The sequence below is a fragment of the Ambystoma mexicanum genome, chromosome 5p (assembly GCF_040938575.1).
Source record: "Ambystoma mexicanum isolate Mex_15411 chromosome 5p, UKY_AmexF1_1, whole genome shotgun sequence".
NCBI lineage: Eukaryota > Metazoa > Chordata > Amphibia > Caudata > Ambystomatidae > Ambystoma > Ambystoma mexicanum.
In genome coordinates, this window is record NC_090930.1 from 1,290,523,418 (window position 1) to 1,291,676,850 (window position 1,153,433).

At 44.4% G+C, this 1,153,433-nt stretch overlaps 1 pseudogene; it reads left to right on the forward strand.

Annotated features, from left to right (window-relative positions):
* Window positions 1-197,914: 197,914 nt before the first annotated feature.
* On the forward strand, window positions 197,915-198,068 carry LOC138481936 (5.8S ribosomal RNA; annotated as a pseudogene).
* The last annotated feature ends 955,365 nt before the right edge of the window (window positions 198,069-1,153,433 follow it).

Sequence of the window (1,153,433 nt, forward strand, 5' to 3'; positions counted from 1 at the left end):
TTTTATTTATTAGGGCATGAAACTATTTGCTAGCGAGAATAGTGCAACGGAGTATGTTAACTTATTCCCATTAACCCACCCTCTGTCCTCTGCCTTTTTCAGAGCCCTCTAAGCGACAGGGGACCAATTCGGCGGTGATAGTGCGCGGTAGAAAACACTATGCCACATTGAACGAACAAGTACAACTTAACCGGGCTTTAACGCCACGCTATTGTTATTATATTCCAGTATAAAATAATCTAAAGGGTTACTTACATTATATTGGCATTTTCCATTGTCTAAGCGTAGTGCAGTCCCGAAATACGACTCCGTCTGTGCCAACGATCTTTCTCATAGTGAAATAATATATAAAAGTAGTTTCGTTTCAGAAATTTCATCCTTATTGTGTCTTAGGTTTTTGCAGCACTCCTTCAAAAGAAGTCTTTTAGCACAATCCCTGTCTGTCAAGGTCAACAAACAATAGAACCTTATAGTGCGAGTCGTGGGCCTCTATGGCACGCAAGCAAAAAATGGAAGCAGCTGACCTTCACTGTAAACGACCATAAATTCTTAGTTTGCAACATTCTGTGTACAGCCATCTCTGAGAAATTGCTTTTTACACTCCATCTTTGTATATTGTTTGCGTGCTAATAAAAAAACTTTGGTAAAGGGACGTTATGGTTCCAAGTAAAACCGAAAAACCCCTGTAAACTAAGCAACCATAACTCCCGCCACCTCTGTGCACTGCTAAAACTAACACCCAGGACATCAAAGATGACATCACAAATGTCATTGATGACATCACTGATGACATCACATGCGTATGTACATTTCATGAAATATGTGTACAAGGGATTCTTATTATAATGTTGCAAAAAAGTGTCAAGGATAAGTGCAATAAATATCATACCCTAATTAGTGCTTTGAACGATGCATTGATATAAATAGCATACTATTATGCGGTTCTATCTAGTATACTTAGCTACTAATGCAGAAACATAGCATTGTGTGCAGCGTACAATATGAAGGTATAATATTCGTAATGTTAATATGTTGAATAATGAAATGATAATTGCTTTCTTAATAGATTTTTGTGTACTGTGAAATATGTAATAAGTAGCTAATAAAACCCATGTATTACATAATTGCATTACAATAGAGAAAACAGAAAGAGACAAGAACACAAACCAATATACAGATACATAGGGTAAATAGCAGCTTTGAAACAGAGAAATCATCATTTATTTGCTTGAAAATAATGCTGTCTTTAAAGCTTGTGTCTTCCACTATGTATATGTTTCATATGATGTGACTGGACTCTAAGGGAATTACTATAAGAACCTACTTGTAGGATACGTCTACAAATAAAATACAATTTTTAGTTTCTGACTGTTACTGAAGAAAACCATGTGGCCTAGGATATGTCAGCAAAAGAAAAAAGAGTGAGGCACCTGGTTTCAACACAATTTTAACTGGTTCAATGTGTAAAATTCCAACGTCATTATCATTAACTGTGGTTGGTCCTCAAGGGGCAAGGGCAGGCCAATCAGAGGCAAACAATGGAAGGCAGCCAACGCACATCCTATGTGCGGATGAAGGCAGTCATGCTGTGGAGGGGTAGGCCAGGCCAGGGTATACAGACCCAGATGAGCTGAGGGCCGAGAAGTTGACAGAGGAGCCACACTCCTCTGTAGTGGGTGGCAAAGCCATGTATTATATTGCCAGTGTCACTATGAAAACTGAAATCTTGGACTGGCTCCTGAGATTAAGGGATGGACAGTGATCTATCTGATCCCCACCCCACATCTGGAAACACACTTTAAGGCTTCATCCCCTACTCATTCACATTATACTACTGACTGCTCTACTGTAGTATTTAGTCCATACATCAAATGTACTGTCTTGCACACACTGTTCCGGGATGATATTCAATAGACTTTGCAGCCAGAAACAATGTGTTCTGCTTTTACAGAGAATCTTTCTCTCTATGCCATTGTTTTTCACAACATATATGTTGTGTACCCCTTTTCTTCTGATAAAGGCATCTTATCAAATTCACCAAGCACTCCATTAAAAGTGAAAATATAAAGCCCTCATTTTTCTTAATTGTAGGTTGGTAATATAAAACTCTTGTTGCAACATCTGGATAATTAGTTTTTAGTAAAGCAAATATTTTAGCAAGATGCCAATATGTATGACTACTTGTACTGATGAATTTAAGCTTGGGCTACCTTTCAATGGACTGTGCAGCCTGAAGCATATTCTGCACCTCCCAAAAAAGGAATGTATGACATTTACTAGAGAAGTTCTTCTGTCTGTGTTTTTCAATAGAGTTATTGTAGAATGCGTGCATCTCTGGCACCCTTTAGAGCTATCCTTCCACGGTACTAACCCCACCTCTCCCCTTGCCACCAGAAAAGGTGTGGAAACGTTGTGCATTAACCAACAACTTTACTATCACCATATGCCCAAGCCCTCATGAATATCATGCATGATGTATTAGGTTGTATGATACCACCGATAGCTGATCACAGCTCACGCCTCACTGTAACCCAAGGCACAACCTGTACCCATTGTAACTAAGTCTCCTTACAAGTAACAGTGCCGCAATGCCCCTGGGCTGCCTGTGCGCTATATAAATGTAATAAATAAAATAAACATCAAATCACAAAAATGTATTAAAAGAAACGCAAAATAGGTGTATAACATATTCATCACTGCTAAATTCTTTTTGACAACCATCTATCTATCGGATCTTTTTCATATGGCCAATTTTCCTGCAGCAAATGTCATTGAATGTACTTGAAAGCAAAATGTATTGATGGAATTGATTAGCTGTTTTCCTTTTTCGTCCACTTCAAATATTCTTCGAGATGTGCTCACTTGATTTCACTCTGGTTTAAGTCCTGGATATGGAAACAAGACAGAATAACAATGCCAGCTCCTGAAACTCATGGACATTTTGAATAATTTTCCTTTACTATTCTTTAGATTTCAAGGGTCCTAGGGATTAAAAACTTTGCATATGTGGGACCAGTGCCCCACATACAGTTTGTTTCCTGTTAAGGCAAAAACCCATTACAGTCTCTTTAGATTACACTTTTTAACAGGTGCCGCTCGACTTGTATTTCTGTTTTGTCTCTTTTTAAAACAATATGTGCATAGCATTTGGAATGTAATGCATCATGATGGTAAATGTAATTGTCATACTATAGAATCACTTGACATAAACACAGCAAAAGTTGTCCTTCACAACCTCTCTCAGCCATTTACAATCACACAAATCAATGAAAATATGTGATGGCATAAGAAGCATGCCTAAAAGTTGCAGGCAGACACTCCATGCACACTAGTATGGCGTAAAGAAGATGACCCACCTGTGTGACATTCGTATTATGATGTCCGAAGCAAGTGCAAAGAGAATTGCAATGGCACAAAACCAATCCAAAATTCAAAGAAAATAACTTAAAAACCCCGCTCAAACTGAAGCACACATATTAATTAGTGTGTTGCTTAATTCTGCAGTATTAGCGGGATATACTGTTCAACAAAAAACATGTTGAATGTCAAGCGGATATGAACCTATGCATTTTGATCCATAGACACACTACTTCAAACAATCAGACTTTGCTGTGCAAGCTGAAGCAGAAACCCTTAGCCACAAAGCGGTGAGACAAACTCCTGCCCAAAGCACACCTACCTTTGATCGCATATTGGCTACTGTTTGTGACTTTCACAATGGGTAAACACACCCTAGAAAAAATGAAGATGGCCGATTCATAAAGGCTTTGATGGACCTGGCCATGATGTATGTAGAAGCATAGATTAGTGCTAACACCTGATCATATACCAATCATACATGTGGCTCGTGCAAAATCTTTTGCACGCAACAATTCTTTCCAGATCAAATCTGTGGAAAGTGGAGAGGCGCTGTTCTTTTCTCGCAAGGCCTATCAGCTATAAGAACACATTATTTTACTGACCAACGGTCAATCCCAGAGACAAAAGGACTTTCGTCAGGGCACGGGCTGCGTTGTGTTTTGTCGAAAATTATAAATGTTGTTGACAAGTGCTGTTTTATATATCTCTTTACCATGTACACACTGTCAGTTTGGCATTTCGGAGTCAGATATGATGCCTTTTTCTATCAATGGCTTTTCTTTTTGTAAAGTTGGGCACGTTCTCACAAACAAAATAGGGCGCCAAAACCTTTTCAAAACAAATAGTATAGATGTGTTAGACATTTCAAATACTATCACGTCAATAATCACCCATGCAAAATCTTTCACTGTGTTATCCTGGAATTCTGCACCTACTGTATTCCTGCTATATAACCCAGGCTCTTTGCAGAAGAATCCATTCTCAGAACGCAAGTGACATAGTGAAGAAGTAACGTTTATGGCCAGTGTCGAGCAGCTATAAATGGAAATGGTTCAGTCTGTACTCAAAAAATCATCTGTAAGTCAAGATGTCTGTGCTTTAATAGCATTTTTATATGGGTAAAACCTGTGCATTTTAGCACTAATAATGACATTACACAAGTGCTCGAGTATGCGCACACTACTTTACTGGAAGATAAACTCAGTAAAATATACACTTTTCAAATCAATTAAAAATGTCTCTACGTGTAGCTTTTTTGTGTTCACTAATTTAATTGGCAACCAATCAGATTTTACATGCGCAACATAGAACCATGATCTATTATAGGCACTGGTTTTTAATGGTCTGTTTATGAACATTGTAAATTATGCCCAGTGGTTAACGTGAAAAGCAATATGTCGAGATCTTTAACAACTGCAGTGGAAAATGGCTGCCCATGTCAGAAATATGAAGCCGCTCAATGAAATGCACAGTTCATACAGGCATCCCCACAAACGCAATGATTACCCAGAGTTAATGATTCCGCTGTTGGGGGGCAGCCCAAAGTGTAGCTGAAGATTGTTAACACTCTATGAAACTCCTTGTTAAGGGTTCTGTTTTTATTTCGACGCACTTGTGCTGCAGCTGGAAGGCTGTTGGGGCAACGGCCAGTTCTCTCGTGGCTAATGACCATTTTATTTTCCAACAGTCAGAAAAAGGCGCGCATACCAGGCTCCTGGAACACAGTTGTTAATTCCAGATGTCTGGTGGCAAACAATTTGACTGCTACTTAGCATGGCTCTGACCTTTACGACGTGCAAATTCAACATTATGGATGCTTTCTGTACAGTAGAGTAACATACATCCCCCCTCCCCCCCACCTCCGCCCCCCCACCATCCTCAGCTGCAAAATGTGGTAAAGGGCAACTGTATTCCCACTATCAATAAGCACACAGACATTCAGTCGAATATGGGGCCTTTAAAAACTGAGGTGTTTCTGTGCTGTACTGTCAGCAAGGGTGTCAATTACATTCCTGTTTCTGCAATGAACGCACTGTAGCTCATTGAGGTATTTCTTGTATTATTATATTTTAAGAGTGCAAAATATTTATCATAGAAACTTCAGGGAACTCTTTGAGACTTTTCTAAGGGTAAGTGGCATCCTTTTTCATAAACTAATTGTACCTCTTCTTCATCGGAGTCTTAAGCAAAACAATTGAGGACAGCGAACATTAAGAATCCAACAAAGACTAGCAGATTATAATCTATGCATTACGGTTTTGCCCCTCGACCTCTAAACAATACTCACTGACATGGTAGATGACTGTGATGAGGAAGAGTAGGCGTAGTACTTACAGTGCATCATTTAAGCATTAGTTGTACGGTAGAATCAGAAATTAAACGTGTTGCAAATTTTTTAGGGAGTCACCAAATATGGCAATTTGCATTTCTGACATGCACATAATCCTGCTGGTAATTAAAAGGGTTTCCAGTTGCTTGAATACCGTTCATTGCTGTACAAAGAGCAGGGGGTCTGGTAAACTGAGATGTTTTCTGGTTAACACCATTGCCACCTGTTTATCTAGCTATTCAACTCCACTTTAGGGACGTGGTTGGAAAGGGGTGGCTTACAAGCAGATTGTTCCCAGGCGCCACCTATTCGGGGGTTAGGCTCCATGACACCCAGGAATTCATAAATGTGTGCTTCCTGTGCCAGAGAACTATTCCAGCAGTAGCCTTAACTCTGTATCCTCAGTAGGGAACATGAATACCTTAAGCAATGCTAACCTCGAAAAGTCTTCAGGGTCACTCCCTTATCCCTACTATAGACTGAATCGTCACACTGCTACCTAGATTCTTGGCTGAAGGAGTCCCTGACCACTCCTCAATGTTGTGAGTTGGCCTACCGGTGGCATAAAATCGTTATACGAGCAACACATTTGCCACAGCCTTATGGGGGGCTGTCCTTTAACCAACAATTACCCATCACAGGCACACTGCGCTGCGCCATGAATACATTCTGAGACAGAGGGCCCCAATTCATGTAATTATTTGCACGGAAAATCAGGAATGTGCATGCAAAATCGTGCGCAAGTCCCTGTTCATCAATTCATGGAACACAATGTGCAGGGGTTACCTGGGACTTTGGAGGAATCCGCACTGGTCCAACACGTCACTGCGACACCATGACGACCTCGCGCGAGACTCCAAGCAAAGGGCCGGCCGGGCTTGCACAGCCAACTAAAAAGGGAGCAGAACACGTGGAATGAGGAAGAACAAGCGAAAATGTCGGCGTTACAAAGGACGTTCGACAGTCAGCCGCACCGCCCATACGCGTGCAAAACTGTATTCATGGAATTCAACAGGGATTGCAGCGCGCAAAAAAGAATGCACAAATCCTGAAACACCTACGCCGCATGATAGCAGGCGTAAACATCAATACGCATACAAACAAATGGATAAAAAGCAGGCACAATCAACAAACAAACGTATACAGCCACGATGAATGCACTATTTGTTGCAGCAGTCATCCTGGGAGAACCCAGGAGGAGGAGGATGGGCAGGGCCCGGATCTTCCACCCAAGGACCAGCCTTTTTGGGATGCCTGATGACCAGGTCTATGGCAGGTATAGGTTCCCCCACATATCATCCTAAACCTGGTCACGGAGTGGAAAGATGACCTCAGATCACCCACCCTGTGCTCTAAAGCACTGAGCCCCTTGCAAAAGGTGCTCACTGTACTGCATTTTTTGGCTACTGGCTCATTCTAGCGGACCACCGCTATAGTCGGAGGCATTTCACAAGCCACACAGTCATGCTGCCTACACCAGGTGTTGGAAATAATAACAGCACATCCTCTGTGTGCCAGTGTATCTATATGCCCAGAACAACTGCTGAAAGGCAAGCAGCGGTTGAGGATTTTTTTGGGGTCGTGCACTTCCCAAAAGTGCTAGGTGCCATTGATTGCACCCATATTGCTCTACATCCACCTCAAGAAACAGAGCACATCCACTGCAACCAGAAACACTGCACCCCACCATTGTTCAGGTTACATGTGATGCCAAGGGCATCATTACTTCAGTCTATGCCAACTATCCTGGCAGCAACCATGATAGTTACATCTTCAGGATGTCCCCGTACACCAGGCCCTGGAAGCTGGGAAGCTTGTCAACACATGGCTCATTGGTGAGTAGGAATGGCCATGCACATGCATGGATGCTGCACACAGACAAATAGACACTGTCAACAAATGACAATAACAACCATTCTCACCTCTACAGGGGACAGTGCCTAGCCTCTGAGCACATACATGATGTTGCCAATACGCAACCCCTATACAACTGTCCAGGTAAGATACAACACTGCCCATATTGTAACTCAGGACATAGTGGAGCACACATTCGGAGTGCTCAAGTCACGTTTCCGCTCCCTTGACCACTCTGCTGGTGTGTTGCTATATGCACTACCAGTAGTCTGCAGGATCATTGTGGCAGCATGTGTCCTGCACATTGTTGCAACACAGCGTGGTGTCCGGCTGGACATGGTGGTCACACCCCATCCACAGCCACAGGCCCACCAATTGTCTATGGCTGGGCAAAGGGCACGTTGAGAGGCTGCACACACCTAGCTTGTGCAAGCGTATTTCACCTAAAATCACTCCCCTGTTGAGTGCACACGAGTGCACACGAGGCCGCTACATCCCAGGTGCCATTCAAAGATGACAATGCGCCAATCCACTGTGCACACACACACCCCCTGAGAAAGTGTCCTTGGAAGTGCTCAATTGTGTGCATCCCTTAGAACTAAAACACATTTCATCTTGTGTTTCCAAAAGAAACACATTGAAGAGGGAGTATCCCACTACCACCATGCCAACCATACAATTAAATCACTTCAGTTTCACCAAAACCATCCCATATGTAATGTAAAAGGATAATTATACTGTACACCATACCCACTGTAGTGGTCCCCTTCTGCTCTGGTGGATCTGAGTAAGTAACATACCGTTCAAATGTGTAAGCATCGATAAATCCAGAAACATGTCTGAGCTGCAAGCCATACATGGCCTCAGCCATTCACATGTGCACAAACTGCAACAAGCACAATTGGTAATATATGCACACATGTCGCAGAACATGCATGATGTGCACAAACATGTCCCAATTGTGGGGTGTAGAAAAGAAGTGCAGTATCGACCCACAAGTTCTTGAACATTCCATAACGATCAATATAAATGAACATTTTACCTGTCCCCCTGGCATGCAGTTAACAGTCACATTTCATCCCATGAAATAGCCATCATTCTCTGATGGAAGGATCTGCAGATAAGTAACAAACTGAAACATAGTGCAGCTAACACATGCCCCGAAAAAATGAAGACCCACGTGCACCCCTCACTGAATGCACAAATCCTGAAACACCTACGCCGCACGATAGCAGGCGTAAACATCAATACGCACACAAACAAATGGATAAAAAGCAGGCACAATCAACAAACAAACGTATACAGCCACGATGAATGCACTATTTGTTGCAGCAGTCATCCTGGGAGAACCCAGGAGGAGGAGGATGGGCAGGGCCCGGATCTTCCACCCAAGGACCAGCCTTTTTGGGATGCCTGATGACCAGGTCTATGGCAGGTATAGGTTCCCCCACATATCATCCTAAACCTGGTCACGGAGTGGAAAGATGACCTCAGATCACCCACCCTGTGCTCTTAAGCACTGAGCCCCTTGCAAAAGGGGCTCACTGTACTGTATTTTTTGGCCACTGGCTCATACAACACATGCAAACAACAACTCACAAGACAACCATCCACATGTGTACCTGTACACATGCACACACACATGCACACTGCATGCAAATCAAACACACACAACACACACACTGACAAACAACAACATTCTTCACAATGCCTGTCACCCTAATGACATGCTGAAAATGTGCATGCCACATATACACATTCACTAGGCGATGGCCCATACACAATGCATGCATCAGTCAACATGCTGCATGAAAATGTGAAGACATCAGATATGCAGATAATTGATCACAGAAAAGCTGGTACACCCCTGGAGCACTATCAATGACATGATAATGCATGCCATCACCTGCGTAGCATTGGGACAATGCACTGAACACAGACATAGCAGCACATTATCAATAAACGTATGTATTGGTCATTTGTTAGGCACTCATACAATTACCACAATTGTTTCTAATTGCACACAGGGCAACAGGGCGGTGACAGGATAAGTTAGACAATAAATTACTAACAGAGATAAATAATAAAATCAATATTACAAACAAATCATGTCAATAACTAGGAGAGGAGACAAACCCACTATGACTTGTGAGTGTTCACAATGTGCAAGTGTACAGGGGAGGGTGGCGAGGCAAAATGGTTGGATTTGTTCAAGGAGAACAGCTTGCGGTGAAGAGCTAAGAAAATAACAGATAAACGTAAGGTCAACCTCCCATGGTGATGCTGAGCGTGATCAAGTGCAGTATATACACAGTTGCTTTGATGATACATGTGGGAGTTCAAACCCTGAGGATACATAAGGGCCCTGCGCATCAGGCACACTACTGTATGATTAGCACAGAAGAGAGAGTGAGAATGAAGAGGAAAAGAGAAAGGACCTGAGGCTTATTGGGAAATTAAGGAGGTCCTGCTCAAGACGCAGAGGGAGAGCGAGGCTATTACACAGAAGGCAGCACGTAGAGGAAATGGATAAACCAACAGCCCTTTCTATACCAAAGGGCTTCACACGAAGGTAGCTGTTGCCAGAGGAATGCAGGAGTCTAGAAGGTCAGTATTTGATCAGGAAGCTTTGAAGTTAGAGTGGGACCCACCCACAGATAGCCCTGTGGATGATACACAGGGATTCCAAAGAGACTGTGAGCCAGTGAAGGCGTTGTAGTGCATGAGAGATGTGCTACATGGGCACTGAGGCCAATGATAAGTCTTGCTGCCCAAATCTGGGTAAGCTGGAGGGGTTGCAGGATGGACCAAGGAACAATAAGGATGAGGCTATCGCAGTAATGTAGCCTGGAGAGAACCAGAGTAGGGGTAACATTGATTCTCAGGGGTATGGTGTGGAAAGGTACAGTTAGTATGAGAAGGAATAGCTGAAAGTTTGACTTCTTGACAATGTGGAGAATGTGAGGGATCAAAGAAAGGGGGGAGTCGAAGTTGACTCTAAGATTTCCGGCTTTAACTGAGTGCAGGGGGTGAGCTAATGGAGGAAGGACACAGTGGGGGTCATTAGAAGTTTGGAGGTAGCCATGGCGCTATTAGCACCATGGCTGCCTCCAAACCCGGGTCCGGGTCCGGTCTCACTGAATGGGGACTTACCGGGTCATTCCGACCTTGAAGGACCCGGTAAGTCCCCATGCAGTAAACCATTCCCCATTCCCATTTGAGCCCCTATAGGGCTCAATGGGAATGGGGAAGGGGCTAATAACGAGCTCGCAAATTACGCGCCCGTTATTTGCTCCAAGGTCCCTTAACGGGTCCCGTAAAGAATGGCTGGTCAGACCATCCGTTCCTGCTGGGACCCACTAGGGGACCTCGGAATAGGGCGGTAAGGGTTTTCCGGCACCAGCATCCTTACCAGTGCCCATAAACCCTTACCGCCCAACTCGGAATGACCCCCAGTGACTGGAAGAAGTAGGCTGCAGGTGATCCAATAGGGAGACTTCTGCTTCAGATGGCATACAAGCTAAGGTCATTTGCAGTGCACCAGGCCAGGATGGTGGAGATGCAGTGAGGGCGAATGAAGGTGCAAGTGTGTCAGTAGGAACTTGGCTGAAGACTTGCGTGTCATCAGCATTGTACTGGAATTTGTGGGAGAATAAGGCAATGAAGCATTGCAGCAGGGAAATGTATGTGTCAAAGATGCATGCAAAAAGAATAGAGACCTGCGGGACACCACAGGTGGAGGAGGATGTAGGGTAGGACAAAGTGCACAGAATGGTTTTGTAGGAATGGATTGTTAGGAATGAGCAAAGCCAGTCCACTGTCTGCTCATTGAGCATTTTAATGAGGAAGGTATGCTTCACTGTGTCAAATGCAGAAGAGATATCAAGGAGGATGAGGACAGCAGGGGATTATGAATTGAGCAATGCTAGCAGTTCTTCATGGGTGTTCAGAAGAGTAGTGTTCGTGGTTCAGGAAAGTTGGAATCCACACTGGTGTACTTGTACACTGTCAACAAGTACGTCATGGGCATCCATTTGGGGGATTTCAAACTTCTTGAGCAGTTTCCCCAGGAAGGTGGTGATTGGAATGGGGTAGTAGTTGGCTGGGCAGGAAGGCTCTGTAGATAGTATAGTAAGGATGGGGCCCACAGGGGAATGCTTGAGGGAGGATGGAAATGAAACAGCAGCAAAGCAGTGGTTGCAGAGATCATAAAGAGCAGGGACCAGAGAGGAGATGTTGATCTTGATGGTTCTGGATGAGCATGGGCCCACCTGTTGGGAGGAGACCTTCATAGAGTTGACAACTCTGGTGACTTCTTCAGGGGAAACAGGAGCTAAGGAGGAGAAGGAGGAATGAGGAGGGTGAGTGGTAGGGGTGGCAGCGGGAAGAGGTTTGTATTGGAAGAGCCTGCCACAAGGAGGTTTAGTATGACCTGGATTTTTGATAATAAGTTTGATGGCAGTGCATTACAAAGGGACTGTGAAGGAGTAGGTGCAGAAGATACAGTGGATGGGTTGGCAAGTTTGCAGCACATTCCGTAGAGTGCAGCCGTGATGCAACCCATTAGAATACAAGTACACAAATACTCACCTCTTGCATTCCCGGCAGGACAATGTTTGATGCATAAATGCACAGATGGCGATGTTCCAATGGAATGCTGGCCACTGAGGGAATTGCTATGGAAGACATAAGCAGACAACACAAAGCTATGTGATACAGCAACCAATGATAAATGCATGCTAAATGTAGGATGCAAACCACAACAGCATGGTGAATACAGACTCATTGTCACAGCATACGAATGGTCAAAAACTGCATTCAATTGAATGCAGCAGTACCATGCACCCAGCTGCGGTGAACATGAAGCTGCAAACAACATGGTGCAGCATACATGCTCCATGCATGAGAAAGGACAAACACCACTAACTCTAATGTGCGGGTACACAACATAGCATCCCAAAAATGTGCATTAATACCCACACATTTGTGTCTTTCAGTTGGTGCTGCATACCGTCAAGGTTGATCCATAATCAAGACAGGCCAAATGTGCCGTCAACCCACAAACATTGTAAGGGATGTGAAGGGTCACTCATTAAACATGATAAAAGTGCCATGAGAAATACATCATCACAACCAGAAACACCTGTCACAGGCCTCAAACATCCGGCGATGCTACCAACTACCAAACACCCATGAAAGGCACACACAGAAAGCCCAGCATTTAGAATGTGAAAACCGTGGCCCCACCAATCCATCAAACCCACACCATGCCCAGACCCATCATCTGAAGCACACCCTGTGCAACATGCACCCATTAAGAAGTACTGGTGGCCCACAACAAAAGTCAATCCCAAGTGAACACACAGTGCTAGACTCCCATGCAAACACCACAAAAGTGTCTGCTAATGCCCTTCACTTACATGTACAGGGTACCCACTTGCCTTACATACGATGTGCACGATTGGGAGATGTTTCCCATGAATGCAACCACATGCATAGTAACCACAGAAACGACATACACATCCATGACAACACATGATTTGCTACCAAAAATATGCAGAGACCACACACTTTGGGAGCACCACAGGGTGCCAGAGGGTGACACGAAATATATTGTGATCATCCCAGGAGTGCAGTGGACCACAACAGAGAGAGGGAGAGAGAGTGACACTGAGAGGAAAGCCCAAAGAAATGCCACATCAATGAGTACACTGCCTAGATTTGAGATTGACAGGGACCTGCTCTACAGCACAGTAAGTGTGGCCAGAGAGGAATTCACCAAGGTAGGTAACATAGTGACATTAGCACCACTTAGATGACCATACTGGCATGCCAGCATGCAAATCATATATAAGTTAAGTAAGACATGCAGCAAACATGCACAGCAATGACGCATGCTCAACATGCAAGACAGTGCTCATGCTTACCCGCTGACTGTGTCGACATAGTTTGCACATACGGTCGGAGGTGATTCTACGTGTACTTAAGTATCCCTGAATCTGGCGTGCTCGACTCCAGCACGCAACATGTGTCACGTATGTTACGTGCTGAGGGTCTTTCCTCAGATTTCACATGTCCACGCAAATTCCTTACATGCAATGTCCCGTCACTCTGTTTCCAGGTACCCACACATTAATACACAGACGACCCATGCTACTGCCCCTGAGCCATTTAACCTGCCTCTTACTGCCCTGCGCTGCCTCCTACTGAGCCATGTGCTGCTGCCTGCCCAGTGTGCTTGCCTGCTGCCCACCTGCCCTGCGTTTTGAGTGCCTGTTGTCCAGCCATTGCCAGTGCTCCTGTCCTTGGCCCTGTGACCACCTCATCTGCTTCAACCGACTCCCACTGTGCCATACCACCTCCACTGCTCCACAGCCCATCTCCAGGACCACCTTGCCCACCCACACCTGCCTCGGGGGCTGCCATGTCTGCACCATCATCCTTAGACCAAAGTGGCACCCCCATTGCAGCGAGACAGAGGGCTGTCAACTTCACTGCCAGTCAAGTTGACAGCCAGGTCGAGAAGGTCCTGGAGAATTTTGATGCCCTCTTCAACCCACAGATGCAAAGTGGCAAGGAAGGGCGTCAGCGGATCTAGGACGGGATAACAGATGCCATCAACGTGGAGGGGGTGGCATCCCGGATCGTCGAGACCGTTCACAAGCATTGGGAAGGCCTGAAATCCATGACCCACAGCAAGTCCCTCCACTTCACCCAGGCCGGTGCCACCGTGGAGGTGCACCATGCGCGAAGGTGCCGGCTGTCTATTACCAACATGCGGGTCCTGGGGAAGTTTTACCCGGCGCTGCACACCCAGGTCTGTGAGATGCGTTAGTCGACTGGTGAGTATCCATGTCATCAATGCTCTACAGTGCATGTGCATGTTGCTGAATGTTGGCAGTGAGCCCCTTAGGCTTGCAGCAAGTATGCTTCTGAGACAGAGGTCTGTGTGCATGCCCCAGACATTGCTCTCCATGTGTGCATTGGACCATATGTAATTTGAATGAGATATCAGTTGCTTTGGTGTTGTACTGCTGACTTTGAGACCGTGCACACATTTTGTTTCTTGTGTCTGAGACATGCTGATGTGACAAGTGTGACAGTTGAGATAGTGTTGCCCCCATCATGTGAATGCATGATGTTCATGTGTATGTGGCAAAGATGGGAATACATGACTGGCCATCACTCACGCCTGTATGTAACACATGCATTTCGATGCAGCTGAATAATAGTTGAACCGGCTCTGATGTGGTTGATCATCACACTGCTTGTGGACTCTCTGTTGATGCGTGTGATTGACATGTGTATGTTCACATGATGCATATGTGTGTAGCATACGCAATTGAATGGTCATGAGAGTGGCATGTAGCCTGATGTGAATGTTTGGAGTGATGGGCACGTATGTATGTGCATGGATGTGGATTGGATGTGGAGGATGTTGGTTGTTTCCTTGACTAGTCAAGTTCATGTTAATGTTGGTATAGCCACGCACACATTGGTGCAGTACACTGATGTTTCTGTTCTGTCTCCTTTTTCACAGTTGCATCTGATGAAGAGGGCGGAAGTAGTGCTGTTTAGCATGGCAGCAGGGTTGCCTCCACCAGGCAGAAGCGCAAGGCCCAGCCATGCCCCCATGAGAGCACATCCTCGGGGAGCGACGTGGCTGGGGCTGTGCCAGTACCATGGGGCAATGCTGGGGGTAAGTCCAAGAGGGCAAAGATGGGAGTGGTTTCATCAGCAGCTGGGGGGGCGCAGGTGATGTCACACAGGGGCCATACATTGCGGAAGATGCCCCGGAGTCATGCAGGTTGGCGGAGGGGATCTGGCCCTTGAAGCACAGCCCATAGGGTCAGGTGGGGGTGTTGAGGTGGGGGCGTGACTACTGCAGTCCTGACCCTGGGGCATGAGGCTGTGCAGGCCACCCTGGAGGTGCCTGTTCAAAATATTGTCCCTGGGCCAGGAGATGCAGCTGTATGCTCCTGCCGGGATGCCTCCATCCAGGCCCAGCCCCTGGTGTTGGCTGTGTCCACACAGACCGACACCCCATTACAGTCTACTGTTGCCAACCAGGACAGTGTGATACGCCTGCAGGCTGGGGTGGCGAGACATAAAGCCATCATCCATGGAGATGTGTAGGCTACACATAGACTGCTTGCACGTCATCACAGTGAGGTATGCTGCCTCATCAGCTGGCTTTTAACATGCCTGTTCCGGTTTGTGCTGCATGGGCTGTTCAATAATGTGACCCCATTCTTGTTTTCCTCATCTGTGCACCAGTCATCCTCTGGGTTGCCTTCCAGCCCATATACCAAAAGGGCCCCCTGTGCGCCTGTCCCACCCACATTGCCCAGTCTGGTGGAGCCAACATCCCTGCCCAAGTTGGGAGTCGAAGGTCAATTGGCTGAGGTGGTCACCGTGCCTACCCAGGCACTGACACGGTCTCCGGCAATGGAGGGACAGCAGGCACCCAGAAGCAGGGCACAGGCTGCATGCCACGGGTATCGTCATGGGCCCAGAGGGCGTACACACAAAGCAGGCACCAGGTGCAGTGGCATCAGCAGGCATTAAGGAGGAGGCTACATATCTCAGTGCCCCACATCGAAAGGGGGCAGGTGCGTGATATGAGGCGGGAGGATCACGTGGTCCTCAGGGAAAGGATCTCTTCCGTGTTCCGGCGCTATGGGAAGAGCAGAGAGGCAGTGGGCTCAGATACAAGGATTGTTTCAGCCAGAGCTGAGATTGCGCTGCACCGGGCAAGGAGCTGTACTGCCATCCTGGAGGCCACTTGCGGGGAAGTGGAGCTGATAGAGACACATCTGCTGGAAGCCCTGGTGAAGAGACTGAGCGAGATTGGGGATGAGGAGATGGACTAGCCCGCTGTCTGTGTATATAGTTATTTAGGTCTAGGTTTCCCTTCTTTATTAATTATTTACCCCAGACTTTTCTGACATTGCTTCCCGTTTTTTACTGCATATAGTTATTTAGGTGTTTAGAAATGTTAGCTGGAAACCTTTAAGCTTCATATGAAAATGGTTCCTGGACATGTTTATTCAATATATATCATTGTGTTTGTTAAATTCCACGCTTCCTGCAGTTCTTTTGTGTGTCGGCCTATTTGCTAAATCTATTTTGAGCTAGTGCATCTCTCCATTGCAAGTCATGTGTCTTGTTGTGTGCATGCTTGAGTATTGTTGTTGCTGGGTCGTTGTGGATGCACATGTGCCTGACATGTGGTGTTATGTCATTGAGACGAATGGGTGTGCACTGTATATTTAGATTTGCATTGACCTGTGCTGCATCACTCGGTGTTTGGCATCACTGAGGTTAGGGTGGAGGGAGGTGGGCCCACTATGGGAGTGTTCCAAGGTCACTGGGATAGCACATTACTTTGTTATTGCTGTGTAAAACACATGTTGATCATGCACCTTCACCAGCATGTGCAACCACACAATGCCTTCTCTCAGGTGTTGGTCAACCTCTACCACTGGAATGCAGTAGTGGCACATCATTTCTTATTACAGAGTGGCTGCACAATTCACCAGTCTCTGTGAGTCATGCTCTATCTGACTGCCCTACCATCACCCATGTATGGACCGGACATATGATAGTTCCCTGACAGGTATTTTGCCACCCAGGTCTCTCATGCTCAGGCTGTGACATGCTTCGCCATTGTTTGTGGATCTTGCAACAAGTTTTGGTTTGTTTGCTACTGTCGTGGGCACACATTTTGTTACTGTGCTTTGATGCCATGTCAATTTGGCATGGGCAGCATGCACATGTTTTTGCACTCACTTGTCACGTGTGTATGTGGGGGATTAGTAAGGCCTGGAAGGGCACGTGAGCAGATGCTCCACTCATGGATGGACCTCCAGTGATTGCAGTTGTTGGGATTTGCAGAATACAAGTTCATGTTGCAATTCATGGTGCAGTCACACCATGGACGTTCAGGTGAGCCACAGACATTCATTGCAGTGGTGATGCATCACACTGTCAGGGTACTGCCTGTGGGGGTGTCACAAGTGAGGGGGGCTAGATGGTGGTGTCCAGTCTGGAGGGGGATGCCTGTGGGGGATGTCCCATCTGGAGGGGGCTGACTGTGGGGAGTGTCCCTTCTGGATGGGGCTGCCTGCGGGGGTGTCACAGGTGAGGGGGACTAGGGGGTGGTGTCCAGTCTGACGGGGGATGCTTTGGGGGTGTCCCATCTGGAGGGGGCTGCCTGCGGGGGATGTCACAGGTGAGGGGGGCTGGGGTTGGTGTCCCTTTGGGAGGGTGATGCCTGCAGGTGGGTGTCACAGGTAAGGGGGTCCAGGGGTGGTATCCAGTCTGAAGGGGGACGCCTAGGGGAGGGTGTCCTGTCTGGAGGGGGATGCCTGTGGCTGTGGGGGATGTCACAGTTGAAGGGGAATGGGGGTGGTGTCCAGTCTGGAAGGGGATGCCTGTAGGGGGGTGTCATTTGGAGGGGGCTGCCTGTGGGGGTGTCCCTTCTAGATGAGGCTGCCTGTAGGGGGTGTCACAGGTGAGGGGGGCTGTGGTGGTCTCCTGTCTTGCGGGGGATGCCTGTGGGGGGTGGCCCTTCTGGAGGGGGCTGCCTGCAGGGGGTGTCCCAGGTGAGGGGGATTGGGGGATGGTGTGTGGACTACAGCGGTTCATGTGCAGTAGGGGAGTATGTGGACAGGATGGGTGCTGAGGGTGTAGGGGGGAACTTACATTTTTGTAAGGGATGTAGCCTAAACTTACGAGGGGGCACGCAATTTTTCTGGGGTAAGGGCTGGTCTTGCGAGGGAGTGCATGTGATTTTGCTGAGGTACGGCCTGAGCTTGCGAGGGAGGGCATGCATTTTCTCTGGAGTGCGGTTTTTGCTGGGGCATGGCCTGGGATTGCGAGGTTTTGTGGCGCGTTTGCTCTGGGGTGCTGGGCCAGGGATGGCAGGGAGGCTTGCGCCATGTTAGTCCTAGCTTTTTGGTCTCCGTGGGGGCATGTTGGAGGCGTTTTGGGGCATTCTTCGTGCAGCTTGTTGTTACTTGGGTGATGGCTAGTAATGCCTCTTGAAATCCATGAATACGCGGGCCTCGCAATTCTTTCTTTACGGCACAGCTCACACAGGTTCCTTCTTGCTGCACGACATTTGTGCCGTTTATTCATCCGATTCCATGATTCGGGCCCTATATGTCGTCCTCATACTCCCTAAATGTGCTGCTGTAGAGCAATAACATCATGTTCCGCATTTCACCCAAAAGACTCCTGCAGAGTGTTTGTCAGCTGCATAGCGTGTGTAGAAAATGTCGTTACCTTACAGTGTGACTCGTTTGAAAGGGCACAAAACCATGTTTGGATGGGTCAAAGCGATGGAATCTTGGAAAAAAGCAGAAGTGTGTACATGATGAGCCGGATCCCAAAATTAAATCACATGGGGAGTAGCCCAACTAATCCATCAAATACTGCAGAACACCACGACGACGGTGAGAATCACATATGTCAGATACCTCAAATTCCGGAGTACCATCCACAGAAATCAGATAGGGTCTTGGCTGAACATACCAGCCAATGGTATCCTTCTCGAACATATGGCAATGCGAGACATGAAAAACTGGATGGATTCTGCTCCATAAAACTGGTAATTGCATTCTGTAAGCCACAGGTCTGACACATCGGGTGATGATGGAGTTGTTCGGTCCAGAAAAGTGCCTCTATACGTTGTTACCAGCACTTTATTTCCATACCGGCCCAATCATAATGATGGTCTTAATTCAGTTGACTCCTTTTTTTGAGACAAAAAAGAGTTTTCTGGCGCCCAGGGACTTTAGATTCGGTAATGAGTCTGATTTTAAGATTCTTTTCAAGATATTCCTTCAAAACCATTTTTCAGATTCAGACAATACAAACATCCTGCAAAATGGTATTGTGTGGTCAGGAAGCAGGTCAACGGTGCAGTCCAGCATTCTATAGGTTGGTCGAGATGTTTCCAGTTCCTCCTAAAAATGTCATAAAAGAGAGCCTTCCCAAAGGGAGAATGTTTGTATTTGCCATTGTCAAGGTTTAAGGTATGACAGGACCAGTACTGGTCTACTGGAAACATATCTGTAAACAGCCTTCTGAACCCAAGGAAACTGTGCCTGCTTTACAATTGATGTAAGTGTTGCGTCTGCATAGCCACAGAATTCCAAACATGATGGGAAAGTGTATGGTTTTGGTTAAATCAAGAATCAATGGGACTCATTACGAGTATGACGGTCCAGAAACAAGGGTGCCGGTAAGCTTACCGGTACCATTGTTTTTGGACCACCACAAAATGAGTCTGCCTGAAGGGGCTGTAGTGCCTGGCACTCAGCCTGCTGGGCGCATGCCGGTGCTTCTGTCTCCCCAATCCCATGGAGATCTATGGGACTCCACGGGAATCGGGAGTACCCAAATCTGCCGCCTGACTTCCTGCTCTGCTGGGACTTGATGTTTCGGGGTCAGTGGCAACCCGCTAGTGGCACGGTCAGGTACTTGTGGCCTGATAATGAAGCTGAATGTCTCAATGTCAGTGTCAATAAATAATGTAACTTCTGGAGTTTGTCTTCTGATGAGGCTTCAGCTCACGGGTCCTCATTTGACTCTTTATATGGGCATTGGCAGACCTTTCAGTATCGTCTGTATTTGGTTTTCCTGTGCCCATAGTTGGTCCAAAATTATTCCAGCAGCTTCACAATTCAATAGCGCTGGTCGATATAGCTTTTGGCCTCGACAATGAGTTTTAATTGGAGAGCTAATAATTGCTTATCCTGTTGTGTAAGTTCTATGCCAGAGAATTTAACAGACTAAAATCCTAGTTCCGAACCACAGTCCCCTTCTTGGACAGGAGCTTGCATTTCCTGTCATGTTCCTGTAATGATTGGACATTAACAGAATTGTTGACCTTTGTTTCCGCATTACATACATAAGCCAAGTGTGTGTCTTCTTCTTTCTTATTCAGACAATGGGCCTTAGGCGACTCCTACCTTCATTGGTTCAGGATCAGTAAGGGTTGGGAGTTGTGTAGGTGTGCTATGGTAAAAGGATGGGTAGTCTGATTTTTCCTACATTCTGCCTTTCACTCTTGCAGTCTATAAAGCATTTGAAGGACCAGGTTTACCAGATCATTAACTGTGGAGGCCCAAGCCACTCTTGTGAGCTTGTCTTTGAAGCTGTCTGACAATCCTCCCTGGAACAGTGTAACCCTTGTCTCATCAGACCTGTCAGTTGTAAAGATCCAGGTTCAATGATGTAAAAGGGAGGTGCATCTACCAGTTGCACAAATAACGTGGTGATCGAAAGAGGGTGACATCAGGGTTGGGGACATCATTGAATGCGGCACTGCTTCTATAAGGGGACACAGGAGCAGGCGCAGTGTGAGTTTATAGATGCCTTTTAAAAAGGATCAAACGCCTTTGGTGGCATTGCTGTAAAAGCAGCAACCCACACTCGCAGAACAGTTTTAACAGATTGCCCATTGTCCAAGTGGTAGAGTTACAGGGGGTGCATCCCAACAAGGAGTTATGGAAAAAGATGATCTGCTCACTGTCACCCACAGACCTGGTCTAGAGACAGAACAGTACGAGGAAACTGGTGATGTGCCAGGGGCTTCTCCAAACAGCCCTGGGTCAGCTGTATTACACAGCACATGTGTCAAAAGTGCATCAAGTTGCAGAGAGGAACAAACAATGGTTTGTGCCTAACTTGCAAGAACGGGTAACTTATTTTTTTAATGAATGTGTAACATGCCAGAAGTGTACAGAAGGGCACACACACAAAACTGTTAAGGAAACATTACCACACCCGGAGGGGCCCTTCTAGCATTTGCACATTGAATATGATTTGCAAGATTATTGTAGCTTTTATAGGTATATGATTGTCGTTACCTGTCCTTTTCCATGTTGGCTTGAGGCTGCCCCACGTGCTCCTAATGGTGCAAACTCTGCCACCAAATGTTTTGTATGTGAAGTATTTCCAAGGTGGAAGCCAAGGGACTTTTTGAGCATCTTAATGGCCTTTCTTAAAGATCCAACTGCCAAGCCGTTAGCAACACTTATAAGAATTGGCTCTATTGTTTGCCCCTATTTTTATCTGCATAAAACAATTCCACTGGCACGGATCATCATTTGACTCCACTTAAAATGGTCACAGGCAGGAGAATGCATGCACCTTAACTGCATGTACAAGTTCGGACACTAACAGCACTGCCCATCTCCTGGGAGATTCATTTAAAGTATACTTAAGTGAGCTCACAAAATTTCTCAAATACATTTTGCACCAGATTCAACCATGTCAATGCGGCCTGCCGATCCAGCATCAAACACAAACACTCCATCAGCACAAGAAACAGAGATGTTTGCAGTACAACCTTTTCTTTATCGAGATGACAAGGTATTAATACGCAACTTCACAACATCTTGGAAGGAACCGCGCTTCACCAAACCCTTCACTGTTATTTTCTGGACCCCAAAAACAGTGACGTTTGCAGAGAGATGCCCATAGATTCCTCTTAGAGTCGTCCGTTAGGACAAGACAGGCACTCCTCTTGCAGGAGAAGAGATGGGGGGCTGACTGATGGGAAATATACACCAATTGTCAATGGCATTTTTCTCTTCCTTCTGCCTGCATAGAAAACATGTGAAGGGGTTGGAGGAGTTTCAGCAAGTTAAAGCAGCAGGAAGGGGAAGGACATTGTATAATCTATGTTGTGGTAGTGTAGTGTTTTTGTTTTTTTGTTTTTTTGGATTTTAGTTGTGAGGGGACAGTTTGCCCCAACTAAGAGTAATAATGAAGGACTATGCACCAAACAAGATGTATTTAATTATGAATTGTTCGAAGATGGCATCGGGGGCAGTCATGGCACTGCGTCTGGCAATATATGGTATGACAACATGTGACACATGGGGCGAGAGAAGGCCAATGACACATGTTATGTGTGTTCTCCCATTCCGCATGTTGTAAGGGTGCCCCCGATCTTTCTCCCTCAAGAAGTGTAAGTTGAAGAGTGGGAGTGTTTGATGCATTTGTCATTATGTAAAAAAGGGGCTTCTTTCAGGGACACTCGGTTACTGTCCAATGAATAGATGAAGAATAGGAAGTATACGCCAACAATTATATGAAATTAACAAAATTGGTAAACAAAGAGGCCACAAAACACATTATATCATGATATTTGACAGAAGGCCCAAGAAGAGGGGGGGCTGCTGTTCACAACCCACAGCAAATTAAAGTGTCACAACGCTACAGGGAACAGACTTCCATGGTGCCATACAAGACCATTGATACATATTGAGAGGTCTGTTTTCCATGAGTGGGCATAAGAGCGGGAAAAGTTGCAATGTAGGGTGGAAGGATTGGTATGGTCTGAAGAAAATGTAGTGAGAAAAATGAATGACAACTGACTCATATTTTGGAACACACATGTTCACAAACTCATGTGGATTGATGAGAAAAAACAACCTTTGTTCATTAGGGAACTGACACATTTCTCTTTGTATTTTAGATCCACTGGCTTGATTTATTTTGGAACCAATACCGGATACACCAAAGTGATAAGTATCCCAGAGCTGAGGAGCAGGACTGCAGTTATTATGGACAGACGGTGGGCATGCAGGACCCAGGCATTTGGCCAGCTTCCTCCAGCTTGGGGAGGCATTTCCTCCCTCATCTTCCCCACACAGCCTTGCCCCTGTGGTGCCTCTTTCAGAACTCATTCAATTTACAGATCATCCTCCTATAATGAATAAAGATGTACACACTAATAAAGCATTGAGCAGGTCGTGGGGGGGGCATACATGACCATCCTGATCCTTGAACCTGAAGAGAATTCACAGGGTGTAACTATTGGTCCCAGAAATCAGCTGACAAACTGGCTGCTATTTCACCAGAATATTGTCTGTTCAGCAAAGTGTCTACATTTTTTGGATGATTATTACTTCCAGTTGTCCAGGAAGCGGCCAATGCCAAATGGGTGCAAATCACCTACTACAAACTATTACGGTTGGAAAATTCAACAGAAAAAGGCTTGAACGCAGTGAGTAAGGAGCCCAGTGTGGTTCGATCAGTTGCCTTGAAAAACAGGTATATTTTGGAACGGTTAACAGCACTGGAGGGTGGAGTGTTTCTTGAAGAGCAGAAGCAGATGCTGCACATTCACACCTGCAAACAGTGTAACCAACAGAACTTTAACAGAGGTGAATGAGAAGCTGCACACACTCCATGAGACTATGACAAAAGAAATAAGCACGCAACATTTGACAACTGGCTCAATAGCATATTCACCTTGGGCCCCATTTGGTTGGCGAAAATGTGTAAGATAACTGCCCCAATCATCGTGTTAGTACTCATCACCTTGTCTGCATGTCAATTAGGGTTAAGAAGTTATAAGGGAAACCTGGGAGGGGGGACATATATGTTTCCCCTGAATGTTGACGGGGCAAGGGGAAAAACAACCCATGCAAGACACACACAAACACAGATATGTCTGAATATGGTGTCCCAGGAATGGTTACAGTGCCACCCCTGTACATATACAAATGTGAGGCCTTTTGGGTAGACTGTTCAGCTGTTGGGGAAGCTTGTATGATATTGGATTGCTCCCTGGAGGAGCAAAAGGTACACAGGGGGTGCCTACACAGGGTAACTAGGATGTGGATACCGAAGGAAAAAAGAAGTTAGCTGCTGGCAAAGGATGTGTCAATCGATGGAAAGATCAAAGGGGGCAATGTTATAAAGGCCCAGGTCCAACGCTGCCAAGATAGGTGCATCTACCAGTTGTGCAAGTAATGTAGTGATGTTGAGTGTGATGTGGGGGGTGGCATTGGGGGAGGGAACGTCATTGAATGCAATGCTGCTCATTTAAGGGGACACAGGAGCAGGCACAGCATGGGAAGTCGCAAGGTGGACGCAATTAAGGGTGGGTGACTTGGGTGTAGTAATCAGAAGGTGTATAGTGTAGCCCACAGGGTGGGGGTTCAGAATGCCATAGGGGTATATGTTAGGGGGGCTTCTTGAGAAATATGTGAATAGTATTAATAGTAGTTTTATTGTAGGCCCACATTAGGAAAGCATTACCACACACAGCTCATAATAAAAGGGCTGCAGGCTATGGTGACAGCAGTGTGCTTTTTTGAATAGTCAGCAGAAGCAGTGCACAGCAATCTTGCACAGCTAATGTTTCCCAGGGGAATGTAGCCCCATCAAGGTCAATCTAAGGAATATTTTTGAGGCCGAAGAGCTGCACATCTGGGTGCCCAAGGAGAATTGGCAGAGAAATAGAAATCAAATACAGTTCATTAAAATCCAGCCACAGTGTGGTTTAGTTTATTCAGATTAGACTTGGCAGCAAGGCGTGATAAGTTAGCTTGGTGACCAGAGCATTGGAGTAGGGGTTATGTGGCGTGCGACAGGGAGCTAGTCAGCAGAGGGAGGTTTCAGTGTCCTGAGGGTGCAACATTGTACAGTGTGCTCGCTGATGTCCGCAGGGCACATTTATTTATTTATTTATTTATTTATTTATTTATTTGTATTGCGCCGGTAGCTCTCGAGCTTCGGGGCACAGAGACAAGAACACAAAGACAAAAATTAAGACAATAAAACATGTAACACGAGACATTAGGGCTGCATAGGTAGGTGGGCAGGTTGTAGTATATGTATTACTTCAAGATGTGGGTTTTCAGTTGTTTGCGAAGGCGTTGGTAATTGGCTTCCATCCTTAACTGGCGAGGGAGGTTGTTCCAAAGGCCTGCTGCGGTTATAGGGAAGGATTTACCTGCCCCGTTTGTAAGTCTGAAGGGAGCTACCACTATCAGACCTTGTTCGGCTGATCTTAGCTCTCTCGTAGGTTTGTATGGAATGATTTTAGTTTTCAGGTATGCAGGGGCTTTGCCAAAAATACATCTATGCGTGAGCGTGAGGGATTTAAATTGGACTCTCTGTTCAATTTTTAGCCAGTGAAGTTCCTTCCTGTCTTCGCTGATGTGCTGATTCCTGTTTTCTTGCTTACTGATTCTCACTGCATTGTTTTGCAGAACTTGGTAGCTGTGGTAGCAGTTTTGATTAGCTCCTAGAATTAGGGCATTGCCATAGTCTAGGCGAGATAAGATGGTAGCTCTTGCGACCGTGGTGCTATTTTCCTCAGATAAGTAGGGTCTTATGGCTTTTAGTAGGCGCAGGTGGTATGAGCACGTTTTTTTTTAACGTAAAGGGTTTGGGCATCTGATCTCAGGGATGCTTCTAGCATCATCCCCAAGGTTTTAACCTTGTTTAGGACCTTCATTTGGGTGTTTTTGATGGTGAAGGTGTTGTATGCAGGATGGAGCTTAGATCTGACAAGACTGGAGCCAAAGACCATAATCTCTGTTTTGTTGCTGTTTAGGCACATCCAATTTTGATCCATCCATTTCTCTACCGCGTTGTAAACTAGGCTTAGCTTTTTGTTGTCCTTTTGATGGTCTCCACTTAGTTTAATTACCAGCTGAGTGTCATCAGCGCAATTGGTAAAGAACATGTTGATGTTGTCGAGGACAATGCATGGAAACCTAAGGTAGAGGTTAAACAGGAGTGGGGACATGCTGGCACCTTGTGGAACTCCACAGGTGATTTATTTTTCTATTGAGAATAGATTTCCCCAATGAACTCTAGATGTTCTGTTTTGTAGGAAAGACATGATCCAGCGTATTGCTTCATCTGAGCAGTTTGCTGTTTTTTTAGCGCTGTCTTGAGTAGGTTGTGATCTAATAAGTCAAAAGCAGCGCTCAGGTCCAAGAGAACGAGCAAGCCAGCTTTCCCCTGATCAATGATGTTGAGCATATTGGTCTGTAGATCCAGCATAGCTGTTTCTGTGCTATGCGCTGGTTGAAAGCCAGACTGTTGGTGGTGGAGGAGGGCTGAGCTTTCTACGTGTTCTTGGAGCTGTGTGGTGGGGATCTTGTCCATTATTTTAAGTATAAAGTTGCAATTGGTTATGGGCCTTGGTTGTTTGGGTCCCTTTGGTCTAGATTCGTTTTTTTAACAAGGGGGGTGACTGTTACCTTTTTTATACTTTTAGGCACAATTTGATCATGGAAAGATGAGTTTATCACTTTGGTTAAGGCGGGTGCAAAGATGTCAGTGTGGTTTAAGATGATGCTGGCCGGGAGTATGTTTTCGGCGCAAGTGGTGGGTTTCATAGAGGCCAGGGCTTTTATCATGTTGTTGGCAGTAATGGGCTTGAACTTAAATTGGGCCGTCTGGTGAGTAAGTTCCTCTGGTAAGTCTTGAGTGGGTGACTTGGTAGCCGCTTGGGATTTGGCTATATTATTCCTGGCCTTATCTATTTTGTTAAAAAATGCTATCTGAGTTGCCTCACATTCTTCTTGGGTGGGCGAGAATGTGGGGGGTGATGCCATTTGGTTTATCAATAGATTTCAATATATTGAAGAGTTTGCTGGTGGAGTTGGCTGCCACTGAGATCTGTTTGTCATAGTAGTTCTTTTTTGCCTCAATTATCATTTCTTTATAGGTTTTCTCACTGATTTTCCAAAGTGTTTTCTTGTCCGATGTGGGTTCTTTTTTCCACTCATTTTCCCTTTTTCTTTTGAGTTTTTTTTGTTTGAGGAGTTCCTCTGTGAACCACTCATGTTTTTTGTCCTTGGGCCTAGAGATTTTGGTTAGGAGTGGAGCTTCTAGGTCTACTAGGGCCTGTAGGTAGCTAAGTAAGTTGGATAGGGTGGCCTCGCATGTGTCTTCATTATTTCCCTGTGTTTCAAATGTGTCTAGACATTGCATCAGGTGCTCCTTGCTGATGTTTTTATAATTCCACAGTGTTTTTTTAACAGGGAGGTTGGGAAGTTTGGGTTTTTGAGTTGGGGGAGGGAGATATGGAAGGTCACACTGTAGTGGTCCGACCATATACATGGGTCAGTTTTATATTCTTGGGATAAGAGGTTGTTGGTAACAACCCAATCTAGTAGATGAACATTGTCCATGGTGAGATCGGTGTTCATCACTTGATAGTCTATGTTATTCAAGAGTTTCTCCACTTTAATGGCCTCTTTGTCTTTGTGGTCTCCCGGCCACCGATTGAGATCTCCTAGGAGTAGAGTGGCGGTGTTGGGTCCTTTGATCATGTTGAGTTGGTGTGTTATTTCTTCATTAAAGTTGGGCATGGAGGTAGGTGGTCTGTAAACAACAATTAAGTTGAGGCTACTATTATTGGTTTGGAGGTGTTTAAGGTGGAGGATTTCAGTACCATTGCATTGTATTTTAGTCAGGAACAGTTGAATGGTGTCTTTGGCAATAACTGCCACACCACCCCCTTGTCCTGATTCTCTGTTGGTGTAGTATATGGTGTAGCCATCGGGGACCACTAGGTCGCAGGTGGGGCAGACAGGCTTTTTTAGCCAGGTCTCGGTCACATCATTGGTCAGACATGGTGTGAATGTCTCTTCCCTTGCCATCTCAAGCCATTTTGTATATTGGGTAGTCACAACCAGTGGCGAGCAAGTGTTTTTGACTGATCAGCACAATCACATAATTGAGGGGTGGTGTGGGAATGTTTGTATAGATTATAAGAAAAATAGAACTAAAAGGGCAGGTCAGTGAAAAAAACTGTTTTTATATTTTAATAATACAATCACATATATAAAACCAATATTAAATAAGATAACTCAGAATATAATTTTCTAATATAGAGCCAATTCATAGGCAAACCTCAATTTGGAGCAAAGACAGAAGGCAAAAAATGATACATCATGTTTCACAATCATTAAACACTTTTACAATAGATGTCTCTAATATCTCTCTGTTATTCCAAAGAGATAGCTCATCTCTGTGGAATAACAGAGAGATATTAGAGAGAGACATCTATTGTAAAAGTGTTTAATGATGTATCATGTGCCTTCTGTCTTTGCTCGAAATTGAGGTTTGCCTATGAATTGGCTCTATGTTCGGAAATTATATTCTGAGTTATCTTATTTAATATTGGTTTTTATATATGGAATTGTATTATTAAAATATAAAAACAGTTTTTTTTCACTGACCTGCCCTTTTAGTTCTATTTTTCTTATAATCTATACTTTATTCTACCCAGAATAGAAAGAACAGACACTATTAGCAGGTGCTTATTTTATGTCTACTGGGTTTCCTTCTCTATTTCCATAGTGGGAATGTTTGTGACATCATAAGGTGTGTTAATGTGATTTTTTTTGCTAAGCTATGGTGCACCCAATCAGAGTCGTTTAACATATACATTCTTATAGGGGACTGACATTGTCAAACCAATCAGCTCCTGTGAACTGCCCTTAAAATTAAACTAAAATGTTGTGTGATCATTTTGTAGTTTGGGTAAAAAACGTTTAGCTGCAGGGGCAGCGTGGACAGCTCATTACATTCGGTTCAGTTCCACAAGGCTGTCTGGACCCTGCTTCCCAGCTATTAGGGTCCAATAAATCTGCATTACTTCTTGCTTGGTGCAGGCTCCTTTCTCAGATTGGTTTCTCGCTCCTGTGATTACTTTTACCAGAGATCCCCTGGTACACAGTCTCATCAGCAAGTTGCTTGAAACAGGACCACTGCACCTTAATTGAAGTCCAAATGTTGCTCTTGTGTGGCATCTGCTGTTTTTTGGTCTTTCAAACATTATTTTTACTGCGGTCAGAAATGCCATATTATTTTCCAAGGCTGGTTGTTGGTGGTAATAAGAAGATTGGCTCAGGCCAGTGGACTTCCTACCATGTTAGTCACTTTATAACTGACCTTAGTTGTGTCAGTGAGGAAATGGTGGGGTCGTAAGGCAAATTAAATCATACAATGATCCATGAATTTCTTGACTTTATTTTGGTGAGCCATCACACTTCATAGATATTCGATGACTGTTTGGGGGTATCCGTAGGTAATCCTTCTATGACTGCTACAGCTTGTCGAAGAGTCTGATTCTCTAAACGCAGTGCTTGCACTTCTGCCATTACCAACTGAACGGCATCCATAAGTCTTTGCAGATGATCCATCTTGGTTGTATTGAGTAATGGGTGTCACAAACTGTCACAACTGGTACGTTCTGGCGAACTCACTGTGATTCTCCTTCATTGCTGAGGTAGAAATATGTATGGTCTGTTTCTAGGAGAGGCCAGTCTTCCACCTTAGATTGCAAACAAGGTAGTTGGTAAGCCCCATCCAAGCATAGGTCTTGAAATAAGAGGGGAACCCTCTGGGGAATAAAACTTTCCTTCCGCTGAATGATATTAGCCAGGAGGAATCCAACAACAATAGTGATCCGAAAGCCAGGAGGACTCCAGCAACAATGTCTGTTAGTACCATCTCCGGGGCGAGTAGGAGAAAGAATTGTATGGAGAAGAGACTGGGAAGAAGAAGACAGTAATGAGGATAATGATAACCAGGAGGAGGGAGGAGGACAGAGAGAGCATAGGATAGTCCATGAGGGAAACACAGACTAAGGGCCTCATTACACGGTAGGCGGTGGACCAAGGTGCTATTAGCACCTTGGTCCATGCCGGTAAAATACCGGCACCGCCTTGGCGGAAAGGGGATTTACCGCCCCATTCCAAGGTTGGAGGGGCGGTAAATCCCCTTTCCGCCATTGCCCTTCCCCATTCCCATTTCTGCCCCATAGGGCTCTATGGGAATGGGGAAGGCGCTAATTACGGCACCGCAATTTTGCGGTGCCGTAATTAGCTCCGAGGTCCCTTAGCGGGTTGGATATTAACGCCTGCAAGAAGCAGGCGTTAAATCCTCCAACCCGCAAAGGGACCTCGTATACGGCGGTAAGGGTTAACGGTCACCGTTGCCATTAACGGTGACCGTTAACCCTTACCGCCGTCCGTGTAATGAGGCCCTAAGGAAATTACAGAATGATGGATAAGGAACAGAATGGGAACAAGTGCCTTGCAGCATAGCTGGCTAGTTATTATGTGAGGCCAGATGTCCGTGTGCTGCCTAAATGCACCGCTGTAGACCAATGCCATCACATTGCACAGGTTGCTTAAAAGATTAGACCTCTATCTACAGCTCCAGCAGAGTTTTGTAAACATTGATGCCTGGCACAACCTCTAGGCAAGTAGTCACTCTGCGACCACTACAATGGTGATTTGGCACAGTTTAAAAGCACAGTATGAAAGCTATGCAAACAAAACACAGCATAACGTTATTTGTGTGATTAAAGCCCTACATCAAATACATGCTACTCAAAGATGTATGCTGCCCTTCCATGTTTATGCTCCTATAAATCACTAAAAGTACCAGTTATGAGGCGTTTCAGTGTTTCTTTAATTTATGCTAAACAATTAATTTCACCTCAAAATACAAACTGTTATACAGCGTGCTCACAGTCTTCATGACAATTTTTGCCAGCACTAGTAGTGACAACACAACCTTTACATAAGTGGATGAAAATACCCACCTGTAAATAGGAGTGTGCAAACCCGGCCCTTCCGTGGAGAATTTGGTGATCCCACCCCAAGTTCTATATAATTGGAGGTTTAATCAAAGCATTTACAAAATAAACTAGCAACAGATCACAGGACCAGCAGTTCTAGTTGGAAAACCAGGAACCATGTAGGAGATCTGCCACAGTACACAAGTGGAAAGTGCTATGCGACCGCCATAACACTCTATGACAGAACCACTGGATGCACTATAGCACATATGTGTGCAACCTCACTGAAGCAGAGCCTAACTAAACCCAGTGTGCCACTAACACTCTGACAAATATGCTAACCATAAATCAAACACCACTATGAACAGCACACAGTTTACATATGTTTTTTTGGAGCTAAATGACGTCTCGGTTGCTTTGCTAGGTAGTACAATACGAATGAAAATAATCCGAAACTAAAATGAAAGTTGTTTTGCATATTAGTATAGACCAGAGTGCTTAAGATCACAAGGCTCTGTACTCCCAAGAATATGTGTGAGAAAAGTTTTTCTTTAAAAAGCCTGGGTGGTTAAATATAGTAGATCAGTTAAATTACATTAGAGCATTAGCATAGGCTTGACAAATCATACTTTATCTAACTTTTCACACGCTTTGCAAAATTCCAAATAATTCCAACTTATTTCTTTTCTCTTATCAATCTATTACCTTTTACCATGATCATCTAATGTCATTTTATGTTGCTCCTTTACTCTTTGCTCTTTGTCCACAGCATTCACAAATACATACTTCTTATAACAAACACAGAACATCCACTTCCCAGTGATTCGGTGGAATATGCCAAAACCATCCCACAGGGTCATCATCTTTTAAAAATGGACAAGTACTTTTGGCACACAGGCTCTATGCTGCCACAAACATTTCTTTTTGTCCTGCCCTTTCCTCAGTAACCCTTCCTCTCTTCTGTTGATCCAGTTCAGTGCTTTGCAAAGCGCATGTTGTCCAGTAAACTGAGCTATGTTCCCAAAGTGATTTGAGCTCAAGCTACTGCCAACTGTTACTCAAACATAGTTGCTACATCTCAGCGAAAATGGTTATAAAAGGGTAATATATCATATTGGTTATAAAAGGGTAAATTATCATATTATATATCGGCAGAGTAATCCCAGAGGCACCCAACAACTTCACAGGACTCTGCCAGTCTCCAACATGTCAGAGGAATCTACATAGGATTGCCTTTGGGGTCCAATGATTGTTCAGGCTGCAGCCTCATGGTTGTATTCTCATCAAGGAACCTACAAGTTGAAGTCAACATTTAAATACAATTGTCTTCAGTATCACCTCCTTATGCTTTCATTAGGCGTGTACTTTTGGGGATCAGAGGGCCCTGCATTGGCCTGTTGCCTTAAGCTCTCCTTCTCTGCTCCCCAGAGATGTGGCTTGGCCTGCTTATAGCATAAAGTGCCATGCATGCATCAAGTGTGTCAAAAATATGTATTGACAGTCATGTAACACATGCACCCCCCTGCAAAAGAATCCTAAATTCTACAGCAACTATACTCTAACACAAGGATGCAGCACTGTGAAGACATAAAGATGAGACCTGTGCACTGTGTTGCAATAGTTTGCTCCCGGATGGATGGTTAAATGTCAGTTATGGCCAAGAGGAGGAACTACCCAATCAACAGATGTCAAATGTTAAATATATTGTTAGAATACTAGACAGGGGTAGTAAATCAAGTGGTTATGTTCTTCAATGAAAAATGAAGTATATTATGTTTCATGCCTGCAACACAATTCAGAGTGCACCATGCAATCACAGAGTCCACATGTGTAATGTGTTTATTTGAAATAGTCCCATTCTAGCTCACTTTGCTTGTCAAACTAACTTAGACCAATGCTCACATATTAGCTGGTAGAGTCCGAAGACCCAGATTTGGTTCCGTTGATTGCAATGACTAAATCACTCACATAGTCAAACACGCAATACTCCCTGCAAACCAAATCATATTTTTGTCAAGAATATTTGACAGTATTAGTAATCTCTGCTAAAACAATTGTTAATTTCCTGCAAAGTGATGCAAATTCTTATCATACAATGTTCACGCTAAGGTCTACCGAATTTCCTGGAAATTCATAGCACTCTGGGGTAATAACAATGGCAGTATGACACCACATAAAAGTCACATAACACAACTATCATCAGTGCATGTGGCTAAATGGCGTGATTTGGATGTTTATATAATCTAGCATACATTTAGGTTGTTTTCAATTTGTGACATGCTTTTGCCAGAGTCTGCTATTCTTTCGTTCTCCCCTCTGATACCCTCTCCATTTAGCTTGTTTTCAATGTGCATCCCCACATACTAACTACCATTACTATCTCCCCTGTCCTCTCCCTGTCTCTAGCTTTCAGTATAGCACCATCACACACTCTTTCCCTTACAAACACACACTTTATAATACTGCCTTCCCCCTTTCTAGTACCATTGCCACAAAAATTCTTTCTTTTAACCTGCTTTATTGAACTTGTCTCAACCTATCAAACGCATTCAGACTCGTCCTTCGATGTTCCTTTATTTAATTCTCTTACTTATGATATGATATGATAAGGCATTTATAACGCGTCTATACACAAGTGTTTCAAGGTGCGACAAGGCAAGGGAGGGGAAACAGAGGGAAGACAGAGGCAGCGATCCTACTAGGCCAGGTGACATTGAGATTGTGCAAGTGCAGGGGACGGGGGTAAGGGGATAAGTGCAGGGGGAATCTCTTTGATTCGCTTTGTAACTATTAGTCACGTGCCATGGTTCTCCTTATCCTCTCACCAATATTTGCAGGTCAATACTTCCATGTAGGACTAAGCATCGGAGAACACTGTATTTGTATTGTTTACAAATATTGTTGTTTTCAGTCAGGTTCTCAAGGCTACACTTAACTTAAGTTCATTCAACTTTTTAAATTTTTAGGTGTTGCGCACATATTCTGCACACACTTCTGGTCCTTCAGTATGAATCACATTAAACAAATCTTTCAGATTGGTTCCAACACATTAAGCTACAAAACATGTTCAGCCTTCAGCGTTGGTAGTTGTTAAGATGGATTTCTGAACTCTGTCCTGGAGGGGCAGAGGTTCAGAAGGCCAGCCTAGTTTCTTGGAACAGGGTAACCTCTGGACAAGCCAGACCAATCAGGGTAGCGATCGCGGCGGTCAAGACTAGGTCTCAAGAGGGGTGAGGGTGACTGAAAGCCCGCAATAAGCACACAAAGCAAGGACACGTACAAATTACTCCAAGCAGGTGTTATATTAAAAATATAGACACATTTATTACAAGTTTGCAAAGGTAGCGGGCCTTTGAAACATTGACCGTAGCGAGAAATCACAATGAAACGCAAGTAAACCAACACATACCAATCCAATACAATATATATACAAATACAAACGAGTCTAACGAGTTAGACGCACAAAATGTGTAGACCACCTAGATGGGGAGGAAAACAGGCAGTGCGAATAATAATTAGACCCAGTCCGCCTTCAGAGGCACCTAACTGAAAGGAAGTCCAAGCCCTACGAAGAGTGGAGCCTTGTGCTCAAAAGTACCTGCACACGCTGGTGCCAACGGGCAAAAGGGGAGTCTCTTCGAGGGAATCAGGCAGTTTAGTTCGATGAACAAATGAAGATGAACAGAGCTCCGCGACTCAAGCGCAGCCTCCACTGTGGGCAGAAGCAGAGCGCGAGTACGGAAAGGCGTGCTGTTAGACACAGCCGGGAAAAGCTATGGGCTCCTGCAGGAGGGCGACCAGTTCCTAGCAATGCCACTCACCGGTCCCCGATGCAGGCTTCTCCGCGTCAGTTTCGGTGCTGGCAGGTTCAGATACGAGCAGGGAACGTCTCGGCGTCGTGTAGATTCCGCAGCAGCAGAAGTTAGAGTTGAGGATGTCCCAAACGCAGTAAACCCGCACAGTTTGTTACCACAGCAGGGCAACGGAGCGGCCGTGTGTATTTCAGCCCAATGTACACTACTCACTTCAGACCTGGGAATGCCAAGTGTACGAATCGTTTGAGAGTGACAAGGACTCGTAATACAACACAACCTGACGGCGGTTACAGAGCAAGACTCCTGGGTAGGCTGGTCAGTCTTCTGGATGGCCCAGAGACACTTCCGAAGGCTTACGTGCAGGAGATGGTGAAGATGCCGAGAATAGTTGTTCCCACTATTCCAAGGGGTTGAAGTACCAGTACAGGCCTTCTCGTTCGATCAGAGGAAGAAAGGGTTTCACAAAGCGACAGCAGTGCAGAGGAGCAGTCCTTCAGCGGGTCACCAGTGAGTCCTCGGTTCAGCCTCGTAGTTGCAGGATACTTGGCTCCTGTATTCCTTCGTTCGTGAGAACTCAGGAGATCGACATGGTAGTGGTGTTTCCAGCCCCCTCTTATCCACGGTTGCCTTTGCGCCAAAACGGAGGGGACCCAATGGGAGATCTGCTCACAAAACACTCACACCATTCGTGGACCTATCACAGACCACGGAGGTCCCAGGCATTCACGACACACTAGACTCTCTGGCACCCACGATGTGTATTGGGACCAGACATCCCAGCCCACATCCTGGAGCACACACAAGACCTGTAGAAGCCCGCAAAAAGCATCTGTGTTTCGCGGGAAAGTACATGCCCAAATAAGGAAGGCCCCGGGTCGGCTCGACCTGGGGAAGGTGAAGGGGGCAAGACGGTCAGCGGACAGGACAAAGAGCCTCGTGGTCTGGCCATTTTGGGAGCCAGGCCACCATTTTGGGCTAAGCTTGAGAAACTCGCGTAAACGCCAAAAGGAGCTCAAAAACACAAGAAACGATCGCTGCCACCAGTCCCGTCCATGATTCACTTGCACCGTTCATTAACAACCCAAAGAGAGTATCTAGGACCTGTAGAAGACTAGAGACCCAAGAGAGCAGTAACTTAGCTTACAGTGCCCTCTTGTGTCATGTTGCGCGAAAGCTGCAACATGATAAAAGAAGTACGGAAAACAACGTTTCCCGGTACTGACTGTCTTAAGGGCATGTCAGTTTCCCTGTAAGAATGGAGCGAAAGCCCAGAGGGGTGCGGCAGAAGGCTGCACTTCTCTGGCAAAGTCTAGATCCCGGTGAAAACAACAGCAACAAGTTTTAGGGGTTGCCACATGGAAGGGAAATTACCCACAATTAAGAAATCTTTCCTAACAGTAGTCTTCCACAGAAAGAAAATGCAGACTTTCATCCATATAGAAATTTTTGAAAAAGGCGTGTAACTCTTTGTTCTAATGTTTACTCGCCGAAAATGTCTATTGTTTCATATACAATGGAATAGGATCACCCTACCAGTAACCCTTCATCCCATCAATAGGAAAGCAGGTTTACTAGAGCATTCGCTCTGGAGGGGTGGTTTGCCCGTAAAAGGGCAAGTGGATGGGCTCTACTACCAATCCACCTGTTAGGAGTCCATGCCGACAGCCCACAAAATTAAATTAGGAGGAAAGAAGCACATTAACATTCCCTCACTCAGTACTGGAGCTCTAGATTGCCAACCATGTCAATTTATCCATATTGGGCAGGGCATACAGTTCCCACAGCTAGCGATGTCGCAGTGACCATGCTGGCTTGTCCCTGTAAAGAGAGAGGGTGGGCAATGATCTGCCTCCTTCTTGCAGTGCAAGTGATTGCAGCATTGGAGACATTACATTGTCCGAGCCACGGGCATGCGCAATGTCTACATGCTCAGGGTGTTAAAGCCAGAGTCTCTGGATGCTTCCTTGTTCCTCCTGGAGAAAGCATGCGCGTGATTCAGTGGAAGGAGGAGAAAGACAGTGGAGAAGGGAGACCATGCTAGAGAGACAGCATGCAGGTAAGTAAAAAGAAAATGTAAATAGGTTGGTGTCTGTGTGAGAGCATGAACTTATGTGTAAGTTTATTGTATGTAGGTGCGAGTTTCTGTATCTGTATTTGTGCGTGTGTGTTTGTGTCTGTTTATGTGTGTGTGCTCGTGTGTGTGTGTTTGTGTGTGAGAGAGAGAGAGAGAGAGAGAGAGAACACTCTAAGCATGAAAATAATGTTTTGTAGAGCCATGCTATACCATACATTTGTTTAAATAACAAACACAAAGCAAGGCAAACAATATAAAACACACAAAAATGCATACATTCAAAAATACATTATCAATATTAAGCATATCATATCTTATATCAATTATTAAATACAAAAGATTTGCATACTAATAAATACATAACTCTCAAAACATGCACATAATAATACACACTTAAAAACATGTGTGTGTGTGCCCCATATCTAAAACATGTATAACGTTTTTGACATTATGCAACATCATTTTAGGCCAGAGTGGATGAGGGCATCAGGAGTGTGTCCAGCTAAGTAGGTAGGACGAAAAGGAAGAATGGAGAGGGAGAGTGAGCTGCAGAGGTCATGAAAGAAGCTGGATGCTGTGGTAGAGGAGTCCAGATTGAATCCCCCAAAATAAGGCGTTAAGAGGTAGTAAAGGGGGGAGAGGAGCAGAAACATGCTGATTCGGAAAGGAATAGTGGGGTAGAGCTGGAAGGCCTGTAGATAGTGGCAATAATCTGTGAGGAGGTGGGAGAGATGACCAACTTGCAAATAAGGCTCCCAAAGGAATAGTAAGGCTGGGTGGGTATGAGGGAGGAAGGGAACCCACTCAGAGAAAATCAAGGCAATCCCACTGCCAGCCTGGTTGGGGCAATGTTTTGGAGATGATCTTGTAGCCATCAGGGAGAAGGGAGTCAAAAGCAGTGACTGAACTGGCATTGAACCATTTCTCGGTAAGAGCGAGGATGTCGAGGTCCATGTCTTCAAGGAGGCAGATGTCGGAAGAGTGTTTGTTGGCCGAGCGAGCGTTAAGTGTGGCTAGATGGGGGAGTTCTCCACCTTTGAAGGTTTTCACAGGAGGGCTACATGGGCATGGAACACCAGTCGGACAGTGAGGGAGAGAGTGGAAGAGGGATTAGAAGATGTGGGGAGGAAGTTAATGAAGGACAGCAAGCATCGGTCAAAGATATAATCTGGAATGCTGTTCATTTTTCTAATATTGCTGCCAAATCTAGGTAGTTTGCATTGTTGATAGCTGCAGAGCCATTTATACAACCAAAAAAGAACATGATATTGCATCTGATTCCACTGAAATAGTGTGTAGTTGTTATATTTTGACATAATGTATACCACTGTTGCAGCAGATTGAACACCCTACATAAAGGTTCGCTCTGATAAATGCACACATGCATTTGATCAAGGCATACAACATATACAGGTTTGGCAAAGGTGTTTTTGTTTCAAAACTTCACACAGTCTTACAGATAGTGTAACCACTTTTGCTTTGATGATAGAAGCCTGAACTGCCACACTTTAAGACATAAGCAAACGGAAGGTTTTTGGGATAGGGACATCTCACATTTTCCGTTTAAAAACTTGATAGCCATTTATAAATATGTCCACCCATTGCTGTTATAGTCCTACATTTTTGTAGAATTATTTATATTTAAGAATCTGTAATGTGTGATTTAGAACTTTGAAGTGTAAGAAGGTCTACTGGTAGATAATATAAAATACATCTGTCAGTTTTATAACAACATAAACGTTTATAAAATAATGATTGCTTTTTATTCCATGTCAAAACTAAGTTGTCATTACAATGCCTACTGCAGTAAAAACATTTCTAAAGTCAAATACGCTTATGGGGAGATATTGTTTCTCTCTTTTTTTAAGTTAGTACAAAGTGTGCGTCAAAGACAAAAATATGTACAATGTAGACCAGTCTTCCAACACATAAAATGTTTTGTACAGCCTTCCTTGCACCCACGTTGTTTGAGTCCCCTGCAAGAGTGTAACCCCGTTAGGTTTGTTCAGCATATTTCCCATGCACCCCTATCCGTCACCATCTGCACCAGATGCATTATTCTGCACATGGTCTTGATTAATGGCAAAAACAGAGAATGCCTGTTTTGACTTTTTCAGCGCACATTTCCCTTGCATGAATTCTTGCTGTGTGTAACAACGTTGCCTGTTAAGTGAAATCCTATCAAGTAAGTGGACAGGAGTGCATCTTGCATAGTGGGTATGGTCCAAAGAAAACAACCAGGAAAAGAGAAGTTACAACTGCAGAATTATACTTCTGGAATCAGAATTGGAGACATATACCACTTCTTTCGAAACACCTGTTTTCTATAGATATTATTTGACTGCTATCTTGACTGCACTTATAGCCCTGTAGGTGATGTACATAGAGACAAATGGCTGTGATTAGATGAACCATATGGGTACAGGTGACAGAGGTCACATCTACAAATGAAACAGCTTTTCCAGCTCTGTTAATGCTAGCTAAACAAGCACTCCTCTCCACCCAATCCAGAAGTTTGCTAAGAATTTCAAAGTACTTGTAGAACTAATGTCTCAATATGAAGGACGCCAAACTTTGCAATACATGTATCCTCACACCGAGTGATTGTCCAGTATGAATAGATTTATTGCAGCAATGGCTTCTGTCTTCCACCAGGCCAGGATGTGGCTGTCAGCCCCTGTTGCACTCACGTGTAGCAGAGGCGTGACAGTTTGCTTTAGAAAGACAGCACTGAGTGGTCCCAGCGTGGTCTTTCTAAAGCAGTATTTTTTATATACACAACTTAAAAAATATGTTTTCATTCCATGCCATTTCAAGATACTATTGGGCGAGAGGTGGCATCATCCCACCCCCCCTTTAGCATTCCCGCAGTCTGAAGACCACGTTTAAGCTCAGGGGGGACATACCCCCAACCCCTTTGCACATATTCATGACTTATAACATCACCCAGTATGCAAATAACCCAATGTGTGTGTGTGAGATTAGAGACTCCATTTTATGTACTGCTGTCCACCATCTTTTACTAAGCCCACATCCACTCCACCAAGATGTCAGCTCTCCCTTCTGCAGCGCCGTGCACAGATAGCCCAAGACAGCTCCACCCCCTGGCAGCTCTGCACGAGCCTTGTTTGCACGGAAGTACAACCACTGATTGTTGCAATTAGCAAGTATCAAATGCTGACCGTATGTGTCCACTGCAGAGTGTGAGAGCGGGGCAAGCTCAAACCCTGTGCCCATTCATCTCATCTGACCTTCTTATGCCCTCTCTACCCGCTCCCTGCCAGGCCATGGTCCACTTGCCCCCTGCCCTCCACTCTATTTGGAAGTAACTGATGGCAGGACCCCTCCCACCAGTCACACCAGAGGACCCACCATACACTTAATCTCATGTAGCAGTATATTCTCCTGTAAACTAACATCTATCTATATATCTGTTTGAATCGTGAGGCACCAGGGAGCGTAAATTAAAGATTAAACCCCACAGATAAGGCACCTGGGAGAGGGGCCCTGTGTCACCAAACCTCCATAAAATGCAAGGGTTGGAATGACCATATATCTGTCTGTACTTCACAAAGGCCCCCTATCCACACACTGGTTTGTGTCTACCATTATTCTCTGTATGCCAATTATTGTTTTTTTAGCTCAGATTAGTTAGAAGTGTAACTGTTCCTGAACTATGTTCGACCTTCACACCGCAGAGATGAACCCAGCTGACCCACGTGCCAGCCAAACAACCCAGGAACAACAGCCAATTGCAGCTGATACCACCTATAGAGGATGCAGCAGCATGGGGCCAACAAATTGAAACTGTTATTTCGTACTGTATGTAGTGACGTCACTTGTGACGTTATTTCTATTCATAATGTGCTGCCAATGTATTGTTTGGCAGAGCGCTATCGGGCAGCAGAGCTCTCTGCTTGCATTTCCATATCTTATATACATTTGTTTCACTTGCAATTACTCTTGTTGTCTCTCATTCCATAGTCGGGTGTGTCCTTTATTTTGGTCTAGTGGATAACCTTCAATGCCAAGCACCAAACAAGAGCAAATCAATTATGATTCTAGTCCTAGTTCAGGGTCTCAGACAATAGCTCATCATCAATTCGAATTTATTAATGAAAACAATATATATCAATCAACAATTCAATACATTTTATAAAAACTATTTCATACATCAAATTTAAAGTGACAGGGGTTATTACATGTACTAATACACATCTTCTTCCACCCAGCAAAAGTGAGTGAAAACTTAACAAACAGGCAAACTTTTCTAACTACAGATCGGTAACCCTAATTTCTTTTACAGTTCCAGTAAATTCCATTCCAAATGAAGATATATTGCCACAACTTTTAGACATCAACTGGATTATTCGCAGACTAGTCACTACTTTCCGGCACTAACAGGGATCCCAAACCGAATGTTAGACAATAATATTAACAAATATCCAAAACCATTTATCTGTTGACACATTTGTGTTTTGCCCATCATTCCAGGTGCAGTAATCAACATTATTTCCCAGCCATTCAACACTTTGGCCTCCATCGCAACACTCATTCATTCTGAACAACAGATGTTCCCCCTTGATCCTGTCATCAATTTAGTATCCCCACATCTTTCAACTGTATACAAAGAACGACACGGGTGGCAACCGCCACTCCGCCATCTGGTCTCCCGAAAGGAGGTTGCGTGGTATGCCACCCAAGAGATTATCTAATTGCCCTGGAGGCTGTCACTAGCCAAGACCTGTGTCACACACTCCAGCCAGGTATATTATTCTTTCAAAGTTTGCAGTATTAGTTAATAGTTAATTCTGTTTGGGCCTTCTTGCTTTGACACATTCTGATAAGAGACACAGAAGGAAAGCTGGTGTAAGAATCGGGGAGAAGTGCATCATGTTCAGTGCTCCAATGTCATAATGTCTGTTGATGGTCTGATCAGTTCCACTGAATTTATTCTCTGAATATTGAAACAGTAATGCTCTTGTCCCCTATCCATAGTAAGGCACTGGATTATGAACAATATGATAAATAAGATGAAGAATGACAGCGTTTTCCGTATTGTAGAGGTGGAATAGATTATTTCCTAGTTCTGATATGATGTCTAGCACAGATTATAGTATACATTCAAACTACTCAAATCCACTTTGATACAAACAGCCTCACACAAATTGTAGCACTTTTGTATGCGTAGTAGACTACTTACAGCCAAATTTATTAAATGTACATGAAATGGACTGATATGTCAGCCAGGATTGTGCTAGGATTTTGCCTGCATTTGCCAATTGGTTAACACATTCAACCACATTCCAAATCACCTGAGTATTATGATTTTCATTGAATAATCAGGCTTTCCTGAACTGTACCCAGGGCCCAGACAAATGGATTCACAGGATTGGGCTGTAAAAGTAATAATAGAATAGGGCCTTTGTGGTTTGATTTTAGAAGGTGGCATGTAGGCACAGGGAGTGGCAAAAAGAAGAGAACAATAGAGCAGTTAAGAGAAATAGCTTTAGTTGAGGGGGAGGACGAAAAGTAATAGGACATAGTTGAGGGAGAGATATACATTTCAATTAGGATTGAGTTGGAGGAGAGGGAGAACGTTAAAGTAGTCTTTAGTTGAGCTAGAGTTACCAAAACAACTATTAATAGGATTCTGTTGAGAGCATGCTACAACACTAGAATAGGCTTCATTTGAGGCAGAGTTAGAAAATAGAAATAGGGTGCTCCTGGTTTTTGTGACTCACGACTACTCATAACACAGCTGACAATCCCAATGACAGTCTTGCTTAACAAAAATACACGTGGCATTTCTTGTCAGAACAAGGGCAAGAAGATTGTAAAAGTGTGACCAGGAAGGCAGGCGACTACATCCAGTGGTTGTAACTGATTGCGCCATCTTTTTGTAATAAAATAAAATTTGTGTTGTGGTTGAAAAGGAGTTTGAATTTGTTGGGGCATGAGGAGATTAAACCTAGTGGCCTTACCTTAGTGTCCCCAAATGAAAGAAAATATTAGTATTGAGCAAATACAGTCTTACAATTCTTTCACGGATGATGGAGATTATGTTGACTGGTAGTAACTGAAAACACAATTTATTGTGACTATTGAGACAAAAAACCTGTTTGAAGGGGACACATATTATAATTCTTTGGAAGCAGGTGGAGATACTATTGAGCGGCTGTAACTCATCCTGCCATCTTTCTGCGATGAACAACACAAGCAACAACCAACTAAAAGTAGTATTAGGCACTGGAAGCTCGAATAGATTATATACTGTGCCATTTTTTTTATAATGAGAGAAACTGAAAGTATCAAGCGCTTAGAAAAAGACCTAGATTTCTTTGTAGGCAGGAGGAGATTATGTTAAGTGCCTGTAAAAAGGCTGGTCAAATCTTCATCCAGCCTTCCCTGTGGCTGTTTGGGAAGTCAAAGTCAATGAACCTGGGTGACAGCAATATAACTAATGAGGTGGTGGAGAACCTTTGCCCAGAGGGAGATATCGGCCTTTATAATCAGGTTACTGATGCCATCCGGCCCAGGTGCCTGAAAGGATTTACTGGTGCTGTTAAGCCTGGCAACCTCCTGTGAGCTTTTCACAAACTTCCAGGTACCGGCCTCCAGGGGTATGTAGGACTGTCTGGAGTTAGGGTGACCCAAGGTAGTTGAGATGTACCCAATCCATTCATGCTCTGGGATTCGATTGAGGGCCAGAAGGGGTGAGTTCTGATCATTGACTATCTGCCAGAATTTCCTTGCATCATGGTCAATAGTTGTCATCACTAGAGCACGCCATTTCTGTCAGTCCCGGGAAAATCTGTGGGCTCTAAGCCACTTAGTGTATTTAGCATTAATCAGCCTCCTGCCTTCTGCATGCACGGCTGGGACTTCAGCCACATGTAACAACTTTTTCAGTTCTGCGTGAGTAGTTCTCTTTTCATCACAGATTGCTTTGTCGAAGCTATGTCTATGGAGCTTGGCAGGACCCGTAGCCTTCGGTTGTTGCCCTGTTTACCCTTGTGACACTCTCAGAGACCTGGCCAATAATCCCCTCATATTGTAATAATTTCTCTAGACCCCAACAAACATTACCCACAGAAGATGGAACCGGCCCTTTTGAAGGGAAGTCAAAGAAGACTCTGCAATCTGTTACCAGGACAGCCTCAACTCTGGTGGAGTTCCATCCTACTCTAGGCAATGTTCTGTTCAGAGTTAATGAGCCGGTGTTGTGGTCACCATAACTGGGCACTCCACATCAAGTGCGAGGGTGCCAGGAAAGTGATCACTCTCCGAGCGCTAGAGAATGCCCATGTCGATCACAACAGATGCGCTGTTAGCCACAAATACATAGTCAATAATACTCGAACTGGAGGAAGAGGACCGTGTAAACTGTGGTGGGCAGTCCGATAGGCATGCCCCGTTCATCATGACAAAGCTGTGTCTATAAAGTAGGGTCACCCAACTCAGGCCCCTAGGACAACCATGGTCAAGTCGAGACTCGTGCCTAGGGCCAGAATGAGGTGCATGCATGCCTCTGGCCTCAGAGGCTTGGTTACTGGGAATCCCCAACCAATATTGTTGTCAGGGCGTTGGTCTCGAGGTTAAGCCATCCCACCAGCTCTTTCATGACTGCGCTAGGAGGGGCAGCATAGGGGGATCATAAATTTGATCAAGTATAATGTCCTGTGTCCCGGCCAGATCATTTAGGGACAGCCGTCTGATCAAGATGTTGAGTGACATGGGATCTCCGTTTTTCTGCACCCAAGAACAGTCCACCCCTCGGCCTGCCAATTTTCCCTTTGATTGCAGATTTTTGAACTCACTCCCACCCACCAGGCACCACTGGATGCACCAGCCAAGTCTCCTGCAGTGCGATAGTACTGAAGCAATCAACATGGCCAAACAGACCATCATCTTCATACAAGTGTTTGTACCCCCTAGTATTCCAGTTTATGAGGTAGAAGGAGTGGTTAGGGATGCCTCAGGTTTCTCTGTCGGACCAACCCTGCAAGCCACTCCCACCACTCCCAGTGAATATCCTCATTAGTAGGGCTACCAACAGCCTCCATCGTACCCAGATGAGAAAGCTGGTGACCATGGGACGTGTCATTTCTAACTGGGTTGGAATGTAATATAGCACTAGGAGCAACAACTGCGTTGAAAAGTGGGAGCTCCTGTTTTTGTTGCCCTGCGGTGGGCTTGGGCCCACCTGCCAGGCCATCCCCAAACTTCAGAGGGGGTAGTTTGTTGAAAGTCAGGGCAACACATGCATAACCAACTATAAAAAAACAGTGAAGATAAGCCAGTAACATAGTCAATCATAGTGTCCGAGACTAAATAAACAATCAAGGTAACACAATCAACATTCGCACATTCAAGCACATACTTGATGTCATGGCCATTAATGGAGCATAGTGGTATGATGGAATGAAATAGCTCCAGAATCTGGGACCAGTTCAGAAAGTCTGATTGGTCTCTTCAGGAAAAGGCCCCTGATTTGCACTGACTTTTCATCATTCTCCATGGGGGGACAAGCATCAAGACAGCCAGATTCAGGCCACAAGGGCATAGGCATTGATGGGGCCTCAGATGGAATTGCTCAGCTGGCAGATAGGCAAGTGGGCACTTGAGACAGAGCTGTAGATACAGGGACAGAGAACAGTTGTTTTAAATTATACTCGGGGACAGAATCGTCATTTGCTGCACTCTGCTCCCCCTTCCGGGTTTTTGGATTGTGTTACCTTTTCTTATGGCCAACAGTGGAGAAAGCCGACAAGGCCATTTTGGAAACATCAGCAGAAGACCTTTTCCCTGCCAGGCCTGCTGTAGCGGGCACTGAAGAAGGGGATCCCTGTGAAGGGTCATCAGTCAAGAAGCAAAGAGAGGTTTGAACGGCACAGTTGTTTCTGCTCACACAATAGCCGGTATGGTGAGAGACTATTCAAACAATGTCAGTAGATGAAACCAAGGCGCTGTTACAGTAGGTCATGGTGTTCTTCTGGGGCATAAGGGGTGGCCTTTTTGCTGTTTCAATTTAAGCCTTGTACCCAACGAACGATTGAATTAGTAGGAATGACGGCCGAGGGAGTCGAGGTAGTCTTATCCAGGCAGCGGGCCGATTTGGTGGAAAGGATTAGAGGGTCCCCCGTCTTTGCTGTCATAGGTCTTTTATTTGCATATTTTATCACTGGGCAGATAACCTTCAATTTCTTTTGTGTTGGGCCAGAGCAGGCTTTGGTGGTTGAGACAGGTGATCATTGGCCCATGTATGAGACCTGAGTACGTCCAATACAATAGATAAGAGGTGAGCAAGACTTTGTACAATGGTTGACACTGAAGCATATAGGACAAGTACAGTGGATTTCACTGATTTGAGGGTGGAAGCAAGAGCTGACATTATAAGATCCAGTTGTGTTAATTGGCAAAGGGTCTTATCTGAGCGCAAGAGAAGAGTAGATAGCAGGTTTTACAATGCAGCAAACATGGATGCAGAATCACAGCTATTTTCACTGTGCCTACTAGACCGAGAAGAAATGAGTAGAATTAGAGAAGTGGGGGGCAAGTCGTCCAAGAGTGAGCCTTCATTGCTAGCATTCTCAACTGAAAGATTGCCAGGTGAGTCATCAAAGGGGAAGTACAGAAATTACCACCTGATTGATCGTTGCAACATCCAAGGAGATGGTAATAGATGGGGAGATAGAGGCAGGGGGTTTTATTTGCACTGCTGGGTCTCTAGGACAGGGAAGAGCACCAGTGTTGATTCCCAGATGATCAAATAGTGGAATATGCAGGGCCTGCAACACAGAATTTGAATTATTCAGATTCGGATTATTCAAGATGGGTGCAGAGGCCTCACATCCCAGATAGACAACACTAGATTATGACAGAGATGTCAGTGGCGGCAAGGAGGGTTGGGAACAAGTGTTGGGGTCATGACCACAACCCGCTCCCAGTGAGGAAGAGACCGACTCAATACATTTATAGCCCAGGCAGGGGACGGATGCCGACAGCTCGGCTTCCCATTGTCTAGCTGAATCGATAGGTGGCAGGAGCAGGCATGGGTCACTTTCCAGATTTAGGGAGAGGGAGACTTTAGCCTTGAGTAGAAGTCAGTAAATTTGGTTTGAGATTTGAGTTGGAGTATTGATTTATCCGCTCGGAAACAGAAAGTTTTACGGGGACAAGATTTCGCCATGCGCTCAAGGAGTGAAGGCTCATGGGAGCGGGCCTCATCCAGTTATGTTTAAGGGCTGGCAGAGGAGGTAGATGGTTTAAGCCCCCACACCTCTATTAGGCCTGAGGCAGCTCCTGACCTCCAGTTTGATTCATGGCTTCCAATTCCAGGTTGCATGCACTTGGCAGATGCATTCAAAATAGCGGGGGTCATATTGAATGTGGATGTGGACGCAGCCGCTGTCGCACTACGAGTCCCCATGCAGTAGAAGTTACCTCCCTAGACATGCTTCACACGCTTCGTAGTTATCCCTGCAAGCATTCCAGAGATTTTTTGAGTAATAGTGGCATGTGAAAGCAGGACTAAATTTAAGCGGGGGAGGTAGATGACACCTTACCTAAAAAACACTCTGTGATCCTACAGGATGTTATCCACACACGAAGCACACCAAACACAGGTAACACATCCTATGATATGAATGGAGTTAAAACAACATCAGCAGCAATGGAAAGGAAAAGAAAGGCAGACTCAGAGGTCCGCCGCACATGAAACACAATCCAACCACACTCCTGTGTTTCTGACTTTTCATTTCTCTTCTTAATTTCAAGTAAATACAGAGGCATGGGCACAGGCTATGGGCATGCAAGACAGTTCAAAAGGAGATCCCTCCAGTCGCTGCCACACTTCTTGAGCATGCAAATATACAAGATGAGTACACTAGCCACATGTCACCGCACAACATGGGGGCTCAAGGCTCAAGGGATTAAACTCCAGGACCTAGGACCTAGTATGCAGGCCGGGATCAAGGAGCAAGGAGATGAGGAAAAAATATCAAAGTGCTGCACTAGGCCAGCTGGCTTCAAGCAGCTCCTTGCGTTACTCTTCATGGCCCAACTCACGTCTGTCCCATCTCCTTCTCTTCTTTGCTTCGAAATTGCAAAAAAAAGGACAGCACCTAGTGCCATAACCCTCCGGCTGTCAAGCTGCACTACACACGCCCAGAGCAGTAGCCGCTTCCGACAGCCGATTAGTCTTTTATTTATTTATACTTTACCATTTGGCTCAAAAGACATAGCTATCTGTAACCCTGAAATGTATTAGAAATCTTGGCCGGCTTACTTTGCACTCAGCTTGCACTAGATTACCTGGCCGTTTCACATAGAAGAGAAAGAAACATTGAAAATGCATGTGCTTGTGTCACCTTGTTTATTATGAACCCAAAATCACATCTCCCAAGCCAAGCCAGGGAACAGCCTAATCAATTGCTTTGTTAATTACAATTACTTTGAAACACATGCTCACCTAATTCAGCGAAGAAACTTGCATGGGATGTGCCGTCAGAGACACTCGCAATCCCTCTCTCCCTCGGGCCTGCCACAGACACAGCCAACTGGAGCAGAACCCCTCTTTCATCCACTGACCTCGGCTGCGGTCTTCCAACCCATCATTCAGTTTCGGGCCTTTGGTTTCTTTTCTTTATGTCTCTCTCCTCACTCTCTCACCAGCCTTTTTTATCAGTTATTCTCGATCCCTTTTAAAGACTTCTCTCTCTGCCATCCAACTTCTTATGGCTCTCTACAAAATGTATACCATATTGCAGCCTTGCCCGTGATGTCATCTATCAATCAGATAGATGTGTGCTTGTCTTGTGAACTCCCTGTAATTTTCCAGAAGGCTAACACGTGCTCCTTCCCTGTCACCTTTGTACAGTGTTCAGCTCAGTAGCCGCAGATGGATAATTGAAACAGTTCCCTTCCAGTTTCCTGCGCTGCAAGCTCATCACAATGGATTGTTTTAAGCAGAATGTTTTCTGCAAATTCATTGCACAGCCTTCATGTCGACACTGTAAAACAGCTTTTATTTATGCATGTTATTTTCCATACCAGCACCACAAAATAAAGGGCCCACAGTATCTATACCCAGCTTGCACCCATAGTTTGCACCATGTGCTTGCAGTCTAAGCTATCCCATTCTAATCTTTAATTATTTGAGTTTATGTGTCAGGGGTTGGTATGTTAACATTATTAGTGTTAAGGTGCTAGTCCCTATGCTACACTTACACTTGCACTGCTATACTATGCTATGATAAACCCCAAGTCACCCCTATCACAGTACACACCAGTGTTAAAGTATATGCCCATGCTGAAGTATGCACTCTTTCTAATTATGCACTGGTATACACTTTCTCCAGGAGTCTGACTTGTCCCTAAAATTCACTCCTTGGCTAAAATTTGACATGTTTATCCTACATACCCAAATCAAAATGGACTAGGCTCCCCCTCCAGCAACAGAACTGGAGAATAAAAACCTACTACAGGCCACTGGAACATGCTACAGGGGAGCAGGGAAGCAGCAACAGTGGAGCTGGAACCAGCAGAGTTTGACACAGCCCTAGGATGGACACGTTAACCCTCCTGTTTGTGGACATTTACTTACTGGAGCCAGAAGGGAAACAGAGAACAAGCTATGGAGGATTCCACATGACAGGGTGGTGGAGGAACATGGCGACTGGAAAGGGGTGAGGACAAGGGCCCATATGAAGACTTCCTGAATAAACTCTGTTGCAGAAGGGGAGGGAATTTGAGGTATTTGGATGAGAGAAGCCAGAGATTGACCCAAGGAAACAGATGACTCAGATGTCCAAAAAGAGCTGAGAGAATGTTCTACGCAGTAAAGGGAAGTACATACATGGTCAGGCGAATCAGATGGCAGTGAATTGTGTTTGGGTGAGTTTGGAGGAAGACCAATATCTCAGCAAATGCAGGGGGTGCTGGAGAAGATATTTGGTGTGTTTGGAGAGAATGAAGGTAAGGTTTTGAGACTGAGAGGATGGCACCAGTTTGGTTGAGTTTGAGAGAGCATGTTTGAAGAAAAGCTTGGAGGAAGAGAAATAGGGAGGTTGTGAATATGAGGGAGAGCGAGGGAATGTGTGAGAGAGAGAGAGAGATAGAGAGAGAGAGAGAGAGAGAGAAGGAGAAAGAGAAAAAGAGGGTGAGAGGGAGTGAGGGGGAGAGATAAAGAGATAGAGATACATGAAAGACATGAGAGAAGACTAGAGTGAGGGGAAGAGGGATTCAGAGGGAAGCAGATACGATCCAGAGAGAACTGGGGAGTAGAGAGACCAGAGGATGTGGAGAAGTAGATACGACCTGGAGAGATCAAGTGGGTGGATACCCAAGAAGGGAAATATAGCGAGGGAGGTCCGGGAGACAGAGTCTGGAGAGCGAGTGAGAGAGAATGACAGAGGGGGAGAGGAGACAAGCAAGAGTGAAAGAAAGATTGAGAGACAGTCATCTAGAGGAAGGGCACTAGTGCAAAGTCACTATACCTCTAGGCCATTTAGAAATACCCTGAGTGAGTTGAAAATATAAGGCTACAGCTAACAGGACAGTCTGGACAGTAGGGGTCACCTGGTGAAAGAGAGAAATCTATATTCATATCAGACAAACTGGAGCAGGTATCCTGGGATAAGGAGGTGGTAGCCATGCCTTAAGGACAAATACAATTATTCAGGGACCACAGACTTGTTCCCCTCAATTGACTAATTTTTAATTTTGTGTCACAAGAGTGGAAAACCTATTCCAGTTGTTCTGTTACTTGAGAACGCTGTCAGATGTGTTGGGCTATCGCTTACTGTACAGTGTATATCTCCCACTGATGACAAAATCAGTAATGGCCAATGGCTGTCTCTCAGTGCCATACTCTACCTTTTTTTCTCTCTCACATGCTCTCTCGCTCTTACTTTTCCTCTCCATTTACTTTTGTTCTTTAATGCCCTACAATGTTCCCTTGTAAAATATGTGGTGATATGGTGAAATACACTTACATAACATTTTCCTTACCAGAGACCTCCTAGCAGCTCCACAATATGAGAAGTTGGACCATGAGGATCAGGACAGCAGCACAGAGTGGGTCAAAGCTGTGACACTGCCTAACAAGTTATTGGCAAATAACACCAATTCTGTAGTGGATGTACTATGAGGTGGAGGTTCATTGTAGGCTTTTGCAAAATTGTGACAGAGGTTATGCAATCATTCACAATTATGACATGCTGGTAGAGAGCAAGGTGGAGTGCCATATCTTTCCTTTGAAATACAGACTGTTGAGGGGAGCTAGGATGACATATTGGTGCTCCAATCCTTCAACCCACTGTATTCTTCTCACCCGCTCCCACCCTTGTACCATGTCATCTCCTCATTCACATCCATAATTGCACCCCACACCTTCTCATCATATTCAATCTCCTCCGGAATACACACATTTACATCCTCCTTGTCCTCACCCGCAATGTCCTTGCTTTCTTCTCCCCACACTCACCCTTAATGTCCCTACCTTCTCCTCATCCAAAATAACTCATGTCTCACTAGCTCCTTTGTTATCTATATCTTTAATCTCTTTCCTGTTTGTTTGATGTCTTGCATGCCATGTGCCCCCACCCTCACTGTGTAGCTGCAAGAATGAACAGCGTCATTCCCCCAGTGCCTGATTTTTCAGTGAAAAAGAAATTAGAAGAGGATAGCCAAGGAAATATACATATCCGTAGGCACTTCCAGGGTAATATAGTGTGCACACTGTTAAACTGTTGGTCTGTTTTGAGCAGTATAACCACTGGTACAAGAAAGTTATCTTTGATTGATCGGCCACAAAGGAAGTATTCCCTGTTATTCCGATGACCACCATACTCACCTTAACTCATGCACGTTCCAAGGGTAGCACAACCAGCTTTGTGAGAATAAAACATTAATTCTTGTGGATGATAAAGCAGAATCTGTGCCCTCCTTCTCCCAATCCACTATTTCCCCCATTAGGCCACTTCCACCTTTCAACCTGTGCATCAGTCATTGTCCCTTCACTTTGGTCCCTAACACTAGTGGTAGCCATCATCCTACCCCCATTGTACTTCACTTACTGCTCCAACCATTGGCTCTTGATTCTAGTGGTGGCAGATCTCAAACTTCACAACAGTGGGCCGCCTGATGGGCCTATGCTTGCTCCTCCAAAATGAGTGGCAATCGTCACACTTTTGCTTTGTAACCCACCCATCGCTCATGTCCTTGGCGTCTGTGACTGGTGGCAGCCATCACACCCCCTCCCGCACTGGCTCTGGCTGCTCCTTCATGTCCCCCACTTCAGGTATACAATATAACAAGTTAACATACTGTGATGATCTTTGTGTTCTTGTTCACGACACTAGTTTTGACAACACTCTATGGGCCTTATTACGACCCAGGCAGTAAGTTACCGCCTGGGTCGTACCCTTACCACCATGGTGTAAACTACGTTTACACCATGGTGGATGGCGGATTTACCGCCCCATTCCAAGGTGAGTGGGGTGGTAAATCCCCATTTCCCATTTTACCCTTCCCCATTCCCATTTTTGCCCCATAGGGCATAATGGGAGTGGGGAAGGCGCTAATTACGCCACCGTAAATTACGGTGGCGTAATTAGCACCATGGTCCCTTAGCGCCATGGATTTTAACGCCTGCAAAAAGCAGGCGTTAAAATCACCATGGCGCTAAGGAACCTTGTAATCAGGCGTTAAGGGTTGGCGCCGTTTACGGCGCCGTTAACCCCTTAACGCCTGACTCGTAATGAGGCCCTATTAATCAGGGAGCTTCCACTTTATTATCCTGAGAGGCGGAGTAACTTAATGGCATGGGCATTCAGAGGGGGCATATTCCAGTGCCTTTACCCATTGGGCACTGCCCCTTTCACGTCCACGGGGAGCTAAAATTATGTTTTATCGTTGCAAAGATAGCTTGGGTGAGTTCTGGCCTTCACAAATGAGAGATACCCTCCAAGAGTTGCCCAATGTGCACATGTTAGACAATGAATGGGAGACAGAACTCGGATCTGTATTTCTTGATTATCAGGGCGTTAGAAGTTGATATGCTACTTTTGGCGGATCCCCTATATCAGAACCGGTGGAACATTTGCACAATATATACTTCATTAACATTACTATTCCAACTTCGATTTTGATTTTCTTATAGATTGAATCCCTTATTTACAATTTCGAATTTTCATTTTCCACATTTATGAGGTGGAAATGTATCTATATAGCCACTTATCTTTCATTATTGCCACCAGAAGACAATAGCGAGACCAGCAACAATTTGTACTCACTCTCCCCATCTAAGGGCCTAATTCACAGTAGCATTTTATCATTGCTCAATCCCATTAGAAAATTATCTGTGAATCAGTACCTAAGTGCCCGATTCATGGAAAACTGTGCATTTTCCCCGCAATTGCTGCACACCGCGAATGACACTGCATGGGTTTTCACGCAGAATATAAAATGCACGACCTGCACATTCATGGAATAACCCGCGCAGCACCACCACATGGGCAGGCTGCGTGAGGAACACTGATGACACGCTCACACACAGAGCCATATCAGCCATGAAAACAGACCTTTGCGCACTCCTCGCGCATGATTCAATGCACATCTGAAAACCCTCCTTCGAACCCCCACAAGCAGGCCAGTATCCCGCTGGGGTGCGTGTGGTCCCCCATAACTATTCCCAGCACCCCCTCAACATGCATGCCACGTATTGTAAAAGACATCATTAGCCAGTAAATATGCGTGTGAATACTCGCAAACCACTTCTGCACCCTAATACGATGCATACGCACGCACCTAAGTCTGATCGGAACACTGGCTGCATGCATGCACCCCATAATCCGACTTGTGATCTTAACATCACTTGACGATTCAGAGCAAGTGCCTGTACGCATGCCTTCTGGTGGCTGATAGTATGAAGGACTAGCATGGCCAATTCTGAGCCGAGAGGTTGCACGCTCGAATCCATGAATACACCTCGTGCCACGCAATTGTGGGAGTGCGATTGACTGGTTGCGGCCTGTCCCTTGTAATGCCCACTTTTTTGCATGTTCTTCCCCTTTTTCTGTGTTCCGCCGCCTACTCCGCCATATGTGCAGGCTTCGCCCTCGCTCTGCGTGGTGTCTCGTGCAAGGCACTTGATGGCTCGCTGAGATGTGCTAAGCCTGCGTGAACTGCACTCAAGTCCTGGAAAAGTACAGAGCATTCGATTCCATGAATTGGCGAACGTGGATTTGCACGTAGTTTGGCACGCAAGTACCCTATTTTCTGTGAAACTAATTCCATGAATAGGGCCCAAAGTTTATTTTGTAAATATACAAATTAGAATTCCCATTGGAGCATGTCTGCTTTCAACATGTAATCTTGACTAGTCACTTCATCATAGCTGTTTGCATTAATTTATTTATCTGGATTATAAATAATATGCTCTTTTGACTTAAATATAGTGAGCCATAGTGGATTTCTTCGGTTTCTAAGCGCCCCCCCCTTTTCAACGGTCCAAGTGTGACAAATAGTATTGTTGCCACTAAATGCTGTGTGCATGGAATAGGGAAGTTCAGACCCCTGTGTCAGTAAATAAAGGGATTTGAAGAAGAAGCTGAGGTTGCGTTACTGTTATCAAGTGTTAACGTGTCGTGAAATATTTCTACATAAATGAATAAAAAAAATAGTGGATACTCTTGCTAACAAATGTTTTAGCCATTTATAAAGACTTTATGTTCTCTAGGAATTAATGTTTTATAGGGAGAGGGCGGATAATTGGACGATGTCAGATGAATGCATCTACTCCGTTCTTAAAACATTCAAAGCCCTGAATATGAAGTCAACCGAACACTGCACATTCAAACCGAGAACCTTTTTTTTTATTTTTTATCAAAAGCATCTCTTTCGTTGTCACTTCTGCCTGTCAATGCAGCCAGGAATTAATTATCATATTAATGCCAATTCAGGACTCCTCTGGACCTCTGACTTTTGTTTGTGGAAGGACTTCCTGGGGCGCTCAGAGAAACAAAAGAGCGCTCTGTGGAACACGAGGCATTCATGGTGTCATGCAGACGGGCCCAAGCCCTTTGTCACTCTCTGCCTGGGAGGCTGTTATGGGAAGCAGCCAACCTGCAGTCTGTCACAGCGAACATTGTTAAGCCATTGTGTACTTTTAATTGTTACTATGTACATGGAATCTGAGCGGTCGCTCTGGATATATAGTACAAGCAGAGAAAGCCCTTTGCCAGACCAAACAGCTGTCCTGTGGTGTTCCCATACTCAGCTTCCGTCACCTTTTACTCAATGAGGTACCTTCTGGCAGAGCAATTAAAGCATATGATTTATTTACTAAAGGCTAAAGAAGGAATACATTTCCCAGGGGGTTGGTTCAACAGGCCTTTGGTGATGCATTCGTTATTGTTGTCGTACTGATGCTCTAGGCGCGGATGAAAGCGCGTAGCGACCAACCTCCACACACAGTGCCGCGTGCAGAAGATTTATTTGTGCATGTATATCTATGCAACATTACTTCTGAAACCTAAAGCACGAGTGACTCACGTTTTGCTTGAAAAAATATGGCTGAAGATTTTTGGAAGATCCAACTAGTTAATCCATCCTTACAGTAGGACCCAATGCATTTTTTGAATTTACTGCAACATGTTTTGCTTCACTAAAAAAAGTTTTTGGATGTTGCAGCGAAAAACAGCTTACGTGGTTCAGTGACATTGGGCTTGATGATATTATGTGGTTGTTTGGTAATTGAAGTCATAATTAGTAAAAACATAAAAAGGTGATATTATATGGCATACAGTACCCCCCCGCTGTGTGTTGTAAGGATGTGGAGATCCACTAGTGACTTCTCAGGCCACAGATGCTCAAGACACTAGGATGAGGTCTTTAATAAGACCAGAGATCTCCTCCCTGGTGACTCACTATATTTTTTTCACATATAGTGGAGGTATTTTTGTTTCGCTGACAAATGGGAACCAACGTGGAATTATCTACGTAATTTTGTTCACCTTTTTAATCTTCTACAATTTTCTCTTCTTCTATTCATGTGTTCTCCCTTTTAGCATCGTTTTTCTTTGCTCTGCACCGTTGTTTTCATTTTTCCATGTATGACTTCCCACACGATTTTCTTTCCTTTTATTCCCAGCTGCTTGCATCCCGTTACAGGAAAATAACTCTGCAGTGACTTTTAATTTCCTTATAATGTTGTTTTGATGAGATTTTATTCTGCTTGATGCAAAAACAAAAACGCATGACAAACTGTACTTGGTCTGTTATGAATATGGAAAATAACATGGTAATGAGAATCAAACTTTGCGGTCTTTTACTTGAGTGCTTGTGCTGACACCATTGAGGCATAAGGATTCATCTTGGGTAGGATGAATCCTGGAGAACTCAGGCTGGTCGGGGGATTGGGATTGGTGGGGGCCTCAGTGGCAATAGGCCTGGCAACAAGGTTCAACCTTGTTGCAAACACTGACCTCGAGCCAGGAATGAGCCTCAAGGAGGGCCTGCCTTTGGGGCAGTGAAGGACCTTGGATCCAGAATAGGTCTATGGTAGAGATGGGTCTTAGGCCACGGACTTGCCTAGGAAATGTTGTGCATTGTGATGTGGATCACCCTTGCGTTTGGGGATGGGCCTCATAATGTGATGCGCCTCATGCAGGGAACAGGACTCAGGGCAGATGGGGCCTGAATACGAATGGCAATCAGGTGGGAATGGGCCTTGGAATATTGCTATGCTTTGTCATTTGATGGGGCTCTGGTGAGAAGCAGGTGCAGCAGAAGTAAAATAAGATAGTTTGTTAAGATAAACTTTGGCTACGGAGAGCAGAGACATAGTATTTCCTGAACAATGCGACAAAATCAGAGCTAGCTGATTATGACATAATCAGTGAGTTCTGATGTCCTCAGTCAATGAATATAACCCCATTCTGATTTGTAAGTGATATACCTATTATGTTACACTTGGCTTTATAAGAAAACAAACAAAAAGGAGCTCCTCCCTTATGGTGTAGAGTAAAACTCATGCGTATATTGATTTCATAAAATTGTAACACATGTTTTTTACTTTGCCCCATATTTTAATTTATTTTTAAGGTGGAGAGGGGCTATTGAACAGAATTTACTTCATCAAGACCAGGGATCATATCTCTCCACCTCTGAAATCTCATCACTGGCTTCCCATGGTTGCAAGGCTCAACTTCAAGACCTCTGCATTGTCCACAATGCTTTCTGGGGCCTCGGACAGCTCTACCCTCAACTTTCTCTTCCAAACATCTTCCTTCTTGAGCTCACAGCTCATCCACATCCAACTCTCTGAGGATCAGATGCTTCTCCAGGCAGAGAGTTGGGGCCAGATATATCTCCTCGGCTGGGGCCTCCATCTGTTATAGCCTCCCTGCCTCTCTCAAACTTGAGCAGAACTACCTGCGGTCCCAGAAGCAACTCAAGACCTTGCTTTTTGCTTCTGCTTTCTCTCTTCCTCTCCCCTGCTGATGCACCTGACTGCTCGGCGCACTGGTCACATGGTCACCCTCTGAACTCGGCCCAGGCTCCAGCATGTCCAGTTGCCCTGGCACTGCCTCCGCGCTCCCCAGCACTTAAGGGTCTGTATCTGCATCTCTACAGTCCCTTCTCTCTGCACTTATGAGCCACCCGCTCGCTGCACTTGTGAGTTAACTGCACTTCCTCCTTCCCTTCCCGCTGGCACTTCTCCCCTTTCCTCTCCCAAGCACTTGCATGATCTGAATGACACAAGGCCAAGAAAGATCGTTATTTTGTCCTCCCTTGTTTCCCCCTCCTTGTCTTGTCGCGCCTAGAAACACTTGTGTACAGGTGCGTTATACATGCCATATCATTTCATATCATATCATATCTGCCTCCACACATCTATCTGTCATACAAACACAATAGCATTTACTCTACAATGAAATTATCATGCTGGCGTCAATGCTGTGGATTCCCATGCTAGCTGCCAGCTTTTTACACTCAAATTCATCAGCTGGATTCCAAGTGCAAATGTAACAGGTTCCCTACATGCAATTTACTTGGATCTGGATAATGAGGTCCTTTGCGTTCATATAGCTGTTTCAGTGTCACATGCATTGTATGTCTTAATTGATTGTTGAGAATTGGAATATGTCTATATATGTTGTGCTCTAGATAGGCAGGAAGTAAATTGTGGCACGGGGCAACTTGTCAAGTGTGTAATGATCTACATATAATAATTTGAAAAAAAACAGAGTTGATAGTCCATAAGAGAGTTGCAAAATGCAATTTCTTCAGCTAGTTCCGCTTAGAATCAGGCATGCTAATGAAAATTGTGACAGCAGGCCACATTAACTACTGGGTAACTTTCAAATCCATAATGCCCCGGTTTATATCTATGCAAGACAGTACATGTAGACGGGTTAGAAAGTGCAACCATAGCTAGAAAGCATCAGAGAAATCAACAGGTAGAAGATGAACACAGCTGCCAAGAGGAAGAAGAAAGAGGGTGCAGTTGTCAATGTCCTGTCATCATCTGTCAGTGCAGTTTTCCTTCGAAGAGCACAGTCTTTTATTTCATTCCTGAAATGCAAGCCAGAGGATGGCAGTAGGTATGCTATACCATAGTGTCCACCCCTAGCAGGTGAAAGTTTGCTATCTAATCTTTATACACTTCGTCATGCACTGCCTGGGTTCCAATCTGAGCATGGTTTATCCCCTGGTACATCGTTGGACTCATTCGGTAGATGAAATGGTTATGTTCATTAATGTCTTACAAGTGATGCTGTCTACCTTGAAGAGTATCCAGGCTTCTAAGAAAGTCAATGAAAGCTCCCCAAGAGAGTGGAGTGATGTGGACACATTTCTTCTATCCTATGATTATATGCGCTGTGGTTGGGTTGGTGGGTTTTTTCATTTGGATTAGGGATGCCTTTGGGGTACCGGCAAGGTGGGTATTCTAAATATTAAAGTGGGGAGCACTAAAGCTTTAACAACAGGTCAAAATCTCAAGGTGGGTATCAACGGCATGAATCTGTGAGGGATGGCATCTGGCTGTGTGAATCAAGTGCAAGGGATGTCTATGTTCTTCCTGAATTACCATAAGGAATCATTGTAGCACTGCCCATTCAAGCAGTTAAGTTTAAAAGGAGAGGTCACAATGATGAAACCGAAAGACCTTGTGCTGTGCATGAGTTAAGGAGTGAAGTTATACAGATTATTTTCTGCCAACCTTGTCTGGATGTCTTTGAATTTGGTTGTGCCTCAAAGGATCATGAACTCTGTATTGTTTAGTCTGAATTTCCATTAGGTAGCAAACAATCCCAGGCTTACTTCTAAGTCCCTGAAGCATACATGCATGGCATACAACCAAAGCATATGTTGTTTATGCCTTACTCTTAGGCTCTGGGTTATTTTAAATCTATCTGGAGGAGGGTTGGGGCAATGTAGCAAACTTTAACTTCCTGGAGTGCATTCCTGCTTCAGTTTCAAGCATTTTATGATTTTACTTCAGCATACATTTGTGTCCAGGCATGACAAAATTGCTATGTAATCTATCTATTTATTTCATTTTGTAAAAGCAGATGTATTCCAGATTAGCACCCTGGGCAGGGGAGCCAGCCAATCAGCTGGCTAGGAATTCAGGCTTGAACTGCCGGTGTAAGCTCGCGTTGTGAGCCACCTCATGGCTGGCTCCCTCGCCGCCATCTTCCCCGCACCTTTCATCCCATTTTCTTTTCTTTACTAACCCTCAAACCCTTGCTTACCTTTTTTTGGCTGTGGTGGCCCTCACCACCACAGCAGCACCTTCCTCTCAGCTTCCCCCAGCCGCCATGGAAAGGGAAGAGGGGCTGTGTGGCATCTTGGAAAAGGATTTTCCTTCCTACAGCGGGACAAAGATAACAAACTATTAACACAGCAGGGGGATTATATGTTCATGAGTAATCAAGTCTTTAATTGCCATCTCAAAATTGTATGTTTCTCTAATTCCAAAGTTGTATGGGTAACGTGTTCTACTCATCACAGGCTGAACCAGCAAGGATCTCTCCCCTATGCTAGGTCTTCACGAATCTAGCGACAATCAAAGCGCAGATGGTCTTGATCTCAGTTTTCAAGTTTGGGAAGTACCAAAGTATTCTAGGCATCAAGAATAATGACCTTGTGCCATAAATGATTGCCCATGTGTCTGTACCTGGGAACATCCGTCAAACTGAATACCAGGGAAGAAAAGTAATCAAAATAGGACCATACACCAAGCATGAAGTAATGCAAGATGTATTTGACCGAGACAGCTGAGAGACACGGTTCAGACAGCACCATGGAACTGAACTGAATGAATGAGCTCTCAACTCTACCCACTGCTGCACTACTTTTTAAACACAAATTACAAAATTATAATGCAACATTTTAGTTATATTTTTGGTGCAGGTCAGAGGGTTCCATGTGTTAATATCCCCTCAAAAATATCACCATACAAAATATTGCCATATTCTTGCGGCAATATTAAGCCATGGAACCTGCGGGGGACACCCCCGGAGCCCCCATAATTATTTAAATAGAGCAGGGGACACTCCTACAACCCCATGTCCCAATAACCCCACAAATTATCCTCACTAATAATATAGCCTATGGCCATACCCCACGACCATGTATATGGCGATATTATTGGTGGGGATAATATTACCTGATACCAGTCAGAGGAGCTGATTGGTGGACATCCATCAGACCCCCATAGTATTCTTTACCTTCGATGACCTCTATTGGGTAAAAGATTTCTTGAAGCATAATCACATCAACACTGCTCGTGACATCACAAACCTTTTCACAGCGCCCTGAAATGATGTTATTGTGCTGATTAGTCAAAAACACTCAATTGTAATTGGTTGTAATCGCCCAATATACAAAAGGATAACATGCTTTGTACTGGAAGGGAATAGTATCTAGAGATGGCACCTGGCAAGACCTTTCCATCAAGTCTGATCAATGGTGTACCCTGCAGATATCAGCAAGGACACTTTACAATGTTGCACCTTTGGAACACGAAAACCTCTCTTCATTGATTGGTTCCATGACATGCACCCTTCAATCCATACCCCATCGCGTAAGCCCCCATCTTCCTTCTCACGCCTAGCTGCCAGTCGTGCTTCTAAAAAACTTTTCCCAACACTGTGATTATGTTTTAATTAACCATATTTGATTTAATTTTCCCTGCCAATTCTCTTTGGACACCCAGGTGCCTAGCTCTGTGGCCTCGAAAGTATCTCAGATAGGGCTGCATTATCCTGGGAATCTTAATTCTTGCAGAATTACCATGAACAGTATCTACTGAGTATTCAAAACATGAAACTTGCTATAAGAAGCCTACAGCTTATTTTAAACGTTATCTATGAAAAGGCTGTCACACCATGGGCCTATAGAACATAGCTTCCCTAATGTTCATTTATTGTTACAAAAAGCTCCCTACCACAATACCCCATACAGCACTTCACACATCCACCCCTTTGCATGCTACCCATTACTTAACAAGTTACACAGACTCCTGTCCATTGCCCTGTGTGTCTTCTTGCGCTGTAGTAGCTCCGGTGTCATCTGTGCTACCTGCACTGCATGCCATGCCCCATCGCGTAAGCCCCCATCTTCCTTCTCACGCCTAGCTGCCAGTCGTGCTTCTAAAAAACTTTTCCCAACACTGTGATTATGTTTTAATTAACCATATTTGATTTAATTTTCCCTGCCAATTCTCTTTGGACACCCAGGTGCCTAGCTCTGTGGCCTCGAAAGTATCTCAGATAGGGCTGCATTATCCTGGGAATCTTAATTCTTGCAGAATTACCATGAACAGTATCTACTGAGTATTCAAAACATGAAACTTGCTATAAGAAGCCTACAGCTTATTTTAAACGTTATCTATGAAAAGGCTGTCACACCATGGGCCTATAGAACATAGCTTCCCTAATGTTCATTTATTGTTACAAAAAGCTCCCTACCACAATACCCCATACAGCACTTCACACATCCACCCCTTTGCATGCTACCCATTACTTAACAAGTTACACAGACTCCTGTCCATTGCCCTGTGTGTCTTCTTGCGCTGTAGTAGCTCCGGTGTCATCTGTGCTACCTGCACTGCATGCCATGCCCCATCGCGTAAGCCCCCATCTTCCTTCTCACGCCTAGCTGCCAGTCGTGCTTCTAAAAAACTTTTCCCAACACTGTGATTATGTTTTAATTAACCATATTTGATTTAATTTTCCCTGCCAATTCTCTTTGGACACCCAGGTGCCTAGCTCTGTGGCCTCGAAAGTATCTCAGATAGGGCTGCATTATCCTGGGAATCTTAATTCTTGCAGAATTACCATGAACAGTATCTACTGAGTATTCAAAACATGAAACTTGCTATAAGAAGCCTACAGCTTATTTTAAACGTTATCTATGAAAAGGCTGTCACACCATGGGCCTATAGAACATAGCTTCCCTAATGTTCATTTATTGTTACAAAAAGCTCCCTACCACAATACCCCATACAGCACTTCACACATCCACCCCTTTGCATGCTACCCATTACTTAACAAGTTACACAGACTCCTGTCCATTCCCCTGTGTGTCTTCTTGCGCTGTAGTAGCTCCGGTGTCATCTGTGCTACCTGCACTGCATGCCATGATGTCACCATTCCTGACATCACCCACAATGTCACTTGTATGTCACCATCATACTTGTGTAACTGGTAGTTGCGCCCCCCTTGACAGGCTGGATTTGGACCCTTGCAACATTCCCCCTTTGATTGATTTATCAATCAACACATCTTTTTTGCCATCAGCTCCCTGCTTTTGTCCTTTGATATCTATAGCCTTGTTACTCTGCGCAAGCTCCCCCTTGTGCCTTATACTCTTCCAGGGAGCAATCCAATATCAACTAAGCCTACTCCTGAGCTGAACAATCTATTCAGAAGGCCTCATAGCTGTCTTCATCCAGAGGTGGCACTAGTAAACATTTTTGGGGTGCTACATTTAGGCGTTTCTGTTTGTGTTTGTATGTGTCATGAGCAGGGTGCACTTACCAAACCCCATCAACATTCAGGGGCAACATATATATCCCCCCCTCCACCCATTGGAAATTCTTAGCCTCATTTGACATGCGCAAAATGTGAGGAACACCCAAAACAAGGATTGGGACAGTTATCTTAAAAACATTAAACAACCACATGGGGACAGAGGAAAAAAGGGTATCGAGCCAGTTGTCAGATGCTGCGGTGCTTGTTTCTGCTATCATAGTCACATGGAGCGTGTGTAGTCCTTTATAGCCTCTGGCAAATTTCCATTGGTTGCATGGTTTGTGGATGCAAATGTATAAAAGCTGCTGCCTATTTTCTTACACACAACACCCTCCATTGCCATCAATAGATCCAAAATGTACCAGTTTTAGAGCGCAACCACCCTTAAATTCATAAGTTCCTCCCTCACTGCATTTAGCCATTTCCCATTTGAATTCACCAACTGTAGTACTTCATAGCAGGTTATTTGGATCTACCTGGAGTTTACTGCTGCTTAGACTGCTAAAGTGATTAGAAAAATGTAGATGCCTTGTTAAACAGGCAAAACTCCGGTGGAATGGCAGCCAGTCTGTCAGATGATTTTGAGACCAATAGCATTGTCTCTGCACATGTAATACAAGTCCAAATATCAGGCTGGTCGTGTGTGCAATACTCCCCCACACCCTCTCAATGCTTTATTCTTATATAGGCTTTTATTCAACAGAACAGGATGATAATCAAAGGACATTTATTCTGAGCAGGGTACCACAAGGGTGGAGATTTGCAGTGTCACAAGGGAGCAAATTCCTCCCAAGTCTGAAGGAAGCTGGCATATGAATGGTTCCCACATTCCCACCAAAAATCTATTAATGCTGCATAACCATTTCTCAACAATGGCAAAATCATCACCTTTTGGCACCCTTTGTTGGTTCACAAGTGGATCGAGCCATTGCATCTGAAACATAAAGAATATCGTGTGAGTTCCCTTCCATGTAATTGTTCATTTTAATCTATCCATGTTAGAGCCAGGAAATGCATGTTACAAATGTTCATCATTTTCACCACATTTTCTTAAAAACCATACAGTCCTTCTGCCCTACATTGCAGCATTCCCTTCTCCCACCCTTCATCATGGAAAACTGACCCCTGATTGCACATTAGTGGTCTAGTATGTCACCATGGTATACTATGCCCAGTGGCATTGGAGCATGCTGGCCTGCTATGGGTTGCAAACAGTTGCTCCCCCCTTCTCGCACCCTTTGTTGCATATTCCAATATTATATGTATGGTGGCCTCTGCATAATTATCAGCATACACTTCCTCCCCCTCATCTATCCAGTGGACGGTAATTGCATATTCCTGGAACAGACCCCTTGTCTTGTACAGCGTCAGATACACCAGACAGCCCCCCAGCCAAACTTTTACCTCTTGAGGAAGAAAGAGCTTGGGTTGCCCCTGTAATGTGTGGAATGAGAGGGTACACATAAAAAATGTCACTGGATCTCTATCTCCCGCCTTTCTCATATGGTGATACCGTACATTGTCAGACTCTTTGCCACGCCCACCCTGGATAACATTTTTCGAACAGTTCATAATTAAACACTTGTCTTTTATTGCACACCTCTATATTATTACTCCTACTAGGGTCAAACTTTCCCCTTCCAGATAAAAACCAAATAAAAATAAAAACAAAATACAAAAATAAACTACAAAACAAAGCTTATACACCTCCATCCCTTTTCCTGCAACTTAAACTTGCTGCAACTCTTACGGACCACTGACTGGTTTTCTGTAAAATGTCATAGTCAAATGGGTAATACTTCCCATCAGTTGGCCCCCATTTCTTACCCTCCAAGTGGAGTTCTGGCCTTGTCCCCTGCAGAAGTCTGTGAGAAGAATCCATGGATGCCTCTCACCCACCTTCACTACTGTTGGGGTGCAGTGCATCACTGAATATGGTCCAGTGAATTTGGGCTCCTTCAAACACCTTGTGAAGTTTTGTATCAATATCTTGTCTCCTGGATAGAGGGGAAACTGTGTTGTGAAGTCTTCAGTTGCTTGTGGTGATGGATTGTCTGTACTTGATAACAGGTCGGCAGACCTGCTTTGACGTGGTTGTATCTGGCGTGAAACACAGTTGAAAATGTTTGTTAGCTCATTTAGATACACCTTAACTTATTCTCCCAGGAGTTGCGTGTGCAGAAGTGAGAGGTGCATGCATTCTCCTGCCAGTAAACATGTTGTGCAGAGTCAAATGGTGATCTGCAGCAGTGGAGTTGCATAGTGCTAACAAAGCAAGAGCCAGACAGTACAGACAGTTCTTGCCAAGTGTATCTGACAACTTGGCAATATACTCTTTAAGCAGGCCATTGAGGCACTCTAAAAGTCTGTTGGCTTGGAAATGGTACGCAGAGTACAGTTTGTGCTTTATACCCAGTAAGGAGGTTATCTCCTTGTCAAGATCATTGGCAAACTGTTGTCTGTTGTCGGACATCAACACTTTGCATACTCACCATCTGGGAAATACTTTGCATACTAGAAATTGGGCATATGGGCCAGCCTCAAGCCAACTTAGTAACAGGACATGCAACTACAATCATATATCTGTAAGAGCTACACATGTCCTGCATATGCCCATAGTTGATATGCACATGCCGAAAGGACCCCTCCAGGCCTGGCAATGTTGATTTCACAGTTGTGAGTGTGTATGCAGCTGTGAACCTCTGACGTGTCATTCAGTTATTTACAAATTCAGTTACCAGTTCCTTTAAATTTTTGGCACAAACCATAGTTTGTTAATCCCATCAGCAACATGCTCTTTTGAGAATGTGCTGGGTAGTGCAGCTGATCCAGTACTGTTTTAAGTAGCCCTGGGGCAGCACCAGTCTCCCTGTACTATTCTGTCTCCACACCAAATCCGTGGGTGACAGTGAGCATCCCCTTCTTTTCCATAACTCCTGTTCTTGGTGGGGTGCAATCCTCAGTAACTCTAAGACTTGCGCAATGGGTAATACATTAGATGGCTCTGCTAGTGTCTAGTGCTACCTTTGCAGTAAAGTCATCAAGGGTATTTTATAGAACATGTACAGTGTTTTGTGTAGTGGCAAATATGCTGCTTTTTTTGCTGTGGATTCGGAACTTTGGTTGACTTTTGAAATTAAATCTCTGCCATTTGTATGGGCGGCACATTTTACTACCACCAGTGCTGCTGGTAGGTGTAATGCGTCCATTAACCAGGACAGTAACTGCATGTTGCACTGCAGAACCATCGCTTCTCCGGAACCGCCTCCTTTTCCATCAGGCAATGCTGAGTACACCGTTGATGTGATGTAGGTGAAATCTGAGAATATGGAGACCACCTGCCCTTCTGACAAATCTAACGCCATTTTCAGAGCGATTACCTCACTCACCTGTGCTGAACAGTGCCGTGGAAACTTACCTGAGCCCACACCTTAAACTCTCCTTCCTGATGACAAACCACTGGCACACCCATATGTCAACAGCCTGTGTTAGAATATATAGTCGACGAACTGTAAACAAAGAGGATTTCTCCTTCTTCTATGGACTCTTTCTGCATTCTAGTGTCATCCACAACAGTGTCAATGTATGAGGCATAATCGTGCACATACTCCCCTTTCTCATCCGGATGTGCAATGAATGTTGCTGGGTTGACAACCCGACAACCCACTACCTCAATTGATGGATTGGACAATATCACTTTGTAGCCGATGTGCTATGAGTTGTTAGTGAGGATTATGAAATCTCTAGTATTGCAAAAAGTACAATATATTATATGTTTTTATTTTTGCATTTGTAGAGAACACTAAGCCCTCTGGCATCAAGGTGCTGGTTGCAATCATTGAAAATAGCTTGACATATTAGATATTGACATTTTAGCAAAACATTAGTCATGTTTGGAGATGAGGGATGCATCTGCATCCTTAGATTTCTTGGGGCAAGAGTAATGGTTTGAGCTGCATTTGGAGTCTTCCAGTCTTAAGCATGGTGGCAGTGCATTCCAATTCTTACCAGTGATTGACAGGAAGGTGGCTCAACCTGATCTTTTCAGTCAAAATCTAGGGGTGATGAGGCGATTTCTGTGAGATGATTGTGTGAGCCACCAGAGGTTTCAGTGAATTTGGAAGCAAGTCATCTTGGAGCAGAGTTCGAGATACATTTTAGGATTATGGTTTTGAAAGAAATGCGCTCTTGGATTGGCAGCCAGTGTGCATCTCTTCTTGCTTGGGAAATATGTTCTTTCTTTGCTTTGTTCAGTGCTGCCCTTAGAGCATTGTTTTGTATGATTTGAAGATTGTTGAGCTTACCTGCTGAGGTTCCTGCAAACAAGGCATTGCAGAAGTCCAACCTGGAGCATATTAAGGCTCTTCCAATAGTGAGGCAGCTTTCTGTGGAGAAGAATGGTCTACAGGCATAGATACATTTTGTGGTGTATGCTGCTGATGCGGCAATAATAGTGACTTGCTTGACGAGTGACAATGTGTAGTCAAGACCCCAAGGGGTTTGACATTGCTGGAGAATTGGATAGTGATGCTGTCAATTTTGAAAGATTTGTATGCTGGGTCTAGTTTGTTTAGGAGGGTTGGAGAGCTGACCAATAGCAGCTTGGTGTTCTCATTATTGAGACAGTGCATATTTGTCTCCATCCAAGCTTGAATAGTTTGGTACACTGACCTCAATGAGTCAGAGTTGGTGAGGTAGTCACCTGTTATGGGAAGGAGAGTGGACTATCATTAGAATCATTTTGTGTAGGAGATTCCCTGCATGTCAAGTAGATCGAAAAGTGGTTTGGTGAAAATGGTGTATAGTGTGGGTGACACACATGACATTTTAGGGGTGCTGCACATGACAGGGGTAGGACAAGCTGAGGCAGATGTGGAAATACTTTCATTGTTCTGTTAGAGAGGAAGGAAGAGATCCAGGTAGTAGCCTCTTGGAAGAAATGGGCTGATGAGTGGAGGAACTGGCAAAGTATTTGGTGTTCTTTCAAGTCGAAGGCGGCTGAGAGATCTAGCAATAGGATGAGGGCTAGTTTGCCTGTGTCTTTGGATACATCGAGTTGATTTTCTAAGTCAAGGAGGGCTTATTCATTCCTGAGGCCTGGTCTAAAGCCGAATTGGTGCAAGCCTAGAAAGTTGTGGGATTCTAGGTGCCGATGGATCTGTAGATATGCTGCTTTGTGAAGTATTTTCTACAGTTGCGATGGGGCAGTAGTTAGTAAGGATGTCTGCAGCTAGTGTGGGCTTTTTTACGAGCAGTAGTAGCCAGGCATCTTTAAGGTTAGCCGGCACAATCCCTGAAAAAAAAGGAAGCATTGATGAGGGAGGATTTGAATGACACTAGGGTTTCGGCACAGACTTTGATGATTGGTGCGCAGCAGATGTCCCCTTGACATTGTGATGGCTTCAGACCCATTATGATTGTGATGACATTGCTATCAGAGACAGACATAAACTCAAATAGGGGGTTGTTAAACCTATTGATTTGGGGCTTGTAAGGATATTTGGCGTGTTACAGCACAGAGTACAGCACTACTGCACAGGTAGCAATTTTTGATGCAGCACCACCACATGGGTGTGGTGCATTGCTATATGTGTTGCCAGATTAACATGGACATATAAGTAAAGACAGGCTATTCAGTCAAAAACGATTTTAACATATAAAATGCAAATCTATTTTTACAGTTAAAAGCACACGTGCACATTCAAAAATGCACACTATTTTTCACCTGAAATGCCTATGGTGCAAGAGACACATTTGGAAATTAATAACTAACATTATTAATAACTAACCTGACTAATAAAACTGCATTTAACATAACCCACTAATAAAAATGTGTCTCCACTGCAGAATTAGGCCTACTCTGAAAGTGAACTTTTAAACGCACATTCATTTTTTTCTTTTTCTCTGCTGCTCTGTGCACATAACTACAGGAAGCAAACGGCTCGAAGGAACAGGAAATCAGTTGGTTACAAATAATTACTGTAGAAATGAGCCATTGTGTAGTGAGGGAGGAGATGGCATGATTGATTTCTGATTGGAGCAGCGTCATAGCAAGTATCATGCTAGAGGCAGTGATGAGAGTTTTGCTGGGGGAGCTTGAGGAGAGGGGGAGGACAGTCGAGATTTGGCAGAGCTGGGAGAAGGACCTGTTTCCTGGCTGAAGCATTCCTGCTGCAAAAGCTGAGAATTCCAGGCAATAACCCCGGTTTGAGAACGAAAGACGCTTGTTTTCACTGGGGTTAATCTTCAAGGGAGCCAAATTCAGAAAGAGAACAGCTGAAGAAAACTCATGCTGAACAGATAAGGTAATTACAGAAGTGTGGGGGCTGAGTGTGTACGAGAATATTCAGTCAGTGTAGGAAAGGAGATTCCTGTGCTTTAATCACATGTTTAATGTTGCAAATTGAGTTCTTGTCTCCGCCACTCTCTTTTCAGTGTATCACAGACAATGCTGTTACTGTGCTATTTTATTTATTTCTGTAAAGAGTGAGATCGTGTTTAAATGCAACTTTTATAATACACAAAAATATTTGAAAGCAGACGGGTGGTGTGTTTTATATTTACCAATACAGTGCTGATGATGTGGGGAGATGTTTAGACAGTGCAATTGTCATTTTCAGGGTAGCTAAACGTCAAATTTGCTACAGCCGTGTGCACAATGTAATTCAGTATGAGCAATTATAACTAACTGTGTGTGTTGTAGTTTGTCGGAGGTCTATGAGTCGGCAAAAAGGTAGGCCCGGGACATAGTTCACTACTGTATATAAGATAGTGAAAATACCACATGATAGCTCGCTGCCGTAGATAAGACAGAGAGAAATTGCCCATGGTGGCACACTAAAAATGAAAATGTGGTGTTCCTGAAATGCAAGCCTGAGGTCTCTCTAGCGATTACACGAAAAATCTAAGCAAAAATAAGGGGTTCTGGATATTGGGGCCACAAATAAAACAAGGGAATTATGCTCACCAAAATACCACCAACCACGCATACCAACCATGCATACCAAATACGCATGTCTGTGTGCTGAAATAATGCATGTCCACTGTATTATTGTTGTACATGGCCCAATCTGAATACAAGGAGTGATTGTTGCTAAGTTATTTTTCGGCGGTAAGAAAATACCGTCAGGCCCCAAATCTTCACAAAATACCCAACATATTTATGGCGCGTTGCAGGCCGGGAAAGTGATCATAGAGTACATACTGGGCGTGGCAAGCATGTCTCACACTGCCATTTGCACATTAAAGGGAACCCATTTTATAATAGCAGTGTGCCACTAAAAACGAATTTCAGAATGTCACAAAGGGAAACCACATTCTCAGACCTAGTGCAATATTTAGAGGCAAAGTTGTTTGCACATGGGACTTGGTCGTCGAATAGCACGTTAGAATGGCGTGAACGCATTCAGGGTGAGGTGCAGAAAGAAAAACTAGACAATATTTTTGCAGAAGGCAGCATAATTCAGGTCTGCCTTACAAGATTATTGAATGCAGCCGATAAAAGTGCAGAGAAAGACTGTTTAATACGGCTATGCGGCAAAATATGGTTTATTTTGAATAAGTCCCTGCCAATGCAGGAGAATGATACTCAGCTAATTAACAGGTTAAAGACTGAATTAGATGGGGCAAGTACAAATCAGGAAATGTTGAGAGCAGAATTGGATGTATGCCAAAAAGACATGCAATTAAAATGCAGAGACTTTGATGCTCAGTTATCCAAAAGCAAGAAACAATTTGAGGATAGTGAGCTTAGTGTTAGTACACTTAAAAGCCTTAGTGGACCACATTAGACAGGATAAAGATGAGGTTGTTTCAGAAATGCAGATTTTACAAAAAGAACATTGTGAAAAAGAATGTGATCTCCAGAGTGCAGAACAAGAAATGATTAAAATGATTCAAGAAAGAGACAAGAGAAATAAAGAGTTCAATGAATGCCAAATGCAAATGTGTGACATGCAGGAGGTGATTAATAAGATGAGTGATGAAAACAACTATTTGCAAAATGAAGCAAACAGACTCCTTAAAATGTGTAAGGACTTAGAACAGCAAATGTGCATTCCCAGGTCCCAGGAGAGGTGGCAGGGTACCACATTCAATGGAGTGGAGGTGAATTCTAGCTCTGCCCAAAGAGCTAGTGCTCCAGTGACTGGGCCGGTGACTGAACTTGGTTGCAGCGCCCTTGGGGGATTTGATACTCCCATTGGGGGCAGCCACCAATCTCATACACCTGAAAACAGGATTGAATCACAAAATAGTGCAATTCCATGCATTGCAACAAGTAGCCCCATAAAAATAATGAAATCCATTAAAGCCCTGATCAAACCATTTAAAAAGGGAGGTGAATGCTGCATTGAGGATCACTTAGAAGCGGTGCATGACATTTTTAAAGCACTCCAGATACCTAAGGAACAGTACAGACAATATTTTCATTTAACTTTAGATGCTCCGACGGCCAGCATCATAAGGGGATTAAATGAACAGCAGAATATGACCTTCTTGGAGTTTGAAAAAGAAATTAGGCGTCATTTTTCTCCTTTTCAGTCATTGCAGGAGGCAAAGAAAGTAGCTTACACAATTACTGCTGGACCTAATACATCCCCTCGCCAATTTTTACAAGACTTAAAAAGAGCATTTTCTCGCTTTGATGTATCTTTTGACTCAAATTCCAATGAGTTTAAAACTGTATACTTCTATGGGCTACAGAAAGACATCATATCCCAATTGGTCCGTGAATTTGACCGTGACAAGTCCCTTGAATGGATTGTACATCAAAGCACAAAACTATATGAGGTACTCTATTGTCAGGGTAGAGAAAGTGATAAAATGAAAGATACTAGACCTAAATCTAAAGAACCCTCAGCCACAGTAATGGAAATCAGGTCAGCCAAAATGTCCCTTGAGTCTGCTCAAAGCCAAGGTAAAAATAATGTGACACCTGAACAAAGGGGTAATCAACAAAGATCGCCATTTCCTGTACCAATGTTCCAATCACATGATCCTAGAAATAGAGAGAGCTACATCAGCCCTAGGTACTTAGGGGACAGACCCCGGGTAGGATATCGGCCTGATATGGCAGGTATGAACAATAACCAGAGACAAAATCAAGATCAAAGAAATGATGGTCCCTACCAGGCATTGGGGACACAGAGCAGATTTGATCCCAACACCATGATATATGGTAATCAGGATAGGCCCCGATATGTGGATCGATTTACTGATAATGGAAATCAACCTAGGGGCCAGTACCCACAATCTGAGAGACAGGACATGAGGCAAAACGTGAACTACCATCCACGTCAATACAATGATTCCCCACCAGGAGACTATAATCAAAGGATTGGTGCTCCCCTCCACAAATGAATCAAGAGTTCAGAAACCATCCCAACCGATATCAATCACCTGAGAGGTATCAGAATAGATCCAATCAGGGGGAAAACAACCAATATCGACCTAGACCACAGAAAGAGGATCCTAGAGAGATGGAAAGGTTCCAGTGCCTTGAGGCCCAAGTGAAAATGTTAGCTGAGCAAATAGGAAAGCTCTGTACAGCGCAAAAACAACCTTCCAAAGAGGGGGCTGATGGCCATAGCAATGACCGGGGGGCTTCCGAAAAGTGACTAAGTACTCATGATAACTGCAGTGCCAAAATGACAGATTGCTCTGATATAATTTTGCATAACGACTCTGAGATGCCTAATGGATTAAATGTGAAAGTGCCAGTAAATGAACTTGTGACAGAACGTGCAAATACTTCTAAAAAAGAGGTACGGTTTAACCTAGAGCTAAATAAAACAGTAAAGATTTGTACAAATGAAAAAGAAACATTAGGAATTCCAAAAGAACAAAGGGACAGATTTAAGAAAAATGACTCATGCATGGGGAATACCAGTGAACAGGGAGTAAGTGGGGATACTATAGCTCCTTCCCTGGGCAAGCAAAACAATGACCAAACACAGACAGAAAAAGGAAATACTCAACAGGAGGGTACAAGTCAATCACCTGAAGAATTCTATGAGCCACATATTTTTGAAGAGGCTGAAAGGGCTGGTATCACACTAAATGATCACAAATGCACAGAATTAAAAAATGACAAATTGCTGAATGATGTTGTTACACATGTTCAGTTGGAAGGTTGTAATGTGGTATCTGATGTTACCCAGATGGATGGGCGAACAGTGGCCACACTCCAAAAAACCTCTGATCATGGAGAAATGAATAAAGTCTCTTGCGCAGAAATGGGTAAAAAGGAGGGAAAAATGTCTTTCCATTTACCAATGTGTTTAGCCAAAAGTGAAAAAGACCTGAGAAAGGTGAGCCCTGAAATCAGTAAGAATTCACATTTCTTATGTGTATTAGAGGAAGTTGAGGACAGATATTATGCACCCATCACTGTAGAAGAAAAGTCCAACACCTTTGCTATGATTGACACTGGCGCACAGACACAATTATGTCCAAGGAGCTGGTAAAGAGTATCAATGAAGGGAGACCCCCACAGAGTCAGATCACAGTGAAGGAAAATCAAGGCCCAGTGCATAACTTTAATGGGGAGGAGGTGCCCATCATAGGTGTAACTGAGGTTGACATAAAAATAGGAAAGCACAGAATGAAACAAGAGGTATTGATCACATCTATTTGTGAAATTCCATTTCTGATGGGGACAGATTGCCTGAAAAGATTGTCTCCTCTAATAGATGGGGTGAATGGAGTGCTGTGGTCCTTAACAAAAAAAACATTGAGGCCTAAGAAACTAAAATCACAAAACAGCAATATAAATGAATGTCACACCGTTGCCAAAACAAATGATGCTGTGGAGGTATATCTCCAGAATAGCTGATTACCTAGTGTCACTGTTATATTAATGTGTCAAGACAAAATGCAGAGCGACAATGAAACACTACCTGTACAAATATACTTGGACCCAAGGAAAAATTGGCAGACTGCCATAGATGAGCACACATTACGTTTTTATCTAAAAGATAAAACATGCAAACAGAATATTGCTCCTAAAACAGATTCAGAAAAACACATTACCACTCTGGCAGAAATACACATGGAAGATGAGCAACCATGGGTTCATGTTGGTATAAATGACTATTTTAAAACAATAAAAGACACTTTAGCGCTTGGACATGAAAGGAGTTTCATTAATGAGAAATTGTTGCAAAAAATAATGGAGAGGGAAGAAATCCCAAGATTTAGGATTAAAAACCAATATGTTTCTGGGTTGGACAGTCCAGACTTTGAAAACCGAATTGCAGGCAGATGCATGCTTAAAATTAGCATTGGGCAGAAAACAATTTACCATAATGTATGGATAGTGAGTGGAGCACAAAATGAATTTTACATGGGCAATGACATCATGCACAGAATGTGTATCGTGTTAGATTTCCTTAATCAAAAAATATGGTCACGCCTAGGTGGTCCGGCACCTGAATTTGAAGACAAAAGAAGGGCTTATCATTGTGCACAACTGGTTCCTTATGCAATCGAATTACAAATGAGGAAAGATACTATTATTCCTGCATTTACAAAACAGTTTGCAATAACACTGAAATGTAAAAATGGACAGCAGATGAAAGGCTCTGATACATTTGTATGCCTGAATGAATCTATAAAACAGCAAGGCCTGTATTATGAATACATTCCATTGGTAGACATTGGTGAAGGATCTGTAAAAATTATGGTAAATAATAAAGGTTGTCAGGATATTCATTTAGAGGAAAACTCCCCATTAGGAATGGCCATACAAAAATCACATTATACGGCAGATTTAAATAACATGGTGATTGGAAATATTCCTGAAAAGTATGTAGATGCCAAGGGTGAGTTGCCAGAACACCTGGACTCTCAGCCCAAAGGAATATTTAAAATTAATTCTGTGTATCCTTATGATTCAAATGAGACAGTGTGCTGTCATCAAGAGGACTGCATAATATTTAATTTAAATGAAAATTAAACAGAAAATCAGCCCATTGAAGTGGAAGCTGATATGCCAAAATATTTTAAAGTGGCAGCTTTACAAAAAGACACAGCCACACAGTTAGAGGAAAGCGCCGAGATTCCCTTACCAGAAGATTTTCCAGAATTTTCCAAAATGGTAGAAGAGCAGATCTCCTTAGCGGATGCGTGTGAAAGCAATGAGGATAGGGACAATCTGAGGGAGATATTTATGGAGTTTAAGGATGTATTTGCAAAAGATGCTTATGATTGTGGTTTAACTGATTTACATGTGGCCACACTACCAGAAGGGTGTAGCAGAAATCCAGTGTTTGTACGCCAGTATAGACTACCGCTGGCATGTTTAGAATCATTAGCAGAGATTATTAAAAATTTGGAATCGCGGGGAATCATCAGGCCCATTCATAGCACATCCAATACACCTATTTTAGGTGTGTTAAAGCCAAATGGTCAATGGCGGCTATGTGCAGACTTGAGGGAGTTAAATAAAAGTACCAGTATCTAGATGGCCACTGCCATTCATTGATCAGGGCCTAGCTCAGGTACATGGTTCAAATGTATTTACCACATTAGATCTCACCTCTGGATATTGGTGCGTGCCATTGGCAGAGGAGATACAACATTTATTTTCCTTTACATTTGACAGGACTCAATATGCCTGGCTTAGAGCTCCGTTCGGGTACATCAATAGTGGGAGTGAATTTGGCATATTTTTGAGAACGGCCATGCCGGATGCAGCGGAAAGAGGAACAATAGTTTATGTGGACGATGTCCTGATAAAAAATGAAAGCCTGAAAAGCCATTTTGATGAAATAAGACATGTACTTGGCCAATTGCAGAAAGCAGGCGCCAAAGTATCTTTGCAAAAAGCACAATGGTGCAAGAAAAAAGTGAACTTTCTAGGGCATGAAGGGACTGAACATGGGCTAAATCCACAAAAGAAGAAAATAGAGGCCATACAAAGATTAAAAGATCCTAAAAATGTGAAAGGAGTAAAAAGTTTATTAGGGATGACAGGCTATAACAGAAAGTTCATGGAAAATTATGCAGAAATCACTCAACCATTGACTAAACTGCTTAAACTGAATACTCCCTGGAAATGGGAAAAAGAGCAGTCTGATGCAGTGGCTAAATTAAAGGAATGTCTTGTAAAGGCACCATGTTTAGCATACCCCATAAAGGACAGGGATTTCTTTATAGAAATAGGTTTTTCTGAACATTGTATGTCAGCAGTGTTATCACAAAAACACGATTTGAATCACAAAACCATTGCATATGCAAGTAAGGCATTTTCCCAAGTTGAAATGAAATTTAATGAATGTGAAAAGGCCCTATTAACCACTGTGTGGGTGCTACAACATTTCCGCCCCATTGTTCAGGGAGAAAAGGTGATTATTGAAACAAATCATCAACCTTTGCAATTTTTAGAGAGTAAAAGAATTAGATCAGGTAATCTAGCGCAATCCAGAATCACTTCATGGACGCTGGCATTACAAGGTTTTCCCGTAGAAGTGAGATATGGACAAAATAAAAAGAACCCAATTGCTCAAGGGTTAGCTGACTTACATGACAGTGCAGCTGAACAAATACCAAATTAAATGGAAGTGGAAACTAGTTTGCAGGAATTTGAACAATCACCACACAAAGCTTTTGATGAAAAAACATGCAAGGATTTGCCAACTGTATATGTGGATGGTTGTGCTTTTCACATTGGAAATGACAGTAATAAACAATTAGTGGCAGGAATAGGAAATGTCTGGTTGAAATTTGAAGGCGTCCCCAGTATAGGGGTGAGGATTGGAGATAGGAGCAGTCAGGTGGCGGAATTGGCAGCCATTTATAAAGCAATTGCTACTGCAGTTGATAAAAAGTTCAGTGAAATTGTCCTGGTGACTGATTCTGACTATGCACGGAATAGCTTTGTGGAGTATTTGCCTGGTTGGAAAGCAAGAGGCATGGTTACATACAACAAAAAGCCACTTAAACATGGAAAAATGATACAAGCCATAGACAAATTGGTGTCAGAGAATAATTTAACAATATACTGGAGAAAAATTTGTGGGCATTTAAAAACACCAGGAGAGGATAAGGAGGGAAATGATAAGGCAGACCACCTGGCTAAGATTGGGGCTGTGATGGGAGAATTGCTACCTATTGATTATTTAATGGGTGAAATACAAATTGATGCAGTGACACGTTCTAAAGCACCAAAGGAGGTAGATCAACCGGTGGTGCAGTGGAGTCATGACACGCCAGACCAAGATTTGATTGAGGCACAAAAGAATGATCGAATTTTGGGAATCTATTATAATCATTTGATAGATCCCGAACAAAATTCTTTAACAGAAAATGATTGTATGGGAAAAGAAGAGTTGAGGGTGCTATTAAAGAACAAAACACGAACTAGATTACAGGATGGACTCATGATTAGAGAGTCCATAACAGGACAAATACAGTGGGTAGTACCCCTTTCATTCAGAGGGCTAATGCTACACCATGCACATGATGCCATAACTGCAGGCCATAGAGGTGCACAAAAAACATTAGAAATACTAAAAGATTATGCTTACTGGCCACATATGTCCCAAGATGTGGAATTATATACTAGAGGATGTCTAGTATGCGCCCAATTTACACCTGCTTCACCAATGCATAGAGCACCATTGATGAAAAGAGGCCTAACTCTCCCATGGTCAGATTTGCAAATAGACTATGTAGGTCCTTTAAAAAGGTCGAGTAGGGGAAGCCGTTATATTTTGAGTGTGGTATGTTTGATGTCGAAGTGGATTGAATGCATTCCTGCACCAGATTGTAGTGCGCAAACAGCAGCCACATTGCTGGTGAACCATGTGTTCTCAAGGTTTGGGTTGCCACAAAGAATTGAGTCAGACAGAGGAAGTCATTTCACAAGTACTCTAATGAGTAAGGTATGGCAAATACTAGGTGTGAAAAGGAAACTACATATCGCATATCGGGCAGCGTCTTCAGGTACAGTTGAAAGAAGCAATAGGTCTGTTGTGGATATTTTAAAGAAATTTGTGGCAGAAGCAGGTTCCAGCTGGGATTTACGTTTACCATTGGTTGTGATGGCAATCAGATCAACTCCTGCCAAAGCAACAGGTGTTAGCCCCCATGAGGTCTTGACAGGTAGGAAAATGGTGTTACCACAACACCTACTATACAGAACACATGAGCAGACACTTGTGAGTGCATCCACAGTTCATGAATATATTGATGAACTGAGGAGGCATTTGCAACATGCATTTGCTTTTGTGCAGAGAAATCTGGAAAGAGCTGCTGACAGTGCAAAGTCTTATTATGACAAAAATACATCAGTAAAGGAATACAGTGTAGGGGATCAGGTGTACAAGTTTCATTTTGGAAAAAGTAAACAGAAAAATTCTAAATTTCTAGCAGCCTGGCAGGGGCCATTTTGAATTATAGATAAGGTCTCTCCTGTAGTTTATAAAATTTTGAAAAATGAAGGTGAAACTGCAATAGAGCAGTTTGTCCATGTAAATCAAATCAAACCATACCATCCCAGACATGAGATCAGGCAGATTGAGCATGTAGAAACAGATAAAGTCCCTTGAACACAAAAAGAGAAAATAAATGGGTACAATCAGGAGGCAGTGACAAAGAAGTTAAAAAGTTGATTGTTATAATGGCACATAAACACTGTAATATATGTAAAAATATATAATAAATAAATAAATAAATAAATATATATAATGGAAGCTCATGGTTGGTGTGCAGAGAGAAAATGTATTAAATATTGAATGCTGTTTTATATGTGCTTGTTTTCTTTTTAACTTGTGTTTAATTTCAGAAAAAAAAAGAAAAAAAAAAAGAAATATTTTTACCAAGCATGTTTTATTTTTGGCAAAAGGGTGAAGTTAGTATTGTGCTATGTACTTAATTTGTTTATTTTCTATTTGATTTAGAAAATTAACATTATTTGGTCGGAGGTTCCGGGATCAGAGCCCACGGGAGACGATGGAGTCCTGGAGCCCACGTGGACGGATTCCGGGAAAGCCCCAAAGAGGGTTGAAGACCAAGGCTGCAAAGCGATCAGCATTGAAGATGATACCGATGATATGGTTAATGATGATGATATTTGGAGGGATCTTCAAGAATTCAGAAGCACAGGTTGTCATTGAAATGGACCAGCATCTGGTATCGCGGTGGAAGAGGCACCAGGATTCATCATGAGTGATAGAAGGATGATTTTCCAAAATATATACATACAATTGAATCCTGAGATTTTGATTGAAAAACACTTGAACAATACCGGAATTAAGATTGAACAGACTAAAGAGTGGCTGGAAATAAGAAAAGAGGACACTAAGCAGTCAATAAGAGATATATTAATGCAATTGGAAAAAACATTTGTGAATTCAGCAGACATTAAGAAGAAGAGAGGAAAGAGAGGTGCGGTGATGCTCGCGATATCATTGGTAATGTCTATAGTTGGAGCCATAATAGGTACCACAATATCAACAGCCAATTCTATTTCGGTAGGAACACTGAGTACTAAAGCGCAACAACTGAGTATTGACCTAGAAATAATACAAAAAACATTAGTTGGAATTAGAGGGGGACTTGATGGACAAGTAAGATTCATAAATGAAACTGCAATCATTCTAAATGAACAAGCGGATGTAATGCAATGGGCGACTAAAATAATACTTAAGCATGACAGAACTTTAAATGAAATATTGAACATAATGAGTCCTGTTGATAGACTATTAACCAATTATATGAGAGAAGTTGAAACGGCAGTTTCACAATTGATTCAAGGACATATTCCCTTGTATTTTGTTTCACAGGATATTATTCGTCAAATGATAGAAAGATTGACCAGGAGGGAAATTGATATAATACAGGTAAAAATTGCATTCGAAATGGGTAATGCAATGCCGTTATATGTGGACTTGGAAAGACTAGAGATCGGATTTTTGCTATGCATCCCATATGTAGCCCCTGAACTTATTTACCAAACAAAGTGGGTACACAACGTGGGATTTTGGCAAGAGGACAAATTTATTAAGATTAAGACTCCAGAAGTGGTAGCATTTCAGTCATGGGAACCTGAAGTTTATTTAATACCAAACCTGGAAACATGTGTAAATTTAAAAGAACAAAATTATATGTGTCCAGGTAAATCCGTTTGTTACTGATTCCACAGATGCTATTTGTGGTTTGAAATCTGACCCAAGTATATCAGAGGGATGTGAAGTGATTATTAGCAATATGGGGAGTGAAGAAATGGCACAGGCTGAGATGGTCAGAGGTAAATGGTTGGTCAGCACCTGTTTAAAGAACATGACGGTAGTACATTTAAACCATGGAACATATGTGGTTAAACAGGTGAAATATAATGTTTTTTTTATTTACAGGTTCCAAAGGATACAATTGTGTCAATTGGGGGGTTAACATTGTTTCATGTAACAAATGATGTTTGGGAAAGCCAAGTGGAAAATATCGATTTTTTTCAAAGGGATACTTTTCCAATAGATCCGGATGTGGAATATTTATTGAATCACAAAGAAAGACATGTTATAAAAATGAATTTGAGAAAAAACAATATTACAATTAGTAATCTGGGGATAATAGAAGTGGAAAGATTTAATTGGGGAACCTGGGGGGAACGCTCAATAGTGGGTTTGGCTGTCCTGGTGCTAATCATGGGTGGATGGTTGATTGTGCTATCAGTAAAAATGAAAATGTTACTGATTTTACTAGCTACGTCAGGAAGAGAAAGATATCCCAATACACATGCATTTTAAAAGAAAAAAAGAACAAGTTGTTTTTAGGAATTGGCTTGGATCGTAGCCAAGTTCTAAAAACAAAAGGAGGGTATATGTAAGGATATTTGGCGTGTTACAGCACAGAGTACAGCACTACTGCACAGGTAGCAATTTTTGATGCAGCACCACCACATGGGTGTGGTGCATTGCTATATGTGTTGCCAGATTATCATGGACATATAAGTAAAGACAGGCTATTCAGTCAAAAACGATTTTAACATATAAGATGCAAATCTATTTTTACAGTTAAAAGCACACGTGCACATTCAAAAATGCACACTATTTTTCACCTGAAATGCCTACGGTGCAAGAGACACATTTGAAAATTAATAACTAACATTGTTAATAACTAACCTGACTAATAAAACTGCATTTAACATAACCCACTAATAAAAATGTGTCTCCACTGCAGAATTAGGCCTACTCTGAAAGTGAACTTTTAAACGCACATTCATTTTTTTCTTTTTCTCTGCTGCTCTGGCCACATAACTACAGGAAGCAAACGGCTCGAAGGAACAGGAAATCAGTTGGTTACAAATAATTACTGTAGAAATGAGCCATTGTGTAGTGAGGGAGGAGATGGCATGATTGATTTCTGATTGGAGCAGCGTCATAGCAAGTATCATGCTAGAGGCAGTGATGAGAGTTTTGCTGGGGGAGCTTGAGGAGAGGAGGAGGACAGTCGAGATTTGGCAGAGCTGGGAGAAGGACCTGTTTCCTGGCTGAAGCATTCCTGCTGCAAAAGCTGAGAATTCCAGGCAATAACCCCGGTTTGAGAACGAAAGACGCTTGTTTTCACTGGGGTTAATCTTCAAGGGAGCCAAATTCAGAAAGAGAACAGCTGAAGAAACCTCATGCTGAACAGATAAGGTAATTACAGAAGTGTGGGGGCTGAGTGTGTACGAGAATATTCAGTCAGTGTAGGAAAGGAGATTCCTGTGCTTTAATCACATGTTTAATGTTGCAAATTGAGTTCTTGTCTCCGCCACTCTCTTTTCAGTGTATCACAGACAATGCTGTTACTGTGCTATTTTATTTATTTCTGTAAAGAGTGAGATCGTGTTTAAATGCAACTTTTATAATACACAAAAATATTTGAAAGCAGACGGGTGGTGTGTTTTATATTTACCAATACAGTGCTGATGATGTGGGGAGATGTTTAGACAGTGCAATTGTCATTTTCAAGGTAGCTAAACGTCAAATTTGCTACAGCCGTGTGCACAATGTAACTCAGTATGAGCAATTATAACTAACTGTGTGTGTTGTAGTTTGTCGGAGGTCTATGAGTCGGCAAAAAGGGAGGCCCGGGACATAGTTCACTACCGTATATAAGATAGTGAAAATACCACATGATAGCTCGCTGCCGTAGATAAGACAGAGAGAAATTGCCCATGGTGGCACACTAAAAATGAAAATGTGGTGTTCCTGAAATGCAAGCCTGAGGTCTCTCTAGTGATTACACGAAAAATCTAAGCAAAAATAAGGGGTTCTGGATATTGGGGCCACAAATAAAACAAGGGAATTATTCTCACCAAAATACCACCAACCACGCATACCAACCACGCATACCAAATACGCATGTCTGTGTGCTGAAATAATGCATGTCCACTGTATTACTGTTGTACATGGCCCAATCTGAATACAAGGAGTGATTGTTGCTAAGTTATTTTTCAGCGGTAAGAAAATACCGTCAGGCCCCAAATCTTCACAAAATACCCAACAGGCTCCAGGTCAGGGATGTCATTGTTGGTGAGTAATTTTGAAGGATCTTTTCTTGTAGCATGGTTATCATGCTCACTAAGGCACGTTGTACGTTGTATCTTCGTGCACCAAGTGGTATCTTTGGTAGAGTTGAAGTTGGTTGGGGATGGTGATTATAATTCCTGTAGTATGGAAAAGAGCTCCAGGGTGCTGGAGTTATCTCTGGAGATTCTGTCATTGTAGGTAGCATTTTTTGCTGGAAGAATAGCCTGTTTGTATGCTTTTGTTGTGGCAAGAAATTTGATTTTGTTTTGCTGATTGGAATTGTTTCTCCACTAGGTTTCTTCTGTTCATTTCCAGGTACAGAGTATTTTCAGATCTGGGGTGAACTAGGCGTTGATGAGGGCCATGGGTTTTGACATTACTCAGTGGGGCTACTATGTCCATGGCTAATGCCAGGGTTTGCTTGAAGTTATTGACAAGGGTGGTTGGATCACTAGTAGGATTAGCTTGCTCTATGAGAGGTTTCAAAAGGGCATACTATTTGCTGGGGTTATGTTAATGGCTCTTCTTATGGTGCAGCAGGCAGCAGGGGAGGCTTGGTGTGCTGTGCCTGTGTCTAAGTAGCTGCAAAGTAACAATATTGTGGTCTGACCATGGGCAGGGCATGTTGGATTGGATTGTGATGCCACAGTTTAGGTCAGGAAGCCAATCTAGGATTCAGACTTTATTGTGGGTGGGAGTTTAAATGTGCGGTGTGAAGCAAGCAATATCTAGTGCATTGGATAGGGAGCGGGTGTTGGCATCAGTGTAATTGTTGAATCCCAAGTATAAGTCGCCAAGGATTGTGATTTTTGAGATGGGCTTAGAGTTAGCGCAGAGGATATGTGTATGTTATCCTCAAAGGAGAATGTGGGGCCTGGGGGCCAGTAGATCAGGTGGATTGTTGCTCTGGCTGTGTGCGATAGAGTACGTTTGATAGTTAATATTTCTCCTGAATGAATGGTGTTAGTGTTGGTTTCTCTAATGATTAGGGAGTCTTTAGCTATGATAGCAGCCCCAACGACTCTTCCACCAGCTCTGTCTTTTTGGAAGGGAGAGTATTGTTGGGGAAGTCCCAGGGAGAGGGCTGGGCCTGAGGCTGCGTGCAGTCATGTTTCAGATATTGCTTGAAGATCTAAGTTGTTGGCGGTGAGCATGTACACAATGTCAAGAGCGTGGCTGCCACTGATCTGACATTGATTAGTGCCCCTCTTGTGATGAGTAAGTCTAGATTTTGGTTTTTAGGTCACAGATTGGTTTTGATGATCTGAGCTTGGGCTGTGGTGGGCAGAGCCTTGCAAGGTGTTCCTAACATCATAGTAAGGATTGGCTGATTGGATGGGATCCAGGTTCCTTGCAAGCTAGTTGGACTGGCATTGTTTCTATGATGGGCAGTAAAGCATGGTGTAGGTGCATCATTGTTATGAGTCAGAGCTTGTGAGGTGTCATTGATAGGGGCGGCAGGTAAGTTACAGGCGACAGGGCTAAGCCTGGTAGAGTTAACTGTCTCCGGTGAGATTGGCAATGGTTTGAGTAATGCAGTAGTTGTATCTACAGTGTTTTTTTTTATGCAGATTTAGACATTGGTGGACTTCTACTTGAGGTGCATGTAGGCTTGGGTATGCTGCAGCCAAGACACTGTGTTGTAGTGTTAGTGAGTCCCCGGGTGAAGACTTTTTCCTGCAGCCACTTAGTATGCGAGTAATCAGGGGGTGCGAGCTGTTAGCTATGCTTGGGATTTTCTATGTCTGGCAGGGTGGTGTTACTTAAAATTAAAGAGTCAGTATGTGCAGGAGGCAAAATATATTTAGGCCAGGAAGGTATATCCGTGCAGATAAACGGAGGCACCTACTGGTGCTGAAACATGGGGCAGTTAGCATCTTGAGGGCGTGTACCTGCTTGTGGTTTGCACACATTCTGACTTGCAGCTTAGGCAGTGGATTAGGCAGGGCAACAGCCTGGGTGAACGTGCAGGATTGCAGGAAGTTGGAGGGAGTGATGTGAATGAGCAAGGTAGGCATAGTGACATACATATGTCATGTTTTGCTGTAAGGCTATACCTTACGTGACAGTGCTGCTGGACTGGACACCCTTCTGTGACCTTACAGGGCCAGACAGGATGCATCCTTGTTAGGGGTCCTTGAAAGGGAGCCAGCTTCACCTGCCGGCTCCCTTGGGCTCCATTAATATTATTGCAGCTAGGCCAATGGGCACTACAAGGAGGTGGGACATCGAGCCTGCAAAGCTCTGCTGACTGTATTGCTGCGGCAGCAGCCATCTTATCCTGGAGCTCCTGCTCCATTCTTGGGTCTGTGTCCCCAGTGGTTGAGCCTGGTGGAGGATAGGGGAAGCACGATGGAAGTGCCTGGGGAGCATCCACTGGCCAGACAGGGTGCATCCTTGTTAGTGGTCCTTGAAAGGGGGCCGGCTTCTCCTGCCTGCTACCTTAGGCTCCATTTTTATTATTACAGCAAGGCCAATCAGCACTACGAGGAGGCAGGACATTGAGCCTTCAATGTTCCACATAGAATGTAACTGCACAGCCCATAGTCCTGGTTGCTGATTTCTCAATGGCAAATGCCACTGTGGCGAGCGCATATTAACATGGGAAGTGGCCTTGCATTACTGGGTCTAGAAGATCCCTGTGGTTGCTTTTGAGTGAGGACATCAGAATGTGAATACAAATAGAATTATTTCTTGTAATCCGGGGTTGCTAAAACTAGTGCATGTGCTAACGCTTCCTTGAGTTCTACAAACGAGTCAATCATCTCAAATGTCCATATTATGTGGCCTTTTTTCTGTGCTTCTTTTAACCCCTGAAGGAGGGGCTTTGTAAATGTGGAATAATCAAAGACCAGACCCTGCAATAATTGCACAGACCCAAGGTGTGCAGTGTATGGCTCCTGCACTTTCTGCCTTCTACTGATATTCTCTGTCCTACATTACTTTGTTTTTGCAGTACTGTTTTTTCTCCTTGCCCACCTGGTATCCATTCTCTGCCAATAATGTCAGGAGTATCACTGAGTTTTTTCTGCACTGGTCCTCCATTGTGCTGCTCACCAGGTGGTCATCCAGGCACTGGATGACTGTGCTGAGTGTTTGCAAGTTACATAGGTCCATCTGGATCACATTGTTGAACACACTAGGTGACTCGGAAACAAGTGTTTTGGAACCTGGTCCTGTGATACATGAACGCAGTGAAATACTATAAGTCTGGGTGCAATGGAATGGAAATAGAGCGCAAACATCAAATCAATAACCTTGAAATATGTTGCTTATGTGGGTTTGTTACACAATATGGTGGCTGGATTTGGTACTAGTGGAAACTCTGCTTCCACTACATTGTTCAACGGGTAAAGATCTTGAATAAATCTCCAAGCCCGCCTTTTGATTTCTTGACAGGGCAAATGGATGTGTTCCGTGGGGATTCTGATGATTTTATTATGCCCTGTCACCATAATGCGTGGAGTGTGTCATATATGCCCTTGTCTGCTTCTCATGACAGTGGGTATTGTTTAGCCCAGGGCTACAATGCCCCTTCCTTCAACCTTATGCAGCCCAGTCCTGCTCCCTTCAAAAACCCTCAGTTATTGGTCCCACTGGCCCACAGTCTCCCTAGTCCTTTTTTCAAATAGTCCTTCCAGTGAGTTGATAATGTGACCATTATCTGCATCCTCTGGCGGATATGTGTCTTTTTTATAGTCACCTGACATGGGATACATATCTGAAATACCATCTCCCTAACTTCTTTGTCTTCTAAAAACAGTTGTTCATCTGTCAGGACCGTAAATTGTAACATTGGGTCAATGCACGGGACCGTGTGCCACTCTGTATCTTCTTTGTCTGTCCCATACAAAATGACATGTCCTTTGTTGTGAGTGATGTCCCTTGTGCCATTTCTTAATGTACTGCAGGTTTAAACAAAAACTCTGTGACCAATTGAATTACTGTTTCTTTCATTCTGGGTATCCAGCCTAGCAATACCTAGACTCCATAAAAGAAGAACCTGGGGTGGCGCAATGAACCTTGAAGGGTGCTGTGTGTGCAGAATGCTTGTATGATTCCTGCAACCCATTTGTAGAACATGACAGGCATTGAGCATATGATGCCCTTCTCTGAGAATGAAATTGTAATATTTCATTTGCTCTTTATGTCTTTCAATAATATGTTGTTGGGTGTGTCTTTTGAAAACGACAGGGGCACCACTATTTGCTGTGTGCCCATCAGGAGTGGCAAGTCTTCTGTAATAGGAACCATTACAACAGCCACAGTCCATTAATTTGTCTTACAAGGTAAATACAACCTGCTTAATACAGGATTTGGTGGATCCCTTCTGGTTCAAAAATGAGAAATCTTTTTGTCCAATCTTCACTGCTACTTCTGGTTCCTCTTTGGGGTCTTCAGCTTTCGAAAGGATTGAACACACATGTGTCCTCTGTAGGCCGTCCTATTGAGTGTTTGTGCCTGATCCTGGAAATGGGAACAGGTTTTCCCCAAGCAATGTTGCTCACACATAGCGTGGTGCAGTGTTGTGAGCTACCAATGTGCTGTCCCCCTGTGTGTAAATCTGTGCATGAGGTTGTAAGGCTTTCTATGGTACTGTTGCTTGTTGTTGGGCGTTTGTGGTGTCTGGGTACTCATGGGTCCGGCATGTTGGACGGGCTATGTGAAGGGCACCTGCAACTGTGGTGGTTGTATCTGTGTTTGCAGTGGTTGCATCTGTGGCTGCATGGGTTGCATCTGTGGCTACATGGGTTGCATCTGTGGCTACATGGTTTTCACATATGCCTGAATACCCCCTGGCCCCTCTTGTTCATACTGTGGCTGTTGTGTCTGCAAAGAGTCCCCTTTGCCCCCACACAAAACATGGTTCTCCAAATCAGGGTCCCACCCTTCCAAATCCATATTCCCTCCCTCCCCCCCTCTAAATATCCTGTGTCATGTTGATAATATCCCATTTGTGGGTAATATCCCTCATGATGATAACCTTGTGGTTGGTACACCTCCTGTTGGGGGTATCCTTCCTGCTGCTAGATACCTTCTTGTTGCTGTGGATATACACCTGTTTGGGCAATCCCCCTGTGGCGTGGCCCCTGTGGGAAATCCCTCTTTTTGGCCAGGAGCTTGTTCATCCTGCCCTGGAACAATATGTGTAAGTACAGCCCCTTCATGGATATTTTTGCTAATTTCCTTTGCACCAATTTTGCCTCTGCCTTAACTGCATTATCTACCATATTTTTCTCTCTTTCCTGTTTTCTCTTACAAAAATGTACTATATGGGTCTGTATCTCTGGCCACCCCTTCGCCTCAATCACAAATACCTTGTCTAAGGATGCTTGCGCATCCGAGGGGAAACCCCTGAGCAATATGTGTTAAAATATTGGTATGTTCACTTCCCATGATTTACATATCCACATCTCCTGTATCTGTTCTGCGGGGTCTTCATCTGGTGTCATTGTATGTGCCAGATTGGCCTGCATGTCTGATCTGTCTGGGTATGTAATCCTTAATTCTTTCGACACCTGTGCACAGTAGTTATTGAAGGACACACCATTGTGAATGTTGCTACTCAATATTTGGTCCCCCCGCTCGCCTAATAAGGCTGCAGATGGCCGAATATAGCTGAAGGGGATATTTGCAATGAGGATATCGAGACGTTGCTTACAGTAGCGCTGTCTCTAGAATCTATGAGACCTTGATATGCTGCTCCTGGTGGAAGGAACTGAAATGCAAGAGTAAATGGGAGCGGGAGTCTGGGAAGACATTTGAAGAGAATGAATGGGGAGAAATGAAATGATATCACAAGAAGGTATCTAGAAATGCCAGATTACAACAAAAACAAATATACATATATAGTGCAGAGGGCATACATAACACCGGCAGTTATCTCCACCTTTAAAGGAATGGGAGGCAAGAGTGTCCCAAATGTAGAGGGGTGGATGCTGGGCTCACGCATATGTTCTGGGGTGCCTGGCGATACAGGGGTTCTGGGAGAAGGTAGCAGACAAAGTAGCCCGAGGAGTCATTGATTTAGAGAATCACAAAAATCAAAAAACTCTATGGCCCTCACAATTCTTTTTACAAAATAATATACCTTACTATACAACTACCTGGACATTCCCCCTTGGGCCTCGTAACTACTAATACAACCACTAAGCACTACTGTTTACAGCAACAATCTCGTGCCAGCCCTTCCACAAAGACCAACACAATATACCACAATACTTCTGATCTACTGTGGTCACTCCTCAACAATAACCAATGCTTATGACATTTTGCCACTGTCTACGCAATCGTCTATTTTACTATAGATGTGCCCGCCACACACCCTATCCCTGCTGGAGGGGTTGAACTAATATCTAAGACTTCTACAGCCGATCGTCCTCCCACCTGTAGGATACATCCTATACACCATAAAACCCCTGCTGTGTGCGCACATGTACAGTGCTGAGCATTTGTGCAAGGGTACACTCACATGCTCTAGAGATCCTTGAGTTCTCTTAATGATAATCCTTCCACCATGACCTACACCTCATTTTGAGCGCAGGCAGTGCTCGGGAACAGGCAGACCTTTGTGAACGCTGCATCTGCGGGACCTCGTCGTCAGTGCACTATGAACTGGTTTCAACCCGCCTGCCCCATACTCCCCAGGAGTGTGGCAAGAATACCCTTAGCTCGGTGAGGGAACTGAGAAACTTGCTAGCGCCTCCACAATGTAACATGGGACCTCTGTCAGAATTAATCCCTGGGATGAAAAGTAATAAAACAGGAGCATACAACAAGCAAGAAGTAACACAGATTTAATGTACCCAAACCGCTGGGAGACATGGTTCAGACAGCCCGGTGAAACTGAACTGAATGAAATGAGCTCTCGATGCTGCCCACTGCGGCCCTACTTTTTATACACAAACTACAAAATTATGATACAGCATTTTAGATACATTTTTGGAGCAGGTCAAAGGAGCTGATTAGTGGACATACGTGAGTCCCCTATAGTATACTTTACCTTCGAAGATCTGTATTGGGTAAAACATTTCTTGCAGCAAAATCATGTCAACACCCCTCTTGATGTCACACACCTTCCCACCATGCCCCGCAGTTACGTTCCTGTGCTGATCATTTAAAAACACTAAATTGTAATTGGTTGGCATTGCCCAATATACAAATGGGTAACCTTCTGCATACTGATTTGGTATGGCACCTTGAGATGGCACAGGATGAGACCTTTCCACCAAATCTGACCAAAGCTGTACACTGCAGACATCAGCTAGGACACTTTAACAATGTTTCACCCTCAGAATACTCAAATCTCTCTCTGCTGATTGGTTTCCTGTCGCACGCTCCTCAATACCTACTCCATCTCTCTAGGCCCCATCTCCCTTCTCATGCCTCGCTGCCAGGCGTGCTTCTAAAAAACCCTACCCAGCATGAAAATGTTTGAATTAACTATATTTTATTTCATTTCCCCTGCCAATTCTCTTTGGACACCCAGGTGTCCAAAGGAATAGGAATGGTATTGCGTTTTTCCACCCTGCTTCAATCTACATTGATTTTTCTACTATTTATCTCTCACTTTTTATAGATGTGCTGCTTTAAACTAAGACACTTTACCATGTCTGTGGTTGTTCTAACTCAATTTCATTGTTATAAAACGTTGTTCTGCTTTATTAAATGATATGCAAAAATTCAAATATCTGTTTAAACAAAAATCATGGCAGCTGAGATGACATCATACATTAGGGACTATGGGAATGTTTAAAAATAGTCCCAGTGGCATTGTTCTGACTTGCAACCATCTTAAGACATGGCATAGTAGTTATGCCTGTGATGGTTTGAGTTTTGCCAATGTGACCACAACACTTGTCAAGTTTGATAGTGACAAATGTGTTGATTGCATGGCATTTGGATTTAGTGACTGTGAAGGCTGGCAGGGGCTGAAGCAATGCTTGAGGGCCATGATTGGGCTTTGCTCCGTATGGGCCCCAGCTACGGTTTGCGTGCTGTGAAGTCTTTTGACTAAGATGATGAATGTCTTGTGGGCAGAACAAAAGGTTTTTTAGGGTGGTGCTGTGGATGGCATATTTGATATTAATGAGTTCTTGAGTAAAGCATTTGTGGATGGCTTTGCTTTGATGGTCTGAATGTTCTTCAGAGCAAGGGTGTTGTTGTTAGTCTAATCAGTGTATGGTTAAACATGTCTAGCAGGGTTTTGCTGTTGAATGGTCAACAACACACACTTTATTTCGGTCATTTTACACCATAAAAGCAACAAACTATCCAACTATCCCGATTTCCATCACATATGACAGCAATTGAAAATCATGAAAAAGGACAAAATAGATGAAAGATCATCAAATGTAAAAACAATATCATATAACTATCATATATTATCAGATCAAAATTTAAAATGTTTGGATGATGAATTGGTTGTGGCTGTCGGGTTGACCATGACTGCCTCCAAATTCTCTTGTCTTTGGGGCTGTTTTTGAAAGAATGGTGAGATGTCTTGGTTGGTTTCTGCTGGGTTTGTGTGCTGGAATGAGAATGGATTACAAATAATAGGAACAACAGCATCATTTATACTGGTGCCATCTGTTCTTTACATTCACCATTGTCAGTGATGTTTACTGAAGAAATGCAATACCGTAGGCGGTAAAGAGGTTGAGTGGTCGATGTCACCATTAAGAGATTGTGCATGAAAATATCTAGCTGTTGATTACTAGAGCACTACAAAATGTGATTCTACATATTAAAATTACCTGCTCCACTATTGTGCATGTTGTCTTCTGTTTCACTGAAGCCATGTACTTAAGTAGTGATGCAGTGTACATTGCAACGTGCGGATGCACACAAAAATATCTATCCCATTCTTCTCTGTCACCTTGCAAAATCTCCATTATGTATTGCCTTCCAGGGCAGAGTAAAGAACATTAGTTCCCTTATCATCTGTCCCCATGTTCTATTCATGCCCCTCAGGAAGATAAGGGGTTCAGGTAGCGAAGTGCAGGAATGGGGGCGGGGGGCTGGGAGAGGCTGAGCAAGTGCTGAGAGGATGCACAGAGGGAAAGCGCAGGCGAAGAAGGAAAGGGATAAGTGCGTCGGAGAACAACGAATGGCAAGTGCAGGGGAGGTGGGAAATGGAGAAGCGCAAAGGAGGTGTGGACAAGATTCAGGCTGGTCAGGGAGGGGTGCCCGAAGGCAGTGCTTGAATTGATGCTGGGTGTTCAAACACTGACTAAGTGCCTGGAAGCTTTTTGTTAGAATTATAATAGTTTTCTAGTTATGTTGGTGAACAGCATCCTGCCGTACGATAATTAAAAGCCCTTTCAGTGCAGCGAGAATGAAATGGAGAGTGAGAGGGTGAGCAAAGGGTAGGATTGAATCGACACATTTCTCAGCATAAAGTCACATTCCACTTCCTGTGTTATTGAATGTTGGGTTGGGGTGGTATGTATTCAAATTTGAGAATGTCTTTGCTGTTGTCTACTTTTTAAGATATTGGGACAATTCTACTGATGGCCCAATAGGTGATGTGCTGACTAACACATTTTGTTGTTCACTGTGTAAAAGTGTTACCAATGCTCCTGATAGACCAAATATTGGGGTTCTAGTCTGGAAACCTAATGTAAGTGCATAGACATGTTGTGTCAACCATTGAGCACTTTCACTGATACATATCTATAGGATACCCCAGAAGTAGCAAATGTACTTAAGGACTATGCATTTTACCATCTCAAAAATCGGGTTGGCGACTTCTGACATCAAAATTCTGTATGGTAATATATCACAAGAAGAAGCAATAGAATGTAACAATAATCGTTGTATCCACTAGGACTTATTGGTTGGTGTTTCTGCATCATTCATTGTTGAATTTATGATTATATCACTGGAGTGGACATACTTCAAATTTGCTAATGTGTTTCCAACAAACAAAGTTATGATGGTGGTCGCCTTCACACCTACTGTGGCTACATTGTATATGGCTGAATTTGAGAAAATGATACTTTCTTTCTCCAAACCACCCCTTTAGCACACATATAGGATTATGCAGAAGGCACATTGATGAAAGGCGAATACAACGTTTTGGACCTATTTCTTTGCATGGCTAAACTCAATCCAAACTAATATTTAGTACACAAATATGGCAAATTCAGCAAGCATTTATTTTTTGGGATATAGCCATTATACATAATCAAGGCAAACATATTGTTTTAGTAACTCAGAACGCCCACAGTTAGAAAGCTCTCCTAGAATATAATAGTTACAATCCTAGATCCGTTCACGATAATCTTCACACCTAGAGAATATCTGAGTTTCAGATGGAACTGGTTATCCTTGGACGTTGATCGTGGTCCCTCACAAACCAGCAAAATATAAACTGTGTGAACAATTGTTAATTAACAGAGCACTTCTACCCTCTTCACAGAAGATAGTATGTGTTACCACCTTTAATTCACAAACAAATAAGAATCACCATTGTGTACGTAAACAATTGTCTCCCCTTCAATCATTATCAATGGATTTGGTAACCCTTATTTGTTTATAAATGAGGCCACAACATATGCAAAATGTTGATTCATTCCAATTACAAGAGGACACCAGAGCAAAATCAGATGATAATGGAATGTTAAAGGCCATTTTCCTAGTGGCCCTGCAGTGCATCCCCCTTTACACGTCATGCTACACACTTCAAATATAGGATAACTGCTGTAGCTGTAAAGGTAATATGCTTTGTGTGTTATGCTCAGAATCTTGAAACCAATTCTTTCCTTTATTGGAATTCAATTAAGAGATTTCAGAGCAGGTGTGATATATCGATAAAATAACTAATATCACTCATACATTTTGTTCTCTTTCATTCATTGGCAGCTACTCTAGTTGCAATTGCGGCAAATCAGGCAGGACCCCTAGAATTGTGATATGTTTGACTCTATTGTCAAATCTGTGAACAATACCCCTTGTAAGAAACTAAACGAGGGAGAAGGAATCCCAAAGTGAGTAAGATGAACGTTGTCCCCCTTACAGTGAAGTAGCACACTATAACCTGCATCAGGAAGAGCTTAGCGAGGCACTATCCTACTGTTGTGGATTACAAATAGAGAGCAGGGTGTTGTAATCTTGTGAAGAGATTGGTGGTAGTTGGCAAAAAAGTCAACTTGGCGCTATATCCCCATGATTCTGTGTCATATTGGAGATCCTGGGAGAAACCAGTAACACTAAGATAGAGAAGCCTATGACAATTTCACACTAGAATCCTCCTGACACTGTTAAAATAGAACTATCCCAGTGAGAATCCCTCATTGGTTGTAGATAGACATTTGGTCCATATAGGTGTTTATCTCAACTACCTCCTGTTTATCAATGAATGTTTCAAATTTAAATTTACAATTCATATGGTTTGATTTGTCACAGTGCACAGTCTAACTAGCAAGGGTTTAGTTAATCTATTGGACATTTTGAATTCCAGGTCACTCAAAGCATGCCACTAGAATTGCCATGATTAATTTTGTATTGTAGAATGAGTGCCTAACTGAGCCTACTCAATTACAACCCATAGAATTGGGGCCATGTTAGCAAACAATTGTATGGGTGGAATTACGAAATCACAAAATGAGACTGTTAATGTTGCGAGAATGTCCATAAACACTGCCTTCCTTGAAGATTGTTTTCTTTTAGTGCACTCTGGCACATAGGAATGTAACCATCTTGGGCCTCATTACAACTGTGCCGGTCCGGTAACAACGGTGCCCGAAAGCCTACCGGCACTGTTGTTACTGGACAGTACAGCACGACTGTGCAGGAGGGTGCCATCACACCTGCCTGGGTCAGACCTGGCGGGCAGAATGGCACCCTCACGCAGAGTTTCACGGAAGCACATGCACCATTAATAACAGTACCGGTGCTTCCATGGTCCCCATGCCCATTGAGGGCCTCATTACACGGATGCCGGTAAGGGTTTACCGGTACCGGTATTTTACCGGTACCGGTAAATCCTTACTGCCCTACTACGAGGTCCCTTTGCGGGTTGGGGAATTTAACGCCTGCTTTTTGCAGGCGTTAAAAACCAACCCGCAAAGGGACCCAGGGAGCTAATTACGGTACCGTAATTTGCGGTACCGTAATTAACGCCTTCCCCATTCCCATTATGCCCTATGGGGCAAAAATGGGAATGCAGAAGGGCAATGGTGGAAGGGGGAATTACTGCCCCGCCAACTTTGGTATGGGGCGGTAATTCCCCTTTCCGCCAAGGCGGTGCTGGTATTTTACCGGAATGAACCATGGCGCTAATAGCGCCATGGTTCTCCGCCATCCGTGTAATGAGGCCCTGTGTCCTATGGGACACAAATGGGAATGGGGATTTACAATTACCGGCGCCTGACTTCCCGGAATGCTGGGGTTGTAATTCCCTAGTGTTACCGGCAAGCCAGGCACCAGTAAATATTGCAAGTCCGGCGGCAACCCGCTGGTGACACCAGCAGGGTTACCGCCAGACTTGTAATGAGGCACCTTCTCTACTATATTGTCTAACTTCTTCCATGGGACCTACACCATCCAGGAAAATTTTGATAATTTGATAAGTGAGTATTGCTTTTATTCGATCTGTGGCAAAAGAACTCTGCTGGGAGTATAAGAGTGGCATAATGGTTCAAATCGGAGCACTGTTTTGATGAGTATCCGATTCAAGTGTTTAAAGATAGAGACAACACAAATACCCTTCAAGAAAACTTGTATGGGGGCTGGTCATACCTTTGCGATTGTTAATGGCATGGAATGAGTCTAGGGAACAGCTAGAGTGAAGTGAACAGCAAATCATATTTTAAATTGATCATAATGTTAGATTGAGACAAGAAATTAAAGATGTCCAAGCAAGAGTTAACTCACTAATACTCACAGACAGATTTCATAGATGAGGGGAGATTTTTCCCAATCCCTGAGACTTCCTCTGCATTTTCCAACAACCTCAGAGAGTCATGCTAGTGGTTCTGGCTCATCTAGCCATATGCAGGATATATGGAGCACCCAAAACATCTTCTTCCCAAACTCAACCCGATACACAGGGAGACTTAATTTCACCATAAAATGAAGGGGAATATAGAGATGTCCATGTGAGAGGAGAGGGGACTCGCACAATTAGCATGCCAAGGGGTGGCTGCAGAGGGGGTGAGTGCACCCCCAGACAGTTAGTGAGTCAAGAGATGAAAATTAGTTAAGGGATCTAGAACAACAGTGCGTGATTCAACAGAGAAACCAATTAGTCCATTTGACTGACATTGTGAGACAGAAAATGCAACCTAATAAGAACATTTTAAAAGCACTTCTCTATGCAAGGCTCAACAGCGACACTGCAGAGCCAACAGGTAGATGGGGAAACAGTGTGTTTGAGTAATATTATGACAACAGGCCCGTTGGAACAAGTTTGGGGTCCATAACCTAGAAGACCAATCACAATAACGTGTCTTTATTTTGGTGTTGGCCTCTAGTATGGACAGTCAAATTATCAGAGTGGCTTCAGTCAAGCAGGATGTAGGAAGTGCCCAAACATACAGAATAGGCTTTCATTTTAATTTCATTTTGTGTTTTATTGGTGTCTTATACACAAGTGGCAGATTGCACAAGCACTTCTAGCTGCCAACATCCTCTGGTGGGAGCCAATATGTAAAAGCATTTACAGACATTTGAAATTTAATTAGGGTTAGTAGCAAATGCTTTCAAGGCACAAGCAATTACATTTTGGAATTGCTAAAGAGACACAGAAGGGGGCAGATTAGGTGGGCAGTGTGAGGAGTGATGAAGGGAGATAAGGATTGGAATTAAAATATGTGCAGTTTACTGGAGAGGTAGACAGGGGATGGATGGAGGAAGAAAAGGGGTGGAGGTGAAAGAGTTAAGCAATTTGAAGAAAGAGAAGTCGGAAGACATCTAGGGTTTCTTAGTGCTTATATATTTAAAAAATGGGGTGTGCAGATGAAGGTGAGCGTGGAGTCATGCGGGTGAAGTATTAGGTATATTTAGGTTGAAGCAGGTGGTGTGATAGGTTAGTGATTGAAGGTTGACTGTGTACACTCTTTGTATAATTTTTTGAAGTTGTTGAATTTGGGTTGTTGTGAGATGTAGTCTGGTAGTGTGTCCCAAAGGGTGGGAGCAATGCAAGAGAAACATTTGCCACTATGTTTGTGCACCTAACTTGAGATGTGCTTGTTTTGTCTTATTTGATGACCGTAGGTACCTGCATGGGATGTCAAGCTTAGGAATGATTGGAGGCATGAGAGGCTACAAGTGGAGGATGGTATTGGATTCGGGATTTCGAGTTCTCTTTTTTTTTTATGGGTAAACTGTTGAATGCTTTTAGAGAGGGAGTGATATGTCATAAGGCTTGAGGTTTAGTAAGCATCTTACAGTCAGTATTATTTTGTTCAATTTGGATTGATTATGTGTTTTCTGTGGACAGACCCATGTAGAGAGAATTTCAGTATTCTAGTTTGGAAAGTATTTGGGCATCATTATGAGGCTGGCGGCCGCGTAACGAACGGTGCCGGTAAGGTACCGGCACCGTTCATTCCAGGCCGCCACATTATGAGTTTGCTCGCGGGTGGCGATATGCATGTCCGGGCCAGATCAGACGTGCATACCACCACCCGCGAGCAGACCAGGATGCTAACAATGGACTCGTCATTAACGGGTCAGTCGTTAGCATCCTCGCCATTCCCATTGAGCCCTATGGGAGCTCGAATGGGAATGGGGATGTACCGGGTCCGGGTACCGAAAAAAGGGAATTACCCGGCCCGCAAAAGTCGGAATGGCCCGGTGATTCCCTTTTTTTCGGCACCCGGACACGAGTTTGGAGGCAGCCATGACACTAAGAACGGCATGGCTAACTCCAAACTCGTAATGAGCCCCATGGTGTTCTTTTGGTGAAGTTTCAAGTAGGGCAGTATATTTCTGAGGATGTGTATATGTTTGTTGTTTTGTGAGGTCTTTTATATGTGTTTAAAGGGATACATCAGTGTCTATTCAGATGTCCAGGTTCTGTGCTTCTGAAGTCGGTGAAGGGGAATGCCCATGTCAGTGGGCCATATAAAAGAAACGCCGTAAATGTGTTCGGTGCCAAAGTTGAAGATATCTGTCTTGCTGGGGTTGAGGCACATATTTTTTTGGGGACAGGCATTTTTGTATGGTTGTAAGTCATTGGTTGCTGAATTTGTTTGATTCTATGTTTGGTGATATGGAGAAGGAAACTTGTGTGTCATCTATTCAACGTTGAAATGAAGGTGTGAATTGTTCTTTAATGTGCATGAGTTACTTGATATAGGCATTGAAGAGCCATGGGGATTAGTTGGATCTTTGAGGCACTCCTAGAGAAACGTCCAATGGGATTGATAGGAAGTCTCAGACTTTGACTGTGGTAATGCGGTTTTTGAGCAAACTTATCTAAAGCACTCGGTTTGATATGTGGGTTTTGAAATTAAACTAAACCGGTACATTACACAATGTGATTATGTGCCTGGCATTATGTGTCTCACACTGAAGAGTTGAATCGAAAGCAACATGCCTGATACATTGTGAGGGATAACTAGGTATTCATTCATTCCATATTGATTCTTTTTTTTTAGGCCCCTTTTATGGCACATGGACATATCTATTCTATTCATGTTTTAATGTTGTACAGGGTAAAACATAATCTTTTGAACAATATGTACTTACAGAAACAACCAGAAAAACTGAGCAGAATACCATGAAATTAGCACTTAACAATGGCAGAGAAGTTATAAGTGCAAGACCACCTGGAGATGGGTACAGTGGGCATATTCCTGGGGCATAATACAATATTGATTGTATATACATATTCTCAAAGAAAAGGGAGGAATGGAATGCAAACAGGAGAGATATGAAGGTAAGAAGAGAGAATAAGTCCATAGTTAAGGAGGAGTATGGGATGAGGCACTGTGGGAGATGGTTTCAGAGTTGGGAAGGTGAGACGGTTGGGTGGACCTGAAGGGGAGTTATGGGAGTTGTTTATGTTGCAAGTTGGGGAGTTCTAGTGAAGAGGAGCTAGTAAAAAGAAACATCAGGAAAGGCAGAAAGGTACAAGGAAGTTGAGGGGTTGATACCGTAAAGTGTGAGGAGGAGTAGAGGGTTCACAGAGAAGAGCAGAGGGGAAATGGCTTGAGGGAGGTTAGGAGAAATAATGTCTTGAGTGGATATGTAGATTGGAATAAATTACTTGTGTCATGATGCATACTCCCGGAGAGCCAGTCCAAGACCGGCAGCCCCGGAAGCACACATCAGGTACCATGGGGAAGGTCCAGCAACCCCAAATAGGGGCCCTTTGGACACAGTCCTGGCTCCTTTGGTGCCAGGCTTATTTTGGACATCAGTCCTGGCGCCATAGGCGCCAGGCTCATAAAGGGAGTGCTTTTGGTGGACTTACCTGATGCAGACTATGCTGCCAGATCCAGACCTCTTTGAGGCCTGAAAGGAACTACTTTACCTGTGGGACTATTTTGCCACTCGGGCATGGTCAGGGAAGGATACATACCTGATTGGGGAAGGATACATACCTGGGACTTCTTTGGAGGCTATTTAAGCCACGCCCAGACAGCAGCTCACGCTTCGCGTTGCTCTGCTCCTAGCAGCTGGACGCTCACCGTGTCTGCTCCTGCATCCTGACTCCAGCCACGCCTGCTTCAGTCCTGCAACACCTAAAAGGAAGAAGAGAGGAAGAAAAGGCGAATAAAGGACATTACCTGATATTGCATGGGATCCGGAGCCAACACGCCGACGATCCCAAAGGAAAAGACATTATTTTTGGATTCCTCGTGTTGCCCGTTGCAGCGCTGCGCTCAACTCACCTGTCCACAAGGAATTCCGTACTCCTACGACCATCTGCACGTTCCGCCGCATTCCAGCACCTAGGAAGGAAAAGAGAAGAACAAAAGGTGAGCCAGAGAAAACATTGGGAAAAAAATGATTTGCCAGAAGGCTTACCTGGCGATTGCTGGAGGAGAATCCTTCCTCATCTCGGGTCGGCACGCCTTTTGGCAGTACCGCGCCCCGGCCCCTATGGGGAAAAAAGAACACGCGCATTAGTGGGTGAACACACAGACATTAGAAAAACCACCCCAACATAAGCTCACCTGAATTATCCACAGCGAATTGTCTTCTCTACGTGGAATCTTCGCTCTGCACCTGCGCTAAAAGACTAAAAGCAGTCCATTGAAAATAAAGGCCAAAAAGCAAGGAAGAACAACCCTTGAACTTGATAAATCATATACTTACAAAAGCACCTTATTCATCCAAAAAACCAGTGAAGCAACTGGACCTGAATGCCCGTCCGATAACCAGTGAAGTAACTGGATTCTACCGCACCCCTGCACCAGAAGCAGGATGGAGAGCTCGTCATTTCAAATCTTAAGGTGAGAATTAACGGGAAGGTTCAGAGGTCGTTTGAAGAGAGAGTAAAAGGGGAAAGGAGGGGTTCGACTTATCACTCCGCAGGTGATTAAAATCCTTTTCCCCATCTACAGAAAGATCTTCCTACGCATCAGACAGGCGAGGTTTGGGGGTCCGGCCCAGTCGGTGTTCCGAGTCCTGCGCATCACCTTAGAAGAGGCCGCAGCAGCCTAGGCCTGGTCAGCGTCTCCGTGGGAGTCAGGTGAGCGTTACAGAACACGAAGCCTTCGTACAATTTCCCGCCTGGACGCTATGGAGACTTCCGAAACCGATCAGCTGGCCCACTTATTGGGGGAATTACGGGCCAAAGTGCATTCCGCACGTCAGGAGACAAACGCTCTCAGGAGGGAACTAATTGTATCTAAGGAACAAACTGATGACCTTGCCAGGCAGTTGTTGCAAGGTCAAGCTGGACAAACTCCTCTACCAGGTTCGGGGGGTATTCCCGCCCCAATGGTTTCAAGCAACCCTGTGCAAATTAATCTACCAGGAAATATGCCATTGGCCCCACCTGAACGTTTTGCGGGGGACCCCAGAAGATTTGCTGTATTCATGAATCAATGCCGATTACACTTCCTTTGCAGACCGGGGGCGTTTCCTAACGACCAAACCAAAGTAGCCTTCGTATTATCATATCTCAGCGGCTGCTCTGCAGATTGGTCGGTTCCACTGGTCACTCAAGACGACCCGATACTCCGAGACTTTCAAGGTTTTCAGACACGCATGGAAAGATTATTTGCTCGGCACTCTCAGGGACAGGCCCTGGACAACGAACTTCTGTCCTTACGACAAGGTAACCAGGATCTATTAGCCTATATCGCAACCTTCAATAGGTTGATAGTGGAGACTGGGTGGCCAGAGGATAAGAAAATCACGTTATTTCATCGAGGTCTACGTGGGGAACTTAAAGATGTTCTAGCCCAAGTTGTAAATCCACCCCAAGACTGTATGGAATATATAGACTTAGTGGTCCAATTAGACCATAGGCTTCAAAATAGAAAAGCAGATCGGTCCAAGTTTGAGACTCGCGTGTTAGTCAAGACCCACGTTAACCCCAAGAATGCCGATGTTACCGAACCTATGCAAATTGGAGGGGTTAAAGGACCGTTATCTCAAAAGGAACGTGAAAGTAGATGACAGATGCAATTGTGTCTTTATTGTGGGGCTTCTGGACACTTTTTACGAGATTGCCCGGTGAAACCGTCCAAGAAATCGGTAGGAGCCGCGGATAAGAATCATAAGGAACCGGATTCGGGAAAAGACCACGCCCGACAAGCGTAGAGGTCCACTTGTCAAGCCTGAAAACTGACTCTCAGACCTCCCACTTCATCATGCCAATGATCCTTGTGAATCCGGAACAGCCTGGACAGTTGCATGCTATAAAGGCATACATCGACAGTGGAGCTATTGGAAACTATGTGGATCATGAATTGGCTTCTAGGATCAACCTCCCTCTTCGTCCAAAAACCACTAAAGAAGTCATCACCACAGTCAATGGATCCGAAATTGCCTCTGGGCCAGTAACACATTCCACTGCACAGGTGACACTAGTAGGTCAGGACGGGCATTGGGAGGCTGTTGTGTTTGACATAATGAAGGCCCCGCAGTTTCAAGTAATTCTAGGAATCCCTTGGTTAGAAACACACAATCCTCGAATTGATTGGCGAGCGAAGAGGATAACCTTTCTTGATTGCGCACAAACCTGTTATCCAAAGATAGGCCTGGGTACAGTAACCCCTGTCACTTTACAGCTACCGCCAGAGTACATGGAGTTTCAAGACGTCTTCCAGAAGGAACAGGCCAACACGCTACCCCCTCACAGGTCATACGATTGCCAAATTGATCTGATGCCGGTTGTGCAACCCCCTGTAGCAGAATTTATGCTCTTACGGAACCTGAAAATCTTCATTTGCGACAATATTTAGATCAGTAGCTAGCCAATGGTTTCATTCGCCCGTCAAAGTCTCCTGCATCCTCGGCCCTGTTCTTCGTGCCAAAAAAAGAAGGCGACCTCAGAACTTGTATCGACTATCGCGCATTGAACCAGATAACTGTCAAAAACCGTTACCCTCTGCCCCTGATCCCCGAACTTCTTGACCAAGTAAAGGAGGCCTGCATATATACCAAGTTAGATCTCCGGGGGCTTACCATCTGGTGCGAATAAAAGAAGGCGACAAATGAAAGACCGCCTTCCGTACCAAATATGGACTATTCGAGTACCAAGTAATGCCTTTCGGATTGTGCAACGCCGCTGCCGCCTTTCAAAACTTCATGAACGATGTCCTTCAAGAACTCCTAGATGTTTGTGTCATCGTATATATCGATGACATTCTGATATACTCCTCTTCGGAATCTGAACATATAAGGCATGAGAAACTGCGCCAACACAAACTATTTGCGAAATTTAAAAAGTGTGTTTTCCATACCACAGAAGTCGAGTTTCTTGGTTTCATCCTGACACCTAAAGGAGTCCGAATGGATTCACGAAAAGTGGATGCGATCCTCCAATGGCCATCGCCTAGCTCTGTGAAAGGCGTACAAAGCATGCTTGGCTTTGCAAACTTTTACCGCATATTTATCCCGGAATTTTCGCGGATCGTTCAACCCATCACTGCACTCTTGAAGAAAAATAAACACTTCGAATGGTCTGGGGAAGCCGAACAGGCTTTTCAGGAGCTGAAAGCCAAATTTACCTCCGCACCAGTACTGAAACACCCGCGCCCGGATCTTCCATACATACTTGAGACCGACGCATCCAGTTTAGCCATGGGAGATGTTCTGTCTCAAAGAGATCCCGAATCTAATCAACTACACCCCGTAGCCTTTTGGTCCAGAAAATTCTCAGCACCTGAAGTTAACTATGCAATCACTGATAAGGAGTTATTGGCCATTAAATCCGCTTTTAAGGCTTGGAGGCACTATCTTCTTGGCGCTAGACATACCATCACGGTGATCACAGACCACCGGAACTTGCAATATTTGAAAACTGCCAAAGCTCAGTCATCACGTCAGCTCCGATGGGCTTTGTTCTTTGCTGAATTCGATTTTGTAATCACCTATCGTCCTGGCAGCAAGAACGGTAAAGCTGATGCCCTTTCTCGAATAGGAATGGGTGAAATAGATACAAGCGCAGAACCAGTACCAATAATTCCCGAACAAAAAATTCTGGTTATGATTACCTTACAAACTCTGGAGGACATTCAAACTAGAGTTAAGCAACTCCTGGACCCTACAGCCTTGCAAGATTGTATTTTAAAGGGATCTAACTTTACTGTTAAGGATGACCTACCTTACTTCCAAGGGCGCCTATTTTTGGCACACAAAGAACTACAAGAACTAGTTATTTCTCGTTATCATGATACCCTGATAGAAGGACACCCAGGGATTGCCAAAACAGAAGAAAAGGTAAAACGACAATTCTGGTGGCCCTCTTGGCGAAAGGACATTAAATCTTTTGTGATGCTATGTGGTATTTGCGCCCAAAACAAAGGACAAAAAAGGAGACCAGCTGGTCTTCTTCAACCCTTAGGCATTCCACCAGCACCTTGGCACACCTTGTCACTGGATTTTATTACGGACCTGCCTCCTTGCTGTGGATATAACTCTATCCTTGTTATAGTGGATTTATTTTCTAAAATGGCCCTCTTCATTCCATTAAAAGGCTTGCCTTCAGCTTCAGTCCTAGCTAAGGAATTTCTGGAAAATATTGTTTGCTTACATGGATTCCCATCCATACTAGTCTCTGACCGAGGAAGCCAATTCATTTCCCATTTTTGGAGAAAGTGCTGTCAGCTGGCGCAGATTGACCTAAGATTGTCGACCAGTCGCCATCCTCAGACCGATGGTCAAACTGAGAGAACAAATCAGACCCTTGAACAATATCTACAGTGTATGTTGCATCAATCCGAAAGTAATTGGAAAGATATCCTTTGGATTGCTGAATACGCATACAATAATTTGATACACTCGGGAACTGGACAAAGTCCTTTTTATACCATATATGGACATCATCCTCGGACCTCAGACCTTGATTCACCTCAAAGCCTCGAAATGCCCGCCGTAAACCATCTACATTCTACAATAACTCAAGCCTTCAAGGAAGCAACTGCGCATTTACTGCAAGCCAAGAGAAAGTACAAGCAGAATGCTGATCTACATCGAAGTGAAGCACCTCAATACCAAGTAGGAGACCAAGTATGGTTAGCTACCAGACACTTATTGCTCAATGTACCTCGAACTTTTAACCCAAGATATGTGGGGGCCTACTCAGTTACGGCCATCATCAACCCGGTGGCCGTCAAACTCGACCTACCAGCTAATATGCGTATTCATCCTGTTTTTCATGTATCACTTTTGAAACCGGTGCAACCTGGAACCCGACTAATCAAGCCACCAGAACCTATCTGAATAAATGGAGAACCCGAGTTCGAGGTGAATAACATTTTGGATTCCAAGGTGTCAAAGTCCAAATTGTACTATTTAATAGATTGGAAAGGATACGGGCCTCAAGAAAGATCCTGGGCGCCTAGTGACCATGTGCACGCACCTCGGTTAGTCAAAAGGTTCCACTGGAATTTCCCAAACAAACCGAGACCCCCGGAGAGAACGATCTTGGGAGGGGCCTTGGGGGGGAGTGCTGTCATGATGCATACTCCCGGACAGCCAGTCCAAGACCGGCAGCCCCGGAAGCACACATCAGGTACCCAGGGGAAGGTCCAGCAACCCCAAATAGGGGCCCTTTAGACACAGACCTGGCGCCATAGGCGCCAGGCTCATTTTGGACATCAGTCCTGGCGCCGTAGGCGCCAGGCTCATAAAGGGAGTGCTTTTGGTGGACTTACCTGATGCAGACCATGCTGCCAGATCCAGACCTCTTTGAGGCCTGAAAGGAACTACTTTACCTGTGGGACTATTTTGCCACTCGGGCATGGTCAGGGAAGGATACATACCTGATTGGGGAAGGATATATACCTGCGACTTCTTTAGAGGCTATTTAAGCCACGCCCAGACAGCAGCTCACGCTTCGCGTTGCTCTGCTCCTAGCAGCTGGACATTCACCGTGTCTGCTCCTGCATCCTGACTCCAGCCACGCCTGCTTCAGTCCTGGAACACCTAAAAGGAAGAAGAGAGGAAGAGAAGGTAAATAAAGGACATTACCTGATATTGCATGGGATCCGGAGCCAACACGCCGGCGATCTAAAGGAAAAGACATTATTTTTGGATTCCTCGCGTTGCTCGTTGCAGCGCTGCGCTCAACTCACCTGTCCACAAGGAATTTCGTACTCCTACGACCATCCGCACGTTCTGCCGCATTCCAACACCTAAGAAGGAAAAGAGAAGAACAAAAGATGAGCCAGAGAAAACATTGGGAAAAAACTGATTTGCCAGAAGGCTTACCTGGCGATTGGTGGGGGAGAATCCTTCCTCATCTCGGGTCGGCACGCCTTTTGGCAGTACCGTGCCCCGGCCCCTATGGGGAAAAAAGAACACGCGCATTAGTGGGTGAACATACAGACATTAGAAAAACCACCCCAACATAAACTCACCTGAATTATCCACAGCGAATTGTCTTCTGTACGTGGAATCTTCGCTCTGCACCTGAGCTAAAAGACTAAAAGCAGTTCATTGAAAATAAAGGCCAAAAGGGAAGGAAGAACAACCCTTGAACTTGATGAGTCATATACTTACGAAAGCGCCTTATTCATCCAAAAAACCAGTGAAGCAACTGGACCTGAATGTCCGTCCGATAACCAGTGAAGTAACTGGATTCTACCGCACTCCTGCACCAGAAGCAGGATGGAGAGCTCGTCATTTCAAATCTTAAGGTGAGAATTAACGGGAAGGTTCAGAGGTCGTTTGAAGAGAGAGTAAAAGGGGAAAGGAGGGGTTCGACTCGTCACTCCGCAGGTGATTAAAATCCTTTTCCCCATCTATAGAAAGATCTTCCTACGCATCAGACAGGCGAGGTTTGGGGGTCCGGCCCAGTCGGTGTTCCGAGTCCTGCGCATCACCTTAGAAGAGGCCGCAGCAGCCCAGGCCTGGTCAGCGTCTCCGTGGGAGTTAGGTGAGCGTTACACTTGAGTTTATATCAGTTGTGCAAGGGCAGCACTCCTGCAGTATGTCGCTTGGTCGAGATGTGAGAAAATTGTGGAGATTTAATAGAGTGTGTTTGAAAAGTTTCAAATTTTATTGAGGAGGAGAGAATGAGTAGTTGGGAAGAGGAAGTAGGAGACTGGCAGTGTACTCAAGTATGGAACTAGAGAGGAGATGACGTGTATATTAGTAGAGAAAGGGAGGTAGAAGTCAATTGTCCTGATGTTTAAAAGGTCAATTTTGACAGCAGAACAGCAGAACAGTTTTTGGATATATAGTGTGACAATTTGAGTTAGTAACTGAAATCAGATTTGAGGTTACAGCTAGAGGAGTTTGAAGGAATGAAAACAGGAGGAAATCATATGGGGGTGGAGAAAGCACAAGGGCAATTAGAAGCAGAAATATTGTGAGCTCCTGTTTTGCCAAAGTTTAGAAGAAGTCTATATGAAAAAAGCAAGAGGTTGAAGATAAATGTTAAAAAAGGATGAGAAAGAAGAACACTGAGAAAATCCCACAGGTGAGTGGGCGCAAAGAAGAAGAAAAAAAGGAAGGGAACTGACTGAGATCTTCTGGAAAGACACGTAGAGAGCTAGGATAAGACATTAGCGGCAATAGCGTGGGAACAGATGCTGCTGATGTTGATGCCATGTTCTACAGTATCAAATGCATTGTGATAAGAAAAAAAGAACGGATCTAAACAAATATTTGTTTGTTTGTATGTTTATTTTATTTATATAGCGCTCCAGACCCGGGTGTAAAAGGGCGCTTTTTCTATTGCATTCTCATCTAATTCTAACTCGTTCTATTACCATGTAATTTTCACATTATCATCGTTATCATTTTCACTTTAGAACCCTACAACTTTAGAAATTCTAGTCACTGAGAAGGGTGTTTAATTATATGTACTCATTCATTATAATCTAATGTGTTGTTCCTGCTTGCAACACAAACACACATCAAATCTACAAACACACATATAAGACAAGATATATATATATTTTATTTCGACCTAAGAATTATACAATAACCTATAGTGCACATACAAAAAACTTGACATTACTCAAATCTCTCACCATTGTACAAATCATTTACTGCATCTTAGTGCACTTATCAAAGTGCCGGCATATAGCCTCAAATGTTACAACAGATCGTTTTCTTCTTTCTACTCTCACAAGCACGTACTTCAACATGGCAAGTCACATTCACACATCACAGGTACAACATGAGATACAGAATTCCAAGCTTTAGGATCTCTCATCAGACAGCACAGTGATCTCCCTAAATTTTACATACAGTACCTTACATGGTCAGATATTAAAAAACAAAGCAATCCCCCTAAATTGCTCATACAGAAGAACATGAAGGGTCTGAATGGTAGAATAGGGGAAAGAGAGACAGTCAAAATGGATAACTGGTACTGAAGAGACATTGGCAAAGATGCATACCATGAAGGGCATATGAGTCACTTGAAAGCAGAACATACACAGCCAAAAGTGGGAAAAGGTGCTGAGAGAAGAGGTAAAAGCTGGAGACCACATTGACCTAGCGTCTTAAGAAAAGGCAGGAACTAGGCAGCTGGGATGAGCCAGGAATAGTCAGGCAACTGCAAGCTGGGACCCACCGAATGAGCATGTGTCAGAAGACAGAAAATAACCAGGCAACAAAAAAGTGCATACATCGATAAAAACACATATATTTGTGAAACCTTTGGAACCAGCTTCAAAGGTATGCAAGCTACATTTCTTTAGAGTCATCCCAGAAAGCATACCAACCTGTGAAAAAGTGTACATTTTAGGTAGTTCCTTCCTGCCTCCTGGAGACGATCCTGTGTGGATACATAGCACAATATTTGAATATGATAACTCCTGCCAGTCCATTCCTGTGGATGGAAGGACAGTCCCTAAAGACCAGTAAATAATGCATACATATTATAACCCTGGCATCCTTAATACGTACTGAGTAAAAAAGATTTCCTAGGATCTTGTGCATAGAGCATTATCTGCTAAGAGATTGGAGATACTGCACATTCAAGATTGTAGTGTTTCCTGACTGTCCATCCTACCCAAGTACCCATCCCTCTTCTTTCAATGTGAGCATGTTTCTCTTCCTGGAGCTGTGGCACCCCCTGAGGCTTGCATGATGGTGCACTGACCTTCATGTGGCACTTTGAATAATTCAGACTCAATCTTTAGTCATCCTTGCTCCACATTTCCCTTGCATGATTTCTGAATCATTCAGGAACTGAAGCTATGGAACTGCAATAAAACCAGGTACAGAGTTGTGATGGGGTTGTTTCGTTTTGGCCTGTGGCTTTGTGCACTTTGTGAGAGGAGTGTGAGGCTAGTGGGAGATATTGGGATAGACTACTTGGCACAATGACCAGTTATTCCGGCTCCTGTCACGGTTGATTGGCAAATGCGGTCTGATGGACATTGCCTAAATTGGCAACAGTCCCAGTTGACCAACAAGGACAGCACCTGAGAAAGTTAGAATCAGGTTTCAAACAGACCTCAGTTTGCCAATCTACACACTAAGAAAGCTGAATTGGGTGGCTGTAATCTACATACCACAGCTGATTCTCTGAACTAAGCGTGCTTGCCCCCCACAGTCTTTAGCACTTACCTTATGATAAGTGGTGTCTCCAGTGTGCCCTTCTCCTTTATCCACTAATTCCCAAAACTTGTGGTGCACAGAGTAAAAAGAAACTATTCAAGAGAGTGAACGATTGAGGCAAATGGAAAGGGCAAAATAACACAGAGAGAGAGGAAGAGAATGGCAGTGACAAAGTAAAATGGGACTTGTCTGCAAAGACTAGTGGAAGGAAGAAATGGAAGATATCATGTTCTCAAGGTGTTTCCACTTGTTTATATGGCATCTAATGCCATGTGATTAATGCCTTGTTCATGTCTTTCTATGCTTTGTTATGTGCATTCAGGTTGGTCTGCCCGGGAAGGACTCTGACACAATCGAAGTCTACATTTCAAAACACAATACACAAAACAACTAAGCCACCCCACAAGGGAATTTAACACTGGTCCCAACAGACATCAAACATCCAAACTCTACAACTCTACAACCAATTTGCATACAACAACCTGGGCCATGTATCCTAGAACCATGGACACACAAGGCAGTCCCTCAGACACAGATGCCTGCATAGTCGAGACATCGAACACAAAGAAAATGACCCACATGCAGATCTCATGTTACCTGTGGTCTGCACGCATCAACACCACAGTAAAGCTGTCTTGCATGTTTCAACACTTTCACCAGTATCCTCACCTACCCCCTTTTCTTTCAGATTTACCAGAGTTTCTGGATCCCTTACAAAGGGCAGTGGAGCCTGATATGAATACTAATAATATAAGATTCACATGACAATGTGACACGAGTAGGCTGACGTGGGGAGAGTCCAGTGATATTGTTTAAGAGAATGATAAAAAATAAGTGGTCAAATGAAGAAAAAAAAACTCATTACATGGCAAAAAAGAAGCAAAGCGTTGGCTGTCAGTCTGTCAGTCAAGGACAGACTGTGATTGCCTGAATCAACCCATCTGCATGTACATGTTATGTCTTGTTTATACTTGTGCAGAATTGAAAGTTTTATTGAGTATGTTTCAGACCTTGGAAGCATGGAGCCAGTTTTCTAAATCTTAGGTCAGCATTCCAAATATGGATCAAGTAATGTACATATGAAGCTACCCCCAGCATGCTCCCACTGCTGCCCCATTGTTTAGGAGATTGTCTTTAGTCCTGTGGTCAGGGCCTTTAGGTATGGTTTCCTTACTTAGGTACCAGGGCATCCCTCAAGGATCACCATCCTTTCTATTTGGTAGTGTGGGAATGCAGCCCTATTTTAAATCTCAGGAGGAGAGCATGATTGTTAACAGGTACCGTATACACTATTAAAAAAATACCCAGTTTGAGTATGTCAACCTGCTACATTTGTATACAAATATAGTAATTATATAGGAAAAGGCAAGACATAAATCACTACACTTAGAGGCAAGTAACTAAAATGCAACATGGTAACAGGTGAATAAAAATAGTTTTTCAAATGGGCTCTTAAAAGTTCAATGAGGAGTATTTCCTAGAAGGGAAATATATATCACAGGTTAGTAAAACAATGTTCCAATCTAGGCCAGAGAGAGTTTGGGAAATACCAGGGGAGGCCACTTGTGTGTATTTTGGGAGAGTTAAGACAGGGTTCCATTCCCACATTACCAAATAGAAAGGATGTTGAACATAGGACTCCATGGGAATAAGGCTGGTAGGGGCCTGATTTCCTGGCCGGTCAGGCCTGGCAGGATATCCGTGCCCCTACCGGCTTTCTGGTGGTATTGCTGTCCAGAAAGGGTGCCGATACGTTGCTACCGGCACTCTTATTTCCAGACCGCCATACCTGAAATGAAATGAGGCCCTGTGTCTCTTTTGTCTGAAATTGCCTTTTGTGTTCCAGTATATGCACAGGTGCTGGTATATATCAGTCTATCTGCATTTGTGTTTTGTGTCTCATAAAATTGCAGCAGAGTGTATTGATGATATGCTCTTCAGGTGGCAGCAAGAGGACATCATCAGATAGGAAAAAAAAGGACGTTGGATTTCTCCCTGTTATCCTGCCACACCAATACATGAAGGGAGAAGTTCCCGTTGTTAAGTTCTTTTTACCAGTGGGGTATATAGAAATATAAAAAGGTGTACTCAGAACTCCTTGATGTTATGTTTAAAATAACAAGTCGGTTTTCTCATTCAATTGTTCACATACTAAGCTTCATAGTGGAGCATCCACGCAGTGCTGTCTATGTCCTGCCATTGTGATTTTTAAATTGGTTTCAAGATATGGCACAGGTTCATGACTGAAACACTGTCCTGCTCTATGCCCAACAGATGAAGAAACTATAGTCTGTTGGCCCAACCCTTCCCACATGATTATCAGACCATGCCTGAAGTGGGGTATGCTCTCCCCCACTCAGCACTAGGAAACCTTCAGAGTCAGCAAACTCATACTGAGTGTGACTGGCTCTGACCTCCCCACGAAGGTAAACTGATCCGCCAGAGGCCATGTTAATGATGCCCCAACACATGTAACTTCCCAGAGGAGTGTGTCTCCTAGGTGACTTATATGCTGCCTCAGCGGGACCCTTCCCTTCTGGAGACACCAACTGCTCATGTGACTGTCACTCTTGGAAAATGTTTGGCATAAAAGGTGAATGATTCTGCCTTAGCCTTAAAGGTAGTAAGATATGCAACACTGATGTGGGGCATACAAAGTCGTGCATCTGACTGTGGCATTGTCGTGCCAGTCTTTCAAAAAGAGAATCTGCCTGATATTTGACTCGATCTAGTCATGTGCCACTAGTCATTTAGACATGTTAACTAGTCCGCCCCAACAGTACTGGGTGCTCATAGGTGAACATGCCACGTGACTGGTTCTGTTCCTTTTCGTTGGTCTGCTCCTTCCCTATGCCTTGATATGATATAATATGATATGATAGTTTATTTATATAGCGCCTATACACAATGTGTTTCAAAGCGCTTCAAGGCAAGGGAGGGAACAAGGGAAAAAACAATGACATTCTTACAGGCCATGAAAAGTAAGGATGTGAAATTAACTATCGTACTCGGCCTGACGACATTTCAGATAGTGCAAGAGCTAAAACATAGATAAGGAAGGGAGGGGGAGAGTGGGAAGGAAATGGAAACAGACAGGCGACTACCGTACTAGGCCTGACGACATTTCTGGTAGAGCCGAAAAAAAACAAGAGGTGAGGGAGAGGGGTGCAGAAAGGTAGGGGAGGAACAAAACAAGCAACTATCATATTAGGCCTGACGACATTTCAGATAGCGCTGGAGGGGGGTTGGGGAGGAAAAAAACAGTAAGGGGAGGGAGGGAGGAGACAGACGAGGTTGCTATCATACTAGGTGCAGGGACAATTCTGATAGAATAAGTGCATAGAAGAAAGTTAGGGGAGGAGATAGGAAAAGGGAGAAGGGAAAGGAGGAGAGAACAGAGAGTTAGCAGTCAAAAGAGTGGGGAAACAAGAGGGGAGAGTGAATACAATTGCAGAAGTCAGTACACATAATGTTGCAAGTCAGGATAGAAGATGAAGATGGGAACAGCATATCAAGTGGGTAAGCCAATTATGTGGAATGCCCAGCTAATACATCTCCATCTACGATGTCCAGTTGATCTGCAAGTGTACACACTAGAGACACGCATGTGTTTTAGATCTAACACATATAATATGGACTATGCATTGCTGTATAGCTCATTTACAAGGCTATTTTGCAGGAGCCTTTACTAAGTAGTAATACATGCATTATGCTAAGCAAATGTGATATTTCACAATGCTTCCTATACACAACAAGAGGCACAGACCTTCCTTGCTGAGCATCACATGCACAAAGTTATTGGATTGAAATGGGAGAGGCTATTTAGGTGGAACCCATCAGAGCACCTCGGGCCTTTCACTGCTGATCGGTGTACGGTTTTGCACCAATTCCAAGCTGGTGTGGTGAGTACACTGCTTGCACTGCACATCCTTAAATTGAGCAAACGTTTCCCCGGCTCCATGTAGAAGTAGCAGGAGCCGGGTTTGGAAAAATGGTGGCACAGCTTTCACTGCATCTTAGCTGTCAGAAAAAAAAATAAACACCATTTCGTTTTTTGGAGGAACCAAATGTGGTAGGAGGAAGCTACTGACTCATGCAGTACTATAAACTGTACACACATTGTAATGGTTAGGTGTGGAGGGTGCCATGGACAGTGGAAGCCTCAAGGGACACACTGTGTGGAGGGAGGTATGACATAGGGCAATGGAGGCCTCAAATTATGCACCATACCCAATGCCCAATGCCCTCTACTGTCAATTACAATTAGTGCATCTTCATACTTAGTGTTATGCAATGCTAATTTTTCCCATCAGTAGGCTGGACTATTTACTGAACTGAAAATGGAGATTTGAATACAATCACGTGTGAATGTACAATTATCAGTGAATTACTTTCTATTACCATGTTGTACTGAACTAATTTTATATGAGTTCGCAGCGATTACATATGTGTGTGTGGGGGGTGCAAACAGCTGATGTTTTAGATATGACAGCAACTTTTATTGTAGATATCACTTTGCGTCCTTTAACATAGCTGTTATGCATTCTGTCAAAAATAAACCCAGGCATCAACACACCCAATGCCTTAAATAAGCAAACAGGGCAAGTCAAAGAACAGGACGAAATCTGCGGTCGGTAAAATATATCAATTAAAAATTAGGAGAAAAGGGCCGGCCTTTCAAGTGGCGTGCACGTCCCTGAGCTAGATTAGCCTCGCTGTGAGCGAGCCGCAGGAGGCAGCTCATTGCCCGAGGAGGGTTCGCAGGCAGGATTCATCAGCACAGCCAGCTCACATGAAAGGCTCGGGCACACATCTCTGTTCATGACCTGGCAACAACAAAACACCTGCTTGATGTGGGGATATAATAGGCAGCTGGATATAGTTCAAAGGACTAGAGTGATAATTATCCATTGATTAACACGAGCAGAAAGGGAATGCCTCTGACCTTTCCCAACGTGCTATCTGCATACTGCCCCCAGAACGCCTTGCGCGTTCGAATGATCAGCTGCGCTGTCAAGCATTTCAAATGCAGACTGGAGAGAAGATGTATGCAGAGAGAGCTAGACACACAGAGCCCTTCAGACGCCCTATCACACCTTGATATCCATGCTCTGTGATCCGCCCCCCTGGCAGCTTTTGTCTTTGGAATCTCATTTGATTCAGGAATAAAATGTGCCATGGTAAATAAAAAAAAAGAAACAAAAAAGTGTGTGTGCGTGCGTGCGTGCGTGCGTGTGTCTATGTGTATATGTTATCGTACATTTGTTTCAATAAGGGGAAATTACCATCACCTTTGTAAGACTGTTTAGATAATCTCACTGCCAAACATTCGCTAGTAAATGTGTTTAATGCTCACCAATATTGAATGCATGGCTTAGCAGAAGGTTCTAACCCCCCCCCCCCTGTGACGGTTGTGACATTTAAATATACTATTTGGAGACACAATACTGTTTATTTGTTTTCTAAAATAAGGTCATGTGTGATACTGTTACTCACGAATGCCTTGATAAACTGTTGTGCAATAGAATAATTGCTCACCTTATGATTGCCAATTCTTCCCAAAAACAGTCTTGGCTTGGACTGCTGCCCGTGCATCCACTAGTCCACACAGGGGCGACGAGATTGCCCAGGGAGCAAATGTATCCCTTTTTCCAGAGCCGGGATGGTGGAAAATCATAATTATTTGTGGTTAAACTATAAATATCTGTTTACATGCAATGTATGTATAAAATACCTTTATATACTTACACTTATATACAAAACCATCAAGATGTTGTGCTCATTGGCACCCTGGGAGGGGGTGCTGGCAAATCAGGATTCTCAGAACACGGGCTGTATCCTATAGCACAAAGCTGTGTTCCGAGAAGCCTGGTAGTCAGCAAACACTCCTTTTCTTTCCCCGTTCAGCCTACCCCCTCACATCTTAACACCGTGCAGTTTCCTATGCGGGTGCTAGCAGTGTTTTAAATAAAAATAAATGTACCTTTGCTGCGCGGCCCAACGCTGCACAGTGCTGTCATCCCCAAAGACCATCAAGAACCGAATTAAGGTACTGTGACTCTGAACTGCCACTATGGTCTGCTTGGGCCCTAGAGACTAGTCAGGTCACAATCATCCCAGTCTTCACCAAGATATCTTTTTTGGTAATACCTTGTGGACCACCATTGAAACTATAATCAGAGTGATAATTTCTCCAGTCTGTCGCATCTCTTCTGTTCTTTCTGATTTTGGTGGGTTTTTGTATAGTAATCTCTTTTGTTCCTCTTGCAGATGGTGTGTTTTATTAAAGTATTTATATGTTTTTAGAACCTTGATTGGACATTCCCTTTATGTTTCAACTGGGCTACTGTGTTTTTTGGATCACTACTGGTTCATCTTCACACTACTCTCAGGAGTATAGCCTGCTCTCGGACCGTGTTACCACAGAAAGGAAAAGGAGGTATATTGGTATGAGGTATATTGGTATGAAGTATATATCTCTTGATTGTCCCTGCCTACCTTTATGATTGCATTGTGTTTTGGTTTGTAGAATTGTGAGGGCTGAATGGGCCATTTTAGTCCAACTCTTCCTTGTATTCTCGTGAGGCATGTAAGTGATTTCAATCCGGCACTTCACCTAAGTCAATGCCTAGCGTGTCATGCACGACTGAAATCCTTATTTATTTATTTGTGTCTAAAAGTTCTTTTATTCTGAACGATGTACCACTTATATCACGCCCCTCTCTTGGAACCCCCACGGTCACATTGAACCAGGAATCAGTCTGGTTTGCAAAGTTAAAATATTTATTTATTTATTCACAATATAATCAGACTATTTTTAATGGGGATACAATAATCACCAATCGGGTGATTTCAAACTAAGCAATCTCTTTAATTACAAGGAGTAATAATGATCAAAAACAATGCAGCACAGAAATAATACTTTTGTGGGTGTGGGTTCAAATCAAATAGCAATGTGGTTACTCTTTCCCCCTGCACGCCCCTCCACCCCCCAATATGCAATGTAGAGAGTTAGGAGGAGAGAGAACAGGTTTCAGGAATGCAGAATTCATGTATAAGGTCAATCCCGATTTCCCCCCAGCAAACACAAGAGAGAAACAGAGTTGATTGGCAAACCGTCAAACTGTTTTTTAAAGTTGTCTGAGAATGGATTGGGTAAAACACTAAACAGCCTTATTCATGGAATTATTTGCGCCGAAAACGCAGATTTGCATGCCTTTCTGCCCGAAAATCCCTGTTTGAAGTATGGGGTTTTCGGACAGAAAGACGCGCAAATCTGCGTTTTCAGCGCAAATAATTCCATGAATCAGGCTGTAAATATGGCTTAAATCACTGAAATTGTTGAAATTCGAATGGGAGCTGCTTTATATGGTTACAGACAAACACTAGCAATGATTTGACACCAATAAGCAATGTGCAAACTGAAATTTGAGGTCGGGTGCAATGAAAAGCTATTTTACACTTGTAATATTTTGCCAAAACGAAAATTTGCGGCAAACTTTTCCATGCGCGGTAATCGCAATTGCGGGAAAACTATATGGATTTGAGATGCGGTTTTTGGTTCTATGGAAAGCTGTGGATGTTAGCTACAAACAGACGTTTACATTTTCTAGCATAAAACATGAAGAAGTTATGGACGTTTTCGTGGAGGTCATTTTTCTTAATTATGCACCAAAATGAGAAAACAGGGATGCGCTTTCAAAAGACAAACAGGATTTCTTTACACTAGGGTCAGACTATGAAGAAGCAAATACTACACGGGAGCACAGTCACTTGACCAGGACGCCTCTGGATCAAGTTTTTGCCTGCCGAGGAGCTTGCCTTCTTCAGATGAAATATATCAGCGCAAAGATCGGTTTAACACTACTAGTACAGAAGGAGATGGTAGGGATAAGATAGAGAGTTCAGGCAATTCAAAAATATTTCTAACAATGCATGTCTGAATATAGAAGAGGATTTATTTATTTATTTATTTATTCACATTTGTTTAGCGCACAGGCAGCCCAGGGGGCATCGTGGCGCTTGTTACAGATATGAAAATGACTTGTTGTACATACAGTGAAGTCATTACTTAGTTGCAAGAGAAAAAAAGGTAGCTACAGGAGAGGAGGAAAAGAGAGGAGGAGAAGAGAGGAGGAGGAGAGAGTAGATGACACGAAGGAAGAGGAATTAGTTAAACAAGGTGGTTTTCAGTTTTTTTCGGAAGGCAGTGAGAGAGGTTTCTGCTCTGAGCGTGCTAGGTAGTGCGTTCCATAGCTTAGGGGCAATGTAGGGGAAATTTATTCCACCTGCTCTGGCTCGTTTGATGCGTGGGACCCTAAGTTGGTTGGTGTGGCATTGCCTGGTTGGTCTGGTGGAGTGAGATCTGGCTAGCGTGTCAGACAGGTATGAAGGTGCAGACAAGTTGATACATTTGTGTTCGGTGGTAAGTATTTTGAATGTAATGCCCTCTTTGACAGGTAGCCAGTGTGCTGCCTTTCTGGCTTGCACGATGTGGTCCCTTTTAGGTATATTGAGAGCTGCTCTTAGTGCATTGTTCTGTGTTGTTTGGAGTTTATTGAGATCGGAGTTGGAGGTGCCAGCCAATAGCGCATTACAGTAATCTAGTTTGGCTCCAATGGTGGCTCTGGCAATAGAGAGGAAGTTATCTTTGGTAAGGAAAGGTTTGATGCATTAATGAACTTAATGCTCAGGGCAGAGGCAGAAACAAAGGAGTTGATTTGCTTGTCCACAGAGAGTGAGGCGTCGATGTGGACTCCTAGTGTTTTAACAGAAGGTAGAACTGGGATGACACAATTGTCTATGCAGAAGTTGGTGTAGAGTGGGTCGAGTTTAGTGAGAGTGGATTTTTGACCAAGGATGAGAATTTCGGTCTTATCTCCGTTAAGACATAGGCCGTTCGTGGCCACCCATGCTTGGATGGTAGCGTATATATTCTGGAGGGTGGCTGCGTCCTGATGGTAGAGTCCTGTGAGCAGGAGGAGTACTTGAGTATCGTCAGCGTAGTTGGTGTATGTGATCCCAAGTGCATCCAGTTTATCAAAGAGAGGTTTGGTAAAAAGATTATAGAGAGTAGGAGCCGTACATGAGCCCTGAGGGACTCCATGCCTGATGGTGGTAGGCTCTGCGTTAGCTATATTGGAAAACACTTTCATCACTCTTCCTTCGAGGAAGGAGATGATCCAGTTTGTGACTTGTTTGGAGAAATGTGCGGCCTGAGTGAGATGGTTAGTGAGGATGGCATGATTGACTAAATCAAATGCCGCCAAGAAGTCTAGGAGGAGCAGAAGGGCCAGCTTGCCTTTGTCTAAAATGAGGGTAATTTGGTTCTTCAGGTCTATTAAGGCGGTTTCAGTGCCATGACCTTTGCGGAATCCGGACTGCCTTTTTCGAGGACAGACTTGTTTTCCAGGTAGGACTGTATCTGCATGTGTGCAGCTTTATCTAAGATTTTTAGAAGAAATGGAACCATTGTAATGGGCCGGTAGTTGTTAGGTTGGGAAGGGTCCAGGGATGGTTTCTTTAAGAGCGGGCGCACCCATGCCTCTTTAAGGCTGTCAGGGGCTTTGCCCGTCTTGAATGAGGCTTTAATGAATGCTGTGATGATCGGTGTGAGGGGTGCCGCACACTCTTTAATGATGTTGGGGGGGCATATATCGCCTTTGCATTGAGATTGTTTGAGCTGTTTGAGGATGTGGAGAGCATCGGATTCGGTGATTGGAGAAAAATTGAATTTGGAAGTGTGCTTATCTTTAGCAGTATTGAAGGGGAGGGTCTGTTGGGGGTGCAAGGCCTTGAAGTGTTCTGCTATTTTATTTTGAAGAAGGTCTATTTTATTTAACATCGCTGTTTGGATGCTATTGCACCAGGCTTCATCCTTAACAATGGATGGGTTTGGATAGGGATTACTATGGACAGTGCAGATGCTAGTGACACAGTTCTATACTCTGGATGCTCACTATATGTATTTGAACAGAACCGGCAGGAATTCTGGTCAGTCAAGATTTCTGGACAGGAATTCTGCTGGGCACACCGGACTGGGCAGGGTCTGCAATCAGCAAGGTGCTCTGGTCACCTCAGGACAGGACTGGATAGGATCGGCACAGCACGGCACAGGATTGGGTTTAATCTGCCCTGTTTCTGCAGATAAATATTTGGCAGAAAAGCAGTTACAGTACAGCCCGGCTGCTTCTTTGGTTTCCCCTTTAAGTTTGTAGGATTCTGGTTCTAGAAGTTTAAGGCCTAGTTGAAAATGGTTCAACTAATGGAATGGGCCTTTCTGCTTGCAAAGTTTCTGGAGTCAGGAGCAAGGAATATGGATGGATCTCCTTCAGGGTGCATCGCCAGGATCGGGGTAGTGGGTGAATCTGTGTGTCCTTTCTAAGTCCTCAACTTTCTCTATTTATGCATTTGGTAAAGGGGTGTATATGCTGGATTATCCAAAATGCGCCCCCTAGGCTGACTATAGGCTAGAGTCTCCCTTCTCCCTTGATTGGAGGAGAAAACAGGGTGTCACCATGATGATGTGGGTTTATTAGTCAGAAAATCCTCCCTAGGCTTTTGAACGTGAAATCTACTTTTAGTATAATACATATCTACAATTTTGCAAACTTTATAACAATATCATATCTAGATCACATATTTTGTGGAGCAAATGCTCTTCCAAGCCCCGTCATTGTAGGATATTGTGTCGGCTTTGGACAGAATTCTGCTCTTTTGGACCGGAACACAATATCTCATTTATCCAAAAATGTGTACAACTGTGCGCATTGCATATGGGCATAAGCATGTGAAGTTTCATGCTTTTGACATAATTACATTTGGTATAAAACCACAATTTCTACAGTTACTTCCCAGAACATAGCACAGAGTTCTGGCTCCTCTTAAAATGTGCAGCCTGAAAATTAGGTTCAGAAGTCCGGGGTTTCCATTTTTTTTTACAATTGTACACAGTAAATTATCAGCCTTTTTAGCAATAAGCTTTTTGTCCATTGTGAATCAACAAAAGGTTGTCTGTTCCCGCCTCCTTCTCCTTTTTGCAGCTCAGAAGCAATTTCTGCTCCCTTCCTTCTGGTTGAGGCCATTTACGATCCTTCCTGATTAGCATCTCCTGGCATTGGGGGAAGTCCATTGTGCTCTTTCCCCAAGCAGCCCAAGATATCCTCCCCTCTTAATCAACACAAGGGTGTCAGTTCCTGGTCTAGAGAGCAGCAGAGAGGTGCCTGGTCCCTGTGGGGAAGTTGTTTGTGGTTTGGCTTGGAGTCAGGCTTAAATTTAAATGTCATTTTGTTGCAATTTTCTTTGTTTAAATAAAGTTGGAATTTTAAAACAAACAGCTAGAACACTGATTCCAGACTCTAAACCATGAAGTTTAAATAGTTACAACCTAGGTTACTCTTGATAACAGGTCACGTATTTCAGACATTAGATCTTAATGGTACAAGTTTACAGTTTTAATACAGGCTTTTGAAACAGTCATTCAGGTGGCCGCTGGTACTGCGCCCTGATTTTGACAGATCCCACAGGCGGGAAAACTTGTGCTGTGGGTGTTTTGATGACCAATTCAGCTTTTCAGGATATTGCAATTTCACAATTATTTCTTGAATTCATTAAAATGTGACACCCAGCAAGAAGATTGGATGTGTGTGGGGGGTTTGGACCAGCATTCTGTATTTTTAGCAACCAAGAAAAGATTTTAAAAACAAGATTCCAGATTTCTTTCAGCAAGCACTGCTTTTCATGCAGGCTCCATTTTTACTGGTTGGGCAGCCCAATGACATGTTTCAGGAGTGAGGTCTCCATTCCACCACTGACAACATGCATGGTAGATTTGACAGCCATCTTTTTGTGCTTTGTAGAGCACAATTTTTCATAGGCTTTGGCGCGCATATGGGTTTTGCAGGCATTTTGATAATGCTTGCACCATCAGCACACAGTGATGCCGAAGGGCAGGGCATAAATGGGTTAATACATCCCACAGGCAGATTCTAATTCATCACACCAGCCAGCTAATCATGGACACTGCATATGTTGCACCAATAGTTTTCCTTGGGGAATACTGGCCAGGGCCACTGGCACAAAGACCCATTTTCCCCATGTGTTGGCCCTGTTGACATAGTTGGAGGAGTTCTGGTATTGATGTGACATTTGGTGGATTTTACGCAAATTGAAGGCATAATATCTGAGTCGCACATGTATGGTGCACATGTTGATGGTGTTCTTTCTGGTGCATTTCTGCCTCACTGGTCCACGTGGTACAGGTGCTTCTAGAGGTGTGAACTGTGATCGTGGGTGTGTTCATATGTTTGTGACAATTTTTGGCAGGTGTGTCAGTGGGTATGTCCATTCTGTTTGGGGTTTGACAGTGGGTGTTTCCAGTTTTTAGGGGTGTTGTGTTTCTCAGCAAATGTGATGCTCAAGAGTGTAAATTTGAGGATTTTTACTAAGCAAACATGAATCTTGGGAGATGATATGTGTTGAATGTCGTAATTTAAACCATGAAGTCGATGATGTAAGTGTTGCACATGATGCATAAACGTTTGCGGATTTTCACAGTGACAGCAAGGATGGATGGCAAATATGTGTGGGTGTATGGGAAGAAAATGTTCATGTTGGAAGGGAAACTTGCGCTCATGTGTGTTTGACCGATAGAAGTTGTATCGGCTATTTTTTGTGTCGTACATCCTTTGTATTAGTTAATCAGGTGTGGCATACGTCAAAATGTGTGCAAAGTGTAGATACTGCACGTTTGGTGTGTCTGATTGTTACATTTTACCATCTTCATGTAAGTACATTGCATGTAAACCTAAATGATTTTTCACGTAACATATGCCAAAATACAGCTTTTGGGTGAATTTGGCCTATATTATTTGCTATTTTTTTTTTACAAAAGAGTTAAGATCAAACCAACAAAAACTTAGTCTACGAAAAAAAGAAATAATAATGCTACGGAAATAACAGAAAAAATGTATTTTCAATAACCATGGTAATCTTAACTCAGCAGGTTTTTGTTTTGTAATATTTAGAATAGGTTGTAAAATGTGTGACAGTGAAGAAGATGCAATATGTTTTATAAACATGTGTGTGTGTTGGATAAAAATGGTAAACCCTTTTTATCACTTTATGTTTTTAATGTGTATTACATTTTGGTTGCTTTTGTAACTATATATATTTTGCATTATTGAGTATTTTTTGTAGAAATTAGATGATTGTATTTGTGTTTATGTAACGTATGAGTAGTATAATTTAAATGTTACTAAATTTGCAAATTGTATAAGTTGTGTATATATTTATGTTGTTTGTTGAAATAAATGCTTTTAAATAATGTTTATTATATTGATATTGATTTTGATATTTGATTTGTATCGCATTCGTATACACGTAGTTCAGAGTGCGATGAGGCAAGGGAGGGGAACAAGGGAGAAAGAAACAACGATCTTACGAGGCACAGTGACATTGAGAATGCGCAAGTGCATGGGAGAGGGAAACAGGAAAAGTGCATGGAAGGGGGGATAAGTGGAAAGTGCTGAGCAAAGGAATACAAATAATAAATAAATAAATAATAAAAAGAAACAAACGATGTTAGTGCAGCCAGCAAGTGGCAAGTGCTAGGTTTAAGGCAACAGACAGGGTGTGTCTGATAAGTGCCAAAAAAAGGGTGGTGGGGACTGTAGGGTTACAGATACAGACCCAAGTGCATTGGGATTGCCAGGAGGTAGTGCGGGTGGGTGGCCGGGTGAGCAGGTACGCGGGCCTGAAAGTCAATGGTTAACCAGATGCACAATGCCGAGACAGAACATATCAGCAGGGGAGAAGAGAATCAAAGGCAGAAGCAAACAGGAAGGTATTGAGGTGCTCCCGGAAGCAGAGATGGTTCTCCTCAAGTTTCAGAATGGCAGGGAGGCTGTTCCAGAGGGACGCCACAGCCGAAGATAGAGATCTACCGCCAGCTCATTTCTTTGAAAAAGGACTAACCCTGAGGGAGTTAGAGGTGGAGGAGCGAAGAGCTTGGAGGGAAAGTATTTACAGAGGGACAGCTAAAGGTATTTTGGACCTAGGCTCCAGAAAGCCTTGTGGACAGTGCAAAGGGTCTTGAATGCAATCCTTGCAGCCAATGGGAGCCAGTTGAGAGATTTCAGGGCTGGAGAGACACGATCCCAGGGCTTGAGGCCAGGGACAAGTCTTGCAGTCCTGTTCTGGATACATTGCAAAGGGCAGAGAGTAGAAGCAGGTAGATTTAGAAAGAGGCTTTTGCAATAATCTGACCTAGAGAGAACCAGGGCTCGAGAGACAGTGAGCTTCTGGGGGAAGGAGAGGAAAGGCAGAATACCTCTGAGGAGATGCAGTAGGAAGTTTGACTTTTTAGAGACATCAGAGATGTGGGCAGAGGAGGAAAGCATGGAGTCGAAGATGACCATGAGGTTCTTACCCTCGTGGGTCGGGGTAGGAGGAGGGCCAAGGTAGGCTGGCCAGAGGGGGTCAGGAAACAAGGGTGAAGGTGTGCGGATGAGGAGGATCTCCATCTTGCTGGCATTCAGGCAGAGATTGTTGGCAGTACACCAATCCTGAATGGCAGATAGACAATAAGAGATGAGAGATGGCGAAGAGGTGGCCGTGGGAAGTCTGAAATTGAGTTGAGTGTCATCAGCATAGCACTGAAAATTGGAGCAGAAAATGGCAATGCAGTGGGCGAGAGATGCCAGGTAATGGTTGAAAAGCCAGGGTGAGAGGTTAGGTCCCTGGGGAACAGGTAGAAATGGAGATAGATGAAAGGAAAGACCCACGTTGGACCTGAGACGGTTGATTAGAGAGGAAAGAGGTCAGCCAGACCAGAGCCTGATCAGTGATACCCAGGTTGTCACAGAGACGGTTGAGCAGGATGGTATGGTTGAGATTGACCTCGTCGAAGGCAGAAGAGAGATCAAGTAGGATGGGGACAGAGGGGATGTTAGAGTCATGATTGGAGAGCATACCTTCAAGTATGTTCAGGAGAGCAGTGTCTGTGCTTCTGACAGCTCTAAAGCCAGACTGATGGCCATGGAGACAACCAACAGAATCAGAGTGAATGTTAAGCTGCGAGATGGCCAGCTTTTCCCAGAGTTTGCCCAGAAAAGGAGTGATGGAGATTGAGTGATAGTTATCCACGCAAGAAGGGTCAGTTGCATGTTTCTTGTAGTTTAGTGTATGTTTTATGTTTAAGTATACTGTATATTATATTCTATATTATGTCTATATTTATTTAAATATGTATTTGTAACTTTTAAATGTAATTTGGTTATTGCATCACATGCACATTATACAGTTGAAATGTGTATGGTATATAGTGTTTTCTTATTTAGATGGTAAAGTTACTTTTTGATGTAATCAAATATATGTGCTGAGTATTTTATGTTTCAATAGAATTTTTGTATATGAATTATATTTTTATGTTTTTAATTATGCTGCTCACAAGCAATGCCATGAACACCAGATCACAGCAAACTCACCCATGTCACCATTCAACCCATTACCACTCTAGTATCCACCACTACATGAAAACTGATGCCCGAAAATGACTGCTCAGCCATTAACCATGCAGCTGACATTGCCACACTCATCACCACACATGACTTGGATGCCATCTTCATTACTGAAACCTCGAGGACATCCACCTCCACCCAAATCCTACATGTCATCACCCCCAATGGCTACAGCATTCTACAATGAGGACATCCAAACAATATCGGAGGAGGCCTCGCCATCCTTTACAATGCATCATGGTCATGTACCCAACTGGACCTCTCACCATTGGCTCTTTAAAAACGCTACCCTGGCTCTCCACAATGGAGCCACTTTTCATCTCATCTACAGACCACTCAAGTCCAACTCCTCCTTCATCGAAGATTTAATGGACTTGGTCATCACCATGCCAACAACGTCTCACTCAGTGACTTCAACATCCCTGGCAACCCATCAATGAAGGAAAATCTCCACTGCCTACTGGACTCAATGAACCTCACACAGCAAATGAAAGACGCAACTCACTGGAAAATCTATATCCTCAAGCTCATCACTGCCCTGCCCACCATCCATCAAAGCTCTCCTATTCCACTTGACTGGTCGGACCATCTGGCAATCCCCTTTTAGATTAGACACATCAACCCTCTCAAGCAAACCCATTGGAAACCAAGCAAAAAATCCTTCTGTTCCTTCAAGAACTTCCAAGTGGAGGCTCTCACAGAAGACCTTACCAAACTTCACCTCACATTGGCTTATCTACGTTTGATGAACCAGGACTGCAATTTGCTTATCCAAGAACTCAACACCTCCCTCACAAACAACATCAACCCCCATGCCACAGTGAAACAGCACTCCATCATGCTAAAAACTTCTGCACAATGGTACATTCAAGAAACCAACTTGGACAAATGACCCATCAGAAAACAAGAAAAGAATTGGCAAAAATCATGCAGTGCATCCGCCCATGACCTGCTCAAGGCATCTGTGCTACCCACAGACAATTGATCAACACTGCCAATGCCAACTACTACCACAAAATCATAGCCAAGGCTAACAAAGAGTCCTCTCTTCAAAGCCATCCAGCACTGTATCAACCCTCTGCCTGGCCCACCTGCAGCACATTCCATTGAAAATACAATGCTATGATCTCTTTTGTTCTTATTCTGTCAACAAGGTCAACATGATCTTCCAACACATAGACACAAATGCCACAACTGACAGCACACTACACATACCATGTTGCAAACCCACAACTACCAGGACAACTGTCAAGACACTAATTACGGAAAAACTCACTGCCACCTTAGCATCAGTCAAGTCCACATTGCATGCCGACAACATCCTCCCTGCCTCGATTCTCAAAACACTTCCAACTGAAGTACTTCTCACTTCCCTGAGAATTATCAACAGCTACCTAACTCAATGCAGATTCCCCCCGACCGTCAAGACCAGACAACACGTCCTGTTTCTTATGAAACCTACACCGGACCATGATGATCTCAGAAACGACTGCCCCATCACCCATCTTTCGTTCCTATGTAGCATCCTTGAGAAAGCAGTAGTCATACAAATACTGCAACGCATAAAATACAATAACCCCCTTTAGTCCTATAAATCTGGCTTAAGGCCCAGTTGCAGAACAGAAACAGCTACCATCAAAGTGATCGACTATGCCCTTAAAATCTTGCATGATGGCCATCCTTGCCTCCTAGTGCACCTTCACCTCTCAGCAGAATTTGACACAGTAGGCCTACAGACACTCACTGACAAGTTACATTGTTGCATGGTGATCAGCAAAATCGTCCTTATCTGGTTCAAATCCTACCTTGCTAAATCCCATCAGTTTGTACAAATGGCTTCTTCCAGATCACCACCTGTAACCATCATCTATGGAGTCCCACAAGCATACATCGTGCCCTCCATGATCTTCAATCTTTACATGGAACCGCTTCGAACCCTCCTAGCTCCACATAGCATCCACAATCACCAGTACGCAGATGACATGCAGATCTACCTCAAGATATCCTCCATCTAAGACATCCACAGGTTCAAGGCCTGCCTCACATTGATCCAGTCCTGGATGTGCAGTGCTTATCTGAAGCTCAGCCTCTCCAAGACTGAATTCCTACTGCTGACAAACAACAGTGAACACACTGAAATCTAGACCTGTCTCTCTGCTAAGAACCTTGAGGACTTCACACCCCTGCCGCCCACTTGTGCCATGTCATTAGGGTGTAGCATTGACAGACATCTCGCATTCAAATAGCATATAGCAAGGAAGACAGACATAGTTTGTCACCAACTTTCTCCCCTGCAGAAAATCAAGCCCTAATCCCAGAAAACAACTTCAGATCTCCTGTCTGAGCTTTGGATGATGGGAAAGCCCTTGTGGAAGTCCTACTGGTGACTACCCTAACACCCCTGAGATGTGCCATGAATGCTGCAGCAAGACTCATCAAAGGACTCTGCAAATTCGACCTCATCACATCGATCCACATCAAACTGCACAGGCTCCTGCTGTTGGCCTGTATCATCTTCAAATGCTGTGGCATCATCTACAAGGCTGTCATCCTGAAATCCCCAAGCTATCTCTCTGAGAAACTCACAATCTCTGGAGGGCTGGGATCTACCAGAAGTAAGGAAATGTGGAAACTTGAACTTTGACGGTGCAGGAAGGAAAGAACCAGAAGACATGCCTTCTCTGTCTATGCTCCAACACTCTGGAACCTCCTCCCCATCAACATCAGACTTGCCCCATCCTTTCTACAGTTCAGGAAAGACCACAACAAACTTTTTCTGCAAGGAATGACTCCTCCCTAACCCCTAGGTCCACACACCCTGCACTGCACAAATGCTCCTGAGAGTCAGTGATGTCCCCTACTGTCCCTTCCCCTGGTTGCTTGTAGATGACTTGCTTCCAATTGCCCACCCACTCCCCGCCATGTTAGCTCCCTGTTCCCGTTTTCCCTAATTCCCTCATTGTGTTCTCACCCTATGATTGTAAAGCTCTATGTTGCTTCCCAAACCAAGGTGCACAGTTAATAAACACCCTAATAAGAATAATAAGAATACTAATAATAATGGAGTATGTTTATATTATAACAATGTGTTATAGTTTGATGATGTATTAACAATGTACTTTGTATGCATATATTTGTATTGTTTACATAATAATATGTAATGATTTTATGCTTAAGGGTGATATAATATATTTTTTTAAAGTATTGAAAATATATGTGTGTGTTGTTACCTTAAAGTTATGATTTAATTGTTAGTTTAATCTCAACTTCTTTGTAAAAAAAAATCTAATCATTTGTTGTGTTTTTTTAAATGGTTTGTAATTGTTTGTGGAATGTTTTTAAGTACTACTTAATTTTATACATTATTATGTGTTTTAATGTATTGAATTGAAATATATTAATGTTTGTTGCAATTGTGTTATTTTGATGTGGTTGTGTAAAATATAAATATAATTTTAGTGACAGACTCCACATCACCCCTTAAAGTCGTCCCTTATCGCCACGTTTAATAAGAACCTTTAAAAACAGAGTACAATAAAAAATATCAAATTTATATTTTAAAAATTCAAATTTCACTTTATCTATGCATAATAGCTTAAAGGAAAATATCAATTAAATGTTCTACAAATTATAATAAAATATGTTTATGTACTTGTTCAATTTGTTCAGGGTGCCATTACGAAAATCACCAAAAATTGAGGAAATATCTAAAAGTAGGCTTACATATTGTAAACAAATATATGGCCCAAATTTACAAAGGAAGATACAACTCATAAGTCCAGCATGGTTCCCAAAATGAGTCGCAACTTACGTGGAGGAAACTTATAGAAAGGCGGAAATGAAGAAAAAGAGTGTACGTCAAAGCAGAATTTGCACAAAGCCAAAAAGAAGGATATCACCCCAATAACACATAAAAAATAATATCTTAGACAATCAAATAACAGAAAATACACAACACCCACAATCAGCTACCAGAGAGGAAACAGCACACAAAAAACACACATCCCTTTACATACCACTGAACACATCACACACATGCTTCCACATCAGACGTGCAACTATTACAACAAACCCAACAAAGGAAGAACACCCCCATGCAACAAACACACACAATGCCAGCAAACAAGACAAACCTGAATCCCACACACACAGCTGCACAACATCCCACACAAACAAGAACAAACCAACCAATACAGCGACAATGCACATAAGCACGCATGTCCAATATAAAGGCACTCAGCGGCACTCCACACCCCCATCACCGGAAATGCATCCCTGCGATTTGTAAAGACTACTCTACGCCCAGCTATGGCAAGGTTCTGCAGTTGCAGCCACTGCCACATCCAAGCTGATGAGGAGCAGACAGTGAGAGCAGGTCTTCTGAACCAGGGTCACCCTCTTCAGCATGTCCAAGACAGAGATCTTCAGTAGGTATTGCTTCCATCCGCATGTTATCATTTACATGTTGCAAAAGTGGGATGATGATTTGCACCCTACCACTGTGTGGTCACATGCCATTAGGGCACATATGTCGCTCCTGGCCGCCTTGCAATTCTTCATGACTGGCACTTTCCAGAAGACCAGTGTCATTTCTACAGGCATCTCAAAGGCCACAAAGTCACGTGGCCTGCAGCAGTGTGTGGCATGCATCACATTGTAGAGCTGACACCATGTCCACGTACCCTCAACCCTGGATTGCACATTTTAGGCAGTGCACCGATTCACCAGGGTCGTTGTTACCACTGACTGAACCCATGTCACTCTATACCCCTTGTATTGAGTAGACATGTACTGGAACTGGCACCGCTGACATTCCATTAACGCACAACTCCTCTGCGACATCAGTAGCATGTGCATGATCTGTTCACCAATTTACCAGGCTCTGTTCACAACAGCCTCATATTCTGGTTCCAAAGCATGTGTGAGTAGTTAGAAGCTTGACACTAAGGGAACATGTGGCTGATAGGTACGTACTGTAACTGTAAACACCTTCCACTACACACAAGCATCTAGACACATGTGCACATGCACATGATCATCTCAACACTTGCCCACCATCACTGTGTCCACACAAAACCAATGAGCACTCATCCAACACCACACATGATGGAACACCCAAGGCACACTCACACCATTCATGCCCTCCTTCACACAGATGATGCTGGTTACCCATTATGGCCCTACCTCATGACACCCTACATGCGGCCTCCCACCACACAGTAGAACAGGTACAGAATAGCACACAGCACCGCCAGGGGCATCATTTAGTGGTCCATAGGCCTCCAGAAGTAATGATTCAGATGCCTAGACCACTTGTGGGTGTACTCCTGTACATGCCACATGTCATGTGTGACATCATACATGCCTGCTGCATCCTGCACAACATCACAGTGCCCAAATGTATACAGGTAGAGTAAGTACCTGACCTCAAGCCAGAGCCATGAGCCAGGCCTCTGACACGTGGAGTCCAGTGTGAATGCAGCATAAGTGAGGGAGCGACTGGTCAAAAGCTTCTTCACATGATCATGCATGCAGCTAAAATGGAACAGTGACCGTACACTAGACAGTGTCCATCATGAAAGGTTGAAAAATGCCAACATGACCTGCACACACTCATCTGCCTGAGACACCCATGAAAAAACACATCTGGCCATACCACCTCATAGCAAACATGAAAACCTCCACACACATAGTCCTGCACTGCACGAAAAAGCAATGGACAGACACATACAACCATTCCACCACACAAGCTCCGCACAACCCTAAAATTCCATAAGGGATGATTATGGAGTAAGCAGGGATCAAAAGCAACTCATTTGCACACAGCACCACTACCACTATGTAGCCCTCAGCACAACCACATCCAGCATCAGTGTCCACACGTACACCCAAACAAACACACATGCAGCCAACATGACATAACACAAATGACCAATCATCTTCATGCCATTTCCAAAACAATTATCAATTGTGCACGAGACAAAGTGACACAACTACATTACAGTGCAAAAAGAGTCAAAACACTCCCCAGTTTCGTAACCCAATGAAACACTGGAGGAACTGCCAAAATGCATAGGGCAACTTGATTTTCTGTGCAGAAAACAACACGTTAAAACCTCACAACACACAAAAAACACTTGGGCAGCAGGGGCGCAGGTACACTGGGACACAGCGGAGAGCGCACATGTGCAAAAAACATCATAACCATGCATTGATGCAGCCTTTTCATGCACAGCCAGAACCTCACTCACAATTACATCAGATGAACGCATGAACAATTATTGATTTACAACATATGAGTATGGAATGGACCGGACACCACGTACAAGTGGAGCGTGAATCTCACAGTGCCACCATGGAGTGAGCAAACCTGAAATCCCAGCACCCGTAAGTGCACAAGAAAAAGACTGGAACACTGTGTGACTGCACCTTGGGATGTCGAGATAATGTACTACGGCCTAGTAAATTGACAAGCACCCGAGGAGTAGCATCCATCCTAGCAAGTACAAAAATTAAAATCAGACCCATCATGAACACAGCAATTGTGGCAGGGGAACACAGGTGAGGCCAGTGTGGATTCCAAACCTGCCATGAACAAAGAACAGTCAGGGAATGCACATATGACACATTGGCCAGCAACTGCAGTCTACAAGATGAACGCCACTAAGTAACAACACATGCAAACATTGCCAACACACAACTCATGATGTCGCTGCCATCAAGGACACTGAAGCTGAGGCCTGGTGTTGAACGGTGAATGCTAATGCACACTGTATACCGTCCGTGCCTCACATGAGAGAAAGGGGCAGAGGGCACATCTCGGAACAACATAGACAAAACAGAAAGCTCCACCCACACTGTTCCAAGTACACCACTTTACCCACAAAAGGATGCACAGTCCCACACTCACACACTGCAGACAACACCACTCCCCACATGTTAGCCTTCAACAAACCTCCACTCAACATCACAAGCCATGACCAATCGAGCAGAAGTCTGAACATGAGTGCACCTTGCTTACATGATGCAGGTCATAGCCACAGATGACCTGTCATTGATTAGCATGACACATCAATCAGTGTATTGCAACAGGACACCTGCATGAACCACATGGAATGGAACATCACCCACAACCTCCTTGCATTCACCATACCTGCATAGCCACAGAGCATGCACGTGAGAAGCAGCAAGTAGGCAAGTTAGTGCAATAGCGACAGCATAAGAAACAACCACCATGTACGACATACAGACATGTTCTTGGTGTCAGGAGTGATGGTAAACTTTATTGCAAATCAAAAAGAGGGCATCACAGAGGCAGCACAAATCTGTCTGTCACCATGCATAGCACAGCATGTGTGCAAACGAGCGCGTACATGTCACTGTGCGTAATCAACCATGAGTCGCAAAAGGTCAGATGAATGGCTGTCACTTCTCGGAAGAATCCATTTTCAGGGACAAATATAGTGCAACAGCGACAGACAGCAACAATCTGGGGATAAGGAGAGGGAAGGTTCAATCAGAAGACAAAATGAGACGTGAGACACCCATCCCTCTCCACACCTAGCAGCAAGACATATGCATCGAGCAGTGCCAGTAAAGAACTTTGCTTACATCAGGTGTAGAGGACCTAAAGGTTAGACTCACAATGAAATCCCTGTCCTGTTCTTGATCCGATGCTGGCCCTATAACACATAGAGGCATATATTCATTCAAGGGTTCACAATGCACACACGCGTTCATCATGGGACACATGGGTACACACATACTCGCTACGTATCGAGCTGCACTCCAAACGTACCTTGAAGCAGAACAGCCCAATGTCCACATTGCACACCTTCCAGACCCTTGTCGTGCAGAATACTAGCAGGATGGGACAGGGAGACCATATTCACAGTTATCCAGTGAGGGACTCATGTCCCTGACATAAATTCTAATGAGCCATTGAATGCACAACTCCCTCTCCACTAATCAGTTGAGGTAGGTTGCAATACAGTGTGTTCTGTACAACGCAGAGCCTTTCAACCGACAACCCACAACCCACCTGGTTGCAGTGAACAAGAGCCAATTCACCTTATTGTCATAGCAGGCAAGTTCAAGGTCAGTGTGTTCCACCTGGATGTAGGCAGATGCACACAGGAATTCATGGGTCCTAACAACCTCCTGCCCACACACCCGCACCGTTTGAATACCATGAGCATGATGCATCAACTTTGGTACTTCCCATAGATGCACGTATTGACTCAGCAATGCATGGACGCGATGTAAGACGATGATAACCTGATTCATACAACTATACATGGCCTGACAACCTCATTGACTGCAAATCCAACTACCAGCAGCTGCATGACTTGACACACAAATAAACGATGGAGTGGGCACACTGCATCCGTCACAGAACCACCCAGCTAATATGCATGCGGATGCACATTCGCTTCATACCAAACTAACAAAGACAATTAGCCTCATTACACGGACGACGGTAAGGGTTAATGGTCACCGTTAATGGCAACGGTGACCGTTAACCCTTACCGCCGTACTACGAGGTCCCTTTGCGGGTTGGAGAATTAACGCCTGCTTCTTGCAGGCGTTAAGAACCAACCCGCTAAGGGACCTCGGAGCTAATTACGGCACCGCAAAATTGCGGTGCCGTAATTAGCGCCTTCCCCATTCCCATAGAGCCCTATGGGGCAGAAATGGGAATGGGGAAGGGCAATGGCGGAAGGGGGATTTACTGCCCCTCCAACCTTGGAATGGGGCGGTAAATCCCCTTTCCGCCAAGGCGGTGCCGGTAATTTACCGGCATGGTCCAGGGTGCTAATAGCACCCTGGATTACCGCCTTCCGTGTAATGAGGCCCAATGTCATTCCACATGACAAAACCTGTATCAAACATGTGCAGGATGAAGCTCCACGTCCTTCCACCCACCATAGTCTACACGTACATGGAGTACACACATGACAAAGCTTACAGGGGTGGTAGATGGTACATGTAACAAACTGTATTGATAATCAATGCACAGTGTGGAAATCAATGAGGTAAATGGTGCACATTAATTTGGCAAGGGAATAATTGCATGTAGGGGTGATTGCAAGTAAAATGGACATGCAGTGTGAAGGTGTAGTACACAGATTGAGTCAGTGGTACATGTGTGCAACAGCGACATGACAAAAGATGAACAATATATTAGGCACACTGTGCAGGAAAGATGAAATATGATGGACACATTAGTCAAAAACAAATACTATCATAGGTTTCCCTCTGACACGTCTGATTGAATGTCCCCCACCACTTCCACCTCCACCTCCCCTTCCTTGACTTCGCCATGTATGGGCTGCTGGCTTGGAGAGAAGGAGGAGAATGAGAAGGATGTGCCCGCTGTGTGTCCCTGCTTGCCATACCTGGGAGTAGGAGGAGTGCAATCACCAGAAAGCACACCAACATCTCCACTGCCTCCTCTCTATTGTCTTTCTGGCTTGTATCTACAGAGGACCTCAAATCTACTATTGACTCATGCAAACCATCAGGAACTCCATAAGATCCATGTCCCCCAAATGTTTCCAAATCACTGATAAACTCTCCAGACTTAGAGCTTCATCAGGGGTTGGGTGGAGTGGCAAAAATGCGTCAGTAATGCTATTACCGCTGCATTACCGCTCAGCCCAATCCTGGGTTTGGCAGAAAGTGGAAGGTTTACCTCCAGGTTTTTGTTGGAACGTCAAATCCTCCCCTTTCTGCCCATTTTTGGCACTATTATTGCCAATGCTATTATTGCTGGTGGATTCAGAATAAATGGGGACCAACAGTACCATCACAACCCAGGATCTGGTGCAAATTATGCCGGACCAAGTCGTGGTAAAGCTAACAGTGATGGGTGATATCCTGCCGCATTTACCACTGGGATACCACCAACTCATGATGATGCCCTTAGCGCACATCTTCCTATCCTTCCTCAATTACTCCATCAGCACCACAAGAGTCCCAGCCATGTGGAAATCTGCATATATCAGACCTTTTCTCAAAAAGCCCACATCGGACCCCAAATTACCCAAACAGCTATCATATCATCTAAAAAAAATGCCTTTGATGGGGATACATATGGAAAATGGTATATATTGTCAACTGCAGGACTTTATTGAAACAAACCAACTTCTGAATGAGGCACAGCACAGTATTTGAAATTCTAGGAGTACAGTATGATCTCTGTGCTCCATCTGGGATGAATTCAATAACAATATGGATGAAAACTCAGAGAGTGCACTCAAACTGCTAGACATCTCAGCCACATTTGACACAATCAGTCAAAAGATCTTCCTGAAAAGACGGAAAGATGTTGGTATTAAAGAATCCGTTCTACACTGGCCCCTACAATTCCCGGCCTCACCCTCTTACCTGCAGAGTACCCCATGGATCCACACACTATTCTTTACTTTTCAACATCTACATGACACCCCTAAATAACATCATCCATACATCTTGTAACTCCTGCAAAAATTACAAGAATGACAGACAAATAATCTACACATTTGTGAACCACCCATCAGCAAATACCCCAGACATTAAAAACTGTCTAGCACAGGTGGACAAATGGCTAAAAGCAAACAGACTAAAACTCAATCCTACTCCACCACAATCTCATGGCTTGAAAAGATGGGACCCTGCCCAAACCCATAGACCATGGTAAAACATGTTGGAACTAAAATGGGCAACACCCACACTCTTTTCCAGATGTCAAAGCCAACCTCAGAAGTTATTTCTCCCAGCTGTACATGCTACGTGGCATCTTACCTAATTTAACATTCACACACAGGCCCATAGTCATAATTCCTCCAATACTATCCAGACTAGACTATGCAAACATCCTCTATCTCAAATGCCTAGATTACCTAATGAGGACACTTCAAAATGTTCAAAATGCAGCAGCATATTTACTTCTCAGAATAAAAGTATTTGAACATATCACGCAGCGTTACGTACTCTTCACTGGCTACACATAAGAAAAGGGTTAATTTTCAAAACCTTGTGCATTTCCCATCGTTCATACCATGGAGGGGGGCTCTTCATCTTTCAGAAGAACATTTCAACACTACACTCCTTCCAGAACCCTTAGTACTAATCCCCTACTTCAACAAAAGATGGAAAGGAGGAGCCTCATATTCAGTTCTGTCCACAAAACTGTGGAACACCCGGCAAAATACTCTTAACATCGACGAGTTCCTGATGTTCAGGAAAGAGGTTACACTAGGCTTTTAAACAAACCACTTTGGAAGGAAAGAGAAACACCAGCAACTGACTAAAAACTGTGCACCAGATACCTAGGCTAATTTATGACAAGCATGTTTCAAATGTCTTGGCACTACCATCAGAGGGAAACCAAGCTGACTTGTTAATCCTCTCCTTTGTGGCACTGGTCCACACCTTTAATCTCAGTGAAATCTACCAACAGCCAGGATGAGGTAACATCCTCACCCCTACTCTCCACCTGCTCATCCCTCAACTCCTTACTAGTAAAGTCTTGCATCCTTACACCTCCCGCACTCTTACAAATGACCTTGTATGCCTAGTGTACTTAACAGATAGATTCAGAATCTATTCATCATCTAACAACAACCATACTGTTCATTTTTCATCTGTATGGCTATCCTGCTTGGTCCGTACCAACCAAAAACAAGTTAGAGAATTTCATATGGACACACAGGTAACAGGTACTTCGGACCTGCATCCATCAACACCAAATGTTTCTTCATCTGCCTTCTGCTATCCGATTAACACACACTGCTGTCCTTTCTTACAGAGCCATGGGCAACAAGGGTAACATTATTGGCAGAAGGGCACTATATAACTGCACTTTACATTACATTACAATGTTTTAGCCCAAGTTATTGTCACAAATGACACATATGAGTGTGTTGCATCTCAGTCAGGGATTAGGGGTGTATTCAGGTATGTTGCCCACTTCAAACAGTTAAAGGCTGCAGAGAGGAGATTGAAAGAAAAATTTGATCCTGATAATCAATCCACTAGCAGCTCTGAACAAATTGTAAGCAATGGTCCTTCAGATTGATCAACAATGGCAAGTGTGAAAACACAAAAAGGAGGGATCAAAAAGGATCAAAGGATCAAATAAATAGTTGGGAAAATCACACACTTCCCTAGTTCTGCCCAGATGCCAGAGGACATCAATATGGAACCCATGCAAATTGGGAACATTCAAAAACCTTCTTCAGTGATGGAAAGAGAAAGGAAAAGAAGATAAATAACTATATATATAAAATGCCTACGTATGTTTCCGTACTCAGCTGATGCCATTTCCCAGTGGTAGGTTGCCCTCTGCTGTCCAAATGTTAAAGTGCACCTATGTGTACCCTTCCAATTCAACAGCAGCTACCATTTTAACAAACAGAGCGAAACACTGTAGGACATTCAGAACAATTTCAAGTTACTTCTTTCCACCCCCATTTCTCTTCACACAGGGCACATCGGTTCCAGTGTCAATGAACAGTAGATTACTGCCTCAACGTTTCAGTCTCTAAAGAGAAAAACACTGTAGGACGAATCTGCCTCTCAAGTTAAAACTGAAAATAGATGCAGTAATTACGCAATCTCACCTTTGCTATTTCCAATGATGGTCAACTCTGAGCACGTTTGAAGTGGCCGCTAGGCAGTGCGGCTTGACTTATTGACGGCCCTGTGTCCCTTCTTCTAATCTTTTCTGGCCGCTCACGTGCAACCACAGTTTGGAGCTCCCTGTGTCTCCTTGTGTCTCGGAGAGCTACTGCAGTGTTCTGAGGGACTTCTGGAGTGCCAGGAAAGTGGCCCCTTGGCTGCGGTGTATGGATGGACTGCTGGACTGCTAGGGTGGTAGGCCCCAGTATCAGGCTTCAGCTGAATTTCTGCTCTCAGCCTGAAGTTGGTGAGGATATGGGAGCAGAGTACCTGAATACTGGATATTCCCGGTGAGTTCCACTCCTGGCACTGTGCTACTTGTTCTGCAGTGAGGGTTGTGGAGCTTCCCCCCTGCAGTGTGTGTGCATGTGGCGGAACATGTGCAGTGTGTTCATATGGTGGATTGAGCCTGGGTTGTCACTGGTACTGGTCTGAGGAGGGCCAAAGCCATCTGTTTTTATTCAGCTACCCTTTGCTGATTCCTTATTTCTGGTGTGTAGGTGCTTTTAGTTGCCATTGTTTTTACTTTACCTCACACTTACGCACTTTCCACAAGAATGCCTGATACCAGAGCAGGAATAGCGAAACTCACTCTGAGATCTGCAGACACGTGTTCAGCCTCCATTAAGCATGCATGGAATATCGCCACTGAAGCTCTCAGTCATCTTGGGATGTTAGAGGGCTCACCATCTCAGTCATTGTGGGAGTGGGCGGGAGGCCCCCTCATGCCAGGTGATCATTGCATGAAAGATGTTTTGGCTAGAAGTGACCAACGTAAACAACGTCTCAAAATGAAAGATGAGAATCAGTAAGTCTTGCATCTCGTCATACAACCGACTCTTTGATTACTAACCAGGACCTGAAAATAGATTCCATGATTGTTTTTGGGACAACCAAGTGACACCATGCGACCCACAGAGACTTCCCGACTACACATTCAAAGCCAGTACAAAGATGGTACCCATGAAACTCAAGCCGGGAAAACTGTCTACCTAAACTTGGCATTGAGTAATGCAATCCAATCCCCTTCTAAAAGGATGGATCATTTTGTTAGTGAGTCCCTCACTAATTCAAATCTGAAAAGATGCAAATAAATGTTGCAAGAAGCTGGCAGATTGTAAATGAAAAACATATTTGTGATCTAAGTAAATGTGAGAATGACATAGATTTCTAAGCTTGGATAGACTCTTTTGGCACCATTATCCGTCAGTAAGAGAGGGTAGATAAGAAATGTCAAACATACCAATTTCTATCATTGGTAACCATGAGTAAGGCAGAGGTAAGCTGCCAAGTGTATGTAGAGTCATTTTGTGATGTATTGGCCTTTAATGATGTGCCTTCTGTAGGTCACATCCCATCACACAGATTGTGATGCAGCCACACCGTCTGGCTCTAATATTCAGTTTAAATTGTCCAAACTTCCCAGAACCAGGTGTTCTACGATTAACCCAATTTTGCCCTCCTATGAAGAGAGACATACGTAATAAAAAGGCCTCATTGCCTGAGATTGCGGACACATTCAAAAAAAGCTTAGTCACAGATAAAAAGAACATGGTGATCATCAATGTGAACAAATTGGAAAGAACCTGAGCTGAGAGAAGCCCTGCGGAACAACGTCCTGGCCTGGCTACAGTCCAAATCTGGGGGAAGTTGTATCAGAACCCAGGATTTTACACTCACCACATGTTTAAGAATTGCTATTGACTGATTTATTTCTATTTTATCATGTTGGTTACACTTCATGTGTGTATATGTTATGTGTGTTGTACGTACTGCAGTGCTCTGCGGCCTATGGGCAAGACGACGTAATATAATTAATAAATATTTTTTTTTCAATCACTGGGACTGTGCGATGGAACAAGGTTGACAATTAGATGTCTACAAAGACACATCATAGAAGACTGCGTAATTGATAGACCTTAGATACTGTTCTTATACTGCGCATACCTCTCAATCCATCTGATACAAATATGCCTTTCAAATTCAAAAAAACACAGTTACCTATACATTTTGCCTTTTCAATTACCACTAATAAGTCACAGGGTCCTAGTCCCCCTTCCTGGAAGTGATTTATGGTGACCATTAATAGGTCACAGGAACCTAAGCCCCCTTCCTGGACATAACTGGTGGTAATTCCAATATTTAAGAAGGGGGACAGAAGTAACCCTATGAATGACCAACTAACTTTGACTTTTAAGATATGCTAGAACGGCTATGTTTTAAAATATGTTGGTATGGTTGGTCCTATATAAGTAACATCATTTCCTCAGACGACAGGAAAACCTAAAGCCTGCCCATGAAAAATTGACAGAGTCTGGGGCTAAGAGGCCTGTTCCCAAATGACAGCATTTTTACATTCATGTCATTAGTGTTTGGGTACATATCAGTGATTGACCTATTAGATTCAAGGACACCAGGAATTGTATTTTCTTCGGTTTCATGGAGAAGTTGAAAATAGATGAATCTAAAAAAGCAATACCAAAAACTATTTGAACAATTCATGAGTCAACCTTAAGATCGGGATGTAATTTAGTAATATAGGCCATTTCTAAAACTGGGTATGCAGAGTCAATGATCCTTGATATAACAGCTCCCCTTATTTTCCCATCCCCCTAGGTTCAAAAGGGCTTAGGAACTTAGAAGGCATTTGATGGGAAGAAGCAGCAGTCTTTACATCAAATTGTTACTGGGAACATGGTCGGTTTAGACAACCAGCTATAAAACTACAGATATTGATACGAAGAATCAACTTCCCAAAAGAAGACACCAACTGACCACTGTAAGAAAGGAAGGGATTGGGTTTGGCCCCTCATACATTTGACGCAACGGGGACCACCTGCTCTTGCACTAGTGGAGGGATGCCTTCTTTGCCCTTCTGTGGCCTCAGAGGACAAGTCCCTAGCACATACAGAGGTAGGGCTATTGCAAGACACATTTGGACTTCATTTTGTGTACCCCCGACTCCATCTTTGGACAAGGCCGCATTCTGGTATCTGTGAAGTCTCCTCCCCTCAACAGCCACGTGCACAGCCAGCACTGACAGTCCCCACCTTTTTTCTCCTTTACCTGTGCCTCCCAAGTCCCTGTCTCACGGATCCTCTAGCACAAATTGTAGCAAGCAAACAGTGTATTTGTTTCATCCTTCCTCTGAGATCACTGCCCTGTGTGTGACTGGGCCGAACCATGACTTGTGGCCCATCTATCTCCACAAACCCGCTCCTGCAACTCTTGCCCCCGCTGTTGGAAAGTTACTGCCTGTGTAACCCTGTGCCCCTCCAAAACCCATTCCTTTTGATGTAGCAGAAGTGTGATCCTTCCTTGCTGACCACCCTAGAGTGCCCCAAATAAAACCAGACTCCTGTCGCAGTATATTCTGTCCTAAATTAACATATGTCACTCCACCCCCTCCCGCTCTGATGTGCCCGACCCGACAGCTATCAATCCCACCCCCCACATGTCACATGGAGGGCAAGACCCCACACCCTTTACCTCGCCAATGATCTGAAGCAAGACAATGGGAATACATGTGTACAATTTATAGGCCTCTCATTAAATATCAAAGGTGTAGTAATGGACATTATTTACTGTATGTCTTGTGATAGTGTGTAGATTACTTAGCCAGAACCAGTTGCCTCTCCCAGACCTGACCAGACCTCCACCTCGCACAGAGCAGCCCAGATGAACCACGTGATGTCGGACATCCCGCCAAGCCACCAGCCAATCTCGTGGAGCCTGCCTATACAGCACCATACTTAAACCCCTTCCTCACCAATCAAAATGTAACTTGTAGACTGTATAGAAATCATCACAGATGATGCTGTAACCCTTTAAAATGTATTGCTCTTGTATTGTTTGCCAGAGCGCTCTCAAAGCAGCAGAGTTCTATGGATGCTGAATCTTATATAAAACTATGTTGCCTCTCACAACCAATCTCCTGTTCTCATTCCTTCCTGGGATGTGTCCATTATTCTGAGTTTTATTTGTGATGTGGGGAGTGAGCCCCTTCAATTGGTGACCCCGGGGCCGTGATCAAGGGTGCACCGAGAGATACCCCCATGCTGTGTGTCGAGATCAGGAATGCCCCCCAGCAAAACCATCGCCACCTGCTGCTGACCAGTGAGCGTGCATAAAAAGAGGTTCCAAGGGTCCTGGCCATTGAAAATACCCGACTGTTCACCAAGGCGGGTCACAGCTTGGTTGGGGTACGACCTTGATTGTGGATAGACTGTGAACGAAGGCTCTCGGATCACCCCGGACACATGAGTATTGGTTGCGAGAACCTCAAAAGAGAGGGATTTAAAAAGAAGGTGATGAGTATAAGGGTAATGCTGATGGAACAGTGAGGAGTCAGATTTAGGGTATAGGGCTTGTATGAGTGTGACTGGTAGGCTTTTTCTTCTATTTTCTTTATATGGTCATTAGGTTGTGAACATAGAAGTAACTGAATATGGGAAGAGTACGGGAACCTAGCTCCGAAAAGGGGTGGAAGGTGGCACCGCATAGCATTGTCTCGACCAGTGCAGGAAATAAGTGGAGATAGAATAGAAAAAATGTAGCAATCTTGTGTGATGAATAGACTTGTGAGATATTAGCACATTCTTTTTCTTGTGGGCAGAACTCTTTTAGAGGTCAGTCCAAAAGGGGCTCAGGGAAGGGGGGATGGAGAGTGAATGGGGGAGAAGAATATGATAGTGTGATACAGGGCGGGGTGGGGTGTAGCTAGAAGGACAGTACATCTGTGTTTTATGTTAAATTGTCGTCAAGGTCAACTGTGTTGGTATGTCTAAGATTATATGTAAATTTGTCCTATGTTGAATCGGTCTAAAGTCTGCTTTTTATACATGTTGGAGTCGAAAAAGGTGTACGTGAAAGGTTTTCTAAACTGTGACATTGTAAGTTGCCTATTAAGGTGTTATAAGGAAAACAGAAGTGTTGTTTTAATCATATTTTGACACACAACACATAGACAAGTATAAACGAGAGTTAAGCAGGGAGCTATGGCTGGAGATATACCATTAGCCCATATTTGCCAGAACCTCCCTGTGCAGCAAGAAAATCCAAAGTACCACGACCAGTGTCTCAAGGAGATAAAGTGGAGGGATTGTCTCAAGTGTGGCCAGAAGGAGGGTTGTTCGATAAAAGAGTATTAGATCTTGTGACAACCCATCTGTTCCAAAGTATCAGGGAAAACAACTTCAAAATAGACGAGAAGTGTAAGCTCTCTGGAGGTTGTTTGAAGAAACATTCCCTGAGAGTGGTGCAAACAAGGAAGCGCTGTCTGAACCAGCGCCGGCCCCAAAGGGAGGGGAGGGGAAAGTGATAAAAAAAGGGGAATGAAGAACTCATTAGACTTTACACACTGTTAACTAGGCCCGCTGCAGGGCACAGTGACCTGTATTATTTGCCTGTGCCAAATGCACCCTCTACTCCTGCAGCGACAGCCCCACCTCCCTATGAACCTAGAGGGTTGTATGATCCCACGAGTGACCCTCCAGTAAAACTTGCATGCCTAACTAATGATTTAGAAAGACAACTCGCTACCAGTCAAATGGATTTGACACGGTTGAGAGCATTATGTAACAGGGGCCAAATGTTACCTCGGGGAGGGGAGCCACCATCCATCATGGCGGGTGGGCCAACACCATCACCACTCTCGTCCAGGAACCCATCTAGCCGGAAGACAATTGAAAATCGGGTGAGTTCTTCTTTCACTTTAAACATACCCCCATAAAGATAGTATGAGTAGGGCAAGAAGTTAGCTAAGCAAGTGAGGAACAGACAGGGAAATAGATTAAGTGTGGAGCGATCTAGATGAATATGAGGAAGGAGCGGCGGCGGCAGGAATGCCACTTCCGTTACGAGAAGAGCCGGAAGATGGGGCGACACAACAAATGTGGCAGGGGAGGCTCCGAAGTATGTTGGGGAACATGTCATTAGGTAAAACAAAAGGAGTAAAAGTAAGTAATAAAGGAGGCAAAACAAAATTGCAAATGCCCCTAATTCACAAGGGAGCAGGGAGTCCCCATTACATACCATGGGAACAGATGGACAAGAATAATTTGCTGAAGTCACTGCCCCCACTCTCGGGAGGGGCGAGAAAATGGATATATGCTTTTGAGAAACATACCACAGGGGTCCTGCTGGCTATAGAGGACGTAAAATGTTTGCTGGTGTCCGCTGTGGGAAACCATGCAGACGGGGTGTGGGTGAAGACTGCTTTTCCGGGAGTGACAACAAATTGTCAACATTTAATAATGTACTGCTCTAGTATGGGATGCACTGCGGATGACATTCCCTGACACCTCAGATTTACATTCGGTGATGCAATGCACCATGGGGGACGAGGAAGAGGCTGCGCAGTACATTCTCCGGGTACAGGATCTGTGGAGATCAGAGACAGGCACGGCATGGGACCAATCAACCTCCCATTTCTACTTTATCATCAAAAGAGGCCTCCCAGATGAGGTACAGAAGGCCTTGGGTAAAATTGCTGGGATACAAGCCAAAGGATGGCCTGAAATTTAGAGCATCATAGTACACCATTGTAGGAGGATCAAAGAAATAGAAAAAGAAATTGCACAGAGGAGGTTGGCAGACGAAGCCAAACTAGTACAAAATAAACTGTTGAAGGTCGCTGCAGTAACAGCGGCCCTGCCTACTGAAAGATGGGGAGACGGGGAGGAGAGGTCAGGAGGTTCACTAGCAATGATGGCAGTAACGTGGTCCGCACATGGGCAGGAACAATGGGCTGGCGAGGAGCAATACGAGGCACCCCAATGGCAGGGAAGGCCTGGAAGAGGACGAGGTGGGTATAGGGGACAGAGAGGTGGGTTTGGAGGACAAGGATATGATATGATATGGCATTTATAACATGCCTATACACAAGTGTTTCAAGGCACAATGAGGCAAGGGAGGGGGAACAGAGGGAAGACAGACAACGATCCTACAGGCCAGGTGTCATTCAGATCGCGCAAGTGAATGGGAAGGATAGAGGACAATGCAGTACATGGGATAAGACAATAAATAAACAATAAGTAAAGGTACGGCCAGCAGGTGGCAAGTCAAAGTGTAAGTGCAGACATCCGGTGTCAAGTGCTGGAAGTGGGACCGTAGGGATACAGAAAACAGCCACCAAGTGTAGGGGTTGCCAGGAAAGCAGTGCAGGAGTGCGACTGGTGGGAGAGAGGACCTGGGCCCGAGATCAGAGGGTGGCCAGGTAACCAGTGCAGTTTCAGTGTCAGCCAGGAAATCAGCAAGGGAGAGAGAAAAAGCAGACACAATGAGAAAGGTTTTGAGGTGCTTACGGAACCGAAGATGATTCTCCTCAAGTTTCAGGGAGGCAGGGAGGCTGTTCCAGAGGGAGGCCTCAGCCGAAGAAAGAGATCTGCCACCAACTCGTTGCTTGGAGGAGCGACTGACCCTGAGGGAATTGGAGGCAGATGAGCAAAGAACTCGAGAAGGAAGGTATTGTCAGCAATCAGGTTGGGTCTGGCCGGAATTACAAAGGACAAATGCCGTCCCCATCACATAAACAACAGAGACATGCTAGAAAGCGCCCGTTGCACCATACCCCACTGTCACAGCTTTATTTTCCCCACCACACCGCAAAACAAAGGTCAACGTCCTGTCGCACCGAATATCGGAAGGCTTACCCTTCGGCTTGGTCACGTTGGCGGTTGCCATGGCGATTGGGGCAAGCACGCCGAATCCGTACGCCGAATCCGTACGTCAGATGCACGCTAGGTCATGTGACTTCGGCTTCATAAAACTATGCCGTCTGAGTTGTTCGTTGCTTCTGAATTTGCTGAAGTATGCTACGTATCCTGGATATTGTAACCTGTTGTTATCTCGCTTTTCCTGGTGTTCCTTGCCAAGTTCCTAGCCCTTCTGTGTTTGGTGTTTTGACTCCACGTGTTCCCTTGAGCGCTCTCTCCCCGTTCCTTAACTACCTGTTCCTCTCTTGTTCTGCCTTAGTCCTTCCCCTGGCTGACCTCCCGGAACTGTCTTTTGCTTTACCTTGGTCTCACGTTCTATCATCGGAAAGATCCCTGTTGCCGACCCGGACTTCTTTTGGACTGCCTTTGCTCCACGTTGTGTCATCGGAAAGATCCCCTGTTGCCGACCCGGACTCCTCCTGGACTGCCTTTGCTTCAGCTCTGTCCTCGGAAAGACCCTGTGTTGCCGACTCGGACTTCTTTGGATTGCCTTCTTGGATCCACGTTCTTGCAAGTGTCCCGAAAAGACTGCTGGTGCTCTTCTCCTCCCCTCGCCCTAAAACGAACTAGAGACTGCAGGAGTATTCATGTAGGGTGAAGGGGGGAGCGTCCTCGTGCCGTCTGGTGTTCCCTACTGGGCTTCCTGCCCCCAGGCGTCCGCGTGCCGGCGGTAACAGTCCTAGTCACCTCTGCACCTGGTGGTCTTGCAGGGAGCACTTGCATCTTTTTGGAAGATCATTACTCCTATGGTAAGAGTGTCTGTCCTTACTCCTAAATTCATGTCTGTGCATTCCTTCTGGGTTTTCTGTAAGTACTAAGACCTCTTGTTTGTTTGTTGTGACAGAATCTCTGCAGTATTTCTTGGTGTTGATTGATTGTAAAACAAGGGGTTACCTGGAAGATCATCTCCTTTCAAGAAGAGGTTCTTCGGCATCGCGTCTGGGTCCATTCTTCCAAGTAATTGATCCATGGTGCTGGTTTGTTTTATCCAGACACAGGGTTACATTGCACGGATTCATCGTCTACACCACGTGGGCAACTTGGATCGGCTACCCTGACATATTCAGAAGCCGCCATGGACCCAAACGAAGCCTTGACCAAGATCATGAACATGGTCACTCAGTTGCGTGCAGATATGACAGCCGCTCATACCGCCACACAACAACGCATCAATGAGATACAAGCAGGCATGATTCCTGCTAACACCCCGGTAGCAGATCACATGGCCGCCTCAGGTTCAGGCCTGGCTCGGCAAGGACAGGAATCAGGTCCTGTGTTTATGACAGCCCATTTTCCATTAGCCCAGCCGGAACGGTTCTGTGGGGATCCACGTACCTACCGTACCTTCTTGAATCAGTGTCGCCTGCATTTTCTGTGTAGACATTCTTCGTTTCCTGATTCTAAGACCAAAGCAGCGTTCTTGCTATCTCACCTTGGCGGCACAGCCGCTTCATGGGCTAACCCATTGCTTGAGCAGGATAGTGCTTTATTGTTTGATTGCGATGCACTGACTGCTGCCATGCGTCGTGTTTTCCATACCCGATACAGACCCAGGCTACGGATCTTGAACTCTTGAGTGGACTCTTCATTGCTGGCATACTTAGCCCGATTTAACCAGCTCATGGCTGAGACGGGATGGCCCGAAGACAAAAAGGCTTCCATGTTTTACCATGGGATATCTGATTCTCTGAAAGACACCATATCCACGGTTCCGATTGTTCTTACGACCTTTCCCGAGCTCCTGGATATGGTACTCCAGATAGATTCACAAAAAGCAGAACGAAAGGGCGAAAAGAGGCTTTCTACACCTCTGGCCATGTTGCCACCTGCTTCCGTCGCAGGGGGATCAGAACCCATGCAAATAGGAGCCGTTCGGGGTCCCTTGACCACCGAGGAAAGGGAACTCCAAAAGAAAAACAACCTGTGTTTTTACTGTGGGTCGTCGGAACATCTGCTGAAGGCTTGTAGCAAGAAGCCTAAGCGTCAGGGAAATGCCAGAGCTCGGCAGTAGATGGGGTCTTTCTGCCGAGCTCAGTCCTTCTAGACTCCCTGACTGTAAGGCCGTTTATCATTCCTATCCGGTGTTCCCAGTCTCCGGATCACTACGGTTCATTGATGCTGTCTTGGACTCCAGAGCTACAGGTAACTACATTGATGAAGCTTTTTCCAGAAAGCTAGGTATTCCAGTGATCACGAAACCTCAACCAGAAATGGTTAACACTGTGGACGGTTCCTTACTGCTCTCCGGCTTGGTTACCAAGCAAACAGTCGACCTAACCATGACCACCAATCATGGCCATGAAGAAACCATTACCTTTGACCTTATTGCAGCCCCGCAATACCGTTTAATCTTGGGCTTGCCTTGGTTGAGACGCCATAATCCAGTGGTGGACTGGGGTACCGGGGAGATCGAGTTTGTATCCTCTTATTGTGAAAACTCATGTTTTTTGTTCGAACCTGGAGCCCACGAATCCTGGCAAGCCCCTGTTGCGTGGGGTCTCTTCTATTGGAGCTGTTGTCAACCACCCGTCAACTCAGGAGTTCTCTTCCCTTAGTGATGTTTTTGATGCCAAGGGGGCAGAGACCCTTCCGCCTCACAGACCCTATGATTTTCCCATTGACTTGATCCCTGGTGCCAAAATACCTTCTGGCCGTATATACTCCCTGACGCAGAAGGAGGATGTGATCCTAAAGGAGTATATAGACAAGTCACTCAGAACTGGGTTTATCCGTCCTTCGCGTTCACCTGCAGCCTCTCCAATGTTTTTTGTTCCCAAAAAAGAAGGAGACCTCAGGCCTTGTATAGACTACTGTGCCTTGAATGCCATTACCATCAGAAATCAGTACCCAATATCCTTAATATCGGTTCTCCTTGATCAGCTAGGTTCCTCTAAGATCTTTACAAAACTCGATTTACGTGGGGCGTACAACCTTGTACGAATCCGAGAGGGGGACGAGTGGAAAACAGCCTTCAAAACCAGATACGGCCTTTTTGAGTATTGTGTTATGCCCTTTGGGCTATGTAACGCCCCAGCCACATTCCAACACTTTGTTAATGACATATTCAGGGATATGACGGACCGTTTTCTTGTTATTTACCTGGATGACATTCTGATTTATTCTTATTCCTCTGAGCACCATGTACAACATGTTCGCCAGGTTCTGCAAAGACTAAAAGAACACGCCTTGTACGCTAAACTGGAGAAGTGTATCTTTCACGTGAAGTCATAGAATTTTTGGGCTATGACATAACGGATCAGGGCATACAGATGAGCTCAAACAAGGTCCAAGTGGTTCTGGATTGGCCAGTTCCTAAAGACCTCAAAACGCTGAAGTCATTTTTGGGCTTTGCCAATTTTTATAGGCGCTTTGTGCGCTCTTTTTCGGAAATTGTGTCACCTTTGACGGCCTTGACTAGCAGTAAAAGACCTTTCTCCTGGGACCAGAAGACTAATGATGCTTTTGAGAATCTCAAACGAGCCTTCACTACGGCCCCGGTGCTTCAACACCCTGATCTGCTCCTACAGTTTGTGGTAGAAGCAGATGCTTCAGATATAGCACTGGGAGCCGTCTTATCACAGTCCTGCCAGGAATCTCCAGCTCTGCATCCAGTTGCCTTTCATTCCAGGAAACTCTCCATTCATGAGCAAAACTATATCATTACGGAGAAGGAGCTCTTGGCTGTCAGGGACGCATTCATGGTCTGGAGACATCATTTGCTCGGTACTACAATTCCGGTTCAAGTGTATACCGACCACCGTAACTTGGTAGCCCTCCAGTCGATAAAATGTACCACTGCTAGGTTGGCCCGTTGGCACAAGTTCTTTTCAGCTTTAACTTCACGATAACATATCGCCCTGGTTCTTGCAACTCTAAGGCTGATGCTTTGTCCCGTATCCCGGGGAGTCCAAGACTTAAACCGGTACCCACTCCTTTATTGCTCCCTAGCCAGGTGATATGTGGGTGCACGGTTGATCCATCGATGAAATCCCTTCTAGTTACATGGGTTGCAAACAATCCCAAGATCATTGAAGAGGAGGGTAGCAGAATATCATATTCACTACCCTATCTTCACGAGAAGGTGTTCCTTCCCAACCAGGAGACACGGACCTTGGCCTTGAAATGGTGCCACGATTCCAAGTTTTCAGCACATCCTGGGGTAAGGAAGACCATGGAGTTGTTAAACAGGTGGTGTTGGTGGCCTACTATGAGAACAAACGTCAGTCAGTACACCGATACCTGTGCCGTCTGTGCACAGGGTAAAACTCTGCATGCCAAACCTGTGGGTCTACTACACCCATTGCCTGTACCTCGGTTGCCCTGGTATATGGATTTCATAGTGGAATTACCGCCTATCTCACGTTTCAACGCCATCTGGGTGGTAGTGGACTACTTGACCAAGTACGCTTTGTTCATCCCCTGTTCAGGGTTGCCTTCTGCTCCGGTCTTGGCCGAGTTATTCATCTCACATGTTTTTCGGCAATTTGGTCTCCCCAGTGTTATTATCACAGACCGGGGGTCCCAGTTCACCTCTCGTTTTTGGAGGGCCATTACATTGTCCTTGGCATAGAAGGCCGGTATTCCAGCGCTTACCATCCCCTGACGGATGGACAGACGGAGAGACTCAATGCCACCCTAGAGCAATATCTCTGTTGTCTTTTGCTCCATCACCAGGGTTCTTGGTTGTCCTTATTACCCATGGCCGAGTTTGCCTATAATAATTCTTTGCATGCGTCCACGGGATCCACTCAGTTTTTTGCTACTTATGGGCATCATCCTCGCACATTGCCATTACCTCTGTCAGGTGGCTCAAGTAACCCAGCTGCTTATTCCTGTGTGCAATCACTTACAGCCTTGCATTCCCGGGTTAGACGTCATTTGTTGGATGCTCAGGATTGTACCAAACGACATGCAGATGCCCACCGTTCACCATCTCCATCTTCCACTAAGGGGATGCAGGTCTGGTTGTCCACGAAGAATCTGCGCATGCCAGGTCATGGCTCTCTCTTGCCACAATTCTCTGGTCCTTTCACGATCTTGGAGGTGATTAATCAGGTGGCAGTTCATTTACAGCTCCCACCTTCTTGGAAGATCCATTCTGTTTTCCATGTTTCGCTTTTGAAACCGGTTCAGAGGGGTTCTCGGTTGCTTGTCCCTGACCGTCCCTTACCTGTGGTTGGATCAGATGAGTATGAGGTCAACCAGATCTTGGACACTAAGGTCTGTCGCGGAACCCGTCTGTTTCTAGTTGACTGGAAGGGGTATGGGCCTGAGGACCGTACTTGGGAGCCATTGGACCATATACACGCTCCAGGATGTTTGAGAGACTTTTGGTCCTCCCGTAAAGGAAGGCGTTCTTTGAGGTGGGGTACTGTCACAAATCAGGTTGGGTCTGGCCGGAATTACAAAGGACAAATGCCGTCCCCATCACATAAACAACAGAGACATGCTAGAATGCGCCCGTTGCACCATACCCCACTGTCACGGCTTTATTTTCTCCACCACACCGCAAAACAAAGGTCAACGTCCAGTCGCACCGAATATCGGAAGACTTACCCTTCAGCTTGGTCGCGTTGGCGATTGCCATGGCTATTGGGGCAAGCACGCCAAATCCGTACGTCAGACGCACGCTAGATCATGTGACTTCGGCTTGATAAAACTATGCCGTCTGAGTTGTTTGTTGCTTCTGAATTTGCTGAAGTACGCTACGTATCCTGGATATTGTAACCTGTTGTTATCTCGCTTTTCCTGGTGTTCCTTGCCAAGTTCCTAGCCCTTAAGTGTTTAGTGTTTTGACTCCACTCCTCCCTTGAGTGCTCTTTCCCCGTTCCTTAACTACCTGTTCCTCTCTTGTTCTGCCTTAGTCCTTCCCCTGGCTGACCTCCCGGAACTGCCTTTTGCTTTACCTTGGTCTCACGTTCTATCATCGGAAAGATCCCTGTTGCCGACCCGGACTTCTTTTGGACTGCCTTTGCTCCACGTTGTGTCATCGGAAAGATCCCCTGTTGCCGACCCGGACTCCTCCTGGACTGCCTTTGCTTCACGCTCTGTCCTCGGAAAGACCCTGTGTTGCCGACTCGGACTTCTTTGGATTGCCTTCTTGGATCCACGTTCTTGCAAGTGTCCCGAAAAGACTGCTGGTGCTCTTCTCCTCCCCTCGCCCTAAAACGAACTAGAGACTGCAGGAGTATTCATGTAGGGTGAAGGGGGGAGCGTCCTCGTGCCGTCTGGTGTTCCCTACTGGGCTTCCTGCCCCCAGGCGTCCGCGTGCCGGCGGTAACAGTCCTAGTCACCTCTGCACCTGGTGGTCTTGCAGGGAGCACTTGCATCTTTTTGGAAGATCATTACTCCTATGGTAAGAGTGTCTGTCCTTACTCCTAAATTCATGTCTGTGCATTCCTTCTGGGTTTTCTGTAAGTACTAAGACCTCTTGTTTGTTTGTTGTGACAGAATCTCTGCAGTATTTCTTGGTGTTGATTGATTGTAAAACAAGGGGTTACCTGGAAGATCATCTCCTTTCAAGAAGAGGTTCTTCGGCATCGCGTCTGGGTCCATTCTTCCAAGTAATTGATCCATGGTGCTGGTTTGTTTTATCCAGACACAGGGTTACATTGCACGGATTCATCGTCTACACCACGTGGGCAACTTGGATCGGCTACCCTGACATATTCAGAAGCCGCCATGGACCCAAACGAAGCCTTGACCAAGATCATGAACATGGTCACTCAGTTGCGTGCAGATATGACAGCCGCTCATACCGCCACACAACAACGCATCAATGAGATACAAGCAGGCATGATTCCTGCTAACACCCCGGTAGCAGATCACATGGCCGCCTCAGGTTCAGGCCTGGCTCGGCAAGGACAGGAATCAGGTCCTGTGTTTATGACAGCCCATTTTCCATTAGCCCAGCCGGAACGGTTCTGTGGGGATCCACGTACCTACCGTACCTTCTTGAATCAGTGTCGCCTGCATTTTCTGTGTAGACATTCTTCGTTTCCTGATTCTAAGACCAAAGCAGCGTTCTTGCTATCTCACCTTGGCGGCACAGCCGCTTCATGGGCTAACCCATTGCTTGAGCAGGATAGTGCTTTATTGTTTGATTGCGATGCACTGACTGCTGCCATGCGTCGTGTTTTCCATACCCGATACAGACCCAGGCTACGGATCTTGAACTCTTGAGTGGACTCTTCATTGCTGGCATACTTAGCCCGATTTAACCAGCTCATGGCTGAGACGGGATGGCCCGAAGACAAAAAGGCTTCCATGTTTTACCATGGGATATCCGATTCTCTGAAAGACACCATATCCACGGTTCCGATTGTTCTTACGACCTTTCCCGAGCTCCTGGATATGGTACTCCAGATAGATTCACAAAAAGCAGAACGAAAGGGCGAAAAGAGGCTTTCTACACCTCTGGCCATGTTGCCACCTGCTTCCGTCGCAGGGGGATCAGAACCCATGCAAATAGGAGCCGTTCGGGGTCCCTTGACCACCGAGGAAAGGGAACTCCAAAAGAAAAACAACCTGTGTTTTTACTGTGGGTCGTCAGAACATCTGCTGAAGGCTTGTAGCAAGAAGCCTAAGCGTCAGGGAAATGCCAGAGCTCGGCAGTAGATGGGGTCTTTCTGCCGAGCTCAGTCCTTCTAGACTCCCTGACTGTAAGGCCGTTTATCATTCCTATCCGGTGTTCCCAGTCTCCGGATCACTACGGTTCATTGATGCTGTCTTGGACTCCAGAGCTACAGGTAACTACATTGATGAAGCTTTTTCCAGAAAGCTAGGTATTCCAGTGATCACGAAACCTCAACCAGAAATGGTTAACACTGTGGACGGTTCCTTACTGCTCTCCGGCTTGGTTACCAAGCAAACAGTCGACCTAACCATGACCACCAATCATGGCCATGAAGAAACCATTACCTTTGACCTTATTGCAGCCCCGCAATATCGTTTAATCTTGGGCTTGCCTTGGTTGAGACGCCATAATCCAGTGGTGGACTGGGGTACCGGGGAGATCGAGTTTGTATCCTCTTATTGTGAAAACTCATGTTTTTTGTTCGAACCTGGAGCCCACGAATCCTGGCAAGCCCCTGTTGCGTGGGGTCTCTTCTATTGGAGCTGTTGTCAACCACCCGTCAACTCAGGAGTTCTCTTCCCTTAGTGATGTTTTTGATGCCAAGGGGGCAGAGACCCTTCCGCCTCACAGACCCTATGATTTTCCCATTGACTTGATCCCTGGTGCCAAAATACCTTCTGGCCGTATATACTCCCTGACGCAGAAGGAGGATGTGATCCTAAAGGAGTATATAGACAAGTCACTCAGAACTGGGTTTATCCGTCCTTCGCGTTCACCTGCAGCCTCTCCAATGTTTTTTGTTCCCAAAAAAGAAGGAGACCTCAGGCCTTGTATAGACTACTGTGCCTTGAATGCCATTACCATCAGAAATCAGTACCCAATATCCTTAATATCGGTTCTCCTTGATCAGCTAGGTTCCTCTAAGATCTTTACAAAACTCGATTTACGTGGGGCGTACAACCTTGTACGAATCCGAGAGGGGGACGAGTGGAAAACAGCCTTCAAAACCAGATACGGCCTTTTTGAGTATTGTGTTATGCCCTTTGGGCTATGTAACGCCCCAGCCACATTCCAACACTTTGTTAATGACATATTCAGGGATATGACGGACCGTTTTCTTGTTATTTACCTGGATGACATTCTGATTTATTCTTATTCCTCTGAGCACCATGTACAACATGTTCGCCAGGTTCTGCAAAGACTAAAAGAACACGCCTTGTACGCTAAACTGGAGAAGTGTATCTTTCACGTGAAGTCATAGAATTTTTGGGCTATGACATAACGGATCAGGGCATACAGATGAGCTCAAACAAGGTCCAAGTGGTTCTGGATTGGCCAGTTCCTAAAGACCTCAAAACGCTGAAGTCATTTTTGGGCTTTGCCAATTTTTATAGGCGCTTTGTGCGCTCTTTTTCGGAAATTGTGTCACCTTTGACGGCCTTGACTAGCAGTAAAAGACCTTTCTCCTGGGACCAGAAGACTAATGATGCTTTTGAGAATCTCAAACGAGCCTTCACTACGGCCCCGGTGCTTCAACACCCTGATCTGCTCCTACAGTTTGTGGTAGAAGCAGATGCTTCAGATATAGCACTGGGAGCCGTCTTATCACAGTCCTGCCAGGAATCTCCAGCTCTGCATCCAGTTGCCTTTCATTCCAGGAAACTCTCCATTCATGAGCAAAACTATATCATTACGGAGAAGGAGCTCTTGGCTGTCAGGGACGCATTCATGGTCTGGAGACATCATTTGCTCGGTACTACAATTCCGGTTCAAGTGTATACCGACCACCGTAACTTGGTAGCCCTCCAGTCGATAAAATGTACCACTGCTAGGTTGGCCCGTTGGCACAAGTTCTTTTCAGCTTTAACTTCACGATAACATATCGCCCTGGTTCTTGCAACTCTAAGGCTGATGCTTTGTCCCGTATCCCGGGGAGTCCAAGACTTAAACCGGTACCCACTCCTTTATTGCTCCCTAGCCAGGTGATATGTGGGTGCACGGTTGATCCATCGATGAAATCCCTTCTAGTTACATGGGTTGCAAACAATCCCAAGATCATTGAAGAGGAGGGTAGCAGAATATCATATTCACTACCCTATCTTCACGAGAAGGTGTTCCTTCCCAACCAGGAGACACGGACCTTGGCCTTGAAATGGTGCCACGATTCCAAGTTTTCAGCACATCCTGGGGTAAGGAAGACCATGGAGTTGTTAAACAGGTGGTGTTGGTGGCCTACTATGAGAACAAACGTCAGTCAGTACACCGATACCTGTGCCGTCTGTGCACAGGGTAAAACTCTGCATGCCAAACCTGTGGGTCTACTACACCCATTGCCTGTACCTCGGTTGCCCTGGTATATGGATTTCATAGTGGAATTACCGCCTATCTCACGTTTCAACACCATCTGGGTGGTAGTGGACTACTTGACCAAGTACGCTTTGTTCATCCCCTGTTCAGGGTTGCCTTCTGCTCCGGTCTTGGCCGAGTTATTCATCTCACATGTTTTTCGGCAATTTGGTCTCCCCAGTGTTATTATCACAGACCGGGGGTCCCAGTTCACCTCTCGTTTTTGGAGGGCCATTACATTGTCCTTGGCATAGAAGGCCGGTATTCCAGCGCTTACCATCCCCTGACGGATGGACAGACGGAGAGACTCAATGCCACCCTAGAGCAATATCTCTGTTGTCTTTTGCTCCATCACCAGGGTTCTTGGTTGTCCTTATTACCCATGGCCGAGTTTGCCTATAATAATTCTTTGCATGCGTCCACGGGATCCACTCAGTTTTTTGCTACTTATGGGCATCATCCTCGCACATTGCCATTACCTCTGTCAGGTGGCTCAAGTAACCCAGCTGCTTATTCCTGTGTGCAATCACTTACAGCCTTGCATTCCCGGGTTAGACGTCATTTGTTGGATGCTCAGGATTGTACCAAACGACATGCAGATGCCCACCGTTCACCATCTCCATCTTCCACTAAGGGGATGCAGGTCTGGTTGTCCACGAAGAATCTGCGCATGCCAGGTCATGGCTCTCTCTTGCCACAATTCTCTGGTCCTTTCACGATCTTGGAGGTGATTAATCCGGTGGCAGTTCATTTACAGCTCCCACCTTCTTGGAAGATCCATTCTGTTTTCCATGTTTCGCTTTTGAAACCGGTTCAGAGGGGTTCTCGGTTGCTTGTCCCTGACCGTCCCTTACCTGTGGTTGGATCAGATGAGTATGAGGTCAACCAGATCTTGGACACTAAGGTCTGTCGCGGAACCCGTCTGTTTCTAGTTGACTGGAAGGGGTATGGGCCTGAGGACCGTACTTGGGAGCCATTGGACCATACACACGCTCCAGGATGTTTGAGAGACTTTTGGTCCTCCCGTAAAGGAAGGCGTTCTTTGAGGTGGGGTACTGTCACAAATCAGGTTGGGTCTGGCCGGAATTACAAAGGACAAATGCCGTCCCCATCACATAAACAACAGAGACATGCTAGAATGCGCCCGTTGCACCATACCCCACTGTCACGGCTTTATTTTCTCCACCACACCGCAAAACAAAGGTCAACGTCCAGTCGCACCGAATATCGGAAGACTTACCCTTCAGCTTGGTCGCGTTGGCGATTGCCATGGCTATTGGGGCAAGCACGCCAAATCCGTACGTCAGACGCACGCTAGATCATGTGACTTCGGCTTGATAAAACTATGCCGTCTGAGTTGTTTGTTGCTTCTGAATTTGCTGAAGTACGCTACGTATCCTGGATATTGTAACCTGTTGTTATCTCGCTTTTCCTGGTGTTCCTTGCCAAGTTCCTAGCCCTTAAGTGTTTAGTGTTTTGACTCCACTCCTCCCTTGAGTGCTCTTTCCCCGTTCCTTAACTACCTGTTCCTCTCTTGTTCTGCCTTAGTCCTTCCCCTGGCTGACCTCCCGGAACTGCCTTTTGCTTTACCTTGGTCTCACGTTCTATCATCGGAAAGATCCCTGTTGCCGACCCGGACTTCTTTTGGACTGCCTTTGCTCCACGTTGTGTCATCGGAAAGATCCCCTGCTGCTGACCCGGACTTCTCCTGGACTGCCTTTGCTTCACGCTCTGTCCTCGGAAAGACCCTGTGTTGCTGACTCGGACTTCTTTGGATTGCCTTCTTGGATCCACGCTCTTGCAAGCGTCCCGAAAAGACCGCTGGTGCTCTTCTCCTCCCCTCGCCCTAAAACGAACTAGAGACTGCAGGAGTATTCATGTAGGGTGCAGGGGGGAGGGTCCTCGTGTCGTCGGGTGTTCCCTACTGGACTTCCTGCCCCCAGGCATCCGCGTGCCGACGGGAACAGTCCTAGTCACCTCTGCACCTGGTGGTCTTGCAGGGAGCACTTGCATCTTTTTGGAAAATGTTTACTCCTATGGTAAGAGTGTCTGTCCTTACTCCTAAATTCATGTCTGTGCATTCCTTTTGGGTTTTCTGTAAGTACTAAGACCTCTTGTTTGTTTGTTGTGACAGAATCTCTGCAGTATTTCTTGGTGTTGATTGATTGTAAAACAAGGGGTTACCTGGAAGATCGACTCCTTTCAAGAAGAGGTTCTTCGGCATCGCGTCTGGGTCCATTCTTCCAAGTAATTGATCCCTGGTGCTGGTTTGTTTTATCAAGACACAGGGGTACATTGCAAGGTAGAATTCATCGTCTACACCACGTGGGCAACTTGGATCGGCTACCCTGAAAGGTATTTAGGAAGAGAGAGTTGAAGGTATTGAGGCCACAGGCCCCAGAAGGCCTTGTGGACGATGCAGAGGGTTTTGAACTTAATCCTCGCAGCCACTGGGAGCCAGTGCAGAGATTTCAGTCCTGGAGAGATACGATCTATGGGCTTGAGGCCAATGACAAGTCTCACAGTCCTGTTCTGGATAAGTTGCCGAGGGCAGAGATTAGAAGCAGGCAGATTCAGAAAGAGGCTGTTGCAATAGTCCAGCCTGGAGAGAACCAGAGCTCTGGTGACAGTGAGGTTCTGGGGGAAGTAGAGGAAAGGAAGAATACCTCTGAGGGGGTGCAGCTGGTAGTGTGACTTCTAAGAGACGTCAGAGATGTGAGGAGACGTCTCTAGACCTCAGGGAGGGGGCCAAGGATCAAGTTGGAATTGGGGGAGATGGGGACATTTTTCAAGGGAATGCCACGCCAGACCCATGGGATATTATCAAGGGCCCCAACGATCTGGAAATGAGCAGCCGTTTGGCCACCCTCATCCGGGCAGCCCTTATGGATTACTGATGGGTGGCCATGGGCAGCAAGAGCAATATTACAATAACTGTCAACAAGGAAAACAATCAATCCAACAGGGGCACAAGCACCACAACAGGGCATGCAACCACAGTTAGCACGTCAAAACACCTTGGGGAAACACCCACACATATGTTTTCACAACTACCACAAATGCACACCTGCTCCATTCCACGGAACAGCAATGATCGGGGAAAGCGTTTTTTCTGTCCCAGGAACAAGTACATACCCAGACTAGGACAGCCCAGAGAGCACTTGCGTGTCCAGTCCTATCGGCTACCCTATGTCCAGAAGCGGAACCACTGGTGGGGGCGGAGATACAAAACAAACTTTCATCTTTATGGTGGACTCAGGAGTGGATAATCGTGCCTCATAGAAGGCCAGTTTCCGCTATCGGGCTGAAATCTGGAAACGCAGGGATTCTCTGGGGCAATTTTGAAGGTTACCTACACAAAAGATTTGAATATAACTGTGGGAGGAAAAACGGTGCGGACACCCCTGTTATACTACGAAGACTCGCCCATTAATTTACTAGGGAGGGACCTCCTGAGTAAGCTCAATATGACTATCTCCTTTACAGAGCGAGGAATGGTGTGCTCCAGTATAGGGGCATGCCCACTAAGAGCAATGTCAGTAGCATGACAAATGAAGTAGCAGTAAGAGGATTGCCAACGGATGTTGACATGTTCATTTGTGGGATACATGTATTAGCTAGAGTGTCTAGTTGTAGCTATCTCTCTTATTGTTCCTAGCTACAGTGGTGCCTGAAATAACACAAAAAGAATGGAGAGTACCCTCTGATTTTGTTTTCCGCCCTTTGGTAAACCTAGAAAATGTGCTTGGTACCATCCTCTCAATTGACCTACAAGGGGTGCAAGTATCAGCTAAACGTATTGTGGCAATAGGATTGGACATGCCTGGATGTGAGTGGAGAACAGTGTAGTATATCTACCCAAACATAGCACTACTTGATCTTACTAACCTAGAGCTGTTCACTGATGGTGACACTGATGGGGAGATAATAATGGATATTTGTGTGCCCTGCCACATAATGATTCAACATCAAGAAGTAAATAACCCCCTTCATGACCAGTGTCACTGCACCACCTTCAAATTTTTTATGAGGACATGAATCAAGTACTGCCAAATATATAGACAACAGGGCCCCTTGATGTAGGACTTTTTACAGAAAGTAACGCGCATAAAAATAAAAATAAAACCAGGTGCAGTGCCGCCCAGATTGAAACAATACCCACTGTCCAGGGAAGCAGAGTAAGGGATAAAAGAGAAAATAAATGCACTACTACAACAGGGCATTATCGTGCCATCCAATTCACCATGCAATACTGCTATCTGTCCGATCAAAAAAGCGAAGGGCGGGCCTGGAGGATGATACAGGATCTCCGCCCACTTAATGATGTCATACAGAAGGAGTTCCCCCTAGTCTGAAATCCCTCCTCCATTTTGTGTAGTTTTCCAAAAGAGGCCACGTGCTTCACAGCAGTGGACCTGAAGAATGCATTTTTCTCAGTGCCACTTGACCGCAGTTTCCAATACCTAACAGCATTTACCCTGGCGGGAAAAATAATTGAACATTGCAGATTGCCCCAAGGTTATTGCGAGAGCTCTATCATTTTTAACAAATACCTCAGCAACATTGATGTAAAAAGCACAATAATTCAGTATGTAGATAACCTTTTAATATGTAGTGAAAATGTAGAGCAGATTCAATAACCTTGTTGAACTTACTAGCAACAAAAGGGTACAAGGTGGACAGGGGAAAATTGCAGTACTGCCTGGCAGAAGTGTTGTATTTGGAGCAGATAATATCAAAAGACGGTAAGAGAATAATATCAGACGGAGCAGCAGCATTACGTACCACCCTAACGCCCAAAACTGTAAAGGACATGCAAACATTTCTCGGCATATGCAACTATTGGCGTGCATGGATACTGGATTATGCTGCATACATGCGCCCCCTACTCCAGGCACTGAAAGAGACCTAGAAGGACAGCACCCCTATAAAATGGACACAGAAGATGAATGATCACACAATTCCTTAAATTACAAGACATCATCACAACAGCACCCGTCCTGGCGACAACAGATGATGACCGGGAGTTTTATCTGTTCTCCCACTGCACTGGCACGCTGATGACAGCAGTACCCACACAAAAAACATCACTAGGCCACAAGCCATTGGCCTACAACAGTGGCACATTAGATTCTGTGATGTAGCGGCACTTCGCCTGCAAAAAAACCCTTGCAGCAGTGGCCTTCATGATTTAGAAAAGCGCCAGCATAGTAATGGGATGTTCCGTGACGCTTTTTGTCAAAAACTCTTTATTCGCCATACTCGAAAGGTCAAAGTCCACACTCACCACACAGAGAGCCACTGCATATAAAATAATCATCTTAAGGCCAAACATACACGTTGTATGCTGTACGACTATAAACCCAGCCACATTCATCACAGAACACTGCACAGTAGAAGACATGCAAGCTCATGATTGAGCCACATAGGAGGGGGACATTGATGATATTCACAAAGCCAGCGAAAATGCCCTAGAGGGAGGTGAGGTGTACTTCGTGGACGGATCAGCGTCCATTGATTGCTAGACAGGAGAGAAACACATAGGGGCAGCAGTAGTGAGATTAGAAGGAGACGAATATGAGGTGATAGTGCAGAAATGCCTCCCCTCACATTTTTCAGCACAAGCAGCAGAACTCATAGCCTTAATTGAAGCGTTGCACACAGCTAAAGGATGTGCAGTGACAATATACTCTGACTCTGCATATGTGACAATGACGGTGGACTCCGGCCTGTTAAGATGGCGAAGAAGAGGATTCAGGAGAGCGGATGGCTCTCCTGTAGAGTATGCACAATTATTAAATGACCTTATTGAAGCATTGGCTGAGCCATCAGTGGTGGCTTTAGTGAAATGCCAGGCACACACAAATACCACTGATGCCATCTCACTCGGAAACAAAAGAATCCTCATACTTTAACATTCCCAAAGCAGTAGAATGTGTAGTAAAGTCAAACACATAAGATGACAAGGAAGAGGGGTATAGCTCCACGCCCTTAGTGCAAATAATAGAATTGCAGAAATGCGCCCAACAGAAGAACAGGATATATGGGTAAAGAGAGGATGCAAGCAGTCACCCACAGACCTCCTCTGTCATCAGGAAATGACAGGAAAAGTGGTGATGCCAGTAGAACTATTGCATGTGGCCTTCCAACAGCTTCATTTCCCCACACACATCACCAAGCAACACATAGCAGCAGATATCCAGGAGGAATGGTTTGTGCCCAACCTCCAAGAGCACCTCACAAAATTAATAATAACATCGCCTCTATAAATGTTAATATTACCACTCTGCACAAAAACCGAACTGTCAAAATCCCCACTTCTACATGTGCTGCTATGGGTTATGATGTTGATGAAGTATCGAATTACTATAATGTTGGCACCCCAATATTTGATGTAATGGTATCACCATATGTACATATGCACACAACCAGGGAACCTATCTCAGATGGCGAGAATATGCACTTTAAGCCACATGGCCCAACCACACAAATGTATCCAACCTTACAGTCTTGGCAGAGTGATAGTGAACACAATGATGAAACATGGACAGACATTTTTCCTATACGATATTAAAGGGTGAAAAAGGTATATAATCATTTAGGGGGGAATAAGAGACAGAAAAGGGGGGCGAACGCAAGAGGTATGATGCGAACCATGACCTGGGATTAGATGCTGTAGAAGACCCCCGCCACCCTGATCAATCCAGAAAATGGTATTCAGATATGGGTGTCATGGCTAAACAGGCGACAAACGAAAGTTGTTACGTCTGCTCTTTGATACCCAATGTGTCTGGAATGGCCAAAGTTCTCATACCCCAAGAAACACCTTTGTCAGATGCCCAGTGTCTTGTTCATCTAGCCCTCTGTAGGATTCGGAGTACCTTCCAGGCGCACACCGTAACAGTAAAAATGCCGCAGAATGAGAAACCATGCAACAGCAAACCTCAAGGAGTGCTTTGCGTGAAGGAGCCATTCTTTATCATCAGAAAACAAGTGCCACGAAGAGACAATCACATGCTAAGCCGAAGCGCTACGATGACTATCGGATGAAAAATTCCAATGGGTCGAACGAACATGCACTCCAACATGGTCCCAACACATCGCCAAACAACCCTGGGTGACAGCCCTTGAAAAACCAATCAAGATACAGTGGGAAATACAGCACAAACTTTGCTTCCACAGAGAAGGGAAAGTGCCCACAGGCTCAAATAAACATTGAAATAAAACACTCATCCTCACAGACATGAAGAAAGGCACAGCAGCATTAATGAACATTTAATGGGTGTGTGGCAAGCAAGCATACCTGCACCTCCCACCATCATGGAGATGTACTTACGCCATGGTCACAATGCATTCAGCCCTGATGGTGATCGCAGAAAGCCATGTCCAGGGGGGAAGGGTGCCAACAGAAACATCTTATTCATTTACAAATGATGTTTCAGAGACAGAAAAAATATGATGGCATCATGCACATGATTGTGCCACTGACTTAGCTCCAAATGTTTAAATTCCCCAATGAATGCATGAAAGCTGTTACTGCAAAATCAGATTAGGAGTTGTGGAAGTACTTGAGGGAAATTCTGCAGAAGAACCTTTCCCCGATACGCTGCATCATCAGCAGGGACACTACCTTTTTTTGTACCCAAACTAAGAGGAGAAATAAGGCCCTGTAGACTATTGCCAATTAAGTGGGATCATAGTCAAGAACCAATATCTTTTAACTCTTATATCGGTTTTACTAGACCAGCTGAGAACTACAAACGTTTTTCTCTGGTTTATATCATTTTGTATGGAATAGTGTGGGCGATGAATGGAAAAAAAAGAGTTTACCAAAAGGTACAGACATTTCAAATCCCTGGTGATTCCCTTTGGGTTGTCTAATCATCCTGCTACTTTTCAGCACTTAATGTAGTCTTCAGGAATGTATTGGATATCTTGGCATAAAATTGATAATAATTGACAGAAGTGTTGAAACTATGTATACTAATACTTTTCTTGTGAATCACAGTATCCATAAAAGGTCATGAGATAGGGAGTCTACACAGATTGGGTGGAGTGGCAAAAATGCAGCCGTAACTATATAACCACTGCATTACCACTCCGCTCAATTACCCAGTATGTGCGGAAAGTTGGAGATTTGCCTCCAGCTTTTTGCACTTTCTACCCATTTGTGGCAATATTCCTGATGCACTAATAGCGCTGCGGTAATCGCACCCAGAATGTCCCATTGTGTCCAATGGACACAATGGGAATGGGGACTTACTGCCTCCCACGCAACATGGGATATGGCGCTAATAACGCAGGACTGAGTTGTGGTAATGCAATTTGCATAAGCGGCATCCCAGGGATTTACTGCTGGGATAAAGCCAATGTTCTGATAGAGTCCATAAAACCCGGGAAAATATAAGCTGGCAGGAAGTATGGTTATCAAATATGGTTTTAAAATTGCCAGGGTATTTTCCAAGGTTAATCAGAAATGTGTTGGGGCATTTATAATCCAGAAAGTGGTGAACTCAGTAACAATGCAACTTTCACTTCCCAAGAGATGGACGGTCCATCCAGTCTTCTATATGTCATTGTTAAAAGCAACAGAGAGCATTTTGAAGAAGGGAACAACCCCTGACATGGTGATAGTAGACAGGAAATAACTACTGTACTTGATACAGTCGAAAGCATGGGGGCCAGAAACCAATTCTTGGAAACTGGATAGCTTTGCAAGGCTAATCATAAATTTTCATAAGCAGGTTCCAACAAATACCAAGATCAGTTTCGAGGATTTTGAGGCGTTGACAATATTAGGGTTTAGGTAAGAAAAAAGGGAAAGATAAGGTACCGACTTAAAAAATGTAGGACCGGTACATGGAAGCTATGGGAAAGGTGGACAAAAAGAAAAGAATGCATAGAAATAAGACTACATTGCAAGATAGTTTGATAGTTTATTTGTATAGCACCTATACACAATGTGTTTAAAGCACTTCAAGGCAAGGGAGGGAGCAAAGGAAAATACAATGACATTCTTACAAGGGCTTGAGACATTCAGAAGGTGAAAATTACTATCATACTAGTGCAGGAGCTATGACAAAGATAAGGAGGTGGGGTAGGAGATGAGAAAGACAAGCAACTATCGTACTAGGCCTGCAAGCATTTCTGGTACAGCCGGAGAATTAACAAGAGGTGCGGGGAGTGGGGAGGAGGGAGGAGAAGAGGAACAAAACAAGCGACTATTGTGCTAAGCCAGACGACATTTCAGGTAGTGCTGGTGAGGGTTGGTGGGGGAACAAACAAGGAGGGAGGGGGGAGGAAAACAAACAAGGTACTATCGTACTAGGTCAGATGACATTTCGGAGAGAATAAGTGCAAAGAATATAGTAAGAGGAAGGGGAAAGGGGAGAGGGAAAATATGGGGAGAGGAAGAGAAGACTGAGAAACGGTGAGTGTGGTGCAAGAGAAGAAGAGTCAAGCAGGAGGTGGAAGAGGGTGAAGTACAAAAAGGCAGGCAGAAAAGGATCATAAGCATACAGCATGGAAGGACAGAGGCAGGCATCACATACATATATCATGGGGTGCAGCAAGGGACAGATGCAGACATCACATACAAACAACAGGGGAGGGCAGCTAGGGACAGAGACAGGCATCACATACAAACAACAGGGAGGGCAGCGAGGGACAGAGGCATGCATCACATACAAACAACAGGGTGGCAGTGAGGGACAGAGGCAGGCATCACATACAAACAACAGGGGTCAGCGAGGGACAGAGGCAGGCATCACATACAAACAACAGGGGGAGGGCAGCGAGGAACAGAGGCAGGCATCACATACAAACAACAGGGGGGTGGGCAGAGAGGGACAGAGGCAGGCATCACATGCAAACAACAGGTGGGCAGCGAGGGCAAAGAGGCAGCCATCACATACAGGGGGCAGAGAGGGACAGAGGCAGGTATCACATGCAAACAACAGTGGCCGGGGCAGTGAGGGACTAAGGCAGACATCACATACAAACTACAGGGGGGACAGCGAGGGACAGATGCAGGCATCACATACAAACAACAGAGGGCGCAGCGAGGGACAGAGGCAGGAATCCATACAAAAATCAGGGCGGGGCAGCGAGGGTCCGAGGCAATCATCCATACACACAACAGTGGGGTGCAGCGAGGGACAGAAGCAGGCATCACATACAAACAACAAGGGTGCAGCGAGGGACAGAGTCTGGCATCACATACACACAACAGGGGGAGCAGCGAGGGACAGAGGCAGGCATCACATACAAACAACAAGTGTCAGCGAGGGACAGAGGCAGGCATCACAAACAAACAGGGGAGGGCAGCGAGGAACAGAGGCAGGCATCCCATACAAACAACAGGGGGGTGGGCATAGACGGACAGAGGTAGGCATCACATACAAACAACAGGGGGCAGCGAAGTACAGAGACAGCCATCACATACAAACAGGGGGCAGCGAGGGACAGAGGCAGGTATCACATGCAAACAACAGGGGCTGGGGCAGTGAGGGACTGAGGCAGGCATTGCATACAAACAACAGGGGGACAGCGAGGGACAGAGGAAGGCATCACACACAAACAACAGAGGGCAGGGTGCAGCGAGTGACAGAGTCAGGCATCACATACAAACAATAGCGGGGCAGCGAGGGACAGAGGCAGGAATCCATACAAAAATCAGGGGGGGCAGCGAGGGACAGAGGCAAGCATCCATACACACAACAGTGGGGTGCAGCGAGGGACACAGGCAGGCATCACATACAAATAACAAGGGGGCAGCGAGGGACAGAGGCTGGCATCACATACAAACAACAGGGGGGGCAGCGAGGGACAGAGGCAGGCATCACATACAAACAACAGGGGAGCAGCGGGGGACAGAGGCAGGCATCACATGCAATCAACAGGGGGGGAAGCGAGGGACAGAGTCAGGCATCACATACAAATAACATGGGGGCAGCGAGGGACAGAGGCGGGCATTACATACAAACAACAGGGGAGCAGCAGGGACAGAAGTAGGCATCACATACAAACAACAGCGGGCCAGCGACGGACAGAGGCAGGCATCACATACAAACAACAGGGGAGCAGCGGGGGACAGAGGCAGGCATCACATGCAATCAACAGGGGGGAAGCGAGGGACAGAGTCAGGCATCACATACAAACAACATGGGGGCAGCGAGGGACAGAGGCAGGCATCACATACAAACAACAGGGGGGCAGCAGGGACAGAAGCAGGCATCACATACAAACAACAGCGGGCCAGCGAAGGACAGAGGCAGGCATCACATACAAACAATAGGGGAGGCAGCAGGAAGGGACAGTTGCAGGTACCACATACAAACAACAGGGGGCAGGGACGGACAGAGGCATGCATCACATACAAACAACAGGGGGGGCAGCGAGGGACAGAGGCAGGCATCACATTAAACAACAAGGAGGGGAGCGAGGGACAGAGTCAGGCATCACATACAAACAACATGGGGGCAGCGAGGGACAGAGGCAGGTACCACATACAAACAACAGGGGGCAGGGAGGGACAGAGGCAAGCATCATATACAAACAACTGGGGGAGCAGCGAGGGACAGAGGCAGGCATCACATTCAAACAACAGGGGTGCGGCAAGGGACAGAGGCAGGCATCACATACAAACAACAGGGTGGCTGTGAGGGACAGAGGTAGGCATCACATACAAACAACAGGGGGCAGCAGCATGAGGTAGAGGCAGGCATCACATACAAACAACAGGGGGGCAGCGAGGGACAGAGGCAGGCATCACATACAAACAACAGGGGAGCAGCGAGGGACAGAGGCAGGCATCACATACAAACAACAGGGGGGGCAGTGGCAGGCATCACATACAAACAACACGGGGGCACCGAGGGCCAGAGGCAGCCTCACAGACAAACAACAAGGGGGGCAGCGTTACGGTAGTGGATAGGGAGCAGACAGGGTCCTGAGGAGGTGGGCCAGCTAAAGCCTGCCAGTCCCTGGTAGGCCAAGGATATTACCCCAGCAGCCAATAGAAATACTGGAAGGCAGGTAGGCAGGCACTCAGAAGGCCTTCAGAACACTGCAACAAAGGTGGCCATGTTGGAAATGCCGTGCCACATTTTTTAAAGGCACAAAGGATCCTGAGCAGCTCGAGCACAGACCCAGTAGCTGCCCGCATTAGGAAATGTTGCAAAGTAAAGCAGTGAAAGATGACTTGAAAAATAAAACGTTACAGTTTTCTTTTTCTTTTTTTTCCAGCTAAAATTAAATGGCAATGCTTTCAGTTCTGATCATGACTCCTTTGATGTTTCTCAGGGAATCGAGTGCCCACAAAATCAATAAGACTCCAGAGAGCCTCCTACCTCTGCGCGCGTGTTGGGTGTTGGGAGAGGCATAACCTTCGAGTTTCCAGGCAATCTGCAGAAAGTGGGCAGCAGGCATCATTAGGCTCTGGCTGAAAAAAAGTGCAGGTGAAAGTGGGTCAGCCAGGAGGTGGGCCTTCATGAGGATGGCTGTCAAAAAATTACAATAGACCATAAAAAACATGAGGCAACAAATGAGTTCAACTTTCTTCTCAGTCTCGCCTGTTGTTCCCTTGCCATACTGGGCTGTCCATGGCATCCTTGTCCTTTTCCTTGTATTCGTCTGTACTCCTCTTGATCCCTGCTGCATATTTATTGTCACACAGCCTCTCACATCTTCCTTTGCCCTCGTGCATCACTCTCTTGCATTTCCCTTTGTTATCACCCATTCCCAACTGGGTATCCTTTTTTTTCTCTTGTTCCTCATTTCTATCTATCTCAACAGGTGTTTCCATGCCCTATATGACTCCTGAAACGTATTGTTGACACTCTCTTTAGTTGCGGTTGTTCTCCCTTATCCATGATCCACCATACAATCAGGAGTGAAAAGTGTCCATTAATCCCTCCATATTTTAGAGAGGTGATCACAGGGGGAGAACAGATCCTCAAAAAAGTGGTATCGTAAAAAAAGGGAAATCTGCTAATCACATTTCTTCACCTTAATCCGTCAAAAACTGAAATGTTCTTCTTCCCATCTTCCCCCATCTACTCCTCTCCCTCTCCTTAGGAATTTATTTCAGATCGAATCACAATTCATTCAAATCAGTTACCTATAAAAAACAAACATCTCTCCATCATTATTATGTTCTCCAGGGTAACGGCAGTGTATGCTGATGATGTGTTTCTCTCACATGTACCTTAATCCTTCACTTCAGTCCTTGATTTGAGGGGAATATGGTCTAAGGCAAAAAAGTTTAACTTTTCAAAATCCCTTTGTGCTTCTCGGAAAGTGTTTTTCAAATAGATATGAATTATCCTGAATTGTGATAGCTCTCATATTTTTCAGAAGGGGTATTTTCTTGCAATGCGTGGTACTTTACACTTACCACTTACATCATGGGCATTGGCCCATGTAAATATCATGTAAATACCAAACTCTTGAACAATGTCAACAAGGTCGCCCGTTTTGGGATTAGGATACTTGCTCATTTTAATATCAACAGTTCTCATTTCATGAACATATAAGTGCATGGGGCCAAATACTTTCAAACAGCTTGTGCCATGTCGGGGCAGCAGGTGACACAACACACTGCTGCCCACCCTCAGTGTTAACATATTTGGTGTTCCAGATGTAACTCCCCAAGGCTCTATAGGAGTGATGGACTCAGTACCCATGACGCATGTAAAATGTATAAATATCAATGAACATAGCATAACATTTCAGTGGGGCAGAATATGAGACACCCACCATTTATCTCAACTTACTATCTTCATTATCCCTTTCTTCTAATTCTATAGGTGAGAAGTTATCTGTCAAACACAACAGCAAGATCTTCTCCTATAGTTCAGCACTCTGCACAAACATTCCATCTCAGCAGTGACCCTTTCCCTGGCTTTGCCCCTGTGTCAGTGCTGCTGGCTTGTGAGTGACTTCCTGTTGTTGTGCTCTCTTTGCTTGGTGCCTCGCAATCCTCAAAATGGCACTGGGAAATGTTTGGAAGTAATCCCAATTAGTTTACAGTACGTGTTTAACGCTCTTTGAGTCAGCAGCCTTGCACATGCCTGCATTTAGGTGCATCCATACTCCTGAATAACAGAAAAGAAAGGGACAGTTCTCAGCTTACTAAAGCCCCGACAGTGCCCGCTGAGTGCCTTCGCCTGCAGAGGCACAGCCGCACCAGTCACATGTGCTACACGCGATGTGCCAAACATACTGCCAAGATACCACCATTTTATGCATGAGTAGGTTTTTAAAGTCCTGTTCTCTCATTTTAATTGTGGGACATGTATCCCTGGATTTGAAATGGAATGATCCAAACTAGAATGTCCAGAATAAAAATAATAAAATCAAGTGTGGACGGCATTCTCACAGATGGAGTGGAAAACGTTCATGAGAACTCTGTACCACTAACACTGGGACAGGCATGTGGGTACCTGCCTATTAAACTAGTTACCTGCTCAGGATATTGTGGCTGCTTGGTTGTTGCCCATCCGAACAGCCCAACAAACTCCCCCTGCTGCGTCAGTTCTGCTGGATGTTACAGTAGTGGAGCTGCACACGTCTTGCCTGCTGCATGGAGCTGTGTGTGGATATGGCAAATACAAGTGTCCAGCATTGTTACCATGTAGTTAGTATTCCTGAAAATGGATAACTAAAACAGCAGGGCGGACGTGTCTCGTCATGCTCATGAAGAGCAATGAGCTAGCCCAGGAGGCAGAGGCACATTATCTGTGCACACAGTTGTTGATTCATGTGTGGGTATGACTGGCTGTTAAAATAAGAAAGTTGCCAAAAAAACACATCATAATCAAACTTAGTCTGAGACAAAAATGTGCCAGTGCTAAGAAATACGTGTTGGGACCCTCCCCTAGCAAACCCCTCCACAAACTAAGCATATATAATGAATCCCGTTGTGTTGGACAACAGTATCAGTACTTAAATGTAGGTTGTAGAAAAACAAGGTAACACATGTTTATATTTTTATTTTTTATTGAGGCTCCTGGGCTGCGGCCAGTGTCATGTGGCTCTTTGTTTCTGGAGTTGCTGCCTTTCTTGTTGAAAACTCTTTAAACAAAAAAAAAACAGGGGGTTTCACAAAAGACTTTGAGCAGTGACTCTAAACATGAAAGAATAGGAATAACAAATAATGTATCTTTCTGGAATTCTATACAATAACTGCTAGACTCATTAAAGGTTTATTTTAGGCACACTTCAGGGGGAGAGCCGATGATTTATTCTGTTCCTAAAGATCTGAAATTCACAATGCAGAAAAAACCTTCCAAAAAGAATTTAGAGTAGAAAAAACATCCATTTCAGACTATGGCCCTCATTACAACTGAGGTGCTAAGTGCACCAACTTTACCACCATGGTGTAAACTACGTTTACACCATGGTGGATGGCGGATTTACCGCCCCATTACAAGGTGAGTGGGGCGGTAAATCCCCATTTCCTATTTTCCCTTCCCCATTCCCATTTTTGCCCCATGGGGCATAATGGGAGTGGGGAAGGCGCTAATTACGGCACCGTAAATTACGGTGCCGTAATTAGCACCAAGGTGCCTTAGCACCATGGAACTTAACGCCTGCAAAAAGCAGGCGTTAAGGTGGGAATCAGGCGTTAAGGGTTAACGGTGGCGTTAACCCTTAACGCCTGAGTTGTAATGAGGGCCTATGTATTTTGCTTTTCGTAAATTGCAGTAATAGCATGTTTTTCTTCTCCCGTTGTCTCTGTTATGATCATCACAAGACATTCCATCTTGTGCACAGTGTAGAAATGTTTGACCACAGCATATAAAGCAGCCATTGATTTCATTGTGCATCAATTATTGGTTTGTTGTAATGTGTATATCTTTCCCAATCTCCTTGGCATGTTGTTCAGGATGTGTGTTTGCATGTATGAGGTAACATTACCCAAGGAATGAGATACGATGGGTGTGTGCTGCTTTCCCTTTGCTGCTCTAAATTCTTTAATACACAGCAATGAACCCTCGCAATGGTATGTATTTTGCCAACCTTTAAAGCCTGACAAGTAAATCCAGGCAGGCTTGACGGGTGCTGAATCCCTAGCACATTATACATCTTTTAAAGAGTTTGAAGAGTACTTGAGACTGAGGTCAGTCCCAAATGTCTTTCTTGTCTTTGTCCTTATAGGATCAGGGATTATTCACTATATCCACTCTGGACCACGGAAGACATCCTCTAACACTTCATAGGTTTGAAGATACCTTAAGAATACCAGAACTAAGTAGCGTATTTGTCGTGAAGAAAGCGGCCACTCAAGAATCCCGCTGAAACCGGTTGACTGTTCTCAAGAGGACTGGTTGATAACCCAGACCCCAACACCCTTATAAATAAAGAAAAGGGCTTGTTAAAAGAAATTGTTTTAGTTATCATCACACATATTTTCTTCCCACTACACCACAGTGGTTAGAAAATAGGTTGTTTTTAAGAATACTTATATTGACCGTCAGGTCATAGAGTCACTTTGTTGTTTTAATGATAAGACACACACTGTGGGGGAGGAAAGATTAAAACACAGAATACCGACCTCCATATTGTGTGCACTTGTAGACACTAGGAAAGAGTTTTAGATAGTTTGGGGTCAGGATCTCGACATCCCTTGTAGTCGGCTCAGCAGCACTCACTAGGGCCTTCTAACAATTGATACGAGATGTTTTACAGATAGGGGCATTTAACTGTGTGCTAGGGATTCAGCGTTAGGAATAACTTTGTAAATTGATTAGCCTTCTGTTATTGGTGTGTTATAATACTGAGGCATAAACGGGAGGCAATCGCCTTTCAACTCCATTTTGTGGCTTGACAAGTGGCCAAATTTGCACCAGACCTGCAGATGAACTGGTCTGATGTAAAGTCTCAGTTACCAGTTTAATAGTATCCACTACAGAGTGTAATTTGCTTTCTGACTTTGAGAACAGTCACACATGTAATTGCTCATTTTACTACAGCCAGTAAGATAGCTCTTGCCGGTAAGATAGCTCAGTGGGTTGAGCGCTTGCTGCTGCAATGTGTGTGCGATCTGCAGGTTGCAGGTTTGAATCCCAGCAAGACCACGGTAGCCTTTCATTCTTCTAAGGTTGATATATGAGTACCAATACAGTTTGGGCGATATTGTTTGTATATTTGTTCTATATAAAGTGCTTTAGCGTAAGTGCTATATAATAACACACCATTATCATTTGGCCTTGGACGTCTGCTTGCATTCACAGTAATTTGGTAATATGGGCATATACTCACTTATGTTAATGATACATATGGTGATACATTCTCGTATGAAATGTATATTACATTACAATGATATTGTAACCTTTTTATAGTAGTGTACATGGAAACAATGCTATGTGATGCCACTTCCTGTTTTTCAAAGGAGGGAAAGGTCATGTTCCATCACTTCCCGTGATGTCACTTCAGGGTGGGGTCCAATGACATCACTTCTTATGATGTCATCAGGGACACATGATGTCACTTCCGCTACCCCTGGCATTTTGGTGAAATGACGTTCCTGATACTAACCTACTGTTTGTTTTGCTGGATGGCTGGATGACCATCTCTGCCGTTGAATAAGATTCAGATTTTGCTTACCTTGTATTGGTACTGCTCTCCTTGTTGGAATGCTGATATCTCTAGCACCTTACCCAGAGATAGGTAAGCTCATACTGTCTCTCCAATTAATATTGTTCCATCCAGCTGGCTAGTTTCTGCAGCACCTGGTACCTCTTTTGGATAGCTTTTCAATGTCCCTCATGTGCCTGCTCTGTTGTCTCCTTGTAATATGATAATGCAATTACAACCAGATGTTGGGCATACAAGGGCTGCTAACAGTTCTTTGCCATCATCATGTGCCCTATGCATCTCCTTGTACCCCTATCCCAGATATGGTTTGTTAAGACCAGTTTCTACCCGTTACAAGTGCAGTAACATCATTTTCCTATTTACTTATGGACAATTTACTAGCTGTTATCACTATTGTGAATATCTAGTAGCAGACCATTTAGATTTGTTTGCTGATGTAATAGTCCACCTAGTAGGTATGTGCTATTCCTATGTATCATGAATACAACAGAGTTCTGAGAAATATAAGCTGCATATTTTCAGTCTGCCATAGTGCAGGCCCAAATTCAAATTGGAAATGGCACTTCATCTCTATCACCTCTCTATCTGCATTTGTGTGCATCTTAGTTTTCTAGCACCACACTCTCAACTTGGAAATGGCAAATATCCACTGCTCTTGTTGTCTAATGACAGGGCTTTATCAAAGGAGCAGGGGAGGGAGGTTGTTATATTGTTTATGGAGAGAGATCATGATAATGTGATACATGCTAATTTAAAGACATCATTGCTATTGGTTTATAACAGTCTACTGATGGGTAAGTACCTGGTCTACCATGCTTTAAAAATAAAGTATAGTAAAGCACTAGAGATACTGTTTTTTTTTAAGAATGAACAGTTTCCTGATGCAGCTCACCATGCACCTGCTGGGTCTGAATCTGATGGGAGGTTTTCCCCTCGGGGTCGTGCCACAAAAAGTTCCCGACATCCTACCAAATGGGAGTTCCTAGATTAGAGGTAAATGACTTCTTCAAGCAGAACTGTTCTGTGATACAGCATATCATGCCTGCATAGAGATACCAACACATCACTGCCCTCTATGTGACTCAAGATAACCACTTTCCTTACGAAATGCTTGTTGCTTTTCTATAGTGCATGGCTGCATGTTTCATAATTGCCCTCTGTTTTCCCTAAAAAGTTTAAAGAAACGATACGACCACAGTGAAACAACCAGGCTTCACGTAGATTCTGTGCAGTGACATTGCCTCACTTAATGGCTCACGAGACCCCCTCCCTTACCTACTCCACTCACTGCAAGTCTTTATTCCACTTTTGCCAGTGCATCGTTGCCAACATGATGTATTCCAATGTATGCACGTATTTGATACAGCTTTTTTCTTGGCATTCTGTGACTGGGAGTCTGAGTTTTACAATGAGAAAAGTAGAACTGCAAGTCCCAGAATGCAAAGAAAGAAATGGACTGGATAAGCATCTACGTATTGGAATCGATCATGCTAGCAACTATGCCAGTACTTCACAACAGTGTGTGTGTACTGTTTCTTCATCCTTTCCACTGCTCTATCCTACTGCCTAGTCCCTTCCCTTCCCTTGACCCACTGCCATTGTGTGACTCCTCTCATCCTCTACAGGCTCTTCTTATCACCACCTCTAGTGAGAGCTCTCTAGAATTCAAACGAGTGTTCTACTTGAAGAAGCAGAAGCAGTTCATTTGGAATGTAATGGGTGAACTGAAACTACAACGTATAGAGAGATGATAAGAAACTGCTACACGTCAATTAATGATGGAAATATGTTTCCTCGTGTGAACACGTTGCTTTGCCCTCTTTCTCGATTTTAAATAGATTTACATTTTCTTTTTAGTGAATGCAGACAACGCATTTGTTATGGGCTATTGTTTCAATATTAAACGTTCTTCACAATGTGTGATTCTTTATCCGAATTGAGAACACAACAAGACATTTATTAACAACTCAATTTGCTTCTGCACCAGGATCAAAAATAGAAAACGATAGGCTCAACAAATTACGCGAATAACGGATATTGCTAACAAAATACATTTAAAAAAAATGCAGTTTCATGGTATGTGACGGCATCTTGCTTCCATCAACCCTGCTGCTGTCTACGATAATCTTACTTCAACTGGAAACCCCAGAAAACTGGTAATTAAACTTATGACTTCCAACACTGCTAGCTCAAACCCCAAAGCCTTGATTCTATTCCACCAGAGAATTGTGGCAGTCTGCACATTCAAAGCCCCCACGTTATGCACTATTTTAGTCTAGCGCCACACGCATTCATTAATTGTGATCTTCACAACCATGTATTAAGTGATGTGATTGAAGTAGCAAATACAATATTTGACAGATTAGATATGTATTGAAAATATATATGTAATTCGATATCAACAAACTACTAAAGAAATATATTCAAGAAGGTATATTGTGCAATCACTTAAATATATGGGAGCAGTATTTTAAAGCAAGTCTGTATTTTATTGGTGTTTGATTCCTTTCATCCTCATGTATGATAACATTGGGAGACTTTCACAGCATGTTGGATGCTTGATTAAAAACAAAGACATTCTTTAAGTTGTCAGTGCAAGGCAATCCATAGAGAATGTGAGCCCAGCACAATCTGTATTTGACCAACGCATGACTCCTGACCTGGACAACACCTGTCTGATGAACTGCAATAGACAGGGGCACAGGTCTTTAAAACAACGAGAACTGCCAATATTGTCACGGTACTTTCATGGAACTCGAGGGGTTTCAACAGCTTTTTAAGTAATGAAGAAGTGGGAAAGCTACTTAATGACCATAGAATTGTATTATTGCAAGAGGTTTGGCTTCATACATCTATAGCTAGTGATGGTTATGTGGTAATTCAACAATTTGCGACAACCTCAAATGGTGGTCATCCACCTCGAGGCCTGATCAGAGCATTAAAAGTAACATCTTGAAGAAACACAAGGTCCTCTCGAACATACACTTTGACCTACTAGAAATAAAACGTACCTTACAAGGAGATAATACTCTAAACCCTATTCAGCTTGTGAATGTGTATTGTGACCTCTAAGTCAACATTAGATGAGTTTATGGTTTTGACTATTCAAGTCTTGGAAAGTCTTATGCGAAGTAACAATGGTTGGAATGCCATAATAGCTGGTGATTTCAACTCTGATGGTAAGGCTGTGCTGGACGACTAACATGCACAGCCTTTGAGACTTAAGACCTACACTACTCCTAGACGTAAGCATGGGAAGAAATTGACTCACTGTTTCGAAGATTTGAACTTGCAAATTACAAATGGAAATGTTAAAGGTGACATTCTCAGCAAATGTATGTGTAAAAACGGTAACTTGTCAACTTGTATTGATTATTTGGTTGTCTCACCATTATTATTTGATATATCTGATACTTTTAAGATTAAGGATACACATTTAATCAACAATAATATTTTAATTGCTACTTTTAAATGTAAAACTAAGATTTAGATTGCAAATGACTTAACTAATGTATTGTTTCATCAAAGTGGAACCAGTATTTCAACGAGGATCCAGAACATATATGTATTTAATAACCAGGTGAGAGAATCATTTTATAAATTAGCTTTTGAGGCCAAATTGGAAACGATAACTTCTGAAAGCTTCATGAGATTCATTTCCAATTATGATAATAAAATTAGAAAGTCTTTTAAGGCTCTGAGGCAAAATATACATTGTTTTGACCCGATTGTCCAAGGCAAGAAAAGACCCTTAAGAGTTGGCTTACAACAATTAGGTACATTCAGACTTTCGGAATTGAAGTATAGGCAGGAAGTGAGACACCTGTGCCAAACATATAAACATTGGCATAAAGCATAACATCATATCTTATTGCAGAAAGATGGTTAATTTATGATACATGCTATTACTAGAAAGAAAATGCGTAATTTCTGCAATCTCATTTAGGGGATGCCTCCACGTCAAGAGGATCCTCAATGTAATACTATAGATGAGGAAGTATGATAGAAACTCTTTTTGGATGTATATACTCCATCTGAATTGATTATATGTATTCATTATTCAGAACCCAAACAGAGTTTAAAGTTCAGTATCGAAGGTATGGAACATCTTATTATAAAATCATCAAATTCTACAGCACCTGGCCATAACGGCCTAAGTAACTACATCTTTAAAAGTGCCTAAGCCCTCTGGGCGACTGTGTTGCTCCTTTTGTTTAATACCATAATATCTTCCAAATCTACCCCCAAAACATGGAAAAGGTTGATTATTATATCAAATGTATAAAATGGGTGACTGATTGATCCCAGCAAACTACTGACCTATAGCCCTTATAGACACAGAATGTAAAATATGTGTTAGTGGGCTATCTCAGTAGAAAGATTAAAAACGTTCCAAATGGGTTCAGGGAAGGAATGGGGACAAAAATAAATGATTTTATTATGAGCTGTTTCCAGGAAAACGCATGGTCTAAGGGAGGACTGCCTATTTACGTGGTTTCAGTGGATTTCTCAAAGGTCTTTGATACTGTAAATAGAGCACTGATCTGGATGAAGCTGAAAGAGTGGAATATTCCTGGCCCAGATAAAAAAATGTGACTAACTTCTGACTGACATATGCCGATGGGCAATCTTTTTGGATCACACAAAACTGAGTTTACAGCACATTATTGATGCCACTAGTAAATACGCTGCAGCCAATGAGCTTAATGCCATTAAAAGCAATATTATTCATTTACCAGAAGTGCAAGCAAACCCTTTGCTTACAACTTGAAAATCGGTAATTCCTCTTTAGTACCAGTAGTACATCGAACTTACTAAGGGTTTAACCTGGATACAACACCAAATAATCTTTTATTGTTAAGACTAAAGGGAAAGGCAATCTAGTTAGCCACACAAATGAGGAGAATCCACTGTAAGTATTGTAGATTTTCACTGCTTGCCCTTATTGCGTTCTACATGGTGAAAGTGATTCCATCCCTGCACTATGGCCAGGAAATATGTCATTTGGCCAGGCATATTGACGGGGACAGTATTGAAACCATTATCTGGAAGAAAAAAAAAACACTCAACCTACCCAATTGTCTCTTGGTTCCTGCCATGCGATATGTGCTGGAATTAATATTGATGACCAGTTAGTATAGTGGGAAAGTACTCACTTTTAATAGAAACATATTAACCCCTGTTAGAATCCATGTATAAGGTTAACAAGAAGGTATATTGTGTAAAAGCTTGGGACCCATTAAGAACTTTCTGGATTTGGGTCAGTCTATTTTGAGAAATATTGACCAAACAGTGGGAACGTTAAGTTAGAATCCAATGCAATTAAAAACATACCTATTTCAGAGAGATTGCAATAATACAATCCAGACCAGAAGATGTGCAATTACAAACTCTATAAACTTTGTTTCCATGATATATAAGCCTTTAGGGATTCTGCCTATATTTTTGGAAAAATTTCCCAATTCTTATTGGCGGCACTGAGTTGTTATGCTTCAGACTAAACTTAATTCCTACAGGACACATTAAGTATGCACATGCTAAACACATTTAAATCCCCAATTATTGTGTTCTATGTAATAATGAAGAATTTATCCAAACCATAGAACATTTAATGGTTATGCTCAACTCTTCAAAATCTAGGATTGCTGATATTTGGTAGATTTTCCCAAAATGATTTATGGTCAACAATGCAAGAGTTTTGGGGAAAGTTGTCAAGTGTAAATGAGACAGCTTTGAAAAAAACGGTATTATAATTTGTGTACTGTTTCACTATGATTACACTGAAATGGCAAATATCTTATTGAGGGATTTTAACATCTGCCACTTTTATTAGCTTGAGTATTTCTTTGTAAATCAGCACTAAGCACTTTCAAAATCCTTATGAGAGGGAAATGTTTATTTAGAATTCCAATGGTTAGCTTATTTACATGAGTAGGAATGTGGTAATCTAATCATTATGCCTCATTGTTTAACCATATTAGTTGCAACTTTGTATTCATGTGTTACTATTTTAGTGAATATGAAATTTGGTATCCTTGAATATTAATTATTTTGATAGAGAAATGCAATTTTATGGTATTGTATTAGCGTGTTACTATTTTAGTGAACACAGAATGTTGTATCCTTGATGATGAATTATCCTGATTGAGAAATTAAATTTTAAGATAATAATTTGTCATAATCTTTAAGATAATGCTCTGTACTTTTTCTTTTAATTTAAGGGTTTTATATGCATTTGTGTGTATGTTTTCTTTTTGTAATGTGCAAGGTTAAATATGATTAACCAATTCACAAAACATTTAAAAATGAACAGCAATATTATATTATGCATTCATATCTACAACCTGACACCTTTGCCACCCTGCACTGTCCCCATAGACGAGTAGCACTAAGGTTGGGGAGGAGCACAGGGTTCCCATAAAAATTACCACAAGTACCTAGTGTTTAGCACTATCCATCACCAACCCAGTTTTGACCTTTGTGTCCTGCTGTCATGCCCTGGTGTTCGTTTTCCCCGTACAGCATGGGAACAAACACAAATAGAAACTGCTGTGGCGCTTGTTACAGCTGAAAGCGCAAAAGAACTACCGCATCCAGCATTCCCTACCTGTACACGGCCACGTGACACAGAAGCGACGTACCTCCCGGCTTCCAGTCACTAACACTATTTGTACCAGTGAGAACGCTCCTTCGGTGCTCCTTAACTGAGTTACTTGCACCTCGTTAAGTCGCATTCGTACTTTTGAACTCCTGGTATTTCGACATTTGGATTTGTTTAAGGATTGATTCTTGTCTGTTCCCTGTTTGATTTCTGATGCCTGGCTTCCCTACCCTTCTTGCTGATGCCCTTGGTTACCGAACCTCCGGACTGTATCCCAACGCCGCTCCTTGCTTGCCTCCCTCCTGGAATGTGCTCATTGTATCAGGAAACTCTAGTACCTGCTTCCTTGCTGTCTATGCTTTAACTTTTACAATCGTATCAACACGCTTCTTACCTGACTTTCCCTCGCCTTCTGCCCTGTCCTTCCCTCCTTCCCTTCGCCCACTACAGGACTTGTCTCTGGCACCTGTTCGGGAATCACTGCTGCTCTCAGACAAGAGAGATCCTGTTCTCACTTACTTTTGGTGTATTTTTCCTTCTGACTGCTGGACGATCTGCTACCTTCCACGCCGGCCATTTCAACTGTGGCATATAACATCAATTGGTAACCGTCGGACGCTCTGCTGTACTCTACACTGGATACCCGCCTGCTGCCGCAAGGTGACCCCTGGACGCTCTACTGCTTTTTCTTATGGGTCACTACTTGGCAGCTCATTTGGACCTCCTGGCTTCTACTTCACGTGGATATATATTGGACTTCTTAGACGTGCCCTCGTGCCATTCGGGTTAGGCTTTTTGAGACATCTGCACTGGGAACACGATTTCTTGGGATTTGGTTCTTATTTTCTGTGACTTCTGCTCACAAGACACGTAGGTTCATCGCAATATCTTCCAACACAGCAGGTAAGAGTGGGGCAACTTGGGGGTGTTACTGAGTGTTGGACCGGTGTATTTTGGTATTTATGCTGTGCTATTGTTTTTCTTCCCCCTAGCACTGTTGCAGCTCCTTGACTTTTCGGTCAAGCCCCTGGCCTGGTAGGTACCGCTACTACCCTGCAGGCCGCGCTATTGGGAGAAAGGTTTTTCTGTCTTCGGTCCACGGTTGTTGGCGGTTCTGAGCCGGCTCACCCTCATTGGCCATAGAGATCACGACACCTGCCTCTACATTCTGATGTTAGATATCACTGATGAATATGTTCTTATACAAGAGAACTGGATAAAATAACTTATCTGGGAAGTGGCAGCAAGTATTACCTAATAATTAATCCTAGTCATGCTTCCTGTGTGTCATTTTGATATCTCACAAGCTCTACTGGGAACTGTATGACCCATTACTTCACTACAAGTATAAGATATTCTGAAGATTTAAACATGTTCTTGTATTCTCAATGGCTGCATGTATGGCAACTCTTTGATATTGAAGGTCATGGGAAATATTACATTTGGGTTCATTTTTTCGTTTCGAGAATTGGTTGGTCCTTTAACATTTCCAGTGAGTAATATCAGATACCCAGCTGTTTTAATAAAGTGCATCCTGTACACTGATGACAAGTTTGAATTTAATCAAGCCACGGAAAGTGTTAATCCTCTCTGCAATATGTAAGATTATACACTGGCTTGTCTCTGCCCTCTAAAATATCATCTATATAGAAGAACCATACCCTTAAAGGCAGTTTAGACCATCTGTTGGTGTAAGGAGAAGGCTTGGCCCAATGCCTTTAAGATAGCTCAGCAGTGAAAGTGCCCTGCTTGTTAATCTGTCTGCAAGTTGCAGTCTAAGGTTTAAATGCTTGCCATGTGGACTCAGCACTTCATCCTTCCGCAGCTGATGAATTGAGTGCCATTATTTTGGGTAATAATAACAGAAAATATCACAGAGCTTGTCATCATTACAACACTATTTTAGGATGTAATCAGACAAATACATCATAGAAACTATAATACAACAATGCAAAACAATGTTAATCCTGATAAAAATCATAACACCTAAAATGCACTTATTAATAACAGCTTCAGTCAAAATGTACACTAAAGATGGGTACAACATAATAAAACAGCAACAAGGTTACACAACTGCATTTAAAAAATCCTTACTTGTTCTTATCTATAATATTGGCCTATAATATAAGAGAATTCTATTTTTCTGACAATACATGCTGAATAAATTGGTGTTGCTGTGATGCAGGCTTTACCATAGTAACTATTGTATATAAACTCCTTTGTGTTTCATATTCATGAGCATAGGAGTAGTTTATTTGTTCTATATCCGTTATAATTGGTTTGGCCCACCTCTTCATCTGGTTCCTAAGCAATAGATAGAATAACAGAAAATGTATGGTGTTTTCCCTGAACCCCATTTTACATCGGCAATGATCAGTAAGGTGCTAATTTGGTCTCCATTTTGAACAGTGTGTTCTTAACAGAATCATGTTCAATTTTGCACTCTTGTAGGGATGTCAATCCATCTCTCAGGTAATAAGGTCCAGATAAGTTGTCAGAGATCACTTTTCAAGTCCCTTTAGCAGACATTGATCAGCGCATGCTTTTAGAACCTGCTTTATTGTTACACTAGCATTGGGCTTTGTTCATTTAGGCCTAATCAAACACTGACTCAGGCCTACTTCTGTCAATACTATGTTGGTGTTCCTCAGTCAATTGACCTTACGAATGATAATACAATGTAATTCCATAACTAGCCTAACTCAAATTGCTCTGTCTGCTCCACTACTGAAAGCATAACTCAAAGCAAATTGCTCTGTTTGCTCCACTACTTTATTGTCTAAAGGTTTAGGCGGGAGAATGTCCTCCATGGCTCCACGATTCATCTCCCTGTGGAGAATTTCACTTGCTACCATTTTATGTGATTTAGGAATTGTCCTGGAACTTGCAGCATGTTCCCATAGTTTCCTCCTAGGCACAAGATCAAAAGCTGTACTAAGTTCCAAAAACCCAAGAACATAATTCCCCCTCTGGCCTTACAGGCCATGCGAATGAGTAGACAAAAGGCTAAACATTGACTGATAGTGTATTTCCCTTTTTGGGAGCCTATTTGGCACATGAAAATGATATCATTGTATTCTTCAAAGTCATGAAGTCGCTTGTGCAAAACTCTACCATAAATTTTCAGATGGTTATTTATCAGGGGACTGGAGAGATAACATACCTGGGGGTACTATTTAGACTTGGTTGAAAGAAGCTGGAATGTGACCTGGGACAGTTACCACTCAGAACAATGGAAACCACAACAAAATGCAGATTAATAGTTCTTCTTTTGCTAATTCTACAGGGATAAGAATGCGGACTGGGGAATTCCCATTTTCATATTCCTTGATTGCCTTCATAATCTCTCTCAGTTTGAGAGACAACACATTTCCCCTCTGGTAAAGCTTGAGACCCACCTGTTTCTGCTTATCAGTCTGATTTGTTTCTTGGTATGTGCTTGAGATGTGACTGTACTGCTGAGTGGCACTCACTTTGGTAACAGGCATTTTCTAGCACCATCCATGCTCAGAATAATTGCCCAGGCATGCTTCAGATTTATTTTTCTAGCACTGCCTCTTTCAGTAGCTCCCAAATATTCTTGGAAACAATATTTTACTGTGATTCAACAATTTCTTGAACTTTTTTTTGCTAGCCCTTAGGGTTTCTTGAAGTTCCCACTTGATCAACCTGCACGTTTTGTTGAACATGCCCTAATGGCGAGCTTTCATTTTATAAATGTTGATTACAATCAGTTTGCAGTCCTTATGAGGGAGTGTCCAAATAGTAGTAAGCCGACAATACAGATGCCGGAGGTGGCCCAGACATAACTATGCATACTATTTCAGGCAACATTAACTCCATAGCATGTGTTGATAGTTGACTTGCATTGGATTGCCGCCATTTCTCATTCGGATTGTTCCACACTCTTTCTCTTGGTTCTAGCACCATTTATTGTGATATTATTTGATTTCTTCTCGTTGGTGCCCAAGTCCAATAGTGCCACCAATGAGTCAAGGTTGAATTCAACCCGCTTTACAATGGTGTAATCCTTCACATAGTTCCAAGTTTATAAGTTGATACACTTGTAATCAATAATTGACATCTCCATGGGAGAAGCAAAAGTATACAATGCCAGACAATTAGATTGTGGTTTCATGTGTGCAAATATCTCTATCTCATGTTATTTGGGCATCATTTCTACTGTATCTCACACTTGCCTTAGCAACTATAGCACACATTCTCTTTTCCATCTTGGCAACTCATCTTTCTCCTTATGCACTGGAGCCACCAGAGACACACTTTGCAGATTACTGCACTGTTTTGCATAGGGGTCTTGGTTCCTTCAATATAACATGCCATGTGGGGAGAGTATAATAATTTCATGAATCTGTGAGGAGGTCTCTGTTGCCCGCCAACATCTACCGTATTACTCTGTCTAGTTGTCAATCAACTTCCTCCAACACTTCAAATCTGTTGGCCAGCCCAATTTTTCCATTTAAAGCCCATTTAACGCATACCACACCTGCTGTAAAGCAAAATGCTTAACTTCCTTTGAAATGAATCATGGCTGCCACTCATTAGAAGGGCCAAAGAACCTATAAGACTTGCTTGAATAAAATTACTCACATGATCATAACGTTTTTTTTTTCCATATTTATTTACATCATGCTTGGTATTTAGTTGTTATTTTAGTTTTGCAGTTCACAATGAAACAACCATACCATCACTGTGGTCCTCACATGCTGTAGTGATCAACCATCCGCCCCTTCTTACCATTAGCATTCGCTCACCCTGAGTCTTCTGATTTTGAACTAATGAGTCACCTTGTTTATCAAAGAATGTTCACTTTCTTGACCCCTATAATGCAGGAGTCTCACTTTTGTAATTACCACCACTGTGGAAGATGGAGAGTTTGCCCTTTAGAAGTTACTTGGAGAAGTGGGCCAAATGCAACTTGTAAGATTATTGAGGTTGCTCTAGTCTTTTCATCTGGGGAGAGGAGAGTTTAATTTGTCTGCTTTCCTATGTTCGATTCAAGGACTTGCATCTCTTTATGATCCATGCTCCATTTATGGACAGTGTGGTAAAGGGATATTAATGAAACATGATTAGAAGGCACCACTGGATGACGCTTGCCATCTACACATCTTGATTGATTGCCTATGTCTTTTTCCGCACATTTGGAAGTCCACCTTAATTTGGCCTTACTAGGATTAACACTGATATTAGAGGCTCCCCTCCCAAGTTTAAAAAATTACTTCCTATGGCCTCCACATGTGTCTGCAGAGAACCAATCTGCATTAGAACCTTAACTAAGGACTCTTTAAGGAGAGCATCATAATATACATTTGCTTGGGGCAAAGCTCACAGTTCTCTGCAGGCAGATTTGCCATGTCTCACCACAAATAGGTTGTTAGATGTTTTTATAGGTGCAATTTCTGCTAGATGATGTTTCATATGATGTTTCTCGTAATGAGGGATGGGCATTTTGGGCTCTTAATTTTGGGGGTTGAAGGCCTGGGATGCAAGGGACATACTTCTCCTGCTTTGCCCATCTTTTGTCCAATATTTAAAAAAAAGATAACACCATGTTGGTTATAGTGGTCATCCTTCCATGCTGTTCTAACCGGTTTTTTTCGAAATTTAATTTAGTGTATGAATAAATAAATAAATATATATATATATGATGTGTTGAGTATGAGGGGTGGTTGGGGGGGGTGTGGGGGGGGTGGCAGGGGGGTGTTGGGTGAGGGGGGGTTGGGGGGGGACCCCCCATAGTAAATACAATTTTTATTTATTTAATTATCGAATAAATAAATAAATAAATAAATAAATAAATAAATAAATAAATAATTGGTATGTGTTGAGTATGAGGGGTGAAAGGGTGGTTGGGGGGGTGTGGGGGGGTGGCAGGCGGGTGTTGGGTGAGGGGGGTTTGGGGGGGGGACCCCCCCATAGTAAATGATCCTTTTTTAGGTTATTTATTGAATAAATAAATAAATAAATAAATAATTGGTATGTGTTGAGTATGAGGGGTGAAAGGGTGGTTGGGGGGTTTGAGGGGGGTGGCAGGGGGGTGTTGGGTGAGGTGTTGATAGTTTTAAGGGTTTATAGTTATAATGTAAAAAAAAAATGTCGACATTTTTTTTCTCGAAAAAATGACTTTTTACATTATAAGTATAGGATGTCGACATTATTATTTTCGACATTTTTTTTTCGACATTTTTGTCTGTCGACATTTTTTTTTCGACATTATGACTATAAACCGTTCTAACCTCCCACCAAAGTGGATGGAAATCTTAGTAGTATTGGAATTGCTCCCTGATTTACTTCCCATGGTGGCTAGTTTTCCTGCCTCTTCCCGAGTGGTAGAGGAGAGAGACCTTTGTTGTCATTCATTACTGCAACATTGCAGTAATGGCATATTTCGATTTTACTTCCCTTAGATCTCTTGATCAAGATTAGCATGTTCATTATGTTATCAAACATTCTCACGTTTACTTGGTTGCCCCCCTAGGCACTTAAATGGTCCCATTCCTGTGGAGTTCTATGGGACTTCACAGGAATGGGACTTTTCCGTTCCTCTGCCGCCTAGAATATCTCAGTATTACCAGGATATCAGGCAGTGGAGACAGTAAGCAGAGGTTGCCGGGAGGCCCCCGGTAGTATCCGCAGCATACCGACAACCTCATAATGAGGGCCATGACTAAATTAGGTAGGAAAATGCATAATAGAGGCATGTAATAAATATAGCAATATGACGACAAGAGTCTGGAAGGAGTAAACAGTATAAATGACAACAGAAGCCATGCTACCATCTTAGTACCTCAGTGCAGTGTGTATGACGAGTACACAAGCAAGCTGTCACTGCCATGGTCAACCTGCACCTCGTGGTTTTAGTGGCATAGTCCCTCATTCTCCAGCCCCGTGCCAAATTTGCCAAAATCAGCAAGAAGTTGTGGAATGCTGTACCGAACAGTGGATAGGGATATGCCATTTAGAAGTTGGTGGAAAAAACCTGAAGGCATTGTAGACTGTCAACCAACACTTTTACTACTCCGAGAGCAGTCACCTCCAAGAACCAAAATAAAGCAAGCAGCTTACAGAGCTTGGAAATGGTGCCAGTTGGGCACTAGTTTGGTAGTGGAGCCGCCATTTGGGCATCAACAATACAAAAAATCTGAATTCCAAATCTCGCCTACATCACCAGCAGATATCCGGTGGGTGGGGTTGTATCGGAATGGGACATTTGTTATCGTATTCAGACCACCGCCTGGCATTGTCAGCTGTGTATGCTAAATTGGATTTATGGAACCTATGAACAAAGCATGAAATGTAACTTAACGTTTGATGTTTTTGCCAGGCAATATAAAAGCCAATTTGAGACAAACAGTGAGGGGTTGATGAGGTGGGCGGGGGTCAGTAAACCCTGCAACATAAAGGGAGTGACCCACAGATGCCAGCTTTGCAGCCCAGAGTTATAGACCACATGCCCCGTGATGAAGACTTTTCTGCAAGTAGTCATGTGGATTGTCAAAAAGAAATGGTTGAATAGTTGATAAAATAGGATACTTTTTAAATCTCATTGCATCAGGGCTTTTCCCCTGGTGGGAATAATTGCTGTCTGCCTGGGTGAGCAGCCATGTTTATGCAATAAGGCCCTTTACCTTTTCACTATAGAACTTTATACATATATAGATTAATACATTACAGTATGAAGGTATTCTTATTTACCTCAAAACTATTCCAACAACATGCAAAGGTATTGCCTACTAAAATCTATGCATACTTTACAGCACTCAATATATGCAGTACAAATGCTCAGTACGGGCCCGTTATTAGCTCCTTGGTCCCCTTGGACCCGCTAAGGACGTTTGGTCTGACCAGACGTTCTGTGCGGGTCCCGCTAGGGGACCTCGTAATTACGCATCCCTTAATGAACGGTGCCGGTCCCATATCAGCACCCTTCATTGCGGGAGCGCCAAGGTGGTAATGAGGCCCTATGTGTCTACATCATGGACAATAAAAGAAACACACCTTGAGACACAGCAACCAGCGTGAGAATCGTTTTATTTACAAGATTCAACAAAAACTTTCCTTTGCAAGGTAACCAGGACTTTCCGCAATTTCCCTACAAGAGGTGCTGTGTTAACCTCTTCCAACCTGTGACCTTGCACAGAAACATCAAGAACAACAAACCTAATACAGAGTTCAGCACATGAGTATTCAAGTCTAGAGCCCACTTTCTCTCCCCTGTTTTCTCACCATATAATTTTGTGTACCTTTTCCAATGTGAGAAAATGCATACATGGACAATATGTAGGTAAGACCTACAACGAGCTGCATAAACGGATGGACCTCCATAGATACGCCATCTCGGACCACAAAATAGAAACCCAAGTGGACTGACATTTTACACAGAATGGGCACATGTTGCAGGAAATATTGATGATGATTTTAAAAACTGACCTCTCAACTTACCACACACAGAAGGACATGGGACTACAAGTAGCTTAAGATGCTTGACCTAAAAGAAAGTGGTCTGAACATAGACAATAGGTTTTGTGACACAGTATGGCCAACTTTAAGCCCTTCATCCAGCAATGCAATCACATCAACAAAGTCAACGGTCCTTTACCATCTTTCACCAACAACTAATGCACACTAGTGTTCAGGACCCATAATGTGTGAAAGCCCTGGATACCCACAATGGATATCCTGGGCACCTAAGATGGAAAGAGTGGACGCACTTGGGGTAAGATGAGCCAAGATAACAGCACACATTGGACTGTACAGAAATGGGTAACACATTTTGCATTTGTCATACTTCATGCAATGCAAGTGTTTAGTCTCTGAGAGGAAAATGAAATATTGACGCTCTTTTCGAGTTATATGTTTTTAAACCTCTCATGTCAAAATGCCTTTCAAATAATCATTATTTAAAATGACCGGGGAACATTTTAAGACTGGCTAGATAAAATGTAACAGTTACATGTGAAATGGAAGTATAAATATGTACAGCAATGAAACATGTCCAAATATATTGATTTCTTTCTCAAGCCAATTGCCATGGCAAGCTTAACTTTTTTGCTAGACTCCAGAGATATTTTCAATAGAGTGGAAGGTTTGGCATTTTGGCCATCTAAACAACTTTTGGTCACTCTGGACATGGGGGCATTACACACCAATATTCCCCAAGAAGAAGCAATACGCAGCATAGAGACCATGTTAAATAGACGCCCAATTCCCCACAACCTTCAACTGATTTTGTTCTCTGCTTGTGCAGGGTTACTGTTGGAAAAAGGTTTCTTTATGTTGAAGGATGATTATTTCTTGCAGTGGAAAGGTACAGCTATGGGCTGTACTTTTACTCCCAATTTGGCCATTATTTTTATGGCTTTGATCGAAGAACAGCTGATCCTTAATGATGCAAAACCTTTATTCCAATCAATTATTTTGTATGTAAGTCAATTTGTGGAGTGGATGAACCAGATTAATTTGAACCTACACTTCACACATGATTTCTCCCCATTGAGAATATCCTTTTTGGATTTGTCAATTTTCATAAAGAAGGTTGCCTCCAGGTAAAATTAGTAACGAAAGCTACTGAGAGAAACACCACTTTACATTTTGGTAGTCAACATCTAAAAAGTATTTTGCACAATCTACCGTAAGGCACATTTTTATGTGTGCGACTCTATTGCACAGACATTTCTAAATTCAATGCCCATGCAGATATTCTACAGACAGAATTGGTGGAACAGGGATACCCTGAAGAATTGGTTTCACACTGCAGGAAAAGGGTGAGATTTACAGATCGAGATAGTTTGCTTCTTCCTATAACCAATGCCACCTCGATGGACCGGTGGGTCTGCTCAACCTCGTTTTGCCAACATGGTAAGGCAATCCAGGGAATAATCTTAAAAAAACTGGAGAGTGTTGAGTTCAATAGGAATCAAGATGGGCACACATGTGTTTGCTTTCGTAAAATGTAATAACCTAAAACAGAAGCTTACAAAGGCATGCCGTCTACCTGTCAGAAGAGCAACCAACCTCAATGTTCATTGCATCCGAGTGATTGGACACTACCCTTGTACATTATCTTTTGAACATGAGGGAAAAATATGGCAACTATGTGCTTTGACGACCAGTAAAATTAGAATGTGGTGTATGCTGTCTCATGTCCATGTAAAAAGATCGATATTGGCAAGACATTAAAAGTCCACCTAAAAATCAGCAAACATTGTTCCAAACTCCGCACAAGGACATTAAATAACAGAGGTTGTTTATTTTCTGGAAACGGGGCACAAACTAGAGGACTTGAGGTGGTTCTGTGTGAATAAAATCCAAGAGAACACTGAGCCACAGGAAACATAAACATTGGCCTAAAAAAAACAGCTTCAACCTCAAAACATTGGAGAGAGACTCAAACTCCATGGAAGAATGGTAGTTTAGAACATAATTTTCTACAACAACAACTTTGTTGAGTGTAGCCAAAATTGTTCTGTTTGGCAGCCCAGTTGAGTGGTCTTTTCCAAACAATCAATATTCTCTGGTTCAATGGGAGTATAGAGTGCCCTTGTCCACTCAACAAGTTCCTCCTGGATGTTCCCTGGTGAATGATAAAATGGCTGATATTGCAATAGGGGCAGATGGGACTTAGGCATTAGAACATTCCTTTTCATCGCAACCATAAATCGTAGTACATAGATTGTTACATGGATATATGAGACATTGGTAATAACAATATGCAGCATCGGTAATGAGCAATGGTTTGCGTCTTGCATGTGCATCACCCCAGTAGCACATAACGTTTTACAATTATGTACATTAATATATGAAGCACCAGTAACAATATTATTCATTTTTTAAGATGAACATTAGCCTTGTGAATGCAAATCATCACGGTAGTATAACATGGTTCAATACCATGTACATTAATGTATGTTGTGGATTGTGTACACCAACATGGCCGCCACAATAACTGTATCCAAACAGTGGATTTCTTCACAAGTATCCGCTTTTTGTTTTCATATGACAGAGAGACGTGATGATGCGACTCATTACCAGGTCATATGATCCACACGTCCATGTGAGATGATTGTCTAAAAATATAGACTAGATACAGCAAACACAGTTAGAACCGGGAGGCAGGAAGAACCGTTGGAGTGATATGGGCCACCCATAGCACTGGGTGATTGGCTTTCATGAATTGAAAAAAGTCTTGCAGTATAAATTTGTGCCGCCATCGAACAGCTGAAATGTTGTTATTGTTGACGCCATTGAGCCACCATTGAACAGCTGTAATTTTGTTGCCAAATTACAAGTGTTTTTTACCCACTGAATATCCAGGACCGCCATACTGTAATTCTGTTGTCTAGATCACGAGCGATTGAACTCATTAAATATTGAGTATCACCATGCATGACTCCTGTGGGCATGTCCATTACCGTAATTCTGTTGTCTAGATTACAACGAGCGCTTACACTCAATGAATGATGCACGCTGTGGTCTATGGCTGTGCCGCTAGGTATCAATTGAAACTGCACGGCCTGTAACATAATGAGTGCTTATGCTCTTTGAGTGGGCCACAACAAGTCAATTAATAAATATAATTTACATTTATTAAGTCAACTCAATAAACAACAAGATCCCTTTATTTGTACAGAAATGTGACATGGAACGTCTATAAATGCCCCTTTGTGATCCAACACTGGTTTCACTGCTTGGCTATTCAATTTGAGCCAGGAATAGCAGTCATGGCTGCCGTGTAAATTGAAAACACATATTTCAGGAATTCAGAATTAATGGTGATACTACAATTATAAATACCACTCATTAATACATTGTGAAGGGCCAATGGTGGTGCTTTCTGTCTAGGTGGCATTAGATCTACTGCCTAAGTCATATATCCACAATTGAAAACAGAAGCCCCCCATGACATGTAATTACTATTTTCTTCAACATCTTTCAACAAATAGGCCTGGTGAGCTTACAAAATGGGATGTGATGTCAGGTCAACTGTTAGCTGTGTGATTGCTCTGTGGGGCACTGCATGTTTTTTGTGGCACCTTAGGTTTTCTAAGGCACTCATGTAATGCACCTGATGTTCCTGAGCACATGGATTAAGGATGATAAATGGTATCCATGTGGTATACATGTTTGTAGTAAATATGCTTTATGCAGGATTATGATCTATTTTATATATTAATGTTTTAGGAACATTGTGTGTTCCCTGGTGTAGACTTGGCTAAATTGCCGTCAATACATCGAAACTGGTAGGTCTTGTTCGAAAAGCCTGGAAATGGAATCATGAAAATTAACTAATATCTATTCCAGGGAGGGAAGAACATTTTTTTATTAATTGCAATGGTTTTCAAAAATACTTTTTATGTGTGTGAATGAGATGAATGAATGCAGATATGGATATGCTTCTTCAGATTGAGGCATTATGCCCAGTGGGGATCTAAGAGATAATTAGTTGTGATTTTCTTGCATTAAATTGTTGTTCTTTGATTTATTCAACATTTTTATAAACATTAATTAAATACCTTTTCACTTTTTGTAAATTGCATCATCTGGATTCTTTCTTTCTGTTAAAAATGTTTTGTATTTCCCCAATCCAGAGAGTGGGGTTGCCTGCTCTTCAGTTCATCAGCAATGAAACTTTAGCATAGTCAATGAAATCATTGAAATCACTACAATGTCATAACAATACAGAGCTGCAACACACATGTTTAGCTTCTGTGCGAGGAAAATGCAACTTGGCTCCTCTGTCCTTACTTAACTATTATATGTGAAAAGGACTTTTAAAATGAGGTTTTCAGCTACAAATGCATTCTGTTTTCAAACCTTTATGTGTTCCCTGCTTCCAGGAGCTTTTATGATCTTTGAGATAAGACATCAATTCCAAACCCACATTCCACACATACTGTTCTTCAGCCAAAGAAGTTTAAAATGCTTATGTTCTTTATTTTGAAGGAGCCTGTGGGACTTTGAAAACAAATGCTTTATTCCATCTCAACTTAGGATCTTCAGTTAGTGTACTAAACAGTATAAAAACGTACATGATTACAGTTGTGATGATGCATATTAGTGTGCTCACAATATTCTTCGATATCGGCCCTCTCAATACATGCTCATATGTTTCTTCTTTATGTGTTCATTGAAAAAAGGAACATCAATCTTGTACCTTTGTATTTGCTGTCAGAGTAGATGATTGGCCATTGTTATCTGAAGTGTGGTTCTCTCGCTATCTTTTCTTCTCTTCCTGATACTTCTTTACTTTTCTCTTTTCATTGCTTTCTGATTATGATACTTTGATTTTCTTGACCAGGACACATCTTAATGCATTTCCACTGGATCCTATGCCCTCTGCTCTGATTTCTTCAGTTTATCCATCTCTGATTCCCTATATGTAGTCTTTGAATAATTGCTTACTTGTATCAGCTTATTTTCCTTCTTCTTTTAAACATGCAGTCATCATTGCAATGTTAAGAAACCTTCCCTAGGTGCTGTTCTTCCATCCAATTTCCAACCCATTTATTTGCTTCCTTTTCTATCTAAACTACTTGAGGGAGTTGTATATACCCAAGTGTCTTCTTTTCTTCATCTTCATTCTTTTTTACCTCCTCTGCAATCTTTCTTCTCTTTCAACTCTTGGATTATCTGGGTCTGTGCACAAATGGTTTGATTCCTATTTCTCTAAATGCACTTACTGAATGTCTTGGGCTGGTCAGTGTTCCTTATCTTATGCATTTATCTATGGGGTACCTCAAGGTTCTGTTCTAGGTCCCTTCTTTTTTCTCTATATACTATTCCTTTGTCTGATCTTATTTATTAATTTAACCTCGTTTGTCACTTCTATGCTGATGATTCACAAATCTTTTATTTTTCCTCATGTTCTCCTACTATTCATGACACAGACTCTTCTTGTTTACTTGCTGTTAGGTCATGGATGTCCTCATGGTTTTTTCATCTTATTCCCTCCAAATCATATTAACTTTTCTTTCCTTCTTCCTCTCCTTCCCATGCCTCCTCCCCTTCTGGTATTGTATTTCCTCCATCTCTTCTTCCTTTCTCTCCCAATGCTCAGAATCTCATTGTCATTTTTTACTGCTCTCTCTTTTTCTCTCTGCATAAGTCTAACACTGCTCACTCTGCACACTTTCATCTTTATATTCTCCAGCGTGTTCATTCGCTTCTATGATTTAATGCTACCAAACTCCTTATTTACTCTCTTGTTTTTTCTCTCAATTAAACTATTGCTCAGCTCTCTTATTAGATCTCTCCAAGTATCCCCCTAGCCCTCTACGTTATGTTTATGATTCTGTCATTCGTCTTCTTTTCCAGCTCCCTTTCATTCTCCTATTCCTATTTCCATTTGCTCAGCATCATTACTTTCTTTTGATCTCAATCTTATCTTTCACTTTCTTTGCTTTGTCTAGAAAGCTTTTTATGACCTTGCTCCTTCTGATCTGTGTTCTCTTGTCTCTTTCTATTCTCCTCCTCATTGTTTACGTTCTCAAGTCCTATTTCTTCTTGTTCCCAAACCACCTGTGCTTCTTCCCGATTTCATTCCTTCTCACTTCCTGTACCGAAGCATTAGAATGCTCTTGCTCTTTCTATTCATGTATCTCATTCCTATCATATTTTTCGTTCCCAATTAAAAAACCCATCTTCTTTCTGTTTCTTCTTATGAGTTTTGATGATTGTTGCCCATTTTGCTTCATTTTTGTTTTTCCGTTGTATTTAAAATTGTTCGTCAAGCGTTTTGGCGAATGCGCTAAATACATAAAATAAAATATAAAATACAAAAAGGCATGGCACTGCAAATTATTAGCTTCAGATAACATTTTAGATTTCCAAAAAGCTACGTTTCTCGGTCAGTGTGACTTCATAGATCTCTCTTGCCACAGTAAATATTGGGACATACAAGTGTGTGACATAATTAGTACATTTACTAATTTGACACTTTTAAATCACAAATGGTCCCACTGTGGCCCCTTGATAAAGTGGTACAGAAATGTTGCACCACGGTGAAGGCAATTAGCACCAGGGGAAAAAATCAGCCAGTGCAAAATCGTATTCTTTTAAGGCATTTCTGCACCGGGACAGTGATTGTTTTCCGCCTGGTGCTTTGACCTGGTGTAAAATGCATAGAAAGACTGTGGGCCATACTACAGAAACGCTGCACCAGCTCAAGTGTAATTAGCTCAAGGGCAAACATTCCTCTATTGTAAAAAACAGTCTTCCGATGCTTTTAGGTACATGGACTCATTCTACACTAGTGCTAGGATTCGAGCAAACGTTGCCCTGGGGACAAAATGATTCAGAAGAATGTATTTCTTGCACTAGGCCTCTTCTTGCCCTAGTGTTAATTGGAGCTGCACCAATGCAAGGTTTCTGCAATACCATACCATAGGTTTTGCTGTAGTGCACGTTTTGCCCTAGTGCTAATTAGAATTATTTAGATGCAAAGTGCCTGTAACACCGTCCCATGGTGTCTCTCTTCTTGATAAGTGGTGATAAATGACTGAAAAGCCTCGGATATCCTTCACAATTATTGGTCTATGCGCTCGACTTGTGTAAATGCAGTATTTGAGCAGCACAGTTGAACCGAGCAAAAAGCCAGAAAACTAATTTCGTCCAGGGCCAGAAGCTAGATTTGTACTGATTTGCTGGCATCTCATACCCCCTGACACAAATGAACTCAAACCCCTATTTAAATTTCCCATCCTGCGTTTGCTATTAAGTCATTTTGCCATGAAAATGTGTATGTCTCCCAGAGATTACAGGAAGAAAACCGTTTAAAGGGCAAACAAGCAGCACTTCGGAAAATGAAGACAATAGAAAGTGGGGAAATGTATCTGAAATATCTTCAGAAATAATTTAACTCTCGTGTCAGCACTGACTGACAGCTCTAATGCATTTCTACATTTTATGCAGACTTACAATCCGCATGCATTTGCTTTCCACTGCTGAGCAGACTGCAACATCTATTGTCAAATGCATAAAACGGCATTAGAAATGCAAACTTAATGTAGCCAATGGTAATGTATTATTTAAAACTTATGAGCCCGAATAAGAACCTATTTTCTCCAAATTGAAATTTATAGTTTCATTTTAGAGGGCTAACTTGAATACTGATGGGCCATTTGGCATCCAGATATAAAATGGCAATCGAAAACAAAGCAAGTAGCTACCAGGCGCAATGCAGCTATTATGGTAATGTATGGAGAAATGACAAACACACATCTTTTTCCTGGATTGATAGCCAGAAGAACGCTCTACATCTTGTGCAAGAGACATTTAAAAGTCTTGCATGTAAAGCATTTTACTTTCGCTGTGATACTGAAGTGTCAAGGCCTAAACGCCCAAGGCATGGTATTGGCCAAGGCAAATGAGCTACAGCCCTGCTCAGTGTCAAAGGCTCAACCTCTTCAACGTGCTCTGATTTAGAAATCTGCACCTTCGTTAGCTCTCATTCATTTAAGATTGCCTTAATAAACAAAGTTATGATGTAAATTAATTTTAGCAAATCAAAGCCTCATCTTAAATGAAATTTCATCCAAATATACTTACCACACCCACCTATTAGGTGCCGAAAAAAACAGGGCTGTGATACCGCTTTCAGGCAGAACGAGAAATGTACAAACCCTAGATCTGAGTTTAAAACCTTTGTAAATTAAAAATGGGCATTCTTTTAATACTTACCAAAACTGTCATTTTAAAACTCATAGGGCCTGATTCATGGAATTATTTGCGCCGAAAAACAGGGATTTGTGCGCCATTCTGCCTGCCAATCCCTGTTTATCAAATGGGGATTTGCGGGCAGAATGGCGCACAAATCCCTGTTTTTCAGCGCAAATAATTCCATTAATCAGCCTGAAAATGTTTTCCATGGTGCATAGTCACTTTGCGCTGCAAAGGTACGTTTTGCACCGCCCAAAATAGATTGACACGATTTACAAATCGAACTTTGCGCAGGCCCTTCCTACTTTGTACTCTGAAAGAGTGCAAAGTATAAGACACATAGGGCAGCACATGCAAAGGGCCAGTGCAAAGTAGAAAATAGGAGATGGAACATGTCAAATCCTCATTAAATGAGGAAAATGAAGAACCTGTGTGTGGGGAGGGATGCACCCTACAAACAACCAACACGCTCCCATCGGCACTAAGCAGATCCTATAACAGAATATATTGCACAATCTGTCAGACTCCTAAGGAAACCCATCCTACTGACACCCGTAACTTGTCGCAAAGCACAACGTGCAATGTAAGGCCATGCATAAAAAGTGCTATGCAATCCCAACTAATTTAGGATTGCCATAATGCTGGATCCTGCACTTTTAGCTCTGATCCTAATGCATGAAAGGAGTAGGAGGGCCTATGGCTTAATTTGACTCAACATGGGAAACATCACTGGGCCCTGACACAGAAAGGACTGATAGATTGATGGGTCATTCACAATTCTGTGGGTGGTGGTGCATGGCTGTTCTTTGTTGGTGGTTATTTCTGATGATGAACAAGACTCCTCCATACTAACTAGTTATGTGACCCTCAGTGGTCATTGTTCAACTTCCTAGAGGGACAAGTGGCATTCACCACACAAGATCAAACAATAACAGGTATGTGATTCCCATAGATGTCTGGGACTGCATGCTGGCTACACTGAATGGCTCACTGTGTGTCTATTCTTCACCAGCACTCTTTGCCGCACGGGCACTCCTGTCTCTGACCTGTTAGTGGGCGAGTGTTGGTGGGGAACACCGCAGCCAAAAGGGAAGTCCTGAGTGGGTGCAGCCATGAGCAGAGGGAAACGTCACTGTACTCAAAGGATGTCTCCCCAGGTGGAGCGAGGCCTGGCATGCTGGGTAAGCCATGAGCCATGGCACAGCTGGGCTTACTCAATAGTTGGACGTCGAGGAGCCGCCATCCCAGCATCATGGATGAGCGATGGCCAAGCTTACCAGCACAGTGGGCAACTTTCCCTTGTGTCCAGCTACATGGAGCTTTGCCCTGTGCATCCAGGCTGAAATTTGAAGACTCTAGCCATTCCACCCAAACCCTTGTTGCCTCGTACAGCCCTCCTCTCTGTCCTTGGAAAAAGGAAGCAGGATGTCATGGTCAGGGGATGAGTGGATCGACCAGGTGGGCCCATGGCGGAGCGACCGCCCTCTGTCGCTGTGGGAAGTCCTGTCATGCTGCCACAGAAAACGGAAGGTGGGCTTCCCAGGCAGAGTGCCTGGAACCCATTGTTTAAAACCCTGATTGTCTTTGCCAACTCGCCAGTGGGGAAGTTAAATGGCTAGCTGATCTGTCTTGCCACCGGGGCATGACTGCCAGGTTTGTGTTCTCTTTCTATTCTCCTTAAAGTTGTATGTCACTCTTGCTGGTGGATCGCTCGGCTCACGAGTTGATGAATAACACAGCTAGACGAGAGAATTGATCATTGACTTTTCAAACGCACCTTGTGGCCCCGGGTTTCACCCGTGGCTATAACTATCTGAGGGTCGCTTGAACATCAATCTCCCCAGGAGCCATCCCCGGGAGCAACTGCGGCTGTTGCAGGCATCACATTCCATTCATCCACCTACGGTCATACCCCGATCAAAACCATCACAGGATCCTTTGAACTGTCGGAAAGGATCATTGCCAGCACATCCTGGCCTCCCTGTTTCCCCTTCGTGGGGTCCAGAGGGCCAAGTGCCCAGAATTACCCACTAATGGTGTTGAGGGTAGGCTTAACACCCAAATCACCTTTCCCTACCCAAGGGCAGCTGACCATGCTGTGTGTATCTGTCCGTGGTGTCAGACCTCGCAACCATGTCCGTCAGGCAACCTCTCTCCAGGTGGGCTTTGGTGCAGGTTAGGACAGTGCACACATGACTGCACCAGAGTCATGGGGCTGGGAACTCCCCAACAACCCTGCGCTTGAGGCTGACCACCCAGGCTTACGTTTCTCCAACTATGACCTCAGATCTGAAATGGTGACCCGCTGAATGTACGCATCACACTAAGCAGAGGAAAAAGAACTAACCAGAGTTCCCTCAGTAACGTCAAGTGAAGAGGGAAGAGCCCAGCCCATTCCCCATAAAGCGGCCGGCGGATCGACCAGGTGGGCAAATGGTGGAGCGACCGCCCTCTGTCACTGTGGGAAGCCCAGTCATGCTGCCACAGAAAATGGAAGGCGGGCTTTCCAGGCAGAGCACCTGGAACCCATTTCTTTAAAACACTGATGGTCTTGGCCAACTCCCCAGTGGGGAAGTTAAACGCCTTGCTGGTCTGTCTCGCCACCGGGGCATGACTGGGCATGACGGGCGGCGCTGCCTCCCCAGCCTCTCCTGCACTACCAGGTTTGTGTTCTCTTTCTATTCTTCTTAAAGTTGTCTGTGACTCTTGCCGGTGGATCACTCAGCTCACGAGTTGATGAAGAACACAGTTAGCTGAGAGAATTAGTGTGAACAGCAGGACAAATTGATCATCGACTTTTCAAACACACCTTGCGGCCCTGGGTTTCACCCATGGCTATAACTATCTGAGGGTCACTTGAACATCAATCTCCCCAGGAGCCATCCCCCGGGAGAAACTGGGGCTGTTGCAGGCATCACATTCCATTCATCCACCTAAGGTCATACCCCAATCAAAACCATCACAGGATCCATTGAACTGTCGGAAAGGATTATTGCCAGCACATCCTGGCCTCCCTATTTCCCCTTCGTGGGGTCCGGAGGGCCAAGTGCTCAGCATGCGCCACTAATGGTGTTGGGGTATACTTAGAACCCAAATCACCTATCCCTACCCAAGGGCAGCTGACCATGCCGTGTGCAGCTGTCTGTGGTGTCAGAACTTGCAACAATGTCGGTCAGGCAACATCTCTCCAGGTGGGCTTTGGTGCAGTTCAGAACAGTGCACACATGACCGCACTGGACTCATGGGGCTGGGAACCCCCCAACAGCCCTGGGCTTGAGACTGGCCACCCAGGATTTGGGTCCCCAACTACGACCTCAGATCAGACATGGTGACCCGCTGAATATAAGCATCTCACTAAGCAGAGGAAAAGGAACTAACTAGAGTTCCCTCAGTAACGGCAAGTGAATAGGGAAGAGCCCAGCCAATTCCGCATCCAGCGGCCAGCACAGGAAATGTGGCGTACAGATGACCGGCTCCCTAGCATCACTCAGGGGGCCCAAATCCTTTTGATCAAGGACCACCTTGCAGATGGTGTTAGGCTGGTCGCGGCCCTCAGTGCACTGGGAATGGGCCTTCTCAGAGTCGGGTTGCTTGGGCATGCAGACCAAAGCTGTTGGTAGACTCCATCTAAGGTTAAGTATCGGCATAATACATATAGCCAACAAGTACCATAAGGGAAAGTTGAAAAGTATCTTGAAGAGAGAATTTAAGAGGCCATGGAACCATCAAAAGGTAAATGGGATGTTCCATGCAGTTAAGTGCGGAGGAGTCAACTCAGTAGGCGGGTTGGTCACCTCGAATGGCGGATCCCCTTGTGGGACTGGCACCTGGTAGTTCCCTTTGCGGGATGGCCACCTGGGAACACCTGGCACCTACAGGGCACATTTCCTCCTTGGTGATGCACCACAACCACATGTACGTGGGGCCGAGGGAGTCGCTGGGGCAGCAACGAGGAATAGGGTCCCCTACTCCTGGTATGACTGTCGACTGGGGTGTACTGTCCTCAGTGTGCCCTGACTGTGTCACACTACTGAGCGGAGTCACCATCGAGGGGCGTAAAGGATCTGCAGGGGTGTCGGATACCCACCCAACCCATCTTTAATTATGGACCAGGGAGTCTAACACATGCGTCAGTCTGAGAGCCAAACAAAACCTAGTGGTTCAATGAAGATGGGGTCCAGTGCACGCTGGCTGAGGTAGGATCATGTCGTGGCATTGTGGCGGGTGCACCACCGGTTCATCTTGCCTGCTCAATGCAGGGAGGTGGAGCATAAGTGTGTGTGATAGGACTTGAAAGATGTTGAAGTATGACTGGGCAGGGCAAAGCCAGAGGGAACTGTGGTGGAGGTCTGTATTAGTCCTGATATGCAAAGTGGTCGCCTAAGTTGGGTATAGGGGGCAAAAGACTCATCGAACGAGCTGGTTCCCTCGGAAGTTTCCTTCAGAATAGCTTTCACTGGGATACCACTGTTTTATCTTTAAAAGTGAATGATTAGAGGTCTGAAGGCCAAAACAATCTCAACCTGTTCTGAAACTTTAAATGGGTTAGAAGCCCGGTTCGCTGGTGTGGAGTCAGACATCAAATACCAGTGCCCAGTGTGCCACTTTTGGTAAGCAGAACTGGCACTGCAGGATATACCGAATACCAGGTTAGGGTGCATGATGCCACTGTCATGATCACTGCTTCCAAGGAGCCAGGACCAGCCCAACGTCCTTGGAAGCAGGCCCCTAGCCCTAATCCTAGGCACCAGCCGGTCCCCACGGGGACCTTTTGGACCATGTCCTGGCGCCGGTGGCACCAGGCTCATCAGAATCATCGGTCCCGGCACTGGAAGCGCCGGGCTCATAATATGTGTGCAGATGCTTGGGTGGACTTACCTGCAGCAGACCATGCTGCTTAATTACCAGCCTCTTAGAAGTCCTCGGTGAACAGGGACTACTTTCTTACCTGGGTGGGGCAAGCTCCACTCCCTGGATTCAGCACTGGAAAGCTTCTGGAACTGGAACTCTTTTCTTACCTAGGCGGGGCCGTGGAGGAAGACGCCTCATCACTCCAAGGCTATTTAAACCACACCCGATAGACGAAACGTGCTTCGCGTTATTCTGCATCTGCAGCAGAACGCTCACCGAGTCTGTTCCAGCCTTTCTTCTTACGATCCCGAATCTGCAAGAGTCATACTCACCATTCCTGCATCCTGAATCTGCAAGAAGCATACTCACCATTCCTGCATCCAGTCGACAGCAGCACCTGCAGAGACAAGAAACAGCAGGTTAGCAAGGCAGCCTTATCTCGCAGTGCTTCTCACCTGATCCATCGGCTGCGGTCATTTTCGGCACGCTGCACCTCCGCCTGCGAAGACAAAAGCATTGTCACTACTTACCGGCACTCCGTGAATTCTGGATTTCTTCACACTGCATCGCCGCCTGCGGAGATAATAGCATTGTATTTACTTACGGACATTCCGCGGATTCCGGCGCTGCAAACCAACTTCTGAAAGACAAAAGAAGAGACATTAGACAGGTATTTACTTACGCCCATCGCGCTCTTCGCCATAGAGCGCCTGCTCTTCAGCACGAACTACGCTGGAAGGAAAAGACAGTTAGAGCGCTTGCATTTACTCACGCATTTCCTGGCGCTTCACTCCATCTTCCTCAAGAGTCCTGCAAGACAAAAGGGAGAAAAGCATTATACGAAGTCCTGTTCAATGTTAAAGTGCCTTGCACCTAAAGACTATAAAGACTAAAAAGGTGTCTGGAAACTCACCGCTCGTGCAGTTAACGACGGTAATGGTCTTCTGAGTCCAAGAGGCCTATGGTTCACCAGTGAAGGAACTGGCAACAGCGCCCTGCACTAGTCGCAGATGGAGAGCCCAGCATTCACCTATCTAAGGTGAGCACGTTGACCTGGGGGCTCTACGGAGAGGGAGAGAGAGGAAGAGGGACATTGAACAACCCAGACCATTAACCCCCATATTCTTTCACCTGCAGAAACCTCACCCTACGAGTTCGACACACAGTGCGAAGAGGTTCGACCCCAGAAGCCCATCGGGTTCTGCACATCACCTTTCGAGTCACCGACACCTTCCTGCCAAGATCAGCGCCTCCGTGGGAATCAGGTGAGCGTTACAGAACGCGAAGCCCACCGCAAAACTCCTACCCAGGCGCAATGGAAACCTCAGACACTGATCACTTAGCCCAGTTGCTCGGGGAATTAAGAGCAGAAGTACATGCAGCTCATCAGGAAACAAGCTCTCTAAGAAGAGAACTGATAATTTCCAAGGAGCGAACAGAGGACCTCGCTAGGCAATTGCTACAAACGCAGGCAGGACAGACACCCCTGCACGCTCCAGGAGGAAGCTATCCTTCTGCATCATCTGTAAATCCAGTGCAAATCAATCTACCTGGTAATGTGCCCTTGGCTCCGCCCGAACGTTTTTCTGGTGACCCAAAGAAATTTGCAGTGTTCCTCAACCAGTGCCGCTTACATTTCTTATGTCGACCAGCTGCATTCCCAACAGACCAGACCAAAGTGGCTTTCGTGCTTTCTTATCTCAGTGGCAGCGCCGCAGATTGGTCGATCCCTTTAGTCACCCAGGATGATCCGGTTTTACATGATTTCCAGGCCTTCCAGTCCAGCATGGAGAAACTGTTTGCAAGACATGCACAAGGGCAGGCCTTGGACAATGAACTTCTTTCATTACGACAGGGTAATCAAGACCTCTTGACCTATATAGCCTCATTCAACAGACTCATAGTGGAAACTCAATGGCCCGAGGATAAGAGAATAACGCTTTTTTACAGAGGCCTGCGTGGAGAGCTCAAGGATGTGTTAGCTCAAGTTGTGAACCCGCCACAAGAATGTTCGGACTATATTGACTTAGTCGTCCAATTGGACCACAGATTACAGAACAGGAAGGCTGATCGTTCTAAATTTGATACCCGAGTGTTTTCTAAACCACAGACTTCTACTAAGGGAGCTGACACTGTGGAACCCATGCAAATAGGGGGGATGAAAGGTCCTTTAACCCAAAAGGAGCGGGAAAGAAGAAGACAGCTGCAATTATGCCTCTATTGCGGGAACTCGGGGCACTTTCTTCGAGACTGTCCAGTGAAACCAGCTAAGAAGGCTGTAGGAGCCGCAGATTCCAGTACCTCAAGTTCCGAGCAGGGAAACAACCTAGCCCGGCAAGTGTAGAGGTCCTCTTGCCGAGCGTTAAGATCTGTCCCGTGACCTCGCATTTCGTGGTGCCCATGGTCCTCATTAATCCTGCACGTCTGGATCGTTTGCATGCAATTAAAGCTTACATCGACAGCGGAGCAATCGGCAATTACGTGGACCGTGAAATGGCATCAAGTATGAATCTACCCCTTGTCCCTAAGGCAGTAAAAGACGTCATTACTACAGTGGATGGCACGGAGATAGCCTCCGGACCAGTAACGCACGCCACCCAAGAAGTGACGCTAGTGAGCCAAGATGGACACCGGGAGAAAATCGTGTTCGATGTGATCAAGGCCCCTCAGTTCCAGATCATTCTGGGAATCCCTTGGTTAGAGAAGCACAATCCTCAGATCAACTGGTGAGCAAAGACGGTTCAGTTTCCAGAATGTTTTACCACTTGTTATCCTCGGCCTGAAGTTTCAGTGGCGGCGATCTCTTCAGAGGTTCCCACATTGCCTCCCGACTACCAAGAATTCCAAGATGTCTTTCGGAAGGATCAAGCTAACACCCTGCCTCCTCATAGGTCTTACGACTGTCAAATAGACCTGATACCCGGAACAACTCCTCCTTGCAGTAGGATTTATGCCCTCACCGAGCCAGACAATCTTCACCTCAGGCAATATCTGGACCAATACCTAGCTAACGGGTTTATCCGTCCTTCTAAATCTCCAGCTTCCTCGGCTTTGTTCTTCGTTCCGAAAAAGGAAGGAGACCTTAGAACTTGTATAGATTACCGTGCCCTGAATCAAATCACCGTTAAAAACAGATACCCGTTACCTTTGATCCCTGAACTCCTGGACCAAGTCAAAGAAGCATGCATATATACAAAGTTGGATCTCAGAGGAGCCTACCACTTGGTACGAATAAAAGAAGGCGATGAGTGGAAGACGGCCTTTCGCACCAAGTATGGGCTATTCGAATATCAAGTGATGCCCTTTGGACTTTGTAACGCTCCTGCCGCTTTCCAGTATTTTATGAACGATGTCCTTAAAAAACTCATAGATGTGTGTGTTGTTGTCTACATTGATGACATCCTTGTCTATTCATCATCTGAAGAGGAACATCAGAAACACGTTAAAAAGGTTCTCGAGAGACTGCGTCAACATAACCTTTTTGCCAAGCTTGAAAAATGCGTTTTCAACGTAACTGAAGTTGAGTTCTTGGGATTCATATTGTCACCTAATGGGGTTCATATGGATTCAAAGAAGGTCGATGCAATCATCAAGTGGCCATCACCAACCTCGGTAAAAGGAGTTCAAAGCATGTTAGGCTTCGCTAACTTTTACCGCAGATTCATTCCTGAATTCTCTCGGATAGTCCAGCCCATCACCGCTCTGTTAAAGAAGAACAAACGTTTTGAATGGTCTACAGAAGCAGAACAAGCTTTTCAGTACTTAAAAGCTAAATTCATTTCTGCTCCTGTTCTAAAACATCCTCGCCCAGAACTCCCCTACATCGTGGAAACGGATGGTTCTAGTCTTGCTATGGGGGCAGTGTTATCACAAAGAGATCCGGTCACACACCAATTACATCCAGTAGCCTTTTGGTCCCGCAAATTCTCGGCTTCCGAGATCAACTATTCAATTACAGACAAGGAACTTTTAGCTATCAGATTGGCCTTTAAAGCCTGGCGGCATTATCTTTTGGGAGCCAGACACACAGTCACCGTAATGACTGATCACCGCAATCTACAATATCTGAAGACGGCCAAAGCTCAGTCTTCCAGACAGCTTCGTTGGGCTCTGTTTCTGGCTGAGTTTGACTTTATAATTACTTATCGACCCGGCAGTAAAAACGGAAAAGCAGATGCCCTCTCTCGGATGGGAGTTGATGAACATTTGACCAATCCAGAACCAATACCCATAATCGCAGAACAAAGGCTTTTGGGGTTGGTCAACGCTCAATCCTTTGAAGACATCAAGACTACAGTCAAGTCACTCCTAACTCCGGACGATTTGCAGGACTGGCAATTAAAGGGAAAAGAATTCTTAGTGGATCAAGACCTACCATATTTCCAAGGGCGATTGTACTTGCCCTGTGAGAAAATACAAAAACAAGTAATTTCCTGTTATCACGACTCTCTAATGGAGGGTCATCCTGGCATTACCAAAACCATGGAAAAGATCAAGAGACATTTCTGGTGGCCATCATGGAAGAAGGATATTAGAGACTTTGTAAACTCCTGCGGTGTGTGTGCCCAAAATAAAAGTCAGAAGGAGAAACCAGCCGGCCTGTTACACCCTCTCGATATTCCTCCCTGTCCATGGCATACCTTGTCCATGGATTTCATCACGGACTTACCTCAATGCTCAGGGTATAATACCATTTTAGTAATCGTGGATCTATTCTCCAAGATGGCTCACTTCATTCCCCTGAAGGGCCTACCTTCGGCTTCGGTATTGGCTCGAGAATTCTTAGAAAACATTGTTTGGTTACACGGTTTTCCCTCGGTTTTAATCTCCGATAGGGGAAGTCAATTCATCTCCCACTTTTGGCGAAGTTGCTGTCGTCTAGCCCAAATTGATGTAAGACTTTCAACCAGTCACCATCCCCAAACTGACGGACAAACCGAGAGGACAAATCAGACTCTAGAGCAATATCTACGTTGCATGCTCCAACAAACTGAAAACCCTTGGAAGGATATTCTTTGGATCGCTGAATACGCTTACAACAATTCGACTCATTCTGGAACCGGGAAGACTCCCTTCTTCCTATTATACGGACATCATCCTAGAACCTCTAATCTGGATCCTCCCCAAGAATTCGAAACACCTGCTGTGGATCATTTGCACTCTGAGATTACCCGTGCTTTTAAAGAAGCCACTGCACATCTGCAAAGAGTTAAAGCTCAATTCAAAAAGGGAGAAGATCGACACCGTAAAGAGGCCCCTCACTACGCAGTAGGAGATCAGGTCTGGTTATCCACTAAGCACCTGCCTTTAAAAGGACCCCGCACCTTCAACCCGAGATATCTTGGACCTTACCCCATCTCTACCATAGTTAATCCGGTGGCGGTCAAATTGGAATTACCTGCGCATATGAAAATACATCCAGTATTCCATGTCTCCTTATTAAAACCAGTACAACCAGAAACCCGATTGGCTGAACTCCCAGAACCTGTTTTGGTAGACGGAGAACTCGAATTCGAAGTAAAGAACATCCTAGACTCCAAGATCTCCAAATCTAAGTTATATTATCTGGTTGTTTGGAAAGGATACGGCCCCCAGGAAAGGTCTTGGCAACCCTCTGAATATGTCCACGCACCTCGTCTGGTCAAGAGATTCCATCTGAATCACCCCGACAAGCCAAAACCCCCGGAGAAGACACGCTTAGGAGGGGCCTTGAGGGGGGGTACTGTCATGATCACTGCTTCCAAGGAGCCAGGACCAGCCCAACGTCCTTGGAAGCAGGCCTCTAACCCTAATCCTAGGCACCAGTCGGTCCCCACGGGGACCTTTTGGACCATGTCCTGGCGCCGGTGGCACCAGGCTCATCAGAATCATCGGTCCCGGCACTGGAAGCGCCGGGCTCATAATATGTGTGCAGATGCTTGGGTGGACTTACCTGCAGCAGACCATGCTGCTTACTTACCAGCCTCTTAGAAGTCCTCGGTGAACAGGGACTACTTTCTTACCTGGGTGGGGCAAGCTCCACTCCCTGGATACAACACGGGAACTCTTCTGGAACTGGAACTCTTTTCTTACCTAGGCGGGGCCGTGGAGGAAGACGCCTCATCACTCCAAGGCTATTTAAACCACACCCGATAGACAAAACGTGCTTCGTGTTATTCTGCATCTGCAGCAGAACGCTCACCGAGTCTGTTCCAGCCTTTCTTCTTACGATCCCGAATCTGCAAGAGTCATACTCACCATTCCTGCATCCTGAATCTGCAAGAAGCATACTCACCATTCCTGCATCCAGTCGACAGCAGCACCTGCAGAGACAAGAAACAGCAGGTTAGCAAGGCAGCCTTATCTCGCAGTGCTACTCACCTGATCCATCGGCTGCGGCCATTTTCGGCACGCTGCACCTCCGCCTGCGAAGACAAAAGCATTGTCACTACTTACCGGCACTCCGTGAATTCTGGATTTCTTCACACTGCATCGCCGCCTGCGGAGATAAAAGCATTGTATTTACTTACGGACATTCCGCGGATTCCGGCGCTGCAAACCAACTTCTGAAAGACAAAAGAAGAGACATTAGACAGGTATTTACTTACGCCCATCGCGCTCTTCGCCATAGAACTCCTGCTCTTCAGCACGAACTACGCTGGAAGGAAAAGACAGTTAGAGCGCTTGCATTTACTCACGCATTTCCAGGTGCTTCACTCCATCTTCCTCAAGAGTCCTGCAAGACAAAAGGGAGAAAAGCATTATACGAAGTCCTGTTCAATGTTAACGTGCCTTGCACCTAAAGACTATAAAGACTAAAAAGGTGTCTGGAAACTCACCGCTCGTGCAGTTAACGACGGTAACGGTCTTCTGAGTCCAAGAGGCCTATGTTTCACCAGTGAAGGAACTGGCAACAGCGCCCTGCACCAGACGCAGATGGAGAGCCCAGCATTCACCTATCTAAGGTGAGCACGTTGACCTGGGGGCTCTACGGAGAGGGAGAGAGAGGAAGAGGGACATTGAACAACCCAGACCATTAACCCCCATATTCTTTCACCTGCAGAAACCTCACCCTACGAGTTCGACACACAGTGCGAAGAGGTTCGACCCCAGAAGCCCATCCGGTTCTGCACATCACCTTTCGAGTCACAGACACCTTCCTGCCAAGATCAGCGCCTCCGTGGGAATCAGGTGAGCGTTACAGCCATTTATCAGACCCCAGAAATGGTGCTGCTTTATTTAGAAAGCAGAATGGTGGCATTGGATGTCTGAATCTGCTTCAGAGTGTGTACCAATTCACCTGCCGAATTACCTAGCCCTGTCAATGGATGGCATAGGATCCTCAGGCCAATACCCGGCTGGCTGGTGCCGGCACTGAGAGCTGTGGGGACTATTGTGTGACAAGTAGGGGGACAGCTGCAATGTGCATGGTAACCTTGGGCGAGTGACCCGGTGGAGTGCCGTTGGCACAGATCTTGTTGGTAGTAGCAAATATTAAAATGAGAACTTTGAAGTCTGAAGTGGAGAAGGGTGCCATGTGAACAGAGCACAGAGGTGAAAGATTAACCCCAAGACCGGGGACAGGGACCTTAAGGCAAGCACAACCTCATGGCTGCACAGTCATCTGGCCGAGGCAGTCAGACCAGATGGCCTGAGTCATGGCTGTCTCTTACATTTTTCTGCAGCCAGACTCTATAATAGTCGGTGGGAAGTGTCTCCCTGTGGGACTGACATGTGGTGCGGGAGGCGGACAAGCTTCACCTCGCTCAGACTGGGGTTCCAGAGCAGGTGGGGACGAACAGGCCTGGCTGCAGAGGGAGAGGCTAAGCAAGTCCAGCAGCTGAAGCACCAGGTGGGGCTGGGGGTCCAGTAGGTGTCCCAGTGAAGTGCTACTGGGGCTCTGCGAGGCGGTCTTGGCATAAAACCCTCTCAGGAGGGCAAAGCTCTAAGGAATTGAGTGCAGAACACCGGATTCCAAGGGTGCAACCCCACCCTAGGGTGCTGCTGGGTAGACCATAGCTGTCCAGTTTCCTTGTTCCATGCGGGACACCTAAGCCGGTCCTGTTTTTCTTTATTTCACGCACTGCATGTCTATGTGTCTATGGAGCAGACAAGGAGATTCTGCAAGGCCTGATGAAGATGGCAGTCAGGGGAGCCCTGTCTTGCTGTTGGTGCATGCCACTAGGGGAGCACATGGCATGGTGACATTGTGCCTGGGGATGTCTTCACTCTGTTATGAGAATTGACCTGTGTTGATTGGAGGGGAACAGGTTCAACAGCAATGATGCATAGGGAGATATCATGAAGATGGCAGTCAGGTGAGCCCTTTCATGCAGTTTGTGCATGCTGCTCAGGGGAGCACATGGTATGTGACATTGTGCCTGGGAATGGCTTCACTCTGTTTAGGATTTTGTGCCTATGACAAGGTTACTGTTATTTCCATTTTCTATGACTGTGTAGGTGGTTTCTGCACATAATATGATGGTTGTCGATGGGGTGGAATTGTAGTTTTATTTTATGGGGCACACACAGTTTGCTTCTCACAGATGCACATTCTCAGGGTTTTGTTATGGGCAAGCTGGATTGCCCCAATTTTTATTTTATTTCATTTATTTATTTATTCATTTGTATCGCACCTACGGCCCATAGGAATTGAGGTGCGCACACATATATACGAGAGCAACAGAGAGCACAAACAACTCAGACAAATAAATAAGAACAGAACAACTGACAGAAATAACAAAACAGGCAGCAGCCAATACATAGACAATCCAGGAAGTAATCAAGGTCATAATTAATATAAAGAACCAGCATACTCATTTGAAAAGAGTCTTACATGCTCTTTTAAAAATGTAGCCTGTAGGTAAGGAGGGAGATCTTTCCACAGTCTAATCTGCCAGCTTTTTCTAGTATCTGGAAGACATTAATTATTTGACCATAGTAACTGTGGGAAATGTTCAAAGAATAATCTGGACCTCAAGGGCTGAGGCCATACAGGCATTTATAAGCAATAGTGGCAACCCTAAAGGCAAGTGGCTTCTTTACAGGGTGCCAGTTTAACACAAACTATGTTTCAGTAGCTCAATACATGCATTCCAATTGATTGTCAACTCTAACTGCACCATTATGCACTAGTTGGAGGTTTCGATTCTTCTCTGGATGATGCCAAACATCAAGCAACCACAATAGTCAATCTTAGATCCCACGAAAGCATGGGTCAGCACTGCACAATTCTCTTTAGATAAATAGTGTTGCATCTGACATACCAGCTTAACGAAATAGAAGGTAGAGGAGACTGTGTGATTAGTCTGGGCCTTCACTTAGCGAGTGAAGGCCCAAAGTTTTAACCTTGTTTGACACTTGACGAGTGCAACCTGTAATCTCAAATTCCTTACATTCTTGAGGCAGTTTACTCAAACTCTGTTGAGTACCGACAATTAGAAGTTCTTTTTTAAGTACCAGCCAGTTGTTTACCATCCAATTATGGATGGTGTTATAAATGTTATTCGTTGAGTCTTGCCTATAATCACCACTAAGATGCAATAGAACCTGGGTAACATCAGCGTAATTGATATACAAAATGGAGAGGCTGTCTAGAATATCAAATGGAGGCTTAGTACAAAGAAGATATAAAGTAGGCGTTAGGCAAGAGTAGACTAAATCAATGGGGATGGCTGTTCATGAATCACTAAAGATTGGCAGACCGACTGGTTTAGGAAGATTGAACCAATCACACAGCAGTTTTGGAAAAGTTAGCCGTGTGTCGAAGTGTCGATGTCATAATCCACCAGGTCAAAGGCCGCAGACAAATCCCATGCTGCAATTATCTATAATCTGTAGCAAGTTATATTTAAGATCTAGAATGGCGGGTTCTTTGCCATGTCGAGGTCTAAAACCGGATTGCCTGCTACCAAGTAGATTATTTTATTCTAGGTATGATTGAATCTCTGCATATGATATCTTGTAAATAATCTTCGAGAGAAAACATAAGTTTGTTATTGGCTGATAATTAGTTGTCAGACTCGAATCAGTAGAGGGTTTTTTCAAAAGAGGAGTTATCCATGCTTCTTTAATAGATGCAGTTACAGAGGCAGTATCAAATGAGGCACTAACCCCCTGAGTCGGGAAGGGTAATGTTTGCACTGTTGCCTTTCTTTGATGTGGTACTTGTTTCTCAGGCTCAGTCTCTGAAATCAAAGCCTGATCCCTGTTACCCGTTGTAACCATTTTAGGCACAGAAAGTACCATCAAAGGGTGAAAGGGCTGACATTCAAATGAATTGTTGCCGTCACATGGACATGTGATCTGCCCAAGTTATCTAGAGTCACCAAAGTAGACGGACAAGCCCAGATTGGTCTTGGTCTGATAATTGCATGCATCAAGGGGGGTCAGCATTTGTCAGCATGTATTAGCTCTAGAATTGCTACAGTTATCCAAGTAACAGTTGGAGCAATCAAAGGAACCACAACTGATTCAATGAGCCATTCACAGTTTCATTGTACTGGCTGTGTGTACTTAGACATGCATGGCTTAATCTTTGAGACAAGTTGATGCTACTGGATAAATGTAATTGCACCTGCTAGAGCGTGGCAATGGAGAGTGTAACAAGCGTACCCCAGGCCAACACTGGCACCCTCAAACTGTGTGTGGGATCCAAGCATCAGAACGTGCCCTCAAACAACACTTGAGGGGTAGACAGGCCAACCACATGTGCACTGGCGACCCAGCCTGCTCAGGGTGCAGGGTGTAAGTGGAGAGGCTGGGCCAAGGCATAACTTAAAGTGGATGGGGTTTCCCCACGCTCTGCCATCGGTGTGGTGACGTGGGGGTCAGCACCCCACAGAATGGTCATTCCGAACTCCTGTAGAAGCATGTTCAGTGGAGATGGGGCAACAATATGGCTTACAGAGTTTGCACTGGGGCTGGCACCACCCAACTTCATCCACTCTGATCTGACCACTAGGGAGCTGCCAGGCCTCTCATCCTTCACTGTTATTGGAGGGGAGAGCCTCACACATAAGGGCACCCTCCTCGAGGGGGCATAGCCTTGACTGGTCCCAAGGTGGGTGGAAGCTATTTGCTCGAAACAACAGCAAAGGCCAGCCAAGCAGTCCAACCCAAGATGGATCAAGTGTGTCAGATCAATCCAGAGGAGTGCAATGAGGCACACAGTCAGGCTTCCCTGCTGCTTATTTGCAAGCCAGCTGAGGTTCTTTTGTCACCGTACACCCTGCAACCTGGAAGAAAGTTGGCCTCTCAGAAATGCACCAAAGTCTTTTTTGCCCATCACTGTGGGCTGACACGGTTCCCACAGCAGACCAAGCTCTGCTGGGAAATCACATGGGGTACTGCCTTTGTTCGGCTTGGAATGGTGCAGTGGTTACACCAAGCAGCCCTGGGTTGGCCGCAAGAACCAAGTGGAGCAAAGACAGGACCCATACACATTCTCTATAGTAATCTGTGCAAAGGTGACTACGATTTCTTATAATCTGTCTACCCTAGGTGACAGAGGGGGAGTTCTGGGCAAAAGTGTTCAACTGGAGAGAAATTCCTATTTGGCTACCATACAAACTTCCAGAGCAGAAGGGCCATCTGGTCCTTCCATCCAGTCTATGGCGGACTACCAGATAGCCGGTCTCGGAGATAGTAGTGCAATACATTCTATGGGGCTCAGGTGGAAAGGGCAACTGGAACTATGGCAAAGGAAAGGCAGGCCCCCAGGGTCTTCAGCTGGGCAGGAGGATGGTCAACCCACATCACCTGCTGCTGGTGGTCCCTAGAGTGCAAAAACTCATGTAGGGATTGCCTGAAATCTGAATCATCCCCACTAATCTCCTGCCTCAGTAGTTGAATGTCCTCTCTTCAACCTCCTGCACAATACGCAATGTTCATTGGTGTGTGCAGTAGTTGAGGAGATGACATGTTCATTCAGGTGATGGATTTCCCTGGCTATGTCCTGCAGGACCTTGCCCATTGAGTACTTTCATGCAGAAATTCCTCCTCCCGCTCTGAGTGTCCGACAGGCACACGTCTACCATGTGTGCAGGGCCTACCAACCCGGAATGACGAAGCCCAGGTCTGTTGAGTGAGTGTTCTGTCTTTGGCTGCAACTCCCATTGACATCAGCCTCCGATGCTGGGTTCATTATAGGTGAAGGCAATCTTCCAGACACTGAATTCACCATTGATGCAGGGCTTCCCATTGCTGGGACCAGGGCCACCTAGCTCTCCTCCTCAGACTCAGCAGCCTCAATGAACAAGGATCTCAGCATCAGGACTACTCATTGGTGGACCATCCACCATGTCCCTCTTTATGCCCTCCACATCATCAGATTAGGCAGCATCATCGAAAGATTTGGCAGGCCAGCTGATGATGCTTTGCAGCATGTGGAGATTCTCATTGGGCAAAGCACCCCGGGCTGCAATGGTGAATGGTTGTGCCTCATTTTCCTCCTCCTTCCCCTCCTCATCTGTTGTGTTATCTCCTGCACAAAGATAGACAAAAATATACAGAGGCATGACTACATGGCAGAGCATGCATTTGTGAATTAAAATGCATACAGACACAATAGGGCTAGCCACACATGCATCAAACATTGGAACCTAGAACACTGTGACCTGAAAGGCATATGTGACTGACATGAGATGACCTGTAAAATTATGTTGTTGCAAATAATGCCCTGCAATATGCTATGGTTTGGAGGAATAGTAGAACATACATACATACAGACATGTATGAGGGAGGAAGTCCCACCAGTGGACAGATGGGGGTAGGTGCATCATTACTAGGACCCTACTTTACTCCAACCCTGTCTACTTGCAACATGTGGCAGTCTCATCTTTACTTCTGCTGGCCAAACCAGCATGCAGGCCAATGTGTTGCCATAATGCTCATAAAACCCATCACCACATTGCCCTTGGCCAGGTAGGTGGTTAGCCATGCTCACATGCATCTCAACCATGTGTGAGGTGAGTGTGACATGGACATGAACAGTGTGCACTTGCATGGCCACTGAACCATTGACACGCCAAATGTGGAATGTACATAATTGAAACATCTCTTGACCAGACACAACAACACATGTCTGGAACACACTGTCATGCTTCTTTGCACTGACATTGTCACTTAGCCATGTCCACTGGTGGTCAAGGGCCAGTGAATGGATGACTCTGACATCATCCTCACATTGATGTAATTCCATGTGAGCCATGGTTTGTCTTCACAATGCATTAGCCACACTCATTACAATGTTAGCGTGTCCAATGAGATTTGTATTACATGCCATTGCCACACATAGGTATATTGGCATAGCAGTGAACTTCTGTAGAGTGATGAGTACTGTGAGAGCAATGTCAACCCCACACACAGACACCACACATCCAACTCCTGGGATGCGCAGCATGTGATGGAAGTGACCAATTTAGCATTACTGCAGCACACATGGATGGGTGAGGAGGACCCCAGCCAACTGTACCACAGCATTTGATAGCATATCATGAGTATATGGAAGCACATATGACATCAACACATATCACTCACCTGATGTGGCAGCATAGGTGTTCATTCCTCCCACGCCGACCTCATGCTCACTCCTGATAAGTCCACTGGTGACATCTTCAAATGGAGTCAACTTGTCCTTGTGTGGTGCTCTGCCTCAAGCAGCCTTGGCAGAGGCCACATTGGTGCCAAGCTTCTCTTTGGGCCATCGCATAAGATTCCCCAAACTCTTGTGGACCTCTACCCCAATGTGCCTCTTGAGGCCACATGCGTTAATGTAGTCTATAACCTCCTGCCACATCCTCTACTGCTGGGTCACAGAAAGTGTACTGCCAGCCCAAGGCTACATCTGAACATTGTGATCAGCAATGTAATTAGTGAGGATTATTAGCTCCTCATCTGAAAAGTGTTTCTTCCTTGGTGGCCCTTCTCCTTGACCTATGCCTCTTAGTGGGGGTCTGACTCTCCCTGCTCTGCCTGCTGGCTCCTCTTACCCCTGGTGTACCTTGGTGGTGCAAGGGAACTTGTAGTCTCACTACCATGTGTAGCAGGTGGACCTTTCTTCTGCCCTCTTCCCCATGCTCATTCTCTCCCTCTCCGCAGAGCCACCCCACTCAAGTAGTGATTAGGGCAAGCTACCCGTATATCTGGTGGGTGCACAAACACTTCGCACCACTTAAAAAAGACCCGGTTCTGCAAAATGCACGTTGCTACCCTAAAAATATCCGCCTATGCGCACAACAGGAAATGCGCTACACATTGCACCCCCTAAAAGTCTCTTTCTAAACGCATGCCAGAAAATGAGCGTTACACACCCTAATGTCTCTGTGGACACCAGGAAATGCGCGTTGCATCCCCTAAATGTCTCTGGCACCGTGCACTCAATAGAGCGCGCATCAGCACTGTGGGTGACGCAAAAATTACACACTTGGGCACCCTCCTCTGATCTTCACACTGCTGCCTCATGAATTTATGAGTGACACCTGTTTCGGTAGCCTTTTGCCATTTCTTGCCACGTCGTGCCCCAGATCGTCTCCAAACCTCACCACATTCTGCTGCCTGGTAGAGTGTGAGTGGCAGCTGACCACCAGCACTGCCTTGCAGAGCCTGGTATTCCCTCATAGCCTGTTCTCCTGTGGCTCAACTATCAGGCTGTGTGACCTCCTCATCTACCATCTTGGGACTTCCACCCCACTGTTCACACAAGCACAGCTCCACAGCACGAGTCACCAGGTCCCAGCTCCACCCCACCATCCTCAAGGAAGCCATATCCGAGACATCGACTAGCACCCCCCAAAGCGAGTCTGTTGGCTGTCAACTTAACTGCAACAGAAGTTGCCACCCTGTGTGAGCAGGTTCTGGCCCTTTACAATGCATTCTTCTACCTGCAGCAGCAGCTTGGGATGTGTGGGTGTCTGAAGATCTGAGCAGACATCACAACTGCCATCAACATGGAGGGAGTAGCAGTCTACACTATGGACCATGCCAAGAAGCACTGGGATAACCTCAGGATCCATAGCCAGGCAGAGAGGGCCCTTGAGGCATTATGATCTGCAAGGCCACTGAATGATGGGCCATACATAGCATGTCCTCATGGCATTTGTTCGGTTGTGAGCAACAGCATTTTTGCTTGAGCCTCAGCAATGCGTGCATGTGTGTGTTGCACGCTTTCTTGTCGGAATGTCAGTGGTGCATGTTGCTAGATGTGGTTGGATGGAGATGTGCCTATGGTGCTACGGACAATTATGATTAGGTGCCCTTCCCATGGCTCTGCCTGCAGGATACACTTGGGTCACTGCAGCATTGGTATTGTGATGCTGAGTTAGTTGTTGCCATGTGTACATGGCCACACATCAATGTGCTGGATTCACATATGCATGTCTCCAGCCCTAAAATCTCTCCACTGGCTCGTGTTTGCTGTTAGAATCAAGTGCAAGACCCTCTGCATCATCCACAAGGCATTCAGTAGCCTGGGACCCTGCAACGTCCAACTCTCTCTCCCACTAAATGCCTCCCTGCCAGAGCCCCTTAGTCTTCTAGCTCTAACTCTCTGTGGATCAGATGTTTCACCAAGCAGGGAGTGGGGGGTAGATCTCTCTCCTCCACAAGAGTCTCACTCTGGAATTGTCCCCCTGCCCCTCTCAGGCCTGAGCTGCATCTCCTTAAGTACTTGAAGCTCCTCAAGACCCTCCTTTTTTCTTCTTCCTTATCTCTCCCACTCCCCTATTAATACCCCCATCTGCTGCAGTGATGGCTGTCTGGTTCCCTGTGTGTTCTAAAAGGTACCAGCCTCCCACCCAGTCCATCCCCCACCTTACATTTAGCATGTAGACCCTCACCCATGCATGCCATGCAATCCCTGGCGCTTGGCCTCCCAGGAGGACAAGTGCCAGATATAAAATTGGAAGTTGTTACACCCCTATGCATCCTAGCACTTTGCATTTCATGCAGACATTCACTCCCCTTCTTCCCACGCACTTCTTGTTACTGCACATGCATGATCTGAATCTCACAAGCCCTAGTAGGACCGTCATTTTTATCTCTTTTCCTTGCCCCCTCCCCCCTTTCTCTCTTGTAGCATCTTGAAACACCAGTGTGGTACAGGGGCCTTACAACTATCCAACAAAATTAAAAATTCAATAAATGTCTCATCAATGTGACTAATAATTTCTCCTACACTTTTTTGTTTGTGACTGTATTAATTCTTATTGCAGGGCATGGGTCTCTGTGTGTGTGGCAGTTGTTGGTTGATGCATCAGCACTGTTCATTGGTGCCTATGTTCTTTGTTCCCTTTTCCACAGCCACTGTGGCTGGCGAAGAGGGAACAAGCTGTGCTTTGGAGCTGAAACCCAGTGACAAGGCTGTCAGACCAAGGCACAGATGCCAGCCACCTCTTCTGAGGGCAATGTGGCTGGAGGAGTATTCAAAATATTTGGCAATAATGCTGTATTAGGGGTCCTCATCTGGTAGGTAACATCAGCAACATCAAAGTAGTCCAAAAAGGAGCATACACAAAGCAAGAACTAACAATGTTTATTGCAGGTCCAGACGCAGCTGGGAGAAAACAATTCAATCACGACAGTGGACCAGAACTTAAAGAAGTGAGCTGCTGCCACGCCTATTGTAGCTAAACTTTGTATACTGTTTCATATCATTGCCTGGGGGGACTATTTCAGTCCTCTTTGACTCTCTATACTTTACTAGTTCAAGATAGGTGAAAGCAATCTTGACGCCCCTCTGTCCAAACACCTCAGATGTGAAGTCACAAATCTTCCCAGACTGCATCACAATGGGAAACAGTTCATGAAATAATTGTGCTGATCACCAGAACTTTATTCGATTGCCAGTGGACAGATCTCATGAGACACATAATCCAACCTGGGTTTGGCAATGGAGAAACCTTTACACGGCATCTAACCAATGAGGTGCCCAGCTGACATTGGCAAGGATGCAAAACACAATTGCACCCTAGGGACACTGAAACTCTCCACCTGATTGGTCACCTCCTGGCTCATCCCTTCGCCCCACAGCCCTCTACCCCAGGCTCATCTGCCAAGGGGTGATTTAAAACCCACCGTGAAGTTCCTTCTATATACCAGTATTTATTCACTAAAGATCTTCATTTCCCAGCAAGTGCCCAAGAAACTGGCTCATTGACCTCAAAGGTTTTGGTTGGACCCATCTCCCAGTGACTACAGTCTCCTTGGAATGGTCAGTTTGCAACTTTTCTCTAGGGCGCTGCTATGGCTAAGTGCTCGAGAAATTCATGTCTGCTCCGAAATACAGGGTCCTTCAGTGAAAAAAACCCAAGTGACTTACTTACATACAACCCATATGTCAGGGTGGCTATGGTATGGATCATATTATACTGTACTACCCCTGCTGCCCCTTGCCCCTGCCCCAGGTTCTCTATCTCCCAAGCTCCCCGCCGGGTGCCCCATGCCCACATTATCCCATGAAATCCTCAAGGTGCACCTGGTTACATGGTGCTGTCAATGATGTTCCCCCCTCTTGGAAAGCCTCCTCCCTTTACCCATCATTCCATAACTGATAAGTGTGCCCCCTTGTCAGCACTGTATTTACACCTACAACACTTTCCCCCCTTCAATCGATCTATCAATCAGCTTCATTTTGCCCACCATGTTCTTACTAACCATCTTGGGGTCCCACAACCTTGTTACCTGCTCATGACCCCCTTCTTCTTCATACTCCCAGTGATGATTCCGGTACCATGCACTCTTGTCCACTGGTGGAACATGACCCCAAAAGGCATCATACTCCTCCACATGTTTAGCTAGCACTGTAAGCACTGCTTGTTTATCACCCTCATCTGCTTCTGACTGTGTGTTATTTACTTTATTACCCTCTTTTTTGCCATTCTCCCCACCAACCTTCATTGGCACTATTTACTACATTCTTCCCTTTATACTTTTGCAATGTTGTAATATCAGTTGGCCTGCACAGAGAGCAAAGACCACTAGAATGAGCAGTGGGACAGTCATCTTAACAAGGTTGCCAACCAAATGGGGACCCAGGAGAATAAGGACTTGAACCACGTGTCCGTGGCTACAGTCTGTGTTTCCTTTGTCATCTTTTCAAGGAAAGAGCACATTTCGTCGATGGCCTCAGTGTTCCATTGGTGGCATCATTTGCTGGTTTCACTGTGCAGCCTCTGATGCCAATTTTGTGGCAGATGCCTCCTACTATTGCTGTTAACATGTTTAAAATGTATCTCTTTTGCAGTGCCACTAATCTTATTGCACATGGGTCTTCCCTCACTGCATTGAGCCTTTTCCCCATTGAATGTGGCAGCTGTAGGAGCTTGTAGCGGGTCACCTGCAGCTACTTTGCACTAGTGACTGCTTGGAACCCAGGGAGCAAGAGGGTGGTGAAGAAAAATGATGCCCTTAAGAAAATCCAAAGGTGATGGGGTATACTTTCCAAACTCTGTGACAAGGCCACATACCAATAGATGTTGCTACGCTTCGTCTTGTTCACAGTGTGCCCCCGCCCTTCTTGTGGCTGTTTTTCCATCATTTGTCCTTTCAATAGTGACACAAGCTCATTAAACGGAGTCAGGTCCGCATGAGGCACTATGAGGGTTGGGCTGTGGAGCGTGACTAGAGAACACAGTCCTCCGAAGTTAGAAGGAAGCTGGGCACATGCCTTGTTCCCACATGCCCACAAGTGGTACATCACTGCTGCTGACCTGCTCTGCAATGTGGTGGTACTTATCACCCTTGGCAAGCCTGCTTTGGCCCCAGATATTTTGTGGTTGATGTCTCTCCATGACAAGGCATGCACATAGTTCTTCAAGACTGCCCTGCAATTGTCATTTATTTTTCTAATAAATCCTCCTCAAATACCACTAATCCTTCTGTTAGACCCTGCGCGCCCCCCCTCCATCTGCCGTCAATAAAAACTGATCCCTATATCCTCATCAAAGACCTTGTATGTTACCATGGAATGTCATGCCCTGATACATTTCTGCACTTCACTTGGGATTAGTGAGCAGTTGCTCTCCTTTTCTTGCATCTTCTGTTATATATTCTACTATTATGTGCTTATCCTTTTTTGTGGCCACTTCTGGGGCCATCCTTTCTAGCTGCATATAGTTGCCTGAATACACTTTTTCCCCTTCATCTATCCAGTGAACTTCCACAGTGTGGCCCTGAAAAAGTCCTCATGTTCAACACAACGAGATGCACTAAGCATCCCTCTTCCCCCACTGGTACCTTTTGCTGCAGAAAGAATGTGGTTGCCCTGTGATCTGTGAGATGGGAGAGCATACATAACAAGTGCCATTAGCCTTCTCTTCCCATATGACGCATATCATCATGCCATATATTGCCAGCCGCGTTCTGCCTGCCCTCAATTGCATTGTGAAAACATCTGTATAAAATAAACTCCATTTTGCTCTTATGTTTTTGTCATTATTTTTTAGAGTGATGGCTGTTTCTTTATTTATCAAAAAACAGAGAAGAACGGGAGAGACAAAACAAAAGTAAAAAGCCAAAACAACCCACAACTCATTCATTTTCTGCTTCTTGTATTGTTACTACTATTTTGAGGCAGATCTTCTTCCCCGCCATCGGCCTCCTGTAGAATCTAATAGCAGAGAAAAAAGTCAATGACAATTGGTGAATACTTCCCATCAAGTTGCCGTTCCCCTCTCCTCTTCTCTGAGGAAGGCAGTGCTGCTGACACAGGTGTGGCTGTTGTCTCGATGAACACCTAACAAATGACAAATGGATTCCTGGTCGCTTATCAGTTACCTTGACAGCTGTGGGAGTTGCATACACCATGAGGTGTGGTCCCATAAACCTAGGCTCATTCCATTTTCTGACAACGTTCTTTATTAAGATCGTGTTGCACAGGTATAGGGGTGCAGCTGGTGGGAGCACGCCCTCTTCTTGCATTGTTGTAGGTGAACTCTTGGTGACCGACCGTCTTGATCGTGGACGCATCTGATGAGATATATAGGTAATTGCTTTGGTAACTTCAGTTAAGTACGTTTTGAATTCCTCACTTAGTACCTGTGCTGAGCTATTATAATCCAAAATTGTATCTGCAGGAGAGCAATGCGCATGCATTCTCCTGCCAGTAACAATGTCATGCAGAGTCACATGGTGATCGTGCCAGGCGAGTTACGTAATGCAAAAAGAGCAGGAGGAAGGCAATAAAGCCAATTTTTGCCAAGTGTCATTGTTAGATTCGCCAAGCACTCTTTAGGCAGGCCATTTAAGCCTCTCAACCACACCGATGCCTTGTATGCTGTACACTGAACATAGGTGGTGCTTTATCCTGAGGAGGGTTGTAACCTTTTTGAACAGGTCATTGGCAAAGAGTTGCCAATTTTCTGACCTTATTTCATTACATATGCCCCACCTTGGAAATTACCTCCCACACCATAAATGTAGCCGCTTATTTTGCATCTTTGTATCATCCCACCTCAAGCCAACGTGAAAAAAGAACAAACAACAAGCATATAGCTGTAAGAGGTACATCTGTCTTGCATTTCAACATAGTCAACATGCTAGCACCAGAAGGGCATGTCCAGTTGCCGTAATGCTGCTTTAACAGTTTTTAATCGTTGCCCAACAGAGGTTTTTGGCAGGTGATGCAATTCCCTGTGAACTCAACCATTATTTTGTGCAAATTTGGTACAAACCACTGTTTGTTTATTTCTGCGGCCACATGCTCCTTTAACATGTGGGCCAGGAAATGTAGCAGTTCTAATGCTACATTAAGTAATTTTCTGGACAGCACTGGCTTTCCAGTGCTATTCTGTCTCCACACTAAACCAGTGGGGAATGAGAACACCCCTTTGTATCCATAACTCCTTTTCTTCCTGGGATGCTTCTCCCTGCATTTCAATTATCTGTACTATGGGCAGAGCTTTGACCTGCTCTGTAGTGTCAACTTTCTCTGACCTTTTTGACTAGGGGTGTTCTGAATAGTAGATTTAGGTATTTGGCCGAATACCAAAATGTCGACTACAGAGCATTATAGTGGCCTTTTTAATAAATAAAGTTATGAAGACAAGAAAAACACTTTGTAAATGAAAAAAACACACTTTAAAATGTACATCAATTTTGTATTGAATATCTTTTCTTTGTTGTCTACAGAAGATGTTTGTGTAAACCATGAAAGTAAAACATTATCAGAAAGCAAACGGTTCAATAACAGCACATTTTGTATTTGTGCGCATTCATGGGGTTTGCTTGTTGAGCAGAACGCAAGTAACAAACTACCCCAAAAGTATAGCATGCATGTATGCAATAACTGTGAGGGGAGACTGGGATTTGTCTACTTGTACTTTCAAATGTTCCTTTAGGGCCTTCCCCATCATTAGCCATCTGCGTCCAGCAATGCACTGAAACACAAAAGGAGTTATTACATCAATTAACACGCTGCTGATTGATGAAGTGCTACTGAATACAAAACTTTGGGATGTTAAAGCCCTGCTTGTTACCTGTGGTGCTGGGTGTCAATGAGGCATTTGAAAAAGTGACAGCAGCATTTGTTTAATGATCATTTCAAAGGATTAACATGAAATGCCTGAATGTTTCCAGGCACAGTGAAAGTAGGACTTAATGTATATTGTAAGGGAAACGATTCAATTTAGAGTGAAAATTAATGAAGCACTCGGCTGAAGCCAAATATCTAGCTTTTAGCTATAATTTGGCCCAATACTTACTCAAAGCTGAATTTGGGTACACCTCTATTTTTGACCCTTGCACCATTATATGTACTTTCTCTGTTGAACCTGGATATAACTTGGTAGTGCCTTCGAGCAGGTAGGCTGCTTCTTTTGCTGCTCTGTCGGAAATATCATTTCCTTGGGTCCTGGACACCTGTGTGGGCAGCACACTTTATTATTGCTACCTCTATGGCGACTGTGAATACCCTAATTAGCTTTTTCAGCAGTTCTGCATGCTGGACAGGGTACTCACCACTTCTTCTGAACCCCCTCCTTTCCCATAGCTAATTCTGAGTGCACTGTGGAGGTAGCGTAAGTAGAGTCAGGGAATATGCTGATTACATGCCCTGCTGACCTGTTTAAGAGATGTGTCAGCATGTGCAGAGTAGTATCCTGCAATCGCACATGCAAGCAAATGCAAAATTCTCCGCCAATGTGGGCCACCACTGTGGAAACATATATCCCGGCATCCTGTATTGGAATATCTCGTTGATGATCTGTCAACAAAGAGCATGTCTCATCCCTCTATAGCTTCCTCCTTCACCTGGGGTATTATATGTTTTATTTGCCATTTCTAGAAGCATAACAAACCCGAGGGCATCTTGGTGCTGGTTACAATCAGACAGGGTGGAAGTGGAGCAGACACAAAGGGGGTATGTAGAGGGTCCTTAGTTGAAGAGGTAGGTTTTAAGCTTCTTTCTGAAGATGTCATAGGAGGGTTCATCACAGAGGTGGGTGAGCATATGGCCCTTTGGGTATCGTTCATGCCATGGATGGGGATGCAGAATAACTCTGACACCAAATAATCGAAACAAGTCAGGAAGATGGCAACAGTGCTATTTTATTAACAAACATCTAAAACAGGGAGTTACAACGCAAGCTCTCAGATGTTAGCAACGTCCTTATATGAAAAAAATACATCAGACGTGATGTCATACTACGTGGCCAAGAAGAAAAACCTACGATGGATTGTGATACATTCAAGGAGAACATCTAAGTCCACTTTCGATAAGGGCTGGGATTGTGATTGGCTATCTACTGTCAGGTGGACAACTTCTGCCTACCTCTAAAACATGTAATTGTCAACACTATTAAGTACACAGTGTATCATTTGTCTTCAAACTATGAGGCCCTTCGTTATATGGCCGTCTATAATTGGTTGCCACACTCGTGCCATGTCTGGAACATTCAGTTCACTTATCAGCACATAAGCTCAGACCCATGTGCCAGGAGGTGGACTTGACTTTTCCTCCTCACCCAATTACTCCATCATCTCTCTTCACCCATGCCTTCTGCCATTGCAAAGTATTCTTGTCTCTGGGAATATATGGGAGTGCGAGCACTCATTATTGTTGTTCTAGGACTCCACGCTCAACTCTATTTTCATCCTTGGCTCACATGATAGGAGACCACGATTTGGTCCATTTTGCAGCCTTTAAATGTCTTAAATGAATAAAACTTGGCACACTGGGTGTTCTTTCTTTGCACTTTAACAAAGGATGATTCAGCTTCAACGTTCACTGACTTCAAGAATAGATAATCAACCTTGGCTGCTTCAGCTTTGATACCAGGCCATGCAGACTTGACATTCATTTCCATGATCTCAGCCTCTTCTTTATGCAACACAGTACTTGCCTTTTCTCCCCATGGGTCCTGGGTACTAAATTCATGACACTGATGTCCTGTTTTCATATGATGGTGGCTTCACCTGCAGTCTATTCACTACATATAGCCAGCTTCTTAGATTACTGAATCTACTTGTGTTACAGCATCTGTACAGTTATTGAATGGCTTGCATTTTCTGCATTGCTTGACACACATGCAATCTACTTTTTGATATGAATGTTTACTCAATTCTTAACTTCGTCATCAGTTTCTGTAAGATCCATGCATTTCCTTCAGCCAGTATCCTCAGGGAGTCATGCTCGTCTTTCGTGACGTCACCAGATTGTCGCCATTTCAGGATACATTTGATAGAGTATTCTCACAGGATATCTTTTTCAAATAACGGCCGTGGTATGGTCACAACAGCTGGTGTAATCATGGCACAATTTCAGGCTTCCAACATAATGGAGATAGGGGTGGTATTTCCTGCAAAGGCATGTAACAGCTCCTCCACATTCCCCCCTCTGGTCAAGCCATCAACCACCTCCTCAATTGTCTCCACATCTTGATATTTCCACTTGAAAATGTGCCTCTTTGGAGTCCAGACCTTCATCACCCACCTCAGGATGCTGGCTGATTTGACATTCTCATCTACACTCAAGGTCATGTAGTTGCACTGTCCATTCGGATTATAATATACCCATCATCCCACGTAGTTCTTATGATTCTTTGGATAGAGCAACTTTGTTGCTTTAGGTGCTACGATGCTGGACTCTATGCATTTTCTGACATCTTCATCAGTCAACTCCTTGTATCCAAACCCAGATTCGACATCAATCATGATCTTCATTCCTACTGCTTTCTTTGATGTCTTTTTGCATCTGGTGATCACTATCATGATTACACAGAGTCCAAACAGCACCATCACCAATATTTCTCCAAGAAACTTGAAAATGTTTGCCATCCACTGCAAAATCCATGAGAATATGGAAGCAAAGCAACTGTAATCCATACTGTCCTCTGTCTCGTCTTCCATCTTGTTATGCAGGTGCGTTAACAACGTTATGGCCTCGGTCATGGTCCCTTTCTCGTAATCGTGAGAATGTGCAACGTGATGGCCCGATTTTGGTGCAAACTCCTCCTTTCATTGCTGTGATCATATCAAGGACATAACTGCTCTGCAGGGTCATTCATTGTATGGCCCTCAGCTCTTCCTTGATAGCATTGAACCCCTTTATGGTGGTGTTCAGTGTCTGCAGAAGCTCCCATCTTGTACTCTGCAACCACTTGGTAGTGGCCATCATCTGGATCCCAGGCATGAATATAGTCGTAAATATTGAAGCAGTCTTGTTGAACAACCTATGTTCATAAGGAATGGAGGCATATGCTTCTATTTACTTGGCTAAGAAGTTATTATCTCTTCTGGTTAGATTGAGGAATTCAAACATTCATTTTTTTCTCAAATGGGCATCTACTTTTGGAAATTCTCCAATGTACAGGTCGCTCTGAGGAATCACTAATGCTGTAACACGGATAAGCACCAAGGAGCATAATCCACCCCATTCCTTGGACAATGTTGCATTGGCCAATGGGATCAGAACCGTAGGACCTGATTCATCTTCTGCCCATGCAAGTAGTTTGGCATGTATAGCACATGACTTCAAACATCCATTGTTCACTCTCTGCACCTGTTGCACATATTCTGACTTCCGTAGATGAGCTGCACAGGACATCAGTCCGCCTTCCCATCCCTTCTTGGACTTCACTTGTCCATAGACTAAGACTTGAGTTTGTTCCCAACATCCAGGCATTCCAGCTATTTCTGTTAAATCATGGCAATCCATTCTCTTCATGTCTTCAATGACTACCTCCTCCTGTCCTGCTGCAGGGTACACAAGCATCTTGCTCTCCCATCCATGTTCCCTTTCCATCTGTGTAGTCTTGATATAATCTTTCTGGAATGGAAACAACATTTTGATCTCCATCGTAAAGTGTCTGATCTTACCCGAAATTTTCCTCTGGTCATCCATGATGCTAGATGAATGAGGCTCCTGGCATTGGGTTCTGGGACTTCTCTGGAGATGAAAGTTTGCACTGTCTTCATGTCATAGGGGATGAGAGCACAGACATAGCAACTCTCCTTAAATGTTTTTCCCCTACTTCCCTCACGTGCTGGTACCACATGCTATTACCCAAGTGTGCCTCATTATCTAGATAGGTATTTCGCCCCTCATTATCTTCCTCTGCATCTCTCCTGTGCCTTTTAGAAGTCTTGTACCATTCATGAAGTATATCAAAGGATGTTCCCATAGTAGAAAGAACCCTAGGGACCTCTACCTCAGTGGAAGTACTAACATGATACTGTTAAAAATGAGGAACAGAAAGACAGTGTAATCATACGAGCATATATTATGCACAAAAACATAGGTATCATTTTCTCGTGCCATCCTGGTACTTGTTGCACTTGTTCTTTTTCTAGAACCGTGCCAGCTTCTACATTTCTCATCATTAGTACAATCATCAAATGTATTTATATTTACAACTGTAAAATGTGCTCAATTATTGTGATGAGAAACCTTCTTATCACTGGGCCATTTTTGGGATCCTATAAAAAAAATGTGAATATCAATGTCTCTTCTGGCAAGAGCAGGGTAAGCTTGAAATATAAACAGGAAGACAGCAAACCCAAGCCAATGAACATCACTGTCGGTAAGTTCCATATGCTTAACTGCTTAGAACAGGTATTCAACATAAAATGAATCTGGATACTGATCTCGTTTCTAATTTTTGATCAAGAATTGACGTTTAATCATGACTTTGATACTTCAATGTGTTTCTAAAATATCAATTTCAAAATTCCTGAAATTCTCGGCAAGTCCCTGCACTCCTATATAAATAAATGATCATACTCATGCTAAAATATCTAAAAAGAGTATCCTTTTGAATTTCAGCTCAATACAAAATCTGTACTATACACTGGTAGTGCTTTATCGTTCTTCTTCTTCATCATCAATTGAGTCTGCACACGCTGATATTCTTCTTCTTGTCTTGCTTCTGGATCGGCAATGGTGGGAGGCAGGGTCTCATCCTTATAGGCTTTAACATCCCCTAGGTGAACCCAAGCTTGTCTCCATTGGAACTTTACAGCTTATGGGATTATATTCTCAACTCAAAAGGGACCATTGAATCGTGGCTCATGCCACCTTATAGTAAAGTTTTTAATGAGCACTAGGTCTCCAGCATATAACGTAGGTGCTGATAGTAGCTGACTTTGATTGGTTGTTGAATTGCCTTTTTCTGTGTTCTGAGACCAACTGCCCTTGCACTTGACTTGATCGGGTTTGAGAGAAATGCTAGAGGTCATACATGTCAAATAGTCGTGCATCACATCACCTAAGATTTTAGCTACACTCTGGGCATCACTTTCACGTCTAGATGGAGGAGTGAGAGGCGTTCTCATTCGACACCCTGTAACTAGTTCATGAGGGGTGAGGTGGTGGTCTGATCCTGGCTGATTCCAAAGGGCATATAAAGCTAGGGGTAGGCCATACAGCCACCCCTTCTTCAAAGTCAATTTAATCCTGGCAATCCTTTCTTTAAGGAGGCCATTCAGTTTCTCATATTTTCTGTACACTTGCTGGTGATAAGCAGAACAAAACCTAAGTTCAATGTTCAATAGAAGCCCTATTTGTTGAAATAGCTCATTTACAAAATATGGTCTATCGTCGGATCTCAGCACTTCACACTCACACAGACCCCATCTCGGTAAAACGTTGCGCACTAAATACTTTGCTGCGCAAATGGCATAAGGGTGTATACACGGACCTTCCTCAATCCACCTAGAGAAGGGACACACCACCACTAATAGGTACCTATATCCATTACATACTTGCAGCATATCAACATAGTCAATATGTAAATGCTGGAACTGCCCATTTGTGGAGGAATTACCCCTCTAATTGTTCACAGTGTATGCCCAGCAGTAAACATTTGATACACAATGCAGTTTACCATAAATAGTGCAATGTGCTCCAACATTTTTGGAATTAACCAGTCTTCTGCAATTGTAGCAGCAAGACTCTCCCTAGGTACATGCGCGGGGTAATGCAGATGTTCAAGCACAAACGTTAACAAAGCTATTGGCATCACTGGCTTTCCAGTGCTGTCTTGTTGCCATAATGAATGTGTGGGGGATAAAGAACAACCCTGTGGTTTCCACAATTCCTGCTCTTCCTGTGGTGCACTCCCTTCAATCTCCATTGGTTGGGTTATTGACAATTTATTAAACCTTTCTTGGACTAACATGGTTATAACTATTATCAGCCTGATTCATGGATTATTTGCGCCGATAAAAACAGGATTTGGGTGCCATTCTGCCCGCAAATCACCATTTGTTAAACAGGGATTTGCGGGCAGAATGGCGGACATATCCGTTTTTTTTCAGCACAAATAATCGATGAATTAGGGCCTATTTCTTTAATACTCTCAATATCAAAACTCAAAATATCTGGGGAATATGCAAACCTTTTGGCTTCTTCGTCTGTAGCTTGTTCCTGCAAGAGATAAAATCTGTTTGCTTAGTATGTGCTGTGCATTTAACAACCGCTATGGAAATTGGGAGTTGTAGTGCCTTAATAAGCCTGTCCAATAAGGATGTGGTGGCACCAGAGTGCCGTTCACACAGAGGTAGCCCCTCTTTTTCCAACGTGCTAATCCTGCATGTATAGTTGATGTCACGTAGGCGGAGTCACTATAAACCATCACTTCCTGCCCTTGGTATTTCTGGAGTGCGACAATAAGCGCTACTCATTCTGCTGCTTGTGCTGTAAAGTGAGACGGTAGCCTTGCACTTACTACAACTACAAATTCTCAATGTAATCTGTGTCTCACTATCACAGCACCTGAATGCCTTTCCACACTAGTCTGATCAATTTTCTAAGAACCACCAATAAAGAGAATTTTCCCTTCCACCAAAGCATTCTCCTTCACTCGTGGTATATCATCATAAAATTCAACATATTCAGCACAGTCATGCACATGGTCACCTTCTTCTATTGGCTCAGCTATAAACATGGCAGGATTCACTATTTTACATCTTAATCGTTGGATTATAAATAAGTACCTCTTAAGATGAATCTCTTTGGGGTGTCATTGTGCCTTTGGATTTTTTCTAAAGTGGCAAATAGAGCATGTTCCATGAAGAGGGCCATAGAGCAGCCCATAACAATACTTGCAGGCTTCTCAATTGCGAATGCGGCAGCTGCCAATGACTGTTTGCAAGGGAAGTGTGCTTTCATAACTCGGTCTAAAATCCCACTGTAATATGCTAAAGGCATGTACCACAATGTAGTTCTCTGCATAAACACTGCTGTCATGACTCTTACATTTGTGTGCGAAAACAAATAAAATTCCTCAGGATAATTAGGAATTCCTAAAACAGGGACTATACAAATTGCTTTTTTTAGCTCCTCAATCCCTTCCTCCATTTCTTCAGTCCATTCTATTTTTACATTATCCACTTGTACTTTCATCAAAGCTTGCCAAAGGGGTCTTGAGCATGTGCGGTAATCAAACACCCAGGCTCTAACATAGTTGAATAACCCCAAAAACGATTGCATCTGTTTCACTGTATTTGGTGTTGAGGTTTTCATAATCACCTGAGCTCTTTCAAATGTCACCTTCTTTCCTTCATGTGAAATCAGCGGCCCTATCTAGAACACCTCTTGTTGGCAATATTGTAACATCTCCTTGTCAACCTTATATCCCTTGTCTGCTAGAATAGTCATCAACTGAATAGAATCTTGGGTGCACTCATCTTCCGTGGTGCTACAAATTAAAATCTCATCGACTTAGTGTATCACTGCACTTTTAAGATCAATATTGCCTAAATCCATATGTAGGACTCTGTTAAAGATTGATAGGGACTCACAGTACCCCTGGGGCATCCTAGTATGTTTCAGTCGAGTTTGGCAGAACATAAAGGAAGTCAACTCTTGTGAGTCTTTGTTCAACAGGATCGGGAAAAACATGTTTTTTAATCCGATCTCCATGAAATATCGAGCTTCCACCGGGAAACTGCATAGTATCATCAACAGATTAGGAACTAGAAGAAATTCTGCATCTACAATCTGGTTAATCAGTCTCATATCTTGTATAAATCTCCACAAACCTCCTTTAGGTTTCTTAATCAGATACACTGCTGTATTATACGATGATTCCGATGGCACCAGAATCCCTTGTTTCATCAAAACTGAAATGGTCTGAAATATACCTTCATCAGCCTCTCGCGACATGCGGTACTGTTTTGCTTGAATTAAAATCACTCCTGGCTACAGCTTTATTTTAAGTTCCCCTATTTACTTTAATATACCTACGTCATAAGGGCCTGTGTTCCAAAGGACGCTTGGCACCTTCTCCAAGTCTTCCTGAAAAAATTGCTGGATGCTGTCGCATTATCGCCATTCACTGCAGGACTTCCCTTTTTTCTATCCTTATCCTGCATGTGATGCTCATAAAGAACACCAATTCATCATCTGTTTGGCCTTCCCTGAACATGTTGACATCATTTATGTCAGTCAATCTGTACCCTTCCTGGAGAGCTATTACTGTTCTCCATGGTCTACCCTCATCATCTACTCCTTCGTACTATGGCTGATTCTAATTCTATAGGGATAGTCTGTCCCCCCTCTTCGGCAGAAGGTATTCATGTTCTAAACAAAAACTCATCAGGTATCCTCACATTTTTCGCACCAAGCCAGGTAGCCATGTCAGCACAATGCTCACTCCATATAAAACAATCTATGGATCTAATGGAATGCCTCAGATAGCCACTTGCCCTGTGAATGCAAGTATACCTTTGCCCATGTATAAATAGTGTATTCCTGGAGTGGAACACACTATTTCTTGATCAGTGAATGAACTTGTCATGTTTAGGTTTGTCATAAAATGTCTTCCCAAAATGTTAACCAGTGTCTTTTGTGAATATAACAAAGGAACAGACATGTCACACACTCCTATAAAGACTGGTAATTCATTAGTAGAAGGAACTCGAATCATAGCCCCAGAAAAACCTTGAGCATTCATGCCAATTCCTGACATCGGATATTTTCCTTTTTGTACACAAATGAGTTGCTCCTGTGTCAACAAGAAAAGAAAAGGATTTGCCTCCTATTGTCACATTGATCCTTGGTTCCTCTTGGGGGGTCTGCTGTCACAGATAGTACTGAACACATCAAGTCACCCTGTGAGCTGTCCTATTGTGGGTACAGGCTCATCCACATTCCTGTGAAAGGATTCCCTCCTACAACAGTGACACGTCTTATTCTGGATGTCAGCACTTATCCTGTGTTTGCATACTGCTGTGTCTGCATAGGGGCTTGTTGCGCCTGCCCTTGTGGTGATTTCATTTCCACTCGCTTTTGTTTCTTACCTGCTGTACTCATGGCACTTCTGTCTGATAAAATGTGTGATCTAGGGCGAACACTTCTCTAGTTTGTGTACTATATGGTGGAGGATAAGCTGTCCCCTCTCTTGAAAATTCACAATTCTGTACATTCCCTTGGTTTCCACATGTGCATGCAATATGCCCTATCATCCCACAAGTCCAGCATACTGGGGGTGTCGATCTGACAAGTCCCCCTTGGTTATATCCTCCATGGGTAATCTGATTCTCATTCTGTGTATTCTAAAACCCACCTTGATTATTTTGGAATCCACCTTCTCTTCCTCTATAGCCCATACCTCTGCCTCGTGGCACAAACCCATATCCACCTTGATCCATCGGGCAGTGATTGTTTTCCTACGATGCACCCATTAATTCCTGCATTCCCAATCCTTCTCCACTTGTCAATACCGCCCTTTCTATGGAAAATGTAGACACGTTTTTTTCTGAACTAACTTGGCTTCCACATCTTTCTTCCTATTTTTTTCTCTTGTAATAACCGACAACTGTGTACTATTGTAAACGGAATCTCAGCCCATGGTTTTTCTTCCATCCCTACTTGTTTTCTCATCTGCCTTTTTAATGGGTCAGGCAATCCCTGGCATAAAATGTGGTAAAATAATGCCATTGGGCCTCTTTTCGAGTCCGGCGGTAACCTGCCGGTTTTTCCGGCTCGGTTACTGCCGGACTCGAATTACCATTCCGCCTCCATGATTCCCGGAATTACCAGGGCATTACAACCCTGGTGACCCGGGAATTCCGGAGGCAGAATTCGGTAATTCCCCATTCCCATTGAGTCCTGGGGACCATGGAAACACCGGCACCATCTCGTGATGGTGCCGGTGTTTCCACATCCGCCTGCAGGCGGGCGGTGTTAAACCCGCCAGGTCATACCTGGTGGGAATGACACCTCCGCCTGCAGGACTCAAGATCAACAAAAGTGGCGGCGGGTTTGCCGCCACTGTTATTTCCATACCGGGTGACTCCTAATGAGGCCCACTGTCTTTTCCCATGGCTTGCAAGTTATAAATTGCCATTCCTCCTGAACATCCTGAATGTAAGCAATAGGTTCTTCATCTTCATTCATCTTACATGTCAAAATTGCACCCATATCTGATGTATCGGGGTACTGTACCCTGAGAGCCCTCCACACATCTGCTCTACAATTATTAAACAGCGCTCTATCATGCGCTGTGTTTTGGGCTGTCACACTTGAATATCCTGCTTTCCTCCATATGTCATCAGCCCTTTCCACAAGAATAGCTTGCAGGAGACCTTTTATGTCACCTATGGCTAGCATGTAATTTTTACTAATTCATATATACATTTCCCAGCACCCGAAATCAAACTCGGGAGCTTACACCTTAAATTATCCTTATCCATCTGCGGCAATGGGATATACTGTGAACTTGCCCCCCTTTTGCCAAAAAGTGAAACTGTGTCAACTCCAACCCAGAGTCGGCTCCTATCATTAGTCTATCCATGGCAGGGATAATCGTCTCTGTCTCTCCTTGTTTGTAACAACCTTAACCTGCTAACATATGGCAGTGATTCTCCCTTCTCACTATATGATCGTCCTTGGGGATGCTCTGGATATGCTATGGGATCTGGCGTCCTATCCTTATGTTGTTCCAGATACAACCTTTTGACTCTTTACCCATTCGCAGGTTTCCTTCAGGGGCGCTCACGCTCCATCCTCCTACCTCGAGGGTAGACTCTGTTTCCTCATCTGACGTGTCTTGTCCCCAACTAGTGTGACTATAATCTCCTTCACCTTTGTCTAATTTCAGTCTACTTAAGGACAATGCTTTACTTCCTGAATGAGAGAACTATGAGAGTCTTCTCCCCCTCGGCAGCCGTTGACCCAACACCAATACTATGCGGTGTACCCCAAGGTTCTTGCATCTCGCCAAATCCTTTACAATATCTTCACTAAGCCTCTGTTTGACGATCTGGACCATCTAGGTACCACCTACACTAATTACGCAGATGATACTCAGATTCTCCTCCCGCTTTCTGGGGATTACAGTACAGACACAGGATTAGTGAGCAAAGTTTACCTTATCATCCAAGCATGGATGGCCACTCATGGCCTGTGCTTAAACGATGATAAGACCGAGCTAATAATCCTAGGCTCACAGGCCAACATTAAAAAACTAGGCCAAGAATTTTCCTCATTCAATAATGACGGGAACACCATCAAAGTCTCAAAGGAGGTAAAAACCCTTATATTCTACTTGGACTCTACATTGTCCTTTGATAAACAGGCCAAATCCCTTACCTCATCCACGGCCTACACCTGCAAGTTACTCAGAGGTGGTAAGCCATTCCTCTCTGACAATAGCTGGCTGATCCTGGCCAGAGCCTTAATACTGTCCAGAATTGACTACTGCAATACCCTATATAGTGGTGCTAATAAATCCACCATCCAAAAGCTCCAAACACTACAGAACAATGCCTTAAGAGCAGCCTTAGGCATACATAAAAAAACTCACATCTCTTCCTTGAGACGCCAGCACAACTGGCTATCTACATCCAATAAAATACAACTAAAAATGCTCTCTCTGACCCACAATGCTCTCAATAACATAGCCCCCAGCTACCTTATAGATAAACTCCAGAGAAGAACCTCTCTCAGATCGACCAGAATGGGGAATGTTAACTGTCTGACCATACCTAAATATAAGCTCACCACTATTGGTGGTAACAGCTTTACTGTAAAGGCAGCTAAATTCTGGAATTCGCTGCCTCGAGACCTGAGAGCCGACCAACCCTACCCACTCTTCAGAAAAAATGTCATAAAATACATCATCGCTACCGATCCCTAGTCTAGTACCTGCTGTGGACCTGCCCACATCTGAAAGACCTCTCACCCGGTTTAATAGGGTACCAGTGCATCAATATCTGAAGACCATGTGTAATCTAGACTACCAGTGAGCCCATGTGACACACGTAGTGCTTCACCTTTTGTAATCTATATTTTTATACAGTGTTTATTGCTTATTTTTTGTAATTACATATGCCATTTTTAGCCTTTGACCATTTGTGATTGTGTATATCTTGTAAGCATGTAAATATTGTATCCTGTGCATATTTCGCAACTTTGTAAGCTTTGCATATCCATACTGCTGCACCCTTTTACTTATGAGTCTGGTGCGCATAACAAATGAATAAACAAACAAACAAACAAACAAACAAACAAACAAACAAACAAACAAACAACAAACTATGCTCTGTGTCCATGAATGAATGGACTTTCTTTTTTGCTTCATGATTGAAATGCTAGGGATTGATCCCTCTTCCCTCGAATTCCATACTTGCTACCTTTCTTTAATTCTTGATAGGCCTTACAAATCTTTTCTCCGATGCTATCTGCATCAAAGGTTTCTTCTTCCAATACTACTCTAGATGCAGTTGGCATTGCTTCCTTTATCAGAGGGATCTCTTATATTATGTCCTATCATTTTTCTGGGCTTGGCCCTACTGGTTCCTTACAAATGAGACTGGTATCAAGACCCCACTGTCTTCTTCTTCATTCTATTTCTTCATCTAGTTCTCTTCGCTTTCTCGCATCCCTTCTATTTCTTTCTTCCTCTTGCCTTTGTTCTTTTTTCCTCATTCCTTCCTTTCACTCCTCTTCTTCCATTTGTTTCTGTAATCTTTTGTCCCTTAATCTTTGCACTTCCTCCTCTTCTCTCTTCCTTTCTATTCTATCTCTATCTTCTATTGCTCTCTGTCTATTGACATACTTTCTTTGTTCTTCTACCTGTTAGTCTTTTTTCTCTTTCTCCTCCTGATATATCTGTTCTCGTTGCCCCCCTGCTCTTCCTTTTCTGCTCGTCTTCTTTCAATCTCTTCTCTTGTTCCTTTTCTTTTCTTTCTTGTGTCATCATTACCTCTCTTTGCCTAATTTCCTTGATGCTTTTCCAATCTATTTTAAGTAATATCTGTCCTCCCGTCCATTTGTTCTGCACGAGCGCTATCTTGTCGGCTTTATCCTTCTCTCCTTTCTATCTCTTAATTTCCCTGTCTATTTCTGTTGACAGATTTGACCGATCACTCATTTCTTCTATGTCATGTATGATTTTATAGATCTCTACTTTTCTCTTACTCTCCTCTGGACTATCATCACTATTATAAACCGGGGGTTTGTATATCAGATTACTATACCTCTTCGTAGCTTTGCCACAGTACATAGTGTGTGTCTTCTCACATCTTCTGTAACAGTGGCATTTGGGTTGTCCAGCCCCTTTGGTCTGGCCCCCATTCTGTGGTCTGTGCCTTCCCTATCTTTGCTTTTCTATGGCAGAGGCTTGTCGACAAATTTCTACTTGGCCATTCTTTGTCCCCCTTTATTCATTGCTTCAGTCCCCACTCTTTCTCTTTATTGACCTCCCAGAGTTCGTCATCCCATGTGCTTAACTCTCACTCCTCTTCTTCTTCATTGGATACATAGTGCCTCATCACGAGTTTGGCAGTAGCCCTTAAATCCCACGCTAGTGCTGTTACTGGCGAATTTAAGGGTCCGCCAAATCACGGCTTTGGCTCATTTCCCCCAGCTCTTAGCTGGGGGGAAATCCGCAGAGATTTTGCCGATTTTCGGTGCATTTACCGATGGCGGGAAATCCACCGGTGGTAAAAGCGCAAAATTTCCCCATTGAGCCCAATGGGGAATGGGGCATTCCCGAATGGGCTCAATGGGGAATGGGGATTTCCCATTCCGCCAAACCTGTGATCCGGCTCTAATAGCGCCGGTGGGTTTGGCGGTAGGGCTAATAACCCTGGCGCTATTAGCACCGGCGTTACCGCCCCACTCGTGATGAGGCCCTATCCATCCTTCCATATATTCATCTCTTCCTCCCCCTTGTCAGATTCCTCATTATCTAATTTGAACTTTATCTTCCCTGATGCTCATCTCTCTCTTCCACTGGTGCCCCCACTTTTCTTTTCCTTTCTCCACACCTCCTTCTCTATTACCCTTTCTGCCTCATTGAACAATGCATCCACTTGTCGCGGTGTGCTTTTTATATGTCTGCCAAATATTTTCTGTCTCCCATATCTTTTAGTTCCCCATATCCACCCTACTTTCTGGTCCTTCTTCCCTTTTCTGAGTCCCCCCTGCTTGGGGACTCACACTGTGGGTTGGTGTACTTCACGGCATGCTTTAATGTTATATACAGCTGGAAGGGGGCGGGCGGAGAGATAGGTGTTTCTGTCATGTCCCTGTCTTGTCCGCCCTTCTTTCCAGGCTCTTTCGATGTCCCTTCATAGAGGTTCCAAAGCCCTTAAATATGTTGCCTGCTCTTGAGCTTTGATCCTTTGTACGTTGCTAGCAGGTACGAGAACATGTGATCTATTATCCCGCTATGCCTGGGCCATTCATGAAAGCACTTTCCCGCAGTATCTCAAACCACTGAAAATGGTATTTTAATATTTTATCACGATATTGGGGCAACTTAACTACATGTAATCCAGGGGTGTATGCCAAAAAAGTTATTCCCTCCCATGTGTGTACTACTCCTATTCTATCCCCTTTAAATGTTTTTCAAGTTTCCCTCTTTACCTCTTCTCATTCACACCACCTATACTCCCCCTCACACACTTATACTTACGCCTCCATCAGCTCACACCCTAACCACATTGAATGGCCCTCTCCACAAACCCAACCACTTACACAGGTCATGCACACTGGCCTTCTCCTCAGGTCCACAGACTCACTCAGTGTTAGTTCAAGAACAGCCCTCTCCACAGGTCTACCTTCTTTTATATAAGTATGTAAATTCCAGGTCATTCCCTTGCCCCTAGCAAGCTGATACTCTGTCAAGCGCACCTATATACAAATTATATCTGGTGCCTGACTCCATATCAACCAAAAACTACTCTACCCGCTTAGAAAAAAACAGAACGCTAAAGTCTGATCGACAATCAACATACATTACTCTACCACACGCCCTTGTTAAACACCTGACAATTCATAAACACCACATCACCAAAAAGGACACAAATATACAATTTACAGCACTATGTGCAACTCCGATATAATTTGATCCACCAACTTCGATGCATTCTTCTGCTCTAACACAAACATGCCCACCATGCATCAACTCGGCATCTAACAGCACAGCCAAACTCTTTAAAATCTGCAAGGATCTGGCCAATCCTGCTGCAGTCTGTACCTCTCCTGTCCCTTCCCCAGCCCTCTGCACGGCCCTGACTTCTCATTTCATCTCTGAAACACATGACATCCTGTCCTCTCTCTCTTCCTCTTCCCATCCGCCCTCTATTCCCTGCTCTTTCTCTGGCCCTTCTTTGGCCACCTCTCCTCCCGCCTTTTCTGCCTTTCCCCTGTTGTCCGCTGATGAGGTTTCCAGACAAGTCCGATCTATGAAAGTCTCGTCAAAACAGGTTCACCCATGTTCCTCCAAAACCATCAAGGACCACATTGACACCCTGGCTCCTGCTCTAGCTGACTTCTGCAACCACTCCTTCGCCACTGGTGTCTTTCCTTCCCCCTGAAGCATTCCATTGTGTACACTCTTCTTAAGAAACCCTCTGTCGACCCTTCCTGCCTGGCTATCTATCACTGAATCTCCATCAGTCCTTTCCTGGGCAAACTCCTGGAAAAGCTGGCCATCTCCCAGCTTAATCTTCACACTGAATCACCCCTTGTGTCCTCATCTTAATTGATCTCTCTTCTGCATTTCACATGGTCAACTATGCCATCCTGCTCAACCGTCTGTGATAACCTGGGTATCACCTATCAGGCCCTGGCTTGGCTGACTTCCTTCCTCTCTGATCGACCCTCCCAGGTCCAACTTGGGCCCTGCCTCTACTCTAGCTCTATCTCTAGCTGTGGTGTTCCCCGGGGTCTAGCCTCTCTCCCTGGCTGTTCAATCAATACCTGGCACTTCTTGCCCACTGCATTGCTGCTTTCTGCCCCAACTTTCAGTGCTATGCGGATGACACTCAACTCATTTTCAGGCTCCCTTCCATCACCTCTTCTCCTTCTCTCATCTCTGACTATCTGTCCAGGAGTGATGTGCCTCCAATGATCTCTGCCTTAATGACAGTAAAACCAAGATTCTCCTCATCGGCACACCTGCTCCCTCCTTGCCAGTCACTCTCTGGCCGTACTCTCTTGGCCCTCTTCCTGCTCCCACCTGTGAGGCTAAAAACCTTGGGGTCATCTTGACTCTACACTCACCTTTTCTCCTCACGTCTCTGATGTCGCTAAGAAGTCACACTACCTGCTCCACCTCCTCAGAGGTATTCTTCATTTCCTCTTCTTTCTCTAGAGGCTTGCTGCCTCCAGAGCCCTGGTTCTGTCTAGGCTGGCCTACTGCAATAGCCTCTTTCTAAATGTGCCTGCCTCTAATCTCCGCTCTCTGCAACTCATCCAAAACAGGACTGCGTGACTTGTCCTTGGCCTCAAGCCCAGGGATCGTATCTCTCCAGGACTAAAACCTCTGCACAGGCTCCCAGTTGTGGTGAGGAATAAGTTAAAAACGGTCTGCATTGTCCACAAGGTCTTCTGGGGCCTAGAGCCTCAATACCTTCAACTCTCTCTTCCTAAATATCTTCCTTCTCGAGTGATTCGCTCATCTGTCTCCAACTCCCTCATGGTCACTCGCGTCTCCAAGCAACAACTGGGTGGTAGATCTCTTTCTTCTGCTTGGGCCTCCCTCTGGAACAGCTTCCCTGCCTCTCTGAAACTTGAGGAGAACCATCTCCGGTTCCGGAAGCAGCTCAAGACCTTCCTCTTTGCTTCTGCGTTCTCTCCTCCTCTCCCCTGCTGATCTTGAGGTTGAAACTGCCCTAGTTTACTTGGCGACCCTCTGATCTCAGGCCCAGGTCCCCTCCCCGCCAGTTACACACCTGCACCGCCGCCCTGGCAACCCTCACATTCGATGGCTGTTTCTGTATCCCTACAGCTACCTACCAGCACTTGACACCTGATGTCTGCCCTTCCCTTTGCACTTGCCACCAGCTGCCCTCACTTTTTATTTATTGTCTTTATGTTATTTATTTATTTATTTATTTATTTATTTATTTATTTATCTATATGTTTATTATCTTTATTTTTTTACTGTTATCCTATGTACTGCTCTGACCCTCTGCCTCTTTCCCCCGGACTTTACCCCTTCCCCTCCCTTGCAATTACGCAATCTCAATGTCACGTGGCCTAGAAAGATCGCAGTCTCTGTCTTCCCTCTGTTTCCCCTCCCTTGCCTTGTTGTACTTTGAAACACTTGTGTATAGGTGCGTTATAAATGCCATATCATATTATATCATATCATAACTCCAAAGTTTGTAACACTGTTAAATCATCCTACAAAGCTTATTGGCAGGATTACTTCAGCACCGTAGGGCTCTCTATACATTACTAGTTCATGATAGGTGTAAGCAATCTTGACCCCCCTCTGCACAACACCTTCATAGGACATCACAAACCTTCCCACACCAACCCACAATGACAAGCAATTCATGACATAATTGTGGTGACCACCAGAACTTTATTCAACTGCCAGTGGGCAGTTCTCATGAGACACATAATTCAACCTGAGTTTGGCAATGGAGAATCATTCATACGCATTTATCCAATGAGTTACCCTTCTGACATTGGCAAGGACGAAAAACACTGTTGTACCCTCAAGACACCACAACTCTCCACCTGATTGGTCCCCTCCCAGCTCAGGACCACGGCCCTCTTCCCAAGCCTTTATGCCAAGGGGCGATTTAAAACTGCTTAACCCACCATGAAGTTCCTTCTATTTACTAATATTTATTCGCTTAAGATCTTCCTTTCCCAGGGAGTGCCCAGGAGCCTGGCTCCGTGACCTCCAAAGTATCATTTAGACACATCTCCCAGTGACTACAGGCACCTTAAAATGGTTGGTTTGCTCTCCTATGGCTGAAAGCTCAAGAATTTCACATACGCCCTGAAAATCAGGGTCCATCAGTGTAAAAACCCAAGTGACTTACTTACCTGCAGCCTGTATGTCATTGTGGCTATGGTATGGGTCATATTATACTGTACTAACCGTGCTGCCCATTTTCCCTGCCCCGAGGTCTCTAGCCCCACCCCCTCCAGCTCCTCCCTGGGTGCCCCCACCCCTACTTTACCTGAAACTTCTCAAGCTGCATCTGCACAAATAGCGCATAAGTTACATGGTGAAGCTGTCAATGAGGACCCCCATCATGGGATGCCCCCTCCCTTTACCCATCATTCCCACAATTGATAAGTGTGTCCCCTTTGGCAGCACTGTATTTGCACATGTACTGCACTGCTGTGGGTGAGTCCCAGCATTTCATCATTGTGGTGGACACCACAGCAGTGGTGGGACAGGGTGGTGGTGACATTGCCAAAGTGAGGCCCCATAACTTGAAGACTGGTCTGGAGGTATCTGGGTTAATGGAGGAGGTGATTGTAACCCTGCCGACGGTGTCAGGTGGGGGTAGCGAGGTGGCTGTGCAGGCTTCATACCAGGCCATGAGACAGCCATATTTTCTCCTGTCCGATGGTCATTTGCTGCAGCACTACACACAGTCAACAATGCCTCTCCCCAGTCTGTGTCCATACTTACAGTTATCCGGGATGAGGTGCTGCCCCTGCTGAATGGTGCCTTGAGGTGGCAGGCTTCTATCACATGCAGATGGGCCGCCTCTTGGCACAATTGGCACAAGCACTTCTTTCCGGTGGTCTCTCTGGGCTGGCCACTGCAATGGGCCCATCCTCCTCCTTCTCATCTGTGCCCCAGTCATCCTCCCCTGAGGCCTATATGCCAGCTACCACCATGCCCTCCCTTGCACCACTCCCACCATTGCCCAGTCTGGATGTGACAGTGTCCCTGGTGGAGGTGGAGGTACATAAAATGGCAGATGAAGTGGTCACTGAGCCCACTCAGGAGCCTGCAGAACAGGATGTGGAGGGAGTCCAGACACTTGAAGGCAGTGTAGGTGCTGTTCTCCCTGGATGCACTATCATCTAGCCGAAGAGAGTACCTCCACCACACATGCAATGCCAGGCAGCAGTGTTGGTGACTCTGAGGAGACAAAACCTTGAGGGCATTGGCAGTAGGAGTAGGCAAGCTGGCACAAACGCAGCACAAGTGAGGCAGGTGGAATGACGGCACCTGCAGGCTCTAGTGTCAGCCCAGGTTGACCATGTCAGGCAGTAGGAGGTGGAGAGGCAGCGGGTACATGATGCAGCAATAGCTAGGGGCAGGGTCAAGGTGAAGGAGTGATTGGTGCGGACTGCCATCCTCGGGTAGTGTTGCAAGGCAGCAGAGGATATGGAGTTTCAGATAAGGGATGACCTGCAAGCCCTCCAGGCAACAATCGATGCCCACCTGCAGGCAGCAGAGGTGGACGGGCAATCGGCCTTGGTGGAGGCATTGTTGCAAATCACAATAGACCAGGCCGCTGACTCATGTGCATAGTTCTTTAGTAGTATGTTTCCTTTTTTACTTATTTATTTTTTCAAAGACAATTTTTCCCTTCCCTTTTTGTGTACACTGTTTGTCTTAAATACATTTTAATATCATGACTCTACCACACTGCTTGCTGTCTCTTTGTCCAACTTCATGTGTGTTTGGCCATGTTCTCCAAGTGAGTATGTCCTATGGCTGTACTGTGTGTTTGGGGTACCATGTGCGCGTCATGATGTTACTGTTCAGTATACTGTGTATGCTTTGTGTGTGTGTGTGTAATGTTTAGTATGTTGCATCCATGTTTGATGAACATATGTGGCCTATTGTAGATGTGGGGAGGTAACAGGTTTTGGGATTCACATGTTTCACATCTTTGACATGTATATCTGTTGCTTGCCTATTTCAGCGCTTTGAAGTGCAGGCATGTAGTCCAATTATTTACATGGTTTGCGTGGTTGTGTGATACATATATTGTGTAGTTCACAAGGCACTTCTTTTGTGAATATGGTAATTGGTGTTGAGTAATGTTGTGGGTTGTTTGTGGATGCCATGGTGGCATTACTTTGAATTGGACATGTGGACATTTGTTTCACATGTAGGGGAGGGACCATCAGACAGCTGAAGGTGACAAGGGCTGGTTGTCTCATGTGATTCCTTGTGCAGAGGCACGGCATGTTTGTAGTCTGTTTTTCAGTGTTGGTTGATTTACTTATTGATTTTGTGACTGATGGTGTCACTGGGCGAATGCATTTGGTGATGAGTGAGATGTTTCATGCTGGTGTTTGGGGTCTCTCATTGGGGATGGGTATTCATTTCTTCATGTGTCTTGTCACTTGTTCAAACATCTTTAGATGTCTGTTGTACCTGGTGACAGCTCATTCACCTCTACTCATTCACTATTTGAGGTACAGTTCATTGTACATGCTGTTCCTTTCTGGTCTACTTATGTTTTGGTGCCCGTTTGGCAGTTCCTTGTCAATGTGCATGTGCTCTCACTTCATTCACAGATATGGCTCATTGACATTTGGATGTTGAGGTGGGATGTGGCCTCACTCTGGACCACTGTGCTATGAACATCCAAGTGCACTATGCCACATGTTCATCAAGGGACCAAAGTGTAGCTGCTGTGACAGTATATTTGGCTGCTGATGTGCAGCTGAGTGTGATCCAACAGGGAGCCATAGAAGAGGCGTTGGTCCAGGATTTAAAGGCACTGCTCCCTGGTGTTCATGTTGGAGGAGGATGTCTGGCAGCTGTACTTCATTATGGACCCATGCCAGAGGAGTTGAGGTAGGTTGGTGGTCCACATTGGACTCGGACGGGGTGGACTTGTGGGTGCTGTCTTGGGTTGGGGGTTGTAGAAGAGGTCAGCGGGGGTACTGGGACAAGGGCAGAGTTGCGAGTGCTGCCTTGGGTTGGGGGCTGGGACACAGGCCAGTGGCGGTACTAGGACGAGGGCAGACTTGTGAGTGCTGCCTTGGGATGCAGGGTTGCTGCACAGCTGAGCGGGTGTACTGGGATGAATGCAGACTTGCAGGTGCTGCCTTGGGTTGGGGGGTTGGGGTACAGGTCAGTGGGGATACTGGAATGTTGGCAGACTTGCCTGTGCTTCTTTAGGGGGTTAGGGCACAGGTCAATGGGGCTACTGGGATGATGGCAGACTTGCAGGTGCTCCCTTGGTTTGGGGGGTTGGGCACTGGGAAAAGGGCAGACCATTCGGGTACTGCTTTAAGTTAGGGGGATGAGGCACAGTTTTGTTGGGGTAAGTTGGTGCTGCTGTACGTTAGTGGGCAGAGGTACAGTTTTGTCAGGGTACACAGGTGCTGCTTTAAGTTAGGGGGCCAAGGCACAGTTTTATCGGGTTACGCAGGTGCTGCTTTAAGTTATGAGACCAATGCAAGTTTTGTCAGGGTGCATGGGTACTGCTTTAAATTAGGTGGCTGAGGCACAGTTTTGGCAGGGTATGCAATGCTGTTTTAATTTAGAGGGCATAAGTGCAGTTTAGTGGGGGTGACGGGACGTGGACTTGTCAGTTGCAGAAGTGGAGTGGGAGTAATGGTGATTACTGGAAAGTGCTCTTCAATTAATTTTTATCCATGCATCTGGCACAAAACTTGTTTGTCACTGATATGTTTTGTTGGTGATGGGAGTGTGTTGGGGCCAGGTTCTACTCAACATTTTTGGGCTTCAGCTTTCTGTGTGTATTTAATTCTATAATTCATCTCCCAGCACAAATATGTATGTCCATGCAATATTCTTTCTCACGCAAACTACTTTGCACAGTCGAAGTGCTTTTTTTGTAAATGAGGCCCATACTCTCTAGCTTTTTCCAATTATGTTCATGCTCCTTATAGAGTTAGACATTTTTCTCAGTGGTATTTCTAAAGTGCAAGCTTACACTCCTTAGAAATTCTGAGCTCTATGCAAGTCTATGAAAATATGACAAGCATACTCATCCTTAGCACTTAAGGGGTTAAGGCAACATGGTGTTGAATTAAACTAACACTAAGAAGTTTATTTTTAAATATAATAGTAACACAAGTGATGAGGAAGGTCCATTGGGAAAATATGGGGTCTTGACTATCGCCAGAAATGGGGGTGTTTGGATTTTTTCCATAAAGCAAGAGGAAGAGATTTCGACAAAGTTGCTGCCTTACTGAGAAGGCAGGTCATACCAACTTCTGTAAAAATATTTTTGTCGAAAAAAACGTGTTCAGGTTTTCAGAATGCAAAGATCACAGAGAATATTTCTTGAATGTACTAATTAGAAAGCTGGGTCCCTTCCTGCAGTAGGCATGGTGTACCAAAGTGCGGTATGAGAAAGTTATATACTTACCGTCATCCATGTGCACCTAGTATGGAACAATGAAACCACAACAGAAGCTCCTGCTTTGATTGATAGTTATGCTGCTGGTCTATTATTGGAGGATCAATGGGGCATACCTCTCCAAAGGGAAACCTTTGCCCAGCCAATCAAAGGAATTGATGGTCTTTCTCTGGTTCGGGAATGGTAGTTGAACATTTTCTTCCGCTGACAAGAAGAGCTGAAGACTATTTAGAAAGGCCTCTCATTCATTTTGGGTTTACTTTGGCATAAGGGTGTATACACGGACCTTCCTCAATCCACCTAGAGAAGGGACACACCACCACTAATAGGTACCTATATCCATTACATACTTGCAGCATATCAACATAGTCAATATGTAAATGCTGGAACTGCCCATTTGTGGAGGAATTACCCCTCTAATTGTTCACAGTGTATGCCCAGCAGTAAACATTTGATACACAATGCAGTTTACCATAAATAGTGCAATGTGCTCCAACATTTTTGGAATTAACCAGTCTTCTGCAATTGTAGCAGCAAGACTCTCCCTAGGTACATGCGCGGGGTAATGCAGATGTTCAAGCACAAACGTTAACAAAGCTATTGGCATCACTGGCTTTCCAGTGCTGTCTTGTTGCCATAATGAATGTGTGGGGGATAAAGAACAACCCTGTGGTTTCCACAATTCCTGCTCTTCCTGTGGTGCACTCCCTTCAATCTCCATTGGTTGGGTTATTGACAATTTATTAAACCTTTCTTGGACTAACATGGTTATAACTATTATCAGCCTGATTCATGGATTATTTGCGCCGATAAAAACAGGATTTGGGTGCCATTCTGCCCGCAAATCACCATTTGTTAAACAGGGATTTGCGGGCAGAATGGCGGACATATCCGTTTTTTTTTCAGCACAAATAATCGATGAATTAGGGCCTATTTCTTTAATACTCTCAATATCAAAACTCAAAATATCTGGGGAATATGCAAACCTTTTGGCTTCTTCGTCTGTAGCTTGTTCCTGCAAGAGATAAAATCTGTTTGCTTAGTATGTGCTGTGCATTTAACAACCGCTATGGAAATTGGGAGTTGTAGTGCCTTAATAAGCCTGTCCAATAAGGATGTGGTGGCACCAGAGTGCCGTTCACACAGAGGTAGCCCCTCTTTTTCCAACGTGCTAATCCTGCATGTATAGTTGATGTCACGTAGGCGGAGTCACTATAAACCATCACTTCCTGCCCTTGGTATTTCTGGAGTGCGACAATAAGCGCTACTCATTCTGCTGCTTGTGCTGTAAAGTGAGACGGTAGCCTTGCACTTACTACAACTACAAATTCTCAATGTAATCTGTGTCTCACTATCACAGCACCTGAATGCCTTTCCACACTAGTCTGATCAATTTTCTAAGAACCACCAATAAAGAGAATTTTCCCTTCCACCAAAGCATTCTCCTTCACTCGTGGTATATCATCATAAAATTCAACATATTCAGCACAGTCATGCACATGGTCACCTTCTTCTATTGGCTCAGCTATAAACATGGCAGGATTCACTATTTTACATCTTAATCGTTGGATTATAAATAAGTACCTCTTAAGATGAATCTCTTTGGGGTGTCATTGTGCCTTTGGATTTTTTCTAAAGTGGCAAATAGAGCATGTTCCATGAAGAGGGCCATAGAGCAGCCCATAACAATACTTGCAGGCTTCTCAATTGCGAATGCGGCAGCTGCCAATGACTGTTTGCAAGGGAAGTGTGCTTTCATAACTCGGTCTAAAATCCCACTGTAATATGCTAAAGGCATGTACCACAATGTAGTTCTCTGCATAAACACTGCTGTCATGACTCTTACATTTGTGTGCGAAAACAAATAAAATTCCTCAGGATAATTAGGAATTCCTAAAACAGGGACTATACAAATTGCTTTTTTTAGCTCCTCAATCCCTTCCTCCATTTCTTCAGTCCATTCTATTTTTACATTATCCACTTGTACTTTCATCAAAGCTTGCCAAAGGGGTCTTGAGCATGTGCGGTAATCAAACACCCAGGCTCTAACATAGTTGAATAACCCCAAAAACGATTGCATCTGTTTCACTGTATTTGGTGTTGAGGTTTTCATAATCACCTGAGCTCTTTCAAATGTCACCTTCTTTCCTTCATGTGAAATCAGCGGCCCTATCTAGAACACCTCTTGTTGGCAATATTGTAACATCTCCTTGTCAACCTTATATCCCTTGTCTGCTAGAATAGTCATCAACTGAATAGAATCTTGGGTGCACTCATCTTCCGTGGTGCTACAAATTAAAATCTCATCGACTTAGTGTATCACTGCACTTTTAAGATCAATATTGCCTAAATCCATATGTAGGACTCTGTTAAAGATTGATAGGGACTCACAGTACCCCTGGGGCATCCTAGTATGTTTCAGTCGAGTTTGGCAGAACATAAAGGAAGTCAACTCTTGTGAGTCTTTGTTCAACAGGATCGGGAAAAACATGTTTTTTAATCCGATCTCCATGAAATATCGAGCTTCCACCGGGAAACTGCATAGTATCATCAACAGATTAGGAACTAGAAGAAATTCTGCATCTACAATCTGGTTAATCAGTCTCATATCTTGTATAAATCTCCACAAACCTCCTTTAGGTTTCTTAATCAGATACACTGCTGTATTATACGATGATTCCGATGGCACCAGAATCCCTTGTTTCATCAAAACTGAAATGGTCTGAAATATACCTTCATCAGCCTCTCGCGACATGCGGTACTGTTTTGCTTGAATTAAAATCACTCCTGGCTACAGCTTTATTTTAAGTTCCCCTATTTACTTTAATATACCTACGTCATAAGGGCCTGTGTTCCAAAGGACGCTTGGCACCTTCTCCAAGTCTTCCTGAAAAAATTGCTGGATGCTGTCGCATTATCGCCATTCACTGCAGGACTTCCCTTTTTTCTATCCTTATCCTGCATGTGATGCTCATAAAGAACACCAATTCATCATCTGTTTGGCCTTCCCTGAACATGTTGACATCATTTATGTCAGTCAATCTGTACCCTTCCTGGAGAGCTATTACTGTTCTCCATGGTCTACCCTCATCATCTACTCCTTCGTACTATGGCTGATTCTAATTCTATAGGGATAGTCTGTCCCCCCTCTTCGGCAGAAGGTATTCATGTTCTAAACAAAAACTCATCAGGTATCCTCACATTTTTCGCACCAAGCCAGGTAGCCATGTCAGCACAATGCTCACTCCATATAAAACAATCTATGGATCTAATGGAATGCCTCAGATAGCCACTTGCCCTGTGAATGCAAGTATACCTTTGCCCATGTATAAATAGTGTATTCCTGGAGTGGAACACACTATTTCTTGATCAGTGAATGAACTTGTCATGTTTAGGTTTGTCATAAAATGTCTTCCCAAAATGTTAACCAGTGTCTTTTGTGAATATAACAAAGGAACAGACATGTCACACACTCCTATAAAGACTGGTAATTCATTAGTAGAAGGAACTCGAATCATAGCCCCAGAAAAACCTTGAGCATTCATGCCAATTCCTGACATCGGATATTTTCCTTTTTGTACACAAATGAGTTGCTCCTGTGTCAACAAGAAAAGAAAAGGATTTGCCTCCTATTGTCACATTGATCCTTGGTTCCTCTTGGGGGGTCTGCTGTCACAGATAGTACTGAACACATCAAGTCACCCTGTGAGCTGTCCTATTGTGGGTACAGGCTCATCCACATTCCTGTGAAAGGATTCCCTCCTACAACAGTGACACGTCTTATTCTGGATGTCAGCACTTATCCTGTGTTTGCATACTGCTGTGTCTGCATAGGGGCTTGTTGCGCCTGCCCTTGTACTTGGACTCTACATTGTCCTTTGATAAACAGGCCAAATCCCTTACCTCATCCACGGCCTACACCTGCAAGTTACTCAGAGGTGGTAAGCCATTCCTCTCTGACAATAGCTGGCTGATCCTGGCCAGAGCCTTAATACTGTCCAGAATTGACTACTGCAATACCCTATATAGTGGTGCTAATAAATCCACCATCCAAAAGCTCCAAACACTACAGAACAATGCCTTAAGAGCAGCCTTAGGCATACATAAAAAAACTCACATCTCTTCCTTGAGACGCCAGCACAACTGGCTATCTACATCCAATAAAATACAACTAAAAATGCTCTCTCTGACCCACAATGCTCTCAATAACATAGCCCCCAGCTACCTTATAGATAAACTCCAGAGAAGAACCTCTCTCAGATCGACCAGAATGGGGAATGTTAACTGTCTGACCATACCTAAATATAAGCTCACCACTATTGGTGGTAACAGCTTTACTGTAAAGGCAGCTAAATTCTGGAATTCGCTGCCTCGAGACCTGAGAGCCGACCAACCCTACCCACTCTTCAGAAAAAATGTCATAAAATACATCATCGCTACCGATCCCTAGTCTAGTACCTGCTGTGGACCTGCCCACATCTGAAAGACCTCTCACCCGGTTTAATAGGGTACCAGTGCATCAATATCTGAAGACCATGTGTAATCTAGACTACCAGTGAGCCCATGTGACACACGTAGTGCTTCACCTTTTGTAATCTATATTTTTATACAGTGTTTATTGCTTATTTTTTGTAATTACATATGCCATTTTTAGCCTTTGACCATTTGTGATTGTGTATATCTTGTAAGCATGTAAATATTGTATCCTGTGCATATTTCGCAACTTTGTAAGCTTTGCATATCCATACTGCTGCACCCTTTTACTTATGAGTCTGGTGCGCATAACAAATGAATAAACAAACAAACAAACAAACAAACAAACAAACAAACAAACAAACAAACAAACAACAAACTATGCTCTGTGTCCATGAATGAATGGACTTTCTTTTTTGCTTCATGATTGAAATGCTAGGGATTGATCCCTCTTCCCTCGAATTCCATACTTGCTACCTTTCTTTAATTCTTGATAGGCCTTACAAATCTTTTCTCCGATGCTATCTGCATCAAAGGTTTCTTCTTCCAATACTACTCTAGATGCAGTTGGCATTGCTTCCTTTATCAGAGGGATCTCTTATATTATGTCCTATCATTTTTCTGGGCTTGGCCCTACTGGTTCCTTACAAATGAGACTGGTATCAAGACCCCACTGTCTTCTTCTTCATTCTATTTCTTCATCTAGTTCTCTTCGCTTTCTCGCATCCCTTCTATTTCTTTCTTCCTCTTGCCTTTGTTCTTTTTTCCTCATTCCTTCCTTTCACTCCTCTTCTTCCATTTGTTTCTGTAATCTTTTGTCCCTTAATCTTTGCACTTCCTCCTCTTCTCTCTTCCTTTCTATTCTATCTCTATCTTCTATTGCTCTCTGTCTATTGACATACTTTCTTTGTTCTTCTACCTGTTAGTCTTTTTTCTCTTTCTCCTCCTGATATATCTGTTCTCGTTGCCCCCCTGCTCTTCCTTTTCTGCTCGTCTTCTTTCAATCTCTTCTCTTGTTCCTTTTCTTTTCTTTCTTGTGTCATCATTACCTCTCTTTGCCTAATTTCCTTGATGCTTTTCCAATCTATTTTAAGTAATATCTGTCCTCCCGTCCATTTGTTCTGCACGAGCGCTATCTTGTCGGCTTTATCCTTCTCTCCTTTCTATCTCTTAATTTCCCTGTCTATTTCTGTTGACAGATTTGACCGATCACTCATTTCTTCTATGTCATGTATGATTTTATAGATCTCTACTTTTCTCTTACTCTCCTCTGGACTATCATCACTATTATAAACCGGGGGTTTGTATATCAGATTACTATACCTCTTCGTAGCTTTGCCACAGTACATAGTGTGTGTCTTCTCACATCTTCTGTAACAGTGGCATTTGGGTTGTCCAGCCCCTTTGGTCTGGCCCCCATTCTGTGGTCTGTGCCTTCCCTATCTTTGCTTTTCTATGGCAGAGGCTTGTCGACAAATTTCTACTTGGCCATTCTTTGTCCCCCTTTATTCATTGCTTCAGTCCCCACTCTTTCTCTTTATTGACCTCCCAGAGTTCGTCATCCCATGTGCTTAACTCTCACTCCTCTTCTTCTTCATTGGATACATAGTGCCTCATCACGAGTTTGGCAGTAGCCCTTAAATCCCACGCTAGTGCTGTTACTGGCGAATTTAAGGGTCCGCCAAATCACGGCTTTGGCTCATTTCCCCCAGCTCTTAGCTGGGGGGAAATCCGCAGAGATTTTGCCGATTTTCGGTGCATTTACCGATGGCGGGAAATCCACCGGTGGTAAAAGCGCAAAATTTCCCCATTGAGCCCAATGGGGAATGGGGCATTCCCGAATGGGCTCAATGGGGAATGGGGATTTCCCATTCCGCCAAACCTGTGATCCGGCTCTAATAGCGCCGGTGGGTTTGGCGGTAGGGCTAATAACCCTGGCGCTATTAGCACCGGCGTTACCGCCCCACTCGTGATGAGGCCCTATCCATCCTTCCATATATTCATCTCTTCCTCCCCCTTGTCAGATTCCTCATTATCTAATTTGAACTTTATCTTCCCTGATGCTCATCTCTCTCTTCCACTGGTGCCCCCACTTTTCTTTTCCTTTCTCCACACCTCCTTCTCTATTACCCTTTCTGCCTCATTGAACAATGCATCCACTTGTCGCGGTGTGCTTTTTATATGTCTGCCAAATATTTTCTGTCTCCCATATCTTTTAGTTCCCCATATCCACCCTACTTTCTGGTCCTTCTTCCCTTTTCTGAGTCCCCCCTGCTTGGGGACTCACACTGTGGGTTGGTGTACTTCACGGCATGCTTTAATGTTATATACAGCTGGAAGGGGGCGGGCGGAGAGATAGGTGTTTCTGTCATGTCCCTGTCTTGTCCGCCCTTCTTTCCAGGCTCTTTCGATGTCCCTTCATAGAGGTTCCAAAGCCCTTAAATATGTTGCCTGCTCTTGAGCTTTGATCCTTTGTACGTTGCTAGCAGGTACGAGAACATGTGATCTATTATCCCGCTATGCCTGGGCCATTCATGAAAGCACTTTCCCGCAGTATCTCAAACCACTGAAAATGGTATTTTAATATTTTATCACGATATTGGGGCAACTTAACTACATGTAATCCAGGGGTGTATGCCAAAAAAGTTATTCCCTCCCATGTGTGTACTACTCCTATTCTATCCCCTTTAAATGTTTTTCAAGTTTCCCTCTTTACCTCTTCTCATTCACACCACCTATACTCCCCCTCACACACTTATACTTACGCCTCCATCAGCTCACACCCTAACCACATTGAATGGCCCTCTCCACAAACCCAACCACTTACACAGGTCATGCACACTGGCCTTCTCCTCAGGTCCACAGACTCACTCAGTGTTAGTTCAAGAACAGCCCTCTCCACAGGTCTACCTTCTTTTATATAAGTATGTAAATTCCAGGTCATTCCCTTGCCCCTAGCAAGCTGATACTCTGTCAAGCGCACCTATATACAAATTATATCTGGTGCCTGACTCCATATCAACCAAAAACTACTCTACCCGCTTAGAAAAAAACAGAACGCTAAAGTCTGATCGACAATCAACATACATTACTCTACCACACGCCCTTGTTAAACACCTGACAATTCATAAACACCACATCACCAAAAAGGACACAAATATACAATTTACAGCACTATGTGCAACTCCGATATAATTTGATCCACCAACTTCGATGCATTCTTCTGCTCTAACACAAACATGCCCACCATGCATCAACTCGGCATCTAACAGCACAGCCAAACTCTTTAAAATCTGCAAGGATCTGGCCAATCCTGCTGCAGTCTGTACCTCTCCTGTCCCTTCCCCAGCCCTCTGCACGGCCCTGACTTCTCATTTCATCTCTGAAACACATGACATCCTGTCCTCTCTCTCTTCCTCTTCCCATCCGCCCTCTATTCCCTGCTCTTTCTCTGGCCCTTCTTTGGCCACCTCTCCTCCCGCCTTTTCTGCCTTTCCCCTGTTGTCCGCTGATGAGGTTTCCAGACAAGTCCGATCTATGAAAGTCTCGTCAAAACAGGTTCACCCATGTTCCTCCAAAACCATCAAGGACCACATTGACACCCTGGCTCCTGCTCTAGCTGACTTCTGCAACCACTCCTTCGCCACTGGTGTCTTTCCTTCCCCCTGAAGCATTCCATTGTGTACACTCTTCTTAAGAAACCCTCTGTCGACCCTTCCTGCCTGGCTATCTATCACTGAATCTCCATCAGTCCTTTCCTGGGCAAACTCCTGGAAAAGCTGGCCATCTCCCAGCTTAATCTTCACACTGAATCACCCCTTGTGTCCTCATCTTAATTGATCTCTCTTCTGCATTTCACATGGTCAACTATGCCATCCTGCTCAACCGTCTGTGATAACCTGGGTATCACCTATCAGGCCCTGGCTTGGCTGACTTCCTTCCTCTCTGATCGACCCTCCCAGGTCCAACTTGGGCCCTGCCTCTACTCTAGCTCTATCTCTAGCTGTGGTGTTCCCCGGGGTCTAGCCTCTCTCCCTGGCTGTTCAATCAATACCTGGCACTTCTTGCCCACTGCATTGCTGCTTTCTGCCCCAACTTTCAGTGCTATGCGGATGACACTCAACTCATTTTCAGGCTCCCTTCCATCACCTCTTCTCCTTCTCTCATCTCTGACTATCTGTCCAGGAGTGATGTGCCTCCAATGATCTCTGCCTTAATGACAGTAAAACCAAGATTCTCCTCATCGGCACACCTGCTCCCTCCTTGCCAGTCACTCTCTGGCCGTACTCTCTTGGCCCTCTTCCTGCTCCCACCTGTGAGGCTAAAAACCTTGGGGTCATCTTGACTCTACACTCACCTTTTCTCCTCACGTCTCTGATGTCGCTAAGAAGTCACACTACCTGCTCCACCTCCTCAGAGGTATTCTTCATTTCCTCTTCTTTCTCTAGAGGCTTGCTGCCTCCAGAGCCCTGGTTCTGTCTAGGCTGGCCTACTGCAATAGCCTCTTTCTAAATGTGCCTGCCTCTAATCTCCGCTCTCTGCAACTCATCCAAAACAGGACTGCGTGACTTGTCCTTGGCCTCAAGCCCAGGGATCGTATCTCTCCAGGACTAAAACCTCTGCACAGGCTCCCAGTTGTGGTGAGGAATAAGTTAAAAACGGTCTGCATTGTCCACAAGGTCTTCTGGGGCCTAGAGCCTCAATACCTTCAACTCTCTCTTCCTAAATATCTTCCTTCTCGAGTGATTCGCTCATCTGTCTCCAACTCCCTCATGGTCACTCGCGTCTCCAAGCAACAACTGGGTGGTAGATCTCTTTCTTCTGCTTGGGCCTCCCTCTGGAACAGCTTCCCTGCCTCTCTGAAACTTGAGGAGAACCATCTCCGGTTCCGGAAGCAGCTCAAGACCTTCCTCTTTGCTTCTGCGTTCTCTCCTCCTCTCCCCTGCTGATCTTGAGGTTGAAACTGCCCTAGTTTACTTGGCGACCCTCTGATCTCAGGCCCAGGTCCCCTCCCCGCCAGTTACACACCTGCACCGCCGCCCTGGCAACCCTCACATTCGATGGCTGTTTCTGTATCCCTACAGCTACCTACCAGCACTTGACACCTGATGTCTGCCCTTCCCTTTGCACTTGCCACCAGCTGCCCTCACTTTTTATTTATTGTCTTTATGTTATTTATTTATTTATTTATTTATTTATTTATTTATCTATATGTTTATTATCTTTATTTTTTTACTGTTATCCTATGTACTGCTCTGACCCTCTGCCTCTTTCCCCCGGACTTTACCCCTTCCCCTCCCTTGCAATTACGCAATCTCAATGTCACGTGGCCTAGAAAGATCGCAGTCTCTGTCTTCCCTCTGTTTCCCCTCCCTTGCCTTGTTGTACTTTGAAACACTTGTGTATAGGTGCGTTATAAATGCCATATCATATTATATCATATCATAACTCCAAAGTTTGTAACACTGTTAAATCATCCTACAAAGCTTATTGGCAGGATTACTTCAGCACCGTAGGGCTCTCTATACATTACTAGTTCATGATAGGTGTAAGCAATCTTGACCCCCCTCTGCACAACACCTTCATAGGACATCACAAACCTTCCCACACCAACCCACAATGACAAGCAATTCATGACATAATTGTGGTGACCACCAGAACTTTATTCAACTGCCAGTGGGCAGTTCTCATGAGACACATAATTCAACCTGAGTTTGGCAATGGAGAATCATTCATACGCATTTATCCAATGAGTTACCCTTCTGACATTGGCAAGGACGAAAAACACTGTTGTACCCTCAAGACACCACAACTCTCCACCTGATTGGTCCCCTCCCAGCTCAGGACCACGGCCCTCTTCCCAAGCCTTTATGCCAAGGGGCGATTTAAAACTGCTTAACCCACCATGAAGTTCCTTCTATTTACTAATATTTATTCGCTTAAGATCTTCCTTTCCCAGGGAGTGCCCAGGAGCCTGGCTCCGTGACCTCCAAAGTATCATTTAGACACATCTCCCAGTGACTACAGGCACCTTAAAATGGTTGGTTTGCTCTCCTATGGCTGAAAGCTCAAGAATTTCACATACGCCCTGAAAATCAGGGTCCATCAGTGTAAAAACCCAAGTGACTTACTTACCTGCAGCCTGTATGTCATTGTGGCTATGGTATGGGTCATATTATACTGTACTAACCGTGCTGCCCATTTTCCCTGCCCCGAGGTCTCTAGCCCCACCCCCTCCAGCTCCTCCCTGGGTGCCCCCACCCCTACTTTACCTGAAACTTCTCAAGCTGCATCTGCACAAATAGCGCATAAGTTACATGGTGAAGCTGTCAATGAGGACCCCCATCATGGGATGCCCCCTCCCTTTACCCATCATTCCCACAATTGATAAGTGTGTCCCCTTTGGCAGCACTGTATTTGCACATGTACTGCACTGCTGTGGGTGAGTCCCAGCATTTCATCATTGTGGTGGACACCACAGCAGTGGTGGGACAGGGTGGTGGTGACATTGCCAAAGTGAGGCCCCATAACTTGAAGACTGGTCTGGAGGTATCTGGGTTAATGGAGGAGGTGATTGTAACCCTGCCGACGGTGTCAGGTGGGGGTAGCGAGGTGGCTGTGCAGGCTTCATACCAGGCCATGAGACAGCCATATTTTCTCCTGTCCGATGGTCATTTGCTGCAGCACTACACACAGTCAACAATGCCTCTCCCCAGTCTGTGTCCATACTTACAGTTATCCGGGATGAGGTGCTGCCCCTGCTGAATGGTGCCTTGAGGTGGCAGGCTTCTATCACATGCAGATGGGCCGCCTCTTGGCACAATTGGCACAAGCACTTCTTTCCGGTGGTCTCTCTGGGCTGGCCACTGCAATGGGCCCATCCTCCTCCTTCTCATCTGTGCCCCAGTCATCCTCCCCTGAGGCCTATATGCCAGCTACCACCATGCCCTCCCTTGCACCACTCCCACCATTGCCCAGTCTGGATGTGACAGTGTCCCTGGTGGAGGTTGTAGGGGAGCAATGGCCACGAGGCCCTCCTCACCTACAGCTTCCTCCCCAGGTGAGGACCATGACTCGGTGGGCGCCCCCTCATGCCACCCGGGCCCAGGTGGAGGAGGATTCACCCGCCGACGACATTGCCCACACGTACCCTGTCCTTGCATTTACCAAAAATTAAGTTAGGCCTAGACGCCATCTTGCATAGCAAACATGGTGTGAGTTCAGCACACTGTAACGAGGCCCCCACCTTTGGAGGGCCTTTCATGCATCTCTGCCGCCTCAGCAGCCCTGGCAGATCCGCTGCGAGCGCGTTCCCATGAGAAAGTCGGAGATGAGCTAAACCCGAGATGCCAACACGGCAACATTATATTAGTAACAATGTGATATTGCACCCCGTATGACCCGGACCGCAAGGCCGGGGTAGCGAGGAAAAAAAAAAACTGAAGCATCACTATCTGAAGAAGGTAGAAAATAATTCAAGTATTGGTATTAATGAACTACCTCTGTTTAAAATGTGAATAAACCATAAAAATGTAACGTTATATGATATCCCTCCAGGTCTGGACTAATGCTGCTATAACCACGGAGAAAGATGTTGACCAAACGTGTAACCTCTATCTGTAAAAGTGTTTTTCAATAGTATGTAGAAACTTGAACTCATATATGTTTTTGAATCACCCAAAGCGGCGAGCATCAATCTCTGTAGGCCATAACCTAGATATCCCTCGTATAACGTCTAATGTACATACAATACGCACACAATGTAGTGAATATAATGTTAGGTAATGAAAAGGTACTGGAACCGACTGTATTAAAGAAATGTGTAACGAACTTGAAATATATATGTGTGTCTAAATAACGTCAAAATAAGGCAGAACAGTATAGAACTTCTGCATTCACTGATCAGCAACGCACGAGGAAAATACCTTTGTGGATATATGCAAGGCCATTCCCTCTCCCACCCCACCAAGCCTGCCAGATAAAAAAGCTAAGACTTGTGCCGCGCTCCCTCACCTCCCCCAACCAAGCTGGCGTTACTTCAGAGAGTCAGAGGCCCCGGCGCCGCAACCAAGGCCACAGCCCGCCACCTGTGTTATTTACAGCACGGTAATAAACCCACGGTTGAACCCACTGATCTACCAGCACCCTCTCATAAATCCCACGAACCCCCCAAGAATCCTGACCCCGTGCAAGGACGACCCCCATCATTGGGACAAGACACAGAGACCCATCTATATAATAACTTCTAACGCAGCAGACAGACATGTATCATTCGGCCCAGGCCCCAGAGCCCCGTCCCGCGACCTAAAATACCGGTCAATAGGACACAGGTAAATCTCACCCCAACCGACAACCACCAGACCTCTCACGAGGTGCATTCCTCATGTGTTGCGTTTATTTTATAAGATAAGCTGCTGAAGCGATTTATTAATGAACTTAAATGTCGTTTTCTGAATAACTGCAGTGTGCATGGCCTAGAGCAAATGAGACAGGAAAGGTATTCGTCATTGTCACAGGCTGCCCCAGCACATCAACACCGCACGGATGACCTCAAGCCGGCCTGCCAGGCCCAACCCAACCCACGAGGCTGACCAGTGACGTCGTCACGCCAAGACCAACCCCGCTGCAGCAACACCTATAGTTAGTCGACGCCACCCAATCCCAATTAACTTGTGCCCCCTATAGTGTTTAGGTGTTGATGACGTTTTTTGTATTAGAAATACGCCTGTCTTTGCTATTGTCAGGCAGAGCGCTCTCGTAGGTTGCAGAGTTCTTTGCATGCCTTATTTTTGGATAAACTCCCACTTACGCTCACCCGCACTCTGTCTTGGCCTTATTCCCACTACGGGAGAGTCCCTTATTGTCTCTCATTGCGGGGAGGATCGTGCTGAATTGGGGGCGCTTCCCTTCAGTGGTGACCCCGATAGCGTGATATCTCCAAACTATTTTTCCTAACTCCTTCTTAACGACCCCCTTGTGGCACGAGAATCTCCGGTCGAGAAGGGATACGCACGGTGAGCCGTCTCCGGGAGGCCGCCCGCCAACGGCGACCGGCACAATAAGAAGTGCGCACTCAATGAGAAAGGGTACGGGATCCCGATTGGAAAAAAATCCCCTTTGAGTGCCGCTCGCCGGAGCCAGGGGCTGACCGTTGAGTTACCGGTGACGCCGCCTGGACGGACCCAGTTTCGGAGAGTATCGGTTCAAGACGGGCACGTGAGTACCGAGTGCGAGTGATCGTCAAGGGGAAAAGAAGGGGAATTGGGAATAAAAGAACGGGGACAGGTAGAGGAGAAGAATATCGGGGGTCTACTAAAGACGGGTCTTGAAACTTTCTTTATTCTTTCTTTGCATATGGCCATTAGGAGTAAGAAATAAGTGACGTGGTAGAAGTGACGGAAACCTAGCTCCGAAAGGGGGTGGAAGGCGGCGCCGCATAGTGCTATCTAGACTAGTACTGGGAATATATGAAGAAGTGAGAAATAAGTTATTGGTGTCTAGCAAAAGGAGACACCGGGAATATTTTTAGTGATTGTGCTCTCTCTCTATTTCTTTTTTTTTCATTTCCACGGGGTAGGGGGTGAAAATGAGAAGGGTATAAAGTAGTTAGAACATCTTAAAAAGTGGGGACTCAGTAGTGGCACGTACAGACGTGAACACAGTAACCTTAGCAGGAAAACAGGGACAGCTGGCCAGGGAGGAAAGGGAGGAAAAAGACAAAAGTGTGAGTGGAAAGTATTGTGAAGGGTGCGCGCACCGTACGAGTGTTGGAGACGAACGGGTGGCCGCGAGGTGGTGCCAGAGAGTGTGGCCATAACCATTACTTGATCAATTGCAAGTGAGATTACATAAGAGTGCCTGGGAATGGGAAGGAGATGAGATATGGTGAGTGAGAAGAGATTTGCACAGTGAATAACAGTGGGTGATAATTTTGAGAGGTCCGCTCTTGTCTGTGCCATAAAGGTATACATACGCATATCTACACCTAATCAAAAGTAACGAAGGCGAACGCGGTAGCGCTAGCGATTTAGAGGATGGGGGCTGAAACTCCCTTGTCACACATTTGTAAGAGCTTGCCGGGATATGCTGAACGCATAAATAAATATCATGATCAATGGTTAACAGAATTGAAAGGGGAGGGGTTGCCCCAGATTTGGCCAGAAGGAGGGTCTTTTGACAAAAGCGTTCTTGATATGGTATGTACATGTATTCGCCTCAAGTATAAGGGGAAACAATGGCAGAATAGGAAGGAGATATTAGATCTTTGGAGATTGTTTGAGGAAGTACCCCCACCCAAAGCTCCAGCCCCAAATATTGATTTACCTTCCACCACAGATAATCCACTAATGATCCCGCGAGAGGAAAAGGAACAGCTAAGTACAGAACAACCGGCGGAAGTGGTTATGTTGTACCCAATATTACCTAAACCAGCCCCTGCAGCAGGATATAGCGACCCGATTTATGTGCCTCCCCCTTCGACCAGCACGCCACAAAGACCAACTGCACCCCCACCCTACGAAAACACCAGAGAGCGCGCCCAGGGAGGCACACAGAGGGTGGATATAGAGAAGTTAACGAGTGACTTAGAGTCGAGGCTTACAGTGGCAAGAGATGAACTCTCAAGAATAAAAGACATATGTGAACGCACAGCATGCGCCCCCACACAATCTGGACGCACGTCTAGAGCGTCGAGCGAAAATAGACAAATTGAGGAGGGATGGAAAAAGGGGGAAATACTGTTCAGAATTGAGGAAGAACCGACCAGAATAATAGAAGTGGGGACAGCAGAAGGAAGTATTGGTGACGTCTCACGAGAGAGAGGGATCAGAGAGGATTTGTTATGTGATGTCAGAGGAGGGGGGGATGAGAGTGATAGATTAAGCATGGCAGTAGGAGGGGAAGGCGAGGAGCTAGATGGTGCATGTTCACTGGGGACTATAGAAGATGAATGGATGGGACGACTAAGAAATAGGGTGGGGAAGATGGCGTCATTGGAGTCAGCAGTGACTAAGGAAAAGGAAGCTGCAACGGCAAAAGGGAAATTACAACTCCCATTACTCCACAGGGGGGGCGGGAGGCCAAACTATATACCGTGGGCTCAGATGGACAAGGCTAATTTAATGAAATTACTACCACAGCTGTCAGGAGGGGCAAGCAAGTGGATATATGCATTTGAGAAACATACCGCTGGTATACCGCTGGCAGTAGGCGATGTGAAGAGCCTACTAGTGTCCGCAGTAGGGGATCAGGCAGACAGAGTATGGGCTAAAGCGGGTTTTCCAGCTGTAACTTTAGAGTGTGATCGCCATGATGGGGCGTCTTTTAACACCGTGCGAGCGAGGGTGTGGGACGCACTGCGGGAAACCTTCCCAGATACCCCTGATTTGCAGTCAGTAATGCAATGTACCATGAATGACGGAGAGGACGCTATGGATTACATTCTCCGGGTGCAGGAGATGTGGAGAGCGGAAACGGGTACGCCCTGGCACCAATCCACATCTCTATTTTATTTCATCATTAAGAGAGGGCTCCCAAAGGAAGTGCAAAAGGCACTAGATAAAATAGCAGGCGTTGAGGCAAAAGGCTGGCCGGAGATCCAAAGCATAATAGTACACCATTGTAAACGGATCAAAGAAAGAGAGAGGGAAGTAGCACAGAAAAGGTTGGCGGATGAGGCGAAGTTGGTGCAATCAAAATTGGTGAAGGTCGCAGCCGCGGTAGCGGGACTCCCACTCATACGGGAGGGAGAGGAAGGAGAGGAGGGGCAAATAGCAATACAAGGAAGAATAGCAGCGAATTGGGCAGGACAAGGGCAACGACAGTGGACAGAGCAGGAGCAGAACGGAGGTCCAACGTGGCAAGAGTGGGCCCCAAGAGGAGGAAGAGGTGGGTACAGGGGTCGAAGAGGAGGACAAGGGTATGGAGGAATGGGAGGAAATGGGTGGCAGGGTCCCAGAGGTCCACAGGGGAGCTGTTGGAATTGTGGGAGATGGGGGCATTACTCAAGAGAATGCAGGAGCAGACAAAACAACGGTTTCCAAGAGATAGAACAGTATGGACACCCCCATCCAGGAAGCCCCTACGGCCTCCCCATGGGACAATACCAGCAACCAGACAATGTAGTACAAAGGAGTAACGCACAACTACACGGACATCAGTACCGAACACAAACCAACCCACAGAATAATGACAATGTGCACTACACGCCTGGTAACACTTTCGCCACAGTAGCTAATGGGGCACCCGCCCCCGCACCTTACAGTGGAGTGTCAGTAGTTTCGGGGAACATTTTCGATCAAGGGGGGGCAATGAGACACCCCGCATAGGACAGCCCACAGAGAGCACTTGCGTGTCCAGTACTGTCTACGACCCACAATGCATCAGAGGAACCATTGATAGGAGCGCAGATAGGAGACAAGCAATTCATATTCATGGTGGATTCGGGAGCGGAGAAATCATGCATTAGAGAGGGCCGGTTCCCGTTATCTAATAGAACGTTAGAGACGCAGGGGTTCTCTGGGGCTGTAATTGAAGTTCCTTACACAGAGGTATTGGATGTGACAGTAGGGGGTAAAACAGTGAAAGCACCCTTACTATACTATGAAAACTCTCCCATCAACTTACTGGGGAGAGATCTCTTGAGCAAACTAAATATGACAATATCATTCACAGGGAGCGGCATCGTATGTTCAACGCCAGGCATATGCCCCCTCCGTATATTAGCAGTAATACACGGCCACACAATCATGAAAGAGATCAGAGGGGTACCAAGAAATGAGGAGATGTTTGTTGAAGGTATGAGAACATTGGCTCTCATAGTACCAGAACTAAAAAGGGTGGAGTGGAGGATCCCAGCAGAATTCCTTTTTCGTCCCATAGCAAGCCCTGACACTGCGCTTGGGGCAGTACTATCGTTGGATTTGCATGCAATACATGTATCAACAAACAGAATAAGTGTGATTGGTATTGACATGGAAGGATGTGAGTGGCGGACAGTATTGTGTACAAATGCAAATATCCCGCTGAGAGAGCTCTCGGACGAGGAGCTATTTTCTGACACTGAGGGAGATGGTGAAATAGTGATGGAACTGGCAATGCCCTGCGACATTGTAGTTACAGCCAGACAAACTAAGGTTGAACTAATGGCGGTAGTAGGAGCACCGCACACATTTTTTGATGAAGACATGAGTTCAGTACCCACTAACTTATGGACTAATGGCCCCCACGATGTAGGGTTGCTGCATGAAGTTCAGCCTGTGGTGATAAAATTAAAACAGGGAGCAATACTACCCCGGGTGAAACAATATCCACTGTCGCGAGAAGCAGAAGAAGGGATCAGAGAGACAATAGAAGCACTGCTAGCACAGGGTATAATAGTGCCCTCAAACTCCCCATGCAACACATGCATTTACCCAATCAAAAAAGCGAAGGGGGGTTCATGGAGGATGATACAAGATTTACGCCCACTGAACGATGTGGTAATGAAGGAGTTCCCTTTAGTCCCGAACCCGGCGACAATACTGTGCAACATTCCAAAAGTAGCATCACACTTCACAGTAATTGACTTAAAAAATGCATTTTTTTCGATCCCCTTAGCAGAAGAGAGCAGGTACTTGACAGCATTTACATTAGGAGGAAGGAGGTTCGAACACTGCAGACTACCACAAGGATATTGCGAGAGCCCAAGCATATTTAACAGGGTACTACATGAAGATCTGGGGAATTTGTCTGTAGAAAGCACAGTGATTCAGTACGTTGATGATTTATTGGTTTGTACACAGGCTGAGGAAGAGTGCAGACAAGATTCGATAACACTCTTGACATTATTGGCCAATAAAGGGTATAAGGTGGACAAGGGGAAGTTACAATACTGTCTGACAGAGGTCCTATACTTGGGTCAGCTGATATCAAAGGATGGCAAGCGAATTATACCAGACAGGGCCCAGGCGATTAGAACAATTGGGGAGCCCAAAACAGTAAAAGAGATGCAGAAATTTCTGGGTATGTGTAACTATTGCCGAGCATGGATATTGGACTATGCGGCGTACACAAGGCCCTTGTTACAGGCACTGAAAGAAGCACAACAAGAACACAAACACATAGAATGGACAGAGGAGATGAACACAGCATTTAACTCACTAAAAGAGCTGATATCAAGCGCTCCAGTACTAGCAAATCCAGATTATGGGCGCGAATTCTTTTTATTTTCACACTGCAAAGGAACACTGATGACAGCGGTACTGACACAGAAAACATCTTTAGGGCACAAACCACTTGCTTACTATAGCGGCACCCTAGACGCAGTAATGCAAGGTCATTTCGCGTGCGAGCAATCCCTAGCTGCAGCCGCGTTCGCAATTGAAAAAAGTGCCACGATAGTGATGGGCTGCCCGGTGACACTGTTTGTGGAACACTCACTTTTTGCAATATTAGAGCGAACAAAGAGCACATTGACAACACAACGCGCCACAGCATATGAGATAATACTGTCCAGCGCTAACATCCATATAGTAAGATGTAAAACAGTGAACCCAGCCACATTCATCACAGAGGCATGCACCGTAGAGGACATGCAAAACCACAACTGCGCCACGTACACAGGTGACGAAAGTAAGGATCCAGTGATTTTTGAAAATGCCCTGACCGAGGGTGAGGTGTATTTTGTGGACGGGTCAGCATCAATAGACATGGAGACAGGAGAAAAGCATGTGGGTATGGCAGTGGTACGATTAGAGGAAGATGAATATGAGATACTAGTACAACACCGCCTCCCATCACACTATTCAGCGCAAGCAGCAGAACTAATAGCGCTAATAGAAGCATTGCATGCCGCCAAGGGGTGCGCAGTGACGATATATACAGACTCAGCATACATGACAACAACAGTTCACGGTGGGTTGGCCCGGTGGGGGCGGAGAGGGTTTCGGCGAGCAGACGGAACGCCAGTCCAGCATGCAGAATTATTGAAAGAACTGATTGAGGCCCTGCAAGACCCCACGGCAGTAGCCATCGTAAAATGTCAAGCTCATACCACAAATACAGATTTTATATCTTTGGGGAACGCGGCAGCAGACGCCGCTGCCAAAGCAGCTTCATATTTACAAAAAGGTGAAATAGGGGAGTACATGTTGCACCACACAGCAAGCCAAGAGGTCCCCACAGGATATAACATGATGTCCACACAGGAGATAATAGAGCTGCAAGAGGGAGCTAGTGCAGAGGAAAAATTGCTGTGGACTAAGAGAGGATGCAGCAAATCACCGACTGATTTATTGTGGCGACAAGAGAGTTCAGGAAAAGTGGTAATGCCAATTACGCTGCTAGAAACAGCATTTCAACAACTACACTTTCCCGCACACAACACAAAGAAACACATAATGGCAGAGATACAAGAAGATTGGTTTGCACCTTGCCTCCAGGAACACGTCACAAGGTTAGCTCTAGAATGCACGACATGTCAAATTTACAACTCGGGTATGACATTGCGTACACTAAGGGGTACGATACCAAAACCAAGTGGCCCATTCAGAGAGCTCCACATTGATTATGTAGACATGGGAGAAAGGTGTAACGGGGCTCGATACATGATTGTGGTTGTATGTCCATTTTCGAGGTGGGTGGAGGCAGGCCCATGTGCCCGCCCTGACGCGAAGGGCGCCGCGAAGTTCCTAGTGCGGGAAGTGTTTCCGCGCTGGGGAATTTGCGACGTTATTCGCTCAGATAACGGGACGCATTTTGTTAATGAATTATTTAAAGAAGTGACTACATTATTGGGAATAAAGCACAAATTATGTTCGATTTATCATCCTCAAAGTAATGGCGTCGTGGAAAAGATAAATGGCCTGTTAAAAAGCAGATTATCAAAACTTTGTTTTTCCCTTAAAAAAACTTGGATGTACTGCCTGCCTTTGGCCTTGTTTGAACTACGAAACCAGCCAAGTAAGGACCACCATTTGTCCCCGCACGAGATCGTCACGGGAAGAAGAATGCACACAGCGCATTCGCCTCTCCGTGAGCGTTCTGATGCACACAGAAGCGCAGCTATATTGGGGGAGGAGTTCACAGAATACCTGCGAAAACTGACACGGGCAGCGCGCGTAATTGCAAAGCAACTAGCCCCCCCCTCGACAAGAGAGGAGGGGAACGCGACTGAACCAAACAGGCTGCCTGAAAAACCACTACAGCTAATGCCTGGTGACCTTATATATGTCAGAAGTTTTGTGCGGAGGTGGAATGCACCACGTTTCCATGGCCCCTATGAGGTAGTGTTTTGCACGCCCACAGCAGTAAAGGTGAAGGGCCTGCGATATTGGGTGCATTTGACAGACGTACGTAAAGCTTACAGCGCTGCGGAGAGTGAGGTACAGGACGAGGCACAGGCAACAGCGGACGATGAAGTTGTGCGGAATGAATGATTGGAATTTTGTGTGCATTATGAGATGAACAGTGAACACAATTAGCGCGCAAACAAATGTCCTGGACTAAAACATGTACATATGTATATGCAAATTTTCTTTTTATTACAATTTTTGAAAGTTTTGCGTGGGGTTCTTTTTTCCTCTCCTGTGCTCTTTAAGATGTTTTTTTTTTATTATTGTTGTTTCTAAACTGTCATGTTTTTTATTATTTATATATATATATATAAAGTAAGGTACGAATAATGATGATTGAAAGGCTACCTTGTCTGTCAACACACCCCCTCCCTCACCCAACCCTATATTTTATCACCGAAACGTTACAATGTGGAAATGTTTACATGTTTGTATTTAATGAACTATTGTGTCTCAAACAGGATTTATCATGGCATCGAATGGGCAGCCTGCAACTAATAGATATGTTAGATTTAGAGAAATGTTAGTGGCTAGATTAACATATTCATTTGAATGTGGTTTATCAATGTGTGCTATCGTGTTCTTCATCTCAATGTTTTGTCTGGTATTACACTGGGTTATAGCGTTCATCTCTACCGAGATGAACGAGGGGGGAGGGGGGAACAACACCACCCTTGCCCCTGGAACGAAAACAATTCCGACTGTAGGTATCAAAGAAGGTGATTTCTTGATCTGGGATGGATCACACTTTGTGTGGGGATACTATACTACACCACCCACTGCTGTCCTGTCACAATCAAGAACCAAAAATGTAAATAATGACACAATGTCCCAACCTGGAACATACAACAACCGCACGATCCCTCCCGCCCCAACTTCAAACAACGATCTCTTGTTTATTAAGGAGGATGGAAAAGTGATTATGATGACAGAACACAAGTCCCTATATGAAGAATTAGAAAAGGGGGGTGGGAAGGAGGAAGGGGGGCCTGGTTCTTCACCTACTATAACGAAAAGGTACAGAAGAAGGGAGAAAATTAGACGGAGAAGAGAGACTGGTGGACAGGGGTATGATGAGTATTATGGGCTAGGGTTAGACAAAATGGAAGACCCACGACACCCTCACCAAGCAAATAAATGGTATGCAGATATGAGCACAACAGCCAAACAGACAACCAATGAGAGCTGCTATGTCTGCTCGCTTATCCCCCATGCATCAGGCACACCTAAAGTATTGTTGCCACGAGAATTGCCCATTGTGGATGCCCAATGTCTCCTTCATCTCACGCTGTGTAGAATAAAGAACACTTTTCAAGCACACGATGTCTCTTTCAGAATGCTACAGAACAACAAAACGTGCTATTCGCAAGCGTCTGGAGTGATCTGTCTTAAAGAACCTTTCTTTGCAATACAAGGGACACTGTTTTCCGAAAACAAATGGAAAGACGAAGAAGTGCTGTGCAAGGCAGAAGCACTGAAAGGTGTCCAACCGGACAAGTTGCGGTGGATGGAAAGAACGTGCTTGCCAATATGGAAAGAACACATCCCTAAACTAACATGGGTAACAGCGATGGAGAAACCCTTCAAGCTACAAAGTGAAATACAAAACGAACTATGTTTCAAGGGAGAAGGAAAAATGGCAATGGGAACGAACCAGAACTGTAACAAAACTCTCACCATCCCAGATATGAAAAAAGGAACAGCAGCACTAATGGACACATACTGGGTATGCGGAAACAAGGCGTACTTGCACCTTCCCCAATCATGGAGTGGTAGCTGCTCAATGGCCACTTTGCATTCAACACTAATGGTGATTCCAGAAAGCCACATTGACAGAAGTAACATGATGAAAGGAGGCTTGAACCAGGATGTAGCTTCTCCAACTACACAAGCGCACCTTTATGTCCTGTCCTCCGGAGGGAAAGGAGAAGAGCTCTCAAGGAACAAGCGAGCCTCGAACTACATATCACAAGCATCATCTGATTTATTGGCACAGATCCCAGACAGGTATCGCCTGTTCAGCTCCGTGGAAACATTCTTTGCCTCGCTAGTGTCAAGTGTCCAAGCAAGAGCAAATGCAAAATGGCTCCAGATCACACGGTGGGAACTGATCCAGTTGGCCAATGACACTGAAGAAGGGTTCAACATAATAAAGGTGGAACTACGAGCTCTGCGACTAATGACCATGCAGAACAGGTATGTTCTAGACCTGTTAACAGCAATCGATGGAGGTGTTTGCCGAAAAATAGGAAGTGCGTGCTGCACGTTCGTACCTTCCGAAGACGCAGAAAATGGGTCCCTGTCCCACGTTATTGAAGCAGTACATAACCTGGGCGAGAAGATGAAAATGGAAGGTGGAGCTGAGGATAGCTCGTGGTTCGACAATATCTTCTCTTGGGTTCCCTCATGGCTTGGAGTGACAATGAAGTTCCTGATACCAATAGTGGTGATCATCCTTGTGATGTTCTGCCTGTGCCAGGTGGGCCTCCGATGTTGTGCTAACGCAGTTCCTAACGGTGCAATGATGATGGTGACAATGGGCAACTCTGGTGGTACAATTAAAGCAACACAAGAAGTACATGTGCAGACAGGAGCAGATAACACCCCCAGGTACCAGTTAGTGCCTATGTGCCGTGATAAGTACATAGTAGATAAACTATGGCACACCACTATCAAAGAACCACGAGACGTAGAACTGGAATGGTATGAGGAGGTCTGGGTAGATCTGGAAGAAACTGGCGACTGTATATATTTAACATGTACACCAGACGAGTATGCTAGGAGAGGTGAGAGTTTAAGGGGGGTGTGCAGAGCATGGATGCCTATAAAAGGAACCCCTGCATGGGATGACGCAGTGACAGAGGAACAAGAATGTAGAAGATTGGAAGAGCTAAAGAATTCGTTACTTTAAGTAACGAAAGGGGGGAAATGTAGGGGAGCAATGGCCACGAGGCCCTCCTCACCTACAGCTTCCTCCCCAGGTGAGGACCATGACTCGGTGGGCGCCCCCTCATGCCACCCGGGCCCAGGTGGAGGAGGATTCACCCGCCGACGACATTGCCCACACGTACCCTGTCCTTGCATTTACCAAAAATTAAGTTAGGCCTAGACGCCATCTTGCATAGCAAACATGGTGTGAGTTCAGCACACTGTAACGAGGCCCCCACCTTTGGAGGGCCTTTCATGCATCTCTGCCGCCTCAGCAGCCCTGGCAGATCCGCTGCGAGCGCGTTCCCATGAGAAAGTCGGAGATGAGCTAAACCCGAGATGCCAACACGGCAACATTATATTAGTAACAATGTGATATTGCACCCCGTATGACCCGGACCGCAAGGCCGGGGTAGCGAGGAAAAAAAAAAACTGAAGCATCACTATCTGAAGAAGGTAGAAAATAATTCAAGTATTGGTATTAATGAACTACCTCTGTTTAAAATGTGAATAAACCATAAAAATGTAACGTTATATGATATCCCTCCAGGTCTGGACTAATGCTGCTATAACCACGGAGAAAGATGTTGACCAAACGTGTAACCTCTATCTGTAAAAGTGTTTTTCAATAGTATGTAGAAACTTGAACTCATATATGTTTTTGAATCACCCAAAGCGGCGAGCATCAATCTCTGTAGGCCATAACCTAGATATCCCTCGTATAACGTCTAATGTACATACAATACGCACACAATGTAGTGAATATAATGTTAGGTAATGAAAAGGTACTGGAACCGACTGTATTAAAGAAATGTGTAACGAACTTGAAATATATATGTGTGTCTAAATAACGTCAAAATAAGGCAGAACAGTATAGAACTTCTGCATTCACTGATCAGCAACGCACGAGGAAAATACCTTTGTGGATATATGCAAGGCCATTCCCTCTCCCACCCCACCAAGCCTGCCAGATAAAAAAGCTAAGACTTGTGCCGCGCTCCCTCACCTCCCCCAACCAAGCTGGCGTTACTTCAGAGAGTCAGAGGCCCCGGCGCCGCAACCAAGGCCACAGCCCGCCACCTGTGTTATTTACAGCACGGTAATAAACCCACGGTTGAACCCACTGATCTACCAGCACCCTCTCATAAATCCCACGAACCCCCCAAGAATCCTGACCCCGTGCAAGGACGACCCCCATCATTGGGACAAGACACAGAGACCCATCTATATAATAACTTCTAACGCAGCAGACAGACATGTATCATTCGGCCCAGGCCCCAGAGCCCCGTCCCGCGACCTAAAATACCGGTCAATAGGACACAGGTAAATCTCACCCCAACCGACAACCACCAGACCTCTCACGAGGTGCATTCCTCATGTGTTGTGTTTATTTTATAAGATAAGCTGCTGAAGCGATTTATTAATGAACTTAAATGTCGTTTTCTGAATAACTGCAGTGTGCATGGCCTAGGGCAAATGAGACAGGAAAGGTATTCGTCATTGTCACAGGCTGCCCCAGCACATCAACACCGCACGGATGACCTCAAGCCGGCCTGCCAGGCCCAACCCAACCCACGAGGCTGACCAGTGACGTCGTCACGCCAAGACCAACCCCGCTGCAGCAACACCTATAGTTAGTCGACGCCACCCAATCCCAATTAACTTGTGCCCCCTATAGTGTTTAGGTGTTGATGACGTTTTTTGTATTAGAAATACGCCTGTCTTTGCTATTGTCAGGCAGAGCGCTCTCGTAGGTTGCAGAGTTCTTTGCATGCCTTATTTTTGGATAAACTCCCACTTACGCTCACCCGCACTCTGTCTTGGCCTTATTCCCACTACGGGAGAGTCCCTTATTGTCTCTCATTGCGGGGAGGATCGTGCTGAATTGGGGGCGCTTCCCTTCAGGGTGGAGGTACATAAAATGGCAGATGAAGTGGTCACTGAGCCCACTCAGGAGCCTGCAGAACAGGATGTGGAGGGAGTCCAGACACTTGAAGGCAGTGTAGGTGCTGTTCTCCCTGGATGCACTATCATCTAGCCGAAGAGAGTACCTCCACCACACATGCAATGCCAGGCAGCAGTGTTGGTGACTCTGAGGAGACAAAACCTTGAGGGCATTGGCAGTAGGAGTAAGCAAGCTGGCACAAACGCAGCACAAGTGAGGCAGGTGGAATGACGGCACCTGCAGGCTCTAGTGTCAGCCCAGGTTGACCATGTCAGGCAGTAGGAGGTGGAGAGGCAGCGGGTACATGATGCAGCAATAGCTAGGGGCAGGGTCAAGGTGAAGGAGTGATTGGTGCGGACTGCCATCCTCGGGTAGTGTTGCAAGGCAGCAGAGGATATGGAGTTTCAGATAAGGGATGACCTGCAAGCCCTCCAGGCAACAATCGATGCCCACCTGCAGGCAGCAGAGGTGGACGGGCAATCGGCCTTGGTGGAGGCATTGTTGCAAATCACAATAGACCAGGCCGCTGACTCATGTGCATAGTTCTTTAGTAGTATGTTTCCTTTTTTACTTATTTATTTTTTCAAAGACAATTTTTCCCTTCCCTTTTTGTGTACACTGTTTGTCTTAAATACATTTTAATATCATGACTCTACCACACTGCTTGCTGTCTCTTTGTCCAACTTCATGTGTGTTTGGCCATGTTCTCCAAGTGAGTATGTCCTATGGCTGTACTGTGTGTTTGGGGTACCATGTGCGCGTCATGATGTTACTGTTCAGTATACTGTGTATGCTTTGTGTGTGTGTGTGTAATGTTTAGTATGTTGCATCCATGTTTGATGAACATATGTGGCCTATTGTAGATGTGGGGAGGTAACAGGTTTTGGGATTCACATGTTTCACATCTTTGACATGTATATCTGTTGCTTGCCTATTTCAGCGCTTTGAAGTGCAGGCATGTAGTCCAATTATTTACATGGTTTGCGTGGTTGTGTGATACATATATTGTGTAGTTCACAAGGCACTTCTTTTGTGAATATGGTAATTGGTGTTGAGTAATGTTGTGGGTTGTTTGTGGATGCCATGGTGGCATTACTTTGAATTGGACATGTGGACATTTGTTTCACATGTAGGGGAGGGACCATCAGACAGCTGAAGGTGACAAGGGCTGGTTGTCTCATGTGATTCCTTGTGCAGAGGCACGGCATGTTTGTAGTCTGTTTTTCAGTGTTGGTTGATTTACTTATTGATTTTGTGACTGATGGTGTCACTGGGCGAATGCATTTGGTGATGAGTGAGATGTTTCATGCTGGTGTTTGGGGTCTCTCATTGGGGATGGGTATTCATTTCTTCATGTGTCTTGTCACTTGTTCAAACATCTTTAGATGTCTGTTGTACCTGGTGACAGCTCATTCACCTCTACTCATTCACTATTTGAGGTACAGTTCATTGTACATGCTGTTCCTTTCTGGTCTACTTATGTTTTGGTGCCCGTTTGGCAGTTCCTTGTCAATGTGCATGTGCTCTCACTTCATTCACAGATATGGCTCATTGACATTTGGATGTTGAGGTGGGATGTGGCCTCACTCTGGACCACTGTGCTATGAACATCCAAGTGCACTATGACACATGTTCATCAAGGGACCAAAGTGTAGCTGCTGTGACAGTATATTTGGCTGCTGATGTGCAGCTGAGTGTGATCCAACAGGGAGCCATAGAAGAGGCGTTGGTCCAGGATTTAAAGGCACTGCTCCCTGGTGTTCATGTTGGAGGAGGATGTCTGGCAGCTGTACTTCATTATGGACCCATGCCAGAGGAGTTGAGGTAGGTTGGTGGTCCACATTGGACTCGGACGGGGTGGACTTGTGGGTGCTGTCTTGGGTTGGGGGTTGTAGAAGAGGTCAGCGGGGGTACTGGGACAAGGGCAGAGTTGCGAGTGCTGCCTTGGGTTGGGGGCTGGGACACAGGCCAGTGGCGGTACTAGGACGAGGGCAGACTTGTGAGTGCTGCCTTGGGATGCAGGGTTGCTGCACAGCTGAGCGGGTGTACTGGGATGAATGCAGACTTGCAGGTGCTGCCTTGGGTTGGGGGGTTGGGGTACAGGTCAGTGGGGATACTGGAATGTTGGCAGACTTGCCTGTGCTTCTTTAGGGGGTTAGGGCACAGGTCAATGGGGCTACTGGGATGATGGCAGACTTGCAGGTGCTCCCTTGGTTTGGGGGGTTGGGCACTGGGAAAAGGGCAGACCATTCGGGTACTGCTTTAAGTTAGGGGGATGAGGCACAGTTTTGTTGGGGTAAGTTGGTGCTGCTGTACGTTAGTGGGCAGAGGTACAGTTTTGTCAGGGTACACAGGTGCTGCTTTAAGTTAGGGGGCCAAGGCACAGTTTTATCGGGTTACGCAGGTGCTGCTTTAAGTTATGAGACCAATGCAAGTTTTGTCAGGGTGCATGGGTACTGCTTTAAATTAGGTGGCTGAGGCACAGTTTTGGCAGGGTATGCAATGCTGTTTTAATTTAGAGGGCATAAGTGCAGTTTAGTGGGGGTGACGGGACGTGGACTTGTCAGTTGCAGAAGTGGAGTGGGAGTAATGGTGATTACTGGAAAGTGCTCTTCAATTAATTTTTATCCATGCATCTGGCACAAAACTTGTTTGTCACTGATATGTTTTGTTGGTGATGGGAGTGTGTTGGGGCCAGGTTCTACTCAACATTTTTGGGCTTCAGCTTTCTGTGTGTATTTAATTCTATAATTCATCTCCCAGCACAAATATGTATGTCCATGCAATATTCTTTCTCACGCAAACTACTTTGCACAGTCGAAGTGCTTTTTTTGTAAATGAGGCCCATACTCTCTAGCTTTTTCCAATTATGTTCATGCTCCTTATAGAGTTAGACATTTTTCTCAGTGGTATTTCTAAAGTGCAAGCTTACACTCCTTAGAAATTCTGAGCTCTATGCAAGTCTATGAAAATATGACAAGCATACTCATCCTTAGCACTTAAGGGGTTAAGGCAACATGGTGTTGAATTAAACTAACACTAAGAAGTTTATTTTTAAATATAATAGTAACACAAGTGATGAGGAAGGTCCATTGGGAAAATATGGGGTCTTGACTATCGCCAGAAATGGGGGTGTTTGGATTTTTTCCATAAAGCAAGAGGAAGAGATTTCGACAAAGTTGCTGCCTTACTGAGAAGGCAGGTCATACCAACTTCTGTAAAAATATTTTTGTCGAAAAAAACGTGTTCAGGTTTTCAGAATGCAAAGATCACAGAGAATATTTCTTGAATGTACTAATTAGAAAGCTGGGTCCCTTCCTGCAGTAGGCATGGTGTACCAAAGTGCGGTATGAGAAAGTTATATACTTACCGTCATCCATGTGCACCTAGTATGGAACAATGAAACCACAACAGAAGCTCCTGCTTTGATTGATAGTTATGCTGCTGGTCTATTATTGGAGGATCAATGGGGCATACCTCTCCAAAGGGAAACCTTTGCCCAGCCAATCAAAGGAATTGATGGTCTTTCTCTGGTTCGGGAATGGTAGTTGAACATTTTCTTCCGCTGACAAGAAGAGCTGAAGACTATTTAGAAAGGCCTCTCATTCATTTTGGGTTTACTTTGGCTAGGTCTACACAATCCTTACATATAATGGACAGACTGTACTATATTTATGGGATCTGAATTCTGTGTACAAAGCTTTGGAATTGCTGCAAAAGCATCTACTGATATTCAGATGCAGAAGATACTTTTTGCCCTGCATATCATTCCTGAAATGCACCATACCTTTCAAGAAGAATTTTCTGACCCAGAAGAAATAAAGTTACTGTCAACAGAAGGAGTATGTGTTTGCCATTATTATGCAACAAATGCTATATTCCCCTTCGGCTATGTTTGTGCTTTAAAGAAGAAAAAAAAAGGCTTTTAAGCGTTACTTAAGTGCAAGCCTAAAGAATCTATTTATAACCATGTCGAAATTTCCTGCTGGGGCATTACTGTTCTTTGTCCTAAAAAAGACACTGCTTAATTCAGAGCATGTCTGGATATGGAGGGCTGAATAAGGTCACTCTTGAAAATAAATACCAGCAACCTTTGATTTTGATCCAACTGGAGGCAGTACAGGGTACACTTGAACTTTGTGGGGCTTACTGTTTCATTTGAATCATAGCAGGCAACAGATGGAAGACCACCTTCAGAATCCCAGTGGGCCTTTATAATAATATGTCCTTCTTTTTGCTGTAACCAATGCACCGCTGTCATTCCACATGTATTTTGTTTCTCCAACTTACTGAACCACTCTGTTTCAGTGTATCTGGATGATATATATATTTATATTTTTTTTTAAGTGATGAAGAACATAAGGGTCTTGTATTGGAAGTGCCATGAAGACTAAAACAACACAAATTGTTTGCCAAACCAGAGAAATGTTCTTTGTACAACTCTCCACTATTTTACCTAGGTTACTTATAATCGAATGATGGGTTGACTATGTATACCCTAAATATGTGCAGGGTTTCTTGTAGTTAGCACACTTTATAAGAAAATTGATACCTCAGATCTCCCAACTTGCCCAACCAATAAATCACATGCTGAAAAAAGAAGATTTCAACAAGTACTCAAATGTGAAAGAAGCATTTCAAGCACTCAAGGAATGGTTTGTTTCTGCTCCTGTACTTTGCCATTCACACACCATTTTGCCAACATTGGGGAAACAAATGCTTCAAATGGGCCAATTGGAGTCGTACTAAAGGAAAAGCAAGCTCTCTGGTGTGAACACCATATTGCAAAGATTTCACCTCACTTCATTAAGTTAATTTCAGATCAAAACATCCATAAACTACATACATATTAAAGTAAAAAATGTCAATAAAAAACGAATGGAGCTCATGATGATGGGGGTGTAACATAAATGAAAGCCATAAAAACTTGAGTAAGGCATTTCCACCTTCCATTCACGTCACTCTGCCTTTATTTGTGTAGTGGTGAGTATGGTCAAAACGTCACTTGTTTCCGCCACTCCCTCCATAGAAAAACAACAGCATTTGTGTTTGCATGAATATTCATGCTGGTGAAAATACTGTGGATTCCTTAGAAGTTTGGCTGCTTTTTGTGCCCTCATAAAGCAGAAATACTCCATAAGAATCCGTTGGAAATGTCACCTGCCATGCATACATTGCAGGCAGCGTTTATTTAATTTACCTTTCCCATTTACACTTAAAGGGTCGCAATGCCGAATTATGCAGAAACGTATATATATATGCTCCAATGCATTTTCCAAAAAGAGCGCAGTGCAAAGTGCAGTGGCAATTGCTCCGTCAGATCCAAAGATCACTAAAGGTAAAGAGAATTATTTGAGTACACCATAAGACATTAAATTCAGGAGAGTATAACATTTGTTAAATATAAACGTGATAATCAGCTCAATTGATAAAAGTCCACTGGAACTGAAATACATTGTAAATTATGGCCAAATTAACAGGGGTGCAACAACATGGACTAATAGAAGCAAATTCGCCAAGTGCTATGTTTATAAAAAATGAAGTTACAGCATGTAACTGATCACACTGAGATGAGTCTGTTAAGACTGCATAGCTCTTCCCAATAATGCAGTCACCTAAAGTCCCCCTTAACCTGAGGGGAACTGAAGACCCACTCAGTCCAGGGCCTACAAACAAATGTGAGTCCCGAGCAGAGTACCAGTCTGCACCAGTCCTGCTGCGAGAAAGACGTGTTTCACTGCCTCTCTGCTTCCTGCTTCTTGCTATTGCTGTGTACAGCTTTAAGAAATTCAAGCTACACCACATTTAAAAACTCCTTTTCAGCGTGGAGCACGCACGGAGTACTGAGCAGAGTACCAGTCTGCACCAGTCCGCGGCAGGTCGTGGGGGGTGGAGGCCATTCATCTCTCGTCTAAGAGGTATGCGGCAAGTCCTCACTGCTACTTCTCTCCCGAACTCTGTGTCTTTCTGTGAATTCTGCGACCACTGCGAACTCGGTGACTTTGTCGAACATTTGGTTTCCGCTCTGCCCCCTGCCCACCCTCAGTTGAGCGACCAATCCAAGCCTGCTCCCCTTCTCCCCCCCTGCCCGCCCTCCCTCCCTCACTCCCTCTTTTCCTCTCCCCTGCACCCGCCCCTGCATTTTGCCTGTTCCCTGGGTCTCATGGAGGAAGATCCCGATCAACGACTTCTAAGAAGCCATGTGAAGAAAAACATGCAGAGTTCAAACTCACCTCTTAGTCCAAATATCCCGCCGGACACAGCCACGACAAGAGGTTCGCTGGAATTGTTTGACCTCGCCAGCGGAGAACCTGGATCTGTTGCTGGAGCATGGGCGGACCCGCTAGCCAACACCATCCGACCCGTTACCGCCTTGGCGAGTGGCCCATCCTGCGCAGGGATCGGAGAGTCCCCGACAGGTGGTCTGAGGGCGGAGGTGCGGGCGACCGGAGTCAGCCAACAGCCTCAGCAACTTTCATCAGCTGTTTACACGCACGACTCTGATGCCTTCCGGATTCTCCCAGCACCATTAACCTTGCTGGATACGACCTCCGCAACACATCCCCACTTGGAGCCTCTGTGCCCTGCTCAGTGTGGCAACTTGCCAATCCCTTGTGAATTTCACCAAGACCTTGAGGAGAGCTCCGCTCAACAGACCGTTAAGGCCATGTTGCACTCCGTCCCGGGGGTGGCATTTGCTGAATCTGCCCGTGCTGGTCGCACCTCTCTCCCAGTCAACCAACCAGCTACTCCTGCAGCGGCTCCTACACCCAGTGACCTCACTTCGCGAACAACACCACACCCTGCTGTGGATGCCTCACGGCAGCCTCTTCATTCAGAGACAGCAAGGGAGGAAAATGTGGGCCCTGACCCCTACCTGGTTCCTCAAAACCAAACTTCGCCCTCCAAACCCAGCTCAGAGTTACACTCTGAGTCAGATCCTCACCATTGCTGCACAACGCCGGACAACAGCAATCAAAAATCAAATTTCCAGACATGCAAGAAAAGAACACTCTACAAAAAAAAGGCAAACCGCAACCTAAAATCCGACCGCCTCAAGAGTCAAACAGTAAACCTCTCACCACAAAAAAAAACAACAAAAACAAAATCAAGAAGATTTTAATCCAAATGACAACAGAAAGTATAAAAACACTGGTAGCTGACCACGTCCCATAAAGCGGGGCACTGGTAAATTCTCCCTACCTACCCACTCCTGTCAAACGCCCTGTTGAACTTTTTTAAGACCCAATGCAAAAGGAAACTATCGAATGATTCCGAACTTTCGGATGCAGAAATCCTGGAAGCAGTGGATGACACCCCACCTGCACCTAAATGTAGAAAAACTATCGGTGTCCAAGACTCTCAACCACCCGAAGTGGGGAAAGACACCACTCAGGTGCCGTCTAAGCACGGATCGCCCCCAGACACAGTGGGCCCTCTCCAACCGGAACCTCAGTGTTCAGACGCCACCATCGTAAGTCAACCAACAGACCGGCACGTAGGGAAAGTGCCATCACCGGACCCAAGGCCAGGGCCCAGCACATCGCTTCCCCCATCTATTGTCGCTCCCCCGACCGCTCAAGGAGTCTCGGACATTCTGGACCTACTGCAGTCAAAAGCATATCCGCCAGAAACTGGAGTGAGCCCTCAACAATGGGCCAAGGTCCACTTAAATACCACAAAACCCCCCACCTCTTTGCAAGAGCCCTCAATACACTTGCTTCTCCCTGGAGGTCCCGACTCTGATGCACGGAATTCCTCTCCAAGGCCAATAAATCCTTTGGCGATGGGTGGCCTCAGCTCCAGGCGTAGGCACTCAGTTGCGAACCCCTTACTCTTAGAGTACAGGGACACTCCCCTGAAGAACGGAAGACCTAACAACTTTCCTTCACCTATCCATAAAGAGTCGCCAAACAACAGAAAAGACATGACCACGATCATGTCAGCAATAACTATAGCAATGGGTCCTTTCTGCAAACTCTACGAAACACTAGGTGACGCCTCAAGAGACAATATGTCAACGTTAGCAATCATTCAGTCTAAGCTAACCTTTTTGGAAGGCTACATAACTGCCATTGATCTGAAGTACGACATTACTCAAAGGAAAAGGGACGTGTTGGATCTAACTATGGATAAGCCCTTGGCCAGTCTCTCACGTAAAGTCACACCACCAAAGACAGCAGAGAATACATCAACACAGACTCCTCTGTCCAAACAGACCGACAAAATTGCTCCTTTATTTCTCAGCAAACCTAAGCCAGCCACATCAGGAAGCATAACAAAAGTGACTTCCACCCCCCTACTCTCACTCAGTTTCGGACAGATCCAGCACCTGGGCCAGAGTAAAAAGGTCCTAACACTGGCCTTGAAGGACACACCTGGGGTGTCTACTCTCCAGTCCACCCTCTGCAAACCCGATTTAACCAGGTGGGGTGTTCAGTCGCAAACATCTACGGGAAACCCAGATCCACCCATCAATCCGGCGGTCTCCGTGACTGACTTAACCCAGTCACCTAAATCAACGGCCGAACTCATGGACTCAAGCCTTCTATCTTCCTTGTCTCTCCATCTTGAACAAGAGTCACCTGTCAAAGGTAGTACTTCCAACGCTCCGCAGAAAACATCGACCTCCTCAATAAATTTGGAGGCCATACCCCGCATCCCATCTAATCTTACGGCGGAACTAACTTCACAAAGACATTGATTGGATGTACACCTGAAAGTTTCCCCAACCGCTTAGCCCGATCCACATCGCAGACCTACCACTAGATCTCACTCACACGGATCTCCAGTTTCAGCAGAAATCAGACAGACAGACTCTGATAGAGACAAACCCACCCGCCTTTTCAAAATTGAACAGATCTCCAGCAAAGACAAATACATGATTTTGAACCGAAGAACAAAATCAGATGATTTCAAGCGGATTGAGCCATACCACAGCAAGGCCAAAGCCAACTTACACATCTACGCATCTGCAATCCATGACATTCCGAGGCAAGCTGGTGAAGAGCTAAAATTATCAGGTCTCCATCTCTTTGAACTAAAACTTCCAGAACAAAAAAGTCATACTCGAGGAGACCCTCCCACACATAGAAGAAACCACGATCGTGGCTCCCCATACCGCCATATCACTCGAAGAAAAGAATTGAAGGCCCACTTCATAGTCTTACCAGAGAAGACTAAGGAACGCCGTGAACCCGACAAGTCCATCAGACAAACACAACCGCCCTAATGCGGCCGACTTATCGGACGCACTCCGTACTTGAGGCCGACAAGAAACAAGCAGGTACAGTCCAGCTAAGCGCATTATGGACAGGCACCAGCCATATCAAAGAAGACAAAGTCTGAGAGACTACTCTCCTCAGAGAAGACCACACAACTACAGAGCCTATCGGCACGTCTCGCCTTCTATGACACCTTTAGATTCAGCTGCTACATCAAAATAAATCACAACATCAGGTGGACCCTGGCACTGGATAAAAGAAGCCGTTAGCTCAAACCGATCCAAATAGCAACCACTTACTGAAGCCGACAAACTTTATCATCATAAAAATCTCATGTTGGCCTCATGGAACACTAGAGGACATGCACATCTAGCTGACCCCAGCAGTGTGGACTTGGGTCAGTTCGACATTTTTTGTCTTCAAGAGACATGGTTTCAGGAGAAACCGTCAATGGACGGTTATGAAATCGTGATTTCACCAGCCGCTAAAGGGCTGTTTGGCCAACCCTCTGCTGGCCTCCTCATTGCCGCTCGATCTGGTCAGAATCTAAAAATCATCAAGACTACGGCAAGATCCTGCGGGGTGCTAGCTGTTCTTATCGAGTGGAACCGATCCGTTGAAACTACAAAGTCATCTACTAAGCTTTGCTCAACAACCTCTCTGGCGCTGATCACCACTCACTGGAACCCCCAAAGAACGATGACAACAAACTTCTGCCAAACCATGGCCGAAACTATCGACGCCATCCTTATCGAATGGAATACCCCGTTCGTTATAATCTGCGGAGATCTCAATGCAAAGTGCATTCATCCGAAAGATCACCCTCCAGATCCTGTCCTGTCCATGAATTCTGAACTCAGAGGACAAGCCTGGATGAATCTCATGTCAACAAGAAACCTACACAACACAGCATGGATTCTGGACGGCCATCAACACATCCCAACCTGGGAAAGAAGCCAGTCTGCTGCCACCCTTGACTACATCTTTGCCTCACAAGCTATGTCTCAGAAATCGAACACTTCCAGGTGGTCAAAACAACAGCGAGTGACCACAACATGCTCACATTAGCATGGTCCTCTGCCGCTCGGACGTCGAACTACTATTTATCCCAGGTCGAGTCCAACCCCCGACAAACTCGGCTCTGTCTGACAGCAGTCAGTGTTAGAACTCTAACTCAGGAGTGCGCCGCAGAAGCTGATGCTCAGCCAACTCCAGACACAGCCTCGAGACCGAACTACCTGCCTCTGTTGATCAAGTACAAGAAACATCAGACAACTGCAAAGGTCATTACGAATACTAATAACCATATTTACGACATAGGGATAGTAGATAAGAAAAAGGCTCTAAGAAAACAAAAACACAGCGCAAAAGCGGAAAACACCCCGGCAGCGTGGGAACTGTGGAAAAATGAACACCAAATCTACAAATCGTGGATCAGATCACGCAGGGCTGTTCTATACCAATGCGACACAGAAGCCATGGTGACAGCACTCACGACTAAAAAAAACAGCTGACTTCTGGTCTCTGATAAATAACTCTCAAGGTACCACAGCTATAAACATGATCAACTCAGTCACGGAATCGGCCTGGGTCGATTTCTTCACCGATCTCTTCGGCAGTCCGACGCTGCCCACGAACCTCTCTTGGGAGACTACGCAAACACCCTGGGTCGACTTCTCAGCAAAAGCAGAAATCAGTGTGGCCATTCAGAAGCTAAAACCATCAAGAGCTCCAGGCCTCGATGGCCTTACCAATATCGACTTAAAAAAACACCTCAACGAATGGACAACCTTTATCAGCTTTCTGTTTGAACACTGTCGAGCCAGCAGACAGATCGCACTTACATGGTCTAAAGCCACAGTGATCCCAATCTTCAAGAAAGGAAGCAGGGAAGACCCGGGCAACTATCGCCCAATAGCCCTGTTGGACATTATGGGCAGATTGTTTGCATCTCTCCTCTTGGATCACTTCCAACGCTGGGCGAAATTGGCCCCCTGCGGTGACCCTTTCCAGCTGGGCGTTAATGAAAACGGCAGCACTACGGTGAATATCTTAATTCTTAGCATTATAAAGGCAAAAATAAAACAAGGTGTCCCGATAGTCTACGCCGCGTTCATTGATCTATCGCAGGCGTTCGACAAAGTTGACAGAATGCTACTATGGGGAAAGCTGAAACATTGGAGCTGCCCAGACGCTATTTTAAACTCCATAAACGCGCTCCACACCAACACCACGCTCAGTGTTCGGTTGAACAGGCAAGGGTCCCTTTCTGCGGAAATCCAAGCACACAGAGGCGTCAAGCAAGGCTGCCCGCTCGCCCCAGCCCTATTCGTTGCCTTCCTGGGGGAATTTAAAGACTCTGAAGCTTCCGTTTGTAGCTTTCCCCCGAAGTTTGGAAACACTGCACTCTCCCGTCTTCTTTATGCCGACGATATGATCCTTCTTGACCAGACTCCCATTGGTTTACAGCTGCAGCTGGACAATTTGGCTGAGTACATGGACTTCAACAACTTAAGCATAAACAAGTCCAAAACTAAAATCATGATTTTTTCCAAAAATCGTCCACCACTGAAAAACACCAGCTCTTGGTCAGTGAACAAAGTTAGAATTGAATTTGTTCCACACCTTAAATATCTTGAAGTTATCATCGATGGGACGCCTCGAGAGTCTAAAATGCAACAACACCTTTGGGCCAAAGCCAAACACCTGACTGCCCAACTGAGAACGATCGATCGAAGGTTTAGACCATTTTCGCTGATTCCTGCCATCAATTTCTACAAGGGCAAAATGGTCCCTGCTCTAACTTACGGCATGGACGCTACGATCACCATGCCTCTTGGGTTCTGGCAGAAACTCGAGGGATATATTTGGAAATCCCTCCTCGGCCTTCCAAACTCCATCCCCATGGTGGCTGTCAGAAGAGAGCTAGGACTTCTGTCACTGAACACCACCGTCAGCGCGGCCTCATTGGCCCTCTTCAGGAAGACACTCCAAGATGGCCTTCCAATCTTTAACATCATTGGTCAGGAGATGGCTTCAACGACCTGTAAGGTGCTGCAGTCCTGGATGCACCATCAAAAAAACAAATTGCAATACCTACTATGTTCAACAGACGACCTAATTACCAATCCGCAAAGAGTCACTGAAAAACTGAAAATCCAAGATTGGATAACCACAATCGAGCAATCAGCAGCGATAAAGTATCTGAAGCACTTGCCTCCCACATACAACAAGCTGAAAACCCTGTTGGAGTACTGCACTAAATTTCCGGATAAAAAACTATGCAGCATATTCTTAAGAACAAGACTTAATCTGCTCCACACCAGAGAAATCCTGGGGTTAAGAAATCAATCCACTATGACAACCTGCAGACTCTGCAAAATCCCAGACTCTATTGAGACAGTTCGTCACCTTCTGTTAAACTGTCCATCATTAAATCTAGAACGCACAGCTTTTCTGGCCCCTCTATGGGTGGACTCTGTATTGATAGAAGAAGACGCATGGTGGTGCTGCCTCATCTCGGGAGAAAAAGCCCGTTGGGCGGTAGCCACGTCTAAATTAATGGAAGCAGGCTTCATCAAAATCAACGTCAACGGCCATTTACCCTCCGCCGCTGAATGTTCAGCTTAACTACACTGCATACCAATAGACCCCTCCCCTGTTTACGCTGCTCTGTTCTCCCCACTAGACGCCGAACGGCATGGCAATCTGTCAACGACTCTTACGTGCTGCGCTTTTGTCGCGGCTTGACTCTTTAATCGCTCCATACAAGGCGCATTCTTGCAATTTTGAAATGGAAAAAAGCTTTTCTATATTTTACGTCTACTCTCTTGTAAAAATCATTTTTTCTTTGATTACACACAAGTTAAAAAAAAAAATGTGTTTCCTAAATTGTGGCATTAGTGGATTCTAGAGGTGCTAAGACCACTAGAAGTAAAGAGATTTTTTTTTAATACACTTATCACATGAGTATAAAAGTGCTACTTAGCTCAATTGATTAAAGACCACATGAAAAGAAATACATAGAACATGAATGGCAAATTAACAGGGGTGCAACAACAATAACTAAAGCAGCAAAACAGGCAAGCTTTATGTATGTAAAAAAGATAATAAATAGTATGGAACCCATCACACTGACACAAGTCAGATAGGCCTATAGGGTTCTTCCCAATAACATGGAAGCCCTGCTTCAACTTTGGTCCAATGAGAACTGAAGTCACATTGCAAGGGGAGCCGAAAACAAATGTGTTTTCCAGAAAGTCAATCCGAGAGGTTCAAAGACCACTAAAAGCAAAGTGATTCATTTTAATACACAATAAAACATTACATTTAGGAGATTATACAATTTGATAAACAGAAAAGACGGACACTCAATTTATAGAATTCCAGATGAACACAACTATATAGGAAATTATTTTTAAGGAAAAAAAAATATTTTTAAAAGATTTAAGCTTAAACCAACACAACCTTAATGTCTACAAACATCAGAAAAAATACTGTTAATGAAACAACTTTATAGAATTAAACAAATTATACAAATATTAAATATCATGGTAACCTTAAGTCACCGTGTTTTGTTTTGCAATATTTTGTTAATGCTCTGAAATGGGTAATATAGCTCAGTGGCAATGCACTTGACCTGGAAACAAGATGACGCAGAGCAACACAGGTTTGAATCCTGGATCCACGCTTAGAAACCTCTTTGGTATTAAACACGTTATAAAATAAAAATTATAATTATATTGCTTTAGAGTGAAAATAATGCAATATGTTTTGTGAATATGTGTTTTATTTAAATAAATAATGAACTGTTCGTATTTATGTTTTTATTGTCACATATGTGCTGTTTTTGTTAATATGTACAGTTTGCATTATTTATAAAATGTTATTTAGTACACATATTACATGTTAGCTTTTATTATGCATACTGTGATGTCTATAAATGTTGTGCATATATTATTTATTGAAGTAAATGTTACTAAGTTTTTACTGCATATTATATTTTAACACATTTTGTATTGATTACTGTATGTTTTCTTTTTATAATATTATGCTTATTGTTCAGTAAATTATATGTTTTTACAATGATGACATGTAGCTTAATTAATATTTTTGAATATGCAAAGTATGACTCATGAATGGTTATGTATATTTTGTTATAATTACACCATTTAAAGGAATTATGCTTGGGTATATTATATGTTAAATTGGTTATTATGTAGTAATTTTGTATTACAACAATATGTTATGCTTTCTTTTAACATATATTATAGGTCTACAGTTAATATACTTTTGAAGGGTTTTATGTTTAATAGGATAGCTTATGTGACATTGTTACATTTTCTATAGTAATATTGTATGCTTTTAAGTGTAGGGGTGAGAACATGTTACCATGATATTTGATTTTAATATAATACATTTTAAATGTATTAAAAACATGTATGTTGTTGCCATAAAATTATAATTTCTAAGTGTGTAGACTTAAGATTCTTGTTTCTTTAACCTTAATTTTTTTGTAAAACTTTTTCAAATAATTTCAAAGTTTGTTTATGGTTACATGATGATTGTTTTTGAGAGTTTGCTATAATACAAGTCTGTGTTGTAAGAGCATGTAATATACATGTGTGTGTGTGACATGACAGTATGTTGCATACCATGACATGGAATAAGTGCATGTGTCTTAAGTGTGTGTGTTGTAAGTTTCTGGGTTGAAGGACCATGTGTAGCAAGATTGTGTGTCATATGTGTTGTAGGTGCATGTGTTGAAAGAGCATGGCCCTCATTACGACCTTGGCGGAGGACCATGGTGCAATTTGCACCATGGTCCATGGCGCAAAGCTGCCAACTCCGCCATGGGGTTGGCGGACTTACCGCCCCATTCCGAGGTTGGCGGGGCGGTAAGTCCCCAATCCCCATTTACCCTTCCCCATTCCCATTTCTGGCCCCATAGGGCATAATGGGAGTGGAGAAGGCGTTAATTACGCCACTGTAAATTACGGTGGCGTAATTAACAACAAGGTCCCTCAGCGCCATGGATTTTAACGCCTGCTAAAAGCAGGCGTTAAAATCACCATGGCGCTAAGGGAACTCGTACTCAGGCGGTAAGGTACGCCATGGTTTACGCCAGCGTAAACCCCTTACCGCCTGGGTCCTAATGAGGGCCCATGTGTTATACGGTAGGAGCATATGTTGTAGTAGGTGTGTTGTAGTAGGTTTGTTGTAGGAGTGTGTGTATTATACATGTGTATATTATATGCCTGTGTTATAGGAGAACATTACTTACTAAAGTGTACATTTTCATAGAAAAAGTGAACATTTTTTAATGAAAACTGTCAATTTTTGTATTGATATTGTACATTTATCACATCACTTTAAAACTGACATTTTTGCTGATGAATTGTATGAATCCTGAAGTGTATATTTTCATATGAAAAGTTTACATTTTTATATATTCCTTCACTTTAAAATTGACATAAAAGCCAGCTGTGACTGGCCTTTGATGTGCATTTATAGATGTTATTTGAGTGAGGTATGAAGAGTAAAAGTCATACGCTCTGTGTACAATTTGTATGACTTGCCTTTGACATGGGTTTTCAAGAGATGTTCATTTTGTAATGTACCAACTGTAAACCTCATATGCTCTGATAACAGGATTGCAACACATGTTGTAAGTGGCTGTGTGGTAGGAGTATGTGTTATAAGAATGTGTGTACTAGGACCATGTTTATTAGGATTGTATGTTGTAAGAACATGTGTTTTTGGTGGAGAAAGTGATGTAGGAGTGTGTGTCATAAGTGTGCATCAACAGTGTGTGGGTGGTTGAAACATGTGTTGTAAGAGCATGTGTCTTATATCCACATGTTTTGCTTATTAGGCACCTATGTAGTATGTGTGTTTGTCATCAGAACATCTATTATAGAATGTGTGCCTCGTAGGAGCACGTGTTATAGAAGCACATGTTGCAGGAGCATGTGTCATAGGAGAGTGTCTCATTAGAGTGTGTTTCATAAGAGTGTGCATCAATGTGTCATTGGAACATCTGCCATAGGTGCACATTTCATAGGTATATGGGTCCTGGGCGCATCTCAGAGCACTTGTTGTTTGTGTACAGGATATGTGTAGTAAGCATGTGTGCATTAGGTGTCCATGTCATGGGAGCATGTTATTAGTGCTTATATACACAACATTAATATCACAAATGTTCGTGCCAGGTTTCAATATAAAATGCATCTCCATGCTGATGCATTGTATGCCTCCTAAGGTGTATATTTTCATATGAAAAGTGCATATTTTCATATTGAAAGTGTACATCTAGTCCATCACTTTAAACGTGATATTCCTTCTCATGCATTGTATGTCTCCTAAAGTGTACCTTTTTGTATGAAATGTATGCATTTTCGTATTGAAAGTGTCATGTATTCCAAACTTTAAAACTGACATCTAAGTCAGCTGTAACTTGCCTTTGATGTGAGTTTTTAGGTGTTAATTGTGTAATGTACAAACTGTAAAACTCATAAGCACTGTGTAAAGTTCATATGGAAGGTGTACATTTATTCCATCACTTTAAAACTAACAAGACCAGCTGTGACTTGCCTTTCATGTGACTTTTTAGGAGATGTTAATTATGTAATGTAGAATAGTATGATATGATATGATATGGCATTTATAACGCACCTATATACAAGTGTTTGAACACCTAAACACAACAGATTGTATGACTAGCCTTTGATGTGTGTTTTCAGGAGATGTTAATTTTGTAATGTACCAACTGTAAAACTCATGCGCGCTGCATATGTGATTGCAGCACATGTTGTAAGCGCCTGTGTGCTAGGAATATTTGTTATACAAATGTGAGTTGTAGGACCATATGATCGAATGTTATAGGATTGAAGGTTGTATGAGCATGTGTCATAGAAACATGTGTGTGTGTGTGTGTGTGTAAGTGTCATAGGAGCATATGTTGTAGGAGTGTGTGCTGAGTGTGCATTGTAAGAGTGTGTACGGTTGGGGCATGTGTTGTAAGAGCACTTGTCATAAATCCACATGTTTTGTGTGGTAGGCATGTGAGGAGTAGGTGTGCTGGTCATTGGAACATGCATTACAGGAGGAGCACATCTTATAGCACCATGTGTCATAGGAGCACATGTCGTAGGAGTGTTTGTTATTAGAATGTGTGCCGTAACAATGTATGTGCTAGGATTGTGTGTTGTAGGAACATTTGTCATAGGTGCATGTTCCTGGCTGCATAGGAGAGCATTTGTCAAACATCTACATGTTATGTAGACAGTACAGCTGAATTAGGTACTTGTGTCGTAGGAGCACTTATTAGTGTTTATATTCACAATGAAATATCACAATGTACATGTAGGGTTTTAATATAAAATGTACCTCCTTTCTGTTGTTGCATTGTATGTCTCCTGAAGTGTATATTTTCAAATGAAAAGTGTAGATTTTTGGACAGAAAGTGCACATTTTTTACATCACTTTAAAACTGCCATCGAAGTATGCTATCACTTGCCTTTCATGGAAGTGTTTAGGTGCTTATTGTGTAATGTATGGAATGTAAAATTCATACGCTCTGTGCAGTTTGTACGAAAAGTGTATATTTTTCCATTCATTTAAAAGTGCCATCAAAGTCAACTGAGACTTTCCTTTGATTATAGTTTTTATATGTTAATTGTGTAATATACGAACTGTTCATTGTGTTATGCCAGAACTGTAAAATTCATATGATCTGTGTGCAGTGTGCATGAAATATGAACATTCATTCTGTTCATGCATCATTTATAGATACATATTCAATCCTTAATATCTCATAATTGTCCAAGTTGATTTTCAACATATTTTTTCAGTGCACCAATTCAAGCTATAATCTAGACATGTGCAAAAAATTAAGACAATCGAAGCTGCCGATTTTGAGATATTGGGGCCGAATTTGTTTATTCTGTATAGGAAAACACCATATTAAAAGCTGTTCAAAATGTGATCAACATAAACATTTTTAAAACTACGAAGGTCTTAATGTAGAAATTTGAAATTGTGTATGAACAGGGAGCTGCCTCGAAATATTACTATGGAACATTTTCTGATTTTTAAATGCAAGCTTTTGAAAGTTAGTATGAAAAGCCATTTTCTGAAATACCACCGCGACTTTGGGCCTAATTTTCAAAAATCTTTTCAATGGGACTTTCCCATTTAAAAACATTTGTGTAAATCAGGCCCTTTATTTTAACTTTAACTATGCCTTGTGCTCGTGCGAAGGCATACGGAAGGCCGAATTAACAGGATTGCATGCAACAACATGGACTAATAGCAGCAAAACAGGCAAGCACTATGAATGTTTACAACTAAAAGACTGGCACGTATTAGAGGTCACAAGACCACTAAAAGACTAACCATAAACAAAGGTATATTAAATAAACAATTCGAGTGAGATGCTGCTACCTCTTTCCCTAATTTTGCAATCCTGAATTAGATTTAAAAATGCCATGGGCGCATATTCTTAAAATATTTTTTTAACGATTTTAGCAGAATCATCTCTTTACCTGGAAAATAATCTTACCCTTCCTCCGCCTTCTCTTTTTTCTCCAAACTGGTTTTAGTATAACAATCAGGAAATAGGGAAAGAGTGATCGATATAAATAAAGCAATCTTCCAATCAAATTGTAACCTCCCAACAAAAGATTCAACTTAGGTCCGGATTAATATCAGGTTATGAGTACGAATAACCCCATTAACACGAACCATGTGCAGATGTAAAGTGGGTAAGGCATTAGTTTGCTTAGATTCATGTTAAAATATGAGTGTTTGTAAACTGAACAGCGTTTAACAGAACACAGCATTGTGTGGGGTGCTCTTAATTCTCCTGATCAGAGACCTTGAGAATATCACAGTTTAGCATGTACCTCTCTGTGGTGTATTTTGTCTGGGTACGAATGCACTGTTGCAATTTCATGATAATGGCTGACTGAAGCATTGCAGCGTTTTTGATAACTGATGTGAGAGTATTCGGCTGGACTGGTTGCCACTTTCTCAGTAGCACAGCTTCTAAGCCAGGAAAGAAGATTTATGACAATGATTGCTAGCATTACTATTTTGCAGTTAATCTCTGTAAGCTATTTTATAAGAAGGAAATGTTATTTCAATACAAAAAAACAAACAAAAAAGAAAAACCAGCATCGTTGAATCCTGTAATCTGTACAGTGACTGCCCCTGTCCGTGTCTAATGTAAGGGTTATGGAATATCATAATCCCTTTTCTGAGCTCCTTGGCGGCAGCCATGATGACTAAATTTCTACTGTCTTATCACACTGTCACAGACTGGAACTTGGAAACGAGACTCTGAAGAGAACACAGCATGAAAACTGGAGAGGAGATGATCAGATTAGCCAGTATTGGATGTGTTAGCAGGCCCACAATCTGACAGGAGCAGGCTTGCTTCCAATTCCTACGGAAATGTACAGTATCAGCACTCGTCCCTCTTCTATCTCTATTACAATAATATTTTCGTCTACCTGGTACAAATCCCTCCCGTCAAGTCTTACCACCCATTTGAAATCAGTCTCCAAACAAAGCATGTGTTGAACTTGCCTAAATGCAGAAAAAGGGGATCGTGGATGTGCGTTTTTCATGTGTTCCCCATAAACCAAACACATCACTGCTCAATTAAACACCGAATTCATAAAGCCAAATGTGCATTGGCTCGAGTAAAGTGGACGAGGAATATAGGAAATAGAAAAACAGCAAAATCTCAGCTTTTTGTTTCGGTACAGTAGAGTAGAATACTCCGTCTATAAAACAAACATTGTGTCCATTTCAGAATTTGTATTAGTCACGATCATGGGCGAAAGGTGACGGTTCTGCTTTTTCAGGGCAAACTCATCCGATTGAATGCATTTATTTAATTACAACTCAGCATTGAGTTGATTTCAATTTTAATTTCATAATTAGTGGTAATATGCACGGATTACAGAACCTGAACACAAAACGAAATACGCGAAGAGTGACCCTTGGTCGTAATTCACAAGGTGCACAATGAAAATTGCCAAAAGTGAAGTAATGGCAATGATGTATTGATTTTATAGCTTAATCATATGTGGTATCAAGTATTAGCGATCTTTGCCAATGCCTATATAATTACATTCACTGACAAAACTTTGTAAAAGGGACGTTACGTTTAAGTTGCACTGATAAAAACCTATGCCATTCATTGAAAACAACTTATTAAAGAGACATTTTGGTTGCAAGGTAAAATTGAAAAAAACAGAAGAAATGTGCCAGTTATGGTAAGCTATGCAACCATAACTTGCACCACCACCATGGACTCCTAAGACTAACACCCAGTACATCAAAGAAGAAAACATCACAAATGGCATCATTGATGACATCACTATTGGCAACACATATTAGGGTGGTTGCTTTTGTTCAGTGAGAATTGTAAACTGATGATTTGATCTGGTCATACTGCATTGAAAACATGATGCACATACTTTAAAGGTGCTGTGTTATATGGCGGTGATAGCCGCCCTATAGTTAAGGTGAGTCTGACTCCCATAGGAACCCCTCAAAATTCTATGGTTAATAACTTTTGATTTGAGTAACGGATTAGAATGACATTTCGTAAGTGATTAGGAATCGCGACCCCCACACCCCCCTAACTGCAACATTTTGTAACAATTTGTTAAAAATGTAAAAAGTTATTAAGAAGACAAACACATTTTTTTGCCAAAAGTGCAGCCTACTTCCCATTCATTTTCCCATAGACAAACGGTATCCAGTAATATGGTCGCTGAAAAACAGCAGTTTTTATAAAAAACACTGTAAAAAGCTGTGGTGTGGTCCGGTAAAAGCGTTTCCATTATACCACACAAGGGAGCGGGGGTTGCAGAGGTGTCCCCTGCCCCGCTTGTGCGGTATAATGGGTCTGTGGGTTGCAGGGGTCGCATCCCCCAATTTACATGGATTGTGGGGACCACACCAGGGGCTTTTTGCCACCATTTCTTTTTAAATGGCCATTTTCACAGCGACTTTATTACATGGAACGAGACAAACACAGTCAATATGTGTCAAATCGCACAGCCCAAACAGACGGATTTTGACCAGATCTGAAACAACTTGGGCATGAAGGGTTGACTCGTGATCATGCATGGTTTAGAGTTATTCCATGCAGTAGTTTTTTTAACAATTTGACATAGAAGGGGATGCCCCCTCTTCAAAAATAGATAGCTATATCTCAGGGATTTACCCGGAACCAGGTTTTTTTAGAAATGAAACAACCAAGGATATGGATAAATGAAATGCAGGGAAAAGGCTATTTGCAGGTCATAAAAATGCAAATGCCAGTAGGCTAGAGGTGTGGCTAGAAGGCACCAAGTGGAATGTGGGATTTTGAGCTTCTAGGGATGGAATTTGCAACACAATGTTTTGTGCAGCCTTGGCTAAAACCTTGAATAGCTGACATCTCAAAGCAACTGAGTCACAGAAACAGGGTGTGTTGTGGGGGTAAAGGGAGAGGAGGCCATCTGTGGAGTCGGGGGAGCTGCTACAGATGAGGGGGGAACATGATGAGGGCCTGTGGGAGCAGGACAGCTTTTTTTTCCTGGCATTTTTCAGATATTGGCTGCTATATAGGACTACGGATAGCTGAAGGTATGTGTACCTCAGTAAACGTGGTTGCAGTTTTAAAAAAATATATATATTTTGAGCTGTAGTGATGGACAGAGGTCGTGGCCAGTGACACAATTACCATCCAAGCAGTAACCAGGACAGACTCTGCTTAGCTTCAAAGTGAGGAAGGGGCCGGCCTCTTCAGGCCATGCTGACCAATAAATGAAACAAAATTACAAGACCACTTAGAGAAACTGGCTAGACCTCTACTTGCTTCCAAGCTAATCAAGGTCAGTCATAGTTGCTGCATGGGTGGGTGGCCGAATGGGCACCCAAAATGATTATATTTTTTTAAAACTGTGTGACTGTCAGACTTTGACATTTTGGCACTTAGAGACATGTTTTGCCTTTTGCTGAATAGCATTCTGGTATTTGTAGTCTTCCAGTAAAACAATATTTATATTATTTCAGCAACAGTGGGTTTTCCATCCCAGAAGTAACTGGAACGAACCCTGCTAAGCTTCAAAGTGAGTAAGGGGTCAGCCCACTAAGGCCACCTTGCCTAATAAATGACCCCACTTTACAAGCCCAATTAGAGAAACAGGCCTGAGGGGAATGATCGTTCTTCGCTTTGAAACTAAGCAAGGTCTGGCCCAGTTACTGCACAGATGCAAGGTCATTCCAAGTCCCGAATGCTGAGTGTTTTTGTAGTTTTAAATGAATGCTGTGTGTTTTTTTAGTTTTAAATATCTCATAACACAGATCAGCATTATTTTTTTAAACCATACAGTATATATCAGTCCTTGAAAGTTGTGCTCTCAGAGACCATTTGTTTGCCTTTTGCTGAATTGCATTCTGGTATTTGTAGTCTCAAAGTGAAGATGGGGGGAATAATGCCACAATTGTACACCTTTTGCCTAACGAAGTTCTATAATGATTTATATATTTGAGTGAGACTATGGTATGTGAACCTTTCGAGAAAGCTTTATAAACCAGAATTTTGTTGAAAGCCAGACATGGGGTTGAGGAGGGGAAATGATGGCAGGGCAAGTTACTCATGAGTATTTTCCCACGATGTGACAAATGAGTTTGCAATCCTGGACACTGGTGCAGCTATTTTTTCCTGATTGTGGCTGCTTTTCAGGGCACCATTAAAGGGTACATGTGGATGGACAGTGTAACTTTTTTTAGGTTGGAAAGATTGCTCAAGTATTTGTATACCAGAATTTTATTCAGGTTGTCATGTTCCCCGATCTGACACTTACCCACAAGATCACAAGAGCTTGCTTTGTATTGGGATTTTAGTTTTACATGGAGTATTTCACTACAGATTACTGGGTTTAAAAGGTGAGCTCCTTTTATACTTTAGATTATGTCTCTCAGGATATTTTTCTGGTGTTCGTTACTTTTTTTAAACGTCCAATGCAATTTTGTCTTGCACACTTATACTACATTTGTATATTTCACTTCAAAATATATGGTCACTTATTATGCTTATATTCATGGATGCCAGCTTTTGATTTTCGCTATGGGGCAAAAGTACCTGGGCATAGGGTATTCGTGCAGCTGATCGTTTTTTATCCTTTTCTCTGCTGCTTAAATGTGGTTAGTTGGGGTTGTGCAATGTATCACAAAAGTCACCAAGAGAACGGCCATAAACAAGGGGCTTGCAGCACGCTATTTAGCCAAAGTGTGTGGTGCTCAGTAAATAATTCTTTCTCACTGCACATTAACTAAAAACATTGTGAGTTCTCAAAGCCTGCAATCTTTTATATACAATAATAATAAAAAAGAGATATGTTTACAGCTACTGTGGGTTGCCCATCCATACAGTATCTGGGATAGCCCCTGCTAAGTTTCAAAGTGAGGAAGGGGGCAGCCTCCTCAGTCCATGTTGCCTGATAAATGAGCACACCTTACAAAGCCGTTTAGAGCAACATTGCCTAAGGGGGGCCGTGTCCTTCTTCGATTTGAAGCTAAGTAGTGTTGGTCGAGGGTACTGCATGGACGTGAGACACCCGAATGCCATATGTTTTCCTAGTTTTAAATAACTCATACAACACGGCAATCCCAATTATATTTTTAAACTGTGGTACTGTCAGTCCTTGATCGTTTTGCACTCAGAGACTTTTTTTTGCCTTTTGCTGAATTGCATTCTGGTATTTGTTGTCTCCCAGTCAAGATGGGGGAAATAATGCAACAGATGTACACTTTTTGCCTAGCATAGTTATATAAGGATTTATATATTTGAGTGACACTATGGGATGTGTAATTTTCATGTTATCTTTATAATGCAAAGTATTGTTGAAAGCCAGGCATGGCGGTGAGGAGGGTAAATGATAAGAGGGCAAGTACATCATGAGTATTTGCCCACAATTTGGCAAGAGAGTTTGCAATTTAGGACACTGGTGCAGTAATTTTACCCTAATTGTGGCTGTTTTTCAGGGCACAAGTAAAGGTCACGTGGGTGAACAGCATAACTTTCCTTCAGAGGGTGGATACAAGCCTGTGGGTTTGTTTGAGGTTCGCAAGCTTGCTCAAGAATGTGGCTACAAGGATTTTACTCAGGGTGTCATGTTCCCAGTGCAGAGATTACTCACAAGACCACAAGCACGTGTTTCTTATTTAGATTTAGTTTTCTAGGAATATTTCTTGACAGATTGCTGGGTTTAAAAGGTGAGCACCTTTCATACTTTGCCAGCATATTTATTGGAACATTTCCTCTCTCATGTTATTCTTTTGGTGCTCATTACATTTCTTTTTAAATTCAATTGCTATTTTGCTTGAGCACTTTTGTCTAAGGAGTAGCTCAATAGAACTACATGTGTGTATTTCACTTTAAGATTTATGTTCACTTACTGTGCATGTATTCATGGGTGCCAGATTTTGATTTTCACTATGTGGGCACATCTACCAGGGCATATGTTATTCTTGCAGCTAGTCATTTGTTTCCCTTTTACATGCTACATAAATGCAGGTAGTTGGGGTTGTGTGATGTATCACTACAGACACCAAGAGACCACCCATAAAACAAGGGGCTTGTAGCATGCTACATAACCAAAGTGTGTGATCCTCAGCAAATAATTTAATCACACAGGGAATTAACTAAACACATTCGTAGTTCTCAAAGCCTTCAATATGTTATACATAATTACAAAAATAGATATTTTTACAGCTACAGTGATATCAGGGGTGAAGAATCACTGGTGACCCAGGTCTCCCGTCCATGGAGGAACCAGGACAGATGCTGCTCAGCTTCAATGTGAGGCAAAGGCCAGCCGCCTCAGGCCATGGTGCTTCATATGTTACAACATTTTATAAGCCCACTTAGAGCAACATGACCTGAGGGGGCCAGCCCCGTTCTCACTTTGAAGCTGAGCAGGATTTGTCCCGGTTACTGCATGGATGGGAGACAGTCCACAGTCTGGTGCTGTGTGTTTTCTTTGTTTTAAAGATTCAAAACACACTAAGAAAACACATGGCATACGCTTTTATTTTTAAATGTTGCTACTGTCAGTCCTTCAAAATATTTTTTACCATTTGCTGAATTGCATTCTGGTATTTGTAGATTTGTAGTCTGACAGTCAAGGGGTTGGGGGGTGTGGGGGGGGGTTGATGGCACAATTGTGCACATTTTGCCTAACGTAGTCCAATAAGGGTTGGTATATTTAACTGACACTGTGGAATGTGTTCTTTTCAAGTTATCTTTATGCTACAGAGTATCATTGAAAGCCAGGCATGAGGGCGAGGAGGGGAAATGATGAGAAGGCAAGTAAGTCATGAGATTTTCCCAGGATGTGGCAAGAGACAGTTTAATCCTGGACACTGGTGCAGTTATTCTACCCTTATTGTGGCTGCTTTTCAGGGCACAAGTAAAGGACATATGTTGGTGAAGAGCGTAACTTTTTCAGAGGGTGGACACAACACATGTTTATTTTCTAGGTTGGCAAGCTTGCTAAAGTATTTGGCTACCAGGATTTTACTCAGGTTGTCATGTTCCCAGTTCAGACGCTTACCCACAAGACCATAAGCACGTGTTTCATATTGGGATTTAGTTTACCGGGGAATATTTCACAACAAATTGCTGGGTTTAAAAGGTAAGTACCTTTTGAGCTTTGCCAGCATATTTATTGGAACATTTCCATTCTCAGGTTATTTTTCTCGTGTTCTTTACTTTTTTGAAAAAGTCCAATGCTATTTTGTCTTGCACACTTTCTCAGAAGGGGAAGGCCAAATTAACTACATTTGCATGTATTCATGAGTGCCAGCTTTTGAATTTTACTTTGGGTGCAGAAAGTACCTGAGCATATGTTATTCTTGCAGCCAGTAATTTTTTCCCATTTCCATGCTGCTTATATATGGTTAGTGGGGGTCATGAGATGTATAACAACATTCACCAAGAGATCAGCCGTAAAACAAGGGGCTTTGAGCACGCTGCATAACCACACAGTGTGTCCATGGTAATTAATTTAATCATACTGCACATTGCCTAAAAACATTGTGAATTCTCAAAGGCTGCAATATTTTATACATAACAACAGCTCTGTCAAAATAGGACAAAATCAATTTGTGATTGATGAATGTCTTTGAGCGATGGGTTGCACGTATTTTAAAATATAGAGTAGCCGTGCCAGACCGGCCATGGCCAAAGACCATGGCTAGTGGTTTGGTAGTGTTCGCACATGCCCACCAGGTATGACATATCATTTCTTGAACTTTTCTTTCTTTTACATAATAGTGTTGTTTAGAGGTAAGGATTGGCAATAGGTTTATTAGCACAGGCCCTTTTATTAATGACAAGACACCACTAGCACTGCATTGTTATTATTTGATGGTCATAGCTTGCTCCATCTTCAGATGTAGGATTAGATAGGCGCTTTTCAAACCCTTTTTGAAGTTCAATAAATACCCGTGAACTGTGGTCACTTGTGACTGTCTTACTGTTGATACCATGCCTTCCTTACAGTTGCCACTAAACAACGCCAAAATAGATGTTATGATTACTGGCACAGCACTCAAGCTATGTTAGCTGGACACTGCCTACTGCTCCTTTCAGATCCCTGCACCCTGGCGACTATCACAAAAGTTAAGACTCTTGGATTTGTTCTTGATCAAGAGCTCAGCATGAACGCTCACATCAGCAGCCTTGTTTCAAGCACCTCCTACTATAACAAACTACTTGCTCAGCTCTTCTAACTGCACCACTTTAGCTTGCACCATTATTGGAGCCCGCCTTGATTACTGCTCCAGCCTCCTGCAGGTCGTTGGTAGAGAAGAAATCACCCATCTGCAGGTGGTGCAAAATACTGCTGTTTGTGTGGTAGTGGGGCCTTGGAGAGCTGATCACATAACTGAGACTAGGAGAACCTTGCATTGATGTCAAATGGAAGATATGTTAATTTTCAGACCTTATGCTTTACTATTGCCTGCCATTATGGGAAAAGTCCAGATTACCTCTCTAGCAGACTGTCCTGGCTTCCTAACAGGAGAACATTAATCTATGTATACTCTTGCCTCCTCCAAATCATGAAGGACAAACTGTCACAGGTTATAAAAGGATGTTTTGCAATGGCAGCCCTGACCCTGTGGAATGCACTGCTTGTCGACCAAAAGGCCTTCTCTGGCGACCTTCAAATGCATTCTAAATCGATTCTCTTCAAAAATCCCTGTTCTGACACCACGTCCAACAATCCTCTCTGCCTTTGTGACTAAATCGGTTTTATGTTCCACGTGTTTTTGTCTCGTCCTGAGTGCTTCTATGCCTCTGGGCTCCATTCTAGTGCTAAAGAAATACATTAAACAAATAAATACAGCTCAACCCTAGCTAAGAAGAAACCTGATGGGCCTAGAGTGGTAATATGTGTTCTCAATAGATTAATGAGCACTGAGGTGTTCCTTAAAGATCAGGTTGTTCACTCACGCCCTTCTTCAAATCATGGGGTGGTGAGGCCAAACTGATTTGCATCTCTGTGTTATTCGGGAGTACAGACACGAGCAGGATAAGGACTGTTTTCTGATGGTTTCCTTACTGCTTCTTTTAAATTATTATCTTGCAATGTCCCAGGAGGATAGCTCAGTGGCAACGTGCTGGCCCGATACCCGGGTCTGTGCATAAAAATCCCCGGGTATTTAAGCGCGTACTAAATATGCAACTAAGACAACAAAAAACAAAACATTCTGTTACCGCACCTCGATGCACCTGGGCTGTGTGAGCGCTTTAAAAATGCAAATACATAAATGTTGTGGTTCAGGTGTTTTGAACACCTACAGAAATGGTGAATAGTTAAGGCAGATAGGATGATATTGTTTATCATTGCCACGTGTATGATAAAGGTCTGTTTGGAAGTGATACAGACGTGTATGCATTCAGCTCTTTATAAGTTTCATTGGGGCCAGGACGTATGCCTCGTGTCTGGGCCCTCTGCAAGTGAAAGAGGACTGTTGGACTAGAGCGAGATATTTTCAGCATATTGGTAGATCTTAATGTCAAGATCAGTGAGGAGTTACCAAGTAGAGATACAAGATGGTGTGAGATAGAATGGACACTTGTGGGACTCTGTAGGGTATTGGGTGGGATTAAGGCCCATTGGTGCCCTTCTGAACAAAATGTTGCCTCTGTGAGGTAAGAAGCTATCCCTTACAAAACTTTGTTGTCCATTCCCATCCCGCTGGTAAGCATTTAAGAAGTGGTGTGTGGGTGACAATGTCAAAGGTGGTGTGCAGGTTGAGCAGAAAATGCAGATATGGGCCACCTATATCCACGATGAAAATGGAATTTTTGATCTCGTAAATGGCAGTCTCAGTGTGGCATCTTAGCCAGAACTTGTATTGATGATGTTGTAGCAATTTTCCATTCTGTAATCATTTCATAGATCTGAAGAGTGACTGATTTCTGAATGATGTTTCTGATTTTCTGTCAGAATCCACAGTAAGATATTACGCATTACTCCTTTGGTGGACCACCTTACAGAATATTGCATAGGCATCCATAAATATGCTGATAATACCAAGGTATACACGGTGTCTCCTCAGCTAAGGAAGAATTTAGACGTCCCCAGAAGTGCCTCCAAAAAACCTAGTAATAGATGAGAAAATCTCCATTTAAACGAAAACAAACTAGAAGTTATCCTGTTTGGAATCCATTACATGTTTAACCCTAGGAACATACCTCGCTTATCTCTCCTTGAACAAAGAAGAACACCGGCCAAAATAGTTAACTATTTCGACAATACACTTTGACCCAGTGTTGATCATGTGAACACATCTTAACACAGCGGAAAGTAGCGACTTCTATCAGCTTAGTGAACAGTGAATTACTATTCACCTTCTTTCTCAGGTACAGAGAACTTTAGTGCACCATGCAGTCAATAATAGAAGCCTCAACTATGTAAATCCCCTGTGCATAGCACAGACCTCTCCAAATCACTCAGGTCTAAGCTGCAGATAAGTCAGAGTGTGGATGTCCACCTGGCCTGTGCTCTAAGCAAATGTGACAATCTATCAGACGTCAGAGTCACTGTACATTGGTCCCCAGTTGAGAACGATATTATCTTTCAAATGGCCTGCTTTGCATTCAAATGCCAATGGTATTAGAGAAAAAAGTAAATAAAACACATTCCTTAATGTACCCTATAAATCAGCAGCCTGTTTGTTCTAAACTGTGCTAAATTATTTTTTTCTCTTTGAATATGTAAGGTTGCCAACATCAAGAGGCTACCAGGGGCAGGGTGCAATGTATCATTAATTCATTGCTTCATTCAAAGGAAGTTATGTGATGATTAAATAGTTGACCAAGTCACCAGGGATACAAGTAGGGCTCTGTACTAGGGGAAGTATATGTAGATCTTCAATGCATCCAGCAGTGTGGCAGGTGTTTTTCCATGTGTAATCTAGGTTATACAGGCTGGTACAATGTTATCCATATGGGTGGAAACCTTAAGGGCTGGAAATATGCTGGACAGTTCTTCACGTGTAATGGAAGGGAGGTTAGTCCATGTTGGCATTTCCTTTGTTGGGCGGATGATTGGAATGTCTGTGCTGGCCTTGGTGTGGCTAATGTTGGCTATATTACTGGACCTCACTACCAGGCTGGCTGATCTGCAAATTGTATGCATGCTAATAAATATATTGTCAGGACTTGGTCAGTTGCAATTATGTAATTATCGCTCTATATGTGCATAACTTGTACTATGTATATACAAGCTAACAACCTGTACTGTATTTATCTGCAACCAAGGAATCACTAATGTAGATATACTAATTATCTCTTACTATGTATACACAAACTAACAACCTTTGTACTATGTATATATGTAACCAAGTAAGGAATGTACCATCATAATCTTGTAAGATAATCGCCCAGATGCCTACGGGCTAGGTGTGCTAGACAAATGGCAAAAATAAATAAATAAATAAGAAGACAACTGAACTCAACAATTTGGCAGTGACCAATCACAAAGGGATAAGAGTAAACCTCCTTCTTGGACTTGCTCATATTTATATTTTGTCCAAATCAAATAATTTGACAAACCTCTGTGAACCAGTTGTTCATGTGAGCATCCAGATGGCTTGATACTTTTCTGTACTCCCTTCCTTCAGTCAAGTGCCCAGTCAAAATGTATTTAATAGAAACACATATCAACCTGTTTAAATTACTTGGGTTCAGAAAATAGTTGCCATCATTGATTTTTTCACATGATGCAGCCAAAAGATACATACATGATTACCTTCTGAAGACATAATGTGAAATAAGATAAAATGAGTCAAAGACGATTTCTTGTTGGACCATACAGATTAGGTTGCCATAACAGATTAGGTTAAGTATGCCATTTGTCCTTTAAGAAACAAATCCCAAATGTCCTATGTGCTGTAAAGTTTGGTGTTAACTCTAAGAGACTGAAAAGCTTTTTCATGACATTATTTTCTGGAACTTGGAGAGTGGATACCCAATGGCTAGCACCATTTCTGGGTATAGCCTTTGATTTATCTATATCTGTATATATTCTTAGCATCGTTCTCTCCTCTTCCCTCCTGGTCTCAACCACTCAACTCCTCCTTCTTGGAGACTTTGACATCCACCTGGATGATTTCTGTCCTTCCGCTCTACTCTATCTTGGCCTTTGTGACTCTCTCTCACTCTCTATTCTCGCCTCTCGCCTGGCTCACTCTGCAGGGGATACTCTGGATGCTCTGATCTCTTCAGACCTCCCCCTTTCTATCCCTGTCACCACTCCTCTCTCCTGGAGTGATCTTTTTCTCCTTTCCTCTCATCTCACCCTCTCTACCCATCAGGCTAAGCCAACTCCAGCACTGCCACCTACCTTCTCAGTTATCTGATGCATGTAGAGTGTGTCAGTTGAGGATTTCGCCGCCACTTTCTCACCCCCCTTCCTCCTTTGGCTGACTCACACCGCTTGAAGCCCAAAGCCAAGTGCATCTCTTGGTACGATTCACTTCTCGCCTCCCTTAAATGAAAGTGCAGGGTGGCTGAGAGGAAATGGCATGCTTCCCACACATCCTTTGGCAAACTGGCCTGCCGCCTGCTTCAAAGGCAATACCGGCTTTCTGTCCACACCAAGAAGAGAGCCCACATGCAAGCCAGCATCTCCATGGCATCTAACAACTCGGCCAAACTCTTTAAAATCTGCAAGGAGTTGGCCAATCCTCCTGCAGTCTTTAACTCTCCTGTCCCCTCCCAGACCCTCTGCACGCCCCTGGCTTCACACTGCATCTCTAAAACTCAGGACACACAGTTCTCTCTCTCTCTCTCCTCCTCTCCCCCTCCTCCCTGCCCCTCCTCCGGCCCTTCTGCTGCCACCTCTCCTCCCTCCTTCCCTCCCCCCTTTTCTCCCCTGACAAGGTTTCTAGACAAGTCTGATCTATAAAAGTCTCATCAAAACAGGTCCACCGCTGTTCCTCCAAAATCATCAAGGACCAGAGTGACACCCTGGCTCCTGCTCTGGCTGATTTCTTCAACCACTCCTTTGCCACTGGAGTCTTTCCCTCCCCCCTGAAGCACTCCTTTGTGCACCCTCTTCTTAAGAAACCCTCTGATGGCCCTTCCTGCCCAGCTAACTATCATCCAATCCCCATCACTCCCTTCCTGGGCAAACTCCTGGAAAAGCTTGCCATTTCTCAGCTTAACCTTCACACTGAATCTGTTTGTTGTCTCCATGGCCATCAGTCTGGCTTCAGAGCTGCCAGAAGCAAGGAAACTGTTTTCCTGAACATCAGTGAAGACCTGCTCTCCAACCTTGACTCCATCACCCCCCGTGTCCTCATCTTACTTGATCTCTCTTTTGCCTTTAACATGGTCAACCAAGCCATCCTGCTCGATCGTCTCCATGATAACCTGGGTATCACTGATCAGGCCCTAGCTTGGCTGGCGTCCTTCCTCTCCGATCAACCCTCCCTGGTCCAACTTGGGTCCTTCCTCTCCTCTATCTCTATCTCTACCTATGGTGTTCCCCAGGGGTCTAACCTCTCTCCATGGCTGTTCAACCAATACCTGTCACTTCTTGCCCACCACATTGCAATTCTCTGCCCCAACTTACACTGCTATGCGGATGACACCCAACTCATTTGCAGGCTCCCTTCTGCCACTTCCTCTCTTTCTCTCATCTCTGACTGTCTTTCTGCTATCACGGAGTGGTGTGCCGCCAATGATCTCTGCCTTAATGCCAGTAAGACTGAGATTCTCCTCATCGGCACACCTGCTCCCTCCTTTCCCATCACTCTCTGACCGGCCTCCCTTGGCCCTCCTCCCGCTACCACCTGTGAGGCTAAAAACCTCAGGGTCATCTTCGACTCCACACTTTCCTTCTCTCCTCACATCTCTGACGTCTCTAAGAAGTCACATTACCTGCTGCACCTCCTCAAAGATATTCTTCTTTTCCTCGCCTTCCCCCAGAAGCTCACTGTCTCCAGAGCTCTGGTTCTCTCTATGCTGGACTACTGCAACAGCCTCTTCCTCAATCTGCCTACAACTACTCTCCAACCTCTGCAACTCATCTAAAAAAGGACTGCGAGATTTGTCCTTGGCCACACACCCAGGGATCGTATCTCTCCAGGACTGAAATCACTGCACTGGCTCCCAGTGACGGCGATGATTAAGTTCAAAACCCTCTACATTGTCCACAAGGCCTTCTGGGGTCTGGGACCTCAATACCTTCAACTCGCTCTTCCTAAATATCTTCCCTCTCAAACTCTTCAGTCATCCACCTCCAACTCTCTCAGGGTCAGTCGCTTCTCCAAGCAGCAAATTGGTGGTAGATCTCTTTCTTCTGCTATGGCCTCCATCTGGGACAGCCTCATGGCCCCTCTGGTACTTGAGGGGAACCACCTCGGGTTCTGGGAGCACCTCAAGACCTTCCTTGTTGCTTCTGCTTTCTCACCTCCTCTCCCCTGCTGATCTCCTGACTGAATCTGAAACTGCACTGGTTACCTGGCTACCCCATGATCTCAGACCCAGGTCCCCTCCCGCCAGTTGCTCACCTGTACTGCCCCCCTGGCAACCCTTGCACTCGGGGACTGTTCTGTACCCCTACAGCCCCAACTTGCACTTGACACCTGATGGCTGCACTTACCCTTGTACTTGCCACCTGCTGGCCGCACTTTTATTTATTTATTTATGGTCTTTATTTATTATCTTACTGTTATCCTGTGCACTGCACTATCCCCCCCTTTACCTATGCACTTTTCCCCTGCCTCCCTCCACTGCACTTGCACCATCTGAATGTCACCTGGCCTAGTAGGATCGTCGTCTTTGTCTCCCTCATTTTCAACTCCCATGCCTCACTGCACCTTGAAACACTTGTGTATAGGCGTGTTATAAATGCCATATCATGTAATATAATATAATATAATATAATATAATATAATATAATATAATATATCATATCATATCATATCCTATCATATCATGTCACTGTGGGGGCCTTATATATTTTCTCAAAAAGAACAAATTCCCTTCAGCACCTGGATAAATCTAGATGCTTGCTGTTCAATATGTCTTACACAGTTAAATCTGGACAGAAAGGAAATGCCTAGATATTGTTTGTGCCCTCCCTGACTATACGTGTAAAAATGAATAATACAGAACTCCCTGGACAGGGAATAAGGCACAAAAGAGCAGGCTGTGAGAGTTCAAGGAAAAGTTTATCTAGATCTCTGAGAGCGCTCTGACCACATCAAGGTTACAACACATTTATATAGGACATTGACATTTTTAACATATGATGCTACGTTGGACCTGGATTGGTCAGCCGGGGTGGTGTCTTAGGTGTGGGCATCATCTCTTCCTTCGGGTTGGTTGCTTGGTTGTTGGGAGGATTGACGTCAGACATCTGTGCTCCGGATGGGTGAAGGTCAGGTCGCTGTGAGACACGGTGGTCACTATCTAAGCTAAGAAAATACATTCTAAATAATGCATGCACTAAATAATGGTTGATCAAAAGACCCTCAGTAGTGTATCATGTCACTGTACAATTCTCTCAAGGATCTATATCATCTATACCATTTGGGTTATACAGGTCACAGGTTTACGGGTCTTGACCACCATAATACTCTCATTGACCTGTGGGGTTAGTTTCACAAGAATCTCAGGTATGTGGCATTTGTTAGTATTGGGCACGATATACTGCAGCAGGGGTGTAATGTTAGTTGAGGATCTGTTGGGTGGGCTTCATAGCATGGTTAGCAGTCTGGCACATGAAAGGAATGCCTTGCAAGGACACAGGGTTAGAATGGGAATACGTTTCAACTGGCGAGGGTAAGAGGGAAAGGACATTTTTGTGGAGATGGACGAGCTATGTGCTTGGCTCATGTTGGTTCACATGCAGGATAGTGATCTCAGAGGAAAAGAGATGTGTTACATTTATTATTTGTTGCGAGCAGCTCCGGCTTCAGCGTGAGAATGGAGCTGCAGAGTTTTCCAGTTGGAGTGTGAACGAGGGTGGGGTCATGTGCTCCGAGCTGCTGCGGCGGGGAAAAGGGAGAGAGGCATTTTGTACTATCGATGTGAGGCCTGGTCACCAATATGGAGTCGAAATGGGGTACAAAAAATTGGTGCCCCGTGTCCTGCTCAGTGATCCCATCTACGCCAATGTAACCCAAAGTTACCATTGTGTAAGGGCGAGGGGCGTACCCACCACTAGAGGCACTTGGTCCGAGTTTTGTACTGAGAAGTGATGGCAGAGAGGGGCCCATTGGCCCCTCGCTCCCACACATTCCCCCCTTTCGTTGCATCAAAAGTAATAAATACTTCTACTTTTTATTCTTTTCATTCTCCCTTCGGTAGTACTCAGCTTCCGCCACAGCCTCGAACCCACGCGGGGGTGCCTTTTATTGGCATCCATGCTCTGCATACACTTCATAAGCTATTTCCTCTTCTGGCATATTCGTCTGGTGTACACATTAAGTAAATTCCTCCATCCCCATCTAGATCCACCCATACTTCTTGGTACCATTGCAACTCCCTTGGTTCTTTTATCATTGTATGATGCAAATTATCAACTATATCCCCATATTGCCTGTAACTTGCTGTCATCCTGTATTGTGGTGTAGTGTACTCCCCTGTTTGCATGTGTGCATCTATCATGGTAGCTACCGTTGTCGGTTGGCCCATTGTTACCATCATCATAGCTGAGGTTGGCATGCTTTTCTCATAACACTGTAGTCCCTGTTGGCACACACAAAAGAACAGGAGCACAAAGACGATGATGGGGATCATTATTTTCATTGCCACATTTACCCATGATGGTATCCAACTGAACAAATTGTCGAACCATGTGCTTTCTTCTGCTCCTCTTTCCGTTCTCATTCTCTCTCCTAGATTGTGTACTGCTGTTATCACATGTGAGAGTGTCCCGTTATCAGCATCTTCAGTTGGCATGAATGTGCAACACGCCCCCCAATTTTTCAGCAAACACCACCGTCCATCGCTGTGAGGAGATCTAGGACATATCTGTTTTGTATTGTCATTAGGCGCAGTACACAGAGCTCTATTTTTATAACGTTGAACCCCCCTTCAGTGTCGTTAGCCAGTTGAATGAGCTCCCAGCGCACTATTTGCAACCATTTGGCGTTTGTTCGTGCTTGCAGTCCCGGGACAAGAAGTGAGGCGAAGAATACCTCTTCTGATGAAAAGAGCTTGTATTTCTGCGGGATCTCAGCAAGGAGTTTCGATGATTCGGATGAGATGTAATTGGAGGATCTTTTACTTCGTGTCAATCTTTTCTTTAGTTCATATTCTGACAATAGTTCATATCCTGGAGCTTCTGTTATTATTAGTTGGGGCGCTGTCGATGGTTCAGCCGATTGACCTGCAGCCGATATGCCAGCCGATTGTTCTGCTGCCGATATGCCAGCCAATTGCTCTGCTGCCGATATGCCAGCCGATTGCCCTGCTGACACTTGGATGTGGCTCTCTGTTATTACCATCAGGGCTGTGTGGAGGGTGGCTAGAGCACAAGTTCCCTTCCACGATGCGGGGAGGTGCAGGTAAGCTTGTTTGCCGCAAATCTAGTCCATGTCCATCAGTGCAGCGGTGCCTTTCTTCATGTCAGGTATTATGACTGTCTTGTTACATTTCCTTGTCTCTCCCATGTTCACTCTTCCCTCCCCATGGAAACACAGCTCATGTGGCACCTCTTTCTGTATTTTGATAGGCTTTTCCAATGCTGTGACCCACGTTAGCTTTGTGATATGTCACGACCAGATGGGGTCACATACCTCCTTTATCCATTGGAAAGTATCATTCGATAGGCCTCGAAGTGCTTCTGCTTTGCATTCGATAGTTTCTTCGTGCCACTTATTTTTTGCATATCGCGTCCCCTTGATGACAAGAAATGGTTCCTTGAGGCAAATTACTCCTTGGCATTTGCTTGTGCACGTTTTCTCATTTTCCAGTTTTTTCAATGTGCCGGTGTTCGCTTGGAACGTGCTCTTTATTCTGCATAAAACCAGATGAATTAAACATTGGGCCTCCGACAAGAGCACTTCCTGCGGTACTAACATTTTCGGTGTTCCTTATGCGTGTGGAATGAGTGAACAGACGTAGCAGCTTTCATTTGTTGCTTGCTTCGCCGTGGCACTCATGTCGGAATACCATTTATTTGATTGATCAGGGTGGCAGGGATCTTCTATTTTGTCTAACCCCAGGTCATGATAAATGTCGTATCTTTTCCCTCCCGCCCCCCTTTTTCTCCTCCTCCTCCCTTCCTTGTTATTGTTTTTCACCCTTTTGTAATGTAACATTCCAGCCCAGGTTGTATCATTGCTATTCAATATGGTATGTGTATCGTCATCAGTAGCAGCAATGTTGTGTGTGGTAGGGTGTGTGGTTGTCTGTGAATGAGTACTTGTGTTAATTAAATCATTTGGCCAATAATAATCTCCATCATATTTGTTATATCCATAAGCATTACTCATATTGATATTGAAACGTAACACTGACACACTTGTGGATCCTATAGTGATGTATTCTGAAGGTTGCATCACGTCTGTATTGTTGACGTTAATCTCATGTGACTCTTTCCATATAGTCTTTACCCCAGTCCAAATCAAGTGCGATCCTTCTCGTATCATGTTAGCCCCGCTTCCTCCCCTGTGCATGTCATTAACAAAAGATAAAAGGGTATAATACCAAGCTGCGAAAAACAATATTACTGACATCAAAATTGCAGCACATTTCAAAACACATTCAACGTTACTGAACCTTTTAGCTCTAATGGCGTCCCTATCACTATCTAGCATTAATTGGTTCTTCGCAATTGTAGGTCGTTGGGCCATTTGTCACCTGGAGGGGCGATATAAATTCGTTAAGTCACCACAATATATACATGTATTTCCATTTCTTGTTCAACTTCATGTTTAATCATTATTTTTAGTCATGTTTGTTCATTTACTCTATTGTACATGTACTTTTGCTATGGAGAGAATGATAATAAAACAGTGATGGAGAAAAGCGTGGAACAATAATAGAAATGAAGGTGGGAGATAGAGAGAGAGTTGAGGTGTATGGAGAGGATATCGATCAATCAAAGAGGAAAGGAGGAAAACATAGAAAAGAAGGAAGTAGGAGATAAGTTGTGCAGAACAAAATACATATCATAACTTTTTTCTCTGCATGTTCTCTTTACTTACAATTTGGTTATCCTTTTTCAACCTCATTTGTGGTACCAGTGGCACCATCTTGCTCCTCTTGGGGCATTGTACTATTGTGTGCCCTCCTCACGTCTGATAAGTGCACCCAATACTTCAATCCTTTCACCTTCACCGCAGTGGGTGTACTATAGATGACCTCATAAGGGCCATGAAACCTGGGTGAATTCCACCTCCTCACAAAGCTGCAGATGTACACATGTGCTCCTGGCATCAGTGGCCCGCTTGAACTGTCTGTGGCCAGTGTGGTAGTATCAGTCGCCACATGTTCAGTAAAAGGAGGTGCTATTTGTCGTGCTATGCTGTGTACTGCGCGTGTTAACTGGGTTAGGTATTCCTTGAACTCTTCCCCCCACACTGTGGCAGCCCTGTGCGCATCCGATGCTCTTCTAGTTGGGGATACTGGCGTGTGTATTCGCCTCCCAGTCACAATTTCATGGGGGTTCAGATGGTGGTCTTTACATGGTTGCTTCCTGAGTTGGAACAGTGCTAGGGGCAAGCAATACACCCAGTTCTTCTTCAGTGTGTTACACAACTTAGATAACTTACTCTTCAGTAATCCGTTGAACTTTTCTACCACCCCATTTGCCATCGGATGATAAATTGAGCACAGTTTGTGTTTTACCCCCAAGAGTGATGTCACTTCCTTAAAGAGGTCATTCACGAAGTGCGTACCGTTGTCTGATCTTATCACATCGCATATTCCCCATCGGGAGAACACTTCCCGAACAAGGAACTTGGCCGCACACTTCGCGTATGGGTGGGGACATGGGCCCGCTTCCACCCATCTTGAAAAGGGGCACACCACCACAATCAAATATCTTGCTCCATTACACCGCTCTCCAATATCAGCATAGTCTATATGGAGCTCTCTTAATGGTCCTGTTGGTCGGGGCAGGGTACCGCGCAATGTTCTCAATGTCATTCCTGAATTATATGTTTGGCATGTTATGCATTCTACAATGAATTTCGACAGGTGCTCTTGCAAATTGGGGATGAACCAGTGTTCCTGGATATCTGTGGCAATGTGTTGTTTTGCTTCATGGCCGGGGAAATTCAGCTGTTGGAATGCTATTTCTAGTAACTCTATGTGCATTACAACCTTTCCTGTTGTCTCCTGTCTCAAAATGAGATCTGTGGCTGATTGTTTACATCCCTGTTTGCTCCACAGTTCTTGCTCCTCCTGTGGTGCTCTTCTTTGTAATTCTATTATCTGCGCTATTGGGGTATTATTGTATGCTTCTTCTAGTGGGTCTGTGGTTGTTGCTTTTACAATGGATTCGAGTGTTGGTGTTACATTGAAATACGAGGCCTCCTTTGCTGCTGCGTCTGCTGCCGTGTTTCCCAATGAGATTGCATCTGTGTTGTTGGTATGGGCTTGGCATTTCACCACTGCCACTACCGATGGTACTGCTAATGCATCTATTAACTCATTCAACAATGTCGCATGCTGTACTGGAGAACCATCTGCCCTCCTGAATCCCCGTCTACGCCACTGTGACAACCCTGAATGCACTGTGGTAGTTGCATATGCTGAGTCTGAGTATATTGTCACCGCACAGCCCTTGGCTGTGTGCAGTGCTTTGATCAGGGCAGTTAGTTTGGCTGCCTTTGCTGAGTAATGGGATGGGAGGCGCTTTTGCACAATTGTCTCATAGTCATCTTCCTCCATGCGCACTACTGCCATTCCGACGTGTTTTTCCCCTTTTTCGGGGTTTATTGATGCTGACCCATCTATGAAATATATTTCTCCCTCCTGTAGGGTATTTTCGCTTGCTTTTGGGATGTCATCACCTTCCCCCTCATATGTGGCACAATCGTGTTCCTGTATGTCCTCTGTCGTGCATTGCTCTGTAATAAATGTTGCTGGGTTTACTGTTTTGCACCTTACAACGTGTACGTTGGGGCTTGAAATTATTATTTCATACGCTGTTGCTCTTTGTGTCGTTAGTGTTGATTTTGATCGCTCACGGATGGCGAATAGGGAATGCTCCACATATAGCATTGCTGAACATCCCATGACAATGGTTGTGATCTTTTCAATCGCGAAGGCCGCAGCTGCGAGAGCCTTTTTGCACGCGAAATGGCCTTGCATTACTTGGTCTAGTGTCCCACTGTAATACGCCAATGGTTTGTGACCTAAGATGTTTTTTGTGTCTGTACTGCCGTCATCAGTGTTCCATTACAGTGTGAAAACAAGAAAAATTCCCTCTCATAATCTGGGTTCGCAAGGACTGGGGCATCCGCATTGAGGTCTTTTCGTTTCAAATACTGTGTTATCATTTCCTGCGTCCACTTTATTGCTGCTCTATTTTTCTGTGCCTCTTTTAACGCTTATAGTAATGGGCGTGTGTATGCCGCGTAATCGAGGATCCATGCTCGGCAATAGTTACAAATGGCAAGAAACTTTTGCATGTCTTTCACAGTTTTTGGGATTATTATTTTGCGTATAGCAGCTGCTCTGTCGGGGAGTATTCGCTTCCCATCTTTTGATATTAGCTGTCCGAGGTATACAGCCTCGGCGAGACAGTATTGCAATTTTCCTTTCTCCACCTTGTACCCCTTGGTAGCTAGCACATTCAGTAGTGCTATCGAGTCTTCTCTGCACTTTTCTTCTGTATGGCTGCAGATGAGTATATCGTCTACGTATTGGATGATGGTACTCTCTACATCTATGTTTCCAATGTCCTCACGAAACACCCTGTTAAAAATGTTGGGGCTTTCGCAATACCCTTGTGGGAGTCTGCGATGTTCATACCTGTTGTTCCCTAATGTGAACGCTGTCAGGTATTGGGATCCTGGGTCGAGTGGTATGGAGAAGAAAGCATTCTTCAAGTCAATTACAGTGAAACATGTTGATTCTTTTGGTATGCTGCACAATATTGATGCCGGGTTTGGCACTAATGGGAACTCTTTTTGAATGATGTCATTGAGTGGGCGGAGATCATGGATCATCCTCCACGCCCCTCCTTTTGCTTTTTTGATCGGGGAAATCGCTGTATTACATGGCCAGTTTGATGGCACTATGATGCCTTGTTTTAGGAGTGCATTTATGGTTTCCCTAATTCCCTCCTCTGCTTCTCTTGATATGGGATATTACTTTACCCTCGGCAGTATTGCACCTGGCTTGAGTTTTATTTTTATTGGTGTCACCTCATGCAGTAACCCTACATCGTGGGGCCCTGTGGTCCAAATTTCAGGTGCTACCTTTGCCATGTCTTCCTCAAATATAGTCAGTGGGGCATTAATGCTAGCCATGAGTGGGTTGTGTGGTTGTGTACCTCTCTGTACTGGATCATAATATCACATGGTATGCTTATTTCCATTATTATTTCTCCATCATTTTCACCATCAGTGAATAATTCCTCGTCTGTTATATCTCATAGCATTATGTTTGGGTCTATGCATAACACAGTTCTCCACTCGCACCCATCCGCGTTCAGTCCTATGACCACAATACGTTTGCTGGATACTTGAACTGCCTCGATATCTATGGACATTATCGTGCCTGGCACGACGTCTATGTGTGCAATTGGGCGGAATATGAAATCTGATAGTGTTCTCCATTCTTTTCTCGTTATCTCTGGCACCGCTCGTGCTAATACCTTGATGCCATAAATAAACATACTTATATCAATGGGTATTCCTCGCACCACAACTTCGTTCATTACTTTGCTGATCATCAACATGGCTCGCACTGGGCATACTCCTGGGGTTGAACACACTATTCCTTGTTTTGTAAACAAGATGGTCATATTTAATTTGCTTAACAAATCTCTCCCCAGCAAATTGATCGGCGCGTCTTCGTGGTACAGTAAGGGTGCGCGCACGGTTTTTCCCCGAACCGTTATATCAAGATCTTTAGTGTAAGGAACTTTTAAAATAGCCCCAGAGAACCCCTGCGTCTCTAAATTCCTGCCTGAGAGCGGAAACCGCCCTTCCATAAGACAAGATTTCTCCGCTCCTGAGTCTACCATAAAGATAAACTGCTTTTTTCCTATCTCTGCCCCCACTAGTGGTTCCTCTTCTGCACATAGGGTGGTGGATAGGACTGGACACGCAAGTGTTCCCTGTGGGCTGTCCTAATCTGAATGTCTTTCTTGCCCTGGCACTGAAAACACATTGGGCCTCATTACACGGAAGGCGGTAAGGGTTAACGGTCGCCGGTAATGGTACCGGTGACCGTTAACCCTTACCGCCTTATTACGAGGTCCCTTTGCGGGTTGGTACTTTAACGCCTGCTTTTTGCAGGAGTTAAAAACCAACCCGCAAAGGGACCTCGGTGCTAATTACGGCACCGCAAATTTGCGGTACCTTAATTAGCACCTTCCCCATTCCCATTATGCCCTATGGGGCAAAAATGGGAATGGGGAAGGGCAATGGTGGAAGGGGGAATAACCGCCCTGCCAACCTTGGAATAGGGCGGTAATTCCCCTTTCCACCAAGGCGGTGCCAGTATTTTACCGGCATGAACCATGGCGCTAATAGCGCCATGGTTCACCGCCTACCGTGTAATGAGGCCCATTGTCTCCAACCACGGTCACGCCACAGTATGGTGCGGGCGCACCGTTTGCGGCTGTTGCATAACAATTATTGTTTGCGTTTCCTACTGCGTTTTGTTTTGCTATAGGTTGTGGTGGTGGTTGCTGTCGTTGCTGCATCTGAGGTTCGTTATAGCATTGGTCTTGCTGTCTCCCTCCTCCCACCGGTAGTCCCTAGGGGCTACCTGGGTGTGGGCACCCCCAACCTTGTTCGTTCTCCATGGGCTGTTGCCCCTGGAAATACCCTGAAGGCCGCATTCTACAATCTCTGGAGTAGTGTCCCCATCGCCCACAATTCCAGCATGACCCTTGTGGTCCACCTCTCATTCCTTGACCACCAAATCCTCTATTCCCCATACCTCCAAACCCCCCTCTCTGGCCACGGTACCCACCTCTTCCTCTTGCTGGTCTTTCTTGCCACTGTTGTCCACCATATTGCTCTTCTCCGTTCCACTGTCCTTGGCCTCCTGTGGCCCGCAGTGCCGCTATTGTTGCTGGTCTGTTTCCCGCTCCTTCATCCCCCTCGTTTTCTCTGTCTGTGGCTACGCTGGAGTTGATGGCGACCTTCACTAATTTGTTCTGTACCAGCTTCGCCTCGTCTGCCAGCCTTTTTTGTGCTATCTCCTTTTCTCTCTGTTTGATCCTCCTGCAGTGGAGCACAATTATGCTCTGTATTTCAGGCCAGCCCTTGGCTTCTATCCCAGCTATTTTGTCCAAGGCCTTCTGCACCTCCTTTGGGAGCCCCTTTTTAATGATAAAATAAAACAGGGCGGTGGACTGGTTCCACGCCGTGCCAGTTTCGCTTCTCCATAAATCCTGCACCCGCAGTATGAATTGCGTGGGATCCTCGTTCTCCTCCATTGTGCACTGCATCACTAAATGTAAATCTGGAATATCTGGAAACGTGCGCCTCAATGCATCCCATACTTGTGCTCAAACGTTATTGAACGCCGACCCATCGTGGCGGTCACAACTTATAAGTTGCTCCAGGGAATCCAGCCTTTTCCCACACTGCGTCTGCTTGGTCACCAATTGCTGACACTAGTAAACTTTTCACATCCCCTATCGCTAGCGGCACACCTGCTGTGTTTTTCTCAAAGGCGTGAATCCATTTCCCAGCCCCTCCCGATAGTGGGGGGAGGACCTTTAGCAAGTTGTTTTTATCCATTTGAGCCCATGGAATGTAGTGTGGCCTACCTGCTCCTTTATGTATCAATGGCATTTGTAACTTGTGTTTCTTTCCTACCTTACTTACCGCACCTTTCTTTATTTTACTTACCATCATATTTCCCCCTCGCTGTCTTAGTCTACCCTGCCATAGTGGTGGCGATGGTGTATCTGGGTAACGGCAGTTTGGCAGTGGGGACCCGGCCTCGGCAGCTGCCTCTTCATATCCGTCTAAATCACTCCAAACCTCTTCTATTTCTGATTCTTGCTCATTTTTTCCTTCACATCCTTCCCCTCTCTCACTTTCTGGGGTGGGTGGGCGTATAATCCTCATGGGTTTGCCATTTAGATGAAACAGGAACTCCCCTGACCGCCACTCTTTCTCTTGTCCTTATGGTATGCGTGTTCCTTGTGATGATACTGATCGCGCTGGCTCTGAGATTGCTTGCGCCACTTCCCCTGCTGTGCTCAATGTTGGCGTTAGATCCGCCTTGGATAATGGTGGCACCTCTCCTCCCCCTGGCAGCATTTGGTCTCTATCTCACAATGCTCTTAGCCGTGTTATTTCCATCTGTGCATGCGCTAGCTGGCGGTCTAATTCTCCAGTGAAGTGTGCCAAATTCACGGGGGGTGCTCCATTTGAGGGTGCGGGGGTGGGACATGCTGGTATGTACAGGGGCTCACTGTATCCTACTGCTGCCCTTGACATTAAAGGATATATTTTTGTTGTATCGCCTTCAGCTGTATTGGTTGTGCACTCGCCCTTTGGCGTTCTGCTTACCTCTTCCTGCATTTTCTGGGTTTCGTTTGTTCTTTCTTTATTTACCTCTGCTGTAGGCGTAACTTCTTCAAACATTCGCCACAGGTCTGGTACCTCTCTTCTATTCTGTAGTTGTTTCCCGTTATACCTTGCTATCAAGTGTGTGGATACTAAATCTAACACCCTTTTATCAAATGACCCACCTTCTGGCCAAATCGGCGTCACACTGTCTCCTTTTATCTCCGTCAACCATTGATCGTGGTATTTTTGTACCTTCTCACTGTTTAACGGAAGGTGCTGACAAATATGTGCTAGTGGTGTCATTCCACCCATGACGATATTTTTTCTTATTTCCCTTTGTCTGTACTTGCACTTCAACCCCTCTTTCCCTCTAATCACTTCTCCACTTGCCTTTCTTTCCTTCTAGCTGAACAATATACCCTGAATCTTTTCAATTACTTATATATTGTCTGCACACATATGTATCAAGATAGATATATGAATCACTTTTCAATGTTAACCTTATAGTTGTTGCATGTTCAAATTCAACAGTTCATTTTTGCATATTTTGCCACTTTAACCACAAATTAATCACAGTACTTGGATATCCTTGACAAAAAACGGACAGAACCCAAAAGACATATAACACATAACATGCACATGCACTACCTGCGTGCTTTTTCTCCCCGTTTTGCTCTTTTTACCATCCCTTCCCCGTTTCACCTACTCTTCTCATTTACTCCCCACTTCTTACACCCTCTTACACTTTTCCAAGAATCCTTTCGTACCCAGAAAAAGAATGTTCTAAATAACTACTCCGAGTCTACTCAATATACGAGACTCCTACTATTTTCTCTGTATCTTCACTTATTTATTCTGCACTGGACGAGACAATGCTACGCGGCGCCACCTTCTGCCCAGTTCGGTCTAGGGTACCACTTCTCTTTCTTCTCTTCACTTCTTACAAAAACCTAATGGCCATATAAAGGACAGATCAGAAAAGCCTCATCATCACTCACACAGGCCCTACTCTTCACTATAACCCATTAGCACCTGTCCCCCCTATGTCCCCCTTACCTTTCCTTGGTAACCTTCACAACCGGCACTCACGTGTTCAGTCAGGTGACCCGAGGGTCGCCGCTCGCAGTCCGACCCCAGTCAGGCTCGCACCCCAACCAAGCCGTGGCCCGCCTCGGCGAGCAGCTTTTCAGTCGGGTATTCGTGAACCGGGAACCCTTGACCCTTCTTCGTAGTGCGCACAGGCTGGTCGGCCGCGGAGGCGATGGTTTTGCTGTGGGGCGTTCCGGATCTCGCCGCACGGCGCCGGCCTCGAGGCACCTCTCCGATCACGTCGGGGTCACCAAATGTTTGTGCCCTCCCTGACTATACGTGTAAAAATGAATAATACAGACACTCCCTGGACAGGGAATAAGGCACAAAAGAGCAGGCTGCGAGAGTTCAAGGAAAAGTTTATCTAGATCTCTGAGAGTGCTCTGACCACATCAAGGTAACAACACATTTATATAGGACATTGACATTTTTAACATATGATGCTACGTTGGACCTGGATTGGTCAGCCGGGGTGGTGTCTTAGGTGTGGGCATCATCTCTTCCTTCGGGTTGGTTGCTTGGTTGGCAGGAGGACTGACGTCAGACATCTGTGCTCCGGATGGGTGAAGGTCAGGTCGCTGTGAAACACAGTGGTCACTATCTAAGCTAAGAAAATACATTCTAAATAATGCATGCACTAAATAATGGTTGATCAAAAGACCCTCAGTAGTGTATCATGTCATTGTACAATTCACTCAAGAATCTATATCATCTATAACATTTGGGTTATACAGGTCACAGGTTTACGGGTCTTGACCACCATAATACTCTCATTGACCTGTGGGGTTAGTTTCACAAGAATCTCAGGTATGTGGCATTTGTTAGTATTGGGCACGATATACTGCAGCAGGGGTCTAATGTTAGTTGAGGGTCTGTTCGGTGGGCTTCATAGCATGATTGGCAGTCTGGCACATGAAAGGAATGCTTTGCAATGACACAGGGTTAGAATGGCAATAAGTTTCAACTAGCGAGGGTAAGAGGGCAAGGACATTTTTGTGGAGATGGACGAGCTATGTGCTTGGCACATGTTGGTTCACATGCAGGACAGTGATCTCAGAGGAAAAGAGATGTGTTACATTTATTATTTGTTGCAAGCAGCACCGGCTTCAGCGTGAGAATGGAGCTGCAGAGTTTTCCAGTTGGAGTGGGAACGAGGGTGGGGGCCATGTGCTCCGAGCTGCTGTGGCGGGGAAAAGGGAGAGAGGCATTTTGTACTATCGCAGTGAGGCCTGGTCACCAAGATGGAATCGAAAGGGGGTACAAAAAATGGATGCCCCATGTCCTGCTCAGTGGTCCCATCTACGCAAATGTAACCCAAAGTTACCATCGCGTAAGGGCGAGGCGCGAACCCACCACTAGAGGCACTTGGTCCGAGTTTTGTACTGAGAAGTGATGGCAGATATGGGCCCATTGGCCCCTCGCTCCCACACAATATTAAAGTCTCAGGGGGTCTTTCCACAAGTAATTAAAAATATTAGCCAAAATGACACATGAATGCAGCGGATTCTAGGAAATACCACATGCATTCTTTTCAGAAATCTGCATCATTTACCGCTAACCAAACATATTTTTCATAACATAGTAGAGTTTCAGTGATCTTTCAGTACCTGACTCTCAGAATGTAGAACGTCGAAGCTGTCTGTGAGAGACCTTCCCAATGAGAGCACCACCACCAAACTATTTTACACTTGATGATTGTGTGCTTGAGTGAAAAGACAGCTGATAACCTCCTTTAGATGGGGTAAACAGCGACACCTCTGTGACTGTAAAGAAATAACAAGGAATGTGCAATGAGCAAGGGCACAATGCTTACTTGATAACCAGCATCCCCCTAATAAACCTCTGTGTCTTTGGTTGAACAATCAGAGTGGAATCACAAAGGAGGGGGTACCTGATATCATCCTGCTAGACCCAGTCCATAGATCAGAAAACTGCCTGATGGGAGAATCACCGGATGAAGCACCTGCTACTAACCCGGGCAGCATGAGGGGGGAGTCTAAGGGAGAAGGATCCTTGAAAGCAGAAATATATCACATAGAAGCTGAGGTGCTCAGCAAAGAACAAACACATCTGAGGGAAATCCAGGATTAATCCAGTAACCACGACAAGGTTGAAAGCATCAAAGTTCCAGGCAACCAAATCCAAGTAATCGAAAACCACAGTGGTCCAGTAGCCTTAATAGAAGGTATTAAAAAGCCAAAAATCAGAAGTCAAGAAATTGCAACTCACGAAACACAAAGAAGCATAGAGAAGCAAGATATTCTGTATATTGCAGCGTTATACCCGGTTGCTTCCGTAGGGTTTCAGGTTATGTCTATCCAGAAAGTGTGTACATGATGTCATCACCACATCCAGGACAGTGAGGCTGCGTCACGTCAAGAGAGCTAGTTGCCGGCCAGCGTGCCCAAGTTTCCAGAGCAACCGCCATTCGGGAAGGTGTTGTCTGGGTACAGACCGAACGGTCCCTGACAGTGTGATTATATAATATATACAGTATTTCCATTCAGAATATGACAAACTTATAAAGAATCTGCTACTGCCTTCAGAATCTGTCAAACTCATAAAGAGGGCCACATTATCTGCTGCTGCTATAATTATTCCTAAAACGCCTTAGTATACCTCTACCAGTCATACCGTGAATTGTGTTCACTGGCTTTCAATTGCCAAGAACCTTATATTCAAGATACTCTATGTGTGCTCCACAGACAGTTTTGAAAACAAACTCGTTCTTTCCTCTCAGACATGATATGACATAAGTAATTTATAACGCGCCTGTACACAGGTGTTTCTAGGCGCGACAAGACAAGGAAGGGGAGTATTAAGATCAGGGTCATACTCTTCAGTCTACTGATATCTGTCACACCTTTTACAAAGGATACATTGTAATTTTATTTTTGAGAAATGAAAATTGTTTGGTATTTAGTGAAAAAAATCAATTAATCTAAATCGACAAAAAAATGAACAATTTAGAAAGACTGCTTGGAGACCACTCTGAGTGGACTTTGTAAACCGGACTGTCAGCCCTTTCAACGTACATGAGTGCACACAGGGGCTCACAGGCACAGCAAGACCAAAAGGAGGGGTTGCGGGCGTGCCAGATGAGTGTGTTGCACCTACGTCAGTGCATCCACCAGAGAGACTCTGACCGACATCCTCTTAGTCGCTCCTTCCCCCGACCTATGGACTCTTCATATGGTTGCTCTGCTCTCTCCCTATTCTTCCTCACACAGTAATGGTGGCACCTGTTGGGAGGTCCTTCTTGCCTCCCAATCGACCTCCAGAAACATCATAAATGTCTATCGTAATGGTACTTTCTTGGTACAAGGGCCTCAACCTCCTTCTTTTTGATAGGTTCCTCCCTCGCCTCATCAACATTCCACCTTCCTCCTCGCTGGTGCCCTTGCCATCTATTTCTGTCCTGGCCCCCTTGCCTGCACTTCCTTTGGCCCCTCTGCCTTCTCTTGCCTCTATCTCTTTGGCAAAGGTGGGACCTCTGTCCCCTGCAGCGCCCCTAAGTACTTCAAAAATTACAATCTGCTCCACGTTGCCATACTTAACTCTTTCTCCGCAGTCAAGCACTTCTCTGACATCTGCCACCTCTTTGAACACTTGGACATTAATGTTCTTGCTCTCACTGAGATCTGGGTTAGGGACGGCTCTGTCACAGGTTTTGACACACTTCTCCCTGAAGGCTACAGTATCCTCTCTGAGCCCAGGTTTAACAGGCAGGAGGGGGGTTGCCCTGATCTTTCTAGAGTGGATCCCTGTTTCTAACATTCCCATTCAGGCCTATTCCCCTTCTGAATGTCTGGTCTGCAGGCTCTCTTTCTCTCCTGTCTCCTCTCTTACTCTGGCCACCTTGTGTCAGCTTCCGGGCCAGCCCATCCTTTTCCTCTCTGAATGGGCTGACCTAACATCTTCTCTCCTTTCCTCCTCCTGCTGGGGGATATCAGCATTGATCCTGACTCTTCTGACTTTTAAGGAGCTTTCTGCAACCTAGGTGACTCGCTCTCTCTCTCTATTCTGCTCTCTGGTCCAACACACATGGCTGGATACATCTTGGATTCTCTCATCTCCACAGACATCCCACCCTCTATCCCTCTCACTACTTCACTCTCATGGTCTCTCATGGACTCTTCTATGCTCTCACTTGAAGCTTTCTTCTCCTTTAACACTGGCACACCATGCACTGCCTCCCACCGACAAGGTCTTCCGACCCATGAAAAAAGTGTCAGTGGCTGTCTTTGCCTCCACCTACTCCCTTCCTCCTACTCCTGTGGCTGACTCCCACCCTGATACAGCCCTCTCTAACTTTCACCTTTCCATCTTCAATACTCTCGACATCCTTGCCCCTGTCATGAGGGTCCAATTGAAGCCTCCCAAAAAGTGCAGCTCATGGTATTACTCTGATTTAGCTGACCTGAAACGCAGAACGGAAATGGGGATCTTCAGATGTACCCTCTGATTAAGTGGCAAGTCACCTTCTTCAAAGACAATACAGACTCTGCATCCAGGTCAAGAAAAGAGTCCTTATTGAAGCCTGCATCTCCACAGCATCCAACAACACAGACAAACTTTTCAAAGTCTGTAAAGAGCTGGCCAACCCTACTGCAGCCTCATCCTCTATTTTACCCACCCAGGCCATCTGCAGGACTCTGGCTGCACACTTCATTGCCAAAACACAGGGCATCCTTTTCTCTCTCTCCACCACACACACTCATGCACCATCACGTCCTGGGCCCTCTTTGGCTGCCCCCACGACTCCCCTTCTTCTCTTCTTCCTGTCACACCTAAGGCAACAAATCTGGGGCTCATCTTCGACTCTACTCTCTCCTTCTCTTCTCACATCTTGGACATGTCCAAAGAATCTCACAACCAACTGCACCTCCTCAGAGGCATTCTAACTTTTCTCACCTTCCCTAGAGGATCATTCTCTCCAGAGCCCTGTTTCGCTCCAGACTGGACTACTGCAACAGTCTCTTTTTCAATCTTCCTACTTCTTCTCTCCGACCTCTTCAACTTATCCAGAACAGAACCGCAAGACTTATCCTTGGCCTCAAGGCCATGGCCCACATCTCTCTAGCACTGAAATTGCTCCACTCTCTGTCCGTGGCTGCAAGAATAAAATTCAAGTCCCTCTCCATAGTTCACAAGGCTTTCTGGGGCTGGCGCCCTCACTATCTACAGTGCTCTCTTCCCAAATACTATCCTTCTAGAGCACTCCGATTGGCCTCCTCCAACTCTCTGCGGGTGAGCCATTTTTCCAAACAGACATTTCGGGGTAGACCCTTATATTCTGCAGGTGCCTCTCTCTGGACCAGACTCCTGCCTCTCTCTATCTTGAGCCAGACCTCCTTAAGTTCCGGAAACCCCTCAAGGCCTTCCTTTTCTCATCCTCTTTCTCTCTCCCTCTCCCCTTGCTTCTTTCCCTACTTCTTTCTCTTTCCCCACCTGCTCAGCTCACTGACTGGTTACCTGGTGCACCTCCAGAGTCCTACAGGTCCTAGGCTCCCTCGCCAGTCCTGCACTTGCCTCCGGGCCTCTGTACTTTGCTTGGCACTACTGTAGTTTTTTTTTTTTTTTGAGGAAGCGCCCTTGCATACTATTCTTAGAGAGGCACAGCTCCTCCCTACTGATGAGGTCCAACCAGACCGAAACACGTGTCTGGGGATGCTGTTGGTACTCTTGTTCAGAGGAGAATTGCCTAGCATTTTGGTGCTGGACTGCCCCAGGGCAGGACAAAGACTGATATGTTTAGGATATTTCTTCTCTGTGAAAGATAGTGAGCTAAAGACTCTGGGTAAGTCTCTCGCAACCAGGACTAATGTCTGGCAGAGAGACTCCCAGGACCCCCCTTGTCAATTTGTAATATATGAAAGACAGGGGGAGCGACAGAGAGATGCATTTGAACAGAAGTGTACTGAGGCAAACTGAGGCAGTCTAAGAGTACGTGGAAATAACTGCCTGAGAGACGGGCGGACAGATCTGCTACAAGGACAGTAGCAGGAAGAAGAACAGGGACTAAAGGCACCGGAGTGTGAAAAACAAGTAAAAGAGCCGTAGTCCAGTGGGAAAACTGTGCCATCAGGCAGCATCAAAGTCGTAGAGGGAAGACAGACACAACATGCTGTCCAAAACAGAACAGAGTGCAGTAGTAGTATAGCCGGACATCTCAGGTGAGGACTGCACTGTGAGTTGTGCCTCTTGGGTCACATTCCTAATGCATCCTCCTTTGCCACAATCCCCAGGGGCTGTACTCAACACGTACCAATTTGACATGGTCACCACCCGGCCCCCTCCCACCATCAGTGTGAGTTTGACAGCTAAAGGGTGCAGACTACCGTCTACAGCATGTAGTGCATTAAGCACGTATACAGGCAAGAAATGAACATACATCCCAATCAACATCAATAATTGGACAGTTCAATAATGTACTCACCAAAATTGATTGCAGACATGCCAGGGAGAAAACATCCATAATCCTCACTAGGGGTGTTAACACAAGTAGTACAGCAGTAGACAGGCCAAAGATATGATGAAAGTCCAATGCCCTTGTGTAAATGGTTGTAACACCAAACCATCCTTGCAAGCCCATGGATAGGGGAAGCAGGAGTGGCATATGTGAGTCAGGACCCCAAGCTGCAAACACATACACGAGACAAGCTTGAATGGGCCCAGCTGGAACAGACAGTGGATGCTTTCAAAAGCCACAAAGCACCACACTGTCACATCAATGCACAATAGACAAACAATTTTAAACTATATTAACTAATCAAAGTAACTATAAAATAAAAAATGGCCACATACAACCCGGGGGGGGGGGGGGGGTGGCACCCAGGAGGGGGAGGTACAGGGTGCACCTCAACACCCACATGCGATGATGTTTAGATAAAAAAAACTCCATGGGCTCTACGCCTGGACGGCCCGACCTGTGTGGGAGATAAGTCGTCATCCTACTCACACTCTGTCTCAAAAGGTGGAAGTGGCACAGTACCCTGACCACGACTATGCGCAGCTTGCCCCCGTCGGCAGCAAGTCTGCGGGACTGGTAAGCCTGGTCCAGTGTGGCAATGACACGTAGGACAGCATGCAGCAACTCACGTGATACGCGCTTCCTCTTGCAAGGTAGCACGTGTAACATGGAGTTCTTCCTGCATGGCCTGGCATGACATCTGGAGCACGTAGCTCAGCCGAGATGGTATTCTCAAGCTGCTCCAACCTCTCCTATGTCCGCTGCCTCTGGGTCATGTTGAGCACACCCAGATTAAATATGAGGGATCGATGGTCATCCCTCAGGACCTCCTTATGTGCCTCTGCGTGAGCAGCAAGTGCTTGAAGCAGAAGCACCATTTCAGCCAAGCGTGCCCTGTCTGAGGCCCCCATGCCAAGCCTGAGCGAGCGGGCCGTGGACTGTGCTGCCTGCTGCTGGAGATCTACCTGCCTAGCAGGGGGGAACACGGATTGGGCCACACGTTCCATGCTCTGAGCAATCTAATCAATTGCTGCCCCCTGTTGTTTGGAATTGGCAACCATGGCTTGCTCCCACTCAGTATACTCCGGTGGCACCCGCGGGGCCCAAGGAGCCATGGTCCTCGTTGGGTTGACACCGCCCATGGCTGCAGGTCTACATCCCTATGTTGACGTGATGCCCCAGGCACATCAGAAACTGGTGTGGAGTGTGACTGTGCGTCCCATTCCACCACAGGCGGAGGGTCCAACACCGTCTGGCCCCTCAGTGCAGGTGTCGCGGACAGAGGATCGTCCACTTCAGAATCACTCACTGTCGACGAATGGACATGACGTGTATCCAACTCAACATTGTTGTCAGAGTGATCATCCGAGCTGGACGAATTGCCAGCCCTGGACATGATGGTCTGCAGCACAGGTGGGTTTCATGGCCTACCACCCCACGACCCCCACTTGTGCCGGGTTGCTGATGTGATAGCAACCCCGTGTCAGGATTGACATCACCATCCTCTGGCTCCATTGCGTCGTCAACTGTAATGGGGAAAAAACAAACATGAGTACACATCTCAGAAGCACATAACCCACACACACATAGACATCACATTGACAGCCAACGCATGAAGCAGACATGTCACACACAAATTAAATTCTGGCATGCATTCAGTGGCATTGATATGCAAACACATCCCAAAAGCAGAAATGGATGTGTGTAAATAGCAAAGCCTACACATGTACAGAATGTAGTATATCACCTCCATCACACAACACCTCTGTCAGGCACATGTCACAGGCAGAAATGACAGATGGCAACAAAGAGATGGCACATACCATAAGCATGTCTGAACTGCAAAATGGCCACAGCTGCAAGTGAATCCAAACACACCATGACACACGTAATATGCATGTACACATGCATCACTAAACCATCATCACCAATATAGCTTCATCCATCTGCAGCTCGTCTCGTACCGGGCGTCATGGGCCATGTAGACAAAGTGAATGTCCTGAGTAAAGTGAGGACCTGAAACCAGGCATGAGGGACCATAACGCCCAGTACAGTCCGAGCTGACAGCCATGAAGCCTCCAGAACACCCCTTAGGGCTTGATTGAGCACATTGTGCATTGATTGTGCTCTAAAACATTATTCAGTGTGTCAAAATCATCACAGTCAGGCCCCAACAGATTAGCTAAGTGGGCCTGGGCGTACACATACTGCACCACATTGCACCTTCAGGATTGTGCCAGTTGAACATCACGGGCGGAATGCTGAAATCGCAGCAGCATTAACATTAATCAACTACATTTTAGTCAGACAACAAAAAAGCTGCAGAGAACACATGTGTAATGAACACGTTCACAGACACAAAAGTGAGTAGCCGCAATGTTGCACTACACAACGTTGAAGCTGCTTGCATATGTACATGTGAAAGTGTTCAAAAACACCAGTTTCCCTATACACATGTATTGTGAACATGAACAGCAACCAATACAGCAAAGCAAGCAGCTACAACGCTGCTTGCTTTGATGTATGTGAAAGTGTACCCATACACACGTGCAGGCAGCTCCACAGTCATTACAACCCGATTGGCAGGCTACAGTCAATCTTCGGCCTATACTGGTTAGTATAGGAGGAAGATAGACCTATCAACTTTGCTAAACACCCACTAGAGTGTTTCAATACTGAGTACATGTGTCACAGGATGCACCTGTGCCTTTCATGACAGTGAAGGGATGACAATCTGACCATACATGCCAGGTCACTTTGACATTGCATCAGTGAGTAGGCATGTAGAACGGTGTGACATGGCTCAGAAGTGGCTTGGTGCAGTGCAGAGCATGTGCATGTTACCGACTAATTACATCAACAAGTACATTATGATGTCAAACAATAAACAAGATGGCAGTGTAAGTGCAAGGTCAGGCATCACGTACAATGTGCATGCAATGGGTTGCATGGATACAGGCACCCCCCCAATGCAGGGAGGCATTGCATGGCAGTGAAAGGTTGACCAGATAATTGTGTATTGGCAGACAGTGTTGAGACCCGTCAATTGCATCATCTGAGAAAACTGGCAACACAGCCGATGAGAATGGAACAGTGAGCAGGACACATGATGAACCCTCTGTTGTACACCCATTTGCGCAGAAGTCACTACACTAGTGGAAAAGAGTCAGGGGGCCTGTGGCAGGGGGAGGCCTGTGCCCCACACAGACTTGACACCCTAAACATGTGTGTGATGCCAGACTGAGCCACAGTGAGCATGGAATGGATGATGAAATGCCATTAAATGCATGTCATCCTGGACAAGTATTTTAATGATCATCCTGCAAAGGACATATAGGGGCATGCATGTAATGCACATGGAGCTTGAATGGGCACTCATGTCCCTGCGGAGCATCTGACATCTGCACAGTCCAAGTGAGACACCCTGCATCAAGGACATAGGATGTACCCCACAGTATGTGTCTGGCAGGTTGGCAGGGGGAAGTGTGCATATACACAGGAGCATTGAACAGGCCATTGCAGTAGCCCAACATGTTACCCACCAGTGGTGTAATAGTGGTGCAGAGGGTTGGAGGGGCAGGGGAGCATGCCTATGTGGAGTACCAGCATGCAGGCTGAAGACAAATGCATGTCAGTCATATGATGACATAGTCTGAGTGCTGAGTGGAAAGACACCCCAGGCTACATGCAGAAGGGCCAGTGAGCTGGAACATGGACCGGAGGGGCAGCCAGGTGACTAGCATGTGAGTAGGGTGCAAGTGTGGTGATGAGGACAGTCTCTGTCTGCACTACATGTCCAGCATGCTGCACAGCAGGCACGCATTAGTGAAGCATTGCATGACTCGCACATGAGAACCATGTACACATAGCATGTATTGGCAGTCAAGCACAACACATCGCACAAGCAAACCACACATGGCCTGGACAAGTACGCAAAAACACTCACTGGACGGGACGTCAAAATCCAGCATCTCTCCCACTCCTTCGTACAATTCTGCCGGTATGAACTCCGCAGCAATCAACTCGTGCAGAGTGAGTTCTTCCTCCTGAGGTGATGGCCCACCGCCAGTCACCCCAGTCATCCCATAATTGGAGGCATGCTTTCGCTTAGCACAGTGTCGGAGGTCATCCCAACGCATTTTGCACTCCTGAGCTGTGCGCACCTCATGTCCGAATGCACTAACACTCTCCGCAACACACTTCCAGTGGACCCAACGCTGGGCAGCCGTAGTGTGACAATTTAGGCCCACTAGCATATCACGTTCGTGTTCCGACATGTAGCCCACAACGAAGTCCAGTTCCTGCTTCCCGAAAGGCTTCTTCCTCGACGTGCTGGAGGCTAAAGCCGTGTGTGGGGTCCCAGCCTCTTGTGCAGGTGCAACCTTCCTCCTCTTGGGCAGTGATCCGGACCCTGACTGGCAAATGCTGCCCTGATCAGTAGGGGCAGTGGCGCTGGTAGATTGAACCAAGGGAGTGGCAGATGGAACAAGGACGGAAGCCCTGACTTGCATCAGTGGCTGCTGGGTGCCCTTGACTGGACCCTGCGCAGCAACATCTGCTGTGCCAAGGTCAGTGACCGGGACTGTCCTGGATGATAGACTCACAACCGGGGTGGTGTCGGCTGCATCTGCCCATGCACTTGCCAACACCTGGCTGCTCGGCGCAGGAGATGACAATACTGCCCCAGGGGCATGTGCCTCGGTCAGGGCAGCCCTGCGTGCACTTACCGTGTGCCTCCTGTCCTCCTGGAAATCATCCTGGGACTCTTCAGGTGCCAACGGAGCATGCGTTGGCCGACCCTGAGCCTGGGTGGTGGTGTCCACAGCTGCACCTGCAGCTACCACTACCCTTGGGCCCGTGGCAGTCGATGAAACTGACTGCCGGGTCACATGGGCACAAGTGGCAGATGCAAGAGATGCATCTCCCGGAACCACAGGGGGTGGTGGCATGACTGCACCAACACATGACAGAACATCCTCACAAAGTGGCGCACCCCTGCCGCTTCCCTCTCTGCAGCCACCCTGGACACCCTGGAGCCCCCTAATCAATGCTCACCCCAGCCACGTCCCTGACCATGCCCGCCATGTGGAGTACGCCCAGCTGAGGCGCCCCTCACCTTTTGGCACAGATGTAGTAGTGCCGGCACAGATGTAGTAGTGCCAATGGGAGGTGTACACAACAATTGTCCTGTGCAATTGGGGTGAAGGGGGTGGGATACTAGATGTTAACAGCACCCCTGTGCGCCTGCAAGGCTGTATGTGACCCCAGTGATGAAGTGACGGGTCGCGAAATGCTCAGGCACCCCAAAACTGCGGTAAAACCATGCACGCAACCCCCGGTAGCCCACATGTTTAGTTTAGTTTAGTTTATTATTTGTATAGCGCCGCCTGGCCCTAGGGCATCCAGGCGCTTGCGATGAATACAACAGAATAATACAACAGAAATGTACAAACCGATTACATATTTACAAATTTACAGTCTTGGTGCATGCTAGTAAGGTAGGGCTAGGCAGTTTACGTTTCTTTGGATAGAAGCCAAGTTTTGGTGTTGTGTCTAAATCTGTGAAAGGAAGGTTCTGATCTCAGCTCGAGAGGAAGTGAATTCCAAAGTTTGGAGGCAAGCACGGGGAAGCTGGAGCCCCCTGCTTTTTGGAGCTTAAATCTTGGGATATTTAAGCAATGTGTTTGAGCTGATCTGGTAGGGCGCGCTGGGGTGTGGTGATTGAGATTGTCGGATAGGTATCTGGGTGCTTGGTTAGCTAGGCATTTGTGTGTGAGTGAGATGGTTTTATATTCAATTCTTTGTGGTATGGATAGCCAATGGCAGGTGCGTCTGGCGTCCGAAATGTGTTCGTGTTTGGGTATGTTCAGGGCTGCTCGCATGTTGATGCTTTTCTGACTGGTTCCCAAGTATAACGCATTGCAGTAGTCAACTTTGGAAAGGACTAGCGCTCTGGCTAAGGTGATGCAGTTGGATGGTGAGAGGTAAGGTCTGCTGGCATTGATGAGTTTACAGGTGTAAGCAGTGGCTGATGAGATGGAATTGATCTGTCTTGTCAGTGTGAGGGAGGAGTCGAGGTAGATTCCTAGGGTTTTGACGCTGTTAGAGACGATGATGTGTGGAATTAACCTCCTGCTGTATGCGGTGGCACTCAGTGACACAAAAAACTCGTACGCATGGGACACGCAGGATACTATGACCTCGAAAATGGGTATGCGATACACTGGGGGACCCGCAGTGGGAAAAATAGTGTGTGTGACTCACCGTCTGACTAGTGTGGTAATGAAAAACACACGTAGCCAATACCCCCGCAAAAAAAGAGATACGTCCTTCATCCGCAGTGAAGTAGTGATGGCACGTGAAATAACCAGAAGTAGCAACACACGCGTCGGTCTCCACGAAAGGCCTGTACAGTGAACTGCTGGTACCGCTCACCTTTAACCCGTGCCGAGGGAAATGCCAGCGCGCGTCATGTCACTTACACGCTTAGGCCCTTTCCTCGAATTACACGCATTAACACGCGAACATGCGTTTTTTTTTTTACGTGCTCAATCACTATGCATGCGTGCCGAGTGAAAGGCCTGCGCGCATTATGTCACATATGCGCTTACGCGCTAAGGGCCTTTCCTCGAATTATACGCTGACGTGCTTTTTTTTCACGTGACAAATCACTCCGTATCAAGCTGGCCACGCAACAACACACAGAATACAACGCTCCTGCCCAGAAGGCCATTTTCCTGCTCCTCAGAGCCCCGAGCCAACTCCCACCAGCCATCTGCTGCTGCCTGCCTGCTGGCCACTTGCCCTGCTATTTGGTGCCTGCACGTCAGCCATCTGCAGGGGTCCAGTTGCTGTGACCACCCCTGCTGGAACAGAAGACTCCCGACTGAAGTTCCATCGCCCCACAGCCCAGCACCAGGACCCAGTTGCCCACCCACACCTGCCTCGGGGGTTGCCATGTCGGGGGAAACACCATCAGAAACCACTGGCAACCTCCAGCCAGAGAGGCAGAGGGCTGCCAGCTTCACAGCAGGAGAAGTTGGCATCCTGGTGGAGCAAGTCCTGGTGCATTATGATGCCCTCTATGGAAAAAGACATGCCGACAAGGATGGACGGGAGAGAATCTGGCTGGACATCGTGGTTGCCATCAACGCGGAGGGGGTGGCAACCCATGACCCACCACACCTCCGTAAGCGCTGGGAGCACTTCAGGTCCAGGACCCTAAGGAAGGCCCGGCACCTCTTGGAAGCAGCAGATGCAGTGAGGCGCCGGGTCCACCTTACCAGCGACGACATGAGGGTCCTGGAACGCATTAACCCAGCGCTTCACCGCCAGGTCCTCGAGAGGGAGACCGGTCTGGCTTCGAGCGGTAAGTATCCATGCGTACTTATTGGACGCAGTGCATGTTAAGGTGTGCCAGGAGTGTGCAGCTTGGACATATGTCTGAAAAGGGCCATGTATGGATGTGTATGTGCAGGGACATGACCATGCTGCATGTGAGTCCAGTCATGTGTGATGCACATCAGTGGTATTTGTGTTCCAAAGCATGATGCACAACTGCATGTGGAGATGCAGACATGTTAGCAATTCTGTGTATGTACTATTGCATGGTTGGGGTGTGACACATGGAAGCTGGTTCCACATTCATGTACGTGCACAGCATACATGTGCGTGTGTGTGTGTTTGACATGTGTGCGACAGTGATACACCATGGATGCATGTGACACAGACATGTAGGAACCTGATTGGCAGATGTGACATAGTTGCCGATGATTGCACTGTGACAGGTGGTGGAGATGTACAGATGCATGTCTGTTTGGTGACGTGTGTGCAGGTGTTGGGCACTCCCCATGTTGCTTGTGACGTCATGCCAACCTTCAGATGTTCATGCTGGTGTGTGTGTATGGATGCTGCTGCCTTCTGCACGATTCCTGACAATTTGTGCATGTGTGTGGGTTCAAATGATATGAGCGTTGGGGAGTGTGATGCCATCTGTGAAGTTTGACACTGCCACTCATGTGCAACTGTCATGTGTGCATCCGACCATTGTACAGTGCCCTGATGCCTGTGTTCTGTTTCTCCCTGTCTGCAGCGTCGACTGATGAAGAGGTCAGAGATCCCACCGCCAGCCGGAGACAGAAGGCCCAGATCTCCTCCTATGTAGTCATCTCCTCCTATGTAGTCATCTCTTCTGGGAGTGAGGAGTCTGGTGCCGCGTCCATGGCCGCAGCTGCCGGGGGAAGGTCCAAGAGGCGGAGGTTGGAGGTGGACTCCTCGGCAGCAGTAGGGGCAGCTGAGCCCCCACAGGGGCCTATTGAGGAAGATGGCACAGAGACATCCAGGTTGGTGGGGGGTTCGGTTGAGGAGGAGGCCGTGGAAGGCCCACACACGGGGCCTGGGGGGGATTCCACTGGTGCTAGTGGTGTAGCCCAGGGGCAGTGACAGGAGGCAGCAAAGGCTGCCGTGGAGGTGCCTGTGTGTAATCCTGTCCCCGATCCTGTGACTGCGTCAAACGGCACCAGCAGGAATGCCACCATCCAGACCCGTTTTCAGGGAGGGGATGTGCATACAACAACTGGCCTTCCTCTTCCTGCAGACGTTGCAATCTGTGACTGTATTGAGCCTGTCCTAGTTGGGATGGCGATGCGCCAACGTGGGATTTGGGATGACGTGCGTGGTTCTCGTCTGGACAATGCATGTCATTTTGGATCCCTCATTGGCTGCGTCGACCTACTAGGACAGGTCGTCAGCGCTGGGTTCATCCGTGTGCTGGAACTTCTTGCAAACCATCCTTCACTGAGCCCCCTATGCGCCAGTCGTCCTCCGTGCCATCTTCCTGCTCAAGTATCACCTGGACACCCTGTGGAGCTGCCCCTGAGCCAGTGGCCAGGCTGGTGGAGGACATGTACCTGCCACAGTCGGGAGTCGGAGGTCCAGCAGGGGTGGCCACCCCACCAACTGGACCCCAGCAAGAGGAGGACATGCAGGCATCAACAGGCAGGGCACATGCACGGCAGCAGCAGGCTCAGGGTGGGAGCGATGATGGCTCGGGGCCATCAACATCACAGGGGCAGACATCGGCCAGAGGGCACAAGGACCCTGGATTGGGAGTGTCTTCCATTTGGCAGCGGTTGGGCCAGCAGATAGATGCGGAGCGGCGGCGGGCAGAGGAGGCACGGCTCACTATGGTCAGGGTGGAGAACTCCATGCGCAGGGCATTGAGGTGGGCTGAGTGCCTCGAGGCAACTCGCAGGGAGTTGGAGGAGACCATGGCTGCATCCCTGCTAGACCTCAAGGCCAGGGAAGAGGCCCGCCCCCGGAAACATCGACATGGAGTTCGATGATGCCCTGGCCCGGAACATCAAAAAGTGAGCCGTAGGACTTACCTGCCGCCTTTGTACATAGTTCTTTAGGGTTAGGTTTCCTTTGTTTTATCTTTTTTTTTGGAGTTCATGGACTTTGCTCCACTTTATGTATATAGTTTTTTATTCATAGGACTTTTCTGTAGGTTTCCTTTTGTTTGTGGATCATGGACCCTTTGGACTTCCATTGTATATAGTTCCGGACTTGTACATACTTTCATTCTTTGGACATCCCATGGATCAATCTTTTTTATTTATTTATGCACTTTATATGGACATTGGCAATGGATCACTTCTCTTTTTTCCTGTTGTGGATTTTTGTTTTACATTGGATTTTTCTATTTTTATTTTTTTTTGCTTTCATTATTTCTTAATTTGCAAGTTTGAATTTTTATTATGTTTTTTCATTACGTTTTTGAATACATTTCATGTATCTTCATTATTGGTGTTGTGTACTCTCATTGGTTTTGTGCATGTCTCTATAAGTACTGCCTCAGTCATATGTTGACAGTGTGTGGCTATGTTGTACATTTATGCATGGCCATGGTGGGATTTGGGTTGACATTAGGGCCATCGGTCTGTTTTGTTAAGGATATGTTGTTTGGTGGGCCATGTGTCGGGGCCTGCTGGCAGGTGCCCATCAATGGGGGGTGGGTGGGGTTACATGAGTCGCGGCATGCTGGTAGGTGCCCGTCAATGTTGGGTGGGTGGGGTGGGGGACATGAGTCGGGTCCTGCTGGCAGGTGCCCGTCACTGGGGGTGGGGTGGGGGACATGAGTCGGGGCCTGCTGGCAGGTGCCCGTCAATGGTGGGTGGGTGGGGTGGGGACATGATTCGGGGCCTGCTGGCAGGTGCCCTTCATTGGGGTGGGGGACATGAATCGGGGCCTGCTGGCAGGTGCCCGTCAATGGTGGGGTGCCTGTGGGGCATGGTATGGGGTGATGGGCTGCCTGTGGGGCATGGCTACGGGTGTGGGGTGGTCCCCTGTGGTGTGGGATGCCTGTGTGGCATGGTCTTGGGTGATGGGCTGCCTGCGGGGCATGGCCAGGGGTGTGGGGTGGTCCCCTGTGGTGTGGACTGCCTGCGGGGCATGGTCTGGGGTGATGGGCTGCCTGCAGGGCATGGCCAGGGCTGTGGGGTGGTCCCCTGTGGTGTGGGCTGCCTGCAGGGCATGGTCTGGGGTGATGGGCTGCCTGCGGGGCATGGCCAGGGGTGTGGGGTGGTCCCCTGTGGTGTGGGCTGCCTGCGAGGCATGGGGAGGAGGGGGGCACACCCGGGAGGGCACACACTGCCAAATCGCATGTAAAACTCCCCGCGCACCACGGGTATACACGTACCCCACTCGCACCAGGCCTATCACATGTAAAACTCCCCACGCACCCCCGGAATACACGTACCATGCTTGCACCAGGCCTATCACGTGTAAAACTCCCTGCACACCCCCGGAATATGCATACCACGCTCGCGCCAGGCCTATCGCGTGTAGAAACTCCACGCGCACCCCGGAATACACGTACTCCGCTCGCGCCAGGCCTATCGCATGTAAAACTCCCTGCGCACCCCCGGAATACACATACCACGCTCGCGCCCGGCCTATCGTGTGTGAAACTCCATGCACACCCCCGTAATACACGTATCCCGCTTGCACCAGCGAATTCACGTGTAAAACTCACTGCACACCCCCGGAATACACGTACCCCGCTCGCGCCGGGACTATCATGTGTGAAACTCCACGCGCACCCCAGAATATATGTACCTCGCTCGCGCCAGGCCAATTGCATGTAAAAGTCCACGCACACCCCCAGAATATGCGCAGGCAGCCCATCCACCCTCCCCATGCCCCGCAGGCAGTCCATCCACCATGACCATGACCCGCAGGCAGCCCATCACCCCAGACCATGGCCCACAGGCAGCCCATCACCCCAGTCCATGGCCCACAGGCCGCCCATCACCCCAGTTCATGCCTCGCAAGCAGCCCATCACGCCTGGGCATGCCCCGCAGGCAGCCCATCACCCCAGTCCTTGCCCCGCAGGCAGCCCATCACCTCTGGACATGCCCCGCAGGCAGCCCATCACCTCAGTTCCATGCCCCGCAGGCAGCCCATCACCCCAGTCCATGCCCCGCAGGCAGCCCATCACCCCAGTCCATGATCCGCAGGCAGACCATCACCCCAGTCCATGACCCGCAGGCAGCCCATCCACCCTCCCCATGCCTCACAGGCAGCCCACACCACAGGGGGGACTTTTTCCACGCATTTTACCTGACACGAGCGAGGTACACTTATTCGGAGGGGTGTGCAGGGAATTGTACACGTGATTATGCTGGCGCGAGCAGGGTACGTGTATTCCGAGGGGTGCGCGGGGAGTTTTACACACGATTTCGCTAGCACAAGGGTGGTACGTGTATTCGGAGGGGTGCGTGGGGAGTTTTACATGTGATTTCGCTAGCGCGAGTGGGGTACGCGTATTCGGAGGGATGCACAGAGAGTTTTACATGTGATTTCACTGGCACGAGCGGGGTACGCATATTCGGAGGGGTGCGCAGGGAGTTTTACATGTGATTTTGCCGGCACGAGCGGGGTACGAGTATTCCGAGGGGTGCTCAGGGAGTTTTACATGTGATTTCGAAAGTGCGAGCGGGTACGTGTATTCGGTGTGGTGCACAGGGAGTTTTACACATGATTTCGCTAGCGCGAGCAGGCTAAGTGTATTCCGAGGGGTGCGCAGGAGTTTTATATGCGATTTCGCTAGCGCAAGAGGGGTACGTGTATTTGGAGGGGTGCGTGGGGAGTTTTACATGCGATTTCGCTGGGGTGAGCAGGTTACGCATATTCCGAGGGGTGCGCGGTTAGTTTTACACGCGATTTCACTAGTGCGAGTGGGGTACGCGTATTCGGAGGGGTGCGTGGGGAATTTTACACGCGATTTCACTGGCTCGTGAGGGCTGTGTGGCATTTTTAGCCTGTTTTCGTGGTTGGGGGCTGTATACTGTTTTGCGCCATGTAGGGGTTTGTGCGATGTTTTTGGTGCACAGGGCGGGGTTGGGGCGTAACTGGCACTGCTGCAGGGTCGCTGCGCCACGGCTGGTTATGGATGTAAAAATCCATGAATACGCTGTGCGTCAAAATGGGTTTTGGCGCAGGCGGCTGGCGCAAGCTGCCGCATGGGCACTCTGTGCGCCAGCCACATGCGCCACTTCTGCTCTTGATTCCATGAACTATCCCCTGTATGTACTGGCCTAGCAAGTCTGTCTGTCCAGTCCTCCTTTTGTCTCCCCTCCCTAGCTTCATGGTGCCTGAAATACTCATGCATACGCACATTGGATGATCAACCACCAAGCAGTCACCAGGCCTATTGCTGTAGTTTATTGTACTGTATGCCCCACCCCTTCTCCCCTCTCTCTTTGTCACACACTTACACTAGTAGATATTCCTCTGGCCTAGTATGCTAGTTATTGTTGTTAGATCATTCGGAATCTTCAAGGCCTAAGAATGACAAATGTATTACCTTGTTCCCTTCCCACCTAGAAGCGCTTTGAAGCACTACATTTGTGTATAAGTGCTTTACAAATAAACAATTTCAAATACACTGATGCACGCAATTCAAGAGAGGTGGGAGAGTCTGACTGAAGAGCACTGTCAGAGAGGACATTCCTGGAAAAGAAGCTAGTCAATGAAAAAAATACTCAAGTACCTTGTACAAGGCGCCACGTGGGAGCATGGAATAGTATGTGGTAGACCGCCAGAGTGCTGCTAGGCAAACCACTAAAGCGGCTGTCCACATGGCAGAAAACATTGCTGTAGCCTTCACGAAAGAAGGCTTTATGACATGTCTCCAGAACCTGCAGGACAACCTCATCCAGGAAATGCCAGGCATGAACAAAGAGATCACCCAAAGCATTAATGAGCTCAGAACCAACCTCTCTGAGTTGAGTAACCAAGTGAATGAGCTGGAACAAAATGTGAGTGAAATGCCTGCCATAACATCAGCAGGTGAAGAAAAAATCTTGTCCCTGCAGACAGAATTGTCCGACCTTGAAGCTAAATGTGAGAATCTTGAAAATAGATCAAAAAGAAATAATGTGCTCCTAAATTTCCCCAAAGAAAGGGCAAAGGAGACAATATGGAAGACATGGTAAAAGAATTGTTTACGGTGGTATACCTGGGGATACAACTACCATCCACAGAGACAGAGTGCAAAGTATCGGCAGCAAAACTGCAAGAACATGGAGGGGAGGCCCTGAGACCAGGTAATCTAAGCTACACAGCTGTGCAACCAACGAAAAGATCCTATGCGAGGCAAGGGCAGGAGGTCAGGCCCTCTTTAGAGAATCAAAAATCCGATTGATCCAATATCTCTCAAACAGAATGCTGCACAAGTGTAGGCATTTCAAGCTGTTAACTGACAAGTTACTAAGTGAAGGATTTAAATAGAGATAGTCATTCCCAACAGTCTTGCAATTCGAATCGTAAGGCAAGAGACACACAATTACCACCCTAAAACAGGGACCCAGAGTCCTGAAGATGGGGGTGCCTGAACAGAGGTCACCCCCTACAATAAAAAGAACAAGGAATGGAAACTCCAAACCTTGGTCGGTAACATCGAAAAACAACAAATGAAGTATTTTCTTGTAGAGTGCTCCAGAGTCACGGAACTTGATAGACATAGCTCGTATCGAATTGACACATGTGGCGACCGCTGCAAGGAGCAAAGGGTCATCATGTCTGAATGATCCGGGCACTAACTTGCCAGGACTGGAATATCCAGTCAATCAAAGTCCTTACATAAACAACCTGACGACCTTTACTGAATGCCATTGAAGAGGGAATGCAAATTGTTAACTTGGGGTGATAATCTCTAGTTATTAAATGCCACATGGTCGCCGGGATGGTTCCCCTACTTCAGAAGAGCTGGCACAAGGGAGCCCAGCATCAGTGTGCATCACTTACACTATTTTCAAAGGTTTTTTTGAAAATAAGTTTTGGGAGGAGGTTTTAGGGGAAGGGGAATATTTGGCTACTACCATGTTACTCACACCTACTGAAGGAAAAAATTCAAGGCAAAGCACTGCTACAAAACACTGCATCAACATGTTGAAAGTTGTATCTTTAAATATCAGAGGGCTGAACTCCCCAACCAAAAGAGGCCGCCTATTCCATGTTTTCTTAGAATCTGGTGGCTGACATAATCCAGGAACCTCATGTGGAAGTAAAAGACGAAAGATAGGCTGAAGAATAGTGTTTTATTTGATACAGTTCCTGGCCCCTGCATGAAATAAGATGGCGGTTGTGGCAATACTATGTAGAGGCCACATTAGTCTTATGGCACCAGATCTAATGTAGGACCTGGAGCAGAGGTTTGTGGCTGCCATGGGCACACTGGGTGTTCACACTCATTTCTGTATATTCCCCTAATACAAGACAGAAGAGCTTCCTCATGGAACTAATCCCCACCATATCACACTTCACCCAAGGGGATATTAAATTAGGCAGAGTTTAAACAAACTCATGAATAAGAACATGGACCACTCGAAAGGGGATCTGTGACTGGGAGTAGAGGAAACTGACCTGCTTATGAAAGAAATTGCAATCCTGGGGCTCTTCGACACCTGGCGAGTTGCCCACAAAACGTGAAGGGAGTACTCATTCTTCTCCAACACTCATAGAGTTTACACTAGGATATGATATATATTAGTATAATACACACTATGGAACTCATCAGAGAAGGCCAATATCAGATCATTGTCCAATCATCCTACAAGTGATCCTGGGAAAACAACTTCATGGACCACGCTCATGGATGCTACACAGAGACATGTTGAGAGACCCAGCAGTTAAGCAGCAGAGAGCTAGAAATATAGGAGAATTCTTCTGTAATATGTGCCCTACATATATGCCTCACAATACTATGTGGGATGCATTAAACACAGTAATAAGACGTACATTCTTTGAATTAAAGTCCCAGCTTGCCAGAACCAAGAAATTGGAAAGTTAAACTATAATGGCTGAGCTGAAAGAGCTTGATGAGAAATATATACAAACAGGGTCCTAAAAGGATTTGGGAAAATTGCCTATGCCCGAACCATTGCCCCAGGACTCACTCTATTGATCAAGATCCTTTCTGACTACAGAAAAAGAGCACACACCCTATAGATTCATTAATATTGATAGGCCAAGACAGCCCATAGACCAAGACAGCCCATATGTGCTGTGTTGCGTAGATGATATATCTCTACCTTGCCTGCTAGACAGAGGAGCAAATATATCAGCTCTGCATATGGAAATCTTCCCAGATATGACAGCATCTGCTGACACTGTAAAGGTAGTGTAGGGACATCTAATTCAAAAAAATTATCACATGATAGTGGTACTCATGTGATGGAAACAGCCTGGTTGGAGCACTTTGGGAATCTGTTTAGGGAAGAGAATATGAGGGGATGTGCAGAACAGGGGAGAACAAAACAGCAATCTTACTAGGCCCAGTGACATTGAGAACGCGCAAGTGCATGGGAGAGGGGGGAGGGGAAAAGTGCATGGAAGGGGGGAGAGGTGGAAAGTGCGAAGCAGAGGAGAAACAGATAAATAACAATAAATAAATAATAAAGGCAACAAACAGTGGTAATGCCGCCAGCAATTTGCAAGTGCTAGGTTTAAGGCAGCAGACAGGGTAGGTCCGATAAGTGCAGGAAGAAAAAGGGGGGCTGTATGGGTACAGATACAGACCCCAGTGCAAGGGGTGGCCCGGAGGCAGTGCGGGAGGGTGGCAGGATGAGCAGGTACCTGGGCCCAAACGACAGAGGGTGGCCAGGTGCACGGTGCCAAGAGAGAACAGATCAGCAGGGGAGAGGGGGAGCGAAGGCAGAAGAAAAGAGGAAGGTCTTGAGGTGCTTCCGGAACAGGAGATGGTTCTCCTCAAGTTTTAGAGTGGCAGGGAGGCTGTTCCAGAGGGAGGCCCCAGCTGAAGACAGAGATCTACCCCCAGCTAGTTTCTTAGAAAAACGACTGACCCTGAGTGATTTGGAGGTAGCGGAGCGAAGATCTCGAGAGGGGAGGTATTTGCGGAGGGATAGCTGAAGGTATTTTGGACCCATACCAATAAAATACCAGAACCTAAACACTCTGTGAAACCCTTCTGATTCTCTCCTTTATCCATCAGGGGAGTGGAAAACATTATAAACAAGATTAAACTTTTTAATTGTCAATGCGACTCATGCCCCGCCCCTATCATCAAGGAGGCAGCCCACGACCTCGCCCCTTTAATCACCACATTCAAATCCAGCATTGTCCCTGACAAACTGAAAAATGCCTGGGTCATCCCATTAATCAAAAAACCTAACCTTGACCCGAGTAACCCATCGAACTACAGACCCATCACAACGGTGCCATTTCGCTTGAAAATTCTTGACCGTGCTGCCTATATCCAAATTCAGGCTTATCTCGAAGACAACAAACTCTTAGGTCTCAGTCAATCCGGTTTCCGACCATGACTTGGTACAGAGACTGCCCTGAACGACCTAAAAACACAAACCGAGGACCTAAAAGGCAAGGGTAAATTGGCACTCTTTCTTCTGCTGGACCTCTCAGCAGCTTTTGATTTGGTCAACCACCAAATCCTCTGCCATCACCTCAAAATCGCTGCCCACTTCTCAGAGGAGGCAAACGCATGGATTAGATCCTTTCTGGTGAACAGAACGATGAGGGTGTTCTCCCCCTCTGCCTCTGCTGAACCATCCCCAGTAACATGCAGGGTTCCGCAAGGGTCCTGTGTTTCCCAACATTATACAATGTATTTACAAAGCCACTCTTTCATATTCTGGACTCTCTGGGTGTCACCTACACAAACTATGCAGATGACACCCAGATACTGATCCCTATCTCTGGTGACCACATGATTGATTCAAAAGCTCTTAATGATGTCTACACAGTAATCCAAGCTTGGATGGCACAACATGGTCTCTGCTTGAACGATGATAAGACGGAGTTACTTATCCTTGGCTCACAGTCCAGACTAAATCAACTTAACACAGCATTCCAATAATTTATCAGAGATGGAAACACTATTAAGGTGTCCAATGATACTAAAACACTCGGTATCTACTTAAATTCTACACTATCTCTTCATCGACAAACAAACACAGTGGTCTCTGCAGCAGCATACACATGCAAGCTGATAACAGCATGCAGACTCTTCCTTACATCTAATAACTGCATCATCTTGGCTAGAACACTCATATTGTCAACGATCAACTATTGCAATGCATTATACCTTGGAACCAGCCAAAGAAATATTAACAAACTTCAGGTGATGCAAACCAATGCCTTCAAGGCTGCTCTCAACTTCCCTAGGAAACTACACATTTCAGACACTAGACTGAGCCTTCACTGGTTACCAGTTGCACACAGAATCTCACTGAAAACTTTAGCTATCACACACAAGTGCCAAGCTAATCTTGCTCCTGAATACCTATTCACCCGCTTTACCATGCACACTGCCACACGCCCACTGAGATCCACTCTTACTCACTTGCTAGCCATTCCGGAGGGCCAGCTTCCCTATCTTCGCCTCCAAACTCTGGAACACCCTCCCCTCACCAATAAGAGAAGAGCCTTCCTTCTCTGCCTTTAAAAGTAAAACAAAAAAATGGCTCATTGACCAGGATTTAGCAGCATCTCGCTCCTAATGTTTGTACTTTTTGATCAGCATTTTCTTGAACTTGCACTTTTGATGTCACAGTTGTACCTGCTAACATCTTTGTAATTTTTGTACATTGTAAGTAATATGCTGTATGTTGTAACCCTACCTTGTAAGTAATGCGCCCAGATGCCTCCGGGCCAGTTGCGCAATACAAATAAACTAAACTAAACTAAACCAATAAGGCAACAAACCCATAATCTTGCGCCGGGCCCTGATGTGATACCTTCAGAGCTCTTTCAGGACCCCCTGGATTTGTGGGCTCCTCTCCTGACAGTGGTGTTTAACGCTTGCATGGCATCAGGTAGATATCCTCCATCTTGGAAAAGGGCTATTATATTTCCTATATTCAAGAAGGGGGATCATACAAGCCCAAGTGCCTGTAGGCCAATATCACTATTTGACACTTCTTTTAAGATCTTTGGGAGAGTACTATTAGGGCATATTGAATCCTGGTTGATGGAGCAATCAGTTTTATCCGACATCCAGTTTGGTTTCCGCCCAGGATTAGGAACCATAGAGCAGAGTCTCAATTTGTATCTCCATGTGGCCAACTCAGTCTTTTGTAGTGGAGAGGTGGTGTATGTAGCGTTTATGGACCTGAGCACAGCGTTTGACAAGGTGGACAGGTCAACGCTTTGGCAAGTGCTTAGTCCATGGGCTGTCCAGGGAACATATTGAGGGTTTTGATGGAAGTTCACAGTGACAAAGAGGCATATGTGCGCAGTGGTCCGGGGGCATTGCAAAGCATGCTTTAAGGTCGGGTGCGGGTTGAGGCAGGGCTGCGTCCTGGCCCCATTATGTTTTTGCCTCTATATTAACGGCTTCTTGAAGCATTTGCTGAATATTTTGGCAGACTTTTTGGTACTGGGGTGTCGGGCGTTTCCTGTGCTGGCATATGCAGATGATACCGTACTGTTAGCCAGAACCCCAAGAGCATTGCAGATCCTGATTAATGCATATGCAGCCTTCATGAGCAAGATGGGGTTAAAGATCAACTCTAAAAAATCGGCTGTAATAGCCTGTGTGGGTAGTAAATGGCCGGCATTAATGCGACCCATGATATGTGATGGAGAAGTCATCCCCAGGGTGAAGATTTTTGATTACCTAGGGATTAGATTTTCGGAAGCTCTCACTGGGAAGTCACATCTAATCAAACAATCTGCTAAATTGAGCCAACAAATAGGGGGCATTTTTTGTTTTATGTACCGCTGTGATGGTCAACCGCTTGATTCGTCAGCGAGTATTTCTATCCACAAAGAAATGGGTCTGGAATTTTGGGAGGATCAGTGGGCGTTGGCCCCAATACTCTTCTGGGTCCGGATGTGGGCGAATGTACACGCCTCTCTTTGCTATTTTATTATTAGATCTGTATTGGGGAGGACGTGGTGGCAAAGAATTCCATGGCTTGATTATATAGATAAAGCCCTAGAAGAGGCCAATTTAAGCATTCTTTTTCCTCCAGCTGCCTTTTTAACTAAAACCGAGGTGAATGGTTATAAACCTGTTTTCAGCAAAGTGTTTGCCAGGAAGAGAATACTTTTAGAGTCTGAAAATAACAGTGTTAAATTCCACGCAATGATCAGTCGGCCTTTGGTGATTCAACCCTACTTAATTTGGGGTTCAAATAAAAAAAAAAACTGGTGGCTAATCACTAGGGCAAGGTTCTATTGTCTTTGTTTGTGGGGGAACACAGTGAACTGGAAAAGAAATCCGGATGCTGCTGTTTGTCCGGTGTGTGGGTATATTACTGAAAATGTGGTGCATTTGTAACTATTTTGCCCGGGGTAGATAGGGATACGGACAACAACAATAATTCCAGTCCTTAGGGAAACTAAGATTCATACAGAGAGGCTATTTCACGTCTTTTAAGCGCAGACTCCGTTTCGGTTGCATGGGATTTACTTACCTTTTTGAAAAGAGCAATGTATTTTATAAAAGTGTTATTGAGGTTACAGGGCGAGGAGTGTTGATGACTCCCCCGATCAGCTACATTGGGAAGGGTATTCAAATTGTAGGTTTGATATTGTTGCGGTAAGGGCAGTTTATATTGATTATATTTGGTATTTTATTATGTGACTGTTTTTGCAGATGTATAATGTGTTTTTTGCGGAGGTTCTTAAGGGAAGGGTTTTATTAATTGTATGTATTTCTCAGACTTATGTGTTGTATGGATTTTTGAATCCGAAATAAACTTTTCTGACTGACTGATTTTAAAATCCAACATCTAAACTGTGGTGTGTGCACAGCATTTGAAAAACATATGTGCAATGTTTTAAAGTCCCCTCCCACCAAAATATATAGTGACAAGGCCTAAGATTAATATTTCAAGTACCTGAAAGAATTCTGCAACTTTTAGTAAAACTAGGAACTGCTTAATCTGAGGAGAAAAAAACAGCAGTTTCAAATCTGAGAAAGAAAACAGATGTGCATGTTACGCTGATGTTTGTGTGTTTATTCCCCTTACAGAAATCAGAGGCCATTGTTATGAAACTTACAGATGTTGAAAATGTGGACCTTTGATGGGAGTTTGACTGGCCATTGCAATGGATAAACGTGTGTTTTTGTTGAAAATGTAAAATGTAGGGGCACACTAAAATGTAACTTTAAAAAATGGCATTTGGGAGAAACCAACCAGAATCAAGAGTCAGCTATAGGTTTGAACTCTGGCATTTGCCATTATGTTCAATTCACCACCCTCAGTAAATAAACAGCAGAACCTCTCTGCCTTGCACTTTGAAGGACTTGGAATTCATTTGGAGTTCAGCAATGTGGATAATGAATGGTCTGCAACCAGTTCATAGAAAGGCCAAATTTGCATTCAATTTTAAGGCAACATTTTCATGTGCTGCATCTGTGTATGGTGGGATTAAAACGATGAACAACTAATAAGAAATCAGCTTGAACCGTGGATCTCTGAAGCCTAATGTGAGATTTACATCTCTCAGACTTCTCCTGAACCTTAATACCTGTTTATCTGAAAATCTACCAAACCCAGGAACTTGTCCAAGAGGAGCAGAAACAAAAGTCATAAATCCTGAGGACTTCAAATTTCAAAGAAATTACTAAATCTAGGCCCCCGTAATAAATACTTTTCTGCTCTACATTAAGAGTAGGGCCAGCAGATACCACGCAGAAAACAAATCAAAGATGCTGGGTAGCGTTTTCTGCACAAAAAAACACTGCATATTTCTCTTGATATCTACAAGATGGAATCTTAAAGCAAAATAATTATTTTTGTAAGGCGTTCAGCATGAGATGTTCTATTTGCAGATGTAAAAAAAAATGTTCTAATGTGATTTTTATTCATACAGATTGGGTAAATTTGTATTTGGAGGGACACAAACAGGGGACGTCAGTGAATTATATATCATGCGCAGGGAAGAGCCCTTCACATTGAGAGGGGAAAATGGTTTGTTTATAAAGGTAGGAGTGAGTTAAATGGACAAAACTGTAACTTAGTAATTATTGTGATATCTTGATGACAATGTCATTGTTTGATTTGTGCCCGAGAGAGAGATCTGGTGAGCCGATCAGTAAAGTGTTCATACATATGGAATTTACTATCTCTGAATGTTACAATATTTAATGCAAGATCAGATGACATCACATTAAATGGATGTGAAACTCGTTTTAGAATGTCATCCCATTAGACTGCGCTCTTTATTAATATGCCCAAATACTGCAAAGTGGAATGTCTACTTTTAGAACTCTGCTCAATCACATTTGTTGATCAAATAGATTGAGAAAAGCATACACACATCAAAAAGGTGGTGTTACTGTTCTTTACAACATCCCCGATACTATATAAGATTCAACACACAATCACAGGGGGAAGAGAAAAAAAGGGACACTGACAGACTCACTCGCTCACTCACAGACTAATGGAGAGAAAGAAGAACAGGAAGGAGAAGGAAAATATTGCTCTCCTTTTTTTACCCTTTTTGAATTAATACCAGTACCCTGAAAGTGAGAGTCAGTAGGAGTTTAAGTCCCAGACCTTCTTCAGTTGAAGAAATAGCAGTCATGCTGTGGAGAAGAGCTGATCCCATCTTGCTGGCTGATGCCCACTGATTGATAGAGGTGGATAATTTAGGGTGCCCGCCTGTCTGTCATAAAGCCAAAAGAAATTCTTAATAAAAAGGGGAAATCATCCTGAGGGGAGTGATACTACAAAGGGAATTATAACACACCCTGGCCCTGTGATTTGTCAGTACTAACGGTTGTGAATATATTCATGTGTGTCCATCCTGAGGAGATAGGGAACATTTCAGCAGTGTATGTGCTTCTGAATCATATATATTTAATTGACTAGGTCCCATGGTGTGTGTGTACAATTAGATCCCCTCAGTCCTTCTCTGTGATAAGATATCTTTTGTGGAAAAATTCTCTGGGAATTAAAGGGACACCTCACTGTGTGCAGAGCTAGAAAAAGAATATAATTGAAATAATTCCTGGGTATATTATTTTATTTTATTTTGATACATTTGTATAGCACACTTAACAAACTAAATCATATCTATGTACTGATCGAAAGAAAGTCAAAAACAAAAGAGGAAACAAAGCAATTGCTGCAGAGGAGTAAACCCAATCAGAATAGCCAATCTCAGCATTGAATTCCAACTCGTGCAATTACTTGAACAGGTGAGTTTTTAAGTCCTTATGAAATGGAAGGAGTGCTTTGAGGACACACATCTCCAATGGGAGACAGTTTCACAAATTTGGTCCATACACCCCAAGTCTGTGGTCCCCCTTGCACACACAGTTAGAGGGCGGAATTTCCAGGAGCAGTTTGTCAGTTGACCATAGCTGACAGGTTGGTTGAACGCTAAACATTTTTTTAGATAAGTATGACAGGGCCAAATTATTTACACTTTAGAAAATTAAGCACAGGACCAGTGTAAATAGTGCTGTAAGTTAGAGATCAGAGAGGATTTCCTTACCCTGAATATCAATATCACAGCCATATTCTGTGTTTTTTTACAGGCCTTGGGCTTTTATAAGTGGGATGCCTGCAAGAAGGCCGTTATAGGAATCAAGTTGGGAGTTCACCAGAGTTCCAACCACCATGGCATGGTCATCCTCTGGAACAAATGGAAGAGCCTGTCGGAGGAGGTGACTGTATCTTGGCGCTCACCTGAGCTTTACTCCCCAAATTTTCCTGCCAGATGCAACCCGAAGGTTGTGGACTTGTACTCTGGTTGAGAAGGTGTTTTGGACCGAACAAAGCTACTTCTGTTTTGCTGGCATTCAATTGAAGCCAGTTAGAAGACACCCCTTGCCCCCAACTTCCTCCAAACATTGTTCAACCCTCATAAAGGCCTCATCCGCTTACCCTATTTTAATGAAAACCCGAGTGTTATCCGCATAAGAGTGGAAATTGACCTCATGCTTCCTTAGTATGTCCATCAAATGGTGCAAATATAGATTAAAGGGAAGCGGGATAGCAAAGATTTCTCAGGGAATCCACAATCCTGTGGAAGTGGATTCAAAATGAAACCTTCTAATCTCACCTGTTGCTGCCGGTCCATCAATGAGAATATTGATGTTGAAGTAAAGTTGTTCTAAACAAAAGGGAGAGGGTCATTATTTACTGCCCATTATCAAGATGTTTAAGGTGCCCATTGAAAGTGAGAGAGGTGTGCTTTTATATGGAAATTAAAATGAAACATCAGTGCAGGGAATCTAGCCTACACACATGTTGAACATACATTGGACCTCATTCCGAGTATGGAGGTAGCCATGCCGCTTTTAGTGGCATGGCTACCACCATACCGGGTACCGGGTCTGGGTTCCTTGAATGGGGAAATACCGGGCCATTCTGACCTTGGAGGGCCCGGTATGTCCCCATTCAAGGAACCCAGGCCCGGTACATCCCCATTCCCATTTGAGCCCGCATAGGGCTTAATGGGAATGGGGAGGATGCTAACAATGGGCCCATTGATGATGGGCCCGTAGCATCCTGGCCTGCTTGCGGGACCCTTTACCAGCCGTCTTTAGCGGGTCCCGTGGGCAGACCTTGTAATGAGGCGGTAGGTGGTTAACAGCGCTGGCAGCTCTACTGGCGCCGTTAACCCCCTACCGCCTGGGTCGTAATGAAGCCCATTGTCTTTTCTACAAACATTTACATACATAAAGGAAGGTCTGGTAGTGAATTGCAATTAAGGTTTTTAAACACGTTTTAATTTCTGACATGTCAATTGTGTAAGGTGGCTGCTTTTGCAATAAAGGGGAAGTAGAGAGAATTGGATAGGCAAGGATAATTTAAACTAATTTGTTATTTTTCACAAGTGAAAGATTGCTCCTGGACTCTCATGCATTCAGTCTATGGTGCATGTGCACTCAGGGTGATTAAATGTATAGATAACTATGGTGATGTGTGTGTTATAGAAGTCACTATTTCTATAACTGCAGCATTGAAAACTGAGGTGACTACTGTGTTGAGAATTTTTCATCATTGCATTAGCATCCATCAATGTATGACTTGTTTATCTTTAAATTGATTCAATTATTTATATTTTGTTAATAAATACACCTTCTGTGCAATCCTGTGTGTCCTGTCTAAAAAGGGGAGGGTAGCTGTAAAGAATCAATGTTATTAGATTGGGGGTCCAAGATTCATAAAAAGAAAATTGTTGAATAAAGGAAAAATGTGTGTGCCACGTTTGGGGTAGGTGAAAGGTTCCCCTGAATTAAATGTCACCCAATGAAAACGTCCTACAGCAGTGGGGATATCCTACACCCCTGCTGGGCACTCAGTTACTGAACCTCTTCTGATCACATTATGACCTATCAGAGGCACTCATGATTTCCTCTTGAGGCTTCCTCAGCTCTGGTCAATTTTTTGGTGTGAGATGTCTTGTGTAATCTTTGATGCACAATATATTTCTGGGGGTTATTCTTAAATGTTCCCCATAATAAAGAGTCTATTCGTACAACTCTCCAGGTCAGAAGAAAAACTTACCAAATAAAGGAGAGTGGTCAGATGTTTTGAATAACTGCATACAAGCTTCATTGTGGTCAACCCATGGTAATGAGGTAGGACATGTTAACACTGATAAACCTGTCCAGATATCGGTTGATCACTTTAGGAAACTACCACATATTACCCAGTACCCATTAAAGCCAGAAGCAAAACAGGGATTCACACTTATCATTGAATCCCTCCATAATCATGGTATAATTTTTCTAACATCCAGTCCATGTAACACAGTGGCACTGAAAGTGAAATAGTGAGGAAAAGCAATTTACCATTATCTACAAGATCTGAGTGATGCACATGCTGTAGTAATTACTGCTTTCCCATGTGTACCAAACTTGGCTACAATATTGGTGTGCATACCTCCCAAAGCTTCCCACTTCACTGCAGTAGACAAGTTGTAGATATGTGTTCATTATTATTCCATGTACCCATGCATAAGAATCGTAAGATTAGTATCTGTTTACATTTTCACATAGATGCTGCCCAGGGATAATTCACATAAGATGCCTCGCACCAGTCGATTACATCTCATTTGTTCCTAATGCATAAACTGTACTGTAATGACCAACTGTACCAACCAAAATGTCAGCTCTATGCTTTGTCGAATGCATAATGTACCACTGAATGACTCTATGCCTGTAACTAAGCTCTTGCAAGTAACAGCGCCTCAATGCCCATGGGTTACTTGCGCGCTATATAAATTTAAATAAAAAAATATTGATTTCCCTTTGGCAAAACAGAACGGTGATGGCTGGCTGGAAGGTTTTGAATTAATCATAACCACGGGCAAAGCTCTGGGCAACCCTCCAGACCATCGTTTTTCAGCCTGCCAAGCCATTACAGAAGGGGAAAAACCATATGCAAATCAGGCATGGTCCGACCCCAAAAGGGGCAGTCCAGCCCAAACTGCTAGGTCACATCCCTTCTGCACGAGACCACAAGCATCCCCAGACATGTTTCAGCCTTGTTGGGCGTCATCAGTGAGGAGTAGCTTGGGTCTCTAGGCCCAGCAGACTCGGGACCCACGTCTGGGCATACCCGTTCCACTCGGGGTGACTTTGGCAAAACAGAAAGGTGATGGCTGGAAGGTTTTGAATTATAGATTTCCCAACAAATGAAGAAGGAACCAGATGACATACATTTTCTGGGAAGTCTGTGTTGGTCCAGTATGTGTATGATTCACTGATGAATGTTAATGTTAATGTTAAAGGTATTTATAATGTGCACCATCACCAACAGAGTTGGTCCCCAGGCGGATCTGTAACAAGAGGGTGGGGGGGTTAGGAAGGTCGGGTGAAGAGGGAGTAGGAGAGTGAGATAAGTGGTGTGCTGTTGGCGGCTTCAGTTTGGTTTCCACTGTGCACTGAGCTTTGATTTAAGTATCGGATCAGAGCAAGACCTTGTGTGCTGTTGATGCAGTTTGTGTGTTGCTTTTGTTGTTGCAGTGTTGTGAAGTGTGTGCGGTTTGCTGAGGAAGAAATGGATGTGTGGGTGTTCGGGTGAATTAGGTATGCAGAGATTTGGAAATGGGTTATTAGGTTGTATGTCCTGGTTCTAGCCAATCTTATTCTAATTAAGTAGCGTTCCTGTGGGTACGCTTAGGAGCTGGTTAAATTTCTTGGCCGTGTAACCGATGGGTTCGATGACAAGGCGCATTCCTGGTTGTGTTGTATGGATTTTAGGTTGGTGGGGCCGGTTATGTCTAGTCTCCCCCCTTTGGTGTGGTGCTGTGAGTTGGCCACCCCCTGTTCCCTCGCTATCTATATTAACGGTGGTCTGCTGGGCTTGGTCGTAATTTGGGCCAGGGTACTATTGATGGAACGTCCTTGACCTCCCCTCTTGGTCTAACTATGTCTTCGGTCATTAATGTCGTCCTGTTAGGGCTAACTCTCAGTTTGTAGTTTGATGCATCTTAGAATGTCTTCCTTAGATTCTATTTTTAATCGATAGATTGTTGGGGTCCAGGATCGGTGTCTTCACTCATCGTTGTTGCCAGGTATGTGTGTGTCCCTGTGGGCGTTATTCTATTTATGCAGTGAAGAGCCACAATTTGAGCAGATTCCTGAATATTAGGTGGTTTCCTGTGTTGTGGATATTCTCTGGTAAGTCATTCCACATTTTTGGCGCAAGGTGAGAGAAAGAGGATCCTCTGAATGTTCTCTTCTTGTAGGGTTTTGGTTCCAGGCGAATGTCATTGCTTGTTCTGAGCCTTCTTATTGGGTGATGTAGGTGTAATTGTCTCTCAGGAATTCTTCACATTGATTCTGGATTGTTCTGTGCGTGATGCTCATTGAGTTGAATTTGAGTCATTGTTTTTTTGGCAGCCAATGTAGTGTTTTTAGTGCAGCAGTGATGTGTTCTCTTCAGGGAAGTTTGTGGAACAGTCTGGCTGATGCATTTTGTATACGTTGAAGTTTTTTTAGAAGTCATTCAGGCATACCCAGGCATAGGATATTGGTGTAATCTACTCTGGACACGATGAGAGCAATGATGGTTAGTGTTTTGTTGGCAAATGATAGGAATGGTACAATCCTTTTTGGGTTAATAGTCATAAAGTCAAATTCAATAAAGTCGAAAGACATAAAGTCGAAAAAATAATGTCGAAAAAAAAATCAAATATCATTTTTACTATGTTTTTTATTTGAAATGGGGGGTTCCCCTCCAACCCCCCCCTTTTTTTTTTACCCCTTTTTTTTACTCGCGGAACCCAAAAAACACATATAAATAAAAAAATAAAACATTCAAATTTTTTTCCCCGACATTTTGTTTTAGACATTTTTGTAATTCGACTTTATTAATTCGACTTTATGACTGCCCACCTCCTTTTTGCTGCTCACAGTAGAAAGAAGCATTTCTTGAGTATAGCGTTTACTTGTGGCTCAATGGTAAGTTTGTTGTCCATCAGGACTCCCAGATTTTTTACAGTTCCGATGGCGCTGGGGTTGTACCGAGTTCCCTTGGCCAGGGGATGTAGTGGTTGTCTCCTCTGTTTTTTGTTATGATCATTATTTCTGTTTTGCCTGCGTACAGTTTGAGGTAGTTAGAGTTCATCCAGTTGAATACATCATGAAGGTAGTTCTCAAGTGTTGTGTTTTCTTCTTGAGGGTCTTGTATTTTGAATAATATTTGTGTATCGTCGGTGTAGTCGTAGCAGGTGAGGCTATGTCTTTTGATGATTTTGATAATCAGAGAAAGGTAGATGTTGAATAATAGCGGGGAGTAGGGTGATCCTTGTGGTATGCTGCATGTTGATTCTCTTGTGTTGGATTTGAAAGATTTCATCCATACAAGTGCTACTTACTACCCTGGCGAAAAAAAGGCATAAGGCTTGCAAACAGAAATTACAATTATTATTATGGTATTATTATTATTATTATTTTTATTATTAATGTTATTGTTATGATTATTATTATTATTATTATTGTTTTTGTATTTATTGAGCATGGACCTAGCTTTAAGAAGCAACTGACGGCTTTACAGAGGTATACAACAGTACAGATATACAGCCAGGGGTAGGATACAGAAGGACACAGAAGAGGGGTACAGCTGTACAGAATGGTGAGGAGAGGGGCAGATGGGGTCTAGCAAGTCAGGTGGTGTGGCAGGAAATGTGATGGCCTGGGTGTGAGGAGTAGAGAATCCTTGAAGAGGTGAATTTTGAGTTCGTTTTTGAATTGTAGGAGTCTGGGGGCAAGTGGGGGCAAGTTTGTGGGGGCAAGTCTGATGCTGATGGGGAGGAGTTTCCATAGTCTTGAGCATAGGCAGAAAAGGCTTGTTTTCTGGTCCTTTCCTTTTTGCTGTGGAGGATTTCAAGTCTGCATCTGTCCTGGCTTCTGGTGAAGTGCTGTCTGCCAGAGATACGGAGCATCTCCATGAGATAGCTGGGTGACTTGAGTGTGACTGCCTTATATGCAGCATGACTTTAAGGTGATTTGTGCATGCTGTGAGAGCCAATGAAGGTCAATGAGGGCTGAGCTGATGTGGTCATATTTGTGTAGACCGCTGCATGTAGGACACTTCTCAGGGGCACAAGGGAGGATGACGGGAGGCCTTGAGGAATGCATTGCGGCCATCTAGGTGGGATACGATCAGTGCTTGAAAGATGGATATAAAGGTGTCCAGAGGGAGAAATGGCTTAACTTTCCGCTAGAAGGCAAGCTGATATCAAGCTGTCTGAGTTTTCTTAGCTATGTGTGTATTGAATGTGAGGTGTTTGCCAATGTGGAACCAGAGGTACTTGGTACAGGAGGTGAGCTTGGGTGTGAAGCCCTCAAGTTTCATGCTTGATAATCAGTTCTTTATGTTTGGGTTGTTGGTGAGGCATAGGAAAACCACCTTGGAGGGCTTGAGCTTTAAGTATGCACTGGACATCCAAGACTGGATCAGGGAGAGGCATATTTTTATCCTGTGCATGTCCGTAATGGAGTCGGTCTTGAGGTATAGCGCTGTGTCGTCAGTGTATTGGTGGATGTGGATATTGTGTGCGAGTAGGAGGATTCCCTTAGGCTCCATATATAGATTGACGATTACTGGGGAGAGGATGGAACCATTGAGGACTCCACAGATACTGTATAGCATTGGCAGACTAGAAGAGTGCATCTGCACATACTGCTTGTGGTTGGCAAGGTAGGAATTCATCCACCGTAGGACAAGGTCGCTAATGCCCACTCATTGATGTAGGGTGTCAGTGAGCGCCTGGTGGTCTACTGTGTCAAAAGCAGCTGAGAGGTTGAGTAGACCCAGAAGGCAGGGGTTGTCATTGTCAAGGATGTTGAGGGTGTCGTCGACCACCTGAATGGTTGTCGCCCCGGTTCTGCATCTGGGTTTGAACCCAGATTAGTAGGTTTGGAGGAGATTGTTGGTGTCAATGTGTTGCTGCAGCTACATGGCTACTTATTTCTCAATGATCTTACCTAGGAAGAGAAGATGTGTGATGGGGTGATTGTTAGCAACATTGTCGGGATCCAGAGTGGGTTTCTTTAGTGGAGTGAGGATGTGCCCTGTCTTTAGGGTCAATGGAAGGGTGCCCTGAGTTAGGGAGCTGTTAATGATCACCAGGTAGGGAAGGAGAGCTTCTACAGGGAGGGTCTTGAGGATGGATGCGGGGAGGATGTCATATGTATATGATGTGGCTTTGAGGGCAGGTCAGGGTATCTACAGGTTCTATGTAGAGAGTGTCTTGAATGTTCTCCAAGGTGTGTAGAATTTGTGAGGAGGGGTGTGAAGTGGGCCTGTGGATGCTGAGCTGGGGTCTGTGTGATTGTGAATCTTGCTGATTTTGTTGATGAAGAAGGTGTTGATTGCAGTGGATTTTTCAATGGAGTGTGGTATGGCAGGGGTAGGTAGAGGGCTGATGCATTGCTTCACTGCTTTGAAGAATTATTTAAAATTGGGTACATTATGTGGGTGATGACATTGCTGTGGGTCTCTGATTGATAATATCCTCCCGAAAGGAGACAGTACACAAGATTCAAAATCCCCAAACTGTCACTAAGATGAGAGTATTTTAGGGACTCTGGGGTAATGTCATCAGTGGATCCTAGCATATGCAGAAATTGCTAAGTTCCTACAACAGAATACCCAAAATAACACGGCAAAGCCTTTACAGTGGACTCCAGGAGCAGAGAAGCACACAAAGAGCATCCCGAGTCTGGTTAAATTCAGAGAGCTTAATATAAGATGTCAAGAAAATAAAAGATATCCAGAAGACTTTACTGGGGCTAGAGGTAGTGATTAGTGAACAGAAGAAGGCATTTGACGTAGCTCAACATACAGTGACTCTATGCATTATGTTGTATAGAAGATCACTTGGAAACAGTGCATGATATATTTAAAGCTCTTCAAATACCTAGGGAACAGTATAGGCAGCACTTTCCCCTAACTCTTGATTCTGCTACTGCTAGCATTATCAGAAGTCTTAATGAACAAAAAATCTGTCATGGGCAGAATTTGAAAAAGAGGTTAGACATCACTTTGCACCATACAAGTCATTGCAAGACGCCAAGAAAGCAGCGTATACAATGACAGCAAAGCCAAATGTTTCACCTCACCAATTTCTCCAGGAATTAAAAAGAGCATTTTCCCGTTTTGATGTATCTTTTAGCCCTAATTCTGCGTTTAAGACTGCATATTTTTATGGACCACAAAAAGACATTATATCACAGTTAATTCACAAATTTTACCGAGAAAAATTGTTAGACTGGGTTGTAGAACATGGGACTAAACTGTATGAGGTAATATATAGTCAAAGTGAGGCGGGGTCCAAAAATAAGGAACCAAAATCAAGATCACCGAAAGCCGATGAAGGAAAAAGTGTCATGTTTTGTGCTGTGCCTCATATCTTTTCTCTTAGATAAACGCATCAACTTTCAAGGCTTTGGTAAGAACAAAACAAATGTTTTCATTGTGAACCAAAATGACATGTGCTTATTGTAAACAGTGTTAACATGGGCATTGCAAAACCTGTTATTTTATATCGCAACACGTATATAAAAATTGTAAAAGCTGAGTTAGTGGAATTGTTTTATTGTGTCCATGTGAGTTATTTAAAAGAGCGGACAATAAGGAGAAGTCATAATCCATACATGAAAGCAGTAAAATATTTACCTCATGTGGTAAAGCGGAAAGTCATGGTTGAAGAACGAGATAGCAAGCTAGAAAATCTGTGATGCATGTGTTTATTCAGCTGTGCATGCTGACAGCTGAGCATATCCGTCAAAGACGGTATGCTGATTTTATAAATAAGTTATCAGCAAAACAGCTGGTGTTGTTATGTTCCTATAGGTGAAAGGTCCAATAATGTGTACTTACAGTCAACCCTAAACAGAATACAAATAAGAGGGGGGGTACTTGTCTCATCATATAGGGCACTGCCATAAATATGCTCACCACTATTGTACCACAATACTAAAGTAACGCCAATTTACCACAAGTCTAAATACCACCTACATTATATAATAGCCCTCAGACAAAACCCCTAACAACTACTGATCTAATAATTTGTTATATTAGTAATAATGTCTCTGAACAACCCTATATCACCACAAATGTGTTCGTACAAGTTTCTTCTTCTTACTGGCAGGTATCATTCCCTGCTCCCACGGGTGTTAAAGTAAGATGCGTTTTGGGGTCGTCAACAGAGCCAACTCCACATCCGTTCACAATATCTGTACCATGGATCTTTACCCTTCTTTTATCCTCCAAGATGAAATTAGTGAATAATCACATTCCCTGCATAAAGAACTGCATTCATTATTGAATGTCTGAAATAAGGTTGAATAAAATAAACATATCTTTAGATTTAGATTGTAATTCTAGGTTAGTGTTTAAGGCCGAAAGTGTATGGCCAATCTTGTAAAGCATTAAGAAGCAACATACTAATGACACTGGAAGTGCAAACCGTGGTCTGGGGGAGCAAAAACAAAAAAGCACAGATCCAAAATTAATAAAATAAATCAATTAATGAAATGCCAAAGAGGGGCATGACATAAAGGGAGGATTGGGGAAAAAGCATTATCTTTTTCAGTCTAAAAATGTACCTCACACATCATGACATCAACCCTGTATTTATTCTTTCTCTTTCCACTTCTTGAAGTCTTTGCTTAGGGTGCTTATTCCGCCTGTTTGCTTGAGGAAATGCTTGCCGAACATGAATTCCCTAATTCCCTTCCAGTGACAATCCTGGCAACCCTGAGATGTATCCTACATGCTGCAGTACGGCTCATCAAAGGACTCTGCAAATTTGAATGCATCACGCTGACCCTCATCTGACTGCACTGACTACTTCTGCAACCATGTATGATCTTCAAATCCTGTTCCATCATCTACAAAGCTGTCACCCGCAGTTTTGCAGGCTACCTCACTGAAAACCAAGCTCTGCATCTCCAGAGGCCTGTGATCCACCAAATGTAAGGATATCTGCAGTCTTGAACTCAGCTGGTGCAGGAAAGAAAGAACCAGACGACAGAAATTCTCTTTCTATGCTCCTGACTCTAGAACCTGCTCCCATCGACCTGAGACTCACCCCTTAGTTTCTACATTTTAGGTAGAAGGTCAAGGCCCCTCCTCTTCAAGGAATGTTTCTTCCCTTCTACCCCACACACACACTCCCCACCTAAACTGAGACTGGGTGATCGGCTCCCTCCTGTTTTCCCCTCTGGCTTCTTGTAGCTCACTTGCTGCCAAATTGCCATTCTCCCCCTCCCCTGTTGTCAGCTACCTAGTCCCTTGTATCTCTGCTTCCCTCACTGTGTACTTCCTCCATGACTTGTAAAGCACTCCATTGCTTCCCAAAGGTAGGTCTGTGCTGAATGAATATAATAATACTAATACTAATAAGAATACTAATAACAATACTAATAATAATAATAATAATAATAATAAAAATAATAATAATAATAATAATAATAAACCACAATCGTAATGTGTTTTGCATTACTTGCTATATCCATTACTTGCACATAAATGAGGGTGCAGGGTTTGGATATGGACAGATTTAAAGTTTAAGTGATCCCTGGGACTCTCCTGAGAGCGTAGCCACAGTCAGAATAGCCCCTCTGCAGGCTGGTGTGGTGCACTCTCACCAGGCCCCTTTGAAATGTAGGCCAATGGGAACACACACACAAATAAAATCACACCTAAGAGCCACACTATCAATATAAGTGCAGTTTTATATTTTGCAAACTTTGACAGAGTGGTTAGTTTATTCTTTGCTCTATCAAAGTGTGTTGTACCCTACCCACAGTAAAGGTGTTGGACCGGAACAAGATTGAGCTGCACTTGTTCAAATATTGTCTTGCCGGAGCACTGTTCTGTGTAGACCCAATCCCCAAACCCCCTCAAGTTGAGGAAACTCTCTGCTCCTGACTCCTGTGATTCTCCTGCATGCTGTGCATGTGGAGTCTCAATGCATGCAGATAAACAAACAACATCTGAAAGTATACTTGTACTGCCTGCAGCATTAATGTCGGAAGCTCCAACCCCCATCCACAAATGGGGTTCATAGCACCTTTCTGCACTTGGTCGTTTGATCAACAGAACAACTCAATCTCAACAAGTTAAGCGTTGTACATGTCTCATGTTTTGCACACATTTTACTGTCAGGGTGATCATTCAGACAGATGAAATGAGCACCATAATGAGTGTGTATTGCATGCTCAGAAGGAATGCACATATGAATTACTATCACAGACATGTTTGATAAATTGGTGGTAATTCTTAAGTTCCCAAAATGCACTTTGTTTTTATGCAAATGAGTCTGCATTTTATAATCAGGGCACCCACATTATTCCACACCTAGCTTTGCCCCTCCTTCCCACCCACACAACTGACAATCCCCCTGACACTACCTGTGCTACTCACTACTCCCTGTGCGAAGGAGGGGAAGGCCTCATTCCCCATGTACATTATTTCAATTTTCCAGCGGTGCCTACCCATGTGAAGTGCCATTACTTTGGTGTGTTATTTATTTCAGAAATGGTGTGCACAAGCAGCAACCTGTCTGTGTTGCACATCATGCACACACTGGGGCCACTGATAATCCACTCCCTGTTCGCTTAAACCCCCCAACCCCAAACGCACGTTGCAAAGGAGGTGAAATGTATCTATTTGGAACTCAATGATACACTGGCAACAGTATTAAAGAACAGGTGCACCACTGCAAGCGAAAATAGCACTAGAGCAAAAGCAGCACCACTGCAAAAAACACACTCTGTCTATGCATATGAGAATGTGGGAAAAGGACTAAGACTAGGGCAAGCATTGCTCTAGTGCAAACATGAACCGAAAAATTATGTTTTTGAACTTTGCCATAGTGATGATTGTCCTTGCACCGGTGTGACATTTCTGTGATACAAGTTTGCATAGTAGTCCATGGTAAGATCATATAGAGATGGCATATCCTGACTGCTGTTAGGCCTTGTCGTTATTAGCTCGCCTCACTGTGTAGACTCCTAAGGCTTGTTTTTCAGTCATCCCATGTTTTCTTTCATCATAATAGACACGTTGGGTCTTAAAGGGGCTGCAAGGGAGGGAAGGCATTGTCAGCAAATCCATTCGTACACACAGAGAAGCATGATCCTCCTCCGCGAAACAGTGTTTTACAGTTCCTCATTGCCCTTGACAATGAATAGGTCTTCCTTTTGTAACGTCTACAGCCGGTGAGTTATGCTTCTCTCAGCAAGTCAATACAAACCAGTCCCCTGATTCCTCCATGCTCCCTCCCTGCCCCGTCAATCTCCCTACAATGGAGCCATGCACTGAGGCTCCCCACAAGACGCTGGAAACACCGCCTCAGCAGAAGCAAGGGCAATCGATGAGGTAATGGCACGAATCAATGGGCAGGATTTGGGAGAGATCTTAATTAAAGTAACAACTGCTGATACAAATTATGTTTCCAATGTATTGATATAAGAAAGGGCAGGGGCTCAGCAGAGAGGAGGCCGATCAATGTCTCAAACATGTGATTTCGTTCTTCGTCAACCGAACCTTTGCCACATCAGCTCCGCTACCCCTAAATAAATGCCCATCTCCTAAATCACTGTTGTATTAACTCGATCATTGCACAAGCAAATGACTGCAGGGGCATCATTAACATAGCATGTTACATAGTGTAAGAATATTTGTAGACACACATTGCATCTTAAGAGCAACAATAAGCGGACTGCGTTATGTCATGTAGCTGACCTGTCCCATTGTGTGGTAAATTGGGGAGATTTGATGATGAAAGGACTACACAATAAGGATGGGTGGACTCTAATATGCAGGTACAACTATGGAACGTGTATACATGGCCCACCATAAAACGGTACCATATAACAAGAAGGGTGTAAGTCAAATTCTGTGGAAAGGACATTGAAACATGTGCTTAGAGTACAGAGTATACTTCAGGTATTTCATTTGAATAATCTGGACATTGCCTGGTATATTTTTCCAAGTACAACATATCAGCCTGTTTTATTCATTCTGTCAATGTGTATCCCAAACAAGCATAAAGAGACGTCATAGCCATTGTATCCTGGTTGGTAAATGTGAATGGAAACAAATTGCAATATGTGAAAGGACAGCAGCATTTGATCATTAGTGGTATTGTTGCATTCGTCTAGGGCAGGGTTTTGAAATGGATACACACAGTGGCGGTTGTGTTCAAGCTTCTGCAGAATCTTGTATGAGGAGTAGAATAAAGGGCGGCGATAGTGCGAAACATATTCTTTCAATGCTTTTTCGCAGAAGTGCACATTTCACCCTGGGGCTAGGACGAAGGCAACCATTTTCCTGGTGTCAACATGCAATGAAAGCATGAGTTTGTTGAATTGGGGCAATGTTGACCTGATTGCTAACTGTATTTACACTGCTGCATGGTTTCATTAATGCTCTGCCCGTAATGCATTGTTGGACCAGCACATATGGCTAGGAGTAGGACAAACATTGCACGAGTGAAACAATACAATTAACGTATACGTTCTTTGCACTAGGGCAATGTTGCCTCAGTGCTGATTGCACTTGAACTAATGCACGGTTTCTGTAAAATGTGCCAACATGTATTGTACTAGGGCACGTTTTGCCCTAGTTTTTGTTTATTATTATTTATTTATTGTGTGTTTCAGAAAAGCTTTTCACACTGCCATTTAAAACTTTACAATTGATATACTAACTTCCATTTACAATTAATTTAAATACAATGTGCTTCAATAATAAAAACGATATACATCAATACTAAAATGCAGGGGCAAAACCATTCTCCGGAGTGTCCCCGTCATTTCACACAATTATTCTAAATTGTTTTCTCATTGTCAAAATGCCACCCATATATTTTTCTATATTATTAAAATACAAAGTACGAATCTACAGAGTGCAGACATCATATTACTTATTAACGCAATCTATTCAGAGATAATAGTCTCCCTAGAGTGAACTGTTAACAGCGGACCATCAATAATATCCCAAAGTGGCATCATTGCGGTAGTTAAAGCAGGGAGAATGACAGCCATGCATCTCCCCCAGAACAAAGTTGTTTTCACTGTATCTACTTCATGCACAAAACCCGCAACACGCTATGTATGTTTATTCACATAAAAGGGGCATTGAGTAAGAATCTGCATACGTGTTTCCAAACCATCTTTGTATTGGCATAATGTCATGACGCACACGCCATGGAAACTGGTGACAATGGAAGAAGGGCTGACCCAGCTCCGCAGGTAGCGGTCTAGTCTTTGCACGCACGTACGTACAACGGAACGCGTTTGAGTAAGCGTTGAACAATGGCGCTGATGCGTTGCAACCCTGTTTTCCCGTACGGGTCTATACACTGTGTTTCTTCCTACTTTCGGTCTGCCGAATCTTCCCTGCTCCCTGTTTCTACCGTTATCCTTATTCCTTCTGCAGCCCGCTTTGTGTCAGGCTCCCGTTGCTCGGAGCCGCCCTCTTCCTTCGGCTTGGCACGGGAGTTTCTATTCCTGCTTACCGCTCCTTCCTCCGGGGCCTCGCCTGCCATCTGCCGTGAGGTGACCGGCTCTCATTCCGCTCCTTGATCTGAAGGCATTTCTCTGCTGTGTTCCGTTCCGGAGTTCTCCATTCTGCCTGCTCCTATTTTTCCTTGTCGGAGCTTTCACCATCTGCTTCCTGAGGAGCATTCTGGGAGCTGGAGTTCGTTCTACAAGCAACATCTTCAAGCCTTCTTCCCAAGGTATCAACACTGCGGTCAACATCCCATCACTCCAGGGTTTTTCAGCCAAGCTTTTCCCTGGTTTTGGGGGCAGGCTCCCTGAGGGTCCTTTTGCCTGGCAGGTAGCTAGTTGGCAAAGTGGCCTCCAGTGGAGCTCGTCCTAAACTCACAAGAAAAAGACAAGACACTGCTTGGAGAAAAAGAAGAGCAATATCCTTAGAGAGTTCCACTGAAGAATCCAATACAGGTGAGGAGAAGGAGGAGGGGGCAATTGAGGGCATTGATCAAGTTGGAACTTCATCATTTCATGAGACATAAGCACCGGGTTCTGTCTTCCCTAGGAATATTCCTACAGGACTCCATGATCACCAAACATGGAAGCTGATTGAATCTTGCTAGCATAAATTATCGCTTTATTCTAGGGTCAGGAGCTTTCAATATGAATGGTTGGGGTTTTCCAGGAATATACGTAAATCCATTTTTTTCTTATATTGAGCGAAAACTTTTCAATGAGAATAGGGTAATTAGCACCTGTGCAAGAGGAGCCAGCCAATCAGGTGGCTAGGTATGTAGGCTTGAACAGCTGGTGTTAGCCTGCGTTCCAAGCCGCCTAATGGCCGTCTCCCCGACCTTCATCTTCCAATGAAACTGTCCCCTTTTGTTTATTTGTAATCACCCCACCCCCAACTTACCTTATTGTGGCTGCGGCGGCACTCACCGCTGCAGCCACACCTTCCTCTCTGCTCAAGACGGCTGCCATGGAAAGGGAAGAGGGGCACTGTATAGAGCTCCACTTTCCCTTTTCGTTAGCGACCATGTTGGTAAAGGATTTTCCTTCGTACAACGCGACGCTGCATATGACTCATCCTGGTCTGGTGCTGGCAAGACTCATCCTTCTAAAAATCCATTGTGCTCGATTCCTCTCGCAGGCAGGATGGACCCATAGCCAGTAAAGAATGGTCCACACAGTAAAGCCACAACTTCAGACTGAAACACTTGTACACACTTAACCACCTTTTGCCCTAGTGCTAATAGTTCTTTCAAGAGTGCAATGTTTTTGTAATACCACTCCAAAGGAGGGTTGTTGAATTTAAAATATGAAGCAAAAACACATTGGCAAGACAGCAGAGAGAAAAGAATAGTGAACTACAATTATAAATGCGACCTGCAGGAGGAAAGAGTGTTACATGGTGTGTCTTCACCCTGTGCCTATCGCTTTAAGAATCTTTATAACCCAGAAAAGAAGCCCGGAGCACCAGCGAAGAGTCCGGTGGAGAGTCCACTCACTCTCCAGTCAAACAAGAGGCAGACGTTAGGCAGGCACGAGGTGTTGGTGGAGCTCGGCTGTCCAGAGAGCATGGAGAACGTTGTATCACGACCTAACGCAAGATCTCTAAAAAGCGGAAGAGGGACGGCACAGTTTTCACTGCTCTCTGCACAGGCAGAGAGGGTGAAGGAGAACAACAATACATCTGAATCTCCATGCACAATGCTACACTCTGACATTGTGAGAACCAGCCCACCAATAAGTGTATGTGCGCTACAGATGGCTGCATGTTCACTTGACTGCGACCATGGCCCTGCTTCTGCAGGTCTGATGCCTGCCATTGTGGGAAGGGATGTTCCTGCAGTGTCACCCGATCCATCTCCAGTAGCCAAAATGGTGTTGGCTCCCACGCTGGGTGGGAATGCCGGGGCAGTGGGACTGGTGGTGGAAACTCGGGTTGGCTCCATGGCGATAAGTCAGTGAAACTCCAAGCTAGACCGGAGATGGGGTACACAGACTTAGAAACCCTTCTGGTTGAGCCATGTTACTTGATAAGGGGGCGGTTGGCTGAGCAAGACATTTCTATGTTGATGATTCCAAAGATCTGTGTAACAGCAAAAGCCCGAGTCCAAGCAAAAGAACTAAATGACAAACCAGACCTTCAGTAACCAAAGCCTTCACCGCTATCACCTGCCTGCAAGCCACAAGTGTTTTTGGCAGATAGCAATTTGAATGCTGGAGAAACGTTTGCAATGCAAAATGAGAGCGCAAATGTGGAAATGGCCCATGGGCCCATTCTTAGCTCTGCTGGGACACTTCTGATAAATGTATTCAACCAGAGGGTTTAGCAATGGTGACCTCAGGACAGGGGGGTATAAGGAAAAGCTGGCCCATTGTGGCGTGCGATTTGAGGGATGAGGACATTTTAGAGGGAATGGTTGGAGGAGCCTCTGTGGAGGATAATCCCGCCTTGAGTGAAGGCCTGTCCTTGAGCTATGTACCAACTTCAGCAGTGGCAGTTAAACCAGCAATATTAGAGAGCTGAAGGGGGAAATTGTTTTACAGAGGACACCCACCCATTTTTTGCCATGTCTACCCCTGTGACCTTTAAACCGGCTCTGCCGCTGAGCAAACCGGCTCATACAAAATCCCCTAATTGTCGGTGAAGTGGTTGTGATGCCCCAACACCAACAAACAAGCGCACCATTCCAGTCAGCTTTTAATGAAGCCGAGGCGGGGAGAGAGACATTGCCTGAATAAAAGATATGATTAAACTGGTGGAAATTAGAAGATCATCAAAACATAGAAGGAAGACTGACTCACTGGGATTGCAGAGAGTGTTCCCTGCGATGGAGGTGGATATGGAAGCCATGTACGACAATTTGGACAAAACATTGGAAGAGTTGCAGTAAGACATCTCGCAAACTCCAGGAAGATGGAAAATTATCCTGTAGATGAACGGGCAGGTAAGAACGCCCCTATAGGGATAAAATCAAGAGAACATGAAGGTGGGAAGCAGTCTCCAGCAAAACACAAACATCATAATGGAAGAATTTGTCCCAGAACAGACTTCAGCAGTGGGATTTCTATGTTGGCAGTAGCTCCCTTTTTGAAAATGTATGAGTCAATCATTGATACTCTGAAAGATCAAGCTACATTACTAGGAATGCTGCATAGCAAAGTTCATTTTATTGAGGGTTTTATCACCCGGAATGCAGAAACAAAAGCTGCACAAAAGAAAGCCTTGTGGAACAACGGTCAGTGCCAGTGGGATCACAGGTCCGGACCAATGAGCCCATGAAGAAATTGAGTGTGCAATATCCATAAGAGAAGAGGCTCAAATGCCTCGTCTATCACACCTATTTGCCTGTCATCAAGGGGGCGAAATTGACTGAAAAGCCTGGAAATCTAAAGTTAACCACTTTCGAAGACGGAAATGCTTTAGAAAAGGCTGTTGAACCTACATCAATAGAAGTTACGGAAGCCGTAATTATTGTATGCAGGAAAAAGGCTGGAAAGGAAAGGCAGCGGAATTGAGAACTCAAAATACAACCGATTTGTGAAGTCAAACTCTAACGTCAATGCCTCACATTTCGATCACTCAGCCAACCCACGCTACCTGAACAAGGGCATGAGTGGTGGAAGTCAGAGGGATGTAGGGACAGGGATAGAAAATGTGAGAGTCCAGATTGATGAAATGGTAGAAGAAGGAAATGTACTGAACAATGTAACCCGAGAACTGGAATTGGTGAGAAATTCTGAGACTAATGATGAATCTATATTTTGGTCAACTTACACCATGAGCTCAGATGAACAGGATGAGAGTCCACGGAGATCAAACTGGGAGCAGCCTGTTTCCCAAGATTGACCCATGATTGTTGATCCTGTGGACCCTGCCATCTCGGGATTAAGAACAGTTCATGACAAATTGGAACATTTAAAAACTGGAAAAGCCATCTTTGCCCCACATGGAATAGAGGGTCCCAAAATATCCCAGAAAAGGCAAAATAAGTTACCCAAAGTATTTGGTTCTGGAAGATTGGACCCAGATGACCCTGTCAAAGTCCCCCTATCAGAGATTTGGGCCAAGTTGAAAGCCAAGAAAATGGAATCTGAGGTTTTCCAAACAGCTCTGCTGGAAGAAGGCAGTCAATATGAAAGGTCCTTTAAGGAAAGCATGCTAGCATGGATGGTGAAGGTGAAACCGAAATCTGAGTCTGAATCCATAAACTTCAGAGGTCAACCAATTAGGCATTTAAAAGATGGGCGTAGGTGCCTAAGACTAGAAAGACTCATAGATCTGAATGAGGCCCTAAAACTAAACCAACCAAATGTCATGGCTCTGCTCGATTGCATCCCGAGCCTGCAACAAGTTCTCTCAGAAGATCTCCAGGTAATTGAATTTGTTGATGAAGTGAAACACTTGTGTATAGGCGCGTTATAAATATCATATCATATCAATGTACGCAGTGTTTCTTCAAATCCACTTGGCAGTGGTGAAACACACTTTACTGGAGCTTTTGTATGCTGGGCTTTGATCGGACTCCAGTATCGGGAGATCAGGGATTGATGGATAACTTTTCTTCAATTAAGACTCTAGCAAATGGAGCTCTCAGATGAGAAGTTTGATCAAATCGCCTCCAGGAGAAAATTAAAGGCCATGGTGGCTTGAACACCTACAGGGCCCACTGGAAAAAGCCCCTTACTGTTTCAAAAGTCAGGAGGATAAGGAGAGGCATTTGTTGGTCAGTCGTATCTCAAGAGATAAGCCAAATAACCACCATTCTGTGGTTTTCCGCAAGAAAGAAGAAATAACCTTGCAGGGTCTTCTGCAATAGTGTCATGATCACTGCTTCCAAGGAGTCAGGAACAGCACAACGTCCTTGGAAGCAGGCCCCTAACCGTTATCTTAGGCACCAGCCGGTCCCCACTGGGACCTTTTGGACCTTGTCCTGGCGCCGGTGGCACCAGGCTCATCAAAGCCATCGGTCCCGGCACTGGAAGCGCCGGGCTCATAATATGTATGAAGATGCTTGGGTGGACTTACCTGCAGCAGACCATGCTGCTTACTTACCAGCCACATAGTAATCCTCTGTGAACAGGAACTACTTTCTTACCTGGGTGGGGCAAGCTCCACTCCCTGGATACAACACGGGAACTCTTCTGGAACTGGAACTCTTTCCTTACCTAGGCGGGGCCGTGGATGAAGACGCCTCATCACTCCAAGGCTATTTAAACCACACCCGATTGAACAAAGGTGCTTCGCGTTATTCTGCATCTGCAGCAGAACGCTCACCGAGTCTGTTCCAGCCTTTCTTCCGTCCGATCCTGAACCTGCAAGAACAATACTTACCACTCCTGTATCCAGTATTCAGCAGCACCTGCAAAGACAAGAAACAACAGGTTAGCACGGCAACCTTTACACGCAGCGCTTTCCTCACCTGATCCATCGGCAGCAAACATTTCTTCACGCTGCACCTCCGCCTGTGAAGACAAAAGCATTGTTATTACTTACCGGCACTCCGCGAATTCCGGATTTCTTCAACGCTGCAACCCAGCATCTGAAAGACAAACGAAGAGACATTAGACAGGTATTTACTCACGTCCATCGCGCTCGCCACAATAGAACGCCTGCAAATACTCCGGCGTTTTCCAGCATCTCTTCAGCACGAACTCACAGCTGCAAGGGAAAAGAGACAGTTAGAGCGCTTGCATTTACTTACGCATTTCCAAGCGCTTCATTCCAAGGCTCTGGCTCCAACTTCGGCTCTCTTCACACCATCTCCTATCTTAAGAGCCCTGCAAGACAAATAGGAAAAAGCATTATACAGAGTCCTGTTCTATATTAACGTGCCCACGCACCTAAAGACTATAAGGACTAAAAAGGTGTCCGGAAACTCACGGCTCGTGCAGTTAACGACGGTAGCGATCCTCTGATGTCAAGAGGCCTATGTTTCACCAGTGAAGGAACTGGCAACGGCATCCTGCACCAGACGCAGATGGAGAGTCCAGCATTCACCTATCTAAGGTGAGCACGTTGACCTGGGGGCTCTACGGAGAAGCTAGGAAGAGAGAGAGAGAGAGGGACATTCAACAACCCAGATCATTAACCCCCATATTCTTTCACCTGCAGAAATCTCACTCTTCGAGTTCAACACACAGTGCGAAGAGGTTCGGCCCCAGAAGCAAATCGAGTCCTGCACATCACTTTTCCGGTCACAGACACCTTCCTGCCAAGACCAGCGCCTCCGTGGGAATCAGGGGAGCGTTACAGAACGTGAAGCCCACCGCAAAACTCCTACCCAGGCGCAATGGAAACCTCAGACACTGATCAATTAGCCCAGTTGCTTGGGGAACTAAGAGCAGAAGTACATGCAGCTCGTCAGGAAACAAACTCTCTAAGAAAAGAGCTGATAATTTCCAAGGAGCGAACAGAGGACTTCGCTAGGCAGTTGCTACAAATGCAGGCAGGACAGACACCTTTGCCCGCTCCAGGAGGAAGTTATCCTTCTGCATCATCCTTAAATCCAGTGCAAATCAATCTACCTGGCAATGTGCCCTTGGCTCCGCCCGAACGCTTTTCTGGTGACCGAAAGAAATTTGCAGTGTTCATTAACCAGTGCCGCCTACACTTCTTTTGTCGACCAGCTGCCTTCCCAACAGATCAGACCAAGGCGGCTTTCGTGCTTTCTTATCTCAGTGGCAGCGCCGCAGATTGGTCGATCCCTTTAGTCACTCAGGATGATCCGGTTCTGCATGATTTCCAGGCCTTCCAGTCCAGCATGGAGAAACTGTTAGCAAGACATGCACAAGGGCAGGCCTTGGACAATGAACTTCTTTCGTTACGACAGGGTAATCAAGACCTCTTGACTTATATAGCCTCATTCAACAGACTTATAGTGGAAACTCAATGGCCTGAGGATAAGAGAATAACGCTCTTCTACAGAGGCCTGCATGGAGAGCTCAAGGATGTGTTAGCTCAAGTCGTGAATCCTCCACAAAATGCTCAGACTATATTGACTTAGTTGTCCAATTGGACCACAGATTACAGAACAGGAAGGCTGATCGTTCCAAATTTGATACCCGAATGTTTTCTAAACCACAGACCTCTACTAGGGGAGCTGACACTGTGGAACCCATGCAAATAGGGGGCATGAAAGAACCTTTAACCCAAAAGGAGCGGGAAAGAAGAAGACAGCTGCAATTATGCCTCTATTGCGGAAACTCGGGGCACTTTCTTCGAGACTGTCCAGTGAAACCAGCTAAGAAGGCTGTAGCAGGCAGATACCTGTACCACAAATTCTGAGCAGGGAAACGACCTAGCCCGACAAGTGTAGAGGTCCTCTTGCCGAGCGTTAAAATCTGTCCCGTGACCTCGCATTTCGTGGTGCCTATGGTCCTCATTAGTCCTGAACGTCCGGATCGTTTGCATGCAATTGAAGCTTACATGGACAGCGGAGCAATCGGTAATTATGTGGACTGTGAAATGGTATCAAGGATGAATCTACCTCTTGTCCCTAAGGCAGTAAAAGACGTCATTACTACAGTGGATGGCACGGAGATAGCCTCCGGACCAGTAACGCACGCCACCCAAGAAGTGACGTTAGTGAGCCAAGATGGACACCGGGAGAAAATAGTGTTCGATGTGATCAAGGCCCCTCAGTTCCAGATCATTCTGGGAATCCCTTGGTTAGAGAAGCACAATCCTCAGATCGAATGGCGAGCAAAGACGGGTAAGTTTCCAGAATGTTTGACCACTTGTTATCCTCGGCCTGATGTTTCACTGGCGGCAATCTCTTCTGAGGTTCCCAAATTACCTCCCGAATACCAGGAATTCGAAGACGTCTTTCGGAAGGACCAAGCTAACACCCTGCCTCCTCATAGGTCTTACGACTGTCAAATAGATCTGATACCCGGAACAACTCCTCCTTGCAGTAGGATTTATGCCCTCACCGAGCCAGAGAATCTTCACCTCAGACAATATCTGGACCAATACCTAGCTAACGGGTTTATCCGTCCTTCAAAATCTCCAGCTTCCTCGGCTTTGTTCTTCGTTCCGAAAAAGGAAGGAGACCTTAGGACTTGTATAGATTACCGCGCCCTGAATCAAATCTCCGTTACAAACAGATACCCGTTACCTTTGATCCCTGAACTCCTGGACCAAGTCAAAGACGCATGTATATATACAAAGTTGGATCTCAGAGGAGCCTACCATTTGGTACGAATAAAAGAGGGCGATGAATGGAAGACGGTCTTCCGCACCAAGTATGGGCTGTTTGAATATCAAGTTATGCCCTTTGGACTTTGCAACGCTCCTGCCGCCTTCCAGTATTTTATGAATGATGTCCTTAGAGAACTCATTGATGTGTGTGTTGTTGTCTACATTGATGACATCCTCGTCTATTCATCATCTGAAGAAGAACATCGGAAACACGTTAGAGAGGTCCTCGAGAGATTACCTCAACATAACCTTTTTGCTAAGCTCGAAAAATGCGTTTTCAACGTAACTGAATTTGAGTTCCTGGGATTCATATTGTCACCTAACGGAGTCCATATGGATTCAAAGAAAGTCGATGCAATCATCAAGTGGCCTTCACCAACCTCTGTAAAAGGAGTCCAAAGCATGTTAGGCTTCGCTAACTTTTACCGCAGATTCCTCCCTGAATTCTCTCGAATAGTCCAGCCCATCACCGCTCTGTTAAAGAAAAACAAACGTTTTGAGTGGTCTACCGAGGCAGAACAAAGCTTTTCAGGACTTAAAGACTAAATTCATTTCTGCACCTGTTCTAAAACATCCTCGCCCAGAACTCCCCTACATCGTAGAAACAGATGCTTCTAGTTTTGCTATGGGGGCAGTTTTATCACAAAGGGATCCGGTCACACACCAATTACATCCTGTAGCCTTTTGGTCCCGCTAATTCTCGGCTCCCGAGATCAACTATTCAATTACAGACAAGGAACTTTTAGCTATCAGATCGGCCTTTAAAGCCTGGCGGCATTATCTTTTGGGAGCCAGACACACAGTCACCGTAATGACTGATCACCGCAACTTACAGTATCTGAAGACAGCCAAAGCTCAGTCTTCCAGGCAGCTTCGATGGGCTCTGTTTTTGGCTGAGTTTGACTTTATAATTACTTATCGACCAGGCAGTAAAAATGGAAAAGCAGATGCCCTCTCCCGGATGGGAATAGATGAACATTTGACCAATCCAGAACCAATACCCATAATCCCAGAACAAAGGATTTTGGGCTTGGTCAGCGCTCAATCCTTTGAAGACATTAAGACTACAGTCAAATCACTTTTAACTCCGGCCGATTTACAGGACTGGCAATTAAAAGGAAAAGAATTCTCAGTGGATCGAGACCTACCATATTTCCGAGGACGATTGTACTTGCCCAGTGAGAAAATACAAAAAGAGGTAATCTCCTGTTATCACGATTCACTAATGGAGGGTCACCCTGGCATAACCAAAACCATGGAAAAGGTCAAAAGACATTTCTGGTAGCCATCATGGAAGAAGGACATTAGAGACTTTGTAATCTCCTGCGGTGTGTGTGCCCAGAATAAGAGTCAGAAGGAGAAACCAGCCGGTCTCTTACACCCACTAGACATCCCTCCCTGTCCATGGCATACCCTGTCCATGGATTTCATCACGGACTTACCTCCATGCTCAGGGTATAATACCATTTTAGTAGTCGTGGATCTATTCTCCAAGATGGCTCACTTCATTCCCCTGAAGGGCCTACCTTCAGCTTCAGTATTAGCCTGAGAATTCTTAGAAAACATCGTTCGGTTACACGGTTTCCCCTCGGTTTTGGTCTCTGATAGGGGAAGTCAATTCATCTCCCACTTTTGGCGAAGTTGCTGTCGTTTAGCCCAAATTGATGTGAGACTTTCTACCAGTCACCATCCCCAAACTGACGGACAAACCGAGAGGACAAATCAAACTCTAGAGCAATATCTACGTTGCATGCTCCAACAAACTGAAAACCCTTGGAAGGACATTCTTTGGATCGCTGAATACGCCTATAACAATTCGACTCATTCTGGAACCGGGAAGACTCCCTTCTTCCTATTATACGGACACCATCCTAGAACCTCTAACCTGGATCCTCCCCAAGAATTCGAAACACCTGCTGTGGATCACTTGCACTCAGAGATCACTCGTGCTTTTAAGGAAGCCACTGCCCATCTGCAAAGAGCTAAAGCTCAATTTAAGAAAGGAGCAGATCAGCACCGTAAAGAGGCCCCTCACTACGCAGTGGGAGATCAGGTCTGGTTATCCACTAAGCACCTACCTCTAAAAGGACCCCGCACTTTCATCCCGAGATACCTTGGACCCTATCTTATCTCTACCATAATTAATCCGGTGGCTGTTAAATTGGAATTGCCTTCGCATATGAAAATACATCCAGTATTCCATGTCTCCTTACTAAAACCAGTGCAACAAGGAACCCGATTGACCGAACTCCGGGAACCTGTTTTAGTAGATGGAGAACTTGAGTTCGAAGTAAAGAACATCCTAGACTCCAAAATCTCCAAATCTAAATTATATTACCTAGTTGATTGGAAAGGATACGGCCCCCAGGAAAGGTCTTGGGAACCCTCAGAGCATGTCCACGCACCTCGTCTGGTCAAGAAATTCCATTTGAATCACCCCGACAAGCCAAAACCCCAGGAGAAGACACGCTTGAGAGGGGCCTTGAGGGGGGGTGCTGTCATGATCACTGCTTCCAAGGAGTCAGGAACAGCCCAACGTCCTTGGAAGCAGGCCCCTAACCGTTATCTTAGGCACCAGCCGGTCCCCACTGGGACCTTTTGGACCTTGTCCTGGCGCCGGTGGCACCAGGCTCATTAAAGCCATCGGTCCCAGCACTGGAAGCGCCGGGCTCATAATATGTATGAAGATGCTTGGGTGGACTTACCTGCAGCAGACCATGCTGCTTACTTACCAGCCACATAGGAATCCTCTGTGAACAGGAACTACTTTCTTACCTAGGTGGGGCAAGCTCCACTCCCTGGATACAACACGGGAACTCTTCTGGAACTGGAACTCTTTTCTTACCTAGGCGGGGTCGTGGAGGAAGACGCCTCATCACTCCAAGGCTATTTAAACCACACCCGATTGAACAAACGTTCTTCGCGTTATTCTGCATCTGCAGCAGAACGCTCACCGAGTCTGTTCCAGCCTTTCTTCCTTCCGATCCTGAACCTGCAAGAACAATACTTACCACTCCTGTATCCAGTATTCAGCAGCACCTGCAAAGACAAGAAACAACAGGTTAGCACGGCAACCTTTACACGCAGCGCTTTCCTCACCTGATCCATCGGCAGCGAACATTTCTTCACGCTGCACCTCCGCCTGTGAAGACAAAAGCATTGTTATTACTTACCGGCACTCCGCGAATTCCGGATTTCTTCAACGCTGCAACCCAGCATCTGAAAGACAAACGAAGAGACATTAGACAGGTATTTACTCACGTCCATCGCGCTCGCCACAATAGAATGCCTGCAAATACTCCGGCGTTTTCCAGCATCTCTTCAGCACGAACTCACAGCTGCAAGGGAAAAGAGACAGTTAGAGCGCTTGCATTTACTTACGCATTTCCAAGCGCTTCATTCCAAGGCTCTGGCTCCAACTTCGGCTCTCTTCACACCATCTCCTATCTTAAGAGCCCTGCAAGACAAATAGGAAAAAGCATTATACAGAGTCCTGTTCTATATTAACGTGCCCACGCACCTAAAGACTATAAGGACTAAAAAGGTGTCCGGAAACTCACCGCTCGTGCAGTTAACGACGGTAGCGATCCTCTGATGTCAAGAGGCCTATGTTTCACCAGTGAAGGAACTGGCAACGGCACCCTGCACCAGACGCAGATGGAGAGTCCAGCGTTCACCTATCTAAGGTGAGCACGTTGACCTGGGGGCTCTACGGAGAAGCTAGGAAGAGAGAGAGAGAGTGAGAGAGAGGGACATTCAACAACCCAGATCATTAACCCCCATATTCTTTCACCTGCAGAAATCTCACTCTTCGAGTTCGACACACAGTGCGAAGAGGTTCGGCCCCAGAAGCAAATCGAGTCCTGCACATCACTTTTCAGGTCACAGACACCTTCCTGCCAAGACCAGCGCCTCCGTGGGAATCAGGTGAGCGTTACAAATAGTCCCATATACGATAGCAAACAGGGAAGGGAAAACCTAGGTTGTGTACTCTGTCACCCCGAAATAGGAGGGGATTTATGCATCTCTTCAATAAAGGGGTCATAGATCTGGACAGCTTTGATATCATTTGCTAGCAGGAAACATGGTTTAGAAGTGTGCCAGTCCTTGATGGCTTTACTGTAATAATAAACCCAGCAAACCGTAGCATAACAAGGTAGGCCTACAGCCAGATTACTGGTGGCATTGAGAAACAGCCTGGGACTGGTTGTAAAAAATGCAGTAAATCCAAACCTGTTCATGCAAAAATTATATATGGAATGGAATCCTGTAAAAACTGGCAAGGGTACGGAAAAGGACAAAGGGTGGTTCCTGTCATTATTAAATATGTATTGGAACCCTAAAGCTATGAACACCGAGGAATTTGTGGGTCAGGCGTCACTATTGGTAGATGAGGCATGTACTGCAAGTGGAAATGTGATTGTGTGTAGTGATTTGAACTCAACCTGCTTAATTGCCTTGGGGGTACTCAACCTCATGGATAAAGCAAACAAATCTTAATATGAGAAAAGAGGGCACGCTTGCTTCAGATTAATGAGCTCAAGAGACTTTGTTTTGTTAAATGGTTGCTTCCCAGGAGATATGCCGTGTATGCCCGACATGGTCAAGAGGTGAAAAAGCAGCTATTATTGACTATGTATCTGTAACAAGTGATTTGTTTGTAAAAGTGAATGACTTTGAGGTGGCATCATGCCTTGATAGTGATCATAGTTTCCTGAAGGTCCAATGGTCAGAGAAGGGAAGGGAGGAGGGAAAGCAGGTAGACTCAGATGTGGAAACGGCAAATGGTGGATATAGGCTTAGAGCTATTAGCCTATTTGGCCTAAAACAATTGACCTAATGACCAATTTGGTTGAATTTTGCATGGATAATTTGGCCTTCTGGGCAATTTGGTTGCATGTATTGCAAAATACTAACCATGGAGAGAGGGGGCTTGCGGGAGTTTCCCCGCTTCCCATGTTTGATTTCTTGCAGTTTGCAGGGTGTGGTGTTGTCCCATGCTTCCTTAATATTGGAGGTGAGACCAAGAATAATGTAAACACTTCAAAATTTAAGGCGATGCTGTTGTGCAGGCAATCAATCAGCCAAACCAGGTGGAATGATTTTTTTCAAAGACAATAAACCACTGGCGAAAGTGTTTTCTTTCCTGTACATGGGGACAGAAAAATGATATTTTGTGTGGCTTCTTTGTAAGGCTCCGAGGGATGGCATAACAAGGCTCAAACAGACGGCCAAGGTTGGAGACACATCGCATTTTTCACTATGGAAGACAGGACACCACTGATGACAACAGCTAAGAGTGGACTACCACAAATGGGGTTCTTATTAACATAACCATCTGTATCGGTCTCCACCGAGAATCTGCAAGATCTGACAATCGAGTGCTCACCTTTTCAAAGCCAAGGCATACAAAGCATGTTTCAATGGGGTTTTCCATTGAAAAACAATTTTGTAAATCAGGCCCATAGACTTTAACTTCTTCCCCTGCTTTCCTGTCCAATACATCACCCCATCACACACAATGCTTTGTCCTGCTTGCCCACCCCGCTGTATCCAGGCTAATTTACCATTTTCCCCTTCCCTTCTCTCTCCTTTCATTTAGTTTGCCATTTATTTTTATTTTTCACATTATTCGTTTTATATCTTTAATGTGAATTTATATTTTCTCTCAATGGCTGAAAGGCAAAATGAAAAGCGCATGAGAATCAGAGGGACACTGGCACATGTTCCTGGTGTAAGTGTGAAAGACAGAAATAAACACCCTGGACAGACTTGCTTCCATTTTGGAAGTTCATTGTCATTCATGTCCCCATTCGTTATTTGGCAACAAGATAGGCAGAGGCTACATGATTTGGGGAATGGAAAGGCCTACTTAAATGTTTTCTCACTGAAACGATGAACCTGGAAACCTGGACATGTTAGAAAACCTGTACGAGTGAAGTTTGTTGGCATTCAGTGCAAGCTTCTCAAAAATGAACGCAAATGAAAATTACTTAGAGGATGTGCTTTTTTAATTTGCGCTCATTGCAGAAATTATCAGGTCGCCTTATTCTCAAAGGTGTCCTGTGCCTCTCGGCCAGGGAAAGGCAGGGAGAAGTAGTGCAAAGATGTACCGGCCAGCCTCCTACATTAGTAACACTTGTTTATGACTGGCTCGTGGTTGCTGGCAGTGCTCTTCACAGACAGCCCTTAAATGGACATTCAATGTGAAGCAAGAGAAAACACGTATGTATATGCCTGTTTGAGGAATGGAAATGCAAGTGGGATAGCAGCAGTGCTTCATGCCACTGTTGTCACACTTACAAAAAATGCATGATAGGTTCATGTCAGACCCTGTCATGCAATGCTCCTCCCATGTGCCTGTTCCAAATAGATACAGGGAAATGTCTATATTTTCTGTTTGTTGAAAAGTGCATCTGGTTAGTGCATTCAGAATGCACTTTTAAATGCACGGAAATGCCCCTTTTTTGCAAAAGCTCAAAGTGTTAACTAAAAGGGCATCTAACCGACGTCCGTCTATAATTGCACCTTCCCGACACAGCTCATGGCAGTCCTTCCTGCTTCAACACCACCAGCACGGCCAGTTCATCCTTCTGGATATTCGGCTCTCTCTTTCTTATGCTGGTAACTTTTACATGCTCAGCGTCCATATTTTCGATGCCACCAACAGTCTGCCTGGATACTTCACCATATGCTACTTCTTGAAACTCTTCCAATCTTACCTACCCGCTTGCACTGCTAATCCTCTTCTAGGTGACTTTGGTCTATGGAACGCTAGAAAACTGCAATAAATTCTCATCAGTATTGGACTTGTTTCTGAGAACCGATCTACACTTCCCCTGTGTCACTGCAACATGGATCCCTCCCTTCAATACCACAGTAACTGCTTCTCTAGCCCCTGCTGAGACTTCCTTCTCCCATATCCCACGTACCTCTGGTCGTGGTGGAGGGACTGGAATACTATATCAAGCAACGTATGTAGTCGTTTCACCCTCCTCAACTCCACTTCCTAGTTGTTCCTCATTTGAATATTCCCTAACTACCTTTTCTAAACCTTATCCTATCTCATTCTTGCTTATCTATCGCTCCCTTGGGGCTATCAATGAATCCTGCAATGGCATCAACAATCTTCTTTCAACTATTTCTCCTTTGACTAGTCCTCTCATACTTCTAGGCGATTTTCATCTTCATCTCGCTCACTCCTCACTTCCACTTCTCACCAATCCCCCCGACATATCTTGGGGTCCAATCACAATCTTATCTTTGTTTCCTCTTCTGTGTCCGTTACTGATGTATCATCTCTCCCTGTTTATATTTCTAATCATTATCTTCTTTTTGTCTCCATCTTTCCCATACTTCCTGCATGACCTGCTCCTACTTCCCTTCTCTCATTCTACCGACGCAATTTGTGCAGCTTCAATACCCCATTGTTTGTCTCCTCATGCATGTCTGCCTTATACTCCCATTCCACTTTCTCTGCTCTTCCAGCTGACAAAGCAGCTTTCATTTCCCTACTTTTCCTCATCTCTTGACACGCTTTATCCTACTTCTGTTTTCCATCCTTCTCGTAAACCCTCTCAGCCTTGGCTCTCTACCCACCGTCAGTCGATGCAACATGTTCTACATCGACTGGATGGCGATGGCTTCATTCCATATTTGAGGGCGATTTCAATTCATATTCATCATATCACATCTTATGTAATGAATGTCTTCTTGCTGCCAAGCATTATTATTTCTCTGATCTCCTCCATGCACAGTCAACTCACCCACAATGTTGTTTCTCATTTTCTTTCCCTCCAACCTTGGACCACTCACTTAATTCTTCCCTATCTGCCTCTGACATAGCCTCTTTGTTCTCCACTAAGGCCTCTCCACCTCGCTATTGTCTCCTCTTCCTCTTCCACACCAACATCACCTTTCCCTCCCGTTGTGCCTCCGACCACCTCTATTTCTCATTTCTCCACATCTATCTTCTGATGACCTGTGCTCATCCTACTGCTGCACGAACTGACCCCATCACATCGGTTCTCGTCTCTAAGGTCTATACCTCCCTCAAATCTTATCTCACATCCTTCTTTAATATTTGTCTTCTAACCTCAATGTTCCCCTCCTCCTTCAAACATGCTTGAATAATTCCTATTCTAAAAAAACCTTGAGCCCTCTCTTGTTTCTAACTTTCATCCGATTTCTCTTCAGCCATATCTCTCTAAACTACTTGAATGTCTTGTATATTTACAAGTTTCTTCATTTGTGTCTAACAGCTCAATTCTCCCTCGCTTTCAATCTGGTTTCTGTCCTATGCACTCAACGGAAACTGCTCTTTTGTCAGTCCTAAACTCGCTACTCATGAAAGCACTCTTCCATTCGTATTCTACTAGACCTTTCTGCTGCCTTTGACACCATTGATCACTCACTCTTGCTATCTTTTCTTTCATCCTTTGCTCTTTTTGGCTCTGTCCTTTCCTGGTTCAAATCTTATTTGGCCCAATGGACATTCTCTGTTTCATGGGGTGGGACAACTTCGGACCCCCATCCTCTTGCCCATTGTGTCCCATAAGGATCGGTTCTGGGACCTTTCCTCTTTTCTCTGTATACTTCTCCTCTAGCTAATGAGATTTCTTTGTTTTGGCCTCTCCCATCAGTTATATACGGATGACACCCAACTCTTCTTTTCTTTCTCTTCCTTCTCAACTGACATACATATTCAGCTGTCCTCATGCTTACTGGCCATCAAATCCGGAATTCTTCCCACTATCTCAAACTTAACACTACACAAACTGAAGTACTTTTTTCCCTTCTACTGCTATACCCTCATTTATATAATTGCCCTCTTCTCAACTACCCATTGTATCTACTGCCTGAAAGCTGGGACTGTACTTTGGCTCTGCTCTATTATTTAAAAATCACATTTCAATCTCTTCTCGTGCCTCGCACTATCATCTATTCAATATTTGCAAAGTTCGCTCTTTCTTGACCTTTGATTCAACTAAGCTACTGATAACTTCTTTAGTTTTCTCATGTCTCTTCTACTGTTCCACTACACTTTTCGGCCTCCAAACCTCTCAACTTTCTCCCTTAATATCTGTTTTCAATGCCTCTATTTGTGTACTTTGATGTGTGACTTAGTGTGACTCTATTTTCTCTGCTCTTCTCGCCCTTGGTTTGCTTCCCTTCTATGCACAACTCAAATTCAACTTTCTATCACTTGTCTTTAAATCTCTCTACGATCTTACCCCAGATTACCTCTCCTCGCTTGTCTCATTCTATATTATCTCCTGTTCTCTTCACTCTAGTTCTCAGTTTTGTCTTGTAGTACCAGCCACCCACCACCCCATTTGCGCAGTCACGCTTTCGCACATTTGCTCACCTTGCTCCTCTGCACTGGAATGCTCTTCCTCTTTCTCTATGCTCTAACACTGTTTACTCCTTGTTTCGTAAATCGTTGAAATCTCATCTGATCTGGCAGGGTTGATCTCAGGCTTCACATGTCATTTCTTAATTGTATACTGTTGTACCATTTTTATATTGTTGCTATGTGCATCTCTTTGCATTATGGTGCTATATAAGTCCCAAATAAATACAAATACAAAAATAAATGTGCACATCTAAGATGCTCGCATTCAGTTGCCCTTTAGAAATTGGGTTGCTTCTTTTCTGGTTCAAGTGATGGCAAGTCTAACTTTGCCTGGGTAGATAGAGATACTGAAAACCTCCTGTGTAGTGTCATGAAACAATCCACTGGTTCCATATGAAGCAGAGATACAAGGCTGTGCTTGATTGAGGCAGCCTAATTTTGGCCTAGTCATGGAAGGCATGAAGGAATTGAAAGACAGCTTCAAGCCCTGACAGTTAAAGTTGCTGCCCTGAAACAGGAGAATGCAGACCCATGAAATAGTGTGGCAAAAGGAGGAGCTGCCTCTTTTACAGAAGGCACCATGGCAAACACAGTGTCAAATCATGATGGTGACCCCTGAAGACTGCTAGAATTGTGCAATCACTGTAAAATACAAATCCTTTTCTCTCCCATGCATTTCACACAAGACAAGGCCAACATAGGCTGTATTATTAGCAACCCAACCATTATTGATTAGGCTTGGGCAGCTCTGTATGCCTCCAGTGATAGTCCTCTATTGAGCAGGCCTTCCTTTTCGGTCTTACAATCCCCCATCCTGTCGGCCAGTGGGCCAGTGCACAGAACCAACTGGTGGAGATAAGGCTAGAGCATTAGATCACATTGCTTACATCAGCAGGTTTCGTCATCTGGCATCTGATGTTTAATAGCCAGAGATAACTAGTGGACGGTGTTCCAACAGGGATTGCGTGATGCAAAAAGATGAACTAGTACTTGCACCTGAACCTGACTCATTGCAGGCCATGAGTGACTAAGTAATCTGCATTGACCAAGGCAATGCGAAAGAAAGAGGACACATTTATCCTTGTGGCAAACGATATCCGCTACCCCCACACCCACCAATACCCAGAACCAGGCATAGGGGAAGAAACCATGGAATTGGGCCACTTATATGGCCGTTGTCCGATGCTGAGAAACAAATAAGAAAACAAGAGAGGTTATGTTTACATTGAAGAGGTGCTGGGCATTCTTTGGGAAACTGTCCTCTTGGGCCTCCAAAACCACAAGGAAACTGCTGAGCTTGGTTATGGATTGGACAGGGTCTGCAAGCACTCTTGATAAGAAACCCCTTTCTCCCAATGTCTTCCTTACTTATGGCACCATCAGCAGGCTTGGAAAAGAGAGAGCAATCCGATAAGGATAGCCGCGTCCCCTGCACACTGTCTAACAGGCCAAATTGCCTAATGGAGATATTAATCTGAAGATTATTTCGCTTGTTTATGAATTTCTTTATATTTTCAAATGCAGCAGATTTAGGAAAAACAAATTCAATAGACAATTAGTGATTATAAACAACACATTTTGCTGTTTATTTGTGTTTTCAAGTACCCAACGCGTTTCGAGTCATAAAAACTCTTCATCTGGGGCAGCATATTCATCAAACAATTTCTACAAAAAGGAAAATTATATACAATATATTAGCGTTTTAGATAGACTGAATAGTGAACAAAAGATAACAACAAAATCACATTTGTTATGTAAACAATAATCAGTTAGACACTTTTGCTGAATTGGTGGGTAACACATTCTATTGAAAAAAATGCCCAGCAGAACCTCAGTCTTATCACATTCACCAAGTGAGTATGATTATGCGACATGTATGTATATATCAATGGTGGATAAATGACCATATATTTTGCCCTTGGTGGAGTGAAGTTTCCGTACTATATTACTATGGAGTGGGAATTAGTACCACCTGTGGTGGGATCATAGTGGTAGGTTGATGTATAATAACCTCTTACCTTGAGTTATGCTTAAAACCAGCAAAGACTCAGAAGGCAGTCAATTGTGCGCTGTCTGTTAGGCAAACGGAATCTAGTTCTTTTTAGTCTGTTCCTCAAAGGTACAGATGGGAGATGCGATTCTCTCAGGTCTAGAGAGAAGAAGAGATATTTGTGAAAAGAAATTTATTTGTGAAAAAAAGAAGGCTCTCAACAGACGTAAACAGGCTTAGAGCCAAGAGCTGAGTGCGAGTGACAAGAAGTAAAAAGTCCGACCTGGATACTCACTTCGATTCACGCCAGCAATGCAGGAGGTGTTCAAGTGCCGCGGGAGACGGCAGTTGAATGAGCCTCTCTCGCATACTCTGTGTTTTTATATTGTTGAATGCTATGACGTCACTATGCGTCGGCGGCGTCACGCGAACGTATGACGTCACCCACGCATGCGCGAAGTGATGTAAACAATCTTCCAAATAAATTTCTTTTCACAAATAGCTCTTCTTCCCTAATTCCCACTCCATAGTAATATAGCACGGAAAATTCACTGCACCAAGGGCAAAATATATGGTCAATTATCCACCATTGATATATACATACATGTCGCATAATCATACTTACTTGGTGAATGTGATAAGACTGAGTTTCTGCTGGCATTTTTTTCAATAGAATGTGTTACCCACCAATTCAGCAAAAGTGTCTAACTGATTATTGTTTACATAACAAATGTGATTTTGTTGTTATCTTTTGTTCACTATTCAGTCTATCCAAAAAGCTAATATATTGTATATAATTTTCCTTTTTGTAGAAATTGTTTGATGAATATGCTGCCCTTGATGAAGAGTTTTTACGACTCGAAACGCGTTGGGTACTTGAAAACACAAATAAACAGCAAAATGTGTTGTTTATAATCACTAATTGTCTATTGAATTTGTTTTTCCTAAATCTGCTGCATTTGAAAATATAAAGAAATTCATAAACAAGCGAAATAATCTTCGAATTAATATCTCCATTAGGCAATTTGGCCTGTTAAACAGTGTGCAGGGGACGCGGCTATCCTTATCGGATTGCTCTCTCTTTTCCTCGTATGTTTCCAGCCTAGATACCAAGGCTGTGTATTTTCTCCCCTGCACCTTGAACTTTGTAATCATTTTGTATAAACAATCTTCAATTTACAATTTAAACTGTTATTAACTTGGTGTGCAAGTGTATTTACCAGTTTGTGTACCATCAGCAGGCTTCACAGTGGATATACTCCTCTTCTAGAACCAGGAATCCGACAAGATACATACATTGGTGCTCATGGACTCGGGAACTCCATAGGCCATGCATTCGTCCTTTAAAAAGTAATTCCACTGGTCCAGAAAACAATCAATCAATTTCGAAGTGATCAACAGAATGACTTGGCTTCAGGACAGATCCAATACCAGACTGGATGTGTTTACCCATCCATCTGAAATCATCAAGATAACGTAGGCTTCAGTTTCATTCAATCACCCTTGCAACCTGCTGTCTTGAAACTTCCTTGGCTAGAACTTCATAACCAACCGCATGTCAACTGGTCTCCTGTATTCCATCTTATATGAATACATCAAGGTCAGCAGCAATTACAGAGAAAAAGGGCTGGGACCATGAGTCAAGTTGAAAACCCTGATGCAACATATTGGGAACCGTATATTGTTGAAGCTGGTGCCTCTAACATGGCCATTGGGGCTGTCTTTCTGTGGCTAAACCCACTTACCATGCTAGTGCACCCTGTCACCTGTAGTTCTTGGAGGTTGACACCCAGAGAATGGAATTATCCTCTAATTTAAAGGAACTAGTAGCAGTGAAAGAGGCCTTTGAAGAGTGGAGACACCAACTCTTGTGAGGATCCTTTCCAGTGGAAACCTCAACTTATCATCCTAATCTACGACACGTCCATTCTTTGCAAAATCGAAAGAGCCATACTTCTTCTTTCAATACTATTTCACCATTATGTATATTCATGGCATTTCCTGGTGGATTGGAACTTTGATGCAGCCTGTGATCACTCTTGGAAACTAGGCCTCACATTTTCATGTCCCCAGCTGTTATGCTTCATTTTTCCCATTTCCCTTGGAATCCTGAAGCCCCTCCAACCCCTGTGAAGGGGCATGTATGTCATGCATGTGTGTGGGTGTGCCTGCTGCCACTTACCTGATTGATGGGTGTACCTGCAATGGAGCCGGGCACCAGAGGAGGCTACACATCATGTCATGGAACTTAGGGGAATGTGGCGACATCAGTGTCCTAGGCCACTGCCATTGTTAGGCCAAGTAGATGCGTTGAGTACCAGATTCATAATTCTGCACATGCACAGTGTGGAGTGTGGCAATGCAGTGTGGGCTGCAGAACCTCATTTTCCGTGCTTGTGGTTCATTTAAACCTTCAGCTGAAGGTTTTCTGGGTATTTTAACTCTCACTCTCTTGCTCCACACTCCTTTCTGCTCACTCATCTTGCCTTAGTCCCCTTCCCTGCATCCCTGCCTTGTCTCTACTGTCTCCTTATCTGTTCCTTGAATCCTCTTCCTCCTGGTATTTATTCTCCTCGTCTTTTATCTGCCTGCCTCCAGTCATTCATTTGGCTTACTGGCCTGCCAGCCTGCAACCATTTCTTTGGCTCACTTGCCTGCCTCCAGCCACCTGTGGCTCCCCAGGGCCTCTCTCCACTCTGACACTGCTTGCACTGTACCTGTAGTAGGGAACGTCATAATGTGACATGGGAGTAGATTTCCAGTTACCCACTGCAAATCATTCCAGGGAGAAACAGAGGTTAATTCCTCGCATACACATCAACAAACAGCTCATGGATACTTTACCTCTTACCAGCACCTTCAAACACACTCAGGTATGAAGCAGAGGTGTAACGCTATGCATGATACTTACCCTCCACTCTTTGTGGACAGCTATCTGAATATAGATTGTGCCTCAATGCGATAGCATGGGGTATGGTAACCAAGCAGCAGTCATGAGCTCTAGTCGGGTCTAGCAGTGTCCCAGAGCTACATCATGGGGCATTGTAAAGATCTTGCTAAACACATTTTCTCTCCAGACCCTGTAAATTAAGGAACAATTCAGTCAAAGTAAGTGCCGCTCCCTCATAACGGGATTACAGCTTATGATATGTATACATCATTTGGCCAAGACTTCCACATTTCAGGATTAAGTAATCAAGAGGTGAAATCACTGAGCAATTCCAGAAGAAAGTGTGGTAAGAGAGAGTCAGGACTCAGACAACATGATATGGTGTAACGTTCTTTTATTTTGTCAGCTTCAAAAAATCCTACAAACTGTGCCTGTTCTAGTGAAGAAAGATAGAACACAGAGTCTGTAAGAATGTCAGTACAGTAATAACAGTACTCTGCCCAGAATCATTTTCTAACCTACCATTGTCGCTGTTCCTCAGAGAAAACATCTCAATTCCGAAAATAATAATAGAAGGACTTAAAAGAGTTATGAGTCAAAGGTTCTGGCTGATGTCTTCTGACCTCCACTCCTGTCCCTTCTCAGTGGAGGCTTTCTTGCTACATAGTTCCAGTTCATACAGTTTTGAAGTTTTAGGCCCAAAAGCTGGAATGCACACCCACTCAATTTAAGAAATGAACAATCCTTCACAATATTTCGAAAGGTGCTAAAACCAAGTTATTTAACTAGACCATTTGCCAACATGTACTGACTCTAATACTGTTCCTCTGTAACCCTGGAACACCCTCAGCACTGTCATTTTAACCCGTACAATTGCTTATTAAATATCTGTCACAACTTGTATTACTGCTTCTGTAATCTGTCTTAACTTGTATTAAGTGAATATCCTGTAACAGCGCCACAATGCCTTCAGGCCGCTGGGCCCTTTATAAATCCAAATAAAATTAAATAAATAAAAAATAAAAAATACAAGATAATTCCGGGGTGCTGGGGACTACACAAGCCATTCCAGTGCCAATCCTGTCCCATCTCCTCTCACTCTGGGAGCCTCTCAGTCTTTTCTCTTCCCACCCTACTTTTGGGGTTCTCTCAGCCTTTCATCACAGTCTGGGATCTTCTTTCTCCCCACATAATGGGTTATTTGCTGTCTTTTCAATACTCTGTGGCAATCCTATTGTTCACTTCCCCTTATCCCATATCTTTCCCCACTCTTGGGCTTCACTCCATGGTCCCCACTATGGGATATCATTTTCCTCTACCCGCTCTAAGACTTTTATCAGTCTCAATCGCAAATGGGGGAAGCTTTCTGTCTCTCCCCACTCTTGGGAGCTTTCAGTTTCTCCTGACTCTGGGTCTCCTCTCTGTTTCACTCTCTATTCTGGTATGCTTTCAAATTCCCTTGAGGGAGGGGCGTGGAGTCCAGGATGCTTTGATGGTTATGCTCTAGCCGTATGTGGGGCTTATCTATGCAATCTCCTTCAGTTTCCCAGGGTCTTCCCTGCGGTTGGCATTTCCAGGTTTCAGCAGGGTTGCTCATGTGAACTGCCAGCCGGGCTCTGCACTGGCTGGGAGAGGCTACCCATTCTCATTCTCACTGCTTCATTGGCTGAGGGGAGTTGCTACGCAATGGGTTAACAGGGCATCGTGTTCCCACTATTAAATTCTGTGCGGTTTACCAGAAATCATCTGGAATTGTTTGTCAGTGGTACACTCTTCCAAGGTGCTTATTCCTTCATTTCTCCTTCATCTTGACAGAGGATTAGACACAGGTAAAGTCAAAATGCAAGTAGGCCATTGCAAAATGGTCTGTATGGTTAATGAAAATCATAGCCCCTACATAATGCAGTTATTATATGTGGCAGAAGGACTGCAATGTATACCCTACTCTGGGTTCCACTTTTTAAGGGGGCAAAACCCCCAAAAGGATCCCACTTGCTCTGTCCCTTTGGCTGTATTATGTACGACAGTCTCACATCCCTAGTCCCAAAAAGGGTGCCTTCCCCTTGGGTAGTGGTGATTTCCCTGGTATTGTAACACAAGGCACATTTGATTTTGATAGAATTGTCTGTCTAAGAGGATATCTAGAATCCATGCAATGAAAAGTCAGTCAAAGGCAGTGGCAATCCACTCTTTGACTGATACAGAGTAGCTACCAAGAGACACTCTAAATCAAAGACCCATGCCCTGAAAGATGCCCAAGGGAAACTCCAAAAGCAGCAGATAAAGCTGAAAGCAGAACAATAAAATCCAGCAGTTGCTAAAATCAGACAAACAGAAGAGACTCTGGCAGACCTTACCCAGGACTCAAAGGGGTACCTCAATGAAAGAAATTCCTTAGGATATTCGTGATTCATATAATCCTGCACTATTGAAGCCCATATCTGATCAAACACTCAATCAACTTCAGGTGACTGAGTCTGCTCTGCAATTTCCAGCAGGCTCGCAGGTCCAATTTCAGAGCCCAGATTCATCCCACAGATATATCCCTGAGTGAACAGCCTGCATATACCCAGTCCACTCCTCAACAATCTCTGGAAAGGCTCTACTCGTGTTCCGCTAATTTTGCAATACATGATAGAAGGTTGATCACTAAAATTGTTGCTGCCTATGCCACATTGTACACATCTTCTACTTTGTATGTGTCTTCTAGTAAAACTCTTTAAGCTGACACTGCACTGTTCTGGGTAATACAATAGTAACTGTGCATGCACCATGAAGCTCAAGAAATGTGTTGATTTCTGTTCAGAGGTTTACTAAAATAAATGAGAATCCTGTGAAGTTTTAGGAAGAATTTCTAGTAGCAATTGATTGTTATAATCCCACAAGCTGTTACGAGCTGCCATTCTTCGACAAATGTTTGAGTTGTTCCATGATAGGTAGTTGTCCATTTAAAGATCCCCCAAGAGCTAATTTATAAGAGTTCACCAATAGACGTTTCCATATAATTGTAGACATGCTTGCCAAAAAGACAGTGTGGAAAAAAATATCCTGTATGGTGAACAAGAGTGGGAATCCGTTTGATAATCTTGAGAGGATGAAACAATGTTATGATCAGTGGTTGGGGATTCCCAATGTGGCAGAAACTGTGGAGCAAGCTGAAGTTTCTGCATTAGTAATGTGGCTGAATCCTAAGATTGCAGAGGAAATTAGAGATGTGTTCATTGTTTGGGAAGGCAATAATTTAACAGTTAATGCATGCACAGTATTTCCAAGGAAAAAATCGAAAGAGAAAGGAACAACTGATACTTTACTTATAGTGATGCAAATCCAGAAGCTACAGCCTTCTCACTAAAGGGTGGGGCACAGGGCAGGGCCCAACCCCAAGGGGAGAGACGGAATACAACAAGGCATATTCCCTTCAATTTGGTACAGAAATAAAGTTCTGGATAGACAAATATCAACCTCCCGGGAGGATAGCTCAGCGGCAACGTGCATGCCTTGGAAGCAAGACGACAAAAAGTGACGCAGGTTCCATTCCCTGGTCCACGCTTAGAAACTTCTGGGTGTTTAAGCACTTTATAAATACGCAACTAAGACAAAAAAAAACAACAATTAAGCAACTAAAACACAACAAATTCCTGTAACAGCGCCTCGATCCCATGGACTGTGTGAGCGCTTTAAAAATGTAAATTAAAATTAAAAAACCTTGTACAATGATCAGTGTCATTATTGCAATGGCCATTGTCCAGGACTTTTACAGGGTGGCACACTTCCCCAAAGTGCTCGGTGCCATAGATTGCACCCATGTGACCCTACGTCCACCTAGGGCCACTGAGCACATCTACCGAAACCGCAAGCACTGGCATTCCATCAATGTACAGGTGGTATGCGATGCAAAGAGAATCATCACCTCTGTCTATGCAAACTACCCTGGCTCCACCCATGACAGTTTCATATACAGAATGTCCGCCTTGAGCCGGGCCCTGGAAGCTGGCCAGCATGGCGACACATGGCTCCTAGGTGAGTACAAATGCCGGTGCACATGCATGCATGTCACACACACACAAAAATACACAAACCCCAATAATCACAACCATTATCACCCCTACAGCGGACAGTGCCTACCCTCTGAGCAACCACATGATGACGCCAATCCGAAACCCCACCACACCACCCCAGGTAAGCTACAACGCGGCCCATATTGCAACCAGGGCCATAGTGGAGCGCACATTCAGAGTGCTCAAGTCACGCTTCTGCTCCCTTGACCGCTCTGGCGGGCAGCTACTCTATGCACCCCCAGTAGTGTGCAGGTTCATTGTGGCAGCATGTGTCCTGCACAATGTTGCAACACAGCAGGGCATACTGGTGGTCATGGTGGTGCCCCCACATCCCCAACCACCGGCACAGGCGCTGCCCATGGGAGGGGATAGGACACTTGGCGAGGAAGCACAGACCCAGCTTGTGGACAGATTTTTCACCTAAACTCCCCACCCTGCGGAGTCCACACAGGCCTGGCACATACCAGGTGACAATCGATGATGACAAAGAGACAGTCAACTGTCACAACCTTACCACCCTGAGATTGTTGCTATGGAATTGCCACAGTGTGTGCATCCCTAGTTATTTAAACTCAAGCAATACTGTGTGAGCAAAATACACACAGGCAAGGTGTGAATCATACAGACCTGCCAAACAGGCCATGACTATCACTGGTATGTCACTCAAACCCTCCAAAACCACAACATGACATGGCAAGTAATAGCCATACACCAACACAGTAACAATAAGGTACACATTGCCATGTGAAAAATGTAAATTGGCATCAGACAATAATGCCTGACATGGAATCAGATGAAATGACTGACCAACAACCTCCCACCCAAAATAAGTCATACCCAAATGCATTCCAAAAGTTGTAGTTGAAACATAACAATGAATGCCTGTCTACATGCACAATGTGCATTGCAAAATCAACACTGCAGCTACTGTGTGCCGTGTCCACCTCCTGCAACACACTGCTCAGCGCACAGCACATTGAACAGCCATTGTGTGTGATGCACACCCGGAGCATCACATCTAAGCGACAAACTACATAAAAAACCAAATTAGGCATGTACAGGATCCACAAATGGTCAGAGAACACGTGCTGCAGGGACACAGTGGGCACCAGAAGGCAAACAGAGTGTACACGTGGACAGGGAAGGGTGGTTGTACATTTAGTGGATCATAGTGTGAGCGTGTGGGTCAGTAGGGACATGCACTCAACATATGCATGTGAAATCAAGTGACCATCAGTGTCGTCTACACAGCACATGTGAACATTCACCATGTGTATACACCAGCATGTCAAACCACAACTATCCCCTCAAACCTGAAAGGTAAACACAACACATGAACAGGCATTGATCAGCAGAATACATCATGTACATAGGAAAGCACAATTACAATTTCAGGGTGGCCATCACACTGCAGGGCAAGGCAACTATCAACAACAAAACACCCCCTCTCCCTCACAAATCACCACGACCCACTGAACAACTGCATCTGGGTCATTCATCGTACATCCTTGAATTCCACCTGGCCACAGGTTCACCCTTCCCCTTTGTCACCATCTCCCACGTTGTGTGTAAAAAGTTGCCAGCACCCTCAGAGTCCACCTAGATTTGCAAAAGCACAAAATCCAAGAGAACCTAAAGCAGGACAACACAGAAGCCAAGCAAATACCCTGCAGGTAGTAAAACAAAACAGAACAGCCTCCAGTAGATGACTTCAAGTAGCAGTACGCCACAAAGGCCAAGTATGACCACAATGATGTCAACAACCAAGGTAGCACAGTAAAACAATGTCACTACAGGATCTGAACCATGTGTGGTACATAACATAGAATGATGCAACACGAACGGATGTCTACTGTCACAGCTCCCGTGTACAGGCGCAGGAGTGGCACAAAACAATCACCCCCACCGTGGTCTGGGTGCCTGCAAGGTTTAACTCACACAGGCCTCTGAGATCCTGGAGGGGAAGGAGGGTCAGGGATATGCAGTTGGCGCAGGCATTGGCATACTGGATAACAGGAATGAGGGGCAGGAGAGGGGAGTAGGATTGACACAGGAAAGTAGGGAATGCACCAAAATGTAGTACACACATTAACACATACACAAATTTATAAAACTTGTTCACATGCACTTAGCAGCAAATTACTCAAATGGAAGTCACAGAAAAACCTATCTCTGGGGTGAGTGCTGGCCTCCTGCCTGCGCACTCTCCGGTCCGGTAACAGGAGCAGTTCAATGCTGCAAAGAGAGCCACAGTTAATAATCTGTGCGTGCCCAAAACACACAAACACACTACCAAATATGCCCCAAAGTAACAAAATACACTACAAACAGACAAACTTGTGTGGATGCTTCATACCCACACGTAACATTACCCCTCTGATGGTTCATACACAGTCAATGCAGTAAGTCAGGCACCGGTGGGTGCGTGGCAAATGGAACACCAATGTGTCACCATTCACACAACATGCAATGTTCCCTGTGTAAGTAGACAGACACATATAGCAAGGTCTGACTTCAGAACAAGTCCTGTACCACCATGAGCAAAATAATGTAGCCAGTGCATGTATCAATTTCTACTTGGAAATTAAATTCACTGCACCCTAGTCTGTCCCTTGCTGTCTGTCCCTGTGAGCTGCTTCATTCCATGTCTCAGAATGCTACATGGCTAATACAAGTGCCTCAATGGACCATGGTGGACCGGAGGGTATGTGCCACTGCCCCTGCAGGTGCCCCAGACAACTTTCACATCAACTAGCCATCAGTCCATTAACACATCTGAGCTGTATTGTGCGCTTCTACACCAATATTTGTCCAAGTTCACCGTCAGTGCTGCTACTAAGCATGCATGTTCAACTGGCCAGGTGGAAGGTTTGCTGTGTTGTGACCCCCCTGTGCTGCTCACCTTGCTTGGAGTCCCTTGAAACACATCATCGATTTTCGGATGTATGATCACAATCCCTGTGCCTCTGTCTGCGCACACATGCGCATGTCGGCGCACCAAACGTGTCCTGATTCCAGACGTCCAATGGCCCATGTCTGCTGGCAAAGGTGGTCTTGAGGCTCATCCCCCTGCAGAAAGTTCATGAAACACATGATTAATGCTTAATATTCATCTGTGTGTGTCTCTTCAGGCATTACATGACTGGACCATGTCAGAGACATACATCAGAAATCACACCATCAGTCCGTCTTTCATAGCAACAGTGTAGAACACACTATCTACGGCATGATTTGCAACAAGCACATGTTCATTAAAGATAAGAAACATACTACACAATGCATAGCAATGAATGTACACATGAATCATTAAACACCTGATCTAGCAAAAGAAGAACAGTGGACAATTACACCCCAATCATCCCCACTGGGGGTGTTAACACAAGTTCCACAGCAGCAGACATGCCACAGATATGACAGTCCATTGCCCTTGTGTAATAGGCTGTTGCACCGAACCATCCTTGCGAGCCCGTGGATAAGGGAAGCATGAGTGGCATATGTAAGTCAAGGACCCTAAGCAGCAAACACATACACAAGACAATCTTGAAGGGCCCAGCTGGAGCAGACAGTGGATGCTTTCAAAAGCCACAAAGCACCACACCATCACATGAAAGCACAATCGACTAGCAATTTTAAACTGTATTAACTAATTACATTAACTATGAAAAACCTACTTTACCTAATTAAACTAACAATCAAACAGAAACTTAACAAACTAAACTAAAAGAAAAATCAAAAATGACCACATACGACCCGGGGGGTGAGGGAGGGCACCCAGGAGGGGGGAGGTACATGGTGCTGCTCAACACCCACATGCGATGATGCTGAGGGAAAAAAAAACTCCATGGGCTCAACGCCTGCACAGCCCGACCAATGTGGGAGATAGATTGTCGTCCGGCTCTTTCTGGAAAGGAGGACGTGGCACAGGAGCATGACCACACCTAGCCGCAGCTTGCCCCTCGTCAGCAGCAGGTCTGCTGGATGGGTGAGCCTGGTTCTGTGTGGTGATGACATGTAGGTCTGCATGCAGAACCTCCCGTGATACACGTGCTTCCTCTTGCAAGGTAGCACGCGTAACACAGAGTTCCTCCTGCAAGGCCTGGCTTGACAACTGCTGCACCTCCCGGGAAGCATGTAGCTCAGCCGAGATGGCACGCTCAAGCTGTGCAAACCTCTCCTCTGCCCGCTCCCTCTGGGACATCAGAAGGACACCCAGAGTGGATCTGAGGGAAGCATACTCCTCCCTCAGGGCCTTCATGCGTGCCTCTTTGTGAGCAGCAATTGCTTGATGCAGAGATGACATTTCAGCCTGGCGTGCCCTGTCTGAGACCGCCATGCCCAGCCTGAGCGAGCGGGCCGTGGACCGTGCCGCCTGCTGCTGGAGAAGCACCTGCCTAGCAGGGGGGAGCTCAGATTGGGCCACACGCTCCATGCTCTCAGCGATGTTCTCCATTGCTGCCCCCTGCCGTTCAGAATGGGCAGTCATGTCTTGCTCCCACTCAGTGTACTGTGGTTGCGCACGGCGACCACGATGCTGGGCTTGACCCCTGCGAGACCCAAGGACCGTGTGTCCTCGTTGTGTTGGCACTGCCCATGGCTGCACGACTACATGCCCCCGGCGACTTGATGTCCCAGGCACATCAGTGACTGGTGTGGAGGGTGACCCTGCGTCCCGATCCACCACGGGTGGAGGTACCAAGACTGTCTGACCCCTCAGTGCAGGTGTCACGGACAGAGGAGTGTCCACATCAGAATCACTCACCCCTGACATATGGACATGATGCTCATCCAACTCGACATGGTCGTCAGAGTGTTCTTCAGGGCTGGACTCATAGGCAGCCAGAGACAAGATGGACTGTAGCACTTGGGGGTTTTCGTGGCCTACCACCCCAAGACCCCCACTTGTGCTGGGTTGTTGTAGTGCGTCATCTGAAAAATAGAGAGAAAAAAGGTCGCTGCACATGTTAGAAGCACACAACACACACACACACACCGACAACAAACACATCAGGCAGACATGTGAAACACAAAATAGAACCTGGCAGGCATACTGGGTCAACTTGAATTTGCTTCTGTGATTATACCCGTTGAAAGGTGGCAGTTTGCACTGAAGTGGTTCTATGCAGTTCAGCGAATATGTATGTTACTCACTATCTACATGTACAAGGACTCCATGGTGTGTGTCAGAAAATGTGAAGGCAGTGCAAAGTCAACTTCAGGCATCACGTGCAATGTGCATTCAATAGGTAGCATATCTACAAGCAAAGCACCCCTCCACTCAAGTACAAAAGCAGGGGTGGCTAGCATGGTCTTAAAAGGCTGAGCATAGACCTGTGTATTGACAGACAGTGTTGACTAGCATCAACAGCTTCATGTGAGTCAAGTGACAACAATGCAATTTATGATGGGACAATAAGCAGGACACATGATGAAACCTCTGGAGTCCACCCACGTGTGAAGAAGACACTACACCAGTTGGACAGAGTCATTGGCCTTTAAACAGGCTGAGGCCTGTGACCCTCACAGATTGTCAGACCCTAAACATGTGTGCAACACAGTACTGAGCCACAGTTGACATGGGAAGGCAGATGAAATGCCATGCAGTTTAGGTCATCCTGGACATGTATTACAGTATTCATCCAGTCATGGACACATATGGGCATGCATGGAATGCACATGGACATGAATGGGCACTCATGTCCCTGCGGGGCATCTGACCTCTGCACAGTCCAAGTGAGACACCCTGCATCAAGTACTAAGGATGTACCACAATGGATATGTCTGGCAGATTGGCCGCTGGATGGTAGCAGGTACACAGGAGGCATGAACAGGGAAGTACCCAACGGCAATATTGTAGCAGACCAGTGCTAAGGTGGAATTGGGGTGCAGAGCAGGGGGTTGAGGGGCAAGGGAGCATGCTTACATTGGGTACCCCCTTACAGGCAGAGTACACATGCACGTCAGTCATGCTATGCATAGTTCCTGGGCTGAGAGGAAGCTCACCCCACGCTACATGCAGAAGTGCCAGTGAGCTGGAACATGGACCGGAAGGGCAAACTGGTAACCAGCATGTGAGTAGGATGCAAAAGTGGTGCATCCACATGTCCACCATCCAGCAGAGTAGACATGCATCAGGGAAGCATTGGATTACTCACACATCATAACCATGTACACGTGACATGTAGTGGCAGTCATGCACATCACATCACACAAGTAAAACACACACGTCTTCCACAAACACGCATCAACACACACTGGACTGTGCATCAAAGTCCGGCATCTCTCCCACTCCGACCGATTCTGATGGTATGAACTCCGCAATGAGTAACTCATGCGGAGTGAGGTCTTCCTTCTCCGGTGCAGGCTCACCGCAAGTCACCAGAGTCAAGTTGTAATTTGAGGCACGCTTAGCCTTAGCACTGCGTTTGAGGTCATTCCAACGCTTTTTGCACTCTTGCACCGTGTGCACCTCATGGCCGAATGCATTCACATGTTCCGCAACTTGCTTCCAGTGGGTATCACGGTGGGCAGCCGTAGTGTGACAATTGGCACCCACTAGCATGTCACGGCTGTGGTCCCGCACGTAGTCCACGAGGTACTCCAGTTCTTGGTTGCAGAAAGGCTTCTTCCTCGATGTGCAGGAGGTCGTGGCTATGTGTGGGGTCCCAGCCTGTGCTGCAGGTGCAACCTTCCTCCTCTTGGATTGTGGCGCAGACCCTGGCTAGCTGATGCCGCCCTGATCTGCATGGCCAGTGGGACCGGTGGATTGAGCCAAGGGAGTGGCAGGTGGAGGGACGACCAAAGGCCTGACTTGCGTCAGTGGCAGCTGGGTGCCCTCTAATGGACCCTGCGCAGCAACATCCACTGTGGCAGGGTCATTGACCGCGACTGTCCTGGTTGGCAGACTCACAACCGGGGTGTTGTTGGGTGCATCTGCCCCTGCACTTGCCAACACCCGGCTGTTCGGGCCAGCAGATAACATTACTGCCCCAGGGACACGTGTCTTGGTCAGGGCAGCCCTGCGTGCCCCTACGGTTTCTCTCCGGGCCTGTTGGAAATCTTCCAAGGGCTCTTCAATTGCCAACACAGCCTGCGCTGGCAGACCCTGAGCCTTGGTGGTGGTGTCCACAGCTGCACCTGCAGCTTCCACTACACTTGGGCCTGTGGCAGTCGATGAAACGGACTGCCGGGTCACACGGGCGCCAGTGCCAGATGCAGAAGCTGCATCTCCCAGAACCACAGGGTGTGGTGGCATGACTGCAACGACACATGGCACAACATCGTGCTCAAGTGGCGCACCCCTGCCTCTTCCCCCTCTGCGGCCACCCTGGAGTCCCCCTACTCCCTGGTCACCCCGGCCACGTCCCTGACCACGCCCGCCATGAGGAGTACGCCCAGCTGAGGCGCCCCTCACCTTTGGTGGCCTCTCAACCATGGCACAGATGGAGTAGTGCCGGCACAGATGGAGTAGTGCCAATGGGAGGTGTACACCACAATTGACCTGGGCAATTGGGGTGAAGTGGGTGGGATGCAAGATCTTAACAGCCCACGTGCACCCGCAAGGCTGTATGTGACCCCGGTGATGTAGTGACGGGTCACGCTACGCACAGGCACCCCAAAACTGCAGTAAAACCGTGCACATAACCCTGCAACCTACGTGCGTGGAATCAACCTCCCGCAGTACGCGGTGGCACCCAGTAACACGAAAAACACGTACGCGTGGGACACGCAGGCTACTATGACCTCAAAAACAGGTGCGATACACAGGGGCACCCAAAGTGGGAAAAATAGCGTGCACGACTCAGAAAAACATGCGTAGCCAATACCCCCGCCAAAAGAAGAGATATGTCCTCGATCGCTGTGAAGATGTGATGGCCCCGCTCACCTTTAACCCGTGCTGAAGGAAACGCCAGCGCGCGTCACTTACGCGCGTAGGCCCTTTCCTCGGATTACACGCATTCACACGCGGATGTGTAGTTTTTTGCTTACACACTAAGGGCCTTTGGTCCAATGAAAACGTGTACGTGTTCTGATGCGCTTACGTGCTAAAGGCCTTTCCTCCAATTACACACTGACGTGCAATTTTTTCACGTGCCAAATCACTCAGTATCAAGCTGGCCACGTGAAAACACACGGAAGACCACGCTCCTGCCCAGAAGGCCGAATTACTGCCCAGAGCCCCGAGCACGCTCCCACCTGCAATCTGCTGCTGCCTGACTGCCTGCTGCCCACGTGCCCTGCCATTTGCTGCCTGCACCTCAGCCAGGGGTGCAGTTGATGTGACCACCCCTGCTGGAACTGAAGACTCCCGACTGGGATTCCATCGCTCCACAGCCCAGCCCCAGGACCCAGTTGCCCACCCACTCCTGCCTCTGGGGTTGCCATGTCCAGCAGAACACCATCGGGCAGCTCTCGCAGCCCCCAGCCAGAGAGGCAGAGGGCCACCAGCTTCAGTGCCAGGGAAGTTGGAGTCCTGGTGGAGCATGTCCTGGGGAAGTATGATGCCCTCTTTGGAAGTTTGCGCGCTGACAATGAAGGACGGACCAGGATCTGGATGGACATTGTGACTGCCATCAACGTGGAGGGGGGGGCAGTCAGCGACTTACATCATGTCAAGAAGCGTTGGGAGGACTTCAGGTCCAGGACCCTCAACAAGGCCCGGCGCCTCGCAAAGGCAGCGGATGCCGAGGGGCACCGGGGCCAGCTGTCGGACCACCAAATGAGGGTCCTGGAACGCATATGCCCAGGGCTCTATGTCCAGATCCTTGAGAGGCAGACCCGTCTGGAGTCGAGCGGTAAGTGTACAAATAGAGTGATTGGACGCTGTGCGTGTCGTGGTGTGCCAGTAGTGTGCAGGTTGCACATGTGTTTTTGTAGGGCCATGTAGGGATGTGTATGAACATGGGTGTGAGGCTGTCACATGTGTGTCCTCTCATGTGTGAGACACATTGATGGTGTATGTGTTGGTAAGCATGCTGGACAAATGCAGGTGAGGGAGCACACATGTTTGAATTTCTGTGTATGTACATTGGCATGGTTGTGGCATGGATGGTGGTTCCTAATGCATGTATCTGCACTGTGTACATGTGCATGTGTGTGTACTTGACAAGTGTGCAACTGTGATGCAACATGGATGCATGTGACACTGATATGTAGAAGGCTGAATGGCAGATCTGACATGTATGGCGATCTCATCACTGCAACAGTTGGAGGAGATGTAGACATGCATGTAAGTGTGGTGGCGTGTGTGCATGTCTACTGCACTCCCTGTGTTTCATGTGATGTCTGGCTCACCTTTGGATGCTCATGCTGTTGTATGTGTATGGATGGTGCTGGCTGTTGTGATATGGCTGTGGAATTGCTCATGTGTGTGAGTTGAAATGACATGTGTGTTGGGGATTGTGATGCCATGTCTGAAGTTTGACACTGCCACTCATGTGCAACTGTCATGTGTGTTTCAGTCCATTGTACAGTGCCCTGATGCCTGTGTCCTATCTCTCCCTGTCTGCAGCGTCAACTGATGAAGAGGGTGGAGAGGGTGCTGTGGAGCACAGCGGCGGCGATCGCACCACCAGCTGGAGACCAAGGCCTGGCTCCCCTTCCAGGTTGTCATCTCGTCAGGGAGTGAGGAGTCCGGTGCCGTGACCTAGGCCGCAGCTGCCGAGGGTAGGTCCAAGAGGCGGAGTTCGGAGTTGGACTCCTCGGCAGCAGAAGGGGCTGCTGAGACCCCACATGGTCCGATGGAGGAAGATGGCACGGAGTCATCCAGGTTGGTGGGGGGTTTGGTGGAGGAGGAGGCCATGTAAGGTACAGATACGGGGTCTGGAGGTAGGGATTCCACTGGTGCGAAGGTGCCTGTGTGTAATCCTGTCCCCGATCCTGTGACTGCATCATCCTGCACCAGCAGGGATGCCGACGTCCAGACCCGTTTTCAGGGAGGGGATCTGCTTACAATAACTTGCCTTCCTCTCCCTGCAGACGTGGCTATCTGAAACCGGGTTGAGCCTGTCCTGAGTGGGATGGCGTTGCGTCAACAGGGCATGCACGTTGACCTGCAATGTTTTCGTGATGACACTGCACGTCATCTCGAATGCCTCATTGACCGCATAGACCTACTGGGACAGCTCATCAGGGCCTGATTCCTCTGTTTGCTGAACCTTGTTCCGACCCCCTCCTCACCTGATCCCCCTACGTGCCAGTCGTCCTCCATGCCATCTTCCCACCCATGTATCACCTGGGTACCCTGTGGAGCTGCCTCTGACCCTGCGGAAAGGCTGGTGGAGGACACATCCCTGCCACAGTCGGGAGTCGGACATGCAGCAGGGGTGGCCACATCAACAACTGCATCCCAGCCAGAGGAGGATGTGCAGGCAGCAAGAGCCAGGGCACAGGCAGTGGCACAGCAGCAGCAGCAACAAGGTGGGAGCCATGATGGCTCGGGGCCTTCAACATCGGAGGGGCAGGCATCGGCCAGAGGGCAGGAGGACCCAGGACTGGAAGTGTCTTCCATGTGGCAGAGGTTAGGCCATGCTATAGATGCGGAGCGGCGGCGGGTGGAAGAAGCACGGCTCACCATGGTCAGGGCGGAGTTCTCCATGCATCGGGCATTGAGGCGGGCAGAGTGCCTCGAGGCAACTCGCCGGGAGTTGGAACAGGCCATGAGTGTCTCCTTGCGAGACCTCGGGGCCAGTCCCGCCTCCGGGACATCGACATGGAGTTCGATGGTGCCCTGGCCCGGGACACCACAGAGTGAGCCGCAGGACTTGCCCGCCGCCATTGTATATAGTTAGATAGTGTTAGGTTTCCTTTCCTTTCTTTTTTATTTTGGTTGTGCTTGGACAATGCACCACGTTTTTATATATAGTTTTTTATTAGGTAGTATTTTTGGTAGGCTCATGGACCCTGGATTGTTCATTTGTACATAGTTCACCATTGGATTTTTCAATTTGTTTTTATTTTCATCATGGAGCAATGGATTTCACTTTCTTTTTTCCCTTGGATTTGCTTTGTTGGACTGTGACTTTGGACACCATTTCTTTTGGATTTCTTTGGATTATGATTTCTTGTTTTTCATTCTTTTACGGACATGCAGCATTTCTTTAATTATTCCCATTGTTGTGTGTTTTTTTTAAATTACATTCATGTTGAGTTTAATACATTTGTTTCTTCATACTTCGATGTGTGGTATTATCTCATTGGTTTCATGCATGTCACGATATGGGTTTTCACATTCACTTGCACCCATTGTGTGTGTGTGTGACGGACATGTGTTCATTTACATACTTGCCTTTGGGGTTGTATCATGTAATTGCCTTTTCTATGTGGGTGGATGCAATACTTGGTTGGGTCTTTGGGCTGGGGAGGCTGGCCATAAGGGCCATGATTGAGGATCGTCATGACGTGGGGGCAGGGGGACATGAGTGGGACATGAGTGGGGGCCTGCTGGCAGGTGCCCCACACTGCTGGGTGGTGGGGGTGCAGGAGGACATGTGTGGGACATGAGTGGGGGCCTGCTGGCAGGTGCCCCACACTGCTGGGGGTTGGGGGTACAGGGGGACATGTGTGGGACATGAGTGGGGGCCTGCTGGCAGGTGCCCCGCACTGCTGGGGGGTGGGGGTGCAAGGGGACATGAGTGGGGCCTGCTGGCAGGTGCCCCGCACTGCTGTGGTGTGGGGGTGCAGGGGGACATGTATGGGACATGAGTGGGGGCCTGCTGGTAGGTTCTCTGCACTGCCGGGGGGTGGGGGTGCAGGGGGACATGAGTTGGTGATCAGTAGTGCAAGCTGACTTGTGGCTTGGCTGGGGGGCATGCCCATGGTGGATGGGCTGCCTGCGGGACATGACCAGGGGTGCAGGGTATTCCCCTGTGGTGTGGGCTGCCTGCAGGGGCCGTGGAGGGTGTAGAGGGAACACCTGGGAGGACCCACACTGCCAATTCACGTGTAGGACTCCCCGCGCACCCCCGAAATACACGTACCCTGCTCATATCGCGTGTGAGACTTCCTGCGAACCCCAGTAATACACGTACCCCACTCGCACGGGGGCAATCGCGTGTGAAACTTCCCGCGAACCCCAGTAATACACGTACCCCACTCGCACAGGGCCTATCGTGTGTGAAACTTCCAGCGAACCCCAGTAATACACGTACCCCACTTGCACAGGGCCAATCGCGTTTGAAACTTCCCGCAAACCCCAGTAATACATGTAGCCCACTCGCACAGGCCCTTTCGCGTGTGAAACTTCCCGCAAATGCCAATAATACACGTACCCCACTCGCACAGGCCCTTTCGCGTGTGAAACTTCCCGCGAACCCCAGTAATACACGTACCCCACTCACACAGGGGCAATCGCATGTGAAACTTCCCGCGAACCCCAGTAATACACGTACCCCACTCGCACAGGACCAATCGCGTGTGAACCTTCCCGTGAACCCCAGTAATACATGTACCCCACTCGCACAGGCCCTTTCGCGTGTGAAACTTCCCGCGAACCCCAGTAATACACATACCCCACTAACACAGGGCCAATCGCGTGTGAAACTTCCCGCGAACCCCAGTAATACACGTACCCCACTCGCACAGGGCCAATCGTGTGTGAAACTTCCCGCGAACCCCAGTAATACACGTACCCTACTTGCACAGGGCCAATCGCGTGTGAAACTTCCTGCGAACCCCAGTAATACACGTACCCCACTCACACAGGGCCAATCGCGTGTGAAACTTCCCACGAACCCCAGTAATTCACGTACCCCACTCGCACAGGGCCAATTGCATGTGAACCTTCCCGCGCACCTCCGAAATACACGTACCCTGCTCATATCGCGTGTGAGACTTCCTGCGAACCCCAGTAATACACGTACCCCACTCGCACATGGCCAATCGCGTGTGAAACTTCCCGCGAACCCCAGTTATACACGTACCCCACTCGCACAGGGCCAATCGTGTGTGAAACTTCCCGCGAACCCCAGTAATACACGTACCCCACTTGCACAGGGCCAATCGCGTTTGAAACTTCCCGCAAACCCCAGTAATACATGTACCCCACTCGCAAAGGCCCTTTCGCGTGTGAAACTTCCCCCAAATGCCAATAATACACGTACCCCACTCGCACAGGCCCTTCCGCGTATGAAACTTTCCACGAACCCCAGTAATACACATACCCCACTCACACAGGGCCAATTGCGTGTGAAACTTCCCGCAAACCCCAGTAATACACGTACCCCACTCGCGCAGGGCCAATCACGTGTGAAACTTCCCGCGAACCCCAGTAATTCACGTACCCCACTCGCAGAGGCCCTTTCGCGTGTGAAACTTCCCGCGAACCCCAGTAATACACGTACCCCACTCGCACAGGCCCTTTCGCGTGTGAAACTTCCAGCGAACCCCAGTAATACATGTAGCCCACTCGCACAGGGCCAATCGAGTGTAAAACATCCCGCGAGCCCCAGTAATACACGTACCCCACTCGCACAGGCCCTTTCACGTGTGAAACTTCCCGCGAACCCCAGTAATACACATACCCCACTCGCAGAGGCCCTTTCGCGTGTGAAACTTCCCGCGAACCCCAGTAATACACGTACCCCACTCGCACAGGCCCTTTCGCGTGTGAAACTTCCAGCGAACCCCAGTAATACATGTAGCCCACTCGCACAGGGCCAATCGAGTGTAAAACATCCCGCGAGCCCCAGTAATACACGTACCCCACTCGCACAGGCCCTTTCACGTGTGAAACTTCCCGCGAACCCCAGTAATACACGTAACCCACTCGCACAGGCCCTTTCGCATGTGAAACTTCCCGCGAACCTCAGTAATACACGTACCCCACTCGCACAGGGCCAATCGCGTGTGAAACTTCCCACGAACCCCAGTAATTCACGTACCCCACTCCCACAGGCCCTTTCGCGTGGAAAACTTCCCGCAAACCCCAGTAATACACGTACCCCACTTGCACAGGGCCAATTTCGTGTGTAACTTCCCGCGAACCCCAGTAATACACGTTCCCCGCTTGCCGTGCTGGTACAGGGTTAGCGCAGCCCTTTGCGCTGGATTGGGGATTTTGATGGCTTTTCCCTGCCTGGGGGGCATTTTTGGGGGCATAACTGGCGCTGCTGCAGGGTTGCTGCGCCACTGTGCACCACGGCTGGTTTTGGTAGCTAAAATCCATGAATATGCTGTGCATGGAAATGGATTTTAGCACACGTGGCTGGCGCAGACAATCGCAAGTGCACACTGTGCACCAGCCGCGTGCGCCACTTGTGCGCTAAATTCTATGAATTACCCCCTTAATTGGACATACTGTCTAAAATGAAATGTACTATTTATTTATTTTTATTTTTGTATTATTATTTATTTGGGCCACTGGTAATACAACCGTTGCACATTATTTATTTTTCCCCAGACAGTATTTTTTAGATGTCCTGGTACACACAATATTGCAATCTTTGGCTGTTTTGACTTGGAAGGACCATGAGATTCCATTCTCTAATTGCAACATGGTGTGTTAGAACAAGGTCATGTGCACTTATGACCTTCACATGCAAACAAAGCTGGATGTATTTTGACTGCTGAGCTCCAGCACAATACTCTGAAAACAGCCAAACCTCATCTTTGTAGCACTAAATATATTCATTTAAAAAAGCAGAAAAGGAAATAAAACTTGTTATTGAATACTTTCTGCGAAAGGGAATTATTGTGCCTACCAGTAGTCTGTGAAATATACATGTTATCCTTCTGAAAAACACTGGTAAATGAACGTATACATTGTGCAGGCCCTCCATGCTTTTAATGCAGTTGTTGTACCTTATTTCTTATGTTCCTAATTCTGCAAATGCTTCATATTTTATTCCCACAACAGCAATGAATTTTACTGTGGTAGATTTGTGCTCATCGGTTTCTCTTCACCTGTGAATCCTGCTAGTCGATATTTCTTCACTTTTATTCATAAACATTTGCAATTCACATTCATCAGATTCACACAGAGGTATGTGTGGGGTCAAACTATTTTCTCTCAGATCTTAAAAGAAGAGCTGAGTGTTTGCTGAGTGTGGAGCTGCGACCACAAGGAGTCTCTCTTGTCTGTTTTCTTGAGTTTAGAGCCAGCCTCTAGTCTGTCTATAGTGTTTACCACAAGACTACCACGAGACTGCATTTAAACTCCACTCCATAATGGAGCATCTGCAGAGTGTTTGCAGAGTATTTGCGGGTGTGTGAAGCAACAACATCAAGCTTCAACACAGCCTGCGAACCTGAAAGCAAGGACAAGCAATTAACGCCACAATGGATGAGGACTTGGAAACATTGCATGCAAAGAGGAAAATGAGTAAGGTACGTGCTAGCGTGATACCCAAAAATACGCTAGCTAATAGTGAAGGTGCGCTATGCAGTGTGACTTCTTTGGGAGGGAGATGAAAATATACAAAGAGCCGAAAGTTACAAAACTTGTTGCAAGTGAGCCCAAGTGAGATTCACGTGCAAAGCACCCCTGCCCTGACTGCTGGCGCTCTTGTTATTACCCATCACTCTAGCATGCCACCGGTACTAACACTGATCACATCTGAACTCACCTTAGGAGTGCAGGATGTGTTGGAGCTCCCAGAGACAGTAATTGTTAGCTTCCCAGAAAACATCAGTGGCGGTAACAGAGCAAGCGGGTGAGGGGCGTAGTGAGGCAGAGCCACCCTCCATTCCTGCAGGTTAGCCTGAATGTGGAAATCACACGCAGCACAGCAGAAGTGCACTTCCTTAATATATTCAATCCATGCAGTATCACAAAACCACATTGCGTGGAAGTTGGCTTGGTGAACGCAAATAAAACTGAAACTGACATGTCTTGTGGAAGCATGGTGAATACATCAACAGCAAAAGAGCAAAATCAAAGAGTTGATAACTCTGAAGATGATTAACTCTGATTCACTTGCTTCTCCAGCGCCACGGAAAGTTAAGGAAGTTCTCTTTCTTAGCAGCCCAAAATCATGAAACCTCAACTTAAAAACAAAAGGCACCAATGTCCCGATAGGGAAAAAAAGGGGACAGCCTTAATAAGAAAAGAAACTACTCGACTTCTGACCTGGGATCCCTCAAATGGCATTTCAAGCCTTGTGATTCTAAGAAGGACTCCAATAGTGAAAGGACCTCTGAAACTCAGGGATTTAATGATAAAAAAAGCAATCTGTCAGGAAACCAGATTGATACCAAAGAAATAACTGATGAGGACCTACTCAGAGGCGTCGTGAATATGAATGCTGAATCACTACCATTGTTAAGTGCTACATTAACCAAGAGAAACAATTCAGCATATAGTCTGCGTAAACACAATGTAACTTCCTTAAATCTATCAACAGCGACAAACAGCACTCTGGACAATCTTCTTTCTATCCAAGAGCTAGAAAGTGCACAATCGCCTCCCAAAGCTGGCCTGGAATTGAACGGTGATTCACGAGAGAGGTCAGAAATGACAAAAGAAAAAAGTAAATGATACTCATGATATACATAACTACATTAAGCTCTTAAATGACAAGTCAGAGGATGTGATTAAACTCCACAGTAGTACAGAACATGCCCAAATGAGTAATAGGCCCAGTAATAAAACAACACAGAATGGATTAGAGAAAACTAACACCAACCGTGCGATAAAGCTGAGAATCAGAAAAAATCAGGGTCTTTTAGAAACCCCGAACTACGATATGGAAAAATTGCCAATCACACAAATAATGCATCAATCGAGCTTGGCAGCTCGAGAGAATGTGAGCAATATGGCTGCAAGTGAGGAGCTTGAAGAAATGGTGCTCACCAACAAAATTACACATCAAAAAATATCAATGGCCCGCCCCTCGCTTTCAACGGACTCAACTGACTCCTGTTCATCTGAGTCGGTTTGTGAAGTACGAAACAGAAAATCTACTCACAACTTGAAATCTAAAGACCTTAAATACAAAGCGCGTGGCTGTGTATTAGTCACACCTGAATGGGAAGAAACGTCCAAACCTCTGTAATCTCAGCAGTCAATATAATGCTTGCGCCATATTTAAAACTTTATGAATCCTTATGTGACAACTATAGGGATCAATCTACCCTAATTGCACTCATGAATTCAAAGTTGATTGCAATAGAGAACTTCATGGAGCATGCAAAAGAAAAAAGAGGGAGAGAAAGAGACCTCAACTGCGTTGTATTGAAAATCTTAATCAATATGCTTCAGAGTGCTAAAGAAGACAAAAGAATATTCTTGGAAGGAGTGCAAGAAATTGTAACACTGACAAAACAAGATCTGTCCATGGGCAACATCCATATGTCTTCGTTAATTGTAGAAAGAGAGCCCATCCCGAATTCAAGAACTGCATCTACGGAAAATGAAGAGCTTACAAAGCAGTCAATTATAACAGATTGTACAGTGGGTGAGACACAGTCGGATCCATCTATTGAATTGACGCAATCACAACTTCCTAGTATGAAACAAGTTCTGCCAGTACCCCAATGCTCAACAACTGTATCTGTAATGATCAACAACAACGAAGATGGTGTGAGCATTGAAGACAATGCAAATCTCAATACGGCACCCAAGAATAGGGAAACATCATCTAAACAAAATAAATCAAACCCTTTTCTGATTTTCAAACAAATTGCAGGGTTCCTCTCCCGAAGATCAGGCAAAGGATACACTCCAGACAAAAAAAATAAAAGTATCAAAAAATGGGCCAAATGAAACTTGTGATTCAAGGAAGTTCTTACGGATTTCAAAAGGAGTGGATGAAAAGGTAAAACCAGAAAATACAACCTTTACAGTTCCCGCTCCCAAGATCTCCAAATCTGGACCTGATTGTAACCTGATCCATAAACCAAAGGGCTCAAACTGCACGCAAAGTAAAATCTTAGTCGAGGAAGATCTTGACTTGAGTGTCACTGATCTGTTGGAACTCACTACTCATGAAGATGAATCTGCTTCCTTAACAGAACATTCTAGAATTGGCCTTCTCAGTCCACAACAAAAAAAGAACAACTGTATTGAGCTCAACTCAGAAAGGCGCAAGCCCTTCTCACTGAAATTTCATACATTATGCGAAAAGAGAAACATGTTAAAAAAGACTGAGCCTAGAGGGGAGTTGTCAAATTCTCCAGTGTTCATGCAGCAACCAATAGCGGAGAACTTAAACACAGTGAAATTCAACATGACTAATAAATTGCAGTATACCCAGCAACCATTGTTTCAATTGAACCCGATTGGCAAAACAAAAGAGGAAACTGGCCCGGGGTCACAGAAAAGACATATTGAAGATAGGAATTGTATATTTCTAGAATGAATACAAAAATCAGAGGATGGCCTGTGTTTAAACCGCACAAACGTGATCATTTTAATGCATCATATTCCTAAACTCAAAGCAATCATAACAAAGGACATAAGACTCGTCGCCTTTCCGGATGAAAATCTGAATGATAAAGTTACACTCACAATGAACTCAGCCACTGCATGCACTCTTATCCTCGAAGCTAGAGAAGAGTTAAGAGCAATAGGATTTGAAGTTAATGATGAAGCTAACGAAGAAGATGGAAGCACAGACCGGATGGAAAATTCTTCACTAAAAACAATAACAAAAACAAAGTCTAACCATCTGAGCAAGCCTCAAGTTCTCCAGTTGAGTAATTTTGGAGACAGTATTAAAGATGAATTAAACCATCAATTTCAGATTAACAAAGAGACTCAGGATGAGCAGAGAATAAAAATAACCATACAAGGCAATACAACTAAGAATGAGCATTTTGTTACATCTGGAAGAATCACCAAAAGTAAAAATGAAACAGAATGCAGGCAATCATGGGACTGGTTAGCAAGAGCCTTTGTGATAAATCCACAGAACTAGAGCCAGAAGAACAGCTTCCAAGATAGATGGAAAGTTGGCTGCTGGAATACTCTAGGGTTCGGTCATTTATTTAATGAGATGCCCTTCATTCTATTGGATTTGGATTTAATCTGTCTCCAAGAGACGCGGCTGGTGACTGTACCTACGCTAGTCGGCTTTACTGCCTTTCTGAACCCTGACAAAGGGGGTCTCAAAGGCAGACCATCGTCAGGCATTCTAATTCTTGTTAAAATCAACCGAGATCTCATAGTGGTTTCAACAGAAAATCCAAATCCATACATGCAATTGCTCAAAATTAGAAGAACCATAGAAAGAAAATTGTTACAGGAAGATATCCTGATCATTAATCTATATTGGCCCGCAGAAGAAAAGTCAGAGGTCAACTTTAGTGACTCAATAATCAATTTCATAGATTCTAAGCTGCCCGAATATCCTAATCTAAAAATTCTGATCTGTGGAGACTTGAATTGCGAATTGTATTCAAGATGAGAATGGAAAGCAACACTAATTGCAAGAAGAAAGCTTGTAGCGGAACAGACTGGGTAGAAGAAATTACTTTAAGGGAACTGCACATTCTAAACGGAAATAAGTCTGGGGACATGCCGCCAGTAACCACTTGGTCAAATGGAATCAGCCAAGCAATACTTGACTACTGTTTTGTGTCTGGGAATTTATTACCAGAAAAATGAGAATGGAGGTGACGAAAACAAGCAAGAGTGATCATGATCCCCTTATCGTGACACTCATAATACCTCAATTTGTGCCAAAAAAAACAGATGGACACACAATGGTGAGGTAGAAGGATGCCTCAATCCAATACTAATAAAGCCTACTGAAGTGCCAAAGATAGTAAAAAAAAATGTAAAAGAACTATTGGAAAAAGAGCAGGATTCAGTGGACTATATTCAAAAGTTAATTGCATTCAAGGAAACAAAAAATGGACCGATGAAATCAAAATGTACTCATCTAGACACCTTTAATAAAGAAATAGTGATTTTAAAAAAAATGCTAAGAAAGGAGCTCAGAGAAATAAAGACGTTAAACCCCAAAGATCAAAAAGAGTTGACAAGAAAACAAAAACAAAAATATAGAAACTAGGCAAAAATGTATATAGTCAATATGGACCTGAAAGAGGCTGAAAGAATAATTGCTGCATTGGTAGATGCTATCGGGGGGAGCTTTTGTCATCTAATAAAAGAGAATGGAGACCCAACAACGTCTTGCCTTCTTAATCCAATACCAGAAGAAAAATGGATATCGCATTTTCGGCATATTATTCAACAAGTTGAATGGTCATCTAGACAATCCAAGTACGGGATGTACGGTGAAAATTCCATGGAAGCTCACCTTTGAAGCCGGAGAAATGTTCCATATCATAAAAAACATCAGTAAATTCCGAGCCCCATGTCCCGACGGGATTTCTAATGCATTAATAAAAGAAGCACCAGAACACTGGGCAGAGTATTGTGAAACGTTATTCATTTACAAAGTGCAAAATACCCAAATCATGGAAATTAGCTATCATAAAACCCATTTTTAAACAAGAGGACAGACATATACTGGCAAACTATAGACCAATCGCCCTGCTGGACGCGGTATGGAAAATCTTTGTGATGGTCATAGTAGCTAGATTAAAGGCATGGCTAAAATCATCTAATGCCATAGATAAAAGGCAAACAGGTTTTGTCAAAGATGTTGGCTGTAGCCTGCATTTAATTGCTTCTAAATCTGCTAAAGGATCACTGTGTAAACAAAAAAGAGAAAATCTACACAGCCAGTGTTGACTTGAGTCACGCTTTTGACAGTATTGATCGCAACACTTTGTGGGAGAAACTAAGGTTCAAAGAATGCCCCAGTGATCTTCTCTATGTTAACCAAGAATTGTACTCCAACACAACCATCAGATAAAGCCTGATCAAATGGGGAATCTTTCAAGTGCCATCAACATGTCTAAAGGGTTAACGCAAGGCCTGCCCATTTGCAGCAACTCTTTTCAATTTTTCCATAGAGGATATAAAAAGGTCCTGGACACCAATACCACTTTTCCGCCAAAAATCAATGGGGACGACTTGGTCTTTTTAAAACAGACCAAGGTTGACCTTCAAAGGAAGCTAAACATTCTACAAACTTATGTCGACAAAAAACACCTAAAGATCAACGTCTCAAACTCTAAGATCATGATATATGGGGACAAAATATTTAAATCGAAAGTTTCTTGGACATTGGACAAGAAAAAACTCTGTCTGGTGCGTGAACAGAAATATCTTGGTGTTATCATAAATGTCTTCAAAAGTGAAAGACCAGGGATTGAGAATGTGAAGAAAAAATTACACCAATTGACAGCACAAGGTGTATCCTCTAACCCCGATCCTAAAATATTTTAAGCAACAGGTTACTCCAGTACTCATCTACGGAGCCGAAACTAGCAGAGGGCTTAGAGAAGAATTTTGGGATCAGTGTGAGAGATTATTCTGGAAATAATTCCTAAAGCTACCAAATTCCTACCAACTCAAGTGATCTGCCATGAGTTAGTGTTAAACCCACTCTAGTCAAAGATCATGTGGAATAAACTTTCACTGTTCAGGAAAGTAATTATTGAAGTGTGCCCGCCACAATTCAAAATACTTAAAAAGAGAACATATCGAAGATGAACAGACAGTCAAGTTATGGAAAACTGAGTGTGTTAATTATCTCTCTTACCACGGCACTTCTAAAGAAGCCCTATGTAATAATCTGACATTAGTAAAGAAAACAATATGGGCTGATGACTGGAGAAAAACAGAGGAAAAAAAGATCAGACTAAAAAATTCACTCATTATCCAGAAACAATATTGGCTTGACGAATGTGACTAAAACATATCTGAACAAATTCCTCAATAACAATGGGTGGTCTCTATTGTTAAGACTAAGATTGAACATTTTACATAGCAACACTTCCCTAAAAAGATACAACAAATCAGTGGTAGACGATTGTCGGCTTTGTGTAAGAACAAAGAATCATTAAAACACTTGGTATTATTCTGCCCAAGGTTAAAGGACTTACGATCAATTCATTTTCTCCCTGTGTTTGGATATATTGTATTCTAGATGCCGAAGAGTGGTGGGAAAGAATATATCCAGCAGATACATATTTTTGGCTTATCAAACTATAGGTCTCCTTAATATGTGGCCTTCTACAATTGGCTGGCATACTTTTACCCTTCTGGAAGTTTCCACACGCTAGCAGCATGCAACTGGGACTCCAGGTGCTGGAGGGTTTGGCCTGGCCATGCCTCCCCAGCCAATTAGCCTATCATCATCATCACTCCTGCGGGCTGCCATTCAATTAATACCTTTGAACTTGGCCTTGCAGAGGCTCACTGCGCCTGAGAATGAAAGGTAGTAAGGCATGGCCTTATCTTCTGGTTTCGGTGTAGCTCGACCCAAAGTCTATTCTCATAAGATCATATTACTGGAGACCGCATTTTTTAACTTTTTGTTGTATTGTAATACCATTAAATGAAGAAATTTGGCACCCTTGATGTTTTTCATTACACCTCAAACAGGAGCTGAGATTGCTTCTCACGTTTTTTTGTATCTTCTCGAGTACATGGCAAGGCTCTCAGCAGCCCCAACTCTTGACTCTGGGCCAAGCAAGCCTTTCTCGAATATTCCTTCTCCGTCAGCTATTATTCTGCTGTGCCACACTTCCAATTCTTCCATTTATGGGCTCCAAGTTTGCTAAAGTGCGTTGTGGAACATCCATTTTCTATATATTCCTATGTTTATACATTGACGCATCGCTGCAATCCATTCACTACATAGCCAGCCTGATGATTATTTTGTTTATTTGTGTTACTGTGTCTGTACAATTTAACAATGGGTTTGCATTTTCCTCTGTGCCTCTCTGCACATGCAATCTTCTTCTCAGGGGCGAAATGTTACGTTCTTGCTTTCTTCGCCATCAGGTTCTTTAGGGTCATGATCCTTACTTCATATATATCTCTTCTGTGTGAGTCATCTCTACTTCATGTGACATCACCACTTCTTTCATTTATTTTCACACTTCGTCTGGAACTTTCTTCAGAAGATCATCATTTCTAAGTGGATACCTTGTTTCAAGGACTTTTCACGGCATTGGCACTTTTACTGGTATTGCACATATCCGCAATTTCCAGTTGCCAACATATAAGCAGAATAGGGGCGAAACGTCTGGTAGAGGAACTTGGCTCCACCTCTATATTCCCCCTTCTCGGCGATTCATGGATCACTGTCCCATCACTCTTCACATCTAGACATCCTTGTCTGTAAACATTTTTCTTTGGAGTCCATATCTTTATTACTCCTTTCAGGCATCCCGCTGACTTCACAAGTTCAACAATATTCCAGGTCATAGGACTGCACTGTCCATTGGGACATCAATAAATCCATCTGCCCACATACTTCTGTAGTTTCTTGGATACACAAATTGTGTTTCCTCAGGTGCATGCCTTTACATAGTCTCTGATTTCTTCATCTGTCAGCTCTTTCGGTTTGAATCCAGACTCAACATCAATCATAATCCTCATTCCTGTGGCTTTCTTTGCAGTCTTCTTGCACTGTGCAATTATAATCCTAACCACACAGAATCTAAACATGATTATCACTAACAGATCTCCAAGGTACTTGAACATTTTCACCATCCACTGTGGAACCCTTAGCAGATTGATGAAAAGCAGCTGTCAACAGCAATGTCTTCCACATCATCTTCCATCTTGATGTGCAAGTTTGTCACATCGTTATGGCCTCTGTCAAGGTGCCATCCCGTCATCATGAGAAGGTATGAATGTGCCACATGATTCTCCAATTTTGGCACAAACACCTCCATCCATAGCTGTAATAATGTCCAGAACATATCTGTTCTGAAAAATCATAAGGCGTATGGCTCTCAGTTCTTCCTTGATAGCATTGAATCCCTTTATTGTAGTATTGATTGTCTGCAAAAGATCCCATCTGGTTATTTGCAACCATTTGGCATTCCCCATCATCTGGATTTCTGGCATGAAAATAATTGTAAAAACTGAAGCAGTCTTGCTGAAATGTCTGTGTTCATATGGGATAGCATCAAAAGCTTCTATGGACTTAGTTGAGAAATCATGTTCCCTCTTCATTCGATCAAGGAGTTCAACAGGTCTCTTCTTTCTCAGGTGAGTATCTGCTTTTGGAAACTCACCAATGTTCAGGTCACTCTTTGGAATAGCTAATTCTGGAACATGGATAATTACCATGGAACAGAGCTCCTCATCTCTGGCCAGCTTCATATATGCTCCGGATCCGCAGGCCCAGTAGTGGTCAATTTTTACTACTGTCCCATCCTTCATTCCTGGTACATCGATGATTTGCCCACATTGTTGGTTTTCTCCATCTTTCCTTGTACCATTATTTCTGAAACACAGTTATGCACTGGCCGAAGTAAATATCTTCAACGGGCTTCCTCTGTCTTCAACCCACGTCAGCAACTTCGTAAACCTTGGCCAGAGAGGTTTGCATACTTTTTCCACATGGTCTATAACTGGTTTATGATGTCCAGTTACTGCCACAGCTCTGCATACAACTATGCCTTCTTCTCAGCCACCTGGAGAAAGTATTGTTCCCCAGATCTGCATCTGTCCACTTTCTTTGCATCTTCGTATCTCTTCATCAGTCTTTCCTTGGCAATTGAGCTTTTTATTTATCTCCTATCAGATTCCTGCACCTTTCATGCCTGGCTGTTCATATCTCATCACATGATCTCCAGTGTGTGCTCTTGCTCTTTTGTTTAAATCTTGAACCTAGTCACCTTCTTCTGGCACTGTCCATTCAGTTAGCCAGACCAAAGATGCTGTTCGGCCCTGGAATTGACCTCTTTTATGGCAGAGTGCAAGGTGAGCTAAGCAATGGGATGTTTGGACATCTTTCTCTATAGCTATGAATATCTTAGACTTTCCCATAGCATACGGTAGGAGAGCACAAACATAGCAATCCTCCCCAGAGGTTGTTCTCTTTCGTACCTCTGTCAAGTGTTAATACCACACGTTGTTCCCCAAATGTGCTTTGCCTTCTAAATAATAATTTAACTCATAATCGTCTTCCCTTGCATTCCTCTTGGGTCCCTTTCTTGTATAATGATCCCAATAATCATGGTGAAAATCAAAAACAGACCTTTCTACAGGGGGAACCATAGGAGCACTTGTCAGAGAAATTGGTGACTTTTGAAAAATTAATCTGGGAACTGCTCCCTTTGCCAAACATCAAAAAGGAATTCCAGATCAGGCATTTCCCATTAATATCAGCACTTTCTAAGGTCCAATTTTCAACAAATTCCTGTGACTCAAGAACAGTAAGTTTCTCACTTCCTGCTAAAATAACTATAAGGACTTTCCAGGGGAGCCACAGTCCAAAAGCACACTTGCATTTTTGTATTCCACAGTCTTTGTGTCATTCTGCCTCGTCATCGATCAAGTCTGCACGCGCTGAACTTATTCTTCTTGACATGCTTCCGAATTGGGTGGGCGTGCTCCGGTCTCACCAGCATATGGCTTCACGTCGTAAAAGTTTATCCAGGCATGCCTTCCTGCAGACTGAGTGATATTCTCCACTATTAAAGGACCACTAAAACGGGGTTCATGCCACTTCCTTGTGAAATTGCGGATCATTATGAGATCTCCACTCAATAGTTTAGGAACAGGTAGTTCTTGAGATTCAGTTGTTGAATGGTCTTCATCTGTGTCTTGAGACTGACACATCTTACACCTGAGTTGAGATGAAATAACAGAGATACTAGCGCTCATACACATTAAATATGCATGTAGCTCATTTCCTAACAGTTCTGCAGGTGTCTGGGCATCACTCCTAGTCCTTGATGGAGGAGTCAGAGGAGTTCTCATTAGCCTCCCTGTCACTAATTCATGGGGTGTGGGGTGGTGGTCCGATCCAGGCTGATTTCTTAATGCATATGATGCAAGGGGAAAACAATACAGCCACCAATTCTTCAGTGTAAATTTCAACTTGGCGATCCTCCCTTTGAGAAGGCTGTTGAGTCGCTCACATATCCCATTCACTTGTGGGTGATAGCAGAAGAAAACCTGTGGTTAATACTAAGCAATAGACTCATTTGCTCAAACACCTCATTTACAAAATGGGGCCCATTGTCGGATCTTAGCACCTCACATACTCCCCATCTAGGAAATACTTCTTGGACTAAAAATTTTGCAGCACAGATGCCATCAGGATGTATGCATGGATCAGCTTCAATCCATCTCGAAAAGGGGCACACTACCACTATCTTTTACCTATATCCACTACATACCTGCAGCATGTCAACATAGTCAGTACATAAATTCTGAAAAGGACCATTTGGTTGAGGAATGACTCCTCTAATTGTTTGCAGTGTGTGCCCAGCAGTACATTTTTGACATATGATGCAATTCACTACATAAAATACAACATGCTCTAACAGGTTCGGTACAAACCAGTCTTCTGCAATAGCTGCAGTGAGAGTCTCCCTTGTTACATGCACTGGATACTGTAGCTGTTCTAACTCTACACTTAATAAGGCTACAGGCATCTTAAAGCAGTGCTGTCCTGTCGCCACAATGCCACAGAGGGGGATACAGAACACCCCCTCCGTGTTCTCAGTTCTTTTTCTTCCTGTGTAAAACTGTTCTTGACAGGTTATTAAATCCTTCATTTTCAACCATAATTTTGAAAAAAAATTCTTTCACATCATTAGTATCAAAAAAATATCAGATGAATATGCAACCCTTTTGGCCTCTTTGTCTGCGGCTTGGTTTCTGTATGAAATAAAGTCAGTTCTCTTAGTATGTGCTGCACATTTAGCTATTGCGATGGCTACTGGGAGTTGTAGTGCCTTAATAAGACTGTCCAATAATGCTGCATGTTGCACTGGAATGCAGTCCGCTCAGAGGTAGCCCCTCCTTTTGCAGCATGCTAACCCTGCGTGTACGGTTGACATCATGTAGGTGGAGTCACTGTACACCGTCACTTCCTGCCCTGCATGATTCCCGAGCTTGACAATAAGTGTCACCAATTCAGCAGCCTTTGCTGTACAATAAGACAGTAGTCTCACATTTGCTACCACTTCAAATTCCCTGTTAGATCTGTGCCTTACCACAGCTGAACCTGAATGCCTTTCTACATCAGTTTGATACATTTTCGAAGACCCATCAAAAAGGGGAACCTCCACCACTGCTAGAGAATTCTCCTATACCTTTGGGATTTCAACATAAAACTCCTCGTAATTCAAGCCTTCATGCACCTGCTCGTCCTTTGTCAAAGGGTTGGCTACAAACGTGGCAGGGTTCACTATTAGACACCTGACTATTTTGATTGCTAGGTTCAATATAATGACCTTGTATGCAGAAGCGTTCTGTGACATCAGTGTACCCTTAGGTCTCTCCAAAACAGCAAACAAAGCAAAGCATACTCAACAAATAGAGTCATGGAAAACCCCATCACAATGCTTGCAGACTTCTCAACAGTGAACACGGCTGCAGCCAGCGATTGTACACAAAGGAAAGTTTCCTCTCATAACTGGATCTGGTCGTCATTTTCGGTGTCGCAGTTGCTGGCGGCGCAGTGATCACATAGATCCAACAAAAATTAATCAGGTATTCTCATAATCTTTCCCACTAATCCAGGTAACCATGTTAGCAAAATGCATACCCCATACAGAAAAACTACTGGCTCTAATGGTGCTCCTCGCATAGCTATCTGCCCTGGAAACACCATAATGAATTCACCAACATTTCAATAATTTGGAGTCACCAATAGTACTGATCACATCAAGTCACCCTGTGAGCTGTCCTACTGTGGGTACATGCTTATACCCGTGCCCATGAAAGGACTTCCCCCGGCAATAGGGACACCCCCTACTCTAGGAATCAGTAACTGTCCTGTGTTTGCACTCTGCTGTATCTGCATGGGTGCATGCTGCGATAGCCCTTGTGGCAGATTCAATGGTACTTGCTGTGGTTGTAAGGCCTGTTGCATTTGCAGCACGTGTGCTTGATGCACTGTCTGATCTTGGGCAAACCCGTCCCTACCTTGTGGGCCATATGCTGGAGGATAAGCTCTCCCCCTCTCGATAATTGCCCATGTATACATACCCCTGGCTCCCACAAGTTCGCACAATATACCCTGTCATACCAAATGTCCAACATATAGGGGGGAATCTCCTCAATTACCCTCCATGCACATTTTAGTTATCGTTCTGCAGAGTCTAAAACCTTCCGTGATTATTTTGAAACAACCCTTATTATTCTTATAGCCACCTCTTCCTCGAAAGCCTGTACCTCTGCCTCTCGGCATAAACCCATTTCCTCCTTTATTCAACTGGCGTTAATTATTCCCCTGTTGCACACCCGCAATTTGCTGCATTCCCAGTCCCTCTCCACTTGTGAATTCTGCTGAAATAAAGTCAGTTCTCTTAGTATGTGCTGCACATTTAGCTATTGCGATGGCTACTGGGAGTTATAGTGCCTTAATAAGACTGTCCAATAATGCTGCATGTTGCACTGGAATGCAGTCCGCTCAGAGGCAGCCCCTCCTTTTCCAGCATGCTAACCCTGCATGTACGGTTGACATCATGTAGGTGGAGTCACTGTACATCGTCACTTCCTGCCCTGCATGATTCTCGAGCTTGACAATAAGTGTCACCAATTCAGCAGCCTTTGCTGTACAATAAGACAGTAGTCTCACATTTGCTACCACTTCAAATTCCCTGTTAGCTCTGTGCCTTACCACAGCTGAACCTAAATGCCTTTCTACATCAGTTTGATACATTTTCGAAGACCCATCAAAAAGGCGAACCTCCACCACTGCTAGAGCATTCTCCTATACTTTTGGGATTTCAACATAAAACTCCTCGTAATTCAAGCCTTCATGCACCTGCTCGTCCTTTGTCAAAGGGTACGCTACAAACGTGGCAGGGTTCACTATTAGACACCTGACTATTTTGATTGCTGGGTTCAATATAATGACCTTGTATGGGTTACTTTGATAATTTCTTCTGGACTAATTTAGCTTCCTCAAGTTTCGTAGCATACTCCCTCTTCTTATGTTTCTCTTGTAGTAATTGAGAATGATGCATGATAGTCAATAATATCTCCACCCATGGCTTCACTTCCATTCCCACTAGCTTCTTGAGCTGTCTCTGTACCAGTTATGGCAACCCCTGACACAAAATATTGTAAAATAGTGGCACAGATTTCCCCCAAGGCTCTCGAGATTCCAAGGTCCATGTTCCTGAAAATGTTGAATATAAGCAAGCAGATCAGGATACTGTACTCTGAGCGCTTTCCAGACAGCCGCCCTACAATTATTAAACAACAATCCATCTTGAGCTGTGTTCTTTGCTGTGACCTAACCTGCTCTCGTCCATATATCGTCAGCTCTTTCCCCAAGAATGGCTGCTAGGAGTCTTTTAATGTCCCCTATAGCTAACATGTTTCCTCCTGTCATCTTTTCTAACTCATAAATCTATTTCCCCATACCCACCGTTAAGCTGGGGAGTTTACATCTTAAATTGTCCTTGTCCATTTGGGGCGAAGAAATATACTGTAGTAGGGGGAATTGTGTAAACCCAAATCTGCAATCTGCTCCCATTGTCTGCCTGCTCATAGTGGGAACAATGGTTCACGATTGCAATCTACCTGGCAATGACCTCAACCTGCTCACATATGGTGGTGATTCTCATCTGTCTGACAACCCTTTAGGTTGTTCTGGGTACGCCATATGGTCTGGCGTGCTATCCTTACGTTGGTCTAAATCCGACTAGCTTACTTCCTTATCTGTCTGCAGACATCCCTCAGGACTGCATGCACTTTCTCCCTCTTCCCCACGGGAGGTTTCTCTCTCTTCGTCTGACATGTCTGGTCCCAAACTAGTATGGCTTTCATCTTTCTCATCTCTGTTAAACGTTAGCCTGTCCAAATACAGGGATCTATGATTGAGAGGAAACAGACTTTCTTCCTTGCCTTGTGACTGGGACTCGTGAGTGGATCTTCCTTTCCTTTACTTCTCGACTCATTTTCTGTCCTCTTCTCTTGATAAGCTTTATCGGTTCTATTTCAATACTTCCTATTTCAAAATTCTCATCTAGGATTACCCTAGATGGTCCTGGCATTATTCCTTGTGATGGGATAAACTCCTCTATGTCGCCCAATAATATAACTGGACTTGGTTCCTTCAGTTCTTTCTCAATGCGATCAATATCGCAAACTCTCTGTCTCCATTTTCATTCCATTTCTTCACCTATTCCTTGTTTTCTCGCTTCCCATCTAACTCTCTTCTTCCTGTCTTTTCTCTTCCCTTCTTTTGTTTGCTCTATGCACTTCTCTGCCTCTTCGTCTTTGTATTCTTTTATCTCATAATTTCTGTTCTTCCTCTTCTTCCTGCTTCTACTCTAGCCTGTCTTGTTCTTCGATTGCTCTCTGCCTGTTGTCATACTTGTTCTGTTCTTCGCCCTTTCTTCCTTTCTGAGTTGCTCCTCCTGATACATTTGCTCTCGCCTTTGTCTATTCTTCCTTTGATGCTCATCCTCTTTCAATTGTTTCTCTCATTGCCTGTCTTTTCTATCTTGTTCGCCTTGATCTTCCCCTTGCATTACTTCCTCAATGCTCTTCCCATCGCGTATAAGCAATATCTGTCCTCCTGCCCATTTGTTCTGTACAAGCGTACCTCATCAATTCTATCTCTTTCTCCTTTCCATCTCTTAATTTCTTGTTCTATGTCTAGAGATAGGCTTGGCAGTTCACTCTTCTCTTCTTTATCTTGCAGGACATTAGAGGTCTCCTCCTTTCGTTCAGCCTTTTCTCTTTCTGGACTCTCATCACTGATATAAGATATCGGATTACTGTATTCTATTGCCGCTTTTAGTTCCCTCTATGGGTACAATCCATCATTTTTCGTACTATCACTTTTTACTTCAGGCGCGGTAGGGGGAGCAGGAGGCTCGGCACCCTCCTCCCTACACTGGTTAAGCATCCAATCCTCAGGAGGTGGATCTTCTCATTCCTCCTGGTACATTTTCCAAAGCTCTAAGCTAGCTAACCTTTTCTCCAATTTCTTCCCTGTGTACGCAGCGTGCAGGTATGTGGTCATTTGTTGCAAAACTGCTTTGAACAATGATCCCCCTTGTGGCCATGACATGAACATTTTGTTTGCGGTACCCTTAACGTATTCCGCACTGTACTGTTTAAGCTTAGGTGCATGTTTTGGCAGTTGTTTGAACAAATGCATTAGTGGAGTATCATCCCCCATTATGACAAGTCTCAATTGACTGTCAATACTTGCCGTTACTTTACACAAAATTCATTTCAGAAAAATAATCAAATATGAGAGTGCACCAACAGTTGCCGCTCAAAGTCTCTAGTACACAATTTTACTCCAGTCTACTTATTTCAAACAGCGCCGATGATAACAAAACAAATAGATTTATAACATTTTGATCTCTACGCAACATAGCCTTTCCTTGTCGCTCCTTGACATTTCACCTCTACTATACATAAAATACACAGACAAACTAGTTGACTTTCCAACATATACTTTTCAGCACTCTTTGCTGCTATTACTTGCACCTAATTACTCTGAGAGGAGTGTGAGTCGCCTCCTTTTATAGATCTATCTATATGCAGCCTAGTTTTACCCACTTGGGTTTTGAGACAACTCCTTCTAGACACTTCTTAAGTGTAGGACACTGGGCTTTATCTCAGACGTTTTTCATCTCTGACTTTCCTCGTCACATATATATTTATTTACTCAATCAACCCATGTTACTCTTCACTATCATTACAATCCCATTTTCTCACATTTGTTTTGCCACATTTTTCAATCCACTCACTATTTGCATTTCAGCTCTTGACACTTTAGATTGTCTCCTCCTCCAATCGTCCACTTTTGCCTTCGGTACGCTCAGTTCCTTTAGAAACCAGGAGTGATTTCGTGAAAGGAGGACCAGTCCGACCTGTATTGTCTTTCCTTGCAGGTTTGTTTATGTTCGGCCGCTCTCCACAGGAAACCTCACATTCTTCCAGCTAGATGGTGGAGGACGCCCGATGTTCTGCATTCTCTACTAGCTTACTAAGGTTGATGTATCGAAACCATCCTCTGCTACCAAGTGAACCTGGACAGCGGGTCCTTTAAAATGAGGTAACAGTAACTGAGATGGATGAGGATGCAGATCTTACTCAAACATCAGTAATCATACCGACTTAAGAAGTTGGCAGAAGGTAAAGCTGTTTTAATAACAAGTCTTTAAAACACGGAGTACATCAACAGAGGCGGCACAGACTTATCTCGAAGCATTTCATAAAAACAACACTTTTATAGTCAAAACTCATCATAAGTCACGTCATACTATGTGGCAAATAAAAAAAAAACCTATGGGGGTTGTGTTTGGTGAACAGGGAACATCTACATATACTTTCTATGGGATACAAGGATGTGATTGGATCTCTAAGATCAGGTGGGCCACTAAGCCCATCCCAAGTACATGTCATCTTCCGTGTCATGAAAGTATACAACATTTTATTGGTTTATCAAACTATAGGGCTCCTTAATACGTGGCCTCTACAATTGATTGGCACACTTGTACCCTTCTGGAGATTTCCACACGCTAGCAGCATTCAACTGGGACTCCAGGTGCTGGGGGTTGGCCTGGTCATGCCTCCCCAGCCAATTAGGCCAACATCCATCCTCACTCCTACAGTCTGCAATTCAATTAATAACTTTGAACTTGACCTTGCATATGTTCACCTAGCCTGAGAATAAAAGGGAGTGAAGCAATGCCTTATCTTCTGGTCTCGGTGTGGCTCGACCCAAAGTCTATTCTCATCCGATCATGTGAGTGGAGACCACATTTTCAAGTGCTTTGTTGTATTTTAATCCAATTAAATGAACATATCTTGGCACCATCTACTGTTTCATTACACCTCAAACAGGAGCTGAGATTGCTTCTCACGTTTTTGTATCTTCTGGAGTAGATGGTAAGGCTCTTGGCAGCCCCGACTCTTGACTCTGGGCCAGACAAACCTTTCTTTTTTCAAGGACTTTTCACAGTATTGTCACTTTTACTGGTATTGCACAATTTCAGTTTGCCAACATATAGGCAGTATAGGGGCGGAAATTCTGGTAGAGGTTCTTGGCTCCTCCTCTACATAGCAATGTGTGCTTTCATTTCTGTATTGTCCAAAATGTCATATTGAACTTGTTTTGTGTCACTCATGAATCTCAGTTGCTTATAAAGTATGTGAACGAAACATATCAGTTTGGTCGATTTACTGTGTGCCATAATCAATTGTTATAACTCATAGAGAGGTACAAACTAAGGAGGTTTTTTCTATTACTACCCCTGGTAAAAAGCGAGGTATACAAACATACTGTGAGCTGGGGCAAATCATATGGAGCTAATTTTTCATATTTCAGTTTCCAGGTGACCTGGTAAGTCTATTATGAGCCTTTACCACCAATGAAATACAACCAATACAATACCACCAATGCATTACCACAAAGGTGGAGAAATTGTGCTCTAGTCTGCACCAGGTCTGGTTTTTGGCTTGCCACACATGGGGCCTCATTACGACCCAGGCGGTAAGTTACCGCCTGGGCCGTGACTTTACCACCATGGCGTAAACTATGTTTACGCCATGGTGGTTGGCGGACTTACCGCCCCATTCCGACCTTGGCGGGGCGGTAAGTCCCCAATCCCCATTTACCCTTCCCCATTCCCATTTTTGCCCCATAGGGTATAATGGGAGTGGGGAAGGCGTTAATTATGCCACCGTAAATTACGGTGGCGTAATTAACTCCATGGTCCCTTAGCGCCATGGAATTTAACACCTGCTAAAAGCAGGTGTTAAAAGCGCCATGGCGCTAAGGGACCTCGTACTCAGGCGGTAAGGGTCGGCGCTGTTAACGCTGCCGTTAACCCCTTACCGCCTGGGTCGTAATGAGGCCCATGATCCCAATATATGAATAATTGCAGGTAATCCTGTGTCTTTGGGGCTCACAAAATACCACAGCATATTTATGGTGAATTGGCCGGGAATGCAGTAAAGCAATTACTGGCCGTGGCTTTGCATAGTATAGCATAGTCATATTGTGTGCTCTTTCCCTGACCTGTGGCAGTGATCATGCGGTGTGCATGCTGAATTTCTTTCTAATGTGCTGTTGGCATTGTGTTCCAACATATCGGATATACAAGCTGAGTTTTCCGATCTGTCTATTACCTTGAGACAAAACCTTTAGCTTTTGCTATATGGTCACATGGTAAATGTGTTAATTTGGCAAGACAGGATTAGCCCTGAAGTGGAGAAAGAAACCCTGAAACGATTTTTGAAATGGGGGTTTGTACAAACGTGTCTTCTTGTACTATTTCAAGCAAAAGTACACACACAAGAGATTGACAATATTATTTTGTTGTGTGCCAAGTTTTTCTTGCATAAGCTTATTAGGCTGCGAGGAAAAGATTCTGATGTCATTGCTGAATTACATTGTTGTTTAGGTGCAGAAAATGAATGGTGGATACAGATGAAGCAGATTTGAAACATAGAGAGCTGGACATGTACTTCAAACTTAATGTAACAATCTCAGTGCACAGCTGATTCAGAAAGACAAACAGTTTTAATAAAGTGACAGAAAATTAATACTTTTAAAACCTGTGTCAGACGGTGTCCAAAAAGATAGAGGCATGGCAATTTCAGAAGTTCAGAAATTTAGGAATGATGGTAGTGAGAAGGCTAAAGAATTGCGAGCCATGGAAAATGAAATGTGTAGGGTGGTAGATAAAAATGAGGGAAAAATCAAAATGGCTGATTATTACCAGACATAAATTATTGAATTGCAAGGGGTAAGCACTAAAGTGATAGGTGAGAATTCCACACTTTATCATGAAACACAGCAGCTTTATGCTGAGTGCAGAGAAATGAAGCAACAAATCTCAGATTTTGAATCCCAAGAAAAGCAACGGTGCACCACATTCACTGAAGCTGAATTCAATTGCAGCTCTAGTCAGGGAAAGTTGCCAGGATCTCTCCACTCATCAAGGCCTGGCTATGGTCCAGGGTACGAGGCTGAACCACCCACAACTGCTCAGCAACATGCTCTCCCACAAGCGAACGGGGGATGACACATCCCACAATGCGCCATGCAGTGCATTAAAGATAATTAAGTCTATAAAGGCTTTGATCAAGCCATTCAAAAAGGGATCAGATAGCTGTATCGACGATCACCTTGAATCTGTGACTGAGATTTTACAGATGCTCCAGATTGCTATGGTACGATACGGCCACTAATTGTTCCTTGCATTTGTCTCTGTCTCTGCCAGAGTTATTTGAGGGATAAATGAGCAACAGCATATGTCTTGGGAGGATTTTGAGAAAGAGATTAGAGATTAGATGGCAATTCTCACCATATAATTTTATGAAGCTAGATAAAAAGGCTGATTATAGCATGGCAGACCAGCCAAATGATTTGCCTCGCCAATGATATGATACGATATGATAGCTTATTTATATAGCACCTATATACAATGTGTTTCAAAGCGCTTCAAGGCAAGGGAGGGAACAAGGGAAAATACAATGGCATTCTTACAGGCCATGAACTCTAAGGATGTGAAATTAACTATCGTACTCGGCCTGACGACATTTCAGATAGTGCAAGAGCTAATACATAGATAAGGAAGGAAGGGGAAGAGTGGGAAGGAAATGGAAACAGGCAGGCGACTACCGTACTAGGCCTGACGACATTTCTGGTAGAAGCGGAAAAAAACAAGAGGTGAGGGAGAGGGGTGCAGAAAGGTAGGGGAGGAACAAAACAAGTGACTATCATACTAGGCCCGAAGACATTTCATATAGTGCTGGAGGGGGGTGGGGAATATTTTCAAAACTTCAAAAGGGCATTCTCTTGCTTTGATGTGGCCTTTAACACCCATTCAGTAGAATTCAAAACTGCTTACTTTTATGGGGTCCAGTGATATATCTTATTTCCACTAATACGTGAATTTGACAGAGAAACACCACTAGAATGGTTCATTGAACAAGCAACTAAAATCTCAGAGGTAATATCTAATGAGAAGGAAGAGACAGCAAAGTGCAGAGAACTTTAAAAAAAATCTAAAGTATCCACACCAGCGATTCTATAGGTAAAGTCTGTAAAGATGCCACTAGAAACAGCCCAAATTCAGGAAAAGAATGACAAACCACACAATCAAAGGGGCGTGTCCCCCCAGAGAATTCCACACCAAGCTCCTTTATTCCAGTCCATAGACCCCAGTGACAAAAGCACATATATTAGTCCTCAGTTTCTTGGTAATTCTCCCAAGGCGGGATTTCGCTATGATATGCCGGGGCTAAATAACACCCAGAATCAGATGTACAATGTGCCATTTCAGGCATTAGGGGCCTAGAGTAGATTTGACTCTATATATGTATATCAAGCAAGACCAAAATATGTAGATAGGTTCATTGAAAATGTAAGTCAACAGATGGAACAACCCCACCTACATGAAAGACAAAATGTGAATTATGCATCTCGCCAATATAGTCAGTCCTCACCACAGGATGACCATGGTAAAAGGTTGCTCAGCCCATACTCCCGACGTCCTGTGTCACAGGAATTCAGGGGAAACACAAACAGATGTCAATATCCTGAAAGGTACCAGATCAGTATTGATCACGTGAATTCAATCACTACCGGACTAGAGAACAGAGGGATACATTTAGGAATATGGACAGGTTAAATGGTTGTCTGAGCAAATAGGTAAAATGTGTGCAGTACTGAAATAACAGCCAAACGAAAGTGCAGAATGTCACAGGAGTTATCTTGCATGCAGTGACAACAAGTCACTAGTTAGTCATGTTTGCCATGATAAGAACACAGATGACCATGAATTACCTTTGAATGAAGACACTGAGTTGCTTAGTGATTTAAAACCAAGAAAACAAATGAGCAAACAAGATACAAGGATTAAAAAGTGAGGGTCAGGAAGTAAAACATGAACATGAAAAACCTAAAGAGCAGCATGATAGATGGCAATTCAAAAAGAATGTGCAATATGAACATGATGAAACACACACTGTAGAACAAATTATGGTTTGTGACAAAGTGGATCATTGCAGGGTTAATGGTACACTGCTTATCTCAACAATGATGAATGCAGAGAAAGGAGCAATTGACCTATCCTTATCTGATAATCAAAATACTATTAATGCCTCGACAGAAATTAAAATGCCCCAAGAGACAAGTGCAGGTCAGTCCCTTGAAGAATATTTTGAACCACAGAATATTCATGAGCCAAAAATTACAAGTACCATACACAATGTAGGTAAGTGTCATACACATGAAACTGTCATATTGCTGCATGACACTTATGAAAATATCGATTCACTAGGTTCCAAAATGAAGGTAAGTGGAAAGGACCTGAGAAATGAGGAAAACGCAGTATAGGAAATGGGGATGAACAATGGTAGTCCCAAGACAGGGGCAGGGGGCAGGCGGGTCAGTGGCTGTGCTGTAAACGGGTTCTGATTCCAACAAGATAAATAAAGAGATAAAAGTGAGATGGGAGAACGGAGGGTAACGTGTCATTTCATATGCCGCTTTGCCTAGCAAGAAGTCAGGCAGACCAAAGGAAAGTAATCCCGAAATCAGTAAAAATTCACATATTCTATGTATACTAGAAGAATGTGAGGATGGATATTATGCCCAGGCAACCATGATGTCCCAGAAAGTAATACAAAGCATAAATGAGGGAACATTCCCACAGGACATGCTGATATTGAGGCTGAGTGAAGGCCAAGTGCCTAATTCCAAATGGGAAGGAATACCAGTGGTGGGTGACATCAAGATAGGGAGACATAGAATGAGACAGGAAATGCTGATCACACCCATAGATGAGATACATTTCCTTTTAGGAACAAATTGCCTTAGGAGGAGACTGTCACCTCTTATTGATGGGGTGAAAGGGAGTATTGTGGTCTTTGGCAAACAAAACAAAATACAGAAACGGGGAATGAGCCAGAGCAACAGTGCAGCATGTCACACCATTGCTAGATCAGAAAGTGTGGTGAAATTGTACCTTCACAATGGATGTGTGCCTGGTGTCACTGTTATTCTCATGTGCCAGAGCGAAATGCACAGAGAAATTGAAAAGCATTCTGTAGAGAGTTTTCTGGACCCCAAGACAAATTGGCAGCCACAGATTGATGAAAACCCATTGTGTTTTTATCTAAATGCGGAACATTGCAAACCAAACTTTGATGGAGAGGCAGATGAGGAAAAATATAGTTCAACAATTGCAGAGATACACCTAAAAGAAGGGCAATGAAATTGAAAATTTGAAAATGTGGAATGTATGCCATTCATTTCTCCCATCCTCCCTTTGGAGGAACATGTTGTGGTGATTGGCACACACGTGAACACCCATAGTATTTTGTACTACACTGCTTTCAAGCTGTTCTTGTCTAAACAGCACACCATAGTGCAACCAATCTGTGCCTGCACCATGTTACAAGAGATCAGGCTGGTAGAAGTCACATGTGGAAACTGCCAACCTTTCCACAGAAGGAGGAAAGGAGCCAACTGAAGCAATGCAAGCCACACAACTGAAGCTGATATCACTTGGTGTGACTAGGATTCTTTCCCATGCTTCTATGAAAGACCTTGTGGAGTGGGATGACCTGTATTTCCAGTCAATTTGGTAGATGTTTCCTCTGCATCACTACAGAAGACTATAATAGAGGCGGGGTGGCTGTTGACACATGCATATAAAATGTCAGTTTATTCCACTGCAAAATGTGTTTTACATATTTCAAGTGTACTTTCTCACTGCATATTGCTCCGTCTTCTTGATTCACACACTCCCTTATTGCAGTTCTTGCAGAAGAATCACAAACACCCCTGCCTATACTGTTCCCTCAGACAGACAAAAGGCTTACACACCCAGTAGGGGCCTAGACTAGAAAGTGTTTGGACGGTACCTGTTTGTTCATCACATACTCGGGCACTTATTCCTCCACAGAAGGGGAGCCGCCTGCATCAGCTTGGTGAACCTCTTCATTCTCCACCTTCTCCTACCCCTCTCCTGACATGACTCAACTTTACCCTTCTCCAGCTCTTTTTCTCCTGCCCCATATACTGATCATCTGCCGACCATGCATCTGACTTATGCCGAGCCTCCTGTAAACCCTACTCCTTGATGCCCTCATCCGACTCATCATGTTCCAGCACTGTTCATGTTCCACTTGCTGCCCCTCATCTTCCTCATTGTGCACCTCCTCCTGCCCACACCCACCTCTTCATTTTCCTTATCCCTCCCCCTGCCGATCTCTGACTTCTCATGATCCAATTCCTACTGACCAGATTCCTCGCCAAAGATGTCAGTTTCCCTGTTCCTTAGTGCCACCAACGCTTGTTCCATAGCAGGTGTGAATGAAAGAACCATGATTCTGCAAGCCTTTCCACAAAGGTTTTGTTTTTTCTATCTATTGTTCATTACAAAGCAGGAGTGAGTCTTTAAGCAACTTCACAAAACAAGGACAATACACAATTGGATGCCAGAAATATGCATCTAAATGGGAAAAAGTGATACAGCAAATGCTCTCAGTGTCTACAACACAAGCTTCCTTCATGTCTCCTCCTGAGGATCACCTCTGTTCCTCACTAAGCCCGACAACCACAAAACAATAGAGAGCATAGAAGCGGTGTTGGCCCTTTAACAAGTCACTAAAATCCCCAACAAATTTAGACCTCCTATTGACCTTCAAATCTCTCCAAGTAGTTTGGAGGTTCTAATTGGCCCCCTAAAGGAGGTCCCATATGGCGAATCTTTCACAGGAGTTTGGGTGCAATTTTCGTCTGTCACCAAATCGCATGAATTCATGAAGGACTGAGGAATATTGTTGGCTATATTCGGCTTCCCCCATAAAATTACCTTTGCAGCTGATTAGCTAATTCGCACACATAGAATACAGGAATAAAGAAAGCATGGTATTATGCACAGAATGGGGTGAATAGGAAGTAAGAATATAAGGAACAAACGAAATGTGCAAAATAAGAGATGCATATTGTAAGTTATCAATGTTGAGAGTTGTGCAAGAGGAAGGGAATAGATCAATAGGCAACATTAAAATGTGGCGTAAAATGGACTAAGTCAATGGGTCAAAGAGGACTGGATTAGGAATAGAATAATCATGAGCACAGGATAAATAGGAAGAAGCGGAAGACGAATGCTTACAGTCAGAGAGCTCAGAAGGAAGGAGGTGGAAAGCGTGTTTTAGGAGTCAAATAAGAACATTGAAATGATCGCGAGATACCCGGCAGTCTGGAGGAAATACTCTTCCTTGGCTGCAGAGCACATCCAAAGTCAATAATTGGATTCCCCTAGTGATTTAGCCGGGTCCCAGTTTAAAGAGACATCAATCTGTGATGTCAGCATACAGCTAACGGAGCTTCGACGGATCGATACCCAAACATGGCCGACAATCCACAGAAAAATATGAGGCTGAATAGTGATTGTTTTCCGTGAGGAAAAAATACAGTACATAATGCTTTAGAGAAAGATATTATGAATGGACATTTTATGAGTGACGTGTGGGATTATTACTTGAATAACAACATGTGCTCATCTGAATGCCAAAGAACGAATCGCACCTATTGTCAGAACATTACACCGCGGTGCACAAAAGTCCTTTATTATCATTACACAAAGCAGATATGATTTCTGTTAATTAATGAAATAATCAAGCATAACGTTCCAGCATAGAAATAATAAGCCGCGATTCTTCTCACCTGCATTAAAAAAGCCAAATAGTGCATTGCAAACGGACATCATGAAGATTTTGCTTTTTGAATTCTGAAACAATTTGCCAAATGAATTTCGAAGAGTGAAGGGAGTCAAAAGGACTTCTTTGTAGGACCCAGCAAATGTGTATTAGTCATGGATTCATGGAAAAGACAAACTGTTTGTTAGTTTTTTCAAAATCTTATATTACTGAACTGTACACACCATTGCAGAAGCACGCAAATCAAATATGGAGTGGACGATTGCACACCGAATGTGCAACAAATCCCGATTGAATATGAATTTTCTGACCCCTCATCAAACATCAACAAGTACGAAACATATACAGTGTCAAACAGACAGTGAAAACAGCACAGTGGTGAAATACGAGAGGACATACACATAGTGCAGAGCAATTCGAGCTTTACGCGGTTGAACCAGCAAATGTGACAAAGAATGCTAAAGGTACATCAAACCATGAAGCAAAACAGGCAAGAACACATGCATGTAGAAAGCCAGGACCTTTAACTAGTATAACCCATGAGTGAAACTGCATGAAGACCCACCCTTTACAGACTAAAGGGCTGATTATAAGTATGAAGGTAACCCACCGGTATTACCAGTGGCATATCGGCAAACTGCACTTACCGTTTCTGCTGCCTGATATCCCGGTATTACAGGATATAACGGGGATGGAGTGCCGATAAATTCCCATTCCCATAGGACTCCAGGGGATGGTATTGACTGAATCACCTGCACCGTTAGTAACGGTGCCGTGATTGAGGCATTTGTTTGCTGTAGGGGCCTGCACTCCCGACAGGTCAGGCCTGCAGGAGATCCGTGGCCCCAATATACAAACTTGAAGTGTAGAACTGGACCAGTAAAAATGGCAGAGCCGGAATTACCAGCATTTTTACCGGACCGGCACACTTGTAATGATGTTGCCATTCTTAGATGTCTAGTAATGTTGCCAGATATGACCTGACTGATGCCATGATTGGCCTTCTGCATGTTTAACCCATTCTAAATGTGCTACACACACCGCAAGGGATGAATGGCATTGGTTCTACAGGGTACAGTTTAAAAAACCTGGGATACCAGGCCCCTCACATCATACATGCAATGTAATATAGGCACTGTAATGTATATATGCATTCCATTTTTTGACATCACGTCTGGGTTATATGGGCAGAGGTGATCTCCAATATCTGTCACATCTGCAACCTCCTCTGTTCTTCATCATCCCACATCGCACATATTTCTAGGCATAATGATCTGAGGCAATAAAGCTCAGAACAGCCAGTGTTACTGCTGGGATGTTGCTTCCGTGTGCCAGCCGTCAATGCCAGCGAGCATTGTAGCAAGCTATTCTAGAGATTGTTCACCAAATGTCATTGTTCCTGTAAAATCTATGTGCTGTTGACCACAGTGGGAGGATGTTTTTTTTTCAGTTTAATGGAGGCGCTTGACTGAACGACATGAGAAGAACAGTGTATACAAATCTACCCTTTTACACTGCAATCACTTGGATTGCCACTATATGTAAAGAGGTAGGTAGGCCACCCTAAGGGACATACTGCAGGTGAGTGATGTTGGGTAACCTTTTACCCAGATGTAAACAAAGTGAAGTGTAAGTGCAGAAGCAAACCTGATATTGTCCCTTTAGTACTCTACCGCAGCGAGCCATGAGGTAGACCTTGGCCATCTACCAGATAGTGGTAGCATGGCGATTTGGTTGACCATTGTGGCTCTACGAATGCATGTGAAGGATCACATACCTTTTCCACAACCCTCACAACAGCCTGGGTATATATACATGATCTGTTAACCGGAGTTGCAGAAGCATTCCATCTTTCATAAACCAATCACCCTTCAACATAAGAAGCTCCTTCATTGAAACACACAACTGCCAGGTCCAGTTGATTGAATGAGACTATAGGAAAGTTCCACTACAGACTGGAAATTAAGTAACGTATTTGTAAGGTTGCACAGGCGGCCGTTCCATGGAACAATGGTATGTGCTACTTAGGATCGCACTGCTCTTGATTTTGCGTAGTGTGTACCACATGGCGTGTGGTGTGTATTTGGTCAAAAAGGAGGATGTAATTAATAGCAGTTGATATTTACTTCCATTTCAATTACTGTTTTTTTCATTTGTACAGGAACTATGTTCTTAAAACATATTGATCAGTGCTTATGGATGCAGGTTTCTTTTTGCTCTGTGCCACCTATCAAGTCCTCCTTCTTTCAGGCGATCTACCTAACTGGCAAACATAACATGGTATCCCTTCCCAGCGAGAGATCAGCAATGAATGACTCTTGACTGCAGACATACTTATATAAATAGGTTCGGAAGGGCCCTTTCTCGTTTTAGAATGCATTGCACTTTAGTCTCCTCGCAGCCAGGGGCAGCAATGACTTGAGAACAGGTATTTGTGTAAATTCATTGCGAGTACATGAACACTCATATTCCTGGAAAGCCAGCATCTGATCACCACCGGACCCAGCAGTAAACAACACCACGTATCCGTGGACTAGGTTGGATTCCAACTGCTCTGCCAATGGTGGTCGCCACTCTGAAGGGTTCCCTAAATGAGGCAAATAGAAGCCATCGAGTAACACCTTCAGGTAAACTGCTGCAGGGCAGGGCCGGAGTGGGCCATCAAATTGTCTCGGGCAGTAATGAAAAAGTGGCCCACAGTTGCAAATGGCTATTCATTCCTTTTGTGACAGGGTTTGAATATTAACCAAGGGGGAGTTTGTTGATAAAGCGTGATGCAAATGGTGCATTTTAAAGAATATTTATTCAGCAACACTACTCATTTAATTATGGAAAATTAGGACAGGTTGATGTACAGTGGAAACATATTGTGTTAAGCAAGACCCATCTAAAGGTACAGTCAGTGAGCGTGGTTTTGTATATGGCCCTGTGATTGCCTTGTTGGACCATAGCTGTAGAATTCCAGCAAAATAAATGACTTCCCACCTGACTGCCAGTACAAATTGAGATTAGCTCCAGGAACTGGATCTTCTTTACATGGGATTTTGGAATCACTTTTTCTTAAGGAATAACCTTTTTGTCCCTGGTGAGACAGTGTTGATATCCCATGATCCAGGATTAGAGGTCGGCCTGGGGTGGCTGAAAAAAGAATTTAATGCGCTTGCAGAAAAGTGTGAAAAAGCAATGGTGTGTCTTGGGTAGTTATCATACCAAGGTATCCAAAATCCAGATGCATAGTGCTGAAGCGTGGTGCTTTGATGAAGCAAACAAACAACTGAGGAAAATCCATGAGTGTGTTACAGTAAAAGGCACAGTGAGCTAAAACATATGGCTGCGGATTCTGAGTGGGTACATTCTGACAGAACTGGTGATCATGCCATGTTCTTTCTTGCAGAGGGGCGCCCTGATCTCTTTTTGATTGTAAAAGGAACTTGGGTTTGGTCACCCTACATTATCTAGGGTTATCCAGATGTGGACCCCGTGCTCACTGTGCTCAGAGAGGCACAGCTCCACCTCACTGGTGAAGCCTTGCTAGGCCGAAACTCGTGTCTGGGGTTGCTGTTGGTACTCTTGTTCAAAGGAGGATTGCCATAGCATTTCGGTGCTGGACTGCTCAAGTAGGTGGGACATTTATATGAACATTATTGAACAGCCGCTTCGGCAAGTGCTTATACCTGCAAGCTCATTTGAGCCTGTAAACCATTCCTCTCCACGAAAAATTGCGTCACTTTGGCCAGAGCCCTGGTCTTATCTAAAATTGATTACTGCAACAGACTATATATCTTGGGGCTAATAAATACATCACCAAGAAACTACAGATCCTGCAGAATAATGCTCTCAGGACAGCTCTGAGCATTCCTCGCAGAGAACACATCTATGCTATAAGAAGGGACCATAACCGGCTCTCCAATAAAGAAATAATTCAACTTAAAACTGCATCCCTAACATACAAATGCCTCAATAACTCAGCCCCCCAATATCTCTCTGACAAATCTGCCTTGAAACAACATGCCCGACTTGCCAGATCAGCCAATTCTGGATGCTTACAAGTCCCTAGATATAAACTCAAGAAAGCAGGTGGCAACAGCTTCCCTGTCGAGGCTGCCCAACTTTGGAACTCTCTCCCTTCCAATCTCAGAACAAATCAATCTGTCCATAACTTCAGAAACAACATGAAGAATTGGCTTATTACTAATGATGGCCCTCTCTAAACTCACCTGCTTTCTACTGGGTATATGTTATATAATCTGTATCCCATGTATTTATGTTATATATCCTGCACTGCCTTGTTTTTGCAACTGTGAATAACTGAAACTGCTCATGTATATATTCCTGATTATTTTGTTCTGCCTTATTGTCATGTGTGTTACTAGGAAATTGCGTCTTCTTTGTACTGCACCCAGATACATTTGGGTGAGGCACGCATTATAAATAAATAAACAAACAAAAAAATCAAAGACTGATAAGCAAATGGATGTGTATCCATTGGGAAAGTCCAGTGAGATAAAACATGTGGCTGCGGACTCTGTAAAAGACAGTGGCCCTCATTACGACCCTGGCGGAGAACCATGGTGCAATTTGCACCATGGTCCATGGCGCTAAGCTGCCAACTCCGCCATGGTGGTTGGCGGACTTACCGCCCCATTCCGACCTTGGCGGGGCGGTAAGTCCCCAATCCCCATTTACCCTTCCCCATTCCCATTTTTGCCCCATAGGGTATAATGGGAGTGGGGAAGGCGTTAATTACGCCACCGTAAATTACGGTGGCGTAATTAACAACAAGTCCCGTAGCGCCATGGATTTTTCCGCCTGCAAAAAGCAGGCGTAAAAATCACCATGGCGCTACGGGAACTCGTAGTCAGGCGGAAAGGTGCGCCATGGTTTACGCCGGCGTAAACCCCTTTCCGCAAGGGTCGTAATGAGGGCCAGTAAAAGACCTCAACCTTCTCAGAAGCTGATGTGGAATATTAAAATATGTATTTATTTTAAAATACCTATGTTTTTATTGTTTTTTCATGTTACCAATAAGAACAAATAAAGGCAAATATTTCTAACGGAGTGCTGGGATCAAGTGCAGTTTAAGGCACTCTTGTCTTCTGACTCGTGCTGTACTGGGGACGGTTTTTTCCTTCACAGCACCTCTTCATAAAATCATCAGGTCAGTACGGAGCATTGAGTGGAGTGCTGCAATCGAGTGCAGTCATTGTTCACGTTATGTATGAACTACGAATTAAGTCAAACAAAACAGAACTCATTCAATTCCCCAGGCAGAGAGAGGTCAGCATGAACCAGCACCAACTAAGCACTGCGGGGATGCAATTAAGCCCGGGATCCGTATGTCCCGAACAGCTAGTGGTAGAGCCATTAATACATGGCTTTTCGGGGCATACACGAATTTGTTTGGGAAAATGAGGCTTCCTCTGTATCAAATATTTGTGAATCTGATGGTCTTGAGGCTGAAAAAAAAAGCAATCTGTATAGTCGAGATGCTCCGTCATCTCCAAACATAACAAATACAAACCCAAAAACTCTCAAAAGCCAATTTAATCTATTGCAAAGAGGCACTCCAGATAAAACTTCCCGGATAGCGGAATATCTCCTGTTACCCTCGAACATGAGAATAATGCAGCCATTGTCACCTCAGGTTGTGCCCAGCATGAAACCGAGAAAACAGTCAGAGAAGAAGGGAAAATAAATCAACGCATACATTTAATCCCTGATGAAACATACCTGAATTTAATCCTTCGGCGGGTGCAAGTACTGAAATAAGCAACCCCAGTCTCAAAAACAATGGGCCTCATTACAAGTCAGCCGGTGCGGAAACAACGGTGGCGTTAAATCCGCCACCACCTTTGTTTATGGACTGGCTGATTCCGAGTCCTGGAGGCGGGAGGTGTTACTCCCACCAGGTCTGATGTGGCGGAAGTAACACCACCCGCCTGCAGGCAGATATGGAAACACCAGCTCTGTCATAGATGAAAGCAGTGTTTCCATGGTCCCCATCCCCATGGAGTCCTATGGGATTCCATGGGAATGGGGCTTTACAGAATTCCGCCTCAGAATGACCAGGTCACCAGGGTTGTAATGCCCCGGTGATTCCGGCAATCACGGAGGTGGAATGGAATTACCGGTCCGGTGGCAGCCTGTCATTTATTCCGGCATGGCTACCGCCAGACTCGTAATGAGGCCCAATGTCTTAGCACTTCCCATGGATAACAATCTCCTACCCACGGATACATTCTATGTTACTGATACTAGCATGCTTGAAATACAAAATGCAATGCACACTCAGAGTCATCAGGGAACTAACCAAGAGCTTCACAATAAGTCCCTTTTAACAGAACACGACCTAGAAGATGATGTCTCAAAAACGTACACCTCTTCCATGTTGTCTTCTGAATCTTCAAAACTCAATGAAACATTGAGAGACTTGGACGATAGTATCCAGCTGAGCTCACAGTCAAGATCAGTTCTCAATATGGTGCTGATTTCGTTTGTCCACGTGTATAATAACATACTTATGGAGGTGAAAGTTCATATTTTGAATGCCACTACATCTGCACATGAACCAATGTCATCAGTAGCATCACCGGACCGAGCAAAAACAGCCATCCTGGGGTTTTAAATAATGCTGTGGAAAGATCGTCAAGAAATCACTAAAGCTTCTATGGGTATGGCTGGGAAAACAATTGGGCAACAAGTAAAGAAACAAAAGAGTCAGAAAAGAAAAAGTGTTAACCGAAATAGCTCGAGGAATTTCCTCAGAGCTCTACATCTAATGGAAGAGGAATCTAGCCATTGTGTATCAGAACAATTGATGGAAAAGCCTACACCCTCCAACTTCTCAAATTCGTGTTCTGAACATACTGGACCAAAAGTACTGAAAACAAGATACACACAACGTGACAGCATGAGCATCACCAACGTAATTTCTGTTTCACGGAGTCTATGAAATGAATCAATAAACCCAGCAGCTTTAAACAAGTTGACAAATGTAGAGCTTTGGACGAATGACAATAATGAGAACAGAAAATCACATCATACCGTTCAAACACACGCAGAAATTGCTGCTGCCATCCTTATTCCTGCCTGGTTCACTTGTTCTCAGCCCCATGAAGATAAAACAAGTCACCCAGAGGGCAACTGCTTCATTAGGAACTGCTCTGGGTTCTCAGAGCATGAGAATCCTAAAGCTACATTGAAGGAAACCAATCGGTTTCTACTTGAATTTATGGTTCAAAATAGCAAACATATGATTCTGAACGTTCAAATACATTGAGCCTATTATATGAAATCTCATTTCATTGAAGTAAACAGAACAGACATCGTTGTGATGACGATCACGTCGCAAGTTGTGTTTGAAATGTTGCTGGCAGAGGGCGATGTACTGTGATACATGGTTCATGACATATTGCTTTATGATAGTTCAAAAGTGGCCAGTTAATAACTCATGAGGCCTAACATACGCATATATTGACATACTAAAGATTAGATGTCAGGAGTCACCATCTGCTCAAAGAATAGTTGAATGCACCACAGTACACTCTTCACCAAAAAAAAGATGATCAATGACTGGGGATGGGTACGGCGTGTTTGTTCAGCTCAAAATCACCCTTTTGCTAGCTCACCCTTACATCTTGGAAAGTGAGGGGCCACCATCATCTATTGTATCATCAGAAGTTGTGCTCAGAAGGGAGTAAGAATGCCATCTTGCTCCCACAGGAGGTTAGCCTTACTTCTCCCGTAGCCATTGATGGGTATAAAACATTTCAAAAATTGGCTATTCATCCACATGATGGACGACCATCCAGAGTCTTAATCATAGGCATAAACATTCGTTGGTATCCGAATCTCTACTGATCTCTGATGAACACTATGGGATATTGAAGTAAAAAAAAAAAGACTTCTGATTTACATTAATAGGAACCCATCAAGTTTGGATGTAGGCGCTTATTTAGATAAAAATTAGTGAAATACTAGAGTGACAACTGCTGAACAAACTTTCAGTGATGTTATTATTGTACGGGATATACATTCCACATGACATTACAGAAAAAATTATGAAACCCCTGGTCACATTGGAAACACGTAAATGGTGAGCAATGATCCCGCTTTATGCAGGATGTGGTCTGCAAATGTTAAACATGACTTTTTGACGAGTGACACACATCAACATGCATTGATTACATTGTTGTCTCAAGTCCTTTATTGATGAATGTAAAGCTTTCCTGATTCAATAAATTACACATTTAACAAATCAAATAGTAAACCATAAATGAAATAATATTTCATGGCAGCTCATGATTATTAATATATTTAATACAACTGTGACCATAGTTTACAATAATTTGACATTAAATGAAAACAAGTGAACTTTAAAAATTGGAGGGGTTTTCGGCCTTTGCCCTAAATGAAATAAAAAATGACCACTTAAAAAATCAAACGGTAAATTAGACACACATAGATTTGATGGAAATAAAGAAACATTCAGAGTTCCTAAGAAATCAAATATGTCTGTGATCATCAAGATTGAGAGGGTGAACCAGTTGCAGCATATATATACTAATTGGTTCAAACGTTAGCATCCCATTCTCATTTCAGAAGGATGATGAATCCATGTTAAGAGCAGTTCTGAAGAAGCAGACATGTAATTTCTGGTCCCGTATTAGAAACTTGGAGAATTCTCAAGTAACTGTACAAACTAATGCAATACCTGAGCATGTCTGGAAAGCCTACTGTAAGGAAATATAGTCCGGGGACGAAGTGGCTCTTACGTTTTGATATTGAAGACATTAGTAATTAAATTGGCAAATCATCTAATTCTAGGGCACGAGGCCCAAATGTCTCAGGTAATTACATTTTCAAGAGTGCAACCAACCTGTGGACACCTATATTGTTCCGACTGTTTACAGACATCTTAGAATCAAATTAAACACCAGATATTTGGAAGTTATCTAAAATCATTACCATCTATACAAAAGTGAACAAGGAGACCCCTGCACATTATAGACCCATATCACTATTAGACCCCCAGAGCAAATTATTTGCTTCCCTGTTACTCAGGGAGTTAAATTATTGGGCCACCTCAGCAAGCCATTTATCAAAACACCAGACAGACTTCAGAAAATTAGTTGGAACAATTACAAATATATTCATAAAAGATGCCGAGGTACATACATGATACAACTATCCACAAACACACTAACAATTCTCATATTTTCTTCGTACTCGCCCCAGAACACAGAAAGATACACAACATAACTTTACAACAGCACAATATAAAACCATCACAAACTACAAACTGCACACACCACCAAGCAAGAAACTTAGACAGCACACAAACCACACACACTCCAACCACAACAGAACAACCACCAAATACCACAAACCAGTACATACAGACCATGTTCTTTCCAAATCGAAGTTACCAACAGCATATCAAAGCTCTTGCACTTTCTTTTTCAATCCAATTTACACCCCACAGCCCCCAGCCCTCCTTCCAATTCAGATCCACCAGGGTGCCAAGAGACCATGTAAGTGGCAGCGGTGCACAGTACAAGACCAAATAGCATAACATACATAACAAAACGCAAATTTAAGAAAGGACCCTCCATTTTTTGCGGCGTGTTCCAATCTGTTATTAACATTCAACATGGTAAATCATGCCAATGTATGGAATAAACTGAGACGTTGGCATATTCCAAGTGGTCTTTCAGACATGCTAATACATATCCTTTCAGACACCAAAATCAAAGTCATACTGCATCAGCAGGGGGGGCATATCAAAAGATATTGCTACGAATGGGGGCCTCTGACAGGGATGCATCTTGGCACCCTGCCTATTTAATCCTTTAAGTTTCTGACTTGAATAGCTTTCTACAATAAATGCATTTGTCTCAAATCAGCTGACTCGCACATGTAGATGATGTGATCCTTCTGGATCACAACCAGCCGGGTCTGTAATATCTAACAGACCCTTTTTTGGATTCATGAAGGAGAATAATCTATTAGTTAATCCCCCCAAAAAACACCACCCCCACTACCCATTTTCAATGAGTTGACTTACTTAGGTTTTAAACTGAGATCTAGATGAACTAAAGAGGCCATGTACATGGAACTCCTTGACAAGACTAAAAAGTCTGTTTCACAGATGAAACACATTATCACTTTTTATTTCTTAAATTGAGTTCTATAAGGGCAACATTGTCCCTTCCCTTATGTTTGGTTTAGAAATTAATCATCTAACGAATGGGATAAACTTACACACCTTTGAAGGAAAACACTAAACCTGCCTAATTGTGTACCAATCCCAATCATCAGGTTTGAATTGGGAATGCCATCATTGAGGGTTTGGAACCAGTGTAAAATGTTATAATTCCATCACAATATCCTGGCACCCTCAAATAATTCATATTTTACCAAATTTCAAAATAAAATACAAAGAGATAATGAAGCTCCTATTAATAATTGTGCACTAACTTGTGTACATATATTACAAAAATAGACTCCTTGGTCGAAATGTGTTTTGGAAATCCTAAAGTAGTAAATAAGCTACTGTTTAGATTGGTGCGACACATGTGAAATGATACTCACATATAAATCATACACCAATTTATTTTAGGATATTAGGAGTCTTGGTACTATCCCTAAATATGCAACAATGTTCAGTAATGCTTATTGGCCTACACGATTTTCTTTACTTTAGGATGAGCATTTTACTCACAGGAGAAATTATGAATTCAAGGAATAAGGAAAATAAGGCTACTGATCCCTGTAAACATTGTTGTAAGATTAATGAACCAGAATGACTTCAAAATGTAGTGATTAAATGCCCTTCCTTAAAAAAACTGAACTTAAGATGCTCAATTTTTGTTAAGTTGTTCCGTGAAGCAGGCTGGCTAAAAAACAAGCGTTTCTGGTTCCGTAAGGTATCTGGTAATGAAGGATCATTGTTGATCGCACTGATCAGATTCCTACAAAGAATTCATTTAATTAAACTGCAATGAATGAGATATTTATATAAGCTATGGAATTGCATGTTCATATTATTGGAGTGTTTTGATGAATTATCGTGGTAAGCCTAGAAATCATGTATTTTGCCATAATTGTGGAAAACGATTCAATTGTATATGTAATGTATTTGTGTGGTGTATGAATAATGTATACATTAACAGCCTGATTCATGGAATTATTTGCGTGAAAAACGCAGATTTGCGCGCCTTTCAGTCTGAAAATCCCCATACTTCAAACATGGATTTTCGGGCAGAAAGGCGCGCAAATCTGCGTTTTTCACGCAAATAATTCCATGAATCAGGGTGTAAAAGTAATGTGTTCATTTGATTAATTTTGATTGCATTATTCATTGTGATTGTATTGTTGATTATGTGAAAAGTTGTTCTTTTTGGAAACTGCATCACACCTAAATTAAAAATAAAAAAAAAAAACACTCCCTAATCCCTACCCTTTACATACCAGCTCCAGCATTTACTTGGCTACAGTGATTTGAGAATCACACGATAGAACATGTTAGTATTTGGCTTTTCAATGTTCAGTAATTTCAGTATTTGCAAGTCAAAACGACAGTCTGAAATCTTCTTTCAGGAATGACAGTACTTGACCCTAGGATGAGCAAAAACCTGCATAATCCTGTTGTATAAGTCACTCATGCCATTGATGGAATTTCCCATAGCTTTTGTATCCAGTTGGACAATTACACCAAAATATGCATCCATTGCCCTCGTTCTCCGCACCCCTGCAAGCAACTATCTGATGTATGTGGGAGTATGTTGTTTGGTTTTGTTTGAGTATAATGCCAATGCATCATTATTTTATAATACAGAAAATATGGAACATAAGCAATTCAAGTTGCTATGTTTCATGCCACAATACGAAGTGCCTCTTACTTGAGAACAAACGAACTAATCAAAGATGGCACACATTGATATAGGCTGATAATGCTCCTAAAATAAAACAGAAAATAAAAAGAAAAGCAAATTAGCTAAAAATACGGACCCTTACATATCTATCATAGCTGGAATTGGGTCAAGCGGAAAAGACAGGTACGAAAGCCTTAGGATAACCTGGCAAATCCATAATGGCTCTCTGGCCAGAATACCATTGGATACTAATATGGAAAGACGTGTTAAATAAAACAACAGAGTGTAACAACCATGTTCCCTCTAAAAAACTATTGGAAGGACCCGTGTTGCCTTGGATCATGCCAACGATTTTGAGATGCAGAGCTGCGGAAAATATGGACGATACAACTTATGCAACCTGAGAAGTGTGTGTGGGTGTGTGTGTAAAATAATGTTAAAAGAGAATAGCTCACGTATGTTGTGCTCCTGCACTATTTTAAGAAACGTCTTACACAGGACCTGCTTTTGTAGGATGTCTTGCTCCCTTGATTGTTGAAGTCCATACCTGTTATACCGCAGTCCATCTGAAGGAAAGGTAGGTTTCATTATTTTTCATTTGGGTCAAATAACATCAAATGCATGAGTTGGAACAGCCCCCGAGAACTGTCTTTGCTTTCCCCCATCCGAGCCCCCACTGTATTTCCTGGAACCCTCCTAGGCTTCCAGAAACATGTCACAGACTGGTATTCTACTAATGGAAGCTAGTCTTAACAGTGATTAAATCATAGCTAGGTTGTTTCAGGATAACCTATAAACATACCACTAAGAAAATAATTGTCTTTAACGGACCTGAGACCAAGCCATTTTAAAGAACACCTAGGTAAGGCATTACAATTGAATCCTCCCTGATAGGGAAACATGGCAGTAAAAACATACCATAAGTCAACAAGATGCTCCTAAATGGTACTGAGAAAGAAGAAAAAGAAATGAGCACCTGTTTACAAACCTGCAGCGGGACCACTAAGGCTGTCCCCATTTACCTTTCCACTTCCTCGCTGCTCCTAATGCAAGGATTATGTTTATGAGAGCCTGTATTTCGCCTTCTATTCTTTTAAGTGCGTACCTTAATTGTCCTTCTGACTCACTTAAGAGTTTGTGCACTTATCTTTTACCCCTCCTTCCTGTTGAGCATGTGAATATGTTTTCAACCTAATATAAGTATAACTATAGTAATGTATGTAATGTATAGCAATATAATTATTTTTGTGCATCCACCTATCCCTATTGGAATATTGTCTGGGATACCCATTCCAAGCTTTTTAGATCCCTTGAAACCTTCATAGATCAAATGAGGCCACAGAGGTGTACGCTCCGACCTATGACCGGCGGCCAACCTCCAGTGAGCAAGCTCAAACCCTGACAATCTTTCTCAGTCCATTGTCTTTCTCTGGTCAATTATTGGGGTAGTAATAACATGTCTTGTTAAAGTTATTAGAAATTGAATGGATCTGGCATTATACATTACTGTTGTTATTATTATTATTTATGTATTTATTTATTTATTTCTTATTGAGCAGTACAAGAAGGGCAGTGGTCTGAGCCTGATTAACTCAAAAACAACAATCCTACCACCACGGTCACACATGTTAATCTCGCGTTCTCAATCCCCTACTCACTGCCTACCCCTTTCAATATGGTTGGAAACCTCAGAAAAATCTTTGACACGAATCTTTCCTTCAGTGCATATATCAATGCAGTTGTGAGAACATGTACCTATCAATTGTGCTAGTCTCCTTATCCAAGTTTCTCAGACAATGGGCCTCATTACACGGTAGGCGGTAGGGACATACCGTTACCGGTAAGGAATTACCGGTATCGGTAAATCCCCTCCCCAATCACGACCAGGACATACCGCTATTAGCGGCACCGCTAAGTACGGTGGCACTATTAGCGGCAAGTCCGTGAGCGCGTGCCCCCTCAGACCGGAAATAGCGCTAATAGCACGGCATCACGAGCCATGCGTACATGGCAATACCGGCATGTAGTAGACCCAAAGAACCCTTACCGGCAAGGCGCTAATACCGGCATCGCGAACCACACGTTAAAAGAGCACAGCAGAGTTCCCACCTGCCACAGGTGGACAAAATCAGCACAGGTGGAGGCAATGAAGACTGGCGGCACAAAAGAGCACACCACACCCCTCCCCACACCCATTCCCACACCAAGATGGATGCAATACTAGCAGCATTACATGGGCTAGAGGACATGATTACAGTGCAGCAGCTACAACAACAGGCAGCACAGAGGAGACGCAGGAGGAGGAGGAGGAGGAGGAGGGCAAGACAGGCGCAGCAAGCACCACCAGTGCACCTAGTGATACCACAGAGGCAGCCACCAATTCCCAGGATCAGAGCCAGTCCAGTCAACCTAACCCCTGAGCAGATACACACCCTGTACCGTCTGGACTGGGATACCATCACCACCATAGTAGACATGATATACAACAACATTGTGAGTCTCATTGACATCCGTACTGCCATCCCCCCTCTACTGAAGGTGGTAACAGTGCTCCACTTCTTGGCCACAGGCACCTACCAGCATACGGTAGGTCAGATGCATGGCATATCACAACCAGTATTCTCACGCACACTGAACCAGGTGCTCGATGCCCCCCTGCAGCACACAAGTCAACACATATACATGCCACGGACTGCCCAGGAGATCTCCAACACCAAAGTTGGCTTCCATTCACTGGCAGGCATCCCAAGTTGCATCGGGGCCATCGACTGTACCCATGTAGAACTGGTGGTCCCACATGCCAATGAGGCAGTGTACCGTAACAGAAAGCTATACCACTCCATCAACGTCCAAATGGTATGTGACTCCAACAAGATCATCACACATTGCTGTGCCCGATACCCCGGTTCAACCCATGATGCAATGGTCCTGCGGAACTCGACAATACCACGATACATGGAGCGACATGCTGGACAACGTTCGTGGCTACTTGGTGAGTAGCAGGCCGACCACATGTCAGTGTGATGTGGATTGTGAGTGGGGGGGGAGATGCATACTCCAACTGGGCGTGAATGGGGGGGGGGGAGATGCATACTCCAACTGGGCGTGAACTGGTGTCATGAGAAGAATGGACATACATATTTGCATCACTGTACAGTGAGGCAGCCCACAATGGACCAGAGACAAAACCACATGCTGGAAGTGAGTGCCACGACAAACATATCAATCCATTACGCCAAACAGGCCATTCCAAACAACATGCACACCGCACAACACACCATTCCCCCCATTACACAAATCAGCAACATGCATATCAAAATCACAACTGAAATGTACGCTGAACAACATCAGAAATGGTCCGCGCACATGAGTGCATACAAATGGATCCCCTGTAGCCATTGTGGTGAGGCACACCCGTACCCCACCACAGAATTGCCATCAAACAGCATGGGGACATCAACTAAGGAATGGCAGTGTACTAGCAGTGTGGCACTAACGTTGCCAGGGCCAGGAAACACAAATCACTTAAACTCAGGCGGGACATGGCAATCCCTGCCGTATGCATGCATGGTGCATGTCCACTTGCAAGGACCACCTCACCTTCCCACATTGCAGTTACCCTGATTGCCATGCGTGCTTGGATCTGTGGATGTCGTTGAATATGCAATGTTTGTTTGTGTGATATGTGCACGCTCCACATTATGTAGACACTTACACATACCCATTGTTGCACCCATGCAGGTGATGCAGGTTATCCCCTGAAGAGGTGGCTCCTTACCCCTGTGCGGAACCCACAGAACAGGCACGAAGAGGACTACAATCATGCACACACCCGTACCCGCGTGGTGATCGAGCAGACATTCGGCCTATTGAAGGAACGCTTCTGGTGCCTCAGCAGGTCGGGCGGGGCACTCCTGTACGGGCATGAGAAGGTGGCCAAGATCACCATGGCATGTGTCATGCTTCACAATATGTGTATCAGACGGAATGTGCCAATGCCCTCTGACATAGAACTGCGACCACCGTCTGAGGATCATGACGGGGATGAGGATGGAGGAGAGGGGGCTGCAGGTCATGCAGGTGGCGATGCCCATGAGGGACGTGCTGTGCGGCAGCACCTGATAGACCATTGTTTCTGATGCACATGGATTAGGAGGGTGCAATTGGTGTTCAGCTCAGGGCACGGGGTGTATGGAGGACATAAACACAGTGCACCCTTCAACAATAAAGCACACATACACAATGATCAATGTCCAGTCATGTGATTATCCATGCCATTACGTGTGTATTGAGCATTATGACATTCAAACGTGCATGTACCCTCCACCCCAACAACCCTCACCCCCCTCCCCCCACAACTCCCCCAAACACCCTCACCCCCCTCCCCCCACAACTCCCCCAAACACCCTCACCCCCGTCCCCCCACAACTCCCCCAAACACCCTCACCCCCCTCCCCCCACAACTCCCCCAAACACCCTCACCCCCCTCCCCCCACAACTCCACCGAACATGGTGTGCACATCAGTGCTGCATTAGTTCCCAAGTGTCAACAGGGACAGGCTGGCCCTACTTCCCTCCTCCACTACCACCATTGGGGGGTTGTGAGTCTGACCGCCGCAAGGACCGGCTGGACCTGCGCAGGATGGTTGTCTGGTCGGAGCTAGTAGACGAGGGGGTGGCTGGTTGATCTGCTCCCTGTGAGTGACGCATGCTCTCCATCGCCTCAGCAATGCGCGTTAGGACCTGCCTCACAGCGGCCATCTCGTCACATAGGCGCGTCGTGTTGCTGTCCATGGCAGCTTTCATGTCCCTTGACAACACCCGGATCTCCTCCCTGGTCGAGGCAGCCTCGCTCACTTGCCAGGCAACCAGGGCATTGAGCTCCTCCTGGCGCTGGCGTATCAGGCTCATGGTGTCGTCTGCGGCCCTGCCCCTGTTACTCCTCGGCGCAGCTTGCTGCATGTGGCCGACATCAGGTGAGCTCGCCACGGGACTGAATGACCCATCCATTGCATCACCGGCATGCACCTCATGGATGCTGCCATTGGATGTGTTGCATGGGCTGTGGAGTGGGGACAGCTGGGTGCTGGGTGTACGCTGCCCTTCCGGTGTCAGACATGGGTCGTCCACATCACTCATAGGTGCCGTGGCTGCTGCTTCCCCGACGGAGCTATTGGCTGCGGACGGCGTGCCTTCTGGCACTGGCTCCTGAGTGGTGGGGGTGGGTGGTGGGGGTGCTGCCACAGTGTCGGATGGCATTTCGACCCTTGGTGTGGTCGTTGCGTGTGTGGCTTTTGAACGCTGGGCCACTCCAGATATCCCAGTGCCCCTCGATGTACTGGGCCTGGTGCCTGCATCCTTTCCCTTGGCCTGCTTTTTGGGTGGTGGGGCCTGCGTTGCAGAGTCCAGCTCCTCACTGTCAGATTGTGACCCTGTGGGGGAGCAAGACAGGGATAACATCAGTGATGGGTCAACGTGCATCATGCATATGTTGTTGTTGCTGCAGTTCTTTGGATTTGGACATCTAGTTTGGGCCTGCAGGTTGTTGGCCAGATGGGTGGGTCATCCGGACATGTGTCAGGGTGACACGTATGTGAGGTGCTGCATGCATGTGGTTGTGTGGGGATGTGCAGGGCATATATGCAGGGTTGTGTACATGTGTGTGTGATGACCCCATCCATTAGCTAATTCCCATTTCACATTTGGGGGAGGGACTCATGCTTAGCATTGCTGTGTTTTGCGTGGTCACTCACCTCCGTCTGACGTTGTTGCCACACCACACTCCATTCGGCCCACTCCCTCGATGGATTCTATGCCAATGGTGCTGGCACATGTCCCCTCCCACTCCTGCATCTTCATCGGGGATCCACCTCCGCCTCCTGTGCCCATGGCCAGATTCCTGTTGGCCGATAAAATGCTGCGTACACGGAGGCGCAGATCATCCCACCGCTTGCGCACGTCCTTTACGGTGCGGGGGGTGGAGCCCACCGCACTGACTTTCTGCGCCACCTCAGCCCAGATTTCCTTTTTTCTCAGGAGTGCCGGGTGCCGCATGTCGCTAGCGAACACTACGTCTGCATTTGCAGCCAGGGTGTCTGCCAGCATTTTCAATTCCTCGTTTGAGAAGCGTTCTTTGCGCTGGCGCGCATTGGCTTTCTTTAGGGCCTTGGGCATTGTTTGTTCTTGTGGGATGTGGTTTTGCCAGTCGTGGTGTTGCTGCAGGTCCTGAGTGCAGGGGATGGCAATGGATTGTGTTTTTAAAGATGGCCGCCGGGCTTTTTCCCGTTCCGGTGCGATGACGCTATTTCCGGTTCCGGTGTTTTACGGTGACCGCTAATAGCAGTGACCGCTAACAGCGGTGACCGCTATTAGCGTGCAGCATGAGGGCGGAGGTGCTATCAGCACTTTGGTCGGAGCCGGTAAGGTGCTTTTGCGCCATGGCGGTAGGGTCATTTACCGGCATGGCCCTATGCGCGTGTCCGCTAACTCGTGATGGAACGCTATTAGCGGTCTCCTACGATGGCGGACACGCTAATAGCGCCATGACGGTAAATCACATTTTTTACCGCCTACCGTGTAATGAGGCCCAATGACATTTTGCTGGCTGCACATGTAGCAACACATGTATATAAAGACTTGCTGACTCAGTGAGCAGCCTACTGTTGCATTGGGCATGGACCCAGCTCCAACAGAAACAAAAATGTCCCTGAAGAAGAACCAGTGCTGATCAACTGATAACTTACAGCCCCTGTGAACATATTTGAAGAAAGGCAGTTGGAGCACAAGTACTGCAACCTTGCTAGAACCTCCTTCCTGATATTAGTTTTTAAACAGCCCACCTTACATTCTGGATCATGATATGATATGATATTTTATTTATATCACGCTCATACACAGGTGCTTCATTGAAGAAAACACTTATTTACCACCCATCTACTGAACGTTTGAGAGCCTGAAATATGTATCGGTCAGTATCCACAATGCAGCAATGTCGCTTTTGAAAGCTATCCCTATATACTTTTGCTAACCTCTTGTTTTCCTTTCCCACTTTTCTTTTTCTGTTATCAACACTCCAAATTGTGTGGCAAACACATTTGGGTAGACTTTTTTAACATGCTTATGTCACATGGATGAGACATAGTAGATCATGTCTGAATAGACCTAAAAGGAAGTTGTAAACTGCAGAAAATCTTGTTTTGAGCATATAACTTTCTGTATATCAAACATATCAATACTAAAGACGAACAATGTAACAAGGCGGGCAAACGCCCAACTACATTTGTAATTTAAGATTCATCACAAGCTCAGTTTTGGGCGCAACATGTGTCTGGTTCGGGCCTCATTGCTTTCACACACAAACTATTGAAACAGTGTGTGCTGAGGTCTGCTTCATGGAAACCCAAAGCAATAGCAATTGGCCCAAAATGTAACATCCTTTCCATTCAGTTTGCAGTTGAGATCATCTTCCATCAGTCCTTCTTAGACCTAAGGCCTCATTAGGACCCAGGCGGTAAGGGGTTTACGGCGGCGTAAACAGCGCCGACCCTTACCGCCTGATTCCGAGGTCCCTTAGCGCCATGGCGGATTTAACACCTGCTTTTAGCAGGTGTTAAAATCCATGGCGCTAAGGGACCATGTTGTTAATTACGCCACCGTAATTTACGGTGGCGTAATTAACGCCTTCCCCACTCCCATTATGCCCTATGGGGCAAAAATGGGAATGGGGAAGGGTAAATGGGGATTGGGGACTTACCGCCCCGCCAACCTCGGAATGGGGCGGTAAGTCCGACAACCACCATGGCGTAAACGTAGTTTACGCCATGGTGGTAAAGGTACGACCCAGGCGGTAATTTACTGCCTGGGTCGTAATGAGGCCCCTAGAAATAACATTGTGGCAGGTATGGACTATCCTAATAGCAGTGGGACAGTGACAATGAAAATTACTTAGGACAACACTGAATGCCCATTGCTAGTCTCTGGGAGTTAAAGACAATCTTCATGGACAACCTTCACAATATTGGACTTGGCATCTAACCCTACATGATCAGTGATATTGCTCCAGCTCCCTTCTCACTGATTTATCCCACCCTCCCTCTCTTAAACTCTTGCACTCATCTGCATTCTGAAGTGCTTTTTAATATCCACGTTGCTGCTTACAAAACTCCATCAAGTATTCATGTTGGAGACATTTATGCGGCTGGCATCGATGGAATGAATTCCTTCCCTCCCCAATCAAAAGCTCCACACCAATATTCCTTTTCGGTGCTATCTAATCCTGTCTGTGATTCATATAGTACCACATAGATCCCTCATCCTTTAGTACCAGGTAAGCCAAGAACCAGCCTGGCATTTCAATTGAATATATATTTATTAATAAATAGGAGCATTATTATTTGTACAAAATCTCCAATCACGCGACCTCAATCCATGGCCCAAATGCTTTTCTTTCCTATCAATCTCTTTTTACACAAATTGAAAACACTAGTTGGTTCAGGATAACACAGATCACAGACTCTTTAACCCCACAACATGTAGAGCACAGCTCCAGTCAAACACTTTGCATGATGTTCACCTTTAATAACATGTAGAACCTTGAAACATGACCAGATCATACACTTATCAAGACCCTTTAAATGAAGTTTAATTTAAATAACATGCAACACTTTACTATTTGCAAGAATAATTTCACCCATGAAGTGACCTATATTGTTTTGGGTATTGGCAAAAAGAAATAGCAGTACCCAACTACTTTAATAGGATGCATTGTTTATCCACAATGCAAGTGATGTTCTTTATTTCGACTTTCAACAAAATGAGCCAATGTAATTTGGCTATGTGGGAATTAATTACATTATTGTTTAATAAAATGCTAAGGATGTATTTTAACCAGCCCACCAAATCAATGCAGGGAGAATTTATATCACAAAGATCTGCACAAGTCTTAGTTTGGTTGGGCAAGTTAACTTACTTAAATATCTCTGAGTTTGCGCTCAGGTAAAAGGACATCCAGGCACAGGTCATTTTTCAGGTACAGGACAGGGACCATCAGAATCCAATATCAGTAATGGATATTCTACAGGCTCAATCCCTCTATTTTGACTCTCCTTTGGCATAGATCTCAGCCTCTGTCCCCTCTCATGGTTTCCTCCAGCAATCTTATCAGCAGATACAACCCAGGTAATTTCAGGCAGTCTCCTGATTTGCATTGGCTTTCCTCTTATGAATCTTTCACAACTCCCAAATAAATGCCTAAATGATGACTTGCCAGCTCATTGGTCATTAGTTTTGATTGGACAACTATGTTCCATTCCCTTATTGAAGGCTGAACCTCTTTTCTTTAATGTTCCCCTTCAGTTTATCAAGCTCAAATTCAGGAGAAGGAAGTCCTCCCACTTGAAATTAACGTGTCTACACATTTCGATGTTGCACTTAAAACTACAACGTCACACCATTTTGTAATTTATAGTTAAGCCTAATAATATACATATATGACTTCAATGGACTGCCCATTCCGGACCTAACGAAACATGTCTTGTCTTGGCACAATTGTTCAGGTTCGAATGTCGAATGTATTACAACTTGTTACACACAGTTATATTCTTCTGTAAGCTACTATATTACAAAGTTTCCCTTTGTGACATTTTCTGGGAAGCTGACATAACATGTCAGATTATAAAGTTCCCAAAGTTGTTTGCGGAGGGGTCTCAGCAGATCGAGCTAGTCATGCACTTTTCACTGATAGTTTGATTATATTTCTGAGCCATAAGGTCCTCACACTGTGAGCTGAGGACCCCGCACGAACGCAAGCACCAGACACACTGCGATATGGGACCCACTCTGGCCCTTTCCAGCTTGCGGGACCCTGAGAGATGTCAGCCTTCAGGAAACTACGGCCCACTCTAAGTGCATTTCGCACCAGCAATCCAGTAACTCTTTGAGGATTGTCCACAGCATCCCACTGCTATTGCAGCAGCAGATTCTACGGACCACATCGCAATTGGTGTCCATCCTGATGAAGGCCAGCATATAGACAGGCTCCAATCAAGCCCTATTTGTCCGAAACACTCCTGTGTCGATCCCCCGTGGCACAACTGTACCATCCCCCTCTCGTGCATGTTTTGTAAAAACTGTTGTGTACACCTTGTGTGAACCACGCCTGGGACCACTTTCAGTCTCAGGCGCACCTTCTTTCACTTACTGTAAGAACATACTTGAAGGATAAGTCTACAAATATAGTATGTTTACAATTTTTAGTTCTTGACTGTTACTGAAGAAAACCATGTTGCCTAGATGTGTCAGTAAAGGAAAAAAGAGGGAGACAGACATGTGATGTCATCAGTGATGTCATCAATGACATTTGTGATGTCATCTTTGATGTTGTGGGTGTTAGTCTTAGCAGTGCACGGTGGTGGCGTGAGTTATGGTTGCTTAGCTTACCATAACTGGCAAATTTCAGGGGGTTTTCGGTTTTACTTGGAACCATAACGTCCCTTTAACAAAGTTTTTTCACTGAATTTTATAGGTTTTTAGTAGCGCAACTTAACAATAATAACTCTGACTCGATGTACAAGTAACATAGAACATACTGAACCCCCTCTACTGAATTTGATGTCCGCAAACTTTTAATGTCCGCGGACATATGCGGACAACAGCACCACTACCCAAAAAGTCTGGGGGGTATGTTTAATTGTTATATCATAACATATGAACATTTTACAAATTCACAAACCAGCACACATACACATTATATGTAGTAATAAATAAGAATTGTAACCCATATATATATAACACACCAACCATTCATTTAAATACAATATGTTCTAAAATGAAATATACCAAAAGAAGAAAGATAGTCTTCGAACATGATTACCTCACAGAAACTCCACAACTAAGAGCAACAGCACATCTACAGACCAGTCAGAACACACCTTACCAGAAGCTAGTAAGTGTACTGCATTTTAGTCATATATTTGTAAACTTTCTGTATTAGATACAAAAAAGAATGATATTATGTTTTTTGTCTCACAGAAATGTCTAGTACTCTGGAGTGGCTAGAGGAGCATTTCCCACGTGAGGAAATGTCTGAAGATAGTGAACCTAATGGTAGACACTTTACTATATAAACCAATTAATAAATATTATTTTATATACATTTAACATATATTTTTTTTGTACATACCATACAAATATTTTAAATACTAAAGAAAAGGCAGTATTGGATAAGACTCTTCAGCACATAGAAGAAACAATGGACCTACTCATGGCAAATTTTAACAATTTAAAAAACTTTGTGGAGGATCACTTGAAATAAACAACTACATACCATTGTCCCACATGTACCTGTCCCCCTCACCATATCCCACTCAATTATCCCCAAACCCTCTCCATGAACCAAAACATTTTGATGAGACTTCCATCCCTTCTTCACCTCATATAAATCCTATTGAAACCCCCAATTCTCCTATTTTTGTTTCAGTTTCCGCCTCACCTTCTCTGTCATAAATGTAACATCCATATAAAATAAAGTAAAATTATTATATTGTGTCCTAATTCATTTCTTGTCTTTTTTTAAAAAGCAGTTCAGGTGTCCGCGGACAGCGCAGGTGTCCGGAATGTCCATAAAGAAACGAAAATGGGAGCGTCCTAAGGACACTATATCTGTCCGTAATGTTTACATGCAAGTTGAAACTGTTCTAAGAACACAAGCGTTGTCCTGAAATGTTCCTAAATAAACAAAATGGGGGTGTCCTGAGGACGCTATGCCTGTCCGTATTGTTCGCAGGCAAGTTGAAACTGTTCTAAGAAGACAGGCTGTGTCCTGAAATGTTCGTAAATAAATTAAATGGGGGTGTCCTGAGGACACTATACCTGTCGGGACTGTTCGTAGACAGGTTGAAACTGTTCTAAGAACACATCAAGTGTCCTGGGTTGTTCGTAAATAAACAAAATGGGGTGTCCTGAGGACTCTATCCCTGTCCGTATTGTTCGCAGGCAAGTTGAAACTGTTCTAAGAACAAACGCATGTCCGTAACTGTTTGTTTCACTTGTGACACACTTTTAATCACTTCAGGACCCGAACAGTGTCCGTAGAACAACAACGCGCATGCGCAAAACAGTTTCAGTGCATTTGGTGTACTGCGGACACCCGCTCCCTTCGCGGACATGTTCGCAAAGCTATCATGTGACCGTGCCCACGCTGCGCGTGTGTTCTATTTGCGAACACTGTTCGTGTCCCCGAACAATTTAAAACTACATTTTCAAGCAATCTATATTTTTCAATAAAAACTCACCATAGCACAAGTCCCACATAGTAATGCTGAGTTTCTAAATACTTTTTGTGACTTTTTGAACCCTTTTTTTGTGTGCGATCTGTCGCATGTCCGCAAACCGCGCACAAGCACCCTTATAAAAGGTCACACCCTAGAGTTCATTCTCATTGTGTTTCTGGCTATCCTACAGAAGACAGCAAATTTTGCTGCCAACTTTGCAGATTTTCATCTCGAACCTGATGGCATCCATGGCTCCACTCATGCCACCTGTTGCTGCATCTGCCTCAGCACCACCTCCAACCCCTCCACCACCACCACCTCCCCAAGGGCCTGATGAGGGGAACAGGAGTGAGGATGCAGAGGAGGATGAAGAGGATGAAGAGAATGAGGTAGTGGAAATCCCTACTACCAGCACCCGGCCTGAGTCTTGGGTGTGCCGGTTATTTACCATTCGTGGTAATGGTCCTAAGGTGCGTGCGAACCAAGTCACCTGCAACAAGTGCAAAATGGTACTCAGTCGCGGGAGACCTAGTTCATACAGCTTTGGGGCAACTACAATGAAGCGACACCTAAGGTCATTCCACAATGCGGCCATTCGCAAGGTTGTACCTTGCGAGGAGCGTAGTAGGTTGACTTCCTCTATTTCATCTTCCGTTTTCGACACTGTCACCACAAGGAACACTCCTGTTGGACAGCATATTCCTAAAGCTGCCTCACAGGCCATACGCAATACTGATGACTCTTACCTTTCGAGGGTCACAGTTGTGTGTATGTACTGCGACGCAGTACTGTGCAGGGGGGAGAGACTTCATAGTGCTTTTGAGGCTATCGTCTCAGAGCACGAGAAGATCTGCTCACTACCCAAGTAAAACCCACTCTACATCTTCCTCTCTCAGCTCGCCCTTTCTTATCCCTGTGGTTAGAGTCCCCCCTTACCCTCCTTTCCCCTCCTCTCCTAGTGTGTTGTGTATAAAAATCCCCAAAAAATATAAAACAACAAAAATAAAAAGGCTCTTTTCAGAGACGCCTTTCACAGTTAAAAAATATAAGTGAAAATAAATGAAGCAGGGCCCTGTGTATTTTTTAGAAGTCCGCGGACAGTCCGCGAACATCTAAAACTTTGGGGTGCTGCCCTATCATAACCATTGCAGTCTAGGAGGAAGTGGTGGCTCTGAAAAGAGCCTTTTGGTGGTGTTTGTGTTTGAAAAATGTGTAATTCCAAAAAAGGTTGCAATGCATTTTGTACATTTCTCAGAAAAATCTGATTGCCAGCATAAGTAAGATGGACTCCATCTCTGCGAAAAATGTATGTGCTACGAAACATAATATTTTCATTGTGAAAAGAGGACATGCCAACATCACTTAGAAAACCACAAACAGCCTTGTTGACATTGTGCCTTGCTTTCTCCATTTGTGGACCAAATGAAGAAGAATGAAGCCACATTTTTCTCTGCGCAATCCGTGAAAATATTACTTGAGAATTTGGAAACATGTCCATGACCTTCCCAAGTCCTTCTTTCATTGCAAATTGCAAAGAAATTCCAGACACATGTCCTAAACTGTTCCCTCCACAATGAATTGCAATTATGTCTCGATGTTGCTCTGTCTCCAAAGTAGCACAGAGGGGTAGCAAATCCAACCACTTCATTCAACGTACTCGATGCCAGTGCACTTCCACATGTGGGAATCCAAGATCTACAGCTACTTCACAGCTTTCTGCATGCACCTTCAACCAATGTATCCAGGAGTCTCCCAAAATCCAAACAATCTGTTTTCTGAAACACACAGCCACAGCTATCTGTTTTTCTCTCAGCAAAAAGAGTATCTGAGAAACTCTCTCCTGGCACAACACACCCACTAAACTTTCCTGACCAATCCCTTTCTCTGCTGAATCTCATTTGCATGGCTCCCCAACCCAGAATCCCCGGATGTAACACCCGATGTCCGCGGACTACCGCAATGTCCACGGACATATTGTAACATGGACAGTCCTTCTACCATTTCCATTTCACTTTTTGTGCCATTCCCTCATTGGATATAGCTAAGAGGTCACATGACCATCCACCAATCACATCTAAGATCTCTGCATCTTACTGCATCATCATAGATCAGCACTTCAAATGAACTGTTAATCTCTCTGAGTACAAGTGTCATATCATTGGAAAGCACCTTCTACAAGAAATACTGTACAAGTCTTCAAGATTTCTACTTGCAGCTGCATGCATATCCATATGCATGAACACAAACTACAGGTATGCATATTTTCTGTATAGTACATGTACATTTCTTATAGATTCATATAAACAGATTAACTGACTTTTAGCTTGTATAATCTATAAAATGAATTTACTGTCATTTTTTCCATCTCCTATAATCAACTGTCACTTTCAAACCTATCTGCTATTTAATTTCTTTTTATACACACATTTTCAAAGCATGTTGAACTAACATATTTAAAGTACAATATGAAGAGTTAACATACTCAAACAAAATTTCATGCACACAGTATGTTCAAATAAAAAAAACAACAATACTTGTACAAAAACATAAAAATGTATTAATATATTTATTTACTTATATTTCTATAGTGCACAAGCAGCCCATGGCATTGAGGCGCTGTTACTTACAAGACCTTAGTTACAGAAATAGTGGTATTCAGTGGTACATTATGAATTCCACAAGGCATAGAAATGATATTTTGGTTGGTACAGTTAGTCATTACAATACAGTTTATGCATTAAGAACATATGATATGTTTTCAACTGGTGCGACACATCTTATGTGAATAAGATAGTTTTCATGGTTTTGAGGAAGGCGCTGAGGGTCAATGTCAATTAAAAAAATCAATGTCTAAATTAAAAACTGTGCTATATACAAAGACAATTACTAATTTGTTTCCTTTACAATTGCAGTGAAGACCATTCTCCTGAAAAGAAGCAGTTGAATTTGTAGTACAAAGAACAACTAAGAAGAAACCTGCTCATTTCAGAAAAAAAGTAAGTTGAATACCACCATATTATTTGTACTATTATTCAAACACACTGTAAGTTTAATTCATGCTGTTTCTGTGCCTAAAAATAGAGATTGTGCACCATTCTGTCTACAAATCCCCATTTCTTAAACAGAGATTTACAGGCAGAATGGCACACAATTTCCTATTTTTCAACACACAAATGACCCAACTCAGCCCCTAGAATTTTTATATAATAGAACATACAACTGTTTTAATTGTATACCATTAGATTTACTATTTGTACTTCTCCACACCACTAGCTTACTTTCTACTGTCATCTGAACCCCAGTTTAGTAGCACATAAATTCAAGAATACCCATCCCAACTAGTTGTAGTTGCCCAATGCACAATCAAACACCATTACATACATCTTTATCATCTTACTCAGGCACTCATTCACACAGCACACATACATTAAGAACACCCCAACCTATACCTTCTTTTTTTTTCAACAGACCCTAAAGAATGCCTACCAAAAATCAATTCCGTAGAAAGCAACGGAGAAGCAGAGCAAATTAAAAAAGAAGTGTCCAAAACAAGCATCCATCTCTAGAAGAATTTGTAAAAAAGTACAAGTACAGAAACTTTACATCCTCTATCAAAATGTAAAACAAACCACAAAACAATTAACAAAAAATCGGCTACCACTACAGATAAAACTGCTCCTATAAATCTTGATATGGTGCAAAGGAAGCATACCAAAAAAAGTATTTTAGCAAAAATGTTCCGTCACAGAGTCGTTCAAAATCTTATAAAAACAGGAGAGAAATCAGGCTCAACTCTTAAAACCTATCGTAGGAAATTAATCTTAGAAGCGTTGATAGACAGCGCAATCCTTCTCAAAAGAAAGTTATTTATTTTAGTGTTAAACAAAATGAAACCACTAACAAAACTAATGACTAAATTACAAAAAAAGACTTCTCAATAAACACAATGTCAACAGAAAAAACTTCTTAAGTATCTGTGGAGGTGAGTGGAGTCACACTACGAGCACAGAACCATACTTTAATGAAGAAGCATACAAACAAAAGCAAACAAATACAATTGCCACATAGCAGTGGACGAGGTTATGAACAAGTTAATAATACCATAATGGAACAAGAAATACTGCTTACAAAAATGTCCCCAGAAAACTTAGAATTACCTTTCCATTCAACTGAATCAGAACGTCTAGTATACAAATGGCCATGCACGTCAATGTGTAACATTCCCAAAACATCTTTCAAGTCTTTACACCAATTCCTCAATCAGTATGTAAAAGGCAAAGACAAAATCAAAATTAAACTACTGCAAAATATGGATACCTGTCCAGTGCGCAAGTACACAGGACTACAAGGACTTTCATTGGCCTGCATTTCAGGACCTACTTGCAAAACCACCTTCCATTATATCAAAATGATATCAACACATCATTCAACTATAAGAAATCTAGTCTATAAACTGTACTATGCTAAAAGTCCTGCTTTAGCACTAGCCAATTTAAATAACATTCTTTTACATGGTACAGCAAAAGACCTACTTGAAGAAATCGACTATATCCAGAAAAAATATTTTGGAAGTGAAAGCCACTTACAGAATGAAATAGCTTTAAAGGAAATTAGCAACAATTCTATGCATCGCAACCTTCTATTACACACATACTAAAAAGAAATACTGAAATTTAAAAGTACATCTGCTGAAGTACCAAAGCATGTGTGTGTATGTTGCCGTAAAACTTTGTATAAAAGTGACACAAAAACTGTACACCTAACATATAAAATAGAAGACAATGAAGATTCTAAATAGTTTGAATTAGCTCTCTACCTTGTAGCAGAAAACAAATATGAAATAACTGACCCCTTAATACTTTGCAGTTACTGCACTACAAAACTTGACAACAACCAAACTCCTTCACGTGCTATCACAAATAATTTGGAATTATTTCCACTACCAAAACCCCTACAACAACTCAATTTATATGAGAGCATCATAATTCAAACAGCGCACCCCTTTCAGGCAATAATACGCCTTCAACCAAAAACAGCAAAATTACCTCCCTCTGAATTAGTGAAAGGTATTCGGGGAAAAGTAGTGTATTTACCATTAGATCTAAAAGAAAATGTGCACACTCTAGGAGTGCAACGTCCAATGGAGCAATCTTTAATTATCTTAGTAAATGGTGTACCTACAAAAGACAAAAGAATTTGGCAACAACTGGTACATTTACATAAAGTTAGACAAGCCTTGCAATATCTAAAAGACAATAGTGAATACTACAAAGAAATTAATATTGAAGAAAACTTGAAGGATACCACTGAAATAATTCAAGAGACACAAGAAGCTGGTCAATTTGAGCTCCTAGATCCTGCTACAATATCCAATACCTTCGACCATTATACAATTCACCCATTGCACTCTAATGACACTGTAGAAGATGCACTAGAAACGTACCAAATGCGTCAAACAAAAGGATCACCAATCAGCATATGGGAAAAAAGTATAGAAGCACGTGTTTTTCCTCTACTCTTTCCTACTGGCAAAGGAGGAAGGTATGATATTAGACCTATTCAAATAACAGCATCAGAATATCGCTCATTACGGATGTATTCTGAAGATCCCAGATTTAGACAAAATGTGGAATACATATTCCACCTACTCTTTGAAAGTGAACTAGCAACTTTATGTTATGGAGTTGCACACACATTAAAATCAGGATCCCACTTTCAAAATATGTCAGCTACACAAGTATTACAGAAAGTGCAACAAAAAGATGAGGTTTTACAATCAAATATTACAAATCTATTAACAAATATGCGTGGTACAAAAGAGTACTGGTTTCGACGTCATGGAGATGTACGTTGTATGATCAGAAACCTTGGCCCACCTACTTGGTTTGTTACATTAAGTTGTGCAGAATATGCATGGACAGATTTACATGATTTCCTACGCATATCAAACAAAAACAAAACAAACATAGATATACTAACACCTGGAAGCCTTTGTTCTCTAGATCCTGTTAATGTTTCAAGATATTTTCACCATCGCTTCATTGCTATGCTACACTTTTTTTGTAATAAAACTACTCTTCCCCTCGGAGAAGTGCAGCACTTCTTTTGGAGAAAAGAATACCACGCCAGAGGAGCACCACATATCCACATGCTTTTATGGATTAAAATGCTCCTAAATTCAGTCAAGACAGTGATGCCACTGTTTTACAGTTTATTGAAAAATATGTCGTATGTGAAATTCCATCAGAAGCAACAAATAGTGATCTTCATGCACAAATTTTACAATTTCAAAGACACAAATGTGGCAAATATTGTCGCAAATACAAAAACAAAGGGAAATACTACACCAAATGCCGCTTTGGTTTCCCTAGACCGGTTACAAAAACAGGTCAAGTGAACAACTTCATGTCTTCAGTTAGACATAGTGTTAAAGGTAAATCACCTAAAAATACATATTACATAAAAAGAACGGAAGAAGAAAAATATATCAATAATTACAATGCAATCATTGCCCACTTATGGAACGCACTCATACAAAAAATCGAGGTCGTCCCTTATAGCAACGAGTGGATTGGGACTAATATGAGAAATAAGCTATCCACTCTGCTGAATTGAAAAAAAGTTAATTTTTAAAAACAATTTATTGTTGGTTTAAACACTGATTAGTGGTGTGACCTCAAGCAAGGGGGTCACAGAAGTTATTTTGCCACAGTATTTGTACTCTGAAAACATTCCTTGGTTGGACAAAATAGTTTATTTTATATTTTCAAAATGGGTAGGTTTGTGAATGCAACAAATTGAAAGTGCAGATTGAAGTGACAGAAAAGGTAGTTAAAGAAAGGAGCCTTGGAATTAGAAGGCAATCTACCAAAAAAGACAAATTCGTACACTTTGCAGGTAAATGATGCAAACATTAAATGAAGCATCTGTAAAAACATATATAATAACAAGGCAAACAGAAAGAAAATGAGGCCTAATTCAACGGCCCAAATTTTAGTATGCAAGTACCGCTGCTTAAGTACATAAATTGATGTTGGTCTGCCTCAACTGGCAGAGCAAACATTAAGAGGCCAAAGGTACTTTATCTAGAGGGTAACTCTAAACAGCCCCTTTAACAATAAACAGGTACCACTGTTTGATAAGTAAACAAAAAAGCAGGTCTGCCACAAGGTTTGAAATTGAAGGAATGTTGTCATCTGTAGTGGCATAAATCCAAATCCAGAGAAAATTGTTTACTTTATAATTTTGCAACAAAGATTAAAAGCCCTAGTGGGGACTGGGGTCGTTACCCTGATTGTAGGCATGACCAAATCACAAAAAACCACTAGGGTTGGGACTGCGGTCTTTCACATGAAAAAAAGGACACAGCTTGGAACGCAAGGTCTCCAGGGCGCAACCATCCGCTGTTGTGTTTTGGTGGTTGCCTGTAAAAAGACAGAAACCAATGGGTTTGTCTGTCTGGCAACTTGTAAATGCCAGAGAGCGATTTCTAAGCAAAGGTGAGTGGAATGGTTTGAAACATACCTCTTTCAGAAAAACACGTGTTTGAAAAACTCTTGCTTCACTTTTAGAACGAGTAAATCAGATGCCGTGATGGTGGTGCTCTGCCTAAAGCAACCCAACATACAAGAAAACAGGGAAAGCGGAGTCCGTGAGACTAACGTTGATAAAAAAGGCTATTTTTTGGTATATGATTGCAAAACTCCCAAGCATAGGCTTAATGCGGTTTAGTGACTGAAAAAAACCCATTTGAGAGAGTGAAAAAGGAATGAAAAGCGGTCTTTTCTTTGAGGTCCTTTCTTTTACCTGGAGTAGTGTAGTGGCGTGATTAATCCAAAGCGGTGAAGTGCTCTCCTTTCCGCTACGAGTGGGAACTTTGCAGACTGACTCAGCTGGGAGGATGCTGAGTCACAACTGATGAGCATGTAATGCCGCCATGGCTGCCGCGGATGTGGCTCGTGAATCAAGAATGTGATTGGCTGATTCACGTCCCGTTGCACCTTCTCTGAAGAATGCAGAGGAGGTCCAACGTGATAGGCATGCTTAGGCTGTCTATCAGACACGGCTGTGGGGGTGTGTCCCTCTGCAGCGAGACCAAGGCAGTGGCCGATGGAGCAGCATGAGTCAGCTAATCACCCTGCGGGTGAGTGAAGTTGCAAGCACCAAGCAACAAGTGCATTGGGCTGCTTGTCATCCAATGTAGAGGGGGTGGGGCTCACTGGTATTGTGGCTAACCCACCAATGGAAATAAAGCGGTGCCCACCAGGGCAAAATAATCATTTTTTCTTTTTTTTCATATCATGTGGGTATGTGTAAAGCTTCAAGCCACATAGCATGTGACTCATGAAGGAACATGTTGTTTGGAAACGCCGGTCATGGCGTATATTCAGATAAGAGGACCTGTGCGTTAGGTGAAGGGCGCCAAATGTGGCGCTCATTATGTGAGAGATCCATGTAATATTGATTACTGGATATTTGACGACGGGAAACCAGAAACATACCGGGAAGTATGAACCCAATGCTAGGGTCCTGTCTCTAACTTTCACGGTGGTGGGGGGGGATGGAACGTTATGGAACGCAAACATAGATGTGCAGTACATTGCAGACAATTCCACTGCAGTTGCGCGATATGTTACAGCATACTTAACAAAAGCAGAAAAAACAGAGCTCCAAGAACTCTGGAATGACCTGTCATCATACAAAACACTGTCTCAGAAATTATACAATTGGGCATAAAAATGCTCTCCCATAGAGAATGTGACTCCTATGAAGCAGCAGATCGTTTAACTGGTACTGCTCTGTATGGAAAATCTGAAAATATAGTATGGCTAAGTCTTGGTCCTGCTAAATCTAGAAAAAGAGTTCTAAGATCATACGAAGATAGTGAAACAATAGCCAAACATGATCCCAATAGCCAAGACATTTTAAAAAACAATTTACTGGACACATACTACCCAAACAGAAGAAACACTTTGGAAACCATGTGTCTATACCACATAGCCCAAAACTTCACATACAAAAATAATATAAATCCTGATGAAAAAAAGCTAAATACAGAGTGACAAATTGTGAAGGCAGCTTAGTAAAACTCACCAAACGAAATGTAATTAATCATATCAAATTGTCATTAAAGACTCGTCAACATAAAGAACTATATTACATTTCCCTGCTACAACTCTTTAAACCATGGAGAAAAGAAGAAGAAATACTATATATCACTCATATGAAGACACTTTCAAAGCAAATGAAAGGACTATAACTAATGTACACTTTACACAGTACAAAACAATGTTGCACAATGAACAGCAACATAAGAAGAACTCCAGGCCCAACTAGATAAGGACACTCCTGACAGTAGTCAACCTTCTGCAACAGGAAGCCAAGAACCACTGGGAGAGCCACTAATAACAAATGAGGCAGAATTAGCTATGACAGAAGTAGAAAACACCATGTGTCAGTATGAAGATAAAGAAGACTTAACTATACTACAATCAAAACTAAACAATGAACAACGTAGCATTTTTCAAGAAATAACACAAGAAATTGCACATGGTGTACAATATGAAAACAAAGAATGCACCTGCCAAAATTACAAACCTATACTACTGTACGTCAGTGGTGAAGCTGGTTCTGGCAAAACATTCTTAATCAAAATCATCAGTAAGTTCCTTCAACAATTGACAAACAACAAACTGTCAGCTGTTATCATTGCACCCACAGGTTTAGCTGCCTACAACATAGGCAATGTCACTTTACACCGATTACTACTCCTGCCACTAGAACACCAAAACAAATTAGACTATTACAAACGTTCTACAGAAGCTGCAATGCAACTATGCAGAGTATTAAAACAAAGGAAAATGCTAATAATAGATGAAGTGAGCATGGTCTCCAACCTAATGTTGGCTTTGATTCACCTCAGACTACAAGAAGTACTCAAAACAAACTACGAAGAGCTCTTTGCATGAAAACACATTATTGTTTTCGGAGATCTTCTTCAATGGACACCAGTGAAAGGTGAGCCTATTTTTAAAACATTAGGACACAAACTCTGCCGTAAAACTTTTGGCAGCATTGGAAATGTCAACCTTTGGCAACATTTCCAATACAGAGAATTAACACAAAATATGCGGCAATCTGCAGATCTCACTTATGCCAACATCTAAAAAAGTATTAGAGTTGGTATACTATCTCAAGAAGCACAAGCAATATTGAAAACCGGGCACTTTCATGCACTTTATGGCGATAATGTATGTGCTATAGATGGTATGGAACAATTAGCCCACAAAAATGTCAATTGTATGGCCTTAATGACAACTCTTGCAAGCTGTTTCAAATTCAATGAAACAATGTTAAATAAAGAAATGCAACCAATAATGGAAATTAGCGCCACAGACAAACTAGACGTACATGGTATGACACTACCCATGTGTGAGCAAGCCACAACAAGACTAAATAGTTTAGAAAATTCTATCTCCAACAGCTGGGTTCAGAAAAAATATTAAAATTATCCTTAAATTGCAGAGTAATGCTTAAACGTAACCTTGACGTGGATCAAGGACTAGTTAATGGAGCACTGGGTACAGTTGTTGGCTTTCAAACATACCCACGTGACAACAACATTCAGCTTGTCAATATTCTCTTTGACAAACTTTCAGAAGTAAAAAGGATAGGGCGCTCAACAGCTTGATTCCTTCTCTTCAAAGACATGTATGTACGCAGAGAACAATTTTCTCTACCTCTTGCGTACAAAGTCACCATTCATAAATCACAAGGGCCCTCATTACGACCTTGGCGGAGATCGTGGTGCAATATGCACCATGGAGCACGGCGGAAAGCTGCCGATACCGCCATGGGGGTTGGCGGATTTACCGCTCCATTCCGACCTTGGCGGGGCGGTAAATCCCCATTCCCCATTTTACCCTTCCCCATTCCCATTTTTGCCCCATAGGGTATAATGGGAGTGGGAAAGGCGTTAATTACGCCACCGTAAAATACGGTGGCGTAATTAACAACAAGGTCACGTAGCGCCATGGATTTCTCCGCCCGGAAAAACCAGGCGGAAACCGCTCCATGGCGCTACGGGAACTCGTAGTAGGGCGGAAGGGTCCGCCGCGAATACCGCTGGCGTAAACCCACTCCGCCAGGGTCGTAATGAGGGCCAAGGTCTTACCCTAGACAAAGCATTAATAAACATTGGTAACACAGTCTTTAAAGAAGGCATGAGCTATGTAGCACTATCACACTTAACGCACACTTGACGGTCTATTTCTAATCAACTTTGATGCAAGTAAAGTAAACACTGATATTCCTTGCATTTTAGAATACAATAGACGTCGTTCACTATACACCCCCATCTAAAAACATATCCTGTTCCACAAAAAGTAAAACATTGTAAAAGAAAACTAAATCAAACAGAAATACAATGGGATATCACTGCAAATCCTCCAAAGACTGTAAAAGAAACTAATACTTCATCAAGTACCACAAGCAAAAAAGAAACCAATTAGGGAAAGTAAACCAGATACTTCGTCAAAGAAGGAAGACAAACTCAAAAAATATCACTCAGATACAGAATTACCTGGTCCATTTAAACTCTCAAATATAATTGGTGTAAGTTGCTACGCAAATGTAGCAATGAATATTCTATTTCAATTACCACCAATTGTTGACAACATACACTTACACGGTACAGACCAATTGTGTTTGCAAATGTTAGTATTTCATAAAAATGCAACAAACAATCCAAAAAACACATATAGGGGGTAATTCATAGAATTTAGCGCACAAGTGGTGCACGCGGCTGACACACAGTGTGCGCGTGCGATTGTCTGCACCAGCCACGTGCACTAAAATCCATTTCCGCGCACAGCGTATTCATGGATTTTAGCTACCAAAACCAGCCGTAGCGCACAGTGGCGCAGCGACCCTGCAGCAGTGCCAGGTACGCCCCCAAGAACACCCCTCGCACAGGGAAAAGCCATCAAAATCCCCAATCCAGCGCAAAGGGCTGCGCTAACCCTGTACCAGTATACATGGCCGCCACACAGCACACGACAAGCGGGGAACGTGTATTTCTGGGGTTCGCGGGAAGTTTCACACGCGATTGGAGCAGGGTACATGTATTTCAGGGGGTGCGTGGGAAGTTTCACACGCGATTGGCCCTGTGCGAGTGGGGTACGTGTACTACTGGGGTACGCGGGAAGTTTCTCACACGATTGGCCCTGTGCAAGTGGGGTACATGTATAACTGGGGTTTGCATGAAGTTTCACACGCGATTTGAGCAGGGTAAGTGTATTTCGGGGGGTGCGCGGGAAGTTTCACACGCGATTGGCCCTGTGCGAGTGGGGTACGTGTCTTACTGGGGTGCGCAGGCAATTTCACACGCGATTGGCCCTGTGCGAGCGGGGTACATGTATAACTGGGGTTCGCGTGAAGTCTCACACGCGATTTGAGCAGGGTACGTGTATTTCGGGGGGTGCGCAGGAAGTTTCACATGCGATTGGCCCTGTGCGAGTGGGGTACGTGTATTACTGGGGTGCGCGGGAAGTTTCACACGCGATTGGCCTGTGCGAGCGGGGTACGTGTATAACTGGGGTTCGTGTGAAGTCTCACATGCGATTTGAGCAGGGTACGTGTATTTCGGGGGGTGCACGGAAAGTTTCACACGCGATTGGCCCTGTGCGAGCGGGGTACGTGTATAACTGGGGTTCGCGTGAAGTCTCACACGCGATTTGAGCAGGGTACATGTATTTCGGGGGTGCACGGGGATTCCTACACGTGAATTGGCAGTGTGGGTCCTCCCAGGTGTTCCCTCTACACCCTCCACAGCCCCTGCAGGCAACCCACACCACAGAGGACTACCCTGCACCCCTGGTCATGTCCCGCAGGCAGCCCATCCACCATGGGCATGCCCCCCAGCCAAGCCACATGTCAGCTTGCACTACTAATCACCAACTCATGTCCCCCTGCACCCCTACCCCTCAGCAGTGCGGGGCACCTGCAAGCAGGCCCCCACTCATGTCCCCCTGCACCCCCACCCCCCAGCAGTGCAGGGCACCTGCCAGCAGCCCACAATCATGTCCCACTCATGTCCCCCTGCACCCCCACCCCCCAGCAGTGCAGGGCACCTGCCAGCAGGCCCCCACTCATGTCCCCCTGCACCCCCACCCCCAGCAGTGCAGGGCACCTGCCAGCAGGCCCACACTCATGTCCCACTCATGTCCCCCTGCACCCCGACCCCCCAGCAGTGCAGGGCACCTGCCAGCAGTCCCACACTCATGTCCCACTCATGTCCTCCTGCCCCCACGTCATGATGATCCTCAATCATGGCCCTTATGGCCAGCCTCCCCAGCCCAAATACCCAACCAAGTATTGCATCCACGCACATAGAAAAGCCAATTACATGATACAACCCCAAGGGCAAGTATGTAAATGAACACATGTCCGTCACACACACACAATGAGTGCAAGTGAATGTGAAAACCCATATCATGACATGCATAAAACCAATGAGATAATACCACACATCGAAGTATGAAGAAAAAAATTTATTAAACACAACATGAATGTAATTAAAAGAAAACACACAACAATGGGAATAATTAAAGAAATGCTGCATGTCCGTAAAAGAATAAAAAACAAGAAATCATAATCCAAAGAAATCCAAAAGAAATGGTGTCCAAAGTCACAGTCCAACAAAGCAAATCCAAGGGAAAAAAGAAAGTGAAATCCATTGCTCCATGGTGAAAATTAAAAAAATTAGAATAATCCAATGGTGAACTATGTACAAATGAACAATTCAGGGTCCATGACCACAACTGATGAAATGAACCCTACCAAAAATACTACCTAATAAAAAACTATATACAAAAACGTGGTGCATTGTCCAAGCGCAACCAAAATAAAAAATAAAAAATAAGGAAACCTAACACTATCTAACTATATACAATGGCGGCAGGCAAGTCCTGCGGCTCACTCTGTGGTGTCCTGGGCCAGGGCAACATCGAACTCCATGTCGATGTCCCGGAGGGATGCCTCTGCCCTGGCCCCGAGGTCTCGCAGGGAGGCACTCATGGCCTGTTCCAACTCCCTGCGAGTCGCCTCGAGGCATTCTGCCCACATCAATGCCCGACGCATGGAGAACTCCACCCTGACCATGGTGAGCCGCGCATCTTCCGCCCGCCGCCGCTCTGCACCTATATGCTGGCCCAACCGCAGCCACCTGGAAGACACATTCATTCCAGGGTCCTCCTGCCCTCTGGCCGATGCCTGCCCCCCTGATGTCAATGGCCCCGAGCCATCATTTCTCCCACCTAGAGACTGCTCCTGCTGCTACTGCTGCTGCTGCTGCTGTCCATGTGCCCTGTCTGATGATGCCTGCACATCCTCCATCTGCTGGTCTCCAGTTGTGGTGTCCACTCCTGCTGGACCGCTGACTCCCGACTGTGGCAGGGATGGGATCTCCACCAAGCTGGCTGTGTTGGTCAGGCCAGGTCCACAGGGGGCCCTGGTGGAATATGGGCTGGAAGACGGCAGGGAGAATGACTGGCGCATAGACTCCAGAGAGGAGGAGAGGTCCGCCAGAGTGCGTGTCGCATGTAGGAACCCACCAGCCAGGGCCCCTCCCAACAGTGCCACGTCGTGATGCTCCTCTTCGTGATGGCGTGCGCTCTCTGCCCAGGAAGAACGCACGTCATCATGAATGTCACGCGTGCGCAATGTGACACCAATCAGGACAGAGCCCATACGTTCATGGGACCCCTCGTCTGCAGGTAGTGGAGAGGCAGATGACATGGCACTCTCACCTACCTGCGGACGGGCCTGGTACGGGGCCTCCCTGATGGTGCATGGTGGTGCAGTTACAGGGTCAAGGACAGAGACATGCACAGGCCCCTCCGTGGTGACCTGTGCTGCTTCCTGACCCTGGCCCTGGACTGCACCACTTACACCAGTGGTACTACCTCCACCAGACGCCATGTGCGGCTCAGTAGCGGGCTCCTCCTCCTCTGTGGAGACCACCAACCTGGATGTCTCTGTACCGTCTTCCGCCATTGCAAGCCCCTGTGGGGGCTCACCCGGCCCTTCTGCCACAGCCATAGTGGCAGATGCGGCACCAGCCCCCTCGCTCCCGAATGATGGCAAGTCCTGGGAGGGTGGCTGGGCCTTGCGTCGCCGCCCAGTGGAGGCATCCTCGCCGCTTGGCTCCACAGCGCCGTCTCCGCCCTCTTCTTCACTTGACGCTGCGTAGAGGGAGACATAGAACACAAGCATCAGGGTACAGTACAATATTCCCCGAGACAGGAAGCAATAACACATGAGTGGCAGTGTCTAACGTCACTTCCATCCTGTCCCTCCACAACACATGGGTGAATGCACGCAACACACATGCATAAATAGGCATGGCGCATGCAATCAACATCAGCATCCATGTATAAGGGCCTCTATTAATCAAAATGTTGCCTTCAAACTCACATGCATCCTGGCTCACACTGATCCCATGCACACACATCACCGGAGGGTCATGCATCATGCCTTGTACACCACAGACACAGTGGATAGACACAGTGCATACAACGGTGACCGAACTGCATGAGTGAATCTACACATCTTCACGGACATGTGTCATGAATCCATGGTGTATCGATGAAACAGACACACTTCTCAGACACACACACATGTGCACCATACATGTACATGACAGCAGCACCCATCCCTCACACCCCCACCAGATGCAAGAACAGACACTGGCATGCTTTCATGTGTGCATTTGCCATACAGCTCCCCATGTAGCATTGGAAATCATGCACCAACCATGTGGTTTGCACATTACTGGTCTCACATGCATGACCATGATGTCCCTGCACACACACATCCATACATGGCCCATGTCACACATACATGCAAGTATCAGACTACCAGCACACTGCAACATGCCCTGTCTCGCACACCAATGCTTGGCCACTTACCGCTCAACTCCAGACGGGTCTTCCTCTGAAGGATCTGGGCCTGGAGCACTGGGCATACGTGTTCCAGGACCCTCATCTGGATGTCACTCATGCTGACCCGGCCCCCCTCTGCGATGTGCCGGGCCTTGTGGAGGGGTCTGAACCTGAAGTCCTCCCAGCGCTTCTTGACGTGCTTGATGTCGTGGGTTGCCACCCCCTCCGCGTTGATGGCAACCACTACGTCGTCCCAGATCCTCTCCCATCCTTCCTTGTTGGCGCGTGATGTTCCGAAGAGGGCATCATAATGCCCCAGGACATGCTCCACCAGGACACCAACTTCCTTCACACTGAAGCTGGTGGCCCTCTGCCTCTCTGGCTGGGGGTCGCCAGTGGTCTCAGATGGTGTTTGCCCTGACATGGCAACCCCCGAGGCAGGCGTGGGTGGGCAACTGGGTCCTCGGGCTGGGCTGTGGAGCGATGGTATCCCAGTCGGGAGTCTTCTGTTCCAGCAGAGGTGGACACAGCAACTGGAACCCTGGCTGACGTGCAGGCACCAAAGAGCAGGTCACATGGGCAGCAGGCAGTCAGGCAGAAGCAGATGGCAGGTGGGAGCGTGCTCAGGTCTCTGGGGGGCAGGAAAATGTCCTTCAGGGCAGGAGCGTGGTCTTCCGTGTGTGTATGCGTAGCCAGCTTGATACGGAGTGAATTGGCACGTGAAAAAAGTGCACATCAGTGTGAAATCCGAGGAAAGGCCCTTAGCGCGTAAGTGCGTCAGCACACGTATGCGATTTCATTGGACCAAAGGCCCTTAGCGCGTAAGCGTGTCTGTGACGTATCGCGTACCGGCGTTGCCATGGCACGGGTTGAAGATCCCATGTGGCTTTCCATTGCTCTGTACGTGCTTTTTCTGGGGTGCGGGCATGTGTTTTCCAGCCGTTGGGGTTCACACGATATTACTTCACAGCGGGTAGGTGTTGGCTACGCGTTCTTCTACACACAAGGCAGACGGTGAGTTGTATCCCGCTCGCCCAGGGCCAATCGCTTGTGAAACTACCCGGGAACCCCAGTAATACACGTACCCCACTTGCACAGGGCCAATTGTGTGTGAAACTTCCCGCGAACCCCAGGAATACACGTACCCATTCACACAGGGCCAATTGCGTGTGAAACTTCCTGCACACCCCAGTAATACACGTACCCCACTCGCACAGGGCCAATCGCGTGTGAAACTTCCCGCGCACCCTAGTAATACACGTACCCCACTCGCACAGGGCCCTTTCGCGTGTAAAACTTCCTGTGAACCCCAGTAATACACGTACCCCACTCGCACAGGGCCTATCGCATGTGAAACTTCCCGCGCACCCCCGAAATACACGCATACGCTATTTTTCACACAGCGGGTGTCTGTGTTTGTCACGTACCCCTTTTTTTTACGCCCATACTGGCCTGCCTGTTGATCGCGTATGTTTTTTTTGGGCTCCTGGCTGCCACACCATACTACGTGTGTCATTTTTGCACGCACATGGGCTATTGGGGGGCGCTTGTCTCTTTTATTTCTTTTTATGGGGTGCCTGTGTGGTGCGTGCACGTCATTTATCCTAGGGGGCCACAGTATGGGACATTCTTCATAGCTGTATATACGTGCTTTTTGTTTGCGCACACTTTTGTAATGCACAGGGACGCTACCGCCTGCCTTCGTGTGGTGGACGTGTTTAGGCCTGTGTGTGTCTTTGCCCGTGCGCGGGTTTGCCCTATTCGATTCCATGAATACGTGTGGTTCGTGTGCGTGTGGGCGTCCGTGTACTTCCCAGCAGTACTTCCCCAGTTACGCCTTCTTTTTCACACGTTGTTCCCCATTCCGCGTGTTACGCCCCGTGTCCTGCCCCCTTTTTGGTGTGTTCTCGGACATTGTGCACTTTCCCTGTGCACGTCGCGCACAACGTTTGAGCTGTTGCAATGACGTGTGCGCCCGTGTGCGCCACGCTCGGGTTTGGCGCACATCCCAAGGAAAACACGCGCAGGGACTTCCATGAATCGCACGCGTGCATGTGCACCTGTTTTTTCATGCTTGCGCCTGCTTGCGCCAAGATTTTCGGCGCACGTTTGTTCCATGAATCGGCCCCATAGTGTTTATGGAATAAGACAACAATTGGACTACTGTGCTGCAATGGTGAAGTTCACTATAAACTCACAGGAAGATCCACAAACATTTCTAATGTACTTACTACAAGTACTGGAAAACAAAAACATACCTATAAATGAAATCTTCCAGATTTCATACATGTGGAAACATACATGCACTCTCTGCAACAATGTGACACAAGAACAAAACCCCAATGAGCGCTTCGTGTATGTATCAATACCTAATTGTGAATCCGTTCCATTTCAGCAACTTGTACAAAATGCAAACCATGGTAGATTATGTACTACCTGCAATTCGGATAATCGCTCCACCTTACTGATACAAACACATAGTAAATACATAATACTAATGCTTCTACGTTACAATGCAGATGGTACCAAAAACAACTGCAAGCTCAATGGATTCACACATGGTCAAGTATCACTTGGTAAGAAAACCTTCACAACAATAGGTATAATCTACCACACAGGAGCCACAACCAATGCAGGTCAATATACTGCATATATAAAATAAAAATGTGGATGGTTCGGATGTAATGATAGTACCATTACTCTAAAGCAGAGATTATCTGCAAATCTTACAAATGCATATTTAATCTTCTTAAAACCAAAATGTATTAACTAAACTGTACTTAAACCTTAACTAAACTTCTATTAAAAAACTATAAACTGTTAGAATATGCCAACAGGTATCTCACTGCCCCAAGATTCTACAACAACTAAACAGATAAATGAATACTACTAAATGATATAAAAAAATAGATAGTTAGAATACGCCAACTGGTATCTAACTGCCCCAAGATTCTACAACAACTAAACAGATAAATGAATACACTTAAATTATATCAAACAATAAACAGTTATAATACGCCAACTGGTATCTAACTACCCCAAGATTTTCAATAACCAAACAGATAAATCAATACCACTACATTATAACAAAAAATAGACAGTTCGAATATGCCAACTGGTATCTAACTGCCCCAAGATTTTACAATATCCAAACAGATGAATCAATACCACTTCATTATAAAAAAAATAGACTGTTAGAAATTGTCAACAGGTATCTAACTGCTCCAAAAATCTGCAACAAGCCAATATATAGAGCATTAGCCAGAAACAACAAGTGAACACTGAAAACAAACAAACAAATAGACTGTAGCATAACAAAAAAAGGTTTTTTTTTTGTTAATCCAGCATGGATTTTTTTTTCTCCCACAGACCCAATGAATTCAGCAACAAACACAGAAACTGAGCAAATTGCACAGTACACTGGTTTGTAATCTACTAAATATGAGGGTCAACAAAAAAAATGTTGATTATTCAATGCTATAACTCATAACAAAATACCAATACTAACATGATATTTTCTTTTATCACAGAAATGAACAAGAAATACATGTACTTCAGTTATTAAACCAAACAGTAACTATATTATAATAAGTACAACCATCGCAGCAAATCACACCCATAGTGACTTATAACTTTGGTGCTTATAAATTTGGTGTTGTCCATGCACCCATGACTATATGCCCTGCCCACAACCACCACAGCATATCACACCCATAGTGGCTTACAACTTTGTTGCATATAACTTTGTTCTTGGATCCCAAAGTTATAAGCCACTATGAGTGTAATATGCTGCGGTGGTTGTGGCCAGGGCATAGAGTCTTGGGCGCATGGCCATATGGCCATGCGCCCAAGACTCTATGCCCTGGCCACAACCACCGCAGCATATCACACCCATAGAGTCAAACATTTTGACTATGCCATATGGGCACTTTTAATGTCCGCGGACATGATGAGTGTTCTTAGAACACTTTCAACTTGCCAGCGAACAATACGGACAACGTCCTCAGGACACCCCCATTTCGTCCATTTACGACTATTTCAGGACACCGCAGGTCTTCTTAGAACAGTTTCAACTTGCCTGCGAACAAAACAGACAGGCATACCATCCTCAGGACACCCCCATTTTATTTATTTACGAACATCCCAGGACACATCATGTGTTATTAGAACAATTTCAACTTGCCAGCAAACAATACGGACAGCGTCCTTAGGACACTCCCAATTTAGTTTATTTACAAACATTTCTGGACACTGCGAGTGTTCTTAGAACAGTTTCAGCTTGCTATTTATTTTTCCACCAAGTTTCACCGCGCTGCCAGCGGATGTCCGTGAATCCAAGATGGCGGGCGTTTCAAAAAATCTGACGCACTTCACGCTCTTCACCTTGCAATCAGCGAACACGTTGCATGTCCGCGGACATGACGCAAGCCGGTTGGACAATCAGGACACTGTCTGCGGAGCGAACAGGGAAGTGTGTCCGTGGACCGAACATAGATATCACTAATTTTTTTTTACCTATTTTTTGCTCATTTCATAAAAAAATACTGAACAGATTTTTACCAAAATTGTAAAAGCTCGCTTTCGGGACCAAGCCGCTGCTCCTGGTCCTAATTTGGTGAAAATCTGTCCAGCGGTTTGGGCTGTAGGCGTGAGGAAAGTTTTTTTCCCCATTCAGTCTATGGGAAAAAAATAAGTTTCTCTGTCAAGTTGAATGTGTTCTAAGAACACTCGCGGTCTCCTGAAATGTTCGCAAATAAGCAAGATGGTGGTGTTCTGAAGACGCTTCTAAGAACACTCGTGGCGTCCGGGGAATGTTCGCAGGGGGTGTCCTGAGGACGCTGTCCGTATTGTTCTCTGTCAAGTTGAATGTGTTCTAAGAACACTTGCGGTGTCCTGAAATGTTCGCAAATAAACAAAATGGGGGTGTTCTGAAGATGTTTCTAAGAACACTCCTGGTCTCCTGGAATGTTCGTAGGCGGTGACCTGAAGGCGTAGTCCGTATTGTTCGCTGGCAAGTTGAATGTGTTCTAAGAACACTCGCAGTGTCCTGAAATGTTCGCAAATAAACAAAACGGGGGTGTCCTGAGGACGCTGTCCGTATTGTTCTCTGTCAAGTTGAATGTGTTCTAAGAACTCTCGCGTTGTTCTGAAATGTTCGTAGAGGGTGTCCTGAAGATGCTGTTCGTATTGTTCTCTGTCAAGTTGAATGTGTTCTTAGAACACTCATGGTGTCCTGAAATCTTTGCAAATAAATGAAATGGGGGTGTTCTGAGGACACTGTCCGTGTTGTTCGTTGTCAAGTTGAATGTGTTCTAAGAACACTCGCGGTGTCCTGAAATGTTTGCAAAGAAACAAGACGGTGGTGTTCTGAAGACGCTTCTAAGAACACTTGCGGTGTCCGGGGAATGTTCTCAGGGGGTGTCCTGAGGACGCTGTCCGTATTGTTCTCTGTCAAGTTGAATGTGTTCTAAGAACACTCGCAGTGTCCTGAAATGTTCGCAAATAAACAAAATGGGGGTGTTCTGAAGACGTGTCTAAGAACACTCGCAGTGTCCTAGAATGTTCGTAGGGGGTGTCCTGAAGGCATAGTCCGTATTGTTCACTGGCAAGTTGAATGTGTTCTAAGAACACTCGCAGTGCCCTGAAATGTTTGCAAATAAACAAAATGGGGGTGTCCTGAGGACACTGTCGGTATTGTTCGTTGTCAAGTTGAAAGTGTTCTAAGAACTATCGCGTTGTTCTGAAATGTTCGTAGGGGGTGTCCTGAAAACGCTGTCCGTATTGTTCGCTGGCAAGTTGTCCGCGGACATTTAAAATTTCCATAGACCATAGTTGAAATGTTTGTCTCTATGGATGTGATATGCTGCGGTTTTTGTTGCCAGGGCATAGAGTCTTGGGTGCATGGCCATTTGGCCATGCACCCAAGACTCTATGCCCTGGCACCAACCACCGCAGCATATCACATTCATATTTGCTTATAACTTTGGGTGAAAAACAAATGTATAAGGAACAAAGGTATTAGATACTATGGATGTGATATTCTGCTATGGTTCTCCTTATTATTGTATACTTACTGTTTGGTCTAGTAACCGGAGTACATGTATTTCTTGTTAATTTCTGTGATAAATGAAAATAGCATGTTAGTATTAGTATTTTGTAATGACTTATTACATTGTATAATCAATATACTTTTTTTTTTGACCCTCATATTTAGTAGATTACAAATCAGAATACTGTGCAATTTGCTCAGTTTCTGTATTTGTTGCTAAAATCATTGGGTCTGTGGGAGAAAGAAAAATCCATGTTGGATTAAAAAAAAACTTTTTTCTGTTATGCTACAGTTTATTTGTTTGTTTGTTTTCAGTGTTCACTTGTTGTTTGTGGCTAATGCTTTATACTTTGGCTTGTTGTATTTTTTTGGAGCAGTAACATATTATTTATTTGTTTTGATATTATAAAATTTTGGAGCAATTAGATACCAATTGGCGTATTCTAACTGTCTATATTTTTGATATATTTTAGTGGTATTGATTTATCTATTTGGATATTGTTAAATTTTGGGACAGTTAGATACCAATTGGCGTATTCTAACTGTGTATATTTTGGTCGAATTTAGTGGTATTCATTTATCTGATAAGTTGTTGTAGAATCTTTGAGCAGTTAGATAGCTTGTGGAGTATTCTAACAGTTTATATTTTTTAACACAAGTTTACTTGGGGTTTAAATACAGTTTAGTTATCAAATTTTTGTTTTAAGAACATCAAATAAGAGTTTGTAAGATTTCCTGGTAATCTCTGCTTTAGAGTAATGGTACTATAATTACATTCAAACCATCCACATTTCTTTTTTATATATGCAGTGTAGTGCCCTGAACTGGTTGTGGCTCCTGCATGGTAGATTATACCTATTGTTGTGAAGGTTTTCTTACCAAGTGATATTTGACCATGTGTGAATCCAGTCAGCTTGCAGTTCTTTTTGCTACCATCTGCATTGTAACGTAGAAGCATTAGTATTATGTATTTACTTTTACTATATGTTTGTATTACTAACGTGGAGTGATTATCTGATTTGCAGGTAGAGCATAATCTACCATGGTTTGCATTTTGTACAAGTCGCTGAAATGGAATGGATTCACAATTTGGTATTGATATATATATGAAGCGTTCATTAGGGATTTCTTCTTGTGTCACATTGTTGCAGAGAGTGCATGTCTGTTTCCACATGTATGAAATCTGAAAGATTAATTTATAGGTATGTTTTTGTTTTCCAGTACTTGTAGTAATTACATTAGAAATTCTTGTGGATCTTCCTGTGAGTTTATAGTGAATTTCTCCATTCCAGCACAGTAGTCCAATTGTTGTCTTATTCCATAAACACTATACGTGTTGTCAGGATTGTTTTCTGCATTTCTGTGAAGTACTAACATTTGCAAACACAATGGGTCTGTACTGTGTAAGTAAATGTTGTCAACAATTGGTGGTAATTGAAATAGAATATTCATTGCTACATTTGCGTAGCAACTTACACCAACTATATTTGAGAATTTAAATGGTCCAGGTAGTTCTGTATCTAACTGCTTTTTTTGGTGTTTGTCTTCCTTCTTTAAAGAAGTACCTGGTTTACTTTCCCTAATTGATTCCTTTTTGCTTGTGGTACTTGATGAAGTATTAGTTTCTTTTACTCTCTTTGGAGGATTTGCAGTGACATCCTGTTGCATTTCTGTTTGATTTATTTTTCTTTTATAACGTTTTACTTTTTGTGGAACAGAATATGTGTTTAGGTGGGGGGTGTATAGTGAGCAAAGTCTATTGTATTCTAAAATGCAAGGAATATCAGCGTTTCTTTTACTTGCATCAAAGTTGATTAGAAATAGACCGTCAAGTGTACGTAAGCGTGATAGTGCTACATAGCTCATGCCTTCTTTAAAGACTGTGTTACCAATATCTATCATTGCTTTGTCTAGGGTAAGACCTTGTGATTTATGAATCGTGACTGCGAATGCAAGAGTTAGAGAAAATTGTTCTCTGCGTACACACATATCTTTGAAGAGAAGGAATCTAGCTGTTGAGCGTCCTATCCTTTTTACTTCTGAAAGTTTGTCAAAGAGTATATTGACAAACTGAATTTTGTTGTCGCGTGGGTATGTTTGAAAGCCAACAACTGTACCCAGTGCTCCATTAACTGGTCCTTGGTCCACGTCAAGGTTACGTTGAAGCATTACTCTGCAATTTAAGGATCATTTTAATATCTTTTCTAAGCCTGCTGTGTTTGAGATTGATTTTTCTAAACTATTTAGTCTTATTGTGGCTTGGTCACACATGGGTAGTGTCATACCATATACATCTAGTTTGTCTGTTGCGCTAATTTCCATGATTGGTTGCATTTCTTTACTTAGCATGATTTAATTGAATTTGAAACAGCTTGCAAGAGTTGGCTTTAAGGCCATACAATTGACATTTTTGTGGGCTAATTGTTCCATAACATCTGTAGCACCTGCATTATCGCCATAAAGTGCATTTATGTGCTGGGTTTTCAATATTGCTTCTGCTTCTTTAGAAAGTATACCAACTCTGATACTTTTTAAAATGTTGGCATAAGTGAGATCTGCAGATTGACGCATGTTTTCTGTTAATTCTCTGTATTGGAAATGTTGCCAAGGTTGACATTTACAATGCTGCCAACAGCTTTACTGCAGAGTTTGTGTCCTAATGTTTAAAAATAGGCTCACCTTTTACTGGTGTTAATTGAAGCAGATCTCCAAAAACAATAATGTGTTTTCCTGCAAAGAGCTCTTCATAGTCTGTTTTGAGTACTTCTTGTAATCTGAGGTGAATCAAAGCTAACAACAGGTTGGAGACCATGCTCACTTCATCTATTAGTAGCATTTTCATTTGTTTCAATACTCTGCGTAATTCCATTGCAGCTTCTGCAGAACGTTTGTAATATTCTAATTTGTTCTGGTGTTCTACTGGTAATAGTAGTAATTGGTGTAATGTAACACCACCTATGTTGTAGGCAGCTAAACCTGTGGGCGCAGTGACAACAGCTGACAGTTTGTTGTTTGTCAGTTGTTGAAGGAACTTACTAATGATTTTGATTAGGAATGTTTTGCCAGAACCAACTTCACCACTGACGTACAGTAGTATAGGTTTATAATTAATGGCAGGAACATTCTTTATTTTCATGTTTTACTCCATGTGCAATTTGTTTTGTTACTTCTTGAAAAATGCTACTTTGCTCATTGTTTAGTTTTGATTGTAGTATAGTTAAGTCTTCCTTATCTTCATACTGACACATGGTGTTTTCTACTTCTATCATAGCTAATTCTGCCTCATTTATTATTAGTGGTCTCCCAGTGGTTCTTGGCTTCCTGTTACAGAAGGTTGACTACTGTCAGGAGTGTCCTTATCTAGTTGGGCTTGGAGTTCTTCTTCGTGTTGCTGTTCATTGTGCAACATTGTTTTGTACTGTGTAAAGTTTACATCAGTTATAGTGCTTTCATTTGCTTTGAAAGCATCCTCATATGAGTCATAGTTATCTAGTAATTGTTCTTCTTTTCTCCATGGTTTGAAGAGTTGTAGCAGGGACATGTAATATACTTCTTTATGTTGAGGAGTCCTTAATGACAATTTGATACGATTAATTAAATTTGGTTTAGTGAGTTTAACTAAGCTGCCTTCACAGTTTGTCACTCTATATGTACCTTTTTTTTCATCAGGTTTCATATTATATTTGTATGTGTAGTTTTGGGCTATGTGGTATAGACACATGTTTTCCAAAGTATTACTTCTGTTTGGGTAGTATGTGTCCAAAAAATTGTTTTTTAAAATGCCTTGGCTATTGGGATCATGTTTGGCTATTGTTTCCATATCTTCATATGATTTTAGAACTCTTTTTCTAGATTTAGCCGGACCAAGACTTAGCCATACTATATTTTCAGATTTACCATACAATGCAGTACCAGCTAAATGATCAGCTGCTTCATATGATCCACATTCTCTATGGGTGAGCATTTGTATGCCCAAGCTGTATAATTTCTGAGATACTGTTTTATCTGATGACAGGTCATTCCAGAGGTCTTGGAGCTCTGTCTTTTCTGCTTTAGTTAAGTATGCTGTGACATATCGTGCAACTGCAGTAGAATTGTCTGGAATGTACTGCACATCTATGTTTGCATTCCATAAATTGGCAATGATTGCATTATAATCATTGATATATTTTTCTTCTTCTTTTATTTTTATGTAATATGTATTTTTAGGTGACTTACCTTTAACACTATGTCTAACTGAAGACATGAGGTTGTTCACTTGACCTGTATTTGTAACTGGTCTAGGGAAACCAAATCGGCATTTGGTGTAGTATTTCCCTTTGTTTTTGTATTTGCGACGACCATATTTTCCACATTTGTGTCCTTGAAATTGTAAAATTTGTGCATGAAGATCACTATTTGTGGCTTCTGATGGAATTTCACAAGTGACATATTTTTCAATAAACTGTAAAACAGTGGCATCACCGTCTTGACCAAATTTAGGAGCATCTTTAATCCATAAAAGCATGTGGATATGTGGTTCTCCTCTGGCTTGGTATTCTTTTCTCCAAAAGAATTGTTGCACTTCTCCAAGGGGAGGAACAGTTTTATTACAAATAAAATGTAGCATAGCAATGAATCTTGAAACATTAACAGGATCCAAAGAACAAAGTTCTCCAGGTGTTAGTATAACTATGTTTGTTTTGTTTTTATTTGATATGCGTAGGAAATCATGTAAATCTTCCCATGCATATTGTGCACAACTTAATGTAACAAACCAAGTGGGTGGGCCAAGGTTTCTGATCATACAACGTACATCTCCATGGCGTCGAAACCAGTACTCTTTAGTACCACGCATATTTGCTAATAGATTTGTAATATTTGATTGTAAAACCTCATCCTTTTGTTGCACTTTTTCTAATAATTGTGTAGCTGTCATATTTTGAAAGTGTGATCCTGATTTTAATATGTGTGCAACTCCGTAAAATAAAGTTGCTAGTCCACTTTGAAAGAGTAGGTGGAATATGTATTCCACATTTTGTCTAAATATGGGATCTTCAGAATACATCCGTAATGAGCGGTATTCTGAAGCTGATATTTGAATAGGTCTATCATCATACCTTCCTCCGTTGCCAGTAGGAAAGAGTAGAGGAAAAGCACATGCTTCTATTCTTTTTTCCCATATGCTGATTTGGCGATACTTTCATTTGACGCATTTGGTAAGTTTCCAGTATATCTTCTACGGTGTCATTACAGTGCAAAGGATGAATTGTATAATGGTCTAAAGTATTTGATATTGTAGCAGGAACTAGTAGCTCAAATTGACCAGCTTCTTGTGTGTCTTGAATTATTTCAGTTGTATCTTTCAAGTTTTCTTCAATATTAATTTCTTTGTAATATTCATTATTCTCTTTAAGATATTGGAAGGCTTGTCTAACTTTATATAAATCTACCAGCTGTTGCCATATTTTTTTGTCTTTTGTAGGTACTCCATTTACTAAGATAATTAAAGATTGCTGCATCGGACGTTGCACTCCTAGAGTATGCACATTTTCTTTTAGATCTAATGGTAAATAAACTACTTTTCCACGAGTGCCTTTTACCAATTCAGAGGGAGGTAACTTTGCTGTTTTTGGTTGAAGGCGTATTATTGCTTGAAATGGGTGTACTGTTTGAATTATGATGCTCTCATATAAATTAAGTTGTTGTAGGGGTGTTGGTACTGGGTATAATTCCAAATTATTTGTGATAGCACGTGAAGGAGTTTGGTTGTTGTCAAGTTTTGTAGTGCAGTAACTGCAAAGTATTAAGGGCTCAGTTATTTCGTATTTGTTTTCTGCTACAAGGTAGAGAGCCAATTCAAACCATTTAGAATTTTCATTGTCTTCTATTTTGTATGATAGGTCTACAGTTTTTGTGTTACTTTCATAAAAAGTTCTACGGCAACATACACATACATGGTTTGGTACATCAGCTGATGTACTTTAAAATTTTAGTATTTCTTTTTTGTATGTGTTTAGCAAAAGGTTGCCATGTGTAGAATTGTTGCTTAATTGGTTTAAAGCTATTTCATTCTGTAAATGGCTTTCACTTCCAAAATATTTTTTCTGGATATAGTGTATTTCTTCAAGTAGTTCTTTTGCTGTACCATGTAGAATGATGTTATTTAACTTCTTATAGTTGAATGATGTGTTGATATCCTTTTGATATCATGGAAAGTGGTTTTACAAGTAGGTCCTGTAATGCAGGCCAATGAATGTCCTTGTAGTCCTGTGTACTTGCGCACTGGACAGGTATCCATATTTTGCAGTAATTCAATTTTGATTCTGTCTTTGCTTTTTACATATTTATTGAGGGATTGGCGTAAAGATTTGAAACATTGTTTGGGAATGTTACACATTGACGTGCATGGCCATTTGTACACTAGATGTTCTGATTCAGTTGAATGGAGGGGTAATTCTAAGTTTTCAGGGCATATTTTTGTAAGGAGTACTTCTTGTTCCATTATGGTATTATTCACTTTTTCATAACCTCGACCACTGCAATGTATGGCAATTGTATTTGTTTGCTTTTGTTTGTACGCTTCTACATTAAAATATGGTTCTGTGCTCGTAGTGTGATTCCATTCACCTCCGCAGATACCTAAGAAGTTCTTTCTGTTGACATTTTGCTTATTGAGAAGTCTTTTTTGTAATTTAGTTATTAGTTTTGTTAGTGGTTTCATTTTGTTTAACAGTAAAATAAATAACTTTCTTTTGAGAAGAATTGCACTGTCCATCAACGCTTCTAAGATTAATTTCCTACGATAGGTTTTAAGCATTGAACCTGATTTCTCTCCTATAAGATTTTGAAGGACTTTGTGATGGGACATTTTGGCTAAAATACTTTTCTTGGTATGCTTACTTTGCACTATATTAAAATTTGAAGAAGTAGTTTTATCTGTAGTGATAGCTAATTTTCTGTTAATTGTTTTTTGGTTTATTTTACATTTTGATAGAGGAGGCAAAGTTTTTGTACTTGAAACTTTTTGTGTTTCACTAAATGACTGTATTAGCTGTTTTTTTTCAACTTTTTTTTACAAATTCTGCTAGAGATGGATGCTTATGTTGGACACTTTTATTTTCATTTGCTCTACTTTTGCGTTGCTTTCTACGGACTTGACTTTTGGTAGGCATTCTTTAGGGTCTGTTGAAAAAAATAAAGAAGATATGGGTTGGGGTGTTCTGGAATGTATGTGTGCTGTGTGCATGAGTGTTTGAGTAAGATGATAAAGATGTATGTAATGGTGTGTGATTGTGCATTGGGAACTACAACTAGTAGGGATAGGTATTCTTGAATTTATGTGTTACTAAACTGGGGTTCAGATGACAAAATAAAAGTAAGCTAGTGGTGTGGAAAAGTACAAATAGTAAATCTAATGTATACAATTAAAACAGTTGTTTGTTCTATAATATGAAAATTGTAGCGGTTCAGTTGGGTAATTTGTGTGTCCAAAATAGGAATTTTTGGGCCATTCTGGCTGTAAATCGCTGTTTAAGACATGGAGATTTTTGGACAAAATGGTACACAATCTCTATTTTTAGGCACAGAAATAGCTTGTATTAACGTTATACTATGTTTGATTAATAATACAAATATTATGGTGATATTCTACTTACTTTTTTTCTTAAATTAACAGCTAACTTCTTAGTTCTTCTTTGTTCTTCGAATTCGGCTGCTTCTTTTCAGGGGACTGGTCTTCACTGCAATTGTAAACGCTTCAAATTAGTAACTTTGTTTGTATAACGCGCTGTTTTTAATTTAGATATTGATTTTTTTAATTGAAATCCTCAGTGCCTTCTTTAAAACCATTAAGCTAATTTATTTACATAAGATATATTGCATCAGTTCAGTACATATGATATGTTCTTAATGAACAAATTGTATTGATTGACTAACTGTAGCAAAAAAAAATATCTTTACTATGTCTTGTGAAATTTATAATATACCAGTGAATACCACTATTTCTGTAACTAAGCTGTTCTAGGTAATAGCGCCTCAATGTCATGTCTAAAGTAAAGTAATTAAATAAATAAATAAAAGCAAAAAAATATGAAATTGTATAAGTATTTTTTTAAAGATTTAAACATAGATTGTGCTTGCATGCAATTTTGTTTGAATATATGTAGTCTATATACTTCATTTAAAACATGTTAGTTTAACATGATTTGAGCGTGTGTGTATAAAGAAAGTGAATAGTATAAAGGTTTATAAGTGATAGTTGATTTTAGGAAATTGAAAAAAATACAGTAAATTCATTTTACAGATTACACAAGCTAAAAGTCTGTTTGAAAATGTGTTCATCTACTGTACAGAAAATATGCATACCTGAATGTTGTGTTCTTGCATATGGATATGCATGGAGCTGCAAGTAGAAATCTTGGAGACTTGTACAGTATTTCTGGTAGATGGTGCTTGCCAATGATATGACACTTGTACTCAGAGAGATTTACAGTACATTTGCAGTGCTGATCTATGATGATGCAGTTAGATGTAGAGGTCTTGAATGTGATTGGTGCATGGTCATGTGATTTCTTAGCTACATCCAATGAGGGAATGGCAGAGAGAGTGAAGTGGAAATGGTAGAAGGGCTGTTCATGTTACGAAATGTCCGCGGACATGGCGGTAGTTCGCGTACATCGGGAGTTACATCCGGGGATTTTTGGGTTCAGAAGTCATGCAAATGAGAATGAGTACTAAAAGGGATTGTTCAGGAAAGTTTAGTGGGTGTGTTGTGCCAGAAGAGAGTTTCTCATACTGTTTTTGCTGAGAGAACAACAGATAGCCATGTCTGAGTATTTTAGGAAAATTATAGTATGGTTTTTGGGAGATTCATGGATATATTGGTTGAAGGTGCATGCAGAAAGCTGTGGAGTAGCTGTAGATCTTGGATTCCCACATGTGGAAGTACACTGGCATGGAGTACGTGGAATGGAGTGGTTGGACTTGCTACCTCTCTGTGCTACTTTGGAGACAGAGCAACATCCAGACATAATTGTAATTCATTGTGGAGGGAACAGTTTAGGACATGTGACTGGAATTTTTTTGCAATTTGCTATGAAAGAAGGGCTTGGGAAGGTTATGGACATGTTTACTAATTCTCAAGTGATATTTTCACGGATTGCGCAGAGAAAAATGTGGCTTCGTTCTTCTTCATTTAGTCCACAAATGGAAAAAGCAAGGCGCAATGTTATTAAAGCTGTTTGTGCCTTTCTAATTGATTTTGGCATGTCTTCTTTTCACAATGAAAATATTCTCTTTCGTAGTACAAACATTTTTCGCAAAGATGGATTCCATCTTACTTATGGTGGCAATCAGATTTTTCTGAGAAATGTATAAAATGCATTTCGACCTTTTTTGGAATTATAACATCCATTTTGAAGTAGGTGTTAAGCATTTATAATTTTTGACTTACAAACACCTGCCAAAGGCTCTTTTCAGAGCCACCACTTCCTCCTAGAGAAAATTGAATGTTTGTGATGGGGTAGCAACCCAATTTTTTAAATGTTTGCGAACTGTCCGCGGACTTCTAAAAAATACAAAGGGCCTGCTTCATTTATTTTCACTTCTATTTTTTAACTGTGAAAGGCGGCTCTGAAAAGAGCCTTATTTTTTTTTTGATTTTTGATATTTTGTATTTTTTTTGGTTTTTTATACGCGACACACTAGGAGAGGAGGGGAAAGGAAGGTAAAGGGGCGGACACCAACCACAGGGATAAGAAAGGGCGAGCTGAGAGAGGAAGATGTAGAGTGTGTTTTATTTGGGTAGTGAGCAGATCTCTTGTGCTCTGAGACGAAAGTCTCAAAAGCACTACGAAGCCGCTCCCCCCTGCAGAGTACTGTGTCACAGTACATACATACAACTGTGACCCTCGAAAGGTAAGGGTCATCAGCATTCTGTATGGCCTGTGAGGTGGTCCTTGTGGTGACAGGATCAGAAATAGAGGATGAAGTAGAGGAAATCAACCTGTTACGTTCTTCGCAAGGTACAATCCTGCGAATAGCCCCAGAGTGAAATGACCTCAGGTGTCGTTTCATAGTAGTGGTTCCAAAGCTGTACTTACCGTGCTTCCCGCAACTGAGTATCATTTTGCACTCATTGCAGGTAACACGGTTCGCACAAGCATTAGGAACATTCCCATGAATGGTAAATAACCGCCACACCCAAGACTCACGCCTAGTGCGGGTAGTAGGGTTTTCCTCTACCTCATTCTCATCATCCTCTTCTTCCTCATCCGCATCCTCACTCCTGTTCCCCTCTTCAGGCCCTTGGGGAGGCGGTGGTGGTGGAGGGGGTGGGGGTGGTACTGAAGCAGGTGCCGCACCAGGTGGCAGTTCAGCAGCCAGGGATGCCATTAAAGATGCGATGGAAATCTGCAGTTGGCAGCAAAATTCAATGTGATGTCATCTTTGATGTCATGGGTGTTAGTCTTAGCAGTGCACGGTGGTGGCGCGAGTTATGGTTGCTTAGCTTACCATAACTGGTGAATTTCAAGGGGTTTTCGGTTTTACTTGGAACCATAACGTCCCTTTAACAAAGTTTTTTCACTGAATTTCATAGGTTTTTAGTAGCGCAACTTAACCATAACGTCCCTTTAACAAGGTTTTTTCACTGAATATATATATATATATATATATATATATATATATATTGCTTAATTCTGGCAATGGCGATTCGTTTTCCCATGTGTTAATTGTTCCAATCTGCACAATGCACATCTTTCCATGATAACTGTTTTTTTTTGTATTTGTTTTTGCAAAGTTACTTATTTATCTAATTTATTTTTTTCATTTGTAAAGCACACTCAAGCCTGCAGGCATCTGGGCACTATTTACATGAGTAAAACAATATCGACAGAGCAGTACATGACAGTAGGATATTTATTAAGACAGTATGGTAGAGGTAGACAAAGCGATTTAGTTAAATATCCAGGCCCATCACAGTCGGACCCCTGTCATTGGCTGCTAGCCTGCAAAGCGCCATTGGGCTGCAGTCCTAGAATCTGACCCCAACTCAGGGGACTGTGAACTTGCATCTGTAACCACAGCTGATGAGGGACACACCACTCACTAGACATGTGAAGCCTGGTGCACCTCTGCAGACTCAACAACCCATCAAACCTGCCCAATGAGGCAGCCTCCTGGTCCCTCAATGAGCCATCCACACCTAGTTCTGCAATGTCACTTGCGGAGTCAGTAGAGTCAAAAGAGTCAGGAGCATGACATGATCATCTGCAGCACCTGTGGATGTTCATTGCATATGACACCACATTCTTAACTGGTGGACTGACGTTTAAGCTCTTCCTCTTCCTCCACCTCTGCATCTGATGCATCATCACCTGCAGATAGACAGACCACATTATGAGTTGTGAGTACCTTGACAAACATGTGCATGCACATTACAATGCAAATAGACACAAAATGGCTGGACAGACATGCATCATGCATCATGACTTTGCACACTGAGCGCTGCTTCACAGATGAATCGTATTAGCTGGCATTTACAGTCTTGTATTCACTGATACCAACAAACATGCCTTTCATGTCAGACTGGTGATTTTATTGTAGAGCAGAATGATCAAACTGTCAATTACAACATGACATTCATAACATGCAAAGCAGACAGTTACACACATTAATGTCATTCACCCCAAGCCCTTTCTCTTGGGTTGTCCTCAAACAGTTCAATAGGAGAGTGCATGACTGTCCACCTTTGAATGATCACACACCATTAGATCATTCAACCTATGCTTTGACTAGTGTTGCCACATGCAATATACAAGTTAAGTGGATTCAACATAATACCTATAACACAGGGCAGTAGTCTGTGGGCACTCCGACCGGAAGGCTTTTCACAACAAAGTGTGTCAGTACAAGCAGCTTGGAAATGCATCCTGACAAGGCGTTCCATAGGGGCAGTTGACAGAATAAACATGCACCTCAGCAGCAACAGCTGTGTTTCAATAGTATATACCGCATGTGCCGATGTACAATGGACATTGATTGGTCCCACTAGTGTGACAATGGTTCACTGATGTTGAGGAGGTATGTCTTTTGCTTGACGCAGAGATGTGGCTTGGGGTGATATGTTTCTGTCAGGGGGGCACATCATGGGGTCTTTCAAAGTGCACATATTTGGTTAGTGACAACCCTGCATACAAGTGCTGGCACTGCTGTGAACCCCAGAAGACAGTGATGTTTACTGTCACACAAATGTGTGACACACATGGGAACCACATAGCCACCTCCCCTAATGCAGTCCATGTGACAGAATTGTACAGGGAAGCAACCATGCATTGGCCATTGATGGCTGATAACTGCAGCCAGCTGTACTACGCATATATGGGTTGGTCAACCATTATTGTCCACACATATGATGCACACAAATTCCACTCAACATATGTGTCCCCATAGGTCTCCATGCCTCCCACGCCGTGTACCTGCTCACTGATAATGAATTGGTTTGTGACCTCTTCAATTGGAGTCAGCTGTTTCTCCTCTGCTGGCCCCCTCCAGTGGCCAATGCAGAGGCCAGGTTGTCACTCACATTCTGCTTGGTCCTTCGCTTGAGATTGTTCATCTGCTTCTGGACCTCTTTAGCAGTGTGCCTCTATACACCACAGGCTTTGACGAGTCCTGTCAAATCCTGCCAATGCGCCATTCGTTGTGCAGGAGTATAGGTGCTGCTTGCAAAGGAGTACAGCTCATTATGGTGATCTGTCTCATAGTCTACCAGGATCTGAAGCTCATCATCAGTGAAGAGCCTCTTCCTCGGCAGACCCTTATCCTCTGCTGTGTCTTGGGGTGGAGCCTCTTCCTGGTCTGCAGGGCATTGCCTTTTGGACCTAGTGGCCCTTGCTGGTGCTTGATTCACCTGCTGGCCCCCGACCATGTCCACGAACAGGGCCTTACCACTTATTTTGCAGGCAAAAATAATGAATGATAAGCACACTGCTATATTGCTCATAGAAAAATGATGGGAAGGGTCTACATAACGTACTATGTGGATGCTTGTTTCAGCAAGGCTCAAAATGCACTGCAAGATGTAAAACAAAATGGTATGTGATAGATATGCAGTGGCATCCAAAAATCTAAAAAATCCATACGCGATACTGAGAAAGATTCTGAAAGAAGAAAAAAGCGGTACACAATAAGCAGAGGGACCCCAAAATCAACAGAATGCATACGCCATACCCAAAAAGATTCTGAAAGAAGAAAAAAGTGGTGTGCGATACACAGAGCTACCCCAAAATCAAAATCATGAGTATGCGATTAACTGAAAGTCTAACATGTTGGCTACATTCAATCATATGCCTTCATACCTTCTTGCGCACAACCAGTGATGCACTTCACACCTTCTGAATGTCGCAGTCACTATGCGTAGGTGTGCCGCGTTCAGCGGGTAGCACGTAAGTTACACGCTGAGGTTCTTTCCTCTCATCTCCACACTGACTTGTCATTTGATGACACAGACCTGGTTCCTCCTTCCTCTGTGACTTTTCTTTTGCCTCCTCCAGCCCTGTACTGCCTACAAACTACACGATCTGCTGCTGCTCATGGTTTGTGAGTGTCTGCTGCCCACCCGCACTGTCTCTGAGTGCTTGCTGTGCCAACATTGTCTGTTTGCCTGTGGTTCACCTGTGAGGCTCTGTGACTACCTCGACTGCCGATAAGGGACTTCCATCTCACTCTACATCCACCACCAGCGCTCCACAGCACGTCAGGACATGGCTGTCCCACACCTGCCTCAGGAGTTGCCATGTCTGGCCCATCCTCCCCTCCATCGAGTGACACCCCCAAGAGGGTTTCCAACTTTACCCCAAAAGAAGTTGGCATCCTGCTGGGTAAGGTCCTAACATACTCCAATGCCCTCCTCAACCCAGCAACACAGCTTGCGAAGGGCAGACATGTGTAGATCTGGGAGGACATCATGGCTGACATCAAGGCAGAGGGGCCGACAGCAGGACCGTCAAAACCCTCAAAAAGTGCTTGGAGGACCTGAAGCACTGGAACCAGGAGAAGGTGAGGGCCACTCTCTAAGCAGGTGTCACCATGGTGGTGCACCATTCAGGGGACCATCGGTTGTCACCCCTTCAGCTCCCCGTCCTGGAGACCTTCTACCCAATGCTCCACTCCCAGATCCTTCACTGGAAGTCACGTCGGGACGCTGCGGGTGAGTAGCCATGTTGTGCACGGCATTACATTGTGTGTCCACCCTGCATGGGTATGTATGATTGCAGGTTCTCATTCATGTGCACGGCCTGTGTGTTCCAATGGTCTGTACCAGTAAGCAGCCGCATGCCATTGCTTTGTGTATATGAGGCCTGAAATGGGGTAATGTGGTTGTGCACACTGACAATTTGTGTGATTGTGTGCACTAGTGCACAAGCAAATTGAGTTGATGAGTACATGTGACCATATGGGTATGGAGGACAGATTGCGTTGTCGGGTGCATGTGAGGGACATACACGCACATGAACTCTATGGGTGACACATCATCTGATGAACATTGGTTCATCCACACTCAGCAGCTGAGAAGGACACGTGTGTGTCTGTCTGGTATTGGCATGTTGTAGCATCACCTTCTCAGGGAATGCAGTTTGTTCTGTCAGACCAATGCATGAGTGACCAGAGATGATGTGTGTTCATGGCATTTGTTAGTGCTGGTGGCATCACCATAGGTGCTTGGAGGTCACCAATGGGTGCCTCTATGTGTTTCATGCTTAATGCTCAATATGACTCATGTGCATGTTGCAACATATAATGGGATGTAGGAGTGACCACGCAGATGTCATGTGACATCTTCATCCACTCACTTGGCTATGGTGTGCATGTTGAATCTGTGGCTGTCATATTTCCTAGTGCCATGCATGACTCCTCGTGGTCATCCTGTCTGTGTCCTTTCATACAATGCATATCTACGCAAGCAAACATGGTGTTCTTGTGAGACCTGCTATGGTCGAACAGAGATATGTGGCCAGGTGCATTTCCCATGTACTTGACTGTATGTCCAATTTGGGTCACTTTAGCCTTGGTGTAATGACGTATGCTGTATTGGTTGCATGTGTATGTGGACAGACGTTACTGAGCTGGGTGAGCATGTGCATCTATCATCATTGGAAATCATTGTTGTACCTACACATGTGTCTCACTGTTATTACTGGTTGCAGGGGTGTGTGTGTGTGGCAGTTGATGGTTGACTCATGCTGAGTCCATGGTTCTATTGATGCTGTGTATGTGACATATGCTTGGTCAATGTTAACTAATAACTATGCACTTTGTCCCCTTTTCCACAGTTGCTGTAGCTGGCGGAAAGGGCACTAGTAGTGCTGTGGAGCATCAGGGCAGGTCCAGGGCCTGCAGACACAGGCACATACCACAGCCATGCAAGATCAAGTCGGTTTCAGGTTATTTGGTCGAAAACCAAATGATCGAATGCCATTTGATCGAGAGTCAAATGGTCGAAAAAATTGTCAATTTTTGTTTTTTAAAACAAAAAGATTTCATGGGGGTGTTCCCCCCCAGCCCCCCTTTTTCTATATTATAATTTTTTTTAACCAAACAAAACAAAAATATATATATAATTAAATAAATAAAAAAAATGCGACCATTTTTTTTTCGACCATTTGACTTTCGATCAAATGGTCATTCGATCTTTTATTTTCGACCATTTGACCGGACACCATCAAGTCATCTTTGAGGGCGATGTGGCTATGGCAGAGCCTACTCCACCAGATGCGGCTGCTAGGGGTAAGTCCAAGGAGGTTGTGTTGTGGGTAACTCCTCGGTGATGGTGGGACATGGTGATGCCACACAGGGGCGAACTACGGCAGAGGGCTCTCTGGGTTCTTCAGGGGTGATGGGTGCATGTGGTGGATGATGTCATTGCAGACAAGCCCATGGGGTCAGGTAGGGGCATAATGGAGAGTGTTCAAGCTGCACCCATGGCACAGGAACATGAGGATGTGCAGTCCATCATGGAAGGTTCTGCACAACCTCCTGTCACTGTGCCATCTGCTGCAGCAGTGATCACCTTCTGTGATGCCTCCACCCATACCATCGCCCAGCTTGGGGCCGATGAGGTCACCCAGACCATTGCCCCACTTGGGGCCGATGAGGCAATGCACAACATAGTGCAGTCCCTACTGTCAGGTATTGCCAGGCGGATGGCTACCATTTGTGATGCTGTTCAGTTTACACGTGTGTATCTGCCCCAGCATCACAGATATCCATCTACCTGGCACAGTTGGCGACTGCACTACTCTCAGGTGGTCTCGGTAGTCTGGCCCATGCAAAAGCCCCCTCCACCACTTACACCTCTGTGTACCTGTTGCCCTACACTGCAGCTTCTATGCCAACTCCCACCATGGCCCCCTGTGCACCATTCCCACCACCAACCAGTCTCGATGTGCCTCTGTCCCTAGTTGAAGTGAAAGCCCCTACATCAGCAGCAGACGTGATCAGCGGGCCAGCCCAGGAGCTCACACAGGAGCCCACACAGAAACAGGCAATGGTGATGCAGCAGGCAATTAAGGGGAGTGTAGGTTCCGCACTCCCCAGGCAACAACAGTCACCTATTCAGAGGGGGTCAAAACATATGCAGCAGATGGTGGCTTTGCGGAGGTGAATTCTACAGGGCATTGTCACCCGGAGAAGGCAAAGTGGTGCCCAGGTGTGTCAACTGAGGCAGGCAGTACGGATCTACCTGGTGTCTGCCAGAGTTATGCAAGGCAGCTGGTGGTGGAGAGGCAGCAGGTATGGGATCATCCAGAGAAGCAGGGCTGAGTCGGACAGGCAAGGGTGTGGGCAGCCATCTTGGGGAAAGCCTGCAAGATGGCGGTGGAGCGGGAGGCCTATTTTCTGCAGACCCGGCAATCTCTCCAGGAACATACAGAGGCCAGCCTGCAGGAAGAGTATGTTGAGGCGGAGTCAGTCCTGGTGTTAACCTTGTCTGACATCCAATTGGACTAGACTGCTGTCTTTGTAAATAGTTCACTCATTTTTGGTATAATCTTTTACTTTAATTTCATCCTTGGACATTTTCTCCTTCCCATTTCGTATCTGTACATATTTTGAGTACAGGTTTTATGTCATTCAAATCGTACTTGTGCATGGGTTCAATGGATGTGATGTGTGTTGGGTCCTCAATGTGTGTGTGTAGTGGTTACTGTGATGTTGGCTGGGGGACATGTCTGCATGCTCCTGGTGTGTGGTGGATGTGCCATCCATGCTCACTGTACATAGGTGGCCTCTTGTTTATGTGGGTTTATGTTGTGATTTTAATTATCATATTTATGTCAGGTTTGTCATGCACATGTGTCACTTGCCAACTTTAATGCTTTCAAATACATGCATATTGTTCCTCTGGGTACATGGTGTAGATGTGGGTGTGTTAGTGATATGCATGTTTGTGTTTGTACTAGATTGGTGAATGTCTTTACATGTGCTTGTTGATGTTTTGTGTTTTGTCAGTGCCCTACACGCTTAAATCCTTTGAATTGACATGGACATGTTCACATGCAGTTCACATGCAGGAATGTGTCCATCAGACAGCTTGAGGTGTCAATTGCTGTTTATCTGTCACCATTCCTTCTGTAGGGTCACTGTGTGTCCAGTGTTGCTGTGTTGGTGTTATTTGGAATACTTTTCTTGCATTGTGTGTTTACTGGTGTGCATTCAGGGTTGATTGTGTTGAAGTGTGTGTTGTGTGATGCCTGTTTGTGTGCTCTATCATTGCGTATTTATACATGCTCATTCATGTGATTTGGCACATGTTCCATTCAGTTTATTTGTGTGTTGTGTCTAGTGATGGATCATTAACCACTGCACATTGGCTACTGGAGTCATGGTTTATTGTATGTTGGGTACATTTCAGGTCCACTGATGATTTGGGGTTCCTTTGACACTCGCTTGTCTATGTGGGAGTGCAGACACTTATTTCACTTGTCGGGGTGATTCTCCCGCTGTCAGAGCTGTCCGCGGACCTCCGGGCTGGGGAGGCCCCAACTCCTCCCATGTCTCCAAAAGGAGTATGAGACACACACAAGAAGCAAGGCGAGTACTGCTGTTTATTATAATAACGGCTGGGATGGGTCTAGGCTCGTATGCATCCGATGAGACTCTAGTTGTTAGTGGGGTTCACAGGTCCTTTTTACAGCAGTATGACACGCTACTCGCGTCACCTGGGAAAAATCGTCACAAAACCTATCGCCACTCTGGATTGGGTCCCCGAGTGGTAGGGTTAGTATATGTCCCCTATGGGAAGAAATGTTAGTGGGTAAGGACGGATCAGGTGGTACACTTGGGCTGTCCCTAACAGTTGTTACCTTAGAATTGTTAAAGAAGGACCCTTGGACCCTAAGAGTACTGGCGTCAGTAGTAGCCCCCCCTGTATTCTGATTGGTTTTCCCGCTAGCCCCTAAGCCTGGGACCATCGTCGTTCCCAGCTCGCGGTGTACTTGTCATTAGCAACAATGTGCAACTATGTGTTTGTGCGGACAACGGACAGGTCTGCTCATGGGCTTGTGAGCGGGTCTTTCCCGTCACTGTAGGTGTCCATCTTGCCGCTTCGTTGTTGCAACCTGTGTCCCGAACGTGGGACCCTGGCGACTGTCTGTCTCATGAGCTTAGCACCTTGTCAGTTCGGCCTGGTCACGTGTGGAGAGACCGTAGCTGGAGTAGAATTATGAGCATTAGTTTTTGTATTTCGCCTCTGAGACTTGGCACTTACAGGTGCGAGTTGCAACATTGTGGCCTTGGTTGTGAGCTCTCATTGGAGGCTTGTTCTGCATGGCCAGCACTTGTACTCTTGTCGCTGGGAGGATTTTCATGGCGAGGCTCCTGTCTGGGACCCTTGCTTGCGGCCTACTCGGACCTTGTTCATGGGTGGCGGTACATAATCCATAATGGAGGTCGCGGGGCGACAGAGTGTCACAAGCAGCACTAGATATACATGGTGATGTCGTCATAGGGATGGGTGGCGGGGAAAAGCGTCAGCAAGCATGTACGCAAGCTCTTCAAGCGTCTTGCATTTCTGCGGGGCTGTAGAAAGCCTATGTAAAAATAACAAAGATGCATGTCAGTGGGTGTGAAAGTCCCCTACGTCATAGCACTGAGTATGTTCTTCGTGTAGGTTGGTGTGTGAGTGACCAGTGTCATCATGACATCTCTAACGATCTGAATACTTATGGCTGTTGTTCTAGTCGAGCTGGTCCATGTTGCAGCCATCGGCTTGAGCCTGTCGCGCTCGTGGACACACTCCTCTTATGTTTATGTTTCTGAACCAGGGTATTTTGTCATCTGGTAGGTAAATGAACTCCTCTTGTGGGGGATGTCTGGTTCGTGATCCCCTAGGCCATGGTCTGGATGAGATTGGGGGAAGGGTTTTATCCCATTCTCCTACTTCACACTGTTGCAGGTATTTTTCATTGTCTGTGTTCACTGTGTTTAATGCGATGCACTCATCAAGTTTGCAGTCATTGTGAGATTGCTGAATCTCACATCTGCAATCAACCAACACCTGCTCTCATTTAATGCATCACCTCTGCCACTGGAATGCAGATGTGTCCAATGATTCATGGTTCAGTGTTGCTGATACACATTGTATTATGCCTGACTCGCAAACTCCCTAACATGCTTCACATCACCCCGTGACAGGCCTGCTCTGCTTTGGTCACTGCCCTGGATGTTGCCACCTCTACCTATTGGTATTTATTTAGCACAGCGCAGGCCGGAATGCACTCAGCCATTCCTCATGATTAGGCACTTTCATAGATTCCATGGACGTCTGTCTGCCAGGGGCTTTCACATGCAGTGTGTTGAGGCCATTGCAATGGCACAAACACACTATTCAATGTGCAACTTTGCATTGCAGTAATATGTTACCTGTACATTGGGTGGTAACAGTCTAGGTGGAGCAACGGTGTGCAATACTTTTGAAGTGCCTGCTATCATATCATATCATGTGCAGGTAATTATGGTCCACCAGGGAATAAAGGCATATGATGCAGGTTAGGATTCTGCTCCCAGTTGATCATGCTGGTGGCGGCTGATATGTGTCAGGCATACTTGAGGTAAGTTGAAGATCCAAATTGAACTGGTAAAGGGGCAGACTAGCAGGTAGATGTACTGTCAGGGGGATACCAGGGCGTAGTGACAGACGCCAAGGGGATGTGGGGAGCAGGGTGTACTGTCAGGGGGATGCCTGTGGGTAGTGGCAGAGATCAAAGGGCTTTAGAGAGGCAAGTGTACTGTCAGGGGAATGCCTGGGTGTAGTGGCGGAGGTCAAGGGGATGTAGGGAGGGGGTGTTCTGTCAGTGGGAAGCCTGGTGTTAGTTGAAGAGGTCAAGGGGTGTGTAGAGGAGGGTGTACTGTCTGGGGGATGCCTGGGGGTAGTGGTGGAGGTGAAGGGGATGTGTGGAGGGGGGTGTACTGTCAGTGGGTTGCCTGGTTTTACTGGCAGTGGGGGATTTACAGTCAGGGTGATGACTGGGGTAGTGGAAGAGATCAAGGGGGTGTGCGGAGGGAGCTGTACATCAGGGGGATGCCTGAGGGTAGTGCCTGGGGGTAGTGGTAGAGATCAAAGAGGAGTGGGGAGGGAGGTGTACTGTCAAGGGGAAGCCTGGGGATGGTGGCAGAGGTCAAGGGGGTATATGGAGGGGGTGTACTGTCAGGGGGTTTCCTGTGGGAGTGGCAGGGATCATGGGGTGTCTGGAAGAAGGAGTACTGTGAGGGGACGCCTGGGGGAAGTGGCAGAGGTTAAGGGAGCGTGGGAAGGGGATGGTACTGTAAGGGGGCTTTCCTGGGGCTTGGGGTGGAGGTGAGTTTGGCTGGTTTCAGGACTTGTGCAGGCTGCTCTAGCTTAGCAGTGTAGGCCAGCAGTTTTGGTGCCATGACTTGTAGGGTGAAGTTCTGCAGTTTCGCCAGGGTGCAGCCTTGACTTAAGGCGATTCATACGCCATTTAGCTGAGGTGCAGATGCACAGTTTCACCGGGGTGCAGCATTGTCTTATGGGGTGATGGTCTGCAGTTTCACCGGGGTGCGGACATGACTTATGGGGGTTCATGCACACTTTTGCCAGGGTGCAGCCTTGACTTACGGGGTGATGGTCCACAGTTTTGCCAGTGTGTGGCCATGATTTAGGGGGGTTTGTGTGCAGTTTCGCTTGGGTGCAGTCTTGACTTACGGGTTGACTGTCCACAGTTTTGCTGGTGAGCAGCCTTGACTTACGAGTGAACCGCGTACAGTTTCGCCAGGGTTCTCGATAGTGAGGCAAAAGAAGGCAGAAAGTTTGTTATTTGGCATTCATTTTTTTTGCGTGGGGGCGTGTTGTGGACCTTCCAGGAACAACTGTTTTTTTTTTTGCGCATCAGGTTACTTTGTGCTTTGAAATCCATGAATATGAGGAACGTGCAAAGACAGTTTTGCGTGCAGGTAGGCACAAAGTTATTTTAGACACATAATACTTTGCAGGCTCTTTGCACTTGTTCTATCAATAGTTCCCTAAATGTAGTTTTTTACTTTGTTAAGGGATGCTGCCAATGCGCCCCCCCAGCAACCCCTCTCCCTAGACACTATATACTAAGTGCCTCTTCTGCTCACAGAAAAGCACATTTTGTCAATATCAGCAGCATAAAAAATGAAATGCACACATATGTGCTGAGATTGTTTTAATATTATGATAGATTATCCCCATTCTGAGAAGGGGTTTCATCTATTGCAAGTTTACATTGCATTGGACGATACACTGATTAAAACACAATTATTGAGAAGTTTGTATACAATATGTTATGTGCAGCTACATGCCTTAAGGAGAATATTTAAGAGTAACACATGCCTAACAAACTTTTTATGTTTCCAAACATTGATAAATGTTGCAATAAAGAAAAATCGCCATGATTACTTTGGAAAAACAAAAAGAGTCAGTGGACATATTACACTTCTTTTAACTTGTGTCCATTAAGAATGCCAGAGGTAAAACCATAAAAATGGTTTTGCATGTAGAATACAATCACGTTAACAATATTAGTGGAGACCTTGCATGCTAGAATGCATTCCCACACTCACATGAACATTCTTTCACCAAGCCTGAAAGAGTGTCAGACTAAGTCAATGAAGCTGTTTAATGGTTTAACGATTTCATATTTTTTCTAGCGATTTTTAAGGGTTGAAAGCAAACACTTTTTCATCTTCGTAGCTGAGAATGCCGTGACCTTCTGGGTCACCGAGGATTATCACCATGTCTTCCCACCTCCATCCCACGTTATTAGTTTAGGGTTACAAATGAGACACTGATGTCGGGAATATGCCAAATGCTCTTTATAAATATTGAAGCACCCCAGGGTGCGGCTTGATGTATAAGGCAGGGAGGTTAAAGTGCCCGAGGCTTCAGCAGTGATTAGCAGGTTGACCTGTGATGCATGGGGAGGTGGCGAATTGGTTGTATTTTGAATTGCAAATATTTCCTTTAATAGTAAAGTATGTGAACACACAGCCATATCTAATGGAGCAAGCAGCACCATTTGCATATAGACATGCCAGATGCCAATGATATGGCCTGTTTACAAGCGACCCTTTCTTTGTTCACCCTCCATGCACAGAAGCACACACACACACTTGCATGCGAACACACCCACACTATACTCATTACATCGTTATGGGCAAATGCATTCTATTTTCGTAAACAATAATGCACAATTATAGGTTTTAAAAGCAAAGAAATTAGTCCGCAAAACAGTTTAAGAAAGTAATCTCACAGTACAGTTTGAGAACAGGTTTCCCCATCACACATGTAATTGCTGTCAATATTGAATTATTGGACAAAATACACACTTCAGGTGCCATATTTCATACAAAGCTCTTGTCCTAGGCAAATTTGCACTGGTGCTGAACAATTTTAAATACACATGTTCACTGACCTGTATAACATGCCACAAGATAACGGTGGAAAAAACATCGTATTGCACCAGATGGTAAATAGAAATATTGTTGCAACAGTCCTCGACATTGATAAAATTACCAGGCACTAGTGCAAACATATTTCCCTGCAAAATTTCAAATTGTGTACTTCGCTGAACGTTTTTCACAAAAGAATGTGAACATGAAGCTTTTGTGACATTTGACTTTAATTTTGCAAGGTATACCCCATCACATTGTATTTGAGGTCAGTGGTAGGAGGTGATTGGCCAAAGCACTTATCGTTAACAGTTTGAACAATCAGAGTACTTTTTTACTCTCAATTTTTTAAGGTGGTTGCAGTCAGACATTTAATAATATAGAACATTAAAAGGCAAACAAAAGCAATGTGATTAAGATTCAAAATATGACAATGGGTCAGGGGCTGCATGCGAGCATGACATCTCGTATAAAATTCCATCTCTGGCCTGCTCAAACCATTTGCTTGGACGGCTCAATGAGGTTAGCACTGGCCTCTTGCACAGGCAGGGTTTTCGACTTTGCAAGTTCTAACCTCTCACGAGATCGATGGGATGAGTACCATCATCTCTGGGATTAGTAATTGCTACAGTATTATTTACAACACTTAGAGCAGCGATCAGTTCCATCTTCCCTTGTGCCTCCCTACTGTCTTCCCACTGCACTAGCCCCCCACCTGCTTGAGCAAACCCCAAACCCCCTTCTCCCATACCCTCTATGGTGCTCCCTGTCTCATCTATCTTCTCTAACTGCTAGTCTATCTACTATCCTATCTCTCTCACTAAGTCTGGCAGGAAGAAGCTCAAAAGACACATCCTGGTCTCCAACCCAGGCCTCCCTATCACTGATACCTACAGCAGTACTTCCTCCAGACAGACCCTCATCGACATCCTCGTTGCCTTTCCCTCTCCAGGCCTATGGAGCCCGTATATGGTTTCTGTTCCCTCTCCTTTTTCCACTTCTCCCATTAATGATGGCACCCAGTGGGAGACCCTCCTGACCCCCTTCCTTTCCTCTAAGACCATCATTAATGTCTACCTAAATGACACCTGCTTGGTCCAGGGCCCTCAGGCCAATCTCCTTCTTTTTGCTAGATGCTTCCATGCCTTATCAACTTCGTTTCATCTACTACTATCCCTACTTACCCCTCTCTAGCTCCTCTGCGGACTCCTTCCTCCACCACCTCTCTGGCACCATCTGCTGTTTCTCTAGCCACCCTGTTGCCCCCTTCCTCAGCTACCTCTCTGGCACTCGCTTCTTCCTTTCAGACTACACTGCCTTCTCTTCCTCCTCGGCCCATCCTCGGGCACCTCCAACACTTCTGCCGGGTGCACCTCTGGCCTGTACCCCTCCACAGAAGTCCTTCAAAGGTGGCAATCTGTTCCACATAGCTACTCTCAACTCTCGCTCTGATGTCAAACTCTCCTCTTACATCTGTCATCTCCTATAAGAGCTTCATTTGGATGTACTCAGTCTCACAGCCAGCTCTGTCACAAGTTTTGACACTCTCCTTCTGGTTGGCTACAATATCCTCTCCGAACTCAGAATCAACTGTTCCGGCGGCGGGTGTAGCCTTGATTTTCCAAGAGTGGATCCCTGCTTCTGTCATTCCTATGTATGACTAGTCCTACTTTAAATGCCTGGTCTGCAGACTCTCTATCTCTCCCAGCCTCTCTCTTACTGTGGCCACTATCTACAGGCCACCTGGCCAGGTTGCACTCTTCCTCTCTGAGTGGGCTGATGTTTCCTCCTCCCTCCTTGCCTCTACCTCTCAACTTCTCCGCCTCTGACACCTGAACATCTACCAGGATGACACCAACTGCTCTTCGGGATTCTTTTGCAACCTCTGTGACTCTCTCTCTCTAGTCTTCCCTCTGGCCAGACTCACTCTGCAGGTCACACCCTGGATGTTCTGATCGCCGAACACCTTCACCTCTCCAACTCTCTCACCACTCCTCTCTCTTGGAGTGACCACTTCATCCTCTCCTTCCACCTCTATCTGTACCCCTCAGGTCAAGCCGCCCCCAGCACTGCCACCTACCTTTTCGGTCATCCGACCCATGAAGCATCTGTCAGTGGAGGCTGTTGCCACTACTTTCTCTCCTCCCCCTTCACCTTTGGCTCACTCACACTCTGACACAAACCTCTCTAACCTTCATCTCTCTATCTCTAAACACTCTTGACGTCCTTGCCCCTGTCATGAAGATCCGCTTGAATCCCACTTCCAAGTGCATCTCTTGGTATGATTCCAACCTCACCACCCTTAAACGCAAGTGTAGTGCAGCTGAGAGGATATGGAGGGCATCAGGTGCACCCTCGGACAAATTGGCCTGCCGACTGCTCCAAAGGCTATACAGGCTATCTATCCTCTCTAAAAAGCGAACCTACATCCAAGCCTGTGTTTTTGCGGCATCTAACAACTTGGCCAAACTTTTCAAAATCTGCAAGGATCTTGAGAAATCCTGCTTCACTTTCTAACTCTCCTGTTCCCTCCCAGGCTCCCAGGCCATCACTTCTAATTTCACCTCTAAAACTCAGGACATTATGTCCACTCTCTCTTCTTCTACCTCCTCTTCCTCCTCCTCTGCCACTCCTGCCACATCTTCAGCCACTTCTCCTCCTCCTTTCTCCTCCTTTCCCCTGTTCACTCATGACAATGTTTCTAGACAAGTCTGGTCTATGAAAATCTCATCAAAGCAGGTTCTCCCCTGCTCGTCCAGAACTATCACGGACCACATCGACACACTGGCTGCAGCCTTAGCCAATTTCTGCTATCAGTCCAATGCCACTGGAACCCCCCCCCTTAAGCACTCCCTTGTGCACCTCCGTTTTAGGAAGACCTCTGCCGAACCTTCCTCTCTAGCTAATTATCGCCCGATCTCCATTACTCCTACTCTGGGCAAACTCCTGGAAAAGCTGGCCATCTCCCAGCTTAATCTGCATACTGAATCTGTTGGTTGTTTCCATGACGAGCAGTCTGGCTTCAGAGCTGCCAGAAGCACAGAAACTGCTCTCTTGAACACCCATAAAGACTTGCTCTCTAATCTTGACTCTAATCTTCCTTCTGTCCTCATTCTCTTCGATCTATCCTCTGCTTTTGACACGGTCAACCATGCCATCCTGCTCAATCGCCTCTGTGACAACCTGGGTATCAATGGTCAGGCCCTGACCTGGTTGACCTCCTTTCTCACTGAGCAACTCTCCAAGTCCAACTGGGGTTTTTCCTCTCTTCTATCTCTCTCTATCTCTCTCTCTCGTTCTCTCTCTACTTATGGTGTTTGCCAGGGACCTAATGTTTCTCCTTGGCTATTCAAACACTACCTGGCACCTCTGACCCACCACATCACTACATTCCTTTCTAACTTTCAGTGTTATGCGGCTGAGACGCAACTATCCTTCAGGCTCCCCTCAGCCACCTCTGCTCCTTCTCCTATGCAAGACTGTCTGGCCACAATTCAGGAATGGTGTGCTGCCAATAATATTTGCCTTAATGCCAATAAGACCGAGATCCACCTCATCAGGACACCTGCTCCCTCCTTTCCTCTCTCTCTTTGGCCTCCCACCCTGGGCCCTCTTCCTGCTCCTTCTTGTGAGGCTAAGAACTTGGTGTCATCTTTGACTCCACCCTCTCCTTCTCTCCTCACATCTCTGACATCGCTAAGAAGTCGCACTTTCAGCAACACATCCTCAGAGGCCTTCTGCCTTTTCTCACTTTCCTCCAGAAGCTCACTGTCGGTAGAGCCCTGGTCCTTTCCAGGCTGGACTATTGCAACAGCCTCTTTCTAAATCTGACTGTCTCTACACTTTGACTTTTACAACTCGTCTAGAACAGGACTGCAAGACTTGTCCTTGGCCTCAAGCCCAGTAATCGTATCTCTCCAGCTCTGAAATCTCTGCACTGGCTCCCTGTGGCTGCAAGGATCAAATTCAAGACCCTTTGCAACATCCACAAGACTTTCTGGGGACTGGGGCCACACTACCTCCAACTTTCTCTTCCTAAACATCTTCCTTCTTGAGCTCTCTGCTCATCCACCTCTAATTCTTTGAGGGTCAGATGCTTTTCCAATCAAAAAATTGTGGGCAGATCTCATTTCTTGGCTGGGGCCTCCCTCTGGAACAGCCTCTCTGCCTCTCTCAAACTTGAGCAGAACCACCTCCAGTTCCAGTAGCAACTCAAGACCTTCCTTTTCGCTTCCGCTTTCTGTCCTCCTCTCCCCTGGTCATGTCCTGATAGCTCCGCACACTTGTCACCTGGCCACCCCTGAAATCAGGCCCAGGCTCCTGCATGTCCAGTTGCCCTTGCACTGCCTCCAGGCTCCCTCAGCATTTAAGGGCCTGTACCTGTAACCCTACAGTCCCTTCACTTTGCACTTAAGAGCCACCCTCAGGCAGCACATATTGATGCACCTGCACTTCTCCTCAACCCCCACCCCTCCTTTGCACTTCTCCCCTTCCCTCTCACCAGCACTTGTTCGATCTGAATGACACAAGGCCTAGTAGGATCGCTGGTTGTCCTCCTTCTGTTTCCCCCTCCTTGTCTTGTCACGCTTAGAAAAACTTGTGTACAGGCAGATTATAAATGACTTATCATATAATATCATAGCATCATAAGGTTCTACAGGAGTATTGCATGTTTAATTTGAAAGCAAAAAATGTTTTCTGAAAAGTGCCAAACTTCAGTTGAAGGATGATTTTATCCCACAATGTCCTGCAAATTAAAGCAAAAACAATGGGCCTCATTCAGAGTTTTCGGGTCCGGAAACAATGGTGGCGGTAAGCCTGCCGCCACCGTTGTCTCTGGACAGGCAAGCTATGAGTCTGCAGGCGGGTGGCGTTGCTCCCGCCAGGTCTGACCTGGCGGGAGTAACGCCACCCGCCTGCAGATGGCAATGGAAACACTGTTAATTACATTGCTGGTGTTTCCATGGTCCCCATTCCCATGGAGTCCTATGGGCAATTATTTCTCTTTTCTTCAAGCAAACCTATTTATAGAACAGCACTTGGCAGAAGGCGTGCGTTTGTTGTATCTGTAACTGTGAAAGTGAACGTGATAGCCTTTAGTGCTCCTGCAGAATACCCCTTTCTCAGAACCTCTCTTTTCGAACTGGAGAAAACAGCTGCTATTCGGTAACTAAGAACAAATGTGTTTGCGTCCCCCTGTATTTGTTTTTATCCCGATTGGCACTTCCCAGACTAGGACAATGGTTATCCTAATTAATTGTTTCATTAATTCTTCTTGTTTTATACTCACACTCAGCAAGAGCCCAGTGGGGTGGGGATTCAGCCTGCATGAAGGATGCCTTCCATCTGACTTGCTGATCCCTCCCACTCCCAGCTGCCTGCTGAAGTCCAGCGAGGTACATTGGCCCGTCAGCCCAGCTCAGCTACGTCTGTTCTCTCATGGTACAGCACACCATCCAAATGTTTTCAATTTGTTTTCTCCCTCTCTCCTTCTCTTCAATCTCTCTCATCTCATTGTCCATCCCTTTCTCTCCTCCTCCTCGTGCTTATACGTCTTTCTTTCTTAACCTCCCCCTATACCTTCCTACATATCCTTCACTGTTTTTTCCCTCATTCCTGATATCATGAATAATGTTTCTAAACAATAACCACTCATCTTTAGCCCACAATCTAGTAATTTTCCATTCTATCCTCATTCTTCGAAGTGACCTTTGTGCAGCACTTTTTCTCCAACCCGGATGAATGTGCTACACAGCATCCTGACATCCTCTGTGTTTTTCCTGTTCGAACAAAGAAACTCTCTTTGCAACAATACACTTTGCTGCCTCGTTGCATTCTGAAACTCATATCCATGCACACTGCAGTTCAGCTTTCAATGTTTGTATTCATTTTCTAAGTCAACATCGTGGTGTGACTGCCCCTGCACCCACAGCCTGCAGTTGGTCTATGGCCTTAGCAACAACTTTCTAATTTCTAATAATCACTAGTATTAGTCTTGTTAAGATTGGTTATTAGTAGGGTTAGTATCTGGTTGTGTTTATTGTTAGCATTCCACACTACACTCTGCTAAGCTAAATCCCAAATCACCCCTTCTTTAGTGCCTCACATCAGCACTAAGGCACACAAATCTAGCACATGCTGCAACATTAGCACCATTTCTACAGTGGTGTGCACTGTCTCTATAGCGCTCAGTGGCCTTGCTGAAATTAGTGCATGGTTGACATTCAAGAGCTAATTATCCCTACATGTCTGATTAAGTATGTGTTAATACACTAGGGTCTTGTCCTTGTTTTATTTTCATAGCCAAATGAACACATGCTTAAAACTTTCATAAACATTCATTGGTGTATTAAACTTAACATTCATTACTAAAATCCATTAATTAGTCCCATTTTTCTTAACTAATACATCAACCTATGAACATGACAAATAGATAGCCACCATACAATTGTGTTTTTCTTTAAAAACATAACATTATTAAAAAAAAAAGGTTAAATACATTAAAACAGGCACAAAAAAACAGTTAAATTGACGCAAAATCCTCATCCTCATGAGATGGACAGCGAACAAAATAAAATTGGATACCATATGATCATGTTTCTGAAAATTTTGCTTTTATATCAATTTGCATGTGAACATGACAAAGACAATAGGCCTCATTAAAATGTTGCTGGTGTGGTAGTTTCATAGCGAACCAGTATCAACATATACCAGCACGTTAACGAACTGGCCAACTACAAGTTTGCCAGTGGGGTGAAGGAATGCCCTCAAGGTCATTCCACCAACAACCTACCAGCAAGAATTGCAGGTATTATAGGCACTGTTAATACCAGCGACCGGTGGCTGTATGGGACTCCATCGAATGGGGACTAAAGCTGTATAACAGCACTCATATTCCGGTGGACATTCGGCCATATTGAGTACTGCTATTGATAATTACATTTGCCGATATCCAGGTGGTTTTACCGCCAGGATACCAGCAAACACGTAATGAGGCCCAATGTCTAGGCTATCTCCTCTGTAGGAAAGAAAACACAGAACAACTGTTAGTTTAGCTTTTTTTCCTAAGACATTTCTTTAAAACAGAAACAAATAGTCATAGCTGCATGCTGGACACAGGGGGCTGGGGGGCCAAGCTACTGGTTTGTCAGTGGCTTCTTCATTTCATTCCTGTTCCATCTTTCCCAAATAACAATGTACTTAAATTCTCTAATCCTGAGATCTTCTCATAATCACTACTTACTTTTTAAGTATAAACTGTAGCATCACCTACAACTTTTCCAGTTTGTCCATTAGCTGTGAAAGGATGGTGGCTAAAATCTGTGAGGGGGGGGGGGTCTTTACTATCAACGTAGCGTTGCAGATCCATCCAGAATCAGCCTTCTCTCTCTTTCTTGAGATATGCATTAGCCATTAGGAAAACTTTGATTACCTCATTCCCCAGAGTGCCAGCAACCACTGGTGGATGTACCTTTCTGCTCTGCTGAGATGAATCAGGAAACAACTGCTCTCTTCATTGGCATAGGTACCAGGCAATAAAGTAAAAGTAATATCTAATTGCCAAGTTCATCTATAATTCTTATTCAAGAAAATGGTCCATACGCTTGTATACACTGCACCTGCTCTCATACCTTTGGTTTTCAAGAGTACTTACCTGCGGTGGTATCTGATCAAAGTGGTTTTGGGAATCAACCCCTTTGATAATGAATTTACTATTTTCAAATTTCAGTTGCTTTATTTGTGATTGGAATGTGATAATGTCTGCCCAAATGACTCTATTATGAGCAGCCTGGTCATTTAGCTTGTGTTGCAGTGAGCTCAGATTTTCTACACACTCTTTAGGTGCATTTTTCAGTGCAGAAAACTGTGATTCACGCTCTGTACTCTCTTGCTGCAGTGTTCTAACTCATCTTTGAGTCCATGAACACGATCCAGGGCCTGTGACTGATCTCCAGCCTGATTCATCCTACTAACCTCACTATTTTGCCAACACTCTTCAACTAAAAGCAAAGGAAAATATAACTGAGTAGTTAGCTGATCCATTTGTATTTGTGCATCACGGGCAGTTGTGGTCATATAAAATGCCTCAAGTGTGTTGTGCAATATTCCGCCTTCAAGCCAAATATCATTGCTTACTGAGGTAACCTCCAGCACAATTCTGGTTTTCCTGCTTCCTGCATCGCCCTCACCCCATTCCCCTTTAAATAATAATTTAGCTAGGAGATGCTCCCTTTCTTCACCAATGTGTACAGTAGTCATTTTCACAATTGGCGTTTTGCATTTTAATACAACTTTTTTTATGCAGGGGCAAAATCACACTGTTCCTGTTTGATGTCCTCAAACAAATTCCAATATAATCTTAATTTTTCCTGTACACCTCCATGGAACTCAGGGGTCAAGTCCTAGTGGCACTTTAACAAAACAATGATGACTTTACCTCCACCTTAATGCAATTGCATCAAAATGAATAGACTGTCACAATGTACTTGTTATGGGCTCAGGAATGGGAAGTTAAATCTGGGCCCGAGACCCCAATGTGTAACTGTTTTTTGAGGGCCACCCTCAACACGGGGAGTTCCTTCCCTCCCCACTCAAGTGGTTATGCAACAAACTGTTTAACAGATTCTTTTTGTTCTAGCCCTATCGCAGACACATATCATGCCCCTTGGATCCCTCTCCCCAGAGCTAACACGAGCCAAGAACCAGGCTGGTGTGCAGGAAATATATTGCTATTTATTTAAATTAAAAGTAATAGAAATTAGCACAAAAATATCAAACGCCACTTTATTTGTTACACAACACAATCAACTTCTCTCAGCATAAATAAAAAAATCATAAAAGTGAAATAAAAAATAACACAATCGCAATTCTTCACTTTCTGCAAATTTCCATTCATAAAATAATTACACTGATCAATCATCAAGGCACTTGTCGTATAATGTTGTGCGATTTTGATTTTCCTGCCGACTTAAAAGGCTAACACTAGGATTTCAAGATTGGTAATTATGATTTGGCCAACACTTTTGGTTTAAAATAAACACAGGGTGATTTATCATTTTGTTTTTCTGACCTCCACTTGTTTTGGTCTATGTTTGGAAGTCAGACAGAAAAATAATGCTTTGGGATATTTTGGATTTCAGACCCCCCTTATTGAAAGGCCTGTGTTGGAGAAGTTGGATACAAAGGTTGGACTGATTTAAAAACACAGACACCCGGCTTCCTTAAAGAAGTTGGGGTCAGCTGGACAACAACAAATACCCAATGAATGTATAGGCAATCGTTTTCAGCACACACTGCAAAGTGAGCTTTGTTAATTTCAAATTTTAACAAAATTCACCCCGTAGTGTTCTGCCAAATGAGGGATTCATTACATTAATATTTTTGGTAAAGTAGGCTAAGGATCTACACAGTTTTGCCCCCCACCCAATATAAAGGGAAATGATTCAGGGCAAGAAGATTCCCCCACCATTGGGTTTCCTAGGGCTCAGTTCTACTTACATAGAAAACCTCTGTTTAAGGTTCAGGAAAGCCAGCTGCATCTCAGGACACTCTGGAAAGAGACGGCAGGGGTCTGGTCACTCAACTCTCAAAGATGGCCTCCCTCTCTCCACCATAGGACCCAATTAGCTTTGAGGCCTTCTGTCATGCACCTTCCTGCTTGGAGGCTGTGGGGTAGTTGGCGTTTCTGCCACCATTAGGATCACCACCAGGTTTGGTTTCCCTCCTCTGTACTGTTTTCTTCCTGATTAATAGGCTTATTTTCTTTTTGTCCCTTTTCTATGTTCTCTATCCTGTCATCTGCCTGGTTTGCGGGTCTATCTACTTTGTTGTCCTTCTTCATTGTCTATCTCCTATTGCATACATGAGTTACGGTCTAGTCTTTATGTTTTTTTCCTTGTCCGTCTTCTATGTCTAGTGTTCCTTTAACAACGCTTCTAACCTTAGCATCTTTGATTTGCAACCCTTTCCGCTTCGGTGATTTTGGGATTATACGCTAGTTTTCTCCTTAGACTCTTGGAGTCAATCAGGTATCTGCCTTCTGCTTTCTTCTGCTTTTTCCTCCGTCTGACTTACCTTCAGACCCTCCTCTTTGCTTCTTTCTTTCCCGTGCCGCGGCTCCCCCACTGTTCCGGATCTGCCACAGTGCTTCCCCTCAGCGTAGTACGCTGCTCCACATTCTCACTTACCTCTCTGCCGCGTAATTTTCTCTCGGCTGCCCTCCAGCTCCTGGCCTCACCATTTCAATCAGGAACGGACAATTCCACACCCCCTCTGCTCAAACTTACCATCCATTGGGCGTCGGATCCCGTATCCTCGGACCGAGTAGGAGTTTCCGCAATCCTTGGACCAATGGGTGGTTTCCACATTTCTCGGAGTCCTTCTTCATAACTTGGATTACCACAAACCAACATCCGCTTTTATGAAGGACTTGATCAGGAATCCACAGAGGTTTTTTCAGTGTTGGCTTTTTCCTCTGATAGGCGCTCTCAGGAAGGGGTCGTCTGCCTCCCTTGTTATTTCAAGGCAGCAGAGTGGCTGGAGAAAGGGTCAAACCACATCCTTCCATCCTGACTCTTCCCATCCCTCCTTCACCTCGACCACCCAAAGAAGAACCTATGAAAATTGGGACCACCCGAGGACCTTTGACAACTGAAGAACGCAAAAGACGTAAATAGAACCGTCTCTATATGTATTGTGGATCTGAGAAACACCTACTTAGAGACTGTTCAGGAGTCCATCCTCACCGTCCGGGAAACGACAGACCATGGAAGTAACAGGGACAAGTTTCCGAGGCAGTCCGTCCAGTCCCTACGCCACAATGTCGGACTCTTCCTCATTGTCAACTGACGACAATCGGTTAATTGTAGTCGCTGTACAGCTACACAAGGAATCACAACCGATAGACGTCTTGGCCCTGGTTGACTGCGGAGCAGCAGGGTGTTTTATGGATACTGTGTGGGCCAATAGGAGCAGAATAGTCCTCCTGGAAAAGGACGAGAACCAGAAGGTTGAGGGGGTTGACAGTAGACCCTTGAGTTCTAGACTTGTAACCCACACTACAGTAGCACTTACCATGACAGTGCTACAACACACTGAAGTAATCCAGTTCGACTTAATCAGGGCTGCCCATTTTCCAGTCATCCTTGGTGTGTCTTGGTTAAGAAAACACAATCCAACCATAGATTGGAAAAAAAAACAGGTTGCCTTCACCTCCGAACATTGCCGTAAATCATGCCTCTCAAATATCCATTATTCTACTGTAAGGGCCCTAACGGATTATTCCATTCCTCCAACCACATTGGGGATTCATATGTTCCGTCGGAATTATATGAGTTCAGCAAAGTGTTTTTGGACAAGGGTCCTCAAGACCTACCACCACATCGTCAAGAGGATTGTGCCATTTTTCTACTACCAGATGACCTTGTTCCTTTTGGTCGCATGTTTTCGCTCTCATTGAAGGAAAATGAAGTACTTAGGAAATATCTAGACTCCAATCTACTCAACGGTCTGATTCAACCCTCACGTTACCCTGCTGGGGCCTCACTGTTTTTTGTCCCAAAAAGTGACACTCAGGAACTCAGACCTTGTATCGACTACAGAGGGCTGAACCGAGTGACACTCCGGGATAGGTATCCTATGCCCCTCATAAAGGATATAAGGGAGGCGGTACAAGGAGCAGTGGTATTCACTAAATTGGAACTGAGGAGGGCATATCACTTGTTACGTGTCCGTGCGGGGGATGAATGGAAGACAACGTTCCGCACCCCATATGGACACTTTGAATACAGAGTTATGCCCTTTGGGCTGGTCAACACTCCGTCCATCTTTCAAAAGTTTATGGACCGTATATTCTCGGATCTGCTGTATAATTGTACCATCATCTATCTCGATGATATCCGGGTCTACTCATCCTCGCACAAAAGTCATCAACAACATCTTCCCCAAGTGCTACAACAACTGAACGACCACCACCTGCTGGTTAATCCAGGGAAATGTGTGTTTCACCCATCCACTGTTCCCTATTTGGGATTCATCCTGTCCAAAGCAGGTATTGAAATGGATCCACGGAAGGTCAAAGCCATCCTTGAATGGCCTTCTCCCACCTCAGTAAAGGAAGTCCAGAGGTTCTTAGGCCTAGCCAACTTCTACCACAAGTTCATCAATGGGTTTTCTGATAAAGTGCTTCTATAACATAATTACTGAAGAAAGCCGCAGCTCCTTTTTCCTGGTCGGAAGCAGCAGACGAGGCCTTCCTGCATTTGAAACACCTGTTCTGCAAAGCCCCAGTATTACATTAACCTGATGCGACACAACCTTTTATCATGGAGGCCAATGCTTCGGCCATCTCTATAGGAGCAGTCCTACTCCAAGAATTTGATGGGACAGAACACCCTATAGCTTATGTATCGAAAACATTTACACCCAGTCCGGCCAACTACTCGGTCATCGAAAAGGAGTTGCTGGCCATGAAAACCGCCTGTGAAGAATGGCGTCATCTCCTCCAGGGAGCTACACATCCTTTTATTCTGCAGACCGACCATAAATATCTGAAGGTCATCCAACATATGGAATGCATAAATTCACGTCAGGCTAGGTGGGGACATTTTTTTGCTCAATACGATTTAATTGTTACATACATACCAGGCTCCAAGAACATACTGGCAGACGCCCTTTCACGGATTCCCATTCCTGGTATGTCCTCCGAACATTCACCAGAACTACTTTTCCCACGAAAGAGAATTGTAAGCTAATTGTCCACCTTCCTTCAGGAGGTTAAAGGCGCCACCGTTACGACAAATAATACCTACAAGACCAATACTAGAGACATCGTCTACAGACGAAACGGTCTGCTGTTCATAAGCCATCGTTTATTCCTGCCTGATCCCACCACAAGACGACAGGCTCTAAAATGGTGTCAAGATGACCGACTGGCCGGTCATAGAGGGGTGCAAAACACCCAGTAACTGCTCAAAAGACAATTCTGGTGTCCGAATCAACAGACGGACGTTACTCAATACGTTAGATCATGCCCAGTGTGTTATCAGATCAAATATAACACCCAATGCCAGGTGGGTTTATTACAGCAAGATAAACTGCCAACAAGACCCTGGAGTGTCCTCAGCACTGATTTCATAGTGGAACTGCCTCGTTCCGAGGGATGTACTTGTATAATGATTACCGTGGATACCTTCACCAAAATGGCACACTTTTCTCCCCTACCAGGAGTTCCCTCTGCGGCCAAGATGGCCTGTGTCTTCACTAAGGACATTTTTTGCCTTCATGGGATACCTGAGAAGATCATCGCTGACCAGGGCAGCCAATACACCTCACGCTTCTGGAGAGCATTCTGTGACAAGGTGGAAATTGAACGAGTTTTCACCCTCAGACCAACGGACAGACAGAATGGCTGAACTCTTCTCTAGAGCAATATCTCCGTTGTTATGTTAACCAACAATAAGATAACTGGGTAGCTGTGTTTCCCCTGGCTGAGTTCTCTTATAACAACTCCAAACACAGCGCTACCATGGTCAGTCCTTTTTTTTGTTCCTACGGTTACCATCCTTGTTTTTACTGCTGAAGAATAGTCAGTTCAGTTCAGCGAATGCCATCCTTTCTAACATCGCTGAGGCACACAAGACTGCCAAAGAAGGTTTGCAAGACAGCCAACTCAGGTACTGCACTCAGAGCAACCCTCATCGTCAGCCGTCACCGATGTGGACTAAAGGCATCAAAGTATGGCTTTCTACCAAGTATCTTCCGCGATGGTTACGGCCCACCAAGCTGTCACCTAGGTATTTAGGTCTCTTCACAGTGCTGGAATGCATCAACCCCTTGGTGTACCGCCTTCAATTGCCCAAACACATGAACCGCATACATCCTGTTTTTCACTCCTCCCTACTCAAGGCGTATCATGCCGATCCTTATGGTCGTCCCAGACTCAGAACCCATACTACAGCGGATGAAACACCCGAGGAATATGAGGTAGCCAAGATCATGGACTCCCGATACAGGAGTGGACGATTGGAATACTTAGTCCATTGGAAAGGGTATTCTCATTCTGTAGACTCCTGGTAACCCGTATCACATCTCCATGCCCCCATTCTGGTTCAACGCTTTCACCGGAGTCATCCGGGTAAATCGAGTAGACCGCATACTGTCATGCACCTTCCTGCTTGGAGGCTGTGGTGTACTTGGCGTTTCTGCTGTCATTAGGATCACCACCAGGTTTGGTTTCCCTCCTCTGCCGCATCATTTTCTCTCGGCTGCCCTCCAACTCCTGGCCTCACCCTTGCTGTCAGGAACGGACAATTCCACATCCCCTCTGCTCAAACTTACCATCCAATGGGCGTCAGAACCCGTATCCTCGGGCCGAGGGGGAGTTTCCGCAATCCTCAGACCGAGTGGGTGGTTTCCACATTTCTCTGAGTCCTTCTTCATACCTTGGATTACCACAAACCAATATCCGCTTTCTGAAGGACTTGATCAGTAATCCACAGAGGTTTTTTCAGCTTTTTTCCTCTGATAGGTGTTCTTGGGAAGGGGTCCTCTGACTCCCTTGTTATTTCAAGGCAGCAGAATGGCTTCTATTCAGGGAAGGCCGTATCTCTACAAAAAAAGGCAAAAGGAACGAAGGAGGCAAAGACGCTTGCGCTATTCATCTTCTGAAGACACAGGTGAGGAGGAGGGGGAAGTTGTATTCAGTGACGAACAAGAAGAGTCGGACTTGTTAAACCATAGACCTGACACCTTCCTAGGAATAGGCAGCTCCACTCAGATGCACTCTCAGCACTCTCCTTTGGTGTTTCCTTCCAGCTGTCAGATGGTACGTTTCAGCAGCCCTCTCTGTCTCTCTGTCTGTATGTTCCTCTCTTTCTGTCTTTTTCCTCCATTTTTCTGTCCTAGTGCAATACCCCTTATATAGCAGCGATGACACCACCAATTTTACAATCTTGGGGAAGTACCCTGCAATAATTCCTGCCACTAGGATTGGACAGTTACCCTTATCTCTCCCTCCAAATCCAGCCTTCAAGTCAGGATTTGTTTAGGGGTCTGGAGCAACATATGGCAATTCCATTTGTAATCGCCTTTTGTTCTCCTTTCAACTTGTTGGCAAAAACTAGTTATGTATCACAACTTCATAATTTTACTAGCAACTGCCATAATAAAAATATTTTCTGAATCGGCTAATCATGGAGAATTAGATAAGCTGACCACCAAATCAGTACCATGTAGCATGGTCATGTGGCCATGTCCCGTTTCCATAAAACGTACAACAGTTATGAATATGTAAGTTAAGCATATCCCTAATTTAATTTTCTACCCGCTCGCCAACTCTCACATTTGGAACATGTTCATGTCAGCCAGAAACCTAGTTTAACTGGCCATTACAGTTCCCCGAGCAACAGGTAGATTAATTTTATATCCCCAAAATCACCTGGAAATTACATAAAAAAATGGAACATGGATAAAATCCATCTGACTTATGCTGGCTGAGGAAAAGGCCCAAGTGATAATAGTCCTTTTAAAGTAATTGTTAAACTTCATGTGTGAAAAATGGCACTCCTGCCTTCTGGTCATTTATTTTCACTGGGTAAGCCAGAGTTTTTTTTTTTTTTTTAATCAATCTCCTTTGGTTTGGAAGTTTGCTCTTTGATGTGGGTGCCCCTATTTTCACACATATTAGTCCTGCTCCAGCCAAGGGTAACTTTTATTGATGTCAATGCTTTCAGAGCCAGCAGGTCTCGAGAACTCTGAGTTTTGATGCCTTTAGCAGGACATTTTATTGCGGTTGGTCAGTAGATGGGAGATGTGACATCCAGGTAAGAAGTGGGAGATCTCCTTGTGAAGTTGTGCTCACAGATGGCAAAAGGATCTGCCTGGGGCTAACATTTTCCATGAATACAAAGTGGCTTTTCAAAATGTCACTGGAGATTCAAAGGTGAAACATAGTATACATCGCTTTTTGTCAAACTGCATATCTTGTTTTCTTTTCGTCACATTTTCTGAGAGCAGTGATACTTTTTTCTCACTTTTTCAAACTGCTTTTCTTTGCAAACACCTGTGCAGGCAGTTTTTGTTTTCAATGTTTAAAAATTCTGTTTCCACGCAACAGGGACTTTGATTCCTCCTTCTTTTGTAACTTAAAATGGTGATTATCCATTGGTAATGAGAGGTAGGCCCATTTCCATATGTCTCTTTAATTTTGCTTAAAAAACAAAAACAAATGCCAGACCGTTTTGGTATCAGTGTTTAAAATCCTGCTATTCGTGTGAAAGGGTCTTCTGTTTGGGGCCTTTAAATGCACCCCACATGGTTCTGCTTATAATATGCACGCAACAGAGATTCACATTTTTTTATTTTGTGAAAATTGCATGGAAGGGACTGCCAATGTGTGCACTTTTGTATATCACTGTCATGAACCATCGGACATGCGCCTTCTGGACCTCCTGGTCCTTGACACATCGGGGCTTACACTCCGTGGTACTTCCAAAATGGCCGTTAAGCATCAAAAGGATATTAAACCTCTGTCACGATACCCTTCACTCCAGACATCGTGGCATCACAAAAACCCTCCATCTTCTACAAAGACAATTTTGGTGGCCGAGAATGAAAACTGACGTACGACTGTACATTCAAGTCTGTGCAGTCTGCAGTCAAAACAAACATGACAACAAGAGACCGGCGGGCCTCCTACTTCAGCCCACACTACCAACAAGGCCCTGGGAAATTATTGCTACGGACCTCATTGTGGAACTACCACCTTCCAGGGGGTACACAACTATCATGGTCACCATAGATTTATTCACTCATACGGCTCATTTTACACCATTAGGTAAACTACCTTCTTCCTCAGAACTTGCTGGAATCTTTCTGGAACACATATTTAGACTCCATGGACTCCCTTCCAAGATCATATCAGACAGAGGACCTCAATACATATCTCAATTTTGGAAACACCTTTGCCGAATACTGGGAATACAATGTGCCCTCTCTTCAGGGTATCATCCACAGACTAATGGGGCTACCGAATGTATGAATCAAACCCTGGAACAATATCTCTGTTGTTTCACTACCAAGGTCCAGGACGATTGGTCACTTCTAATACCTCTGGCTGAATTCTCCTATAATAATTTGGATCACTCGGATCTCAAGACCAGCCCTTTTTTCTGCAGTCAAGGTTTTCACCCTTCAGTGCTACCTTCCGTCCTCCCACATCCTACACCTGTTCCTACAGTTGATACCTGGATTGAAACACTCATCAGTGTACAAAGAGAAGCCAAAGAGCAGTTAGAAAGGGCTCGGACTCATACCAAGCATTATGCGGATTCCAAAATAAGACCAGGGCCCTCCTACGAAGTAGGAAATAAGGTATGGCTATCCTCGAGACTACTGCCCCATCTACGACCAAATAAACTGGCTCCCCAGTATTATGGACCCTTTTCCATAAAAGAAATCATTAACCCAGTGGCCTTTCCACTCAAATTACCAGATTCCTGGAAGAAAATTCACCCAGTTTTCCATACATCTCTGATGAAACCATACATCCAGACCTCCCAGACTAACCTCAGACCCAATCCTGTACTTGTCAATGACCAACTGGAATATGAAGTCTCCAGAATATGTGACTCTAGATATAAATGTGGTCAGCTCCAGTACTTGGTGGAATGGAAAGCATACCCTTCCAGTGAACGCACTTGGGAACCAATCTCAAACTTAAATACCCCCAGGTTACTCAGAAGGTTCCATCTCATAAACCCAGGCAAACCCGGCGGGACGGGTTTTTGGAGGAGGCATGCTGTCATGAACCGTCGGACACGCCCCTTCTGGACCTCCTGGTCCTTGACACATCGGCGCTTACACTCCTTGGTACTTCCAACATGGCCGTTAAGCACCAAACGCTGCCTCCCAGCCTTTATGTCTGATGCAGTACGTCCTATAAAGTAGCCACACCCCTGCGGCCCCGCGCGCCTCAACGCTACTGATTGCTGTGGCTAGACGTGTGCTCCGTAGTTCGCCTTCACGGAACTCTGTTGTTTCCTGGTTCCCGGACCCTCCGCTTTCTCCTACTATTCTCCTTCCTTCTTATCCTGCTTTCTTCCCGGACTCCGTGTACCCGCCTCCGAGTACACTTCTTCGTATCCTGGACTTCCTGGAAGTTTCCTATTGATCCCCGACATAGAAGCTGAACGAACGCTGGAAGCCGAAGACAGCCGAGCAGGGTTGTACAAAACCTGAACTGTAAAGAAGAAAACTCCTCCCAAGGAGTCCAGCAAGCAGCGAAAACAGGGAAGAAAATGGGAAACCTGTGACAATCACACCTTCTTTGCAATATTTCTTGTCTTTACTGCGAAGTACAATAAGTGATCGCACATTCAGTTGGAACCCATTCTATTTTTAGTATTTTATGCTGCAAACAAGTGAGAAAGCCATCTGCCAATCACCGATGAGGGTGGACATTCCACGCAGGTTCCTATGGAATGCTTGAGCGTTTAGCAGGTGACAGATAATATATGTCAGACACCAACGAAATTCAATGCATTTACACATGCATCAAAATCAAATCATGCATACACGTTTCAAATATTGTTAATATTTGATGCACAGTTTTGGGGACTTGTAAAATGGCAGGGGTATTATTTATAAACATGTTTGCAAACAAGAAGGATTTTAGAAATAATGACAAAGTCCACATTAAAGAGTAAGGCTTTTACATCCCTACAGAAAATTATTGGAAAATTGGAAAAACAACTATATCATACAAATACCAATTTGGATTGGGTACCAATAATGTATGTAAATATGTTCTACGTAATCTACGTAATGCGCTTTGAACAAAAGGGCTAGATGAAATAACAAGTTATTAAAGTTATATGCACCTCTCGACCCATATAATTTACCACTTTATTTTCTTGCAACATAATTATGCGTGTACTGTATCTTGCCACTGGAATTATCGTTATAGTTATAAAACTGTAGAAAGGAAAAACTCGTTTCAAAGTGCACTTCCATTCATAACAATCACGGGGACACAATTTGGTATAATGACGCTCATCTTCACACCTTACAAGAACGAGGTTTGTGACGGAGATGCTGGACCTTGCGCGCTTTCCAAGTTAATGATCTGGGAAGGACACATACTACAGCACATAACTGAATAAATGCGGAGCATATTCCCATTCAGCGCCTGAGTGTGACATTAAGGTTGCAAAACACAATCATAAAGCCAGAGCATCACCGCGAGAGTTGGTTATAAATGAAAGAAGAGTTACACTTCCCTGCACAAAACGAAGCACCCAGGTCGAGAATTCTGCATAATTGTACATCACGTTGGTAGCAAACTCGCTGCATGCTGGCCATAAATCCAGCTTCTTCCTTATCACAAGTTACTCTGCCTAGATGCAGTTGATAAATATGTTATGTTGTTTACGTGATATTGCCCCTTTGCTATATTAGTCTAATAAATCACGAGGCATGAAGGTCACAACATTTTAATACGCACCCACTGTTGGTACCACATCTTTCTTTTTAACCCAGTCTGTAATGAAGTTAGAAGTTAATGAATTGCTGTGACACGCAGAGGGCACCGACAACAGCCTCGGTGATTAATGCAAATGTACTGCGAGGGACGTCACATTCACGGTCTTTATTAATGCGAAAGTGTTTCTCGACCCGATTTTATATCTGGTGCAGCATCAGCCATGGAGGCAGGCAAAGAAAGAAATGGCCGTCTTTCAGAAGTCTGCAGTATGCAAAGAGGCAATGGGCTAGCAGGTTTCTTATCTGAATGATTTGTGTTTGGCGCAGACCAATGTAAATACTCAAAGGGCGTTGCTGTGAGAGCGGTGGTAATGGTAAAAACGTGGCATTTTAAACACCATGGGGGTAGTTCATAGAAATCAGCGCACAAGTGGCGCATGCGGCTGGCTCACAGTGTGCGCGTGCGGCAGTCTGCGCCAGCCGCGTGCGCCAAAACCCATTTCAGTGCACAGCGTATTCATGGTTTTCAACATCCAGAGCAAGCCGTGGCGCAGAGTGGTGCAGCGATCCTGCAGCAGCACCAGTTATGCCCCCAACCCCACCCCGTGCGCCATAAACATCACACAAATCCAGTACATGGCGCAAAGGCCAGTGGACCAGCATACAGCCCCCCAACCACAAAAATGCATGTAAAACTCCCAGCGCACCCCTCTGAATACACGTACCCCTCTCGTGCTAGCGAAAACGCGTGTAAAACTCCCCGCGCACCCCTTGTATTCTGAGGGGTGCGCGGGGAGTTTTACACGTGATTTCGCTGGCGTGAGAGGGGTACGTGTATTCTGAGGGGTGCGTGGGGAGTTTCACACGCGAGTTCGCTAGCGCGAGAGGGGTATGTGTATTCTGAGGGGTGCGCAGGGAATTTTATATGCGATTTCTCTGGCGCGAGAGGGGTACGTGTATTCCGGGGTGCGCTTGGAGTATTACATGAAATTTGGCAGTGTGGGTCCTCCCGGGTGTGCCCCACCCCCCCTCCCCACACCACAGGGGACTACCCTACACCCCTGGGCATGCCCTGCAGGCAGCCCATCCACCCCGGCATGCCCCGCAGGCAGCCCATCCAACCTGGGGATGCCCCGCAGGCAGCCAACATGGCACTATGCACTTGTGAGCCCCTACGCATGTCCCACCCACCATTGATGGCCACCTGCCAGCAGGCCCGACTCATGTCCCCCTGCACTCCCTCCCACCCAGCAGTGACGGGCACCTGCCAGCAAGCGAGAAAGAGACATGTATTGCTACCTGCCTGCCCACAGTGCACTCCAGATGGGAGATGAAAAGCCTCCCTGTGTGTTAGTTTGGCTAGTAATTAGCGTAGGTTATGAAATTCACATCATTCTAATAGCAACATTCAATCGAAACGTTCAATATTGTCAATAAGCAATTCAGAAACACCATTTGTTCGAGAAAAGAAAAAACAACCTTTTACTGATATTGTCAGATTTCAAAGAGGACATTAAACAATAATTTTTGAAGGTAAATTAGGACAATCAAAATAACTACATGTTTTATATAATGAAACAATTCCCCAATTAGTGTTTACCAAGGACGGTACACTGTCGTTATTCAAAACAACAATTTTGAAATATCACAATACAACTCGCTTCTTTTGGCGGGTTATTGGTGTGGAGTCCTGTAGTCCCAAGGATCTTGTGTATCAGTTCATCAATGTAACTACAAAAGTTCGACTGGTTGAGGTTCATCAATCCCAAAAGGTACCAACTCTATGTAATCAGTTTGTTGCCAACGCGTTTCGGACTATCACTCAGTCCATCTTCAGGGCAGATGCTACCATTGGTTCCAGAACATGTGTTCCTATGTACTTTTCAAAACCTACGGCGGAAAAAAGGAACCCGCCATTAGGATAAAGGTCAATACCAGTGCTTTCATTTATCACTATTCAAGTGATGATGACCCACCTCGTCAACTGTGTCAGTGGGATCCGTAATCCCATGTTTAATGGCAAACCCTGCTGTAGATGATGTCCCTGCATCCATGTCCAGGAGGGTGCCGGTATCTCACTTCCAAATCTGGTCTATACAGGAGCAGTAGATTCTTAAAGAAAAGGTGGATATTTAATTCCAATTAATAAAATATATTAACTGCATATGGTGTAATGCCATAGACCTTAGTGTTTTGCTATCTCTACGTTCAGCATTAAATGCACACGCTCTACTCCCTAATTCTGTTGGGAAATAGTCTGTGTGCATGCCTAATATGTCATAATTAAACTCGTCTCCTACACTCAAAGAAGTGAGGAGTTCAGTAAATACCAGGAAATACACTACATATCCATCGACATCAATCTCTCTAAAATAACCAGATTTTATATAACTAGCCATTCTTAGCTGTTTATGGATATCACCCCATCATTACCCAAAACTCGAGTATCCCCTCAAGAGGATTACTGCTTACCCGGTCATCAGCTTAAAATCTGTAATGCGAAGCTCCTGGCTTCTGACATGGGAGTGAAGGTAGCCTCCCCGGACTCGAAGCTTTTTAAGAAGAAGTGTGACCTAGCGGCGCATGCACGGGATGAGCAGCGCCAGCAAGCCCCTACTCCGGTCCCCGTGCACCCCCACCCACCCAGCAGTGACGGGCGCCTGCCAGCAGGCCCCGACTCATGTCCCCCTGCATCCCCACCCACCCAGCAGTGACGGGCACCTGCCAGCAGGCCCCAACACATGTCCCAACAAACAATATGTCCTAACAAAACACACCCATGTCCCTAAAGCCAACCCTAATCCCCCTTGCCCCGCAGTTCAATCATGCAACCATCCACAGAATCCACTCCCAAATTACCCATGCCATGATAGTCTAAATGAACCACCATTCGCATGCAGGAATGCACAACGGAGCCACACAGTGGCAACACATGACTGAGGAAATGTTTAATGAGACATGCACAAAACCAATGACCGAACAGAACACCAATTTAGAAGTTAGAAAAAATGTATTACAAACATAATGAACTGACTTGGAGGAATTTTAAAATGAAAATCAATGTACAATGACTGATTTAGACAAACAAATTTGTTAATGCAATGAAGTAAAAAAAAAGCTAAATCATATACAATAAACAAGTGGTCCATTGCCAATGTCCATAATGAAAATATAATCCAAATAAAAAAAATACCATTGATCATTGGGAATATAGAAAAAGAAAGTATGTACAAGTCTGCAACTATATACAATGGAAGTCCAAATGGTCCATGATCCACAAACAAAAGGAAACCTAAAAGTCCTATGAAGAAAAAACTATATACACGAAGTGGAGCAATATCCATTAACTCCAAAATAAAAGAAAAACAAAGGCAACCTAAGACTAATGAACTATATACAATGGCAGCGGGCAAGTCCTACATCTCACTCTGTGATGTTCCGGGCTAGGGCATCATCGAAATCCACATCGATGTCACGGAGGCGGGCCTCTTCCCTGTCCTCGAGGTCTCGCAGGGATGCAGTAATGGCCTGTTCCAACTCCCTGCGAGTTGCCTCGAGGCACTCAACCCGCCACAATGCCCTGCGCATGGAGTTCTCCGCCCTGACCATAGTGAGCCGTGCCTCCTCCGCCAGCCGCCGCTCTGCATTTATCCTCTGGCCTAACCGCTGCCACATGGAAGACATTCCCATTCCAGGGTCCTCCTGCCCTCTGGCTGATGCCTGCCCCTCTGATGTTGATGGCCCCTAGCTATGATGCCTCCCACGCTGAGCATGCCGCTGCCTCCAACGCAACTGCCTATGCCAGCACAACGGCATCCGGGCTAATGGAATCCACCATTGTGCACGTGCCCTGCACGATGATGCCGGCACATCCTCCATCTACTGGGGTCCAGTTGCTGGGATGTCCACCCTGCTGGACCTCCGACTCCCGACTGTGGCAGGCATTGGATCTCCACCGAGCTGGCTGCGTTGCTCAGGGCAGGTCCACAGGGGTCCCTGGTGGCATCTGGGCCGGAAGACGGCATGGAGAACGACTGCTGCATAGTCTGCACAGAGGAGGAGAGGGCTGGCAGAGTGCCTGATACATGTAGGAAACCCCCGACCAAAGCCCCCCCCATCTGGGCAACGTTGGCACGCAGCTCTTCGTGATGACGTGCATGATCCCCCCAGGAAGCATGCACGTCATCACAAATGTCACGCGTGCCCAACGCGACACCAATCAGGACGGACTCCATATGATCACGGGTCCCCTCGTCTGCAGGTAGAGGAGTGCCAGATAATGTGGACATCCCCCTACCTGCGGACGGGCCTGGGATGGGGCATCCCTGCTGGTGCATGGTGGTGCAGTCACACGGTGACCTGTGCGGCCTCCTGCCCCTGCCCCTGGACTGCACCACTTGCACCAGTGGTACCACCCCCACCAGGCCCAAAGTGCGGCTCAGTAGCAGCCTCCTCCTCCTCTGTGCACACCACCAACCTGGATGGCTCCACACTGTCTTCCGCCGTAGCAAGCCCCTGTGGGGCTCACCCACCCCTTCCGCTGCAGCCGTAGTGGCAGTTGCTGCACCATTCCCCTTGCTCCCGGATGATGGTAATTCCTGGGAGGGTGACTGGGCTTTGCGTCACCGGCCGGTGGAGGCATCCACGCCGCTTTGCTGCACAGTGCCATCTCCGCCCTCTTCTTCACTCGCCGCTGGGTAAAGGGAGACATAGCATTAGAGAGAAGCTCATCCAGACCTTTAAACAACACTACGGAATACAGACGGCTGGAGTGCTGTACGTAAGAAGTTGTTCTTTAAAGAAGGGTGCTAGACACCACAGAAAAATGATTAAGAATTTACAATAAGTGGTATGGTTAACGCCCTGAAGAAGGAGATACGCTCCAAAATGCATTGGCATTAAAACAACCGTACACAAAATGAAACAAGTCTGCTTCTTATTTAGCAAAACACCCAGCTGTTGATGCTCCTCAGATTCAGGATTATACTCTTGAAATTTTTCTAAAGTGGCTCTAAATACGATTTTAGATATCCATGAGCGATGAACTCTAAGCTTATTAAACATTAAAACAAACACAATCTGAACAGTGAGCTCCAGAAGAGCTCCAACGGAGAGCGCCAGACTTAGCTGGACGTGTTCATCCAACTTTTTCTCATAAGGTAAAGGGAGACATAGAACACAAGCATCAGGGTACTGTACAATAGTTCCCTAGACAGGAAGCAATAGCACATGAGTGGCACTGTCAAATGTCACTTCCATCATGTCCCTCCACAACACAAAGGTCAGTGCAGGCAACACAAATGCAGGAACCGGCATGGCACATGCAACAATAATTTGCATCCATGTCCACCGCACCGTAGAAACATCCAATGGTGGCCTGGAACTCACATGCATCATGGGACATGCTGATCACATGCACACGCATCACCGCAGTGTCATGCATCTGGCCCTGTATGCCCACAGACACAGTGGATACAAAGATGAGTAGGCTGTATCAGTGATTCAACACATCATCACGGACATGTGTCATGCATCCATGGCGCACACACTACTCTGACAAACGGACATGTACATCATGCATGTCCATGACAGCAGCACACATCTCTCACACCCCAAACATGTCAAAGTACAGGCACAGGCATGCATACATGTGTGCATTCCGAATGCAGCATGATGCATTGCAACACATACACCATCCATGTGGGTCACGCCTGACTAGACTAACATGCAGCACAATCATTTCCCTGCACACACACATCCATACATGACCCATGTCACACATGCAGCCAGACAGCTAACTACCATCATGCTTTAACATGCACTGTTTCAAGCGTAAATGCATGGGCACTTACTGCATGACTCCAGACGGGCCTGCATCTTGAGGATCTGGTGGTGAGGCACTGGACGAATGCGCTCCAGGACCCTCATCTGCTGGGTGGTAAGCAGGGCCTGATGCCCCACTGCATCCGCTGCTTCCAAGTGGCGCGGGACTTCTTGAGGGTCCTGGACTCGTAGTCCTCCCAGCACTTTAGGACGTGTTTGATGTCACGCGGTGCCACCCCCTCCGCTTTGATGGCACCCACTATGTCCTTCCAGATCCTCTGACGTCCTTCCTTGTCGACGCGTGATGGTGTGAAGAGGGCATCATAATGCCCCAGAACTTGCTCAACAAGGATACCAACGTCCTTTTCACTGAAGCTGGTAGCCCTCTGCCTCTGTGGTGGGGGGTTGCTACTGGTGCCGGAAGCTGTTGTGTCGGACATGGCAATCTCTGAGGCAGGTGAGGGTGGGCAACTGGGTCCTAGGGCTGGGCTGTGGAGTGATGGAACACCAGTCGAGAGTCTTCTGTTCCAGCAGGGGTGGTCACAGCAACTGGAACCCTACAGATGGCAGATGGCAGATGTGCCGGCACCAAATGGCAGGGCACAGTGGCAGCAGACAGGCAGGCAGCAGCAGTTGGCTCGTGGGAAGCTGCTTGGGGCTCTGGGGGCAGTAATTCGGCTTTCTGGGCAGGAGCGTCGTCTTCCGTTTGTTGTCACATGGCCAGCTTGATATGGAGTGATTTGGCACGTGTAAAAACTGCACGTCAGTGTTTAATTGGAGGAAAGGCCCTTAGCGCGTAAGCGCATCTGTGACGTGACACACGCGGGTGTTCCCCTGGCACGGGTTGAAGATCCCATGTGGGTTTTCATCGCTCTGTACGTGCTTTGTGTGGGAAGCGGTGCGTGTGTTTTCCAGGTGCTGGGGTTCACACGCGATTGCTTCACATTGGGTGGGTGTTGGCTACGTGTTCTTCTTCTACACGCAAGGCAGACGGTGAGTCGCACACGCTATTTTTCTCACTGTGGGTGTCCATGTTTGTCACATAACCCCTTTTTTTACTGGCATACTAGCCTGTGTTTTGATCGCATGCATATTTTTTGGGCTCCTGGCTGCCACAGCGTACTGCGTGTGTTTTTTTACATGCACGTGGGAACAGGGGTCGCTTATCTCTTTTTCTTGCTTTTCGGGGATGCCTATGCGTTGCGTGACACATCATTTCTCCTAGGGGGCCACAGAATGGGACATTCATCGGAGCTGTATATACGTGTTTTTTGTTTGCGCACACTTTTGTAATGTGCAGGGATGCTAACGCCTGCCTTCATGTGGTGGACGTGTTTAGGCCTGTGCGTGTCTTTGGACATGCGCGGGTTTCCCCTATTCGATTCCATGAATATGTGTGGTTCACGAGCATGTGGGCTTTCCATGCACTTCCCAGCAGTATATCCCCAGTTACGCCCTTATTTTCACGCATTGTTCCCCATTCCCCACGTTATGCCCCATGTTCCGCCCCCTTTTTGGTGTGTGCGCTAACATTGTGCACTTTTGCTGTGCACCTCGTGCATGGAATTCTGGATGTTGCAATGACGTGTGCGCCACGCACGGATTTGGTGCACTTCCCAGGGGAAACACGCGCAGGGCCTTCCATGAATCGCACACGTGCACGTGTGCTTGCTTTTTCAACCTTGTGCTGGCCTGCGCCATGATTTTTGGCACACATATGTTCCATGAATCGGCCCCCACCTGTTTTCAGGATATGGCCTTATCATGAGGTGGGATAGCATATAATATAAAGTTGTGGGAGTTTATAAACAGTGGTGTAAAAAAAATTGTGGGAGCCCCGTTGCGAGCCAGGCTTAGCAACAAAAGCATGTGCTGCGCCACACTCCATGCCGGTCTGAACCACCATGCATGTGCAAGGCACTTGATGGTTTTGGTGTTGCAGGTGCACGCCGCACACTGCACTAGCTGAAAGGTGAAAGTATGTGTTTTAATCAAACTTTAAAACGTCCACCTAGCACAGAAACAAGGGTGTTGTGCCTGGGTCCAGACACCCAAATGTGCCAGCCAATATTGTATTAATATTAACCACAAGAATGACACCATAAGGAAACATGTTAACTCATGGCTCTGTCAGTATATGCCAGCATCCCCATGTACAAACATTCTCTTGTTGGCTTCACCCTTAATGCCAGCAAAAATGTTCTGCCACAGAATAAAAATGTATGTTATTGCTGTACTGCTACAAAACCGCGCCCCACCATTTAAGAACACTCTTCATGATAACTTTGCCCTCAAAGCCAGAGTCAGCAACTGCAGTAAGGAACCATTTCCTTATTTGGCTGCATAAATGCCTACACCCACCATGTAAGAATACTCATCGTGTTGACTTTGCCATTAACAACAATAAAAAGTGCAATGCCACAGTAAGAATACATTTACTTGCTGACTGCGCAAGGGCCCAAACATCCACATTTAAGAACACACATCATATTGGCATTGCCCCTTATGTGAGTAGAAAATACCATGCAACAGAAATAAATGTGAGCCTGTCTAGCCCATTGTCAATGGTCGAAGTGGATGAGAACCATTGGGAGCAGTGCTCTTCAACTTTTTTTTATTACTTTTTCCTGTTCCAGTACTTTTATTTTAAAAAGGAACCATTCCGGAATGGTTTCGTTTTAAAATAAAAGTGTAGGAAGAAGTTGAAATGAGCACTTCAGTGCACTGCACTGAATGTTCCCTTAAACAGCAGATGCATGTGTTTGGGGGTCTGCATTGTGCGTGGGAGGGGTGTGGTTAAGGAGTTTGTGGGGATCAGGGGCAGTCGAGTAGGGGACATAATTTCACTACTTATTTTCATCTACTTCGACCACTGCCCAGTGTGCTATAAACACCCCACCCAAACACTCATCTAAGTGATAACATTCACCAAGTTGGCTTTGCCCCAAAATAACAGTCAAAAATGTAAGAAAATGTCCATGCTCCAAAGCCCTTTCCCTCAGCCCAAGCCACGCATGCACAAGTTCATACTCGTTCACCCACCAGTCACTAATTGATTGGTAGCTAGTGAATTTTCTAATTGGAGGGGTATAAACATTCTCCACAAATATGCCAGAGGGACCGAGCATTGTTGACGGGCCCTGAAGACCCTCATGTATGGAAACAAGGCATAATCACCATACACAAATTGAAATGCCAGACACGAGGTTCAATTCCCAAAATCTAGGGTTTATTGCAAAGCAAATAGTCTCAGTCGGCCGACTGGATCTCATGTCTCGCAATGTGTGTCACCCAGACCTCATGAGACTCAAGAGAGCCAGCATTCTACAACAGTGACATATATACAAAAAGATCATCATATTATCAGTTTGTGACACATCAAAACCGCCCATAATGTACCTTCCTGAGCAAGGGTTCGGTGATTGACAATAATGACGAGTATGACACCTCCTAAGACATTAATTTAGCAACAGATCCAATCTGCAAAGGCGCAGACACTATTCTTTGTTACAGAGAATATAATGCTCTTGTTCAGTGAGCGAACTGTGTTCGTAGGAGAGACACATTCCAAGACCTGCTATCTTCTAGTTTCTATTTGTGAGCTAGAGGTCAGCTCGACCTAAAGGGGCCCAGTAAGGGGGGCCATGAAAGAGAATATAATTCATGTCTTTAGCTGTCTATTTCTACAGTTTCTGCAGTTTCAGCGAGACCAGCTGGCACCTGACTTGGTGATTAAATGGCTCTCTGCTTGCCTTCATGAACTGGTGAGGGAGGAAAACAATGTATTTCTGTCTGGCCTGGTCTCTCATATGTAATTTGTGGCCTCGCTCCGTGCTGGAGCAGAACAGAATTAAATTCATGTTTTTTGCAAAGCGTTTAAACAGAAAAAACAAGAGGAAGCAAAAATGGCGGATTCTGTTGGCACAAAATGGACGCTCTATGGTTATGCAGACGATTCTGTACTGGCGATGCTGGGCATATGATGCAGTTGGTTTTCGGCCGACATAATATAGCATCTATGCTATGGTGGGGTATTTTCTAGACTAACAAACAGTCCTCTTGGCCGTAAGCCAAGCGCATCAATCATACATTGCACCTTCCTCTGACCATACATCTAATTCTGAACTATGCATACTACTGTAATCGTCATCATCAATATAAATCGACATAAACTCTTTTATAGTTTGCCTTTCGTTATTTGCATTCGTATCCACTTTGGGATTTGTTTTCTCTGTTATCATGTGTATGCATTCATCACTTATTTCAGAGTAAATCATTGGCAGCCAGTGTATGCAACAACAACATGTCAGGAAGATTCCGAGTATCGTTGCTAAAATTGCAACTAGTTTCCATCCCCATGAGCATAGTAACTCCCAAAACCAGGAACTTATATTGAGTTCCCAACCACCTGTCGGGGGTGAAGGTCAGAGTTCGGAATGTGTAACTTCTTTATTGCCTCAAAAATCGTAGGGGAGGAATCACTTACAAATACGCAGCACGCTGACCCCACGATTTTACAAACATCTCCGCGGTCAGCCAAAACTATGTCAAGAGCCATTCTATTCTGAAGTGTCATCAATCTAGTTGCCTTCTCTTCTAGAGTCATATTATACAGTATATCAGTCGTTCCATTGTTTTTTCTAAAAATGTTGTCAATCTTCTTATATTATATGAATTTATTGCTTGGCCCCAAAATGGTATAAATGATTTTGCTATGTCTCCCGCAATAAATCCTGCTTCATCATCCCGCCGAGATCTTGATAGTTTCGTTATATCTGATGTTTGGGAAAGGAATACCCCAGGGAAGCGTACCCTAAGTAACATGTTCCACCCCAATTTCTAGGTAGCCAGGGATAAGCTTTTTCTCCACATACAAAATAAATGGGGTCACCTACATATATTGGTTCTTCTTCTCCCTCAAGTACTGAAATATTCATGCATCTATCAAATGTCCCTACTGAATACAAACCTTTCTTTTGTAAGCAAAATGGAACAGTGCAAGGATTGTAATTTATTGTATATGAGGGGGGCACTACATCTGTGTTCCCTACTGGGATCATGTGAAACGTGGTTACAGTTGACTTATAAGGCACATACAGTCTGTCTACTGGCATCACTACTGGATTTATTAATCTTGCTGTGTTAAATATGGTAAAACCTAAGGGTTTCATTACCATGTTTTCTAATTCTTCTATGTTTGTCTTGTCTAATTGACCTGTGTCACTCTTATTCCACTTTCCATAAAAGAGTGCACTTAGTGATGTATAGCATGCTATATTAAGGGGTAATGGCTGTACATACCAACCTATTCCTTTTCCACCATGCTGGAGTAAATGCATGCAGACCCAGCAGTTAGTCTTATTCAAGATTGAGTGAGTCATATTCATAATTAAAAGCAATGTGTTATTACCATAACCTTCCCTGTGTCTTTCTTCTATTGGAGGGAGAGTATAAGAGAGTACATGGGCTGGACTGTCTGTGACAGGTACTTTTGCGGCAGGCAAAAGAGAACTCAATGGGTGCACTCTCTCCAAATACCATAATACTGGGATAATGGTACATAGAATACCCAGAAGTGTCATAATCATTGACATTACTTTCTTACAGCAATTCTTTCTACATTTCTTTATAGTCTCTATATTTATTACATCATCAGCGTTGGTGCAAGAGGGGGCAGAAGCAAGTACGAGCATTGTGCGTGATTCTTCTTCTCCAACAATGTTTGTCATGAATACTTCTCACCGCAGTGCTCGTTTAAAAACACCAATATGTTCGAAGACGTTAACAAAGTGTTTTAAGCCAATTCTCAGCAGCCTAGATTGCTAAATGTGTGGCAAGATTGTCGTGCTTTTGCACATTGCTCATAAGACTCCAGAGCATACATCAATTGCCTTTGTACCATCTGCTCCCCGCTCGTTCGCACGGGGTGATCAGCAAATGGATTTTTATATTCTCAAAGTTAGCACCAGGAAGCCACATTCCAGAGCTCCCAGATTGGTACAACCCCCACGCTCCACTTCCCTAGGCCTCCGATTCCCAATTCATCCGTGATGGGAATAGAGGCAACAACAAAATGCGAAGATCAGATCGTACCTTATCGCTCCAGGTACTGTGTGATCAATTAACAGTGCAAATGCACTTCCAGAGGCAGGCTCAGTGTTAGCCTGTGATGCAGTAATTGATGAGGCAGGCTTTATGGCAGCCTGTGGCGATGCAGATTCAGCTGAGTAAAGTTGGGGCACATTTAGCCCTTTCTCCTTTTTAGCAATCTTCTCAGGCTTTCTCTCAGGTTCAGGCAACATTTGTGGCAGAGAACTGGCGATGGTGTCTTTTGAGTCGGAGGCAGCTGTTTCTTTCTGGTCGTCCGTGTCAGGCAGTTCTTTCAATGGTGATGGAATTCTTTTTGTGTGGGTGGCATGGATCCACGCCTTATGACCATCCACGTGGACCGCAGTCTGTGTTGCCAAGAGTATCTGGTAAGGGCCCAGCCACCTCAGTGCAAGTGATGTTTTTCGTAAAAAAAATGTCACCAGTATCCACTCGCCTGGCTGCAGACAATGCCCCCGGCCTGCATATCTGACAGGAAGGGCCTCCTGCACCTGCTGATGAATCAAACGGAGCGTCTGTGTTAAAATGTCACAGTATGTACTAAGCACAGGGTATTCCACTTCACTCAGACGCCTAGGCTGCGGTGCACACCAAACATTAGCAGGTCTCCCCATAACAATTTTGTATGGGGATAGTCCAGACCTTGCTCACAACAAAGCTAAAGGCAATGCATCTGTCCATTTTAATTGACTCCCTGCACAGATCTTACTTATTTTATTCTTTAAAATGCTGTTTTGACGCTCAATTGGACCAGCACTCATCAGGTGACTGGCGGAATGGAATCGCTTATCAATCTGAAGGCCTGCACAAATCTGTAATATTACGGCGGCAACAAAATGCTGGCGTAATAAACAAAATTATGGCGGGCCGTTGTCTGACCATATAACCTGTGGCAGGCCGAATCTGGAAAAATACTCTTTTAGCATAACTTTTGCTGTGCTTATTGCTGTACAGTCCTTTAGCGGGTATGCTTCCACCAATTTACTGAATACACAGACTACCACCAAGATGTATTTAAGATTCTGACATCTTTCCATTTCTATAAAATCAAAATTGATGACTTCAAAGGGCATAGAAGGGGGGCCAAAACTACCTGTTGGAGTGGCTGTTACTTTTCCAATATTATGCTGCAAACAAGTCATACAATTCTGAACTAGTCTCTCGGCATTTTTCCTAATGTGTGGGTTCTGCCATACTGTAAACAGATGCTGAATCATTTTTTTTGCACATATGTGCGTGGGGCTGTGGGCCATGGTGACCATTGCATTTACATAGGAGTTGGGAAGCATCCATTTTCTACTCTCTTTGTCCGCCCAACAACCTTCTACGTCTAATTCTGTGGAACCCTCAGACCACCTTTTCATTTCATCAGCAGTTGCTTCCCCTGCATCTCTTTGACTTTGACAATCACATTTTCTATCATGCAGGCCACTTCTTCCGACTGTACTATCAACATCTTTGTGTGCAAATCAGTGGCAGTTTGTTTCGCAATTTTGTCTGCAAATGCATTTCCTTTTCCAATGTTACATGTTATTTTCTTATGCGCCTCGCATTTCATTATTGCAGTAGCTTTGGACACGTGAGTGCAGACAACAATTGCGCTATCAGAAGGCCATGTTGAATTTTAGTTCCATGTGATGTTAGAAAACTTCTCTCAGCCCAGAGTCGACCAAACTTGTGCACCACCCCGAAAGCATTCTGACTGTCAGTATATATGTTTACATTCAGATTTTCAAAATTTCACATGCTCTTGTCAATGCTATTATCTGCAGCCTGCGCTGAATTGTACGGAATTCTTCTCCTCTCTACAATACTCTTTAGTGTCGTAATGGCATAGGCAGCAGTTGACGTGCCATTGGGTAATTTAAAACAGGAACCATCACAAAACAGTTCTCCATCTGGCTCTTTCTGTGGGGTGTCTGTTAGATCAATTCTCCCTTTTGTTTCTTCTTCAGTAACCATTAAACAATCATGGGGTGGTGCTTCATTCTCACCCATTCCTTCATTGGGAGGGGGCATTAACTCTGCAGGATTCTAAGTACAACACCTCCGAATTTGAATGTGTGGTGCAAACAGGACAATTTCATATCTAGTCAATCTAGCTGATGTGACATGTTGCGTCTGCGTTCTGTTTAAAAGAATGTCTACTGTGTGGGGCACCATGAAAGTTAAGGTGTGACCCAAAACCATTCCCTCAGTTTGTTTTACTGACTCGGCGACAGCTCGTAAACAACGCGGCAAAGCGCATGCTACAGGGTCCAGCGCAGAAGAAAAATAACTGCATGGTCTATTTCTTCCGCCTTGTTCATGGGTCAATACAGCCAGCGCGCAACAGTCATTCTCATGCACAAACAATTTAAAATCCTTTTCATAATTTGGTGTGCCCAGAACTGGATCTGAGCACAAAGCAGCTTTGAGCAGATCAAATACATTCCGACATTCCTCACTCCATTCTAAAGGGAAGGCAACATCCTTCTTTGTCAATGCCACCATTGGTTTCACAATCATGGCGAAATTTGCTATCCACTGTTGGCAATATGAAGCCATGCCTATTATGGTTCTGACCCCCTTCTGTGTCTTTGGAATAGGCATACCAGAGATGCTCTCTATTCTTTCTGGTGTCAGCCTTCTCCACTCTTTCGAAATGAGGTAGCCCAAATAGGCCACATCCTTTCGACAATACTGGAATTTTTTCAATGAAGCTTTATGTTCATGCACTGCTAAATGTGTGAATAACATGTCTGTACCCTCTTGGCAAATGTCTTCTGAGTCTGCAGAAATTAACAAGTCATCAATGTACTGCAGTAGTACACACCCCGCTGGTAAGTCTAACATGTCTAGTTGTTCTTTCAATGCTCTGCTATAAATACTTGGGCTCTCAGTGTAACCTTGTGGAATTCGTGTGAATGTGAAAGAACGTCCTCCTAGCCTGAAGGCAAATAGATATCTGCTATTGGAATGTACTGGGATGCTAAAAAATGCATTCTTAAGATCTACAACACTGAAATGTGTTGCAGAGGACGGAATCATTGTCAAAATGGTGGTGACATCTGGGACCAATGGAAATTGGGGGTCAACTACTTTATTCAACACGCATAAATCAATTATGAAACGATATGGTATCTCATTAACTCCTTTCTTATAAACTGGCAGAATTGGGCTATTGCAGGTGCTACCAGTAATCTCTTCAATCACATTTCTTTTAACCAAATCTGAAACAATGCATTTCAATGCTTTCTCACCTTCCACTGAAAGTTCATACTGTGGAATATGCTGTAACGTTACTCCCTCTTTCAAAACAACTTTCACCGGCTCTATTTTCAATCAACTAACATCATTATCATTCATTGCCCATATGCAAGTCGGTACCTTACTTAACTCTGTTGGCAGGGGTCTGGACAAGAATTGGGACACTGGCATTTTCTGTTGTGAAATCATCAAAAACACTCCATCAGGAGAACAATGAATAACCACACAGTTTTTTCAACAAATTTAAACCCAATAGATTCTCGGCACAATCTTGTGTCAAAAGGAACGGGCAAGTCTCTGTGAATGGACCTAGCGTTATAGGCACTGACTGTGACACAGAGCCAATTACTGGGGTGCCTGCAAACCCAACTGAAACATTATTTGGCCCTGACAGTGGTATCTCTGGAACCAAGTGATGGTCTATTGAGCACTTCTGTGCACCTGTGTCCACTAAAAAGTTGTGCTCTCTATTCCCAACTTTTATTTCTATGTATGGTCCTTTCTGATCAACAGGAATAGACACTGGTTCCGACCCCTGTCTTGGGCTGTCCTAGCAGAACAATACATCATCTGATGTAAAGTCACCAGAATAATATGTATTTGATTGAGTATCAAAAACATTTCCATCTCCTGCTCCATTCTGCTGATTTTGATTCTGGCTCTGATTCAGGTTGTTGTTTCCTTGGTAATTCTGTTTTTGTGGCATACCAGTGTTTCTATTTTGCCCCTGTGTTCTCGGGCGACCTATATTCTGTCTTCTGTGGGCATTCCCATTTCTATTCTGCAAATGTGGGCACTGTGCTCGCCAGAGTCCCTCTTCCTTACAATACACACATTGATTTAGTCCAATTGGACCTCGTGCATGTTGAAGTAATTCCCCCTTCCTTGTGCATTTCCTCTGCCCCTATTATTACACGCTACCTGCTGTAGTAACCCTCTTTTTTTAAATTCACTCTATCTCTTACCTCTTTCTTTTTCTCTGTATTTACTCTATTCTCATAGTATTGTGCCATGTGTAATACTTCACTCTGTGATTTTGCTTGCCACGCACTTTCAGATGTCATTATCACATTTTGGATTTTCGGTAACAACCCTCTCACATATTTGTCAACAAATAGTCTTTTCCCAGGTTCAGTGCTTAAGGCTTGACCGCTAAAATCTGCAAACACTTCTTCAAATCTACTAAAATAGTCAGTTGCCAACTCATCTTTTCCTTGCACGCATGCAGTTAGTTTGTCCCATATAATTCTTCTTTCAGGAACTATAACCTTTAATTTCTGTACTATTTGTGCTGGTAATGCTAACATATTTGACAATGGTTTTTCACCTGCTGATCTGTCTGCATCTTCTTTGATTAAATTTTCCCAAGTCGCACCCAAACTTTCCTGATCATCTACATTCCTAATTTGTTTCCATATATCTGCTGGGAGAATTACAGGGAATAATAGGTCAATATCGCTCATATTAAAAATGGACAATTTTAAATAGGATTCAATCTCTTTATAGAATCCCGCCGGATTCTTTCTTATATCAGGGATTGTTTGTTTTATATCATTCACCTCTTGTCTAGAGAAAGTGACATGTACATATTGTGCTGTGTAATGTGCTTCTGTTACTTGTGCTGGAGTTCCATTAACGCCAGGGATTTCTGTTTTTGGCAAAAAAGTGGGAGGGACTTCTCTCATCGGAAATATCGCACTGGCTCTTTCTCCTTTTTCTCTTTTTTCAAGCAATATAGCTAGATCAACGGAGAGAGCAGTCTTTCCAGTTTCAGATAAACACGCTCTCTTATATATACCGTCATCAATTCAGAGGAACAGCAGTCATTTCTCTCAACATATTTATCTTGCAAATATTCAATCCTTACTTCCAATGTTTTTTTTTGCCTCTCTATCGTATACAGTTCAAACGTATCACACACCTCCATTATAGGAATACTAGCATCCAAAATCCATCTAAGCGCTTCTCGTGTACATATTTTAATTTCTTCACTAACCGGTTTTGATGGCGGGCAAAATTGCCGCTGTACATATGTTGACGACCCTTGTCTTCCTCTCTTCGCCTCTTTGTACCGAAACCCAGGAGCAGAAAACATCTCCGAATATAATTCATCAAGTTCATCTTTAAACTCAAATAACCTGCCAACGTGTTCTTTCATCTCTGAATCACTTTCCCTCAATCGTGAAAAGGCATTCAAATCCCGCAACTTCTGAGGCGGCACCATACCAGTTAATTGTTTCCACCTTTCCATAAGATACTCTCCCATGCATTCCAACAATACTTGTTTTTCGCTGAGCTTCTTATAATCATACATTGAACCCAGCGTCGACCCCTCATCATTGCCTTCGATATACATTTCTGCCTGTTCTTTCAGTTCTCTCTTTCTCTCCCTGCTGACCACACTACGGATTATTCTAGCGTTCCCTCCCTGTGCAGGCCACGCCTCTCCAGCGCTGCCTTCTCTGATAGCTGCTGATTCAAGCTCGGTAGGTGGAGGGGGAAATGGGATCACGTGTTCAGGAGGGGCTGGCGCAAATCGAACAACTGGAAGGGTGGTTGACAACCTGGGCTCCGGTTGAGCATTGGGCACTGATGCAATTTAGTCAATTTTTCTGTTAGGGCGTTCTTGCCTTTTTTCATTTAAAATTGTATTTATTAGTTTGTCTGATGCACGCAACTCTTGTTGAGGATATATTATTTCTATGCCTAATTGAAGACTCCTGCCTGCCTTTTGATATCCTCATCCCATTGTTTTTCTTCCTGTTCCAGCGCTCTGTCTGCATTAGATTTGTGCCTATGCACATGTTTCTCTCTACTTCTTAAACAGAGGTTAGCTTCCTTCCTCCAGTCTCTAATGACGTCAAATGTCGCAGGGCGTGCTTTATTGCACATCAATACTGATTCCAAATGTTCTATTTGCAACATCTCAAAACTACCATCTTTTGGCCATTGTAAATCTTCTATGTGTCTGGTTTGCCTATGCCAAATTTCACAAAACATTATTGGCCCTATTCCATACTTCACATACATCTCAAACGCTGGCGTTGCTACCGGTGGTGCAGCCTGGCCAGTTTCCAAAGATTTTCTACCACAGTGGAAAATCTCTACTAGACAGAAAGACAATTTCCCAGGCATGTTTGATCTTATTCGTACCTTACCCTGGTCGTTTGATCCTGCAAGAGCAACTCTTAACCAATATCAGGGCTGTTTAAGAATCGGGGCACGACTCACCTGATCAATCAGCTCATCTCTCAAGACACAATTCGTCTGTGTACAGTAGCAACAAAGGATTGTTGTGACTGCGTATCTGGCTCAATCTGGCTCGTTTCGGGACCCTCACCTTCTTGCTCTCTGGGCGGGCGCGTCGATCAGGGACCAGGTGTGTGCAGATCTGCAAAGTATTGTCTCATCACTTTCACAGGGGCGCTCCGAACACCTCTCGATCCCGGCTCGACGGCCTCGTCCTCGATTCGTTTTTTCAGCCTTCTTCAAATTTCAACGTACATGATGGAGCAAATGGGGGAGGGTCCCTGTTCGGGCACCATTTTTTGACGGGCCCTGAAGACCCTCACGTATGGAAACAAGGCACAATCTCCATAACAAATTGATATGCCAGACACAAGGTTCAATTCCCAAAATCTAGGGTTTGTTGCAAAGCAAATAGTCTCAGTCGGCCTACTGGATCTCACAACTCACAACGTGTGTCACCTAGACCTCGTGAGACGCAAGAGAGTGAGCATTCTACAACAGTGACATTTATGCAAAAAGACCATCATATTATAAGTCTGTGACACATCAAAACCACCCGTAATGTATCTTCTTGAGCAAGGGTTCGGTGATTGACAATTATGACGAGTATGACATATTCCAAGACCTGCTATCTTCTAGTTTCTATTCGTTAGCTAGAGGTCAGCTCGATCTGAAGGGGCCCAGTAAGGGGGACTGTGAAAGAGAGTATAATTCAAGTCTTTAGCTGTCTATTTCTACAGTTTTTGAAGTTTCAGCAAGACCAGCTGGCACCTGGCTTGGTGATTAAATGCCTCTCTGCTCGCCTTCAAGGACTTGTGAGGGAGGAAAACAATGTATTTCTGTCTGGCCTGGTCTCTCATATGTAACTTGTGGCCTCGCTCCGTGCTGGAGCATAACGAAATTAAATTTATTTTTGTTGCAAAGCATTTAAACAGAAAAAGCAAGAGGAAGCAAAAATGTCAGATTATGTTGATACAAAATGGACGCTCTATGGTTATGCAGACGATTCTGTGCTGGCGATACTGGGCATATGATGCGGTTGGTTTTCGGCCAACATAATATACCGTCTATGCTATGGTAGGGTATTTTCTAAACTAACATTGTGAGTTTGTTTGAACCAACCAGAGTGGATTTGAATGGGGAAAGGAGGGGATGAAGGGAGGAGCACCCCCTCCACCTGAGAAACTTTTTTGAAAAATTGGTTAAAATATGATGTTTTAGAGAGCACACCTTCTGTGAATAATTGGGTAGAAAGCCAGGCAGTTTGCAATTGGTTTGTAAGGTAGTTCCAATTCAACAATCCAATAGATGAACTCACCAACATTTCCCAAGGCATTTTCATGATGCTTTAGCCACAATATATGTAGTTATAAAACCATGTTTGCTGTGGTTGTGCACATTACATCTCTATAATGGCTGCACTGATATATGTCAGTATTGCCATGTAAGAATATACTCGTTTTTGTGTTTTGCATAATGCCAGTAATGATACTATAAGGAAATATGTGCACACTGGTTATGCCAATTTATGACTGTATATTAACGTGGCTTTGCTTTTAAAAATACCATGCCACAATAACATCACATGTCTGAACTGGCTGCACAAAGTGGTCCAGCCTAGACACTTAATAACACTTATCATGTTTGCTTTATCATAGTTGACCATAAAAAGGTCACGGCACAGTAAGCCATGGTTAGACTAACTGGAGCACAATGTCAGTATAGCCATGTAATAACACTTATCATGCTTGCTTTACCAGAGATTTCCAGAAAAATATTAGCATGCCACAGTAAGGAATTGAAAAAATGGATACCCAAATTACCAGCCTAGCCATGTCATACAACTTAACATCCTTGTTTTATCAAAAGTGTGCAGAGAAAAGTATTTCTTACCACAGTAGGAAAAGGTTAGACTGGCTCCACCAAAATGCAAGGCTAGCCCCATAACACATAACACACTTTTTTTTATCATGGATGGATGCACATTAAACATTTTTGCAGTAGTTCACCCCTCCTTTTACCCCTCATCTGCCAAACTCATCTGCTCAGCGCTGGCCCAGCAAAAACACATGCACACACCCATTCACACACTCCCTCATTCAACATTACATAATACATAACACACATACATACACTAAGCATTCTGCACACATAAACACAACATGTTTTTCTTTTATCTCCTACTCTGACCCAAATCTGTCTTCCATGAGTAAGGCTTCCCCTCACTCTGGCTGCTGGTTCCCATGCTCCACAATGCAGACAGGAACCAGGAAGTTACTCTCATGCACAGTGGAGCTTGATTGCTTCTCCTCAACCAGAACGTTTCTTTTTAAAACCAGAGGCCATGCACTCCAACTTCAGAAAGAAAAGATCTGACTTCAGCAAGAAATTCTTTCAGAAACTTCAGAAAGAATGACTTCATTCTGCCAGCTACCAGGACCCTCCAGAAAATGGAGTGGGGGCCCCTACACCAGGCCATATGAACCTGGACACCTCTATTTCATGATTTGTTCCAGTAGATCCGAACCTGCATTAAGATGGAAAGTCTACATGAGTGATTATTAAATGTTTGCGGAAGGGGCCTTGGATTTTTACATTCTTATGCATGGAATCAAAATGAACACCAATCCTTTTTGTGCAGTAAAAACGGAAATCAACAAGAAAAAGAAGCAACAGCTTAATGTACACATTCATAGGTTCAGAGGAAGGCGGAATGAGCTTTATTTGGGCATGGTCTTTATGCAAAACACTGTTGACATCATTCTTAATGTGGGCATCTGCATCATCCAAGAGTGGCAACAGTGAGTCAAGTTTAAGCAAAGGGACAACATCGCCATACACACATTTACACAAATTAACTCAACAAAGGAGACTGTGGGCATGCAATAATAGGCCTAAGGAAGCAAGCCACACAGAGAAAGGCATTTGAGCATTGTGCTGAGTACGGTGGTGCAGGAGAGACTGATGGATGTTTTTCTTTGTTACGGTTATGGAAGGCAGGGAAGGACAAATGCCCTCCCTGCTAATAGGGCTCACCTCTTCTTGTGTTTAGCTCCAATTAATACATTATGGAGATGGAAGAATGTGTGGGAAATCATAGAGAAATAGATCTGATTTTTTTAGTCTAACTCTCACCAGTTTTTCTGGGGTGGTGCTATAGATCTCTACAACACATGTACTATGTGCCTGATCACAGAGTACCACTTTCCCTTTGAGTATGGTGTCACAAGGCTCAATCCAAAGGTGCAATGACAATGCATGTCACACTACACAGCAAAGTGATTTGTACCAGATAGTCAAGGGGACCATTAGACAGAAGTGGTGGACAGGTGGCAATGAGGTTTGCTAATCATTTTTCCACTCAACCTAGGTGGAATGAGCATACCTTTTCTAATACAATGGATGGGCTTCACAGCACAATTGTTATATTTGATTCTCACCCTGCTGTGCCATTTTCCAATGACTGGGCAATAAGCAGTCTGCACAAAGCGCATGAATTACCTCAACACAATACATTAGGGCTCATCTTAATTAAGGTGTAATTTATGGTTCGGTTTTTTGATTTTAATGAGTTTTATTGATATATTTAATACAATACAATAATAATGTAATTGTTCAAGACCAGAATGCAGTGCTCCATTAACTGTGTAAATCTTAAGGAACAGGGACAAAGAGAACAATACAGGTAGGAGTAAGAGGATGCTCTAACAGATAAACTTCCTAAATATTACAATGCCAGTGAACAGTTTTTGTTAAAGATACAATGTAAGGAACCAACAATTGTGAGAGGCTATGTAATAAAGGATCCTGCAAGTCCATTAAATAAGTAAGGGGAGGACAAACAAAAAGACTAGCAAAGTGCAGACAAGAAACGCAATGGAAAGGGGGGATGCAGGGAAACAAGTGAAGAAGATATGCCCCATTACTCTATCATATAGGTATCCCATATGGCATCTGACAATTTAAACAAGTTGATAAATCCAGAGCACATCTCAGGAGTATACGATACATGTAGGGGGTCACATTCCATGTGTAGTTGCAATAAAACAATCCAAATGGTGAATGAAGAAAGACCATGTAGCATTGCACTTGGGAATATAATTTAGATTAGTTGCCATGCATGGTTCCATCCTTTGTGTGTGACAAATGTTATTCCACCAGCCTCTGATGGATAGGGAACGAAAGTCTTTCCAATTGGCAGTTGTATTCTTCAGTGCCATAATGATTAACAGTTCATAGAGTTTGGAAGCTTCCGAAGGTAGGTGGGTGATCAGAGCAAGGCTTCCCAGAACGATGTTTAGAAAAGATAATGAGACATCAACAGAAAAAATGAGTTTAAGTTATTTCCATACCTGTTGCCAGAACCTAAAAGTATAGGAGCAGTTAAAAAACATGTGCTCGTAAGAGGCAGAAGCTGCTCCACATGTCCAGCATTTGTCATTGTTGTTAGCCTTAAATGATGATAATTTGGCAGGTGTAAGGAACGCTCAGTGCATGAAGAAAAAAAATGTTGAGTAATATTCGCTGACGCTGATATGTATCTAATTCGGGAAAAAAGGAGGGACCAGATGTGGTCATCAAAGGAGCAACCTAAATCTGTTTCCCATTTGAGACGCACAGAACACATCCTAAAGGAAACAGTTAGAATGTTGTAAAATGTGGAAGCCTTGGTGTCAAAAGGCATAGTTAACTATATTAGTCTCAAGGCATCTGGAGTAAAAATGTCATTAGAAGAATTGTGAAGTGCATCAAATCAAGAGTTGACTAATTTTTTGTAGAAATTGAAATCTGAATTGGGAATGGAAAATTGATGTTTAAGTTGTAGAAAAGATAGAATAGAGGAGCTGTCTGTGATTTGTTGTATAAATCTAATGCCCTTTTTCAACCAGGATTTTCTATTCAAGGCTCTGTTCTTGATCATGATCTTGCTGTTATGCCATAGTAAAGGGGAAAGGCATTTTTGGGGAGTTTTGTTTGAGAAAAGAGAAATAATTGTAGGGCTGAAATGGAGGCTCTGATAGGGTCAGAGATGCTGATGAGGAATGGTTAAATATGTAGATACGGTCAACTATTTCTATGGGATGAACCAGATGTTTCTCTAAGGTACACCATGTGGTGATAGCTGATGCTCTGGGACATGCAAACTAACACTTATCTTGTTTCAGAAGAAAAACAGAGTGATATAATTTGAAATCAGGAAACTTGACCTCGTATGGCGCTTTCAATTTGATCAAGGCAATCCTTTTACTTTTACCTTCACCCCATAAGAAGTTTAATAGGATAGAATAAATACATTTAAAAAAGGAGGGAGATATAGGGACACAGAGGAGTTGTAAATAATATAGGACTATAGGTGATAGCATCATTTTAATTGTATCGAGCCGTCCCCACCATGGAAGATAAAGGGGGGACCATCTAGTGGTTAGATTTTTTAGTTTATCCAATAAAGATGGGGTAATAAGTTTTATGGTATCATAGATAGTGGGGGCAAAGTGTATACCTAAATACGTAATCATGGAGCTACACCATTTAAAACCAAAGGGGTCAATGTCATGTTTGAGACAGTAAGAATTGAGAGGCATGAGTTCAGATTTGTCTTTGTTGAGTTTATATCCTGATACTTGGCTAAATTGAGAAAATACATTGAGTAGGCAAGGGAGATGTAATTTGGGGTTTTTAATGAGGATAAGGATGTCTTCAGCATACGCTGCAATTTTTATATAAGATGTTCCACTTGAGTTACCAGGGATATTTTTATTATATCTAATGAGTTCCAATAACGATTCCAATGGGAGGATATATAAGATAGGTGAGAGGGGGCATCCCTGTCGGGTAGCTCTGAGAAAGGGAAAGAAATTAGAGAATTGGACGTTAATACATATTGATGATTTAGGGGACGAGTAAAGTAACTTAACAAGAGAGATAAACTTATCACTGCAAACATGCCAGTGTAGAGATTGAAACATTAAGTCCCAATTAACCCAATCAAAGGCTTTTTTAGGCATCTAATGCTATGGCAGCATACCCCTGCCTATCTTTTTTAACTTTAGCCGATAAGTGGATGGCATTCAAAAGTATTCTGGCATTGGAAGAAATAATACGTCCCTTTACATAACCTACTTGATCGGGTTTTATTAACGCAGTGAGAGATGACTCGATTCTGTTGGCTAGGATTTTCATGAAGATTTTGCTTTGCACATTGATAAGGAAAATGGGTCGGTAATTGCCGGGGAGTGAAGGATCCTTATCAGGTTTGGGGAAAAGTATAAGTAGGGCTTCAGAAAAAGAACCTGAGGAGATTTTTTGGGAAATGAAATAAGAAAATAGCTTTTTGAGCTTGAGAGTGAGGGATAGAGTTAGAAAATCAAAATATTCAGTGGAGAAACAATCTGGGCCTGGAGCCTTGCCTCTACCTAAGCCTTAATGGCTTTGGAAATTTCAGGGAGGGTAATATCATTATCTAAGTGAGAGAGGTCTAATTGAGGATAGGAGGATCTATTAATATTATCAAAAAAAGATGCAATATTATTATGGGGAATTGAGTTTTCAAGAGTATATAAATTAGCATAAGACCTTTTGAAACAGTTTAGTATGTCTTTAGGGTGATGGTGTATGGTACGAAATGTGTCTTTGATAGGGGAAATAAAGAAAAATTCTCTTTTAGTTTTAAGGTACGAGGCAAGTGCTTTGCCGGCTCTATTGGATGTTTATTTCATTTTTATTCTATATTTAAGAATGGTCCCAGCTGCAAGATCGGTGATCTCGTTATTAATTTAGAAGCATGGGGCCATGACCTGATGTAAATTATTAGGGTTAGAGTTGCGGTAATAGTGTTGCTCAGCTAAAGTAAGCTGAGAGTACAGGTCATCAATATGTTTTTTATGCAGAGTCTTCTTTTTCCCTGAGAAAGCCATAGTGTGACCTCTTAGGGCAACCTTAATTGCATCCCAATTGTTTACAACCAATGTATCGCAGTCTGGATTATCAGCTTAAAACTGCTGGCCAAAGGATTTAATGTATAGAATGAATTGAGGGTCTTGTAAGAGAAGTTATTATGTTTCCAACGAGATGATGGTTTATGCACATCTGAAAGACTAAAGGAGGTACATACTGGGGCATGATCTGATATTATAATATTTTCTATACTAGAGTAAACAATGGAAACTGTTAGAGTTTTAGTGGAGAAAATATAATCAAGGCGAGAGAGAATATTATGTGGAGATGAGTGGAAGGTATAGTCGAGTTGGGTGGGATGAGATAATCTCCATGTGTCTATAAGCCCGGTTTCAGCTAATCCTCCCAAAAAGGATTTGTGGGACTTGGTATTTTCAAACATGCTATTGGATTTCCTGTCTAGAAAAGGGTCAAGGACCTGATTTGTGTCCCCACATATAACCAGAATGGTAAAGTTATTCTGAAGTATCATTTGTTTAATGGAGACCCAAAAATTGGGGTCAGGATTAGTAGGACCATAAATGTTGAGAATGGTGACCTGAGTGGATTCGATGAGGAGCTTGGCCCAAACTCATCTCCCATTAGTATCAGCTCCTTGGTCTAATATTTTGAGGGGTAATTTCTTACTAATTAGTATAGCAATCAATTTTTCTTAGCGACATCTGGACTGAAAATAATTTCTTCCACTAAAAGTGATTTCTGTTTCATTATTTCTATGTTGGACAGATGTGTTTCCTGTATACAAGCTATGGAGGTGCAGCATTTATTGAGATGAGAGGTGAACTTATATCTTTTAATGGGTTTATTGCAACCTTTAATGTTCCATGTGATGAATTTGAAAATTATTTTGACATTTCACAATGTATGATAATATGACCTGAAGCCATGTAAATACGAACAATTGGTGCCAAAGAGCAATATCCTGAGTCACAAATAATCAGCAGGAGACACATAAGGAACACACATTGGGTAAATCGAAGGGGGGTAGGAGGTCTGATCATAGACAAGTTGTTAGGATTGTAGATGTTGAAACTGAAACAAATATCAGACAAGATAAAGGAAACTAAGGGAGAATAAAATAGCAGGGATGTTTGAGGCCCGCTGAGTTGTTAAAAAGGGGAAAGAGTGACTCAGGATGGAAGATGGACGTTGCAAGGCCATCCATCCCATGAGTTATAGTATAAGGATAATCATGGCATTAGGTAGATGATAGTATGGTGAAAGAGAAGGTAATGCATTCATGTAATAAAAGAGGTAGAGGTACTAGCAGGAGAGGATGTGTACATGCCTTCGGATTTGATGGAGCATATAAAAGCTCTTAGGTCAGCAGGCGCTTCAAACATGGTGTTACAACCTTCATGTGTTACTTTGAATGAACAAGGATGGTAAAGACCATATCACATGTTTAGCTGTTTTAAGGCAGAATGAAAGGATAGAAATACTTTCCTGCGTTGGGCCGTGCTTTTAGCAACATCTTGTGAGATAAATATCTTATTGCCATTCCAAATGAGGGATTTACGTTCCTTTGCTGAAGAGAGGATGAGCTGAATATTCTAGAAGATAGAAAATCAGTGTTGTGGACGATGGTTGTGGAGAGGTGGAGGTAGATAGTCAGCCAATTCTATGAGCACGTTGAATGTTGAGTGCCAAATCTGAAGATAGGTGAAGCAAGGCAGGTAGACATTTTTTCAAGAAGGCAATGGTGCCGATTCCTTCTGAGCCATCAGGGAAACCTGAAATTCAGAGATTGTTACATTGGCTTCGGTTTTCTAAATCTTCATTGTGCCTTTGAAGATCTTTGATAGACTTTTCAAGTTGTGCTACTTTGGGGGTAACATCTTCTACTTGACCAACTTTTCTTTCTACCTCATCCATTCTGTTCTTAGAACCCTTCCATCTGTCGTCTAATTGTTGTAATTTTTGATTTGTAGTCTCAATGAAGGGTATGAGTGATTTAATTTCCGATAAAATGGCATTGATAGCAGGAGGTGGTGAGTCACTTTAGGGTCTCTTGAGGTTAGAGGCTGAGACATTGGAGTCTTTAGTAGCAGAAGTATTATTGTTTTTGTTAGCAGCCATGGTATTAGCTGAGATGGATGGAAATATGAAGAATGTCGATAGGCTTGAGTAAGTATATTGATGTTGCAAAGCGAGGAGATGTTAACATTAACTGTAGTTAAAGCCAAAGTTCAGCAATAGTGTGGCATGACCTCTGATGGGAAAAGTAAAATTAGTCTCCCAGAAGGCTTATAGTAGTATCTTCCAAGCAATAAAGACTCTTAAGGTCTGGTCTGTAAGACGTTATATCCTACAGTTTACAAATATGATGTCCATATTATGCAAATAGTGCTTCTCCTGATGAAGGAGGTTAAATAGGAGCACCAGCGAATAATAAGGAGTAAACTTAGGAGTGGGTTAAGGATTGCCACCAGTCATGTAACATTGATAATGCACCATGCAAGAGTAATAGATTAATTAGAAAGGGTTCAGTATGGATTTACACTGATATCCAGTTCCAGGAGTATTCCATCCAGTTAAGCAAATGATTTAAGTATAGTCAAGTTCAGTGACAACAATTAAATAGTCTCAAAACATGTCAGCAAATAACAAATATAGAAAGGGTTATAGCAAGTTGACAACCTTTTATAGAACATATCTTCTGGAATGACACTGTATTTCCTACTATGTAATCTTCAGCTTGTGCTAAAAATAGTCTTATAAATGGATGTATTATGGGAAGGTAATGTTATGGGCAGGAATTAATCCAGAAGCCATGCAAAGAGATATTATTCTGAAATTGTTAATAAATAAAAGCTCCTGCACCTTTAAATGCTTTGGAGCGTGAGGAAGTTTCTGAACATTGCGATAAGGGTTTCCTGTTTTTTTTATTATTATTTTATTTTTCCTTTTTTTTCCTCCCCTTAATTTTTCTCTCCTTCTTTCCACTGGTGGTGCAGTAGAGCGCCGGTACCAGAGGCGGCGATGTTTGAGAAGGAGGGCCGACCAGGCTGCAACAGGCACGTCACAGTGGGCGTGACGCCCGATCTTACTTCAGGAAGACAGATGCCCGCAGCAGCAGTCACCGGGGTTGAGGAGCCAGAGCCAATGCAGATGAAGAGAAAAAAAAAAGAAAGGCAGAGCAGCACAGGGACGGAAGCAGCAGCACGGGCACACAATCTGGTCCACAGCGCTGTGGAAAGGCAGGTCTCAAAGGCAGTAGAATATTGAGATCATGCCAATTAATATGCCGTGTGAGACAGAGCAGCAAAGCTAGACAGCCATCTTCTTTGGCGTCAAGCCACGACCCCCATGGTTCGGTTTTATGCGTACATTTGTGCCAACCTGAGGTGCATATGCCGAATTGTCATCTTTTCATGCCATACACAGGTTTCCAAAGTAGAACAGTAGTAGCCCCTTTGAGACAAACCCACATAAGGAGTAAAAGCGCAGAGTATAAGCCCTGCATTTATGCTGCACAATTATGCTGCGCCTTATAACATCTGTTCCCGTATCCAAATGAGACATACACATATCCCGATTGGAAGGACACCACAACCAGAACCAAGTTACACCCAGGAGGAGAACACCCACCCACCCAAGCCCCCCTAATACCTGCCCCAGTTCCACATCATCAAGCCCAGTCAAGGACTAACAACTGCAGGGCCCAAACAAATAAATGAGCTTCTGCTGACACCAGGATCCGCTGACATCCATGTTCCCAGTACCTCATGATGCCTGCTCCCAGGACCTCTTTTTATCCCATGCCCCCAAGACCCCTGTCATCCCTTGACCTCAGGTCTCCCAGACATTCCCTGTCCCAAGGATCCCCTGACATCCCCTGCTACCAGAAACCCCTGACTTTCCTTGACCTCCAAAACCCTTGACATCCATTGAACCTAGAACCCCAGACACCCGCTGCTCTCAGGATCCCATGACATCCCTTGGCCCCAGAATACCCTGGCATCCTGTGACCCCAGTACGCCCTGATATCATCTCTTCCCAGGTCCCTATGACACCCCTTGACCCCAGACCCACTAACATTCCCTGCTACCAGGACCCCATGGCATCCTTTGGTGACAGTATCGTATGACACCCATTGACCCAAGGATACAATGACATCTCTTGACCCAAGGACTCCTTGAAACCCCTTGAGTCTAGGGAACTCTGAAACCTCTTGACCTCAGGAACCCATAACATGTCCTGCTATCAGGACCACTGATACCCATTAACCCCAGGGCCCCTGACATCCATTCACCAGAGGAGCCTCTGACAGTCGCTGCACCCAGGACCCCTGAAACTGCAAAACCAGTGCACCCCCTGACATCTCTTGAGCCTCAAACCCCCTGAGATCTTTTAACCGCAGGCCCCCTGATATCGACACCCCATGCCTCCAGGAGCCCATGACACCATCTGACCCCAGGACCCCAGGAATCCCTGACTGCAGAATCTCCTGACACCCCTTGACCCCATGACTTCCTGACATCCCTTGATCCCAGAATACCCTGACACCCCTTGACCCAGAACCCCTTGGAATTCCTTGACCCAAGAAACCCCAGACATCCACTGCCCTGTATCCTCTGAAATCACACTGGCTGGGCATCAGATGCACCTTCCATTAACACCAGTGTCAAGGGCCTTCACCGACTATGACAGCTCTGCAAATGTTTTTGGTAATGAAATGTACGACTATGTGTCTTCCTTGATTACTAGTGTTGCCTTTATCTCTCAACAGTTCGAGCGCACACGGGATGAGTCGAAGATCACCCAACCAGAAGAAACAAACGAAGAACAAGAGCAGCAGAAACAGTGGACTGTTGCGGAAGCAGACAACGTTCTCCTCTGCAATTTCAACAGAAAGTGGAACAGCCCCAGGTTCATGGGGCCCCACGTGGTGGGAGCAGTGGCTCCTAGAGCAATTAAACTTGCCGACAAGAGAGTTTGGAACCACCTCCATGATGTCACGCCCTACAAAGGCCAGACCGGCCCTCGCGTTGACGACAGGGCCACCACAACAACAACAGCATCAGTAATATCAACAACAGACAAAGACACAGCAATAACAATAAAGGACAATTGTGACACTGCCCCTGACCCCTCCCCAGGCACAGACACAGCCATAGACTTTGGACAATCACCCATTGCCCACCCCATGGTCACGAGATCTCAAAGCAAACAAACCTCTGCCCCGCCCAGCCCCGTCCGTGCCATCAACGAATAAAGGACATTGTCTAACTTGAATGATGCACACACATATAAACACATGTATGCTCTCTTTTTGTCTCGCACATGCAGGTACCGCATATTACTGTGTTGTATAAAAAGTGAAATAACTAAAGTTGTGTTGTGCCCAAGAGTAAATGCTACCCACAGATGATAACACCCCTGAGGCCCTGTCACACCAATTTGTATACCATATAAAGAGACCAAAGTATCTAAAAAAGTGTAGGGTACGTACGTACTACAACACGTTCATTTTGGCCATATAACAATCATTCCCACATCTCCACGAGCACTTACCAGCTCTGAGAGACAGGTCACTTAGATTAGCGTGGGAGCAGCTTTTCGCCTGGGCACTGAATGACTATCTGATAGGCAGAGCTTGACTAACAGACAACTAACCAAATAACGCATATTTTCAGAATTTTCAGGCGGGCATCTTTAACATCACAAGAATAAGCTGCAGGACGGCAGCAAAGGTAAGAGCAAAAATGCCAGTGAGATTTGCTATTGTAATAAAGTTCATAGTTGTGTTGGTTGTCACTGGTCTATTGGCTGCCTCTGTCTGCAGAAACACTATGCTTACGACATGATGGCTGTACCCAAAACTAACTCACCCCGTCCCACGGCTGCATCAGGTACGGTGTCAGGTGGTACAAGCAACCCCAGAAGTAAAAAACATAGGGTTAAACAGCACATATGGAGATGATAAGGGAATTGACACATACCTCACAGATTCAGCACACGTCTCGAACAACATGTGGTATCAGCACATGACCAAATTTGGTAAGCAGACGACTGAGGACAACTGCTATGTGTGCTCGTTGATCCCATACGCTATGAGCGCATCAAGAACATTTGTAGCTACTGAAGTACCAGCAAAAACAGTGGAATGTCTTATATATTTGGCACTATTCCAAACAAAAGGATGATTTCAAGGGACAGTGGCAACACTTCAATGGAAAACGAGGGACACATATCCATAAGAAAATAATTTCCTCAAAACATATCTGATGTACCATAAAAGGAGCCTACATACTGAAGGTTTCAGATATGTGACGGATGGTCCCGAAAAAGGATAAACTAAGAAAGTAACGTTACAATACCTGCCGTGTGATTGCTATCACAGCGAAATTGCTGTTGAACAAGGGTGTTGGGAAATACCTCTAATAATAATAACTGGGAAAATATATACGAATGACGGATGGGTAATCGGAGTGGCTGGGAGAAATATGATAACACGAGAAAATATTACATCTTTAAAAGAGCACAACGACAGATGTTGGATGATGTGGGCCAAATATGTACCGATGTTGACGTGGCTGGAGAAGGACGGAGATCCAATTAGTATACTACCGCTAACTGCACCCACACTGTGCTATCAACACAACGGCGATGTGGATGTGGGATATAACACCAACTGTGAGAGAACGATAGAGGTACCAGAGGGGGGTGCCGGCACAGCAGTTCTGATGGACCACTATTGGGCCTGCGGTGATAAGGCATACCACACCTTGCCTCCATTATGGAAAGGAATATGCACTATGGTACACATCAATGTGCCATCCCTGGTTGTGCCTCAGAAACATGTCACCATGGCCAACTTCTCCCAGATGGACGAAAGGAACAAAAGGAGGAAAAGATCTGAACAATCAGAAGAAGGAGACGAGAACAACAACAATAACGTTGTGCCAAGAGTGAAAAGACAAGGTGAACCACTGACGGGAAACTACCTGTGGGGAAGATCGGAAACAACTCTCACCTCCATCCCACCAGAACACAGGCTATTTAGCAGAGCAGCAATGTTCTTTTCATCCAAAATACAACCAGGACTGCAGGCATACGCAAATGCAAAATGGTTACAGATCACCAGATGGGAGCTGATGATGACAATAAATTCGACTGTTAATGGATTCAACGCGATAAAAGAAGAACTGAGAGCAGTTAGAATGGTAAGCACTACAAAACAGGTATGTGCTAGACCTTCTCACGGCAATGGAAGGAGGAGTTTGTGCAAAAATAGGACAATCATGTTGCACGTTCATCCCTGCTAATGACGCAGACAATGGAACGCTTACTGAAGCAGTATCACAATTCACCGTGATGTACTCAAAAATGGTGGAAGAAAGTAAAGGAGTAGAGAAAGATGGCAGCTGGTTTTCATTTCTATGGTCATGGATGTCTTCATGGCTGTCAGATGGGCTGAAGCTAGTAGTAGGATGCATAATACTGGTGAGAGCTGTGTTGCTCGTAATAAAGTTATGGAAAGCTAGAAAAGCACGCAGAATGAACAAAATGATGGAGATGGTCAGCATGCACGCCCTACTACCAGCTGAAGATGACAAGCACACAGACATGATTATACCGGAACGTGAGAGACTGTGCAAGCAAATATTGGACACTCACATAGACCCACCATCAGTGAAAGTGGAGAACCCAAGGAACCTGAGGAGCTATGTTGGAAGATGGGTCTATTGAAAACCAGGCGGTGGCTGTGTTTATATGTATTGGTCATTTGAAGATCATGTCAACCACTATGGACACATGGCTGGAATAACGAAAGTATGGAGAGTGAAAGGAGATAAAGGAAAGGATGATTTTGTGTTCGACAAGTCGACCAGAGGGGGGACTGAAGTAGGAGAATGGGATAACACACTTCACGCAATCTCATCCAGACAATGGCCTAGGGATCATGACCCAGACATCCCCCACAAGAGGAGTTAATTTACCTACCAGATGACAAAATACCTGGTTCAGAAACCTAAACATAAGAGGAGTGTGTCCACCAGCATGACAGGCTCAAGCCGACGCTTGCAACATGGACCAGCTCGACTAGAACAACAGCCATAAGTATTCACATCATTAGAGATGTCATCACGACATAGCCAACAGACAAGAACACACGTGCCACCATGCACACTGGTCACTCACACACCAAACTACACGAAGAACATATTCAGTGCTATGACGTAGGGGACTGACACACTCACTGACGTGCATCGTTGTTATTTTTACATCGGCCTTCTACAGCTCTGCAGAAACGCAAGACGCATGAAGAGCTCGCGTACATGCTTGCTGACGCTTTTCCCCGCCACCCATCCCTATGACGACACCACCATGTATATCTAGTTCTGCTTGTGACACTCTGTCGCCCCCGACCTCCATACTATGGATCATGTACCGCCACCCATGAACTAGGCCCGAGTAGGCTCCAAGCAAGAGTCCCAGACAAGAGCCTTGCCATGAAAATCCTCTCAGCGACAAGAATACAAGTGCTGACCATGCAGAAACAGCCTCCAACGAGAGCTCACAGCCAAGGCCACAATGTTGCAACTTGCATGCCGCGAGCCCAGCGCCAAAGTTACACTTCTAAGTGCCAAGCCCTCAGAGGCGAAATACAAAAATGAATGCCCATAATTCTGCTCCAACTACTACGGTCTCTCCACACGTGACCATGCCGAACTGACAAGGTGCCAAGCTCACGAGACAGACAGTCGCCAGGGTCCCACGTTTGAGACACAGGTTGCAGCAACGAAGCGGCAAGATGGACACCTACAGCGATGGGAACGACCCGCTCACAAGCCCTTGAGCAGACCTGTCTGTTGTCCGCACAAACACATAGTTGCTCATTGATGCTAATGACAGGTACACCGCGAGCTGGGAACGATGATGGTCGTACGCTTGGGGGCTCACGGGAGAACCAATCAGAATAGAGGGGGGCCTACTACTGACGCCAGTACTCTTAGCCAATCACCAAGGGTCCCCCTGTAACAATTCTAAAGTAACAACTGTTAGGGACAACCCAAGTGTACCACCTAATCCGTCCTTACCCACTAACATTTTTTCCCATAGGGGACATATACTAACCCTACCACTCGGGGACCCAATCCAGAGTGGCGAGAGGTTTTGGCTACAATTTTTTCCCAGGTGACGCGAGTAGCGCGTCATACTGCTGTAAAAAAGGCCTGTGAGCCCCACTAACAACGAGAGTCTCATCGGATGCATACGAGCCGAGACCCATCCCTGCCATTATTATAATAAACAGCAGTACTCACCTTGCTTCTTGTGTGTGTCTCATACTCCTTTTGGGGACACGGGAGGAGTTGGGGCCTCCCCAGCCCGGAGGTCCGTGGATGGCTCTGCCGGCCCCGTGAGAATCACCCCGACAAGTGTAAAATGACTTTTTAGGGAGTAAACATGTAAGTCTCATTCTCAAGTATTTTATAAGTGAGTAAAAATATATACTAATTGTAAAGTAGAAATATTTTGGGATGACTATTTCTTCGCATGAAGCTATTCCTGCACATTAAGAAGGTACCGTTTTACCTCTTCAGGTCAGGCAGTTAAGTTTCTCCCTGTGGCACCACGTTTTCTACTGGTCCAAACATATTCATAGAGCTGTGTGCATGAAAGCAGGGCACAGGTTCCTACATGTTTTTTTCCTATTTATGCTGGGAGTATTGTTACTCCCTGTTTTTATTTTTTGAGAGTATTTGCACTTTTTTACAAAGTAAAAGTGGCTGATACACCCCTTATCCGAGATGCACAGCACATACCCATACACATACCCGTGTCCACACATTTCAAAGTGAGTATGCTTGCCACTGGACTGTGTACACATGAATTCCCATGTGCTCTACCCAGTAATGTAAAACATAGACACTCACCTCCACATGGCACACCTAACCGAATAAGGCCAGCATGCACTGCAGGATGTGAACGGAAATGAGTGAAAAACAATGCAATGATACAGTGACAACACTGAACGGTCTAATGCTCATTTCAAGACTGCAGACCAGAGGTGACTGATACATACAGCTGTACATCACACTCCTCCAAGTATGGCTAGTGTAAAATGCCCACGGCACTCACCCAACACCCTGTACGCATACATATAAAGAGACTGATTGATTACTATGGAAGTTGGCACATCATTCGGCATCATCCATGTGTGTGTAAATACATGGGAGAGAGTAAAAGGGAAATAGCAATGAGTGACCACATCCTTTCAATGCATTGCAGAGTTTTCAACTGTGAAATAAAGGATGACCACCATGTGTTGGGAGTGCAGTAACGCCCCCTTTGCCACCTGAGGCTATTTGCTGTTTGTGCAGTTTTACTTAATTCAATAGCTGATAACAGCCCGAGTGGTGAAAAGGGCGAGCTGTTGTCTGCTGTGCGGCTGCTACCCTTGTTCAAGACTTTTTTCGTGTGGAGAACTGAGGAACATTTGCCTTGTGGACAGGAGGAGGATCGATTTTAAAACACCCCCTCCAAATCGCGTAAGACTCCCAGCTCAGCTGCGAGCAGTTTGAAGTGAGCGGCATCCCCCCTGCAACACGTGACCCGCGTCACGTGACTTTCGGAAGCCACTCCCTCTGCTTCAGCCTCATAAGCAGAACAGCTTGACCCTTGCGTCGAGAAGCCCGAGTGGTGAAAAGGGCGAGCTGTTGTCTGCTGTTTGCGGCTGGTGGTGGCTAAAAGGCTAGGTAAGACACTGATCACACACACCATATTTACTTCCAGGGAGGAGCGACCAAAACCCTTGCACCTACGCGAAGCGGCACGCGGAGTTGGCTCGCCAGAACCGCGAGCAATCTACGGCAGCACGCGGCCGTCTCGGCCGATATGGCCTATTCAGTCAACTCGAATTTACTCAATTCATCAACAACACCGTTAACACCGCCAGGTCGCGTCCTACGCAGTCAATACACACGCCTGGAACGAATTGACCGACGCAATACAAAAGACAGAGAAAATCTACAATCCCATTCCAACGTAAGGAAGGCAAAGGGGGAGGCAAAATCCATCTCATCCTCCTCCTCTCCATCGTCTAGGCCAAGCTCGCTAGACAGCCAGTCGCTGCGTGAAGCAAGCTCCCGGGACGACAAAGAGGAAGAAACCGCCGTGCAAACTGAGTTACACCTATTGAGGGACGAAGTCTTCCATCAGCTCCCCGCCGTTGTGATCTCGCTAGGAGGCTCCATAGACAAGTGCGAAACGACGATGACAAATCCGTCTGACTACACACCGTCCCTGACACCGCGTAATCAGCTTTCAGTCTCAAGAGATCGACCTGCCTCCGCTGTGGCGAGTGGGACTAGACCTGACAGCGCCGAAGGGCGCAGTCGAGTTGACCCTAGCGGCATGGTCTTACTGAGCCGACAAAAATCCCCGGACCTTCCAGCCTCTGCTACGACGACTGGGATCACACCGGTTGTCGCCGGAAGGTGGCGTCGATCTGACCCTTGCGCTTCGGTCCAAGAGGAAGCACAGAGTTCCGAACCTCTAACCGACTCAACCTTGCAACAAATCTACAAAAAGCGCAACATCCATACGCACGCTCTACAAGCTAGAAACCTGGAAGACAACCTGGTGTCATGTGCCGATTTTGGAAGTACCATTCAAGTTGAATGGCATGCAAATTCCGGCTACACAACTACATTAGATGAAGGAGACAATACCGAAACACCTCCCACTTTACCATCACACCCACTGTTAACTCCACCGACAACAGAGAGGTCGGTAGGTCCCTCGACCCTCCCTTTAACGGTGTCTTCTTCCCCGTTACCCGTGGAAGCGGACCCAAACTCAACCTTGGGGAACAAACCACCCACAGAGCGTTACGCTTCACAAAGACAAACTGCTATAGCTTTACTAAAACGAAAAGCACTTCACCAGAAAAAACCCTACGAATCTGGGACTTCACAAAGTTCCAATTACTATCAACGGAAGCCGCTCCAAACAGCAAAGAAAATCGAGATTGGGAAAACGCTACTTGCCAAACCCTTAACATGTCATGCATTAAAAGACTTCTTCGCCAGACAGACAAAGAGAAAACTGGTGAGGGAAGTCGAGCTTTCAGACGCAGAACTATTGGACGCAATCGCCGAAATTCCCCCGGCTCCTAAACAAAAGAAAACGGGGGAAGGTCGATTCACAGAACTCACCGTTAATTGACTTATGCCTCTCTCCAGTAAGAGCTTCAGCCTTGTCACATAACTCGGACCACTTACAGCCAAGTCCACCCACTGGACCCACACAACCAGCTCTCAACTTGTTCGTTGAGTCATCCGAAGACCGAGTGCTAGGACCTTGTGTCCTGGTTCCAGATAAACATAACCTACCAACAAAAGCCAAAAACGATACCCCGCCTCAAAGAACTACTGCAAACCAATTCGCTCCATGTACACGCCCTTTAGATCATCAGAGAAACTCCTCCACTCCGGGAAAAGACAAATCCAGTGAGTCTTCGCCATCAAAATTGAACCACGAGTCAAAAAACCAGTCTCCAGATATGTTCGCTGTGAAGTCAGCCATCACGGTGGCCTTGTCCCCGTTTGGAAAACTGTACGAATCGCTCAACGAATCAATGAAAGATCTGGTGACAATAGTAACCTCTACAAACTCAAAAATGATCTTTTTGGAAGGCTTCTTCACGGCCCTAAACCAAAAAAACACAGAGCTAGAACTTCAGTGGGAGCAAAGAATGTCAGTCCTAGAAACCCAATTAAGATTAAGATCCCCACACACACTCCATGCATCAACAAACATAGACAGATATACAACCATCCAGGAAAAACCGAACGAAGCAAACAAGGGTCAACCAATTAGTGAAACCCAAATCACTCTTGAAACTGAAATATCCAAAGAAGGCTGTCATCAAATAGCCAAAGATTTGAAAAGAGGTGAGGATGAATATAGCAGAAAAACGACACCGCTCATCGTAAAAGCAAAAACCAGTTCTAAGAAATTGGAACCCAAACCCGCACAAAGCATTAGTTGGAGTAAACAACGAGAGGAGCTACACCCCAAAAGAACGTTACTACAAACCATGATACAGAACTCATCTAAAGAAGCAGCACCACTGGAATTTCAGCAGACAACCGAGGTGGACGATTTACATTCATCGATCCCAGATTCCTCCTTGATGAACCTCACACAACACTTAGAACCGGAAGATTCATCAAATCCACATATCACTGTGCGAAAGCCTTCGTCAACAGAATCAACAAACGCTCCTACCGATCTATCTACACTGGGCTCCACAAAAGCGTCCTTGACTTCATCGAACTCAGCTGTTTCGTTTGCATTCAAAGCGGCAAAAGAACTACCGTCTGAGGCACGGTCAGCAAATACACACCCCATAGCGGCCACCAAAATGACACCGCCTGAAAATAACCCACAGGACAACAATAAAGAGTGCATTAATACACCAGTCCAGTCAAGGTCTGAATTAACCAAAACAAAAAAAGACCCCCAACACACATCCAAACCAAGAGCCAAACCCGACTCTTTAAAATGGAACAACTAACGCCAGGAAAAATTTTTCTTGTTCTGAACAGAAAAACAGTTCTCACAATCGTGGCCAAAGTGCCTAGTTTGACTCATTTGTCTACTACGAACTTCATTTTAATTGAACCATACCACAGGCAGAAAAAGGCCAAAGCATATCTACATGTAAAAACCATCCCTCAACATGAGACAACTAAAGACACGCTTGACGCGCTGCTTCAACTAGGCTTCGGCCTGTCAGAAATACAACTACCTCAACCGACCTGCCAAGTAGGATCAACACAATACAAGACCAATTCTCAAACCACAAATCACAAAAAAAGTGCGCAAGTAAAACAGAATACCGACTATCGAAGTTACTACGCAGAAACACGAGAACACCAACGTGAAAGACCTAAATATACGCCACGGACCTGGACAAGCAGAGCTCACCACCTCAGACAAGAAGGGGGTCAAAATTGGAAAAAAACTCATCTCAGGTCAGACAGATTCCCTGTGAAAGATTTCCCCTCGGATCACAAAGAACCATTGAACCAATCGCAATCAAGGACTCCATCGGGTCCCTGGTCTTGGTTGAGAAAAGTGCTAAAACCAAATTCCCAAAACTAGCAATTACCTTGTAAAGAACTGCAAACCTCGGACAAACTTCTGAATCAAATCATCGAAGACTTTCCCCTGACCATCTCCATGTGCTCCTGGAATACAAGAGGCCACGACCATCTGCTAAACCCAGAAACACAAGACCTAGCAAAATTTGACATAATCTGCCTCCAAGAAACTTGGCTGAGAGAAAAACCAATTCTAGATGGATACGACACCAAAATATCACCGGCAATAAAAGGCATTTTTGGACGACCATCATCTGGCCTTCTGACCTCAATCAAAATCGGATCCGGAATTGACATCAAGGCAAAGATAGCAGAAACTTACGGAATCCTTGCTCTTCAGACAGAATGCTGCCATCCGAATACAAACGTAAAGGGAAACCAGAAATCAAAGCTGGCTATCATTAACACTTATTGGAATCCGCAAAGACATACAAACAAGGAATTTTGCGACGAAATGACCACCCTGCTAGACAAGATCACCGCCGAACTTTGCATCGACTTCATCATAATTTGCGGTCACCTGAACGCAAAGTGTGATCATTTTAGGAATGTAACATTACCGACAGCCGCAAAAGCAAGAGGAGACCTGTGGTTAGATCTGATGGATGCAAGAAACTTCCATAACATGGCAATGGTAAGGGGCCAACTTCCTGCATTTCCAACATGGGAACGTGATTCGTCAACAGCTACACTTGACTATATCTTCACTTCACTCGCTTTACTACCCTACGCGTCCACCTTCGAGATTTATAAAACGAAATAAAGCGATCACAACCTCTTAACCATGACGCTGGAATCTAAAATCCCGGTGAGACCGTCCTACACATCAAAACTGCAATTGGCAGCGAACCAAAAGCGGCTTCAGCTCACATCATCAAACATCAAAGAAATAACGAAAAATTACAACGAAGCTCAACAAAACGCTAGGGGTACTCCGGCAAGGCCAAATTACTTGCCCCTTCTTATACCCCATATACAAAAGCAAAAAACCGGCAAAGCCACAGTAACAACTGGTCATCATGAATATGACAAAGTTCTAGTGCAAAAACGAAGAAAACTGAGAAAACTACAAATCGACTTCAAAAGAAATCCCAATGAAAAGGCTAAACAATCACTGGCTGCGGCGACCGGATCTTACAGATCATGGGTAAGACACCGGAGAGCGGAACTTTATCAGAAGGACGCAGAACAGATGTTAAAAACTTTAGCGTCAAAAAGTGTTGGAGATTTCTGGGCTTTAATAAAGAACAATGGCATCTGAACCGATGACAAACTCTTCAATTTGATACCGGAATCATCGTGGACAGCTTTCTATTCTGCCCAATTCGCTCCTACCTCCATATCTGACACGGTGTTGGGAAACCAAAAGGAAGCAACATGGATAAATCTAGCAGTCCAAGACGAAATCAAGTCAGTAATCTCAAAGCTGAAAGCGTCTAGAGCACCTGGGCCAGACGGACTGACCAATATAGATCTAAAGAAAAACCAAACGGAATGGTCCCTTTTGATTACAAAAATTTTCGATCACTGCAGAATATCCAGAAAAGTCCCGAAAACATGGACAGAGACAATTATTGTACCCATTTTTAAAAAAGGAAGCAGAGACAACCCGGCGAACTACCGACCCATAGCCCTATTGGACATCATGGGCAAAATATTTGCGACTCTACTCCTATCAAAATTTCAAAACTGGGCAAGAACCTCTCCTTCAATCGATCATTTCCAAACGGGATTTCTCAAGACGGCCTCCACAAGCATAAACATCTTGATCTTGAACATCATCAAAGACAATGTAAAAAACGAAGCTCCAAAAGTTTTCCTCGCATTTATCGACTTATCTAAAGCATTTGATAAAGTAAACCGTCAAAGACTATGGTCGAAATTATCCAACTGGAAGTGTCCAGAGGAAATATTAGAACCAATAATCGCACTACACACCGAGACAATTATGCGAGTTCGACTAAACCGACAAGGCTTGCTATCGGAAGCAGTAAAGGTCGAAAGAGGGGTCAAACAGGGGTGTCCTTTAGCCCCCGCTTTATTCATTACATTTTTAGGTGACTTTCAATATACGCAAACTTCATTGAGAGTATTTCCTCCAAAAGTTGGAAACAGCGCGGTGTCCAGGTTGCTCTACGCCGACGACCTGATTCTGATGGACCAAACTCAAGTCGGTCTTCAGCGCCAGTTGACAAATCTGGCCAGATTCATTATCCAAAACGACTTAGAAATAAATATAGAGAAATCAAAAATCTTGATCTTGGGGAACAAGCGCTCAAAATCTAACCCAGGTGGCACCTGGTTCTTAGACAATGAAAAGATCGACACAAACATCAGATACTTGGGTGTCATGATTGATGAATCAAGAACTGAGAACTCAACCATCCTGGCTCTGTGGGCGAAAGTCAAAACACTTACCACTCAAACAATACTGATCGACAACAAATATGGTAAATTTTCCCTAATACCAGCAATCCAGTTTTACAGACAAAAGGTGGTACCAGCTTTGATCTACGGAATGGACGTTGCGCTCAACATGCACGACTCCATCTGGCCAAAACTAGAGGGATACCTCTGGAAAGCAGTTTTTGGATTGCCAAAATCGGCATCTATTGCAGCCATACAACGAGAACTTGGCTTATTATCTTTGTCAGCATCCTTAGAACAAAGCCAAATGAGAGCACTAAGGAAAATCATTGACCCGGACTCGCTGCCAATATACAAATCGATTCGAGAAGAACTTAAGATGGGGCGCTGTAAAGCATTGACCCTTTGGGAAAAGAAACTAACTTCAAAACTAAAAGCCCTTGCCTGTACCCGCGAGGACTTAATCCAAAACCCAGAAAAAATTAAAAGCAAAGTAGCACATGAGGACTGGATCACCACATGTTATCTGGCAACGGCAAACAAACTGCTTTACCACCTTCCACCTATCACCAACAAACTAAACCTTCCGTTGAACTATTGCATCAAATTTCCAAGCAAAAATCTCCGAAAAATGTTCATGCGAACAAGACTAAACCTCATACAAACACAAGAAATCCGAGCTATCCGTACTCAATCAGCAAATAAAACCTGCAGACTATGTCTAAACCCAGACATCACAGAAACATCAAGACATAAATTGTCCTAAAACCGCCCACCTCCGAACGGCATTCTTGCTACCGCTACTTCAGGACTCTACTCTTAGAGAAGAACAGACTTGGTGGTGTAGATTGATCGCCGGGGAAAAAACAAAATGGGTTATAGTGGCAGTCAAGATTCTCGAAGCTGCCTTAAAACAAACCACAGAACTTTGATCCAAACAACAAACTTAGCCAAGATTAAAACCGGCGAAACTGCATCAACAGATCCCAGAAAAAAACGCTGATCTCCTTCTTTTTTTTATACCTTGTAAAAATCAATTCTTTTTGGTTAAAATCAAGTAAATAAAAAAAAAAATAAAATAGCTGATAATGGACTTGAATTCAATATGTGAACTGTCTACTGCATTTTAAATGCAGTTTTTTTTCTTGTGCAACAGAAAATACACCTTTTAAATCACGTTTCTGTAACATGGGTGCCCAAAGAATCACTGTTTAATTTAAACATTTTGCTTAAGAGCTATTTCTGTGAGCTGTACATTATAAAGGTGAAAAAGCTATGCACAAATTGTCCTACCTAGTGAACGCATGTTTCAGTTGCACTAAATATGTTACCAAATTAACTGCAGCTGGAAATATTGTTTGTATTTAGTTCCTTCAATTTTGAATGGTAATGGGACAATGAATATGGGTTTAAAGGTCTTTCTTAAGGATCGCGTTCCTGCCTGATCTTGTAGAAATTGTGTCTAATCACATCTAGAGAAACATGAATAGGCGGAAGCTGTATGCTGTCTCCTCTACCACGGCCCATTAGTAGAATTATCCTTCGTTGAGACTAGTCCATTTTATGGTTTATTATTTGCTGCATAAGTTAAAAGGGCCGGACGCACGTAATGCCATAATCAAAATCCATTTTCTCTTTCTTGTTCATGTGAAATGCAGGCTGGGTAACTCAAATGAAGTCCTTTCTCTGTATTTATTCTAGGCAAAACTGCAGAGATGGCTTATGAAATGCCCCTTTTGTATTATTAAGTTTATGGAGATCGTGTTAATGTTACACCCCATGCCCTCCGTCACGGTCCCTTACCTGTTTTCTGTAGGCTCTCCTGACATCTTTACCCACGCTCGGTGGCCACAGGGGTACAGACACGGGAAGCATCAGCCTTCGCTGAGGGCTAACATCATAATTCCAGGAGAACTATGCATGTGCTGGATCCTGCGCCGCGTGCATGTACGGTATTGGGAGCGCTCAGGACTTCCGTAGCAACCATGGCGGGCACTTCAAGGCTCGTTCTGTACCTTGATGGATACATAAGCTCACTGAGAGAAATACTACCCAAGTCTCAACACTGTAAGTTCCTGATCATTTGGTTGCCGTGCTGTTGTTCACTCTTCCTCCTCTTCAGATTACTATCCTTCTATTCTCTTCTGGCTGGTTTTCTCCCTTCCTGGCCCTGCTCTGTACTACTGCCTTCTTGGTTCCTCTCCCATTCCTGTTCCTCTCTGGAGTCCCTACCCCTGCGCATTCCACTTGGGGTCTCCAGTTGCCCTTTTCCACTCTGGGGCTCTTGTCCATGTGCATTTCCCTAGGGGGCCCCGGGTGCCCTGTTCCTCTCTGAGGTTCCTGCCTGTTGCCTTGTCTGTGCATTCTGAACATCCCCTGTTCAAGAGCTCCCGTTGGATTGTGTCATTAGGGCTACCAGTGGCATTGAATCCGCCTTTCCGTCAGATCCCATCCCTTTAGCCTTACTGAAGGAGATTATGCCTCGTATTGGTCTCTGGTTGCCATCTGCAGTGAATTATTCCTTTTCCAGTGGCTCTGTTCCCCCTGGCTCAAGCATGGAATGGTAATCCCACTATTGAAAAAAACCTTCCTTGGATTCTTTCATCCTTTCCAATTTTTGGCCTATCTCTTTGCTTTCTTTCTTTATGAAACTACTTGAATCTTTGTTGATGCCTATCCACTGTTCCTTCCTGGGAGACTCTGGTTTTCTTGATTCTTTCCAATCTGGCTTTCGGCCCAGGCAAAGTACTGAGTCAGTGTTGGTCATCGTGCACCATGGTCGATGATGTGGTTGGCCTGGTGGACCAGTGGGGTGTCATAGCGCTGATCTTGGTAGATCTATCGGCTGCATGCAACACCGTCAATCATACCATTCTGTCCGACAGTCGGACCTCTACAGACTTCGCCGGCCCAGTCCTCGTCTGGTTCTGTTCTTTTCTTGTGGATCATTCTCAGTCTCTTTCACTCTCTCCCTTTATTTCTGCCCCGGTGCCTATATTTTGCGGGGTGCCACAGGGCTCATTTCCTTCGCCTCTTCTTTTCAATATCTATATTCAACCTCTGGTTAAACTGATTTACGCTTTTGGGTCTAGGTGTTACTCTTATGCAAATGACACCCTAATACTGGTGCATCTCTACGGCAGCTCACTGCAAGGCTGGCCACCTCTTCATTAACACCTGGATAAGTGATAATTGGTTTCTTCGCAATGCCAGCAAGACAGATGTTCTGGTGGTGGTTCCCACATCCAGCTCTCTGCTATGGACTGCAGACTTTTGACTCCCAGTCCTCCGCTCCCTGTCTATACCTGTTCAGGTGGTTAAAAACCTCAGAATTAAATTGGCTGCATTCCTGTCCTTGGAACCTCATGTGACTGCCAATCAGTTTATTTCAAGCTGGAAGTCCTATGGTAGGTTCATCCTTTTCCCCCTTGAAGACCTGCGACCAGTGGTAATATCTGCCATGGTGTCAGGTTTACTTGACTACTGCAATTCCCTATATTTGGCTCAACCTCCTTATCTGCTCACCGTTTAAAGGTTCTTCAGAATACGGAAGTCAGAGTGGCCTCCGGGGCTCCATTCTGGGCCTCGCCCCCCATCTTGGCTACTCTACCTTGGTTTCTGGTTGCCAAACTTGTGGAATTACAGGCATTATGCCTTGTTCACTGTGTTCTATGGCACTGGACCAGAGTACCTACAGGCAAAGTTTTGCCCCTACGTCCCATCGGATTCTCTGTGCTTGGCCTCTTTTTGTCTATTCAACGTCCCTCATTTCCAACACTCATTGATCGGTGGTCGCGCCTTCTCAGTAGTGGCAGCCCGAATCTGGAACACTCTGCCTCCGTTTCTACTGAATACATAGGACCATTTCTATTTTCGTTGGGCCCTAAATTCTTTCTTATTTTAGGCCCACCTCTTTCTACTATCTAATGTTCTCCTCTCTGCCTTATCTCTCACAGTTAGCACCATGATACCCTTGTTGGTGACCGCATGCTTTATAAGCAATTAAATAAATACATAAATACATCTTCAAGTCATTCCAGGAGAAACTTCTTGTTTGAACATTGAAACATCACTGTTGACTACCCTGTCAGTGCTTGCACTGTCCCAGCATCCCGAAAATCAGGGAGGAGCTCTCCCGCAAAATGGGAAGTTTTTTTTCAGGGGTCCCCTGTCTCATCAGGGAAGCATTGAGTTAGCTTTCTGCTCTATTTATTCATTGTTATCAGTGCTCATCATCAACAGCCTGGCTTCATCCTCACAGCGACTTCAACAAAGAGCATGTACCCAGCGCCAGCACTATAATAGATTGAGACACATTGAGCCCAGCTAAAATATGGGTGCTGTGCAAGAGCTTAGAGAAGAAATGCAAGCCTTGCGTTTGGAAGTTACCACCCATTCAGCAAGAAAATGCCACGTTTTGACAGACTATTACAAAGGGGCCTGGTGCTGCGGCTCAAGTGGAAAGTGTCTGAGCACATACCAGAACTTTGAAGTTTGATGGTCACCCACGTAAATTTGCTGAGTTTTGTAACCATTTTGAGTTGCATTTCCTGTTTCAACCTTCGCATTTTGTACATGATAAAGCAAAGATTGGCTGTATATTGGGCAATTTTACTGGAAGTGTGTTAGCTTGGGCAGCGCCCTGTGTTTCTACCAATAGCCCAATTCTAGTTGATTTCATCATCTTCAAAAAGACTGTCATGGATGCTTTTGAGCCTCCAAATATCGCCTCAATGGCTCAGAATTGGCTGATCAAATTAAAGCAAGGTTCTAATATAATCGCATACTTTAGTTGGTTTAGTCAATTGGTCACAGATACATTAGTGACGGATGAATGTATGCATCATTAGCATAATTTCACACTGTCTGTGTTTATGTTTTGTTTTCAATTAACCGAGTATGGTCTTACCTTCTGGCAATTCCACCAAATATGCGCCCAGTCTCCTCTTCCTAACATCCTCTCCAGCATAAAGGTGGTTTGTCATGGAATATCATATTGAAGGTGTCTGGGGTATAATGGTACTGGAACATCATTTTATACCAAATTTCACATACCTGTAGAGTTTTGGTTAGCTGTGGAATATTTATTTTTATTTTTTGTTTCATTGAACATTTGTTATGTGCCGATACAACAGAATTGTGCTTTGTAGCGCCACAAGGCTAAATGGGAAGGGAAAAGGGGAAATTATAACAATGGCAAAACAGTAAATATACAGTTGTGTTCCTACTAGGCCTTGTGGCATTTGGCTGTTATCAACTGGGAAGAAGGGCCTGGAATCCTTTGAGATTCATGTGAATCAGGCCACGGTCACAGTAGCAGTTTGTTGATTACCAGGGGAGGGAAAGAGGGGAAGGAGTAGAGAAAAAACATTGTTTTGAGCAGTTTCCAGAATTTAAGGAGGTCTGGCTCAAGTGTGAGAGGGCAGGGAGGCTGTTCCAAAGGGAGGCACCAGCTAAGGAGAGAGACCTGCCCCCACTCTCTGTTTGGAGAAGATTTTTACAAAGAATTGCAGTCAGAGGAGTGTAGGGCTCTAGCAGGGAAGTATTAAGGAAGGTAACATAGGAGGTAGCATTGTACACTGGCCAGAGAAGTCCTTGTGGATGATGCAGAGGGTCTTTAATTTGATCCTTGCAGCCACCGGGAGTCAGTGAAGAGATTTCAGGGCTGGAGAGATACGGTCCCTGGGCTTGAGGCCAAGGATAAGACTTGCAGCCATATTCTGAATTAGTTCGAGGGAGCAAAGGGAGGAAAGAAGGACATTGAGAAAGAGGCTGTTCCAATAGACCAGCAAGGAGAGGACCAGAGCTCTGGAGACATTGAGCTTCTGGGGGAAGGTGAGGAAAGGAAGAATGCCTCTGAGGAGGTGGAGCTGGAAGTCGGACGAGATAGATATTGAAGAGCCATGGCAATAGGATAGAGCCCATTGGGATGCCACAGCTAGAGGGTGTGCTGGTGGAGGAGAAAGGGCCCAGATGCAGCTGCGAAGGGCAGTTAGTGAGGAAATAGATCAGCCATTCCAGTGCCCGGTCAGTGATGCCAAGGGTGTCACTGAGTTGTTTTATGAGGATAGAACGGATGACCGTGTCAAAGAAAGAGAAGAAATCAAGGTGAATGAGAACAGCTGGAGAGTTGGAGTCTAGATTTGCAAATTCACGATCTCTGATCACGTGAGCTCAGGACAAAAATAGTTGTAGAGCATGGTGCATCAGACTGAAGATAGCGAGTGCCTGCAATCCGTTCAATTCCCAAAGGCGCGAAGCTAATACAAGGCCAAGTTCAAAGACAATGTGAATGGCAGATGGCATGAGTGATGAGAGATATTGGGCTAATTGGGTGGGGAGATATGGTCAAGTTCACCCACCAGCACCTGGGGTACCAGCTTACGTGCTGCTAGAGCCTCGATTATTCCAGAAGGGTACAAGCATGCCAGCCAATTATTGAAGGCCCTATAACGGAGAGCCTGTAGTCTGAGAGCCAATGAAGTGTTGTGTTTCTAATTACTGTCGAAGTTGACATGCACTATGACTTAAACTAAGGGAAGGCATGAGTACCTACCTGACTATAGAGATCCAATCACCATCCTTTCCCATATAGAAAGTAGACTTAGATGTTCCCCTTTAGTCAACCACAATCTCCTGTAGGTTGTTGATGAGGAGAGGAAATTACTGATAGGCCCATTGGTCAGTACTCACCCTCAAAAACTAGTAATACAAGATAGCTGCACCATGTGAGGACAGAGTGCAGGATTCACATACTCCGGCAAGATTCAATAATCAGGACTCAATAAATTGGCAAAGGGAAGTCTGTTTAATGATACATACATCAGCTAATGGAAATCAGCAGCATCGCGAACACCTGCCTCACCCCGACTACCCGAACTTCAGTCAAACAGCCTCTTTTATGGGCAAAATGAATCATCATTGACGTCTAATTCTACAAAAAATCATCACGCAATATAATTGGTTGGGAAAGGTAACTTAAGTATAGGTGCTATATCTGTATATGGAAATAAAGCGAGTGGATTGGATAACTCTTATCGGGTGGGCGTCTATGTCCATCCCTCTACAACACATGTGACTGACGTCACCACAAGTACGACGTCTTATTGGTTTCAGTGTCTATAGGACCCTAGATTACATGGCCCATTGTGATTGGGTAAGTTACACCCTGAAACATAAATCTCCATTTTAATTAGCAGCATGCAGAATAGACACCCAGGTGCCTAGTGTCCCAAGATTCACCCTTACTCCCTTCCATCAATCAGTGTTTTAGGGCTATGTGTCAATTAGTTGGCTGCGTATGGCCTCGGATCTGTAGTCTCTTATCAGGAAAAGTTATGGCATCCTCGGGTTCTGGATGACATCAGGCGTGGTACATCTTCCAACCTTTTGTGCATTTAATTCCGTGTTCGCTTGGCCACCTGCATGGGCCTCTCTTATCTTGACCTTCATGGGCGGGCTGGTATGCTCTGTAGTTGGAGTCTTGTGAGCTCATGCTCACCTCCCCTTCTCTGGTCATTCTCGATTTCCCCATGCATGAGCCTCTTTGCTGAGTTTCAAAACTTGACTGTCAGGCCTTTGGCCGCCTGGGTACATTTCTGCCTTGACAAAATGGACTCGCACGTGTACATTGTGCTGTATTGAGGTAGATATATGGTTGGCGCTTGCCGCTCTATTCTTCTACTAAGCATTGTAGGCAGTATCGATTTCTTAGCATCTTGCGTTTCAAGCTTATTTACACACATTCAACAGGGCGATTGCTTCCATCTTGTCTCGTGGCACCATTTTCTTACGTTGTACCAGTGCCTCCCCTCTGTAGCCATTATAATTATCCTTGTAGTTACTAGTACTGGCATACGTGCTATCAGTAGCCAATTCTGTTTGTTCTTGGGGCTGCTCGGGCCCTTGGTTTATTTCCATTGGCCTTCCATTAAGGCTTTAGGGGTCTCCTCGTGGACCGTGTGCAGGTATTCCTTATTTCGCATCAGCGGCTGCTACGGCGGTCTGATAGGGTACCGTGCTGCCCAGGGTTGTCGTGTTATGGCTGATTCAACCGGTACCGATCTCCTTATGTACACGGGGCAGAGTCCCAGTGTGGCTCTCTGTTGGTTCATTTGCTCCTCATACGTCATGTACCTCGGCAAGTACCTTACTGGCAACTCGCAATGGGGGGCAGGGGTGCAGGTCATATCTGGGACCTCCTCTACACTCCCCTCTCTGGTCGGTTCATCCACCACTTCTGCTTCCTCCTTTATATTCAGTTTCCTGGATTCCTCAGATTCTTGCTCATCGTCTCCTGGGTTAACACAAAAAAGCGTGAAAGTATGCAATTTTGGTGTCCATTTCTTTATCACCCCTTTCAAGCTTCCTGATGTTCTCACATGCTCATCTTTGTTCCAGGTCATCAACTGGCATTGTCCATTTGGACTGCAGTAAATCCATTTGCCTTCATACCTTCTTCGTTTCTTGGGATAAGAGAATTTTGTTCCCTCTGGTGCAAATTCACTGGCCTTCACAAAGTCATTTATCTCCTCATCTGGCAGGTCTCTGGGCTTCGAGCCTGGCTCAGCATCACCCATAATTTTCATCCCAATGCCTTCTTTGCAGTTTTCTGGCACTGTGTGATGATTATCTTGATAACACAGACTCCTAGCAGCACCATTGCTTGCAAGGCTCCCAGAAACTTGAATATATCAGCCATCCATTGTGGGACCCATGAGAATAGGTTTCCAATCCAGCTGTTGTCGTCCACATCATCTGATTCATCGATCATCTGGTTCTTTAGGGTTGTCAACATGCTTATGGCCTCTGTGAGGGTTCCATTTTCTTCGTCGTGTGATGGTATAAAAGTGCAACATGATTCTCCAATTTTTGCACAAACAGCTCCATCCATCGCTGTGGTCATGTCAAGCACATATCTGTTCTGGAGTGTCATCAGCCGGAATGCTCTTAGTTCTTCTTTGATCATGTTGAATCCTTTTATGGTGGCATTGATGGCCTGCAGTAATTCCCATCTTGTTATCTGCAACCACTTGGTGTTTGCACCAACTTGGATATGCGGCAAGAGTATTGTTGTAAATACGGATAAACAGCCTGTGTTCGTAGGGAATGGCATAAAATGCATCCTCTGATTTGGCAGAGAAGTAATTATCTCTCTTCATCCTTGACTTTAGTTCCACAGACTTCCTTTTCCTGAGGTGAGCATCTGCTTTCGGGAAACTATCCAAATTTAGTTCATTTTTTGGGATCACTAGTGCAGAAACGTGGATGTTCTCCAGTGTGCATATGCCTCCCCAGTTCATCGGTAGTCTTATGTATGCCTTGGATCCGCATGCCTAGTAATGGTCCATCAAGACTGCGGTTCCTTGTGACATCCCTGGGGCTTCGTATATTGGTCCGCAGTTTTGATTCTCCCCCATTTTCCTCGTGCCATTACTTCTAAAGCACAGTTTTGGGTTTTCCAGCGGTACTATTTGCAGGGGGCCTCCTCTGTCTTTGACCCACGTTAACAGCTTTACCAATTTTGGCCCTAGTGGTTTACAAAGACTTTGTGAATTTTCTATTGCTTCTTGGCAAGCTCCAAAGACCATCCAAGCTCGGCAGATTACGATTCCTTCTTCCCAACCGTCTGGGGAAACCACTGATCCCCAGATCTGCATTTGGCCTCAGTTCTTCCAGATCTGAGCTTCTTCTGCCGTTTTCCCTTGGACGTTCAGTCTTGAGTTTATTTCCCACCTTATTCCTGATCTTTTGATGTCAGGGTTTTCGTATCTAATCACATGATTCTTGGTGTGCGCCCTGTTTCTTGTTTTGATGTCCTGGACATACCCGTCTTCATCAGGGTAGTCCCTTTCATTGGCCCATATCAACGAGGAATCTCTTCCCATAAATTGCCCTCTGGTGTTGCTTATCGCTATGTGCGACATATAGTGGGCTGTGGGGACATCGACTTCTACAGCCATAAAAATGTTGGACTTGCCCATGCTGTATGGCAGGAGTGCACTGACGAAACATTCTCCTTCTGATTGCATTCGTCCAACTTCCTTCATGTGCTGGTACCAAATGTTGTTTGCAAGATGGGCTGTGCTGTCCAGGTAATCGTTCAGCGCATTATCGGTTTCATATGGACTTCTCTTGATCCTTAGCGTTTTTCTGTAGTTGGCTATCACTATGTCTCTGAATGTGTCTGTACTGCTCTTCCGTTCAGGCAGGCTCTTGGGTATTATTCTTGGAGGGGCAGGTTTAATTTGCCTGCCCTGCAGTTATTGGGGGAGATTTTGTGTTTCTTTTCCTACCCTCATGCATTCTTTTGTAGACCTCCTCCCACCACATTTGGCTTACCATCCTTCCAGCACATGGCAGTGTCGTAGGCTTGGTAATTACTTCTGGCATTGGAGCTGGTGTGCTTATTATCACAGTTGTGGTGGTTGTCTTGCTTAGCTCCTCATGTAGCTTCTTTGCTCTAAATATGAGTGGAAAAACATACTCAACTACCGCATGTGTTTTCTCAGTGAGTTCTTTCGTGGCTTCCTTCATCTATTGAAGGATTTTGCTATTTCACCGCTGTTCGATTTCTCACTTGGTTCCCTGTTTACTGGAGCTGTTTGTTCCAAGGGTGACTTTTCTCTTTCACCTGTTTTGGCCTGTGGTTGCACAGCCACTGACACTTGCCCTTGTTTGTGTGCATTCAGTGTATGGGTGCATGCCGTGGATAGTGCTATATTATCATTCATTCCGTGCTGACCCATCTCCAGCTTTTCTCACCATTCATTACTTCACAAGTATACGTATTACTACTAATTACATTCAACTGTAAATCATTTGCTTTACCATCCGTTTTTCTTGGATGGAACAGGGATAACGATATAAGGTCTGGGTGCTTTTGTGGGGCCCAGACGTTCATTATCTGGTGGGTGCACAGACATTGGGACGCTCCGCGCACCAATAAAAAATGCAGTTTTGATAGTAAGAGACAAAAATACTACAATAAACACTATGCATATACATATAATGGCTTTGAAAGACAGCTTACAGCATCTCCTTCCAGGAAACCGGGGGCTCCCTTCCGCTGGCGGTACGACTAAGTTACTGTTTTGGGCCCCTATTTCAACCAAGTCCATTGTCAATAGTTTATTTTTCTCCTTATTCTGATCCCGTCGCTCAAGAGTTCAGTAAACACTAAAGTGACAAGTGCTGTTCAATGACGCGCTTTTTGCAAGTACTAATGATAGTCTCCGAGTATGGGGTGCAGTTCCTTTGCTAGAATATGGGAAAAGGTTAGACTATCGTTTTCAGCACATCATATTCATTCTGTATTTGTATGGCCAACATATTCCCAGGGCACTCTTCCAACTCGCCTTGGCCCTGGGGACATACAGGAATTTGTTCGCAGTGACACCATGAAAGGACGGATTTGCTACAAATCACGCAAAAATAAAATATTGCAAAAATACAAATAAAAACAAAAATAAAAGTGAACATATGAGAAGGTAGGACAAAATAAGAAAAAGGTTGAAAAAGGTAAACACGGCAGTGAAGTTCGTGTTTCTGTTCCTTTCACTTGGTCTTTCAAGGTCGAGTTGATGAACAGTCTCTCTCTCCCCCATTTACTCCACTGCGGAACGATGATGGAAAAATAGAAAAAATAAGAAAAATAGGAAAAGGAATTACAAGATGTCGTTATCCTCGTTTCTGCTCTTTTCGATCCGTTCTACGTTAGAAGCATGAAGAACTGTATCTTTGTTTCCTTTCTCTATCCCGGCGGGAAGATGATAAAAAATGTATCTTGGATCTCCACCTTCTAAGGCTCTTTTTAACAGTGGATGTCCATAGTTGCTTCTTAGTTGTGATGCAATAGCCCTCAGGCGTCTATTCAATTGAGCATTTTTGCTGGATCATTAAGAAAAGCGGGCACATCAATGTTGCGGGGTCTGCCCACTAGGTCTGGAAAGTCTTCAATGAGATGAAAGAAAACACGAAACGCATACCGACTGTCTTCAGGTGTTAATGACATTTGCTCTGATTCTTTGGCTCTTAGGTCACAGGCCTTTCTTGCAAAGTGATCAGTCTTTGTCTCCTCGATCTGTCCCTCGGGAAAAGGTCTCACTGGAATCTCCTTAGGAATTCTTGCTGGAAGTTGGACAGTTCCACTTGGAGCATGATGCCATGGAGAAGGGTCTTCATGTGTAGGAAATTGACTGGATCTCTGAGGAAAGTGACAATGTCGACATCAGCAGGCCTTCCGACCATTTCTGGTTAATCTGTGGCTTGCCTAATCAGGACGTTGTGGGCTAGCTGTGCGTCTGCAGGGGACAGGGACATTTGCTTTGTTTTGCTGGGTCCTGATCACAAGTCTTGTTGTTGTCGCGAGCAGTTCTTGCACTTTCCTTCAGAGTGGATTGATACCACATGATTCAACTTACTCCATATTTGATTCAAGAAGTCTTTATTCCGGGGATCTCTGATGAAAGTCTGTGTATCTGTGGTTCTCCCAACAAGTTCTGGGCACTCCTCTATGATTTGAAAGAATAACATGTAGGTAAGTTCATCAATAACTGCTTGAGGTGGGAGCATTAGTCTTTTGTTCACTGTGTTCGGGCAACTCGGCGAAAACCTCTGCGATGACAGTCAGTAGTTGCCTGATTACCTTCTTATTTTCTGGATCTTGAATGTATTCGGTGACACTTGTTTTTTCTCTCTATGAGTGATGGATAGGACAGAATTACTAGCTGAAAATAGGTGAGCTGAGCACATCCCACTTGAGACTTCTGCTGGGGTGAACCATATGTCCGTGAACAAAGTCTTGATACTGGATGCTTCAGGATAAAAAGTTTTAGTTTGCAGGAGTGTCCTATTTTACTGTTTATCAGAGTCTGCGAGTTCGTGTTCAATGCTTTGTGGCTTAACGTGATCAAGCTACCAATGTCACTACGGTTTCAGAGTATGCGGTTTTCTTCCTCTAGCCTGCAGGTTCAGCTGGACAGTGCGTTTGTTTGACAGTCTTGTGTTTCATTCCGTGTTTAGAGTAAAAGTTCAGTGCATAGCCACAATTTCACAGTGAATTCTTTAGTTTGTCTTTTCTGTTTGTGCGTCCTTCTTCCTCACCATAGACCTTGTCTGCACGTTCTGAGATCCTTCCTCGCTGTCTGTAGACTCCTCGGTGGTAGATGCAGTAGGAGTGCTCTCTCCTAGAAAGGGTTTTATATCGTTCAGGAAGATCCAGGCTCTTCTGCCTTTGAGCTTAACAGCGGACGGGGTACAGTCCTCTACGATGAAAGGGCCGTTAAACCTTGGCTCGTCCCATCTTTTCCTTGTGAAATTCCTCACGAGGATGCTGTCTCCAGGGAAGACAAGAGGTGCACAAAGGCTGTGAACTGCGCCTGCATCAGCACTATCTGTTGTGGTTTGCGCCGTGCTGTCCCCTTTCCGCCGTCGCTGCAGCTGGCCTGTAATGACAGTGGCACTGGATGTGAGACAGTCCAGGTAAGCTTTCATTTCTTCTCCTACAACCTCCCTAGTTGACTGGGCATCATATGTAGCTCTGTCTCGGGGGTAAGGGGAGTCCTCATCCTTCTCCCAGTAACTATTTCGTGTGGCGTGAGATGATGGTCGGAGCCTGGTTGGTTCCGAAGTGCATACGATGCCAGTGGTAGGCAGTGCATCCATCCGTTTCTCAATGTGAGCTTCAACTTGGCTATCCTTTCCATGAGCAAGCCGTTGATTTGTTCACATATCCCATTTCCCTCTGGATGATACACCGACGAGAACTTGTGCTTTATACCAAGCAATAAGCTAATCTGTTCAAACACCGCGTTCACGAAATGATCCCTATTATCCGATCTCATTACCTCGCACACCCCCCATCTAGGGAAAACCTCCCTCACCAGGAAATTAGCAGCACAGGCAGCGTCAGGGTGTGTACAGGGACCTGCTTCTACCCATCTTGCCATCAGTATGAGAAAACAGATAGAATTCCTCAGCATAATTAGGAATCCCGAGGACTGGGGCCGCCTTAAAAATTACCCCCTTGAGTTCTGTAAACCCTTTCTCCATTTCTTCATTCCATTCAATTTCTTCTCTTGTCGCCTGAGCCTTTTTAAGGGCCTGCAACAAGGGCTTGGCATATGAGCTGTAGTCAAAGATCCATGCTCTGACATAGTTGCACAGGCCTAGGAAGCTTTGCATTTGCTTTACTGTGCGCGGCTTGGCCGTGTTCATGATGGCCTCAGCCCTTTCTGGGGTTACATTTTTCCCCCCTCATGTGAGATCAGTTGCCCTATGTACAACACTTCCTGTTGGCAGTACTGCAACTTGTCCTTGTCTACTTTGTATCCCTTCTCGGATAATATAGTCAATAGCTGGACAGAGTCATGTCAACATTGCTTTTCAGTGATGCTGCATATTAGAATGTCATCTACATACTTAAAAACAGCACTGTCCACCACAATATTGCTTAGGTCCATTTGCAGGGCTTGGTTGAAAATGGACGGAGATTCGCAATACCCCTGTGGCAACTTCGTACTTTTCAGGCGTATTTGTCTGAAAGTAAATGATGTCAGGTCTTGTAAGTCACGGTGCAATGGAATCGAGAAAAATGCATTTTTCAAATCGATCACTGTGAAGTATTTTGCCTCAGTGGGTATGTTGCACAAAATTGTGGATGGATTAGGGACTAGAGGGAACTCGGCTTCGACTATGTCATTCAATGCTCGTAAATCCTGGATTAAACGCCAGGACCCTCCCTTTGATTTCTTGATCGGATAAATCACTGTGTTGCACAGTGATTCTGACGTCACTAGGATGCCCTGCTCCATCATGGCAGAGATTGTCTTTGCGATCCCTTCATCTGATTCTCTGGACATGGGATACTGTTGTGCCCGTGGCAGAATTTCTCCTGGTTTCAATTTAATTTTTACTTTGCCGGCCCCCTTCAGGAGACCTACATCATAAGGCCCTGTGGTCCATACTTTGGCTGGCACTAGGGCCATGTCATCATTGAAATATTGCGGGTGCATCAGCGTTAACATCATCTTCTGCGGCACCTCCCGCTTGATCATTTTGACCCAAAATATGAGAGTCACTTCCACCCGTGTCTCTTCTAGGTCAGGGTGTTCTTCGAAAAGATCATCATTGGTGATGTCAGTCACTCGATACCCTTCTTCGATGGCGACAATCGCACACCATGGTTTGCCCTCATCGTCATATCCTTCAACTAATACTATATTTCCTCGCACCGCGGCAGAATGTATCATTAAGGGAAATACTTGTCCCTCCTCTTCGTGCATGGGTATTCTTGGTCTGAATAGAAACTCATCAGGGGTTCTCATAGGTTTGTCTGCAAGGCCTGGCAATCCCGCCATAAGCACTCATACACCATATGCAAAAACTTCTGGCTCCAGTGGTACAGCTCTCATAGCTGCACGTCCAGAGTACGCTCTGATCATTTTGCACACGTTTGCATAATGCATTCCTGGGGTGGAGCACACTATGCCATCCTCGGTGAACGAGATGGTCATATTCAACTTTCTCATCAGGTCCCGACCCATGACATTCACCGGGGATTGACGAGAATACAATAAAGGTATATTCATGTCGCACTTTCCCACTGAGACCGGGAGTGTATCAGTAAAGGGAACTCTGCTATGAGCTCCAGTAAAACTCTTGGTATGTATGGCCTCGCCGGACAAGGAGAACTTGCCTTCTCGTATGCATGAGCGCGTTGCACCCGTGTCAACTAAGAAGGAATATTCTTTCCCCCTTATGGTGACATTTACCCTAGGTTCCCTGTGAGGGTCTGGTGACACTGATAGGATAGAAAAAATCAGAGTTCCCAGTGAGCCGTCCTATTTCATATATAGGTTCGGTCCACTGTACACCTGTGGGTTTCCTCCGCCAGAATTAGTGCCCTGAGCCACTTGCGGCAGTGTCTGCTGGGGTTGTCCCTGTGGTACATTCCCCATGTTCTGCAGCTGGACTACTTGCTGTGCACCTTGCTGCAAGCCAACCGCCTGCTGCTGCACGGTAAAGTTTTGTGCACTGCCCTGCTGTGGGGTAGCGGGTTGATTCACCATGCCTGCCCCCATCCCTTGGTTGTTCTGCCAAATGCTTTGGCTTCTGCACATGCGCGCCATATGTCCTGTCACTCCTCACAGCCAACACACTGGCGGTGGTCAGGCCATCTGTCCATCTGGCATAGTCAGACTGCCCATCGGTGCATTCTGGATAGCATTTTGAACATTCTGTAAACCTCCTTGGTTACCTCTAAACCCTTCCTGATTACTCTGCCATCCTCTTCCTCCAAATCCCCTTCCTCTCGGGTAAAATCCCACGTTACCCTGATTAGTCTGTGGCAGGTTAGTTGCACACTGTGCACTCGATTCGGCTGGGCTTGTCAGCATGGCTCCCTCGAGAGCATACTTTGAGAGCTTCTTTTGCACTAGCTTCACCTCTTCTTCCTTACGCGTTGCCTCTTTCTTCCCATTCTTTTCTGGCAACAGTCTACAGTAATGTGCAATTGTCAACTGGATTTCAGCCCACGGTTTAGCTTCTATTCCTACTAATTTGTTGAGCTGTTTTTGCACCAGTTCTGGTAACCCTTGGCACAATATATGGTAGAATACAGGGATAGATTTTGTCCAAGACTCATGCGTTTCGAGCACCCACAGATCTTGAAAATCTGGATATAAAGCAACGGATCCTCTGACTCTTTCATTTTTTGAGTCATTATAGCTCCCATATCAGATGTGTCTGGATATAGCGTACGCTGTGCTTTCCACACTGCTGCTCTACAGTTGTTAAATGGTGCTCCGTCATGAGAGGTGTTAGTTATGGTTAAACTAGGGTAGCCTGCCCTTTTCCATACATCATCTGCTCTTTCTCCAAGTATAGCAATTAGGAGACCCTTCATGTCCCCTATGGCTAAGGTGACGCCCCCGTCATTTTTTCTAGCACATGTATCCACTTCCCGGCTCCCGATGTCAACATCAGAAGCTTATTTTTAAGATTCTCTCGGTCCATGTGTGGCCATGGAATATATTGCGGTCTTGCTCCGCCATTTTCTAACAGTGGGAATTGGAATGCACAATCTTCCTTTTCCTTCTCTATACCTCCTCAGTCTCTCACCGGGGTGGCGTTCCCACCTTGCCGTCTACCTGGCAATGCCCTTAATCTATCTGTATAGGGAGGTGCCAACGCCCCCCTCTGACCGCGGTGTGTTTCTTCATGTCGCTGGACTGTCCAGCGGACTTCGGTGTCCTATTTATGGACCCGCCAGCATCTGACCATCGTACCTCTCGGTTCCCTGGCAGCCGCTTTTCGCACTGTCTCCCTTCGCCATGTGCCACTTCCTCCGAATCCCATCGGAGTAAGACTCTACATACTCCCAGTTTACACAACTTCTTGCATCATCTTCGTTCTGCCCAACTTCTAGTCTATCGGGAACGTCCCCTACTTCCACTACTCTGGGAGACATCAGTGTCATATAGCTGAGTGCTCTTTAAGAGCTCATCTTCCCTTCCCTCTTGGGAGATTTGTTCCAGTCCCATCTCATCATAGATTTGATTAATCGCTTCCCCAATGCTTCTAGTGTCGAAGTCATCATCAATAATTGTCCCGCTTGGACTGCGCATGCGCGAGCCGCGCATGTAGAGCTAATCGTCTCGGCTCCCGGCGGCCGCGGAATATATCCTGTAATTATTCCATACATCGGAACCACCCGACCCCAAGACACAGCACCCCGGTGGCGGATGTCCCCAGGCAACAATAACTGTGGCATGGGGCAAAATCGGTCTTGGAAAGGCGAAGAACGCGACCCCGGAGTCGCTGGGGCGAGACTTGCCGCCATTGCCGCGCAGCTACAGAGCGGCCCCTGCGCCCCTCTGAGCCATCGAGGTGCGGGCACTTCATAGAAGGCAGAAGACGGCCCCGAACCGACACCTACAGAGTGCAGCCCGGAGCCCCTCTCGCTCTGAGCAACGCAAGACAGCCAGACGTCTACCCACGCTGCCGGGCCAGACAGGACGGCATAGGAGAGGAAGAGGACGGGGACGAGACACAAAGCTGAGATCTCTCTGCCCCTCCCCCCCGCCACTGGGGAGACAGCAGCGTCCGGGGTTGAGCCGGGCAACACGGTGTCGCGCTCCCCCCAACAATACCGTCAAGGTACGTGGTACCTCCCCCCCCCAACGTACCGAGGGACGACGTCCCGCACGAAGGAAGGGGCACACCCTCCCCCCTCCCACGACAACAATGGAGATGAGTGAAGGGGATTGAAGGCGCTCTCCACCCCCACCTCTAGGCACATAACCTCACCCGCACACTGCGAAAGGGCTTCAAAGGCCCTGAAGACTTGCCACAAAGCGGCAACCTTGGGACACGATTGTTGGGGGCGCGAAGGCCCCTGTTGCAGGACCCATAGCCCCACTGGAAAAAAGTTTCTGGACATACACCCCACAAGGGGGAACAACTCCCAGTGGAGACGAGCATTGGGGCAACCCCCCCCGCCGCAGATCAAGGGCCTCGGGCACCATTACCGTTCGGAGATCGGGCCGTCACCCTACAACCAGGTCCCTGGGAGGATAATACTCCTACAGAAGTGCACGCGGTGGGGTGTGCGTGACTGGCGCCGGAGACAGCACCCCTCTGTGCTTCAATCCACTCAGGAACAATACACATTCGAGATGGTGGGCACGGTCCTCACGTGTATGCCCCTACCAGTGTTTCGAAACAGAGACAGAGTGGCAAAAGATAGACGACCAGCGAGCCCACCCCGACTTGGTGCCCTTGGCGATCCCCGAGGGGCATCCACACGACCCACCCGGGCCTAAATCCTCACATAAAACACCGGCTCTGCCATGGGCAAAGACAAGGTCAAGCGACAAACCCTGCAGAGTAAAATGGACCTTTACACAGTGGAGGCCCCCTCCCGCCAGCAGACACAAAACCCGGCGGAAGCAGGCAGCATGGAAGGAACTCAGGATCCCCAACTCTCCCGGAATGACTTAATGAAGGCAATTGGGGACTCGAGAACCTCGCTGGAACTTAAAATAGGAGGTGTCTCCTCGGGAGTATCTCTCCTTCGCCAGGATCTCCGCAACCTGTTGTCCAGGGTCGGAGAAGCAGAACAAAGGGTGTCGAATACAGAAGATAATGTCCGCCAGCTGGAACAACAACTAGCCATAATCGCCCAGAAAGTTAACCAACTTCAATACCGGGCCGAAGACAGTGAGGGCAGAGCACGCCGCAACAACCTCAGGATTCTCGGGATCCCAGAAAGAGAGGAAGGCCCTAGTGTTGAACTTTTCCAGGAGGACTGGCTACCTCATGTCTTTGCCCCCAAGAAATTGTCGAAATTCTTCTCTATCGAGAGAGCACATAGGGTACCCACTCGGAGACCCAACCCAGGAGCCCCGCCTAGAACAATAATAGCACGCCTCCTCAACTACCTGGACCAAGACGCTATCCTGCAGATGGCACGGGCCTCTGGCCCAATCACATACAACGGCTATAGAGTGGGGTTTTTCCCGGACTATACCAAAGAGGTCCAGAAGGCCCGCCAGTCATATGACTCTGTCAAGAAGAAACTTCACTCCTTGTCAATTAAGTTTGCTCTCTTCTTCCCGGCGATACTCAAGGTCCACCACGAGGGCACGACCCATTTATTCCACAATCCCAAAGAAGCATGGGACTGGCTTGAAACACAGATCCTCAATGGGCCCATGGCCTGACGCTCGCCCTCCGAACCGCCTGCGTGCAAACCCGGGGCCGGGCAGCGCTCGCCACCCTTCACTCGGACAGACTCGGAATCCGCATCGCCACAGCATCCCACCCAAAACACCACTGAGAACGGATGAGGTCTGGGCACCAAAGAACCAAACTGGCTACGTGACAACACGGAAACTACATCATCGCGGCCTCCACCGTTCAGGTACCGCAGTCTCCACAAGGGCTACCACCCTAGGTCGGGTCATCCCGACACAGTATAAGTTCACCAAGTTATAAGTTCAATGTTTGGGCGACAGGTGCTCCCAGTTGGGGGGGAAGTACAGGGTGGAGGGAGTTTTGGGGAACCAAGGAAACCGAATCACGAGAAAAGAAAGATGGAAACCAACAAGAACAGACAAGGCAAACAAATACTGTTTTGGGCCAGGACCAGAGACACAAGTGTATACCAGCCTTCAGGCGCTCCAGTGCGAAGCGGCCCCCGGATGTCCCCCCCGGGAGGAAAACGATACACGTCCCTGAGGGGAAAAATGCAACGGCCACTAATCCTCCCTGCTGCCACGCCAAATAGACTCACGCAGACAGGATGAACTCCAACAAGCTGACAATACTGTCCTGGAAAGTCAATGGCCTCGGCTCTAGCATAAAGCGGAGGCTGGTGCTCCAGTACCTAAACCGACCCTCCCTGGACATTGCCCTCTTAAACAAAACGCACTTGATAGGCACAAACACCAACTTTTTCAAAAGGTCCAACTACTCGAATGCCTACCATGCCGGATTCACGAAAGGAGCCAGGGGCACAATGATTCTCGTTAACAAGAGAGTCCCTCTCCAGGTTAAGAAAATCAGGGCGGACCCCCGGGGTCGCTATGTATTGATGCTAGCGGACATCTGGGGCGAGAAATGGGGCCTGGCAGCAATCTATGCCCCCCCACACTGATGAAAGAACTGCTCGCTGAGCTTCAGAGCTTGCTCTTGGAGGAGGAGGCTGATGTGTGGGTGCTCGGAGGGGACTTTAACGAAGTAATGAACATCACAGTCGACAGAACCTATAGGCGAGCTGGAACAGGTCCCACCTCCACGCCGCTCGCCATGTTCGCTGAGGCTTCAGGAATGGTGGACGCATGGCACACACTTCATGGAGACGAGGCAGGGTTCTCCTTCTACTCAGGTGTCCACAAATCATTCTCCAGGATCGACTACGCCTTCGTCCCCCGCAACATGACCCACAGGCTTCTCAACGCTGCATTCCTCGCGAGAGGAATTTCGGACCACTCCCCGCTTCTTTTAACTCTCAAAAAATCCTCCTGTGGCCCGGATCGTAATTGGCGCCTAAATACATACAATCTCCGTCTCCCTGAAATTGCGGAGGAGCTAGAAAAGAGGGCAACGGAATACTTCGAAATTAATGAGGGCTCGGTGGACTGCCCGATCTCAATCTGGGAGGCATACAAAACAGTCCTACGAGGGCAGGTTATTTCCACGGTCTCCGCCTACCAACAACGCCAAGTCCAGAAGATCAGGGAAGCAGAAACACGCGTCCTGGAGTGTGAGCGACAAATCCTTATACAAAACACCCAAGAAATAAAGGAAGCGATGCTCACGGCGCAAGACGCCCTCAGTAACCTTTCCCTAGACAACGCACAAACTGCCCACCAATTAGTCCGGAGCCAAATATACGAAGGGGGTGACAAAGCTAACAAGACTCTGGCCTGGTTGGAGAGACGCGAGCAAAGCCGAGGACACGTAAGGGCAATCAGATCGCCGGATGGGACATTGTTGACAGAAGACTCGGATATCGTCGAGGCATTCGCCACTTATTATAGAAAACTCTATACCCCACCTATTGGGAATCCACCAGTTGAACCCTCTCGATACCTCGACCACATCGAGATCCCGATACTCCCGCAGCACCAATCTGATCTCCTGAATGCGGAGATCACTGACACCGAGGTACAAGATGCACTGGCGCAACTCCTACCTGGGAAAACTCCGGGCCATAACGGGTTCCCAACTGAAACTTGGAAGTGCCTCGGAGGCATGTTACCTGTCCACATGCACCGCATGTTTCTACGCAGCAAGGAACTAGGAGCCCTTCCCCCAGACCTCAGGAAGGCATGCCTAGTTGTCATACATAAGCCTGGGAAACCCCCGAAAGGAAAGTGCCTCCCATCGTCCGATATCCTTGATCAATGGCGAAGCGAAGGTTCTTGCCAAAACACTCGCTAACAGACTGCTGCAAGTGATCGAGACCTCGTCCACCCGGACCAATGTGGTTTTATGCCCAGTAAATCAACTCGGATGAACCTACGCAGAGTCCAATTGGCACTGTCCAGGGCAAAGGAAATACCAGCCCCACTCGCCCTCCTGGCGGTGGACTTCGAAAAAGCTTTTGACTCTGTGGGGTGGGATGCTTTGTGGGAGATCATGGCTAGGATGAATCTGGGGCAGACATTTATATCTTGGGTAAAACTTTTATATGCAGCCCCGGAAGCCACGGTGAGGGTGAACGGCAGGTCCTCCAAATCTTTCCCCCTGGGTCGGGGCACGAGACAGGGATGCCCGCTGTCTCCACTCCTCTTCCTCCTTGCCATCGAGCCGCTAGCGATTGAGCTTAGAGCTAACACCACTGGACTGGTTTCACCTGGCCGGCAGGGGGAGAAGACCGTCTTTCGCTCTATGCGGACGACCTGCTCTTATACCTCAGTAACCCGAGTATCTCATGCCCGGTGGTCTCCCGCATACTCAGGGAATATCAGTTCTTTGCAGGCCTGAAGGTTAATGAGGCCAAAACCATCTTCTTCCCGATCCAGGGTGGTGAATCGGCGATCCCGGAGACCTGCCCATATCACGTCTCTATCAGGGAACTCAAATACCTGGGTATACGGCTTGACCCGACGCTTGATGGGTTCCCCCGGCTTAATATACAACCAGTCATAGAGCGGTTCAACAGAGACACCCCCCATTGGCAATCTCTTCCCCTATCGCTAATGGGCCGGGCCGCATTATTCAAAATGATGACCCTTCCCAGACTATTGTATGTCCTCCAAAATGCCCCATTCCCCATCCCCCGAGAAACATTTGCACTCATTAACAAGAACCTCCGCACACTGCTATGGGGCGGGAAACAATCCAGGATTGCCCTTTTTACGCTCCAGAGATCGGTGTGGGAGGGAGGCATCAGTTTACCCTGCATACGCACCTATTACCTGGCCACACCGATAGGGGTGGTGAACGACTGGATCCACGCGGATCCCACACTTCCACACACCCGAATAGAGCTGGAGACTATGTCCTCGCTAACACCGCTCCAAATCCTCTATGCCACCCACGATCAACTCCTGATGCTGCCCAAGATGACCCACCACATCCGGCGCGCATGGCGGGCCGCACACAAACTAATCGGCTGGGAAGAACAGCCAACACTGTCACAACCCATATGGCACAATGCGCACCTCCCGGAACTAGTGAAAATGGGCACCTTCGGTCACTGGCTGGCAAAAGGAATACACACATTAGCACATGTGATACAAGAGGGCCGCATCCTGAGCTTCGAGACCATGCGCGAACAATTCGACCTGGCACCCATGGACCGGTTTCGGCATGCGCAACTGTCCCATGCCATCCACACCCAATTCCCCGACACTACAGTCGTACCTCCCTGTTCTCCCATCGAGACCAATATCCTTCCACAGCACATCTCCTCTAGGGTCACTTCTACTCTCTATCAGGCCCTTAACTCATTCGGGGCTACACAACTCAACGGGCTAAGGGCAAAGTGGGAAAGGGATCTGGGCCCCCTGGAACCTGAAGATTGGGTGGAGGCGTTAATGTCCCCAAGAGAAATTGGAATAGAATCCAAGCTCAGACTAATACAGCTGAGGATTCTCCATCCTTCATACCACTCACGCACTGCAATGGCCAGATGGGGGGAATAGAAGACAGGACATGTGTCCGTTGCAATACTGAACCCGCCACCTTCTACCATATGATATGGGACTGTCAGGCGATACAGGCCTTCTGGGTGGGCTGTGTCAACACAATCTCTGCCGCTCTGGTGACACCAATCCCTAGGCACCCCAAGATGATACTCTTGGGCATTGGGGGTGAAGTAGACCTGTCCAAATATGAAAACATGTTCTTGACAATTGCATTGGGGGCAGGCAAAAGACTTATTGTGGCCAATTGGGGATCTGCCGAACCATTGGAGTAATGAGCTGGACAGGTGCGCTACCTTAGAGCGCCGGATCTATAATGCAAGGGGCTGTCCCCGCAAATTCGAAAAAATATGGGGTAAATGGCTAGACGCTCATTGAGCCCCGCGGGTGGGGATACATCGGTAACGCTGCTAGCATTGTTTGCCTGCCATGTCCTATTGTTGTCTTGCGGTCCTCGGCTCTACGGGCCCTGTTGCTATGGATAATTGCCTTCAACGTGTACACTGCTGATTCATGTCTTATTCATGTACGTTTCTCTATGTTATGTGGTTAAAAATTCAATAAACAGAGTTTTAAATAAAAAAATAATAATTGTCCCGCTTGTACCAGGTACCGCATCTGTTGCAGGAAAGAACCCTTCTATGTCTTCCCAGTCTACAACAGGATTGGGTTTTTTAACTTCCTGTTGCAAATATTCTAAATCTCGCGCCCTTTGCCTTGGTTCACGCTCTGCTTCCTCATCCATTTCTCTTCGCTTCTTCGCTTCCTCTCTAGCCTTATCTACTTCCCTCATCCATTCATTTCTACGTTCTTTTGCCCTTCTACTTTCCTCATCTTCTCGCTTCTTCACTTTCCTTTCGTGCACTCTCCTTTCTTCCTCCAACTTTAGCATGTTCTGCCTGTACTTTTCATAGGCTGCATATTGCATGCGACTGAGCGGTATACCTTGCTCTTTGCAATATAATTGTTCTCGCCTCAACCTATCTTTCTTTCTTGCCCTCTCGTCTCTTATGTCCACTTCTTTCTCCCTTTCCTTTCTTCGCGCCTCGTCAGACCGTTCACTCGGCCTTGCACCATCACTTCCTTTTCCATCTAATTTCAATAGTATCTGCCCTCGCATCCATTCGTCCATTGCAAATGTTAACTCCTTGGTTCCTTTCCGCTTCTTTCCCTCTCTCTCTCTACCGACAGGTGCACTCGTTTGTGCCTGGTCCTTTCTTTCCTCACCTCGCCTCTCTTTGTCCGACGGGATTATGGAGGCCGAGTCAATTTCTTGTTCCTTCTCTTTCGTCTCGTCACTGCTACATGCAGGTGACTCATATGCGGGGTTGCTATAACCTGTGGCTGCCTTAAGTTCTCTTAGTGGGTACTGACCCTCCGACTTACTTACCTCAACAACTGGTTCCGGCGGGGCAGGTGGCGCGGTAGGCGTCTCACCCCCCTCCGTACATACATTTAATATCCAGTCTGCGGGGGGTTCTTCTTCCTTTACTTGTTCAAACATTTTCCAAAGCTCAAGAACAGCAAGGCGTTTCTCGAGCTTCTTCCCGCTATATGTGGCATGTAAGAAGGTGGTCATGTGTTGTAAAACAGCCTTAGACAATGACCCATTCTAGGGCCACGGCATAAACATTTTATTTGCGGTTCCCTTAACCCACTCCTGGCTATATTTCTTCAGCTTTGTTGGATGCTTTGGCAACTGTTTGCACAAATGTGCAAGTGGGGTAACTTCCTCCATTCTTAATTTTGTCACCAACAATGTTCACGCAGTTTTTCAACTTTTCACTATTATGAGCAAGCACCAGATACGCAAGCTCCAATCCAACTTTTCTGCAAAATTTTATACCAACAGTTTACTCAAGACTCATCAATTCAGTGGCGATTCCCTCTTATTTAAAGAATCGGGTAAAGCAAAAATGCATAGCCATCAATCGATAATACAATTCCACATTCAGCATACACAGGACATATAGGACAGATGCTTGACAGACTAGACGGACACCAGCTGGTCATACGTATACCTGCCTTCTAATCACTACCCCGTCATGGGATTTGAACGAACCCCATTATGGCATCTTTAAACGCAATCGTAGCCTAATGTCCCCCCTCTGTGGGCTCTGGGTTCACGTTCCTTCTGACCACTCTTTAAAGCGCAGGAAAAAGGCAAATTTTACAGTTTTCTCTCGGGTGCCCCCCCCCTGGTATACCTTACAGTTTTCTCTCGGGTGCCCCCCGGTATTCCTTACAGTTTTCTCTCGGGTGCCGCCCGGTATTCCTTACAGTTTTCTCTACTTCTAGCTGTTTTATTTTTTCTACCTTTGCCAAGATAACGAGTTTGTTGTTTTACTCACCAATCGCCTCTTTTCCTCTCTGGAACTTCAGGATCACTGCCCCTTCCTCTTCCTGCTTTTAAGGTTTTCGTCCGATCCGCTGCCTGTGGGAATGAGAAAGGTTAGGCTTGGAAAGGCGGGTTCCTTCAGACCCCCTGCAGATTTTTTGCAATATTTACACTATCATTGTCCACGGGTAGCTTCTCAGCCTACTCAGCCGGAATGGCGAAAGGACTCATGATGTAACCGAAGGCCCAGAGTTACTTTGTGCCGTCGGTCTAAAGATGTTTTATAACTATATCAATCAATGATATATAAGCGATGGCCGAAACCATCCTCACGCTACCAAGTGTTGACGAGGAGAGGAAATTACTGACGGGCCCATTGGTCAGTCCTCACCCTTGAAAACTAGTAATACAAGATAGCTGCACCATGTGAGGACAGAGTGCAGGATTCACATACTCTGGCAAGATTCAATAATCAGGCCTCAAAAAATTGGCAAAGGGAAGTCAGTTTAATGATAAATACATCAGCTAATGGAAATCAGCAGCATCGCAAACACCTGCCTCACCCCGACTTCCCCGAACTTCGGTCAAACAGCCTCTTTTATTGGCAAAATTCATCATCATTGACGTCTAATTCTACAAAAAATCATCACGCAATATAATTGGTTGGGAAAGGTAATTTAAGTATAGGTGCTATATCTGTACATGGAAATAAAGCGAGTGGATTGGATAACTCTTATTGGGTGGGAGTCTATGTCCATCCCCCCAAAACACACGTGATTGACGTCACCATAAGAACGACGTCTTATTGGTTACAGTGTCTATAGGACCCTGGATTACATGGCCCATTGTGATTGGGCAAGTTACACCCTGAAACATAAATCTCCATTTTAATTAGCAGCATGCAGAATAGACACCCAGGTGTCTAGTGTCCCAAGATTCACCCTTCCTCCCTTCCATCAATCAGTGTTTTAGGGCTATGTGTCAATTAGTTGGCTGGGTATGGCCTCGGATCTGTAGTCTCTTATCAGGAAAAGTTATGGCATCCTCGGGTTCTGGATGACATCAGGCGGTGGTACATCTTCGCGCTTGTCTGATCACGTGTTGGTTCACCATGAATCTGCTTCAGTTTCCAACCTTTTGTGCATTTAATTCTGTGTTCGCTTGGCCACCTGCATGGGCCTCTCTTATCTTGACTTTCACGGGCGGGCTGGTATGCTCTGTAGTTGGAGTATTATGAGCTCATGCTCACCTCCCCTTCTCTGGTCAGTCTCGATTTCCCCGGCATGAGCCTCTTTGCTGAGTTTCAAAACTTGGCCTGTCAGGCCTTTGGCAACCTGGGTACATTTCTGCCTTCACAAAATGGAGTCGCACGTATACATAATGCTGTATTGAGGAAGATATATGGTTGGCGCTTGCCGCTCAATTCTGCTACTAAGCGTTGTAGGCAGTATCGATTTCTTAGCATCTTGCGTTTCAAGCTTATTTACACACATTCAACAGGGCGGTTGCTTCCATCTTGTCTCGTGGCACCATTCTCTTACGTTGTACCAGTGTCTCCCCCCTGTATCCGTTATAATTATCCTTGTAGTTACTAGTACTGGCATACGTGCTATCAGTAGCCAATTCTGTTTGTTCTCGGGGCTGCTTGGGCCCTTGGTTTATTTCCATTGGCCTTCCATTAAGGCTTTAGGGGTCTCCTCGTGGACCGTGTGCAGGTATTCCTCATTTTGCATCAGCGGCTGGTACGGCGGTCTGATAGAGTACCGTGCTGCCCAGGGTTGTCGTGTTATGGCTGCTTCAACCGGTACCGATCTCCTTATGTATGCGGGGCAGTGTCCCATTCTGGCTGTCTGTTGGTTCATTTGCTCCTCATACGTCACGTACCTCGGCAAGTACCTTACTGGCAACTCGCAATGGGGTGCAGGGGTGCAGGTTATATCTGGGACGTCCTCTACAAGGTTCTCTTAGTTTGCCTTTAATTAATTCATTTTGTAAAACACATCCTATATAACAGACATTCATACATTCATTCATACTAATACAGCTCAATACAGCTCTAAAAATAGTACATTTACATTTTTTAATGGTTCATTCCAGACAAAGGTTATAACTTTTGTCTGGAATAAACCATTATCATTGAACACTGGAAGTGTTGTTGAAATTTCCTTTACACAGAATTTGTATCTGTTTGCTTTTGATCCCATTAATTGTTTTTTTAAAAAGCATATTTTTTATCCTAACAATGGAACAGTTGTTGCACTTTCTTCACATTTCCCTTTAAAAAATGTAAATGTACTATTTTTAGAGCTGTATTGAGCTGCATTAGTATGAATGAATGTATGAATGTCTGTTATATAGGATGTGTTTTACAAAATGAATTAATTAAATACTTTTTTACAATCTATAACAAAATAAAATGAATTTTTGATGTAATACCCTTTGCCTTGTTCTTCAGTTGCTCTTGTGTTTCTGGCACCACCACCTGTTTCATATGTATTGTTTTACCTCTAGGTGCCGGGTTTGGAGGTTCCCACCATTGTTTCTTGGTTTTCTCTTAGTTTGCCACCTAGGATGACGTTACATATGACAAACCTTTAGTATATAAATGTGATTTTTATGAGATACTGTGAGATTATGCTGCGCGATGTCCGTTGATATCCGTTGTACTGCCTGTTTTAGACAATGGAATATAAAACAGAGTTATTTGCCAACTTCCTAAATCAGTCTTAATGCTTCATGTAAGAAGTTATTTTCTGTCCCATTCATAGTACGATGTGTAACCTTGTGTAAAAGGGTAAAAGGGTCTCTAGGGTTCAACCTCATCTGGTACTTTGGGCGTGAGGGAGGAGAGTGAGGGGGGTGGGAGAAGGGGAGACAATGGAAGCAGGGGAGCAGGCATGGGAGTAGAGATGGGGGTGGAAGAGAGTGATTATAGGATGTCCTGAATTTTTGGTGTAAAATGGTAGAACAAAGCAGTGCAGAGAGCCTGGCAAGGAAGGAGAGAGGTGGAAACTGCAACTGGATTGGCGAGTTCCTTGCAGATTTTGAAAAGTTTGTCCATGTTGTTAGTGGCTCCTGAGATGCGGGCTTGGATGTGGGCCCGCTTCTTGGAGTGGATAGAGAAGTGATATTGCGTTAGGAGCAGGCGGCAGGCCAGTTTGTCAGAGGGCAAACCCAAGGTCTGCCACTTCCATTCAGCAACACTTTACTTGTGTTGCAGAGATGTTAGATCAGAGTCGTACCAGTTGTTGTTCTTGGAGGCAGGTTTTGGGTGGATCCTCATGACAGGGGCAAGGATGTCAAGGGTGTTAGGGATGGGGAGGTGCAGGTTAGAGAGGACAGAGTCAGAGGGAGAGTCAGAAGTAGGAGTGGAAGGGGGGGATGAATGTGGAGGCAAAAGCAACAACTGACACTCGCTTCATTGGTCAGATGACAGCGAAAGAGGCTGTCAGTGCTGGGTGGCTCAGATAGAGGGTCAAGGGGCCCCAGATGGGTGGAAAGAAGAGAGTGGTCAGACCAGGAAATGGTGGTGGTGACAGGATTAGAGATAGGAAATGTTGCCAGAAATGAGAGTGCCCAGAGAGTAACCCGCAGAGTGGGTTGGACCAGATGGAAGAATAGAGAGAGAGAGAGAGGGAGACACAGAGGGCATGGATGGGTGATTCAAGGGAGTCAAGGTGGATGTTCAAGTCACTAAGGAGAGGTTTGGAAGAAGCTGTTGAGAGGCAGGAGGCAAGGTTGGCTCATTCAGAGAGGAAGAGAGAGATAGGGACAGGGGGCCTGTAGATAGTGGTGAGGGTGAGAGAGAGAATAGGCGAGACCCCAAGCCTACAGACGAGGCATTCAAAAGAGGAGTAGGATTGAGTGGGTAAGATGGAAGGTCCCACTCTGGGAAGATCAGGGCCACTCCACCTCCAGGCCTGTTGGGTCAGGGTTTGGAGAGGATTTTGAAAGCCCTGAGGGAGGACAGTGTCAAAAGCAATGACAGAGCTGGTGTTGAACCATGTCTCTTTAAAAGCAAGGATATCAAGTTCAAAGTCTTCGAGAAGGATACAGCTGTCAGAGTAGCTAATTGAAGCTGGTTACCACCTTTGAAGGTTTTCAGAGGGGGGTACAGGGGCGTGCAACTCCCATCAGTGATGGTTGAGAGATGAGAGGAGAGAAGGAAGGAGTGGCAGGAGAAGGGAGGACATTTATGAGAGAGGGCAGGCACCAACCAAGGAGGAGGCGAGTAGGTTGAGAGCCTCGGGCCATGATAGTGACATTATGGTAGACATTGATGATGCACCTAGAGGATGAGAAGTATGCCCAGAATACTTCCCATCTAGTGCCAGCATTAATGGGTGAGGAGGAGAAAGGGAAGAGAGTGGAGGCCAGATGGGGGTCCATATGTCAGGTTAGGAGACAGAAAAGAGGATGTTGGTAATAGTATACCTGCAAGTAGCATTGACATAGGTGTCTGCAATATTAACGCCTGGGTTAGAGGCCAGGAGAGTTCTTTCAAGGTTAGTTCTTCCAGAATTTGTGAGAGCGATAGGATAGGTGATAAAATAGCAGTTGGAATAGAGAGGGAGATAGAGAGTGCCATGGGAGCAGCGGGGAGAGATAAGACAGACAGGGGAACGGCAGGATACACAAAAAGCTCACCAGGTCGCCTAGCAGCCAGGCATGTAAATATGAGGTGCGCAATGGAAGAGAGTGAAAGCACATATTTGAAAAACCACACCTAAATTTGAATTTCAAACAAAGATGCAGTACTAGATGGTCAATGCACAGCTTAGAAAGCATAAACCATGCGCTAACATTCAATTCAAGATGGTAGATGCGCAGCTTTAAAAAGCACGCCTAAATTACATTTTCAAACAAGGTGCTAAAATGCAATACAAGATGATAGATGCACAGCTTTGAAAGCACACTTACATATGATTTTCAAACAGCGTCGGATTGGGTCGTCGGCCAATCGGCCCGTGGCCGATGCAAAATCATGGCCGGAGACCTGGGGGCCGGTTCCTGAAGCCCACGTGGGCCGGTTTCAGCCCAGGCGTGGGCTTCACACTTCAAGAACCAGCCCCCAGGGCCTCGGCCTCGCCGGGCGGATGCAAGTTGCAAAGGATCTGTAAGTAAATAACTTACAGATCCTTTGCAATTGCAGCCCCGCCGCCGGCCCGTCGCAGATGCAGAGAAAGGTAACACTGAAGTGTTACCTTTCTTTGATAAATGCGGCGGGCCGGTGGCTAACTGCCTTGGCCCACGACACCCTGGCGCCAGCAGCAGTCAGTGCTACAAAACACTGGGAGGGAGCGGCAGGGCTGGGCAGGACTGCCGCAGCCCGGCCTGCTCCCTCCCAGTGATTTGTAACAGACTCTGCTCGCCTCTCCGCCGCACACCGCCACTGCCGCCGGGCCGCCGGCACCATAGGTTGCAACTTGCAGCAGTGAGCTGCTTTCATCGGAATTATTTCTGTGTCCGCTTCGCTCCACTCAGGACTCAGGAGGCATAGAGTGCCTGCCTGGGACCCCACGGGGGAAGACCACCAATCCCAATGGTACGGTAGGCCGGATCTCCCTCCATAACCGTGACTATGTATTTTGCTTTTTGCAAGTTGCAGTAATAGCATGTTTTTTCTGCCGTTGTCTCTGTTACGATCATACAAGACATTCCATCTCTGTATCCTCAGTCACTTGACAAAATCCTTGTGCCTAAAAGCTTGTGTACAGTGTACAAATATTTGACCATAGCATCACGTGTTTGCATTATGCAGGCACCGTGGGTGCTTCTTTGTATCCAGTGTGTTTGGGGTTCAGTTTTACTGGTGGGTGTGCACGCAAACGCAGTCATGGGGGGGTTTGCTGGGAAGGGGGGGGTTGCTGGCGTGTAAAATAAAAAAGTGTTTTTGTCCAAAGAAAGGCCTTGATTCCGGCTGGATGTAATTGGTCTTACGTGAGGGTGTTGGAATGGGGGAGTTTTAAACATTAAACGTATGCAAGGCTTTCTGTGGGGCATGGTAGCCTAGTTATGTGCTAATTAATGGTCTCGTCCCTCGGATGTAGCCGTGATGTATAGGCTACCAGTTTGAGTCGACACTAAGGAAGATCGATCCGGTAGGTGGAACTCTTGAGGGGGGACACGGGATGGCTTGCAGTGCAAGACCAGACTGCTTAGTTAGCCATGCTGGGGGGGCGCCTTGAGTTGCCTCATGGCCCTAACTGGCATTCATTCCAACCTGGAATCCGAAACCTCCTCTCCTCACCCCCCCAAAATACGGGTAACTGTTGTGGTCCTAATGCTTGCATGTGTGTATGTGCGAATCGCCCTGGGCTAGCTTGGGAGATTAGCACTGCATTGTACGTGTTAGAGTGGCTGCTCCACAATGCTTGGCATAGACGGATGTGGCAGGATACAGGCCTAAGGCTTAGGGGGCCAGCAGAAGGGTTTAGTATAGGGAATTGTCGCCAATCTGCTGCAAGCAGGGACAGTAACCTCCTCCCCTTCTCCCAGCATTCTCCCACTCAGTGCCGGGAAGCCCCGCTAAGGCGCGTGCTAACAGCACCAGGTTTACCCCACCCCCGGAACTACAAATAAAATAATGCATTGGGGGGACACTCCAGCTAACTTCACCTGCCTGACGCAAAACATTTCAACCATTTGGGCTGAAAAAAAAACACAGTGTTACATCTTGGAGTATAAATTGTGGTGGTGAAGGCAGGAAAGGAGACGAAAGCAATAACTGCTTACATAGCCATACTGTGGTTTACTCTATTTCAGTCAAAGGCAAATCAATACAATGCAGCTATAGACTGCACAATTATGACTTTGAATCATTTGCTACGATTGTGCACAACACTTACACTTTCATTCTGTAGATTGGTAAAGTGTGTTGGAGTGTGGAAGCATTAAGAACTATCAGGAACAGCCAATGGGATTCAGGTGTTACTGTGGTATAGAAGTAGAAAAGGTCCCTGTTAGGCTATAGCAGCACCACCACCATTTTAGGGATTTGCCTGGTCTTCTATTAGAATGGCCATGAAGGGGTTCTAAATGTGCTGGAATAAACTTCCATGGGTGACATATGAGAAGGGTTCCAACTCTCTTTTCCTGTCCTCTGTTTTCAGATACACTCCCAACAGAACCCAAAACCACACTTAACCACAACCGCACAACACTGGAGCTATGGCAATACTCAAAGTATTGGGTAGTTCATTAGGGCGCAACTGGTGTGGGATAGCACATCAAGTGGCTTACCATTGACTTCATTGTGCCACAATGAATGCTTTGTTGTAATGTGGCTATTTTTCCCATCTCCCTGGCATGCTGTTCAGAATGTTTGTTTGCATGTATGAGGTAAGGAGTGCTCAGAGTATTCAATGTCCTATGAGTACACTGCTTTCCCTATTATGCCAACCTCTGAAGCCTGAAAAGTAGATGCACGCATGCATGAAATGCAGCCAAATTTGCACCAGACATGCAGATGAGCTAAACTGGTCTGCTGTTAAATCTGTTACCAGTTTAATGGTATCCACACTCCAGAATAATTGCTCATTTTACTCTAGCTGATTTGATAGCTCAGTGGGTTGAGTGCTCGCTGCTGCGATGTGTGTGTGATCTGCAGGTTGCAGGTTCGAACCATCTCAGCCTTTCATCCTTCTGAGGTCGATACATGAGTACCAACACAGGTTAGGTGATATTGTATGCATATTGGTTCTATAAAAAAGAGCTTAAGCGTAAGTGCTATACAATAACATATTATCATTTGGCCTTGGACGTCTGCTTGCTTTCACAGTAATTTGACAATATGGATCTATACAAACAGATATTAATGGTACATATGGTGATCCATTCTTGTATGAAATGTATATCACATTAGTGAAATCATAACCATATTTTTCGTAGTGTACTTAGAAGCAATGCTATTTGATGCCACTTCCTGTTTTGTCAAGGGGTGAAAAGTCGTGTTCATGCTACTCCTGCTCGGAGCTGTGGACCCTGTCACAGAACTGTATGCAAAGTTATGTTATTTTATGTGTTGTAATGTAACAGACACATGAACCCTCCATAAGTAGCATTTTCTGTAAAGTCATGAATTGACGCAATTCACGGATGATGGTTTGAGGGCCACTTTTTTTGAGGCGAGGGGTGGGCCACTTTTTTGAAATGAGGGGTGGGCCACTTTTTCTTGGGTGTCCGGGCCTATTTCTTGTCCCAGTCCGACCCTGTTTTCAAACAAGGATGCCATACAAGATGGTGGATGCACAGCTTTAAAAAGCACACCTAAATTCGATTTTTAAACAGGGCACTATAATGAAACTGAGAAACAATCAATGTATGGGTGAAAGCACAACAAAAGGACATTTCAAGTGGCGCAGAATTACAGTACAAACACATAAATAGACCACAGCAGGCCGGCAGACACCAGAGCACAAACGGCAGAAAGTGGGTACTTAAATGCGGAGGTACATTTAACACATGCTATAGAAGAGGGGGTCCTGAAGTACGCTCTCCTGGAGATAAGTAGCCAGTTAGCCAGTAAGAGTTAGTGGAAGGAATGCAGCTTCAGAGGCACTTGGCTGGAAGGGTCGAGGCTAGGTGCAGTGCAACAAAAGTGCTTGGGAAATAGCCAAGCGAAGGTGAGCAGGCTCAGATGGGTGAGCACCAGTGAATCTGTGGTTTTGAAGTGGGGAGTGAGGGCAAGGGTCTCGAGGCATCAAGACAGTAGGAAGTTGCTGCTTACCCGGTGTGCGAATATGCAATGTCACTAACAGTCATTTTCTCGCCTAGAGGTTGGGATGATGGAAGGGGCCTTTGCAGCCTGCCCAGGCCAGGCCAGGTCAGACTGAGGTGGGCAAAATGCTTTCAGGAGGCTCTTTGAGGGGACCGATAATTGCCTGCCATCTCTGTTTGCACACATAGTGATGTAGTTATGGGCAGCCAATCACAGCAAGCCTCCCCCTGGAGCCTGGGAAGCGATCAGCTGTTTTGCATGCCACGCGGGTGGCCATGTTGAAATAGGTCCCTCGCCGGCTCTGTGGAAGTAGTTGCAGGTTGTGCAGCGAGTTGCAGGTGAGGGAGAGAATCGGAAGGTGATGAAAGAAAAAGGATTGTTTCTCCAGGACTCTTGTGGTCTCTCTAGCCCCAATGTTCTCTCCCATTTGTTCATGTAAGGCCATTGGATTTGTGGGGAATCTTCTGTAAATAGTTCATATAACGAGAATATAAGACTTTTTTATCCTGATTGGGGTGTAATGTATTTTTCAAATGAGAATAGTGGTCTGATAGCTGCTGTTATATTTTTGGTCTTCAGTGGCCAATTTTGTAGCTAGTAGTATTGAAGCCTATCGTCCTCTCCTATCCCAAAAAAACTGTTCACATACTTCAAAGGATTTGGCTTCCCAGCCCTCCATCATATATCTGAACTTGCAACTTCTGGCCTCCTTCCAATACTTAAAAGCCCCCCTCTCCATCCCTGGTTTAAATAGTGGGTTTCCGAAATACCGAATTGAAGGGTGACAGAATTAGTCAATATGCCCCGAGCTGGGAGGGCATTACCGTGTCCAGTATTGCACCGTAGCCCATAGTTATAGGCCCGGGTTTAGTAAGTGCCTTAACAAAGAGCCACAGGGGCATTACCAAATAAGGTAATTCCCCCTGGCGAGGAGTTTATTGCCATTAGTATCCCGGTCCGTTTGACCGGGGTACTAATGATATTTTTTTCCAGTTGCGAGACACTTTGCATTTTGTAACTGAAAAAAAAGAATGCCCGCTACGGACTGTGAAACGTAGTCCATTCTCCCTTTCCGTGGCAGCCATGATAAAAAAAGAAAATGGCCGCCATGGAAAAGGAGAAGGGACTACATGTAGTCTCTCCCCCCTTTCGATGGTGGCCATTAAAACAAATGAAAAAAGTGAAATAAAAAAATGGCTGCCATGGAAAGGGAGAAGGGGCTACACATAGTCCCTTCTTCCTTTCCATGGAGGCTTGAGAAAGTTTTTAAGGGACGGAAAAGAAGGCTGGGGATCGACGCACGGGAGACGCAATAACGTGAGTGGGATTATCGGCGGGTAGTCTCGCAAACGCACATATTTGTGCATAGATTTCATTGTCATTATGGGGCGCTGGGTACTAATTGAATATATACCACCCCTCTTTATTCATGTATACTGCGTGTTTTCTACCAATGCCATTATCTGGCTACTATTTATGTTTATTGGTCTTTGCTTTTTATTTAGCCATAGCACCTCTGAAAGTGGTGCCCCCACCATTGCCCTCTCCATTCTGGTCCATCTTTTTCGTGATTCTTCAGAGAACCATTCTTTTATGAGCCTAAGTTGCGATGCCTCTTAATATTTGAGGGGTTTCGGGAGTGCCAGTCCCCCTCTTTTCCGAGTGCCATCATTGTGTGAAGCGCTACCCTTGTTTTTTTCTTTTCTCAAATAAATGTTGAGACCATTTTGTTTAGCCTTTGGAAGAAGGTCTCTGGGAGTGGAATCGGAGGCACTAAAATAAAAGTATAGAATCCTGGGTAAAGTAACCATTTTTATAGCTGCTATTCTACCAAGCCACAATATATCTAGGTGTCTCCACTGATCCAAGTCCACTTTAGTTGACTTTAACAGTTACTTATAATTTGCTTCGTACATTAATCCTAACGTCCTTGTTATGGTAACTCCTAGAAAAACTATTCCCACTGAGGTTCATCTATAGGTGGAGCATCAACGTGTATGTTCTAACAACTCTCCTTCTATCGATAGGTTAAGAATTTCTGATCTATTTAGATTTAATTTTAGTCCCAACACTTACCCAAAGTCCTTTATATAAGTGCATTACCACTCCGAGCGAGCGATCAGGTTCTGTTAGTGTCAATAACATATTGTTGGCAAACGCAACTATTTTGTGGTTCCCCCCAACATAGTATTCCTTTAATATTATCTTTACCCCTTATCTTTGCCAGATAGGGTTCAAAATAAATATAATATAATAAGGGGGAATAGCGGACACCCTTGTTTAGTTCCTCTATCAATGGCAATACGTTGGGATATTTGACCATTAATCGATAGTCTAATCGTTGGTGTATGAGGTGTATGATAGTTCGCCTGCAGCATTCAAGTAAATTCGGATCCAAACACCATATATTCCTTTGTTTGAAATAAAGCGACCATTTAACCCTGTCAAAGGCCATCTTGGTGTCCAGGGAAAGCAGAAGTGCCGGAATTTTTACGTTTGATATTTTCTTTACTAAATGACACACCTATCTAATAATATTGAATGTTTGTCATTTTTTACTAAATCCCGACTGGTCTAGGTCAACCAATCTTGTGATGATAGATTCCATACTATTTGCAGTTATTTGTGTATACATTTTTGCATCAATATCTATCAAAGCTATTGGGCGATATGAGCCACATATGGTTGGGTCCTTGTTTGTTTTGGGGAATGGCACCACCTTGGCTTTGTCTATGGTAGGTGTAATTCCTCCCTTCATTTTGAATGGGTTATATAACTCTGATAGTTTCAGAGCTAAAGTTTCCTGATATGTGTTTTAAAATAGTGCAGGAAAACTGCCCGGACCCGGTGCTTTATTCAAAGGGAGTTGTTGTATCACCCTGTTCACCTCTTGTTCCATTGTATCCATTTCTAACTGTTCTCCCTCCATGGCTTTAAGCTTCTGGAGGGGGATAGACTCTAGATATGTTTTCTGTAATGGCCTTTGTGGGTGACCAGATGTATATAATGAGGAGTAGTAATTTGCATATGTTTTTATTTTGTCCCTCCTTATCGTTAGTGTATTCTCCCATTAAATGTATATAATTAATGTAATACTTTGCTTCATTTTATATTGATGCTTTTATTATTTATCATTGGTTATGCTTCTTGGAATATTAATCTTTATTGCACCATTTGAAATTATTTTAGTGTTTTTTAATACACCATATTAATGTAGTGCATTTTCTGTTTGTATATACATTGACTGTGCATCTTTATTCACTGACTGGGGAAACTGATGAAGTTCACACTCCATTTCCCATTGAACCTTGCAGCGACGTCAGTCACGCCATCAATAGGGGCCTTGTGTCTTAACTGACCCTTGTCAGCATGGTTAATGACTGCTTAGTTTATTTTTGACAATTCTGAGTTGGACTCAAATGTCTTGCTAAGATCCCAATTGTGCTATGAACCATTGAATGTACTTTGCTTTATTTTACCTTGGTCGTGCCATCAATAGGGGCCTCAGGCATTAACTGTCCTGCCTCAGTGCAAAGCATTAACACAATGACTGTTTAGGCCTGTTTGCATTTGGCCCTTAGCCTCATGTCACTTGGTAAGTGACCGGCCAGGTACTACTGGATTTACTTAATTAATGGCTATTATAATGTATACAAGGACTGCGTTATGGGACGTGAAATCCATACCAGGTTTGTTTACACTCTGGACACTAAACCAAATTTGTGATTTGTGGATAGAAAAATTCACAGTAATATTCCTAGATAAAGCATCTCACCCATGTGTTATAGTTAAAACTGCATTCTTTAATGCCAGGCCAGCAGCTCCTCATGCCAGTGAAATACATGACTTCATAGAGGAACATAGGTTAGACATGTTTCTTTATTATGGAAATGTGGTTTAATGAAGCTTCTCTTGCAGTGTTTCATACCTTAGTTCCAGAGGCGTTCTAAATTTAATGTGTTAATCATTCTACGAAGAGGGGAGGAGGTTTAACTATTATTCATAGGTCTAGCTTGAAGGTTTCCCACTTGGACCCCCTTAACTGGGGTGACTTCTTTCAGATGGGACACATGAAAGTATGGCTCTTACCGACAGTTTCATTTGAGATACTATTGGGATATGGACCCAAAAATGAAGACATATTCCTTTCGACTATAGGAATTAAGTATCATCAGTTATTTTGCGTCTGTGATTTCAATATTTGGCTTGACAATTTGGCAACCCGATATTCTTCAGAGTTCTGCAAAGTACTGCATGCTCATGGCCTGAAGTGACTCAATGTGACCCCCTCTCATTCACATGGTCATAGTCTGGACCCTATCCTGGTGCCTGTTTCAAGCCTCTCCATGTCTACTAACATACCTAATTCATTGTTAGAGCATGTTGTTAGATTGTTTTCTTTTAGCCTTGGAAAGAGAACATACTTTGACTGCCATGACAATAGATATGTGCCATCAGACTAAAGATCTGTTTAGAGTACGAGGCCCTGTATTATCAGAGGGCTTGGAATCTATAGATGCAGCTCTGAAATGTGATGATTGGTTCTCTCAGGGAGGGTTAATTATGGATGCTCTCTGTACTAAATATGCCCCCTCACACCACAGACAATCAATGCAAAATCAAAGCCATAGTATTCTCCCATCTTAGCTTCACTTAGATCATAATACAGGGCAAAGGGAAGAAAATGGAGGAAGCTCAGAACACCCGTTATGGTCTTGAATTCCAAATTAGTTCTAAAAGAATACAAGGCGTCAATCTTCACAGCTAAGGCTGATTTTCCCCATTCAAAAAATAGATCCATTATTAATCGGGCCAGGAAACTCTTCGCAGTTATTGCCATACTTCTCTTCCTATTGAATCTTCAATGAACCAGGCTAACAAGTTTATTCAGTTCTTTTCGAACAAAATAAGAACTATTCAAGAGAAGATTGTACAGAATAGTCTGATAGCTTCGAACCAAACTAGCATAGCACATTTACATGAATTGAAGCTGATAAACGACAGTGCATCAAACATTTGTTTGACTTTAAAGTAGTTTCAGAGGACAACATTTTGAGCGTGATGAAGACACTTAAGCTCACTAATTATGTGCTATTTTAACTGCCAGCATGGACAACGCAACATCTGGCTGACGAGATTACTCCTTTTATGTCATCATTTGTCAATGCCTCACTCTCACATGGTTTGGTGCCGTCCAAATAATCCAATTTGGATATGACTGAATTGCAGAATTACCATCCAGTGGCAGGTCTTCCTTGGCCATGCAAATTCCTGGAAGAAGTAGTTAAGAGCCAACTCCAGCATCATGTTGATAGGTTTGCGCTATTAGATTCCCATCAATCTGGATTTTGGCCAGATTCTGGTACTGAAACCGCCTTGATTGCAGTTTGGGACAAACTTCTTCAGTTATCAAATATGGGGGAGATTTATCTGCTAGTGATGTTAGACTTATCCATGGCATTCAACACTGCTGACCATAGCATCCTATTAGAGCGATGGAGGAAAGTTGGAAAGGTCTCAGATCAAGCTTTAAACTGGTTTGGTTGCTTTCTATCAGGATGTCAGCAACAGTTGAATGTGGGGGGTTACCTGTTCGAACCTCTTCCACGGGATTGTAGCATACCCCAGGGTTCATGACTTTCCCTTTTGCTATTTAATATGTATCTGCAACCTCTAATGAATATTCTAGGAAGCATGAGGTTGGATATCAATTGTACGCTGATGAAACACAGATTTTTGTAAAGCTGGGTAATTTCAAGGATGTGTTTCTTAAAATTGGGCGCTGCTTGTAAGATGTCAGAAACTGGATGCCTCTTAACTGGCACTAACTCAAGCCCCAGTAAAATGGGGGTGGCCCTGTTTGGACCAAAACACTTTCTACTTGATGAGGAGTAACAGCCACCCACCTCCTGCTTTTTGGGTTCTATTCTGAAAATTGTATATGACAATAAGGGAGGCACCAAACTACAATCAGTTTTTACTCCTTGTATTTACTGTGGCTTGCCCTACCATATGTCCCATCGAAAGACCATGGGCCTCATTATGACTTTGGCGGTAGCCATGCCCTTAATAAGTGCATGGCTGCCACCAAAACCGGGTCCGGGTCCGGTTTCGGGTTCCTGAATGGGGAATTACCGGGCCATTCCGAGTTTGGAGGGCCCGGTAATTCCTCCTACAGGGAATTTGGGCCCGGACCTTCCCCATTCCCATTTGAGCCCTGATAGGGCTCAATGGGAATGGGTGCAGAAGCTAACAACGGGCCAATTACGAGCGGGCCGTTGTTAGCTCCCTGGTACCCTCACAGGACCCGCTATGGACGTCTGGTAAAAACAGACGTCCACATCGGGTCCCACGAGAGAACCTCGTAATCTTGCAGAATGGGTTTAACGGGTCCGCCACCATTAGCGGTGCCTGTTAACCCATTCCGCAAAGGTTATAATGAGGCCCTATGCCTCTGTTCTGGTTGCAATGGCACATTCTCAATTGGATTACGGTAATGGTCTGTTAGCTGGTATTGCACGTAAACACCTGAACTTGATTGATTTATAAAGTACTAAAATCATCCCCAATTTCTGACTTTCGCTGCCCTATGCACTGGCTGTGAGTGGGTGATATAATTGATTTTAAGATCCTTTGTTTGATCTTTAAATGTCTTAATAATATGGCCCCTCAATATTTGGCAAAAAACGGATGCGTTACCAACCATCTCGAACATTGCCCTCAGTCAATAAACTCTTGTTGGTTGTTATGCCTTCCCTTAGCATCTCTAGTGCAGATAGACTGTTTGTGGTATAATGCCCTAAATTATGGGATAGCCTTCTTTCGGAGGTCAGGAAGAAGGAAACATGAATCCAGTTTCATAAATATTTGAAAACATGCCTCTTTAAATATTTGATTTAAGAGTGGTGATGGCCGGAATATGTGTTCATGTCTAAAATTAGGAAGCCTTTGAGAACTGGAACCATCTGCGCATAGATGCAGTTAATGCTGCTCAGTGGTGCACTACAAATATTTCAATCAATCAATCCATCAATTTGATTTGTACAATTTTTTCCACCGCTGTTCACTTGCTAAGTTGTCTTGCTAGTAAGCAATCCACCTTAATGGCTTTAACGAAATACCTCTGTCTCATGTATAGACAGATTTTTTTCTGCATGTTTATTACGTAGCAGATCTAATTGTCCTCTTATGCTTCTATGTGTTTTCATGGTGCCTCTTCTGGGCTGTGCCATCATTGTTCGCATATTTATTTTCAATTGATTTTCCAGACCATCTACCATCCTTCTAATATGTTTCATTTTGTGCTTAAATTGCTAATACATCTCCACTAATGGCCACTTTGGTAATATCCAATAGAATCATTGGGGATACATCCAGGGTTGCAATTCCCTTAAAATAATCCCTTTATTTTATTCCTGTATTGATTCTGTTATAACCCAATCTTTTTGAATTTTCGTTAAGGAATGACCACTTCCATATTCAATTACATGTTATTGGCAATTTAATAGTTGGAATAATGGGGATGTGATTTGAGAGTGCTATTGACCCTAGTTCCAACCCTCCCCAGAAGCCGCGCTGATACCCATACATAATCGATACAGGAAAAGGATTGATGAACATGAGAATAAAAGGTATATCCCCTTTTCTTTCCCTTAACTGCTCTCCAAGCAACTATGAGGGAAATATGATCAATTCTTTGTTTGAGAGCCTTTGAAGGTGAACTGTGTCCCAGGAACATCTACATACGTTGGTCTTCCATAGGAAACCATGCTATGTTGAAATATCCTATTAGTATTATGTCTTCCATTGCAAACATTCACAATTGGGCCAACACTGATCTCAAAAACCCATCCTGTCCTTTTGAGTTTGGGACATAAACTGTTACTATCACACAAATATAATTACCTATCCATATATAATCAAATAGGTAGTGACCCCCTCTACCTCTCAATTACCCTAGAATGTTAAGTTGAGATATGTATTTAAAAGCTTTAATCCCCTGGTCTTGGCCTGTGAGATGTGTGGGTACATTCTCACTGTGTAGCTTCCTTTATCTTTTTAACTTATGTGACTACATCTGATTTCTCTCTTTTTTAGGATGTGTTCCACTTTATAATATAGTACCCTTATTACTGTATATACGCTTTTAGCCTTTCAAACATTATAGTTTTCAAGTCCAAACACTTACATCCAAACAATAGAACAATGATGTCAATGAAAATAATGGATATATGAATAATAGTACATCATATAAAATAGTTGTTAAATCTGATCAGACTATTATGCACAATTATTTGATTATGCACATGATATTAATAGATAGGACTGTTATAAAGAGAAATGACTATGTATGTCAGCAATTACTAACCACATATAATTTCAATATAATGGGCCAACTCAATATTAGTACACAATATCAAACCATCCAAATATCATGTTAAAGAATATTTATAATTTTACAAGCAGTTTTGTTCAATACCATTCAATTCGAAGTTCATCCGTAGGCAGAGACCGCCACCAGAATATTGGCCATTTTACGGGAAAGGATTGTAAACAAGGGCATAATGTCACGCGCAACATGCGTGTGACATCATGTGCACGTATATAGTATAAACAGTAGCAAAAAACGGTGGCCGTGAGCAGAGATAAGCGAGCTGACATTAGGATGATTCCTTACATGACATCCCCTGGCATAAGAGGTGAGATTAAGTCATTGGGCCTTGAGAGGAGTAACAATTTACAAATAATCCTTAGCTCAACAGTACATTGGCAAGAGCCCAGAGAGCCCAACAGTAATTTAATAAGCCACAGTGGAACATGGACAATGAGGCCGATTATTGGTGCAACAAATTTGTATTCAGCTAAATGATGACACTATTTGTGTGGATGATGACTAACCACAATATAAACGTGGTACCTTAAGGTGGAAAGTGGTAATTGTAAGTGAAGTAATACTGAATTCCTGCCTTTCGCAGGTTCCTAAGAATGAGTTTAAAAACAAGATAATCGAGACCACCAGGGGGTGCAGAAGGCAATGGCTGCCTGCACCTCAGCTCCTATCTCAGCGGGGAATGTATAGATGATGAAGAGCTGATCCCGGGCCAAAACCAGCGGAAATAACTAAAGCCCCAACTGCCTGGAAGGAGGAGAAAGCACTGGTATCCTTCTCGCACCACTAATTGGGGAAGAAAACAGCCAGAGACGAACCCAGATACACAAGAGACAAAGCCCCTGGCACAGAACCCCCAAACGAGACTGTGCAAAAATAGCCAATGCCCAACAGCAGCGCAAAGATTACACATCAAAGCTCTAACAAGGGATAGGCCGGGAAAGTGAAACAGAGACTACAGGGGGGTAGCCCTCTGGTGGCCCTAGAAGAAAAATGGGAAGGGGAAAGAACCAGACCGGGGTCCTAGGCCCAGAAAAACCTTGCCAAGCTGCAGCAATATAGGAGGGAACAGACTTACAAAGCAGGGACCCCCACAAAGAAGATTCCAAAATGACCAACGCATCCACGTAAGAGGGACAGAGCTGGGATCATGGCAGAGATCTGAGCACTGGGATCAGACATCCAAACTTCCATCTCGGAAATCAGAGGGAAAGTGGAAAAAAACAAAGGAAAACTGGAAAACCTGGAACACAACCAGCTCAATATGGACATGGTGGAGATGAAATTAAGTGCAGGAATGACAGATATAGAATTAAAAGACGAAGAACTCGCCCTCCAAATGGATGACATGGAAAACAGAGAAAGGAGATCCGATATTCGGATGATTGGTCTGGAGGAAAGTGAGGGGGAGACACCAACCCAGGTTGAGAGTAAACTGCAAGAAATAATCAATCTACTATTTGAGGCAGAGGGAGGCAAACCGGTGCAAATGGAGAGAGCCCACAGAGGAGGTAGAGTGTTTGGTGGAGGCCCCAGATTGATAATTGTGAAATCTCTCTTATACAAAGAAAAACTGAAGTTCTACGCAAGGCAAAGAAAATGCAGGACATCGAGTACAAGGGGTGAAAGATGAAGATATTCCAGGACCTATCGACCTTCACACTGGAGCGTAGGAGGGGCTGTAGACCACTCACCTCATGGTTTATGGAACAGGGCATTAGATACTGATGGGGCTACCCATTTGCATTGACTTTCGAAATTAAAGGAGAAGACTACAGGGTAACAATGCCCGAGGAAGTGAAGCAAGAGTTTAATAACCTGACAGACCCAGGTGGGGGGCGGGGGGAGAAGGGGTTGTTCATGTTTGAATGCAAAAGGGATTGAATTACTGCAAAGAATACACAAGTGAACTGACAAGAAAATGAGAATGTTGTAAATTAAATATGAAAATGCTCAATAAAAGTTTTAAAAAACAAAAAAACAAGTTGATCTACAGCCAAGAAATTCACAACCTATCAAAGAGTAATTTAATCAGAGTTAAGATGGTACAACATTATCCAAAGAAATAGGTAGAGCTATTGACCCCCTTAGTAACTAATGTTTTCGTATATCACAACTTTCACAGTGATTCAAGCATAATGAAACACCACAATCTTCCATTAGATACTAAACTTTGACTTAATCGACTGGCACAGGGTAAGTGCTTTAAAACAATCAGTGATCATGTCAGGTACATGACAGGGATTACTATAATTTAAGCTAATGAGGTATTTACCTTCCTAATTGGTTTTACAAAATGTGATCAATCACCTCATTGGTGAGTTCATATCTCCAGATCAATTCCAATTATTGGTTAATTTCTGACACTTAATTAAAAGCATGATACTAACCATACCACACCAGGGAGGCAGGGGCCTCCCTCTGGAACAGCCTTCCTGCCTCCCTGAAACTTGAGGAGAACCATCTCCGGTTCCGGAAGCACCTCAAAACCTTCCTCTTTGCTTCTGCTTTCTCTCTTCCTCTCCCCTGCTGATTCCTGGCTGAAACTGCACTGTTTACATGGCCTCCCTCTCTGCTCACAGGCCCGGCCCTGCCAGTTGCTCAACTGCACTGCCTCCCTGGCAACCCCACACTTGGAGACTGTTTCTGTATCCCTACAGTCCCCCTACCTGCACTTATGCCTGCACTTACCTTGCACTTGCCACTAGCTGGCCGTTTCTTTATTCTTATCCTTCTATCCAATGTACTGCACTTTACCCTCCCCCTGCACCCTCGCACTTTTCCCTTTCCCCCTTCCCATGCACGCGATCTGAATGACACCTGGCCTAGTAGGATCGTTATCTGTCTTTCCCCTGTTCACCCTCCCTTGCCACATCACGCCTTGAAACACGTGCGTATAGGTGCGTTATAAATGCCATATCATATCATATCATATAATTGAGAATTAGATAACACATTACAAATAGACAAGCTTTAACCGCAAAGACATTGGATATGGGTGTCACCAGAACTTTATTGATGGACCGTCCTTGGTGATTGCTTTGCATATGCATGTATCGGTATTGGGGACTGCTACTTAATCATAAGTATATTTTAATGGGTGCAAAAGAGCACATATGGATGACATGCGATATGAGTTAAGTAACTCACACTACTTTATTTTGGTAATGCCTACGGAGGCAAAAGGAACATATTTTTTCTCAAATCAGTCTCTGTTTCTCCCTGCTCTTTCGTTTCTGTGTGTTACCTTTCCACCCATCATGACCCTGGTATGTATTATTACCATTTATTTGTCAATGTCACTGCGACCATGCTTTTGCTTGAAATTTTATTTTCATTTTTTATTTTTATTTTACCATATTATCAGTTTATCAATGATTTCGTGACTGGTCCAACTACTATTGTAACATTACATGGGTATTACTTTGAGCCTTGATAAAGAGGATTTGTCGAAACACATTTCGGCTGAGACCACAACAAGTTTAAAACCACAATACAATTACTCAATGTATTCATTCAAAACTGTCTGCCAATGGAAGCATTTGATGATTATAGTTTGACGAAGAGCATGTGATCAGTACTAGTTGTTAACAGTGTTATCTGCCAAATCGGTTTACCGGCAAATTTTCTTCTTACGAATGCTATAGACACTCAAGCATCACTTGTCTCAGTTTGTGAGGACTGGAAACCTGGGGAATCATCAGAGGCGGCACTGGATGAAGACAAGGAGGTAGCTGTAGTCACCTTACAGATTGGTTCTATGGGGGGAAGCCCTGAAAGCGATGTTAATAGAAACTTAATCAGGAACATGGCATCAGCTAATCAGGGGACGAGGGTCCACACTGCGGACATAGATAACTATCACTGATATGTTCGCAACGGCTGAATCACCTATTTTAAATATACATTAGGTACTAAATCTATTGAATCTACTGCCTCATTTGCGAGTCATTGGGCCTCATTCCGAGTATGGCGGTAAGGGATAGCGGCCACCGGTAACGAGACCGGTGGCGGTTATCCCTTACCACCATACTCCGAGTTCCCTCTGCGCCCTCGCCCTTAACGCCTGCTTTGAGCAGGTGTTAAAGTCGAGGGCGCAAAGGGGCCTCCAAGCCAATAACGGTGACCGTAATGAACGGTCACCGTTATTTGCATCTTCCCCATTCCCATTGAGCCCTATGGGGGCTCATTTGGGAATGGGGAAGAGCCTTGGTGAATGGGGAATTACCGCCCCGCCAACCTTGGAATGGGGCGGTGATTCCGCCATCCACCAAGGCGCTGCCGGTCCGGGTACGGCGTCAACCAAGGCGTTAATAGCGCCATTGGTTAGCGCCGTACTCAGAATGAGGCCCATTACCTCAAAGGACATAACTGTTGTGGAATTACCTGATAATGAATGGGACAACATCTGGGCTTGTATTCATTTCCAAAACTCTAAAGTGGCTGATTTTATTATGCCATATGTCTCTAACTTGATGTGCATGGGATATTTGATTGAAATGACCCATGATGCACAGGTTTATCATAGGAAAACCGAAGTTCATATAGATAGTCAAAGTACAAAGTTGCCTGACCAGGATGTGTTGGTGGGGATCTCTGAACTTAGGGTTCCACCAAGAGGGGACTGGGTTTGGGAATCCTATAAAATGGGTGGTGTAGGAAAACATTAAAATTGGGATAATCCTAGTCTTAAGTACCGCTCTCTCTTATTTGGTACTCTAGAGGTCATTGCCATGCTCTTTATAATAATTTGGTACTCTCCGAATTCCTTGAGAATTATATTTTCCTTCTACAGGAAACATGGCTACTTAAAAATTGACTGTGAATGGGTATGCTTGCTATAATTGCTTGGCAAGAAAGGGAGTACTGGGTAGGCCAAACGGGGGGGCTACTGATTGGCGTACGCAGAGAGATTATTTCTACACAGTTGGCAGTAGAGGGAGCTGGTGAGAACAATGTTGCTGTGCAATTTCGGGAGCAAGAGGCCAAGAGGCTAATTGTACCCTATTGATTAACATATATAACCACCTGTGGGCTAATACACAGTGACTGTTATGAACACACTTGACCAGTTGATATCAGTGTGGGTTGTACATTATCCATTGGGCATGGTTATGGTAGTCGGTGACTATAATACCAGTTGTAGTAAGGGTTTGGATGCCCTTGCATTAGATGAGAATGTGATTGATCAAACGAGCTTAAACAATCAGGGATCCAAATGGATGAATTTTATGGCAATAATGGGCCTCCAATTCCTCGTAACAATGACTCAGGAATGTGTTGGTGATCCGTATACATGGACTAACGGCAGAAGCAGGAGTTGGATTGATTACGTTTTCCTGAGTCATGTTAGTAACTATAGTGCCACTCAACATTGCTTGAGAAATTCTCTGCATAGTGACCATAAAATGTTGATCATACGACTCCCTAGTGCACATGGTAGAAAGAGGGTTTGCAAATACAGTGAGATCGTTGTAAATAATGGGAAAACAGTATTATTTGGGGGGACAAGAATGTTGCAGCCCTAAATAAGTGTGTTGCATTACATAGAGTAGACCTGAAAGTCCCCCAATTGGAGAATGAGGAGACGCCTTGTTAATGGCAGAGTATGCTAATATGTTGTGTGTGTACGGCCAGTCAAGGAAAGGGAGTAAGTGCATGTGCAAAGGGGGTATGATGCACAAATAGTACGGGTTAAAAAGGAGAAATTAAGAAGAATAAGGAAGTTGATAAAGATGGGAAGCAAAGGCACTATCATTCACGTAGAGTGCTATGAAATAGTAAGTAATGTAAAATCTAAATCTAAAAATTGGTTAAGGAGACATAAGGCCTTCACCAGGAAGGCAATATGGCGACTATTGTTTTGCTTACTCAGAAGTTCTGCCATGAAGTAAGAGAAATAAAGGATCAAACTAATCATGCCTTGATAAATCTATTGGCAAAGAAGAATGGCAGAGCTACATTAAAGAGCTTTATGGAAACCAATTAAACGGGATAATAACTACCACACTAACGTATACCTTTCATGGGAACAGAGTGGTCTTTACTGAAGGGCAAGTTGAGAAGGCAATCAAGACACTAAGGGACCGATTAATGGAATATTTGCACTGTTCAAAGTGACTTTGCTCTGGTGAAAAGTGACTTTGCACCACCAACACAAACCCTGATTCATGCAACTGTGAAAAGTGTATTTTATCAGTACAAAATTAACTTTGCACTGACTTAGCCTTGAACAAATACACTTTACACAGTTCCATGAATCAGGGTTTGCGTTGGCAGTGCAAAGTGACTTTGCACCGGGCAAATTAACTTTGCACTGGGCACAAGATTCCATGAATCGGGCCCTAAATGTATGAAAGGGTCTGTCTGGCCCAAGAAAGTATTGAAGGACAATGTTGAGGTATGGACACTGTATTTGAATCATATTGTTTTGTGAGATTGGGAAGGAAAGCAGTATACCTTCATCCTGGAAAAAGTAAATGTCAATACTAGTCCATAAGAAGGATGATTGGGAAATAACTACCAATTACTGGTTGCTAGATGCTTCGGGAAAACTATTTTATTCCCTTCCATTGGATAGATTAAAATCTGGGGAAGAGCAGGTGTATTTGCTGTCTTTACAACAATCAGGCTTCTGTAAAAACATGAGGACATACCAAAACATTTGGGCCTTGAAATATTTGATTTGTCAGACGCTGGTTTATAAAGATTCAAAGTTATATTGCCTATGTCGATTTCTAAAAAGCTTTTGACAGAGTCGATTGGGGCAGTCTCTAGTTGTAACTAAAAGATTGGGGAATTGAAGACGATCTTTTGTTCTTAATTAAACACTTGTATATTGAACCATCAGCTGCAGTAAGGGTTGCATCACGAGACACAAATCAGCTTTAAGCAAGGATGTTCCCTCATACTGGCACCATTATGATATTCATATGGCTGACCTGTGGACTACGTTAGACTCTTGCCAGTCCTTTGCACCAAAGATAGGTAATAGGCGAATAAGCTGGCTGATGTACACTAATGCAAAACAAAAGAGATGATGGCTGGAAGGTTTTCAATGAGTCCTAAGCTCTGGCATTGGTCTGGGCAACCCTCCATCCCATCTTTCTTCACCTGCCAGGCCATTACAAGAGTGGAAGGACCATATGCATATCAGGCTTGGTCCCACCGGAAAAGGGGCAGTCCAGACTGAACTGCTTGGTCACACCCCTTCTACATGAGACCACCAGCATCCCCAAACATGTTTCAGCCTTGATGGGCCTCATCAGTGAGGAGTAGCTTGGGTTTCTAGGCCCAGCAGGTACCGGACCTACATCTGGGCATACCCGTCCCACTCAGGGTGACTTACGCAATACAAAAGAGGTGATTGCTGGAAGGGTTTGAATGAATCTTAACCTCTGACATTGCTCTGGGCAACTGTCCAGCCCATCATTCTTTACCTGATAAGCCATTACAAAAGGGGAAAGGCCATATGCAAATCAAGCTTGGCCCCCCCCCCAAAAGGGGCAGTACAGCCCAAACTGCTTGGTCACATCCCTTCTGCACGAGACCACCAGCATCCTCAAACATGTTTCGTCCTTGTTGGGCGTCATCAGTGAGGAGTAGCTTGGGTCTCTAAGCCCAGCAGGCATGGGACCCAGATCTGGGCATACCCGTCCCAATCTAGGTGACTTATGCAAAACAAAAGAGGTGATGGCTGCAATGTTTTCAATGAATCCTAACCTCTGACATTGCTCTGGGCAACCCTCCAGCCCATCGTTCTTCTCCTGCCAAGCCATTACAAAAGGGGAAAGACCATTTGCAAATCAGGCTTGGTCCCACCCCAAAAGAGGCAGTGCAGACTGAACTGTTTGGTCACATTTCTTCTTCATGAGGCCACAACCATCCCCAAACATGTTTCAGCCTTGTTGAGCCTTATCAGTGAGGAGTAGCTTGGGTCTCTAGGCCCATCAGGCATGGGACCCACATCGGGGCATACCCATCCCACTCGGGTTGACTTACGCAAAAAAAAAAAAGAGTTGAACCTCTGGCATTGCTCTGGGCAACCCTTCAAACCATTGTTCTATACCTTTTTTGTTTTGCGTATTGTGCACTGATGACAGCAAATTGCTTGAGAGGGCAGCAATCGGGCTGAAAAGGTCTTTGACTGCATTGTACTCCTATTTGGAAAGGAATGGGCTGATGGGCTGGAGGTAAATAAAGAAAATACTAAGTAAGATCATGGTTGTAAAAGAAAGCACAGTAATTTTGTGTGAGAATTAGATGGTGAACCAGTAGGGAAAGCTAGAGACTATGTTTATGTGGGTGTGCTTATCATGGCAAACTACTCTATGCAAGCAAATGGGGAATTTGTTAAGTGTTAAGCTCTTCGTAAGCTTGGCATTGTAAGAAAACTCACTTCTTCTAGTGCTGGATCATCTATAGAACTACAGGTATACCACTCTACCATTGTATCTAGTTGTATCTAGTATCATATATGTGATATCATATATGTGCTGGAGATCCTTAAGGATAAAGAAATACAATGGCTCAAGACCTTAGAAGGATGTATAGGCGCTGTGCATTGGCACTCCCCCAATGTAGTCCTGCTGAGGCCATTCAGCTGGAATTAGGTCTGGTCTCCCTGGAAACTGAATTAAACATTAGGCAAAGTAAGTTGCTGTAGAAGGTGCTTAATGACCCTGGAGATACTCAATATAGCTGGTATGACATCTTGTGAGATAAGCAGTCTGCTTGGTGTGAACAAATGAGAGAGTGGAAGTTTGCAATAGAGGCATTCCACAGAACGATCAGTGTATTCATGGACAACTCTGACCATCCAACTATATTTTAGAATTAGCTGATAAAAAAACATATGAATGGGATTGCATTGAAAATGTAGAATACCTTCAGGGGAAACATACTTTCCTGTTTTACATCAATAAGAAATTCCCAAATGTATCATTATTTATGTATTTGATATTATGGGATAATCCTTTTATGAGACATGTTGGACTGAAACTCTGATTCAACCTCTTACGCACTATGATGAGATTGGCCTCTAGGATGCATCTTGATAAGGAAAATAGAATATGTAGGCTATGTAGAGCCCATGTGGAAACTATTAAATACCTTCTCATTTTCTGTCCGGGTTTATGCAATATATATGCACAATAGTATGGGGCAATTGGTAGACTAGGCTGGAATGTAATTGAGTTCAATCTATGGAGTTCTATTTACAATATGACAATATGTTCTCTGGTACGTGTTGTGTTAGGGAGAATTCTCAGAAATGTGCTAATTCCTATCTACCTTAGAGTCCCCCAGAAACTTTGCTGGATTTTAGGACTTTTAATATTTAATCTGGAGAGAGTGAGACCTTTTTTTCCCATTCTCTCATGTATTTTAATGTGATTTTGATCACTGTGTTTCTCGTGGTTGTGGAGTCTGACAAACTCCATAGGCATCATCTTTTACATTGTGTCACAGAGCACCTTCAGTGCAGTGGCCCAGGGAAGTCTTTCAGATTTCCCAAAGGTTTAAATACCTTCTCTTGGATAAACTACTGTTTCCAAGAGCATTAAAATGAAATTGACTTTACTTACATTGGTAGCTTTCTAGACTCAGCACACACTATCTTACAAGAGGCTGCGGGAGGGGTTACTTAGTATGTTATCCTTTCCTTGATGGATGGCTGGTGGCAGTGGTTTACTTTTAACTACCGTAGTGCGCTTTTACCACGGGCTGCATTCGCAGCTGCAGTAAAACACTCAAGGGTGCATTTTTGTCAAAATGTCCCTGGTCTTCTTTTTTTGCCATTTCTTTGTGGGAAGGTCCTTCATGAGATGTACTCTGCGTGCCAAACCAGGTTTGGTCCCTTTGTTCATTTTGCCTTTGGTGGGATTCACGGGTGAAGCCTACCTCTGGCTCCAGGGTGTCTGGCGGGGTCCGGAAGCGAGGGAGGTGCCCTAAACTCCTTGTGCTTAGTCTCCTGGGAGACAGGAATGCACTCTTAGGTGATTGGCCAGCTGGCTGTCCGGCAAGGACAGCCACCCTGCTGGATGACTGACAGCTAGGCTGGAATGAGTAGGAGACACCTGCATAAAAGGCAAGGCTTTCTGGCCTGGAAGGCAGAGTCGACCACAGGATGAAGGAATCTAAAGAAGAACTTGGGAGAGATGCCTGCTGCAACTCCTGGACTGTTGGCTTGCCCGGTGAAGCCCTGTTGCTGTGCTGAAGCTCCAAATTTGTATCGACAGAGAAGCCCCGTAAGGATGACTTCTCCCCTTCAGTTGGTGGGACCAATCAACTCCAAAGTAAGCCACCTGGAAATCCTCTCGAAGCTGGTTGAATTTCCACTGCAGTCGCTGCTGTAACCTAATAGCCAGGGAGAGGAACACCAGATTGTGTGTGCTGCTTTTAAGCTGGCCAAGAGCACTAGGAAGATCCTATGCACTCCTAGGAAGCAGGACTGACCAAGCCAGAGCCACCTCAACAAAGTGCTGGACCCCAGATGCAAGTTAAGCCCATCTCAACAGCCAGGAACAGCCAAGGAAAGCCCATCTCAACAGCCAGGAACAGCGGTGTTGTTATTTGCGGTAGACACGAGGAGCTGAAACACTGAAGTGCCACTTGTTTGAAGATTGCCGGTTGCGGTTGGTGATCATCCCATTGCAGTGCAGAAGTCCCCAAAAGTCCTCCCTCTTATGCCCACAACAGAGGCACAGGAACACCCAGATCTGCAGAGCTGCACAGGAACAGAAGTCCTCTGCTGCACTTTTCTTCAACATAAAGGTACTGTACAGTCTAAGAGAACTTACCTCTTGTTGTGCCACCTTGCTTGATCTCAGTTACTTGTCTCGGTTGCTCTTGTAGAGTTGCTTGCATCTTCTACTACTCATAGGCATAACAGCTGTGACCCTACATGTGATTCTACTTTTGCTACAACAATTTCTAAAACATTGTGCAAGACTTGTACTTACCTGCAAGAAGTGCTTAAGTTCACCTTGACTTTTGCTAACTTAAGATTGGCTGGCCTGGCTCCCTGAATGGCTCTTCTCTCCTCTGCTGGTGTGTTTTGCCTTCCTTCCAGGAAAGGGTTAACTGACTTTGCATTGTTTTTTGTTTTGTTTTTAAAGTACTTACCTGGTTAAGAATAATTGCGTAAACACTTGTCTTATTCTGAAACCTCTTTTCTTTGACACTCCTCTCAAGTATATTCTGAAAGCAACAGTGATACATTAATGTCCACAACACCCTAGCTATTGAAGTCACCTGGGGGTGTAGGTAGTGTCTGTGAGCCATCCCAAATGGGTATTTGCTGATTTAGAAAACTACGAGTGTGTATTTGCGAAGTGTATTTGTGTGCTGCTTTATATTGCTCCCTTCTGAAGAAGGCTTATTCAAACTGTTAAATAAATTAATAATTGTTTAATCAAGAAACCCTGTGTGTAAGAGTTTCTTTGAATACTTGTCATTGTGAATCTCTGTATAACTCCCCTACAGCTCACATTGACCCCTCGTTAGATAAGCCTGGCTACTCGACCACACTACCAACTTGTGTAGTGCAGACTTATACCAAAGGTTTGGTTCCTATTGCCAGGAGGTTAGGGTTGTTGTAGTGCACCCAAGGGTTACTGCATGCAATCTTGCCTAACACATTGCATACACTGTTTGGATTTATACAGTGAATAAGATTGAATCAGAGAAGGCCAAAGGTGATGAATTGTAGATAGAGATATGAATCCTGAGAGTAAATGGTCAATTTTGAACAATTTTATGTAATAATGATCCCACATTAAAATGTGATGTTTAATAACTTGTTATGGTGATTGCATGCTGTATTTTATGGTTTTAATGTTCATGGGGTTATGATTTATATACATGATTTGATAGTTGAAGTGTATTATATATACTCTTTTATCATTGCCGATGAATTTCTGTTCTTTTTATTGATGTAATACTGTGCAGAAACGTTTAACTGAAGTGCACAGTAAATAATTAAAGAAAATATATATAGAGTGTCCTTCCTGCAACACTGCAAGCAAAGCACATCGTGCATAGCCATGAAAAGGATGATTGACTTTTAGAAGTGTGTTTTCCTGGTGCACACGTGTCAATCTGAAGTGGTAATTGAGGATGCTTGAATCACAGAAGTTATGAGCTTTCACCATTTTGACGATATTGGGCATTAGAGAGTGAGATAACACTCTCAGATGGGCTCACTTGGTTTCACAAGTACAATCAATTCTCCGACTCAGACTAAGAAAATTGGGTTGGGAAAACGCAGTGTACCTCTAAAAATAGAACCCCAGTAGGCATCCACTTATATTAGAATATCTCAAGTTTGGCAGTTCAGCCACATTTCACAAACAAAGAAAAAGAGTGTGTGCAGGAGTGGCAGAAAGGGGTGGGTGGTTGTTTGATGGGGGAGAAGGGGCAGTGGTGGACTGAGAACCAAAATATGCCCTGGAAATAATGTTCAAAGTGGCCTCATATTACACATTTTCAGCAAGCCCAATCCTTTTCCTATGGGAACATTTGGAAATAAATAGGTTACCAAACAAAAGAGGGCAGAGGACTACCGAGAAATCTTCAGTTACCTATAGTCCAACCTTGGGAAGGGATTTCTAACATACAAGGTTCTCATGAACATGCCTTAAATTCTGAATACCAAAGGTGTTACTCATTGTCGGTTTACTGCTTCTGAATTCATCTAAAGCATTGCTATTTTACCGCATGCTGATATAATAAGTTAACTTATTTGGAACTCTTCACGTCCATTAATGGGCGTGCATGAAAAACTTTCTATGAGGTGACGATGCCCTTATGTAGTGAAAACGCCTGAAAACATGTCAATATGCCATAGTAGCTGCACGCCTTTTCACATGAAAACTTTTAACAGGTAAAGAGGCAAAACATTTAGGAAGTTCTTCCACATTGTGATAGACTCTATCACCTATATGTAAATTAAATACTGCTTTAATCAGCTTGACGTGTAATACTGGTAATATTGTACCCTAACCCTATACGTTATTAAACCAGCAATTTGAATATATGAATGGGTAAGTATTGCAGAGAGTACAATCTCAGTTTACTGAAGTTGAATACAATTACCTCAGCGAAACGTTTTCTAATGGAAGGGCTATGGGGAACAGTTATAAAATAATCGATTATAAATTAAATATGGATTTGCATTTAAGGCAAGGGATACAGTGTGCAACACTGGTATTTCTCTTGAAAAGTGGCTGGGGGGAGAAATGCGTGGGGAATTGATACCACCGATTGACATTTTCTTTATACAAAACTAAACCCAGACAAACGCATTCAAGGGGGAGAACAGGGCGCTTTGTCTTCATTCCTCTTCCGTAATTACTTCATCTACTCAGACAGAGCTGACGCACTCTTGGTAATGTAGATTCAAAGTCAGCCAGAGCTGATGGACCCGTTTTGCTTGGAAGAAAGAGTACAGGAGGCACATAAACAGCAAGACAGAACGACGTGGACTTTACAGGAGGCAATTAGCAATGACAGCATTGCTGCACAAGTCCTTCCACTAAGTCCATGATGTATTGCTTTCCACAACCGCTTGAAATAGAGCCGTTCATTACCGTGTATATCACTTTCTGAATCGTTTTCATTGTTCTGATGAATGTGCTGTGCGGTGCTTTGCGACCGAATGACCTCATAAAATTTGGAAATAGCATGTTTATGCCTTGTCGTCTAATACCAGTAAATCAAATATATATGCCATCACGGCACATCACCGAGAACTAGTCTGCTTAACGTCATGGGAAACCTAATTCACAAGCTAGTGATCCTGATTCACAAACAAGTTTTTATCAGGAAGACAAAATGGATGCTCTGTCTCTGGAGCAAGCCTACTCCAAGTCAATGAGCAAAGAAAAGCATTTCCTACCAAAAACATGTGTAGGGTTCCCCAGTCCAGGATATTTTCCACAGCATTACCCCTTCTTCAATTCACACATCCCACCCATTTATACAAGTTGTGTACATGGATTGTCATCTTATTTATAATTTACAGACACAGCATAGTAACCACGTTTTGGAAAATATGTGTAACAAAACTTTAAAGTTTAGAGAAAGCACTTTAAGTTAGACATGTGTGAGCATGCACCTCTCCAGTATTCAGACTACAATCAACAATTGCACACTTCTACTCCTCAAAACTCACTAGGGAGTTGGACACCTGCTATTGGAGGTCTAGGAAGGATTTATGCATGCTTAATTTAAACAAATGTGTGTAAAATACACCATACTTGAATCACATAGTTTGTTTGTTTGTTTGTTTATTTATTTGTATAGCGCTCTTGACCCAGGGGTATATGTGCGCTTTGAACATCAGGTCACAGGTAACAGAAGGGGACAATAGTACAGTAGTAATAAGGCATAGGAAGGTTGACAGGAAGGCAGTTAGTGCATAGATAATAATAGTCAAGCAACATAGGAAACATTTGAGCATTAGGTATACATACATACATGGTTGGTCGGTTATTTGTTGAGTAACCAGGAGATGACCTTAGTTCTAAAGGGTTGGAAAGTGGGTGTGGATTTGATATCCAGTGGGATAGTGTTCCAAAGTTGAGATGCCAGATCTGGGAAGCTGGATCCACCGGCTCTTTTGAGGGAGTATTTGGGCACTGTTAGTTGTAGTGTGCTAGACGATCTGGTGGTTCTAGTGTTCTGTCTTAATGTAAATTTGTTAGAGAGATAGGGCGGGGCAAGATGGTTAAGAGCTTTGTATGTAAGGCATATAGTTTTCAGGTCTATTTTTTGTTGGATGGACAGCCATTTGCAAGCAATTCTGGTGGCGGAGATGTGTTCTCTTCTGGGAAGATTTAGGGCGGCACGGAGTGCATTGTTTTGTAGGATTTGCAATTTATTGATTACTGTTTTGTTGGCACCTACATAGAGGCTATTACAGTAGTCCAGTTTGGATTGAATGAGTGCTCTGGCTAGAATGAGGCAGTTGTTAGGGGAGATCAATGGTCTGCAGGCCCTAATTAATTTACCAGTGTAGGCAGTGGCTGAGGCAGTCATATTGATTTGTTTAGCTAGATTGGTATTCGTGTCTAGGTAGAAACCAAGGGTTTTTACGCTCTTGGCGATGGGTATGGTGTTACCGTCAATAGTAAAGCTAGTGTAGCCGGGACAGAGTTTTCGGATGGTGTTAGGTGAGACGACAAGGAGCAGTTCGGTCTTATCATCATTCAGGCACAGGCCATGTGTGGCCATCCATGCCTGAATGATGGAAAAGACTTCATTGATCCATTTGGCATCCACGTTGTAATTACCTGATAAAGTGAGGAGTATCTGGGTGTCATCTGCGTAGTTCGTGTAGGTGACACCCAGATTGTCCAGCTTATCGAATAGGGGCTTTGTGAATATATTGTATAGGGTGGGTGAGACACAGGATCCTTGTGGGACACCGCAGGTGATGGGGATGGGGTCAGCCGCTGCAAGGGGAGAGAAGACCCGCATGGTCCTATTGTCCAGGAAAGATTGGATCCATGTGACCGCAGAGTGGGAGAAGTGTGCTGCCAGAGACAAATGGTTGCACAGGATTTTATGGTCGACCAGGTCAAAGGCAGCGGAAAGGTTGAGGAGAAGAAGGATGGCAGCCTTACCTTTGTCTTTGAGTTCGTCTATCTAGCACTTGAGATCAACAAGGGCCGTTTCTGTCCCGTGTTGTGGTCGAAAGCCAGATTGGCGAGTTCCTAGTAAATGATTTGCCTCGAGGTAGTCCTGGATTTGTAAATAGGCCATTGTATCCAAAATTTTTAGTAAGAATGGGACGGTGGTAATGGGTCTATAATTCGTGGGAATGTCAGGGTCGAGAGTAGTTTTTTTTAGTAGAGGTAGGACCCAGGATTGTTTCAGATTGCTGGGGACCAGGTTATTGGCGAAAGACAGGTTTATTAGTTTAGTGATGAATGGGGAGAGATCCCTAGCTGCATCTTTTATGATCTGTGCGGGGCAGCTGTCCCCCTTGCAGTTCGACGGTTTCAAGGATGCTATAATTTTCTGAACCTCCGATATGGATACCTTTTTGAAGGTGAAGCCTGAGCTAGTGGCAGTAAGCGGAGGAGGAATGGGACTGGAGGTGGGATCAAGAGTGAGTTGTTGTCTTTTGTTGTTAATTTTGGTTTGGAGCCCTGAGATTTTGTTAGCTAGGGCATTCTGGATCCCTGTGCACCACGGTTTATCCTTAGTGCAAGAGTCAGTGGGAGTAATGGGGTTTTCTAATTCCTTTAGTATGTTAAAAAGCTCCTTTGTACTGGAGCTTGCCTGGGAGATCCTAGTGTTAAGAGATTCTTTCTTGGCACGTGTAATCTCATTTTTGTAGAGAGTGGAGATGTTGGTGAGATTAGTTCTGTTATTTACAGAAGGCACTGATTTCCATAGTGCTTCGAGTTTATTTTTTTGTTGACGGAGAGTTTTGAGCTCCGGGGTGTACCATGTGTTCAGGTGCGCTTTAGGTTTCCCTTTACGCAGTTTCAGTGGGGCAATGATGTCGATGGCTTTGGCCATGGAATCGTTGTAGACGTTGACCAATTGGTTCAAGTCCGTAGTAGCAGGTAGTGCGTTCAAAGTAGGGATCACCAAAGGTATTAAGGCTTCCGCTGTGATGTTGCTCTTTTTCCTGGTTAGGCAGGCAGGTGCAATATTGGGCCTTTTATGCACTAAATTGCTGGTATGAATGTCAAATGGGAGGAGGTAATGGTCAGTCCAGATAAGTTGTGTGGGATCTTTCACAGTGATGTTGCAGTTAAGGGCAGTTATCCAGTCAAGGATTCTGCCCTTCGAGTGGGTGGGTTTGGAGCAGAGTTGTTGGAGGCCATGCTCCTCTAATGCCAAGGCCAGGGCGATGGCTGGGGTGTCGAGAGGGTCATTAAACCCAAGACTAAAGTCTCCAAGTATGATCATTTGTGCTGATGGTTTGGAGCTTTCAGCAACTAGTGAGGTGATGTCTTCCTCAAAAGAGCCAGGTGGGCCTGGGGGTCGGTAAATTAAATGCAGCGTGATAGTACTTTTAGGGAAGTTTGTAATTTGACTGTGAGGTGCTCACAGGATTTAAGTGGAGGAGAGGAGGCTAGTCTGATGTCAAGCGTGGACTTAAAAATAATGGCTACACCGCCTCCTCGAGCGTTCGGTGTATCTGCTCTAAGGATGGTGTAGTTATCAGGTATGGCTAGAGTAAGAGATGGTCCTGCAGCATCGTGCAGCCAGGTTTCGGTTACAGCAAGGAAGTCCAGGTTGTTTGTTAGAATAATGTCTGCGACTTCTATGGAATGGGCGACTAATGATCTGCATTTAGGAGAGCTCCTTTAGGAATGGGAGGGATAGTGTTACAGTGTGAGGGTTGGTCTTATTAGGTGATTTAGCTGGGCCTTTGCTAGATCTGTGGTGGGTTCTGGCGCCAAGTCTAATGTTCCGATCGGAAGGGATGAAGGTAGTGGTTCGAGAGATAGTTGGGTTAGCCATTGTGGAGGTGCTGTAGTCGAGAGTGGGGCATGATGCTCTCGTGTTGATGGGGTTCCGCTTGTAGACAGCTGAGTGCGTAATAGCTGGGACATCCGGAGAGTGTGCATGGCTATGGGTAGGATGGGCGGATTTAGGTTCCGGGAGGAAGGCTGGTATGGTGGGCAGGAATGGTGTGGGGCAGGTGATCGGGTGATGTCTTGGGCAGGCAGGTCTGACTAGACCATTGTTATAGGCTAAGTAACTATTGCTAGTGCATGGTATGTTGCTTTGCATGACACAGAAGGGGAACATGATCGCAGTCAGGCAAAGAAGCATGGCGGGGCTAGGGTGATGTACAGAGGAGTGGCGGGTAGGGGGCATTGGTGATATAGGTGGGGCACAACACAATGTAAATGAGGTCTGGGGTGACCATAGGGCACAACACAATGTTAATGAGGTCTGGGATGACCATAGGGCACAACCCAATGCAAATGAGGTCTGGGGTGACCATAGGGCACAACACAATGCAAATGAGGTGTGGGGCGACCATAGGGCACAACACAATGCAGATGAGGTCTGGGGCGACCATAGGGCACACCACAATGCAAATGAGGTCTGGGGTGACCATAGGGCACAACACAATGCAAATGAGGTCTGGGGCGACCATAGGGTACAACACAATGCAAATGAGGTCAGGAGGCGCACAACACAATGCAAATGAGGTCTGGGGTGACCATAGGGCACAACACAATGCAAATGAGGTCTGGGGCGACCATAGGGTACAACACAATGCAAATGAGGTCAGGAGGCGCACAACACAATGCAAATGAGGTCTGGGGCGACCATAGGGCACAACACAATGCAAATAAGGTCAGGAGGTGCACAACACAATGCAAATGAGGTCTGGGGCGACCATAGGGCACAACACAATGCAAATGAGGTCTGGGGCGACCATAGGGCACAACACAATGCAAATGAGGTCTGGGACGACCATAGGGCACAACACAATGCAAATGAGGTCTGGGGCGACCATAGGGCACAACACAATGCAAATGAGGTCTGGGGCGACCATAGGGCACAACACAATGCAAATGAGGTCTGGGGCGACCATAGGGCACAACACAATGCAAATGAGGTCTGGGGCGACCATAGGGCACAACACAATGCAAATGCAAGTGTAATTGCAGGTAGGTTGCGGGCTCGGCGGAGCGTTGATATAGCAGGCACAGTGTTACCTTGGCCGGTGAATGCGGTGGACCAGGGGGTCTGGCAGACGGCAGAGTCAGCAGAGAACAGGCTCCAGCCTTGTTCCCGTGGGCCTTGGAAGGAGGGGGCCGGCTTCGCCTGCCGGCGCCCAATGGCAGGGGTTGTGTACGCTGTAGCCAATCAGGCAGGGCAAGGCTACTGATGTGTGCCTGGTAAGGCACAGGGTGAAGCAGGCCTGAATACGGCGGCCATCTTGGAAAGGGGTACCTCGTGTGCCTCGGTGCAGGATACGGGGCAAAATGAGCTTTGGCAGGTGCGGGGCAGGTGCAGGTTGCCTGGGTCCTTAATGGGGCAACTCAGAGCACTTGCGAGCATTTATGTAGTAATTTAGCAAAATCGAACTTGGATGGATTAAAAATGAGCGCAATGTGGCAGCGCTTACCGGATAGCAGCAGCTGATCCTGGATGGCTTCCTGGCCCGGCCCGCTGCTCCTGCAGTGTCGGGGCCTTGAGGGATGAGCTCCTGCTCATCAGATGGAGTCCACAGCAACTGTAGTAATAAAATATAATAAATAAAATGTAGTAATAGTAGTTTACTCTTTTGGGGAGGAGGCATACGTTATTTTGGGAATTAGTTGTAATGCAGTCATAAGCCAATACTTTTTCTATGAGTAAGGTGCTCTTAGTCCTGGAATAAATGCTACAGGCATGCCCTAACGAGACAAAGGGCAGAGCTGTGGAGGGTTCAGCAAAGAGAGTGGACCCCCTGCTCACTGTGCTCAGAGAGGCACAGCTCCACCTCACTGACGAGGCCCAAAAAGACATGTATGGGGTTGCTGTTGGTACTCTTGTTCAGAAGGTAATTGCCATAGTACTTCAGTGCTGGACTGCCCACGTGGCCGGGACAAAGACTGATATGCAAATGGCTATTTCCCATCTGTGAAACGTACAGTGAGTAAAATGTGATGGCTGCGGACTCTCAAAGTGGGAAAAAAACACACAATAGGTTATCATGCCATCTTCTTTCTGGAGAGGGCACCTGCTAACTTTTTTGAAAAAAATCAGCAAAGCGAGTGCACTGCTGCACTAGAGGGAAACAGACTGCAGTACAATACTAGATGTGGAGCAAATGATGAGCCCAGGCATAAAACATCTGTTGCTCAAGCTCCGTCCACCTCTGAGTACATCAGGCTCAGTGGTCTTTGAGGCCCTGCTCCTGGTACTCGGATCACAGAACTAGGGAGAATTGGAATTGACCTGAAGCTGCAGAGTAGGTAAAGAAGCAGTGGCATATCTTGGGTGGGCCCAGGGGCATTACCATAACTGACCTAAAAACATTTCATCGAAAACATTTGATCAAATTTATTTGACCTTTTTTTCCGGTCAAATTTAATTCAATATATATATATATGGGGGTGGGTAAGTGTATAGATTAGGTTGAGATGAAGTGGGAGGAGTTGCATGGGGTCTCCCAGGATCTAGGTTCTCATTACAAGCATGGAGGTAGCCATGCCGCTGTTAGCGGCATGGCTACCCCTATACCGGGTACCGGGTCTGGGTTCCCAAAATGGGGAAGTACTGGCCGTTCCAACCTTGGAGGGCCCAATAATTCCCCTTCCCGGGAACCTGGACCAGGTACATCCCCATTTCCATTCGAGCCCCCATAGGGCTCAATGGGAATGGGGAGGATGCAAACAACAGGCCCATTAATGACGGGCCCATTGTTTGCATCCTGGTCTGCTCGCAGGACCCGCTAAGGACGCCTGGTAAAACCAGGCGTCCTTAGCGCGACCCGCGAGGAGACCTCGTAACGGGGCAGTAGAGGGATAACAGGGCCGGCATCTCTACCGGCCCCGTTATCCCTCTACTGCATACCTCGTAATGAGGCCCCTAGACTTGGTTTCTTGTGAAGAGTGATGACAGCAGCTGTCTTATTGGATGAGGGGAAAGTGTCATTGTCAAGATAGGAGTTGTGAAGGGAAGCAAGATGTGGAGCAACACTAGGAGGTATGTGCCTCACACTGTGCGGGGACACTGGATCTGTGGGGAAACAGACCCAAACAGGGCCATGGGAGGGGGCACCTGCTTCCCCTACACAATGTTGGGCCCCCCATTGTGCCCTTCTCCTCAGGAGGAAGGTGTGGGCGCAGGTTGGTGTGCTGTTAACCCCTCTATGAAGAAAGCTAGCATAGAACAGACATGAATGCACTTCCGAGCTGACACCTCACCGCCAACAGGAGCCCGGTACTGAGCTTCTGCTCATGCTGTTGGAGAGCAGTATGCAAAATCTAGGGCTTGTGGTCTTGGAGGTGTTGGGCAGGATGCCAGAGATTGGATTTTAACTCTAGCCTCTGAGCAGTGGTGGACATGATGCCAGGTGTGGGACTTGTGCTTTGGCCTCTGGTTGGTGTTTGGGTAGGAAGCCCAAGTCGATAGGAGAAGCCGTTAGAGGAGATCAGGGCACCAAGAGCTGAAGTAAAGAGAGTGAAGATAAGAGGACCAATGACAGAGACTTGGGGACATCCAAAAGTAAGGGAGGTGAGTGGGGAGGTAATGCTGTTCCAGGATGACTGAAAGTCTCGGGTCAGGGTATGAAGCAAACCAAGTGTGCACATTATCTCTGATGCCAAAGAGAGATAATATAGAGAGAAGTTCAGAATAGTTTACATTATCAAAGGCAGCATAGAGGTCGAGAAGAGTAGTTGAAAGGTTTGCATGAGAAGCGGAAGAAATTAAGTTTTCGATATTGAGGAGAGCTGTCTCGATAGAATGCACAGGTCAGAAGCCAGATCAAAGAGGGTCCCAGAGATTTTCGAGTATTAAAGAACTCAATAAATTAATTGAGTAGTACTCAATATAAGATTTTGGAATACTGTGGTAGAAGAGAGACAGGGTGCAAGTTGGCAGGACATTCAGGATTTAGACTTGGTTTCTTGTGGAGAGAGATGACAGCAGCTGTCTTATTGGATGAGGGAAAAGTGGTATTGTCAAGAGAGGAGTTGTGAAGGGGAGCAAGATGTGGAGCAACACTGGGAGCTATGTGCCTCAGACTGTGTGGGGACAATGGATCTGTGGTGCAACGGAACGGTTAGCATTAAGGAGTAGGGAAAGAATCCATCAGAGTTGGTGGGGTAAAAGAAAACATAGCAGCAGGAGCAGGGGGTAGGATTGGTGTACCAAAGTAAACAGGTGGAGGGAATAGAAGGAAAGTTGAGAGGATAGTGTGAATGATAGTAATTTTAGAAGTAGACAGCACAATCATTTGCAGAATGTGTGGAGGAGATAGAGGTGGGTTTAGGAGGTGAGATATTGAGATGAAATGAGAGATAGAAGTGACATTGGGCAGAATCAGGAGCAGTGAAATAGAGTTGGAGATCAGATGAGCCTCTTGACCTATGCCAAGTGTGAAGCTGTTTCCACATTGTTGTTTTTGTGGTGTGGATGAGAAGTGTAATCCATGTAAATAGAGAGGAGGATTCATCAGCGACTATAGTAAGAGGGTAGTGAGAAGATAAGAGAGCATAAAGAGCAGGGTTTAAGTTAGTGAAATCTTTTCAGCAGATGGAAAGGTGAGTTCAGCATAGGAGGAGAAAGAGTAGTGTAGGTCAGAGAGGTAGTCAGGGAGTTTGGAGGAGGGAACCTTGCACTCAGTACGCTGGGGGTCTACCTCGATTCAACTCTCTCTCTTAAAAAACAGGTCAAAAGTGTGGCGTCTTCCACGGCCTACACTAACAAACTGATCTACAGCTGTAAATCCTACTTATCTACAAGCAGCTGCCTAACGCTGGCTAGAGCACTTACTGTATCTAAACTTGACTATAGCAACACATTATTCCTTGGTTCTTCTGAATAGTAACTAAATAAACTCTAGGTACTCCAGAATAACTCTCTGAGAGCAGCACTTAATCTTCCCAGATCTCGCCAAATTTCCACTCACAAACATAACGCCAACTGGCTACCCATCCGTGACAGAACTTGTGTATAGGCGCGTTACAAATGCCATATCATATCATATCAAAATCACACTACTCACCCTGGCCACCATGCACAAATGCCTCACAAACTCAGCCCCGAAATACCTGGCTGACAAAATTTGTAAACACTAACCCACACGTACTACCAGATCATCTCAATCTCACAACCTGTTGATACCAAGATTCAATCTAAAAACAGCTGGAGGAGCCAGCTTCCCAGTCCAAGCTGCCAAGCGATGGAACTCTATACCCATCCCGCTTAGACAGGAACCATGCATCCTCAACTTTAATGCCAATATAAAAAGTTGGCTAAGCAACAATTATCTTCACTAAGATGCCATCAATATGCTATCTGACCACTGTCCATTTATGCTACCGTTCATCATCTTGTTTAGTTTTAGTATTGTACATTATCTCCTTTATCTGACCCACCTGTAACCAGGGTCCCTCTTGTTGTCTCCACACTTGATTGGAATTACCTGTCTTACTATGCATGTGACCTCTACGTTCTTCAAGCGCCCAGTTACCTCAGGGTTTGGTGCACAATACAAATAATAAACAAATACAAATACTACGTAATAGTTGTAGAAAGTTGAGAGGAGATGAAAATAAGCTCAAATGAGTTTCCATTTGAATGGGTGAGCAGAGAGTGGGCAGAAAGTGAACAGAAGAGAGTGAGTGGTTATGTAGAAGAGAGTTACAATCAGTTGATAGATGTTCAGAAAGTGTGGTGGGTGGATGAAGTCACCAATGACAATGAGGTGGTGATTAGGAAGTAAGATGCTAGTTTCTACATATCTCCTGATTTTTTCATCTTTCAACTCGTTGGGTCCAAACCCTGATTCAACATTGATCATGATATTCATCCATACTGCCTTCTTTGCTGTCTTCTTGCACTGTGTTATTATTATCCTGATCACACAGAATCCAAACATCACTATCACTAATACTGCTCCAAGGAACTTGAAGATGTTTACCATTCATTGTGGAACCCATGACAAGATAGACACGAACCAATTGTCATCTGCAATATCTTACATCTCATCTTCCATCTGATCATGCAGTTTTGTCAGTAAAGTTATGGCCTCTGTCAAGGTGCCATTCTCATCATCATGAGAAGGTATGAATGTGCAACACAATTCCCCAATGTTGGCACACACTCCTACATCGATCACTGTGATCATATCAAGCACATATCTGTTCTGGAGTGTCATCAGTTTTATGGCCCTCAATTCTTCTTTGATAGCATTGCATCCCTTTATGGTAGTGTTTATTGTTTGCAGGAGCTCCCAGGGAGTGATTTGCAACCACTTTGCATTGGCCATTGTCAGGATTCCTGCCATGAAGATAGTCATGAATATTGCTGAATTCTGGCTCAACAACCTGAGCTCAAACAGAATAGCATTAAAAGCTTCTATTGATTTACTTGAAAAGCAATTCTACCTCTTTGTCCAGTTTAGACATTTGACTGATCTTTTCCTCCTCAAATGGGGATCTGCTTTTGGAAACTCTCCAACATTCGGGTCACTAATAGGATTCAATAATGCTGGAACATGAATAGGCAATATAGCGCACATCCCTCCCCAGTCTTTGGGCAGCTTCGTGTAGGCTCTAGACCCACAAGCCCAATAGTGGTCTATTAAAACAACTGTTAAATCCTTCATGCCTGGTACATCAAGAATTCAGCCACACTGGTGATTCTCTCCAACTTTCCTCGGACCATTATTTCTGAAATATAAGGAAGCACTCTTTAGAGTTATTATCTCCAATGGTCCTCCGTTATCGTCGACCCATGTCAACAACTTGGTAATTTTTGGCCATAGATCTTTGCATTCTTTCTGTGCAGTTAACACACCTTCTTCCCACTGTCCGGTTATCGCTGCTGCTTTGCATACAAACAATCCTTCAGCCCACCCTTTTCGAGTGAGCACTGGTCCTTTAATTTGTAGCTGGCCTTTTTCCCAACATATCCATATTTCTTCTTTATCCTTGCATTGGCAATTCAACATCTTGTTTTCTTCTACCCTGATTCCTGCTCCGCTCATTCCAGGCTATTTGTATCTTATTACTTGATGCCTTTTTTCTGGCTTCTCTCTTGTTTCAAATCTTGCACATAATTATCTTCTCTTTGATTCATTGCTTTATTCATCCACACTAGGGATGCTGTTCGACCCTGGAACTGTCTTCTTGTCTGGCAGAGTGTGAGATGCCTTAGGCAATGTGCTTTTTTCATTGGTACTTCTGTAGCTATTAATAATTTGGAAGTTCCCATGGCATAAGGTATGAGAGCGCAGACGTAGCAACTCTCCTTATATGTTCTCTCTCCCACATTTTCCCAGTTGCTGGTACCACATGTTATTACCCAAGTGTGCTTTAATATCTAGATAAGTGTTTATTCCATCATTATCTTCCTCTGCACTCCTTCTGTTACATCCTAACAGAATATTTGCAGCCCATGGAAACAACTCTAAAGCAGCCTTATGCTGGTGAGACAAGACAAGGTGCTTTGGCTCATCAATAATGGGTGCATCTACAAGAGTTCCTGGAGTGGGGAGAATCAAAGGGATATATGTCTTAGTTGGATTAATGAGACAAAAAAAGAAAATCAGAAGAAACAAAAAGACACAGAGCATAATTGTGCATATGTATATCACAAACCAACCTATTAATCCCCACCACTTGTGCCATTCTGGTGTTTCTTGGGATTGATCATTCCCTGAAATCATGCCAGCTTCAACATTCCTCATCGATAATTTAATATTTTTGAGGAAGGGAAACCACTTTTACTCTGGCAACTGCAATAGGTCTGGCAGCTGCCATAATTCCTTGACTATTGCTACGAGCAGCCTTCTAACAACAGGGCCATTCTTAGGATAATGTTAAAAAGTGTGCATGTTAACATCTCTTCTAACAAGAGCAGGATAAACTCAAATGATAAACACAAAAACAGCAATTACAAGTCTGTGAGCATATATGTATGACAAGACCATATATTCAATGAAACAGGTATGTAGTAAGGAACAAATCTAGGTACTGCTCGTGTTTCCAATTGTCAAACTCAAATTCTAGATCAGGCATTTTTTTGATATATCAATGTTATTTTCTAAAGTTTATTTTCAAAGATTCCTGTGACTCTAGCAAAGACTTCCATGCCTGGTATAATATCAATAGAGTATCAAAGGGGAGTCAAAGTCCAAATGCAAATCTGCATTTATCAGATATTATCCTTATCGTCCTTCTTCTCTGTCATTGATCAAGTCTGCAGACGCAGAAATTCTTCTTCTTGTCTTGCTTCTGGATCGATAGCTGGGGGTGCTGCAGTCTCACCGGCATATATCTTGACGTCATTTAGGTGGATCCATGGTTGCCTGCCTTGGACCTTTACTGCTGAGGGAGTCACATTTTCAACAATGAAAGGACCACTGAACCTTGGCTTGTGCCACATCCTACTGAAGTTTTTAATCAGCACAGTGTCACCAACAAAATGTCTTGGTGCCAATAATAGTTAATTTGATCTTATTGCTGAATGGTTTTCATCTGTGTTCTGAGACCGAGCCCCCTGGCACTTGAGTTGATCTGAATTGAGAGAGATGCTAGTGGTCGTACATGTCAAATAATCACATTACTCATTTCCTAACATTGTTGCTGCACTATGGGTCTCATTTCGACTCTTTGATGGAGGAGTCAAAGGCGTTCTCATTCCCTTTCCTGACACTAACTCATGGGGTGTGAGGTAATGGTCCAAACCAGGCTGATTCCTTAGGGCATATAAAGTTAAGGGCAGGCAACATAGCCATCCCTTTTTCAACGGTAGCTTGAGCTTGGAAATCCTTCCTTTAAGGAGGCTATTGAGTCTCTCTCATATTCTGTTAGCTTGCGTTTGATAAGCAGAAGAAAATGTGTGCTTAACATTAAATAATAGTCCTATCTGTTCAAATACGTCATTGACAAAATGTGGCCCATTATTGGATCTCAGCACTTAACACACTTCCCATCTTGAAAAGACTTCACATACTAAAAACGTTGCTGCGCAAGTGGCGTCAGGGAGTGTTCACAGACCTGTTTCGATCCATCTGGAGAAGGGACACACCACCACTATCAAATACCTGTATCCACTACACACTTGTATCAACATAGTCAATATGTACATTTGACTATGTTGACCATTTGGTCAAAGAATGACTCATTTAATTGTTCGCAGTGTATGCCCAGCATTAAGCATTGACATACGATGCAGTTTACTACATCAAATGCAATGTGTTCTAACAAATTTGGAATAAACCACTCTTCCGTAATTGTTTCAGCAAGACCGTCCCTAGTTGCATGTGCAGGATTGTGCAGCTTTTCAATAGCTACCTTTAACAATGCTACTAGCATCAACAGCTTTCCAGTGCTGTCCTGTTGCCATAATATTTAAGGGGGGACATAGAACACCCCCTTCGCTTCCATAATTCCTGCACTTCCTGCAATGCACTGCCTTTAATGTCCATTAATTGGGTTTTTGGTAATTGATTAAATCCTTCTTTCACTACCATAACCATGACCACTTTATCTTTGACATCTGGAGCATCAAAATTTGAGATGTCTGGTGAATAAGCAACTCTTGTGGCTTCTGCATCTGCAGCTTTATTCCCGTAAGAAATTCAATCTGTATGCTTAGTGTGAGTGGTGCATTTAATGACCGCCATGGCTACTGGGTTTCAACGTGCTAGCCCTGCATGTATGGTTGATGTCACATAGGCGGAGTCACTGTACACTGTCCCTTTCTGCCCTTCATGATTCTCGAGCCCGACAATAAGTGCTACAATTCTGCTGCTTGCGCTGAAAAATGAGACGGTAGTCTTGCACTTGCTACAAACTCAAACTCACCATTTGCTCTATGCCTTACTCCAACTGCGCCAGAATGTCTTTCTTCACGAATTTGATCAAATTTGGAAGAAGCATGAATAAGGAAAATGTGCCCGGCTGGCAATGCGTTCTCTTTGATGCAAGGAATATCATCATAAAATTCAATGTAGTTTGCACTATCATGCACGTGGTCACTCTCTGTTACTGGCTCAGCTATAAACGTGTCAGGATTCACTATTTTCCATCTGATAATTTTAATTGCTGTGTTCAAAAGCTCTCTGGGATGTCAATGCACCTTTGGGTTTCTCTAAAATAGCAAACAAAGCATGTTCTACAAACAGCATCATAGAGCAGCCCATTACTATACTTGTAGATTTCTCGATTGCGAACACAGTGGCTGCCAATAACTGTATGCAAGGAAAGTGTCCTTTCATGACTGGATCTAACATCCCACTATAATAAACGAGAAGCTTGTACCCCAATGTGGTCATCTGTGTCAGCACGGCTCTCATGACTGTCCCATTCGTGTGTGAAAATAAGAACAACTCCTCAGCATAATTGGGAATTCCTAAAGCAGGAGCTTTACAAATTGCTTTCTTCAACTCTTCAAACCTTTCCTCCATCACCACAGTCCATTCTATGTTCTCCTTGTTTACCTGTGTCTTTTTTAAAGCCTGAGAAAAGGGGTCTTGTGTCTGAACTGTAGTCAAACACCCAGGCACTAACGTAATTACATAGTCCCAAAAACTTTTGCATCTCTTTTATTGTATGAGGTTTTACAGTCTTCATAATTGCCTCAGCTCTCTCAGGTGTCACCTTCTTTCCCTCTAACCAGAAAAGTGTCAATGGTTGAATGTCATTTGCTCACTGGTTATAGTATCAGTGTGGTCATTCTCATTATCTCACAGGTGGAGATGTTACATCTTTTTTTTAAACAAATGTAAAGACACTGATTTTACCAAAATATACACATATTTTATTCATTTTTTACAAACCTCTAAAACACTCAAAGTCGGCAATGCTGCAGTGGATTTCGACAAGCACATTGGCTTGTGCTTGATTTGTTGCATTGTGCATGTTATTAACAGACAACAGTACACATCACTTGATTTATTAATTAAGATTTGTGTCCTCTGATGCTTAGAAATCATTAATAAAATGCCTTGTGCTGATTGATGACTATTGTAGAGATGCCAACAATATCTGTGATACTTGTTTAATCCAATGAGTGCTGTATGTCAAGTGCTTCAGGCAAGAAAACTGGCTGCTATGTAGTGTTCTGAGAAGTTAACATTAAAATCGCATGGTGCAGTGACCTAGGCACTTCCTAATTTTCTTCAGATGTTGCATTGTGGGTGTTTCTAAACTGAGCACTATGCACAGCTCTGAACCTGTCATTTGCAAGGAGAATCCTCTGATATTGAAATGTGGTTCCAACTTGAATGTAGTATTTTTTAGAAATACTTTTTTTTAGATACCGATAAGATGCCAGCAAATTGATGGTCAGACCCTTCTAAATCAAGTCCATGTGTAAGCTACCAGGTTATATGTGCTTGCGGGATTGTAATATACATTTTATTGCCCACGGAGCCATGGTAGAATTGATTACAACTTGATACAATGTTGTACAAACCCTGTAGCATGATTCAATGCCCCAACCCTAAGATATGTATATAATACGTATGAAAGTAATCATGGTGTGGGCGAGACATTTTACTCTGAAATTGAATACAATTGGCCACTATGCATTAATGAGAGTCCTGCGATATTGAAATATTGATCCAACTTGTATTCACTGTTTGGATTGCTAGTTTGGAGTGTCACAATAAGAAGCAAGTTATTGCTTGATTAAAAGCGGGTTAGATGTTTCATAAAGCAAGGTTCTCTCTCTTTAAAGCAGGTCACATGAAAGCAAATGGCCTTGGCTTGGCCTTAGATTGTGTTAAGCGCTTGTAGCACTGGACATTATGGGAGTCACAAAGTGTAAATGTACTATTAGGGCATTTGCAAACTTACAAAGAACCAAAACATATGTTGTCCTTCAGAGAGAAGGCCTACGTGGTAGCCAAACCTCCTTTACAATTGCATCCTTCTAATGTATTTACTTTTGAAGAAAATCTGTTTTTCTTTCATTTGTATAATAATTGCATAGGGAGGATAACTCAGGGCAATACGCTTGCCTTGCAAGCAAGACCATGCAGAGAAACACAAGTTTGATCCCCAGGTCCGCAATTAGAAACCTCTGGGTATTACGTGTGTTATAAATAACTAATTATAATTATGCTCCTTGACAATTTTTTCTTTCAAGTGCATCTGGTATTGAACAATGTATTGGAGCTGTAGGTGCTTTAAAGTGCACTATTTCTCTTCCTTTTATGAAACATTTAGTGTGGTATGTAAACAAATAATGTGAACTAGGCACAATATTACAAGCCAAACATGAAAGCACAGTACACCTTCACACTCACTTTAACTCACTACCAGACTACCGGCTGGAAGAGATGATGCCAAATGCCATGGTATTGAATGATGCTGATAGCAATGGAAGGTGCTGCTGATCTGGATGATCTCCAAACAGCCCTTTAAGATGAGTAGCAGTACCCTTGAGATAGATGGGGATGCAGATACTCATGCATCAAATTATTAAGACAACTCAATAGTTTGGCAAAGTGATAAAATGGGGAGTACAATGAACATCAGCAATTGCTTGATCTTCTTGCTTTCTTTAATTCTAGAAAAAACACAATATTTATAGCAAAAACTCATAATTGCTGATGTACAACCTGTGCATATACTAACATAATTCTACGTGGCAACCTTAAAAACCTAACATGCAATGTGATTTTTTATAGGAAGGTAACTTAACATAGGTACTATATCTGTATATGCTAATGGAGAGAGGGGATTGGATAATCAATGTCAGGTGGGGCAACTAAGCCATCCCTTCACAATGGCCACTATGAACGTCACTAAAAGTACGACGTCCCATTGGCTCTACTCACTACAGGATCCTAGATTACATGGTCCACTAAAATTGGGTTGGCATCAACCCCACTAATTTTTTCCACCTATGCCTAGAAGCATGCAGAAAGAACATCCAGGTGCAGATAAACTTGTCTGCGCCACATTTTCCCACCAATTATGTTACAATCAATCATCACCTCAGTGGTCATGTGTCAATTACTGTTGTTTTAAAAATCAGTTTTTCCCTGACTGTCAAATTTGCAAAAATCATGGTTCAGAAACCACCCAAAGAGATCCAACCTCCATGTTTGGTGGTGAACATCATTCTAATTTGATAATCCACATAAATACAATGTCCACAGAAGTATATATTATCTGAACAAAGTCCACTTTTGAGGATGGTTGAGCTGGAAGAAATCTGTCAAAAATGGGTGTAGTACCGTTACTCACCTCTGTCAGAAGCCAGTGATTTAAAACCTGTTATGTGTATGGTACATTGAACTCAAACTATGCCAAAGAAAGACTTGCGGTCAGAAGCCTTAGAGTTGGACACAATTCAAAACTATATTCTAAAAAGGCTTGAATTAAGAAATCAGTTGATGTATTTGTTCAAAATGTAAGTTATATTTTAAGACAAGTCAATTTCAGACATTGGGTTTAAAAGTTAAAGTTTCCACACTGGGCTTCAAACACATTCCACACCTCTTCCCTAAACAAAGGAATCTGTTCTGCTGTGCTCTGCTAAGAAACTGGCAGGCTGGTGTGAAAAGGAACTGGGAGGGGCACCCTGGCCTGTTGCTCTGAGTGCCGACAAAGGGCTCCCTTGAGTTGAATGGAGATGCTAATTTGGGGCGTCAATAGAAACTGCCCTGGCACGAAGGAGGCCATGTGACTCTCTGACTCAGCCAAGCTTTGGAGGCGGGCCAGACTGAAAATGTGGATTTGAAATTGGATTCAATATATGTTTAAGGAAAATACTTCTAAAATATTGCACCAAACTGACAAAAATATGAAATTTAGAGATTATTAAAATGAAAAATTTGCTCACAGTTTAAAACTAATCTGGAATCTGTGCGATGTTCTGAGACTGAACCACAAACGTTTTTAATATTGTGTCTATTGTGGTTGTGCTAGGAACATGAAAAATTACAGAAGTATGACCAGATGGTATGTGCATGTATATGTAAAAATTGTACAGATCCGAAAATGTGTAACCCACCAAAAGCACAAAAAAACTGTCATTTGTGAACCAAAACTCGTAAGAACATGGGACTTGAACAGAGACGTGCCTTAATTAATCTGTGATGTGTATATGTAATATTAACACGTTGTGCATATGGGAAATATGTTTTTTGGGAAAATAGATTTTCGAAGTAAAAGCAAAGGGGAGGTTCTTCCCTGGATTGTAAATGGCAGCATCACTCTGACACATGATGACACACAGTTCCTTTCTGAAATCAGGCGACAGGGAATTCTCTGACCTACCAGATACTTAGAGGGTTTGGCATAGACAATCAGCCTCCCCACCCACTTTGGAAAATGGATAAATAGGGACTGTTGAGGACCCACAGACACACACTTCTCACTCATCAACTGATCCCCTGGCGAAGCACCCTGCAGGAAGATCCAGACTCCAGATGCAGACTCTAGAACCAGACTCTAGAACCCTGAAGCAGAGGCCTAATCCAAAAAGCTGAAACCTTTTCAGTAGGCCTTTAAACAATCTTGCAAACCTCTAAACTTCCAAGGGGCACCACAAAATCCAACAACCTGGCTGATCTGTTTTGCTGTTCTAGCTAAGGACCCCGTGCTAGAACCAAGATCCAGACCCATAGAGCAGAGTTGCACCCAGAACCAACCCGTCAGATCCAGTCCAAGAGGCTGTGCAGACCAGTGGGCCTTGCTGAGAGCAGAACCCAGTGCCTGAGACCTGTCCATTGATGAGAGAATCCCAGCCAAACCCTTGACCAGATCTTTAATGGGCCCATTCCATTCCAAATCCATAGGAGTGAGTATTTAGTCTAGAACTGTCCATAGTCATCTCTTAGTTTAAAATAATCCTATTCAATCCATTTCAACCTATCCAGAACTGCATTATAGAATATTGTGCCCATCCTGAATTCTTCTCATTATATAGTCTGTGATAATTGTAGTGATAATCATCTGTGCGCTGATATTTTCTGAAGAAAGTCAAGTGTCCTGGCGCACAGCAATCAGAGCGGAAGGCATCGTGTTCTGGTGGTTGTCCCGTTGGGTATCTTGCACTTTCATAGCCCCTTAGTATAAGTCCATCTTGGTTCCTAATCTTTTAAGCACATCTTTCATTTTGAATCTTGACTCTGTTTCTGAAAAATCTACCTTCACAAAAACCGCTGTAACTTTTGAACCGTACGTCCTAGAAATGGAAATTTAAATGTCATTTCGAAGCTAACATCCTCAGCTTTAAAACCAACCTAAAACCACATTCCTTATAGTTTGTCCATAATCGCTATTCCCGCACACAGAAAAGTTGCAGCGATTTCACATTTGGCTCAATTTCACTCCATATAAAAAACAGCTATTTCTTGTTTTAAACTTCTGAATTTCATTTTCCATCTGCTAACCATTCAACAATCATTGCTATTGATTCCCTGAGCTTATCCAAAGTAACCCTAACTTGTTCTGAATTCAATTTAGCGAATTAAAATCATTTTTAGCATTTTGCCCATTCAATTCAAACCACATTTAAACGCAATTGACCTGTTTAAAATCATTCCTGTTCTCTCTAAGCTTGCTGGGGGAATTGGGATTGAACTGCATTGTTGATTGTTATTCCTGATACCTGTGTGCCCTCATTCCATATCTACATATTGATTATTAGGGGAGAGTGAGTAATAACAGGGGGAAAGAGTGATCATATTGTCTTTTGATTGAAATTATATCAAGTCTTATTCTGTGTTGCATTCTTTCCTATCATTGCATTTCCTTGAACTATACAAAGTATTCTCTGCTACATTCTTCTTCCTATGCCTACTCGTAATTGATTAAAGAGAGTGTCGATATTGTAATATTACCCATTGCTGATCATTGTTCATATTCATAAGTGTGATATTCAGATATTATTCCTCTATATAAAAGTGTGATATATATTGTTCAATTCTTCAAATAAATATTTTAATTTGCATAACAAACCTATTTCTTGGTTCAGTGAGACCGGGGGAATTCAAAGAGAGGGGCATTATAACAGGGTACATCATCCAGAATTAAAAGAACTTTGACATAAAAATATATAAATAAGGGTTTCCATTGGGCATCCCATACTAGGCATTGACTTAGTTGGAGTGCTTGATTGAAATCACTTACAGATTGGGGGCTCGTGGCCGGGATTTCTGGATTAGAACTATCACTTGTGCAGCTTGATACAGTGCGCTAACTGACAGGATACATAAATCCTGTTGGTCTTCTACGCTGTGTTACACTGTAAAAGCACCGCTCAAAAGGGAACACACTAAGGAAACGGTCTGTTTTGCAAAATAAAATTAAAAAAACTTCTGTAAGTCATGAAGGAAATCAGTATTTCCAAAATGGCGACATTGGTAGACATCAAGATAGCTAGAGAACACCTTTTACATAAGTTATTTGTGAGAGGTGAATGGACTGAGCAGGACCAGAATGTCTGGTTGCAGGCAATCACACAACAGATCACTGCAACTGGGTTAGATTTCTGGAGAGATCAGGGTCCCTTACATGTGGCCCTGAGTGAACTATATATGGCCCCTACGGCCAAGAATGAGCAAAATAAGATTGCCAAGATAGTGGCATATTTATATTTATCTATGGGAGCCATACAGGACAAATATGCTGAAGGCCAAGATCTGGCAAGCAGGCAACTAATGGCATTAGAAAAGGCCCAATCTGATCTGGACTCTTCTGAGCAGAGGCTGCAGAGGAGCCATGAGTCAGAAAATGAAAGCAGGCAGTATATAGTTAAAACAAAAGAGGATATGGGTATCCTGCAACAGGAAAAGGCAGACCAGGATACCAGAATTTTGGCCTTGCAGAAGGAGTACTAAGAAGGTTTGCACTCTCTACTGCAGAGCCAGAAAAAGCTGGAGCAACAACTGAAATTTCAACAGGGCATGCGCAGAGCAGTTAGTCACCCTGCAAAGCCACCTAGATAGAGAGAAGGCAGAGAGCAACAAAGCAATTCTGAAAGACCTGGACACCCAGGCAGAGTTTGATGAAGAGCGCCAGAAAGCTGGTGCCCTTCAAAGACAGAGGGATGACCTCGCAGTACAGAGGCAGGCTCTTGCTCAGGAACCTTAGGCCAGGAAGTCTGTCACTTAAAAGGGAAACTGGAAGAAAATCACCTGGCCCTCCAGGGACTAGGTGACCTCCAAAAAGAGCATGATAGATTGTTAGAGCACACCAGGAGGGTGGAAGATGCTCTGGCAAGAAAGGAGCAGGCCAGTAGGGACGGGACTCAGGAGGTAACCCTCCTGCAGCAAAGACTGGCCCAGTACTCAAAGGCAACGCAGGAAGCACAAAGAGAAAATGAGGCTCTCTGGGAGAATAATGACCAGCTCCGCAGGCATGTAGGCATGCAAGAGAGACTGATAGAGACTAGTAAGGCCTTGATTGAGGAACCGAAAGCTCAGTTTCTTGCACGGCAACAGGGAGCAGGAGATGATAGAGATGAGGTTTGCTGGGAAAGGGAAACACCTGAGCATAACCTCAGGAACCCTAGTACCAGAGGCCTTCATCTCTCCCAGTCCCTGGACTCTGCCACCCCCATGCCCACTGGTGCACATGAGCCCAGGGCCACGGGGATGGCAGATTATTATCCAGTCAGAAGTATGGGGCTCATAGACCAGCACCTCGCAGGAATGGATGGGCGGGCATTTGGGTATGGGTACCCAAGTACAGTGAAATTTAGTGGGGAACTCCAGGAGAGTAAGCCCACTAAGGGCATCCTGAAAACCTCTGCCCAGCTAGGACAGTGGAGGGGTACCCATCAAATCCTGGGAGCAAGGAGGAATCAGAAGACTCCTCTGAGTACCCCAGGACACAGGAGACTAGGTCCCCACATTCTTCCAGCCATTCCCAGAATCCGGGAGAACCTAGAAGACCAGACAGGCACCCCTGGGAGCAGCACCTCTGAGTCAGAGGATGAATGGACCAGGCTTACCCGAACCAAGAAGGCCAATAAGGCAAAAAGGGTCTCGCTTAAGGACCCCTTAAAGCAGATCAAGGCAATACGGAGCGTCATCACGCCTTATCATAAGAACGCTAAGTATTCTGTTTGGGAGCACTTGGAGCTCTTTGAGCAGATGATGGAAACTTTCCATTTGAAAGACAGTAGTAGCTGCATTCAGTATGTGAAATGGACATTCTCACCAGAATACTCCAGTTTCTTTACGGGGCTGGAGGACCAAAATCATTCTACATGGTCCACCTATAGGGCGGCCATCTTGAAGCATTTTTCTGTACACAGAAATCCGCAAGAGGCTCGCAAGGCAGCCTACAACTTGCAATGTGGGGAGAATCAGGCCCCCCCAAGAATTTGTGCAGGAGTTAAAGCGTGCCTTTGCGCAGACTACCAGAAGGGTGCACACAGACAGGAGAGAATTTGTTAATACTTTTTTCCACGCTCTACCAAAGTACATCATGACCCAGCAAGTGAGAGATTTTCATGAGAAAAGATCACTAGAATGGGTCATTGAACAGGCCACCCGGATCTATGAGGTGCAAAAGCCCATAGACAACAAGAATACTCAAAAAAGCCCCAAAACAACCAACCTCCCTGCTGCTGCTAAGGTGGCAGAGGTACAGGTTGCCCCCATTTTAGATTTGGAGATGGGGGGCCTAAAAACACACAACAGAATAATCCCAAGCCCAGAAGGCCCTCGGGCCAGTCACAGACAGGGAGCCAAGGAAGTAGTCCACCAAATGGGATCCCTCGCTCCCCTGACTATGTTGGTCCCCGCAACAAGGGGAACAGACCCATCCTGGGTTATGTGTAGACTCCTCCAGCCCAAGGAGGGGGATCCAACCAGGAACCTAACCCAGGGAACTTCCCCCCTAACTTCCCCCCAGGAGGGCAGACACTCCCCAAATCCTGGACAGAACTTCTTCCCCAGGTATCCACAAAACTTTCAACCACAAAATCATCCATCCTTCTTTCCCCCAATCTCCTGAGCCCTGACAACCTAATCCAGAAGAGGGGAGGCCAAGAGTGGAGGGCTACCCAAATCTTTCCAACCCGGGGTATTACCAGAGAAGGTATAGCTAACCTTCCCGGAATCAGTCCAGGGGAGAAATGAGAACCCCGTATCAGCCTGAGCGGGTTTCACAGCTGGAGCGCCAGGTCCAAAATATGGCACAGGATCTGGGTCGCATGCTGAGGGCTCAACAGAACACTCAGATGGGCATGCTGGCACAGAATACCCCAAACTCTGGACCTGGTGTCTCCAGAACAATGACGGGGGCAGCACCCCGACAACCCACCAGTTCCCAGGGAGGAGGCACAAGGGGAAGGGGGGTGTGAAGCCTTGGAGGAAGCTTCCTTCCCCACTTGTAAGAAGCCCCTTGAAACCCAGGAACCGGAAACAAAATCTCCTGCCCCTGAAAGCCTGCCACCCAAGGAGCGGAGGGGGGGTAGGAGAAACAAAGGATCCAAAAAGACCCACTTTGTGGAGGAGGTACGAGTCTTCCAATTTGAAGGAGAGGGATCCTCAGAAGATCATGGGAAAAGGATCTTCTCCTTCAGAGATGGGTGAACTCCTCCCAAAGAAAAATGGGTACCTAAAGATTCAAATCCAGACTGGGTAGATGTGGGGACTGAGCTAGCGCCGCCCATCATCCAATCCCAGAACCAACAGCATCAACATCCCCTGGTTCAAACCCATCCTGGAGACTGCCTCCAAAAAGAGGGGGCGGCCCAGAACCAGATCCAGGGGAGCTCAAAGCTCCTCCCATATCTAGTTGCCACTTTTTTCTTTCAGATTCCCAAGACTCCCCACAGAATTCTGGCCAAATCTCTTCTATCTCAGTGTCCAAAACTAAAAATCTCAACCACCAGTTGTCCAAAAATCTACATTATCCGTGTCCCCTTGAGGAGAAGGAGGGAAGATACTATGCCCCGGTACAAATACAGGGGCAGGGTACAATTTTGACACTGGTGGACACTGGATCCCAAGCTATCCTTCTGTCCAAAAAGGCCTTTGATGAACTGAATTCAGGAAGGGGGAGAATTATCAAATTCCTCTCACCTCTCTTTCTGGACAACTTCAGAACTTTGACAAGAAGGAAATTCCCGTCGAGGGGATTGCGGATTTGGACATTAAAATTGGGCGACACAAGGTGAAGCACCCGGTCATAGTTGTGACTCCAGAGGGCACCCCTTGTTTACTAGGGAATGACCTCCTGAGAAGGTTGTCACTCCTAATAGACTGTGTAAACAAGGTCCTCTGGACCCAGACTAGCCGACCAATAAAATTGAAACAGAGCATCAACCATGTTAGTTTAAACGGCACATGCCACATGGTTGAACAAAAATAAGACCAAGTAGAATTTCACTTCCAGAACAACCAAATTCCAGACGTGACAGTAATAGCAGTAGGACAGCATACTGGTGATGGGGGGTCCTCTCTATTTCTGAAAATCAACCTTCCTTCCAGTTTAAGGAGGCATTCCACACTGGAAGGGAACACTCTGAAATTCTTCACCAATCAGACATTCCCACTCCTAAAGTTCAGAAAGATGTGAAATCAGCTCAGAGCCTGGCTGATATTCAGCAATTTGGAGAGCAGTTGTTCATCCCTGTTCAGTTAAATGAAGGGAAGGACTCCGTTCTCGCCCGAGTGTGTGTGAACAACGGTAAGAGCTTCATCAGCGAAGCCAGGTTCCGCCAACTCCCAAAAGATCCAGCCATTCCCACATTCAAACTGATAGACAAATGGGAAATGGATCTGGAAACACCCAATTCCAAACATCTCCTGCCAAGCAGGTGTATGCTCAAAATCTCCATAGGCAACAAGAGCATAGTTCATAATTGTTGGGTCGTGCAAGACCTCACTTCCGCCTTTTACTTAGGCTGTGACATTCTCAATCGCTTTGCAAATAGTTTGGACCTAATAAACTTCAAACCTTGGTCCCGATTAGCGGATAATCCAATGGGCTTTGATGATCCAGAGAAAGCATTTAGGTCAGCTCAATTGCTCTCTTATGCAGTTGAAATTCAGATTGGAGAGGAAGTCACCATCCCAGAAAGGACCCGACAATTCTCCCTTGAAATGAAAGTTACCAGAGGACAGAAATTGAAAAATCCTGATGCTTATATTCATCTAAATGCTTCTCTCCAACAGCGAGGGTTGGCGGTAAACCAAACACCATTAGTCAACATAGAACATGACAACATTCCAATAGAGGAGGATAACAGCGACGTAAAGAGTATCACTCTAGCCGCAGGCACCATTATTGAAATGGCGGTGATGACCGACATTTTTCCATTGATTTATGAAATGAACTGTTAGGACCAATCCCCAAGGACTGTTTTGACAGTGACAGTGATGATAACACAACACTAGACAGGATCGTTACCCGGCATGGGGGGAACTGCCTGGTGTACACTTCCTGCCCTTATGGTAAGGAAGATGTGACTTGTGACTTCAGGAGGGATGAGATGATTTTCCAGGTCCATGAGGGCTTCCTTTCCCACCTGAAGCCAACAGTCCAAATCAGCACTTTGACCAGGGACTTCTCCACCCAGCTGGAGGAGGCCGCTGAGATAGCGAAACCAGAAGTCTTTCCAGGCTTCAGGCAGATGGTTGAAGAGAGAGTCAACCTAGCTTATGCCTGTGAGACTCTGGAGCAGAAGCAGAAGTTGAAACAAGTTATCTTGGATTTTCAAGATCTCTTTGCGGTGGACTCATTTGACTGTGGTTGCACCGACATCCACAGAACAATAATTCCCACGGACCGTGGCATGATTCCAGTGTTTGTTAGGCAATATCGCTTGCCTCTCGCATCAATGGAGTCCCTTACTGAAATAATTAAGAACCTTGAGCCCCGTGGGATAATCCGTCCAGCCCACAGCACCTTCAATAATCCAGTGTTGGGGATATTGAAACCAAACTCCCAGTGGAGACTCTGCGCCGACCTTAGGAAGCTCAAGAAACGGGTCCATACTTCCCAATGGCCACTTCCCTACATTGACCAAGGGCTGGCCCATATCCAGGGGTCACAGGTATTCACTGCAATTGACCTGACCAATGGATACTGGACTGTACCTGTCAGTAGGGAGGACCATACAAGCTGGCTTTTACATTTGGGGGCCAGCAGTACACATGAACCCAGACTCCCTTCGGATACATCAACTCCGGCAATTAATTCAACATGTTTCTACATAAGGCCATGCTTGACCTGGGTGAAAGGGGTAACCTGGCTTATGTAGATGATGTCCTCATCAAAATCTCAACTGTGGACGAACACATAGCGGAGATCTGTTATGTTCTGACACAGTTGAGGGCTGCCGGAGCAAAATGTTCCTTTCAAAAAGCACAGTGGTGTAGAACCCGTGTAAATTTCTTGGGGCATGAGATTACTCCTCAGGGTATCTGTCCCTACAAAAAGAAAGTGGAAGCACTCCAGAAATTGAAAGAACCCACAACTCTGCGGGAACTAAGGAGCCTCCTTGGACTGACTAATTATAGTAGGATGTTCATTGAGGGCTACGTAGAGATCACCAGATCCCTGATCATCTTTTGAAGGCGGGGTCAAATGGGAGTGGGGTCGGAACAATCCGAGGCAGTAAGACAACTCAAAAGAAGCCTCTCACAAGCGTCTTTCCTAGCTTACCCTGTCAGAAATAAGGAGTTCTTCTTGGAGACAGGGTTCTCAAATACATGCTTGACTGCAGTATTATACCAAAAGCATGACAAGGTCAATGAAGTAATCTCCTATGCGAGTAAAACTTTATCCTCTGTGGAGGAAAAATTCAACGATTGCGAGAAGGCACTCCTGGCAATGGTGTGGGCATTGAAGAATTACCGCCCGTTTATCCAGGGGGAACACATCATAGTGGAGACTCCACACCAGCCTCTGCAATATCTCCAAAGTGACAGAATCCGGCTGGAAATGGAAGTCATTCCCGAATTACTTCATGGATTCTGTCAATGCAAGGCTTTCCTGTGGAGGTCAGATATGGGCAAAACAAGAAGAGTCCCCTCGCGCAAGGTCTGGCTGACTTTCATGGTTGTGCCAGAGAAAACTGTCTCGAGGACAAAAGTCTAAAAATCAAGGACAACATGGAGGCATACCTTAATTCCCCACACAAAATCTTTGAAGAAGACAAGTGTGAGGGAATGCCCACTATCTATGTGGATGGATGCTCTTACCATGTTGACAACAATGGGGAAAAAGAACTTGTGGCCGGCGTAGGGAATGCATGGGTGGATGAGAGCCCAGAACCCTCCGCTGGGTACAAGATTGGTCCCTGAAGTAGTCAAGTGGCAGAGTTGATGGCTGTGCATCAAGCCATCCTCACTGCTGTCCAACATCAACTCCACGAACTGGTCATAATCACTGATTCGGATTATGTACGGAACAGGTTCGTGGAGCACCTGGTTAATTGGAAAACCAGAGGCATGCTATGTGCTAATAACAAACCCTTGAAACATGGGAAGTTAATCCAAAATATTGATGATCTGGTCACCTCGAATGGGATGACCATCTACTGGAAAAAGATCAAGGGTCATTCCAAAGTAAAGGGGCCAGACAAAACTAGAAATTACTTTGCTGATCAGCTGGCCAAAACCAGGGCCATCCAAGGAGATCTAATAGAGATTGAGTCCCTGTTAGGGGAAATCCAGGTCACTGCTATCACTAGGTCCCAGACAAATGCTCCCAATGGTCTTTCAACTGCACAATGGAGTAAGGAGACCCCAGATGTTGATTTGATTACGGCTCAGAAAGGGGATCCAATAATTGGTAAATTTTATCAACACATTGAGGACCCTGAGAACTTTCGCCTGACGGATACTGATTACATTTGGAAAGAGGACCTCAGAGTGTTGATGAAATGTCCAAAAATGGTCCAAATCCAAGACGGTTTGTTGGTAAGGAAATCCCTAGCTGGCCATGATCAGTGGGTGGTTCCTACCTCATTCCGAAGCCTGATGTTAAGTCACGCCCATGATGCGGCCACAGCCGGTCATAGGGGGTTTCATACAACACTTGAAATCTTAAGAGAGGTTGCATACTGGCCACACATGGGGCAGGATCTCGACCAATACTTGAAGGGGTGTCTTGTGTGTGCACAATTTCAGCCAACATCCCTCACACACCGTGCGCCTCTCCAAAAGAGGGGGATGACATTGCCTTGGTCCGATTTGCAAGTCGACTTTATTGAGCCCGTGATTCGCTCCTCTAGGGGGAACAAGTACATGTTGACCGTGACATGCTGGTTTACTAAATGAGTGGAATGTCTCCCGGTCCCAAACTGCAATGGAGAAACAGCAGCTGCCCTAATGATCAACCACATCTTTTCGCATTTTGGACTACCCGAAAGGATCGAGTCAGAGAGAGGTAGCCATTTCACCAGCCAAGTAATGACATAGATGTGGGAGATACTTGGGGTCAAAAGCAAGCTACATATTGCTTACCGGTCAGCCTCTAGTGGTGCAGTAGAGAGATATAATCAAACAATTCTGAGCATATTAAAAAAGTTTGTGGCAGATTCTGGGTCAAGTTGGAATATTCGATTACCTCTTGTCCTAATGGCCATCAGATCTACCCCTTCATCTGCAACTAAAATGTCATCGTTTGAGTTGATGACTGGATGCAGGATGGTGCTTCCCCATCATCTGCTCTATAGAACTCAAGAGCAGACATTGATCAATGCCTCCACAACTCATGAGTATGTTGAACATTTAAGAAAACACATTCAACATGCTTGTGCCTATGCTCAGCGAAATCTAGAGAGATCTGCAGACAGCATGAAGACCCACTATGACTTAAAGACTACCAAAAAGGAATATAATGTCGGAGTCCGGGTCTACTTATACAATTTCCAAAGGAACCAGGCCAAACAGCAAACATTTCTGCCTACATGGAGGGGTCCTTTTGAAATTGTAGAAAAAATCTCACCAGTCGCCTACAAGATCTGCATCCCCAAAGGCAGTTTGGCAGAGGGGGAAGATAAGTGGGTCCATATTAATAAGCTAAAGTGTTGCCATCCTAGGCACACTCTGCAGCAACTGGAGGAATCTTCTGGAACCCCAGAGGGGGCCACTCCAGCTCCATAAAATTCCAACTCTAAATATTCCATATATAGTCTATAAAATATAATAATAAAAATGTGTCCTGATTATCAAAAAGTATGTGTCCACCCCGCTACATTAATAGTGGTGGAGAAATGCCTACAAATATGTTTTTGCTTTGTCATCATAGGAGATAATCTATAGTTGATTGGAGACCATGGAGACTAACCAAGGACAACTACCCGGAGACCGGGAGCAAAGTTCCGAGGGGCCTGGAGTATCGCTCAATACTCCCATCAGGACTGGCGAGGAGAACCAATCGATTCCACCCCTGGCAGAGGAAAAGATGATGAAATTTGCTATTTGTAGAATCAGAAGAAATGAAACTGACATCCCAGTCTTGCGACTTCCCATTGATGGTTGATCAACACCAATCGCAAGAGGGGGGCTTGTGGGATGTTTCAACCCACTAGTCCAGGCCCTGCAACATTACTGTGCATTGCTTGCAGCAGAAACATCAGAATGGCCGCCGGAAAGCATGCTGCTTGCTAAAAATCACCAGAAAGTGTGCAGTAAAAATCTGAAAAATAGGCCGCCATCCACTTTTGTCTATGTCAGTGGCAACACAGGAGACCACTGCCAAAACCCATCATTTGGCTGCCCACAGAGCAAAATCATTGCAAAAGAAACACAGAGCTGTTTTTTAAAATCCGTTTTTCCCTGGCTGTCAAATTTGCAAAAATCATGGCCCACAAACCACCCAAAAAGATCCAACCTCCTTGTTGGGTGGTGAACATCATTCTACTTCGAGAATCCACATAAATACAATGTCCACAGAAGTATATTTTATCTGAACAAAGTCCACTTTTGAGGATGGTTGAGCTGGAAGAAATCTGTCAAAAATGGGTTTAGTACCGTTACTCACCTCTGTCAGAAGCCGGTGATTTAAAACCTGTCATGTGTAAAATGGTACGTTGAACTCAAACTATGCCAAAGAAAGACTTGCTGCCAGAAGCCTAAGAGGTGGATACAATTCAAAACTATATTCTAAAAAGGCTTGAAGTAAGAAATCAGTTGATGTATTTGTTAAAAATGTAAGTTATATTTTAAGACAAGTCAATTTCAGACATTGGGTTTAAAAGTTAAAGTTTCCCACACTGGGCTTCAAACACATTCAACATCTCCTCACTAAACAAAGGAATCTGTTCTCCTGTGCTCTGCTAAGAAACTGGCAGGCTGGTGTGAAAAGGAACTGGGAGGGGCACCCTGGCCTGTTGCTCTGAGTGCAGACAAAGGGCTCCCTTGAGCTAAATGGAGATGCTAATTTGGGGCGTCAATAAAAACTGCCCTGGCAGGAAGGAGGCCATGTGACTCTCTGACTCAGCCAAGCTTTGGAGGCGGGCCAGACTGAAAATGTGGATTTGAAATTGTATTAAATATATGTTTAAGGAAAATACTTCTAGAATATTGTACCAAACTGACAAAAATATGAAACTTAGACATTATTAAAATGAAAAATTCGCTCACAGTTTAAAACTAATCTGGAATCTGTGCGATGTTCTGAGACTGAACCACACACATTTTTAATATTGTGGCTATTGTGGTTGTGCTAGGGACGTGAACAATTACAGAAGTATGACCAGATTGTTTGTGCATGTATATGTAAAAATTGTACAGATCCGAAAATGTGTAACCCACCAAAAGCACAAAAAAAACTGTCATTTGTGAACCGAAACTCATAGGAACATGGGACTTGAACAGAGACGTACCTTAATTAATCTGTGATGTGTATATGTAATATTAACAAGTTATGCATATGGGAAATATGTTTTTTGGGAAAAATAGATTTTCGAAGTAAAAGCAAAGGGGAGGTTCTTCCCTGGATTGTAAATGGCAACATCACTCTGACACATGATGACACACAGTTCCTTTCTCAAATCAGGGGACAGGGAATTATCTGACCAATCAGATCCTTAGAGGGTTGGGCATAGACAATCAGCCTCCCCACCCACTTTGGAAAATTGATAAATACGGACTGCTGATGACCCCCAGACACACACTTTCTCACTCATCAACTGATCCCCTGGTGAAGCAACCTGCAGAAAGATCCAGACTCCAGATCCAGACTCTAGAACCAGACTCTAGAACCCTGAAGCAGAGGCCTAATCCAAAAAGCTGAACCCTTTTCAGCAGGCCTTTAAAAAATCTTGCAAACCTGATTTTAATCCCTAAACTTCCAAGGGGCACCACAAATTCCTAAAGCCTGGCTGAGCTGTTTTGCTGTTCTAGCTAAGAACCTTGTGCTAGAACCAGGATCCAGACCCATAGAGCAGAGCTGTACCCAGAACCAACCCGTCAGATCCAGTCCAAGAGGCGGTGCAGACCAGAGGGCCTTGCTGAGAGCAGAACCCAGTGCCTGAGACCTGTCCGGCGGCGAGAGAATCCCAGCCAAACCCATGACCAGATCTTTGACGTGCCCATTCCATTCCAAAGCCATAGGAGTGAGTATTTAGTCTAGAACTGTCCATAGTCATCTCTTTGTTTAAAGTAATCCTATTCAATCCACTTCAACCTATCCAGAACTGCATTATAAAATCTTGTGTCCATCCTGAATTCTTCTCATTATATAGTCTGTGATAATTGTAGCGATAATCATCTGTGCGCTGATATTTTCCGAAGAAAGTCAAGTGTCCTGGCGCACAGCAATCAGAGCGGAAGGCGCCCTGTTCTGGTGATTGTCCCGTTGGGTATCTTGCACTTTCATAGCCCCTTAGTATGAGTCCATCTTGGTTTTTTTGAATCTTGACTCTGTTTCTGAAAAGTCTTTAAATGCCATTTGGAAGCTAACATTCTCAGCTTTTAAAAGAACCATTTCTTTACACTTTTTCCGTAATCGCGTTTCCCGCACGCAGAAAAGTTGCTGTGATTTCGCATTTGGCTCAATTTCACTCCATATAAAAACAGCTATTTCTTGTTTCCAACTTCTGAATTTTGTTTTCCATCTGCTAACCATTCAACAATCATTGCTAGTGTTTCCCTGAACTTATCCAAAGCAACCCTCACTTGTTCTGAATTAAATTTAGCAAATTAAAATCATTTTTAGCATTTTGCCCATTCAATTCAAACCACATTTAAAAGCAATTGACCTGTTTACAATCATTCCTGTTCTCTCTAAGCTTGCTGGGGGAATTGGGATTGAACTGAATTGTTGATTGTTATTCCTGATACCTGTGTGCCCTCATTCCATATCTAAATATTGCATATTAGGGGGGAGTGGGTAATAACAGGGGGAAAGAGTGATCATATTGTCTTTTGATTGAAATTATATCAAGTTTTATTCTGTGTTGCATTCTTTCCTATCATTGCATTTCCTTGAACCATACAAAGTATTCTCTGCTACATTATTCTTCCTATGCCTACTCCTATTTGATTAAAGAGAGTGTCAATATTGTAATATTACCCATTGCTGATCATTGTTCATATTCATAAGTGTGATATTCAGATATTATTCCTCTATATAAAAGTGTGATATATATTGTTCAATTCTTCAAATAAATCTGTTAATTTGCAAAACAAACCTATTTCTTGGTTCAGTGAGACCGGGGGAATTCAAAGAGAGGGGCGTTATATAAGGGTACATCATCCAGAATTAAAAGAACTTTGACATAAAATATATAAATAAGGGTTTCCATTGGGCATCCCATACTAGGCGTTGACTTAGTTGGAGTGCTGGATTGAAATTACTTACAGAACTTTTAAGGAGTATGGGTTATGGCAGGGATTTATGCATAGGTGTGAAAGTTTCACCCTTCCAGCCTGCCTTAGTCACGTGACTGGACACCCTGAAATTGGCTTTTCTCTGTGTTGTTTCATATATTTGATTTTATTCTGCCAGTTCTCTGACATCTGTGGCTTATCTTGACCTTTCTGAACAGGATAATCTGTTCTCTTCTCCTTAATGGTATCCAATGTCGGCCTATTCCAGTCAGGTAAGACCTTGGCTTCTTGGTATGGTCATCCTTTAGCTGAGTTTTGCTCTGTCTTGATTCTCGATTTTCTTGCTGCGATACACTCCATTTGAGGATTTTGTAACCTTTGTTCAATTCTTCTCATATACGTAGTGGACTTGCATTCATACATAAAGTTCTTCTTGAGGTATATAATTGTAAACGTTGGCACTTGCCGCAATCTGTCAACTATTTAGCATAAGCAAGCTTTGCCTCTTGCAGTTACTTGCATCTGTATACGTTTAAACTAGCTAAATATCTTCATCATGTATGTGGCATAAGTTTCTTCATTTTGAAATCAACTTCTTCACCTTGGCTCAATATGTCACTTATCCATGGCATCATTTCTATATTTTGTCTCTTGTCAGTATTCTCAGGTCATTATATCTTGTATATGTGCGTCAGTCCAATTTCTTATGTCATCACCATTCATCTTCCTTCATTATCTTCTTTGCTTCTTTGGGTATTTTATTCAAACAACCGTCATATTGTTTAGAATGTAGGTATAGCTTTTTTAATGGATACATTACTGTCCAGGTTTTCTTAGATGTCGGTTTATTAATAGGTGCTGTCATCCTGATAAGTACTGGACAGAGCCTATATGCTGCTCTCTGCTGATTTAACTGTTCTTCATACGTCACATACTTTGGTGTGAACCCAATAGGCAATGAGAGGGGGGCAACTGGAGTGGGCACGATACTTGACATTTCCTCTTCACTGGCAGTTGCAGTAGGTGGTACTGGGGGAAGGGCTTATAAGAAATATTTTGGACCTTGGCACACATTTTGTTTCAAATTAAGCACTTGATGGACCCCGGGGAATTGAGGTATTTTCTAACACAATGAAAAATACATTTGGTCAATCGCCCCTAGTTAACGAATCGATCAAGCAAATGTGGTATACATTAAATTTAATTTAATTTAGACCTGACCACCTTGGCTTGGGCCACCACATATGTAGATAGCCAGAGTCCTCCCTTAATGGACTATAATGGGTTCCTCCTGGAATTCCAAACCAATGTTTGACCAACAATACAATGTTCAATTGGTTCAGAATGAGTTAATCGACAAACGCTCATGCAAGAAGGATCTATTGACATATGCAGCCCAATACCAGTGGTTGGTAGCCAAAACACAATATCCTGAGGCTGCACACATAACCCTGTTTTTATCAGGGTCTTAAAGATGATCTCAAAGGAACCCTTAGTCAAGGAGTTGCTTCCCCTGATAACATAGCAGATTATATCACCTTGATGGTCAGAGTCAACCAACGCAATACCGAAAAAAGGGGAGAATGGAGACTGACTGACTTCCATTGATCCCTTCCCCTTTTGGACAAGATCACTACTATCAGTTTATCTTAACATGAACGCATGCATCTAGGGAGTATAAGGGGACCACTTTCCCTAGAGGAGAGAGAAAGCTGAAGAAAATAAGGTTGTGCTTCTACCTGGGGGACACAGGGCACTCTATGTTTATGACCCATAAGAGGGGCAGGAAGACTCCCGCTTACCCTGAATTGGGACTTTAAGGGTCAACGGTTCTCAACTGCAGTCAAATCTGGTAGCATACTGAAGGAAGTGGATAAACTCCCACCCCACTGAGGGTTTGATTGTTGCATAGAACTGCACCCCAGGGCTCGAATCACCTATTGTTGGACCTGCGCCCTTTATGAAAAGGAGAATATCATCTTTAAGAAGTTAATTGATGATAATCTAGCCAAAGGGGTTCATTAGACCTCCCATTTCTCCAGCAGGGTCTTCGTTCTTCTTTGTCCCTAAGAATCAAGACACAGAGCCCTCACCTTGTGTTGACTATCGCAGGATGAACGCAATGCTACTGGTGCAGAAGACTTCAGTATGCAGAAGGCCTATGTCAAAGTGCAAGGTGTAGTGTAGTGGAGCACCATGAAGAAAGATGTCCAAGAATACATCCAATGATGTAGAGTATGTGACCGATCAAAGGCAGATCAATCCAAACCTTGTGGCCCGTTACTTCCATTACCTCCATCTCAAAGACCCTGGCAGACCTGCTCTATGGATTTTACAATGGATCTATCTGCAGAATAAGGATGCACATTCATATGAACCATAGTAGACCCCTTCAGTAAAATGACCCATTTTGTTGCATTGAGATCAGTTCCCTCTGCTACCTTTTTGGCATGAAGATTTGTACAGCATATATTCCAAACCGATGGGTTTCCATAAAATGTCCTAACTAATAGTGGGTCACAATTTGTTTCCACCTTTTGGAGAGAGGTGAATAGACTTCTGGGAATTCAACTGAATTTCACCTCTGCTTATCATCTTCAGAGTGATGGACAAAGTGAATGGGCCAACCAAACCATCGGACAATACCTGAGATTTTATATCACAGAACAAACAAGATACAGATTGGGTGACATTATTGCCCCATGCTGAGCTTGTCTACAACTACTTGTTTCACAGGACTATAAAGCATACACCTTTTCATGTTTCTTATGAAACCCATCTTCGCTCTGTTCAATTCGAGGAGTTAAGGAGACCAGAATGCCTGCCTCCACACTCTTGTTTAGAGACATACTAACAGGACATAAAGCCATTCAGAAACATCTATAGGCAGTCCAAGAACAAACCTGCCAATATGCGTAACAAAAGAGAAAGCCTGCTCCTGATTACAAGGTTTTTAAAAGGCATTGGTTATCCAATTCTCATACAAAGCTACCTGCATAAAATCAAAAACTTAAATCATATTATATTCAGCCTTTTATTTTTTTCCCATGTCATCACCCCTGTAGCCATGACATTACAGCTTCCATCCACTTATAAGATCCATCCCTTTATTTGTGTCTCATTAAGCTTGTTCAGAAATCTATGTATATTGCATGGATAGAGGACATCCTCCTGGGGCAGCAGACCCACAAGAAGAGTGTGAGGTCCAATGAATCATTGATTCTAGATATGTCCGGAATGCACTACAGTATCAGGCACATTGGAAAGGGGATGGCCCTGGGAATAAATCATGGGTTTCTCTTAAGGACGTTATGGTCCCTGTCTTGTTCCAAAGTTCCACCAACAGCATCCTGCCAGGCCTGGCACGCCTATGTCTTCCCTGCTGTTTGGTATAGAAAGGCCTGCAAGGGGACATGCTGTTTGGAACACACCCGCTTCTCTACCTATTATACCCATGCTCACATGTTTCTACAGTGGGTGTCAATGCGCTGCCATTTTGTTTGCCGGCCAGTTTGTGGTTTGCCAGCAGAACGCAAGGTCTTTTCCTTTAACAACACTTAGGCAATGTTGTATGAGCATTGACAAGCTTGCCAGAATGCCAGGACAGCATTCTTACAATGGTAAACTAATTTGGATAGAATCCTTGCAGCCTTCTAGTTATTTTGTGTAATCTTTGATGTTTTCAAAAATGTTATCATCTCGTGATAGCACCAGCTGGCTTGTCCACGTCCTTATCTTGTCTCCTTGTCCTTCCTTGTGACAGCTCCTTCAAGGTCTGGTTCCTATCAGATTCAGGTACACACCCCAACTTCACATGGTATATAAATTGCCTTTCACACTCCCTGTTAACCCTGTCTTTCCTTGTCCTCTTTCCTCTTTCTTAATTTAGGGGGGACCACACCAAGGCATCTCAAAGAAGGGGTATGACACATTGCACTCTTGCCTGGGGGGAATCTTCACACCTGAGTTCCAAATACAGGAGGGTGAATCCTCGCAGGTTTCGAGTGTGCTTTCTTCAGACATTCGAGCACGTTCTCAGTCAGGTAAGGTTTTGACAGGGGAAGGTGAGGAAAAGTAGTATCCCTTTAATTGTGCTAAGGTGGAAGAAGCAATTTATTTCTACTGCATCAACATTTGGTTCTAGTGTTAAGTAGTTGTACATTAGTATTTCAAGGTTGTTAACTACTTTGGAACGTTCTAGTCTATTTCCCATTTCGGTAATCATTCCACACATTCCTTTATAATTAAGTTTGGAATAGGAGCTCTACATGTTTCTATAGCTTTTACTTGCCCAATATATTTAGGACAGCATCTAGAAGTGTTGGGGGGCAGGGGGTGGTGGGGCAATCAATTGTATTATCTCTTTACAGTTTGTGTACTTTGTTGATGATATGCATCTCATTTGGTGCAAGTAGCATACCATGCCTGGCTTCGTAGTTTAAAGCAATATTCAGGGTGTTTATTTGTGTCCTTTCAAGTTGTTTTCCTTTCTGGTAAGTGATTTCAGTCTTTTAAGAGTGTCTTGGGATGCAGCTATTAATCGATACACTAAATTATGATTATATGTCCTTAGCATTTCACATGAAATTCTTTGGAAGTGGATATCCTTGTCCTCCATAGTTAAATACTAAGGATTTTTCCAATCCGTTACCTTGGTTGTACTGTCACATAATACATTGCAATGAAATGTGTAACTGTAGTCAAACAAAGTCATATGATGTTTGTATATTTTACTTCATCCTTTGTCAAACCATCACATATGTGGCTCACATACAGTATACTTTCAAAAACACATTTTCCCTCAATACTAAAACAAATGTAGTTGCATGTTTTTCATTAATCTCGATTTTGCTAAGATATCCAATAATGACTTAAGAAAATGTGGCTCATATGTGTGTGTTTTACTGCTCGATAGTAACAATAGGTATGACACAACATACATAAAAAGGAATGTAGCAGACTGTATGGGTCCAACCACTCAAAAATACGCTATGACCACCTCAATGCAATGGCAGGCTGCACATCCAATTCCATGGGGTCCAGCCACAAAGGCCCCAAAAGTGAAGAATTGATAGAGGCTAGTCACGCTCTGCCTTATTAATAATCAATTATCAAGGTAAATTTTATGTATGAAAGTGACTGAATAAAGTCTTTGACAAAATATTCGTCTGGTAATGTTTTACTTTTTCATGGAGTCAGCCGACACGTGTTTCGACCTAAGTCATTCTCCAGGCCTTGACACATGTTTCGACCTAAGTCGTTCCCAAGGCCTTTGACTCGATAAGTAATTCTGTCAATCCATTGTTATGGCATGCTTATCATATATAGATGTAGATAACATTAGGATGTTTATGTCTGTGCTGGTTCCAGGTAGTAAAGGTTTATTCCCCAGAAAAAATGGAACAGTGTCTTGCCAGTAGAACATTCAAAGAGTAAATGCACTTCAAATCAATGGGTTCAATCCCCCGTTCTGGGGAATAATCAGCACGCCATAAAAATGGACTGATAGAATTACTTATCCAGTCGCAGGCCTTGAGAATGACGTAATGGCTTGAATGGTGTGAGTGACTCTGTGCAGTCTTTGATGATGGCGGCCAGGCAAATATCACCTTTGTATCGGGATGGCTTGAGGCTTTTGAGGCTTTTGATTATATTGGCTACTTCCATTTCAAGACAGGGTGAAAGTCAAAAGACATGGAGGATGGGGGCTGTGGTGCGACAGGGTGAGAGGAGGGCAATGGTTTGTCTCAGATGGCTTGTCTTCATCTGCTGTGTGAATGGTGGGAAAGGTGACTGGGGACTCAAGTCCACGCAAGATAGTGAACAGTTCACGAGAATTAGAATTGGTGCTTTCTATTCTTTTGTTGTAGCTGTTGTATTTAGCAGGTCGAGATGGTCGGGCAGGAGATGATACAGTTCAGATCAGCAATCAAATCAAGGGTGCAGCCACGGATGTGGGTAGGGTCAGTGATTCGATGAAGGAAGCCAGCTTGATCGAGAGACATGGCTACACTTTTGGCGTGTATGTCAGAGGTGTTGTTGAGGCCAGGGTTGGGGTCACCTAAGATGATGAGTTTGAAGCTCGGCTTTAATGAGGGATGGAGGATGTGTAAGTGATCTTCCTCGAAAGAGGCAATGGGCCCATGGGGTCAGTAGATGAGAAGGAGATTGATGGTGCATGTTGGTGAAATTAAGAGCTTGGTGGCAAGTGATTCACAGTTAGGGATGGAGATCGAGTTAGTGGTTCTGATGACAATAGTGTTTTTGAAGATGAGTGCGACTCCGCCACCTCTTTTGAGGATTCTGTAAATCCGGATAGCAATAAATAATGCAGGTCCAGCGGCAGGATGGAGCCATGTTTTGGATATGGCAAGCAAGTCAAGGTCATTGTAGTTCAAGAGGTTGTGGATCTCAGGGGTATGGGCTGGGACTGGCCTGGCGTTGATTAAGGCCCATTTGAGCGGAATGGTATCGGTAGGGGCCATGGGGCGGTGAGTTTTTATTTTGGCTGGGCAATGTGGGTGGAGGGTTGGCCATGTGCATGTATGGAGGAACTTGTTTCTGGCACGGATGTGGGAGGAGCTGTAAATGGGGGAGTGAGTCAGGGTGTGGAGGGTCTCCTTGTGCGGGTTTGGCAACAATAGTTCCTGGTGGTGAGTGATCGAGGAAAACTGGTGATGGCAAAGGTTGGTCTTCTGGTGTGGGTTTGGAGTCAATGGTTTCTCGTGGTGAAAGATATAGGAATGCTGGTGAGGGCAGGGGTCGTTGTCATGGTGTGTGAGAGTATGTGTGATCTAGGCAGGGGAGCGGGATTAGCGTATAATGCACTGTGCAGGGCTTCACTGGCCAGGGATACTTTGCTGGGGCATGTCACTTTCTTCCTTACTCCACTCCCTTTGGGAATTACTTTATGTGCCAGATAATGAGCTGTTTCTCTGACTGCTGTGCGCAAATACTCCTATGTGCAGTTACCTTATTTGCCAGATTATCAGCTCTTGCTCTGACTCCTGTGTGCAAAAACCTCTGGGAGTTCGGGCCGCTCACTCAGCTGATTGTTGACAGTTATTCACTGGCACATCTAGTTGCATTGTTCTCGCTGAAGCATTGGCAAAGATGTCCATTGGCCTACTCTTTTACCAGTGCCCTTTGTCTTAGCTTGGTCTGTCGAGGAGTAGCAGTGTGGATAATTCCAGTATCAGGCTAATGGCCCACTAACAACCCTAAGATCCACCAATGACAACCTCTGTGAGCACAGCAAAACTCTGAGGTACAGGTTGAATGACACAGAATAGCCCCCACAGTAGCTGGTGGGAATTCCCCCAGGCCACTCACTCCACGGAAGATACAGCAACACTCTACACTCCTCACCTGCCCTCTGCAGCAGATCCATGCCCAGGGTCAGCTTCACATCACTACACAGATTTTGACAACCAGAAAAGGGGTGGGGGCTCTGGAATCACTAATGATCCTGGTAGATCAATAGGGTCTCTATGTGCAATGCAGTCTGCAAGGGATACCAGTACCATACATGGTGGATACAGGGGCAAATAGATTTGCTTTACAAATGAATATTTTTCACCAGATTCCGATATCAGGAGAGGCAGTGAAAGTTATAGGCCTATTGAATACCACTGTTGTACACCCAGTGACTTTGGGACCCATTTCAGATTAACATGCAGCCCTCTTAAGTGCCACATCACCTTAAAGTGTTGTAGGTGAAGATCTGTTGTTCAAAATGAGGTGCACTATGTATTGCCCTCTGGATGGGGTGTTTGTAAGTGTGCCTTCCGATGACTAGTCAGCAGTGATGGCTGCACTGAGGGACGAAACTGTAGATAGGGCAGTGGAAGGAAATGAGTGATGGTCAGAGAACATACAGGAATTGATTCATTCCAAACCAGAATGTCTGTGTGCCATTCATAACAATTAGGTGGGATATATCCACACAGGTGAAACAGTGAAGATAAGAGTAGATCCCTTTAAGAGATTGCCACATACACACCAATATCCCTTAAAGTCTGAGGAAGAAACAGGAATCACCCCAGTCATTGGGGGTCATTATGACCTGGGCGCAAAGGGATACTGGGCACCGGTAATGACACCGGTGCCGGTAATCCCTTTGCGCCCTATTCCGAGGTCCCTTTGCGGGTCCGTCCCTTAATGCCTGGTTTGACCCGCAAAGGTATACCAGGGTCAATAACGGTACCGCAATTTGTGGTACCGTTATTGACGTCTTCCCATTGAGCCCTATGGGGGCTCAAATGGGAATGGGGAGTGGCTTTTCAAATGGAGATTTACCGGTCCCGCAAAGGTTGGAATAGACCGGCAATTCGCCATACCACCAAGTCGGTGGCGGTACCGGTATTGGTGCTAGTCATGGCGCTAATAGCGCCATGACTAGCACCAACCTCAGAATGAGGGCCATTGAGTCTTTGCTGAGTCAGAGAATTATTGTACCGACCAGTAGCATATTCAATTCTTGTATATTTCTTGTGAAGAAGCTGGGGAAGGACGTTTACCATTTTGTGCAGGATTTAAGAGCTACCAATGCTGTGGTGATACCTTCCTTTCATGTGGTGCCAAAAAAAGGCTACCATATTGCCATACATTACACTAGAGGCTACGCATTTCACATAGAGGGGCATATTACACATGGACCCATTTGCGCGAGGGCTACAGAGTCCACAACCCTTTTTCCACAGCAATTAAAGAAAGATTTGGATGATATAAAATTATGAGGAAAATCGGTGTTAATACATTACGTTTTTGATTTGTTGATCTACTAACCTTCATATGTAGCCTGTAAGGAAGACACCAGAGTTCTAACTGCTCTGTCATAGAAAGAACATAAGGCTTCATCGAGAAAGCTACAGTTGTGTGCCCTTCGGGTACATTATCTGGAACATGATATTATGAAAGGATGTCGTCTGATATCCAATTCTCGCAAGGAGGCTGTGTATAAAATACTAAAGCCTCAGACTATTACACAAATGAAAGCATTCATATGGACAGTTGGTCACTGCGGGCAATGGATAGTGGGATTTGCAGAAATAATTAAACCTGCATTATACTTGACTGAACACCATCAAACCATTGCAGTGGCCACCAGAAGCAGAACAAGGCTTTATTACAATCAAGTGATTGTTGGCTGAAGTCGCTGCATTTCGCATTCCTAATTATAGGAAGGTACCATGTGTTGTCATGAAATAAAATGGTTTGCTCTGGCAGTTCTTACTCAGAAACACCAGTTCATCATAGACCCATAGCTTATTATACCAAGGAGTTGTATCCAGTTGTGTTAGGAATGCTGCCATGCCTGCGGTCAGTGGCTGCTGCCACCCTAGCAGTAGGGCAAAGTGAGAATATAGTGTTGGGATAAACTTTAGAGGTGGATATGTGCTACTTGCTGTTGTGACATTACTTCTGAAGACCAAGACTCAGCATATGTCCGTTTCAAGAGCAAGCAAATATTAACTGATCTAACATCACCTTGACAACATGCTCAGTTCTGAATCCAGCATCATTGTTGCCTACTCCCCTGGAGGGATAGCCACAGGATACTATGCCACATGACTGTGAGTCAGTGACTGATTGTCTGGTTATCTCCGTTCCAGATCTCATAGATGTACCACTGACCGATCCGGACCACATATACTTTGTGGACGGATCGAGTTTCAGAAATCAGTAGGGACAGGTGCTCATGGTGTATGCAGTTTGTGCCCCTGAGAAAGTGGTGGAGAGTGGAATGTTACCTCAGGTTACGTCAGCCCAGGTAACCGAGTCTGTGACCCTTAAACGAGCTTGCCAGCTGACAACCCAACAATTGGTTAACATCAACATGGATTTCAGATACGCATTTGGCGTAGTCAACGACTTTGGTCAACTCTGGAAACAGAGAGGTGTCATGACATCAACCTGAATGCCTATTTAAAATATTTAGTATGTGTTAGCCCTTTTGTATGCTATATTCATTGATCTTACCCACCCCCCATGATGTCATATTGGTTCTTATTGTTTATTATAACAGTCTGGCTTTAGTTTCCATCTCGATCCTTCCCATCACATGGTCTTTCTCTTCCGGGTCCATCGCTCTGGTTTGACGATATCCGATATACACCTACTCAGCTGATGGGCATTGGGCCGCCACCCCCAACTTATTTCCGGTAATGAATAAGAGTAATTTGTGAAAGCCAGTCTAAGCTGGCAGGATCCAAGAAGGAGTCCCAAGAGGCCTTAACCCAGCTACCTCGGGAGCTCCTGAAAGCTCTGTCTCAGCAGTCCTATTGCATGTCCTCATACAGAGAAGCTCCCAGGGGAAAATTGCTCAACGCCAATAGGTGGGTTTTTCCTATCAAATATCGACTAGGATTTTTTAAAGAAAAATATTAAACGCTCTGGCTTTATTTGTATAACAAATTAAACCTCCTCAGGTATTCAAATATTCTTCTAGACTCCTCCCATATTATCATATTCCTTCCTACGTGTTTATTGTCGTCTCATGCCTTTGGCAGTTATTACAACATAAATCATATTACCTCCCCTGGGGGTCATGAACATTCACGAAACGTTTGCAGAAAGAATAATCACCCTGCCTTGAACTGGCACCTTTAGCTTTAAAAAAATGAGCTTTAATAGAAGAACAGAAGGGTGCATATTTTGTTTCCCAGTGGCCTGGAATATGCAGCTGTCTTGCGCACACAGTTATGCTGCCTGACAGTTTTGGATCCCAGGCGGTGCACATAAAAGCAATTAAGAGACACTGCAAACTCAAAAAAGGGCACTAGGAGAGGTTGGGGAGGAATATACTCTGTATGAAAGGGGAAGGACTTAAGATGACATTTAAAACGAGAGACATTTCCTTTCCACAAGGACGTGTCTGAACCTCTTCTCTAGGTCAACAGGAGGCAGGGGCTGAATCTTCAGACAGCCATCAGATACTCAGATCATCAACAGAAAAAAAAAGTGCGAGAGGGCCCGAGCAGCTCAAAGCCCCTTCCCGCCCTAAGGAGGTCTGTGTTCCACCTCTGAAATGCACCTAGTCTCCAGTGGCCAGCGGGCAGCTTTTTTAATCCTCTCTCTTTTGTTTCTCTTAGAAAACTGTCCTTCAGAATGGTTCCTGTGTTTATGATTGCTTCCTCTTGAGCGCCAGCAACAGTATATATTTCATAAGGTCAGCCCTTATTTTTATTTTTGTTAGCTTCTCGAAATCCGCTTTTGGTGTCATTTGTAACACGTGTTAAAACCAGCGTAATACTTTTTTTTTATTTTTTTTTATTATTTTTTTACAGGCAGGCCAACAACAAGAAATAGCCAATTTCACTGAATGACACCTTTTTAATAGGCTCTTTCTCTGAAAATGGTGTTGTACAGATGCAGCGTGTTCAACGAAATCCTTTTAGTTCGTAGAGCTTCGGTCACCGAATAGATTGAAATACAGCAACGACACTTCATAGGAACCTGGTTTAAATGCGTGACATTTGAGTCTAAAGTTTCTGGAGTTAATGTTTTTTCTATCTGAACGTCTGTTGTAGTTCATATTTAAAGGTTACATTTGACCAGGCAGTTTACTTAGGATCGTCAAAACGTTGACAGCGTTTTCACAAGTGTTAAAAAAGGTAAGAGAATGAACATGGTAGATTCTGAGAAGTGTGTGAGAGAAGTAACTTTAGCCCAGCTTATATTTTGTGTGACTGGTGTGCAGACTTTCAAAATTAAATAAAATAGAAGAGAAAGAAGTTTGCCTCCTACTAAAGAAAGCTTCATTGATGGCCAATCGATGCAACCGGTTTTCATGAAAATACATTGCAATGCAAAATGTGTGTCTGAAGGATAATATTCACTCTGCTTATTTTTTGATTTTTTTTTTAACTGCCCTCAGACAGCAGCGTCCATGGCTTGATCAGGTTTATTTTCTTAGGAGGGAAACTTCAGGTACTAGAAAATGTGAGTGCTCAAAGGTAAGAATGCAGAATGAAGAGCGGTTGAACATATACACTACACAAATTACCAGCAGCCATATACATTGATGTAATTAAGCACATCACATCTAATATACAATTAGTATGAGGCATCTGGCAATGTAGTAACGTTGGAATGTTTGCTATGCGGTTAAACAGAAACTAATGGCAGCTTAATGAGGACCTGCTGATGGGAAAATGTTTACAAGTGTCTGCTATTTTTTTAGCTTTATCACAGACTATACAGTAGTAGTACTTCAGAGTAGATTACCGTAACATTGTCAAAGCAGGAAGTAGAAAGGGCTCCTTTTCATAATACTGTAACTGCCATGCTGTCTAAAATTTTGATTTTAGAACTGTAATTCACTGCCGTGGCATAGGGATGCTGACCCCTGTCCTTCCCCGGGGGTGAGGGGAGTCCTGAGCCAGAAACCCCACAGCGGACCTTATCAGAGTTACAGTCTGTAACCTCCCTCTTTACATGCCAACATTACTTATTCCACTCGGGAGACACTAGTCTGGGTGTTCGTTTAACTTTGCATTATGGCCCTTGTAGTCCTGGGTTTCCCCATTGTAAACCCAGGACTACAAGTTCCAAGATCAAAGTTAAAACCAGGACTGAACTAGCGCCTCCTACATTAAATGGATAATGTTGGCATGTACGTCCTTGACAAAGCAAACCTTGAGGTTGCGTGCCATTTGAATGCTATTATAGAGTACATTTACTTTTCCAAACAAATAAGAGGCATGAGTTGGAATGGGGTGCCTGTATCTTCTTTTGACAGTGCCCATAAAGTATGATCTCAAAACATTTTTATCAAATATACAGAGAAGATGGTATACAGCTTTGATACACAAATTCAATTTAGTAAAATGGGTTGTGCATTGTCATGAGGGATTAGCAAGCATCCGTGAATTCGTCTAGACTCTAGAGCATATGAATGAGATAACGTGAGACAGCGGTTGGAGCTGACAGACATATGGCGGGGTTTGTCTATGTTGATGACAACAGGCTGCAGTTGTCAATAAACCTAATTTACCTGAATCAGCAGCCCAGTGTCATCATTACACTGGCAACGAGGCGTCCGGTCTAGGCCCCAATGCAGAGGCAGCCGAGAAAGAATTGTGCTTTCAAAGGGGGCAGAGGGATAGATGTGTATGGTGGCTCAATAGCCTTCCAGATATGAATTTGCACGCCGGTTTTTGTACCCAAATGCAGAGTAACTGTGTGTGTAACCAGGTAGGAGAAGGAGTCATATGATCCACAGTGGGTGGGTACTTGAGCCTTCTGCAAGGGCTGGAAAGAGGCCATTATGAGGCACATGTGGAAGAGGCGTGCACCGGTTGCTATTACCATAAAAAAGGAAAGTACCTTACAATGTTAGGAAGAACCAGCTGCTACATAGCAATGGTGAAACCGCAAAAGGAAGTGTTGTGGAGTACACTGGCTGCTAATGGTGCAAACAAAGAGAGGACACGAGTTAAACAAAGTGTTGTCACCTCGCAGAAAGCTGCAAGAGACAGATAAATAATGTATAAACAATTGGGGTAAAAACAATAAACAAAACAGCTACACTGTTGCTCTACAGAAAATGTATTTCAGGCTTGGAAGCCACACCAACCGTAACAGAGTACGCCATGCAAGGTGTTGGCCACCCATATTCCTGTGCAGCTATGCAAGTGGATCAGCCTGTGCAATGGACATTTTGGAGAGAGTGATTCTTGCACTACATACACACAGCTCATGATAAAACCTATGCCAAGGAGATGAACATGTCACTTCCCATATATTCTTTGGTTCCATTTGATGAAAAACAAATAGAACACTGATAAATCATGGGACATCTCAGGGGCTTAATGACTATGGGAAATCCATAAAAATGTTTGACAAGCGTAATAACAGTGTGGCACCCATTTTGGGAAAAGAGCATAAGAAGGCGAGTCATTTGAACAGTATGTATTGGCCCTATGAGGTTCAGCAGCATCATGTGAATTTGACGCAAATCTAGAAGAGGGTTTTAGAGACCAGTTTATGCTTGAAACATAGAGAGAAAAGTCAGACATGCTTATGAACCAACATTGGAAGACGTATTGAGGGTTGCCAATTAAGATGAGCAAACTAGCACTTGTGTCAAGGAACTGGTGCGTACAACTCTGATGGGCTGCAAGAGGAATGAGCCACACATCACATCAAATATACACGCCCTGCACCCCAAAGCAAGTGACAAGAGGAGGCCACTGTTTAAGAGAAGAGCCAACTGTGTAGAGAAGGTGGACAAAGAAGGTAAAACAAGCTGTTATCACTACAACTAGGCTTCCCATGTGTCAGATAAAAGTAATCCTGACCAGCCATTAGGGTGGTATGCATGAAATGTAATAGAAGAGGTTACTTTGCTAAATGTTGTCGAAGGACATCTGATTCAACTGTGTAGAGAAAATATCTGAGGCATTGGATAAGTCATAATTCAGAAGATGCAAGGGCAGAAATGGGAGAAATCAAGGATTTGTGCAAATAAATGGGCGACTCAATGCTTGCCATACAAGAAGAAGGTGCAGATTCAGAAACACCCATGGCACTGATTTGTGTAGAAAACAGAGTCACATGCATGGTAATTGACTCAGGCACACAGTGAACAATTTTGCTGAAGAAAATATTTGACTCAATGTTCAAAGCTGTCATATCACCCATGTAAATCGATATCAAGCCAGTGGCTTATGGGAGCATGTGCATCAAACTGATAGGATGGTTGTGTGCAGAACAGAAGTTGAAGGACTGCACCACAAAAGGACAGTTCTACATATCTCAGAAAGGGAGTGTTCCACTATTAATCTCATTGTATCAAAACAGACCAGGCATACAGTTCAACCTGAATGCAGAAAAATCAGCTTTCACCTGTGATAATGGTAATAGTCTTGACCTATGTCCACATTTTCAGAGCCGATCAAAAGGAGAGCACGATGCATTAAGAGAGTGTGCTTGAAGGCATTTCTATACCAGATATTGCTTAGGGTTTTATCTAATCCAGTAGCATGCAAGGTAAGAAACATACCCATATATCTATGCAACTTTACAGTTTTTTTCCATGGAGAAACACAAGGTGAAAGAAAGAGTGGAGTCAGATGAATGGGTATCCCTTCTCATAGTGGTGTGCAAACCAAAAGGACGACTAAGATTATGTATAAACATAAGAGAACTAAAACATGCATTGCTCCTGGGAGACACCCACTCAACAGTATCACAGAGTTGTTAAGTACACTAGGAGATACCTACAATTGTTCTATGCTAGATCACATATCATAATAGAAAAACCAGCATGTAATCCTGACCAGCCATTAGGGTGGGATGCAGGAAATGTAACAGAAGAGGTTACTTTGCCAAATGTTGTCGAAGGACATCTGTGTCAGCTTTGTAGAGAAAATATCTGAGGTATTGGATAAATCATTATTCAGAAGATGCAAAGGCAGACATGGGAGAAATCAAAGATGTGAGCAAATCAATGGGTGACTCAGTGCTTGACATAGAAGAAGATGATGCAGATTCAGAGACACCCATGGCACTGATTTGTGTAGAAAACAGAGTCACCAACATAGTAATTGACTAAGGCACACAGTGCACAATTTTGCTGAAGAAAGTATTTGACTCAATGTTCAAAGGTGACATATCACCCACGAAAATAGATAACAAGCCTGTGGCTTATGGGCACATGTGCTTAAAGCTGATGGGATGGTTGTGGGCTTAACAGAAGGTCTGGGACTGCACCACAAAGGGAAAGGTATATATATATATATATATATATATATATATATATATATATATATATATATATATATATATATATATATATATATATATATATCAAAAAGGGAGTGTTCCACTATTAATCTCATTGCATCAAAAAAGACTAGGCATACAATTTGCCCTGAATGCAGAAGAATCCATTTTCACCTGTGAAAATGGTAATAGTATTGACCTATGTCCACATTTTCAGAGCCTATCAAAGGGAGAGCACAATGCTTTAAGAGAGTGTGCTTGAAGGCATCTCTATACCAGAAATGAAGTATGTCTTAATCTAAGTCAGTAGCATGCAAGGTAAGAAACAAACCCATATATCTATGCAGCTTTACACTTTTTTTCCATGGAGAAACAAGAGGTGAAAGAACGAGTGGAGTCAGATGAATTAGTATCCCCTCTCGTACTGGTGTCAAACCAACTGGAAAACGAAGATTATGTATAAACATTAGGGAACATGCATTGCTCCTGAGAGACACCCACTCAACAGTATCACAGAGTTGTTAAGTACACTAGGAGGTGCCTACATATATTCTATACTACATCACAATTCAGCATGCCAAAAATTGAGACTACATCCTTTATCAAAGAACCTAATCACCTTTCTAACACCAGAAGGATTGTTTCAGTGTGGGAGGATGCCATTTGGCCAAGTATAAGAGGCTGCAGTTTTCCAAAGAATTATGGATCACCTTTTCTAAGTAAATGAAGACAGTGTTTGCTGTGGATGGTATGTGTATTTGTGATAAGAACCCCAAAGAGCATGAGAAACACTTACTACATGCCTTGGGAATACTTAGCAAAGTGGGGACCAATTTGAGGAGAAATAAGTGCCAACTCTAAAAGAAAGAAATTCAATATTTGGGACACATCATTTCCTAAAGAGGAATTGAACCTTTGAGGCATTTTATGAATGTTAATGGAAACACCACCAGTCCTAACAGTAGGGGAAAATTACTTTTATTTTTAGAAATGGCAGAACACGATTCCAATTTACCATGTCTAAAATGAGGAAACTAGCGAAAAACAGAAACACATTTGTGTGGGATGAGGTGTCTGAATCTGAATCTAAAATAATAAAAGTGGTGCTAAATCAAACCCGCTCTCTAAGGAACTATAAACCCTCGAGAGCATTGTGACTACGCATGTAAGTGATGAAGGTCTAAGGGTGGTCTTTACTCAGAGGCAAGGGAGAAGATAGTACACAATTGTATTTGCCTCCAGTGTTAAGAGAGACAGCCAGGTCTACTCTACAACAGAGACGGCACTCCAACCCATCGATTGGGCCATAGAGAAATTCAGACATTTTTTATGAGGTACATGATTCGAGCTTCAATCTGACCCTAAGCTGTTGAAAGACATATTATTGACAGAGGGCTTGATGCAGCGTCATTCTTCATTAGCAGGTGTGTCACCAGTCTGCAAGAGTACACGTGGGACATCAAATGCATACCAGGAATCAGGGACAGATCGTCGGACTGCCTATCCAGATTCACTGACAACGAGGAATCAAATGAGGTTGTCAAATAAGAGGATTAAGTCTTCTCCATTGAACAAGACGTGGCATCCAAAGAATAGTGGGACGCCACAATACAAAGTGACATGATGGTGGACAGTTTGAGAGCAACTTTGGAAACTGACAGTAATAGTGAAACAGTTTTTCATGACCTCACATGCACATGCAAGTGCAAGTCAAGTCCACTCCATGGAGAGTCAAAGATGAATTGCACACCAAACATAGGTTTGTTTTGAGGGTTGTACATATCATTACATCAGATGGAGCCAGAGCTAGGATTATCATTTTGACATTTGAGGGACTTTAAGATATGACTTAAACTAAACAGAGAATCAGGCAGTGTGCTCTCTGGCCTTCCTGTGACATACATGTTAAAACATTCTTTAGAGTGTCCCCCACATGTGATCATAGTGACAAAACATGCTCCACACAAACCAAACTCATGATAGAGATGATTCATCCCAGTATGCTGTGGGAGAGGGAAGGCTTTGACATTATAGGACCTGTATGGTGTTTGAGATCTCAATCCTCTTGCATGGTCCTAATAGATTATTTATTTATTTAGAAATAAGTAAGTTTTGTCTGAAACATGTGTACCAGTGATGTGATAGTATTATTCTTAGATGTGATATTCAAGAAAGAGGTATATTATGCAGTCCTATTGACTGACAATGAGGTACAATTACGCTCGTGAGAAATGGAAGCCTTTCTCAAGTAAAATGGTATCGAACACTGTACCAACTTGGTGCATCACACTGAAGCCAACAGGATGGTTGAACGATTCAATAAGAGAGGATTGTAAAACAGCAGTAACAAACATAATAGTGGCACTAAGATGTACTCCCACTCGACCACAAGTATTTCACTATTTGAAATGCTAAGAGGTTGAAAACTCTGGATGGGGAAGCCATTTAGGACAAGAGTAAAGTTAGATGAAGTAAGGAGCAGGATTAGAGATAAACAAGTGAGGGACAAACGATTATGTAATTAAAGTGTGGTCGTTTTTGTTTTTGAAAAGAAGTAGGCGACTCGGTCCACCCTCACATTAAACTTTCCAATTCCTAGAAGAGTCAAGCAGAAGATTGGTCTCGTCCATGCAAAGGAAAATAACGTTTCTACAGGGCATTAAGGTCTGAGCAAACCCCAGCGAGCTCGGCTTGGGAGGATAAGGAGCATGACAAGGGAGTGTGCCAGGTCACAAGTGACCGACATCCTAAGGGATTGTTGACACCAGTTGTCAACTGAACCATTTGCAGAGAGCAACAATGAAAAACAGTATAAAATCCAGATGCCTGGGAATGGGGCAAGAGTTGGAGTAGCCAGACCTAACAGGACATGTAATAAACCCATGTGCTTACAGGATTATGTGATTAGGAAGCACACATATGCATATCCAACTCCTTCATCCCCTTCCTTCCCCATTCCCCAATCATCATAGCTACACCATTCCCACACTTCCAAGCAGATATGTAGCCACATCCCTACGACTCCACTACATGTCCCACATTAGTACATCTCGTGGAATTCTGAAGGGTGGTTTGAACGCCTCCTTGTTGAGTTCTAAAGCGGAAGGAGGAGCGAATGTAAGCCAGTGGTTGGAGGAGATGCATGGAAAGGTTGTTCTATGTTGTTGACTGAACAGGTTGCTTTTTCTCCAAAAACCTAATTTATCGAACCAGCAACTTCGGGCCCGATTCATGGAATTTTTAGCACAGTTCAAAGTGACTTTGACCTGCTGAAAAGTGACTTTGCCCTGCTGACACAAACCCTGATCATGGAACAATGCAAAGTGTATTTCTCCAGTGCAAAGTTAATTTTGTACTGAAAAAATTACTATGCCCTGACTTTGTTCTGCAAAAATACACTTTGCTCAGTTCCATGAATCAGGATTTGTGTCGGCAGTTCAGAGGCACTTTTCAGCAGTGCAAAAAGTTCCCTGAATCGGGCACACTGTGTCATCATTATATGGGTTAATGACACGTATATTTAGTTTCGTTGGTGGCCATCTCTGCACTTGGAGGTTTGCACCTGTGAGTTAGAAGTAGCCACCCCGCAGCTTACGCCAATTAATCACCTCTGCGGAAATGCTGAACTCTTTGTACCTGTTAATGGTTTAATGTAAATCAGGAAATAAAGTCGGAGTTTTTTTGGGAAGGAACAGGAACATATTTACGACCCTCCCACTTCTTTTGCTTTACTTGTCAACGTTTTATGTAAATGAAAGATGTGACCTAGAGGTTCACTTTCTGACCTTGTAATCTGGAAAAATATGTTCTTTTCTGGGCATCTGCACTTTACAAAAATACACAAACCCAGTAATTATTATACATCAAGATGAAACACTGATGTAGGAAAGTGCATTAAAAACAATATGACATGCTTGAAAGTTCTAGTATTATTTTCAAAATGTTCAATGAGAATCCATCACCCTAATTTGCCTGCACCACCATGACAGTAAAAGTGCATGCACAAGGCCCACACTGACCACACGTCTTTTTTTTTTTGGCTCATCTTTTTACTACCTTTTTCAATGTGCTCTTCAATCTGAATTTCCCTATTTTTCGGCTATGTTTACTTGAAAAAAAAATCAAAAGCAAGGTCACTCCTGGTGCTAGATTTTGTTTATGGTTCTGCAGTAAGCAATTTGGCCCGTCTCTTTTCTTGCCAGCGGTTCTTTGCCACTCTCCCTGGTAACCTGCTTGGTGCCTTTCGTTGCCGCTCTGTGCATCTTGCATTCACCAACTGCATCTCAGGAAATGTTAACAGTTTATGTGTGTATTATATTAATCTGTATAATCATGAGTTTTTGGATACGGGGGCATTTACACATGAGTCCACTTCAGAGTGTATTGACATTTTGACTATAAAGGTTTACAATGAGAATGTATGAGACATTATAGCAATGTAATGCAAACTTTACACACAGATAATAACCATGGATTAAATACTGCTGAAATGAATCTATATTTTTAAAAAGACAGTGGGCCTAATTTACAAATATGTTTTCAATGGGACTTTCCCATTCACATTTCTTTGTGTAAATCAGGTTCATTATTTAAAAATAAAAATCCTTTTAGAATGTTTTAGCAGAATTTCCTTTTGCCAGATAGAAATATACTCTATGGAGCTCCTTTTCAATGTATTTATTCATGTATTTATTTTGACATTTGTAAAGCGCATCTAACCCGGAGGTAACTGGGTGCTGAGTTATATATGATTGATGGTTACGGTGGTTACCTATTGCAGTTGGTTACAGGATGTGCAGTTGTGGCAGCAGTTAACCAGTAAAAAACAAAAATTGTATGCATAGAAAACTATATGCAGTTGGTAGCAGCTATCAGTACAGGTAGATTGCTGTGTACATAGTTAAGACGAAAACTATCTAGTTGTTGTTCCTCTAGGTATCCTGAGAAAAGAGCCAGGTTCGAGGCCTTTGTGGAAGGACCAAAGGGAGGGATCTGATCTAAGCGCTAATTGATTCATGAATTGTAAAAGCGAAGGTTCGCTTCTTGTTCCCCCGTGCTGAACTGAGAGGACCCCTGCAGCTTGATTCTACTGGCACTGCGAGCCTTTGCTCTTGCCAAGCGTGAAGTGTGTCTGCTGCTTCCTGGTGGAGGCGGAGCAGCGTGGGACACGTGACGTATCACGTGACTGACTCCGGAGCTAAAAACAGCTGCGAGCCGCCCGAGCGGCGTATGAATTGTAAAAGGGAAGGTTCGCTTCTTGTTCCCCCGTGCTGAACTGAGAGGACCCCTGCAGCTTGATTCTACTGGCACTGCGAGCCTTTGCTCTTGCCAAGCGTGAAGTGTGTCTGCTGCTTCCTGGTGGAGGCGGAGCAGCGTGGGACACGTGACGTATCACGTGACTGACTCCGGAGCTAAAAACAGCTGCGAGCCGCCCGAGCGGCGTATGAATTGTAAAAGCGAAGGTTCGCTTCTTGTTCCCCCGTGCTGAACTGAGAGGACCCCTGCAGCTTGATTCTACTGGCACTGCGAGCCTTTGCTCTTGCCAAGCGTGAAGTGTGTCTGCTGCTTCCTGGTGGAGGCGGAGCAGCGTGGGACACGTGACGTATCACGTGACTGACTCCGGAGCTAAAAACAGCTGCGAGCCACCCTTGCGGCGATAAGCCCTTTGGTGTCAAGCCCTACATCTGTTTTGTGGCTGTTTGGTGGCGTGACTGGCTCGGGAAACTGCGGAGGTTAGCCTCTTTGATCCTGGCTGTTCACGAACTGCCCAAGAAAGCCAATACACAGAGAAGGAAGATCTGCTGTCGGTCTGCTGTACCTAAGCCCAAGAAGTAAGCGTGAGAATATATTGTAATTGTGATAGATAGGGGGTTGCTTACTATTAGAGGAGGTAGATACTGGTGAGTGTAATACTCATAGTCGCTCTTAATTTACATCTACATACATACGTAGGTAATCTTGGTATCCCATTTTCAAGTTAAGAAAAATGGTCGTAACTTTGAAAACTGGAATGCCGCACCAGGATAAAATTAAAGCGTGTGTTGCAGCGGCTTTACAAACCCCAAAAACCTCTTCTATACGTTGTATACACCTATCACGAGCATCTAAATCTGCTTCTAATATAAGGTCATGCTCCCCCATAGTGGACATACGCAAATTTTGTGAACAAAGAACCAAAAAGGGGAGGGGACCCGAAAAAGTGCAAACCCCCCCATCTAATACGGGGTTATGCCCCAATAATGCTGAAGAAATGGATATAAACGGAGAGGATGTTAATTTGAGAGAAACACCCCTTGACTCCTTAGTGACCGCTGGTGTGCTGGATATTACCGTGCACCAAGCAGAATTACGAGATGAGAAGAATGAATGTGATTTGATAACACCTACAAAATCTTCTCTGATACTAGACGAGCAGGTTGTAGCGAGAGGAGAATTAGTGTTAAATGAGGTATCGGGGGATTTGGTAAGCCTAAATCAGGAAGATTTATTTAAAAATACTGATGAACGAACAGAGGGCAATTCATCTGATCACGATGAAGTGGTTGATCTGATGTCTGGAACTAGCGAGAGCTTGCACAATCTATCCAAATCCCCAATGATGTTTTCTCCATCCCCTAAAGAGTCATCTGTATTGTCCTGTTCGTTTATGAACCCCACCCCACGGCGAATTCCAAATGCCGTAAATTCAAACAACAATCCCTCGCAAGGGACATTCATCATAGGTGTAGAAACCTCTCTACAAACGATGAATGCAGCTCTATTCTCTTTGACACGGTTATATGATTCTTTAGATTCAAAAATGAATGAGCAACATGTGCTACTGGCTAAATTATTACAGAATCAAATTAAAGATACTGAAACTCGATGTGGCTGTCTTAAAACCAAAGTGGAGTGTGATCCCTGTGTCAATGAAGCATCTAAAAACATAGGGGCCATAAAGCATGATGGCACCGTTCAGACCTCAGATGTATTATTAATTGATTGTTCCCAGAATCAACAAATTGTATTACAACACCAAACAGGAAAAGCAAAAATAGCAGCAAAATTAGATGGAATGGTGGAAACAAATGGTATGGAAAAGATAGAGGGTAAAAGTGAGAAGACAAAACCCAGTCTTATGTTGAGATGCAACAACATGGAGAAATGTGTTGTTGGTCAGAGATGTTTCAAGAAAAGTAAGGCAAAATTGAAACATTGTGACAATATCCCTAAGGTGGGCAGCCAACACTGTGAAGAGGCAGAAATTGTAAAAAACTCTAATTTAGAGAATAAAGGGCCGACCTACCAAATATTTGAAAAACAACTTAAAAAAACATCTATTCAGAAACCAAATGCTACAAAAAAATCCAAAAACATCAAGGCCACTCCTAATTCAAAGATTTCTGGTACTAGACAATTTATTCAGTCTGTATCCAAATCAAACTCTGCAATTAGTTTGGCGAGAAAAAATATAGCCAACAAATATCGTGACATGCTACTGTTTAAAGCTAGTCAAACCAAACTGGCTAAAACAGCGCACTTGAGCTACGAACCCTTGGACAGTTTGGTGTTGATCAGCGAACAGGTCAATAAAAATGCCTCTATGCAGAACTCGGTAGCAGCAGCTCCTTTGGCAAATGACACAGGTTTTAAAGAGAATGAATCGGCGAATAAAGCAGAGTCTATAGAAATGGAAAATTGTAGAGAAACATTGACAGGAGAGCCTGTAAGAGTGAAGAGTGTGGACACAGTAGGTTTAAAAGAATGGAAAGAAGATATAGAGAAATCTATTCAAAAGATTGTTTCCCTGGTAAATAATGCAAATACTAAGGTCTTGATGGATAAAAATATGTCAAAGACAATGGATCTTCATGCAGATGTAAACAAATCAGCCAATCATAGAGAGCTCAAGTCAACTTCATTTATAAAAGGGCCCTTGAAAACTCCTATAAAAACTGCGTCTACACATCACCTGATTTTGCAGTGCCGCTCGCATCCATTCCAGTCATTTACTCTTAACAGACAATCAATTCTAAATATTTTTTCTGATATACCGGCTCCAGAAGAAATATCCTCGGCAGATCTTGAGCAAATAGAGTTCTTACATCCAACTGATCTGTCAGTTGCAAAGCTGTGGATGAGGTCAGGTTTCATAAAAAACGCCTTATGGCAAGCGAGAATGGATATATACGAACTAGGGTTCATTCTGCTTAATAACACTGCGACTGACCCTCCACAAATTTCTGCAGTTAGAAACCAATACATATCTAAATCTATTGCAGAGGAGCAATATCATTCTAGAAATCGGCAATCAGAATCAGTATTTGAAAATGAAAGAGCACAAAGGGACAGAGAGGTGAGACAATATAGAAACTAACTATGCCAGCAATCTATTTCTCTCTCTCTTTCCTCATGGAATACGCGAGGGTTCAATCATCTGGTGAAAAGTAATGACAGCATTTTGGAAAATTTTGACATCTTGGTTTTCCAAGAGATATGGCTACAATATGCACCAAGGTGGGATAATCATATTACATCGCTTATTCCAGCAATTATGCCTGCAAAGGGTAGACCAATGGCAGGTCTAATGGTAGCAATAAAAATCAATCCGTATACTCATCTGGAACCCTGGGCCTCTCCCAATAGCTTTATGCAACTGGTGAGGATAATAATCGATTCTAAGGTTATAGGGTTGATAAATGTATACTGGAACCACGCAGCCATTACTGACTGTGATTTTCTTAGTGCTCTTGAGAATCTTCTGAATGCAATCTACCTAGACCCTACATGTGAGCATATTATTATAACGGGTGACCTCAATATAACATGTCATGCACGTGGGAAGAAACATATATCCGCAGTAGCCCAAAAATGGAATAAGCTGATGGAAGAACATCGCTTATGCAAACTAAACGGTGCCATAAGGGGGGATATTCCCCAACATACCACATGGCACCGCGGTACACAATCTGCCATGATCGACTATACATTTGTAGACGAGCAATTGTTTAAGAGTATAACTAATTTCTCAATTTTATCCCAACATGTTAGTGACCATGATATTCAATGCATGAACTGGTCATGGTCTGTCCTAGAGAAACACTATGAAAAATCCTTAGCAACGAATATGTCTCTGAATCCAACGATGAATAGATTTAAATGGTGTCCAAAAACCCTAGATATGTTAAACCACAAGCTCAAAACAAATGATGTGAAGAGAGTAAAAAACTGTGACTCTGGCACTCAATCATATGTGGAAGAAATGCAAATCTTTGTGGTTAAAAGAAATAAGTCAAAAACCAACCAGATTAAAACTCTGCATACGTATGACCATGAAATAGTAATTCGGAAGACCCAATATAGAAAAGATAGAAGGCATGTGATAAGTCTTAACCATATTAATAAAAGTAAGATACTCAGAGCGCTAAAATGCAAATATAAAAATTGGTTGAGGTCGAAACATGCTATTCTATATCAGAAGGATGCGGAAGATATGTTAGAGAAATTGAAATCTAAAAGCTCAGCCAGAATTTGGTCTCTATTAAATTTTAAACAGTGTAATCAGCAATTTATCTATCAATTGAATCCCATACCTCAGGAAGTCTGGGCGTGTTTCTATAAATCCTTGTATGCGGACACAATGAAAAAAGGAGAAGGTGTGAGCCCTACCAAATCTCGAAGTAAAGATCTCTCATTTGACATGGATGACATATTGTTTCAGATCTCTAAATTATCAATTTCTCGTGCTCCAGGGCCAGATGGATTATCAAATTTTATGATAAAACAACATCCTATGGCGTGGGCAAAAATACTTCTAACAATTTTTTTGAAAATAGTAAGAACTCGAATTCTACCTTGCTCCTGGAAAAAAGCGATAATTATACCGATTTATAAAAAAGGGGATCATGAAAATCCCGTTAATTACAGGCCCATTTCCCTATTAGATATCCCAAGCAAAATTTTTGCAAGATTGCTGCTGAGAGATCTGAATTTATGGCTGAATGAGGTTCAGATGAGAGATCCACATCAAACGGGATTTAGGCCAGGTATGGGAACAGCAATTAACCTGCACATATTGGAAGTCATAAAAAAACAAGAACAGGTTAAAGGTCAATCCATCTATTTGGCCTTTATTGACTTCCAAGCAGCCTTTGATTCAGTGTGCAGGAAATTGCTGGTGAAAAAATTGACTGATGCAAATTGCCCTGAATATATTGTATTCTGGATCAAAGAATTGCATACGGACACCATGGTGCAAATTAGATTGGCCACAGATGGAACCTTATCTAATCCCATTCTGACTCATAGAGGTCTAAAACAGGGTTGTGTGTTGGCCAGTACCCTCTTTAATTTCTTCATGGCAGCCGTCCGATATGAATTTATGAAATGTAGAGCTGATGCTCCAAGAATTGGTGTTCATCCAATACTGTGGCTATTTTATGCGGACGATTTGGTACTTCTGTCCAAAACCCCTGTGGGATTGCAGAGTCTTCTTATTTCCTTGAGCAGATATGTAGATGAAAACTTACTGACAATAAATCAACGCAAATGTAAAATTATGATACAAAGTTGCAAGACAAAATCCACCCATACAAAATATCGATGGGCAATACAAGATATAGAGTTAGAAATAGTTACAGAATATAAATATCTAGGTATCCAATTCAACAATGATATAGCTGACAAGCCATATTTTAGAGTGTTACAAGAAAAACTTAAAACAGGAATAAATCAATCTAAAATAATTCAAGCCAAATATGGCAAATTTTCCTTGATGCCTGCTGTAATTTTTTATAAACAAAAAGTGGTACCCATTGTGACGTATGCTTCAGAAACCAAAGCAGCAATGAAAAAATCTATATGGGTTAAAATGGAAGGCAAATTTTGGAAATCGATATGTGGCCTTCCCACTTCAGTTTCAATGTGTCTGATAAGACATGAATTGGGCTTGGTTTCATTGAATGCAATTCATCTCTGGAAAATGTTGAGCCTGTTTCGTAAATATGTGATGGCCTCTAAAGATGATGGGGTCATGTATGTGATGGGAGAACACATGTTGAATACTGAAATTGGGAATACGGCTAAGTGGCGTAAGTGGTGTCTTTTGGCAATGTCAGAGGCAGGTATTGATGATGAGCTATTGGTGAACAATCCAGAAAGAGCAAAGAAAAAACTATGGATGTGGGATTGGATTGAAACTAGAAATGCATGCGATAAATTAAAAACCTTTAGATATCAATCTTTTGCTGTGAAAGAAGTACATAAAATTGAACAATATCTTATCAAATTTCCTAATCCCAAAAGCAGATTTACATATCTAAGAATAAGATTGAATGTCCTTCTTTCCAATGAAATACAATTTATGCGAAAGCTGTCTATTAATGGGGACTGTAGATTTTGTGAGGAGGTTGAACAAGTTGAATCCTTAAAACATCTAATTGCTGTATGTCCTGCACTCATAGAAAAGAGACGCTTTTTTTTTTAAACATTTGTTTAAGAATCAAGTCATTACTGACCATGATGTGTTGTGGGATAAACTATTTCATAGTCAATTGGTTAAAATAAATTTGGCTATAATAATGTTTGTGGAGGCTCTAAAGTTGAAAGATGGAAGTAACATATATCAGTTGGAAAATGGATAATTGACTGAAAAAAAATTAGCTCCAAATTCTATTTCCAGATGATAGATTTGCCGGTCATGCTGCATTTCTGTATAATGCTCCAACTTTTATGATGTAAAGTGTATGTATTTTATTCTGTTTTAGTTTTTGAAAGGCTGTTTTTTCAGATACAGCTAAATCAAATCAATAAAAAAAAAAAAAAAAAAAAAAAAAAAAATAAGCGCTAAGGGCAAGGAATACTATTGTTTGGCTGCGATCCCACGGAAGCTACAACCTCTGACTTTTTGGCGCCTGTATTTACGGGATGGTTAGAAGGCATGTGTATGCCGAACGGGTAGTCTATTGGTTTGGGCCTCGGAGATTTGTCTAGCTAGATTGATCAGGGCACTGTTTGATAGGCATTTGTGGGTCAAATATAAGGTTTTGAATGTAATGCGCTCCCGGACTGGGAACATGAGTAAAAGCCTGTCCTTAGTCTTTTACACATTCTGTTTAAGTTTCAACTCATTTTCATTCATTTGCATGAGAAGAGGGGCAGATTGTAAGTTACGATTTTGCCTCCCCATTCCTCTCCGCCGTATGCACCTTGCATTTGCACCAGGATGTATTTTCATGCTGGTGGAAATGTTGTGGATTCTTATGGAGTCCAAAGATGTGTAGTGGGGTATAAAGACTGGCACCTTGCAACTGGACCTAATGTAAGGTGTGTCTGTCACACTTCAAAATACAAAGAAGAGTTGCCCCTTCCTTCATATAATAGATATCAACGATTTCAGTATTTTGATGTTGCGCCAGGCACAGTAAAAAGTTTTTTACTTGATACTGATCCAGAAATAATTTATTCTGGTGGGATTTTAGTTGATTGCATCAATTTATAAATCATATCTAAAAAAGTGTACATGCGTTTCGTCCAGAAGGCCTTTTTCAAAACAGGAATGTGAAAACTTAACTGGAATGTGTAACTACCATTTGTGAATGACAGCTAACATAAAGAGGTAGTGTAGTGTAAGACATAGACCATTGCTTCTGCTGTATATGGAGATTCTTGATAAACATTCGTTTTTGTGACATAAATAAGCCATATAAGAGGAGAAACTGACCCTAAGGAACTATTTAGCTAAAAATTACTATGCAAGAGACGCATTATTTACTTATCTAATCAGGTTAAAGGAGAGGTGAAACTGACCCTAAAAATGCAATTCAATTGAATGGCACTTATATTAAGTTTTTGTATCCAATTTGATTAACCCATTGTAAAACCATCACACAAGGAATAGGATGTGGACATGATGAGGCCAACATACAAGTTCGCCACACAATTATGGGAGTTTATCATGTTGTATCATTATGATTTCTTTCATAGATGGGAACTAACCCATTATCATTGGTTAAAAGGAATAAACTCAGATATCCTAGAACATGGTTTATTGATCAATTAACACATTTAATGGAGGACTTAAATGAAGAATTGAAATAGAGATTATAATTTGTTTTGTCAATGACTTATGTAAATTCATTATTAATATGGTATAAAACCCCTTTGTCGCTCTTGCCTTACCATTCCTACCTATAATCAACCCCAAACTTTCTGTCGGTATGCTTGTTTTCATAAATGTTGATTAACTATTGAATAGATGACAATCTGAGCACAAACTTAGCACATTATAATTTGTTCAACCCTTTTTTGAAAAAGGCCTGCTGGCTGAAACACATGTAACTATAAAGGGCAACTTTTTGGAATATGATTTATGAGTTGATTAAATCAACTAAAATCACAGCTGAATGAATTATTTTTGGATCAGTACCAACTTAAATTATGTTTATTGTATCTGGCGAAACATCAAAATACAGACATCGTTGGAATTTCCTATGGAGTCTGTCTGCATTTTACAACAGCAAATAGTAGATGGGCTCAATAGGAACGCATTGCAAATGCTGTCTACCAATGCTGTCTACCATGCATAGATGGCGGCATTTACTCACTTTGCAAACCAGATTGCAAAAGGGTGGCCTAAAAGAAACTATGTGTCCTATTTGATCTTTACGTTTGCACTGCGCAGTACAAATGTTGAAGAATGCACGCAGGGGCTCGGCATACACAAAAGTGTAAATGCAGCAGGATCTTTCCACACGATTTATGAGGAACTCGAAAATGAGCGCCAATGTGTTTCAGGTATAAAAATGTAAAACTTGGAAACCATACAAAATATAATGTTGCTATCTCTTTGCTATATCATAGTTTATCCATACCCCTTTTGTGTCTATTTCCTGCCAAGGTCAGGATTAATACATTGTTGGGAGCTGAATTACGGTTGGTCGATGCAGATACACTCCACCTCCGGCTGAGACAATTTAGACAATTCTGTGATAGAAGAATGACCTTAACCATCCCATCACAGCTAGCACCAACTCTATCCTCACATACCTTCCCTCCAGTTTAATAGGACAAATCTAAGGTCCAACAACAGCCAGTGCTTCCCATCATTCTCGCACCACATCCTTACCTGTACCACAACACAGTAAATACTCCCCATCCATATCCAAAACACATTCAGTTATCAGTCAATCAAATATTCACAAGGGCCCAACTCCCTACTGGGAGGTACCATCACTTGCTCACACTCATATGCCAATGTCCCCAAAAGTCTGCTACTAACTCCAAGGTACACCTTGACCTGTTTATGACAAGGAGCTTTAGAATAATGCAAGAAGTGTGTCCTTTCCTCACTTCTGTGTGTGTTCCTTGTCACCCACCATTCACAAGCATGCTAATCACAACCTCAACAACCACTGAACTGCACCCTATCAAAGATAGCTCAATTGAAGTATCCCTGCATGTACCATATCAACGGTGGGTTTGCTCAAAACATGTCATATTCACAATTGGCATAAGTAATTTCAGAGAATGTACCTTTGCACCACACCAAATGACATCCAGATGATAATGAAAATGCCGGAAGAACATACGTAATTGCGATGAGCCACAGCACATATATACCTGAAGCACAAAGGTAAACCATAATGCATGACACAATTTATCATTAGTCAACCCTCTTACATTACAAAAGTACTTGGATGGAATGTAAACCCTGAAACATGTCAGGTGCACTGTGCCTGACATTTGAACCTACATCCCACCAAATACACATCCCAGCCCTACATTCAAAAATGAAATTTGCAAGGTAGAGGTTGACAGTTCACATGCCAAGAGAGCACAGCACACAATTGCAGTCATTCTGTTAATGCTGATAACCCCTGAGGGAAGGGAGACCTGATTTATACTGTAAAATGTTGCCATACAGGCTCTTGGATGACTGTGATCATGATGGGTGAATAAATCATAATATTGGAGGAAACCAGGAACATTATTCTATTCCTACAGTATTATAAACTATGTATGCACCCAAGACGTTTGTTATTTTTCTCATTCATTAACACAGACCGAGAATAGGGATAGCATTGCCTGCTGGCTGTTGGTTGCACATACCCTGAGAGCTTGTACTAAAACGGATATGTGCTAGAGGACTGCTGAGGTGTGCTTTTGGAAGCTCTCGGGGGCACTTGGTGAAGGCCATATGTACCTCCATCTTTGATCATACTGGCCTAAACCTGTATGGACAGTAGGATATTATTCTTCACCAGATGTGCTTCAGGGGGTGTCCGCCCCACAACCTTCACCTGAGGAGGATGACACCAGATATCATCAGGCTAGAGCAATGTACCTGGAAAGAAAGAATGATGTGGTCCCAGTATGATAGATGGAAACCAAAGACAGACTACAACTATTTTCAAAGTGAGCTATAGTGCTGTAAGAGGTGTGGGGATAACTAAACGATGTACAAAAAATGTAAGGGGTATGGCCATGAGGGAATATAAGGAACGGCAAACTGGAGATGGGTTGGGTTATTAGTTTGGGTAGTGGGGTGATAAGATTCTATCTGTTTATGATGGCTGCAACCACCCAATAAATGTAGTCTTGCTTTGTCCATTTTGGATAAGACTCCTGAGTCATTTTGTCTGATTTTTACATTCATAGATGGTGCTGGCGACTCAGACCTGTCGTGCATGCTGCAGACCACTGGATCCACCCACACACCCCCACAAGTACCCAACATGTAAAGATAGGAGACCTGCTTGAAAATGTCCATAGGGTGCTTCTGTAGGAAGAGATCTGGGCTGGGGAGAGGGCAGGCAAAAGTATTTGCATGTGTTATAAGTAGGATTATTTAAGTTTTATCCCTTTTTACCCAGTGAATAATGTAAAAAATATCAGGCATAGGAACAAAGCCAGTTACAACGCATGGGTACTGGTTAAAATAACGGGTCTAGTGAAAGGGTAAGCCCCATCAGTGTATTGGAATGGGTGAGTGAGTGCATGGTGATAGCCCTTATCCCTATCATGGCCACCCCACCGGATCTTTGGTTATTGATCTATTTTCCCTTTCTGAACCACAAAAGAGTGGAGTCAATGAACAAATGTAGCATGGGCACCTGGGTAATGGGGCAAGTGAGAAGTGAAAGCACGTTTAAATTGGGAAAGTCAAATGGGCAAGCAACAGTCAAAAGAAGCAGAGGAACCCCCAAAGGAGTCACCCGCCCACTGTATGCTTAAACAGTTTAACAGTTTGTCTTGTGATTTTTTTGACACAACAAAACAGGCAGACCCAATTCCTGATAGAGGAGAGGTTTAATTTGGATAAACTGGGAGACCTAGGATGGGCATTGCAAAAGGAAGGTAACAAATATCAGCAGCACATGGGGAGCATTTGCAACGTGGGTGGAAGAGGACACAGCTAGAAGAGATGATGGGCAAGTAAGGGGAATACGAGAGAATAATGACTGAGAAAAAAAATACAAAGGTGTTGAAGAGCATTACATGTGGGCAGGATGTGCCCACAGATATTAGAAAAGGAGGGTCCAAGGGAGACTGACAAATGCAGAGGATAAGGATAGTGTGACACAGGGAGATGTACTTGCTTTTCCACCAACATGGAAAGAAGGCAACTGGAAAATTCCCTGAAATATCACACAGCACCAGAAACACCAGGGTTGAGTGGATGCCTACCCAGTGGAACCCAATTGGCATATGAGCCCTCAATAACAAAAGGGGGATGATATATGTTAGGGATTCACACACATTTGAAGATCCATTCAGTCAAATTCCAGTGCCAGAGGGAGATGGGGAACTTCCAGATGACCAATGAGGGTCCATGTACCATGGCCACAGGGAGATCTTAGGTCATGAGTTAAAGAATTCCCCACTATAAGGGAAGAGGCGCAATGATTTGTGGATGAAATACAGATTCAACTTTTGAGATTAGTGATGCCACTGGAGGTGAGACAATGACTAACAGAAAAGGTGTCTTGGCCAGCCACCCATCCAGGCACAGGGGAAGCCCTGATGCAAGAAAGACATAGGGCCTCATCACGAGCTGGGCGGTAACTCCGGTGCTATTAGCGCTGGCGCTAATAGCCCTACCGCCAAACCCCCCAGCGCTATTAGCGCCGGATCACGGGTTTGGCGGATTGGACATTTTCAAGGGAATCAGGTACAAAGAGGAGCCCGACCTAGATGTGCAGGTAGAGGCAGGGGTCAAATGACCCTGACACCATACCAGAAGCAACAGGGAGAATATAGGGGACAACCACAACAACTGTGACAAGAGGGGCAGTTTGACCAGCATCAAGCATGCAGAAGATATGGGTATCGAGCAGCAAAATCTGAAAAACCAGCAAGCTCCTAGAGATATGGTACCAAACCCGTTGATTTGCAATTATTGTAAGCTTGTAAGCTGGGGGAAACATTAAGTAAGGCAACAGATGGCAGGGGGCACCTGCCCTGGTAACACACAAATGCAGCCGCAGGGAGGACAGATTCAGGGACCGACTGCGCCCATGGGCCATATGTATGAGTTCCCAAATCTGAACTGCAATCCTTTTTTCCCAGAAACACCACAAGGGCAAGGGGCACCTCTAATTTGGTATTGACAATCAGAAGGGGAAGGCACTTTGGAAGCACCAATTGACCAGGAGGGTCCATATGTACCATGCCAAGTTCAGAGAATACCAGTTCCATGTCTGCTAGATACAGGTGTAAACTAATCCACTTTATGAATCAGTACCTTTTCACATGTCGCAACATATGGGGCGACATTAACAGTTGTAGAGATATCAAATACCACAGTAATACACTAGGTGACGGAACAGCTATCCATCACTTTGGGTCATCACTTTGGGCCCCATATCCAATCAACATGCATTTCATTCAAGTCCCACTTCAGCTGTGAACTTGCTAGGGAGAGATGTTTTGGAAAATGAGATGAACTATAAATTCCACTCCGGATGGATCTATATAAGTGTGCCTGCAGATAATGCGGCGACAATGGTGGCCACACTAAGCAGGACATTGATGGATGAGCAACACAAATAGGAGAGCAATGGTCTGACGATATACAAGAGTTAATCAATTCAATATGAGGGTGTTTGTGGGTCACCCATGACTGTCAGTCAATGGGACTTCTTGATCATGGAAAGAGGGTCCTCGAAAGCCACGGACGCAAATGCAGTCAAACCCCATGGAAGCCAGACTGCTGTAAACTTACAACCAGACAATGCTCCTTCTTAAGGGGAGGAGTGCTACTTGATACACCGGCTTCCGGATGATAGTAGAAGGGGAACCCAGCAACAGGAGCTGTAAGGGGGCGATAAGTATATTGGTAAGTATTATACAGGATAGGTGCAAGATATACCAGGACACTCCCACTGGTAGCAACAAGGGTTACCTGGGTGTTACTTGCATTTCATCTTGAACCTGATGTCTGTTGATATTACCCTAAAATAAGGCAAACCCAAGACCAAAATCTAATTAACTAAACCAAAAAAAGCATAAGGAAGCGCAATACTTGAAGAAGGTCTCTAGGAAGGTTCTCTTGGCTTGGGGGTTGCCATGAAACCAGCAACAATGACCGTTGTGAGAACAGAGCTTCCTGTTCTCTGCAGTCTTAAATACAGACTCCTACTACAAAGGCTTCCGGCACAACGCACACACATGCTAGAGGAAAGGACCCAACAGTGTGAGTACATACCATGCTCTGAGCCGGAAATGTGGATGACGCAAACTAGCGTCGGGACCCCTGGCTTGTCTTGCACTGGTGTTGTGAACCACCGCCTGCGCCCATTCTGGACTTCGTGGTCCCTGACCCATAGAGGACTGAATTCCGTGATCCTTCCAACATGGCCCTTTGGTGCGGAAAGCAGCTTGCCAGTCTTTACGCGCTACTTTCAACTTTATACAAAGCAGACACACCCCCGCAGCTCTGCGCGTCTCGATGCTACCACTCAGAGCAGTCTGACTGTGTTGCCGAAGTTCGCTCGGAACTTCCATGCTAGTTCTGTTTCCCCGATTCCTTGAATCTACTTCCTCCTTTTCCTTTCCTCAAACTTACCTTACTATTCTTCCGGGATCCTCGCCTGCGCTCGAATCACGGCGTTCCGTGCCTCCGAGCTCAGACTTAATCTCCTTCCTGGTTCCTGGTACTGGACATCCGACTGCCTCCTGGAGTAGAACCACTATCCCACGCTGGAACCAGACTACCAGCACAAGAGTCTCTACAAATCCCGGACCGTGCAAAAGAAATCTTCAAAGAAGGTCGCAATCAAGGAAAGACAGTTGAGAAGGGGAGAGACTTGTGACAACTGGTCTCCTAGTCACCATGGTAGGTAATGGAGCAATGAGGGCCAATCTAATATCCCCACCCGGGAGCACAGTGGCAGGACTCGAGAGCTCTGCAGTGAGTTCCTGACAATGACAATGAAGTACGATGCATACACACAGCTGAACCAGTAAAGATAAAAGTAAATCCTTTTAAACAGTTGCCCTGTACACCTCAGTCAGTATCCCTTGAAAATTGAGGCAGAGGAAGGAATTACACCAGTGATTGAGTCATCTTTGAGCCCGGAATCATTTTTCTAAACAGCAGTATATGCAATACTCCTGTTCTTTCTGTGAAGAAACCCCCTAAGGAGATAAATCATTTTATAGAGGACCTACATGCTCTTAATACCATGGTGATACCCTCCTTTCCCATGGTACCTATCCCAGTGACCATATTGTTGTGTATTCCACCAGACACCACTCCTTTTACAGTGGTCTACTTATGCTCAGCATTCTTTTCAGTACCCATAAATAAGGATCGTCAGTATTTATTCACATTTTGGTATAGGGAGCCCAGTGCACGTAGACCCGATTGCCCCAATGGTATAAGGAATCCCCAACACTTTTCTCACAAAAGTTAAAGAAAGATTTAGATGACATAACATAGCCAGGAAATTCTGTGCTCATAAACTATGTTGATAATGTGTTAATCACCTCTCCATCATATGAGGTGTGTAAAGAAGATACTAAAGTACTATTAACAGTATTGGCAGAGAAAGGCCATAAGGTTTTGAAAAATAAGTTACAGTTATGCGCCCTAAGGGTGCACTATTTGGGACATGACCTTATGAAGTAATGTTGAGTTATTGCCCCTTCAAAGAAAGCGACATTTTATAACATACCAAAGGCGCAGAGAATAACACAAATGCAAGTTTCCCTGAGGGCTGTAGGGTACTGCCAGCAATGGCTCTTAAGATTTGTTGAGATAGCTTTACCATTACAAGATTACACTTGATTAAAAACTCTTTAAGCATTGTAATGGATACCAGAGGGGGAAGAGGCTTTCACAAGAATAAAACAGTTATTGACTGAAGCCCCCGCATTAGGATTACTGGATTACAAAAAGGGATATGTGCCCTTTGTTGCCATGAAAGGAAAGGATTTTCTTTACTGGACCGTACTCAGAAACATGGTATGCGTCACATATCTATAGAATAGTAAAGCAAGAAATTGGATCCAGTTGTGGCAAGAATGCTGCCTTCTCTCAGAGCAGTAGCTGCAGTAGCTCTGGTAGTGGAACAAAGTGAACATATCATATTAGGATCACTGTTAGAGGTGGCCGTTCCGCATGCAGTGGTGTCAATATTATGGTAAACAAAAACCGAGCACATGCCAGTTTCAAGGGACAACAAATATGAAATGCTGCTGTTAAATTTGTCAAATATCACTTTGAATCAATTTTCAATCTTAAACTCGGCATCATTGTTATCAACTCCACTGGAGGGGGAGCCACACAATTCAACACCACACGACTGTGTGTCGGTGACCTATTGCTTGGTAATGCGGCAGGCAGGCCTCTCCGATGTACCATTGCCAGACCCAGATATTCAGTGTCTTCATGATGGGTCGTGTTTCTGAAATCAGAATGGCCAAGTCGTGCCGGGTTATCCAGTATGTGCACCCCGAGAAGTAGTGGAGAGAGAGACAATACCAGAAGTGGCGTCAGCTCAAGTACCAAATCAGTGGCCCTTACAAAAACTTGTACAGTGGCTGCTTAACAATCTGTTAATATTTACACTGATTCAAGATATGTCTTTGGTGTATGCCATGATTTTGGTCAGTGCGGGAAACAGAGAGGGTTCATGACTTCAACCGGGACACCCATTAAAAACAGTCAATATGTGTTAGCATTGATAGATGCGATAATGTTGCCCGAGCAGATTTCCATCATCAAATGTTTCACCCGCCAGGGACTAGATGATCATATTAGTTGCGGAAATGATTTTGCTTATTGAATAGCTGAATCAGCTCCTACATTAGAAGGCAATGATGTGTACATCTTGCTGTTGAAAGCTGTACAGGAGGGGAGATCATATAAAAACACTAGGACATGGTACATATGCAAGAGAATGCACCCACAGATGAAAAAAGATAAATGGATAAGAAAGGGGTGTTAGTTGCATGAAGACTCTCGTTGATGAGATGAACATGTCTGTTAGTGGCTCCAAAAATAAAATTGTCACACCTAATAAGAATGTATCATGGACAGGCACATATTGTAGAGAGGGGTTGACAATGTTAGAGGGACAATCCTGGTTTGCACCACAGCTCACATCTATGGCTCATGATTACTGCCAAAGATGTGTGATATGTTTACAAAATAACATGGGGAAGAGTGTGCCAATCAGACCCAGGGCACACCCTCCACCATATGGCACATTTGTAGGGTTACAAATTGATTTTCTCCAGCTGCCAAAATGTAATCAGTGGCAATACCTACAAGTAATAGTGGATTCTTTTCGGATGGGTGGATGCACCCCCTTGTAGAAAGGCAGTGACTGTCACAACAATCCTGATTCATGAGTTTGTGTCTAGATTTGAGATACTGGTATGTAATAACAGTGATCAGGGAACACATTTTTTTAAAAATAATATTATCAAAACACTGATGTCCACTTTGAAGGTCAAGCATAATTTGTATTGCCCTTACCATTTGCAATCAGCTGGGGCAGTTGAGAGACAAAATGGAGTATTGAAAAATAAATTAGGCAAGTTATGTCTGGAAGTGGCCAGAAGCACTGATGTTAGTTTTGTTTAGCATGAGAAGCACACCTTCAAGGAAAACAGGGTTTCGTCTGTATGAAATCCTCAACTGAAGACCAATGAGATTACCTGTATCACGATCTTTGAAAAGTGTACCAGACAATTTGAAATTATAGGATGATCGATTGTTGGAATATGTTAAAACACTAATGTCCTCTGTCAGTCTCATTCACATAGTATGATAGGAACCTCATCTGTCGCTCCCCCATCCCCTTACTGCCCCCCCACCCCTCCCTCCAGCACTATCTGAAACGTTGTCAGGCTTCGTACGATAGTTGCTTGTTTTGTACCTCCCCTCCCTTTCTGCACCCCTCGCCCTCACCTTTTGTTTTCCTCCGGCTCTACCAGAAATGTTGTCAGGCCTAGTACGGTAGTTGCCTGTCTGTTTCCATTTCCTTCCCACTCTCCCCCTCCCTTCCTTATCTATGTCTTAGCTCTTGCACTATCTGAAATGTCGTCAGGCCGAGTACGATAGTTAATTTCACATCTTTACTGTTCATGGCCTGTAAGAACTTTGTCTTATTTTCCCTTGTTCCCCTCCCTTGCCTTAAAACTCTTTGAAACACATTGTGTATAGGCGCTATATAAATAAACAATCATATCATATCACATCATAACCCAACTACAGTGTCCTGATAAAGGTCTATGATAGAAAGACTGCTCTAGCACCAAGGTTGAAGGGGCCCTACTTGAGTCTTCTGACTTCTAACTCAGCTGTGAAATTTCAGTGACACCCAACATTGGTGCATGTAAACCACTGCAAATGGGCAGTGGTCCTGCAGTGTAGCAGGTATTGTGTGACTGATCTGTTTTTCTGTATTGGCTTAGGCGCTTGTTCTAATGTAGTTTTAGGAGAACATTATTCTATTGTCCAAAGTATATTGGCAATGAAAAACTTGACTAATGTTGTGACATCGGCAGATGTCAAGCCTTGGCCGTGGTATAAGAAATGATGGATAGTACAGTAATAAGGAGGAAAATGCAATCTAAACAGATCATGGGAATGTGGAGGAGGACTTTAGTTGGGATTTATTCCACGGCCAGCCGAATGTCCATAGGGGTTAGTACCAGCTCCCTGTGAGGCTCTACCTAATTGGATGAGTGACAAAGACTCTTTGAGTGTTGAACTCACCAATAGAAGAACCCACAAGAAAACCCCAACCTAACTTTTTAGATAGAGGTACTAGTACTGTGACTAATATACCTATGATGGCAACGAAAAAACGAATGATATTGCATCCTGAACCGTCAAATATTTCTGATTTGATATATTATTGTAACTTTGTTCTCTTTGATAGGAGGAGAAATTAAATGATTTCAACCTACATATATTGGTAGAAAAACTAACGATATTGCATCCTGAACCGTCAAATATTTCTGATTTGATATATTATTGTAACTTTGTTCTCTTTGATAGGAGGAGAAATTAAATGATTTCAACCTACATATATTGGTATAAACAGAGGACTGAGACCACTGTTGTGACAACACAGAGAGAACTTGGTGATAATGCAAGCATGGTTACAGATGTGTTAAACTTTTACATGGCAATGCACCGGGTGGTGGTGACAGGATATTGTGAGATGGAATACCTCAGTACTATAATAGGGAAAGAAAAGGGATGACAAGTATGGTTACAGTGTTATTTATTAACCATAGTGGATAGGTGCAACATTACTAGATCGGTAATGGAGTGTTCAAATGCTACAAAATCTCAGTGTTATTTTTCCCGTAGTCTAGAAGACTGCACGATAATTCAGCAGATTTAATCACCGGAAGTAGAAATAGAAGATTTCATAAAATATAGTCAATAATCAAAAATTATGGTACAATGCAGTATCAAACTTAAAGAGTGTGGTATTGCCTGAAACAGTAGCAATGGTTTTATGTATGGTTCCTTTGTCTGCCTTTCAGGTGACCACCCATTATCAGAATTGATATTGATATTGATATTTTATTTCTATCGTGCTTATACACAAGTGTTTCAGAGTGCAACAAGGCAAGGGAAGGGGAACAGGGGAGAACAAAACAATGATCTTACTAGGCCCTGTGACATTGAGAACGTGCAAGTGCATGGTAGAGGGGGAGGGGAGAAGTGCATGGAAGGGGGAGAAAAAGGAGAGTGCGGAGCAAGGAGAAAACAGATAAATAATAATAAATTAATAAATAATAAAGGCAGAAAACAATGGTAGTGCAGCCAGCAAGCTGCAAGTGCTGGGTTTAAGGCAGCAGCCTGGGTAGGTCTGATAAGTACAGGAAGAAAAACGGGGGGGCTGTATAAGTGCAGAAAGAAAAAGAGGGGGGCTGTATGGGTATATATACTGACCCCAGTGCAAGGGATGGCCCGGAGGCAGTGTGTGAGGGAAGCAGTGTGAGCAGGTACCTGGGCCCAGAGGATAGAGGGTGGCCAGGTGTTTGTGGTGCTGATATCTGATTAGTGCAGCAACAAGAGGAAATGTTGGAAGGGCTGCAGAAAAGGGAAGTATTGGAAAAATTGTGGAGTGGGGCTAATACTGCAATTACAACATGGGAGATATACATGGGTTCACAAGGTTGATTAGATCGATTAGAGAAGGCCACCATGCTCGTATCTGGGGCAGAGCTCACAGGCAGCGAGGCATGCATTGATGAGCTCCATTTCATTGGGACCTTGAGTCAGCTTGATGGGGTCCTCCGAAAACTCTTGGATGGCATGTTAGAAGCTTGATGGAATTTGGAATGGAACATGGCATGCAAAGAGTTAATATCCACCCAGGAAGATGTGCAACATAATATTTGGCCCATGCTACTGAAGAATGATACTGGTATACCAGTGCACTTGTGGCAGTGGAGGAACCTCTGGAAATACAGCAGATGGCATTTCAAGGACAAAGCATGCTTGTTCTCTATGCTTGGGCCAATAAAGGGGCAGATGGATGCTGGCCAGCAGGATCACAACTGAACTGTTGGCAGGGTGTACTTGGGAATGGGTGACAAACCATGGAGTATGGGAAATAACGCTACCCAACAATGCCCCTCAATATCCTATCTCTGACCCGGGACTGAAGCCTGATCTGTGGTTTAGCGTTGGTACAAATTGGGAGCTGTGGCATCTATAGCCCCCACCACTGCAATGCTTAAGTAAATTAACCAAAGGACAGATAATGTTGATCCTGTAACGATGTGTTGGTAAGGTGAAGGTGTTGAGTATAGTTTAGTAGAAAGAAGGTTGTTCTGAGGAAAGGATCGATTGCTAGAGTTAGTGTCACCATCAGAGGTTGATTTAGATGTTACCATTCATACTACTACTAAGCAATTTACAGTTTTATGGCCAGCTGCAGAAAGAAGGAAGATAAAGGTATATGTTGAATTCTTGAAGGGGTGGAAGGAGTAGAAGAAGCGGATATGACAAAGAGCTTGCATGTGTTGGATGGGGGGAGATATTTTGTGTGCGGTCAACAAATGATTTTCTGATCAACCTTACATTACAACAATATTGTGTCTCACAGCATTTCTTTCTTTTATTGGCAGGGACAGTTTGGTTCTGTACACGGTATTGTCGCCAAACAGGCACGGTGGTCATCCAGAACTGACCCTCCAACTCACCTTCTCTCTCGGCCCCAATCACAAATCTTCTTTTGTTCTGATAGAAATGAGGCAGGAAAGTATAATATTGCAACAATAACTTGAAAAGCTGTTAATAAGCGAAGATGTTGACTCGCTGTATTGTAGATCGGGTGCTGTAAAAGTAGATGGTTCACCTACACATAAAGAAAAGCAGCAATGGGACATAATAGTGATAGGTTGAGAATAGAATTTTCTGTGCAAACGAAAAGCAGGTGAACTGGGAATAGTATAGGAGTATTAGATCTGTTAGGTTACTTACACAGTAAGAGCAAAAAGATGTCTGTTAATTCTGATTACCTCTAGGCAGGGTAGATCTGATTTGTACTGTAAAATGTTGCCATGAAAGCTCTTGGATGACTTTGATCAAGACAGGTGAATAATTCATGATATGGGAGGAGTCTGGGAGCAGTATTCTATACATACAGTTTTTTAAACAATTTATACACCTGAGACATTTGTTATTTTTCTCTTTCATTTACACGCACCGTGAATAATGATATCCTTGCCTATTGGCTATTGGTACACTTGCCCCGAGAGCTTCTACTAAAACAGACATGTGGTAGAGGACTGCCAAGGCAACACTTTTGTAAGCTCTCAGGAGCACTGGGTGAAGGTCACCTGTACCTCCAACTTGAATCATACTGGCCGAATCCTGTTTGGACAATAGGATTTTATTCTCCAATGGATGTGCATCAGGGGCGTTGACTGCACAGCTTCACCTGAGGAGGACAAAATGGGATACCGTAAGACTAGAGTGACTGACCCGGAAGTAAAGAACCATGCAGTCCCAGCAAGATAGACAGAAACTAAAGACGGGCTACGGCTGTTTGCAAAGTGGTCCATTGTGCTGTAAGGGGACAGGGATACCTAAACGAATGTACAACAAATGTAAGGGGATAAGACCATGAGGGAATATAAGGGAAGGTGAACTGGAGTCAGATTGGGTTATTAGTTTGGGTAGTGGGGTGATTGAATTCTATCTGTTTATGATGGTTGCTACCACCCAATAAAGGAAGTCTTGCTTTGTCCATTTCCCAATGCAACTCCCAAGTCCTTTTGTATGATTTTTACTTTGATAATACACAAACCCATCTCAGTGGCACAGAAGGTAAGAGACTATCAATGTAGAACACACTTGCCTTGAAGTGCGGTAAAGTATATACATGCCTGCAGTTGTGCAAAATGACACTTCAAGCATATTGTGACTTAGTGCAACAGCCAATCGGGAGGGTAGCTATCCCGCTCAGATATTGTCTGCCAATGTGTGCAAATAGCGTGATGCTACACATTGCTACACCATCGAAACTGTCTAATATAAAGTGCCATCCATGTACAGACATACCCTGGGGAAGATTTAATACTTACCAATATGCATGTTTTTCTTACTCCCAGCCACCTTTCACATGCGACTAAGTCTGGGTGAACTTTCTCAGAAGTGATCCGCGGGCTCCTGTGAATTTCCTAGCGGCATCTGCTGGTGTCAGCAGATATGTCTTCCAGCCAGAATCTGCCAGAATCTCCTTTAAGAGCCAAAAATCACCAAGAACATTCAAGAGAAGTTAGATCAGATTCTGGTTGATTTGTGGAAAAACATACACACAGTAAATAAAAAGGAAGGAGGTGAGAGAAAAGGTTATGTCAGAGGGGGTTAGATGAGGCTGGGTGGAGTTTTAGTAAAAGGAAATTGAATGTTGTGCATTTGTGAATGTTATCCAAGTATGACAGTACATTAAACTCTCCATTAATCTATCCGAGTAGACTAACAGACCTATTATAGAGATATGTGTGACGACTACCAGTCCCAGGATTGAAATTGGGCACGAAGAATGTATCCATTCATCCTCCTGAAGTTGATCAAATTAGTAAGGTTCAAGTCAGGATCTATAAAATTGCATGTTAGACCAGTTGAGTCAGTAACATGTGAGGCATGCCTGGGTCTGGTTTTCATCATTCAGAGGTCGCCACATTGTGTATTATTGAGGTGTATAATATCACAATACAAGGAATTCATAACACAGAGGGATGTCTGAAAAGCCTATTGGGCTGGGAAAGTGTCTGTTATGCACTGCGGGTGAATGAAGTTTCATCATGCTGAGTTTGCTTTCATTTGTACTACTGATGTTATTTTAATAATACGGAAAGTCCATGGCTGCAGGTCCATGACCTCAGATCGGTCAGTACCATAGACGCAGAGTCAGTCACTTTTCAAGAATTCATGATGTAGACCTTCCTCAAATGAATAGCATGTTGTCTTGTATGATCACAAAGTAATGAGCTATGCAACGGAGACAATCACATACAATGTATCTACAGTAAGAGGTCTATGGGCCCATGGAATGCCATACATGCTCCTGGAAATAATGTATACCAGGGGACTAGTCAGTGCATCATTTGTGCAGAAGCACAGCACCCTGAAAACGTGAAGTCCACCTTTGGGAAAGAAGTGACCTGTACATTTCTCAAAGTTCTGTAAATAATTAATGCATCGTCTCTGCATTTGTATTTATGTTACATTTTGGAATGTGCAGAGTTAATTACAGTTTCTATATTATAGGAAGATCAAGGTGCAAACCGTTATTTAGATAGTTTGCTTTCCTTCAAAATTCCTGGCAGGAAAGGTGCTGAACTTCTGGCAAATAAGCCAATAACTTTACAATGTGTTTGCTTTCACCATGTGCTGGTAGGGAAAGAGCTGACTTCTTCCACCCAATATTTACATCAATATCTCATCAGCACTAATTGTAACAAACGTAACCTGCATCTAGTTAAAGTTTGAGTGAGCCCGAGTCACACACATGCAGTGAGAATTCAGGAGATAGGGGTTTGACCGAAGTTATTCATCCATGCTTACATGTGACTTAGTGTACAAGGTCATGGGGGACCATTACTCTGAAAACCATAACAAGACAAATGCAGAAATGCAGTGAGTAGGTGCGGATCATATTCACAGTTAGCAGAGAAGATTATGGCCTGGTGGTTACACTTTATTCAAGTATATCAGGGACCACATGAAAAATGTGCAACAGTGCAGTCTGAAGTATGCCCATGACAACCATGGAACACATTGTACTTGCTCCATCACAAGAAAGATGAGGAATGTAGGGCCAAGTGCGAATGCAAGCCGGTTTCAAAGCAAATAAGCCATCCACAGCTTGTGCATACCTCAAAGGATACACATCTTCACAATATACTTACAAACAAGCACACACAAAAGCAAATTATGTTGTAGAGTGGGAATGGACATAGAGTCTATACAAGGCACCTATCATCCCACAAATTCATAAAGCCAATATGTCATCTTACATGAGATTTACATCCTGGAATCCCTAGCCACACCAGCCCATTGATCACATAGGAGCTCAGACTGTAGCTGGACGACATACGGGGCCCCAACACTTGCACAGACATTCAATAGGCTCACAACAGCACATTCTGCATCAGTAAGTTCCCAGTGTATAAATGTGGAGTGACATAGTTCTCATCTGTGGCTGCAATGATCGAATACAAATTAATCTGATAGACTGTTTCAGACACCTGACACTCCATAGTGAAGTGAACAGTGGCAGGGCAATTAATGGTATTCAGTTGAGACACACTAGCAAAAGGCCATGGGGCTCCCTCTTCCAGTCTTTACTCACTCTGCTGTGCATCCCTGCATCGTAATCATCAATGTACAGCTGCCAAGACTGTGTAACCTTCAATGTGAGAGATAGATACACATACTCCCTGGCTTCACACATCCGCAGACCAGAATACTATTGACCCTGATAGATAAACCTAAGCGCAATATGCCAAACCCATCATGCATTTACCGTGCACATGCAGCCACATGCACCTATAGGAGTGGAGGCACCAGGTAATTGATATGGACACCACAAGTGGCAAAGTAGCAGTTGCACAACCCAGAAATACCAGGGACAGTAACCGTGATATGAGACCATACAATGAATAAAAGAGGAGTTCCACCAGTGCCACCCTGTGTCTAGGTGAAAGAATGGGGAAGCCACAAGTCTTTACATCTGTGTATGCGTGTTACACAATTACCCACATGCCTTGCAAGAACACTATTGTTGTATTGATTCGACGACTGAACTCTAAAGCCAACAACTTTAAACCTCGACATGATGATGCCCCTGGAATCATATATTGAGTGACTCAAGTGGGGTCTCCAGTCACGTCTACAATATACATGTAATTTATCAAACAGTGCTGACTATAGGATTAATGATCTCGAACAATTGATAGGTTATTTATGCTGCGCCAATACACAAGAGTGCATTAACTCCAAACATATGTGCACAACTTTAACATTCATTACAAAAGTTCTGTAGGAATATCATTGGGTATAGCTATGGGTATGAAAGATTGGGGAGCACCACAATAATTTAGCCGGCACGTACCTCTTCACAATTTCCCATGAGGTTAGGTCAGAACCCTATGTCACAGAGTCCTGTACTACAACAACACACACGCTTCTCTGTCCTGTGTCTGTTCACATTTGATTCATATGATCAAATAAAATAACAAATTCCAATCATGGACATACACATTTGACAATATTCAGTGGTCTCCAGAAACAATTACACTGCAAGGGCAGACATGTGTACATGTCCACGTCCACTCTGTACATGTCCACCTACTCCAAACGAATAGCCACACAGTAAGGCAAATCATATTCTTGTATGCTCACAGTAGAAGAGCGCACCATCAGGGACTGAGGCACATGGCAACAATGGTCAGCAGTGCTTACTACAGATGTGCATTTCTGAGGGCATGCTATCTGAATATGCTGAGGTGCCACACACATGTGTTGCTGTTTCATTGATGCAGCCGTTGTATTCACAGGACTACGGCAACACATATAATAATGGACAATAAAACCTTGAAGACCAAACACAGCAGCAGGAAGTGGACCTTGGGCCGAAAAGTAGCTGCTATGATAACAGTGGAGATACAAACCATGCAACATCACCATCACACAGCTACAAATTACAGCAAATATTCGCTTCCATCACCACTGCACTGGGGCACCTAATTGTGATACCAGGAGCTGTATGTTTTGAACACACCCCAGCCTACTACAGCCACACCCACACAACTAGCAGCCTCATTATGAGTTCAACAGCGTAGCCAAAAACAGTGGTAATGCATTGGTAATGGAGTCACCACTGCGTTATCACTGCATTATTATACCACTGAACTACAGGTCTGGAATTAAGGCAGAGGATAGACTGCCAGCAGAATGCTGGAGGTAATTCCTCTGTTTTGCCACCCAAAACTCAGCAAATTTGCAGTATTACTGCCAGTGGTAAAACCGCTGGTGGTAATACAGACAAAATCCTCATGCAGTCCTATGGACCCCAATTAATGGGGACTAACACTGCCTACCACCACTTGTAATCTGGTGTTCATTCTGCCAGACCAAGTGGTGGTAAAGATTTACCGCTGAGATACCATCAAACTAGTAATTAGGTTTTTGGCTCGAGCTACAAAGGAGCCAGAAACATATGGGTCAGACACCAATACAATGTTTCTGGATGTCCCTATTTATGCCTCTCTCAGCGGTCCATAAAGCCCACACATTGGGCCTCATTACGAGGTTCGTGGCACAACCCGCCGGTCCGCCAACCCCGTAACAATGTTTCCGCAGCCTGACATCCCGGTGTTTCCGGGATATCATTGGTGGCGGCAGCTGAATGGTTATTACCCATTCCCATGGAGTCTAGCAGGACTCCATGGGAATGGGAAACCTGAAGCACCGGCACCAATCTTAATGGTGCCGGTGCTTCAGGGAAAAGCATGCTGGTAGAGGCCTGAAATCCCAGCAGGTCAGGCCACCCGGAAGTTTCATGTCCATACCGGCAAACTTAGAGTTTGGCGGCCTGGAAAGGGTGCGGATACGTTGCTACTGGGACCATAATTTCTGGACCGCCAACATCGTAATGAGGGCCATTGTTGTGCCGCCTGGAAGTAGCAGGAGCCTTTGCACTGTGATTGGCTTCATGGTGAAATGTCCATTACTAAGCCACTTGTCCCCTAGAAAGACCCAGTTGCACGGAAGGTCGGGATCACCAGCACTTTGTCATACATAGGGATGGGATCCTGCCAATGTTTAGAGGACTGTAAATCTGAAACCCCCTAATTTACAATTGTCTGTATTATGTGAGGTGTGATAAGATATGATACATGGTACACGTGTTTCTAAGTGCAAAGTGACATATGTATATAATCTCATCACCAGGCATTCCAGAAAGTGTCGTTCATCGCCGGTACATGCGGTCCAATGATGTTTTCCTTACATAACGATGCCCACAGCTACAGCCCATAGCCACACATACTGCCAGGAGTGGACTGGCCAATAGGAAACTCTGTAGATGTATCTGTATGCGTCTGTACCTTGTGCCTTTTAGTGTTTCCAAATGTTTGCATGGGAAAAGGATTGCACTTGCTGAAAATGTGTAATTTGGGGCCCATTTGAACATGATTTCCAGGCCCTCTTTTGGTTTCCAGTCCATCCCTGCATACTGGTAGCAGCATGTTGTTGGGCTAGTTGTAAAATTCTCTAGGGTTCCTTCTGCTTTGAGTAGGAGTAACTTATACCTGCCCGAATTTGTGGTTCAGACTGCACTCAGGTGTTCATAATTCATTTTTGGAGTTTGATGTCTACTCTCTTATGGGTTTGTGACATGAGTTTGTGAAGTGTGTTTTGTCTCTCCAAACCGTGTACTGGTGAAGATTATTTTGATTGGTATTAAGGCTGTTTAGCTCGGCTCGTCCCATTTCTCTGCCCACTTTTTTCACATTGCTATTTGTGATATTCAGGTCAAGTGACGTTTATGTGCACATATTGTACACTGATTGTATCGAGACCATGCTGGGCCTATGTCAGACGTGTGGTTTGTACGCAGTGCAGAACGCAATGGTTACACATGTTATGATGTGTTTATCTTGTCCTGTCCCTGCTGACCATCTATTAATGCTGTGAGAAGGTTAGTGCTTGGCAGCTCAGTAGAATGTTGGTGAGTGTTGCTGTGTGTGATTGTTCTGAGAGTGTCCGTGGGGCTGAGCTGGGTGCGTTATAGGATGGAACGTTGGTGGCCTGATCCATGCCTCTCTCTGTCTATGCATATAGCTAAGAGTAACAGGAACCCTGCATTGTAAATGTGTAAATAAAGCTTGCCTGGTTTCCTACATCAAGTGGCTGATAGCTGATCTTTCGTTTGCCATACTCAGTGTCTTGCAGCACCACCTGCTAGAATTTGAGTTGGTTGAATGTGGGTGGTCCTGCTTCAATGCACACCCAAAAAGGGAGGGGGGGCATCCTTGTTCTGATTGAGTAAAAACCTGTTGGTTCCCCACCCAGGCCCCAAGCACTGCTGGGTATGTCTGCAGTAATGGTGTAGGCTACAGCGTGTGTGTGTATATAAGGGGGAGATGTTATGATGCATTTATGTAATCCTGTCCCTGCTGTACATCTATGAATGCTGTGAGAATGCTGGTGGTAGGAGTGATTATCAGCTCAGTAGAATGTTGGTGAGTGTTGCTGTGAGGGCTTGTTCCGAGAGTATCAGTTGGGGATGTGTTGCTTGTGCTAGAGGATGGCCGGTGGGTGGAATGATCCATTCCTCTCCATCCACGTACATAGCTAAGACTAACAGGAAGCCTGCAAAGTAAATGTCTAAACAAAGCGTGCTTGGTTTCCTACACCAAGTGGCTCACAGCTGGTCTGTGCCTGGACTTCATTCCTGCCCACCAAAATTTACCAACACTTTCATGTATCGCTGTGTTCTACACCCACTTTCAATCCATGCATATCCTCAAATTCTAATTACTAGAATTGGGCCCGATGCACTCAGGGTATTTTCTCTATATTCTCCTATGCCCAATCCAATATCAGACCCTATCTCTGTGAGTTCAATTTACCAAATATGTGTTGACAAAATTCCTTCTGTGTATCTGGTTTCATGTGTAACAGATCCCTTTTAAGGACCTGAATGTTGCCATTTTAGGCATTAAAGAATATAAAACTTCCCAGAAAGGAAGTGGTTTGTGGAGAGTTCATTGTTTCAGAGCTTTTACCTGTTATCGTGTAATGGATACCAGCACAGAGGTGTTGCCAGGGGGATAGTGAGGGTGCTATAGCCCCGGGTCTTTTGGTTGTAGCCCCGGATAGAAGCTCAGGGGTTACAATCAGAAAGGCTAGCTAGCCCCCAGTCCCGACAAACTCAAAATTAGCGTAGCCCCGGATCTTTTCCAGACCTAGCAACACACCTGAATAACCAACATAAAGGTACCACTGATGTCCACTGACACGTCTGTGGTTAAAGGTGTCATCAAAAAAAAAAAAAAACAATGTCAGCAAGTGTTAGGGCCATCACTATTGACTTAATTAAAAAAAAATACAACTCAAACAATAAGAAAAGGATGCATTCAGGAAATCTGACTGATCTTTAATATGACTTATGACGTTTTTACTAACATTTAAAGGGAGGTCCATGTGAGGTAAATTTAAGCATATTTGATCATGTTGAGATAACAAAGAAATATCGAGGCTGAGTACCACAAATGAAATACACCAATCACAGGCTGAAAAGATACAAGTATCTTTTATTATCGTACAGCTTACAAAGCAAAACAGATAGGGATCTGGACCCAACACCTCGCCATGTGTACTAGCCAACACAGTGAGGAGAGTGAGGTACTGGACATCTAAACACTGGCCTTTTTATACATTTCCTACAATATTGTCCAGCCTCTCTTCACGTTAATAATTTGTGCCTAGAGTGTGTGCCTAGTTCATATGACAGATTTTACAATAGTATGCAAAGGATTACATGAATTTACATTTCCATGAAAATACAATGGTTGTATAGGTTCTCAGATCTGCGGTAAGCCTTGTTTCAAGAATCTCTTACAATGTAGTTCAGCTAAAACATACGATCGTCATTTACTCTTCATTGTTTCAGTGTTTATACAAAGATGAGGCTTGTGAGCGCAGACAACACTCGAATATCAGCTCATATGAAGCACAAGGTTTCTTTGCTTTGCTTAAACAGTCGGCTCGCAGACAACCTAAACATTAACAAAACTCAAAGGTCGGTCGGCTCGACTTGCAAGACAAAAACACAGACCACCATTTTAGAATATGAAACACAAGTGAAAATCAAAATGACAGACAAATCTTAAAATGGCGACAAAGTAAACACTCAAAAATCAGAGGTTTTGCAATACGGTTTTCCGTGTGACGTGATTGGGCTTAGCCCAATGTTAAATACAAGGAGGCACTATATAATTACGGTTTAACAAACCCTCCATTTGGCCTAAGCCCATAGCTTACTAAATATATTCGCTTTAGTTGTAACTCCACTTTTCAATGTCCGTACATCCCGAATCACATTCATCAAATATATGGATCGCCATTAGATCCTTGACAGTAATATCCTCCATTACAAAAACTTTAGTCATCTTTTCGGGTGCATGTATTTTAGGCCCTAATGTACCTACAGTTTGCGCACAACATCCCCCTGACATCAAACATATGGCAGGAAGACATTGTATGCAACAATAACAAAACAATAGAATAACAAGGACTATCACTAAAACCGAGAAGAGTTTCCATCCCCAAGACCGCAAAAAGTCCCAAAACCAAGCACTAAGACCCCAATTTCCCTCGGGAACATGTACTTGTGTACTTAGGACATGCAGATTTTGTATTCCCTTAAATATGTTAGGGGAGGAATCAGGTACGAAAACACAGCAAGCAGATCTGACTAATTTACATACTCCACCACGCTCAGCCAGGATGACAGCTAACACCATCCGGTTCTGTAGAGTTACTAATCTAATCGCTTCCTGTTCTAATGTAATATTGTAGAGTATGTCAGTGGTCCAGTTGATGGTTTTCTCCAATACTCTTGCCAATCTCCTAATATCCTCGGAATTCTTGATCTGTCCCCAAAATGGTACAAAGGATTTTGCTACATCACCCATGACCTGTGAAGGAGTATCACTGTTCTCGTCCCACCTTGGACAAGCTCTAGAGACCTCCGAGGTGCTAGCTACGAATACCCATGGTAGCAAGATATCTAAATAACAAGTACCCTGTAAATCTCTAGGTAACCAAGGATAAGCTTCATTACCGCATATGAAATAAACGGGATTACCTGCATACAAAGGTCTGTCCTCACTCGTCAAATTTGCAATATTGGTACAACCCTTAAAAGTACCCATTGACTGAGAACCATTCCTTTGTATGCAGAAGGAAACAGAGTGGGGGCTATGATTATTAGTGTAAGAAGGAGGCGTCGCATCCTGGTTGTCTACGGGAACCATCTTGAAAGAGATTAACGTTTGGAAAGGTCTAGAAAGTCTATCGGAAGGCCTAATAGAAGCAACGTTACGTTTGCTCCTATTTGCAAAAAGAGAAAATCCCAGAGGTGTCAGGACTCTCCTTTCAAACTCGTTCAAATAAGTCCCATCGAAATTCCCTGAGATGCTATCATTCCAACGACCAAAGAATAGTGCCCTTAGAGAGGCATAGCATGCAGTAGTTAAAGGCAAAGGGTGAATATACCAGCCTAACCCTTTTTCCCCGTGTTGTGGCAAATGCTAACATATCCAGCAAATAGTTTTATTCAGAATTGCATGGATCACATTCATAATTAACAAAAGTGTATTGTTGTGATAACTCTGTCTGTGTTGGGAATTCTTAGGAGATAGAGTGTGCAGATGCACAAAAGGAGAAGACGTAGTAGGAACACTCTCAGTGGGTATCAACGTTTCAAGTGGATGTACTCCATCAATATACCAAAACCCTAAAGCGATGATTACTGTTAGACCAATTAACAAAATCAAGAGAAAATAATAAGTCCTCAAGGACCGTGAAATTTTATGTCCAATGTCTTTGTTAGCCACACAATCGATCGGTTGCTTTGTGCAATTAGGAGTAGTGACAGGCATTGTTCCTCAAAAGTTCATTCCAGAAGGTTTCTGCGACGGACTCCTTAAGTTTGTTCGTTGGTGATCTGATGACCACGTGATGTATCTTGATTGAAGATAGCTTTGCCGGTCCCAGCCACTTACTTATATTTCAATGAGAGAGTGGCAAATGACTAGCTCAACAGTTATTTCCCATGGGCACAGCCGTGCTGTGCTGTATGTCTAGTGCCGTGGATACAGATTGTACCTTAAGACTCCAGGCACTGCGTGATCTGCGAACAGAGTGTTGTTGCTTACTGATGGAAGTGGTGAAATAGAGGAAAGATTGCTCAAGGGTGCAGAAAGATCTGAAGAAGAATTCAAAGACAAAGCAGTCATCTCCCCAGGCCCCACGGGCTCAGGAAGTATCTCTGAAACACCCTTGATGTTGTTCAAGACAGATAGATCACCAGAAACAGAACAAGTGGTTTCCTTCTTTTCTTCTTCGTCAAGTGTCAAGGGAAAAGGTATTTTCTTGATGTGTGTCGTGTGGATCCAGTGTCTCCTGCCAGCTACTCGTACAGCAGTCTGTGTGGCAAACATGACCTGGAATGTCAACTCCAGCGCGGTGCGAGACTGGATGCTCTCTCAAACAACTTTGTTAGCACCAAATCCCCAGGTCGAATTCTATGACTTGGCCCCTTGTATTTAACTGGGAGGGCTTCTCGCACCTGTTGGTAAATCAAATACATATTTTGAGTTAACTAGTCACAGTATTCAGCAAGAAGCAAATGCTCCACATCTTTCAATGCTCTGGGTTTCGGCAGATTCCAAATGTTAGCTGGTCTCCCCATTACTATTTCATATGGAGAGGGTCCAGTTCTAGTCTGTGGGTTTGTCCGCATGGACAGTAGAGCTAGAGGTAAGGTGCCTGGCCATTTCAAATGACTGCTGGCACAAACTTTCGCAAGCTTGTTCTTCAAGATACCATTATGGCATTCTACAAGTCCAGCACTCTGAGCGTGTCTAGCCGAATGGAACCGTTTATTGAACCTGCGCCTACTTGCAAGATTACAACAGCGATAAAATGTGGACCATTATCGGACCAGATGACCCTCGGCAACCCAAACCTAGGAAAATATTCCTAAAGCATGGTTTTCACCATTGTGGCATCTTTCACAGGGAAGGCTTCAACCCACTTGCTAAAGGCACAAATCACTACTAAGACATATTTGTAGTTATAGCAGTGCTCCATCTCAATGAAGTCGAAATGAAACACCTCAAAAGGCATAGAGGGGGTACCAAAACTACCCCTCTGTGTCATTGTACCCTTCCCCACATTATGTGGTAAGTATACCATACAACTTTGAACAAAACGCTCAGCAGTCTTTGAAATGTTTACATTTACCCAGACAGGTTCTAACAATTTACAAATTCTCCTAGCACATATGTGAGTAGAATCATGAGCCATTGTAACCATGGCGGTGACATATGCATTGGGTAGCATCCATCTTTTTGTTGTCCACCCAACAACCTTCCTCACCCAAACTTGCTAAACTCTCAGCCCAGTGTTTAAGTTCTTTTGAAGTGGCATCAGAATAAATATTCTTTATCGAGTCAATCCCTTCATCTACTGTACAGATGTAGTTTCTTTCCTGATATACATATCTGAGTATAAATCAGTAGCGGTCCATTTAGCTATCCTGTCAGCAAAAGTGATTCCTCTCCCTACATCATCTACTACCTTTGGATGTGCGGCGCACTTCATGATTGCTAGTTGAGTAGGAAGCATAAGTGCTGAGAGTAGCTGAACTATCAAGGTACCATGTTGGATTTTTGTTCCGTGTGAGGTCAAGAAACCTTGTTCTGACCATAGTCTACTGAAGTTTTGAACCACCCCAAAGGCATACTGATTATCTGTAAATATGTTTATTCTAAGCCCTTCGGAAAGTTCACAAGCTCGAGTCAGTGCGATAATCTCTGCGGCCTGCACAGAGTTATGTGAAATTCTGTTGGTTTCCACAATCGTGCTTAGTGTAGTGATGGCATACGCAGAAGTGGATGTACCATCAGGAAGTTTGAAGCAGGAGCCATCACAAAACAGCTCCTATTGCTGATCATTCAGAGATGTACCATTTAAATCAATTGGTTTCTTGTTCTGTGATATAGAGGCTGTCATGTGACATTCCGTCACTGCAAGCAATATCTTGTTGAAGAGGTAACAATTCAGCCAGATTCAATACGCAACACCTCTTAATTTGTATATGCAATGCAAATGGGATTAGTTTGTATCTCGTTAATCGTGCAGAAGTAAGGTGTTGTGTTTGCGTTCTGTTTAGTAGAATGTCTACGGAGTGGGGTACCATTGCGGTTAAAGTGTGACCTAAAATCATACCCTCACTTTTCTTACAGTCACAGCAGCAGCAGCGACAGCTCTGAGACATCTCGGCAAAGTGCATGCAACAGGATCAAGTGTGGAGGAAAAATAACTGCACAGACTATTCTTCCCCCCACGTTCCTGTGTTAACACAGCCAACGCACATCCATCACATTCATACACATACAACACAAAGGCCTTATGTTAATTTGGTGTGCCCAAAACTGCTGCTGAACACAGTGCAGTCTTGAGCAGATCAAAAGCCTTCTGGTGTTCCAAGTTCCACGGTAGTGGAAAAGAAATGCCCTTTGTTGTCAATGCCAACATTGGTTGTATCACTAGTGAAAAGTTTGGGATCCACCATCTATAGTAAGAAGCAATTCCTATGAAGGCTCTAACTTCTTTCTGTGTATTTGGGACAGACATGCAAGAAATGCTTTTTATCCATTCAGGTATCAATCGTCTTCCCTCCTTTGACAGGAGATAGCCTAAATAGGCAACCTCCTGTCGACAATACTGAGACTTCTTTAATGAAGCCTTATGCCCATGTTCTGCTAGATGAATAAGTAATAACACAGTACCCTCTTTGCAAGCACTTTCTGAGTCTGCAGCTAAGAGAAGGTCCTCAATGTACTGCAACAAGGTACAAGTGTAAGGCAACTCAAGTGTGTCAAGCTGCTCTTTCAAAGCCCTACTATAAAGGCTCAGACTCTCCGTGTATCCTTGTGGTGCACGGGTAAATGTAAACGAGCGTCCCCCTATGGTGAACGCGAACAAATATCTACCATCCACGATGGGAATGCTAAAGAGGCATTCTTAAGATCCACCACACTGAAATGAGTAGCAGAAGTTGGGATCATTGTTAATGTCGTAGTTACATCAGGCACAATTGGAAATTGTGGAGGAACAACCTTATTGATAGTGCATAAATCGATAATGAAATGAAAACGGAATTGCATTATCCCCTTTCTTATACACTGGTAAAATTGGACTATTGCACAAACATCCTGCAATTTCTTCAATCACTCCACGATGTACAAAATCGGAAACTATACTCTTCAACGCTTGCTCATCATCAACTGAAATCTTATATTGCGGGATACGTGGCAACTTAACTCCTGGTTTCAAAACAATTTTAACTGGCTCAATTTGCAAAACACCAACATCATTGTCGTCAACTGCCCATAAACACGTTGGAACTTTACTAAATTCAGGCTGCAAAGGTCTAGTAAAAAACTATGAGATAAAAGATTGCTGGGGTAAAATCGTCAAACGTACTCCATCCGAAGAACAATGAATTACCACATTTAATTCCTTCAACAGATTCAACCCGAACACATTTTCTCCACAGTTCGTTGTCAGAAGAAACAGACAGTAATCCGTGAATGGCCCCAGTGAAATCAGTACCGGCAGAGAAACCGTACTAACCACTGGCGTACCAGAAAACCCTACAGAAACGTTATTCTGCCTTGACAGTGGCATGTCTGGAACCCATGAAAGATCAATGGAACACTTCTGTGCTCCTGTATCTATCAAAAATAGATGCTTCCTATTCCCTGCCATCATTTCAACATAGAGACCTCTCTGATTAACGGGAATAGAGGTTGGTTCCAGTCCCTGCTTCGGGCTGTCCTAATGACACAATATATTGTCGAAGACAAGGGGCCTCATTACAACCCAGGCGGTAAGTTCCCTACTTTACCACCATGGTGTAAACTCTGTTTACACCATGGTGGATGGCGGATTTACCGCCCCATTCCAAGGTGAGTGGGGCGGTAAATCCCCATTCCCCATTTACCCTTCCCCATTCCCATTTTTGCCCCATAGGGCATATTGGGAGTGGAGAAGGCTCTAATTACGGCACCGTAAATTACAGTGCCGTAATTAGCACCAAGGCGTTAAAATGGTAATCAGGCGTTAAGGGTTAATGGCGCCGACGGCGCCGTTAAACCCTTAACGCCTGGGTTGTAATGAGGCCCAAGATCTTCAGAAAGATAGGCAGTTGAAGGATTATTGAAAATATGTCTGCTATCTATACTAGGTTGCTGATTATCTTGCGAGAATGATTGTGGATTTTGAGTGAACTGGCTTCAACCAGGATCCCCTACCCCAGGGCGGTCTCTGGATCATCAACCCATGACACCATATGTGTCATTCGACCTCTGCTGAAGGATCGGGCATTGTGCTCTCCAATGACCCTCTCGTCTGCAATAAGCACATTGGTTCACGTATACAGGATGCAACTGCACATTACTTTGTGGAAGAAACTGACCTCAAAACTGTGTATTCCCACCTCTAGTCCCTCTAACTATCTGTTGCAATAATACTTTGGTTTTCAGGTCTCCCTTTTTCTTTTCAATCCTCTCTTTTTGATTATTGACCCTATTTTTGTGATATTGGGCCATGTGCAATACTTCGGACTGCGATTTAGCTTGCCAAGCATGCTCAGAAGTCATAATTTGTGACTCAATATCGGGCAACAATCCACGCACAAAATTATCCACAAAACAATCTTTTCCCTGACTCATTACTTAAATCCTGTCTGCTAAAATCTGAAAATACTTGTTTGAACCAATTAAAGAATTCGGTAGCACCTTCAGATTTTCTTTGGGTACAAACAGTGAGTTTGTCCCAAACAATCCTTCTCTCGGGAACCACAGTTTTTCATTTTTAACTATTCTGTCTGGCAAAGTCATTATCACTTGTGGTGGTCTCTCACCAGCTCTTCTTTCTCCATCTATCCTCACCAAGTTAACCTATGTGTCACCCAATCCTACTTGATCAGCTACAGTCCTAATTTGTTTCCATAAATCAGCAGGTAGGATCACAGGAAATAACAAGTCTATGGGGGTCATTACTAGTTTGGAGGCAGCCATGGTGCTATTAGCTATTAGCACCATGGCTGCCTCCAAACTCGAGGCGGGGTCCATGGTGTCGGAATGGGGACTTACCAGGACATTCCGACCTATGCGGACCCGGTAAGTCCCCATTATGAAAACCATTCCCCATTCCCAGCATGCTTACCGGTGCTGTTAACCCCTTACCGCCGCACTCGGAATGAGGCCCTATATCACCTAAAGTGAAAACTGACAAATGCAAGACAGATTCTATTTCTTTGTAGAACCCTGTCGATTTTTCCTAGTGTCAGAATTCACTGTCTGACAGTGTTCACTTCCTGTCTAGAGAACGGGACGTGAACAAATTGTGATACATAGTGAGCTTCAATATTGATGGCTGCTTCACCTGTTGCGACATTAGCTGGAATCTCAATTTAAGGAACAAATGTCAGAGGAACCTCCCTTATAGGCAACTGAGTAGTAGGCAGTTCAGAACGTTTGTTAAGCAATAAAGCCAAGTCAAGTGCTAAAGTGGTATAAACAGCATCAGGCACAAAGGCTCTCTTATAAATAATCATCAATTCTGCGGGACAACAAATCTTTTTCTTCATATACTCATCCTGCAGATATTACATTACCTGTAATACTTTCCTCTGCATTTCTGCAGTATACTGATTATACGTATCATATACTTCTATGGGAGATATTGCCACATCTGAAATCCATCTAAGCACCCCCTTTGTGCAAATTCATGTTTCTTCACTCGTTGGCTTACAAGGAGGAAGGAACCGTTTCTGCATATACAAAGCGTCCAATTTATCACAATCTATTTCATCGTCCTGTAACTATTGTAACTCCCTTCTTAACTCAAAAACCCTCTCAACATGCTCTTTTACTTTCTCCACAGAATCCCTTGAATAGGCTAAAACATGCAAATCCCCAACCCTTGTAGGACATGTATGTCTGTAAATGTATTACACATTTCAGCCAAATGTATTCCCATCCCCTCAATAAAGACATTCTGTACGGAATGCTTACTAGATTAAGAAGTGTAGCTAAGACAGTTGATATTTCACCTTTTCTATATATTGTTTAGCCCATGCATACAATTCTCTCTTCTTATCTTTAGAAACTGTAATTCGAGTCACTACCTTTGATTCAGTACTCTCCCCTTCATCAATTACAAGCAGAGCAGAACCGCATGGGAAAGAGGGAGTAGATAGATCCTGTACAACAGGTAGTGGAGACACTACCACTGGTAACAAAGACGGAATTACTGGAACAGTAACATTCGGTAGAGGTAGAGGTACAGGCGGAGGAACAACAATAGGAAGAGGAGCAATAACTGGCAGCAGAGGAGCAACGGGAAGAACAGGAATTAATACGGGAGGAGGTGCGACAGTGGGAAGAGGTAAGACAACAGGAATAGGTACATAAGGAGTTGGTGCAGTGGCACCAGGCCTATGTTCAGTTAAGAGTTTATTAAGTAGGTCATCTGAGGCATGAAAATCTTTAGACAAATATATTTTCTGTATACCAAGTTGAAAAGCCCTATCCATGTTTCTAACAGACTCTGGCCCTCATTACGACCCTGGCGTTGGACCATGGTGCTAACAGCACCATGGTCCATGCCGGTAACTTACCGACTTCGCCATGGCGGAATGGGGAATTACCACCCCATTCCGAGGTTGGCGGGCGGTAATTCCGCATGCCACCATGGCCCTTCCCCATTCCCATTTTTGCCCCATAGGGCTCAATGGGAATGGGGAAGGCGCTAAGTACGGTGCCGCAAATTGCGGCACCGTACTTAGCACCAAGGTCCCTTTGCGGGTTGGTTTTGCAGGCGTTAAAGTCTCCAACCCGCAAAGGGACCTCGTAATCAGGCGTTAAGGGTTTAACGGCGGCGCCACCTTTTACGGCGCCGTTAACCCCTTAACGCCTGGGTTGTAATGAGGGCCTCTGACTGTTTTTGTTGATCTTGTTTTTCTGAATTTGACATATGACGACATGTATGCTTCTCTTTACTCTTAAGTTGCTGCATAGCTTCCCCTTTCCAGTTCTGAATTACATCAAATGTTGCAGGTCTAGCTTTTTTCTTTAACAATATAGTTTCTAAATACTCTATTTGGGCATTCTCAAAGCTACCATTGACTGGCACTGAAATTAGGACGCATGTCTAGTTTGTCTGTGTCAAATATCGTTGAATACTATACTACCAATGCCGTACTTAAAGTACATAGTACATGCCGGCGACCCCTCCTGTGGTGCCAGTCAGGCAAATTCCAAAGATTGTCTATCTCTGCGGAATAACGCCCTGAATCAGACAGACAATTTCCCAGGCATGTCAGATTACTGGTGTTACCTGGCATCGTCTGTGCTCGCGAGTACAGATCTGCAATCAAATATTAGGATACTTAGGATTCGGGGCACGATTCACCAGATTACAAAGGACTAAGGAGGTCTGATCAGATTACAAAGGACAAAGGACCCTCGCGGTTGGTGATGCCGTCTCGGACCGCATGCTCACCGTCCAGGGATCGGCTCATGCAGTACTGTTGAAGTATCACGTCTCATCCAAAAGGGGCACCCTTTTTCTAACCGTCCGATCCTGGTCCGATAGCCGCATCTTTCTTTCAACGAGGTGGCATCAATCTTGAGGGTCCATATTCGGGCGCTATCTGAAAGAACAAAGAAATATCGAGGCTGAGTACCACAAATTAAATACACCAATCACGGGCTGAAAATCTACAAGTATCTTTTATTACTGTACAGTTTACAAAGCAAAACAAATAGCTATCTGGCCCCAACACTTCACCGTGTGCACCAGCCGACACAGTGAGGAGAGTGAGGTACTGGACATCTAAACACTGGCATTTTTTTTACATTTCCTATAATATTGTCCAGCCTCTCTCCATGTTAATAATTTGTGTCTAGAGTTTGTGCCTAGTTCACATGACAGAGTTTACAATATTATGCAAAGGATTACATGAATTTACATTTCCATGAAAATACAAAGGTGGCATAGGTTCTTGGATCTGCGGTAAGCCTTGTTTCAAGAATCTCTTACAATGTAGTTCATCTAAAACATACGATTGTCGTTTACTCTTCATTGTTTCAGTGTTTATACAAGGATGAGGCTTGTGAGCGCAGACAACACTCGAAGAGCAGGTCATATGAAGCACAAGGTTTCTTTGCTTTGCTTAAACAGTCGGCTCGCAGACACCCTAAACATTAACAGAACTCAATGGTCGGTCGGCTCGACTTGCAAGACGAAAACACAGAACACCATTTTAGAATATGGAACACAAGTTAAAATCAAAATGGTGGACAAATCTTAAAATGGCGGCGAAGTAAAAACTCAAAAATCAGAGCTTTTGCAACACCGTTTTCCATGTAACGTGATTGAGCTTGGGCCAATATTAATTATAAGGAGGCACTATATAATTACAGTTTAACAATGTTGAAATAAAAGTAATTTTGTTTTGATTTACAGGCTAGCATATTTTCTGTTTCACGAATGCCTTCTGTTTGATTGATGTGGCTTCTTAAAAAAAGGGTTTGTCCTTAGAAAATCGATATTATCAGGCAGTTGCAGTTTGTGATCCATACAACTAAAACTCTGGCATTTGAGGATGTTGTTTTAATTCTTTAAGACGTTTACTAATTCAAAAATGTTGTTGCAGCAAAATGGAGTTCACACAAAGTGGATGCTTCCGCCATCATATTTTTGCCAAAGACGGTTTACAGGTCTGTTTATCCTTAAAAATATAACGCAGGGGCCTCATTCAAGTTGGACGCTACAGAATATTTTTAGAAGCAAACATCTACTATTCCCACATGTTTTAGTGGTAATGGAATTACTTCCAATTTAAATGCACGGCTGTATTCAAGATTGGAGATCAAGTAAATGGCTAACTGAGTGGTAAATATACCCCTTTATCTAAATAAAATCACCAGATATACTGTGGCAGAGTTACTGCTCATGGAAATTTTCAAACATCCTCATGAAGTCCGAAGAACTTCAAAATCAGGCACCTCCACCACCTTTGCCACCAATTGTAACCTGGTGCAAAATATGTCAGACTAAGCCGCTGTAACAGTAAACGAATTTAGCTGGAGTTCCGCAGAAAAATCATGGAATGCGCTATGATTGATGTAGCTAGAAACACATCCTGAGACAACATTGCGAGCTTATTTATTTTATTGTTTTTTTTTTAACATGAGCTTGGTGTATAAGTGCAGATCCGGGATTCGACCCTCTGATGCTTTGCCTGGTTTTGATTCCAAGACCAGTGCTTTGCTCCGTTCCCTGCTGGCCCGTGCATTGAAGCAGCATTGCATTTACACAAGCTCCATGCTCCTCTGTTTCAATATTCACCCATTCTACACACATACAATGTGGGGTCTGTGATCCTCTGCACTCTGCGTCATATATGCCAAACTGCAACACACAGACACACACACACACATACACGCACATCCATTCCCATAAGTGCAGGTCCTTAACTCTGCAATAATACAACTGAATTCTAGGAGCACAACCTTTTCCAAGTGCAGTAAATTCCATTTCTTAAAGGGTAATTCAATCAGTGAAAAGACGTGCCAAACAAATCTACACCATTTTTTTTTATTGTATTTTTATTTACAGCCAATTAGAATAGCAACAGTATTTAGCATGGTCTTCAGTTTAAATACTCAAACTGATGCTGTTTTCAAGGCTGGGCGAGGAATAGACTTAAGTAGTTGTTCAACTTTACGTGATATATTCCATGTTTTTAACAAAACGTTACGCAATTAAATTATGAACGTAGACTTGCTATTAATATGTCACATTAAGGAACAACCTAGACAGCGAGATGTGGCAAAAACATTGCTCAGAAATGATGTCTGATAACTTTGCCTCAATTCCCTAAAATCCTCCTCTATGTACCCCCTCGCTCTAGTGTACACCGCTCTGTGGCTTTCTAGCCAGGTTTGCGCTATGTAAGTCACCAACATTCATGCATTTCTCCAACAAACGATCAATCTGAAAAAGTGCATGTCCCGAACCATTGTTTTGAAATATGGCAAACACATTGTTTAACTGCTCCAGTGTGTCGATCCATTGACCTGCATACCCAGAGCCCTCCATCACTGTTCAGTGTTGTCGGAGCTCCACTCTCAGAGCATCTTCAGCGCATGCACAGAAGCGCTCCTCTGACCTCAATTGTCTGTACCCGCAGCTGACCTCCCATCAACACCTCTAGTAAGATCTTGCAAGATGCTCTGGACACGTCATTGCTGGGGACTGTTTCTAATTTTAGCGTAAAGATCGTCTGTCAAGTTCAAACTCACATGCCAAAGGTTATTTCTTTCCCTTTTCAGAAAAAAAAAACAAGATGTGATTAAAAGCAAAATAAACACCCAAACCATTTGCACTATTTGCCACCCACTGAATTGAAAGGGGAAAGGAAGATTTGAATGAAAATAGTGGGTAATTCCGTACATTACTACTCACGGTTTTCAGTGTGTAGACTTCGATCAATAGTCCCATTGCACAACTACCTATGTGATAACCTCCAGGGACAACCCAGCTGCCAGGTCCAAAGAGAGGCGAAAATGATTCTCTGGGCATTGTTTGATGGTTATTGTTTCCCACTAGAAGACTGAAATGTAAACTCCCACAGGGATGATTCAGATGGATTACTATTGGAGAATTTCAGAAGTTGCGCATGCGCATATCAGGTGTGCACCTGCTGCCTTATATTAGAATACAAAGTCTAAAATGATTGAAAAAATGGCGGTACATGGAGCATCCCTGAGACTAACATGAGCACAGCTTTGCAAATCACATTTTGCCACTGAGCATCTTCCAGATGTTCCAGCATCTCCAATCCTGTAAGACTCAGATATAAGGCACTAGGTGCATCTTTGAGGCGCCCATGGGCATCTCCAGATTTGATCCAGGGAATCACGGCACCGCATGTTTGTTTAAGAAGTGAGCAGACACACATGCACTTGGACCTATAGCTTTTGAAACAATTTATTTTCCGAGGTATTTAATGCTGCTCCGTCTAGGAAGGGAGTGTTTTCCAGCTTTTTAGATTTGGTAATTGTCAGCAATGCGCTGTGGCAAATACATGAAGGATCTTGTCTAGTTAAGCTTCTCATGGCCTTTGATTAGTGATTCACCCAAATGCAGCCACCCTAGGTATGCAAATGACATCTGCATTGCTATGTATGCAAATACACACCTAAAACCATTGCCAACATCAATTACCTCCCAGAATAATGCTGTGCAATTACAATGTGACTGAAAGTGATCCGACTGGGGTGGTATTATGGTACGCTTGTGGTCAGTGAAACAATGGCACATGCTCTTTCCTGCACCCCTCTCTCTCCCCCATCAATTAGAAACCTCTGATAGATTTTCCAGGCACTACACGTCTTAACAACATAGACTGTGTGCAACATTCCGAATTTCAAAAAACATTCTTGTTTTATTCAAAATATTTAAATTAAAACATAAAACACTACCCTCACCTAACACTGTAAATGCTAACACTAAAACCTACAAAATCTAAAAAGCTAGGCTTCAAATTAAACACATTCCCAAGACACAAACAAGATCACATATCACAATACACAAATAACCTAAATGTGTCAATAAAAAACATATAATCCCAAAATGTTTCTGTTCTTGAATGCCCCTTTCGGGCGAACATTCTTCAGGGGAAACTTTAAAACATCCACTATTCTCCTCAACACCGTGTTGAATGGGTAGTTTCAGGCAAACAGCCTGAAAGAAAGAAAAAGGACAGATGGAACTAGTGAGTCCCACAGGGGAGGGGGTATTACCAAATGTAAATAGGGGGTCGGCTCAAAATTGAGACCAACTCCACAAAGGTCTAAAGATTAAATTAAACCACTTAGATTTACCTTAGCATGGTGAACCTTCAAAGCACGTCTGTAAATGACCGACACAAAGAGCCACATTAGAGGTGGTTGAGGAAATTTTGCTAAGCAGAGAGGACAGACACCCTGTGAGTAATGCCTTTATCTTATCGCGTACAGAGTTTGCCCTGACTCAAAATTTCTTCCAATTCCAAGGTACCTTTTTCCAACAAATAGAAGGCACTGCCATCGGGGCGGCCATGGCCCCTAATTTAGCCAACATCTATGTTGAATACTTTGAAAAAATGGTGATATACCCAGCCACTAATCCTTATATCCATCATTTGAGGAAATGGCTGAGGTATATAGATGACATACTTATCGTATGGGATGGCACGAGAGAAGAAGCAAACTGTTTTGTGACTTGGTTGAATCAACAAAATCACTTTTTGAAATTTATTGGGTCCATATGTGATCTTGAGACTCATTTCTTGGATATTATCATCTTCCATCATAATGGAGTGTTACATGTTAAGCCCTATACCAAGATTACCGATAAGAATTCTCTTCTGCACTTTAACAGCCATCATGCTAAGCTTTTAAAAACAAATTTACCTTTTGGGCAGTTTTTAAGGTTGAAAAGGAACAGCAGTAGGAAAGAGGATTTCTGCCAAAGTGCGGATGCACTTACTCAGAAACTGTTAACTAAAGGCTATCCACCTAGAGTGATTAAGACTGCCTCCAAAAGAGCATATAGCAATAACCGGGAGGCTCTTTTGGAGAAAAATGTGAAAATGAAGAGAAGGATTGGTACTGTTTTTGTAAATACTTTTTCCAATTTATCTTACACAATCAAATCTATTGTGATGAAGACATGGAAGAAGGTTTACAGAGGTAAAGAAGCTTTACCCCCTTTGGTGGCTTTCAGAAAAAGCCAAAACCTAAGGAACGTTTTGATCAGGAATGATGTGACTGAAATGAGTATACCACTTGTGAGACAAACAAGACTGTGGGGTCTACCGGAAATAAAATGACATTTTGCTTGTGGCAAATGTAGTATGTGTGCCCAAACCAAAGAAATCAGATCAATACAAATTTTGGCGAATCTCAGATGGGTGTTTAATGAAATGACCAATTGTAATACATCTAATGTGTATTTAATCACGTGCCCATGTGGCTTACACTATGTAGGCAAGACCAATAGACAATGTAAAGTCTGTATGGTGGAACATCGAAGTTGCATCAGAAATCAAGTGATTGCAGCCCCCTTAGTAAAACATTTCCTTGATATGAAACATGGCTGCAATGACTTTGCGTGGCTTATATTGAAAAAAGTGCATGGCCACAGGAAAGCTGAGACAGACCAGAAATTATTGAACCTGGAACAGAAAATAATTTTTAAATTGCAAAGTAATGTTTTGGGGCTCAATGAAAGTATTGATCGGCATTTGGTTAGTCAAACATAAAAGTATGATATGATATTGGTTGTGCTTAAGTTACCTCCTGCATGATAAATGTTGCAATTATGTTCATGCTTGATGCCTGTGACAATCTTTTGCATTTATGATTATGAACTTTTTGTTATTTGTATTGCCCTTTGCAAAGACCATATTATGAAATATGCCTCTGCTCGACATCTGCAATTTATTGCTGGCCTTCCATGTCTGTTTCTGCTTCCCTTTGGCTCCCTTTTGGCTTCCCCTTATGCACTTATCTCCTCAACACCATCTGTACTTGTTGCTGGATTTTCATGCAAAAATGGCTGCCGTGTTGTTGCTAGCGAGTGCTTCACTGAAGAGTATAGTCCTCTTTCAGTGTTTACCAGGAAGACGATAGTGTGTTGCAAGCCGGACTATACTATTGTAGTTGTAGATCTGAACTTGGTAAAAACGCATGCTGGTGCCGCACGGTCCATTTGAACCTCTGCGAGTCATCAGCGAGGAGTATGCCTATTGAAGTTTGAGGTGAGCATAGTCATTGGAGGTAGGGGCTTGGATGCATGACAATGGTTGGTTTGTTTTTGGGGTCTTTTTTTATCCATATGGCACCTTTATAGGCATATCTATCCAACACCTTGGTTTCCATCCTAGCGTCGGTAAATCTTTGTGTATCGGTGCATTTGTTGTGATCTTGAGTTGGCTCATGAGCATTTTTTTAAATTGCAGATTGGCTCTGCGTTACTTTGTAGTAATCTGTGGACTGGATCCGGTTGTCATAACAAGGTAGTTCCCCCCTGTGCCCTACGTCGTGGGTTTCTTCACCTTTGTGGAGGTAATTATCACCTGTCATGTTATGAACATATCATGACTTTTGTTCTTTAGTGACCTTTGGCTGAAACAGTATGTATGGCTCATTGGTAGTTGGTGTGTTCTTTCCAGGTGTGACGGAATCTCGGCGGACTGTGACGCCCTTTGAAGTGTTTTGGTTTTTCAATGAAGAAAAATTAGCATATCGGTCATTTACAGATGTGCTTTGAAGGTTCACCACGCTAAGGTAAATCTAAGTGGTTTAATAAAATCTTTAGACCTTTGTGGAGTTGGTCTCAATTTTGAGCTGACCCCCTATTTACATTTGGTAATACCCCCTCCCCTGTGGGACTCATTAGTTTCCTCTGTCTTTTTTCTTTCTTTCAGGCTGTTTGCCTAAAACTACCAATTCAACACAGTGTTGAGGAGAATAGTGGATGTTTTAAAGTTTCCCCTGAAGAATGTTCGCCCGAAAGGGGCATTGAAGAACAGAAACATGTTGGGATTATATGTTTTTTATTGACACATTTAGGTTTTTTGTGTATTGTGATATGTGATCCTGTTTGTGTCTTGGGAATGTGTTTAATTTGAAGCCTAGCTTTTTAGATTTTGTAGGTTTTAGTGTTAGCATTTACACTGTGTTAGATGAGGGTAGTGTTTTATGTTTTAATTCAAATACTTTGAATAAAACAAGAATGTTTTTTCAAATTCGGAATGTTGCACGCAGTCTATGTTGTCAAGACTTGTAGTGCCTGGAAAATCTATCAGAGGTTTCTAATTGATGGGGGAGAGAGACGGGTGCAAGTAGAGAAAGTCTACCATCTTATCCTTCTTTTATGATATATATCAATATTCCTATTGGTGGAGTAAGATGCGGTACGTTTAAATAGGATTTTTTTGTACCTATTTGAATATACATGCTCTTTCCTGACATTAGCTAAAATGATGTGCTTGCGTGACTATTTGCATACTATTGCTTATCATGTCATTTGCAGTAGGCAATTTGCATGTATATGTTGGCATCCTTACACATTCCGCATTTCTGTGTGAAGGAAAATAGCACAAGCACACAGGATGTACCGGTGGACAGATTGCAAAGCAATTCTATTGCTATGCTCACTTTAAGAACACATTTGTGGTGATGCAACACACATGCATGCACTCTATGTTGCTCCTGCAGAAAAGTAATTAAATCATCCCTTGTTATTTACTTTTGTAAGAGTTTGTTGTTGAATGGAGTTTATATATGATGCACGTGGATCTCGATCTTTGTATGAGTGGTAGCTCCACTCTAGACCCAAGTGGGATCACACGAGCATCTGGGAAAGGCCAACGCCTCGATAATAGATCAGGACTCTTCTTCATTTGTGGGCTTTAGACCATGCCCTCTCAGTGTTCTAACAAGATAGGAAAAAAAGAAGCAATATACTACTATGCTTTGAAAGTGAAATGGTGGGAAACTGGATGGAAGCGCTTGCCTAATTTCCATAAATGACATCAGCAAGTCTGACAATTCTGAATCTTCTGTGTGTGATACCGTAGATTGTGGCATACTTCAAACCAGACTTTTTTCTCTGGCACAGGTGTTTGATTTAGCTAGTCAATGGTTTACATCTTTCTTGTGCAACAGGTCAAGGCAGGCCCATACTTGTCCGAATTCCTGTCTATCAGTTGGGAGTGCCGCAGGGCTCATCCCTGTCGCCAATGCTGTTTAATTTATACTTATGTCCACTAGTTAACATTGCTCAATTCAACCTTTGTTATCTCTCATGTGCAGATGACACACAAATATATGTAAGACTAACACAGCATGAGGAGGCAATTGAGTGCATATTATATTAAAATGTGCCGAGAAAATGCAAATTTGGGTACAGGATAAAAAATTCCAAATAAACTCTTCCAAAGGGAGATTATTGTTTTTGGTCCTAAGAAAACTGAATAATGAGTTGAACTCAATATCCTGCCCAACTTTGTTTGGCCTGGCTGCTAACTACACCCAGACAGTAAAGAATATTGGTGTTAACTGGCAATCTAGTATGAGTTGTACCCTACAGGTAAACCAGATAATTACGACTTGTTATTATCAAATGAAGCTTCTCAAACCATTACCCCAGCTCATTTCGGAGAAGGGCCGTCCCATGGAGGTGGGTTCTCTTACAAAAACCAAACTGGACTACTGTAATGCTTTGTTGGTTGGTCTACCTAAACACTAACTTCAACAGCTTCAGGTAACACAGAATTCTGCGTTGTGACTGATTTTTTTCACCATCTCAGAAAATCTCGATATCAGGTTTCAGAGCACCCTTCATTGGCTTCCAGTGCAGGAGCGAATACAGTTCAAACTAGTATACTTTGTTTTTAAATGTATTCATGGTCTCACCCCTGCCTATCTAACATCCAAAACTGTAAACTATAAACCTTTCTCTGAACTGCGCACAATGGATAAATGTCTGATAAATGTCTCCTGGGGTGACAGACAATTTTCTGTATCAGGCCCCCAAGTCTGAAATTGTTTGCCGCAACGCCTTTGTCAAATACGTTTTCTAACCATCTTCCGTAAACATTTGAAAACCTATATTTTGTGTAGTGTTCCAATTTATTTGGCTTTTTCTGAGTTTACAGCACCATATTAATCCTCTGCATCTAAATGCAACTTGCTGCCAGGTTCTCTTTGAGATGTGTGCACTATAAATGTAAAATCAAATCAAATCAAGTAGAACAAGTATTCAGTGTTTTGGGTATATAAGTAGTGTTTAATCACAGATGTTGTCTCAAATTAGCAATTTTCTAGATCAAACACCACATCACAGTAAACCTCCAGAGAAAAGTAGAGAAGGGTAGCTAACAACTAGCAGGATATAATCCACTGAGGGGTTCCGGCCATCTACTTTAATTTAATCAATGACTGACCTGTGGGAGGACCATGTGTGAAATTAATGACATGTTTTAAAGTGTTTATTTGTGGTTAAACATCACATATAGTTACCCTTAGATGCCATTTATGTTTACCAATTGCCTTTTTCTCATCTCCATACAAAGAAGATAACTTGCACCATGACACATAATCAATTAAATGTGGAAACACAAGAAACAGGAAAGAAAGCACCCACATTCTATTCATTAGGGACACATGGCTATCAGACAATGTTGAGACAGACGTTCCTTTTTGTGAAATGTAGGGGCACTTTGTAGTACTGCTTAACATGTGACTTTCCCCTCTTATAATCGTTGGCTCTCTAACCTACCTTTGATGGCCATAGGGACTTCTACTGAAGTCTCCCTGCCATGTAAACCCATGTTCAAACATTTTCAGTATATGGTTCTTAGTTGCCCATTTGGCTCTAAGTCCATGGGGTGCTTCCTAGACACCCATTTTTGCACTACGGTAATTATATCACCCTACATTGTCTTTAGAGGGTAGGCTGATTGAAGTTGTAATTTAGATTTGACCTGACCTGGGATTCCAACTATTTTACTGCATTGGTAGACCAACGTACATTTTTGGTAAACATTGTGGTACCTATGTATTTGTAAGTTCTGCTCTCAGCCATTTTGTATTTTTGGGCTTCTTTTGGTGGTTCTGCCCACATTGGCTCATTTTGATCCCACATGGAACTTTCGGTTTTACATTTTTTCACAAGCGTAGGTTCCTCTCACATCATGTGGGGCTGGTCTGGCTGAGTGGCAGTTTTAAAAGCCAACCAGAGAAGTTGGTCATGGGAACGCATTGTCCCAAATAAATTCTTATTACTGGCTGGCTGGATTTGGACATCCCTTGTGAGTAGGAGTACTTAAGCAGAAAAACAGAGCCTGTTTTCTCAAGGGGCATCCAGTCCATGCTTTCTCACTCTAGTTGATGGATTTTTGGAAGAAGCAGGTCTGTTCACCATCTGGCTGTTGTTCTATCATTTCCCACCATTGTTACATTATTTAGGCTATCATCTGGCTTTATCACTATTGAGTGTGGATTTAATTAAGACTGCGTGGGATTCAGCCGCCTTGGCTTCGTGTCACTCAATGTTTTGGTGTGTGACATGGAGGCAGTGGGACATTATATTATTTCAGTTGCCTTGAAGCATGTTTTGAAGTGCTGAGCTACACTGCTTTGTGACACGGATTGTGGCCCGATATATTACCTCTCTCACAAAATCAATGGCAAAGCAGTTGGAAGCAAACTGTTGGCAGCAGCAAAAGTGCTGTTTAAAGGAGATTTACCTGAGCATGACAGAAATGAGTATGGTATCAGTTGGATTGAAAGTCCAATAGAAAATTGACAAACTTGAAAGACTGAAGAAACGTGAAGGGAGCACATGGTGGGAATCAATGATGCTTCAAATGTATATTGAGGAACCAAGGATCCCAAGAAGATTGAGGACTATGAATGTAGCAATGTATGAAGATGTGGACCCACTATTGTCAGAAGAATGGTTTGAACATATGAACACTGGCTCCTTTAATATGGTGGGCACACTGTTTAAATTTGCCAAATATGATCACCCAAAGCTCATGAAGCAAATAGCATGGGATCATCTTTTTTGTTTGATGCCTCAAGACTAAAGCTGGGCCTGGAGTATTTGGAACATGAGCAGGAGCCTGGTTTTAAGGCATACTTAGATGTAATTATGCCAGCGTATGAAAGATCACTATATGCAAGGTTTAGATTAGGAATTTTGCCCATTGTTGCCTTTACATACACTTGGAAGCGCTCAGATTCAGAAAAATGCTCAATGTCTCACATTACCTTCTCCTCTGCAAGGCGACCCTGCGGCTAAGATGGAGGTATTTCAGACCTATCCTGCTGGAGGCCGGTATCCATACACTTAGCCCTGCTCACCTATTTCTAAGCCAATGATCTAATCTTTCAGTAACTTTTGTTGTTTTCCTTTATTTGCATAGAGCATGGCTGCATAGGAGGAAAATGCTAAAACAAATTGATGAGACCATATGTTAACTTTGTTATACCGGTTTGAATTCACTAAGTGTTCTAGGCTGCGAGCATAGCTCTCCTGGCATTTACTTTATCTGATTTTTAAGTTTTACTAACACTGCTTCTTATGTACTAAAGTGAGATATCGAAGGTCTCTCACTTTTTAATGTTCTTTATGGTAATATTATGTATTTTTTAACGTTTTTAACCTGATGGCTTTTTGTCGAATAAAGTTTGTTCAATGGCAATGGAATAATAGAGACTACTTTTCTCTTTAGTGATGGGGAAGAGTGTAAGAAATGCAGGGCCAAACTTGAAGAGAGTATAGAAGGATTTGATGGGTAATTTAGCATAATTTGAATTTAGAACAAAGTCAAGTGGTTAAGGATCTGCAGTGAGATACTGACATTGTGATTAGTGTCGGGGGGAAATTCTGCCGGGGTCGGCCGGGCCGTCCGCAGACTTCCGGGCAGGGAGGCCCCAACTCCTCCCGTATATCCCAAAAGAGATAGAGTATGAGACACACGCAAGAAGCAAGGTGATTCTGCTGTTTATTAGACAAAACGGCAGGGATGGGTCAAGGATTGTACGCGTCCGTCCTGACACACACACAATCGTGGGGCTCGCAGGCCCTTTTTACCTTAGTATGACGCGCTACTTGCGTCACCTTAGAAAGTTAGCAAAAAAACCTATCTCCACTCTGGATTGGTTACACGAGTGATAGGGTTAGTATAGCATACGTATAGAGAACGGTATTAGTGGTTGAGGGTTAGTCAGGTGATATACTTGGGTTGTCCCTTCAGTTCGATACATGAAAATTGTTACATGAAGACCCCTGAGGATTGGTCAATATTAATGGCGTCATTGATAAGAGCCCCATGTTCTGATTGGTCCGCTCGCGAGCCTCCCAGTCTGGGACCATCGCTGTTCCCAGCTCGCGGTGTACCTGTCATTTGCAACAATGTTTCACTATGGGTAGGTGCAGACAATGTGAGGGTTTATTCATATGCTGGAAGGCCGACTACTCCCACTGTCGCAGATGTCCATTGAGTCTTTTAATTGTATCTGCCTGTGTCTTGAAACGTGGGATTCAGGCGTCTCTTTCCCCTGGCTTTGGCATCCTGTCGGGTTTGGCTTGGTCACGTGAGGTGGGACCGTGTTTGAGACAGAATTCTGCACAATTAATATTGTTTTTCCCACTGTGTGCCTGGTTTAGTTTGCAGGTGCGACCATGACGTCAGCTTGCGGCGTGCGAGATTGCAACATTGTACCCTTAGCTGTGTGCTTTCGCCGGGCTCATTCTGCAGGGTCGGCAACTGAGCTCTTGCTCATTTAATGTTCATGGAAGCTTTTGCTTGCGGCCTACTTGGGCCTAGTGCATAGGTGGAACCGTTGGTGCACTGCGCTTTAGGTTACGGTATCATATTGCTCTATCCCCAGTATCGTGTCTTCGTTATATTCTTCATTATGGTACATGGTTTTTAGAAGAAGCGTGAGCAAGCCTTTTTAGGTAAGTTCAATATGCGTCTTGCGTTTCTGCATTTTGAGAGCCTATGTGGAAAATAATAAAGATGCACGTCCGTGGGTGTGTCCGTCGCCTACGTCATAGCACTGAGTATGTTCTTCGTGTGGATTGGTGTGGGAGTGTCCGGTGTGTATGTTTTGCACAGGCGTGCTGACCGTTGGCTAGGTCGTCATGGCATCTCTAACGATGTGTTGGTTTAGTCGAGTTGATCTATGCCGCAGGTGTCGGCATGGGCAGGTCGGGCTGCTGGGCAGGTGGGTGGGCACATCCGTATGTTCCTGTACCAGGGTATTTGGTCGTCTGGTAGATAGGCAAACTCCTCTCGTGGCGGGTGTCTAGGCCGTGATCCTCTAGGCCAAGCGCGAGAGGGGATTGGCGGGAGCTTGTTCTTCCATTCTCCCACTTCATTAGTTAAGCGGATAAAGGTGGAGGTGTTATGTGGGATAGCAAGTTATAGCTAAAAGAAGCATATAGGCAGCTCAATGACACCAACTGTTATGAAATTATAAATGAGGAGGTGCTGAGATGAAATGCTTGTTTGACCCTAAATTTGGCCAATTGACACAAAGGCGGTCTTGTGGATTGTAATGAGCTGTTATTTCTAATGGAAGATTTCCCTGTCACCCATATCCTTTATTTGTTGCCCATGGTGCACAAAGATCTCTCACAGCCACTGGGTAGACCTATTGTCTCTTAAATTGGTTATCTTATCGAAAAATGTCTCTAGATTTTTGGATACATTTTTTCAGCCATTTATCTGGGGTTTGAATTCCTATATCAGGGATACCTGATCTGCTACTAAAAGTGGTGAATTTGGTTTGGGAACCTTCATTTGATTAGTGTCACTCTCTATGAGCATTCAACACAATTCTGGTCTTCAAGTTTCTAAACATAATTTGGGCACGAGATCCATCAGTCATAAGCAGCAAAATGTGATGTTGTTGGAAATGTTAGAGTTTTGTCTCAGGCATAGGCATTTTCTTTTTAAAGGTAAATATTTTCAGCAATGAATTGCCATGGCTATGGGCTTGTGCATGTACACATACTCTTTAGAAGATGGTGGGAAGAAACTGTAGCATGGTCAGAACGATATGATGTATATGTCAACCATGCAATTCATTGGTATAATTTGATTGATTATTTATTTAATGTCTGTTATGGACCTATTTCTCTTTTGTATCAATGTGTGGACTGTTTGAATGATAATGGTTTTAATCTGAGATTTATAACTACTGCCAGGCCATCTGAAATTGTTATCTCAAAGGTTGAATTTACTGTTAGTGGGAATAAGCTTATGCCCGATATGTGTAGAAAGCAAACAACCTCTAATTCCCTTTTGCATGCTCGGAGTTATCATCAATATTTATTGAAATGTAGATTCCCCTATGAGGAGTGTTTGTGAGCTAGAAGGAACTGTTTTAAAGTAGAGAACTTTAAAGATACAGCTAAATAAATTGAGGATCACTTCTTGGCAAGAGGCTACACTTATAATGTGGTTAATAAAGCTGATCAGCAAACAATTAGCAGAAGTAGATCTGATTTATTAAGAACAAAATCTAAAGTTGAGAAGCCTTATCACTCAATTTAATGTTCAATCTGGGTCTATGAGAAAGATTTTGTCTAAGCGTTGGGCCATTTTGTTGAGTGATAAGAATGTGAGACTAGTATTAACACAATCTAGGTAGATTACGTTTTCAAACACCCCGTCATTACCGGACAGTCTATCTCCAAGCATGTGCAGGAATCAAGTCTGTTTCACGGGAATAACCAATGCAATACAGTGAGAGCAAATGGATTTTACAATTGCCAAAATGTAAAATGGGTGATTTTGCCAACACATGTGGTGAGCTTGAATATAATCATTGAAAGAGCTGGAGAATTGGGCAAGTGGTTACGTGTCTCATCAAGTTTGTGGTTTACTATCTAGAATGTCCTTGTAAGTTCAACAATAGGACCATTAAAGTTAAAGATACTGCTGCATTACAGGGAATATGTCTTTTGGGGCATTGCTGCATGTTCAAGAGCATAAACGCAAAGGTGACAGAGAACGTACTTTTATGCCAATTGGAATCAAAGCTTATAATGCAGATGGGGACTCTTAAACCTAATGGGCAAAATAGTGATGAGGAATTATACATTTTTACAGTTTTAGGCTATTTTTTGATACAAGAAGCACTATGTTGACAATAAAAATTGTCCATTTGAGTGGGACTATGTATATGAATTATTTTGTATAGGAATTGTATGAAATGTGCCCTAGTCCACTGATCAATTTTAGATACGTTTTTGACAGAGGAAGGATTGGGTTATTGATGGAAATGAATCACTTGAGCGAGACCATGTATATGAATTGTTTTTGCACATGAAGTGTTTGCATTTGCTTCTAATTCATTGAAGAATTTTTGATATAATTGTTCTTGAATGTTTTATGCCCCATTGCGGGTGTGACACATTTTAGAATAGTGGTGTTTTTCTCCTGTGGTATTGTTATACCCACTTGGGTTGCATGTGCACTTTATTTGAAATATGCTGCTGCCATTGCTTTTAGCACCTTATAAGCCTGTGAGATTGTCACAAATGTGCACATTATGACATTTTTGATTGATAGTTTATATTATGCACTTGCAGTTTTGCTAATTGATAATACGTTTTATATTAGATGTTTTAAAGCAGGTTCCTTCCTTCAATTCATATCTACAGGCATGTAGTCATAGGAATTAAGTTGGAATTAAGTTTCTGTATAAGTGCAATAGTATAGACATAATGAGGGCTCTACTATAAGATGGTGCCTGCATTTGCTATGTAGATTCGGAAATCTACATGTGAGTCACATGACATGTGAAACGTGTGATTTGGAGGAGGTGCCTAGCATTTGGTTTTAATATTTTGAGCTCGGAAATCTGTATTGAAAAACAGCCTGACAAAGTCCTTGTTTGGACGGAATGCATGGCGATATGTGAAGTTGCACAGGGGTGATTGTTCTACCCTTACCATGAATATATTGTAGTTCAGCTTTAAGATTGTTGAGCTGGGTTTATTTAATAAAATTGTAGTGCAATTCAGCACTTCACTGAACGAGTGCCCATGTCTTTGCTTGCTTACAGAAACAAACAGTAAATTGGTAGCTGTTCTGTTAAGCTTTTTTTTCTTTTTCATGTATGTGGAGTTGCTTTTACTCCTGCCCAGAGGCACCCACTGTGTCTTCAGAAGCAGAACACTCAGCGTTTTGGAAAGCCGAGGAGTCGTAACATAATAGATGTATATATTTTCAATAACACAGTGTGGTGTATTTTCTAAGGTTAATGTATGGACTAATTATACCTTTTTGTCAGTCTGCTACCCCTTCCTGAGAATTCCACTCATGTGCTGCCACTCTAACTACCTTAAAGAGAGGTGTAGATGTATTTTTGTTTGGGTGCCTTTACCCCATGAGAAGGTTAATGGTAGTATCGCCTTCAACAATTGTTTGTATACAACTGCCTTAACAGACGGCTACAAAGTAATAGAAAACAAAACGACCTAAAGCAACTTCAAACTCCTCAAAGACAACTAAATAGGAAAAAGAGGAGTGATAGCTATTGCACATAAGCAACAACTCTAAAGCTCTTCTCTTCCAGCTTATTCTATACCATCAAACCAACCTCCCCTTACCTCTCATTTGCAGACCCACAACTACAATCTCACTGTTGCAGAGAATTTCTCAGATAAAATAGTTAGTTTTGTGGTAGAAAGCCAGCACCTAATCATTCTTGGGAATTCCCATATCCAGTTCAAGGAAGAAAATAAAACAAATATGTGAGCTCCTACAGGACCAATTTTCACATTAAACAAATGGTCAATGGAGCAGTGTATGCTGCATCCATACTTTTGATGCAATCTTACATGAAAGAAAGCTAGCTATTAAAGCCCCCCCACTCTCTGTCCATTCTATAGAGGGACCAACTCATGGTACCGCATGATGCATTTCTTTATCAATGCTCTAGCTCCCAGAATCTCGACTCACAAAGGACAATCATTCATTGCAAGGATACAGTGGAAAACGTTCAACTGGGAAGACCCCTAATCATTAATGGAGGATCAAATCTGCATATCCTGGACCTCTCGCTCTTGAAGTAAAATATAGAGATGCTCCAGAAATGGATTTCAGAAAGTCTGGTCATTCTAATGCAACTGAAACACATCACAATTTCAGCAGCTGGGTGGTACCCTCTGTTCTAAGAACCTAAACAAATAATTCAATTCGAACAAGCTTACAACCAACATGACAACGGTGCATTCTTGATAAAGAGTCACCACTACCAGGCAGTGGTAGAATTGACCAAACAACTTTATTTCACAGCACATAGTTAAACAGTAACTTGCCCAGAATAAGAAACATTTAAAACTATCAAGTAAATGATAAACCCTACACCATGCAACAAAACACCTGTGCCCTTGTGTGAGGATATCAACAGCTACTTGTGTGCATAGATGCATTAACATAATTAGATGAATAAATCAGCAGGAAATTAAGTGACATTTCTACTTCAGGGGGACTCTGTGATCATGAATATTAATACAATTGTCCCCAGCCATATACATCCAGTCACTGCCACTTTCCTTAGAGGAATTCCTTAGGGTTCGCCTATCCTATACTGGCGAGGCCAGCACTTGTTTGGACTATGGACATGAACTAGTTGCTACAAAACTAGTCTATATATAACTAGAGCGGCTACAAAAGAAAATAACCACAAAAAAACGATACTAGCTAAAAAAAAATATCCAGTGTAACATCCCCATTAATTCCAATGATCATAATACCCCACTATTCCACTTCACTCCAGTACACCAAGAACTAGTGAATAATACTATTGCCAAGCTGAAAGCTTCTAACTGCAAAGGGGATATATTCCCAGCCCACCTAGTCAAATCATGTGCATCTTCCCTTACCCACATCATTACCAATTTCGACAATGCCTCCATCAGCACTAACTTGGTCCCAGCCAGCATCAAAGAAGCCTGGGTCACTCCACTTCTAAAAAAAACCACCCTTGGCCCTACTGTGCCCACCAATTACCAACCAATAACTACGGTCCACTTCTTACTCAAAATCAGAGATAAAATAGCATACTCACAGATTCAAACCCACCTCGAACAAAACCAGCTCATTGGAGTTAGACCATCAGGATTTAGGCCAAACCATAGCAAGGAAACGCCACTTATCGATTTAAAAATCTATATGGACACCATTAGAGACTCTGGGAAACTCTGAATTCCACTGCTGTTCTGGGTGTATTCCCTTTTGGGAAAAACACCACAGCTTAGGCTGAACTATTATCCAGAGCAGCTCCCTCTCATCTGTGCATTTAGGTTGAGCAACGCCCCGGCTTGTTCAGCTATCGGTGAGTTACAGAATTAGAAGCCATGGATCCTTCGGAGACGATGGGACAGATGCTGCAGGTAGTTGCAGATCTAAGGGCTGAAATGTCTTCCATGAAGGATAATTTCCAACAGCGCTTTGACGCTATCCATTCACTGGTGACCTCCAGTCAACAGGGAGCGGAAGCATCAGGAGCTACTGCTTCTGGCTCTGCTTTTCCTCCATCCAGACAGGAGGCTACGCCAATAGTGCTTTCAGCACAATTCCCATTAGCTCCACCTGAGCGATTTATGGGCGACCCGAAGCATTACCGGACATTTGTCAATCAGTGCAAATTACACTTCTTGCGTCGGCCCACTTCATTCCACACCTCTACCACCAAGGCTGCATTTATATTGTCCCATTTGGGAGGTACTGCTGCATGGGCTAATCCTCTGCTGGAAGCCAACAGTCATGCACTGTATAATTGTGACGCATTACTAACTGCCATGAGCAGGGTTTTTGATACTAGGTATACTTCCCAAGCCTCTGATCTGGAACTGCTCAAGCTTAGGCAAGGTTCCTCTTCGCTACTCACTTACCTAGCCCGTTACAATCAGTTAGCAGCCGAAACGGATTGGCCCGAATAAAAGAAATTGGCCGTGTTTTATCAGGGCCTGTCTGACGAATTGAAAGATACTCTATCCACAGTACCTATTGTGCCAACTGTGTTCGGGGAACTACTGGACATGGTACTTCAGATTGATGTCCGTAGGGCCGAGTGGAAGGGTGAGAAACGTTCCAACATCCTTCCTCTGCTTCCAGAAGCCCCTACGGCAGTCGTCCCTGTACCTGAGCCTATGCAAATAGGAGCCGTTAGAGGACCTCTAACTCCAGCACAACAGGAATACTTCCGTACTCACAATCTTTGTATGTATTGTGGGTCTTCTGAGCATCTTCTTCCTGATTGCACCAAAAAACCAAAGAAGAAGGCGGGAAACGCAAGATCCCGACAGTAGACAGAGGCCATACGTCGGGAAGGCTTGCTTTGGACTCTCGCCTTCACAAGCAGACAGCGTTAGTTTATCTATCTGTTACATTTACAGCGGCTACTGGTCTTTCATTCCCGGTGTCGGTGGTCATCGACTCGGATGCCACTGGAAACTATATTGACCAACATTTTGCCATTAGTTCAGGGATCGAGCTTGTCGAAAAGTTACAACCCGAATCCGTCAGTGCGGTGGACCGTTCTGCATTGGTATCCGGTCTACTCACTCAACAGACCGTTCCTATTTCCATGAGCACGTTGGAGGGTCATTCTGAAGACATTGTTTTTGACGTTATCATGGCCCCTGCATACAAAGTGATAATTGCATTTCATGGCTTCGGCTACATAATCCTGATATAGACTGGGCTTTGGGTTTAATCCAATTTCCTTCCTTGTTCTGCAACAGTACGTGTCTTTCTACTCTTGTGATCGCTTCTGGGGTCACTAGTCAAGCCTTATCTACCATACCTGCATGCATCGGGTCAGTCACACACGTCCCAACTCCGGCTGTCCCCACCGAATATGCCAAGTACCTTGATGTATTTGATAAAGGGAAAGCTGTGTCACTACCTCCCCACCGAATATACGACTGCCCTATTGATCTCATCCCTGGGGCTAAAATTCCATCTGGTCGTGTTTATTCTTTAACTTTGAAGGAAGACCAAGTATTAAAGGATTATCTGGATATGTCCCTTGCTATGGGGTTCATTCGCCCCTCCAAATCACCTGCTGCCTCTCCATTATTTTTTGTGCCCAAAAAAGAGGGTGATCTACGTCCTTGCATCGATTACCGAGCCCTGAACGAGATGACCATCAAGAACCGGTACCCGCTACCCCTGATTTCAGTCTTGGTTGACCAGTTGGGTACTTCCAAAATCTTCTCTAAGCTTGACTTGCGTGGTGCATACAATCTTGTTCGTTTTCAAAGCGGCGATGAATGGAAAACGGCATTCAAGACATGTTTTGGTCTCTATGAATATCTGGTCTTGCCGTTCGGCCTCTGCAACGCCCCTGCCACCTTTCTGGCGTTCATGAACGATGTATTTCATGACATCCAAGACCAATACGTCGTAATTTATCTTGACGATATCCTCATCTATTCAAAGTCCTTGCAGGAACATGTACAACACGTGTCTAATGTTCTACAAAGGTTGAAAGACAATCATCTGTATGTAAAGACCGAAAAGTGTGTTTTTCATGCCACAGAAGTGGAATTCCTGGGCTTTGACATCACTAATCAGGGAATTCGGATGAGTTCCTCCAAGGTGAAGGCAGTGTTAGAATGGCCCATTCCTAAAATGGTAAAAGCGTTACAATCCTTCCTAGGGTTCGCTAATTATTATCGCTGTTTCATCCAATCCTTTTCGGCCACATCAGCACTACTTACTGCTCTTACCAGTTATAAAGCTGCATTCTTGTGGACTCCTGCAGCTCAAACGGCTTTTGATCAGTTAAAAGAGGCTTTTACTTTGGCTCCGGTTTTGCAGCATCCCAATCCTGATTTGCCCTTCCTAGTGGAAGCTGATGCCTCGGGTTACGCTATAGGAGCAGTACTGTCCCAGTCTTGTCCACAATCAGGGGAGACTCACCAAGTTACTTTCTACTCTTGCAAACTATCCAATTATGAGAGGAACTATTCCATCACGGAATGGGAACTTTTGGCCATTAAGAACGCCTTCATGGAATGGAGACACCATCTTCTGGGGGCCAGACATGTTGTCACTGACTATTCCGATCACAGAAGTCTCCTCGCTTTCAAATCCATGAAGTGTCTTACTGCTCAACAAGCCCGTCGGGATTTTTTCTTTTCACAGTTTCAATTCATTATCACGTACCGACCGGCAAGTTTGCATGTCCCTGCAGATGCATTGTCAAGGCAGACCGATATATCCAAAAGTAAAGAATCCTGTTGCTCTTCTACCTGAAAACGTCATTTGTGGCTGTTCTGTGCAACCTTCATTGTGTTCCATTATTGAGGACTGGGTATTATCAAGTCCAGCAGAAGTGGATTCTTTTCACCTCGTCATCCAAGATGGTTTACCCTTTATTCAAGGTCATGTCTTTGTACCGCCAGGACAGGCACGCTTGCACGTCTTACAATGGGCACACGACTCTGTTGTCGCGGCAGATCCCGGTCATCAGAAGACATTAGAGTCACTCCGGCGTTGGTCTTGGTGGCCTTCGATGTCCCGAGACGTTATGGACTACCTGCCAACCTGTGGCATGCTTTTGTTCTAGAATTTTGAGCTTCGCTTCGGAGCAGTGTAAGGCCTGCCTTATGGCTTTGAGAATCCCGGCCTCCCTCGAAATGCACATCCCTCTGATGTATACTTTAAAAGCCTCCCAACGGGTCCCCTCGGTGTGTCTTGCGTGTTGTTCTCGAAAAAGGTGTTTATGTCCGATAGTATCTCAGCTTTAAAAACAATATCAGACAAAGGGCCTCATTCCGAGTATGGCGGTAAGGATAGCGGCCACCGGTAACGAGACTGGTGGCTGTAATCCCTTACCGCCATACTCCGAGTTCCCTCTGCACCCTCGCCCTTAACGCCTGCTTTGAGCAGGTGTTAAAGTCGAGGGCGCAAAGGGGCCTCCAAGCCAATAACGTTGACCGTAATGAACGGTCACCGTTATTTGCATCTTCCCCATTCCCATTGAGCCCTATGGGGGCTCATTTGGGAATGGGGAAGAGCCTTGGTGAATGGGGAATTACCGCCCCGCCAACCTTGGAATGGGGCGGTGATTCCGCCATCCACCAAGGCGCTGCCGGTCCGGGTACGGCGTCAACCAAGGCGTTAATAGCGCCATTGGTTAGCGCCGTACTCGGAATGAGGCCCAAAGCCTCTGACTTAAAGCGCCAGGAGGGCCGGGTTGGCTAGAGTGTTACCTAGTTGGATCTGTAGCAGCACGAGGGAGTGATCAGAGAGCATGCGTGCGAGTATCTTGACGTCTGATACCCTACCCACTCGGCACCCCGATAGTAAGAACACGTCTATTCTCGAAGAGCTGTCTTGTACTGTGGAGTAGAAGGTGTAATCTCTGTCTTGGGGATGAAGTGTTCTCCACACATCGTGTAGATTCAGGGAGTTCCTATGTGCAAGGAGACGTTTGGCTGCTCGGGACATAACCCTACGGGTCGAGGTTGTCCTGTCCAGGTCATTGTCAAGTATGAGATTCATATCCCCACCCCATATAATGGGAACTTCCACATATCTCATGATGATGGCGGTCACGGCATCTATAAATTCGGGGGAGTCGGTGTTAGGGCCTTAAGAATTCATGGGTAGGCATTCCTCGTTAGCCAGGGTGCAGTGAAGGATCACATACCTGCCCTCTGTGTCGATGTGGGATGCATGGAGTGTGAATTTTACCGATTTGTGGATGAGAGTCAGGACTCCTCTGGATTGAGTGGAGAATTGGGTATAGGATCTGTTGGGGCCCCAGGACTGTGCAAGGTTGGATGATAGGAGTTTCTGAGTGTGTGTCTCCTGCAGCAGGAGTACCTTAATCCCATGCTTTATGCATATGGTGTGATCCTACGGGGACTTTGTGAAATTTGTCAATCCCCGGATAGTACATGTCATTATTTTAATAGCCATGCTTACATTTTATGGGACATCCCAACTGAAAGAGCTAAAGGATCTGTGTCTGTTTACCAAGATATGTGCTGCTGTGGTGTAATTGCGCCTCTCTTCAAACCCAGTCTTTCCTTACTTGCCGATTTTCTTATAACTTTCCCAAACTTCCCCACCCCACCTTCACCGCCCGGAAAACATTAGCAGTGTGATAATACCCACCCCTGAAACTACCAACTGCATGCCATTCCCAATTTGGCAACGCTAGACTAATAGCCCAACACGGGCTTAAACATAAACACTTCGTCTTAGAAAGCATTGCAGCTGCAGTGGGGGCTGCCGTCTGACCCACATTCGTTAACGCATGTTATGATGGTACATCATTAATATTCTGAACGGCTAATGAAACCTAGGGTTACAAAAAAGGCAAGTATGTTCTTAGATCACGAGAGCTGAGCAATTGTGTGTGCCATTATAGTCAGGCACCATAGGGATGTACCCCCCGCTGCATATTCTGCTCTTGAAAAAAGCCGTTGGGGCTATGTTATGCCCAGAATAGTACATAGGAGGGGGGGACCATTTCTCCCCTGAGGGGAGGCAGTCTGTGGAAGAGGCATAGCTGGTGATGTCTACAGTAGGGTCATGGAAGCTTGGATCTCAGTCATTATTCATTGGTTCCTCTATATGATCTGCTAGCAGGATTTGCGCCTCGATGAATTTGACTGCCTCGTCCGGGACCGTAAAGAAGTATAGCTTGTTACGGTAGATGAATTTTAGGCGAGCCGGGAAGAGCATCGCATACTCGATATTCCTCTCTCTCAGCATCTTTTTAACTCCTCCAAATTGACGATGCTCCATCTGCACCCCCACAGAGAAGTCAGGGAAAATCCTAATTGTTTCTGAGTCCAGCCTTAGTTCCCCTTTCTCTCTGGCCAAGCAGAGTATATGGTCTCTGTCTTTGTAGCTCACTAGTTTTGCAATTATTGGTCTGGGGAAGTCGCCAGGTTTAGGTCGGGGTGCCAGCGAGCGATGCGCTCTTTCTAACATGAAGAATGGTGATAGCTCAGGGTTGCTGAGTAGGTCTTTAAGAAGTTGTTACTCTGCCTCCGTGATTTTTGCCCCATGTTGGTACAGTTTGGCTCTCAAGGAGGCTACATTAGCGTTTATATCATCCAGTTTTTCATGGAAGGCTGCAAAGTTTTTGGCCATAGACTCCATCATTACAGTTAAGTCAGGCTGAGGTGGGTCTGGCAGGGTATCGCTGTCTTCGTGTACTATGGAGGAGGAGGCTTGGTCTGTCCTGGGTGCCGCCTTGGTGAACTTATCCATGGCGCCTACCTTGTTCGCTCCACGTGCTCTGTTCGACATTGCTATACTGGGGAGAAGCTATCAGTCGGGCAGATTTGGTGGTGAATGCAGTACAGGAGTCCAGTAGTGAGGGCGGCAACCGGCCAGTAGCTTTGGCGTGTAGGCTACCAGCGCCTGATATTGTAGGTATTGCCCCAATCCGCAGATAGTGGCCAGCGCAGGGGTGGCCAGTGATAGTGGGTGCACTGTGAAGAAGGGTTGGCCAGGTGGGCTGTGGGGTCAGCTGGTGCTCCGTGACCGCCGCAGGCACAGTGGGCAGAGATAGCTGGAGGGGAGTCTGATGGGCTCCTGTGAAGCCAGAATTGCGTTAGGTGATATTGAGGCTCCCTGGGCCAAATGCAATGGATGGGGTGAGTGTGGGGGCCCACCAGGGTGAAGAGTCATTGTTGCTGTAGATTGCAGGCGCTGATAGAGCAGGGTGCCATCCCCCCTCGTGGTTTGCCGTGCAGTCCCAGCTCCCCCGTGGCAGGTTCCCTGCGAGTGGAGTGGAGAAGCCTCCTGGCGCGTGAAGCCACCGCGTGGAGTGGCCCGCGAGCATCAGCTGCACCTCCTCTCGACTGTCCTCTCAGTGCTCCCAGCCCGCGAGTGAGGGAGGGCTGGGGAGACTTCTCTTGCCTCAATGGTTCCAGGCGTCTCCAATGGCGCGATGGTGCCGGGGGCCAGCCGACGCCCCTGCGAGCAGACGGAGAGCGGCGAGCGCCGCTAGGCCAGGGGCCGTGCCGCAGGCAGTGCCACCCTGCCGATCCGGGGCCCAAGTGTGGGATGCCGCAGACCGCTGCCATGCCCAGGGGGGGAACGTCAGGTATTGCTGGGGTGAAGGGGGGATGGGAGCGAGCCGTAGCCACCTCAGAGATGAAGCCGGGCCCGCGGGAACTCCGGCGAGGCATCAGAGGGCCGGCGGCTCGTCAACCCATCCCCTGGGGGCACTCACCATTGCCGCCCGCAGTCGGCAGGGCCCACGGCGACAGATTGGAGGGAGTTCCAGCTGGCGTCCCAAGGCGGCAGCGCGGTCACCGGTCCCACGGCGGCAGCACGTCGGAAGGCCCATCCACAGGTCTCACCCTCCGGCTCGGCGGCGGCACACCCAGGCAGCCAAGGTGCACCCACCCTCCGAGGTCCGAGGAGGCAGGCCCAGCAGGCGCACAGGGCCGGCTGGCACAGTCGGTCGTATCTCAGCAGTAGCTGAGTCTTGGGCCTCGGTTTTTTCACTCTATGTGTCCCGTGGATAGGTCAATTGTCTGGTGTGGTTTTTAGGGGTAGAGTTGAGCGGATTCCGCTGTTGTTCGCAGATGGAAATCTGTGGGTCGCGGAGCTCTGTAGCCAGGCGGCCATCTTGTCGGCTGCACAACGGCGCCCCCAAATACTGTAATGTTTTAACCTTCATGACGGGTATTGTACTGCCTGCTTAATGAGTATGGGAGAAATGAAAGCTCTTGGAGGAAACCATCACCTGGAATGTATAGGTTTGAAATGCACAGAACCGGAGAGTGTCCCTCGACTCCTTTTGTGCAGAAATTGCTATTTTAGAGCTACGGAGTCTGGAGGTGCAGCATCAGGGTGACACGTGCACCACGAAAGAGTGCCACACACTTGGTTATCCCCCCAACCCATTGTCAATATTATATTGTTCAATGAGACAGAGTTGATTACTGATGCCTTGATTGACTAGAACAACCAGAATATCATGCACCAATAACTATGGATGTAGCCATCAAAACCTGTACTAAACGGCTACCCTAATGAGTGTGTGAAGCATGAAAGTGCTTAGAGGAGAACTTCACCTGGACTGTAGAGGTTTAATGTGATATGAACTCCTTATTTACACCTTGGTGTGCAGACAATGATATTTGGGAGCTTTTGACTCCAGAGGCCAGCACATGGGTGGCACATGCACCAATGAGAAGGGTCACAATATTTGTTCTCCCCGTCCTTCCCTCTAAGGCTATTACTCAGTGCAATGGGGGAGAGTTGGGTCCTGGCTGCTTTTATTGACTACAGAAACTATGATTCCATGCAGCAACTACTGTGGATTTAACTACTAATACTTCGACTGAACTCCCTCCCTGATGAGTGCATGAAGTATGCAAGAGCTTGGCGGAGACCATCACCTGCATTGTAGAGGTTTGAGGTTGTGGGAACTGAGTGTGCCCCTTAACCCACTTGTGTGCAGAACATACATATATAATTAGTGAACATACATTAGTAGAAGTCACGTTATTATAATGGTTCATTGCAACAACACATGTGAAATTCAGCAAGTGCAGGAAGCTACATGACTTTAATTCCGTTTCCCCTGCTGAACAGCCATGAGCACAATGATGACAATAAAGAAGATATCATCAACAACATCCCTTATTATGTCATTATTGACATCACAGTAAACTAGAGCATACAGAATGTTTCACTCTGATGTGTAGAGTCACTAGATATCCTGTGTATTGTCAGAAGCAATGGCATGTGTGCTGTCATCAGTGGTCCCCTTTGGACATGTTCCATGCCCCACCAAGGCACCCAGGGTAGTCAGTGGGTTTAGCCTGCAGCAAAGCCTTGAGGACACTTTACCCAATAGCACATCTCTGGGTTTACTCATTCACTACATACACACCTAAATAATGTCTGGCACATGTCTTGAAATAGACCAAGAGAAAGTTTTGCAATGCTGCATATTTCTTCCTCATTCCATGTGTGATGGCATCTGTGAAGACATCAGTGATGCCTTCATTGTATTTTAGTTTCCAGTGATTTCTTTGATGCTATAAAATTGTTGTCATACATGATGTCATTGTTATGTCATCAGTACACCCATGTGCTGTGTAATGGGGGAGCTGAGAGATAAGGTGGCGTGACTTCCAACACTTGACATTGCTGCATACGTCATGGAAAACAATATGATTCTCTTGGTCTATGTTAGTACATATGACAAACATGTTTTATGGAAGTATGTGAACAGCATGCTAAAATAATTGTAATATACCTGTTGGCCCATTATGAGGGTAAAGTGGCCAGTAGACCTGGCTAAAGCCCAGAGCCAGTGGGTACTTTGGGGGGCTTGGCGTGGCCTGGGGCATGGCAGTGTGGCCATTTGCCATCGCCACAGGCTATGGCAAATGGCCCATGGACCCATTATGTTGCTAGAGTGTCTACTGGACGTGGCCCAGTGGCTACATTAGATCACTGTACAGGTCCAGGTGCATGTCGAAAGGCCATGCTTTAGGCAGTGGGGCCATGGCTACAGGGCATGGCCAGTGGCCTATTGTACTTCTATTTTGGTTGAGTGGATACATTGTGTGGCTTGGCAGGAATAAGGAATGGCCAAATGCCCCAAGAAATGTGTAAATATGCCATTGCAGTCATCATTGTATTCCAGTTTCCATTGATGCTATTGATGATGTAATATGAAATATCATAAGCAATGCCAACTGTGATGTCATCAGTGAGCTCAAGAGCTGCACAACGCTAGTGAGGCCTCAGAGTTAAGGAGACATAACTTCCAATAACTGCCAGATTTCTAGTAGGTGATGCGTTAAATCATCAGCTTAATGTCACTGCACGTAAATGTTTTTCACTGAATATATGTATTTCTCTCACTCTTTATCTATGCCACATTTTTACATTTCTGCCCTTTTCTATGTGGTTGTGCATGATTTAGTTAGGTGCTCATTTGCTAGAGACACTGTTAGGAACGCTGTCTATTTTAAGCAACTTTCCCTCTATATTCTATTGGCCCGCAAACATTGTGCCTTTGTTTTACACCTCACCCTGACCTTTTGCAGAGAGGTGAAGTCGAACTTCACTGGCCTTTTGCTCATTTGTTATGGGGAAACTGACTAGTCTTCAGACTGTCAGTGCTGAGAAACTATGTTTTCATTATGTTGTTTTACTTGTGATCTGTATGGGTAACTTTTTCATTTTGCACAAAGCATCTTCCAATGCAGTGCAATGGAGATACTTTTAAATCATCCTAGACTCATACCAAAGGGGTTTTGGATTACTTTTAAATGTATCTAAAGACAAGCTGGTGAAAGCAGTTACATCTTTACCAGTTTTGCTATATTTGCTATATCTGAGATGGACAGGGCATTACTAGTCTAGATGAACTTGTTGAGGCCTATGTTGCTGTAACAACTTCTCTAAAGGGTGTGCACTGAGATACATGATACATTTCTGTAGCACAGGTTCTAAAGACTGTGATAAGGCATTCAGCGCAAAGCCATGTGTTCCATATATTCTCAGTGTCTCTATAACACTGAAAAGACACATATGTTGTCCTCATTTCTCAGATACTGCTTCCAGAAAAATGTATTTGATTGTGCTCAAGATAGATTTAATACCTGAACCACTGAACCAGTCACATTTGTTTACCTACACGTTTGTATACCTACAGTATGAGGTTGATTCCACCCTTCCATATTTTCTCAGCTAAATTCATGGAAAACCTTTATTTTTTCTGACTTTCAATGCAAATGCAACACGTTGGACCATTTCTATTTGCTTTTATAGAATTAAAATATGACCAGTAAGAGCATGCAAGTGTGATAAGAAAGGCACACCATACAGAGAAAGATTCTGCTGTTTTCAACAAATGCCCCCCCTCATCTTTAAAATCACTGCTCACTTTAAAAAAAATGCCATCTCCTCCATTCCCTTGCCTGTTCAAACAAGATTGAGTGCTGAGAGCTGCAATTTTCAGGCCATCAAGGGTACTTTCCACTGCACTGAAGTCAATGTAGACTTCAATAGCTTCACTGGGGAATGTGTTTTAAAAACTTTCATGAGGTGGTAGGGGACTTCAAATAGAACATGTTGAACAAACACTCCGAAACAGCAACAAAGAACCACAACTACAGAACACAACCCTGCAGTCAAGAACAAGAATCGAACCATCAATGAGAGAAGAGAAAAATCCCTCTACTTAAATTCTTACCTCGCTGACAAGTGGTCAACAGTACAAACCAGCCCAAAACTGGAAGCAGCAACATCAAACTACCCAGCACAAATGCGTAGAAGAAGAACGAACAACGCAAGAAACAACAAATACATGACCGATGCGATAACACCTTACATCACCAAAGCAAGAAGAAATTCCAATTGACAACCACAACTCATGGAAGACGAACCCGATAAAAACAAGAACCCAGGACAAAACATAGAAGAACTCTTTGAAGACGCTGATACCCCCAAAACCTACACCTCAACAAGAGATCGACCAGGAAGGAAACCCCAACGCCGATCGAAAGACGACCTCAACAAGAAAGTCCAAACCAAACAACACTCCCAAACTCCATTGCAATCTTATGAATGCAAGATCCATGTCAACAACAAAGATCTTCGATCTACTCGATGACGGCGGCATTGACATCCTGTTCATCACAGAAACATGGTGTTACGCTCACCTGGCTCCCACAGGGGCGTCGGTCGGACCCGGACGGCTGCGGTCTCCACCAACATGATGCGTAGTGCAGAGATGATTGACTGGATTGGCCCTCCTAATCTTGTCTGCTTGACCCGTAGAAGTATTCTCCTGCAAGTGGAGGGATGGATTTAGCCACCTGTGGATTCAAGTGATGGCACCCCTCACAGTCCTCCCCACTTATCATTCCGAAGTGCCCTTTCAGCAATCTCACCTTATACTCTTGAAAGATGAGCTCTCCATCCTGCATGGATTGCAGGGGCACGTTGATGCCAGTTACTTCACTGGTTTGAAGGCGTGGTAGAGATCCGGAGAGTATTGACTCTGAGGTTCCTGGCGAGGACCAGTAAGTATCAAGTTCATAGAATTCAATATGTCCGATGTTCACTCTTGTTCCCCCCTTCCTTCCTTGTCTTGCAGCTGAGTTTGTGAGAAGATGATCTTGTGGTAGCTGGTGGCGCTCAGGTAAGAGTCTGTATTACCCGCTGCTGTCTGGTAAATGTTGCACGTGTTTAAAGTGTTGTTTTCTCTCTCTTTGAAGGTGCGGCACATGAAGATGTGGAGAGTTAAAGAATAATGCCTCCGGTGGTAAATCAGGTAAGCCTATGGTGATAAGAGTTATATTTGTTGGTTTTCTCGGCTCACCTTGTTGTTTTCTTTTGTCCCCCAGGTGATGGAGTTCGGCGAAGAAATGATGGAGGCAGCGCCGAATCAAAAGATGCTGCGAGGACTGGTGAGTATGGCGCGGCGCTGCAGCTGGAGAGTGACGCGTACTGAAATGATGTTCTTTCCAGGTCCGGAGGCGAGATGGATCCGGAATCAGGTGATTATAACCTTGTCCTTTTGTTTCCTCTTGTTTCAGGAGCTCCAGATTCGAGGCGGGCCTGGGAGAAGACTGGATGCTGACTGCAGGCACGGTGAGCGTTATGCTGCTGGATGCAGAATAACGCGAAGCGTGTGCTGCTGTTTGGGCGTGATTTAAATAGCCTCCAAAGTAGTTCCAGATAAGAAGTTCCCCAGAACCACGCCCAAGTAAAAAATAGTCCCTGTAATAAAATAGTCCCATGCAGGCATCACGTTGGCTTGGACTCACTTGCAGCATGGTCTGCATCAGGTAAGTAAAGTCTATGAGCCTGGCGCCTATGGCGCCAGGACTGATTTCTATGATGAGCCTGGCATCTAAGGCGCCAGGACTGAACCCAAACAGCCCCCAGCCGGGGCTGTTGGGGTTTTAATAAGTATCTGGATGCCTGCTCCCGGAGCTGATGGGCTTGGTCCTGATGCCCGGGGGTAGGCATCATGCCACATGTCTGGACGACAACTACAAAATCACACTCCAGGGCTACCTTCCAAACAACTTCAAATGCCTCCAAATAAACAGAAAATACAAAAAAGGAGGAGGAATCGCAATAGCATTCAAAGGACACCTGAAAATAAAAACAGACAAACCGCTCAACATCCTCCACTGTGAAACCATGATAATACACCTAACAGCAAGCCCAAAACCAACATCACATTGATCCTGGTTTACAGACCACTGACATATGATGCAACCTTTGTCGACAACTTTGTTGAAGCCATCACCAACATAGCCATCAACCATGAACAACTAATCATCCTGGGGACTTCAACATCTGGTTTGAAGACAGTCACGCCAACTCCCAAAACTCACTGATCGAACAACTCAATATCATGAAATTACAACAATTAATCAAAGGGTTAACACACCCTTGACGCAATTGTTGCCAAAAATAAACTCATCACCACGGCACCCCCAATACAAATACTGTGGAGTGACCATCTCATTATCCCATTCGTAATCACTCTGCCTACTCAAGTCCACATCCAACCTCCCAAACTCACAACCACCACAAAAAGAAACTGGAAACACGTCAAAGAAAGCAACCTATTCGAACAACTATTCGAACAACTGGAGTTAACCAAGCCCTCAACTACAGAGCTAGAGCTGGCGTACCGAGACGAGAAAGCGGAACTGCTACACAAATGGATTACAGACACAATCAAGAAGATCGCCCCAGAAAAACCATTCACCCCATCAAAAAAAAAGAGCAATGGCAAAATGGTTCGCTCCACTATTAAGCACCATGAAAAAGGAAAACAAAAAGATGGAACTGGAATGGAGGAAAGAATGCACCAGAGACAAATCCGCACATACAAGAAGGATATTCAAAAGGCAAAGAGAAGGCATTATGATGACCGAATCACCAATGCCACCAACACTCAAAACTATGCAACAACCTGACAGACCACTTAAAAAAAAAATGACATTCAACAAACCATACAGAACATACCTATCGACCACAACACACTACCGAGCGATCTTATCTTAGAACCTCAACACAAGCTTAAAAACTTTCCTGAAATATCAGCAGAGGCATTTGCAATGCTGGTAAAACACAGCAAGAAAGCTGGATCACCCATGGATCCCTGTCCCCCGGACATCTACAAATCAATCTTCGCTCAAGGAACGCCAGCAGAATACTATAGAAACCTTTTGAACCAATCTCTAGCAACAGGAAATGTACCGAGGATCTTCAAATCAGCATATATCAAACCACTTCTGAAAAACACAAGTGGCGACGTAGAAGACCTCTCCAACTACAGGCCGATCTCCAACATACCCTATCCGGCAAAACTCCTGGAAACCTATGTGTATAAATTAACACAAGCACACGTAGAAAAACATCACCTGCTAGACCAAGCTCAAGTCGGTTTCAGATCTGCAAGAGGAAAGGAAACAGCACTACTATCCATCTGGGACGAACTAAAAACGAACGCAGACTCAAACATAACCTCAGCCCTTGTCCTACTCGACCTCTCCGCAGCCTTCGATACAGTTAGTCATCAGACCCTTCAAATCCACTCCAAGAGTTAACGAATGCGGAGTGCTCCAAGGATCCTCACTATCACCAATGTACTTCAAAATCTACCAGACACCGGTTATCAGAATCTTCAAAATATACATCACCTGCTACAACTACGCTGACGATACTCAAATCATCTACAAAATCAAAGACACCCAAGCCGATCACTCAACCCTAATCGAATGTCTAAAAGAAGTCTTCAACTGGATGACTGACAACAACCTGAAAATCAACCCAGGAAAGACAGAAATCATGATCATACCCAAAGACCAAGAAAACGAAACCACCATCCCGTGGACAACTGAAATGGGAACCGCGCCATCACCATCTAAGGTAGAAAAAAATCTGGGGGTCCTCATGGACAACTCCCTAACCTTAGAACTACAAATAAATGCAACTGTCAAGAAATGTTTTTTCCTCCTCCACACGGCAAGGAGAATCCTACCTTTTCTCTCCTTCATGCACAAAGCGCTCACTATCATCGCCCTCATCATGTCAAAAGTCGACTATTCAAACAGCCTCTACCTTGGAATACCAGAATACCTCCCGAAGAAACTACAACGCATCCAAAATACAGCGGCAAGACTACTCCTCAAACTATCAAGAAGAGAACACATCACTCCTGCCCTAAAAAACTCTACACTGGCTCCCAATAAAACATTGCATCACCTTCAAAACAATGTGCACAACAGACAGGGCAATCAGTGGACAAGGAGCAGAATTGCTACAAATGAAAATAACAATCTACAAGCCTACTAGATCCCTCAGGTCATGTAACGAAATCCACCTGGAACCAAACCCATACCTCAAGAAAAAATGTGGAGGCACTTCCTTCTACCACCTAGCTGCAAAATCCTGGAACAACATCCCAAAAGAAATAAGAAATACCAAAGATCACCTAAAATTTAGGAAACTACTAACAACCTGGCTATTCAACAACACAGGCTCAAATTGAAAACAGAAACAGGAAAAAAAAGAAAAAAAGGGTAACTAGACTAAACCAGACAAGGACAGCTCCCAGAACCCACTGGGAAGCTCCCATGTCACCCGGACAAGTCTCACCTGGTAGAGTGTAACACAGGAAACACCCACTCAGACGGAATCAACAAACCCTTAGTTCCCACTGGATACCACAGTGTTAGAATTGTCACGGTACGTAGTCATAGGCAGGTGCTAAGGCTGTATGAGTGGGAAGGGAAGATAGGTAGCGCTGCGAGGCAGGCAGGAGGAGGAGGGGGCTAGATGTAAAAGGGACCTGGAAGGCTGAATGGACTCAGATCATGACAGATGTGTAGGGGTTCTACCGAAACCCATCTGGGGAGAGTACAGAAACCCACCACCTGAAGTCGGGACAGAGATGCCAACTAATCAACTGCACTAACAATTTCCCCCTCTGCATACATCTCTAAAACTCCAAACCAAACACAACCACAAACCTACAGCACAACAAACCGCACAAACTTCACTACATGGCAACAACAAAACAAAAACACACATAGACTCGCACAACAGCACACAACGACTACCAGCCACAAAACACCCCAGGCCCAGCCAACGGACACACCGGGCTGAGGCCGCCAACAGCACATCACTGCTCTCTTACACTTTTCCAGCTCCTTCCCACAAACCCACCCTCCCTTCCCTTTTCGGAGCCGCCAGAGCGCCAGAGGACCACTTCGGTGGAGATAGTGCGCGGTACAAATGTCCTTTAACAATAACATTAAGATATTGAATGATAGAAAGCCTGCTGGTGTGACAATGGGCCTTTTAGTGCTTAGAACTATGGGAGATATTGCCAAGTGCACCATTACGGCTGATACAAATCTCAAAACAGCATTTTCCAAGATCTGACTCCATTTTATGGCACTGAACACTAAATTGAGACCAAAAGGATCTATAAAGAATCTACAACAAGAAGTGTACAGGCCATGGACAAAGCTTTCCTTCAGCGGTAGATGAACTTTGGTAACAATGTCTACAATGAAATATAAAACACCTCGAAGGATGAAGAAGAATGTGTCCCAAAGACCAAGAAAATTTGAGCTTTTCCAAAGAAGATCAAAGTCATCTTCAACACTATTAATCGTGTGTCCAGTTTGTGCTACCTACATGGGCCTCTATGAGGTGGATAATTGCCAGTGTCTAAATGGCTCAAACTCTGGTAACTGATGTCTAAGTTGTATATGGTGTAGACCCTGATCATCAAAGTGACTATACTATGCAGAGGTGGTCCGGGGCTAGCTCCCCACAGCACATGGAAGTGCCCTCCAGTTTTCATGCCACAAAGACAGTGCAAACTCTATAAAATTGAATTGAAGACAGCCAAGCAAGCATGATGAGACAGTGTGTGAATATCAGAAGGCAATGTTATCCCACCAGATAATGCAGAATAATTAAAACATGGTAAAACTATATATAGTGATGTCAAGTAGGCAAGCTAGAAAATATATTTATTTATTTATTTTAATTCTTAAAATGTGCCGCATGCCCGTAGGCCTCAGGGTGCACACAAAACACAGACATAGACAGGACAACAAGAGAGAGCAAGCAGGATCAGAAAGGGGTCATAATGATTACTCCATGATAAAAGGGTAGGTTTTTATGGCTTTTTTTAAAATAGGAGGTAGTTTTTGATTTGTCATAGCCCTGCTGGCAGAGCATTCGAAAGTAGATGGCCCTGAACGTCAAGCGTGGTGGCTCCAAATTTTGCGGTCTTAAATCCGGGGGAAGAAAGGACTGTGGCAGAGGATGAACAAGGATTTCTTCCATTGCTCTTGATGTTAATGCGTTCAGACAAGTAGATGGGACGGCTGAAAGAGAGACATTTATGTGTCGTAGTAAGCATTTTATGTGTAATGCAATGTTTGACTGGTAGCCAATGAAGCTTCTTCCTGAAGATGGAGATATGGGAGCAACGAGATTGAGTGAAGTTGGTACGCAGGGCATTGTTCTGGGCCACTTGTAAGGATTGGATATTTGCAGCAGTAGTAGCAGACAATAGGCTATTGCAATAGTCCAGTCTGGAGTTTATCAACGCCGTGGATAGAAGAGCACAGTTTTCAGCTGTTAGAAATGGACGTATGTAATTGATTCCCTTATTGATCAGTCCGCAGCTAGAACTGATGTAAGAGACATGCGGCTTCATGGATAATTCGTCATCTAAGACAACTCCAAGAGTTTTTATAATTTTTATAGGGAACTTTTTAGGGCAAATCACTCTTTGACCTCCGCGACATCAGAGTCAAACCACTGTATTCATACATTGCCGTTTTGTTGCATCCTGACATTACCATTAGTTTGCCTCCAAGCGTTTAAACAGACTCCCATTTCGCTACGTTAAAAATGTTCTATAGTTCTAAGCGTTTCTGCCCAGCAGTAAGATCTGAACAATCCTCATGTTAGTTTCCATTAACCTGCATTCTATCATTGTGTGCCATAGAAATTATACGGATGAGGATCCGGACTGCAGTTTCAAACACGGACCCTTTGTTAATTGGTGCTATGTTATGTGGGCTTAACCGCCCCCTAGGGCTTACCTGACAAGTTCTGTTTTACTGCATCACGCGTCGGGTTTCTAAAATGGCAGAGGTCTTTCCCTGTCATTTATATATAAAGTGTTGCTATGGTGCTGGTACTCCGTCCTACCTCTGTTTCCATGCTAGAAAAACTGTCAGCCATATTTTAATGGTGAGGGCTAAATTGTCTACAGCGAGTTTGTGCGTGTTCTAAGGCTGTTTTGAATTTAAAAGGAGCCAGTCCTTCTGCTGCAGTATGAGTTCCATTAATTGTAGTCTTACTCTGGGCTAATTACATGTGATCCTAATCTGAAGTCCCATCCTGTGGAGTGTTAGTTGCTACAGGTGCATGCTGGGAGATGTAGTCTCTGTGAAATTGAGAGGTCAGCGCCTTGATTATCTATAGCGAATTCATGCGTGTTCTTAAGGCCGTTTCGAATTTAACAGAAGACCGTCCTGCTGAAATATGAGCTCCATTTTTCGATTCCTGATTGGTATGTGCTTAACATTTTTGTTTACAAATGGGTTCATGTATGTAATTTACGTTGTTTATGTGTCTAAATGGATGTTTTATTTATTATTTATTTTCTACTTTGGGGAATTCGCGAAACATATGAACTCAATATGATTTGTGCTCTGTCGTAAATGTAACGTTTGTTAAATTGATTTTTTGATTTTTTGTTTTTTGTATTTGTCAAATCTCTAAATTTTATGTTATAAATAATCAGTAAATAGATATTGCCCTGATCTGAGGAAGGCACTAGTAGTGTGCCGAAACACGTGTTATCAAAAAAAGGGCTATTAATAAACCTACTCTCACTATGACCAAGAGTCCAAGTTTTTGAAATACAATTGTGGCGCAGTAAAGAGATGTGTGCAGCCCTCGATATCCAAGAGTTTTTACCTTCCTCTGGACTGTGATGATGTTGCCTGCAATAAAGAAGTTAGAGTAATCAGTATCTAGTTTGCTCTGGGTGTACTTGGAGGATACTATCATTAGTTCGATTTTATTGTTGTTTAAGGATAGAGCGTTACAAGCTATCCAATCCTGGATGGCTTTGTAGATGTTATTAATGGCCTCAACATCATTTCTGTACTGACCACTAAGCTGTATGACCACCTGTCATTTATATATAAAGTGTTGCTATGGTGCTGGTACTCCGTCCTACCTCTGTTTCCATGCTAGAAAAACTGTCAGCCATATTTTAATGGTGAGGGCTAAATTGTCTACAGCGAGTTCGTGCGTGTTCTAAGGCTGTTTTGAATTTAAAAGGAGCCAGTCCTTCTGCTGCAGTATGAGTTCCATTAATTGTAGTCTTACTCTGGGCTAATTACATGTGATCCTAATCTGAAGTCCCATCCTGTGGAGTGTTAGTTGCTACAGGTGCATGCTGGGAGATGTAGTCTCTGTGAAATTGAGAGGTCAGCGCCTTGATTATCTATAGCGAATTCATGCGTGTTCTTAAGGCCGTTTCGAATTTAACAGAAGACCGTCCTTCTGCTGAAATATGAGCTCCATTAATTGTAGTCTTAATCTGGACTAAATGCATGTGAACCTAGTCCGAGGTCCCATCCTGAGGAGTGTTAACTCCTACAGGTGCAGTCTGGGAAAAGTAGTCCCTGTGGGATTGTGAGGGCAGGGCAATCCTAAAATCTCGTTCGTGGGGAGGCAAAAGTGGTGCTACCTTGAATTTAAATTTACCATATGTTGGGGTACATCATACTAATCTGGATTTTAAAAAAATAATTCAACTACATTGTGGCCTGCTTCACAGGCGCTTCATTCTAATCTATATAATAACAGTTGTCATTTACAGAATTCATAGAAAATATGACATTTCCTTGTCTGTGTTAAGGCCGTCTTCTACACTTCTGAAGAAATTTATAAGTTTAGCCTCCCCCTGACGTAGCAACAGTTCCTGGTCGCCACCTCTGCAACCCAATGTCACTTTTTTTAGGCCGATGAATTTGATGTCTTGTTTATTGTCCATCTGGTGGACGCGCTGCCAGTGTTCTGCTAGAGGCAGATTCTTGTCTTGACTTCCAATCACTGCCAGGTGTTCCCTAATCCTGAAACGGAGTTCACGAATCGTACTGCCAATATAGATTTTTTTGCAAATGCAGATAATAGCGTATATGACATGCTTGCTTTTGCAGTTTATCTGTTCTCGTATCTTAATTCGAAGACCATTATCTGTCTTGAAATTATTTGTCATGGGTGTGGCATATTTGCACATTGTGCATGTGCCACATTTCCTGAACCCTGGGCTGGATTCTTTTAGCCAGGTCCCTTCTGTCTCCTCCTTTTCTTCTGGTAGTAATGACGGGCTGAGGCTCTGTTTCAAAGTTTTAGCTCTTCTGTAGATCAATGATGGGTGGTCGTGTATAAATGACCCAATATGGGGGTCCAATTTAAGTAAGTACCAGTATTTTCTAAGAGATCTCTTAATCACATAGTTGTTTGCACAGTATGTGGTGATAAATTGCACCTTGTCTGGCGGATTCGGTTTCACCTGTTGTGTTAGTGTCTGTTTCCTCGGGATTTTTCGTGCCTTGTTGTAGGCAGTTTCAATGCTCTTCCTTGGATAGCCCCTGGCTTGAAATCTCCTGGACAATGTTTCACATTCCTCATTAAAGTGAGATAGTTCATTGCAGTTCCTCTTAGCCCTAATGTACTCCCCTTTAGGGATATTCCTAATCACCGGTACGTGGTGACAACTCGTTGCATATAATGTGGAGTTGACTTCAGTCTCTTTCCGGTATGTTCTAGTTTTAAGATGTTCTCCCGAAACATAAACATTCAGATCCAGGAAATTGATCTCTGTTTTGCTGCTGATTCCTGTGAACTCAATACCTAACTGGTTGCTATTAATTTGAAGTCTGAATGCTTCCAATTGCTGTGGTGTGCCATTCCATACTAGCAAAACGTCATCAATGTAACGGGTCCATTTGATGACGTGTCTGTTGTAAGCCTCTGTGGTATAGATTAATAGGTCCTCAAACATGCCCATTACCAGGTTCGCTAGTGATGGTGCATATTTGACCCCCATGGCTACCCCCCGTTTTTGTTTGTATATGGTGTTGTTAAAGGTAAAAATACTATTGTCTAGGGTGGCCATGAGCATTTCTTTTAACATACAAACGAATGGGAAATGTGATGCCGATTCGTCCTTGAAAATGTAGTCAATAGTATCAAGTGCCAAATCATGTCCAATGGACGTATATAGGGCCTTAACATCCCACGTAGCAAGGTGGTATGTAGGCTGCCATCGGATGTTTTCAATGATATGTATTGTAGAGGTAGTGTCTTTCAGGTAGGCTTTAACCAGTTTCACTTTGGGTCTTAGTATGTAGTCTATGTATTCCGATAGTGGTTCTGTGGCCCAACCTATTCCACTCAGAATTGGCCTTCCTTCCGGGATAGTGGAAAAGTCTTTATGCACCTTAGGAAGGAAATAGATAGTCGGTAATGTTGGTTTGGGGATGAACAAAAATCTTTTTTCGTCATCTGTGATGAGGCCCTGCCGGTGCCATCCTTCAATTGAGACCTTCAGGTCTTGAACTATTCTGTTCTTCGGGTTATTCGTCAGAGTTTGGTAGCAATTAGGTGTATCGAGATGATTTTGTGCCATTTTAATATAGTCCATGCGGTTCAAGACAACTATATTTCCACCTTTATCAGCTTCTTTGATGACCAAGTGACGATCGGTTTTGAGTTTCCGAAGTGCATTTTTCTCTTGTAGTGTAAGGTTCTCCCGTTCTGTTTGTCTGCGGTTATGCCTCAATTTGTCTTGGATATTAAACAAGTCTTTTGTGACTGATTTGTAGAAAGCATCTATCATATTGTCCGGAGGTAATTGTGGCAAAAATTTAGATGTAGGTTTAAGTTCTTTGTTGATTAGACCAATGGGTGTAATTGATAGTTCATGCATGGTTTGATGAATAGGAGAGTTATCTGATTCTTGTAAGGATCTTAGTAGATGAATATTGCCCAATTCCTCTATCGTAAATTCGTTTCTTTCTGCTGGGTCTGAAGTTCGTTTCCCTTTCTCTACTTGAGTGGCAAAAAATTTCTTAAGTTTTAATTTTCTCACAAATTTGAACAAATCTATATGCACTTGCATAGGTTCCATATAGGCAGTTGGTGCAAATGATAGTCCTTTGTTAAGGAGAGAAATTTCGTCCTGAGATAGATCTGTATCTGATAGGTTCATCACAAGGGTGTTTATTGGTTCTGTTTGGCTGCTGCCCTGGCTCCTGCTCTTGTCAATCTTCGATAGTCTTCTAAGGCATCTAGGTTGCCTGTGTCTACCCGACCCCCTCCTTCCTCTCCTCCGAGTATAGGTTGTTTCCTGTTTGAAGGATTCGTTAATTGAAAACGGACTTGCTTGGGTATTTGGGTCCTATTGCCCTTTTTGTATCTCCTTATCTGGTTGAGGAAGCCTTTCCCTGCTCTGACGTCATCTTCCGATACGAGTAGTTCCCCTTCCGATATTTCTTCCGCATCAGAGCTTGATGGTGACGTATTAGGTGTGCTTTCCTTGGATGATGAAGTAATCAACTTATTGTATTTCTCCTGAAAAGTATATATCCTGTCCTCCTTGTAATCTCGCTCATCCCTGAAAAACTTCCGTAACTTCCGTAATTTAATCTCGTCTTGGTATTCTTTTAATATCTCATACATCTTCGAGTAGTTTTTTGCTTTAGTTTCCTCCAATGCTTTGGCGTCTGCAATTTCCGTTTTTATTATATCTATTTGTTCCATGGTTCTCTTCTGTTCCCGAGTAGCATGTTCAACCAACATCTCCAGCATTCTCGTGGAGCAGGATTCCAAATTCTTTTCCCAATCTTCTGCAAGGTCCTTGTCATCATCTTTATTAAAGTCTGGGAAGATCAGGATTCTTAGACCTCGAGGAATTTGTTTCTTGCTTAGATAATTCTTCAATGAGATGATTTCCCAATATTTGTCTATCTCTTTTCGGGAGACCCGTTCCAGTTTTATAAATTTGTATCTCAGGTCTTCCCGTTTGGGTGTACCTGTCCCAAATGCATGGGCGTTGTTCCCTTTCGGTGTGAACAGGTTATTGGCTTCCTCTTCTCGATTTTGTAGGTATTCCGCCATTGAATTCTATGAAGCCAGTTCCGTAGTCTGCGTGGTGAGTGATTAATAAAGGTATAATTTTTATAGGGAACTTTTTAGGGCAAATCACTCTTTGACCTCCGCGACTTCAATTATGTACACCAAATCTGGTGGTGTCGCAATGGTGTGTGCAGCAGAAACGGAGACAAAGAGTTCCCTCACTCCGATTGTGAAAGAGATATCGAGGGCTGCACACATCTCTTTACTGCGCCACAATTGTATTTCAAAAACTTGGACTCTTGGTCATAGTGAGAGTAGGTTTATTAATAGCCCTTTTTTTGATAACACGTGTTTCGGCACACTCCTAGTGCCTTCCTCAGATCAGGGCAATATCTATTTACTGATTATTTATAACATAAAATTTAGAGATTTGACAAATACAAAAAACAAAAAATCAAAAAATCAATTTAACAAACGTTACATTTACGACGGAGCACAAATCATATTGAGTTCATATGTTTCGCGAATTCCCCAAAGTAGAAAATAAATAATAAATAAAACATCCATTTAGACACATAAACAACGTAAATTACATACATGAACCCATTTGTAAACAAAAATGTTAAGCACATACCAATCAGGAATCGAAAAATCATTTGGAGGAGTGTGGAGGTGGGAGTAAAGGGTAGTTGAAAATATAAAAAAGAAAAAGAGATAGAAATATTGTAAGTCACTAATTAAGATCACGAGGTTGCATTGATTAATATATCGGGGAAATCCCAAATGGGTAAATCTAGCTTACCCATCAACTGTTCTGTCCGCTACAAATAACGTATTTGGTGGCTGAGTCCCATCAGACTCTAAACGTTTTCTAGAAAAACCAAGGTGGGACATCAGAGTCAAACCACTGTATTCATACATTGCCGTTTTGTTGCATCCTGACATTACCGTTAGTTTGCCTCCAAGCGTTTAAACAGACTCCCATTTCGCTACGTTAAAAATGTTCTATAGTTCTAAGCGTTTCTGCCCAGCAGTAAGATCTGAACAATCCTCATGTTAGTTTCCATTAACCTGCATTCTATCATTGTGTGCCATAGAAATTATACGGATGAGGATCCGGACTGCAGTTTCAAACACGGACCCTTTGTTAATTGGTGCGTTGTTATGTGGGCTTAACCGCCCCCTAGGGCTTACCTGACAAGTTCTGTTTTACTGCATCACGCGTCGGGTTTCTAAAATGGCAGAGGTCTTTCCCTGTCATTTATATATAAAGTGTTGCTATGGTGCTGGTACTCCGTCCTACCTCTGTTTCCATGCTAGAAAAACTGTCAGCCATATTTTAATGGTGAGGGCTAAATTGTCTACAGCGAGTTTGTGCGTGTTCTAAGGCTGTTTTGAATTTAAAAGGAGCCAGTCCTTCTGCTGCAGTATGAGTTCCATTAATTGTAGTCTTACTCTGGGCTAATTACATGTGATCCTAATCTGAAGTCCCATCCTGTGGAGTGTTAGTTGCTACAGGTGCATGCTGGGAGATGTAGTCTCTGTGAAATTGAGAGGTCAGCGCCTTGATTATCTATAGCGAATTCATGCGTGTTCTTAAGGCCGTTTCGAATTTAACAGAAGACCGTCCTTCTGCTGAAATATGAGCTCCATTTTTCGATTCCTGATTGGTATGTGCTTAACATTTTTGTTTACAAATGGGTTCATGTATGTAATTTACGTTGTTTATGTGTCTAAATGGATGTTTTATTTATTATTTATTTTCTACTTTGGGGAATTCGCGAAACATATGAACTCAATATGATTTGTGCTCCGTCGTAAATGTAACGTTTGTTAAATTGATTTTTTGATTTTTTGTTTTTTGTATTTGTCAAATCTCTAAATTTTATGTTATAAATAATCAGTAAATAGATATTGCCCTGATCTGAGGAAGGCACTAGGAGTGTGCCGAAACACGTGTTATCAAAAAAAGGGCTATTAATAAACCTACTCTCACTATGACCAAGAGTCCAAGTTTTTGAAATACAATTGTGGCGCAGTAAAGAGATGTGTGCAGCCCTCGATATCCAAGAGTTTTTACCTTCCTCTGGACTGTGATGATGTTGCCTGCAATAAAGAAGTTAGAGTAATCAGTATCTAGTTTGCTCTGGGTGTACTTGGAGGATACTATCATTAGTTCGATTTTATTGTTGTTTAAGGATAGAGCGTTACAAGCTATCCAATCCTGGATGGCTTTGTAGATGTTATTAATGGCCTCAACATCATTTCTGTACTGACCACTAAGCTGTATGACCACCTGTGTGTCATCTGCATAGTTGGTATACTGCACACCAAGTTTGTTTAAGAGGTCCAGGGGAGGGCGAATGTACAAATTAAAAAGCAGTGGCGACAGACAGGAGCCTTGTGGGACACCACAGGTTTGCGAGATAGGAGTGGAGTGGTGACTCCCCACACAAAACCGAACCATGCGAGGGCCCAGAAAGGAAGCGATCTAGTTAGGTGCCATCGAGGAACAATTTGCGTCCTTTCCGAGCCTTGTCACTAGTAAGCTGTGATCTACCAGATCAAAGGCTACGGAGAGGTCAAGAAGCATCGGTAGTGCGGCTTGATTCTTGTCAGCAATGCTCGCCAGTGTGGACTTAAGGTCGAGCATGGCTGTTTCAGTACCATGCCGAGCACTATATCCTGACTGTCGAGTGCCGAGGATCTTGTGATCTTCAACATGAGCCTGGAGTTGTTTGTAGGACAGTTTGTCCAGTATCTTCAGTATAAAAGGCTTGTTATTGGTCTATAATTATCCTTGTTGGTGGGGTCTAAATTTTCTTTTTTGAGCAAGGCTGTTATCCAAGCTGATTTTAGCACATCTGGTACCACACCTTCGTCAAAAGATAGGTTTATCAACTTGGTGATCCATGGTACTAGCAAGTCAGTCGATTCTTTGAAAATGTTCGTGGGACAGTCGTCAACAGGGCAGGAAGTAGATTTAAGATATTGTATGAACTTGAGCACTTCCTTTTCAGAATGGTGGGAAAAGGAGAATTGGGGTATTTTATCTTCATTGTTATTGAGGTGTTTTGCTTTTTTTGTGGGCAGTGGTTGTGTTACATTGCTAAGGGCTTTATTTATTTTGTCTTTATGAGAGTCAATTTTGGAAAGGAAAGCATTGTGGGTGTCTTGACACCATTTGGAGTCTTTAGTTAGGTTATTGGAAGGTAGAGGCTGGTCCTGAAAATCAGATAGGATTTTAAACAGTTCACCAACATTGGATTTAGCATTTATAATTATTGTATTGTAATGTGTGTCTTTGGCATTAGTGATAAGTTTCTTATATTCATGGGTGGATGTTTTGTAGGCATCTAGTGTGTTGTTGTTAGGGTCCTTTTTCCAGGATCATTCCAGAGCCCTTTTGTTTTGTCTGGCCCTAACAATGTCATCTGAGAACCAAGAATGTTTTGTAGCTTCAGACTTGATGGATTTCATTTTCATGGGTGCTAGTTCATTCACAGCTTGTTTGATAGAGAGAGTCAAGTGGTTAACTAAGGGGGAGGAGTCCACTAAGTTAGTTATAGGTTGAATTTAGAAGATGTAATGTTTTTCAAATTATGAGTTAGTTTTCACAGGCATGGGTTGGTGTTGAGATTAGGTAGAGAACCTGGTAGGAAGATTTTTGCATGGATAAGAGAGTGATCTGACCACTACATGTTGTAACCAAGATGTCTGAAATAATAGCATTTTGTGAAATAGGCCAGTCAAGTGGGTGTCCACTCTTTTGTGTGGGTGTTTTAATCCACTGGGTTAGTCCAATAGAGGTGATTGAGTCCTCTAGACTGAGTCCTATTTTGTCAAGATGGTTGTTGGCCCAGTAGTTAAGATCGCCCATGATGATAAAAGGGCTTTTACTTTGACCGATTTGTGTTATGAGGTCAATGAGTTGTTCTTCGAAAAGGGGCATGTCCTTTATGAGTGACTTGTATAAATGTATGGATCAGCTTTTTTGAAAATCTCAGGATCCATGGCTACTCACTGATCACACAGTGAAGATGAATTTTATGAATCACCATCCCCCAAAAGCCTCCTAGTGTCTCACAATAGAAAGCATCCTAGTTATTTGGTATGTCCTCTCTCTGAAGCTAATTAAAAAAAAGTGTGTGAGTCCCTATAATGAGGATGAACATGGTTCAAATAACCTGTTCTATGTAATTTCTTTCACTCAGGAGGATCTACAAACACGTTTTAGCTAACTGCACCCTCCACAGAGGAGAAATAGCCATTTGCATATGAGTCTGGTTCCACCCACAAGGGCAGACCAGCACCAAAATGCTAGGTTATTCTCCTCTGAACAAGAGTACCATCATTATTTGAACCATGTTCATCCTCAGTACAGGGTCTCCCACACTTTTGTTTAATTTGCTGTGAAGCTGGCCTACTATCTATGCTTAAAAATATGTTGTTTTCCATTGCTAGAGCAACTGAGCCTTCCTGTGGTAGCAATTTAAACTAACAATATTTGGGGGACGAGGGGGAATGATGAGCTGCAGGCCAAAATGTATGCAATATTCTGAGCTCCCCTTTAGGGGACCAAAGGGAGAACTCAATTTACCTGAACATGTGTTGGGATCAGCACAGAAGGTAGGGATCCATGTGCCAGTGAGAAGATGGTTGGAGATCCAGAAAGGCGATGTTAGGGTTAGAACAGTGTCCAGGCCCTGTGCAGACTGGAGTGAGGAACGGTGCACAGAAAGAGAGCAAACTTTAGAGAGGAACAGCATGCCTGAGAGCTACACGTGTGAAAGAGATGGTAGGTTACCATACTTATTTTGAGATTTTATTTTTAATTATATCAGCTTAAATGCAGCAAAAGCCATAGAAAGAGTACTCAACTAATATGTAAGAAGCACAGAGGAAGTACAATGTTGTTTCATGGGTGACATCTTAATCAATGACAGGATATACAGTATTGAATGGCATAAGAACTCCGTTATAACTGCAAAACCTCAATCCATGTATAGGGCAGACATAGAAAGAAAAGCAAGAGGATTCTGCCTGTATTAGTACCGTAATCCAAATTCTGCAGGAAAAGAAAATATTAGGCAGTGCAAATATATTGCAACCAATGATGGCAGGATCAGAGAATTCTTCCACAGTGGCAACATCAGAAACACATCTCCCATGACCCTCTTTAGAAGAAAAGGTATTAGATGTGCTGCAAGTGCTATCAGAACTCCTCAGTCAAAAGTCAGCCCACCATCTCACGGTAGACTCCATACATTTTCAGACATCTGCTTCCCAGATAGAATGAATTCCCTTTTTGAAAGAGCTTAAACCTAAAGCAGGAGATGTTGGGAAGTGGAGAAAATGATGGAATCTCTGTTAAATAGAGTGGAAGGACTAGAACAAATACAAATACAATAATTCAAATATGTTGCCACAGATTTAGAAGATCATAGAACAGCTGTTACATACCTTTTAGGCATCCCAAGAGAACTAGAGGGAAAATGCCCTGTGATCTTCCTGGAGCACTGGCTACCCAAGCTGCTGAGCATAGAATTCAATCTACCTCTAGAGGTTCAGAGAGTGCACAGGATAATATATATCTATATACAACAACAGACTATTCCAGACATGCTTTGTAAAAAAATAAACTACTTTGACTCCACTGTGAAGAAATGGAACCTCAGACACAGGCTTCTAGATCCAGCTAGACTGATTGTGACAAAAGCCAAAAAATACAAACACAGAATACACAGATCCAGAGCAATTACAAGCATTCCATAACTCAGCGGATGAAGATACAATTGAAGTCACTGTGACCAGCATCTATACAAAATCCATAGATGAGCGCCAACAGACACAACCAATAGAAGACAGATGGGAAGGCTTCATCTATGAGAAATCTCAAAAAGATTTTAAAAAAAAAAACACTTGCAACCTGAGCATCAACCTCATCTTCCCCCAGAATAGTAGAGCATGCAAGGGATAAGTCAAGATCCCCACTGAAAAATATGTGCAAGGGTCCAGCATATGCACATAAACAAACAAAGCATGTATAACCAGCAGTTCAAACACTCAAGCAAACGAATGTATCCTTTGCACCTCTTAGAAGTCTGGTGTATGATGCTCCAGACGAAACGTAAAGAGTGTCTGCTGAGGGCCTGCATGGAACACACTCAGAAAGCACCTAATCCACATCCAGTTAAAGCACCACAGGTGAGGAATGAAGGTGATGTCTACAAACACCTACAAGCACCTACAAAATAAACAAGGCGTATTAAGAAGTACAATGTGTTCCAAAAGTTAAACCTCTGCCCCTGCATGTCTTATCTAACAACACTGATTAATCAAGCATGAGTTGAATATATACCAGGCTGGCTAGCAAGAGATAAAGTTTGGGAGATCCTCTTCACATCCTCTTCACATACTCTGCAACATGCAGGATGCCAACTACCCTGCACTAGTTCCTCATCGCCCCTCCCAGCCTACCCTGCTGTAGAATTTTCAGGCATTAAACTGTACGCTCTTTCAGAGTCTGGTACGGTCATGTATTCATTGATGCTGGTAATTCTGCATGAGAAAGGTGTAAAAACAGAACTGAATCCAACGGGCATTGCACGTGCTATACATACCAATGCACAGCACCCTCTGCCAAAGATTCTTTCAGATCTTTGCCAGGGGTAAGTAATTTTCTCTTGGAATGGATTGTGCCCTCCTGCATGTTTCTCATTGTTCACTTAGACACCGGAATTCACTTATCGGTAATGATTGCCTTCCATGCCAAGAGAACACTGAACACTGGGCGACCCACAGGGGCCATTTGGGTTGTTTTGAATAATACTGATGTATTCTTATTCCCTCATTTCTTTCCTTGTCCCCTTGCTGCCTCCCTCTATGTCACTACATCGTATTCCCTGAAATGGATCCTACGATCAAATGATCAACTCATGTTCTAATACGTTCTACAATCAATGATATCATCGTCTTTGAACCAATGGTGTGCTATGTCCAATTTGTTTTTGGACACATGTGTAATCTTTCAACATTTGAATTTGATCGGGCACCTGACTATTGGTACTTGGCATTTCTGTACTTGGGATTCACTATCTGGGTGGTGTACATGATGTGCACATATCTTGCTGCCACATTATTCTGTTGGCAGCCTTGAGAATGACCCAGGACGATTCAAACACGTGTCTGCTGAAACTAGAACTAAATCATTATTTTTCTTTGACACAACTAGCAATACCTGACTTCTTTGACATGCTAACTTGATGAATGATGTGCTTATTCAATTACCCGACGCTGTTGTGATTAGGGGTCTCCCCCTCTCCATTGTTCAAACTCAACTGGAGATGGAAGGACACTGTCTCTCCTGAACGCCCTCAGCAGGGTCCATTTATATAATTTATATATTTTGGTGTTCTAAGTGTCCAATGTCTTCTTCAGTCCTTGGCATTGAGTTTGTTTTGAATAATTAGGGCACCCAGTCATTGATGTTAGGCTATTTTACGTATCTTTTTAAATCACCCTTACATGCATGAAATATGTTCCTTCCCACTAAGGCTAAAGAAAAACGTACTGAAGCATAGCCTACAGGTTGACTGGAAGAAAGGATGCATTTCTAAAGCCTTCCAAAAGGCTGGGTTGTCAGGGAGTGAGCAAAGGGTCAGTGGATGGGGTTTTCAAAGAGCAGGAGAAAGAATATGACAACACTGACAACCAAACCTGCTCTCTTTAACATGTGGGATGTTTATCAGGAGCTTATGCCAAGACCAAAGGAGTCTGACCGAATTCCTCTGTTTGGTAGAATACTGAGGGTATGCCCAAACACGCATTTATGAACAGTGCGCACAACCCTAAAATAAACATATTACTTAACAGGGAGAGATTGATGGAAGGAGGGAATAAGAGAAATGTTGTCACAGTGCTTAGTGTCAGTAAACGAGCTCCAGCATTCTGAACAGGTTAAAGATGGAGGAGATTGCACTCTTGAAGAGGTTGGTATGCAGCACTGAAAAAGCTGGAAAAATATTGGACACAACAGTACTAAGAGAATGATGAGAGGGGATGTGAACATATCGAAATAATTGTTTGAGTAGTCACCAATGGCGGAAACAAAAGATGAAGCCAGCTCAGTTCAAGAGCCAAAATTGGTTGCCCTAAAATGAGAAAACCAGACCATAAAGTGTCTGCTGGCTATCATGGCCCCAGTCTTGTTTTTGTTGAGATTTAAACTATTACATCTGATTCAATCAGCGATTGAAACATACAGTGCTAAGAGTTAGCTAAAGCTAGGTTATAGACCTCATCACATAGACTGATAATGCGTTTGAAACTCTGTGCTATCTGGGAACCCTGTCTTTATAGAGTCATATAACATTTAGTATTTGCATTAATATCATTGTCTGTGGTAGAATTGATGGCCATGCTGCTTTGTAGGATCCTTTGTCAGAATCGAATAAATCCATGGGTACACTAATGGATAAGATGAAACGGTTGTCCTGTTATACAATGTAATATAATGTAAGATGATCAGAGGTCTCAAGGGGATGAAAGTAAATGACCTTCTCTATGGCGAGGTTTATCATTCAGTGCACCTCCAAATGTTTTATTGGCATGAGCTGAATCACAGCTATGCCCCCATATATACATAGCCGTTTAACCTGGCAAAAGGCATCTAACTTGTTTTCTCTTAGATCATTGTCTCAAAGCCGTTTGCCTAGGTCTGGCTTTGACACTGCAGAAAAACAATGTTCTTGTGTCGGCTCAGCCTCCTCACTCTTCTCTTATGTGGGGGACACCTCCACAACACAACACAACAGGAGATACGAACACGGGGGACAACGGCAGTCACTAGGAAGGATGTTGAGACGGACCAACGCAGCGAACGATTATACACTGTGACGGGTCGACAAGTCACAAGCCAGGCGAGGAGGTGAATCGAACGGAGCTCGGAATATCCAGGATGCGGTGTTATACCCATATAGAGTGTTGACGCTCTCCGATGCTCCGATGCTCCAACGTAATGGGGATAAGTTTGACCCCAAACAAGTCGCATTCTAGACCTCGGGTCAATTCGGCTGTGCGAATTCCGGCTACCAAACAGCAATAGTGGAAGATAACGATTCAGCTTCCGCTGTAGGACGAATTGTTCACTATTTACAGGAACTATAATCTTGTTGACGTCCAGCGAGTTTGACACGTATAAGGAAGGTTGTGACTATCAACAAAGACAGCGTTAATTTGCTTAGGATAACATGCCCCATCCGTGGGTGAAAACTATCTCGTGAAACTATCGACGTGCAATTCCGTGAATGCAAAGATTGGGATTGCCAGTTATCAAAGTATTTGGACTTTGAGGAGAATTTTCGAGTTCATTTAAAACCAATCACTGTCAGTATGCAATGATTCTGATTTTTAGTCTCCCCCTGATGAATTTCCTAGAATAACCTGTATAAGGGAAGAAACATGTTTGGCCTGTTTTTATCATTGTTCAAAAGTTTTTTTGGTGTGTATCTGTATGAATGAGTCATAAGTTCTGTATGAGATTGTATGGTACGAATGGTGAGGAGTGGGTAAATGAATAAGTGAACTGTGATCACATATTATCACTATGTATAAGCCACTTTGTCATCTCGGCTCCCATTTATGGATAGCCATTATGGAATTACGTTGCATCAGTGATATGGAGTGATTCTTTTTTGTTTATGCTCTTGTTATTTTTTCTCCTTTTTGTACTCTCTTGATTAATTCAATGAGAGCATTTCTTAACTAGAATTTCTTAACTAACATTTTGAAATGATCTTTTGTATTGGAGATATATTAAATATGTATATGAAATTTTCAAATAAAATATGTAATTGTTTTATAATGTTCAATCTTGTGGTTGTGCAATATTGATGAATGCGGTAGCTTCTGTTGACATGAGATAGCTTTTTCCCTTTCAACTTAAGAGAGTGGTACTTTTGCGAGTCACAAGCCTTTTTGTTATACGCTAAGGGTTCCACCCTTAATGTGAGGGTTTGCTTGTGACGCATAATTTTTCCCTCAAACCTCTCAGTGTTTTCTTGTGGACATCTCCACAACCCCTGTAGTTACCTTCCAGCTCCCACCAACTCCCTCGACTCATGCGGAGAACAAACCTGCAACTGCTGGTCTGCCACAAGGCCCTGCTCCTTTTTGTCCCATGCCTCCACCATCTCCTACTGCTTCTGCCCACCTGAGCCAACCTTCCCTCCACCTTGCTTGACCTCACCGCTGGCCCTCTCCTTACTTTTGTCCGACCAATGTAACGTTTGGGTCAAAGTGAATTCTTGTATGTGCTGATTACAAATAAAACACTGTTCGGGCAAGGTGATCTTTCGGGGTTAAGTGTTCTGGAAAAGGTGGGTAGTCCCAGGTAATATAGTAATGCTTTAACAACATAGCATCCTGTGTAGTTCACATCAAAATACTGAAAATCATCATTGTGTCTGAATAAATCATCATACATGAGAATGAGGTGATATTTATAGCTATAATTGTGTTAAGGAAGATCTCTGCACTTTGTTGGCAGAAGAGAGGGTTTGTGAATGATTGTGAAAGCAAAAGGTTGTCCTCATCACTGGGAGACAAAAATAAACTCTGCATATTGGCAGACCACCCATGCTCTGGATCAAACAATATGAATAGAGTTGTTGGTGCAGGAGTGAACTGTGTGTACACCATCAACTCCTGCGAAAATGAGTCATAAACTCCACAGGCAACATCGAGAATGAACATTCAGTGGAAAATAAAATGGGCCTCATTATGAGGTGGGCGCAAAGGGATACCGGGCACTGTTAAGGACATCGGTGCTGGTAATCCCTTTGCGCCCTATTCCGAGGTCCCTTTGCGGGTCCAGGGAGCATGTAACGGTACTGCAAATTGCGGTACCATTATTTGCACCTTCCCCATTCCCAATGAGCCCTTTGGGGGCTCAAATGTGAATGGGGAATGGTATTTTCAATGGGGACTTACCGGTTCCGCAAAGGTCCGCCTAGACCGGTAAGTCCCCATTGAATGAGGGCGGACTCTGTACCGTTATTTGGGGCAGCCATGGTGCTATTAGCGCCATGGCTACCTCCAATCTCGGAATGAGGCCCAATGTGTCTCATTTAGAAAGTAATTGCTCCATGTATGTTATCATCTATTTGAAGGTGATGGCTATGAGGAGGTTGCAGTAGGGATGGGTCTGTGCACCTGCTTGATCCAGGAGCTGAATTGCAGTAATGAACAGGATGCAGGCATTTTTGAAAATGTAAGGTGAGTCAGTTAGAGTGAGCAGGTCCAAGTCTGGTAGGCAGAGCCAGGCACACAGAGCAAGAGAGACAAAGAGCAAGCGAGACATACTACTAGAGTGATGTGTGTACATTGTTGATCACCAACACTACCTGATATCCAATCATGTTGTATACAGGGAAGACAGTTTATTTTATTTATTTATTTATTACATTTGTTATACGCCCAGACCCGGGGGTATCACGGCGTAGTTACAGACAATGGAAAATGCAATCTTAGAATGAACATAGTGGTGTACAGGTATAACAATCAAAAATGTACCATAATAGGAATCAAATATACAGTAATATACAAAGCAATCAAGTAAAATAGTTGATTGGAGAGGATTAGTGCACTGGTTCAGTTAGAACTTATTGAAGAGCCAGGTCTTCAAGAGGCTTTTGAATTTGGGGAATGAGGTTTCATTCATAATGTGGGTAGGTAGCGCATTCCAATGTCTGGGGGCCAATGTTTTGAAGCTGCTGCCCCCTGCTTTCTCTCTTTTGTATCTGGGGGTTTCAAGGAGTGCGTTTTTGTTGGACCTGAGGAGTCTGGTGTGGGGCTTCATCATGACTGTGTTGTTGAGGTATTTGGGCGCTTTGTTAGCCCTGCATTTGTGGGTGATGCTCAGGGTTTTAAATAGAATTCTGGCTTGTATGGGGAGCCAGTGGTGGTCTCTTCTGGTGTTGGATATATGTTCAGATTTTTTGATGCCTAGAGCTGCTCTGAGGGCTTTGTTTTGCATAAGTTGAAGTTTAGCTATGTTGGCTTTGGAAGTGCCAAGGACAGTGGCACACTCTGCAACTTAAGTGAATTTGGCTCATCAGGAAATAGTTGAATTGGGTGTTATTGCTTCTACTACCCAGTGTTTTAAATCTAGAAACCCAGGGTCCCAACAGCATTGTCATGGCATCCTGTTCATTCAAACAAAATACTTACATAAGATAGCCATCGTGCAGTTAGAAGACAGAGCTCCATGCGGAGCCCCTTTCATTATCATGGTGGCCGGTGCCCAGGACCGAGACTGGAGTGGCGACGGCTGCTGCCACCAAAAGAATAGAATGTAGGTTTATTAATATCAAGAAAACGAAAATCTCGAACTACAAAATCACAAACTTAATAGGTCGCATTTTGTAAGTTGAGATTTCATTTTTTGTTTTGTTCCTGCAACACATGTTATTTATGCGGGTGACACCCCGGCAGACCAAAATACAGAATTAGGAGAACGGGGGACACCCAGCAATCCTGCTCCCCTAATTCAGCATTTTGGAATACGAGATTTTTGTAGTTCCAAAATGCGGGACTTCGGGTGATGCAGGATTTTAGACACAGTATTTTCGTTGAATACCAAAAGAATAAGGTGACAAACAAAATATCTGGATTGATCTGTTCAGGTTTCTATCATGAGCGGCATGAAATATTGAGTATATGAAAATTCCTCCTACCAATGAAGCAATGTGGGTTATCTGGGATGTGGAGCAACAGGGTGTTTACCACGGGAGTCTTTCTTTTTTTAACTAAGTCAGAGATTCTGTCTTTAAACCTGTAATACAGGCTTTGTCTGGTATCATCTACTGCTTGATTAATTGCATCTGAATTATACCATGCTATGTGCTGGTTCAAGGATTTAATCAATCAGTGGAGAGTTGACTTTTCAGTGCCACACTGTCTGTGGGGCCAGATGTGTGGACTGTAAATACAATGGGCCTCATTACGACCCAGGCGGTAAGGAAATACCGGTACCAGTAAGGGCACTGGTGCTGGTAATCCCTTACTGCCCTATTCCGAGGTCCCTTTGCGGGTCCTCCCTTAACGCCTGGTTTTACCAGGGACTTTGGAGGTAATAACGGTACCCTATGGGGGCAAAAATGGGAATGGGGAAGGGCCATGGTGAATGGGGAATTACCGCCCCCGCCAACCCTGGAATGGGGCGGTAATTGCTCCATTCACCATGGCAGAATCAGTAAGGTTCTGGTGGCAACCATGGCGCTAATAGCGCCATGGTTACCGCCTGGGTCGTAATGACCCCCAATATGTACGTTATAGCACCCCACTGCAGGCACCATTAAAGTTGTTTACAGACATTGGGCCTCATTACACGGTAGGCGGTAAGGGATTACCGGCACCGTTAAGGGCACCGGTGCCGGTAATCCCTTACTGCCCTACTATGAGGTCCTTTAGCGGATCCATCCCCTAACACATGGTTTTACCAGGTGTTATGGAAGGGACCCGCTAAGGGACTTCAGAGCTAATAACGGTACCGCAAATTGCGGGTACCGTTATTAGTTCCTTCCCCATTCCCATTGAGCCCTATGGGGGCTCAAATGGGAATGGGGAATGGTTCCCAGAATGGGGACTTACAGGGTCCTCCAGGGTCGGAATGACCCAATAAGTCCCTATTCCGGGAACACGGACCCGGAATGCGGTAAGGGGGTAGGCATGGCGCTAGTAGCACCACGGTACCGCCTACCGTGTAATGAGGCCCATTGACTTACCATAGAACGGGCCATAACTATGGTGGGTGATCACAACATTCTGCCTTCTACTTTCCTTTATGTTTTACATTAATTGCGTTCACAGGTGTGTGTATTAGGTAAATTGGTAAGAGTTAATGCTAGTCTGAACATGTAGTTCTCTGCCTACCTATAGAAATAGCACAGAATATATAGAGAGATCGTGAAAACCTTCTTTCCAGACCACAGATACGTGCAAAATGTCCCATTAGTCAGCTGAGCAAAAAAGCGAAGTGCACATTTTCTTTTGCAATTATGAAGACAGCAGATTGTTATGACAACACATTAGTACATTGCGAACTGTCTCTGTGCCATGGAATATAAGTATCTTCAGTTTAATAAGTCCAAGGCGGAAATTATTCTGTTTGGAACAAGGAAAGAGGAACACTGTGCAGGACTTGCCTATTGCACTTTCACCTGGCCAACTTGTTAACTTCCATTACAAAGTCAAACATTTGAGCTAACACTTTGACAATGAAATGACATTGGCATTTAAAAATAATTGTGGTCAAATGCAGCTGTGTTGTCATTTGAGATCATTAGTTGCCCTTATTTCATTCCTGACCCTAAATGAAATTCCTGGTGGTAGGAGCAATTACAAATTCACGCCATGCCTCTGACACTGTTCCATGTGTTTAGTAGCCGCAATAATTGTTGAACACATGGCAATGTTCTCATTGAGCGTCAGTCCAGCGTGCATGTGTTATTCACCAAAGAGATGTTGGGTGTCATGTTCCCTTTCTCGCTCGGAAAACAATTTGGTGTGCATCATCTATCTTGACACATTTAATCAACCTGTAGTATGTTCATCATTTTTACAGATGGGGTGGTGGTGTGGGACTGGCCCCAGGTTCCTGACGTGCATCCCCGCTCCGCCTTGGCACAGCGTCTGCTGTAGCATCAGCATGTGATGTTCATGCTGGTGTTAAACCAATGGATTAGTACCTGTAAAAGCAGAAGGATCCCATAGGATTCTATTCCAAATCCTTCTGCAATTTATAGTCACAGCAGGCATTTACACTCTTCCAAAACATAGTAAAGCAAGTATTGGCAAAGCCAGCTGTTTGGAATTTTGGGTAGGCATGGGACAGGCATTTGCTAGGCATTGATATAATGGTACTACCCCGCAATGAGACTGCAAAAGCTGGAAAATGGAGGTGTTACCTGGACATAGGATGTCAATACCTGGCATATGCTTATCTAATGAACCAGCCAAAACTTGTTTTTTTTGTCATTGCTTGGTGTGAACTGGACTTCTGCCCACGGAGGAGATATACATCAAGTGGCTGATGGTATTCCTGGTTAAGAGATTATTATTACACCAGTAGCCATTTACAGCTGCCATTCATTCATTATCTCTCAGCAGACTGCATAATAGAAAGACTGGCAGGCTAACGTTTGATATTATTCCTGGAAAGAAGATGCTCATAGAGACCCCAGGAAGATGTGTTTAGAGCAGGTAGAGGCAGACAGTGGGTGGGAATGGCCATAGGGAGTAGCCTGGGCCTCAAGGGGTTGGTAGATAACCAAGCAATACCCGCAAGCTGTGTGTCCCAACTCATATGCCATCTCTCTCCTACATGTACACTAGTGCAATAGTTTTGGCTTATAGGTGGTAATAAATAACCACCTAAAATTCCAAATTATTATAACATTTTAAACTGACACTGCCAGGATTAACCCTTTGTGTTGCACTATGACTTGGACGGGAAGACACGTTCATATACGTGACTGCAATGCATGCAATTCGCTTCCATTCATTGTATTCTTCATTTTAAAATGAAACCCTTTGCTGGACCATTGCTTGCTGGCTTCCAAGATATTTTTACTGAACAGTGATGAAGTGTGTGAAATCTCCATCTTTACTTTACAGGAACAAAAAGGCAATCGCCAAAAGTCTTTGAGTGCACTGAGGAGTTATGTCCAACTATTTTTCATAGTTTCTACATTAAGGTTTGATTCAAAGGACAATCATAAATTAGCAGTGCAAGTAGCAAACATAAGCAACTTACTATCTTTGGACAACTAGCACAGTTTCTCTGTACATCTTCAGTTAACTGGTTTTGAAAAATTGGGTACTCCCTATATTTTTGTTAACGGGGTCGGGTCTGTACTATTGGGAGACTATTTAAGCAGTTCAGTTAACAGCAACAGTTAACAGCAGTACATCCTCTTACTGAAGTAGGGAATGAAAACTACTTGCAAGCTATCAAGCAGGCTAGAATGAGCTATATGTTTGCAATCGATCCACCATAGAAATAATCAATCACAGTTTGATCCAGACTGTCTGAGATGCAGGTTGTATTCTTGGAAATGGGCAATATTTTGGCAGCTTATAAGCGGTTTGTCACTTAGGGATCTCAGCCAAGTGCATCATTAAACATTGATTAATTGTACTACATGGAAAGTGAGAGAGCATATCTAAGTCTAAATGATGCAGTAGGCATGCTTTGAGAAGTGTGGATATGACTCTGCTAAGAGGGGATGGGACAGAAGTTCTAGCACAGGGTTTCCCAGGACCAATCCTGCCCAAGAGGTGGGTCTTGGGGCAGGGCACAAGTCTCTACCCCGTGGACCTGTGCATGAATGAATATGTGAACTACCACTGACTCTTGCTCCATACCTTTTTGCACACACTGCTTGCCAGTGCCAGTGTTCCTTCACTTCTTCCTTAGGAATATGCATCCCAGCATGCCTATGAGTGGAGGTCAGAACTGGTCGCGCATCGGAGGGAGCTATGGTGGCAAGCGGAGTGACTAGATAAGGCCGGCTGCATCTCACTGGCAATGCATGTGCAGGGCACACATATCAGAAATGAGTTTGTCTTCAGTGGGTCTCCATTTCCAAACAATGATCTCTCCTCTATCGATCAGGGGGTGGGTCTTAAAGACAGTTATATGTACATTGGTGATTGTGCCCAGCCCTTGTTAAAACAAAAACCAGTGTTGGGTCCCCGGAACTAGCTGACGGGGGAAGAAAGAGCTGTGTGAGCAAGACAGCATTGGTTGTTCAGTTGAGGTCAAGGGAGGAGAAGGAGGTCCAAGAGACCAGCCAGAGGAAGGATCACCAGCAGGCAAGCACATGTTTAGATAGTGGAAATTTTTAGTGACTTTCTTGGGGTTTTTGGACAGCTGGTTGAGGAAGGTAAAAGGTCATGGGAGATAAAAGAGAGAGTGTTGACACGTACTTGTGAAAACAAAGAAATTGATATGAGGCTGGGAAGCCCAAAGGAAACACACCAACACAGGTTACAAAGGACATACAAAGTGCTTTATTTAAAAGCTACAACAGTTACCAAAAAGTCAATTGACAAACGGATAGCTATTTGGCTCTCAGAGTAACTTAACGAACTTCAACGAAGTTTCGATGCATTAGTAGAGAGACCGTACATTGGAATACTTGTGCTTTTATATTCTTTATCCAGCCCTGGCCAACCCCCTCGCGGGTTAACCATTCTTGGGACCAGGCCTAGGGTTCCTTGCCAGGTCAATCCCATAATGTATGCATTTTGATCAGTTCCGCTGATACAGTTGTTCATTTACACATAGGTCAGGGATAGGACAAGGTCTCAGTTCGCGACCCCGACAAGTGGCCTGCAGGCATATTACTTATTCATGTGTGCGGAGGTCACAATGGCCAGAATCTCACCCAGAATGTCATTCGGCCTCCATTTTGATGTTCAGGGTGACTTCCACATTACAAGAGAACCTAAAATGGCGGCTAAATCCAAGATGGCGACTTACACAATTTTTCGTTATGGTCAAGACCTTGCCGCGGAGTCTATTTACATGATATTTTAGACAACTTGGCGTAGGCCACCACACATTCAAGTACTGCGATAGGAGGCAAAATATCATTTCAATTCCAACAGACCCTCCTTTTGGCCTATGCCAAGTGCTAACATCATTTCTAATACTTTTGCAAATAACGCCATGTGTTGTCATCCATACATCCCGAATCGTTGTCTGTAATATCTATAGCCATTAGGTTGTTCATCAGAACCTCTTGTAGCATGAACTCTTTAGAAGCTGTATCCGGGGCATATATTCTATGCCCTATTGTGCTCACTGCTTGGGCACAACATCCCCCTAGTATTCCACATATACTCGTAAGACATTGAAAACAGCAACAAAGGAATAGCAGGATCCCCAAAATAACCAGAATAACAGAAAGCACCTTCCAACCCCAGGATCGTAAAGAATCCCAGAACCAGGTGCTAAGATTCCAATCTCCTACAGGGATATGTACTTCAGAACTAAGAGTATGCAAGTTCTGTATTGCTTTAAAAATTGTCGGCGAGGAATCTGGTACGAAAACACAGCGAGCGGACCCCACTAATTTGCATACTCCACCTCGTTCTGCCAGAATGACATCTAATGCCATCCGATTTAGGAGTGCTATCAATCTTATTGCTTTTTGCTCTAACGTCATATTGTAGAGTATGTCCGTGGTCCGGTTGATCGTTCTCTCCAGTACCCTTGCTAATCCCCTAATGCTCTCAGAGTTTGTTATTTGTCCCCAAAAGGGCACAACCGATTTCGCTATATCTCCCAATACTTGCCCAGGGGTATCTCCGTTCTTGTCCCGCCATGGGCAAGCCTTAGAAACCTCCAATGTACTAGCTACAAATACCCTGGGTAACAGTATTCCTAAATAACAAGTTCCCTGCCAATCCTTGGGCAACCAGGGAAATGCTAAACTACCACAAACAAAATAAACAGGCCCCCCTACATACAGAGGCCTGTTTTCTCCAGTCAAATTTACAATGTTCTTACAACCTTCAAAATCTCCCATTGGCCTAGTGCCATTTCTTTGAACACAAAAGGGGACCGAGTCAGGGCTATGATTTATAGAGTAAGAAGGAGGCACGGCGTCCTTATTGCCTTTCAGAGCCATTTTAAAAGAAATTAAAGTTTGAAAAGGAAGAGACAGTTTATCAGACGGCCTAATAGAAGGGACAGTAGGTTTACTTCTATTTGCAAAAAGTGAGCATCCCAGGGGAGTTAATTTACGTTTCTCAAAATCATTCAGATTAGTGCCATCAAAGTTCCCTGAGATGCTATTATTCCAACGGCCAAAGAATAGTGCTCTAAGAAAGGCATAGCAAGCAGTCGTTAAAGGTAAAGGATAAATATACCATCCCAGTCCCTTGTTCCCATGTTGCGGTAAATGAGTACAAATCCAACAATTACTCTTATTAAAAATGGCATGAGTTGCATTCATTACTATCATTAGAGTGTTATTATGATACTTTTGTCTATGTTGGGAGTCTCTAGGGGACAGAGTGTGAAGGTGTAAAGAGGGAGTCAAAGCAGTTGGTACAATCTCGGTCGGTAGTAAAGGTTTCAAAGGATAGATTTCTTCAAAATACCAAAGTCCTACAGCAGTAGTTGCAAAAATAACAATTATCATTATCAAAACACAGCAGTACGTTTTCGGGGCCCAGGCACATTGTTCATTGTCCAAGTTGGTCACCCCTTATTCACGAGTCCAGTGCGGGGAGCAGCAGTGGAGGTGGCAGGCATTGTAGTTTCTCAATCGACGACCCAATGTTCATTGCTGGCGACCCTACGGTCGCGCGATTTCTTAGTCCTTCCCAACCCTAGCCAGCAGAATCCCTTTTTGTTCAACAGAACTTTCTTATACAAAATAAAACTTCCAATCACTTCCTTTTTCCAGATGCACGGAAAAACCCGTGCCATAGTTCTATTTCCTTTGTCGAAGGTTGTACCTGGTGGTACCCAAGATTGTCTGATCCGGAAATAAAGTGTCGTCACTTCCTGAGGGAAGCGACGTATCGGAGGCGACGGAAGTCGCAGAGCTTGAAACGGTATTTTCCGGAAGTGATTTTTCAAGAGAGTTGTGGAGACGAAATGGACTGTTCCCCAAGCTCCTCAGGCTCAGAGAAATTCTCCGACGCACTCACAGCGCTGTTTGCTACTTCAGGATCAAAGATTGTAGTATCAGCGAGGGGTTCTGCTTCTTCTGTAACGTGTGGCGTCGGGTGAGGAAGTTTCTTGACATGCGTCGCGTGGATCCAGTGCTTCTTTCCAGCCACCCGCACTGCTGTCCGGGTGACCAGCAACACCTGGTAGGGTCCCCGCCAGCGAGGCGCGAGACAGGAAGACCTCTCGTAGGCCTTCACTAGGACCCAACTTCCAGGCTGTATATCGTGTCCTGGGCCCGTGAACCATACAGGTAAAGCTGAGTGCACCTGGTGATAAATGAAATACAGGTTTTTAGTTAACTGGTTACAGTAGTCTACAAGCAATACATTGTCCACCTCTCTCAGGGCTTTAGGTTTTGGGAGACCCCAAATGTTAGCAGGTCTCCCCATCACTACTTCAAATGGAGAAAGCCCAGTCTTAGTCTGAGGTGTGGTACGCATAGCTAATAATACAATAGGTAAGGCATCTGGCCATTTCAGTTTGGTATCGGCACATGTTTTCGCAAGCTTATTCTTTAAGATACCATTGTGTCTTTCCACCAACCCAGCACTTTGAGGATGTCTAGCTGAGTGAAATCGTTTTTCAATACGTAAGGCTGTGCAAAATTACTGCTGCAATAAAATGGGGACCATTATCCGACCAAATTACCCTCGGGAGCCCAAATCGAGGAAAGAATACTTTTACCATAATTTTTGCAGTGGTCATGGCGGTAGCATCTTTAACGGGGAAAGCCTCGACCCATTTACTAAAGGCACAAAAAATTACAAGAACATATTTCAGATTGTTACATCGTTCCATCTCAATAAAATCAAAATGAATGACCTCAAAGGGAACAGAAGGGGGCCCAAAGCTTCCCCTTGGAGTTACTGTCCCCTTACCCACATTGTGCTGTAAACAGATCATACAATTTCGGATGTATCTTTTCGCAGTCTCCAGAATCATGTTATTCACCCAAACTTGTTCTAACATTTTCGTGATCTGCTGGGCACACACATGTGTAGGGCCGTGTGCCATCGTAACCATTGCCAATACATATGAATCAGGGAGCAACCATTTTCCTTCAGATGTATCCACCCAACACCCTTCATCATCCAGTTTCCCCATTCCTTCAGCCCACCTTTTAGATTCTTCTACTGTGGCATCAGTTTGAATATCTCGCACAGACCCAATACCTTCATCCATTATATAAGCATCTCTCATTTCCCTCAAAGCATACATGTCCGTGCTAAGGTCTGTGGCCGTTTGTCTGGCTATCAGGTCCGCAAAAGCGTTCCCTTTCCCCACATCATCTATGACCTTACGATGTGCTGCACATTTCATGATCGCTAACTGTTTAGGGAGTGAGAGTACCGAGAGTAATTGCACTATCAAGGGGCCATGCTGGATCTTGGTCCCATGTGAGGTCAGGAACCCTCTTTCCGACCAGAGCCTTCCAAAGTTGTGAGCCACCCCAAATGCGTACTGGCTATCAGTATATATATTTACTATACGCCCTTGGGAGAGTTCACAAGCTCGGGTCAACGCTATAATCTCTGCGGCCTGCGCGGAGTTATGCAAAATTCTCTTAGTTTCAACAACTTTACTTAATGTAGTAACTGCATAAGCAGCTGTAGATGTATCATCTGAAAGTTTGAAGCAGGAGCCATCACAAAACAGCTCCCTTTCTGCATTATCCAAAGGAGTATCTATGAGATCTATCCTGCCCTTCGTTTCTTGTTCAGTGGTATACAGGCAGTCATGTAATTCTTCGTCACCGCAAACAGTGTTTTGCGGGAAAGGTAAGCGTTCAGCCGGATTAAGAACACAACACCTCTTAATTTGGATGTGAGGGGCAAACAGAATTAATTCATACCTTGTTAACCGCGCAGAGGTGAGGTGTTGCGTTTGGGTTTTATTCAATAGGATATCTACAGAGTGAGGTACCACCAAAATCAAATCATGGCCTAGGACCATTCCCTCACTCTGTATTACAGACGCGGCAGCAGCAGCGACAGCTCGCAAACATCTTGGTAAAGCGCATGCGACAGGATCAAGGGCAGAGGAGTAGTAGCCGCACGGCCTAGTCTTCCCTCCGTGTACCTGTGTTAACACAGCCAAAGCACATCCATCACATTCATGCAGAAACAACACAAAGGCCTTGTCATAATTTGAAGTACCCAGAACCGGTGCAGAGCATAATGCAGTTTTGAGAAGCTCAAATGATCGTTGATGTTCCGATTTCCATGGCAGTGGCAGAGAAATGCCCTTCTTCGTCAAAGCCAACATCGGTTTTATCACTAGCGAAAAGTTCGGGATCCACAACCTACAGTAAGAAGCCATACCTATTAAGGCTCTGACTTCCTTCTGTGTATTTGGAACAGACATGCCAGAAATGTGTTTTATTCTTTCAGGTGTCAATCTTCTCCCCTCCTTTGACAGGAGGTACCCTAAATAGGCGACCTCCTGACAACAATATTGAAATTTTTTGAGCAAATCTTTATGACCATTTTTAGCTAAATGAACAAGCAACAGTACAGTGCCTTCTTTACAAGCACTCTCAGAGTCTGCAGCCAAAAGCAAATCATCGACATATTGAAGCAGTGTACAAGTAGGTGGTAATTCAAGGGTGTCGAGCTGCTCTTTCAAAGCTCTACTATAAATGCTTGTACTTTCAGTATACCCTTGAGGTGCCCTGATAAATGTAAATGAGCGTCCCCGCAAGGTGAACACAAACAGATATCTACTTTCCTTATGTATAGGAATGCTAAAGAAAGCGTTTTTTAAATCCACAACGCTGAAGTGCGTAGCCGTAGCAGGGATCATTGTCAATATCGTTGTCACATCAGGCACAATTGGAAATTGTGGGGCGACACCTCTGTTAATAGCACGAAGATCAATTATGAACCGGTATGGAATTGCATTGTCGCCTTTCTTATATACAGGCAAGATCGGACTGTTACACAGACTACCTGTAATCTCCTCGATCACCCCACGATGCACAAAATCGGAGACAATGCATTTCAAAGCACGCTCGCCCTCAACTGATATTTTATACTGCGGAATGCGTGGTAGTTTCACTCCATGTTTCAAAACTATTTTAACGGGCTCAATCTGTAATACCCCGACATCATTGTCGTCAACCGCCCATAAACATTCCGGGACAATGCTAAACTCAGGAGGTAAAGGTCGAATCAGGAACTGAGAATTAGGAAATTGCTGTGGTGAAACCGTCAGCCGTACTCCATCAGAAGAACAATGAATTACTGCATTCAATTTCTTTAACAAATTCAACCCCAGCAAATTCTCTCCACAGTTCGAAGTGAGAAGAAAAGGGTAATTGTCCGTAAAGGGACCCAAAGAAACAGACACCGGTGAAGAAACCGGACAAACAATTGGTATACCAGAAAACCCTACGGAAGCATTGGTTTGCCCTAACACTGGAATGTTTGGAACCCGAGAATGATCAATGGAGCACTTCTGTGCTCCAGTGTCTATCAAAAACTGGTGTTTCCAATTTCCTACTAATAATTCAACGTAGGGGCCTTTCTGATTAACGGGAATAGGTGAAGGTTCCAAACCCTGCTTCGGGCAGTCCTAATGAAATAGAGCCTTGTCAGAAGGAAGCTCTTCAGAAAGGTAGGCAGCAGAAGGGTGATCAAATATGTTCCTCGAGTCCACACTCGAGGTCTGATTTTCCCATGAAAAAGGTTGCTGAGGATCTTGTAAAAACTGACCTCTATCAGGGCCCCCTGCTCCAGGGCGGCCCCTAGGTCATCTACCCATACTCCCAAACGCACTGTTTGACCTTTGGCGAAGGACGGGGCACTGTGCTCGCCAATGACCTTCCTGGCGGCAATAAGCACATTGATTAATATTCACAGGACCCACAGGAGCATTTCCTTTTGGGACATTCTGACCTCTGGTCTGTGTCGTGCCTCCTCTGGGGTTTCTAACAATTTGCTGTAATAATACTTTGGTTTTCAAATCTCCTTTCCTCTTTTCAATTTTTTCCTTCTCATTATTAACACGGTTCTCATAATACTGAGCCATGTGCAAAACCTCAGATTGAGATTTTGCCTGCCAAGCGCTCTCAGAGGACATAATCTGTGACTGGATGTCAGGCAACAATCCACGTACAAATGTGTCCACAAACAACCTTTTCCCAGACTCTGTACCCATATCCTGTCCACTGAAGTCAGAAAATACCCGCTCGAATCTGTTAAAGAATTCGGTGGCGCCTTCAGTTTTTCCTTGAACACAGGTCGTAAGCTTGTCCCAAATAATTCTTTTCTCTGGAATTATAGTTTTTAATTTTTCGACAATTCTATCAGGCAAAGTAAGTATTACCTGTGGTGGTTTCTCACCTGCTGGGCTTTCTCCATCAATCCTAATCATATTAGCCCACGTATCTCCCAACCCTGGCACATCGTCTATTGTCCGAACCTGTTTCCATACATCTACGGGTAGGAGTACAGGAAATAGCAAGTCAATATCACTTAAGGTGAACACAGAGGACTGCAAAACAGACCCTATTTCTTTGTAAAACCCTGTCGGGTTTTTCCTAATATCGGGAACTGATTGTCTAATAGTGTTCACATCCTGTCGTGAAAACGGGACGTGAACGAATTGTGATACATAATGTGCAGGGATATCCACAGCGGGGGCACCAGTCCCAGCGTTGGCGGGAATCTCAACTTTTGGGACAAAGGTCGGGGGAACCTCTCTCATAGGCAACTGAGACATAGGTACCTCCGGCCGCTTACTAAGCAACAGAGCCAGGTCGAGCGCTAAGGCAGCTGAAGAAGTGTCGCGCGAAAAATCCCTTTTACAAATCTCCAATAATTCTATGGGGCAACTAACTTTCTTTCTTACACATTCTTCTTGCAGGTACTGTACCATTACCTGAATTACCTTTCTTTGCATTTCTACTGTATACTAACTATACGTGTCATATACTTCATCTGGCGGAATCAATGAATCCGAGATCCATCGAATCGCATCTTTGGTACAAATTCATATTTCCTCAGGTGCCGATCTACGACACGGAAGGAACCGTTTCTGTACATATATTCTATTGTCTTCCTCATCCTCATCTCGTGACTTTTCAAAGTCTTTCCTATACTCAAACAATTTTTCAACATGCCCATATACTTTCAGCTTTGTGTCCCTCGAAAGTGCCAAAGCATTCAGATCTCTCACTCCTTGTGGAAGATCCGAATTTTGTAATCTACCCCACATCACACATAAATGAGTCCAAAACCTTTGATAAAAACATTTTTCTCGGGAAAACTATTCAAATTAGATAATGTGGAAAAACAGTAACTTGATCACCTTTCTCCATACAATGCTTAGCCCATGCAAACAATTCCTGTTTCTTACCTGCAGAAACAGTATTACGAGTGACGATCTTTGATCCTGCACCTGGATCAACTTCAGTCAATACGGGACCACTCGGGAGCAGAGGTGCAGGTAAATTTAATAAAGGTGCAACTATCGGTGCAGAAGGAAGGGGCTGTGCGATAGGTGGAGGAACAACAACTATGGGACTAGGAACAATAGGTTGTACAGGGGGAACAGGAATAATGGCAGGAACAACAGCAGGAATGGGCAGAGCGCCCAAAATAGGAACATACGGAGGTGGCGCAGAGGCATCAGGCCTGCGTTCGTTTAACAATTTCTCAATAAATTCCTTGGAAACATGGAAATCTTTAGAGGGGTAAATTTTCTGGATTCCAAGTAAAAAAGCCCTATCCATATTTTTAACTGATTCTGAATGTTTTTCTTTATCATATAACAACGCTTTTCCGGCGTTTGTTTTATGACAGCGTGCATGTTTGTCCCTACTTTTAAGCTGCTGTAACGCTTCTTTTTTCCAATTCTGTAAAATATCAAAGGCTGCAGGTCTAGCCTTCTTTTTCAACAAGACTGATTCTAGGTATTCAATACGGGGGATCTCGAAACTGCCATTGATTGGCCACTGAAATTCGGAGGCATGTCTGGTTTGTCTGTGCCAAATATCATTAAATACTATACTATCAATGCCATACTTACAGTACATAGTACATGCCGGCGACCCCTCCTGTTGTGCCGGACGGCTAAATTCCAAAGATTGTCGATCGCTGTGGAACAGAGCCCTAAAGCAGCTAGACAATTTCCCAGGCATTTCACAAAAAATTGGTGTTACCTGGTCAATAATTGTGTCTGCAGATACAATACGCCAAATTCAAATTGTCAGGGTTAAATTAAGAGCCGGGTCACGACTGCACCTGACCAAACCTAAGGAGGACCGTACGGTTTATCAAAGAACTTACCTAACAAATTTTACCTTGTGTTTGGTGGTTTCGACAAATCTGCCCGCCTCAAAAATGGACTCACGTCAAGATGCCATGTCAGACCACACGACTATCGTCCAAGGATCGGATCGTGCAGCACTGCCGAGGTATCGCGTCTCGTTCGGTCGGGCCCACAGAATCACACCGTCCGATCCTGGTTCGATAGTCTGCGTCAACCTTCAATGCTCCGGCATCAATCTTGAGGGTCCCTATTCGGGCGCCAACTGTGAAAACAAAGAAATTGATATGAGGCTGGGAAGCCCAAAGGAAACACACCAACACAGGTTACAAAGGACATACAAAGTGCTTTATTTAAAAGCTACAACAGTTACCAAAAAGTCAATTGACAAACGGATAGCTATTCGGCTCTCAGAGTAACATAACAAACTTCAACGAAGGTTCGATGCATTAGTAGAGAGATCGTACATTGGAATACTTGTGCTTTTATATTCTTTATTCAGCCCTGGCTAACCCCCTCGCGGGTTAACCATTCTTGGGACCAGGCCTAGGGTTCCTTGCCAGGTCAATCCCATAATGTATGCATTTTGATCAGTTCCGCTGATACAGTTGTTCATTTACACATAGGTCAGGGATAGGACAAGGTCTCAGTTCGCAACCCCGACAAGTGGCCTGCAGGCATATTACTTATTCATGTGTGCGGAGGTCACAACGGCCAGAATCTCACCCAGAATGTCATTCGGCCTCCATTTTGATGTTCAGGGTGACTTCCACATTACAAGAGAACCTAAAATGATGGCTAAATCCAAGATGGTGACTTACACAATTTTTCGTTAAGGTCAAGACCTTGCAGCGGAGTCTATTTACATGATATTTTAGACAACTTGGCGTAGGCCAACACACATTTAAATACTGCGATAGGAGGCAAAATATCATTTCAATTCCAACATACTGAGCTCCCTGCTGAAATCTAAACAAAAATCTGAACCTCTTCTCTGAGTTGGTGTGTTCTTGGGGCATATGTGACACAAGAAAAGTACATATCTTGATGAACATCTTGTAAATGCATTTTTAATGGTATGGCACTCTAAGAAACTTTCTGGGTTTTTCGACGTAGATACAACAAGAGGTATGCAAAAATGCACAATTGCAATTATGCAATTCCATGCAATTATACACCACATTTCACAAAATGTGTAAAATGTCGAAGGATTTTTTTAAAAAACAGGTATGGCTGAATCAAATTTAGAGTAAAAAGCTATGCTTTATTTCTCCATTAGTCCATTCTAACGCACTTTTACGTAGGTATTTTATTGTCTCTCCTCTTCTTTCTGCCACACTGTTGAAGGATATCTCGAAGCACACATTTCCAGTATTGTCCAGGCCGCTCACATTAATAAACAACTATATAAATCAAGCATATCTGGGGTTTCATGCACTATCCCTCTTGTACCATGGAAGTGTTACTGTGTCAACGTTCAATGTCTTAGCTGTAGATGTTTTCTCAGACTATGGGCCTCATTACACGGTAGGCGGTAAGGGTTTACCGGTACCGGTATTTTACCGGTACCGGTAAACCCTTATCGCCTAACTACGAGGTCCGTTTGCGGGTTGGGGAATTTAACGCCTGCTTTTTGCAGGCGTTAAAAACCAACCCGCAAAGGGACCAGGGAGCTAATTACGGTACCGCAATTTGCGGTGCCGTAATTAGCACCTTCCCCATTCCCATTATGCCCTATGGGGCAAAAATGGGAATGGGGAAGGGCAATGGGGGAGGGGGGAATTACCGCCCCACCAGCCTTGGAATAGGGCGGTAATTCCCGTTTCCACCAAGGTGGTGCCGGTATTTTACCGGAATGGACCAAGGCGATAATAGCACCTTGGTCCACCGCCATCCGTGTAATGAGGCCCTATCACTTTTAATTTTCCTTCCATAATCCATTGTCGTCCTATTCTGCCTTACATTTGTTCATATCCACTCACTAATAAAGAAACGCATTTACAAATGTGTATGTATATAAACTCTAGTAATGCGAATGCACTTCATGTGTACTGAAAGGTACTTGGGTACTCATGAACCTCAGTGGCCTGCATAAGACCACAATAGGTCGATGGGTTATAGATACATGTTCATCATTTGTAGATGGATGCTAAGGGAAGGAAATAGGAGTTTCCATCTGTATGCAGATTATTAAACATGTTTTTAGTATGCCTTGTAGGATGGACGACAGGAAAACACTACTCAGTACATCAGTTGATGACTATTAGCAGTATAAACACTAAGATATGACTATAGAATCTTACACAAACCTGTTTCCTTTTAAAACCGCGCTCTTTCACTATGTATTTTGTTTGGGAAAAAGCAAAACAGTTGTTCCGAAAGGCGTTGTGCTACTCATCCGTATAAATTTGGGATGAGGATTTGGATAATATATGATATGTTTGAAATTCACTTCGGATTCCGGAGTCATTGACTTGAAGCATTGCTGTGTTTGGAGTGTGACTCAGGCTACCAGGGTACTTGCATACCATTTTTTGAAGTTTGGGAAAATATATATTCAATGAAAAAATGTTGTTAAAGGGACATTATGCTTAAGTTGCACTAATAAAAACCTATGAAATTCAATGAAAAATCTTTGTTAAACAGACATTATGGTTACAAGTAAAATGGAAAAACAACAGAAATGTGCTAGTTATGTTAAGCTAAGTTATGGTAAGCTAAGCTAAGCAACCATAACTCGCGCCATCACCGTGCACTGCTAAGACTAACACCCAGGACATCAAAACGGACATCACAAATGTCAGCCATTCTGGCCACTGCCCATGGTCACAGGCTATAACTCAGTCACTAAATGTATATCAATATGTTTTGTACCTACCTTATGACACTTAAAAAAAAAAAAAAACACAGACATATTTGCAAAACCCTGATTTCAGGTCCTTGCCAATGCTCCTTACACGAGTTTGCTGCAAATCCGCCAATGATTTATGTTTTTGAAAAGTGTCAAAATGTAAGTACATAAAACGTAGCCCCCAGTTCACAAAATCCATTCAATGTTGGTTCTGTAATCTTTCTGAAAACATGTGTCCACATTTGTTAAATGGCAACAAAGTTATAAACCATCTAAAAATGTTGAGACCCCCCCTATAACTTTGCTCCTCTTGACAAAATCCCAGCAAACTTTGCAAAACTATTCATATCTAGGTCTAAAATCTTTTTGCAAACCTTTATGCAGACTTGTCAAATGGCACCACATTTATAATTTTGTATGCTTGTTTCATTAGTTTTACAAATGCAATGTTGCGTTTTTAATATTTTTTTACCGCGATGTTCGCTGACAATGGGTACTGTCTTCAAATCGAACATAGTGGGCTTTACCAAAAATCTGATGCACCTCTCACCATCCAACCAGCAGGCGAGTCCGATGTACACAGACATCATGTCATCCTCTGGACCATTTGGAGGCCTGTCCACGGACCGAACAGTGAAGTGAGTCTGCGCATCGAACCAAGATATTACAATTTTTTTAACCTACTTTTTGGTCGTTTTATTTGTATTTTGTATTTGTATTTGTATTTATTGTTTTATATGGCAGTAGAAGCAATAATAGTAAACATGAGTCAAACCAGAAAATCAGCATGTAGAGCAATTTACATATGAAAAAGAAGAGGAGAGAGTAGTGAGTAAAGTGAATAGTAGGAAGAAGAGAGATTTAGAAGTGAAGGGTACAATAAAGAACACAGAGAAGGGTAGAAGAAAGAGGGAAAGAAGGGTAAGAGGGGGAAGGGGATCAGGGAGGGGAATGAAAAAAAAGAGATTTCAATGAGGAGCGGAAGGAAGAATAGGAAGAGGAAGAGCGGATAGAGAAAGGTAGGGAGTTCCAGTGTAAGGGGCAAGGAGCTGAAAGGAACGGAAATGAGAAGAGGCACAAGGGGGTGGGGGAACTGAAAGTAAGAAGAGTTCAGCAGAACAAAGGGAGCGAGAGGGGATGTAAAATGAGAGAAGAGAGGAGATGTAAGGGGGAGCAAGGTTGTGAAGAGATTTAAAGACCAGACAAAGGAAGTGGAATTTAAGTTGGGAATGGAAAGGAAGCCATTTTAGCTGAGAAAGTGAGTTGGAAATGGAGTCATGAGGAGAGAGAAGACAGAGGGTGTGGTTGGCAGAGTGATAAAGTTATTTGAGGGGGGCAAGGTCGGAAGTGGAAAGACCAAAGAAGAGAGAAGAACAATAGAAAAGGTGAGAAAGATGAGAGAGGAGATTAAAAGTTTGGTAGCATGGAAGGTGAGAGAGGAACAAACTTTGCAGATGTTAAAGAGATGATAGCAACATGCCCGAGAGGTGAGGGAGATATGATGAGTAAAGGAGAGGGAAGAGTCAAAATAAATGCCAAGATTACAAGCATGGCTGGAGATAGGGAGACTAGAAGGGGGAAATTGAATAGAAGGAGGTGGAGAAGGAGGAGGAAGTGTGCTAGATGGAATAAAGAAGACTTCAGTCTTGTCAGTGTTAAGAGAGAGTGAGATGACATCCAATGTTTAATGGCAGTAAGACAGGAAGAGACATTGAGATGTAAGTCAGAGGTGAAGGAAGAAAAGGAGAGGAACAGTTGGGTGTCATCAGCATAGAAATTATGAGAAATCCTGAGGGAGGGATGATAGGAGCGAGGAGTGAAGTATATAGAGAAAATAAGAAGGGTCAGAGGACAGAGCCTTGGGGAACACCGTAATCGAGAGGGACGGTAGAAGAAGTTCATCGGCCCCAAAAAACGGCAAAAGAGCTGTGGGAGAGGTAAGAGGAGAGCCAGTTAAGAACAAAGCCTTTGGAACCAGGAGAGGAACGAGTATTGAGAAACAAGGGGTGATCGACAGTGTCGAAAGCAGCAAAAAGGTCAAAGAGGATAAGGATTGAGAGAGTTAAGGACATAGGTAAAAGCGGACTCCACAGAGTGTTTGGGACAGAAGCCAAGGGGGAAGGAGAGAGTGGGTACTGACAAAAGTAGAGAGCTGAGAATATGCTAAGCGTTCAAGCAATTTAGAGAGAAAAGGTAAAACTGAGATTGGGTGAAAGTTGGAAGCGAGGAGAGGATTAGCAGAAGGCTTCTTCAATATAGGGATAATAGTTGCATATTTGAAGGCAGAAGGGAGGGTGGCCGTAGAGAGACAAGTATTGAAGAAGGAGGTTAGATAGGGTAAGAGATGGGGGTAGATCTTGGGAGTAAGAAGGGTTGGGATGGGGTTGGAGGGGGTGGCAGTAGGGTGGGATTTACTTAAGAGAAACATCAGAGGGAGTGATAGGGGAAAAAAATAGACATTTGAGCTGAAGAGGAATGTATGGAGGGGAGGGGAGGGGAATAAGGAAAACATACAATTTTGTGATGAAGAGAAGTCATTTTTTCAGAGAAGAAGTTGGCAAAGTCAGAAAGAGAAAGAGGGGAGGTGGAAGAGAGATCCGGAGTGGAAGGGGAGAGGAGAAGAGAGAGGGTTTGAAAGATACAACAAGGATGAGAAGCTTGGGAGTGAAGAAGGTTAGAAAAGTATGAGCGTTGGTGGATTTAAGGTAGGAGTCATATAGAGAATGATAAGAGAAGTAGGCAGTTTGATTAGGAAGAGAGGGGGATTTGATTCAGCAATGCTCAAGGCGACAGAGGAGACGACGCATGGACAGAGGGTGAGGAGAGAGCCATGGTTGGGAGGGCTTACGAGTAGGGCAGAAAGAGGAGAGGTGGTGTAGTAGATCGAGACTAGAGGAAATAGAGGAGAAAAGAGAGGATAAGGCAAGATCAGCAGGCAGGGAGGGAGGAGAAATCAGAAAGGGGTGGAAGAGAAGAAGAGCATGCATCAAGGAAGAGTGAGGGGTTGAAGTTCCAGCGGTCACGTCGAGTAAAAGATGTGGATGAGGGTAGAGGAGAGGGAGTTTTTGAGCTGGGAGTAAGGGAAAAAGAGAGCATTGCATGATCAGACAGATAGATGGGTAAAGAGGAGACAGGAGAGGAGGAGTAGGTGGAATTAAAGATGAGATCAAGAGTGGAACCAGAAAAGTGAGTCGGAGAAGAGGGGCGAGGAGAGAGAAGGTAGGAATCTAGGATTGTGATAAGAGGTGAGGGTTGAGGCGAGGTGGGAAGTGTGATAAGAGGTGAGGGTTGAGGCGAGGGGGGAAGTGTAAGGTTGAAATTGCCAAGTACAGTGAGAGGAGAAGGGGAAGGGGAGATAAGCGAGAGGAGGTGGTCAAGGTCATTATACAAAGATGAGAGGGGGCCAGGAAGTCTATAGATAATTAGGAAGGAAATGGGATGAGGATGAGTAAAGGATTCATACAAGTATTCAAAAGAAGGGAAAGTAGGAAAGGATAGTGAAGAATTGGATAAAAGGTATTTAGGAATAAAGAGGATACCATCACCTCCACCACAACCAGAAGGGCGAGAGACATGAGAAAAGGAAGAGAAAGGGGTAGTAAGAGAGGCAGGGACAGTACAGTTGTGAGGTGGGATCCAAGTTTCAGTTAGACTGAGAAAATGAAGGTTGAAATGAAACAATATGTCTAAGACAGCCGCAGTCTTATTGCAAAGGGATCTGGCATTCCAAAGAGCAATATAGATTAGATTGGAAGGTTGGATTGGAGGGTAAGTGAGGTTAAGGTGATAAGGAAGGACCGAGATGGAAGGAGGTGATTGGGGGAGGGGTTGAGCCAGGAATATACATGAGGAATAGGTGAAGGATGAGAAGCAAAGGAAGGAGGGAGGGGGGAGCGAGACGGAGAGGCGAGGAGAAAGGTGGAAGGGAAAGTAGAGATCTAGCGATTCGCATGACAGGAAGGGGGAGAGAATGGAGAGAGTAGGAGAGTGGAGGGGAAATAGAAGAGTGCAGTAATGGTAGGACCGTAGAGTAAGGTGCTGACAGATGGGGGAATGGAGAGAGAGGCCAATGCCAAAGTGGGTGGGGTGAGCAGAAGTGCCCACTAAGTTAGTAGCAGTATACCCTGCAGGGGACAAGGTGAAGAAGAAGACCACTCTCACAGGTAGGGTAACAGAACCACCAAGTCACCTTGATGACAAAGAGGAGGTGCAGGAGAAATCACTGAAGAGCCTAGGTTAGGAGCCCAGGTGGAGGCTGTAGCAGTCAGAGTAAGGCAGTAGGGCCAGGGCCAGGGGAGAGGCAGCCGTAGGTGTAGCAACTTACAGGTGGAAGGAAAGCTGCAAGTAGATATGTGTGATGCTGGAGGGACACAATGGTCAGATGAAGGGGGAGCCAAGGCAAAGAGGCAAAGATAACCAGGGTAGAGAAGACCACAGAAACAAGTGGGGAATCAGCCAGTCTCGGCAGCAGAGGCCAATGCTAGAACAGTTGCACTCTTGATGGCGTATAGGTGACACAGAGCAAGTGGGGGGGGGCAGTCAGTCCTAGCAGCAGAGGCCAATGCCAGCATATTAGCACTTCTGATGGTGTTTAGGTGGTACAGAGACAAGTGGTGGATCAGTCAGCCCCTGCAGCAGAGACCAATGCCAGAACAGTTGCACTCCTGATGGTGTTTAGGTGGTGCTGGAGCTCTAACCGGAGAACCAGGATGTGGGTTCCGGGTGTGAATCACTGCAGGCAGGAGGGCTGGAGACAAGACAAACTCCACCAAGGAGGGGCGGCCTGCAGGAGCACTCCTGATGGTGTGTAGGTTGTGCAGGAGGATCAACCAGAGAGCCAGGTGAGAGAACTGTAGGTAGGAGGGCCTGAGCCCGAACAAAATTCCACCAAAGGAGGGGCTGTCTGAAGGAGCGAAGAGCAGGTGTGAGGCCACAGGCAGAAGTGCAGGAGCTCTGATGAGACTCAAACAGAAGAGGGCAGTCAGCAGGGGCAAGGAGGAGGCACACCAGATGAAAATCGCAGGAGCGAGGAGCAGGTGGAGGCTGCTGGGAGACGCAGCAGAGCCCAAGAGCCTTGCTTGCCCGCAGATGGAGGCGCTGCAGAAGGCAGCAGGTGGCCGCAGGAGCTAGGAGGAGGCATCGACCTACCAGCAACAGGGCCAGGATCAATCCGATGCCGGCAGGCACGTGACAGAGAGGGGCAGGCACAGCAGAGAGGCCCAGGACCACAGAAGAGCCAGAGCTGCACCAGGAGGCAACAACAGGATCCAGAGAAGCGGCCATACGAGGAAGAGGAAGGCTCATAGCAGAGAGGGGCGGGCACAGTGGAGAATATCCAGGAGCCTACCAGAGTCGTGGCTATGAGGATGCAGGAGGCAAGCAGGAGCCGCAGGTAGACACAGCAGAGCCCAAGAGCCGCGCGGGCCCCCAGATGGAGGCGCTGCAGAAGGCGGACAGCGGTAACAGGAGCAAGGAGGCCTGGGCGCACCAGCAACAGGGCCAGAGGACCAAACTGACACCCAAACCGCAGGAGAGAGGGGCAGGCACAGTGGAGAGGCCCCCCAGAGCCTACCATAGCTGGGGCTGTGCGAGGATGCAAGAGGCAAGCAGGAGCCCGCAGGCAGACAAGAGCCCCAGAGCCCCGCCGGCTCGCATATGAAGGCACTGCAGAGGGCGCTGCAGAGTGCGGATGGCGATGACAGGAGTGAGGAGGCCCAGAGCAGAAAGGGGCGGGCATGGTGGAGAGACCCCCAGAGCACACCAGAGCCGAAGCTGTGCGAGGCTGCAGAAGGCAAGTAGGAGGCAGCAACAGCAATCGGTGAGGCAGTCCACAGCAGGAGCAGGAGCTGACAGGACACAGAAGGGAAACGGCAGACAGCAGACCAGCAGAAGGAGCCATGGAGCAGCCAGCAGACACTCCAGAATACTGGACGGATTTACTCCAAATTTAAAAAAGCATGCTTTCGCTTTCGAGACCAATCTGCCGCTCCTGCCCCAAATTTGTTGAAAATCCGTTCAGGGATTTGAGCTGTAGGTTTGAGGAATTTATTTTTACATTGTGTCTATGTGAAAAACCATAACTTTTGGGACCCCCTATAACTTTTCCCTCCTGCACGAACCTGCACCAAACTTTGCACATTCAATCTGACAGGGCCATGTACTCTTTTTATGAAGTTATGTCAGGATTCGTCCAGGGGGGCAAAGTTATAAGCTGCCCAAAAAGTGCTCTTCATATGGGTTGAGCAATTTAATCATAACTACAGCCATGAGGATGCAGAGTTGGAACAAAAAGATGATGAGGATGAGGTTGTGGAAGTCCCTGCTACCAGCTGCCATTGTGAGTCTTGTGTGTGGAAGCTTTTTTCCACCGTTGGGGGGAGTAGCCAAAGTTCGCTACTCAGTCGCGGCAAACCTGGGCTGTACAATCATGGCACCAACTCCAGGCGGCTACAACTGAGATCCAACTACAAAGCAGCAGTTTGGCGGGTTGGACCCTTCGAACAGGGTGGTAGGCTGAGTTCCACTGCAGCATCCTCGACATCTGCTCCTGTGACCACAAGGGACACTCCTGTGGGGCAGTGGATCCCTGACTCAGCCTTGCAGGCCATACGCACCACAGTAGTTCCTTATCTTTCAAAGGTCACTGTTTTGTGTGTGTACTGAGAAGCAGTACTATGCAGGGGTGAGCCGTTCCGGAGTGGGTTTGAGGCTGTAGTCCGGGACTACAAAGGAAAGTGCCCCCTACCTAGATGAGGCCCACCCAACATCTTCCTCTCTCCATCTGCACTTTCTTATCCCTGTGGTTGGTGCCCCTTCCCTACCCTCCCTTTCGTTCCCTCCCTTGGGTATTGTGTTGAAAAAACTCCCAAAAAATCAACAACAAAAAAGTCTCTGTTCAGAGCCATTTTTCACAGTTTAAAAATAGAAGTGCCAATGAAATGGTGCAGGCCCCAGCACAGCCCGCGAAGTCCACGGATAGCACAATAGTTTGCAGACTTACAAAGCATGCAGGGGGTAGCATCATGTAAACCATTGCATTCTTTTCCGGGAGAAAGTGGTAGCTCTGAAAATACCCTTTTTTTTGTTCATGCGGGTTTTGAAGTGGCCATCACCTACTGCACAAATGATCGCTATACTTGCAAGAACGGCTGCAAAGCATTTTGGATATACTGCAAAAAAAGGTGCTTGCCAGCATCAGTCAGATGGACGCCATCTCTGCAGAAAATGTTGGTGCTACGAAATGTAATATTTTCATTGTCGAAGTTAGACATACCAACACCTCGCAAAAATGTGCAAACAGCCTTGTTGACATTGCGCCTCGCTTTCTCCATTTGCGGACCAAATGATGAAGAGCACAGCAACAGCCACATCTGTCTCTAGGCAATGCACGAAAAAATTACTAGAGTGTTTGGAAACATGTCCATGACTTTCCCAAGTCAACACATTCAATACATGAAGCAAACTTTGAGCACTGATGCAGACCAAATGCTCTCCTCCACAGTGCACCACCAAAACATCAGGGCTACCAAAAGTAGCCAGGTTTCTGCAAAGAGCAAGCAGTGCCTGCAAATTGTGGCCAGGCACAATGCACCATAAACCTCCAGGCCTGGAAAACCAAGATCAGCAGAAACACCTTTGCGTACCTCTTCAGATCACATACAAAGGAATCTCCCACTATCCATACAATAACTCCAGCCATCTTCACTAGACATCCAACACAGCAATAAAAAAAAATATTACCCTCCCATTCTGTGAAGCACACCCTTAACACCTGATTGGCCAATCCCCACAGTTCCATTTCCATGCCAGACATGCTGAGAAGTCCCAGATGTAGCACGTGTGAACAGTGTTTGCGGATCTCCTAACACAGGGGCGGCTCTTCTTCTATTTCCACTTCACTCTTTGAAGTATGCTCTTATTGGCTACTAGTAAGCAGTCCCACAACAATCCACCAATTACATCCAAGATATCTACATCTAACTGTATCAACTCAGTACAACACTGCAGATGTACTGTTCAACAATCAGAGCACAGTCCTCCTATGATTCCCAAGAACCTGCATCTAAAAGTACTGTAAAACTCTCCAAGATTTCTACTTCCAGATGCATCCACATCTACATCCATCAACAAAAACTACAGGTATGCATATGTTTTGTAATGCACACAGAAAAATAAAACTGCATGTATGTTACCAAAGCATAGCAAGCACATAGAGAGCATGCATTTTAACAGGGTGCCTGCCACTTGCCCTGCATAACCTTCTCAATAATCATACCCTCACATGTCCCATCTCCTCACATCAACTGACAGATACCTACAATGCTGTTTTCTTTCAAACTTTTCTTGTACTGCACACTAGCATAACAACTGCAAACCACATATTTCAATTTCTGTACCACTGACTGTGATTTAAAAAAAAACACACTGGGAACATTTGCACAGAACATTTAAGTGCCAGATCCTATGTGAAATGCCAAGAATGCACACAAACAATGGAAACTGCATGTATGTTAGGAAAGCATGGCAAGTACATACATTGCACGATTGACAAATGCATCATTGGGAGGAAAGCAAATAAATGCATGTGTACATTGGAAACGGTGCTATCTGTAAATTTGGATAAATAAATGAAACAACAGAAAAGGATTTCTGCACTCATGTAGTAAGCACCTATGTGTGAGAAAGTTAACACAATCCCACCGCTGTAACCTTCTCCTTTCCAATCTGTACATCTTTCTGCCCTTTTCCTCACCCTACTATGACTTGCACTAATCAATTTACAAAGCAAGTAGTGCAACAACATCTCACACACTTCAAAAGTGCAGCCCCATAGGGCACAGTTATCACTGCAGCACTGGCCCCCATACCAACAATGATGATACTCCCAAGTCCCCATTTGGATGCAGTGCTATACAATTGCACATACACACTAACTCTTCCTGCCAAGAAATCCTCCTAAAGTCTAAAATGATGTGTTCTCCTACAGCTATTACTGAACAATTAACACACATACCCACTAACTTCCTTCTTTTGCAATTGCAGTGAAGGACCGCCTCCTAAAAGCTAGTGACGTCTCTGCTGGAAGAAAAAAAAAACAGAAGAAACCTACTCTTCACATCCAACAAAGTTAGTGCAGCACTGTAGTAGTGTTCTGTCTGGTACTCATACAGTGAGGTGTTGTTGTATTGTAGCCTAGACAATTCTATCCAACCCCATAGCACTTGCTTCACCCTTACTCATTGCACCTTGCCAGGTCCACTGATTTTATTGTCATCAGAACACCAGTATGATAATACCTACTAGTTTTATAAACACATTGTAATCCCTTCTTCAAGCACATTACACTGTCATACACACTCAAGCAAACCTTTCCCACAGGACCACACAGACACATACCAGTACAACCTTCCCAACCAAAAGTAACAGCCCTTTGCACAATCACACTCCTCTATGTATACCTATCCTCATATTCAGACACTCATGCTCAGTGCACACAAATACATTGCACAACTTCCAAACCCACACTTCCTTTTTTTTCTCCAACAGACACAAGAGAATGCATACTAGACAAATGTGTTATGTGTCAGTACAAAATAAACATACACGGCACGGATATGTGATGTCACCAATGATGCCATTTGTGATGTAATATTTGATGTCCTGTGTGTTAGTCTTAGTAGTGCATGGTAGTGACAAGAGTTATAGTTGCTTAGCTTAGCTGATGGTACATGTAGTCTACTATCCGTGGTTACAGTTTTTATTTTATTTTCCCAAAATATATTTTTACAGCTATAGTGACATTGGGGTGAAGAATCACGATTGCTATCCAGGTCTCCCAACTATGCAGTAACCAGGACAGACCGTGCTTAGTTTCAAAGTGAGGAATGGCCCAGCCTCTTCAGCCCATGTTGCCTGATAAATGAGTCAAAGTTACAAGCCACTTAGAAAAATAGTACAGCCTTTCTTTGCTTTGAAGCTAAGCAAAGCCAGTCCCGGTTACTGCATGCATGGTTGACTGAAGGGTATCCAAATTATTATTTTTTTTAATTTAACCGTGCTACTGTCAGTCCTTGAAAGTTTTGCACTCAGAGACAATTTTTTGCCTTTTGCTGAATTGCATTCTGGTAGTTGTAGTCTCAGAGTCAATAATTAAAAAAACAAAGGATATTTTTACAGCAATAGTTTGTTTTCCATCCCGGCAGTAACTGAGACACACGCTGCTTAGCATCAAAGCGAGGAAGGGGTCAGCACCCTAAGGCCATGTTGCCTAATAAATGAGCCCACCTTACCAGACCACTTGGAGAAACATGGCCTAAGGAGCTGGACCCTTCCTCTCTTTGAAACTAAGCAGGGTTGGTCCCGGTTACTGCATGGATGGGAGATAGTCTATAGTCCCCCATGTCATGTGTTTTCTTAGTTTTAAATATCTCATAAAACTGGGCCTCCGCATTCTTTATTTTGAAAACTGTGGTACTGACATACCTTGAAATGTTTGCACTTATAGACCATTTTTTGGCTTTTTCTGAATTGCATTCTGGTAGTAATGTCACAATTGTACACGGTTTGCCTAACATAGTTCTATGAGGATTGATATATTTGAGTGACAATATGCTATGTGTACTTTTTAAGTTAGCTTTATAAAGCAGAGTATTTTTGAAAGCTAGACATGGGGGTGAGGAGGGGAATGATAAGAGGGGAAAGTAAGTCATGAGTATTTGCCCACGATGTGGCAAGAGAGTTTGCAATCCTGGACACTGGTGTAGTTATTTTCCCCTGATTGTGGCTATTTTTCATGGCACCAATAAAGGACACATGTGGGTGCACAGCGTAACTTTTTTCAGTGGGCAGACACAACCTTTTGTTTTTTTTTGGGAGGTTGGCAAGCATGCTCAAGTATTTGGCTACCAGGCTTTTGCCTAGGTTGTCATATTCCCAGTGCAGACGCTTACTCACAAGACCACAAGCACTTATTTTCTATTGGAATTATATTTTTCAGGGAATATTTAATGACAGATTGCTGGGTTTAAAAGTTGAGCACCTTTTAAACTTTGCCAGCATATTTATTGGCACATTTACTCTCTCAGATCATTTTTCTGGTGTTCATTACTTTTTATAAAAGTCCAATGGGATTTTGTCTTGAACACTTTTGTCTAAGGAGTAGGTCTATTGAACTGCATGTGTACATTTCACTTTAAGCTATATGTTCACTTACTGTGCATATATTCATTGGTGCCAGCTTTTGATTTTCTCTATGGGGGCAAAAATACCTGAGCATATATTGTTTTTGCAGCTGGACATTTATTCCCTTTCATGTGCTGCTTAAATGTGGTTAGTTGAGGTTGTGCAATGTATGACAGCAGTCACCTAGAGACTGGCCATAAAACAAGGGACGTGTAGCACTCTGCTTAACCACACTTTGTGATCCTCGGAAAATAATTTATTCACACAGGACATTAACTAAAAACATTGGGAATTCTCAAAGCCTGCAATCATTTATACATAATAAAAGGAAATAGATATTTTTACAGGTTCAGTGACATTGAGGGTGAAAAATCACTGATGAACTGGGTCTCCCATCCATTCAGTAACCATGACTGACCATGCTTAGTTTTGCACAGACCCAGTTTGGGCACGCCCAGTTAGACGTTGCCAGGTGGGTGCAGGGACCTCTCGCAGCAAGGATGTTTTGGCACGAGAGGTCACAATTGGCACGGCATGAACCTGCAGGCACTTTGCATTTTGTACCTCTTGGCACATGTATTTTTTGCCTCAAGAGTTTGCAATTGGCACAGCATGAACCTACAGGCACTATGCATTTTGTAATATGGATTAAACGTGAAAAACATTTATGTTCTGCAACATTATAAAACAGGATGGGACATGGATTACACCGTCATTGCAGAATGGAACACGTATTACACATGAAACACATTTATTTACTGCAACATTATGATACAGAATGGAACATGTATTACACCATATCTGGGCAACATTATAAAACTGAAAAAAAGAAAAAAAACACATGCATACTGAATGCTGCTTTCAAGAATCTGAGCCTACAGGAGTTCAAGACGCAGCACTTAACCTTTATTATTGCTTGTATTTTCACAAGTTTCATACTTAGCCTTTTAAAATTGGATATATTAAATTGTAAGCTAAGTATGAAATGTATGAATCCTGAAGCAGTAATCCATAGTGGTGTAGTAGTTGAAACCTGGTCCTTGAACTCTGGCTGACCAGTATTCAAAACGTTTTTTTTATTTTTTATTTACAAAAGTATATTTTGGTAAACACTATTTATTCTAGACTATGTAGTCTTAACAGACATGCCTTTGATCCATGTGGTCTCCTTCATGATAACATTCACCCAATCACTGCATGTTTTTAAGAAAGTCTTTTGAGCGGCACTACCAATGGGTTAATCATTGTGTTTTTCCATTGCATGTGAGCCAGTACAAAAAAGACTTTCTTTGCAGTTCAAGGGAGAAGCTTGCCACACAGTCCCATTATTGCCTTAATATATTGCGCTAATTTTAGACTTTGAAAACTTTCCCCAGCTGATAAAAACATATTTTACTTTTGCTCCTCTCCTCTGATTCTATACTGTGTAACTCCTCCTCTAGCAACTTACAGATCCCCTACTGCCATTCAACCCAAACAAATCGAGGTGCAGGAGAAATCATGAATATAGCCAAGTTACAAGTGTTGTATATATTGTTATGTGGCACATGTCACAGAATGCACACAAAAAACAAGAACTAAATGGGCATCTTGCGAATTACATGGAGACATTCACACACATACCCACACACACAAACACACACACACACACACACACCCACACACACACACACACACACACCCTTTGACACTGAAAACTTACATTCAACATTTCACAGTGCTCACAAACACACATGGGTGCACACGCATGCGCACACACTAACACTCACCATCACAGAGCAAATGGGCACTGCACGCACATTCCCTACACTGTCTCTGAACAACATTATAAAACAGAAAAATGAAATTTAAAACAAATCACATTTATGCTGAACACTGCCATTGGAAACCCTGGCCTGCAGGAGTTTGAAAATGCAGCACTTAACCATTATGCTACAATGATGTTATTGTTTGGGTTCTCACAAGTTTCATACCTAGCATTTTATCATTGAGTATATTAAATTATAGGCTAAGCATGACATGTATGCCTTGTAACACTGCAAGCCAGTGGGGCCTAGTGCTTAAATGCAGGACCTCAATCTCTGGCAGACCAGGCTTCAAGTCTGTATGTTGTGTACATTTTTTTTATTTAACTGATTTAATTTATTAAAAGAAAAGTTCTTCTCTCAGTATTGGTTCGATTTTTGATCCTGTCTGTGAGGGTGTGTTCTATTGTTGTGGTTCTTAGTTGCAGTTCTGGAGTGTTTGTTCTTTCTTCTCTTCTTTCCCTCGTGGTGGATCGTTTGCGCGGCATTTGTACGATTCTGAGTTGTTTAGGTTTTTTTTATTTTTTTCTGATGTCCAGTCGGTTCTGTTTTGCTTTGTGTGTAGTACTTGGTGTGGATGCTGTCCGCTACCGGTTTTAGTCTTTGTCTGTTGTTGTTATTTCCAGGTGATGTTGCCTATTCATTCAGTCGCTGTCTTGGAGCAGGTAGGGGAGGTGATTAAGGGTTGTATAGTTATATAGTTGGGTTTTAACAGGGGCTCTCTTTAGTCTCTGTCTCCCTGAGCGTGGTTCACTGCGGTGAGTTAGCCATCTATGTGTCACAACCCTCGCCCAAAACCCCCTCTGGCAAACCAATTGGCCAGGTGGAGTCAGGACTCGGGCCTCTAGAACCTGGCAGCCTCTTCAAAAGCCCTCATGGGGCCAGTCCTATGGCGCCAGGCTCATACACCATGAACAACAATGTGCTTGGTAACTACTTTATTGTATTGTCAGCCAACATGGAGGCATCCACATAGCTTGGTTCCCTAAGAACCAAGCTATGCAGTCTAGTGTTTTGGGTGTGGCAGGCCTGGAACTACTTTCCCTGGTACTACTTTACCTGGGCTATATAAACCACACTCTGAATGCAGAACATGCTGACCTGGGATGTGTGTGTTTTGGTCAGGCGTAATTTAATTCGCCATGTCTAATTAGTTTTAGCATTGTAATTGGGTGACGCTGCCACACGGAGCATATCTGTGACTTGTTAGCCAGATAGGGCCAGTAAGTTAGAATGTGCGCCCGCCCTGCTCTGGTATATATAATCCTCGCTGTGTCACCTGTGCTTTTATGATTATATCATGAAATTGTTAATAGATGCATTTTATACATTTTCCACATTGATATATGTCTGTATGTGGTGTTTTTTATGATTGGTGTACGTAGGACCTATGGCCTACGAAATAAAACTATGATTTTTTTATTAAATTAAAAATTTGGTACACTGTGTATTTCTCATTCTGTGAGGTGATGTATACAACTCACGGAATGGGACCCAGTTTAAATTGAGACTGGGTCATCAAATTCGTTCCTGAATGGTTCATCTGGGGGACTCCACTTTGTGTGTTGATTGTGTTACTTTGCAGCTTGCAACGTGACTCTCACCGTGTCCAGCTATTCCCTTGAACCTAGGAGAAGCAGAACCTGCAAGGAGACAAAAGGAACATCATTAGCAGCAGCATCTTACCTGCAGTCTTCATCTTTAAACACTCGCAGCTACTGAGAACAGCTTCCTCGAATCTGCACGCCTCCTGGACAGAACGACCTGAAAGATAGATGCAACATTAAAGAAAGCTGTAGAGACATTTACAAAAGACAATGCGCCCCTGCAAAGAAGGCAGGACGGAGAGCACGGCTAATTCTACCACAAGGCAGAACCTTCCCCGCAGACCACATCAGGGCAAAGCTGAGAAGCATACCATAAAGTAACCCGGCTGGGTGGCGTGCCTGTGGATACCAGGTGAGCGTAACGGTATGTTTAAGAGGGACATGCATCGGTTGCGTAGTGTCTTTGAGGGGTGCAGCTAGGACTTACTTCCTTGATGTAGTCAGGGCATTGTAGCCCTGCTAGAACTGAGCGACAGGTCTATTGATGCAGTCTGAGTATCATAGAATGCAATTTGGAGACAGAACCCTACTAAACATTAGAGACCTGTATAGTGGGAAAGAGGCCTATCAATGCAATCTGCGTATCATACAATGCAACTTGGAGACATAACCCCAGCTAAACTTTGCGAGACCTGTATAGTGGGAGAGAGGCCTATCAATGCAATCAGAGTATCATACAATGCAGTTTGGAGACAGAACCTTATTAAACTTGAGAGACCTGTATAGTCGGAGAAAGGCCTTTCAATGTTTTCTGAGTATCATACAATGCAATTTGGAGAGAGAACTCTACTGGACTTTAGAGACCTGTATAGTGGGAGAGACGCCTATCACTGCAATCTGAGTATCATACAATGCAGTTTGGGGAGAGAACCCTATTGGACTTGAGAGATCTGTATAGTGGGAAAGAGGCCTATCAATGCAATCTGCGTATCATACAATGCAATTTGGAGACAGAACCCGAGCTAAACTCTGCGAGACCTGTATAGTGGGAGAGAGGCCTATCAATGCAATCTGATTATCATACAATGCAGTAGTTTGAAGACAGAACCTTATTAAACTTGAGAGACCTGTATAGTGGGAGAGAGGCCTATCAATTTGGTCTGCGTATCATACAATGCAGTTTGGAGACAGAACCTTATTAAACTTGAGAGACCTGTATAGTGAGAGAGAGGCCTATCAATGCAGTCTGAGTATCATACAATGCAGTTTGGGGAGAGAACCTTATTGGACTTGAGAGACCTGTAAAGTGGGAAAGAGGCCTATCACTGCAATCTGCGTATCATACAATGCAATTTGGAGACAGAACCCCAACTAAACTCTGCGAGTCCTGTATAGTGGGAGAGAGGCCTATCAATGCAATCTGAGTATCATACAATGCAATTTGGAGACAGAACCCCAGCTAAACTTGATAGACCTGCATAGTGGGAGAAAGGCCTATCAATGCAATCTGAGTATCATACAGTGCAATTTGAAGACAGAACCCCAGCTAAACTCGAGAGACCTGTATAGTGGGAGAAAGGCCTATCAATTCAATCTGTGTATCATACAGTGCAGTTTGGGGACAGAACCCCAACTAATCTTGAAAGACCTGTATAGTGGGATAGAGGCCTATCAGTGCAGTTTGAGTATCATACAGCGCAATTTGGAGACAGAACCCCAGCTAAACTTGGTAAACCTGTATAGTGGGAGAGAGGCCTATCAATGCAATATGAGTATCCTATAATGCAATTTTGAGACACAAACCTCCATATAGATTCGTCGGACCTGTATGGGTCTATACAGAGCAGTGGCTTGGAATCTGGGGTAGACTGGTTGTTCCACTCCCGACTCAGGCCACTCCTACCTTACTGGTCCATTGTATATGATGGTTGACAGCTGGCCACTGCTCCCCCTGCAGACACTTCCTGGCACTACTTGGAGCAGCCTCTGTTGAAGCTGCCCTTTGCCTTAGGCCCTTAGCTGCGGGCTGCATGGGCAGGGGGCTGCCCTGGGAAGAGCGGTGATGAGGGCCGAGGGGACCAATGGTTGCAGGGGAGGCGGGACATGAGGCAGGAGGACGAGATGTAGGAAGTGGGCACAGGATGGGAGCGGGTCTGGAAGGGGCATCTGGCCTTTCCAAATGTTCACAGTAATCCCATCAGGGCCAGGGCCAGTGGGAGGGAGCGGAGGCGGGATCAGGGGGATGCAGGAGAGGACGCGGCCTGCTCTGGGGGGCAAGCGGGGGCTGGGGCACTAACGGATGCTGTATTCAGGGCCTGAGGAGGCTCAGGGGGGCTCACCCACTCACCTGCATGGCCCGGATGGAAGTGGCGTGCAAGTCAAGGTGGGTTCAACACATGGGGATCAGGCGGCCTATCAGGGCCAGTGGGAGGGAGCGGAGGTGGGATCAGGGGGAAGCAGGAGAGGACGTGGCCTGCGCTGGGGGGCAAACAGGGCCTGGGGCTCTAACAGATGCTGGATTCAGGGCCTGAGGGAGCTCAGGGGGGCTCACCCACTCACCTGCATGGCCCAGATGGAAGTAAACAACACCTCCTTGGATTCCAATCACTCCCTCTGCATGTCAGCATCATTTTGCAGGCCGCCTAAACCAATAGAAATTTTACAATTCGAAGACATTCCCATAGTCAAGCCTTCCAAAAGGATGACTGCATAGTGGTTTTCATGGTCTTATTTTTCCTATACGGCAATCGTGCCTCAAATTCGCCCTCTTTCTCACTTAACAGAAAACAGCTGATCAATGTGCTGACGTTCAACGATACGTGTCCATTTTGCTTTTCTCACACCAAACGACACTGTGCAACTTTGTTCAACGTCTAAACACAGGACCGTGAAACCGAGATGCAGTAATTGACAACGTCTACTTCTCGCTGCACGTACATCCAATGCGCCAGTTGCCACACAACTGCAATGCTATTGACATGACTATATGTGACATCAAGTGATTCCTGAATGGAGCACAGTCTGTACCCATAACGTGGAATGCATGCCCCAATAGGCCCTTCGTTCTTCCAACCCATTCGCCATCGGAATACAGTGCCATGTAGGTTACTCTAGCAACATTATGCTAACAGACGCTGACAGGTGACAGTTATATGAATGTTCACATGTCACTCAGAGTAGTAGATAGCGATTCCTCCAGGAAGCATGTTCTCAGCTGCATTGTCTAGCTGTTAGAACATTAGTTATCTCCTCGGACACAGCATCGGCCAGAGTTCTGGCACTGGATTGAAACGAATAGGCATCAGAATGTTGACAGCGGCCAGAAAAATGTGACCTGTGATTCTCGTTAGGAGTCATGTTTGCATCCAGTTAGGCAGTCATGTGCATGCATTATGCCACTCCGCGAAAACATAATGGAATTGCGGTGAAAGCCATGCACAACCTCTCCAGGGAGAGGGTTATTCATCAGTTGGGTAATGACTGGGTGCCGTCCTTGAATGTATTTATGGCAGCACATAGGCATATCGATCTTTACTTTCAGTATATTCGGAAGTCATCTCCCCACCTATATAAAAACACCACACATAATATGAAATAATCCACATGCAAAGATATCCCAAATCCTGAAACACATGCGTGCCATACATCACACATGCCCACTTGTTTTTCGTAACTGTGGAACATGTTGCTTTTTTTTTATATAGAATATAGAAACACGCTTGTGTGAAATTACATTTCATTAAAAAATATGATTTCCTGGTTGTATTTATTTACGTGTATATTAACTCATAATTCCTATTGAGTATAAAGCAAACCGGTTCCATGAGGCGAGTTCTGTGCGATGCAGCTTTGCATAGATGCAGATAATGACTGCATGCCACTGTCATGTACAGACATTCGGATCTACAAGAGAGCGCAACTGTGAACATTTGAGATATAAATTGAAGACAATATGATAAACGTGACATCTTTCAAAGGTTCCATTTCAATAGATGATGCATGAATCGCCTACTACTGACCGTGAAGACTACTTTTCGATCAATGTTGCTTAGGTCACTGTTCCCAACATTATATTTGCTGAGACTCTATGATACATTTGGAAAAAAAAAGATCAGATTTTGAATCGTAGGTGATAACATTCAAATTATAAGTGTACTTAAATTATAAAATCCAGTGTTAAGTGACCCGTACTGCTAGAATGTCAATTCTCCAGTGTCAATTAAAATACATGAATATATTTGTTTGATATATAATAAATACATATCGTACATTAAGGGGCCATATTATCAGCCTGCACGTTCTAATGTATACACATACACACTTTAACATTATCTGTGCATGAACTATGGATATCCGATTACATGACATCATTCAAAATCGCCCTTTAAAGAGAATGAGCTTGTTCGCCTTTCATTTTGCATTTCTTTTTTGGGAATGATGTTAATTGCCCTTTTTAATTGTGGTTATTAGGTGGTGCTGAATTGCCACCTTTTAGTCTAAACAATGCTTTGGAGTATCACTAGCAGCGAGATGGGATCTGAGAAGGGACACACAGCTTGAGTATGTTGTTTGTTATTTACCCACCTATTGGCTGCCCATGGTCATGCCTATCCCTGTGTCCATTGCCACCCTCTACCTACCCCAGCCCACATCCTCCTAGGATCTCTTTGAGCTAGACATGATCAGAAAGTAGCATGCAGCGGAGTGGTGTATGTGGCTGCCAGTGTTACTTCAAAGAAGTCTTCTGAGAGTGAATTGCTTATGTGTAGTTGTAAATGTATTACTGGTTGTGTGAATATGCCTTAACCAAATGTGCCTTCAGCCATGTGATTTATAAGCAGTAGGTTTGTTCTTACACTGAATTCCTGTTGTAAACACGCATTGGGAAATCCAACAGTTTTAGCATGTGTATAGGTATTAGATAAGAAGGTGGCATTTACTGCTATGAAATGCCCAGGTGGCTGCACCAATTTCCAGCTGTTACCCCAGTATGGCCAGGTGGCACCATTATTGAAGTGCCTGACAAATGCCTGTCCCATGCCTGCACAAATATAACATTGTTGGTTTTGCAAATGCTTGTTTAAAATGGAGGGTTTCACCCCATAACCTACCCACACCCCTTGAATACCTTTCCTATTCACCTGCTCTGATCCCCCTCTTTTTTCCACCCTTTGTTGGTCTTTTTATGCCTCATGGCATCTTACCCACATATGCCCTTTGCCAACATTCTTTTTTTGTCCATGTCAGGGCAAAATGTTGGGATTGTCAAAAGAATGCGGTGACTGTACACAGGATATATACATCAAACGTTTGTCATAAATAAGCATAGAAATAACGTGACTTGATATTGTAAGGAATCTCTAATCCCCTTTTTAGCATAGTTTTTGTGAGATTTCTTGAATTGATCTTTTGACTTTGCTCTATGGCATAGACATATATACTTGCACCATTCCCTGTGGGGTAAATTCAGCCACAGGACATCAATGAACTGCAGCTGGATAGGAAGGGCACTCATTTCTATTAATCAGAAACCTGAAAACTGAAAAGCAAGCACTGCCTTCCTCCCTCTTTCTGGAAATCTCTTTGAAGCTCACAGAGCCAGGAAGGGAATGGAGCGCCTGCCTCTCAAGAGTTTTATTGGGGTGAATAGACCAACACTTATCAAACAAAGAGCTAGCTAATTGACGTGAACTTTGAATAATAGTCGAAATTAAATTGAGTTTTGTGCTGAAGCCCTGGGGCTGCTGACAGTTGACATGTTACAGGAGAATGCCATATGAGTCACGGGGCGTGGTTATCCCCTCTGCTCAAGGAAGATAAGAACACATGTGGTCAATCAACAAAGGGGGAAATAATGTTAATGGATGTATTGCATGCCAAGTCAACAGAAATCCAGATGGCCTGAACTACATCTAAGTTTTGAAAAAAGAAATGTGCTGTTTTGTAGTCCTATCAATATGCATATAATTAAAGATTACCATAGGAGTATATTGAAAATCATATTTTGTTCATGATCTTCCCAAACACCTACAGAGATGGTTCAAATATTTCACAAAATCTGACATTCGCATATGCCGACATAAGACATAGCGCCTCATTGCGAGTATGACGGTAGGGGGTTAATGGCACCGGTAAGGATGCCGGTGCCATTAAACACTACCGCCATATTCCGAGGTCCCTTAGCGGGTCCCACCAGGAATGGCTGGTCTGACCACCGTTCTGAACGGGAACCGTTAAGGGACCATTGAGCAAATTACAGGCATTCTGTTTGCGGGCCCGTTATTAGCTCCTTCCCCATTCCCATTGAGCCCTATGGGGGCTCAAATGGGAATGGGGAATGGTTTTCGGAATGGAGACTTACCGGGTCCTCATAGATCGGAATGTCCCGGTAAGTCCCCATTCTGTCTACCTGTACGAGGACCCGGGTTTGGAGGCAGCCAGGATGCTAATAGCACCATGGCTACCTCCAAACTCGGAATGACCCCGATAGTGTATGTTGACCAGCATGACCAGACCGATTCAGAAATATGTAGTTTGGGTCACTTATCTGTAATTTGGACAAATGTAAAGATGTTTGCTTTCATATTTGAAGTTGTTCAAAAATGTCATTTCAAATTGGTGGAGCCATAACTCCCAGAAACGGAGCCTAGTAACTAAAAGAACCAATCAGAGGGAAAGGGCTATACCTTGTGCAGGGGGAAAACAATAGATGTCCAATCAAAATAGTTAGCAAATCAGCGGCAAAAACAAATTTAGAGATTTTGGGTGTGATTAGGAGTTTTTAAAAGTAGATGCACAATGGAAAAAGCGGAGAACCAAAATTGCAAGAGAGACAGTAGGAGGTGGATGAGACAAGGAGAAAGGTGGACTCACATCTCGAGGAAATCAGGAGAGAGGCAAAGGATGTGCCACCTATAACTAGAGACCAGGAGAGGCTAGCAGAGGGTTTGATGCTGGAGGCCATCCATAACTGAGTCTGGAGAGGCAGTCTAACCACGTCCCTATGTTTCCCATGAGATGACCCAGGAGACCTGTTTACCTTTCCCTGAGCATACACCCAGAGTGATTTAAAGTAAGTACTTGAGAAAAACACCTGGTGGGCACTTGCTTGAATTAATCTCTTTCGCTTATTAATGGGGTGGGCATCCAGAGTAGTTCCCTAGCATTTTGTATTAATGAATATTGTATTGAATTCCCATATAGTAAATGGACACTGGTGAGATCTTGGGGACATTTTAAATCATCAACATCTTTCCATGTGTAAATAATGCTTAAGGGGAATGATTCACAGAAAAGAGTGCATAAATCCTGCAAGTGCCAGGCGCTGAGAACGACACTGTGCAAGCCTGCATGCATAGTAAAAAATGTGCACCTCTATGCAAAGTAATCGTATATACAAGTTACTGACGGAGCACCCTAACACACCCCTATGCAAAGCAAAAACAGCCAGTACAGCTATCTTTGTTTGCTCCCCCGGGTGCAAATGCACGCACTCTACAAACAGTGTGTTGGGTCCCGTGCAAGCAGGCCTGCTTCTTGAGGACCGTGTGTGGGGTCCCCGATAACTGTTACCGGCATCTCGACAACATGCGTATGATGTATCGTAACTCGGGTAAAATTTGGAAAATCTGCGTGCTAACAGTTCCTGCTCCACACTACACTGCGTACATGCAAACCCATCTTCACGCTGCAATTGCATTGTGCAGGTGTACTTATGCCTGCCTTCGGGTGGCAGGGAGATGGAGGGATTTGCATGGTCATATAGCAGGCGGGAGGTTGCGCGGTCACATCCATGAATAGGCTTTGTTGTGCGCATTTGTGGGCTTGCTATGGAATGCCTACTGGCCTGTGCCTCCTAACACCCACTTTTTCCCTTGTTCTTCCTCTTTTCTGAGATCCGCCCCCTCCTCTGCCCTCTGCGCAGGCCTCGCCCATGCTCTGCGTCGGGTCTCGCGCAAGTTACTTGACCGCTCGCAGAGACATGCCGAGCCGGCGCAAAGTCCGGGCAAGTTAGGAAAAAGTGCTGTGCAGTTGATTACATGAATCGATGAGCAGAGTTTTGCAAGCAGAATGTCGCGCAAATCCTAGATTTTCCACTCTAATAATTCCAAGGATTCAGCCCCATAGTTGATAAAGTAATTGGGGATTACCTACTAATACTTTTGCCAACCCCAAAATCCCCTAAAGGGAAGGGGTGCATTTAAAAAATGAAATTCTGAATGGTTAAACAATCCCTGAACCCTGCACAAAAGCAGAGGGGGCGCTAAATCATGATGAACCTCCGGGTTTGTGCTGGGCAAAAACGTGTCTACCAGGTTACACAAAGTGACATAAGTGATTTAAAAGGACACTCTCTACTAAGAGTGTATAAAATACCCCAAATTAATGAGAGGTTTTTCGCTGCATTGTGGTAAAGAAAACGGGTTCAATATGTTGAGAAAAGTGTTTTGTTAAATCATGGTTGGTCAAGAACATTGTCAGAAATAGAAAACGTGCAGGCATGTCAGAGATACATGGTGCTGTGCATGTTAATTATTTTGCCCAAAAGCAAAATACTACTTTTGCTTTAAGTGAGATCACATAACACTTATCTGTTAAAGTACAATTGTGCTGTTATGTCCAGGGTGCGCATAATTCTTTACAGTAGGAGTCTTGTGAGCGACCCACTCATTTCAAGTATTTATTCAACCTTTGCTGCTCGTTACATGTTAACAAGGGGTATTTGAGAGCAGAATTGAAAACTGCACATGTTGTTGTGTCTTAGATATTCTGTGACTTGTATTAAAAACTGTGATGGTGTTCAACTTGTTTGTATTAAGGTTTTGTCTAAAGGAACAATTTTCTGCCTCAGATTAAGGTGGTGTGCCTTGTGATAATTCTTGTGCCATATTGATTTTGTATACTGATCAATACATATATATTTATTCTACACACCAGCCTAATCCTTAGTTCATCTATTGCAGAAGGGTCAGGGATAATCGTGGCATGATTTTTGTCAAGGTCGAAATCTGCTAAACTGGTGTGGAGCTTTCAATTGAGGAGAGCACATGATTCCCTGCATTAATGGTTCCTCCTTAAGCATATTCTACATCCCTCATAACCATCCTTTCACTGTGAAACCTTTGCAAGGTCTGAAGAAATCAAACTTGGAAATACATAGGATCTGCTTAACTCATTTTAGCATAGAGTGATATATGATGTGATCATACTTATGCATGTGTTCCGCTGATGATATGATAGGTTATTTATAACGCGCTTAATACCCAGAGGTTTCTAAGCGTGGACCCGGGGATCGAGCCTGTGTTGCTCTGTGTCGTCTTGCTCCCAAGGCGAGCACTTTGCCCCTGAGCTATCCACCCGAGGTGCGGGGGCATGTTAGCCATTAGCTGCTTTGGAGCCCAGCTTAGCCATCCAAGCGAGTCAAGGACCATTAAGGAGCTCTAAGGGCAACTAATGGTTGGCATTAGATCTAGCTAGGGTTCTAACACGAGTAACACCTGCCAACAGGGTGGGTGTGCAGACAAAACTGAAAATCGATGCCCCAAAAAATCAAGGCTGAAATGAAGAGCTATTGCTGGTGGGCTGTGTTTGATGGAAACACGCGCATGCTGAAGGAAGGTAAGGCAGCAGGAGAGGTGAAGAATGGCATGAGAATATTTACATGAAAAAGCATAGGTGCTGACTGCAGGGAGGGGCCAAGGCAGGACTGAAGGAAGAGTAGCAGGAGCGAGGCAAGCTTTATGGGAGACATGACCGGCCGATGTGACCTACGTGACAGTTACTCAATGCGGCCATCCTCTGGGAAGGGAACACTATGGGCACTATCATAGTGCCCAGAATTCCACCTACCTTATTGACAGGGCCACTCCTAATTTTCTCAAAAGGTTGCTGAGTATTGTAAAATAATGAGACACGATGATAATGTGTGTATGTGCAGGGCCATTTCTGCCCTGCCCATACTATATTTTTAGAAGGGGAAGGGGTGTAAACCTCCCGGGTGTATGTGCAACGTGAGTAAATACCCTGGACTTTGTGAACATAAGCTTGTGTGTTGCAAATTAAGAACAGGCAACACCAAATGTGAAGATCAAATGTTACACTCAAAACAAAAACAGACCGATTCCAAATGGATACGTTTAGTACTTCAAAAGGGCAATGCAAGGCAGCAAGGACACTCAGCAAAGGGTCACAGTGACGGGCATCGTCATGAATTGCAAATTATACAACATAGATCCAGTTGTATTGTTCACAGTTCTGTTATTCATTTTTATTTTAACCCGTTAAGTGCCTTAATAGGCCATGATAATACGTTACTATAACTAATAAACAGCTTTTCATTACGAATTTCCAATTATGTTTTCTCATAAGTAACACACTGTTCACCTCATTATTGCTTTAACTATGCATACTTTTTGTTATTATAGACTAAATTAGTAGTCATTCTTATTTTAACTAAGTGCAAATATTGTGTAAAATAACTGGTTTGTCGTTGATATGTTTGAAAAGAAAAGAAAAAAGTCTTAGGACCTGATTTACAAAAACTAATTCAATTGAACTTTCCTATGATAAAACATTTGTGTAAATCAATTCCTCAATGTGCATGTACGGCATGTCCTGTAATGTACCTGCACTATAGGATCGAGCATGTTCATTGCAAGCTTGCCAACACAGATCCACAACCTGGATGACTCTTACGCATCAAGGCACCCATGCGTTCCACAATACATGAGCTTTCATTGCAACGATTTAGCATTGGCAACTGGGCAGTAAGGACAAGTAACCACGGGGCAATGAGGAACATGGGCCTATCGTGCATAGCAGGCATCCTATTCAGAATTGTAGTCAGCACAGTCCTTTTTAATCTCCTTATCCAGGTTTAGGAAAGAGTAAGCACTTTGGGTGACCAAGAGACAGGGCATACACGGAGCATAACGTTATCCCTGCCACGCGCAGGACTTGGTTCCCCATCAGATTCTGAATTTATAAATGCTAAGCAGGGAACGGCAAGCAAAACTATGCATCCAGGAAGGGACGGGGTATGCGCCCCTAGCTGAACTACCACTGACACCCTACTCAGGGTCGTTGTTAACTGTGTGGGTGCATAAGTCGATTCATGGCACAGTCGTGGTGTTATGCATGTGTGGATCTGGACAGAAAACATGTTTCAAGCTTGAACGTTTGTCTAAAAAAAGATGATTATCATGCCACGAATGACATAAACTGTCCCGTAGATGTCACCTGCTGGAAACACAGCAGATCTACACAAACCTTGCTGAGAAGCAATTGAGTGTTCTACATATATGGGACATAGACAGGGGCTTATAGGTAAGGTGTGTGGGCTGGGTTTCCAATGATGACTTGTAGGAGATGGGGGAAGGCCAGCACTGGGGGGAGTGGGATTGAGTGGAATGATCAGCGATTGCTGAGATGTTTATTGATGTTTGCAGTTGTTTGTTAGTGGTCTGGAATTGTGTGACTTTAGTGGGCCGTTGCCCCCTAGAGATGCTGAGTTTTTCTTTTAGTATTGTCTGTGTTGGTAACTTGTTCGGGAGACAGGGTGCATAGCAGGAAAAGGACTGTTTCCACGTTTATTTTTTTTTTCTCCCACTTGGAGTTCTTTCTTTCTTTTTATTCTGGTAATATTGTTGCTTCTAGAAGTAGCTTCCCAAGATGATGAGTTTCTTGGCCATGTGAGTGCTTTGTAAGTGATGCTGGTTATGTTTAACATGATGCAAGCTTGAAGGCCAGCCAGTCCAGCCTCTGGAGAATGGGGTAGTGTGTCTGAATGATCTTAATCTTGTGATGAGGAATGAGGCAGGGTGCTGGATGGATTTCAGAAGGATCAAGGAGGCATCAGGGAATTCTGCAAGCAAGGCATTGCCATCTTCCGAATGGGAAGAGACCATGGCTTCGATAGGTTGTCTGAACTCCTGCTGGGATTAAAGGCCATGATTTTGCAGAGCATTCAGGGCGGGTACAATGATATTTCCGTCTTTTTGGTGATATGTGTTTTAATGAGAGGTTCTAGTTAATGGTAAATCAGAGATATTTTGCAGTGGTTGAAAGTTGAGGTGCAAATCCATCGACCTTCATATATGTCTGACAGTTGTGTACTTGGGCATGCTTGGACAGGTTTATTTGAAGAATACATTCAGTTTCTGTTTGTTTGTGCTTCAGGTACGCACTTGCCATAAAGGACAGACATTACTTTAGTTGGATGACGTTGTTGATGCAGTTGAAATGTAGGTAAAGGGCAATTTCATCTGCTCAAATTCCATCTGCTCATTGGTGTAGCATTACTTCATTGTTGTTGAAAAGTTCCCCGATCCTTGACGATGACATGATGGAGACTTGTGGAACGCCCCAGGTGACTGGGTGGTGCTGGGGTATGCTGGGCCCTCTTTAATGAGTTAGTATCTGCTGGAGAGGTAAAGGGGGATTCACTGTAGGACTGTTCTGTGAATCCCATGCATGTGGCAAGGCTGCACAGGAAGAATGTATGGGCAACAATATTGATGGCACCAGACAGGGTGAGTAGGACATGTATTATGGGTATCATTTCTCTAGTACGTGGAGACCATTGCCAATAATTTGGATGGTGATGATCAACGAGCTGCATCATGGTCAGAATTTGGAATCGCATACTTATATGAGGTTGTGGTGAGTGATCCTTTCATGTGGCTTGCTGGTGAAGGTCTTTTGGTCACTTTTCTGGGGAAGGGATGATGCGTGATGGGCCAATAGTTGGAAGGCTATCTGAATTGAGTGTGGGTTTCTACATCAAGGGCAGGATCTGTTCGATTTCCAGTACCTCCAAGAAGGTGTCCTGTATGTGAGAGGCATTGATGACATTGAGTAATGATGTGAGTGCTTCAGATGGGACGACCATGACAATAAAGGAGTAGTGGACACTGTCTTTGGAGGTGGTGGGTTTGTGTGTGTGTTTCATGGGTTCTGCAACAATAATACTGAATTTGGTCGCTCTTAATATGTTTTGGGTTGGATGGGTGGGACATCTGTTGTGTGCATTGAGCTACGAATATGTTGCCTTATCTTCTCTTTCTTGTCTGAAAAGTTATTGTTGTTGGTGAATTTTTCTGTTGATTCCTGTATTTTAGGTTCTGGAAAGGGGTTGCTGCTATGCTTCCTGGCTTGCACAACCCATATGCATTTGCTGGATGCTTCCAAGATGGTTGTATTGTAGAAGTTTGCTTGGTCTGTGCTGATGAATGTCCTGCATGATGCTTATGAGGGTGGTGAGCTCTTCCTTTCAGCGAACTTGTCTTATCTGCATATGGTGGAATACCTGTTGATAAGGTCCTTTACGTACCAAGGTGTGGAAGGCTTCTGACTTGTAGTCAACGTTTCAGTGGTGCATTGGTTTTGGTGATCTCATTCATGGTGTGGTTGAGTGTGCTGACCTACACATTGATGTTGTCTATGTGGTCAGTTACAGAGCGTAATGTGATGTGGTTTCTTTTCAGTGCAACTATGGGGAAGTTTTTAAAGTAGTGGTGGGGTGTCTTGGTTAGTCTGGGTTGGCCTCAGTGAAATAATGGTGTTTGGTGGAGCAGGATGGGGTGGCTGTGTGGTCTGCTTAGTCCATAGATTGGAAGGGAGACATTTGAAGACTGGTGATTGCCAGGTGTGTGGGATGTCTTTGCTGTGGGTAGTTTCTTTGAATAAATTGCTTGATATTCATGGTGCTGAGCAGTTTGAGTAGAGTGTCTCTAATATGTTAGCAACAGTTCTTATGAACAGAGTGACACAGCCCCATGTTGAAGGCTTGATAAGGGGACTGGGGTGACCCTGGGGGGAAGAGACACTCCTCGCTCCATTGTACAAGTTCTTAGGTGAGTTAAATAGATGATCCACTGTTGCCTCAGTCCAACATAATCTGCAAATATAATACCTGCCAAAATCCTGACTTCTGAGGTTATTAAACCTGAGGGAAGGTAGATGGTTAAGGTTCCACTGCCAATTTGATACTCAGCCAGAGGAAAGGGAAGCCAATAGTTTGACAATGACCGGGGGGACAGGTAGCCTAAAGTTCCCAACTTACTCTGAGTCACGTATCCACAGGGCCATGCACACTCATTTCAAAGATGATTGACCATACCGATAATAAGGTCTTTGTCATTCCTCCTGAGAGACCTATGGTGTTAAACAGCAGGACCGCAAATCGTAATAGGCCAAGTGACCCTGTCCTTCAGAGGGTGAAGAGCGTTTACAATGATCAAACTTGTTGTAAACCTTGACAAGTCTTTCAGTCATGTATGGTATCTCAGAATGGCTATGCCAAGGATTGTATTGCCTGGAAACAGAGAGAAGACAGTTGACTTGACTTGACACATGAACTCAGAATAGCTTGGACAAGAAGGAAAGTATTGGGTGAAGAGGCATTTGCCAACAGCGATGTACTCATTAGCACTCTTCTGGATGATTGTAGCTCTCCACCCACTAGAGCATTTCAGAAACTCGGTCCAGTCCAGATAGTGATAACCTTGCACCTCGATACCAAGAATTCCTACCTCACCTGCATCTCATACACACACCTGGCCCCCTTAGTGACATTCAAAACAGGAACTCAAAAATTGGACCACATCTCCCCCATTCTAAGAAAATTACACTTGCTCCAAACCTGCATGCATCACATTTAAGACAACTATTGCCCAAACACCAGTCCTACCCAGCCAGAATAAATGATTGCCCTGGCAGGATGGACTCCTCTAGGAACCATACAGTTGATAGACTCAAGACTAAATTGTCAAGAAAAGAGGAAACTAGGAAACTGGTATTCTCTTGCTATGGGCCAGCCTATTGGAAAACCATCACAGTCACAATCTGGACTGTGCCAATGCTCCTGTTGTCCAGGAAGCTATTCAAGACCCTGCTCTTCAGGGAATACCCTGGGGGCATTTAGGAGCTGCTACTTCTAGGTATATGTAGTGTGAAATATCCAAGCTAATATAACCTGTAACCTCCCCTTCCACTGAATTGTGTTAACCCAACATTACTGGTACAGCACTCCATTGCTTCCTAACCCAAATACAAATACAAATGCATATACAAACCACTGCAACATGGGCCCATGATATAGTCTTTGCAGCATACAGGATATTTGGTAGGAAACAATCATTGCATAGTGCACGTTCCTTCATGGAGTTTATCAAGCCAGTCCGTTGGAACATATGAGAGGAATACCAACATTGGCATGCAAATGCTCACCCAGAACATGGAAGGTTGAAGATGAGCAACAACAGATGGGTGTAGACAACAATGATCTAGGGGATTACTCAAATATAGAGGTTTTGCCCCTAGAAATCTCAGACCACTGGTAAACAGCAAGTCTAAAAATTGGAATCAGCTGGGCATTTCCTAAACTGGCAGCAAATCACTCAATAAAAAAATGTACTTACCACAAACACCCACAAGTAAATAAACAATTATCAGTTAAGAAAGTGGGACCACTTAGGTATCAAAAGGGCCAGAGAGTAGTGAATGATGTGGGAGTCCTTGTTTTATAATCAAAGTGAGTAATATAGTTTGTGGCAGAGATTCTAGGTGGCTTCAAACAGAATGGAATTGAAAGAGAATGAAGAGAAATAAGTGAAGTTTAAGAGGATTGCACGGAAGAGGTTGTGAGAGGAGCTCTAGAGAGCAGGTGGAGGAGAGAACAACAATTAAGAAGGTATTGAAGGTTAAGGAGTGCGGAGTGGTGACAAGTGGAGAAAGAAGACCTATGGGCAGGTGGAGGAGAAGAAAATAACATCAAAGAGGAGGGGGTTAAGAGGTTTGGAGTGGATTCAGCGGAGGACGAGAAGAGTTATACAAAAATACAGCAAGAGGAAATAGCATGGGTAATATTAGCAAAAAATAACATGAGTGGATAGGAGATGAAGAAGACGAGCAATCAAGAGGTGGTGGTGAGAAGCTCAAAGGAGGAAGAGGTAGAGCGGAGTGAGAGGAGACATAAGGAGGAAGTGGAGACCAAAGGCCAAGCATGTCAATCAATGCACAGAGTATATGAAGGTGGTAGTAGCAAGAAGCATGAATTGGAAGAGAGGGGTATACAAAGACTGGAGTCAAAATGGCCAAACAATATATAGCACTGTTGGAGTAATAGACATATGTGGAATATAACATTGCACTATAAGACAATGGCCCTCATTACGACCCTGGCGGAGGACCATGGTGCAATTTGCCCCATGGTCCATGGCGCAGAGCTGCCAACTCCGCCATGGGGGTTGGCGGACTTACCGCCCCATTCCGACCTTGGCGGGGCGGTAAGTCCCCAATCCCCATTTACCCTTCCCCATTCCCATTTTTGCCCCATAGGGTATAATGGGAGTGGGGAAGGCGTTAATTACGCCACCGTAAATTACGGTGGCGTAATTAACAACAGGTCCCGTAGCGCCATGGATTTTTCCGCCCGGAAAAACCAGGCGAAAAAACCACCATGGCGCTACGGGAACTCGTAGTAAGGCGGAAAGGTACGCCATGCATTACGCTGGCGTAAAACCCTTTCCGCCAGGGTCGTAATGAGGGCCAATGACAATTTCCTAATATCCATTTACCTAAATCTGTCTATACTAGCCACACATTTCAGGTCAAATTTTGTTTCCAGTTGTTTTTTAAACACAACTTAACAATACTGATAAAGAATGTGAGCAGCCGACGCGAGTGAAACCGGAGCAATAGAAGTTTCTGTCTTTGGGATTTGTCCCTATTACTGTATATCGGACAACAGTCCTACGGATCTTTTCAGAATTACGTTGGCCCTGATTTGACAAAGGCTCGTGGGAGCCGAAATGCGTTATCAAGTAGAGGGCTTATGCTAATAAACAACCCTTACTAATGGCGCTGAGTCCTGGAATCTTTTGTGGTTTTTCTGATAAAGAATGGTACACTTGACAAAATGCTCCAATCACAAGAAGGCCAACCTATGCTACACTTCTAATCCCAAATAAGTGACAACATGTAAGTGGTTGATTGTTGCATCTCTCAGAGCTGCCAATCTGGGTTTGACAAAGCTTCGTGTGAAATAGCACTGCCCTAGACGACAATGGCAATTTCCTGTGGAGCACAACAATGAGTTTCAGCTAATTTGCATGCCCATATAGCATTGCTCTTTGACTGGGATCTGGAGGTGAACTTCTAGAAATGACTACTAGGTCGCACAATGCCTGAATTGACTATTGTACTCCAACATTACAGATAGGAGTGTTACTTTCTTGCTTTTGTAACTCCAGCAAAAGATTGTTGGTGAATAGGGCTGTATGAAGTAGAAATTAATTGGCTTAGTTAAAACAAATCACATTGCATATGCTGTATTGGCTATATGATATAATAGTGACTAAATACCTCTTTAGATTAGCTAAATATATGTCCTGACATGCATCGTTAGATGCTTCTATTTCTCCTTCACGTTTGAGCATTTTAATCAAATTGTTAAATCAACCCTCAAAGACGTTACGATTCCAAATCATTGTAAAAAAAAATCGGGCTTTGTCTTCTTTGTGCCATTGCCTTTTGTAAAATGAGTGCGAAAGGATGGTGATGTCGTGAAAACGTGCCACTTCCTGGTCCCATGATACTCAATTACACATGTCCTAAATGTTGCAACTGTATCATTGGGCAAATTATATAATCCAACTGTAAATGTTATCTCAGTCATTTCAATTTAGCAGGGTTTAATGTTTTGTATTTACCAAGTAAGCCTCATTGAGAACAATTAAGTCTTAAAGTTTGGAAGAATGTCTTCCTTGCAAGTCTTTTGGTTCAATTCTTTAATACCTAATTTCATGACAATAGACTCTCCCATATTCCTGTATTAGGGACCCACACCTTGTCTCAATGATCAAACCATTACTCAGAGGCATAATTGCATGGCTCATAGAGGGATAATCCCACCTCTTCTTCCCTGCCCCCTCTTCCCACCGTTGTCTCTCCATTCGCCCTTTTTTTGCACAGCCATTTCCTAGATCTGTCGCCTATGACATCTTATTTGGCAACCCCAGATTACCATTTTTAGAGATTACAGCATGCTGAAAAACATTAACTTGAGACCAAGTGTAAACACTTCAAGAGTATACCTGAGCACATATTTGGTATATTAGACATCCATGAACACATTAACCTATGTGCCACTAGATCCAGACCACTTGAACGTGCTTGTTATTACATGGTTGTCAGGTTTTGTTTTTGCATTTCTGATCAACACTACTTTTTGATCCACACTACAAGGGTAGTCCTGCTTTTACACTCAAATTCCCTTTCTCACAACCCAGGTGTTTCCCCATTAATGCTGTTTTTTTCTGTTTGCCTGTCGCCACCCCTGTTTCCCCTCCTCCCTTACCTGTTTACATTTATGTTCCTACACTTGCACTGGTGTATTTACCCCTGCCATGGGCACAAAACACCTTTTTATTTGGCAAGCCCTGGAACAGTAAGACGACTATGGTGAAGTTATGTGCAGTATTAAAGTTGCTTTACATAACACAACACAACATAACATAACTAAGAACATGAACGTGAAACTCCAGTGATGAGGGCACTCACCTGATTCTTAATCTTCACAATCTGGATTATTACAAGTGTTAGTTTGGTCTGGCACTGTGAATGCCCCTTTCAGGACAGATACTTCTACTGGCTTTTCTATATCTGTACAACTATTAATTAAGAACAAATGTGCTGATAAATAAGATCTTCAAATGTGACTATTTTTTCCGATTTCTCGGAGTCATTCACAAAATCTTGATACCAGTTTGGTTGTCCAGTGTCTAAGTAAACAGGCATTGTTAGTGCTTCATCGGGACACATACAGTTAGGGGTAATTCATGGATTATTTGCGCCCAAACAAAACGGGATTTGTGCGCCATTCTGCCCGCAAAGCCCTGCTTAACAAATGGTGATTTGCAGGCAGAATGGCGCACAAATCCTGTTTTTTTGGCGCAAATAATCCATGAATTACATCTAGTTATGTTTTGTATGACCTAGATCTGAGAACTTGTGTAGTAAGAAAATGTTGGGCCATATTAGTTCTCTATTTTTTTAATGGCATTGTTAATCATCTAGCTGTCAATTATGTTGATGTTCCTAGGGTTGCAGGTGATGGGGTGATCATCTTATTGTATGGAGATGATGTGGTACTTGACTCCCGAACGCCAAGTGGGCTGAGGATTTTAACCAATCAATTTGTGGATTTTTGTGACAAGAAAGGACTGATGTTCAACACAGGTAAAATCAAACGAATGTGCTGTGGGGAAGAAAAGACAAACTGACATATTTATTACAATCAAAGGAACTAAGGTCGAGGAGGTTAAGATGTTTGACTAGCTAGGTTTATGCCTGGCCAGTAATGGCAAATGGAGTAAGCATGCGTAAAAAGCCTATTTAACATTAGCACGCTATTGAGCCGAAGTTGGGATTTTTTCCAAGAAGTATGGTAACAACCTCCAAAACCCTACTATAGAATTATATAGATCAGAAGCAGTCAGCACTGCAGGTAATGGTGCAGAACTGTGGATCCATAGAAATGGTGACCATCTAAGCAAAATAGAAAATGCCTTCTTAAAAAGGCTTGTGATGCTTCCAATGAGTACTCCTAATATGTTTGTCCATCTGGAAGTAGACATTAAATATATAGCTAAAGATTAATCGTTGGTTGTACTGGTAAAACATGAGGCCTGATGTGGACACGATTGTAACTGTGAAGTGCTCAGGGATTTAATAATCGGTGAAGGTGCGTGTACCCTTCCTTAGTTGGGTTATGTCAAAAACACACTACACTTAATGAGTTTTTGTAGCCACTGGTCAGAACCTTGGAACATGCATGGTAATTCATTGAACCTCATCAAGAAGGCATATTGTGGTTATATGGCCACCTGCCAAATCACAGATTGTCTAACCCTGGTGGCACATTGGACAATTTTGTCGAGCAAAACAGTGTGGGGTCATGAAAAATATTTAACACATATTGAGCCACTGTTTGCTCGTTCCCTTCATATGAAGTTCAAGTGTAATGCTCTTCCATTGGCCCCACTCACTAGTGCCTGGTACAAGATGGGAAATGCATGTTGCCCATTTTGTTCGGATGGTATTGAGTTAGTCCAGAATGTTATGTTATTTTGCCCAGGTTACTCACTAATTCGAGAAGGGAATCTCAAATTGTGTTCAGACAATCATGGTGTACTCACCATGTTTGGCGCTGAAAGCCTGTGCAGGAACTCTTCCCTCTCTGACTTTGTGTACGCTACATCGAATTACTTAATCAAAGCTTGGAGAAGGACGAGAAAAAAACGAAAGGTTGTCAGGTGATGTGGTCCTTACTGTGCATTCCTATTAATTCTGGAAATGTGCCTATTTGCACAATGGTATTTCTATGAATATCAAAATCCCAGGATGAACTGTAATTAGCTGATTTTATATTTTGTGTTAAGGGTGCATGATTCTTTTTAAAATTGATCTATTTTGGTATTTGCTTCCCTTTTGTATGCTTGCTTTTATGGTGGCAAACTGAAACAAAGCATTTTTGGATATGAACAATAGGCTTTTTTAGGGGAGTATGAGAATATGTGCACATTTATCTAACATCCCAAACCTGCCTGAAAATATGAGCTGCAAAAATCACTGTGGGAAAAGTGTGTAGCAACAAAGCAAGCAGTCCCGTTGAGCAAAATTCTTCATGCTTTGGCCAACCGAGCACTAGTAGATACGCTTCAACCAAGCCATTACATACCCTTTGTGGACTAACGTAGCCATGTACCTTTACTCAAACCCAACTACATTTAACATTAATTAGAGCAATTTAGAAGTGTGTATATTGATGACTACATGATCATTGTTATTTTACATTAGCTGAATATCTTAAAGCATGAAAATCTCCCCATCACCCCATAACAGAAAGCTGCAGCCATACCCTTGCTGAAAGACACACAGTCCCAGTTACAACATTCACACAGCGACACACCAAATGCAGCACAATGATTGGCTAAAAGCAAGGGGAGGCAAGCACTTTTCCAGGGTTTAGTCATGGTAGATCATGGAAGAGCAATTGAAAATGATACTAGACCCTGGGGTTTAAGGACAAGACACTGTGCCCTGTTGGCCAGACTACATCAGTTTTACTGAGTTCCCATAGCCACGTGCAAAGAAATTTAAAAATGTGTGGCCCCAGGCAGAATAACCAAACATAGCTTGAAAAGGTCACAAATTGGCAGACGTCATGTAGTAAGAAACAACAAAGTATTTTTGTAGAGAGAGACTTGTCAAAGCACAACACTGCCCCCTGTAGGATAAATCACATCTGCAGAGCTCTCTTCTTTCAAGAAACAGTTATAAAGAACACAATGTCCTACTGTGTAGCCCCAATTAGGTATTAGTGAACAACACAGAAGATTACCCATAGCTCACATCACTTGAATGCAACAATGATAATGGCAATTTGTGAAGCCACACCACACACACAGAATATTACTCATACTATAGCATTAACCGGGAAACTGGGGAAAGTACAGTAGTTCACATCTAAGCCACACTGCCTGAATATACTAGCAAAATAAAGACAATTGTATGGCAACACACACTGTGCAAACTCATACACATTTACACTTGTGCCATTGCGAAAGAGCAAAGTTTGCTAGCAGCTAGGCCCCATCAGATCAGGTCAGAATCCAGACAGATGAACGGATGAGAACCAGGAAGGGCATGCAAGTAGCCTTTCCACCAAGTGAGTTGCAAAATAAACTGATAGTACATAGTTCATAATGATGAGAACAGTATTATTGGGCCAACTGCTTAGATCATTTAGAAAGGAACTTACTCACTCCATATGCATCCCTCCTAGAACAGTCACTAGAGAACTAAATCAGACTGTTACATTTTTTTAACACTCACCATCCAATCATGGATCGTGAGAAGGAACATGACTTTGCTGGACATGGGCTAACTCGCATATACGTCACTGGTACTACATGTTTACAATAGGCCAATGAAGTTGTGTAATGTGTGGAAACACATATACTATAACTCACACCAGTCAATGACTGTGTAGAAACTTGTAACACATGGTTGCTTTTTACTTTCTGTAACCACGATAAAACCATGCATTTGCTCTTCCAGAATTTGAATGTCTGCTAGATATTTCCCTGCCTTGGCAGTTGCAATACATTTTTGCTTTGCTCATATTCGTGCATCACATTTTCTTGTCTCTTTGAATTCCTTTTATTAATGCAAGAAGGGACTTGCCATACAGTTTAAACATTGCACTGTTTTTGTGATGTTCACCACTATGGCAGATTTTGAACGCCCCTCCTTTAGTTGAATGAGGATGAACTGCAGTAACAGTGGTGGTTCTACCCATTTGGAATGCAGCAACATGTGGAGCATAATTGCGTTCCATGGCAGACCCTGAGCCATGGCAGGCCCTGATTTGGCATGGGAAGCGTTGCAGTGAGAAATGTGGAAAAATACATGGAAGGATGCAAAAAGAAGGGAAAGGAGGAGTGGACCCTCCTTTTTGGATGAAGATAAATCAGGAAAGGAGCCCAAGGGAAAGGGGTGAAAAGAAGAAAAGTCCCCTAGCAGGCGGAGGAGGACCAGATGAAGGAGAATGGAGAAAATGAGTGGTGTGGATAAAAATGGAGAATGAGGTGAGAGGAGCAAAGGTAAGAGGAGAGAAAGGACAAGAGAAGAAAGAACATAACAGTAAGGGAGGAAGGAGTAAATAAAGGAGGAGTAAGAGGGGGCTGGTGCTGGAAGGACAGGAGAAAAGGGAGATAAAGAAAGAGAAAAGTTAAGTACAAATATGTCCAGGAAAACAGGTTATAGTTCACAAGAGGAAAGCCACATTCTGTGGGGAAGAACAGTTGGCACTGGAGTATTAGATGGCACAAATCGATGTTACATTGTTTGGACAGAATGCCCCAAATCCCCATTAATGGTGTACAATGCGATATGGGACAATGGCCCTCATTACGACCCTGGCGGAAAGTGACTGACCGGACCGCAACAGCGTAAATAGCGTTTCCGCCATTGCACGAAGGAGCAAAGTGCGGCTAATCACGACCCATCGGGCACGAGCATTACGCCATTGCGGAATCCGAAAGGCTGCGATGGCGGAAATGACCCCAAAACGGCCCTTACCGCCGCCGTACGCTGCACCAGGTGCAATACCGCCACCCATCTTAGCGGTCACCGTAATGAGCGGTCACCGTAACGAGCGGGCACCGCAAATTACGGCCACCGTAAATATACGGAAACGGAAGTAAAAGCATGTGGCCGGAACGGGAAACAGCACGCCGCACAACTATAAAAACCGAATCCCAACACAACCATTAAAAATCCGACCCTGACACACATCCCAACCCGTTAGCAACCCCAGTTAAAAAAATAAATATGGGAAAGGTAGCCAAGAAAGCGTGTGACCGCAAGCGGCAGGTACACTTCTCCCGAGAGGAACTGACCGTGCTCACCGAGACCCTCCAGGAAAATGCCGCCGTCGTCTTCTCCAGTCAAATGACCAGGACGGCCCTTGCCAACAAGAAGGCCATATGGGCCCTGGTGGCACAGCGCGTAAGTGCGGTGGGGACAACACCCCGCACGCCACAGCAATGTCGCAAGCGGTGGGACGACCTGCGGATCCGCGTACGCAGCATACTTTCTGCGAACAGGAACATCGCCACAGCTACCGGGGGGGGTTCAGAGTCGCCCATCAAGTTGACCCCCTGGGAGGATATCTGCGCCTCCACCATAGGAATGGAGAGCATAGAGGGAGTCGGAGGGATGGAGAAAGGAGTGCCGACATCCGGAGAATCAGGTAGGTTGGCCAAGAGAAACAATGCGAAATCCACAAACCACGAACATGTGCAGTACCATGTGACCCCATAGTGCAATACATACTTTGCCCTGACAGCGCCCTCTAAAAGTCAGAATGAATAAACAAATCAATCAAGATGCCATAAACAACCCCTACATGTGCAGCATGCACCCCCTAACTGCAGGCAGCCAAATGAATGCATCCTCAATCCACACGAAAATGAGACCACCTCCAAGGCCCAGTCCCAAATCAGCCTCATGTACCACCCCAATGCATTTGATACGTTGCCATTCCAAATCCGACAGACCCATAACTAACGCTCGCCCCTCTTTACTCCACCACAGGGTCCGATACCAACGACGAGCTGCAGGACACCCCTACCAGCACGCCTGCAAAGAGGGCCAGGACCAACGTCCCAAGAGCCTCCACCTCAGGTGCAAGGATCAAGACACGGCAGCAGCAGGAATCAAGTGGCAGCACACTGGAGGGGACTGCAACAGGCACCCCAGCAGCCAGCAAGTCCACAACCCCAGCACCACAGGTCCCCCCAAAGAACGTATCTGATGGCACTGCCTCTGGTGGTAGCAGCACCATAGGTGACACAGCTGTCATGCCAGCATGCTCCGACACGGAAAACAGTGCTGGCGACGTAGGTACCATCCATGACCTTTCCCAATCCCCCTGCATGTTCCATCCCCTACACCATGACGAAACCACGCAGGGGCACCCTGAAGACGACGACTGGCCAACCCCCACAAGTCCTGTGCCAAGGCAACATGTGTTGAGCAGCCCCCCTGTCACACCACCGCAAATGTCCATGGCCCAGCAGAGGCAACAGTCCCTCGACCTGCTGATCGAGCAACAGCAGGAAGTGTCCACGCTACTCAAGGACCATGCAAATGAATGCGGGGGTTCCAGGGCAGCCATGGAAACATCCACCGAGACACTCAGGGCACAAATAGAGAAAAGTAGTGAGAGCCTCAGGGGAGAAATGGAGAGAAGCACCGAGAGCCTGAGAGCACAAATGGAGAAAAGCACCGAGAGCCTGAGAGCACAAATGGAGAAAAGCACCGAGAGCCTGAGAGCACAAATGGAGAAAAGCACCGAGAGCCTGAGGGGGGAACTGCATGCGACGTCCAAAGACGTTTGTGCTGAACTTGCTGCTGTGCGCCGTGTGCTCTCGGAGCTCTCACAAACCCTCAGAGACATGCATGGACGCGAGCAGGCAGAGACATCATCCGTGGCAAGTTCCGTCCAGGGCAGCCCCCAACGCAGATCTGGCAGGAACCTGCGCTCCACGGGCAGGGGTGCCCCTGATACCCGTAGAGGGGGCTTGCAATAGCGTCCAACCACGGACAGCATGCATATTTGGACACTGGTGTTGGGGGGGGAGGTAGTAGGGTGGAGGGGGTGTGTTGGGCTTCACTGGGTGGCGGGTCCATAGGGTGTATAAATCAAATCACATTAACAATACAGCATCTCATAATCATCCAATGACATGTGTGGACATTGATATTTGCGTACGAGGCCTTCATAGGCGTACAGTCCACAATGTGCCTGTACTGCACACACACAGTGCCACAGGTCCCCTTTCCGTGTAATAGGCACCATGCGTGGTTGCTAGAAGCATGCATCTATGATGCTCTGTCGGATTGCACGTGCATCCTGTGCCTCATGGACTCCTTGAGGTGCCTCCACATCCCCACCCTCATCATCATCATCATCTTCAGGTGCATGCAGTACAGCGTCAGGGGGCATGGGCACATTCCTACGTATGCACATGTTGTGCAGCATGACACATGCCATGACCATCTTAGAAACCTTCTCATGGCTGTACATGAGTGCCCCGCCAGACCTGCTGAGGCTGCGGAAACGAGCCTTCAGTAGGCCGAATGCCTGTTCAATGACCACACGGGTACGTGAGTGGGCATGGTTGTAGTCCTCCTCATGCTCGTTCTGTGGGTTCCGGATTGGTGTAAGGAGCCATCTCTTCAGTGGATACCCGGCATCACCTGTATGAGACGAATAAAGGGTGTCAGTGGAATGATAGTGCTAAGTAGCCCCCCCCCCTCCTGCAAGGTCATTGACGCATCAAATGGGCCACGATGTCATGCATGGAATGAGACTCACCGAGTAGCCAGGATCTGTGCCCTGCGTGTCGCTCCATGTAGCGTGGTATTCTTGTGTTCCTCAGGACCATAGAATCATGGGTAGATCCTGGAAATCTGGCACAACAATGCGTAAATATCTTGTTGGAGTCACACACCATTTGCACATTGATTGAATGAAATTGTTTCCGGTTGCGGTACTGGACCTCCATGGCATGTGGGACAACCAATTCAACATGGGTGCAGTCGATGGCACCAATGCAACCCGGGATGCCGCCAAGTGCATGGAATCCCACTTTTGCGTTGGTAATCTCCTGGTACGTGCGTGGTAGTGTGATGTGGTCGTCGGCGTGCTTCAGGAGGGCATCGTGCACTTGGAAGAGTGTCCGTGAGAACAGTGGCTGTGAAATGCCATGCAACTGTCCCACTGTGTGCTGGTAGGTGCCTGTGGCCAGGAAGTGGAGCGCAGACACCACCTTCAGTAGGGGTGGGATGGCGGTTGGGCTATCTATCATGCTCACGAGGTCAGCATGTGTCATGTCCACAATGGCGATTATGGTGTCCCGGTCCAAACGGTAGAGGGTGTGGATCTGCTCAGCAGTGAGGTTGAACGGATCGGCTCGGAGGCGTGGGATTGCGGGCCGCCTGCGTGGTGGTAGTGGCAGTGCTTGTGGGCCTTGCTGACCCTGCCTTGCCCTCCTCCTCCTCCTTCTCCTCCGTCTCCCCTGTGCGCCCGGTTGTTGTACCTGTTGTTGTTCGTCGTCTTCTTGTAGTTGTAGCACTTGCAGTGCTATCTGGTCCCCCAGGCCCAACATCGCTAGTCCTGCCGGTAGCATTTTGGAGTGGGAGTGGTTGTGGGAGGGGTTTGGGTCTGCTATATATGTGCTGTCGGCCTGTATGGCCTCCACCTGTGCTGATTGAATGATTCTGTGGCAGATGCTATCCCTTCTGGCCGAGCACGTCCCGCACGTAAGGCTGCATTTGGCCGCATGGCATCTTGGGATTGGAATCATGTATCAAATCCCGATGGCAGTGTGATGTACTTTGACTGATTTTCATGGTATGCTCCCATTGTTACACATGCTATGATTGCAGCCGCTTACATACCTGTGAAGAGTCAGTGGTATGTAGGGCTCGATCGATGGCCGACCCTCATGCAGCACAGTAACGTACTTCACCGACGGGCGTGGCGTCCCATTTGTGATTGCAGCCAGTTAGCATCATGACACACAGCCGCACTACATTGATGTAATTGTGAATGCAAGCGTTCACAGAAGCCTTTTCGACGTAATGTTGCAAGTGAGGAATTCGAAGGCCAGCATTTTTGGTTTTGAAGTAGCGGCGAGGATACGCCCACAGGTCTGGCTGGAAATGTAACGTTCTATTGTAGAATGTCCTTGGGACATGGCCCATAACGAGCAGGCAATGAATGATATGAATTGAATGGGATGCGCAATAGCGTAGTGGACGATAAGGCAGGACGTTCCCAAATCCATCTTGCTTCACAACACTACAGATCCGGCCAGGGGCACAGTGGTTTTTGCGGACTGCATTACGCACAGACGCGATGGAAGTTTCACATATAATGTGAGTGAATATTCATGCGTTTTCATTGCGGGATGAGGGAATGATGAATGGATGCATGGACTGATGATTCCGTTTAGGGTCTGCCATGTACATGGGTTTTTTGAATCACTCCCCTTCCCCTGCGCTATGTGATGCAAGGCTGCCATAGTGGGACATACGTCTATCTGCCCTTGTCGGATCCTCCCTGTCTCGACGCGCCTTCATACACTTGTGTCTAGGCACGTTACTAATCCCATGTCATGGGTTCTATCTTGACGGACGCATGCACAGTAACCGACGTTGCCAATGGTGTATTTAGCTCGATTGATTTCGTTATGATTCGATACTGATTTAGGGGTGTGTATATTCCTTTGGAGTGGGCTAGCATGCATATGGGTGTGGATTTGGTGTGTTGAATGAAGATTGTAATGCATCATGAGTCCCGTAATGCAATCGGTTAATTTGTGTTTCTTTTGGGTGACAGGTATCTCCTGCCCTATTGCAGATGCCATCTCTACGCCACTCCTCCAGATGGTTTTTACTCTCGACTCCTGCAGCTTCGGGTGAATCAGTGGAGCACCATTTCGATCTTATGGGACGATCGCCAATGGGCCACATGCCCTTACGCTGTACTGGTGGCTAGGTGCAACATTTCGGCCTTTCAGCTCGACTAGTGCCTGCCTCATGGGACGGACCTGCGGTTCTTGCCGCTTCCATGTTGCCTTTTGGAACGTTGATGTAGGCCCTGTGTGCCATGATGGTACAGGGCGTCACACAAGTGGAAGCTGGTCAATTATTGCAGATGCAGCCCTCGGTGATGATGGTTGTTTTGGTGATATTTTGCAAATTGCTGTGGGGCCTTTGTCATTTGGATGTGCATTTAAGTTGTATTCCAATATTTGTCGTGTTGCGTTGTTCTTTGCAGGTGATGTGGCGATTTTCGCTTTGTGGCGGTATGTATTGCGAGATGATCTGCATTGTGTTCCGCCTTCTGAGTTGAGTTGTGTGGTACAGTACTGGCCGCGTTTGCCTACGTAGCACAGTATGGTCACGGATAGGGGCTGCCATTGTGACTGTTTACATGATGTGCTGTTCAGGGGCGGGGGATTGGCTTTTGGCCGACTGGTGCCTGTCAGCCAGGTCGATTGGTGGAATGATGGGATGTTCAGAATGTGGCTGGTCACAGGTGACTGTGTTTGCGTGCGTTTGTTGGAGGGGGACTGGGGTCATGTCCATTGGAATAGCTTCTGTATTGATGCCATCTGTGCCCTGCAGCTCCCATCGGCCCCTCTTGGGATGAGCCTGGCTGCTCAGTCACTCTGCCAACTTGTGTGGTACATGCTTCTGCTGATGGTTGGTTTGTTTACTGGCAAGAGTACAGGGCTGGTGCAATCCCCCTCAGGATGCTGTTTTGGATGTTGCCTTGCGCTGGTGGCAAGCGATGGGGGACTACTGTTGTTTTGTGTCATGTGTTCTTGATTTTCATTTTGATGTATTGTACCTTCACATGCCTGTGCTGCGTCAGTACGGCTATGGTGACATGCCGTACATGGATGCCCACTCACGGGGCGCTTTGAGCCCCTGCATGCTTTTCTACGTTGGCATGCATGGGTGAATTGTAGATTTCACTGGTTGCATAGTGTGAGTACATTGCGCCTGCCAGGAGTTGTGCAATGTGGCCAGGGAGTGGAGTACAGGCACTCAGTGGGCCATTTACGGTTGGTTCACGATGCCGTATTTCTCGCCATGGCGGAATGGTACTTTACGACGTGCTTGATGGCGTTCAGTGCATGTCCGCTAGGGTCAGAATTCGCGTACCGTTGCGCCATGGCGGTGATTCCGGTTTTGCAAGGCGCGCGTGCGCGTACTTGGTGCAGTTAGCGTTGCCGTTCACTGCGGTGTCGCTAATGGCATCGTACTTTACGGTGACGGGTCATGATCGCAACGAGCGGTGTTCGATGGCGGTATTGCATTTCCGCCATCATTTTTCCATTTCCGCAAGGGTCGTAATGAGGCCCAATATCATTACCAAAGTTAATGAAGTTGTAGCCACTGAACGGGGCATAGAAGATCTCAAAATACAAAGGCACAACCCAATAAGAAGAGAAACACACACTAAATTCAAGCATCTTTTGGGTAGTATAGGTTGTGGGTCACCAGTGCCGTTGAAATTTTGAACAGCAAAACAAATGCTTCTCAACACCATGGATATCAGTCATTGCTGGCTACTGATGCGCTCATACCCCAACAGACCATCTATTGGTGTCATGTGTGTTTTTTAGTGAATTTTATGTTTTCAGGGAGCAATGGCTGATTGACTGCTAAGTAGGGGACTTTCTGCAGGATGTGTGAAGAAAATGTTAGTAAAGAGTGAACAAAGGACCAGTGAAGAATAAATCCAGGGTAGTCGTAGGATATGTGTAAGTGTCATTGAAGGGTATGTGATGGATCAATGTTGCATTACTGGTTTTCATTGTGCCATACCCGAGTTGGCAGAGAATGCATAACGAGGCAAGGGTCGATAGCACCCGTTGCAGCCCCCCAAACCTCTGGTTTGTCATCTGGCTGCATCAAAGACACAGGCTTACTATAAAAGTGCATGGTACTTTGGAATGCATATTTTCAGTTGGAAGGTTGGTTAAACAGACACTGCTTGGTTCAGAAATTGGAAGACAGAAACGTGTATGAGAAACAGAAAGCTTTACAACACGTGGTAAAACACGAGGTAAACCCCTCAGCTAAACTCTGCTGACACAATCTTTAGGCTATCCACTAATATTAGCATGTTGCAATAAAAGAATGCCAGATGTATCAGTGGAGCGTCTGAAGAAAATGGTCTTGTTATGGCACTGTATGGATTGTGTACCTTTGTATGCTGCACTTAGTCTGCAGGGTAAAACACAGATGTATAACCGTTTTGTATGAGACAACTCCAAAAAGGTGAGACTGGTAAAATGGAAGGCTCATTTATTCAGTCAGTCACCTTGTTTTGGATATAAGAAATCGTATTATAAAATGCAAACAGCACATTCAAATTTTTAGACACCTAGTAATGATACAACAGTTTTACATAAATAATGTCCTAATAAAATAATATACGCAACAACTTATTAAAAGAGGAAGTAGGCCAGTAAACAAAGGTGAGAATAGATATGAGATTTTCAACATCCTCGCAGTGCCACCCCATTTATCAGTCATTTATAGAGCTGTTTTAGATAATAAGGTCTAAATCCCAATGCTGTCCGGATATAATTAGCAACTCCAAAGGCTACCATGGCAATACTGACTATTGGCCCTCAGTTTGTTTATTTGTGGTTTGTAGGTAGGCTTTGAACACTCTCACTACTTTTATTTTCTCTGATTCGGTAATTGTTTTAATAGGAGTTAGGATGGCCAAAACTTCTATAACCCAGTTGTAGAGAGTCTGTGGTGCTGAGATACTTGGCTTGGTGTCCTCTATTATATTATGTTTTGTTACTTGGCATTTATATAATGCTCTATATATCATTAGTATGACCTCAGAGCGGTGGTAGGTTGAACGACCTCGGGAACCGTAGTTCTGGTCAGTAGAGAGAGAAGGTGTTGTAGGGTGCGTGGGTGCACCAGATATGTGTGCAGCTGATGTAATTGCTGGATGGTAGCTGCATCCTAGCCTTAGGTGTGGCGCTGAAGATATCAGCTAGATGTGTGAAGTCTGGTGGGTGGACACCCAGACTGGGCTCTGGCTGCGTTAGGCCGAAGGACGCATCTGTGAGCAATTAGCTGGAATGTGCTCGGCTAGCTGCGTTTTAAAGGGTGATGAGGTGTTCATGGGGTCGTGTTAGTATGTGGACAGCTAGGCCGAATTAGTCAGGGGTATAGCTGTGTTCTAGTTGAATGATGGTGTATAGTAGAGAGTAAGCGTAGTGATGTGATATGGTGATTATATTTAAAGTGCCCGAGACCAGGAACATGAACAGGGTGGCAAGGATCAGAGCGACACACGGACACATAGAGACAGGGGCTGGGCTTACAGCAACAGGAGGGGGATACGGATATATAGTAACAGCATGGGGAACAGGAAGGCAGGGTACACAGTGATACATGTGTGGGGCATGTTAATATGTACACCAGCTCTGTCCATTCCATCCATTCTGTCCATTCCATCCACTCTTTCCATTCCATTGTATGGGAGGGCAGGTCTGTAGTTCCCCCCTTCCCCCACATCACTCTCCTACGTGAGGCTCATGACTCATTGGCAGCCCCCCATGCACCTGGGCCTGTAATTCGTTGAAGGCCTGTTCTCACGAGCAGCTAGATGCGAGCAAGTAACAGAACAAACACTGTATCATTTACCTTCCGCAGTAAATCATTGCCCTGGTGGTGACCAGACTTTTAGTTGGGGTCTGGGAAAGAACAAGGTCGTCCCTATCAAGCATACCTCGACCCTGCACAGACCCCCCACATTCATGATATATGGTGCTCATGACCCCCAACCCTGTTCCCCAGCTGAAGTGTTAAACATGAATGTTAAACCCCTGTGCCTCCCAGTCTCATCTATGCTGCTAAGCCTTTTGCAAAAAGGTTTAAAACCCATAATGCCGGTTACTCATATTAAAATGATACATCCCCTGCGCACCCCAGAACATCTTTTTGAAATGGTGTCAAACGTATGGACACTTGAATCTGCCCTTGACTGACCAATGTTTGCTGCTATTGTAAAACGATTAAAAAGCAATATATAAAATGCTCATGTATGATATGATTGAAAGTGACTGTGACACATGTGGGCCATTTAAATTACTGAGCCACGTCTACTGTGATTGAAATGTTAGTTGAACTCATTGTTTTCCCGATCCTTGAGTATGTATACAAGTCTGATAATAAGCATAATGTTGTAATTTGTCACTGAGATCAATGCATCCACCAACCTGGTTCTACCTCACGTTTTATGTTAATTTTTCCTCATGAGCCCCAAGCAACAGAGTAGTGAACGTTATATGATGTAATGCTAATGAAAGACTTTCACCCCATTGATTCAGTAAAAATGAGTATATGCTAGACGTAGAAATGTGCCATTGACATAATGCCCCTAAGTCCTAGCAACCCACCTCTCTAATAGTATTTATGCTGTTCAGTAAATAGGGCCCCGTGAAAAGTTACAAGGCCATCCCCCCTCCTTGTCGAGAGCTGCACATCTAACCCCCCTCCTCCCTCCAAGGCTCGCCGGGGCTTGAAGGTCCCCGGTTTTCTGTTTTTGGAACAGTACAACTACACCTCCCCGCATTCCTGCTGGGCCCGCACCAAGCATTTACCTTCCCCCATGCCTCCGACACCAGATGCCATCATAAAATCACTGTGTACCGCCCTGACCAGGCCAAGAAGAATTATGAGCCCCACGGTCCCAAATCCCACCACCTGTTAGGGGCCAGCTATGTGCCCCCTCTGACCCAATGGTATTTCAGTTCACCCTAAGCCTAATGGATCATGGAAACAGTTATTCACCCCTGTACTAACATACTGTAAAACTATCACTCACTACATCTAACAGAGTAGAATGATAAAGGTAGCCTAACCCGTGCCCCTTGATAAGACACCTGGACTCATGAGATTGGATCCTTTGTTGATGGCAACTTTATGGTGATATATTAAGGAAGCCTCGTATTGCATACTGTTTTTCTGTGTCCCCTCCCTAGTATTAGATTGATGTGTTGAATGATTTACATAACAACTTGACATAGAAGTTTGTGATGATTTTGTACGAATGGCCACAAGGGCAAATTACTAGCACTTAAGTAGTGTATCTACATGGACAGCTTGCGCCCTGACACCCCACCCCGATGAGCCCAGCTGACATAAGCACTCCGTGATGCCACCATGTGGATCTCTGCCAATCATGGAACACTGTGCCTACACCATGCACAGTAGCTAGACATCGCCATCCAGTCCCCAAGATTATGTGCCCCCTATAGCTTAGCTCACGTATGACGTGTTTTTGTAATAAAGATCTTTGCAATTGTCAGACAGAGCTCTCTCTGAGTTTTCAGAGTCCTTTGCATGCCCTATATCGATTATATAAAATCCTTTTATATCTCATCCGCACTTGGTCTTGGTCTCATTCCCTGCTGGGGTGTGTCCATTATTGCCTCTCATTGAAGGGGGTTAACTGCCTTATTGGGGGACGCTCACTTTCACCATCCATTCCATCCACTCCATCCACTCCATCCACTCCATCCATTCCATCCACTCTATTCATTCCATCCAATCTATCCATTCCATCCATTCCATCCACTCTATTCATTCCATCCACTCCATCCATTCTATCCAGTCCGTCCTCTATTCATTCCATCCACTCTATCCATTCCGTCCACTCTATCCATTTCACCCACTCTATCTATTCCGTCCACTCCATCCATTCCATCTACTTTATCCATTTCATCCATTCTATCTGTTCTATTCATTTCATGTATTCCATCCTCTCTATCCATTTCATCCACTCCGTCCATTTCATCCATTCCATCCATTCCATCCACTCTATCCATTTCGTTCACTCTATCCATTTCATCCACTCTATCCATTTCGTCCACTCTATTCATTTCATCCACTCAATCCTTTCGTCCACTCTATCTATTCCTTCTATTCAATCCACTTTATTCATTTCATCCACTTTATCTACTCCATTCACTCCATCTGCTCCATCCGCTCGATCCACCCCATCTGCTCCATCCGCTCCATTCGCTCCATCCATTCCATCCGCTCTATCCATTTCATATACTCTTTCGACTCTATCCATTCCATCCACTCTATCCATTCCTCCCACTCAATCCATTCCATCCACTGTATCCACTCCATCGTCTCCATCCGCTCTATCCGCTACATCTATTCCATCCGCTCTATCCATTCCACCAGCTCTATCCATACCATCCGCTCTTTTCATCATTTCATACACTGTTACGATTCCATCCATTCCATCCACTCTATCCATTCCATCCACTTTATCCAATCTATCCACTCGATCCATTCCATCCACTCTACCCATTCCATCAACTCTACCCATTTCATCCACTCTATCCATTCCATCCAATCTATCCATTGCATCCACTCCATCCATTCCATCCACTCTATCCGATCTATCCACTCTATCCATTCCATCCACTCTACCCATTCCATCTCTCTACCCATTTCATCCACTCTGTCCATTCCATCCACTCTATCCATTCCATCAACTCTATCCATTCCATCGACTAGTACATTCATCCACTCTATCCATTCATCTACTCTATCTATTCCATCCACTCTATACATTTAATCCACTCTATCTATTTCATCCGCTCCATCCGTTCCATCCTTTCTACTCATCCACTCCATCCACTCTATCTGCTTCACCCGATTAGTGTCCAATGTTCCTCTATGTGACAGGTTTTCCAGCTTCTCATAATGTCGAAGGTGTTGGTCCTCTACCATCTGTATGTTGGCAATGCCCTTTTGGAATGCTGTCTGGTGAGTACCACAACACCCCTGACATGTGTCCTGCATGCTGGAGCACAACTCATCAAAGGACTCTGGAAATTAGAACACATTATCTTGACCCTCATCGAACTGCACTGTCTCCCGCTGCAAGCCAAAATCATCTTCAAATGCTTCTGTCACCCTCTAGTCCCTAAACGGCCTCATTGAGAAACTCAGCACCTCTGGAAGAGTACCATCCAGTAGAAGTAAGGAGATGTGCAGACTTGACGTCCGCCGGTGCAGGAAGGAAAGAACCAGAAAACTGGCCTTCACTATCTATGCCAAAACACTCTGGAACCTGCTCACTTTCAACATAAGACACGCCCCATTGCACCTACAGTTTGGGAAGCAGCTTTAGTCCCTCCTCTTCAAGGAATGGCCCCTCCATAACACCTAGGTCCAAATACCCTCCACTCCGCACCCTACCTGAGACCGGGTGTGTGATATGATCCCCACTGTTTCTTCCCCTGTTGCTTTTAGATCCCTTGATGAAAAACTGCCCAGCCCCTTTCTCTTCTGTGTGTAGCTCCCAACTTCCTTGTCTGCTCACCTCACCATTTTCTTCTCCCTATGATTGTACAGCGCTCAGTTGCTTCTCTAAGCTAGGTCTACGCTTAACAAATACCCTGTTAATAATTATAAAAATAACAATGATGATAGTTGCTTGTATTTTTGTGAAAGGGAGTGTGCAAGCAAGTACATAAATTGCAAAAGGTATCATCAGGTTGTCACTCCACAGTATGTGATGAATAAAGTTATGTTTGTCAGGACCTCTTTGCATTCAAGGTGTGTCTGTCTGGTGGTTTGCCCCTATAACCATTTGTTTAGGGTGAAGGCTGCCCATGTAGGAGTTTAGTGACAGGTGAAGTGTCATGTTCTTCATCAAGCAATATATTGTAAACTCCAGGAACAAATAAGTGCTTGTGCCCCACCATGGGGTTGGGGACTATATGAGGTTGTATCTGAGAGTAGTTCAGCAAAGAGAGGGCTGTGAGAAGGTGGTGCTGCTAAAATCCTGAGTTAGTGTTTAAGAGCCAGATCAAACACATCCTCATACCTTGACTCTTCTTCTGCAGTGAGTAAAAACTTTAACTCATCAGCAATGGCCTGCAATTCCTCCACAAATCTTACTCCCTTTTCCCTTTTCAATCTGGCTCTGCCAAATAGAATGAAATATTTCAAAATCCAGCTCCAAGAATGTGCTGAATACTCCAACAGTATCCACTTGTCAATGTAAGTCCTACCTCACAATTGTATGCCCAGCAAGTAAATGTCCTCTGGTGGCCCTATCAGCATACTAACCACTCCTTTACCCCCATGCTGCCTGATTCTCTTTTTCTGCATACCCTTATACGTATCATGTACAAATAAATGTATAGTTATGACAATTGTAAGCAATTCAGGGAAACACACCCCTACCAGGGTGGATCAGCCCTGAAAGGGCATGGAGAGATTGATGCTGACATGTGCGCCAACACTACCAGCATTTTAGCCAACGTCCACTGTGGCTTCAGGCCCATTTATAGCTCCCTAGGACACTAAGTGGTAATCCACAATATTCATCCTGAAATTCTCATGTTACCTTAGCCATTACACTCCCCCAAAGTAAGCACAGAGTGTATCAGAGAGAATTGAAGTGGAAAGATAAACAATATTTGCTACTAATGAGCTTAAATGTGTGACTCTCTAATGTTATTTGTGTAGCATATTTAATCTCTATATCTATAACCTTTGATATGTGTTTTAAAACTGTATGTTTTTTTGTTTGTTTATATATGCCAAACCAAAAATAAAACTACATTAAATTGAACAAGACTATAGGCTGAGTACAACTTCCGGGTACTTAAAGAGAGCCACATTTCACTCTGAAAGCATGTCACGGTTAAATATACTCATGTCCACATGTTAGTGCTTGTGGATAAACTGGAGCTTTGTATCAACTCCTTCTCTTCATCTTGTTCACTCTTCATTCAACCAAGGTTACCTATGAAAGTGGTCATATTGCTCCATAGACTACCCAACACATGTGTTTTCCTAAAAATCAAATCAGAGCTCAACTGCTCTGTTATCAGCATGTGCTGACTTAAATAACTTCTTACATTCATCTTCTATGATGCTGTCTAATATCTTTGGGGAAATAGGGTGCCACATCTGCTGCTGGCAAACCGATAATTCTGCTTGTGCCTAATTGGGATTGGGCATCCAAACATGTCATTCTCTAACCAGCTCCATATATCAACATGCCACTAGCATCCATTGTTGGATATCTTCCACTGGATTGAGCACACCTACCATTTGTCTATTCTACCAACCTGGTGGAGAGGTACCAGGAAGGTTTTCCTCTCTACTCATGTGATAAACCTTGTGGATGCCTCATTTCCTCCATACAAGGGACTTATTTTGGACTGGACTGCCCTTGATCCTCATATCCTCCCATCTGCTCAGTCTTACTGGGTGATGTAGGATATTTTGTGTAGATCTGGGGTCTGGCGGTAATTTCTTACAAAGAAAAAAAGTGTAATTCGGTGATAACTACCCCTTGCATTTAGATTGGGTTTGGCCTTATTTCCTTTCAGTGACCATACCTTATTACATTACATAGGATAATTTATTAGTGTACACTATTGCCAGTAGTTTAGTGGTGAGCATGATTTTTCTGCTTTATTTGTGACCCCAATATACACAAAAACCTTCTTATTCTTAGACTGTTCTTGTGATCTATAGAGGCCTCAGACCTGCATTCAGAAACACCACAGTTTCACATATAGCATTCTCAATAACCTGTGGTATTATCACTGATTTATATATATCAATCAACTATGCTTCCATAGGCCTCCTTGCTGGTTCATGGACCCCCATCAATGTCTCTTGTATTAGATTCCACTCAGACACCATGCACTGAGTGAACACACACACTCAGCTATTTATCCCTGCTAGTTCTATCTATTCCATCTGCATGGGAAACATGACAAATGTATTACCTAAAGATCTTCCCCCTTTTCCGATATATTATTATAAATACACCAAGAAAAGACAAAAAATAAAAACACTGTACACGATCTGCGTATATCATTTGTATTATAACAGTTGCATTTCACAGTAAAGCTCTTACCCTTTTTTACATTGGGGTTACGGCATTGTCTATAACAAAAAGAAGAGAAAAAATACATCGACAGAACAACATTCACTTTGAAACATTACAGCGTGGCAATTAGACACAGGGGATTCCCTTTTTCTAATCTGCCTGATATTTATAGAAGGTCATTCGTACAGCACACAATAACCTCAATTCACTTGGATATTTACCAGCTATCTGTAGTTCTCCCACACACAACCTCTCCTTGCACGCCTCTGAATAATGGTCCCCGGTTTGTCTTTGTAATCTTGAAGATTGGGAGAGCACAGCGAGAACATGCAGTTATTTGCAGTTCTCAAGCAAGTGCTAATTGAAATTGGGCATGCCTGCCTCACAGCCCATTCTCAGATGATCTGTCTCAGCAGTTCAGCAAAAAGCAATCTGAACTTTTTTCTGTCCGACTTTTCCAGCAAAAGCCCTGCAACGTCCCACATTGCTTACGTGAAGCCACTGTAGATACTTCGCACCAATCAAATTAAAAAGACTGTATCACCCTTCCTTCCGCAATAGCTCATTTTTACAGTAAGAAACTGTAGCTAAAATCATTTCCTGGCATGCAGATTCTGCTTTCTGCAAACACAGTGAACAAAGAGAGAAGAAAAAAAAATCCAAGTGCACGTTTGAAAAACGAATTTCAGAACATGTATTTCTACCTCATTTTCCACATGGAGATCACATCATGGTGTTAATGAGTTAGCTCTAGTGATTAGTATTTGTTAATTAAGTCAGTCAATTAGATAAATAATTTGGTCTCCTGTGTATGAAGCAGTTCAAGGAAAGAAAAGAAAAACAAATATTCTGGTACACTTTTAAACCTGCAGCCTGTCTCCATTTGCATACCCATATGTTATGCTAGCAACATAGGGCTGGCTATATGTGTGCATCATTATTGCTGGCAATAGAATGCTATCACATTCAGTGAAGTGCCATTCTTCAAATCACTATAAATTATACTACAGTGCCCAGTCCCTGTCTGAAACCTTGGAGACCAGGCGTGTTATATCTCATTACCTCATGTCTTTGTCTTCGCTCTATGACTCTCCTTCACCTAGGTAAGACATTCACCCACCATCCTCACAATGCTGATCTCTCCCACTATCAAGTTTACCTCCTTGACCTTCATTCTCCACTCCCTTTGCACACTTCTGGCACTTTAATACAGAGGTGAGCAACATGTGGCCCGCCAGTTGTTTTGGCCTACAATGCTTATAAGCCTAACCTAGAAAAGTCAAAGTATAGGGATCATTGGAGTCTTCCGATAAAACATGGAGTGCTGTAGGTTGCCCACAACTGCCCTACAGCCAGACCTGATGCTTTCCCAAGACATCTGTTCTGTCAAGAAGCAAAGAGACTTTGTGCTCTACATATGACTAGAGAGTCAGTAGCTCCAAGACATGCCCCACACTCTTTTTCTGGTGGAAAACAGTGTCCTGCTCATGTGTATACTGAGCATTGTACTGAAAGTTGCACCAAGCCCTGCCACTACTGGAACTGGTATACTGGTTGGAGTCAATGGGGGTCATTACGAGTTTGGAGGCAGCCATGGTGCGATTAGCACCATGGCTGCCTCCAAAATCGGTCTGGGTCCGGGTTCCTTGAATGGGGTTTTACCGGGTGATTCCAACTTAGGAGGACCCGGTAAGTCCCCATTCAAAAAACCAATCCCCATTCCCATTTGAGACCCTATAGGGCCCAATGGGAATGGGGAGGGAGCTAATAACGGGCCCGCTAATACCGTGCCTGTTATTTGAACCCTGGTCCCTTAGCGGCTTCCGCTAAGGACGGCTGGTAAAACCAGCTGCCCTTAGAGGGACCCGCTAAGGGACCTCGGAATGCGGCGGTAGGGGGTTAACGGCACCAGCATCCTTACCGGTGCCATTAACCCCCCACCACCAGAGTCAGAATGAGGCCCAATGTGCTGGACTCACATGGCCCTCTTTGACTGTTAACCTCTATTCTTGGGCCCTTTTTAGTCTTCTCTCTTGTTCTTCATTTTTTGTTCTGCCATAGACCATCCAGCAGTCTTCTGCCCAGCTCTTCATGACATTGACCAGCAGGCTAGCACATCTGATGATATTCCAGATAAGGTGGTCACCGGGGAGGACCTTTCAACTACCTACTCCTCCACAAATATTTCCCTCTGGGTCAACCCAAATGGAATGCACCCCTTTGGTTAACTATCATTATCCTAGATGCCCTGAAAGGTTCCCCGCTGTCACTGCACTTCAGGACCCTCCCTTTAGTTTCCTGAATGCACCCTACAATCTGACCTTTTCCTCTGACATCCTTCTCACTTCTTCCAGCCACAGGGAATGTCAACCGTTCTCCATGGACTGCTGCCCTTATAATGACCGCAGGCACCTGCATAGTTGATTAGAGGTCAACAGTTGCAGTGTGGCATGACAGGCCATAACAATGACCCTGTCAAGATGGGCAGAGGAGCACAGAGGTGGTGTGGGTGAGCTGAGAGTGACCCATTTACTTGGCTCCCTGGTATGCATGAAGTAGGCACATTGGTGCCTCTTTCGCTGACCATATACCTGTGAACCTTTATCCTGGGCAGGTCTCTTTCTCTGATCTGCAGCTGGGACCTGGAAGACAGCAACTTCCAGGGAAGAACTTGGACTGCAAATCAATAAATAAGATTGGGCCTGGAACAGTAGGAACACAGGTATTACCCAAATGTGAATGTGATAGGCTCCCTCATTCAATAGACAAATGGGAGACCAAACATCTGCTACAGACTAACCAGACATGATAAAAAGGAGCAGGGGAAAACCGGCGGTGGGGCTGAAACCAGCAGAGAGTGGCACAGTATTACAGGACACCAGGGAACACTCTACAAACATTTAATGGCCAATTATTGAATTGATTCAGGATGAAACAGAGAACAAATAACCACAGAGTCCATGGCTGGATGGAATAAAATGAATCCTGCACATGGGGTGAGGTTAATGTCCCTTATGAAGGCTTCCTGGGAAAATCCCAGCACACAAGGGAAGGAAATGGGATAAGATAGAATTACCATACCTGGAGATTGTCCCATGGAAGCAGTTTATTCTGGAAGACAAAGGCAGTAGAGAGAAACTCCTGGCCGGAGGGGGCGTGCTATACAATGTCAGGAGACTCAATCTGTAGTGAGAGGTGTTTGGGGAGATTCAAGGAGGAACAGGAGACCAGAAAATTAGTGTTTAGCTGGTGGAAGACTTGGAAGAGCCTTTTGGAATGTTGGAGAGATGTTGGGAATGAGACAGTGTCACCAATTTATGTTGTATGCTTGGAATGAGTGAGAGAGTAACTGAAAAAATGTTTGGAGAGTGAGCAGGAAGGCGGTGAGAGTAAGAGTGAGAGAAGACTAGGAAGAAATGTAGAAAGAGAGGAGAAATCTGGAGGGAATGAGAGGCAGGAGGGTGCAGAAGAGTAGAGATACGGCTACGATGGTCGTAAGAGGCAGCAGAGTGTAGGAGAGTAGAAACAGCAGTAGTTTGGAGAGGAGTAAGAACAGGGGGATGTGGATAAGATCAGGAGGGAGCTAGAACATAGCAACAAGAGTGAGAAAGTGAAACAAATACCATGGTACAGTTTGTGGAGATAGAAAGAAAGACAGGTGAGAGAGAAGAAAATGTTCGGAGGTGGTTATGTTGATGAAGCATGCCAGGGCAATCAGACTATCCTGATAGGTCACCCAGCAAGTACCTGGGGGAGGTAGACAGATAAGGCTAATGCGTGTAGTCCTCCCTTTAACAGGGCTTGCCTGGACAGTAGAGTTCTATTGGCTGTAGAGACAATCTGTATCGTCACCAGACCTATCTGAGTATAGATACTGGATTGGGGAAGTGGGAGATCTCTCCATGGACAAGGCGAAGGATACAGGAACCAATTCTGGAGGTGGACCCTCAATTAGCTTTGTTTGTACATGTTTTTATAATAAATGGGAAAACTGCCACAAGCGATTTAATTGTAGCGTAGATCAGGTCCCAATACAAAGAACACCCACTTGTGTAACATGGAGGACGAACACTCAATACTTTGGCCCGGATAAACGAAGTTGAATACGTGAAAGTGCTGGAGAAGTCCATAGCTGGCAAGGGACCAACCACAAATATAACCAGGATGGGGTGAACAAAAACAAACAAGTAACTAGGCCAGAGTTGCCTTATGCCCACCCAATGCTAAGTAAAAGACTAAATCACTGAGCATCAAAGAAGCAGAGGATCAGAACAAGGTAACTCAGCATATACCCGATGTCACCAGAAGTAAGATCCCAGGAAGGCCTACGAACGTGCATTCTTGGACATGGTGTTGGAGGTTTTGTCTTTTGGGGAAAATTCTGGATTTGGTTGTATTTTCTTACCATAGTAATTTGGCGGTAAACTGGTGGTAAACTGGCCTTATTATTAGAGATGGTTCATTATTACCATATTGTGGTTAAAATATAGTGTTAGCTTATATTGGTGGTAATTTTAGTGGTATCTTTGTTAGGTGGTATTTCTACAATTACCTTATTTTTGTGGTGTAGTGGTGAGCTGATTTCCTGTTTCATTTTCATTTAAATCAAATAATATGCAATTCTCTTGGTGTCAGCACACTGTCTCATTGGAATCATAAGGGTACACAGACTGAATTCTGAACATCCCTTTGGGTTGAGAATACAGGGACTCTGGCAACACACCCTGTGCATCTACATATCTCTCAGGGACATTCCCAATCACCATATTGTTGAAATCTGCAGTATAATGTGATTTTTGTATTGCCATTCCTAGCATGTAATTCTCTTCTAAATAAATATCTTGACACCCTTTATTATCCACCATGATTTTGATGGACCCCTCCCAAATATCTACCAATGGGGTATATTCATAGTCCAGTCATTGCTGTTTCATGGACTCATTCAAGCACACAAATGCATCAGAATCCTTCATTTGCTGTCCATTTTCTGCTTTAGTGTTATAACAACCTGCCTGGTGAATGCAGTAATAGTAATATCCTTCTTCACCTGTAGTTCAATTGCATATGGCACCAATTGTGTACAATGATAAGCCTTTCTTTTGTCTTCAAATTCGTGAGCAGGTCCGCCTAGTCGGGACTATACTTTTTGGTTAAGGAAATCTAACACCATACACATCCTGTGCATTATATCATTGCCCAGGTAAAAATCATTTTGAGCTCCACTCACCATCCACACATTGTGGTGTGGTAGATGTTTTTTTATCCAACAGTAATCTTTAGCATGCAACTTCCTTCGATTTTCAAAATCTGGATTGTCTAATCCATAGACATATTGGTTTTTAATTCTAGACTTTGGGATCTCCTTCCTCATTATTCTCTGAAATATTTTCTCATTAATAAAACTCCTTTCCTGTTTAAGTGCCAAAGTGGCTTTCACCACTTCAGAATGGCTATTTATACCAACATGAGTCCATGGCTGCCCATCTTCCATATGTATTTCAGCAAGGGTGGTGATGTGTTTTTCTGTGTCTGCTAAAGGGATGGTGTTTTGTTTGCACTTCTCTTCTTTTAAATAGAAGAGCAATGTGTGTTCATCTATTTCAGTTTGCCATTTCTTCCTAGGATCCAAACAAATCTGCTCAGATTGTTTTTCTTTTTCACTTTGCATTTTGTCCTGACACATTAAAATAACAGTGACACTAGGCACAGAACTATTCCGGAGATACACTTCCACTGCATCATTTGATTTAGCAACAGACTGGCATTCGTCTATACTGCTGTTTTGTGACTTTATTTTCTTAGGCCTTAATGTTTTTTTTGTTTAAAGACCACAGGACCCCATTCACTCCATCAATGAGAGGCGACAACCTTTTCAGGCAATCTGTTCCCATCAAGAATGGAATTTCACAAATAGATGTGATCAATACTTCCTGTCTCATTCTGTGTTTTTCTATCTTTATGTCAACTTCAGTGACACCTTCAATGGGTACCTCCTCACCGTTAAAGTTATGTACTGGGCCTTCATTTTGTCTCACTTTGATCTGATTCTGTGGGGATCTGCCTTCATTGATACTTTTTACCAATTCTTTGGACATAATTGTGGCCTGTGCACCTGTTTCAATCATTGCAAATGTATTGCACTTCTCTTCCACAGTAATGGGAACATAATATCTGTCCTCAACTTCCTCCAATACACACAGAAAGTGCACATTTTTACTGATTTCAGGACTCACTTTTCTCAGGCCCTTCTCACTCTTGACTAAGCACATTGGTAAATGAAAAGACATTTTTCCCTCTTTTTTCCCATTTCCTTTTGAGAAACCTTGCCCATCTCTCTATGTTCAGAGGTCATTTGGAGTGTGGTCACTTTTCACCCCTCAATCCAGGGATCATCAGTTTTCACATGCAATTCTCCAACTGAACATGCTTATAAACATCACTTGATAGGTTGTCATTTTCTAATTCTGGACATTCATTGGTATTTGGCATGATATCAGCCTTTTTGATTTCCTCAAACATATGTGGCTCAAAAAATTCTTCAGGTGACTGAACTGTACCCTTCTTTTTATTTTTCCTGTCTGCATTTTATCAGCATCTTGATTGTCTAGGGAGTGTGTTCTAACAGTCACATCTACTCCCCGATCAGTTATTTTATCAGTGCATAGGTTGTCTTCTTTGAATCTGTCTCTTTGCTGCTTTGGAATTTCATATTGTTCTCCTTTTCCTTTTTTATTTGTACAGACTTCCATAGTTTGATTCAATTCTAGGTTAAACCAGACCGCTTTTTTAGGTGTGGTTCCAATTCCTGCCTCATGTTAATTGGCAGGCATTTTCATGTTTAAATCATCAAGAATCTCAGGACCACAACTGGCTCATCGGAATCTGTCTTTTTATAATTGCAGGTGTCATTAATATGTAGTCACTTCTTATCAGAAGCCACCAGGTCACTTCTATGACCTTCTGCCCCCTCATTTCATGACTGTTTTTGAACTGTACAGAGTTTCCCTATTTGTTCAGCCAACATTTTTACCTGGGTGTCAAGACATTGAAATCTGTCAATTTCTTTAGAATCTTCTCTTTGTGGCCTAGGCCAGTATTGGTTCTTCTCCCCCTAGTTAAATCTGTTCTGATATCTCTCAGGGGATTGATTCCTATTTGAATTGTTTCTGAACTCTTGATTCATGTGAGGCGGGGAACGGGGTGTGCCCATTCTTTGGTTGTGATCCCCTTGTGGTGGTGATTGATTGTATTGACATGGAGCATAGTTCTGTCTCTCATTTTGTGAGTGCTGTTCCCTATGCTAATTCCCATTTTCAATAAATCGATCCACATACCGTGGTCTCTCCTGGTTACCATATACCATGGTGTTGGGGTAAAATCTGCTCTGTGTCCCAAATGTCTGCTAGGGACCATTACTTCTTTGATCTTGATTTTGTCTCTGATTGTTGTTTATGCCTGACATATCGGGCCGGGTTCCTACCTAGGGTCTGTTTTTTAGGTACCTTGGACTAATGTTACTCTCTCTTTTACTTGGATCATGTGACTGAAACATCAGTGCCTGGGGTGGCAGACTCTGTGGAGTAACCCTCTGTTCGGGTGTCATATTATTTTTGCCTGTAGTTTGAGCAGACTCAAGTGACATTTTAACAGATCTGATCTTCATTACTGTTGCTGAGGATTCTTCAGATTTTGATCTTGTTTCTTTCATGTTATCTCCCTCTCTACCCTGGCAGTAGAGCACCTCATACAGTTTGGTACTTTGGTGCACAATCCATTCAAGGGACTTCTCACGATCAAACTCGCAAATTAACTGTGATATAATGTTTTGCTGCAAACCATAGAAATAGTCAGTTTTAAACTCTTTGGAATTGGGATTGAAAGATACATCAAAGCGAGAAAAGACTCTTTTTAACTCTTGGAGAAATTGGAGAGGTGACGTATTGGGCCCAGCTATCATCGTATAGGCAGCTTTTGTGCATCCTGCAATGATTGAAATGGAGAAAAATGATGCCTAACATCTTTTTCAAATTCTGCCCATGACATGTTCTCCTGTTCATTCAGTCCTCTGATGATGCTCGCTGTGGGAGCATCCAGAGTTAAGTGAAAATATTGTCTGTATTGTTTCTTGGATATGTTTAGGGCTTTAAATATATTGTCCACTGCTTCTAGGATGTCCTCTATACAGCACTCCACTCCTCTTTTCAACGGTTTGATCAGGGCCTTGATTGATTTCATTATCTTGATAGGGCTACTTGATGCTATGTTTGGAGTTGCATTACTTTGTGGTTCAACCCTTGTCTCAGGTCTATGGGATTGGTGGTAACCCCAATGGGCGAGTCAAACCACCAAAGGCGCTGGAAACAAGTCCAGATACTAGCACAGCCACCGGGACACTATTTCGCCATGTAGAAAATGGAGTTAACCTCTATCCCATTGAATGTGGTGCCATGTCGCTTGTTCTGAGACCTGAAATCGATTGCATATCTGCTGTTCCAAATCTTTGCACTTTTTAAGGCATCGGTCTGCCTCCTTAAGCAGGTAAGTGTTTTCATCGCCCATTTTATTAATCACATTTTGCATATTGCACATCTGTATTTGACATTCATTAAACTCTTTGTCCCACTTGTCCCTCTCATGAAACATTTTAGCTATCTCTTGTTCAACAGCCTGGAGCTCACCTTCTTTCTCCAGATTCTCCCTTTGTAAAGCTTGCAACTCTAAAATAGCCTCCTCTTTGTCTTGTCTAATGTGGCTTACCAACCCTTTCAGGTGTTTTAATTCTTGTTCACTGTCCTCAAACTGTTTTCTTCATGGAGACAGTGGGTGTCACATTCATTGCATTTTGATTGCATGTCTTTTTGATATACCTCCAGTTCTGCTCTTAACTTTTTCTCCTGTTCACTAGCTCCATCTAATTTGACTTTTAGTGTGCTAATTAGCTTAGCATCATTTTCTTGCATTCGCATAGACCTATTTAAAATTACCCACATTTTGGCACAGAGCCGTATCAAACAGTTCTTCTCTGAATGTTTGTCTGCAGCATTAAACAATCTCAGAAGACAGACCTGAATTATGCTGCCCTCTTCAAAAATGCTGTTGAGTGGTTCTTTCTGAACCTCCCCACAGATACGGTCATGCCATTCTGTGGCATCATTTGATGACCATGTTCCTTGTGCATATAATTTTTCCTCTAATTATTTCACCAGTTCTGGGAATATGGCATCAATTTGAGACATCCTGACATTCACTTTCAGTGTCACACTGCTCTCACAAAATGAGTTCCCTTTAATGCACGTATGGCGGTGTGGGACACACTTGCCACACTCAGTAGTTGTTCTACAGTCTGTTCCCACAAGGCCAACGCACCATTTTTGTTGGAGGTTTTGTCTTTTGGGGAAAATTCTGGATTTGGCAGTAGTTTCTTACTGTAGTAATTTGCCGGTAAACTGGCCTTATCATTAGAGATAGTTCATTATTACCCTATATTGGTGATAATATAGTGTTAGCTTATATTGGCGGTCAATTTTGTGGTATCTTTTTTGGTGGTATTTCTAGAATTACCTTATTTTTGTGGTTAGTGGTGAGCATGTCTTTTATACTATCGCCCCATCATAGAACAAAATTTCCCTCATTACAATTGTGACCTACTTTTGGCTGATTGCAGATAATTCGTAGACCTAGTACTTTTAGGTAACCCAGTGAGTTTATTCAGAATTCCACTTATTGTATGTAACACATGTTACTGACTTATTTACATTCAGTAACTTATGTGCTCTGAGGCACTGCCTTCTCTTCACAGCACGCAGAGAAAAGCGCATTCAAAACACATGCACACACCTTCCTACCTTGCAGAGATATATATTTATATATGCTCTTCCTTGTTTACTACTTTAGCTTCGGTGGTAAAATGACAAATGCTTTACCGCTCTGGTATAAACATCAAACCCTTACGTTTTCCCTTTCCCTTGAAAAATGACCAACAGACGCATGAAATGAAGCACAAAGGAAAAACCCAATCTACTTTCAGTACACAATGGGCCTCATCACGAGTCTGGCAGTAACCCTTAAATGCGGCAGTAGCGCTATTACCACCGCATTTAAGGGTCTGCCAGATCATGGCGTTGGTGGATTTCCGTCGGGGGAAATCTGTGGCAAAATTGCCGATTTTTGGCATGATTACCGCCAGCGGGAAATATGCCGGCAGTAACAGCGCAAATTTTCCCCATTGGGCCCAATGGGGAATGAGGAATTCCCGAATGGGCCCAATGGGGAATGGGCAATAACCCTTCCGCCAAACCCGTGATCTGGCGCTATTAGCGCCGGGGTTTGGCGGTAGGGCTATTAGCACCAGCGATAATAGCGCCGGCGTTACCGCCCAACTCGTGATGAGGCCCAATGTATTACACAATCATAATAACAAGGTTACATTAGGTGATGTTACAATCATTTGCTCTTACCACATTGGTCACAGCATCGAGCCTACAAAAGATTTAAAAAAAACAACAGAAACAAACATATCGCAAATGCAACTATGCAGAGAGAAACTTGACACGCTTTATTTTTAACCCTGACTCGCTATACTGTCTGGCAAAAATACATTATTTCTCATTCATATTTCTCTGCACCCCTTAATTGAAACTAACTCACCCAGACATGCAAAGTCTGAATTTCTTGCTGCCAGCTTATCAGCGTGAACTCACAGGCACAGAGTTCGGAACTCCTCCGGTTTCAATGCCAGCAGCCCGTCCCTTTCTTTTTTTATGGGCTGCCAGCTGTTTTCAAAGCTGAATTTACTGAGCCCCCATCCAAGGAGACAGCAGCAGCATCCGAATCCCTGGAAGGACTGTTCCCACTCAGATCCCAAATAGCTCTGCCTACTTTCCCCAGTCCAGCTGATAAAAAAAAAAACTCTCCCTGTCTGTCATTCTTAGGTCAGCCTTGCATGGCGAGAGCTCTTCCACCCCTTCATTTACCAATCAAATTACAAAGATGTCCTGCACCAGCTCCTCGCCTGTTAGAACAATGAAGGCTTCAGTTTACAATTTTTTCATCTAGTTCCTGCTGGTGCATATTTCTCCTCTCCATGGAAAAACACTAAAATGGCATGAATCTCAAACTGTGCTTAATGAACTGCATTATATGTTAGAGGAATTCCACACAGATATGAAATCACCCACTTTGCACCTGTGCACCCTTTCTGCATTTTAAAATGACAGCACATTGTGCTAAATGTTTCTGAAATGCTTTTTGAAAAATTAATGCTTGCTGGCTTGTTGCTAAAAAGAAAAACGTTTTACTAAATCCTTTTAAAAATTATGTTTTTCCAAAAATTAATGCTCACTGGCTTGTTGCTAAAAAGCTGCCCCTAGCACCCATTTCAAACTAACTGTATTTATATAGTAACCAATGAAACCCCCACTTTTGCTCTTTTTGACTCTGTACACATGTGCTGTTCATGAATATTCCCTGCAATGGGAGTATCGAGACTCCCAGTATAAATCTGCATTTCCCTGAAGAAGCGATAAAATCTGATGGTTGGATGAGGCCATTGTTTTGGACTCATCAGGAACTTTGGAATGTATTTTCTTCTGTATGAAGACATTTTCGGATTTATAGACTGTAGAGTCTCTTTGAACTCTGGGGTTAAGATCAGAAACCAGCTACCACTACTTCCCGGTGTGAAGAAACCCCTAACTAAGCCATAGTTTTGGATCCTTCTTTCTATCTTATTTTATGTTATGTTAATATGTTTAAATGTATAGGGCGCCAAAGCCCATGGGGATCCAGGAACCATAGCAGGGAAGGCAGTAAGAAAGGAGTTCTACTTATGCAAACAAAACAGTCTTCAGCTGCTTTCTAAAGGCCAAATGGTGGTCCATTTTGTGCAGATGTTCTGGCAGTGCGTTCCAGGCTCGTGCTGCCTTACATGGAAAGCACGGCCATATCCACGTACTCTCTTGACCCGATCTTCCTCCAATAGGCAAGCCTTAGAAGAACGAAGATTCCTTTTAGGTTGATAGGCATTCAGCCTCTCTTTAAGAAAGACTGGTGTGTCACCGGAAACACATTTATGGCAGGTAGTCAGCAGTTTAAATTGAATCTGTGCAGAGACTGACAACTAATGGAGTTTCCTTTGTGCCGCCGATGTTGGTACAGTACGTTTAACCTGGTAGATAATGCGGAAAGCTGAATTTTGGATCTTTTGTAGTTTATGGATATCGGTCTTATTTGCACCTCCTAACAGAGCATTACAATAATCTACACGAGGTAGAATCACTGCTCAAACCAGTTTTTCACAATTTTCTATAGAGACGAGTGGGGCAACTTGCCGAAGCACCTTGAGTTGGTAGTTGGTGCCTTTGGTGATGGCATCCACATGGGCACCACTGTCCAAACTAGCTTCTAGGTAAGTACCCAGGGTCTTTACCGTATCTACTACTGTGATCTAGCTACCATCAATTTTGAAGTTGACATATAGGTGACCGAGCTTCTCTCTGGCTTGTCGAGGACCATACAGAATAAATTCAGTCTTAGTAGCATTCAAACAAAGCCAGTTAGCTGTCTTCCATCTATTAATGGTCACAAAGATTGAGTCTAATGCTTGTTGATCCTTTTCACAATCCCCACTGATTTCCAATGCTAACTGGAAATCATCTGCATAATTGCAGAAAAACACATTCAAAGTCTCCAGATCCATGCAGAGAGGAATCATATAAATGTTAAACTACAGAATAGATGAGTGTTAAGTTAGCTTAGGTTTCAGGTGGAGGACTGACTTTAGTTTGTGAGACATCCTGGTGAGGACCTTTTTGTTATTTTCTAGCATAGGAAACTTCTCTTGGAAGTAGAGATTAGAACACATAGGTTTTACTTTACCTAATGAAGCAGTGTTAAACTATGCCTCTATGTCCACCTACTTTGTTTGACCTACCACAGACCAATGGAGCTATTGTGAGCCGGGCATTAACACATCTGGGTCATTATGGACTGTAGAACCAGATATCCAGAGTCATTTGCCCAGTGGAACAATACAAGCAAACCCATACTCAAGTTCTTAGTTCCATTCTTCAACCGAGTGCAGTTCCAAAAATAAATCCTGACAGATAATGGGAGCAGTTGTATACCAATACTAATAATAGAAATGACGGATCTTGTGAATATTAAAATGTTTTGCACCTCTATAAACCCCAGACTGACGTACTAATGGATGAGCTGATGCGCAGGGAAATGTTCACCGTTCGTAAGGCACCCTCAGTCATCTACAGGGTTATCACCATTCAAGCTAGTCTACCTCAGGGATGCCAGTGATTATTCTGATATCATAGCGGAAGGCTGGTAGGACCTGGGGAATACACAGACCAATGTCCACCCTATCATGAAGAATACAAGAATAGGGTGGAATGGGACAGAAAGCTGGTTTCCACAAATTTAAAGGCTGCCAACTCATGGCAAGAGAGGGACTACAATAAGAAAGCCCAGCTGATATTGGTTGCCATTGGAAATAAGGTAATGGTGTTGCTACCAACCACGCAGAACAAAATAAAATCCTTGACCGATGGTCTGGCCCTCTATGTGGTCTTCAAAGTGGTTTTGCCATTGGCCTACAGAGTACACCAGACAGAGCAGCAAAAATTGTTCCAGGTTTAGCATATTACCAAACCTAAGGAGTGGAAGGAGTAGAGTACCCCTCTATTGCTGCCCTTGTATCACAACAGGAACAGAACAACTTCTCACTCCCTGGAAGTTCAGGGGATAACAATATTATCTGGTCTGAGCTTAAAGAAACTTGACGATCCAGTGGTTTTCGTGAAATCCATTCAGCCTGGGAAGATAAAAGGGGACTTTCATAATATCCGCTCCACCCCCTCGGACCAAGTGGCAAGACTAAAGCCATACCTACTCTCAAAAGCTTGCTCGAAGGTTGCCAATGAAGAATTGAGAACAATGCTAGCCCTGTGGGTAATTGAGGGTTCATTCACTGAATGGTCATCCCCAATCATCCTGGTGCCCGAGCCTGATAAAACCTGGTGGTTTTGCATTTATTGTTGCTACGTAAATGCAATATCCGATTTCCATGTCTATACAATTCCATGTATTGATGCGTTAGAGGAAATCCTGGAACCGTCAAGTTCCTCTTCATGCTTGACTTGACACATGAGTATTGGCAGGTGCCTTGACACCCAAACTCAAAAGAAAAGACTTTCTTTTTCATGTCAGAAGGCCGCGTCAGGATGCTCCCCTTTGGATTATGTGACACACCTTCTACCTTTCAAAGTCTGATGGATGTGTTCCTTTAACTATACCATGCATTTTTTGGAACATATCTGGACAATATGGTCATCTTCAGTAAAACATGGGAGCCGTGTATGAGACAACTACATTTGCTCTGAAAGTGTCTAAAGGAATTGGAATGAATTGTCAATCTGACAAAATACCACCTAACCCAATTGGATTCCAAGTTGGGAACGGGTGCATCTCTGCCCAACAAACACAAATCTAGGTCCCACAAAAGGTCCAGAGACTAAAGCTAAGAATGTTATTTCGACCTTTTTGGGATTGATGGGATACTCCAGAAAGTGTATTCCCAAAATGTCATAGATTGCCACCCAACCTCATGGATAAATTTGCCAAGAAAAAAACAAACCCAATTTCATGTGAGAGCTATGTGTAAAATGCTTTTAATACCCAGAAAACTAAGCTCTGAAATCCCCTAGTTCTAATTATTGCCAATTTTGATAAGGATGTTGTGTTAAAAAAGAGTCAATTCCTTTGTAAGGCTTGTGGGGCAGTGCAATCCCAGATGAAGGATGTGGAGGTAAAGATAATTTATTTAATTAGCTGGAAAATATTTCCTAGAGAATGTAACTATTTCATTGTTCAATTGATGATACAGTCCATGCTCCACTATTGTGGATGCCCCATAATAAAGACAGCAACCCCAAAACCATGCAATGGTTGTTGGCTCAACAACTGTTCTACTTTTCAGTAGAGCCTGTCGAAGGAATTATACAGGCAAATGCAAATGTTTGTCAACATAACCTCAGAAGGGGAAGTTAGACAAGAAAGAGGGACACTAAAAGGAAAAGTTGGACGTATGTGAAAGGGTCATATCTATAAGCCTAATAAGAGGGCTCAGGACCTCAGAGGCAGCGTAAGTGATATGATCGGGATCTCACTGTCTGGCTCCACTGTATGCATGAAGCAGTGCATGTACATTGGAGCTTCTTTCTCAGGCCTGAAATCTATCAACCAGAGAAGAACTAGGACAACACGTATCATAAGGCACCTAGGCCTTTGTGTGGGCCTGAACAAAAAGAAACAGACTGGTTACCTAAATGGACATGTAATAGGCTTCCCCATTCAGGAGCTGAAGAGAAAACCAAACACCCAGCAGAGGCTGCCGAAATTAAAGAGGAACAGGGAGCAGCAGCATTGGGCCTGGAGCCAGCATAGATTGACACAGGTTTAGATAAGACCAGAGAACAGACTTATTCATATAGCAGGGGAACAGTAAACTATTTATTTGAATAACCACATGACTCAGTGGAAGAACAAGGAGACTGGAAAGGAGTGTGGGGCCATAATGAAAACTTCCTGGGAAAATTACAGCCCAAAAGAAGAGGTGAGAAGTGTTGTTTTTATCTCAGCTAGAGTTTGGGCTTGCAAAGCAGTTGACTGGCATAGCCAATGGCAGCAGAGATAACCTTCCAAGCAGAAGAAGGGAGGTGTATAAACAGCCAGCACAGTGAGTCTACAGTGAGAGATGTTTGAATGAGTTTTGAGTTGGACCAAGAAATCAGAAAGAGGTGTGCAGCAGGTGGAGGAGGGCTTGGACACGACTTTGACGTTTCTGGAGAGAGTGCATGTATGGTTTTGAGATTGAGAGGTTGGTAACGATTTCTGTTGTATGCTTGGAATTAGTGAGAGATAGATTGAAGGTAGTTTTTGAGGGAGAGCAGGAGGGTGTTACAGTAGAGAAGTAGAGAGTGAAAAAGTGAGAGAGACAGATGGAGGGACAAAAAGAGAGAAGGAGAGAAAAAGAGAGAGGGAGAGAAAGAAATAGAGAGAGAGGGAGAGAGGGAGAGATAGATAGAGAGAAAGAGAGAGAGAGAGAGAGAGACAGAGAGAGAGAGAGAGAGAGAGAGGGAGAGCGAGAGAGAGAGGGGGAGAAATAAGGCGGGACTGAGGGACGAAGGAAGGAGAAGGAGAGTAGAGGCAGGAGTAGGAGGCGAGGGAGAGGCAGAAGCACAAAGGAGAGTAGAATCAGTGGTAGTGTGGGGGTAGTGAGATTAGGAAGTAAGCAGGTAAGGTCAGAAGTGAGATAGTGATTTGAGACAGGAGGGAGAAAGAGAGAGAAGACCAGGGGACAAAATGTGGAAAGAGAAAGAGGAGACAGGCGAGAGTGAAGAAAGGTTTTTGAGACCGTCATTTAGAGAAAGGTTACCAGAGCAATCAGACTATCCCACTAGGTCACCTAGAAGGTGTCTGAGGGAGTTAGATAGATATGTCTATGACATTAAGGCATTGCTATAATAGGGCTATTCTAGAAAGTAGGAGGTCCCCTACCTATAGCAGTAATCTGTACGGTCACCAGTCCTGTCTGAGTAGGGAAACTGGGCAAGGGATTCGGGAGTATCCTTCAAGGACCAGGGAAAAGTATCGGGGACAGCCCTGGAACTGGACCATCAACTGATTTGTTTTGTAATTTTATTAAAAATAATTGGAAAACCTATTCCTCACATGGCATGACTTTTTGAGAATCTTGTCACAGTGATCCTTGGACTTCATGCTGAGAAAATGTGACCCCATTATTAAACCCCCACGTCGGCCAATAATTTAGAAGATACGACCATGCAAACATTTTATGAATGCTGGTGTCACCATTAGCCTTGACGTTGGAGGACCCCTTTGATTTCCATAGAGTGTTACTCTGAGTTGTATGTGCTGCTTGTTTTGGGCTAGCGAACCAAAGAATTCATTGTCTGTTTGGCCTCTTTTCATAGCCATCTTCATTCATAATGTGCCAGGTGTTTTGAATTCATGGGTCTGGTCCACTAGAGGTGAAGTATTTCACCCTGCAATCTGAATCCTTATGTTTTGCTGCTTCATGGTTGGTTACTATTTGAAGATCTACTTCTCTGCAAACAAACCAATCCATTGTGCATCGTTCATAAGTGTTAACTTGGGCCCAATCCAAAAATGTGTGCAGCGCTCTGGCATCCAATGGCGCCTGATATATGGTCTATGAAATTGAATAAACAAATGATTAATAATAAAAACATGATCTTTCTTGTGGGATGTATTTACCCATGCATCCGAGCCCTACCTCAAAACTGTGCAGTACTGACATGAAAACATCATGATGGCCAGAGCTTCCCAGAAAATGCACAGGGAAATGCAGGAAGAATAGGCTGCCACCCATTTTTGCCGATGTTATGGGCACAGAAGGACACTGCCTAAAACCACCATTGGACTACCCGCACAGTAGTCTGAAACCATTGGGAATGGCAATGCTGATTGCCAAATGCAACCTAGAATTGTGGGGAATTCATTTTCTTAAATCCCAAAAATGGGTGCAGTACCAGTACTAACCACTATCCAAAAGCCGGCAGTTTAAAACCGCCCTGTGTTTCTCTGAAGGCAAGCCAAAGTGCCTATTTCAAACATTGCAATAGGTGCAAAATATTCACTGAACACCAGCAGACATTGGTAGAATGGAGTTTTGTGTGCCTACAAAATCTGGGAAATGAAGATCATAAGACAAGGTTTATAACAAGACTGGCTGAGCTGTGGATTGCAGCAGTTTAAGTTGCACTGGATTTAAAGACACTAAAATCGAAAATGTTTAGATGAAATGAGTGACCTATGTTTGGTGTCACATGCCTTTGTAACTGTTGAAATGCCATAGTTTTGCACTTAGAATCAGCATTCTAGCTGCATATGTAAAAATGTTTAGTTTTATTTGAATGCAGGAACTGGGGAACAAAAAGTGACATTTTATCTGAAACTGGCTTAAAGAGATTCCAATTCTGCCTGGCAACTACCCCCATTAGGAGTGAAACTTGAGTCACAGCTGTGTTCCCAGGCCTAGCTGCCCTTTTGCTGCTCACACTAAGGATATGCCATCTATCTGATAATTGAATTACCTGTGCTCTGCAGGAAAGTGAACAAAGCCCTGTCCTGGCTCAGGCAAAGGTTTTATTGGCAGGAGTCGTAAATGGTCGTAAAAAGTGGCTTCCTCCTGAGGAAAGGGGAGGGGCACTGCCTGTGAGAGCAAGCTGGCTTGGCAGAACTGGAAAAACCAGTATTTCTACCTTGTGCTGAGAGGAAACCACACCCCTTTGGAGCCAGAACATAACTCTAAAAAGATGAATAACTCATAGAGCGGACATGTGAAAATTTTATAAATGATACCATAATTCTTGTGATTTTTCTGCCCACAGTTTAAGAGGTTTTTAGAACCGGTGGTATGTTCAGGGGGGTGTTAGCGGAAAAGTGGATATTACTCTAAATGTATGCATGTTAAAAGTCTGAATCTTCATCAGTTAATGTCCATACTCCCTGCGCACATGTATGTAAAGTTGGGTCAATGTCAGAAATTGAAAAATCAGTTAAAAAGTCAATTATGTGCCATTTCTGAATGCAAGCTCTTAGAAACAGCAGATTTGGACAGAGACATGGCTAAATTCAGCCACACCATGTATATGTAATTTCAAGCAACTGTGTAACTGTGAAATATGTCTTTTATTATCAAATATAGAATGTGTGCAATCTGACAGAGGAGTGTCCTATCTGCAAGCCATAAAATGACATCCCTCTGACTCACAGTTCATTCCCCAATCAAATGATAAATGGAAGTTTGACCAATTAGAAGCTGAGAGAGAGGTAGGGTCAGTGATGCTAGAACACACCCACATTCTAAACACATAAAAGCAGACAGACAGGACAGATAGGGACCTTCAATTCCATCTGCAGCGGGACGCTCTGCCGGAAAAATCCATACTTACCTCCATCAACCTCCAGAAAGCCAAACTAGAGACTTCAATCTATCCAGAACTAAGAGACCAGACCAGAGAGAAAGCAGTGCTGTACCCAGAGAGACCCAGACCAGCAGAGAGAGCTGACCCAGATCACTGTGAAGTGCAGAGGCCAGACCAGACCAGACCAGAGGCGAGTTTAAAACCTGACCAGATCCATGGCGAGGCCCATTTCACTCAAGAATATAGTGTGAGTACCTAGAAAACTGTGCAGAACCAATCTCCTAGTTAAAATAATACAATTCAATCCTATTTTAATCTAAGTAGAACTGTCTCCTAACTGTCACCTGTCATTTGCAAAGCTGTCACTTGTCATTTTCTAGTTGCAAGCTGCACGTGTCTTTTTGAACTTTAAAATTTCAAATCTGAAAAACGACCTTTATTTAATCGCTCATATCTCCGCAACCGTTTGGGCTAGAGACTTGCAGTAACTTTCATTTGAAAGCTTAGAATCTTAGCTTTGAATCGCACCAAGAACCACCATCCTACCCCTTATAGTTTTACCGCAATCGCGGAACACGCATCCGCGAATTTTACCGCGATTTGCAAATTTCTTCACATGTAAAAACTGCTGCTGCTTGCCTTCCATTTGCCAGAAATTCGTTTAACCTGCTAACTATCCCTGCATCATTGCTAGTGTGAGCCTGGACTAATATTAACTAGATACCACTCACCCTGAACCTCTGAAAGGGAATTAAAAGCATTTCCAGCATATTTCTCATCCATTGCTAGCCCATATCAAAGCATTTTGCCTGTGTTTTCAAAACTCCTATCTGTTTTCTGTAGTGTAAGCTTGCTGGGGTGAACTGATTTACATTGATTGCATTTCTGAGAACTGTGTGTTTTCCATCCATTTCCTTGCCTTGCATCAAGGGGGGGAGGGGATTGCCAGAGAAAAGTGATTACATTGTTTGGTTGAAATCATATTGAGTATTTTCTGTACTGCATTCATTGAATATTGCATCCACCTGAGCTTACATAAAGCATCCTCTACCACATTATACTTTTGTTCCTATTTACCAGTGTGCTACCTTATCCATTTCATGTCAACTCATTAGTGATTATAAGAAGTGTGCTAGTGCCAGATTCTCCGTTGTTGATCTTTATCATATCAGATTAAGTGTGCTATTCAATTATTAATTTATTATAAAGTGTGATATATATATATTTTAAATTATCAAATAAACCTTTTAAACTTGCAAAACAGAACTACTTCTTGGCTCAGTGGGGTCAGGGGGATTCCAAGAGAGGGGTGTTATATAGGGGTAGTCATCCAGAACGCATGAACTGGACATAAAGATATATCGATAAGGGTTTTCATTCAGTATTATAGACTAGGCGTTGACTTAGCTGTAGTGTTGAATTGAATCCTCTTACAAATTGGGGGCTCGAGCCGGATGTTTGGGTTAGAATACCACTTGTGCAGCTTAATACAGTGTGCTAACTGACGGGATACATACATCCGGTCGGATCACCACGCTGCATTACGCTGTGAAGCATTCCTCAAAAGGGACACTCCAAGAAAAGTTCTGTTCTGCAAAAATAAAACACTAACTTCTGTAAGTCAGGACAGAGACCAATCTCTAGAATGACCTTAGTAGACATGAAAATAGCCAGAGAGCACCTCTTGCATAAGCTATTTGTGAGAGGTGAATGGACCGAACAGGGCCAGGATGCGTGGTTGCAGGCCATCACACAACAGGTCACTGAAACAGGGTCAGATATATATAGAGATCAGGGTCCCTTACATGTGGCCCTGAGTGAACTATATATGGCTCCTAAAGCCAAAGAGGAACACAATAAGATTGCCAGGATAGCAGCATACCTGTACCTATATATGGGAGACATGCAGGATAGATGTGCTGAAAGCCAAAATCTGGCAAATAGGCAACAGATGGTGTTAGAGAAGGCCCAATCTGACCTGGTCTCTTCTGAGCAGAGGCTGCAGAGGAGCCAGGAGTCAGAAGATGATAGTAGGCAGCACATCATTAAAATAAAGAAGGATATGGATGTGCTGCAACAGGAAAAGGTAGAACAGGATACTAGATTTCTGGCCCTGCAGAAGGAGCACCAAGACAGTTTGGACTCCTTACTGCAGAGCCAGAAAAAGCTGGAGCAACAATTAGACTTTAACAGGGCATGCACGGAGCAGGTAGCCACCCTGCAAAGTCATCTAGATAGAGTGAAGGTAGAGAGCAACAAGCTGATCTTGAAAGACCTGGATACCCAGGCAGAGTTTGATGAGGAGCGCCAAAAAGCTGGTGCCCTTCAACGGCAAAGGGACGACCTGGCGGCACAAATGCAGGCTCTTAGTCAGGAAAGAGACGCCATAGGCCAGGAAGTCTGCCACTTAAAAAAGGAAATTGAAGAAAATCACCTGGCCCTCCAGGGGCTGGGTGATCTCCAAAAAGAAAACCAGAACTTGGTAGAGCACACCAGAAGGGTGGAAGATGCTCTAGCAAGAAAGGAGCAGGCCAATAGGGACATTGCCCAGGAGGTAAACCTCCTGCAGCAAAGACTGGCCCAGTTCTCCAGGACCAACCAGGAAGCACAGAGGGAGAATGAGGCCCTCTGTCAACACAATGATAGGCTCCAGCAACAGGTAGCGATGCAGGAGAAACTGATAGAGTCGAGTAAGGCCTTAACAGAGGAACTGAAGGCACAAATGCAGGCTCTTGCATTGCAACAGGGAGCAGGGGCGGATAGAGATGAGGTCTGCTGGGAAAGAGAGACTCCTGACCATAACCGCAGGAGCCCTAACACCAGGGGCCTTCATCTCCCCCAGTCCCTGGACTCTACCACCCCCATGTCCCCTGGCGCACATGAGCACAGGGCCACAGGGATGGCAGATTACTATCCAGCCAGAAGCATGGGGCTCATAGGCCAGTACCACCCAGGAATGGAGGGGTGGGCATCCGGGTATGGGCACCCAAGTACAGTACAGTTCAGTGGGGAACCCCAGGAGAGTAGGCCCATTAAGGGCATCCTGAAAACCTCTGCCCAGTTAGGTCAGTGGAGGGGGTACCCATCAAATCCTGGCAGCAAGGAGGAATCTGAAGACTCCTCTGAACTGCGCAGGACACAGGAGACCAGGTCCCCACATTCTGCCAGCCATTCCCAGGCTCGCAGAATCCGGGAAAACCTGGAAGAACAGACGGGAACCTCTGGGAGCAGTGCCTCTGAGTCCGAGGAAGAATGGACAAGGGTTACCCGAACCAAAAAGGCCAATAAGGCAAAAAGGGCCTTGCTTAAGGACCCCTTAAAGCAGATTAAGGCGATCAGGAGCGTCATCACGCCTTACCATAAGAACGCTAAGTATTCTGTTTGGGAGCACTTAGAGTTGTTTGAACAAATGATGGAGACTTTCCATGTGAAGGACAGCCAAAGCTGTATTCAATATGTAAAGTGGACATTCTCCCCGGAATACTCCAGTTTCTTTGCGGGGCTGGAGGATCAAAATCATTTAAGATGGTCCACATATAAGGCGGCCATCCTGAAACATTTTTCTGTTCACAGAAATCCTCAAGAGGCTCGCAAGGCAGCCTACAATTTGCAATGTGGGGAGGATCAGGCCCCACAAGAATTTGTGCAGGAGTTAAAGCGTGCTTTTGCACAGACCACAAGAAGGGTGCGCACAGATAGTAGAGAGTTCATAAATACGTTTTTCCATGCCTTGCCCAAATACATCATGACCCAGCTCGTGAGGGATTTTCACGAGAAAAGATCCTTAGATTGGGTCATTGAACAGGCTACCCGGATCTATGAGGTGCAGAAACCGATAGATAGCAAAAGTAATGCCCAGAAAAACCCCAAAGCCAACACCACCCCTGCTGCTGCCAAGGTGGCAGAGGTAAAGGTCACCCCCGTTTTAGATTTGGAGATGGGGGGGCCTAAAAACCTACCTGCACCTAATAATGCTAGGCCCAGAAGGTCCTCGGGCCAGTCACAGACAGGGAGCCAGGGAGGCAGCCCCACAAATGGGGTCCCTCGCTCTCCTGATTATGTAAGTCCCCGTTACAAGGGAAACAGACCCATCCTGGGTTATGTGTGGACTCCTCCAGCCCAAGGGGGGGGATCCAGCCAAGCACCTAACCCAGGGAACTTCCCTCCAAACTTCCCACAGGAGGGCAGAAATTTACCAAACCCTGGGCAGAACTTTTTCCCCAGATATCCACCCGACTTTCAGCCCCAAAACCATCCATCCTTCTTTCCCCAATTCCCTGAGCCCAGACCACTGAATCCGGGAGAGGGGAGGCCAAGGGTGGAGGGGTACCCAAATCTTCCCAACCCGGGGTATTACCCGAGGAGGGACAGCTACCCTTCCCGGGATCAGCCCAGGGGAGAAAACAGGGCCCCGTATCAGCCTGAGCGGGTTTCCCAGTTAGAGCGCCAGGTTCAAAACATGGCGCGGGATCTGGGTCACATACTGAGGGCTCAGCAGAACCCTCAGATGGGCGTGCCGGCGCAGAACGCACCCAACTCTGGACCTGGTGCTCCAGAACAATGACGGGGGCAGCACCCCGATAACTCACCGGTTCCCAGGGAGGAGGCACAAAGGGAAGGGGGGTGTAAAGCCTTGGAGGAAGCTTCCTTCCTCACTTGTAAACAGCCCCTGGAAACCCAGGAACCGGAAACGAAATCTCTTGCCCCTGAAAGTCTGCCTCCTAAGGAGCAGAGGGGGGGTAGGAGAAACAAAAGACCCAAACAGACTCAGTTTGAGGAGGAGGTACAGATCTTCCAATTTGAGGGAGAGGGATCCTCAGAGGATCCTGGGAAAAGGATCTTCTCCTTCAGAGAGGGGGGAACTCCCCCCAAAGAAAAATGGGTCCCTAGGGATGCAAATCCAGACTGGGGAGATGTGGAGACTGAGCTACCGCCGCCCACCATCTCATCCCAGAACCAACAGCAAGAAAATCCCCTGGTTCAAACCCATCCTGGGGACTGCCTCCAAAAAGGGGGGGGCAGCCCAGAACCGGAGCCAGGGGAACCCACAATGGCTCTGATCTCCAGTTGCCAACTTTTTCTTTCAGATTCCCAAGGCTCTCCACAGAATTCTGCCCAAAATTCTTCTCTCGCGATGTCCAAAACCAGAAAATTAGCCCACCAGTTGTCCAAAAATGTACATTATCTGTGCCCCCTTGAGGAGAAGGAGGGAAGATATTATGCCCCGGTACAAGTACAGGGGCAGGGTACAATCTCGGCACTGGTGGACACTGGATCTCAAGCTACCCTTCTGTCCAGAAGGGCCTTTGACGAACTGAATGCAGGAAGGGGAGAGAATTACCAAATTCCTCTCACCTCTCTTCCGGGACAACTACAGAACTTTGACGGGAAGGAAATTCCCGTTGAGGGGACTGCAGACTTGGACATTAAAATTGGGCGACATAAGTTGAAACACCCGGTCATAGTTGTGACCCCAGAGGGCACCCCTTGTTTACTAGGGAATGACCTCCTGAGAAGGTTGTCACCCCTAATAGATTGTGTAAACAAGGTCCTCTGGACCCAGACTAGCCGACCAATAAAATTAAAACAGAGTGTCAACCATGTTAGTTTAAACGGCACATGCCACATGGTTGAACAAAAATCTGACCAAGGAGAATTTCACTTCCAGAATAGCCAAATTCCAGATGTGACAGTAATAGCAGTAGGACAACAGACTGGTGATGGGGGGTCCTCTCTGTTTCTGAAAATCAACCTTCCTTCCAGTCTAAAGTGGTATTCCACGCTGGAAGGAAACACTCTGAAATTCTATACCAATCCACAACCTGAAACTCCCACTCCTATAGTCCAGAAAGATGTGAAATCAGCTCAGAGCCTGGCTGATATTCAGCAAATTGGAGAGCAGTTGTTCATCCCTGTTCAGTTAAATGATGGGAAGGACTCTGTTCTCGCTCGAGTGTGTGTGAACAACGGTAAGAGCTTCATCAGCGAAGCCATGTTCCGCCAACTCCCAAAAGATCCAGCCATTCCCACCTTCAAACTGATAGACAAATGGGAAATGGACCTGGAAGCACCTAATTCCAAACATCTCCTGCCAAGCAGGTGTATGCTCAAAATCTCCATTGGCAACAAGAGCATAGTCCACAATTGTTGGGTCGTGCGAGACGTCCCTGCCGCCTTTTACTTAGGCAGTGACATTCTCAATCGCTTTGCCATTAGTTTGGACCTAATAAACTTCAAAGCTTGGTCCCGATTAGCGGATAATCCCATGGGCTTTGATGATCCAGAAAAAGCATTTAGGTCAGCTCAATTGCTACCTTATGCAGTTGAAATTCAGATTAAAGAGGAAGTCACCATCCCAGAAAGGACCCGACAATTCTCCCTGGAAGTGAAAGTTAAAAGAGGACAACATTTGAAAAACCCTGATGCTTACATACATCTAAATGCTTCTCTCCAACAGCAAGGGTTAGGGGTAAACCCAACACCATTAGTCAACATAGAACATGACACTATTCCAATAGAGGTGGATAACAGCGACTTAAAGAGTATTACTCTAGCCGCAGGCACCATTATTGGAATGGCGGTTGATGACCGACATTTTTCCATCGACTTAGTAAATGAACTGTTAGGACCAATCCCCAAGGACTGCTTTGACAGTGACAGTGATGACAACACAACACCAGACAGGATTTTTACCCGGCAGGGGGGGAACTTCCTGGTGTACACTTCCTGCCCCTATGGTAAGGAAGATGTGACTTGTGACTTCAGGAGGGATGAGGTGATTTTCCAGGTCCATGAGGGCTGCCTTTCCCACCTGAAGCCTCCAGTCCAAATCAGCACTCTGACCAGGGACTTCTCCACCCAGCTGGAGGAGGCCGCGGAGATAGCCAAACCAGAAGTCTTTCCAGGCTTCAGGCAGATGGTGGAAGAGAGAGTCAACCTAGCTGATGCCTGTGTGACTCTGGAACAAAAGCAAAAGTTGAAACAAGTTTTCTTGGATTTCCAAGATCTCTTTGCGGTAGACTCATATGACTGTGGTCGCACTGACATCCACACAACAACAATCCCCACGGACCCTGGCATGACTCCTGTGTTTGTGAAGCAATATCGCTTGCCTCTCGCATCAATGGAGTCCCTTACTGAAATAATTAAGAACCTTGAGTCCCGGGGAATAATCCGTCCAGTCCACAGCACCTTCAATAATCCGGTGCTGGGAATATTGAAGCCAAACGGCCAGTGGAGACTCTGTGCCGACCTCAGGGAGCTCAACAAACGGGTCCATACTTCCCGATGGCCTCTGCCCTACATTGACCAAGGGCTGGCCCAGATCCAGGGGTCACAGGTATTCACTGCAATAGACCTGACCAATGGATACTGGACTGTGCCTGTCAGTAGGGAGGACCAATACAAGCTGGCTTTTACCTTTGGGGGCCAGCAGTACACCTGGACCCGGACTCCCTTCGGATACCTCAACTCCGGCAATGAATTCAACATTTTTCTACACAAGGCCATGCCTGACTTGGGTGCAAGGGGTAACCTGGCTTATGTAGATGATGTCCTCATCAAAAGTTCATCTGTGGAGGAACACATAGCGGAGATCCGTTATGTTCTGACACAGTTGAGGGCTGCCGGAGCAAAACTTTCCTTTCAGAAAGCACAGTGGTGTAGAACCCGTGTTAATTTCTTGGGGCATGAGATTACTCCTCAGGGTCTCTGTCCCCAGGAAAAGAAAGTGGAAGCACTTCAGAAACTGAAAGACCCCACAACTCTGCAGGAACTAAGGAGCCTCCTTGGACTGACTAATTACAGCAGAAAGTTCATTGAGGGCTACGCAGAGATCACCAGACCCCTGATCCATCTCCTGAAGGGGGGGGTCAAGTGGGAATGGGGTCCAGAACAAGCCGAGGCAGTAAAACAACTCAAAAGAAGCCTCTCACAAGCGCCTTGCCTAGCTTACCCTGTCAGAAACAAGGAGTTCTTCCTGGAGACAGGGTTCTCTAATACGTGCTTGACGGCCGTATTATACCAAAAGCATGACAAGGTCAATAAAGTAATCTCCTATGCGAGCAAAACTTTATCCTCTGTGGAGGAAAAATTCAACGATTGTGAGAAGGCACTCCTGGCAACGGTGTGGGCATTGAAGAATTACCGCCCGTTTATCCAGGGGGAACACATCATAGTGGAGACTCCACACCAGCCTCTGCAATATCTCCAAAGTGACAGAATCCGGGCCGGAAATGTGAGTAATTCCCGAATTACTTCCTGGATTCTGTCAATGCAAGGCTTTCCTGTGGAGGTCAGATATGGCCAAAACAAGAAGAGTCCCCTCGCGCAAGGTCTGGCTGACTTGCATGATTGTGCCAGAGAAAACTGTCTCGAGGACGAAAGTCTGAAAATCAAGGACAACATGGAGGCATACCTTAATTCCCCACACAAAGTCTTTGAAGAAGACAAGTGTGAGGGAATGCCCACTGTGTATGTGGATGGATGCTCTTACCATGTTGACAACAACGGGGAGAAAGAACTGGTGGCCGGCGTAGGGAATGCATGGGTGAATGAGTCCCCAGAACCCTCCGCTGGATACAAAATTGGTCCCCGAAGTAGTCAGGTGGCAGAATTGATGGCTGTGCATCAGGCCATCCTCACTGCTGTCCAGCATCAACTCCACGAACTGGTCATAATCACAGAATCGGATTATGTACGGAACGGGTTCGTGGAGCACCTGGTTAATTGGAAAACCAGAGGCATGTTATGTGCTAACAACAAACCCTTGAAACATGGGAAGTTGATCCAAAACATTGATGATCTGGTCACATCGAATGGGATGACCATCTATTGGAAAAAGATCAAGGGTCATTCCAAAGTAGAGGGACCAGACAAAACTGGAAATGACTTAGCTGATCAGCTGGCCAAAACCGGGGCCATCCAAGGGGATCTAATTGAGATTGAGTCCCTGTTGGGGGAAATCCAGGTCACTGCTATCACTAGGTCCCAGACAAATGCTCACAACGACCTGTCAATTGCACAATGGAGTAAGGAGACCCCTGACGCTGATTTGATTACCGCTCAGAAGGGGGATCCAATTATTGGTAAATTTTACCAGCACCTTGAGGACCCTGAGAACTTTCCCCTGACGGATACCGATTACATTGGGAAAGAGGACCTAAGAGTGTTGATGAAATGTCCAAAAATGTTCCGGATTCAAGACGGTTTGCTGGTAAGGAAATCCAAAGCTGGCCACGATCAGTGGGTGGTTCCTACCTCATTCCGAAGCCTGATGTTAAGTCACGCCCATGATGCGGCCACCGCCGGTCATAGGGGGTTTCACACAACATTGGAAATCTTAAGAGAGGTTGCATACTGGCCACACATGGGGCAGGACCTCGACCAATACTTGAAGGGGTGTCTTGTGTGTGCACAATTTCAGCCATCATCCCTCACGCACCGCGCGCCTCTCCAAAAGAGGGGAATGACACTGCCATGGTCAGATTTACAAATCGACTTTGTAAGCCCTGTGATTCGCTCGGCTAGGGGGAATAAGTACATGTTGACCGTGACATGCTTGTTTACCAAGTGGGTGGAATGTCTCCCAGCGCCAAACTGCAAGGCAGAAACGGCAGCTGCCTTGATGATTAACCACATCTTTTCCCGTTTTGGTCTACCTCAAAGGATTGAGTCAGACAGGGGTAGCCACTTCACCAGTGAAGTAATGACAAAGATGTGGGAGATACTGGGGGTCAAGAGAAAGCTGCATATTGCTTATAGACCAGCTTCTTCTGGGGCAGTATAGAGATATAACCGGACAATTGTGAGCATATTAAAGAAGTTTGTGGCAGATTCTGGGCCAAGTTGGGATATCCGATTACCTCTGGTCCTAATGGCTATCAGATCTACCCCTTCATCTGCAACCAAAATGTCACCATTTGAGCTGATGACTGGGCGCAAGATGGTGCTTCCCCAGCATTTGCTCTACAGGACCCAAGAGCAGACACTGATAAATGCCTCCACAACTCATGAGTATGTGGAGAATTTAAGGAAACACCTTCAACATGCTTTTGCTTATGCTCAGCGGAATCTAGAAAGATCAGCTGATAGCATGAAGACCCACTATGACCTGAAAACTTCCAGGAAGGAATATCAGGTGGGAGACCGGGTCTATCTATACAACTTCCAAAGGAACCAGGCCAAGCAGCACAAATTTTTGCCTACATGGAAGGGACCCTTTGAGATCGTCGATAAGATCTCCCCTGTGGCCTACAAGATCCGCATCCCCAAAGGCGGTTCGGCAGAGGGGGAAGACAAGTGGGTCCACATAAACCAGTTGAAATGTTGCCATCCCAGGCACACTCTGCAACAACTGGAGGAATCCTCTGGAATCCTAGCGGGTACTGTCTCAGACTAATTCAGTTCCAATCATAAAACATACCACATCTAGTCTCTAAAATATTGTGATTTGCATGAAACTGTCTCTTAGTTATACTGTTTTTATTTTTTCAAAATAAGAATGTAATGTTTCGTGATGATGAAATGCATACGCTGCCCCACTATCTCAACGGTGGTGGAAAAACGTCTATGAATAGGTATTGCCGCTCTTCCTTTGTCGTCCTAGGAGAAAGAAAACCTTGAGACGGGCCAAGGAGGACGATCCGGAGACCGGGAGCTGAGACGCAACGGGCTCGGGGTACCGCCCAATATTCCCATCAGGACCGGCGAGGAGAACCGATCAATCCGACCGGATGGAGGAAAAGATGCTGAACTGTGCCATCTATTGGAAGAAGATGAGGAAACATCCCAGATCTTGCGAGTCCCATCAGTGAAACCGAATGGCCATCGCAAGAGGGGGGCTTGTGGGATGTATTTACCCATGCATCCGAGCCCTACCTCAAAACTGTGCAGTACTGACATGAAAACATCATGATGGCCAGAGCTTCCCAGAAAATGCACAGGGAAATGCAGGAAGAATAGGCTGCCACCCATTTTTGCCGATGTTATGGGCACAGAAGGACACTGCCTAAAACCACCATTGGACTACCCGCACAGTAGTCTGAAACCATTGGGAATGGCAATGCTGATTGCCAAATGCAACCTAGAATTGTGGGGAATTCATTTTCTTAAATCCCAAAAATGGGTGCAGTACCAGTACTCACCACTATCCAAAAGCCGGCAGTTTAAAACCACCCTGTGTTTCTCTGAAGGCAAGCCAAAGTGCCTATTTCAAACATTGCAATAGGTGCAAAATATTCACTGAACACCAGCAGACATTGGTAGAATGGAGTTTTGTGTGCCTACAAAATCTGGGAAATGAAGATCATAAGACAAGGTTTATAACAAGACTGGCTGAGCTGTGGATTGCAGCAGTTTAAGTTGCACTGGATTTAAAGACACTAAAATCGAAAATGTTTAGATGAAATGAGTGACCTATGTTTGGTGTCACATGCCTTTGTAACTGTTGAAATGCCATAGTTTTGCACTTAGAATCAGCATTCTAGCTGCATATGTAAAAATGTTTAGTTTTATTTGAATGCAGGAACTGGGGAACAAAAAGTGACATTTTATCTGAAACTGGCTTAAAGAGATTCCAATTCTGCCTGGCAACTACCCCCATTAGGAGTGAAACTTGAGTCACAGCTGTGTTCCCAGGCCTAGCTGCCCTTTTGCTGCACACACTAAGGATATGCCATCTATCTGATAATTGAATTACCTGTGCTCTGCAGGAAAGTGAACAAAGCCCTGTCCTGGCTCAGGCAAAGGTTTTATTGGCAGGAGTCGTAAATGGTCGTAAAAAGTGGCTTCCTCCTGAGGAAAGGGGAGGGGCACTGCCTGTGAGAGCAAGCTGGCTTGGCAGAACTGGAAAAACCAGTATTTCTACCTTGTGCTGAGAGGAAACCACACCCCTTTGGAGCCAGAACATAACTCTAAAAAGATGAATAACTCATAGAGCGGACATGTGAAAATTTTATAAATGATACCATAATTCTTGTGATTTTTCTGCCCACAGTTTAAGAGGTTTTTAGAACCGGTGGTATGTTCAGGGGGGTGTTAGCGGAAAAGTGGATATTACTCTAAATGTATGCATGTTAAAAGTCTGAAACTTCATCAGTTAATGTCCATACTCCCTGCGCACATGTATGTAAAGTTGGGTCAATGTCAGAAATTGAAAAATCAGTTAAAAAGTCAATTATGTGCCATTTCTGAATGCAAGCTCTTAGAAACAGCAGATTTGGACAGAGACATGGCTAAATTCAGCCACACCATGTATATGTAATTTCAAGCAACTGTGTAACTGTGAAATATGTCTTTTATTATCAAATATAGAATGTGTGCAATCTGACAGAGGAGTGTCCTATCTGCAAGCCATAAAATGACATCCCTCTGACTCACAGTTCATTCCCCAATCAAATGATAAATGGAAGTTTGACCAATTAGAAGCTGAGAGAGAGGTAGGGTCAGTGATGCTAGAACACACCCACATTCTAAACACATAAAAGCAGACAGACAGGACAGATAGGGACCTTCAATTCCATCTGCAGCGGGACGCTCTGCCGGAAAAATCCATACTTACCTCCATCAACCTCCAGAAAGCCAAACTAGAGACTTCAATCTATCCAGAACTAAGAGACCAGACCAGAGAGAAAGCAGTGCTGTACCCAGAGAGACCCAGACCAGCAGAGAGAGCTGACCCAGATCACTGTGAAGTGCAGAGGCCAGACCAGACCAGACCAGAGGCGAGTTTAAAACCTGACCAGATCCATGGCGAGGCCCATTTCACTCAAGAATATAGTGTGAGTACCTAGAAAACTGTGCAGAACCAATCTCCTAGTTAAAATAATATAATTCAATCCTATTTTAATCTAAGTAGAACTGTCTCCTAACTGTCACCTGTCATTTGCAAAGCTGTCACTTGTCATTTTCTAGTTGCAAGCTGCACGTGTCTTTTTGAACTTTAAAATTTCAAATCTGAAAAACGACCTTTATTTAATCGCTCATATCTCCACAACCGTTTGGGCTAGAGACTTGCAGTAACTTTCATTTGAAAGCTTAGAATCTTAGCTTTGAATCGCACCAAGAACCACCTTCCTACCCCTTATAGTTTTACCGCAATCGCGGAACACGCATCCGCGAATTTTACCGCGATTTGCAAATTTCTTCACATGTAAAAACTGCTGCTGCTTGCCTTCCATTTGCCAGAAATTCGTTTAACCTGCTAACTATCCCTGCATCATTGCTAGTGTGAGCCTGGACTAATATTAACTAGATACCACTCACCCTGAACCTCTGAAAGGGAATTAAAAGCATTTCCAGCATATTTCTCATCCATTGCTAGCACATATCAAAGCATTTTGCCTGTGTTTTCAAAACTCCTATCTGTTTTCTGTAGTGTAAGCTTGCTGGGGTGAACTGATTTACATTGATTGCATTTCTGAGAACTGTGTGTTTTCCATCCATTTCCTTGCCTTGCATCAAGGGGGGGAGGGGATTGCCAGAGAAAAGTGATTACATTGTTTGGTTGAAATCATATTGAGTATTTTCTGTACTGCATTCATTGAATATTGCATCCACCTGAGCTTACATAAAGCATCCTCTACCACATTATACTTTTGTTCCTATTTACCAGTGTGCTACCTTATCCATTTCATGTCAACCCATTAGTGATTATAAGAAGTGTGCTAGTGCCAGATTCTCCGTTGTTGATCTTTATCATATCAGATTAAGTGTGCTATTCAATTATTAATTTATTATAAAGTGTGATATATATATATTTTAAATTATCAAATAAACCTTTTAAACTTGCAAAACAGAACTACTTCTTGGCTCAGTGGGGTCAGGGGGATTCCAAGAGAGGGGTGTTATATAGGGGTAGTCATCCAGAACGCATGAACTGGACATAAAGATATATCGATAAGGGTTTTCATTCAGTATTATAGATTAGGCGTTGACTTAGCTGTAGTGTTGAATTGAATCCTCTTACAAATTGGGGGCTCGAGCCGGACGTTTGGGTTAGAATACCACTTGTGCAGCTTAATACAGTGTGCTAACTGACGGGATACATACATCCGGTCGGATCACCACGCTGCATTACGCTGTGAAGCATTCCTCAAAAGGGACACTCCAAGAAAAGTTCTGTTCTGCAAAAATAAAACACTAACTTCTGTAAGTCAGGACAGAGACCAATCTCTAGAATGACGACCTTAGTAGACATGAAAATAGCCAGAGAGCACCTCTTGCATAAGCTATTTGTGAGAGGTGAATGGACCGAACAGGGCCAGGATGCGTGGTTGCAGGCCATCACACAACAGGTCACTGAAACAGGGTCAGATATATATAGAGATCAGGGTCCCTTACATGTGGCCCTGAGTGAACTATATATGGCTCCTAAAGCCAAAGAGGAACACAATAAGATTGCCAGGATAGCAGCATACCTGTACCTATATATGGGAGACATGCAGGATAGATGTGCTGAAAGCCAAAATCTGGCAAATAGGCAACAGATGGTGTTAGAGAAGGCCCAATCTGACCTGGTCTCCTCTGAGCAGAGGCTGCAGAGGAGCCAGGAGTCAGAAGATGATAGTAGGCAGCACATCATTAAAATAAAGAAGGATATGGATGTGCTGCAACAGGAAAAGGTAGAACAGGATACTAGATTTCTGGCCCTGCAGAAGGAGCACCAAGACAGTTTGGACTCCTTACTGCAGAGCCAGAAAAGGCTGGAGCAACAATTAGACTTTAACAGGGCATGCACGGAGCAGGTAGCCACCCTGCAAAGTCATCTAGATAGAGTGAAGGTAGAGAGCAACAAGCTGATCTTGAAAGACCTGGATACCCAGGCAGAGTTTGATGAGGAGCGCCAAAAAGCTGGTGCCCTTCAACGGCAAAGGGACGACCTGGCGGCACAAATGCAGGCTCTTAGTCAGGAAAGAGACGCCATAGGCCAGGAAGTCTGCCACTTAAAAAAGGAAATTGAAGAAAATCACCTGGCCCTCCAGGGGCTGGGTGATCTCCAAAAAGAAAACCAGAACTTGGTAGAGCACACCAGAAGGGTGGAAGATGCTCTAGCAAGAAAGGAGCAGGCCAATAGGGACATTGCCCAGGAGGTAAACCTCCTGCAGCAAAGACTTGCCCAGTTCTCCAGGACCAACCAGGAAGCACAGAGGGAGAATGAGGCCCTCTGTCAACACAATGATAGGCTCCAGCAACAGGTAGCGATGCAGGAGAAACTGATAGAGTCGAGTAAGGCCTTAACAGAGGAACTGAAGGCACAAATGCAGGCTCTTGCATTGCAACAGGGAGCAGGGGCGGATAGAGATGAGGTCCGCTGGGAAAGAGAGACTCCTGACCATAACCGCAGGAGCCCTAACACCAGGGGCCTTCATCTCCCCCAGTACCTGGACTCTACCACCCCCATGTCCCCTGGCGCACATGAGCACAGGGCCACAGGGATGGCAGATTACTATCCAGCCAGAAGCATGGGGCTCATAGGCCAGTACCACCCAGGAATGGAGGGGTGGGCATCCGGGTATGGGCACCCAAGTACAGTACAGTTCAGTGGGGAACCCCAGGAGAGTAGGCCCATTAAGGGCATCCTGAAAACCTCTGCCCAGTTAGGTCAGTGGAGGGGGTACCCATCAAATCCTGGCAGCAAGGAGGAATCTGAAGACTCCTCTGAACTGCGCAGGACACAGGAGACCAGGTCCCCACATTCTGCCAGCCATTCCCAGGCTCGCAGAATCCGGGAAAACCTGGAAGAACAGACGGGAACCTCTGGGAGCAGTGCCTCTGAGTCCGAGGAAGAATGGACAAGGGTTACCCGAACCAAAAAGGCCAATAAGGCAAAAAGGGCCTTGCTTAAGGACCCCTTAAAGCAGATTAAGGCGATCAGGAGCGTCATCACGCCTTACCATAAGAACGCTAAGTATTCTGTTTGGGAGCACTTAGAGTTGTTTGAACACATGATGGAGACTTTCCATGTGAAGGACAGCCAAAGCTGTATTCAATATGTAAAGTGGACATTCTCCCCGGAATACTCCAGTTTCTTTGCGGGGCTGGAGGATCAAAATCATTTAAGATGGTCCACATATAAGGCGGCCATCCTGAAACATTTTTCTGTTCACAGAAATCCTCAAGAGGCTCGCAAGGCAGCCTACAATTTGCAATGTGGGGAGGATCAGGCCCCACAAGAATTTGTGCAGGAGTTAAAGCGTGCTTTTGCACAGACCACAAGAAGGGTGCGCACAGATAGTAGAGAGTTCATAAATACGTTTTTCCATGCCTTGCCCAAATACATCATGACCCAGCTCGTGAGGGATTTTCACGAGAAAAGATCCTTAGATTGGGTCATTGAACAGGCTACCCGGATCTATGAGGTGCAGAAACCGATAGATAGCAAAAGTAATGCCCAGAAAAACCCCAAAGCCAACACCACCCCTGCTGCTGCCAAGGTGGCAGAGGTAAAGGTCACCCCCGTTTTAGATTTGGAGATGGGGGGGCCTAAAAACCTACCTGCACCTAATAATGCTAGGCCCAGAAGGTCCTCGGGCCAGTCACAGACAGGGAGCCAGGGAGGCAGCCCCACAAATGGGGTCCCTCGCTCTCCTGATTATGTAAGTCCCCGTTACAAGGGAAACAGACCCATCCTGGGTTATGTGTGGACTCCTCCAGCCCAAGGGGGGGGATCCAGCCAAGCACCTAACCCAGGGAACTTCCCTCCAAACTTCCCACAGGAGGGCAGAAATTTACCAAACCCTGGGCAGAACTTTTTCCCCAGATATCCACCCGACTTTCAGCCCCAAAACCATCCATCCTTCTTTCCCCAATTCCCTGAGCCCAGACCACTGAATCCGGGAGAGGGGAGGCCAAGGGTGGAGGGGTACCCAAATCTTCCCAACCCGGGGTATTACCCGAGGAGGGACAGCTACCCTTCCCGGGATCAGCCCAGGGGAGAAAACAGGGCCCCGTATCAGCCTGAGCGGGTTTCCCAGTTAGAGCGCCAGGTTCAAAACATGGCGCGGGATCTGGGTCACATACTGAGGGCTCAGCAGAACCCTCAGATGGGCGTGCCGGCGCAGAACGCACCCAACTCTGGACCTGGTGCTCCAGAACAATGACGGGGGCAGCACCCCGATAACTCACCGGTTCCCAGGGAGGAGGCACAAAGGGAAGGGGGGTGTAAAGCCTTGGAGGAAGCTTCCTTCCTCACTTGTAAACAGCCCCTGGAAACCCAGGAACCGGAAACGAAATCTCTTGCCCCTGAAAGTCTGCCTCCTAAGGAGCAGAGGGGGGGTAGGAGAAACAAAAGACCCAAACAGACTCAGTTTGAGGAGGAGGTACAGATCTTCCAATTTGAGGGAGAGGGATCCTCAGAGGATCCTGGGAAAAGGATCTTCTCCTTCAGAGAGGGGGGAACTCCCCCCAAAGAAAAACGGGTCCCTAGGGATGCAAATCCAGACTGGGGAGATGTGGAGACTGAGCTACCGCCGCCCAGCATCTCATCCCAGAACCAACAGCAAGAAAATCCCCTGGTTCAAACCCATCCTGGGGACTGCCTCCAAAAAGGGGGGGGCAGCCCAGAACCGGAGCCAGGGGAACCCACAATGGCTCTGATCTCCAGTTGCCAACTTTTTCTTTCAGATTCCCAAGGCTCTCCACAGAATTCTGCCCAAAATTCTTCTCTCGCGATGTCCAAAACCAGAAAATTAGCCCACCAGTTGTCCAAAAATGTACATTATCTGTGCCCCCTTGAGGAGAAGGAGGGAAGATATTATGCCCCGGTACAAGTACAGGGGCAGGGTACAATCTCGGCACTGGTGGACACTGGATCTCAAGCTACCCTTCTGTCCAGAAGGGCCTTTGACGAACTGAATGCAGGAAGGGGAGAGAATTACCAAATTCCTCTCACCTCTCTTCCGGGACAACTACAGAACTTTGACGGGAAGGAAATTCCCGTTGAGGGGACTTCAGACTTGGACATTAAAATTGGGCGACATAAGTTGAAACACCCGGTCATAGTTGTGACCCCAGAGGGCACCCCTTGTTTACTAGGGAATGACCTCCTGAGAAGGTTGTCACCCCTAATAGATTGTGTAAACAAGGTCCTCTGGACCCAGACTAGCCGACCAATAAAATTAAAACAGAGTGTCAACCATGTTAGTTTAAACGGCACATGCCACATGGTTGAACAAAAATCTGACCAAGGAGAATTTCACTTCCAGAATAGCCAAATTCCAGATGTGACAGTAATAGCAGTAGGACAACAGACTGGTGATGGGGGGTCCTCTCTGTTTCTGAAAATCAACCTTCCTTCCAGTCTAAAGTGGTATTCCACGCTGGAAGGAAACACTCTGAAATTCTATACCAATCCACAACCTGAAACTCCCACTCCTATAGTCCAGAAAGATGTGAAATCAGCTCAGAGCCTGGCTGATATTCAGCAAATTGGAGAGCAGTTGTTCATCCCTGTTCAGTTAAATGATGGGAAGGACTCTGTTCTCGCTCGAGTGTGTGTGAACAACGGTAAGAGCTTCATCAGCGAAGCCATGTTCCGCCAACTCCCAAAAGATCCAGCCATTCCCACCTTCAAACTGATAGACAAATGGGAAATGGACCTGGAAGCACCTAATTCCAAACATCTCCTGCCAAGCAGGTGTATGCTCAAAATCTCCATTGGCAACAAGAGCATAGTCCACAATTGTTGGGTCGTGCGAGACGTCCCTGCCGCCTTTTACTTAGGCAGTGACATTCTCAATCGCTTTGCCATTAGTTTGGACCTAATAAACTTCAAAGCTTGGTCCCGATTAGCGGATAATCCCATGGGCTTTGATGATCCAGAAAAAGCATTTAGGTCAGCTCAATTGCTACCTTATGCAGTTGAAATTCAGATTAAAGAGGAAGTCACCATCCCAGAAAGGACCCGACAATTCTCCCTGGAAGTGAAAGGTAAAAGAGGACAACATTTGAAAAACCCTGATGCTTACATACATCTAAATGCTTCTCTCCAACAGCAAGGGTTAGGGGTAAACCCAACACCATTAGTCAACATAGAACATGACACTATTCCAATAGAGGTGGATAACAGCGACTTAAAGAGTATTACTCTAGCCGCAGGCACCATTATTGGAATGGCGGTTGATGACCGACATTTTTCCATCGACTTAGTAAATGAACTGTTAGGACCAATCCCCAAGGACTGCTTTGACAGTGACAGTGATGACAACACAACACCAGACAGGATTTTTACCCGGCAGGGGGGGAACTTCCTGGTGTACACTTCCTGCCCCTATGGTAAGGAAGATGTGACTTGTGACTTCAGGAGGGATGAGGTGATTTTCCAGGTCCATGAGGGCTGCCTTTCCCACCTGAAGCCTCCATTCCAAATCAGCACTCTGACCAAGGACTTCTCCACCCAGCTGGAGGAGGCCGCGGAGATAGCCAAACCAGAAGTCTTTCCAGGCTTCAGGCAGATGGTGGAAGAGAGAGTCAACCTAGCTGATGCCTGTGTGACTCTGGAACAAAAGCAAAAGTTGAAACAAGTTTTCTTGGATTTCCAAGATCTCTTTGCGGTAGACTCATATGACTGTGGTCGCACTGACATCCACACAACAACAATCCCCACGGACCCTGGCATGACTCCTGTGTTTGTGAAGCAATATCGCTTGCCTCTCGCATCAATGGAGTCCCTTACTGAAATAATTAAGAACCTTGAGTCCCGGGGAATAATCCGTCCAGTCCACAGCACCTTCAATAATCCGGTGCTGGGAATATTGAAGCCAAACGGCCAGTGGAGACTCTGTGCCGACCTCAGGGAGCTCAACAAACGGGTCCATACTTCCCGATGGCCTCTGCCCTACATTGACCAAGGGCTGGCCCAGATCCAGGGGTCACAGGTATTCACTGCAATAGACCTGACCAATGGATACTGGACTGTGCCTGTCAGTAGGGAGGACCAATACAAGCTGGCTTTTACCTTTGGGGGCCAGCAGTACACCTGGACCCGGACTCCCTTCGGATACCTCAACTCCGGCAATGAATTCAACATTTTTCTACACAAGGCCATGCCTGACTTGGGTGCAAGGGGTAACCTGGCTTATGTAGATGATGTCCTCATCAAAAGTTCATCTGTGGAGGAACACATAGCGGAGATCCGTTATGTTCTGACACAGTTGAGGGCTGCCGGAGCAAAACTTTCCTTTCAGAAAGCAAAGTGGTGTAGAACCCGTGTTAATTTCTTGGGGCATGAGATTACTCCTCAGGGTCTCTGTCCCCAGGAAAAGAAAGTGGAAGCACTTCAGAAACTGAAAGACCCCACAACTCTGCAGGAACTAAGGAGCCTCCTTGGACTGACTAATTACAGCAGAAAGTTCATTGAGGGCTACGCAGAGATCACCAGACCCCTGATCCATCTCCTGAAGGGGGGGGTCAAGTGGGAATGGGGTCCAGAACAAGCCGAGGCAGTAAAACAACTCAAAAGAAGCCTCTCACAAGCGCCTTGCCTAGCTTACCCTGTCAGAAACAAGGAGTTCTTCCTGGAGACAGGGTTCTCTAATACGTGCTTGACGGCCGTATTATACCAAAAGCATGACAAGGTCAATAAAGTAATCTCCTATGCGAGCAAAACTTTATCCTCTGTGGAGGAAAAATTCAACGATTGTGAGAAGGCACTCCTGGCAACGGTGTGGGCATTGAAGAATTACCGCCCGTTTATCCAGGGGGAACACATCATAGTGGAGACTCCACACCAGCCTCTGCAATATCTCCAAAGTGACAGAATCCGGGCCGGAAATGTGAGTAATTCCCGAATTACTTCCTGGATTCTGTCAATGCAAGGCTTTCCTGTGGAGGTCAGATATGGCCAAAACAAGAAGAGTCCCCTCGCGCAAGGTCTGGCTGACTTGCATGATTGTGCCAGAGAAAACTGTCTCGAGGACGAAAGTCTGAAAATCAAGGACAACATGGAGGCATACCTTAATTCCCCACACAAAGTCTTTGAAGAAGACAAGTGTGAGGGAATGCCCACTGTGTATGTGGATGGATGCTCTTACCATGTTGACAACAACGGGGAGAAAGAACTGGTGGCCGGCGTAGGGAATGCATGGGTGAATGAGTCCCCAGAACCCTCCGCTGGATACAAAATTGGTCCCCGAAGTAGTCAGGTGGCAGAATTGATGGCTGTGCATCAGGCCATCCTCACTGCTGTCCAGCATCAACTCCACGAACTGGTCATAATCACAGATTCGGATTATGTACGGAACGGGTTCGTGGAGCACCTGGTTAATTGGAAAACCAGAGGCATGTTATGTGCTAACAACAAACCCTTGAAACATGGGAAGTTGATCCAAAACATTGATGATCTGGTCACATCGAATGGGATGACCATCTATTGGAAAAAGATCAAGGGTCATTCCAAAGTAGAGGGACCAGACAAAACTGGAAATGACTTAGCTGATCAGCTGGCCAAAACCGGGGCCATCCAAGGGGATCTAATTGAGATTGAGTCCCTGTTGGGGGAAATCCAGGTCACTGCTATCACTAGGTCCCAGACAAATGCTCACAACGACCTGTCAATTGCACAATGGAGTAAGGAGACCCCTGACGCTGATTTGATTACCGCTCAGAAGGGGGATCCAATTATTGGTAAATTTTACCAGCACCTTGAGGACCCTGAGAACTTTCCCCTGACGGATACCGATTACATTGGGAAAGAGGACCTAAGAGTGTTGATGAAATGTCCAAAAATGTTCCGGATTCAAGACGGTTTGCTGGTAAGGAAATCCAAAGCTGGCCACGATCAGTGGGTGGTTCCTACCTCATTCCGAAGCCTGATGTTAAGTCACGCCCATGATGCGGCCACCGCCGGTCATAGGGGGTTTCACACAACATTGGAAATCTTAAGAGAGGTTGCATACTGGCCACACATGGGGCAGGACCTCGACCAATACTTGAAGGGGTGTCTTGTGTGTGCACAATTTCAGCCATCATCCCTCACGCACCGCGCGCCTCTCCAAAAGAGGGGAATGACACTGCCATGGTCAGATTTACAAATCGACTTTGTAGGCCCTGTGATTCGCTCGGCTAGGGGGAATAAGTACATGTTGACCGTGACATGCTTGTTTACCAAGTGGGTGGAATGTCTCCCAGCGCCAAACTGCAAGGCAGAAACGGCAGCTGCCTTGATGATTAACCACATCTTTTCCCGTTTTGGTCTACCTCAAAGGATTGAGTCAGACAGGGGTAGCCACTTCACCAGTGAAGTAATGACAAAGATGTGGGAGATACTGGGGGTCAAGAGAAAGCTGCATATTGCTTATAGACCAGCTTCTTCTGGGGCAGTAGAGAGATATAACCGGACAATTGTGAGCATATTAAAGAAGTTTGTGGCAGATTCTGGGCCAAGTTGGGATATCCGATTACCTCTGGTCCTAATGGCTATCAGATCTACCCCTTCATCTGCAACCAAAATGTCACCATTTGAGCTGATGACTGGGCGCAAGATGGTGCTTCCCCAGCATTTGCTCTACAGGACCCAAGAGCAGACACTGATAAATGCCTCCACAACTCATGAGTATGTGGAGAATTTAAGGAAACACCTTCAACATGCTTTTGCTTATGCTCAGCGGAATCTAGAAAGATCAGCTGATAGCATGAAGACCCACTATGACCTGAAAACTTCCAGGAAGGAATATCAGGTGGGAGACCGGGTCTATCTATACAACTTCCAAAGGAACCAGGCCAAGCAGCGCAAATTTTTGCCTACATGGAAGGGACCCTTTGAGATCGTCGATAAGATCTCCCCTGTGGCCTACAAGATCCGCATCCCCAAAGGCGGTTCGGCAGAGGGGGAAGACAAGTGGGTCCACATAAACCAGTTGAAATGTTGCCATCCCAGGCACACTCTGCAACAACTGGAGGAATCCTCTGGAATCCTAGCGGGTACTGTCTCAGACTAATTCAGTTCCAATCATAAAACATACCACATCTAGTCTCTAAAATATTGTGATTTGCATGAAACTGTCTCTTAGTTATACTGTTTTTATTTTTTCAAAATAAGAATGTAATGTTTCGTGATGATGAAATGCATACGCTGCCCCACTATCTCAACGGTGGTGGAAAAACGTCTATGAATAGGTATTGCCGCTCTTCCTTTGTCGTCCTAGGAGAAAGAAAACCTTGAGACGGGCCAAGGAGGACGATCCGGAGACCGGGAGCTGAGACGCAACGGGCTCGGGGTACCGCCCAATATTCCCATCAGGACCGGCGAGGAGAACCGATCGATCCGACCGGATGGAGGAAAAGATGCTGAACTGTGCCATCTATTGGAAGAAGATGAGGAAACATCCCAGATCTTGCGAGTCCCATCAGTGAAACCGAATGGCCATCGCAAGAGGGGGGCTTGTGGGATGTATTTACCCATGCATCCGAGCCCTACCTCAAAACTGTGCAGTACTGACATGAAAACATCATGATGGCCAGAGCTTCCCAGAAAATGCACAGGGAAATGCAGGAAGAATAGGCTGCCACCCATTTTTGCCGATGTTATGGGCACAGAAGGACACTGCCTAAAACCACCATTGGACTACCCGCACAGTAGTCTGAAACCATTGGGAATGGCAATGCTGATTGCCAAATGCAACCTAGAATTGTGGGGAATTCATTTTCTTAAATCCCAAAAATGGGTGCAGTACCAGTACTCACCACTATCCAAAAGCCGGCAGTTTAAAACCACCGTGTTTCTCTGAAGGCAAGCCAAAGTGCCTATTTCAAACATTGCAATAGGTGCAAAATATTCACTGAACACCAGCAGACATTGGTAGAATGGAGTTTTGTGTGCCTACAAAATCTGGGAAATGAAGATCATAAGACAAGGTTTATAACAAGACTGGCTGAGCTGTGGATTGCAGCAGTTTAAGTTGCACTGGATTTAAAGACACTAAAATCGAAAATGTTTAGATGAAATGAGTGACCTATGTTTGGTGTCACATGCCTTTGTAACTGTTGAAATGCCATAGTTTTGCACTTAGAATCAGCATTCTAGCTGCATATGTAAAAATGTTTAGTTTTATTTGAATGCAGGAACTGGGGAACAAAAAGTGACATTTTATCTGAAACTGGCTTAAAGAGATTCCAATTCTGCCTGGCAACTACCCCCATTAGGAGTGAAACTTGAGTCACAGCTGTGTTCCCAGGCCTAGCTGCCCTTTTGCTGCTCACACTAAGGATATGCCATCTATCTGATAATTGAATTACCTGTGCTCTGCAGGAAAGTGAACAAAGCCCTGTCCTGGTTCAGGCAAAGGTTTTATTGGCAGGAGTCGTAAATGGTCGTAAAAAGTGGCTTCCTCCTGAGGAAAGGGGAGGGGCACTGCCTGTGAGAGCAAGCTGGCTTGGCAGAACTGGAAAAACCAGTATTTCTACCTTGTGCTGAGAGGAAACCACACCCCTTTGGAGCCAGAACATAACTCTAAAAAGATGAATAACTCATAGAGCGGACATGTGAAAATTTTATAAATGATACCATAATTCTTATGATTTTTCTGCCCACAGTTTAAGAGGTTTTTAGAACCGGTGGTATGTTCAGGGGGGTGTTAGCGGAAAAGTGGATTTTACTCTAAATGTATGCATGTTAAAAGTCTGAAACTTCATCAGTTAATGTCCATACTCCCTGCGCACATGTATGTAAAGTTGGGTCAATGTCAGAAATTGAAAAATCAGTTAAAAAGTCAATTATGTGCCATTTCTGAATGCAAGCTCTTAGAAACAGCAGATTTGGACAGAGACATGGCTAAATTCAGCCACACCATGTATATGTAATTTCAAGCAACTGTGTAACTGTGAAATATGTCTTTTATTATCAAATATAGAATGTGTGCAATCTGACAGAGGAGTGTCCTATCTGCAAGCCATAAAATGACATCCCTCTGACTCACAGTTCATTCCCCAATCAAATGATAAATGGAAGTTTGACCAATTAGAAGCTGAGAGAGAGGTAGGGTCAGTGATGCTAGAACACACCCACATTCTAAACACATAAAAGCAGACAGACAGGACAGATAGGGACCTTCAATTCCATCTGCAGCGGGACGCTCTGCCGGAAAAATCCATACTTACCTCCATCAACCTCCAGAAAGCCAAACTAGAGACTTCAATCTATCCAGAACTAAGAGACCAGACCAGAGAGAAAGCAGTGCTGTACCCAGAGAGACCCAGACCAGCAGAGAGAGCTGACCCAGATCACTGTGAAGTGCAGAGGCCAGACCAGACCAGACCAGAGGCGAGTTTAAAACCTGACCAGATCCATGGCGAGGCCCATTTCACTCAAGAATATAGTGTGAGTACCTAGAAAACTGTGCAGAACCAATCTCCTAGTTAAAATAATACAATTCAATCCTATTTTAATCTAAGTAGAACTGTCTCCTAACTGTCACCTGTCATTTGCAAAGCTGTCACTTGTCATTTTCTAGTTGCAAGCTGCACGTGTCTTTTTGAACTTTAAAATTTCAAATCTGAAAAACGACCTTTATTTAATCGCTCATATCTCCGCAACCGTTTGGGCTAGAGACTTGCAGTAACTTTCATTTGAAAGCTTAGAATCTTAGCTTTGAATCGCACCAAGAACCACCTTCCTACCCCTTATAGTTTTACCGCAATCGCGGAACACGCATCCGCGAATTTTACCGCGATTTGCAAATTTCTTCACATGTAAAAACTGCTGCTGCTTGCCTTCCATTTGCCAGAAATTCGTTTAACCTGCTAACTATCCCTGCATCATTGCTAGTGTGAGCCTGGACTAATATTAACTAGATACCACTCACCCTGAACCTCTGAAAGGGAATTAAAAGCATTTCCAGCATATTTCTCATCCATTGCTAGCACATATCAAAGCATTTTGCCTGTGTTTTCAAAACTCCTATCTGTTTTCTGTAGTGTAAGCTTGCTGGGGTGAACTGATTTACATTGATTGCATTTCTGAGAACTGTGTGTTTTCCATCCATTTCCTTGCCTTGCATCAAGGGGGGGAGGGGATTGCCAGAGAAAAGTGATTACATTGTTTGGTTGAAATCATATTGAGTATTTTCTGTACTGCATTCATTGAATATTGCATCCACCTGAGCTTACATAAAGCATCCTCTACCACATTATACTTTTGTTCCTATTTACCAGTGTGCTACCTTATCCATTTCATGTCAACTCATTAGTGATTATAAGAAGTGTGCTAGTGCCAGATTCTCCGTTGTTGATCTTTATCATATCAGATTAAGTGTGCTATTCAATTATTAATTTATTATAAAGTGTGATATATATATATTTTAAATTATCAAATAAACCTTTTAAACTTGCAAAACAGAACTACTTCTTGGCTCAGTGGGGTCAGGGGGATTCCAAGAGAGGGGTGTTATATAGGGGTAGTCATCCAGAACGCATGAACTGGACATAAAGATATATCGATAAGGGTTTTCATTCAGTATTATAGACTAGGCGTTGACTTAGCTGTAGTGTTGAATTGAATCCTCTTACATTCTCAAATTGTCTATTATGTATGCGGCATTGCACCTTGTGAAAAATAACACAACATCCATTGTTTTTCAGGGGAAAGCGACTCATCTACAAACAATATTGGAGTAGATTTGCTGGAAATGCATAGGCAGTAGCTGCCAAAGTGTTTTTGAAATACCAAAATGTTTTCCACTGTGTAATTAAATTGGACAAGCTACACAATCTTCTTTATGGTCTGCTAATTTCCCGAGGAACAACACATATGGAGCTTAATTCTTACATCTGTTTAATTTGCGACTGTTTTTGGATTTGAAAAGTAAGCACATATTTCTTCATACTTTTTTGGACCGAAGAGAATGTAAAGCTACACAAGATAAACGGCTCTATACAGCTGAAGGAACTAATGCTGATTTTAAGCCCGTCTGTAGTTTTGGAGCGCCATCATGAATGATGTAAGTGTAATTAAAAACACAAAAGTGTGTTGCAAAGTTACTGCAAGATAGCAACAAACTAATCTTTTAAGGTTCTGGATGTTTCGAAGTGCACGATCTGAGAGAAATGGGCTATAAAAGAAACTAGTGTAATACATATTGTTTTAATTGACGTATTTCGTTTGTCTACCCGGGCGATTGGTATGATTTCCCCTTATCCTCAACTGCTACTTCTTGCCAATAAAGAAAAGTTTAAAAATAAAAAAATAAAAAAAATAGAAGCTGGCAAGAGAATTTGGTGTGTCTGCCAGACTCCAATCACAAATTGTGCTCAGAGAGGACACACAATGATGCTGAAAGTCACCCATCTTCCCATCTTGTAGTAGTTTCTTGTTAAGGATAGGCATAGCTAGAGATTATTAGTCAAACTATACCAATAATCTCTAAATATGCCAACCCGTACCAAGAAACTACAACAAAATGTACAACTGGTTGACTTCCAGAAGCCATTGCTAGGGTTTTTGTGTAAGAATATTGGCAATCATTATAAGTATGGCGGTGAATACAGCAGTAATTCCTCTGGACAGAATTACCATTACAGCTGTGTTGTCTAGCAGAATTACCACCAAATCAGAAGTTGATGGATGCGCCCACCAACCATGGCAGTAACAGTAATTTCTCCCATCCGAATTAGCACTAATTTTCAGGGAGCCCTAATTTTTCAGAGTTTTAAGGGGCAGTAATCCAATTACTGTCACTATTACCACATACTGCCGTTCTCATAAAGAGGGCCATTGTTTATTGCATGTGATGAACCTATTGGCGTATGCACTTAGGCTTTGCATTGCATAACTCTGTTTTTTCTGGTAATTGCAGGAGACATGTCATTATCAGCTGTGGGTTTTCTCTACTCTCCTCCAATGTTTTTGGACCTTTTCTGTTAGTTGACAGCCTTAGTCATCTAGTATTATAATAATAAATAATAATAATAATAATAATAATAATAATAATAATAATAATAATATTAATAATTTGTTAATTTGCATACTTTGTTATACCAAATTCTTACAGTTCCTAAGTGCTGTAAGAATCCAGTTTACAGTTAGTATCCACTTGTTGTCCTTGGTTTATCGACCTAATGTCAAATGTCATAATCCTTTTTCGGAGGCAAGCGTATCAAACTTGAGCTATCAGCCCTCCTTAGTTAGTGTTTCGTGATAGAGCCCTGGTCAGTGATCTTTATATGCAGTCCTATTTCATCTAATTTTATTTCCCCAGCTCTCTGCCAGTCCTTAACTGTTGATTTTATCTGACGTAATGTCACCAAGGTATTGTGTCCAAAAATATCCACACCTGTTGCAGTAGTTGTGCTGACATAATTTCCAAACGAGATGGACTTGGCCAGTCAAATGTCCACTAAGAACCTTTATATTTACTGGTCCAGGGGGAGTAATTGGATTTGAATAAAGCAATACCACCTGATCCGTCGGGCCAGATTGGGTGATAATGACCCAGGGTCCAAGTTGTAGGCCCAAGTACAGCTTAACGATGGGCCCAGCAGCATGATTACGTGATCCTTTGGACCTAATGAGGCGTTATTGCTATTAGCACCCCAGGATTTAAATTCGGAAACCCAGGGTGCTAACAGCAATGCATTTTGTTTCAATGAACGGGACACATCGCATTATCCTATTCATTGAATCAGAATACTTACTTAAACCACTGCCATGGAGCTGTAAGGTGGAGCTCCCTACAGAGCTTTCAGCCAGCAAGGACACGAAGCAGCAGGTAAGTGGAGTTTGGGTGTAGAAAAGGACCCTAGACATGAGGGGAAGCAAGGGGACGGTGGGGGGAAGATGGCGGGGTGGGGGTAGCCTCGCATTTCGGTGCTGGACTGCCCCAGGGCAGGACAAAGACTGATATGTTTGGGATATTTCTTCTCTGTGAAAGATAGTGAGCTAAAGACTCTGGGTAAGTCTCTTGTAACCAGGACTAATGTCTGGCAGAGGGACTCCCAGGACCCCCCTTGTTAATTTGCATTTGTAAGTAACTTTGGGTCTCACCCTAAGTTACTAGGGGAATCCAGACATGGACCCCTTGCTCACTATTCTTAGAAAGGCACAGATCCACCCTACTGATGAGGTCCAACAAGACCGAAACACGTGTCTGGGGTTTCTGTTGGAACTCTTGTTCAGAGGAGAATTGTCTAGCATTTCGGTGCTGGACTGCCCCAGGGCAGGACAAAGACTGATATGTTTGGGATATGTCTTCTCTGTGAAAGATAGTGAGCTAAAGACTCTGGGTAAGTCTCTCGTAACCAGGACTAATGTCTGGCAGAGGGACTCCCAGGACCCCCCTTGTTAAATCTGCATATTTAGGTAACTTTGGGTCTCACCCTACGTTACTAGGGGAATCCAGACGTGGACCCCTTCCTCACTATTCTTTGAGAGGCACAGATCCTCCCTACTGATGAGGTCCAACCAGACCGAAACACGTGTCTGAGGTTTCTGTTGGTACTCTTGTTCAAAGGAGAATTGCCTCGCATTTCGGTGCTGGACTGCCCCAGGGCAGGACAAAGACTGATATGTTTGGGATATTTCTTCTCTGTGAAAGATAGTGAGCTAAAGACTCTGGGTAAGTCTCTCGTAACCAGGACTAATGTCTGGCAGAGGGACTCCCAGGACCCCCTTGTTAAACCGGGGTGGGGGTAGCCTCCACCAGGCTACTCAGAATGCCTGCAATCCAAGCATCCTAATTGGTTTCCTCTCACGCACTAGGTGCTAATACAGAATTCAAGTAATTTGTTCAAACGTTTTCTGGTTGCTTTGGCAGATGGGGTGGACTGGTCATTTATAAGACTCTCTATTAGGTGCCAAACCCAGAGGTGGCACTGGTAATGAAGATGCTAAAGATGGAATCTACACTAGGTATTGCATCAGAGCATATTTGGTAACCAGGGTGAGAGCTGTTTTGCTTTCTCTGGATTAAATTGCAGCTCTTGACTTCTCTTGCTGCTCATGTACAACATGAATATCTCCCTTGCCCACTGAGCTCTTATGCAGTAATTAGAATCCTTTGGGATTTATTTAGTTTCTTTGTGCATTCCAGCCAATTACACAGACAATTTTGATAGTTAAAATGTAGTATATGTTATGTATTGTTGTCTTTTACCGTGCACCGTTACCACCCTGGGGTGGTTTCCAAGTGCTCACGTGGCTCTACAAGAAAGAGGGAGGGGTGGGCTAGTGAGGATAGAATGATAGGACAGGTCCAGAAACAAGAGAAACTGGCATCTGTGTGTGTTGACTTGCAGATGAGTTAATTGCATGCACTGGCTTGTTGTATCCATAAGAGTTAGACCCAATGCCTGTGTTGTTTGTTGTGTTCGAATTTTTGTTTTTTGGGTGTGTGTTGTAAGTGTAGTTTGGCTGACAGTTTTGATCGCATGCATTGGTTTGTTGTATCTGTAAGGTGAAGGTCCAGTGTCTGGATTGTTTGGTGTGTGTGGGTGTTTGTTAAGTTGGTCGTGTGTTTTGTGTGTTGCATGTTTAGTTGAATGAAAGTTATGGTTATGTGCACTGGCTTGTTGTATCCGTAGGGGTAAGGAGACAGTATATATGGTGCCTCATTACAAGTTGAACGGTGCAGTAATAACGTGCTGATATTAATGTTTACTGGGTTGTTACCGCACTGGCCAACTACGAGTTTGCCAGTGGGGTTGAGGAATTACCTGCAGCTAAGAGCTGGATTGGGATCAATGCTGATTTAGTTTTCAAGTGGCGCTCAGTAGGCAGTTTAGCCACTACTCATCCCTTTACTCTTGCAGTGCAGAAGTGATTTAGTCTCATGCCCAGCCAGAACTGCCAGTAGGGGGAATACTCCCGATGGCCACACTTTACGAGATATTATCTGGTCAGGGATACCTGATTTTTCCATGCTTTAGGATGTGTGGGCAGGCCAATACAAATCTTCATGTCCCCAGTCCTAATGAAAGGCACACTAAGCAGAAAAGAGAGGTACTGTGACATTTTGCAAATTTGGCTGGGATAGCTGCCACTTTTTAGAAAAGGCATCTATGTCAGAGAGGATCAGTTCCCTTGCATTCGATGTGGACATGACACGTTCAATGCATTCAGGGAGTAACCACTTGAGCTCAGCATGGCTTGAACTCGTAGTCAACACTTTCCACGAGACAGTCAAAACCATAGAGTAAACAGGGAGATATCGACACAATACAGATGAGGCCCTAGGCAGAAGTCGTATATAGATTTAAATGCAGTTGAACCCCATGCTGACTCTACAGCAGACATAGGGTCTGATACAATAACAACTAAAAGGTTGTCAGCTTGGAAGGGGGACAAGGCAATACAGGTGTCTGAAATTTTGGCATGGGGAGAGCACAATAAACTTCCCTTTGCTGGCCAAAATTGAAGTTCTCCTATGTCACACAGAAACACCCGCAGGCTGCACCATTTAAAAAAAATTGTAAGGCGTTCTTAGAATATCTGTGTGGGATGAGCCATCGGAACATGTTTTTGTCATACACATTTGGGAACATTGAATAACATTGAATGACAAGACGTGAATGTACTGGAGAAATAAATATGCTTCCATCATGCTAGGTAACATAACAGGCAGACATTTGATGAAAGAAAAACCAATGGTTGTATGCCTATGTATTGCTTTCACCACTAATCCAAGGAGCACAGTAAGAGTGAATAACACTGCCTATTCAGAAGGATACTAACAGGTGAAAGGACACAACATACATTTCCCGCAGTGGGGCACGTAATGCTACTAGATGTCGGCACGGTGCTACACACAGTCGACAAATCCTCTGGCCCATAGCAAGTAAAGAAGACACAAATAAGTTGGGAAAAGAGATAGGCTATCGCATGAAGGTGTTCAAAACAAACGTTTTGAACACAATGTATGATGCAGCAGGCCAGGGCACTACGCACCCCAGCAACAGAAAGGACACTGAAACAACTGGTGGTATTCTTTCTCATCATCGCTGACTAGACCTTGTGTACAATATATATGGAACATAGTGTCTACAGCCATGTTAGGTCTACATTTAGAGATACCCATTCTATGGACTATAATGTGTTATGAAATGCTTTTTTAGGGCGTTGGCAAGAGGAAATATTCACACATTACTGGCACTCTACTAGCCTTAGAAGAACAGCAAAATAAAAGTGTGGGAATGTGAGGATAGCAAAGGAACTATATAGTAATACTGTTACTTTACAGGAAACCTCATATGAACCCAGCATGGAGAAAATTGATCACTGCCTGGATCTTCTGATACACCTGAAACAAGGCACGTAGAGGGGAGGCACTATGAGGAGACTGGCAGGTTAGCTGTGTCTTGCAAAACCAACACTAATGAGATTTGGTCGAACTCATCTGCACCCAAGGTCTGGGGTGAAGAGTCATGTCATCAAACGATTCGAAGAGGAATCTCTCATAACAAACACCAAGGAGAGGAGGATACAATGCACATGCACCCAATGCATAGGGCAGGATAGTCATGGAACACCTAGATGACTGTTGGAGTGGATTAGGGTAACCTACCTTTTGTAAAATATTAATAAAAAATGATTTTGGTAGCGTTTTGGGTGACAGTTCTGTCCAAACCACTCAACCCTGCTCTTTTGAGGCAAGCCTATCTATTAAAATTCTTTCTCTTGTCCATTTGAGTGTGGTTGTGTCATTCTTAGAGAATCCACTAGGCCTCTATTAACATTAACCTCTACAATGTGCACAATCACACTATAGAGAAACAACATGTTACAGCAAAGTTATAGTATGCAGCTCAGAAGCACAGACTATATTATCTGTCAGCAAGGGTATGGTATGGTATGGTATGGTCATGTTTATTTGCAAAGCGCCTATACACAGGCAAGTGTTTCAAGGCGTGAACGAAATAATAAACCACTGTTCTTTAAAAGAATATGTTACCATTTTGGGTATGTAGCTGTAGATATAGCTATATCAATCAGCCTAATCTCCTGCCATTGTGTTGACATTACTCTTCAACATTTATATTGTTTACATTCAGGTAACGATTTGAAATATGTCTATGTTCAAAGAATCAGAAGGATTAGAGGTATGCTGGTCCACATACAAATGTGCACTTTCAAATTTCAATCTCCCTTACACAATTACAGACTTACTCAATTTTGCACACTAGAGCGTTTTATGATAGGCATCTTTACAAAACTCTTTATTGTTTTGAAACAGAGTTTAATATTAGACATTTTAAAAGGTACTCAGACTCATTTTGATTCATCTTGTCATGTTGTCATCCCACAGATAATGATATGATATGATATGATAAGGTATTTATAATGTGCCTGTACACAAGTGTTTCTAGGCACCACAAGACAAGGGAGGTGAGACAAGACAAATTATCCTACTTGGCCTTGTGACATTGGTATTGTGCAAGTGCAACAACGGGTAGTGCAAAGGGTAGGGGTGAGGTGTGATCAGGGCAGCATGACTCTGAGTAAGTGCAGCCAGAGCAGCACGGCTCTGGGTAAGTGCTAAGGAAGCATGGGGGCTGTAGGGTTTACAGTTACAGCCCCTAAGTGTGCAGTACGACACGATGCAGTGCAAGGACGACTGGTTATGGGGGAGCCTGGTACCAATGGACCAGGAATTCAACATGATATGAAATTCGCATATTTTCAAGAACTGCAAATTGTTTGTTCTGTTGTTTTGCAGCCTTGAAAAAACCTGCAGAGATGTACAACACACTTTGCCTGAAAACACTGCAAAATAATGTAATACCAAGCAACACATTGGAATTAATTTGTTATTTCAGTCTAACTAGACTTCTGTGGTGGACGATTTTGGAAAAAAAGACTCTTTTCTTAGGCTTGTATTTGTATTTGTATGTATTGTTCATTTGTAATGCGCCTATACACAAGTGTCTGGAGGCGCAGCAAGGCAGGAGTTGCCAGGAGCGGTGGCGTGGGGAAGGTAGGGGGAAAGTGGCGATCCTAATAGGCCTTACAACATTCAGATTGTGCAAGTGTAGTAACAAGAAATGCAAGAAGGGGGAGTTGGGAAGTACAGAAGCTGGGTGAGAGGGCCCATGAGAAGTGCCAGGGAGGACAGATTGACAGGGTCTTGGGAAGCAGAGAGTGAGGGGTGTTCAGAACTAAGTGCGAGTTAAGAGCCTGGAATGGAGCCAATGGGGGAAAGCCAAACCAGTCAATAATAGGTGGTTGGCCCAAGTGGGCAAGAAGTGGGCAGGGTCACGGGGGAGCAAGTGGAGGGGTAGACTGGGCACGGGATGGCATGGCATCCTTTATGACTCTTAAGTAATCAGACCACCAGTCTCAGTAAGAGGGGAGATTAGCAGGGAGGGGAGGGAGAATGAATAGGAGAAAAGGGAGGTCTTGAGGAGCTTCAGGAACTTAGAAAGATCAGGCTTAAGCCTCGGAGGGACAGGGAGTCAATTCCAGAGGGAGACAACTGTGGAGGAGAGAGCTCTAACCCCAACTATCTGCTTTGAGAAACGTCTGATTTGGAGTGAGTTAGAACTAGAAGAGCGAATGGCTCTATTATGGAGGTAGTTAGAGAGAGAAAATTGGACATAGCGTGGTCCCAGGTCACAGAAAGCTTTGTGGATGATACAGAGGGTCTTGAATCTGATCCTTGCAGCAACTGGGAGCAAGTGCAGATATTTAAGGGCTGGAGAGATGCAGTCTCTGGGTGTGAGGCCAAGGATAAGTTGTGCAGTCCTATTCTGGATTAGTTGAAGGGGGCAAAATGAGGAGTTTGGAATATTGAGGAAGATGCTGTTACAATAGTCCAGCCTGTAGAGAACCAGAGCTCTGGAGACATTGAGTTTCTGGGGGAAGGTGAGGAAGGGTAGAATGCCTCTGAGGTAGTGTAGCTGAAAGTGGGCCTCCTTAGCCATGGACATGGCTAGTGGGGAGAAGAAGAGAGAGGAGTCGAAGATGACATAAAGGTTTTTAATTTCACACAAGGGTGAGGGGAAGGGGCCCAAAGAGGGTGGCCAGACTGTGGATGTGAGGAAGGGAACAAGGGTCCCAATGAGAAGGATATCTGTCTTACTGGCATTAAGGCAGAGATCATTAGTAGTGCACCATTTCTGCATAGCAGACAGGCAGTCAGGAATGAGAGAGGAGGAAGAGGGGGTAGAAGAGGGTAGCTTGAACAAGAGCAATGTCTCATCAGCATATCGCGGAAAATTAGAAGAGAAGGTGGAGATCAGATGGGCTAGAGGGTCCAGCTAGATATCGAAGAGCCAGGGGTAGAGGATAGAGTCCTCAGGGACACCAAATGTGGAGAGTGTGATGGTGGAGAGGAAAGGGCCCAATTGAACATGGGAGAGTCGATCAGAGAGAAAGGAGGTCAACCAGTCAAAGTCAGGTCTGTGATGCCAAGGGTGTCATGAGCTGTTTTATCAGGGTGGCGTGATTGACCGTGTCAAAGGCAGAGGAGAGGTCAAGAAGGAATGGAACAGAAGAAGAGATGGAATCAAGATTACTGAGCAAGTCTTCAGGGGTGTTCAGGATAGCAGTTTCTGTGCCTTTGGCAGCTCTAAAACCAGACTGGTGGGCGGTTGAGTCAACCAACTGATTCAGTGTGGTGGCACAAGCTGGGAAAGGACACACTTCTCCACGATTTTGCCCAAGAAGGGGGTATAAAGATGGGGTGGCAATGTGCAGGACAGGAAGGATCAGCAGAAGGTCTTTTGAGGAGATGTTGCACAAGGGAATGCTTGAGGGATGAGGGGAAGGAGCCAGTGGCAAAAGGAGTGATTTTAAATATCGGTCAAGACTGGAGCAAGGGAGACAATGGTGTCCTTGATGGTTATGGAGGAGCAGGGGTGCACCTGTTTTGAAGAGACTTTCATAGAGAGAACTTGTCTAGAAACCTCATCAGGCGTAATGGGTGAAAAATAAGGGAATAGAGGAGGAGGGGAGAGGGTGCCCATGGGAGGTCAGAAAGAACAGGAGGTTGAACTGTGAGGAGTAGAGGTTATTGAGGAGAGGATGTCCAGAGTTTTAGAGGTGAAGTGAGAGGCAAGAGAAGTGCAGCGTGCCAGGGTAGGCAGAAGAGAAATGGGGTTGGCGAGTTCCTTGCCGATTTAAAAAAGTTCAGCCGTGTTGTTGGAGGCTGTGGAAATTTAGGATTGATTATAGGCCCTCTTCTTAGAACAGATAGCAAGTCGGTATCCCCTTTGTAGGAGGCAGCAGGCCAGTTTGTCAGGGGATGTACTTGAGGCATACCATTTCCGCTCAGCTACTCTGCACTTGCATTTCAGAGCTGCCAGATCAGAGTCATACAGTGGTATCTATGCCCTTCTTGGGAGTGAAAACTGACACTCTCCTTACAAAATCCAAATATTTCAGTTAAACATCAATAGAGTAACCATATGAAACAAGCTACAAACTAAGTTGGTGCATTAGAGGATTGCACACTGGTAAGTAAGTTATTGAATAGTTGCTGTCTCGAAAGCCCATGGATAGACAGCAAAAATGCTGAATTCCAATGACATTGGCACTCATTTTCTAATACAATGTAAATCTCTCAGCGTGGTCAGTTTTCGTGTGCAATTACTTACCATACAACCAGGTCTCCTCTGGGCAATTTTTGTCATTTGCACTACAGATGAGAAGTGTAATGGGATGGCACAAGCCTCATTGCACTTCCATATTTGCACTCCACAGTTCAAACAGAATAAACACCACCTGTCATGGAAACATTGCTTCTAGTATACTGTAACACACATGATCATATGGATTGTTGGATAATACAAATGTTACTGCTTGAGCACTGCTTGCCATGGTTCCTCATCCGTGCATAGGGGATAGAGGCAATGAGAGACAAGAGAAGAGCCAAAACATACTGCAAAGGAGGGTAGATGAAGGCAATGCAGCAACAAGATGACACCCTTTGAGACAATTGATACTTGGTTGATAAAGATGGGGTGCCATACAAGGAGGCAGAGTACTATGGCCTTAATGAAAAATGTTTTTTGTACACTCTCCTAGGAGTTACCATAATGCTATCCGTCTGGCCTAACAGGGATTTATTACACAGAAGGTTGAGGTTGCCTTAAACCAATCTAGGGAATTATTTGCTGTGGTTAAATCTTTTTTCTTCCACTGCACATTGTTCACCTACAATGATCCCTAACCAATCTCAGTGTGATTCAATAGCTGTCTTTTTTTCTACAAAAATTGTAGACATACGTAAACATATTCAACTGATCACTCATACGGTTACTACCCATATGCAGGTTGAACAATTGCCAGCATCTCCTTCCCTATGGTCTACTTTTCCCGAGTTCTCTGCTGAGGCAGTTTCCAGGGCAGTTTACCAACTTAAATCCAGTTCACCTTCGGACCCTTTTCCATTATGTGCTATTAAGGATATTATGCCTGGCATGACTGTGGGTTACTAATACTATCAATGTCTCCTGTTAGTCAGGTTTTATTTCTCAGGAACCTAAGCAGGCGATTGTTGTTCTGCTTTTGAAGAAGCCATCTCTGAATGTCTCTGTTCTCTCTAATTTCCTTCAAGTTATTTTATGCCCTTCCTTATGAAATTATTAGAAGCTTAAGTAGCCCCTCTTCTTTTGTCATTTCTGGAAACTTTTTCTTGTCTTGATCCTTTTCTGTCTGGGTTTCAGCCTGGGTCTGGAACTGAGAGTGTCTTGGTGTCTGTTATTGGCGACCTTGCCGGGCTGGTTGACTGGGGTGGGGAGGGTGCCCTGATTTTATTAGACCTTTCAGCAACTGTTGATACCATCAACCACTCCATCCTACTCTCCCGTCTGGCCTTGTTAGGCTTCTCTCATCCGGTACTGGCCTAGTTTCTCCCTTTCCTGACAGATATGGGCCAATCACTATTACTTCCACCCTTTATATCTTCTTCTCGCCAACTTCTCTGTGATGTTCCCCAAGGCTTTCGGCTTGTCCCCTATGCTGTTCAAAATCTATGTTCAGCCGTTAGTTGGTCTTGTCGCTCTCACAGTTTCAGATGGTATTCATAGTCTGAGGACACTCAGATTTTGGTCCGTTTAGATCTTGACCATGCTCAGGTGTCTTCACCCTTGTGTGAGTGCCTGGTGGCCGTAAGGGGTTGGATGAACCACTAATGGCTCAAGTTAAATGGGAATAAGACAGAGGTTCTAGTGGTGGGTTCTTCTTCTGATCCGGTTTCTTGGGCTTCTTCTTTTTGGCTGCCTGCATTGGGTGGTTTTCCTACCCCGGATACGACCATTAAGAATTTAGGAGTCTATCTCTCCTCTTCTTTGTCGCTGGCTCTTCAGCCGAGTGCTGTCTGTAAAGCATGCTATTTATTTTCTTTAAGTTCTTCACAAAGTTTTTCCTTTTTTGCCAGCTCAACTTCGACTTGCAGTAGTCATCTCATTGGTGACCAGTCTCCTGGACTACTGCAATGCCGTCTTCCTACCTGTGCCTCTTGGCCTCATACATTGCCTGCAGCCCTTGCAGAATTTGGCTGCTCATGTGGCCACTTCTTCTCCTTTTGACTCTCACATCAGCCCTGTACTTTGCTTTCTTCACTGGCTTCTGGTGGCCAAAATGATTAAGTTTAAGACCCTTTGTCTGTTCCACTGGGCATACTATCGCCAGGGAATTACCTTTCTGTTAGACAAGTTTGTGCCTTACACTCCAGGGCAGTTGTTTCACTCTGAGAATGCTTGTTTGGTTGTGATTCGTAAATTTCGCCTGTGTAGGGTGGGGGGACTGGGTTTTCTGTTGCTGCCGGTAGATTATGGAATGATCTACCGGTGGCTCTTAGGCGCACTGAGAACCATCTGACATTTCAATGTCTGTTGGAAACCTTGCTATTTTTGTGCATTTGGGTTCTATTTGTTGTTGGCTGCTCTAGTCCTAGCGCCAAGCTGCCCTTTGGCGTGCATGCGCGGTATAAGTGTGAGTAACATAACATAACAGGACATATCATTATTAGCAATAGTCCTGGTAAGGAGAAAGAATGTGGATGAATAGGTCAACAATTTATGGACATACATGAAAGGAAAGGCAGGGTGAGAATAATTGATGAGAGTGCAGTAGTCACCCAATATGAAGAAGAAATTCAATCCTCACAAAACAGTCTACACCCCAGTGTTTCGGCCACTACAAGTCAATTAACGCTCCAAATGTATACAGCCCATGAAGGGAGACATTTACGTCTGGAGTCCTAGAAGAACGTAATGGAGCACCGTGAACAACGAGGTGAGCATTGTGGAGGAAGTATGGCAACTAAGGTAGAGACAAGGTAATGAGGAGTTGATTAATACCCTGTGGTACGTTATTTGCAGGCATTCTTCAATACATTTTTGGCCCAGAAGCACAGCTGAATCTTACCTGAATTGAGGTGTGTTAGTGCGAATTAGATGCTAGTTAAAATGATGTTCATGGCATATAATGCAGATAAAAGTGAGTTCAGATAGGACTGTCTAAACTTGGTAATTGTTTTGTTTTGTTGGTCTGTTTCAATGCAGGTAGTCTAGCACACCGCAACTCATGTTGGAGAGAATGTCAAATAATCCAAAGTCCCGATGAGGGTGTTCACATCTGGAGCGTTAATTGGCTTGTAGTGGCTGAAACACTGGAGTGCCGACTGTTTTGTGAGGATTGAGGATTTATGTTGATTGAATAATTTTTGCATGTAATATAAAGAATTGGTATAGATCCTTGAAAACATGGGAGGTGTCATTTGGAGACTGAAATGGTTCCTAAAACCTGTAACCAGTTGAATGTATGTGTTACTGTTCTGGTGAATACAAGAAACTAGAATGTTGTATGTAATTTATGAGTTTTGAGTATCGTTGTCTGTGGGCCTCATTACGACCCTTGCGGTAATCCGCCGTCATTACCGCCATGGCGTAATGAACGTTAACGCCGTGGGACGATGGCGTAAAGTGCGCCACATTAGGACCCATCGCGCACGAGCATTACGCCATGGCGGTAATGTAAACAGCGCCATGGCGGTAATGCCCCCAAAACGGCACCTACCGGCATCGTATGCGGCGCAAGGTGCACCACCGCCACCGCCGTACATAGCGGTGACCGTAGTTAGCGGTCACCGCAATTAGCGGTGACCGTAGATAAGCGGAACCGGAAGTAGCGTCACCGCGGCGGAACGGGAAAGAGCACGGCGGCCATCTTTAAAAACACAATCCATTGCCATCCTCCGAAACCACTGGACATCCGAGCCTGAGACCCCGCCAATACCGTCTTCAACCTTCTACCTGCAGGAAGATGCCTAAAGTTTTGAAAAAAGCCTGTGACCGCCAGCGGCAAGACCGCTTCTCCAGAGAGGAGCTTACCATTCTAGCGGAGACCCTCCAGGAGAACGCTGCAGTGGTATTCTCCAACCAACTGACAAGACCGGCCATATCCAAGAAGAAGGCCATATGGGCACTGGTAGCTCAGCGGGTCAGTGCCGTGGGAACAACACCCCGCAATGTCAAACAGTGCCGCAAGCGGTGGGACGATCTCCGGCTCAGAGTCAGGAGCATACTATCAGCCAACATGAACCTGGCAATGGCAACTGGGGGAGGATCGGAGTCCCCTATAAAATTGCAGCCATGGGAGGAAATCTGTGCCTCCACAATCGGAATGCAGAGCATTGAAGGAGTAGGAGGAATGGAGAGAGGAGCCCCGACATCGGGCGATGCAGGTAGGTGGCTCAAATCAAGGCATGCAAATCTCACCTAAGTCCATTCATGTGAAGTACAATGTTGGCCCATAGTGTGAATGCAACACATCAGCAGGAGACTGCCCACAGATACATCCGATCTGCACCCTGTACACATGCAGCACGCACACCCTAACTGCAGGCACCCACATACCTCCATGCTACTTCCACACAAAAGGGAGACAACTTTTTTCCCCTGCATGAAATGTGCCACATGTACTAACTGATGAGATGCCAGTCGCCACAATGCCCGGCCAATGTCCGCAGACCCATCAATAACACTCTCCCTCCTCTGTCCCACCACAGGCTCAAATTCCGACCTTGAGGAAGAGGACACCACAGCCTCCACACCCACCAAGAGGGCCAGGCCAACTGTGCCAACGCCACAACCCTCCACCTCTGTCGTCCCGAGGAAAACACCACAGCAGGCAAAATCCCTGCAAGGGAAACAGGACAGGGCACAGACAGCCACCCCAGCAGGCAGTACAGCAGCAGCAGCAGCAGCAGACATCACACCAATCATGCCCACAGAAGCCACAGCCTCTGCTGCAAGCAGCACAATTGGGGAGACTGCTGCCATTGCTGCCTCCTCCGATAGCGAAGCAGGGATCTTTGAGGAGAGTGATGTCAGAAGCCCCACAGGCCACCCTCATTCCCCCTACCTGTCCCTAAGCAGCCCGCATGCGGATGCCACACAGGGTCAGCCAGAGGATGACGATTGGCCAGCCACTCCATCCCCGCTGCAGGGGCAGATCAGCCCAATGGGAATACCACTGCCATTAGCCATGGGCCAGAATTCCAACCATTCTCTGGAGGCGATTGCCACCCGGCAGCAGCAACTTTCCTCGCTGCTCGAAGAACATGTTGCAGAATGTGGGGGGTCAAGTGCAGCAATGGAGAAATGTGCTGAGACTGTGAAGGCAGCTATAGAGTCGTCCACAAAGGACATCTGCGCGGAACTAGCTGCTGTGCGGCACGCCATCACTGACCTTGTGCAGACAATACGGGCCATGCGTCCAAATGAGCAGGCAGGATCCTCCTCGGTTGCCAGCTCGACACCGAGCAGCCCCATCCGCCGATCGGGGAGGAACCTCCGCAGCACAGGCAGGGGTGCCCCGGGGGCCAGTGGAGGGGGCTGCCAATAGTGGCCGGACAGTGTAGGAATCCTACTACTGACACTGCTGCACAGACCAACTCACACCTTTGTTGGGATTCCAGGGGGGGGGGGAGGGTGGAGGGGGGAGTGGGTGTGTTGGGGTGTGCAGGGGGGTGGCGGGGTGGTGTGTTGGGGAGTTAAGGGGGGAGATTGGGGGGGTGTGTGTGCAGGGGGGAGGTGGGAGGTGGGAGGGGGTGTGTTGGGGTGTGCAGGGGGGAGGTGGGAGGTGGGAGGGGGTGTGACACGACAATTCATAGTTCAAATACACTTTTTCGTTTCAAAAAAGGAAATGTGTGGACATTTTCATTGCGTATGTGTGCTTTATTGGTGTCCAGTCCTCAGTGTGCATGCCCCAGAGTCACACAGTGCCCCAAGTGCAGTCTCCATGCGATGAACACCAGCCGTGTGTGCTAGAAGCAGTGGTTGATGATACTTTGGCGCATGGCACGCCCCTCCTGTGCATCGCCTCCTCCATGTGGTGGCGCCCCTTCTGCACCCTCCTCATCCTCATCCTCATCGTCAGGTGGTTGCAGTTCTGCGTCAGGGGGCAGGGGCACATTCCGTCTGACGCACATATTGTGCAGCATGACACATGCCATGACGATCTTTGCCACCTTCTCATGGCCATACAGGAGTGCCCCACCAGACCTGCTGAGGCTTCGGAATCGTGCCTTCAGGAGGCCGAATGTCTGCTCTATGACCACACGAGTACGTGTATGTGCACGGTTGTAGTCCTCCTCGTGCTGGTTCTGCGGGTTCCGGACTGGCGTGAGGAGCCACCTCTTCAGGGGGTAGGCTGCATCACCTGTATGTAGGCGAGAATGTATGTGTCAGTCATGTTGTCTGATCAGGAACATGATGTCCCACCATGGCTGGCATGGAACTGTTACCTTGGCTCACTTCTACATGCACTAATTGATTCACACTATGCAACCAGTATATGCTCATTGCTGCCATGGCCTGTTTTGCATGCCATCACCCTATGTATGCAGAGGGGTTTTGTGCATTGTGAGTGGCCTTCCTCTGTATCCGTTCTCTGTGTTACTCACAGCCAGGTGGAGTATGCATCATCCCCCCCCCCCTTTCAGCCAGGTGGAGTATGCATCATCCCCCCCCCCCTTTCAGCCAGGTGGAGTATGCACTGGTACGTCATTCCCATGCCCACTTCCATGACATCGCACTCACCGAGTAGCCAGGATCTTGGGCCTGCATGTCGCTCCATGTAGCGTGGTATTGTGGAGTTCCTCAGGACCATGGAATCATGGGTTGATCCGGGGAATCGGGCACAACAATGTGTGATGATCTTGTTGGAGTCACAGACCATTTGCACGTTGACAGAGTGGAACTGTTTCCGGTTGCGGTACGGTACCTCCATGGCACGTGGAACCACCAATTCCACATGGGTGCAGTCGATGGCACCAATGCAACCGGGTATGCTGGCTAGTGCATGGAAACCCACTTTGGTGTTTGCAATCTCCTGGGCAGTCCGTGGTAATGAGATGTGGTCGTCTGTGTGCTTGAGGAGGGCATCGAGCACTTGGATGAGTGTTCGTGAGAATAATGGTTGTGAAATGCCATGCAGGTGCCCCACTGTGTGCTGGTAGGTGCCTGTGGCCAGGAAGTGGAGTACAGCCACTACCTTCAGTAGGGGGGGGATGGCGGTTGGACTTTCTATCATGCTGACGATGTCGTTGTGTGTCATGTCTACGATGGCGGTGATGGTGTCCCTGTCCAAACGGTACAGGGTGTGGATCTGCTCAGCTGTGAGGTTGTTTGGATTGGCTCTGATGCGTGGGATTGGGGGCTGCCTGCGTGGTGGCACTGGCTGTGCTGGTGGGGCTTGCTGGGCCTGCCTTGCCCTCCTTCTCCTCCTGCGTCTCCTCTGTGCTGCCTGTTGTTGTTGTTGTTGCTGTTGCTGTTGTAGTAGCACATGCATTGCTATCAGGTCCTCCAGCCCCAACATTGCTAGTCGTATTGGCATCATTGTGGAGTGTGACTGGGTGTGGGTAGGGGTGGGGTGTGCTCTTTTTATACTCCCCTGAGTCTGTATTGCCTTCACCTGTGCTGTTTCTGTGCACCTGTGGCAGCTGCATTCACTTGAATTGGCCCTTTACGGTTGGTTCGCGATGGCGTTATTTGCACCATGGCGGTAAGGTACTTAGCGGCCTCATTGATGGCGTTAGGTGCATGTCCGCTTGGGTCGGCATTTGCGTGCCTTTCCGCCATGGCGCTAAGTACGGTGTGGGCGGTCGCGTGCGCGCACCCTTAGCGCTGTTTGCGGCAGCGTTAACTACGATGCCGCTATTGGCATCGTAGTTAACGGTCACGGGTCATGATCGTACCTGGCGGAAAACGATGGCGGTAAGCATTTACCGCCATCGTTTTTCGCTTAGCGCCAGGGTCGTAATGAGGCCCTGTATGTGGTAATAATATTTAAAATGAGTGAGGTTTAGAGATATATTTTGAAATAAAAGTGTGAATATATTTTTTTCAAACTATGTATTGAGGTTCTTTAGTCTAATAAATGAGATGGTTTATCTGATATAACGGTACTGATCATTTTTGTATGTATAATATATATGTGGACCCTGGGAGATAAGGATTTGTGCCAGGTACCTTACAATATATGTGGGCCAACATGAAGAAGAACTGGGAACAATGGCTGGAAGCTTTCAATGTGTTGTGGAGATTTGACACAGACCACAAGACATGCAAAGGACAAATAGTATATGCGAACAGACCTACCCAAGATATCACAGTGTACTGTAAATGACCAGTGGCAACAAATTGGTAGTGGTAATGAACAGCCGTTTCAGTCCAAATCGCAAGCAATGATGACTTGCGGTGTCCCTATAACTCAGACACAAGCATGTCTCTTTAAAGGCCTCACTTGATTTTAAACAGCTTTTATTAAATTGACAGTTGTCCTTACCTTGAATGATTTGACATCTAAAAAAGTTGTCAAAGAAGGTCACTTGGACTCTTGCTTGCTAAACAGCATTTCAAAATGTAAAGAATGGTATTTGCAGGGACCCATTTATAAAGAGCCTGGAATAGGGGTAGGAATTGATCATAAAGACTGATTCTGGTGATTTGGTACAGCGCTAACCCAGTTAAACTCTGAGAGGGTGAAACAACCATTTGCCAATCTTAGCAGGGGCCTGACAAAGCGAGAATGCAACTGGGTCACCATTGAAAAAGAATAGTTTACAGTAGGTTGCGCAGTGTGCAAACTTAAACCCAACATTTGTGGGTCTCACTTTCCTGTCCAAACTGACCACAGACCTCTTTGGTGACTGATGGCCATGCAGGGAGACAATCCTGTGTTAATGCCTTGTACCATATCCGGCAGGCACTGAATATGGTCATCTAGCATAAAGCTCAGTCGCAGCACTCAAATGCAGATAGCAGTATGTAGTTTCACTTTGAGGAAGAGCCGGACCCTTAGAACGGTAGTGCTCAAAATGTCTGCTGGTGGCATGCGACCGAAAGCCATTTCACAAGGGTGTGAAAAACATAGCTTTTTTTTATTTTATTACTATAAATGATACAGTTAATTATGTTTCTGCAAGCGGAGTCTGCTTATGTGGACTGCAAATATGGTAGGCATCTCATAATATATTTTTATGCAGCCCTTTTATATTTGTTTCTATGTTTGCAGTTACTTAGAGGTACTCTTTTGTTTTTAGTTTGGGCTATTGAATGTCGCTTGTGATAACAATAAACTGAAACTATTACATTAGAGTACATAGAGGGGAAAATGGCATATGAGGAGGAACGCACAGCTTGTCGTTTTTGTGGGTTAATTGCCCACCTATTGACCTGCCCATGGCCATGCTAATCCCTATGGCCATTCCCATTCAGTTCCTGCTCCTCCCCAATCAAAACACCTCCTCATGGGAACTCCTTGAGTTTATTTTAATGAAGTCTTACCATCATACATTGCACTCAATTTGCCTGCCAGTATTTTTGCAAAGCAGTCTTCTGAGAGTTAATGACTAAATCGGAGTTGCAAACCCACCACTGCTGTAATACAAATGTCTTAACTAGGTCTGCCATCAGCCACTCGATTCATAAGCACTATTTGTGTCCTTCACTGAAGTCCTGTTAAAAACAAATATTGGCAAAGACAACTGTTTTGTCTTGTCTATACGTTGTAGGCATTTGCCCGGCACTGTTATTATATGCCCAGGCATTCTTACCATTTTGCATCTGCTACCTTCAATGGACAGTTAGTACTACTGTGACTCTGCCTGGCAAGTACCTTTCCCATGCCTACACAAAAGCCTGAACTGTTGGCATTGTCGTTTCCTCCTGTTCCTTGCTGCCTGAATTGTCCTGATCTAACTTTGCTTGAAAGAGAAAGGACCTTGGTAGGAATGGCTTCTTCAAGTAAATTGTCTTGTTTGTGCATGACGTCATAACTTTTTTTACATCACTTTTTTGACTGCGGACTCAGTACCTTATATTCCATTTGCACCTTGGCCTGGAGCCCTCGTTATTGGCCCCTGCAATGCCACATTGTTACTTAATGCACCGTGTGTGCATTTTAATGGCATTTCCTAAAATTCTGCTTTGTGACCTCTCGCTGGAGGATTGATTGTATAGTAGGAACCTCTTGATTAGGACATGAAAAAATGTCAGCATATAACATAAACAGTCAGGCTCTGATTGGCCTATAGGTCATTTGGGCAATGCCCAAAGTGTCCCCCTGTGATTCTTGTATGAGCCATGTTTTTTTTTTCATACAGAATCGAGCACTTTTTGGGGCCAGAGTTGGACAGTTTCATAAGTCAACACCACTCGTTTAACTAATGTTACTAAGAACATATGTTTTCAATGCTTAATTTGCAACCTATTTTAACAAAACACCAACTTGGGTATAAGAATATGTCAAGAGGCTGTGTTATTGTGTTATCAAGGCATTGCTACCCCTTCCTTATGGGGGAATTTCAAGGTGTTTGCTGACGTCCAGGATGATTCAGAATGACAAGAGTGGCAGAAAATACTGCTGTAATAATCATATTTTAAAGGGTTCTGGTGGGGTAATTTGTACCTGACGTTGGCTAATGTGATCAATTACTGTACTCAGTTCTTATTTTCAGTTAGTACCCGGGACGCGCGGCTGAACAGGAATACTGTGTGGTGATTGGCTCATTTGCGAGCCAGACCACACGGTATTCCCGTCCACGCTGTGCGTGCCGGCTACTCTCTTCCCAGTGAGGGGGGTGGCAGCCCCTCAGCCAATGAGGAGGCTCGAAACGGGGCAATCCCCGCTCCGAGCCTTCCCATGGCTGGAGGCTTCCCTCGTCCCCCGCCGGGGGCCGCGGTATGTTTTTTTTTTCTTCCCCACCCCACTTACCTTCGTTTTTCTTCTTATCTCGGGAGCGGACGCGTTGGGAACAGTGTTCCCAGCGCGTCCGCTCACGATGGGTGCCATGGAAAGGGAAAACGGACTACATTTTCCATTTCCCGGCTGTCATTTTTTTGTACATTTTTTTTTTTGTTCCGAAACGTTTCAGAACAGAAAAAAAAGCAATTAGTACCCTGGTCTAACGGGCCGGGGAACTCATGGCAATAAGCCCCTCGACTGCGGGCCAATACCGCCTGAGGTAATGCCCCCGGGGCTACGTTAACTACAGCCCCGGGGGCATTACCTGGGGCGGTATTGGCCCGGAGTCTCGTGGCTTATTGCCACAATATAACCCTTTTATTCTCAAATGTATCTTAATCATATTGCTGTTTTACTTTGATCTGTTGTTGTATAGAGTATTTATATGAAAGGTCCTAATTTGTTTTCATGATGGATTAATTGAATTAGTATTATACGTTACACTCTTGTCTAATGCATCATTAGTCAAAGAATGTCTTACTGTAGGGTAGGGTGATTTAAAGATCATATGCAAACATTTGAAATGCGTTTTACTTCTCCGTTGTTTTGTGTGTTCTTTATGGGCTTGTCCCAAAATAAAACTATTTAAAGATAACTTAGACACGTCTTCAAGTGATTCAGTATTTGATGATACTATCTGAGAGTTTGCTTAAGCCTTCATCAAGAAATCAGAACCCCCACCCAAAAACTGATTGGTGGATACATGGTGCACGTTAGAGAGGCAAGGGAGATTAGTTCGGAGGGGGAAAAAGTATTTTAAACTCACGACAAAACATATAAGCAGTTGGAAGGCATGTTGGTGCAATGCATTCCTAGGCAACTCAACCATGGCCCCATCCACATTATGGGCTCTACATGTGGTATACAAATAATTACTCCAACTCGTTGATCAAATTACAGATGAAGAGGAAAGATAATGGGCCTCATTAAGAGTTTGCTGGTCCGGATACAACGGTACCGGTAAGCTTCCCGGTACCATTGTATCCGGTCCGGGAAACACCGCGTTGTGCTCACGGGTGCCTTTCATTCTGCCATGTCTGACCTGGCGGAATGAAAGGCACCCGCGAGCACAGCTTGCCTGGAGCAGCGGCACGGTAATGAACCGTGCCGTTGCTACAGGCATCCCCATTTCCATTGAGCCCTATTGGGCTCAAATGGGAATGGGGATCTACCGGCTCCGGCATCCGCGTTAGGGCAATTACCAGACAGTCTTGCCAGTTCGGAGGTAGCCTTGCCGGTTTTACCTCCCAATGCCATATTTTTTTTAAAACAAAACAGAAGCATGTAGCAGATTAGAAGAGAGTCCTTTGCTTCCCGCTCAACTTGATTTGTGCTTAGATGGCCAACTGACCAATTTGTCAAAACAGGGAGTGAGACAAATAAACCACTCATAACCCTTTGTGCCTCCGCTAATTCCGTAAGATATGGACTCCCTAGACATAGATGAACTGTAACGGCAAGGATCTTGAGAGGGAGAAGTAGTTAACACAAATCAATGCATTAAACAACACTGTGACTGCCATGATATATAAAAAGAAATGTAAAGCTCCATGTAAACGTCAACACGCATAGGAACAAATGCACACAATACACACCAAATGAACATCTGCAGCCACAATTAATCCAGCAGTACTCAGAGCCATTCCTGGGCCTGGATCTTCACAACACTCACAACACTTTTTGGGTTGCCCGATGATCAGGTCTATGGCAGGTACAGGTTCCCCCCCATATATTCCTAGACCTTGTCAGGGTGTGGGAAGATGGCCTAACATTACCCAACATCTGCTCCCAGGCCATTACCCAGCTAGAAAAAGTGCTGACTGCAGTCCATTTTCTTGCCAATGGGTCCTTCCAGCTGACCACTGCAGTAGTTGTTGAGAAATCACAGGCCACCGAGTCATGCTGTCCACACCAGGTGCTGTCCTGTGTAACAGCACATGCATGTATGCGCAGGCACATATATATACCCCCAACACCGGTGGAAAGGCAGACAGTCATGCGAGATTTCCATGCAGTGGCACACTTCTCCTGTGCAGTAGGTGCAATAGACTGCACACATGTTGCACTATGGCCACCCTGATTGACAGAGCACATCTACTGGAACATAAAGCACTGACACTCCATCAATGTGTAGGTAGTGTGTGATGCCAAGGGAATCATCATGGAAGTCTATGCTAATAACCCAGGCAGCACACATGACAGCTGTATCTTCTGCATGTCATCTCTACACCGGGCCCTGGTGTCTGGAAAACATGGCAAAGCATGGCTCATTGGTGAGTATGACCAAACATGCACATGAATGCATGTCAGCCACTGACCAATAGACCACGCCAATATATGACAATGCCAACCATGTTCACATTCACATGGGACAGTGCCTACTGGCTGAATACTTTTATGATGACATCCACCCGGAACGCCAAAACATCAGCTCAGGTGAGGTACAATACTGCACATATAGCCACTAGGGGGTTAGTGGAGCCCACATTCGGAGTGTTAACATTACAGTTTCACTCCTTAACCACTCTCGTGGGGTGTTGCTATATGCACTTTCCGTAGTCTGTAGAATCATTGTGGCAGCATGTGTTCTGCACAATGTAGCCACACAGTGCAGTGTACCAGTGGACATGCATGTGGGACACTGGCCGCACTCACAGGCACCACCCTTGCCCATGCCTGGCCAAAGGGCATGTGGAGAGGCTGCACACCCGCAGCTCGTACAATCGTACTTCACATATATAAATACCAACCCCTCATGAGTACACACAAAGAAGCCACCTCCCAGGTACCATACAATGATGAATGGGGGCATAGCCTCTATGCCAACAACAGTACCCTTAGAATGTGCTACTGGGAGTGCAAAAATTTGTGTGTCCATTAGACATAAAACAACATGCACAAGCAGAAGCCCCATAAAGAAAATATAATTGGAAGTATACCACTACCACTTTGTGAAGTGTGGAGTGAAATCATTCTAGAGGCTCAACAACTGTACACATGCCAAAAATATAAGGACAATTAAAAATATGTTGAGAATGAAACATTCATGAAGTAGGCAACAATCAAATATTAGCAAGGAAGAGGAGGAGCCCGCCTACAAAAACTCCCAGCTACGCGGAGCGGAGCGTAGCGGAGTGTGGCGAGTGTTTCCCGTGTGGAGACTCTGTTGTTTTGCCTAACGTGGATCGTGAAGAAAGAGGAGGAGCCCGCCTACAAAAACTCCCAGCTACGCGGAGCGGAGCGTAGCGGAGTGTGGCGAGTGTTTCCCGTGTGGAGACTCTGTTGTTTTGCCTAACGTGGATCGTGAAGGAAGAGGAGGAGCCCGCCTACAAAAACTCCCAGCTACGCGGAGCGGAGCGTAGCAGAGTGTGGCGAGTGTTTCCCGTGTTCCCTGGTGTTCCCTTGCGGTCCCGGCGAACTGGTCCTCTGCTGACGCGTAAGACTGTAAATCAGCGTCCTCAAACGTTCAATTCGCCTCATACAAAAACGGACACGTCATCCGGTAAGCTGAAGATATTTCCAACCTGTTTCCTTGCCAACCCTGACGTGGCGCAGCAAACCCTGGAGGTAGAGGCCGACGCGGTGGGGGGGGGGGTAAACCCAATCCTCACCGAGTCATACAGAACTTTGCGAAGTAAAGCAAAGGGACTTTTCCAAGGAGACCCGATTTCGGCAAAGCTTTCCCCCCTGATGGTGGATTGTAGCCTTAAAAAAGGCGAAACGAAGGGCGGAGATGCCGGTCCGAGGAGTGTGGGCGGAACTCACTTGGTGGAGGGACGAATCCTACCCCCCCAGAGACTGGTCTCTGTCCCACAAACATCATCGCCGCCGAGGACGAACTTAAACAAAAACAAAACAGCGGATCAGAGCTCCGCCTTGGTGAGAGGTTTCCCAATGAGAGACACCGAAGGGTGTGTCGCAATGGACCTGGCTTTGTCCCCGTGCCTTGACACCGGGGGGCCTTCCGTACGGAAACAGGCAGTCACTGAGATTGAGAGATCCCCACCGGCAACGTGCCTTTACCCTCGAATTATAACGGAAGAGGGTCCTCCTATAAGAACAGATGATGGTCAACCACCAGACCACATGACGCCTGCCTGTCCCCATAACAACTCAACAACGTATATGATGGCAGTCACAGATGCCCTACCTACAGGGAAACCAAATCCGAGTCGGGACACAAACAGTGCCTTTACACGAGTTGTGGAGCGACCAGGCACAGATAACTTAAAAGCCAAGGCGAAAAGCCCGACCCGGCCAGTCGAACCTTTCACAGACCTAACTAATGACAGAGGCGACGGGCTTGACCTGAATTCCTCAGGTCAGATAGGGGCACTAGAGTCAAAAAAGGCCCAAAAGCAAGGAAGCACCAAAAGAAAGTATATAAAACCTCTAAAAAGAAAAAAAAATCCAGACACAGAGGTCAGAAAAATCCAATAATTCGGAAGCAAGTCCCACATCACAGAAACAAAAAAAGGCCGGAAAAGATTCTACCAAATTCAACATGGGACAAAAAAAAAGGTGTTGAGACACAAGAAAAGAGTTCACCATACGCTAAGCCAAACGCATTCCACACTTACTTTAGGAAGCAACAATCAAAACGAAAAATGGAAACAGACGACGAAATTACGGACACAGAAATTCTAGAGGTGATCGAAGGATCTTTGCCTGCCTTCAAATCCAGACGAACCTCTGCAGGACAGGATCACTACATAATAAGTGCAAACAAGGAACCGTTCAAATCAGACCTCGAGACACTCAGCCCGACAAACTGTGATTCAAACAAAACTCAATGTAACGTCAACATAAAGACCAAAGATGTTTATTCCTCAAAAATGGACCAAACTGAGGGACAGGAACCTGCAAATTCCATCGATCTTACCCGTGATCACTACAACCCTTCTACTCCTCAAAGGTGGGGCGCAGCCGGTTCCGAAGCCTCACCGTCTCAAACAAATCAGGAGTCTCCACTCACCCGATCAATACGGGATAAGATGAGTAGAAACCAGAAACTTCATGAAAACAGTGCAATCGATACCGACAAAAGTCAACTCAAAGAGCCTGACCTAACCGAAAGAAAAGAAACGGATAGATCGAGTGGCAATGAGTCAAAAACAAATCGAACGTCCAACATGAGCGACCAATTGTGGGCAAAAAATCACATCCAATTGCAGCAAAAAAGAGGTCAAATTACCAAACACGTCAGAGAACGAACCACGTCGGAGCTCAAGTCTTCGACCCCGGAGTCAGATCGCGAAGAGGAGGAACCTAGCCTAATCGACCAATTGAGCGGAAATCCTACATTCACACCCGTTGAGCCAAGCTCTAGCCGAGATCTCCAGAAGACTCCGGCAAAACACAGAAGACATAGTGAAATTTTGATGGACACCCAAAGACCATCTCCAACAAAAAAACAAGATCTGACGACGATCATGTCAGCCTTAACTATAGCCCTCGCACCATTTTGTAAACTATACGAATCATTAAATGACGTGTCAAAGGACAATACGGCCATCCTATGCAGAATGCAATCCAAGATCGACTTCCTGGAAGGTTACATTACCGCGACCGAAGAAAGACATAACAAGAGATGGGAAGAACAGGAAAGGACCCATCTAAACTCAGTAAAGAATAAACCAGCAAGACAAGGGCCGGAAAAGACGGTGAAAAAACTAAAAGAAACAGCATCACAAACAATGTCAATATCTGACGCAGGTGAGCTTGAACTAACTCTCAACAAATGCCCCTATGCAAACTCAAATGAAGTACGAGAAGCTAAAATACTGAACAAACGTGAAAAGGTAACCATAAAGAAAAAAGCGGTCCTGCAGTCCTTCAACGCGACCGCGAATGGCAATCAATTAATTGTTAAAACAGGCCAGGCAGACGCAAACATACGGCTGACGACAGAAGCTGAAAGAACAAAATCATCTCGCAGCCTGGTAAACACAAACCACGATGCCATCGAGATTCTGGACTCACGTGTACAATCCCCAAAATCTCCTAGAACTATAGACGAGTTCGCTAGATCGAGCCCCTTAATGGACCTTTCGACATACGAAGATCCGGAAGGAAATGATGGCGGAAACAAGAGTCGTGAGTCTTATAAAAGTGATCTCGTGCGTCCCCCGACAGCAGTGCCAGATGGAAAAACGGACGCAAAAAGAGGAGGGGAACAAACGGAGGGGAACATTGCCACGAAGCGTTCGAAGTTGTCCTGGTCCGGAACACCTAAGCTCCGAAAGAAATCTTCCAATGGAGACACCGATGTTTCCCCTCGAGTAACGCCAAAAGACGAACTTAGGTCAAACCCAATTCCCCGAAATTTGGAGAGCTCAGGAAACGGACAAAACTTCAAAAGAGAAGCTAGAGTGTTCAAAATAGAACAGACCTCAAGTCAAATGAAATTCATGATTCTGAACAGGAAAACGGTTCTTCAAATCCTGTGCAAGATCAGATGTCTTGAACATCTGAAATCGGATGACTTTCCATTAATTGAACCATATCATCGTGAACAGAAAGCAAAGAGCTACATACACATCTTCACCTCTTCATTAAAAGTGATGCCAGAAGCGTCCTATGTGGAATTAAGGAAAGCTGGTTTTACCTTACAAGAAATAAAAAGGTCGAGGCATGAAAAGACAAATGTTGGTAGATTGAGCGAACAAGATGGGACACGGCCTCAAGGAGCCCGTCGGACTGATCGCTATAACAGGAAATCACTAAAAGAGAAAGACGGTAAACTGAGTCGTTGGACTAGTGGAGAGAGAAGTTATGCTCCATACACTCGTCCCAGAAGCGAGTCACGTTCCAGACGGAAAACGGATCGCCACGATGCGGACGCGAGGCGCTACTTCGAAACAAGACGACCCACTAATGAACGCCCGGAAGACAGAAACACCACGAAAACAAACTACGAGAAGAAGGACGGCGAAATCCACTCAGACAACCGTCAAAAGGGCCCATGGTCGTGGCTAAAAAGTACGCTCAAAAGGCATAACGAGAAATAGCAACCAGAAAGTAGCCATCGGCCGACCCCAACTGCATCTAACGACATTAACTTAAAGAACTTGCCCAACCTGATCTCGATGGCTTCATGGAATACTAGAGGGCATTCACACCTGGCAAACCCGGATAACCAAGACCTGGGGGCGTACGATATAGTATGCCTCCAAGAACACTGGCTAATAGAGAAACCACTGCTTGATGGTTTCGAAATAGCGTTCTCCCCTGCGTCAAAAGGCATCCTGGGATGACCGTCTTCTGGCCTATTAATTGCAGTAAAAGCTAGGTCGGGAATCTCCTTAAAGAAAACATTGAAGACGTCTCGAGATATCTTAGCCAAACAAACCGAATGGGAAGAAGCGAGTGACCATCCAAACTCAACCGTAAGAGAAAACTTGGTACTTATCACGGTCTACTGGAACCCGGCGAAAAGTTCTATAGAAGATTTTTGCAACCAAGTTGCTAACACAATTGACGACATAACATCAGATGCTCCAGATTCCCACATAATATTATGTGGTGACCTAAACGCAAACTGCAACTATGAGCTTGAACATCAGGTCTTAACGCCCAAAACTCCAGCCGAAAAAAGAGGGCGCTCATGGTTGTCGCTGATGAAATCGCGAAACTTTCATGATGTTTCAAGGCTTAATTCCTGGAAGATTGGTACCCCCACTTGGGAACGGGGTAAATCCAGTGCTAACATCGACTACTTCTTTGTGTCACACAGTCTGGTGGATCGTATTGTAGACTACTCAGTGGTCCAGACCAAAGACAGTGACCACAACTTACTGGAAATTAAATGGAAGACACAAAGTCCGGCAAACGATCATTATTCTTACCAAATCGCATCCAACAATCAACAAACACGTGTCCATCTGACAGCGACAAACCTGGTAAGAATCACTGACGAATACACAGTGCGCTTTGGAAGCAAAGAAGCCTTGAATCAAAATCCAGACTACTTGCTGTTCCTTCTACAATACCGGAAGCCGAAATTAGGAACTAGCCTACAAAAGAAAAAAAACCTCCACGTATTCGATGCAAAGGTCGCAGAAAAGAAAAGACTGCTGAGAAAGCTGAAGAGAAAAGCAAAAAACGAAAACTCACCAAACACTTGGAACAGATGGAAGAAGGAAATCAGTGTGTACAAAGCATGGTTAAGATCTCATAGACACGAAATGTTCCAAAGAGACGCCGAAGAAATGCTCCGGGTCCTAGGCTCAAAAAAGACTGGAGACTTCTGGGCTCTCATCAAAAAATCTGCAAAAAAAACACCCCTGCATATGGCCAATACAGTTTCTGAAAACCGGTGGGCCAACCATTTCGGAAACCTGTTTGGAACTCCGGGCCAAATCTTGCCGGGCAGAAACAGGAGCACATCGCAGACCTGGATCAACCTATCCTCTAAAGATGACATAAAGGAGATTATTCTAAAACTGAAAAAATCAAGAGCTCCAGGAACTGACGGCCTCTCTAACATCGATCTTAAACAAAACCCTGAGCAATGGTCAATCTTGATCAGCGCCATTTTTACTCAATGCGTCAGGACAAGGACCATCCCACCCTCATGGACCAACGCAGTGGTTGTCCCGATCTTTAAACGAGGGAACAGAGAAGATCCAGAAAACTACCGACCAATCGCTCTCCTTGATATAATTGGAAAAATCTTCGCCTCCTTGCTTCTGACCCACTTTAGGAACTGGGCAAATCAATCGCCGGCGTATGACCCCTTCCAAATGGGTTTCCTAAAAGGGGGGGGCACGTCTGCCAACATCCTTCTTCTCAACATCTTAAAAGCTAGGGTCAAACAGGGCGCACCAACTCTCTTTCTGGCCTTTGTGGACCTGTCCCAGGTTTTTGACAGAGTCGACAGGCAAATGCTCTGGGACAAACTGGAAAAATGGCATTGCCCTCCGGAAATATTGGATCCAGTGATGGCTCTACACACTAACACCAAATTAAGAATCCGGCTAAACAACCAAGGTCTTCTGTCAAGGGAGATATCTGTAGAGAGAGGGGTCAAACAAGGTTGCCCGATGGCCCCTCAACTATTCATCGCCTTCTTAAGAGACATGAAAGACACAGAAGCTGGCATTAAGATGGCACCACCGAAGCTGGGTAACGAACACATATCACGGCTCATGTACGCCGACGATCTAATTTTATTAGATCAGACCCAGATCGGACTTCAACGCCAATTATCCAACCTGGCCCTGTACATGGAAAAGAACAACATGAAAATCAACAAAGAGAAATCAAAAATCGTGATAATCGGAAAAAGTGGAAAAAAGACCAAACCCCACTTCACATGGACCATGGACACAATACCTATTGAGGTGGTTACCAGCATCAAGTACCTAGGGATACACATCGACCACTCAGCCAGGGAGGCCACGATGCAACAAGCCTTATGGGACAAAGCGCGCAACCTCGTAGCCCAAATGAAAACAGTTAACAACAGATTTGGTAAATTCTCACTTAAACCAGCTATTGAATTCTACAAAGGAAAAGTGGTGCCTACACTCACATACGGTATGGGAGCATCGTTGACCATTCCAAATATCATCTGGCGCAGATTAGAAAGCCTGATTTGGAAAGCAGTCTTAGGACTACCAAATTCCACCTCGATGGATCTCATCAGACGAGATTTGGGCCTACCGTCTTTAGAAGCAACGGTGACGCAACACGCTCTCACTCTCTTCAGAAACACCTTAATACCAGACAGCCCATTAATCTACAAAATCGTCGCTGATGAAATCTTAAAGCAGCGAACAACAAATCTAAATGCATGGTCAGAAAACTTAAAAGGGAAGCTAGCAGATATTGCATGCTCAGTGGAAGATCTTAAGCAATATCCTGAAAGAGTAAAAAGAAAGTTAAAGGATCAGGATTGGATCCTGACCTTGTCGAAAGCTCAATCAAATAAACTGACCAAAGATCTCCCACCTACCTTTAATAGACTCAAGGTACCCATGCCATACTGCTCTAAGTTTCCAAGCCAACAGCTAAGAAAACTCTTCATGAGAGCTTGTTTCAACCTCCTGCCGACGAGAGAAATCTTAGCAATTAGATCCAGTTCGCCTGACATTACCTGTCGCCTTTGCCAAAACTCTGCCACGACAGAATCAATCAAACATCTCTTACTTGAATGTCCTAACGTGATAAAAATTCGAGCCACCTATCTGTCGACACTAATCTGTGAACACTCGTCTTTCGGAGAGGAAGAAGAACTTATTTGGTGGAACAGGTTAATGTCGGGGGAAAAAAACGTATGGACAATCGCGACTGTCAAAATCCTGGAAACTGCCCTTGAAATGATCAGTTCCAGCTCACAAACTGCGAGCGAGAGCACAGTTCCCGAAGGATCCACTCCCCTTCAAAAATGTTGAATAAAGAAGATCTAGCTTCCTTCGGCACCTGTTCCCCCCCGGACACCCAGGCCCATCAGAGTCTACACTTACATTTCTTATACACTCTACTGAACTGAAAGGGGCAGCCCTGATCCTACCGGAATCTGACACAACGACACGAAAGCTCGAGGCGCATCACACTTGTTGCTGTTGTTGTCTTCAACCTTTTGTAAAAATTCAATTTTATGAATTAGAAACAAATAATAAAAAAAAAAAAATATTAGCACTCAGCCATTCATGGCCACCAAAACAACAATACCACCAATTCACATAATCAAAAACAATCTGATTAAAGACCTATGGATCTATGTACAGATATTATTTTACTCCTATTCTAATTTCTATTTTCTAAAAGCTGTTAAGAAAACCAGATTCATGTCCATGGATTGTTTAAACATGCAAATATCCTGCACTACAGGCACAAACATATCTATGTAGCTGTGAGCATGCACATAGGGGTGCAAGATTGCACATGTGACATACATATTGGGAATATGGATAGAATGTCCCCCATGTCAAAACAGCCACTGAATAAGACACAATTTGTAAGTGACCAAAAGTGCTTTTCACACCCCAAGGGCAGATTTACAGACGTGTCAAATAATGGTGCAATCACACATGACAACAGCCTGTGACACATGGCCCAATATGTATGGTAATGCTAAAATGAACACAGGCATAGCAACGTGCACCAAAAGTGTCCATGTAGTGCACCCAAAAACACACACCACAAGCAACAAAGTCCCTGACCACCGTCACATGGACAACAACAAACGTACTGCATGTAGACACCAAACCACACACATCGGACCACAAGTAGGAAGTCTTAGTACAATATAGATGCTACACAATTCAGGCAAGGACAGCCTTGGACCCACAATCTGTGTTAAACAACAATTAACATGTTCATTGGTCAACCCATTCCCTGACAAACTATATTCTCACTATACACAGTCACATCAAAGCATTCATGTTGAATCTTAAAGAAAAAGCACACTGCAAGAGAAATACTCATCTTACCTCATCCCATGTGAGCCAGCAGTAGCTAGACTGTGCAGTCCTCCTACATTCTGCCAGACTGTAAACCAACAAACATGATTGCAGTGTCCTGTGTACGCATCCAGCATAAACTTCATCCACAATTGCTGCATCCATCTTTCCATGGAAAATTGATGTGCAGAGAAAATACAAATCAATGTTAGGGCAGGCAACACATCTATGCACCCAGACATACAGCAATATTTGCCCTCCCCCTGAGTGACCTGCAACAAATGCATACAATAACTCACCAGCCACCCATTACCATGTGTACTGGCACACATGCAGCCACATCCACACACCTCACGCCAAAGAAACAATGACCATCCTCACAGTGACACCTTAACCACCCATTCCCACAGTGACACATTACCCACCAATTTCCACAGTGACACCTTACACACCCATCCCCATATTGACACCTTATCCACCAACACTTACATTGCCCCCCAACCCCTGAGTGTCATGCAGTGGACGACCATGTCACACTTATCCAGCAAGACACAAGCAGCCATGATAACACAATGACAAACAGAGCCCAAGGACAAACACACACACAATGGAGCAGACAACAGGAAAGTGCAAGTAAACACTCCCAACCCCACCTTTAAACATGTGTCACAGCACACAACCACCCGGGCATGCCACCCTCGCGACATCTCAACTACAAAGCCCCTCAGTGATAGCCACCCCAATAGGATCCCGCAACCCAAACTGCCATTAATGTCTGTCCAAAGCCTCATGCATATACACAACAGCCCAATAACATCATGTGTGACATGCACCCAAAATGCTGGACCCCTACACCCAAAAAAAGGAAAACAAAACCAACCACACACAGTGACAGCCTACCTGCCACAAACTGCATGACATGTGACACCCTGAGTTCCCTTCAACTACCTGCACAGGGTACCCTCCTGGCTTGCATCTAGTGCATCATTCTTGGAAATGATAATAATAATAATAATAATAATAATAATAATAATAATAATAATAATAATAATAATAACAACATTGTATTTCTTATATAGTGCTACACACCCATAGGTATCAGAGTGCTCTAATAACAGAAGACATTATTAGATCACAGAGTGGTACTCAATACATTTACAAATTGCAAAGACATGCATTGGTACAATCAAAAGATTCAAAGATTCTGGACATCCCTGACAACTCATGTAGTGAACGGGACATTTAGCTTGTAACACCCAGTGTACATGGATCACAGAGTGCAAGAGGTAGATAGGACACAGAGTGATGATTGACTAGCAGTGGAGTGAAGACAGAGAGATAGAGAGGGACAGGAGAAAAGCATTACAAGAAGGAGACTGTCTGCAGCAGAGATGATGACAAACATGTCTGACACCACAGTGGGTGACAGCATAGATAAGGCAAACTTGGGATGAAGATGGAGACATGAACACCTCTGGAAGTAGCATCCTAGTTTGAGAGCAGGGACCCTACAGAGATGGAATAGAACCACATGTAGTGGTCCATGAAAGACAAAAGAGGGTGAAGCTGAAGTTCAGACTGGCAAAGAATGTGCACATGTTCAATCATCAGCTCTACATAAGAAACAACACGGGCAATACTCAGCATGGCATGCAACTCACAAAACAACCCATGTATGCTGCATCCCTGCTAAGTGGGCACTCCAAACATATACCCGGTTCATACACTAATAAACATACACCCCTGTGCACAACACTGCAAATGGACCTCCAGACAACATGCGGCCATTCACTCATCCCCAACACATTACACACCCTGATTGAGACTGTCCCAGTAAGTGTGCATGAATTCCGGGGTGCACCTGCCACTCACACAGGGAGAACAGATGAAGACAAGCTGTGGGGAGTGAACAATGTCAAGCCTGCATGGATCCCCAATGTGGGCACACAATGTTCCCTCACTGACATTGGTAGATGACATGAAGAAGGAATTCAAACCAATGAACTTGTAACACATCCTAGTGCAGATTAACAACTTTATTAAACACTGTAACAAAACGTCTCATCATTGTGTAACAAAGAAGCAGTCATTTACGGGAACACGTGCATATTTGACCAACCCGACACACATCAAGTGTGACAAACATGTCCTGTGGAGTCAATGCACACAAAAGGCCCAAATGATTCTCCATAGGCTATGTCATGAAGCGCTGCAGTGGAGGATGTAGATACATGAGAAGCAATGTGTGTGGCACATGTTGAACAGTGGCATGTCTGGACAGGTCATGTAAGTAGAGAAGGGATTGAATTGTGAAGTGGCACAGGTCAAAGAGCAGTGTGCACACAGAGTACACATGCAGGACACTAGGAAACATGGGGACAGGGGGAGTTGAAGGGTGGCAGTAAGAACATATCATCACTGTTGGTTATGCCTATGCACAGTGAATGCATGGAATCCATCAGTACATTGAGACTGAATGAAACACTGCCAATGGGTAAAGTGTGTATAGTGCTGTCCATTCACTTCCAATAATGGTGTCACTTATCTAAGTGCATCCATCCAAACAATGCACATGCATCGAAATGTAACTGCACATACTCACACATGCATGTGTACAGACACACATATGCCAAGACATTTTCTGTGACACAATGTTAACCCACCAGTATCTCAATATGTGTACTGCATGCAAATACCATGGTGACCAATAACACTGACACACCATGTGAGACAGTGCACATGCTTACCTGCTTACTGAACTAGCATGATGTGATTCCCTCATCAGCTCCACCAGAAACGTTGCCTCCAAATGTGTGAGAGGAGGGCCAGTGCCTGGCAGAGGGCATGGGGACTGGGGATTTGAAAGTGTGTATGGTTGACCTCCCATGGAGTGCAGTCACTGCATGATTCTAATGCATTGCAACAGCCTTATTTCACAATCATGCATTCAGCACACTTGTGTAAAGATTCACTCAACCTAATTTGATCTGCACATGCATCAAGTTGACCACGATGCAACCTTGCCTGTTGACGTCATTGTGCTTGGCTTCTTGTCCACAACTGCCTTCATCATGCCCCTGAGAGTGGAACTGCACATCTCAAGGTCAAAAAAAAGAAAAAAACAAAAATCCACCTTTGAAATTGCAAAACAAAAACACATGCCAACATCTGAGCCAGGAGAATACCAAAAAGAAAAGTGGCCATGGCGAATCAGGGGAACCAAAATGAAATAAATAACAACACTGGCCATGGACACATCAAAAGAAAAAAGAAAAATGAGTCCATCATGGACTGGAGGGGGTTTGGGGGGGTCTACCCAGGAGGGGTGAGGGGTAAAGTGCATGTCAATGTCCACATGAGTGGACAGAAAAATAAGAGAAAAACACCCAGTAATTCCCCTCCATTGGCTCATGGACCTCACAGCAATGGTGAACGAGAAGGCTGGTATGTGCTGGGATGCCCATCCTGCATTTTATCTGCAAGTGGCTGTGGTGTTGGAGTGCTACCATGCAGTGCCACGGCCTGGTCTTCAGTGGCCACGACAAGCTGTGACAGTACAGTGAGGTTGGTGATGTCTCCATGCATTTCCTCATGGATGGCTGCAGAGTCTGTATGCGCGCACATCCGTCATGCATTAATTTGTTCAGAGAGTGCCTGCCTGAAGGCATCCATCTCCTCATGGAGCAGTGTCCTTGTGTCTGAGAGTTCTCCATGAATGGCAGTTCTCTTGGCCTGCATCTCAAGCCTCAGGGCCTCTCTGTGTGCCTGAGCGTCTGCATGCAGGGACCCCTGCAGACACCTCAGAACAACCCATCTGCCCTTGATGTTTGCCTTCATGAGCAGTATGTGGTGTGGGCACCAGTGGTCCAGGGATGAATATCAGTTTCCAAACCATCATTCAGCCCCACACCTCTAGTACACCAGAAGGGATCTAAACAGAGTGGAACACAAGTCAATAATAAACCTCCTTGTCCAATTTTGGTAATGTGGACGGAACAGCAGGCTTATGTCCGCAAGATCGTGGATCGTTGGTTAGTTGCAACACAGCGAAAATACAATTATTACCCAATCATAAAAGGGACTGTCCAGTCAAAGTTGTAAACAAATATCTACTTTATTATTACTGCAACAGACAGTTCTAGCACACTACAAAATATAACCCCCACTGTAAAGGAACACAGAGGACAGACAGTTCATGAAGAAAAGGGAAGCACTCTGGATACTGAAAGTAGGGTAGTTGGTAAAGTAATCAGTCTTACTGTTCAAGATTATTTGGTTTCAGCACCAAGGAGCAAAGGGTCGTAACTGTCTCTAGGGGCCTTCGGAGAAGGAACAGGGGGGCCAAGCCACAATGTACCTGGTGCCTAAGAGGTTATTAATGCTCGACAGCATTGAGGCGATTTCAGGGTGCTTAGCAGCTCCTAAAACAGAGGGACAGCTGTGGGTATCAGGCAGCAGGCAGTTCGGCAAGCTTGGCACGAAGGATGGCTGCAGGCTGGCCTATATGGCGGGGGGGTCAAGAATCATTGTCTCTGTGCTGGTTAGTGGATCTGGAACGCTGGTTGAGGTGTCTCGCACAGCTCTTCTGACTGCGACGTGACAACAGTGAGTGGTGCAGCCGTTTGCGGTTCGAGGGCTCGACTGTCTTAAAAATGTCCTTAAAAGATGGCCGCTGGTTGATGCTTCGGTGGCACTCCTCCAAACTTCTTTACAGGGATTGTGTCTTCCTTTCAAGGCAGACGATCCAAAGCTTAGGAGAGTGCTTCCAGGCAACGGCCTTGTTTCTTAATTCAGATACTCTCTGGCACTTCCCACCTAGAAAGATTGCTGGCAGAACATAGCAGAGCATGCTGTGTGCTGGCTGGGTACCAGTTCTTGAGCTGCTGGATGGGTCCTCTGAGTCTGGTATCTCCCTCTGTTTCCTGAGAGATGTTTAGGGGAGGGATCTTGCTTCCCTCTTGGAACCCCTGGCCTTCCTTCACTGGCAGATGATGTAAGGTACACTGTACCTTCAGCCAGGGTCCAAATGAGAACTTCTTCTTACTCCTTTTGAAGTTGTTGGATGATCTGCCAAGTGAGGGGTTCCGTCCTCTTTTAAAACCAAATGAGCCCTTGTGATTGGTGAAGGCTAAGCATACCTTAATTAACCAATCCTGGGTCCCCATCAACAATCTTCTGTTATGCATGAGTTCAGGACCAGAGTGCTCTGCAACAGGAAAGGTAAGGGGTGACAACATACACCTAGGTCCCACGTATCTTCCTGTCTGTTGTAGATCAAAGTGTCTCTCTGGGTAACTGAGCCCTCTGTGACTTTTGATTAAAGCTCAGGTCTCCCTTGAAGTTTGTGACAAGATTAGACTTCCTGTCTCCCTCAAGTCACATACTTCTCCAAATGAAAGGGGTCCGCTCTGCAGGGGTTTTCCTACAGTAAATAGTGGACCCAGGCATGCATTTCAGTGCCTTTCATATGTTGGGCTGGGAACTAGCTTCAAGTTGACACATTGCATACTAAAGGGGTGTTAGCCCCGCCTTCTTGTTGTCTTGTTTGGCAACCAAGCCCCTTCAATAGGCTTGACTCAATTATCTCTCATTAGTATGCACTGCCACCAGCCAAACTAAACAATAGGAAATAAGATCCATGGAGCCTTTGATATTTTAATTATGCTGCCCATGGCCGGTGGAAGAGGTGCCTTCCCCCTTCTTGAGATGCTTTGATGTACCGGTGGCTGTCACATTTCATCTGAACATGACAGGGGAGGACGGTGCCTGTAGGCCTTGTCCACCCAAAATGCACATGATTATGTTTTTCTTGCGGTGAGCAGAGAAAATGTGTGCGTAATGGCCTCACACATTTTTAGAGGTTGATCTCCCATCATTCATTTTCATTATCAAAAAAATCAAAAAGCCCAGGCGAGCGCACACTTCTCGTGCGGATGGTCAAATTCCTCACAAAGAGGACCACATGACCTGCAGCTGTTCCTCTACATGGGCCGCTGGTGGGGTCATGGACTTGACCATCTCATCCATCCCCTCTGATAACTTGTCCAACACATTACCATGTCGGAGGGCGGAACAGAACATCTGCTGTTCTCACTCTGTATCCCCAGCCTGAACACGTCCCCCATGTGTGTGTGCCAACAGCGGCCTCATGCAAGGGACCATGCACATTGCTGTGGTGCCCCTGTTGTTGGCCGCATGCCTGTAACCCTCCCTTTGACATCAGCCCCAGGACCTGAAGTCAAATCATGGGAGGCTGGCCTTGCAGCCGTAACCACCGCAGACAGGGGACAACCACTGATTGGCTTTGTGAAGCCAGCTGGCCCACCGCAGACTCACAGTACTCATCTGATCCACCCATTGGGCCACTCACCTTTGCCCTCTTTGAGAGATGCACATCAGGTTCAGCATCAAAGCCAGCTGAGTCAGAAGAGTCCGACAAGCATGCATCACGACTCAGGATGGTTTGGATCACCAGTGGGTTCTCATGGCCTACCACACCATGTCCCCCAATGTTGGTCTGATGCACCATGAACTCTTCCTCCACCTCCTTCTCCTCCTCCTCTGCATCTGGTGCATCCTCTTCTGCACATGTACAGAGAAAGACATATTAAGACATGTTCAAATTGACAACAATGCACAATAGCTTCAAGGTGCACTCTCATAACAAATGGCAGGACATGCACCCGTCATACAAAAATAAAGAAACCAAAATGCAATATTAAGGCTTTCAAGGTATATGTTTCAATATATGGGCATTCGGTATACAATATTTCGGTATAAAGACATGTTACCGTAAAATGAACATAGTGAGCTGGCACGTTGGAACTTTTGAGCTGAATTGGAGTTGGGAATGCAATATAAACCTCCTTTTAGGATTTTGCTCATGCAAGCACAGTGACAACCAGGCCAGGTTCTGTATCCATGTGAGGCCTCTCGCAAATTAGATTTCATATGATATCTATTCCCAAGTGTTAGCTACTGAATTTTAAGCTTCAACTTCCAGCCAGTTATTCAGAATGAAACTTCACTTAGTTTTGTCAATCCTTCTGTTGTAACTGTAAATGTGCCCACACTAATGAATATTACCTATCTAATGCTTATTTATTTTATGTTTTGCATGTAAGACATGGTAATGGGGAATCTAATTGATAATCATCCAGTTTCATAATGTGTCAATAGCCACAGATGTTTTGAATCTGATGGTGCAGAGATCTAACAACAGCAGAATAAACATGTCAGTAGCCTTTCCTTTGGACTTTGACTCAGAGGCTTTGCTGGCAGGTGTAGCATAGAAGAGCAGGAGCATCATTGGGAACACACCTCAACAGCATTGCTGCATTGTGTTAAACAGAAATCATATAGTGCCTCCTTTTCATTTATATTGGCCTAAGCCTAGTCGCTCTATGAGGAAAACCGCATTGCAAAGTTCCGATATTGGATCCACTTCGCCACCATTTTAGAATCATCCGCCATTTTGATTTCCCTGCATATATTCTCTGCTCTAAAATGGTGGGCTGTGTTTTCAACTTGCAACCAAGCTCCCAACCTTTGAGTTCAGTTAATGGTCAGACTGTCCAAGGGCCGACTGTTTAGACTAGGTAATGAGGCCTCGTACTATACATGAACTGTTGTCCTAGCATTGTCTGCGCTAACAAGACTCATCACGAAAACACATCTGAAACAATGAAATGTAAACGCCAAACATGGACATAGGCTGAACCCGATGGAATGCAACTTGTAAAAGGAGTTTGCTGTAGGATTTGGGAGCATACGTTGTCATTGTATCACTGTGGAAATACAAAAATGTATAATCCTTTGTAAAATACTAAGTGAACCAAATGTGAACTAGGCACGAACTCTAGACTGCAGATTATTAACACAAAGAGAGGCTGGACAATATTACTCAGAAATGTATAAAAGCACAAATGTTTCTAATGTCCAGCACTCTCTCTCCTCTCTCTGACGGGCTGGTACTCATTGCAGGGTGTTGAGAGCCAGATAGCTATCTGTGTTTCTTTGCAACTGTACAGAATAAAGATCTGTGAATCTTTCTAGCCCGTGATTGCTGTATTTCCTTTTGTGGTACTCAGTCTCGATATTTTCTTGTTCTTACAGGTGGCGCCCGAATAGGGACCTTCAAGATTGATGCCACCTCGTTGAAGAGTTTGACGCGGTTATGGGACCGGGATTGGATGTGAGAAAGGAGGCCCCTTCTTTGATGAGACGTGACACTTCAACAGTACTACACGATCCGATCCCTGGATGGTGAGCACGTGGTCCAAGACAGCATCTTGACGAGGGTTCATATATCGAGGCGGCCAGTTTTGCCGAAATCACCAATCACGAGGGTCGGTCTTTTGTTGTCCTTAGTAGTCCGATCGGACCTCCCTTAGTCCTTTGATCAGGTGAGTCATGCCCGATTCCTAAGTATCCTAATATTTGATTTGGCGCATTGTTCTTGCGAGTACAATTACTGCCAGGTAACACCAGAAATCTGAGATGCCTGAGAAATGTTCTGCCCGTTTCAGGGTATTATTCCGCAGAGACAGAAAATATTCCGCAGAGACAGAAAATCTTTGGAATTTTGCCGACAGGCACCACAGGAAGGGTCGCCGGCATGTACTATGTACTGTAAGTACGGCATTGGTAGTATAGTGTTCAACGATATTTGGCACAGACAAACTAGACATGCTTCTGAACTTCAGCGTCCAATCAACGGTAGCTTTGAGATTTCTCGCATAGAATATTTAGAATCTATATTGTTAAAGAAAAAAGCTAGACCTGCAGTATTTGATATATTACAAAATTGGAAAAAAGAAGCTATGCAGCAGCTTAAAAGTAGAGAGAAAAATTCACGCCGACATATGTCGAATGCCGAGAAAGCGTTATTGTATGATCAACAAAAACAGTCAGAGTCAGTTAGAAACATGGGACGGGCTTTTCAACTTGGCATCCAGAAAATATATCTGTCTAAAGATTTTCATGCATCAGATGTATTGATTGATAAGCTTTTAAATGAACGAAGGCCTGGCACCACTGCACCACCTCCTTATGTACCTATTCCTGTTGCCTTACCTATTTTTGTTGTTGTTCCTCCTCCCGTAGTAATTCTTGCACCTCTTATTACTCCTCTTATTACTCCTCCACCACTAGCTATTGCTCCTCTTCCAATTGTTGCTCCTCCACCTGTTCCTCCATCTTTGCCTGCTGCCATGGGTCCGGTAGATTTGTCTTTTACACCAGTGATAGCACCTTCGTTTCTGAGTGTGCAAGATTTGTCTACTTGTTCTCTTCCATGTAGTTCTGTTCCACTTGTAGTTGATAAGGGAGCGGGATCGAAAATTGCAACTCGTAATACAGTTTCTAAAGAAAGAAAGTGAGATCTGAACGCATGGGCTAGACAGTGCATGGAGAAAGGTGAACAATCTGATGCTTTTGCTACACTCTCTAATCTAGAAAGTTTTCCTGAGAAAACTGTTTTTATTGAAGGGATGGGAATTCATTTATCCGTAATGTGGAACAGACTGAATGATGTAGATCTCCCACAACGGTTGAGGGATCTGAATATTTTACCATATTCAAGAGATACTGCGGAGAAAGTATATGAGCACGTCGAGAGGGTTTTTGAGTATAGAAGGGAGTTGGAAAGGTTACGGAATGATGAAATAGATGGTGATAGTTTGGGCGCTATGTTTGTACAGTAATGGTCCCTTCCTCTTTGTAAATCGATGAGTGAAGAAATGCAAATTTGCACAAGAGATGCACTTAGGTTGATTTCAGACATGTCGATATCTCCCGTAGAAGTATATGACACGTATAGTTATTATACGCCGGAAATGCAGAGGAAAGTGATACAGGTAATGGTAGAATACCTGCAGGACAAATGTATAAAAAGTGAGATTTTTTGTCCCGCAGAATTATTGAATATCTATAAGAGAGCTTTTTCGTCTGACACTCCTTCCACTGCTTTAGCGCTCGATTTAGCTCTGTTGCTCAGTAAGCGTTCAGAGTTGCCTGTTTCTCAGTTGCCTATGAGAAAGGTTCTTCCGACATTTGTCCCTAAAGTTGAGGTCCCGGCTAATGCTGCAACGAGTGTAGCCGCCTATGACATTGATGCACATTATGTATCACAATTTGTTCATGTCCCGTTCTCAAGACAGGAGGTGAATACCATTAGACAATCCATCCCAGATATTAGGAAGAATCCGACAGGATTTTATAAAGAAATGGAATCTGTCTTGCAGTCGTCAGTATTCACTTTGGGTGATATAGATTTGCTATTTCCTGTGCTCCTACCTCCCGATTTGTGGAAACAGATTAGGACAGTAGACGATGTACCTGGGTTAGGGGACACATGGGATAATTTGGCTAGGCAAGATAGAGAAAGGAAAGCTGTTGAGAGACCACCACAGATGATACTAACTTTGCCTGATATAAGAGTGACAAAACTGAAAGTCTTAATTCCCGAGCGAAGGATTGTTTGGAACAAACTTACTGCTTGTATCCAAGGAAAATCTCAGGGTGCTACCAAATTCTTTAATCGGTTTGAACAAGTATTTTCAGATTTTAGTGGACAAGAGTTAAGCACAGAGTCAGGAAAACAATTATTTGTTAACAAATGTGTGTGTGGGTTATTACCTGACATCCAGTCGCAAATTATGACTTCTGAAAGTGCTTGGCAAGCTAAGTCTCAGTCTGAAGTGTTGCAAATGACTCAGTATTATGAAAACCGAGTCAACAATGAGAAGGAAAGGTATGAAAAGAAAAAGGGAGACTTGAAAACTAAGGTGTTGTTGCAACAGATTGTTAGAGGACCTAGAGGGGGTAGTACTCCGTTTTGGGGACAGTATGTCCCACAAGGTAATGTGCCGTTGGGTCCTGTACACACAAACCAATGTGCTTATTGCAGACAAGAGGGTCATTGGCGAGCACAATGCCCGATCCTCCAGCAGAGGTCGAATAACACATTTGGTATCATGGATAGACGATCCAGAGGCCACCCTAGGGCAGGGGGTCCTGGCAGATGCCAGTTTTCTCAGAATTCTCAGTCCTTTTTGCAAGACAATCAGCCACCGAGTATGGATAATAGAAATATTTTTGATCATCCTTCTACTGCTTATCTCTCTGAAGACCTTCCTTTGATGATATATTGTTTCGCTAGGATTGCCTGAAGCAGGGTTTGGAACCAACGCCTATTCCCATTAATCAGAAAGGTCCCTACATTCCACTGTCAGAGCAAACTAAGGTTTCTGTAGGGTTTTCTGGTACACCAGTGGTTAGTCCGGTTTCTCTGCCGGTACTGATTTTACTGGGTCCATTCACGGATCGCTGTCCGTTTCGTTTGACATCAAACTGTGGTGAGAATTTGCTGGGGTTGAATCTGTTGAAGGAATTAAATGCGGTAATTCATTGTTCTTCAGATGGAGTGCGTTTGACGATTTCACCACAGCAATCTTCTACCTCACAGTTTCTGACTAGACCTTTGCCGCCGGAATTTAGTGACGTTCCTGAGTTATGGGCGATTGATGACAATGATGTCGGTGTTTTACAGATTGAGAATGTTAAAATCATTTTGAAACCTGGAGTAAAGTTGACATGTATTCCACAGTATAAGATTTCGGTTGATGGTGAGCAAGCTTTGAAGTGTATAGTTTCCAATTTTGTGCACCGTGGGGTAATTGAAGAAATTGCAGGCAGTTTGTGCAATAGTCCGATTTTACTGGTGTATAAGAAAGGAGATAATGCAATTCCTTTTCGTTTTATTATTGATTTACGCGCTATCAACAAGATTGTTGCCCCACAATTTCCTATTGTGCCTGATGTGACAACGATATTAACGATGATCCCAGCTTCTGCTACTCATTTTAGTGTTGTAGATCTTAAGAATGCCTTCTTTAGCATTCCTATAAACAAGGATGGCAGATACCTGTTTGTGTTCACCCTAGGGGGATGCTTGTTTACATTCACCCGTGCGCCACAGGGATACACGGAAAGTCTGAACATTTACAGTAGGGCTCTGAAAGAGCGGCTTGATACACTTGAGTTGCCTGCTACTTGTGCAATTCTTCAAAATGTTGACAACTTTCTTTTAGCTGCAGATTCAGAAAGTGCTTTGAAAGAGGGCACCATATTTTTGCTTATTCATCTAGCTAAACATGGACATAAAGCTTCACTGAAAAAGTTTCAATATTGTCGACAGGAGGTCACCTATTTAGGCTATCTCCTGTCAAAGGAGGGAAGAAGATTGAAACCTGAACGAATTAAAATAATTTCTAGCATGTCTGTCCCAAATACACAGAAGGAAGTCAGAGCCTTGATAGGAATGGCTTCTTACCAGTGGATCCCAAACTTTTCACTAGTGATCAAACCAATGTTGGGATTGACAAAGAAGGGCAATTCTTTGCCATTGCCATGGAACTTGGAACACCAGAAAGCTTTTGATTTGCTCAAGACCGCACTGTGTTCAGCACCGGTTTTGGGCACACCAAATTACGAAAAGGCCTTTGAGTTGCATGTGCATGAACGTGATGGATGTGCTTTGGCTGTGTTAACGCAGGAACATGTCGCTGCTGTGTCTGTAAAACAGAGCAAGGGTATGGTCCTAGGCCATGCTTTAACCTTGCTGGTACCTCACTTGTAGACGTTCTATTAAATAGAACGCAAACACAACATCTTACTTCTGCACGATTGACGAGATACAAATTGATCTTGTTTGCACCACATATCCAAATTAAGAGATGTTGTGTACTGAATCCGGCTGAATTATTACCTCTTCCGCAAGATATTGCTTGCAGTGACGAAATGTCACATGACTGCCTTTATACTACAGAACAAGAAATTAAAGGCAGGATTGATTTGAAAGATACACCTTTGAACGATCCACAAGGGGAGCTGTTTTGCGGTGGCTCCTGCTTCAAACTTCCGGATGGTAAATCCAGTGCTGCTTATGCCATCACTACACTAAGCACGATTGTGGAAACCAAAAGAATTTTGCATAACTCTCCGCAGGCCGCAGAGATTATTGCATTGACTCGAGCTTGTGAACTTTCCGAAGGGCTTAGAGTAAACATATATACTGGTAGTCAGTATGCTTTTAGGGTAGTTCACAACTTTGGTAGACTTTGGGCAAAATGAGGCTTCTTGACCTCACATGGAACAAAGATTCAATATGCCACCTTAATAGTTCAGCTACTCTCAGCGCTGGCGCTTCCCACTCAGCTAGCAATTATGAAGTGCGCGGCACATCAGAAAATCAGAGACGATATAGGAAAAGGAAATGCTTTTGCTGACCAGATAGCCTAACAGACTGCTACTGATCTCTATTCAGGTATGTATACTACAAGGGAAGCCACAAATGTCTGTACTATAGACAAAGGAATTGATTCCATAAAGAATATCCAAACAATGCCACTCTAGAGGAAACTAAGCAATGGGCTGAGTGCTCGGCGAGGTTGGATAATGATCGGTGCTGGGTGGATAACTTAGAGGGAAAATGGATGCTGCCAGACGATTACATCACTATGATGGTTTCAATGGCTCATGGTCCCACTCACATATGCGCTAGGAAAATTTGCAAAATGTTAGAAACTGTCTGGGTAAATGTCAACATCCCAAAAACTGTTGAGCGTTTTGTCCAGAGCTGTATGGTCTGTCTACAGCACACTGTGGGGAAGGTCACATCGAAACCAAAGGGTAGTTTTGGTCCACCTTCTGTCCCTTTTGAGGTAATCCACGTTGACTTTATTGAAATGGAGCATTGTAATAATCTTGAATTTGTTCTGGTAGTTATTTGTGCTTTTAGTAAATGGGTCGAAGCCTTCCCTGTGAGTGATGCCACAGCAATGACAGCGGCGAAAACCATGCTTAAGGAATATTTTCCTAGGTTTGGTTTGCCAAGGGTCATCTGGTCGAACAATGGTCCACATTTTATTGCTGCTGTTATTCTGCAAATATGTGCAGGATTACAGATCGATAAATGGTTCCATTTGGCCAGACATGCTCAGAGTGCTGGATTCGTGGAACGGCACAATGGAATTTTGAAAAACAAACTCGCTAAGAAGTGTGCCGGCACCAATGTGAAATGGCCGGATGCCTTACTGATAGTGTTACTCTCTATGCGCACGACCCCACAGACTAGGACTGGGCTCTCCCTGTGCGAGGTGGTAATGAGGAAGACAACTAACATTTGGAATCTTCCTAAACCTAGGGCTTTGAGGGATATAGAGCATGTACCTCTTTCCGGATACTGTGAACGGTTAACTCAAAATTTCTAGTTGATTCATCAACAGGTACGAGAAGCCCTCCCAGCCAAATACGAGGGGCCAGGTCACAGCATCTGACCTGGTGACTGGGTGCAGATTAAATCGTTTGAGAGAGCATCCTGTCTCGCACTGCGGTGCAGAGGGCCCCATCAGGTCCTATTGGCCACACAGACTGCTGCACGAGTGGCAGGGAAGCGTTTCTGGATCCACGCTTTGCATGTCAAGAGGATATCTTTCCCTTTGCCACACGACGAAGAAGACAAGGAGAAACTTACTTGCTCTGTTCCCAGCGATCATTCAGCATTGAGCAGCACTAAGGGTGTTTTGGAGACACTCCCTGAGCCTGCGGGGCCTGGGGAAACTGCTGCTTCGTCTCCACACTCTCCTGCAGATCCTTTTGCATATTTGTCTGGTTCTGCTGCAAATTCACCACTTCCATCAGGAAGCAGCGACACACTATTCGCAGATAACACGGTACAAGGAGTCACAAGGTACAATCTGCATCCGCGGCACTAGTCACGCTGTATGGATATGACAGTGCCACAGGGAAATAACTACAGAGCTTGTCCTTTGCCACTTTCTGCACTGAAGGAAATTAGATGGCTGGGGATTGGGAAAGACTAAGATAGCATGTGATCAGGAGATCACCAGCAAACGGACTACGGAGATTTTCTCAGGAACTTATCGGAGAAGAAAGATAACCTGAACAATGCCTGTTATCGACCCTACTCGTGAGGTACAGACAATCGCTTGTGTGGCCAACAATGACAATGGACGATCAAATGCATGGTCTTTTAAGATGCATTGGGCCTCATTACGATCTTGGCGGTAGCCATGCCGCTATTGGCGGCATTTTTTTTTAACGAAAGGGATAGCCGCTACTGTGGAAGGAAAAAAGGCTATAGTACACTGGAGAACAAAAAAGGGCTCCAACCACAGATGAATTTGAAGACACTCTCCTAATGTTGAAGTGTCCATATAATTCTATATGAAAACTTGAGGGTAGTGCTTCAAATAGTAAGCCAAATATCCTTTACATGCATTATTAGGTCAACAAACGTGATAGAAGAAGGTACACATCCCTCATTCTTAATTTTTCATTCAATTCAATTTATTGATTTTTGATATTAACCAAAAAAGATATCAAAATAAGTAAACAAGTAAACATAAGTCCACTAGTTGGAAAAGCAATTTCACAATTGATACTTTTGCTGTTCAATATTCACAAATTGAGTGGGTTAGTATCATCTCGTGGTGTAAGAAAAATTTTTTGTGCACAGCAAACGGAAGAAAAACCAGGATATTTTCAGTTTTAACAGCAAGTTGTGTAGTTGTTCTGTGACACAATGCAAATAAATATGCTGGCCAATTATTTGGTCCCCATATGCTAAAAAAGGCTAGCTTGTAACTCTGTTTAGAGTTGGATGTCCAACGAGTTTAGTTCAATAAATCAGGGAAACTTCAATCAGAGTAGAACCAAATTGGTGTATCCAAAACAATGCTTGTGAAGAATGCACAAAGACCAGGGGAAAATATGGGGAAAATCAAAGGGGAGTAAGCCCAATTTGTTAATCCACTGATATGGCCAGGTGTTCAAGTAGCCCAGCTATATAAGAGGGGACGAAACAATCAAATCAGGGTGACAATTAAATTGCAAAAGCAGAGGACCAAAATCATCGCCGCCAAAATCGGGTCTGGGTCTGGGTTCCCAGAATGGGGAATTACTGGACCATTCTAAGTTTGGAGGGCCCGGTAATTCCTCCCTCCAGGAACCCGGGCCCGGACCTTCCCCATTCCCATTTCAGCCCGCATAGGGCTGAATGGGAATGGGGGAGGGAGCAAACAATCAAACAATGGGCCGATTACGAGCGTCCCGTTGTTTGCTCCCTCTTCTCCTCGCGGGACCCGGTAAGTATGCCTGGTTTGACCAGGTGTTACTTACAGGGTCCCGCGAGGGGAGCTTGTAATGAGGTGGAATGGGTTTAACGGGTCTGCCTCCTTTAGCGGGTCCCGTTAACCCGTTCCGCCTCACTTGTAATGAGGCCCATTGTCTTCTTGTAATTGTGTTAACCAGTTTCATAGTATTAGCTGCCTTAGGATTTTGGTATATGGAAGAAGTACGCCCACTTGAAACATTCTTGTCTACTGAGAGTGTTCCTACTGTATCTACACCTTTTGTGCACCTGTACATTCTATCTCCTAGAGACTCTCAACAAAGACAGAGTTATCATAATAATACATTACTGCTTATAATGAATGCAACTCATGCCATATTGAACAGAACAAACTGCTGGATTTGCTCTCATTTACCGCAACATGGGGAAAAAGGGTTGGGCTGGTATATTCATCCTTTGCCTTTAACTACTGCATATTATGCTTCTCTACGGACACTATTCTTTGGCCGATGGAATGATAGCATCTTAGGGAACTTGGATGGGACTAATTTGAACGAATTTGAACGCCAAGACCTAATGCCTCTGGGATGCTCACTCTTCGCAAATAGGAGAAAACTTAATGTCGCTTCTATTAGGCCTTCTGATAGACTTTCCCGACCTTTTCAATCTCTGATTTCTTTTAAGATGGCTTCTATAAGTAATAGGGGTGCCACACCACCTTCTTACACTGTTAACCATAGCCCCAACTCAGTTTCTTTCTGCATACAGAGGAATGGTACTCAGTCAATGGGCGATTTCAAGGGTTGCACCAATGTTGCAAACTTGACCAGCAAGGACAGACCTTTGCATGTAGGCACACCTGTCTACTTTGTTTCCGGTAATGAAGCTAATCCATGGCTACCTAGGGATTGGCAGGGAACTTGCTATTTGGGAATTCTGCTACCAGGGGTATATGTAGCTAGTACCACTGTAACCTCTAGGGCTCGTCCAAGGTGGGACGACAATGGTGATACTCCATCACAAGTTCTGGGTGATGTAGCAAAATCCTTTGTACCTTTTTGGGAGCAGATCCTGAAATCCAAGGATATCAGGAGACTAGCAAGAGTACTGGAGAGAACCATCAAAAAGACCACTGACATACTCCATAACATGACTCTAGAGGAAAAGGTAATCAGATTAGTGGTGCTACAAAACAGGATGGTATTAGATGTCATCTTGGCTGAGTGTGGTGGAGTATGCAAATTAGTGGTGTCCGCTTGCTGTCTTTTCTTACCAGATTCCTCCCCAACCATCTTTAAGGCAATACAAAATCTGCACGTCCTGAGTTCAGAAGTACATGTTCCCGAGGGAAATTGTGATCTTAGTACTTGGTTCTGGGACTTCTTACGATCTTGGGGATGGAAGCTTCTCTCGGTCTTATTGATAATTCTGGGTATTCTGTTGTCCTGCTGTTGCTGTATACAATGTTTTCCTGCCATATGTTCAATGTTAGGGGGATGTTGTGCACAAACTATGGGAACGATAGGACCAAAGGTACATGCACTGGGAAGAATGACCAACGAATTTCTGATTAGGGAAATTTCCGCCGCAGATCTTATGGCGATTTATATTTCTGATTAAATGTGATTCAGGATGTATGGACATTCAAACGTGGAGTTACTCGCGAAGCGACTAGTTTTCAGTTTAGCACTTGCCTTAGGCCAAAAGGAGGGTTTGTTAAACGGAAATCATATAGTGCCTCCTTTTGATTTATATTGGCTTAAGCCTAGTTGCTCTATGAGGAAAACCACATTGCAAAGTTCCGATTTTGGATCGACTTCACCGCCATTTTAGAATCATCTGCCATTTTGATTTCTGTTCGTATATTCTCTGCTCTAAAATGGTGGACTGTGTTTTCAACTTGCAACCAAGCTCCCAACCTTTGAGTTCTGTTAATGGTTAGACTGTCCAAGGGCCGACTGTTTAGACTACGTAATGAGGCCTTGTACTATACATGAACTGTTGTCCTAGCATTGTCTGCGCTAACAAGACTCATCCACGAATACACATCTGAAACAATGAAATGTAAACGCCAAACGTTGACATAGGCTGAACCCAATTGAATGCAACTTGTAAAAGGAGTTTGCTGTAGGATTTGGGAGCATACGTTGCCATTGTATCACTGTGGAAATACAAACATGTGTAATCCTTTGTAAAATATTATGTGAACCAAATGTGAACTAGGCACGAACTCTAGAGCACAGATTATTAACACGAAGAGAGGCTGGACAATATTACTCAGAAATGTATAAAAGCACGAATGTTTCTACTGTCCAGCACTCTCCTCTCTCTGACGGGCTGGTACTCATTGCGGGGTGTTTAGAGCCAGATAGCTATCTGTGTTTCTTTGTAACTGTACAGAATAAAGTTCTGTGAATCTTTCTAGCCTGTGATTGCTGTATTTCCTTTTGTGGTACTCAGCCTCGATATTTTCTTGTTCTTACAATTGTTCTGTCCTTTAATAACACTGCAGAGCTCTAGGAACAACACAGAAGCAAATCAGTGTTTTTCTAATATATCCTAGATAGTTTGACAGTTTAGTAGGCTCAATGAGAACAGGTCTTGCTGATTGATAGAGTATATGGTTCCACATGTATTTGTAGTGACATAATGTTTTAACAGTGCAAAGATTGCCCCACAGTCTCTATGGTATATAAAGAATTCTATGGATCCCTCACTGAAACCCTGCCTAAAGTCTGCTCCCAGGTTGTAAAGAAGAGGCAGATGCTTCCTGATTCTAACCTTGGGGGTGGTATAGTGCAGGAAGATCACCTGGGAGGAGACAGGGCCCAGGGTGGAGGGGAGATCCTGTGGTATGAGACACAGTATTTATCCTCTGGAAGAAAGTGCCTTTCTGGATTGCCAAAACAGGTAATTACATATTGCCATTATAAGATCTGTGACCCGGGGGTCTGTTAAATCTGAGTAAGCCTTATTAACAGAAAGATATTTCAAGTTATCTCATGATAATCACCCTCCTTACTCCCAAAGGTATAATGTGAAGGGATCTAACAATAGTGTCTTTAACCAAATGTGCTCCTCTGTAACAACCAATTATAATGGTTAATCGTTTAAAGATTGTAAGGGAAATACATATACCCTTAAAAGTAACTCAATTGTTAAAAGAGCTAACTTTGTTCAAGGGGGCTTCAAGTCCCATAATCCCATGAGTACTGGCATGAGGAACAGGGTGAAAGAAGCATGCAGTTGCAGTAGTCAGGCAATTAAGCCCAAGAACCCACACTTGAAGGAAGCAAGGAGGGATAAAATGTCTCCTTCAGGTGCTGGCAATTGGAAGAAGCTGGAACTGTGACTGGAATGCATGTTGTAGCAGTGTTAGCAGAAGGAAGAAGGCACGAGGATGGCAAACCAAGCAAAAGTGGGAGAACAGTATTGACGTCAGAATGTGGAGATAGCAGGTTTCACCTGTGTGTTCTGAGAGGGTCCTGTTCCCCCAAACTCTGAACTGCAGAGGCTGTTCAGTGGAAGGCAAGCAGGAGAGGTGTCTTTCCCCATGTGAGCCTAAATCCTGTGGCTGCCATACAGTGAACGTGCTGGAGACCGAGGAGAGGAGCAGTTGTCAAGCCGTGGGTCTAAGGAGGAAGAGGGGCTCCATATCGTGTGGCCATATCAGGGACATCTTCATAGAGGAAGGGTGTGTGTCCTTAAGTAGCCAGAAGCAGTAGAAGTCATGGCAGAAGTCGTGGAAGCAATGAGACTCTCAGGGCAAGTGTTACAGAAGCGGTGAGTGAAGCACAGTGTTCTAATACCTTGCACAAGCATGAGCAGCAACAGTATCCACTTCCCTATTCCCTCACATATGGTTTAAAGCGAGTAGAAGTTGTTTGTTGAAGCTGAAATACCTGAATAATGGAACTGTAGCACTTGTATATAATATAAAAGTTATTTTACTTGTGTAGAAAGCAAATAATACTTCTTTAAAAGGTTGTTACTGTCTGAAGGAGTGGTCGTGTGTCACTAATTGAGAAGAGTGAATGCTGCGAAGACCATTGCCGAATATTTAACCTTGATAACACAATTATTGAAGCCTTATGAAAACTACATAAAGAAAAATTATTAACTTATGAAAACTACATCAAGGAGTGGATGTGTGTGCTTAATTGTGATTCCCAAAGACGGACTGAACTCTATCCTTCACTTTCACATGGGAATACAATTCAATACCAATCTTTACAATCTTTAAACTTTGAAAACGACATTAAGAAGTGGTTGTGTGTGCCTAATTGTGATTCCTAAAGAAAGACTGACTTCTATCTTCAATGTAATATGGCATACCTTTCATGTAAGAAGTTAAAGTGTATATATTGTTGATTAAGAGAACAAGCATTGACCAAGCCCAGAGTCTCCCCATATTAACAGTGAAACCAGCCTTTTTCAGAGTTAAAAAGCAATCTAACTGTACTGTAAAGTTATAATAGTTCAATTGGCCTAAGACACACATGTTCAAGCATTACCTGAACATAATTCCTATTGGGCTGCAATTTGACATTGTGAACTATCTTCATTTGAAATTCTAAGGTTGAAGTAACATATGGGATACTTCATAGAAACCCATTATTTGTGTGCTTCACACTTTCATATAAAGGTTCAACATTTCCCATCTAAAAAGTGACCTCTGAAATCATTTCGCCTCCCTCCTCATAACCCTCACAAACGTGTTCATACCACCTCTGGCAATATAAAATATAATGGAATTTGCCCCATGCATCAGTTGGGATATTCCCTCCTGTGGTGCTAGCAAACCCATTTTAAAGACAGACTCAATTGAGTCAACTTACATACAATCATCAAACATTAATGCAGAACGTTTGTTCATTACAACAATTATTTATGCAATAAGACCTAACTTTGAATTTAATGTCATTATTGTCATCTCTTTAATATCAAATAGATAATTCAATTCTACTCTAACTTAATCCTGTCATTTATATAGGGGTATTAAGCTCTTACTATGTTCTCAGTCTTTAGTGTCTAGAGATCCTACAGCCATCATGTTTGCCATGGACACCATGGTTCCCACTACTGCTCTAATCATAGTAAACTACTATAGCAGCAACCAGATTAATACTTCCCTTTTCCAAGGAACGTTTTGCTTTGGAATAATGAACTTTTCTAGTGGCATGTGCTCTCCCCATAGGTGTGTGATATCATTCGTTGATTTCGGTGGTTGGTATGGCCATTTTGTTGGAAGAAGTTAAGATGGATATCACTGGGGCAACGCATGACACTGCAGCACAACACAGGTTTGAATCCCAATCCCGTGCTTGGAAACCACTTGCTGATATTAAGCATGTTGTAACAATACTATCATAATTACCATCTCTTAGCACAAATAAACCTACTTCTAGGTTGGTGTAGATATTTTGGTGCACCATTCTTCTTTCCGTGATGATAAAGAAAATGGGCAGGTGTAGGACCACACCTGACACCAGACAAATAGCACTGATAGTCTGAGCATTGATACACAGGATTTGCATCTTTCCCAGAATTTGCTAAATCATCGTCTTGGTTACTTTTAAAATCTTTCACCACATACATCATCTCCTTCTTCTTTTACGTGGAAGCCACCATCTGGTGCATGTCCATCGCCTTGTAAACTCCTCACTTGACCTCAATTTGCCTCTGCTAGAGTTCATCTGCCACTAGAATCCTGGACACACAGATGGCCACACATTGGGCATTATGCCAATGTAACTTTACAGAAGAAATAATGGTATTCACTGCTCTAAAACAGATGAGACAGACGAAAGATGTTCTATCATACATGTTTTAATAGTTCACTGTCTTAACATACTGGGCACATCCTTTAAAAAACAACCTTTTTATAACTATTCCTTGCATTCTTCATTGCAAATCTAATCCTACCTACTTGCCAGTTAGGGTGAACCTTTTTCCATGGCTGAACACGTGCATTTCAGTTTCTACAAATTGTATTTACTTGCAAATGACCATGATTATTTGTGATCATATTTGCTTCTAATGCAAATGGGGCTATTTCTCATCCTTCACTGGCAGCAACCCTCTCAGCAATTATTCTGATGTAAGGCTTAGGGTGGCAGGGATTCTGTGGATTCACAGGAACCAAGTTCTCCACTGGCAAAACAGCGGAGCAGTTGGTTCCTCTGAATCTTCCTTCACTACCGGTTTGTGCAGAACCGGTGCTATTTTGTCTACAATTGTGAATGGGCCGTGCTAAGAGGAGAGATACCTACATTGTTTTGCCCAAATCTTTACAAAATGCAATTTATACATTCTATCACCGATTGTATATTCCCTGTTGCTTTCATATCATTTAGGGCCAGATTCGTGGAATTTTGTGTACAAAAAAACACTTTGCACAGATCTGTGAAACAGGATGTTTGTTGGCAGTGCAAAGCCACTTTACACCAGTGCAAGGTCACTTTGCACCGTGCTATACATTGCATGAATCAGGGCCTTAATATTTTGGGACAATCAGCCTCCCTTTCCATATTTCCTTATTTTCTAGTACAGATATATGCTTAGTGTTTTCTCAGGTTATACACATATTTCTATGCACATTAATTAACAGATGTTTATTTATCCTGAATAATAGATGTTGGGGTCAATGCCATGTTTCTGGCAGTGATTACCTTATAGCCTTTAGCACTTATGGAAGATATAATTTCCAACTATTCCCGGCCTCTGCCACACATTCTTGCAGTGCCTCAATAAAGGTTGTATTGCACCTCTAGACTCTGGTTGGTAGGCGATGTGCAGTGTTATCAGTATGCTAAGGATCTGCTACTTTCTGGAAATCACTGCACTAGTCAATTGACCCCTGCAATCTTACGCCTCTGGGGCAGGCCAACATTTGAGATATCTGATTAACCATCAGTGTGGCAGTTGTTCCTATGCCCCAGTCAGGGACTATAATACGTTCCTGTCAGGATAATATCAAGTAGGTGTATATGTGTTCCCTTATACTCTTTGAACTGGGCCAATTAAATCATCTTGTGTATCAACCCCCTCTTTAATAACATGGGCACTGGCAGCCACCTGACATTCCCATGTGTACAATCTAACATACTCAAGTGTGTGTTCCGTGAACGCCATAAGAATATAAACATGTGTTGGCCCTCCAAGGCATGCCTTTTGCTGCATCATGAGCTTCATGCATCATGTGTCAGTGGAAAAAGATGGAGACTTGCTGAAAACAGATTCGTAGATGAACAATTGTCTGACAAATTAAACTGTTTTTTATTCTTTAGTAACACCCTCAACACTTCTTGCCCCTTACAGGCATCATGTGTGATCAGGTTATGCTCTAATTGCAATATCTGATTGTGTCATATCTTTAATCTCAGGTCATCTTTATTTGAGCTAATTAGATATTGATTTTGAGTGTCTGATCTCCACTGAACCACAGGCAGATCACTTTCTCTGTGATGGGGATGGCATCACTACTTCCACTTGAATTTCACAAAATGGATATTCTATTGAGAGTAACTCTCCCATTACTGCCTGTATCTTGGCTAGTTGGTAAGCTTTATCATGCCATTCATTGTCATCACCTGGTACCTTAGTATGGCCTCTAATCTACTTCCAGTAAACATTCAATCATTTATCCAAATCAAGACTGCTAATAGTTTATATGAGCTATACATATTTCAGGGTCCTGTTACTGCAATTCAGTATGACTCTCTTTATTCCAATTTCTTATGTATACTCATCCTCAATTGTTTATTGTTTCCAACTTCCAAAATCTGAAAACGATTCTTTGACAAGTGATGTCTACACTGTTCAAAATGTCTCGCCACTTACGAATTAAGGTTATATAGTCTGATGTTGGATTTATGTTCATTCCATCTTATTCTCGCCTTACAACATGTTTGGCCCCCATAAGGAAGGCCACATGGACATTTGATGTAATCATTGATATTTTAAACGTACCAAATAATTTAAGACCCAAACAGCATGAGGTAATGTTTTTTTTGATTGCTTTGAGGTAATCTGCATTGAATGACCAGGAAAGTGCCTTATAGATATGATGTACACACATCTTTTATTGTAATGCCTTTGGTAGTATAAATACCTTGTGCCGCTTACTGGAGTTTTATTTATTTTTGTAGGCTTTATTTTTGCTGAGCTTTGACGAACATTTTGTCAAATAGAATAGGGGGACATTTCCCTTCAATTATCAGTTATGAACATTATGAACAGTGTTCCTTTGTTCATCTTTGCAACTCTAGTAAATATTCTTTTGGATTGGTACTAGTTAATTCTTGATTTACTAGTACTTCTTTACTTGTATTACTAGGTTGTAAATCATCCTTGGGTGTGTTAATACTCTTAGAAGGACAGGTAGGATTTAGATATATTTTAGCACACTTAGCCGACACTTGAGCTTCTGAATATACATTTCTGATACATAATTGTATTGCATATTTTGTAGAATTAGCCCTTACGATGGACCTTTGCTCTGAAATTCATTGGCTATTGTCTCTTCGACAACAGTCATGTGAATACTACAAATGCACCAATAAGGATGCTTATAATGAAGATGTATCTATGAGTCAACGCATCGTTTGAATATTGTATTGACTGCGATGATTATGTTTATCTTCCAGTAGATTTTACTACACGTAGGTGTCCCCAGTTCTAATGATGTAATCATTAGAATTTAGTTTTGGTAACAGTAGCAAACAAGGCACACAAGAGGGGTCAGTGACTGCCCCAACCAACTCCCTCACCCAACCACTGGGATAGGATGGCTTTGGCCTACATACTGGTAGACTGCCTAACCCAGGTTGGGAGGTGTCCCTTGACAGGGACAAGCCCCTGACTCTGTCTAAAAAAAGTAATCCTCTGTACTTTCTCTTCGGAATACTGTGCTGTATCCCAACAGAAATACTTACTCATTCCTAGTGAGCACTCTAGTGTCAGAAAGATAGAGAGCACCATGTGTGACTGAAGTAGCCCACTAAAGCTGATATTTTTCAGGCAACAACAGCCTGATTTTGAACCAGAAGAGAGCTATTTTTAATGATAATATGGGGCCTGATCTATAGAGCAACTATGGTAGCAGAGAGGAGTGAAGAGATACCGAAGGACTGCTTATTGTTTCTGTTGAATTTCACATGCCTTGGGAATGAATCTTTTTGTGCATTTTCCAGAGGTATTAGTATATTTGTTTATTTTTATTTGTCTGAATGGTACATTTGACTGAATTTGGCCGGTACCATTTGACTGAATAAAAACAAACAATTTGGATAATACATACCGAACATATGGAGTGGGGGTTGGAGGGGTGTTCCCTGCTCCCTTTGATCGGTATGTATTAGCCTTGGGGGGTTGCAGAGGTGTCTCCCTCTTCCTCAATATTGGAGGCGGGGAACCGAGAAAAAAAAAAAGAAAAAGGGACCAAGTGACGTCGGATCCGACCCGCGTCAGAGGGATGGATCTAACGCCGGAGGGTTGAAGGGGACAAGGCCGCGAACAAACAGGTAAGTAGGGAAGGGGGCTGGGGTGGTGGTGTTGATCATCTGAGAATTGATCGCATGTGAGCTGTTTTTTTTCCGAACAGTTTGCCGCGATCAATTCTCACACGATCAAACACCCCCAAACCTTTCCCAGATCATGTATTTGAAAGAAGCACAGGGGTAATTTTGAATGTAAAATGTCTCTTGAGTGACATTTTCTACATTTCTGAAAAATTATGGAAATGTAAACAGTACAACACAGTCAAATGTACCTTTACTTTTCACGTTTCCTCTCAGTTTTGGGCAAGGTGTAAATGAATCCTGAACTTTACACTTGTGGGAGGCCTTTACAAAGATTCCTTTGGGCACCAACTGCTTTTGGCATCCATTAGATTAGCAATCTCACAATGATGGTAGACCAGTTGAGTTTGTCATGTGGAGCAGAAATGAAGGCAGGAATGTAAAATCCTCCCACTCCACACATCTGGCTGAGAAATACTACAAATGTCCACATGATCAGTAAAAGTGGCGGTCACCATTGCCACCACGTTTTTATCAATCTTGGTGTTTGGAAAATGACCCCTTTGTCTTGTGCCAGGATCATCTATTGTTTTGTAGAACAGGAAGGATAGAATGCGATTAAGTCTTACGAGATCTATTTTTCTGCCAGCAATTGAGCCCACACTGTAAGCAGGAGCAGCTTTTTACACTGTTGGAGACATTTTCTCATGTCTGGAAAAGTCCTTTTTTACAAGTCCCAAGAAAGCACTAATGCGCGGTCTTCAACCTTTTCTGAGCCTGCCACGTGATCACAGCCCCAGGAAATCCTGGAAAACCGGATAAGCAATAGCAGCTTTTAAGATTATGCCATCACTGCAACAGAAGCCACGCCCCCTGCAACAGCGAGGGGAGCTTTTCGGAACTACGCAGCAGAAAAACTATGGAACATCAGATGGCACAATTACAAACTGTAGGGGTTCTGAAGAATATTATTTGCATGGGTTTTGCCTTTTGAGGCCACAGTTCTGGAGCACAGCAATTCCAGATTTGAGAGAACCTTTTTTTTTTTTCTTCTTAACATTGAACAATATGTTGCGTATTTAATGGGATTTAAGTGGACAATTGTATTTATCGCAATATGATTTTTTATGGATGGTTTCAATGCACTTATCGATATGTGAGCTATAGTTAACATAGTTAATCCAAAGGTGTATGACGGGAACAGTATAGCTGTCTTTTCATCCATTCAAGGCGCTATATGTGAATTGGAAGTGTTATTAAAAAGCATGCTCTCATGGGTTTTTCATGTATGGGCTTTTCGTAATTGCTTTATAAACATTTCATGATTTCTTTGAAAGCCAACAAGTTATTGCACTGCAAGTTCTTTTACGTCGTTGCTTAGGAAGAGGAAACAACCAGTGATCTGTGGAGAATAGACCCTGCCTATGCTTTATGTGGTGTGAATATCATTAATGCAGATTTCCTACAACTGTTTCTGTTTAAAACTAATAAAAAATAAACATTAAACACTCCCTTCATCTTCCAGGAGATTCATTATTTTGAGTGACACAATGACAAGATGATTAGCAGTGAATAAAGCCTCGGTTTAGAAGATCGACTGCCACCGCATTACTCATTTAATTTCCGCTGCTCCAAGGGTATTTATTTTCCTCTCAGCTCGGAGGGAATTAATATTATCACATCAAAGGACTCCTTTACATGCGGAGAATCATTTAAAAGGGACACAGGCTGTGATTATTCAAAGTAGATTGTGTGCACCTTGCATTATATATAAAGATATCATGGTTCCATACAAGTTAATTTGGTTGCACATGCTGTCAGTCATTAAGAGAAGCAATGTACACTTGTGTTATCAACACTATTGTGTGGATTCGTATTGGTGGAGGATGAGAGTATTAACTATGAAGGAGATAAATGCCATATAAACATGGAACAGGTAATAAACTGAAGGATGGGAAACGAATTCCATGCATAGCTGCAAAGTGTGAGGGTGTGTGTCAGAGGGGTTTACAGAGACACACTCACATATTCGCTCAGAAACAAACGCTTTATGGGGCTGATTAATGGAATAGTGTGCATTTATCCCACAAAGGCGGCATGCCGAGAAGGACACTCTGCGACCCAGCGTGCAGAATTTATTCTGCGTGCTCTGCGTATTCATGGAATAGTTTGCGCAAAGTAACTGTACATGCACGTCGCGTCCAGAAAGCCCCTGACACGCCCCCACGCAAAGTAAAAACAGCCCAGGTGGTATTACATGCACTCTTCAAACAGTGTGTAGGGTCCCCCCGCAAGCAGGCCTGCATCTTGGGGACCCTGCGTGGGTCCCTGTCACTGTTATCGGCACCAAGACAACATGGAATGATTTTTTGTAACTTAGGTAAACCCCGTAAACCATTCTTGAACACAGCTACACTGCATAAACCCTAAGTCTGATCGGAACCACGGTTGTGTACACGCACCTCTAAATATGACATCCAATCTTACCTCTGCGCTTTGAATCCTATGCGCAAGTGTCTATACACCTGCCTTCAAGTGGCAGATAGTATGAGGGCTTTGCATAGCCATTTCACAGCCAAGATGTTGCGCGCTTCGATCCATGAATACGTATAGTTCCATGCAATAGTGGGCGTGCAATGGACTGCCTGCACGTCGTCCCTCGTAATGCCCACTTTTTGCCTTGTTCTTCTTCATTTTCCTTGTCCTGCCTCCTACCCTGCCCTCTGTGCAAGCCACGCCCATGCTCTGTGTGGTGTCATGCACAAGGCACTTGGCCTCAGAGCCTGCACAAAGTCCCCGCAAAGTGCAAATAATTGCCATGCACTCCACTCCATGAATCGACAAATGGGATTTTGCATGCAGTTTGGCATGCAAAATCCAGATTTTCCATGTAAATAATTCCATGAATCAGGCCCTATATATGGTAGTGCATGCCTGTTAAATCCCCTTTTCCATGTCTAACCTTTCCAGAAAACGGACCCATTTCACATGCAATTCCCAGACATGACCATCTTAGCTATTCTTCTGTACTTGGTTGGTGGGCATTGGCAGACTGTGCTGTTGTTTCAGTGTTTCACCAAAACCCAGCTAAATGTACTGTTAACAATAGGAGACAATGGGCCTCATTATGAGGTGGGCAGTAAGGGGTTAACGGCGCCGGTAAAGGTGCCGGAGCCGTTAACCCCTTACCACCCTATTATGAGGGGTGCTTGCGGGACCCGCTCTGGACATCTGATTTTACCAGACGTCCTTAGCGGGTCCCGCGAGCGGCCTAGCATGCTAACAACAGGCCCGTCATTAACGGGCCCGTTGTTAGAATGCTCCCCATTCCCATTGAGCCCTATGGGGGCTCAAATGGGAATGGGAATGGTCAGGGTCTGGGTTCCCTGAATGGGGAAGTACCGGGCCCTCCAAGGTCCGAATGGCCCGGTATTTCCCCATTCAGGGACCACAGACCCGAGTTTGGAGGCAGCCATGCCCTTATTGGCTACCTCCAAACTCGTAATGAGGCCCATTCTCTTTCATAACACCACAACACGACAGAGGCATCAACACATACCAAGTTTCATGGAGAGTGACTGTATCTCCTGTCTTCAGTTAAGGAAACTGTGTAAAAAAGGAGTTTGACATAATTTGCAAGTAGCTTTCAATTTGAAAATAGAAATTAAAGATAAGGTGGCAAAGTGCAAAAAAACAGGTTAATTTGGGCATGAAAAATTAGTAGATCATTGTAATAGCGAGAAGTGTGCAACCATTGGCTCACCTGATGTTTGTGACTATGACTGCAATCGGCTGCAGACATTTGGTGAGAAATCAAGGGGCTCGTGATCCTAAACTTCCGAAGAGCTGCACGTGATAGCCTTCGCTGAAAGACATTGTCCAGGTATCAATCGTGAAATTAGAAATGCAAATAGAACATGCAACCTACGTCGGGAAAACACAGTAAGGCAGTGCAACGCCTAATGATCTGTAATGAAATAATCTGGCGACAGGGTCACATAAATGAATACATAACTATGTCACACAAAGGGAAATGCACGTTCGCCCCCTGAAGTTACATTCGAAACTTGATCTCGAGGGACACCATGAATATGTTACCTACAGAAAATAAGTGTTGCCAAACCAGAATCTAAAATATTTCTAGGGTCTTCAGAGATCACCCAACAGAGAACACTTTTCCTGAGTTCCATTGATGAGCCTAGCAAATACATGCATTGTAACAATCACTATTGATGAGGGCAGGCCTAGGGTGACTAGCCATCTATTTTCTTCACTGACAGTCCTACAAGTGGACATACCTTCCATTGACCCTGTGACCCTCAGTTACACATGCCATCTGCAGGAGAGTATAGATGGAGACAACTCCCTGATTGGACAGTTGTAATGGGAAGCCCATAATGTCACCACCCCCAGGCAATTCGGCTGCCTACCATTCGTGATATCAGCATGTTGATGGGTTGGGATCCTTCTCTGCTATCCAATCAGCCCTCTTGCAGTTGAACTGTATGCATTGTTCTTTCTGGTAACCTGGGGAGTGGGAATTACAGTGCCTGCTTTTCTGCACAGTTCTGCATTTGACTCCTGCCAGGAACACAACACATAAAACCCTTTCTATCTTCACCACACCTATTGAACCTCATCAATGACATTTCTAATTAAATGTCAAATATCAATGCAGGCATAAGTGCTTACCCTCCTTTTGTTAGTTCATCAGTAACTTATATAATTGACACCCACCCAAACAAAATTCAAATTGATCGATATATAACATACAAACACACTAAATATATCATTCGCAGATGACAAACCGATGCAAACATTCCCACAATTCATAAATATATAAAATACAAGAAATAAACACATTTTCGGGTCTTGTATGATATCACAATATAAGTGGATGCAAAACATGTATGCGTATGCAGTCCGTCAATTTAGTGCCCAATAGGTTTTTGGGGCATGCTAGTGCTGGATTCTTTTCAGGTAAACATAATGTGAGAGATAACAGTGTGAGTTCTGGATGCACACATTAACATGAATAAGAATGTAAGTATAATTCCAAGAGGAAATATAATTCTAAGGGGACATATACTGTAAAGGGGAATAGATAACAATCCACCCCCTGTCATTGGAAAGTACTGATGAGTGGGGTATATACATTGACTCTACATCCTGAAAAGTTAGGAACTATTTCAGATGTGTATGTGCTTCTGGAATTATAGATGTAATAGTATAGGTTCTATGGTGTGTGGACTGTGAGAGCTCTCGACTCCTTCTCTGTATCATGATCAAAAACAGAAGAAGTATTCTGAGAGCCAAAAGGGATGATATCTTTCTGTGTGCATATCTAGAAAACAAGGTATTGGAACACATTCCCTGAATACATCACCAAGCATAGTCTAGTTACTGGTGCTGATCCCTTCAAGACAAAGGGAAAAGAGTTAAATGAAAAATGTACACTGCTACATGGTAATGTACTAGAAACACAACAGAAGTAAATCTAGCCAACATGTATGTTTATTTTGCGAGTGATTCACATGTGGGCATGTTAAGTAGCATTTCCTACAATTGAATATTAGTAAAACGCTGTTCAGAATTTGGACATGTCCATTGTGGGGCGGGTAGGAGGTTATTTGCAGTGACTAAAATGGACAAAGATTTAGATAGCCAGGGATGTTCTGGTTTAATTTGGTTTCCCATATAATAACAATCTTCTCCCAATCCCTCTTACACCGTTGAACTCATGGTGAATGTACGTATCAGGATAAATCAAATGTTACTTTGTTGATGCGTGTGTTACATAAGTATCTATCCCTTTAAATGTAGCATGGCACATTGAGGTGAGTAGTGTATTGATCACCATTGCAACTAGAAACCGTTAGGCAGCGGGAGCTCTGCAGCCCGCTGAAGAGGCCGTGTGACTACTGACGTCACACCAGGAGCCATTTATGATGGCGAGTAATAAAATGCCGTCGAGAACCTACATTGGCAAACCGTGCGAGGATCTAGTGATGTATGCATCCCGAAGCCAGGGTTGGTGTTGTAAGTGATTTGATGACGAGAAGGAAGAAAGCGCCCCTAAGCGTAGAGAAGACGTGATGACACCTGAAAAAAAAGAGAAAAGGGGACATTTCTCGTGTTGGTGCAGCGTGACCATGGAGGATGGTGCCCCAGGTCACGCCAAGGATAGAGCGCATATACCTTATGGCATGGGTAGTGCACCGTAGCTGAACAAAGTCACGCACATTACGAGGCGCAGAGCTTCATCTATGAGAAATTTCATGCCAGTGGCCCTCATTACGACCCTGGCGGAAAGTAACTGACCTGACCGCCATAGCGTAAATAGCGTTTCCGCCATTGCACGATGGAGGAAAGTGCGGCTAATTCCGACCCATCGGGCACAAGCATTACGCCATGGCGGAAGTGCAAAGTCCGCGATGGCGGAAATGTCCCCAAAACGCCCCTCACCGCCGTCGTACGGCGCCCTAGGTGCAATTCCGCCACCCATCATAGCGGTCACCGTAATGAGCGGTAATCGCAAAATACGGTGACTGTAAATATACGGAAACGGAAGTAAAAACATGGGGCCGGAACGGGAAACAGCACGCCGTACACCTATAAAATCAGAATCCCAACACAACCATTAAAAATCCCACCCTGAGACACATCCCAACCCGTTAGCCACCCTAGTTAAAACAATCGAAATGGGAAAAGTTGCTAAAAAAGCGTGCGACCGCAAGCGGCAGGTCCACTTCTCCCATGAGGAACTCACTGTGCTCACAGAGACCCTCCAGGAGAATGCTGCCGTCGTCTTCTCGACGCAAATGACCAGGACGGCACTTGCGAACAAGAAGGCTATATGGGCCCTGGTGGCACAGCGGGTAAGTGCGGTGGGGACCGCACCCCGCAACCCACAGCAATGCAGAAAGCGATGGGACGACTTGCGGATACGCGTACGGAGCATACTATCAGCCAACCGTAACATTGCCACAGCTACCGGGGGAGGATCGGAATCACCCATCAAGTTGACCCCCTGGGAAGAAATCTGTGCCTCCACCATTGGAATGGAGAGTATAGAGGGAGTCGGAGGGATGGAGAAAGGAGTGCAGACATCCGAAGAATCAGGTAGGTGGGCCAAATAAAACAATGCTTAATCCACAATGTCCAATCATGTGAAGTACCATGTGTCCACATAGTGCAACAGAAACACATGTCCAGGAGAACGTCCACATACATTGGCCTGATAGCACACTTTAAAACTCACATTAAATACATAAATAATTAAAAATCCTAAAAACACCCTCTACACGTGCAGCATGCACACCCTAACTGCAGGCTGCAAAACAACTGCATCCTCAATCCACACAAAAATGAAACCACCTCCAAGGCCCTGACCCAAATCACCCTCAGGTACCACCCCAATGCATGTGATACATTGCCATTCCAATTTCCACAGACCCATAAATAACGCTCGCCCTCCTTTACTCCACCACAGGGTCCGATTCAAACGATGAGCTCCAGGACACCCCTACCAGCACACCTGCAAAGAGGGCCAAGATCAACGGCCAAAGACCCTCCACCTCAGCTGCACGGATCAAGACTCGGCAGCAGCACAAACCAAGTGGCAGCACACAGGAGGGGACTTCAACAGGCACCCCAGCAGCCAGCATGCCCACAACAGCAGCACCACAGGTCCCCCCAATGGATGCCACAGAAGGCACTGCTTCTGGTGGCAGCAGCACCATAGGTGACACTGCATTAATGGCAGCATGCTCCGACACAGAAAACGGTGCTGTCGATGTAGGACCCATCCATGACCTGTCTCAATCCCCCTGTTTGTTTCATCCCGTACACCATGAGGATACTACGCAGGGGCACCCACAAGACGACGACTGGCCATCCCCCACAAGCCCTGTGGCAAGGCAACATGAGGTGATCATCCCCTCTGTGACACCACCGCAAATGGCCATGGCCCAGCAGAGGCAACAGTCCCTCGACCAGGTGATCGTGCAACAGCAGCAACTGGCCACGCTCCTCAAGGAGCATGCTGATGAATGTGGGGGTTCTAAGGCAGTCATAGAAACATCTACTGAGACACTTAGGGCACAAATGGAGAGAAGTACAGAGACACTAAGGGTACAAATGGAGAGAAGTACAGAGACACTAAGGGTACAAATGGAGAGAAGCACCTAGAGCCTGAGGGGGGAACTGCATGCGACGTCCAAAGACGTATGTGGTGAACTTGCGGCTGTGCGCCGTGTGCTCACTGAGCTCTCACAAACCATTAGGGACATGCATGGACGTGAGCAGGCAGAGACATCATCCGTTGCAAGTTCCGTCCAGGGCAGCCCCCAACGTAGATCTGGGAGGAACCTGCGCTCCACAGGCAGGGGTGCCCCTGATACCCGGAGAGGGGGCTTGCAATAGCGTCTGCCCACTGACAATGAGCATCTTTGGACACTGGTGTTCGGGGGGGAGGTAGGAGGGTGGAGGGGGGGTGTTGGGCTTTCTTGGGTGGCGGGTCGATGGGGTGTGTAATATAATTGCACATATGCTATAAACATTACATAATCACCCAATGAGATGTGTGGACATTTATCTTTGTGTACGAGGCCTTTATTGGCGTACAGTCCACATTGTGCATGTTCCAGACACACACAGTGCCACAAGTCCCGTGTCCATGTATCAGCCACCAGGCGTGAGTGCTAGAAGCATGAATCTATGATATTCTGACAAATTTCACGGGCCTCCTGTGCCTCGCGGACTCCTTGAGGTGCTGCCACATTCCCACCCTCATCATGACCATCTTCAGGTGCTTGCAGTTCTGCGTCAGGGGGCATGGGCACATTTCTACGTACGCACATGTTGTGTAGCATGACACATGCCATGACCATCTTTGCAACCTTCTCATGGCGGTACAGGAGTGCCCCGCCAGACCTGCTGAGGCAGCGGAAACGAGCCTTCAGTAGGCCGAATGCCTGTTCAATGACTACACGGGTACGTGAGTGGGCATGGTTGTAGTCCTCCTCATGCTGGTTCTGTGGGTTCCGGAGTGGTGTAAGGAGCCATCTCTTCAGTGGATACCCGGCATCACCTGTATGTGGACAATAAAGGATGTTTGTGGAATGACATTGCTACGTACGCACCCCCCCCCTTCCTGCCAGGTCATTGCCGCATCACATACCCCACATTATCATGCATGAAATGAGACTCACCGAGTAGCCAGGATCTGTTCCCTGCGTGTCGCTCCATGTAGCGTGGTATTGTAGAGTTCCTCAAGACCATAGAATCATGGGTTGATCCAGGAAATCGGGCACAACAATGTGTAAAGATCCTGTTGGAGTCACACACCATCTGTACATTAAGAGAATGATATTGTTTCCGGTTGCGGTACTGGGCCTCCATGGCATGTGGGACAACCAATTCCACATGGGTGCAGTCGATGGCACCAATGCAACCCGGTATGCCGGCCAGTGCATGGAATCCAACTTTTGTGTTTGTAATCTCCTGCTCCGAGCGTGGTAAAGAGATGTAGTCGTCTGCATGCTTCAGGAGGGAATCGAGCACTTGCGATAGTGTCCGTGACAACAGTGGCTGTGAAATGCCATGCAACTGTCCGACTGTGTGCTGGTAGGTGCCTGTGGCCAGGAAGTGGAGTACAGACACCACCTTCAGTAGGGGTGGGATGGCGGTTGGGCTATCTATCATGCTGACAAGGTCAGCGTGTGTCATGTTCACAATGGCGGTTATGGTGTCCCCGTCCAAACGGTAGAGGGTGTGGATCTGCTCAGCAGTGAGGTTGAACGGATGAGCTCGGAGGCGTGGGATTGCGGGCTGCCTGCGTGGTGGTAGTGGCTGTGCTGGTGGCCCTTGCTGGCCCTGCCTTGCCCTCCTCCTCCTCCTGCGTCTCCTCTGTGCGGCCGGTTGTTGTAGTAGTTGGTGTTCGTCTTCTTCTTGAAGTTGTAGTACTTGCAGTGCTATCAGGTCCCCCAGGGCCAACATCGCTAGTCCTGCCGGTAGCATTTTGGAGTGGGTGTGGTTGTGGGAGGGGGTTGGGTGTGCAATTTATGTGTTTGCAGGCTGTATAGCCTCCACCTCTGGTGATTCATTCCACCTGTGCAAGCTGCAATCCCCTTTGTGCGAGCACGTCCCGCACACAACGCTGCAATTCGACGCATGGCATCTTGCTATTACAATCATGTATTTAATCCCGATGGCAGTGAAATATTGGTTCATATGTTCATTCTGCTATGGTCCCATTGTTTCACATACTATCTTTACAGTCGCGAACAAACTTGTGAAGGGTCAGTGGAATGTAGTACTCGATTAACGCTGGACCCTCATGCAGCACTGTACCGAGGTTCACCGACGGGCGGGGCGTCCCATTCGTGAGTGAAGCCAGTTGCCATTTTCACACACTGCCGCACTACATGCATGGATTTGTGATTTCAAGCGGTCACAGATGCCTTTTCGACGTGATGTTGCAAATGAGGAATTCGAAGGACAGCGCTTTCGGTTTTCAGCTAGCGGCGAGGAGACGCCCACAGGTCTGACTGCAAAAATAACGTTCTATTGTTTAATGTCCTTGGGACATGGGCCATGGCGAGAATGCAATGATTGATATGAATAGTATGGGATGCGCAATAGCGTAGTGGACGATAAGGCAGGACATTCCCATATACATGTTACTTCACAACACTAGAATTCTGGGCTGGAGCACAGTGGATTTTGCAGACTGCATTACGCACAGACTCAATGGAAGATTCAAATGTGATGTGAGTAAATAATCAGGCGTTTTCATACCGGGATGAGGGAATGATGTATGGATGCATGGACAGATGATTTAATTGAGAGTTTGCCATGTACATGGCTTTTTGGGATCTATCCCCTTCCCCTGCGCTATGTGATGCAGAGCTGCCATAGTGGGACCATCGTCTATCTGCCCTTGTTGAACCCTCCCTGTCTCGACGCGCCTTCAAACACTTGTGTCTATGCACGTTACGAATCCCATCTAATGGATTCTGTCTTAACAGACGCATGCACACAAACACTCGTTTGTAATAGTGTTTTCACCTCGATTTATATAGTTATGATTCGCAAGTGATTTTTGGGTGGAAATAATCCTTTTGAGTGGGCTAGCATGCATATGGCTGTGGATTTAGTGTGATCATTGAAGTGAGTAATACAAATGAAGTTCTGATGCCCATGCTATTCTTTTTCATTTCATTTGGGTGACAGGTATCTCCTCCCCTTTTGCCGCTGCCATCTGTATGCCACTCCTGCAGATGGCTTTTACTCCCGACACCTGCTGCTTCGAGTTAATCAGTGGAGCACCATTACGATCTTATGGGATGATCGCCAATGGGCCACATGCCCTTACGCAGTACTAGTGGCTAGGAGCTACATATCAGCCTTTCAGCTGGACTAGTGCCTACCTAATGGGACGGCCCTGCGGTTCTCAGCGCTTCCATGTTGCCTTTTTGAACGTGAATGTAGCCCCTGTGTACCATGAAGGAACAGGGCATCACACAAGAAGAAGCTGGTCATTTATTGCGGATGCAGCCCACAGTAATGAAAAATATTTTGGAGTTTATGACCTAATAGCTGTATGGGCTTGGTGAATTTGAGGTGCATTAAAATTTGATTCTGATTTCAACCGTGTAGCGTTATTCTTTGCAAGTAATGTAGCATATTCCTATTTGTGGAGCGGTGTATTGTGAGGAGATCTGCATTGGGTTCCGGCTTCTGAGTATAGTTGCGTGGTACTGTACTGGCCGCGTTTGCCTACGAAGCCCAGTAAGGTCAGGGAGGGGGCCTGCCATTATGACTGTTTTAATGATGTCATGCTCAGGGGCGGGGGATTAGCTTTTGTGTAACAGATGCCGGTCAGCCAGGTGGATTGGTGGAATGATGTGATTATCAGAAAATGGCTGGTCACAGGTGCCTGTGTTTGCGTGCGTTTCTTGGAGGGAGACTGAGGTCATGTCCATTGGAATAGCTTCTGTATTCGTGCCATCTGTGCCCTGCAGCTCCCATTGGCCCCTCTTGAGATGAGCCTGGCTGCTCAGTCACTCTGCCAACTTGTGTGGTACATGCTTATGCTGATAGTTGGTTTGTTTACTGGCAGGAGTACAGGGCTGGTGCAGTCTCCCTCAGGATACTGCTTTGAATGTTGCCTTACACTGGTGTCAAGCGATGGGGGCCTGTTGTTGTTTTGTCTCATGTTTCAGTTCATATTGCTGTACTTGAACCTTCACGTGCCTGTGCTGCATCAGTACGGCAATGGTTCCATGCCAAATATGGATGGCCACTCACAAGGCACTTGGAGCCCCTACATTCATTTGTTCGTTGGCATGCATGGGTGACTTGTACATTTCACTGGTTGCATTGTGTAACTTCATTGCACCTACGAGGTGTTGTGCAATGTGGGCAGGGAGTGGTGTACAGGCACTCAGTAGGGGCATTTACGGTTGGTTCACGATGCCGTAATTCTCACCATGGCGGAATGGTACTTTCCGCCATGCTTGATGGCGTTAAGTGAATGTCCGCTAGGGTCAGCATTCGCGTACCGTTGCGCCATGGTGGTAATTACGGTTTTGCATGGCGCGCGTGCGCGTACTTGGTGCAGTTTGCGTTGGCGTTCACTACGGTGTCGCTGATGGCATCGTACTTTACGGTGACGGGTCATAATCGCACCGAGCGGTATTTGATGGCGGTATTGCATTTCCGCCATCGTTTTTCGATTTCCGGCAGGGTCGTAATGAGGGCCAGTGTCTCTGGAAGGAAGGAAAGAGCCTGTCTCATGTTCCATAAACGTTTAACTCTGAAAAGCAGGCCAGATTGCACGGACCAAGTGGGTCCGTTAATAGATGTTGGGATTGCCTCCGCTACTAAGAGTTGAGATATATCAGGGCAAGGTAATGGCACAGGATGATACTGTGTGGAGAGCCAGGTGGAGCAGCAGCACTCACTGTGTTCACGGAGGAAATGTCAAACAGGTTTCGGTCATGAGACAGTCCTTTTTTTTGTGATGCCTCGGTGACGAAGCAAACGGCTGTTTATGTATTATTTGCTAGATGTGTTGTTACGGTATAGGTTAGCTGTGTTTGGATACCAGGTGAGAAGAGTGTTAAATTGGGAAATAGAGATGACAAACTGATGTGTCTAGAATTTTAGTGTGCTCATGAGGTTGTGTGTGCGCATCAGTGGAATGGAAGTGTTACTTTATGTGACTCTAAAGTATGCTTGTAGAAAACAATTTTATGCGTGCTGTTAATGGCGAGTGGAATGCCAGAATGGGTGAGGAACTACCCATTGAGAACATATAGGTTACGGGTTATGTATAGAATTGATGAAATGTGTTAGAAGTAACCCTTTGAGGATTTGCCGATTACAGGTGCAAGGCACCTACGGACTTTTAGGGTTTAAAGCCAAACAAGTTAATAAGGATGGAGAGTGGCTGAGTGATGTCAGAGAAGCACTATATAAAGATAATTTTAGTTAGTCCTATTTTCTTTTGAGGAATTGCAGGTTTTAGAGGTGCAAGGCACCTAAGGACTCTTAGGTAACCAGGTTATTTATTGGTATTTAGGAAGTGATGTTCTATATGATATGACAGGTCATGTTAAAATGTGCAGGTTAGTGTTTATATTTGGCACACAATGTTAGGACAAAATGTTAATTGTCTAAATAGAGATATAGTAGTACAGGCAAGTGTGCGGCCATAACATGCATGGAAAAAATGTTGCCATGACAATGCTGGGGGGTCGTGCCTTGTAATGTAAGTGGATGGTAGCACCTCGAGATTTTAGTGAAGTGAGATGGAGTTAGTGATGTTAAGTTACGTATTTCAGGCAAAGCAGAGTAAGGGAAATATGTGGATGGGGATTCCACATGAATTTGGGGTTGCGCCCTCTGATATGTAAAAAGCATGTGTTTGAGGAAAAGGTGTGTGTGTGTCGCACGAGTATGGAAGGTAGCTCCTTCCGCTTTTAACAATGGTGTTTTATTGTATGGCTGATATGATGGTGATGATGATCAATATAGTTAAGATACTTGTTAGTTTGATCATAAAATAGTGGTTGGTAGTTTTGATGTTATGATATTGATTTTGTTGGATGATCACCAGGAGTTGACTCATTTCATAAAGGGTGAATGTCTTTCATGATAAATTTAGAGTTGTTATGGTCTGGTCGGGGGTGTCTTCCGACTAATTTTTCTGTGTGGACGTGATATGTGTAATGTTAAGTTGGGATTTAATGGAAGGAGTTGAGTTTTGTTGTATTTTGTTGCATTTATTTTCGAATCGTAATGCTGTACCTTTGCAATGTAGGTGCAGGTTGATTAATATACTACTCGTTTTATCTGCCAATTGGGTGCAGTATGGGGATCATTAGTGATGTGTGATGGTTTCAATGGTGCCTGGCCAGCAGTTTGGAAGTAGTGTGTCGGTGGGATGTGTCACAGTATTGGCTGTTTGTGTGCCCTTTTGACTGAGTCGGTGTGTGAGCGTGGTTGTGTGTGTGGAGAGGGTTTGTGTGCTTGCCTCACAGGCTTTGATATTAGCTCACTTGTTAGTACAGTTTTATGGAGATTCAGATGTCTAGACGTACTGGCCTTTCTGGAGGCTTAGCAGTGCTCTGGGGTAGCAGCCTGGATGTCTGTCTGTGGCAGGGCTGGACGGAAGGTGTTAAGTTTGTTACTGATGGCAGAGGAATGTAGATTGGTTGCCCATTAAGGTGGCAGGTGTGTTCTTTAGTGTGGCAGGCTAGATGCTCATTTGTGGCAGGAATGGGCGGGAGGAGTATTGTTTATGTTATGAGGGGTTTTACATAAGTTAGTAGTGTGTGGGTTTTGTTGCCATATCTGTAGGAAGTTTGGTACGCCTGGTTGGGGGATCTGTCAGGAGAGGTATGAGAGTAGTGTGAGTGTTGTCCCCAGTGTGCAGTGTGTTTGTGTGTTCAACTTCGTTCATTTTGTAACAGGAGTAGATGTGTTGTATAGTGCCTACTGTGAGTGAGTAGTCTGAGAGAATGTTGGTATGTCATGGTGGAATGTTTGGATGCAAGTTCATCTGAAGATCCCAGTGCAGTCAGTTGGTGACCTGCCAGCCTGGTTGATGGGACCCAGTGGTTCTCTCCATAGCAACTTGATGTAACTTACAATAAAGCTTTACCTAAGGAACTTACAAGAAAGCGTAAGAAGTGGCTTAATTACATTATTATTACAGTGAACGAGTGCAGACCTAGCTTTGCCTGTCTGGGTGTCAGATGTCCGCAACACTTGACCAGCTTCAACTCTGGACTATTAGCCTTACTGGCAGCCTCTCAAGAAGTTGCCAACAAAAAGACGACTCACTTGCGCTCACAAATCACAATGCCACCTACTCATAAACAATGCGTCCTTTGAGGAGGACTACAAAAAATAGGTTTTGAAATCTTCACAAAGTGCTCTCCTGTAATAGCAAAATCCAGGAACATGAACACAGGCCCAAGATAGTCACATTGGGCCTCATTACGAGTTTGGCGGTAGTTGTGCCCTTAATAAGGGCATGGCTACAGCCAAACTCGCTGCCGGCAACGGCACCCGTGAATGGTCCATTACTGGCCCATTATGAGTTGAATGGGCCGGTAATTGCCCATTTGCGGGTGCCGGTTTGACCGGGCTCCCGATCCCCATTCTGCCCCATACGGCAGAATGAGGGTGGGGAGCATGGTTGCACCAGCACCGTTTACAACGGTGCCGGTGCAATCACGAGTTCTGCTCACGGGTGCCGCTCTGCACGCTTGGTCTGACCAGGCGTGCAGAGCAGCACCCGCAAGCTGAACTCATAATGTGGCAGTATCTTAACAGCGGCGCCGGTAGCACTACCGGCGCCATTGATGCCTTACCACCACATTCGTCATGAGGCCCATTGAATCAATTTCCTTACTCCTTATTGCACGAACATGCTCATGTATTACAATTCTGCATTGGAGAGCAGCGTCTTAATCTTCGCACGGGTTTCCAAATTATGTTACAAAATCTTCCGTTAGAAAACTTGTTGTATTCAACATTTTGAAAATCCAAGATGGCATGCAAACTGACACAGCAAACAATTACAACTGAAATTTAAAAAATAAAAAAAAATTTACCACTATGTCACAGATAGTTTTTAGGCAAAGCAGATGCACAGTGCACTAATTAAAGGATCCTTATACAACCTCACATGCTCCAAAACGAACTTTGTGATGACACTGGGCGGAATGTTGATGTCCTTCAAGCCTTCAGATAGTACTCCAAGTTACTTTCTATATACCATTATAATGCCAGTACACCCAAACTAATTGCACGTCTCTGTACTTTGGCAATAAACACATGATGACAACCATCTCTCGCTGCCACTCATCAGATTCCAAAATATTGGACCCCATCACTCCTCAGCCAGTGCTCCAGAATATCTCCAGAATATCAAGTTAACGCTTCAGTAAAGCTGGATCTGCATCCCTCACAACATGGTTTGCAGGTCTGTGATCATAGCTCGCCTCCATCATTGAAAACTAACTCCTGTTGGAAGTCAATCCAATGCAAAACGTAGTAGTCATATCAATTACACAAGCAACCTATTCATCAAAGGTACATGCAGTTGTCCTATTAGAAATATTGTTTGGTGACCATTTGTAATTCGTATTAGAAGACCTCCTGTCTCAGAGCACATAATCATCCACATCAATATAGAAAACAAACGGGTGGGGTGAGGTAGCTCCTTTACTGCAGAGGCAAATCATACACACGTAGTTGGCTGCTAGTAAATCATGCCAAACCGTGCATGCGTAGTAGCAGTGATATATTGTTTTCCCGGCTCTTATACTACATTTTTTATCAAAATCCTCAAATTGGCTGCACACCTAAAGATAGCACTCCAGTGAATCCTGATACTAAGGGTTTCCAATTTGTGAGTAAACAGATCTGATGTTACACGATGAACTGACCAACTGCTGAGCATGCTCTTGAAAAGAGAGCGTGTACAGTAAAATATACATCACGCATGGCGTATCTTCAGACATTGCATCATTTCCCCATCTGTTCTCGATGTCTCTACACAGGTTTCTGTCCCATCCATTAATGTTCCTATTAAGTATGTGCATCTGATGCTTGCAACAAAGACTGCCACAGTCCATGTGAGCCCACTTGTACATAGCAAAACCAGGTTTGAGCACCTCAACAGAATAACAAGATTTAACCAAATCTTGTGCATGCTCTAGCCCATTCCACCCTCTCCTTTGCCCCCTCGGCTCCCATCGCTCCCACCCCTGCCCCATTTCAATTCCTTATAATTTTCCAGTACCGCCATTGTGGCCACCATGCCGGTTTCAAGGAAGCCTGTCGTCCGTGGGTGTGAACATCACATGAGTTAACGCATTTCATGCCGCAACATCATCATTGATCCCCATCTGTCCCCTGTACACCGTTCAGTGTCACACCACTGCCTCTGCTTCCTCTATCTGGGGACCACCTGCAGACTTCCACGCTACCGCTATCCAAAAACATAGCCAGGACGGATCTTAAGTCATTTATCCTAGTAAGCTAGTAAGGTGTACCTCGGCCCGTGTGCATGGGAACATTCCTAACAGGCATGCTTCAGGTGCCCAATAGTGAATGACAATCAATCCTTAATGCACTAGACCTGCGATCTCCTGCCAAAAAACCCTGGATAGCAGAAGAACATATGCAGCATGTCTGCCCTGTTGCAAGCGCATCTGGGGCTTCTCGGTTCTCCCTATCCAAGGAACTGCAACATTGCATGTGGAGTCAGGTATGCTCTGTGTGTGACAAATAGATATATCAACTTAAACCTAGCATTTCTGGCCACCTTCCATGTGTATATCAATGCTTGAACCCACTGCCCATCCGAGAAGACCTGTCCAACATCTTCCTCCCACCTGGCCCAAACCCTGAATTCTGGTGTTGTAACTGTGTCCAGTAACATTTCGTAGAACCTGGAAATCACAGGCCCACCACACACCCCTGTAAAGTAATAAATATAGCCCAACACAGTGTTCCCCTCCATGCCCTTCCGGATGACCTTACTGCCTTAATAACCCTGAGGTATGTTAGAAACTGGCCCCTGGGGATATCACACCTTTCAATCATTTCAAGGAAACCCATCAATACGCTGCCACTAAACAAATCCCCCAGAGTGATTATCCTGTTAGGTTCACAATGAAGTCTGAAGCTATGGACTTTGCAGTGATCCCTCCCATCATTTTCCGCCAATGGTATGTTGGTGGAGTATGGATCCCGCCTACTCCCAGCTTCCAAAGTCTGTGGCACAGCCTCTGCCCGAATTATAGTAGCATGGACCTTTCCAGCATGCTAGCATCTGCCAACCCAGAGTACCTCCTTCAAATAATATGGTCCAGCCTCTTCTTGCAGTAGGCCGGTGTCCTGTGAAGACTCATCAGCCAACCAGGTCATAACAAACTGCAATTGCCCTGCAAGATAGTTGGACTTGAAATGTGGCAGTTTAATTCCGACATCTAATGTACCGAGTGATATTCTGCACCTCGTGTCCCCCCAGATGAACCCGCAGACCATGGAGTCGAGTTTGTGGAACAACAGCCAACGGATGTCATGAGGTATATTTACAAAATGGTACAATAGAGGTGACACTACTACCAGATTAAGAAGTGCCACTCTGCCAGTAATGGACAGAGGTTGCCTCTGCCAGAACTCCATGGATTTCTAAATCCCCAGAGGGACCCTCAAAGTGTTTATTTCATGATCCCTTTGGGATCATGGTAAAAATCCGTCCCCAGATATTGAAACGTGTCCACCTCCCACTGCAGCCCTAGGTTTGGTTGGCCCCTCTGCTCCAGCCCTGCCAGACCTGCCAGAGGGAACAACCTCAATTTCTCCTTGCTTGTTGTTGTACCAGAAAGCTGTGCAAAGCCATCCAGAACCTCAGGCATGTATGATAGATGGACCTTTGTGTTCTGTACATAGAGTAACATGTCTTCCGCAAACAGCAAAGCCACATGCATGCCACCTCCCACTGGTATGCCCACATGTATGAAGTCTGCATGGAGGAAAGCCACCAAGGGATCCAAAGACAGGATGAACATCACAGGAGAAAGTGGGCACCCCTGCATTGTTCCCTTATGCAACTCTCACTTGTCTGAGATATTCAAACCCCTAAGATCCCCAACAACTGCCCAAATGGCTACTGAATCATGACTTCTCACACTCAACCAGTCCTCCTCGTCCCGGTTTACCGGTCTCACATGCAACAGCTGTGTAGTAGCAGCTAGTACCGAAAGAAAGGAATAATGTGAAAGAAGGGAGTGTCAGTCATCTTCCTGGTCTCCCTGGGAGATGCCTATCTCCCCTCCCACCATGTTACATACTCCATGATGCCCTACTTCACGTCCTCTCGGGGCAAATCTCACCAGTGCCTCCGCTGCCAATCAGGACACAGCATTGGGCCACCCCGGGAGTGGGGTATCTCCCATCATGTCCATCCAGGCATGCATGCCATCCGTGCTATCGAAGAAATGTGAAGTGCCATTATGGAGGACCTTTAGTCTGACTGGGTAAATTAGCATGTACTTCAGCCCTGCTCACCGAAGTCGCTCCTTCGTGGCACTGAACACTGCCCACTGTTTATCTACTTTCAGCGTATAATCTGGATACACAGCTATTTTAGCCGACCCCCTCTCAATGATCCCGGCTTGTCTGGAGAATGCAAGGATTGTTTCCCTGTCTCTGTAATTTAAGATTATCGCAATCACTGGTCTCGAGGGCTCCCCAGGCCGTAGTTTCCTTGTGAAAGACCAGTGGGCGCGTTCCACCGTAATGCCTTATAACAGGGTGTCAGGCCCAACTTCCTGCAGCAGCATGTTTTACACATATGTTGTTGGGTCTCTTCCCTCTGCCCCCACAGGTAGACCCAGGATTCGTATATTATTCTGTTGTGCTTTTCCCTCGGCATCCTCATCCCTATTCTCCAGCGATGTTACCTACATTTCAGTTCATGCACCTCTGTCAGGGCGCTCACTTCTAATATGTAGCTTATTTTTGTCAGCCTGTGTTTCTGGAGTCCGCACTATATCAGCGAGCACCTGGACATCCTGCCTTAGAAGTCGAAAATCAATTATCACCTTGACGATCTTCCTCTCCAGTGTAGTTTGGAGTACTGCAATGGCTTTTAGAATTTGGTTCTCCTGTGCCTGCGCAGCTGAGGGCGAGTTCATCAGTGTGGTGCAGCATCCCTCCTGGGACGCCTGCCTCCTTTTCCCTTGCGTGCAAAGGAGTCCATCCTGGTCTGCCTGGTTTTTCCTCTGTGCTACTTATCAGACATGTAAACAGGATGATGTTTGCATGGCTCATTAGCAAGTGGCAGCCATGGGCACAGTTCCACACCTACTGTAAGTCAGCCTGACTCCCAATTCAGAGCCTAGCCAGTAGGATTTATCCTCCACTTCTAGGGATGCTGCTTGATGGTGCACATCTTTGTGCGTGTGTTGCGTCTTCTGCGGTGGTCTATGGTGCCAGTGTCTCCCTCAACCAAGGCTTCCCAGGAGATGCGAGCATGCGTTGTTCATGTACCTCACAGGTATCTCACCAACCATACCTGCTGGCGCACGTTGCCAGACCTCTCAGTGCAGCCGATGGGTGTTCCAGCACCAGCCTTCTTCAAGGGAAGCCGAGCCCCTCTTCCTCCCACCACACTGCACTCCCTTGCAGTGCTGCCAGAGCATTCTCACCACAAGCACCCACCTGTGGACTCAGAATTGGGAAGCCACTCTGTTCTTTACTCCAGCCATTAGGGGATCTGCGCAACTTCTTCCCCCCTTATACCTGCAGCAGATCCACAGCTATCCACTGCTTATGTTCAAGGGCAGCAAGCACAGCATTCCCAGTGGACAAAGAGCCTCTGTGCAGAAATTGCATCTCTGATTTGTCCCGCGGGGCTAGTTTTCAACCAGGGCGCCAATCCACTTGCGCCACAGTCTCACAGCGTCCCGGGCTACACACCTCAGAATCAGCTTTGTGGTAAGCCTGTGTCAGGGATACACCGGGACAGTGTCCTCCATGATGTTGGGTACCAGTGAGGCTTTCCACCTCCAAATCATCCCTGGAGCAGGCGCAGCCACCAACGTCACTCTCAGCAGCCGCTGTGTCCACAGGCAGCCGGCGCCTTTTTCCCTCTGAGCTCTTTGCTGCCTGGGACCTCACATCTATGGTTCACCGGGCACCTCATTGACAGGCACCACGTCTCAAGCCCTCCACACTTGGCGGCCATGCTCTCAGTTTCTTTCCACATGCATTCTCCGGTTTTAATTATGTAGGGCAAATCGTTTTTCAGATCAGGCAGGAGTTTACAGCAAAGACGACCTCACAGCATGACTGCTGGCCATGTCCCCCACTATGGAATATTATAATGACCATGTCAATGCATGCAGCAGGTGACTTACTTTCACACATCAACCTCACAAACATATCACTAACCAAAGCCCTGGCTAGACTATTTGCTAGCCACTCTGTTTCCTACCACAACACCACCTCAACCTTGAAGCCTCACTTGATAAGAAAGCCCATCTAAGAACAAAGAAACTGACTGAAGCCAAATCAAATGCCTGGTATTAAAATGAAGAGCTAGTCAAGTTAGCATTACTGATTCCGCAATGGTGGTCGAGGTGAAAGCAGCTTGAGCCTTCAGCTCCTGGTCTCCTCCCTGAAGACATTTCATTGCTGATATGAATTCCAAGAAAAAGATCCTGGAACCTGAGAATCCTACTTCTAAAAAACTGAAACATATTTCTGAAATGGATGAAGAGAACCCAAGCATTCAGGATTTGTTCAAATTGATGCGCCAGGTGGCCTTGGATATGGCTGAAGTTAAAACTACCATGACAGAATTTAATACATAGGTCACCCATTTGGATACAAGGGTGACTGATTTGGAGAAGAAATCCTCGGATATGGGATCTGAAATGGCTGCCAGCCATAGGGCCTATAATATCCTAAAATCTGATATGCAGAAGGAGAAAAATCATTGCATGGAATTGGATTTAAAACTGCGTGAAAGGAATATCAGGCTGGTGGGAGTTGAAGAGCATTCAGGCCATAAAAGTGAAAAACTGCATCTGTTGATTTTACGGATATTTAAGGATTGCTATGGTGTGAGTTCTCTTCTGGAAAGTGATATTGACCACGTTTATCGGATTGGTAAACTCCCAGGTGCTAAACCTCGACACATACTAGTGGCTTTTGCTCTGGCAAGGAAAAGGGAATCTTTATTGGATCGTTCAAGGGCCAGGGGCTCTGTTGTTTTAAAAGGCAAACCTGTTTATGTGTTCCCTGACTATCCTAAGGAGGTTTGGAAGCAAGAAAGATGTTTAAAGGAGTAAAAGAGTGTGCTAAATCTTTACAGATAAAGGTTTTCTTGAATAGGTTTAACTATTTGACTTTGGTTTTGCCTGATGGTAACAGATCAACTCCTGATCCCCAGGAGGCCTCTTCGTGGCTGGAGAAGATTCATGCTCCGAATAATAACCATTTTTTTTAAAAATGTTATTATTATTACTTTTTTAATATTGCTTCTTTTATTACAAACTATGTTTTCTTTACTATTACTTGTACTGGCTAAAATGGCGCCCAGTGAAGATTTCAGTTGGCTTCATTTTGTTTGTGTTTAGAATGTTCATTTTAATGTGGCTTCATAAACTGCTTCGTGTTCTGAGTAAAGTACCTAAGTACTGTCCTGGTCAGCTGACGTGCCTCTCCTTCCTTGGCTCTGGATACAACTCTGTGCGTATGGGTGGCGCTGTTGGACATGCTGTGTTTGTGTTCGGAAATGATCGGTGGAGCAGGGGCTGGACGATCGCTTGCTGTACCCGATCCCTGTTGGCATTCGAGATCACATGGGAGCGGTGGAGCAGTACATCTGGCTGTGAGGCAACGGTGAGCCAGGGAATGGGTAAATACTGCTGCTGGGCCTCGTGGCTTTTTGAGATATGGAAAGGGAAGGGGAGGTGTTGAATCCTTGATCGGCATAGTGAACGCTGCTCCTGATTCTCCCCTTCCTGCCTCACATTTTTTTTTACACTCCCGACACCGTTGTGCCTGCGTCGGTGTAGTCGTATCTCACCTGGCAGCAGATCTCCTCGACGCGGTGGGCTCGTATTTATGGAGTCCGAGGTGCTCTGCTGTGAGAGAATTCTGCAGGGATGCACCTTCATGAGCGAGCCCGTACTGCTACCCTACTCTCTGACAGCTGCCGCCTTTTTTACTGGGTTAACATTTCTTTGCAGGTGGCATTTGCTAACATGCAATGTACAATTGACTCATTGCAGGAGCGACAGGATTACTGGAGATCTTTTGTGGACAGCTGGATTTGTAGACATTTCTTGCTCTTACTACGCCACTGGTTCTTGTGCTCCTACTGTGTTCGCTGGAATTTTGAATACGCTTGTTGTGCCAGAGCTTGTTGCCAGATGTTGATCATTCACGTGTTATATTCATTATTTTTAATGTACTTGTTTTCATGGTTGCATGTTCTCTTTCATTATCTATTACCATCTAAACAGACTCTGAAAGTTCACAGTGGGTGCACTTTGCAATGCATATTACTTGAATGTTCTAGTTGTGAGATCAGGTGTGGGAAGTTCATTGAAATGTTTGTCAATACACATGTTTTTGACTCAGCTGTGTTCCCCATGGGCTGCAATTTCTGATACTAGGTAGCCGTGATGTACCTTCTTTTTAGAGTGACACAGAACTCTCCCTTGATTTTCTAAAAAGTCTGTGTTCTGTGGTAATTGCAACCGTGTTCACACTTTTGCTGTCATGTCCCAAGGCAAAATGTTTTGAAGCTTCTGTGTGAATGTTTCGTTCTCTCCATATTTGGCATAACAGCCCTTATGTAATCCGCTTCTTTTGACAGGTCAATGTGCTTACGGTTTGCATACAAATAATACAGTTTTGGCATAGGAGTTTTGTGCTGTGTTTTTTCTGTATTTAGGTAATTAATTCTCGAGCCCAGGTAGGCCTTGTTTCACAGTTGGGCACACAACCTCTTTCCATTTTCTCCTAGTGGCTAAAGTTGAAATGTTTTCATCGTCATGCCTTGTTCACGCACCCTTATTGTGCTCTTGTATTTTAGTTCAATGTATTGTATTATCATTATTGCCATTTTTGTATACGTGACTTTTATTGCCTACATGCTTGGGTTATTTATGTTGTTGCATTTCAGTGTATGTTTGCTTTTATTGCCAACTTTTAATATGGTCGTGCTGGGACTCTAGGTGTATGTGGGGCTGGTGATCTATTTAGATACGTTTGTTATTTCTAGATGTGATAGGGGAACTTATGGGGGACAGTGAATCTTATATTTGGATTGCAACTGTTTTCATCATGCTTGGATGATTGTTTCTGCTTCTACTATGTACACTCTTGGCTGGGGGCGAAGCGAATGGTGTTTTGTCTTTTATTAAATGTGGGTTTGTTGGGGTTATGTTTGGTCTCTTGTTGCTTGATGTTTTTCCTATGTTTTCTTGTTTAAGATTTGTCTTGGGTTCAAACTGTGTGGAATTTTCCTTTGGTTTGAGAGGGGTACCGGGGGTGCTGGGTTGATCTTTTTTGCACTTTTCAACGTTGGCATCCTTCTTCTGTTTCAGGGGGTTTGGGGTGGGTTTTTTATTTTTGTTGCTTTTTGTGGTTTTTGTGGTTTTGGGGAGGTTTTTTTTTTTTTAGACTTTCTTAGATTTCTAACATGTCCACCTCTGGGGGATCACGACTTTTACTCTCTTCCTGGAATGTCAATGGTTTGAACAATCCTTTCAAACGGCAGAAGATTTTGAACTGTTTAGTGGATATGCAATGTGATGTTTATTTTCTACAGTAAACTCACCTTTTGCTGGAGGACATTGGGGTATTAAGTAAGAAATGGTTGGGTGAAGTTGTCACATCCTGCTATTCCTCCAAGAGTATGGGGGTTTCTGATACCAAGGAGTTTACATTTTTCTCTGGGTCTCACAATTCTTACTCAAGGATAGCTATGTTTTTTACAGCGGGTAGGGTGACTGCAAATCTCTCGAGTAGTCGGATAGGTTGCATTGCGGCCACGGACCATGCTCCCATATTCCTGAGTCTGTCTTTGGATTTTGAATGCTGCAAGACCTTTCAATGGAGGATGAACACCTCTATTCTTCATGATGAGACTATTTTGGACAAATCAGAACGGAAGCTGAACGCTTTTTGGGAAAGAATTGTTCCGGTGAGATTAGTAAAAGTGTTACTTGGAAGGCGTTCAATTGTACGATGAGGGCTATTGCTTTGGGATTGTCGTGTGGCAGGAGGAAGAAACTGGCGAAGACACGGTTGGACACTGAGACCCATATTGCTGATGTGATGAATGGTTTGGTGCGTGATCCTGATGATGCAGATAAGAGAAGGGAATTGAAGAAGTTGAAAAAAGACTTGAATGACATCTTGAGTTCTAGAGCTGAGAAAGATTTGTATAGAATCAAATGTGCCTACTTTGAGAAGGGGGAAAAGTGTGACAGATGGCTCACTTACAGGTCGCGGCAACAGGCTTTGGAGGGGGCTATCACTTCTATTAAAGATGTGAATGGAGTGAACACTTTTGATCCGCATGTGATTACTTCTGTTTGCAAGGATTTTTACGTTAACCTTTATGAGAATGAATCTGGTATTACTGGTCGCGGTGACCATTTTTTTTGTTTGATCATTTGAATATTCTTAGGGTTTCTGATGAGGAGATGTCTGGTTTGGGTGGGTCAGTGACTCTGGATGAGATTAGGACTGCTATTACCTGCTTGAATTCTGGGAAAACGCCGGGTCCTGATGGCTTACCGGCTGAAATGTATAAGATTATTCCTGAAGCGGCTTTGGGTCTTTTGAGGGATATGTATATGGAATCTAAGGAGGTGGGTTTGCTACCGGAATCGACCAACCATGCTACTATTTCTGTATTTCAGAAAAGAGGAAAGGATAGTCTTTTACCCTCTAGTTATCGACCGATAAGTTTGATAAATACAGATAACAAAATACTGGCCAAAATTATTGCACTAAGCATTGAGGGTGTAGTTCAACGACTTGTTCACACAGATCAGTCTGGTTTTGTCAAACATCGCAGGACATCTAGCAATATTCAAAATCTTTTTCCTAACTATATCACAGGCCCAGGATTTGGATGAGGACGTGGCTGTGTTTTCTCTCGATGCTGAGAAAGCATTTGATTGTGTTGATTGGCGATATATGTTTACAGTGCTGAGAGCAATGAATTTGGGTGATGAGTTAATTTCCTGGGTCTCCCTTTTGTATGCTTGTCCCACGGTAACTGTTAGAATGAATGGCTTGTTGTCTAGTGTTTTCAGTCTTTGGAGAGGCACCAGACAGGGATGTCCGCTTTCACCCTTACTTTTCGTTCTAGCCATTGAACCGCTCGCTATTGTTTTGCAGGAAGATTTGTGCTTGAAATGTGTGTCTTTCCATGGAGTTGAGCAGAACGTATGGTTTTTTGCAGATGACCTTTTGCTAGTTTTATGGGATTTGGAGACGTCTTTGCCATCTTTGATGAACATCTTGGATCGTTTGCACACGGTGGCCGGATATAATATAAACTGGTCGAAGTCTGAGGTCTTACCAATCACAGGGAGTTGTGCTAGGTCGATGGTGACTGGTTATGGTTTTCAATGGTGTCTACACAAAATGAAATACTTGGGGATTTGGTTGACCCCAGTGGTGAGCGATATGGTGGAGGTGAACTTGAGTGAGATCTGTCGTGAGCTGAAGGTATCTACCAGAGGTGGTCAGTTTTGCATTTATCATTATGAGGCAAGGTGAATGCCTTGAAGATGGTTGTGGCTCCGAAAATCAACTATGTTTTGAGCATGCTCCCTTTGAAGATCAATGCATGTTACTGGAATTTGATTGATATGACTCTTCAATCCTTCATTTGGGACGGGAAGCCTCCTAAATTGAAATTGTGGAAACATCAGTTGCCCATTGAGAAGAGGGGACTTGGGGGTCCCCAATTTTAGGGCGTATCATCTTGCCTTCTCTTGTCAGTGTTTGCTTCCTTTTCTGGTTGATTCTCCGAGTGCTTGGGCTGTGGCACAGGTGAGCTCTTTGGGTCCTCTTGCCCCCGGGCTCTACTTACGACAGTTTGCAAACGTTGCAAAAACGTCTTTTGACTGAATTTTTGAGAGATGTGTGGAAAGACTTTCATGATATATGTGGCTCAATTGCTTTGAAATCTCCTTCGGCATCGATTTGGCTGAATAAAGTGATTACGGAGGGCGGCCGACCTATTTTGTGGCCGGAATGGTTTGTTGGTGGAGTTCATTGGATTGGTGATGTTACAGAGATGGGAAGTTGGTTGATTTTGATGTGTTGTGCACAAATTTCACTATTCAAAATCTTTCAGTATCAGATTACAGAAAATTAAAGAGATGCATTGGTGAGATTGACGGGAATGATTCTGTGAGTTTGGAGTTTTTTGTGGTGTACTGTCAGCCTGTTGCGAGTAAGGTGTATCGTGGAGTAGAACGCCGGGATGCGAGGTCACCACGGTTTCGTGGCTTGAGATTTGTGTGAATGTTAAGCTTTGCTCTATCAATTTGTGTGAGCGTTCTAGGCAAATTAAAATTCTCAACCGGGTTTATTGGTCCCCGGAAAGACTCAAAGGCAGAGGTATGTCTGACTCAGATGTGTGTTGGTGTTGTGATGTGGAGACTGGCACTCTTGAACATTTGCTGTGGGATTGTGTCCAGGTCAGAGGTCTTTGGCAGGACGTTTGTGCTATGTGTTTAGGGGTCCTGGATTGCAGTATTGACTTGGATTTCAAGACGATGGTTTTAGGCAGTGTTGTCTTACTTGAAGATTTGTCCTTATCTGAGAGAAAATTCTTGTTTAGGGGTGCATCAATTGCCAAGAAACTGATCTTGAGAGGGTGGAAATCCCGAGTTCCGCCTGACTCTGATGTTTGGGTCGATGAGATGGTCTCTTTGGCGGCTGTTGAAAAGTTGATTTATAGGAAGCAGGAGAAAGTACACTTGCATGCTAAGATCTGGGAGGTGTTTTTGAACATGTATTAGTGTTTTTTTTTTTTTTTCTTTTTCCTTTTCTTTTCATTTAGTATCAGTATTCTTTGGTTGTAATGTTTTTAAAAAATATATTTTGACTGCTTTGATTGCTACTTGTATGTTCTTGTATTGCACTATATAAATAAAAAATTCAGAAATCAAAAAAAAAAAAAGTTAGCATTACTGAGCTGAAACATGGAATGTCAACAGCGGTGTTCACTGTGTGGCAATATTTGCTGAAAAGGATACAAAAGAAGATGGAACAAAAACATTAAGCACCAATACATCAGTGAATTGCACAATGGCATTCTTTACCATTCATGGGAATGTATGTCTGTTTGTAGCAGCGAATGTCATCGTAAATAGTTTGGGTAAAGAATTCATAGTTTCTGTTTCAGATATGAGCACTATGAGTGCAGTGCATCTAAACATGACAGCACCACACCCATAATTACTGCTGTATTAAGAGGCAGATCTGCAAGGGAATACACTTGATTGCTACAGAATTTGCATAAACCATAAAACTATGCAGCTCTGTCAAAGGAGATATTGTGCGGAATGGAGTCACACCAGGTGAATGATCTAACAAAATGGCAGTTATAAAGACGAAGCTCAGACTCTCGTGAAACAATGATGGAATATTACACGTGTTGGTATTCACTAGGCACGCAATGCTTACATTATGGTGGTGCGACCACCATGGAGCATGGAGCATGTGTCACATGGGAGGGAAAGTGGAGATTTAAAAACAGGAGATGCAGTGCTTCTAATGAGCACAATCTTATAGCATTCACTTTGAAAGTAGTGGGATTCAGGGCAGCGGGGGGGGGGGATTACAGATTGGTTTGGAACTTTTAGAGCAGGTAATGAATTCCCACATTCACTGAATTTCAAGGGTTTTGTTGTGTTAACTATGCTCAACTGAACTACACTTCAACTAAAGTTTTTTTGTGAATTTCAAGGGTTTTGTTATACCCAATATTTTACGCCCACTAGCCATGGCCTTCGGCTGTGTCCATTATACATGCTCCCCCAATATCTTTCTTTTGGATGCTCTAGGTGGCCTTATGACTTGGCCATGGCCACTAGACATGTCTTTCGGACCCACTAGTCAAGTTGTTTGACCGTGCCCACTTTCTCTTTTAAAACACTGCCTTTCTTTCCAGCTCACTAGCCATAGCCTTTGCCCATGGCCATTGGCCCTGTCTTCATCTGTAGCCACTTTACATGTTGTCCAACAGCTTTCTTCTGGTCCCACTACCCACAGCCTTTGGTCATGTCCATGGCCCACAGACATGGGCTGTGGCCACTCTACATATTGCTCCAATAGCTTTTGTATGGGAGGAAAGGTCATTCAGGCCCCCTCCCCTCCATTCCCTCTCACGCACGCACACTATGCTTGTCCCAGGGCTGCCCATGTGCCTGTGGCCAGAGGTGCCGGACAGCCTTGGCACGACACATACGGGTGCAACGTCCATAAGAGGGCTGAAGAGGGCTGATTACTGACTCCATTTTGTACTGAACCCCAACTCCATTTTGTATATGCCAAAGCAGGCCTCACAGCAAAGCCAGCCTGTAGGCCTGCAGCTCTCCCCTGGCACCGTGCACATTTAGCCAGCTACTCCCCCCACCTCCTCCCCTCTGGTGTCCCTGCAGTTGCCCTGTTCTCATGGAAGACTGGGCACAAACAGCTACAAGTTGAACACTGTATCTCTAGCCTTCCTCCTTCCATCACTAACCTGTGAATGACCGGGCAAGAGCCTGGGCTTTGAAAAAACAATTAATCTCCACAAACATGCCTCATTATTTGCAGACGCTACCCTTAAGTTATATAACGTGTATAACCCCCAACACCACACCCCTTTTGATGTGGCAGATGCATGCCCATGACTGTGTGCCACCCTGTTTCACCCACAACGCCAATCCCCTCTGTGAGGCTATAAATTCTCTCCTGAGATGTAACAGAACAATCAATTATTAATCCATCTATATCACTTGCAATGAATACGATACCATGATCCACATGTTGGTGTTTTGTGATACAGGTTCCATGTCTTTCAGTACCACATGCTCTTGGAAAATGTATTAGATGCACGGTGACTCATATGTTATGATGCAAAATGTATAGCCTAAATGCTCAATTGTTTTCCAGCACTTTGTATACTCGCAAATATATTGAGATGTTAGAAGGTTCACGTGTACAGTATAAAAGGTGCGGCCACGAGACTAATGTAAAAAAGAGCAATTCTGTAGAATGGTGACCATGGAATATGTAAAGACAGAGCCCACGATATAGTCAGAACCTAATTTCCACTTGTTGCAAATAAAATGACAGTAAACATATTCAAAACCCCTTCCAATGGCTTACTTATAATTCCACTAATCGGACGGGGCCAAACTTGAAAAACCAAAGGGCCTTCTCTCCCCTCTCCAGCAGCGTCACACATGATGAGCACACAGCCCCCACCTTTTTCCCTCCTTATGAGAGTGCTGTGTCCAAAGGCCCATGTCTCACTGATGCCTTGATCCAACAAATGTATCTTCTCCTACTTCCACTAGGCCCACACAGAAGGTCACCTCCCTGCCCCCTGACACAAGATGACCCCCATACCTTTGACCCTCTCAGGGACCCAAGACAAATATATGTATACATAAGTGTGAAATATATGATTCTCCCCCCAACTGTCATGATGTCAATGGTTATTTTTTATGAGTGTCTTTTTATTGCATACTTTGAAGTGGTGTTTAGATTAGAGAGTTAGTATCCATCACCTCATCCGGAGCCCAATGACCTTCACCTCACACTGACGAGCCCGGCTGATGCACGTGATGCCCGCCTTCCCGCAAGCAACCATCCAATCACCTGGAGGCGGCACCTACACAACTATACAGGACTTGTGAATCTACCAATGAAAATGTAACTCATGTAACCAATAGACTGTCGTCATTTATGATGCTGTAACCCTTTTTAAAGTACTGTTAGAGTGATATTGGGCAGAGCGCTCTCAGAGTTTGCAGAGTTCTCTGCTTGCCGTATTTTGGTTTTAGATAAACTTTACTTTTACTTTCACCCGCACTTGGTCTCATTCCCTCCTGGGGTGTATCCATTATTGACTCTCAGTGGGGAGTTTGAACTGCATTTTGGAGGACCACTCACTTTCGTATGGTGACCCCTGGATGTGATTTTGTCCTTCCCTTCCTTCTGGCATGAGACGTCCCCAGCCACAGCAGAGACCCAGGGCGCGCCCCCTCAAGAGCTGCCCGCCTACAGCAACCGGTACACCTAGATGTGCGCACGCAATAGTGCAAGAGGGTGTATGGGTCCCGGCTTTGCAAAAACCCACCCTACCACTCGCCAGAGCCGGGCGTGACCATTGAGTGTGGGACAGCGCCTTGACAGGCCGGGTCCAGAGGCTCTCAGATAAAGACGGACACATGAGACTCAAGAGCGAGCCACATTAAAATGTGATAGGGGGGAAATGGAAAAAGTAGTGTAAGGGTTAAGACAGAGAGATATTGGGGATTGAATGAAGGGGAAGCTAGAGGGGAGAATGTTTACATAACAGAGGGAGAATTTGTGGGCTTGAATCTATACTTTTCTTTCTGCATATGGCCATTAGGACAGTTAAGGCGATTACGAGGTGAAAATGGATACAGGAACCTAGCTCCGAAAGGGGGTGGAAGGCGGTGCCGCATAGTGCTATCTCGATTAGAACAGGATACAATGAGGAAAATAAGTGGAATCAGTACGAATCTTATATAAGGAGAAGACTCAGAGTAGAATTTAGAAACGCTTCATTCATTTCTTTTTTCTTTATTAAGGAGACACTTATAGACGGGGAGTGCATGGGGTCTCAGATAGGGACGGGCTAGAACGTTAAGGGAGAATATTGCAAAGATAAAAGGGGACAGATGGGGAGGATTTATGTTAAGTGTTAAATGTCGTATGTTTAAATGTCATTGTTGTGTAACTGTCTTGCTCATGCACATAATTTAGATGAATAATTTAATGATAGAAGTAATATTGTATAATTGTTTTGTTACACACTCTGTCATAGTAAGTGTGACAGATTGTGGTCTACTAAATACAGTGTCATGCAGGTGACATACAGAGGAGTGACTTATTGAAATACAGTGAATTGCATTGTTATATTGACTCACAAGAGTGAGAAGGTATTACCGCAACAGGATGGGTGTAGAAACACCACTGTCACATATTTGCCAAAGTTTACCAGGGTACGCAGACAGGATCACTAAGCACCACGATCAGTGGATTACAGAATTGAAAGGGGAAGGTTTACCCCAGGTATGGACCAAAGGGGTCGTTTGATAAAAATGTTCTAGACATGGTAGCGACCTGTTTGTTGTAAAGTACAAGGGTAAACAAATTCAGAAGAGACGAGAAATATTACATTTATGGAGACTTTTCAAGGAAGTACCTCCGAGCAAGGCAAAAGAACAGGCCACATCTCCCCTGGCAGTGAGTAGCAGTGAAAGGGAGGGGAAAGAAAAGGAGGGTAAGGAAGAGGTTGCGCGATTATATCCCCTCCTGCCAAAGCCAGTCCCAGCAAAGGAGTATAGTGACCCAGTGTATGTGTCAAGGCCCATGTCACCCTTTGCACCCCAACTAACAGCCCCAGCACCACCCCCATATGATTGTCGAGGAGCAAGTGGACAGGTGAGTACCCCTGCAATAGATATCGAAAAATTCACCCAAGAATTAGACTCACGACTAACAATGACACGGAGAGAATTATCATGGTTAAGAGATATATGTGAGCAAGGGGGCTCCCCTATACCCAGAGCAGAACAGATACAGATGTCTCAACCACTTGAAAGGTCAACAGAGGAGGGGTGGAAAAAGGGAGAAATATTGTTCTGAATTAATGATACGCCCACAAGAATAAAAGAAATAGATCAAGCAGTCAGCGAGAGGGGCTGGAAGGAGACGCATGGCATCAGACAGGGAAGACGAAAATTGGTGTAACATAGAAAAGCAAATAGAGGAAGAGAGGAGATTGGGGTGTGCGATAGGTGGAGGGTCGGTAGGAACAGAACAGTCTCCCCTGGCGAGGGTGATAGAAGAAGAATGGCATGGAAGGTTAAGGAGCAGGATGGGACAAATGGCAGTATTGGGGAAAAAGGGGGTAAAGGTAAGTACAGGGAAATCAACAAGAAACAAATTACAACTACCATTGATACACAGATGGGGAGGCAGACCCAATTATATTCCCTAGGCCCAGATGGAAAAAGCAAACTTACTAAAAACCTTACCCCTGCTCTCGGGAGGGGCAAGTAAATGGATCTATGCATTTGAGAAAAACACTGCTGGGGTTCCTTTAGCAGTAGGTGATGTTAAAAGCCTGATACTATCTGCAGTAGGTGACCAAGCTAACAGAGTGTGGGCAAAGGCAGGTTTCCCCGGAATTACACTAGACTGCGACAACCATGATGGGGCATTTTTTAACACAGAGCGAGAGTATGGGATGCACTAAGGGAGTTTTCACAGATACACCAGATTTACAGTCTGAAATGCAATGCACAATGGGGGAGGAGGAGGATGCAATGGCTTACATTCTTCGGGTGCGGGAGATGGGAAGAGCAGAGACAGGCATGGCTTAGCATCAATCCACCTCCCTGTTCTATTTTATAATCAAAAGAGGGCTCCAGAAAGAAGTGCAGAAGGCTTTTGATAAAATAGCTGGGATAGAAGCCAAGGGCTGGCCAGAAATACAGAACATTATAGAACACCATTGCAAAAGAATCAAAGAAGGAGAAAGGGAGATAGCCCAAAAGAGACTGGCAGACTAGGTAAAATTAATTCAGACAAAACCAGTGAAGGTCACAGCAGTAGCCACCCTCCCAGCAGAAGGAGAAGGAGAGGAGGAGGAATGGCTGATATCAATACAAGCAAGGATGGCCGCAAATTGGGCAGGAAACAGACAGGAACAATATGGGGAGGCCACAATGGCAAGCAAGGAGCGCCCATGGAGGAAGAGGTGGGTACAGGGGGTCCAGAGGGGGCGGGTACGGGTATGGAGGGTATGGAGGAAAAGGCCCCAGAGGAGGAGGACAAGGAACATGGTGGAACTGTGGGAGGTGGGGACATTTTTCAAGAGAGTGCCAAAGCCGCCCCATTAACCCATACCAAAATGAACAACAATATTGCCACCCCCACTCAGGAAGCCCACATGGATTGCCTATGGGTGGTGGTAGGAGGGAAGAGCAACCCGATCCCAAGCACATAGAAGAACGCAGAGCACCTCCACAAAACGCACAACAACATACACAGTCCCGAGAACACATGGCCCTGGTTCACAGAAATCCCTTTGTCACCACAGCAAATGGTGCCCCTGCACCTTTCAGAGGAACATCAGTAGTGTCAGGTAATGTTTTTGACAATGGGGAGGACACAAGATATTCAGCATAGGACAGACCACAGAGAGCTCTTGTGTGTCCAGTCCTATCAAAGACCCTCAAGGCAGCTGAGGAACCACTGGTGGGGGCAGAGATAGGGAACAAACTGTTCATTTTTATGGTAGACTCGAGAGCAGAAAAATCATGCCTACAAGAATGCAGGTTTCCGTTGTCCAATCATAAAATGGAGACGCAGGGGTTTTCTGGGGCGGTGGTTGAGGTTCCATACACAGACGAATTGGAGGTAACAGTGGGGGCAAAAGAGTGCAAGCACCCCCCTACTGTATTACAAAGGCTCGCCTTAAATTTACTGGCTAGGGATCTCCTTAGCAAGCTTAATATGACTATCTTATTCACAGACAGAGGGATAGTGTGCTCACCTTCTGGGATATGTGCAATGCGAGCCATGCTAGTAATACACACACAAGCCACAGCACAGCAGGTGTGTGGAATATCTGTAGATGCAGACATGTTCATCCAAGGGTTAAAGGCCTTGGCACGAGTTGTGGCCGAGTTAAAATGCCAAGAATGGAGAGTGCCATCCTAGTTTGTGTTTCACCCCATAGCACGCCCCGAGATAGTTGCAGGATCAGTGGTGTCTCTAGACTTACATGGGGTACATGTGTCAGCACAAAGGATAGCAGTGATTGGTCTAGACATACATGGATTTGAGTGGCGAGCAGTGGTGTGTATAAATGCCAACACAGCCTTGCAAGATCTATCTGACAAGGACATTTCACTGACCCAGACAGTGATGGGCAAATAATAAAGAAGATAGCAATTCCCTGTGACATAAGGATTCAGAACAGACAAGTGCCACTCGCCCTCAATGCCATAGTGAGTGGGCCACCAGCCTTTTTCAATGAAGACATGCAACATGTACCATCAGACTTGTGGACAACTGGCCCACATGACGTGGGGTAGTTGTGCGAGGTAGCACCTGTAAAAATCTAACTCAAGCCAGTGGCATTATTGAAACAGATAAAACAGTACCACCTGTCACGAGCGGCAGAAGAAGGAATAATAGAAACAATACACACCCTACTACAGCATGGGAATTATAGTCCCTTCAAATTCTCCTTGTATTACTTGTATCTACCTGATCAAAAAAGCAAAAGGAGGGTCTTGGAGGATGATAGAGGATCTACGCCCCCTTAATGTCGTCATACAAAAAGAATTCCCACTCATCCCAAACCCTGCATCAATCTTATGCAGCATACCCAAAGACACATCATGTTTTACAGTGGTGGATTTGAAAAATGCATTTTTCTCAGTAACACTGGATCCCGACTCAAGGTACCTGACCGCTTTCAACCTGGGGGGAAAAGATATGAGCATTGCAGATTGCCCCAGGGGTACTGTGAAAATCCAAGTATATTTAACAGGATACTACATGAAGATCTTGGAAATATTGACACAAAGAGTACAATCATTCAGTACGTAGATGATCTCTTGATTAGTGGAAAAAATGAAGATGAATGCAGACAGGATTTGGTAACACTATTGACATTACTAGCACACAAGGGCTACAATTTGGACAAACAAAAGTTGCAGTATTGTTTGACACAAGTGTTGACAGAAGTGTTGTATTTTGGCCAACGTATATCAAAAGAAGGCAAACAAATAATACCTGACAAAGCAGCTTCTGTAAGTGAGCCCAGAATGGTGAAAGAGATGCAAAAATGTCTTGGAATGTGCAACTTTTGCCGTGCCTGGATATCAGAATATGCAGCATACACAAAATCTCTTCTGCATGCACTAAAAGAAGCACAAAGGGAAAACACAACAGGACAATGGACACAGGAAATGCACACTGCTTTCAACACTTTGAAAGAACTGATATTGACAGCACCAGTCCTAGCGACACCAGATTATGAGCACACATTTTATTAATTTTTGCATTGTAATGGAACACTCATGACAGCAGTACTGACACAAAAAACATTGTTGGGCCACAAGCCTCTAGCATACTACAGTGGTACACTAGATGCAGTGATGCAGGGACACTTTGCTTGCGAACAAGCTCTTGCAGCCACAGCGTTCGCAATTGAAAAAAGTGCAACAATTGTGATGGGATGCTCAGTGACGTTATACATAGAGCACTTGTTGTTTGCCATACTTGAAAGATCAAAAAGTACATTAACAACACAAAGGTCCACAGCCTAAAAAATCATTTTATCAAGTGCTAACATACACATAGTGCGTTGCTGTTACGCTCACCTGGTCTCTATGGAGGCGTTGGGGCACGGTTGCAGCCCTCCCAGGGGTTAGGTCACTCGGGGCCGACTTCGTCCTCTGCGCTTATGTGGTGACTGGTGGTAATAGGTGATGCTGCTCAGGACTGCTCCTGCGTGGAGAATAGGGGGCGTGAGTATGCCAGTTTGTGTGCCTGATCCCCTTCCAGACCCCTTCTCCCAAACCGTGGTACCCATGGGACGCGCTGTCTCTGGAAACCTCACCTGTTGATTAGTTTTGATGAGCACTCTGTCCTGCTGCTTCTGGCAGGGGCGCTTGTATGATCAGGACCGAGTTCCTTCACTAGTCCCTTGCACGTGGTAGTCCAGTCCTGCTGCGACTAAGCCACTGTACTTCAGGTAAGTGTTCCTGTTTGCCTGTGTCTTTCCTCGTCTGTTTTTGTTGTATTGTAAAGTTTTTTGTCTTGTATTGCTGTCCGTTCCACTTTTAACGTTTGTTCTTTTGCTTTATTCCCTTGCAGGTGATTTTGCCGGCCCAGCAGAAGCTGCGTATCTCGAGGCGACAACCGGAGGGAATGAGGAACGAAGCTGCAGCTGTACAGTAGCTGGTAAGTTGTTAACTAGGGGGAGTGCAGGGTTCAAATGTGGATTGGCTCTAGGGCAGATGTTCTAACCTTCTCTTTCTTCTTCTTCACATGGTCCGAGTTCGTGGATGCGGAGTGCGGTTCTGCGACGCCGGTATCAAGATCACTGGATGTCAAGAGATGAGTCTGCAGATGAAGCGATGAAGCACCCTGGAGGTGAGTATGCAGGAGAATGACTGGTTTCCAAAGGTAAGTAAACTGGTCCAAGTGGCGGTGAGCTTCACGTTGCACGCGAGTGCACAGTAACGTGAAGCACCAGTCTTAAGGATGGAGCAGCTTATATAGCTGAGCTTCTGAAGCCACGCCCACCAGTTTCAGCCTACCTGCCACACTCTGCCACACCTGATGAGTCAGCACATGAAGACCAGGCCCAGGGAGCCACACCCGATGAGTCAGCACATAAGGATGTTCTCTGGAATAAAGGCTTTCAGCTCCTGGAAAGTTCTTGGAAAATAAAAGCACTCCTGCACTGAAATAAAGTGTTCCTGCTCACATCTCTATATGAGCCTGGCACCAAAGGCGCAGGGGACTGATTCCAGCCAGGGCCCCTATGTTTATAGGTCCCAAATGGACATAAGTGAGTCAAGTGACCCATTGCCCCATAACTAGATGGTGTGGTTTTTGTGTTCTGGGGCCTGTGGCCATGACAGCAGTCCCCCTCAAGGCCCCTCTCATGGGTGGTTTTACCCCTCGCCCTGGTTTAGTGGGGTTATTGTGGTGGAATTGCCTGATTAATCGTGGAGTGTGCACATGCTCACTGGGTTCCCAGGTCCGATCTTGGGGTCCATAACATTTCCAGTCGTTAAGGTAGTATAACTTGAACCAGACCATCTTACAGTCTAGGATCCTTTTAACTTTGTATTCTGATTTTCCTTCAACTATTTCAGGATCCTGTGGAGTATCAATCCGATACCTGGTCTCAATGGTTTCAGGAGGTAGACATGAAATGCTGGTTGGATCTGCATGTGGGTCGGTAATTCTAATTCCATGGCCTCAGGGCTGATCACAGCCTTGATAGTGTAGGATCCCAGATATCTGGGATGGAACACCCATGGTCCTTTCAGGGGGATGTTTTTGGATGCTAACCAAACCTTCGGTGTCGATCCGCAAACTGCTTCTATTTCTCTTTGGCTCTGGCAAGATGCTCTGCTGCTCCCTTAAAAACCTGGGTGATGGTTTTGTGTAAGGTCGTTACAGCGGCCATTTCTAATGATTGGAGTGGGTCGAAAACGGATGTCCTTGGATGTCGACCGTACACTATATAGAATGGGCTTTGTCCCGTACTGGTGTGAATGGAGTTGTTATATGCGTATTCTGCTAACCAAAGTATGCCCTTCCTGGTATCCTCGGTTTGTTGCAGCATACACCTTATGTATTGCTCGAGGGTCTGGTTAGTCCATTCGGTCTGGCCGTCGGTTTGGGGGTGATGGCATGTAGATAACTGGAGGTTGATTTTGGCAATTTTATAACACCTTTTCCAGAATGCAGAGACAAACTGAGTTCCTCTGTCTGATATCAATATTGATGGGAACCTGTGTAGCCGGACAATCTGTGCCAAAACCACGGTAGCCAGAGTTGAAGCAGTTGGGAGACATTTCAGGGGAAGAAAGAGGGCCATTTTGGAAAACTGATCTACGATGACTAAGATGGTATTGTATCCGTTACAGGAGGGAAGGTCTTTAATAATATCCATTGTAAACGTATGTCAAGGAGCTGGGGGTACTTCTAAAGGATGTAGCAGACCTGCAGGACTATGTTTTTGGGACTTGTGTTGTGCATAGGTGCCACAGGTTGTGGTGAACTGAACAATGTCCTTTCGCCAAGTTAGCCACCAGTAATTTTTCTTTATTTTAGCTTTGGTTTTGGCTATTCCCGGATGCCCTTCTACTAATGAATCATGATAGTTTGCGATGATTTGGTTCTGTAATTTCTTATCCGGGATGTACAATCATCCATGGTAGTATGGTCCTAGCCATTCCTATTGCGCTGGTGGACTCATCAAGTATTTCTTTCAGGTCAGATTTTAAGTTGTCTAGATTGGTGGTTGCGACAATCATACCTTGGATTTGTCCTTCAGGGATGATGGCCATGAGGTCTGGTGTAGTGAATGCCTCTTCTCTCTCACTCGTGCAAGACATGCTGTCCGTTTTCCATTGTGTACTCCGGGTTGATAGGTGATGACAAAGTCATATTCCACAAAGAAGAGAGCCCAGAGGAGTTGGCATAATGATTGTGCTTTAGCGGTCTTCAGATATTGTAGATTGCGATGATCCGTGACGACAGTGACTGTATGTCTAGCTCAAGAAGATCATGTCTCCAGGCTTTGAACGCTGTCTTAATTGCTTGCAGTTCTTTATCAATGATTACATATTTCAATTCCGGGGCTGAAATCTTGCGAGACCAGAATGCCACGGGATGCAACTCACCTGTTTCGGGGTCTCATTGTGACAGGACTGCTCCCATTGCTTTGTTGGAAGCATCAGTTTTGGTAGTTCTGGTCGAGGATGCCGTAGAATTGGTGCTGTAGTAAATGCTTGTTTTAGCTCCTGGAAGGCTTTCTCTGCCTCTGCGGAGCTATTAAATTGTTTATTTTTCCATAGTAAAGAGGTGATTGGGTGAACGATCTGGGAGAACCAGGGAATGAACCGGCGATAAAAGTTGACGAACCCGAGTACACTCTGTACCCCCTTTATGCATGTCAGTGAGGGCCAGTTAAGGATAGCGTCTACCTTGCGAGTGTCCATGCGTACGCCCCGTGGTGTGAAAATAAAGCAGAGGAATTCTACCTCTGTCACATGAAAGAATAATTTCTCCAATTTGGCATATAGCCGGTGTTCCCGCAGTTGTCCAAAACTGCCCAGATATGGTTGACGTGGTCCTCCTTGGTGGTCGAATAGATAAGAATGTCATCAATATAGACAAGAGCATAGATGCCCAACAGTTCGCGGAGCACGTCATTCATGAAAAATTGGAACGCTGCCGGGAATTACATAGTCCAAAGGGCATAACCTGATATTCATAAAGGCCATATGTCGTGCGAAAGGCCATCTTCCACTCGTCTCATTATTTGTCTCTTATTAGATGGTAGGCCCCTCGTAAGTCTAGTATTGTATATATCTGAGGGTTTTTTACTTCATCCAAGAGCTCTGGGATAAGCGGTAACGGGTACCGTTTTTTTACTGTGATCTGGTTAAGTGCTCTGTAGTCAATGCAAGTTCTCAGGTCTCCCTCCTTTTTTAGGCACAAAAAAGAGGGGCGAGGATGCAGGGGACTTGGACGGACGATGTCTGCATTGTGGGGTCACGGGTGATGGTCTCTGGGGTATGCCATGTGGAGGCAGCTGTCTGCAGGGTGGGGTGATGGTTAATGGGGCTGGAGTGGGGGTGTCCACTATGGAGGGGGCTGCATGCAGGGTGGAGTCATGGGTGATGGAGGCTGGGGTAACCCATGTGGAGGGGGCTGCCTGCAGAGTGGGGTCACGGTGATGGGGGCTGGGGTAGGGTGTCCCATCTGGAGGGGGCTGCCTGCAGAGTGGGGTCACGGGTGATGGGGCTGGGGTGTACCATGTGGAGGGGGCTGCCTGCAAGGTGGGGTCACGGGTGATGTGGGCTGGGGTGGGGTGTCCCATGTGGAGGTGGCTTCCTGCCGGGTGGGGTCACGGATGATGGGGCTGGGGTATCCAATGTGGAGGGGTCTGCAGGGTGGGGTCAAGGGTGATGGGTGCTGGGATGGAGGTGACCCATGTGGAGGGGACTGCCTGCAGGGTGGGGTCAGGGGTGATGGGGTACCCCATGTGGATGGAGCTGCCTACACAGTGTGGTCACGGGTGATGTGGGCTGGGGTGTCCCCTGTGGAGGTGGCTCCCTGCAGGGTGGGATCACGGGTGATGGGGGTTGGGGTGGGGGTGTCCCATTGTTAGGCAGAATCACCTGCAGTACCCTTTGGGAACACTACATGCAATTAAGACTACAAGTATAAGCACAATTTCACCTTTGGTACAAGCCCGCACTACACAGTAAAGTGGTAGCGATGGCTGAGCAGCCAGACTTATCTCAAGAATTTAAGTGAGCAGTAGAACAAGTTACACACAGGCCCAACTAATAAGAGTGATTCAAATAAACACTTACTCAAGGTTTCTTGGTAAACGAATATACATGTATTTACTCAGTCAGTTAGGAAAACATTACACTAGTATAAGCATCTCAATATCACACACTAATAAACCACAAAAAATCCAAACCGGTAAGTAAATGAACAAGTTTAGCTCCTGAGAAGTGGGAGCTGTAGGGTATTTTGTATAGGTCTGGGGCCTAGCTGTATTTTCTTACCGCCAAAATGAAAATAATTCAGTAATAATCATTCTTTGCATTCAGATTAGATTTGGTATATAGTACTATAGTATACATACATTATTTCAGCACACTGATACATTTAGTGGTATACATTATGTTGGTATGCGTTACTGGTGGTATTTATGGGTGAGCATAAATCCTTTGTTTTATATATGTGACCACAATATCCAGAACTCCTTATTTTTGTTTAGTTTGTTCGTGTGATCACTAGAGAGACCTCAGGCTTGCATTTCAGAAACACCACATTTCCAATTGGAGTGCCACCATGGGCTGTTCTCACTGACTTATCTACGACAGCAAGCTATATGTGGTATTTATCACCAACCTATTTACGTTTGGTGAGCTATGTCCAGGGCCTCTCTTCCTGCCGACTCATAGACTTTCGGCTGCGGCTATTTCATCTTGTTATTATTATGTTCCATTCAGAAAACACACACACACTCATATACTGAATGGATTCATGCACACAGCTACTGCCATGTCTTATCTTTTAGCAACTTTTAAAAATGACAATTGCACTGTGCAAAGATCTTCCCATATTACCAGTGTTATAATGATAGATGCACAAAGGACAAGATAAAATGAAACACACTTCCCGCCTGCTTTCAGATAATTTTTTTTGTATTATAAAACTTGCATTTCAACATGGGCTTACTCTTTTTTTTACAGAAATAAATGGAAAGCTCACAGTAACAACATTATCTGTAACACAATGAAAGGAGAGTGGTGAGGAACAAGATTCCAATTTGCAACATTAACATGTGGTTAAAACACAGGAATCTCCTCTCCTACTCTGACTGAATATTTTCGCACACATGCGCACAGCTCCCACACTTCAGCGAGATAATTACCAGGCTTATTCAGCATGTAACTTCTTTGGCTGTTCGCCTTCTGGAGGGGTTCACCCAGCAAGGACAAGCATTTGCTGTCGCTCAAACTGGGGCTTGTTGACTGGAAATCCCAGTCTCTGTAGCAGTATTGAATCTGCTTTAGGAATCAGGCATCCCCAGCTATCGACCCAGTCCTTCTCCGAGCTGTGTCAAGATGTCGTCTCCTTTGTTTCTTCCCCGAGATTATACAAGAAAACTCTGGTTACCTCCTACCAAAGGATCCTAACCAATAAAATTCTATCATGTCCTATCCACCCTCTGCACACAATAGAAATCTTTTGCAGTAAGCAACTGTAACAAAACTGATTTCCTGCTATTCAAATCCTTGATTCCTGCAAATACTATGGACAAAGCAGCACAGAAAAACCAGAAGAAAAAAAAAATCTGCACACAGTCTGAAATGAGTTTCAGCCTGCCTCATTTTGCAGTGTAGAACACATTATATTATTAAGAAGTTAGAATCATGTTAGTACGGTTAATTATATTAGTTCATTAATCTTCAAATGTGTCTCTTGCAACATAGGCATTTCAGATGAAAAGAAAAAAAAATGGTGTGCATTTCGAACATGAAAAATAAAAATCGCTTTTCAATGAGAAAATGGTTTGTTTTTAACCTGTGTAGCCTGACTTCATTTACATATCCATATGTTGCACTGGCAACACATAGCTTGAAGCAATTGCATTAAACCCATGCAGTGGCGCTGCATAAAAATAAATGCTCAATAACACATGTCTTGCTGTACCACATTATATCAATGCATCAAACCCATGCAGTGGTGCTGCACTTCAAAAAACATGCTATACATTGATCCTGTGCAGTGGTGCTGCGCTCTGTGCTCCCAAAACACGCTAAACAATCCTACAGTACTTGCCTGAAGACCAAGATGAATCCTAGCTGAATGTGTTCCCTATACTGTCACTGCTAAGAGGCACATAAATCAATCTTGATATCAAGAATATCCATAATCATAATGTTTTCTGGAAAATTGTCCTTGGTGTGCCATCTGTATTCCTGTGAGTAGTGGTGGGCAAATGCAGATCAGCTGCTCTCAATCATCCTAGCACTTTGTACACCCTGAAACACACACATAGGAGCATTTTTAAATATAAGAAATGTGGCTACATTAACATTGTCACCTCCTGCTCTTTCAAGATACTTTTTCTGCATTACCCTCTGATCAGTAGACCAGTTTATGATTTATTTCTGTCAATCCTTCATTAAAATACTTTGTATCTTTTGTATTTATTGGTGAAAGCTGAAGGCATTGTGTCATACAGATACTGATCAGCCCTGGAAAGGCAACAACATTTTTGTATGAACTGCACCACACTCCAGAGTAAAAGCAATGGAATATGTGGTTAATTCATGTCAAGTTGGAATACCACAACTCTCTCCCTAGGCTCGGTTAACACACTGGTCAGTTATATGCACAGACTTTAACAGAGAACTCGACTTCAAACATTGTGGAGCAGATAGATGAACAGGAAACCTAGAAGGAGTTGTGTCTTCAGAATCCTGAGTGATCTTAAGGCGAAGAACCAGATGAAGTTTACAAGCAGAGTTATCTGATTGTCCACTCCAAATAGCAAGATGGTAAAAGAGTCAACCTTTGGATGAGGAGGTCCAGGAATATCTCAACTAGGGATAAACCAAAGCAGCAGTCCAGTTTAGCAAGAGGTCATGTGCAACAGAGAAGTCAACATCCCATGGGAAAATCGAAGTCTTGAGGTCAACAGAATCAGGCCGGAGTTTCAAATTCCAAGGAGCCAATCAGCATGTGAATAGGGAGGGAAAAACAGAAAATGGGAGGTGGTAATTGACCCTTATACTGCACAGCATGGTGAGATCATGCTGCACTGAGGAAAATGGGAATTGAAGTCCTGTTTTAGGTGGCGTTGCTACATATGCCACAGACATTTCAAGGATTCCCACTTCATAACAAAGTGCAAAAGCACAATTAGAAAGACATTTTATGAGAATAAAAAACAACGTGTGATGGGTAGATCATGTGTGCTTTACAATTAGGAGTAAATAATCGGAGACAAAAGAGAACACAAATAAAACCAGTGGGGAAATTAACAATTGCATTTCCTTTTTGCATAAATGAGGTGTAGTAGGGTAAAAAAGGGTGGAAGAACCAGTGTTGGCCCAAAAAGGGAAGTGAGGCAGAGGAAAGGGGTAGGAGGAGCCAGTGTCATGCATGGGAATTGGGAATGGACGCACACTTGAGTGTTATCCCAGGGAGTGAAAGAGAGAATGTGCAACATTACGGGCAACATGCTGTGTGTTACCATAGAGGAAAGATCACCAATATCACCTTGAGAGGGCATTGGACTTAGAAAGGGTGTGTGGACCTCGTGAATGTGCCAACAGGTGACACCTGGTTCTCTCTCTACCGATTTCTAGTTCGTCCATGTGGACCACACTTATCCAAGAGTATAAATACATAATTTATGTCTAGTCTCATGTAGCAGAGTGCAGTCAATCTGCCCTGATATGTGGGAGGAAGGATGGCTCAGGGGCAAAGCATTTGTCTTGGAAGAATGACAACACAGAGCAACACGGGTTTGAATATCAATCCTACACTTAGGAACCACATTAAGCACAATATAAAAGAACAATTAGAATTATAATATCTGTTAGAAGTTTCATCAGAAATAATATTGTAATGAACCCATGCAGGATTTCCACCAATTTAGACCAGCCTTTTCAATGGTAACATGAAATGGTAAGTATTGCATATGGCTCAGTATTATGAAAATAGAGTCAACAGTGAAAAAGAGAGGATAGAAAAGAAGAAGGGAGACTGGAAAACCAAAGTATTGTTGCAACAGATAGACAGAGGAACCAGAGGTGGAAATCCACAGTTTAGAGGTCAGTTTACTCCACAGAGTAATGTGCAGATGGGTCCTGTACACATGAACCAATGTGATTATTGCAGACAAGAAGGTCATTGGCGAGCACAATGCACGATCCTTCAGAAGAGAACGAATAACACATATGGTACCATGGGTAGACGATCCAGAGGCCGCCCGAAGGTAGGGGTTCCTGGTAGAAGTCAGTTCGCTCAGAATCCACAGTCATTCTCGCAAGATAGCCAGCAACATAGTGTTGATAATAGGAATATTTTTGCCTATCTTCCTGAGGATCTTGTATTTGATGATATATTGTCCCGTTAGGACAGCCCAAAGCAGAGTCTGGAACCGGTGCCTATTCCCATTGATCAGAAAAGGCCCTACTTGAAGTGAAGGTGGGGAATAGGAAGCATCTATTTTTGATAGATACGGGAGCACAGAAGTGTTCCATAGATCATTCACGGGTTCCAGATATTCCACTGTGAGGGCAAAATAACATTTCTGTAGGGTTTTCTGGCACGCCAGTGGTTAGTCCGGTTTCTCAGCCGATACCGATTTCACTGACACCATTCATGGATCAATGTCCATTTCTTTTGACGACGAATTATGGAGGGAATTTGTTGGGTTTGAATTTGTTGAAAGAATTAAATGCGGTAATTCATTGTTCTCCGAATGGAGTACATTTGACGATTTCACCTCAGCAATTTTCTGCTTGACAATTTCTAACTAGGCCTTTACCGACTGAATTGGATAAAATTCTGGCATGTTTATGGGCAGTTGATGATAATGATGTTGGCATTTTGCAAATTGAACCTGTTAAGATTGTCTTGTAAACCAGGTGTTAAGTTGCCACATATTCCACAATATAAGATTTCATTTGACGATGAGCAAGCTTTAAAAAGTATAGTCTCTGATTTTGTACATCGAGGAATGATTGAGTAAATTGCAGGAAGTTTGTGCAATAGTCCGATTTTACCAGTGTATAAGAAAGGGGATAATGCGATTCCTTTCTGTTTCATTATTGATTTACGTGCTATCAATAAGATTGTTGCTCCACAATTTCCAATTGTGCCTGATATGACTGCAATATTAATGATGATTCCAGCTTCTGGTAATCATTTCAGTGTTGTGGATCTTCAGAATGCCTTCTTTAGTATTCCCATACACGTTGACAGTAGATACTTGTTTGCATTCACCCTAGGTGGACGCTCGTTTACATTCACTCGTGTGCCACAAGGGTACACTGAGAGTCTGAGTATTTACAGTAGAGCTTTGAAGGAGCAGTTTGATGCACTTCAGCTGCCTCCCACTTGCTGCTTATCCATCTAGCAGAGCATGTGCATAAGGCTTCATTGAAAAAGTTTCAATATTGTCGACAGGAGGTCGCCTATTTAAGCTATCTCGTGTCAAAGGAGGAAAGAAGACTGACACCTGAACGGATAAAAGGCATCTCTAGAATGTCTGTCCCAAATACACAGAAAGAGGTCATAGCTTTCATAGGCATGGCTTCGTACTGTAGACAGTGGATCCCCAACTTCCTATTAATGATAAAACTAATGTTGGCATTGACAAAGAAGGGCATTTATTTGCCATTACTGTGGAACTTGGACCACCAGAAAGCTTATGATCTGCTCAAGGCTGCGTTGTGTTCAGCACCAGTTTTGGGCACACCAAAATATGACAAGGCCTTTGTGTTGTAAGCATGAATGTGATGGATGTGCTTTGGCTGTGTTAATGCAGGCACACGGGGGAAGAATAGACTGTGCAGTTATTTTTCCTCCACGCTTGATCCTGTTGCATGCACTTTGGCGAGATGTCTGAGAGCTCTTGGTGCTGCCGCTGCATCTGTAAAGCAAGGTGAAGGTTTCTTTTTAGGTCACTCTTTAACCATGATGGTACCCCCACTCCGTAGACGTTCTATTGAACAGAACGCAAACGCAACATTTTACCTCAGCACGATAAACAAGATACGAGCTGACTCTATTTGCACCGCATATCCAAATTAAGAGATGTTGCGCATTAAATCCGGCCGAACTATTGCCTCTTCCGCAAGACATTGCTTGCAGTGACAAGATGTCACATGACTGCCTCTACACCACAGAGCAAGAAACCAAAGGCAGAATCGATTTAAATGACACACCATTGAAAAATCCACACGGGGAGCAATTTTGTGATGGCTCCTGTTTCAAACTTATGGATGGTACATCCACTGCTGCTTATGCCATCACTACATTAAGCACTATTGTGGAAACCAAAAGAATTTCGCATAACTCCGCGCAGGCAGCAGAAATTACCTCACTGACTCAAGCTTGTGAACTTTCCGAAGGGCTCAGTGTAAATATATTTACAGATAGCCAGTATGCCTTTGGGGTGGTTCACAACTTCGGTAGATTATGGGCAGAGAGAGGTTTCTTGACCTCACACGGATCTAAGATTCAACATGGTACCTTGATATTTCGGCTACTCATCAGCGCTTCCTACTCAACTAGCAATAATGAAGTGCGCCGCACACCAGAAAGTAACAGATGATGTGGGGAGAGGAACGCGTTTGCTGACAGGATAGCCAAACAGACTGCCACGGATTTGTATTCAGAAATGTATGTAACAAAAGAAGCCACAAACACTTGTATAATAGATGAAGGAATTGATCCGATAAAAACCATTCAAGCGGATACCACTGCAGAAGAGCTTAAGCAATGGGCTGAGGGTCTAGCAAGTTTAGATGGTGAAGGTTGTTGGATAGACAATGTCAAGAAAAGATGGATGCTACCCGATGCTTATGTCACTGCTGTGGTTACAATGTCTCATGGTCCCACTCATATATGTGCTAGAAAAATGTGTAAACTGCTAGAACCTGTCTGGGTAAATGTAAACATCTCAAAGACTGCTGAGCGTTTGGTCCAAAATTGCATGGTATGCTTACAGCATAATTTGGGGAAAGGTACATCAACATCGAGGGGTAGTTTTGGCCCCCCTCTGTGCCCTTTGAGGTAATATATTTCAACTTCATCGAAATGGAGCTCTGCCAAAACTACAAATACGTTCTGGTAGTCATTTGTGCCTTTAGAAAATGGGTCGAAGCATTCCCTGTAAAAGATGCCACAGCAATAACGACGGCGAAAACCATGCTTAAGGAATATTTTCCTAGGTTTGGGTTGCTGAGGGTCATTTGGTCAGACAATGGCCCACATTTTATCGCTGCTGTTATCCTGCAAATATGTGCTGGATTACAGATCGATAAACCTTCCATTCGGCCAGACACGCTCAGAGTGCCGGACTTGTATAACACCATAATGGTATATTAAAGAATAAGATGGTGAAGGTTTGCGCTAGTAGCAATTTGAAATGGCCAAATGCCTTACCAATAGCTCTATTGTCTATGCGGATGACCCCACAAACAAAAACTGGGCTCTCGCCTATGAAATAGTTATCGGGAGACCAGCCAATATTTGGAACATGCCCAAGCCCAAGCGAATGAAAGACGTGGAGCATTTGCTCCTTTCTGAATACTGCGACCTGTTAACTCAAAACTTGTATTTGATTTATCAACAGGTGCGAGAAGCCCTCCCAGTAAAATACGAGGGGCCAGGTCATCGACTTCAACCCAGCGACTTGGTGCTACCAAGGTTTTTGAAAGAGCATCCTGTCTCGCACTGTGTTGGAGAGGACCGTTGCAAGTCCTGTTGGCCACACAGACCACTGTACGAGTAGACAGAAAGAAACACACATTAAGAAGATACCTTTTCCTCTGCCGCACAACGAAGGAGAAGAGAAAGAAATTGTTCACTTTGCTCCTCATTGTAAGCCCGTTCTGACTGACACCCTTCCTGAGCCCGTGGGGACTGGGGAGACTGCTGCTTTGCCTTTGAATTCTTCTTCGGATCTTTCTACATCATTGAGCAATATTGCTTCTGTTTCACCACTTCCATCAGGAAGCGACAACACTTTGTTCACAGATCACGCCGTACCTAGAGTCTTGAGGTACGATCTGCGTCCGTGGCACTAGACTTACAGCATAACATCGGCTGTGCCCACAAGAAACCACCATTGAGCTAGTCCCTTGCCACGCTCTCACTGAAATGGAAATAAGTGGCTGGGACCGGCAAAGTTACCTTCAAGCAAGATAAACCACATGGTCACGGGCCACCGACAGATGAACTAAAAGAGCCTGACGGAGAGGCTTTCTAAACGGACTCTGAAAAACAATGCCCTTTTCTAACTCTACTCGTACAGAGCAAGTTATTGGTCTTGTGGCTGACAAAGAATTTGTTCATCAAAGATCATGGTCCTTGAAGACTCATTGTGTTCCTGTTATAATGTTAATCGGTCTGACAGCTGTATTTTCGCTTGGGTTGTATAATTTAGAGGGGGTGCATCCACTTGAGACTTTGTTATCGACTGAAATTGTTCCCACTATGTCTTCACCTTTTGTGCATCTGTACACTCTACCTCCTAGGGATTTCCAACACAGCCGGAGTTACCACAATAACACTCTCCTATTAATCATGAATGCCACTCATGTGATTCTAAACAAAAACGAATTGCTGGGTATGTTCACATTTGCCACAGCAAGGGGAAAAAGGGTTTGGGCTTCTCTATTCATCCTCTTCCTTTGACTACTGCATGCTACGCCTCACTGAGGGCACTATTCTTTGATCGTTGGAATGACAGTATTTCTAGGGACTTCGATGGGACTAATTTGAATGAATTTGAAAGACGAGTCCTAACACCTTTGGGATGTTCCCTTTTTGCGAATAGGAGCAAACTCAATGTTGCTTCTATAAGGCCTTCTGATAGACTTTCTAGACCTTTCCAATTGCTAATTTCTTTCAAGATGGCTCCTGTAGGCAACCGGGATGCCATGCCTCCTTCCTACACTATCTATCATAGTCCCAACTCTGTTTCCTTCTGTATACAAAGTGATGGTTCTCAGCCAATGGGTACATTTGAGGGTTGTATCAACATTGCAAACCTAACTAGTGAGGACAGTCCTTTGTATGTAGGTGATCCTGTTTATTTTGTCAGTGGCAATGAAACTTATCCGTGGTTACCTAGAGATTGGCAGGGTACTTGTTACATGGGTATCTTATTACCAGGGGTATATGTGGCTAGCACCTCTGAGGTCTCTAGAGCTTGTCCAAGGCGGGACGAGAATGGTGATACTCTTTCACAGGTTATGGATGATGTAGCAAAATCCTTTGTACCATTTTGGGGACAGATACTGACTCTGAGGATATTAGGAGGCTAGCAAAGAGTACTGGAGAAAACCATCAAAAGAACCACTGATATACTATACAACATGACGCTGGAACAAAAAGCAATCAGATTCGTGGCCCTTCAGAATAGGATGGTGTTAGACGTCATCCTAACAGAGCGTAGTGGGGTATGTAAATTGGTGGGATCTGCTTGCTGTTTTTTCGTACCTACTCCTCCCCTACTATATTCAAGGCAATACAAAATCTGCACACCTTGAGTACAGAAGTACATGTCCCTGAGGGAAACTGGATCTTAGTGCTTGGTTTTGGGACTTTCTACATTCATGCGGCTGGAAGCTCTTTTCAGTCTTAGTGATAGTTATTGGTGTTCTATTGTTCTGCTGTTGTTGTGTACAATGTCTTCCTGCCATAGGCTCGATATAAAGAGGATGTTGTGCGCAAACTATAGGTACATTAGGACAAAAGGTACAAGCACCCGAGAAAACTGTTAGCGTTTTTGTAATGAAGGATATCACTGTCAAGGAACTCATGGCGATTGATATTTCTGAAGAATGTGATTCAGGATGTACGAACATTGAAGTGTGGGGTTTTGAGTAAAGCTAATGTTTGAGTAATGCTCTTGGCTTAGGCCAAAAGGAGGGTTTGTTAAAACATAATCACATAATACCGTCTTGTTATGAATATGACCTAAGCCCATTTGCATTACACAGAAAACCGCGTTCGTAATATTCCGACTTTTTAAGACTCGTCCGCCATTTTGATTTCAACTCTTGTTTCTGTGTTCTAAAATGGTGGACTGTGTTTTTGACTTGCAGTCGAGCTGAATGACCTTTGAGTTCTGTTAATGTTTAGGCTGACTGAGAGCAGACTGTTTGACTAATGTAAAGAAACCTTGCAACTCGAATGAACTGCCATCCAAGTGTTGTCTGCACTCACAAGCCTCATCCTCGAGTAAACATTGAGACAATGGAAAACAAACTCAGATTGTGTGTTCTGGCTAAACTGCATTGTAGCCATTCTTGGAACAAGGCTTACCGTGGATCAGAGAACCAACAAGCATCATTGTAACTTCATGGACATGCAAATTTGTTTAATCCCTTCGATAATATTGTAATGTTTATCATATGAACTGAGCACAAACTCTAGCCAGTGACTTATTAGCATGGAGAGAGGCTGGATAATATTTCAACAATGGTGTAAATATGTCTGTGTTTAGATATCCAGTACTCTCATCCCTCACTCGGTCTGCTGGTACACACTGCGAGGTGTTGGGAGCCAGATAACTATCTGTTTTGCTATGAAACTGTACAGTAATAAAAGATACTTGTATCTTTTCAATCCGTGATTGGCGCATTTCATTTGTGGTACTAAGCCTCGATATTTCTTTGGTCTTTCACACGGATTCTACTTGGGGGAGGAGGTTACGTGAGACATAAATATGATCAATGGTGGAACTCAACTCTCCTCTCTTCCACATAGGTTTACTCGGCATATCGCTTCGGACCGACCTGTTCAATCATGCCAATCCTTTATACCCACCTCCTCTGTGCACACCTTGTTGCTCTCTTTCCCCATTCTCTCTTTCGAAAAACCTCTTCTCCTGCATCACTTCTTTACTCCCACACATGACATATTAATGTCCCCACCTAGGATGACCGACACCTCTGAAGACATCTCAGTGCTTGCTTCCAGAATTATCTGCAAGTCGTGTACAAAGGTTTGTGCTGAAATTGCTTCTGGTTGCCAATAAATATTACATATGAGTAAATCCATGCCCCTACCACTCCAAAGGTCATGTGAACTAATCAGTAGTGCGTGAGTAAATGAATTGGGATTAAATGTAGCCATTACTTCCCATCGCAGACCTGATCATACTGATATTAGCAGTCCCGGCACTGGCCTACATTTTGCCCCCTTAATAGTTCAAGAATACAGAGAATCCGGTCATGGTGTTTTTTTTTTAACCAACCATGTTTCTTGCAGGCATAAAACATCATACATAGAGAAATCACATCCCCCCTCATTGAACAAGTGTACAAAACCTCTCGTGTTCCAAGAACACAAGATCCAGCCTCACTGGTTGTCCCCCCAATCTAGCTATCATTTTCCTCCCTCGATAGCCAGAGCCCTCGGTAACCAATCCGAACTTTCCTCCTTCATCCCCATCTTGCCCCACTTGTAAGGGTTTCCACCATCCTACCCAAGGCTTCTTGACCATTAATGGTTACTTTAAGCCACTGTTGAAAAGTTAAAGTTGAAAGTTTACCCTTCCACAGGTCCTAGAGTCATTGGTAGTTTATCTGTGAACTTTTTACAACTTTTCAAGACCCATATTTGACTCAGTAGTGTGTGGACAGTCGCGCAGTCTACAGACATTTCCTCTGATGGTTGAAAGAGATGGGAAAGCTTCATAAATAAGCATTTTCGCCTAGCATGTCCCAATGAAGAGTTGTCAGCTAGTACTGTATTTAGTGGGAGCATTAGAACATCCATCCCATGATTGGATTGGCTCCAGTCCTAGAAAGGAGCAACTTGGCAACCAGATGTTCTCAAACCTGAGGGAAAAATACAGCTGTATAGCCCATGACACAAAGATAAATCTGTATAATCTACAAGATCGAAAGGATCATGAAATAAACAGTCAGGCACAGTGCTTCACTGGGCAACGCATGATGCTGGTCAGTATAGTCACATTGTTCTTCACTCAGCCATTTTAGGCCAACATTCCCTGAAGTTCTGTCACCTGGAATGATCTTGACAGGGAGCACGTGTTTATGATTGGAACATGTCCGTGGTCACAATGCTGGATTTAGGTCAAAATGAGGGTAGAATGGAGCAAAGAGACAACCTGCTCAAAGAGCAACAACGAGCTGTAATATGTAAAACAGACTTGGACGAATGTCATGTTCTTTTGTTTCCCAGTGCCACTGATGGTGATGATCAGTCTGGTCACCTAGAACAGCCCTCAGATAAAGCATGCCAATGTACCCCAACAAAGAGACACCTGCCAGGAGTGTATGTGAACGATGAATGGTGTGTTGTTTGGGTTACAACTCAATGAATGCCATGCTGTAATGGTATCTGGTAATTGATGAGTACAGCTCAGTCATTGGAGGCACCCCCGACATTACACCAGCATCCAGTTTGGGATCTGCTGGAAAAAAAGGGAGAGTCACCTCCCTCTCAAATATCAACAGGGACATGAACAAGTTAGGATATTTTCATCTCCCTACTATGGATTGTAGGGGTCAGCCCAGTCATGTTGGTAATCACTGAGCCCAAAGACACTAATCTTCCCCAAGAAGGAGATGTCTGCCAGGTGGGTCAATTTATGGAGCAGTGGTAACGTATGGACATCAAGTCCATGGCCATCATGTCGGGATTCACGCCACTCTTTGAAGGGATTACCTCACTCAATCTTATAACCCTAGACATCGGAGCAGCATGGAGTTAGAGATAAACTAGTAATTATAGAGGGTCAGATTTGGCTCGTAGATGTACAGGAGCATGGACAAATATGAGGGGTCTTTTGATTCCAAGCCATGGATGCTGGTACAGTCACAATGGCCAGCACACAGCCAATGTGCGGCCATCACCACCAACAAAGATATAACAACGTTTTCTGAAAGACTTTCTTCTGCCATTCAAGTCCTGTGGCTCATGTTAATCCTAATGACAAATCCTTCTCCAAGCCAATGTCATGCAAAATGATAGCATGGTTTTCAGTTCACTGAAATGTGTTAATCCATAATTAAATGTATACATTTTTCATGAGGTTTGGAAGATGGATTTTTTAAGCAACAAACCCCAAAGATACATGTCTTTTAGCATTCCCTGTTAGTTTCAGCTTCACTGTGGTATTGGCTACTTCCATCCCAACTTTCCCTCTGATGGCAGGACAAGACAAAGTAGTGTCTCCCAGAAGGGAAGAGTCAGGTTCTGACAGTGTTATGGACATGAAATGATTTACAGAATCCACAAGATAGCGTGGGACAGTTTGCAGCTCCAGCTATTGTATTGCTCTGTCTACTATTTCCACTACCAATATTACACTGCAAGGTGATCCTCCATTACACCCTCCAACGAGTAGGATAGGTTGCACAGTGGCCATGACATATACAAAGGCTCCACATGTTGCTCCAAATACAGCATTACGTATTAGCACAGCCTCAGATTTTGGTCAGTGGGGATGCAAAATGTTTGTATAGGGTTAAACGCACTGCAGCAACTAAAATCACATGTATCTATACTCCTCCGTGATAGTTCAAATTAAGAATAAACATGGCGAGGGTGGGGGGTGGGCACTGGAAAAGGCACCGCTTTGGGATACTTCATTACACACTTCTTGGGGCTTTGAAGAGAGACTCAATTGTTCGGCACACGGCCAGTCAAAATGATTTCCCGAGTTAGAATTCCTGGAACATTGCATAAGTATAAAATCAAACGATTAGAAAGAGAAACTCTTGACCTGAGGTATTTTGTTTCCAGTTACTATCAACATACCTTTCTGAGAATGGTTTTGCATCTTGACATGGCGTGGTGTTGAAAAAGCCAACTGAATACCAAGATTTCAGCACAGCGACATTGCAAACCTCTGAGCTATCTTTCTTATGAACAAAACCAATGCAGCCCAACATCTTTAAAACGGATGGTGGGTACTAAGACAAAATTAGATAATGAAGTGAGGATGTGATTACCTAGCTAAAGAAAGTCAGCATCACAGTTAAAGGGGGAAAATAGACTGGCGTTGCCTGGGTGGAGGCAAAGGCTGTGCAGCTTTGAGATGGGATTAGAACCACTTGACTATTCTTCTTGGGCTTATTAGTATACATCTATTACTACAATGACTAAACACATAAAGCAAACCATTATATGTTTTCCCTCTCCTTTCTTATGCTCCAGGAGTTGGAGGTGCAGCAGTGTTTGGGGATGGGGCAAAGGTGTGTTATTATTTTTAGTAAGGACACAGAGTATAAAGACACACACTCACAGACACACACACACGTATTACATGTATTACATGTGATCTCTTTGCTGTCTCTAATACCTATATTACAGCAGATTTAAGATCTGTGGTCTGCTATGCCAAGACTTGCTGTGGCGTTGTAGCCCACAGATCTTAAATCTGTGGCAATTCTACCTTTAAAATATTATGTATGATGCCCAGATAATGCATGACATATGCGTTTTTTCAATGGGAAAATAATCTATTTCAATAGCAAAGTCAGTTTTAAATTATACAATACGGCCTCGGACACTGCGGGGTTTTATTTCCTCTCAAGCCAGTGTTGACAGATGCATTTTAACCCTGGGTGTTATAGGATATAAAGACGTGTGTCGCACATAGTAATATATTAGTGAGAAAAACGGCGATTGCCACAACCCTTGGCCTAGCGTCAACCAATGGGCTATCAATTGTCAGGCCTTGGCAGGATGAGTTATTCCTCTCTGTAAGTGTAACTGCGACAGGTCTTGCATTAAAAAATGCTCGGCATGTTTAATATGTAGCCATTCTCCTGGAAAAGTTGAAAGGGGTTGACCTGAGGGAGAGACTGACAGAGCGCGAGCGTTGAACGCCAGCTACAGAATGAAAGGTGGAGCATAAATCTCCCTGTTCACAGAGTGCACAGGAACCTCATTACCATACGGTTTCAGTGGAGTGCATTCAGACGGAGGTTAGGAGGGCCACGCTAAAATAATATCTGAGTAGCATGTACTTATGTCAAAAGGTTTGAATACAGGCCTTGTTAATTCAACAAAACTGCGGAGCGAAATTAGTCTGGGCTCTTGTGAAAAATATTGCCTGGGCCGCGATAAATTTCCTCTCACTCTCCGCAGACCAAGAGCCACTGACAGGTCACTGCTGTGAGTAGTTCATTAAAACGTCAGCCTCATGAGAGATTTGCACAATTTATAATGCTTCCTATGGATAGCAGGGTCACATTCAATGGGACCAGAGCACAGCTAAAACAACCTCGACGGAACAACCCACAAATTCTCCTCAACAGTTTGGCTGTGCTTCAAATTAAAACCCACTGCTCTTCAGGATTTGCAACTGTCTGTTTTCCATTATGCTTTTTAACTCTCAAAGGGCCTTCGCGAGCTATTGTTGCACCAACTGTGCTGAACATTTAAAAAACAAATGCCCTCTTGTGCTTGGATTTTAGAATGTGACACAACCTCGGTAGAAAGAGGCCTCTGGTGGCATGTTGAAACGTGTGAAGTCAAACAATGCAGTAAACTGCCAGCTCCACATTACACAGTGGCGGCCGGGCTACACGTTTAAATCCCTCTGTTGCCGCAGGTGATTTGTTGGGAAAAGCAAACTCTTCACCGCACATGGCAATATCAGCATGGGAAATATAATTTCACTTAATAAAGGTGTTAAAGGTATTTACATATTTTTTTTTAACCTAACAACGGAGGTATATTTTAAATGCAGTGTAACAGAGGTATATTTTAAATGCAGTGTATTTCAAATGTATTATGGTAATTCGCAACATATGTGTCTGTGGCATGTAGGCCTTCAGCTCTGAGGTTGTTGTTTTCTACGTTTTCTACGCATACCTATCCTGCTTATTTGAGCTGTAGAGTAAAACTGTTTTCCTTTTTTTTTGTTTAATTCAGTGACGAAGGAAGACGTGTTTGGCCTTGAGTCCTGCCCACAGCTAACCCGGATGCTGCCCCCTTGTGTTGTGGTCTGCAGGAGGCATGCAATAGGACTCTGGAACTACTGGTGTAAGTGCAAAGGATACAGATCCCTAGTGCTTATGCATACCCTGTACTCATATAATCTGTACATATAGGTTATTGTAAGTCATTTCTGATCGAAATTGACATCCCTGTTCATCAAATAAATACAAGGAACAATTTACAGGCATTTCCCAATAGAAGTTCAGTCCAAGAATGTTCAGTCTGTTGTCACTGTACATTGCTCGGGTGTTACAGCAAAAATTGTTGTTCCAATGTGGCTGAAGAGCTCCCATTTCTTAGCACTATTTAGTTTCCTGCCTAATTTAGAATGCATCATTCATACTTTCAGTTGCATTCAACATGTGTAGAGACAGACGACGAAGATTAGGATTCTTCTGGTTGTTACGATGTAAAACAATGGTGAAATACAAGTGCCCAATCCTGTCAGGAAGGCCACAACATTTAAAACAGGGTGTGTAACATAGTCTGTGCTTGTTCCTATAATGTATGTACTGCCTGACAAGGTAGACGTTTTGAGGATTGAGCTCACACCAAATAACCTGGTTGGGGTGGTTTCAGATATATATTAGGTAACTGGACTCACCTTGTCTGCAGATTGTTTGGAATGAGTGAGTGGTGTTGGCAATCGTTATTCTACATTTCTTCAGTTCTGCCAATACCATTAACAGCAGCTGTAACTGAAGTCGCAAAAGCTTGACTGCAAGCCACCACATTGGTACGAGCTCAGAATGTACAGTTGGTTGGAGAATATTCCTCAGCATGAGACCACATTGGTGAGGGTGAGCATGCTAGCATCATAATATATTGAAGTATGTATGAACCACTGGGTAACAAGTCTGACCTGTTCACAAAAGTCTCAACCCACACGGCACTCAGGGGCTACACTGGTGTAGGTTGTCACAGAATTGTAGTGCTTTAATTAGCATAGTGGTTATTGAAGGAGCTGGAATGTTCATAAATCTGTAGATTTTCCACACCTATAACCCAGGCCAATGGTGAAAATAATTACTCCATATACTCAACCTTGTGCATGACAGGGATTGTCTTATTGGTTTTGTAAATAAATACAGTTTCTTCACCTGAACAAGAAATGTCAATAAATAACAATCTGGATCACCTCTTGAGAAAGTGGTTAGCAAGGAAGTCTCTTGTTGATCATTTTCAGGGCACTGTTGGTTATTTCTTACTGTAGGCCAATGAAGTTGTCATCTGCAACATGGAAAACTCATCATCTTCTAAATGCTATTTTCCATCTAACATCTTTCCCGGATTGTAAAACTTTGGGCCTCATTACAAGTTTAGTGGTATCTGGGCGATACGTCTGGCAAGATACAACCAAACTGAGTTACGGTTACCACCACTTGGTCCGGCGGAATAACCACTGGATTACAAGTGGTGGTGGTTTAAATCCCCACTCCATTTGAGTCCATAGGACCCTATGGGGATTTTTGGGATGAATTAATGCGGTGGTAATTCTGCCACAGTAATTCTGCGGATTTTGCTGTGTTTTGGGGAAAGTGTTGGAGGATGTATCTCCAGCATTTTAGGTTCTTTGTAGACCACTTCATGTCATCTGTTTCGTATGTCGTGTCATCTGACCTACTTTCGCCACAGACAATGTTTTAGAAGATTCAATCCTGGATGACTCCACATCTTCTCTGCCTAAACCATGACAAGACGGAGATCATTCTCATCGGCACACACCACGCTCTCAGCAAACCTAACTGGGCTTACGAATCTTTCCACATCGAAGGCAACATCATGAAAGTCTCCAAATCCATCAAGACCCTAGGGGTAGAATTAGACACTTCTCTGTCACTTAGTAGGCATCTAAATGCCATTGCCTCTTCAACAGCACACACCGCCAAGCTGATCAACGCCTGCAGACCATTCCTCTCCACCGACAGCTGCATGAAATTAGCCTGTGCACTTATATGCTCTAGACTAGACTACTGCAATGTTCTATTAGCAGGCTCTCCTTCACAAAATATCAAGAAACTATAGGTCAGCCAAAACAATGTCTTAAGAGCAGCTTTAAATGTCCCTAAGCAGGTTCATGTCTCTGCTGCAAGAAAGATTGCGCATTGGCTACCAATTCAGAAAGAATAATCTTCAAAACCACGGCTTTAACGCACAAATGCCTCTCAGACAATGCCCCCTGATACCTCTCAAATCCTTTAAAAAAGGAGAATCAGGCAAATCTACTCCTTCCTACCATGCCCACCAGCTCACAATCCCTAGATTTAGGAGGAAGAGATCTGGAGAACTGAGCTTGTCGGTTATCGCCACAAAAAAGCTGACCTCTCGACCCCTTGCACTAAGATCAGATCAGTCCTACTGGTCTTGCAGGAAACATCTGAAGACTTTCCTTTTCATACTGACTGTGGTTTATCTATGCTCACCCTCAATTGTCAACTGACTGTTCTAAGCTGACAACCCTGTGATGTTTGCTGCCTAATTTCAAGTTGAAGTGTAACCTGTTTTGTTGTATCCAGTGCCTTGATGCCCTTGGGTTTAGTGCACTTAATACATGTACACATAAATAAATACAAAAAAAAAGAATTATGTGCTTTAAATTGGGATTGTCTGTGCTGCTACACAATGTGTGTGAGACCTCGAGAATCTACTTATGCGTTGTGGTTATTGTCCTCCATTTTCCATCTTATATTCTCTTAGCACCTATGTGTGGTTCTTCAACATTTTCTGAAAAGTTACCCCGGCCTCAAGTATGGATTATTTTCTTTTAGTGCATTGCCAGCAATGTTTACAGAATCTGTTCTCTTTGCATAAGCTCCCAAAAGCAATGCACGTGGACATACCTCTCTGATGTTCCAAATCTTCTGCCAAAGCAATTTAGATAAGGTTGATTTCCCTATATAGACTTCAGAATAATGTTTAGCCACCATGGTACGTCCAAATTGTATCCATTGACTGTGTTTTCTGAATGAGAGACAATAGCGGTATGCTTATGTGGCCAACTTGTTGAAATGCCACTGGAAGTCCATGTCACTTAGATTATTGGGTTGATCTGTCATCTAAATGGTTTATTTTTGTTTTCTGGCATTCAAAGACATCAGAATGCTTGAATTGATGTTCTATGGAAGCACTGCCAGCGGAGTATTTAGAGTGTGCCCTAATGCCTGGAATTGCGGAGCCATCAGTGTAATATACATTTGACGACCATCCATAATTGTATATGAGGCACTGCTACTCTTACTTCTATTGATACAGTTCATTTAGGATCACATATCTGCTTTAACACTGGTTTCTAATCGTACTGCATAGTAGGAACAGATGTGTAGCAGCCCATTGAAACCATCTTCTCTGCAGAGCTTTAATATTCAAGTGTGGGAGCTAATGGCTGCTTCCATCTGATCTTGTTTAGTTTTCAGTTATGTAGTTGCACTGACTACTAGATCTCTTTCTTTCTGCATTCTGACATGTACTGCAGGCATGATCTTTTCTTCTTCATGACAGAACCTCTGGTAATCTGTAAATATGTGAATGACCCACTATTGGTTTTGTCCCATCAAAGTTACAAGCTGCATATGTATTCTGACCAGGAAGCAATGTAACTTCTAAATCTGTATCATTGTTCCTATATTGAGGTGGAGCAGGCTGAGTCATTCGATTGTACACTTGTTGCAGAACATGTGTGTGATCTGGTATCCAGTTTAATGGATTAACAGATGGGAAATCACATCTAGCCTGATCTCTGTTGTCCCCGCTTGTCATTGTAAGCCCTTGTGGTGTGTCACTTGCCTGCATTTTGTAGTTCCCTACTGTGTGCTCCCCCTTCTTTCTGTGCTTCCTGCTCTGCACAGCTTTGGTGATGAGCCCCCCTCCTCTCTCCTTACTTCCTCCAACTTTATGCCTTGCACCCTCTACGGTGCTCTCAATTTACCCCATCTTCTCTAACTGCTACTCTATCTACTACCCAATCCCTCTCACTAAATCTGGAAGGAAGAAGATCAAGAGGAACATCCTGGTTGCTAACCCCTATGGCTGATATACATTTCAGTCTTCTTCCAGACAGACTCTCACCGACATCCTCTTTATTGTTCCCTCATCGGGGCTATGGACCTCTCATATGGTCTTGGCTCTCTCTCTTAGTTCCTACTCTTCCATTAATGATGGCACTCAGCGGCAGGTCCTCTCGGCCTTCTTCCACTCCTCCAAGACCTTCATTAATGTTACCTAAATGGCACTGTCTCGGTCCAGGGGCCTCAGCCTAATCTCCTCCTTTTAAAAAAAAAAAAATATTTATTGGCATTTTTCAAACATTTTCAAACATCCCCCCTCCCACTTCACCACTCCACCCCCAGATCCCTCCTGGGCACTGCATAGTCTAGTGTATTTTGTGGGCACCATTGTTGCACAAAGTCGCTTTTCAAGAAAAGGATAACTTTGCCCCATTCCTTTCAGAATCTCCCCACGTCCCCTTGGATCTTGTAGGTAATCAACTCCATTGCTACTATATCCCACAGTTTGCAAAACCAGCAAATTGCCATAGGTGGGCTTTTTTTTCTCCAGTTTTTTGCAATTACCAACCAGGCCGATATTAGTAACTTTACCATTGTTCTTTTGTGTGGCTTTGAGATTATATGTCACTCTGGGTCTACTAGTCCACATAGATTCTCACCTAGAGAGAGAGGTTGAATGTCATGTACCATTATCTTCATCCAAAAACTATTAATCTTGGGGCACCCACAACATATGTGTCTCCAGTCCCCAATGCCCTTGCACCCCTCCAACATTCTGAAGATGCAGAGACATACATTTTATGTAATCTACTAGGGGTGTGATGCCACTGTAGCATAATTTTATACCAGGCCTCTCCTAGCTGTAGGGAACTGGTCAATTTCAGGATGTTCCTCCACACTTCTTCCCAGTGACCAACCAGGACTGTTTCTCCCAACAAACCTTCTCAGTCTATTTGGTACAGCCAAATCGTTTGGTATGAACACTCTTGCAGTATCAAATATATGTCTGATACTACATGTTAATCCCTGTGTGAGTGGTAACGTATGTCTCATATTTTGTTAGAGGCCTAATTGCTGCTTGACAGATCTCCTTCTGTTGTAACCAAAGCCTCAGCTGTATGTATTCATATCTGTCTCCCTCCACTACTCCTAATTGCGACTTGCATTCCTCAAATGAGAATATGTCCCCATCCCACACCCTATCGCTAGTCTTCATGCACTCACTTTCTTTCCACCGAATGAATGAGCCCTTTACGGTGCCTGGAGTGAAATTCGGATTTTCAAACATAGGGGTAGAATGCAACGGAATAGAAGATAAGTGTCCCCTTTTGATCCACCTGTCCCATTTATCGCAAGTCATACAGAGAACTCTGCTACACCTAGAGTTTGGGGGCCTGTCTTACAAATGGAGCCACAGTAAGCCTGCTAATGGGCATCCTGATACGGCTCTATCCATCCATGCCCAGATTTTGTCCCTGCAGTCTGAGAACCATTTGCACACAACACTCAATTGGGAGGCCTCATAATAATGGTACACATTTGGCAGCCCCACTCCACATCTCTGTCTTGGGGTCATCTAGAGATCAATGTGTTCATTGATTTAAGAAAAAGCTTTTGGAACCACTATGGGAAGTGTTTGGAACTTATGTAATACCCTCGGGAGGGTCACCATCTTCACCATATTTATTCGCCCTAACCAGGATATCCGCATCAGAGTCCACCCAGCATAGTCTGCTTGTGTCTTTTTAATTATGTCTGGGTAATTACATCGCTGAAACTCGAATGGTTAGTTTTACCCCTGGATATGTTTTGCTGCCCACAGAGGAATGAAAGGAGACAAGCTCTGCAGCGTGGTGATCATATCTTTAGGTATACCCACCTCCAACATTTCTGATTTGCCAATGTTTATTTTCAGTCCAAACAACCCTTCTTGTTCCTTTAGATTTCCCACTAGAGCAGGGATGAAGTGACCATTTCCACCAGTGTTAACACCATGTCGTATGTATAGGCAGCCATATTAAGTGTTTCCCCCCAAATGGGGCCCCCTTGATATCCTGATTCTGTCTGATTGCGGCCAGCATGGGTTCCAGATAGATGGCATATAGATGAGGAGACAAGGGACATCCATGCCTGGTCCCTTGCTCAATACTTATTGCGTCCGAGATGTGTGCGTTAACTGCCAGCCTAATCAATGGGTTTCTATAGTTCGCCTCCACCATTTGGATGTATTTTGGCCAGAACCCCATTTGTTCCATTGGCTGAAGTAGGTACGACCATTCCACCCTATTGAAAGCTTTTTCAGCATATAGAGAAATCAGGGTGGCCGGGATCCATTTTATTTCCAATTGTTTTGATAAATGGATTATGCTTCTGGTATTTTCCTTGGTTTGTCTTCCTGAAATAAAACCCTATTCATCCTGCCCTATGACCCCTGATAGAACCACCTTCACTCTTTCTGTTAGAATCAAACAGAACTACCTTCGCCTCTGTAATTGAACGAGTCACTCCTTCTCCGTTCTGAAAGGTATTATATAATTTTGTGAGGAAGCATTTTAGCTCATTGCAATACATTTTATAGATAGTCCCTCTGTAGCCATCCAGGCCGGGTGACTTGTTATTTGGGAGGCTCTTTACCGATCTCTCTACTTCTTCCACAGTGATTTCCCTTTCTAAACAGTCTTCTCCTGTTACCTTAGTTAACTTCACCCCATCTAAGAATGTCTTTATCCTATGGTCCTCCGGACACCCAGAGTAATATAGATGCTTATAGTATGTTACAAAGGCCTGTGCTATGCCATCTGAGTCCGTGACTATGGATCCGTCTGATTGCTTTATTCCCCCTACATGGCGCTGTCCTCTCTGTTGTTTCAGTAGCCTTGCAAGAATTTTATCTAACTTATTGGCCCTGACATAGTAGCGCTGCTTTAGACTTAAGAGAGCGCTCTCAGCCTTATTGGTTCTAAGCAGCCCCAGTTGTCTCTGAGCTTCTTTCACTTTATTATGGTTCTCCCTATTCTTGAGCTCTGCCAGTTCTTTTTGGGCCTGTACCAGTTCCGCCTGCAGATCTTTTTCTAGTTTATCTTTCTATTTATGTCTTTGGGCTTTTAGAGAAATGAACTCCCAAAACCGCATTAAAAGCATCCCACACCCTGCTCAGGGGGGCCCCTTGTTTGTTGTTCATTGCACAATACTCTGTAACTTTACTCCACACCGCCTCCCGTAGGACATCATCCCTAAAGAGTTCTGCAGGCATTCTCCAGGTCCACAATGGGTTACTCGGTTTCAGCCCCCAGTCTTTATCAGTGCATTATCTGATAGGCAGATCGTATCTACCTCTATATCTGTTAGTGCGCCTAATATACCAGGGGTTCCCCAAATGCAATCTATTCTAGAAAACGTTTGGTGGACCTCGGAGAAACATGTGTACCCCGGATTCTGCCTCTTTTTTGCTTGCCAGAGGTCTCTCATTGCCATTCCAGCCAGCCTATCCCTCACTGCCTTAGATGGGTATTGACCCTTATTAATAACCCTGCTGCTCCTGTCAATCTCTGAGTCCCAGGCTATGTTAAAGTCTCCTGTAAGGATGATCTCCCCTTCTGAGAAGCTTTCCAATGTCCCCAGTGGCTGTTATAGGAAGGCATCCTGACCAGTGTTGGGGCGTATAGCGTGCCTATTGTCATGACCCTTTTCTCCAACAAAACCTAAAAGAAGATAACGCTCCCATTCGGGTCAGCTAGGGTTTCAATTATTTTTGCCCCCAAGGAGTTCCTTATGCCCACTAATACTCCTGCCATTTTATTACGGGTATTATTTGCCTGGTATAATTGTGTGAACTGGTGTATTTGTATTTTATGGTTGTCTCCTTTTCTGATGTGTGTTTCCTGTAGTAGTATCATGTCCACACCACTCCTTTTTATCTGTGCAACTAACTTCTTCCTCTTTACCAGGATGTTTAGTCCCTGTATGTTATGTGAAAGAATTTGTAGCAGCCTCCTCATTACTCTGTTGCCCTTACCCCCAGCTGCCTTGTGTATCCCGCGTGCCCCTTCCCTCTACATGCTCTCATAGTCCTTTCATGCGGTTCCCCATCCCCTCCCTAATCCCCCTCCCCCGGTCCTTTCCCCGTCAATTTCACCCCTCACTCCCCAATCTGGTCCAAGCTTGGTATCCTAGGATTCTACACAACCAGATGGGAACTGGCCCACGTTCCTCCCAGACCCCTAAGGTTGCACTAACCTTCTATAACCTTCTAAGATTCCAAGCGGTACCTCACTCCCTCCTACATGGGTGCACTTATTCCTGCTGGACAGCATTCACTGTTCTTTATGACTCTGTTAGTTTGGCCCCTCCTTTTCGACTTTCATCTATTCATCTCAGGCTTCTCCTTTATATGCTTTTGTAGGTAGGGTATGTGTTATTTTTCATCCCTCTTCGTCTTGCTCGGGGACCTTTCATTCTTACTCCTCTTTTCCCTTGCACTGTAGACCATTCCACGGCTATATCTCTGATGTTGAGCCACACGTCCTTGAACCCTGTGGTCCATCTCCTCCTCCTCCAGCCCTAGGATAGCCAGGCCTTCAGTGCATGTGGTGGCTCTCTGCTGTCTTCCATCCCAGGGGAATACCAAGCCAAAGGGGAATGTCCATTCATAGGGATTTTCTTTCCAACAATGTTTTCGTCACCACCCCATTGCTCTTATTTTTTGAAGTGTAGTAGGAGCCAGATGTTGAAACAGGCTCACCTATGACCCGTTAACCGTGATCATGGTCTGTCCCCTAGCAACCCTGAGGATTTTCTCTTTCTCTCCATAAGAGCCTAATGCCACCAGAAAATCCCTTGGCCCGTTTCCCTCGCTGGTCCTCTTGGGTCCCACCCTATGGATCTGATCTGATCTATTCAGATATCCTCTGTGGCTATTCCGTCAGCAGGGCTGCAAAGCACTGCTGCACTACTGGTTTGAGTGCTGCATCAGAGTTTTCCTCTGCCAGACCCTAATTCTTACATTAGAGCATCTTGAACGGTTCTCAAGGTCCTCGGCCTGAGTTTCCAGATTTTGTGTGGCAGATGTGATTTTCTACAATAGTTCTTTTGCACCTCCTTTTCTACTTCAGACAGTTCTGCTAAATCCACGCTATTTCCCAGGGAGTTGATGCCTCCCTTGATTTCTTTCAAGGATCTATTCAGCTCTTCCTTCAGGCTCGCCATTTGTTCCTGGAGAGATATTATCATCATCTCCTCCATGCCCTTCAAGCACATTTGCAGGTCTTCTTTACTGAGGGCCATTTTGCCAATTGTCTGGGGACCTCACCGCCCTTCTGCAGTAGCCCTGATTCCTCTGAGGCCGTCTCAGCTGGGGACCATTACAAACACCTTTCTAACTGGCCTCTCCTCACGTTTTTCTTAGTGGTCTGCAGCACTCAGGTCTGCTTTCCTTTTGTTCCGGGAATCTGCATATGTCCCAGTTATTGCATGCCTCTCCTTGGTCTTGCCTGTTTACATGCGCCCGAGCATAGTCCTGCAAACCCGCTTGACTTCTTCAACATACGTTAAGTCCCCAGCAGTAATTAGATCCTCTCTTTTTCTAATTTTCAGCAGCGGTTATTTCACCTCCTCCTATGTGAGCCCCCAATCTGGGCCACAGATTCAACCCTTTGTTGCTTTGGGCCCTGGCTTTTCCATCTGTGCCCACTATCAATCTGATCTTTGTTTTTGGTTGGCAGGTTGGTGGTGGTTAAAAGTCGGGGGTGTTGCGTGCAGGGTACCAGGAGCTGCGGGTTCCATGTCTGGGACCACCTTATAATGCCTTTTCCTTTACTTGGCCATTGCGAGGCGGCCCGGGTGCATAGTACTTATTGATCACTATACCAGCTTGCCACTATTAATGCAGGCTAATCTCTTGCTGGTTGCTGGGACGTTCATTATCGGAAGTCCATTACCGGTCCTGACTGCCTCTCCGGATTGGTATTATGCTCCGTACAAGCTTTGGTAATCTCTTCCTTCCCTTCGGGAGTGTGCGTCTGCCTGCAGCCTTCCCCGCGCTCACCTGCTTTATCGTTCTACACTGCGTATACCGGATGTCTGCGCTCTTCCTCACCAACTTTCTCTCTGATGCCAGATCCCCTTTCTGATGTCAGAGCTCCTCTTCTCCTTCCCTCTCTCTCACCGGTGTATGGTGGGCCACCTTTTCAAAGCCTCTGTTCTGCCGGATCTCTTCAACTGCACCAGCATCTCAGACTTGGCTCTACTGTGGGGACTAAACCCTGCCACTTCTTCCCTGGCAGGCTGCGTCTAACTCTTACGGTGTCCCCACCCCAAATCTCCCATTATGAGGGAACTCGCTCAGCTGATGTGCTGAACTTCTGCTTCACCGACTGCTGTCAGTCTGCCTCGCTGTCACCACTCCTTTTCACACAGGTTAGCAAATTAAATTTTCTTGTTGTACTGCTGTGCTCGGCCTGCTTTATTACACCTTTCGTGGGCCTGGCCGGAAGCTTGTGAGAGTGCAACCCCACTCTCCGGCAGCCATCTTGGAATCCAATCTCTTCCTTTTTAATAGGCATCTCCCATGTCTTATCAAAGTCCTTCCTTGTCCCGCTACTCCTACTAGCACCTCTCTGGCGCCTCTGCCACCTCTGTTTTCTGGCTCCTCTCTGGCCCTGCTGCCAACTCTTTCTTCCTCTGCCTCTCTGGCCACCTTGCCACCTCCTGCAATCACCTCTGCCAATTCTAGGGCCACTACACCACTTCAGCAGGGTTTACCTCTATCCTGTGCTCCTCCTGGAGGTCTGTCAAATGTATCGACCGGCTCCACGTTGCCACTCTCAACTCTTGCTCCACTCTTAAACACTCCTATGACATCTGCTTCCTGCTCAAACAGCTTGACCTGGATATCCTCACTCTCACTGAGACATGGTTCACGGCCAGCTCTGTCACAAGTTTTGACACTCTCCTCCATGATGATTACACGATCATCTCTGTGCCCAGAACCAACAGATCAGAAGAGGGAGTAGCTCTAATCTTATCGTAGTGGGTCCATGCCTCTGTCATTGCTATGCTGGCCTATTCCTACTTTGAATGCCTGGTCTGCAGGCTCTTTACCTCTCCTGGCCTCTCTCTGATTGTGGCCACCACCTACAGGCCACCTCGCGTGGCTGCCCTTTTTCTCTCAGAGTGTGCTAATCTCTCCACATCTCTCCTTTCGTCTGCCTCTCAACTTCTTTTCCTTGAGACCTCAACATCCATCTGGATGCTTCTGATCCCTCCTCTGGGCTCTTCCATAACCTCTGCAACTGTCTCTCTCTCTCTCTCTCTCTCTCTCTCTCTCTCTCTCCATTCTATGTCCAACACACACTGCCAGACGCACCCTGGATGTTCTCATCTCCTCAGATATCAACCTCTCTAACCCTCTCACTACTCCTCTCTAGGGCTGATCACATTTTTCTCTCCTCTCACCTGACACACTCTGTCCCCCAGGCAAGCCCACCAGCACTGTCACCTGCCTTCTCAGTCATTCGGCCCATGAAGCTTGTGTCAGTGCTTGCTGTTGCCTCTACTTTCTCTGTTCCTCCTACTCTTGCCACTGATGCACACCATAACACAGCCCTCTCTAACCTGCATCTTGCTATTTCCAACACTCTGGACATCCTGCTCCTCCCATGAGAATCTGCCTGAAGCCTACTTCCAGTGCAACTCTTGGTATGACTCTGACCTCGCTGCCCCACATCGCAAGTGCATGGTAGTTATGAGGAAGTGAAGAGCTTTGGGTGCATCCTCAGACAATCTGGCCTGCCACCTGCTCCAAAGGCAATACAGACTCTTAGTCCTGTCCAAGAAGAAAGCCACATCCAAGCCTGTGTCTCTGTGGCCTCTATCAACACGGCTGAGCTCTTTAAAATCTGCAAGGAACTGGAAAGTCCTTCTGCAGTCTCCACCTCTCCATGACCACCAGTCTGGCTTTAGGGCAGCAAGAGGCACAGAAACTGCTCTCTTGAACACCCGTGAAGACCTGCTGCCCAATCTTGATTCCAGTACCCCTTCTGTCCTCATCCTTCATGACCTTTCCTCTGCTTTCAACATGGTCAATCATACCATCCTGATCAATCGACACTCTTTGAGAACCTGGGTATCACAGATCAGGCCCTGGAGTGGCTGACCTCTTTCCTCCAGGACTGACACTTCCAGGTCCAACTTCTCCACCACCTCTCTCTCCACATGTTGTGTTCACCAGGGTTTGAACCTCTCACCCTGGCTATTCAATCTCTATGTGGCCCTTTTGGCCCTCCTAATCTCAAACCTTATGCTCCGACTTCCAGTGTTATGCAGATGATACAGAGCTTGCTTTCAGGCTCCCTACAGCCTCCTCCCCTCTCTTGCTCACTCCTGACTGTATATCCGAGATTCAGGATTGGTGCGCCTCCAACGATCTCTGCCTAAATGCCAGGAAGACAGAGATCCTTCTCATCGGGACCCCAGCTCCCGCTTTCCCTCTCTCACTCTGCACACCCTCCTTGGGCCTTTTTCCTTCACCTTCCTGTGAGGCAAAAAAAATTGGTGTCATTTTCGGCTTCACTCTCTCCTTTTCTCCTCACATCACAGACCTTTCCAAGAAGGCCCATTACCAGTTCCACCTCCTCAGAGGTACTCTTAGTTTTTTCACTTTCCCTGAGAAGCTCCTTTTCTCCAGAGCCCTGGTTCTCTCTATATTGGAATACTATAACAGCCTCTTTCTCAATCCGCCTGCCTCTACTCTCTGCCCTCAGCAACTAATCCAGAACAGGACTGCAAGACATATCCTTGGCCTCAAGCACAAGGACCTTATCTCTCCAGTGCTGAAATCTCTCCACTGGCTCCCGGTGGCAGAAAGGATCAATTTCAAGACCCTCTGCATTGACCACAAAGCCTTTTGGGAGGGAAAAGGGCCAAGGCCCACACTACATTCAATACTCCCTTCCTAATACCTTCCTTCTTGAGCTCTTTGTAGCCTCCAACTCTCTGAGGGTCAGACACTTCTACAGGCAGAGAGTGGGGTTATATCACTTTCCTCTGCAGGTGCCTCCCTCTGGAATGGCCTCCCTGTCCTTCTCAAACAAGAGCCGGACCACCTGAAGTTCCGGAAAAAGCTGAAGACTTTCCTTTTCTTCTCTGATTTCTCTGTCTCCCTCCCTCCCCTGCTGACCTACCTATCTACTGCACCAACTGGCTGTTTAGTTAGACTCAATGGGTACCAGCCTCCACGTTGGCCAGTCCCACACACTGCCTCTGGGCATGTCATGCTCTACGGGTTGTAACTGTAACACCTGCAGTCCCCCACCTCCTTGCACTTACCAAGAACGGAGCCTTTTTGCACTTATCCAGAGCTGTGCTGCCCTGGCTGCACTTACTCAGAGCAATGCTTCCCTGACAACATTTCCCCTTTCCCTCCCCCTTGCACTTACCCGTTCCCTCCATGTGCACTTTACGTTCCACATTTTCACAATCTGAATGACATAAGGCCTAGTAAGATCTTTTGTCTTATACAGCCTCTGTACCCTCCTTTGTCTTGCCACCCCTAGAAACACATGTGTACAGGCGCATTATAAATGACTTATCATATAATTTACTAATGCATACTCAAATCCATGGTGCCCTGACTGCACTTTTCCCCTAGCCTCTCCTCTGCACTTCCTCCTCTCCCTTGCACTTTTCACTTTGTTGTCATACTTGCATGATCCGAATGACACAAGGCCTAGTAAGATAATTCATACTGTCTTCCCTCTGTCTCCCCCTTTCTTGTCTTGTGGCACCTAGAAACACGTGTGTACATGCACATTATAAATACCAAATCATATCATATCATATCATATTATAACATATTTATTAACCAGTGCTTCACAGCTTGTTACATATGTAGAACCATAATGTAATACAAATGTCTATGCCTGAAACTGTCTGAGTTATTGAGTGCCAGAATCTGGGGGGACCTGTGTATTCCTTGGTAAAATGTTGTACAATGCCAGTATACAAGTATGACGACCACCTTGGGATATGAGCTTGGAATAGCACTTTCACTGGTAGCTTCTGAACTATTCTCTTAATTATGATTGGCTAATTATCACTTTAGATCTTCTCTTTGGATTTCAGTAATATTGTTATCGTCCAATTCAGGTTAACTAGGGCACAGACCTAGCGTTAATTGATAATAATATTCTGCATGGCTCTTAATTATGTAGCAACTAGTGGTACCACCCAGCATTGCATGGGTCTGTAGCTGACATTCTAGTGGGGGCCTGCTATAGTCTTGTGTACGTTTTATTGTGTCATAACTTCCTATTTTTAAAAATCACAAAATTTGCAATCTCCCGAAATCACCTATACTGATAGCACAAAGCCAGAACCTGCTCCACCCCTGTTCAGGCCAAATGGGTTGGGTTGATCAAATGTCACTATCATCAGTACCTCCCAAAATGGTATGCCGGCCTTGTGTTCTAACTTCCTATTTTTGTAAAAGTCACAAAATCGTCAATCTCCCGAAATCACCTATACTGATAGCACAGGGCCTGACCCCGGCCTGTCCAAAGTGAATGGGTGGGGTTAGTCAGATTTCACTATCGCCGGTACACCCCAGACTGGTTTGCTGACCTCGGGACAACATTTCAGCCCACCAAATGTGGTGGGGCTGGACCCAACAATCGCAAAATCTGCGATCTCCCGAAATCACCAATAGTTATAGAACAGGGCTGGTCCCTGCTCTGTGCATAGAGAATATATGGGGTTGGTCACATTTCTCTATCGCCAGTACACCCCAAACTGGTATGCTGACCTTGGGCGAGACTTTCAGTCCACCAATTGTTATGCGGCTGGAGCCAAACCCGAACATACAAACACACTTTCATAAATATATATATATATAAATATAATTGCTATCTTTTAGAAATGTAATTCCATGTCATCAATTCTCTATGCAAAGTAAATCACATTGTTTAATGGCTGAGAATAAGCTTCTAATGCGCAAAAAGAATCAACAATCATGAGAGAATAAGGATTAGCATAAAGGTATAACATGTGTATCCCTAAGAAAGCATGTACATCGAAACACGTATACATGCAGGCTTATAATTAAATATCGAGAAGATGGGTTACATTTGATGAATAAAATTATATTTCAAAAAATTTGACAATGTATCAATATGATTTTCTTATAAACCTATTATGACAGGGAACATTTAAGGCAAAATGTAATGGACATTTTTGTAATGGACATAACTATGTTGATAAATAATTGATTAATGTGCATATTGGTAAATATAGACCACAGAATATTTCCAGTGGGGAGAGTTGCATTAGTTTATGTCATATTCTAGGCTGGTAATGTACGGCCTATCATTGGGAAAGTTTGCAAAACTGTAATTAATCCAGATAGGAAACACTTTATGGACAATACTATATTATGTTATTTTTAAAGTTGTGTTGCACCATACAAATGCAGACATACAGACATACATACACTTTTCATTAAGCTATTCTTGCCGTGGCTTATTCTGGAAATACCCATGTCTTAAAATGAAAGGAAAATATGAGCTGGTCATCTCTGCTAGCAAGTTACAGATATTGTTGTTGCCACAACTGAGAATTCCATACACATTGGGCCTCATTCCGAGTATGGAGGTAAGGGATAGTGGCCACCGGTAACGAGACCGGTGGCGGTGATCCCTTACCGCCATACTCCGAGTTCCCTTTGCGCCCTCGCCCTTAACGCCTGCTTTGAGCAGGTGTTAAAGTCGAGGGCGCAAAGGGGCGTCCAAGCCAATAACGGTGACCGTAATGAACGGTCACCGTTATTTGCATCTTCCCCATTCCCATTGAGCCCTATGGGGGCTCATTTGGTAATGGGGAAGAGCCTTGGTGAATGGGGAATTACCGCCCCGCCAACCTTGGAATGGGGCGGTAATTCCGCCATCCACCAAGGCGCTGCCGGTCCGGGTACGGCGTCAACCAAGGCGTTAATAGCGCCATTGGTTAGCGCCGTACTCGGAATGAGGCCCATTAACTCTTGTGTAGATTTATATGTATGGCGGTGTTGAGTGAACGTATTAACACGGATACGAGAGCCAACCTTGTAGTAAATGTTTATTAAGTCATTCTACAGCAAGAAGTGTCATTGTATTAAATACTCTCTGGCACATTCTGATTACAAAGGTGTTAGCAGATGGCTTTCCAATGCAAATAATGTCTGTATCTGAGCACATTAGAAGAATGTCTGCTATATGATATAAATACCTACCATATGATGTAAGTGCCTTTGCATATCATGACAACATGTTACACAGGATGGCATTAATTGGACAAAAGGTTGGAAACAACTATTAAATGGTTGTGTACTAGAATATATGGTTGCAGTGTTTGGCAATTGCAATCCATTGCATTTACACAATTCAATATGTTGTCTTTGTTAATAATTGATTTGTATTTCAAGAATCTAGGTCCAGGACAGAAGACCTGCAATTTCTGTGGACGATGTGGTCAGTTGCAGTGCAGCATGCTCTGGCATGATTAACTACCTATTACTGTGACAAATGTGATTCTTCTCCGGCATGAGTACAAGGATGAGTAGGGGTAAAATGGCCCACTGAGCCCTCACACTTCTTCAAACCAAAACACAATTAAATCATAAAGGTAAAACAAGGGCTCTTAAGAGACATACCATCTTTGCCTTTTGTGATAATGTGGGCCGAGGGAAGGCTACACTCTCAAGAGGGGTGTGGAGGTAAACCAGTATTTTCCAAAAAACACATTATCACAGTTCAAAATAAAGGGAATGTCCAATCAAGGTTGTATAAAAATAGAAACACACCATCTGCACGTAGAACAAATGGAGAATACTGTACAATACCTCCCCCTCCCCACACCAAATGAAGAACAAAGGAGATGTGAAAAACTAGAGAAAGTAGCATTATGAGCGTAGTTCCAGGGGTGGTAGGTAAAGTACTAACCACAAAAACTATATCTTGATAGAAACAGGAGCAATTGTGCCCTAACCAGTCTATAGGGTTCAAGCAGACCGAGGGGGCAGCTCAGAGTTAACAGTACCTGGACTCAGTTCTTTCTGGGTTGAAAAAGTCAGATCTGGGGTTGAACATATATGCAAGTTGAACAGGCACAGTTCAGGCACTTAGGACCGTGGAGGCCACAGCAACAGGCATACATCAAGTAGAGATGAATGCAGGTGCTCTGTGTGGTTGAAAAGCAGCTCTCAAAGATGCAGGTTGGGGCGGTCCCAGGAATACTTCACAGTTGGTCAGGCCGATTTGGGCTTCAGATCCCGGGAGGGATTAGTGTGTGATGCTCCAGTGGTTCGAGTCAGCAGACAACTGTCATTGAAATGGTGATCTTGGTTGCATCTTTGTGTGATAAAGCAGGCAGCAGTTCAAGGGGTAACTGGGCTGAGCTGTGGTTGTAAACCCCGGTTAGAGTCAGCGTGTGGATCTCCAGTGATTCTGTTTGGTGCCCGGCATTGAGCACTCATGGGCAGGTGGCGAGCTTTGGTGGGACACAATGCATTGTCAAGCTGGTCAAAGGTGCCAGAAATGTTTGATGCAGTGGAATAGTGCAGCAAACAGCACCAGCGACTTCCCTCTTGTTCCAGCTGTGATGAACTCTGTGCGTTGTACTGGGAACTTCAGATGGTCTGGTCCTCTCGTTGCCCTGATGCCCTTCCAGGAGGACTCAAGGATAGATTGGTTCCAGTGAGAGTTACATAATGGTAAATCCCGATCCAAAGTGGAGGTTACACCCGATGTGTCCTGGAAGCGGTATAGGACAGATCTTGCTTCTCTCTTGGATAACACATTTGTGGCCTTAACAGATCCCAAAGGAACTGAATGAATCTACTGACGGGGTGGGAGAGCCCTTCTCTAAAGGGTAAAGGTCTGCAGGTGATTAGACTAAAGCTAGCCTGACTTAATGGTCCAATACCTACTCTGGAATGAAGTGGACGTTGCCCTGTTGATTTCACACCCACTGTTCTTTGCGCCAGAATACGAGGAGGGGACAGGAAAGAGAGAGAGAGGGACAGTGAGAATCAAGATGTTGGAAGCTTTCCTCCCTTGACCAGAGTCCTCCTGCCTATCATAATCCTGTCCCATTCTCTTTTCTACTGAGATGCACCCTGCTGTGACAATACTCCTTTTGAATGGGTGTGCTCACTCATTGTGCTGACCCAGGAGAGCTACCTGCTGTGTGGCTGTCTTCACCAGTGGGTGTTTCCTGCCCTCATAAAGAGATCAGAGAGGAGACCCGGTCCTCCGGGTTCTCTTCCTTTCATTTGGCACGCTACACCCGGCTGACCCAAATATACATCACCTTCTACAGTTCCGCTGACTCACAGGAGCTAACACATGTGCAATATCAATTAGAATGGAGAAATTGTTATCATAAGTAGCACCATGCACAACGCTTAACTGTAGGAATAGCTTTTATTTAGAGTTTGCATAGTTTTGGGTATAGGAGGGATCTCTTAAATGTTGCCTCTGCGCTGCCGGGATGTGGCAGTCTCTGCGGCTGTCAAGTGGGCATCTTGTGAACTTTGAACCATCTCTGTATCATGAGCAGAGTGGGTGTCACCGGTCAGGGTATTGATTTGGTAGGGCACGAGTGCACTATGCTTTTGTCATGGAATTGACAGAAAATGGGTAATCTGGTTTGCAGATGACTCCCTTTTGAGACAGAATTACCCTTGCCATTCTATTTGTTAATAAAAATACAAAAGCCAGGGCTTTGGGCCCTTGCCAGATGGCATTACCTCACCATAACAGAATAAGAGCGGTAAATGTATGAGTTTAGAAAGCACATTAAATCCCATAAGGATCAAGCTTTCAGAGTTAGGAATGTATGCTTTTCCCCAATTGCACATGGAAACTAACTGACTGTTGGGGCAGTGGAAGAAAGTTGTTATCAACCACCTTGTGAAAAAGTGGATCTAGAAATCCATTACCCATTGGCCATTTTATCGCTTGGTCATCCCACTGCTTAAGGACATGGGATACATTCCTTAAGCTGTCGGAGGGGCAATTCTGGTAGCTGTAGTGATAGCACAATTTTTTCAATTTAGGTGACCAGGAACCAACTCCCCTCCAAAAGCACAATTTTTTCCCATAATTGGGGGAGGGGGAAAACCATCATTATGGCTCTCCTAGGTGAGGCATGTTGACCCCGGTGCCACTGCCTTTAGAGCCCGGGACTCTTGTAACATTATGTAGAAAAAAGAAGGTGAGGCGCGCACTCTAGTTCCCCGTTTTGTATACCTGCTGCAGTTCAGTTGATCTTCTCCTCCAAGCACTTTCATGTCTCTAACAATCTTCAGTGAGGCAGTCTTTTTAGGTGTTACTGATTAGTTTCAATTTAAGTCTCAAGGAATTCTGGTAGCTGTAGTGATAGCACAATTTGTTCAATTCAGGTGAACAGGAACCAACTCCCCTCCAAAAGCACAACTCCTTCCCATAATTGGGGCATGGGGGAAAAGCATCATTATGGCTCTCCTGGGTGGGGCATGTTGACCCCAGTGCTGTTGCCTCTGTAGCCCGGGACTCTTGTAACATTATGTAGAAAAAAGAAGATGAGGCCACACTCTAGTTCCCAGTTTTGTATACCTGCTGCAGTTCAGTTGATCTTCTCCTCCAAGCGCTTTCATTTCTCTAACAATCTTCAGGGAGGCAGTGTTTTCAGGTGTTACTGATTAGTTTCAATTTAAGTCTCAAGGAATTCTGGTAGCTGTAGTGATAGCAATTTTTTTTCAATTCAGGTGACCGGGAACCAACTCGCATCCAAAAGCACAATTTTTCCCATATTTGGCGGAGGGAGGAAAACCATCATTATGGCTCTACTAGGTGGGGCATGTTGACCCCGGTGCCGCTGCCTCTGGAGCCCGGGTCTCTTGTAACATTATGTAGAAAAAAGATGAGGCGTGCACTCTAGTTCCCAGTTTTGTATACTTGCTTTATAGATTTATAAAGTCTATTTCAAGGTCTTGTTGTCCTCTTAAAGTTTTTTCTGCTCTATTCATAGTACTTCATAACTCAGACCCATTTACATTCCTACTTTTGAGAACATATCCTACAGAAATCAAGAGAGAAATAGATCTACACATTCTCATACACATTTTTAAATGCATTCTTTTGTTGTACAGTCTGAATAACAATTCTCGATCAATGTGCGCCTCCTCCCCCTTTCACTGGCATGAACTGCATCTCTTTACGGCACACTTTTCTTTTTAGGACTGCTCTTCCCCAGGTGTCAGTGGAGGGGCTCTGGTATCCCTTCGATGTGATCCACATTTTGTTTCCCGCCACTTTGACTGCAGTTGGTGTAGCAAAGACCACTTGATGAGGCCCATGGAGACACTGTTCATTCCAGCGGCGAACAAAGGAACACACATAGATTAAGTCTCCAAGGAATAGCAATGGTTGCTATTGATCTTCTTGATCCTTGGTGTCTTTTCCTGTTGTTTGCTGATGTGTTGTTGTAGCCTGTGAAGACTCAATCTTAACGCTCTTAGTCAAGGCCTGAAGATAATCCCCAAACTCTTCTCCAATAATCTCTGCTGATTTTTGTGCGTCTGAACCAGTGCGTGCTGGCGAGAATGGTGTATACAATCTACGCCCTGTCACCACCTCACGAGGACTGAGGTGGTGATCTTTCCTTGGCTTATTTTGTAAGTAAAACAGGGCCAATGGAAGACGGTACAACCAATTGTATCAACTAATCCCAAACAACACTAAAAATAATGCATATCAATTCACTACATAATTTAGACAACTGCAGTTTAATTAAACCATTAAGCCTTTCCTTTATTCCATTGGCATGTGGATGATACACCAAGCACAACCTGTGCTTGATCCCCAGAGGGGATGCAAACTCAGCAAATCATGCATTAAAAAAGTGGGTCCCATTATCTCATCTTAGGAACTCACATATTCCCCACTGTGGAAATACCTCCTTCATCAGAATTTAACTGCTGATTTTGCATCAGGGTGCATGCAGGGACCATCCTGAAGCCATCGGGAAAATGGACATACAATTACAATCAAATACGTGAAATTATTTCACTTCTATATCATATCAACAATGTAAATGTGAAGTTCTGTGAAAGGAACTGAAGGCTGGGGAATTACCCCCCCTCACTGCTTTCATGGTGTTGACAGGATTGAAATATTTATAAACTATACAATTCCCTATGAACCTACTTACCTGTTTGTGAATGATTAGTATAAACTGCGCCTCCTGAGGTTCTTTTGCTATTTGTTTTAGGGACATATGTGATGGGTAATTTAGTTGCTCTAGAGCCACAATAAGCAGTTTTACAGGAATAACTACCTTCACTGAAAATTCCTGTCTCCACAACAAATCTGTTGGCAAGAGCATATATCCCCTCTTTACCAAAAGCACCTTCTCCTCTTGAGGTGCCTTTCCCTGCATTTCTACTATTGTCACAAACACATTAGGGTGGCGGTGGTTACCGTTGACACGACTTTGCCGCCATTAATCGGTTCCACTGCGTTTTCTCCACGTCTCCTTTCAACGGTCTAGTGTTTCCTTTTTTCCAACTCGGGGCTATTTCCTCCCAGCATTCCTAGCGCTCCTTGCGTTGTTAACGTCTAGCATCGTTTTACACGGTGAGACGCTCCAGTTCTTCTCTCTCTCTCCGTTTTTTCCGTACTTGCCCTTTGCTTCCTTTCCCTCCATATTCGCTGCTGTTTATGTTCGGCGGCGGCCTTGGCTCTCTTTGGTTTTTCTCTTCTCCCTCACTCTAGCCACCTGCGCGTGTTTTCTTTTTCTGCCCATCCTGCGGTCTCCTCCTTTTTTCCCTTGTCTACCCCAGGGTTTCTTAACTTAATTTCGGCTTCGGAGTTTCTCCTTGCTTCTGGCAGCCCCGGACACCATTGCTACTGTTTACTTCTACTGCTACAGCCCCTACGCATCGACCAGCATACCAGAATCCTTTGCAGGGGTTTTTTCTGCCTCTGAGCTTTTTCCCCTAGCACCGCCTGCACCTGGGACTGGAGCCGAGGTGTGATCCGGTTCGGGGATTCACCACAGCTTCACCCCGTGTCAGAGCACTAACTTCCTGAATAAAGAAGTAATATCTGGCTCATAGACAAGGGATTGAAAGAACGGATTTGGAGTAATCAGGTGAGGAGAGTGGTGCCTTGAGTGGGGAAGTTACAACATCGGGGTGTACACCTACTGTGAACACAGAAGCTTACCTGATCACTGACAGTTTGCAACACCAAAAGCTCCAGATGACTACACCAGAGCAGATGCAGGAACAGTTGCAAGAGCTTTGGAAGGCAGTACACAGTCTCTCCCAAGAACTATAAGCGGTTAAGGCGGAGAATGTGGTACTAAAGCAACTAGTTTTGAATAGAGAACCACCACCCTCTCCAGAACTGCCACCTGTTGCCTTACCTTCAGGAAAATTCAACGGCTCCCCCAAGAAAGTTAAAGAATTTTTGGAAGCTGCTACTGTTTATTTCACTTTCAGACCCCGCATGTTTTCTACAGATCAGACAAAAGTGGGGTTCCCCATTTCTAACATGGTTGGCAATGCCCTCGCCTGGGCTACACCCCTGGTGACCGGGGAGAATCCCGTTTTACAGAATTACGGGCCAGCCAAATGAACTACTCAGTTCTTGAAAAGGAATTATTGGCCATGAAGCAGGCCTGTGAAGAATGGCGTCATCTGTTACTGGCTGCTAGCATCCCCTTTAACATACGAACGGATCATAAGAACTTAAAGGTCTTGCAATCACTGGAATGTACCAACTCTGGCCAGCCTCGATGGGCATATTTTTTTTCTCAGTACAACTTCACCATTACTTACTTACCGGGCTCCCAGAATGTTCTCGCCAATGCTTTGTCCCGCAAGGAGCCACTCACCGCCTTTGGGCATTCTTCTCCTGAATTCATGTTTCCACAAAATCGTATTGTGGCCCAAATTCATTCATTCCTTCAAGAAGTCAAGGAAGCATCGAACTCTGAACCCTTTGTCACTGACCAACAACGAGCTCCGGGTTATTATCTTAAAGACCGTCTCTGGTTCTACAAGGATCGGCTTTACATACCCTCAGGTCATCTTTGTAAGAAGATTATCAACTGGTGTCATGACAGTTTGGTTGCAGGTCATCGAGGTCAATCTAACACTACTGAACTTATTAGACGCTATTTTTACTGGTCCAACCTCAAGGAAAAAGTTCAATCTTATGTTAAGGCTTGCCCTGTGTGTGCCATGGCCAAGAATCCCACAGGCAAACCTCTGGGTCTACTTACTCAGCTGGAAATCCCTCAGTGGCCCTGGGGTCATTTGTCCACTGACTTCATCGTGGATCTACCCTTATCAGACTCCCGCTCTTGCATCATGGTAACAGTTGATTCTCTTACTAAGATGGCTCATTTCTCACCTTTGGAGGGTTTACCTACTGCAGCTCGTATGGCCGAGGTTTTTGCCCGGGATGTTTTTTGCCTTCATGGCCTCCCTGATAAGATTACCCTGACAGAGGCAGCCAGTATATTTCTAAGTTCTGGAAGGCACTATGTTCACGATTAGGCATAGACCGGGCTCTTTCCTCAGGGTTCCACCCCCAGACTAATGGCCAAACAGAAAGGCTCAACGCTACTCTTGAACAATATCTCAGGTGCTATACAAATAAACTACAGGATAATTGGGTCCAACTTCTCCTCACAGCGGAGTTTGCTTATAATAACTCCAAACACACTGCTACGGGTCTCACTCCATTGTATTATAATTATGGGCTACATCCCAAGGCCATATGGTCCATTTCTCCTCAGACCAGCAATTCTTCAGCGGTGGAATCCGCTTTGTCTGAAATTACTGAAGCCCATAGGACTGCCAGAAACAGTTTAGCAAGGAGCCTCAATGCCTACAAGAGACTTGCTGATCGACATCGACAAACTGCCCCAAATTGGAATAGGGGAACTAAGGTTTGGCTTTCGGCCAAATTTTTTGCCAGGTGGGTTCGATCCTCCAAGTTGTCCCCTCGCTTCTTGGGTCCATTCCCCATCTTGGAGAGGATCAACCCTGTAGCTTACAAGATCCGACTGCCCTCCTACCTCCGACGCGTACACCCGGTCTTCCATATCTCCCTTCTAAAGGAGCATCTTCCAGAATTACATCATAGACCAGTTTCTTTTCAAAACATGCAATAGAAAAATAATCAAGATGAATATGAAGTTTCCAAGATCCGCGATTCCCGGTATTACCGAGGAAGGCTGCAATACCTTATTTCGTGGAAGGGGTACCCCAGATCGGAAGACTCGTGGTAACTGGTGCATTTTGTCAAAACGCCTCGTCTGGTTGCCCGGTTCCACCGGCAGCATCCGGGCAAACCGGGTGGTGTAGGCAGTAAGAAGGGGCATACTGTCACAAACCCATTAGGGTGGCGGCGGTTACCGTTGACACAACTTCGCCACCATTAAGCGGTTCCACCGCATTTTCTCCATGTCTCCTTTCAATGGTCTAGTGTTTCCTTTTTTCCAACTCGGGGCTATTTCCTCCCAGCATTCCTAGCGATCCTTGTGTTGTTACCGTCTAGCTTCGTTTTACACGGTGAGACGCTCCAGTTCTTCTCTCTCTCTCCATTTTTTCCGTACTTGCCCTTTGCTTCCTTTCCCTCCAAATTCGCTGCTGTTTATGTTTGGCGGCGGCCTTGGCTCTCTTTGGTTTTTCTCTTCTCCCTCACTCTCGCCACCTCCACGTGTTTTCTTTTTCTGCCCATCCTGCGGTCTCCTCCTTTTTTCCCTGGTCTACCCCAGGGTTACTTACCTTCATTTCGGCTTCGGAGTTCCTCCTTGCTTCTGGCAGTCCCGGACATCATTGCTACTGTTTACTTGTACTGCTACAGCCACTACGCAATGGCCAGCATACCAGCATCCTTTGCTGGGGTTGTTTCAATTCTGGGCACTTGTAAGTTTCCCAAATCTATTTGAATTACTCTGTTAAAAGCACTTGGGGATTCACAGTAACCTTGGGGTAACCTTATGTGCTCAAATCTCTGCCCACAATATGTAAACGCTGAGAGGTACTGAGAATCGGGGTCTAAGGGGACCGAGAAAAAATACATTTTCTAAATCAATTACTGTAAAATGGGTCGACCCAGTAGGGATGTTACAGAGAATGGTGACAGGATTTGGTACCACTGGAAACTCTGCTTCAACAATGTTTTTCAGAGGACGCACATCATGAACCATCCTCCAACTTGACCCCTTTGCTTTCTTCACAGGGTATATGGCTGTATTACATTGGGATACAGATGGTTGTATAATGCATTGTTTTAATAATGCCATAATGTTCCCAACAATCCCTTTGTCTGCCTACCTAGACATGGAGTATTGCCTGACTTGTGAAAATATTGTTCCTGATTTTAATTTAATCAGTACTGCTCCTACACTTTTCAACAACCCCTGCATCATGAGGATTGCTGGTCCACAAGTGGTCCGGAACTTTCTCGAAATCTTCCTTCCAATATGGTGATGTTTTCCTAATGATGAGCCAAGTCTTTGGTACTTCCCTAGGGTCTATCATTACCTGGAAAGTCACCCCAATCTCAAAGACCATCTCTCCTGTGTCTTCCGCTTCCTCAAATAATTGCTCATCGGACACGTCTCTTAATGATGTGGTTGGATCAAAATACAACACTGTGAGACATTCGCCTCCTTCCTCATCAGTGCCTGAGAGAAGCACCCTTTCCTTCTTGACAATCACTGCTTCTAACAGAATGGTAACAATAGTCTCCTGTGACTCAGCAGGCCGAAACAAAAATTCAAGATGTATGCACCATGTTTGATCTTTTATTCCTTGGACCCGATTGAACACTATCATCACCCCATACTGTAACAGTCCTGAATGCACTGGCACCCCCTGGTCTTGCTATCACTGTAATATGCAGTTGAAATCACTGTTTCTCTCAATGGGTACAATCCTGGAGTCGAGCATACTATGCCATCTTTCAAAAAAGTAATCGACATATTAAGCTTGCTCAGGAGGTCCTTCCCCAAAAGATTTGTCGGGGTATTCTTACAGTATAACAAGGGAGCAGATAAAGTTTGCTTACCCACCTTGATATACAGACCATCGATGCAAGGAACCGACAGGACACCCCTAGGGACTGTCCATCATTTAAACTTCTTTGATGTATGATTTTGTATCCCCGTATTGATCTTAAATGAAAATGTCTGTTTCTATACAATCTTCTTCTTCTGGATCAGCAGTAACTGATAGAACTGGACACATCAGAGATCCCTGGGGGCTGTCCTATTCTTGGCACAGATGAGCACCAGGAGGCTAAAAAGGATTTCCTCAGAACACACTTGCTAAGGTGTAGTGGGTAACTGTCCCATGGGGTAGAGGGTTCTTATCCCAAGCTTGTACCGGTGCCTGGGCTGACACAGCCGGTGGCGGTGCATAGATCTCTGCCATTTCAGCTCCGGGGTTTTGATCAACCTGGACTTGGTGTGATGGCACGGAGCTTGGGGCGTACAGAAAAGTTGAAGGATTCATTTGTAGGGGACATGCATTGAAATATTGTGGCCGGCTTTGACAGTCCAATGTGACATATCCCAAATGCCCAATACTACACTCCATACCCTCCATAACCTCCTCCCATCAACCTGTTAAACTGGGACCCATCCCTCCAAACCTGTCAAAAGACCCACCACTGTGTGAAAATCTACCCCTATCCTATGGAAACCCAAGCATTGGTCTTGATCTAGGTACATACCCTTCTATCCATCTTTGTCCCATTCCAGTTTCTATGTGTCCCTGCTGTTCCAATTGTCTCTGCTGTCCCTCTGTGGAGCTTGTTATCATTGCTCCTTCTAAACAGATCTTTGCCAGCTTTTTCTGAACCAGCTTGGCCTTGGCTATTTGTGCTTGCTCCATACTTTCCTTCTCCTTCTCCTGCTGCCAATTACAAAAATGCACAACGTGAGCTTGAATCTCCTATTCCTGCCACTTTATCCAGGTTGTGCTGGACTTCTTCTTAGGAGTCCCTTTTTAACATGTGGTAGAAGATAGCCACATTCTTGTCCCATTTTTCTCCCATCTCTGCCCTCCACATTTCTTGAATTAATTGAACAATGGCTGTAGGATCCTCCTCTAGGTTGTTTTCACTAAGATAGAGTTTATGTCAGGCATATCGGGTACGTCATTCTCAATGCCCTGCAAACTTGTACCCTATAATTATTAAAGGCTCATCCATCATGGGTGTTTGTGTTCAATTGAACCTCCGGATTTCCCACTTTTTTCCAAAGCTCATTTGTCCATTCCCCCATCACGGCTGTGAAAAGTCTTTTCATAATAATTTAGCATTTATATAGCACTACAAACCCTCAGGTATCTGAGTGCTGCTTATTATTACCCACGGTGTGTGGTGCTCATTTATCGACCTCGGAAGGATGAAAGGCTGAGTTTGGCCTTGACGGGATTTAAACCTGCATCAGCAGGCTCTGCACAGATGTCAAAGCGAGCGCACTACTCGCTGTGCTATCGGACCGGCTATGTCCCCAATCGCTAACATGATACTGGTGGTTTGTTTTTCCAGAGCATAAATCCACTTCCCCGCCGCTGCAGTGAGCAAAGGATGCATCTTCATTAGATTATTCCAGTCCATGGGCCTCATTACAAGTGTGGTGGTAAAGCAACAACTGCGCCAGTATCGCTACCAGCACCGTTGCTACCGTACCGCCCTACTAGAAGTTCTGCTCACGGTGCCCTTGCAGCCACCACGTCTGACCTGGTTGCCGTAATGGCACCCGCAAGCAGAACATGATGGTATCACCGGTACCGTTACTAACGGTACCGGTGCTACCACCCTCCCCATTCCCATTGAGCTCAATGGGGCTCAAATGGGAATTGGGATGTACCGGGCCTGGCACTCACAAAAGGGCAATTACCGGGTCCGGCTGAGCCAGAATAGCCCGGTAATTGGCCATTCATGGCTTGCCGGTAAAACCGTCAAGGATACCTCCAACCTCGTAATGAGGCCCCATGTGTGACCACGGGACATAATACACCTTCCACTGACCCTTCTGGAGTAGTGGCAATTGAGTTACCCCTACCTTTAATGGGGATTTTTCCATCTGTCCTCGGCTTCTCCCTACAAACATGTCAGCCCCACAGCGCATCCGAAGGCCCCATGGTGTGCTTTTCCTGATTACTGCCAGAGCGGGAGACACAACTACTTCCTCTTGCCCTCCCTGCTCATTATCTGTTTCCCATTCATCCTCTTCCTCCTCTCTCCCTAGTACCACATGCCCTAATCTTTCTAGGGGGGGGCAGCAGCATATTCGACACTGATGTAGCATGCTGCTTCTCTTTCCCAATGTTCTGATTTCATACCTGTAACAACTCGTCCTTCCTCCAAATCCACATTTACACCCTTTATAACTGATTTATCTAACCTAATGAGGATATGACCATGCCGGCATCTCCCTTCTTCGACCTCCTTCACTTGCCTATTACCTTCTTCCAGTTCTTTACTACTGCTCTGTTGTAACCACATTACTTAATTATCTGCTAACTTTACTGATTCTTCATGTTTTGTTGCTCCTGCCTCTCTACCACCATCCGCAACCTATCTTCTAGTCTACTGATGGGGGGCACCTCCTCCATTCTAAACTCTTCATCTCTCCTTGCTCTTACAGTTCTCTCCTAATTTTGTTCCTTCAGCTCCAATTTCGAAGCTGATCTAAATGTTGAATAAGCTTAACTTATTCCACCTTCCATTTGAGAACCATCGGTAACTTTTACTAAAGAAGGTGTTATCCTCCTGTCCCCCTCATGATCCCGTCTTTAGAAGATTGGAGCTGACGGAGGCGTCACCACTGTCTGTCTTCTAACCACTGGAGTGGTTACCGGAGAGTATGGAGGTTACAAACTCATGCTTAGTATATCCTTCTGCGGTCGACAAAGGATATCACCCATATGGGGCCGGTGCGGAAAAAACTCCAATACTCTCCTTCTTGTCCCCTCCCCAACAGTCATAATTTGATGGGTCTTCCTGTCCTTCTCATATAACCTCCATAACTTCAAGATATTCAATCTATTCTCCAATGTTGAACTTTTACACTTAGGTACTAGGGAAGTTTGGAAGATCTCCAACATATACTTTTCATAAGACCCTTTGTTAGGCCAGGAATATTTTGCCTTTCATTTCCCTCAACCATTCTTTATAGTGTTTTAAAATCTTCACAAAATTGGCTATATTAGTGAATTATCAAATCAATTACACAATTATTGCTTCTAAGAGTGCCTTAAAGTATGTGTAACCCATAAAAATTGAGAGTTTATTTCGGAGTCTGCTGCAGAGTCTTTTGGACAGTGTTGGGCAGAGACTCTACAGCGTTTTCTCCAGTATCCAGTCAGGGTGGACATACCCTCTGTCCTCTTTCTAGCTCTATCCTGCGAGGACTCAAATTACCCAGCAAGCCGCGGAGCGGCCGCGGAGTCTGCTGCAGAGTCTTTTGGACAGTGTTGGGCAGAGACTCTACAGCGTTTTCTCCAGTATCCAGTCAGGGTGGACATACCCTCTGTCCTCTTTCTAGCTCTATCCTGCGAGGACTCAAATTACCCAGCAAGCCGCGGAGCGGCCGCGGAGTCTGCTGCAGAGTCTTTTGGTCTTTGGGCTCTGCGGGCTCCACGGCGCTCTCGCGACGCCTGCCTACCACCTCTGAAAGATCTTCTGGACTGCTTTCTAAGCCGAGGTAACCTCTACCAAACCACACCTTCACCCTACCTATCTGTCCGTTCGCACAAGAAACCCCCCCTTGCTCTCACTTTCGCCAGATCCCTAAACTTTCCCTTGGCGGTTTCGCCATTCTTCTTGGAATCCTTTGCTGTCGCCACTCAGTCCGTCTTCCGCGTCACAAGAGACCGAAAGGGCTCGACCCTTGGATCTTGTGGCGAACAACACTAGCCGGAAGTAACCACAACTACCAAGAGCTTGCAAGAATACTCCCAATACGATTCCAATCGTCAGCTTCAACTACCCCCACTGGAGACCGAAAGGGCTTGTCCCTTGGATCCAGTGGATACTAGCTCTACATCAACCACCTCATCCACAAGAGACCGGAAGAGCTTTGACTCCTGAATCCTGTGGCTGGCTCCAACATCAACGGAGTTCACCTTTTCCTGGAAATAGCAAGTACCGCTGAAAGACTCACAGTCAATCGTTCCACAAGAGACCGAAAGGGCCCGACCCTTGGATCTTGTGGCGAACAACACTAGCCGGAAGTAATCCACAACTACCAAGAGCTTGCAAGAATACTCCCAATACGATTCCAATCGCCAGCCTCAATTACCCCCACTGGAGACCGAAAGGGCTTGTCCCTTGGATCCAGTGGATACTAGCTCTACATCAACCACCCCATCCACAAGAGACCGGAAGAGCTTTGACCCCTGAATCCTGTGGCTGGCTCCAACATCAACGGATTTCACCTTCCCCTGGAAACAGCAAGTACCGCTGAAAGACTGATAGACTACTATTCCGCGGTAGTCAAAAGGAGACCGAAAAGACTAGTCCCCTGGACCCTCTACCCAGTAGCATCATCAACGGAGACAACACCTCTCTGGAAGAACTCATAATTCGGGCGACCAGAAAGGCAAACTCCTTGCACTCCAACTATGCAAGCCTGACCTATATGACCCCACTCAAACCTTTCACTCACAGGAGACCGAAAGGAGTGTTCCTTGGATCCTGCATTATCCCTTCAACCTTAAATTAACATTTCACAGGCAATCCGCGAAGACAACTGTATCATTCATCCAGAACCAGGCAGTATACCTCTTACGTCCTGCTAGCAACCCTGCTACGCCCAACACAAAATTTCATTCCTCTCGCGGGTGACTTACTTAAAGAAGAAATGGCGTCAACTAGACCAAAACAACAACCAGCTGTGCGGCCAAAAACAAGACTAAGAACCAAACTAAGCACAGCAGCCTTGTCTGTCCTTGACGTATCACAGCTGACGCTAGAACAATCACTTTCGAGAGTTCAGCCAGCAAAACTCATACGGAACCACCAGATACAGAACGCCACTCACGATACTGAACACCACCCTACTGAAGATGACCTGTTCGAAGTAGAAACTGCAACAACAACCCAAACAAACGCTCACCCAACCCCTCAAGCACAAACCAACCCAAAAGCACATCTTCATCATAGCACGCTGACACCAGAATATTCTACTCACGACTCTGACAACAATTATGATGAATTGTCAAGCGCGACCCAAGCAGAAACCGTCCCAACCAAACCCCCAAAGGAAACCTACTTAACTGAACCTAAAATCTCACACGATCCAGCCCTGTCAAAGCCCATCTATAATACACCACACTACCCAGGATCGCCAAATATACCTGAAACTTCAGTAAATGAAACCATAGCGCCTGAAAAAAACACGCCTGACAGTGCAGAAAATGGCAAAAAAGCGCTAGGAACGAACATCATTCCGACCATAGAAAACACAATCCAAACTGATGAAGAACTCTTCGATGAAAAAGAAATAAAAAAAAGAAAATGCGTTGAGCAGCCAAACGAAACACATGATCCTTTGAACATGAGCTTAAGACGAGGCCAATCTGAGGAACTAAATAAATCACTTCAAGCGTCAATTGGCGACCGACACCACGAACTGTCTATGGCTCCCCAACGACAGACGCACAACAAAGAACCACACAGATTTACCATGAACGCTGGGGCTAATCATCAGCCCACCATAGAATATACGCAAGCTCCCGATGATGAAAAGAAAAGCCAAGAGGCTCCAAGTTCCACAACAAAAGGACAACAAGCATACAAAGCCTCTCAATATACGCTCCAAGGAAACGAACACACAAGAGAGCCCAATCCAATAACAGACGACGCACAGGCTATTACCACAGTCCATTCAGATCTAACCACCATTGGAATTGGACCACATGAACCTCTCAACGGAAGTGGACCTCGCGAACCTTTTAACCTGCAACCAGATGAACAACGGATTTGTACAACATCACGCAACTCACAAACAAATACAACTCAACAAGCGAAAAAGGAGAAAGCAAGACTAGCTAAGCTTGCATGGCTGCAAACTCACAATTCAACCAAACATCCACAAGTGTCTGAAAACACCAACAAACAAACTATAACCAAGGCAAAAAGATTATCAATGGATATAACAGAAATCGAATCCATCATGCAAAATCTCGACAAACGAAAAGAAATATTCGGCACAACACTAGGAACCCACAACTCGCAGCTGACCTCAACGCCCTGTCTATTACAAGAACTTGGAAACAGAATAATCAAAAAAGAACACGAGAAGCTCCAACCAGGAAACCAGAAATTTCCCAACCAATTTAACTATGACACAGATGAATCATTTTACACGCCTGACATTTTCAACAACAATGAGCAGCCAAAACAGGCAGCATATGTTTCAGAAACCAAACCTACAATCCCACCACCTGAGCATAACGAACAGGATGAAAACATCATCCCCAGGATTCCAACCACGATGCTCGACCTGCAAAATACGTTGATTGCAGTGCTCTCGCAAACAATGATACCTTTCATTAAGATCCAAGAATCAATGAAGGATAACATAAAGGACCAAGCAACTCTGTTAGCCATGATTCATTCAAAGCAGATCTACATCGAGAATTTCCTTAATACAATAGAAGTACGATTGAACTCAGAAGCAGAGCAATCAAATCGCTGGCAACAACGACTAGCAGAAATGGCTAGAAGCGATCGACAAGAAAAAACAAACTTAAACTCTGAACTACTAACCCTTCTTAAAGCACAGCGAGAACAACAACATAACCAACTGGTGGACATAAGAAACAACCAAATACTAGTTCAACAATCAAATGAAAACCTCAGACAAAGTACGGCACAACTACAAAAACCTGGTGTCAACATTAAACAGCAGAGTACCGTGTCTGTTGCAACTCCACTCCCAGAGACACAAGGCGCCGGTCATCAAAAAGAGAATAAAACCGAACAATACAAGATCTTCTCGAAAGAAAAAGAAATCAATGCTGTAAAACCAACACAGCCAAATGCTATCAAAAAACGACAAACAGGCTCTAGAGCGTTTCTCAGAGCAATCCGACCCACTGAACAACTCCCACAACCAAGAACAGTGGACCTGCTGGAAAAAACCCAGTCAAGAACTGCTGAGAAGAAATCAGCAGGTACGATCAATGTTACTGCTATACAGTTACAGAACGGAACACCACCCTTACGTCCTCAATTTACATCAGACTCCGCTTTGCAAGAGGATGACCTACTAAATTACACAACTCACGAAGATCATGTACCAAACGACACGCCACCAGATATACAACATGCAACATCCTCAAGCTACATAATAATCGATGAATATAATAGTAACCGAGACCAGCAGACAAGACTACCATACGAAGATATCTCAGAAAGTTCACTACAGGAAAATTCAATCACATCGTCTGATAGCGATGGCTCCTCATCAGTGGAATACTATGATCAAATCATGGATAATTCTTTCACCTCACACATAGCAACCACATCCGACTGCAATTTGCCTACGTTTATAAACCCACTACAACAAAGTCAAATCTATGAAATCCATATTGAAAACCGAATAAACAGAAAAGAACCTCTTATACTGAACAGAACAAACACTCTCCGCCTATTAGGAGCAATACCTCAACTACAACATATAACAACAGCTGAGATTGACCTAATCAGCTTTAAAGATCACAAGTACCTAGACAAAATTGTCGCTGAAATCTCGAATCAGGATGACCAAGAACTGATTGCATCAAAAGGCGCTCAATTCCTCAACCTTGGATTCAAGTGCTGGGCCACCACAACAACAAAGAAACACTCGTCGAGAAACCATAGGCCCGCTCGCACAAATAATCAATACGTCAATAACGAAAAAACGATCAGAGATAAAAGAGCAGAACAATGGAAAAATCAGGAGCGACCCTTTAAAAGGATATACGATCTAGAGCTTTCAACCACAGAAACCATCTCTTCAAGAAGCTCAGTTTACTCATATTCATAACAATTAAACAACACAAATTTCACATGGTCACTCTGTTCATGGAACTCAAGAGGGAATCTGCACTTATACACCCAGCCATCAACTGACCTTGAGAACTTTCAAATTATATGCCTACAAGAGACCTGGATCACTGACACACCAGCATGCGACGGTTTCCTTGCATTCCTAAATCCTGCCATCAAAAAAAAACAGGGAAGGCCAGCATCAGGTCTCCTTACCCTAATCAAAATAAATCCCTATTGGAGGGTACTGACCACCGAAAACATAAACCCTTGGATTCAGATGACCATAATAACAACAAAGACACATCAAGACCAAAAAGAAAACGATGAAACAAAAATCGCCATACTGAATCTTTACTGGAACCCTGCAGCCATCACAACTAACGAATTCATTGACGCTGTATTCATCACAGTCGACAAACTAGCTGACACTTATCAAAACTTGGAACTAATACTTTGTGGAGACCTAAACATCAATCTCATCACACAAACCGGTACTCCACGATCACCTGAACATCTATCGGCTAAAGCGTCAAGATGGATGAAAGAAATCCATATTCGAGATCTCAGCCTGCTAAACCATGCAAAAAACAATTCTACGCCCTTTATGCCAACATGGAGTAGAGCCTCCTCTGTAGCAATCATCGACTATATTTTTCTCTCTCAAACTCTGCAAGATTCGGTCGACATTGCTCAAACCATAGTTTGCGACGACAGTGATCATAACAAGCTAACAGTTCAGTCCCATTCTACCAGACAGGAAGAAGCATTTCTGGCTCAACCTGCACTTGAACTGGATGGTACATCATCAAGACTCCGCATTCCACAAACAGCACTACCATCGCTTCCAAAGAAACTACTAACCTCTCAAAAGGCAGACCTGGAAAAATTGAATTATGAATGGATTCTGCTCCCCTTCCAGCAAACAGTCGAAAATCGCCCACAAAAAACTCATTTACACAGCTACAACGAGGAAATAGCAGCAAAAAAAAAGGAGCTAGCGAAACGGATAAGACAGCTCAAGAAAGATAGACAACCTGAAAACATCAGTCAGATTGCTAAATTAAAACAAACATACAACAACTGGAAAAAATCTCAAAAGGCAATATTACTACAAACAGACGCAGAAACAATATTGAAAACATATCGGACGAATAATACCAAAGAACTCTGGAATCTCTTGAATGAAAATCATCAAAAACAACAAAAGTTAACAGCCAATGTAACAAAGGAGACATGGGTCAGGCATTTTTCAAACATGTACGCAGCTCTACCTGGTTCAGATAAACAAGAGGAAATCAAAGATAACACAAAATGGTCAGTACCCATCTCATATGAAGATCTTCTATTCATGATCAACCGACTTAACACCTCAAGAGCTCCGGGCCCTGACGGACTGTCGAACGCCATGCTCAAACAAGACCCCTCGGCATGGGCTAGCTTTCTGCACAAGATAATTGACATTATAAACTTACACAACCAAATTCCTACTACCTGGAAAACGGCAACAATAGTCCCTATACACAAGCAAGGCTCGCGCGACAACCCACAAAACTTTCGCCCCATCGCCTTACTGGACCCTTTAGGGAAACTATTTGCATCAGTCCTATTAAAACAACTTACTGCCTGGGCTAACTTGACCGGCAGATTTTCAACACGACAAACTGGATTCACTCCTAATATTGGAACGAACATCAATCTTCTTCTACTCCATCTAATCAAACATGAAGCGATTAACAGCAAGACCAGGATATACGCCGCGTTCATCGATTTAAAGATGGCCTTCGACGCGATATCTCGGCAAAAACTATGGGCGAAGCTCAAGGCATGGAACTGCCCTCCGAATATTCTTGAGCCCATCAAACTACTCTACTCAGACACTTCAATCAAAGTCAGGCTCACAAAACAAGGAATAACCACTGAAGCAATTCCAACATCTAACGGACTAAAGCAAGGATGTCCCCTAGCTGCGACTCTTTACAACCTCTATACATCAGATATTGAACATCATCTGGAAAACAATAAAGTAAACCCCCCAAAAATCAATTCAACCCCTGTCTCCATAATGGCATACGCAGACGACATCGTCTTAATGGACAAAACTCCATTTGGCCTACAACTTTCACTCACAGCCCTGAGCAACTACATGACTCAAAATGATCTCACAATCAATATCACTAAAACAAAATCTATGCAACTGACGAAACCTCAACCTAAAGCAAAATATCAACCTACCTTCAATATCAATGGAAACAAGTTGGAAAACGTGACAACATTCAAGTACCTTGGTATCACGATCAACCAATCAAATACAGAAGCAGAATGGTTGGACAAAATTGAACAGAAAGCGCAAGCATTGGCACGCCAAGGCTGCATCCTACACAGAAAATTTGGAAAGTTTTCATTTAAACCGATAATTGCGTACTACAGGCAAAAATACATCCCAATAATAACTTATGGCTCTGAAGCAATGTTGAATGCACAAGAAGTAAACTGGATGAAATTTGAGTCTATATTCTGGCGTAAGATCTTATCTCTACCGAAATCGTACCCTATGCCACGAATAAGGTACGAACTCGCAACTCAATCTATCGGCTCCATGGTACGATGGAAACGTTTGGACATCTATCGCAAACTCCTGTCCGATGATAAGACACCGGCAATCCAAATTCTCAAAACTAAAACAGCGAGCTTAAATATCACAGTTCTATCAAAATGGAAAAAATCTATTATCAAGGAGATGGAACAAGAAGAAATATCTCAAGAACTTTTAACGAAGCGTCCCCAATATGCCAAAGTCAAACTCTTGCAAAATGACTGGATTAAAACCATCGAACAGAAAAATTCCTATAAACGGACACTACACTGTAACAAGGACAACAGAAAACTAAATCAACCACAACCATACCTGCGATTATTTCCTGATCCAGTGATTAGAGCAACATTTCTGAGAATTAGATTGAACATCCTGCCGACAAACTGCTACCTAGCCACAACAAACCAGATCCCTATGACAAAGAACTACTGCCGTTTCTGCGAAATTGAAACCATACCGGAGACCATATTCCACCTAGTCATGGAGTGCCCGGTGCTCGCACCTCAACGCATGCAATTTGGTTCCCAATTCGATCTGGCCTCACAACAAATGAATACAGATGAAAGATGGAATACTATCCTCAGCGGAAATAGTAACAAATACATATTCACAGTTGTTCTTTTCCTGACTAACATTCTTGACCTTAAGCGAAGAAAATTGTAGAGCTCTATTTACATCCTCTTCGCCCTCGTAAAAGATACACAATGATGTAAAAGTTTACCACTAAACTAAAAACATCAAAAAAAAAAAAAAAAAAAAAAAAAAAAAAAAAAAAAATCTTCACCTTATATCCAGGGAGCACCTGACATGAATTATTCAATGGAGTCTCCATACTTGAGACCAATGTAAGTCAAACATATTTAAAAAAATATATAAACCCCAAGAACCAAACCCACAGCACAGACAATCACTACCTGCAAAAACATCCCCTTTTCCTTTCCCTTTTCTTAAAAACAAAAAAGAAAAAAAAGAAAAAAGAATTTCCTGCTCTCACTCTCCTTACTTGCCTTCACCACAACCGTCTCGATAATCAGACACTCCTCAGGCATACACTAAAGACAGCACATATATCAAAACACACACTGGCCAAAAATCCTCTTTATTTCTTTATTTCTCTGAGATTTCTCCTTTACTCGAGCATAAAAAGGAGCACAATGTTTTCCACTACAACACTGCTGTATCTCTCTCTTCTTTACTAGTACAACACTCTCAGCTACAGTGCTGTCTTTTCCTGACTAAAGGAAGATACCCTTCACTACTTTGACTAACCAAGAAAAAGCAAGGTGCAGGCTCTGTCTGCACAACCAATAAAAAGTAAGGGGTTGCCATGGGTGCCCTCTAGAAAGGTATCTACAGGTGGTCTTACCATAAGATTCCACTTCACCCTAAGGCAAGGGCTCCTGCCAACCAGACAAGCAACCTGAAGGGTTAATGTTAATGTTAATGTTAAAGGTCATTTGTACTGCGCACTATCACCACCGGAGTGGTCCCCTGGCACTCTGGCAGCTCTGAAAGAGGGAGGGAGAGGTGGGTTAGTGGGTGGAGGCTGGAAAAGTGCAAGATTGCAGTGATGTGCTGTTGGCAGCCTCAGCCCGGTGGTTCCATCGGCTGGGCCTGGGGTGTATGCTGCCGGTAGTCGTCGTGTGCTGATGTACGAGTCTATGTGTGTTTTTTGTTTTGTTGTTGCAGTGCAGTGAAGTTCGTGCGGTTTGCTGTGCTGGAGGTTTGTGGTTGTGTTTGGTTTGGAGTTTGAGAGGTGTATGCAGAGAAGGAAATTGTTAGTGGTATTGTTTAGTTGGTATCTCTATCCTGGATTGAATCGGTTGGGCTCGTGTAATCTTACACGACGGGATGCTTGTGCACCCTGTGCCTCAGGAGGTGCGTGCCCGTTTTTCCATTCAAGGCCGTTTGAGGATTTAGCTGTCCCCTCCGCCCGCCCCCTAATAACTTTGCATGCTCCTCACACACTCCTACATGACTAGCGCACCTGCTAGTGTCTATAATTCCGATTGTGTGGTGATTGGTGGTATCTCGTCCGTTGCACAACCCCGTGGTATCTAGTTGTGGCTGTACGGGCGGTGGGGGATGGTAAGGGTTGGCTGGAGTTGTTGCCTCCGTCTCCCTGGGTCTCGCAGGTGGACCCCTGTGTCCAGCGTCAGCCCTACTGGTGCTCAGAGTACTTCTGTAGGTTCTAGGGGCTTGTCAATGTCTTTTTCTGTTGAGTCATTTGTCTTATTGTTGTTTCAGTTTTAGTCTCTGGTGTTGAAGAGCCAGGTTTTTAGTAATTTTCTGAATTTAAGGTGATCTTTAGTGTTCCTTATTACTTTTGGGGTTGTTCCAGGTTTTCGCGGCTAAGTGGTAGAAAGCGGTGCCTCCGAGTTTCTTCTTGATGTAAGGTTTTTGTTCCAGTCGGATTTCGTTGGTTGACCTGAGCGGTCTCGTTGGCTTGTAGATAGTTATTTTCTTTTGTAGGAATTCTGCTCCTTGTCCGCAGATTGCCCTGTGCGTTATGCACATTGTTTTGAAGATGATACGTTGTTTTACTGGGAGCCAGTGTAGTGTTTTTAGGGCCGGGCTGATGTGGTCTCTTCTGGATAGTTTGAGGAGTAGTCTGGCTGCTGTGCTTTGGATCCGTTGTAGCTTCTTCAGTAGGTATTCCGGTATACCGAGGTAGAGGCTGTTTGCATAGTCGATACTTGACATGATGAGGCCGACGATAGTGAGTGTTTTGTGTGTGAAGGAGAGGGAAGGTAGTATTTTCCTTGCCGTGTGGAGGAGGAAGAAGCATTTCTTGACTGTTGCGTTTATTTGCAGTTCTAAGGTTAGGGTGTTGTCCATCAGGACTCCCAGATTTTTTACTACCTTAGATGGTGATGGTGCGGATCCCATTACCGTTGGCCACGGGATGGCGGTTTCCTTCTCTTGGTCTTTGGATATGATCATGATTTCTGTTTTTCCTGGGTTGATTTTCATGTTGTTGGCATTCATCCAGTTGAAGACTTCTTTTAGACAGTCGGTTAAGTTTGAATGATCGGCTTGGGTGTCTTCGATCTTGTAGATGATTTGAGTGTCGTCTGCGTAGTTGTAGCATTTGATGTTGTGTTTCTTGATGATTCTGATTACTGGGGTTTGGTAGATGTTGAATTACAGTGGTGATAGAGAGGATCCTTGTGGTACTCCACAGTTGTTGACTCGTGGGGTGGATTTGAAGGGTTTGATCCAAACGGTTTCACTTATGTCTGCTAGGAATGATTTAGTCCAGCGTAGCGCTGTGTCTGTTATGCCTATGTCTTCTAGTCTTTTGGTTAGGGTGTCATGGCTAACTGTGTCGAAGGCTGCGGAGAGGTCGAGCAGAATAAGGGCAGATGTTGAGTTGGAGTCTGCGTTTGTTTTTAGGTCATCCCAGATGTATAGTAGTACTGTTTCTGTACCTCTAGTGGGTCTGAAGCCGACTTGAGCTTGGTGTAGGAGGTGGTGTTCTTCAACGTATTCTTGGGTTAGTTTGTATACGTAGGTTTTGAGGAGTTTGGCCGGGTAGGGGATGTTGGAGATTGGTCTGTAGTTGGAGAGATCATCTACGTCCCCGCTTATGTTTTTCAGAAGTGGTTTGATGTAAGCCGATTTGAAGATCCTTGGTACAGTTCCTGTTGCCACTGATAGATTTAGAAGGTTTCTGACGTATTCTGCTGGTGTTCCTTGTGCGAGGATTGATTTGTAGATGTCCGGGGGACAGGGATCCGTCGGTGAGCCTGCTTTCTTGTTGTGTTTTACCAGCATTGCGAATGCCTCTGCTGATATTTCAGGGTAGTTATTGAGTTTGTGCTGCGGTTCTGATTTAGGTTCGTTTGGTTGTATGTCGCTGCTGGTTGGCCTCTGTTGGATGGTTTGTCGGATGTCATTGATTTTCTTTTTGAAGTGGTCTGCAAGGTTGTTGCATAGTTTCTCCGAGGGGGTTGGGGTGTTGTCACACCCTGGTGGGTTTCTCATTTCTTTAATGATACAGAACATTTATTTTTGTGTGTTGGTGGCATTTGTGATTCTGTCATCATAATGCCTTCTTTTTGTCTTTTGAATTTCCTTCTTGTATGCGTGAATTTGCTTCTGGAACATTGTTTTTTTGTCTGGGTTGTAATCTTTCCTCCATTCCATTTCCATCTTTTTGTTTTCTTTTTTCATGGTGCTTAGCAGTGGGGTAAACCATTTTGCCATTGCTCTCTTTTTTGATGGTGTGAATGGTTTTTCTGGGGCCATCTTGTCAATTATATCTGCTATCCATTTGTGTAATATCTCCGCTTTCCCGTCTAGGTCAGCTAGGTCTAGTTCTGTTGTTGAGGGCTTGGTTAACTCCAGTTGTTTGAATAGGTTGCCTTTGTTGACGTCTTTCCAGTTTCTTTTTGTGGTGGCTGTGAGTTTAGGAGGTTGGGTGTAGACTTGAGTAGGCAGAGTGATTACGAATGGGATGATGAGATGGTCGCTCCACAGTATTTGTATTGGCGGTGCCGTGGTGATGAGTTTTTGCTCTGCGAATATTGCGTCCAGGGTGTGTCCTGCCGAGTGAGTTGCCCCTTTTACTAGTTGTCGTAGTTTCATGGTGGCGAGTTGTTCAATCAGTGAATTTTGGGAGTTGGCATGACTGTCTTCGAACCAGATGTTGAAGTCCCCCAGTATGATTAGGTGTTCGTGGTTGATGGCTATGTTGGTTATGGCTTCTATGAAGTTGTCGACGAAGGATGCATCATACGTTGGGGGTCTGTACACCAGGATGAATGTGACGTTGGTTTTTGGGCTAGCTGTTAGGTGTATGACCATGGATTCGCATTTGGGAATGCTGAGTGGTTCTTCTATTCTTATTTTCAGCTGCTCTTTAAATGCTATTGCGATGCATCCTCCTTTTTTGTTTTTCCTGTTTATTTTGAGGCATTTAAAGTTTGCTTGAAGGCAGCATTGGAGTGTGATTTTGTAGTTGTCGTCCAGCCAAGTTTCTGTGATGAAGAGGATGTCGATGCCGTTGTCGTCGAGTAGATCGAAGATCTCTGTAGAGTGTTTTGACATGGATCTTGCATTTATTAGATTGCAGTGGAGTTTAGAGGTGTAGCTTGGTTTGACTTTTTTATTAGGGTCGTTTTCTGATCTTGTTCAGGAGCAGGTTTGAGGTTGTCGGCGTCCTCGAGTAGTTCTTCTAGGTTTAGTCTAGGGTTTTTGTTTTCATCTGGTTCGTCTTCCAGGGGACGTGGTTGTGGGTTGGGGGTTCTTCTTGCTTTGGTGATGTATGGTGTTGCTGCTTCAGTTGTGTGCTTGTTGTATCTGGTGTGGTTCGTCCTTCTTCGTGATGTTGTTAGGTTGTTCAATGTAGTTGGTTTTGGCGTTGCGTTGGTTCGATCTGGTGAGAAGGTCTCAGCGAGGTATGGAGTTAGGTAAAGGGATTTGTCTCTTCTTTCAGTGTTGGTCCGATCTTTGAGCCTGTCTGTGGGGGTGTGTTCTGTTGTTGTGGTTCTTAGTTGAAGTTTCGGAGTGTTTGTTCTTTCTTCTCTTCTTTCCCTCTGGGTGGGTCGTTTGCGCGGCATTGTACGATTCCGAGTTGTTTTAATCTTGTTGTTGTCTCGGTCGGGGTATAAGGGTGGAGTTAAGGGTTGTATAGTTATATAGTTGGGTTTTAACAGTGGCTTTCTTTAGTCTTTGTCTCCCTGAGCGTGGTTCACTGTGGTGAGCTAACCATGTATGTTATAGGGGCTGGACACGTGCTGGCCCTGGACTGACTTTGAGGGGTGTAGCTAGGGCTTACCTTCTTGATGTAGTTAGGGCATCGAAGCCCTGCTAGGTTTGAGAGACAGGTCTATTAATGCAGTCTGAATATGATGCAATGTAATACGGAGACGGAACCCCGCTACAGGAGAGACCTGTATAGTGGGAGAGAGGCCTATCGATGCAATCTAAATATTGTACTATGCAGTCTAATATCACAGGTGCAATTGGGGACAGAACCCCAGCTAGATTTGAGAGACCTGTATAGTGGGAGAGAAGCCTATCAGTGCAGTTTGGAGGACAGACAATGCAGTTTGGGTATGGTGGTCCTGCTGTCAATGTAGTTTGGAGAACAGACAATGCAGTTTGGGCGCGGCAGCCCTGCTAGGTTTGAGACACCTGTATAGTGGGAGAGAGGCCTATCAATACAGTTTGGAGAGCAGACAATGCAATTTGGGCGGAGCAGCCCTGCTAGGTTTGAGACACCTGCATAGTGGGAGAGAGGCCTATCAATGCAGTTTGGGTATGGCGGCCCTGCTAAGTTTGAGACACCTGTGTAGTGGGAGAGAAGCCTATCTGTGCAGTTTGGAGAACAGACAATGCAATTTGGGCGTGGCGGCCCTGCTATCAATACATTTTGGAGAACCGACAATGCAATTTGGCCGCGGCGGCCCTGCTATCAATGCAGTTTGGAGAACAGGCAGTGTAATTTGGGCACGGCGGCCCTGCGAAGTTTGAGACAACTGTATAGTGGGACAGAGGCCTATCAATGCAGTTTGGAGACCAGACAATGCAATTTGGGCACGGCGGCCCTGCTATCAATGCAATTTGGAGAACAGACAATGTAGTTTGGGCACGGCGGCCCTGCTATCAATGCAATTTGGAGAACAGACAATGCGATTTGGGCACGGTGGCCCTGCTATCAATGCAATTTGGAGAACAGACAATGCAATTTGGGCACGGCGGCCCTGCTAGGTTTGAGACACCTGCACAGTGGGAGAGAAGCCCACCAGTGCAGCCTGGAGAACAGACGATGCAACCTGGGCACGGCGGCCCTGCTATCAATGCAATTTGGAGAACAGACAATGCAATTTGGGCACGGCGGCCCTGCTAAGTTTGAGACACCTGTACAGTGGGAAAGAAGCCTATCAGTGCAGTTTGGAGAATAGACAATGCAATTTGGGCACGGCGGCCCTGCTATCAATGCAATTTGGAGAACAGACAATGCAATTCGGGCACGGCGGCCCTGCTATCAATGCAGTTTGGAGGACAGACAATGCAATTTGGGCACGGTGGCCCTGCTATCAATGTAATTTGGAGAACAGACAATGCAATTTGGGCACGGCGGCCCTGCTATCAATGCAATTTGGAGAACAGACAATGCAATTTGGGCACGGTGGCCCTGCTATCAATGCAGTTTGGAGAACAGACAATACAATTTGGGCACCACGGGCGGGCCTGCTATATCTCTACTGTATATCTTCTTTACTAGTACAACACTCTTGGCTACAGTGCTGTCTTTTCCTGACTACAGGAAGATACCCTTCACTACTTTGACTAACCAAGAAAAAGCAAGGTGCAGGCTCTGTCTGCGCAACCAATAAAAAGTAAGGGGTTGCCATGGGTACCCTCCAGAAAGATATCTACAGGTGGTCTTACCATAAGATTCCACTTCACCCTAAGGCAAGGGCTCCTGCCAACCAGACAAGCAACCTGAAGGGTATCAAGACTATCCATACAATGGACGTGCAGGAGGGGCAAGAGACCATACCTCTAAAATAACAAACTAGATAAAAGCTTATGGCATACAAAAATCAATTCACTCCTCCAAAAACACCCAGTCTTCCAACCTACTTGACCTCATCTAACCTTACACACACTTATCTTGCCCTTATCCAAGAATGAATAAAATGAAAGCCTTATTTCTTCTCCCTGTTACCCTCTTGCTTTACCTGGCAATGATGCACTCTCATGAAAGTGAACCCTGAAGCGCTCTGACATTGTGCTCCTTTAATCTGTCCTGTGCAGCTGGGCCACAGTACCACACCTCCAAGGAGCGGGCATACAGGCCTCTAACGAATATGGTACCTATTGCCCTCATCCTTGTTGAGAACGAAGAGAAGCTCTGCAGCGAAGCTGGGTGGAAAGGAGAACCCTAATGTCTCGGAGAGCCTGGGGCCCATCCAGAATGCCAAATGTAGGAATGGAACTATTGACCACTGTTACCAAAAGCAGGCCCACCTTTAAAGAGTACATACTCGCTTTGTCCATGAAAGAAGTTTATTTTACAAATAGCCAGGAGGGGTTACATGACATCAAAGAGTCAAACTAACCTGAACCCCCTAATCACACAAAGAACACACATTTTATACAATTTGCAATAGTTAAAACACTCCCAAAGGTTTTGTTACAGAGTCAACCCTCCACACATGATTGTTTAAACCTATACAATGTAACCATATTCCGTTTATTTCCCAAACTTCTTATTGGATACATTCTTATAAGAACAATCCTCTTGAACTTATAATTGCATGCTTTAAATTTCCACTACACCCCTCTCTGGGGCCTTTCCATATTTGGTCATTGCCTCATCTCCTAGTTACACAGTTTACACAATTTACAAACAATTTCAAGTATCACAGGACATGTTGGTGTCCACATTTCACACTAAACTATGGAGTTACCATTCCAGCCCACATGGATCCAACCCACACCTTGACAACTCTATTGAAAATCCATGATCTATCGGTGCTTGTTTCTCCGCAAGCAACTCGCATCAGGTTTAATTGTCCGTCCCTAAAACCCAGCCCAACCAGACGGCCAGAATCCACCCGTGATTCATTAAAAGTCTCCTATACCCTTACAGAGATTGCATCTCCCTTTCACAATGCACCTATGCCATAAAAAAGCTGATCCAAAACTGACCATCTGATATTCATCACAATGGCTACTGTCCTTCCCCAACCTTGCAAAACTAGTTTCTCAGTCACACCGAGATCAATTGCTCAACCCAGGTTTTCAGCCAGCGCAATTCCTAACTTATCAGAGAACTCTGCGTCAAAACAGATCTGTATATTCATACTGACCAAGACCTATTTCCTTAGAGACCCCCATGTATGTTTACCTATACATGTATGTTCCAGACTACTGAATCCCCTCACACTGATTTTCCCATTGCAAATCTTCTACCTTGCATGCACATGTAAAGCTCCATGCTGCATGGTTTTTAAGCGCTATTTGGCCTGACACACCTATATTGCGTTTATATTGTATCCACAGTTTTGACATTTATCATGCTGCGCACATGGAATTTGAAAATGCATCAACTAAAAATAATGCATGTCTCTTTCCCATTAGCTACACTGGATTCATGCTAAATTTCCACATTATGTAAACATCGCTGTCACCCCAGCCACCAATATGGCACGCGCAATTCAACTTCTCTTTACTGGTGGGACCCTTATCAACTATCCCAAAAACCTGTAAATAATTGTCATATTACATTCCTCTTTAGGCATCATGACTCACATGTGTTAAGGACATGGAAAATGACTACTAGACTTTGAATAACTCCCTAGGTTTGCCATCAGATATCGTGCTCCCATTCTGGGTTTGCTTTATCAATCCTATACATTCATACATAAACACATACAATCATAGCTACATAAACACATACATGAATGCAAACATAAGCCATTAGAGATAAGACGTGATATCACAACACTGCTGCCTGACACAGCCCAGAGTAGAATTCCAGATGCCACTGGAGTATTTAATTCAATCCATGCCCACATTCTCAGATTCATGTATTATAAAGCGTCTGCTACAAATCACACCCTTTAGATGAACAGGACACATTTATGTATTTTGCTTTTGTGTATTTTTGTACAAGAGTGCTGTCAACTTCTTACATCCGAACAGTTAGTTTGCATGATATGTAAATTGCTTAAAATATTTGTTTCAACACATTATAAACTGTCTTTTTTCAACCTAACAGATTCCAAATGTATTCTACATCTGAACAACTGGGAGCAATTTTGCTTCAGCTTGTTATGAGGCCGAGCATTGTAGTTGATGTGGATATGTCCATGCAATATAAGGAATATAAACTCCACCATATGTACACATCATACTGCAAGTTACTTCCGAATTTTTGAGACCCTCTAAAGAACTCCTCTCGGAATTTGAACACCCTCATGCTGCACAATGTATCCAAAATATAAACTAGATTTCTGCATTGGGACTCATTTATTTGACTCTCACCCGATGACAGTCTTCCCTCTTATCCTACTGTGATTTTTGGCGTGGCTGAACTTCTCTATGCATGTTACACTAAAGTAAACCGGATCAGGCAAAAGTCCAAAGGTGACTTTATCCCCATTCACATATTTTACTTACTTTTTTTCTCCTCCCTCTCTATTCCTGTAAAGGACAAGCTTGGCAACCCACCTCCCAATCTATGTGTTTCCATAATGTCATTATTTTCCTTCCTGTAGACAATACCATCACCCCGGAACAATGGAAAATTCCAAACCTGTGAGCTCAATTGCTCATGACAGAGAAAGCAGATCTACTGAATGAATAAAAAGAACGCCTGGAGCAAGAACAACAGAACCGGGGTCTGCTGGAGAATGCGCCAGAGATAAATAGGCCTGATACTTTGTGTCATTGTCAGGGGCACTCTGGGGTTATTTGGAGCCCTTATTTATGCACTGTAAGCAGAACAATGCTGGAGAAGAAATGATTAAATACCGACTCTCCCAGCATTAGACATCTCATTGTGGCAGGCCTTGGCTCACCACAGGGCGGTTTTGATAAAGGCAATATGACTTGATAACTGATACAGTTTGCCAGGTAGTCATCTGGGGCCGGTGACAGCTACTGCGCTTTAATAAAATCATTAGAATGTAAATGTTTTTATTGCAAAATAAAGAGCCTCCAGCAAGGATGACATTATCTGCGCTCCGTCCTCGGAATAAAAGCGCCGATTAGCATTCAAATGATATAATGATAGGCTGGTTATCTTTATTAAAATTTTTCAAATCGAGTCTTCATTTTGCATGATTGAGTTTTAAACAAACGCAATATCCAGTTTGCCAGTGAGCAGGCGCGAACCCGCGTCAAAATAATTAAAGAGAGGCTTTTATTTTTTTTAAACATGTGTTTCATAAGCAATGAATCAGATTTGCCATTTTAATGTGACAATATCTAGTTAACTCTGGAACGAAAACAGGAGTGTTCGTGTGTAATTATTGCAAGTGTACAACTTTTCAACACATGTTTCATAAAGTCGAATTCAATTTTCTGAAATTTGACAGCACTGCGCTGCTGCTGAGATGCGACTTCATTGGAGAACTTCGTTATTTAGATGAACTTCATCCCCATATAAAAGACTGATTTCAGCTCAAACAGTAGCTATGGCTGCTTTATGTGCACATTTAGCAAAAACAGTCCATTTGTTGTAGATACTAGTTTAATTTTAAATCCTGTTTTTTTTTTCCGTCTCAAAAAGGATAGTCAACCTACAAACAAATGTTGTACTTTATGTTTGCTCGCTAATTAGAACCATTTTTATATTTCCTAGTCCAGCTAATAACTACATGGACCTCAGAAATATGAATAGTGTAAAACTGGCCTAGGAAAGACATGGCAAAGATGCGCATGCAGCCTCCAACGCATACACGTTCAACTAGAAATCACTATGCATGTTAAAAGCTCAAGCAAAGCAATGATGCAAGAGTGGAACTTTCTGGGAACAGGACGCCAGCAGGAGTTTGGTTGTTCACCAAATGCACTTCAGGCATTGACCGTCCAGAGAGGGTTTATGAGCAATAGAGCCACATTTTCAAGAGAGAACCGTGGTCTGAGGTCGGTAAGAGGCATTCAGGTTGTTTGGGGCATTTCAAAATGACACCCTCTTGATTTACTGGAGGCTTCTAGCTTACCCTACAAATTTGCAGCGTACCAATGACAATGCTTTCACTAAAACAATGCAAATACTCCATACAAAAAGAAAATACAGAGTAAAACAACTTCCATATGTAGGAGATAACTGAGACATAAGAGACTGGCATCAACACACACACAAGCACAGAGCATGGTGATGTTCAGATCAAAGTACCAGCAGAGCAGTGCATCATATTTGTGCACTGGTCACCTGGTCACCGTCTTAACTCAGGCCCAGGCTCCTGCATGTCCAGTTGCTCTTGCACTACCTCCAGGTTCCCCAGCACTTAAGGGTCTGTATCTGTTAATGTTAAAGGATATTTGTACCGTGGCGCTCTGGGGGCTCTGAAAGGGGAAGGGGGGGGGGGTGAGTTAATGGGAATAGGCTGGAAAAGTACAAGAGAGCAGTGAAGTGCTGTTGGCAGCCTCAACCCGGTTAACACTGTTGGCTGGGTGATTACATTAAAATTTAACACTTCTTCTGCGTGGTTATGTTTGGTTGTCTGCTTTTGTTGGTTTGTGCATTGGGTTTGCTCATTCTGGTGACTGGTTATTTGCGAGATTTGGAGGTAGGTAGAGGGATTTCTCTCTTCTCTTGGCATAGGTTTGGTTGTCTGTGGGAGTGTGTTCTGCCGTTGTGAGTCTTCAGTGGTGTTCGGTTGTGTTTGGTCTTTCCCCTCTTGTTCTTTCCTTCGGTCCAGGTCGTTTGCGCAGCAGTTTGAGCTTAATCTTTATTTGTTGGTATTTTTTTAATGTATTTATTTGTTATGCTGAGTTTATTTTTGCTTTGGTCCGGCTGTCTTGTGGTGTAGTACTGGGTGTAGGGAATTGTCCGGTACAAGTTTGGGCTCAGTCTGTTGGTGGTCTTGTCAGCTGATATTGCTGAGTTGTTCAGTGGCTGTCTCGAGTAAGGTAGGGGAGGTTTGCTGGGGTTATATCGTTGGGGAGATCCAGTAGCTGTACTTAATGTAGGTCTCCCTGGAAGAGGCTAACTGCAGTGAACAAACTATGTGGTGTTAAGAAGGGTGTAGGTATTAACTACAGGGTTGTCCTGATGGGTGTAACTGACAATCACTGTAACCCTACAGACCCTTCTCTCTGCACTTATGAGCCACCTGTTGGCTGCACTTGTGAGTTAACTGCACTTCCCCCCACCCCCTAGCACTTCTCCCCTTCCCTCTTTCCCTACACTTGTGTGATCTGAATGACACAAGGCCTAGTAAGATCGTTATTTTGTCCTCTCTTGTTTCCCCCCTCCTGTCTTGTCACGCCTAGAAACACTTGTGTACAGGCACGTTATAAATGCCACATCATATCATATCACATCAGGAAGGAGTTCACCTACTATTATTGCATATTCTGAACAGGAACGTCAAGGTCAACATGCACCTGAAGTCAGCGTGTATTGGAGAACTGATCTCTTGGGGGCATGGGGCAATCTTTGAGGGTGATATTGGCATATGGGCCTTTTGAGGTCATTAGGGGATATCCATGGTGACCCTCCCTGACTGGGACACAATCACCTCAACTACCCCACGTAATCCCTGACTTGCTCTTGATATGTTCTTGGCCAGCCCACCTCAACTGCATGAAAACCTCCTTCACGGTCTTGTTATTCTGCCACCTTCTGGTGGCTCCTTCCCCAAACTGTTGTTTCTCTTCTTTCGGGATCCCTACAGATATGTTATTCTTGCTTGAGTATGTTCCCATGATAAGTGGTGCACACCATTGGGGATCCTGGAAGGACAGCAGCATGTCTCCTGATGCAACAAAAATAAAGTTTGAAAGCTCCTGCAATTTGGTTCTAGAACGTAGGGACTGTCAAGCTAACATGTGACCAGGGTTGCATTAGCCACAAATCAGAATCTGCAAGAGCAATAGTATCCTCGGGGCAAGGGCAGGCACAAGCAATACAGTTTTAGTTGCGCCTCTCCTACAGAGTATCAACAGTTTGTAAACCAATTTTATGTTGCTCATTTTTGCAAAAGCATGTCAGAAATCGATTTCTGTATGTGCTTAAACAAGATAACTAGCTGTTTTCGGAATGGTGCTCTCTTCCTGTTTGTCCCTCCACGATGAATACAGCTCTATTATTCACAAACCTAGGCATAGTATTTAATAGCCTGCATGCTTTTGCTAGAACTGTTTGAACCTATGCAATGATTAAACAGAACTTTTTGTAGGACATCTTCTCTTCATTGGCGTTTCCACATTATGTCCTGTCCACCTCCATCTTGGATTATGCTGAATGACCGTGTCTTGGCACTATCCAAAGTTTCACTTTGGCCATTGCTCATCTCACATTTTTGTTTGCTTACAATTGAAACAATAGCTAACGGTAGCTGGAAACAACATGCTGTTAAATTGCACAACGTACACTTACACTAACTCATAACATTACATAGATAATAAAAATAAATCAGTGCTGTGTGGAATGCAGAAATATATAGACTAGTAAGCATATCTCGTCTGACTTATTTACTGCCTACTCGTAGCAGATAGCTCGCATGTCCTTCACATTTAACTCCTCATCCATTCCTGTCGCTCACCTGTGCCTCTCTCTGCTATTTTTGGCACCCCCATTACTGATGGGAGTTTGTTCCCTACATCCACCACCCTTTGCTTTAAATTACTCTTTTCCTGATCCTCCAGAGCCTCACTTCACTAGAGAACAAGTGTCCTGACAAAATCATTGTCCTTTGTTGTTCGTCTACTTCTTTTGGAAAATAGTTGCCTCTAGCCTAATCCCCAATTCGCCACAGTATATAAATGTGTAGGGAATATTGTCCACAGAGATATCATCAAGATGTGTACTGTATTTGTCTCTTTGAATTGCACAGTGATCTACATGCAAGATGGCAATTCTCTTTGGCTCCATTCTTCTAAAATATTCTTGGTTCCTTCTACTACTCATAATTGTGTGTAGTGGCACCTTATGATACATTTAGACATGTTCAGAGTATGACTACGAGGCAAAAAGGAGGAAATGATTATTCTGCTAACATCACCTGGGCATCCAGACAAGAAGTATAAAGGAAGAAAAAGGTGTGTGTGCAGGAAGAAGGGTGTGTAACCTCTAGACTACTTTAGGCTGAACTCTTTATCTGGGTGAGATGGGGCAAGGAATAAACATGGCATTGCTTAACAGTGTTACTTAGATATTCAGAAAATAGTTGCCCTACATATTCTTGCTCACATTATTTCATGGTCTGGAAGGGTCCTCAGCACAGCACACATTTAAAGCAAGTAAATTGTCAATATGCTTGGTCTCTTTGTACCTGTTTTCGAGGAAGTATACTATTACCTGTATGCATTCCCGCTTCATGGGGCGATAATATATCTCAGTCCTCCTTAGGCATGTAGGGTATTTTGTGTAAATTTGGGGCCTAGCGGTATTTTCTTACCGCCAAAAACAATGGTAATTTGACAATGACTATTGCTTGCATTCAGATTGGGTTTGGCTTTATAGTGGAATACATTTTGTTGGTGGTATTTGGTGAGCATAATTTCTTTGTTTTATTTGTGGCCCCAACATACAAAACCCCCTTCTTTTGTTTAGACTGTTCCTGTGATCTCTAGAGGCCTCGGACTTACATTTTTCAGAAACACCACATTTTCATATGGAGTGGCACCTATGGCTGTTATCACTGATTTATCTACACCAGTGAAATATGTTTTCATAAAGTATTCACAATAACATTTGGTGTTATCACTAATTTCTTTACATTAGTGAGATTATGTTTTCATAAAGTATTCACAATAACATGTGGTGTTATCACTAATTTATTTCCATTAGTGAGATTATGTTTCCATAGGCCTCTCTGCTGATTCATATACGCTCAGCAGACTATTGCTTTATATTCCACTCAGAAGCCACACACACATACCCTGAGTGGAATCACACACACAGCTATTTATAATTGCTTATGACATTGCTTCATCTTTATAGGAAACTTGGCACATTAAACATCCTTCCCTCTCCTTCAGAGTATTTTTTCAAGAAGCATCCAATGAAAAATAGAGGCAAGAACACTCTTAGGCAGACTGTGTGTTATCACAATTTCATTTCAAAATGATACATTACCATCCTTGTGAGACAATCCTCTCTGAAATAAACATAAGAGAAACAAATGCAATAACACCACAAATTTCATTTCATGTTTGCAACAAGAAAAAGAAAGATTACATCATTTGCCTTGTAACATAATAACGTGGCAGTTAAACACAGGAGAATTCCCTATCACTACCCTGCCTGCCTGATAGTAAATCATTTGTCTGGCAGTCACAATAATCTCACTCCATTTGTATATTTACCAGCTATTTGTAGCTCTCCCACACACGATCTCCCTTGGCCAGCTGCCTTCGATGAATGAGCCCAGGGTTTTCTTTGTGTTTGAAGTTTGAAGTGCACAGCGAGAACACGGAATTCTCAAGCCGGTGTCAAGTCACTAGGAAATCCCAGCCTCTGAAGGTCAGCAATGCAACTGGGATGACCCCTCCCAGCAGCCCAGCCAGGCGATCTCACAACAGCTCTAGCCAAGTGACCTCACTGTAGCTCCACAAAATGTCTTCTCCCTGTAATTCTGTCAGAGCTATTCCAAAAAACCTCTGTTACCTCCCCACAGTTTACGTAGCACCAATCAAAATTCATAGGATTGCCTCCTCCTTCCTCAACAATAGCTCACTTTTACAGAAAGCAACTGTATCTAACTGATTTCCTGGCATTCGAATTTTGCTTCCTGCAAAGACAGTGAACAGGGCAAAGAAAAATTGCACATTTAAACAATGAATCTCAGCCTGCTGCATTTTGCACATGGAGAACACATTATAATGTTAAGAAGTTAGAATTGTGTTAGTATTTGTTAGTTAAGTTAATTAATCAAGTATCTACTGTGTCTCCTGTAAGTGAGGCATTTCAAGTGAGAAAATAATGGTGTGCTTTTAAATAGGTATTGAGAAAAAAAAATGGTGTGCTTTTAAAATAGATAGCCTGTCTTCATATACATGTCCATATGTTACCCCGGCAACACATGGCTTGCTGTACCACATCACAGTAATAACGTGATCTCATGCAGTGGTGCTGCACTCCAAAACATGCTAAATAATACTACAGGCATATTCCCATTCAGTCTTTTACAATTGCAGGTCCCCATAATGTTAGTTTTTTCTTATGTTTCTTGTGTGTGCATATGACACAGATCATTTTAGATATCTAGGGTATGTATGGATGCACTTGGAAAGAAGGATGCCCTACACACGAGAGACGTCTCTGTACATGTCACCCAAATAGCCAAATCCACCAAATTTATAGGGGTGATGCTTCAATACTTTGAACAAGGCTAAGTGTAATTTAATTTAATTTAATTAAAATTTTCTTTGATTTTTTCTTCAGTGTTGGCCCTACCCGGAGAGTATCAGAGCACCTTACAATGCTTCAAAGGTTAAAAAGGTGGAAGGTGAAAGAGAAGTTGCAAAATGCTTACAGGATAAGATAAAAAGATTTTGATAGACACGTGCAAGCAGGGGAGACGGAATGGTGGGGTTATGTGTGGGGAAACAGGTATGTGTTAGGCTCTTTCTGAAAGTGGTGATGGAGGATGCAGTACAGATTTTAAGAGGTAGGATTTTCTTTACCCTGGGTGCCTAGTGGGTAAATGTTTGCTTCTGTATGCATGTTAGTTTGAAGGATGGAATGGGTAGGAGATGTTTGCTTAGTTATCTGTTTTGTTTTGTGGGTGATTGGTTTGAGATTGCCATGAATGTAAGATGGGGATTTGTGGCGGATGGCTTAGAAAACAATGCAGATTCCTTTGAAATCAATTCTTTGGGGTATTGGAACCAGTAGAGCTCGGCGAGAGCTGGATTGATGTGAGAATGTTTTGTAGGTGGGGAATGAGTCTGGCTGCTACTTTTTGTGTGGCTTTGCAGGGGCACCAGTGCTGCTGGGGAGTCCAGTGAGGAGAGCATTGACATAGTGGAGTTATGAAAGGGTGAGATTTGAAAGTATATTTGTTTACTACCTCCTTATTGGTCGAAATCGATGTTGTGTTTGCCAAAGACTTGTGAACAAATTCAACATATAGGTTGGAAAGGAGTGGAGACAGGGAGGGGCCTTGCAGAAGCCTGTACTTAACTGGGATGTGCTTGGATCAAAAAGGGGGTATGGAGACCAAGAGTGTCCTGTCAGTAAGGAAAGAGGTGAACTATTCGAGGATGATGCATGCCTGTTTCATCCTGTGGGATAGGATGTTGAGGAGTAGGAAGAAGAGACAGCAGGAAGAGCAGAAAGGAGAAGGAAGGTAGAGGAAGGATAGCACTTTAGGGAAAGGAATATAAGAGCGTGAGAGGACAAGACACATATAAATGTGGGTGATTGAAAGGTAAATCTTCTTGACAAAATTCTGATTTTGGTGAATTAGGTTAGGATCAACCTAGTTTGCTCCAAGAGGAAGTGAGATAGAGAAGGTGTTTGCCTTTAGGCCATCATGACCAGTCAAGCAGTTATTAGTAGGGTGTATTGATCTCTAGTAACCATCTTTGGGAAACGGGCCACCTGGGCTAGCAATGGAACCCCTCCGGGAAGACAGAATAGAGAGGGGATTGGCTGATAGAGAGCCTCCCTCAATCATTTCAATAAAAACCCTTGAACTGTCTTCAAGATTTGCAGTGTTCTTGAGGCCATCTGTGACAATGGTGCTGTGGCATGTGTAGTGTTTGCTAAACGTACCCTGATTCTCCAACCACAACCACAAGAATGTCACACTGTACTGCACAAATGATCCCAATTAATGGTTAAACTTATATTTAGTTGCCACATCCTTCTGAGCCGTCTGTTATGGGCTGATAAAGCTATATTTAAAATAGTGCTGTACTATGAGACAAAAACAATTTTCTATCTAAGCCAAAAACAGGAATTTTAGCTACTTGCAATGTAATGATCCCAATCTCCAAGGATCAGAATTAAAGGTACATTTCCAGAGATGTCTACTGGGGATCTGTGGCATGTGTGAATTTGTGAATTAGCTGATGTTCACTTAAACGCACTCCCCCAATTCAAGCCCAAATAACGATGTATTTTTTTATCTGAAAATAACTCAGATAACTTTATCAAACCAAGAAAAAAACACAGAACGATACAAACAACTACATAAACATTTTATTCGTATTAGGAATCAGCAGTGCATTATAATCTCAGATCCATGTAGTTGGATCATTGGGTTAGGTTTGACAATAACTGAAAATATTATGGTGGTTTTTAAAAGCATTACAGAATCTTCAAGTATAATAAGGAATTTAAACCTGCTGACACATGCCACAGCATCACCCAGTAGCCATCAGTGGAAATGCAATTCCACTTCAGAGCCACTAATGAAAGCATTATGGGTATGAACATGTGTTCAAATTAATGAATTTTGCACTATACAGAGCATTCAACAATGGGAGTAGCCAGAGACTAACATGATTCCTCATGGAAATTCAGGATAAACATACACACCCATGTATGAAAACACGTGTGTATAGGCACGTTATAAATTCCATATCATATCATTATCATATCACATCATATCATATCCATAGTACTTAAGTGGTTAATCTCTCTCTCTCTCTCTCTCTCTCTCTCTCTCTCTCCCTCTCTCTCTCTCTCTCTTTCTCTCTCACACTCTTTTTTTCCCTCTCTCTCTCTATGTCTCTATGCAATGCTTATTAGTGACATCAACATTTACTTGAAGGTGAATCGAATAAATGAATGGTGAAGACAAAAATATTTCATCCTTAGTCCTGATTATATGATATAATAATAATAATGTGGAAACTTTGAAACAGTGCATACTTGCGAGTTAAAGAACTTACACCGGTGGTAAAAAAAATGTAAAAAAAAAAGATTTAAAAAAAATATATATGCACCCCCTAAGTAGAGCTATACTTTCTGGACAAGTAATTCACAAAGCATGTAGCTTTCAACACAAATATTTCCAGGGCCTGTGGAAGCAAGGGGGTTCACCCACTAATGGGTGCAGTGTGTGGACCAAATTCTGACACAGACAGCTAGACGTCACTCATCCTGCATTGCTTGTTCAAGTATGAACACAAAATAGGAGAGGGAGAAGGATGGAAAGAGTATGACATTTGCATGATGAAACTTGATACATATTACACACCATAGAAGTACATGATGCTGGAGTTTCACTGTTTTTCTATGCACAAAAAGGAGGAAAGGAAATGTGTTGAAAGATAAATTATGGTACTAAGCAAGTTATATGTGAGGTATACCTTCAGGGAGCAGACTAAAAAAGGCTCTGCAAACAATGGATGTTCCCACGTGATGTTATCAACGTCTGCAATTATGTTTAAAGGGTCACCCATACTTTCATTTATTGTGAAGAATGTAGCACCCACTGGTGTGTTTATGTCTTGGAAAATAAGGGGATACAAATCGAGAGGTGCACAGTGTATAGTGCAAGACGAAAAAGGCACACAAAGGAAATGTTGTAACAGGTACTCTTGGAGGAAATTGAATGACAACAGAAAAAGTACTGATAGAAAATAATATGACTGGTCGGAATGTACTGAATATTAAATCTACTTTTCGGCTGCATACCGAATAGATTTTTAATTAGCTTGCTGAAGTGAGCCAAAACGTTCTAAAAGTACAGTTCCCACAATATATTCCTGCCAGTGTTGCCAATGTCATGCCCACATTCATGAGACCTGTCCCTAAATGATATATATGAAGTAATTCCACTGTAGACCTTCTCCGTGATCCCTGTGCCGACAATATACGTCAGCATTGTCATTGTAAAATACACTTCAAAATACTTAGGTCCATATTATATGCTAGCACATGATCAAGATCCGTGATCCCTCAATTTATCTGCCAGTATTGGTAGTGTAAAATACTTTTGTGATCACCATCCTCACAATATATGCAAGCTTTGCCACTTAGAAATGCACAAGTTGATGCTTATGCTCATAATAAATAGAAATGCTGACACTGTAAAGCACATGATTTGTGTTCCCTGATCCCATAATGTATGTGTCAGTGCTTGTGCTATAAAACAAATGTGTAATCCTGTGACCATATTATATGTCAGCAGTGCCAGTGTAATCCGCCAGTCATGATATCTGCCCCCACAACATTTGCCAACAAAATGCTGTTGTGGTTCCTTGGTCCCAGGCAAGATGGCTCCTTGTGAGCACAGGAGAGTGGTGTGCAGAAAAACAAAGACTTCTGGCGGCGTAGGTATGGAAGCAGCAACATCAGTGGGTGGGGAGTCATGCAATTGGGCCAATTGGAATCACCAGTAGCCAGGCGTGGCAGCCAGTGATGAGATTGGTGGGATCATTATCAACGCTGGTGATGTGAGGCAGTGAGGAACGTCAACACCTATTGTCTATGAGGGGAAGGACTGTCATGCCAGCAAAAGCCATAGAGGAACCAGACGTGTGGACATTGGTGTCTGCTCCAGGAGTGGGGTACAAACAAATCTGGGGATGGCTTTGGACCAGAACCAGCAGCCTGTTAAGTGCAGGGAGCAGAGGCTGAGGGCAGCACTGTTACTTTTGTCAATGGACATCCAAACTTGCTAGTCTATCATATTGGAGTGAGGGAGTCTTCCAGCGGGACATAATAAAGGGGATAGGGGTGGGAGAGAGGCAGGGATAGAGAGAGGGAGTACAGGGAAGGCTAGTGAGAGACAATGACGTTGGCAGAGAGGGAAGATTCAAGGAGTGAGTGCCTACATTAAGTTATCTGGGCCTCCTCATATGGGGATCTATAACCTTCTCTGGGTTCTTAACAGTGTAATTATGTTTCTTGGGAAGAAAGATGTAGACAGAAAGCTCAAATGCTACTCGCTGCTGCACCCTGCAGCTACTCTTTCAAACATGACCTCTTTCACTTCTCAGAGATAGAAAGCTAAACAGAGGAAGTAGTCTTCAGCTTGGTACCAGTGATCCAGGAAGAATTCAGCAGAAACTGTAGCTGAATAGCTGCATTTCAACTGACTTTCGACCAAATACTGACTCAAAATCAAAGTTTGGCATACCCCTCGTAACAGGTGGGGCAGTGCCACATACTTAGCGAGTTTCAGGGATTGCCCAGCAGAAAGGGTCACTTGCAGATGTGATAGAAGGTGTGAAGAATTGTCATCTGGCAAGGATGTAGAATCCCTGTTTATTCAGATTTTCATCAATAATAAAATGATGCAGGTAATCCATTTCAGAAAGGGGGGTCTGCTAAACAACCCCCTCTTTCAGAAAGCTCTGTGCTAAAAGCATAATGTACAACATAATGTACACCTATGCCCTCATGCATCAGTCTCCTGATCTGCAGTTCCTGCTCTTCAGTTGCAAAGAGCAAGCATATATTTCACAATGACCAATTTGACGGATGCTGTGACAGCAAAGTCACTGTGGATACAGGTTGTAGGTAAATCTCCACCTCTGATACAAAGCTGTAAAACTCAAATTCCAGAAGCTCCACAAGACCTTCCTTTTCACCTCCATTTTCCCTTCCTCTCTCCCCTGCTAACCCCACAGTTGCTAAGATTGGTGACCAGGGCCCTTATGTGTCCTCCTGTGTCCTGACCTCCCACACCCAATCGCCTTAAGCCTCTGCCCAATCCCACCACTTGCCTTGGACTCCACTGGCCTATACCACCAAAGGCCTGAACTTTCTTATTTATTGGCCACTGACCATTCTCACCAAGTCACTTAACAGCTGCCTACTCCCTAGCACTTCCCTCTTTGGCACACCTAGTGCTTACCCCCACTTCCCATCCCTTCTCTCTCTCTCTGCACTTGCACGTTCTGAATGCTCACTGTGCCTAGTAGGTCTGTCTATATCTTTCATTGCTACATTTGCTTTTCTTTCCCATGTTCCCTCCCTGTTGCCCTGTAGGCGCTGTGAAACACAATTTACTTGATGGATAACACCTAATGCACAACAAATAAATAAATAAATAAATAAATAAATACATTTATATTGATTGTAAATAACTATCTGCCCGAGGCATGGTAATCCAATGAAAGCCATACTAGGGTATTGGTATGATGGCTAACAGCTCACAATTATAATGTACAATTATAAAGGCCACATGAAATTTGTATCATAGATATGACAACTCTGTAAGCTCAGGCTTGGTTTAAGTCCTTTCTGGCCTGCCGAGACAAGTCTGTTTCTCTTCCTCCTTTTCTGTCTTCTGCCTATTCTCTGTTCTGTGGGGTTCCCCAGGTCTTTGCCTTGTCCCCGATGTTATTTAACATCAACATCTGTTCTCTGCTTGCCCTCACCCACTCCCACAGCTTTAGGTGCTATTCTTATGCATACAAGATACAAATCCTCGTCTGTCTAGCTCTTGATTGGGACAGTGTGTCGTCTCGCTTGTATGAGTGTCTTTTGGCCGTGGGCGATTGGATGGGTAGCAGCTGGCTCAAATTGAATGGGACAAGGCAGAGATTCTGGTGGTGGGATCTTCTGCCACCCCTGAATCATGCTTCCTTCGCCGCTCTTCCTATTCCCGTGACAGTGTTGAAATATTTGGGGGTTTATTTGTCTTCATCTCTGTCTATGGCGGCTCGGGTTAGTGCTGTGTGCCAGTCTGGTCACTTTGTGTTGGGAGTTCTTCGCAGAGTCCTGTCCTTTTTTCCTGTCTGTTTGCGCCTGCCGGTGGTGGCTGCACTGGTCTCAAGTATGATAGACTATTGCAATGCTCTTTTCCTGGCTTAGCCTGCTGGTTTGATTGTCTGCTTGCAACTTCTCCAAAACCTAGCTGCTCAAGTTGCTCCTGGTACTCCCGATGGCACGCATATCAGCCCGGTATTGCGTCACCTGCACTGGCTTCCAGTGCAGCAGCAGATTACATTTAAATTGTTATGCATTGTTCATCGTGCAGTCTATCAAGCTGGGCTTGAATTTGCTGTTTTGCATTCATCAAACAGGCTCAGAACCACATTCTGCCAGCAGAGTGCATTGTAGGTTTGGCTCAAACACAAGCCCCCACCTGTGGCAGACTTCGATCCACTGCCTCTTTGAACAATACATTAATAAACCATGTCACAGCATCAAACTGCTCCAGACCTTGACTCAAAAAGTTGGAAGAATCACGTCACTGAATGACTTGACCCAACAGCAAACATCATCTCATACAGACTTGACCTTTTGACAAACCCATGTGGGCTCCCTGAACTTAATTGCTCAAGCACTACCTTCGAACCACATGAATATCCACTTTGAACCAACTCAATGCTGATTCAATGCATTGATAAAAAAGTGGCTGCAGAGTGGCAGTCTCTGCAGTGTTCTACGAGCTCCTGCTAATTTCTGTGTTGGAGTCTGTCTTCAGTGCTTACTACTGAGAGAGGGTTGGACTTTCATACAAAATCCCTCTTTCCCGCGGAGCGGCCGCGGAGTGGCTGCAGAGTGGCAGTCTCTGCAGTCTATGGCAGCTAGGGCAGGGCGGCCTGCTAGCAGAAAAAGCCGCACTCCCCGAGTGTCCCTAGTGTCCGCTGCTGCGGTGACCAAAAAGTCTTTGACTGGCGGTTTGATCTCGGCCACTTACTCGGTGTCAACATCACGGCAAACTGAGACACAGGGTCCCCGACTGCGGAGCGCCAAAGCAAAGATGATCCTTGCGCCAAATCAGTCTCACCTGGTTTCCGAGGCTGACTCCGAGGCTGACCTTTCCGGAACAAGGCCGGTCTTTACTGCATCCAGACCTTCTGCATCGGCGCACCAAGACTCGGGAGCACGCCGGCTGGACGCCCGGATGTCCCCACCATCTGCTAGCCCCCCGGCTTGTCTTCTTGCCTGCCCCCAGCCAACCGAGAAGTCCCCCGCGGCCACCGGTCACCCCCCGCCGCTCGAACCGAGTGCGGAGTTCCCCCTCGGAGGAGAAGATGCACCGTGTGCTGCAGGTGAGGAGGGACTGGTGGGCCGGGGGGGTGAAGAGAGGGCGGCGGGTGACAAGCTACCTTCCACCGACCTTCGGTGTTTATCACGCCCAAGGGCTCGAAGCCCTAATCTTCAGGTGGTCGTGGAAGTCAGTGGACCGGCAGCACCGGCAGATGATCTGTCAGCTCAGATAAATTTGGACGTAAACCGCCTCATAGTGGCGCCGACCCTGCATCCTCCCCCCCCAGATGGTGGAGAAGCTCAACTCGGGGCACTCCCTCTAGAGGTGGACGCGCTAAGGGGAGCGATCCTAGCGGTTTCAACTGAAGCGGCTCCTCCTGACCCGGGGGTGTTCGACCCTCTGATAAGGGCTGCGAGAGCCGATAGGGTAAACAAACCAGCTCAGGCCCCCACACGCGTTTTGCATCCAAAAAAGAGAGGAGGACCGGTCCGTAGGAAACGTTGTGCACACCCACCTCAAAAGTTGGGGCTGAAGGTCTATCAAACACAGCGCCCTAGACTTTCCTGCGCCCCGCCTTACCTTCAGCATAACCAGCAGAAGGACGACAAAATACATCAGCCGGTAAACAACCGATTCTTCGCAAATCTTCTAAAAAAGAAAGTTTCACCTTCAGAGGAACTTTCAGATGCAGAGATTTTAGAAGTAACAGCGGACCAAAACACTCCCATACTTGGCAGGGGAGGCCCCACTGACTTGCGCCCAGTCTTTTCACTGGAACCAGCACGCTTTTCTTTTGCAGGAACTGTGGCAGATGCTAACATCAGGTGGCACTTTGGCTCTCCCCGTACTGGTGTACCATCCTCGCAAATTCCCTCTACCAAGTCCACAATTGATCTGGAGAAAACTACTAACCCTTCAAACTCCCATTTATCATCAGCTGTCTTTACGGCCCCTGAAGCAATGGACCCCCTTCCAAGGCCACTGCCGGTTGGGCCAGGGGCTCTAGCAGTTATACCACTGACAGCAAAGTCTCTATTGCAGAAACAGGGCTGTTCAAACCCTCCAATGTCCGTTATCATTGACTTAAGTGATGCCGAAGATTCTGCCTCCATTTCCTCTCAAGTAAACGACACAGAAATCAGTCCCCTAGCACCTACGACTCCGGATCTTTTTGACCAAGGGTCCAGTGAGGTGCCCTGTTTAGCTATGCAAGGTCCAGTCCGGGTCCCCACTGAGCCTCTCCCGCAAGAAAGAGGCCGCGCAGCGGGGGCACAAACGAGTTCTGGTTTCCCTAGTCCTTTATCTGGCTCGTCGTTTGGGAGCACCCAAACGGTATCAAGCTCAACGAGCCCTATACGTGTAAATGAGAGTGGAAGAATACACACAAAAGACACCTCGCCCAAAAGGACGGATTTAAGACTCATTATGTCAACGGTAACTCTGGCCATGGCCCCTTTCTGTAAATTATACGAGTCAATAAATGACTCCATGAGAGATCACACCTCCATTATAGCAATGATGAATAGCCGTCTAATCTTCTTGGAAGGCTACATCAACGCACTGAACAATAAAATGGAAAAGGGTGCCAAAGACGAGGAGTCTGGTAAGTCCGCACCACAACAAACGAAAGGACCCTTGGTGGATGTCAGCTCCCATACTTTGGCCCCAAGCTCGCAACTCTTATATGAGGAGTCAAGAACAACGGTTAGCCACAGGCCTCGGTGTGAGGGTCCGATAATGACTAAGTCATTGCCCACCAAGTCAAAGGGAAATGGAGCAATACGTGATGAACCAGATGAAATCACAACAGATAAGGGGGCTGTCCTGGATAGGAAAGCAAAGGAGACCACTCTGGTAACGAAAGGTCTAACAGCGACCCAAAAGCAACTGACCATTAAGTTCTTTTCCCCTCAATCGACCACTAACAAAGTACAGGCGGGTAAAGACAAAGGTGAATGGCACTGTGGCTCTGGGACCCCCCTTACTTGTGAACCATCCAAAGCAGCGGCTGAACGGGAAACCCGAAATCTGAAGCTGGGGCCAAAGGTTCTAGACAGCGTACCTGTAAATAAGGAATCTGAGCAGGTGACAGACGAGGACCTATTGAATTGTAGTGTTTACACCCTATCTGATGATCAGGAATCACTCAACAATTCTGATCAAATGGACGAGGAGCCCTCTCCCTTTTGTACTTTGGAAAGTCGTTGCAAGAAGCTTCAAAAAAAGTGTAGCTGGGGGGAAGGTTTGCGGGAAGACAGTAGCCCTAAATGGCATTTTTCTAACCTCCAAGTCGAGGGTAGGAAAGAGTCAAATTCCGATAACCCTCACTCAAGACTGGAGGGTAGAAGAATTGATTCTCCTGCGAGACCAAGTTCGCCCTCCGAAACTAAATGGGTGCACGCCACCCGCGATAAACAGCTTCCGGTCAAGCAATTTTCCCCAGTTACAAATCGGAAAGAGAAGCAAAAGTCGCACCAATCTAAACTGGGAGAAAACAAAGGTCGAGGGTCATCGGCACACGTTTATAAATCAAAACGAAACTTTAAAATCGAACAGTTGCCAAACAACAGAAAGTACGTGATACTGAATAGAAGCTGCCTGTTACAACTTCTTAAATGCGTACCATCACTCCGAAAAGTCGAATCAAACGACCTTGCCAGGGTCGAACCTTTCCATCAAGGTAAAATGGCATGCGCGTATCTACACGTGCAGACGAATTGGGCCAAAGTGAGGATCTCCGAGGCGGCTGAACATCTACTAAAAATGGGTTTCGACCTGTTTGAACTGGAAGAGACTGCTCGATTTACCTCGCCCAGGAAACCATCAGAAACAACAAAGTCTGCTACGGACACGAGGAGTAACAAACCACAATCGCACTTAAGACCTGGTGAGGAGAGAGGATCCAGACTTATTTCAATATACACTGAGCCTTCTTTACAGAACGCCTCTCCCCGGTCTTCTCTTTCGCACCCTAGCGGTAAAGATGGGAGCCAGTGCCCTAAAACGGCCACAAAGATAGACGGAACTGCCCTAAAGGATCCTTTGGGTATAAGAAGGTGTCCTCAGGGACCCAGGCCGAGGATCGTAAGGACCATATATCAACCACCGGGGGGAAACAAGACTGGCACCCATGAACCTCAGAAACAAGCCTCACCAGCGGAACAATGGGCATGGTTGCCCAATGCATTGACAATAAATAAGAACAGATAGCAACCCGTGGAGCGCTTGTCCGCTCCACTCGCCTCTACACTACTACCGGGTAAACCTGATCTCTCCCTGGGGTCATGGAACACTCGTGGATTCCAGCATTTAACGAAACAAGGAGACATAAACTTGGGATGCTTAGACATCATTTGTCTGCAAGAAACTTGGATGATAGAACGCCCCTCCATAGACGGATACGACTTGACCTTCGCTCCAGCTGCCAAAGGTCCCTTTGGCCGACCGTCATCAGGCCTTATAACTGCAATACGCTGCGGATCCGGTTTACATCTAATGAACACTCTGAGAGTGTCAACTCACCTATTGACCACGGAAATTATTTGGACTGAGGCCGAGGTGAAAAAGGGTAAGCCTAAAACGCAAGTTATAATCATCCTAAATGTTTACTGGAATCCGGCGAGTATGACCGATTCACTCCTCATAGCACTGATTGAGGATTCAATCGATGAAGCACGAGTAAGGTGTCCTGAGGCCCTGTTAATCATTTGTGGAGATCTAAATGCCACCTGGTTACCACACGATTCAGCCGGTGACCCTCCTCTTTTTTCGACCTTAAGAAGTAAACGCGGTGCGGCTTGGCTGTCCTTGATGTCATCCCGTGACCAGCTATGTGCTGAGGATCTATTCCCCAGAAGTGACAGGCCACCCACCTGGGAAAGAGGAAATTCTTCAGCAGACCTCGACCACATCTTCATAAGCAGGCTCTTAGCAGCTTTGACCACTTCGTTCGAGGTATGGAGGTCCTCGGCTAGCGACCATAACCTGCTTGTACTGAAATGGACGTGCACGAAGCTCGTGAACTTATTCATGCCTGCACAAGTGGAGGTAAACAACCAGCAAAACCGCTTAAGACTCTCAGAATCCTCGATCCTAAAGATACAGGCACAATATTTGGCAACCGGAAACGAGCACAACCCATTGAGTGACCTGCAATTACCAGACTACCAACCTCTTCTGGTACCTTTCAGAGTTAAACCTGCTGGCCCCAGACAAAACAACGAAGGTGCTAGACATCAATACAGCAAAGAACTTGTCCTAAGACGGAGATCAGTAAGGCGTGCCAGAAGAAAATTTGGTGTCTTTCCTTCACCCGAAAATCTGGCAAACTTGAACCAAGAAAAGAAATCTTACAAATCATGGCTCAGGTTCCATCGTAGTAATCTTTACCAACAAGACGCCGAAGCGATGCTGAAGCTTGTCTGCGGTCACCACCCCCGAGAGTTCTGGGCGCTCTTAAGATCTTCTCTGTCGCCTCACGAGACCTCACCATCAAACCCAATCGGGGAAATAACCTGGATAACATTCTATTCAAATCTGTTCAAAGCTCCCGCATTGTCAACTTCTTTTGAACTTACAACAAAACGAGTACCATGGATAGATTTGAGCGATGAATCTGAGATTCTCAAAGTCCTGCAGAATTTGAAACCATCGCGAGCACCTGGCCCGGACGGAATAACAAATCTCGACCTAAAAAAATATCCAAGTCAGTGGGCTGTGTTGCTTAGTGAAATCTTTAAACGCTGCAAACAGGCTTGGCAAATTCCGCCATCATGGACAACATCCATCATAGTCCCGATATTCAAAAAGGGAGGGAAAGAAGATCCTAAAAATTACCGCCCGATCGCACTTCTGGATACGGTTGGCAAGGTGTTTGGTTCTCTATTACTTCAAAAATTTCAGGACTGGGCCAGGGAGGCCGAATGTGCCGACCCGTTTCAAACGGGATTTACTAAAAACAGCGGTACGACCACTAACATCATGTTTCTCAGTACACTCAAAAGCAAGGTGCTGGGAGGAGGCCCTAGAGTGTTTCTAGCGTTCATAGATCTGGCTCAAGCTTTTGATCAAGTAAATCGTGAGCGCTTGTGGAGAAAACTGAGTCTTTGGAAATGCCCGGCCGAACTGCTTCAACCGATTCAAGCTCTACACCAAGAAACAAGGATGCGAGTGAGACTAACACAGGCTGGTTTGTTGTCCTCTGAAATCCCGGTGGATCGCGGTGTGAAACAGGGTTGCCCCCTTGCTCCGTCACTCTTTATTGCTTACCTCGGCGACTTCAAAGCCTCAGAGCAAACGATCCGCTCCTTTCCACCGACTTTGGGCAAAGTGAAAACATCGAGACTACTCTACGCTGATGACCTAATCTTAATGGACTTGACTCCTATCGGTCTTCAGCGTCAACTCGACCATCTGGCGGCATATATTCAAACGAATGATCTAACTATAAACACGGCTAAAACAAAGATCCTGACAATGGAAAAACACAAGCGACCAAAGGAAAAACTTGCCTGGTACCTGGATGGGGTAGCACTGGAAAAAGTCACAAACATCACATACTTGGGAATAGCATTGGACTGCTCGAGTATAAATGCAACTCTCCAAAGTTGCCTAATGACTAAAGCAAGAAACCTAGCGGCACAAGGCAGGGCATTGGACAACAAGTTTGGAGGTTTTTCCCTGTTACCCCTGATAAAATTCTACAAAATGAAGGTGGTGCCATCCCTCACCTATGCCGCAGAAGCTCTCCCGCATACACCCACAAATTTGTGGCTGAAGTTAGAGGGTCTATTTTGGCGCACTGTTCTAGGTTTCCCCAAGTCTGTGCCGGCTCTGTTGATCAGAAGAGAGCTTGGCCTATTATCGTTGGAAGGGACCATGGAAACTAAATCGATGATGCTGTACAGGAAGATGCTACTTTCGGACTGTCCTCATGTGCTAGCTATTGTACGCACGGAACTATTGACATCTTCCTCATCTGTGCTCAAATCTTGGGAAAGGGCTCGTAAAATGAAGCTTGCGGAAATCAATTCCTCGGAGCAGGATCTTATCAGCAATCCGCTAAAAATAAAAAGGAAAATCAGTGAGCTTGACTGGATTGAAACCCTGAACAATGCATCTAAAGCTAAATCAGTCAGCCATTTGCCGCCCCATGAGAGCAAAATAAATATTGTTCCGAATTACCTGAGTAAATTCCCTAACAAAGCCGCCAGAAACTTGTTTTTGAGAGCGCGTCTAAATTTACTGCCGACGCACGAGATACTAAAACTCAGAGGACAAAGTAATTCGAACACATGTCGTTTTTGCAAAAATGAGACACATGTAGAAACTATACGCCATCTCCTTTTAAATTGCCCAGGAACCAGAGCCGTAGGCGAGAAATTTCTGTTACCACACCTTTCTGCATCGTATATCAGGGAAGAAGAAACGTGGTGGACGCGCCTGATGAGCGGAGAAAGAAATACCTGGACTATAGCCACCACACAGACTTTGAAGTTTATTCTGTCTCTCTGAAAATCTAGCCCAAATTTTTTTTTTTTTTTTTCCACTTCGGCTTCACCTTGCTTCAGTTTCTTCTTCTTTCTTCCTCTTATTCCTTAACTTCGAGCTTCATCCTTTGTTCTCCACTTCGTTTTGATTCCAATTTCGTTTGTAAAAATCATTAATTTGATTAAATCAACTAAATAAATAAAATAATAAAATATTGGATCCATCTGAACCTGGTTCGATCCACATAGATAGCAGCTTGAAGCCTGATTAAACAAGATCAAATCATACAAGAACATTTTGAGGTACCTTTGTGAAGTCCAGCACCCATTGGCCCACTTTTGGTACCCTAGAGACAGATACAACACTAATTGGCACCGTTATCTACCAAGACATATCCGTTTAAGTGACATTGTTGAAATGTATTGCCTTTCACTCCTCCTACATTGCCTGATCACTTGCTACATTTATTTTCTGCATTTTCTGTGTTTTTTCCACATAGTTTCTTTTTTGGCTATTGTTTTTATTGTCAGTTATTTTGCATATTGGTGTGTTTAATTAAAGTATATATTTTTTTATAGAACCTTGCTTGGACAGTCCTTTATTTTGGACTGTTTTAATATTGCTTGGTGGGTTGCTACTGTTATCACATGCACACCCCTCTTAAGAGTATAGCCTGCCCTCTTGATTTTGATGGTATCTCCTTTATTATTGAGATCTCTGTTGGTTTGTAGCAGTGTGAGGGCTGAGTAGGCGGTTTAGCCACTACTCAGCCTGATACTACTGTGGAGCAGTAGCCATTTTATAACAGAAGGGACCACTTAGTGACGTGTAGCAAGATTACCAGTAGTGTCTGCAACTTGAACGTAGTAGATAAGCAATGTGAGAACCAGGTGCTGCTTTTAACTTTCAAACATGTGGGTGACTATGTCACTCCACATCCCCTGGCATTGGTGAAATGTAATGCTGGTCTAGGTGACTTGTTAGTGCACTTAGAGGCAAGGAATAACCTGATACCCAAATACATGTTTTAAATAATGCCTAAGAAGGGCAAGTCACTGAAGAGCATAGACTTCAATCTGTGAACGTGTGGCAGAAAAGGGATGAATCTATTGCATTGGTTCAAAGCTATTTCAGGAGCATTGCACTGATGGGGAAGTGTACATGTCAAGGAACACATCTCTCATGGCTTGGTCTCTCCAAATATGTTTCTATATCAAGTGGAATCCCAGCGCAGCGGAAATTTCTGTATCTTCCGAAATTGGGCCATGCAACGAGATATAAAAACACCAACTGCGAAGAGTAATCTGAAGGCAGCATTTACTTTTTGCAAAAAAGAGAGTAAAATTATAGAATAAAGTTGGTTTTGTCTTGTTTTAGTGTTTAATTGTTTCACTCGATCTTGCAAAATTTAAACATTGCATGCAAGGGATCCAACAGCATGTAAGTGCAAACGTTGGCGGCCCCTTGTATGCAATTTCCATATTTATCAAAATAGCCTCCAAAGTGGCTTGCACCACTGGGGACGATGTGCAGACCATCGCAGAAAATATATGCATATTGACCTCAGGGCATTAAATAGATGCGTGATAAAGGACATACATGGCCTGTCGACGAACTAACTTATCATGTTCAAGAACATTTCTCGATCACTCAGATCAAGTGAGACAAAAATGCTCATGATCCCGAGGAGCAAATCTAACAAGGCTGAAAAGGTGATTTTGCCACAGAACCTCCGGAGGCTTGGAACAGTCTGCCGCCAGACCTCAGGCTGGAAACCAAACTAGAGCCCTTCAAGAAAAAGCTTAAAACATGGATATTCGACTAACTCCCTTGCCGAGTTTATCTTTTCTCCCTGGTGGTCTCCATATTCGTTTTTTGTATTTTGTCCTGTCTGCGCCATCATGCCTAAGGGTCCATTGCTGCACATTATAAATCTATTAAAGTAAAATTAAATGGTATATTATGTTACATCATGTTATGTTACTTGGTATTTGTAAGGTGCTAAACTTCCATGTTTGTATCCTCTTAGCACTCAATGACAAACCCATTGGTGCATTTCTACACCTTATGGGTTTCTGGTAGACTGTAGTCTGACACATACCTGTGCATTCATAATGACATACTAATTACAATGTTAAAAGAATGCCCAAAGCTGTCCAGTTAGTTCAGTGACAGGCTATATGCAGTGTGTTGTAGGAGTATAAATATGTGACAAGTGTTGGTTGTGACAGGGTTTAAAAATTGAATCTGACAATAGTGAGTAGTTTTTAGTGAAGAAAAGTAAGTGGTATTTAGATGGAAGTGTGCATGCTACCTAAATAATTGTTTTCAAATTGTCCGCTCTGTCTTCGTTAATTTAGAACAGCAAATTAACCACTATTGATGACAAGCAGATTGACTCAGCCTTACCCTTTCTTTTCGTCTTTGTGCAAGTGTTCCATCGATGTTTATGTTGAGCAATGTTTAGGCCGGGAGAGGCAGATCTGATTGTCTGACAAGTTTGGAGGATTGGGCCACAGTAGTGATCAAGGTATGTTTGTTGGCAATGGAGGTATCTGCGTTAAAAAAGGGACTGTGCATGCCAAACTTTGCAGAATCCAGTTTTCGATTCAGGAAATCGACTGTGCAGCACTTTTTTGTACTTTGCGTGGACATCACACAGGCTCGGGACGTCACTGCGAGAGGCCGAGTGCCTTGCGCGAGACACCACGCAGAGCATGGCTGTGGCTTGCGCAGAGGGCAGGGTAGGGAGGATCATGGAAAATGAGGAAGAACAAGGGAAAATGTGGGTGGTACCAGGGACAGCCCACAGGCAGTCCATCTCATGTCCAATATTGTGCGGAACGATAGGTATTCATGGATCTGACCACGTAAACTCTCAGTGATGAAATGGCCACGCAAAGCCCTCATACTATCTGCCACCCGAAGGCAGGCATACAGGTACTTCAGCATAGGATTCACCGCACAGAGGTAAGATCGGTGTTGGATTTAGGAGTGCATGTACACAGCCGGGGTTACAATCTAGCTTTAGGGTTCCTGTACGCAGTGTAGCGGGTTGCAGGAACCGTTTACGGGAGTTTGCATGCAGATTTCCTGAGTTTTACCTAAGTTACAATAAATTGTACGCATGTTGTCAGTGTGCCGGAAACAGTTATGGGAGACCCCGCGCAGGGTCCCCAAGATGCAGGCCTGCTTGCGAGGGATCCCACACACTGTTTGAAGGGTGCATATATTCGTGCCATGGGGTGCACGCAAAGGTAGCTATTCTGGCTGTTTTTGCATTTCGTGGGGGCATGTCGAGGCCATTCTGGCTGCAAATTGCATATATGGTTAATTTGCACAGACAATTCCATGAATACTTGGAGCGTGCATTTTTTATTCTGTGCGCAGGCTCATGCATGGTTGTTCTCAGTGTGCGGCATTGCTGGATAAATGCACACTTTTCCATGAATCGGGCCCATAATGTCAAAACGTAGTGCAGTGGGATAGTTGCTAGAGAACATACACAAGGGCATGCATGTTCATCATCCACCGCTGCCCACCTAGTTCAATGGGGGACTGAGCACATCCTCTGGTAAACTTTCTGGAAAGGCTGATGTAATTCTGAAAAATGTTCACATTCACGCTTGACATGGTATATGCCTATAATCAGATATAGTTGACACATAATAAAAAAATACTCACACGTGTAAGAGGTTTTGTCTTTGGACTATTACCTGATTTGGCGGTATTTTAGTATCATGGTACAGTGGTGGTAAATTGGCAATATCTTATTGTGGTGGTAAATTAGTGGTGAGCATGTTCATAGCAGGGCTATATATAATCAGACAAAGCTTCCCCCTTTATAATTATGATCTACTTTGGGTTCACTGTAGGCATGCCCACCCAGGCTTAGCACATTTAGAAGAAACCAAACATTTCCATACATTGTGTATAGATTGTGCATAGATTGTGCATACATTGTGACAATGACTTATCTATGAGATCGCCCGTGAAGGGTCCTGTTCAACCCAAGCATGCATGGCTGAACACACTCATACAAACACACAGGCTTTCTGAGTGTAATTATTTATCACCATGTTATGAGCCCTAGGGTGCCTCCTAATTACCTTCCCCACCTAAAGAATGATCTCCAGAAACATGGGGAAAAAACATGGTGTCACCAACTTAGTTTTGTTTCTGCAATCAGTATTTATGACAATGTTTCTTCTAAAAAGGAAACAAAAACATTACATTACATCATAATACAGTTGTGGGCCCTTACCAAAGAATCAACATCACCGTGGTTATCTACGAGACTAAATGTAAACATGCATTGCAGAACATTTTCTCTTTATGCTGGTTCACAGTGTGTGAGGGAAAAACAACAATGTCTGAGTTGAAATGAATGACCTAATCCTGTGTAAATAGTCACAGAGATAATTCACTTTATTCAACGCTCACCTCAATTATACTGCCACTTACGTGGGATTCTGAAGTTTCTGTGCTTTATCGGAATGGTCCCTTTCTCACTCCTGCTTATCTGCGATGAAATGTTACCAGCTCCGCACTGTTACTTTGCGCCCCCAAACACAGCTTTGGACTCCTGGATTCTTCAGCACAGCCTCAGCAAACTCCCTTTCGGCAGCTAGCCACCAGAAGAAGAGCACACCCTCCAGCTCACCCCTATTTATTTACCCTGCCTGTCACTCAAAGTTAAAACTGCCCTGTTTTTGATATATTCTAGCAACTTCTAGACTCCTGATCCCACTGTCCAATCACTTACAGGAGTTTGTATGTATCTCTTCTTCCTTCCTGTTCAGGTACAGAAACCTTAGAATGCAAAAAGACAGTCCATTCATTTTTTTTTTTTTTTTTACAGTGCATATTTCTTTTCCATGGAAGGAAAAACTGAATTGTCCATCTGAGTGTTTGCATTTCATTGTTAAAAGGGAACATTACTTAATTACTGGGCATAAGGAATAGTTAGTTAATTACTCTTGGCTAGTTTGTTTAATGCAAGACTTCACAGATAGCAATTCATGTGCTCAGTGAATCTGCTGTCTTTTTGCAATATTTTTTTTTACCATTGAAAGTCTATCCCACTACCATAATGAACTCAACGTGTAATTTTATTTTTTCTGCCTTCACCTGCACTACTTAATCTGCTGTCTCCCTTTGCATTCATTCATATTAACCCCACTGAAAATGCTGTCCTGTATCACTAATCTGCTGTTCCCATGTGCACCCATTTTACTGACTGCTTTTATTGAAATCACTGTCATAGGCTCCTACAGACAGGTTATTTTCTATCAAATGTAAATTTCATGCATGGGACCACCCGCATTTTCACTCATGGACCATTGGGTCTCCTGCATTACATTTTTAACATTCACAATGTAGAAGGAAAGAGTAAGAAAGGCACACTTGCTTTAACTATTTCATTGTATTCTTTGTTTTATGAAAATGTAAATGTCGCTTACAAACTATGGGCCTCATTACGACCCAGGCGGTAAGGGGTTTACGGCAGCGTAAATAGCGCCGACCCTTACCGCCTGAGTACGAGGTCCCTTAGCGCCATGGCGGATTTAACACCTGCTTTTAGCAGGTGTTAAAATCCATGGCGCTAAGGGACCATGGAGTTAATTACGCCACCGTAATTTACGGTGGCGTAATTAACGCCTTCCCCACTCCCATTATGCCCTATGGGGCAAAAATGGGAATGGGGAAGGGTAAATGGGGATTGGGGACTTACCGCCCCGCCAAGGTCGGAATGGGGCGGTAAGTCCGCCAACCACCATGGCGTAAACATAGTTTACGCCATGGTGGTAAAGTCACGGCCCAGGCGGTAACTTACCGCCTGGGTCGTAATGAGGCCCTATCTGTTTCCAAAACGAATTCCTATGGAATCCACCTGGCCTTCAGTATATGCAAAATCGAGGTGGATTCTTTATTAACCATTCGTTTTACACCTGCATGAAAATCTTATATATGCATAAAACAAAACGGAACCGACAAGACACAAGATGTCAGCTCGGAGTAGAGCTTGTCTCCATTCTGTGCCCCTTCTCTACTTTGTTACTTTAGCATAATGGGTTGGAGGGGAAATGGAGGCTTAAACGCATTATGCCTCACTTTTCTGTATCAATGTCCTACTCTGCTCCATTTAAAATAAGGCTGTCAGTGTTTATCACACTACAATCGGTATTCCAATATGAATAGAAGATATTTGGGCTGGTGTCAGCCTCCATTTATTCTGACTTCTATGTACAACTTTGTCCTGGCAGAGTAAAGCACCTGATTATTTCAGGGTGAGATATTGATTTGTGGAAGTAATGTGAGGACACATGATAAGAGGTTAAAGTATGTGTTGCAAACCAGACTAAACAGTAGTTAGGTCATGTTGTGTAGGGGAAAAGAGTTCTAGCGGTTAGAACATTAGTGGATGTCATAAAGGGAATACGAGAACAAAAGTGGAAGATGAAATTGGTATTATTTCTCAGACAGGCACCCTAATATGCAAACTTCATGCAACAATTTCAGATTGCAATGGTACATTTAAGGGGTTTGTTGAAAAAGGTGTAAGAACGTAGACGGTAGAGTCATGGTGCAAATGCATCCGGGTCTGTACAACAACACTGTGGAACAAGTTATCCTAACACCTGAGGGATGAACCCTCCTACAACATCTTCAGAAAGCAGCTCAAGACTTTTCTATTCATTAGCATTCTCCTGCCTTTTTTCTTACCACTGCACCACCACTATTACACTGTAACTAGTGCCTAGATGCCCATGGGCTGTGTGCACTGCTATAAATGTACAAATTAAATACATAAAGTTGAGAGTGTTGTTAGACAAGGCCCCCACATGGAGTAATTTTCAGTGGGGAATTCTGACCATTGTTGTGAAAGGTGCAAGTAATGTAAGGAGAGGGGCCATACTTATGCATGCAGGAGAAGAGGTGTTGGAACCCATTGTGTCTACATTTTGCAGTGGTGTCTGCCACCTGTAGTTCTCCAGATGTCTTGTTCTACAACTCCCATGATCCCTAACAATTGAATGTTCTTACTAGTGTGGATGTGATTTGTAATCCGAAGCGCATGCAGAGCCAAAACTTGCAGACTCCTCAAATAGTATGTTGTGGGGACTTGATATAATATATACTGTAAGCGAAAATGTAATGTTGGCAATGATTTGGGCAATACAATGTTTAGAACAAATATATGGTGTGCAAGCTTCAAAACTAGGACTAGACATTATCCCATTGAGAGAAATTCGAATGAAGACCCGTCTCAATAGGGTTGCTTCCTGGATTGTGTTGTTGGTGAGAGCTCTGCAAGTACAGTCACTTTAGTTTAAGTATGTGTCCGGGTAGAAAACAAAACCAGCAAACAGTCTACCCACTCTGACTGTAGAGAAGAGCGGGGTCAATACAAGGAACAATCCCCAAGCTGTCAGCAATGTGCGAGTGGGGAGAAGATATGCGGGAAAAGCCAGAGACTATGTTGCAGAATTGAGTAGATTCAAGGCACCTGTATATGGCAGGCATATGACCAAAGACTAAAGACATATTGAAGGAAATTGGGTAGGGCCCCTTTTGGCTGATGATGGTCATAGGAGAGGACCTTGCCATGAATGGCAATAAAATCATTCTGCAAAAAGGTGTCAGAGCAAGGATAATTAACCTTAGTAAACAAGGACATGGTGAAGTGAACAAGACCAAGCAAACAGTGGACTTTCTTTCTAGTTTCCTGGTTTTGAAACGGAAATCGAAAAGGAACTAAGAGAATGCGAGTTTAGCAAAGTAAGTAAACAATGCCTATTGTCAAGTTACCACAACTGCTGCACGAAAGAGTGTGTCTGTTTGACATGATTATTCCCTATTTCGCCAACTTTAAATGTTTGAAATAAAATTACTTTAAGTTAGTAGTAGAATTTTAATGGGCAAAACGCAGTACAGAGCATTCCAGAAAACGTTATTGTCCATATTTATCACCAATCCAAATGAACACAACAGAAGATAGCACAACATGCAAGTATGGCCCAAGCTATTTAATTAAAGGAGCAGAGTTCGAGAGATCAGAATAACAAACCAAACTAGCAACTACAATTAAAATGTAAATAGATGAAGAGTACCTTATCATCATTCGTATTGTACTTAAGATAAGGCCTATATACAATAATAAAAAAACACAGTTATATACTTGATGAAGTGGTCAATGAAGATATATACTTATAGTGCCAGTCTCAGGCTATGGCTTAAGAGAAATGGTAAGGATGTTGCCATAGCACACCACTTTCGGACCAATATGTTGATGAAGTAAGCCCATTTAAATACTGGGGCATAGGACATTCGGTGCTATACTCTGTCTGGTGTAGATTAATAGACCTGTAGGAAAGGCTTGGAAGACATTTCAAAGGACAGTATAAAACAAGATTTTATTTGAGAATAGGAAAGCACTGAGAAGATGATAGCAGTAAATGTACATGAGGTCCGAGTAAAATTAAAAATATAGTCTGGGAAGGGCATAAAGAGAACATACGACAAAAGAGGTGGTGAAACCTTGTTACAAGATTATGAAAACGTCTGATAGCTTTATAAAGATAACTTGAAAAGTAAACATTGAATAGTGTCACTCAAATATATAATTCCGTATTGAACTGTGTTGGGCATAAAGTTTTCAATTGTGGAATTGTTTCCCCATCTTGACTGGGGAACTACAAATACCAGAATACAACTCAGCAAAAGGCAAAAGTCTCTAAGTGCAATACTTTCAAGGATTGACATTAGCATGTCTTTAAAAAAATGCAGATGCCATGTTTTTTCTTAGTGTGCTTTGAGATATTTAAAACTATGAAAACACACGACATGCAGAACTTTGGACTGTCTCATATCCATGCGGTAACCAGGAGCGACTCTGCTTAACTTCAAAGTGAGGAAGGGGCCTGTCCCCTCATGCCACATTGCTCTAAGTGGTCTTTAACTTGTGCTAATTTGTTAGGCAACGTGGCCTGAATGTGCCCGCCACTACCTTGTTTTGTACTTAAGCAGCATCAGTCCTGGTTACGGAATGGGTTAGAGTACTGGATGTTTCACCCCTGACGTACCTGTTAAAATATATTTTCTTTAAAATAAATGTCTAACCGTGGGTACAGACCTACAGATAACCTTGAGTATATGTAGTCATTTTACATATGAACTACAGATAGCTGCGGTTATCTGTAGTTTATAGCTGCGATAATCAGAAAACGGCTCTCACCAAATATCATCTCTGTCAGCTCTCGCTACTCCTCATATGGCTCCCTCACCTCCCCTACCCTTTCCCCCCACAACACGCGCTGCTTCTGTGACAGTTTGTTTGAGATGTCGGCTATTTGAGGTTATAGCCGTGGTAACAGATAAGCTTTGAGTTGCAAACTCGGTCCCTAGACCCACTCAAACTCCCAGATTTCACTTGGTGACCTCTACCCCCCCCCAACACTATACTAATGTCATTTGCAATTATTTGTGACCTGCAAATGGCTTTTTCCCCTGCTTTTCATTTTCGGATATCCTTGACTAAACCTTGGCTATCTCTTGGATTGAGAAAAAAAAGATGGTGACTGTTTCATTTCTAAAAACCCGTTTGGTAATTTACTTGAGATATAGCTATCTAATTTTGAGAAGGGGCACCCCCTTCTCCATCAAATAATTTTAAAAGTACTGCACGGAAGAACTCCAAACCACAAATCTGTCCAGCGGTCTGGGCTGTGCAGACCAGTAAAAAATGACCCTGTTTATCAATGGGAGAATGAATGGAAAGTAGGCCACAACTGTGGAATTTTGTTTTATTTTAATTCTTAATAAGCTTTATATTTGTTAATAAATCTTTATGCAACTTTGCAGTCTGGAGGGGGCCTACAGATCCCTAACCAACTTCAAAATGTTGTCCTAATCATCACCTAAATCAAAGGTTATTAACAATAGATTTTTTTGAGGTTCCTTTGGGAGTTTGACTCACCTTAACAATAGGACGGCTATTGCCGTTCAATAATATATTTAAAGTATGGCATCAGGAATGGAACATGGAATTGGAAAGGAATGTGAAGTGCAAGGTAAATACTTTATCAAATGTATAGATGGATATATATTATTACAGAGATTGGCCACAAAAGGGTAAAAAGGTCATCCGTTAGGTGCACTTAAAAAGGGACCCTTGTTACCCAGCATTCAAATACAGCAGGGTCACACAAATCCTAAGGAAACCCTCTTGGGAATAAAACCCTTACGGCTGCTATTGTCCTGTAGCGAAGAGGTGTTCAAGGAGCCAAATGCATCGGGTCCTCCAGCAGAAATCTGCTTCAGAGTCTGGTGCAATGGATGGGGAGGAACTGCTGCTCTATAGAGGGCACACTAGGGATATGATAGAAGTACAACATACATAAGAATAAAGAGCCAGGGAAAGCCAAAACACAAGCCTGCCAACTAGTATGTTTTGATTACTGGGAGTTTACAGAGTCGATACTGAGGAGCGGTGGAGTGGGCAGATATGTACTGTTTGGCAGGGACATGAGGGAACGCTTGCAAGAAAAGACAAACATTGACAGGTAAGTAGCAAAGAGAAGGACAGAAGCACAGAATCATTAACAAGGAAAAGTATAGATTCCAAATGTTCGATCTCACAGAGCATCAAAGGATCGGATGCAATGCTTTGGAGCTACAGGCTCCTAGGTTCTTCTAGATTTCCTCTGCTGTCACCCATCGAAGCCGACATGGCACATATTGTTATGCGCGTCGCAACGTGTTACACTAGAACAGTGCGTGTCACATTGGACGCCATGTTGGGAGTCCCACAGACCAGTGAATGGATCCTCCTCCATCGGTATCAGACAATGTGATGGCAAAAGCGCAGTATGACAATAAAAGCAACTACAGTATTCGTCACATATTGCAGGTAAAACATTCTTGCAGTGGAAGTAAGGGGCAGGGAGATGGGTGACAAGCGAAATATGTTGATGTTAATGTGCACTTACGGCCAGGGAGTGCTAAAACATGTGAAATCTTGAACTTATTTGGGATGGTGATGGCAGGCTGGCAGACTGCCGCCGGAAATAACTGTATTCTCATGCGAAGAGACCTAGATGCACCTTGCGAGAGCCAATTAGTGAGATCAGGGACTGACTCTCACACCAAACCAATAAATAAGCAAGGTAGACAATGCCTACATTTTGCCAAAGAGTGCAGATTCACCATTGTGAATGGAAAATAGTCCCAGCTAAAACACCTGGAGAGGTATTGGTGGTGAGGCTGTATTCAATGCCTTTCTAAATGATAATGAAGACTTTGAAGTAGTACAAGAAATGAATGTATACTTCACTACACACAGCAACCACACAATGGTCTTTCTGAGGCTCCAACAAATGTACACTAGGAAAAAACAAACATTGGAGATGTGTAGGTAAACACTGGGGGGGAAACAGTGACCTCGGCTGACCGGAATATAAAGTATTTTAATGAGTATCTTGGATATCATATGAAAAAGAGACTATTCAATGGGGCGGGGAGTGATTGGGGTGTGATGATCTTGAGATACTCGCAAAGCTCATGGAAGGGTAGACCCCTGTGGGCCAACAGGACAGAGTGATGTGTAACTTTTTGAAGAAGCGGCTCTATGAGGCATAAATTAGAGCAGCAAAGTGCTGTTTAAGATAGCAAATTAGCAAATTAAAAGATCTTCTTTGTCCAAATAATTGATAATAACCAAGATTATAATTAAGAAAAATGCTTATAGAAACTGGTCAAAGAGGACGCATATAAGTATAAAGAACGGTCACTGGCAGATGATGGTTAAAATGTTCACAACAATGGACACGAAAATGATATGGCAAATGTTTAGTGAGGCACAGGGTGGGGGTCTAGCAAAGATGGTGAGAAATCCTATTGATAAACCAACCTGGAGAGAACACATATTGAGAGTGTTCAGAGGCGAGTGCCGGGTGACACTCCCACTACAAAAAAGGGTTGGCAGATTGTTTAATAAAAATGTTGACAAGGTTGAGATAGTCAAAAAGATAAAAGAATGTTCCAAAGCTCCTGGGCCCCAGGCCCAGATGGGATACTGAATGTGGTTCTGAAGCAAAATCTAGAATTTTCGGGGCAATTGCTGATTAAACTATTTGAACAGATATGCAACGACTGAAAGCCGCCAACCAGTTGGAAAACGGCAATATTAATCCCTGTTTACAAGAAGCTCCATTGCAATGCACTAGCAAATTATAGATGTTTGTCTATGCTAAATGCAACGGGGAAGCTGTTTGGGAATCTAATCCTGAATAGGTTAAAACTGTGGGTAATGGATCAACAAATACTTAGCCCTTTTCAGATAGGCTGCAGATCTGTATCAGGTACCTGACACGGACTATTGTTGTTGAATGTTCTTGTCAATAAGGTATGGATAAGTTCCGGTATCCCTATTAATGTCATATTTGTAGACTTAAAAGCAGCTTTCAATATGGTCAACCATGACATACTGTGGCAGAAGTTGGAAAATTCGGGACTACCTACAGATCAGTTGCAAGTTTTAAAGTATTTTCATGCCGATAACTTTGTGCAGTTTAGTTTGGACAGCATGGGAACCTGCACCACCGATATACAGATAAGCAAGGGATTAAAACAAGCGTGTGTGCTGAGGCCCATACTCTTCAACAAGCACATGGTGGATTTCCCGGTGGGACTGAGTAGGATAAAGCATTTCCCACTGAGAATTGACACCCGGATCACTGGATGGGTATCCTATGCAGACGATCTGTTCCTATTGAACCAGACGTTGGTGGGGCTATATCGCTAGGCTGATTATTTGTATAAATTCGCTGAGCGTGATGAGCTAAAACAGGATTTTGACAGGACAAAGCACATGACTTCCAGAAATAAGAAAAGTATAAATTATGGCCATTGGTCTTTTATATGTGCTATTATGCTAGTTAGGTATGATTCTTTTTATTTTAATAGTTGTCATTTCATGCATTTTTTTATATATATTTGTAATAAATATGTGTAAAGTTATGTGATTTAAAAAAAATAATCAAAAAAACATAAACGTGACAGTTGAAAACACTACCAATGTAATACCGTATTATAAGTCTACCTCTGGATTGCCCTTGCCCTTGCTTATTTGCTCTGGTTCATTTTAGAAATGTTTTGCAGGCAGAATCGGAGTTAGGGTGGGGAATCTGTTTCCTCCTCGCCCTTCCTGCTCCACTTTCAAAATATCTCAGTTGTATGTCGGCATGCCATTTTCATGTAGAAGTACAAGACATTGATTCCTATGGAATACACCTTCATTTAGCATCTGCCGAATGCGGGGATTCTATAGGGATTCATTGTAACAACCTCATTTGAAATGGGGCAGAGTGGGAAATAGATGCACACAAAAAAAGGTGTGGTTCCTTTGCGTCTTATTTCCCGCTCTACCACCTTTTCAGGCAGTACCAAGGCTGGGGAGGGACACAACAGCACTGTCGTGCTGACCTCCTGTGTATTGGAAGTGTACTTCATTTTACGCCTACATGACAAGTTATTCCTATTGTATCTGCCTCAATTTATCACATGTTAAAGAGCAGTCAGAATCCATAGGAATTCATTTATAAATTCTGCCTGCAAAGTGTACTTTGCATGCAGTATTTATCTTTTCACAACAGGAAACGGTAAGCAAAGGAGTAAACAGAATATGTCCAGCTTCACTCTACGTTATTCCCTTATGCGTTGTGAATGTTAAAAAAATGTTGGTTCCCTGAATTCATTTGCCTTTTTTTTAGAAAATGGCCCATGAAATACCATCTGCAGAGCCTTATTTCCAAGCAGCATTTATATGTTTTACAAAACAGAGAAGAAAAGAAAAGGCAATTTCCCCTGCTTTGACTCTTTACCACATGAAGGTGGCAAAACGGCATGCAAGTGTTATCGTTGGTGTTCCTGAGCACTCTATTAGCATGTTGCAGCAAATGGCTGCTCTCAAAAGAGAGCCAAAGAGAAAACTAGAGGAAGAGAGACAGAGTTAGATAGCGAGTGGAGGTAGGTGGGAGGGCGGGAGAGAGAGAGCAGTTGGCTGGTTCATATTCTGGGTACAGCTAGATTGGTTATAAATCGGAATGCAACACATTTTGCATGGAATACTAGTCCCAAAACAAAGGGGACACATGCTGCCTGTTTTCACTTGTAACACAAAACCAGTACACACCTGTTAGAAATTTCTAAACTAGAAAACTGGATTTTCAAAATTGGCCATGTTATGAAACCATGGTGGTAATGCGCGCAGTCTTCTAAACTTTCTTGTTTGGTTTGCCTCTGGAACATGAATTTCTGGGACGGGATGGTGGGGGCATTGCTAAATGTATTGCTTCTTTACTTCTCATCCGGTCCATATGTCTAGCATTCCTTGGTGACACTTTTACTCTGGCTCGTCTTCAGTGATCACATTGTCCGTCATCTCCTTCAATGCCCTCTTGTGCTAATAGCAAGGTAGTGATGCTTGCACTCTGCTGCCTTCCTGCGATGATGACATACACACTCCACAGCTGTTGTATGGGCCTAGGAAATGTGATCAGACCAGCCAGTAGCGCTGGTGACAGCCTTACAATACATTGCTGCTTTCTGGCTGCAAAGAGCGGGCTTATTTTCACCGCATTTCATTTGAAGCTAACATGTGCGGCCGTCCTTATATGCCTTAATTATGACCTATATTGTAGCTGGCTTTAAATTGTTGAAATTGAAGTGCTTTACGTTTTTATTACAATGTTTGACTTTCTTCGTCAATGGACAGCAATTGGGAAATCCACATTCCATAGCTGATTTGATAAATGACAGCTAAAGAAAAGTTGAACCACCTGCTAGGATGCAGTTCCCGATTCCCCTGAGGCCCATCCTTGTCATTTTCACACTAATAATACCCATAGCAGCGTGTGTTCTAATATTGCACACATGGTTTATGGAATTTATGAGCTCTGCAGTTATATTCCTTCTAATTATATTAATCATGGAATATTACCTTTCTTATATGGCATCCTTCATTAAAAGGAGATCCCTGCACAAGGCCATCACTTCACTTAAATGCAGGGCAATCAGCCATGGGACAATAAGCTGTGCTAGTGCTTCTGAATGGCTGGAAATGAAAGGATAACGATTAGCAGTACTGCAGTAATTGCATTAGCAATAGCTGTACAATCCATATAACTTAAGAACTGTTTAGGTAAAATATTTAAGTAACCGGAACTCTTAGAGTTGAGCTGAAAAACGATTTCAATTTCAATTAAATATCCTAATGCAACACATCTGATGAAGAAGTTACACACAGAAACCCTACCAGTTGGCAGGCCCATTACTACCCATGAACAACCTTGAACTGTACGTGAAACATCAAATGGAAAATTATTTGGTCAAATAAGTAGAAAAGAAAAGGAAGCATGCCCTTCACAAAACCTTTGAATATGTTGATGGAGAAGGCTCCTACAGCAATTGTTTATCTAATCTATGCAGAAATGTTTTTCAGTCTGCCTCAAAGCTATTTTCATGGTTAATGTGCAGCACAGTTTGGTGACTGAAATACATGGCTGTTCAGCCAATATACTTGATAAAGATATTATACATGAGTTGGTCACTAGATTTCTCCGATCCATTGAAGCAAGTGAAAACGTATCCAAAGCCATATTTAGTTTTGGGTCATTTAAGATGTTCGTATTCCCACAGGTGGGAGCCTTAAACCCACTTTTACGACCCAGCACTGAAATGAGGGACACAGAGCCAAGAGAACATGATGCTTTCTTTATTATTTACTTTCCCTTTCTGCCGCCAGTGCAGCAAATCCCCTTTGCACACGCGTGAGCATGCACAAACTCAATTGACTGTGATATGCGTAACGAGGCTTCTTGTCATTCCAAGTTAACCGTGTCCGTGGGACATCTTCCCCACTCGGGCAAAACAGAATCCCAGTACTCACTGTTGACCTTAGATTTCCTCAATCAGTCTCACAGGCCTTGTAATGCATCGCTTTGGTCTTGTCGACATCTCTACCGCCTGCCCATTCTCTGCCAATAGCACATCCTCATACTATGACCTTTCATGAAGATCTTCCTCAACACTCTCCTCGTCCTCCAGCTCCTTTTCTCCCTCTCGGTAGATCCTGAAATGTGACTCATTTCCTGTGATTACACTGCCCAGGGATCAGGCTGTCACCATAGATCCCTTGATCTGCGTGATGAGTAAATGACCAGGATCAAATCTTTACTTCTGTTCCTGCTTTGGACACACAAGAACTTTATCCACAGTTTGCAGTGTTGACGACTTTGCTCCCCGCTTTTCATCAGTATATCTTTTCATCTCAGATTTCCTAGTCATGTCCTCGGCTTGTAGCGTCATGCGGTCAGTTTCCTGGGGCACTTCTCTGTGGGGCAATCTTATCTTCACCTTTATTTGAAATACCAACTCTGATGGACATCTTCCTGTTGCTCCATGTGGTGAGTTACGGTAATCCCGGAGCATGCTGCACACTACTTAGTTTAGCAACATCTGACTCAGCTCGGTTTGTTGCAACACTTTCCTTACGCTCCCTAAACATTTCTCAATCATTCCATTGGCTTGCCATCACAATGGTGTGATTTTCCAATGTCCTATGCCCATGAGGCTCATGAATCCAGCAAACTCCAGACTAGTAAATGGAGGCCCATTGTCTGATTTCAGCGTCTTGGGAATGCCTCACGCCGAAAATATAATGTCCAACTCCGGGATGACGGTGCTTGCTGCTTTGGATGGGACCATCCGTGCAAGAGGGAACCCGAGAGAATTTGACCGTTACCACCATCCAGTACTTTCCACTGTCAAATGGTCCAAAGAAGTCAACCATGACATGGGTCCACGGAGCCTCTGGCCTTTCTGACATTCTGAGTGGTTCTGGATTGGTGTTTTTTATTTTTTATTAAAAACTTCATTTTATTTGTGTTTGCTAGAGAAATAGGAGAACATACAAGTGATAATAGTGGAAGTCTTTTCGGTCATGAGAGAGTACAGTATAACTTGGTGGTATAGATTATAACATATCATTGTTGGAATGCATTCAGTAATTGCTGGGACAGCATAAGCAGCGTTTTTACAATAGACATAGCTGAATCAATTCCTCCCTCCCACTCTGCCCATCCTTTTTGTTACTGCTAAGATTCCTCGTCATTCAGAGTCAGCTGGCCACTTTGCAGGTTTGCAAGATGGAAGTGAAATTCATACCATATGTCCCTGGGCCTTGATGCGCCCGGTGTGGTAGATATGTATAGTTCCTTGAATTCGTCTGTCCTGATCATATTGGCAAACCATTCACTTTGCATGGGCGGGTTGGGTTTCTTCCAACTTTGCAATATGCAGCGATTGGCCAGTATGCACCCCATATTTAGGAAGGCTCGCATGTGTTTCTCGTGGCTGTCATTCCACAGTCCAAACATTTTCTTTAAGGAGGAGTATGGCAGGGGTCTCTGTACTATCTTTGCAAGTGTGTCAAGAACCTGTTTCCAGAACATCTGAAGTTTGGTAGAGCTCCATAACATGAGTAGGTGGCCGGCCTCCTCAATGTTGCAACAGGGGCATTTGCCCGTTTGATCTGGGTATATCTTTGTAGGGCTTGTAGTATAACCTGTTGAGTAGTTTGAACTGGATGAGTTTGAATTTGGAGTTTAAGAACACAGTTTTGGTCAGTGAGCACATTTTCCCCCATTGCTTATCTGTAATATCCACCTTTAATTCTGCCGCTCATTTGTTCTGGCATGGGGTGTTTGCTCGCCTGCTTTGCCTATGATCATCCTATACAGTGTCACAATGATGCGGTGGCAGCCTTCTGAATTACATATATATGCAAGCAACCTATCATCTGGTGGTTCCACTGGGTTGATAGCCCACCACCCAGCCACCGCCACCCGCATCCTATAGAATTGCAAGATATCAAGCGCTGTGTTTGTGTTCCTCTGTTTCCATGTTTGTATCGTGATGAACTTCTCCGTGGGGAATAGGTCTCCGACTGCCTTGTACCCCAGTGCCTCCCATCTACCCATTAGTGTAGTGTCCCAGGTGGGTGTCAGCACCGGGAACCTCGCCAATGGTAAACATTTATAGTAAAGGCGTGGGGTATGTGTGGGGGAATATTCCCTGCCATGCTCGCAGTGTAGTTTGTACTGGGCTGAAGGGGCAATCATCAGTATATTTCCTGTCCAGCAAGAGGGTTCTAATAGCAGCCATGCCTGCTACCATACGCTCCAGGTGTACAATGGGGGGGCACACATTCTGTTCTGTACCAGTATGGCATGAATTGTGCTTGGGTTATGAGCCAGTATATTTCAAGGTTGGCAGCTGCAAATCCCCCCTTCTCGTATGGGAGGGCCATAATGACCCATTTCTTGCGAACGGCTCCCGTGTGCCATAGGAACTGGACTAGCATCTGATGATGTCGGGTGAAGTATTCCTTATCTGGCCATATAGGCACATTCGCAAATAGGTACAAAAGTTTGGGAGGATTATCATTTTAACCAGTGCTAGTTTGCCCGCCAATAAGAGTGAGGCAGATCGCCCGCAGGAGATTCTGCCCGCCCCGTCTGTCTCATGTGTTTCGTAGTTTTGGTTTAGTAATGATTATTTGTCTCTGGCCACCTGGATCACTAAGTAGCGAATCACATCTGGTGACCATTTTAATGGGTATATTCTTGTGGGCATGGTCGTTTGTTCTGTAAGGGGGAATATGTCTAATTTTGCATAATTTATCAGGAATCCAGAATAGGACCCGAATTCTGTTATGTCTCATATTATTGGGTCAAGATTTACATTGGGCTCTCCCATATACAGTAGTACATCATCAGCGTATAATGAGATAATGTCTGGAGGGCCAGTCAGTCTGATACTCCTGTTCCTATGGTGCTCACGCACCATGTCCACCATTGGTTCAATCACCAGCACAAATATTAGGGGGGGTTGAGGGCAGCCTTGCTGTGCACCTAACACTAGCCATAGTACCTTGGAGAGTTGCGAGTTCACCAGCACTCTTGCCTTAGGTTTTGTCTATAAAAGCCTAATGTATTTGATCATATTTTCCCCCAAGACCACATTTCTCTAGGATTGTGAACATATATTCCCAGGAGACCATGTCAAATTCCTTTTGCACATCTAGGGCCACGGCTACTGCCTTTCTGTTGGGTTTGATGTGTGCCGTGATGTTAAATAGGCAACGTATATTCAAAGCTGTTGATCTCCCAGGCACAAATCCTGCCTCGTTATGTACTAGGTGTGGCATAAGGGGAAGTATTCTGTTTGCTATATTTTTGGTAAATATCTTTGTGTCCACCGTAATCAGTGGCAAGGGCCTGTATGATCTCCATTTCTTTGCCAGTTTGCCGGGTTTAAGAAGAATTGTTATGTAGCTTCTCGTAGTGTATCGGGCATGACTGAGCATTCCAGAGCTTCCACCCATACTTTAAATATATGGAAGGCCAGCCTTGGGGCATAGGCTATGTAGAATTGGTCCATATGGCCTTCGGGTCCGGGGTCTTTGCCCCTAGGGAGTTTGCCTTTTACGTTCATGATTTCCTTGATGGTGAATGGAGTGTTGATCTTTTCTCTGGTGTTCCCAGCTAGTCTGGATAGCGGTATCCCTTCTAGGAGTGAATCAATCACTGTGCTGCGGGCTCGCCTTGTACAGTGTCGCATAAAACCGCTTGACTACTTCTAGGATCTCTATATCAGAGTGCTTGCTTTCTACCAGTTCAGTCTGGATCTCCTGAATGTATAGGGGGTCCCTTTCTGTTGCACCAGTCTAGTTAGCGTCCTGCCAGGTCATTCTGCCTCCCCATAGCACCTCGCTACTGCCGACCTACTGAAGTATTTATCTTCCCTGTGTGCGAGGATCTTAAACTGTTCTACTGCAGTGTGTATGTCAGCCATGGTTGTGGGGTCTGGGACAGCTGCATAGGAGTTTTCTAGCATTTTGAGTTGAAGCTGGCAATTGGCCTGCTCCCGCCGGACCCTTTTCAGGACCACACATTCTTTAGCTATCACCACCCCCCTTATGTCCCTCCCACAGTGTATCATGTGTTGTCTCTCTGGGTGTGTTGTGGCGGAAGTAGGTGCATATGTCTTTGATGTCGGCTTTAAACGCTACGTCTTGAAGGTCCTCTTACTTAAACCACTAGCAAGAGGTGTTGTTAGGTTCTCTTCCCATCAAGCAAGATATTGTGACTGGGGAGTTGTCCGAGAGCGTGCAGGGGTGGATCATGCATTTGGATAGTAGTATCAGGTCTATATGGGAGGCCATATCATGGACAGATAAGTAGAATGAGAATTGATGGTCTTGTGAGTGCATGACCCTCCAGATGTCCCTCAAGTCTAGCTTCCTCATCTGGTCAATGAGGATGTGGCTGCTATTGGATAGTGGCTTTGGGGCTGTGCCTGTGCAATCCAGCTTTTGATATGATATGCAATTCATATTCCCCGCCCATATTACCGGGATCAATGGGTTTGCATGGTTAGCTTGGTAGTATTCATATGAGTCTAGATTTGGACCATACCTGTTGACTAGAAGCAGTTCTACTCCTTCCAGTATCCTGTGAAACATCACGTATCTGCCCTCTGGTTCAATGCAGGACCCCTAGGTACAAATGTGAGTGTTTTGTGTATCAATATCATAACTCCTCTGGATTGAGTTGAGTATACTGTGAAAAGCCTGTTTGTGACCCAGGAGGGTTCAATCTGGCGGTTGGTGGTTGCCATGGCATATGTCTCCTGAAGGAAGAGAACATTGACCCCGTGTCTTTTGGCGTATGCCATAAGAAGTATGCCATAATTTGCCAGATCTTTGTGTAGTTTCCCAGAGCTCTGACTTTTCACATCATCAGGTTAATCACCCCGATTGAGATGTTTGGTGGTCCCCTGCCAACCCAAAGTTTCTGTCCTTCCAAACTTCCTGATTTGATAAACTGTATTACCCAAATTTGTCATTTCTAATTGAAGGTATGGTACAACTGGCCGTATTTGGCCAGTCCCATTTGGTCATTTAGAAACAACCAATGTGGGCAATCACTACCAAACATGGGGAGTGGGGGCTGTGGGGGTGTCCCTCGCTCGTGATTGCCTTTGCGGGTAGAATGGGGTGGCCCCCACTTCCAGAAGTCTGGAGGCAGGGGGACTCAGGAAAAAAATAAAGCAAAAGCAGACCCTGCGGCATCAGGTCTGACCCGCAAAGGAGAGACGGATCCAACACTGCAGGGTCACAACTTGAACGGACGGCAAAAAGGTAAGTAGGGGGTGGGTGGGTGTTTTGTGGGGGGGCTGTTAATTAGGATGTTTTGGCCATGGCAAACTTGGTTTTGCAGCAGAATTGACCACGGTCAATTCGGCTGCGAACAATTGTGCCAAAACCTATAAATCCGATAAACATTTCTCTCGCGCCCGATTTCATCTGCCATCACACTTTTTCCTTTTTTCCAACCCCAAACTGGTCCCACCCCATCTCTCCCTCATCCCCCCCCCCCAATCGGGGCGATGGTTTCCCCTCATCCCCACCGAACATGGGTCAGCCCCATACCTGGGCGAACCATGCAACAAAATTTAAATCGTACAATGCAGCACTGGGGGAGCTGTTACTCAACCTCTCTTAAACTCGCATTGCTAACACCCATCGTCACCCGTTAGGATGCCCTGTTAAATTGGTGCACGATAGACCTTTGGATATCTTTAATGTCCCAGACTATGAACTCTTCCCTGCCATCTCAACGTTCTCGTTGTTGCTGCTCGCAAGGGGTATATCTGCTTCAATGTAGGCTACCGCCTCCATAGGCATTGTAGAGAATAGAGTTTTCCCCTGATGTTGGAATTCCAGCCATGTCAGGAATAGCATTGCATATTGCACTGATCTGTCCCCTAACAGTTTATTTGCCCCCACAAATGGTATGCGCTCTTGCTGGACTGCTGTGGAGAAGTCCAGGTAGATGTAGGCCAATTCATACCGGAGGTGGGACCATTCCCTGGCCAGTAGAAGGATGAGATCTTGGTCACGATAGTTCAGTAGACTGATCAATACGGCCCTGGGGCACCCTGGTTTGGGTCTGATTGCTTGTGATCTGTGGGCATGCTCCACCACAAATGATGTTGAGAAGGGTGGGTCCCCTTAGAGATCTTTCAGGAGAGTTTCGATTGCGACCTCCATGGGGCCTCTGCCAAATCCCTCCGGTAGGCCCACTGTGCAGACGTTGTTGTGCCTGGAGTGGGATTCAAGGTCATTGCATTTTTGTAGGGCATGTTTCAGGTCTTTGAACATGGATGTTACTTGCGTTTTCAATTCCACAATGTGATCTTCGGCTACCCCAATGAAAGTCTCTGCCTCTGGAACTGTGGTACTTTCTTGCTCTATTTTGGCACTCAGTGTTGCGATCTTGTCATCAATGTCATCCAGCTTACCACCCACGGTTGCAAAGCACATCTGCATGTTTTCCATTATTTGGCGTAGATCTGGCATGTCCTGGGCAGCTATCTCTAAGTTGTCTCCTGAGGCTCTGCTAGTGTCTGCAGTAGATTTGGATACCTGCCTGTTAAAGAGTTCTATGTTGCAATGTTTTGCCTGTTGTGCCTGCTTCCCATTGTCATGTCGTAGAATGTGAGCTCCTTTCTTAGCAGACTAGACTATATTTATTCAATAGGGCCGCCTCTGCCACCTCTGCTCTTTCTCGCCATGGGCTAGTGTCAGGAGATCCCCCAGCACAGTAGTCTCTAATATAAGTCACCAAAAGGTCCTTGTGTTTGTGAAGTTGACTGAGGGGGTGGATTGCCGGACCCTGCAGTCAGCGGTGATGTGGTCAGCTCCTCGCTTTCCCCCCATTCTCAGCTCTGCACCGTAGGAAAGGGGATTATGGCAATGTTTGTCTTGTCGTACTGCTGCTGCCAGCTAGATACCCAATGCTGCTTATTTGGTCAGGGCGACCGGGTGGCACCTCAATTTTAGTGCACAGTAGGATGTGCTGTTTGCAACTGACTGGGCGGGGGAGTGGGCCGCAATCTGCCAGGTGGTTTTGCAACAGAGCCACAGCCCTCCACCTGTTGTGCCTCCACTCTATTTCAAGCAGTAATTGCAGGGGAGGCTGGATTACCCCATGCGGTCCCAGGGTTGGCCCTGCCACCCCTCCGCTCTGTGTTTCATCTGCAGTGGTGGTGTGCTCCGCAGCTCAAGTCAGTGCCTGCAGATCCCGCTGGGGGGAGGGGTTGTCCCTCCACTCTCCATGTTCAGTAATGTTTGGAGGCTTTCCTGACCTACAAGGTCTCGTTGTGTGCCCTGCCATGCTGCATGTTGCTGGAGTAGAGGATCTGGTCACACGGTGTGGGAGACCGGGATGCAGCAGGCACAGTAACATCTGCCGCAGACTCCCATCCTGCAGCCTTCAGTATGTTGGTGCTGGTGAAGTCAAGATTTGATCCTGCAGGTTGGGTCGAGCTGTTTGCTGCGGTTCTGCTCAGCGGCTCCCCCCTCAGCAGCGGTGTGCTTAGCTGGATCGACGCTGCTCGCTCGAGGTGGGAGAAGGCTTACAGGCCGCCGTTGCTCAGTTCTCCGTAGCAAGTATTGTAGTGGGGTTTCCTGTTCCAGAGTTAACCTAGGCGGACCCTGGGTCTTCTGGCACCTCGGTGCTGTCTTATGCGCACTGTGCAACCCGTATTCAGGTCTATGGCACTGTTTCTTGGCATGGGTGCCACAGAGCTCAGAGAGGAGCAGGCATTTGTTTCTGATTTGCTTGGTTTTGATGTGCACTGACATAAGTGGCATTTTTTTCAGTGCTTTCCCCATTGAGTTGGTCCATGGGAATCACAAAGTGTCTCTTATCTGTTGCTTGGTGGCCACCAATCCTCAATGCCCCCCGTGTGCCAGGTCCACTACTTGCTGTTGTAAGTCCGTAGGTATAATGATCCACCTCCTGCACATCACAATGCCTTCCAAAGTAACTGGTAGCTCATCTTTCACCTATCTGAAAGCTTGCTTTTCTTGCTTCAAATTTTATTGGTTCCCTTGTTTGTTTGTTTGTTTGTTTATTGATTTGGTAATGCGCACCTAACCCTTGGGTAGCTGGGCGCAGCAGTACAAGAAGTCTCGAAGCTTAGTTATAGTGCTTAGTTACAGTGCACAGGCAGGTACATACGTGGTCATACATACATAGGATACAGTGCAGACAGTTGCAGGTCAAGGAGCATGGAAGATAAAGATGTACTTATGACAAGACAGTGCTTAACATTACGTGTAGTTCAATGAACCTGCAAAATAGCCACTAAAACCAATCAAGCCACCATAGGCTAGAAATCCCCCCAACTCGCTGCCAGCAAAGTCTATGTCCCAGGCCCTTGTGTGTATTCTACCTCATCGTCTCTCCACCTTAACAATGTGATAAGCTCCTTCAACTTCTGCAGTATCCTATCACTCGTGGTGGTATCTCTCACCATGCTGATTGTAAGCGGCTTTGGAGGTCCCTTCTGAAAGAGGAATTCTAAGTATTCCTTTGCCCTGGATGGGTCACAATCGTTTTTCACAAGCGGGTGCTGGGACATGAAGTCCTCTGGATTGTTTTCCTTTCCCGGCTTATGAATGATGGTTGAAGTCTTGCAGTCTTAACCCCTACCTCTCAATCCTAGGAGGAATTTTACACTGGGGGTTTCCGTAAAATTGTGACTAGTTCATGGTCATCAGTCACTACTGTGAATGGTTTTCCCAATAGGAACATCTGAAAATGCTCACACACCCAAACAACTGTCAGGCCCTCTTTTTCCAGCTGGGAGAACTTTCTTTCAACATCTGTCAGACTTTTGGATGCATAAGTGACAATGGCCCTTAGACTGTCTCTTCCAGGCTTGTGCTGTGCCAAGAAAGCTCTAAAACCAACTGGGCTTGCGTCCACTGTGCCGGGTCGAAATAGGGTATGCACTCGGCAGATCCAATGTGTTTCTTTATCTGTGGAACGCCTTTTTGCAGACATGGTCCCACTGAGACTCGTTCCCTTGCTTGATGAGTTCTCTTAACGGTGCGCTAATGGTAACAAAGTCTTTCAGGTATCTGCTGCAATAGCTGGTCATCCCCAGAAATGACCTTAGATCAACCACATCTTGTGGGGCAACATGTTTTCAATTGTGGTTACCTTCCCAGGATCAGGGCTCATCCCCTCTTGTGAAAACACATGTCCAAAAAACCTGAGATTTTTCTTGTGAATTGCTCACTTTTCGGCATTTAATCATGTTGTTCAAGATTGACTCCGAAAACCAAAATATCGTCACTGTAGTTGAAACAATTCTTTATGTGGCGAATTACCCTCCTGATGCTCTCCTTGAAATTTCAGCATCCTCCAATATCCCAAAGCGTAACCGCTTATACCGAAATAAACCTTCACGGGTTGCAAAAGTGGTTATGTAGGATAATTGTTTGTCTAGCTGTATGTGTTGGTACACTTTGTATAGATCAAAATTTGTGACTACCTTGGCTCCGTTTAGCAGGCTAATTATGTAATCCAGATGCATGCCAGGGTGTCTCTATCAATGAATTGCTTATTTGGCCTAGCGCATGTCCAAACACAGGCACATTTTTTTGAATTACCCTTGCTTGGATACTTCCACCATGTGCGAAACCCACTGGGACCATAGGCAGAGTCCATGATATCCTCCCTTAACAGACACTGAATCTCTTTCTCTACTTGTGGTTGAAGGTGAATGGTGTATCCGCCGGGGGTATTGATCCATCTATGTTAATGCTGATTTGGTCTCCCTACAAGCACCCAATTCCTTTGTATAGTTCTGGAAATCATTGCATCATTGAAACTCCATGCTGCACTGTGTACATCAAGGTAGCCATCTTCATTTCAAGGGCCATGGGTCAGCCTATCAAATTGCTTCTCAGCACTTCTCCTTGAAGAACATGCAACTCTGCCATGGCCCTTTTCACTTTGTTGTTCAGTTGCATGCAGAACTTTCCATGGTTCCGAATTGGCTCCCGGCATCCCACTGAAATACCTTCAGATCTGACAGTTCCAATTCCGGCGGGTTTGCCATCTTGCGAAATTCAGATATGCACATGAAATTCTGTGTGGCTCCCGTGTCGATGATGAACTTGGCAGGGTGTTGACCCACTTGAATATCGATATCTCCTTCTGGGGAAGTCACCACGTCATTCATCATATATGCATATTCATGTTGACTTCTCTCTTGCTCTGGTGGAAGTGATGTGACTGTCTGGTGATCTACTGAACGTGGCTGACCAAATATCTTCTTGCATAGGTGTCTCTTCTGGACCCTTGAGCACGTGAGTTGTACTCAGGTTTAGTCCCACCAGGGCCACCTCCTTGTGTCCTGATCAGAGGCGCATTGCATACTCTCACCATATGATTTTCCCGCCCTAATGCACTTATGTCCAAAAGCAGGGCATCATGTTCCTTCATCATGGGGAAAAGGCAGACCCCACCTGTAGCACTTTCCGGTGGTAACATATCTTCTTCATCAGGCGTTACCACAGTTGTTGCTTCTCCCACCTTAACTGACGTAATACACTTGCTCTTTCAACTGTCCCTTGCTGGTCTCTATATGCATAGCTGATGAGTCTGCTCTCACTTGCATCCATGCCATTTGTTATATGCTGGCAAGGGGAAACGGTTCACAGAGTAATTTCTTCCTAAAGGTGGACAATAAACACCCTCCGTGGATCCTTAACCTGATGGCCTCATCATTGGAGAATGTATGAAAATCACAATAAACCACCAACTTGCAAATGCAAATGCATCAATGGACTGACCAGTCATTTGACAGGCTGTGTTGAAGGTGTGTCTTTCATGGTCTATGATGCGCTGAGGGTTGAAGTATGGAGACAAAGCCTCCTTGAGCCCCTCATACATCTTTACCTCTTCAGGTGGGAACATAGGGATGAGATCTTCAACTTCGTCACCAACCAGGTTGACAAGTAATCTCCTGGCAAAGTTGGCTGGAGACTTTTCATCATAGGCTGCCTTGTAATTCTCGAATCTCTGAAGCCATCTCTCCCATCTCTGTTCCAGTGATTGTTGATCATCCATATCAAAAGGGCCTGGTCGACGAAATGCAACTGCACTGGGCCCTTCAACATCAGATGTATCACTAGTCGGCCTCTGACTGTCTCTATCTTCATTAGCAGACATCTTGCTGCAGTCAGGCACCTCTCAGTTGTGCATGCTTGTTGAAATGACTAGGGTTCCCACCAAATGCTGTGTTTCGTTTACTTTTTTTTTCTATGTAAGGAGGTGTAGAAATCCCACCTTCATCGCAAGATTTCATATCCCCATGCAGATGAGAGCCTTAAGCTCACTCTTAGGCCTCTGCGCGTGGCAGCACTGAAATGAGGGACACAGAGGCAAGAGAACATGATGCTTTCTTTATTATTTACTTACCCTTTCTGCCGCAAACGTGGCAAATCCCCTTTGAGCATGCACAAGCATGGCTGAGATCCATCAGCTGTGTTCGGCATGACAAGTATTCTCGTCACGGCAAGTTAACAGTGTCCGTGCCGGACACAACATTGATGACTTTTTTTTCTTTGTTTTTTAGCCTCACCTATATGAATGTAAACATTGATGACAGAAGTAAAGTGTTGAGTGTTAGCATACCAGTGGCATAACTATATCCTGAATGCGTTTTGGCTGCTCTCTCTTAAGTCTTGCATAGAAGCCATGATAGGTTTAGGCATTTGGTGCTTTTCATGTTGGCATAGGACCTATGGGACATGAGAGTGGATGTGCACGATTCAAACAGTTCTGTCTAGCAGAGCCAAAAACTTTGGGTTTATCAATGCTTGGTCCTTTAGTAATGTAGATGCATTCCTGAGTTTATTAAATGCTCATACCAGCAACAGGAGACAGGGGCATATGCTCCTATCTGTTCGCCACCCCCATAGACATGGCAGGAGAAATCTGTGCCAATTCCACAAGCAGTTTAGATTTCTCTCTTTTATTTCACTGCAGCTCAACACTAAGGTAAGACATTTTCTGCTCATTGTCCTCCATAATCTCCCTGTTTATTTTAATTGGTGTATGTAGCGCATGAACGTATGCAAATGGCAGGAATGTGCAGATAGGTAGAGCCTCTACGTTGGCCCACAGAGATCTTCATATGGATGAAGTACCAATTCTGCCATAGATTGTTGTATTAATGAATGAGTTTGGGATTGCACAACTGTTTGGTGAAAGTTAATCTGTGAAATTGGTACCTTTACCTCTCTTTTTACCTGGCGGCCCCAACACCTCCCATATGGCCCCCAGAAATGCACCAGAGTTCCAAGCAGGCAGCAACATGTTTCAAACTGCTTTATTTCTAAGCACAGAAAAGAGAAAAAAGCCAAAGAAAAGCATCGTGAGTTCAGGCGCCGTCTCCCCCGGGGCTGTCTTGCAAGTAAGTTTTATAATCACACTGCAGGCTGACCTCACAGAATTGGATCAGCTCCCAGAAACCTATCTCCTCCTGTTATTGGCTGCAGAGTGGTGGGTTACATATGTAGCCCTTATAGAGAGCCTGATAATTGGATATTAACCTCCTGCGTCAGTGGGTTGATTTAGCTGTGCCAGCCCCCATTACCTAATTCTAATCATGTTGCAATGTGACTTTGTTCCCATAACTTTTTAGCTGGACAAGCAGTTCGCACCTGGCCCTGGCTTGTTACAAGTTATGTTTCAATGTTGTGCGTGTCCTTGAGAAAATGTCTTTCTTTCCCAGAAAGAAAAAAAAAGCACACTGGGTTGCCGTGGTTTATTCGCATTTGTGGATAATTAAAAAATGTCTGTCTGCAGAAAGTAGTTTTATCTTGAATTTGCGGCCTTGGCAAGTCGGACTTGTTTTGCGAGGAATGTTGATAAGGCTCCCGCAGCCAGTGTTCAGTGTTCAGTGAGTGAAATGAACTTAGCTGTAATTTTCCTGAAACATCGCTTTACACTGTGCATTTAGACCATGTTAATTCATATAGGCATTTGCAAGCCTTTAAACAGGGATTTTTGTGTTTGTAGATTCTGATATTGCAGCGTTGATTCTAATGTAGCATAGAAGTTGCACTGTTGGTGAAGTGGGTGTGTTTCAGCATATTTGTCACCCATGGGTGCGCTGGGGCGCTTGGGGTGCGGGGGCATGGATTTGGTCTCCATTTTCCCTCTTCAGTCCCCCCTCTGGTCGACTTTTGTCGACCACACCACCAAGCAACATTCACCTCCTTCCGGTCTGCATATCTTTGCCAATTCCTTGAAGTGTCCATAATTTTCTGCATTGTTGTTGATCAACAGTACATATAGGAGTGTTCCCCTTCTGTGTTCCACCATACTCACTCCCCTTCGTACTTCCTCTGATCACAGGGAGTGGCCACCTTTATTACTGCTGGAACCATGTTGCGCACCGCTATCTTAGTCCGGCTCTTCCTTTCACCATTTCTCTTATTTGCATTCCGATAACTTCTTCTGTTGTTCTTTTGCAATGTATCTCTATCTTGCACAATGGTGCTGTGCTCGGTACTCGTCCTTCCGTTATCACCTTCAAGCAACCAGGCAGTCATGATGTCATCCATTACCATGCAAGCACTAGCTAGTTCTTTGCTTTCTCCTCTCAGATGCATTTTTTGCTGATCATTCTTTGGTATGCTGGTACTTCACCCACTCATCCTTCTGTCTCGCTTGAGAAGTAATTCCCCCCTCTTTTTACTTCTCTGTCTGTTTCTCTTCTTCCGTTGTTTTCCATCTTGGTGAATGTGTCACTCTTCACATCTTCCTTGGTCATCACCAACAAGGGCATGCTGATGCGCACCAATGAACACTCTCCTCCCCAATTCAGTGGTAGTTTCTCTTGACCTTTGGATGCATGTGCTCAATAGTAGTCCATAAGCAGTGATGTTCCTGCTCTCATCTCGCAACTTCTCTCAACCTTCTTGCATCCAGCATGATTGTCCACTTCTTGTCACTGTTGTGCTGGTAACATAACGTTGGTACCTTAACAGTATACGTCCTTCTTCAGTGACCATCTTTGCTCTTTTCTCTCACTCTGTTAGGCACTTATCATATTTTTGTCTCTTATTATTTTATTTGTTCTTCTCTCCTTTTGTTTTTCTTTCTTCTTTTATTATTTATTTATTTATTTATTTTTTCAATCTCAATGTTGCTGTTTTCCCTTGCAATCTTCTTCGCACCTTGTCATACATGGGCGTCGTGCTCTGCTGTAGTAATTTCTGTTGTAATCAATTCTCTTCCGGCATATGTTAAAGAACAGTCAGGACAGCTCTCTCCAGTGGTGTCCCTACCAATTTTGTACATGTGTGCATGTTGTTGGTCACTTCTGATATGTGTGTTATGTGTATGTTTTACTCCCCTTGTGTCTGCCCTTAACTCTCTTTACTTTAGCAGCAGCTTTTCCTTACCCACTGACGCCGTAACTGTTCCTGCTTAGGTTAGGGAATGTTAGCAGGGGATACAGCGGTAATGCTCATTATTACAAATAATTTTCAAAGTACCACCCCCATAATTTTGTTCATCATTAATAGTCCCATCGTGAAGGTAAAAGTCCTTATTTGCGTGCCCATAACCACTTACGCTGCTGGGTCCTTGCAGCTGATGAGATGATAAAGTTGCCCGCCTGAAAATCGCAAGAAAAGCGTTAATACGTTAGTACATGTTAGTAACATCAAGCTCCGCAAACTAAACAATCACTAAGGGCAAAATCAAACCTTCCCCTGGACATTTCGTGTTTTCAAAATTTCTCAATATGGGTAGGGAAAATCTTGGGCTGTTTATTCAATGCAAGCAAGGAAATATACTTCAGGGAAACATGTTCTAAGGGGTCTGAGGTTCTTGATAGGGTGGGCAATTGAGTGGGGAATTCTTCACAATGTTTTACTCAGTGGACCTCACAGTTTCTAATGGAAGATAACATTAACGAAATTTCCTACACATTTCTAACAGCATACATACGCAACAACCTGCATGTGCGGGGAAAAGAGAAGAAACAAAACAGTGTTACAGCTGTAGGTGCACAAAATGTAATATGAAACTCAATTAAACTTTGGAAATGCGTGTGTCAGTCCCTATTCTAGTTGCTAGTGTGCGTTGGACCATGGGATGGCCATGTTTCCCTAACTCGGGAGAGTTCGTGCTATTTTGCAGTTCATGAAAATCTCTTGCGTTGGCCCTGTTGATCGTTGCTCCCTCGTTGCCAGGGTGGCCACCGCTTTGTAGGGCTTGACGCCTTACACTTCTGACCAAGTCTGTCAGGAGGGGAAAATGTCCCACTGTAGTCCATAGCCATTGGGTGTTGGTTGTCCGTTGTCTTCAGGCCTGCCCTGGGTCCTTTGTATCTGGCGAGAAATGAAATGGAAGCGCTTGAGACCTGAGAATTTACATATTCTTCATTTTCTTGACCTAACCTCTCTGCACTACTCTCACATTATTCAGTGTCCTAGTGGGAGGAGCCAATGGTACACCTATGCACCATCCTGTCACCACCTGGTGGCGTTCAATGGCGGTCTGACTGTAAATTATTACACAATTCGGAATGTACCCAGAAAATGGGTAGGCACTTAATTTTTGTGAAGATACTCATTACACACTTGGATCATATATATGCAAATTGGGTGCTAGTGTACAAATGGGCCTTTGGATCTTTGTATTTACTGTGCTTTTGTTGTAAGTTATTTATAGTGCGTGCCTTTGTCCCGTGGGGCATCAGGCACTGACAAGCTAAATAGGGAAACATCAGGGTGGTAAATTTGTCATATAGGGTGGCTGTGGTTCTAAATTAAGTGCACCATGTTACTTAGTTAAGATGATCGCAGGGTTTTAAAATCCTTTTTTTTTTAATTTATTTATTTATTTATTTTTTTCTATGGCTCCTCTCACACTTCTCAGGGCGTGCCTCGCAGTGAACTGCAGGCACTTTAAGCTGGTACTAATGAAATCCGCTACCAATTTACTCTCATTCTCTCTATCCCACCCCATGTCCACTTTTTAAAGCTTACCTACTCTGTTAATTACTCATTTAATCTAGTATTTTATTACTCCACTACTGTAATTACTGTTACATTTAAACAATATATATTTCTAATTACTGTTACATTTAAACAATATATATTTCTAATTACTGTTATATTTAAACAATATATATTTCTCCCCCCAATATCTGCTTTCAAATTTTAATACAACCATCATTCTCCAGTTCGTGCAGCAATGACCTCTTTCCCTATGTGTGTTGGCTAATGCATTTGTGCCAGTGTTATTTTCAAAAGCGCTAGTGGCAGTACTACTTGCACTGTTATTTTGTCGCCAAATTAATTCTGTTGGGAACATGGATCATCCACCCTTTACCCCTATTTCTCTCCTCCTGTGGTGAACTGTCAATGAAATGTAGTCCTCCCCCCTCAAGTGCACCTTCTTCCACCTTGTGTGTCTCATTTAATTGTTCTGTGTTAATCGTGTATTCATGAGCCCAGTCTCCTCACTGAAAGATGTGTGCTCAAAATGTAGCTAAATGTACTCTCTTGTGATGCGCTATCATTATGCACCCCCCCTCTGTACCGTGCACCCCCATTATTCTTAAACAATCTTCCTTACTTTCAACATGTGTATGTCTGGTGTTTAACAAGTTATGTATTTCTCTGTTAATAAGGTGGTCATATCCACATTGCTCATGATGTCACAAATGTCTCTTCCCTAATGCATGGCCTAGTCGCCCCACTGTCACCCAGAAAAGAAAATGTTTTGATACCTATCACCACCCCTATGCAATTGTCCTCTGCATTATTGAGTGTGCGTGAGTGTGTGTGTCGGCGCGCGTCTCGCCCGCTCTGTCGGTGAAGCGGAGCATGAGTGTGTGTGGCAGAGTGAGTCAAATCAAGTTTGTCTTGGGCTGTCCTATTAGCGGTATAATGTCAATCTATGTCCTTTGAAAGATTTGTTCCCCATCAGGAAGACCCCACCCAGTCATGTAACCGGTACCATTGCTATTGTGTCAGTGTTCTGTATGGGTGCTGGCTGCTGTGCAGTGCCCCTGTGTTGTTATTCTAGTCAGTCCTGGGGTAGTGGTGCTGTCATTTGTTGTGTCTGTACATGTAGTGGTGACAGTACCTGGATTGGTGCTTGTGGTGTCTGCTGAAATGATCCCATCCTGCCCCATGTATCCTCCCCACATGGGCGGTGCATATTGTGGTGATTGTTGACACTGCTATTGTGTGCGTGAGTGTTGAAGCTGTTTTTAACTGCCCCTCCCATCGCATGCTTGAATTATTTATTTTGTGCCTACTTGTCCTCAACTGCCTTTCTCTGCCCCTGTGTCATCAAATATTACACTCCCGGAGGTTCAGAAGGGTGAGTCCCCTCTTCCCTCTGCTCGTGTTTTTTCAACATCAGCTGACCCCTCGCATTTTCCTTTTCCTTCGTGCACACAGTTCAACTGTAGCCATGTGCTTTTTAAAGCTATTCCCGTGTAAGTGCTGTGTATGTGTGTCCTTAGCGATTGCTGCACATGTGCTTTTAAAGCTATTCCCGTGTAAGTGCTGTGTATGTGTGTCCTTAGCTATTGCTGCACGCTTCTGGAGAAGCCGCCTATGAGCAGCCATTGTCTTTTTAATTTACCTTCAGTACTTTTGAATCTTTGCACACTATGTTTTACTGACTTATTTCAGCATGGAAGCTGTGTGCTACACATCAAGTGAAGGGGAGTCATTTCTGTATTGTGTGATACATTTTACCTCTATTCAATTCGAAAATTTCGGTAGTCCGCTGTTCAGGGAGCAAAAGTTAGAAGATAATTGAACAATATTCAACTTCTGTGAGCCTTCTTGGCTCCGCACCTTAGCCAGTGCACTCCACGTGCAATCCATCTTCACCAAACCATTGCCTTCTCCGGCACACTCCCAAAATCTTGCGCATGTGTCTTCCACACACCGCCTCTGGGTCACCTATTCTCCAAAACCACACCACTATCTCCTCACCATCAAAACTTTGTGTCCTTATGCATCAATCTGAAGGTGACGTCACCAAACTAAAAACACAATGCAAATGAAAAGACAAATGTGCATACACAGAACAATAACCCATTTCTCCCAACCCCACAAAAAATCCCAAAATAAAACCCCACAATCCCCACAGCTGTCTTCCTGTCTCAACTGGAACAAGGTAAACCACAATAAACTCTTATAATTGGACTGCACACACTGCGTCGCCTAGTGCATGATACGCTCCTCACCAGGGGACCTTAACCAGCCAACTATCTTCCGCACTCGGGAACAATGTAGCTACCTCCTGCGGGGAAACATCATCCACTCACTGAACTAAAACGCTCAATTAGCAGGGAACCTCATCTACTCATTGATCTATAACGTCAATTCATAGGAAATCCAGACCCCGTACATGAAATCACCATCCAGACCAATCAGCGCGGCAATCCTGTTCTAGACCAATCAGCGCGGCACTCCTGTTCTAGACCAATCAGCGCGGCACTCCTGTTCTATGTGTAGGGAGTCACTACCCCACCCAATATGCTCAAAAACACAAGAAGGGACCACTGCCACCACCCCAGTCCCAACTACAATTCACGTGCCGATCAATACCAATGCGCTGAATTTTGTGACAATGTACAATCACCCACCACCCAATTTACAATCCCTCCCTAAAAACAAAAAAAAAAAAATTAAAAAAAAACACTTTAACATTTCTACTTTAAACATTTCCCCCCCTCAGAGCCCATGTTGCTTGTTTACTTACATTTTCCTATGCTGCACTGGCAATTGCACCACTGCTGGACACTCCCTCAATGCGCTTCACCGGACCCCTTCTCCTGCAGGGCTCTCACCTGCCCTCAAGCGGGGTATTTCCAAGTGGCCCCCGAAGCCTTTAGCCGGTTACGCGTTTTTCCGGTGGTCTTCAGGTGCAGGCGAGGGTCTCACAGCTTCCTTGAGTCGGCGGCAGGGAGCTCAGTCCATCACAGGGCTTGCGCAGGCAGAGCTCAATCACTCATGTTACAATGAGCAATGAGCCTCACAGAGGGCACCAACTTGTCGGGGAGAAGCTGGATCCCCCCCCACCCCCAGGGCAGTGGGGGGCCAGCAGCCATATCCTCACCAGCTATGGGAGGCCCCAACACCTCCCATATGGCCCCCAGAAATGCACCAGAGTTCCAAGCAGGCAGCAACATGTTTCAAACTGCTTTATTTCTAAGCACAGAAAAGAGAAAAAAGCCAAAGAAAAGCATCGTGAGTTCAGGCGCCGTCTCCCCCGGGGCTGTCTTGCAAGTAAGTTTTATAATCACACTGCAGGCTGACCTCACAGAATTGGATCAGCTCCCAGAAACCTATCTCCTCCTGTTATTGGCTGCAGAGTGGTGGGTTACATATGTAGCCCTTATAGAGAGCCTGATAATTGGATATTAACCTCCTGCGTCAGTGGGTTGATTTAGCTGTGCCAGCCCCCATTACCTAATTCTAATCATGTTGCAATGTGACTTTGTTCCCATAACTTTTTAGCTGGACAAGCAGTTCGCACCTGGCCCTGGCTTGTTACAAGTTATGTTTCAATGTTGTGCGTGTCCTTGAGAAAATGTCTTTCTTTCCCAGAAAGAAAAAAAAAGCACACTGGGTTGCCGTGGTTTATTCGCATTTGTGGATAATTAAAAAATGTCTGTCTGCAGAAAGTAGTTTTATCTTGAATTTGCGGCCTTGGCAAGTCGGACTTGTTTTGCGAGGAATGTTGATAAGGCTCCCGCAGCCAGTGTTCAGTGTTCAGTGAGTGAAATGAACTTAGCTGTAATTTTCCTGAAACATCGCTTTACACTGTGCATTTAGACCATGTTAATTCATATAGGCATTTGCAAGCCTTTAAACAGGGATTTTTGTGTTTGTAGATTCTGATATTGCAGCGTTGATTCTAATGTAGCATAGAAGTTGCACTGTTGGTGAAGTGGGTGTGTTTCAGCATATTTGTCACCCATGGGTGCGCTGGGGCGCTTGGGGTGCGGGGGCATGGATTTGGTCTCCATTTTCCCTCTTCAATGCCAAAATACTAAAAGTTCGGCAGAGTGATATCTAATGGATGTTGCATGTTGGTGGGACCATGAGAGGGTAAGTGGCAACACTGACTTGCTTTAACTCTGACAATACATCTAAAGTCCTTTAACCGATCTTGTAGAGCAAACCTACTCCCACCCCAGTCTCAGCTATTATTACACACTCATAAGACCAGCGATCCCTCCAGCGATCTTCCTATATCAGACCTTTTGCCTTTTTTTTCCATATTTATTGCCCCATCCAATCAGTTATTTGGCCTTTATTTGTATTTGCATGCCATCAGTGTGCTTAGGTTCTGCACAATGGGAGGCCCATAGTTAAGGTGGCTTATCGTCCAAAGCCTGCTGAATTTTAGGGGTTCTCTTTTATTAACTTTATATTAACTTTTAATGATTTTGCTGTCACCTTAACAGCCCCTTACTGGAGAAAAAAAAATGGTATATATTACAGGGCCTGTAGTTATGGTTAAGTTGCTCACTTTTTTGACTGCTTAAAACTTTGCACCCCCTGGACGAATCCTCACCACAATGCCCAAAAAAAGTTAGTACCAAAATGTGTCAAAATCCTCATAGACGAAATGGAAAAAAATGCACTCATGCCTACAGCCTAAATCGCTGGATGGATTTTCACCAAATTTGCACCATGCTTTTGAAACTTTGGTGTAAATCTGTCCAGTAGTTTTTTGTAAAAAACGTCCCTAAAGTAGGTTAAAAAAATATAGTGATATCTGGGTCCGGTCTTTGGACTCACTTCCCGATTCAGGGCCAATCAGGGGGGTTGCGTGATGTCGCACACATCTGCTGATTGGATGGTGAAATATGTGAGGTGTGTGATATTTTTTAAAATGGTTGCCATGTTGGATTACCGGACATCCACTAGTTTCCGCGGATAGCGGGGTCTGGAAAAAGTCTGGAAAACCCATTTGGGGTTATTTGGTGGCCGAAAGAGAGGCTGTCAAAGGGTGGGGCCGTGGAATAAAGTTGAAATTGAGGTGTTTTTATAGGCCAAAATGGGGTTTGCAGGTGGTGCCGAGTCAGCGGTCTATTCTTACTGTCTGCGGACATCATATTAATGGCAGTGGCTTCCGGGTGAGTTTTTTTATTTAAAGGTGTATTGTACGTACTTGTTATATGGGTGAATTCTATTGTGGTGGTTGTTACCGGTGGCCAGATACTTGGGGGCATGGCCACGGGCCATGCCCCAGAAATCTGTCAATTGGCAACACATAGTTTAGTGATATGTTTATAGTAATTATAGGTACTGTAAGGTAAGTATACAGTATTTGTAATATGGTGAAGATACCTCGTCCTTGGCACTTAAGGGGTTAATGAAACAGAAACTGTTAGAAGGCATTGAATGGCAAAATCCCAAAATCACCAAAAAAGGCCTTGGCGCTGGGGGGGGGCCCATAGCAGTTAAAAGGTTAAAGCGACTTTATGGTTAAGTTGCACTAATAAAAACCTATACAATTCAATGAAAAAACTTTGTTAAATGGATGTTATGGTTACAATTAATGCCAACAAAAAACAGAAATTCACCAGTTATGGTAAGCTAAGGAACCATAACTTGTGCCACCGGCGTGCACTGCTAACACTAACAGCCAGAACATCAAAGATGACATAACAAATGTCATTGATCACATCACTGATGATTTCACAGCCCAAACCACTGGATGGATTTTCACCAAATGTGTGCCAGGATTGGCAGCTTGGTCCCAAAAGTGTGATTTTTAAAATTTGCTGTAAATCCGTCCAGTATTTTATTTTAAAATGGCGAAAAAGTAGGTAAAATAATTGTTATATCTGGGTCCGTTCCATGGATTCATTTCCTGATTCGGGGTCCGCTGATGCTTCTGGGCCAATTAGGGGGTGGCATGATGTCCACAGACATTGTATGCACCAACTGATTGTATGCTCAAAAGCGTGAGGTGCATCATATTTTTTTCTAAACGTCACCATGTTGGATTGAGATCTATCGGGACCTTCTAACACCTGCATATGCACTTAGACTGTTTCTGGAACTGAGAACAGACACCCTTAGGACTGGTAAATTCATGAGTAGCTGGAAAGGTCAAGGTCAATCTTTGAAAATCTGTCCACTTTGTAATTTGTGTACTGAGTCACCTATGCATTTTTTGTTGTTTTATACTAAACTTGTTGACCTAAGAAGACAGTATGTGTTGCTGCTCTTCAGGAAAGCCAGCATTACCATCTACATGAAAGTTGTATCATTATGCCACTCTACCAATAATATAAATGACATTTATTTTGTAGCAACATTTGTGCACTAAGCATGGGTATGACTGAGACGCTGGGCCAATCATATAAAATAACGAAAAGGTTAGCTGATTATAGCTATATTTTCAAGAACTCTGTATCTTTAAAAAGCCATGTGTTTGAGCTCACACCTCAATTTTATCTTATCATTTATTAAATTGGTTTTTATATAGTAATGTTATCGATTATGCATTGTTTTATCACTAAGAAAATTATATGAATTGTTGTTTTTATAAGATATGTGATTTTTACATATGTTTGTCTTTAAAGTTGTATCCAGTGTAACTTCATTTCTATTGTGATGAACTGCTAATAACAAATTGTTGAATACAGCATACTATGATGATGATGATGATGATGAAGATGATAATTTGTTAAGCAGGATAGTTTAAAAGCTTTAATTGCATAACATTTTACATATATCTTTACTTATTTTGACCCTCATAAACAGTGCATTCTATTTACGATGTTTGGTACAACATTCGTGTGTCCTACACTGTTGTAGCATTGACATGAAATAATCATTGGGTCATTGGAAAAGAAAACCATAGAGGATTACAAAAACCCTATTATAAATATGTGAGTCTAGGTGTGATACTATGTTTGTTTGAAATGTGTTGTAATTAAGGGAATGTTTAAAGAAGTTACATACCTGCTGGTGTATTCTAAAAATCTTGACTTGTAACCCCTTCAGTGCCCGGTGTTAAGTGGGTTCACTTCAACACTACAGCTAAGTCAATGCCTAGTCTGGGATGCTGAGGGAAACCCTTATTGATATATTTTTAGGTCCAGTTCATGTACTCTGGATGACAACCCTTATATAACACCCCTCTCTTAGAATCCCCCTGACCCCACTGAGCCAAGAAGTAGGTCTGTTTTGCAAATTTTGAAAGGTTTATTTGAGAAATATAACAATATATATCTATCACACTTTTTAATAAATTAATATTGGATATCACACTAAAAATATGACAGTGATCAACAATGGATAATGTTCTACTGGTAAACTGATTTGGTTACTTAGAAGTAGTATAGAGGATGAGGTAGCTGAAATGCTTTATGGTTTCAAGGAAATGCAAGGTGGAATAAATGCAGTACAGAAAATAAACTGATATGGTTTCACAAGAGATAATATGTTCACTTTTCCCCTGGTGGCAATTCACCCCCCCTATATGCAATGCAAGGAGATGGAAGTAACACACACAGTCTTCAGGAATACAATCAAATACAATACGGAATTCAGTTCACCCCCCAGCAAGCTTAGACAACAGGTATGCTTTTTAAAACACGGGCAAGAGTGCTTTGTAATTTGGTGGCAAGGAAGTGAAAAATGCTAAAATTGCTTTTAATTCCCTATAGGAGGTCCAGGGTGAGTGGTAGACACTTTAAATCAGTTCAAGTCAGCCCTAACAATGGTTCAGGGATGGTTATTAGGTTGCAAACGAATTTTAGCAGTTCAGGCAAAAGCGGCTATCTTTTTACAGATGACGAAATCAGGCCAAACCGCCAATCGCTGTAAATTTGCGGTAAAAGTATAAGGAAAAGGAAGTCGTTTCTAGGTTCGTTGGAAAGCCTAGAATCCCAGCTCCTAGCCCAAACGGTTCAAGAGATACGGATGATTTAATAAAGGTAGATTTTCGGATTTAAAGTAAAACTCAAAATGACAGGTGACAGTTTGCAGCTTTAGAATGACAGATGACAGATGATAGCTCGCAGCTTTAGAATGATAGATGACAGGATTTCTAGGAGGCAGTTCTACTTAGGTTAAAATAGTTTGGATTAGATTATTTTAACTAAGAGATTGGTTTTGGCACAGTGAGTACTCACATTATATTTTTGAAATAAGCCGTCAAGGTCTGGTCAGGTTGGACGGGACTTCTGGCGGTTCTGCTCACAGCGATCTGGGTCAGCTCTGCTCTGCTGGTCTAGCCTCTCTGGATACAGCGACCTCTGGTTCTGGATACTGCTCTGCTTTCCGGTCCGGATCAAGTGGATTCTGGATGTAACACTGCTTTGTGGGTACTGGCAAAAGTTCTTGGCAAAGAATTCAGACAGCATACCCTGTGGAATAGTTTGCAAAAGATTTTGAGGCCTGCTGACAAATACTTTTGCTTGCAGTGGGCCTTCTTGGTTCAAGGTTCTGTAGTCTCTGTTTAGCTTGGAAGTCTAAGTGTTGGATCTCTGGATGTGAAGTCGTCGGTCAGCACGCTCCGCAGCAAATGGAATTGAATGTCTCTACCTGTCCCAGCAGTCTCTTTTTATGTGTTTTGGAAGTGGGTGTGTGCGTGGCATAACTGAGCCTGCCCCTCTCTACTTGTCATTGGCCCAATTCTCCCCTCTCCCATGATTGGGGAAGGAAATGGATTGTCATCATGATGAGGTCTGTTTATGGGTCAGAGGATCCTCCCCTGGTCAATTTGCCCACATATCTAAATTTGATTCAAATACATATTTCCCAGATACACAATTTGTTGAAATTACATGTACACATTATATATTCCTTATGGTCCATGCTTGTCTGCCTCTGATCTTCCTGGGGGCTTGCATTAAAAAATGACAACATTTTGCGCTTTTTGACTGGTTTACCAATATCGGACATTTACCAAAAATTACACACATGTGCGCAAGGAGTATGGACATTAATTGATGAAGTGTCAGATTTTTAACGTGCAGACATTTGGAGTAAGACCCTATTTTCCGCTAGCAACCCCCCAGCATACACCACAGGGTCCTAACACATCTTAAAAGGTGCACAGAAAAATCACAAGAATAATGATATTACTTATATAATTCTGACAAGTCCGTACTATGAATTATCCATCTTTTTTAAAATTATGCTCTGGCCCAGATGGGTGTGGTTTAGGTTCAAAAGCACATGGGGGAAGCTTCTGTCTGCCCCCGCCTCCAGCTCGGGTGGATCCCAGAGACACTTCTCCTCCAACTTCTCCCAAGAGGAAGCCACTTTACGGCCCCCCCAATATAACATTTGCCATAGTCCAGGACAAGGCTTTGTTCAACCTCCTGCAGGCGCCCCTCCCTTAATCTAATCAGAGAGGTGTCAACTACTTTTGGTGGGGAAGCAGGATGCAGCTAGGCCTGGGAAGAGTGGCTGAGCAGGTTTCTCCTGTCGGGGGTAGTTGTCAGGCAGAATTCAGCTAAATGTCACTTTAGTTCCCAGTTTAAATCAAAACTTACAATTTTTACATATACATTAAATAATTACTTCCTTCAAGTCATTTCAAAATATAGTTTTACATTGTATCCACCTCTTAGCAAGTCTTTCCTTGGCCTGGTTTGGGTTCCTCTGTTCAGTTTTACACAAATGTCTGGTGGTCTTAAAACGCCGGCTTTCTGATAGTGGTGAGTACCGGTATTGCATCCATTTTTGAGTTGTCTTGAATTTGACAGGAGATTTTTGCTATTATTTTGATAGGCATCCTTACATTAGAGTGGTGATGTGGAACCCCCCACAAGAAGGTTGTATCTTTGGAGCGGTCTTGTGACAACTGCGCAGTTCTCCTGGATTCTGGCGTGAATGTGGGCGGCGACAGCTCATCCCCACATCTACCCAGTCTAAGGATTCAACATGGGTCAAAACCCTTGACAAACCCCCCCGCCCGACTGCGCTTGGATTCAAGTCGAGGGGAAGTCGGGTGCCAAGGATGTTTTGAGCCCTGTGCTGGTATGTCCGCATTATCTTCTTCCAATTCTGTAGATGGCACATTTCAGCATCTTTTCCTCCACACAGTTGGATCGATCGGTTCTCCTCGCCGGTCCTGATGGTAATATTGGGCGGTACCCCGGGCCCCTCGGGTCTCTGCTCCCGGTCCCCGGTCGTCCTCCTTAGTCAGTCTCCATGGTTTCCTCTCTCCTAGGATGATAAAGCAAAAGCGGCAATACACATTCCTAGACATTTTTCCACCACTATTAATGGTGTGGCGAACATGTACATTTTATACATCCAAATGCATTTTGCAGTCTGATTTTAAAAACAATATATAACAGGGAACATTTGCATTACGTTACTATATTTTTGATAAGTGGAATATTTTAGAGTTTGAACTGACTTACTCTGGAGCGGCCCCCTCTGGTATTGCAGAGGACTCCTCCAGTTGCTGCAGGGTGTGCCCGGGATGGCAACACTTTAACTGATTTATATGTACCCACTTGTCTTCCCCCTCTGCCGAACTGCCTTTGGGGATGCAGCTCTTGTACGCTACAGGAGAGATCTTGTCTATAATTTCAAACGGTCCCTTCCATGTAGGCAAAAATGTTCGCTGTTTGGCCTGGTTCCTTTGGAAATTATATAGATAGACCCGGTCCCCCACAGTATATTCCTTCCTGGTGGTCTTCAGGTCATAGTGGGTTTTCATGCTATCAGCTGATCTTTCTAGATTCCGCTGAGCATAGGCAAAAGCATGCTGAAGGTGTTTCCTTAAATTCTCCACATACTCATGAGTTGTGGAGGCATTTATCAGTGTCTGCTCTTGAGTCTTGTAGAGCAAATGCTGGGGAAGCACCATCTTGCGTCCCATCATCAACTCAAATGGTGACATTTTAGTTGCAGATGAAGGGGTAGATCTGATGGCCATTAGGACTAGAGGTAATCGGATATCCCAACTTGGCCCAGAATCTGCCACAAACCTTTTTAAGATGCTCACAATGGTTTGGTTGTATCTCTCTACTGCCCCAGAAGAAGCTGGCCGGTAAGCAATATGTAGCTTTCTTTTGACCCCCAGTAGCTCCCACATCTTTGTCATTACTTCACTGGTGAAGTGGCTATCCCTGTCTGACTCAATCCTTTGAGGTAGACCCAAACAGGAAAAGATGTGGTTAATCATCAGGGAAGCTGCAGTTTCTGCCTTGCAATTTGGGGCTGGGAGACATTCCACCCACTTGGTAAACAAGCATGTGACGGTCAACATGTACTTGTTTCCCCTAGCGGAGCGAATCACGGGGCCTACAAAGTCGATTTGTAAATCTGACCATGGCAGTATCATCCCCCTCTTTTGGAGAGACGCACGGTGTGTGAGGGATGATGGCTGAAATTGTGCACACACAAGACACCCCTTCAAGTATTGGTCGAGGTCCTGCCCCATTTGTGGCCAGTATGCAACCTCTCTTAAGATTTCCAGTGTTGTGTGAAACCCCCTATGACCGGCGGTGGCCGCATCATGGGCGTGACTTAACATCAGGCTTCGGAATGAGGTAGGGACCACCCACTGATCATGGCCAGCTTGGGATTTCCTTACCAACAAACCGTCTTGGATTCGGAACATTTTTGGACATTTCATCAACACTCTTGGGTCCTCTTTCCCAATGTAATCTGTGTCCGTCAGGGGAAAGTTATCAGGGTCCTCAAGGTGTTGGTAAAACTTACCAATAATTGATCCCCCTTCTGAGCTGAAATTAAATCAGCATCAGGGGTCTCCTTACTCCATTGGGCAGTTGAAAGATCATTGTGAGCATTTGTCTGGGACCTAGTGATAGCGGTGACCTGGATTTCCCCCAACAGGGACTCTATTTCGATTAGATCCCCTTGGATGGCCCCGGTTTTGGCCAGCTGATCAGCTAAGTCATTTCCAGTTTTGTCTGGTCCCTCTACTTTGGAATGACCCTTGATCTTCTTCCAGTAGATGGTCATCCCATTCGAGGTGACCAGATCATCAATGTTTTGGATTAACTTCCCATGTTTCAGGGGTTTGTTATTAGCACATAAAATGCCTCTGGTTTTCCAATTAACCAGGTGCTCCACGAACCCGTTCCGTACATAATCCGAATCAGTGATTATGACCAGTTCGTGGAGTTGATGTTGGACAGCAGTGAGGATGGCCTGATGCACAGCCATCAACTCTGCCACCTGACTACTTCGGGGATCAATTTTGTATCCAGCGGAGGGTTCTGGAAACTCCTTCACCCAGGCATTCCCTACACCGGCCACCAGTTCTTTCTCCCCGTTGTTGTCAACATGGTAAGAGCATCCATCCACATAGACAGTGGGCATTCCCTCACACTTGTCTTCTTCAAAGACTTTGTGTGGGGAATTAAGGTATGCCTCCATGTTGTCCTTGATTTTTAGACTTTCGTCCTCGAGACAGTTTTCTCTGGCACAATCATGCAAGTCAGCCAGACCTTGCGCGAGGGGACTCTTCTTGTTTTGGCCATATCTGACCTCCACAGGAAAGCCTTGCATTGACAGAATCCAGGAAGTAATTCGGGAATTACTCACATTTCCGGCCCGGATTTTGTCACTTTGGAGATATTGCAGAGGCTGGTGTGGAGTCTCCACTATGATGTGTTCCCCCTGGATAAACGGGCGGTAATTCTTCAATGCCCACACCGTTGCCACGAGTGCCTTCTCACAATCGTTGAATCTTTCCTGCACAGAGGATAAAGTTTTGCTCGCATAGGAGATTACTTTATTGACCTTGTCATGCTTTTGGTATAATACTGCCGTCAAGCACGTATTAGAGAACCCCGTCTCCAAGAAGAACTCCTTGTTTCTGACAGGGTAAGCTAGGCAAGGTGCTTGTGAGAGGTTTCTTTTGAGTTGTCTTACTGCCTCGTATTGTTCTGGACCCCATTCCCACTTGACCACCCCCCTTCAAGAGATGAATCAGGGGTCTGGTGATCTCTGCGTATCCCTCAATGAACTTTCTGCTGTAATTAGTCAGTCCAAGGAGGCTCCTTAGTTCCCGCAGAGTGGTGGGGTCTTTCAGTTTCTGAAGTGCTTCCACTTTCTTTTCCTGGGGACAGAGACCCTGAGGAGTAATCTCATGCCCCAAGAAATTAACACGGGTTCTACACCACTGTGCTTTCTTAAAGGAAAGTTTTGCTCCGGCGGCCCTCAACTGCGTCAGAACTTAACAGATCTCCGCTATGTGTTCCTCCACAGATGAACTTTTGATGAGGACATCATCTACATAAGCCAGGTTACCCCTCGCATCCAGGTCGGGCAAAGCCTTATGTAGGAAAATGTTGAATTCATTACCGGAGTTGAGGTTTCCGAAGGGAGTCCGGGTCCATGTGTACTGCTGGCCCCCAAAGGTAAAAGCCAGTTTGTATTGGTCCCCCCTACCGACAGGCACGGTCCAGTATCCATTGGTCAGGTCTATTGCTGTGAATACCTGTGACCCTTGAATCTGGGCAAGCCCTTGGTCAATGTAGGGCAGAGGCCATCGGGAAGTATGGACCCGTTTGTTGAGCTCCCTAAGGTCGGCGCAGAGTCTCCACTGGCCGTTTGGCTTCAATAGTCCCAGCACCGGATTATTGAAAGTGCTGAGGACTGGACGGATTATTCCCCGGGACTCAAGGTTCTTAATTATTTCAGTAAGGGACTCCATGGATGCGAGAGGCAAGCGATATTGCTTCACAAACACTGGAGTCATTCCAGGGTCCGTGGGAATTGTTGTGGTGTGGATGTCGGTGGGACCACAGTCATATGAGTCTACCGCAAAGAGATCTTGGAAATCCAATAAAACTTGTTTCAACTTTTGCTTCTGTACCAGAGTCGCGCAGGCATCTGCTAGGTTGACTCTCTCTTCCACCATCTGCCTGAAGCCTGGAAAGACTTCTGGTTTTGCTATCTCAGCGGCCTCCTCCAGCTGGGTGGAGAAGTCCCTGGTCAGAGTGCTGATTTGGACTGGAGGCTTCAGGTGGGAAAGGCAGCCCTCATGGACCTGGAAAATCACCTCATCCCTCCTAAAGTCACAAGTCACATCTTCCTTATCATAAGGGCAAGAAGTGTACACCAGGAAGTTCCCCCAATACCGGGTGAAAATCCTGTCTGGTGTTGTATTGTCCTCACTGTCACTGTCAAAACAGTCCTTGGGGATTGGTACTAACAGTTAATTTCCTAATTCAATGGAGAAATGTCGGTCATCAACCGCCATTCTAATAATGGTGCCTGCAGTTAGAGTAATACTCTTTAAGTCGCTGTTATCCACCTCTATTGGAATGGTGTCATGTTCTATGTTGAATAATGGAGTTGGGTTTACACCCAACCCTTGCTGTTGGAGAGAAGCATTTAGATGTATGTAAGCATTAGGGTTTTTCAATTTTTGTCCTCTTTTAACTTTCACTTCCAGGGAGAATTGTCAGGTCCTTTCTGGGATGGTGACTTCCTCTTTAATCTGAATTTCAACTGCATAAGGTAGCAATTGAGCTGCCCTAAATGCTTTTTCTGAATCATCAAAGCCCATGAGATTATCCGCTAATCGGGACCAAGCTTTGAAGTTTATTAGGTCCAAACTAATGGCGAAGTGATTGAGAATGTCACTGCCTAAGTAAAAGGCGGCAGTGACGTCTCGCACGACCCAACAATTATGGACTATGCTCTTGTTGCCAATGGAGATTTTGAGCATACACCTGCTTGGCAGGAGATGTTTCGAATTGGGTGCTTCCAGGTCCATTTCCCATTTGTCTATCAGTTTGAATGTGGGAATGGCTGGATCTTTTGGGAGTTGGCGGAAAATGGCTTCGCTGATGAAGCTCTTACCGTTGTTCACACACACTCGGGCGAGAACAGAGTCCTTCCCTTCATTTAACTGAACAGGGATGAACAACTGCTCTCCAATTTGCTGAATATCAGCCAGGCTCTGAGCTGATTTCACCTCTTTCTGGTCTACAGGAGTGGGAGTGTCTGATTGTGGATTGGTAAAGAATTTCAGAGTGTTTCCTTCCAGTGTGGAATACCACCTTAAACTGGAAGGAAGGTTGATTTTCAGAAATAGAGAGGACCCCCCATCACCAGTCTGTTGTCCTACTGCTATTACTGTCTGATCTGGAATCTGGCTATTCTGGAAGTGAAATTCTACTTGGTCAGATTTTCGTTCAACCATGTGGCATGTGCCGTTTAAACTAACATGGTTGACACTCTGTTTTAATTTTATTGGTCGGCTAGTCTGGGTCCAGAGGACCTTGTTTACGCAATCTATTAGGGGTGACAACCTTCTCAGGAGGTCATTCCCTAGTAAACAAGGGGTGCCCTCTGGAGTCCATACTATGACCGGGTGTTTCACCTTGTGTCGCCCAATTTTAATGTCCAAATCTGCCGTCCCCTCGACGGGAATTTCCTTCCCGTCAAAGTTCTGGAGTTGTCCAGGAAGAGAGGTGAGGGGAATACGGTAATTCTCCCCCCTTCCTGCATTTAGTTCATCAAAGGCCCTTTTGGACAGAAGGGTAGCTTGGGATCCAGTGTCCACCAGTGCCAAAATTGTACCCTGCCCCTGTACTTGTTCCGGGGCATAATATCTTCCCTCCTTCTCCTCAAGGGGGCACAGATAATGCACATTTGTAGACAACTAGTGGGCTAATTTTCTGGTTTTGGACATGGCGAGAGAAGAGATTTGGGCAGAATTCTATGAAGAGCCTGGGGAATCTGAAAGAAAAAGTTGGCAACTGGAGATCAGAGCCATTGTGGGTTCCCCTGGTTTTGGTTCTGGGCCGCCCCCCCCCTTTTGGAGGCAGTCACCAGGATGGGTTTGAACCAGGGGATTTCGGTATTGTGGGTTCTGAGATGAGATGATGGGCGGCGGTAGCTCAGTCTCCACATCTCCCCAGTCTGAATTGGCATCCCTTGGGACCCATTTTTCTTTGGGAGGAGTTCCCCCATCTCTAAAGGAGAAGATCCTTTCCCAGGATCTTCTGAGGTCCCTCTCCCTCAAATTGGAAGACCTGTACCTCCTCCACAAAGTGGGTCCGTTTGGGTCCTTTGTTTCTCCTACCCCCCTCTGCTCCTTGGGAGGCAGGCTTTCAGGGGCAGGAGATTTTGTTTCCGGTTCCTGGTTTTCCAGGGACTGTTTACAAGTTGGGAAGGAAGCTTCCTCCAAGGCTTTACACCCCCCCTTCCCCTTGTGCCTCCTCCCTGGGAACCGGTGGGTTATCGGGGTGCTGCCCCCGTCATTGTTCTGGAGCACCAGGTCCAGAGTTTGGGGCATTCTGCAGTGGCATGCTCATCTGAGGGTTCTGTTGAGCCCTCAGTATGTGACCCAGATCTCATGCCATATTTTGGACCTGGCGCTCAAGTTGTGAAACCCGCTCAGGCTGATACGGGGCTCTATTTTCTCCTCTGGGCTGATCCCGGGAAGGGTAGCTATCCCTTCTCTGGTAATACCCCGGATTGGGAAGATTTGGGTACCCTTCCACCCTTGGCCTCCCCTCTCCCGGATTAGGTTGTCTGGGCTCAGGGAATTGGGGAAAGAAGGATGGATGATTTTGGGGCTGGAAATTGGGTGGATACCTGGGGAAAAAGTTCTGCCCAGGATTTGGTGAATTTCTGCCCTCCTGGGGGAAGTTAGGAGGGAAGTTCCCCGGGTCAGGTGCTTGGCTGGACCCCCCCCCCCCTTGGGCTGGAGGAGTCCACACATAACCCAGGATTGGTTGTTTTCCCTTGTAGCTGGGATTTACATAGTCCGGGGAGCGGGGGACCCCATTTGTGGGACTACCTCCTCGACTCCCTGTCTGTGACTGGCCCGAGGCCCTTCTGGGCTGTGAATTATTTGGTGCAGGCAGGTTTTTAGCCCCCCCATCTCCAAATCTAAAACGGGGGCAACCTTTACCTCCGCCACCTTGGCAGCAGCAGGGGTGCTGTTGGTTTTGGGGTTTTTCTGCGCATTACTTTTATTTTCTATGGGCTTCTGCACCTCATAGATCCGGGTAGCCTGTTCAATGACCCAGTCTAGTGACCTCTTCTCGTGAAAATCTCTCACTAGCTGGGTCATGATGTATTTGGGTAAGGCATGGAAAAACGTATTGATAAATTCTCTGCTATCCGTGCGCACACTTCTGGTGGTCTGCGCAAAAGCACGCTTTAATTCTTGCACAAACTCTTGTGGGGCCTGATCCTCCCCACATTGCAAATTGTAGGCTGCTTGCGAGCCTCATGAGGATTTCTGTGCACAGAAAAATGTTTCAAGATGGCCGCCCTGTATGTGGACCACCTTGAATGGTTTTGATCCTCCAGCCCTGCAAAGAAACTGGAGTATTCTGGTGAGAAGGTCCATTTGACGTACTGGATGCAGCTAATGCTGTCCTTCAAATGGAAAGTCTCCATCATTTGCTCAAAGAGCTCCAAGTGTTCCCAAACAGAATACTTGGTGTTCCTATGATAAGGTGTGATGACACTCCTTATTGCCTTTATTTGTTTCAATGGGTCCTTAAGCAAGGCCCTTTTTGCCTTATTGGCCTTTTTGGTTCGGGTAACCCTGGTCCATTCATCCTCTGACTCAGAAGCACTGCTCCCAGAGGTGCCTGTCTGATCTTCCAGCTTTTCCTGGATTCTGCGAGCCTGGGAATGGCTGGCAGAATGTGGGGACCTGGTCTCCTGTGTCCTGTAATGCTCAGAGGAGTCTTCAGATCCCTCCTTGCTGCCAGGATTTGATTGGTACCCCCCCCCCACTGACCTAACTGGACAGAGGTTTTCAGGATGCCCTTAATGGGCCTACTCTCCTGGGGTCCCCACTAAATTGCACTGTGCTTGGGTGCCCATACCCGGATGCCCGCCCATCCATTCCTGGGAGGTACTGGCCTATGAGCCCCATACTTCTAGCTGGATAGTAATCTGCCATCTCCGTGGCCCTGGGCTCATGTGCGTGAGGGGACATGGGGGTGGCAGAGTCCAGGGACTGGGAGAGATTAAGGCCTCTGGTACTAGGGCTCCTGAGGTTATGCTCAGGAGTTTCTCTTTCCCAGCGAACCTCATCTCTATCTGTCCCTGCTACCTGTTGCAATGCAAGAGCCTGCGCTTTCAGTTCCTCAGTTAAGGCCTTACTAGACTCTATCAGTCTCCCCTGCATCGCTACCTGTTGCTGGAGCCTATCATTGTGCTGGCAGAGAGACTCATTCTCTCTCTGTGCCTCCTGATTGGTCCTGGAGTATTGGGCCAGTCTCTGCTGCAGGAGGGTTACCTCCTGAGTCCCATTCCTACTGGCCTGCTCCTTTCTTGCCAGAGCCTCCTCCACCCTCCTGGTGTGCTTTAGCAAGTCATGATGCTCTTTTTGGAGGTCACCCAGCCCCTGGAGGGCCAGGTGATTTTCTTCAATTTTTTCTTTTAATTGGCAGACTTCCTGGCCTAAGGTGTCCCTTTCCTGACTAAGAGTCTGCATCTGTGCCGCCAGGTCGTCCCTTTGCCTTTGAAGGGCACCAGCTTTCTGGCGCTCTTGATCAAACTCTGCCTGGGTAACCAGGTCTTTCAGGATCAGTTTATTGCTCTCTGCCTTTTCCCTATCTAGGTGGATTTGCAGGGTGACTACCCGCTCAGCACATACCCTATTGAAATCTAATTGTTGCTCCAGCTTTTTCTGGCTCTGCAGTAGGGAGTCCAAACTGTCTTGGTGCTCCTTCTGCAAGGCCAGAATTCTGGTATCCTGGTCAGCCTTTTCCTGTTGCAGGATATCCATATCCTCCTTTATTTTAATGATGTACTGTCTACTATCATTTTCTGACTCCTGGCTCCTGTGCAGCCTCTGCTCAGAAGATTCCAGGTCAGATTGGGCCTTCTCTAACGCCATCTGTTGCCTATTCGCCAGATCTTGGCCTTCAGCACATTTGTCCTGCATGGCTCCCATATATAGGTACAAATATGTCGCTATCCTGGCAATCTTATGATGTTCATCTTTGCCTTTAGGGGCCATATATAGTTCACTCAGGGCCACATGTAGGGGACCCTGATCTCTCCAAGTATCTGACCCTGTTTCAGTGACCTGTTGCGCGATTGCCTGCAACCAGACCGTTTGGTCCTGATGAGTTCACTCACCTCTCACAAATAGCTTATGTAAGAAGTGCTCTCTGGCTATTTTGATGTCTACCAGTGTCGTCATTCTGGAATTTTAGTTCCTTCCTGATTTACAGAAGTTTGTATTTTATTTTTGCAAAACAGACCGTTTCCTTAGAGCGTTCCTTTGAGGAGTGCTTTACAGTGTAACACAGTGTGGTGATCCGACCGGATGTATGTCTTCTGTCAGTTAGCACACTGTATTAATCTGCACAAGTGATAGATCTAACCCAGAATCTCCGGCTACGAGCGCCCACTTAGTTAAGCGGGTTCACTTCAACACTACAGCTAAGTCAATGCCTAGTCTGGGATGCTGAGGGAAACCCTTATTGATATATTTTTAGGTCCAGTTCATGTACTCTGGATGACAACCCTTATATAACACCCCTCTCTTAGAATCCCCCTGGCCCCACTGAGCCAAGAAGTAGGTCTGTTTTGCAAATTTTAAAAGGTTTATTTGAGAAATATAACAATATATATCTATCACACTTTATAATAAATTAATATTGGATATCACACTAAAAATATGACAGTGATCAACAATGGATAATGTTCTACTGGTAAACTGATTTGGTTACTTAGAAGTAGTATAGAGGATGAGGTAGCTGAAATGCTTTATGGTTTCAAGGAAATGCAAGGTGGAATAAATGCAGTACAGAAAATAAACTGATATGGTTTCACAAGAGATAATATGTTCACTTTTCCCCTGGAGGCAATTCACCCCCCCCTATATGCAATGCAAGGAGATGGAAGTAACACACACAGTCTTCAGGAATACAATCAAATACAATACGGAATTCAGTTCCCCCCCCAGCAAGCTTAGACAACAGGTATGCTTTTTAAAACATGGGCAAGAGTGCTTTGTAATGTGGTGGCAAGGAAGTGAAAAATGCTAAAATTGCTTTTAATTCCCTATGGGAGGTCCAGGGTGAGTGGTAGACACTTTAAATCAGTTCCGGTCAGCCCTAACAATGGTTCAGGGGTGGTTATTAGGTTGCAAACGAATTTTAGCAGTTCAGGCAAAAGCGGCTATCTTTTTACAGATGACGAAATCAGGCCAAATCGCCAATCGCTGTAAATTTGCGGTAAAAGTAAAAGTCTAGGTTCGTTGGAAAGCCTAGAATCCCAGCTTTAAAATGAAAGTTACATTTCGTTCCTAGCCCAAACGGTTCAAGAGATACGGACGATTTAATAAAGGTAGATTTTCGGATTTAAAGTAAAACTCAAAATGACAGGTGACAGTTTGCAGCTTTAGAATGACAGATGACAGCTCGCAGCTTTAGAATGACAGATGACAGGATTTCTAGGAGGCAGTTCTACTTAGGTTAAAATAGTTTGGATTAGATTATTTTAACTAAGAGATTGGTTTTGGCACAGTGAGTACTCACATTATATTTTTGAAATAAGCCGTCAAGGTCTGGTCAGGTTGGACGGGACTTCTGGCGGTTCTGCTCACAGCGATCTGGGTCAGCTCTGCTCTGCTGGTCTAGCCTCTCTGGATACAGCGGCCTCTGGTTCTGGATACTGCTCTGCTTTCCGGTCCGGAGCAAGTGGATTCTGGATGTAACACTGCTTTCTGGGTACTGGCAAAAGTTTTTGGCAAGAATTCAGACAGCTCGCCCGGCTGTGGAATAGTTTGCAAAAGATTTTGAGGCCTGCTGACAAATACTTTTGCTTGCAGTGGGCCTTCTTGGTTCAAAGTTCTGTAGTCTCTGTTTAGCTTGGAAGTCTAAGTGTTGGATCTCTGGATGTGAAGTCGTCGGTCAGCACGCTCCGCAGCAAATGGAATTGAATGTCTCTACCTGTCCCAGCAGTCTCTTTTTATGTGTTTTGGAAGTGGGTGTGTGCGTAGCATAACTGAGCCTGCCCCTCTCTACTTGTCATTGGCCCAATTCTCCCCTCTCCCATGATTGGGGGAAGGAAATGGATTGTCATCATGATGAGGTCTGTTTATGGGTCAGAGGATCCTACCCTGGTCAATTTGCCCACAAATCTATATTTGATTCAAATACATATTTCCCAGATACACAATTTGTTGAAATTACATGTACACATTATATATTCCTTATGGTCCATGCTTGTCCGCCTCTGATCTTCCTGGGGGCCTGCATTCAAAAATGACAACATTTTGCGCTTTTTGACTGGTTTACCAATATTGGACATTTACCAAAAATTACACACATGTGCGCAAGGAGTATGAACATTAATTGATGAAGTGTCAGATTTTTAACGTGCAGACATTTGGAGTAAGACCCTATTTTCCGCTAGCAACCCCCCAGCATACACCACAGGGTCCTAACACCTCTTAAAACGTGCACAGAAAAATCACAAGAATAATGATATTACTTGTATAATTCTGACAAGTCCGTACTATGAATTATCCATCTTTTTTAAAATTATGCTCTGGCCCAGATGGGTGTGGTTTAGGTTCCAAAGCACATGGGGGAAGCTTCTGTCTGCCCCCGCCTCCAGCTCGGGTGGCTCCCAGAGGCACTTCTCCTCCCACTTCTCCCAAGAGGAAGCCACTTTACGGCCCCCCCAATATAACATTTGCCTGAGTCCAGGACAAGGCTTTGTTCAACCTCCTGCAGGTGCCCTCCCTTAATCTAATCAGAGAGGTGTCAACTCCTTTTGGTGGGGAAGTAGGATGCAGCTAGGCCTGGGAAGAGTGGCTGAGCAGGTTTCTCCTGTCGGGGGTAGTTGTCAGGCAGAATTCAGCTAAATGTCACTTTAGTTCCCAGTTTAAATCAAAACTTACAATTTTTACATATACATTAAATAATTACTTCCTTCAAGTCATTTCAGAATATAGTTGTACATTGTATACACCTCTTAGCAAGTCTTTCCTTGGCCTGGTTTGGGTTCCTCTGTTCAGTTTTACACAAAAGTCTGGTAGTTTTAAAACGCCGGCTTTCTGATAGTGGTGAGTACCGGTATTGCATCCATTTTTGAGTTCTCTTGAATTTGACAGGAGATTTTTGCTATTATTTTGATAGGCATCCTTACATTAGAGTGGTGATGTGGAACCCCCCACAAGAAGGTTGTATCTTTGGAGTGGTCTTGTGCCAACTGCGCAGTTCTCCTGGATTCTGGCGTGAATGTGGGCGGCGACAGCTCATCCCCACATCCACCCAGTCTATTGATTTAGTTTGTTCTGGGATAGAATAATGGGCAGCGCCAGCTCATCCCCACATCTACCCAGTCTAAGGATTCAACATGGGTCAAAACCCTTGACACCGGCTATTATGCATGCAAGTCTAAGCAAAAAAGGATGAGTAGACTCGCCCATGGCACTTAAGGGGTTATAAGTACTATTGTAGTATTATGGATGTTTTTAGATACCTGTTTATGTATTCTAACTGTTTATTGTGCTACCGTTTAGTGAGCATATTTGGGTTGAAGAAATATTAAGTAGGCATTTGTTAGATATGCTGGTAACCTATGTTTTGGAGTAAAAGAGGTGTCATTTAACATTTATTTCATTCAAACCAACCACTTATTTTTTTGACATATGCAGTGTAGTGGCCTGAAGTGGTTGTAGCACCAGTGTGGTATATTATGCATACTTTTGTGAAGGTTTTCTTTACAAGAGCTACTTGGCCATGTGTAAAGCTAGGGAGCTTACAGTTATTGTTGGTACCATCCGTATTGTATCTTAGAAGCATTAGTATGTCATATTGCCTATGTGAGTTTATTTGTATACTGGAACGATTGTCTGAATTTGAAAAAGGGCATAATATGCCATTATTTGCATTCTGCAGAAGCTGGAGAAATGAAATGGATTCACAATTTGGTATGGATACATATACAACTCGTTCATTAGGGATGTGCTCTTGTTAGACATGGTTACAAACAGTGCATGTATGTTTCCACGTGTAAGAAATCTGAAATATTTGTTTTGCAGGGATGATTTTGGGTTCCAGCACTTGTGGTCAGTGCATTGGGAATTCTTGTGTATCTTCCTGTAATGCTTGCCTTGTACCTGGGACAGTGTAAGAGCTGTCAGGATTATTTGTGCCATTTCTATGAAGAACAAGCATTTGCAAACACAACTGGTCCGTGCTGTTTAAGTAAATGTTGTGAACATTTGGTGTTAATTGGAAGAGAAGATTGATTGTTTATTTTTATTTTTATTTTGGATTTGTAGAGCGCACTGCAGCCCATGGGCATCGAGGCACTATCAGGGATACTTAACAAGGCTTGCTTGAGGGTTACAATAAGCGGCCCAACAATAAAAAACATATGACATTTGCTTTAGTAGGTAAAATTACAGAAAAACAGTATTTTACATTGCAAGGTGTGAGACATTCAGTGAGGAAGCATATGTCAGGAATCGCACGTAGGGTAGGCCCTCTAGACAAAGAGCCTAGTTTTTAAGGCCTTACGGAAAGCAGCATGAGATTTGATTGATCTGATCTGGTTTGGGAGATTGTTCTAGACAGTAGCAGCCATTGTTGGGAAGCTCGAGCCCCCAGCACGCACTCTCCGCATGTGAGGAACCGAGATGCGGTTGGCATAGACGGCCCTGGAGGGTCTGGATGCTGTTTGTTTGGAGATCCTTTGTTCGAGATATATGGGAGTGAGTCCGTGAAGACATTTGTGTGTTAAGGCAAGTGTTTTGAAGACAACCCTTTCTTTGATACGTAGCCAGTGTACCTGCCTCCTAACCAATGAGATGTGTTCCCTCCGTGATATGCCTATTGCGGCCCTTAAGGCATTGTCCTGGGCAATCTGGAGTTTAGCCAGGTTTATTTGGGAGGTTCCGATGAAGAGGGCATTGCAATAGTCCAATCTGGAGCCGATGATGGCTCTGGCTATGGTAATGCAGTTCTGTTGGGTCAGGAATGGCCTGACAGCATTGATCAATTTGGAGTGGTACGCTGCAGAGGAAGCAATGGCATTGACCTGCCTGTCCATGGTCAGGCTGAGCTCTAGCTATACGCCCAAGGTCCTAATGGTATGTGATAATGTGATGGAGATGTTGTCTATAGTGAAGGCATGATACTCCTTGTCGAGTTTGCTCATTGTGAAGGGAGACCCAATCAGCAGGAGTTTGTTTTTTTCACTGTTTAGACAGAGCCAGTTGTTACATTTGTATACCAATTTACTCCAGTTGTGATGCTAAATTTAAATGGACCAGATAGTTGTGTCCCTGCATCCTTTGATGGGCCTCCATTTCTTTTTTTGAGAAGATATATTTGTCTCTTTGTCTTCTGATGGCGTTTGTACTAGATAGTTTTGTGGTTGTATTATTTGATGGACAATCAGTTGGTCATGGTTTCTTTACCGGTATTGTTGGGAGATCTGTTATAGGTTCTGCATGTATTAGTTTTCTTTTTAAAGGTTTTCTATTTTGAAGTACAGGGTACATATCTGGATGGGGTGTACAGTACATACAACCTGTTGTATTCTAGGATGCAAGGAATGTCAACATTGACTTTGTTTGCATCAAAGTTAACTAGGAATAGACCATTGAGTGTATGCAGACGTGAAAATGCTACGTAACTCATACCTTCTTTAAAGACTTTACTGTACAGGTCTTTGAAAATAAGGAAACTTGCTAGTGTGCGGTCAGTTCTTTCAACTTCTGGAAGTTTGTAAAAGTGGATTTTGACACACTGAATGTTGCTGTCATGTGGATATGTTTGGAAGCCAATAACTGTACCAAATGTCCATTGACTAAACTTTGTTCTACTCAAGGTTACATTTCAGAATTACTCTGTCATTTAGACACAGAGTTAACACTTTTTCTAATCCAGCTGTGTTGGAGATACATATTTCTAAGCTATTTAGTTGTGATGTTGCTTGTCGGCACATGGGCAGTTTCATGCCGTGCCCTTCTTGTTTGTCTGTAGAGCTGATGATATGCCGTATGAGTTGCATTTCTTTTTTTAACATTGGGCCTCATTACGAGTCCGGCGGTAACCATGGCGGTAAAACCGCCTGGTTACCGCCGGACTCATATTACCATTCCGCCTCCGTGATTACCGGAATTACCGGGGCATTACAACCCCAGTTTTCCGGGAATCACGGAGGCGGAATGGTGTTAATCCCCATTCCCACTGAGTCCTATGGGACTCGATGGGAATGGGGATCATGGAAACACCGGCAGCATCTCGTAATGCTGCCGGTGTTTCCTCGTCCGCCTGCAGGCGGGCGGTGTTAAACCCGCCAGGTCAAACCTGGCAGGAACATCACCTCCCGCCTGTAGGAGTCGGGATCAGGCGGTCCGGAAACAACGGTGGCAGCGGGTTTACCGCCACCGTTATTTCCAGACCGCCTGATTTGTAATGAGGCCCATTGTCTCGTTGAATTGACTACAGCTTGCCAATTGACATTAAGGACATGCATTTTATATTTTGTTGTGTTAATTGTTCCATGAAATCAAGAGCAGAAGAGTGTCCTAATGTTTTGAAAATGAGTTTACCTTTTGCTGGTGTTAACTGTAGGAGGTCTCTGAAAACAAAAACATGTTTTCTTCCAAACAGTTCTTCCTAGTCAGTTTGTAGGACTTCTTGCATTCTGAGATGAATTAACACCAATATAAGTTTGGAAACCAAGCTTACTTCATATATCAGGAGCACTTTTATTTGTTTCAGAACTCTGCGTATTTCAGAAGCAGCTTCTGCTGATAATTTGTAGGATTCTAGTATGTTTTGGTGTTCTACTGGGAGGAGCAGTAGTTGGTGTACAGTTACACCTCCTATGTTGTAGGCAGCTAAACCTGTGGGGACTGTTACAACAGCTTAAAGGTTGTTGTTTATTAGGTCTTGTAGAAATGCTATGAGTATTTTAATTAAGAACGTTTTGCCAGAACCATCTCCCCACTTAGAAAGGCCCACTCTTCAAATGCCCACATCTAGGTATCCATTCTGTCCTCAGCCTTTATTTCTTCTTTACTGGAGCCCGATGATGTGGAATCCCTGCCTGTCAGCCCTGACCACACTCCTGGAAGTCAAACCTGATGCCGCAGTGCCTGTCTTTCCTACACCACTCTTGCACATGAGGTAGGTGGATTTGTGAAACAAGAAGAAAAGCTTTCAATTTGAAAAATTGCAAAAAGAAATAATTGATGAAATCACTCGATTTTCCACCATGCTGGCTTTTATTTCTCTCTCATTGCCCACCAACACTCTGGGGCTACAAGCACTTTGTCAGAGGGGAGATCTTCCATTACTGGGCCATTTTCTTTGTGGTCCTCACAGCAATTCCAAGATGGCCACCGCCTTCGTCGATCTTGCTGCAGTATAAGTTGCCTCTTTGCTTGACAATCATTTTTAGCTGTGGCCCCTTCCTGCATTGAAAGTGCCTATTTTCTTGAATATTGTTTTTAGCTGTGCCTGTTGCTGCAGTGTAGGTTGCCTGTTGGCTTGAAAATCATTTTTAGCTGTTCCCCGTTCCTGCATTGAAAGTGCCTGTGTGCTTAAACATCATTTTAGCTGTGCCTGCTGCTGCATTGTAAATTGCCTGTTTGTTTTAAAAATCGTTTTTAGCTGTGCCATCTATCTATCTATCTATCTATCTATCTATCTATCTATCTATCTATCTATCTATCTATCTATCTATCTATCTATCTGTTCAACTTTTTGTATTGCGCTTTACACCCATGGGCCTCTAAACGCTCACAAGACAAATACAACAGAAAACATATAAGGTCATATCAGGTTGAATAGAACTAGAGGGGCAGAAAATAGAACTAATCAGGGCCTGAATCAAACAGGTAAGTCTTCCATTGTTTTTGAAATTGAGTGATAGACTAATTGGTCTTGAGGACGGATGGCAATTGGTTCCAGAGGTACGGGCCCCAAGCATTGAAGCTTGAGCTGCCCAGTTTCTTCAACAGCACACAGGGTTGCTCTAAAAGAATGTCTTTATTCGACAGAGGGTTCGACGAAAAGGCTTTTTTTGTGATTCTAGATGAAAGGTAGTAAGGGGCTTTGCCTGTCAGGCAATTATGGATAGTTGTAATACCTTTAAATCTGATTCTTTGGCTAACCGAAAACCAATACAATTTTTTACGATGGCTGGTAACGTGAGTGCATCGATCAATCCCGCAGGCAGCCTGGACCGCTCTGTTCTGGATCACCTGAAGACTTCTTATGTTTGCATGAGATGAGCCAATTAGTAAGCTGTTGCAGTAATCCATTATGGTGTTAATGATTGCGGCTGCAATCATGGCCCTGTTTGTCTCTGAGAGATAAGGATGGAGTTGCCACAGCAGATGAGTGTAGCAAGAGCAGGAGCATTTAAGATGACGCACATGTTTATTGAAAGAAAGGTGAGGGTCAAAGTAGAACCCCAGAATGTTCACATAATCAGAGACTTTGATCATATTGCCTGCAATCACAAAGCTGCTTTAGGATGGATCAAGCCATTTAAGTTTTGTCTTTGTGCCTAAAATAAGTAGCTCAGTTTCCTTGTTATTCAAAGCTAGGGAGTGTCTGGCTATCCAAGATTGTATACTCTTAAAGATGGTGTTTGTCATTTCGAGGTCTTTGCTGTTTACGCCTGAGAGTTCATTCACAACCTGGGATTTGTCTGCGTAATTAACGACACGTACACCCAGAGAGGAGAGCAGATTACACAGAAGTTTTATGAAAATATTAAATAGCAGCTGCGAAAGACATGAAACCTGTGGAACCTCGCAGGTCAGCGTTGCTTTAGAGGAGTGTGCATTGTCCTTAGTTACATGGACATTGCGAGGACCGAGGAACATTCTAAGCTAGTTGGCTGCGAGGATGGAGCATCCACCCACTTGAACCAATCTGTCGGCCAAAATGATGTCATCAACAAGATCAAAAGCGGCTGACAGATCTAGGAGAAGAAGCAAAGCCTTCTCACCTCTATCAATGATCCAAATGATGTTGGACTTGAGATCTATGATGGCATTTCTGGTTCTGTGATTGTTTTCCTGCTCATAGCTCATAGTTTGTTGCTGGTTTGTCTAGGATCTTGAAGAGAAAAGGGATATTAGCAATAGGGTGAAGGTTTCCGGGGTCATTGATATCAAGATTCTTTTGTTTCAATAAGGACGAGATCCAGGCTTCCTTAATGCTGCCTGGGACAGAACCTTCAGCAAAAGAGTGATTAACAAGTGTGGTTACCCATGGCACAACCAGACTCTAGAAATGTGGAAAGACTGAAGCAGGGAAGCTATCTCCTTTGCAGGATGTCGGCTTTAACTTAAGTTTGGCATCCTGAACCTCACCTTCCGAAACCTCCAAAAAGGGGCCTACCATGGTCAGGAGAAGGACAAATGGGATGGATTCCAATTTCAGAAGATTGTAATAATTTAAGATGGTCTGCTATGTTTTGGTGGTGTGTTTTGGTTTTCTGCAAAATACTGTTGTGAAAACATTGACACCAGGTATTGTCTGCCTCTGGGAGAGGGTCTGCTGGAATGCCCTTTAATTCAGAGAGTATTTTAAACAGTTCCTTCAGCTTAGATTTAGCAGATTTGATTCTGGTATTCAGTTTATCTTCTTTGGCTTTTAGCAGAAGTTTCTTAAAGGACTTCATAGAAGACCTATAGAAGGAAAGGGAGGCACCAGAGTGAGATTTGCGCCATTGACGCTCTGCTCTTCTTTTGTCAGCTACGGCAGTGAAGATGTCAGAGGATAACCACATCTTATGAGAGGTTACTTTTTTTTGGGAGGGCTGTTTCAAAGGGGACAAGAGTTCAAACGACTGATTCACAGCATTCCTGGATGTTAGGGTAAATACATCAGGGGAATGTCCTTATCCATAGAAGAAAGCAAGGAAAAGGCAGTAGATGCAAAAATTGCTTGTTTAATCCCTTTAGAATTCCTGATAGGAGCAGATTGTTTGGTAGACACCTGAGGTTTCACCCTCTCTACATAGAAAGATTCTTCATAGGCAATTGAAAGATGATCTGACCAAGGACATGCCTGCGTCTTAACATTGGAGATCGCCATGTTATAAGACAATATCCAGTCCAATGAATTACCTGTGACATGGGTAGGACCCATAACTTGTTGAATACAACCAATGTTTAGTAATGTGTGAGAGAGAGATACAGCATCTTGACATGTGGGGTCATTAGCCCATAGGTTGAAGTCACCAAGGACTAGAAAAGGTGAGTGTGATGTGGTAGTATTACCAATCAAGGCCAAAAGTTGTTCCTCAAAGGAGCGTGTAACTACTGGAGGTCTATATAGGAGAAGGATACTATAAGAGTTGTTATGGTTGAGCTTGAGTTTAGCTAACAGTACCTCACAATGTTCCATGTGGGGTAAGCTAGAGATATTCAATTTTAAACATTGGGGAAATATCAAGGCAACTGCTCCACCCTTGCCCATGACCCGATCTACACATAAAATGTCATATCTAGTAGGCATAGCAAGGAGTGTAGAGGGGTGAGCGGCATTGTGGTGCCAGGTCTCGGTGATGGCCATGATATCAGGTTTTAAATCAGTCATAAAATCTGCAACCTCTATAGCATGACATATTAACAAGCATGTGTTAAGTAGGAGGCATTTAAGATGCATAGGATTTGGAATATAAGAATCTAACAAATTGGATGTTACAGTAGAATGAATGCACTACATCTCCATGCTAGGTGGAGATTTAGTAGGACCCTTGGTAATATTGCTATTGCTAGGATAGGAGGGAGGAAAAACATGTGTGTGGTATGCAGCAGCTGTTCGCCAGACACACTGTTTGGACATTAGAGGCATTGGTATCTGCAGTCAGGGTAGCAAGTCCTACCCGTCGATTACTTTAGATGGTGGCTAGTAGGCTGCAACATATGGACATGGCGAGAATAGATGGAATCGCAAAGAGACAAAAAGCAAAAGGTTGAGGGGACAGCAAGCAGCCCTGCCCAGTAGTAACCAGCACCAACTGGCTTAGACGCTCTGGCGCTGACGCACCTGGCTACTTCTAAAAAAGGACGGGGAACTACAGGAGAGGATAGGAAGTGTAGGTCAGCACACTGGTCGGTCATAGAAAGTAAGTAAAATATTCACATGTGAAGCAAAAAAGCAGAACAATTTTATATATGATTAAAAAGCAAATTCACCTAATGTGGTACAACTAAGATCTCAACTGCAAATTTTAAAACCAGCTGTCAAATGAAACAAACACTAAAATTATGTTAAAATACACGGTGTAAGCAGCAAAGTTAAAAGCTTTAAAAATCCTGCATTCAAAGTGCCTGTTTGCTTGAACATTGCTTTTAGGTGTGCCTGTTTTCTGCAGTGTAAGTTGCCTGTTTCTTGAAAATTGTTTTTAGCTGTGCCCCCTTCCTGTATTGAAACTGCCTGTTTACTTGAAATTCGTTTTTAGCTGTGCCTGTTTTCTGCAGTGTAAGTTGCCTGTTTGCTTGAAAATCGTTTTTAGCTGTGCCTGTTTGCCGCAGTGTAAGTTGCCTGTTTGCTTGAAAATCGTTTTTAGCTGTGCCCCCTTCCTGTTTTAAAAGCCTAAAGTGCCAAGTGGATCACGTTCAGAACTGTGTTTTGTAGCATACTTGTTGCACTGTTTTTCTTTCTTCCTTAACTGAAATCCAACTTGGCTGTGTGCACTTGGTTCACTTGCTACAGTGTGTTTCTTTCTGCCCTGGCTAAAATCAAACTTGGCTATGAACTTACTATTATAATTCTTTAACATCTCTTCTTGCTGGGGTCACAACTGTTACTACCTTTTTTATAAACAGTGTTTGATTTTGAGTAAATCCTGCATTAACATCCTGCACGCCCTAGCTTGTCCTCAGAGCCCCCCTCATACCCTCTGTCCCCCACCCCCTGTTTTTTGCCTCGCACCCCACTTCACTGTGCCTCGGTAAATCAGCCTGGTAAGTGTCCTCCTCACCATTGTTGCTAGCTATGTCACTATCTATCTCTCGTATCTTCTCTAACTTCTTCTCCATTTCCTATCCCTCTCATATCACTAAATATGTCTGGAAGAAACTTAAGAAGGACATACTAGGCTCCAACCCAGACCTTCCAATAGGAGACACCTATGTCACGGCTTCCGTCAGAGACTCTAACAGACATCCACTTTTTCGTTACCTCACCCAGTACATGGTCGCCTTTCTCTTTCCTATCACCTCTTCTCCCATTAATGGTGGCACCTGTTGGGAAATCCTCCTTGACATCTTTGCAATTTCCAGGGTCATCATTTTTGCCAATCTGAATGGAACCGTCCTCCCTCCCTGTCCACTTCACTGTATTGCCTGTGCACTTGCATGATGTGAACGTGTCATGCCTTGAAGATCATTTATCAATCTTACCTGTCTCCTCTCCTTGCATGGTGGCAACTCAATGCACTTGGAAAAACTGCACAATCGTCGTCAGACTTATTTGCTGTTATCGACACTGTTAATTGTATTATGTGCACTTTCTATGCCTGTGCAGACTTGTATTGTTCAGAAATTCAACGGCTCTGAATGACTGCTGTTTTCCCCTTGTTCCCTCCCTCCTTGAGTGCTTTGAAACACTTGCCTTGTGTATTGGCGCTTTACAAATAAACATTACCATACCATACATACAGGAGCAGAGGTTTATAATTTGTAAAGCTACACGTTTTAGTTACATGTTTAAAACCATGTTGAAATTCTTCAGTGACTTCTAGATAAATGATGAGTTGTTCATCGTTTTGCTATGATTTGACCACTGACAAATCTTGTTCAGATTGTTTAGATTGATACATGGTATTTTCTAGCTCAGTCATGGCTATTTCCGCTTCATTTAGAATGAGTGGTTCTACAAGTGGTTCTTGGCTTCCTGTACTTTATCTAGTAGAGCTTCAATTTCATCCTCTTGTTGGTGTTCATTTTCCAACATTTGTTTGTGTTGTTTAAAATTGACATTTGTTATACTGCTTTCATTTGCATTGAATCCTGCTTCAAATGTGTCATGTTCACCTAATAAGTCTTCTTTTCTCCAAGGTTTAAAACATTGTAGTAGGGCCATGTAATAAAGTTCTTGATGTTTCAGAGATTTAATTGATAACTTTGTATGATTAATTAGGTTGGGTTTGGTAAGTGTTACTAGGCTTCCTTCACAAGTTGAGACTGAACATTTTCCAGTTGTCTCATCTGTGTAACATTTTTGTAGGAGTAGTTTTGGGTTATGTCATACATGCACATGTTTTCTAAATCAGTACTTCTTTTTGGGTAGTATGTTTCAATTAAATAGTTTTTTAAAAATGTGCTGGCTTTTGGGAACATTTGTGGTTGTTGTTTCTACCTCTTGGTAGGATTTTAGTACTTTCATGATGAAGCTGGACCAATGTTTAGCCAGACAATGTTTTCAGATTCCCTATATAAGGGTGTCCCTATTAAATGGTCTGCAGCTTGGTAGCACCAGCATTCTCCTTGGGAAAACCTTTTTATACCTAAAACGTATAATCTTTGTGACAGTGTTTTGTCAGATGATGTGTCATCCGAGAGGACTTTTAGCTCTGTTTTCTCAGCTTTGGTGAGATAAGCTGTGCCATATCTTGCAACTGCAGTGGAATTGTCTGCAATGTATTGTATGTATATATTTGATTTCCACAAGAGAGCAATGATTGCATTATAATCATTGATGTACTTGGATGCTTTGTCCCTACCCACATACCTTGTATGTGTTTTTAGGGGATGTTGCTTTTAAACTGTGTCTAACAGAAGACTTAAAGCTATTTACTTGTCCTTTCTTGCAAACTGGTCTACGTAATCCAAAGGGACATTTGTATATAGTATTTACCTTTATTTTTATATCAACATTGGCAGTGTTTGCCACACTTATGTTTTCGGAAGCATAAGATGTGAGTACGTAGGTCACTGTGATTTCTGAAGAGATGTCACAGGTAATGTATTTTTGAATACATTGTAAAACAGTGGCATCACTGTCTTGGCCAAATCTGGGAGCATCTTTTATCCACAAAAGCATGTGGATGTGTAGTGCTCCTCTCGATTGAAATTCTTTTCTCCAAAGAAAAGTGTTGCACTTCTCCTAGTGGAGGGGTAGTTTTATTAAAGATGAAATAAAGCATGGCAATGAAGTGATGGTGAAAGTACTCTGATAAATTGACAGGGTCAAGAGAACAGAGTTCTCCTGCTGTTTTTATATCTAATCCTGTTTTTTTTTGTTTGCAGTGTTTAAGAAATTGTGCAAACCATCCCGTGTATATGTTGCACAACTTAAAGTAACAAACCATGTTGGTGGGCCTACATTACTAACTATACAACCTACATCAGTGTGATGTTGGAATCAGTATTACACACATTTTTGCCAAGAGATTTGTGATACTTGACTGCAAAACATAATCTTTATCTTCCATCTTTTGAAGCAGTTGGGTAGTGGACATGTCAAAAAAATTAGAACCTGTTGTGCTAGTTCACTTTCAAACAGGAGGTGGAAAATGTATCCTACATTTTGTCTGAATTGGGGGTCTTCAGAATATATCCGTAAAGAGAAATATTCTGATGCACTCATTTGTGTGGATCTTCTATTATATCTTCCTCCTTTTCCTGTAGGAAAGAGTAGAGGAAAAGAAGGACGTTCTACATTATTTTCCCATATGCTCATTGGGGATCCTTTGGCTTGACACATTTGATATGTTTCTAATGCATCTTTAATGATGTCTTTGGAGTGTAGTGGGTGAATTGTGTTCTGGTCTAAAATGTTGGCTGCAGTAACAGAATCTCTACGTTCAAATTGGCCAGTTGTTGATGAATCTTGAATTAATTCTGTGGTTTCTCTAAAGTGTTCCTCTATGTTTATATCTTTTTAGTATTTTCTTTCAGATAGTGTGGGGCTTGTCTGAAAGAGAGAACAGGCAAATGTCAGATATTGTAGCAACAAAATCACAAGATAACCTTCACTGGTAATTACCCCCCAGACATTCAGCCTGTCCAATATCACACATAGGTTTGTAGATGGTGGTGCGGTTAAGTTTCTGTGCATGGATAATGGTAAACAGGTGAATATATAGTCTAAAGAATGTTCAACCATTCTGTGAAACAGAAAAAGAATATCGAGGCTGAGTACCCCAAAAGGAAATACACCGAACACAGGTTACAAAGGAACATACAAAGTACTTTATTCTATACTGAATCCAATTACAAAAACAGTGCAATGTCAGATAGCTATCGGCCCTCAGTACAACACAACGAACTCCAGCGTGGTTCAGTGTGTTCAGTGTGTTCAGTGAGAGACGCTGTACATTAGAATGCATTCGCTTTTTATACATTTTGTGGGCACGATGCCCAGCCCCACTTCGGGCTAATATTCCTTTTAATATATCACCGATCTAGGGTTAGTGCCAAGTCTCAAATAACCGCATATAACTGGTTTGCCACTGCACATTGCCTAAAAACATTATTGTTAAGACGGATTTCTGAAGTCTGTCCAGGTGGAGCAGAAGTTCAGAAGGCCAACCTAATTACTTGGAACAGGGTAACCTCTGGACGAGCCAGACCAATCAAGGTAGCGATCGCGGCGGTCAAGACTAGGTCTCAAGAGGGGTGAGGGTGACTGAAAGCCCACAATGAGCACACAAAGCAAGATCACTTACAAACTACTCCAAACAGTTGTTATATTAAAAATATATACACATTTATTTCAAGGCCTTTAAAACAATGACCGTAGCGAGAAAATCACACTATAACAATATTAAACCAACACATACCATACCAATACAATATATATACAAATACGACAGTCTCAAGCGTTAGATGCACGAAATGGGTAGTCCACCTAAAAGGGAAGGAAGACAGGCAGTGCGAAATAATGCTTAGACCCAGTTCACCTTCAGAGGCACCTAGCTAGATGGAAGTCCGAGCCCTGCGAAGAGTGGAGCCTTGTGCTCAAAAGTACCTGCACGCGCTGGTGCCAACGGGCAAAAGGAGAAGCTCTTTGAGGGAAATCAGGCAGTTCAGTTTAGTGCACAAAAGAAGAAGAACAAGTTCCGTGACTCAAGCGCAGCCTCCACAGTGGGCAGAAGCAGAGCGCGAGTACGGACAAGGGTGCTGTTTTACACAGCGGGGAAAAGCAATGGGCTCCTGCAGGAGGGCGACCAGATCCTAGCTATGCTACTCACCGGTCCCCGATGCAAGCAGACCCAGACTTCTCCGCTTCAGTTTCAGCAGCTGGCAGGTTCAGAAGAGCAGGGAATGCCTCGTCGTCGTGTTGAGAAAAAAGACGTCCCAATCGAAGAAACCCGCACAGTTTGTTACCACAGCAGGGCAACGGAGCGGCCGTGTGTATCTGAGCCAAATGTACACTACTCACTTCAGACTTGGGAACGCCAAGTGTACAAAGCGTGTGAGAGTGACAAGGTCTCGAAATACTACACAACCTGGCGGCGGTTACAGAGCAAGACTCCCGTGTAAGCTGGTCAGTCAGCTGGATGGCCCAGAGACGCTTCCGAAGGCTTACTGGCAGGAGATGATGAAGATGCCGAGAATAGCTGTTCCCGCTATTCCAAAGGTCGAAGTACCAGTACAGGCCTTCTGGTTCAATCAAAGGTGAAAAGGGTTTCACAAGGCGACAGCAGTGCAGAGCAGAAGTCCTTCAGCGGGTCGCCAGCGATTCCTCGGTCCAGCCTCTTGTTTGCAGGATACTAGGCTCCTGTATTCCTTCGTTCGTGAGAACTCAGGAGATTGACATGGTAGTGGTGTTTCCAGCCCCCTCTTATCCACGGTTCCCTTCGCGCCAAAACGGAGGGGACCCAATGGGAGATCCTCTCATCAACACTCACACCATTCGTGGACCAATCACGGACCACGGTGGTCCCAGGCATTCACACCACCCTAGACTCTCTGGCACCCAGGATGTGTATTGGGACCAGCCATCCCAGCCCACATCCTGGAGGCACACACAAGACATGTAGAAGCCCGCGAAAGCATCCGTGTTTCGCGGGAAAGTACATGCCCAAATAAGGAAGGCCCCGGGTCGGCTCGACCTGGGGAAGGTGAAGGGAGCAAGACGGTCAGCGGACAGGACAAAGGAGCCTCGTGGTCTGGCCATTTTGGGAGCCAGGCTCCATTTTGGGTTAAGCGCGGAAAACGCGCTTAGAACGCCAAAAGGAGCTCAAAACACAAGAAAACGATCGCTGCCACTATTCCCGTCCCTGAATCACTTGCACCGATCAGATACAATCCTAAACGAGTATCTAGGGCCTGTAGAAGGCTAGAGACCCAAGAGAGCTGTAACTTAGCTTACAGTGCCCTCTTGTGTCATGTTGCACGAAAGCTGCAACATGATAAAAGAAACTACGGGAAACAGCGTTCCCCGGTACTGACTGTCTTAAGGGCATGTCAGTTTCCCCGTAAGAAAGGAGCGAAAGCCCAGAGGAGTGCGGCAGAAGGCTGCACTTCTCTGGCAAAGTCAAGAACAAGGTGAAAAACAACAGCAAAAAGTTTAGGGGTTGCCATATGGAAGGAAAATTACCTACAATTACGAAATCTTTCCTAACACTCGCCCCTCCCAGACTATGGACAGGGGGAACTAATCCACCCCTGGATGAGTCTCTTGTTCAGGTCGGTTAAACATTCTGGACAACCCATCAGCATTGCTATGTTGGACACCTGGCCTATGCTCAATAGTGAAGTCGAAGCCTTGTAGACTTATGGACCACCTAAGCAACTTTGGATTCTCCCCCTTCATGTTCATTAGCCACTTTAAAGGCTTATGGTCAGTTTGCACAGCGAAGTGGGTCCATAGAGGTAGGGCCTCAGCTTCCTTAGGGCCCACACAACAGAGAAACATTCTTTCTCTACCGTGGACCATCTGAGCTCTCTGTCCTTAAGCTGGCGGCTAATAAAACCAATAGGGTGTTCCTTACCCTTCTCATCTACTTGTGATAGTACAGCTCCTATCCCAGTGTCAGAGGCGTCCGTCTGCACGAAAAAAGGTCTTTGATAATCAGGGGCCCTGAGGACAGGGGATGGCACAAGGAGTCTTTTAAGCCATTGAAGGTCTTCTCACACTCGTCGGTCCAAGTTACCTTCTTGGGTTTCTTCGGAGTTGTGAGGGCAGTCAGAGGGGCAGCTATGGTGCCATAGTCTGCCACAAAATTGCGGTAATACCCCGTGAGTCCTAAGAAAGCTCTCACTTGGGTTTGCGTAGTGGGGGTAGGCCAGTCTTGTATTGCTTGTACTTTACTGGGAAGAGGCTGTCTCCTCCCTCCACCTACTTCATGTCCAAGGTAAACCACTGAGCCTTGTCCATTTTGGTGAGGGGCTACTCGGACACCCTCAAAAGAGCTATCTGAAGGACTGCTTTGGAACAGGTCGGGGAGAGGTTCAGACTCCTCTTCCTCAATGTCTCAAGCCAGTAGCAGTGCTGCGATTTCGACGCTTGGGATGAAAGCCTTCAGCCTATTCATGTGAAACACTTTGGGAGCCTGTCCAGGCCTTCCAAGGTCCACTGAATAGTTAACCTCACCCAGGGGCTCCACCACTGGGTAAGGGCCTGACCATTTGTCCTGTGAAGCTCGAGGCCTTATGGGATTCATGATCAGGACTTGCTGACCAAGTGTAAAGTTGATGAGGGAAGCTTTCTGGTCGTACCAATGTTTCACCAGCGCTTGCCCTGCCTTCAATTTATCACTAGCCAAGCCCATTAGAAGTACGATCCGTTTTCTGAGCCCTAGCACATAATCAACTTCGTTGGTAGTAACAGGGGGAGTGGGCATCTCCCATCCCTCCTTGACGATGGCTAAGGGTCCCCGTACGGGATGACCGAACAGAAGTTCGAAGGGGCTGAAGCCAACACCCTCCTGTGGTACCTCTCGGTAGGCAAACAGTAAGCATGAAACAAGAAGATCCCATTTTCTTCTCTGAGGCTCCTCCAGAGCCCCAATCACGCTCTTTAACGTCCTGTTAAAACGTCCCCCCAGACCATTGGTCTGGGGGTGGTATGCAGAAGAGAACTTGTAGGTGACCCCACATTCTATCCACATAGCCTGCATATACTACGACATAAAGTTGCTGCCATGATGCGACACAACTTCTTTAGGGAAGCCAACCCTAGTAAATATGCCAAGTAAAGCTTTTGCAACTGACTTGGCAGTTACAGTTTTCAATGGGATGGCCTCAGGATATCTGGTTGCATGGTCGACCAGCACCAGGATAAGCCTATTGCCTGAGGATGTTTGCGGGTCAAGGGGACCAACGATGTCGATCCCTACCCTTTCAAATGGTACCCCCACAACTGGGAGCGGTACCAACGGAGCTTGGATTGTCGCGCCAACGTTACCAGACAACTGGCAGGAGGCACAACTCCTGCAGTGACTTTCTACTTGCACCCCCATCTTGGGCCAGTAGAAGTGCATGGATAACCTTTGCTTGGTCCTCTTCATACCAAGGTGACCAGCAAGGGGAACTTCATGCGCCAACTGCAGGAGGAAGGGCCTAACAGCAAGGGGAACCACCAACCTCCTATGGTCTCCTTCTGTAGACTCTGTGGGCTCACTATACAGGAGTCCACCTTCCCAATAAATCCTATGCGTCCCAGGAGGTTCACCCTCAAGCTGGGAGCAGGCCTGTCTCCTTAGGCCTTCCAGAGATGGGCACTCAAGTTGGCCTTTACTGAATTCGTCCCTATCAGGACCTCCTTCAACTAACAAGTCTTTTAGTTCAGGATGATCGTTGGGGTCAAATACTTCAGGCATCGCCACCTCCTCCTCAGGCCCGGGCGATTGACCAACTTCCTCCACCGCAGTGGTAGGCGAGCTCGGGGGAATATTCTTTTTCCCTCGTCTTGACTTGTCGACTCCTTTCGCCTTGGGTTTCCCCTTCGGCGGGGACGGCGTATTGGTCTTGGCCAATGCTGCCCGTGCTTGAGACCGTGTGTAGGGTCTTTCGGCAGTGTCTCCTACGAGCCCTAAAGCTCTGAGATAATTACCTAACAAGACCTTTCCCGGGACGTTTCTCTGAATGCTCACTGGAATCCTGGCTGCTGTACCATTTAAAGTAAGATTTACAGGTATTACTGGGAACATACGGAGTGGGCCGTCAGCCAACTTAGTGGGCATCAGAGTAGCTCTGGCAACTTCCTCTGAGTCTACCAAGGTAGAATCCACTACAGTGCGACTGCACCCACTATCCCTAAGAGCTGGAGTATCTACTCCATTGATCAGCACACTGGCCCTCATTAGGACCTTGGCGGAGGACCATGGCGCTATTAGCACCATGGTCCATGGCGCTAAGCTGCCAACTCCGCCATGGTGGTTGGCGGACTTACCGCCCCATTCCGACCTTGGCGGGGCGGTAAGTCCCCAATCCCCATTTACCCTTCCCCATTCCCATTTTTGCCCCATAGGGCATAATGGGTGTGGGGAAGGCGTTAATTACGCCACCGTAAATTACGGTGGCGTAATTAACAACAAGGTCCCTTAGCGCCATGGATTTTAACGCCTGCTAAAAGCAGGTGTTAGATCCGCCATGGCGCTAAGGGAACTCGTACTCAGGCGGTAAGGGTCGGCTATGTTTACGCCGGCGTAAACCCCTTACCGCCTGGGTCCTAATGAGGCCCACTGTCTTTAAAGTAGTGCTTGGTATTATCCGGAATCCTAGCATAAGCCTCTGCGACTTTAGGCTCCCAGGAACCCAGGGAAACTAAAACTACCTCAGCCTCTATCCCGCTGGGAAATGAGTCTGAGGAGAAGGATGCTCCTGTAATCTCTTCTTCCTCGTAGGAGGAGAAGGCCAGATTAGCGGAGTGGACCCCCAAAGGTCTAACCTTACACCGGGGATCCCCCTTCACGTGGTCAGTTGCTCCACAAGCAAAACAAGATCCATTGGGTCTGTTTACATAGGGAGGCTTATTGTAACCAGAGTTCTGTTTCGGAGGCTGACCTCCACTACCCTGCGAGTTCTCTTGTGTCTTACCCTTATTTTTCTTTTTGTGGCCCTTATGAGAAGAAGATTTATCAGATTCTCCACCCTCCATATCTTTGGACTTTTTCCCTTCCTCCTGCTTACCAGGATGAGTTTTGTCCTTATGGGACACTCGATGTGACACCCATAAGTCTGCTGCAATGGCCAGCTTCTTAGGATCTATCTCCTTCGAATCGGCCAAATGCTGCTTAAGCTCCGGGGAAGAAGATGCAAAAATGTGTTCCAGCATGACAAGATTTATCATGCCTTCGAAGGTAGAAACCTTATAACCTTCGACCCAGCCAGTTAAGTTTTTCAAGGATTCAGTGACATAAGATACCCAAGTACCACCTTCCTTTTTCTTATACTCTCTGAAACGTTTCAAATATTGGGCCGGAGTCTTCCCAAACTTTAAAATGAGAGTTTGCTTTAACATTGCGAAATCAGCTCGCTCAGCCTTCGACATTTCCATAATGGCACTACAGCCAGAATGGGGCAGTCTGCTGAGTAACCAGGCAATCTTATCAGCATTGTCAACTTGTTGAACTTCGCATGCATACTCAAACGCATTCAGCCAGTCCATAATGTCATTCCTTTCTTCATACACACTGAGCAGATCTTTCGGAAACCGTGGATGAGAGGAAGCCCCAGACCCATGTCCAGGACCCTTGGACCCATTTGCAAACTGAAGCTTGCCCAGTTCCAACTGGTGATCCCTGTCTTTTTGTTTTTCTGCCTGTTCGATTTTTAGTTTGGCTATGCTGAATTCAAGCTCCTGCTGCCTAAACCGCAGCTCTTGCTTCTTGAATTCAAGCATAGCCTCCCCATCAGCACTGGCAGAGGAAACATTAGACATCTCGTCCTGCCTGTCCTCGTGGTCGCGATGGATCAGTGCGGCGGCAGAACCGTCGGTTCTACCAGTGAGAGCAGCCCCACCACCTTCCGCACTGTCCTCAGAAGTTATAGCGTCAAGCTGCGCTTCTTGCCACGCCACGATTCTTTGGATCATTTCCAATTTCGTGCCTTGAGAGGAAACACCTCTCTCCGCACACATCTTTTTCAATGTTTCTGATTTGGAAGCATTTAAAGTTAACAAGGTATTTGTTTCCATACTGTTAGATAGGAAAATGGCCTTTTTAAAGTTATACTACAACAATTCACTACGTGTCCTGGTTGGAATAACCTGAAATGCCTTAGTTTGAGCGCAACACTGGATACCTTCAGTCGTATCCCACCGCTGTACACCAATTTGTTAAGACGGATTTCTGAACTCTGTCCAGGTGGAGCAGAAGTTCAGAAGGCCAACCTAATTACTTGGAACAGGGTAACCTCTGGACGAGCCAGACCAATCAAGGTAGTGATCGCGGCGGTCAAGACTAGGTCTCAAGAGGGGTGAGGGTGACTGAAAGCCCGCAATGAGCACACAAAGCAAGATCACTTACAAACTACTCCACACAGTTGTTATATTAAAAATATCTACACATTTATTTCAAGGCCTTTAAAACAATGACCCTAGCGAGAAAATCATACTATAACAATATTAAACCAACACATACCATACCAATATAATATATATACAAATACGACAGTCTCAAGCGTTAGATGCACGAAATGGGTAGTCCACCTAAAAGGGAAGGAAGACAGGCAGTGCGAAATAATGCTTAGACCCAGTTCACCTTCAGAGGCACCTAACTAGATGGAAGTCCGAGCCCTGCGAAGAGTGGAGCCTTGTGCTCAAAAGTACCTGCACGCGCTGGTGCCAACGGGCAAAAGGAGAAGCTCTTCGAGGGAAATCAGGCAGTTCAGTTTAGTGCACAAAAGAAGAAGAACAAGTTCCGCGACTCAAGCGCAGCCTCCACAGTGGGCAGAAGCAGAGCGCGAGTACGGACAAGGGTGCTGTTTTACACAGCGGGGAAAAGCAATGGGCTCCTGCAGGAGGGCGACCAGATCCTAGCTATGCTACTCACCGGTCCCCGATGCAAGCAGACCCAGACTTCTCCGCGTCAGTTTCAGCAGCTGGCAGGTTCAGAAGAGCAGGGAACGCCTCGTCGTCGTGTTGAGAAAAAAGACATCCCAATCGAAGAAACCCGCACAGTTTGTTACCACAGCAGGGCAACGGAGCGGCCGTGTGTATCTGAGCCAAATGTACACTACTCACTTCAGACTTGGGAACGCCAAATGTACGAAGCGTGTGAGAGTGACAAGGACTCGAAATACTACACAACCTGGCGGCGGTTACAGAACAAGACTCCCGTGTAAACTGGTCAGTCAGCTGGATGGCCCAGAGACGCTTCCGAAGGCTTACTGGCAGGAGATGATGAAGATGCCGAGAATAGCTGTTCCCGCTATTCCAAAGGTCGAAGTACCAGTACAGGCCTTCTGGTTCGATCAAAGGTGAAAAGGGTTTCACAAGGCGACAGCAGTGCAGAGCAGAAGTCCTTCAGCGGGTCGCCAGCGATTCCTCGGTCCAGCCTCTTGTTTGCAGGATACTTGGCTCCTGTATTCCTTTGTTCGTGAGAACTCAGGAGATCGACATGGTAGTGGTGTTTCCAGCCCCCTCTTATCCACGGTTCCCTTCGCGCCAAAATGGAGGGGACCCAATGGGAGATCCGCTCATCAACACTCACACCATTCGTGGACCAATCACGGACCACGGTGGTCCCAGGCATTCACACTACCCTAGACTCTCTGGCACCCAGGATGTGTATTGGGACCAGCCATCCCAGCCCACATCCTGGAGGCACACACAAGACATGTAGAAGCCCGTGAAAGCATCCGTGTTTCGCGGGAAAGTACATGCCCAAATAAGGAAGGCCCCGGGTCGGCTCGACCTGGGGAAGGTGAAGGGAGCAAGACGGTCAGCGGACAGGACAAAGGAGCCTTGTGGTCTGGCCATTTTGGGAGCCAGGCTCCATTTTGGGTTAAGCGCGGAAAACGCGCTTAGAACGCCAAAAGGAGCTCAAAACACAAGAAAACGATCGCTGCCACCATTCCCGTCCCTGAATCACTTGCACCGATCAGATACAATCCTAAACGAGTATCTAGGGCCTGTAGAAGGCTAGAGACCCAAGAGAGCTGTAACTTAGCTTACAGTGCCCTCTTGTGTCATGTTGCACGAAAGCTGCAACATGATAAAAGAAACTACGGGAAACAGCGTTCCCCGGTACTGACTGTCTTAAGGGCATGTCAGTTTCCCTGTAAGAAAGGAGCGAAAGCCCAGAGGAGTGCGGCAGAAGGCTGCACTTCTCTGGCAAAGTCAAGAACAAGGTGAAAAACAACAGCAAAAAGTTTAGGGGTTGCCACATGGAAGGAAAATTACCTACAATTACGAAATCTTTCCTAACACTCGCCCCTCCCAGACTATGGACAGGGGGAACTAATCCACCCCTGGATGAGTCTCTTGTTCAGGTCGGTTAAACATTCTGGACAACCCATCAGCATTGATATGTTGGACACCTGGCCTATGCTCAATAGTGAAGTCGAAGCCTTGTAGACTTATGGACCACCTAAGCAACTTTGGATTCTCCCCCTTCATGTTCATTAGCCACTTTAAAGGCTTATGGTCAGTTTGCACAGCGAAGTGGGTCCCATAGAGGTAGGGCCTCAGCTTCCTTAGGGCCCACACAACAGAGAAACATTCTTTCTCTACCATGGACCATCTGAGCTCTCTGTCCTTAAGCTGGCGGCTAATAAAACCAATAGGGTGTTCCTTACCCTTCTCATCTACTTGTGATAGTACAGCTCCTATCCCAGTGTCAGAGGCGTCCGTCTGCACGAAAAAAGGTCTTTGATAATCAGGGGCCCTGAGGACAGGGGATGGCACAAGGAGTCTTTTAAGCCATTGAAGGCCTTCTCACACTCGTCGGTCCAAGTTACCTTCTTGGGTTTCTTCGGAGTTGTGAGGGGAGTCAGAGGGGCAGCTATGGTGCCATAGTCTGCCACAAAATTGCGGTAATACCCCGTGAGTCCTAAGAAAGCTCTCACTTGGGTTTGCGTAGTGGGGGTAGGCCAGTCTTGTACTGCTTGTACTTTACTGAGAAGAGGCTGTCTCCTCCCTCCACCTACTTCATGTCCAAGGTAAACCACTGAGCCTTGTCCATTTTGGTGAGGGGCCACTCGGACACCCTCAAAAGAGCTATCTGAAGGACTGCTTTGGAACAGGTCGGGGAGAGGTTCAGACTCCTCTTCCTCAACGTCTGAAGCCAGTAGCAGTGCTGCGATTTCGACGCTTGGGACGAAAGCCTTCAGCCTATTCATGTGAAACACTTTGGGAGCCTGTCCAGGCCTTCCAAGGTCCACTGAATAGTTAACCTCACCCAGGGGCTCCACCACTGGGTAAGGGCCTGACCATTTGTCCTGTGAAGCTCGAGGCCTTATGGGATTCATGATCAGGACTTGCTGACCAAGTGTAAAGTTGATGAGGGAAGCTTTCTGGTCGTACCAATGTTTCACCAGCGCTTGCCCTGCCTTCAATTTATCACTAGCCAAGCCCATTAGAAGTACCATCCGTTTTCTGAGCCCTAGCTCATAATCAACTTCGTTGGTAGTAACAGGGGGAGTGGGCATCTCCCATCCCTCCTTGACGATGGCTAAGGGTCCCCGTACGGGATGACCGAACAGAAGTTCGAAGGGGCTGAAGCCAACACCCTCCTGTGGTACCTCTCGGTAGGCAAACAGTAAGCATGAAACAAGAAGATCCCATTTTCTTCTCTGAGGCTCCTCCAGAGCCCCAATCACGCTCTTTAACGTCCTGTTAAAACATCCCCCCAGACCATTGGTCTGGGGGTGGTATGCAGAAGAGAACTTGTAGGTGACCCCACATTCTATCCACATAGCCTGCATATACTTCGACATAAAGTTGTTGCCATGATGCGACGCAACTTCTTTAGGGAAGCCAACCCTAGTAAATATGCCAAGTAAAGCTTTTGCAACTGACTTGGCAGTTACAGTTTTCAATGGGATGGCCTCAGGATATCTGGTTGCATGGTCGACCAGCACCAGGATAAGCCTATTGCCTGAGGATGTTTGCGGGTCAAGGGGACCAACGATGTCGATCCCTACCCTTTCAAATGGTACCCCCACAACTGGGAGCGGTACCAACGGAGCTTGGATTGTCGCGCCAACCTTACCAGACAACTGGCAGGAGGCACAACTCCTGCAGTGACTTTCTACTTGCACCCCCATCTTGGGCCAGTAGAAGTGCATGGATAACCTTTGCTTGGTCCTCTTCATACCAAGGTGACCAGCAAGGGGAACTTCATGCGCCAACTGCAGGAGGAAGGGCCTAACAGCAAGGGGAACCACCAACCTCCTATGGTCTCCTTCTGTAGACTCTGTGGGCTCACTATACAGGAGTCCACCTTCCCAATAAATCCTATGCGTCCCAGGAGGTTCACCCTCAAGCTGGGAGCAGGCCTGTCTCCTTAGGCCTTCCAGAGATGGGCACTCACGTTGGCCTTTACTGAATTCGTCCCTATCAGGACCTCCTTCAACTAACAAGTCTTTTAGTTCAGGATGATCGTTGGGGTCAAATACTTCAGGCATCGCCACCTCCTCCTCAGGCCCGGGCGATTGACCAACTTCCTCCACCGCAGTGGTAGGCGAGCTCGGGGGAATATTCTTTTTCCCTCGTCTTGACTTGTCGACTCCTTTCGCCTTGGGTTTCCCCTTCGGCGGGGGCGGCGTATTGGTCTTGGCCAATGCTGCCCGTGCTTGAGACCGTGTGTAGGGTCTTTCGGCAGTGTCTCCTACGAGCCCTAAAGCTCTGAGATAATTACCTAACAAGACCTTTCCCGGGACGTTTCTCTGAATGCTCACTGGAATCCTGACTGCTGTACCATTTAAAGTAAGATTTACAGGTATTACTGGGAACATACGGAGTGGGCCGTCAGCCAACTTAGTGGGCATCAGAGTAGCTCTGGCAACTTCCTCTGAGTCTACCAAGGTAGAATCCACTACAGTGCGACTGCACCCACTATCCCTAAGAGCTGGAGTATCTACTCCGTTGATCAGCACACTGGCCCTCATTAGGACCTTGGCGGAGGACCATGGCGCTATTAGCACCATGGTCCATGGCGCTAAGCTGCCAACTCCGCCATGGTGGTTGGCGGACTTACCGCCCCATTCCGACCTTGGCGGGGCGGTAAGTCCCCAATCCCCATTTACCCTTCCCCATTCCCATTTTTGCCCCATAGGGCATAATGGGAGTGGGGAAGGCGTTAATTACGCCACCGTAAATTACGGTGGCGTAATTAACAACAAGGTCCCTTAGCGCCATGGATTTTAACGCCTGCTAAAAGCAGGTGTTAGATCCGCCATGGCGCTAAGGGAACTCGCACTCAGGCGGTAAGGGTCGGCTATGTTTACGCCGGCGTAAACCCCTTACCGCCTGGGTCCTAATGAGGCCCACTGTCTTTAAAGTAGTGCTTGGTATTATCCGGAATCCTAGCATAAGCCTCTGCGACTTTAGGCTCCCAGGAACCCAGGGAAACTAAAACTACCTCAGCCTCTATCCCGCTGGGAAATGAGTCTGAGGAGAAGGATGCTCCTGTAATCTCTTCTTCCTCGTAGGAGGAGAAGGCCAGATTAGCGGAGTGGACCCCCAAAGGTCTAACCTTACACCGGGGATCCCCCTTCACGTGGTCAGTTGCTCCACAAGCAAAACAAGATCCATTGGGTCTGTTTACAAAGGGAGGCTTATTGTAACCAGAGTTCTGTTTCGGAGGCTGACCTCCACTATCCTGCGAGTTCTCTTGTGTCTTACCCTTATTTTTCTTTTTGTGGCCCTTATGAGAAGAAGATTTATCAGATTCTCCACCCTCCATATCTTTGGACTTTTTCCCTTCCTCCTGCTTACCAGGATGAGTTTTGTCCTTATGGGACACTCGATGTGACACCCATAAGTCTGCTGCAATGGCCAGCTTCTTAGGATCTATCTCCTTCGAATCGGCCAAATGCTGCTTATGCTCCGGGGAAGAAGATGCAAAAATGTGTTCCAGCATGACAAGATTTATCATGCCTTCGAAGGTAGAAACCTTATAACCTTCGACCCAGCCAGTTAAGTTTTTCAAGGATTCAGTGACATAAGATACCCAAGTACCACCTTCCTTTTTCTTATACTCTCTGAAACGTTTCAAATATTGGGCCGGAGTCTTCCCAAACTTTAAAATGAGAGTTTGCTTTAACATTGCGAAATCAGCTCGCTCAGCCTTCGACATTTCCATAATCGCACTACAGCCAGAATGGGGCAGTCTGCTGAGTAACCAGGCAATCTTATCAGCATTGTCAACTTGTTGAACTTCGCATGCATACTCAAACGCATTCAGCCAGTCCATAATGTCATTCCTTTCTTCATACACACTGAGCAGATCTTTCGGAAACCGTGGATGAGAGGAAGCCCCAGACCCATGTCCAGGACCCTTGGACCCATTTGCAAACTGAAGCTTGCCCAGTTCCAACTGGTGATCCCTGTCTTTTTGTTTTTCTGCCTGTTCGATTTTTAGTTTGGCTATGCTGAATTCAAGCTCCTGCTGCCTAAACCGCAGCTCTTGCTTCTTGAATTCAAGCATAGCCTCCCCATCAGCACTGGCAGAGGAAACATTAGACATCTCGTCCTCCCTGTCCTCGTGGTCGCGATGGATCAGTGCGGCGGCAGAACCGTCGGTTCTACCAGTGAGAGCAGCCCCACCACCTTCCGCACTGTCCTCAGAAGTTATAGCGTCAAGCTGCGCTTCTTGCCACGCCACGATTCTTTGGATCATTTCCAATTTCGTGCCTTGAGAGGAAACACCTCTCTCCGCACACATCTTTTTCAATGTTTCTGATTTGGAAGCATTTAAAGTTAACAAGGTATTTGTTTCCATACTGTTAGATAGGACAATGGCCTTTTTAAAGTTATACTACAACAATTCACTACGTGTCCTGGTTGGAATAACCTGAAATGCCTTAGTTCGTGCGCAACACTGGATACCTTCAGTCGTATCCCACCGCTGTACACCAATTTGTTAAGACGGATTTCTGAACTCTGTCCAGGTGGAGCAGAAGTTCAGAAGGCCAACCTAATTACTTGGAACAGGGTAACCTCTGGACGAGCCAGACCAATCAAGGTAGCGATCGCGGCGGTCAAGACTAGGTCTCAAGAGGGGTGAGGGTGACTGAAAGCCCGCAATGAGCACACAAAGCAAGATCACTTACAAACTACTCCAAACAGTTGTTATATTAAAAATATATACACATTTATTTCAAGGCCTTTAAAACAATGACCCTAGCGAGAAAATCACACTATAACAATATTAAACCAACACATACCATACCAATATAATATATATACAAATACGACAGTCTCAAGCGTTAGATGCACGAAATGGGTAGTCCACCTAAAAGGGAAGGAAGACAGGCAGTGCGAAATAATGCTTAGACCCAGTTCACCTTCAGAGGCACCTAACTAGATGGAAGTCCGAACCCTGCGAAGAGTGGAGCCTTGTGCTCAAAAGTACCTGCACGCGCTGGTGCCAACGGGCAAAAGGAGAAGCTCTTCGAGGGAAATCAGGCAGTTCAGTTTAGTGCACAAAAGAAGAAGAACAAGTTCCGCGACTCAAGCGCAGCCTCCACAGTGGGCAGAAGCAGAGCGCGAGTACGGACAAGGGTGCTGTTTTACACAGCGGGGAAAAGCAATGGGCTCCTGCAGGAGGGCGACCAGATCCTAGCTATGCTACTCACCGGTCCCTGATGCAAGCAGACCCAGACTTCTCCGCGTCAGTTTCAGCAGCTGGCAGGTTCAGAAGAGCAGGGAACGCCTCGTTGTCGTGTTGAGAAAAAAGACGTCCCAATCGAAGAAACCCGCACAGTTTGTTACCACAGCAGGGCAACGGAGCGGCCGTGTGTATCTGAGCCAAATGTACACTACTCACTTCAGACTTGGGAACGCCAAGTGTACGAAGCGTGTGAGAGTGACAAGGACTCGAAATACTACACAACCTGGCGGCGGTTACAGAGCAAGACTCCCGTGTAAGCTGGTCAGTCAGCTGGATGGCCCAGAGACGCTTCCGAAGGCTTACTGGCAGGAGATGATGAAGATGCCGAGAATAGCTGTTCCCGCTATTCCAAAGGTCGAAGTACCAGTACAGGCCTTCTGGTTCGATCAAAGGTGAAAAGGGTTTCACAAGGCGACAGCAGTGCAGAGCAGAAGTCCTTCAGCGGGTCGCCAGCGATTCCTCGGTCCAGCCTCTTGTTTGCAGGATACGTGGCTCCTGTATTCCTTCATTCGTGAGAACTCAGGAGATCGACATGGTAGTGGTGTTTCCAGCCCCCTCTTATCCACGGTTCCCTTCGCGCCAAAACGGAGGGGACCCAATGGGAGATCCGCTCATCAACACTCACACCATTCGTGGACCAATCACGGACCACGGTGGTCCCAGGCATTCACACTACCCTAGACTCTCTGGCACCCAGGATGTGTATTGGGACCAGCCATCCCAGCCCACATCCTGGAGGCACACACAAGACATGTAGAAGCCCGTGAAAGCATCCGTGTTTCGCGGGAAAGTACATGCCCAAATAAGGAAGGCCCCGGGTCGGCTCGACCTGGGGAAGGTGAAGGGAGCAAGACGGTCAGCGGACAGGACAAAGGAGCCTCGTGGTCTGGCCATTTTGGGAGCCAGGCCACCATTTTGGGTTAAGCGCGGAAAACGCGCTTAGAACGCCAAAAGGAGCTCAAAACACAAGAAAACGATCGCTGCCACCATTCCCGTCCCTGAATCACTTGCACCGATCAGATACAATCCTAAACGAGTATCTAGGGCCTGTAGAAGGCTAGAGACCCAAGAGAGCTGTAACTTAGCTTACAGTGCCCTCTTGTGTCATGTTGCACGAAAGCTGCAACATAATAAAAGAAACTACGGGAAACAGCGTTCCCCGGTACTGACTGTCTTAAGGGCATGTCAGTTTCCCCGTAAGAAAGGAGCGAAAGCCCAGATGAGTGCGGCAGAAGGCTGCACTTCTCTGGCAAAGTCAAGAACAAGGTGAAAAACAACAGCAAAAAGTTTAGGGGTTGCCACATGGAAGGAAAATTACCTACAATTACGAAATCTTTCCTAACAATTATGAGTTCTCGAAACCTGCAATCTTTCTATACATAGCAATACCCCTGTCAAAACAGGACAAAATCAGTTTGTGATTGATGAACGTTTTTGAGCGATGGGTTACAAGTTTTTTAAAAGTGCCCAACGGCCATGGTCGAGGGCCATAGCTAGTAGTTTGGTAGTATTTGTCATCTTTATGTCCTGGCTGTTACTGTTAGCAGTGCACGGTGGTGGCACGAGTTATGGTTGCTTAGCTTACCATAACTGGCAAATTTCTGCGGTTTTCCAGTTTTACTTGTAACCATAACGTCCCTTTAACAAAATATTTTCACTGAATTTCATAGGTTTTTATTAGTGCAACTTAACCATAATGTCCGTTTAACAAATTTTTTCACTGAATTTCATAGGTTTTTATTAGTACAAATTTACCATAATGTCTGTTTAACACATTTTTTCACTAAATTTCATAGGTTTTTATTAGTGCAACTTAACCACAACGTCACCTTAACAATGTTTTTCCAGTGAATGTCATAGTTTTTTACCAGTGCACCCTTAATTTGCTACATGTTCCTCATATTTTACTCACCTTTAATGTAGCAGTTGCAGAGCCCACGGACAATGCGACAGTCTCTGGACTGAAGGCAGCTTTCACAAAGCTCAGAAGCACAGGGGAGAACACAACATTTTGTAACCATCAACCAACAAACAGATATACATAAAACAACAATATTTATATTTGCTGCACCCACATATACTTTTTTGCACAAATGATTACTTCAAAATGTACACAATATATTTTGTTCATAACAGAATGTAATGGAATGCACCAATCGTAAAGCATAACTGTACACCTGACATTATCACTTTGATACGTAACATCACAATCCACCCTCAAAGCCCCGGCGCATCTCGCGTTCAACAACCCCATAGCCCATCCTTGAGCATGCTCCAAACACCTCTCACACGTTACATCTTGCCAATTGCATCTAAGCTACTGCGCATTGGTCCCCCCACACTACTGTGTCCATCTCGATGCCCAGTACTCACAGGAACTGCAGGCTACGCTCCGGGACCTTGTGGGATGTATTTACCAATGCATCCGAGCCCTACCTCAAAACTGTGCAGTACTGACATGGAAAACATCATGATGGCCAGAGCTTCCCAGAAAATGCACAGGGAAATGCATGAAGAATAGGCTGCCACTCATTTTTGCCGATGTTATGGGCACAGAAGGACGCTGCCTAAAACCACCAGTGGACTACCCACACAGTAGTCTGAAACCATTGGGAGTGGCAATGCTGATTGCCAAAAGCAAACCCATAACTGTTGGGAATTCATTTTCTTAAATCCCAAAAAGGGGTGCAGTACCAGTACTCACCACTATCCAAAAGCCGGCATTTTAAAACCACCAGATTTTGTAGAAAACTGAATAAATGAACCCAAAGCAAGCCAAAGAAAGACTTACTGAGAGGTGGATCCAATGTAAAGTTATATTCTGAAGTGACTTGAAGGTTTATAGCAAGACTGGCTGAGCTGTGGATTTCAGCAGTTTAAGTAAATTTGGACTGAAAGACACTGCAAATCTAAATGTTTAAAAGAAATGAGTGACCTACTTTGAGTGTCACATAGGTTGCAATTGTTTAAATGTCATAGTGTTAAACTTAGAATCAGCATCCTAGCTGCATATGTAAAAAAAATGTCTTGACTTAAACTGGGGAACAGAAGTGACATTTTATCTGAAACCTGGCTTAAGGAACTGAATTCTGCCTGGCAACTACCCCCCATCAGGAGTGAAACTTGAGTCACAGCTGTGTTCCCAGGCCTATCTGCCTTTTGCTGGCCACACTAAGGATATGCCATCTTTCTGATAATTGAATTAAGGGGAGCCCCCACAGAATACAGGAGCTCTGAACAAAGCCCTGTCCTGACTCAGGCAAATGTTTTATTGGCGGGAGTCGTAAATGGAGCTTCCTCTTGGCAGAAGCTGGGAGGGGCAGGATCTCTGAGCTTGGCAGAAACTGGAAAGACTGGTTTCTGTACCATGTGACATGAAAAGACACACCTCTATAGCCAGAATATGGTTTTAGAAAAAGATGAATAACTCATAGAACGGACTTGTGAAAATTTTATAAATGACACCATAATTCTTGTGATTTTTCTGCCCACATTTTAAGAGGTTTTTAGAACCGGTGGCATGTTCAGGGGGGTTTTAGCGGAAAAGAGGATATTACTCAAAATGTGTGCATGTGAAAAATCTGACACTTCATCAACTAATGTCCATACTTCTTGCGCACATGTGTGTAAATTTGGGTTAATGTCCGATATTGCAAACCAGTTAAAAAGTGCAAAATATTGCCATTTCTGAATGCAAGCTCCCAGGAAGAGCAGAGTTGGAACAGGGGATACCTCCTGTGATATGTGATGGGTGCATGTAATTTCAAACCACTGTGTAGCTATGAAATATGTATTTGGTTCAAATCTAGATTTGTGTGCAAGTTGACAGGAGGAGTGGACTTTCTGCAGGCTGTAAAATGACATCACTCTGACACAACTTAGCTCCCCCAATCAGGGGAGAAATGAAAGCTTGGCCAATGATAAGTGGAGAGGGGCTGGCTAGTGATGCTGCTCACACACACCCATTTTAAAAACACATAAAAGCAGAGAGACAGGACAGATAGAGACCTTCAAATCCATTTGCAGCTGGAAGCTCTGCCGGGAAAATCCATACTTTACCTCCATCAACCTTCAGAGACCCAGACCAGACCAGCAGAGTAGAGCTGACCTGTTAACAGAACCAGAGAGAGCTGACCCAGATCACTGTGAAGTGCAGAGACCAGAGTCCAGTCTAAAACCTGACCAGATCCGTGGCGAGGCCCATTTAACTCAAGAATATAGTGTGAGTACCTAGAAAACTGTGCAGAACCAATCTCTTAGTTAAAATAATATAATCAATTCTATTTTAATCTAAGTAGAACTGCCTCCTAACTGTCAACTGTCATTTGTAAAGCTGTCACTTGTCATTTTCTAGTTGCAAGCTGCACTTGTCTTTTTGAACTTTAAAATTTCAAATCTGAAAAACGACCTTTATTTAATCGCTCATATCTCCGTGACCGTTTGTGCTAGAGACTTGCAGTAACTTTCCTCAGAAAGCTTAGAATCGTGGCTTTCCTACGAACCTAGAACATTCCTACCCACTATAGTTTTGCCGTAATCGTGAAAAACGCGATTTGCAAATTTCTCCACGTGTGAAAACAGAAGCTTCTTGCTTTCATTTGCCAAAAATTCGTTTAACCTACCAATTACTCCTAGATCCTTGCTAAAGTGAGCCTGGACTAATATTAACCAGATACCACTCACCCTGAACCTCTAGAGGGAATTAAAAGCATTTTAGCACATTTTCACTCCATTGCCAGCACATATCAAAGCATTTTGCCGGTGTTTTCAACTTCTGTAGTCTAAGTTGCTGGGTGAATTTAATTACATTTGAATTGCATTTCTGAGAATTGTGTGCCTTCCTTCCATTTCCTTGCATTGCATAAAAGGGGGGGTGAATTGTCCAAGAAAGTGATTACATTGTCTTTTGCTGAAATCCCATCAAGTTATTTTCTGTACTGCATTTCATTCCACATTGCATCCATTTGAAACCATAAAAGTATTGTTGCTATCTTATCCATTTCATGTCAACTTCTTAGTGATTATCAAGAAGTGTGCTAGTGCCAGATTCTCCGTTGTAATCTTTATCATATCAGATTAAGTGTGCTATTCAATTATTAATTTATTCTAAAGTGTGATATATATACCTATTGTTTAAACTATCAATTAAACCTTTTAACTTGCAAAACATAACTACTTCTTGGCTCAGTGGGGTCAGGAGGATTCCAAGAGAGGGGTGTTATATAGGGGTAGTCATCCAGAACGCATGAACTGGACATAAAGATATATCAATAAGGGTTTTCATTCAGTATTATAGACTAGGCGTTGACTTAGCTGTAGTGTTGAATTGAATCCTCTTACAAATTGGGGGCTCGTGCCGGACGTTTGGATTAGATCTATCACTTGTGCAGATTAATACAGCGTGCCAGCTGACCAGATACACATATCCGGTCGGAGAACACGCTGTGTTACGCTGTAAAGCACTTCTCAAAGGAACGCTCTAAGAAAAAGGTCTGTTTTGCAAAAATAAAATACAAACTTCTGTAAGTCAGGACAGAGACCAATCTCTAGAATGACGACCTTAGTAGACATGAAAATAGCCAGAGAGCACTTCTTACATAAGTTATTTGTGAGAGGCGAGTGGACTCACCAGGAACAAACAGTCTGGTTGCAGGCCATCACACCCCAGATCACGGAAACAGGGTCAGATACATGGAGAGACCAGGGTCCCTTACATGTGGCCCTGAGTGAACTATATATGTCCTCTAAGGCCAAGGATGAGCACAAGATTGCCAGGGTAGCGGCATATTTATATTTACATATGGGAGCCATGCAGGACAAATGTGCTGAAGGCCAAGATCTGGCGAGTAGGCAACTGCTGGCATTACAGAAGGCCCAATCTGAGCTGGACTCTTCTGAGCAGAGGCTGCTCAGGAGCCAGGAGTCAGAAAATGACAGTAGGCAGTATATCAGTAAAATAAAGGAGGACATGGATATACTGCAACAGGAAAAGGCTGACCAGGATACTAGATTTCTGGCCCTGCAGAAGGAGCACCAAGACAGTTTGGACTCCTTACTGCAGAGCCAGAAAAAGCTGGAGCAACAATTAGACTTTAACAGGGCATGCACGGAGCAGGTAGCCACCCTGCAAAGTCATCTAGATAGAGTGAAGGTAGAGAGCAACAAACTGATTTTGAAAGACCTGGATACCCAGGCAGAGTTTGATGAAGAACGCCAGAAAGCTGGTGCCTTTCAAAGGCAGAGGGACGACCTGGCGGCACAAATGCAGGCTCTTAGTCAGGAAAGAGACGCCTTAGGCCAGGAAGTCTGCCATTTAAAAAGAAAAACAGAAGAAAATCACTTGGCCCTCCAGGGGCTGGGTGACCTCCAAAAAGAACGCCAGAACTTGTTAGAACACACCAGGAGGGTGGAGGATGCTCTGGCAAGAAAGGAGCAGGCCAATAGGGACACAGCTCAGGAGGTAACCCTCCTGAAGCAAAGACTGGCCCAGTGCTCCAGGACCAATCAGGAAACCCAGAGAGAGAATGAGGCTCTCTGCCAGCACAATGATAGGCTCCAGCAACAGGTAGCGATGCAGGAGAGACTGATAGAGTCTAGTAAGGCCTTAACTGAGGAACTGAAGGCACAAATGCAGGCTCTTGCATTGCAACAGGGAGCAGGGGCGGATAGAGATGAGGTTCGCTGGGAAATGGAAACTCCGGAGCATAACCTCAGGAGCCCTAGTACCAGAGGCCCTCATACCTCTCAGTCCCTGGACTCTGCCACCCCCATGTCCCCTGGCGCACGTGAGCACAGGGCCACAGGGATGGCAGATTACTATCCAGCCAGAAGCATGGGGCTCATAGGCCAGTACCACCCAGGAATGGAGGGGCGGGCATCCGGGTATGGGCACCCAAGCAAAGTGGAACTTAATGGGGAACCCCAGGAGAGTAGGCCCATTAAGGGCATCCTGAAAACCTCTGCCCAGTTACGTCAGTGGGGGGGTACCCATCAAATCCTGGCAGCAAGGAGGAATCTGAAGACTCCTCTGAACTGCGCAGGACACAGGAGACCAGGTCCCCACATTCGGCCAGCCATTCCCAGGCTCGCAGAATCCGGGAAAACCTGGAAGAGCAGACAGGAACCTCTGGGAGCAGTGCCTCTGAGTCAGAGGAGGAATGCACAAGGGTTACCCGAACCAAAAAGGCCAATAAGGCAAAAAGGGCCTTGCTTAAGGACCCCTTAAAGCAGATTAAGGCGATCAGGAGCGTCATCACGCCTTACCATAAGAACGCTAAGTATTCTGTTGGGAGCACTTAGAGTTGTTTGAGCAAATGATGGAGACTTTCCATTTGAAGGACAGCCAAAGCTGTATTCAATATGTAAAGTGGACCTTCTCCCCGGAATACTCCAGTTTCTTTGCGGGGCTGGAGGACCAAAATCATTTAAGATGGTCCACCTATAAGGCGGCCATCTTGAAACATTTTTCTGTTCACAGAAATCCTCAAGAGGCTCGCAAGGCAGCCTACAATTTGCAATGTGGGGAGGATCAGGCCCCACAAGAATTTGTGCAAGAACTGAAACGTGCTTTTGCGCAGACCACCAGAAGGGTGCGCACAGACAGTAGAGAATTCATTAATACATTTTTTCATGCCTTGCCCAAATACATAATGACCCAGCTCGTGAGGGATTTTCACGAGAAAAGATCTTTAGACTGGGTCCTTGAACAGGCTACCCGGATCTATGAGGTGCAGAAACCGGTAGATAGCAAAAGTAATGCCCAGAAAAACCCCAAAGCCAACAGCACCCCTGCTGCTGCCAAGGTGGCAGAGGTAAAGGTCACCCCCGTTTTGGATTTGGAGATGGGGGGGCCTAAAAACCTACCTGCACCTAATAATGCTAGGCCCAGAAGGTCCTCGGGCCAGTCACAGACAGGGAGCCAGGGAGGCAGCCCCACAAATGGGGTCCCTCGCTCTCCTGATTATGTAAGTCCCCGTTACAAGGGAAATCGACCCATCCTGGGTTATGTGTGGACTCCTCCAGCCCAAGGGGGGAGATCCAGCCAAGAACCTAACCCAGGGAACTTTCCTCCTAACTTACCACCGGAGGGCAGAAATTCTCCGAATCCTGGGCAGAACTTTTTCCCCAGGTATCCACCCAATTTTCAGCCCCAAAACCATCCATCCTTCTTTCCCCAATTCCCTGAGCCCAGACAACCTAATCCGGGAGAGGGGAGGCCAAGGGTGGAGGGGTACCCAAATCTTCCCAATCCGGGGTATTACCAGAGAAGGGATAGCTACCCTTCCCGGGATCAGCCCAGGGGAGAAAACAGGGCCCCGTATCAGCCTGAGCGGGTTTCCCAGTTAGAGCGCCAGGTTCAAAACATGGCGCGGGATCTGGGTCACATACTGAGGGCTCAGCAGAACCCTCAGATGGGCGTGCCGGCGCAGAACGCACCCAACTCTGGACCTGGTGCTCCAGAACAATGACGGGGGCAGCACCCCGATAACTCACCGGTTCCCAGGGAAGAGGCACAAAGGGAAGGGGGGTGTAAAGCCTTGGAGGAAGCTTCCTTCCTCACTTGTAAACAGCCCCTGGAAACCCAGGAACCGGAAACAAAATCTCTTGCCTCTGAAAGTCTGCCTCCTAAGGAGCAGAGGGGGGGTAGGAGAAACAAAAGACCCAAACAGACTCAGTTTGAGGAGGAGGTACAGATCTTCCAATTTGAGGGAGAGGGATCCTCAGAGGATCCTGGGAAAAGGATCTTCTCCTTCAGAGAGGGGGGAACTCCTCCCAAAGAAAAATGGGTCCCTAGGGATGCAAATCCAGACTGGGGAGATGTGGAGACTGAGCTACCGCCGCCCACCATCTCATCCCAGAACCAACAGCAAGAAAATCCCCTGGACTGCCTCCAAAAAGGGGGGGGTGGCCCAGAACCGGAGCCAGGGGAACCCACAATGGCTCTGATCTCCAGTTGCCAACTTTTTCTTTCAGATTCCCAAGGCTCTCCACAGAATTCTGCCCAAATCTCTTCGCTAGGGATGTCCAAAACTAGAAAATTAGCCCACCAGTTGTCCAAAAATGTGCATTATCTGTGCCCCCTTGAGGAGAAGGAGGGAAGATACTATGCCCCGGTACAAGTACAGGGGCAGGGTACAATTTCAGCGCTGGTGGACACGGGATCTCAAGCTACCCTTCTGTCCAGAAGGGCCTTTGATGAACTGAATGCAGGAAGGGGAGAGAATTACCAAATTCCTCTCACCTCTCTTCCTGGACAACTGCAGAACTTTGACGGGAAGGAAATTCCTGTTGAGGGGACTGCAGACTTGGACATTAAGATCGGGCGACACAAGGTGAAACACCCGGTCATAGTAGTGACTCCAGAGGGCACCCCTTGTTTACTGGGGAATGACCTCCTGAGGAGGTTGTCACCCTTAATAGATTGCGTAAACAAGGTCCTCTGGACCCAGACTAGCCGACCCATAAAATTAAAACAGAGTGTCAACCATGTTAGTTTAAACGGCACCTGCCACATGGTTGAACAAAAATCTGACCAAGTAGAATTTCACTTCCAGAATAGCGAAATTCCAGACGTGACAGTAATAGCAGTAGGACAACAGACTGGTGATGGGGGGTCCTCTCTATTTCTGAAAATCAACCTTCCTTCCAGTCTAAAGTGGTACTCCACGCTGGAAGGAAACACTCTGAGATTCTATACTAATCCACAATCAGAAACTCCCACTCCTATAGTCCAGAAAGATGTGAAATCAGCTCAGAGCCTGGCTGATATTCAGCAAATTGGAGAGCAGTTGTTCATCCCTGTTCAGTTAAATGATGGGAAGGACTCTGTTCTCGCTCGAGTGTGTGTGAACAACGGTAAGAGCTTCATCAGCGAAGCCATGTTCCGCCAACTCCCAAAAGATCCAGCCATTCCCACATTCAAACTGATAGACAAATGGGAAATGGACCTGGAAGCACCCAATTCAAAACATCTCCTGCCAAGCAGGTGTATGCTCAAAATCTCCATTGGCAACAAGAGCATAGTCCATAACTGTTGGGTCGTGCGAGATGTCACTGCCGCCTTTTACTTAGGCAGTGACATTCTCAATCGCTTTGCCATTAGTTTGGACCTAATAAACTTCAAAGCTTGGTCCCGATTAGCGGATAATCCCATGGGCTTTGATGATCCAGAAAAAGCATTTAGGTCAGCTCAATTGCTACCTTATGCAGTTGAAATTCAGATTAAAGAGGAAGTCACCATCCCAGAAAGGACCCGACAATTCTCCCTGGAAGTGAAAGTTAAAAGAGGACAATATTTGAAAAACCCTGATGCTTATATACATCTAAATGCTTCTCTCCAACAGCAAGGGTTGGGGGAAAACCCAACTCCATTAGTCAACATAGAACATGACACCATTCTAATAGAGGTGGATAACAGCGACTTAAAGAGTATTACTCTAGCCGCAGGCACCATTATTGGAATGGCGGTTGATGACCGTCATTTTTCCATCGACTTAGTAAATGAACTGTTAGGACCAATCCCCAAGGACTGTTTTGACAGTGACAGTGAGGACAATACAACACCAGACAGGATTTTTACCCGGCATGGGGGGAATTTCCTGGTGTACGCTTCCTGCCCCTATGGTAAGGAAGATGTGACTTGTGACTTCAGGAGGGATGAGGTGATTTTCCAGGTCCATGAGGGCTGCCTTTCCCACCTGAAGCCTCCAGTCCAAATCAGCACTCTGACCAGGGACTTCTCCACCCAGCTGGAGGAGGCCGCGGAGATAGCCAAACCAGAAGTCTTTCCAGGCTTCAGGCAGATGGTGGAAGAGAGAGTCAACCTAGCTGATGCCTGTGTGACTCTGGACCAAAAGCAAAAGTTGAAACAAGTTTTCTTGGATTTCCAAGATCTCTTTGCGGTAGACTCATATGACTGTGGTCGCACTGACATCCACACAACAACAATCCCCACGGACCCTGGCATGACTCCAGTGTTTGTGAAGCAATATCGCTTGCCTCTCGCATTAATGGAGTCCCTTACTGAAATAATTAAGAACCTTGAGTCCAGGGGAATAATCCGTCCCATCCACAGCACCTTCAATAATCCGGTGCTGGGAATATTAAAGCCAAACGGCCAGTGGAGACTCTGCGCCGACCTCAGGGAGCTCAACAAACGGGTCCATACTTCCCGATGGCCTCTGCCCTACATTGACCAAGGGCTGGCCCAGATCCAGGGGTCACAGGTATTCACAGCAATAGACCTGACCAATGGATACTGGACCGTGCCTGTCAGTAGGGAGGACCAATACAAGCTGGCTTTTACCTTTGGGGGCCAGCAGTATACATGGACCCGGACTCCCTTCGGATACCTCAACTCCGGCAATGAATTCAACATTTTTCTACACAAGGCCATGCCCGACTTGGGTGCAAGGGGTAACCTGGCTTATGTAGATGATGTCCTCATCAAAAGTTCATCTGTGGAGGAACACATAGCGGAGATCCGTTATGTTCTGACGCAGTTGAGAACCGCCGGAGCAAAACTTTCCTTTCAGAAAGCACAGTGGTGTAGAACCCGTGTTAATTTCTTGGGGCATGAGATTACTCCCCAGGGTCTCTGTCCCCAGGAAAAGAAAGTGGAAGCACTTCAGAAACTGAAAGACCCCACAACTCTGCGGGAACTAAGGAGCCTCCTTGGACTGACTAATTACAGCAGAAAGTTCATTGAGGGCTACGCAGAGATCACCAGACCCCTGATTCATCTCCTGAAGGGGGGGGTCAAGTGGGAATGGGGTCCAGAACAAGCCGAGGCAGTAAGACAACTCAAAAGAAGCCTCTCACAAGCGCCTTGCCTAGCTTACCCTGTCAGAAACAAGGAGTTCTTCCTGGAGACGGGGTTCTCTAATACGTGCTTGACGGCAGTATTATACCAAAAGCATGACAAGGTCAATAAAGTAATCTCTTATGCGAGCAAAACTTTATCCTGTGTGGAGGAAAAATTCAACGATTGTGAGAAGGCACTCCTGGCAACGATGTGGGCATTGAAGAATTACTGCCCGTTTATCCAGGGGGAACACATCATAGTGGAGACTCCACACCAGCCTCTGCAATATCTCCAAAGTGACAGAATCCGGGCCGGAAATGTGAGTAATTCCCGAATTACTTCCTGGATTCTGTCAATGCAAGGCTTTCCTGTGGAGATCAGATATGGCCAAAACAAGAAGAGTCCCCTTGCGCAAGGTCTGGCTGACTTGCATGATTGTGCCAGAGAAAACTGTCTCGAGGACGAAAGTCTAAAAATCAAGGACAACATGGAGGCATACCTTAATTCCCCCCACAAAGTCTTTGAAGAGGACAAGTGTGAGGGAATGCCCACTGTCTATGTGGATGGATGCTCTTACCATGTTGACAACAACGGGGAGAAAGAACTGGTGGGCGGCGTAGGGAATGCATGGGTGAATGAGTCCCCAGAACCCTCCGCTGGATACAAAATTGGTCCCCGAAGTAGTCAGGTGGCAGAATTGATGGCTGTGCATCAAGCCATCCTCACTGCTGTCCAGCATCAACTCCGCGAACTGCTCATAATCACAGATTCGGATTATGTACGGAACGGGTTCGTGGAGCACCTGGTTAATTGGAAAACCAGAGGCATGTTATGTGCTAATAACAAACCCTTGAAACATGGGAAGTTGATCCAAAACATTGACGATCTGGTCACCTCGAATGAGATGACCATCTATTGGAAAAAGATCAAGGGTCATTCCAAAGTAGAGGGACCAGACAAAACTGGAAACGACTTAGCTGATCAGCTGGCCAAAACCGGGGCCATCCAAGGGGATCTAATTGAGATTGAGTCCCTGTTGGGGGAAATCCAGGTCACTGCTATCACTAGGTCCCAGACAAATGCTCACAACGACCTTTCAATTGCACAATGGAGTAAGGAGACCCCTGATGCTGATTTGATTACAGCTCAGAAGGGGGATCCAGTTATTGGTAAGTTTTACCAGCACCTTGAGGACCCTGAGAACTTTCCCCTGATGGATACCGATTACACTGGGAAAGAGGACCTAAGAGTGTTGATGAAATGTCCAAAAATGTTCCGAATCCAAGACGGTTTGCTGGTAAGGAAATCCAAAGCTGGCCACGATCAGTGGGTGGTTCCTACCTCATTCCGAAGCCTGATGTTAAGTCACGCCCATGATGCGGCCACCACCGGTCATAGGGGGTTTCACACAACATTGGAAATCTTAAGAGAGGTTGCATACTGGCCACACATGGGGCAGGACCTCGACCAATACTTGAAGGGGTGTCTTGTGTGTGCACAATTTCAGCCATCATCCCTCACGCACCGTGCGCCTCTCCAAAAGAGGGGGATGACACTGCCATGCTCAGATTTACAAATCGACTTTGTAGGCCCTGTGATTCGCTCTGCTAGGGGGAATAAGTACATGTTGACTGTGACATGCTTGTTTACCAAGTGGGTGGAATGTCTCCCAGCCCCAAATTGCAAGGCAGAAACGGCAGCTGCCTTGATGATTAACCACATCTTTTCCCGTTTTGGTCTACCTCAAAGGATTGAGTCAGACAGGGGTAGCCACTTCACCAGTGAAGTGATGACACGGATGTGGGAGATACTGGGGGTCAAAAGGAAGTTACATATTGCTTACAGGCCAGCTTCTTCTGGAGCAGTGGAATGCTACAACCGGACAATTGTGAGCATCTTAAAAAAGTTTGTGGCAGATTCTGGGCCAAGTTGGGATATCCGATTACCCCTGGTCCTAATGGCCATCAGATCTACCCCTTCATCTGCAACCAAAATGTCACCATTTGAGTTGATGACTGGACGCAAGATGGTGCTTCCGCAGCATTTGCTCTACAGGACCCAAGAGCAGACATTGATAAATGCCTCCACTACTCATGAGTATGTGGAGAATTTAAGGAAACACCTCCAACATGCTTTTGCTTATGCTCAGCGGAATCTAGAAAGATCAGCTGATAGCATGAAGACCCACTATGACCTGAAAACTTCCAGGAAGGAATATCATGTGGGGGACCGGGTCTATCTATACAACTTCCAAAGAAACCAGGCAAAACAGCGGAAATTCTTGCCTACATGGAAGGGACCCTTTGAGATCATCGACAAGATCTCCCCTGTGGCATACAAAATCCACATCCCCAAAGGTCCTTTGGCAGAGGGGGAAGACAAGTGGGTCCACATAAACCAGTTGAAATGTTGCCATCCCAGGCACACTCTGCAACAACTGGAGGAATCCTCTGGAATCCTAGTGGGTACTGTCTCAGACTAATTCAGTTCCAACCATAAAGCATACCACATCTAGTCTCTAAAATATTGTGATTTGCATGAAACTGTCTCTTAGTTATACTGTTCTTTTTTCAAAATAAGAATGTAATGTTTCGTTATGATGAAATGCATATGCTGCCCCACTATCTCAACAGTGGTGGAAAAAACGTCTATGAATGGGTATTGCCGCTCTTCCTTTGTCGTCCTAGGAGAAAGAAAACCTGGAGACGGGACAAGGAGGACGATCCGGAGACCGGGAGCAGAGACGCAACGGGCCCGGGGTACCGCCCAATTTTCCCATCAGGACCGGCGAGGAGGACCGATCGATCCACCGGATGAAGGAAGAGATGCTGAACTGGCCATCTACCGGAAGAAGATGAGAACTACATCCCAGGTCTTGCGAGTCCCATCAGTGAAACCGAATGGCCATCGCAAGAGGGGGGCTTGTGGGATGTATTTACCCATGCATCCGAGCCCTACCTCAAAACTGTGCAGTACTGACATGGAAAACATCATGATGGCCAGAGCTTCCCAGAAAATGCACAGGGAAATGCATGAAGAATAGGCTGCCACTCATTTTTGCCGATGTTATGGGCACAGAAGGACGCTGCCTAAAACCACCAGTGGACTACCCACACAGTAGTCTGAAACCATTGGGAGTGGCAATGCTGATTGCCAAAAGCAAACCCATAACTGTTGGGAATTCATTTTCTTAAATCCCAAAAAGGGGTGCAGTACCAGTACTCACCACTATCCAAAAGCCGGCGTTTTAAAACCACCAGATTTTGTAGAAAACTGAATAAATGAACCCAAAGCAAGCCAAAGAAAGACTTACTGAGAGGTGGATCCAATGTAAAGTTATATTCTGAAGTGACTTGAAGGTTTATAGCAAGACTGGCTGAGCTGTGGATTTCAGCAGTTTAAGTAAATTTGGACTGAAAGACACTGCAAATCTAAATGTTTAAAAGAAACGAGTGACCTACTTTGAGTGTCACATAGGTTGCAATTGTTTAAATGTCATAGTTTTAAACTTAGAATCAACATCCTAGCTGCATATATAAAAAAAAATGTCTTGACTTA